At 47.2% G+C, this 1,153,433-nt stretch overlaps 4 protein-coding genes across 16 annotated transcripts in view; 1 reads left to right on the top strand and 3 right to left on the bottom strand.

Annotated features, from left to right (window-relative positions):
* Nucleotides 1-244,379, bottom strand: part of YLPM1 (YLP motif containing 1) — a 1,323,976-nt gene extending 1,079,597 nt beyond the window's left edge. For 5 of the 7 annotated variants that reach the window (XR_013600905.1, XR_013600906.1, XR_013600907.1 and 2 more), the window contains exons 1-5: nucleotides 241,977-244,379; nucleotides 217,103-217,282; nucleotides 186,950-187,689; nucleotides 101,745-108,947; nucleotides 43,452-43,569 (exon numbers count right to left, since the gene is read on the bottom strand). Coding sequence is in view for 4 of the 7 variants with exons in the window: in XM_078659897.1 (XP_078516023.1) it covers nucleotides 43,452-43,569; nucleotides 101,745-108,947; nucleotides 186,950-187,689; nucleotides 217,103-217,282; nucleotides 241,977-244,199 (10,464 nt within the window). In the remaining 3 variants the exon portion in view is untranslated. Of the gene's footprint in view, nucleotides 1-43,451; nucleotides 43,570-97,962; nucleotides 99,109-101,744; nucleotides 108,948-186,949; nucleotides 187,690-217,102; nucleotides 217,283-241,976 lie in introns of those variants that run through there. The other 2 variants (XM_078659899.1, XM_078659900.1) reach the window with 2 other exon arrangements.
* Nucleotides 244,380-340,959: 96,580 nt separating this feature from the next.
* On the bottom strand, nucleotides 340,960-461,075 carry FCF1 (FCF1 rRNA-processing protein). Of its 2 annotated transcripts, none has more exons than XM_078659895.1 (8): nucleotides 460,987-461,075; nucleotides 430,944-431,011; nucleotides 428,013-428,084; nucleotides 426,037-426,185; nucleotides 425,839-425,911; nucleotides 413,257-413,344; nucleotides 363,238-363,332; nucleotides 340,960-343,743 (listed from the first exon to the last, which is right to left on the bottom strand). In XM_078659895.1, exons 1-8 carry the CDS (start codon nucleotides 460,987-460,989, stop codon nucleotides 343,695-343,697), a joined length of 597 nt encoding a protein of 198 aa, XP_078516021.1. In that variant the 5' UTR covers nucleotides 460,990-461,075; the 3' UTR covers nucleotides 340,960-343,694. The 2 variants fall into 2 exon arrangements, with proteins under 2 accessions (XP_078516021.1, XP_078516022.1); XM_078659896.1 differs by lacking the exon at nucleotides 460,987-461,075 and adding an exon at nucleotides 460,145-460,304.
* On the top strand, nucleotides 460,997-909,151 carry AREL1 (apoptosis resistant E3 ubiquitin protein ligase 1). 6 transcript variants are annotated; one of them, XM_078659891.1, is made up of 21 exons: nucleotides 461,078-461,147; nucleotides 546,746-546,873; nucleotides 547,280-547,547; nucleotides 548,192-548,291; nucleotides 562,777-563,003; nucleotides 573,974-574,217; nucleotides 577,462-577,631; nucleotides 587,568-587,748; nucleotides 604,130-604,362; nucleotides 605,416-605,493; nucleotides 626,790-626,931; nucleotides 682,577-682,698; nucleotides 682,835-682,910; nucleotides 707,867-707,976; nucleotides 785,576-785,755; nucleotides 792,629-792,754; nucleotides 812,476-812,605; nucleotides 812,694-812,752; nucleotides 829,139-829,228; nucleotides 869,145-869,320; nucleotides 904,940-909,151. In XM_078659891.1, exons 4-21 carry the CDS (start codon nucleotides 548,276-548,278, stop codon nucleotides 905,040-905,042), a joined length of 2,463 nt encoding a protein of 820 aa, XP_078516017.1. In that variant the 5' UTR covers nucleotides 461,078-461,147; nucleotides 546,746-546,873; nucleotides 547,280-547,547; nucleotides 548,192-548,275; the 3' UTR covers nucleotides 905,043-909,151. The 6 variants fall into 6 exon arrangements, with proteins under 6 accessions (XP_078516018.1, XP_078516015.1, XP_078516016.1 ...); XM_078659892.1 differs by lacking the exon at nucleotides 546,746-546,873 and having other exon boundaries at nucleotides 460,997-461,135; nucleotides 547,280-547,347; XM_078659889.1 differs by lacking the exon at nucleotides 546,746-546,873 and having other exon boundaries at nucleotides 460,997-461,135.
* A 123,797-nt stretch (nucleotides 909,152-1,032,948) lies between these two features.
* On the bottom strand, nucleotides 1,032,949-1,069,701 carry ISCA2 (iron-sulfur cluster assembly 2). The gene is made up of 4 exons (XM_078659888.1): nucleotides 1,069,580-1,069,701; nucleotides 1,056,220-1,056,391; nucleotides 1,038,340-1,038,455; nucleotides 1,032,949-1,035,509 (listed from the first exon to the last, which is right to left on the bottom strand). Exons 1-4 carry the CDS (start codon nucleotides 1,069,666-1,069,668, stop codon nucleotides 1,035,335-1,035,337), a joined length of 552 nt encoding a protein of 183 aa, XP_078516014.1. The 5' UTR covers nucleotides 1,069,669-1,069,701; the 3' UTR covers nucleotides 1,032,949-1,035,334.
* Nucleotides 1,069,702-1,153,433: the final 83,732 nt, after the last annotated feature.

Below are 1,153,433 nucleotides of genomic sequence, written 5' to 3'. Positions count from 1 at the left end.
GGTGCACTATGCCAGTGGTGTGGGCTCAGGTGCATGAGCCCTGTGCCCCTCCAATACCCAGGGCTATTCCTGGGCACTGTAAGTGCAATGATGACATTAAGAGTATATGGTGCTGGGAGGTTGTCATTACAAACTCCACAGCACCATAATGGCTACACTGAAGACTGACAAGTTTGATTCTCAACCTGCTCTGGGGGCTTGATTACTCCGACCCGAGGCTTGTGCTCGATTTCCTCCTTCACGCCCCAGTCCGACACGGTGATTAGCACCGTTGCGCGGAGGGTGAGGAAGGGTAGAGACATGCACTTCCGGTTGGCTGGGGGGCCGGTTAGCAGTCCAGTCGTCATTCCCTGCTGAGTCCTTCAAGGATAAAAAGCTCATGCTTAAGCGACCACGCAGCGAAGGTGCGCCAAAGGCAAGCCTATCTGCACCCGTCCGCGGCCGTACGGGGACCGGGGCCAAAACCCCTGGCCGGACAACGGTAAGAATACAATACAACACGGCAGAGCTGCAGGCACTGTGCCCCCTTATAGCTAGCAGGCACAGCATGATGGTCACTCAAGATGGTGCCTGCAGCCACTGCTCGTTCAGGTGGAACATTGATCACATAAGGCAGTTAGGGAATGATGAACTCTGCTGTGGGCTACTTAATTGTAGATCCCCAAGTAAACATAAAATTGAAATCTCTGACTTGCTCTCGGACAGAAAGCTTGATCTCCTGTTTCTTACGAAGACCTGCCTAGAGGCCGATTCCGAGCCAGATATCCTAGTGGCACTCCCCCCAGGCTATACAATAGCCAGAATCTATAGGGCGACAGGCAGAGGAGGAGGGATAGCGGTTATCTTTAAACCTCCCATTGAATGCTTTCTCGAACCATTCACGATATGTGACAGCGAGGCGGGCTCCTTTACACCCAAAATTAGCCCCAACCTTACGGTGAAAGGGCTTTTGGTCTTTAGACCTCCTGGCCCCCCCAACACGTTTTTTGCCCAGTTTGGTCGAGGGTATCGCCCACCTGGCTTTAAGACATGATAAGCTTTTAGTACTGGGCGATCTGAATCTTCATTTGGAGGTTCCTTTGAATAAGGGGGCATGTGACCTACGCCAAGATCTTCTGTCACTCCATTTGATCATGAAATCCTGTGCCCCTACACATCAGCACGGACACTTACTTGATCCTGTGTTCGCCAGCTGGGAGAATGTAGGAGTAACCACCCCCCTTCCTGTTCCCTGGTCGGATCATTTTCTGGTCCCCTTTGTGGTGAGGGAGCCAGAGATCGGAGGCCAGGAAAGAGCTACTTGTAATCACCCACGCAGGAAATGGAAACATTTTGTGCGGGATGATTTTAATAGAGCGCTTACTTTGGGTGGGCCCCCTGGAGGCACAGATAGTGAAACTGCCTGCTTGAATTTGGAGAGGCGCATAGATAACGCTCCTAATACGGTGGCCCGTTCCTCTCTAATAAACTGATGGGCAGGGCACAAATCTGCACCTTGGTTCACCACAGCTCTGCGTCTCGCTAAGGCTGAATGTGAACGGCTGGAGAGGCAGTGGAGAAAGGGATTTTTGTGCCAGAATAGATTGAAATACAGTGAGGAACAAAACAAATACTATGGTGTTATTAGGCGGGCTAAAGCCACCTACTATCAGGCTAGAATTGGGACGGCGGAAAACTCTACAAAAGAACTCTTTAAAATATACAAGGAGATTTCCTCCCTCGCAGCTACTGCCGCGCCAATAGTTGGCTCGGCCGAGTCATGCAACCGGGTGGCAAATTATTTCTCGGAGAAGGTGGAGAAAATCTACTCCTCCTTTTCAGGGACTGTAAGGCGGGGCATGAAATTTGAGGAAAAGGCTGGAGAAGCTGAGGCAGGTCGGGGACTGAACAATTTCACTGTTCCGTCCCTGGAGTCTCTCAGTAAAATCTGTCTCAGCATTAAGTCTGACTCACCCAGAGACCCCGCCTCACCTAAATTGCTGGGTGAGAGTATGGAGATTCTTGAGCCGTACATTAGGCATGTTTTGAAGGTCTCGTTTAGTTCGCACAGATTGCCAGGGAGATGGAAAAGAGCTATCGTTCTACCACTCCAGAAAAAGTCCAACATTAGTCAAGACATACTGGAAAATTTGCGACCTATCTCGCTCTTGCCATATTTGGTAAAGGTAGCAGAGAAGGTGGTAAATCTGCAGCTTATGACTCATATTGAGGAATCTAGACTCCTACACCAGTCTCAATCGGGCTTTTGGGCTTTTCATTCCACGGAGTCCGCACTACTGCTTGCCACGGAATCCATCAGACAGGGGGCTGATGCTGGGCATACTATGGCCCTGATTATGCTGGACCTGAGTGCCGCCTTCGACACTGTAGCCCACTACACCTTGCTGCAGTGTCTGAACAAGGGCGGTGTCACAGGCCCGGCCCTGAAATGGTTGAAGTCCTTCCTGGTAGATCGTAGTTTTCAGGTGAGACAGTGAGCACACTACTCCAAGGACATCAAATTGGAGCAGGGCTTGCCTCAGGGCTCTGCCCTGAGCCCTACCCTGTTCAACCTGTACGTAACTCCTTTGGCGGAGATAGCAAAGCGTTTTGGAATTGGGGTAGTCTCCTATGCCGACTATACCCAGCTGGTGATCTCCCTATCTCAGGCACCGCACGTGGCAGCCTCTAATTTCAGGGCATGCATGCAGGAGCTTGCCTCCTGGATGGCTAAGAACTGCCTGAAACTCAATGGCAACAAGACAGAGGTGCTTGTGTTATGGGGTGATTCGTCAGTTGGACGTCATCTTGGTGGCCTCAGAGTCTGGGCCCTACTCCTATACCATGCACCCAGGCGAAAAATCTTGGGGTTTGGCTGGACTCCACTCTTTCTTACGAAGTGCACATCAGACGTGTAGTGGGGAAATATTTGGTATCCTCAAAAATGTATGTAAAACGATGGATCTCCTTCCGATAGAGGCTAGGAAGACGCTGGTGCACGCCCTTATCACATCTCACCTAGACTATGGCAACATACTCTCCTTGGCGCCAATGCTAAATGTCTTGGGAGATTGCAGGTTGTGCAGAATGCCGCCGCACGGCTGGTACTCATGCAGCCTAGGAGGGCTGCCTCCAAAAGAGCCCTGGATACGCTGCACTGGCTTCCAGTAAGGAAAAGAGTGATGTTTAAGGCATTATGTACATGCCATCGCATCACCCAGAACACTGGTCTTTCATATTTATGGGATCTTGTCACCAGCTATGCGCCTGGAAGGTCCTTGAGCTCTAGTGGAACTGGCCTGCTGAAAGTGCCGAAGGTGAAGAAGGCCAGAATGGGAGGCAGATCCTTCCGGTTCTTGGCAGCCCAGAACTGGAACAAACTCCCTTTAAAACTCCGGATAGAGATTTCTGAAGCTAAGTTTAGGAAGGCGCTTAAAACATATTTGTTCTCAGGTTAGCCTGCCAGGCGCCTTGGACCGTGGTCTGGGCCGCTGCCACTTCTCTCACGCCAGCGCGGGGACACGCCGGGATGGCGTAACCAGGCGCTTTATAAATCCCTTTATTATTTTCAGCACATTGAACCCACGCGGATGCCAGTGTGGGATTTAATGTAGAATGCACTACAGAGGGCATCTTAGAGATGCCCCCCTGAAATCTAACCGACAATCCATGTCTTGTCTGAGAGGCTGCCACACAGCAGACATGTTGCTGGACCCCTGGGAGGAGAGCCCCCCCCCCCCCCCCGCTCTCCTGGGCCTGCAACAATGCACATCCTGGGCGTGGTGCTAGGTCTCCTCCGAATGGATGGGCAGGATGAAGCTTCAAAGGCATGCCGCCTTTGTGAGCTTCTCCAGGCCGCTTGCTGTACTCATCAACTGGCTCCCACCAGTTCTGACCCCCACTCTGGCGGTAAACCCGTCAGGAAGGGGAGTGTGTCAGCCTGTGCCAACTGCACCCCTCAAATGGGAGAGGCAAGGTGAAGCACAACTCCGGGCTCCGACCATCTTGAAGATGGGGAGCCCTGCCCAATCAGGGATAGGCTCCTGTCCCACTCCCACAGGAGAGGAGCAGGATAGGGGGTGTACTCACCCCAGGACATGGACCTATTGGTCCCTGCCCTTCCCCTACCTGTAACGCCCCTAAAGTTAGTATTTAGGGGCACCCTGAACCCTCCTTCAGATCCCGATTTCGAAACAAGAAAGAAGACCAAGAAGACCACCTACCATGCAGCTGCTAACAAGACAACGACAACAACTGACTTGGCCCCAGCCCAACAGACCTGTTGATCCTTGAACCTGCTCCTGCTAAATCCCAGTGTCTCCGGCGGACAGAATCCATGAGAACCCCGGAGGACCTTCCTGCCTTGATCTTCTTAGAGACTGGGATTCCCATGAGCAGTGGCTCTCCTCAAACAGCAATACCCCTGGTGCCAGCCAGGAACCGCAAATCCTGCACACTCTGCACCCGCCGAGCCCGGCCTGTGCCTGAGTGAACAAAGACTGAGGACGTCCCCCCAGCGATTAGGACCTGGAATCCAGTGCCCAAGGACCCTCCTCGACAAACCAGACGTCTACAGCCTCAGAACCAGGGACCCCTCCAACCCCGACCAGCAGAGGGTAAGATTTCCCGATGTCAAAAGACACCCCTGCACCCGGCGCCCTTCGGCCCCCATGTGCCCACCTATCCTTCAAGATCCCAAATTAGCCCTCTAAGTGTTGGTCACTCCAGAAGATCCTCCATCCAAGCCTGCAGCCTTTGTTCCCTTTTGAAGATCTCCATTGAATAACATTGAGCGCCTGACGGCTCAAAAGCACCCTGCACCCAGCCGCCCGAGTGCCCCTGGCAGTGCAACCTTTGTCCTATCCTACTTCCACCTTTGCCCTGAGCCAGTGACCAGGAGCCCAGCTCTCACAGCCGCTTGACCAGCTTGCCAGCAGCCACCAATCGAAGGCCCCCTGCCTCTCTTTGGATAATATTGGGCCTAACTACCTCTGCACTCGGCTGCCCCTGTGCCGCTGAGGGTGTACCAATTTTATCTACTTGACCCTGGGAGCCCCCGACTATGCCCAGAACCTTAACTTTGTCAGTCGAGTACCTACCTAAAAGTCGACAACTGACTTTTCTTCCATAAGCTAGCAATGACTGGTTTCACTTGGAAATTCTTCTAAGTGTGGAGTTTTGGAATTTTAAAATATTTATCTAAAATCAGCCTAACTACGAATTCCGATTCACTCACCTGGTATCAGGAGAGACCTCAGTACTGACCCTGAAGAAAACAAGTTACTTACCAGCAATTTTGGTTCCCCAGTATTGGTACTTTCATAGATTCCCATGCTTTGTATCATTCCCCCGTCGTCGGAATGGGAGCCTCGGTAAAATAAAAAATACCATAGCAGTAGGTACAAAAGTGAAAGACAGGCCTAGGCCTCATCTCATTTTGTAGCCTATCCGCCTCTTTTTGTAAAAGAGACCAAAAAATTGCAACAATCAATCAGAGTAGCCTCACCCCTTAGAACCCTCCTGAGAGAGCCCCAGAGCCTCAGATTTTCGAAGCCGTTGTGTAAAAGTAATCATGTTTGCTGAAGGCTGAGCTTTCCCAGGGGGAGGCGGGTGGGCGCATGGGAATCTATGAAAGTACCAATACTGGGGAACCAAAGTTACAGGTAAGTTACTTGTTTTCTTGCCCCAGTATTGGACTTTCATAGATTCCCATGCTTTGTATTAGAGTAGCTAGCGGTAAGCAACAAATGCACATTTTGTTACATGCATATCAGCACATCACAGAATAAGTATATCATAGTTAGTCAAACAGTTTGAAACCATAGATAGACAATATTATCAGATACAAAATGTGCAATAAAGGAAGGAGGGATAGAAGGGAAAGCTCACCGCTCACTGGAATAGATTCTTCAGGACTGCTTGTCCGACTGCTGTATCACTCCTTGTGGAAGAGTCCAAACAGTAGTGCTTTGTGAATGAATGGGCACTGCTCCATGTAGCTGCCCTACAAATGTCCTTGATAGGGACGCCAGAGAACAGAGTCGTAGATGATGACACAGATCTCATAGAATGCGCTTTGATCCGTCCCCTCAGCGGCTTCCCTGCCGCCTGATGACAAATGAATTGTGCTGGCAATCCAACGCGATATCCCCAGCTTTGATAGGGGCAAACCTTTCCTTGGAGCGCTAAAAGCAACAAAAAGTTGCAGTCTTCCTGAAATCTTTCGTACGTAGGAGATAAAATTTCAGGCATCTTTGGACATCCAAAGTGTGGAGAGATCTTTCCGCCAGAGATGAAGGACGAGGAAAGAAAGACTTTAGTACTATAGGCTCATTTAGGTGAAAATCCGAAGGAACTTTTGGGATAAATTTTGGATTTGTCCTTAGGATCAAGGAGTCCTTCTTGAACTGTAAGAAAGGTTCAACAATTGTGAGCTTGAAGTTCCCCAACCCTCCTAGCTGACGTTATCGCTAGAAGAAAAGCAATCTTCCATGACAAAAACTTCATGTCTGCTTTATGTATAGGTTCAACGGGGGCCCTCATGAGATGGGCAAGGACCAGGTTAAGTTGCCATACTGGAGGAGGAGGTCTAACCGGAGGGAAAGCCCTGAATAGACCCTTCAGGAACTGTTTGATGACCCTCGCGGACCAAAGAGAAGGGCCAGAGGTTGTTCGTCTGAACCTAGAGATCGCTGCCAGATGTACCTTAATGGAAGAATATTGACCTGGCCAAAGACAATATGTAAGGTAAGATCTTATGAGGAGCCGAAGTAAATGAATTCAGATTTTCCTTTTGGTACAATGGCAAAAATGCTTCCATTTTGCGCGATAGGTCCTGTTTGTACTAGGGGCCCGAGTTTGAGCTAAAATGTCCTTGCAATCTTGAGGGATATCTAAAGCTCTGAACTCCCAGTGCTCAGGAGCCAAGCTGTCAATTGCAGAGAACTGTGGTCTGGATGCATTACTTGGCCCTAGGACATCGTCAGCAGGGTAGGAATGGGACGTAGGAGAATTTGTTGATCCTGAGACAGAAGGAGGAGCTCTGTGAACCAAAATTGGCGGGGCCAAGCTGGGGCTATTAAACTCATGGTGCAGGGTTCCGTCTTGAGTTTCCTCAGTATCCTTGGTATCAGGGGAATTGGTGGAAAGGCGTAAAGAAATGTGCCTGACCAGGCTATCGCAAAGGGCATTCCCCAACGACTCCCGATGGGGATCCCTGCTTGCGTAGAATTGGCATTTCTTGTTTTCTGGGGTCGCGAACAGGTCTATAAAAGGAGTGCCTCAACGAGACAATATTCCTTCGAGAGTTCTCTGATCCAATTCCCATTCATGGGAAACCGATCTTAGGCGGCTCAATGAGGCCTTTCTCAATATTGCTTTTCGTAGTCCACCACCTTACTGCCTTCATGACCGGAGTGATCTTTATCTTGTCTTCGAAAGATCCCTCTGCTTGACGCCATTGCAAGTCTAGTTGCTCTTGGGGGAAGCAAGATGGCGGCTGAGTGAGAGGAGCCACGGAGCAGCAGCGGGATGCGGTGCAACGTATCCCCCAAAATCCCCCCCCCCCCCGCGGGAGTAACCACTAGTCACTCACGGCCTCTTGTTGGTTTCCTATCGGTGAAGCCTGAAGCCCTGCCTCACTCATGTTGGTTTGTTGCTGCTGCAGTAAGGTAGCGCGTTTCGATGAAACCCGCAGGTGGAAGCAATCTCCTGGAACAGTCGGAGCTGCCGGGATTCTGAGGCTGGTAACTGCCGCGTTAACGCTCTGGGCTCGGAATCGCCAGCGTGTTGGGCGAAGTACTGTGGCGGATCAGCCCAGAGGGAAGGAAGTGCTTTGCCGTAACGGAGACGGCTGGCGAGGACGGCACACTGAGCAGACCGCAGAAGACATGGCCCCAAAAACAACCTCCGGAGCGTCGGCAAAAGCAGCAGCTGCTGCAAAGAAGAAAGCGCAGGCAGCACAGGCTGCTCAAGCTGCTCAGGGCGTCCAGGGAGCGCCTACCACTGGGCACACACATGAAGGCATACCTGAGGTGGATCCCCCGATGGAACAAACATACGCCCGAACCAACCAAAAAGGGTAAACAATTTCGGAGTTGCTTGTCCGTAGTGGTAAAAGCCATAAGAACGCGATGGTGCCTCACTCATCAACTAAGGAGGTAATTAAAGATTCAGGTACTGGCGCTTCATGTACGCCTCTGCAGGGGGTTGTTGAATGTCCATCAATAGAACAGGATGCTGTACTTTCTGTCGACTTTCCTGATGCAGGGGGAGAAGCTGTAATTCAGGGGACCCCCGAGCTCACTAGGACAGGGACAGATGGTCAAAACCAAGACAGCGGACTATAATCAGCAAAGATGTTACTGGCAAGGCTTTATCTCAAACACCATGTATAACTGAACCGTTGAACAACGAGGTATCAGAGGTTGTTACGGGTCAGGAGCTGGTGAAAGGGGATGATGGCAGGGAGAAAGATATTACATTGCTATGTCCTCCTCTTGCTTTGATGACTCTAATGGACGGCATGGAGAGTGAACAGGAAAAGGAGAAGGACAGCAGTGAATGCTTTTATTCCCGGACTGAAGAGGCAGAGTGGTCTGACGATGAGAGGAGCTCTTCTTTAGAGGGCAGTAACATAGAATCGGATAGCGATCTGGAACAGACCCCCCCAGTACGGCTAAAAGATCTGCTGCTCAGGATAATGTTCATGCTCATCCACATAAGGATCTGGTCTGGGATCATTCCTCAGCCCTGCCACTTCAGGGCAGTCTTAATGTCGAGGTACCAGTCTCTCACCCTCCCCTGTTGGACGTTATTTACCAGACTATTCTTACGCACAGGGAAGAAGCCAGACAGGACACTAAGAAATCACAGGCAGCAATGCGAAAACTCCAAGGTGTTGTCAGAAAACTGTCAAAGGCTCATGCCAATGTTGGGGATAGGGTTACAAACTTAGAAGAACGGATCGTGGCGACTGAATCAGAAGCTGCTGCGGCTTCACTTAAGGTTGACTCCCAGGCCACTCAGGTTGCTGATATCCAGTGGAAGCTGGAGGACATGGAGAACAGGCTAAGGCGCAATAACCTACGGGTACTGGGGGTTCCGGAGGGGGTCGAGGGGTCAGATATCAGGGCCTTTATGATCAATCTATTCAAGAATGCATTCCCGGAGCTCTCAGATTGGAACTGGTCATCTGAAATCCAGAGAGCCCATCGTACCCAGTTTAAAGTGCGCCCAGGGGCAGCTAGTGATAAGCCAAGGGCAGTTTTAATTTTTCTAGGTAACTTCATCCTCAGGCAAATTATATCTGACAAGGCTAGACCCGACGCAAGAAGAACCAGTGAGGGCCTGTCTTTTTTGGTCAGACCTGATTTCTGCCATGCAACGGTTGAGAGGCGATGGAGACTCCGGCAGATGATCAAGCCTTTTCAGGACAAGCACATGCAGGTTTACTTAGTAAATCCAGCACAACTCAAGGTTGTGAGGGATGGCAAGACTCAATATTTTTCGTCTGAGGTGAAGGCAAGGGAGTTCCTGGACTCTTTGTGATTTATAAACCTGAGGGGGGGGGGGGGGGTGGTGGGGGAATTGATGAGTGATTAGAAGGTCGCTAGGAACTTTTTACATCAGTAAGCAGGGATGTAAGGCCTGGACATGTCATTGGTTTCTATTTTTTTTGTGTATTTGGTATAGGTGATTGTTTCTCTTGCATGTTGGTTATTTGTTTTCTTCTATTTTCTCTTACATTGAGCTTGGTGGGGGGTCAGCCGCTATCCCACGCATCCGTATATCCACCATGGGGGGCAGATCCTTCTACCTAGCGGCCAAGACCTGGAATTCTCTCCCCACCCACCTCCGCCTTACCCAGAACCACCTCTCCTTCAGAAAACAACTAAAAACTTGGATATTCGATAAGTAAATGCACCCCCCTCCCCCAAGCGCCTTGAGACCCTCTGGGTGAGTAGTGCGCTATATACATTTCTGAACTTGAACTTGTTTTTGAAAACAGTAGTTGCACCCACGCACCATGCTGCTGCACCTATCCATCAACGCACAGACCTCGGTCTGAGCGCTTCCAGAGGGAGGGGTGAAGGGGAGGGAGATCGGGGTGGGTTCCAAGGGGGGGAGTTGGGGTTACAGGTGGTGGGGTGGGGGGGCGGGGAAAAGCATAAACAAAAAAAATTGAAAATATGCGGTATAAAGGTCGGATTTGTGGGGCATAATGTATGCAGTATGGAAAATGTTCTTATCCAATCCTGGGTAATAAGAACTAAGACGGTCGAAAAATAAAGATGTCAAGTCTTAGTATATATTCGGTCAACATAGGGGGGCTGAACGACTGGAGAAAAAGAGCCAGACTGGCGGAGTTCGTCAAGTCTGAACCCATCGATATCTTGTGCATGCAGGAAACGCATCTGCCTTGGGCGAAAAGAAAGTTGTTAAGGGTTGGTGGCTTTGAGATATTGTCATGCTCCTCTCAGACTTCAACAATAATGGGGGTGGTAATTCTAGGTAAAACAATGCTGGGGGGGGCTAAACGAGTAAAGTCGGATCCCTTGGGTAGATGGGCTTTGGCAGAGTTGGTGTGTGGTTTAACAATCTGTGGGATCTATGGATCAAATCAAGATGACCCAGCAGTATTTGAAATACTGGAGGGGGAACCGTCAACCTGGCCTGTACCCATTCGGGTATGCGGCGATTTTAATATTTCTATAGATTTGACCAAGGGAGTACCGTATACTGGCAGGAAGCCAAGAGTCTCCAGGGCACTTCTTTCCATGATGCAGTCACATGGCCTAACTGACATCTGGGGGACAAAACACCCTGATGATCCAGGGTTCACATATTTTTCATGTCCCCACCAGAAGTATAGTAAACTGGACTATTTTTTAATCTCCTCTGTAGAAATCGGTACGGTTAATATTATGAAGCTCCCTAAGGTGCTCTCGGACCACAGTCCACTGGTAATCAGATATAGTGGTCTAGGACTGGTCAGAAAAAGTAGGCCCTGGACCTTCAACCGGAAACTTCTGGCTGACGCTCCGTTTGTGGAACATATACGGAAATGGGCCCAGGAGTTCTTCGATTCAAATCAATACAGTGCCTCAAGGAATTCTGTTTGGGATTCTTTTAGGGCAGCATTAAGAGGGGAGGTCACTAGCTATACTGCCCAGGCAAGGAAAAAACAACAGGATGGGAAGAATAAGCTCCTAGCTGACCTAGTCAAGGCAGAAGAGCAGCACTGTCTCGATTTGACACAAGGGAAGGAAGGTAGCGAGAGCCGCACCAGAATCTGTTTGATTAAAGCAGAACTCCAGAAACAGTTGGCAGAAAAGGCTGCGACAGAATACTGGACGTATAAGAGGAAAATGTATGAGACAGGGGAGCAGGCTGGGAGGGCACTAGCTTTAAGAATTAGGCAAGATAGCGTCAAAAATGCAATAGCTAGTATCCATGATGGGCAAGATTTTGTCGAGTCTCAGGATATTTTATCGGTGTTTGCAAAATTCTACCAAACCATGTATAAGGAAGAAGCAGGGGTTGTAGGCCAGGTTGGCCGCTACCCGGATCTAGGTCCTAAATTGGAACCGCTCGAGGTGGCAAATTTAGAGAGCAATATAACGACCGAAGAGGTACGGGAAGCATTATTCAATCTGGCTGCCGGCAAAGCTGCTGGCCCTGACAGCATTCCACTGGAGCTTTATAAATGTTTGTCGGCTGAAGTTGCTCCGATGTTATTGAACCTGTTTAATGGGATTATCTGCACGGGTAAAATCCCCGAAACATGGAAGGATACTAATATAATTGTCTTCCATAAAAAGGGAAAGCCAAGAGAAAGTCCCGGGTCATATAGGCCGATCTCTCTCATAAACTCCGACAATAAGCTATACGCAAAGATCTTGGCCACGAAGTTGGGGAGGATCATTGGTGGGCTCGTCTCCCCCTGGCAGTATGGGTTCATTCCAGGTCGCGGTACAACGGACCACATTAGAAGAGCAATTTCGTTGTTTGAGGCCCATGCTGAGGGGGGGAGGGGGGTCGGCATGATCCTCCTCGAAGCAGAAAAAGCGTTTGATCGCGTCAGGTGGCATTATCTCTGGGATGTTCTTGCGGAGAGAGGTTTCGGCCCTAAAATTTTGACGGCTATTAAGGCCATGTACTGTGACCCGGTGGCTCGTATTCAGATGATGGGTCAGAGCTCAGATAGGATCATGATAAGCAGAGGCACCCGTCAGGGGTGTCCCTGCTCGCCTATTTTATTTGCATTATACATCGATCCGCAGGTCAGGCTGATACTGGGGAATCACACTATCAAGCCAGTAATAACTAACGGGTTTGAGAGCAAAATACTAGCGTATGCCGACGATTTGGCAGTCATTACATCAGACCCTGTAGAGACCATGCGAGTTTTGGTTGAAGTTACCAAGCAATTTGGATATTATTCTGGGTATCACCTAAACGAGGCAAAAACACAGGTGATATGTTCTAAGGACATAGTCAAAATAGATCAACGATATGTTAGCTCTTCAACCTATCTTGGGGTAATTATTAATGCTGCAACAGGCTCAATTGTACAAGATAATTTTAATCCACTCCTTAAAAAAATCGAGTTAGACTTGAAGCGTATGGATGCACTACATTTGTCCCTTATAGGTAGGACAAATGTATTAAAAATGACCATGTTGCTCAAACTCCTCTACTTATTTAGATCTATTCCTTATTTAATAGAGGAGGGAGTGATACAAAAATTGAGTCTATTTTTAACAGCTTTCTGTGGCAATATGGCAAGACAAGGAGGGCAGCTAAATACATGACTCTCTCCCAGGAACATGGAGGTTTAGGACTTCCAAATGTGAGATTCTATCATTGGGCCTGTTTACTGACTCAGATGTCTATCTTATTTGTATCTACATCTAGGGAAAAATACACCTTGGACCCGACCTCTGACTTGTATGCCCCCCCAATACATGACTCTCTCCCAGGAACATGGAGGTTTAGGACTTCCAAATGTGAGATTCTATCATTGGGCCTGTTTACTGACTCAGATGTCTATCTTATTTGTATCTACATCTAGGGAAAAATACACCTTGGACCCGACCTCTGACTTGTATGCCCCCCCATCAATATATGAACTTTTAATGGGGAAGGAGGCAGTAGGCGCACTACTGAGAAAAACTGGTTGTAGACTCTTAAAAAAAAAAAAAACAGGTTCAAGGTCCCCCTTGGTGCTTGGGATCTGTGGAAAACACTGCAAAAAACATTACAGATCCCTAGGATTAACATACATACGCCATTGTGGAAATCAGGGTTCTTCCCGAACTTGAGTGCAGACGGGGCTTGGAAAATATGGGAACATCAGGGTATCCAGACAGTGGGGGATGTTATACTGAATGGCAATATTATGACATTCGATGCCATGCACCAGAAATACGGTTTGCCCACGGGTCAGAGCTTCAAGTATCTCCAAATTTCACGAACGCTTAAGGCTGCTGGATCTGTCGCTGCTTTTGGCGCTCGTAATTCCATACTCTAATATCTATTGCGGGGAGGGGATAGGATACGGGTTATATATCAGGAATTAATTAAAAAGTTGCCAAAAGATCTCGAGAAGCATGAGGCAGCCTGGGCAGTTAAATTGCAAGATCCAGATGCAGACCTTGATAAAGCTCTATACCTGGATAGGCAGGTGCTTCGGTCCTCCAATCTAAAGGCTCAGCATTTTAAAACTCTTTTCAATCTACACTACACCCCCTCCAAGCTATATGATTGGGGTATGAGGACGGATAGTAATTGTCCTAGAGGCCAGAAAGGTTCGGCTGATCTGCTACATATGTTGTTCTTTTGCGAAAAGCTTACTGTAATTAAAACAGATCTAGAAATTCCTAGAGGGGCTGCTAGGCTCTAAGATCAGTCTATCCCGACAGTGATGATTCTCGGGATCGACAGTAAGCTGGGCTGTAGTAGTAGAGAAACAGAGGCATTTATTTTCCTGGCTGTTGCCGTTTTACGGATCCTATTGTCAGTCGCCTGGAAGGATCCAAATGCCCCGACCTTTTCAATGTGGTTGGCCAGGTTCCTTGCTATCCATAATATTGAATCTATGCTTTATTTGAATAAAGGCAGGAAACTGCGGGATTTTGGCTGTAAAATCTCGGCTCCTCTGAAGGTGTGGAGGGAGGGTAGAGTTTTTTAATTAGACTGGGCTGTGGGTGATGTGATATTTCTAGTTCTGCTCTGACATAATATATTGACTGTTGGTAAAAATTTCATGGGGGTTATGTGTTTATATATATTGATGGTTATATTTTTATGATGCATATTTATATATTTATGTCCCGTACGGTCCTCCTTTTTCGCTCTATGTAATAAGATCGAATTGTATTTATGACAAGACTCGTTTTTTTCTTTTTTTCATGAATTGATATATATTTTTGTAAACCACATGCATTTTTTGTCTGATATCGCTTTTTCAAATACTCAATAAAAATTTTTTTTTTTAAATCAAGTCTAGTTGCTCTTGCAGGGGACGCATGTGAAGCCTGCAGTGCGGAATTAAGGCAATGCAAGATGACATCGATCCCAGAAGGGATTTGTATTGACGGACAGAAACAGTTTGTTTCCTTTGAAATCGGTGGCAGAAAGAATCAGTCTGTTCTGTCTCTCCTCTGAAGGGAAGGACTTGCAATGAGTTGTATCTAGAATGGCCAATCAAAGTCAAAAGGCATCGCGAGACCGTACTCGAGGCTTGGATGACGACAAGGAAGAAAGAGAACATATCCAGTTCTACAATCTGAAAGACAGACAATCCACACTGTTTATGAATCCTCGGGGAACGAAATTTTCTCGAACACAAAAGAACGTGTTAAGAAAACCGTTAACATTCTTGATCAGAGTGAAAGTCTTGAATAAATATACGGAAGAAATGGGCCGAGAAACACAAAAAAAGGACTCGACCCAAAAGTTTCCATTTGAATATAAAGTGCGGACCATTGAGCACGATCAATGCTGGGTAAAGAAGGTCTGCCCATAGGAGTATGAAGTATCTTGGACATCCTATGTTAACTATAAAGGATACCAATTATAAGAACATGAGGATCCCATATTGAAGTAAAATTGTCCTGATGAAGGTGTGACCATATCCACGGCCTCAAACACCGAAACGCGTCGACGCACCTTATATAATAGAATCCAAGCAAAGTCCAAGGGGCAACAGCTATATTCCAATTTTTTGGACACTGGAAGCCAAATGTGATTGATGTTAAGACTATTGGATCTGATCAATTTGTCACAGTATTGACTGTTACATTGAAGAAAGGGGTTTTCTTTTATATCATTTTTTTGTTTTTTTAATTTAACTTGTATGTTATGACTACATATAACAATTAGGTTAAAGTATTTGTGTTTCTTTCCTTATATAGATACCTGTTGTATTAACTTGATGCACTATTGAATGTTTTATTATATTTCATTGTATTTGTATGAGATATTTTAATGTGAATTGTCCGCAGAGAAAAACTTTCTCTGATAATTTTAAAAACAATCTTGGTGTATTATACTTAAAAAATGTTGGGGTAAATTTGAATTTTTAATAAAAGACTGTGAAAATTACATTTTAGTTGACATATTAATGAGATATCCTGAGTGAATGGTATATGACTAGAATAGAGTCTAGTGAGTGTTATCGTCCTACAATCAGTCCAGGGATAGCCTTTTGACTTTGATTGTCTAGAGTACCCTGTTCCCTGGAACACGTGGGGTCTTCTCTCTTTATCGTATCTAGAATGGCACCCAGAAACCTTGCTGACCTGCATGGAAGAAAGACAGAGTTGCATGGAAGAGGGACAGAGTTGCTTCTGTTTAGATTTAGACCTAGACCCAAGTGACTGAAAAGTCGAATGCAATCCTCGACTGCTTTTGAGGCTGCTTGAGAGGATGGAGCCTTTATCAGCCAGTCGACCACGTAGGGAAACACCTGTAGAGACTGCCTCCTGAGAAAAGCTGCAACTGGCGCCATTACCTTTGTAAATATCCGGGGTGCGGATCTAAGTCCGAAAGGCAGGACCCTGAACTGAAAGTGGCTCTTGGCTACTGTAAAACGAAGATACCTCCTGTGGGCCGGGTGAATGAGAACATGAAAATATGCGTCCTCTAGATCTAGAGTTGCCATATAATCGCCAGGATTTAGGAGACGCAATATATCCTGGAGTGGAGAGAAACCATCCAAAACTAGAGTTTTATGAGATAGGTGTTGAGCTCCCTCAGGTCTAGAATTGGACGCCACTTTTCCTCCGTCTTGTGAACCAGGAAAAGCCTGGAATAGAACCCTTTCCCTCGTTGGGACTTAGGAACCGATTCTATTGCTCCCTTGATGAGAAGCTGTTGAACTTTGAGACGCAGAAGATTCAGATGTTTTCATTCTGTGGCGTGAGGAGCTCTGGATGGTGGAAAATCTTGAGACTAGTATGTGGCCAAATTGTATGATGTTGAGGACCCATTGATCCGATGTAATAATTTTCCAGTTGTGGAGGTATTCTGATATCCTGCCCCCCACTGATGTTACTGGAGGGGGAGGAACAGTAGACAGAGCCCTTATAGCCGCTATTGTCGTTTAGGAGCATCTCTTCCCTGACGTCCCTGTCGTCCTCTTGATGGTTGATGAGAGAAAGACGCCGAGTGACCTTGGCGCTGCGAGTATTGGGGCTTGTACGACAGAGGACTGAGAATAAGATGAGATGCGTTGTTGGTTGCCACATCTATATGATAAAAAACCTCTCCCTTTCGCACCCCTGAAAGGAACCTTGCGGTAATGCAATGTCCCCAAGGACCTTGCCGTGTCCGTGTCCCTCGATGTCTTGAAGGGCATCATCTATATGCTTTCCAAAAAGCAGGTCTCCGTCATAAGGTAAGTCCAAGATCTTATTCTGAACCTCCTGGTGAAACCAGGTTGTCTGAAGCCAGCCCTAACGTCTTAAAACTGCTGATCCCGCTAGAGCTCGAAAAGCGGTGGTTGCTATGTCCATAGGACAATCTATCACTTCTGAAGAAGCACGTTCTCCTTCCTCCAGTATCTTCCTGGCTTCTACCTTTGCACCATCCGGAAGTTGGTCAACAAACGGGGATAAAATCGCACCACATTTGGCGATCATATCTACCCAGGATCGCGAGAGCATTAGCCGCTCGAACTAAAAGACTAGACATTGAGGAGAACCGTTTACCCACATTGTCCAGGCGTCTTACCTCTATCTGGTGATGTCGTAAGGGGCGCAGACCGATTTTTGGACTTCCTTTGCGCTGCCTGGGAAATAACTGAGTCCGGCTTCGGTTGACCCGTAAGGCAAGCGGGACTGTTTTCTGGAGCTTTATACTTTTTGTCCAGGCGTGGAAGAACAGGGATGACTGTAGCTGGATTCTGCATCACCTTAGTACCTTCAGACCACACATGCTCTATGATCGGTATTGAACGGATGGACTTTCTAAATGGTTCCTTGAAATCATAAAGGAAGCAGTGACTGTACTGTCATAATAGGAAGTCCAAATCTCATTGATGCTCTCTCTATAAGGTTATGGAAACCTCCAATATCTGCTGGAGGAGAGTCAACGGGATCCGGCAATGGTGAGGCCGGATCTGGAATAACATACTCGTCCCATTCTCTATCGGGGTCTGGGACTTGATGAATACTTGATGGTCATCATCAGTTGAGTTATCATCGTCATAAACAGCAATAACTTCCTGATGGCTTTCTCTTGGCTCCGGCTCTGTAGCTCGAGAAATGTGAGGTGTCACTGTAATTGGAGGAATAACAGGAATGGATGAAGGAGGTGGCGGCGTTTGCTGTTCCGAAGTTTGGGACGGAAACCTTCTCTTGTACTCCTGTAGCATCATTCGCAAATCCGTTATAAGAGAAGAAGGCATTGCCACCATGTCCTGTTGATGTTGAGGCCTCTTTTGTTGAACAAAATGGCGTTCTTTAGAGTAGTAGTTGTCTGAGTCTTGACATTTCACTCGCATTTGGGATGGGCTATAAGCATCCCCATAAGGGCCAGCCTTATCATCTGATTCCTCCTCAAAAAGCAAAGGTGGAGGCATGGGTGTCTCTGCGAGGGGATGTCATCTCTGGAGTGATCTGCTGTCTTTTTATAGAAATACGGACTTTTCTTAATCGTCGACGAGCTAGTCGTCGACGGAGCAGTCGACGGAGAGATGGATGTAGTCAACGGTGGACTGATAGTCTACTGTATCGTCGATGTGTTCGTCGTCAGTATGATCAAGGCTGTCCTAGTCGACGTCGTCCTCGTCGACACCATAGTCGGTGTCATCATAGTCGACGAAGATGTCAGCACCATCGTCAACGAGACGGGAACAGGTACCTGAAATGACGACGAAGATATCATTGCAGCCGCCGTCGACGGTCCTGTCGACAGAGCTGTAACTGAGCCCAAGTATATTTTGGACGTCGTCGTTGATGTACCAGATGTCGTCGTCGACGGACAACTTTTCTTATCCGATTTTCCTTCCTGAGGGACAGTAGTTGGTTTTTTGAAAACCACCTCCTTTTCAGATGGTGGAGAAGTAAGAGGAGTTTTCTGCACCTTCTTTGATGGCTGTAACTCAGTAGTCTGTGCCAGCCTCTCCTATCCGAGGCCTTAACAGGGGGCTCAGATGATATTGAAGGAGATGACCTACCCCTTTTCCTGGATCTTCTGGAGGACGTAGCTGAGGAAGAATCCTCACTGTCAGATGAAAGGACCTCCTTACAAGACTTCATCTTCTGTAATCAGGTTAACAAGCAGCCTTCCCTGTCTCTTACGGTCTTGGTAGAGCAGGTTTTGCAGATCTTACTATCTGTGGCCTTGTGTTCTGGATACAAGCAGTATATACAGTCCTTATGCTTGTCCTCAATGTACAGCCTCTTCTTTGAACAGGTGGCACAAGCTTTAAATAAAGCTTTCTTCTCCTTATCAGACATTGTAGAGTAGAAAAAGAAGAGAAATCCAAAGCGGAGGAGAAATCTGAGCAGAGCTCAGTGGAGACTCCCTTAGCACAACGTGCGGTAGAAAATCTGAGGCTCTCAGGAGGGTTCTAAGGGGTGAGGCTACTCATTTTTTGGTCTCTTACAAAAAGAGGCGGATAGGCTACAAAATGAGATGAGGCCTAGGCCTGTCTTTCCCTTTTGTACCTACTGCTATGGTATTTTTATTTTACCGAGGCTCCCATTCAGACGACGACGGGAGAATGATACAAAGCATGGGAATCTATGAAAGTCCAATACTGGGGCAAAAGTAATTCTAACCGTACTTACCAGTAACTTGAATTTCCTTCCATAGGATAACATTGCCTGCTTTTTGCTGAAAAAGTTTCCAAGTGTCGATTTTTGAAACTCTCAAATATTCTCTAAAAATCGTACCAACGATAAAAACGTAATTACTTGCATGTTTTAGATAGAGGTCCCAGTGCTGAACCTAGGAGTCCAGCACTGGATTACAAAAGTAACGTGAACATACTTTACCTGCAAATTGAATTTCCTTCCATAGGAGAACATTGGTAATTTCAACTGAAAAAGTGTCAACTTTTAAAATACAATAATATTCCTTAAAATTCACTACCGTAACCAAAACGCTCTTACTTAACTGTTTACAGCTCATGTCTTGGGACTGAATCTAGGATCCAGTCCTGTGGTTAGAAAAGTAATCTACAAAGTAACATTGCATTTAACAAAAAATTCCCATTGAGCTCAATGTTGCATTGTGTTTGAAATTGTGTTGCCTATTGCAACAAACTAACTATTGTATTCAAAGAGTCTATTGCCTATTTGAAAAGTATTTAACTAAAGTAATCCATTCTGAGAAAGTATACTTGGATACCTTGTTGGTTCTAAAATAAAACTATCTTTTGATACAAAACAATTGGCCTGGAGTTCAGTTCTTGTGTGTGAGACCATTTGCCGACTGAGTGTGTACAACAAATGCTTTACACTGTCCTCTGATACTGCCTTATTGCTCAACCAAGCTACCACTTTAGAACGTAAGGTTATATCTAACTTTAGCCTCTGCCATACCTCTGGGGATTGTGGACTGTGCACGCTGTAGCTTACTTTGGTCCAGTATATACAGAGCCACGTTCTTACACTAACAAAATGAATTGATGACTCATTGTGTTGCTGCGTCTAGATGTGAGTTTATTCTTAGTAATCAAGAAGTGATGTACAAGATACAAGCAAGGATGTAATTCAGTAAAGGCCCCAATTAAAGCCCCACCGGGATCAGCTGCCCTGCTGCTCAGCCTAAAATATAACTGACAATAGAATCAAACATACACAGAAGGAACTCTAGGTGACATTACAGATACAGGCTGAGCAGCTTAGAACAAACACTAAAGAAGGACAGAGAGGGAGGAAAAGCAGGATGTAACAGTTATATCTTATTTTAGCCTCTGCTAAACCTCTGTGGTCTGTGCACACTGTACCTTACTTTGGCGCAGTATATACAGAGCCACTTTCTTACAAGAGCATATTTGTATATCACAGTGCCACACATTCTGCAATTTCCATGCGAGGGCAACTTGTTTTTTTTCTTATCTGATGACGGAGCAAACATCGATAAAGCACTATACACAGAGAATCATCTCTAGGCGCTATCACGGATGCACCATAGGAGTGTACGTCACTCTTAATCCAACCTGAAACCGATTGTGCTCTTTATATGACTTGAGTGTGAATCGGGGCTAGGAACGGTCACCAGTAATGAGAGTTGCAAGCATGATGTATCTTTATATATTGCACATAGCACACATTCAGTAGATCGCGCCAATCGATGATGTATAGGACGAGGCGCAAACACATACCAGCACATTTGAGGTGACAAGAATTGTCCGAGATCATCGAACACAGTCAAGAGACAAAGCTGGGATTAGAGAAGAGACTGAGGTGGAGTAGTTGAACTGAGGGGATGGCCATGCATATTAGCTTGTGCGTGCTATTGGTGCAGATTTACCGACATTGGGAGGCCGATAAAGTGAGGGCAAGGACAGCCGTGCAAGACAAGCAGTAGAGAAGAGAAGCGCGCAGGCCTGGGGCTGCAAGTTTAAAAAACAAAACCACAGGAATTAAAGGAAAGCGGGAGAGTGGACAAAAAGATCATAAGCACGCGAGTGGTGCGCGCCACAGCGAGACATGTGGTTTGAATTATCGCGCACGTGTCTGGGCACGAAAATTCAAACCAGATGGTGCCTGTGCGGGTAACCGCAGACAATAGGCCGGGGGCAGAGCAAAGGCAGGACATGCACCCGCCTTTGCCCAATAGCGTGCTGTCTTTGTTAAAAAGACGCACGCAAAGGTCAAGAGCCTGGGACAAAACCAAAAGCACACGCACAAGCGTGTGGTGAGATTTCTAAAGCCCTAACAAAGTCGAGCAGTGCATGCGCCCTGCGCTAGGCTCAACCTAAAAAGGGGTAACAGCGGAGAGGAGGGAACGTTCTTCCACACTATTTGCGACTGTAGACACATGGCAACATATTGGACAGCAGTAATGCACACTATTTCCCAGACCATAGATATCTCCCTGTTACCGGAGCCTCATCGCTGTTTACTAAATGTATGGGAACCCAATGATTTAAAACCGGCAACAAGACTGGGTAATGTTGGGCATGATGATGGCAAAGCGTAACATCGCCATGTTATGGGGTTCAGCAACGCTACCAACACTCAGAAAGTGGTGCAGGGACATGGATGAGGCGATGGTGGCGGAGAAAGCAGTCTTTGTCCACCGAGGCTGCCCAGGGAAATGGGGGAAAATATGGGGGGCTTGGAACAAGGTACGAGGTTATATTTGTGAGCCTCCAAGCATTGCAGAGGGGGAGGCTGACTCAGACTAGGAGACTCCTGCTGTAATGGAATGATGAAATGTTGATGTGTCAAAATACCAGTTTCTATTTGTGATGTGCCCGCAAGAACCGCACTATTACATGTATAGACTGTATAGACTGTATGTATCGCTGCCCTGATTGCTATGTTAATTATAAAATAAAAAATCTTTTTTTTTTTAAATAGCTAAAGCGATGACAATCTCCCTATTAGCATTATTGGTAGATGTGATATTAAAGATGTAAATTCTACTTAGAAAAACCAATTTAAAAAAAAGGGGGAGAGCGGAGCTGAAATGTTTAAATATGTTTAGACATATTTAAACATTGGCAATTTAGCAGCAGAGGTTTGTAAAAAGTGTGGGGGGGGGCAGAGGATTTCTTTTTTTTTCAGGGAGTTTTCAAGAGGTTTGAAGACCATATTCTAAGGATGGCATTACTGGACACTCATAAAATCTAAGAATGGCCTTAAATATTACAGAGACCGGTCTGCTCATGCAGATAGTGTAGGAAGCTGGCTCTGTATATACTATACTAAAGTGAAGTATAGTGTGCACAGAGTCCAGTGGAACCCAAAAGGTAGAAGGGGGCTAAGTAGAAAGCACATCACTATTTCTGGTAGTGTAGTCAAGCAGTAAGGCTTTTTCAGAGGACAGTGTTGAGCAGGTGTTGTACACAGTCAGCAAATAAATTCACACACTCAAAGAACTTCAGACAAATTGTTTTTGTATAAAAATATTCTTTTAGTTATGTTATTTCCTACAACCAAGCAAGTCTGGCACAGGTAAGTGATTAGTGATTTGTGGTAAAAATACAGTTTGTAACAGTATGGATTGCAATTGTAAATGTTCATTCATTCATTTCAATCTTTATTTCGATCTATTTGGATCATAAGAAATACAAACAGTATAAAATCAATTTAAATTGATGCCAAATGAGACAAAGATTAAGGAGCATTACAATAAGCCTGTTAAAATCAATTACAGTATGTTTCATTTATCGCGAATCTATCTCTGACTTCATGTAGCGGGTACGGGTGTGCCACATCGCTGTTTAAAAATTGTGCCACCGCAAACACAATCGGGGGTGATAAAACAGTCTTTAAAATTCTGTAAGCTGGGAGGTAGTGCCTGAAACCTAGATTTTTAAGAAGAGGGACGAGCCAATATTTCCTCGATCTTTGATAAGCATTACAGAAGAATATAATATGCAAATCATTTTCCTGATGGCATGGGCATGACGGGCACTGTTCTCTCAACGATGACTGGGCCCAATGGTTAGTGAATGCCCTGATGGGGAGTGTACCGTATCGCCACTGCATAATGAATATGCTACTTACCAGTATGCATCTGTTCTTGGCATGTAGGGCTGCTAACATTCATATCTTAGCATTAGATCGCCGCCTAGTGTTGGGCTCGGATGATCGCACATTGTTGTCCTGGAAGAGTCTTCGAAGTATCCTGAGATAGGTGGCTCCTCCCCTGGACTACAGTGCGCATGGGCATCGGCTCCATCCCCAGATTGTGTTTCGCCATTGTGGCAGAAGATGGAGTGAAAAGTGTAAAGGATGTCCATGCTAATGAATAAATACAATAGTATATCTGCAGCTGCGACAGGCACCGGGGAGGAGGGCGGGCGATATGAATGTTAGCAGCCCTACATGCCAAGAACAGATGCATACTGGTAAGTAGCATATTCAGTTCGAGGCATGTGGGCTGCTAAATTCATATCTTAGCATAGAATACATAGCAGTCCCTCCATCAGCGGCGGTTGCCCGTGCCAGCTGCAGAAACCTGAAAAAGTGTCTTCAGAACAGCCTGTCCTACAGCAGCTTGCTGCTTGGAATGCACATCAACACAGTAGTGTTTTGTAAAGATATGTGGTGTAACCCACGTGGCTGCTCTGCAAATATCCTCTAAAGGAATGTTCCCTAGGAAAGCCATGGATGCCCCCAGTTTGCGTGTGGAGTGCGCTCTGGGGGGTATTGTTAAAGTGCGCTTGGCTTTTTGATAACATATCTGGATGCACTTAACAATCCATCTGGCTATCCCAGCCTTGGAAATCGGGTTGCCTTTGTGTTGTGGTGCGAAGGCAACAAAGAGTTGTTTTGTTTTTCTAAAGGGTTGTGTTCTGTCTATGTAGTACATCAACGCCCTCCGTACATCTAAGGTATGGAGCATTCTTTCCGCCACCGTTTGCGGGTTTTGAAAGAATGCTGGTAAGTCAATAGTTTGGTTTAGATGAAACTGACACCACCTTCGGAAGGAATTTGGGGTTAGTGCGTAGCACTACCCTATTTGGATGAATTTGAATGAATGGCTCTTGGATTGTGAGCGCCTGCAGCTCACTGACACGCCTCAGAGACGTAATAGCTACAAGGAAAGCTACTTTCCACGTAAGGAACTGGAGTTCACACGAGTGCAGTGGCTCAAATGGTGGTCCCATCAGTCTGGTGAGAACGACATTGAGGTTCCACACCGGAGCTGGCGGTGTTCTTGGGGGAATGACTCGTTTCAGACCTTCAAGGAAGGCCTTAATGGCGGGCACTCTGAAGACAGAGAGGTGCTGCCTGTTCTGGAGATAAGCCGCTATGGCGGATAGATGTATTCGAATGGAAGTGTACGCTAGATTGCACTTATAAAGATGCAACAGATAGCAGATGATGTTGGGGATAGATGCATCTAGCGGGTTGATGTCATTGGCTGTACAGTAAATGACAAAACGCTTCCACTTTGCAGCATAGCATGCTCTAGTAGTTTGTTTCCTCGCCTCCTTGATGATGTTCATGCATTCCGGAGGTAGGTTAAGGTATCCAAACTCTAGGACTTCAGGAGCCAGATCGCCAGGTTGAGCTGTTGCGGATCTGGATGCTGAATTTCTCCATGGTTCTGCGTCAAAAGACTGGGCGTGAGGCGCAGTCTTTGATGCGGCACCACTGAGAGTTCGAGGAACGTGGTGTACCAAGCCTGGCGCGCCCACGTTGGAGCAACTAGGATGAGAGTCATCTCGTGCTGCCTTAGCTTTCTTGCGACCAGCGGTATTAGAGGGGCTGGCGGAAAAGCGTACGCAAATTTGCCTGACCAGTTCATCCATATTGCATTCCCCTGCGACTGTGGGTGAGGGAACCTGGCGGCAAAGTGTTGGCATTTTGCGTTCTCTTTTGTGGCAAACAGGTCTATATCCGGATGACCCCACTGCTGGAAGTACGGGTGGAGGACAGATGGGTGTAACTCCCACTCGTGCATTTGATGGCTGTACCTGCTGAGCAGATCCGCCATCTGATTGTCCTTTCCTGGGAGGTGTTCTGCCATGAGGAAAATGTTCCTCTGAATGGCCCACTTCCACATGCTCTGAGCCAGATGAGACAGCTGTGGCGAGTGGGTGCCTCCCTGCTTTTGAATGTAGTACATCGCGGTCATGTTGTCCGTCCGGACTAGCACGACTTTGTTGCACAGATGTACAATGAAGGACTTGAGCGCCATGAAGATTGCCATCAGTTCCAGATAGTTGATGTGCATCTTCTGTTGCTGCGTCGTCCATAGTCCCTGCACTGTGTAAGTGAGCACATGAGCTCCCCATCCCTGGAGAGATGCGTCCGTTGTCAGGACAATCTGCGGCACAGGCTCTTGGAACAGTCGGCCCTTGCAAAGGTTGTGTGGAGTCCATCAATGCAGAGAGTCGTATGCCCGACTGGTAACCAACACTAGGTCTGTCAATTGCCCACGAGCCTGTGTCCACTGATTCGCTAAGCACTCCTGGAGGGGGCGCATATGTAGCCGTGCGTGAGGGACTATGAAGATGCAGGAGGCCATCATGCCTATCAACTGCATGAACACTCTCGCTGGAAGCGAGTGTTGTGGCCTGAACCTTTGGATCAGAGCCTGCATGCTGTCTATCCTGACTTGGTTTGGCTGAGCCATGGCCGTCAGGGTGTTGATCGTCGCACCTAGGAACTGCCGGACATGTGCCGGCTGAAGATGCGATTTTGGGTAGTTCAGGGAGAACCCCAGATCGTGAAGAAGGTGAATTGTAGTCGACATGTCTGCGGCGCACTGTTGCTCTGACTTGGCTTGCACGAGCCAGTCGTCTAGGTAGGGGTAGACATGGATGTTCTGCCTCCTGAGGTGCGCCGCAACTGTCGCCAGACACTTGGTGAACACCCTCGGGGCTGTGGTGACTCCGAAGGGTAGGACCTTGAACTGGTAGTGCCTGCCTTGAATAGTGAACCTGAGGTATTTCCTGCGTGACGGGTGTAGTGGAATGTGGAAATAAGCATCCTTGAGATCTAAGGTTGCTAAGAAATCTCCCTGGTTTAGCAATGGAAGAATCTGTTGCAGTGTAAGCATGTGGAAATGTTCTGACAGTATGTACAGGTTGAGGCGACGTAGATCTAGAATGGGTCTGAGAGATCCGTCCTTCTTTGGAATAAGGAAGTACAGGGAATAAACCCCTGTGCCTTCCTCTCCCACCGACACGAGCTCGATTGCTCCCTTTTGCAGCATCACCACTACTTCCTGCTGCAATAAGAGCAAGTGCTCTGCGGACATAGGCCTTTGCGGGATGTTGGGTGGAGTGGACCTCAACTCTAGGCAATAACCATACTGGACTAGTTGTCGCACCCACCTGTCTGTGGTGATGTTTCTCCAGACGGGCAGGAACTGCTGTAGTCTCCCCCCGACAGGTGTTAGGTGGTCGGGGGGCAGTGACAGAGAGTCACTGTTTGCTCGGAGCAGAGGAGCGGGAGCTGTTTCCTCTGCCGCGACCTCTGTTGCTGTTATTTCTGTAACCTCCCTTGTTCTGTTTTGTGAACGAGGATTGTGCCCCACCTTTAGAGAACTGGGATTGTTGACCCATTTGTCCTCTGGTGACTCCACGTGCACCTGAGCGACGAAAATTGCTGCCACGAAACTGTTGTGACTGCAGGGCCCCCATGGACTTAGCAGTTTCTGTGTCCTTCTTTATTTTCTCTAGGGTGGTGTCAACATCTGGACCAAACAGACTTTCAGGATTGACTGGCTGATTAAGGATTGTTGTCTGAATATCCGGTTTAAACCCTGAGATGCGGAGCCACGCTTGTCGTCTCAGCATAACGCTAGTGTTGATAGCTCTAGCAGCTGTGTCCGCAGCATCAAGTGCACACTTGATGGCTGCGTTTGAGATTAGCTTTCCTTCCTCAATGAGCAGTTGGGTGGCTTCTTGGAACTGTGGAGGCAGGTGTTGTACAATCTGTTCTAGGGTGTCGTAGTGCGCCCTATCGTAACGCGCCAAGAGTGCCTGTGTATTGGCGATGCGCCAAAAGTTTGATGCCTGTGCAGCTACTCTTTTGCCCCCTGCCTCTAGCACTTTGGACTCCTTATCCGGGGGAGGAGCTTCACCCGTTGTCTGGGAGTTGGCACGTTTCCTGGCATTGGCGACCACAAGAGAGTCCAGTGGCAATTGTCCCCGGATGTATGCGGGGTCCGCAGGTGCAGGTCTGTACTTTTTTTCAATGCGAGGGTTGACCACTCTCGCTCTTGTAGGCTCCTTAAATATGTCCCCAGCATGCTTGAGGACTCCTTTAAGCATAGGCAGTGTCTTTACTGTCCTTTCAGAGACTGAAAAAATGTCGAAAAGGAAGTCTTCCTCAACCGGGTCGGCATGCATGTCCACATCATGATTGGCTGCCGCCCTTTCGAGTAGTGCATGAAAACCTGCTGAATCCTCAGTCGGGGATGCACGTGCATTAAAAAGCTGCGGGTCCTGCCCCACACCCTGGGTGTTCTGGTCACCAGTGTCATCATATGAATCCGGTTGTGCATCAGGTTCATTGATAGGGAAATTGTACTGCTCGTCTTCATCATACCCCTCACCCGCAGAGTGTTCTGGGGAGGGAGTAGGGCTCCGTCTCGGAGGAGGCTGGATTGGTTCCGTGAGGCCTGAGGCGTCAAGGGGCACCCTCTTCTTCTTTAGTGGGATGACATAGGAGTCCACTGGCTCCGAAGTGATTTTCCTCTTATAGAGGGTCAGTTTGCCTGTGTCAGCGTCGATGAAATGCTCTGAATCGTCCTCTGATTCGAGTACCCGACGTGGAAGCGGGCCAGTCGGTGAAGAAAACACCTGTTTCGGTGCCGATTTGGTTGAAAATGCTTTCGGCGCCTCCTTCGGCGGCAAAATAAAGAGAAGTTTCCCAGAAGGCTTCGCTGGAGTGTCCTTTTGCGGCTGCGGCGATGGTATCGGAGCCGACGGGGCAAAGGCCTTCTCCCTGATTCTTTGCAGTGATTCGGCTATGAGGGACGGCTCACTCACAGTTTGTTTCGGCGCTGACGAGGATGGTCTGATCTTTCCCTCGGATCCGACGTCCTTGTGGGCCTTGTGCGCTTTGGGCGCGGATCCTGTCTTAACCGCCTCCGATTCCTGTGTTCGGGGCGCAGACTTCTTTCCGTGTGCCTGCGTAGCCTCCTTGGAGCCGACTTTGGCGGGCTTGGACAGCGTCGTAGCCGATGACCCGTGCCGACCATCTTTTTTGGAGGACCCCTCCTCTGGCGTCGGTTTCGATTTTGCAGCATCGGAATCGACGGACTTCTTCGACTTCTGCGGACCGGAGGTCGACGGAGTCGTTTTCACCGGCACGGCAGCCATCTTAGGGACACTCGAGTCCTTAAGTTTCGGTTTCGTTTTCGGGTCGGCCATTTTAGGTGTTGTCGATCCCGATGGTTTCGGTTTCGGTTTCGAAACAGTCTGCTCAGCAAGTAAGTCCGTGGCCGGGCCCGAAGGCGGGGCTGTGGCTTGCGGCAACGGGTCTTGGGTAAGGCCGACAGGCGATCCCGTGTCCCGGTCGGTATCCTCGTAACCTTCGGGGCAGAGCTCGTTCCCCGAGCTGTCTGCCGCGGCCCCATAAATCTCATCGTCGTCTCCTACCTCGTCGACGTATTCAAGGCCTTGACCCGCGACTCCGTCGTCGTCTCCCGGATCCGCCTCGACCTCCGTCTCGGGTGGGGAGATTTGGAGATGATGACCCTGGTCCTCTTCGTCCTGGTCGCCGAAGATGTTCTCCGGATCCGGGGCCGCTTGTTTAGCTTCCATGCGCACCGCGCGCCGAAGCTTGAGAGTCTTCTTCGAGCGGAACTGTGCACACAACTTGCACTTGCCGTCGTCGTGGTCAGGCGAAAGGCATTTGTTACACACGGGGTGTAGATCGATGTGTGGGTACTTGGACCCACAGAGCGGGCAGTACTTAAACGGGCTCCGCTCCATGTCTGAAAAGTTTTGCAGTCGTGTAGCGATGAGAAGGCCTCAAAGTTCCGAGAGCGAAGAAAACTCCGCTTATTCCGGCTCCAAGAGACGGAAGACTCGAGACCGTACGCAGACAATACCGACGCAAAAAAATCGAGGCCTTTTGGCCGCTAAAAGTTAGTTTTTCTTGGTTCCGACAGTAAGACGTCGAGACCACATCCGAACCCAATGGCGGAAAAAAACAATCTGGGGATGGAGCCGATGCCCATGCGCACTGTAGTCCAGGGGAGGAGCCACCTATCTCAGGATACTTCGAAGACTCTTCCAGGACAACAATGTGCGATCATCCGAGCCCAACACTAGGCGGCGATCTAATGCTAAGATATGAATTTAGCAGCCCACATGCCTCGAACATAATTTTCTGGTCAAAACGGGAGTAATACCATCGAGGACTTGCTCTAGATCAGTGTTTCCCAAACTGTGGTCCGCGGACCCCCAGGGGTCCGTGACACATTCCCAGGGGGTCCGCAGGCAACAGTTTTAAAAGCACAGAAAAGTTTCTTGTATAATTAGCAGATTGCCAGCAGCAATAAAAGTGTCAAGATAAAGCCAGTGATTAATCTACCTGCTGGAGCGTGAGGAGAGTTTTGTTTAGTGGCAGCTTTGACTTAACTAATGTAGCACAGAGGGTTAAATGTGCCTACTGCAAAGAACGTGTAACATGCATTTTAAAAAGCAGCATTTTATGTGCATAGGTTCGTGGTTACTGCTTTTGTCACAGAGATTCTTTTGTTACTGTGTACTTCATAAGTGACAATCGTAATGTAGCAGAGGGACCTATAAAATGTCATCAAAAAGCTGCTTGCAAACTGCATGGTACCAGTTAGTAACTTTTGTTTTTTCCCCAGTTATTCATTATCCTGATGCTGCTAAAAAGATTTATTTGGGTGGAAATACATTTTTAATGTTAAAGTCAGTGCTAGCCACTGTGTTATGTTCTGAATCCTGAGTTAGTGCTTTTCCAGACCAAGCACTCTTTAAACATTTTATATACACACTGATTTACATGTACGATTCAATGTCTCTATATGTGTGTGATGTAAAGTGCTCTGACATCCTACAATGGTATGAGAGATGCTATAAAACAAATGAAATACATGTGACAGAGGGGCTATTACTTCAATATAAAATACTAAGGGCCAGATGTACGATCCATTTTTATATGCGTGAACGGGTTTGTGAACCCGCTTTCACATGCAAAAACGTATTGGGCCATGTACATTGCCTATTTCGCGAGTCGCAATTTGTTTGCGACTCGCTAAATAGGTTTTGCAACTTGCTATTTGGAAGGGGCATTCCCTTCCAAATAGCGAGTCTTAAAACCATGTACAAATGTTTTGCGGTCGCAAAATACTCGCAATTACCATTTACTTCAAGTAGATGGTAATGCATTTGGCAAAGGGGAAGGGGTCCCAAAGGGACCCCTTCCCCTTTGCAAATGCATGCAAAATTATTTTTTAAGGGCAGGCAGTGGTCCCAGGGACCTCTGCCTGCCCTTAGAAATTGAAACGAAAACGTTTCATTCTCTTTTTTTTTTTAAATGCATGGTAAATGGGCTGCATTTTTTTTTAAACTGCTTTATTTACAAGCAGAGCCCAGCAGGCACCTTACCTAGGAGGGCTGGCATTCCCAATAGGCTCGCAAATTGCGAGAGGCTCATTAATATTAATGAACCTCGCAATTTGCGACCCCATTGGGAATCCGAAACAGTGTTAAACACACTGTTGTACATTTCATTTAGCGACTCGCAATTTGCCACTCGCAATGTGTCGCCAATTGCGAGGCGCTAAATGAAATGGTCGTACATCTGGACCCAAAATCCTTATGGGCAGATTTACAAGCCCCTTGCTCCTCTTTTACGCCACCGTTGCGTCACTTTCGTGATGCAGCGGCGACGCAAAAGATGCGCCATGGTGCAGGGTATTTACAACGTGACGCATCTGAGAGATGCGCCACGTTGTAAAACCCTGCGCCAAAAGGAGGCGTTCCAGCGCAGGAACGCCTCCTAAAAGTGGCTGAGTGAAATCTACAAGATTTCACTCAGTCACTTTGGGGCCCATGCTGCGTCAAAACCCTGCGCCTGCTTGAAGCAGGCATAAGGATTGACGAAGCATTAACAAGATTCGGCCCCCCAGAGCATTGCTGGAGGGGTCGCGCTTGCGACGCAACTCCAGCAATGCGCCACCTTTACGGCACAGATGCGTCATGCATCTGTGCTTTTTTGCCCCATGAGGCGCAGCATTGTAAATGCGGCGCATCAATGGTGGCGCAGGCATGGCGCACAATAAGCGGCGCATCCCTGCTGATATGCATGAATGCGTCACTTATTGTAAATCTGCCCCTAAGTACTTTCAGTTTTTGTTTTGTGTGCACACGTGTGTATTTTTTTCGAATTACTGTTTTAATATTTGAAACTTAACTCATACAAATTGCTTGGGGGTCCCCGGCTTCCAGTGGTGACTCAATGGGGGTCCTCAGGAGTCAAAAGTTTGGGAACCACTGCTCTAGATAGTATGAGTCTTTAGATTTGATAGACAGATTCGTGAGGGACCCCTCCCGTGTACTCCCTCTTAAGGCCAGTAACTTTAGCTCATAAAAATCGTTCGAGAGGAGTTTGCGTGGGATCCTACTGCATGCATTACCTGGGTCTAGCCATAGCTCAGGTCTTCCTATGCTCTCGCATGTTTGTTTTATGTATCTCAGCCATGGGATTTGTGTTGCATTGGGTAAGCATAGGATCTCTTGGAGCTCAGTCCTATAGTTCGTAAGTTCTGGCGTGCTCCAGATACGGCGCCAAAAGGTTATTGGTTTTAATCCCAGCTCTTCTGTAATTGGTCTAAGACCCAAGTCCAGTCTCATCGGAAGAAGCTGGGTGCTTAGGGTAAGGCCGCCAACTGCCTGATGAAGTTATTTTCAGTAACCAATAGGTTTTGGGCAGGTGTGTGACCCCACAGTTCCCCCCCATATGTGACAGCCCCTCTTGCCTGCATTTTGTAAATTTGAAGCACGGGACCGAAAGGTTTATAGGTCGACCCACTTGCCATCCTGCAGATGCCACTCGTTAACTGGACCAATTTCATATTGGCCTTGGTCCGGTGCGTGTCCCAGGTCATATCCTGATTGATAGTTACCCCCAGGTATTCGAAAGCGAGAACCCTCTCTTGTCTCAATGCACCTATGGTGGGGTTGGGGCGTGTTGAGGAGGGGGGGTTGAGAATCATGTATTTGGTTTTCAAGGCATTGATCTCAAGCCCCCGCTCCACACAAAAAGCTAAAAACCCGTCCAGGACCCGTTGTATTCCCATAGGAGACTTGGACAGCAGCAGGGTGTCGTCCGCAAACATAATAGCGGGCCCCCTGCTGCCATTGAGCTTGGGAGCGTCAATGTCGCCTATCCTAGTCAAGTGGTTGATTACCCCGTTGACAAAGAGGCAGAACAGGGTCGGTGCAAGCACACAACCCTGTCTCACCCCCTTGTCAACGGGGAACCTTCCAGAAAGAGCCCCGTTTCTACCGCACCTGACACGTGCAAAGTTCCCCTGGTGTAATCTTATCAGAATGGTCAAGATGTCAGCCGGAATACCCAACTCCGCCAGTACGGTCCATAGTCTGTCTCTTGGCACTAAATCGAAGGCGGCTCGCAAGTCCACAAATACCGTGTACAAACTGCCGCCCTCGATTACCACAGTCTTCCAGAACAGAAGATTCAGTTTGTAATATCTTGGGAACTAGACCAGCATCCTTCACTATGGGTGCTGGTATAACCTTGTTCTTGAGCTCTACCCCGCCTCTAGCTACGTTGTTGTTTGTTTTAAAAGTGTCAGCAAATTGCACAGTTGCTTTTTCTATGGTCACTAGCCTGGCTTCAATCTTTAGTAGGCGTGCTTCAAGAGGGCTTAGTAGTGTCTTGAGAAGTGCGTCGATGTTGGAAAGAGTAACATCATTGACTCCAGTAGTTGCACTGGGAGAAGGAGTTATCGTGTCTGTTGTCTGTTGTGGTGAATTCACAGTTAGTGATACCGTGGTTTTATCCGGTAATGTGCATCCTTTATTACTTAGTCCTTGTCTGTTACCCTCCACTGTGCCGTTGTGCTTTGCAACTTTAGCCTTTCGCCCCCAGGATTTTGTGCCCCTCTTTTCCTTTTTGGTATAGCTCCTTCCCTTTCCCCCTGCGTTGGGCGGCTAACTCGGTCGTTGATATCAACCGTGCGGGCCATAATGGTAATGGGTAGAGGAAGAATGGGCTGCGCTTGAGTCTGGGGTAGGGGTAAAAGACAGAACTCTTCGGGGGCACTAGTGTCGTTGTCAATGTTATAAAAGGTAGAATTGGTTAAATCAGACAGGGCTGGTGTCCCACTGACCACATTTTCCCTGTTATCTGAGACAATGCGATCCAATCTATTTTCCAGAGACCTTGCGTGCGCTATGGGACCCATGGAAGATCTTTTCACCCAATCTATTTCTTGGGATATACGCCTTTCTAGTATGGTAATTTCATCAATCAAGAGAGACCCTGCCTTAGCAAAGTAAGTGTCCAAAGTACCTTTTGCTGGACCAGCGGCCAGCGTACTCTTGCTCCTTGTCTCTGTGCGCCATAGTTCCTGAATGTAGGCAGAGGAAAGAGAACTAAAAAATGACAGCAAGGAGCAAGGGGGGTGGTCCGGTCCCGGTCTCGACCGTTCTCGAACGGCCTCAAACGGCCCGCCCTTTGCCCGGGTTTCACCCTGTGCTCCGTCCCGCACGCTTCCCGCGTTCCGCGGGAAGAAGGCGTGCTTAAGTAGGGGGAGCAGGGGGCGGGAAGAGACACCAGCTGCGCTCAGTTGTTCAATGCGCGATGCTCGCTGGGTCTTGCAGTCCCGGCCCCTGCAGGCGGTGAAGTTCTGCCTCTGAATCGTCGTTTTTCGCACTCCCCAGAATCCAGTGTCAGAAGGAATGTGGCTCCGTGTTAACGGCGTTCAGGATCCCAAGTAAATAAAATGCGGCTGAAACGGCTTGCGAGCGGCTCCCGCGAAGCGGGGGCCGCGAGCCGTAAATAGGAGAAAGGAGCAGGGGGCGGTAAGAGACACCAGCTGCGCTCAGTTCAATGCGCGATGCTCGCTGGGTTTCGCAGTCCCGGCCCCTGCAGGCGGTGAAGTTCTGCCTCTGAATCGTCGTTTTTCGCACTCCCCAGAAACCAGTGTCAGAAGGAATGTGGCTCCGTGTTAACGGCATTCAGGATCCCAAGTAAATAAAATGCGGCAGAAACGGCTTGCGAGCGGCCCCCGTGAAGCGGGGGCCGCGAGTCGTAAATATGAGCAAGGAGCAGGGGGCGGGAAGAGACACCAGCTGCGCTCAGTTGTTCAATGCGCGATGCTCGCTTGGTCTCGCAGTCCCGGCCCCTGCAGGCGGTGAAGTTCTGCCTCTGAATCGTCGTTTTTCGCAATCCCCAGAATCCAGTGTCAGAAGGAATGTGGCTCTGTCTTAACGGCATTCAGGATCCCAAGTAAATAAAATGCGGCAAACGGCTTGATTTAATTACAGTAGTGTTACTGATAATGTAGGGGTTTTCAAAATACAGTACATATACTTTGTGTATGATTTTTAGTGAAATTACAGGTAAATTACATTTAAGATTACGTTTCTTCCACACTGCAGTATCCCTGGATAATGCACTGAGATTTTCTGGAAACAGGTAAGTAAAAGCGTTCGTCATTACAATTGTAATGAAATTTAGGTTTTGAAACTCCACACTTGAAAACTTTTTCAAGAAAAACAGTCCATGTTATCCTATGGAGGAAAATAGTGTTATCGGTTTTAGGGTAAGTATTCGGTAGTGGGAGTTGAGGTTCTGGGGGTAGACTCAGGGGTCCACCAGGGTCAAGGATGCGCTCGTTACACCCTCAGCGACACTAGGGCGGCCGGAAGCAGAGTGCTCAGGCCCAATGTTATCCAATGGGGTATAGGGGGCCTCGGTTGGTGGCTGCTGACGAGCAGGCCACTTGGTTGTGGGAGCAAAGCTCCTGGACTTCAACTCAGGTGCAAATGGGGAAACAAAGTGCACCCTCAGCGGCACTAGAGCGGCCAGGTGCAGGGTGCGGTTTCGATGCCGGGGCCCCCTGTTTGCAATGGGGAACTTCCGGTTTGCAAAGGAACTGCAGGCTCGGGGACGAAGGTCTTCTGGGTGCGAACACCACTTCGAAGTAAGTTGGGATGTTGGGGGTTGGTTAGGCACCGTCACTTGGCCCACCCAAGGCAGTGGGGTGTCAGGTGCAGGAGTGCCTTTTTATGATCTTCCTACCAGCTCCAGGTCACGGTTGGGGGGGACCTTCTAGTTTGAGGCTGCCTGCTTTGGATGGAGGCTCCGAGGTAGGTCAAGGGTCGCCGGATCTCGGGTCAGGATCGCTGGGGGGACCTCCTCTTGGTGTTGGGCCACTCCAACTCTTGCCTTGAACCGTGTCCACCACTCACCTTAATTCTTGGAGATTGGTCTTCTAAGTCGCTGTACTATCTGTTTGTAGAACTTGTTCTTCCTTCCACAGGAAGGCACTACAGAATCAGAAATTGTACCGTGTCCACTTTTTAAAGAGAAAATAATTTATATTTAAAATTTACTTACCGTAACGATTTTTCTGTGATGCCTAAACATATGTAACGATACTTGCTATCGTTATAAAATGGTGTGGATCTCCTTGTGTTGTGTGTCATTTATTGATCATTGTGTGCATTTCCAAACATCTTGCACTCCTCTGTGTTAAGCCTAAGACTGCTTGACCACACTACCCCCTAATAGAGCACTTTGGTATTGTATAGCAAGCCCCTGTACACTCTTAAGAGAACCCCTGGACTCGTTACACAGTATATCAAATTATTGATGCATCACATAAAGAGCCAGTTTCCTACAGGGAACATGTGGATCCCTGACCCGCCAAAATAGATAGCCATCCAGATATGACGTTTGTACTGGCCCAACATCAGGTCAAAAAGTAGAATGGTGAATTGGAAGCAGTCTGACCCAACTACAAAGTTGAATGGGTCACGATTAATCTCTATGATAGTAAACCAATGCTTTAATAGTTGGACCTAAAAATGCTGCCAAAATCAAGAGTGTGTCTAGTTGAAGGCATTCCCTTTCATGTGTTGCATGGTTCAGGACAATGAAGTATAAGGAGTAGTTTCTGTCCTGTAACTCCAGTTCTGTAGTAGGGGTATCTCTGTTATAGTCATAAACTAGTGAATAGTCCCGCCCATGTGCGTGGACCCCGCAGCAATCAAAAATAATCTCTTAAATTGTCAGAAAATGCAGAACTGCACAGACACTTGAGAGAATTTAAAGACAGATAATGCAGCCTATATCCACAGGCTACACTGTTCAGTACTTCAACTAGAAATTTCACCAAAAATCCACAAACGGCAAAGCCTGTCCAGGTTTTTCTAGCCAGAAAAACATGCTTTTACCAGAAAAGCCCTCAGGAATCATAGAGAGGAAGGAGTGGACAGACAAGCCTCATAGGCTGCCATTATGTGGCTCAGAACAGGATACTGTGCCTTTAAGAGAACCTTCCAGAACTCTCCCAGTATCCCAGAATGCACAGCAGGTCCCTTTTACTTTCAGTTCTTTTTGAAGGCGTAACACGCCAGACCTGTAGCATTCCTTTTACATGAATATCTCTCTCCATCGGGGAGGAGGGCGGGCGCTTATGACTAACAGATACCCCTACTACAGAACTGGAGTTGCAGGACAGAAAGTACTCCTTCTGTAGTAGGGGATCTCTGTGTACAGTCATAATCTAGTGAATAGAATGGCAAGCCCACCCCCACACCAAAGCGGTGGTGGAGAGAAGAAAAGTAACACAACTACTGTGTGAACAGATTTCGCAGCAAAGCCTGCCCAACCTGAGCGTCTGCCCGGGCATCAGTGTCCAGACAGTAATGCTTAGCAAAGGTATGGACCGACTTCCAAGTGGCCGCTTTGCAGATCTCTGCAATCGGAACATTACGAAGCAAAGCAGTCGTGGCAGCTTTGCCCCTGGTGGAATGAGCCTTAGGTTTACCTCCTAATGTCTTATTAGCCTTTTGGTAACAATTGTATACAGGACACAATCCACCTAGAGATGGACTGTTTAGAGGTAGCAAGACCAGTCCCGACTGATCCATAATTGATAAACAAATGGTCTGACCTACGAATATCTTTGGTTTTATCCAGATAAAATTTCAACACCCTCCTAACATCCAGGGAATGCAAAAACCTTTCCGCTGGAGATGAAGGATTCTGAAAGAACGTAGGTAACGTTATGGTCTGGTTCAAATGGAAATCCGAGATAACCTTTGGAAGAAATTTAGGGTGAGTACGCATAACAACCTTAGCAGCATGAAATACAGTATAAGGTTCTTGGCAACACAGCGCCTGAATTTCACTCACCCTGCCGGCCGATGTGATGGCCACGAGGAACGCCACCTTCCAGGATAAGTGCTCAAACGAAGCCTTATGAATGGGTTCAAAAGGCTCCTTCATCAATCTGGACAGCACCACATTCAATTCCCATGAAGGCGAGGGAAGCCGAACAGGAGGGAACACTTTCTTCAAGCCTTCCAAAAAATCCTTAATCACAGGGACTTGGAAAAAAGAAGCTTGTGAAGGACATTTCCTGTAGGCAGTCAATGCAGCGAGATGAACCTTAATGGAATGGACATTAAGGCCAGACTGCGCCAAATGTAGAAGGTAAGGAAGGATGACATCTTCCTTACAGGTCGTCGGGTCATAGCTCTTGGACTTGCACCAGATACAAAAACGCTTCCACTTGTAAGCATAAGAAGTCCGAGTGGAAGGACGTTTAGCCTCCTTCAGTATGTCCATACAATCATCTGGCAAATTCAAATGGCCATATTGCACTATTTCAGGAGCCATGCCGCCAAACTCAAAGACGAGAGATTGGGGTGCACCATCTGCCCCCCGAACTTCGTGAGACGGTCCGGCCTGCACGGCAGCCGTATGCGAGGAAGGAGAGACCGGTGAAGCAGGTCCGTGAACCACCATTGTCTGGGCCACTCCGGGGAAATCAGGATCATCCGCTCCCTGGACTGGGACAGCTTGATGAGCACCGCCGGAATCAGGGGAATGGGTGGAAAAGCGTACAGAAAGCTGTTCGACCAGTTGATCCATAACTCATTCCCCAGCGTCCCCTGCTGGTAGTACCTGGAGGCGAAGTCTCGGCATTTGCTGTTTTCGGCGGTTGCGAAGACTTCTCCTAGTACTTCGTCATCTATGACCCATTCGTGATTTTCCTGAATCAGTCTGCTCAGTGCGTCGGCCTGAACATTCTGCACACCTGGTTATCGTCATTCCTCTGGCCTGAAGCCAGCACCAGATCGCCTGCGCCTCCTGTGACAGAGTGCGTGATCTCGAGCCCCCCTGCTGGTTGAGGTAATACAGCGTGGTCGTATTGTCCGTCTGTACAAGCTGAGAGTTGGCCTGGAAGGACGGATGAAAGGCCTTCAGTGCCAAGTGAACAGCTCTGAGTTCCAGGAAATTGATGTGGTACGTTGACTCCGTCTGGGAACACAGTCCTTGGATCTGTAATTGTCCAGAATGCGCTCCCCATTCATGGAGAGAAGCATCCGTCATGATAGTCTGAGAGGGAATGTCCTTGTGGAATGGAACCCCCTTGAGGAGGTTCTCCGCCGACCACCACCATCTCAGGGACTGCTGAGCATGTAGAGACAACCGTATCCTGTCGTCCCAGGTCCCTCGTCTCTGGTCCCACTGATCCTCCAGACATTCCTGCAGCGGCCTCATGTGCAGGCGTGCATTCGGAGAGAGGAAGATACAAGAGGCCATTGACCCCAATCCTCACTGTTGTAGATGGAGTGGTCATAAGAGCCTGAGCCTTCCGAAGGATCGATAAGCGTCTCTCCTCCGCAGGAGACACGCTTGCTGACAACGTATCGATCGATGCCCCCAGGTATTGTATGGTCCGGAAGGACGGATGAAAGGCCTTCAGCGCCAAGTGAACAGCTCTGAGTTCCAGGAAATTGATGTGGTACGTGGATTACGTCAGGGACCGCGTCCCTTGAATCTGTAAGTCTCCGGAGTGCGCCCCCCAGCCGTGGAGAGACGCATCCGTCACGATAGTCTGTGTGGGAATGTCCTTGTGGAAGGGAACCCCTGTGAGGAGATTCTCCGCCGAACACCACCACTTAAGAGACTGAAGAGCATGCAGAGACAGTCGTATCTTGTCGTCCCAAGACCCCTTCCTCTGATCCCACTTATCCTCCAAGCACGCCTGCAATGGTCTCATGTGCAGCCGTGCGTGAGGAAGATACAAGAGGCCATCGACCCCAGTAGAGAAGACACTGTCCTCACTGTTGTAGATGGAGTGGTCCTAAGAGCCTGAGCCTTCCGAAGGAGTGATAACCGTCGCTGCTCTGAAGGAGACACGCTTGCTGACAGCGTATTGATGGAGGCTCCCAAGTACTGTATGCACTGGACCGGAGTTGGGACAGACTTGGACATGTTGACGTGTAACCCCAGCTTGATCAGGAGAAGGCACGTGTTCTGAAAGTGTGCTTGAGCTTCCGAAAAGGAGGAGGCCTTGATCAACCAATCGTCCAGGTACGGGTAGACAAACACCTTGTTCTTCCTTAGGTGTGCAGCTACCACTGCCATGCACTTCGAGAATGTTCTGGGCGCAGACTTCAGCCCGAATGGCAGTACTGTGTACTGATAATGATTGGCGCCGACTTGGAATCGCAGGAACTTCCTGTGTTTGTGTGCAATGGGCACATGGAAGTACGCATCCTGTAGGTCTATAGCACATAACCAGTCTCCATGTTGCAGCGGAGGATAAATCTGATGCGACAGCATGCAAAACTTCTCTCTGCGAATTCACTTGTTTGCTTGTCGCAAATCCAGAATGGGCCTGAACTCGTTCTTGTCCTTCTTGCGAACCAGAAAGAACCGGGAGTACAGACCTCTTCCTCTTTGAGACAGAGGTACGTCTTCTATCGCCCTTTTCCTTAACAGGATATCGGCCTCCGCCTGGAGCTCGCGCAGTTGAAACTGCGAGCTGACCAGTGGAATTGCTGGAGGCGGGCTGGTGAACCGAAGACTGTATCCATTGCAAACAATATTCAGCACCAACTTCTCCTGAATACTTTTTCCTCACTCTGCCAGAAAAAATGGAACGCTTCCCCCCACCGGAGTGGGTAACGGATGTAGGAAAAGTAACCGCTCAGAGTCGAGACCCAGCTGGGCCTTTGTTCGCTGCAGCGGACTGCTGGCCGCCTCTACCCTTCTGGGCTTCTGGAAGGGCCTCCGGAACTGCTGCTGCTGTTGCTGCTGCCCCGAAGCCTGCCCTCGCTCTCTGCCCTGTGCCCGAACCATCTCTGGAACAGGCGGTAGGACTTCTTTTCTTTGGGCTTCTCCAACCCAACAGCCGTCAGGGTCTCGGCCTCCGCTTTCATGCGGGCCATCTCATCGTCCGCATGCTTGCTAAACAGGGTTTCCCCCGAGAATGGCAGACTGGCCACCCGCTGCTGAGCCTCCGGCTTGAGTGATGTGGGCCTAAGCCAAGCATGGCGCCGTTGGTTGACCCCATGACAGTACCCATGGGCCGCCAAAAGAGACGCATCAGCAGCCGCGCTGATGACCTGGTTCGACACCAGCATCGCCTCCTTCAGGATCTCCTGAAAATCCTCCTTCTCTCTCGGGGCAGGAATTCCGTGAACTGCTGGAGGGACTCCCACAGGGCACGATCATACCGCCCTAGCAGAGCCGCATCGCTAGACGCATTCATAGCCGTAGATGCCGTCCCACAGGCCTTCCTGCCAGCTGAGTCGATCCATCGGCTGTCCTTATCGGGAGGAACTGTAGAAGACGGGGAGGTAGCATGTTGTTTCCTGGCCGCCGTCACTATAACAGAGTCTGGAATCTGATCCATCCGCAGAAAAGCCGGGTCAGAATCCGGTGCCCTGTATTTCTTAAGGAGCCGGGAGGGAGCAGCCCTCGTCACTGCTTGTGTGAGGAACAGCTCCTCCGCCAGCTCTACCAATCCTGGCACTAGAGGTATTAAAGGGCGAGACAAATGCTTCTTATGAAGTGTCTCAAAAATCACGGACGTCGTGGGTGTTGGCGCCGTCAATGTGATACCCAACTTTGCTGCACCCCTCATGAGAACATCCTGGAATGTGCTGATGTCGTCCACCGGAGGTACTCTCGTCCCCGGGGATTCCGACAAAGTCGGTGAATAGGTTCTGGTCCTGGAAGAGTCCGTGCGGGACCGTGATCCGCGCCTCCTGTGGCGTTGTCTTGACCTTGTTGAGGAACTGCGACGACTCCGCGATCTCCCCCTCCGTCCGGAGCGCAATCGCGACCTCCTTGGCTTCGGGCGCTCTGCCGGTTCCTCAGGGGTGGGCGACTTTGGCTTGGCTGGGGCCCTCGGCCGAGGGGTCCCCTTAGGAGTCGAATATCGTGGCAGTGAAGCCGTTCTCAGAGGAATCGGAGGAGGCTTGTCAGCCGGCAGCTGAGGTTGAGTTTGAGGTTGAGGTTGCAGTGGAAGTGGTGGAAGTGGAGGCGGGTGGGAGCCCGCGGAGTAAGCCCCCTCGGCAAAGGAGGAGGGGGCGGAACAGACTTCTGCCTAGAAGGGGTATACACTACTGAGTACACCGAGCCTGGTGATCCGCCTTCCTTTCTAGGCTGGGACGTTGGAGAGTCTCCCATAGGCACCTGGCGCCTGCTAGACTGACTCCTGGCGCCAGAACTCCTTCTGCGCCTTCTCGCCTTCAAAGAACGGCGACCCGACGGCGAGCGTCGCCCCCTCGACGGCGAACGCCTCTCCCTCGACGGCGAATGCCTTTGCCTCGACGGTGACCTCCTTTTCCTCAACGGCGACCTCCTGCGCCTCGACGGTGACCTTCGCCCGGACGGCGATCTTCTCCTCGACGTCAAGGATCCCCTTGACAACGACCTTCTCCTCTTCGCCGACGGCGAACGGCGGTGTCGCCTCGACGGCAAGCGCTGACGCCGGGCCACCTCTCGCCGTCGAATACTAGACGACGCCGCCGACGAGGACGACGACGACGAAATCTTCACCGGAGATCTCGACGGCGGTCTGTTCAGTTACCTCGATGCCGAACGTCGACGTCGCTTCGACCCAGAGCCCTGGGGAGACGGGGAACAGACTGTAATCATCCTTCTCGACGCCATAGTCGGTGCAATCGACGCCGACGGAGAAAGGGGACGTTTGCTGGTCTTTCTGCCCCTGGGGAGCCCCCCAGAGGCCTCAGCATGGGCAGAGGAAGCCCTTCCAGACCCACCTTGTGCCTTCAGTCTTCTGTTCCCCAGGCCCTGAAGCCTGATCTTCATCCTATCTCTCAGGGTCCTGCTAGAGAAGCCTTGGCAAATGTCACACTCCTCTGGGACATGAGATGAGGGAAGGCAGATGATACAGACCTCGTGTGGGTCCGACTTGGCCTTCTTCCTCGAGCACTCTGGGCACACGCAAGGAAGAAACACCAAAGTACTTCAAGAAAAGCACTCAATTTGAAAAAAGTGAAAAAATCACCAATAAACCCTTGAAAAGGGAGAGCTCAATGCTCCAGGGTCCTGCTTGCAGGAGCCGGAAAAAAACTGAAAGTAAACGGGACCTGCTGTGCATTCTGGGATACTGGGAGAGTTCTGGAAGGTTCTCTTAAAGGCACAGTATCCTGTTCTGAGCCACATAATGGCAGCCTATGGGGCTTGTCTGTCCACTCCTTCCTCTCGATCATTCCTGAGGGCTTTTCTGGTAAAAACATGTTTTTTTGGCTAGAAAAACCTGGACAGGCTTTGCGGTTTGTGGATTTTTGGTGGAATTTCTAGTTGAAGTACTGGACAGTGTAGCCTGTGGATATAGGCTGCATTATCTGTCTTTAAATTCTCTCTCAAGTGTCTGTGCAGCTCTGCATTTTTTGACAATTTAAGAGATTTTTGATTGCTCCGGGGTCCACACACATGGGCGGGACTATTCACTAGATTATGACTATACACAGAGATCCCCTACTACAGAACATGCATCTCCTTAGAAGGTAAAGATTAAGAACAGTAAACTGCCAGTTATATATTTAACAAGCAGCATTAAAGATGGACCTCGCACAAAGTTAATTTGAACAACTGTCCCACAAAGAACCTGGTCTCTTAAACCGTTAGCTGCTGCTGTCGGCCAACGGTCGTCGTGAGCACTACCTCGGTAGTGCTGCGCACGTCTGTTGGCCGACGCGGACCCGCCTGTTTCTTAGCACGTTTCACACTGGCGCGGAACATTGTGCAGGCAACGGGTTAAAGGAAGCAAATACAACAAATGACTTTCTACCTTAGTATACTATTTACCTGGAAAACGTCTTGTCGGGAAGGTACGACTTGCGACGTTTGTAGTCTATGATGCTGTTCAGGCAGTGGTGGCTCTTCTGACAGTGGTTTGAAATCCTGTAGATGTTCCTTATGCTCCCTGTACAGAGAAACATGGAGTCAACATTTCAAAAACTAGCACCAACAGACCCATCCGCAACACTGCAAATTCTGGAGGAACTGAAGGTGCCTTTATCAGACAGATGCTTCTGAACATCAGGAAAAAGGGGCCTTGAAAACACTGAACGACCATCCTTTATAGCCATTTGGTTGTTGATTGCCATCTGTTTCTGGTTTTCAGCTGGATAAGCATAAGCTAAGATATAGATATTAGGTGTCTTGTCAGTAAATTACAGCCCTAGTAAAACAACAGTACAGTGCTCCCTAAGGAGGCAGCGTCAGTAAATTAAAGTTGCAGGAAAACCATAAGATCCTGCAAAGTTGTCTTAGACCACGGGTACTCCTAGTACGGCCCGCGGGCCAACAGCGGCTGGGCAAGCCTTCCCTGGCGGCCGGCGGACCGTCCTAACATCGTACCCGTGTTTTAATATATAAATATTTTTTTTTAAATGTGTCAGCAAACACCCCTGCGACAGCGCGACTCAAGAGACTCTGCTGCTCTGTCAGAGTGGAGCTGCAGGGGCTAAAAGGTGAACAAAGCCTCATTAACATGTGAATGGTCTTTTAAAGACCTGTGAAGTGCTCGGGTGCAGCTGTGTGTGTGTGTGTGCCTGGAAGCTGTCTCAGGCAGGGTGAGATGAAGAGGGTGACAGAGGGAGGGAGGGCGAGCGAGGGGGCGAGGGAGGGAGGGGGAGGGGGAGGGTGGGGGAGGGCGAGGGAGGGAGGGGGAGGGCGAGGGAGGGCGAGGGAGGGGGAGCGAGGGATGGAGGACGAGCGAGGGATGGAGGGCGAGCGAGGGATGGAGGGAGGGAGAGCGAGCGAGGGAGGCAGGCAGAGGGAGGCAGGCAGGCAGAGGGAGGCAGGCAGGCAGAGGCAGGCAGGCAGAGGGAGGCAGGCAGGCAGAGGGAGGGAGGCAGGCAGAGGGAGGGAGGCAGGCAGAGGGAGGGAGGCAGGCAGAGGGAGGGAGGGAGGCAGGCAGAGGGAGGGAGGCAGGCAGAGGGAGGGAGGGAGGCAGGCAGAGGGAGGGAGGCAGGCAGGCAGAGGGAGGGAGGCAGGCAGGCAGAGGGAGGGAGGCAGGCAGGCAGAGGGAGGGAGGCAGGCAGGCAGAGGGAGGCAGGCAGAGGCAGGCAGGCAGAGGGAGGCAGGCAGAGGGAGGCAGGCAGAGGGAGGCAGGCAGAGGGAGGCAGGCAGAGGGAGGCAGGCAGAGGGAGGCAGGCAGAGGGAGGCAGGCAGAGGGAGAGGGAGAAACAGAGCCAGGGAGGGGGGGGAGAAACAGAGCCAGGGAAGGGGGGGGGGGAAACAGAGCCAGGGAGGGGGGGGGGAAAACAGAGCCAGGGAGGGGGGGGGGGAAAACAGAGCCAGGGAGGGGGGGGGGGAAAACAGAGCCAGGGAGGGGGGGGGGAAAACAGAGCCAGGGAGGGGGGGGGGAAACAGAGCCAGGGAGGGGGGGGGGAAACAGAGCCAGGGAGGGGGGGGGGGAAACAGAGCCAGGGAGGGGGGGGGGGAAACAGAGCCAGGGAGGGGGGGGGGAAACAGAGCCAGGGAGGGGGGGGGGAAACAGAGCCAGGGAGGGGGGGGGGAAACAGAGCCAGGGAGGGGGGGGGGAAACAGAGCCAGGGAGGGGGGGGGGAAACAGAGCCAGGGAGGGGGGGGGGGAAACAGAGCCAGGGAGGGGGGGGGGGGAAACAGAGCCAGGGAGGGGGGGGGGGAAACAGAGCCAGGGAGGGGGGGGGAAACAGAGCCAGGGAGGGGGGGGAAACAGAGCCAGGGAGGGGGGGTAAACAGAGCCAGGGAGGGGGGGGAAACAGAGCCAGGGAGGGGGGGGAAACAGAGCCAGGGAGGGGGGGGAAACAGAGCCAGGGAGGGGGGGGAAACAGAGCCAGGGAGGGGGGGGAAACAGAGCCAGGGAGGGGGGAAACAGAGCCAGGGAGGGGGGGGGAAACAGAGCCAGGGAGGGGGGGGAAACAGAGCCAGGGAGGGGGGGGAAACAGAGCCAGGGAGGGGGGGGAAACAGAGCCAGGGAGGGGGGGGGAACAGAGCCAGGGAGGGGGGGGGAAACAGAGCCAGGGAGGGGGGGGGAAACAGAGCCAGGGAGGGGGGGGGAAACAGAGCCAGGGAGGGGGGGAAACAGAGCCAGGGAGGGGGGGAAACAGAGCCAGGGAGGGGGGAAACAGAGCCAGGGAGGGGGGGAAACAGAGCCAGGGAGGGGGGGAAACAGAGCCAGGGAGGGGGGGAAACAGAGCCAGGGAGGGGGGGGAACAGAGCCAGGGAGGGGGGGGAACAGAGCCAGGGAGGGGGGGAAACAGAGCCAGGGAGGGGGGGAAACAGAGCCAGGGAGGGGGGGAAACAGAGCCAGGGAGGGGGGGAAACAGAGCCAGGGAGGGGGGGAAACAGAAACAGAGCCAGGGAGAGGGGGAAACAGAGCCAGAGAGAGTGTGACAGGGAGAGAGTGAGACAGGGAGAGAGTGAGACAGGGAGAGAGTGAGACAGGGAGAGAGTGAGACAGGGAGAGAGTGAGACAGGGAGAGAGTGAGACAGGGAGAGAGTGAGACAGGGAGAGAGTGAGACAGGGAGAGAGGGAGACAGGGAGAGAGGGAGACAGGGAGAGAGGGAGACAGGGAGAGAGGGAGACAGGGAGAGAGGGAGACAGGGGGAGAGGGAGACAGGGCGACAGGGAGACAGGGAGACAGGGAGAGAGGGAGAGAGGGAGAGAGGGAGAGAGGGAGAGAGGGAGACAGGGAGAGAGGGAGACAGGGAGAGAGGGAGACAGGGAGAGAGGGAGAGAGGGAGAGAGGGAGAGAGGGAGAGAGGGAGAGAGGGAGACAGGGAGAGAGGGAGACAGGGAGAGAGGGAGACAGGGAGAGAGGGAGACAGGGAGAGAGGGAGACAGGGAGACAGGGAGAGAGGGAGACAGGGAGAGAGGGAGACAGGGAGAGAGGGAGACAGGGAGAGAGGGAGACAGGGAGTGAGACAGTCAGAGTGAGTGAGACAGAGGGAGAGAGCAGTAGAGAGAAGGAGGGAGACAGAGAGAGACTGAAATAGAACGAGAGAGATGTGTGTATGCTGGGTCTGGTGGCTCAGTGGACGAAGGCGTTGGCTGCAGGGACCAGTGACCAACCTCATGGTACCAGTTTTTTTATTACTCTAGCCCCGCCCCCTCCCCCACTGACCCCGCCCCCACCGCTGCAGCCCTCGGACACAAACCACACTGTAAATTTGGCCCCAGAGAAAGTTTGTGAGTATCCATGTCTTAGACGGATAACAGTTTACAAAGGTTTCAGAGAACAGTCAAAAGACCCAAATGATTGATGCATAATACAGAAAGTAGTGTGCAATAAGAGGAAAACAGACCACAGAGGCAAGGTTGCAATTATAAAAGCACAAAAACTTGTGGTTTCATTCAAATTCTACATCAATTTGTGGGTTTAAGTAATTAGAAGCAATCAGCCCTTTCATATGCAGATAATGGGACATTAATTGCCCATTCACCACATAGTCTTTAATTCCAAATAGATTGATCTAAAAACATAGAGACAGACTGACTTCCAACCTAAGCTGTGTATCAGAAACAGAGGTCAATAACCACATTATTGAAAATGCTTTCTTTGAATGAATATTTGCACTAGTATTTAACCTGTAAACTGACATCCAACAAAAATATGGCACAATTCATATGTTCTGCAACACTGACAAAGACTAAGAAATAGAACATTTCTCACAGACAAATATTGGCTTACTGACTTCAAAATTGACGGGCAACACTGTCAAAGTTTAAACCTTGGTTCTAAAACAAGAGCAGGACAAGGCTGGTCACAGGTCAAGACCATTAAGAGCAAAATAGGAAGAAAAAATGCATTTACCAGAATATTGCCCAATTCAAGCTTTAGCCAATTAAAGAATATCACAATTTGAATTCTCTGAAAGTAAGTTTTACTACTAGCTTTAGATCTTGTGCTGTGTAGTAGTCTTTCATTCACGTCTGGGGAATCTAGTTTAATCAACTAATTTTTAAAACCGAATCCTTGTCAATTATTCACAATACATTTGAAAAAAAATAAAATCCATTTTAACTGAATATCAATTACAAAGTGATTGAGCACATAAACTGTGCTAAATGGTGCACTACTTCAATAGACAATTTTAACAGCTACTAGACCACTTCGGAGCACAATATATCACGAAGAAATTAGTCAGATTTTGGAAGTCATGGTTAAGGACATTTGTTATACTGACTATAGAGCTACCCCTATGCTTGAATCCCGAAATTTCAAAGGCTTTATTGTGGGTACCCTGGTCCTCAGTTTAGTAGTAGCCAAATTCTTTACTTAAAGAACAAGTTACTTACCTTCGGTAACGATATATCTGTAAGAAACAGTAGTTAGTATTAGATTCCTTACCTTAGAATATCCCCAGGCGTCAGTCTGGATCCGGAAACTTTTGCGTAGCAGTACCCCTGCGCGTCGGTAGGCGTCGTCTGCAGGCGTCCCCTGCGGCTCCGCGTCGTCGGCGTCGTGCGCCGTGATGACGTCGCTGGAGTATATAGACGCCGCCTCCGCGCGCTGACGTCAGTTCTTTGCACACAGCTTTTCCGCGCCAGAACACGCAGAGCCATGTGAGAACCAACACTGGTGCCATTTGAAACTAGGGCCCTGAAAGGGATGTCCTTAACCCTAGGTATCAGTTCGCAGAACGGGGAGGATGGGCGGGGCGGTAAGGAATCTAATACTAACTACTGTTTCTTACAGATATATCGTTACCGAAGGTAAGTAACTTGTTCATCTGAAAGAAACAGGTTAGTATTAGATTCCTTACCTTAGAATAGATACCCCAGCAATACCAACCCCGGTGGTGGGTCTGCGAACCAATACAACCTACACCAGAAAGTCCTGGAGGACCGAACGGCCAAAGAAGCCATCCCTCCGGACTTGACTGTCCAGGCAGTAGTGCCTCGCAAAGGTGTGCAGCGAGGCCCACGTGGCCGCCTGGCAAATGTCCTGCAAAGGGACTCCCCGGCCCAGGGCAGTAGTAGCCGCCGTGGCCCGAGTGGAATGGGCCCTCAGCCCAACAGGAGGCTCCTTCCGAGCCAAAGAGTAGCATGCTTTGATGCACAGGACGACCCACCGAGAGATGGTCCGTTTCTGTACCGCCCTTCCCTTCTTCTCACCCACGTAGCCAACAAACAGTTGGTCATCCACCCGGAACTGGCGTGTGCGATCCATATAGAATGAAAGCGCACGTTTTGGGTCCAGACGATGGAGCCGCTCTTCATCCTTTGAAGGATGCGGAGGCGGGAAGAAGGAGGGCAAGGTGATGGACTGCCCAATGTGAAAAGCAGAGACTACCTTGGGCAGGAAAGAAGGTCTGGTCCGAAGAACCACCTTATCAGGATGAACAGACAAGAAAGGAGGTTGAACAGAAAGAGCCTGGAGCTCACTCACTCTCCTGGCAGAGGTGATGGCCACCAGGAAGGCCGTCTTTAAGGTGAGAAGACGGAGAGGACAGGAATGAAGGGGCTCAAAGGGAGCGCACATCAGGAAAGTCAAAACCAGGTTCAAGTCCCACTGAGGCATCACGAACGGAGCTGGAGGATACATGTGCGTGATGCCCTTTAAGAATCTTAACACAATAGGGGACTTGAACAAAGATGGCTGATCAGGTAGCCTCAAGAAGGCGGAAAGGGCAGAAAGATAGCCCTTGATAGTGCCCAGAGCAGAGCCCTGCTGGGCAAGGGAAAGGAGGAAGAGGAGAACCTCAGATAGAGGGGCAGAAAGGGGATCCACAGCCTTTGCTGTGCACCATGCCACAAATCTGTTCCACCGGCAGGCGTATACCGACTTTGTGGAGGGACGCCTGGCTGCCAGAATGACATCACAGACTTCAGGAGGCAAGTCAAATGGCCTCAACTGTCGCCGCTCAATCTCCACGCATGGAGGTGGAGACTGGACAGGTTCGGGTGGAGGACCGTCCCCTGCTGCTGCGACAGAAGGTCCTCCTGAAGGGGCAGGCGGATCGAGGGACCGACTGTCATGCTGAGTAGCTCGGGATACCAGTACCTTCGAGCCCAGTCCGGAGCCACAAGGATAACTTGGGCCCGGTCGCGCCTGATCTTCTTCAGCACTCTGGGCAGAAGTGGTATAGGCGGAAAGGCGTACAACAGACCGCAACTCCACTCGCGCCGAAAGGCGTCGCCGAGCGAGTGCCGTCTTGGAAACTCCAACGCGCAGAACTGATGACATTGCGCGTTCTCTTCTGTGGCGAATAGATCTAACCAAGGCTCTCCCCATTGCTGAAAGAGGCCTCTCGCCACATCCGAGTTCAGACGCCATTCGTGATCCACCGAGCACCGACGGCTGAGTTCGTCCGCCCTGGCGTTCAGAGAACCTGCCAGGTGTTGAACCGTCAGAGTCACGCCCTGACGTTCCAGCCATTGCCAGAGGCGCAGAGCCTCTTGGCAAAGGGTCCACGACCCCACACCGCCCTGTTTGTTGCAGTACCACATGGCGGTGGTGTTGTCCGTGAACACCTGCACTACACTCCCGTTGACAAAGGGGAGGAATGCCTTCAGTGCCAGGCGAATCGCCCGCAGCTCCAACATGTTGATATGGAGCCGGGACTCCGCCGGAGACCAGAGGCCTCTGATCTCCGCCTCTCCCAAGTGGCCACCCCAGCCTTGGAGGGACGCGTCCGTCACAACCACGTGCTCCGGCTGGGGAAGGGAGAGGGATCTGCCCCTGACCCAATCGCGGTCTGTAAGCCACCACTGCAACTGTCTCGCAGTGCCCTCCGAGATCAGGACATGGTCGGATAGGTTGCCCTGATGCTGGGCCCACTGAAACTTCAGGTCCCACTGCAGAGCCCGCATCCGCCATCTGGCGTGATGCACCAGAAGGATGCAGGAGGCCATCAGCCCCAGAAGCCGCAGCGTCAACCTGACCGAAACCCGGGATAACGGCTGAAAGATGGGAATCAGAGCCTGAATATCCCGGACCCGCCGTTCCGGGGGATAAACCCGAAACTGCGCCGAGTCGAGAACCGCTCCGATGAAAAGGAGCTTTTGAGAGGGACACAGGTGTGATTTCGGCACATTGATGGAAAACCCCAACTCGTGCAGGAGGTCTGCCGTCATCTGAAGGTGGTGGACGACTGTCTGGGGCGAGCCCGCCTTCAACAGCCAGTCGTCGAGGTAGGGGAAGACTGAAACCCCTAACCGGCGCAGATGAGCTGCGACCACCGCCATCACTTTCGTGAACACCCGTGGGGCGCTGGTAAGGCCGAATGGGAGCACGATAAACTGAAAATGCTCGTGGCCTACCGTGAACCGCAGGTAACGCCGGTGGGCCGGCAGGACGGGGATGTGAAAGTACGCATCCTGCAAGTCCAACGCTACCATCCAGTCTTGTGGGTCTAGAGCAGCCAAGACCTGAGCCAAAGTCAACATCTTGAACTTCTCCTTCCGGAGGAAGCCGTTGACGTTCCGTAGATCCAAGATAGGACGCAGGCCTCCCTTGTCCTTCTTGGGTACCAGAAAGTAGTGGGAGTAGCAACCACACCCTACTTCTGGCCCAGGAACGCGCTCGATGGCCCCCTTGGCCAAGAGGGCCGTAACTTCCTCCTGCAGAAGTGTCAAGTGGTCCCCCGACACACGGTGGTTCTGCGGTGGCATGGCTGGAGGAGTGGACTCGAAGGGGAGGGCATAGCCCCTTCGGACAAGCTGCAGCACCCACCTGTCCGATGTTATCGCGCGCCAGCGGGAGTGGTGATGGCGAACCCTGCCACCCACTGGCGTCACGTGAGCCCGAAAGCTCGGACTAGGAAGGCTTGGATGCCGCAGCGGAGGGAGGCGTGGACTGACCACGACGCTGGCCTCTACCGCCACCACGGCGGAAACCACGGGCGCCACCGCGCTGGGGAGCGCTCTGCGCCGCGTGGCTGGCAGCACGTGTGGGACCTCCTCTCCCTTGGCCACGAAAGGGCCGAAACGAACCCGTCTGCTGGCGCTGGGTCTGGGTCGAGAGACCCAAGGACTTGGCCGTGACCCTGGAGTCCTTGAAGCGCTCCAGCGCGTGGTCCGCTTTGTCACCAAATAGGCGACTGCCATCAAATGGCATGTCCATAAGCGTATTTTGGACGTCTGGTGAGAAGTTGGCAGATCTCAGCCAGGCATGGCGACGAATCGCCACCGTAGTGGACATGGCCCGTCCCAGTGAGTCCGTGGTGTCCAGACCACAACGGATCGAGTACCGCGCCGCATCCCGGCCTTCAACAAAGGCCCGGGTGAGCTTGTCCCGCACTTCCTGGGGGCATTGCGGCAAACACTCCTCGACCGTATCCCACAGGGAGTGGGTGTAGCGGCCCAAGAGGCACGCGGTGTTACAAGACCGCAGCCCAGCACTCAAAGAGGAAAACACTTTCTTTCCGAATTGGTCGTACCTCTTTGATTCCCGGTCGGGCGGAGCCGACGGAAATGCGGACTGCGAAGTGGAGGCCTGGATCACCAGACTCTCCGGGGAGGGATGGGTGGACAGGAAGGCAGGGTCGTCCGCGCAGGGACGGTGACGCCTGGCAACGTTCCGGTCAACCGGCGCACCAGAGGCGGGCCTGGACCAGGTGCCCAGAAGGACATCCGTCAGGGCCTCATTAAACGGCAGCAGAGGCTCCTGGGGGCATGACTGCGGTTTAAAAACTTCCGTCAGGATATTCGGTTTGACCTGTGCGACGGGGAGCTCAAGGTGTAAGGCCTTGGCAGCCCTCATCAGGACCACCGAATAGGCAGCACCCGCCTCGGACGCCACAGGGGACGGAGAGACAAACCCAGGGTTGGGCGACTCGTCCAGGCCACTGGCATCACCCAGATCACCTACCCAGTCCACATCGTACTGGCAGGCACGGGATAGAGGGTCCTCAGACCCCTCCCAACCCTCTCCATACTCCTCCTCGTCATACCCATATTCTGGGTCGACGATATAGACATCGGGGTCAACAGGCCCCATCGGCGTCGGGTCCGGCGTCGGCCGACGCCGGTCCGGCTCCGAGACCGGAGTCGGGGAGGAAAGGGGGGTGGCGCCGCGCGGCGTCGGTGCCGGGGACCCGACGCCGGCCGGAGCCGACGGCGGAGTCGCTGCACCACGCGGGGGCGGTACCATGGGCTGGCCCACAGGAACCGACGCCGGAGAGGCCGGGAGACCAGCCGGCGACGAACCAGAGGGAACCAGCGGCGCCGGGGCCGGAGCCACCGGCGGCGCCGGGGCCGGAGCACCCGAACCGCTCGGGCCCCCAGACGGGACCGACGGGCCCGCAGGCGCCGAAGGCCCCGCCGGAGAAGACCTCGCCCTCATAGCAATGAGGAAGGCCTCGATCTCCTCACGCGACGCGCCTTCCCCAGGGACCGACAGGTGTGGGGCAGACGGCGTCGGCGACCCATGCGGGACCGCGGGGGTGGGGTCACCCGAGCCCCCGGCCGCAGCACGCGGGCGTCGGGGGGAGTCGGGGGTGCGATGGCGACGCCCCGACTTCTTGTGCTTACCTGACGAGCCGGAGGAATGGTGGCGACTCCCGGAGCGCCCATGGCGGCTCCGCGACCGCTCCCTCGACCGCTCCCTCGACCTCCGACCGGACCGGGACCGCTCTCGACGCGGGGCCGACAACCGGAGTTCGAGAAGCTTGCGGGACCGCTCCCGCCTAGCTTTTCCAGTCAAGGCCCGACAGTCGACGCAGGACTCCACGTCGTGGTCCGCGCCCAGACACCGGAGGCAGAGTCGATGGTGGTCGGTGACCGACATCATGCGGTCGCACTCGTCACAACTCTTGAAACCGGGCATCCTACCGGCACCGTAAAGATCAATCAACAAAAAACTTGGTCAAAAGACCGGAGTACTGCTCTTCGGATCTGCGCTAACTGGCGCGGAAAAAAGAAGAACTGACGTCAGCGCGCGGAGGCGGCGTCTATATACTCCAGCGACGTCATCACGGCGCACGACGCCGACGACGCGGAGCCGCAGGGGACGCCTGCAGACGACGCCTACCGACGCGCAGGGGTACTGCTACGCAAAAGTTTCCGGATCCAGACTGACGCCTGGGGATATTCTAAGGTAAGGAATCTAATACTAACCTGTTTCTTTCAGATGCACAAGTTACTACTTGTGTAAAGATATATCTGTAAGAGACATTAGTTAGTGATACATTCCTTACCTTAGAATATCCCCAGGCATCAGACTGGATCCGGAAGGTTTTGCTTAGCAGTACCCCTGCGAGTCAGTAGGTGGCGTCCTGCGGCTGCGCGTCAGTCACTGGCATCATCAGCGCCAAGATGGCATCACGGAGGGTACTTAGGGCCCACCCATGCACGCGGACGTCAGTTCTGTACACGACTTTCAGCGCCAGAAACGCAGAGCCAAGCAAGATACTGACCATTGGTGCATAAAACTAGGGCCCTAAAAGGCGATGGCCTTAACCCTAGTAATCAGTTCGCAGAAGGGGGGGGGGGGGGGGGGGGGGGGGGGAGGATGGGGGGGTGGTAAGGAATCTATTACGGTCTCTTACAAATATATTGTTACACAAGTAGTAACTTGTGTATCTGAAAGAGACGTTAGTGATAGATTCCTTACCTCAGAATAGATACCCCAGCAATACCAACCCCGGTTGGTCTGCGAACAAGATTACATCAGAAAGTCACGGAGCACAGAACGGCCAAAGAAGCCATCTCTCCAGACCCGACTGTCAAGGCAGTAGTGCTTGGTAAACGTGTGCAGCGAGGCCCACGTAGCTGCCTGACAAATGTCCTGCAATAGAACGCCACGTCCCAAGGCAGTAGTGGCTGCAGTAGCCCTGGTCGAAAGGGCACACAGTCCCGCAGGAGGCTCCATCCTGGCCATGGAGTAACATGCTTTGATGCACAGAACGACCCCCCGGGAAATGGTCCGGAATTGCTGTGTACGCTGCAGATAGAATGAGAGCGCACGTTTTGGGTCCAGACGGTGGAGTCTCTCCTGTTCCCTTGAAGGATGTGGAGGCAGAAAGAATGTGGGCAAAGTGATGGTCTGCCCGATGTGCAAGGGCATAACAACATTCGGCAGTAAAGAAGGACGGGTCCTAAAAACCACCATGTCCGGATCAACAGAAAGGAGGTTTGGAAGAAAGGGCCTGAAGCTCACTCACTTCTGGCAGAGGTGATAGCAACCAGGAAAGCGGTCTTTAGAGTGAGAATATGTAAGGGACAGTTATGAAGGGGCTCAAAGGGAGCGCACATCAGAAAAGTCAAAACAAGATTCAAGTCCCACTGAGGCCTTATGAAGGGCATGGGTGAAAACGTATGCGTAATGCCTTTAAGGAAACGGTTAACAACCGCCTGCTGGGCCAAAGATAGAAGGAACAAAAGCACCTCTGAAAGAGGGGCAGAAAGGGGATCCACAGCCTTTGCTGTGCACCATGCCACAAATTTGTTCCACCTGCAGGCGTATACCGTTTTGGTGGACGGACGCCTGGCTGCTAGAATGACATCACAGACCTCGGGAGGAAGATCGAAAGGTGTCAACTGTCGCCGCTCAATCTCCATGCATGGAGGTAGAGACTGGACAGGTTCGGGTGGAGGACGGTCCCCTGCTGCTGCAACAGAAGATCCTCCCAAAGAGGCAGATGGATCGGGAGATTGATGCTCATACTGAGTAGCTCTGGATACCATACTCTCCGAGCCCAGTCCGACACCACAAGGATGACCCGGGTCCGGTCGCCCCTGATCTTCAGCACTCTGGGCAGAAGTGGTATAGGCGGAAAGCGTACAACAGACCGCAACTCCACTCATGATGAAAAGCGTCTCCGAGCGAGTGCCGCCTTGGAAATTCCAACGCGCAAAACTGATGACATTGCGCGTTCTCTTCGGTAACGAATAGATCTAACCAAGGCTCTCCCCACTGCTGAGAGATCTTGCGCCACGTCAGAGTTCAGACGCCATTCGTGATTCATCATGCACCGGCTGCTGAGTTTGTCCGCCCTGGCGTTCAGGGAACCTGCCAGGTGTTGAACCACCAAGGTAATGCCTTGACGTTCCAGCCATGTCCAGAGGCGCAGAGCCTCTTGACACAGGGTCCAGGACCCACCCCGCCCTGCTTGTTGCAATACCACATGGCGGTGTTGTCCGTAAACATCTGCACTACACTTCCCTGGACAGAGGGAAGAAATGCCTTTAGTGCAAGTCTGATTGCCCGCAGCTCCAGAAGGTTGATATGGAGCCGGGACTCTGCTGGAGACCAGAGGCCTCTGATCTACGCATCTCCCAAGTGGCTTCCCCACCCCAGGAGGGAGGCATCCATCACCACCGTGTGCTCCGGTTGGGGAAAGGAGAGGGATCTGCCACGGACCCAATCAAGATTAGTGAGCCACCACTGCAACTGCCGTGCAGCGCCCTCCAAGATCTGAATTTGGTCGGACAGGTTGCCCTAATGCTGCGCCCACGGGAACTTCGGGTCCCACTGCAGAGCCCGCATATGTCATCTAGCATGTGTCACCAGCAGGATGGCATCAGGCCCAGAAGCCGGAGGGTTATCCTGACCGAAACCCAGGATAGATCAGAATCAAAGCCTGAATATCCCGGACTCGCTGCTCGGGAGGAAAAACACGAAATAGCATCAAATCCAGAACAGTTCCGATGAAGGGGAATTTCTGAGAGGGACTCAGGTGTGACTTCGGCACATTGACGGGGAACACCAACAAATGCAGGAGGTCGGCCGTAGCCTGGGGGTGGTGGACGACTGCCTGGGGTGAGCCCGCCTTCAAAAGCCAGTCGTCGAGGTAGGGGAAGACTGACACCCCTGACCTGCGCAGATGAGCCGCGACCACCGAATTCACCTTCGTGAACACCCGAGGGCCACTGGTAAGGCCGAATGGGAGCACGGCAAACTCAAAATTCTCCTGGCCTACCGTGAACCGGCAGGACAGGGATGTAAAAATAAGCATCCTGCAAGACCAACGCTACCATCCAGTCTGCAGAGTCCAGGGCAGACAGGACCTGAGCCAGAGTCAGCATCTGGAACTTCTCCTTCCGGAGGAAGCAATGGACGTCCCGGAGGTCCAAGATGGGGTGCAGACCCCCTTGTCCTTCTTGGGGACCAGGAAGTAGTGGGAATAACACCCAGTCCAAACCTCCTGACCGGGAACGCACTTGATGGCCCCCTTGGCCAGGAGGGCCGTGACTTCTTGACGGAGAAGAGCCAAATGATCCCCCGACATGCGGTGGTACCAAGGTGGCATGGATGGAGGTGGGGAGGGGAGACAGAAAGGGGAGTGAGTAACCTTAGCAGATTATCTGCAGCACCCACTTGTCTGATGTAATGTCGCGCCAGTGGTGGATGTGGTGGCGGACCCTGCCACCCACCGGCGTGGGGTGCTTCTTGAAGCTCGTATTAAGAAGGCTTGGAGGCGGAAGCAGCGGGGGTGAAGGTGGACTGACCCGAAAGCTGGTTCCCAGACCCACCCCTGCAGAATCCACAGCCGCGCTAAGGCTGGTTCTGCGCAGGCTTGTTGGAGGAGCATGCCTGGGTGCCCCTGCCCTGGCCATGAAAAGAACGAAACCCAGGAGCAGCAGGGCTCTTCGTAGAAAGACCCAAGGACTTGGCCGTGGCTCGAGAGTCTTTAAAGCACTCCAGGGTATTGTCGGCCTTGACGCCAAAGAGGCGAGAGCCATCAAATGGCATGTCCATGAGCAAGCCCTGGACATCGGGCGAGAATCCAGTCGAACGCAACGAGGCGTGGCACCGCAACGCCACAGTCATGGAAATTGCCCTGCCCAGCGAATCAGCGGTGTCCAAACCGCACCTGATGGCAAATGTAGGCGCATCTTTACCTTCTGCAATCACTTGGGAAAGGACAGCCTGGACCTCCTCAGAACACGGAGGCAAGACGTGAGCTACGAAATCCCACACTACGTGGGAGTAACTTCCCAACAAGCAGGCGGTGTTAACCGATCGCAGCCCTAAGCTGGCAGAGGAGAACAACCTCTTGCCAAATTGTTCCAGCCTTTTAGAGTCCTTATCTGGCGGGGCCGTGGGGAAGGCACTCTGCGCGTCGAGGTCTGAATGACCAGGCTCTCAGGCGTAGGGTGAGTGGTCAGGAAGGCGGGATCACCAGGAACCGGGCGATGCCTGGCGACGTTTTTATCCACCGGCGCCCCCATGGCCGGCCGCAACCAAGGGCTCAAAAGAACTTCGGTAAGGGCCACATTGAAAGAGAGCAGTGACTCCAATGAGGTAGACGCCGTCTGGAGAACCTCTGTAAGGAGGCCACTGTAGGGAGGTCGAGATTGAGAGCCTCGGCAGCCCGACTGAGCACCACGGTGTAGGAAGCACCCTCCTCCATAGTAGGCGGAGGAGAGGCAAACCCCTGGTCAGAAGAAACAGAGTTCACTCGCGTCCTCCAGGTCATCCACCCAATCTTGCTCTGAGTCACATTGCTGGACAAGGGGGTCCTCGGACCCGTCCCAATCATCGTCCGCCTCTGGAGTAGAGGGGGCCGGTCACGGTGGCAGAGCCGGAGAAGGGAAGAACTGCGTCGGAAACTGCGACGGCCGGGCCCGCATCCCAATTTGGATCCCAGGCTGGAACAAAATGGTCTGGGAACAGAGGCAGCGGTGGGATAAACAGCACCCAGTGTTGAGGCGAGGGCGGAGCCGGCAGCGCTGCACCTCGTGGCGCCGGGGCCAGAGGCGCAGGATCCGCTGGCGCCGGAAGCGGAGCCGCCGGGACAACAGGACAACAGGATCTGGACACGGGACCGCGGGGCCCGAAGGCGAGCCGGCGGGAGCCTGGGGCCTAAAAAGGCAGTCCATAGCATCAAAAAACTCTTGCATCTGTTCGGGAGTCGCCGACGGACCCCAGTATAGCAGGTAGGCTGCGGGACTCCCCGGCTCCAGAGGAATCGCAGGGGCAGAGCCCCTGCCCCCTCGTCCGCCACCGGGGGGGATGTCTGAGAGCAAATACGCTTCTTTGACTTTTTATGGCGTCGCTTACCGGAATGTGGAAGGCGAAGACCCAGAGGAGACCCGGAGCGGCAGTGAGAGGAATGCCGGACCTCCAGCAACTTCCGGCGCCCCTTCTGCAAGGCCTTCAGTGCCATGGCTCGGCAGTCCCAGGAATCATGATCAGTCTCCAGGCAGTAGAGGCACACATCGTAGGGGTCCACCACCGACATTTCACGGCAGGACGACCCACAAGACTTAAATCCGGGCATCCCTACGTGCACCAGGAGAAAAAAGGGGGAGACAAAAGTCCCAAAAAAGAGTAGTCAAAAAGTGACTGAGGTACGTGCTCAATCCGGATCTGCGCTTTCTGGCGCGGAAAAAGAAAGAACAGACGTCAGCGCGCATGGGTGGCACCTAAGTACCCTCCGAACGTCATCTTGGCTCTGACGGCAGTGACGGACGCGGACCCGCCGGACTCCACCAACTGACGCCCAGGGGTACTGCTAAGCAAAACTTTCCAGATCCAGTCTGACGCCGGGGGATATTCTAAGGTAAGGAATCTATCACTAACGTGACTCTTTTAGATCCAATAATTCAACTACAGGGAAGAAAGATGACGGAATTAATTTTCTGGGGGGCCTACAGCAATGATGTATACTTTATTTGAAAGAATTTAAATGTCATGAATTGTTGGCCGTTCTAACCTTTCTGGCTACTTTATTAAAACGTTTGGAAAGGTAAGCGTCCTTTAGGTCTATAGTTGCCACTTAATCCCCTTCCTGTATCTGGGGTATTACTTCTTGCAGAGATGCCACCATGAACCTCTGAGTCTTTACGAATTTGTTTAAGAACCACAGGTCCAGGATAGGTCTTAACGTTTCGTCTACCTTTGGTACGAGGAAGTAGTTCAAGTAGACTACCTTGTTTCTTTCGTTGTATTGCACCGTCTCTATTGCCTCCTTAAGGAGCTCCTGTGCCTCTAGCAGCAAGAGTGATAGTTCTGCTGTAGTGTGCCTTGTAGTTTGGCTTCCTTTTTGGAGGTGGCTTTTCTAGTTCTATGCAGAAGCTGTGTTGTATGATGTTTAGTATCCATTTGTCGGTCGTGACCTTCCACTCCTGGAAGAAGTGTCTGATTCTGCCTCCTACAGGTGTTATGTGCTCGTGGAATTGTTTGTCTTGTGGTACTAATAGTTTGTCTTTTTCCTTGTAGTGTCACCCCCCTCGAGGTGTAGTGTGTGTGGGCGTCCTTAGAGCGGAGTCACTTTGAGGAGAATTGCTACCCTCTCCTTGTCTGATCCCGTCCGTTCGAGCGCCCTCGAAAGGATTGACCATGTGGCTGGTACCCGCCAGTTTTGCTTTTGCTGTCCCAGTTGCAGTGTCTGGTTGCCTCCTTGGTAACCCTGTTTGAAGGCTTGATGTGATGTTCCCGGCTGGCTGTATCCTCTGCTCACTGGTCTCCTTGAGGGGGTGCCCATTCTCATCCCCCTGAACTGCAGCGCTGCCCATGGACCTTGCTGTTAGTTTCCTTGTCCTTTAACAGCGTACGTTTTTCATCAACCGGAGTGCCGAACACTTGTTCTCCGTTGAAGGGTGTGTTCAGGATCTTATTTTGGACTTCTGGCTTGAACTCAGAGATCCTCAGCCAGGCATGCCTTCTCTCTGTAACCCCGATCAACTGCCTACTGGATGTCTCTTCTGCGTCCAGGGTCGATTTCAGGCATGTGTTGGCAATGTTCCTGCCTTCTTCCATGAGGTGGTGTGCCCTCTGTTGATACTGCTCCGGGAGATGTTTGAGCAGTTGGCAGACTTCCTAACAATGCTGGTAGGAATTTATTAATCAAGGCATTTGAGTTGGCGATGCTCCATTGAATAGCCGCACTCCTCCAACTTCCTTCCTGTGAGATCCATCCTACTACTCTCCTTGTCTGGAGGTGGTCCGTAGTTAGTGGACACACTGGCCCTCTTCCTAGCTGTTGATGCTATTATCGAGTCAGCAGGTACTGATCCCTGAATATATGCTGGGTCTTGTGAGGAATGCTTATATTTCTTCTCTGTCCTTGGAGTCACTGACTTGCATATAGGTGGCTGAAGGCCTCCCTGCCCCGGTCCAGGACACTTGGGAGCATGGGTAGAAATTGGCTCCTGGTCTGTGGAGGAAGCAGTTTTTCCAGGAGAAAACAAGCTTTGGGCTTTTCCTCCTCTAGTTTCACTCCTTAAGTGGCTACAGCGTTCTTTATGACCATATTGTATATGCCAATGTAGTCCAGCGGCGAAGGACTCGACGGGTATGATTCTACACCCTCTTCCGGGTTTTCGCCATCGAGATCCTGCCACTCCAGGTCTTGCGCCTCCGAGGATGCCGAGTCCTGGTTGGCCTGTTGATCCTCTTGGCCTTCTGCCTCAAAGTAATCTAAGCCCTCTTCCTCCTGTTCTTCAGCAGGTTCCGGCGATTTTCGGCAGATATGGGTCCTCGACCCCCTCTTCGAACTCTGCTTCGGGCCTCAAAAGTTTGGTGTACTGGCTCATCCGGTCGTCGAAATCCTTTCGCTGGAAGAGATTTGCCATTTCGGCCTCGAGTCTTCTCCTCTTTTCTCTATCTCGGCCACCTAATCTGAGCCAAGCTCTCCGGCGCTTCGTGGTAGTCGGCCTCGAAGTCTCCTTCAACTTTTTCCATCGGCATCAAGCGGTCCTTTTCAAGACTGGGCTTCGACAACCTAGGTTTCTCCAGAGTTTTCGCCTGCTGGGAGTCCTTTTCGAAGGATCCACTGGGCGGTTTGTCCTTGGGAGCAGCTGCGGGAGTCGAGAGTTGAGGGCAGCGCATCTTTTGAGGATTTTGCATCACTCTTTCGAGCGCCGGTCGGGGATCTTAGGGTCGACGACTTACCTCCTTTGCCAACTTATCGGTCTCTATGACCGTGCAGTCTTTGGGTCCCTCCGTGATGTTGTCCTCTTATCCACGGAAGAGGCCCAAGTCTCGGAGCGATGGGGGTGGTCCTTGCCCCCGCTTGTTGTAGTGTGCCCTTCGCTGCCTGTCCCGCACTCTGAGGGCCTTCGGGATGAACGCTGAGCAGGTGTTGCAGTCTTTGCTTCGATGGTCGAGCGGCAGGCAGAGGGTGCAAACTGGGTGCTGGTCCTTCTGTGCGTACTTGTGGTGGCAATTGTTGAAGAATTTGAATGGAGTTTTGTCACTGCACTCATGGAACCGCCTGTGTGCGCATTCTCCATTGGATATCGAAGTTCTTGGTTTTCCTCTCCGTCGTCCCGGTTGTCCGGCCTGCAGTCGGTGCTGAATTCTCGAATTTTCGCTGTTTTTTTGCAGATTTTCATTGATTCCTTCATCAAAAGTTTCTGGAACTCTTCCGTGACGATCCAAAACCAACGGCGGAAAAAAGAATCTGAAGATGGCGACCAAAGGAAGCTCGTCGACGTCACGAAGGACACCAAATGGTGGGATGTAGACGCCCACCTGGGCCACGAAAGAAAAATATAAATACTACGATTCCGGACCCAACCACTAGATGGCAGGATAATGCACAGCATAGTGACTCCAGAAATATTCATGCGGCAAAACAATCAGTTTGAGGCATGTGTGCTGTAGATACACATGCTGTGCATAGACTGTATAGCAGTACTTCTCCTAAAGCGGTGGTTAACTAGTGGGTGTTGCAGTTTGGAAAAGTGTTTTAGCACTGCGTGTCCTACATTAGCTTTTTGACGTGCTAACATCCACCCAATGTTTGGTAAATGTGTGGACCATGTAGCTTCCTTACGTAGGTCAGCCATGGTAATGTTGCCTTAAAAGGCCATAGATGCTTCCATTTTGCATGTAGAATGTGCTCTAGGAGGTACAGTTAAAGATTGTAGCCTTAACATAACAAGTTTGAAAACATTTCACAATCAATTTTGAAAAACCGGATTTAGAGATAGGTTTTCCCTTTATGAGGTGGAGCAAAGGCAAGAAAAAGTTGTTTGCGGAAATAGATTGTCCTATCAATCTAGTATAATAATGCTGTTTTGAAAAGTGTGTGTATAGCTCTTTCTGCTACTGAATCACGTTGAGGGAAGCACGGAGGTAACTCAACTGATTGGTTCATATAAAAAGCAGAGACTACTTTTGGAAGGAATGCTGGATTTGTACAAAGAACTATCCTATCTTTATGAAGTTGTAAAAAGGGTTCTTCTAAGGTGAAGTGATAGCGATTGAAAAGGCAATCTTCCATGAAAAATTGTAATAAACAATTGTGTAACAGTTCAAAGGGAGGGCCCATAAGTCTTGTAAGAACTATGGTAAGGTTCTAGCTAGGTGCAGGTGGTACCCTGGGTGGTAGTATCCTTTTAAGGCCTTCAATAAAAGTTTTGATTAAAAGGTAAATGTTGCCTGTTCTGAATATATGCAGCTATTGCTGAAAGGTGTAGTCAAATAGCTGTGTAGGCTAAACCTGCACATTGTAGATGCAAAATATATTTTTTAGAGATGCACCTAACAGATCAATTGAGTTATTGCAATATATGAAAAATCCTTTCCACTTTGCAGCATAACATGCTCTAGTGGTAGGTCGTCATGCTTCTTTAAGAATGGTCATACAATCTGGTGGTAGGTTTAGATAACCAAACTCTGACTTTAGGAGCCAAATCGCTAGGTTAAGGTCCTTGGGATTAGCATGTCAGATTTCTCCACGGTTCTGTGTGAGAAAGTTTGACGTTATGTGAAGCTTCTGATTCGGGACCACTGATAATTCCAATAGTGTGGTGAACCATGGCTGACGAGCCCATGTGGGAGCTATGAAAAATCAGTGCGAGAGATGTCTGCCTGAGTTTCCAAACCAGAAATGGAGGGAGAGGGTGAGGCGGAAAAGCTAAGCATATATCCCGGACCAGTTCATCCATAGGAGATTGCATTCGGATAGCGGGAATGGGAACCTGGAGGCAAAGTCTGGGCATTTCGAGTACTGTTTTGTGGCAAAGAAGTCTATTTGTGGAAATCCGCATGTTTGAAAGTATGGAAGGAGAACTTGTGGGTGACACTCGCATTTGTGGTTTCATTCTGCTGAGATCGTCAAAGATGTGGTCTGTGCCTGGAAGGTGTTCTGCCAGTAGGTGGACTTTGTGATGAATTGCCAAATGGTCTGATAGAGCAACAGTTTTGGTGCGAGTCCCCACCCGTTTCTGTACATAGTACATTGTTGTCATATTGTCCGTCAGGATTAAGACAACTTTCTTAGGTGAGGTTGAAATGCTTTTAAAGCTATTTGAGCTGCATGCAGCTCTAGGTGGTTGATGTGATACGGTCTGTTTGGAGTTCCAAAGACCCTTAACGGATTGCTTTAAGCGTGCACCCCACCCTCTGAGATGCGTCTGTCGTGAGCACGACTTGTGGAATAGGGTCGATAAAGGGCCGCCCCTTTGATAAATTGTTCCACCTCTGAAGAGTGATGAGTGCGGCTGTCTACCAACACTAGATCTGTTAGCTGACCCTGTGATTGATTCCAATGATGTGCTAAGCATTCTTGCAGAGTACACGTTTAGTCTTTCATGAGGCCATCATCCCTAGTAGCTTATGAATATTATGGCTGAGAGACAGTGGTTCTTTTGAAACTGTAGTAATGTTTTGAAAATGTTTAATCCTGGCTGCATTGGGATATGATAGAGCCATTTGCGTGTTTGGAATGGCTCTCAGATATGGTTGTGTTTGAATGGGATTAAGATGGGATTTTTTTAATTGAATAAATCCCAACTGATGTAGAAGATTTATGGTGATTTGAGTGTGATGAACACACTTGCGATGTGCGTTGGCTTTTATGAGCCAATAGTCTAAGTATGGAAAGACATGTTTTTGTTGTCGTCTTAGCAGTCGTTAATCACAACTGAAAGTACTTTGAACAGATTATTTTTTTCCCCCCATCACAAATCTGAGGTATGTGCGATGAGCTGGGTGAATGGGTATATGAAAGCATACGTCCTTTAGGTCTGGTGTTGACAAACTCATCTTGCTGCAAAAGTGGAAGTACTTGTAGAGTGACCATACGGAAGTTTTCAGATATGTATAGGTTTAAAGTTATGAGATCCAATATTGGTCTCCACAAACAGTCTTTTTGGGGAATTAGGAAGTATAGTTAATTTACTCCTGTTCTTGTTGTAATGGGAAGAGTTCAATAGCTCCTTTTGTTAGAAGAGATTGTACTTTTTGTTAGAGTAGATGTTTGTGTTCCAAAGTCAGTTCGTGAATACAAGACGGAATGTTGGGAGGGTTGTTCTGAGCTCCAGGCAATAACCTTGTTGGATACTGTCCAATACCCATTTGTCTGTTATGGATTGCCAAATGGTTAGAAACTGGGGTGGTCTTCCCCCAATAGGTGATGAATATTCAGAGGGAAGTGATATTAATTCACTGTTTTAGTGGATGGTGGGGTACGTGATATTGTACATTTACCTCTTCCTTTAAAGTTCTCTATATGCCCCTCTACAGAATCCTCTAGGAGGAGGAAGACTGCCTGTGCTTTATACAAAGATATGGTGGCATCTGTGGTATAATTCTTGGATCTCCCACTGTAGAAGCCCCAAAAGGAAACTATTAGACGGAAACTGAAGTGCGCCCATTGAATTTGCCACGTGTCTTTAATTTTCTCTCGCGATTGGTCTATCTGAAGACCAAAATGGTGTTTTGTCAAATGGTGCATTAAGTATAGTTTGTTCAACTTTTGCTTTGAATCCAGAAATTTGAGCCATGCAGGTCTCCTTAGTACGATGCAGTATCTGCAGCACCCAAAACACATCTAATAGATGAATTAGAAATAAGCTTGCCTTCTTGCACTATTTCCTGCCCTTTTTTCCCTGCGTTCCTCTGGGAAATCTTGTAATCCTTCTTACATCTCACCCCAGTGTGCCCTATCATACTTCGCCAACAGTCCTTGAGTGTTGGCTACGTTCCAATGATTGGCTGATTGAGCAGCTACTCTTTTTCCAGAAGCATCTATTAATTGTGATTCCTTATCAGGAAGAGGTGCCTCTAGACGTTTGTGAATTTGCCCTTTTTTCGTGTGTTTGAAACTACTAAGGAATCTAAAGGCAATTTACCCTTCATCAAGACTGGGTCAGACAGAGGAGGCTTATATTTATCCACTCTTGGTGTTGATATTATATGTAACTTAACCGGGTCCTTAAAATATCGTCAGCATGCATGTATGTATGTATGTATGTATGTATAGACGTTCTTATAAAGCGCTGAACTGTCACCCACCGGGCATCCTGGCGCTTAGACTGTTCTGAAACAGAGCGAGATTTTTACCATCATACCCTTTAACATAGGCATGGATGTTCGGTGTGCGTTTCTTATAATTTCAAAAAGGAAATACTCTTCTAGGTCTTTATTTTAAATGACCCCATGATAAGTGGCTGCTCTGGCAATAAGCTCTTGATGTTCATTATCAGCAGGAGGCGAAGGTATGGCTTATATAGATCGGGATCGGTGTATCCCAGTGGATCTATGTTCTAATCGTCCCACGGGTCAGGTAGTCTGATTATCATAGACCCATTATCTGTTATATCTGGATTTATATTTGGAGATACTGGAGGTGCAATATGTAAAGGGTCTAAAGCTGGTATGAGAGGTACTGGTGAAGTAGTTTGGGGAATATTAATAGGAGTAGTAGCTATGCCCTTATTCTTTTTTGAGAGGTATTCTATATTCAGTATCCACTTTCCTTTTGGGAGGTGGTATCACTGGCATAGTGGTAATGTGTCCAGTTTGAGGGTTAATATGTATTGTCTGTTTCAGATCCAGCTTGTGCTGCATTTTCTCCAGAATAGGCTCCGGTGTCTTTAGAGGGGCATCTTGTTTATTTATTCAAAGTTTTATATAGCGCAAACGAGATCTTTGCAGATATCAGAGCGCTTCACAGGGGTAGGGGCAACAGGAGGGTGACTAAAACAGTCTAATGGGAACAATATAATAATCAGCAGCATATTAGGATAGCAGTCATGTACACGTAGGATACCAATCAACAGTCTGGTAGCCAGTAATATAGGACAGCGCAAAGTCATTGATCCAGCTACAATAGGGTTCAGGTAAACTTTGGCTGTAGGGATGGCATATACCATTTTCTTAGAATTAAAGAGAACAAGGGGTGGGGGCATCAAGAGGGGAATAAACAAACTAGTGTGTACCATATAGTGGTCGGTAATAGGAGAGTGGCATAAAGGGTCGCAATCAAGTAAGGATATAATGTCAATATACAGTCAGGTAAACAATGATAAAAAGCGATGCAGAGTCTCTGATCCAACAACCTTAAAGTTCAGGTGAACTTGGCCATAAGGATGGTTTTCACCTCTTTCTTGAAGAGTGCAGTGGAGGAGATAAGCCTGGTTTCAGGAGGGAGCGCATTCCAGATCCTGGGTGCCATTCCTGAGAAGAAGCGTTTGTATGTTTTTTCCTTCCGGAATCTACGAGGTTTCAGGAGTAGACTTTTTGCACTTCTGTTGGATCTCGAGCCTCCTGAAATATACAACGTTCGGGCGAGGTAGTTGGGTGCCTTGTGGTGTATGGCCAAGTGTGTCATAACTGCAATTTTGAGCTGTATCCTGGCTTCAAAAGGCAGCCATTTCAGGGATTTTAAGTCTGGGGAAATATGCGAGTGTTTTCTTGAGCCAGTGATGAGTCTCGCGGCAGCGTTCAGGGAGGCTCTAAGGGGTGCGGTCGATGATAGCGGGAGTCCGCTGAGGGCCACAATTCCATAGTCTATGCGGGGGATGACTTGTGCTTGTACAGCAGTTTGGAAGTCCTTGGCCGGGAGGAAGGGTTTAATTTTCCTCAATGTGTTGATTTAGAAGTTAGCTCCTTTCGTTGCTTTGCTAACGTGCTGCTGCATGTTGAGCCTGGCGTCAAGAGTGATGCCTAAGGATTTCGCAGAATACACGATGGTGGGTTGGACATTGAGTGCTGTAAGGTGATTAAGCCAGATTTGCGTGGTAGTAATTTTCGCAGGAGGTGAAATCAGTAGGAACTCAGTTTTCAGAGCATTTAGTTTGAGGTGATTAACGGCCAGCCAAGATTGAGTGTTTCTAAGTGTGGAGTTCAGAAGTTTGATATCTTCCGGGGATTGTAGCTTTAGGTAAAGTTGTGTGTCATCAGCATACATATGGAATTGTACATTGGAAGCTTGGAGCAAGGTGGCGAGAGGTTCCATGACGAGGTTGAACAGTGTGGGGGAAAGGGAAGATCCTTGTGGGACGCCTAGATCAACTGGCACAGGTGAAGACAGCACATTGTTGATCTTGAACCTCTGAGACCGGTTATGTAGGAAGGACGTAAACCATTTGAGGACAGTTCCAGATAGACCCATTCTAGTGTTTAGCAACTCCAGTAGATTCTCGTGTTTGACCGTGTCAAATGCTGAGGAGAGATCAAGAAGGATGAGGAGGCAGGAATCATTGCGATCAAGGATTTGGAGGGCGTCATCAATTATGTGCGTTATAGCCGTTTCCGTGCTATGTTTCGCTCGGAAGCCTGATTGATGAGGGTTGAGGAGATCGAACTGGTCAATGTGTTTTGTTAGCTGGAGTTGTACACATTTTTCCAGCAGTTTGGCCAGGGTGGGGATATTGGTGATAGGGCGGTAATTGTTCGGGTCAGACGGGTCAGCTGTAGGTTTCTTGAGTATAGGCGTGACTTGCCCCACCTTGAGGGAGTCTGGGATGAGACCTTGTTGGAGGGAGCTGTTGATGATTTTGGTCCAAAGTGGGAGGAGCAAGGGGATGAAATCTTTTACAGCATTGGCAGGTAGGGGGTCTATGAGGTGATTAGAGGGCTTCAAGGTGCCGAGCACTTTGTGTAATGCTTCTTCAGAATAGGTGTCGAAGGACAACCATGATGCATTATTCTTAGGTTGAGTGTTAGACATTCTGGAGTGGCAGGGGTATAGGCTTAAGTCATTGATGGTGCTGAAATTTGGCACCAAGCTGGATTTGTCTTATCTTTCGATGCCAAATGCTTCGGAATAGAGGGGGTATCATCTCAGTTTCAGCCAGACCCAGAAGACTCCTGCCGAGCCAGGAGGAGGGGCATTGCAATAAGTCTTGGTGCCTACCATGGCCTGATGACCATGGTGGCCTAATTACCCACCAAACTCACTCGTACCCAGACAAAGGCTGAGTGGCATTGTTACTCATGGCACCCTGTACAGATGGGACGGCGTCATGGGACTTCAGCTTCATTTCCAACTCTGAACAGGATTCCTGCACAGAAAAGGCATCTTCCTCTTCAGATGCCTACTTCTCTTCTTGCTAGACGTCTTCCCCCGAAGATATCGGGAGTCTCAGATAGTCTGTCGCTGCATGTCTCTGCGTCGAGCTTGACAGTCGCAAAGAGTCTTTTTGGAACAGAACGACTGACGGACGTCGCAGTCTTCTTTATGCTACGGAGAGAGCCAAAGGTTCCAGACCTTATGAAGGTCTGTGCACGGGTATCTGCAATGGCAAGGAGGTCAGAAATGGAATGGCGTCCGTTCCTTTAACAGAATACTCGATGCAGGATATTCGAGTGGAAACAGGAGATGAGCTAGGGCAGATGCAGGCAATTAGTTTTTTCTTGGATAATGACATTTTTTAATTTTTTTTTTTTTTTTTTTAAGTTCTTCGACACGCAGAAGGTAAAAAAAAAAAATCGAAAACAGAGGAGGGCAAGTGAATTGCAAACAGAAAGGATAATAATTGACTGTTTCGAATCAGAGAGCTGCAATACACGTCAGATTCAGATGAAGGGGAAAAAACAATGGAGTCTATGCCCATGCGCAATATCACTAAAATGAGGAGTCACTTTGGCTGGTGACTGTTAAAGACTTCTTCGAAGAACTTGCAAACATCCGGATACAACGCTAGATGGCAGCAGTATGCAAAGCATGTATACCTACAGCAAACATTCCTTGAACTATATATATATATATATATTTATTTTTTTGGGGTGTTAGACTGGGCACTGAAATAAAATTTGTGAATTGAAGTTGCTGAGTGCGGCGTCCTTTGTACAAATTCTATATATATATATATATATATATATATATATATATATATATATGTATACACACACACCTATTGCTACACACTCATTTGGGGTTACTATTTTGCCACATTATTCCAATTCACTAGCCAACTTTCTGGAGCAGACAGTTTGAACATCAGCAAAATTTAAATCTAAATTGGACTAGGCAGTATCATCTGGTACCAGAATATTGTAAAAATGAACTTTTTAAACTCATGCTGGGGCCTACATTAAAACAAGATGGTAACATTGTAAAAAGAGTATAGAATTCCAACACTCAATTAAGACATCAGTACCTACAAATAATGACTGGAATGTCATTTGTTAATGAATAATAAACAAGATAAAGCTGAAAAGCAGGCTCCATTACTTATATCTAAAGTAACATCAGTAAGGCAAGAACATGTTGACTATTCAAGTCAGTGTACATTATCAGATTGCATACTGAATCCCTAACCAAATCTTTGAAACACCTCCAGCACTTAATGGCTTGGTAACTGCAAACATCACACAGACAGAATACTTTGGATAGTGAATGCTACTAGCAAGGGAATATAAGGAGTTATCACAAATGGGGCCAAAATCAATGAGCGAAGTGGAAGAATGTCAGCAGGGAAGACATTTGGAGAGAATAGGAATTTGATTAATTTTTCTCAGATAAAGGCATCTGGGGATGGCTAGGTTGCAGGTGCTTATGGTGGGGCACAATAATTGGGTTGCACAATTACCTGAAATTTGTAGCATTCACACAAATGCTTTAGCAAATAATCAAATGCTTGCCAGGTCTGAAATGACAACCTTTTCATTTCATAGATTCAGCCTACTAATATCACATATGGGGTCTCCTAGATGAATCAACTTTTATAACATTGGTTTTAAAGAGACCACAACAATATGGTGACAAACTTGTTGCACACAATTTAACTTTATGGCAAATGAAGACTTGGTACGAGAATTCCGTTGACTTCAAACAACTAAAAACGTTTATGTAAATAGTCAGCAAACAAATGAAATCTAAGGATTTTATTCAATGTGTAGCCTAGAACAGTGCATGATATAGATGAGGCAAATAAAGGGAAAATAGCTATTAAGAAAACTTTATGTCATAATACCCATCTGATACAGACATCTAGCTGCAGATTCCTTACCTTTTGATTTATCTCCAGGCAACACACTGGATCCAAAAATAACTCAAGTAGTATGCCTGCACATCGGTAGGTGCAGTCATTCGGTTCTGCTTGGCGTCGTCCGCACCGGAATGGACATGTATAGGCACCACCACAGCACGCATAAGTCAGTTTTTGTTCCACGCCAGTTAGCCCTGATCCGGAGAGAACCACCCTTTAGACATTTTTGGGCAAAACAGACTGTCGCAGTGTTTGAGATTTTCTCCTGGTGTGGCAGGGATGTCATTTCAGAAGGACGGCTTCAAGCCCTGCAGCACGTCATCACTCGTGGCAGTGACCAACCCACATCTTGTACACCTTTGTTGCCTTAAGCTGGACCTTGATCTGAAGGCCTGCTCAGACTGCCACACCATGAAGCTGATGCCTTAAGAGGACCGACCATCAAACTCCTGGCTACTCGACAAAGCCTTGCAACGATCTCTGTCAAGGGGAAGGTCCCAGAAGCAATCACAAACTCAGATCACAGTTGCTTTGAAGTTGTTGGGTCATTCGGGTAAATCACATCACAAGAAGTCAAAGGCATCTTCGACTTCACCACGACCATCACCGGCGAGATGGCGAGGCGCCGGGATCCGAAGCCTGGCTCTGCAGTTAAACCAGCGCTGGTTTCGGTTCCACACTTCTGAGTTTCCAGGAGCCAGAGCGACACCCGCTCAACTTCAAGAATTTTATAAGACTATACGCCTCATTTGCGCAGCCTGCTCCAGTTAAGGTTGCCTTGGGGTCCTGCGGGTTCGGGTGCAGCCCCTACTTGATCCACACCGTTAACTCTGGCACCAGCCAGGCGCTTTGGATCCACAGAATAATTGGTACAAGCCCAGCACAGGGGCTCCTGTTATCAGGACAATTGCCCGCCACCAACGTCATGCCCCATGGGGGCCCAACTTCCTCACACAGTACTCTATTCCGGAAAGCTTGGTGGTACAAACCACTTCCACTTCCCATGTAAATCCTGCCACGTTCCCTACCACAACACCGACTTGGGAATCCAAGAGCCTGGACACCTTAGGGGGATGATTTTTTTTCTTCCACTACCATCGCATTGCGGTCCGTGAACACCACATGCCTTTTGGGTCGCTATTCCTATGCTTTCTGGGATACGACTGCGCAGGTGCTGCCAAGGATCCTAGATGCCTAGTTTAAGACCATCTGCTTTTTAGAGGATGTCCAAGCATTGCTTATGGACATGCCCTTTGATGGCTTTTGTCTCTTTGGAGACTAGGCAGATTCAGCGCTAGAGTGCTTGCGGAACAGCTTGGATATGGTCAGGTCCTTGGGCCTTTTTATAGCCCCAATACACATATTGCTCCTTCCGTTACCACAGAAGAGGCTTCCAACCATGTCTATACTCACCCAGCCACTACGGCATGCAAGCTTCACAACTTCTGCACGGACAAGGTACCCAGACCAGTCTGGCAACCAGAGGTTGGGCCAGTCCATCACTCCCCCGGCAGCAACAACCTCCAAATCCATATAGTCTGCCCTCTTACCATTTTGGGCACTCCGTTGGGGCAGGGGAGATCCTCCATCACCTGCCCCACTGGCGGTCTATAACAAACAGGTGGGTTTTGTACATCGTTCGAAGGGGCTCTCTTTGGAGACTACGCCTCCTCCTCCCTCCATGCCACTGCTTACAGCAGGCTGACAGAGGAACACCAATCCCTTCTCCGCAAGGAAGTGACAGGTCTCTTGGCCAAGGGAGCTATAGAGAGGGTGCAGATGCCTGAAGAGCGTTGTGGCTGTTAGTCCAGCTACTTCCTGGTGCCCAAAAATGAACCAAGACTGCCATCCTACCCTAGCCTTGCATCCTCTTAGTTTCTTCCTCAAGTTGAAATTCAAAATTCCACACTCACTCAGGTTCTGTCTGCCCTGGACACAGGATGGTAGAGTTAAACTTGGATTGAACCTACTTTCTCCGAGAATGATGACATTGAAACAGGACAGACTAAATTTAATAAAGCGCTCCTGGAGGGAGTGGATTCACTAGCACCTTTGAAACTGTCTAAATAACATCCTAAATCGAAGCAGGAAGCATGGTATACGGAAGATTTGAGAGTAGAAAAGCAGCAATGTAGGAAACTGGAGAAAGTATGGAGGAAAGCACATACACCTTGCAGTAAAAAGCTTTATCTGGAGGCCCTATCCAAGTATCATAAAAATATAAAACTGGCCAGGAAAAAAATAGTCTGGCGCTACAAATAACAGAAGCAGGTAATTCCACTAGAGAACTTTACAAAATTCTCAAACTATTTGTCAAACCTCCTGCCTGTGAAAGCCCTGATGATTTTACTCAAACCGTATGCGATGATATTTCCGCATTTTTTGAGAGCAGGATTGAATTAATCTATGAGAAAATCACCAAAGCATTATACATCAAGAGTAGGATGGCTGACTCTCCCCTTCTTCGGATATCAAAGAGTGAAAGCTGCTGTCTCACCACGATTCGGGAAATTAGTTTGTCCGAAGTTACCGTTCTGTACAATCAAATTAAAACAGGATCACCTACAGACCCTCCTGCCTGCAAAAATGATAGCCCCTCTTGGTAGCCTGCTGGCCCCGAGTTTTCGAACTTTGATTAACCTTTCCCTTAAGGAAGGGCTGGTGCCTAGTGTCTGGAAGAGGGCAGTTGTGAACCCTATTCGCAAAAACACGGCGTTACCATGGTCAGACCTTAACAACCTCCGTCAGATTTCCCTTTTGCCCCATTTGAGTAAGATGGCTGAGAAACATGTCAACACCCACGTGTCTAAATTCATCGAGGCAGCGGACGGTCTGGACCCTTCTCAATCTGTGTTCAGACCTAATCACAGCACCTAATCAGCTCTCCTCTCCGTGACCGATACCATCCGGATGGCACAGGATAGAGGAGGCTCTATGATTCTGGTGCTGTTAGATTTATCCGCTGCCTTCGACACGGTGTCACAAGACATTCTAGTCAGTCATCTGAAGAGGGTAGGGATAGGCGGAATGGCTCTTTCATGGTTAAAGAGTTTTATCACTGGCCGCTCACAGAGTGTTCGATTGGGCTCCCATTTGTCCATCTCTAGGGAGCTCACCAAGGGGGTTCCACAGGGCTCATGCCCAAGCCCCACATTGTTTAATGTGTATGTGGCCCCCTTAGCTGAAATTGTGAGGGAATATGGGTTCACACCTATATCCTATGCTGATGACACCCAGCTTTTGTTCCCTTTCCAGACCATGACGCCAGCAGTTAAAAGCTCCTTTGCCGCAGGAATGAGAGCCATATCCAACTGGATGACCTCCAATTGCCTACAGTGCAATGTGGGCAAGACGGAGGTCATGCTTTTCGGAGACGCCCCGCTCCTTTGGTCACCTGAGTGGTGGCCTCCCGATTTAGGCTCTGCTCCCTATCCAAAGGAGACAGTGAAAAACTTGGGGTCAAGCTTGATCGATTCTTGATACTCAAGGACCATGCTACCCAGGTAACAGGATCCTGTATGAGAGTAAATGTAAATGTACAGGAATTTATATAGCGCAAATCACCAAGCGGTTTCTATGCGCTTGCTATGGGAACCCGTCCTGGTATTCCCCTGTGAGATAATCCCGGCAGGGTATCCGCAAGGTGAAAGCCAGGCATCCCGCCGCGAGGGGCCGTTGTGGAGATTAAGCAAGCTATTGCCCAGAGTCGCAGAGTGTGAACCCGTGAATCGAGTAGGCACCGGAGCGAGAATTGTCGAGTCCATGGACATTTTAGGACTCAAGACCCCGCCGAGCCGGGAATTGAACCCTGGTCCCGGGCTGACCTCTGCTTCCAGGTCTGCCTCCTCTAACCAGTGAGCCACACTTCTCCACTGAGAGTCATTGGACTATTGAGGAGAGTGTTCCCATATTTAGCAGATAGTCAAAGGAAAACTCTAGTGCAGGCATTGGTAATCAGCAGGTTAGATTACTGTAATGGGCTGCTTATTTCCGCAAATGAAGAACAGTTAGGCAGGCTACAAGTAGCCCAGAACACAGCCGCCAGATTAATCTTAAATGTACCAGCCAGGTACTCATCTCGCCCCCTATTAAACAAGTTACACTGGCTGCCTGTTCATCAGAGGGTGAAATTTAAGATCTGTTGCATTATTCATAAATGCCTGTTTGATGTTGGTCCTAAATACCTATCTGAAATATTTAGACCTTATGAGCCAGGCCGCTCCTTACGCTCTAAGAATCAAGCTCTACTCCAGATACCTAGGATCAAAAAAGAGAGACTGGGAGGCCGGGCTTTATCTGATAAAGCCCCACCCTCTGGAAATCCCTGCCCCTCACCCTCAGGCTAAATCCTAATCTGACTGCATTTAGGAAATGCCTAAAGACCCATCTGTTTCTGACCTGGTAATTTCCCACCATTCCAGCCTGATTGTCTTTATGTTAACCAGCTTGTGGTAAGAACGCAAGTGCGGAGATACCCCTTCGGGGGTCGAATTCCTGCGCTATACAAGAAACAAAAAAATAAAACTAAAACTTGAAGGACGCATACTTTCACATCACCATCCTGCCTGCCCACAGGAGTTACCGGCATGTCAAGGTAGGTCATGAGCCTTTGAACTTGTTGTGCTCACTTTTGGCTGCACCAGCGTCCCTAGTGTTCACCACAGTGATGGTTGTAGCTGATCTGCACAGATGGTCAGTCTTCCCCTATCTAGGCAACTGGCTTTTGAGGCAGGCTTGCAAAAGACTTTCGTCTCCCACCTCCAGACTACAGCAGATCGCTTTTATTTACTGGGGTTCACTATAAAAGTGCATAAGTCACACCTAAATCCCTCTCAGACGCTCCATTTCATTGGAGCGGTTCTGGATATGGTGCAGTTTCGAGCCTACCCGCCTGAAAGGAGAGTCCAGGATATTCAGGCTATGATAACGGTGTATCAGCCAACATCCTGGATTTCGGTGAGACCGATTGAGGCTGCTGGGCCTCATGGTCTCCTGCATCCTCTGGCGACACATTTCTGCAGGCCAATGCAGGCTCTGCAATGAAACCTGAAGTGGCAGTGGGCGCAGCATCAAGGAAATCTCTCCGACATGATCCAGATCTCGGAAGGAACTGTAAAAGATCTGCAATAGTGGTTAACAAACCGCAATTGAAATCGCGGCAGACGCCTCTCCCGCTCAGCCAGATCTGACAGTCACTCCTGGAATGGGAGGGGTCATCTGGGAGAGGTGGAGATCAGAGGCCTCCAGATTCCACATCAGCCTTCTGGAACACCAAGCATTCAGGCTGGCATTAAAAGCCTTTCTACACCCAACAAAAGGCTAGTGCAGGTGTTCATGGACAACACCACTGCCTGGGGCACTGCAACAAACAGCGGACCCTTATCAAGAGGCCCTGTGTCTCTGGACATGGCTAGAATGTCAGGACATTGAAAACTCAGCTGAAGATACCTAGCAAATTATGAATCGAGTTTTGGAGGTGGTGCAAGGTCTTTCAGCAGTGGGGAGAGCCTTGGTTAGATCAGTTCACCACCGCCAATAAAGTGCAAGGTCAGTAGTTCCGTTTGCTGGTTTTTCCAACGCAGTTATCACTCCGAGACACTAGTTATATGAGCTCAGGGCTCTTGTACCCCCTCCTGCCCAGAGTTCAAGAAGATCAAAACTACCAGGCCGGGCTAAGTCAACCTTGTGATCCCGGACTGAGCTTAGTTTGGTATCCCGATCTGTTGAGCATGGCCATCGGTGCTCCGATCAGGCTGCCCCCTGCGGGAGGCTGCTCTTTTGCAGTAGCGAGGAAGGTTCTTCACCCGAACCAGTCAACACTATTTGTGGCATGGTATACAGGAAGATCGATCCCCTTTCTGCCCCTTTTCACAAGTCCTTCTCTACATTTTTCACCCCCGACAGGGTTCTGCACAGGGCACTCTCAAAGGCTATCTTTCTGCTATTTCAGCTTTACTGTGGTTTCTTGACAGCCATCCCTCTTCAAACCTTTTTGAAAGGTTGGCAACATTTGTTTCCAGTTACCCCTTTTATTATGCCTCAGTGAGACCTAAATCTTGTCCCGACTTTACTTATATGTGCTCCTTTTGAGCCTTTGCACAATTGTCCTCTCAGGTTCTTTACAATCAAGACAGCCTTTTCCCGTGGCTATCACATCTGCCCGGAGGGTCAGCTAGCTTCAGGCTTTATCATTCAAGCCACCATACTTAAACATGTATCTAGGCTAACTGGTGCTTCACACGAGAGCTTTCTTTCTACTGAAAGTGGTCACTTCCTTTCATGTAGGCCAATTGATCACTCTGCCTACGTTTTACACTTCATCACATACCTCTAAGAAAGAGGCGAGAGTTCACCGCCTGGACCCAAAAAGAGCATTTTCCTTCTACCTTAACCACAAGAGAGATCCGGGTGGACAACCAACTCTTCATGGGACATGCCGGAGCAGAGAAATGACTGGCCATGCAGAAGCAGATCAACTCCAGATGGATTGCGCTCTATTAAGATCTGCTACACAATGGCCAGAAGCAACCTAGAGGGCTTGTGTGCTCATTCCACCAGAGATAAAGCTGCAACCACTGGATAAAGCTGCAACCACTGCGGTAGCATGCAGTTCAGGTCCTTGATATCCGCCGGGAGCAACGTGGGCTTGCTTGCACACTTTCACACAACACTACTGCCTGGACAGTCATGTCCCTCAGGACAGGCATTTTGTCCACTCGGTCCTGCAGGGCTTCCACATATGAAATTGGTCCGTAGACCCACCACCAGAAAACTATTGGTTCATAAAGTGAGGAATCTGAAACTAGAAATCTATCAGATGAACAAGTTACTTCCCTTTGTACTATCTAGCAACAGATTCCTTACCGACCCACCCATCCTCCCTGCTATGCGAACAGATTTCTAGTGACCGGGCTGTTCCCCTTTCAGGGCCCTAGTTTTCCACATCAGTGGTCACTTTTCATCATGTGCTCCAGGCATGGAAAGTAGTGAAAATAATCGGGCGTCCGCACGCTGGGTTGGAGCCTTTATGAGCACCGCGCACACAGACCATGTCACGTCCAAACGATGCCACCTACTGGTCCACAGGGTGCTGCTCGAGAAACCTTTCAAGATCCAGTCTGACACTTGGAGATAATTCAAAAGGTAAGGAATCTGCAGCTAGATACAGTCTGTACCACATAAGGTGTTTCCAAAGGTAACTTCATTACATACTTTACTTTCCATCAATTCCTAAGCAGATGTTGCTAAAGGCTACAGCAGGGATTATCTTTGTAATGACAAGGACACTGCAGTCCTTCATTTTAAATAATCAAATCACAAACTCTAGCATGCAGGTGAGAAAACTACCACAACGGCATAAGGCTATTGCGACATTTGTCGGAGGACTGACTGCATCACCTGGGCAGAGGTTTTTAGCGAGCAGACAGGTCGGCAAACAGAGGACCAAAATCGAGCAACGCCAGGGAAGCAGTTCGGAGACCACGGCAGAGTTACGAGCTGCTTAAGGTACAAAGGAGGGGTGGGGGCACAATTGCGAGCTCAGCTACATACTCGCCGCTACCAAGAGTGAGCCAGGAGTTACCGCAGAAGCGGCCTGGCTAGGCAGGGTGCAGCTTGCAGCTCTCCTAAATGCTCCTATTCGGCCCTGCCCTCAGCACGCCCTCAGGCCTAAAGCCCTCACAGCTGCCACGCTTGTAGAAGGAGACAAAAATTTGGTCCTCGTAGCCGGAGTCAACTGTACAGTCAATGGGAGGGGCCAGGATCCTTCACATAAAAAAAAACGTGGCCTGCTGACATGGTTTCTCTCCACTAGGAGGCGCTAAAACTAGAAAATACTGCCAGTGCAGGAGATAGTTCAGCATTGCTCCGAGTAGGATGGGGCAGGGTAAAAAAGCCCCAGCAAACACCACAGTTGTCCCTCCGCCGGAGACACTAGCATTTTCCCAGGAGGCACACAACACCCGCTGCGGTTGGGGGGCAACGGATCTAGCCCCACGGTGTCCATCTTGGTTCCCCCCCCGGCCACTGAGGCCTATGTTCAAACCCAGTAACCTAAAAAGTGCTAAAAAGCGTTGGAACCAACAGGCTACACCACCAGCCGCTATAAGCCCCTGAATCAACCGACAAAGCAAACAAAAGCGATAAGGGCTGCGGGCAGAGGGCGTAAAGACCAAAGCCCATCATTAGCTCACCTTCAACCGTGCTAGTGCCAGGAATCGATCCGGGCGTGGGAGAGCCCAGCAGCATATGCAAAACGTGACGTGACTCGCAACAATGGTAGTGTACACCTTTAAAATTCACCACACTATGAATACAGGAATAAGTTATCACATAAGTCATAAAACCAAAGGAAAAAACAAACCACACAGGCAAGATGAGATCAGGAAAGATCTGCCAGGCGGCAACAAGGAAAACTAGGAAAAACACCCTCCCAACGGTTTTAACTCCATCGAGCAAAAAAAAAAAACAACAAGCATTTGCAATGCAATAGGTATCACATTTATGAGAGCTTGAGCTATTGGCATTGTAAATGACAATGCCTTTTATTTATGTGTTGTTTTTACAACAGATAAATGAAAGGCATTGTCATTTACAATGCCAATAGCTTAAACCCTTGCAAATGCATGACTTAGTGCATTGCAAATGCATGCAATGAAAATGTTAAAAAGCATTAGGAGAGCATCCTGCCTGCAACAGTTATTTGATAAAATAGTGCGCAGAGACTAATTAAAGCCTAATCATGGTAAATATTTATATATGTGTTTTTTGTGTAGGCACGGCCTGCAGGTGGCACTTTGTCTAGTCTAAGAAATGCGGTCACGGCGGAGTTGGGAGCAGGGAGTATGAACAAAACAAAAGGTCCTGGGGCACAGAGACCTTGCATCATGGCCTAGATTTGCTCCGGAGGCGGAAATAGAAACCCAAGGTCTACTCAGCACAAAGTGGAGCCGGTGAGACAGAACTCACGGGCAGGAGAAATCAAAGGGCATTTATCTTGGAGGAACAGCACAGAGGGGTTGGGGCCTGGGAGTCGTGTTTGCCTCCATGTGCATCACGGGGGCAAGAAGGAGTATTGTATGCAGAAATCACTACTGCAGTTTCGTCTTGCAGCATGCTACTTATTAATGAACTTCAGAAAGATGAAAGGCTGAGTTGGCCCCACAGAGCACCAAACTTTTAGCAAGCCGAGGTGTTTCCATGAATCTCTCTAATTTAGACGTCAGCCGACTACTAGGCAGAGAAGTTGAAAGGCTGGCGAACATTCAGAGCAAACACGCATGACTGTCTCTGGCCCAGCCCTTCCAACCACAACAAGATAGGAAGACATCCAGCAGAAAAGTGGGTGCCTTGAAGTTACATGGGTCTGTAAATCACACATCGTGACTGTATAAGTGTATACGGTATATCTGACCTTGAAGGTGATCAAAAGTGATGGGTGCCGAGAGCCAAGAAAACAAGCACTGGCGTTGCCAATAGGTCTCGCAGTAGGAAAGTTGGAGCTATTACAATTGCAAATAACAATGCCTTTTATTTTTGTTTTCATTTTAAAAACATAAAGGGCTTTGTCATTTACAAAACCAATAGCTCCAACTTTCCTACTGCGAGACCAATTGGCAACGCCAGTGCTTGTTTACAAAGGGATTATCACTGCAGTGAGCTTGTTACTCAGTCTGACCCTCCTTATGAAGTGGTCCTGTTGCTAAAATGACATGTTCTTCTGTGAGGCAGCCTTACATTGTAGTACCACCCAAGCCCCGCAGAGGCCATGTCTTGTATTCTTTCACTGAACATAAAGTTCTCTTTTGCACCAGTTCATGCAGTGACCCTTCGATGGCCATTTTTGTGCAGTGGCGATTTCTTGCAGTGGTATCTTTCAGTGAATGTAAACTTTCCTTTTAGTGTGGCCCATTCCAGCAGGGCTCCTCACGTGTGCCTTTCAAACTGTGGTCCTCTAAATGCTGTGAAATCTATTGCTTGTCCGAAACACGTCAGACTCAAGAGCACTATATAAGGCAGAGGGAGGCGACACCAAGATATGCAGGAAAGTTCAGCGCAGAACAAATGCGCTGTCAGCTAAGAGAGCAGCATGTTGATCTGTGACTGGTGGAGCTGCCGTTTTGTTCATTTTATTTCGCAGTAGCAGGAGGAATGTAAACAAAGCAGCCATGTCCCTTCCCCCCCAGCGTCCCTGAAGCGGGTGTCGTGCTGATAACATAAAAGCCGCGTGGTGTCCAAAAGTATATAAATAAACACATTTTGTGCAGTTTAAACAGCTACACACACTTCCTTTTATTTAAAAAAAAGTAATTTAGAAAATAGCTTACAACTGCAAGAGCTGCAATTAATTAACAACTGTACGCACAAGAGCAGCTGTTAAAAAAAAAGATATTAAGAGGGGAAGCGCATGAACATGCGTTAACACAAGCCCGAGGCAGACCCAAAAAGGAAATAGTGTGGACGAAGGAACATAAATTAAAACAAGACGGAGGGAAGGCAGAGAAGGGGAGGGGGGAGGAGAAATGCGTAAGCAATGCGGAAATGTTAAAGCACATTCACTAATGCTGATATTTGTTGCCCGGAAGTGTTGCGTACAGGAGAAATGCGACACGGCGGGCAGGGGAGGGGGCAGAGTGGGGAGAGCGGCGATGAAAATCCAGCAAAATGAGGGTGTGAATAAGCCGCACAAACATACGAAGAACTCCCATGCCACATCAATTAGGCACTGGTGTCCACGCTAGTCCACTTTCAAGAAGCCAAGCATTTTGCAGTCTCAAGCCTAATAAAATTAAAATAGACGACCCATGTTGCACAGTAGCCGACGACTATTATAAGGGCAGAAACAATGAAAGGACGGACGAAGGGGGTGTGTGCAATGAGGGAGGGTGAGGGAATGGGGAGCAGCAACTCAGAGAGGTGGTCGGTGGGATGGGAAAGTGCAATATAAGGCTAATATTTGTAAGCAATGCGGAAATGTTAAAGCACATTCACTAATGCTGATATTTCTTGCCCGGAAGTGTTGCATACGTGAATGGCTAATGAAAACAAGAGAGAGAAGGCAGAGAAGGGGAGGGGGGAGGAGAAATGCGACACGGCGGGCAGGGGAGGGGGCCGAGTGGGGAGAGCGGCGAAAAAAATGTGAACAAATGCGTGCGCCGGGAAACTGAGCCATGAATAATTAGGGGAGAAGCAGAGAAGCCGCAGAGCGCACACTGGGCGAAGCCCTTTGATGTGCTGTGCGGCGGCCGTTAAAAAAAATGCAATTAGGAGGGAGGGAGGCTGATGCGCGTGCTCGTTTGATCACGTGATTCACGTAAACTTAAACAAAACCGCACAAACGAAACCCTTGGTTTCACGAGCGTTTCAAGGACATGAATTCTCACTCCGCTCAATGCGCTTGCGCGCATTGATAGGTCGCGAGACCTAAAAACAAGAAAACCGTGCTTAAAGAAAAAAGTGACGTAGTGGTGCCATAAAGGGGAATCATGCAAATGGAAATCAAGAGCCTTAAAAGAGATGACTAATTGAAAACAAACGCGGATAGAATGAAACGATGGATGCCATCAGTCATAAAATATTCCCTCGGAGAGAAAGTGGCTTCATGCCGTAAAAAATAAATTAGCTGACTTGCGTGCATATCAAGATAGTGAATATCAAGTGAGCGTGATCTAGTGATTGAGCATACGTTGGAGGGTGAAAAAAAGTGCCCATAATTGCAGTGTACTCACTTGCAGAAAACACGTAGCTTATTACAGAGTTCACCAGATTTCCGAACGAGACGGAAAATGCCTTCATTTAGATGAAGTGTCATTGTCAATGAAAGACGGCAGGGTCAAACAGACGGCGAGCGGCATTTTGAGTTGATATGTGTAAACGGGGCAATCATTTGAGAACAGTGCGATATATCCAGGCATACCTCAGCATACAGACCCGTTTAGATGCGATTGTGTAAAGTAAGGAATATGCTACTTACCAATATGCATCTGTTCTTGGCATGTAGGGCTGCTAAATTCATATCTTATGCATAGATCGCCGCCTAGTGTTGGGTCCGGATGATTGCACATTGTTGTCCTGGAAGAGTCTTCGAAGTATCACACGATAGGTGGCTACTCCCTTGGACTACAGTGTGCATGGGCATCCTCAGATTGTTTTTCACCATTGTGGCAGAGATGGAGTATAGTACAGTAAGAGATGCCCATGCAAAGAGTGAATGCTGCAGCTGCGACAGGCACCAGGTGGGTGGACGATATGAATGTCAGCAGCCCTACATGCCAAGAACAGATGCATACTGGTAAGTAGCATATTCCGTTCGAGGCATGTGGGATGCTGAATTCATATCTGTGCATAGAATGTATAGCAGTATCTCCCCTAGCGGTGGCTACCTGTGTCAGCTGTAGCAGTCTGGAAAAGAGTTTTGAGAACAGCCTGACCTACAGCAGCTTGCTGTTTGGAATGTACATCTGCACAATGGTGTTTTGTAAATGTATGTGTGGTTGACCATGTGGCTGCTCTACAAATTTCGTGTAAAGGAATATTTCCCAGGAAAGCCATGGATGCTCCTAGCTTGCGTGTGGAATGCGCCCTAGCGGGAATTGTTAAGGTGTGTTTTGCCTTTAAATAACATATTTGTATGCACTTAACGATCCATTTGGCTATACCTGATTTTGAAATAGGGCTGCCTTTGTGTTGTGGCGAGAAAGCCATAAACAACTGTTTAGTTTTCGAAATGTCTTAGTTCTGTCTATGTAATATAGCAGAGCTCTCTTGACATCTAGAGTATGTAAGGCCCTTTCGGCTATTGTTTGTGGGTTCTGTCTGAATGAACACTGGCAGTTCTATGGTTTGATTTATATGGAAATGGGATACCACTTTTGGCATGAATTTAGGGTTTGTTCTGAGAACTACTCTATTTGCATGTACTTGAATGAATGGCTCTTGAATAGTTAGGGCTTGCAGCTCGCTAACTCTTCGAAGCGAAGTAATAGCAATAAGGAAAGCCACCTTCCAAGTAAGAAATTGTAGTTTGCATGAGTGTAGTGGTTCAAAAGATGGTCCCATAAGTCTGGTTAAAACAACGTTTAGATTCCAGACTGGTGAAGGGGAGTATCTTGGAGGAATTACGAGTTTAGGTCCTTCCATAAACGCTTTAATTGCTGGCACCTTAAATAGTGAAAGGTGTTGCCTGTTTTGCAGATATGCTGCTAACGCAGCTAGATGTATCCTGATGGAGGAATAGACCAGATTGCAACGTTGTAGGTGCAAAAGATAGCAAATGATGTTTTGAGTAGAAGCATCAAGTGGGTTAATGTCATTGTTGCTACAGTAAATGACGAAACGTTTCCACTTTGCTGCATAACATGCTCTGGTAGTGGGTTTTCTTGCCTCTTTGATAATATTCATGCAGTCTGGGGGCATGTTTAGGTATCCAAATTCTAGGACTTCAGGAGCCAGATCGCCAGGTTCAGCTGTTGCGGGTCTGGGTGTTGGATTTCTCCATGGCTCTGAGTCAGAAGATTGGGTGTGAGTCGCAGTCTTTGATGAGGTACTACTGACAGTTCTAGGAACGTCGTGTACCATGGTTGCCTTGCCCATGTGGGAGCAACTAGGATCAGTGTGAGCGAATGTTGGCGCATTTTGCGTGCCACCAGCGGTATTAATGGAGCTGGGGGGAAGCGTACGCAAATTTGCCTGACCAGTTCATCCATATCGCATTGCCCTGCGACTGCGGATGTGGGAATCTGGCGGCAAAGAACTGGCATTTTGCGTTTTCGCTTGTGGCAAACATCTATCTCCGGTTGTCCCCACCTCCGGAAGAATGGTTGGAGCACTTTGGGGTGAATTTCCCATTCGTGCATCTGTTGGCTGTGCCTGCTGAGCAGGTCGGCTACTTGATTGTCCCTCCCTGGGAGGTGTTCTGCTATGAAAAACATGGTCCTCTGAATAGCCCATTTCCACATTGCTTGAGCTAGGTGTGATAGCTGTGGAGAGTATGTTCCTCCCTGTTTTTGAATGTAATACATAGCTGTCATGTTGTCCCTCCGTATCAACACAGCTTTGTTGCATAAGTGTGTCTTGAAAGCTTTTAGGGCTAGGAAGACCAGAAGGTTGATATGCATTTTCTTTTGCTGTACAGTCCAGAGTCCCTGTACTGTGTAGTGTAGGACATGGGCTCCCCATCCTATCAGGGATGCGTCCGCAGTTAACACTATTTGTGGGACAGGCTCTTAGAACAGTCGTCCCTTGCAAAGGTTTTGTGGATTCCACCAATGCAGAGAGTTGTATGCCCGACTGGTCACCAACACTAAGTCCTTTTATTGCCCGTGGGCCTGGTTCCACTGGGCCTGGTTCCACTGCCTTGCAAGGTATTCTTGTAGCGGACGCATATGTAGCCTGGCATGAGGGACTATGAAGATGCACGAGGCCATCATGCCTATTAGTTGCATAAACACTCGAGCTGGTAGTGAGTGTTGGGGTCTGAATTTTGGGATCAACATTGGCATTCCCTTGATCCGTGCTGCGTTGGGATATGCTTTTGCTGCTAGTGTATCTATTGTTGCTCGCAGGTACTTTTGGACGTGGGAGGGTTGCAGATGTGATTTTGGGTAGTTTAGTGAGAATCCTAAACTGTGCAGGAGATGTATTGTTTTTGACATGTGGTTGGCACATTGCTGGGCTGATGGCGCGTGTATTAGCCAATCGCCTAGATAAGGGTACACATGGATGTGTTGCCTTCTGAGATGTGCTGCCACTGTAGCTAGACATTTGGTGAACACTCTTGGAGCTGTTGTGACACCAAATGGTAGGACTTTGAACTGCTAGTGCTGTCCCTGAATGGTGAACCGTAGATACTTTCTGTGAGCAGGATGTATTGGTATATGAAAGTATGCGTCTTTGAGGTCTAGAGTTGCTAGGAAGTCTCCCTGGCGAAGCAATGGTAAGATTTGCTGGAGAGTGAGCATATGGAAATGCTCCGACAAAATGTACAGGTTGAGGGGCCTGAGGTCCAATATTGGTCTGAGGGACCCGTCCTTCTTTGGAATAAGGAAGTATAGGCAGTATACTCCTGTTCCCTGATGTTGTAGTGGGACTGGTTCTATGGCCCCCTTTTGCAGCATACTGATGACCTCTTGCTGAAGTAGCGTTATATGTTCTTGTGACATTGGACGGTGTACTGATGGTATGTTGGGTGGTGGTGAGGTAGTTCGAGGCAATAGCCATGTTGGATAATTTGCCTGACCCACTTGCCTGTAGTGATATTTAACCAGACTGGCAGGAACTGTTGTATTCTTCCCCCGACCGGTGTTATATGGTCTGGGAGTAGTGCCAAAAAGTCACTGTTTGGTGTTAGTGGAGGATCTATTTGCATTGCCTCCACGACCTCTTCCTTTTGTATTATTTCCTCTGTATCCACCTCTGTTGGTGTTTTTATTGTATGTGGATTGTGTGTTACTCTTGTAAGTTGAGGGTTGCTGTGATGTAGGACTTCACGCTCCTCCTCTATAATTGGAGCGACGAAAGGAGCCCCGGTGTTGTTGGGACTGGGGAGCTCCCATAGACTTCGCTGTTCCCGCATCCTTTTTCATTTTGTCCAGAATTGAATCAACTGCTGGACCAAATAAAAAGTCTGGGTTGATGGGCTGACTAAGAATTGTGGATTGAACTTCATTCTTAAAGCCAGATATGCGAAGCCATGCGTGGCGCCGTAGCAGCATGCTTGTATTGATGGATCTGGCAGCTGTGTCTGCCGCGTCTAGGGCACATTTAATTGACGCATTAGTGATGAGCTTTCCCTCTTGAATAAGTTCATCTGCTTGCTGTTTGTAAGGATCAGGTAAGTGTTGGAGAATTTCTTCTAGACTGTCGTAGTGCGCCCTGTCATACCTGGCTAGTAAGGCCTGTGTATTGGCTATTCTCCACGAGTTTGCTGCTTGAGCTGCCACTCTTGCCTGATCCTTTAAAGATTTTTGACTCCTTGTCTGGAGGAGCAGCCTCCCCAGTAGTCTGGGAATGTGCACGCTTACGTGCGTTCGATACTACTAGGGAGTCTAGGGGTAGTTGCCCCCTGATGTATGTAGGATCACTAGGTGCAGCCCTATATTTCTTTTCAATTCTTGGGTTTATGACCAGTGCCCTAGCAGTGTCCTTAAAAATGTCACCTGCGTGCTTTAAGACGCCCTTCAACATGGAGTGTTTTAACATGTCTTTCAGATGTCAGTCAGTGTATCAAAGAGGAAGTCTTCTTCAATGGCATCAGAGTGCATATATACATTATGGTAGGTTGCTGCTCTATCTAGTAGTGAGTTAAAGGCTACTGTATCCTCTGTGGGTGATGGCCTAGTTGGGTATACTGCAGGGTCTGTAATGGGCAGAATCCCTTCATTGTCTGGTTCTCCTCCCCCACCCCATAGCTGTGAGTTGGGGTACTCATTTGGGTTTTGTGGATAACCAAACCCCACATCTACGTCCTGATCTCCCTCTGGGTTGTAGTCAGAGCGTGTAGGTGATGTTGGGGCATATGGAGTAGCAGGCATAGCTGGAGCGATAGGTTCAAAGAGAATAGGAGAGGTAGCACAGTCCCTTTTCTTTTTTAGTGGAAGTCCTGAAAAGTCTTCAGTTGGCAGAGGTCTTTTCTTTTTTGTATAAACAGTCACTTTACCAGTGTCTGGGTCGATATACAGTTTTGACTGGTCTTCTGTGGAGGGATCTGGATGAATAATCTCTTCCTCTACAGTTTTTGGCCTTGGTGCTGTAGCCTTTGGTTTAACCTTTTTCGGGTCGGTGCCCGTTTTGGGTTCGACCGCTTTTGGTGGTTGGATCGGTTTTTGTTGTTTTTCAACAAGTTTTGTCGGCTCGACGTCTTTGGCTGGCTTCACCACCTTTTTCGGAGCCTGCGGTTTTGTCGGTTCGATAGTGTTTTTAGGTGTTTTCGGAGCCTGCGGTTTAGGCTCGATGCCCTTTTTCAGTTTGATGGGCCACGGCTCGACCGATTTTCTTTGGTCCACCTTTGGTTTCGGTTTGACGGTACTTTTGGGCGTAGGCCTTGTTGTTTCGTCGACCGCTTTTTTCCCTTTGTCGATACTTGAGGCTGCTTTGCTCGATTCGACGTGTTTTGTCTTGTGTGTCGTTTCGACGTGCTTTTGTTTTGATGTCGATTCGACGTGTTTCGGCCTCGAGGTTGACTCGCCGGCTTTTGACTTCGAGGTCGACTCGACAGCTTTGGTCTTCGATGTCGACTAAACGTATTTTGGCTTCGAAGGTTGTAAAGGGACTGTGGCCTTCGGGTCGACGCCCTTCGGCTTAATGACCTTCGGTTCGACGACGTTTGGTCCGAAGATGGTATGGTCAACGAGTTTCGGTTTCGATGGAACCGGTGTTGTATGTCGTGTCTCAGAGGGCTCTTTTTGAATGTTCTTAGCCGGGCGGTATGGCGGGGCTGTAGAACGAGATTGTTGATCTTGGCCAAGGCCTGATGGCGATGCCTCGACCTGAGTCTGATAGAGGTGTAGTGTCTATATGGGGCGGGGTACTCGCGGTTCGCCCCTGGTCGTCATCGGAGTCGTCCTTAACCGCTAAGATGTCCTGATCGTATTCCTCGAGATCGACGATTAGTTCCTCCTCTTCGAGGTAATATTCGGAGTCGTCCTCAGAGTATTGTTCGTAGTCGTGATCAGAGTCTTCGGCGCTGGCTAGATCTTCCTCATCGTCGAAGATGTTATCGGGCTCTGGCGCCGACCTCTGCATTTCTTGCCTCGCCACCCGTCGATTCCGTATCGTCTTTTTCGACCGGAACTGGGCACAGGCTAGGCAACTATCTTCATTGTGATCTGGAGATGGGCATTTCTTGCACACTGGATGTTTTTCTGTGTGCGGGAACTTGGAGTTGCACTGCGGGCAGAACTTGAATGGACTTCGTTCCATCGACGGTCAGTCCACGTGGTGTCGAGAAGGCCTCACGGCCCGATTCGACGACCGGAGTGCAACGGATGTTGAAAAAGTATATTGGTACCGAGCGCTGAACAATACCGACGGATCTGAAGGCCTTTTGGCCTTTAGAAAAAGTTTTTTTGATTCCGAACTTGGAGTGTAGGAAAGTACATCCGAACCAAATGGCGGAAAAAAACAATCTGAGGATGCCCATGCGCACTGAAGTCCAAGGGAGGAGCCACCTATCTCGTGATACTTCGAAGACTCTTCCAGGACAACAATGTGCAATCACCCGGACCCAACACTAGGCAGCGATCTATGGGCAATCGCTGGGAGGGGAGCTGGGCAAGCATGCCAGCATTCACCAGCAGATGGTCCTGTTTATGACCTGCGGAGCGCGTGTAGTGGCTAGTGGCAAATGGACTCAAAGCGGCCGGTCGCTTTGATGTTCTTGGCTTGTCTTGCTTGGTGGGGGGAACGGATTTCTGTGCACGCGCATTTCTCATGAACTGCATGCAATCCGGGCTTGGTCAAGAGTGTTTCCCCTGTAATAGGTTCAGAGCTATAAAAATAGCTCGACCTAGAAAGGAAGACTACTGGGCTAAGAGGCTAGTTTCGGCACCAACACTTTTTAATTTTGCCAGCAAAAATGGAAAACATAACTTCTTCCTAAAAGACCCAACGGCTGCTATTTATGCCCCAACGGAAGAGATACTTGGCTTACCAAATCCAATAGTCGCAAATGAAATGGACAAAAGATGCCATCACAAATCAGGATCACCTAAATTACAGGACAAGACTATCTACGCGAACACAAGTCTCCTTATACCCAGACAGATACCAGTAGAGCATGTACAGAGAATTCAGCCCCACAAGGAACAATCTCAACAAGCAGACCGATGAGAACTGCACAGGTGCATCAGAATGTACCAACACTGGGTCAGAAAAATGAAATAGTAAGAAGTTCACACTTGGACAACAAAGATGCTCCCACGGAAGATCTTTTACATAATATTTGCATTCAGGCAATTCCTTCGGACTAAGCTTGGACCCGCTCTTTTTCCTTATTTAACAAAGCCAACCTCCTGCAAATTTTGGAAATAAATACGATAAAACAAGAATGCAATTGATGTAGTTACCTCTGGGAAACTCCTTCCTATCACTACACCGATGGTAAGGAAAGCGGGGGTGAGAGGGGTTGCCTCCAAACACCTAAATTTGACCCCCAGATAAGACATACAAGAGGAAAATTCAAAAGATGGAAGCTTTTTAATAACTAATCAGATACGCCTGTCATCACCGATAATATCAGCAAGCAGAATAGAGTCACAGACAGGGTGACCAGGAATGTCCCCACAAGAGATACCAATTGCCCCATGGTGTGAAACCCTGTTAGGCACTCTGGAGCAAGCTCTTAAGGTATTGAATTTCCAATCAGACAAAATGGAGCAGATCGACCTAATCAATCTGATTGCAGGAATAAACACAAAATTGGAATTAACCACAACTCTACTTGATCTACACGACCAGAAACACATTTGAAGCCTGAGGAATCACTCTAAGGCTCCACAACCTGCCAAAAGATCCATATCCACTTTTACAAAACACCGAAGAACTAAAAAAGGGACAAATAACAGGGAAAGGCCAAATATCTGGTCTACGGGGCGCTAGAAATACACTGCCCACACAAAAACCAACCCAGAAAGTAGTAACATTAAGTCCATCAAACTTCGAATGTCAGCACGGTAACAATCAGGACTGGTCATGGGTGCCAATGGCCCTGTGCAAAAATTTTAGATGACTAATATCCACAGACCGAACCTGATGACATTGTGGGGGAGCACTCTGGCGCGAACAGGGACAAAATTAAGACCTGTTCAAGGAACATTCATGGCTTTAGAAAAACGGGCCAGGACCCAATCAAGATGTGTTCATGGAACGTCCACGGTTTCAGAAAAATGGGCCAAGACCATGAAAAGCTTATCTTTCCGGCAAAACCAAGATCTAATACTATTCCAAGAAACTTGGAACATGAAACCAACTTTAATTCCAGGTTATGCAGAACATCACATTTTGGCAGAAACATTTTCTAACTTCGGACACCCTGTGGGGACTATCAATTTATGCTACAGTAACACACGTCTGGTTAACAGAGAATTAGATGCCGGGGGAAATTGGTTGCAAGTATTAAAACTCACTGGTAAACTTCCCTCCAAAGAGTCAAGTTGGTAATTAATACTTAACTTATATATTCATCCGGAGAAAAATACTAAGAAAGAAAAATGTCCTACCTTGGTGAACCTGATAAATGTGCAGCAAAGGACCTACGAACATAGTAACATGATCAGCTCGGGAGATTTCAATAGTAATCTCATCATGAGAAAACAGAACAGAAGGAAGAGGAAAAACGAATCGGGAACCCAAATAATAAATCGAGAGTTGGAAGCACTAGGCTTAATAATCCTGACCGGAAACAGACAGACCAGCTGCCATTACGCACCTGAGCGGAAATAGGAAATCAATAATTGACTTTACCTTTGCTAGCAAAAACCTCATCCACAACATTTATTCCTTTCAAGTCTGTCCACGCCCAGAGAGAAATCAATTACTGCCAATTGTGAAGATCAAACTGGTTCCCTACCCAGAATCGTATAATTTGAGGAAACTAAAGTGGCGAGGATCAGACACAAAGTCAATCATGGATACAATTCAAGATCACGTGAACCAAACGGACATTGAAAGAAGAAGAAATAGTTAACAATTGGGTCAAGCTCTTATACAAAAATTCCCAGTAATTCCCAGACAGGAACGAACCACAGTTTAATATTCAGTTGCGTGACCAGAAAAGGAGGATCGCAAGAGAAATGATACTTCAGGCAGTCGCCGCGAGAAAGGGGATAAAAATAGGCAAGAGCAAGTTAAAGGAAATGCGGAAAAATTACAAGGAAAAATGTAGTGAAGCAAAAAGAGTACAAGGCCATCTGCAATCAATTACTTTGGGCAAGTAAATTGCCAAATAGCAGAGATTTCTGGGCAATAATAAATAACTTGACTAAGGGACAAAGACTCCAACAAGAAGCAGGAATAAGCAAAGAAACATGGAAACAACATGTACTAAAACTCTACAATAACAGAATACAATATGCACGCTAAGGAGATCATGGCACCTGAAGCAACAGAAGAGGCACAGTAGTAAATATCAAATATCAGTCCCCACCCCCAAGAAGATCGACACCAGACAGAATCAGACAAATCGTAATGGACAAAATATCCTAACCGATGCTAAACTACTAAAAGGAATAATAAAAAAAAACTAAAAAAGGAGGAGGCAGCAGGGTCGAGTTGGCTCCCAAATACTCTATGTAAGCAATCACCTGACTTCTGCGCAGACTACCCAACGCCCCTTTTCAACGACATATATAGACCGAATAAGTTACAAAATTCCTGGAAAGGGACTATAATCCACCCAATCTTTGAAGATGGAATCGCAGCCAGCCTGAAAACTATAGACCGATATCGATGTAGAGGCCAAACTATACGCATCATGCATCTTAGTCCACCGCCAAGAGTTGATAGAGGAGAATAGTGTAATTCTAATGTTCGAAACGGTTTTTAGGTCAGGAATGGAAACTACAAACCTGGCAACTCTGGCACTTAACAGATAAGGCAGTAAGAAAAAAAAACACGATTACTTGCATGCTTCATCGATCTGAAATCAGAATTAGATAGAGTGACAATAGACTATGGGAAAAACTAAAAACCTAGGGGCTACCAACTGAATTACTAGATGCAATGATCGCCCTCCACAGCGAAACCTGGCTGAGAGTAAAATTAGGCGATGGGGGATGATTATCATCCAGGATAAACACCCAGCACGGCCTAAAACAAGGCTGCGTTCTGGCCTGGAGTCTATTCAATTTGTACCTAGCAGATATTACAAAACATATGCTCTCCCACCCATCCTGGCCAAAGAGCCAATCCCTTATTTACAATACGCAGATATAGTGGTGATGAGCCAGTGTGATATGCCTGCAAAGAACAATAAACCTGGTAATCTACCTCAACCAGGAAAGTTTGGAGTTTAATAAAAAAAAAAAGAAAAACTGTCATACGCCAGGTGGATCCTAAGAAAAACAAGTCCAAATGGTACATCAACTGTGACCAAGTCAAAGATCAAGCCTCGTACAAATACCTGGGCATAAAACTGGGGCGGGGAACGACATAAGGACCAAAAAATTAAATTAAGAGCCAAAGCACAATCACTAATCTTCGCCTTCAAACTGGTGAATAAAAGTGGTGGCAGCACAAACTTTACCAACCCTGTCATACGGCCTAGAAACATTGTGTGGCAAGGAATCTGAGTTATTGAATGAGCTCCAGACTAAGGTGTATAAGGCCATCTTTAGTCTCCCCAAGTCTGCATCCCCCGCACAGGTTCGCCTAGAATGTGGTCTCCAGAACCAGAAGTTTCGAAGCATTAATTCCCTTGTGAAGCTATGCCACAAATTCAGATTATCGGAACCCAGCTCATTGAACAGCTTATGCTGGGCAGAGATCAAGGTTCAAATGGACCAAGAAACATCCAATACATGGGGTGCTTACTCAAGAAAATCTCAAGAAGAATTGGGCATTCAATCAGCATAGAGGGGCAAAGAGTAAGGTTTGCAATAATTCTGCAAAGAAGAAATCCTTTCTGGAAGATGAGAAAAAAAACCTGACCAAACAACGACACGCATGGACAGTCAAAGTCCTACACACATGTAAAGCCTCAAGATTATTTTGCAGCCCACTTTCGCACGAAGTTAAAAAAGCTTCATCCAATATATTTTAGGAATGCATGACTCAAAGGATCTTCTGCCATCATGGAAAAGCAAACAACAAGCAGCGAACTGGCGATTATGAGGCTATTTCAATGAAACAATAACTCATTTGCTGTGTATGCGCCCTGCAGTTAAGGATTTAAGGAAATTACTTTTTAAATCTACTTTTAATGATTTAAATATTCGCACATGCAGACAAGCAGTGATCTGCTGGATAGAGGGCATATCTAATATCTTGACTTGTCGAGGCGTTACATTTTTCACACAAATAAGTAGACTTCTCTGGCAAGCTGACTTAGAAAACTAGAATGCTACCCCTGGAACAGTTTTATCTTTAAAAAACTTTGTAACTATATGTATAATAATTGCAGAATGGAAGAACAAAACAAGGAATGTGCACCAACGTGGATATATTAGAATAAGTACCTTAACCAATTGCACATCGCACGGCTACAATAAGGAAATAGCTAAAGTGGAATAAACCTTTAAAGGGCTTATTATCACTGCTTTTGCATTTTATATTGTTATATAATCATGGAATTTTAGGCGCTATTTTTTATTGGATAAATCCACACTAGGTTTTGAAGCAGGAATAAGGTTATTTATTCGTCTAATAGGAACCATACTTAATGTACCTCTTGCTTTTAAGGTTTTAAAATGTTTGATTGGTTTTTATTACCCAAACAGATAAAGACGGATTGATGTTCCAAAATAAAGATTACCACCTAGTGAGTAGAGAAAGACTTATGTATTGATCCAAAATAAAGGCAACTTTAGCTCTGCTTTCATGAACTTTTGGGATTTTGTTTTTGTAAAAACGAATATGCAGTAACCAACTGCTCATTCCAGTAAGGCTGCGGGGGCACAGTGGCACTGCTGATGCAGTGGGAATTTGAGAAAAATTAAATCACAAACTACAACCTTATCTTAAAAAATCAGGCATGTAGTGTAATAGAGAAAACACTATGGGTATATAAATATTTCCTAGACACTTTCTTTCTGAAGACGTGGAAAATGTGCAAGCAAACAATTTACAAGCTCATGGAGTCAAGTTAACTGGCAATGTTGCTAACAGAACACTGAAACCCCTGCATCTGCCTGCAGGGGGACCAAAAGTGAGGTCCAATGATCAGGCAAGTTTGAGGGACAACTGACAAGGGAACATTTTCCAGTGAAGGAATCATTGCAGGATGGGTATCATGCCACCTGTGGAGTCTAGTATAAAAAGTTAGATGGGCGAGGGACAAAAAGCACAGGTGCAAGATAGCTCAGCAACTTCAACATATTAAAGCGCAGTAATAATTCTAGGGATATTAGTGAACAAAGCAACACTCCATGTGAAAAGTTGCAACTATGAAAATTCTCAGTCCAAATGAGAAAAAAAAAAAAAAAACGAACAGCTTAACGATTAGGATAGGGAATAATGAAAATCGAGGCCAATTTTCGTATTATGAACATGTCAGACGCATAAGAAATCCATTGAAAACTGACGAGCCAACTGAATCTCCTCATAAGGATCTATTGAAATGTATGAAGCTATATCCGCAGTTATAAGGCTACTTTAGGGAATAGTCATTTGGTAGAATTAATCTGAGAGATGTGCTACTGACAGGTCATTGCACAAGACAACAGGACTATATATAATGACATAAATTACTACAATTACATAGCACTCAACAATTTCAGTCGGCATAGTTTGAGGCATAGAAATGACAAGCTTTAGAGTAACCGTACACTTAAGAATTGGAAGGGGGGGGGGGGGGGGGGTTCAAAACTACTTTATGAATTTGAAGTCTTAATTCAGAGAACATGAAGGCTCTAGCTCAGAGAAACACATTAAAGCCTTTCATGACAATCATTCTACGCATAAAGCTCACTACGAGCTGCTTTGAGTGCTAAATCTCGGGTAGGACAAAAAGTAACTTTCAATTCAAAGCATTAAACCACAAATAACTACTAGAAACTGAGAATCAAAATGCAGGTTTCCTGAAGCTACAAAGTTTTATTAGGAAGAGTTAAAGTAGCAGAAAGAACCTCGCGTCAAAGGGATGTACGGGCTTGTATGTAGATCCTGGTCTGTTTAAAGGAGAGAGAGTCCTGTGTAATAAGCAGCCACTGCCACCAGAAACCCAGAGCCCCAAGCTATGAAGTCTGTCTGTAATCAAAATTAAGAGCAAATGTTATTACTTAAGCTATATGCATTCTTTTCACAATAGATAGTATGAGCTATTGTGACAATACTGCAAGGTAATTTCCAATTTTGGAAATACAGATAAAAGTGTGTACCTCTTCATATACTAAACAGCAACAATGAAAATGAATCAGTCGTGTCAAAAGACAGCACCGCCTAGGGTACCAGTTTCACTGGTTAGGAAACCGTCAAATACAATTGCCATTTTTGTGACCAGATTCCCATAAATTTGTATTTTTCAGGGAAACCATTGTAGCTTAAGAAAGCCATCACTTTTAATTGTTAAAGGTTCAGAGACTCCCAAGTGAAGCTAACAAGTTTCCTCAGTGGGTTCACATGCAGATTACAAGCAAACCCTAGAAATTGGAACTAGGCTAGTCATTCTTCTAAAGCCAAGGCTACCATTAAATGGGCTGCATATAGTACTTGTGACAATCATACAAAAAAGCAAAACTACAGTAACAATGCTGGTCTTAAAATGTTCTATAGTATTATGGATAGTTGCGCTAGTCAGTGCCAAAGTCTTCGATTAACTTCCTGAAGGCAAGACGGAAGGGAGAATAGATCCTTAGTCCAAAGTAGCAGAGCTTATTACTAATGCAGTCAGCAGTTGGCCAGATCACTTGACAGAATTAAATCCCAAACTAGCTCTATAGCCATCAACAGTGTGTCAAGACAATTACATCAGGGAGATCTAAACCATCAACAAAAACACCTAAGAAAAGGGAGGACAGCTTGAATCTGCAGCAGAAGCCATGCAAAGGTTTAAGCTGAAATGACAACCCAGGTTATCACGGTAACAATAGATGGTCGACATTGGAATACTATCGGGCAGACTTCACTACAAAGCACCAGCCAAGAAAAATAGGGACTGGTAAGACCAGACTTGGAGATGACTGACCAGTTACTGCAGCTGGAAAGGAACTCCCCAAAATCAACCAAAACTAAACAAAAGGAAAAAGGGAAAGGAAAGAGGTAAAGCTGCTGAATCAAGTGGAATGGAGAACAAGAGACATGAACCACTGACCAGTCTTCCCAGACCGAAGAGTTTACAACAAGCATCAGCAATGTCAATAGGTCCAACGTTAAAGGAATGTTGTATAGTAATGTGAAGCTTTACAAGTAAATATGGGACTATATATGTAGGACTATATATGTATTTGTGTATAAGCAAAGAACTGTAGAATAATACTGGTGTTCCTAAAAGATCAGGTGACAGTTGCACTGTCAAGACGGATTATTCGATCTGTCTTGACAGTGCAACTGTCACCATGTAGGTTAATGACTGCAATCTTCACATTTGTGCTGCTGCTAGAGAAAAACACAAATCTAGTTATCTAATATACATCAATGGCATTACAGTATTGTGTGCCTCTTAAAGTTCAAGCGTAGGCGTCTGTATAAAAAAAATGATCACAGATGCGCGAAGAGGTATCTTTTTTGTGGAAGAGCATAACTTCTGTCCCATCAAAACATGTACGCCTGGCTTGAACATGTGGGCATAACTAAAGCCATTCTCTAGTGATGCTTACAACTGTCTACTGACAGCTCAGCTGTCAAACAGACCATAATGAGCAGTGGAGCACTGTCCACCTTAGTAGACACTGTTGAAGGGGGGGGGGGGGGGGGGGGGGGAGTATACTCCTGAACCAGCCACACATTTCTTTCTACAATTCTGGGAAAATAATTCCTCGATGGAGGGCTACAGAGCTTCATTATCTTAGTGTACATACAAGAAACTGCAGAATATAGGGTATGGTTTTGATGGAAACTTTTGAGAACTTTGTGGAGTTTTTTTGTAACCGGGAAAGGGGGGGGGGGGCGCTACGAATTCAGACTTCCTCCAGCAAACCAGAAGTTAACAGGAGCATCAGGAATAAGCAAGTGTGTTGCTGCCTTGAGCTGTTAGACAATTAGGTGGGTTACCTTGCCTGATACAGATATAAGCAGCAGGAAGTACTGGAAAATATCTGCACAGGCTGCCAAACTGTTCTAGGGCACGACCCCACGAAATATTGCCTTCTTAAAGAGAAGTGCTTGATTGGTACCTTTTCAAGTAAAGCCCTGTTTCAACATACACAGAACCAGTTTCAAAAAGGTAAACTGTGCACTAAAGAGCATTATTTGGTTGGAAGTAATGTTGCCCCAATGTAATTTGCCTACATAGCTAAGACTGCAGATTTTTTTTATCCATACCACGAAGTATCAGTTTAAAAATGTTTAACAAGAGGGGGGGCAGTAACAGCCACAAAATCAATGTACTGTCGTTAAAGCATCAGTCGCATCGAGGGTGGGCAATATGATAAGTAAAGGAGGATCCAATAAACAAGACGGTTTAAGGTTTGAACCAAGACTGTTTATTTTCATAAAATAAAAAACAAGTACTACAGTCAGACAGATTTACCAAAAACAGTCTAAAAATGAAAAATTACATTCTGCAAGTTCTAATCATCTGTACCAATCTGAGATGTGATGGTTTACTTCCCTCTCTTGGCAGGAGGAAAGAGAACTCAAAGGAATTTCAACAGAAAATCCTTACTGCATACTTCAGTAATTATACCGATTAATGGTGTTGCCTGTGAACAATCAATCTTCCCATATCACATTTTAAAACATATTTACAACTATTTCTCCTGGATTTCAGATGGAGAATGACAAAACGTTTTGATACTTCAGATTTTGAGGAAACCGTTTAAACATTTCGAACTAACTGTAAAATATCGATATAACAGAAGTTTTTTTTTTATATATATATATATGTATCAGTGGCAGTCTTCAATTTCCGTTTACTGTGCCCTGATGGCCTTCGTGTATATTTATCCAGGCTTCCTGGTCAGACTGGAATTTCTGCAATATTCTTGACAAAAGGTAGCCTTGTCTTGCAACACAAACGCATTAGATTTTGTAACCAGTTAGAAGGCATGTCAGTATTGGTTTATAAGTTCTGCCTATTTAGTCCGTTTTCCTGACATTTCCCTCCAAAAGAACATTTTCCTGCAGCTTCAGAGGTGAAATCCCGTGATGGAGTATTTGTAGCATTCTGCAACAGATTAATAAATCGTTTAGTGTTGGTTGAACCATCACATAAAATCAGTTACTATGGAACACCGATCAAAGTTTTATTTTCAGCTTTTGTATTTTGATTTAGAATGTTCAAGGCAGGCAAAAGACTTGCTCATGCAAGACTATACCTGCAGCTTTCATGTTGCAAAAGACAATACTATAATAATCTTCGGAAAAACAGTTGACAAATCGGCATCATTTGGAAACAGGCTGAGGGAGGACTTAACGATCTGAGTACTTCAAACACCGTTCCACTGGATAAATGCAACAATGGCAAAACTGCTTAATCTGTTCAGCTGTTTTAGCACCAAACTCGTCTCCTAGAATCTCTGATCACTGAATGGACTCCATCGAAAATGTCTTGCATCTGATGTGAAGCCATGTTGTGGAGATCATTTTCACAGCTTTGGTGGTCATCTTTAAGTAAAAAAAAAAAAAAAAAACTTTATTCTTTTGATAAACAATAGATTCCAAAAAGACTGCACTGTCTTGAAAAATGTAAAGGGCTCGGAAGACTCACACCCTTGAATGGCAAGTTAATGATTTACAAATGATCCGCAAAGAAACACTATTGTGCAGTTGTTGCTCAAATTATATCCATGCATGCGATGGTGGAATAAACTGCACTATTTTACAAGAAAATTAGGATTGCCCGACCCAGGTCTAGAAAACAATCTGTACAAGCTAACTTCAGCAGACATCCAATATTTGGAACGCCAAATATGTTGTGAATCCCAAGAAACTGACATCTGGCTTGCTCAGTGCAGTCCAGCTAGTCATTAAGTTTTCATTTCAGGACGTCATGGTGCTCTTCTTTTCACCTCTCGTATGAGAACTGAAAATTACTTTTGACAGGTTTATCCACTCTATTCCATTAAATTCTGTTGGGACAGGGGACATCAGTGGGAATAGAGTGCAGAAGGAGCTAAAATAAGTGACGCTGCACAGCAAACACTAAATGCCCAACTCTTTGTAAAAAATTATTAGAGGAAGTGTTCAGCAATAGCAAATGGGACATCTTTGTAGCAGCATTACTTGTGGAAATGAACCTAAACACATTTTACGGGGAAGCACAAACAGTGGGTATTATGCTTGTTCTATAATTTGAGTACGGTCTCCTGCATTCCAACTGGCAAAGAGGAAGTGTGTTGATCTCAGAATGGTACAGAGAATTATGCAGTTTTTTTTCTCCAGAGAAATAAACAAATGATCTAAGTGTGGTAAACAATTAAAGAGAATTTTACACAAACATCTTCCAGACTAGAGCCATTGAATCAAGACCCATCACACGTTACAGACCCTCATTGACAACGCAGGAAAACAGTCAATGCAGTTAGTGTCCTAAGATAGTCACAATGCTATTGAAATGCATTAAAGGAAAAAGTGATGCTCTAATCAATCGCCACATGGTGGCCAGGGATTCTGGTTAAGTAACTTAATATGCATGATCAATCACCTTACTCTATTATTGCAAGTTAAAAAAAAAAGTCAAGACCAGCAGGACACACAAGCATCTATTGGCCTAATACATAAAGAAATGAACAAAAACATCAATTTTAACATGCAATAATGGAGGACAACAAAATTGAGTGAAGACTTGTTCAGCCACCATATCGAAAAATCAAAGCATTTTTAGACAGTAAGAACTACCAGGCTCCCCTGTCGCATTTTGGTGTAGCACTGCTAATGTCTTGATTGAATGTCTTCAGCTGTACCAGGCATTGATCAATAAGGGACTACAGAATAAGGATGTGTACGCGTTTTGTTCTGGTGGTGTATCCTAGAACCTTTATTTCAAATACTTTTACAAATTTGTTGGCTTTATTTTCAATGTTGCATGCCTGTCAATGCAGTGCAATTGAAGATTTGTTAGGGAGATCTGGGATCACTAAAATAAGTGACATCACACTGGAAGCAAGCTACCAAAATGATGATCACACTAACTCACTTGCATGAAAAATGTGCATTTACATAGATTTCCTTATCTTGACTAACAGGCACACTTAAGACTATTCACCCCCCAGAACCTCAACAAACTTTATTGTTCTTGCTGAGCTTTTTTTCACTCCATCAGACCAGTGAAATTACTTACAGGAAGAAATATGGTTTCATATGTGACTGATGGAGCACCCACCTCTCCAAGACTAATACTTTGAGAACAAATAAAAAACTAGGTCATTATAAATAAAACCACGACAGTCAGAGCAGCAAACAAAATACCAGTATCTACACAACCTAACTACACAGACTTTAACAGTTTCCACATATAATCAATTGCCTTCAAAAAGGTCTGCTGTCGGACTGCTTCATTCCTCACGCCTGTCAATACGCAAAGCACAGCGTCGTCAAATTACCACGTAAAAGAACAGCACTTCAGATTTTCCTGAGTGCATTTAATAAAGTTCTGTTTCTGGAGCGGAGTCTGACATCGCATGTGGAAAGTACTGCTCAACAAGTGCAGAGACATACCCCCCTTAAAATCTAGCGATTATGCACCTAGAGGCACGGTTCATAAACTAAGAGTAGGGCTAGGTAACTTTAACTGACATTCTATCAGGACTGATTTAGAAACTTTCATTACGCTTTATAAAAAGTTTAACTTTCACAGACTCGAGATAAATAAAATATAAGCAATTCCCCCAATTACTCAGCCTTTAGAACACATTAGTCTATGGCTTACAAAGTTTTGTTAGACCTTAAGGGAGGAAAAATCACCTCACATGGAGTTAAACTATGGGTGAAAATGTAATTACTGGTCCCATCCAACCAAAGGGTACTATGAAGAGAATAATATGGATTTGAGGCAAAGGGACATAAACAACTGAGCAAGCCCCTCCACATCATGTAAAGCCCGCACACAATTCATACTGTAAGCGAATCCTAAAGCAAGCAAACTCTGAAAATCTTTACAAGACGTTCACTACTCAATTACTTTGGAAAAAAACAATCATGGATCCCCAATCTAAAATAGTGAGCAAACTGTTAAGAATCCATTCAAAATGTAAAATACAAGCAGGTCAATCTGCCTTGACAGAAAGCAGAGCACATCTCACCGTAGCATTTTCAACTCCTGGGCAGCCTTCAAGATTATCTCATGCTGCCTCTGACTTAGGACCATTGACCCCGCCATGGCTGGTGGTTGCTCAGTGTCCATGTTCATTTCTGCTTCAGGTAATGCTGAAGAGTGCACAGCAGGACCTGGGGGAGGCAGAGGTGGTAACGGAAGAAGAGGATCCAGGCGGCCCTCAAATCGATCTCTGGTTTCTGGTGGATACCATCTCTCCCCCAACCGGTCTTTGTCCCAGGGCCTTTCTGGTGGATAATCTTGACTTTTTTCCTCATGCCATGGTCTATCTGGGAACTCTCGAATCCTTAAGTCTCTTTCATGGCGGTCTCTCTCATACACAAAGTCTCTGTCTCTCTCCTCCCGCCACCGATCCTCCCGGAATCTGTCCAAAGGTGGGAGAGGAGGGAGAGGGGACAAAGCTCTGATTGGCGAGCGTGAACGGAGGGGTGAAAGAGAGCGTAGAGGTGGAAGAGGTGGAAGGGGAGGAAGAGGTGAAAGAGGTCGCAGAGGAGACAGGGGCCTGCGAGAGAGGGGTGCCCCTGGATAGTTTCTATCATGATGGAAGCCTCTATCTCGAGACCCAGAGAAGTCTCGATTAGGGTTCTGATTGAACCTTTCATATGGTCTTTCATATCTGTCCAAGTCTCTGCCCAAATCTCGCTCTCTCTCTCTATCATCCCACCATGTATCACGGTCAAGTTCATGAGGTGCAGAGGGACCAGGAGGACGAAGTGGCACTCTTTCTTCCCTGCTGTAGGGATCACGGGGCCCTTGCTGGAAATTTGGATCTTGCTCTCTCCAATGTGGCTCTTTCTTCCAGTCTTGCATTCCTTCTTGCCCCAATGGAAAGTCTCCTCTTCCTCGAACATCAAAAGGAACATCAGCTGGTACTCTTTCTTCTTCAAGCCATGGTGCTCTGGGAATACGACTTGACTCCTCTCCATGCCTTTCATCCATTTCATTTGGTCTAGCCAATGGAAGTCTCTCTCTGGTCATTTCTTGTCTCTTGTCATGAGCACCGTGTCTTAAAGGACTCACATCATGACTCCCAGATTTCAAGGGGCTCCTTTCACGATTTCCTGTTCTCACTGGGCTCCGCCCACGATTACCCATCTTTAAGGGACTCCTACCACGAATCCCTGGTCTCAAGGGGCTCCGGTCTCGAATTTCAGCTCTGATGAGGCCCCTGCCATGACTATTTTCAGGTTTTCTGTCCCGACTATCTGATCTCGCCGGATCTATGCTCCCTCCTGTCACCAGGCCTCGGTCCATGTTGCCGCCCATCAGTGGGGGCCTGTCCATGTTGCCGCCCATCAGTGGGGGCCTGTCCATGTTGCCGCCCATCAGTGGGGGCCTCTCCATGTTGCCGCCCATCAGTGGGGGCCTCTCCATGTTGCCGCCCATCAGTGGGGGCCTCTCCATGTTGCCGCCCATCAGTGGGGGCCTCTCCATGTTGCCGCCCATCAGAGGGGTTGGGCCCTTGTTGAAACCACCAGTGAATTGTCCTTTGTTCATTTGACTACTAGACATTAGCCCCATGTTCATTCCTGCAGCAGCTGGGACCTTGTTCAAATTGCCAGCAGCTGATGTTTTGTTCAGATTGCTATCCATCATTGGGCGTTTGTTTAAATTGCCGCTTGCTGTAGATGAGCCTTTATTTGAGTGGCTGTCTGTTGTGCCTGAGCCCCTGTTCAAGTCCCTCTCTGTAGCACTTGGTGCCTTATCCAAACTTGTGACTGTTGACAATGTCTTATCCTTGCTACTGGCCAATGGGGCAAAATCTTTACCCGTACTAATTCCAGATACTGTGCAACTGTCTGAGCTGCTGGCTCCTCTAGCCTGCCCTTTGGTGGAACTGCTTCCTCCTGTCGATGGACCTGTGTTACCAGTGCTGCCTGCTACAGGGCTCTTGCTTGAACTGCCGCCTTCCGCAGGGCTTTTGTCAGATATATTAGTTGAAAGGCTTTTGTCAACACCCCCCCCAGCTGGAGAGTCCTTATCGGAAATGCCACCTGCTGCAGGGCCCTTGGTTAAATTGCCACCTTGTGATGCAGAGTTCTTGTTCAGAGTACTGACAGCATCTTCTGACTCACTGTTCAGACCACCACTTGTTGCTGGGCCCTTTTTGGGACCACTGATTGCTGCTGCGGCAGTTGTTTGGCTCTTGCTGGGACCGCTGCTGCCTGCTTCCGTTGTTGGGCCTTTGCTTGGATCGCTGTTGCCTGGTGATGCTGTTGCTCGACCCTTGCTCGGACTGCTACCGGCCGATTCAGTTGTTGCTGGGACCTTACTTGGACCGCTGGCGCCTGCTACTGTTGGCCCTTTGCTCGGAACGCTGCTGCTTGCTGTTGTCGGACCCTTGTTGGGACCGCTGCTCCCTGCTGCTGTTGGGCCCTTGGTCGGACCACTGCCATCTGCTGTTGCTGGGCTCTTGCTTGTACCGCCGGTTGATGCTGGGCTTTTGGTTAGGCCAGCAGTTGCTGTTGGGCCTTTGCCTGAACCCCCAGCTGTTGATTTTGGTCCCAAGCTCAGAGCACCACCCACTACTGGGACCTGACTCTTCTCGTTACCAGATTTTGCTGAGCTCTGGTCTGGTTTTTTTTCAGTCTGTTTATCTGAAGTGCTGTCTACTGGGCTCTTCTCTAAACCACCACTTGCTTTCTCTGGAAGCTTTTCTGAACTTTTCTCTAGTCTCTGAGTAGCACCGTTTGAATTACTGCCTGGTCTTGCAGAATCCTTGTCAGAATTGGTGTCTTTTTTGGTGGAGCCCTTGTCTATGTTGCTACCTGTTCTGACAGGACCCTTTTCGAAGTTGCTTTCTGGTTTTTTGGAACCCTTCTCAGAAATACTATCTGGCTTATCAGGGCCCTTTTGAAAAGTGTTACTTTGTCCCTTATCATGACTGCCTTGTCTTGTGGGGTTTTTGTCAAATGTATTGCCAGGTCTACCAGGAGCCTGATCAAATAGGCTTCTAGGTTTGTCTGAGGCCTTATCAAAAATACTTCCAGGGCGGTCAGGGGCAGGAGGCTTGTCAAAAATGCTTCCAGGACGGCTGGGGCCAGGGGGCTTGTCGAATATACTACCAGGTCGGTCAGGGGCAGGAGGCTTGTCAAATATGCTGCCAGGCCGGTCAGGGGCAGGCGGCTTGTCAAATATGCTACCAGGCCGGTCCGGGGCAGGAGGCTTGTCAAATATGCTGCCAGGCCGGTCAGGGGCAGGAGGCTTGTCAAATATGCTGCCAGGCCGGTCAGGGGCAGGAGGCTTGTCAAATATGCTGCCCGGGCGGTCAGGGCCAGGAGGCTTGTCAAATATGCTGCCAGGGCGGTCAGGGCCAGGAGGCTTGTCAAATATGCTGCCAGGGCGGTCAGGGCCAGGAGGCTTGTCAAATATGCTGCCAGGGCCAGGAGGCTTGTCAAACATGCTGCCAGGGCGGTCAGGACCGGGAGGCTTGTCAAACATGCTGCCAGGGCGGTCAGGACCGGGAGGCTTGTCAAACATGCTGCCAGGGCGGTCAGGACCGGGAGGCTTGTCAAACATGCTGCCAGGGCCAGGAGGCTTGTCAAACATGCTGCCAGGGCCAGGAGGCTTGTCAAACATGTTGCCAGGGCCAGGAGGCTTGTCAAACATGCTGCCAGGGCCAGGAGGCTTGTCAAACATGCTGCCAGGGCGGTCAGGGCCAGGCCTGTCAAGGTGGCCACCAGGCCTACCCAGAGGATTGTCAAAAAGACTGCCTGGCCGGCCTTGGGGCTTGTCAAAGAGGCTGCCCGGTCGGTTTTGGGGTTTTTCAAAGAGGCTGCCCGGCCGGTCCATGGGCCTGTCCAGCAAGCCGCCAGGACGGTCCATGGGCCTGTCCAGCAAGCCGCCAGGACGGTCCATGGGCCTGTCCAGCAAGCCGCCAGGACGGTCCATGGGCCTGTCCAGCAAGCCGCCAGGACGGTCCATGGGCCTGTCCAGCAAGCCGCCAGGACGGTCCATGGGCCTGTCCAGCAAGCCGCCAGGACGGTCCATGGGCCTGTCCAGCAAGCCGCCAGGACGGTCCATGGGCCTGTCCAGCAAGCCGCCAGGACGGTCCATGGGCCTGTCCAGCAAGCCGCCAGGACGGTCCATGGGCCTGTCCAGCAAGCCGCCAGGACGGTCCATGGGCCTGTCCATCAAGCTACCAGGCCTGTCCATGGGCCTGTCCAGCAAGCTGCCAGGCCTGTCCATGGGCCTATCCAGCAAGCTGCCAGGCCTCTCCATGGGCCTATCCAGCAAGCTGCCAGGCCTCTCCATGGGCCTATCCAGCAAGCTGCCAGGCCTCTCCATGGGCCTATCCAGCAAGCTGCCAGGCCTCTCCATGGGCCTATCCAGCAAGCTGCCAGGCCTCTCCATGGGCCTATCCAGCAAGCTGCCAGGCCTCTCCATGGGCTTGTCAAAGAGGCTACCTGGCCGTGTTGGACCTTTATCAAAGAGGCTCCCTGGTCGCATAGGACCCTTGTCGAAATCTGTGCCTGGTCTGTCTGGGCCCTTGTCAAAAAGGCTACCTGGTCTTGAAGCAGAGTCCAAATTAACACCTGGTCTTCCAGATCCCCGTTCTATATTCATGAGTGGCCTCACTGCACCTCTATCTAAGCTGCCTGGCCTCTCTAAACTTCTGTCCCAACTAGGTCCTTGTGCATCTCTATCAAAGCTTTCTGGTCGCATGGGGCCACGCTCAAAGCCCCCATCTGGGCCAAGGGGGCCCCGCTCAAAGCCCCCATCCGGGCGCAGGGGGCCTCTATCTGAACTGCCATCAGGCCGCATTGGGCCCCGGTCAAAGGAATCATCAGGTCGGAAGGGGCCCTTATCAAAGCCATCAGGTCGCATTGGGCCTCTATCTAAATTACCAAGTCTCATGGGGCCCCTATCCAGATTACTGCCTGGAGCCACCAGACCTTTGCCCCAATTGTTTCCAGGTCTATCTGGACCTTTGCCCCAATTGGAACCCATTCTATCTGGATCATTCTCCAAGTTGCCAACTGGTCTTGGTGGGCCTCTATCCAAAACACTTCCTGACATGACTGCACCTTTATCCCAATTTGTACTTTGCCGTAAAGGACCTTCCTCCCAACTACTGTCCGGGCCCTGATCCCAATCGTCTTCTGCTTGATCTGGATCCTGTTCCCAATTATCTGGTGGATTCTGGTCCTCAACCCAATCATCATCTGTTTGCATTGGGTCATTTTCCCAGGGGCCAACTGGCCGCCTGGGGCCTTGATCCCAAGGACCACCAAGGTGCCTCGGGCCTTGATCCCAGGGGCCACTCGGGCGTCCACGGCCAGCTTGGCTTCCTGGACCCTGGTCCCAAGCCCCGTCCGGCCGCTTCGGTCCCTGGTCCCAAGCCCCGTCCGGCCGCTTCGGTCCCTGGTCCCAAGCCCCGTCCGGCCGCTTCGGTCCCTGGTCCCAAGCCCCGTCCGGCCGCTTCGGTCCCTGGTCCCAAGCCCCGTCCGGCCGCTTCGGTCCCTGGTCCCAAGCCCCTTCCGGGCGCTTCGGCCCCTGGTCCCAAGCCCCGTCCGGCCGCTTCGGCCCCTGGTCCCAAGCCCCGTCCGGCCGCTTCGGCCCCTGGTCCCAAGCCCCGTCCGGCCGCTTCGGCCCCTGGTCCCAAGCCCCGTCCGGCCGCTTCGGTCCCTGGTCCCAAGCCCCGTCCGGCCGCTTCGGTCCCTGGTCCCAAGCCCCGTCCGGCCGCTTCGGTCCCTGGTCCCAAGCCCCGTCCGGCCGCTTCGGTCCCTGGTCCCAAGCCCCGTCCGGCCGCTTCGGTCCCTGGTCCCAAGCCCCGTCCGGCCGCTTCGGTCCCTGGTCCCAAGCCCCGTCCGGCCGCTTCGGTCCCTGGTCCCAAGCCCCGTCCGGCCGCTTCGGTCCCTGGTCCCAAGCCCCGTCCGGCCGCTTCGGTCCCTGGTCCCAAGCCCCTTCCGGCCGCTTCGGTCCCTGGTCCCAAGCCCCTTCCGGCCGCTTCGGTCCCTGGTCCCAAGCCCCTTCCGGCCGCTTCGGTCCCTGGTCCCAAGCCCCTTCCGGCCGCTTCGGTCCCTGGTCCCAAGCCCCATCCGGCCGCTTCGGTCCCTGATCCCAAGCCCCATCCGGCCGCTTCGGTCCCTGATCCCAAGCCCCATCCGGCCGCTTCGGTCCCTGATCCCAAGCCCCATCCGGCCGCTTCGGTCCCTGATCCCAAGCCCCATCCGGCCGCTTCGGTCCCTGATCCCAAGCCCCATCCGGCCGCTTCGGTCCCTGATCCCAAGCCCCATCCGGTCGCTTCGGTCCCTGATCCCAAGCCCCATCCGGTCGCTTCGGTCCCTGATCCCAAGCCCCATCCGGTCGCTTCGGTCCCTGATCCCAAGCCCCATCTGGTCGCTTCGGTCCCTGATCCCAAGCCCCATCTGGTCGCTTCGGTCCCTGATCCCAAGCCCCATCCGGCCGCTTCGGTCCTTGGTTCCAAGAGCCATCAGGCCCTTTGGGGCCAGTATCCCAAGTGCCATCTGGGTGCTTTGAGCCTTTGTCCCAGTCACCGGTAGGTGGTGCTGAGCTCTTATCCCAGTTGCTGAATGGTCTAGCTGAGCCCATGTCCCGAAAGTCTGCCTGAAGCTTGCCATCACCAGGCCCAGTGAGGTTTGCAGCTCCTAAAGGCCCCCCCATTCCAGCAGCTCCTACTGCAGAAAACCTAGGGGCATTAGATGTTGGAAATGGCTTTTGATTCGGCGCTGCAAATGGTGGAACAGATTTGGATAAATGTTCAGTGTTTTGGGGATTTTTGTTCCAACTTGAAATTCCAGGGATATCTACTTCCATTTTTGTTTCTGTCTGAGAACTCTTTCCATCATCCCTTGAATGGAAAAGGAGAGGTGGTTTGGATGCAGAGTCTGGGCCTAAAAAAGGGGGAACCGAACCAGATGTATGAACGTCCGAGTAATCAGCAGATTGCTCTTGTGTTTCCATGGGCTCAGTTTGTTGCTCTTCTTTTGCTGCAGACGTTTCAGGCCCTCTCCACCATAATCCTCCTGGGGTGAAACTAGATGAGCGCTGTGTGTTGCTCTGAGGATTGCCGAATCGTGATGTTGGCCACTGCTCTTGCATCGGGCCTCTCACACCAGGGCCAGGTACGCCCGGAGGGGGTACGTCAAACCGTGGTCCTTCAAATCGTACTGGGGGCTGTACACCTCCACCAGGTGGGCCATCAAGTCTGCAAAAGAAACACACTTTCAGTGCCAAGATATAGAACAATCCAATAAAGACAAAGTAAAAACTCAGTGGTCATATGCTAAAAAATAAAAAAAAACATCCCAGTAGCACAAAATACATAATCAGAGAAAGAATTCAATTCATTGTCAACTTAATCTGCGTGAATATGAGCCACTGAAGTAATCTAGTAAAAGCAAACCATGATCAAAAGGGGGTGGAACTGTTTGTATAAAGGCAGAATTAGCATGCACTCTTAAAAGGGACTACAATTTATTTGGAGAAAAAGTAGGTAGAAATGTATTTTTGTAAACTCTTTCCAAACCTTTTATTTCACTTCATTAAAATGAGCGATATGAAAGTTTCCTAACCACTGAATCTTCAACCTACACAATTTTATGTCAGCCTAGGAGCTCCACAGTGCCAGCATGCAATATGCGCTCTGCTTCTATCCTCCATGCACTATCTTGGAAAAAGTTTCACAATACAGCAGGTAACTCGTCATCAAGAGTCATGAACACAATAGCAGGACTCGAAAAATCCACTCGCGATGTCGAGTGACATGTTATCAGGTCGAGCTATTTTTAATTCAACCTGGAAGGTACAGGTGTTTTGTTCATTCAGAAAGTGAACGAGCAATAAACACATTTGGTTTTAGTCTTGATACATTTCCGGTCTGTTAAAGGACAGAGGTCAAATGCAAGTTGCTCTTTTTACTAATAGTTAATTATCTGTTCCTGGAAAATATTTTTTTACATTTCTTTCTCTTATTGTAGTTAGTGCTTTTTGTCAAGTGAGTTATCGGACAGTTATTGTCAAACAAAATGTAGTAAAATGTCAGTTTTTTTCTCCAACACAATATTTAAACACCATGTGAATGAATAGTAGTTACTTCAAAATACATCAGGAATTATAACTTTTTTGTAATTCAAAAGTGTAATGCAAAGAACGATTTACATAGGAGCAAAACAAATCACAACACTACTTGGTGATTTGCAAATGACATATTTGCAGAAACTAGATTTCCAGCCATTGTACACCATATATTTTTAAAACTACACCAGTGGGAAATTATGTGGGCATTTAAATGTAAACTCTGCTGATTGCAAATGACAGTGTGCTGCTACATCATGCTTTAGTTAAGTATTTAATAAAAATAACAGTTTTTACACATGAGTTCAGACACATTTTTGCCCCTGCACTGATGACAATGCTTTAATGAACTGAGGCAAGTCAGGGATCATGTGCACCTTGAATGTGGCTAGATTTGTATTATATATGGAGCAAACATTTAGTCTATTAAACCATACAAGAGATTTCTGTACAGCAGACATGCTGAACATGCGTATTTGAAGGTGCTCTCATATGATAAAGAAAATGGTGTCTCAGTGAATTAAAATACTTGCCAGGATCACAATTTAAACCCAGTTTAGGAGTCAAGAACATAATTCGAGTAGATTTTTTAAGGAACTAAACCTGCAGGTCTAGTAACTTTTTAATGATTTTTTGAGGCCGGAATATAACACTCCAGTGGCAAAATATTACTTGGTACAAAATATACAATTGGCAACCTAATACTTTCTAAAATCAGGCATTACAGCAATAGGATATGGTAAAAGACAGTGACAGAAATCACCTAAGCAATCATTTCTGAAAAGTAGATCTTCTGAAGATCGTTGCTTTTAGTGTTTAACAAGGATATTTTGCAAGAAGCTGGGTTTGTTGTAGTAACCCCTTCGCTTTTTGCCATATTTCTGACGGACTATGACATTATGTGCCGTGGGGTCCCTGCCAATCAGCCTCTGTCCTTACAAAACGAATAGTTTACCTGTTGGTGTAGTTTTGCAGCTTTAAGATCTTTCTGGATTCACTATGCTGTGCATATTCCGCAATCTGGTGGTTGAGTCCGGAATCGTAGTCTTTTTTTGTCGTAGCCCAGGTGGGCGTCGACGTCCCACCATTTGGTGTACCTTCGGTGACGTCGGCGTGCTTCCGGCGGAAGCTACAACCCTTGGGCGCCATCTTCGGATTCTTTTTTCTGTCTTTTTTTTTGTCTTTGTAGTGAATCCATGGCTATGTTTGTTAATCATTTTTTCAACATAGTTCTTTCAACGTATCTTGTAAGCTTCAACTTGCTTTCTTTCCTATGTGTTTCCACCCTCTTCTCCAGCCTCATCTTTCTGGCAGAGGCAGGTGGGTTCCGAACGCTAGTGAATCCAGAAAGATCTTCAAGCTGCAAAACTACACCGACAGGTAAGAAACTATTCGCAGCGTGAATCTTTCTGGATTCACTATGCTGTGCATAGATTTTGTGGCGGTTGGGTGGAAGATGAGCGTTGGTTGTTGAATATATGTTGAAGCACCTTTTGTCCTACTTGTGCTTCTTTGTTCATCTGTACATCCACGCAATAGTGCTTAGTGAAAGTGTGCACTGAAGCCCATGTTGCCGCCAGGCATATGTCCTGAATTGGTGTGTTGGCCAGAAAGGCAATTGTTGCTCCTTTCTTCCTGGTGGAGTGGGCCTGTGCCCCTCCTGTTAGCTCCAGGCCAGCTTGTTTGTGGCAGAATTGTATTGTCTGTGCGATCCATCGAGCTATGGTGTTTTTAGTCACTGGTTTGCCCATGTAACTGTTTGCGAAGGATACGTAGAACTGTTTTGTTTTCCTGTGTTCCTTCGTGCTTTCAATGTAGTGCATCACAGCCCTTCTTGCGTCTAGGGTGTGGAGCGACCTCTCAGCGCTTGTAATGGGGTTTTGGAAGAAGCTAGGGATCTGAATACTCTGATTCATGTGGAACCTTGACACCACCTTTGGCATGAAGTGTGGGTCTGTTCTCATCACGACCCTGTCTCGGTGTATCTGGATGTAGGGTTCCTGCAGTGTGAGTGCCTGCAGTTCGCTCACCCTTCGTAGCGAGGTGATTGCTACCAGAAAGGCCGTCTTCATTGTTAACATTTGCAGTGATGCTTTGTGGATGGATTCTAAAGGTACTTTCATGAGCTCCGTCAGTACCACATTTAGGTTCCAGGCGGGTGGCGGCATTCTCTTAGGCGGCGCTATTCTTTTAGCCCCTTCGAGGAATCTTTTTACGACTTGGGATGTAAAGAAGCTTCTCCCTGTTTCTTCTCTTGTGTATGCCACAATCGCTGCCAGGTGCACCCTCAGCGAGGATGAGCTTAGCTTAGCCTTAATTAGGTGCGTGAGGTACCTTAGCACCGTGGATTCCTTGGTCAGTTTCCTATGGAGTTGCTTTTTGTGACACCATAGAGTGAATCTTTTCCATTTTTCCCCATAGCACTTGCGTGTGCTGGGCCTTCTCGCCTCTCGCAGCACCCGCAGGGTGCTCTCTGGTAGTTTTAGGTGTACGAATTCTAAGTCCTCAGGAGCCAGGCTGAGAGGTTGAGGCTCTCCGGCTGTGGGTGTATAACTTCTCCGTTTTCCATGGAAAGTAGGTCTCTTTTTGAGAACTTGTGGGGTGGCCCCTGCGCCATCGCCATTATCTGAGAATACCACGTCTGTCTGGCCCATTGTGGTGCCACAAGGATGAGCATCATGTTGCTCTTCATGCATTTGTTGAGAACCCTGGGGATCAGTGGTATCGGGGGAAAAGCGTAGGCAAATGTTTTTGACCAGCTTATCCATAGGGCATTCCCCTGGGACAGTGCCTCTGGTTGCCTGGATGCAAAGTATTGGCATTTTGCATTCCGGTGTGTTGCAAATAGGTCTATTGTTGGTGTGCCCCATTTCCTGAATAGACTCGGTTTCCTGACTGTTGAGTTCCCACTCGTGGGACGCTGAAGTCTGCCTGCTGAGCCAATCTGCTTCTACATTGTCCTTCCCTGGCAGGTGTATGGCTAGCAGGTCTATTTTTAGTGGTATAGACCATTTCCTGTGCCAAGCTTGACAGAGGGAACGATTGAGTTCCCCCATGTTTATTTATGTAAAACATCGTTGTGATGTTGTCTGTTTGTATTAGCACCTTCTGGTTGTACAGGTGTTTCTGAAAAGCCTTGAGGGCTAGCAACACAGTTTTCAGTTCCAGGTAATTGATGTGTCTGACTGCATCTGTAGGCAGGGCTTTAAGTGGTAAAAAAAAAACTGAGGGTGCTCTAAAATGGCCAGGGCAAAGCTCTTAGAGGGGCGTGGCCTATCCAAGTAGGGGCGTGGTCTAAATCAAGATAACTAGCATTGTGTTAGGGCTGGGGCAGGATCACGCAGACTAGTTCCTCTCTCTGCGTTTCAGTTGTTCCTGGGTTACACTGCAGCCTTAACGCTCAGTGTGAAAGGTCAGAGCTTGGTCGTGCTGGAGCAGGCTGCCTATGGGCATCTCTCTCCTAATCATCCCAAGATGTGAAGGCTGGCACCACGACAACACCTGCCCTGCAAGAAGGGAAATCCTGAGAAAAAATGTCTCTCTTTAAAGCCCCGTTCCTCCTACAACACGGCTCACCTGGCATGCTCACTACCTCCCACTGCTCAGTAGTGAACAAAATGAGCATGCGCACATCGATGTCATTGATCTCACTGCAGTCGAGGAAAAAAAAAAAAAAGAAAACGGACTACCTTTGGAGGCCTGAAAATAGAGCCTGATAGAGACCCGTTTCGAAGCACCCTGAAAATAACTGCCGGTACTCAGACCTGGACAGCCCCGGCCCACTTAAAGCCCTGCACTAAACATACAACACAAACAGTGCTCTGCCAACCGTAGCTCAGAGTGAGCAGTTACATTAAGCACCTTATATAAGCAATAACGTGTTGCACGAAGTACATAAACAAATGCACTTTTAAAACTAACTGCAGGGCCGGACTGAGAACCACAACCAGCCCTGGCAAAGTGCTCGGCCGGCTCCCCCTCCCCACTCGGGGGGTTGATAGTGCAGCCGAGCTTCTTGCCGGGGCCGGTTTTCGGCTGATTTTCGGCTGATTTTGGTACAGGGCCGCTTTGACAGCCCTGTAACAAAAAAGGCCCCCGGGGCCCAAAACCGGCCCCCACCCGTGCGGCGCACCGGGGGATTGCCCGGTGCCCGCTGTGGCCAGTCCGGCCCTGATTAACTGGCTGGCTGCCCAAACTAAGCCTACAATACAAATGACATATGTCAAAATAATGTAGCACACATTGGCTTTGTTTGAGTGCTAGGATGCGGGTGCCTTTTTTGTGTGTCCTTGGCAGGGCGAGTTTCATTACCCAGTGCATCAAACGGGCATGTGCTCTCTGGTACAGAGTGCCCACACTTTTGTAACTTGAAGGGTAGAGAGAGAGTACCTGCACTTCTCAGCAGTGCTGCAATATTTTTAATGCTAGAGTACCGGTACTTCGCAGCAAACAGCCGTTCTGTAGGTAGTAGGTATGTGAACTTATCTATTTCCATGAAATCAAAGGGAGTCCCTTAGCACAACAAAACTTCAGTCACCACTCAACTCCTGTCCCAATGGGCAGGTGCACGTCTTTGCTGTTCCTCATTCGCTGTCAATCCTTTTCAGAATGGGGGTGAGGCTGTTCAGCATTGGATTACCCCATCTCTGCAAGTGCTGTTAATGAAAGAATCGCAGGTACAGGTGAAAGGGTGCTAAGTTACTAGATCCGAAATTGTGAAACTGTCCAAACCTAGGCAGAAATACACTTGGTGAAAGGAACCACCCCAATTTACTTTTCATTTTCGTTGTGGCCGGTACCTAAGTGCGAAGCAGTTGGGGGCAGAGGGAGGGGTAACTTTGGTGTTTCGGATGACGGTATGAATGTTTATTTACAGCCAGCACGTGTTTTTTCGAGTGCCTTCCCAAATTATGCTCATCACTTTATATCAAATAATACGGCGAAGGAAGCACACTCAAATGTATGAATAATATTTGACGGTATGTTGTTGTGCCTTTCTAATCCGAGACAAAAAACTCAGTCACGCTGTTCTATTTAGAAACACTGCCTTTGGGGTCGTTTTGTGATCAGTTATGGAAGTTGGAATGCAAGCTGAAGAAAAGCTTCTTCACATGCACAAACTTAATTCAAAGGGCTTTTAGATGATCCTATGGCAGGTACCACGCAGTTTCCGACAGCTCGTCTTCCTGCAAGATGGAGTTGTGACCCTGTGGCACTGCTGCTCCTGGCTTTGCTGCTGAGTAGTGGGGGCGGGGAGAGGGAGTGTTGCTAGTCCGGAGACAGCGAGACAGCTACTGAAAAAGTGAAAGCGCGGCAAGGGACACTGTAAAAAGGAAATAAATCAGTACTTCTGAAGTTGTTTGTGAGCATGGGCACATCGATGTTCATGCTCTCACTGCAGTCGAGGAAAAAAAAAAGAAAACGGACTACCTTTGAAGACCTGAATATAGAGCCCGAAAGAGACCCGTTTCGAGGCCCCCTGAAAATAACTGCCGGTGCTCAGACCCGGACAGACCCGGCCCACTTAAAGCCCTGTCTGTAGGGCTCCACAGACCCCTCACTCGGAGCCTGTTCATGTGTGCGCCCCACCCCTTCTGGGATGAGTCTGTGGTGATGGTCACTGTTGGGTCCGGTGGTGTTAGAGGTTTCCCTTCTGTTATTCTCTCCTTGGTCCACCACCTTCTCTTCCTGCACCCTGTGCGTTACAACCACTAGATCCTCCCAACTTCCTGTGGCTTGTGACCATTGCTGTTGCAGCCACTCTTGGAGTGGTCTCATTTGTAGGCGTACATTGGGGACCAGGTGTATGCATGATGCCATCATCCCCAAGATCTTGCTCACAGTCCTCACTGTCAGAGCTCGCCCCTTCTGGTAGTGACGTTTCTCCCTCCGTAGGCTGAGGGTTCTCTTTTCGCTCGGTAAGACCCTGCATTGGACTGTGTCGATCTGGGCTCCCATGAAGATCTTCACTTGCTCTGGTTCCATCAAGCATTTGCCCCAGTGTATGGAGAAACCCAGGCTTGCTAGCGTTTTTGTCACCTGTTCTGCATGATCTTTGCATGTCCTGTAAGAGCTTGCCTTCACCAGCCAGTCGTCGAGGTAGGGGTACACGTGTATCCCCTTTCTTCTTAGATGTGCGGCCACTGCCGCGAGGCATTTGGTGAACACCCTTGGTGCGGACTTTAGGCCGAATGCCAGGGTCGTGAATTGGTAGTGATCCTTGTTTACTGTGAACCTTAGCATGTGCTGCCTGTTCATGGGGATGTGCAGGTACGCATCTTTGAGGTCTGTCGTGGACAAGAAGTCCCCGGCCTTTATCTGTGGGATGACCTCTTGTAGGGACGTCATTTTGAATTTTTGAGTTTTGACGTATTTGTTTAGGAACCGTAGGTCCAGGATGGGTCTTAGACTTTCGTCCACTTTTGGCACCAGGAAGTAGTTTGAGTACACTCCCTTGTTCCGTTCTTTGAAAGGAACCCGTTCGATGGCCACTTTGAGGAGGAGTTCTTGAGCTTCCTCTTGCAGTAGTTGCAGCTCTCTTCCCGAGTGCTGTCTTTTCTTTGGTTTTCTGTTTGGTGGTGTCTTTTCCAACTCTATGCAGTATCCGAACTGCATAATATTGAGTATCCACTTGTCTGTTATTTTCCTCCACTCCTGGAGAAAAACCTCAATCTTCCTCCTACCGGCGTCACATGTTCCTTTGTGTCTTGTCTGTGTAGCCCTCTCCTCTTTGTTTTTCCGTGCTCCTCCCCCGGAGGGTTTGGGTGGGGGAGCACCTTCTTCCGTGTGAAGTCACTTAGAGGGGGTTGTTCACCGCCTCTCCTTCTCTGGCCTCGTCCATTTCCTCTTGACCGAAAGGACTGGACCCTGCTTTGGTAGTTCCAGCTTTGCCTCTGCTGGCCCTGGTGGCCTTGGTTGTCACTCTGTTGCCCCTGGTGGAAGCTCTGGTGAGAATCTCCTCGCTGACTTCCACCTCTGCCGTTCGGCCTCCGTGTAGGAGTGCCCCTTCTCATCCCCCTGAACTGCAGGGCCCCCATGGACCTTGCCGTCTCGTTGCCCTTCAGTTGGGTGAGCTTCTCATCAACTGGGGCTCCGAACAGTGTTTCACTGTTGAAGGGTGTGTTCAGGATGTTGTTCTGAACCTCAGCCTTGAAGCCCGAGATCCTGAGCCAGGCTTGTCTTCTCTGTGATGCCTATAGCCATCAGTCTGCTGGATGTTTCTGCCCCATCCAAGGCTGTCTTAAGGCAAGAGATGGCGATGTTTTTCCCCTCTTCCACAAGGTGTGATGCCCTCTCACGGTATTGGTCCGGGAGGTGCTTGAGCAACTGTCCCATCTCATCCCAGTGCTGGTATTGATGTCTATTTAGGAGGGCATTGGAGTTCGCCATCCGCCAGTGCGTTGCGTGGTTCCTCTCAATTTTCCTGCCAGTTAGATCCATCCTCCTGCTTTCCTTGTCAGGTGGGGGTCCAGACGTTGTTGGGACGTTTGCCCTTTTCCTGGCCGTTGCAGCGATTATTGAATCTGCTGTGACGGATCCCTTGATGTAAGCTGGGTCTTGGGAGGAGAATTTGTACTTCTTCTCCGTCCTCGGAGTTACTGATCTGCATGTGGCCGGGTCCTTGAAGGCTTCCTTCCCCTGGTCTGTGATACTCTTGAGCATGGGCAAGAACCGGCTTCTTGTCTGTATGGGGAGCAATGTCTCGAGCAGGAAGTCTGCTTTTGGCTTCTCCTCTTCCACCTTAACTCCATAAGCTGCTGCCGCCTTCCTGACCACCTCATTGTATGCCCCAATGTCATCCGGTGGCGAAGGCCTCGAGGGGTATGTTTCCACCGCCTCCTCCGGGTTTTCAGGCTCGATGTCCTGCCATTCATGGTCTTGGGCCGTCGAGGAACCCGAGACGTAGTTTGACTGCTGCTCCCCGTAATCCCCTTCTGTGTAGTAGAGGTCTTCCTCCTCTTCGTGCTCTGAGGGTTCCGGAGTTTTCAGCGTTTCTTCGACGTCGAACTCCTCGAGCTCCTGTACCTCAGCGACGGTTGGTGCCGGCTTAGAGGGGATCTTGTAACTTCTCATTTTTTCATCGAAGTCTTTTTCTCTGAAGGATGTTCTCCATTTCGGCCTCGTGCCGCCTTCTCTTTCTCTGCATCTCTGCGGCCTGCTCGTCGTAGAGCGTTTCAGCCGCTCTTTTCGGCGGGTCGAAACTTTCTTCGGCTCCTTTTCTTTCGAAGTCGAAGTCCCTTTTTCGGGGGCTTGCTTCGATGACCTTTGCTTTTCGCTGGTCTTCGGCCTCCGGGAGTCCTTCTCTGAGGACCTGCTGGGCTCTTTTTCGGAGGATGCAGCTACGGTCGTCGATTTGTTCGGCGCCGGTGCTCCTTTCGAGGCTCTGGACTCAGACTTTCGGGAGTCTGCCTCTGGCTTTCGAGGCACTGTGGGAGTTTTCGGGGTCGTAGACTTTCCTACCTTATCATGCGTTTTCTTATCGGTCTCAGCGACCGTGAAGTCATCTGGGCCTTCGGCGATGTGGTCCTAGTCGTCGGTGGAGAGGCCAAGTTCATAAAGAGTCGGGGCTTGGCCCTTGCCCTGCATCGTGTGGTGAGCTGTCCTCTGTCTCTCGAACTCGGAGAGTCTTCGGCTTGAAGACGGAGCAGGCGTTGCAGTCTCTGCTCTCGTGGTCGATTGGCAGGCAGAGGTTGCAGACTGGGTGCTGGTCCTTCTGTGCAAACTTGTGATGGCAGTTCTTGCAGAATTTAAATGGCGTCTTGTACATCCCTGCGCTCAGGGGGCCCCCTGTGTGCGCATTCCTCCAAGGACGTCGAAGATTTCGAAGTTCTCTCCTTTCTTCGTCGACGCTTCTGATGGTCCTCTTCTCCCGATCTTCTCAGGTCTTCACCGTTGAAGAGATGCTGTATTTCCTCCTTTTCTCCTCCAAAACTTCTGGAGCTTCACGCGACGATCCAGACTCAACGGCGGAAAAAAGAATCTGAAGATGGCGCCCAAGGGACGTCACCGAAGGTACACCAAATGGTGGGACGTAGACGCCCACCTGGGCTACGAAAAAAAAAAAGAAAGACTCAGATTCCGGACCCAACCACCAGATTGCGGAATATGCACAGCATAGTGAATCCAGAAAGATTCACGCTGCAAAACTATACCTTTCTACCCCCAATTGGCACCTCTCTGGCCAAACCAAAGTCTCTTCTAAATAGTACCAGGACTACCAAAGGCACGGTGACCAGGGTAGGCCTCTAAAGGCTGCAGCACATATTGTGCCACCCTTAGAGGTCGTGTACCTTAACACACACATTGCCATTGCAGGCTGTGTTTTGGTTAACAGAAAAGTGAAGTGTGCCATGCTTCTAACCCACTTCCTATGTTACAGATGAGACACCCCTCTAGCTGGGTGCACTATACCACTGGTGAGGGTACAGGATTCATGAGCACTGTACCCCTACAGTGTCCAAGTACATTCTTAGACGTTATAAGTGCAGTAAAACCAGAGTATATGCCTATATGGTTAAACTCCACAGCACCAATTGGTTTTACTGATTTCTGGGAAATTGGTAGCAACCTTTTCAGCATAATAAACCCACACTGATGCCAGTGTGGGATTGATTATACCATGCACTCATCTTAGAGATGCTCGCTTAAAAACAACCAGTAAACAACCAGTAAATGTTGGGTTCCCCGATTGGTAAACACCAGCATGCCACCACAAGATATGTTTTTGGACCCCTGGGGTTGGAGCCTTCGCTCCCAGAGCCCAGAAACAAAGCTTTACCTGGGCGGGGTGGTCACACCTCCCCCAGGTCAGGCGAGCCATTTGTGGCAGCGGAGCTCCAAAGACCTAGACGCCTTTGTAACAGGAGCTCCAGCCTCTGGTGCCATCAGGAGCAGGCCCCTTTCCTGTCTCACCCACTTTTTCGGAGGGAGGACAGGTGGGAAAATTAGAGCAGCCCGGAAGGTGTGTCCACCTCTGCGAACTCCGCCCCTCAGCTGTGGGAGGCGATGCGAAGCCCACTCTCCAATCAGTTTTGGGGATTATGCCCAATCCCACATGTGGGGTGAGCACACCAAGGGTGCAGTCACCTAAGGTCGGTAGCCCATTGGCTAAGGACCTTGAGGCCCCTAAAACACCCCATAAGGATTCTAATTACCCAGTAAGCATCTTTTCTTGGCATGTAGGGCTCTAGATTTACATGCTTTGCATACTCCTGCCATCTTGTGTTGGGTTCGGGTGTTTGCAAACTTTCTTCGAAGTAGTCATTCTAGTCACGAGGTAGGGTGACTCCTCCTGTCAGTGATAGTGTGCATGGGCACCGGCACCATTGTTAGATTGCTTTACGGCAAGAGGGTGAGAATGGAGTGAGTGTAGTAAAGAGATGTAGAACTTCTGGATCACCGCCGGGGTCAGAGGCAGGGGAGGAAAGGCGTAGAGTAATGTCTGCGACCAGCTGATCAAAAGACCGTTCCACAGTGATCCCTGTTGGGGAAACCTGGACGCGAAGACAGGGCATTTTGCATTTGCCCCGTCTGCGTACAGGTCTACGTCCGGTACGCCCCAGCACCGAAAAACCTCTTGTGCGACTTCCTCGTTGAGCACCCAATCGTGAGCTTCTACGAAGGCTCTGCTTAGGCAGTCTGCTTGGACGTTTTGAACTCCTGGTAGGTGGACTGCCACGATGGACAGGCCCCTTGCTAGGAGCCAGGGGAGGGCGCACACTCCACTACAATCCGACCTTTGTTCCGTGCAAATCTCCCAGGAGGGGGTTAATTCACAGAGGCGACAGCCTCAACTGCAGTGTGAGGCAAGGAGTCTCCTCTGCTAAAAACTAAAGCAAACAGACACGCTTTCGGTTTTAGCAGAGCAGACCCCTTGCCTCCCACTGTAGCTGAAGCATTTCAGCTGTGTGAATTAACCCCCTCCTGGGAGAGTTCGCTCTTCCCAGAAGGGAGACAAAGTTAACAGAGTTTGAGTCAGCATTGAAGCTGAACATCCTGTGATTCTGGGCAAAACACTTTATCTCCCCGTGCCCAACAAAGAAAATGAGTATGTCCTCATGTAATGCAACTTGTGCTATGTAAAGCACTGATACCTGATTCAGGTCAAGTTCGCGCTATATAAAACTCAGTAAAAAAAAGAAAAAAGTGGGCTCTGGCCCAGGGCCCCAGCCTTTCAAAGGGGGTGGGAGTGTGTGTGTGTGTGTGTGTGGGGGGGAGGGTGGTGGGGGAGGTGAAAGAGCCAGCACTATTCTACAGTCTTGCCCTCATGTCTTTGGATCATTTTAAAACACAATGTTGTGAATAGACTTTTTAAATTATTCATTTTCAATGTGTATAAATATATTACAGACATTTAGCAGACAAAATGTGTTTATGCGTCATGCGACATCCATATAAAAAGTGTATTTTAGATCAATACATGACCTCACATATGAGAAATAGAAGGGTGTGACAGATTATTTGCAGTAATATTAGTGAACTGCTGTTGTGTTACATACTGAAAACACACATCACTATCTCTGAATATCCGATGTCCACACATTTAGTATTTGACCAAAGAAGGCATGAAAGAGCTGAGACTAGATCATAAAATCAAAGCTGGTCTGAACAGGGACCCCGAAAATACATTTGGCCCACAGGCCACAAAATCCTTAAAACGTCCCTGAAAGTTTGTTTTAAAATTACACAGGCAGGTGCGCAAAATGCTAGCCAGCCATGTGTTTAAACAGTTTGCAAATTGCTAAATATAGTTATAAATAAGTATGTATTCATTTGTAATGTTAACGAGCTCCAGGTCCCCCCTTTTTGTCGATTCATTTGTAATGTGACTTTTATTTTATCTTTGCTCCCTTTTATTATCAGTCATTGATAATTCAGACAACCCTAGAAAACAATTAAAAGTTTTCTATTTATATTTGTTGTTCAAAGTATGCACGGACAAGTGCTGAAAATACAGCTTTAGGCGACTGCTTATTTTTATACCATCTGTGACATCAAAATAACGAGCTGGCAATCCTAATCATAAGACTGGAAGTTTGAGGGATCAGCACATTATTTTTTTTTCCTCCACCCTGATCCCTGGTTACTGCCATAATATCAATAGTTTAACACTTTTGAAACCCTACGCTGCCGTATATAACATGCTGAGTTCCTTCAAGTGCCTGGGAATGCACCTTGCATTCAATTCAGACCAATCACTCCTCATTCTAGCCCTTCACTTTCACTCTCACCCAGCACTCACACTGACCCAGATGCACTCACACCATTCACCCACTTACAGTGATCACTCTGCACTCACTGCGATCACAATGCGCTCACACTGATCACCATGCTCACACCATTCACCCACTTACCCCCTACTCACAGTGATCACGCTGCACTCACAATGCACTTGCGCTTTTCACCCTGTACCTCAACCTGCAGTCACACAAGCACACCAGTCAACCTGCACTTGTAACACTTCACTCACCTGTCCCCCTCACTGTTCAATCTGCAATCGCACTCCAATAAGCCCACCACTAACCATACATTCATTCGTCCCACTCTGCACTAACATGCGCACCCAAATTCATATGGTCGCCTCACTCACCCCTGTACACAAGTATGGGTATGTCGTGCCCCATTAAGGTTTTCGTCCTAAATTACAAAAGGAGACATCTAAATGCATTACAATCCAGCCTTCCAGGGGCCCCTTGATAGAGACACTTCTGTTTTTGCCCTGATGGACTGGAATAATTCCTAAACCGATTCTTGCAAATACTGTTTTGTTAAATTTCTTTTTAATGTAATTGATGTGAGGGAGTCTATTACTATTTGTAGAGAAATGTGTTTGTTTTATGCAACAACCATAAAAAAGTTAACCATAAAAAGTTAGATCCAAGCGGTACCTCACATGAGAAATTGGAGGATATCAGATATTTTTCACTGTAAAATTAGTGGGTGGCTGCTTTGTTACAACAGTGAAAACGCATCACTATCTCGGATTATTAGCTGTAAACTATTTTAGAATTTTGACTAGTGCCTGTGCACCGTTAGTAGCCTGGCTAAATAGGGTATGGCAGAGCTGAAAATAAATCATTTAAACTCAAACCTGTACTGGACAGGGGCCCCCAAAATAGTTTTGGCCCAGGGCACCCAAAATCCCTAACATGTCCCTGCCATCACAAAGTCTGTCAGACAACATTACTCTGCAGTAAACTAGACAACATCATTAATTTATTATTAGTTCTATTTTTTTAAACATAAGCCTGACGTGTCCAAACCCCCACTGCTTCAGGAAAGCAACTTATCGTACCACTAAGGAATTCTCAATGAGGGGTTTGTTCAGCGCCTTCTCTGTGGACTTTCAACTGTCTTCGGATCCATAACTGGTTGGTGGGCAATTATCCCATTATAATGCTGCTTAAAACGTTTATTAATGATATTTAGAGAAGATTTGTTTCTAGTGTACCAGCTCTGAGCTAGGGAGTTCTCGAAACATCTGACAACACTGTCTCCCCTTACAGTCCCTGTCTTGGCTGAAAATGTCTGCAGAATATTCAGCTTAGGGAGAAGCTGCTATCAAAACTCTTGACTTTCAGCTCGCCCTATGTATGTGAGATTGGGTTCTCAGCACTTGCGGTATTAAAGACTAAGTTCGTTCAAGCCTGGATGTGGAGCACAACCTGAGGATGGCAGTAGCAAAAATCCATCCACAGATTGACCGTCTCTGAAAAACAGGCAAACCTGTCACATTTATGTTGGTGGTGTTATTATCAATCCATATGTAAAACAAAGCATCCTCGTAAAAACTATTTGCACGCATTTTATCTTGGAAAGTGGTGTTTTGAGCTGTGTAATAGGCCTCTGTCATTTCACCACACCCACCCACAAACCTGCAGTTTACTAAACAATCTTATTCTATTGAATGTTATTTGCTGAATATGCCCGGGAAGGTGCGCGTGGCGGTCGAGTCCAGAAATTTCTGTCAGGTGGTGGGGTGCCCAACATCTAAAAAAAAAAAAAAATCAGCTGGGGGGGCTTAACCTACAAAAGTTTGAAGACCTCCGATCTAAGGGTATGTTCCCATAGAATGCCATGGAAGCCCCCAATTTGCGTGAAGTGTGCTGTAGGGGGAATTGTTAATGTGCGTTTAGCTTTAATGTAGCATATTTGTATGCATTTAACTATACACCGTGCAATACCGGCTTTTGATATTGGATTGCCTTTATGCCGTGGTGAAAAAGCAACAAAGAGTGGTTTGGGTCTCCTAAAAGATTTAGTTCTATCAATGTAATAAAGTAATGCTATCAACATCTCATGTGTGACAAGCACGTTCTGCCACAGTCTAGTTGAGGAAAAAACACAGGTAACTCAGACTGGTTGTGATGAAAGGCAGAAACTACTTTGGGTAAAAATTTGGGGTTAGTCCTAAGATCGACTATTTTGGTGAATTTGTAAAAATTGTTCTTCTATGGTTAGTGCCTGGAGATCACCAACTCTAAGAGATGCGATGGCTATGAGGAAGGCTACCTTTCCAAGTCAGACATTGTAGTTCACATTTGTGCAACTGCTCAAATGGTGGGCCCACGAGTCTTGTAAGGACTATATTAAGATTCCACACAGGAGAAGGAATGATTTTCTTGAGTCCTTCCATAAAGGCTTTGATAGCGGGTACACTAAACAAGGACAAGTGTTGTCTGTTTTGTAGGTAAGCCGCTATTGCAGCAAGATGCAGTTTTGATGTATATGCTAAGTTAGCCACTGTAGGTGTAACAAAGGAAATGATGTTTTGAATTGAAGCATCAAGAGGTTTGATAAATTACAAATAGTTTCCATTTTGCTGCATAGCATGCTCTTGTGGTAGGGCGCCTAGCCTCTTTAATGACATTCATGCAGTCTGGCGGGAGATTAAGGTAGCCAAACTCCAATTTCAGGTGCCAGATCCAAAGGTTGAGTTGAATGGGATCTGGATGCCTTATCTCTCCACGGATCTGAGTAAGAAGCTTTGGGAGAGGTAGTTTTTGATGAGGAACTACTGATAGTTCCAACAGGGTTGTGAACCAGGATTGTCGAGCCCATGTGGGAGCAACTAGGATCATTGTGAGGGAATGTTGCTTGAGCTTCCGAACCACTAATGGAATTAGCGGGAAAGGTGGAAGAGCGTAAGCAAATATCCCTGACCATTGATCCATAGTTCATTGCCTTTGGACAATGGATGTGGATACCTGGACGCGAAGTTTGGGCATTTTGCATCAAGGTGTGTGGATAACAGATCTATCTCTGGGAGCCCCACATTTGAAACAATGGGAGAAAAACTTGCGGGTGTAGTTCCCATTTGTGGATCTGTGGTCTTTGATGACAGAGCAGATTTGCAATTTGATTTTTTACTCCTGGGAGATGCTCTGCAAGGAGATATTTTTTTTGAGGTATGGCGTATCTCCATATGCTTGCTAGTTGTGAAAGTGGCTCTTAATCAAAGGGCTGATTAAGTGTGGATGATTGTACCTTCTGCTTGAATCCAGAGATTCGAAGCCAAGTGTGTCTCCGCAACAGTATGCTAGTGTTGATAGCACGAGAAGCAGTGTCCACTGCATCTAGGGCGCATTTTATGGAAGTGTTGGTGATGAGCTACAATTCCTGAATGAGGTAGTTGGCTTTAGTTTGATACATGAGTTTTCCCAACTCATCATAGTGGGCCCGGTCATAGCGTGTTTGGCAATACACCAATAATTAGCAGCCTGTGAATCTACTCTCTTGCCAGAGGCATCAATAAGTTTAGACTCCTTTTCAGGAGGAGGGGTGTCGCCTGTAGTTTGAGAGTTAGCTCTCTTGTGGGGGTTAGATACAAGAGTCTAAAGGCAACAGAGTGAAAAAGCTGGAATTGATGTACAGCTTTTGATGCTGAATTACTGAGAGTTCAAAAGTACCATGGGCCCATATGTGAGCTACCAAAATCAGTGTGAGCTATTTTTGCCTGAGCTATCAACTCAGAAACTGAAGGTGTAAGAGGCAGAAAAGCAAAGGCAATTATCTTTATTCAATTGATCCCTAGGGCATTGCCTTTGGAGCGAGGGTGTGGGAACCTGGAGACGAAGTTTGGGCATTTTGATTTGTCCACTGTGGCGTATCCCCATTGTTTAAAGTATGGAAAAAGAACTAGGGGATAAAGTTCCCACTTGTGTGTTTGCAGTCTCCTTCTGCTGAGGTCAGCAGTTTGATTGTCAACTCCTGGAAGGTGTTCTGCCCAGCTCCAGATGGTCAGAGGAGTGACAGCTAGAAAGAATCTATCCCCCCCCATATTTTTGTACCTAGCACATGGCTGCCGTTGTCCGTGCGGACTAGGACAACTTTGCTATGAGACTGAAACATTCAGTGCTAGAAATACTGCTAGAAGCTGTAAGTAGTTGATGTGGAGACGTACGCGTTTGTTGTCCTAAAGACCCTGAACTGTGTAATTGTGGACATGGGCACGGGACAGGGTCTGTAGGAAGCTGGCTCTGTATAGATGTTATTTACCCAGTAAGCATCCGTTCTTGGCATGTATAGCAGTAGATTCACATGTTTGGCATACCCCTGCCATCTAGTGTTGTGTCTGGATGTTTGAAAATTGTTTTTCCCTGGTCCCAGAGAAAGTCTATTATTGGGATAGACTTCGTTATCTTCTTTGTTTGCTCCTTAAAGTCATATAAGAAGCACTCGGTCTCAGTTGATTCCATCTCCATATGAAATCGCTTCGCTGCTCTTTCCGCTATTCTATGGAAACCGCCAATGTCCACTGGCGGTGAATCTGCCTGGCGCGGTTGGGGTGAAGCTGGGGAAGATGCCACATACTCTTCGTCCTCTTCGTGACCCGTCTGATCCTCTTGGACTTCCCCCTCTTCCATTTCTTCAGCCTCCTCATCTGATGATTCTATCACCTGAGGTGGCACTTTCTCATGGCGGACCTGAGTAGTTGGCCGTGTCTGTCTTGGGGCTCCCGCTGGTGTATTTGTAGCAGGCGTCGGGCCCCCTGTCTCAGTTGCCGGTGTTTCCGGGAAACGCTGTTTGTAGTCCTGGATAAGGTATTTAAGGTCATTCACAATTGAAGCAGGAAGGCATACCATCGGGGTGACCTCTGTACGAACATGAGCTTGGAAAGAGTGTTCCTGGTAGCTCATCTCATCCTGTTCTTCGTCCGTGCTCTGACATTTCACGTGAAGGTCTGAAATGGAAGTAGCCTGATCCAGGAGTTCTTCTTCAGATTCTTCACTCTGGAGAATCTCCGTGGGCAAATGACCTTGTACCTTACTTGGTGACGTTGTTTCTGGTGTAATCTGCTTCTTGGTCAGTTTGCCAGACACAGGACCTTTTGCAGGAGCCCCTGCCGTCGTCCCTAGTGTTGTCGACGGTGGTAGGGTCAAACACGACATTTCTATCAGCTTGGATTTCTTCCATGGCTCAGTAATGACTAATTCAGACGACGATTCCCCCGTCGACGGTACCCTCGTCGACGGCATGACCTTAGACGACGGTGCCTCCGTAGACGATACTTTCTTCGTCGACGATGCGCTCGTCGACTATGCGCTCGTCGACGATTCATTCCTCGTCGACGTCTTCGTCGTCAACCCTCCCGTCGACGGTGGACTCTTCATTGACGATGTCGTCGTCGACGGGGCAATCGTCGTCGAGGTCTTGGACGTCGACTTCAGCAGTATAATAGATGGAATAGGTTTACCAGCTGACGACGATGGAGTTGTCGTCGTCGATGAGAAAACAGACGACGCTGTCGTCGTCAACAGTCGTCGTCGCTGTGGAGACCGAAACTGGCGCCACAACTCTTTTGCGTCGAGGAGGATGTCGCAAGCTTACTGGACGACTGCGTAGGCTTCTTAAAAGCCAGAGAGCCCTTTTCAGACACTGAAGATTTTGTCGATCTTGCCTCTGAAGACTTCTTTTGTACCTTCATAGGAGGAGTGTCTGAGGGGCCAGGGGACTCCACCCGTGGCCTCTTCAGGGAGACTTCTGAGGTCACTTAAAAGCTTCCCTCTGAGGAATCCACATTTTCCCTCTTTTTAAGCCTGTCCAGCCAGATGAGCAGGCGACTTTCTCTGTCCCTCAAGGTCTTGTTAGGGAAAGACCTACATATCTTACAGTCTTTAGGTATGTGGTCAGGATAAAGGCAATATAAGCATAGGTCATGCTGGTCTTCCACATGTAGCCTTTTCTTCCCACATGAAGAGCAGGCCCTGAAAAGGGCTTTCTTCTGGGATCCAGACATGCCACAATTTTGAAGAAATAAATCACTTACTCCAACGATAAGTGTTTTGAAGTAATCCTGTTCGAGATTTTTGGAGAAAGAACTCACTTTTAAAAGTGAACAAGTTGGTTTTGAAGAGATCCTGAGGAGAACTCTGGTTGGAGACTCCCTAGCACAACGTGCGGTAGAAAATCTGAGAGACTGAGGCTCCTGTCAGGAAGGTTCTAGAGGGAGGTGATAGCTGATTGGCTCCAAGAACCGCTCTATGTACCGGAGGCTTCCGTCTCGACGACGGGGAATGATTCAGGCATGTGAATCTATGAAAGACACCCCTAATACTGGATAATAACACTATGCATAGATCGCCATCTGGTGTTGGGCCCGGATGTTTGCAGTTTGTTATTGTCCTGGAACAAGTCTTTGGAAGTCACGAGATTGAATATGCTACTTACCAGTATGCATCTGTTCTTGGCATGTAGGGCTGCTGACATTTATAGCTATGCATAGATCGCCGCCTAGTGTTGGGTCCGGATGATTGCACATTGTTGTCCTGGAAGAGTCTTCGAAGTATCACGAGATAGGTGGCTCCTCCCCTGGACTACAGTGCGCATGGGCATCCCCTCCATGCTCAGATTGTTTTTCGCCATTGTGGCAGAGATGGAGTATAATACAGTAAGTGATGACCATGCTACAGCTACGACAGGCACCGGGGAGGAGGGCGGGCGATATAAATGTCAGCAGCCCTACATGCCAAGAACAGATGCATACTGGTAAGTAGCATATTCCGTTCGAGGCATGTGGGCTGCTTATTTTATATCTATGCATAGAATAAGTAGTAGTACCCTCCTTAGCGGCGGTTGCCCGTGCCAGCTGCAGCAGTCTGAAAAAGAGTTCTGAGAACAGCCCGACCTAAAGCAGCTTGCTGTTTGGAGTGTACATCCACGCAGTAGTGTTTGGTGAATGTGTGTATGGTGGTCGATGTGGCTGCTCTGCATATATCCTCTAGAGGAATGTTATCTAGGAAAGTCATGGATGCCCCTAACTTGCGTGTGGAATGCGCTCGTGGGGGAACTGTTAATGTGCGTTTAGCCTTTTGATAACAGATTTGGATGCACTTAACAATCCATCTGGCTATACCTGATTTTGAAATTGGGTTGCCTTTGTGCTGTGGAAAGAACGCAACAAACAGTTGCTTAGTTTTCCTGAAATCTTTAGTTCTGTCTATGTAATACAGGAGAGCCCTCTTAACATCTAGTGTGTGTAGTGCTCTGTCTGCCACTGAATCAGGATTTGGGAAGAATACTGGCAGCTCAATAGTTTGGTTAATGTGGAACTGTGACACTACCTTAGGCTTAAATTTAGGGTTGGTACGCAGCACCACCCTATTAGCATGAATCTGAATGAAAGGCTCTTGAATAGTGAGGGCTTGCAGCTCACTAACCCATCTTAGCGATGTGATCGCTACCAGAAAAGCCACTTTCCATGTCAGAAATTGTATCTCACAAGAGTGAAGAGGTTCAAATGGTGGACCCATGAGTCTGGTGACAACTATGTTTAGATTCCAGACAGGCGAAGGCGGGTGTCTTGGAGGAATTACCCTTTTGAGTCCCTCCATAAAAGCTTTAATGGCAGGCACTTTCAAAAGGGAAAGGTGCTGTCTGTTTTGAAGATAAGCTGCCATCGCTGCTAAATGTATCCTGATGGAACTATATGCTAGATTGCATCTGTATGGGTGCAATAAGTAACATATGATGTTTTGCGTTGATGCATCTAGCGGATTTATGTTATTATTGGAACAATAGATGAAAAATCGCTTCCATTTTGCCGCATAGCACGCCCTGGTTGTAGGCCGCCTAGCCTCCTTGATGATGGCCATACAGTCAGGGGGCAGGTCTAGGTAGCCAAACTATGACCTCAGGAGCCATACTGCAAGGCTCAACTGTTGCGGATCTGGGTGCTGAATGTCTCCATGGTTCTGAGTGAGGAGACTGGGTGTGAGCCGTAGTCGCTGGTGGGGCACCACTGAAAGTTCTAGGAACGTGGTGTACCATTCTTGCCTTGCCCACGTTGGAGCAACCAGGATGAGGGTCATGGAGTGCTGCCTCAGTTTGCGCACTACCAGCAGTATGAGCGGTGCCGGAGGAAAAGCGCACGCAAATCTGTTCGACCAGTTCATCCATATCGCATTTCCCTGAGACTGCGGGTGTGAGAACCTGGCGGCGAAGGTGTGGCATTTTGCGTTTTTGTGTGTGGCGAATAGGTCTATTTCTGGATGACCCCACTGCTGGAAATACGGTTGTAGCACTGAGGGATGGATCTCCCACTCGTGCATTTGATGGCTGTGTCTGCTGAGCAGGGCCATCTGGTTGTCCTTGTCCTGTGCTAGGTGTGACAATTGTGGAGAGTGTGTCCCTCCCTGTTTCTGGATGTAATACATTGCAGTCATGTTGTCCATCCGGATCAGCACGACTTTGTTGCACAAATGCAACTTGAATGCCTTCATTGCCATGAAGATTGCCATCAGTTATAGTAGGTTGATGTGCATCTTTCGCTGCTGTGTTGTCCATAGGCCCTGCACAGTGTACTTGAGGACATGCGCTCCCCAGCCCTGGAGAGATGCGTCCGCAGTCAGCACTATCTGTGGTACAGGCTCTTGGAACGGTCGTCCCCTGCAAAGGTTTTGTGTGTTCCACCAATGCAGAGAGTTGTATGCACGATCGGTCACCAACACTAGGTCTTTTAACTGTCCATGAGCCTGGTTCCACTGTTGCGCCAAGCACTCCTGAAGCGGACGCATGTGCAGTCTCGCGTGTGGGACTATAAAGATACAGGAGGCCATCATGCCTATTCGTTGCATGAACACTTGCGCTGGGAGTGAGTGTTGGGGCTTGAATTTTGAATGAGCACCTGCATGCGGTTGACTCTTGCTGAGTTCGGCTGTGCTGTTGCTGTCAGTGTTTATTTCTGCGCCTAAGTACTGTTGGACAGGTGTGGGTTGTAGATGGGATTTTTGGTAATTTAGGGAAAATCCTAGACTGTGTAGGAGGTGAATTGTGCGGTGTAGGAGAGTGGGGACTGCAATCCTACGGTCACCCCAGATTTTTGCTTTTTGCTTCACTGGTTTACGACTTTCCCTGGCTGTGGGCCTGCTAATCAGACCCACAGCCTAGCTGTTCTCTCTCTAAATTGACAACCATGTACTTTAGGTGCATTTACCAATTGGTACTGGGCCACCTTATCAGTCCCTGTACAGTATACCTTAGGTATCCAGGGCATAGGTGTACCCAGGGCCTACCAGAGGCTGAAGCATGTATTATGCCACCCCTAGCTGGCCATCTAAAACTGACACAACTGGCTGCATGACAGCTGGGGCAAGATGGTGTAATCGCCCTTTGCTATAGATATAGTATACCTATGTCTAACCCTAAAAATGGACACATATATTCCTATCAGTCACTCCTATGGAAGGCCTTATCAATCCTGAAGGCAGAGTGCTTGGAATTATGTAAGATGGTGCTCTGGCATGAGCTGAGCCCGTTTGCAGCTTGCAGAACCAAGTCCTAATAGCTGTTCCATGATAACGCTATACCATATACTCAAGTGCATTATCAACCTCGCGGTTAAATGCTAACTCTGGTATAACATTATCAAAACATGTCGAGTAAGGTGTCATACGATTTGGAATACTACCCCCTCGCCAATTCTGGCGACGGGGGTAGCAATCCACCCTTCTAGAGGGACACGACATGTATGAAACTGTGAACCCCGGTTAAAGTTCACTCGAGCCTCAGCATCACAAAATGGATGCTGCCACCACAGACACAAGTCTGACCTCCTGCTGCTGGGAGTCCTTCCAGCGAGGATGGCTTGGACAAAGGGTTTCCTGCCTTGGGAGGTGCTAGCACCACCCCAGACAGGATTTTGTGTATTGAGGTAGGGAGGCCTGAAAGGAATGAGACATGCCTGGGGCACAAAAGGTGCCCTGTGCATACACCGGTTCAAACCAGTTGCTGGGGCATCCCTGCCCCAGCTCTGGCGGGAAACTGGACAAAGGATAGGGGGTGTAACCACCCCCGTTCCTGGTCCCACCCATGGGAGGGACCTAGTCAGTAGTGCAGCCCCCTTTAGGAGAATAAAGGTAGGAGCTGGTCCCATTCCAAATTAGATTATCCTGAACTATTCAACTCTGGCCTTCGACGTTCTGCTCCACAGAAGACTGAAGAATCTCCCTTCTGGACAAGGAGTGTCCACCCTGCAACTGCAGGCACCATCAGGCGTCCAGCGGCTTCACTTTGTCGTCTTCCCTCGAGGATCCAGACTTCAGAGCCCGACGAGACCCGGATTGATTCCCAGACCTCTCCGACCTCAACTCACATCTGCAGCAAAGCTGAGACCCGTGGGTGCGACGAGACACGTGGGACCGGCCATCTTGTACGAACCTGCACTTCGCTTCCAGCACGACTCCCGAGGTAAACTCGACCAAGTGCTTTGGGGATTGAGAAGCCCCAGCCCCGAGCAGCTCCTGCACCGAAGATTAGCCCTCCAGCCTCCACGAGATCTGCGTGGGGCCCTTCTGCTTGTTTGCTGCTCGACGCGTTGACCGGCTGGCTAGTGGCCTCCTAGACGACGAACCTTTGAATCTTTGCAGCTGGTCTGGTTGCTCCAGACTGGCCCTAACTCACTTCCAAAAGAGGGGCACCCCGGACTCTCCTAGTCCGCACCAGACGTCTTTTCCCTTCACCGCGTGGGTTGCCTTTGCCATGGCCTGTTGACTCCAATCCAGGATCCAACACCGCCGACAGCGAGAGCCTGCGTGGGACAGCTCGTGCCTCCATCCTGGTCGAAGACACCTCCTGGTCCACGTGGCTGCAGAGTCAAGCGTCCACTCTTCACCTGATCGCGACGACAGTACCTGGTTCCTTCCTGGTTCCACACCGGTCACTGGCTAGTGACTTTGAACACTGTCCCCTCTGCTTTCAGGTCCTCTTCTTCACCGATCCACCCTTGGATCGCACCGGACATCTTCCTCCTGGTCGCCTGCAGCATCTTTTCTTTCAGGCTCCATTGACTTGAACGCGAGAACCCGACACACATTGGCACCTATGCACCCGCAGCCCGTGGGTGAGGTAACGAGAGCATTTCGGTGCTCAAGGGTAGTCTAACTGTCCTAGTGCCCAATCCCACAGTCGTTGTCCTACCTATTCAGGATTGTCCGTACTTACCTTTAACTTGAACTGTACTGTCCATAGACGTTGTTACGCATCTCGCGTGTGAGTTCACACTCTGCACACGCGTTCCGTGGGCCTCCTATTACTTACCTGAAGTTAGTGTAGCGTGGTCCCATCGATCCTACAGCCTCTGGACAGCTTCATTCCTATTATCGACTTTCACATTCCACTTACTTAGTATATGGTTTGTCGTGCCCCTAAGGGCACCATTGTAATTTTGTGCAACTTGTAGTATTTTTCGTAAGAGATTGTCATGTGCTTAGCCCTCTGACCTCATAAAGAGTTCAGAGGTGTTATTAATATATATACTGTTTATTTTCATAACCTGTGGGGTGTCCTTTCATCTGGTATTCAAGGGGTTATATTGTGGTAAAACAGCTGGCTTCACATGCCAAAAGAGTTTAGCCTAAGACTGCTTTGTCCATGCTACCATTAGGATAGCTGGTCTATAAGGTTGACTTACAACCAATCACCATAAGGGTTGTTTGGACTTATACAAGGTGATCACTAGAACTAGTGAGCATCATATATCAGGCCAACTTCTCACATGCGGGACATGTAGCTGGCACATTGCAGGGCCGACTTTGCTTGGACAAGCCAGTCGTCCAGATATGGATAGACATGGATGTTTTGTCTCCGAAGGTGTGCAGCTACTGTCGCTAAGCACTTGGTAAACACTCTGGGGGCAGTAGTGACCCCGAAAGGCAGGACTTTGAACTGGTAATGCTGGTTGTTGATGGTGAACCTGAGATATTTCCTGTGACTGGGGTGAACGGGAATGTGGAAATATGCATCCTTCAGATCTAGTGTTGCTAGGAAATCTCCCTGACTGAGCAATGGTAGAACTTGCTGCAAAGTGAGCATGTGAAAGTGTTCTGACAGGATGTATTCGTTCAGGGGTCTGAGGTCTAGAATGGGCCTGAGAGACCCATCTTTTTTGGGATTAAGAAGTACAATGCAGTACACCCCTGTACCCTGTTGGTCTAAAGGCACGAGTTCTATGGCCCCTTTTTGCAGCATGGATATGACTTCTTGTTGCAATAAGTGCATGTGCTCTGCGGACATAGGACGGTGCCTTGGGGGTATGTTGGGTGGAGCAGAGGTTAGTTCTAGACAATAACCGTGTTGTACAAGTAGTCTCACCCACCTGTCCATGGTAATGCCTTCCCAGACTGGCAGGAACTGCTGAAGTCTTCCCCCGACCGGTGTAATATGGTCTGGGGGCAGTGACAAGACTTCACTGTTTATTAGTGGCGGAGGATCTGGTATTGTTATTTCCTTGTCCTCTGCCTTTGGTACTGTTCCCACGGTATCCACCTCTATTTTTGTTATAGGTGGTTTGTGTGTCTCCTTTGCTGTATTGGGTTTGTTGCGATGTTTGTCCTCTAGATGCTCCCCTGTTACCGGAGCGACGAAAGGAACCGCCCCTGAACTGCTGTGACTGTAGAGCTCCCATGGATTTGGCAGTTTGTGTCTTTTTTTAATTTTTTCTAGGGTGGTGTCTACCTCAGGACCAAATAGAAAGTCAGGGTTAACTGGCTGATTAAGCAGAGTTTTTTGGATCTCTGACATGAACCCAGAGATGCAGAGCCAGGCATGCCTCCTGAGCATTACACTAGTGTTGATGGCCCTAGCCGCTGTGTCAGCTGCATCTAACGCACATTTAATAGATGCGTTTAAGATTAACTTCCGCTCTTGTATGAGCATTTCCACCCCCTCCTTATAAGCATCAGGCAGGTGTTGCAGTAGCTGCTCTAGCGTGTTGTAGTGAGCCCTATCATATCTTGCTAATAGGGCTTGTGTATTTGAGATTCTCCACACGTTTGCCAGAAGCTTCCAAGATCTTGGATCCCTTGTCGGAAGGAGGAGCATCACCACTGGTTTGAGAGTTTGCTTTCTTCCGAGCATTAGCCACCACCAAGGAGTCCAAAGGGAGCTGTCCCTTGATATACGTAGGGTCCACAGGTGCAGGTCGGTAATTCCTCTCAATCCTGGGGTTTATTACCCTTGCCTTTGTTGGCTCTTTAAAAATGTCACCAGCATGTTTGAGCACACCTTTGAGCATAGGCAAAGTTTTTACTGATCTTTCTGAGGTAGAGAAGGTATCAAACAGAAAGTCTTCCTCCACGGGGGTCAGTGTGCATGTCCACATCATGGTGAAGGGCTGCCCTCTCAATTAATGCGTTAAACGCAGCAGTATCTTCAGTAGGCGATGTTTTGACCACATAGGACTGAGTGTCAGGGGCGTTGTGTGGTTCATCAGGGTCAACAGGGTCAGTCCATGGTTGGGACTCCTCCTGGCTTGTGTCAATGGGATAATTAAACTGGTCCTCATTGTACCCTTCCTCCACATCCTCAGTGGCAGGTGTGGGAGAATAGGTATAGTCTTGTCCATAGGATTGTATGGGTTCAAAAAGAGTAGGTGAGGTGGCAGAGTCTCTTTTGAGTGGTATCTTGTAGGACTCCATAGGAGTTTCAGGAATAATTTTCCATTTATAAATAGTGAGTCGCCCTGTATCGGAGTCGATGAATAGTTTGGACTGGTTATCATAGGACGGTGCCTGGAACAGAACGTCCTCCTGCATGGGCTGAGCATTTGCGGGTACCGATGACGACTTGGATGCGTCGGTGCCCTTTGGGAGCTGGACCATCTTAGGTCGTGCCGTTGGGGGCAGTCCGTATTTTATTGGCACCGTAAGCGTAGGCGATGGACTGACCTGCTTGGAGGTAGGCGTCGTTTTTGATCCGACTGACTTAGACTGTTCAGCCTGTTGCTTGTGGCCTTGCGTCGACTCGAGCTGTGGTTGCACAGCAGGTACGCCCTTTTGCTTCGACTTGCTCTGTTCTTGTGGGCAGAGTTTTGTCTTCGACTCGAAGGCCTTCACCAGAAGTGGCTTTCGAGGCTTCGGATCAAGGCTTTTTTGGGTCTCCCGTCCCTTGGAACTGTCGCCATCTTTGGACCCTGACGTCGACGTGAGCGTGACGTGCTTAACAGTAGACACGGGATTCGGCGCCCCGATCTTCGGGTCGACACCCCCTTGCGACCTCGAGGGGTCGAGCGCACGTTTAGACTTGGTATGTTCCGAAGATTTTTTTCACCAGTTTCGGTTTAGTGTCTTTAGCTTTTGGTTTCGATTGTTCCACAGATTGTGGCCGATCGACCGATGGCTCTTTGGAAATGTTCTTAGCCTGGCCTGGAAGCGGGGCTATAGAACGTGGACGAAGATCTTGGCTAAAGCCTTCCGGCGATGCCTCGACCTGAGCCGTGGCAGTGTTTGTACCTGGCCCCGCTACTGCGGTTGGGCCCTGCTCATCGCCTGAGTCGTCATCGACAGCTCCGATGGGTTGTGCGTCGTCTCCTACCTCGCCGATGTCTTCGTCAACTTCTTCGTCCTCATCGTAGTTGGATTCTCGCCCTGACGCGGGATCCGACTGTCGATCAGGATCCTCCTCTTCTACACACTGTTCGTCGTCAGCTCCGAAGATGTTTTGTGGATCGGGCGCTGACTCCCGCGCCGACTGTCGTGCAGAGCGTCGAAGGAGTTTTCTTTGATCGAAATCGAGAACAGGCCATACAGCTGGCCTCGTCGTGGTCTGGTGAGAGACATTTATGGCACACCGGGTGCACATCGATGTGAGGGTATTTTGAATTGCAAACGGGGCATAGTTTGAACGGGCTCCGTTCCATCGTCGATGGGGCCTTTGGTGTTGAAAGGCAAACGGCCGTCGACGTCCGTCTCTAAGAACTGGAACAAATACAAGGCACCGAACGAAAGACAATACAGACGCCCCGAAGGCCTTTTGGCCTTGAGAAAGTTCATATATATATATATATATATATATATATATATATATATATATATATATATATATATATATATATATATATATATATATATATATATATATATATATATATATATATATATATATATATATATATATATATATATATATATATATATATATATATATATATATATATATATATATATATATATATATATATATATATAATCCGAACGAGAGTTAAGAAAGTACATCCAAACCCAATGGCGGAAAAAAACAATCTGAGCATGGAGTGGATGCCCGTGCGCACTGTAATCCAGGGGAGGAGCCACCTATCTCGTGATACTTCGAAGACTCTTCCAGGACAACAATGTGCAATCATCCGGACCCAACACTAGGCGGCGATCTATGTATAGATATCAATTCAGCAGCCCACATGCCTTGAACGTAGCATTTCCGTTCGAGGCATATGAGCTTTAGACCATATGCTGTGCATAGACTATATAGCAGTTATCTCCCAAAGCGGTGGCTAACCTGCATCTGTTGCAGTGGTCTGAAATAGTATAGGTGAACTGCCTGGCCCACTCTAGCTTGCTGTCTTGCTAACATCTACACAATAGTGCTTTGTGAATGTGTGAGGAGTAGACCATGTTGCAGCTTTGTATATGTCACCTATGCATATATTTCCTAAGAATGCCATAGAAGCCCCTAGTTTGCGTGTAGTGTGTGCTCTAGGGGGAAATGTTAACGTTAGTTTTGCTTTTGCATAATTTATTTGAATGCACTCTACTATCCACCTTGCAATACCAAAAGTTCATATGTGTTACGGAACGGTTTTCTCCTTTCTATGTAAAAGCAATGCTCTCTTCACATTGTGTGTAGGGCACATTCTGCCACTGAATCTGGCTAAGGGAAGAAGGCAGGTAACTAAACAGACAGATGTGAAAAGCAGAAATGACTTTAGGATTAGTCCGAAGAACCACTTTATATTGGTGCATTTGTACAAGGGTTCTTCTATAGTTAACACCTGAAGCTCACCCACTCTTATCGGATGTGACAGCAACGAGGAAAGCGACTTTCCATGTTAGAAATTGCATTTCACATTTGTGCAACGGTTCAAAGGGTGGACCCTTTAGTCTTGTGAGAACAATGTTAAGATTCCACACTGGAGCAGGTGGACGTCTCATGGGGAAGGACTAGAATCTCTCCATAAAGGCTTTGATGACCAGCACTCTACAAAGAGATTGATGTTATCTATTCTGGAGGTATGCAGCCAGATGTAAGCATATGGACACTAAATTGGAGCGGTGTAGATGTAACAAATAATGTTTTGTACAGAAGCATCAAGCAGGTTGATGTGGTTGTTATTTCAGTACATCACAAACCGCTTCCACTTTGCTGCATACCAGGCTCTTGTGGTAGGACATCTAGTCCCTTTGATAATCATGCAGTCTGGCGGTAGATTAAGATAGCCAAACTCTAAAACTTCAGGAGCCAGATCACCAGATTGAGTTGACTGGGGTCTGGATGTTTTATGTCTCCATGGCTCTGTGTGAAGAGATTGTGTGTAAGACGTTGTTTTTGGTAAGGAACTACTGTGCATTGCCTTTGGACAATGGGTGTGGATACCGGGACGCGAAGTTTGGGCATTTTGCATTTAGATGTGTGGCAAACAGGTCTATGTGTGGTAATCCCCATATTTGGAAAAATGGGAGAACTTGAGGGTGTATTTCCCATTCGTGGATTTACGGTGTCTGACAATTGTGCAAATCTGCCATCCGATTGTTGACTCCTGGAAGGTGTTCTGCTAAAAGATATTTGGTGATTTATTGCCCATTTCCATGTGATCTGCGGTAGCTGTGACAGCTGAAGATTGTGTGTCCCTACCTGTTTTTGTATGTAGTACATGGCTGTCATTTTGTCTGTACGAATTTGGACAGTCTTGCGTACCAACTGAACTTGAAATGCTTTCAGCACCAGAAAAATAGCTAGTAGCTCTACATTTATATGAAGCTGTGTCTGCTGCAAGCTCCAAATACCATGAATTGTTGGGTTTGGAGATGCACTCCCCAGTCGGTGATGGGTCTGCTGTCAGTACTATCTGTGGAAGCAGGTCGCTGAAGGGCCACCCATTTAAAAGATTGTGTGTTCCATCACTGAAGAGAGTGATGGGTGCGACCGGTTGGAGATGGAATTTGGACAGATTTTCTGTGAATCTTAGCTCGTGGATCATTTGCACAGTTTTGTGTGTGTGGCGTAGACCGCTGTTGTGCGAGCTGGCCTTTTATGAGCCAGTCAACTAAGTACGGGAAGACATGAATAGGTTGCCTTCTGAGACTACTGCCAAACATTTTGTGAAAACCCTGGGTGTAGTTGTTACTCCGAATGGAAGTACTTTGAATTGATAGTGCTGACCTGCTACCACAAACCTGAGGTATTTGTGGTGCGCAGGGTGTATTGGTATATGAAAGTAAGCGTCCTTTAAATGCAGAGTGGAAAGAAAGTCGCTTTACTGAAGGGGCAGCACTTGTGGGAGTGTTACCATATGAAAATGGTTCAACTGAATGTATACATTTAGTTCTCTGAAGTCTAATATATGCCTGAGAGAGCCGTCCTTTTTGGGAATTAGAAAGTTGAAGGAACATAGCCCTGCTCCCTGGTATGGTAAAGGGACTGGTTTTATTGCACCTTTCTTCAACAAAGAACCTCTTTCTTTAGAATTTCTTGTGACATGAGGTGTGACCTTGGAGGAATGTCCGGTCGAGTGAATGTAAGTTCCAGGCAACAACCAGATTGGATAATTTGTAGAACCCATTTGTCCGATTAATCGTATTCCAAATGGGTAGACATTGAACAAGACGTCCCCTGACAGGAGTGGAATGGTCTGGGGTACGGAAAGGAAGTCACTGTTTGGTGTTTGCAGGGGAAGTGCGTATTGAGTTACCTCTGCCTCTTCCCTTGCCGTTGTTTCCACAAAAGCCACCTTTAAAATAACATCTTGGAGGTCGACTGATTGTTGCCCTTGTAAGGGGGATTGTCTGTAGACATTTTTGGAGCCGCTCCTGTAAAATGAGTGGCAAAGACACTGTTAGAAGGAGATTGTAAAGCCCCTATGGACTTAGCAACGTCAGTATCCTTTTTTTTATCTTTTCCCGTGATGCATCAGTAATTTATCGACAGCTGGACCAAAGAGGTGTTCTTTGTTAAAGGGTTGGTTAAGAATAGAGGCTTGTACCTCAGGCTTCAATCCTGAAATTCTCAACCAAGCATGTCAACGGAGCAATAGAGTAGTGTTTACTGCCCCAGCTGCTGTCTGCCTGATCTAAAGCACACCTGATAGAGGTATTAGTTATTAATCAGGGCACTAGCTCTAGACTTATGCTCATCAGGAAGAAATTCAATGAGCTTTTCGAGCTCATCATAATGAGCTCTGTCATACCATGCCAATCGTGCTTGAGCATTAACAATGCGCCAATGATTAGCTGCTTTTGACCCTTTTGCTTCAAAGCGTCAATGTGGAATATCAGGAGATGGGTTTCCCCGGTTTGCAAAGTAGCTCTTACGAGCGTTGCAAACTACTAGAGTCCAAAGGTAACTGGCCTTTGATATATACAGGGTCATTAGGTGTATTCAGTATGTTTGAGCATACATTTTAACATAGGTAATGTTTGTGTAGCCCTTTGAGATGAACTTAGTGTGTCAAACAAAAAATGCTCTTCTAAAGTCTCTTTATGAAGCTCTACTCCATGATATTGTGCAGCTCTGTTAACGAGCTCAATATATCCAATATTTTTTTTATCTATATAGCCATTTATAGTATGGAGGAGAGGGTCTGGATGGATATAGGTCTGGATTATCTGGTTGAGGGTCAGCATTATAATTAGGGCTCCCGGTTTTCCGTTTAAACGAATACATATAAATACAGACGGAAAACATTGTTTTCTTTGTCTGTATTTATAAATAGACAGAAAAATACTGACAAACCAGCGATGTGTCTCTCCGTGTCGGAGGTTCACAGGGGCTGCAGAACAAAACTTGAAACTGTTGCCAGATTCTCCTGCACCCTATTCTCCCATCGAAATCACCCTAAGCACTCCCCTGCTGTGTGAGACCGATTTGTTTCCAGGGAGCCTTCACAGCCCTTATCGGCTTTTTTGAAGGCATTCTCTAGGCTGTTCAGACTGGAATGAGATGGCTCTTTCTCTGGACTCGGTGCCTATGTGGATCGCTAGATAGGAAAAGGAGGGGTAAGTGGGGAGAGGCCCCCAGGCACTAAAATCACAGCGTGGGCATTTCCCTTCACAGAGTCTGGCATAGTTCAAATAATGGAAAAAAGTCTCGTGATATCACACCCCAATTTATGGCAAGCAAAATAATACTTTGGAGCACAGCTTTGAGAACAGTCTCAAGGTATATTTCCTTAATAGAGCACCATAATACGAAAAGTCAAGAGAAGAGAAATTTTCACCCTTTTCTCGAGATGAGGAATATTTCTCTTCTCTTGACTTTTCGTATTATGGTGCACTATTAAGGAAATACACCTAGAGACTGTTTTCAAGGCTGTGATCCAAAGTATTATTTTGCTTGCCATAAATTGGGGTGTGATACCATGAGACTTTTTTCCATTATTTGAACTTTCATTGCCCCGAATGCACTATGTTACAGAATTGGAAATGTTTTTAACTGCGGAAGTGAAATTACATCATTATGACTTACCGGATTCTGTATGGCAGCTAAAAGATCAGGCTGTGCATTTTCGTAGTGCATAATGGGATGTGTATGCCGAGAAATGAGAAAGGTCACGTGATGGCAATCATTTAAGGGAAGCATGTAGCCGCCCTACAACAAACTGCCCCACCTGTGAACAAGGCTCATTGGAGCCGAAACGTTAGGGAAATGGGCAGCAAGTTGTGTTGCAGGAATAAATGCATTCTTTTGAGAACTGGGTCTGGCATCTGTTTCTTTGATGAAGTAAAATACAGGCTTCTCCGTGCCTGGCCAGGCCGCCCTGCAGGGTTGGAGGCTGTCATATTTGTAGACTTAGTTTTGGACTATATACACACACACATACATACATATATACATATACATATATATATATATATATATATATATATACACACATATATATATATATATACACACATATATATATATATATGTATTTCAAAGGCTCTGCAGCGAAGAAAGCACACGGCAGCAGAGAGGTCGAAAAAACCTTCATTTATTGCGTGAGAATGTCCCAGTTCCCGTCTTTCATTCTTGTAAGCCCGACGCGTTTCAGTGCTTCCTGCACTTTCCTCTGGGGCGATGACAGTGCGTTTGAATTATGAAAGGCTTTTGCAATTACCAGTACCACACATATATATATATATATATATACACACATATATATATATATACACACACATATATATATACACACATATATATATATATATACACACACACATATATACACACACACACATATATACACACACATATACACACACACACACACACACATATCGTGGGATTCGTAACCAAGGGTCTTAATTTACAAGAAAGACGATCAGACGCATTTCGGCGGACTTTGCCTTGCGCGTTTGATGTGGATGCGAGCATATCTATGGGGGCGGGTGCCCCGCAGCACGCTATCCTCGCCAAGCCATTGATAATAGACATTCGAAACACGTAAGGCAAAGCGCTGGAACTGCTTAATTTACCTGCATGTTTTACTCGCCTGTACCGAAGATTAAAGGTTATGAGGTGAACCTTCCTGCTGTTTGAGTGCTTTCCTGCTAGTGTGGTAACCTCAGGAGCGTGTATTTAAGAGCAGCAGCCCAGCCGCTGGGAGAGCACCACCCCGTGAGAACTGGGACTGCCGAGGATGTGGATACACCTTTCCTATGGCGGAACAGTAGGCTAAGGATTAAGACGAGCAGACAAGCGGGGGGCCTTACTTTTTTTTTATACAGCAGCAAAGAAAAGTGCATTTGATTCACGATGGAATAACGGACTTTGTCTCCCATAATGCACTGATGTGGATGCGAGCATATCTATGGGGGCGGGTCCACCGCAGCACGCTATCCTCGCCAAGCCTCTGATGAAGAGACATTCGAAACGCGTAAGGCAAAGCGCTGGAACTGCCTAATTTACCTGCATGTTTTACTCGCCTGTACCGAAGATTAAAGGTTATGAGGTGAACCTTCCTGCTGTTTGAGTGCTTTCCTGCTAGTGGGGTAACCTCAGGAATATATATATATATATATATATATATATATATATATATATTTGCAGCCTAATAACCAGAGCTGAATATGCAGTAAAGAATTTCAACCATACATGAAAGAAATGCATTAGAAACATGAGAAACAACAACAAAGCTTGTTTAGAAACTGTTTTAATGCCGAGAAAACAGTAGAAATTCTCAGAAAACACTGGAAGCATAGAAAGCTCCCAGGCTGCATTGCAAATACCCAGTCTAAAAAGACTGAACAGCTAACCTGTAGCTGCATAGCAGTAAACTGACACTGTGCCTTTAAGGCACTCCTGACCCCCAGCATCCCATCATGCCTCAGGGAAGACAGTTAGGTCAGTTCTTTGCGGAGACTGAATAAACCATGGAACATAGGCTAACAAGATCTCCAAACAAATAGCAATCCTTTGCCCGGGGAGGCGGGAGGTTTGCTTAGGACTTTGATGAGGATACCCCTGGAAGAGAATGAATATGCTACTTACCAGTATGCATCTGTTCTTGGCATGTAGGGCTGCTAACATTCATATCTTATGCATAGATCGCCGCCTAGTGTTGGGTCCGGATGATTGCACATTGTTGTCCTGGAAGAGTCTTCGAAGTATCACGAGATAGGTGGCTCCTCCCCTGGACTACAGTGCGCATGGGCATCGACTCCATCCCCCAGATTGTTTTTAGCCATTGTGGCAGAGATGGAGTGAAACAGTGTAAAGGATGTCCATGCTAATGATGAATATAGAGATAGTATCTGCAGCCGCTACGGGCACCGGGGAGGAGGGCGGGCGATATGAATGTTAGCAGCCCTACATGCTAAGAACAGATGCATACTGGCAAGTAGCATATTCAGTTCGAGGCATGTGGGCTGCTAAATTCATATCTTATGCATAGAATACATAGCAGTCCCTCTATTAGCGGCGGTTGCCCGTGCCAGCTGCAGAAGCTTGAAAGAGAGTCTTGAGAACAGCCTGTCCTACAGCTGCTTGCTGTTTGGAATGCACATCCACACAGTAATGTTTGGTAAAGGTGTGTGGTGTAGACCATGTGGCTGCTCTACAAATGTCTTCTAAGGGAATGTTCCCTAGGAAAGCCATGGAGGCCCCCAATTTGCGCGTGGAGTGCGCCCTTGGGGGTATTGTTAAAGTGCGTTTAGCCTTTTGATAACAGATTTGAATGCACTTAACAATCCACCTGGCTATTCCTGCTTTGGAAATAGGGTTGCCTTTGTGCTGTGCTGAGAAGGCAACAAAAAGTTTTGTTTTTCTAAAGTTTTGTGTTCTGTCAATGTAGTACATTAGCGCCCTCCTAACGTCTAATGTATGAAGCATTCTTTCTGCTACTGTTTGTGGGTTTTGGAAGAATGCAGGCAGGTCAATAGTTTGGTTGAGATGAAACGGACACCACTTTAGGAAGGAATTTGGGGTTAGTGCGGAGCACTACCCTGTTGGAATGTATTTGTATGAATGGCTCTTGGATTGTGAGCGCTTGCAGCTCACTTACACGTCTGAGCGACGTGATAGCAATGAGAAAAGCCACTTTCCATGTGAGAAACTGAATCTCGCAGGAGTGCAGTGGCTCAAAAGGTGGGCCCATCAGCCTAGTGAGGGACCACATTGAGGTTCCACACAGGAGCTGGTGGTGTTCTTGGAGGAATGACTCGCTTCAGTCCTTCTAGGAAGGCTTTGATGGCAGGCACCCTGAAAACAGAAAGGTGTTGCCTATTCTGGAGATAAGCTGCTATGGCGGATAACGAATAGTTTTCTTACCTGTCGGTGTAGTTTTGCAGCTTGAAGATCTTTCTGGATTCACTATGCTGTGCATTATTCCGCGGTCTTTATTCCGCGGTCTTGTGGTTGGGTCCGGATTCGTAGTCTTTTCTTTGTTTTTTTTTTTTTTTCTCTTTGCCCAGGTGGGCGTCGGCGTCACACCCCCTTTGGGTGTATTTCCGGTGACGTCGGCATGCTTCCTGCGGAAGCTCCCACTCTTGGGCGCCATCTTCGGGTTCTTTTTTTCCGTGTTTCTTTCGTTTCCGAAGTAATGGCAATGTTCTTCTTAGTTTGTATTTACCGCTTTGTATTTTCAAAGTCTATTCTTTAGTTAACCACCTCTTCTCTCTCCAGCCTCATCTTTCTGGCGGAGGTGGGTGGGTTCGCTAGTGAATCCAGAAAGATCTTCAAGCTGCAAAACTACACCGACAGGTAAGAAAACTATTCGTTTTGCAGCGTGAATCTTTCTGGATTCACTATGCTGTGCATAGATTTTGTAGCGGTTTCTCATCTCTGTGGCGGCTGGGTGGAAGATGAGCGTTGGGTGTTGAATATGTGCTGTAGCACCTTCTGTCCCACTTGAGCTTCCTTGTTCATTTGTATGTCCACACAGTAGTGCTTCGTGAACGTGTGCACCGAAGCCCATGTTGCCGCCAGGCATATGTCCTCTATGGGTGTGTTAGCCAGGAAGGCTATTGTAGCGCCCTTCTTCCTGGTGGAGTGGGCACGTGTCCCCTCAGCCAGTTCCTGTCCTGCCCGTTTGTGGCAGAGTTGGATTGTTTGTGCGATCCATCGTGCAATGGTCCTTTTGGTTACTGCTTTGCCCATGAAGCTGTTTGCGAAGGACACAAAAAACTGTTTCGTTTTCCTGTGCCCCTTTGTCCTTTCAATGTAGTGCATGACTGCCCTTCTGGCGTCCAGGGTGTGCAGAGCTCTCTCTGCGCTGGTTGTGGGTTTTTGGAAAAAACTCGGTATCTGTATAGACTGGTTCATGTGAAAATTGGATACCACCTTCGGCATGAAGTGTGGGTCAGTCCTCATCACAACTCTATCGTTGTGTATTTGTATGTATGGTTCTTGTAGCGTCAGCGCTTGAAGCTCGCTTACTCTGCGTAAGGACGTTATCGCAACCAGGAAGGCTGTTTTCATAGTTAGCATCTTTAGGGAGGCCTTGTGAAGTGGTTCAAAGGGCTCTTTCATGAGTTCCGTTAGGACTGTGTTCAAGTTCCATGCAGGTGGCGGCACCCGCTTGGGTGGTGCGATCCTTTTCGCTCCTTCTAGGAATCTCTTCACCACCTGTGATGTGAAGAAGCTCCTGCACGTTTCTCCCCTTGTGTAGGCTACTATCGCTGCCAAGTGAACTCTTAACGAGGATGAGCTAAGGTTCTTCTCCAGTAAGTGCGTCAGGTACCTTAGCACTGTGGAGTCCCTCTTCATCTTATTGTGGAGTCTTTCCTGTCTGCACCATATTGTGAATCTTTTCCATTTCGCAACGTAGCACTTTCGAGTGCTGGGCCTTCGTGCCTCCCGAAGTACCCTCAGGGTGCTTTCTGGTAGTCTCAAATGTGCGAACTCTATGTCCTCAGGAGCCACGCTACTAGGCTCATGCTCTCTGGCTCTGGATGCAGTACCTCTCCGTTCTGCATGGACAGTAGATCTTTCCTCCTGCTGAATCTGTGGGGTGCACACTGTGTCATCTCCATGATCTGCGAGTACCAGGTCTGCCTCGCCCACTGCGGTGCGACCAGTATCAGTGTCATGTTGCTCGCTCTGCACTTGCTCAGTACTCTGTGCATCAGTGGTATCGGGGGAAAGGCGTAGGCAAATGTCCTTGACCAATCTATCCATAGGGCATTCCCCAGTGTCCCCTCCTCGGGCTGCCTGGATGCGAAGTTTTGGCATTTTGCATTCTGGCGTGTGGCAAACAGGTCCACCGATGGTGTCCCCCACCTGTCGAACAGGTATCTTGTCTCCTGAGCATTGAGCTCCCACTCGTGGGATGCCGATGTCTGCCTGCTGAGCCAATCGGCTTGTATGTTGTCCTTCCCTGGTAGGTGTATGGCTAGCAGGTCTATCTTGAGAGGGATGGCCCATCTCCATATCTCCTGCGCCAGCGTTGAAAGCGGTGCGGACTGTGTGCCCCCCTGCTTGTTGATGTAGAACATCGCAGTGGTGTTGTCTGTTTGTATCAATACCTTGTGCTTGTACAGTCTTGTTTGAAAGGCCTTCAGTGCAAGGAAGATTGTCTTCAATTCTAAGTAATTGATGTGCTTTGTGGCATCCGTCGGTGTCCACAGTCCCCTCACCTTGAGCTCCTCCATGTGAGCGCCCCATCCCTTCAGGGATGCGTCTGTGGTGATGGTCACTGTTGGCGTTGGGGGCGTTAGAGGCTTTCCCCTTGCTATGTTCTCCATGGTCCACCATGTCATCTCCTTCTGCACTGCGTGCGTTACAACCACTAGATCCTCCCAACTGCCTGTAGCTTGTGACCATTGCTCCTGTAGCCATTCTTGAATGGGTCTCATGTGGAGTCGTACATTCGGTACCAGGTGGATGCATGATGCCATCATCCCCATGATCTTGCTCGCCGTCCTCACTGTCCGAGCTTGTCCCTTCCGGTAGAGGCGAGTTTCCTTCACCAGCGCCCTCGCCCTCTTCTCGCTGGGGAACACCTTGCCCTGTAAGGTGTTGATCTGTGCTCCCAGGAAGATCTTCACTTGTTCCGGCTCCATTGATGATTTCTTCCAATGGATGGAGAACCCCAGGTTTATGAGCGTGCTGGTCACTGTATGTGCGTGCAGCTTGCATTTCTGGTATGAGTTTGCTTTCACCAGCCAGTCGTCCAGGTAAGGGTATACATGTATTCCCTGCCTTCTTAGGTGCGCTGCGACTGCTGCGAGGCACTTTGTGAAAACTCTTGGTGCCGATTTTAGACCGAAGGCCAGTGTCGTGAACTGGTAGTGGCTTTCTCCGACGGTGAACCTGAGCATGTGCTTGTGCTTCCTGTTCATTGGGATGTGCAGGTATGCGTCTTTGAGGTCTATAGTGACCATGAAGTCCCCGGTCTGCAACTGTGGGAGCACCTCTTGCAGGGAGGTCATTTTGAATTTTTGCGTTCTTATGAATTTGTTCACGAACCGTAAATCGAGAATGGGCCTCATTGTCTCGTCTACTTTTGGTACCAGGAAGTATGTTGAGTATACTCCTGTGTTTCTTTCCTTGAAGGGTACCCTTTCTATGGCCTGCTTCTGCAGGAGTTCTTTTGCTTCTTCCTGAAGGCACTGCAGCTGCTTGCTTGCTAGCGGCTTTCTTCTTGGTTTTCTGCTTGTTGGCCTCGCCTCCAACTCTATGCAGTATCCGAATTGGATAATGTTGAGGATCCATTTGTCTGATGTGATTCCTCTCCACTCCTGGAGGTGGAATCTTAATCTTCCTCCCACTGGTGTCCTGTGGTCGTAGGTGTCTAGTTTGTCTTGACCCATCTGTACGTGCTGCCCCCTGGGATCTTTTTTGTGGGTGGGCACACGGATTTTTTTGAAGTCACTTGGAGGTGGGCTGCTGGCCCCCTCTTCTATTTTGTCCCCGTCCATTTCTCCCTCGAAAGGACTGGCCTCTTTGTTGGTACTGCCAGGGCTGTTTCTGATGGCCCTGCTGACCCTGCGAGTCTGCCTGGTGCGTTTGCTGGAAAGCCTGGTGTGATGTACCTGGCTGGTTTCCGCCTCTTCCGCCGGGCCTCCGTGACGGGGTGCCCCTCTTGTTCCCTCTGAACTGCAATGCTCCCATGGATCTTGCTGTTTCGTTATCCTTCTTAAGTTGGCTGAGTTGCTCATCAACTGTTTGTCCGAAAAGCGTACTGCCGTTGAATGGTGTGTTCAGGATGCTGTGTTGCACCTCCGGTTTGAAACCGGATATCCTGAGCCAGGCGTGTCTCCTTTCCGTGACGCCCATCATCATGAGCCTGCTGGCGGTGTCTGCCCCATCCAGGGCCGTCTTAAGGCAAGAATTTGCAGCATTCTTCCCCTCTTCAATTAGCTTTTCGGCTTTCTGCTTGGCATCCTGGGGCAAGTCCTTCACCAACTGCCCCAGTCCCTCCATGATTTGGTACATGTGTCTGTTTACCAGGGCGTTGGAATTAGCCATGCGCCAGTGGGTCGCGGCATTCCGTTCGATCCTTCTGCCCACCAGATCCATCCTTTTGCTCTCTTTATCCGGTGGCGGGCCCGAGGTAGTGGGTACGTTAGCCCTCCTCCTTGCTGTGGCCGTGATAATGGAGTCTGCGGAGACCGTGCCCTGAATGTAGGCCGGGTCCTTTGCGGCATGCTTGTACTTCTTCTCAGTTCTGGGAGTTACTGCCTTGCATGTTGCGGGCTCCCTGAAAGCTTCCTTCCCCTGAGCCAAGACGCTCTCGAGCATCGGGAGGAACTGGCTCCTCGTTTGTGTTGGGAGCAATGTTTCCAGAAGGAAGTCTGCTTTCTGCTTCTCTTCGTCGAGCTTGAGCTTGAAAGCTGCTGCGGCAGATTGTATCACCGCGTTGTAGGCCCCGATGTCGTCCGGCGGCGAGGGCCTCGAGGGGTAGGTGTCGACCACCTCCTCCGGGCTGTCGGTGTCGACATCGATGTAATCTACCTCCTGAAGGTCATAGGGCGCCGACTCTGTGTCTGTCCTGCCCTCATCTTCCTCCCCATAGCTGTAGCTCTCGTGGGGATTCTCGTACTCCTCCTGGTCGTCGAACACCTCGACGTCCTGGTCTTGCTCGGTGACTTCGGCGACCTCTTCTTCTTCCTCCTCGACCGCCTCCAGCACTGGTGGCTTGGTCTTGTGAGGGATCGTGAAGGCCTTCATCCTTGCGTCGAAATCTTTTTTCCGCTGCATGAAGTTCTCCATTTCTGCCTCGAGGCGCCTTCTTTTCTTTTCCATCTCGGCCGCGTGTTCCGCGTCGGATGGTTCCGCCGCTCTCTTCGACGGATGGCTCGTCGCCGTGCCTCTCGGAGTCGAAGTTTTCGACGTCGAACCGGATATCGGGTCTCTGGTCGTCGTCGACAGTTTCGGGTCTTTCTCCCTCGTCGATCGATCCTTTTCGGGGACGATTTTCGACGTCTTCTGCTGATCAGCAGCTCTCGGCGCCGGGGACTCCTTCTCTGAGGATCCGCTGGGCCTGGGAGTAGTCGCGGACGCCGCCTTTTTTGGCGTCGGCGCTTTCGGGGTCTTGCCCTCGATTTTTCGAGACTCAGAGTCTCTCGGGTTCTTGGGGGCCGAAGAGTCTCCTACCTTGTCAGAAGTCTTCGTGTAATCGGTCTCTACGACCGTGTAGCTGTCGTCTTCGGCGGCAGCGTTGTCTTCTTCCTCGGAGGACATCCCCAGCTCGTAGAGCGACGGGGTCGGGGCCTTCCCCTGCAGGGCGGCGTGTGCTACCCTCTGCCTCTCTCTCACACGAAGGGTCTTCGGGGTGAAGGCGGAACAGGCGTTGCAGTCTCCGCTTTCGTGGTCCACCGGTAGGCAAAGGTTGCATACCGGGTGCTGGTCCTTCTGCGCGTACTTGTGGTGGCAGTTACGGCAGAACTTGAACGGCGTGTTGTCCATCCTCGAGCGTCCAGGGCCTCTCTGGTCGCGTGTTCGTCGACGGTCGTCGAAGATCTGGATGGAAAACGCCTTATCTTTGCTTGTCTTTCGTCGGTGAAGTCCCCTGGAGTCTTCAGATGACTTCTCCTCGTCTTTTCTGTATTTTCTTTCTTCTTTCTCCAAAAATGTCTGGAGCCCAAACGGGAACGATCCAGACCCGACCGCGGAAAAAAAGAATCTGAAGATGGCGCCCAAGAGTGGGAGCTTCCGCAGGAAGCATGCCGACGTCACCGGAAATACACCCAAAGGGGGTGTGACGCCGACGCCCACCTGGGCAAAGAGAAAAAAAAAAAAAAACAAAGAAAAGACTACGAATCCGGACCCAACCACAAGACCGCGGAATAAAGACCGCGGAATAATGCACAGCATAGTGAATCCAGAAAGATTCACGCTGCAAAAATGTATCCGAATGGAAGCGTACGCTAGATTGCATTTGTAAAGATGTAACAAATAGCAGATGATGTTAGGAATGGATGCATCCAGCGGGTTGATCTTGTTGTCTGCACAGTACATGACAAACCGCTTCCATTTAGCTGCATAGCAAGCCCGGGTAGTGGGCTTACGTGCCTCCCGGATGATGTCCATGCATTCCGGGGGCAGGTTGAGGTAGCCAAATTCTAAGACTTCAGGAGCCAGATCGCCAGCTGTTGCGGATCTGGATGCTGAATGTCGCCATGGTTCTGCGTCAAGAGCCTGGATGTGAGATGCAGCCTTTGATGCGGTACCACGGAAAGTTCTAGAAACGTGGTGTACCATGGTTGGCGTGCCCATGTTGGAGCAACCAGGATGAGAGTCATCGAGTGTTGCTTTAGCTTTCTTGCCACCAGCGGAATGAGAGGCGCTGGGGGAAAAGCGTACGCAAATTTGCCTGACCAGTTCTCCATATCGCATTCCCCTGCGATTCTGGGTGAGGGAACCTGGCGGCAAAGCTTTGGCATTTTGCGTTTTCCCTTGTGGCAAAGAGGTCTATCTGTGGATGACCCCACTGCTGGAAGTACGGTTGGAGCACTGATGGATGTATCTCCCACTCGTGCATTTGATGGCTGTACCTGCTGAGCAGATCCGCCATCTGATTGTCCTTGCCGGGGAGGTGTTCCGCCATGAGGAAGATATTCCTCTGAATGGCCCACTTCCACATGCTCTGAGCCAGATGAGACAGCTGTGGCGAGTGAGTACCTCCCTGTTTCTGGATGTAGTACATGGCTGTCATGTTGTCCGTCCGGATCAACACGACCTTGTTGCACAGATGTACTTTGAAGGACTTGAGCGCCATGAAGATTGCCATCAATTCTAGGTAGTTGATGTGCAACCTCTGTTGCTGGGTTGACCATAGTCCCTGCACCGTGTAGTGGAGCACATGAGCTCCCCATCCTTGGAGAGATGCGTCCGCTGTTAGGATTATCTGTGGCACTGGTTCTTGGCACGGTCGGCCCTTGCAAAGGTTGTGTGGATTCCACCAATGCAGAGAGTTGTATGCCCGACCGGTCACCAACACTAGGTCTGTTAGCTGTCCCCGAGCCTGTGTCCACTGATTTGCCAAGCATTCTTGGAGCGGGCGCATGTGCAACCTCGCGTGCGGGACTATGAAGATGCAGGAGGCCATCATGCCTATCAACTGCATGAACACTCTTGCTGGTAGGGAGTGTTGCGGTCTTAACTTTTGGATCAGCGACTGAATGCTGTCGATTCTGACTGGGTTTGGCTGTGCCATAGCAGTCAGGGTGTTTATGGTCACGCCCAGATACTGCCGCACATGGGCTGGTTGAAGGTGCGACTTCGGGTAGTTTAGCGAGAACCCCAGACTGTGAAGCAGTTGAATAGTGTGGGACATGTCCGCGGCGCACTGTTGTCCCGACTTTGCTTGAACAAGCCAGTCGTCCAGGTACGGGTAGACATGTATGTTCTGTCTCCTGAGGTGCGCCGCTACTGTCGCCAGACACTTTGTAAACACTCTGGGGGCAGTAGTCACCCCGAAGGGTAGGACTTTGAACTGATAGTGCCTGTTTAGAATGGTAAACCGAGGTATTTTCTGTGGGATGGGTGGAGTGGTATGTGGAAATAAGCATCCTTGAGGTCCAAGGTTGCTAGGAAGTCCCCTTGATTGAGCAGGGGAAGGATTTGTTGTAGTGTCAGCATGTGAAAGTGTTCTGACAGTATGTACATGTTGAGGGGGCGTAGATCCAGAATAGGTCTGAGGGATCCGTCCTTCTTTGGGATGAGGAAGTACAGGGAATAGACCCCCGTGCCTTCCTCTTCCACTGGCACGAGCTCGATTGCGCCTTTTTGCAGCATCACCAGTACTTCCTGCTGCAATAAGTGCAAGTGCTCTGCCGACATAGGACGGTGTCTTGGGGGAATGTTGGGAGGAGTGGATGTCAACTCCAAACAGTAACCGTACTGGATAAGTTTTCTCACCCACCTGTCCGTGGTGATGGACGTCCAGACTGGCAGGAACTGCTGGAGTCTCCCCCCGACCGGTGTTGTATGGTCGGGGGGCAGTGACAGAGTGTCACTGTTTGTTGGCGGCAGAGGAACGGGAGTTGTTGTTTCCTCTGCCCTTGGCACTGTAACCCCCTCTACCCTGCCTGGGGTACGAGGATTGTGCACCACCCTTCGCGTATTGTGTTTGTTGACCCAATTGTCCTCTGGTAACACCACGTGCTCCTGAGCGACGAAAAGTGTGTCCCCTGAATTGTTGAGACTGAAGCGCCCCCATGGACTTAGCAGTCTCGTTGTCTTTTTTAATTTTCTCAAGGGTGGTGTCCACATCTGGGCCAAACAGGGTGTCAGGATTGACGGGCTGGTTGAGGATTGTAGATTGGAGGTCAGGCTTAAATCCAGATATGCGAAGCCAAGCTTGTCGCCTCAACATAACGCTAGTGTTAATCCCCCTAGCCGCTGTATCTGCCACATCAAGTGCACACTTTATGGCAGCGTTGGAGATAAGCTTTCCCTCTTGTATGAGCATTTCGCCTGCTTCTTTAAACTCATCAGGTAGGTGTTGAAGGAGCTGTTCTAGGGTGTCGTAATGCGCCCTATCGTATCGTGCAAATAGCGCCTGCGTGTTTGCGATACGCCATACATTGGCAGCCTGTGCTGCGACCCTTTTGCCCGATGCCTCAAGCACTTTCGACTCCTTGTCTGGGGGAGGAGCTTCACCCGTTTGGGAGTTCGCCCTCTTGCGGGCATTGGCGACCACCAACGAGTCCAGGGGCAACTGTCCTCGAATATATGCAGGATCTCCAGGTGCTGGCCTGTATTTTTTTTCGATACGTGGGTTCACCACCCTTGCCCTGGTAGGCTCCTTAAAGATCTCTGGGGCATGTTTAAGGACACCTTTAAGCATTGGAAGAATTTTAACTGTTCTCTCTGAGACTGAGAAAGTGTCAAATAAAAAGTCTTCCTCTACCGGGTCAGCATGCATGTCCACATTATGATTTGCTGCTGCCCGTTCGAGTAAAGCATTAAATGCAGCAGAATCCTCCGTCGGAGATGTACGTGTCCCAAAGCCTTGGGGATCTTGTACCACCTGATGTCCACTTTGGTCCCCAGTGTCGCCATATGAGTCCTGCTGAACATCAGGGTTATTGCCAACTGGGAAATTGTATTGGTCCTGTTGGTCATCATCATCCCCTCCCGATTGGTTGGGGCAAGGTGATGGACTCCGTCTCGGTGGTGGCAGAATAGGCTCAACAAGGGAAGGAATGTCTTGTGCTGGCCTCTTCTTTTTTAGTGGAATAACATATGATTCTAGTGGTTGGGAAGTGATTTTCCTTTTATAAAGTGTCAGTTTCCCTGTGTGGGCATCGATGCAATGCTCAGATTGCTCCTCAGAGGCAAGATACGGGTCCGATAGGCCCTGTAGCGTTGACGTAACCGACGGTTTTGGCACCGACGTGGTTGCGAAGGCCTTCGGGGCCACCTTTGGTGGCAGGGTGTAAAGGAGCTTGCTGGAGGACTTTTGAGGTACGTCCACCAATTTCGGAGCCGATGGCGTGGAAGCCGTGGACGACAAAGTCTTTTCCTTTATACGTTTAAGGGACGAATCTTCGGCCGCAATGCGTCAGGGCTCCGATGAAGGCTTAGTCGCCGATGCAGCAGATCCCTTATCCTTGTGCCGATGCGTTGAGCCAGCGGCCTTAGTGTCGTGGGCTTTAGTCGACTTTGGGTCAGCCGTGCGTTTACCGGACGGCGCCGTAACCGCGTCCGAAGGCGTCTCAAGAGGTGTAGGAGTCCGCGCCGGAGCAACCGCGGTCGGCGCTTGATGGACGGCCTTCTTGGAGGAGGGTTCTTTGAGCACCTTTTGCGGCGCTGTCGATTCAACAGCCTTCTTCGACTTTTGTGGGCCGGAGGTTGACGGAGTCGATGACGGAGCAGGCTGAGAATGTTGTTGGAGGACGTCGGCCATCTTAGGTTTGGTCGAGTCCGTTGGTTTTAGTTTCAGTCTCGACAGGACTTCGGCCATTTTAGGTTTGGTCGAGTCTGTAGGTTTCTGTTTCGTTTTCGACTGTACGTCGGCCATCTTGTGTCCCGTAGGTGCCGAAGGTTTCGCTTTCGGTTTTGATACGGGCAATGGCGGCTCCGCTTGAGTGTCCGTGGCCGGGCCCGAAGGCGGGGCCGGGGATAGCGGTGTTTGGTCATGGGTAAGGCCGAGTGGCGATCCCGTGACCTGAGCCTCAATAACGTAGACCTCGGGGCATAGCTCCTCCTCTGAGCTATCTTCCAAGGCCCCATAAACTTCTTCGTCGTCCCCTACCTCCTCGACGTATTCAAGGTCCTGGGCCTGTCCTTCGATGTAGTCCTCTGGATCGGCCTGGACCTCCGTCGACGGTGGCGAAATCTGGAGATGATCGCTATCGCCTTCCTCCTCGGGGTCGTCGAATATGTTGTCGGGTGCCGGGGTCGCTCGCTGGGCCTCAAGGCGCACCGCGCGCCGAAGCTTGAGCGTCTTCTTGGACCTGAACTTGGAGCAGGCCATGCAGTTTTCCTCGTTGTGGTCCGGCGAAAGGCATTTATTGCAGACCGGATGCACATCGATGTGTGGATATTTGGATCCACAGACGGGGCAGAACTTGAACGGGCTCCGCTCCATGAATAAGGTGGTCGGGTCTTGCTGCGACGAGAAGGCCTCGATAGCTGAGGAGTTACTTGACTCCGTAGATGTCCGGCTCAGAGAGTTGGACGACGCTCGAGACCGTACGCAAACAATACCGACGCAGGTAACGAAGGCCTTTTGGCCTTAAGATGAAAGTTTATCGGTTCCGACACGGAGACGTCGAAACCACATCCGAACCCAATGGCAGAAAAAAACAATCTGGGGATGGAGTCGATGCCCATGCGCACTGTAGTCCAGGGGAGGAGCCACCTATCTCGTGATACTTCGAAGACTCTTCCAGGACAACAATGTGCAATCATCCGGACCCAACACTAGGCGGCGATCTATGCATAAGACATGAATTTAGCAGCCCACATGCCTCGAACCTAGGATTACAGGTAAGTAACTAATCCTTCTCTTCCAGGGGATCCTCATCAATAGTCATAAGCCTTAGAATAGAATAGCGAGCCTCACCTCATCTCCCTGCGGGCAAAGGAAAATACATGAAAAAACATAACGCTCGGGCAAAAAAAAACAACGTAGGATAGAGCCCTATCCAAACAGATGCCTCAGAGGCCTGGCCTACTTGAGCATCAGCCCTGGAATCAGATTCTAGGCAGTAGTGCCTTTTAAAGGTATGAACTGATTTCCAGGTAGCAGCCTTGCAAATTTCAGACATCGGGACGTCATGCAAGAAAGCCACTGTGGCCGCTTTCCCCCTGGTGGAATGCGCTTTGGGAGGTAAAGGTAAGGGCCTTTTCGCCAGCTGGTAAGCCAAGGTGATACAGGATACAATCCATCTAGAAATGGATCTTTTCGCTGCAGGAAGGAATATGCTACTTACCAGTATGCATCTGTTCTTGGCATAGAGGGCTGCAGGGTGGTACATTTATGAATAGATCGCCATCTGGTGTTGGGCTCGGATGATTGCACTTGTTTTTCTTCTGGAGAAGTCTTTGTCGTCATCGATGACTCCTCCTCTTGGTGTTAGTGCGCATGGGCATCGGCTCCATCCTTAGATTGTTTTGCCATAGTAGGGTTAGATGGAGTAGTGTAGTAGAATACATAAAGATATGCCCATGTAAGTGTATCTAAATAAGATAATGTTGGGACAGACACAGGTTTCCGGGGAGGCAGGGAGGGCATGTACCACTCTGCAGCCCTCTATGCCAAGAACAGATGCATACTGGTAAGTAGCATATTCCGTTCGAGGCATATGGGCTGCAGATGGTACATTTATGAATAGATTATACAGCAGTTACCTCCCTAGCGGTGGTCACCAGTGTCTGTCGCAACTGTTTGAAATAGAGTTTTTAGTACAGCTTGGCCCACTCTGGCTTGTGTAGCCTGTACATCAACACAGTAGTGTTTTGTAAATGTTTGTGGTGTAGACCAAGTTGCTGCTGCTCTACATATGTCATCTAGGGGAATGTTCCCTAAGAATGCCATAGATGCTCCTAGCTTCCGTGTAGAATGAGCTCTAGGAGGAACAGTTAATGTTCTCTTTGCTTTAATGTAACATATTTGTATACATCTTACAATCCATCTAGCGATGCCCGCTTTAGAGATAGGATTGCCCTTATGTGTTGGGGAAAATGCTACAAATAGTAGTTTTCCTGAAGTTTTGTGTCCTTTCTATGTATTACAAAATGGCTCTTTTGACATCTAGTGTATGTAGGGCCCTTTCTGCCACCGTCTGTGGCTTTGGAAAAAAAACTGGTAGTTCCACCGGTTGGTTGATGTGGAATGCTGAAATTACTTTAGGCAAGAACTTTGGGTTTGTTCTAAGAACCACTTTATTCTGGTGTAACCGTAGGAATGGTTCTTGTATTGTCAATGCCTGTAATTCACTTACTCTCCTGAGTGAGGTAATGGCTATAAGGAAAGCCACCTTCCATGTAAGGAATTGTATCTCGCACCTATGCATAGGTTCGAAAGGTGGTCCCATTAGTCTGGTGAGTACTACGTTGAGGTTCCAGACCGGGGAAGGTGGTAATCTTGGTGGAATGACTCTTTTAAGGCCTTCCATGAAGGCTTTTATCGCTGGCACTCTGAACAGGGATATATGCTGCCTGTTTTGTAGGTACGCTGCTATAGCTGCTAGATGTACTCTGATAGATGTGTACGCGAGATTACATTGCTGTAAGTGTAGTAAGTAGCAAATAATCTCCCTTGTTGATACGTCCAGAGGGTTGATATTGTTAGTGGTACAGTGTATAGCAAACCTCTTCCACTTAGCTGCATAGCATGCTCTGGTGGTGGGACGTCGCGCTTGCTTAATTATCTCCATGCAATTTGGGGGTAGATCTAAGTACCCAAATTCTAGGATTTCAGGAGCCAGATCGCTAGGTTTAGTTGTGTGGGATCTGGGTGCATTATTTCTCCATGGTTCTGTGTAAGGTGCATGGGTAGAATTCTTAGCTTTTGGTGTGGCACTTGTGAGAGTTGCAGGAGCGTGGTGAACCACGGTTGTCGTGCCCACGTGGGTGCTACTAGTATCATGGTCATTGAGTGCTGTTGCAGCTTTCTGACCACTAATGGGATTAGTGGGAGAGGGGGGAAAAGCGTATGCAAATTTGTTGGACCAATTTATCCATAACGCATTGCCCTGTGACAGGTGGTGTGGGTACCTGGACGCGAAGCTTTGGCATTTTGCGTTCTGATGAGTGGCAAAGAGGTCTATCTCTGGTTGTCCCCATCTTTGGAAGAATGGCTGCAGTATTTGTTGGTGCAGTTCCCATTCGTGTATTTGTTCCGACTGTCTGCTTAAGATGTCTGCTATCTTGTTTTGGACTCCTGGTAGGTGTTCGGCTAACAGATAGATGTTTTGAGGAATGGCCCATCTCCAAATTTCCTGTGCTAGTCTGGATAGTTGGAGAGAGAGCGTCCCCCCCCTGTTTTTGAATATAATACATTGCTGTCATGTTGTCTGTTCTGATCAGGACTGCTTTGTCGGTAACATGTATTTGAAAGGCTTTCAATGCTAGAAACACTGCTAGTAGTTCTAGATGATTGATGTGCAGTCTTCTTTCCTGCACACTCCACCTTCCTTGCACTGTGTATTTCTCCATATGTGCTTCCCATCCCGTGAGCGATGCGTCCGCTGTTATTGTCACCTGTGGAATTGGTTCTAGGAACGACCGCCCCTTGGTAATGTTTGTTGTGTTCCACCACTTCAGAGAGCGGTGTGTGCGGTCGTCTACCAACACCAGATCTGTAATCTGTCCTTGAGCCTGATTCCACTGTGTCGCTAAACATTCTTGTAGCGGACGCATTTGTAGTTTGGCGTATGGTATTAGCAGTATGCAGGATGACATCATCCCTAATAGCTGCATGAACACTCTCGCTGCTAGTGAGTGTTGTGGCTGGAATCTTTGAATGATTGTAAGCATTGTTTGTATCCTGGCTGGATTGGGGTATACTTTGGCTTTTTCTGTGTCTATAGTAGCCCCCAGATATTGTTGAACCGTGCTTGGTTGCAGGTGTGACTTTTTGTAGTTCACTGTGAACCCTAGCTGGTGTAGCAGCTGAATCGTCCTTTGTGTGTTCTGAAGACATTCCTCTTGTGACTTGGCCTTTATTAGCCAGTCGTCCAAGTAGGGGAAGACATGTATTTGTTGTCTTCTTAGGTGAGCTGCCACCACTGCTAGGCATTTTGTCAACACCCTTGGTGCCGTTGTGACACCAAACGGAAGGACTTTGAACTGATAATGTTGTCCGTCTACCACAAACCTGAGGTATTTCCTGTGGGCTTTGTGAATCGGGATATGAAAGTATGCGTCTTTTAGATCCAGTGTAGAAAGAAAGTCCCCTTTCTTCAGTAAAGGAAGTACTTGTTGGAGCGTGACCATGTGGAAATGTTCCGAATTTATGTATGCGTTGAGAGGTCTTAGGTCCAATATTGGCCTTAAAGACCCGTCCTTTTTGGGAATTAGGAAGTATAGGGAGTATACTCCTGTTCCTTGTTGGTGCTGTGGAACCTTCTCTATGGCATGCTTTTCTAGCAGTGATATTACTTCCTGTTTTAATAGTGTCAGGTGATCTTGTTTCATTGGACGCTGTTTGGGGGGGATGTTTGGTGGGGTAGCTGTGAGTTCTAGGCAATAACCATGTTGGATAATTTGTCTTACCCACTTGTCTGATGTGATGTTTTCCCAGACAGGTAGGAACTGTGATAGGCGTCCCCCTACCTGTGTTATATGGTCTGGGGGAAGCTCTATGAAGTCACTGTTTTGGGGTTGGAGAGTTGCGGTTGTTGATGTTTCCGCGACCTCTACCCTTGTTGTTGTTACCCCTGTATCCACCTCTAGAATTACCTCTGGGTGATGTAGGTGTAAAAGAGGTTTGTTGTTGGTTTGTGCCTGTACTTTTGGATCCTCCTCTATAGGTGGATCTACGAAAGGAACCTCTGTGTCGGCTGTTGCAATGCTCCCATTGATTTAGCCGTTTCTGTATCCTTTTTCATCTTTTCTAGGGCCTCATCTGTCCCTGTGCCGAAAAGTGTTTTCCCATCAAAAGGTTGGTTCAGTAACGATGTTTGTACCTCTTGTTTGAACCCTGATACTCTGAGCCATGCATGTCTCCTTAACATGATGCTTGTGTTTGTCGACCTTGCCGCAGTTTCTGCCGCGTCTAGGGCGCACTTTATTGAAGTGTTAGTAATTAACTTCCCTTCTTGTATAAGTTGATCTGCTTTCTTTTGATGTTCTTTAGGGAGATGTTTGATGAGTGTTTCTAACTCATCATAATGCGCTCTGTCATACCTTGCAAGTAGTGCTTGCGTATTAGCTATGCGCCAACTGTTTGCCGCTTGAGATGCTACTCTCTTGCCAGAGGCATCTATTAGTTTGGACTCTTTGTCAGGAGGTGGAGCTTCTCCTGTAGATAAAGAGTTTGCTCTCTTGCGAGCGTTTGTGACCACTAGTGAGTCTAGAGGAATTTGTCCCTTAATGTATATTGGGTCTTTTGGAGCTGCCCTATATTTTTTATCAATTCTTGGGTTCAATACCCTAGCCCTCACTGGGTCTTTGAATATCTCTGATGTATGACTGAGAAGGCCCTTTAGCATTGGTAGTGTTCCTGATGTTCTTTGTGCAGTAGGTAGTGTTTCTAATAAGAAGTCCTGTACTAGAGGTTCTGTATGTAGGTCTACCTTATGAAATGTTGCTGCTCTAGTAATGAGTTGTGCAAACCCAGTATTGTCATCAGGAGGTGAAGGTTTTGAGGGATATGACTCAAGGTCGGTATCATTACCTGATCCCACATTATACTCCTCCCATGGGTCTGCCTCCTCTGGGATTGTGTCCTCATTATCCCCAGGGTGTCCCCCCTCCCCTGTGTCACTCTCTCCATCTGTTTTAGGTGTAGATGGACGTGTGGGAGGGATATCTGGCCTATTGTGAGGAAGAGGTGAATATGGTGTGTGAGGTTTGGGAGAAGGGGGAGGAGTTGTATTCGTCCCCATTGTTCTCTTCTTTGGATGAGCCTTGTCGTCCAAATGTTCATGTTTCCTCTTTTTAGGTAGTTCTGTGGCTACCTTGCCAGTCTTTGGGTCAATAAACAAAGTCTTTTGTTTAGGATCCGTTCCGTGTTCCTGTGTCGGTACCGCAGTTTTCGGTTCCGAAAGGTGTTTTTTCTTTGAACTGTCCATTTGTATTTTCGGTGCCGAAGTTTTGTTCGGATCCGACTTCTTCGGTATCGAAGATGTCCCCGGTGTCGGGGGTGTTTTCGGCGCCGAAGCGTGCTTCGGTGTCGACATGGACTGCTTCGACTTCGAGCTTTCCTTGACCTGGTGCTTCGGTGTCGATGTGGTCGGTTTATCGGAACCGGAACCACTATGATGTGGGACCGAGTGTTTCGGTTTCTGTTTCGTTGCCGGGCTCGAAGGCGGGGCGTTGGAAACTTTTTTCGGTTGTCTGACCGGGCTCGAGGGCGGGGTCGACACCGTGCGGGGTCTGTTTTTCGGTAAAGGGACGTCGTCACTCACGGTTTGTTGGACGTCGATTTCCTCGACGTCGGACTCGTCCGCTTCTGACCCCGCCTCGTCGGCCTCTTCTTCCTCTTCTGGGTGCTGGTCCTCGAACAGCTCCGGGATTGCTTGTGACTGCATTCTCGATACCTCGTGTCTTCGGGCTCGACGGTTTCTAATCGTCGATTTTGACGAGAACGCTGCACAGGCCTCACAGTCCCTGGATTCGTGTTCAGGGGACAAGCAGAGGTTGCACACCTCGTGTAGGTCCTTGTGTGGGAACTTAGCACCACACGTTGGACATTTTTTGAATGGAGTCCTTTCCATGGACCCCGGGCTGGACTACGTCGAGTTTCTCGTAGTCGTCGTCCTTCGAACCGCGTCGGTATGGAGTGAAGTCGCGTTCGATAACGATACCGTCGATTTGGAAAGGAATACGCGCCGGTTATAACCTTTTTTGTTGAAGTCGGTCCGGAGCGCTTCGATCCTCATCCGAACCCGATGGCGGAAAAAAACAATCTAAGGATGGAGCCGATGCCCATGCGCACTAACACCGAGAGGAGGAGTCACCTATGACGACAAAGACTTCTCCAGAAGAAAAACAAAGTGCAATCATCCGAGCCCAACACCAGATGGCGATCTATTCATAAATGTACCATCTGCAGCCCATATGCCTCGAACAGATCCATTTCTAGATGGATTGTATCCTGTATCACCTTGGCTTACCAGCTGGCGAAAAGGCCCTTACCTTTACCTCCCAAAGCGCATTCCACCAGGGGGAAAGCGGCCACAGTGGCTTTCTTGCATGACGTCCCGATGTCTGAAATTTGCAAGGCTGCTACCTGGAAATCAGTTCATACCTTTAAAAGGCACTACTGCCTAGAATCTGATTCCAGGGCTGATGCTCAAGTAGGCCAGGCCTCTGAGGCATATGTTTGGATAGGGCTCTATCCTACGTTGGGTTTTTTGCCCGAGCGTTATGTTTTTTCATGTATTTTCCTTTGCCCGCAGGGAGATGAGGTGAGCCTCGCTATTCTATTCTAAGGCTTATGACTATTGATGAGGATCCCCTGGAAGAGAAGGATTAGTCACTTACCTGTAATCCTAGGTTCGAGGCATGTGGGCTGCTAAATTCATATCTTATGCATAGATCGCCGCCTAGTGTTGGGTCCAGATGATTGCACATTGTTGTCCTGGAAGAGTCTTCGAAGTATCACGAGATAGGTGGCTCCTCCCCTGGACTACAGTGCGCATGGGCATCGACTCCATCCCCAGATTGTTTTTTTCTGCCATTGGGTTCGGATGTGGTTTCGACGTCTCCGTGTCGGAAAAACAAGTGCAATCATCCGAGCCCAACACCAGATGGCGATCTATTCATAAATGTACCATCTGCAGCCCATATGCCTCGAACACCCTGTTCTCATGGCGCCAGAGTGGATATACCTTTAGTACTACTGAGGTAAAACTTAAGTACCCTCTTGAGGTCTAGAGAGTGAAGAGCCTGCTCAGCTGGGGATGCAGGATTAGGAAAGAAAGACGGTAAGGAAATGGACTGATTGATGTGGAAATCAGACACCACCTTAGGGAGAAAAGAAGGATGGGCCCTCAGCACTACTCTGTTGTGATGGAACACAGTGTAAGGCTCATTGGTGCACAGTGCCTGGATCTCGTTGACTCTGCGAGCCGAAGTAATGGCAACCAGAAAGGCGGCCTTCCAGGATAAATGTTGCAGGGAGGCCCAATGTATTGGTTCAAACGGGGGACCCATCAGTTTGGACAATACCAAATTAAGCGCCCAAGGAGGAGAAGGGCTTCGAACAGAGGGGTAAGGAATATGCTACTTACCAGTATGCATTTGTTCTTGGCATGTAGGGCTGCTGACATTCATATCTGTGCATAGATCGCCGCCTAGTGTTGGGTCCGGATGATTACACATTGTTGTCCTGGAAGAGTCTTCGAAGTATCACGAGATAGGTGGCTCCTCCCTTGGACTACAGTGCACTTGGGCATCCTCTCCATCCTCTGATTGTTTTTCACCATTGTGGCAGAGATGGAGTATGGTACAGTAGGAGATGTCCATGCAAGAAAGTAAGAAAGTAATAAAGAATGCTACAGCTGCGACAGGCACCGGGGAGGAGGGTGGGCGAAAATAATGTCAGCAGCCCTACATGCCAAGAACAGATGCATACTGGTAAGTATATTCCGTCGAGGCATGTGGGCTGCTGAATTCATATCTGTGCATAGAATGTATAGCAGTCTCTCCCTTAGCGGTGGCTACCTGTGCCAGCTGCAGCAGTTTGAAAAAGAGTTTTTAGAACAGCCTGTCCTACAGCCGCTTGCTGTTTGGAATGTACATCTACACAATAGTGTTTTGTGAAAGTATGTATGGTAGACCATGTGGCTGCTCTACATATTTCCTCTAGAGGAATGTTTCCTAGGAAAGCCATGGATGCCCCTAGTTTGCGTGTAGAATGTGCTCTTGGGGGAACTGTAGGAAGGTAGATCCCTGACTATGGTTGCCCCCAACTTTTTGCCTGGTGTTTTGCTGGTTTTCTGACTTAGTTGACCTGGGACCCTGCTATTCAGGGCCCCAGGCCTACTGCTCTCTCTGTAAAATGGATTCCATGTACCTTAGGTACATATCTAAATTGGATACTGAGTCACCTTATCAGTCCCTGTACAGTGTACCTTAGGTACCCAGGGCATAGGTGTACCCAGGGCCTACCAGGGGCTGCAGCATGTATTATGCCACCCCTGGCTGGCCATCCAAATCTGACACAACTGGCTGCTTGACAGCTGGGGCAAGGTGGTGTACTCACCCTTTGCTGTAGATATAGTATACCTATATCTAACCCTAAAATGGACACACAGATCTCCTATCAGTCACTCCTATGGCAGGCCTTAACAATCCTGAAGGCAGAGTGCTTGGAATCGTGTGAGATGGTGCTCTGGCATGAGCTGAGCCTGTCCGCGGCTTTCGGGATCCATCCCTTGGCCGTTTCCATGATATCGCATACCATATACTCTTAAGTGCATTATAATCCTCGCGGTTATATGCCAACTCTGGTATCGCTTTATCAAAACATGTCGAGTAAGGTGTCATACGAATTGGAATACTAACCCCTCGCCAATTCTGGCGACGGGGTTAGCATTCCACCCTTCTAGAGGGACACGACATGTATGTAACCCCTAACCCCGGTTAAAGTCAAACAGAGCCTCAGCTCCACAAAATGGATGCTGCCACCGAGACACAAGTCTGCCCTCCTGCTGCTGGGAGTCCTCCCAGAGCAGGAGATAAGGACAAAGGGTTTCCTGCCAGGGGCGGTGCCAGCACCGTCCCAGACAAGGTTTTGTGTATTGTAGGTAGGCAGGGCTTTAGAGGAAGGTGACTGCACGTGGCACCCCGGTGCTCACTGTGCATAGGCTGGCTGGAACCAGTTCCAGGGTCACTCCAGACCCTGTGCTGGGGAAAAGCCCGCCAAGGAAGTGGGTGTAACCACCCCCCTCCTAGTCCCACCCCTAGGGCAGGACTTAGTCGCGTGCCAGCCCCTTTTTACAGGATAAAGGTAGGAACTGGCCCCCTTCCAAAACAGATCATCTTTGAATCCTGAAATTACTTTCCACGAAAGGAACTCAAGACTTCTTCCTAAGATTTCTCCCTTGTGACTAAGGAGTAGTCACCCTGCATCCGCAGGCACCATCTACAGAACACTGCGGTCTGCTGCAAGTCCTTCCTCCGAAATCCGACTGCCCAGCTCGACGAGAACCGGCTTCCCTGGCACCTCTGACCTCTACCTACATCATCAGTCACGCTGAGATTCGTGGGTGTGACGAGACCTCGAGGGACCGGCCATCTTCAAGACTGCACGACTTCTGAACAGCAAGCCCGCCGAGTGAATTCCTGGTGAGTGCTTTGGGGTCCGAGAAGCCCCCACCCTGAGCAGCTCCAGCACCGAAGAGCAGCCCCCCAGCATCTCCACGATCTGCGTGGGGCCCTTCTGCTTTTTACTGCTCACCGCGTTGTTTGGCTACTAGCCCGCTGGCTTGTGGCCTTCTGAACGACGCCCGACGACATTTCTGCTGCTGGTCTGGTTGCTCCAGACTGGCCCTTGCTTCCCTCCATCGGAGAAGTACCCTGGACCCTCCTGGTCCGCCCAAGACGCCATTTTAGGTCCACCGCGTGGGCCTTGCATTTACCAAGACTTGTTGCCCAATCCTGGGTCCAGCGACGTCGACAGCAAGAACCTTCGTGGGACAGCTCGCACCTCCATCCTGGTCGCCGACAACGCCTCCTGGTCCGAGAGACTGCAGAGCCCAGCAGCGCCCACTCACCTGACTGCGGTGACTTCGCCCGGTGCCATCCTGGTGCCCACTTAATCACTGGCTAGTGATTCAAGAACTTGGTCCCCTCTGCTTTCAGGTTTTCTTCTTCCTCGATCCAGGCTTGGATCCAACGAACTTTCCTTCACTGGTCGCCTGCCAGCAACTTCCTTCTTCCAGGCTCCTGGTCCGGCAACGAGATCCCCGACGTCTTTTCAGACCTATGCAGCTGCAGCCCCTGGGCTAGGTAACTTCGGCACTTCGGTGTCCCAGCATAGCCTCACTATCCTAGGGTCAGGATCCACTGTCGTTTTCTTCCCACCAGGTCGGGTTTGCCCGTGAACACTAACTTTGCCTTTACTAGCCTCCATAGACTTTGTCCCGCATCCCGCGTGAGAGTGCACACTCTGCACCCGAGTCCCCTAGGTCTCCTAGTAGTAATCTAACGATTCCCTAGTCAAGTCCTAGCGATTCCAAAGCCTATTAGTACTGTACTTACCTGCTAGTAATTTCGCATTCCACTTTTAAAGTATATGGTTTTTCGTGCCCCTAGCACCCTGTCCTCATAAATAGTACAGGGTTGTTGTGATTCTAATAAATACACTGTTTATTTTCATAACACTTGTGTGGTGTCCTTTCCCTGGGTGTTCAAGGGGTAATGTGATGGTAAAACAGCTGGCTTAACACGCCCTCTAGAGTCTTAGCCTTAGACTGCTCGTATCCATGCTACTAGGATAGCTGGTCTATAAGGTTGACTTACAACCAATCATCAATAAGGGTTGTTTGGACTGATATATAGTGATCACTAGAAAAGTGAACACTGCACATCAGGCCAACTTCTCACAGGAACTGTTTGCGTTTTGCTTTTAGATAACATATTTGGATGCACTTAACTATCCATCTGGCTAACCCATATTTTGAAATGGGGTTGCCTTTGTGTTGTGGTGAGAAGGCAACAAACAACTGTTTAGTCTTTCGAAAATCCTTAGTTCTATCAATGTAGTATAGAAGTGCTCTTTTGACATCTAGTGTGTGTAGAGCCCTTTCAGGTACTGACTGGACTTGGAAAGAACACTGGCAGTTCTATTGTCTGATTGATATGAAAATGGGTTACCACTTTGGGCATGAATTTAGGGTTGGTTCTAAGAACTACCCTATTTGCATGTATTTGGATGAATGGCTCTCGAATAGTTAGGGCTTGTAGCTCGCTAACTCTTCTAAGTGAAGTAAGTGCTACTAGAAATGCTACTTTCCATGTTAAAAATTGTAATTCACACGAGTGCAATGGTTCAAAAGGTGGTCCCATTAGTCTGGTTAAAACGATGTTTAGGTTCCAGACAGGTGAAGGTGGGTGTTTTGGGGGGATTATTCTTTTGAGTCCCTCCACGAATGCCATAATTGCAGGTACACTGAATAGCGAAAGATGCTGTCTGTTCTGAAGATAAGCTGCAATGGCAGCTAAGTGTATTCTTATAGATGAATAAGCTAGATTGCAACGATGTAGGTGCAAAAGATAGCAAATTATATTTTGCGTTGAGGCATCTAGTGGGTTGATGTCATTGTTATTGCAGTAAATGACAAAACGCTTCCACTTTGCAGCGTAACAAGCTCTGGTTGTAGGTTTTCTTGCCTCCTTGATAATGTTCATACAGTCAGGAGGTAAGTTTAGGTACCCAAACTCTAAGATTTCAGGAGCCAGATTGCAAGGTTCAGTTGTTGCGGATCTGGGTGCTGTATGTCTCCATGGCTCTGAGTGAGGAGAGTGGGTGTGAGCCGCAGTCTTTGATGAGGCACCATGAAAAGTTCTAGGAACGCTGTGTACCATGGTTGCCTCGCCCATGTTGGAGCAACCAGGATTAGTGTCAGTGAGTGCTGGCATAGATTGCGTGCCACTAACGGTGCTGGGGGGAAAGGGTACGCAAATCTGCCAGACCAGTTCATCCATATCGCATTGCCCTGCAACTGCAGATGTGGAAACCTGACGGCAAAGTACTGGCATTTTGCGTTTTCTCTTGTGGCGAACAGGTCTATCTCTGGTTGCCCCCACTGTTGGAAGTATGGTTGGAGCACTGTGGGATGAATCTCCCACTCGTGCAGATGTTGGCCGTGTCTGCTGAGCAGATCCGCTACTTGGTTGTCCTTGCTTGGGAGGTGTTCCGCCATGAGAAAAATGTTTCTTTGGATGGCCCACTTCCACATGCTTTGTGCTAGATGTGATAGCTGTGGAGAGTGTGTTCCTCCCTGTTTCTGTGTGTAGTACATTGCTGTCATGTTGTCCGTCCGGATCAACACAGTTTTGTTGAATAAATGTACTTTGAACGCTTTCATTGACAGAAAAATTGCCATAATTTCTAGCAAGTTGATGTGCATTTTCTTTTGTTGCGTTGTCCATAGGCCCTGCACTGTGTACTGAAGGACATGGGCTCCACATCCTATCAGGATGCGTCCGTCGTCAACACTATTTGTGGAACAGGCTCTTGGAACAGTCGTCCCCTGCAAAGGTTTTGTGGATTCCACCAATGCAGAGAGTTGTATGCACGACTGGTCACCAACACTAGGTCTTTCAATTGTCCTTGAGCCTGGTTCCACTGCCGTGCTAAGCCAGTCTACGCCCGTCCGCGCCTGGACCGCGCCCAGCGCCAGACCCCCTGGCCCTCGCATTACCCACTCCACTTGCTTTACGTATGACGCCACTACTCTCCTTGCCCTTAACCCCGGACGCACCCCTCAATGCTGCGTAGCTTCCCCAGGACACACCCATGGACCATTCGCTGCCACTCCTGCAAGTTCGCCTGCATCAGGACCCATGCCAAACCCTCCCCCTCCAAACACAACTCAGACTCTAACCACCTAAAATGTATCCTCCTGAACACCCGATCCATCCACAAACATGCCACTGAACTCTGGGACCTACTCGACACTACATCACCGGACGTCGCCTTCCTTACAGAAACCTGGATGAACGCCTCATCAGCACCCGACATCGCCATATCCATCCCGGACACCTACAAGATCATCCGAAAAGACCGCACCAACCAAACAGGAGGAGGCATCGCCATCGTCCATAAAAACACCATCCGGATCACGACCAGCTCCGAAGATAACCTCGCGACCGCCGAACACCTTCACTTCCAAATCCACACCGACCCCAGGACCACACTCCGAGGCACCCTCATCTACAGACCACCAGGAACCAGCACAAAATTCAATGAAGACATCACTGATTTCATCAGCCCACATGCCCTCATCTCCGAGAACTACATTCTACTGGGAGACCTCAACTTCCACATGGAAAAAAATAACGACAACACCACCACCAACCTTCTGGACAACCTGGCAAATCTCTGACTTAAACAACTTGTTGACACCCCCACCCACCTTGCCGGACACACGCTCGACCCAATCTTCACCTCCAACAAACACATCTCCTTCGATCACACCACAGCTCTCCATTGGACGGACCACAGCTGCGTTCACTTCAGCTACAAAAAGACCACAACTCACATCCCACCACAACCTATTCCACGAAGAAACTGGAACAAAATCACCACCAACCAACCAACTCTTCGCATCGCTTAACCAAAACCCCCCCACCATAGCATCGGACCCACACCAAGCTGCCACCAATCTCACACAATGGATCACCCATTGCGCTGACGAATTAGCACCCTTGGAAAAACCACCAGATCAAACCAGGTAGCAAAAAGGCCCCCTGGTTCAACGATGACCTTAAGAAATCCAAGAAGCTATGTCGTACCCTCGAGAAAACCTGGAGAAAATACCCAACCACCAACAACCTGACCACCTTCAAGGATGCCACCCGCAAACACCACCAACTGATCCGATCTACCAAGAAATCAGCAATCAAGGATCGACTCGACAACAACGCGCAAAACAGCAAAGAACTATTCAACATCGTCAAAGAATTTACCAACCCCACCGCCAGCACCAACGACATCACTCCCTCCCAAGACCTCTGCGACTCTCTATCATCTTTCTTCCACAACAAAATCGCCGACATTCACAACAGCTTCGATATCCTGTCCGATGAACAACCCACTCCATCCACCTCCGAACCAAAACCGCATCCTCACAACATTTGCGCCTGGAACCCAATCACTACTGAAGACACCACCCATCTGATGAACTCCACCCACTCAGGCTCACCAACTGACCCATGCCCCCACCACATCTTCAACAAAGCAGACTCCATCATCGCACCCCACCTCCGCGATGTCATCAACTGCTCCCTCAACTCCGCTACCTTCCCAGAAAGCTGGAAACATGGTGAACTCCGCGCCCTTCTGAAGAAACCCACAGCGGACCCCTCTGAACTTAACTACCGCCCCATCTCACACCTCCCCTTCCCGGCCAAAGTCATTGAGAAAGCCGTCAATAGCCAGCTCGCCGCCTTCCTTGAATCCAACAATTCACTCGACCCATCACAGTCCGGCTTTCGAGCCAAACAGCAACGAAACCGCCCTCATCGCCGCTACAGATGACATCCGAAAGCTACTAGACAACGGAGAATCAGTTGCCCTTATCCTACTAGACCTCTCCGCCGCCTTCGACACAGTCTGTCACAACACCCTCATACAACGCCTCAGCAACGTCGGAATACAAGGAAAAGCATTGGACTGGATAACCTCATTCCTCGCCGGAAGAACACAGAGTCTGCCTCCCCCCATTCAAATCAGAGGCCACCGAAGTCATCTGCGGCGTACCACAAGGATCATCACTCAGTCCCACCCTCTTCAACGTGTACATGAGTCCCCTCGCAACCATCGCGCGACAACACGACCTCAACATCATCTCCTACGCTGACGACACCCAGCTGATCCTCTCCCTCACCAAAGACCCAAACACAGCCAAAACCAATCTACACGAAGGAATGAAAGAAGTAGCAGAATGGATGAAGAACAGCCGTTTAAAACTTAACTCGGACAAAACGAAAGTTCTCATCTTAGGATCGTCCCCCTCCGCATGGGACGACTCATGGTGGCCACCGGCTCTGGGCACAGCACCCATACCTACAGGTCACGCACGGAACCTGGGCTTCATCCTAGACTCCTCCCTCTCAATGACCAGACAAGTCAACGCCGTTTCATCATCATGCTTCAACATCCTACGCATGCTCAAAATAAAATCTTCCGTTGGATCCCCACCGATACAAGAAAAACAGTCACCCACGCACTAGTCACTAGCTGACTAGATTATGCAAACACCCTTTACGCCGGAACCACAGCCAAACTACAGAAAAAACTCCAACGCATACAAAACGCCTCAGCCAGACTCATACTGGACATCCCCCGTCAAGCCCACATTTCCGATCACCTGAAAGATCTCCACTGGCTTCCCGTCAACAAGAGAGTAACGTTCCGTCTCCTCACCCACGCACACAAAGCCCTCTATGAGCTAGGACCCGAATGCCTCAACAAACTACTGTCCTTCTACATACCCACCCTCCAACTACGGTCATCCAATCAAGCCCTTGTCGCAATCCCGCGCATCAATAAATCCACCATGGGAGGAAGATCTTTCTCCTACTTAGCGGCCAAAACCTGGAACTCTCTCCCCACTCAACTCCGCCTTACACAGAACCACCTCTCTTTTAGAAAGCAACTAAAAACCTGGCTATTCGATAAGTAATGCACCCACCCTCCCCAAGCGCCTTGAGACCCTCTGGGTGAGTAGTGCGCTATATAAATTACTGAACTTGAACTCCTGTAGCGGACGCATGTGTAGTCTGGCGTGAGGGACTATGAAGATGCACAAAGCCATCATGCCTATGAGTTGCATAAACACTCTGGCAGAGAGCAAGTGTTGGGGCTTGAACTTTTGGATTAGTAGCTGCATACTGTTTATTCTTGCAGCGTTGGGGTATGCTTTTGCTGTCAGCGTATTTATTGTTGCTCCCAGGTACTGCTGTACATGGGATGGCTGAAGGTGAGATTTTTGGTAGTTCAACGTGAAGCCTAGGCTGTGCAGTAGGTGAATTGTTTTTGACATATGGCTGGCACACTGCTGGGCTGACTTTGCTTGTATTAGCCAGTCGTCCAGGTACGGATAGACATGAATATGTTGTCTTCTTAAATGTGCAGCCACTGTCGCTAGGCATTTTGTGAACACTCTTGGAGCTGTTACACCAAATGGAAGGACTTTGAATTGGTAATGTTGATTTAGTAGCGTGAACCTGAGATACTTCCTGTGAGCAGGATGTATCGGGATATGGAAATGAGTCTTTGAGGTCCAAGGTTGCAAGGAAGTCTTCTTGTTGCAACAGTGGTAACACCTGTTGTAGAGTGAGCATATGAAAATTCTCTGATAAGATGTAATGATTTAGGGGCCTGAGGTCCAATATTGGTCTGAGAGACCAGTCCTTTTTGGGGAGGAGGAAGTATAGTGAATATACCCCTGTACCTTGATGTTCTAATGGTACTAGTTCTATGGACCCTTTTTGCAGCATGCTGATGACTTCTTGCTGCAAAAAGTTGAGGTGTTCTACAGACATAGGACGGTTTTTTGGTGGTATGTTGGGTGGTGTGGAGGTTAGCTCTAGGCAATAGCCATCCCGGATAATTTTCCTTACCCACTTGTCTGTAGTGATGTTTTGCCAGACTGGTAGGAACTGCTGTAATCGTCCCCCGACCGGTGTTATATGGTCTGGGGGTAGCGCTAAGGAGTCACTGTTTAGTGTTGGTAGAGGATCTGGTGGGGTTATTCCCTCGTCCTCTGCCTTTGTTGTTATTGCCGCAGTATCCACCTCTATTGTTCTTCTTGTAGGTGGTTTGTGTGTTTCCCTTGTAGTTTGTGGTCTGCTGTGACGAGTTACCTCTTGCAGCACCCCTGTAATTTGAGCGACGAAAGGAGCCTCTATGTTGCGATTGTAGGGCTCCCATAGACTTAGCTGTCTCAGTGTCTTCATTTTGTCCAGGATTGTATCTACCCCTGGACCAAATAAGTAGTCAGGATTAACTGGCTGGTTCAACAAAGTGGACTGGACTTCATTTTTAAAACCAGAAATGCGTAGCCACGCATGTCTCCTGATCATAACATTGGTGTTAACAGACCTGGCCGCTGTGTCTGCCACATCTAAGGCACATTTAATGGAGGCGTTAGTGATTAGCTTTCCCTCCTGTACTAGTTGTTCAGCCTGTTCTTTGCAAGTGTCAGGTAAATGCGGGAGAAGTGTTTCTAAGGTGTCATAGTGTGCCCTGTCATACCTAGCTAACAGGACTTGCATGTTAGATATTCTCCATATGTTAGCTGCTTGTGCGGCTACCCTTTTCCCTGATGCCCCATATGTTAGCTGCTTGTGCGGCTACCCTTTTCCCTGATGCCTCAAAGATCTTTGATTCTTTGTCAGGAGGTGGAGCATCTCCAGTTTTGAGAGTTTGCACGTTTACGTGCATTTGCTACCACTAAAGAATCCAAAGGCAGTTGTCCCTTAATATATGTAGGGTCTAGTGGCGCTGGCCTGTATTTCCTCTCTATTCTTGGGTTAATAACCCAGGCCCTAGTGGTATCCTTAAAAATGTCTCCTGCATGTTTAAGTACCCCTTTTAACATAGGTAGTGTCTTAACAGTTCTTTCTGATGTGGCAAAAGTGTCAAAGAGGAAATCTTCCTCTACAGGGTCTCTGCATGCATGTCCACATTGTGATGGAGGGCTGCCCTTTCGATTAGTGAAATAAAAGCAGCTGTGTCTTCTGTAGGAGAAGGCCTAGCAGGGTATGCAGATGTATCAGGAATGGGGAGAGTCACCAGGATGTACTGGGTCAACCCATGGTTGAGTTTGACTGTCTTGGTCAGTGTCTACTGGGTAGTTGTATTCCTGATCATATTCCTTATCCACCTCTTCATCCGAGGGCATGGGTGTATATGAGTATGGGTTAGGCCTAGTTGGCTGAATAGGCTCAAATAGAATAGGTGAAGTAGAACAGTCCCTTTTCTTTTTGAGTGGTATAGTGTAAGTCTCCTTCTCAGTCTCTGGTCTGATCTTCCTTTTGTAGAGAGTGAGTTTCCCAGAGTTAGGGTCAATGTAAAGTTTTGACTGTTCCACTGATTCAGGGTCTGGATGTAAGACCTACTGTTCAGCAGTTCTGGGTGTTTTGCCAATGTCTTGTTTGGTTTGTTTTGATGCCGCTTCTTGGGTCGACCGCCTTTGTTTTCGAGGAAGGTGGTAGGCCAAACTTGATCAGTCCGATGTCCTTTTGTGGTACTACAGTTTGTTTCGGTAGGGCCTGTTTCTTCAGAGCCCAAGTCTTTCCCGTTTCGACAGTTTTCTTCGTTTCGATTATGGACTTGTGTAGATTTTGGAACCTGTGGTTTCGGATCGACGCCCTTTGGTTTCGGTTCCAAGGCCTTTTTCGCGTCGATTTTCTTCGGCTCGATTGCTTTCTTTTGCAGAGCCATTTGTTTGTCTACTTTTTGTTTGGGGTCGACAACCCTCTTTGGATCGAGTCCCTTTTTTGTGTTAGCGACTCAACGCTGATGTTTTCGGTTCGAAGACCTTTTGTCTTGGAGCAGATATAGGGGCGCTGGTTTTCGGCTCGACAACCCTTGTGTTTTGACTCCGATGGTTCGACATAGTGTGGCCCGAAGACCGTATTTTCGATGAGTTTCTTCGGTCTCGAATCCGATGGATCGACGTAGTGTGGTCCGAAGACCGTGTAGTCGATTAGTTTCGGTTCCACAACTTTTGGTTTCGATATTACCGATTACGGAGTACGTTGATCCGATGGCTCTTTTGCAATATTCTTAGCCGAGCTGTATAGCGGTGCTATAGAATGTGTTTCGAGATCTTGGCTAAGGCCTTGTGGCGATGCCTCAACCTGAGCCTGTGGAACCATGGAGGTATAGGTATGGGGCGCCGTACTCACGGTTGGTCCCGTTTCATCACTGGAGTAGTCTTCTACGGCTCCGATCCCTTGTTCGTCGTCCCCTACCTCGACAAGGTCTTCTTCGTCGTCGATGTAGTAGTCGGAGTTATGCTCCGAATCTTGTTCCGACTGTTCATATTCTTTGGCTTCGACAAGATCTTCGTCGAAGATATTTTCCGGCTCTGGCGCTGGTCTCTGCATGGTTAGCCTAGCGACCCGTCGAGTCCGAAGTGTCTTTTTGGAACGAAATTGGGCACAGGCTAGGCAGTCGGATTCATCATGTTGAGGAGATAAACACTTGTTACATACAGGGTGTTTATTGATATGTGGGTATTTGGAGTTACAAAGAGGGCATCTTTTAAATGGGCTCCGTTCCATCGACTGGTCGCGTGGCGCCGAGAATGCCCGCGGCCCGATTCGACGTCCCAAGTTGAATAAAGTTTGTAAGAAGCTGTCGGCACCGATGCGAGACAATACCGAAGGCCTTTTGGCCCTTAGAAAGTGTAGTTTCAATTCCGAACTTAGAGTAAAGGAAAGTACATCCGAACCCAATGGCAGAAAACAATCTGAGGATGGAGAGGATGCCCATGCGCACTGTAGTCCAAGGGAGGAGCCACCTATCTCGCGATACTTCGAAGACTCTTCCAGGACAACAATGTGCAATCATCCGGACCCAACACTAGGCGGCGATCTATGCACAGATATGAATTCAGCAGCCCACATGCCTCGAACACTTTCTTTAACCCCTGCAAGAAGTCCTTAACCACTTCCATCTGGAAAAAAGAAGGCTGCGTAGGAGACTTCCTATAGGCCGTAATGGCAGACAAATGCACTCTGATGGAAGCATACTTAAGACCAGATCTAGCTAAGTGTAGGAGGTAAGGGAGAATAACATCCTCCTGGCCCTTGGTCGGATCCAGGTGACGTTCCCTACACCAAAGGAAAAACCTCTTCCACTTAAACGCGTAAGACGTCCTTGTGGAGGGCCTTTTGGCTTCTTTCAAAATATGCATACAATCAGGAGGCAGATTCAAATGTCCGTATTGAGGACCTCAGGATGAAGAATCCCCCCCCCCCCCATCTTGGACAGAAGGTCCAGCCTGCAGGGCAACCTCCTGTGTGGAAGTACCAACAGATGAAGAAGATCCGGGTACCACCACTGCCGTGGCCAATCCGGAGCTACCAGGATCATGGTCATGTCTGATCCGAGGAGCTTGGACACCACCTTCGGAATCAGGAACAGAGGAGGAAAAGCGTAAGCAAAGGTGCCTGACCAGTCCATCAAAAGTGCATTCCCTCGTGTCCCTGGACGATGGAATCTGGAGGCGAAGGCGTGGCATTTTGTGTTTACGTCGTCTGCGAAAAGGTCTATTTCCGGACGACCCCACCGATGGAAGAGGTCTGCTACCACCTCGTCGTGCAGCACCCAGTCTGGCTGGTCTTCGAAGTGCCTGCTGAGTGCGTCTGCTTTGATGTTTAGCTCGCCTGGCAGGTGCACCGCTACTACTGTGAGGTTCCGGGCGAGAAGACAGTGCCAGATCGCCTGTGACTCCAGGGAGAGGGGGCGCGACCAGGTTCCGCCCTGCTTGTTCAGGTAGAACATGGTCGTGTTGTCGGTCTGGACCAGCACCGAATCAGTCTATGGCAGGCAGAAAAGCCTTCAGAGCTAGATGGACCGCTCGAAGCTCCAGCATGTTTATGTGGTAGGACTGCTCCTTGGTCGACCACCGTCCCTGGATCTGGAGGCACCCCATGTGCGCCCCCCAGCCTTGGAGAGACGCGTCCGTCACTATGGATTTACAGGGAGGGGCTGATGAAAAGTAACTCCCACCATCAGATTGCGCTGTTGAGTCCACCATGAGATGGAGGATTTCGCTGCCTGGGAGAGAGATATTTGATCCTCCCATCGACCTGTAGCCTGATCCCACTGGTCCTCTAGAGATTGTTGCAAGTGACGCATCCGCAGCCTGGCGTGGGGGATGAGGAAAATGCACGACGCCATGGATCCCTGCAGAGATGCCACCTGCCGGACCATCGGGCGCTGTACCTGGAGCAGAAGCTTGCATTTCTGTCCCATTGAGGACAGTCTCTCCTCCGAAGGATACGCTCTTCCCACGCTTGTGTCCAGAATGGAGCCAAGATAGTGGATGCTTGAGTGGGAGTCTGCACTGACTTGTCCTTGTTGACATGGAGGCCATGCTGGTGCAGATGCCGTAGGCAGGTCTGAAAGTCGTGACTCACTTGCTGCGGAGATGGACCTTTCAGCAGCCAGTCGTCCAGATATGGATAGACTAAGACCTTTTTTGTGTAGGAAAGCTGCCACCACCGCCATGCACTTGGTGAAGACTCTCGGCGCTGACTTTAGGCCGAAGGGCAGAACCTTGTATTGGTAGTGTTTGTGGCAGACTACAAACCTCAGGTACTTGCGGTGGTGTTTTGCAATGGCGATGTGGCAGTACGCATCTTGGAGGTCCACCGAACACATCCAATCGCCGACTTGAAGATGTGGACATATTTGATGAAGGGCCAACATACGAAACTTCTCCTTGACTATAAACTTGTTTAGAAGTCGAAGGTCCAGAATAGGTCGAAACTTGCCCTACTGATCTTTTTTGGGGACAAGAAAGTACCTGGAGTAAACTCCTCTTCCTCTTTGCGAGGGCGGAACCTCTATCGCCTGCTTTTGAAGAGCTCTCACCTCTTTTCGAAGTAAAGGCAACTGATGACCACCATCGTGGCTAATCATTCTTTTGCACCTTATGTACTAAGATCTGGTCTCCTCAGGCTATTTCTAATCGTATTTGACACTGTCCCTGTAACCCCCTTTCCTTCACCTGTGACACAACGAACGCTACCTCACACCCAGCTTGGAACTGGGCTTGCTTCAAACGGAACCTGGAACCTCTCCACTCTGCTCACAGGCAATAACAACAAATAAAGGACTAGCGTCTCCAGGCGGCCATTTAAGACTGACCTCTCTCTCTACTCAGCGGCCATCACGGACTAGTCATTGCCTTTTACCGCAGGCTCCAATTTTATTTCAAGTATTTTATCTTACTGTCCTATTACTGGATCATCCTTAGGCGTTAGGCATTGCTTTCACACTGCCATCGTATATTCTAGTGTTATATTGTTATTGCTGCTATATATATGCACTCTTATGGGACTTAGTAACTCATTAGTAGTTTAGCCCTATTATAGCCTGTATGTTATTGTATTTTTTATTGTAGTGCTATATTGTTATTACTGCAATAAGTATGCACATTTAGGGGACTTAGTAACTATTTAGTAGTCTAGCTCTATTCTAGCCTGTATTTTATATGCGACAAGCTGCACATATCTCACCTCTATCCCCATCATTCACTGTCCGCTTCCACATTTATTTATTTTCTTATTGGGTTTTCATTGTAAGCTACGTCATGATATTGCACTGATTATTACTACCTCATCCAACTCTCTCTGGTAGGCAAACCGCGCCCAGCCACTTTCTAAGCCTAGACTACATTGCTGCTACCATGTACACTCTGATATGTAACTAAGCCTCCACCTAATAGGCCTTACCTCGCATAGCTGGTCATACGGTGTAAGTTGACTGCTACCTTGTATATAGGATACATCTGATAAGATGCTCCCACGCACTGGCTGTTCGGGGATCACACTGACCTCCACCCCCTACATCTATGCTCACTCACAAGTGTCCTCCCTGGCCTTGTAACTAGCGGCTGACAGCGTGTACTATCGCCCTAGTTCAGACACCTAACACCACAGCCTCTCTAAAATGGAGCTCAACGGCAAGCACACTTTTAGAATTAACTACCCCTCCACCCCTCTCTCCAAAAATGCCACTAAACGTTTCAAACACAACTTCTTGAGGGCGCACCCGGAAACACCCTTTGCCGACACCTACTTCTCATCGGGCAATGGAGCCCTGAATACTGATTTCATCTTCCACACCTCACGCAGAGCCCAATGGAGAAAAACTTTCCTATCTCTACTCACAGTCTCCATCACCAAGAGAACAGCCCATGGCTCAACTCTCACCATCACACCTTCCCACCTCTTCCCTGGCAGGTCTACCATTACAATCTATAATACCGGGATTGTCCTGATCCAAGCCACGGACAAGAACCTGGAACTACTAGACAACCTGTTCCCCAAGTTCAAAGAGCACCTCTCCAAGCTGCGGACCCGAACCCAGAAGTCCGCCAGCGCTATCCCCCCCGACCTCGCAGCCACCACCTACTACACCTCTACCCCCAGCACCCCAGTAAATGGCCCACCTGCTGTTAACGCACGCCACTCCCCAAGGACAGTCACGGATATCCCCGCCGCACATACTAGTAGCCCCTCCAACACAACACTTCTTATCCCCACCCACACCCCCTCCATCCATCTCCCCTCGGACAGATCATCCCCCACCCACAACACTCCACCATTTGAACAAGCCATCGCCCAAAGTTTATCCACCCCCTCTCATCCCCCCCTCGACAGACACCTTTCCCTCCCCATCTCTCTCTCCACTCCCACCCACGTATCTCTCACACCCGACACAACAACTCCCACCCACAACACGCCTACATCTGCACACATCACGCGGAGTTTATCCACCCAACAACCCCATCCCCCCCACGGCAGACTCCTCTCCCTTCCCCGCTCCCTCCCCACTCCCACTCATAACGTCATCCCCCTCCCAACACAAGATACAGAACATACCTCCTCCCTTACCCTAGCACCCCCCTCTCTCCCACCTCCTATTCTTAGCCCTCACTACCCTCCTGTCTCCCCCACTGTCTTCAACCTTCACTCACTCTTCTACTCACCTGTATCGTCTCCCACTGAAGTCACTATCTATGCTTCCCACCCACCGCCTGCCTCACCTTCACCACTCACACCCCTCGCCCACAAACACGTCCACACCTTGAATACCATCCCACCCATTAGCACCGCGGAACACCTCAACAACCCTCCTGACTTGACCTTATCCACACTCCAACAAGTCAAGGAAGAAATTTTACAAATCAAAAAGGACATCCACGCAATCAAAGACCTTCTCTCCTCACAGCCCAGTCTACCTCCCACCATCCCATTACCCTACAAACGACGCACCCTTCCTACATACACTCGCCCCCGACGACTCCAGCAATGGTCCACTATCCCCGTTCGCAATAACTCCCACCGCCCCCGTCGTGTTCTCAGCCCCTTGTCGGACCTCGACCTTTGCTCTCTCCTACACTCTTATGGCCCAGGTCCGGTAAAAGGTCTTTCCAATTCCCACATCCCCATACCCACAATTCCCACAAACGCTCTGAGGCTCCCAACACTCAACAACAGAGGCTCCGTCCCTAACAACCTCAGGAAAGTTCCCATCACACTAGAAAGCTCGTCCACCCTTCTCTGTCCCAAACTCAAATGCATCCTACTAAACTGCAGATCGGCCCAGAGACATTCCTCCGACATCGCGGATCTTGTCTCAAATAGGGAGCTAGACCTAGCCTTTCTAACGGAAACATGGCTCACTGAAGCCTCCACCCCGATTATGGACATACTAGTCCCCCCCAATTATCACATCATTAGGTTGGACAGGTCTCCTGGCAAGACGGGCGGGGGAATCGCATGCATTGTTAAGAGCAACATCTCCGTTACTCAAGTCACCTCCCCCTCCCTTTCCTCCTGTGAACTCCTCTGCCTTGACATCATCAGTGAGGGCAAACAAGTATGTACTTTACATCTCATTTATCACCCGCCTGGTGACAATCTCGTATTCACCCAACAAGTCATGGACCTGATCACTTCCAACGCCGGTCGGCAGACCACTCAAGTCTACCTGGGTGACTTCAATCTCCACTGGAACGATCAGAAAGACACTGCAGTGAATAGTCTAAAAACTTTCCTCAACGCGCTTGACCTCACCCAATTATGCGATAAACCAACACACGACAAAGGCGCGATACTCGATCTCATCATTGCCAAAGAGAACGCTATTCTATTGGAAGCGATTCTACCCTGCGACTGGTCAGATCACCACATTATCACCTTCTTTATCAACGAAAAAGTTAAACCTAACTCTACTCAACCAATCAAATCCAAAACATTGAAAAGGGATCTGAAGAATCTTAACCCCTCCACCCTACCTCCCCACATCGGCAACCTCCTCCTTCCCCCTTCAGGTGCCTCAGATGTTCAATCACTGACTGACCACTACCTTGACTCGATGAATACAATAGTCAATGAAGTCGCCCCTCTGCAACTGAAGAGAGTCTCCACCAAAACCTCTAACCCATGGTATGATGACAGTCTCAATGACGAAAGGCGTAATATGCGAATGGCAGAGCGCACCTGGAGATCGGTCCCTTCAGCACTGCATCTCAAAAAGCTCAAGAACAAGAGAAATGCCTACTTTAGGAAAATAAAGCGCACAAAGTCGGACTTCTTCAGCCGCCAGTTGGACCAAGCGAAGAATAGGCCAAGAAAACTGTTCGAGTTAATCAAGACCCAAACAAAGGCACAACCCACACAAGCAAATAGCACAACAAACGACACTCCACACTGTGAAGCCTTCTCTGCTTTCTTTAAACATAAGACTGACAACATAAGAAATGGCCTCATAATGGATGTAAATAGATACTCCAACTACACCAGAATGGCTGACACTCAACCTAAAAACAAGGCATCTTGGCAGTACTTCGATACCTACTCGGAAGAAGCTATACACAAACTGCTCTGCACTTTGAAGCCCTCTAATCACCTCACAGACCCTCTACCTGCTAATGCGGTAAAAGACTTTATCCCCTTGCTCCTCCCTCTCTGGACCAAGATCATTAACAGCTCGTTGCGACAAGGACACATTCCAGACTCCCTTAAGGTGGGGCAAGTCACGCCTATACTCAAAAAACCTACAGCTGATCCGTCTGACCTAAACAATTATCGACCCATCACCAATATCCCCACCCTGGCCAAACTGTTGGAGAAATGTGTCCAACTCCAACTAACAAAACACATTGATAAATTTGACCTCCTCAACCCTCATCAATCAGGTTTCAGAGCGAAACATAGCACGGAAACAGCTATGACACACATAATTGATGACGCCCTCCAAATTCTGGATCGTAATGAGTCCTGCCTCCTCATCCTTCTTGATCTCTCGTCAGCATTTGACACGGTCAAACATGAGAACTTGTTGGAGCTGCTAAGTACTAGGATGGGGCTATCGGGAACTGTTCTCAAATGGTTTTCGTCTTTCCTTCACAACCGGTCTCAGAGGTTCAAGATCGACAATGTACTATCTACACCGGTGCCTGCAGATCTTGGGGTTCCACAAGGATCCACCCTCTCTCCTACACTGTTCAACCTCGTTATGGAACCCCTCGCCACCTTGCTTCAAGCATCCAATGTTCAATTCCATATGTACGCTGATGACACGCAACTCTACCTAAAGTTACAGTCCCCGGAAGATATCAAACAGCTGAATTCCACGCTTATTAACGCCCAATCCTGGCTGGCCGATAATCACCTCAAACTAAATGCTCTAAAAACTGAGTTCCTACTCATCTCACCTCCGGCGAAAATCTCCACCACCCAAACCTGGCTCAACAACCTAACAGCACTCAATGTCCAACCTACCATCGTGGACTCGGCGAAATCCCTAGGCATCACACTCGACGCCAAGCTCGACATGCAGCAGCACGTCAGCAAAGCCACAAAAGCAGCTAATTTCCAAATTAACACGCTGAGGAAAATTAAACCCTTCCTCCCTGCCAAAGACTTCCAAACTGCTGTACAAGCTCTAGTCATCCCTCGAATAGACTACGGAATTGCGACCCTCAGCGGTCTCCCGCTATCCACAACAGCACCCTTAAGAGCCTCCCTGAACGCTGCCGCGAGACTCATTACTGGCTCAAGAAAGCACTCGCACATATCCCCAGACCTAAAGTCTCTAAAATGGCTGCCTTTTGAAGCCAGAATACACCTAAAAATTGCAACTATGACACACGCGGCCGTGCACCACAAGGCACCCTACTACCTCGCTCAAAAGCTGTCTATATCAGGAGGGTCGAGATCCAATAGGAGTACTAAAAATCTACTCCTGAAACCTCGTAGATTTCGGAAAGCGAAAACTTACAAACGCTCCTTCTCAGGAATGGCACCCAGGATCTGGAATGCGCTCCCTCCTGAAACAAGGCTAATCACCTCCACTGCACTCTTCAAGAAAGAGGTGAAAACAATGCTTCTGGCCAATATTTCCTGATCGCTACAGATGTTGGGTCAGAGACTCTGCATTGCTTGTATCGCTGCTCTGCCTATCCTCGACTTGTTGGGGGCACTATTACGCTACTCTATTACTACCGACCAAGATATGATACACGTTGGTTTACTGATCCACCTGTACGCCATGGTAGTGGGATCAATGACCTGTGCTGCTATATAATACGCCCTTACCTGATCATATATGGAGTGGTTTTATGTTTGTTTTTTCATCCATGTTATTACCATGTTACTTACCATGTTATTACCATGTTATTACCATGTTATTACCATGTTATTACCATGTTACCATGTTACCTACCTGATCATATATGGATTGGTTTTATGTTTGTTTTTATCACCCATGTTATTACCTTGTCACTGATTATTATACTGTTCCCATTATCTCTGTTTACTCTGTTGCCCCTTCCCTGTCTTTGTGAAGCGCTCTGATATCTGTAAGGATCTTGTTCGCGCTATATAAAACTTTGAATAAATAAATAAATAAATAAATAAATAGATGAGGTCGTGACTTTTTCGGCGGAATGTCCTGTAGACGCACACGGAAACGAAGTGCGTATCCATTCCTCAATATATTCAGCACCCAACGATCTTTTGTAATGCTGAACCACTCTGCTAGATGTGGAGATATGCTTCCTCCCACTGGAGTGGGCAACTGTGGCAGAGGAAGACACTGTTCATGATTTGCCACCTCTCGTCGTGGCAGAGGACTGCTGTTGACCACCTCTACCTCGGTTAGACTTCCCTCCTCGAAACTGAGGTTTGTTCTGGGTCTTGCCTTGGCACCACTGAGGGGTTTGAACCCTCTGCTGAGGCCCCTTGCGTTGGTTAGATTTGTAGCGGCGCTTGAATTCTCTCTCCTTCTCTAGACCAACCACTTTGACAGTGTCTAACTCAGTTTTCATCCTGGTCATCTCTTCTTCTGCGTGAGCACCGAAGAGAGGAGCCAGAGAAAGGGAGGTTGAGAATCCTCTGCTGGGCATCAGGTTTCAGGCCGGTGAGTCGTAACCAGGCTGACCTCCTGTCGCATACTCCATGCGCGTAGGAATGCGCGGAGAGCACCGCACCATCCGCCGCACTAATCACCTGATTAGCCACCAGGGAACCCTCCGTGACAATCTAATCAAAATCCTTTTGATCCTCTTTGGGGAGCTTGGTTTTAAAACGTTCCAAAGAGTCCCAGAGCGCTCTGTCATAACGGCCAAGCAACGCAGCAGCGCTGGAAACCTTGAGGAAGCAGCAGATGTACAGGCTCTACGACCCCAGGAGTCTTGGGATCTGCTCTCTTTGTCAGGCGGCACAGAAGAGGAAGCCAACACCGCATGAGTCTTTTTGGCAGCCACCACAATCACAGTGTGTGTGTGTGTGTGTGTGTGTGTGTGTGTGTGTATATATAGTTATATATGTGGGGCACATATTTTAGTGTTTCCGGGGTCCCGCGCATTGGCGGGAATATTATAATGCTTATGACCATTGATGAGGATCCCCTGGAAGAGAATAATCACTATCTCCTAAACATTTGAGGTGGGGGGCAGGGGCCTCAGCATCAAAAAGTTTGAAAACCACTGCCTTAGGGTGACTACACTTGGTGTGCTCACACCACATGGGAGAGTGGCCCTAATCGCAGAGTAACTGCAATCTGCAAGTTGGAGGGCACTGAAGAGTGGGCTTCACCTTCCCTCCCCCCATCCGAGGGATCGGGTTGGCAGAGGTAGGAACACCTTCTGTGCTGTGCAATTGTTCCCACCTATCTTCCTGCCAAAAAAGAGAGGAGACGGGAAGGGGCCCTGCTCCTGATAGCGGTGGTGATAGATGGTGGTAACGTTACAAAGGCGGCAAGCCTTAGAAGTTCCCCTGCCACAGATGGCTTCCTGACCTGGGGGAGGTGCTACCACCTTCGCCCAGGAAAGGCTTTGTTTCTCGGCTCAGGGAGCGTAGGGTCCCACCACAGAGGTCCAGAAACATGTTACAGGCTGGTGTGTACCAGGCAGGTATCCAACCAGACGCTGGTAGTTTTTCAGGGGGCATATTTAAGATTGCACCTGCACACCCCCCGTGCACTTTTCATGAAGTACCACACTGCCATCAGTGTGGGGTTAATGTACTGAGAAGTTTGATAGCAAACTTTCCAATTTACAGTAAAGCCATTATGGTGCTGTGGAGTTCGTAATAAAACTCCCAGCACCATATACTCATGTACCTCTACCCTCACCACTGGTATAGTGCAACCAGCTAGAGGGGTGGCTGACCTATGCCAGGGCAGTGAGTTGTAGGCATGGCACACAAGGATGTGTGCAATGTCAACTTCCCTTTGTTCACCAATACACGCAGTCTACAATGGCCGTGTGTATGTGCGTACGGTATAGGGCAGCTACGGGTTGCACAAAAAGTGCTGCAGCCCTTAGAGTCCTTCCCTGGCCAGAGTGCCCTTGGTACCAATGGTACCTTTACAAGGGACTGACTTGTGGCCAGAGTTGCCAATTGGGGGTATAAGGTACAGTTTTGGTAAAGAACACAGGCCCTGGGAACCTGATCGACAGGGATCCCGGGAACATCAAATCATTTGCATGGTTGCCCCCACTTTTTGCTGAACTGTACTTTGAGTGAGTATTCCTTGTGCTCCTGCCAAACAGGTACCCAGGGCTTATGTTCTTTTCCTAAACTACACTGAAGACAAAATCCAATTGGCACTCTTTGGCCACAGAGCAGTCCCTTGTAAATGGTACAAGAGCACTGTGGCCAGGGAGAGCTCCTAAGGACTGCAGCACTTATTGTGCCACCCCTAGAGGTCCTGTACATTACCCTCACACACTGCCCTTGCAGGCTGCATTTTTGGTGCAGAACAAAGTGAAGAGTTGACATGGCACAAGTGTGTGCCACGCCTATAACCCACTGCCCTGGCATAGATGAGAAAACAACCCCAAAGACCGAGTACTAACCTGGTAACCGATAACTTCATTTCTCTCCATAGGAATACATTGACCGTTTTTCTCTGAAATTTTTTCTAGGTGTGGAGTTCATTTGTATGGAAACCTGCAAAACTGATTTTACTTGCCTTTTCTCTAGGAAATGTCCCAGTGTGATATCTAGGCATATCCCACTAAGTAGAAAAAGTAACTTAAAAAGTAATCTGAAATCGTACTAAAAAGTAATCTGAACAGTAATTGACATTTGGACTTAACTGTATTTCAATCTAACTGCATTCAATTGTAAACACCAAAGCATTTATTTCTCTTAACTATACCAGGCTTGACTTGGTTCAAGAAATTTAAAAATACTTATTTTTATACAACAAAATTGGTCTGAATTTAGTCTTTGAGTGTGTGACATCATTTGCTGCCCGAGTGTGTACAACAAATGCTTAACACTACCCTCTGATAAAGCCTTACTGCTCGCCCACACTACCACAAATCGAGAGCAAGATGCCATCTACTTTTACCTCTGCCTACCTTTGGGGTTCCACTGAACTGTGCACAATATGGCTCATTTTTGGTATAGTATATACAGAGCCAGCTTCCTACAGTCAATCTAAATGACTTGGGCATGCTTCCCAGCACATAAATCTCTAACTTTTGAAGTAGCCGAATAGGAGAATAAATGCCAGGAGGCAAAATTACGCTAACTTCAGAACATATACCACCCATTGAGACAGCACATAAATGCTGTAAAAAGGCAGATCAACTAACATAGTTTTCACATTCAAGCTGAAATACAGATAGCATTGCTAAAAGGAACAAAAATGTTCAAACCTACCTTGGGGGAGGATTGAAGAATCCAGGCGGTGGACCAGTTATCCTCAATGAATCTGCATCTCCATAAGGAGGTGGTGGCGGTGGCATTGAGGTGGAGGGTAGAGCTGATGGAACTGGAGAGGATGACAGCTCAGTTAGACCAACAGCTGACAAAGTCGGTGGTAGAGGTGGGGGAGGAAATGGAACAGAGCCTGGCGGGAGAGGCAATCCAGGAGTGGGAAGTAATGGTACTCTGCCAGCTTCCATCGACTGAGAACTCACAGGTGGAGTCACTGAAGCCAGACTGCTTGCTTGGGTAGAAGCTACAGCTGGTGGAGGTGGAGGTGCAGGTGTAGGCTCAGGCGGCGGTAAAGTGATCGCAACTGGAGGAACAGGGGGTGGAGGCGCAGGTGCTACTGGTGGCAGTGGTGGAGGCATTGGTGGAAAAGTTGGAGGCATTATAGGTGCAGGAGGCATGTAGGCAGGAAAAGGAGGCATAATAGCCATGTATGGATTACTCATGTATGGGTGCTGCATAGTCCGCAGTGAGGTTGCTTTCTCCTGTAGATGGGACTGAGTAACTTTCATCTGCTCATGCCAGGTTTTCCACTGCTTCTCATACTCTTGAAGTTGGTCCTTGTGTGGATAGGTCCGAAGGAGCTCCTGCCATTGAGCAAACTGGGTTTCCCACTCCCGAAAGAGAGTCAGGAACTGCCCCTGCTGCATTTCCAGATGTCGAAGTTGTATGTCGATAGACATAGTCTATAAAAAAAAAAGGCATAATTTTACATGAAAGTCAGAAACCACCCCACTGTAAAAAGAGAAAAGTCATTATTTGAAAATACTATGGACGGGGTCACCAGAAAAAGTGTATATATATAGGACGCATTTTTTAAAGGCTCATTTAACAATTTAATTAAATGTAACTACAAGAAAGCAATCAAACTTAATTTGATATACAGATTTAGACAATGGCATATTCCAAAAAATATCAAAATCAAAGAAGGACTAGCTAGGTTTAGAGGAGAAAAGTGACTCAATGAAGTACGTATGTCGGCAAACCAGTTGGTTTGTTCAAGAAGCCCTCACCCACCAACCTAGTTGGTGGCATGCTTCATCATCGGGCCCACCACAGTGACACCGAATGTGTCCCGGGTGTGCTTCAACGCCAGTTTACTGCGGAGCTGGTATATTCGCTGAGTGTGCAGTGTAGTGAGTGAGAAGGTGAAAGTTAAAAACCATACAGTGGGTCCCAGTACCCGAGGGTGATGAAATACTTTAATTTGCTGGGCCCCTGTTGGTTATTTAAAAGGCAGACGGACGTGTTGGAATATGGATTATGACCTCCAGCGTCCTGTGTGGTCTACATATTTCAGCCTGGCCTTTTTTTATTTGAAACAGGCTTTCCTCAGGACCAAGTGAGTATGTGAATAAAGTGCAATTTAAATAAATAAACTAAATTATAGTGGTTGTGTTGTTTTTGGCTATGTGTAGCACTCTCTAAGGTGCTATATGGGTGAGAGGGGGATTCCCTCTCGCTTTGACAGGCTATTTGCTGTACAAAGCTTCCTTGGGTCACCTGGCAAAGAAAGAGACCGGGATTGCCGGTCTGGTTCCTCCTTGGACCTATCGTCCTTCTGCGGTGCCCGAAATGCGAGGATCAAAACAATCACATGCTTTGAATATCCCACAAAATGTTAAATGTGAGAAAGTGCCATCTTCCTTGCCTTGGTTTGGCCCCGCTCTTTTTTTTTTTTTTAACTGCTGATGTGCTTGGACTGAGTGTGCCCTGGGTCCCTGCCAATCAGGTACCTAGGGCCTGTGTTCCTTCCCTAAAAAGAAAAGCTATGCTGAAACAAAATACCCAATTGGCATCTCTGGCCACCTGTCAGCCCCTAGTAAATGGTACCCTAGGTACCCAAGGCATGGTGACCAGAGAAGACCCCAGAGGGCTGCAGCATGTATTGTGCCACCCTCAGGGGTTTTCCTTATTCTGTTACCTCTCCCTTCGCTCCACAGCTTCTCGCTTAATCAGTGCCCTCAATTTATCTTTTAATCTTGCCACTGATGCAGAGAAAAGCCTTACGTCCGTGTCAATTTTTATTGGCTTAATCCTGTCAAGAAACGGGTTATTCTCCACATTTCTGTTAGCCTGTACCTTTATTTGGTTGCATTTCTCAACTCCTGTACCTACTGTAAACCGCCCCCACCATGCACAGTACGCTGGCAGTTTGTGCTAAATAAGCAGAGCCACTGTAATGAAGCGGCAGGGAAGGTCCAAATTACGCGGCAGGGAAGGTCCAAATTACGCGGCAGGGAAGGTCCAAATTACGCGGCAGGGAAGGTCCAAATTACGCGGCAGGGAAGGTCCAAATTACGCGGCAGGGAAGGTCCAAATTACGCGGCAGGGAAGACTATTGTGGCTACAAAAATGAGTATTATATAGCATAATGCAGCACACTTTCGTTGTTAGTATAACTTCATTTTAACATCTGTACACGTTAACACTGTATAAATGTTTTGCCTCATTACTTTCAGATTAAGATCCAAACGCACAAGTTACTACTTGTGTAACGATATATCTGTAAGAGACATTAGTTAGTAATAGATTCCTTACCTTAGAATATCCCCAGGCGCCAGACTGGATCAGGAATTTTTTGCGTAGCAGTACCCTTGCGTGTCGGTAGGCGTAGTCTGCGGCTCCGCGTCAGTCGTCGGCGGTACCGTGATGACGGAGTACTTAGACGCCGCCTCTGCCTGCTGACGTCAGTTCTTAGACAGCTTTTCCGCGCCAGAAGCGCTGAGCCATGTTAAAAACCAACACTGGTGCCATTGAAACTAGGGCCCTGAGAGGGGGTAACCCTAACCCTAGATATCGGTTCGCAGAACGGGGAGGATGGGTGAGTCGGTAAGGAATCTATCACTAACTAATGTCTCTTACAGATATATCGTTACACAAGTAGTAAATTGTGCATCTGAAAGACACGTTAGTGACAGATTCCTTACCTTAGAATAGATACCCCAGCAATACCAACCCCGGTGGTGGGTCTGCGAAACAATAATCACACCAGAAAGTCCTGAAGAACAGAACGGCCAAAGAAGCCATCCCTCCGGACTTGACTGTCCAGGCAATAGTGTCTTCCAAACGTGTGCAGCGAGGCCCACGTAGCTGTCTGGCAAATTTCCTGCAAGGGCATTCACCGGCCCAGGGCAGTTGTAGTCGCCCTGGCTCAGGTGGAATGAGCCCACAATCCAACAGGGGGGCTCCTTTTTAGCCAAGAAGTAACATGCCTGGATACACAAGATGATCCACCGCGAGATGGTCCTCTTGTGCACCGCTTTCCCCTTCTTAGCGCCCACGTAACCAACAAAGAGTTGGTCATCCACCCGGAACTGGCGTGTGCGATCCAGATAGAATGAAAGCGCACGTTTTGGGTCAGAAGGTGGAGCCGCTCTACCTCTTTAGAGGGATGCGGTGGCGGAAAGAAGGTGGGCAAGGTGATACTGCCCAATGTGGAAGGCTGTGACAACCTTGGGCAGGAAAGATGGCTTAGTACGCAACACAACCTTGTCCGGATGGACAGAAAGGAAAGGAGGAGTACATGAAAGAACCTGGAGCTCACTCACTCTACTGGCAGAGGTGATGGCAACCAGGAAAGCAGTCTTCAAAGTGAGAAGACTGAGAGGACAGTTGTGGAGAGGCTCAAAGGGAGCACACATTAGGGAGCACACATCAGAAATGTAAGAACAAGGTTCAAGTCCCACTGAGGCATCACAAACGGAACAGGAGGGAACGTGTGCGTGATGCCCTTCAGAAATCGATTTACAATAGGGGACTTGAACAAAGAAGGGTGATCAGGCAGCCTTAGAAAGGGTGAAAGGGCAGAAAGGTAGCCCTTGATAGTGCCCAGAGCAGAGCCCTGCTGGCAAGAGAAAGAAGGAAGAGAGGAACCTCAGAGAGAGGGGCAGCAAGAGGATCCACAGCCTTTGCTGTGCACCATGCCACAAATCTGTTCCACCTGCAGGCGTATACCGACTTTGTGGAGGGACGCCTGGCTGCCAGAATGATATTACAGACTTCAGGAGGAAAGTCAAATGGCCTCAACTGTCGCCGCTCAATCTCCAAGCATGGAGGTGGAGACTGGACAGGTTTGGGTGCAGGACCGTCCCCTGCTGCTGCGACAGAAGGTCCTCCCGAAGAGGCAGACGAACCAGGGGATCGACTGACATACTGAGTAGCTCTGGATACCAGTACCTTCGTGCCCAGTCGGGAGCCACAAGGATGACTTGGGCCCAGTCGCGCTTGATCTTCTTCAGCACTCTGGGCAGAAGTGGTATAGGCAGAAAGGCGTACAACAGACCGCAACTCCACTCGCGACAAAGAGCGTCTCCGAGCGAGTGCCGCCTTGGAAATTCCCACGCGCAGAACAGATGACATTGCGCGTTCTCTTCGGTGGCGAATAGACATAACCAAGGCTCTCCCCACTGCTGAAAGAGGCCTTGCACCACGTCAGAGTTCAGACGCCATTCGTGATCCATCATGCACCGACGGCTGAGCTCGTCCGCCCTGGCGTTCAAAGAACCTGCCAGGTGTTGAGCCACCAGGGGCACCCCCTGGTGTTCCAGCCACTGCCAGAGGCGCAGAGCCTCCTGGCAATGGGTCCACGACCCCACCCCGCCCTGTTTGTTGCAGTACCACATGGCGGTGGTGTCCGTGAACACCTGCACTACACTTCCCCGGACAGAGGGGAGAAATGCCTTCAGTGCTAGACGAATTTCCCGCAACTCCAAAAAGGTTGATATGGAGCCGGGCCTCCGCCGGAGACCAGAGGCCTCTGCTCTCCGCCTCTCCCATGTGGCCTCCCCAGCCCTGGAGGGACGCATCCGTCACAACTATGTGCTCCGGTTGAAGGGAGAGGGATCTGCCTCGGACCTAATCGCGGTCCATGAGCCACCACTGCAGCTGTCTCGTAGTGCCCTCCGAGATCAGGATGTGGTCAAAAAGGTTGCCCTGATGCTGGGCCCACTGAAACTTCAGGTCCCACCGCAGAGCCCGCATCCGCGACTTGGCGTGAAGCACCAGAAGGATGCAGGATGCCATCAGCCCCAGAAGCCGCAGCGTCAAGCTGACCGAGACCCGGGATAAAGGCTGAAAGAGTGGAATCAGAGCCTGAATATCCCAGACCCGCTGTTCGGGAGCATAAACCCGAAACCGCGCCGAGTCGAGAACTGCTCGGATTAAGATGAGCTTCCTAGAGGGGCACAGGTGTGACTTCGGCACATTGAGGGAGAACCCCAGCTGGTGCAGGAGGTCTGCCGGTGGTGGACGACTGTCTGGGGCGAGCCCGCCTTCAACAACCAGTCGTCGAAGTAAGGGAAGACTGACATCCCTAACCTGCGCAGATGAGCAGCGACCACCGCCGTCACCTTTGTGAACACCCGTGGGGCGCTGGTAAGGCCGAAGGGGAGCACGGTAAACTGAAAGTGCTCGTGGCCAACTGTGAACCGCAGGTAGCACCGGTGGGCCGGCAGGACGGGGATGTGGAAAGAGGCGTCCTGCAAGTCCAACGCTACCATCCAGTCTCCTGGGTCCAGGGCAGCTAAGACCTGAGCCAGTGTCAGCATTTTTAACTTCTCCTTCCGGAGGAAGCTGTTGACGTTCCTTAGGTCCAAGATAGGGCGTAGGCCCCCTTTGCCCTTCTTGGGTACCAGAAAGTAGTGGGAGTAGCAACCACACCCTACTTCTGGCCCGGGAACGCGCTCGATGGCCCTCTTGGCCAAGAGGGCCGTAACTTCCTCCTGCAGAAGCCGCAAATGATCCCGATACACAGTGGTTCTGAGGTGGCATGGCTGGAGGGGGTCGCCTCGAAGGGGAGGGAGTAGCCCCTTCGGACGATTTGCAGCACCCACCTGTCAGACGTGACAGTGCGCCAGTGGAGGAGGTGAGGGCGAACCCTGCCCCCCACTGGATTCACATGGGCCTGAAAGCACGGACTAGGAGGGTTTTGAGGCGGATGCTGCGGGGGAAGGTGTGGATTGACCTCGCCACGAAAGGAGTGAAAGGCAGCAGATTGCTGACGCGGGGCAGAGAGGCCCAAGAACTTGGCCATGGCCCTGCCACCATCGTTGCAATCGCTCTGCCCAGAGATTCGGTGGTATCCAGTCCACACCGGATAGAATAACGTGCCGCATCTCGGCCTTCCACAAGGGCTTGGCAGATTTTAGCCCGTACCTCCAACAGGCATTCTGGCAAGAGGCATGCGGTGTTGTAAGACCGCAGTCCCAGACTCAGGGAGGAGAATACCTTTTAGCCGTATTGCTCATACCTCTTGGATTCCCTGTCAGGCGGGGCAGACGGGAATGCGGTCTGGGAATTGGAGGCCTGGATCATCAGGCTCTCAGGGGTGGGGTGGGTGGACAGGAAACAAGGGTCGCCCCGGGCTGGGCGGTGGCGTCTGGCCACGTTCCTATCTACAGGAGAACCTGTAGCGGGCCTGGACCAAGTGCCCAAAAGAACGTCGGTTAAGGCCTCATTAAACGGCAGCAGAGGCTCGGCCGTGCTTGACTGCGGTTTAAGGACCTCAGTGAGGAGGTTAGTCCTAACGGCCGCGACTGGGGGCTCTAGGCCCAAGGCCTTGGCCGCCCTCGTCAACACCACACTGTAGGTTGCCCCCTCCTCCGTAGCCACTGGAGGACGCGAGACAAAGCCAGTGTCTGGCGAGGTGTCCAGACCACTGGCATCCCCAAGTCCACCTGTCCAGTCCTCCTGGGACTGACATTCACGTGTCACAGGGTCCTCAGACCACTCCCAATACTCCTCATCACCCATCTCCTGGTACTCAGGGTTATCAAATGATGGGGCCAGTTCATGGAAAGTGGACTCTCCAAACTGCGTCGAAAGCGCCGCCCAGCGGTGCCGCTCCGGCACCGGGTCGAGGGAGGCACCGGGGACGGCGCCGCCCGAAGACGGCGCCAAGGTGACACCTGAGGGACCGGCGCCGGGGAGGTTGTCAAGTCCACCGTCGACGACCCGGATCCGGATCCAGTGGGGGCCTGCGGCACCGGGGCCAAAGTACCCGGCGGTGTCGGGGCCAAAGCCCCCGACCCGCTAGGGCCCCCAGACGGGTCCGGTAGACCCGAACGCGTCGCGGAGCCCGTCGGGGGAGTGAGGGACCTCATGGCCATGAGGTACTGCTCGCTCTCCTCCGGCGGGGGGTGTGAGGTGACCCGGTGAGGGTCGGTGACCGACATTAGTCGGTCGCAATCCTCACAGGGCTTAAAACCTGGCATCGTTCGGAGTCGAGACTTCGAAAAAGAATGATCAAAGGAGATCAAAGGTTTAGTCAAAAAACTACTACGATACCACTTTTTCCGGATCTGCGCTGCTGGCGCGAAAAAAAAAAAAGAATTGACGTCAGGCGGAGGCGGCGTCTAAGTACGCCGACGACGGACGCGGACGACGCCTACCGACACGCAAGTGTACTGCTACGCAAAAAAATTACGGATCCAGTCTGACGCTTGGGGATATTCTAAGGTAAGGAATCTATCACTAACGTGTCTCTTTCAGATACAGCAATAGCAATGTAAAAGAGACCAGTCACTACTTGTGAAGGGCTATTCACTGTGTGGCAGGACATGTTACCCCCTTTTTAGTAACATTTGATCTGTTTGAGATAGTATCAACATTTTGTTAAAATATGCTGTTTAGGCAGCATGTGTTGGATTACATGGCAAATTATGTGGAAAACGCCTCAGCTGTAGACTCTCGCAATTAGAGTGGCTCTGTATATAAAATCACACAGGACCTGTCACCTGTGGGGGACCATCTTTTATTTGCAACTATATAAATTGGCAAAAATTGCAGAAGCAAGCTCAATATAAAGCAGAAATTACCCAAATATAAATTTTTAGGTTTCACAATCACGTTTTATTCACAACTGGGTGATAATATACAATGTTCACCTCAGAATTTTAAGCAACCGCTGTAGTGTTTCATGTTTGTTGCACAGTTACATCAGTAGTAAAAACAAGCCCATACAAGATCCAAGGAAAAGTGACTCTTCCGCTTGTATGAATATTCGTCCTATGAAGACATAAGGAATATGCTACTTACCAGTATGCATCTGTTCTTGGCATAGAGGGCTGCAGAGTGGTACATTTATGAATAGATCGCCATCTGGTGTTGGGCTCGGATGATTGCACTTTGTTTTTCTTCTGGAGAAGTCTTTGTCGTCATAGGTGACTCCTCCTCTCGGTGTTAGTGCGCATGGGCATCGGCTCCATCCTTAGATTGTTTTTTTCCGCCATCGGGTTCGGATGAGGATCGAAGCGCTCCGGACCGACTTCAACAAAAAAGGTTATAACCGGCGCGTATTCCTTTCCAAATCGACGGTATCGTTATCGAACGCGACTTCACTCCATACCGACGCGGTTCGAAGGACGACGACTACGAGAAACTCGACGTAGTCCAGCCCGGGGTCCATGGAAAGGACTCCATTCAAAAAATGTCCAACGTGTGGTGCTAAGTTCCCACACAAGGACCTACACGAGGTGTGCAACCTCTGCTTGTCCCCTGAACACGAATCCAGGGACTGTGAGGCCTGTGCAGCGTTCTCGTCAAAATCGACGATTAGAAACCGTCGAGCCCGAAGACACGAGGTATCGAGAATGCAGTCACAAGCAATCCCGGAGCTGTTCGAGGACCAGCACCCAGAAGAGGAAGAAGAAGAGGCCGACGAGGCGGGGTCAGAAGCGGACGAGTCCGACGTCGAGGAAATCGACGTCCAACAAACCGTGAGTGACGACGTCCCTTTACCGAAAAACAGACCCCGCACGGTGTCGACCCCGCCCTCGAGCCCGGTCAGACAACCGAAAAAAGTTTCCAACGCCCCGCCTTCGAGCCCGGCAACGAAACAGAAACCGAAACACTCGGTCCCACATCATAGTGGTTCCGGTTCCGATAAACCGACCACATCGACACCGAAGCACCAGGTCAAGGAAAGCTCGAAGTCGAAGCAGTCCATGTCGACACCGAAGCACGCTTCGGCGCCGAAAACACCCCCGACACCGGGGACATCTTCGATACCGAAGAAGTCGGATCCGAACAAAACTTCGGCACCGAAAATACAAATGGACAGTTCAAAGAAAAAACACCTTTCGGAACCGAAAACTGCGGTACCGACACAGGAACACGGAACGGATCCTAAACAAAAGACTTTGTTTATTGACCCAAAGACTGGCAAGGTAGCCACAGAACTACCTAAAAAGAGGAAGAGGTGAAGATGGTGTGTGAGGTTTGGGAGAAGGGGGAGTTGTATTCGTCCCCATTGTTCTCTTCTTTGGATGAGCCTTGTCGTCCAAATGTTCATGTTTCCTCTTTTTAGGTAGTTCTGTGGCTACCTTGCCAGTCTTTGGGTCAATAAATTTTTGAATTTTGAATTTTAATGAATTTATTGAGCGCACTGTTACCGGGACGGTTTCCTGGCGCTAGACAGCGGAGAACCAGAGGGGTAGGGAACAAAACTATACTGCTGGAGGGCTGGGGAACAGAAAGGTTTTGAGATGTCTGCGGAATTCAACGTATGAGGAGGAAGCTCTGAGAGCAAAAGGGAGGGAGTTCCAGAAGGAGGGGGCTAAAACCGCAAATCTCGTCCCCCCAGACCTCTTCTTCTTAAAGCGTGGAACTGTCAGAAGTCTTTTGTTTAGGATCCGTTCCGTGTTCCTGTGTCGGTACCGCAGTTTTCGGTTCCGAAAGGTGTTTTTTCCTTGAACTGTCCATTTGTATTTTCGGTGCCGAAGTTTTGTTCGGATCCGACTTCTTCGGTATCGAAGATGTCCCCGGTGTCGGGGGTGTTTTCGGCGCCGAAGCGTGCTTCGGTGTCGACATGGACTGCTTCGACTTCGAGCTTTCCTTGACCTGGTGCTTCGGTGTCGATGTGGTCGGTTTATCGGAACCGGAACCACTATGATGTGGGACCGAGTGTTTCGGTTTCTGTTTCGTTGCCGGGCTCGAAGGCGGGGCGTTGGAAACTTTTTTCGGTTGTCTGACCGGGCTCGAGGGCGGGGTCGACACCGTGCGGGGTCTGTTTTTTCGGTAAAGGGACGTCGTCACTCACGGTTTGTTGGACGTCGATTTCCTCGACGTCGGACTCGTCCGCTTCTGACCCCGCCTCGTCGGCCTCTTCTTCTTCCTCTTCTGGGTGCTGGTCCTCGAACAGCTCCGGGATTGCTTGTGACTGCATTCTCGATACCTCGTGTCTTCGGGCTCGACGGTTTCTAATCGTCGATTTTGACGAGAACGCTGCACAGGCCTCACAGTCCCTGGATTCGTGTTCAGGGGACAAGCAGAGGTTGCACACCTCGTGTAGGTCCTTGTGTGGGAACTTAGCACCACACGTTGGACATTTTTTGAATGGAGTCCTTTCCATGGACCCCGGGCTGGACTACGTCGAGTTTCTCGTAGTTGTCGTCCTTCGAACCGCGTCGGTATGGAGTGAAGTCGCGTTCGATAACGATACCGTCGATTTGGAAAGGAATACGCGCCGGTTATAACCTTCTTTGTTGAAGTCGGTCCGGAGCGCTTCGATCCTCATCCGAACCCGATGGCGGAAAAAAACAATCTAAGGATGGAGCCGATGCCCATGCGCACTAACACCGAGAGGAGGAGTCACCTATGACGACAAAGACTTCTCCAGAAGAAAAACAAAGTGCAATCATCCGAGCCCAACACCAGATGGCGATCTATTCATAAATGTACCATCTGCAGCCCATATGCCTCGAACAGGTATGTTTTTCTTTCCCTACATGATTTGCCAAAGGGTGTTTTTCCTGTGCTACGGTCTTTGTGCCTTCTTTATGCATGTGCCCATTTTTCAAATATCCAAGTATCATCTATGGACCCTCAGAATGCTCAGCTTCTGAAATAAAGAAACTGATTGCCCAAGTTGCTGCACTGTAAAACCGTATCTTTCACCAGGCTCCCCAATACTCATATCAGCATCCTGCAACAGAATTACAGGACTTCCCGGAAGACAGCACGCACATTTGGGTGGGCAGTGGGGGGGGGGCTGTGGACATTAGGAGGAGAGAGTCAAGTGGTAGAGAACTTGGATTTTAAAGAAAAAAGTGAGTACTTTACAAATCTCAGTTACACACTTGCACATCATGTTAGGTGAGCTTACTCTGCTGTTTCCATTACTTACCAGTACTGTGCACAAGAGAACCCTGTACTGCTACTGCCAGTGTCGCATATGCTCCTTGTGTGGTAGAAGAATGTGGGAATGTAGCAGTGAAGGCACAATAATATAATCACACCACACCTGCCCAGGAGTGTAAAAAGAGATTAACTGCCCATTACTTCCTCTTGTGTATTCATAATTGTGGATACTGCTTCAGTGAACTAAACACCTCTGCTATGTGATTTGCGCTGCCTCATGAACGTTCATAAGCTCTGCCGAGAAGTGGTTATTCCCCTCCACACGTTTATCAGAGCATGATCACATGTGAGTATTTTTGAAACTGGACAGCTATGAGTTGGCCCTAGGACGGAGAACACCCTTTTGCCCTACAGGTTCATATTCCGACACAGTCTATGCCAGATACGCTTCAAGAAATTTAGTCAATTACCAGCCTGTACTCTGCCTTTCGGCACGATTTCTTTAAATTTGTCACATTCATACAGAGTAATAATTGGGTGCAGTGCACATTGACACATCTGCACAAATGCGGTACATCCAGCCAGTGCAACAGTTGAATTTAAGGGTGTATGACCATGCATTGCATAATTTGACTTGCATTTGAAGTTTATATTGCATAGTATGTTGCACTGATTGCAGTGCAGGTTCTCTCCGTGCAGACCCACCTCAGTGATATATGGAATAGGTGGGGCAAGAAGATATCTTCCCAGGACAAGTAGATTTCAGTAACATTTTGTCCATTGGCCAAGTAGATTTTTATTTTTTAATTTCCACACCCCTGAGTACCCAGGGCCATTCCTGGGCCCTGTAAGTGCAGTGATGCCATTTAAGAGTATATGGTGCTGGGAGGTTGTCATTACGAACTTCAAAGCACCATAATGGCTACACTGAAGACCGACAAGTTTGGTACCAAACTTCAGCCAGTGTGGGATTTAATGTAAGATGCACGAGAGGGCATCTTAGAGATGCCCTCCAAACCCAGAACCTACAATCCACATCTGGGCTGAGTGGCTGCCACACAGCAGACATGTTGCTGAACCCCTGAGTGGAGAGCCCCAAACCCCCCCCTCCCCCGCCCACTCTCCTGGGCCTGCAACAATGCACATCCTGGGCGAGGTGCTAGGTCTCCTCCCCCAGGATGGACAGGGGGAAGCTTCAAAAGCATACCGCCTCTGAGAGCTTCTCCAGACCATTTGTTGTACCCAGCAACTGGCCCGCCAGACTGGCGGGAAAAACTACATCAGGAAGGAGGGTGTGCCAACCTTTGCCAACTCCACCCCTCAGGTGGAGGCGGCGAGGTGAAGCACGACCCCGGGCTCCGGTCATCTTGTAGATGGGGAGCCCTGCCCAATCCCAGCAAGGCTCCTGCCCCCTCTTAGAGGAGAGGAGCAAGCTAGGGGGTGTCCTCACCCCAGGACAGGGACCCATTGGCCCGCCCTACCTGTAACGCCCCTAAATTTAGTATTTAGGGGCTCCCTGAACCATCCTTCCTCAGATTCCGATAACAAGAAGTAGATAGAAGATCAAGAAGACGACGACCAGCCTTGCAGCTGCTAACAGGACAACAACTGACTTGGCCCCAGCCCTACCGGCCTGTTGATCCTGAAACCTGCTCCTGCCTAAACCCGGCGACCCCCGCGGACAGCTTCCTTGGGACACCCAAGAGGACCGACCTGCCTGCCTTGACCCTCTTGAAGATTGGGACTCCCATCAGCAGAGGCTCTGCTGCACCAACCCACCTGGTGCCAGCCAGGAAGCTCCGGACCAGCCCACTCTGCACCAGCCGAGCCCAGGCCGGGCCCAACCGAACAAAGACCACGAGGACGTCCCCCCGGCAACTGGGACCCGAAGTCCAGTGCCCAAAGGCCCACCTCAACAAACCAGGCGACGCCTGCCGACTCAGAACCAGGGGCCACCCCAACCGCGACCAGCCGAGGGTAAGCTTTTCCGACACCCATGCACCCGGCGCCCTACAGCCCCCTGTGGGGTATCTACCTGTGCTCCAACATCCCAACATACCTCTTGAAGTGCTGGTCGCCCCTGGAGAGTCTCCGTCCCCGAGCCTGCAGCCTTTGTTCCCTTTTGAAGATCCTCATTGGATAACATAGAGCGCCCGACGGCTCAAAAGCACCCTGCACCCAGCCACAAGAGTGCCGCTGGCTGTGACCTTTTTGTCCTATCCTACTTCCCCCCCCCCCCCTTGCCCTGAGCAAGTGACCAGGAGCCCAGCTCCCAGAGCAGCGTGGCCTACTAGCCAGCAGCCACCAAACGAAGGCCCCCTTTCCCTCATTGGGCCTACCTACCTCTGCACCCAGCCGCCCCTGTGCCGCTGGGACTGATCTAACTGTACTTACCTGACCCTGGGGGACCCCTGAGTCTATGCCCAGAACCTTACCTTCAACAACCAAGTACTCACCTGGAAATCGGTAATTCACTTCCCTGCCATTGGATAACATTGACTCATTTTGACTCGAAAATTCTCAGTGTGAAGTTTTGAAATCTGAAAATATTCCTATAAAATCAGCCAAAGACCGAATTCCGAAGTACTCACCTGGGTTTAGGGGAGAAGCCAGTACTGTACCTTTCAGCCCAGTACTGAACCGCAAAAGTAATCCCTAGCGGGTTTACTAGTAATCTGTATTTTCTCCATAGGAACCCATTGACTGCTTTTCTATGAATTTTTCTTCTAAGTGTCTACTTTTGAAAACATCAAATATTCTTCAAAAATCATACGAAATACTGAAACGCAATTACCTACCTGTTTTGAGTTAAGCCCCCAGAGCTGGCCCTAGGAGACCAGTGCTGGGTTACAAAAGTAACGTGATCGTACTTTACCTGCAACCTGAATTTCCTCCCATTGAATAACATTGTGAGATTTACATTGAAAAGTTTTTAAGTGTAAACTTTTAAAACCGCTTTATACTCATGAAAATTCACTACACTAACAAACGTTTTCGCTAATTTGGTTTCAGCTTAGACCCCAGGACTGAATCTAAAACCTAGCCCTGGAACTCCTAAAGTAATCAACTGTACTTGTATGTAGAAAACCCATTGAGCTCAATGCTAAAGTGTGTTCCAGGACTGTGTTGCTTACTATCAATACTGTAATCAGTGTGCACAACCTTTATTGCCCCATTGCAAAGTATTTACATGAGTATTCATAACCGGAAAAGTATATTTTTATAACTGCTGGTTCTAAAAATGAAACAACTATATCTGTGGATATAAAAACAATTGGCCTGGAATTCAGTCCTTGAGTGTGTGAAATCTTTTGCTGACTGAGTGTTCAACAAATGCTTTACACTGTCCTCTGGTACTGCCTTACTGCTCGATCAAGCTACCTCTTGGAGTGTAAGGTCAGTTCTGACTTTAACCTCGGTTATACCTCTAGGGTTGGTGGACTCTATACACACTGTACTTCCTTCTAGTCCAGTATATATATATATATTAGACCCACTTTCTCACATTAAACGTAACAGTTTACAGCCTATCCACATTCACAGTAATAGATGAGCTATGTGCCCAAAACTCAAGTGCAACGTGTTGTAAACAGACTGTTGATGAAAAAGCTACACAAGATGGTGGCCCTTTAGCCATCTCTGACACCAATTAAAATTTGACTTACCCTGTAAGCATCCATTTGTGGAATGTAGCACTGTAGATTAACATGCATGCATACTCCTGCCATTTAGTTTTCGGCTTAGACTTGTTTTTCTTCAAAGAAATCTTCGAGTCACGATGTAATGACTCCACTTATTAAAGACATCGGATTGCTTTTCCGACAGGAGTGTAGACATGAAATTGAGCGTAGAGACAAAGGCTTCTGCAACAACCTGGGGCTTTAGTGATGAGAATCTACAGCACTACATGATACAAATTGATACTCGCAGGGTAACATTTTACAAATGTTCGCATCTCAGATATCTCCAGAACCACCATCTATCCTTCTCCACAACCACCATCCCACATCTCTGCTGACTGGCTAGGACATCGAACCAATGGTCTAGGACACCATTCAGTTAATTATGAGGACATCCTGTTACCTACAGTCCCAGTACAATCCTTCAGTTCTCGAATCTCCTCCCATGGGGCCAATATTTTCTCAAATTATTTCAGGCAGCCGAATGCCTGGTACACAGTTCTCTCGACTGGCAATCACCAATTCATATTATGTGCTCATTGTAACGTTTTAAGGGTGACCCTCGCCTCCATCCAATATAGCCCTTGCAACATCTCTCCATATCCGAACCACCGGTTATCCCCATCCAGCATTTTCGACTGAATAGTGGCCTGAGGAACTCTTTTGGGCAGCACCCTTCTGTCCGTCATTAAGGCAGGGTCAATCTGCTCTGCGAAAGCCCAATCATTTATCACCGACAGATGGGCTGCTCAATAGTAAAATTTATGGTTGGGAAATTCTCAGTGGTCCACCTCCCACAGCAGTATGCTGGTGGTCTCTAGTACCGCTTGAAAGAACATCGCGGGGACTATGTATTTTGCGTTTTGTAGGCATACAGGAATTTAAGGTATACGAGGTATACGAGGTATACGAGGTATACGAGGGATAGTTGCAGCTTCCTGTATCGTGCTAAATCTGTCTTGTATTGGTGGAGGAGTTGTTTCAGAAATAGTCGCAAAGGATAATGTTACTTACCTAGTAAGCATCTGTTCTTGGCATGTATAGTTGTAGATTCACATGCTTTGCATACTCCTGTCATCCAGTGTTGGGTCCGGATGTTTGCAAGCAGTTTTTATGTCTCGACCTCTGCCAATGCGCTTGCGCATTGCAGATGTCGAGACATTTAGAGGTGGATCAGGAAAGCTGATCAAGAGGCTTTGGCAGGCGGATTACGCAGAGTGCATGTGCTCGTGCACGCGCTTGCCATTTGCTCCCCGAGCCGCCTCGCATCATCGCATCAGACCCGCCACAGCAATGCAGAGCTTCACACCTTAAAGGCATGCTCTCCCTCGCCCCCCTCTGCGCAACGCCTCGCTCCCATTTGCTCCCCGTCTCTCCGTGCTTACTGCAATGTGTCCCCCCATAGCGCTGTTTTTGACGCTTCCAACTTCAAAGTTTAACGCTCCCCCTCTCCCACGCCACAGTCAAGCAGAGGGCTTATTTGTTGCTTTCGTCCTCCCACATTTCGAGCACAAATGCATCGTTTCCCTTCCCCCACCCATTTCGAGTGCATCAAGTTAGGCAGCAAGATGCCCGGGCACCCACTCCGCCTCAGGTCACTTTCACGGTGCTCAGTCACCCGCTGGGATGCTTACTGGCGGATGTGGGCTCTAATCTCCTACAGCACAGACATCGCCATGGGGCATCAGGGAGCGTATGTAAAAAAAATTATAACGGTTGCAAGTACAAATTGTACCAACACAACGGAGCGTATGTAAAAAAAATTATAACGGTTGCAAGTACAAATTGTACCAACACAACATTTCCCTTCCGTCGGTTTCTTTTTAATTTTGTCTTTTCCGCTCCACGTTAGGAGCCCTCCTCCCACCCTCCAAGCACAAACGCAGCTTTGGTGTTCTCAGCACACATGTACATGCTGATGTGGCACTGCTACAGCTGTATTACACTACGTTCTCCTCACCCTCCACTCTTGGTAGAGCTGCGCCTCGTGTGTAACAAGTGGTGTGTGCGCATCACAGGCAGAGCGAACCCAAGGGACAGCGACTTTAATTAAAGACTTCCCGTAAGCAATCTCATCCGTAGCCAAGCTTCTCCAGTCTTGGTGTCTGTGCGTATCGCTGTTAGTCACTGTGTCTGTTTAAATGTGTCTGTCAGTGCGCACTGGCTTTTACTTGTATTGTCTGCTATGTGCTCAATGTATATCTCTGCGTCTCTGGGTCCGTTTGCAGCGGCACTTACACATAGCTGTTTGCCCATGTGTTGTGCGTGTCTCCATGTGCCTCTTTGTTTACTTTTCACGTCTAGAAAATTGTCTGTTTATTGTGCCTGCTTCTGAGAGTCGCACCATCACACTGATTACCCGTCTTCATCTGTGTGTGAGTTAATCTGAGGATCTAGCTTTTGCCGGCGGTGCGTCTTGTCAACCCACGGGCTCATCTGTTCATTCATGTGTGCATCTTGGCGCGATCAACAAATCCAGACTGCTCTGCCGCAGCCTCGGCTCTTAGAATGAGCAGTGTTTACAGAATGTTGATTCATTGTAACCACCAGCTGAATTACACACAGCAGGAATTAACACATCTCTGCAAGGACGCGCAACATCCTGTGATTCTTGGCAAATCACTTAATCTCCCTGTGCCTAATAAAAATGTATGTGCCTCATTTAACGTTGCTTGTGCTTGTGTTAAGAGCTCCGATACCCTTGGGTAAACTTAGCGCTATATAAAACTCTTAAAAAAAAAAAGAAATTCCATGAGACATGTCCCGGTGTGTGCATTATCATACAGTTAGAGTATAGAAGATACATGCACTTGTCAGTCTTGATTTCCGTACACCTTCATTGCGCTTCATACCCCTTGTATATCTATTCTTCAGTCTGTTCCTCTGACCTCTCTGTATGCCCTTCTGTTTGCACCCTTTCTATGTACCCACAAATATTATGCCTTTTCTCCCCTATCACCAGTCCAATCTGAAGGAATGAATATGCTACTTACCAGTATGCATCTGTTCTTGGCATGTAGCGCTGCTAACATTCATATCTTTTGCATAGATCGCCGCCTAGTGTGGGTCCGGATGATCGCACATTGTTGTCCTGGAAGAGTCTTCGAAGTATCCTGAGATAGGTGGCTCCTCCCCTGGACTACAGTGCGCATGGGCATCGGCTCCATCCCCAGATTGTTTTTAGCCATTGTGGCAGAGATGGAGTGAAAAGTGTAAAGGATGTCCATGCTAATAAGTGAATGCAAGAGTATATCTGCAGCTGCGACGGGCACCGGGGAGGAGGGTGGGCGATATGAATGTTAGCAGCCCTACATGCCAAGAACAGATGCATACTGGTAAGTAGCATATTCAGTTCGAGGCATGTGGGCTGCTAAATTCATATCTTTTGCATAGAATATATAGCAGTCCCTCCATTAGCGGCGGAGCCACTGCACTCGTGTGAACTCCAGTTCCTAACATGGAAAGTGGCTTTCCTTATTGCTATTACGTCACTAAGACGTGTCAGTGAGCTGCAAGCGCTCACAATCCAAGAGCCGTTCATACAGATTCATCCAAATAGGGTAGTACTACGCACTAACCCCAAATTCCTTCCAAAGGTGGTGTCACAGTTTCATCTCAACCAAACTATTGACCTACCCGCATTCTTCCAAAACCCACAAACGGTGGCGAAAGAATGCTCCATACTTTGGACTTAGGAGGGCGTTGATGTACTATATTGACAGGACACAACACTTTAGGAAAACAAAACAACTTTTTGTTGCCTTCTCGCCACAGCACAAAGGCAACCCTATTTCCAAAGCAGGTATAGCCAGGTGGGTTGTTAAGTGCATCCAAATCTGTTATCAAAAAGCTAAACGTACCATAACAATACCCCCAAGGGCGCACTCCACACGCAAATTGGGGGCATCCATGGCTTTCCTGGGGAACATTCCTTTGGAAGACATTTGCAGAGCAGCCACATGGGTTACACCGCATACCTTTACAAAACACTACTGTGTTGATGTGCATTCCAAGCAGCAAGCAGCTGTAGGACAGGCTGTTCTCAAGACACTTTTTCAGGTTTCTGCAGCTGGCACGGGCAACCGCCGCTAATGGAGGGACTGCTATATATTCTATGCAAAAGATATGAATTTAGCAGCCCACATGCCTCGAACTGAATATGCTACTTACCAGTATGCATCTGTTCTTGGCATGTAGGGCTGCTAACATTCATATCGCCCACCCTCCTCCCCGGTGCCCGTCGCAGCTGCAGATATACTCTTGCATTCACTTATTAGCATGGACATCCTTTACACTTTTCACTCCATCTCTGCCACAATGGCTAAAAACAATCTGGGGATGGAGCCGATGCCCATGCGCACTGTAGTCCAGGGGAGGAGCCACCTATCTCAGGATACTTCGAAGACTCTTCCAGGACAACAATGTGCGATCATCCGGACCCAACACTAGGCGGCGATCTATGCAAAAGATATGAATTTAGCAGCCCACATGCCTCGAACCTACAAATACTAGAATCCTTGTTTCCCGTCTCACTGCTCTTTCTCCCCTTTCTTTCCTCCGTTTTCCGTCCTGGGCACCACCGACAGCTGGTCACAGCTGCCAGAGATGTTTCCACTGAGGCACAGGTGAGGCAGTCGCAACTCAGCCCTCTCTCAACACCTCGGGCTGTTACCTGCCTGTGTGCAGGTGGACACGAGCCTCACCACCGAGCCCGGGTATGAGGGTGGTCATGCTTTCCTCCCAGCACCCGCCTTTCATCACCTTCTCTGAGGCTACAGTTCTGTTTCCGGTCTCGTGGGCTTTGAGGTTGTTACATCACTCAGGTGCACCAGGGCACCACTCCGGGGCACCACCACATCACTCGGGGGCACCACTGACACCACTCGGGGGCACCACCACACCACTCGGGGACACCACCACACCACTCGGGGACACCACAACAGCACTGTCCTTGCTTGCTACCAATAAGCATTGCCATAGCCAATAGGACTTGCATTAGGAAAGTGTAAGCTATTGGCTTTGTGAATAACAATGCTATTAATTTTTATATTTTCAAAGCATACATATATATACACACATATATATACATATACACACATACATATATATACACATATATACACACATATATACACACATATATATATATATACATACACATACATACATACATACATACATACATACATATATATATATACACACACATATATAAGAAATTGTCATTTACAATACCAATAGCTCACATTTTCCTAATGCGAGACCTATTGCATTGCAAATGCTTGTTCTTCATACAAGTCTTTCCTAGTCACGGGGTAAGGCGACGACTCCTTTTCGGTGATCGTGCGCATGGTCATCAACTACAATTGTTAGATTGTTTTCCCGCAAGAGGGTGAGAATGGAGTAAGTGTAGTATAGAGATGTCCTTGTGTAGGAGAGTGGGGTCTGCAATCCCATGGCCACCCCAGATTTTTGCTTTTTGCTTCACTGATTTACGACTTTCCCTGGCTGTGGGCCTGCTAATCAGACCCACAGCCTAGCTGTTCTCTCTCTAAATTACAACCATGTACCTTAGGTGCATTTTACCAATTGGTACTGGGCCACCTTATCAGTCCCTGTACAGCATACCTTAGGTATCCAGGGCATAGGTGTACCCAGGGCCTACCAGGGGCTGAAGCATGTATTATGCCACCCCTGGCTGGCCACCCAAACAGACACAACTGGCTGCACGACAGCTGGGGCAAGGTGGTGTAAACACCCTTTGCTTTAGATATAGTATTCCTATATCTAACCCTAAAATGGACACATATTCCTATCAGTCACTCCTATGGCAGGCCTTATCAATCCTGAAGGCAGAGTGCTTGGAATTATGTGAGATGGTGCTCTGGCATGAGCTGAGCCCGTTTGCAGCTTGCGGAAGCAAGTCCAAATAGCTGTTCCATGATAACGCTATACCATATACTCTTAAGTGCATTATAATCCTCGCGGTTAAATGCTAACTTTGGTATAGCTTTATCAAAACATGTCGAGTAAGGCGTCATACGAATTGGAATACTAACCCCTCGCCAATTCTGGCGACGGGGTTAGCATTCCACCCTTCTAGAGGGACACGACATGTATGTAACTGTGAACCCCGGTTAAAGTCAGACATAGCCTAAGCTCCACAAAATGGATGCTGCCACCGAGACACAAGTCTGCCCTCCTGCTGCTGGGAGTCCTTCCAGCAACGGAGGCATGGACAAAGGGTTTCCTGTCAGGGGCGGTGCCAGCACCATCCCAGACAAGATTTTGTGTATTCCAGGTAGGCAGGGCTGAAAGGAAGGTGACTGCAAGTGGCACCCCGGTGCTCACTGTGCATATGCCGGCTCAAACCAGTTCCTGGGGCACACCAGCCCCTGAGCTGGAGAGAGACCGGACAAAGGAGAGGGGTGTAACCACCCCCCTCCTAGTCCCACCCATAGGGCAGGACTTAGTCGCGTGCCAGCCCCTTTTATTAGTATAAAGGTAGGAGCAGGCCCCCTTCCCAAATTAGATAATCTTGGATCTTGAAACTACTTTCCACGAAAGGAACTCTTGACTCTTCTGAAGACTCTCCCTTGTGGCTAAGGAGTAGCCACCCTGCACCAGCAGGCACCATCGAAGCTCTTGCGGTTTGCTGAAGTCCATCCTCCGGATCAAGACTGCCCAGCTCGACGAGACCCGGTTTTCCCTCCATCTCCGACCTCTCCCTTCATCATCCAGCCCAGCTGAGATTCGTGGGTGCGACGAGACCCGTGGGACCGGCCATCTTCAAGACCTGCACGACGCTTCACCAGCACGACCCCCGAGAGACCCTCGAGCAAGTGCACTGGGGTTTGAGAAGCCCTAACCCTAAGCAGCTCCAGCACCGAAGTCCAGCCTCCCAGCATCCACGAGATCTGCGTGGGGCCCTTCTGCTTCCTCGCTGCTTGCCACGTTGTCCGGTCACTTGCCCGTTGGCTAGTGACCCTCTTGACGACGTACCACGACGATTTCACCGCTGGTCTGGTTGCTCCAGACTGGCCCTTGCTCCCCTCCAACAGAGGAGCACCCTGGACCCCCCTGGTCCACTCCAGACGCCATCTTGAGTCCACCGCGTGGGCTTGCCTTTGCCAAGGCTTGTTGCTCCAATCATGGTTTCAGCAGCACCGACAGCAGACACCCTCGTGGGACAGCTCGCCCCTCCATCCTGGTCGCCGACAGCGCCTCCTGGTCCGAGAGACTGCAGAGCCAAGCGTCGCCCACTCACCTGGTCGAGGTGCCCTCATCCGGTGCCATCCTGGTGCCCATCTGATCACTGGCTAGTGATCAAGAACTGAGTCCCCTCTGCTTTCAGGTCATCTTCAACTCCGATCCAGGCTTGGATCCCATCGAACTTCATCACTGGTCGCCTGCCAGCAACAACTTCTTTCAGGCTCCATAGACTGTAACGAGGATTCCCGACGTCTTTTGAACCCTATGCAGCCGCAGCCCCTGGGCTAGGTAACTCGAGCATTTCGGTGCTCCAACGTAGGTTCACTATCTAAGTGTCCAGATCCTTTTTCGTTTTCAGCCTAACTAGTCGGATTCGTCCGATAACACTAACTTTACGAAATCTAGCATCCATAGACTTTGTCCCGCATCCCGCGTGAGAGTGCACACTCTGCACCCGATCTCCCTAGGCCTCCTGCTCGTAATCTTAAGGTTCAGTAGTGTAGTTCTAGCGATCCTGAAGCCTCTGGATCTTGTTACTTACCTGCTAGTATTTCGCATTCCACTTTTGTAGTATATGGTTTTTCGTGCCCCTCGGGCATTTATGTAAATTGTGCAACTTGAAGTATTTTCTTAAGAGTTTTGTATTGTGCTTAGCTCCGACTCATAAAGAGTTCAGGGTAGAACTGTTATTAATAAATATCCTATATTTTTATAACAACTTGTGTGGTGTCCTTTCACTTGGTGTTCAAGGGGTATATGTGGTGGTAAAACAGCTGGCTTAACACACCATCTAGAGTTTAGCCTGAAGACTGCTCGTGTCCATGCTACTAGGATAGCTGGTCTGAAAAGTTGACTTACAACCAATCAATAAGGGTTGTTTGGTATGATACAAAGTGATCACTAGAATAGTGAGCACTATATATCAGGCCAACTTCTCACACCTTGCATATAACTTTATAATTAACTGCAACTACAGGTACCCAGGGAGACGGGTGGGCGCATGTGAATCTAACGCTCTAAATGCCAAGAACAGACACTTTCTCCAATTGGTTGAATTGTGGTGATACTAATCTCAAGTTTATCGGGGAGGCAAGTACCACTGGAGTATCATACTTTATATGCCAAAAATGGGAAGAATATCACAAGCATATGGCGAGGAACTCGCTGCTTAGCTATCACAGCTTTCATCCACGTGTTTTATCAACCTATCTTCCGATAGGTCCATTTTTAAGACTTTGCAAGAAACTACGCTATTCAAGGGGTACATGGAGCAGCAAAGAGCACGTAACAACCACAGAGTTACAGTTCTGGGGCAAGACTCCGGGGTCTCCCAGGGTCAGGTAGGTATAGTAGTTTCACCCTCAGCGACAGCCGGGTTCAGAGTGAGTAGGCCCAATGTTAGCATTTGGTTGGTGGCTGCTAGCAGGCAGGCCACGCGGCTGTGGGAGCTGGGCTCCTGGTCACTTACACAGGGCAAGTGGGGAAGTAAGATACGACAGATGATGCACTCTCAGTGGCTCTCGGGTGGCTAGGTGCACTGTGCTTTTTGGGCAGTCGGGCGGCCAATGTATTTCAATTGGGAAAGCTGCAAGACGAACAAATGCTGCAGGCTTGGGGACAGAGATTCTTCAGGTGCGACCACCACTTTGAGAGGTAAGTTGGGAAGCTGTAGTTTAGGTAGGCACCCAGGATTTGGGCACAGGCGGCCGTGGGGGCGCCGGGTGCAGGGGTGTCATTTGGTGTCGGGAAATCTCACCCTCAGCTGGTCGTGGTTGGAGGGGTCCCTGGTTGTGTGGCTGCAGGCGTCATCAGAAGAGTGGAGGGTCCTTTGGTGCTGGATTCGTGGTCACAATCGCCGGGGGGACGTCCTCACTCATGCACAGGCCGGGCTCTGTGGGTGCGGATTGTGCTGGATTCACGGTTCCTGGCTGGCACCAGGGGTTGTTGCTGTTTGAGCAGAACCACTGCTCGTGGGAGTCCCAGTCTTTGGATGAGCAAGGCAGTCTGGTCCTCCAGGGTTTAAGAGGTTGCTGACCACAGGAGATTTAGCAGGAGCAGGTTCGAGGGTCGATAGGCCTGTAGGGCTGGGGCCAAGTCAGTTGGTGTTGTCCTTGTTAGCAGCTATACAGCATGTCTTCTTTCTTCTCGTTCTTCTACTTGGTTCGGGATCGGACAGGTATGTGAAGGTCAGGGACCAATGGGTCCCTTCCCTGGGGTGAGTACACCCCCTATCCTGCCAATGTGGGAGGGGGCAGGAGCCGGTCTCCGAGTAGGGCTCCCCAACCTCAAGATGGCAAGAGGCCAGAGTGGTGCTTCACCTCGCCTCCCCCAACCGAAGGGTGGTTTTGGCAGAGTCTGGCACACCACCTTTCCTCACTAAGGTTTTCACGCCTGTCTTCCTGCCAGAGTGGGGGGACAGAACTGGTGGGGGCCAGTTGTTAAGTACAGCAAGTGGCCTGGAGAAGCTCACAAAGGCGGCATGCCTTTGAAGCTTCCCCCTGCCCATCCTGGGGGAGGAGACCTAGCACCTCGCCCAGGATGTGCATTGTTGCACGCCCAGGAGAGCAGGGGGGGTGGCTCTCCACCCAGCAACTGGCACCCACCAGTTCTGACCCCCACTCTGGCGGGAAGACTAGGGGAAACCCTAGGTCAGGAAGAGGGGTGTCCCAGCCTGTGCCAACCCCACCCCTCATGTGGGAGATGCGAGGTGAAGCACGACCCCGGGCTCCGGCCATCTTGAAGATGGGGAACCCTGCCCAATCACAGCTAGGCTCCTGCCCCCCTCCCACAGGAGAGGAGCAGGCTAAGGCGTGTACCCAACCCAGGACAGGGACCTAAAGGTCCCTGATCTACCTGTAACGCCCCTAAATTTAGTATTTAGGGGCACCCTGAACCTTCCTTCCTTAGATCCCGATAAGAGAACAAGAAGGAAGATCAAGAAGACCCGCCGTGCAGCTGCTAACAGGACAACACCAACTGACTTGGCCCCAGCCCTACCGGCCTGTCGATCCTGGAACCTGCTCCTGCTAAATCCCGGCGACGCCTGCAAAAGGCAACCTTGGAAAACCTGGAGGACCTGCCTGCATTGACCCTCAAAGACTGGGACTCCCATGAGCAGAGGCTCTGTTCCAACAGCAATACCCCTGGTGCCAGCCAGGAACCGCGAATTCACCCCACTCTGCACCGGCAGAGCACAGCCCGTGCCAGAGTGATCCTAGACCACGAGGACGTCCCCCTGGTGACTGGGACCCAAAGTCCAGTACCCAAAGACCCTCCTCGACAACCCACACAACGCCTGGAGCCTCAGAACCAGGGACCCCCTCCAACCGCGACCAGCTGAGTGTAAGATTTCCCAACACCCAAAGACACCCTTGCACGCAGCACCCTACAGCTCCATGTGCCTTCCTCTGGGGTACCTACCTCTTCTCCAAGATTCCAACTTACCTCTCGAAGTGGTGGTCGCACCTGAAGAATCTCCGTCCGGGTCTGCAGCCTTTGTTCCCTTTTTAACTTTCCCATTAGATAACATTGAGTGCCCAACGGCTCAAAAGCACCCTGCACCCAGCCACCCGAGTGCCGCTGGAAGTGCAACTACTACCCTACTCTACTTCCCCACTTGCCTTGAGTAGGTGACCAGGAGCTCAGCTCCCAAAGCAGCGTGGCCTGCTTGCTTGCAGCCACCACCTGAAGGCCCCCTGCCCTCCATTGGGCCTAATCTCTGCACCCGGCTGCCCCTGTGCCGCTGAGGGTGTAACTTCTGTACCTTTCCGACCCTGGGAGACCCCCGTGTCTATCCCCAGTCGAGTACAGTACTCACCTGAAAATCGATAACTCACTTTCCTTCCATAGGATAACATTGACTGGAAGCTTTGAAACTTTAAAATATTCATCTTAAATCAGCCGAGTAACGAATTTCGAATAACTCACCTGGTATCAGGAGAGAAGGCAGTACTGTACCTTTCAGCCCAGTATTGAACCACCAAAGTAATTATAACTGTACATACCAGTAACCTGAATTTTCTTCCATAGGAAACCATTGACTGTTTTTCTGTGAAATTTATAATATTTTTGCAAGCTACAAATATTCCTTAAAAATCGTACCAACTACTAAACCCTAATTACTTACCTGTCTTAGGTAGAGACCGCAGTGCTGAACCTAGGAGTCCAGTATTGGATTACAAAAGTAACGAGAACCTACTTTTACCTGTGACTTGAATTTCCTTACATAGGATAACATTGCAAGTTTTTCACTGAAAAGTTTCTACGTGTCAACTTTGAAAATACATTTATATTCTTTAAAAATCATGACTGCAACTAAAACGCTTTTACTTAACTGTTTACAGCGTAGGTCCCGGGACTGAATCCAGGATCTAGTCCTGTGGTTAGAAAAGTAATCCGTAAAGTAATAAACTGCATTTATGTAGAACAACCCATTGAGCTCAATGTTAAATTGTGTTTAGAATTGTGTTGCCTATTGCAACCACTGTAACTATTGTGCTTTCAACGTTTGTCTTTCTGCAAAGTAACTACCTGAAGTCACTTATTTTGAGAAAAGTTTGTTTTGATACCTGTTGGTTCTAAAAATAAAACTATATATTTTAATATATAAATACAATTGGCCTGGAGTTCAGTTCTTGAGTTTGTGAAACCTTTTGCTGACTGAGTGTGTACAACAAATGCTTTACACTGTCCTCTGGTTCTGCCTTACTGCTTGACCAAGCTACCACTTTGGATAGTAAGGTCAGACCTGAGACTTTAACCTCCGTTACACCTCTGAAAACTGGACTCTATACACACTGTACCGTACTTTGGTCCAGTGTATATAGAGCCACTTTCTTACAGGGCGTTCCTCTTTTGAACTGTGCACATATGTATTTCAAAGGGATATGAAGTATTATGGGTTTTTCGGAATACTGACTACCACTTCAGTGATACGGGAACGTAAGCTTCACTGTGCCCAATTTGATTCATAAGGATGTCAGAGGATACGGGCTCCGAGATTTGTTAAGAGATACAGACTATGTAAAGAAAAAAAAAAGACGTTTTGAGATTATATGACATGGTTGGGTTTTTAACTATTCGGGTCTTAATGTCTCAAACAAAAAATCCTCTACGGGTTCTTTGGGTAACACCACCCCATGGTATTCTGCAGCCCTGGTATTGAGTTCCAGATAAGAAACATTGTCATCAGGTGGAGACAGCTTGAGGTGGAGACAGCTTGGCAGGGTAAAGGTCTGATCATTGTCCAATGGAGGGTCAATTGCTTAATCTGTCCATGGATCTACTTGTAATGCATGCCCCCCCATATAAATATCATCCCCATCATGATGAGATTGTGGAGAATCCAGAGGTGTGATGTGTAAAGGAATTAAAGTCTGAGAAGAGGGTGGTGGAGGGGATGGTGGTGGGTGATAACGACTGGTACCAACAGAGTTCTTTTTGAAAGGGATATTGTAATGACTCAGGGAGCTTGTGTTTGAGGCAGCTTGTAATGAATATGTCCAGTTTCTGGGTTGATATAAAGTCTCTTCTGTTTGGGATCCATCTTCTGTGGAACAATGTCTATATTTGAATAAGCTGAGGCATTTTTCAGTTTCGGCGCTGGCAATTTCAGGGCAAAAGTGGACTGCCACATGCTGAAGTTCTTCAGCATCTAGATCGAACTGCGGATCAAACTCGGCCGCGGAGAAGGCCTCTTCTTCCTCCACCGCTGATACTCCAATATCTTCTTGACCGGACTGTTAACTGAGATTGTTAATGCTTTGACGCTGCATCTCTCGACGCCGAGCCAGACAACCGCAAAGTTTTTTCTTCGACCGCGTCGCAGTTTTTTTGTGCTTCGGAGAGCTGGACTGACGCAGTTAGGCCCGAAGGCCATCCGCAAAGCCTTTAGGTCCAAAAGTAAATTCCATTGGCCGAAACAATACGCAAAGAGGTGGGAAAAGCATGCAAAACAATACTGTTGAGGGTAGTGTGGATTGCGCACAGAGGGTAACCCGAAGAATGATTTTGAACCTAATCACCCAACTGTTTCTGCCCAGTCATATCCATGTATTTGACCCCACCCCCTCCCTCCACCCTTGTTCCTCCTAACTATAATCCGAACTGAAACGTGGTACTGAACTGTAAGGGCTCAGCTCCGGGACTCGACACGCAACCGTTAAGGGAGGGAGGGCCTAGAGTAGTCACTTCGAACAGGCTAGTTAATCAGTGATGGCCACATCATGCATAAGTACACTAAACAGGTAACTAGCATGTCAAGCAAAGAAAACAAAATGTGCAAGACAAAAGTCACAAGTTCAGGTTAATGTGGAGAAACACCAAGTGCAGTGGTCACAGCAGTTGAATGGAGAGACTCGCAGCTCACCAACGCTGGACCCCACTCATTGCCCGCATCACTTTTCTCAGGAGCAGTGGAATCTGGCAGGCCACTGAGGCAGACTCCCTTACCACAAGGGCCCAGCCAGGATCTGTTGTCCAGCAAGCAAAGTTCCCAACTGTGGATCTGTGCATCCTCAGCATGGAGCCGCCCATCAGCCATCATGCAGTCCTGATGGACATACTCGGCAGTCCGCTCCCCGACGGGTGTCCAATTCCTCAATCGTTCCCGCTTTTACAGTCATCACTAGGGTTCTGACCGTCTCCCTCTCAATGTTCTGTCGACATCTAGTGCACCATCTTGCCACACCACAATTCGATCCTCTGTGTGTGTCCTATCGATTACCCCTTGTACGCCACCTACAGGATCTGGACCGGCGTATCACCCACCATCGAACCTCGAAGGAGTTATAGACCGTAGCCCAGACTACATTTCCCAGGGTCTCCTCCATTCACCTAATGGTCACTGCCATTAATTCGCACTTGTAACTAGACTGAATCATTTATTCAAACTGATGGGAATCGGCAATACCACAAGCCATCAAAAATGGACACTACATAAGGGGGAATAAATATACCCTCCTGCTGCATCGCATCACATTGTGGCATACACCAGCGGTAGGTGTTGTACTTAAGACACAGGCTGACGGTTGCCGGCCATCCACTGCATCTCACTAACAAAACCACCCTTTAGCAAGGACTAACGAGACTGGCAGAAGGGCTAATATTTGAAACAATTCAGAAAAGGGGGTGGTGATGAACAGAGTGTCTGAATTAAGCAGACCACTCTTACCCAGTCTTGGTAGTTTGGTTTGCCCTGTTCCCATCATGCACTGGGACAGGAACAGACTAATTTGCATATAGCCAAGTTCTGAGCTGGGATGGTGCAGTGAGCTAAAAAACGGTGATGGATCAAGCACCGATCTTTGGACTGGGTAAGAGTGGTCTGCTTAATTCAGGCACTCTGTTCATCACCACCCCCTTTTCTGAATCATTTTGTCCACCATAAGCGTGGAAGGGTATACTCAGATGTGAGTCCCTTGCTCATTGCACCATCAGGATTCAAGCAAGCCGGGCCGACGACGCCTGAAATGGCAGAAACCGGTCCCGGGAAGCTTGTTTCCTTCCCAGTATAAGAATTGGCTTGGTAGTTTGGTTTGCCCTGTTCCCATCATGCACTGGGACAGGAACAGACTAAATTGCATATAGCCAAGTTTCTGAGCTGGGATGGTGCAGTGAGCTAAAAAACGGTGATGGATCAAGCCCTGATCATTGGACTGGGTAAGAGTGGTCTGCTTAATTCAGGCACTCTGTTCATCACCACCCCCTTTTCTGATATTTGAAACAGCTTCAGGAAGATGAATTCAAGTCCTTGCATCTTGGAAATAAAGAGCAGAATCTCAGGAGTTTTTTGGGATAGTCCATTTCCAAACCATGTGTGGGTTAACAGCAAAGAGACAAAGGAATGTTTAAAAAGAACAGGGATATGATGGACAGCAGGACAATAAATAAAGCCACAAAACAATACTTGTGGCATTGCAATATTCGCACAAACCAGTAACATAACTCCCTCAAAAGCAATGGTCATTACCAGCAGCAATTTGTGTTATCAATGGCAGAATTCTAAAGGTATAGAAGCTCATAATGCACATACGGCTCAACAGCACCATCAACTGGAAAAAAAGCACAAAATTATATTGGTACAGTCAAAGTTCAGGAAAGATTTACTAAGGGTATTGAAGGACCTTACCTGCATGTGCGGAGGCTGCTGAATAATTTGCTGGTATTGCTGCAGTAGCTGTTGCAGCTGACCATGTTTAAGCATTATTCCTTGGTACTGGTAGCCAATGCGATGCTCTTGGTGCTGCTGCCAATGAGCTGCGGCTGCTTGCAACTGTTGCAGCCTGTGCTGCTCCATGGGGTCATCAAGCTAGGAAATAATAAGTTATTAGTTCAGCTAAAGGTAAAGAAAGAAAAAACATCTATTATTCAATCAAGTTTTCAATTACTAAGTATGAACATACTTTTTTTGGATGGGTGAGGGAAGGTTTGAAAATCTTAATTAAGTACTGCAAGTTGAAGCGCTAGAGAATTCCAGACTCCATTCTCATTCAGTGCAGTCCTATTCTGTATGCTACGGTGATGGGACTTATGTCATCTTCTCTGAAACATCTTTACAGGGACACCATGGTCATTACAATACAAAAAAAGTTGAATCTTACCTTCACAGCTCTTAACTTTGCTTACCATAAAGCTAGAATGGCTATAGACTTATTTTGGTCTCGGCAATAAGTAGTCACCTTTATAGTTCAAGTACAATTTTTGGATCAAAATGGATTATTTTTCTGTTGCACCTCTAAACAACCCAAAAAAGTGTTTTCCTGTCCCAGAAGGTCATCATTCCAGGTGGCCCTTTAATATCACAGTGCATACGTGGATTACTACTCTTGGTCCCATGTTTCGATCTCAGTTCAGAGGAGCTCTTTCATTGTCACTCTGTACTACCTAGGCTACTTGCATTCACTACAAAATATTCTTCTCATACCACTAGGACTTCAAACTACATTCTACCAAACAGACATGTGGCTGCCACTGAAGCTGCATTGGAAGAGGTGTGGCGCCGCGGCCAGGGCGACTGACGCTGGAATCTGGGGACCACGGTTCGATCCCCGGCTCCGGCGGCAGGTTAGCCCAGCACCATGTGACTCTGGGCAATAGCTCGCTTAATCTTCCCGACGGCCCCCAGCGCCTAGAGACCCTAACGGGTGATTGTGCGCTTTACAAATGTGGACTTTACTATTGTTCACCAAAAGAATAATCTATTACCACTAACGGTGGTTGCGAGTTACAACCTAGCAAAAAAGACTTTGCTATGTGAACCCTATTAACACACACCTATGTTACCGCAATACACAAGTTCTTCAGCAGTTTGCAGAGCAGTTTGCAGAGATTATCTAAAGAATGGGAAGGACCTACGAAAAACAGCATTAAAAAACTGCTGGTGAGAGGCAGGTCATACCAGAGGGGCGGGGAAGGGTAGAATGGAACTAATGAGCTGGGTGCATCTATTAAAGCAATGGACCTACCTGCCCTAAAGCCCACTAAGTATTGATGCTGTCCAGACCGATAAAAGCTATCCATAGGAGACCTAAAAATGGCATAAGAGCGAGGTCACAAATCAAGCTCAAAGTGTAGCTCTGACAAACCAATGGGAACTTGTTACCATTTCCTACGATCAAAGTGGCCTTGCAGTCAAGTAAAATCGCAGCTCTTCTACTCAAACCATTGAGTTTTTTCCCCACCCATTATGTCCAAGGATTATCGAACACTGATCATTAGGACCCTGTGTCTCAGCTTTGTAGAAAAGCGCCAAAGAAAACCAGATTGCCCAAAAATAAAAATAAAAAATAAAAAATTGGACCACATCATACATCTGCCAAAGTGACACTATAGACCTTCAAACTTCCTTACTTAGGACCACGGGGGAAGAGTTTTTAATGCATGAAAAGAGTTTCTTCAAATGCACTAATTACAACGGAGGTGGTAAAACCGTTTCCCACTTGTTTCTCCATTGTCTGGACTACAGGTACATGCAACAACCATAAGGAGCTTTGCTTTTTTCCTTCTGTTCACAGCTCCAAAAGGAGATTTCTGAAAGTTGCGCACAGCATTCAAGCAACACAGATTAGGAGAAGTCTCAGTGTTACATGCCACATCTGATTCTTTTATTGTCTGCATTGCTGCATCTGATTCAACCAGGAAATAAGTTGCATCTCAAAATTTACCCCCGTTTGACAACATGAGCCCTTGCAGCAATAAGTTTACGCAAAAGCCCAGTAGCTCCATTACCAGGACCAATGGAAAGTACAGTCTTAAAACCAGCATTGACAAAGCCAATAGGTCATACTATGCAAGAGCTTGGCTTTGGAAATGTGCTTTAGCCATGTTGTACACCAGTGCAGCTACTGTTCTGCAAGGTTAAAGTGAGCGGTGCGGAAGGGCAGAGTGGAGCAGTTGGAGGAGGTGTAAAGTGGAGGGGTGTAGTGTGAAGTATGTACGGTGTGTTAGCACACTGCCATTCCAGACAACACATTCAGTTAAAATCACCATTGCATTACACAGACTGTTTTACAGCGCACAAAAGATGTGTGGAAATGTAATCACCTTGTTGTTGTGTGCTGATGGTATTCAAATATTTGTTGCCCCCACATTTCAAAATCAGAAAAAAATGATGTGTTGTGTGTACATTACTAAATAATTCTTCTGAAATTTCAGCACAGTTCATTTTTGTTGTGTGCTAGAAAAACATCCTACAGCCTCGCTACACACTGGTACCCAGCAGGATTGTCACAAATGTTCCCACTTTGAAGTCGGAGCGTATGTTTTCTGGGGACCATACTCCGGTAGGGACACAAGCAAAAAGGATAAAAGTAATGAGCATAGTGTAGTATTTTATGGAAAAGCTGACTGGAAGTGTCCACGGGGCAGTGAAAAAGAAGGAGCAAAACCTCCTAAAAATTATCAAAAAAAGAGTTTGGTTACCTAATTTGTAAAAATGCTCTTGTAATGTCAATGGCATCAATAATAAGACTACATTTCGGGCTATACTGGCCTCGCAAAGAAAGTCTAACAGTAGTGTTATCAATTAGGAAACATCTTAATTCCTCATTACCTAAATTCAATAGTCCAGATTTAATTTCTCATGCTTTTTAGCATCAGATAATGCTGCAGTCAGAGCAGTGGCAGTACTCATCTCAAGTTGAGGGGGGGGGAGGCGGACTGGGGTTCAGACCTCTATTCACAACAAACTGATATAAGCGATTGTGGTTTTATAGTAGACAATCTCAATACTATATCTAGAGGGTTGGATAGGTTGGTTGGGGAGCGGGGTTTTAAAGTCATTCAGAATGCAAAACTGGATTGTTCTTACATTGGTAGGCCCAAATCCGCCCGCTTTTCTTTACGAGAATGAGACATGACCTGGCCCTATTCGATCCTTGGCAGGCTGATCACCCGTCAACATAGTCTTATATTAGTTTCTCTAAATGCTTTAGGTCTGCTTCCTGTATTATTTCTTCACACTATGCAAAGGTGCAGCGGAGATCTTCGCCTCAGTCTTTTCTGATCATTAAGTGCCTACAGTGAAGTTATTAATAGAAGATGTTAGCCATGTAAATCCAAGGTAGTCTTTAGATAAAACCCTACTAACAAACCTTACTTGGGTTGCCTATACGCGCAATGCATTATGGGACTTTCAGTGTGGGGCTACTTTGAAGCCTTTATTTGTGGGGAAGCCATTTCGTAAAAATAGCAGCATATGAGGATAAATAAAGCCAAAGAGGTTGTTGCAGCATGCTTTATATGTTCCAGCTAACTGCAGCTGTTCTCAAATATGCCAGAAGCTAGAGATTAACTTAATAAAGTCTTATCAAATCTAAAAGATCACTTTATAGCGGCGGAGCTAGTGAACCAAAATATCGGTTTTCAAAAAAGCTACAAGAAAAGGAGCACGTCAGGCACAACTTAATTTGGTCAGAAAAGAAAAATCAATAGCATCAATCTTTACCGATCACTCAAATGAGCTGGTGCAGGAAAGTGCCCTGGATCCCTGCCAATCAGGCTCCCGCCGGGCCTGTGTTCTTTCCCAAAACTGTACTTTTGTCTCTACCAATTGGCAAACCTCTTGGTCACCTGCAAGACCCTTGTAAAAGTTATCCCTGGAACCAAGGGCCTTTTGTATCAGAGAGCCTCGGAGGGTGGCATAATACATGCTGCAGCCTTCAGGACCCCTCACCTGAACACCCACACTGCCATTACAGGCTGAATTTTGGTGCAGACTAAACTGAAGAGTCGACATGGCACCATGCCTGGGTGCCATACCTACCAACAGGCTTGTAACCTCCCCAAACCAGGGACTGTAAACTGCAAGCGGACTAACCCAAACTTGAGAGCTTGTGTCTCAAAGCTCTTCAGCAGCAGCATCAAGCTGTGGCCAAATGTTGAATCTGGGGGTTTGTATGCATCACTGAAAGTGTTCCCTGGACTGGTAGTTTTGGGGGAAGTTTACTTACCCATTTAAGCAATTCTGACAAGAGGGCCCTCAAGCACACAATCATGTACTTGGCTGCACCACCAGCTAATCTGCAAGATGCAAGAAAAGCTAAACCTAACAATACCTCAAACAACCTCAATAAAAAATACCAACATGAAGAAATGAGATTGCAGCAAAACAAGCTTACATGCAGGGTGCTTGAGACAGTCTTCCCAGAACTATGCATGACTGATCCACCTAGTAAAGGAGTAAGAAACTGCAAGACTGCCCCCTAACAACCAGACACTCTTTTTCTGTGCAAGTCATGCTGTTAAACATGATAAGCCACTACAAGTATGAGGTGGTTGGCGACAGTCAAGGTTCACCCTATTCCTGGCGACTTTGCAAATACACCATGTTAATTTTTTTTTCTGGTCAGATCGCAGGGATCTTGCAGCTCATGAGTGACCCTAGACCATCAAAACACCCTCCAGACTCATGCAGGCAAGTACATACTGTGACGCTTCTTGCAAGACTTCCCAGCTAGCAGGTTTGTTCTGAAAGAAAAGCAGGCCAGCAGCGATTTCACTACTCACGAGGAGCCTTGTCATGCGTTGTTCTGCAGGAGTCCTTGGTGTTCAGATACTCGGGCAATTGCTGGTAAAAGGGACAACACCCAAAAACCAAGGATCTGTTGAACGCAAACCTTCCAGCAATCCAGGAAGGGTGCATCCACCTGATGCCCAGTTTGCCAGGGAAATTCTGAACAAGCCTGGAGAAAAGAACAGCAGTGCTCTTATCCTTCCATTGTGTTTGATGCTGTAGGTCATACCATTGATATCCATGGATCTGAGCAAGCAGGGTTTACACATCTGTGGTACAGTTAACAAGATCCATTGACTGCTCTGCATTCAACTATGCCGATTCCACTTAACTACGCAAGTAATATTCAAGGAAATATTCTCTCCACCCATCCAAGTACATTTTTGTAAGATTCAATCAGGGGAGAATTTAGAAGGCTCTTATTAATCTTCAAATTATTCAGAGTTTTGCAGTCCGGAAAAATGACAGCTGAAACAAATGCTTGACAATTTAGGAATATACATAGGAAAAGACTTCAGGGCTTTCAATTGAGCCAACGACCTCTTTGGCACACATCCTCTGTAGATCTTTACGGATTATTTTTAATGGTTACAAATTATAGCAAAATGTCCTCTCAGGTGAGTGCCTTGCTCCGTAGGAAATAAAAATCAAATCAAGTGTTAAGAGGCCAAACAGATTTATACTGGTGCCCATGTGCAAATTGCAGCCAAGACAGCATCCTGCATCAGTTACCAATACCATAGGAGCCAGCAACAGTGGTAAAGGGACTCCGGCGACGATCGCAGCCAAAACCAGGAACGAGCTCCCTATGAACATCAGACGCTCCCCGACCCTGCACACGGTCAGGAAGGACCTCAAGACCTGGCTCTTTGACTGCTCCGGAGCGATTAACCACCACACACAAGGTTTCTACAGGTATGGTGATTTGGGAAGGAGTATGTGCAAGCTAATAGATCCAACACAGAAAAAGATTTCCATCAAGAAAAACATGTCCAGCACACACATTTAACAAGCACATGCAAAATGCCCACATCACATTTTGTGTACATGTACCATGCATGAAGGCAAGGGAGCCACTTCAGTGGAAATAGGCAAACCATTAGCCACTCTACAGAGTTACAGATACAACAGCATGGGTTTTCTGCACAACAAATCCACTACCACCACCCTTGGCAGTCACTCTTTGGGTCATCCTTCTGCCCTTTCAGATCACTACTACAACGAAGGAAAAAAAGTAAAGAAAGCACCTCAAGAGATTTGATTGTTTGTTCATTTAACTTAACAAATAAAACATGAGACAAGCATTTACAATGCAATAGGTCTCCCAGCTTTAAAGTTTGAGCTATTGGCATTGTATATTACAATGTGTTACATTAACTTGTTATCAAACTCTGAATTGTTGTATAAAGATGATTTGCAAACTGTCAAATGTTGCTGAATAGTAAGCAACGTTGTGAATAATATTGTTTGCTAGTCATCCTTGGGTACCAGAGTACTTCACTTGAGGCAGCTCACTACTCTGCACTCACTACTCTGCACTCACTACTCTGCACTCACTACTCTGCACTCACTACTCTGCACTCACTACTCTGCACTCACTACTCTGCACTCACTACTCTGCACTCACTACTCTGCACTCACTACTCTGCACTCACTACTCTGCACTCACTACTCTGCACTCACTACTCTGCACTCACTACTCTGCACTCACTACTCTGCACTCACTACTCTGCACTCACTACTCTGCACTCACTACTCACTACTCTGCACTCACTACTCACTACTCTGCACTCACTACTCACTACTCTGCACTCACTACTCACTACTCTGCACTCACTACTCACTACTCTGCACTCACTACTCACTACTCTGCACTCACTACTCTGCACTCACTACTCACTACTCTGCACTCACTACTCACTACTCTGCACTCACTACTCACTACTCTGCACTCAGCACTCACTACTCTGCACTCAGCACTCACTACTCACTACTCTGCACTCACTGCTCTGCACTCACTGCTCACTACTCTGCACTCACTACTCACTACTCACTACTCTGCACTCACTGCTCACGGCGGAGTCGATGCGTCTCGCGGCCCGGGGCTCCTGTGAGCGGTGTGGAGACCCGGGGCCGCGCTAGCAGGAGGTTGGGCGCCGCGTGCTGAGAGAAGAGTCCCCGACATTGCCCAGGTAAGTTTCAAAAGGCTGGGGGGGCTTGGTGCACTTGTTTCTCTCTGTATTAGGTCATCGTTGTCTGCCACATTATTTTGATGTCGGTGTTTTATGATGACATTGATTACAAAGGATCCAGTGTTGTTTTTCACTTGGGATGCAAGTCAACATGGTTCTCAGCAACTCAAATCGTATAGGGACAGTATAGTTTGTCCTAGTATTTTTAGTTCAGATCTAACAGCTAAAAAGTGATATTTTGTTAAGTCATAGAACACACTAAACGTTCTGTTGGTGGAGTAACAAACTTATTTTTATATCTGTTTATTTTTTAATTTGAAGTTTCATCATCTGCAGGCTGTGCCTCATAAGTGAACATCGTCAGATTTTATGCACGTCCTTTCGGAAAGTGACACTGTCATTTTGACCTATCACTCGGGCACATCACACTGGGAAAAATTACTTTTGCCTTGTGGAGAAACAAAAGATGAAATTGACCTGTAATTCTATGAAATATTTTCTCATAAAATTAACATGACCTGGCTATGACCAGAGGCATCTAAATGGCAGATATCTTGTCTCCTGAGCTTTGCTTTTACTCTGTTTCAACCTTCTCCATATAGAATATGTTGAACGCCCTGTACTTTAATGTAAACATAGATAACTAAGGTGTATTGTATGTGTAACTTGTAATTTAAGGTTACTGGCTGCTATACAGACTGACTTCTTCTATGCTTGATATACAATGGAAATATGTGCCAGTATGTCATTGTAACTTGCTCATAGAATGAGTGAATGAATGCCCGTGTGTTGAGCATTTTTCTAGCATTTTCCACACGAGGAGTGGAGGGGAAGTCAGGCACGGTCGCCTGTGACGGGGGCGGGGCCACGTCCAGACCGGAAGAGGAGGCAGGCGGAGTCGATGCGTCTCGCGGCCCGGGGCTCCTGTGAGCGGTGTGGAGACCCGGGGCCGCGCTAGCAGGAGGTTGGGCGCCGCGTGCTGAGAGAAGAGTCCCCGACATTGCCCAGGTAAGTTTCAAAAGGCTGGGGGGGCTTGGTGCACTTGTGTGTGTGTGTGTGCGTGTATGCTCGTGTGTGTATGCGACGGCGACGGTGACGGCGGGGGAGGGGGGAGGGGGGGCCTCGGGGATGCGCGCGCCCCAAACTGTCTGTGTGTGTGTATGCGACGGCGGGGGGGCCTCGGCGCACTCGTGTGTGTGTGTATGCATGGGAGAGTGTGTGTCTCTGTATGTATGTATGTATGTATGTGCGTGCGTGCGTGCATGGGTGCTCGTGTGTGTGTCTGTGTCTGTGTGAATGCGCATGCGTGTGGGAGCTTCCCAGGAGACAGCAGCTGGCCACAGCGCTCGTTCGCGTGCGCGTGGCCAGCTCTAATCGCCTCCTCGGAGACAAAATGCGCGCGGCCAGTACTGTCTCCTGGGGAGCACAGTCAGTGACAAAAGATCTCCTGGCGGACACAGCGCTGACGCGCTGTTAAACGCCAGGAGACCTAAAAAACTTCCTATCAGGGCTGCACAGCGTTTCAAAGCTGTGCAGATATCTCATCCCAACAGAGTTTGGGTTGTTTCTTACTCTGGAGCCCATACCTGGGCCAAAGACAATGTAATTGCAAGAACGTGGGAAAAGGTGTTCTTCCAAATTAGCTGAGTGTTGAAATAAAAGACTTGAACATTTTAGAAAGTGTTACCCCCATAAAAAGGAGATTGCTACAGGTTTAGTTGATGACAAGCTGTAAATAAGATCAGCCCAGGGAAGGGGTCCACATACACCCCCCCCTTCCTATATAATTTTTTTTAAGCTACCTAACTTTGCCAGGAGGTCCCCATCTACCACTCTGCAATCACGCCTCCTGCTACACTACTGGTTGGGGGTTAAGTCTCCATGGCTCCTGAGGGCCACAGGACTTTAGTGGTCTTCTTACCACAACTAGTAGTGGGACAGAAGGCAGGTTTGAAGAGCAGTGGAGACGGGGGAAGTTGCGAACCACAACCACTCAGTAATCCAGCTGTCTGGGGCTTACTGCAGGTAACAGGAGAGGTAGTTGGCCACCAAGGACCCTCAGTAGTGCATCGGCCTGGGTGGGTGGGGCGTTTATAGCAGTGGAGTATGGGGGCATGGCCATGTGGGTTAGACATGACAACTTGAAACATTTTGATTTTTATTGCATTGTAATGCAACATGGTGAAAAAATGTTAACCTAGTAAAATTGTGTAAAGCATTCTACATGTTGCAAACAGGAAATGATTGAGGGGCATGTGATGTATTTTTTTCCCCCTAAAATGAGGTTGCCCAGTTGAAGGCGGAAGCTGAAATGTGTATGTGTCCTGTGATGGGTGTTGTTGCATATGAAATAATTACATGCAAAAAAATGAACTCAAGAAAGCGGACTCACCAGTGTTTGGCTCTTTCGCGGGATGAGTGTGGCTGAAAAAACTCCTGACGAGCGGTCATTTTGGAGATATACACACACACAGCTTTCAGGTAGCAATAAAAATGAAGATAATGCTTGGGAATATGTTCCTGCTACAGAAAGATCGGACGTTTGTCTAGTGACAGTTTTGATGCCAAAATTGCACAGAGGGCCTTCTGCAAAGAACAGATCTGTATTTTTGTGTATAGCAAAGTGAATTAGTAACAATTGGCGTTACAAATGCTTTTAAAACAAACTCAATGTATGTGAGAGGGGCTACTCAGAGAAGAGAGGCACGTTTGCTGGGTGGTAGTGAGGGATTCCAAGGAGGTGGTCATAGCACGTATTTGTAAAGTGCACATTCGCACGTGGGAATCTTGGCACTGAACAACATGTTTATCGGAGGTCATGAAGTAGAAAAAAGAAAAACGCAAGGAACTTCATATTACCTTATGAACAGTACATTGTCCTATCTTTAATTCATATGGGCCTTTATTCAAAACATACCACAGACATTTTTGAAAAACTAATCATTTTTGTTTCTCTTTTAAAACATATATACACATACATAGACATACATATATAAATATGGTAATATTAAGTTCCCTATGGTTTAGTGGATAGATATTTCTTCCACCTTGCCATTTCCTTTTTTCTACTTTTTGTAGTTTTTTACCCAGGTATAGGAGGGTAACTTGGGTAAACCCAAACATTTTTTAATATATTGGAGGGCAGGGGCGCCAAGGGGCCACAGTGCCACCAGCCCTAAAGGCTGTGATGATGGCTATGTTGCAAAGTAAAACAATACTGCCCATTATCCCTTTTTATTGTCTTTGAAGAATCTGCAGATTTTGGAAAGGCAAAGTAATGCGACTTAGTCATTGACTGTTGCACACCTACTGTTTCAAATCAACACATCTGCCTTCTACCTAGGATAGTGTTTTTAAAGGATGTTTTAAGCACTAGCCGAGATGGCGTCTCGTTGGATGAATGCTGCCCAGGCCCAAAATTAGCTTTTTGTGTCCAGCTTTAAGGCAGGATCAAAGACAGAAGATACAGACCGCATCTGAGGGAAGAGGACAATAGAGCAGAATCTGGGAGTGATTTTTCAGTAGGCGCAATTCCATCCAACAACTCATCTTCCAGCAATTGAGGGAGATGACGATGACAGTCACGCTGTCCCTCCGCAAGCAGTCTGTGCAGCTGGATAACAGTAGCGTGTTAGACCAAACTAGAGAGCAGACATGTGCCGCAGCAAACACAAAGAGTGCATTCTTGGCAGCCTCCCAAATTTAGTTCAGTCCCAAATTCCACCTTTCACTGGTGGCGCTGGAGGTAAAGTCGATTCGGCTAATTCTTTGCCAACTGACTAAGTCCATCTCTTTTTGGATGTCTACATCCTTGAGGAAATTGTGCAGCAAACAAATCTGCATGCCGAACAATTTTTTTGAGGGAGCACAGAGGCACACTTGGGCCTCATTCTAGGGCATATAAGTGTACTTCCACTTCTTATGGGGAGTTGAAGATCATTTTTGGCCCTATACTCAAAATGAGGGTAGTGCTTAAACCAACCTTGCTGTCCTACTGGTCTACTCGCATAGTTTGGATAACCTTTCTTCGCACAGTACATGAGCGGAGATTACTGTGGCCTGCGGTAGTTAGTGGTCAGCGCAAAAAATTCCCTCAGGAGCTTGTTTGTAAGTAGCCTAAGAAATCCAACAGCACTGTGTTGCATTCCATAGAACTGCTCGCAGTCAAGTTCTCAGATAGGGATGCGCACTACAATTCATGAGCGCAATTACCCAGTCACAGTTTGGGGTCAGATGGCGAAGTCCACAAGCCCACCTGATTAAAACAAGTACATGTGTAGAGTGGACAAGAACGACCAGGTTCTTCGGCCATACAATGCGAGCCATAAAACTCGCATTTGGTATAAGAAACCGTTTACCCACCTTATCAAGATGGCAACATACATGTATGGTCTTTATCGTCGGACAACCACGGGAAGACCCATTTCTTTACTTTCAGTTGTCTGATTTCAAAGTCTCACTGCTACAGAAGCAGCAGCCTCCATTTCATAAGTTCTGGCAGACGTGGTACGGCCGCAGGAGTGACAATTTGCAGATGGCATTCCTGCAACAGCCAAAAAGGAGGGACCAGATCGTTGTAAAGTGTGCTTGATGCAGGAGAGTCGGGTTTACTGTCCTGAGTGCCCATTTCAGCCAGCCTTTTGTTTCCCTTCTTGCTTTATGTTGTATCATACTAAAGCAACGTACTGGAAAATTGACTGAGGTGGAGCGGTCGTTGGGTAAAGCTTTTAATGGTCGTGAATGGATACCTACTGTATTGACCACTACTTAGCTAGGAAAGCAGCTGCAGAATTTTAGTTTCTCTACTTCATAAAGTCATGGACTTCTTGACACCTTTATACACCCTCAGAACGTGGTAGGTGTTCTGTTCACCAATTGACAAGCGAATTATAGCCCCCACACTGCACATACTGGTGGACAGAACATAAGCTGCATTGTCACAGTATGCTGTTTTGCAAAATGTCAAAGGATTGACTGGATTTTGAAGTGCTAGTTAAGGAACTTATGTATACTACATAAGCAACCCCATGATTGCCATTGAGAACCAGAGTAAGTGCAATATGCCAAACAATGTCCAGTGGGACTTATTCACCAACATTTTGCCTTCCTTTGAAAGTGTGCAAACTCATTTAGTAACTTGTATCATAACCATGTTATTGAAAAGGGGTACAGAACACAATAACTTGTATGATTGTTTTTACATTTTATGCTAAGGATGTGAAAACGCATCATAAAGATAGTGTCCTGTATCCTTTTTTAGGTCGAGGACTCAGTCGCACTGCGTAAGCAGTGTGGGCGGAGCCCGAACATTTAATGTTTCTTAGAGTGGGCTTGGAACCCGCCCTTCTTCTCCATTGGCTGGCCTAGTAAATGCTGGCCAGCCATTGGAGGAGAGGGGCGTCACTCGGTTCAAGCCCCGTCATTTTCGGAGGCGTTTTTTTAAGCTTCTTTCTTGTTTTTGTTCTCTCCTCTTCCCATTGGCTGGAATTTTACCTTCCAGCCAATGGAAAGAGGAGAGAACGAAAACCACGCCCCCGATCGGAAAATGTTGGCGCTTTGCTGAAGCCATTTAAGCCCTACCGCCGCCGGAAGATGTCCTCAGGTGAGTGCTTGCTGTCCTGCCCCCCCCCCCCACTCGTCGTTCGAAAATCTTAAACATGAGTGGTGCTGAGCAAAGCAACAGGCATGGGCTTAGTATGTTTGTTTTGTGGTGGTGCAGACTTATTTATTTATATTTTATATAGTGCGAACATTACCGAAAGGTGTCAAAGCGCTTTACATAAGGTATTGGTGATGAAGTTTAGGCGAGAAAGGTGAGGCGGGGTTCCTGGGGTAGGAGGAGGGCGTGGATCGAGCTTTAATTGCACCAAGCAGTACTTTGAGAAGGTGGGGGACAATGTAGCATGCACTGGGGTCGTGCCGAAAAGTTTGGGAGGCGCAGCCTAAAGAAAAGGAGGTGTGGCTGAAAGTTGGGGGCATGTCTGACTGCGAAGCAGGAGTAGTTTGGAAGCGTTGCATGCAGTCTGCGCGCATGCGCCTCGAGGCGCTCAGATCGCAGCAGTTGCTGGAAGGCTGCACACCATGGCACCTTTGCTGAAGCTCTGCTCCCTGGTTCTCCTCAGTTTATGGTGTTTGCGCAGCAGGGTGTCCCAGGCGGCGGCGAGCCCCCGCAAGGGCGCAGTGGAGCAGCGCGGCCGAAGGTAAGCCGGATGTGCGAAGTGCTGGCACCTGATGGCATGTCTGTCCTGCAACAGCTGGGGTAGTCCACTGGCCCGGGCAAGCCTTCCTTGGATCACCTGGGGAAGTCCACAGGTCAAGGATGCGCTTTGTTAGAAGGGTGTTTAGGGAGTTCTGTCCCCCGGCTGTGCAGAGACCACCCGGACTGCAGCCTGTTAAAAGACTGTAGCAGGGGACCTGTCCTGTCACATCATTGGAGTGGTCGGCCATATTTGCTCAGATTTCCTCATTACGGCTCCTGTTTAGCAGAAATAAATGCGTTACAACCGGTAACGAGGACACAAATTCCCTCCATCAATCACCCCTCCCCCCCAAAGCAGAACCGTTTATTTCATTTGAGTGCCCCAGTCGTTGTGATTGTTGCAAGACAGCTGAGATGCAACCGCACCAGCCTGATCACCAAAATGCGCAGCGCTTTCAGTGGCGTTGATGTTCAGTTAACTGCTACTGCACCTCTGCGGTAGCCCACACCACCTCTTTACATCCAGTTCATTGGTGATCCCCTGTTCTCCACTTACTGGCAGCTGAGAGGGGGGGGGCCTGTCCAGGTTCGACCATTCCTGGAGGACGAGACTGACCTGCAGCTGTGGCACTGGAGCTAAGAGCGCCTCATCAACCTCCACTCTGGGCAGGCATTGGAGGCGTTGAGTAATGGCTCTGCTGAGCGTGCTCCCCTGCCCCCTCGCTGTGCTTGCTCCCCTACCCCCTGGCTGTGCTTGCTCTCCTACCCCCTGGCTGTGCTTGCTCTCCTACCCCCTTGTTGCTTGCTCTCCTGCCACTGCCCCCCGCTGTGCCTGCTCCCCTACCCCTTCGCTGTGCTTGCTACCCTGCCCCCTCGTTCGTTGTGCTTTCTCTCCTGCCCCCTGTGTGTGGGTGCTAATGCAATTAGGTCTTGCATATGCAAACGATTAAGCTATTGGCAATGTAAATGATGAACAACAATTGATGGGCAGAATGCAGAACAATGTCATACATTCACCCCAGTACAGAGATCTGGGCCTAAATCCATCTTTTTTGCACTCCACACCATCCCAGTTCAGACATGGCCATATGCAAATCAGTCTTGACCCTGTGTCTCATGGGAACAGTCCAGACCGACCTGCCAAGCCATGGCCATGTCTTTCCTGGACCAAAATCAAGCATCCTAGGGCCGGTGGGATGGGTATGCTCAAACGTGAGTCCCATGCTCTCCACACCACTGGAGTCAAGCTATCCTGGCTGAAGACGGCTGATAGCCAGATACCGGTCCTAGGATGCTTGATTCTGGTCCAGGAAAGACATGGCTTGGCAGTTCGGGCTGGACTGTTCCCATGAGACACAGGGTCATGGCTGATTTGCATATGGCCATGTCTGAACTGGGGTGGTGTGGAGTGCAAAAAAAGATGGGTTTAGGCCCAGATCTCTGTACTGGGGTGAATGTATGACATTGTTCTGCATTCTGTCCATCAACTGTTGGTTTTGCAATGTAAATGATAATGCCATTTATTAATGATTAAAAATTAATTTAAAAAAATGTCATGAGCAATGCCAATAGTTCTACCTTTTATAATGCAGAGACCATTGCATTGTAAATGCTTGTTAATAACATTGGGTCTGATACAAGTTAGTTATTGAGCGTTCACGAAATCAAGGCAAAAGTAAAAATGTCGGCGAATGAGTCCCAGAGGACAATTGTTGGGGTTATTACTTTAGGGAGCTTAGGCAATATTCCCCAGCACGTTTGCGTTAGTATCAACAGTAGATAAGCGTGCTCAGTTCGAGGAATACAACAGGCCTTGCAAGGCACCATCGGACACCCCAACTTGCATCCACAAACTGGAATGAGTTGTATTTAGCACAGTAACGGTTGATGGCACATGACAAACATTTTCTCAAGCTTCGTCAGAACTTAGTAGATGTTCAGTTTGCTGTATGAAAAGTGCATTACAGTCACAGGGCTGCACAGAAAGGTGGATGGGACATACGCTACGTTATCACAGACTTGCCTGTGTTTCAAAACTACAGTTCTTCAAAGTTTGTCTTATTTAGGAAACTTTGGGAAATTCCCCAGCATGTTTCAAAGGTAGATATGCACACTCAGTTCAAGGAATTGGCAATGGGGCACACTTTGACACCCCCAACTTGCGCCCACAAACTGGAAGGAGTTTGATTTATCAACAGTGAGTGCGCTAAAGGCACATGAAAGATGCGTCTTTCTGAGCCTTATGTGGCTGTCATATGAGCCATTAGTAAAGGTTCAAAAGGCATACATTCTGTCATGTTCAGCAAGGAGGTAGTTCCTTGTGAGGTGGTAAAATGTAGTCAAACACCTGCAAATCTCAAATGTATCTAAGAAAATCAAAGTGAGACCGAGACAGCCACAGACATGTCAGTTTTCAGAGGGCTGCCAATGCAGGTACAGAAGTCTAGGTCAGGTAGCATTCACTGCAGTAGTCCCTAGAGGTCCGTTTGGAGTAGTTCAGAAAATTAAACAACTGTTGAATAGTGTGCAATACGAAGCATTTTATAAGTGGTTTGACAAAGACCACAAACAAGTTCATGCTCTTTATCTGCAGACCGCTCCAAAAGCAACAAAAGCAAAATTTCTAGCAGCAAAACATTAGAGGTAGGTTATCATCAAATAACTGGAGCTAGAAGAGTCCCAGCTAATTTAGAACCACTAGCAAAGCCAAAAGGACACGCCTATACAAGAGCTATTGGCGGTGCCAATGTTCAGCATGGCTAAAAGTTGGTGTCATAAAGGAGAGTGGCGGCGCGGAGGGCTAGAGGGACAGCACAGTCGTAGGCTGGAGTGGTATATCTGCGTTGGTTGGAGTTCAGTGGGGAAGGAGCGCCATTGAGCAGCCTAGACTGAAGGGGGGGTAAAGTACAAAGTAGATAGGTATAGAGTGCATTGGTCTTGAGTGCAATGACGTAGGGTGCAGCAGTGTGGAGTGGAGCACGGCTGAAGTAGAGTACAGTGGTGTGAAGTAGACTGTTGTGGAGTGGCGCAGAGTAGTGTGTAGCGTAGATTAGAATGAGTGGAGTAATGCAGGGCAGAGTAGTGTGGAATAGAATGCATTGGTATAGAGTGCAGTAGAGTGGTGTAAAGTTGAGCAGTGCAGAGTAGAGTTAAGTACTGTAGAGTTCAGTGGCACAGTTCAGTCTTTTAGAGTAGTGTTCAGTGATGTGTTGGAGAGTGCATTGGCGTACAATGCAGTGATGCAGAGTGGTGTATAGAGCAATAGCAGAGTAGAATGGTGCAACGGCGAACAGAGCAGCACAGACTGCAGTGGCAGAGTGACATAGAAGATTATTTCAGACTAGAGTAAAGTGGATTGGAGTGGTGCAGGGTAGAGAGCACTGGTGTGGAGTGGACTGGCGTAGGGTGCATTGGTTTCGAGCAAACTGGCGTAGGGTGCATTGTTTCGAGTGAGCTGGCGTAGGGTGCATTGGTTTCGAGTGAGCTGGCGTAGGGTGCATTGGTTTCGAGTGAGCTGGCGTAGGGTGCATTGGTTTCGAGTGAGCTGGCGTAGGGTGCATTGGTTTCGAGTGAGCTGGCGTAGGGTGCATTGGTTTCGAGTGAGCTGGCGTAGGGTGCATTGGTTTCGAGTGAGCTGGCGTAGGGTGCATTGGTTTCGAGTGAGCTGGCGTAGGGTGCATTGGTTTCAAGTGGGCTGGCATAGGGTGCATTGGTTTCAAGTGGGCTGGCATAGGGTGCATTGGTTTCAAGTGGGCTGGCATAGGGTGCATTGGTTTCAAGTGGGCTGGCATAGGGTGCATTGGTTTCAAGCGGGCTGGCATAGGGTGCATTGGTTTCAAGTGGGCTGGCATAGGGTGCATTGGTTTCGAGTGGGCTGGCATAGGGTGCATTGGTTTCGAGTGGGGTGGCATAGGGTGCATTGGTTTCGAGTGGGCTGGCATAGAATGCATATAATTTTAACACTGAGGGTTTTTTAATGAGGGTTTTTTAAAAACCTAATCAAGCATGAAGCATCCACAGAAAGGCTTCCAAAGGATACATACAACAAAGCGACACACGTGCAGCATCCGACGCCACAAAAAAATCCTTGAAGATTAAACGGGAGAGAGATCTGCAGCATCCATCCTCATTACAACCACAAAACTGAACGCCCAGTAGCAGGGCGGACCCAGAAGCATGGGCATTCAACTAGAGTACCAGTCTATCCCAACACCCTGGACACAGCATCAGCAATTCCCACTCCCAGGGCACTACATTCATATGTCTCAAGCCCCAAGTCATAGTAACGCAACAAGGGCCACCGAATTTTGCAATGTACGTTGGTTTCAAGTCGCGTGGCGCAGAGTACATTCAAGCGGTGCAGGTTAGGTAGAGTGCAGTGTCGATTCGAGTGGCATAGACTGGATTGGCGCAGAGTAAAGTGGAATGGAGTGGCCTAGTCTAGCGTGGCGAGGAGTGGTGCATAGTAGAGTGGGATACAGTGCATTGGCTTAGAGTGGTGCAGTGTAAATGCATAGAGTAAAGCGGCTTAGTGGAGTGCAGTGACGTAGGGTAGAGCGGTGCAGAATAGAGTGCACGGAGGTAAAAGTGGAGTATGCATGGTGTGCTACCGCGCTGTCATTACAGACAACAAGCGGACAAACTGTGAAAATGTCATCACCTAATGTATCCATTTGTTTTGATTGCATTAAAATGTATTTCCACCACACTTCAGTTACAAAAATTGAGTTTCCTTTGTTCTTTCCTAATTCTGATATTTTAAAATATCCAGTTTAGACATTTACATTTTGTTATGTCCTCGAAAAAAACATGGTACAGATTTCCTTCCGTCAAAACAGCCCAGGTGGCCAGCACAATTGTCATAAATCCACACTTCGAAGTCAGAGAAAGCAAACACCAAGCTCTCTGGGAAGACAGAGCCTGACATTTCACCTCTATCTGAATGCACAGCAAATGTAACGAGATAAGAAAAAGATGCATGTTTACAGAAACGGAGCATGGGTTGAAGGATACCATAAGCTAGATATGGGACACGGAAGAGACGAATTCAAGCTGGACAGCCAAAGTCAAATAAAGCCAGCAAATAGAAACCAAGCAAATGATTGTTACAAAGTGCCACACACAGAGTCAATTGTAAGTAAAGGGTGGAATGCACTACCAAGAAAGGTTTCGAAATGTCTTAAAGATGTCGTTAGCAAACAGACAGATGTGCTGTAGTTTTCAGGTACGCTTCGACCTGAAAACTACTGGTCATCATACCCCCACCGTCTAGTACACTCAGGATAAACTAGCCAACCACCCCAGTAATGGCATTGTAAACAGAGAAGCTAAAAATGGCCCCGAGAAAGCATTACACAAGATTCCTGCAACAGAACAATGATGTATATTGCTACTTAGCAGTCGAGAAGAAAGGCTCAAAACTATAGTACGGTGCATCCTGGAACTAAAAGCAAACATGTTCAAAGAGTTCAGAATGTTTATCACATTAAATCGTTCTACCAATTCTAAGGAGATAAATGCGTGACCGATCTAAAAGACATGACCCAATCTGTGCTAAACACAACATCCCTAGTACCTATGATTGGTAGCAAAAACTACCAATGGAATGCGTAGGTTTAATCTTAATTCAGCCACCGGGACCTGCAATAATGTACGGCTGTGGTACTGGATTTTTTTTCCACCGCAATGTGAATAACTGACATTTATTGACAGTTGGCTTCTCAAAACACTCAGCGAAAGGTCATTCAGGACTTACAAATGCAATAACAGCTTTTACGTGATCTGGGACTGCAAGTCAAAGCAAATAACTGTCAATACAATCGAAACTTAAATCTGGTTAGGGACACTATGTAGTATCTCCTTCGCAGGATAGCACCAGAATAACCTCCTACAGGCAATATCATACAATCGTCAGACAAGACTCAAGTCTTCTAGGTTCCAACAGTGTGTATTTCTTGGTATCAGACACTAAAATTACTCATGGGAGGGGGGGGGGGTAAGGTTATCAGTGGGATTGGATTTTCATGAGCCAAGTACCTGTGCAGTCCCTCGAATAGCAGTGTTAAACGACAACATGATTAAATTTGTAATTTCAGCAACCATTAAAAAGAAGAAGCCACTGTAACTATGGTTTTGGGGTCCCAAATTAAAGGTCTTCCATAAGAGCAACAGTACCACATCAACAAGCTAGAATTGACAGCAGTCTCGCACACTAAAAAGGTTCCTCCATTCTCTGTGTACCAAAGAGCATTAAAGTAAGGCCATTCTATGGACTCTACCTACAGAGGTAATCTGAAATAGCTGATGTAGTGAGAAGGCTGGGACTTCATAAGAGCCTGGGGGTACTCAAATAGGAGGTTGTGTTCCTTATTCCATTTCAGTCCCTCAGATCACATCAAAGGTAGGTCCAGTCGCATTGATCTTCCCTAAAACTAACAGACTACTAGCCTCCAGGCCAGACCACACCACACAACACTGTTACACCCCTTCACTCAGCATTCCAGACTCCAGCTAAAACAAAGGAAATGGGGACACACTGAATATTATGCCAGTCTAATGTAATTAAAACAGCACTGCCAAAACCAATAGGCCTGTTGGCCACAATTTGTTCTACTTTTTCGCACACTTTGTTGAATAAGCTACAGTGTCCGCACCAATTTAAACAAGCATTAGAAATGCAATCGGGCTCAGATTTATTTGAGTTTGAGCTAATGGCATTGTAAATGCCAATGTATTGTTGCTATGTGTTATGGAGTGTGTTCATGTGGTGTGTACTGCCAGTGATCTCCTTGTGAGTGTGAGAATATTGCACCGTTACTGCCTGTGATGTCCTTCTTGTGAGTGTGAGGAGCTTGCACCTCTGCTGCCTGTGGTCTCCTTGTGAGTGCAAGAAGATTGCACTGCTGCTGCCTGTGATGTCGTTCTTGTGAGTGTGAGAAGCTTGCACCACTGCTGCTTGTGATTTCCTTGTGAGTGGGAGAAGCTTGCACCTCAGCTGCCTGTGGTCTCCTTGTGAGTGTAAGAAGCTTGCACAGCTGCTGCCTGTGATGTCCTTCGTGCGAGTGTGAGAAGCTTGCACCGCTGCTGCCTGTGAGTATGAGAAAGATTGCATTGAGCATCTCTGTGCTGTGCCTGTTCTTTGTAAGGGACTCTTGCTCTGTTGCTGCTGCTGCCTTGGCACAGTACCTGCTGTGAGTGTGTAAGGGAAGCTTGCACCACTGCTGCTTGTGATGTCGTTCTTGCGAGTGTGAGAAGCTTGCACCTCTGCTGCCTGTGGCCTCCTTGTGAGTGTAAGAAGCTTGCACTGCTGCTGCCTGTGATGTCGTTCTTGTGAGTATGAGAAGCTTGCACCGCTGCTGCTTGTGATGATGTCCTTGTGAGTATGAGAAGCTTGCACCTCAGCTGCCTGTGGTCTCCTTGTGAGTGTAAGAAGCTTGCACAGCTGCTGCCTGTGATGTCCTTCTTGTGAGTGTGAGAAGCTTGCACAGCTGCTGCCTGTGATGTCCTTCTTGTGAGTGTGAGAAACTTGCACCGCTGCTGCCTGTGATGTACTACACACTACTCTGCGCACACTACTCTGCGCACACTACTCTGCGCACACTACTCTGCGCACACTACTCTGCGCACACTACTCTGCGCACACTACTCTGCGCACACTACTCTGCGCACACTACTCTGCGCACACTACTCTGCGCACACTACTCTGCACACACTACTCTGCACACTACTCTGCACACTACTCTGCACACTACTCTGCACACTACTCTGCACACTACTCTGCACACTACTCTGCACACTACTCTGCACACTACTCTGCACACTACTCTGCACACTACTCTGCACACTACTCTGCACACTACTCTGCACACTACTCTGCACACTACTCTGCACACTACTCTGCACACTACTCTGCACACTACTCTGCACACTACTCTGCACACTACTCTGCACACTACTCTGCACACTACTCTGCACACTACTCTGCACACTACTCTGCACACTACTCTGCACACTACTCTGCACACTACTCTGCACACTACTCTGCACACTACTCTGCACACTACTCTGCACACTACTCTGCACACTACTCTGCACACTACTCTGCACACTACTCTGCACACTACTCTGCACACTACTCTGCACACTACTCTGCACACTACTCTGCACACTACTCTGCACACTACTCTGCACACTACTCTGCACACTACTCTGCACACTACTCTGCACACTACTCTGCACACTACTCTGCACACTACTCTGCACACACATCTCACATCTCACAACACTTACGACTTGAAAGCGCTGCAACAAAAGATGTTACTGTTAACCAATGAATTGGTACGCAGTTTACATACATAGGAAGGATGGACATTTACGTTGGCTTTGCTTGTTCTTCCTATCAAAACCGATGTTCGCAGCAAGAGTTTAACTCAGTGAGACATCTTGCTGTACATTATGCATGTTAGTGCTTACAAACTACTGTATTCAAACTACGTTTTGAAGTGTTCTGCTCTGCAGTGCCCTGTATGACCTCTGAGCCCTCCATTGCCATTTGACCCGCACTAAAGTGCACAGGTGCACATCCCCTCCCTGGCCCAGGGCCTGGGTTATTGCCCTGTGTCCTTTATGTGCTGCGTACAAGTGCCTAGATCTGCTTGCGTCCGTTCTGCCGTGCCATGAATAGGCGCTGGAAGGAAGCGTGTCACCTCTACATTCATTGTGTAACAGTTTGTTCTAGCCTAGGCAGCAGTGTAGCTCACTGTATGTCTTGTGCTGTGTCATGCTGCACTGCATTCTGCAGCATTGTCTCCCATCTCATTGTCTCGCCTAGCCGGCTTTTCAAATTTTGGTTATCCATTTGTTGTTGAAAGTGATTCTCCCCGCCAAACCTCACAGGTTATTTGTTCGTCGCTGCATATTTGTTCTAGTGCGGAGAAGGGATGTTCTTGTGCAAGATCCTTGTCGATAACACCTACATCCGGTCTTCGTCCGGCTTTCCAGTTCTGCATCTGCAGTCAATGCTATTGGTCTTTGTCTGTCTTTTAGTTTTCCCAACTCTACTTTAATGATAATCAGCATTTCATCTCGCCACCGTTAGAAACATAGTTGGTCTCGCTCATTATGCAAATATCCAGTTTTCTGTGTTTCATGCAGCCGCAGCCCGGTCAGCTTGGCCTACCCCAGGTGACAGGAGAGGGGGGAGGGGGAGGATGGAGGGGGGTTGAGGAGGGGGGGAACTGGAGCACTCTCAACCCAATGGGCTTTGCATTATTTCTTTGGTGTTTTTTTAGCTGATCTGAGCCATAGTTTTCATCCGTTTATAGTGCCTGGGGCGTTTCTCAGTGAAAAGATTTGTTGTAGTTATTAGTTTTCACAGGTGCTCGGTGTGAGCTGCTATAACGCATAATTACGTGCTCCGACTTAAAGCATTTTGTCCTTGTAATCCCCTCTAGAAATGTCCTGGCCTTTTTGACATAATCCGCGAACTCCTTTTGGCCCGTGTTTTGGCAAGATAAGAGTGTTCCTGCTCGAAATAGTGTGTTATAAGAATACATAATCCTTGTATCCCACCTTCTTAAAGATTGATGGAGTTTTGGCAGCGCAAATCACGAACAGCTTGGATCCGTGTGCTGTTTTGTGTTTACACAGGCGCTCCTCGCATTGTGATGCTTTACAATTTCAGCTTGGCAAACCGGTGCAGACTAGAGCGCCTCGCAGTTCGGTGCTTCTGCTGCCGCTGCCCTGCGCGTGCCCATTACCCAGTGCGGATGGGCTCGGGGGCCATACGGGAGCACAGCGGCGCTGCTGCTGCCACTTGCACGTCCCCATAAACTGCAGAGAGCACCGCAGCACATCTACTGCTCCTGGCACGTGCCCATAAACTACAGAATAAATCAGGCGGGGAGACGGGGGGTGAGCCAGAGAGCGGCAGAGCAGCTCCCCGGGCCGGCAGGAAGGAGCCGCACACGGCGTCTATGCCTGTGTGCACGTGAGGACGCGCGCCACACAAACACACAGCTAGATGGTGAACGCGCGCACACCATCTGGAATGCATTACACGGCCACCCTGACAGCTCCTAATTATAATTAATGTACTTCTTTGCGCGAGCACGAACGAAATATGCCCAAGATGGCGGAACAAAACTACATTTACCCTATCACTTCAAGCCTATTAAAACGACAACACAACGAAGACGAATCACTGGCCAGATGACAGAACACGCAAAGGAATGTGTGGAATTTGTCTCGGCCAAAGCCCTAGGAGATACTTCTTTTTTTTCTTCTTTAACATTAGTTCTCGAAGCTCCTCCCACTTTCAGTGGGGAGGAGTCCGAGCCCTAAAAAGCGCAGACAGCTCACCGAAATGTTGTGTTAAGTGGTCTGAGCTCTAACCCATGCTGTAGTAGGTAAAAGAAAAATGTGAACAGACCACTGGATGACGAGGGACTGAAGAAAGCCCCTACAATATTACATAATATATATATTTGTTATATATACACGCACACTGTACCTTCGGGCAGTATTGTGCCCATTAGTCGGTTTAACTGACATTTGGTTTCCTCCCTCCGCATCATACAGCATGGGGCAATAGGTCAACTCGCTAGCACAGTGAATGTCAGCATTTTTCCTGACCACCTGTACACATCGACAGGAAAACTTAAATGTGGCATTTTGTATCGGTATACAGTAATTAAATGTGGTATTACGTTTTTTTACGCGCAAAATAATTTTTCCGCGGTGTGCATTCAAAATAAAATTGGTTCCTAAAAGTCTTCGAAGTCCACCTGCTTTTTTGGAGGAGTAGTACTACTGTTCAATTAGAATATGCAATAGTTAATTCAATTATGTTGCCAACAAGCCCAGATTTAAATTAGTGGCACAACCAAAGAACCCTGCAAAGCCAAGCACATTCAATTAAAAGAGTCGTTCCCTACAATATAATGAATTACCAAAAAGCCAACAACCTTACCAGACAAACCCAGTGAGTAATATACACATCGCATGTAAGACCGGCCTATGTCACTCCTGTCTGGGGTCCACCAGTCCATATCTCAGCTATATTCACTAGACTCAAAGAGATATTCATGTGGGTCAGGTTTCTACGCCCAGCACGCATGCTTTGCGCTTCGAAACTAGGAATAAGCTCGTTACACTATTCCATCTTTACATATTGGAGAGAACTCCACGGCGGAGAAAGGGTAAATGTATTTGCATCCCTACTACACCAACAATGATCTTCTCAAATTTTAAAAGCACCGTTTTCTACTCGCATACAGACAGGTGTCTAAGATCGACTCTCCAACCCGAAACCTTTTAATGTAAGAAACAGATGAAACTATTACTTACTGATATTAAAAAAGAAAACAAAACAAGTTCGCAAAAAGCATGTCAGAGTAACAGAATGTAATCTGGATTTTCATGTAGAAAACTACTTAATAAAAGATACAATTCAACTACAGTTTACGGGCATGACCATATAAAGAGATTACATCTCCAAGTAACAGTATATTCGAAGAACATCGAGATTTAACTTTAAGAGCTAAATCCTCTGATCAGAAGCATTCCGATTTTAAAAAAAGTCAGGATGTACGAGCCTTACCTGCGGAGTTTCTGATGCATCAGTCTTCATGGGCGCTTCCTGCTCTGCACTGGTAGACAAGTCACTTTGCTGCGACTCTTTAGGATCTGAAGAACCTGGTGCGGCTGTGGACTGAACGGTTTCAGGCTGGGATGTTACCACTGCCGCCTGGGACGTCGCTGAGGTCACTTCAGGTGATGTATAAGTACCTTGGGATGACGTAGAGACTGGCTGTGATGAAGCCGAAGTCGTTTGGCTTGCAGTGTTGTCAGTCTGGGATAACGTCGAGGTTGGTTGGGACAATGTAGTCTCAGACTGAGACAATGCAGCTGTTGGCTGCGATGTATATGGAGACGGCGAAACTGTATATGTTGACTGAGAAGAGGTGTAGGCCGTCTGAGGTGAAGTATAGGTTTGAGCAGAAGTGTAAATAGGTTGGGACGAGGTAAAATCTGATTTCGAAGAGGTGTAATTTGATTGGGAAGATGTGCAGGTAGGTTGAGAAGCAGCATAAATTGACTGTGCTGATGTACTGTCAGATTGGGACGAAGTATAGGTAGGTTGGGTTTGAGAATAAGATGACGATACCTGCGATGTAGTATATTCTTGCACTGGTGGAGGCTGTGAAGATTGGGATTGACCAGTTGAGTATGTGGGCGCAGCAGCCTCAGGTGGTGTTTGACCGTAGACAGACGAGACTGGTGTGGTGACTTGTGTCGTACTAACCTCTGAAACTGCCTGGGTGCGATCCTTCAAGGAAGCAGCGCCATCAGTTTCAGGCTGGGTTGCGGAGGATGCAGCGTACCCGGACTGAGATTCTGCATGGGTCGTGACCGTAGGAGTCTCTGGTTGTGGTGGTGGGTATCCGGGCTGCGGAGGTGGGTAGGTAGGTTGAGGTGGTGCACTGGTGTCAGGTGGTGGGACCACAGTAGATGGTGGGGGATACTCAGATGGGTACACCGGCTGCGCTGGGGTGTACTCGGTTTTAGCCTGCGAATAATCAGCGACTGCATATTGAGAAGGGGGGTAAGCAGATGGTGGGTAATCTGTAGGGGGTGGATATTCGGTGGGTGGAGGGTATTCAGGCGGCGGGTATTCCGTGGGAGGAGGGGGGTATTCGGTGGGAGGAGGGGGGTACTCGGTGGGAGGAGGGGGGTAATCTGGAGGGGGATAAGAAGCCTGAGAGTAGTCGGGTTGAGTGTAGTCAGCCACCGGTGGAGGGTAAACTGCTTGCGAGTAATCTGCTACGGGTGGTGGGTACACGGGAGGGTAGACAGGAGGGTAGGAAGCTTGAGAATAGTCTGTCATGGGCGAGTGTGTATAATCGGGTGGTGGCTGGTCGTAGGACGGGTAGGCCCCATATTCTTTACGCACATACTGCTGCTGCTGCACCCCCGGATAAGACACTGTCGGTGGCGCTGTGGCCCAGTCTGTATAGGATGGAGCGGCGGGAGGGGGCGCTGTAGCAGCAACGGGAGGTTCGGGTGGTGGCGGCAGAGGCGGGGGTGGTGGTTGAGCTGGAGGCGGCGGGGGTGGTGGTCCACCGGGGGCTCCCACCGGCAGCACAGTCTGTAGTTGCTTCTGGTGCATTTGCTGGAGCTGCGCGAGCTGCGCCAAATGTTGCTCGCGGATACTGTCAAACGTGTTGGTTAACGAGGGGTTGGCCCCGGCAGTCGTTGAAGGAGTGGCAGCAGATGCCGTTGCAGCGGGTGCGGGATCGGTTGATTCTACTGAAGGCGGCGGTGGAAACGTAGAGGCCGCAGTGGCTATAGGATAGGTAGGAGCCGCAGTCGTGGCCTGATAGGTGGAAGTTGCTGGGTAGGTTGAGGCCGCCGCGGTCGTCGCTGGGTATGTGGTAGGACTGGGATAGGTAGTGGCCGTGGTGGACGCCGGATAGGCAGTAGCGGTCGGATAGGTAGAAGCGGTGGGGTAGGTGGTGGCCGCGGTGGTTACCGGGTAGTTGGAAACCGCCGTAGTGGCAGGGTAGGTGGAAACCGCCGGGTAAGTAGAGGCAGCTGTAACCACGGGATAAGTAGGAGCAGCCGGGTAGGCGGAGGCTACTGTAGTTGCCGTGTAGGCAGCGGCAGCTGGGTAAGTGGAAGTCGCCGGGTATGCGGCCGCCGGGTAAGTTGAGGTCGCAGAGGCTGGCGGGTAAGTAGCTGCTGGGTACGTGGAGACGGATGCAGGAGGATAGGTGGGAGCGCCAGCGGGAGGCGCCCCGTACCTACCCCAGGCTGGATACATGACGGAGGAAGAGTTTGTTGCCTGGCCCCCAGTGGGAGCACAAGGCCAAGGTAAGATGGGATCTGCGATTACTCTCAGGCCTCTGGAAGGTTCCAGGCACCACTTCTGCTGCTCCACACACGCGCGGCTCCGTCTGGCTTCCTTGCTCGTTGCGCGGCCACACTGCGACGGAACGCAGCGTGCGGGACGTTAGTGACGTCACTACGTCTAATGGCGAGGTGGGTAGAAAGAGGCATAGGCGAAAGTGTGCGCTCAATGACAAACTAGACGGGGAGTGGTTTATGGTATTTTAGAAGGTGGTATTAATAATAAAGCAAACATGCTGTTGCCTCCAATCTGTTAGCAACTTATATTTGAACAATACAAACGATTAGATGTAGAGATTTGCATATTTTGAGTGAGTACTGTTTCAGTGGAGCATGGAACATATTTCCAAAAATTAAATTAACCTCTCTATCGAAATGTGCTGTAATCCCTACTTGTGGCGCTGTTTGATCCACTTATATTATGCCAATTATTCCAACATATGTAATTATTCACTTCAATATGGCCGATGACTTGTTGCGGCTCACATAGTATTTCTGCCGTCGTCTGTCTTTTATATCGATGACGTTTGTTCCTTTTGTGACCGGAAAATGCTAGCCGCCATAGTAGGTGGCGCGTTCGTTTTTCGGTACAGACTGCGGAGAAAGGTTGCACGTGGGGCAGGAGTTTGCTCTAATAGACAGCAGCTGTTGGGTGGGTTTAGGGTGCGTATGAATGGCATTTTAAGACCTGGTTATCCCATAATTACTACCGCTAGATTTGAGCCGGTCTGGGAGAAATACTTGTTCGTTCGGCAGCCATTTTGAGCATTGCGCGCGCCCGCTATAGAAAACCCGCCATTTTACTCGAGCTGCGTAAGCGGATGCGTGCGTCTAACAGAGGTGGTGTGCGTCTTACCGGACATGCGCGCTGATTTTTGCGTGCAGAAATACTTCAGTTGAGAGTTTCTTAACCATGCACGCTTATGTTCCTGATTTTACTAGGGACCCTTTATGTTTTTTCAAAGCTATACGCGGTGATATTTTAACTACCACTCCCTTCTCATGTAAGTTTATTGGGAAAAATACATTCTTACGTTGAGTTTCGCTAAAGCGTCTGTTTAGTTTATAACTAATTGTTGGCGTGGGTGATAACCCACACACGCCTTACGCTTTTGATGTGGGTGGGAACCATCCTATTAGTCAAGCTAAAGTAGGATAATTTTATGTTTCGCCTACTTTGAACTTTTTCATTTTTGACTCCCACGTATTTAATTTTTTTATTAGTAGGTAATGAATTAAACAACTTAACAACGCATTCATCACAATAAATGGTACAAAGCAAACTTTATCTCCTTCCCCCTAATCACAGGTTAAGCTCGGATACAGAAAACAAGATAACCATCCTAAAAAGTACTATGCTTCGAAATTCTCAGCTCTTAAATAACGATATGCCTCTTATGTATTGTACCATTGTATAGCGTTTACTAGCCATTTTATTTTAGCTTCTACCACTTCATAGTAAATGAAACGAGTTTAACCACCCCCCCCCCCCCCCACTCCAACTATTTCTAAGATGTGTTATTTTCTTTGAAATGATTACAGGTGTACATCCTATTGACTGACTTCTTTCACAATCTTTTTTTTTTTTTCTGTCCTCTTGTTCACCAGACATTTAGGATTCGGTATTGACTACGTACCACCACGTTGCTAGCATTTTTGGAGGATGTTGGGCATTTTTTTAAACGGTCAGTATAAATCAGCAGGCTGGACTACGGCAATGACCTCCACGCAGGAACCACGGCCAAACTCCGGAAGAAACTCCAACGCATACATAACGCCTCCGCACGCCTCATCCTCGACATACCCACATCACTGCCCACCTGAAGAACCTGCACTGGCTCCCAGTCAAGGAGACGATCACCTTCAAGCTCCTCACTCACGCCCACAAAGCACTACACAACACCAGACCAGCATACCTCAACAAGCGTCTCAACTTCTACACACTGAATCGCCAGCTGTGCTCCGCTGATCTTGCCCGTGCCGCCGTCCCACGCATCCACAGGACCTCCACCGGCGCCAGATCCTTATACCTTGCGGCCAAGACGAGGAACACCCTTCCCACACAGCTGCAACGGACCCAGGACCTACTGACCTTCAGGAGACTTCTCAAGACCTGGTTGTTCTAGCAATAGCTGCATCTCCAACCCCGCTCGGCGCCTTGAGACCCTCACGGGTGATTAGTGCGCTCTACAAATAATCTGATTGATTGATTGTAAACTGGTGATTCAATTTATATATAACTCACCTGTTTAAGACTTTTTTTTACTGTGGATCAGTGTAGTTGCAAAGTTTTGGTAAATCGTGTTATTTATTCTCTGCTTTTATACAGGGTGATGCCTGGCTGCTTGGACTCCACTGTTCTTTTTGGAACAAGACAAAGAGTGATTTGCTTATGGTTGATTCCCTTCCTGAGTGGTATAATTGACAAAGTACTTGAATCTGCCCATTTGAGGGTGACAATTGTCCTTGCAAAGTAGTAGAAAAGTAAAGTTGTAGAACCTGCTGCCAGTGACTGAAACAACCTAAGACTGAACACAAACCCTGGATGCAAGACATCCCTTCAATGAAAATAGACCACGATTATATCTGACCAAACATCTTGATTAACTACATTGCACAAGAATGCAACCATGGTATGTTGCATTCAGTCTCAGAAGCTTGCCCGTGATTGATACACTCCATGACACAAAAGGGTGTTTTAAATACACACACATGTACAGTTACAGAGTAACCATGATGTATGCGGACAATGTGTTTCTTCTTAGCGAAACAAGAGTTGCATTGCATCGGCTGATTGATAAATTATATAAGTATTACCTGCTAAATAAACTGGAGGTGACTGTAAGGAAAACAAAAGCAATGGTAATTAGCAAAGAAATTATAAAGCAGTAGTCCTGGTTTTTAAACAACAATCACATTATAGTTACATTAGATTATAAATACTTAGGATTAATTATTGATCACAGAGGATCATTTCTAGCTCATAAGCAGTATACCCAAGTGAAGGCCCAAGGATGAATATCTGCATTCATAACACTATGTTAGCTTTTGAAGGAGGGCATTCTCTTTGAAGTATAACCTCCCTGCAAACCAAAGAACAGCGAAAGTGTTCTAGCAGCCTGTACCGCTGTAGGAAGCTGGCTATGTATATACTATACCACCATGAGGTATAGTGTGCACAGGGTCCAGTGGAACCCCAAAGATAGGCAGAGGTAAAAGTAGATAGCACCATACTCTCTATTTGTGGTAGTGTGAGCGAGCTCTAAGGCTTTATCAGAGGGTAGTGTTAAGCATTTGTTGTACACACCCAGGAGGCAAATGATGTCACACACTCAGACTGAACTCCGACCATTTTTTTAAAATACAAATATTATTTAGTTATATTTATTTTCTCGAATCAAGCAAGCTTGGTAAAGGTATGGGTAAATTATACTTTTGAAGGCTGGTTGAACAATACAAGCAAGCTTAATGAAAATGACTTTGTTACATGTCTGTAAATACTTTGAATACAGTTGATTGAATGACAGGTAAGTCAATGTTTCAAAATGACTTCTCAGTTACTTTACAGATTACTTTGTACGCTAGTTTTTAAAGTACTTTTTAAGTTACTTTTGTACTCTTTGTGAAATGCCTAGATATGACACTGGGACATTTCCTAGAGAAAAGGTACGTGACTCCGTTTTTGTACATTTGCAGTGTTTCATACAAACCGACCACACACTAAAAATAATTTTCAAGGAAAACAGTCAATGCAGTGCTGTGGGAGGAAATAAAGTTATCGGTTTGCAGGTAAGTACAAGTTTGTGGGAGTTGGGATTCTGGGGTTAGAACCAGGGTTCCCCCAGGGCCGAGGATACATTCTCAAAGCACCCTCAGCAGCACTAGGGCAACCGGGCGCAGAGGTCACATGTTATCCAATGAGGATAGGGGCCTCTGGTTGGTGGCTGCTCATGAGCAGTTCACAAAGTTGTGGAAGCAAAGCTTCTGGTGTTAGGCTCAGGGCAAAGGGGGATCCGAGTTAACACCCAAAGTACACCTGCAGGGGCTGCTGGGTGTAGGGTGCTGTTTTGGCGTTGGGTGCCCTGTTGATTTCAATGGGAGTTACCAGTTTTGGATTTTAGCTGCAGGCTCGGTCCAGGAAGATGTCAGGGAGGAGCCAACAGTTGGGCAGGTAAGTTGGAGGGCTCGGGGACGTAAGTGCACCTCAGGTTCTCTTCTCCAGGGCGCAGGGCGGCTGGATGTAGGGGTGTCTTTTGAGGTCGGATTTCACCATACCGGACAACTCGTGGATGGAGGGGCCTCCGTGCAGAGGCTGCATGCGCCGTCGTGGAGTCCTGGAGGGTTCAAACCACAGTGGACTTATACTCTCGAGCACTGGGGGACTTCTGTGGGACCTGTGGGCCAGCCGAATCGGGCCGTAGGTGACTGGTGCAGTGGTGGTTGCAGGTGACAGGTTTCTTTGTCCTCAGCTGGCTCAGAGTCTGTCTTTGGAGTTTATCCTGTGAACAGAGCTGCTGTTCACAGGAGAGCCGGTCTTTTTTGAAGGCAGTCAGTTCTCCCAGGGGTTCTGTAGGTCGCTGGCTGCAGAACAAGGCGACTTTTAGTGCGGAGGGCCAAGTCAGTTCTTCTCTGCAGTCTCCTCTGCTGAGAGTCTTCTTACTTCCTTTTTAGGTTGCAGGAATCTGCCTTCTCGGTTCAGGGCTGCCCCCTCAATACTGTATTTAGGGGGTGTTTTAGGTTTAGTAGCCAAATGGCTACTGACTTTAGGTTGACACGCCCTTTGTGTGCTCACCCCAGGTGTAGGAGTGGGCACAATCCCTAGTCCTGATTTGAGAGTGCCGGCCATCTGCAAGATGGCGGGCACTGAAGAGTGGGCTTCACCTCACCTTCCCCACATGAGGGGTGGGGTTGGCAGAGTCGGGCACACCTTCTGGGCTGTGCTAATTGTACCTGCCTAAAAGGAGGGGAGACAGGAAGTGGGCCTTCTCCTGATAGCATGTGAGGCTGGCGGGTCGCATTACAAAGGCGGCAAGGCCTTTGAAGCACCCATGCCACAGATGAGTCTTCCTGGCTTGGGGAGCCCAGTAAAAGCTTTGTTTCTGGGCTCAGGGAGCGAAGGCTCCCACCCCAGGGTCCAGAAACATGCCTCCTGGTGGCACGCTGGTGTGTACCTGTTCAAGAACCCGCCAGAGGATGGTCGTTTTTCAGGGGGCATCTCTAAGATGCCCTCTGAGTGCATTTTTAATTAAACCCCACACTCGCATCAGTGTGGGTTTATTGTCCTGAGAAGTTTGATACCGTTTGAACTTCCCAGTTTTAAATAAAGCCATTATGGTGCTGTGGAGTTCGTAATGACAAACTCCCAGCCCCATATACTCTTAATGGCATTACTGAACTTACGGTATCTAATAATTGGTCTTAACAGTGTACGGGTACAGGGCTCATGCATCTCTACCCTCACCACTGGTATACTGCACCCAGCTAGAGGGGTAGCTGACCTATGCCAGGGCAGTGGGTTGTAGGCATGGCGCACAAGGACGTATGCCATGTCAACTCTTTACTTTGTTCTGCACCAAAACACCAGCCTACAATGGCAGTGTGTGTGTGTGTGTGTGTAAAGGTACAGGGCCTCTAAGGGTGGCACAAAAAGTGCTGCAGCCCTTAGAAGCCTTCCCTGGCCACAGTGCCCTTGGTACCCATGGGACCGTTTACACGGGTCTGACATGTGGCCAGAGAGGTGCAAATTGAGAGTACAAGTGAAACAGGGGTAGTTAGGCCCGAGGGGCAAGGTTCAGACAGGGCCGTACTAATGTATTGCACAAGGGAAGAGGGCTGGACCTTATTTTATCAGTAAACGTATTTTCAATTCACATTTTGGACAAACACATTGCTTTTTGTTTGCACCAGTATTTTATTTATACCTTTTAATTAGGAAAATTGCGTTTTTTTGTATATAGTCAAACATGAAAAAGAAAAAGGTCTAATTGTATCCAAATACCTTACATACATTAGACAATCATTATACACATTATTAATACACATAAAAGCTATTTGCAAACTGAATACAAAAAAAAGAAACAAACTAACATCCAATCTTCTGACGTTCTTATGTCAACTTTACCAATGAACTTAAACCACTGATCCTAGACTATCTGAAAGTGTCTGAGTCAGGTATGAAAAAGGAACACTGGGAACACTTTGATGTCTAATACAGGGAAGTTTTCCTCAGTATATAAACTGGAATTTAATCTGTGTTGCTATCGTATGCCAACGCGTTTCGAATCCCGGGCATTAAGTACAGGGACTCTCGTCAGGGCTCTTGCATTTAGCAGTGGTGATATTTTTCTGATCAGAGGAGATCCATATAGAAAGAAACCAGCCGACACGTGTTTCGTCAGTAAGGGTGTTAACCCAATGACTCTTCAGGGCTGCACTAGTATGGAAGGTCGTGTTCTCGGGGTAACAGTGATAATTCCAAACCGCTCCTGTTAAGGTTTACAAAATCGAAGTGTGCACGGGTCTGCACAAGGAAACACAATTAATGGACCAAAAGTGTAGTTCGACATAGGCGAGTAATGCCTGTTGTCACTGTTTAGACGGCGTTTACGCCGTTTTGGTAAAGTGTAGGGTATTCGCCGGATATGGCGGTTTGGAATTATCACCGTTCCCCCGAGAACACGACTTTCCATACTAGTGCAGCCCTGAAGAGTCATTGGGTTAACACCCTTACTGACGAAACACGTGTCGGCTGGTTTTTTTCTATATGGATCTCCTCTGAACAGGAGAAACATCCATACACTAATTAAAACAAGAATGAAAATGAACACTAGTGTGTGATCTTATCCTTGGAGAACTTTTTATCTTGATTACCCATATCACTGAAATTGTTGTGTGCGCTTGATTTGACGTTTTGTTTTGCATAAGGGTTAGCCTTCTCACCCTTTGGTTTCAGAGTTATAGGGTTTTCTCTGAACAAGCAGCACCAAACAACTTTACCCCATCGTTACTACTTTACCACTACATGTTGTGCGCCATCCAAGTCTGAACATTGATAACCCTTCACAGAATTGTAACCAATGTGTTCATATTATTAACTTATTGATAGTTAAGGACAGACCTACATTGCTGCTGTTTTTATATGCCACGCATACGTTTTGAGCATACCTACATTTGGGATGTTTTCTGGGAGGGGTCGCTCGTGTTTCTATCTGAAGGGTCTGTTGGTAGTGTCCAAACTCTGTAAACCATTGGCTTTATTAGCTAGATATTAATTATATGTTTGAGCTACTGATGCTGCATTTGTTTCTGATTATATCATAGAACAGCGGTTCCTGTGGTATAATACTATATAATATATATTCAATGTATAGCTTAATAGCAAATTCTAAAGACACAAAAGGTTTGGCAGGGATGTCAAAAAGAATTGCACAAACAATTTTGGATAAATCTCAATAATGTTTATATACTTCAAAACATTAGTTGCATAATTATGCAACTGTATTCAGTGGTAAACATCACTTACAACGAAACTTTTACAACGCACTACCATTACAACGCGGTCATTACAACGCAAACTATTACAACGCATTGCGCTGGGGGGCGCTCTAGGATAGGGAATAGGTTAATTTACTATCCAATAACCTTCCCTAGTTTCCACGGGGACTGGAGTTGGAATAGTAAATTAAACTATTCACTATCCAACACCCAAAAGCGCTATGCGTTGTAATGGTATGCGATGTAAAAACCGCGTTGTAAAGGCAGGCGTTGTAACGTCATACATCCGTATTCAGTTTGTCACATAGTCGTGTGAAGACAAAAACAGGGGGGTGCACAGTGTCCCACGTGTACATGTGAAATCAATGCTGCTACTTGATATATAATAAGTGTTTCTAATATGTCCCCATGTGGTTCTAAATTACCTCACTTGGTAAAGTGTTCACGTAAAGCCGGCAACAGAATCAGTCCGCGCTCACTCACTCTGCATTCCACTGCTGGTCCTTACGAGGATTGAGTTTTCGTAACTCTCCCCGTCAGGTCTGTCAATAGTTTTAACCGGAAGGGCAGGCAGTCGCCTCTCAACAGATCTGCTGAGAGTAACTGCGGTACGCTATCAAGCGCCACATTTTCAGGTAAATTTCTATACCAAAGCATTCTGATGACATGGCTAATAACGTGCATGTGGCTAAATCACTAATGATGCGTTTTCTTTACTCTCTCTTTAACAGGCATTGTCCTATATATAATATTGATTTCATCCTCGTAAAGCCATGACTAATTAACTAAGACGTGGGTGCATCGTGTGCTATCAGGCGCCACTCCCATGTTTCCAGGTAAACTTTAACACTATACTAGCCTATCACCTTTGACAATAGACGCGCATGAAGATAATAACTAACGGCGTGTTCTCTTGACTTGTGTCTTTAACCACTTGGATGCTAAGCTTGAGCTTGGACATTCAATGTAATTTCCATTGAAGTCAATGGAAACTCCACGACGAGCTGAGCTCGTCATGAGCGTCGAAGGGGTTAACAGGCACCGTCCTGTATACATCGAAAACGCTATTACGTGTGTGCTCCATATCCTTGAGTCTCTGACCACTACAGTGGTGAGTACTTTGCCTGCCCATATCCTAATTCTGACTTACAATGTGCCAGTGTGAAAATGAGCAAACCTTTTGTTTCTCTAATTTACTTTCCAATTTCTTCTTACATATGACAACAGTACCCGGCTGGGCTACCTGTAAGTCAGTTTCAATTCTTTACCATGCATGGGTGAGAACAAGTTATCACTCAGGTACTTTGGTCCCTTGTCCATATACTTATTTGATTAAAACTGTCACATACCATACTTATTCCCACCTCGTCCTTTTTAATTGTAGATGTCCTTCAATGCCCTGTCCTGATGGGACCCATATCCCTGAGGGTCGAAACGCCGTCGACGCCACAAGGGATTGAACCTACAATTAGTGCCTAGGATTGTGTATAGACACTAAAACAATTATTTATTAATATTTTGGTCATTTTCCTTCTTTTCAGTCATCCTATGAGCCTGTATTTATTTTATGTCGTTTGTATTGTTATTTTTGGTTTCACGTGTACACTTGGGACACTGTGCCCCCCCTGTTTTTGTCTTCACGCGACTATGTGACAAACTGAATACAATTGCATAATTATGCAACTAATGTTTTGAAGTATATAAACAATATTGAGATTTATCCAAAATTGTTTGTGCAATTCCTTTTGACATCCCTGCCAACCCTTTTGTGTCTTTAGAATTTGCTATTAAGCTATACATTGAATATATATTATATAGTATTATACCACAGGAACCGCTGTTCTATGATATAATTTAATGCCCTGGTTCCTATGTGAGTAGGGTTCTCCTTGTTTCCTTTGAGCATTTGTTTCTGAGGCATACCTTTTAGGGACACTCTCGAGCCCACCTTCTCTTCTCTTTTAGAGGCGCCCTTCAGTCCGTTTGCTCGCGTTTCTGGAAAGGAATTTCAGAGCACGTTTCAGCAATTAACTTTGACCATGGTGCTGTTTATTTGATCGTTCTTTATAGTTTGCCGGAGAATTGGCTTACCTAATTTTTTTGCGTGTCTGCTCTTATCTTGTTTCATCAAGTTTGCAAGTGGCATTTCCTAATGGAGTCTCCTAAGTATGGCTCCTTAATTAGATGCCTGGGAAGTGTCGTTTTCAGCAACATGTGCATCGATGTTTGTGGGGATGCTTGAGAGAACCTTTGTGATGCATTATGGATGATATGGTTTTCATATTCATGATAGCTCTGTCATATTATTCAAGACTGTCATGGCGCCGTTGAATGTAAGAATTAAATATCCTTCTTTTTGTCACTCTTTGGCCACATATCAGTCCCTTGTAAATGGTACCATAGGTACCAAGGGCACTGTGGCCAGGGAAGGCCTCTAAGGGCTGCAGCACATATTGTGCCACCCTTAGCGGCCCTGTACCTTTACACACACTACCACTGACAACGTGAAGAGTTGACATGGCACACATCCCTTTGTGCCATGCCTACAACCTACTGCCCTGGCATAGGTCAGCCACCCCTCTAGCTGGGTGCACTATACCAGTGGTGAGGGTACAGGTGCATGAGCCCTGTACCCCTACAGTGTCTAAACCAATTCTTAGACTTTGTAAGTGCAGTAATGCCATTAAGAGTATATGGTGCTGGGAGTTTGTCATTACGAACTCCACAGCACCATAATGGCTTTACAGAAAACTGGGAAGTTTGGTATCAAACTTCTCAGCATAATAAACCCTCACTGATGCCAGTGTGGGATTTATTATAGAATGCTCTCAGAGGACATCTTAGAAATGCCCCCTGAAAACGACCAGCCTCTGGTGGGTTCCCTGGCTGGAAAAAAGCAGCCTGCCACCACGAGACATGTTTTTGGACCCCTGGGGTGGGAGCCCTCGCTCCCTGTGCCCAGAAACAGAGTTTCCTGGGCGTAGGTGTAGGAGAGATGCCCCCAGAAAAACAACATGGCTCGGGCGTGGTCTAGCGAGCCATCATGGCGGTCGCACTGTAGGCAAGCTCCGCTGAGGCCGTCACCAAAATCCTGGATTTATCCTGCTTCGGCAATTTGAGCCACTGTGGAAACTTCATAAAGGGGTGCCGAGTGCCGCGGGTATTCGTTGGTGGTGTCATCAACCAGTCCAGTGTGCATTCTAGCCCGTTCGGTCGAAGTGTGTGGCCAATGGGCCTGTGGGCGAGGCGGAGCGGCGTGGGCTGGGCCGGACGCGAAAGTGACTGGAGCCGAGCGCGGCCCTGCCTTGTGGTGCCTACATCAAGCCCCGGCTGTGGGCCCCTGTCTGCTGTGGAGTGGCGGAAAGTGCAGTGCTGGTGTGCCGTTACAGAGGGGGTGAGGCGGCCCGGTGAGTCTGCAGAGCACCCTCCCCCGCATCCTTACTGGGATCTGCCTCCCTCGGGCCTCGAGGGATCCGTCGCTTCTGTGGGACCCCGTCCTTGTCGCCCTGCCCCCGCTTCGGTAGTCAGATCGAATCACATGCTGGAGGTGAGAGAGTGGCGACGCTGTGTAGTGACGCATTCCAGGGGTGACTGTTAGCTTTTTGGCCGGCTTCTGTACTGGGGCTCCCAGCTTTGTGCTGTGTCCTGTACTTACCCCCCCACCTGTGCTGGTGTACTATCGGCGGTCATATCGAGCCGCATGCACATGGGGGTGTGAGTTGCTTTGGGTGCTGCATGGTGGCCCACTTAGTCCTGCGCTGGGGCCGTGGACGACTTCTCCCCTCGTGTGCAATCCTCCTTCCCGCACAGATTCGGCAGCCGGGTCGCGAGTGGAGTGAGTGCGTGGGGGCTCCTGCGACATCCTGTGTGGCCCATTTGGGGTGACACGGTTAGTTGACTTGGGGCCTACTCCAGTGTGGTGGCGATGTGCCCCTCCCAAGTCGGGGTGAACTTGTTGGGGCCTCATTCTCATCTGTGTTGTGCATACTGTGGCGTGTGGGTTCCATTTGAGGTTGGAGTCCTAGCACCAACATGACAAGGGATAAACACACTTGGGGCTCAGTGAAGCAAAGCACCATGGACCGCTTTACTGGACGCGGAGCCACGGCTGCGGAACAGGAGGGTGCCTCGGGAGGAGTCCCGGACAATGCAGCCCTTATGGCGTCGATTATGCAGTCCCGAATGGCTCTTGAAACCAAAATAGGGGAGGTAGGTTCTGAGGTCTTACTCCTTCGCCAGGACCTGCGCAATGCTACGGAGCGTATCACAGTGGCTGAAAACAGGGTCTCCGGCGTGGAGGACTTGGTCAGTACATTGCAAAAGAAAGTAGCATCGTTGGAGACCCTCACTAGGGGCCTGGCATCTCGTGTTGAGGATTCAGATGGGAGGGCACAGAGAAGTAATCTTTGCTTTGTAGGGTTCCCGGAGGGCTGTGAGGGGGGGATATGGAACAGTTCATGACCAAGTGGCCCGTCAGTTTGCTTCCCCCAGAATCTATGTCTAGCTGCTGTATCATTGAGAGGGCGCATCGGGCCCTCATGCAGAAACCGCCACCGGGAGCCCGACCACGACCAGTCATAGCGAAAATCCTCAATTACCACGATCGGGAAGCTATCCTGAAACAGGCCCGCCTTAAGGAACTATTGCATTTTGACAATGCTCGTATCCTTATATTTTTGGACTACACTCGCCTGGTTCAGCAGAAGCGCCAATCCTTTATGGCGGCGAAGGCCCGCCTGCGTGACTTGAAGCTGCCGTACGCTTCTGTATCCTGCCAAGCTGAGGGTGGTCTACCAGTCACGCACATTTTTTTTTGATTCCCCTGAGGACGTCTTCCAATGGACAGATCAGACAGAAAGGGTGCGTTCACATACACCGCCAAGACTGGAGTCCGACTCTTCAACGAGTGTATCCACCCGCAAGCCACCTAAACCTAAAGTCCAGGGGAACAGGCGTTCAAGATCCAGATGCCGCTCGCAGTCCCATAGGGATGCCAATAGATTGGCCTCGGTGCCCCGCTCTGGGCGGCCAGCCTCGTAACTTCTTCAGAACTTTCCCGGAGGACGAACATACATACATATCCGTTATGGCTGTCGAAGCTTATGTTCAGGCTACTGTCCCCCGTCGGCCCCTGCGGTTCGGGGGACAGCCCGAGTTTCATTGGGGGGTTTTGGTGATCCATTGGTGGAGGTGGGCCGGGGATCCCCCGTTGGGGTATCCATGCTGCCTTCACTGCGACAGATACTTCAGTGGTTTTGAGGAATTGGGGTCGGGGTGGGGGTTTTTGGGGATGTCTTTGTTCATTGTTCGCATTTCATCATGCTCCAGCAGGTCTTCAAACTGATCTTCAGATGTTTTTTCCTCTAATTGTTACGTTTTGGGGGATTGTTTTGATTTCACTGCACTGTCATATTGCTGCTATGTACCGCTGTTTCTTTATATGTCTCTGCAAGTCCTGCTCATTGCGTTTATTGTTTCTCTAGCGGGGGGCACTGGATAAAGTAAAGAGGGGGGCCATCCATCACCTGGCTAAGCGTTATCAGGCTGATGTTCTTATGCTACAGGAGATGCATTTTTTGTTGACCATGGCCCTTTGCTTGCTGAGATATGGGTATTCCCAAGTTTTCCACTCGAGTTCACGAGGGGCTCAAGAGGGATGGCCATTCTTATCCATCGCAGGGTCCCATATGTTCATTCCAAGGCGTGGGCGGACACGCATGGAAGGTATGTCTTTATTCAAGGGTCTATCTATGAGAATCGGGTGGTAATGGGTAGTGTCTACGCCCCTCTCCCCCTGTGTTGGACATTGGCTGAACGCATTATGACTTTGTGGGCGGATGTCCCGGATGGGTTGACAGCTGTTGGTGGTGACTGGAATGATGTGATGGATGGGGCTAGGTACAGATGGCGACGAGGGGGGACGGCAGTTGCTGGCCAATCAACTAAACTATCTTACTTGGTGTTGGGTCTGGGCTGGGTGGGCTCCTGGCTACGACAGCATACGGAGGAGCAGGGATATACATATTTCTCTGCTGTACATAAATCGTTCTCACGGTTGGACTATATCTTTGTACCGTCTGCAGTGGCTGGGAGAGGGACAGAGGTGGAGATCCTTCCCAGGGGTCTGTCTGACCACTCCCCAGTTGCGCTTATGCTAGGTTTCGGCCCAGCGAGGCCACCCTTTCATTGGCATCTCTCCCCCTGGCATCTGCAAGATGACCAGTATAGGCATCATTTGGGACAGGCCATTGATCGATATCTGGATCTTAATGTGGGCTTGTGAGACCTCTGAACCACTGTGGGAAGCAATGAAGTCTACTATTCGGGGAGTGGACATACCCTATTGCTCTGCGGCACGGCGGTCTAAGAAGGAGTCCGTGATGCACTCGGAGGCCCATATTCTGGAACTGGAATGCGCTGGTAGAGAGGAGGGGGGAGCCCTGACGTGTCAGCAATTGATAGTGGAGAGACAAATGCACGCGGATTTATTGTTGAATGAGGCTCGATTGGTATGGCTGGCGTCCCGTGGCAGGATCTATCAATGGGGCTATAAGTCCAGTAAATTACTCCATCGTCTGTGTCAGGGAGCCACGTGTCCCCTGGTTCTCCCTGGGCTTTTGGGGCCAGATGAGGGGACTTTGGGTGATCCCGCAGCCATAGCGGAGAGCTTCGTGCACCTCTATGATGATTTATATACCCCACGGGAGTCCCTGCTGGAGGACATGGTCTGCGGATTTATTTTGGATCTTCCACCCCGGTCTCTCTCTGATGAAGCTTGGGCGGAACTGGATCTCCCGCTCACAGTGGAGGAACTGGGTACTGCATATGGGGAACTTTACTCTGGGAAGGCCCCAGGCCCTAACGGATTCCCCTGTGAGTTCTTTAAGAGATAACGCCGGGTGGGTCGTGGTCCAAAAGCCTGGCCGTCCTCCAGACCAACACTCTTCATACCGCCCATTTTGCTGCTAAATATTGAGGCTAATGTTTTGGGCAAGGCCTTGGCCACTCGCCTTCGCTCCCATATCACCTCGCTGGTCCACCCAGACCAGGCAGGTTTTATGCCTTAACGGGTGACACGGCACAATATTCGGCGGGCACATATTGCTATAGACACGATTCAGAGACTGGATGTGCCAGCGGCTCTCCTGTTAGCAGATATGGCTAGGTCTTTTGATTCCCTTAGTTGGGCTTATCTCTTTGCACTTTTTGATAATTTGAATATGGGTCCACGTTTCTTGGCCTACTTAAAATTACTTTATACACATATAACGGTGTTGCTCCAGGTTGCGGGAGCTGCCTCCTTCAGTTTTCCTATTGGGCGGGGCACCCGTCAGGGATGCCCGCTGTCGCCATTTCTTTTCGCCCTCGCAATGGAGCCCATGGCGGCTTGGGTGCGGATTGATGCACAAGTGGCAGGCTTCGAATGGGCACAGGGACTATAGGACCGTATCGCTCTATACGCGGAAGATGGCCTCCTCTTCTTGACCGACGTCAATAGGATGGGCCCCCGATTGCTGCGTATTATGGAAATATTTGGGGAAACTACTGGTCTATTTATGAACGCAAGTAAGTCTGTGCTGTGGACACTGTGGCGTCAGGTGGAATTGGGTAACTGGGCCTCTGCGGTTCAGGTTATAGCCGTTGGCGTGAAGTATCTGGGGGGTTTTCTGTCTGATTCATCTGGGGTGTCCTGGGACAGTTACAAATGGGGGTGGGGTCGCACACTACTCACACACCGGCGGTGTCGCCCCTAAGGACTCTGGTCAATGTAGTAAAGTGTTCGCGATGCATCATCTTTCGATCTTCTGCTATCTTCGCCATCCCTGGACACGTGTTTCGGGGTATCACCCCTCGTCAGCAGGGATAGGCCGTGTACTGGGGTTGCCGATGGCTGCCAATATCTGCCAGGTATAATACCACTCAGGCGCGTAGGTGCGGGATCCCAGGCTCATCAGCCCACTGCTCACGGGAGCTTTAAAGTTACAAATGGAGGTGGGGTCGCACACTACTCACACACCGGCGGTGTCGCCCCTAAGGACTCTGGTCAATGTAGTAAAGTGTTCGCGATGCATCATCTTTCGATCTTCTGCTATCTTCGCTGTGTTCGCCATCCCTGGACACGTGTTTCGGGGTATCACCCCTCGTCAGCATGGATAGGCCGTGTACTGGGGTTGCCGATGGCTGCCAATATCTGCCAGGTATAGTACCAATCAGGCGCGTAGGTGCGGGATCCCAGGCTCGTCAGCCCACTGCTCACGGGAGCTTTAAAGTTACATATGGGGGTGGGGTCGCACACTACTCACACACCGGCGGTGTCGCCCCTAAGGACTCTGGTCAATGTAGTAAAGTGTTCGCGATGCATCATCTTTCGATCTTCTGCTATCTTCGCTGTGTTCGCCATCCCTGGACACGTGTTTCGGGGTATCACCCCTCGTCAGCAGGGATAGGCCGTGTACTGGGGTGGCCGATGGCTGCCAATATCTGCCAGGTATAGTACCCCGAAACACGTGTTCAGGGATGGCGAAGACAGCAGAAGATCGAAAGATGATGCATCGCGGAACACTTTACTACATTGACCAGAGTCCTTAGGGGCGACACCGCCGGTGTGTGAGTAGTGTGCGACCCCACCCCCATTTGTAACTTTAAAGCTCCCGTGAGCAGTGGGCTGACGAGCCTGGGACCCCGCACCTACGCGCCTGAGTGGTACTATACCTGGCAGATATTTGGCAGCCATCGGCAACCCCAGTACACGGCCTATCCCTGCTGACGAGGGGTGATACCCCGAAACATGTGTCCAGGGATGGCGAAGACAGCAGAAGATCGAAAGATGATGCATCGCGGAACACTTAACTACATTAACCAGAGTCCTCAGGGGCGATACCGCCGGTGTGTGAGTAGTGTGCGACCCCACCCCCCTTTTTGTAACATTAAGCTCCCTTGAGCCGCCGGCTGACGAGCCTGGGACCCCGCACCTACGCGCCTGAGTGGTACTATACCTGGCAGATATTTGGCAGCCATCGGCAACCCCAGTACACGGCCTATCCCTGCTGACGAGAGGTGATACCCTGAAACACGTGTCCAGGGATGGCGAAGACAGCAGAAGATCGAAAGATGATGCATCGCGGAACACTTAACTACATTAACCAGAGTCCTTAGGGGCGATACCGCCGGTATGTGAGTAGTGTGCGACCCCACCCCCCTTTTTGTGTCCTGGGACAGTAATGTTGCATCGGTTTGGGCGCGCGTGCGCGACGAGTTGAGAACCTGCTCTAATATGCCCCTTTCTCTTCCAGGTCATCCGGCCATCTTTAAAATGGTCTTGTTGCCGCGTTTGCTCTACCAGCTACAGAATTATCCCTTCCCCCGTTAGTCCCTCTTGGTTCCGCCAGGTTAATTCGGTTCTGGGACAGTTTCTTTGGGCAGGAAGGGCACCTAGAGTAGTGCTACCTGTGTGTTTTCAGTCCACGTAGTGTTGTGGGCTGGCCACCTCAGACATCCAGTCCTACTATGTGGCCTCGCAACTACTGATATCGAACGAATGGTGGTATGGGGATCGCTCTGACCTCACTTATGCAGTGGATCAGTGCCATATGGGATCCTTATCCTTACACACAGTCTTATATTCGGCTTCTATCCGCAGGACACCGCCATCCGCCACAAGGGTAGTTTTCCAGGTGTGGAGGCAGGCCGTGCATAGGATGGGGTGGTGGGGAAGGACGACAAGGGAGACTCCCCTTTGGTCCAATGGTAGACTGCCACAACTTGCGGGCTTGGAGGGTTTCCGAAACTGGGATAATATTGGGATTTCTACCTCAGGGAACGTAATGCGCGGCACGGTTTTAAAATCTTTCCAGGATCTCCAGCATGAATAGCAGATGCCGAAAACACAATTTTTCATATACTTGCAATTTAGGCATGCCATTCTTCCCAGCGTTGCAGATTTGGAGTCTCTTCCCGAGTTCAGTCCTGTTGAAGCTAAACTGTTTATGGGCGACCTGCAGGACCATAAAATCTCCCAAGATATACCAAACCCTTTTGACAAACTGCCCCACTACATTAGATAACCTCAGGGAGAGGTGGGAGGACGACCATGGTCCCCTAGATGGGGAAGACTGGACGGAAGCACTTGAGTCCCCTCGTGGAGGCGCGATAGCCATGCATCTTTGGCTGATCCAATTTAATTATCTACACCACCTATATTATACTCAGGCTATGGAAGGCGGGCTTGATAGCGACCCCGAATTGCCTGCGATGCGGCTCTGCGAATGGTACCCTGTTTCACACAATTTGGCAGCGTGCAGTGCTCGAACGGTTCGGGCATGGGGTTTTGGCCTTTCTTGCTGAGGTCTTGGGGTGGGAGCTCCCTTATTCCCCAAAATTGGTGCTGTTACATATAATGGAGGGGGTAAGGGGAAATATTTATAAGCGCCATCAATGCTACTGGGCTTTACGCTGGCTAAACAGGACATTGGTCGTAAGTGGAAGGCTGGGGCTCCACCATATCCTCTCAGCATGGAAAAATGGTTTGGAATTCAATATGGGTTTGGAGGTTTCTGCCCAGACTCTCCAGGGAAATGAACTACTTATGAAATGTACCATGTCATGTTTTTATTGTATGTCGGATGTGTTTTAAATGTTTTTAATGTTTTTAATGAATCTTTTATGGTCTCAAATGGCCGAAATAAAGAATTTTTGGATTGGATTGGTTCCTATTTTTGAAGCTCGAGGGTGCCTGTTGAAGCATTGTAAGATCTGAAAGAGGTGGGCGACCTATAGAGGCTTGGACCTAGAGCCCCCTGTCGTGGGGGATGTGGCAGTTGAGGGTTAAATTGGGCAGGAATTTTGGTTTGGGACCTATAGGGTCCGGCGGACAGTGTCATTTATGTGCGGGCAATTATATGTTATTAATTGTGTGGTGCAAAGACAGTGCAGGGGGGGGTTTGTTTTTTTATTATTTCAGTTTTTGCATACTGTATATACTAAAAGTCAGTGCAATACTTCTTTTGTATCATGTGGCAGTCGGTCTCTGGGTTAAAGAGCTCTGCATTGTATTTGAAGTTTGACATAAAAACTGTTGTTAAAAAAAAACATCACTCTAGTGTCCTGGCTGAGTGGCTGCTCGCCAGCTGCACCACCAGACATGTTTCTGGACTCCTATGTCTAGAGCCTGCTGCTCTCTGTTGCCTGAAACAATGCACATCCTTGAAAGAGGTGCCAAGCCTCCTCCCCCAGGATGGGCAAGGTCCACGAAGGGGAAGCATCAAAGGCTTACGGCCTTTGTAAGCTACCAAAGGCATTTGCTGCTTGTAGCAACTGGCCCCCACCGGTTCTGACCCCTACTTTGGGCAGGAGAATCAGTGGGTAAACCACGTGAGGAAGGGATGTGTGCCCACCTTTATCAACGCCACCCCTCAGGTGGGGAAGGTGAAGTGAAGCACAACTCTTAGTCCCGCCAACTTGCAGATACGGGGCCCAGCCCTGCCTTCCAAGACTTTGTCTCCTGTGAGCACCGGATTTGCTCACCCACAGACTCTGGCCAAATTTGCAAGTCTGCACCCAATGCCCCAGGTCCGAGTTTGAGTGGCCCAACACCACGAGGAGGTTTTCCCGGCTATCCTGACCTGAGACCTGGTGATCTCTGACCTGCCTCGAATCTCCAATCACCCCCTTCATCCCCTTTCTGGAGGATCCTTGTGACCAGAGCTGGTAAAAAATCCTGATGTCCCTTGGCCTTGGGTGGCCCAACCAACGGTGTCCCAGTATCCACAGGCATCCCAACTTAACTCTCCAACCGGTGGTCACCTCCAGAAGATCCTCATCCCCGAGCTTGTAGTGTTTTCTTCAACCAATAAACACCCATTGAAATCAACAAGGCACCCGGCAGCAAAACCGAACCCTGCACCCAGGCGCTCCTGTGCGACTGAGCGTGTACTTTGGGTGCTAACTCGGACCCCCCTATGCCCTGAGCCTAACACCAGGAGCTTTGCTCTCACAACCCTGTCGCCTGCTCGTGAGCAACCACCAACAGTAGGCCCCCTGGCCCCCATTTGATAACACTGGGCCTCAACACTCTGCACCCAGCTGCCCTAGTGCCGCTGATGGTGTTCTGTGAGTGCATCCTCAACCCAAGGGGAACCCTGGTTCTAACCCCAGAATACCAACTCCCACAAATAAGTGCTTACCTGCAAGCCTTTAACTTAATTTCCTTCCATAGGATTGTGTTGACAGCTTTTCTTTGAAAATTCTTTTTTAAGTGTGGAGTTGGTTTGTATGAAACATTGAAAAACTGCAAATTTACTAAAAGTGAATAAATTACCTTTTTGCCTAGGAAATGTGTCTGTGTGATACCTAGAGATATCACACTGATTAGCAAAAGTAATCTTAAAAGTAAAGTGCACAGTAATCTGTAAAGTAACTAAAAAGTAATTTTGAACTGTACACTTACCTGTAATTCAACCAACTGTATTTGAACCTGCATTCAACTGTAAATCACTGCATAAGATTTTGCAAGGTTCACTTCACTTACCTGCACCAGGCTTGGCTAGAAATAAAATAACGAAATTATATTTTTGATACAAACAAATTGGTCGGAGTTCAGTCTTTGAGTGTGTGACATTTCATTTAATTTAAAATCTTTATTCAAGCTATTAAAAAAGATCATAAAAAGCACAAATGCATCATATCAAACGCCCACAGAAAAGATGCTACTGAGAAACAAACATACAAATTAGGTAAAGACTTCAGAAAGTACAGGGCCACCCGGCATTGTTTAAAATCTTGAAGTCTTAAGATGGGTAAAATAAAAGTTTCTCTTTCTTTGTGGTAAAATTTACAAAACAATACCAAGTGTAGATTAGTTTGGGGTGAGACATTGTCACACGGACACGAGATGAGGTCAGCGTGCTTGAACTTCCTCTCTGGGAACCCAAGCATCAGGGGGATAAAGTTGAGACGAAAACACATCAAGATAAATCTGTGATGAGCCATAGTAATACGTGAGATGTAGAAATAGTGATGGTCTCCCGTAGGTCTAGGCGAAATGAGGACATAGATGTTAAGCGCCTGTTGTTGACAAATCCTCCTCCTGCGAATAAAATCAGCCCTCTGCATGTATAGATCGGTCAGTTTCTGTTTAGAAATGATCCTGCAAGAAGCTGGGTCTTTAAACAGAGCCTCCTGCCCGATTGCTCTTAGCTCAGCTTCTACATAATTGAGCCAACCGATTTATTTAATGCGATTTTATATAGCGCGAACATTATCCGAAGGTGTCAGAGTGCTTTACATAAGAACCAGTTCCGATACATAAAGACTTAGGATTACATGCGTTACATAAAAGATACAAACATAAAAAAAATTGCAAATGTACAAGTTATAAAGTCACACAAGGAAGAGATACAAACAGAAGAAAAAAAAATTTCAAATGTAAAGGTAGTAAAGTCATTCAAGGAGGGGATACGAATGGATATACTCTAAGAGTCACATAGGTATGGTAGAGTACAAAAACTACTGCATATACTAGTGATCAGAGTTATCTCTATAAGGAAGGGATACGAATGGATATACTCTAAGAGTCACAGAGGAATGGTAGATAGTATAAAGGTCTACTGCATACACTAGTGATTAGAGTTCTCTATATAAATAAGGAAGGGATACGAATGGATATACTCTAAGAGTCACATAGGAATGGTAGAGAGTACAAAGGTCTACTGCATATACTAGTGATTAGAGTTATCTCTATATACATATATATATATATATATATACAAATAATAGATTTTCTCAGGTCGTGACCCAACAAGCATTTACAATGCAATGGTCTCGTCTTTGTTAAAGTTAGAGCTATTGGCATTGCTCATGACATTATTTTGGTTTTTAAAACATAAATAAATGGCATTGTCATTTACAATGCCAATAGCTTAATCTCTCGCAAATGCGAGACCTATTGCATTTGCACACACACACAGAGCCACACACAGAGAGACAGAGAGACTCACTCTCTCACTCTCTCTCTCTCTCTCTCTCTCTCTCTCTCTCTCTCTCTCTCTCTCTCTCTCTCTCTCTCTCTCTCTCTCTCTCTCTCTCTCTCTCTCTCTCTCTCTCTCTCTCTCTCTCTCTCTCTCTCTCTCTCTCTCTCTCTCTCTCTCTCTCTCTCTCTCTCTCTCTCTCTCTCTCTCTCTCTCTCTCTCTCTCTCTCTCTCTCTCTCTCTCTCTCTCTCTCTCTCTCTCTCTCTCTCTCTCTCTCTCTCTCTCTCTCTTCCCCCCCCCCCCCCCTCTCTCTCTCTCTCCCCAGAGGGTTCAATCGATGGCAGCAAAACTGGCCCTAAATAGACAACGCAGGTCCTCCACGACGCTGGCCCTTAGAGACCTTCATTGGCTGCCATCAGGGAGAGAATTTGTTTCAAATCCCTCTGTTTGTATATAAGGCAGTACATGGTCAGGGCCCAGTTCCCCTACAAGAAACATTTACCTGGTACAATCCAAGTAGGCAGCTCCGTTCTTCAAACTCCAGTTTGATAACTACCACCAGATTTAAGAGGTCTCGGAAAGGTGGTAGAGCCTTTGGAGTGATAGCCTCCCGTATCTGGAATGAACTGCCTCTAATGCTTAGACAGGCTACCTCGTTGATTGGCTTTAGGAAGAGCCTGAAAACTTGGCTCTTCCCAAGCAATGGGTATTAAGTACATCTTTTAAACAGCTGATTCTGATTTCTCCTTCTCAGGGCTTCTCTCTGATCCAAGCGCCAGGATACCCGTAGGGTGACAGTTTTGCGCTATATAAGTTTCTAATACAATACACACACACAGAGCCACACACACACAGACAGAGCCACACACACACACACAGACAGAGCCACACACACAAACAGAGCCACACACACACAGAGCGAGCCACACACACACACACACACACGGCCACACACCACACACAGACAGAGCCACACACACACAGACAGAGCCAAACACACACATAGCCACACACACACATACAGAGCCACACACACACATACAGAGCCACACACACAGACAGAGACACACACAGACAGAGCCACACACACAGACAGAGCCACACACAGACAAAGACACACACACACACAGAGCCACACACACAGACAGAGCCACACACACACAGACAGAGCCACACACACACACACAGACAGAGCAAGCCTAATGGTACTAATAAAGGACACTCTTACTACTGCTCTGAACGCATGGGTAAATGAAATGTTAAAGGTGAGTCACTCAGCTACGCACCTGGGAGCGCCAGTACTGTGGGACACCATGGAGAGACAGTACCACGGACAGAGGTTACTGCACGCATGGTAACCAATGACTGCCTCAGAACCTCTCAAAAACTTCTTTCGTAGTCCGGCACTGCTTTAAATAGCAAACAGCAGAGTCTGCTGACGTGTTCAGACTTTTTACGTTAATTTTGGACATCATATTAGAAGTGCATCATGGAAACACTGGCCAGGAAGGTGTAGCCGGACCCAATAGGGTCCGGTGTCAAACGCCTCCCAAGGGGGGGAACCCCACAAGCCCGCAACAAGTGAAGGGTGGTGCTCCAGAGTGGGTGCCCCAAACAAGCATAATTTACTCAACTCTGATGCATTATCTGTCTTGTCTTGCCGCCTGATTCCAGTGGCACTGATTATTATTAAGTCTGGGATGAGAAGAACCCTGTAAAGCCACCGAATACCTTTCTGTTTACATTTCATGGTATAATTAATATCGCTTTATAAACAGAGCCCATTAAGACCGCAAATTGTACCTTGGTGTTGACTTTGTTTGCGAACATGATTGTAAACTATGATTATTTGCAAGTTACTATAAATAAAGATATTAAATATATATATATATAACTGGCTAATAATGAAAGCTTCTAACACTACCAAAATTGGCCTCCTTCCGGCCCGGTAATTAAATGTACTGACGCATGCAATGGCCATAACTGGAGGAACTGATTACTTGTAAATCACTTGACATTTATTGCTGGCTGTATATTCCCTATGCAAACGATTGTATTTTACTGTTTAAATAAGGAAAATCAATTACAAGTAAAAACACATTAAAACAATACAAACCAGGCAGTCGGTAATTTCAAAGCAAAGAAGTTTTGCTAAAAAATTCTGTTTACCTGTTCAGAAACTATTCAGCCTATAGTGTACAAGCTACAAATCAACTTTAATAAGGAATACTCCTAAAGCACCTCACAATATTGAAATAAAGGGTGGCCAAGCCATGTATATCTAGGATGGTGACTGCTTTCTTCATTAACAATCCTAAGGAGGGAGAAGTGGCGGCCATTTTCTTGTTTGTTGTGTTTAGCCCAACCAGGAAACTTTTGCTTCAGTGGAAAGGAAGGTGGATTGTAACCTTGAAATTAGACTTCAATCAACATGTAAATCCCAGATAAATATATGGGATGGTCCAAATTAGAGCAGCTAGATCGAAGCCAGGCTTTTGAAAGCAAAACAATAACAAGCAGGTTCTTACACACACAGAAAAATGGCAGACACAGACCCACAAAACAAACTTGACACTGAAACAAACACGTTTACAACGGCATCGGTCTCAGAGTAACAACTCAGGGAGTCCTTGTTTGACGCGGTGCGTTAGTTGCAACCACATGCCAAGACCCTAGAACGCAACAAATGTAACACTACAGTCGACAGAAGCCTTTCAGGTTTGTGAGCCAACAGCAAGGCTGCGGTAACAGGGCTCGGAGGGGGGGGGGGGGAGGGTGCATGTTCTGTCTGGGAATCTTGGTATGCATTCAAGGCATGCAGAAATAAACACTGGGTGCCTTTAATCGCGCCTGCCCCAGGTAAAACTGCTTTTCTGGCTTGGAATCTCTCTCCGGACTTGACCTTTTTTGGCTGAAAGATATTTGCATTTTCATCTAGATAAGACACTGAGGGAGGGGGTGAAGCTCTCGCTAATGCCCAAGTTAGTTTACAGTAACGTGGTCTTCCTTTTAAGCAAGGCCTAATGCCAGCAAACCTCGCCTCACATCTAAGGAAACAAAACCTAAGGCGAAATCAATGTTCAAAAGCCCACGTTTCCGGGAGCTAAGACGTTCTACAAAAATGCCATTCATAAATGGGTTAAAAACCAGCCGTGGAAGCATCTGTCAGCCTATGGACTGCAACATAAAATTGACTGTTTCTAAGGAAGCCGTTGTTACTTCTCAGGTTAGCGAGAGATTACTTTTTCCAATGCAAGCCTCTAGGCAAGCAGATAGAGCTGTTCGTGAGTAACCCACGCGGAAGCCAGAGTATGCTCCTGACATTAGCTGAAGAGCCATAAGTGAACGCTGCAGGTAGCTGAAACTTGTAAACGCATTGCACCTCATAAGGCTGCCAGAAGAAAGAAGACAACCTCGACTGCATTATAAACTTATTTCAAACACACACACTCTTTTTACGCAAAACTTGAAAGGCCGTTTGCATTTCATTCCCTCCTTCTTGCATACATGTCACGCAAATCACGTGTCAATACATGTCTTCCTCTTTTTTTTACTGAATGAAGAATGTCTGTCCCCATACACTGGTGCGTAAGGGTTGCGCAGCAAAAAGTTTCCAAAACCGGGGGTTACCTGCAGTCCTCCAGCCAGGTCGCGATCTTCTCGTTGGGTACGTGCTCTTTGGAGAGAAAGAGCTGGGCATTAGTGACAGGAAGCGCTTCAGGGGGGCCAAAAGGGTGGATGAAATCTGCTTCGGTGGCCAGGCCCGCCAGCTCCCGCGGGTGCAGCGAGGCAGCGGGTGGGTCTTCGGAGGCCTGCCAGGAGTCCGTGCTCTGCGCCCAGGCTTGCCTCTTGTCCGTGGCCCTAATCCGACAGCCGGGCCCTGGCACTGCCACCACTTCTGCGACCTCCTCCCGCAGTGGGACCTCTCTGGCTGAGGCGGACATGAAAGCTGCGGGATAAAATAGCAAAGGACTTCCACCAGAGCCAAAACGGCTATGTTGTCATACAGGCTCAAACGTCGGTGGAAATATTTACCAGCTCATATAAAGTTCATGGATAAGTTTAGCGCCGGTTACCTTGGAATCTGCGGGGCAGGCGAGGCTTTCAGGCGGTCTCAGTCCCGGTCGGCTTTTCTTTCGGGACGCTCCCCGGCCTCAGGCAGCAGCTCCGCTTCCTGGATGAGCGAGGGGGAGCCCTCAGAGGCTTGGACCAATCCCACACAATGATGTGGTGGGAGTCCCTGCAGGCGGGAGCCAATCCCAGCGCGACAGGCCGATGACTCTGCCGGAATCCCTGGGGGCAAGAACCAACCACAGCGATGCACACCGATGACGGTGTAGGAATCCGGGCCAACAGCTGTGATGTTTCTCGGCTCTTGTCTCCTTCGCGAACCTGGCCCGCTGCGGTGAAATCGGTCAATACTTCTTGCCAAATGGAGGCCCGGGTCAGGCGTTTGCTGTTCCTTGTAGAGGACGGCTTTAGCGAGACGGGCAGCAGGAGCCTGTAAGCCCCGTCCTTTTCAGACTGGGGGGCATGTTTTTTGTTGAGTGACTGAAGACGTCACGGAGAGAAAGGACAGCAAAAAACCCGCCCCTCAATCCGAAACGGACCGGGCTTAAAGTGACAGACACAGCTCTTCTCCAATGGCTGGCCGCCGTTTAGGAAGCCAGCCAATGGAGAAGAGCTAGCTCGTTTACCCTCCGTACTAGAAAACATAAAATATCGCCGACGAGACTGCGCAAGCGCAGCCTACGCAGGCCGAGACCTAAAAAACCAGGAGAGCAGAGTTCCATTGAGTGGGGTCGGAGGGGGGACGCAGTCACAACACCAAGGGAGGGTGGGAGGGATACAGGGGTATGGAGAAAAGGCAAATCAGAAAAAGGAAGAAACATTTAAGGATCGTCAAGGGGGAAACGAGGGAAAAGGGGAAAGGACGAGGGAATGGACAAGATGGCGGGTCAGGGTCCAGAGAAAAGCAGCCGAGAACAGCAGCAAAATGGCGGCCAGGGCAAAAGAAAAACGTAAAGAAGTCCATGAGAGTGACCCAGTGAGTATGAATTAGAGTGCCAGGAGAAGTCCGGGGTGTACACAGTTCAGAAATCAAAGTCAGGAAGGGACAGGAGGCGTGTAGGCTCGGGTCCACAATAATACGTTTAGTTAAATTAACAGTCGATCTCCGCCAGATGGAGAGCCACAGTAGGATCGGTGCCAGCCTGATGCAGTCGGACAGGTAAGGGAGTCCTAATTAAAGGAATAAGATGAAATTGGATGCTGTAGGTGGTAATGAGACCCTAGACTTAAAAATGGTGTCCTCCATTCTCTGCAATTTCTCAATATGAGCCATCCCCCAGACTCCGGCCCAGTAGGTTACTGCCGCCTTTGTTTTGGTTAGATAGATAGTTTTAACCGTGTCCACGGGGCTGGCCCCCAACTTCTTTATAAAGCCCCTTATCGCTAGTAGGCTTCTTTCCATGCCCAGGGCTCTGGCAGCCACCAATTTCGACCAAGTTTGTTTGCTGTCAAACAGAACGCCCAGGTACGCGAAGGAGTCAACTACTTCGATTATTTTGGAGGCTAAGTAAAAATGAGGTACTTTTGCACTTCGGGTAGCTCCAGCTATGAAGATAAAAGATTTAACTGCAATTACACAGAGGTCCAACGAGGCCATAAAGGCAGAATATGCAGTTAAGAGACTCTAAAGAGCTACGCCTGTCCTCGCTAATAACACTGCATCATCAGCGTAAGCCAATAGTGGTAAGGGGGAGCCGTCAAATCTAGGGACGTCGAGAGTTGAGGCATACAGGGCGGCCTCCACCCGTTGGTATAGATAGAGAAAAGAAACGGGGCGAGGACACGGCCCTGTCTAACCCCCTTCTTGATTTAAAAAACCCGGGTGCATTCTCCATTTTGGCCATACCTCACGCAGGCCGTGGCATTGGTGTATAGCTGAAAAATGAAGTCAATGATTGGAGGATCAATACCCATTTCTGCCATCATGGGCCACAACTTTCAATGGGACACACAATCAAACGCAGTTGACAAGCCCATGAAGGCCAGGTATAGCTTTCCGCCCTAGGCCTTTGTGTACTTGTCTATGCATAGCGTGTGTACTTGTCTATGCATAGCGAGACATTTAGGCATTGGTCCATCGTCCCCTTTCCCTTCTGGAAACCATATTGAGCCTGCATTAAGATGTTTCTTTCCAGTGCCCATACCTCCAGTCTGGCTAATAATAGCCTCCCCATTAATTTTGCTGTTGTATCCAGAAGGAAGATGGGCCTATAGTTCTTCGGGCAGGCTCTATCTCCCTTCTTGAAGATGGGAACTAGAACGCTGTGTTTCCAGGAGGGGGGGGTCCCTCTATAGCTATGCTGTTAAATATGTTCATTAGAAGTGGGACCCAAATGTCTCCATTTACCTGAAAGAGTTCGATGGGGACCCCGTCAGGGCCTGGTGCTTTTCCCAGGACACAGTCTGCCAACCTGTGTGTGACATTATTTAATTATTTCTTGCCTAAGTGTGTACAACAAATGCTTAACACTACGCTCTGATAAAGCCATACTGCTCAACCACACTATCACAAATAGCCAATCAGTCAATCTGGGGTTTGTAGAGCGCCCTACTCACCGTGAGAGTTTCAAGGCGCTGGAGGGAGGGTGTAAGCAGCTCCTTTCATTCGAAGAGCCATGTCGTGAGTGACTTCCTGAAGGTGTTCAGGGAGGGCACATGTCTGATGTCGATCGGGAGCTGGTTTCAGGTCTTGGCCGCAATATAGGAGAAGGCTCTTTCACCTGTTCTGGCTCCATTTGAAGGTCTTTTGGAGGATGCGTAGGGTGTTTGAGCAGTTTGAGCCAACAGCGTTGATCTGTCGGGCCGTGGAGAGGGAGGAGTCGAGTACGATGCCTAGGTTTCGGGCGCGATCCTTGGGGGTGGAAGAGCTCCCGATGGCGGTGGGCCACCAGGTGTTGTCCCAAGCAGAGGGGTGGGTCTGAGGACGAGGACTTCTGCCTTCTCTGAGTTGAGCTTCAGGTAGCTGCTGCAACTTCCTTCATTCCTTGCTGGAAATTGTGTCTGGTGGTGATGGGGTCTTTGGTGAGGGAGAGGATGAGCTGGGTGTCGTCAGCGTAGGATACTATGCTGAGTCTGTGTTGTCTGACGATGGCGGCGAGGGGGCCCATGTAGATGTTGAAGAGCGTGGGGCTGAGCGACGATCCTTGTGGTACCCCGCAGTTGATTTCCGTTGGTTCGGAGAGGAAGGGGGGCAGTCTGATCCTTTGGGTTCTGCCGGTGAGGAAGGAGTCTGAGAGGGTACAGATGTTATCTGTGGTATAGAGTGGAGCAATCTGGGTGCTGTGGTTCCTGCAGAATCCGGATTGGGAGGGTTGGAGGATGGCGTTTTCAATTAATTTTGTTAGTTGGGCAGGAACAGGGATGGAAGCACACCGCTTCACCTCCCAGCAAGGTTCGCCCCTGGCATTGTGGTAAATGCAGTTTCGGTTACTTGCTTGCTTCAAGAGTGTTCGAGTGTTTCGCCACAGTTGGCGCTGATAGTGCTGATCTCTAGACACGTGTTTCTGGTTCTTTAACCGTCATCAGTAGAGATTACAGTCTTTGAGATTTGGGGTTTGCTGAGTAGGCTGCTAACCACTTCCTCAGGTCAGGTACCTCACACAGGCATGCGGGTGCTTCATCCACGAGCTCGTCAGCTCAATGACTTACGGGAGTACTATTAAACAGGAACAGGGGTGGGAGCACACCGCTTCACCTCCCAGTAAGGTTCGCCCCTGGCATTGTGGTAAATGCAGTTTTGGTTACTTGTTGCTTCAAGAGTGTCCGAGTGTTTCGTCACAGTTGGTGCAGATAGTGCTGATCTCTAGACACGTGTTTCTGGTTCTTTAACCATCATCAGTAGTAGTAGTGTAGTAGTTGGGCGTTGACGGTCTTTTCAGTTACTTTGGCCCTGAAGGGGAGGAGGGAGATTGGTCGGTAGCTCTTGAGGTCCAAGGGATCTGCTGATGGTTTTTTGAGCAGGGGTATGACTTCTGCAAGTTTCCAGTCATCAGGAAAGATGCCGGTCTCGAAGGAGGCATTGATGGTGCGTCGTAGTTCCGGAGAGATGGTAGTGGCGGATCTGTGGAAGATGTGCGAGGGGCAGGGATCTGTGGAGGCTCCTTTGTGGATGCCTTTCATGGTCGAAGAGGGGTCTTCAGTGGTGACTGGGGTCCAGGAGGAGATGATGGGCTGGCTGGCGTTGCTGGAGGAGAAAGCGGTTCCGGAGTCAGGTGTCTTGTCGTTGAAGTTGTCATAGAGGCACTTGATTTTCAGATGGAAGTAGGAGCCAAACTTGTTGCAGAGGTCCTAGGATGGTGTGATGTCCGTGGTTTCGCGGGGGCTTGGTGAATTCCTGGATGATGCTGTAGAGTTCCTTGAAGTTGCTGGAGTTTGCAAGGATCTTCTTCTGGATGAAGGTTCTTTTGGTGGATCTGATGCGTAGGTGGTATTCTGTCACGGCGTTCTTGTAAGTGGTGCGATCTTCCAGCGTTTTGCTGTTTCGCCAGTTCTTCTTGAGATGTCTGCAGGTGCGTCTGGATTCTTGGAGGTTAGTGGTGAACCAGGTGGCCTTCCTGGGGTGCTGTCTGTCAGAGTTACGTAGGGGTGCAAGCTCATCTGCGCAGTTGGAGATCCATCTGCGGACTTCTTTGTGAGGTTTGGGTTGTAGCGATTACCAGCAGACAGAGAGGGAAACAGGGTGGAATAGGGATTTCACACATTACACCCTTCTCTGTCTCAAATGTGCACGAAAAATGCTGCAGAAATGCCCCTGGGACTACAGCTCCCAGAAAGCTTAGGGGCGATTCAACAGAAAACAGACGTCTGACACCTGCTGGCAGTGTCAATAAAGCACCGACTCAGAATCAAACCGGTGCTTGACAAACCTTCCTGTGGCTGAAAGCGGATGGTGCTTCCCCGCTGGAGGATTTCAGCTGATTCCTAGCAAGCCTGCCAACTTAGAAGCTATTCTGAATCCCATGTACCTTCGTGGCAAGATCAGGTAATCCTCGCTGTTCCAAGAGTGGCAGACTGCTCCAGGAAGAGCTCTCCTCTCGGGAACGGCACAACTTGCATTTCATTTGTGTTTTCAAAGCCGAGGAGCAGCCCACAGCTAGGGGCTTCCGGCAGTACTTTCATTTCAGACCCGAGACATTGTGAAACCGCATTCTTTCCACGTACCTTCTCGAGCCAGTAGCTGCTCGCAGATAGGAGCTGCCAGTATTTAATAGTGCCGGTATTTATTTGTACTTTGGGGAAAGCTTTGTGCATTCCTTTACGACACCTGGCAGCCAGCAGCAACGGAGCTTTTACGAGTAGTTAGTCCCATCTTGTAAACACTGTTGTTGGTTTTGTTAAAGGTCATATCGAAACTTACGAAGCAAGGCTCATCGAGAGGCAGCTAGAGCATTATTCTATTTTCATTTACTTTCCTTGGTGCTGCCTAATTCTTCACGTCCTAATTGTCTACACTTCTGTTGCTATTTATACTTTGATCATTTAAGAGAAACTGCACATTCTATTCAGTTCTTTTACTATGAGAAGGCTTCAACCTGATTACGTGGCATATGCTTAAATAGGACCACGCACCTTGCTTTCCATGTGGATTATTATGCCTATGTGACTACCTCGTGGCCTATGCCTAAATAGTACCACACACTTTGCTTTATGGGAGTGATTAGTATGCCTATGTAATTACATAGAATGGAATATGGTGTACTGCTGAAATTCCTCCAGTTACAGTGAGCCAAAGCTTGAATGTAAGTGCCATAGTCATTGATCACTGAAGTATTACTGTGTATGCCTGTGATTCATGGGCCTTACTGTTTATTCTGCCTTTTTCTTGTGCACGCAGACTCCCAGATAGAAGCAAGGGCTCTTGACCAGACCTGTGAGACTACAGGACCATTTATTATTTTATCCACTTCCCTTTTCCCCTTGGGACTCCCTGTTTCCGCAATGTCATAATTTCATTGTGGGAGAGGAAGTGTCTAGGGCAAGAGGGGGGCCTCTCTTCACGGCATCGTTCCCGCTGGCTGTTACTGACAAGTTAGTGGTGTACCTCTTACCTGGAGCTGCTGACAATCACAACAGTTTGTCAAGCCCAAGAAAGACGTCCGGCCTGAACGATGGACACTAACGTGGTATTGACTTCCTTATTGGAAAGCTTAGCCACTCTACAGCAGGAGGTCCATACTTCAAGATTAGAGAATCAAGAATTGAGGAAAGAAATGGGCACTCTAAGAAGAGAAGTAGCGGGTATATCAAGACAGGGCAAGGGATCTTATATTAGAGAAGCGACCCTGCCCCCTCCTACACCTGCCACGCACCCCTCTCCTTCCACACCGACAGGGGGGTTCTTTGCTGCCACTTCTAACCCTCCTGTGATGACCGACTCTGTTCCCACAGAACATGTCATTCAGAATACGGGGATTCCTCTCGCCCCTCCCGAACGATTCTATGGGGATCCGAAGAAATTTGAGACGTTCCTAAACCAATGTCGTTTACATTTCCTCTGTAAACCTGCGGTATTCCAGGACAACGATGCTAAAACCGCGTTCATGATGTCTTATATGGGGGGTAATGCTGCTAGCTGGACTATCCCCTTGATGGAACGCAACGAACCGGTGTTACACAACTTCACGGATTTCTGTCTGGAAATGAGGAAGCTGTTTGACCGTAAATCTCACATGCTGACTTTGGATCGGGAACTGATGACACTTCGACAGGGCACGCAAGACCTGCTCACGTACATTACTACCTTCAACCGTTTGGTTGTGGAAACCGACTGGCCACAAGAAAAGAGGACCTCACTATTTTATCAGCCTTTAAGGGGGGAAATGAAAGACATCCTTTCACAAGTTGTCCAGTTACCCCAGACATGTGAGGAACTCATAGACCTAACCGTCCAGCTTGATCACAGAATCCAGGAAAGGAAGGGAGACCGCTCCAAGGGAGAGACCCGGTACTTCCTCCCTAGACCTAAGCCTCCAACAGAGGACATCTCCCGTCAACCCGAACCTATGCAAATAGAAGGCACCAGAGGGCCTCTTACCTCGGAAGAAAAAGAAACAAGCATTTGCAATGCAATAGGTCTCGCATTAGGAAAGTTTGAGCTTTTGGTATTGTAAATGACACATTTTTTATTTATGTTTTGTTTTTGAAAATAGCGAAATTAATAGCTTTGTCATTTACAATGCCAATAGTTATAACTTTCGCAAATGTGACACCTATAGCATTTGTAATGCAATATGTGTTGTATTTACGTGACTTATATGTATTGATATTACAAATAACAATGGCTTTTAATTTTTTTTAATAACTAATACTTAAATAACAGTTATTGTAATTTATAATGACAATAGCTTAAACTTTTGTAAATAACTTTTGTGAAGATTATGTTCAGGGTATTTTATTGTGACGAAAATCCAAGAACAGAAGTGAAATATTAACATCTTTTTGTTACATTTGTAATAAAGCTTGAAACATTGAGAGAACATATTTGAACCAGTTGTTGTTGAATGGTTGCACAGATTGATATGTGGTGGCGCTGAGTGATGTTGTGATGGCGAACGAGTGATGCTGTGGCATTCAGTGATGCTGTGGTAGCACATAGTGATGTTGTGGTGCCCCTGAGAGATGCAGTGGTGGTGCTGAGTGATGCTGTATGCTATGCTATGTTTTGGTTTGCTATCCTATGCTTTAATTTGTTTTGCTATGCTGTGTTTTGTTATGCTATGCTATGCTTTGTTATGCTATGCTATGTTTTGCTATGCTATGCTATGCTTTGTTATGCTATGCTATGTTTTGTTATGCTATGTTTTGTTGTGTTTAATTATGCTATGCTTTGTTATGCTATGCTATGTTTTGTTATGCTATGCTATGCTATGTTTTGTTGTGTTTGGTATGCTATGTTTTGCTATGCTATTATATGTTTTGTTGTGTTTTGCTATGTTTTGTTATGCTATGCGTTGTGTTTTGTTATGCTATGTTTTGTTATGTTATGTTTTGTTATGTTATGCTATGTTTTGTTATGCTATGCTATGTTTTGTTTTGATATCCTATGATTTGTTTTGTTATGCTATGTTTAGTTTTGCTATCCTATGCTTTGTTTTGTTATGCTATGTTTTGTTGTGTTTTGTTATGCTGTGCTATGTTTTGTTGTTTTATTATGCTATGCTATGTTTTGCTATGCTATGTTTTGTTATGCTATGTTTTGTTATGCTATGTTTTGTTATGCTATGCTTTGTTATGCTATGCTTTGTTATACTATGCTATGCTTTGTTATGCTATGTTTTGTTATGCTATGCTAAGCTTTGTTTTATTATGCTATGCTATGTTGTGTTTTGTTATGCTATGCTTTGTTGTGTTTTGTTATGCTATGTTTTGTCATGCTTTGCTATGTTTTGTTATGTATGCTGTTTTGTTGTGTTTTATTATGCTATGTTGTGTTATGTTTTGCTGTTTTGTTATGCTATGCTTTGTTTTGTTATGTTATGCTATGTTTTGTTATGTTATGCTATGTTTTGTTCTGCTATGTTTTCTTTTGTTTTGTTATGCTATGCTATGTTTTGTTATACTATGCTATGTTTTGTTTTGCTATGCTTTGTTATGCTATGCTATGCTTTGTTTTGTTATGCTATGTTTTGTTATGCTATTTTTGTTGTGTTTTGTTATGCTATTCTTTGTTGTGGTTTGCTATGCTATGTTTTGTTATGCTATGTTTTGTTTTGCTATCCTATGTTTGTTTATTTCTTTATTTCGGTTAGCACAACCATAAAAGAATACAATACAATATTTGAACATTCATCTTAAAATTAAATAGGGTGTCAAAAAGCTGCAGGGATATACATATAATAGACTATTTGGTTTACAGTCAGCTGTCTGGGGCACATGATTTATCAAAATAGAGGGTCTTTCAGAGACAATATAATCCATTGGTCGGAGTAATTTAATTTTTTTTTGTTTTTTAAATAAATAGGTACAACAAGTAAGTTAAGAAGCCCTAAAAGATACCAGGAACTAGTGTATTAAAAATAGACGGTGAGCAAACATCCAGTTCATAACAGTCTTGAAACATTATACAAGGGAGAGTTAAGAAAAAAGTAACTTTAGTACACAACCTTTTTTGTTTGATTTGTTATAGATCAATATGTTAATTTTAAAACCAATCCATATCTTGTTAATACAATTCTATTACATTTTTAGTCCATGTCTTTTTCTGACTATTGCCACAGCGAAAAGGAAACGACTCAAGCTAAATACTATAGTCTGGGATGTGTCACCCTTGAAAACCCTTTCCCCGTCTTTAATTTTTCAAAAGCCTAAAAGAAGACAAATGGGTTTAATCCACTTTTTCCTAGCTTGCAAATAAGCAGGACAAAGAAATAAAACATGAGCCTCATCTTCCCTTGTGCCTATGTCACACAATTCGCACGTATCAGATTTGGTATTTTCTATAAACCCCTTATCGGAGACCCATTTTGATGTTCTAACTTTAATTTGTAGAATGCCATAGCGATATTTTAGGTACAATGATTTTGCCATTGCAGGCAATATTTCGTCCATAAAGCATTCGAATTGACTTTCAATTTTAACATCAAAAAATTTAAGGGTCAGTTTTCCAATATTAGGGTTTTGTAGTATACAACTGTGGATATATTCCCAGTATCTTGCTTTCAGTAATTTTTTAGAAAAATTAGTGAGGGAATCAGGATCTGTCCAAAAGTTGTATAGGCCTAATTTTAAGAACCAATTTTCAATGTACACTAGCCATGCCAGCCGGGTAACATTCTTTATTTGCATTATTTCCTTTAGTGCTTCTCTGTAGTCCACTAGTTCATCAGTAGACCACAGACGAACCCAGTACAGCAATGGGCGTAGAGAGGCATGGTCGTCAGATCGACGTATATTCAAGTCCCAGTATAGGAGAATTAAGGGGGTGCAACTTGAAACAGCTAAAAGTTGTCTGAAGAACCTAATTTCTTGTACAGAGAGGACATCTCTACCTACATGACCCCACAGTTCTGCCCCGTACAGAGCTGCTGATTGGGCTTTGTACTTGAATAGCTCAATTGCTGGTGAGACTGCTCTGACGAAGCTATTCTTGTGCTTCCTAATTATGGGGGCTTGGATTTGTGTTAGTAGTAGCCTCGATTTTTCAGTTTGTGGCTTCCAGTTCATTTTATTGTCAAGTGTGATACCCAGATATTTAAAATTTTGAACATGTTCAATCTTTTCATTATTTACACTAAATACTTTGTTGAACCCTTTGTAAGGACTAATCGCCATTACCTTAGTTTTGGAAGAATTAATTTCTAGGCTTTTGTCAGTACAGTAGGATTGAAATTTATTCAACAAATTTCGTAGGCCTTTCGGGGTCTGTGAAATAAAAATTGTGTCATCCGCAAATAACAATGCCGGAACGGCTTGACCACACAGCTTGGGAGAGCCATGCTCTCAGCCCAAGAGGGTGTCTGGGATGTCATTTACATATAAAGAGAAAAGGGCTGGCGCCATAACGCAACCTTGCCTTACGCCTCTCTTTATGTTTATTTTCTCTGTTAGCTCTCCATTAGGACCCCACCTCACTTGCATAATTTCCCGTGTGCAGCCTAATCAGTTGGTAAAGGATGTCACCGGGGACACCCATATCCCTTAGTGATTTCCATAATTTCCCCCTCGGGACCATGTCAAAAGCCACCCTGAGATCAACAAAAGCGACATATAGGTGGGAATTCTTTATATTAATGTATTTCCAAATTAAACAGAAAAATCTAAAAACCTGGTCCACCGTACTAATCCTAGCTCTAAAACCTGCCTGGTATTTTGTAAAAATAGAGTTTTCCTCGATCCATGTGTTCAACTTACTCAATAATTGTCGAGCAAAAATCTTTTGAAGCACATCCATCAGACTGATAGGTCTGTAGTGCGCTGGATTGAGTCTGTCTCCCTTCTTAAAAATGGTAACAATTTCTGCCCCCCGCCAAGTCTTGGGAATTGGAGCTCCTTTTAGAATCTCATTACTGAGCATGTTAATGTATGGAGCCCATAAGACATTCTCGTGTTTCCAGAGATCGCCAGGTATTCTATCTGGACCCGGGGCTTTCCCTGTTTGACTGCATTGATGGCAAATATAGTATCAGCCAAACTAAATTCTAAAACTGAGTCACAAGTATCTAATTCTATACTCTCATGTGTCCATTCTTCATCACCCTCAGCACACGAATACAGCGTTGAGAAGTGATTTACCCAGACACTTTCCTCAAGAAACCTGTCCCTTGATCGGGTTCCATTGTTTGTACCCCCGGTGACAAGCTTCCAGAATTAGGATTGGTCTTTCAGTTTACATGCTGAGAGCATTTCCGACCAAACTTTTTCGTCCCATCTCTTTTTTGCTAGTAAAATAGTTTTTTTATAATGCTTTCTTTTGTCCCTAATACTATTTATTTGGTTCCCTTTTACAGTTTTTATTAACTCTGATTTGGCCTGGCGACAGGCTCTATTATACCAGAGTCCTTGCTTCGGACGGTAATTCCGACCAGGTTTGACACTTTTAGTCCCTTCTAAAAGGATCCCACTGAGCTGCAGCATAAGATTCCCATGCACCCCTATTAAAGGTGAACCCTCAGTGTTAATATCAGCTAGAGGTGACATTAATGTAACATAGAGGTCATAAATGTTCTTAATCATACCCATATTGCCCATAATAGTGGGCCATTTTAGGGACCTGCGGTTATTGGACTCTAGGGGATCATCAGATGGATTATGATAACAGGAGGCCAGCTCCATTGGGAGCACAAGTACTGAACTATGAGTAGTCAAAATAAGTGGGGAATGGTCACTTTCGGTACGATTATCCACCTTTAAATCCAAAATCATTGGCCATAGACACATAGACACCAGTATATAGTCTAAGTGGCTTACATAGGAACCTCTCTTGAAAGTAGGTTTACTTGGGCAATCTGTCGGTAAGCGCCCGTTACAGGCACGGAGCCCATATTCCATAGTTAATTTTAAGAGTTGGAGGGCACCGTTTGTGCAAGGTATAGTATGGCTTACATCAAGACAGGGGATGTTGTTAGTATTGTCTTCTTCCCCATAAATATCTTCCAAGCCTATAACTGGTTCGAACTTCCTATTGAAGTCTCCTCCTATGATCAGCACACTTTTGTGGTCTAGGCTAGAAATAATGCTATTTAATTGGGCTATCATTTCTGATTCTTTATTTGAGGACAGTGGTCTGTTATAGATGTTAATAATACAACCACCCGTCCTTTGATATCTTGGGATTTTATAACCAAGATATCAGGGCTATTAAAGTCTATTTGTTTAAAAACGGCGCCCAATGTAATTCTTGCCCAGATTATCAACCCGCCAGATGGTCTACCTTTATTTATGTTTAGGGCAGGTATGTAAAATGATCTATATCCTACTTTAAAGTAGTTGTCTACACCCCAAGTTTCCTGAAATAGAATAAGGTCCCCAGTGTTAATATACTCATGCCAAGCTGGGCCAGACATATTTTTCCTTATTCCGGCAATGTTCCAGGAAATTATCTTAGCTTCGGCTAGGTCGTTACCGTAAAATTGTTTGTGAACCATATTTGTATCCCCTTCCATTAATGATATTGAAGGGTTGGGATTGCCCAACCTGTCCAATGACTCCGATCGGGAGCCCTGGTTGGCTACCTCCCTTGTATTACACCTAGCCTCAACCCCCTGGGTGTGATTAACTATTATACCTCTCTCATTAGTTGTTTCCAGTCAGTCAACCTCTTCTAGCCCATATAATTCTGTAAAGCGATTTTTTGTGGCTACTGGAGGGTAGGCGTTAAAACCTCCCAACAATATCTCATGAGCCCTAGTGTTCACGTATCCAAAAGATCGCATGGGATTCGAATAATAAAAATAGGTATGATTTTTTATTTGGATGGGGCCCCTATCCATGAAGGAATATTCATAACAAATTAATCTTACCACATTGGTGTCCATAAAATTAATAATAACTGTAATTGGCCTGTTTCCTATCCAATTGATCTTCTTGCAAACAGTATTTCTCCATTAAGATGTCTGGGAATTGGCCTGTTATTATTCAACCAGAATATCACCTTGTTTTTTAACTCTTGGTAGGATTCTGGTTTTCCATTCTTTAGTTCTGGGACGCAAGTAAGCGCTATTACTTAGAGCAATGATTCTGGTGGTAGATCAACCGTAATCAGTGGAGATGACTGCTTGCTATCGTAATTGTTTTTCGGTTTTTACACATCATCTGGACAAGCAGCCTTCTCCAATGTGGTTTTACCTGGATTAGTTACTGAGCGTTGTGCAGTCTTACTAGGGACCTTTTTAGTCTGATTGTTATTGATCGAATCCTTACGGGTTACTGCCTCTGTGGATTTCCTAGTAGCTGCATCAGGTGTAGTCCCTATAATAGTTACAGGGTCCGGGGGTGCGGGGGGGGGGGGGAGGGACCGTATTCGCCATTCTCCCTCTAACTTCCAGTTTTATCAGGTTTTTAAAAGAGGTAAAATGATCTAGGGTTAGCTGTTCGAATTTCTCTAACTTGTCATTTACCATCTTTATCCTTTCAAGGAGAGGGAGAATTAGGGATTTTACAATGTGCTCAATTTGTAACACCTGCTCTCCAACATCCCTTGTAGTTTGAATTAGGCCCCCTTGAGCACCCTCAGCCCCTTCTACACCTCTACCTATTGAAGGCCCTATTTCAGTATTTGCAAAGTCCACCATTTGTTGTGCTCTTGATTTCCGCCCTTTTTGTGCAGTTTCTGCCGTTTTCCCTTTTGCAGTTCCTCTTAAATCAGCTCGATAATGAGGGTGACTATTTGCCTTTTCTAAAGAAGGAGAATTGTTACTTGCAAGTATCTCCTGAGCTGGTTAAATCATTGTTGCTTAAATGGCGGACTTCCTCATTGGTAGTCCTACTAGGTGGCCTAGCTGATACATTTGGAGAGGTGCCCTGCCTTAGAGACCCCAGTGGGGAATTAGCTGATGCAAGAGAAGATTCCATGATTAGGCCTTCGGGCTGCAAAGACGGTGTTTGCGAAAGCCTACTAGTAGTCGAAAATGAGCCAGAAGTAAATCTTGAACTGGAGAAATAGAAATGTTGTTCTCCACCCTTGGTAGGTCTACATAAGAATCCAGTAGTATAGAGTCAATAGAATTTGTCTGTAATCCGGTGATGTTATTGTGTAATTGAGGGAGACACATATTTGGGAGGAACGAGAGACGTCTCTCGGTGTTTTCAATTGCGGTTACTAGCACCCCAATAGTTTTTTGTAGCATTCTGTCTATGGCAGTCAGGGTTGGTAGCGGAGTAGTGGTGCACTTTTTCTGTCTAGTGCTGGACCGTGTGGCTACAGGGGTGTGTATACCCATTTATTCACAGTGAGATAACCAATGAGTCAGATACAATAAATACCTTTGATCCACAGCAATATCCGAATAGGTGTAATCGAGTACAACCAAGGGGGGTGGCCCAGCCCAGCCTTGCCAACCCCTGATGGCCGCAGATGGCCCCGTCCTTGTCCCTGGCTTAGCCCGGCGCCGCCCGCGCTCGTCCCGAGACGCTGTGGGAGTTCCGGTGCTTTAAGCGCCTCCCGGCGCGGAAATGGCAGTGTGTGGGCGGGGCGATGCCCGCGGTGCGTTCTGGGGCTGTGGTCCCCCCCCCCTCGGCAGCCGCGCTGATGGAGGATGTGGCGGCGGGGGAGACCAGAAAACACAGCCCACAGCCCGGGACAACAGCGCAAAAGGCAGGCAGGAGATATCAGTGCCCACAACAGCAGGTAAGTTTCAGGCAGTAACTGGTGGCCAGCAAGAAATTATTTACGGAGCTCCCTATGCTTTGTTTTGCTATGCTATGCCATGTTTTGCTATCCTATGATGTTTAGGTCTCGTGGCGTTAACCGCGCGAAAGCGCGGTCTGGCCAGAGACCTTTTGTCAGCGACACAGCTTTCCAGGAGACAGGAGCTGGCCGCGCGCATTTGCTCTCCGAGAAGGCGATCGGAGCGGGCCACGCGCAAGCGAACGCGCTCGCTGTGGCCAGCTCCTGTCTCCTGGGAAGCTCCAACACCACACACGCATGCACACACACACACGAGCACCCACGCACGCACACATACATACATACAGAGAACACCCCCGACGTCGCCCACATATACACACGCGCACACACATACCGCACACACACACAGACACACACAAGTGCACCGAGACACCCCCCCGCCGTCGCACACATACATACACACACACACGCACACACACACACACACACGAGTGCACCGGGGCCCCCCCTTCTCCCCTCTACAACTAAGGCCCACTTACTGCCACTCCAGACTTCAGCCGCCACCGCGGGGCTCTCCCTCGGGCATGGGAGACCCGCGTCACCACTGCTCCTCTCCTGGCTAGCCACTCCGTGGGCGCGAGCTTCCAGCATGAAACGGAAGTCCCGCCCCACGGTAGTTTGTCACCGCGCACGTCTTCAGTAACACGCAGCTTGTCTTCGAAACCAGTGCCAAACCCACGGTGATCCCGGAAAGCAATGCATTTATGAAAAGTAGGCAAACTTCAGAAATAAGGATGGTGTCATTTGCGTAGATTACTGATGGTTTTCTTAAACGAATTATTGAGTTGAAACGAAGTAAGAAAAAAGTAGCAATTGGTAAGCGTTTTTAATTGCATTTATTTTACCCTGATTGCAGATTACCAAAAGTAATATACAGTTATGGCTGTCGCACTCTTCTGGTCTCAGGAAATCATTTGATAATAATAAATGTTCTACCGTTCTATAGTCCTACACGTTTTATAGTTCTAGTACGCCACATGGTACGGGTGGTCAGGGGGGCCGCTCCACCAGGCATGGTTGGGGGTGGTAAATACTGGGGTTGGTTGATGCGGGGTAAAAAGGAGGAGTTGGGCCAGGCCGGCGATGATCATACATAGTGTACAAGAAGCCCCCTATATAAAAGCACCCTCCGTGCCCGTTACCAACGCCCACAAAATTAAGAGCTTCTATTTTGCAACACACAGACCACATAATTAATACTTTTCATGCACGAACTACCTTACTGATGCTCTTTTTTGTTAATTGTTGGACTTAGTTTAGCGCTGTAGTTTGTTTTTGCTGTACGTGCATTCTGTCTAGTTGTTTGTTGCTATGCGTGTATTATTGTTTTGACGTGCGACACAGCCAATCACATTGCACTGTTGTATTACATAAGGTCGCAATTAATGCACGTTTAAATTAGAGTTTGTTAATGGCATTGCTTGTGCGAAGAGGCTTGCGTTGGTGTGGTGTTTTGGCGCGTTTGCAGGTCAGTTATTTTGAAGCATAAGGGATAGATGTAAAACAAAATGTTAAGAGAGTGAATTAAAAGTGAATGGATCCCACCACAAAACACACATTTCCTGTGATGTTGCAGTATTAGTACATGCCTGAGTAAAAGATGTTCCTTCAATTGACTGGACTGCGCACAGTTGTTTGCAATCACATTGCAGTGTTTGAGGAAAGTAGTGCGAAAAACTGGTCATAGACCCCTGTATGCCTTAGCACTTCTGCTTTAGCTGGGGGGCTGGAGACGGGAGAAAAGTGTCGGTCTGGTGGATGGCTACGTGGACAGAGGCTTGGCTACGTACCACTGGAGATTGTTACACGAACAGCGAGCTGCAAATCTAAGCAGATCTCCTAGTTTCAGACATATAGGTGTCTGTGACACATGGCGTTGGATATGAAACATATGGAGGAACGAAGATGTAGAACACACGTAGCATGACACTTTACAAACATTCCTCACATGGGAAGTAGCTGGAAACTGGTGTCCTGGCTCTATAAGACTAACCCCTTAATGTGAATAGCACTGATAGACTGGGTGAAAAAGCAATGGGAAAGAAACGGACAGCCACAGAGTGGGTAACGGTGCTACAGTATACGCAAGTATGTTGAAACACAAGATTTAAATATACCCAGCTTAACTCCCTCTATACACCTCACAGGCTAAACATAATGGGTACTATAGAACTGGCATGCCTCCTAAGCTCCTTTGGCGCGTGTAATAATGTTTTTTTTTGTTAATGGTTGGAGTTGTTATTTGTAATATCAATACATCTAAGTCACGTAAATACAACACATATTGCATTACAAATGCTATAGGTGTCACATTTGCAAAAGTTATAACTATTGGCATTATCATACACAATGCCAATAACTCTAACTTTAATGCTGCGAGACCTATTGCATTGCAAATGCTTGTTTTATTATGCTATGCTATGCTATGCTGTGTTTTGTTATGCTATGTTTTGTTATGCTATGCTGTTGAGGGTGTGTGGGGGTGTGAGGGTGTGTGAGGGTGAGGGGGTGTGAGGGTGAGAGGGTTGTGAGGGTGAGAAGCAGAGTGAGGGTGTGTAAGGATGTTTGTGAGGGTGAGTGTGTCTGAGGGTGATTTGGTGTGAGGGGGTGTGAGATTCAGGGTGTTTGAGGGTGTGTGTGATGGTGAGGGTGTTAGGGTGAAGGTGTGTGTGGGGTTGTGTGTGTGGGGGGTTGTGTGTGTGTGGGGTTGTGGGTGGGGTGTGTGTGGGTGTGTTTAGGGGTTGTGTGTGTGTGGTTGTGTGAGTTTGTAAAGTTGTGTGTGTTGTGTTGTGTGTGTGTGTAAGGGGTGTTGTGTTTTATGGGGTGTTTGTGAGTGTGTATGCTTGTGTGTGTGTCGGGTTGTGTTTGTGGGGTTGTGTGTGTTTGTGTGTTGTGTAGTGTGTGTGTGGGGGGGTTGTGTGTGTGTTTGAGTGTTTGGGGGTGTTGTGTGTGTGTTGGGGGGGTTGTATGTGTTTGGGGGGGTTGTATGTGTGTGGGGGTGTTGTGTGTGTGGGAGGGGTGTTGTGTGTTTTGGGTGTGTTGTGTGTTCGTCTGCCTCCCTGCGGAAACCACCCCTCCCAAATACCACTGCCCCGTGACAATCGAGGGACATCTGGTACTAGCCCTTGCTGATACGGGCTGCAGACAGAGTGTGCTCCGACCCCAGGAGCTTCCCAACCCGGTGGGACCAGTCACCGGTACAGTTGCCATCCAGTGCGTCCACGGTGATACGAAACTGTACCCTACCGCCCGGATCAGGGTCCAACACCCTATGGACCACGGAAGCACCCTAACCGTGGGTCTGGTACCCACTCTTCCAGAGCAAGTGATACTGGGCAGCGACTATCCCGGTCTTCCTCATCTTCTCCATGACACAACCAACTCCATGGAAAAGTGGTGGTCGGAAGCCCCGTTTCCCCACGAACAGCCGTCCACAGAAAGAACAGCCAGCCCGTACAAAACGAAAACCCAAAAGAAGAAGGAGAAAAGGAACTATTCCGCAGTATTCCCCATTCGTGTGGAGGAACACCCCTGGGAAACAGACAGGGAATTCCGCACCGCACAACAGGAGGATCCCGTCCTGCAGGACGCATGAGGACGTGCACTGGACAATGAAGACCCTCTACAAGTAGGTCCCTACTTCTATAAAAAGAACAGCCTTTTGTACAGGAAGGGGGGGGGCAACAAACTCCTCAGCTGATAATCCCGGGGCCCTTCCGCGATACGGTGTTATTCCTCGCCCACAGTCATCACTTGGGGGGCCACTTTAGCGATGAGAAGACCGGGCAGGCAATCCTGGAAAAGTTTTATTGGCCAGGCGTCTACCAACAAGTAAAACAGTACTGCCGGGCCTGCCCGGTCTGTCAGAAAAACAGCAGATATCGGTCCCCCGAGTGCCTCTTCAACCCCTGCCCCTTATCGACATTCCCTTCAGTAGGGTAGGGATGGATATAATAGGCCCCATGTTGCACTCCAGAAGCGGGTGTCGGTATGTGTTGGTCCTGGTCGACTACGCCACCCGTTTTCCTGAGGCTATACCCCTACGACAACCCACTACCCAGAACATAGCCAAGGCTCTAATCTCGATCTTTTCCAGGGTAGGCTTCCCTAGGGAAATCCTGACGGATCAGGGGACCCCATTCGTGTCAGCCCTCATGAGACAGGTATGTTCCCGATTAGGCATTAAGCAGATAAGAACGTCCGCTTACCATCCCCAAACGGATGGGCTTGTTGAGCGGTATAACGCCACCCTAAAGACTACCCTCAAAAAGTTGTTGGCCCTTGAGAGCAAGAGGTGGGAAGAGATGCTACTCCTAGCCCTGTTTGCGATCCGCTGCAAAGTCCAGAGCAGCACAGGCTTTTCGCCTTATGAGCTTTTATATGGGCGACCCCCGCGAACCCTGTTGGACATGGCCAGGGAGGCCGAACCCGACCAAACCAGACCCCTCCCTGAGTACGTGGAGAACCTCAGAACCCATCTGGGTCAAATCCGAGACATTGTGCGGCAGAACCTGGTGACCGCACAAGCAACCCAGAAACAGCAATACGATAAGGGCACGAAACCACGGTCCTTTAAACCCGGTGACCTAGTACTCCTCCTGATGCCCTCCTCCGACCACAAATTGCTGGGTCAATGGCAAGGCCCTTTTTCGGTCCTACGGCAGGTGACGCCGGTTACTTATGAGATAGAAATAGAACCAACCCGGCGAGTCACCCAGATATATCACGTGAACCTTTTGAAAGAATGGGTAGGCCCTCGTCCCGTTCTCTCCAACACGGTATCCGAAACCGTCCTCTCCTATGAGGTCCGTATAGATACCGATTTGGGGGATAAGCAGAAACAGGATCTCCGTACCTCCCTAGAACCGTTACAACAGGTGTTCTCCTCCTACCCAGGGCACACGTCTGTCATTGAGCATGCCATCCTAACAGAGCCCGGGAAAACGGTACGTCAACGACCCTACTGGGTCCCTGAAGCCCGTAGGCCCATTATCAAGGAGGAGATAACCCAGATGCTACGCATGGGGATCATAGAACCCTCTGTCAGTTGTTGGAACTCACCTATCGTGTTGGTGCCAAAACCTGACGGGTCGGTCAGGTTTTGCATTGATTTCCGCGCGGTCAATAAGATCTCTTCCTTCGATACCTACCCCTTGCCCCGTGTGGATGAGATGATTGAACGCATAGGGAAGGCCAAGTATATCAGCACGCTTGATCTCTGCAAAGGCTATTGGCAGATCCCTTTGAGAGATGAGGACAAAAAGAAAACAGCGTTTTCTACGCCCGAAGGCCTATATCAGTTCACCGTGTTGCCCTTCGGCCTTCACGGCGCCCCCGCCACATTTCAGAGGGCCATGAACCAGGTGTTACGGCCTCATTCCCAATACGCGGGGGCCTATTTGGATGACATAATCATCTACAGTGATGATTGGGACCACCACTTACGCCACCTACATGAGGTCATCTCCTCCCTGGGCTCCTATGGGTTCACCATTAACCCCTCAAAAACCACCTTAGCGGCACAGTCAGTCAAGTACCTGGGTTATCTATTAGGCGAGGGGGTTATCCGACCACAAAACAACAAGATCACCGCAATACAGTCCATCCCCTTTCCCCAAACAAGGAAAGAACTCCGTGCGTTTTTAGGCCTCCTGGGGTACTATAGGAGATTCGTCCCTAACTTCTCTCAGACCGCAGCCCCCCTAACCAACCTCCTAAAGAAGGCTACGAAGACAGAAGAGGCACTAAGGCGACTGATCCCTCTTTGCTGCACGCATTCAACATCCTTAAACAATCCCTGATGTCTGGTCCTGTGCTCATCAGCCCGGACTATTCCCAACCCTTCATCCTCCAGACGAATGCTTCGGACAAGGGTTTAGGGGCTGTCCTTTCGCAAAAAGACCACAACGGAGAGGAACGACCCATCCTCTTTTTGAGCAGAAAACTGTTTCCCCGAGAGATGAACTACGCCGTAGTAGAAAAAGAGGCTCTGGCCATCAAATGGGCGGTGGAAAGCCTCCGCTACTACCTGGACGGACGAGACTTTACCCTTTACACCGACCATGCCCCGCTGGAGTGGATGGCCCGCAACAAGGGTCACAATGACCGCGTCCTTCGCTGATTCTTATCCCTACAGCCCTTTAGATTCAGGACTTTACATCGGAAAGGCATTGATCAGGGAAACGCCGATTATCTTTCCCGGTACCCTCTCCCTCCACCCCGATCAAGAAGGACAGCTAGGGAAGGGGATGTGAAAGAGCCGCAACCCCTACCTCCTCAGAGCCGCGCCTTCCCTCAAGGTCCCGAACCTCGCCATCTGCTTCTCTGGCGTCCATAACAACCCAGACTCCAACCCTCCCTCCTTCCTTACAGGAACCAATCGCGACAGGCGAAATCCCGGAAGGACTATCCAGTGACCCCCGAAGTACCTCCCACAACCCGGAGGCGGAGCGCAGAAAAGCCGGAACCGAATAGGGCAGTGTGTGCAAGCAAGTAGACTCGTGGCAGGAGACAGCGTGCACAGAACCGAAGGAGAAGAGCGGTGACGATGAAGAAAATGAAGTCTGGACCGAGGACTGGTGGAGTCTGTTGGAGGAGGCTGGAGAGCGGCCGTAACTCACAGGAGAGTTACGGCGGAGCATGTGAGTACCGAACCCTTGCTCAAGAGCGTAGTAGTAGTAGTTGTAGTGTATAAAGTAGTCACGCCCCCCTCACCTTGCACCCGTCATTGTTAATATATTGTACATAGCACCCGTGTGGTCCGTCACGAGCACGCCTGTATAGAAGACCCCTGCACTCGCCCGTCACACTGTCACCCTTCCGCCCTCCTAATCTTCCTCTTTCCATTTCTTGACCCCCTCCCCTACCTTCCTCACGCTCCTTTCCTCTCCCACACCCCCTGGTGTCGGTAGAAGCAATACCTGTCCCTTGTTAGCCGGACTAACTGCCCCTCTCTCTCTCCTTCCCAAACCTCTGAGGAACCATCATCCCGAGCGGCCAGCCGACGAGAGCGCTTCGGAAAAAGACCACAACCCGTCATCTGGCCAAGCACCTCTTTGGACGTCTCCCTCCTGTGTGCCTCCGTTCCCGTCCCTTTTGTACTTTACCTACATTCTGTACCTTGACAATAAAACCGGCTCAGACATAGCCCACTATATCCGGCCTCCCCGCTTGTTATTCCGGCCCGCCTACATCCCACGATCCCAGTTGCGTAACAATTTATGCGCGTATTGTGGGAAATCCCCATATTCGTGAAGGCGCGCTTCCTGTAAGGAGTGTCGGGTTTGCTGTCAGTTTCCTGCATCGCTCGACAGGTCAGTTTTTTTTTCTGTTTGTGTTGTTTATGTTATTTGTCGACTTGTTGTTTTCAAATGTTTCTTTTGTATACTAGTGTATGTTTATTGCTAGCAAATATGTTTTTTTTGTAAGTAACTTTTATGTCCCTTTGCAAAGGTGTGTCAGTTGTTTATGTATTTTATGCCGTGTAAATTAATTGTCTGTTATATGCAAATTATAACTTTCTTTGTATAGTAGTTCTGTATTTTTTTTTTATAAAAGTGTTGTTATGCAGGGCTTTTGATGACTATATTACAAACTAAAGTGTGTTATACTGTTATTGATTTAATATTGTAAATTGGATTTTTTTAAAACTGTTGTGTGCATTGTTGCCTCTTGGTGTGTGTGCTTGTAGTAAGTGTGCATTGTTGGCTTCCGGTGTGTGTGTCAGTTTGAAGTGTGCAATTCCAACCTTTTAGCTTTTGCCTGTCCTACTGTCTTTGTTGAAATGACCTGCTGTGATGCAGCTGATTAAAGAGTTAATACACATTTCCCCCCCTAACCATTTGTGATGCCACAGTTTAATATTTAATTTGGTCCTGATGTTCCTTCTGTGCATTGATTTAGACAGTGCTTACGAACCCGAAAATATATGTTTTTAAAATCACCAACAAAAGCTGACTTCTGTGACACTGAGATTGGTATAAGCAAACGCCATGTTTTCTAAGTGTTAAACATTGTCTTTAATCCATTTCATCATCCGCACGATTATTGCGGACGCCTGTTTAAAAAAAAAATAGGATGTTTAACATTTTTGACTGCAAAGCTTCCTCCTCGGTTCCTGTAAGATTGTTTTCTTAGTTCTCTTTGTATTCGATTGAGCTATTCATTTTTGTCTCTGTCATGAAGCCTGATAAACATTAGGGCATGCTCAAGCTCACTTTCGGGAAGCACAGTTTGCTTGTAACGTATCTGAAGCAATGTTCCATATTCCGAATTGTGCTTTTGGAGCCCAATTTTGTTTCTGACTCTGAATGGAGCATAATTTATTTTATTTTGAGACATGTCCAATTACGAGATTCAAATTATTGTCTCACTTTTCCCATTATTCCTGCGAGCTGGTGCAGCTGTATGGCCATGGCGACAGTAATGTGCAAATTATGTATTCTTTGTTATTGTTATGGGATGACCTCACAAAAGTGGCACTATTGTTATTCCTAATGATTTGTGGCATTTGTAGATGGATTTCATTGTTGCCCCAGAGTGATGTTTGTTGTGAAAGTGATTTGTAAAAGGTGACTGTGAATGTGGGCATGTTTACATAAACAAGTAGAAACTATACTTGTTGCGTCAATAAAAAATTTTTTTAACGTATTGTAAGTAAACAAATGTAAAGCACATGAGAAATGCTTGCATATCAAAACATAAGAAAGACTATTTGTCCGTAAATTATGGGGCATGTAAGTAAATGTAAAATGCGGAATACGTAGTCAGAGAGGAGCCAGTGAGAACACACGGCGATGCTAAAAGTAAAGCCGAGCGACCATATGGACAGGGAGGGGGTGAGCTGCCTGCAACTCGAGCGAGCCTAGGGAGGAGGGGGTGGTCTGCCTATTAAGTGTCATGCGTGTGGCGCAAGAGAGAGAGCGTGGCGCGCGCCCTGCCGAAAGGATGCAGGATTAAAGGAGAAGTAACGTCTAGTTTGTGCTCTCCTGGCTCCGCTGGTCTGTTTACTTCTAACACTTATTAATTGGCCCATTGTAAGGGAACAGCATGGAAGTGGCGCTCTCAGCATGCCTGCACCCCAAAGCACATATTTACTTTGAAGACCCAAATTAAAAAAACAAGACAAGCTCGGGCCGCTGCCGCAAAAGTTTCGTTTCTGCAAAGTCACGAGTGAAGCTCCCAGCTAAGTAAACAAGCGGCACTGGAAAACAAGTTAAAAGTAGCCGGCAGAGGAAAGGCAGCGCTGGGAGGGGGGCTGGGCAACCATGCCAGCATCCCGATTCACGAGCAGATGGTTCTGTTTATGACCCGAGGTGGCAAATGGACTCAAAGCGGCCGGTCGCTTTGATGTTCTTGGCTTGCTTTGTCGGAGGGGTAGGGCAACTGGAAGTGTAAACCAGCATGAAAGCCAATGTGGGGGAAAAGCACGTGCATGTGTTCACGTGAACTGTTTGAAATCCGCCGATGGTTTGAGAACTTATTTTGCCTACTATAATTCTCCCCTATCCATTCCTTGCGGAATGGGATAGGCGAGACCTAAACAGGAGGAAAATGAAGTTGTGCCTTTTTTTTTTTTAATTATAAACTTTTATTAGGTGTCAGGTAACATACACAGCCTTCCGCCTACAACCCGGGGGCCGGCAGCAAACTAGGGCATCGTTAGAATACAGTGCATAACTAACAAACACAGCCAATGAGCCGACAACCCGAAGGTCCGGCGGCATATACCTTAGTGTGCGCTACCTATTCCAGTGTCATTATATGCCGGTGCCCCCTGCCCCGCTCCCTCACCCTTGGATGCGTGTAAGCAGGGTGGGCGCGATAGTGTAAGGGTCACCAAGTGTAGAGTGCGTGACTGCCAATGAAACCCAATTCCAACAGAACACCCGCAACGTTCCCACTCAACCCCACCCCTCCCCCCCAGACTGCCTATCCGCCCGACGCTATCCCCTCAATGTTAAAAAAGTTCTCCCTCCCACCTCAATGCCAATTTCGCGTCACCCTCCCCCGCACCCCCCACTCTACCGCCAGGAGCCCCCTGACCCATGTATGATCCCTTAATCCTGCGTGCAGCATGTTGAAGCGTTATCCTCAGCGTCCCACATCCCACCGGTGCTTCCCATGTCCCAAGTGTGCCGCAATGGTCCCACCAGGACTGCAGGTTAATGTGTATCTAATCATCGGAGCCCGCTACCTCTCCCTGCCACGTCATGGCGTCATCCGTCTCCTCCCGAACCGTGTCTGCGCTGTCCTTAGTGGATTGGTAAGTCAGAAATAGTCCCCAGAAATTCTTTGGTCTGCTACCGGGCGGAAGGAGTTCGCTGTAGGTCTGCGATTGGGTACAGCTGTACAGCATATCCCTGGCCCATCTGTGCTTAGTCGGCAGTGGTCCACGCATCTAGCATATCGCCACCACACGCCGGGCCATGAGGAGGCCCATGTCGGCCAGGCGACGTATCGCCAGCGGGAGTATCTTGGAGAGTCCCAGTAGCGCCAGCGCAGGATCCACCGGGAGCTCAGTGTTCAGTATCTGACCCAGTTCCAGAAAGACGCCTTCCCAGAATTTATTAACTCCCGGGCAGGACCACGCTAGGTGCATGAAGTCCGCTACCGGGGCATGGCAGCGCTCACATTCCGATGTGGGGCGGAGTCCGTATCTATGTAAGCGTTCTGGAGTATAATATACACGTTGTAAAAATTTTAAATGGATTAGTCTATGCCGGGCATTAAGCGACACCTTCTTAGTGTTTTGGCAGCAGTATCGCCACATTGCATCATCTATCTGCGTATGTAGTTCATGCTGCCAAGCCAATCTGGCTTTCGATGGTTGCTGTTCCCCATGCAACAGCCCTGCTCTAAATAATCGCAAGATCAATTTACTGGATGATGGCGTCTTAATCACATACGTCAGTTCTGGAAGTTCGGGAGGTTCCGCCATGTCAGGGCCCAACAGCTCTTGGAGTGCCGCTCGGACCCTATGAAGGTGGAAACGGTGCAGCAGCGTCACCGGGGCCTGGGCGGGAGAGACCTGATCCCAGGAAATTACCTTCCCGTCCCTGAACAGATCTCCCAGCTTGCATATGCAGAGTTGTTTGAGGGCGCGTGTGACCCCTTTCTCCCGCAACGGGCCAGCCATACGGCCCAGTCTACCGGTACGAGAGGTGAGTACAGCAGAGCACAGTCCTGTCTCCTAGCCAAAGCGTGCCATGCATGGTTCGTTGACGTAATAGAATCTAGGGAACCCACACGGTGAGTGGCAGGCTCAAACACTGTGGCCGGGGAGGGAGAGGATCCGTGAACAACCTCTCCAGAATCACGTGCGGGATATTGCGATCCCCGTGGATCCATGTGTGTAAATGTGTTGCTTGCGCAACCCGATAGTATCTCTCCATGTCCGGAGCCCCCAGACCACCCTGTTCATACGGAAGTGTGAGTACCTGCCACTGGACCCGGGGTTGTCCGCCGCCCCAGGCCAAACGCGTGAGAGTCTGGGTCAGCGTTTTGAAGAATGCCTTAGAAAGGATCACCGGGATGTTACTAAAAAGGAACAAAAACCTCGGTAATATAATCATTTTCATGAGTGCGATTCGGCCCGTCAGGGACAGCGGCAGATTACACCATCTGTCCACATCTTCGGTCAATTTGGTGTAGGCGACCCCATAGTTCTCCCTCACCAAGACGTCCGGATCAGGATGTAGCTGGATTCCCAAATATCTGACCGGGTCCTCAGACCATTGTAATGGGTAATCCATATCAAATTGACGCGTCACTGGGGTCAGTGGGAACGCCACCGACTTGGTCCAGTTCACCTTCAGACCAGACAGGGCACCAAACTGCACCACCTCCCTCAGCCCCGGAGAAAGGGTAATCTCCGGGTCTCGGACGTACAATAGGGTATCGTCTGCGTATGTGGAAATACAGATCTTATATGTAGGGAAGCTAATGCCTTCGTGACTATGGTATTCTCGGAGCGCACACGCTAGGGGTTCGGCCACCAGGGCATACAGTAATGGAGACAGGGGGCAGCCCTGTCTGGTGCCTCTGCCTATATCAAAAGCTTCCGTGACCCTGGCTTGGCACCTCGTCCCAGGATGTGCATTGTTGCAGGCCACCAAGAGTGGCTGGCTCTCGCCCAGGGGTCCAGAAACATGTCTGGTGGTGGCAGCCTCGGTAGCCATGCAGTCAGGACACTGGGAGTTGGTTAGGTTTCAGGGGGCGTCTCTAAGATGCCCTCTGTGGTGCGTTTGGCATTAAATCCCACACTGGCATGAGTGCGGGTTTAATGTGCTGAGAAGTTTGGTACCAAACTTCTCAGTCTTTAGTGTAGCCATCATGGTGCTGGAGAGTTCTCACTGACAACCTCTCAGCACCATATACTCCTAATGTCATCACTGTACTTACAGTGCGCAGGAATTGCCCTGGGTACTGTAGGGGCCCAGGGCTCATGCACCTGTGCCCACATTACTGGCATAGTGCACCCAGCTAGAGGGGTGACTGATGTATGCCAGGGCTGTGAGCTTGTGGGCATGGCACACAGGGATGTGTGCCATGTCGATTCTTTGTTTAGTTCTGCACCAAGACAGTCAGCCTGCAAAGGCAGTGTGTATGTGTGTGTGTCAGGGTACAGGGCCCATAAGGGTGGCACAATAAGTGCTGCAGCCCTTAGGGGTCTTCTTTGGTCACAGTGCCCTGGGTTCCATTTACCAGGGGCCGACATGTGGCCAGAGATGCCAATTGGGTTTAGGTTTTAACACAGTTTTAGGGAAGGAACACAGGCCCTGGCCATCCGATTGGCAGGAGCCCAGGGCACACTCAGCCAAAGTACATCAGCAATTCAGCAAAAGGTGGGGGCATACCATGCAAGAAAGATGGCACTTTCTCACACTCGTAATCTCATAATCCATGTGGCGTCTCTGCACAAGATGTATGCCACAAACGTTTTCTTTTTTTAATTTGATAAAGTTTTATATAGTGCGAACAAGATCCCGAGGGATATCAGAGTGCTTTACACAAGGATGAAAGGGAGAATAAAACTCCGGTAACGATATCAAGTAAAAATACGAAAAAGTTTAGTCACAATAATCACAGACAAGTGAAACACAGCGAGTGATAAAATATATTGATTACACAGCAGTCTCTCAGTTCACCCTTGAGTAGATACATGAATTATTATATAGTTATAAACAAAGAATTGGCAATGCATGCACCGCTGTTCGGGCCAATAAAGATATACAGGGTTGTATTGTAATGGTGGGGAAAGCAGTAAATAAAGACAAAGAATAGAAAATGTGGCGCAAAAGTGTGTTGTTCATAAGCAGGGGTCCTGCCGAGTACATAGCATTGTGATGGTGAGTTTTTTGCGTAATCCCCGAGACGTACATACATTTATGTGTATTGCTTTGGGGTATCCGATATCTCGATGTTTAATGGCTCTCACATGTTCACTGAACCGTTCCTTTAGCGGTTTGATTATACTTCCAATATATAACTTCCCCCATATTACATTTCAGCATGTATATAAGATATTTACTGTTACAAATAATCATCTGTCTGATTTCATAAAGCCTGCCATTGGTATCTTCAAAGTATTTTGTGTTGTCTAGTGCTAGTTCACATATCTTGCAATTACTACATTTGTGGAACCCTCTGCATCTTTAGGACAGCCAATTGTCTATGGGTTTGTGTTTTGGGTAATTTGGGCTTAGTATTGATCTGATGGTTTTGCCTCTCCTATATATAATACGTGGTTCATCAGTAATGTAATTACTAAGAGTTTTGTCCGCACATAGTATATGCCAATGTTTCCTCGTGCTGTTTCTTTTATCTATTAACATTTCATTATAGTCCGTGATCAGTCTTACTTTGGTGAGTGCCTTATCTTCAAGCTCTCTGCCTCTTAAAGTGTCTGCACTGTTGATATTTTACGTTCTGCTGTGCTGATCGTATGCATGTTGTAACCCCTTGCCTGGAAGCATTGTTTCATATTAGCCACACTAGATCTAAAGTCCTAATTATCACTACAATTTCTCCTGATCCCAACTAGTTCTCTGTAAGGGATTGCTACTATTTGGTGCCTTGGATGTGCCTTTCTAGCATGCAGTACCGCATTACAGGAAGTGGGCTTTCGATGTAGCTTACTGTGTATCTGATCGTTTTTAATGATTAGTACCACATCCAGGAATTCAATTTCTTCCCGACTAATGGTATGTGAATTTGATGAAATAATAACAACAGTACAATCTGGTGGTCTGAAAGAGCTACAGATAAAGAAAGAGAAAGCAGTTGTGATATCTTCTAAACAAGTCACATCCAATTTTGAAGAGACCATAAGAATGAGATATCTCTACAGAGGGAAGATAAAGGTAGGATTTCCATCAACTGCCCTCCATGGCCAATGTCATCATTTGGAATTCTAGCTTCCCTGTCACAGTACCCCATCCACACGAGGGGTGAAATGAAATGAAATGAAGAAGGTTCTTAATAAAGCGCACTGCGACCAAGCGGCTTCCTGGCGCTGAGGGTAGAGGGCTAAAGAGAATGGAATTGCCAAAGGAGATCAGCCGGAGTACGCTATGGAGAACAGGTGGGTCTTTAGAGCTTTACGGAATTGTGGGTAAGCTGAAATAGACCTGTTTGACAGAGGGAGGCTGTTCCAGAAACGGGGAGCTAATACCGCGAATCTGGTGCCTCCAGTTTTAGATCTGCGAAATCGCGGGACATTGAGGAGGGATTGGTTGGAAGAGCGAAGGGCACGAGTGGGGGTGTAGGGGGTGATGAGTGAATTGATGAAGGCTGGGGCGATACGAATGCGCGCCATAAAGGCCAGGCAGCCCAATTTAAAGAGAGATCTCTGACAGATGGGGAGCCAGTGAAGGGATTTCAGAACAGGCGTGATGTGAAAGGATTTGGGCAAGTGATGGATAATTCGAGCAGCCTGGTTCTGGATAGCCTGCAGTCGGCGAAGTTCGTAGGCCGGAATGCCAACGTAAAGGCTGTTCCCGTAATCAAGACGGGAGAGGATCATTGCCAACATAATCAGTTTGAGGGCGTCGGAGGAAAAGAAGCGAGAAACTTTCCGAATAATACGGAGTGAAAGAAAGCAAGAAGAGACAACAGAGCTAATCTGGGCATGCATGGAGAGGTCCCGACTGACTTTAATGCCCAAGGTCTTAGCCGAGGCCGCTGGTATGGGCGGGGGGCCGAAGGTAGAAGGCCAAAAAGCGGCCGACCAAGGGGAGATGGTATGGCCAGTCAGGACCAGCTCCGTCTTGTCCAGATTGAGCTTTAGTTGGTTACAATTCATCCACTCCGAGATGAAAACAAGAGTGGAATGGAATTTAGGTAGGGAGTGCAAGGGGGACGAAAGGTCAAAGACTAACTGGAGGTCATCCGCATAGTTGTATACGGATACACCCATGTCAAGGAGAGAAAGGATAAGGGGACGAATATAAAGATTAAAAAGAAGAGGGGAAAGGGAGGAGCCTTGGGGGACCCCACAGGGGACCAAGCGGGTTGGAGCAGCGTGGCCAGAGAGATGGACAGCCTGAGTCCGTCCTTTAAGAAAGGATGCGAGCCAAGAGAGGGCGGTACCCCGAACGCCACGGCCAAGAAGGATGGAATGGTCGACCGTGTCAAACGCAGCGGACAGATCGAGGAGCACCAAAGCTTGAGGCAAGTTGGAGTCAGCCTTACTCTTGAGCTCATCTAGGACGGACAGGACCAGTGACTCCGTAGAGTGAGCTGGGCGAAATCCCGCTTGGTGGGAGGCCAGGAGATGGTTGTCCTCAATAAAGGAGGAGAGACAAGAGGTAATATAGCTCTCCAATATCTTCCCAAGGTAGGGGAGCAGGGAAATAGGTCTGAAGTTGGAGGGAAGGGAGGGGTCAGCGCCAGTTTTTTTTAGGATGGGGCGAACTATTGCAGATTTGAAAAGTTGCGGAACTAAGCCTGAGGAATTAGAAGCATTGAGAAGGGAAAGAGGGGATTCAGGACAGTGAGTGAAAAGCTCTTTCAGTATGCGTGCTGGGGCACAGTCAGCCGGGGAACCAGACTTCACTTTCTGGAGTAAAGCCAGAAAGGAATTTAGAGAGATAGGTGGAAACTGGTCCAGAAACCCGGAGGACGGGGGGAGTGAAAGAGCGGGAGAGGGAAAAGGGAGTGAACTTGTTGGAGGAATATTAGATTTGATCCTCACGATCTTCTCTAAAAAGAAGTCATTAAGAGACAGACAAAGGGCTTGAGAGGGGACAAGATTGGGATTGGCTCTATCCGAAGCAACTAGGTTGCGAACTATGGAAAAAATTTCCTTAGGTTTGTTGGCTGATAAGGAAATTCTCTCCGAGAAATACCTAGTTTTGGCTAAGAGAATGGCCTTCTTGTAATTGGCCAAAAGAAGCTTATATTTGGCTCACAAGAAGGGACAGTAATTACGTCTCCAGTGGCGTTCGGAGCGCCTAAGGTCCAGTTTTAGGGTTTTCAGCTCATCTGTGAACCACTTTTGGGCGTCATGTGGGCGGCAGGTCTTAACTTTTCTAAGGGGGGCAACCCGATCACAAGTGGAGGACAGCCAATGGTTCACAGCGTCTGCTTGAAGATCAAGAGAGGGAATACCTAAGTCGGGAGGAGAGGCAGCAAGAGGGGTACAAAGCGAGTTACGAGCTATGACGTTTTTGGACACAGGAGGTTTCTCTTGGGCACCAAGCTCAATAAGGAATGAAATCAGAAAGTGGTCGGACCAAGTGCAGGGGAGGACTGGAGGGGAAAGAATAGTGCAGCTGGCTGACAATATCTGATCTAGGGTATGACCATGGACATGGGTGGGGGAGTGAAGGTGGGAAAGAAAATTAAGGCAGTGAAGAGTGGCTGAGAAGTCTTTGGAGGACAGATACTCCCTAGGATCACCTGGCCAATAATTAAAATCCCCAAGAATGAGCACTGAGGAATTATTGACCACAAGCGTGGCCAGCAATTCTTGTAGGGCAGGCATAAAGGTAGGCATGTTCTGAGGGGGACGGTACATAAGAACTATTGTAATGGGGGCTAGGAGATTGACTGAACGGGCAACTAAAAAATCAGTGTTGAGTATAGGAGAATGGGGAAGAAGCTGGAACTGGAGGTTAGAGCGAATGATCATCGCCACACCTCCACCTGCTTTACCAGCTGGACGATCCGCCCTAAGGGCGTAGTACGAGTCGGGGAGGGCGGACAGGAGATCAGGGAGGGAATCGGCGGCGAACCACGTCTCTGTAAGAAACAGCAAATCCGGAGCGTCAGTGTCCAGTAGATTAAAAAGGTCATACTGATGCTTACCTGCTGATCTTGTGTTAAGTAGGCAGGCAGTGGCTGTAGTGAGTGGAGAGGAAGGGAGAGGAGCGGGGGGAAAGGGAACCTGAAGTTGAGGGGAGGGCAACGTGGGTTCAGAGGGGGGCATGGAAGGGACAGAGATGCCCAATGTGGTAATGTCCCAAGACAGGGAAGGGGCAATAGACTGAGCTGTGTTTAGAAGGAGAAGTTGAGCTGAAGTATAGGTAGGGGCTAAGGCAGAGTGTGTGGCCCCTGGTCCCTGTCGGTCGCGGACGGGCGCAGACGGGCTTGCCTTTGGCGCGCTGACGGAGCGCCCGCTGCACCCGTCCGCTGCTCGTACGGGGAAAACACATTGTTTATAGGAAGGGAAACGGAAGGGGGCGTGGCCTGGTGGTGGTGGGCGTGGCCAGTGGCCTCTGGGGAATGGCGGCGAAAAAGTTTGTGGCCCGCTGCAGCTATGCAATCTGCTGCGCGGGGATGCCCAGAGCAAAGAAGAGCGAAAGTGCAAGTGCCCAGGAGGGGGAGGTGAGGAGATAAAATCACAGTAAATACACAAGTTTTTAAAATATAAACAATCCTAGCGTTCTCCCGGCTTCCGCCTCAGGAGTCGATTAGCCTCTGACTCGCGCTCGCATTCAGCGCATTTAAATGCCTTTGGCGGGGGGGGGCGTGGCCTGGCGGGGGGCGTGGCCAGTGGCCTCTGGGGAATGGTGGCGAAAAAGTTTGTGGCCCGCTGCAGCTATGCAATCTGCTGCGCCGGGATGCCCAGAGCAAAGAAGAGCGAAAGTGCAAGTGCCCAGGAGGGGGAGGTGAGGAGATCAAATCACAGTAAATACACAAGTTTTTAAAATATAAACAATCCTAGCGTTCTCCCGGCTTCCGCCTCAGGAGTCGATTAGCCTCTGACTCGCGCTCGCATTCAGCGCGTTTAAATGCCTTCGGCGGGGGGGCTTGTGACCTAGGAGCAAGAGACAGATAACCAGAACCCAAAGAAGACCAGTGTTCAATGACCAACAGTTTCTAGTCCAAAAAACACAGGACAAATAAAGTGCAGTGTAAAACTAGTGAGGGATTTAAAAAGGACATGGCAGCAAACCAAACAATTTTATTAATGTTTGCTTCCAAACCTATTGAAAGGAATGCAGGTTAGGCTCCCAACAAATGTGCCGTAAATCTTAGGTCGACTAGTTTCTACCAATATGGGCCACTTACCCTGGCTTTCTTCAGGACCTTCTATAATAGCTACTGCAATTGGTGAAATTAATAAACAAAAAAAGTGAATGACGAGTGAGTTGAACCACAGTCACAGTGAGCCCACTTGTGACCATATAAAATACCTCTCTACAGGATGGATTACATTCCCACCTATCCTGTGTACGGTATTGGCCTCACCTCACCTGGTCCAGACTCAGGTTTACAGGAGGCCCCGCCCTCTCTGTCGGTGCCTCAGTCTTCCTTCTGAGACTATCAATCAATCAATCAAAGCATTTGTATAGCGCACTACTCACCCGGAGGGTCTCAAGGCGCTGGGGGGAGGGGGTCCGCTACTGCTCGAACAGCCAGGTCTTGAGCTGCTTCCTGAAGGCGAGGTGGTCTTGGGTCAGGCGGAGGTGGGTCGGAAGGGAGTTCCAAGTCTTGGCGGCCAGGTAGGAGAAGGACCTTCCTCCTGTGGTGGCTCTTCGGATGCGGGGGACGGCGGCGATGGCGTGGCTGGTCGATCGAAGCTGGCGTTTGGGAGCGTAGAAGTTGAGGCGGCTGTTGAGGTATCCTGGGCCTTGGTTCAAGCATCAAGCATCAAACTGTGAATTTGATGCCCATATCGTTGGAGTTAAGGAATTCACAGAATAACCGCAAGTTGTCCATTCTTCCTGACCATATCATAATACAGTTGTCTATGTATTTACCCCAGTAAATGATGGATTTGCACCAGTTGGTTCATATTGAGGCCCATATACAATCTTACTCAAACCATCTCATAAACAGACAGGTGTACGAAGGGAAAAATCTGGAACTCATGGCAACACCTTATATCTGTTTATACCATTGTTTTTCAAATAGAAATACATTGTTGTTCAGAATTATTATGAAGATGTTAATTAACATTTCCACATGTTCCCATTGTTTGGCAGATCTTTAGCTAAGACATTATCTGGCTGCCCGAATTCCCAAGTCAGTTCTAATGCTAGTATAGAGTGCAGTAACATCCAGAGTAGCCAAGATCATCCCATCCTCCCATACTACGTCTGCAAGAATACTAAGAATGTGTTTCGTATCTCTCAAATAGGACAGAAGATTTTTTTACCATTGGTTGTAAGAAGAGGTCTACATATTGGGACAATTTCTCCGTAGGTCCACCAATGCTGGAGATAATTGGTCTGCCTAGTGGAAATTGCAATTTATTTGTACTTTGGGTACTGTGTAAATATGCATGGGAATCTGGGCCTCTCAAGATAAAAGTATTCATCTTGATCGATCAAACCCTTGTTGAGCCATTCTCTTAGATGTGAGTTAATCAGATCAGTCAAAGAACAAATGGGGTTATCATTGAGTTTCGCATAACAAGATCTCCCTATTGTAGTCTTGCGTTTTCATAATGAAAATGTTACCCCTGCCCTTGTCTGCCTATTTGATAGTGATGTCTCTAAACTCCTTAAGATCTTCCAGAGCCTTGCGTTCATTATGCATCAAATTATCCCTATGCCTCGGCTTGTGTTTATGGTTGATGTCAAGTTATCTGTTCAAGTCCTTCGTCACTAGTTTGTAAAACAGATCTATATTGTTGTCACTTGGTAATGTCGGTGTCCATCTAGATTTACTTTTAGGCCCACTTGAAACAGTCAAGTCAGTGTCTATGTCATGTTCCAGTAATAGCTCTTCTATACTCATATGATCACGGTCATCATCAGTGAGTGATCGAAGTAATTCCGTGTCCCTAACATCCTGTATGGTTAACATCTCGGAAAAAACCTCAGCAGGATATGTTTTACTGCTTTATTAGGTGTAGGGTTATTTGTGAAAAAATTATTTCGTTTGAGCTTTCTTACAAATTTAAATAGATCAATCATAGAGTTACAGATATCCCCATATTCTTTAGGACAGAACCCCATGCCTTTTTCCAATAAGGTTATCATGCCTTTTGTAAGTCCTTTATCGCTTAGGTTCATTACCTCCGCTCCTTTGACCTGGCTGATATCCAATTCCTCTCCGTCACTGAATGTACGGAGATGATAGAATAACTGCTGTACGCAGATCAGACAATTTTGGGTTAGGATATTTTGTGGAGGACACTCCACACCGTCATGCAATTTCTGCGCTTATATAGACTGTGAATAACAATAATGAGGGTACTTATTATTCAGATCCCATTGTGGACTGTAACATATACAACTTGGAGCAACATTACTATTTCCCTGACTCCTAACGGCCAGGACGGCATTAAAATCAGCACAGAGGTAGGATTAGCTCTAATTGATTACCTCTATGCAATGTAATTATGGATACCAAGAATGAATCTTGATACATACTTACTCAGCACTTATATCACCATTATAGGTTTACTGATTTTTTTGCGTAAATACAGATATGCTCCCTTCTACTATTTCTCATGAACAGTTATCTTAGTCACTCGCACCATGAAGATATCTGATATGAGCACTCCCCATTCCATCCAAATATAGTTGGTGTGAGACCACCATTTTGCACTAACAGTGATACTGAGAGGTGCCCCACATCCCACATATTACCTCATGCTTTATGTACATCAGGCAACAAGTCACAAAATTACTGTGGCATGTAAGGTCTTAAACACTGTATAACAATTCCGGACAAATTGCCGGTGTCTATGGATACGAATTGAAGTGTGGGTTTCCACCAAATCACCAATGTATAAGGTAATGATCCTGTACAAGATACTATTGTGTGTTCATATAATTGTCTTTCCATCCCTGAGGAAGTCGTGGGTTTACTCCCGGATGACGAAACACTTGTTGGCTGGATCAACCAAAGAAAGAAAAATTACAAGAATCTAATTCTGATCGATTTTGTGCAATGCATGTGTTGTAATTCGGAAAAGGACAACTGATTTTTTTGTGCTCGGGCATGTTAATAGATCTAATTTACTGTCTATCGGATACTCTATTGCCACAATGCGGAAACAGGAAGTAATCAAAGACCTTTTGATTTCAATTTGGTAAGTAATGTATTAGATAGATATAAAATTATAAGGGTCAAGTTCACCGAACTATGAGGGATTTCTAAAGTATGGCATTTTTCCATGGCAATATCCGAGTCCATGATTAAACGTCTCCAAAGAGAAAATCCAGTATACTTCTCTTTTTCTTCTTTGGGCATCAGTGTCCACTCCTCTGAGGCTTTTTATTTTTTCTAGGATAATCCAGGATAGGCCACCTTCTGTATGGTGTTTTTTGGTCCAATGCTCAACTAAGGGTGGCCCTATCCGGTTGTTCCTGGACTTTAGCCTACCCTCTGGGGCAGTCAAGACCAATATCAAGGTGCTTCAGCTGGAAGTGCACCCCTCAGAACTCTTACTCCCATTTAATGAGGCCCTTACAGACTTCTTGCTTGAGACCTGGTCCAAAACCAGCATAGGGGCTCCTGTAAACAGGACGATTGCCTGCCGCCAACGCCCCATCCCAGGGGACCCCAACTTCTTCACACATCACCCTACCCTAGAGAACTTGGTGGTCCAAGCCTAGTCTTCCCACGTAAATCCTGGTGCATTCCCTACCACACCAGCGGATCAGGAATCCAACAGGCTGGACACCTTAGGGAAGATGTTTTCTTTCACTAGCACACCACATTCCTTTTGGGTTGCCATCCCCTGCTCTGTGGGATACGTTTGTGCAGCTGCTGCTAACGTTCCTGGCGGAGGTCCGGACCGAATTCTCCCAGGCTGTTGCAGATGGGAGGGACGCAGCTACGTTCACAATAAGATGTGGACTGGACACAGCCGACTCACTGGGCAGAACGGTTGCGGCGCCACGCCTGGTTGAGGACAACTGTCTTTCTGGGGATGTCCAAGCATGGCTTACAAAACATGCCCTTTGATGACTCCAGTCTCTTCGGAGACCGGGCAGATTCAACGCTGGAGCACTTTAAGGACAGCAGGGTTATAGCCCTGGGAGTTCCATGGTCCTTCTCCACCCCGAATAAGCCTTTTGCTCCTTTCGTTGCTATGGAAGGGGCTTCCAGGGACATCTGTACCCACCCAGCCACCACAGCTGACAAGCTTCCCAACCTGTGCATGGCCGTGGATGCGGTATCCACACACCTTGTGAGTTGGGCAGCTAGAGGTTGGGCCAGTCCACCACCTCCCTGGCCACTGCAGCCTCCAAACTTCTTATAGTCTGCCCATTTACCATCATGGACAACCAGTGGGGGACAGCATCTGCTATCACCTGCCCCACTGGCTCTACATATCCTCAGACCGGTGGGTTTTGCAGATCGTCCGAAGGGGCTACTCCCTCTCCTTCGTGACTACCCCTCCTTCCATGCCACTTGCTTACATCAGGCTGACGGAGGACCACCTATCCCTTCTCTGTCAGGAAGAGACAGCTCTCTTGGCGGGCTAAGGGAGCTATAGAACAGGTGCCGATGCCAGAAGTGCATTGTGGTTGTTATTCCCACAACTTCCTAATGCCCAAAAGGGACGGAGGCCTTCGTCCTATCCTAGACCTGCGGCCACTCAATTACTTACTCAAGAAGGAGACATTAAAAATGCTCACACTCGCTCAGGTTCTGTCTGCCCTGTACCTTGGAGACTGGATGGTAGCATTGGGCATACAGGTAGCATACTTTCACATACCCATCCTGCCTGCCCATAGCCACTACCTGTGGTTCACGGTAAGTCATGAGCACTTTCAAATCAGCATGCTCCCATTTGGCCCTACCAGCGCCCCATGAGTGTTCACAAAGGTGATGACAGCAGTTACAGCTCATCTGTAGAAATTAGGGGTTCAAATCTTACTCTATACTGACAACTGGCTGTTAAAGGCTGGCTCCCCCCAGGCTGTCGTCTCCCACCTCTAGACAATGGCAGACCTACTGCACTAGTTCACAATCAATGTGCCGAAGTCACACATGACTCCCTCTCAGACACTCCCTTTAATCGGAGCGGTGCAGACAAGGTGCAGTTCTGGTCCTATCCTCCGGAACAGCGAGTCCAGGATATTTGGGTTATCATACCAATGTTTCAGGCTCTATCCTGGATTTTGGTGAGAATGACTCTGAGGCTGCTAAGCCTCATGGCCTCCTGGATACTGCTTGTGACACATGCCCACTCTCCAGTGGGACCTGAAGGTACAGAGGGCGCAGTATCAGGGAAATCTCTCCAACATGGTCCAGATCTCAGAGGGAAGTGCAAAATATCTTCAGTGGTGGTTAACGAGCTGCGATTGGGGCATCGGCCGAATCCTTTCCCTTCCCAGCCAGATCTGACAGTAGTGACAGATGTGTCGTTCCTGGGAGTAGAGCTCAGGCCTCCTATACGCCCTTCAGTCCAAACCACTCCTGCTCACAGTTCTAAAGAACATTAGGAACAACCTGACCCAAGTCATACTTGTGGCTCTGGACTGGACTCCGAGAGTTTGGTATCCCGAGCTGTTGAGCATGGCCACTTGTCCTCTGATCAGGTTACCCCATAGGGAGGATCTTCTGTCGCAACAGTCAGAGAGTTCTCCATATGAACCTGTCAGTGCTCTGCCTCCATGCGTGGAGATTGAGACCGTTGACAGCTTTTAACCCCGCTCCGCTCCCCCCCCCCCTTCAAGTCTGCAACATTATGTTTGCAGCCAGGTGTCCCTCCACCAAGACTGTATACACCTGCCATTGAGGAAAATTTGTGGCATGGCATTCCACACAACCACCATACAGTTTTCATGGTATACAGAAAGACAGATCGACCACCTTTCTGCCCTTCTTTCTCAGGTTCTTCTCTTCATTCTTTCTCTTGCTCGGCAGGGCTCTGCTCTGGGCACTCTCAAGGGCTATCTTTCTGCTATTTCAGAGGTTACCATACCAGCCATCCATCTTCAAATGCACTATTGTATATAGCTGTTTGAAAGATTTGCAACATTTGCTTCTACCTTCTTCTTTCAGTATTCCTCAATGGCACCTTAAACTTGCCCTCATTTTCCTTTTATTCACTCCCTTTGAGCCTTAAAACAATTGCCCTCTCAGGCTCCTTACAATGAAGATGACCTTTCTAATGGTCATAACATTTGCCCGAAGGGTAACGAACTTCAGGCTTCCTCAGACAAGTCACCATATTTGAACATCTACCCAGACAAACTGGTGCTTTGTACGAGAGCTTCCTTTCTAGCAAAAGGCCAATCTATCACTTCCTACTTTCTACTCTCAGCCACATTCCTCTGAAGAAGAGAAGCGACTTCATCACCATCTGGACAAAAATAAGAGCGTTGTCATTCTACCTTGACGGCACATAAGAGTTCCAGGTGGATTACTAACTCTTCGTGGGGTATGTCACAGCAAAGAAAGGATGGGTCGTTCAGAAATGGACCATATTCTGTATCAGATCTGCTACGGACTGGCCTAGAAGCAACCCCCATCCACCCCCCCCAGGGCTTATGTGCTCATTCCACTTGCGCTAAAGCTGCTACCACTAAGTTAGTATGCAGAGTCCTGGATATCTGCCAGGCATTAACGTGGGCTTCCTTGCCCACGTTTACAAAACAGTACTGCCTGGACATTCAGGTCTATTGGGATGGGCATTTTACCTGGGGAGGCACTGCTTGGGTATCGATTCAAAAGGAAAAGGAATCTGCAGCCAGAAGTCTATCAGATTAACAAGTTATCTACCTTCGGTAATGCCTTATCTGGTAGAGACTATCTAGCTGCAGATTCCTTACAGACCCACCCATCCACCCTGCTCTGTGAATGGATTTCTAGGGACCGCAAAAGGAAAGTGACATCAGGATGCTAGGATGGCATCTACAGGAGCACTGCCCACATCACTTTGTACGCCGCCACGTGGAGCCGAATGATGCCAACTACCGGTGCTTAGGGGTACTGTTCGAGAAAAATTTCCGGATCCAGTCTGACTCCTGGAATCTGCAGCTAGATAGTGTCTCTACCAGATTGGTTGTTACCAAAGGTAAGTAACTTGTTCTCTGGCACCAAATCAAACCTTTGGCACAACTCAGGCATGGCTTCTTCCCGTACATCGGCTGGTTTGTCTACTTCTACTACAAATATGCCCCTCCTTACCCTGCTGAGTTTGAAATATTGTGCATATATTGCCCCATGATACCTCCACACAGCCGACCAGGTAAATATAAAGGGTATACAAAGTATTACATCTGACTCGGCGACCTCAACTTGCACCTGGACAAACCCAATGACCAAAACACTGCATCCCTTCTGGAGAACCTCCCCAAAATCGTACTCCTACAGCTGGTCCCTCCCTGACCCACGCAGCTAGTCTCTCCCTGACCCAAGCAGTGGGACACACGCTCAACCCAGTCTTCTTTGACAGCGAAATCACCACTTACAGCCACACCTCCGACCTCCTTTGGACCGATCACCCCTACATTCATTTCGCCTTCACCAAACCGACCGTAAACCACTGCACCTTCTGACCCCACGCAGTAACTGGAACATGGTCACTAAAGAACACCTCAGAGCCACCCTCCGCCCAACCATACCGCCGACACCCAGACGCCAATACTGCAGCATGCAACCTCCACCGATGGATCTCCATCTGCTCCGACGGAGTGGCGCCCCTCAAGAAACCACCCGGCACACAATACTTCCAGAAAGCCAGTTGATTCAATGCCACTTGCTACGAGTCCATACGCACCTGTAGATGGCTCAAGAAGAGATGGAGGAACAACAAAACCCCAGAAGCCCTTGCAGCCTTCAGTCACTGCCTCCTCAAAACTACAAAGAAAATGGCCCTTCAAGACAGAATCAACGCCAACGCACACAACAGCAAAGAACCCCCCACCATTGTTAAGGGATTCGCCAAACCCAACAGCGAGACCACCAAAGTCCCAGCCTCCCAAGACCTCTGCAACATACTCGGCACCTACTTCCACCACAAGATGAAGCAGATCTACGACAGCTTCGACACCCAAGACCCGCCCATCACGTCCGCCACCACCACACGCGACAACGCTGCCCCCAACAGATTTTGCTCAACTGGACCCAGCTAGGCACGGACAACACTCAAGACCATGAAGAGCATTAACTCTGGAGCACCCTCGGACCCTTGCCTGCACCACATTTTCCACAGAGCCGCCCACACCATCAACTGTTCCATCGAGACTTCCATCGTCCCAGACTACTGGAAATATGCTGAGATCAACCCTCTGCTGAAGAAACTGTCTGCAGACTCGACAGACCCCAAGAATTTCAGAACCCTCTCCCTGCTTCCCTTTCGAGCCAAGGTCATAGAGAAGGCCATCAACGCCCAACTCTCCGATTTCATCGAAGCCAACCATATCCTGGACTCCTCTGAATCCGGCTTCGAAACAACCACAGCACCGAGACTTCCCTCCTCGCCGTCACTGATGACAATCCCTCCCTCTTCGACCAGGAAGAAACAGCTGCCCTCATCCTCCTGTGCCTATCGGCTGCCTTTGACACTGTCTCCCACAGCACCCTAAGCACGAGACTCCATGACACCGGCATCCGCAAAAAAGCACTGGACTGAATCCATTCCTTCCTCACCAGTAGAACCCAGCGAGTCAGACTACCACTGTTCCTCTCCGAACCCAGAAATCAGCTGCAGAGTCCCCAGGGCTCCTTCGTGAGCCCCACCCTCTTCAACGTCTACATGGCCCGGCTCGCAGCCATAGTCAGGAACCATGGACTCAACATTGTCTCCTATGCCGACACCCAGCTGATCCTCTACCTCACCAACGATCCCAAAATCTCCAAAAACAACTTCAAAGATGGGATGAAGGCTGTCACTACCTGGATTAGAGACAGCTGTCTCAAGCTCAACTTGGCAAGACCACAGTCCTCATCCTGGGGCCCAACATCTCTGCTTGGGAAGACTCCTGGTGGCACGCCGCGTTAGGGCCCCTCACCCCCGAACTAAGCCTCAGCATCGTACAGGACTCCTCACACACGATAGGCCACAAGATCAATGCAGTCTCCCCATCATGCTTCCACACTATTCACCTGCTTCGAAAGACCGTCAGATGGATCCCCACTGAGGCCAGAAAGACAGTCAACCAAGCACTCATCAGCAGTACACTCGACTACGGCAACACACTCTCTACAGGTGTCACCCAGAAATTCTTCAGAACTACAGAACGCTGCAGCCATACTGGATCTCAACAGCCCACGCAGCAGCCACATCCCCGAACACCTGTATTAACTCCACTGGCTCCCAGTTGACAAGAGTCCTGTGAAAGCTCCTCACACACGCCTACTAAGCTCTCCACGATGCCAGACCAGCATACCTGACCCACTGCTTTCTCATTCTACGTACCCACTAGACACCTCCGCTCCGCCGAACTGGCCCTTGCCACCGTCCCTTGTATCTGCAAGACCAGGACTGGAGGATGGTCCTTCTCCTACCTCGCTGCCAAAACCTGGAACACCCTGCCTCTCCACCTCAGGCTATCCCCGTCATTGACCCAATCCAGAAAGGATCTCAAGACCTGTCTCTTTGACTAAACCTCAGCACCTATCAGGACCACGTGAGACATTTGTAGTCTAGGTCGGGTCCCATTGTAGAGCCCAACCCGCTTCATCCATTCTCACAGCAACCCCCCTGGCACGCCCGAGTTCCCCCCCTTTCCCCCCCCCCACCAACGACACTCAGAAAGATTGGGTTAACCTATATATGGGCCACTATATATAAAAAGCGATTACATATAAAAAGAGATTATGAATAATATAGTCAGAAAGACCGGACTAATCCTCTAAATATGTCGCTATTAAAAAACAGAGGTGACAAAGATATGAGAACTAACAAGATCGTTTCTTAAAACACCGCGATCTTTTGTGTGACTTTTAACTGTGAGTCTTGTGTGTCTTGTTTTGTTGTTCCACCAGAGTGGTGCTCCACACACCTGAGCTGCAGCCAGGTGGGGTGAGGTCTTTCTCTCCTACCAAATAGGTAAGCGAGTTAAAAAGAAGGGGCTAATGGTATTAATTACCACACTCTTTAGACATGGTGCATCAATGATATGCATTAGCTGAACATAATGATTTATGTCTGTATTACAAATTTTTCTGTGGCTTTCTGTGTTTCCTGTCTGTGCGCATTTCCTTTTCAGTACATTGGAGGAGGATGAGCAAAAACCTGAAATTATACAGGTGATACTTTCTAATTTTTTTGCAGTAGCTGTTAAAAACTAGGTCCTGATGAAAGCAGTGGCGTATTTATAGCCACATATGCTGAAACATGTTGACCCTACTAGCTTGCAGATATTTTGTTAAATCTGTTAGTTTATCGGTGTGTTTTTAATATTGGAAGAGCTGAGAGAAATTATTAAAATTGTTTATCTCTACTCAATCTCTACCTAATTTTACTCACTTAACACTCACTACACTATTGCACACCAATTCAGTTACCTATAAGCACTAAACATCTTCGGTCCCACCCTGTACACAATTTCTTATTCACATTGGGTTGATCGCCCGTCACAATAACAACTAGTGACAGACAACACCTTCTCCTGGGTTAAGGAGAGCCCAGATGATGAACAGGGCGGTACCGAATAGGAACTGATGGGCACTTTTTCCATACTCAGGAATTGTGTGCTTCTGGTTGCACTTTTTTGCATTATTTGTTCACCCTACCTTGGTTGCGTTACATTCTAGCAAAAACAGTTGAATCCCCATTGACCGACAGATACTTTTTGTTGTTATTACACTAGTATTTGGGTACGTATCTGTATGGGTCGTTAATCCTGCCCTAGGACCCTCCCTGTATCGTTTGTTTATTGTCTATATGTGCAGTGTATACTGCGGGTCCGAAGTCTTTTGTCAAGACAATTGCTTGACATTTAAAACTACGTCTGGTATCATCATTACAGACACTTTTTTGTCTCACAGTTTGTCACGTCACATATTCGTGTTACTTGCAAATCATAATTATGGCTACCATTGGGGGCCTGGCTTTTGAGGAAGCTGAGGTGCAATCCATTCTAGATGAGAATCCAAGTCTGTTAGAACATCTACAGTTGAAAGTCAGTACCAACATAGAAGGCTGGGCTAAAATCTTAATGCTTAAAAAAAAGCCATTCAAGAACTATAATCCATGGTATTACCATGGCGGAATACCTTCGCGGGAATTGTGCACCGAAGGGCCTTATTGTCACGAATGCCCCGTGGTTATTCCTGGATGGTAAGGATTTCCTTAAGGATTTCCTTAAGGATTGGTCAATGATAGCCTGGCGGTGCACTCGGGACTGGCTAGTCCTGATTATAAAAACCACCCAAAAAGTGGCAGTCAAAATATTGGTGGAAATTCAGATTCTTGAATGCCAAATTAAGGCAACCATTAAAGGCCCTTTGTTTAAAACCAATCAAGATGATAGTAACAAACAAAACAAAGAGTTTAAAGAATCCATACTCTTTGCTAAATTGGAAAAGTGTAAGAAGGATCTTGCAAGATTCTCAGTGGAAAAAATGTATCCTTACACTAGTGAATCCTATGTTCCTACTCCTTTTAACCGAAATGGACGAAAGGGAGGTTCAACTTATGCTACCTCAAGCTCTGAGGACTTGACCAGTGACTCTGACAGTTCGGTGACTGGTGGCCAAGCCAATAGAAACCAGGGTAGAGGAAATAGAAGAAATCGGAGATACAACTATCAAAATTACAATCAGATGCCAACTTGGTATCAACCGAACCCCTGGATGCTTGGGGGTCCTCCGTTCCCTCCACAGATGGGACAGTTTGGCCCACCATAATTTCAATATGACCCCAATATGCAGCCTTTTTTAGGGCAGGGCCGAGGCACAGGAAGAGGTCGGAGAAGACAAGGAGCAAATCCACGAGTACACTGGGGAGCACAACCACAGCCGCCAACAATGGACCTCAGGAGCGGGAAGAGGATACCTCAAGAGGGGGCAGGAGTGAGCAACGACACAGTCTCGTAATTAACCTTAGCTCCCACACTCTAACTGACACTGAGGAAGCCTACTAAATAAGGGCCTCTTTGTGACAACCCAACAAGGTGACCCTTTTATTGCTCATTCAGAAATGGCTAAGTTTTTTTAGAAAAATACGGTTACACTTTTTCTTTGCCAACAAAAATGTGGATTCAATAGAACATATTGACACAAACACTGGATTAAGGAAACCTTCCACCTTTATCCCTCCTATTGCTAGCACACCGGCCAAAGTCATTACTTTTGAGAAGGCTGTTGAAAATGATATGAGCCTTCTTTTCCAGTCGAAAAAGAATTCCTTTGTGAACCTACCCAAGAAAGAACTGGAAGCCCTACGCTGTTTGACATCTAATGATAAAATCGTTATCAAACCGGCTGACAAGGGCAGAGCAATCGTCCTACAGGACAACAATGCATATCGCAGTGAATGTATGCGACAACTACAAGACACAAGATCTTATGTTCCTTTACCAGTTGATCCAACAGAACGACTTAAAAAGATCATTGACCACTGTAACAGAGTAGACTTGCAGTATACTCCTGTTCATGATCACGGGACATTACAGGAGGTTTCACCACCTTCAACACCCCTCTTCTACCCTTCACAGCCCGTCGATACCGGACCCAGCACACAGGAGACCGAAGAGATACACTGGCCCTTTAATTCTGAGACAGCTGAGGAATGGGCGGGTCTCTGCGATGAGGCGGAGACATCTTATACGGAAGAACACCAGAGCCAGGTGTGCTTGTTCACCCGGAGCGAAGAGTCGTCGTGGAGGAAGAGTGTCGAGGAGCAGAGTAGAGGAGGAGACGGAAAGAGCGGAGGACGTAGAGAGTGAAGGAGCAGTGGCGCCTGCGACGGAGGAGAAGCCAGGAGGCCAACGTCCTCACGAGTCGCCCTGCCACACACCGAGGGGAGGTGTATGGCTAACCCAGATACGCAATACAATCCGGAGCTTGGTGGGACGTAAGGGCGGTTCCACTGTATAAACTTGGTATCTCCCTGTCCCGGTTTACCCTTCCCCGAGCACTACCCCTCATATCTAGTGCCTTGTACAAAAGAGTGTTGCACGGGTTATTGCGTCCTCACACCTTTTCCCCATCACTTGTATATTTGAGAACACCACTCTCACGAGACGTTATTTTTAGGTCTCGCCTGTCGATGCGCATGCGCATCGAGCAAGCGAGACTATAGGGGCTCATCGACTCTTTATCTAACTTGCAAGGAATCGTGGCGATTCCTTGCAGTGCCCGTGACTTTTAAGCTCAATGCGCATGTGCATTGAGCTTAAAAGCGCGTGCACAGCCGCCCGCATTCCTCCGACACCTTTGAAGTGAAGCTTAGCTTCACTTCAAAGGCCCGGCTTCTTCACACCCACATGCCGCTCTGCCCCGCTCCGCCCCCTCCCCTGAGTCATCCTGCCTGCCCCTTCCCGCCGTGTCGCATTTCTCCTCCCCCCTCCCCTCTCTTCCCTCCGTCTTGTTTCTTTTGGCGATGTTCTTGTTTGTTTAAGCACGTGAGGTTTTGTTAGCTGTCCCGATGTTTTATAGCCTTACACGTCTTACTCGCCTTTAAATCTGTAAGCAGACACTCGTTGTGTCACGTATTCAGCGCGGCTGCTGCTTGGGATCATGTGTTTTTTTTAAAAACAAGCAATTTAGTTATAGAAAGAGGAGGGCTCTATATGCTTTGTAACCTGTGTCGGACGTATTTCGCATGTTTGCTGCTTGGGATCAGGAGTTTTTTTGAGGACAATATGCTTTTAAACGTGTTGTACCCCCTGAATATAACTATTGTAGCTGATGCTAATTGAAAAGGATCGAGGAGGCTGCGCTGTTACAATCTAAATAGCAAAGTGCTCGAAATTATTATTAATGTGCAGCGCTACTCCGTGTGATATTTTGTTAGCAATCCCGATGTTTTATAGACTTTTTGGTAAAAAAAAGAAAGACGAGTGCCTTACTCGCTTTTAAATGTGTAAGCAGACACTCGTTGTGTCACGTATTCAGCGCAGCTGCTGCTTGGGATCGCATGTTTTTTTTAAGAACAAGCATATTTTAGTGGGCAGGCACAGGAGTTATTTTTACAATTCAAGCAGCGCTAAACATTTATGTGTGAGGTAATATACGGAGCTAACTAACAAACAGCACTTACGTTTATTACATTCCTAGCTATGGTATATTACAGATTTGCACTTTAAAATGTAAGGTTTTTAACTGTTAAACGGTGTGCGTCTTTATGCAGGTTTACTTATTGCCAATTTCACCCGTAGTTGTAACCGTGCTTTTTATCAGCACTATTTACATTACCTAAAACATATTTGTTTTGTTAGCACGGAATGATGTCTTTTTTGTACTGTGTATGATGTGCACAGATACAAAGCTACGCGCACAGAGGTAGCTAAAACTGGATTTGGTATCGTTGCCGCCACATCCCTTCTGATTTAGCATAAATGTAGTTTAAACCGCTGCCATGCAACTGAGGAACCGGTTCGGCTCTCTGGGAAACGCGGGCTCTATTGGTGCTGCACACCGGTTGGTTATTTAAACTATAGTATTTTCACCTCCTGCAATTGTGTTTAAAAATGTTTGGCATCCCGACAACATATGTCTACACCCTGTGGTATAACATACATTTTAAGTAGAGCTATGGCTGTGCATTGCGAACACGCCACGGTGATCTGTTTATTTTTACAGCAGAGACTGATGTTTTACGCATAAGAGCTTTTTATATTTACAAGTAAAATCCGTAGTACTGCTAGCGAAGAGCTCTGCAATAGGACTATTTAGTTTAAAATAAGCAGTCCGTGTGCGTGATAATTAATAAAAAAGAAAACATATAAATGTAGAAAACAAGTATATGCTATATAATAGTGTACTCCTTTGCCCTGTGCGTTTTGCACATGTGATACGTAATGCAAAGTAGCTTGCATGGCATGCTTTCTTGAGCACAGACGCACATCTTTATTGCGCTTCCTGGAGATAAGCATAAGTTTTATATTATGCTTTTGGTCCACCATAAAATTAATTGTGTTCTCTTTAGAAGTGGAGCTGGGGTGTGGGTTTTATCACTTTTCTCGCCGTTTGTTTACAAACCTGTTGCAGAGGTTAGCTGCATCTGGTACTTTGTTATAAATGTTGCGTTAAAGATGTATTGTGCGATAAATGTAGGCCTTATTTTCCTATGTCTTTTAATAATTGTGTATGCTTGGTATATAGTATTATACAGCTATTTGTGGTTTAACTGTATAGTTAAAAAAAATACTGTTACAGCTTAAACAAAATATTGCAGAGGTTATGAGGGATTTTTAAACGTATGGAATTTATCTAAAAAAATCTAGAGCCCCACACTCCTTTAAACCTGTAAGCAGACACTCGTTGTTCAGTGCATACAGCGCGACTGCCACTTGGGATCCGATGCTGTCTTTAAAGCATCAAATGTAGCTTTTAAAAACGGGGCCCCACACACCTGTCAACCCATATGCAAACACTCGTTCTGCAGCGCATACAGCGTGCCTGCCACTTGGGATCTAATGTTGCCTTTAAAGTGTGTCATTTAACCTTTAAAAAACGGGGCCCCACATGCCTTTCAAACCATAAGCAAACACTCGTTGTGCAGCGCATGTAGCATGTCTGTTGCTTACAATAAAGCAGCTCCCAGCTATGCATAAGTGGTTTTATTAATTACCCACCACATTATCACTCAGCACCACCACAGCACCACTCAGCAGCACCACAGCATCACTCAGCACCACCACAGCACCACTCAGCACCACCACAGCACCACTCAGCACCACCATATTATCATTCTGCACCACCACATTATCACTCAGCACCACCACAGCATCACTCAGCACCACCACAGCATCACTCGGCACCACCACAGCACCACTCAGCACCACCACAGCACCACTCAGCACCACCACAGCATCACTCAGCACCACCACAGCATCACTCAGCATCACTCAGCGCCACCCCAGCATCACTCAGCACCACCAGAGCACCACTCTGCACCACAACAGCACCACTCAGCACCACCACAGCATAACTCAGCGTCACCCCAGCATCACTCAGCACCACAACACCACCACTCAGCATCACCACATCATCACTCAGCGCTACCCCAGCATCACTCCGCACCACCACATTATCACTCAGCATCACCACAGTATCACTCAGCACCACCACATCACCACACAGCACTACCACAGCATCACTCAGCACCACCACAGCACCACTCAGTACCACCACAGCACCACTCAGCACCACCACAGCACCACCACATTATCACTCAGCACCACCACAGCACCACTCAGCAGCACCACAGCATCACTCAGCACCACCACAGCACCACTCAGCACCACCACAGCACCACTCAGCACCACCATATTATCATTCTGCACCACCACATTATCACTCAGCACCACCACAGCATCACTCAGCACCACCACAGCATCACTCGGCACCACCACAGCACGACTCGGCACAACCACAGCACCACTCAGCACCACCACAGCATCACTCAGCACCACCACAGCATCACTCAGCATCACTCAGCGCCACCCCAGCATCACTCAGCACCACCAGAGCACCACTCTGCACCACAACAGCACCACTCTGCACCACAACAGCACCACTCAGCACCACCACAGCATCACTCAGCGTCACCCCAGCATCACTCAGCACCACAACACCACCACTCAGCATCACCACATCATCACTCAGCGCTACCCCAGCATCACTCCGCACCACCACATTATCACTCAGCATCACCACAGTATCACTCAGCACCACCACATCACCACACAGCACCACCACAGCATCACTCAGCACCACCACAGCATCACTCAGCACCACCCCAGCATCACTCAGCACCACCAGAGCACCACTCTGCACCACAACAGCACCACTCTGCACCACAACAGCACCACTCAGCACCACCACAGCATCACTCAGCGTCACCCCAGCATCACTCAGCACCACAACACCACCACTCAGCATCACCACATCATCACTCAGCGCTACCCCAGCATCACTCCGCACCACCACATTATCACTCAGCATCACCACAGTATCACTCAGCACCACCACATCACCACACAGCACCACCACAGCATCACTCAGCACCACCACAGCACCACTCAGTACCACCACAGCACCACTCAGCACCACCACATTATCACTCAGCACCACCATATTATCATTCAGCACCACCACAGCACCACTCAGCATCACCACAGCATCACTTAGCACCACTCAGCACCACCACAGCATCACTCAGCACCACCACAGCATCACTCAGCACCACCACAGCATCACTCAGCACCACCACAGCACCACCCCAGCATCACTCAGCGCCACCACAGCACCACTCAGCATCACCACATCATCATTCACCGCTACACCAGCATCACTCAGCATCACTCAGCACCACCACATTATCACTAAGCACCACCACATTATCACTCAGCACCAACACAGCACCACTCAGCATCACCAAAGTATCACTCAGCACTACCACAGCATCACTCAGCACCACCACAGCACCACTCAGCACCACCACATTATCACTCAGCACCACCACATTATCACTCAGCACCACCACAGCATCACTCAGGGCCACCACAGCATCACTCAGGGCCACCACAGCATCACTCAGGGCCACCACAGCATCACTCAGGGGCACCACAACATCACTATGCGCTACCACAGCATCACTGAACGCCACAGCATCACTCGTCGCCACCACAACGTCACTCCTTGCCCCCACAGCATCAATCTGTGCAACCATTCAACAACAACTGGTTCAAATATTTTCTCTCAATGTTTCAAGCTTTATTACAAATGTCACAAAAAGATGTTAATTTTTCACTTCTGTTCTTGGATTTTTGTCACAATAAAATACACTGAACATAATCTTCACAAAGGTTATTTACAAAAGTTTAAGCTATTGCCATTATAAATTACAATAACTTTTATTTAAGTATTAATTATAAAAAAAATAAAAGCCATTGTTATTTGTAATATCAATACATCTAATTCACGTAAATACAACACTTATTGCATTACAAATGCTATAGGTGTCACATTTGCGAAAGTTATAACTATTGGCATTGTAAATGACAAAGCTATTAATTTAGCTATTTTCAAAACCAACACATAAACAAAAAATGTGTCATTTACAATCCCCATAGCTCAAACTTCCCTAATGCGAGACCTATTGCATTGCAAATGCTTGTTTACTATTTAATCCGAGAGTCAAGACGGACACGGACGAAGTAACGCCCCGACGGAGTCCTGAAGGCTATCGCCGACTCGACCCAACCAAACCTCGCCATAGGAGGTCCAGTAGAAGTCAATCTCCACGTCGAACTGTGCCTCTAAGGAAAACGTGTACTGATCATCTATAGAACATAATAAAACTCGTTAAAACTAAGACCCGCTTATGGCCCATTTCTCTCGAGCCTGTCACAACCACTTGGTTGAGGAAGCAGCTGCTGAGGGTTGGATCACTCCCCACGAAGCTTCATTTCTGAGAAATACCCATCCATCTGTACCTTACTTCTACACCTTACCTAAGGTACATAAACCACAAAGACCTCCACCGGGACGCCCAATAATATCGGGCATTGGTTCTCTTCGTGGACCACTTTCTCAACCCAATGGTGAGAAAAATGCCCACATTTTTGCAGGATACAAAAGATGTCCTTAGACTTTTACCCGAGGTAGAATTTGATCAGTCTGTGGATATCCTTGTATCTTTCGACGTGGAATCTTTGTACACGTCCATTCCCCAGAACGAAACTTTGGAAGTAATAAGGAAACTTTTGGAAGAAAATAAATTAGCATCCATCACTCCTGTCTCTTTCATTATGAACCTGGCTGAAATCGCCATGAAAGAAAATTACTTCAAATTTGAGGATACTGTGTACCTCCAAACTGCTGGGACCAGCATGGGCAGCGTTTTCGCGCCAAGCTTGGCGAATTTATATGTACACAACTTTGAGCAAGAGATCGTCTTAACACACAGAAATCCGTTCCAACATTCGCTTCGCACTTGGAAGCGATACATTGATGATATCCTCGTAATTTGGCGCGGTACGACAGAGAATTTACATCTTTTTCATCAATGGCTTAATACACAAAATGCTTACTTGCGTTTTACAATCGAATACAGTAAAATCCAACTACCTTTCCTGGACCTTCTGATTGTTACAACATCTAATGGCCTAGATTCTGAATTATATAAAAAACCAATGGCCCGGAACTCACTTCTGTTATGAGAGCGGTCACCCACGGTCATTGAGGAATAATCTACCCTATGGCCAATTTTTGAGGGTTTAATGCAATTGTTCTAGCAAAATGGCCTTTGAAAAACATGCACAGAACTTGGAGGAACAGTTACATGCGAGAGGATATCCCAGGAAGCTTATTCGCAATTCAAAAAAACGTGCCTCAAACAACAACCGGGAAGCACTGTTGGAACCACGGATTGAAAAAGAAGAAATGAACCGTCTGACCTTTGTTAATACCTTTAATACGAAATCAAACCAGGTTCAGAAGATTGTACTAAAACACTGGTCTATCCTCAATACTGGAGGCGATCAAATAGCACGACCCCTATTTGCTTTCAAACGAGGTTCTAACCTCAGGGACAAACTGGTGCACACGCGACCGATGAATAAATCTCCCCGGTCGATTGGAACTCTTTGGGACCTACCAGCAGTGGAAGGTCACCATCCCTGTGGGACATGTGCGGCTTGCCCACAGACCTCCAAATCTCTGTCCATAGACATTGGTACCAACAGAGCGTGGCAACAACGAAGATTCACCAATTGTAATAGTCAGAATCTTATATATTTGATCACGTGTCCGTGCAAACTGCGCTACGTCGGCATGACGACCAGACGCATAAAGCTTAGGATTTCAGAGCATAAGAGCACTATTCGTTGTCAAACAAGTGACACGACTGACAGCGCACTTTCTAGAGGTAGGCCACGGCCCAAATGATTTCCAGTGGACAGTTTTAGAACAACCAAATATACCACAACACGTCGCAGACATCTCAAAATATTTATTCAAAATAGAACAGAAATGGGTCTACTAACTGAATAGTGACAAGACAGACCTAAATGAAGACATACCATGGATCTCTCTTTAGATAATTATCTCCTGGACTGTCCAAATGAACAGAGTGTGCAGGACTTCTGATAGCATATATAGACTCACACAATTTACAGATTACATGACACTCTCACAACAACATTGCTGTAATAGTTCATTCAGTATTTTTGCTTGAGATGAGTCAAACTTTCTTGATCTAATTGGAGCCCTTTAACCACTTTCACATTAAACATGACTTATTTGTAAAGACATGACTTGATGCTGAGATTTTGCGATGTGTACATACTGTCTATTTTTGGCATATTATACATTCTGCAGTCATTAAGACAGTGCTTGGCCACCAGCCTCTGAAATTTCGTTCATATAATCAAAAAAAGTGTTCATTCGTATGACATACTTATAATTGCTAAGAGCCTCTATAGTAATGATCCTTGTAAGATGTTTTGAACTACAAATCCCTAAAAACCTGTGGTTTTTTGTAGTTTTTTATCACGTGATCTGGCTAGACACGTGTTATTCAGGTACGATAAAATCAAGATTGAAATTAATGTATACAGAGGAGCGCTTTCTTGATCAGTGTTTGTAATTACACAAAACAGACAATTCTACACAAAACGCGTGACATGTCTGAATACGCGCGTCTTTGAAATAGCGCTCTGCTATAATGTTTAAGATCTCTACGGCGTTGTTTTGAATAAAGCAAGGAATGTTTTTGCTTGAACATGTGTAGTAAGAACACTATCGCCGCATTATACATAAGAATTCCTGTTACAATATTCCTTCGAGCATTGATAAAAACTACAGTTCCCGAGATCCTTAGGGCTTTTAGTAGTTTTGTGACACGTGGTCACGTGAATCACATTACTCTTTAGGTGCTCCGTGACTGCCAACAAAAATGGAGCAGGAATGTACACCGGCGCCCTCCCCAGATTGCTCAGAGGGACGCCGGGTGTACCGACGGAAAGGACAGTGATCGGTAGACTTTAGAGACACCGGTTGTGCACTATAAAAGGCGCGCGTTTCTAGAAATAGGTTCCTTTGATCAAGTCGTCAAATTTTAGATCTGAATAGACTATTTCCCTTTTTGGCATTCAGGCGCCAACTAACTGGTCCAATTTTCCCTATAACACTCAGAAAGATTGGGTTAACCTATATATGGGCCACTATATATAAAAAGCGATTTCATATAAAAAGCAATTATGTATAACAGTCAGAAAGACCGGACTAATCCTCTAAATATGTCGCTATTAAAAAACAGAGGTGACAAAGATATGAGAACTAACAAGATCGTTTCTTAAAACACCGCGATCTTTTGTGTGACTTTTAACTGTAAGTCTTGTGTGTCTTGTTTTGTTGTTCCACCAGAGCGGTGCTCCACACACCTGAGCTGCAGCCAGGTGGGGTGAGGTCTTGCTCTCCCACCAAATAGGTAAACGAGTTAAAAAGAAGGGGCTAATGGTATTAATTAACACACTCTTTAGACATGGTGCATCAATGATATGCATTAGCTGAACATAATTATTTATGTCTGTATTACTAATTTTTCTGTGGCTGTGTTTCCTGTCTGTGCGCATTTCCTTTTCAGTACATTGGAGGAGGATGAGCAAAAACCTGAAATTATACAGGTGATATTTTCTAATTTTTTTTGCAGTAGCTGTTAAAAACTAGGTCCTGATGAAAGCAGTGGCGTATTTATAGCCACAAATGCTGAAACATGTTGACCCTACTAGCTTGCAGATATTTTGTTAAATCTGCTAGTTTATCATTGTGTTTTTAATATTGGGAGAGCTGAGAGAAATTATTAAAATTGTTTATCTCTACTCAATCTCTACCTAATTTTACTTACTTAACACTCACTACACTATTGCACTGCAATTCAGTTACCTATAAGCACTAAACATCTTCGGTCCCACCCTCTACACAATTTCTTATTCACATTGGGTTGATCGCCCGTCACAATAACAACTAGTGACAGACGACACCTTCTCCTGGGTTAGGCGGAGCCCAGATGATGAACAGGGTGGTACCGAATAGGAACTGATGGGCACTTTTTCAATACTCAGGAATTGCGTGCTTCTGGTTGCACTTTTTTGCATTATTTGTTCACCCTACCTTGGTTGCGTTACATTCTAGCAAACACAGTTGAATCCCCATTGACCGACAGATACTTTTTGTTGTTATTACACTAGTATTTGGGTATGTATCTGTATGGGTCGTTAATCCTGCCCTAGAACCCTCCCTGTATCGTTTGTTTATTGTGAATTCAGGTAATCTTAGGTGGCAGAGTGCACTCCTGTTTTATCACGTTTGTGTTGTCTTCAGTTTCGTTTGGTTTTAGCGTACGTCCCGGGTCTGTGGTTTGCCCTCCTACCACGTGGAACAGTTAATCAACATGTAATTGTGGGAGCATCAAGTTGCTCCCTTCCCGGAAGCACTGCTTGTGTTGCTCATTGCAATGAATGCATGTACCACAATTAAATTCGTAGTATTTTCCTTTATTTAAATTCTTCCAATGTTTACAAAGGAAAAAGAAATTGGATGGTCACATGTGAAATCATTTCCCCTCTCAGGAGGGAGTTAAATTTAACTGCTCCCATGTTAACGGACATGGTGGATGAAATGTCGTCATATTGAACTATTTGAACAGCAGACGTTTTCACCACATGTTTTTAGTTTTTGCAATTTATAACAAATGTACATCTTTTGAGAAATGCTTAATTATATATCTAAAGAAATGGCGTAGTTATTACCATCGTAAGGGTGGCGGAGTAATCTAGTTGGTGGAAGCTCCAATGTAATGTTCATCTATCAAGGTGAATTATGGGTCTTGTAGTAAAACGGTTATGAGCAGTGAGTGAACAGGGGAGAAGTCATGTTTAACGTGGTTAAAAGGATAGCAGGTGTTAGAGAGTAGACAGACAGTTGAACAAACTAGGAATGAGGCCACTATACGCACTACAGGTATGAGGGGAGTTCTACAAGGTTGGTTTTGAGGGGCACCATAGAACCTATGTATTCAATTAGTGGGGGTAATAATCTAATAATTCTTTACAAATCGGTTTTCTGAAAAAGAAAAAGAGAAAAAGGAGGGAGTCTTATTTCATTTGAGTTTCATGTTGATTAGCTAGAGGGAAGATGCTGATTCAAGCATTTTTTTCAAACAAATAAATAAAGGGGATTTTTGAGTGAGTTTAAGTCATGCCTGTTTAAACATATAGTTTAATGTTGCTATTTACATTTGTAGTGAATCCCGGACGAAGGGCAAGAACATGGCCCGAAATGCATTGGAAACAATTTACTATCGAGGATGAATTTTGTATAGTTCCTGCTTTAGAAGGTAAAAAGGTCCGGATGGACACGTCTACAGCATTAGAATCAAAAATACATAAAACGGCTTTTCATGTGACAGAATGAAATGGAACGAAATATTGAAAACATTGGAATAATTTGAATAAAGGAAAAAACTACGAATTTAAATGTGGTACATTCATTGCAATGAGAAATACAAGCAGTGCTTCCGGGAAGGGAGCAACTTGACCCTCCCACAATTACATGTCAATTCAGAGAATGCCCAACACCTGATTAGGTATTGGCTTCGTTGAATTAAAGAATAAAAAGAACATGAAACTAGGTGGACTAGTTGACGAGAAAGTGGCAACCACCGTTTGGATTGGATAAGCGGTGGAGAATTAATTCGATCGGGACCACAAAACCAAGTGAAATAGAAGTTTTAGTAGGTCAGGCCCATTGGGAAAGGATTATATACATATAGTGCATAGAATTAAGCAGCGTTGAAGGGATTGATAGATCACTGACTTGGGGAATTTGAAGTATTGTACTTTTTTTTTTGGACCTTGCCATGAAGAAGTCCCTTGAAAAGGGGACGAAACGCATATGCTGTGGCTGTATTTGGTCATACACGTTTGTGTTCTCATTAAGAATTATGAAGACAAAAATAAGAATACAGACCTTTCAAGAAGGAAGAAATTTGTTGTGTTATCCTTTTAGAAAACATTTTACCCGTGATGAATGTCTATACTCAGTATTGAAACTGTGCTCCTCTACTCCCTTTCTCTTGCAATGTTTTCTGGCTATTGAATGTGAAAATAGGTACCTAAAAGTCTATTGAGCACAGCCAGTCCCCTTGATGAAGTTGAGGGTAGATTTGATGAAGACCCTACATCCTGAATTTTTCTTTGCAAACCCATTTGTTTGCTTCTTTCAGGGCCAAAATGGGTCTGCATTTGGGTACCTTTTTCCTCCAGAAAATAACAGGAATAAATTCCCATTCCTTTCAGCTGAGAGAGGACCTTTTCCACTGCATGTTTCTGCAAAAGGATAAAAACTTTTTGATGCAGTTGATCCCACTGGAAGACGGATGGTTTCTTCAGTAGCACAGCTGGTCGTGGACACTTGAATCAGAGACAGTATTCATAATCTAAAATATTCAGAGCTCATTTGTCGGTTGTCATCTTTTGACACTTCCAGGATAGATGTTATGCTCCCCCCTACCAGAGTAGAAAGGTATGACTCATTGTTTGCCACCCATCGTTTAGTAACTGCACTGTTCGTGATTTCTATTTATTTATTTATTTATTTTTTAAGCTTATATGGCGCAAACAGCTACCCAAAAAGGGTTTCCCGGCGCCTAAGAACACAGCATCATGAATGGAGTAATATAGCAGAGGTCGTTCAAGGTTTACTGATCGAACAACCAGGTCTTTATCTCTTTACGGAACCTGGAAAGACTTCCCTCCTTTCGTATGTGAAGTGGTAGCAAGTTCCAGAGAGTGGGACCCAGGTGGGCAAAGGATCTTCCTCCCATCCTGGAGAGCTTGAATCTAGGTACACAGAACTTTTCGGCTGATTGGGACCGCAGGTTTCTTGTTGGAATATAGGGATGTGCTATTGTCTGTAGATATTTGGGAGCAGTACCTGATTTGATTTTAAACACATAGTTTAAGGCCTTAAATCTGATACGATTTTCCACCTTCAACCAGTGCAGTTCACGTAGGTAGTGGGACACACTGGCGCTTTTAGGTATATATGGCAAAGAAGTTGGGCAGCCGTGTTTTGTACCAGCTGTAATCTTTTTATAACTGCCTTGTTTGCTCCCAAATACAGGATGTTCCCGTAGTCAAGCCGAGATGTAATTAAGGCATCGACTACTGTTTTTTGCATGGGGATAGGCAGCATCCACAGAATCTTCTTGAGCCATTTTATGATAGTATAGCAGAGACCCACAACTTTGCTTGCCTGTTGCTTCATGGACAGTGTATTGTCCAGAATTACTCCCAAATTTCTTACATAAGGCGCTGGTGTTGGAAGATCACCCATTTGTGTAGGCCAGTGTGATATATTCCAGAGCTCTGGTTTTTTGCCCAGGAGAATCAGCGTCTTGTCTCCGTTTAATTTTAACTGGTTAGTTGTCATCCAGTTGAAGATGTGTAGGAGACCATCTTTAAGAACGGACGGAGATGAAGATTGGGGTTCAGACAGTGAGAAGACAATTTGTGAGTCGTCTGCATACGTCATCAAGGTGAGTCCTGCTTTTTCCACTAGATCTGCTAAGGGCCTAAGATATAGATTAAAAAAGAGCGGGCTGAGGATGGAGCCCTGTGGTACTCCGTGAGGGTAGTTGAAATGGCCAGAGCTTGCAGCGGCAGATGCTATTTGGTATGTTCGCTGGCTCAGGAAGGATCTAATCCATTGCAGGGCCATTCCACAGATTCCATTTTTTTTCAAGCGTGGTGAGTAGCCTTTTATGCGACACAGTGTCAAAGGCTGCGCTTAGGTCGAGTAAAATAAGCGCAACCGTATGACCGTCATCGAGGAGTTTCTTGATGGTTTCAGAGACTCCCAGCAGGGCAGTCTCTGTAGAGAAACCCGCTCGGAATCCTGACTGGGTAGGATGGAGAAGGGCGTTTTCGTCTGCAAAAAGGGTGAGAGCTGAGTGTACATGTCTTTCAAGACATTTGGAAAAAGCTGGTAAAAGTGATATGGGCCTATAGTTGGCTAGTTGTTCCGGGTCTGCTGCGGGTTTTTTTAACAGTGGGGTCACTATGGCATGTTTCCATAGGGTAGGAACTGTGGCCAACTCAAGGGATGAATTTAAAATATCTGCAATAATTTCGAGGGCGGGCGTATCCAATCGTTTTATTATATTGATAGGAATGGGATCCTGTGGAGAGCCAGATCTAATCGACTTCATGAGGGAGACAAGAGTATCGATTGTAATGGGTGGCCATTTTTGTAGGGTTTGATTTATAGTCGGAGTGTACTCCCATTTTTCCATCAAAGTAATGTTATGATTGTTGTTATCAATCTCAGTGATTAATTTATCAATTTTATCAGAGAAAAATTGGGCTAGGTCCTGACATTGCTTTTCATTGAGCGGGCGTGAAGGAGCTGTGGTCTGCTCACCCGCAAGATCTTTGACCGTGTTAAACAAAGTTTTAGCTTTGTTTACAGCTCCCATGATGGTATTAGCTACATACGTGGCACGTACTTTTTTACACGCGGTATGGTAGAGATTTCTAGCTGAATTATACCTAGATTTTTTGTCGGGGTCAAAGTCTTTACGCCATGCTCTTTCAAGAGCTTTACATTTGGTTTTTTCCACTTTAAGTGATTCGTTAAACCATGGGGCAGGAGGGCGATGTACATTGCCCTTGGATTTAGGAGTAGGTAGACAGGACTCCACTGCACTGGTAAGCCATAATTGGGTGGCATTAGCAATACTTTCCATATTTTTTTTTTTTTTTGGGCGGGTTCATGCTGAGTGCAATGTTAAGTTTAGGAATATCTAAGGATTTCCAATTTTTCCTAGGCAAGGCCGGTAACATATTATGGTCCATGGAAGTAATGGGTGGTTTAAGAGTAAATTTAATTAAAAAATGATCGGACCAACACACTGGAGTGGTGTCCTCCCAGATAAGTTGTGAGAGGTTCGATAGTAGTGGGTCTAATAAGTGTCCTGCCTTGTGGGTAGGTCCCGAGTTGAGGAGATGGATGTTTAGTGCAATAAGATCTTCTAACAGATTGGCACTAGTCATATTTGATTTATCTTCTAAATGGAGATTAAGGTCTCCAATAATGGAAAAGTTTTTTGCCGCCACGAGAAAAGGGGTGATGTAATTGGCCAAATCGGTAGCCCATTTAGCGCAGCTTCCGGGAGGCCGGTACATGAGGATGCCAGAAAATGTGAAGTTGGGATTCAGACAGATTTTAAAGAATGCAGCTTCACACTCCCTGATTGCAAGTGGCTCAAGCGTGCATGTATATTTTTTGTTATATGCAATAGCAATTCCACCCCCCGTTTTGCGAGTTCTATCTACCCTGACAATCGCATAATTGGGGGGGAAGAGCCGTAGCTAAGTCAGGGCCTGAGCCTGCATGCAGCCAGGTTTCTGTGAGAAAAAGTGCGCTGGGTTGATCATCCACTAAGAGGTCGAAGATGTCTAACCTGTGCATGGGCAAGGAACGACAGTTTATACTGTAGAACAATAAGTTATCGTCAGTAGGAGAGAGCTGTTTAAGTAGCTTACTACGCCTAGTTCTACGAGGGGGATAGGGTTGAAAAGATGAGATGGAGTAATTGCAATGCGGGCAGGTGGCTGTTCCCGTGTGCGGGATAGCAAGTAAAGTACAGTTATCATTTAGTATAGGGCGCAATGCCTTAATCTGGGCAGGAGACAATACCTGTAAAGGCCTGACTGTGGGAGCAGAGCCTTCAGCCCCGTGCCCCGTCCTGACACGGACAGGCACAGACGGGCTAGTCTTAGGCGTGTCTTCGGCGCAGATTAGGCGCGGGCGCTGCGCGTATTTGGCATTGTCAGAGTTATGTAGGCTTCCTGCTAGCGATCAGCACCGCCTCCCACACACTAGACCAATCAGTGGCCGGCACCGGGAAACACCCGGAACAAGGTAGCGCCCTGCACCCTCCACAACAAACAAGCCTAAGCGCTTGCGGTGGACCGGGGTAGCAGGGGCGACATGAATCAGCACAGAGAGGTTTGTAGAATGCAAACAATTTAAAAAGGGCAACAAAGATTTTTAAAATGCAGAATGCAGATTTCACATACAGGTTTAAAAGGTTTGCTTAGTCGCGCTCGTGCAGTTATTAAATCAATCTCCGCATCGCGCTTTCAGCGTCCAAGTCGTGCTATAATCATTAAAAAATGCGCGTGTCTTCAGACAGAACGCTTGAATCAATGGGGCTTTGTAGGCTTCGTGCTAGCAATCAGCACCACCTCCCACACACTAGACCAATCAGTGGCCGGCACCGGGAAACACCCGGAACAAGGTAGCGCCCTGCACCCTCCACAACAAACAAGCCTAAACGCTTGCGGTGGACCGGGGTAGCAGGGGCGACATGAATCAGCACAGAGAGGTTTGTAGAATGCAAACAATTTAAAAAGGGCAACAAAGATTTTTAATATGCAGAATGCAGATTTCACATACAGGTTTAAAAGGTTTGCTTAGTCGCGCTCGTGCAGTTATTAAATCAATCTCCGCATCGCGCTTTCAGCGTCCAAGTTGTGCTATAATCATTAAAAAATGCGCGTATCTTCAGCATTTCTATATGGTTGAGATGGTTGTTGTTGCTGCTGTGCTAAGACCAATGAGGGGTTTGAACCCTCTGGTGGAAATAGCAGTGGCCATAGGGACTATAGGAATGTCTCCTAAATTCTCTATTTTTTTCCCAAACTGTCAGCTTTGAGTGTGTCAAGCTCGGACTTCAACCTAGACATCGAATCAGCAGCATGTGAACCCAACAAGGTGTTACCAGAAAAAGGCAGGTTGAGAATTCGATGTTGGGCTGCGTGTTTCAGGCCTGTGAGTCTCAGCCAAGAAATGCGCCGTAGAGGCAGGCCATGACAATAGCCATGTGCGGTTAGAGTGGAGGAGTCTGTTGCAGCCCTGATAACTTGGTTTGACACCATCATGCACTCATTAACAATCTCTTGAAAATCCGGACGCTCATCTCTGGGAAGATCGTCCATGAATTGTTGAATGGAGTCTCATAGAGACTGGCCATAATGTCCTAGGAGAGCAGTTGCACTATCAGTTTTCATGGAAACTGCACAGGTTCTGCAGACCTTTTTGCCCAATGAATCCATTTTCTTGCTCTCCTTTATCAGGAGGTACTGTAGAAGATGGCGCCATGGCATGAAGTTTTCGAGCTGCTGAAACAAGTCTAAGATCAGATCTGTGTGAAGAAAGGAAGGAGTAGTTTCTTACCTGTAACTCCAGTTCTGTAGTAGGGGTATCTCTGTTATAGTCATAATCTAGTGAATAGTCCCGCCCATGTGCGTGGACCCCGGAGCATTCAAAATTAATCACTTAAGTCGTCTTCTTTGCAGTCCTGCATAGACACTTAAGAGAAAATGAAAGACAATAATGCAGCCTGTACCTTCAAGGCTACATTGTCCAGTACTTCAACTAGAAATGCCAAGGATATTTTACCAACATCACATTTACCATAAAGTGACAAGTTCCATCCATAGAGAAACTTCCCCTTCACAAAAACCTTGGAATGATAGAGAGGAAGGGATGGACAGACAAGCCCCCATAGGCTGCCATTATATGTCTGGAAAAGGGATACCATGCCTTTAAGGAACTCTCCAGAGACCCTCGGTATCCCATGATGCACAGCAAACTCCTTTTACTTTGTTCTTTTTGAAGGTGTATAAAGAAAGGCCTGTAGCATACATTACAGTACCATTTTCTCCACCGGGGAGGAGGGTGGGCGCTTATGACTATAACAGAGATACCCCTACTACAGAACTGGAGTTACAGGTAAGAAACTACTCCTGTAGTAGGAGATCTCTGTGTATAGTCATAATCTAGTGAATAGAATGGCAAGCCCATCCCAGCAATCTAACCGGCGGTGGAGAAAAAGACAACACCACTACTGTGCAAACAGATTTCTTAACGAAGCCTGCCCAACCTGAGCATCTGCTCTGGCATCAGCGTCCAGACAGTAATACTTAGCAAAGGTATGGACCGACTTCCACGTGGCAGCCCTGCGGATCTCTGCAATGGGAACATTACGTAGCAAAGCGGTTGTAGCAGCTTTGCCCCTGGTAAAATGAGCCTTAGGCTTACCCCCTAAGGTCTTGTTCGCTTTCTGATAACAGAGCTGGATACATGAAACAATCCACCTGGAAATGGACTGTTTAGAGGTAGCCAGACCAGTCCTGACTGACCCATAATTGACAAACAATTGGTCGGACCTTCGAATATCCTTGGCCTTATCCAGATATAATTTCAATACCCTCCTCACATCCAGGGAATGGAGGGAACGTTCCGCTGGAGTGGAAGGGTTCTGAAAAAACATTGGTAAAGTTATGGTCTGATTAACATGAAAATGAGAGATCACTTTAGGAAGGAACTTACGGTGAGTACGCATAACAACCTTAGCAGCATGAAACACAGTATAAGGTTCCTGGCAACACAATGCTTGAATTTCACTCACCCTGCGGGCCGATGTAATGGCCACGAGGAACACTGCCTTCCACGACAGGTGCTGCAGTGAAGCCTTGTAAATAGGCTTGAAAGGTTCCTTCATCAACCTGGACAGCACCTCATTCAGCTCCCACGAAGGCGAAGGAAGCCGAACAGGAGGGAACACCTTCTTCAATCCTTCCAAAAAATCCTGTATCACAGGAATCTGGAAGAAGGACGTCTGCGAAGCACATTTCCGGTACGCAGTCAAAGCTGCGAGGTGAACCTTAATGGAAGAGAAATTAAGTCCAGACTGAGCTAAATGCAGAAGGTATGGAAGGATGACATCTTCCTTGCAGGTCGTCGGATCATAGTTCTTAGACGTGCACCAGATGCAGAATCTCTGCCACTTGTAAGCGTAAGTAGTCCTAGTGGAAGGCCTCTTAGCCTCCTTCCATATGTCCATGCAATCCTCAGGAAGATTCAAGTGGCCATATTGCACTATCTCAGGGGCCATGCCGCCAAACTCAATGAAGAGAGGTTGGGGTGCACCATCTGCCCCCCGAACTTCGTGAGAAGGTCCGGCTGACACGGCAGCCGCCGTTGAGGTAGGAGCGACCGGTGAAGCAGGTCCGTGAACCACCACTGTCTGGGCCATTCCGGAGCGATAAGGATCAAGCGCGCCCTCGACTGGGACAGCTTGATGAGCACCGCCGGAATCAGGGGAATTGGTGGAAAAGCGTACAGAAAGCTGTTCGACCAGCTGATCCATAACGCATTCCCCAGAGTCCCCGGCTGGTAATACCTCGAGGCGAAGTCGCGGCATTTTCGGCGGTGTCGAACAGATCTACGTCTGGAGTGCCCCACGTGGCGAAGATGTCGTCGAGCACCTCGTCGTTTATGACCCACTCGTCGTTTTCTTGGATCAACCTGCTGAGGGCGTCCGCTTGAACATTCTGAACACCTGGCAGATGAGTCGCCGTTATCGTCAGTCCTCTGGCTAGCAGCCAGTGCCAGATCGCCTGCGCTTCCTGTGACAGTGTGCGCGATCTTGAGCCCCCCTGCTTGTTGAGATAATACATTGTGGTCTTATTGTCTGTCTGCACAAGCAAGGAGTTGGTCTGGAAGGACAGATGAAAGGCCTTCAGTGCCAAGTGAACAGCTCTGAGTTCCAGGAAATTGATATGATATGTGGACTCCGCCGGAGACCACGTTGCCTGGATCTGTAGATGGTCTGAATGCGCTCCCCAGCCCTGGAGAGACGCATCCGTCACGATAGTTTGAGTGGGTATGTCCTTGTGGAAAGGAACCCCTCTGAGGAGATTCTCTGCTGAGCACCACCATCTCAGGGACTGTTGGGCGTGAAGAGACAACTGGATCCTGTCGTCCCAGCACCCTTTCCTCTGGTCCCACTGATCCTCCAAGCATTCCTGTAGCGGTCTCATGTGGAGGCGCGCATGTGGAGTGAGGAAGAAGCAAGAGGCCATCGATCCCAGTAGAGAAGACACCGTCCTCACTGTTGTAGATGGAGCAGCTATAAGAGCCTGAGCCTTCCGAAGGATCGATAAGCGTTTCTCCTCCGAAGGAGACACGCTTGCTGACAGCGTATTGATGGAGGCTCCCAAGTACTGCAGGCACTGGACAGGTATCGGGACAGACTTGGACATGTTTATGTGCAACCCCAGCTGGCTCAACAGAACAGCCGTCTTGTTGAAGTGCAGTTGCGCTTCCTAGAAGGTGGAGGCTTTGATCAACCAGTCGTCCAGGTACGGGTAGACAAACACCTTGTTCTTTCTCAGGTGCGCTGCCACCACTGCCATGCATTTGGAAAACATCCTGGGTGCAGACTTCAGTCCAAACGGTAGTACGGTGTACGGATAGTGATTGGTGCAGACTAGAAATCGCAGGAACTTCTGGTGTTTCCGTGCAATGGGTACATGGAAGTACGCATCTTGCAGATCTATTGCGCAAAGCCAGTCTCCCCTTTGCAGCTGAGGGTAGATCTGGTGCAACGACAGCATGCAAAACTTTCCCCAGCGAATCCATTTGTTTGCTTGTCGCAAATCCACAATGGGCCTGAACTCGTTCTTGTCCTTCTTGCGCACCAGGAAGAACCGTGAGTAAAGACCCTTTCCCCTTTGAGACAAAGGGATGTCTTCTATCGCCCTTTTTCTTAACAGAGTATCGGCCTCCGCTTGGAGCTCGCGCAGTTGAAACTGCGAGCAAACCGGTGGAATTGCTGGAGAGGGGCTGGTGAAACTAAGACTGTATCCATTGCAAACAATATTCAGCACCCACTTGTCCTGAGTAATTTTTCTCCACTGTGCCAAGTAATGTATGCTTCCCCCCACCGGAGCGGGTAACGGACGAGGGGGAAGTAGCACCTCAGGGCCTAGACCCAGCCGGGCCTTTGGGCGTCGAGGAGGACTGCTGGCCGCCACTGCCCCTCTGTCGCTTTTGGAAAGGTCGCCTCTGGAATTGCTGCTGCTGATGTTGCTGCTGGCCAGTCTGACGACCTTGCCCTCTGCACCAAAACGCCTCTGGAAGGGGCGGAACGACTTCTTCTGTTCCTTTGGCTTTTCCAACCCGACGGCCGTCAGGGTTTCAGCCTCCGCTTTCATGCGGGCCATCTCCTCATCAGCGTGTTTTCCAAACAATGTCACCCCAGAGAACGGGAGGTTGGCGACCCTCTGCTGGGCCTCTGGTTTCAGCGACGTCAGACGTAACCAGGCATGACGTCTCAAATGTATCCAGTGGTAATAGCCATGGGCAGCCAAGAGTGAGGAATCCGCCGCCGCGCTGATCACCTGATTAGACACCATCATGCCCTCGTTGATCTCTTGAAAATCCTCCCTTTTGTCCCTAGGGAGATGCTCCATAAACTGCTGGAGGGAATCCCACAGGGATCCGTGGTATCGCCCCAGGAGAGCCATGGCACTAGCGGCTTTCATAGAAGGCGTACCGCACACTTTACGCCCGCTTAATCCATCTGCTTACTCTCTTTATCAGGGGGTACTGTGGATGAAGGAGCAGTAGCGTGTTTCCTGGCGGCCGTAACGATCACAGAGTCTGGGACCGGGTCCGACCTGATAAACGCCGGATCCGAGTCTGGAGGCCTGTATTTCTTCTGCGGCCTGGAGGGGGCGGATCTCGCTGATGCTGGCGTCAGGAAAAGGTCCATCGCCGGCTCCTCCAGCCCCAGCACTAAGGGCAACAGTGGTTGCGATAATTGCAGCTTCATCACTGACGTAGAAGGCTTGGGCACCGTCAGGGTAATACCCAGCTTCGCCGCCCATCGCAATGAAACCTCTTGAAACAACACAATGTCGTCCACTGGCGACACTCTCGTGCGGGGTGAATCTGACAGAGTGGGCGAATACCCCCGAGCACTGGACGAATCCGTATGACGGGATCTCGATCAATCACGTCCGTGACACCGCCGTGACCTTGTAGAGGAATGACGGTCACTCCTAGAACGGCGTCTTGGCCTGGATCGCGACCTGGACCGTGATCTGGACCTCCGAGGCCGTGGGCGATCCACAGGTCTGGTCGGCTGCAGAGGTAGAGCCGGAGTCTTCGGCTGTGGCGTCCCCTTAGGTGGTGACGGGAAGCGCGGCAGCGAGACTGATCGTGGAGGAAGCCTCGGTGGAAGAGGTGGGGGGAGGATGTGGAGGCGGAGGAATAGTCTTCAGAAGAGGAGTCGTCGTCGTCCTCGGAAGCGATGGAGGAGTGGCACTCTTCTGTGGCAACGTAGGAGGTGTAGGCGACCTCGGCTGAGAAGGGGAGTAGGCTTGAGAGTACTCAGAGTCGGAAGATCTAACCACTCTCTTCTTCTTTGTAGGTCTTCGTGACGAAGTCCTAGAAGCGGACCTTCTACTGGGCGAGCGCCGGCACCGCCGCGACCGGGGGCTCGTGGAAGCAGAGGACAGGCTGACAACCAAGCCCGGGGACGCCGTCCTTGCCCTGGATCGCCTGCTGGAGGTTGACTTCTCCTTTCTAGACATCTACCTCTTCCTCGACGTCGAATGCCTCAACGTCAAAACATCCCTCGACGGCCATCTCCATCTCCTCGACGCGAGTGCCTGCTCCTTGACGTCGAACGCCGAGTAGACCTCGACGTCAAGCGCCGGTGCCTGGAACCATCACGACGTCGATGACTCCTCGATGTTGATGTAGTTCTCGACGTCGACCTCGTCCGAGGTCTCGACATCAGCTCCCTCGACGTCGAACGGCGACGCCGCTTCGACCCAGAGCCCTGGGTCGACGGGGAGCACACGGTGGTCAATCCTCTCGACGCCGACGTCGAGGCCATCGACGTCGACGGAGAAATGTGCCGTTTTCTGGCCTTCTCTTGACTGGGGAGCCCCCCAGAGGCCTCAGCACGGGCAGAGGACTCAGATCCAGTCCTCCCATGCCGAGACCCACCTTGATCTTGAAGTTTCCTCTGCTCCAGGCCTTGGAGCCGGATCTTCTCCCTCTCTCTCCTGGTCCTTTTGGAAAAGGACTGGCAGATTTTGCAATCCCCAGGAACATGGGATGAAGGGAGACAGAGGATGCACACTCTGTGGCCATCCGATTTGGCCTTCTTCCAGGCAAACTCGAGGCATCTGTCGAACATTGTAGGCATTTTCGACAGAAAAGGTGGCAAAAACTGGCAAAAAACTCCAGCAAATGGAAGAAGGAACATGTGGACGTCGAGTGAAACACTCTAAACACTTGATAAGTGTCAAAAAATTAGAATTAAACCCAAAAAGGGAGAGCTCAATGCTCCAGGGTCCTGCTAGCAGGAGCCGGAAAAAAGAACTGAAAGTAAAAGGAGTTTGCTGTGCATCATGGGATACCGAGGGTCTCTGGAGAGTTCCTTAAAGGCACGGTATCCCTTTTCCAGACATATAATGGCAGCCTACGGGGGCTTGTCTGACCATCCCTTTCTCTCTATCATTCCAAGGTTTTTGTGAAGGGGAAGTTTCTCTATAGATGAAACTTGTCACTTTATGGTTAATGTGATGTTGGTAAAATATCCTTGGCATTTCTAGTTGAAGTACTGGACAGTGTAACCTTGTAGGTACAGGCTGCATTATTGTATTTCATTTTCTCTTAAGTGTCTATGCAGGACTGCAAAGAAGACGACTTAAGTGATTATTTTTGATTGCTCCGGGGTCCACGCACATGGGCGGGACTATTCACTAGATTATGACTATAACAGAGATACCCCTACTACAGAACTGGAGTTACAGGTAAGAAACTACTCCTTCCTTTCTTCGCACAGATCCGATCTTAGACTTGTTTCAGCAGCTCGAAAACTTCATGCCATGGCGCCATCTTCTACAGTACCTCCTGATAAAGGAGAGCAAGAAAATGGATTCATTGGGCAAAAAGGTCTGCAGAACCGGGGTCCACGCACATGGGCGGGACTATTCACTAGATTATGAGTATACACAGAGATCCCCTACTACAGAAAGATCGTTATCTGGTGGTCTGTCTTTTTTTTAGAAAACGTTCCATCACTGGTTCTAAAAGGCCTGGAACTAAAGGGAGAAGTGGTCTAGCTGCAGACCTTTGATGAAGTGTTTCAAAGATTACCGAAGTTATGGTAGTAGTCGGTAAATTTATATAAATTTGTTAGCTACCCTGATGAGTATCTCTTGGAAGGTGTTAATATCTATTGGTGATATTCTTGGAGGAGGATAATTTTTTAAGTTCTGTGAATAAAATCCTGAAGATGATTTATGACAAGATGGGGAGGATATTCTAGATGTAGAGTATCTACATTGTCTTGAATGACAGCATCTGTGAGACCTCGAACCAGTGTGGGCGAGACATATAGTGCCTTGGTGTATGTGTTACTGGTTCAGTAGGCTGTGGTAGCGGAGAGACTGGCAAAATTGTCAATGGAGGTACCGCTGGAATCACTGGTTGAGAAGAAGGATGAGGAGAGCGTTGCGGAGGTGGAGGGGATGCCGCTGGAACCTGAGGCGTTGTTGGCAGATCCAGAATGGTAACTGGAGAGGTGGGCCTTGATGGCGAGTAGGCCCTAGAGTACTTCGAATCAGACTCTGAAAGAAGTCGGATTGCTTTAATCTGCGAAAGCCACTCCACTGTCTTGGTCAGGGCAGTTGTGCGATGTCTCGACATTGCAGGATGTCTTGATGTCAAAGCCCCACCCAACGTCGACTGTGTTCTCCTCAATGTCAAACCAGCCATTAATGGTGAGCAAGTAGATACAGTGCCTATTCTCGATGTTAAAGTCCTCGACATAGAAGGGGAGGGATGTCTTCCTCCAAATGTTCTCTTTTTGGATCTCCCTCTGAGGGAGTCCTCCGAATGTGACTTAGGGGCACTGGTAGAGCTTGCAGTCTTTCCTTGCCCTTCAGAAATCTCACCAGTCATGGAGTCTTGTCGTCTCCCGTGCTCCACTTGATCATGGATGCAAATCTCTCTCATAGTGCACCTGGAGAGGGTCTTGCAGTTGTGACATGTCTTGGGGGCATGATTCTGGTAAACATAAGATACAGATCTTGTGTGGTTTTGTTTTTGCTATTTTCCTGCCGCAGTCTGGGCGTTTAGCAAAAAAGGGATGGCATTTTACAAAAATATAGATACATTCCCTGTCAGGAAATTATCTAGAATTGCTCTAAGCCCTGAAGGACGTAGAGTGAATCAACATTAGAAAACCGAAGATTGAATTTTTGTGGAAAACCTTTACAAAGGCAAAGCTCTGCTCCAGGATCCTGTCAGCAGGAGTGGGGAAAAAAGAACCGAGCATACGGTCATCTACATGGCATGATGAGGCACTGGAGGTCAAAAGGCCCTTACAGGTGTAGTGTCTTGTTAACATTGTATCAACGCTGCAGCCTATTCGGAATACATTTCTATACATTAGTCCTTAGCTTACTTTAAAAGGAAGTATAGAGCGTTGGTGAAGGTTGTTTTTAAACGATAACTTTTCATTTTTGTTGAAGTGATTTCCGAGCGTATGACTTTTTTCCTTCTAAATTTTAAAGAAATTCAATAAGCATTGGCAATATAGCATGTTTTCAAGGCTGCAAACATGTAATATGCTTGTCACATGTTTTTCTGGCCTTTCCAAAGTGAATCGAAGTAGTTGTGACTTTGAAAGAACTGCCCTGGGATCCTTGCACGTGACTATTTACAGTTTATGATTATCAATGGAGATCTCCTGAGAATGGTGGTTAAACAAATGTACTGAAACATCAACAGGCTTGAGGAGTTTTATGAGAGGAACAGGGCCATAATTCCTCCGATGTGGCAAACCATAACAGGAAATCTTTACTTACACAAGGCTACTGAATGTTGGTGGAGTATTCTTTAATCAATTATGACACAAAGAAATGTAAGTGTGTTATTTGTTACGAATTTAGACTTGTCTAATGTTAGGACCTGGTGAGAAACAGATGAAAGTCAGATATATCCTAAAATGAAAAAACAAAGAATCGAAGGATGGTGTACTTGCTTTTTCGCAGCACTGCATCAACTAGCTGCATGTTGAGGCGTTACCTTTTTTTGCACGAAGCACAACTAAGCATGCTGAAACGTGTAGTTTCACTTTCCCCATTACATATTATGCACTTGAATATCAAAGCAACAAAAAGTGCCTTTACTTCCAAAACAGACTTGCAGAAGATCATGGTTATAACATGAGGCAAGATAACAACTATGTTTCAAAGTATGTGCTTATTCATTGTATTTGTTCTGCACAATGATTTTAATTCTCCTGCGGGCTGAACTTGAACATTTTTATGAAAACAAAAGTGAACAAAACTTTCATCTAGGTGACTCCACTAGCTTTTCATTCCCATATCAAGGTGACTTCATCATCCTTTTCATTCCCTTTCCAGAAAACTCCCATCTCTTGAAGGAAAAGGTATCCATTTTCCCTTGCACCCATAGCATGAGGACAGATCTTATGAAACTCTTGTAGTGGAGTATTTGTTTTAACCAACAAGGTATTGTCATCTTTTACAGTGAAATTTCTGAGATAAAAATGTTGAGTGCCAGGTACGGTTGATCCCAGGCTGATCTAGAACCATTTTCAATTCAGAAGAGCAATGATACAATCTATTTCCTTGTTACATGCTACTGGAGCTAAATTATGGTAGCACTGGCTGTATACTATTTTGAATTGTGTTAGGTCTACTCTGTATTTTTACGAGAACCTTTTTGTATTATGCTATGTTTAGCCTTTATCAAAAATGTCAGGAGTGAAGATTTTGAGGAGGATCACTTTGACTTCTTAAGTAGACAATTAATAGAGCGGAGAACCACTTGCTAAGTTATCACAATCGCTCCAACCCTATTGTTTGATAAGGGCACCCACTAGTGTTTTATTAGGACTCTCCCCACTAGGCTTACCATAGATGTTTTTGTCTCTTGAGGTTGGTGTGGGAAGGCAGACCCTATTGTCAAACATACTTCAAGGATCTGTGCCCAAAACTCGTGCTTTTTATTTATCTTGTAGCTGGAGAGATTATTCTACGTTTAGTCTTGATTTTTCCTTGAACCTTTGACCAGAAACGTGATGCTCTTTAAGGCTTGGTTCATGCTTTGAAAAACCTAGCCCTTGGGAATTACAAGCTGCAATGGAGAATGGATTCAACACTTATCAGTGTTGTGCGATGTACTTTGTATTCAGGATTTCCAAATCTTTATTGAACAGCCATAGTTGAAGACCAACTACATTTTTGCTATACTACTGGGTGCAGATGTATAGTTGGTGTGTATTTACAGTTCAGTTTGGTTATTCTGGCTCACTTTATGTGTGTGCACACAACATATTGTATTCATGCTCAGTCATATCATACACTAGACTCACAGAGAGATAGACTGAGTTTTAAATGTGCCTCAGGAAACCTCTATGACAAAAAACCCCCAACAACTATGAATCCAACGGCTTCCTCAGACACGACTGCTCTTGCCAGCTGCACCACTTTTAGACAAGGAATATTTGACAAGATGTTGGAAAAAGGCTAAATCTATTTCAATAATTTCACTTCTATGTCAAGAAAAAAAGGAGGGAAATCTAGCCTTTGTTGAGTTATGTACAATCCCACAATCAATAGCTTTCATTCCATAATCAAGGAACAAAAGCAGCTGAGGCTAAGCAAACAGTCACAGGAATCAAAGTGGTGATATTTTCAGTTCTGTTGTAGTTGTGAGAAAGAGAAATGGATTCATTCTTCTGAGCACTGCTCATGCTGGAGCACTTTGTGTGCACTTCCTTTCATCCGTGCATTCGCAGAACAGCAGGTTCGTCAAGCCCTGGACTGTTTAGTAAGTCACATTAATTCCAATGTGCCCGGTTATATTTTTATAGTACGGCAGCAATTTAACTCACTTGAAGCAAGAGTCTTACAGGTTGAAGAATAAACGGAAACAAATAATGAAGTGACTCTCTTTCTCTACCACAGTACTCTTGCCCAATAAGTCTTCTCCTGCCGTGATGGACCATCTTTTATTCCATGTAATGGCTATAAACCCACTTGTACTCATTACCTCCTCTTCATTTCGTCTTGCCGCTGATTTTGCTGCATTTCAAACAGAACTTCATTTTCCCCTCTTCTTTTTCAGCTGTGTTCGATTAAGTCTTCTCTCCATCCTTATCTCTTCATCTTCACACAGTGTATGCCCTTCCATAGGAGTGACACAGTCCCTGGGAGATGTAAACATGTAAAAGTCTCCATGTTTGGCTCTAGTGAAGCTGTCCAGAAACGTGGACTAATTTGCTTCAAAATGGAAAATGTTCATAAAGGCAGCTCTTCCCAAGCACAGACTACCGTCCATAACCCCAACCACTGAACACTTAGCATCTTCACTAAATCACATCATGGGATGGTTAACTTTAATTGCCAGCAGCTGTGTAATGGACAATCTTGACAAAGGGCATTGGTGGGTGGGATAGACACCTAGGAATCTTGATAAATGGCATTGGCGGGTGTGTTGCAACACAGTCTTCACAAAAACTGTGTATTGTGTGGTGTACTGCATCTTGCCACTGTCAAGCATACTGGAAAAGGAGTTGACTGAAAGTTAAAATCTTGGAGCACCGTAATCATCCGGCATCCTCTCGATGTTATACCTACAAGTAAAAAAAATAGGGAATTATGTTCTTTGGTAACTTCAGGGACCGTTACATCAAACATAGGTGGGTAGAGTATAGGGAGAAAGGGGACTAAAAATGGGGAGAAAGAGCAAAGGTAAACGTGATATTCAGTAATATCCTAATGAACTACAGACAGGGTATGAACACTGCATATCGGACTATAAAAAAAAGGATGAGATGACAAAAGATGGGAGAGAAGACTGGAATGCCAGAAAGAAAGGGTGGGCAAGCAAGGCAGCGAGCAAGAGTGACAGAGGAACCATGAGTGGGAAGTAAGAGAGAGAGAAGCAACAGGAAGTGCACAAAAGAGGTCAAATGAAAAAGAGGGCAAGAAAAGGCAATCAAGAGAGGGTGAAAGGGCGAGGGAGATGGCAAGGTAGAGAGGCAAAGGTATATGTAAGGTGTAAGGAGAAAGCGTGTGGGGAAAAGGCCAAGCAAGAGAGTAGGAGGGGGAGGCAGAGTCAAAGAGTGGGAGGAGAGGACAAGCCAAAGGGGTGGGAGAGCCAAACAATGGAATTGTGGCCGAGTCAAGAATAGGAGGGTGACAAGTCAAAGAGTATTGGGGCCATGGGAGTTGGGGGGAGGACGACACGTCAAAGATTATAGGAAAGGGCACAAGTCAGAGTGATGGGGATAAGACAAAGTGGGAGGGGACATGCTAAATGGAGGGAGCAGGCAATTCAAATAAGGAGAGAGAGGGGCAAGCTAGAAACAAGAGAGCAAGCAAAACAGGGAGGAGACCAGAAAAAAGAAACCCAGCCAAAGCCAACTAAAAAGAGGGCAAGAAAAACAGTAAGTAAAAAAAAAGTTACAAAAAAAATGGGCAAGCACAAAAGAAAGACAGGTGAAAAAATACATAGCGTGGAGGGTGACTACTTCTTAAAATATAGGGCGGGGAGAACAGGCAAAAGATACAAACAAAAGGGAGCATAATAGAGAGGTGAGGGGAAACCGAGGCAGTGTTCAAAGAAAAAAGTGGGGGCAAGGGAAAGAAGTGCTGGAGAAAATAGGGGTTAGAAGGAAAGAAGAGCACGGGCTAAAGAAAAAGCAAAAGAGGTGGGCCCAAAAGGAAGCGTAGGGTGAGGGGCAAAGGGTAGGCAACGATGGGTGGGGGAAAATGAAAGACAAGAGTGGCTCAAGGAAAAGACAAGAGGGACAGACCTTTGGGAAAGACAATAGGGGGTTTGGGATTAGAATGTAACTGTACCCCTTACTGTGTGTGTATAGTCGGGGATGCAAGTGTGCAAGACAGGATGCCAGTTTAAGAGGAAGGATGAGTGCATTGGGGAAGATGGGGGGAGGGGTGGATGAGGGCCCGGATAGGTGGATGAGGGCTGATAGGGGGATGAGGCAGATGGAGGACGAGGGCAAAGGGAGTGGAGGACAGAAATGGAGGATAATGGCAGAAAGAGAGGATAAGGGCATATGGGATGAAGGGATAGGAGTGTGTGGGGGAGACCGACTGGCTTAACCAGTGGCAAACTGTTGGGTACAACAAGGACAACTGCAAAGGTACACGTCTTCAAGAGGATCAACTATAGCATCCTGCCAGTACTTCCTAATATTGAATAAATACTGTTCTCCCCAGAGTTAGTAACTGGTGTTTCATCTGGACATTTAGGAGATCTGGCACACCTATACTTGGAACAACGTGTACCCAAGTCAGAACATTTACTGGTGGCAGTCCTCCTTAAGGACTGGAGGATGTTGGAAGAATCATTACTGTGTTCAGTGACCTGAAAATAACACACTTCACTGTTTAGAGAGAGTGAGAGCGAAAGGCCAAGAAAATGGAAACAGCAAGTGAAAAAGAGATATGAGGTGGCAAAAAAATATGGGTAAGCTATGGAGTGGGCAATAGATATCATGTGAAAAGGAAACTGAAAAAGCCCAATTGACAGAGGGCATCCCAAAGATATCTGAAGACAAAAATACAATGCTTTAAAGAATACATTTTACCATACTGCTCAGTGCTATTTTAAAATACATTGATGAGCACAGACATGCTATGAAGTGTTTGGGGACTTATTGCAGACAGTCTGTTTTTTTCTTGTGCACGTGACATTTTAACTGCCCTGTTTTATTTATGCACTTATACATTTCTACTTTTCCTCGCAGACAGAACCTTCTGGCCATTCAGTTTAATCTGTGGCTATGTACTGAGCATTTTGTATTTGAACTTGCAATAGGGATACAAATGAGAGAGAAAAGTTTGAAGGTAAGTTGGGCAAGAGAATATAGAGAATGAGCGAACCAGGTTTGGGAGCGGAGACTATGGCAACAGTGGAAAGCAAGACACTCAGAAAAGGGACCGAAAGAGTAAGGAATGTTAATTAAAAAAAAGGAGGAAATGGAGAGAAGGTTAGGAGTCACAGAAAAGAGCAAAAAGGTAAGTCAAAGAACAGAGCAACACAGGAAAGGACATAAAAAGAGAGGAATCACTGCTAGAAAGAAAGAGGAATCTTTCAAGACAAGCATTGGAAATGCAATAGGTCTCGCATTAGGAAAGTTTGAGCAATTGGTATTGTAAATGACACTTTTTTTATTTATGTGTTGGTTTTGAAAATAGCAAAAGTAATAGCTTTGTCAGTTACAATGTCAATAGTTTTAACTTTCGCAAATGTGATACATATAGCATTTGTAATGCAATGTGTGTTGTATTTACGTGACTTAGATGTATTGATATTGCAAATACCAATGGCTTTTAATTTTGTAAATAATTAATACTTAAATAAAATTTATTGTAATTTATAATGGCAATAGCTTAAATGTTTGTAAATAACTTTTGTGAAGATTATGTTCAGTGTATTTTATTGTGACGAAAATCCAAGAACATTGCATTTGCACCTACACACACACAGCCACACACACACATAGATGTGGTGGTGGTGGATCTGGGGGATTTGGTGGTGGTGGATGTGGTGGTGGTGGATGTGGTGGTGATGGTGGTGGATGTGGTGGTGGATGTGGTGGTGGATGTGGTGGTGGATGTGGTGGATGTGGATGTGGATGTGGTGGATGTGGTGGATGTGGATGTGGTGGATGTGGGTGTGGTGGATGTGGGTGTGGTGGATGTGGTGGTGGATGTAGTGGTGGATGTAGTGGTGGATGTAGTGGTGGTGGGTGTGGTGGATGTGGCGGTGGATGTCATGGTGGATGTGGAGGTGATGGTGGATGTGGAGGTGATGGTGGATGTGGTGGTGGATGCGGTGGATGTGGATGCGGTGGATGTGGATGCGGTGGATGTGGATGCGGTGGATGTCATGGTGGATGTGGAGGTGATGGTGGATGTGGTGGTGGATGTGGTGGTGATGGTGGATGTGGTGGTGGATGCGGTGGTGGATGCGGTGGATGATGTGGTGGTGATGGTGGATGTGGCATGACATTTTTGGGGTACTTATTTTGTACCAATCACTGACCGATGTTAATGTAAGGGTTGTAGATGGTGGGTTGCGCATGCCTTGTTTTCATTTCCATTATAATGACAATAATCCTTTCTTTGACCCTGTGCTCAATCAACGTGGACTGTATTATAGTGAATAGTGCAATGCAATAGGTCTCGCATTAGGAAATTTTGAGCTATTGGTATTGTAAATTGCATTTTTGTTTATTTCTGTGTTGGTTTTGAAAATAGCTAAATTAATAGCTTTGTCATTTACAATGCCAATAGTTATAACTTTCGCAAATGTGACACCTATAGCATTTGTACTGAATATGTGTTGTATTTACGTGACTTAGATGTATCGCTATTACAAATAACAATGGCTTTTAATTTTTTTTAAATAATTAATACTTCAATAAAAGTAATTGTGATTTATAATAGCAATAGCTTAAACTTTTGTAAATAACTTTTGTGAAGATGGTGTTAAGTGTATTTTATTGTGACAAAAATCCAAGAACAGAAGTGAAATATTAACATTTTTGTGACAATTGTAATAAAGTTTGAGACATTGAGAGAACATATTTGAACCAGTTGTTGTTGAATGGTTGCACAGATTAATGCTGTGGTGCCCCTGAGTGGTGGTGCTGAGTGAGTGCGATAGATTGAGTGAGTGCGATAGATAGAGTGAGTGCGATAGATAGAGTGAGTGCGATAGATAGAGTGAGTGCGATAGATAGATAGATAGATAGAGTGAGGGCGATAGATGGAGTGAGGGCGATAGATGGAGTGAGGGCGATAGATGGAGTGAGGGCGATAGATGGAGTGAGGGCGATAGATGGAGTGAGGGCGATAGATGGAGTGAGGGCGATAGATGGAGTGAGGGCGATAGATGGAGTGAGGGCGATAGATGGAGTGAGGGCGATAGATAGATAGATAGAAAGTGTCTATAAATAAACCCATTACAAACAAACACCTAATAAACAAAAATGCCTGATTATTGAAAAGGAATAGACCAAGATATTAGATTTGTGCAAATACAATAAACAGAAGCAAGACAGTGAAGGGGCAGGAGAGAGTGAGACAGAAATAGAGGAAGAGTGGAGAGGCCAAGTCAGTGAAGGGGCAGGAGAGAGTGAGACAGAAATATAGGAAGAGTGGAGGAGCCAAGACAGTGAAGGGGCAGGAGAGAGTGAGACAGAAATAGAGGAAGAGTGGAGACGCCAAGACAGTGAAGGGGCAGGAGAGAGTGAGACAGAAAAAGAGGAAGAGTGGTGAGGCCAAGACAGTGAAGGGGCAGGAGAGAGCGAGACAGAAATAGAGGAAGAGTGGAGAGGCCAAGACAGTGAAGGGGCAGGAGAGACTGAAATGGAAATAGAGGAAGAGTGGAGAGGTCAAGACAGTGAAGAGGCAGTAGAGAGTGAGGTGGAAACTGAGGAAGACTGGAGAGGCCAAGACAGTGAAGGGGCAGGAGAGAGTGAGACAGAAATAGAGGAAGAGTGGAGAGGCCAAGACAGTGAAGGGGCAAGAGAGAGTGAGACAGAAATAGAGGAAGAGTGGAGAGAGAGGAGAGATTGGGGAGAGTGAGGAGAGGGGAGATTGAAGGGAGAGGGAGGTGAGAGAGGTGAGAGACGGGTGAGTGGTGAGAGGGGAGAGTGAGGAGAGGGGCGAAAGGAGAGAGGAGGGGAGAGAGGAGAGTGGAGAGACTGAGGGGAGGGGAGAGTGAGGAGAGGGGATAGAGTGGTGAGAGGAGAGAGTGGGGGAGTGAAGATAGTGAGGAGAGGGGGATAGTGAGGAGAGGGGGATAGTGAGGAGAGGGGGGAGCTGGAGAGGAGAAGAGAGGGGAGAGGGAGGGGAGTGAGGAGGAGAAAGGGGAGAGTGGTGAGAGGGGATAGTGGTGAGAGGGGAGAGTGGTGGGAGGGGGCAGAGTGGAGAGTGGTAAGAGTGGGGATGGAAGGGCATGTTCTTCACTTTGCCTAGAAAATACGTTGATAATCCGTTCCTAAAGTTGTCACAGTATCTGGTTTTTCTCTGCTGAAATGATTTAGCGGTCTCGTTTTTTCCTCTCTTACAAACGGAAAATATCAATGACAGCATCTGTAAAAAGCTAAAAAAGAAACTTGTTGTAGGCCAAAGATGATAGGCGCATACCCTGTGTATGTTGCAGCACAGAAATAACAGAATGGAAAGTCCAGGCAGGCTCTTCAATTCCATCTGAATTTAAGGACCGGCCAAAGTATGCCTGGGGATGCGGCGGGACCTTTAGAAGTGCAATTACTAAGTACGGTTAGAGCATAAATAAAGCTATTACTCCATGCCAGGCATAAAGAAGCCAGTAAAAGCTGAAGACCTGGCTGTTCGAGCAGTAGCGGCACCCCCCCCCCCCCCCCCCAGCGCCTTGAGACCCTACGGGTATGTAGCGCGCTCTATAAATGTCACTGATTGATTGAGTAAAATGGCTAGATAGCATTTGAAAAGCACAATCAAGTTACAACCGTTTGAACCAGCTTGTTGGCTTTGTAACCAGGCAGGGAGCATCGGAGGAGTACAATTTAATAATTTCCACATCTGTTTACAGATACATTACATCTCCAGACCTTCGAACTCACACCATGTAACAGTGTGCCACACGATATCGACTGCCCTCACACGGTGGGAGGGAAACTGCTGGAGACCACTGCGCAATAGTTTCTTTTCAGCTGTTTTGGGAGGCTCTGATTAGCTGATGCCAACTAAGAAGTGTGAAAAGACCCCAGGACATCGTCTGCAGCTCAGCAAGCTTTTGTTACTTGTTTGTTGTTGTTTTTTTCCTCGAGGGGAGGCAATCAAGGGGGGCAGAGTGCCTCTTCCAGAAGCAGTTCTCGGCATGAAGCCCGCCCCTTTCAGGGCCACGTCTCCGCCACAAACTGTGAAATCTATTAAGTTGGCAGGTCTGCAACTCACATTTTTATTAGTATAATTGAATAGAAATAATCTCAGTATAGCTAGAGAAATACACGAAGACTAAAAAATATAGCCACATTAAGTGGAAACTTTGGAACAAAAGTGGAGATTTTTTAAAGCCCGTACTATCTTTTTTACATATTAAGTGCTTGGTCATTGTACAGAAGCGTGGTGAGGCCCTACAAAGTGTGCTAGGGTAGTAATTAACGTTATTGATGCAGGAGAAGTGTATGTGTTTTTAAAATTCCATATTAAGGTGCACGCACAATTGTCCACCATTTTATGAGCCTTATTGTAAGTTTGATGTGCTTTTTTCTTTATTACTGGATGGATTGCTGAATAAATTTTTTTAATTAAACTGGGCTACAAAATCATTCAATGTACCCATTCCCTCTGTTTTACTTTTCTGGATTTCCTTTACAAAATGCAGTTCTTGGTACACACCCGCTCGATAAGGTATCAACAAAAAAAGAGAACGAGAGAGAAAAGTTAGATTCAGATTTAGTGGGGGTGAAACGAGGACAAAGGCAGAGAGGAAAGGAGAAATACAGAGGGAGTGAAAGAGTGTATAAGGAAACGAGACCGGCGCAGACATCAGTAAATAATAAAAGACACAGAGGAAGAGAAAGAAAGGAAACGCTAAATTAGAAAGTTAAACAAGAAAAGGAAGGGGCTGCAGCCTCGGCTCCTGGGCTCCGGCCTGGAGCGCTGGAGTGCCCTGTCTGCTGTTTTGCCCGTGGACTGAAGGATAGGACGGGGAGGGGGCAGGCGCTGGGGGAAGGTCCTGTAAACGAGCGGTGGAATAAGAATCCTATTGCTAAACTCAAACGTCAAAGGGACATCACTAGGAGAGGTTGCTGTATCCTACGGTGATTTCCAAACCCATATTAGTGAAAGATGTGGTATTCCTGCACTGTGCTGTTTTATGCTGAACGTCGGGATTCGCAACCCTCTGAGAATGAAGCTTTGCAGGTTAGAAGCTTAAACAAGACAAGGAGAAACACGAGAGACGGCCTGTGGCCGTCAAAGTGAAAGTACGGCCGGCGGAGGGCATTGCTGTGGGGAGGGGGGAGGAGAAATGCGACACAGCGGGCAGGGGAGGGGGCGGAGCGGGGAGAGCGGCATGAGGGTGTGAAGCAGCAGTGGGGCGTGGCTAGCAGCCAGCAAAGATGGTGGCAGCCTAACGAGGCTCCCGTACCCACCGCCGATAATCCGCGATTTTATCCTGTTTTTGAAGCCCGAGGACCCCGTGGACACTCGGGGGCCCTCGGTGGTACACTGCTGCCTGCTCCGGTGCTGCGGAGGAGCCGCTTCTGGCACCGAGTGAGGCGTACTGCCCGGCGAAGGACTGGCGGCCCTGCGACGCAAGATGGCAGCGGCCCCGTAGTCCCAAGAGGCCGAGACCTGCGGTGCGTCCCCGAAGCCTGGCTGAGCGCACCGACGTGCGGCCTCGGGGAGTGTGGAGAAGTCCGCCCGGCGACGGACCCCGGTGCCTTCGGCGGCCGAGGAGAGGAGCCGCTGCGGAGCGGAGTTGGGCGCCCCTGCGGTCCTGGGGAATCTCCTCGCACCCCGGGAAGCCAAAATTGAGACCCCGGCGCCGCTGAGGCCTGCGGCCCCCGAGGTCAACGAACGCTCCTGACCGGGGCGGAGGCCCGCGGCTGCTGCTCCGGAGCGGGTGGCGTCCCCCCCTGGGTGAGTGCATCCCCACCCCGAGTTCCTGAGGCCCCTGACCTGGCGCCCGTGATGCCTGCCCGAGGTGCGGTTCCGGGGGGCCCGGGAGAGTGGCGGCCCTGCCCTCGTCCTCGGGGCCGAACTGACCTGCAGTGCCCGGCCTGCGTTGGTGGGTGCAAAAAGTGATCAGGGGGGCCGGAGAGGACCGGCGAAACGCTGCTGCTGCCTGGCCGGTGGAGTGACGAGACCGCACCTCGGCTATCCGGGAGAGCTGCCACTACCGAGGGTGCGACCGCCGGCCCATCTGTGGGGGTCCTGCGGCGGGGGCCCGGGCTGCCCGGGCTTTGGTGGGCCCTGCCCCTGATGAGGACCTTGTGAGGCAGTGACGCTTGACCGGAGCGGGGGGGGGCCCCGATGTCTGGGCCGGGCGGGCCCCGCTGAAGACGTGACCCTCGGTGTGCTGGGGCCATTGGAGGCGACCACGAGATCCGAGAGCCTACAGTCCGGATAGGGGTGAAACCCTGTGGTGAGAGGTGGGTCGCCCTCCTTGGCGGCCAGCGACGTGGCCGTGCAGCGCCACGAAGCGAGCCCACCTCCCGCGACGCACGCTCCAGACCAGCGGCGCCTGTGACGGCGACGACCGTGACGGGCCCCCCCGGATACTCCTGCGGCGGACTCCCACAGCTGCGCCGCATAACGACCGCCGGACATTCCCCTCACTCGCCGCGGCCCGGCTCTCCTACTAACACGCCACTATGGGGAAACCGAAAGGACCAAAGGGGGATGCCAGCCCCGCCGCGGACCATCCGGAAGACGCTCCTCCGCGGCCCACAGACCTACAGCACCTGCAAGACACAATCCTCCAGGCAATCACGGACACGAGAGATGCCCTACACCGTGACATTGCACAAGTATCAACGGGCCTGGGCCTCCTGCGTGCGGACCATGCGAAATTGGCGGATAGGGTCAAGGGGACGGAGGAGGCCATCGCAACCCTGACACCGGCGCAGACCTTAATGGAGGGGCGACTCACCGAGGCGCTGGACCGCATTCAGGCGCTAGAGAGGCGGGCTGAGGATGCCGAAAACCGCAGCCGCAGGAACAACGTGCGCCTGGTGGGCCTTCCGGAGAAAAAAGAAGGTACGGACATGGTGGGCTACCTTGATGGCTGGCTCAGAACTGTAGTGGCCCCCGAGGGTCTCTCCCCGTTCTTCACGTTGGAAAGGGCGCACCGTGTCCCGTCCAGACCTCCGAAGCCGGGCCTGCCTCCTCGCCCCGTGGTCATCAAACTACTGCACTACAAGGACAGGGACTGGCTGTTGCAGCGGGCCAGGGAAGCGGGTCCCTTCCAAGTAGACAACAGCAAGGTAACCCTGTTTCCGGACTACACATTTGAAACGCAAAAACAGCGCGCCTCTTTCCTCTCCATCAAAAAGGAACTCCGCACGGAAGGTATCCAATACTCTCTGCTGTTTCCCGCCAGGCTCAGAGTAGAACTCGATGGAAAAGCTCAGTTCTTTGCGACTGCGGAGGAGGCCTGGGCCTGGTGGGACACCTACAAAGCAGGCACGGATGGGGCGCTTTTCAGGGCTGAGGAGGAGCGCCAAAAACAACCCATAAGGAAATCACGGAGGCTCCGACGGCGCACCGGGAAGCCGACACAATCCCAAACGGAAAGCGAACGGCAGGCGGCGCTCCAGGCGGTGAAGGACGTTTCGGGATCGACTCTGCATCTGTTGGAGAGGGAATCGGGATCAGAGAACCGGGGCTCCGGCTCCGAGACTGAATTGTCAGAAATGAGCAAGTCTGGTGGCCCGAGACTAACGCCACAAACTTCGGAGGTTATCGTTGGCAGCTAACCTCCCAACTGTGCCCACTGGAAGCTTGGCGATGACGAGCTGATTGGCCAAGACGCGCACCTGAGCAGGACAATGTTAGTCTGCAGTTTCGTAAGTTGCACAATGAATGGCGGGAGGGTTCTGTGGAGACGGTATTGGAATCTACCAGGAACTAGCTCACGCTCCCTAGAGCCCATAAGGCTTCCGTGATACTAATCACGACTACCTGGAGGTTTTGAGCACGGTTGCTCGCCTGTTTGGACGGGAACTACTCTGTTGCAGTTAGGTCCTGTTCTGGGGGGGGAGGGAGCCTGGAGCAGTTGGGGACACTCGGGGCGCAGTTTGAGGGGGGGGATTGTGGGGATTGTTGGGAGGGTGGGAAATGTTGTCGAACCTATTGTCTGGTTGCTCACCAAGCTTGAATTGACTTGTACCCAATGGGACTATGGCTAATATGGGTTCACTGAACTGTGTGTCCTGGAATGTGCGGGGGTTGAATACGATGACGAGGAGACACAAGATCCACTCTTATCTAGTCCGCAGGGGGGTGCACATAGCTTTCCTGCAAGAAACCCATCTGACACGGGAGGAGGGGGTGGCACTACAGCGTAGGTGGAGGGGCCACCTTTACAACACCACATACTCGGCCTTCGCTAGAGGGGTATTGATCTGGATCAGAGCGGGTGTCCTTTCCAAGTCACTAGACACACAGTAGACCCGGATGGGCGGTTCGTAGCAGTTGAGGGCCTGCTTAGAGGCCGACACATAGCGCTTGCTAGCGTGTATGCCCCGAATGTAGACCAAGCGGCATACCTCACGAAACTCTCTCGAGCTCTGGCTGGCTACTTCACTAGCCCGCTGCTAATTGGAGGCGACTTCAACTCGATAGTGGATGTCTCCCTGGATAGATCACACCCGCCATTACAGACATCCCCAGTACATAGACTAGCTAAGCACCGTGCAGACTGGCAGGGGAAGTGGGACCTATCGGACGCTTGGCGGGTACAACACCCGGGGGACAGAGACTATTCATTCTACTCCAGCATCCCTTGACCCAGTCTTGAGGCGGAAAGCCGGGGCTGGAGGTACTCTGTTGTCTTTTTTAAAAACTGTACATTTCACTGCACTCTGTCTCTTGTGTGGTGTCACTATTTACTTGTATTTTAAAAACGAAGCACTATTCAGCGCTCGCTCTTACCTTAGCGCTCAGCTGATTTTAATAGCTGTTCGCGCCTTCTCAGTTCCTTGCCTGCAGCCGCCATCACCAGCGGCGTGCGCGCTGACTCCGCCCCCTTGGAGGCCACGCCCCCTACTCGCCCTACTTAAACCCGCTGATTCCTAGCGGCCACCAGCAAACCTTGACCCAGTCTTGAGGCGGAAAGCCGGGGCTGGAGGTATTCTGTTGTCTTTTTAAAAAACTGTACATTTCACTGCACTCTGTCTCTTGTGTGGTGTCACTATTTACTTGTATTTTAAAAACGAAGCACTATTCAGCGCTCGCTCCAACCTTAGCGCTCAGCTGATTTTAATAGCTGTTCGCGCCTTCTCAGTTCCTTGCCTGCAGCCGCCATCACCAGCGGCGTGCGCGCTGACTCCGCCCCCTTGGAGGCCACGCCCCCTACTCGCCCTACTTAAACCCGCTGATTCCTAGCGGCCACCAGCAAACCTTGACCCAGTCTTGAGGCGGAAAGCCGGGGCTGGAGGTACTCTGTTGTCTTTTTAAAAAACTGTACATTTCACTGCACTCTGTCTCTTGTGTGGTGTCACTATTTACTTGTATTTTAAAAACGAAGCACTATTCAGCGCTCGCTCTTACCTTAGCGCTCAGCTGATTTTAATAGCTGTTCGCGCCTTCTCAGTTCCTTGCCTGCAGCCGCCATCACCAGCGGCGTGCGCGCTGACTCCGCCCCCTTGGAGGCCACACCCCCTTCCTCCCCCTACTAATGTGTGTGCATAAGACGCGCAGCGGACGAGCGCAGCGGGAGCGCCGTTTGCGCGCCGAAGGCGCGCCTAAGGCAAGCCCGTCTGCGCCCGTCCGCGCCAAGACCGCGACAGGCGCAGGTAACTCTGCCCAACTCACCTCCCGTATCTCCTACCAACCCAGCGATCTTCTTCAACTACAGCCCTCTAAGCATTGTCCATGTATACTCGACCCAACCGCTTTTTCAGGCCTAGTTAGTTGCAAACTCTGCCACTGGTCCACTGAGCTCCACTCAGCTGTCCCATCGGCCAATATCCTTCAGGCCCCTCTACCCTCCTTCAAAGGTGGCCTAATCAACGCTCGCTCCATGTGCAAGCACAACCAAGATATACACGACCTCATCTTGGAGTCCGACCTCGACTGCCTCATGATAACTGAGACATGGCTTACAGCAGATAGTAACCCTGATATTGCTGTTGCTCTTCCCCTGGGCTACTCCCTTTTCAGGGAAGATAGAGCCAAGGGCCGAGGCGGAGGTGTTGCAATCATCCTTAAAGATTCCTTCCCTTGCCACACCTTTAGTCTAGAGCCTCTGAAAAAGACCGAAGGACTAGGTTTCTCTATTAAACTGAACGAACATACTTCGTTCTCTGGCGGACTTATCTACCGCCCACCCGGCAATGCATCTGAGTTCCTCGACTCTCTGTACGATTCTTTAGGACAACTCTCCCTTAGATACCCTTTTTTCACCCTCCTTGGTGATTTTAACCTCCATCTAGAATCGAAAACAGATACTCATACCATCAATTTCTTACAAACCCTCGAGATGTTCAATTTTAGGCAACTCGTCACCTCACCCACCCACTCTCTAGGTCATACCCTTGATGGAGTCTGCACCAATTCCCCTTCCTTGATCACTCTTTCCCCTTTGCCCCAGATTTGGTCTGATCACTCCCTGATCCCATTTCACATCTTGAGCAAAAACCTACCCAATCGCGACAAAGTTGCCTTTCACCCCGATAATTATATCAATTGGAAAAAGGTCCAGGATAACATCACTCTTAATCCTTTAATGCAAACTCAAGCTCCTATTCTCTCCGGCAATGTCGACACTGACGCCGATCTTTTCCAAAACTGGATCACTCAAGAAATCAAATCCAGAATCCCGCCCTCACGCCCCTGCATCTCCCGGCGCAAAACCAAAACTAAAATCAATGCCCCCTGGTTCACACCAGACCTTGCAAAAGCGCATCTGCTATGTAAAAAGGCAGAAAGAAAATGGCGGAAGACATACGAGGCTACTAACCGCTCCTCCTATATCGCAACAAGGAAAAACTACCTTTCGGAAATTAAACTGGCTAAAAAAAACCACTATGTCAATGCCATAAAAAACGCAGGCCAAAAACAAAAGGTTCTGTTCACGATTGTTAAATCATTCACGCATCCAAAGGTACTTCAGCCTGAAATCCCCCCTTCCCAGAAATTTTGCGATCAAATTTCTGATTATTTCGAGGAAAAGATTGCCACGCTCCAAATCAATTCCCCCCCCCCCATTGCTCCCCCAGTGTCCCCTCCACTGGTCCCCCCAGGCCTTGCACTAAGTCGTTTCTCCCCTGTCACTCTTGAGCAGTCGAAAAAAGCCATCTTGGCCTGCAAATCTGGCGCCCCGACCGACCCTTGTCCCCCCATGATACTTCACCAGCTAATTGATGAGGTCAACCCGACCATCAACATCCTAATCAACTCCTCGCTTAGCTCAGGCTCAGTACCCAGCTGTTGGAAAAAAGGTATAGTCAAACCCCTTATGAAGAAAGCAAATAAACCCCTGACGGATCTCACCAACCTCCGCCCAATTTCGCTACTCCCGGCCTTGGGAAAAATTACGGAACACCTAGTCCATAGCGAGCTGAAACGCTACCTGGATGATAACAACCTTCTTCATCCCCAACAATCCGGGTTCCGCCCCAAGCACTCGACAGAAACCGCTCTCATTGAACTGTCTGACACCATAAAAACTCTACAAGATCAGAGAAAAAATTCCATCCTAATCCTTCTCGATCTAACGGCGGCGTTTGACACCGTCTCCCACACCATCCTCATCAGTAGACTCAGGGACATTGGTATCTCCGATGCCGCCCTATCCTGGATTACGTCTTTTCTCTCGGACCGCTCCCAAACCGTCACTCTGGGCCCATTCCACTCCAAAGACAAACTTGTCTCCTCAGGTGTCCCGCAAGGATCTATCCTAAGCCCTCTCCTTTTTAACGTATATCTCATTCCCCTCCTTAATCTGATAGAATCATTCGGCATACCTGTCACTTCGTATGCCGATGATACACAACTCATTGTGCCACTTGACAAACTATCTACCAAAGCTGAACTCAACCTGAAACACTGCCTGACCGAAGTATTTCGATGGATGGACAACAACCACCTGAAATGCAATTCGAGCAAAACAGAGATCCTCCCGATTGGCACAAACATCTCTTTCTGTCCAGCACTATGGTGGCCGGATAACTCTGTTGCCCCCCCCCCAGACGGTGTCGTCAGCCAGGAACCTCGGCGTAATCTTTGACTCTGAACTCTCCTTTGACCAGCATGCCAGAACCATCGCAGGTAAATGCTTTGGAACGATCAGATCCCTGAGAAAGTTCTTCGACTTTCTACCCATCGATGCCAGAAAGACGGTGACAGTCGCACTCATAATCTCGCGACTGGATTACTGCAACGGCTTGCTTGCAGGAGTTAAAAAGAGCACCCTCCTTAAACTGCAGAGCGTACTTCACACAGCCGCCCGTCTCGTCCTGGGCTTACCCCGCAGATCCTCCATCTCTGCAGCGCTTCATTCACTTCACTGGCTCCCACTTCACAAAAGGATTCTCTTTAAAATCCTGATTATAGCCTTCCGTGCCTACAACAAGACAGGCCCTAAATACCTCATCAGGCGTTTTCCCCACTACGTGCCCAGCCGTCACCTTCGTTCAACCAATGACAACCTCATTCTTCTCCCGAAACACAATCTGAAAACGAAGGGTGAGAAGACCCTTAGCTTCCTTGCATCTAAAGCTTGGAACAAACTGCCCAAAACCCTCATACAACAAACCCAGGAAAAACCCTTCAGAAAGCTGCTAAAGACATGGATTTTTAATCTTCCGGACGATTACTCCAAAGCTTCCATCTAACCCCCTAGACTGGTTCATTTAGGTTCCCAAGCGCCAAGATGCTCCCTCCGGAGCGAACGTCGCGCTCTAGAAATACCCCACAAATATCACAAATAAAATAGCATCCATGATCTCCATGTCCGTCTCGATGCCTTCCTGTGCTCGCAAACGGTGCTCCCATCGGTGGCCCGAACTGAATACTTAGCGCGAACGATATCCGACCATAACCCCCTACTCCTTACACTGAACTGGATGAACGAACATACACGTATCCCGACGTGGCGGCTACGGCCGGACACGCTCGATGACCCACCCTTCCGCGAGGCGTTAGGAGAAAGGATAGACCAGTATTTTACGGAGAACGAGGACACTGCCTCCTCTAGGGCTGTGGAATGGGATGCATTCAAAATAGTGGTGAGGGGTCACTGCATAGGGAAATTTGCGGGGGCGCGGAGAACGCTGATAGAGGACCTGGATAAGGCGGAATCAACACTGAGAAAGGCGGAGCGGGAGCGCCCCACCCATCCTGAACTTCAGGATAGGGTCGTTGGTGCGCGGGAGGCAGTAGCTGTGGAAGTGGAACGCCTGCGCAGCTTTGATTATAAACTGTACCTGACGAGGACCCTCGCGGAAGGAGATAAACCCGGCGCGCTCCTGGCCTGGCTAGCGAACCCCAGCCGAAACAGTAAGCCAATTCTGTCTCTCAAGGGGAGCGGAGACAATATGCTCCATACGCAACCAGAGATACTGGCCTGCTTCCGCTCCTATTACAAACGGTTGTATCGGAGCAGGCTGGCGGACCGAGGCGCGGCAACGGACACCTTTCTGGCGGACTTGCATCTACCTCAATTAACTCCGGAAGACGCCGAGTCCCTTGGCAGCCCGATAGACTTAACGGAAATAAGAGGTGCGGTCAAACATATGGCGCACAACAAAACGCCGGGACTGGACGGCCTGCCCGTTGAATTCTACGTCAAGTATCTTGACCAGCTGGCCCCGCGTCTCCGAATAATCTATAATGAAGCTAAGGAGACAGGCCGCCTCCCTTGCTCCCTGCGCGAGGCCATAATGATTCCCCTCTTAAAACCTCGGAGACACGGCACGGACCCGGCGTCCTACCGACCGCTCTCTATGCTGACGACGGATTACAAAATCCTCAGTACCATTCTGGCCACCAGGTTATTGTCCCACATGCAACATTTAATCCACAGAGATCAGTCGGGATTCATACCCACGAGAAACACGACACACAACATACAAAGGCTCCTTAGATTGATAGATAACCCTCCTCCCGGAGCACAGTCCCCCCTGGTGCTCGCTGTAGACATAGAGAAAGCATTCGATAGCCTATAGTGGGATTACCTTTATAGAGTAATGAGAATCTTTGGACTGGGCGAGGGGTACATTGCGTGGACGAAAGTACTGTACGCGTCGGCGAAAGCCAGAGTGAAAGTCGGAGCCTTGGTATCGGAGAGTTATGAGGTGAACCGGGGAACCAGACAGGGGTGTGCACTCTCCCCCCTATTATTCGCACTAGCAATAGAACTCCTGGCGGCAACTGCCAGACAGGGTGTCCACTATTGTGGCCTGGCCTCCGGAGACGCCCGCCATTTTATCTCCCTATATGCAGATGACCTGCTCCTCTTCTTAGAGAATGCGGAGGAGGCAGTGGAAGGCGCCGAGAGGCTGCTAGAATGCTTTGGCGACGTCTCTGGCTTACGGGTAAACTGGTCAAAGACCTGTCTCTTTCCACTGCGGAGGGAGGGGGCGCGTCCCTCGTCCCACTCGTTGGTGAGATGGGAGCCCAACTGCCTGTCTTACCTGGGTGTGCACATATATCATGACCCGGCGGACTTATTGGATGGCAATATCGGGCGCTGCATCAGAACCCTGCAGGGCAATATCTCCTTCTGGGCGACCTTGCCCCTATCTATGTCAGGTCGAGTGTCACTGCTGAAAATGATAGCCCTTCCGAGACTGCTATACTTTTTCCGGACCCTCCCGATATGGATTCCGGGAACTACGTTTAAACGACTGAAGTCATTAGTAATCTCCTTTTTATGGGGATCGGGCAGGCGTAGAATCGCCTTAACGACGCTGACCCGCTCGAAGGACGAGGGTGGCCTGGCGGTCCCGGATTTTGAATTATATTACCTGGCAGCCCAATTACAGCACTTTACGCAAGAGGTTGCAAGAGCCTACCGAGGCCCGGAGCAGGAAAGAGACGCCGGCACACCCCGCCATGTTTTAGCGTACATTACCATGCAACAAAAACTGGTCCTTAGAGGACTATCCCTGGAGGAACGGACGCTGAGGCTATGCTGGAACAAATCGCAGAAGCGAACGGGGCGGAAGCACCCCTACGCGCCCGAAATTCCTCTGGGCATGGTGACAGCGCTGCCACATGGGGGGGGGATTGGTCGAGACTGCAGGATTGGGAGGAAGCAGGCTTACAAATGATAGGGGACCTTTATGACGACGGTACCATTTCAGACTCTTCAGGAGCGCTACGATCTTCGAAGGGGCGACTATCTAACACACGCAGCGGTAGTGAGGGCCATACAAACACACTGGGGAGAGGGACTGACCGAGCCACAGACAACACTGGTGTGCCAATACGCAATGATGGCAGCAGGGACATTCAAAGCAGTCACGTGCCTTTATTCCCGACTATCATCAGACAACATTCAACCCCTCACCTCACTCAAACTGAAATGGGAAGCTGACTTGCAGAAAGACATACCCGACACAACATGGTCCCAACTGATACGCAGGGCTAGGAAAAGTACGAGGAATGCGCGCTTTCAACTTATACATCTGTACATCCTTCACAGAGCCTACTTAACCCCGAACAAAGTGGCAACATATTTCGGAGTTACAGATGCAGCGTGCCCCAGATGCGGCCTGGTGAAGGCAGATCTACTCCACATGCTCAGGGGTTGCCCTCAAGTACAGGAATATTGGAGTGAGATAGGTGACACATTGAACACAGTGACGGACAGGGACCTACAATTCGACACCGGGGTCGCTATACTCCACTGGTTCCCACACACACGCAAAAACAAGCTAACCAGCAAATTCATAGACATGGGGTTGCTTTTAGCCAAACGGGAGCTGACCAAGGGCTGGAAGGCACGGAAGGGCCCGACACACAGGAAATGGCTCTCCGAATTCCTGAAATGGGCGACGGCCGAGAGCACGATTAGGTACCAATTGGCACGCCGCAGCTCAGACGAGAAAGCACAGGACGCAGCGAGGGCATGGGAATCGTTGACCCAAGCTCTGAGGGACACTACACTGGAGGGACTAGAGGACGAAGAAGTAGCGGGCCCCCCAACTCCTCTGGCACCCATCGCCCGCCCTGCACCGACGCCAGGCACACACACACAAGAAACCACATGAAACTCCTTCAGCTTATACCATGGACATTGACACCAGCACCGGACATAGGCACAGACTCACAATGGGGTGGGGGGGGGGGGGGGGAGCGCAGCCCACAATAATCATCGCCAGAATCCCACGAGCAAGGCAGGTAGCGGAGTGGGGGGAAGGGACAGTAAATATAAAGCAGAAACTGATTGGCTTATCCTCCTATGTCATAACTCAAGACTCCCATGAACGTACCTGCTCCTCAGGAATTGCCGCCCGGCCTCCGGGATGAGGGCTAAATGGCTGTGTATCAAACTGTGGTAGGAACTGGGATTACGCCTATGATATGCAAACTGTTTATGCATCTAATGTGTGGTTCTGCAATAAAAATTGTTTTACAAGAAAAAAATGAGGGTGTGAAGCAGCAGGGCCTTTGAAGTGAAGCTAAGCTTCACTTCAAAGGTGTGGGAGGAGTGCTGCTGGTGATTGACTGGCGATTTGATGATGTGCACGCGCATTTTAGGTCAATGCGCTTGCGCATTGACCTAAAAGCGCACGGGCACAGCATCAAATCGCCAGTGGAATCGCCAGTTAGGTAAACTCTCGATAAGCCCCTATATATCTAGCTCCCGCTCAATGCGCATGCGAATTGAGATAGGTCGCTTGACCTAATAAAAAGGAGAATGTGAGAGGCAAAAGGGATAAAGGAAGAAAAGTCGAAGTATACCCAATATCATCCACACTGTGGTGGTTGTGAAGAAAGATGTAAAATAGAGAAGAGGATAAAAAGTGAGCGGAGGGGGGGGGGGGGGGGGGAGAAGAGTCAGAGAAAAAATTTAAAGGATAATAGAGAAAGAAAAGGGGATAAAGAAAATAGGCGAGAGGAAAGGAGAGGTGCGGCAAGAGTAAAAAAGAAGGCAGAGCAAAGGTACATTTGAGATAAACAGGAAGGAAGGGAAAGGAGAAGACTAGAAAATATGATCTAAAGGAAGAATGAAGCATGGAAAAAAGTTCCAAAAGGCATTGAATTTTTCAGGATGTATACACTGACAAATATCTGGCCAAAAGAAAGCAGCGATGGTAGGAGGTACTGAGTGAGAGAGAGAAGAAAGTTATTTGGGGTCTGGTTGGCAGCAAATAATATAAAAAAAGAATAGAGTATGAGTGAGTTAGGAGGGAGCATCAGACCTGTGGCTAGAGATGTACATAATGGGAACTCCTGGAATTTTTCGGATCCTCCTCTTCAAGTCTCTATCTACGGTTGCTACGATGTAGCACTTATGCTGAAGGAAGAAAAAAACATATAAGTATAGGAATGGGCTGTGCATCCAAAGACTCTCCCTGAGCAGCTGAGGACCACCAAACGCACAAGATCAAGGCAACTGAGACACAGGCATTGGCCAACTAAGCAAGAGGCCTGGTGGCTAAAGTAATTGATGTAGGCAAACAATTCCACCAACTGCTTAATTTTACTAGCCTTGTAGAACCAGAGCTAAAAATTTATCATACGTAAGTAGTGCACACAATTGAGAGAGATGCTTCCAGGATGGAAAAAAAGCAGAAAGTGCAAACTTTGAATCCATTCCAGCAGCAGCATGTAAAAGCAGGTTGCAGTTTCCTGTTGCGGATTTGTAAAAGAAAACACAAACTTATTTGACACTTCTGATGTTGCTGTAATTGAGCTGCAGTTGGCATCTGTAGTTTCCAATGCTCAAGATAATTCACAAACAAGGCAGTAGCCCAAGACAGAAAAAAATGGCACACAAAAAAAATCAGGCTTCAAATTAAAACATTAAAAGAAAGGAACAGCAATTTGCTGGAAAGCTGTTAACCCATTTCAATACATTTAAATCACCCTGTAGGGCAGAGATCTTCAAACTGTGTGGAGGGCCCCACTGGGAGGCCGTGGCTGCATTCCTAGGGGGGTGCAGATAGCTCAACAAGTTTCCAGGCTGGCTTCATTTACATGCAGTCCTTTTTTTTGCAAACATATTTTATTGGTATTTGTAAACAAAATGAGCATCACATTTCAAACTATGCCAGGTCGTGTTAGCGACAGTCTACACAACATCCATTGATGCTCATGCCCCTGAGTACGAAAAGAAAAACCCAGGATCCCCCCCCCCCTCCTCCGTGCCCCCCACCCGTCAGTGCGCCTACAAGCAGTATATAAAAACACAGTATCTATGGATATCCTCCACACATCGTGAGCTCTCTTTGTGCCAGGTAATGTAAAGGGGACAGCTTCCTGAAACATGCTCATCACATTAATCACTATCCTTTCTTCTTTCGTCAGTATCATTCCTACCAGGGTGCTAACGCCTAAGCTAGTTCCTCCTCCCCTTCACTCGAACTAGACGCTGGAGCGCTGTCACCAATGCTTCTAAGGATTTATCATTATGTAAGCGCCTGGCCTGCTGCAGTCGGAGTGTGCCCTCACCTCGTGCCCAGCGCAAGAGATTCGCCTTCGATCTTGAATGCAGTCCTTTAATGGGTAAAAACACATACACTCTGGTAATGTTAAAGAATGTATTTCCATCCCAGTAGCTCAACTTGCAATTATTATTCGTTTAAGCTTCCTGTATTATTTTATATGCAGGAAACAAAGTGGAAAAACAAAACTTCCTTTTAGCCACATGGTGGAAAAAAAGAGCAAATTATTATTTAAGTGTTTTGTTTTTCACTTTCAGGTAACTGCATGTAAAATAATGGAGATAAACGAAAAATTAATGCAGATTCAGTTAATAAAACAGAAATACATTGTTTACGTTCTGACATTTCATTTGGGTAATGTGACCACTGCAGATGTGAGTTATAGCGTGTATTTATAGCGCTACAAGGTCCGAGCCTGCAGTAGAAAACACTGTTAATAAGGAAGTCATTATTTAAAAAAAATACTATACAAAGTATAAGCTAGACTGCTGCAAAATGATTTGATGTTTTAAGATAAAGTAAGTGCTTTAACCATATTTGAGTAATAGGTATATAATACCTAGTGCACACATTTGTCTATTAAAAGTACACTTTCTAGAACTCATTTTATAACACCCTGACATTAAGTATCAACAAGCATTGGAAATGCAATAGGTCTCGCAATAACGCGAGTCTGAACTATTAGCATTGTAAATGATAATGCCCTTTATTTTTGCGTTCTGGTTTTTGGAACATAAATAAAAGGCTTTGTCATTTACAAGGCCTATAGCTTAAATTTGCGTTAAAACGAGACCTATTGCATTGCAATGGTGGTGGTGCTGCTGAGTTTTCTCTGAATCTGCACTCTGAATCTGCACCCACAATCTGCACCCACAATGTGTGAGTGGCGTGGCGTGGCTGAGTGGCGTTGCGTGGCGTGGCTGAGTGGCGTGGCGTGGCTGAGTGGCGTTGCGTGGCTGAGTGGCGTTGCGTGGCTGAGTGGCGTGGCTGAGTGGCGTTGCGTGGCTGAGTGGCGTGGCTGAGTGGCGTTGCGTGGCTGAGTGGCGTTGCGTGGCGTGGCTGAGTGGTGTTGCGTGGCGTTGCGTGGCGTGGCTGAGTGGCGTTGCGTGGCGTGGCTGAGTGGTGTTGCGTGGCGTGGCTGAGTGGCGTGGCTGAGTGGCTGAGTGGCGTGGCTGAGTGGCTGAGTGGCGTGGCGTGGCTGAGTGGCGTGGCGTGGCTGAGTGGCGTGGCTGAGTGGCGTGGCGTGGCTGAGTGGCGTTGCGTGGCTGAGTGGCGATGCGTGGCTGAGTGGCGATGCGTGGCTGAGTGGCGTTGCGTGGCTGAGTGGCGATGCGTGTCTGAGTGGCGTTGCGTGGCTGAGTGGCGTTGCGTGGCTGAGTGGCGTTGCATGGCTGAGTGGCGTTGCGTGTGTGAGTGGCGTTGCGTGTGTGAGTGGCGTTGCGTGTGTGAGTGGCGTTGCGTGTGTGAGTGGCGTTGCGTGTGTGAGTGGCGTTGCGTGTGTGAGTGGCGTTGCGTGTGTGAGTGGCGTTGCGTGTGTGAGTGGCGTTGCGTGTGTGAGTGGCGTTGCGTGTGTGAGTGGCGTTGCGTGTGTGAGTGGCGTTGCGTGTGTGAGTGGCGTTGCGTGTGTGAGTGGCGTTGCGTGTGTGAGTGGCGTTGCGTGTGCGAGTGGCGTTGCGTGGATGATAGTGGGCTTGCGTGGGTGTGAGTGGCGTTGCGTGTCTGTAAGTGTTGCTGTGTGGGTGAAAGTGGCACAGAGCCTTTGATGTGGCCTGGCGCAGGAGAAATGCTGCTGCTGCTAATTAAATACAAGAGTGGCCGGGAAACACAAGTGCGGCCGGCCACATAATTAGGGGAGGAGAAGCCGCACAGCACACGCTGGGAGAAGCCCTTTGATGTGCTGTGCGGCCGCGATGCGCGCTCTGTGCTGGGGGAGGGCCAATAGCCTGACGAAGGGTGGGAGGGACATTGAGGAACAGATGGCCATGAAAGTGTACGGGCCAAAAGCGCGTGCCTGTACGTGCACTCGAAGAGAACGCCACGAAAAAAAGCGGTGGTTTGGCAATCAGGTCGAGCACTTGAATTCTCGGCCATTTCCCATTCCTTCGGAATAGTAAAGGACGAGACCTAAAAAGAACACCTTGTCCCCATGTAGCCTCAAGTGATTCCATCAATTATAGACTAAACTGGCTTCCAAGCAGCCTTTACATTTTGTTATTAACCTATAGCACACATTTACATTATTTTAGATAGCAGACACCCCGGTGAGAATGCCTCATTCACACTTTGCTCAGTGTCCCTCCCTTGGCTTCACATCACAGGAAAACTCCTCCACACCCCAAACCCTCCCTCCCTTCACTGTTACGCAGAGGCACTTCAAGGGCCACAATAACTGTTCAGAGATTGTTGTTTTTTAACAAAAAGTATGGGAACTGTTTTTTTTAAATGAAAAAAAGCATGGGGCATGGGAGTCCCCATAGATCCTGTCCACTTCGACCTCTGTTTACATGCACATGTCCTTCAAGGGGAGTCAGTGGGTGACAGGGAGGAGCCAGCAGGGTCATGTTCAAACTGAACGCTCTGATTGCATAGACCCCTTGGATCTCAGAGTAATGGTCAGGAGAAAAAGGAAAGTAGTGAGATCTTTGGATAGCATCAAAGAGATAGCCCAGAGGAAGTGCTGCTATATGAGGGTCTTTGGATTTTTTTTTAGATTACAAATGATAGAGACAGCTTCCTCAGAGAAATGCACTGAGGAAGATGGGGAGTTTTTTTTGTAAGGCTTTTTAGTGCAGCAGGTGCAGTTCCATTGGGACCCAGGCTCACAACATCCCAATATTGGTCAATTTCGGTTTGGTTAGATATATGGTCAGAGACCTGCTCTCTCCCCCAGAAGTTCCGATGTTTTGCCGCCTGCTGCTTCCCCTACACCTCTTCTGGTAGGTGTTCGAATTGCCTGTCCTCATTGTGCCTGTATTTGTATTTTTCTTCATTGTGTCTGTATCTGGATTTCTGGTAATTTTTGTACTGTATTTGGGATTTCTGTACCTGTGCCCTTTTGCCTCGGTCCTCCTTTTTCGCCGCCCTGTCTGCCCCCGCTGCCCGTGGCGTTTCCCGCTCACACCTCACCTTCCCTATTTAATGGTGGCTGCTGCTTGGGTGTCTGAGCAAGACCTCTGACCTCCTGGTCAGAGACCTGCTCTTTCTCCCAGCAGCTCTGCTGTTACGCCACCTGCCGCTCCCCTACACCTCTCCTGATAAGTGTTCGAGTTGCTTGTCCTTATTGTGGCCATACTTGTATTTTTCTTTATTGTGCCTGTATCTGTATTTCTGGTAATTTTTGATTTGTATTTTGTATTGTATTTGGTATTTCTGTACCTGTGCCCTTTTGGCTCTGTTCTCGGTTTTTGACGCCCTTTCCGCTGCTGCTGCCCCGCGTCCCCGCCCCCCTGCCGTTTCCCAATTCCGCCTCCCAGCTGTGCTTCCCTCCCCATCTCTATTTAATGGCGGCCGCTGGCGCGCCAAAGGGAAGCCTGTCTGCGCCCGTCCTCAACCTGACTGCGACCAGCGCCAGGGACCCTGGGTCTCCGACCTCCCACCGTTACGACTCAGCTGCCCTCCACGCACTCCACCCCGGAAGGAACAACTGCCAGCTTTCTACGCCCAACACCACCCACCGCCAGTTCTCCATCTGACAATCCTTCACCATTCTCTGCAGTGCCAGGACCGCCACACGAAGCCCTGAAGTGTATGCTCCTCAACGTGCGCTCACTGCACAGACATGCCGCAGAGATTTGGGACCTCCTCGACACCCTCTTGCCAGGCGTCGCCTTCTTCACGGGAACCTGGACAAACGCCTCCCCTGCCATCGCCACCGCTATTCCTGCCGGTGACAAGATTTAGAGGAAGGACCGCCCAGGAGGAGGACTCTGCATTGCACATAAGAGCTCCCTCTGAAGCTCCACCTCCAGAATGAGCAACTACCTCTTCACCACCGAACACCAGCACTCCCAGGCAACTCCCCGTCCACCACCGAACACCTGCACTCCCAGATCTAAACCAGCCCTAGGACAAAGCTTTGCGGCACTCTCACCTACAGACCCGCCCAGACCCCGCATTTCGTTCACCACTACCATCACTGACCTAATCACACCACACAACATCGCCTCCATGGACTACATACTCATCGAAGACCTGAACTTCCACCTCGACAACCTGAGCAACCCCAACTCCACCGCCCTCCTGGACAACCTCACCAATATAGAACTGAAACACCTCATCACTACCCCTACTCACAAGGCAGGATACACCCTCGACTTCATCTTCGTAGGGAACAACATCTGCTTTAGCCACACCACTTAACCCCTCTGGACAGACCACCACGCCCCACAAAGGAAATGGAGCAAGATCACAGAGGAGCACCTCAACTTTACCCTCATCCACGACTCCCGCCTCAACCGACGCCAACTCTGCAGCCAAGGAACTACACTGTTATATCACCAACTGCGCAGACAAGCTTGCACCCCTCCACACCACTGTCAGTCAATGCCCCCTGAAGGCCACCTGGTCCACCACTGACCTCCAAGAAGCCAGACGCTCCTGCAGACGACTTGAAAAACGGGGGAGGAACAGCAGTAACCACAGCACCGAGACCGCCCTCCTCGCCGCCACAGAGGGCATCCGCACGCTCCTCAACCAAGGCCACATCACTGCCCTCAACCTACTGGACCTCTCCACAGCTTTCAGCACTTTCGCAGCCAGATTCCACGACGCCAGCAAACAGGGAACCACCGTCGACTGGCTCTGCTCCTTTCTCACCGGCAGAACCCAAAGGATCGGACTCCCGCCTTTCCTCTCCGAACCCACAGATATCAACTACGGAGTATCCCAAGTATCTTCGCTCAGTCCCACGCTTTTCAACATCTACATTGCCCCCCCTCACCACAATTGTCCGAAAGCATGGACTCAGCATAGTATCCTACGCTGACGACATCCAGCTCATCCTCTCCCTCACGAAGGACCCCAAAACCACCAGACTTCGCTTCCGAGAAGAAATGAAAGACGTCACAGCTTGGATGAGCAGTAGGTGCCTGAAACTAAACTCGGAGAAGATAGAAGTCCTTGTCCTTGGACCCACCCCCTCAGCTTGGGACAACTTCTGGTGGCCGACTACCCTCAGCAACCACCTCTGCATTATACTCAACTCCTCCCTCCCCATGACCCGACAGATCCCACATAAATGACTGAACACACACTCCAGGGAGCCACCCCGCTTATAGGCTGGAAAGGAAACACTTGCACAAAAATCCTTCACACACTATTTATTTGGTGGTAAAGGACCCACAAACTACTCCCTGCAACTACAGCCACTATAGTAGTATGGAACAGAACAAATAATACACTGGGCTGGACACACAAAATATCTAGGTCCACCCCTCTGTGGAAGGGAAATTGGTTTAAAGAACTGAATAAGCTCCGGGGATTCGAGGCCTGGGATCTGCTTGGGATCTCCACGGTGTGGGATATCACGCCAAGGGCAACCGTAAACCCTTCCCAGCACTCCAGGCGGAATTCCAACTTCATGCCTCCCAAATTTTTAAATACACCCATCTGTGCAATGCTTGGCGTGCAGAGGGAATAGAGGCTTCTGAGCTCCCCAAGGTCGCACCACTGGAGGGAAGATTACTCCAGGAAGAATTAAAAATGAAGGCAGTCTCTGCCACCTACAAAATTATAAATAACAATATGCCAGACACCCTGGTTAAATTAAGGGAGGTGTGGGAGGGAGAGACCTGGGGAAATGGAGGACCTAGACTGGTATGCGGACCTGATGCACCCTAGGCAGATTGCAATTAAAACCAGGCTTTGCATCATTCAATTCAAAATTCTCCACTGGGCCTATTACGACAGATATAAACTACACAAAATGGGTAGCACGGAATCGCCTCAGTGTCTGCATTGTTGGACTGTCACCTGCACTTTTCTCCACATTCTTTGGGAGTGTAAACAAATAATGATTTATTGGCAGAAGATAATCGCCAAACTTAATGCAATATTTATTTATTTCTTTCGATTTATATAGCGCTATATAACCCAGGGGTCTCTAAGCGCTTGTCCAGTAAACACCCCAGGAACCAAAAGGAACACTACAGGCGATTTATAGCCCTCCCCAAGCTTTCTGGAACAGAACCGTCTTCAGCTTCTTCCGAAAGGTCAGCAAATTGGGTTCTTTGCGCAGGTTCACCGGTAGACTGTTCCAGACCCCTGGAAGGGTGTTGGAAATGGCACGACCGCCCACCGTCGCCAATCTGAACCGGGGTTGCGTGAGCATAGTTGCTTCGGCAGATCTTAACACCCTGGACGGTGTATATGGGGTCAGGCGAGTCTTGATGTAACTAGGTGCCTTACCATAAAGGGATTTATGTGCAATACATAACCCTTTAAAAAGCACCCTCTGCCTTACTGGGAGCCAATGTAACTCACGCATGAGTGGGGACACATGCGTGCTCCTGGGTTTCTTGTGAATGAGCCTGGCAATACAGGGAATCTCCCTACCACTGGACCCTAGATTCATTCTGCTAGGGATCCCAGGTGACGTAGATGTCCCCCGACCCAACTTCTTTTCAGCGCACTTGGCCTGGTGATGGCCAAGCAGGATATTGCTGGTCGATGGGGTGCACAAGAGCCCCCTACATTATAAGAATGGAAAGGGGGTATAGATCTATACATGGCAGCTGAGAGGGTTAGATACGAAAGTAGAGGCTGCCCCAAAACGTTTAAGAAAATATGCGGGTGCTGGATGAGATAATATGGTCTGAGCTCGAGCAATGGAGATACCCAATCTACTGCAAATGGGGTGTCGGCCCAATTATACCTTGCTGGACCCGGGAGGCGGTTGCGGGGACTGGGTTGTGGGAGACAGTCATGCCGTGATGTGTACCAGTGTCTGATATGCAATTTTGTCTACATCATGATTTGTGTCCCTCCAACACCCACCGGATGTGGGAAATACCAGGGGGTTGATTGTGGTTTAAGTGCAATGTTGTTGTTGCAGTTATGTCCATGTTTACAATTGCTGCAAATTAAAATAAAAATATATTAAAACATTTTTTTTTTACTGAAAAAGCCCTGAAATGATCTCCTAATCGCTGTCCTGGAGCTCACCCCTTTCCGTCCCACTCCCCCTATTCTTGTTATACATTTTTGGAGGAGGGACCCGGTGTCAAAACATTTTGCTTGGGTGGCCCAGAGCAAAAAAGTTTGAATACCTCTGCTGTAGGGACTGTCTTAAACAAATGTCTGTGACAGACTCCCATCAGGTGTATCTGTGGTCGAGTCATGACTCTAAGGCCAGCAAAGACTGTCCCAGATGGCCTTCAGGTAATGGGTGCACAGACCGTGAGGTGAAGCTTTACATCGCCAAGCACATGACCTGAAAGCCCTCTATAATGATCTTTTCCCCGTAATCAGCTCTCTCCTCACCTCTGCAAATGTTCCCAGAGCTTCCACTGGTGATAGTGATCGCAAGGGTCAGCCTTTAGCCCTTTCTATCCCGAAATCCATTCCCCTACCTAAAGCTCTCTCCCGCCCGAGAAGATGCGAGACCCACCTGGCATCCACAGATCTCTATGACCTTCACAACTCTTATTCTACCTGGTCCAACCCCAACATGATCCAGCCGAGACCGATACAATCCATTCACTCAATCCCGTACAGGGAACCTCCTCGCAATCGTAGAGGTAGCAATCATGACAACCTCACTCGTGTGACGGTCACCCAGACTCCTTCCTCCCTACTCCATTACGACTCCAATGTGTATAACTTAATTACCGATCAGCCAATAAACATGCCTCCGACATCTTCGACCTCATCCAACACAATGACTTAGACATTATCATCCTCACTGAAACTTGGTTAAATCCCTCTTCCACTCCGATCCTAGATCTACTAGTACCTCCCACTCACTGCATAATTAGGCTAGACAGAGTTCTGAAGTTGGGTGGAGGCCTAGCCTGTATTCATAGAAACACACTCTTGATCTCTTACTTGGAGTCCTCTAAGCCTTCCTCCTGTGAATACCTCTGTCTCAGCATCTCAAGTATGAACTTACTGGTTTGTAAACTTCACACCTTCTTCCACCCCCGGGAGACAATCTCCTCTTCATCGAGCAACTAATGGAAATCATCTCTGTCAATGTTGATTCAACAGTGTCCCAAATCTTCCTTGGCGATTTCAACCTTCACTGGTCTAACCCAAACGACCTCGCTGTTTCTTGCCTTAAATCATTCTTAAATAATCAAGAACTAACTCAACACTGTGACCAGCCAACTCATATTAAAGGAGAAACTCTAGATCTCCATCTCGAAAGGGCAGACCATCTCCTTGATCTCCATTACCCCACGTGACTGGTTCGACCACCACTGCATCTTCTTTTATATTAACAGGGAGGTGTCAATGAGGAAGGCTCAACCAATGAAATCAAAGATATGGGAAAGGGATCTCAGATCAATAAATTCTGATGAACTTGCTGCCCAATGTAAATCGGCCCTCACCACCCAAGGTGACTTGGTTGAGGTGCAGTCACTCACCGACTTCTACAATTGGACCATCTTCAACATCATGGATGCCATTGCTCCAATCCAACAAAAAAATGCCTCCACAAAAACATCCAAACCCTGGTATAATGACAACTTAAACACGGAACGCCGCAACCTTAGAGGAGTTGAACGTTCCTTGCGATCCAATCCCTCCTCGGAACAACTAAAACTCCTAAGAGAGGCTAGGAGCCTCTACAACAAACAAATTAAGATCGCTAAGGCTGACTACTTCAGACTCCAACTGGATCAAGCGGCAAACCGCCCCAAGAAACTATTCGAATTGGTCAAACAGCAATCAGTTGCAGGTCCAAACCACTCCAACCCAGGTGGTAGCCCACCCTCTTGTGACAAGCTTGCTGCTTTCTTCACTGAGAATGCTGGGGTCGTATCACCTCCTGACCTCTTAGATAAGCGCAGATCTACCAGCCTGATCACCAAAAACAATACGTCATGAGGCACCTTCACCCCTTTCAGTGAAAAAGACATCAACAAGATCCTTCAGAATATCAACCTATCCAGCCACTTCAGTGACCCGTTGCCCCCGCCATCTTGAAAAAAAAAAATCAAGAATGTACTCATCCCCTCCTGGACAAGGATTGTAAACGCTTCTCTTTCACAAGGCACGATCCCAGATTGCATAAAAGCAGCCCAGGTCTCCCCTATTCTAAAAATACTGAATGCAGACAAAGCTGGCCTCAATAACTTCCACCCTATCTCCAACATTCCCACCCTAGTGAAACTCATAGAAAAATGCGTACAATTTCAACTTTGTGCTCACATAGAGAATTACCCACTCCTTGACCAGCATTAATACGGATTTCGAAAAGAGCACAGCATCGAATCAGTGCTCACTAACGTCATGGACAACATCTTAAAAATGCTTGACCAAAACCAATCCGGTCTCCTGATCCTCCTCGACCATTCCTCCGCATTCGACACGGTTAATCATGACAACCTCCTTGTCATTTTGAAAATAGGATGGGCTTCTCTGGTCAGGTGCTACAATGGTTCTCGTCCTTCCTTCACAACAGATCTCAAAGAGTTAAGGCAAATCACTCTCTCTCCCAGTCCTCCCCAGTTCTCATGGGGGTTCCCCAAGGGTCCGCTCTATCTCCTATCCTCTTCAACCTGTTCTTGGAACCTTTAGCCAACTCATTAAACTCCACTAACTTTCTCTTCCACATGTATGCGGACGATACGCAATTCGATTTAAAAATCTATTCCCCGGAAAACAATCTCCCTCAACAGTACCCTAACGTCTACTCAAAACTGGTTAACTGAGAACCATCTCCTGCTCAACACCTCCAAAACGGAATTGCTGCTCATCTCTCCTCCAAACCATATCCCCAAGATAGACATGTGGTTGAGTCACCTCACTGCCATCAACTTTACCCCTCTCATCATAGATTCAGCCAAATCGCTCGGCGTCACCATGGACAAGCACCTAAATATGAAAAATCATATCAGCAAGGTGTGCAAGGGAGCAAACCACTTGATGAGGACACTCGGAAATATCAAACCTTTCCTTTCACAAAATGATTTCAAGCTGGTGGTCCAGGCGATTGTCTTGCGGAGGCTTGACTATGGCAGCGCTACCCTCGGTGGCCTTCCCAAATACACCCTGGCTCCTTTAAGGTAATCACTGAACACAGCGGCTAGACTGGTTACAGGCACTAATCGAAATGAGCACATATCCCCAGTCCTACGAAGCACTAATTCAGTTAAAGATTGCAGTTCTGGCGCACAAAGTCCTTCACTTCAATACTCCCAGGTATCTTGCACAAAAACTTGAGCTATTTTGTGGTGCAAGAGCCTCAAGAAGCGCCAATACTTTCCTCTTTAAACCACTTATCCTCTGCAAAAAGAGAACTTGTCACAGAGCCTTCTCTGGCGCTGCCCCAAAGATATGGAACTCTTCCCCTGGAAATACGCAGAATCTCCTCAACGACAGCGATCAAATTGGAAGCCAAAAGATTCCTTATGAATAAATTCTCACCCTAATTGGGCTAGGATCATCTGCTCTAAGACCTTCTTTCCTACGTCCGTTGTACCATCATTTGTTACTGCTCCTCTTTACCGCGGACTGTGACCCCCTTTATTGCCTGTTTATACCTGTTTTTTTGTATTACCCTCCACAGTGCAATTGTCCTGGAATCTGTGATTAATGCTGTTTTGTTACCCCTACTGGTTGACAACTGTGTATTTATGTCCTTCCTTCCGTCCTATTGTAAAGCGCTCAGATATCCCTCGGGATCTTGTTCGCCATATATAAAACTTTTTAAATAAATAAAATAAGCACAAGCGCACTCCGGGTCTAGACCAGGTTGTTGGCAGGGTTGTTGCAAGAGTTGGTACTGAAATGAAATATTAAAGTAAATCCCATGTCATATGTAATCATCAATCAGTCCTGGCTTTTCAGTCAACATAACATTGCACACTGAGGCTCGTAGTTTCACTTATGTAGGACTTTTTACATGGACTACTGTGTTTAGACTTGCACAAAATGAATGGGGCCACTCCAATGGAATAGCATTCCAGTTTCTGTCTTCAAGAGCTAAATATACTATTACTAACCACCTTGAAGGAATAAACTTAGATATGCAGTGCTATCTTGCGATCTGCCACTTGCGTTTTCTCAGTGGATTTCGAAATCTGCTAGTCTAACAGAGGAGCTCCATTTTTTGAGGTCTGACAACCACCTCTAGGGTGTACTGGTATAGTTGAATATGGCTAATGTCCTGTAATTCTATAGAAACTTCTATCCACAGATTACCCACCTTTTGAATATTCCCCAGGCCCCAGACTAGATCTGGAAGCTTTTCAGCAGTACCTTGGCCCACCGGTAGGTGAGGCTCTGTATTTTATTGTAATTGCATTTATATAGTGCTTATTACCCCTGACGAGGCATTGAAGCCATTTTTTGGCGATTAGAACACTACTCCGGAACCCTTAAAGGATTAGTGGTGGATATGTTAGTCAGTTATCTGGATTTAGAAGGATAGTGGAGGGATAGCGAAGGGAAAAAGGTTTGCATTTATATAGCGCTTGCTACCTCTGATGAGGTGTTGAAGAGCATCTTCGACAAGAAGCACGCTACTCCAGAACACATAAAGGATTAGTGTTGAATTAGTAAAGTGAAATATGAAATCAATTTGAGTGGTGGACATGTTAGTCTTATTTTGATTGAAAAGGATAGTGGAGGGATAAACGGTAAGGCTTTAGATTGTTTTTTGTTTGTTTTGGAGCTCATAGCAGTAGGAGGAGGCTTGGGATGAGTAACAGGGAGGTGGAGGGGGAAGAGTCAGATGGAGAGTTTAGTAAGGCTTGTTTTGGTGGATCAGAAGAGGTATAAAATGATGCAAGGATGGGTGGAGTAAGGAAGAGTCTCGAAAGGAATATGCTACTTACCAGTATGCATCTGTTCTTGGCATGTAGGGCTGCTGACATTCATATCTGTGCATAGATCGCCGCCTAGTGTTGGGTCCGGATGATTGCACTTTGTTGTCTTGGAAGAGTCTTCGAAGTATCACGAGATAGGTGACTCCTCCCCTGGACTACAGTGCGCATGGGCATCCTCTCCATCCTCAGATTGGTTTTCGCCATTGTGGCAGAGATGGAGATATGAAAGTAAGAGATGGCCATGCCAGAGATAATGCTGCAGCTGCTACAGGCACCGGGGAGGAGGGCGGGCGATATGAATGTCAGCAGCCCCACATGCCAAGAACAGATGCATACTGGTAAGTAGCATATTCCGTTCGAGGCATGTGGGCTGCTGAATTCATATCTGTGCATAGACTGAATAGCAGTATCTCCTCTAGCGGTGGCCACCTGTGCCAGCTGCAGCAGTTTGGAAAAGAGTTTTGAGGACAGCCTGGCCTACAGCAGCTTCCTGTTTTGCTTGCACGTCTACACAGTAGTGTTTAGTGAAAGTGTGTATGGTGGACCATGTGGCTGCCTTACAGATGTCTTCGAGAGGAATATTCCCTAGGAAAGCCATGGATGCCCCGATTTTCCGTGTTGAGTGCGCTCTAGGGGGGACGGTTAAAGTGCGTTTAGCTTTTAGATAACATATTTGAATGCATTTAACTATCCATCTGGCTATTCCTGACTTTGAAATAGGATTTCCTTTGTGGTGTGGTGCAAAAGCAACAAAGAGTAGTTTGGTCTTTCTAAATGATTTAGTTCTATCCACATAATAGAGTAGAGCTCTTCTTACATCTAGTGTGTGCAGGGCTCTCTCCGCTACTGACTGTGGATTCTGAAAGAATACTGGCAGTTCAATTGCTTGATTGATATGGAAATTGGATACGACTTTGGGCATGAATTTTGGGTTTGTCCTAAGGACTACCCTGTTAGCATGTACCTGCATGAAAGGTTCTTGAATTGTTAGTGCTTGGAGTTCGCTCACTCTTCTGAGTGAGGTAATGGCAACTAAGAATGCAACTTTCCAGGTCAAGAATTGTAAATAAAGTAGTGAAAGGTGCTGCCTGTTTTGAAGGTATGCTGCTATATCAGCAAGGTGTAGTCGTATAGAAGAGTATGCTAAGTTACATCTTTGTAAATGCAGCAGGTAACATATAATGTTTTGTATGGAAGCGTCTAATGGGTTGATTTTGTTATTGTTGCAGTAAATAACAAATCTCTTCCATTTAGCTGCATAGCACGCTCGTGTGGTTGGTTTTCTTGCCTCCCTAATGATGTTCATGCAGTCTGGGGGCAAGTTAAGGTATCCGAACCCCTAAGACCTCAGGCGCCAGATCGCTAGGTTCATCTGATTGGGATCTGGGTGTCTTATTTCTCCATGGTTCTGAGTTAGAAGATGGGGAGCAAGGCACAGTCTTTGATGAGGAACTACTGAAAGTTCTAGGAATGTTGTGTACCATGGTTGTCTGGCCCATGTGGGAGCAACTAGGATTAGGGTGAGTGAGTGTTGCCGCAGTTTGCGTGCCAACAGCAGGATCAGTGGTGCTGGGGGAAAAGCGTACGCAAATCTGCCTGACCAGTTAATCCATATCGCATTGCCCAGTGACAACGGATGTGGGAACCTGGCGGCAAAGTACTGGCATTTGGAGTTTTCTTTTGTGGCAAAACAGGTCTACCTCTGGGTGACCCCATTCCTCGAAGAATGGCTGGAGAACCTGGGGGTGAATCTCCCATTCGTGTATTTGTTGGCTGTGCCTGCTGAGCAGGGCGTCAATCTGATTGTCCTTCCCTGGAAGGTGTTCTGCTAGGAGAAAGATGTTCTTTGGAATCGCCCACTTCCATATGCTCTGCGCCAGATGGGACAGCTGTGGAGAGTGCGTTCCCCCCCCTGTTTCTGGATATAGTACATTGCGGTCATGTTGTCCGTCCGGATCAACACAGTCTTGTTGTACACGTATTTTTGAAAGGCTTTTAGGGCTAGGAATATCGCTAGCAACTCTAGTTGGTTGATATGCAGCGTTTTCTGTTTGGTCGTCCAGAGCCCTTGTACCGTGTATTGGAGGAGATGGGCTCCCCAGCCTGTCAGTGATGCGTCCGCTGTTAGTACTAGTTGTGGAACCGGCTCTTGGAACAGTCGGCCTCTGGAAAGGTTTTGTGGGTTCCACCACTGCAGAGAGTTGTGAGCGCGACTGTCCACCAACACTAGGTCTTTTAATTGTCCACGAGCCTGGTTCCATTGCCTTGCTAGGCATTACTGTAATGGGCGCATCTGAAGTCTGGCATGGGGACAATGAATATACAGGAGGCCATCATGCCTATGCATGAAGACTTGAGCTGGCAGGGAGTGTTGTGGCTGGAATTCGCGAATGAGTATCTGCATGCTGGCTATCCTTGCTGTGTTTGGATATGCCTTTGCCACCGAGGTGTTTATAGTGGCTCCCAGGTATTGCTGTATGTGGGAAGGTTGCAGATGCGATTTTATGTAGTTTCATTGAAAAACCTAGGCTGTGTAGCAACTGGATTGTTTGGGATGTGTGTGCTGCACATTCTTGGTACGATTTTGCTTGTATTACCCAATCATCCAGGTAAGGGTACACATGGATGTGTTGCCTCCTGAGATGTGCTGTCACGGTCGCTAAGCATTTTGTAAACACTCTTGGAGCCGTGGTAACCCCAAAGGGCAAAACCTTGAATTTGTAGTGTTGACCTTCTATTGTGAACCTGAGGTATTTTCTGTGGGCTGGATGGATGGGTATGTGAAAGTACGCATCTTTGAGGTCCAGAGTTGCTAGGAAGTCTCCTTGCTGTAGCAACGGGAGCACTTGATGTAGTGTGATCATATGGAAGTGCTCCGATAGTATATATTGATTCAGGGGCCTGAGGTCCAATATTGGTCTGAGACAACCGTCCTTCTTTGGAATAAGGAAGTATAGGGAGTATACTCCTTTCCCTTGTTGGTAGAAAGGGACTTGCTCTATGGCCCCCTTTTCCAGCATGTATTTTACCTCTTGTTGTAGAAGGGTGATGTGTTCTGTGGACATCGGACGATGTCTGGGTGGTATGTTTGGTGGCGCGTAGAAGTCAGTTCTAGGCAATAACCAGACTGAATAATTTCTCTCACCCACCTGTCCGTGGTAATTGCGTGCCAGACAGGTAGGAACTGTTGTAGTCTGCCTCCGACTGGTGTTAAGTGGTCTGGAGGCAGCGTAATGAAGTCACTGTTTTGTGGCAGTGGAGGCCCTGGTGTTATTGCCTCCACGCCCTCTTCCCTTATTACGGTCACCTCTGTAACCACCTCTGGCTGTGTTCTTTGTGAAGGAGCCTTGTGTGTTACTTTTGTATAAGGCAGATGTTTGTGAAGCATTCCCTCGTGTATTTGCTCTGTATGAGGAGCGTCGAAAGGAGCCCCTATGTTGCAGAAATTGCAATGCACCCATAGATTTTGCGGTTTCTGTGTCCTTTTTCATTTTGTCCAAGATGGTGTCTACCGCAGGGCCAAATAGAAAGTCTTGATTGACAGGTTGGTTAAGAATGGTGGACTGCACCTCATTCTTAAAACCGGAAATACGCAGCCATGCATGTCTGCGTAGCAGGACACTAGTATTAATAGACCTAGCTGCGGTGTCTGCAGCGTCAAGCGCACATTTGATGGAGGCGTTTGATATGAATTTACCCTCCTGAATGAGATCATTGGCTTGTGCTTTGAAAGTCTCGGGCAGGTGTTGCATAAGGCTCTCGAGCTGATCATAGTGCGCCCTGTCGTAACGAGCCAGTAGGGCTTGTGTGTTAGCAATTCTCCAGGAGTTGGATGCTTTTGCAGCTACCCTTTTGCCTGATGCCTCTAGAATTTTTGACTCCTTGTCAGGGGGAGGTGCTTCCCCTGTTGTCTGAGAGTTGGCTCATTTTCGTGCGTTAGCAACCACCAGTGAGTCTAGTGGTAACTGGCCCTTGATGTAAGTAGGGTATGTAGGAGCTGGTCTATATTTTTTTTCTATTCTGGGATTGATTACCCGTGCCCTGGCTGTGTCCTTAAATATGTCAGGTGCGTGTTTTAGAACTCCTTTTAACATGGGAAGAGTTTTGACACTTTTTTCTGCAGTAGTAAATGTGTCAAACAGGAAGTCTTCTTCTACAGGGTCGCTGTGCATGTCCACGTTGTGGAATTGTGCTGCCCTGTCTATGAGTTGGTTGAAAACTACTGTGTCATCAGTGGGTGATGGCTTAGTAGGATAAGTGGGCACATCAGGGATGGGATGGTTGTCATAAGGGTCTGTTGGTTCTTCCCAAGGTTCCTCCTGATTAGGATCTTGTGGGAAATCATATAGAGGCTGTGGTTCATATCCTGCGTCCCCATCACCGTCCCCGTGGTAAGAAGGTGAGGTAGGTGCAAAAGGTGTGGCAGGCATAATAGGTTGAAAAGGGCTGAGGGCTCTTGAGGGAGAAGTCCCAAAGTCCTTTTTAGGTTTTGCCTAGCGAAAGCTGCGCTCTGCGCAGCTTTTCGCGCAGGCGAAATCCTGTTGAGAACTGTAGGGTGCTTTGGGTCGGCCCTCGTCATTGATTGGCTGGCTCCGTAAACGGAGCCTTGCCATTGGACGAGGGGCCTGTCCGTCAATGCCGGACCAGACACGGGGGCGTTCCTGACATTCTTTGCCTTTTGCCGACGTCACGCGACGCCGGGAACGCCCCCGAGTCTGGTCCGGCATTGCCGGCACCTCCCTTGCTCTACTGTCATCACCACAACACTGCGCCCATTTTATCCCAAGCTAAACACTCGGAGAGGCGCAGTGACCGGGTCTTTGAAGGCCGCTCTCCCAATGAAAACAAGTTTTCTCTCCGAGTCAGCACGAGCAGGAAGACGAGCAGCGCGCCCTCCCAGCTGGCCTCTCGCATCAGCATCCAGAGCTGCCCTGCGCGGTGTGTAGCTTCAGTGGAGCTTCAGAGTGCAGAGTGGAGCTTCAGAGTGGAGCTTCAGAGTGGAGCTTCAGAGTGGAGCTTCAGAGTGGAGCTTCAGAGTGGAGCTTCAGAGTGGAGCTTCAGAGTGGAGCTTCAGAGTGGAGCTTCAGAGTGCAGAGTGGAGCTTCAGAGTGCAGATTCAGAGTGGAGCTTCAGAGTGCAGAGTGGAGCTTCAGAGTGGAGCTTCAGAGTGGAGCTTCAGAGTGGAGCTTCAGAGTGGAGCTTCAGAGTGGAGCTTCAGAGTGGAGCTTCAGAGTGGAGCTTCAGAGTGGAGCTTCAGAGTGGAGCTGCAGAGTGCAGATTCAGAGTGGAGCTTCAGAGTGGAGCTTCAGAGTGCAGAGTGGAGCTTCAGAGTGGAGCTTCAGAGTGGAGCTTCAGAGTGGAGCTTCAGAGTGGAGCTTCAGAGTGGAGCTTCAGAGTGGAGCTTCAGAGTGCAGAGTGGAGCTTCAGAGTGGAGCTTCAGAGTGCAGAGTGGAGCTTCAGAGTGGAGCTTCAGAGTGCAGAGTGGAGCTTCAGAGTGGAGCTTCAGAGTGCAGAGTGGAGCTTCAGAGTGGAGCTTCAGAGTGGAGCTTCAGAGTGGAGCTTCAGAGTGGAGCTTCAGAGTGGAGCTTCAGAGTGGAGCTTCAGAGTGGAGCTTCAGAGTGGAGCTTCAGAGTGCAGCTTCAGAGTGCAGAGTGGAGCTTCAGAGTGCAGAGTGGAGCTTCAGAGTTCAGAGTGGAGCTTCAGAGTGCAGAGTGGAGCTTCAGAGTTCAGAGTGGAGCTTCAGAGTGCAGAGTGGAGCTTCAGAGTTCAGAGTGGAGCTTCAGAGTGGAGCTTCAGAGTGGAGCTTCAGAGTGGAGCTTCAGAGTGGAGCTTCAGAGTGGAGCTTCAGAGTGCAGAGTGGAGCTTCAGAGTGGAGCTTCAGAGTGCAGAGTGGAGCTTCAGAGTGGAGCTTCAGAGTGCAGAGTGGAGCTTCAGAGTGGAGCTTCAGAGTGCAGAGTGGAGCTTCAGAGTGGAGCTTCAGAGTGGAGCTTCAGAGTGGAGCTTCAGAGTGGAGCTTCAGAGTGGAGCTTCAGAGTGGAGCTTCAGAGTGGAGCTTCAGAGTGGAGCTTCAGAGTGGAGCTTCAGAGTGCAGAGTGGAGCATCAGAGTGGAGCATCAGAGTGGAGCATCAGAGTGGAGCTTCAGAGTGGAGCTTCAGAGTGGAGCTTCAGAGTGGAGCTTCAGAGTGGAGCTTCAGAGTGGAGCTTCAGAGTGGAGCTTCAGAGTGGAGCTTCAGAGTGCAGAGTGGAGCTTCAGAGTGGAGCTTCAGAGTGGAGCTTCAGAGTGGAGCTTCAGAGTGGAGCTTCAGAGTGGAGCTTCAGAGTGGAGCTTCAGAGTGGAGCTTCAGAGTGGAGCTTCAGAGTGGAGCTTCAGAGTGCAGAGTGGAGCTTCAGAGTGCAGAGTGGAGCTTCAGAGTGGAGCTTCAGAGTGGAGCTTCAGAGTGGAGCTTCAGAGTGGAGCTTCAGAGTGGAGCTTCAGAGTGGAGCTTCAGAGTGGAGCTTCAGAGTGCAGAGTGGAGCTTCAGAGTGCAGAGTGGAGCTTCAGAGTGCAGAGTGGAGCTTCAGAGTGGAGCTTCAGAGTGGAGCTTCAGAGTGGAGCTTCAGAGTGGAGCTTCAGAGTGGAGCTTCAGAGTGGAGCTTCAGAGTGCAGAGTGGAGCTTCAGAGTGGAGCTTCAGAGTGGAGCTTCAGAGTGGAACTTCAGAGTGGAGCTTCAGAGTGGAGCTTCAGAGTGGAGCTTCAGAGTGGAGCTTCAGAGTGGAGCTTCAGAGTGGAGCTTCAGAGTGGAGCTTCAGAGTGGAGCTTCAGAGTGGAGCTTCAGAGTGGAGCTTCAGAGTGGAGCTTCAGAGTGCAGAGTGGAGCTTCAGAGTGGAGCTTCAGAGTGCAGAGTGGAGCTTCAGAGTGGAGCTTCAGAGTGCAGAGTGGAGCTTCAGAGTGGAGCTTCAGAGTGCAGAGTGGAGCTTCAGAGTGGAGCTTCAGAGTGCAGAGTGGAGCTTCAGAGTGGAGCTTCAGAGTGGAGCTTCAGAGTGGAGCTTCAGAGTGGAGCTTCAGAGTGCAGAGTGGAGCTTCAGAGTGGAGCTTCAGAGTGCAGAGTGGAGCTTCAGAGTGGAGCTTCAGAGTGCAGAGTGGAGCTTCAGAGTGGAGCTTCAGAGTGCAGAGTGGAGCTTCAGAGTGGAGCTTCAGAGTGGAGCTTCAGAGTGGAGCTTCAGAGTGGAGCTTCAGAGTGGAGCTTCAGAGTGGAGCTTCACGAGCAGGAAGACGAGCAGCGCGCCTCCCAGCTGGCCTCTCGCATCAGCATCCAGAGCTGCCCTGCGCGGTGTGTAGCTTCAGTGGAGCTTCAGAGTGCAGAGTGGAGCTTCAGAGTGGAGCTTCAGAGTGGAGCTTCAGAGTGGAGCTTCAGAGTGGAGCTTCAGAGTGGAGCTTCAGAGTGGAGCTTCAGAGTGCAGAGTGGAGCTTCAGAGTGCAGATTCAGAGTGGAGCTTCAGAGTGCAGAGTGGAGCTTCAGAGTGCAGATTCAGAGTGGAGCTTCAGAGTGCAGAGTGGAGCTTCAGAGTGGAGCTTCAGAGTGCAGAGTGGAGCTTCAGAGTGGAGCTTCAGAGTGGAGCTTCAGAGTGGAGCTTCAGAGTGGAGCTTCAGAGTGGAGCTTCAGAGTGGAGCTTCAGAGTGGAGCTTCAGAGTGCAGAGTGGAGCTTCAGAGTGCAGAGTGGAGCTTCAGAGTGCAGAGTGGAGCTTCAGAGTGCAGAGTGGAGCTTCAGAGTGCAGAGTGGAGCTTCAGAGTGGAGCTTCAGAGTGGAGCTTCAGAGTGGAGCTTCAGAGTGGAGCTTCAGAGTGGAGCTTCAGAGTGGAGCTTCAGAGTGGAGCTTCAGAGTGGAGCTTCAGAGTGGAGCTTCAGAGTGCAGAGTGGAGCTTCAGAGTGGAGCTTCAGAGTGCAGAGTGGAGCTTCAGAGTGGAGCTTCAGAGTGCAGAGTGGAGCTTCAGAGTGGAGCTTCAGAGTGCAGAGTGGAGCTTCAGAGTGGAGCTTCAGAGTGGAGCTTCAGAGTGGAGCTTCAGAGTGGAGCTTCAGAGTGGAGCTTCAGAGTGGAGCTTCAGAGTGCAGCTTCAGAGTGCAGAGTGGAGCTTCAGAGTGCAGAGTGGAGCTTCAGAGTGCAGAGTGGAGCTTCAGAGTGCAGAGTGGAGCTTCAGAGTGGAGCTTCAGAGTGGAGCTTCAGAGTGGAGCTTCAGAGTGCAGAGTGGAGCTTCAGAGTGGAGCTTCAGAGTGCAGAGTGGAGCTTCAGAGTGGAGCTTCAGAGTGCAGAGTGGAGCTTCAGAGTGGAGCTTCAGAGTGCAGAGTGGAGCTTCAGAGTGGAGCTTCAGAGTGCAGAGTGGAGCTTCAGAGTGGAGCTTCAGAGTGCAGAGTGGAGCTTCAGAGTGGAGCTTCAGAGTGGAGCTTCAGAGTGGAGCTTCAGAGTGGAGCTTCAGAGTGGAGCTTCAGAGTGGAGCTTCAGAGTGGAGCTTCAGAGTGGAGCTTCAGAGTGGAGCTTCAGAGTGGAGCTTCAGAGTGGAGCTTCAGAGTGGAGCTTCAGAGTGGAGCTTCAGAGTGGAGCTTCAGAGTGCAGAGTGGAGCATCAGAGTGGAGCATCAGAGTGGAGCATCAGAGTGGAGCATCAGAGTGGAGCATCAGAGTGGAGCATCAGAGTGGAGCTTCAGAGTGGAGCTTCAGAGTGGAGCTTCAGAGTGGAGCTTCAGAGTGGAGCTTCAGAGTGGAGCTTCAGAGTGGAGCTTCAGAGTGGAGCTTCAGAGTGGAGCTTCAGAGTGGAGCTTCAGAGTGGAGCTTCAGAGTGGAGCTTCAGAGTGGAGCTTCAGAGTGCAGAGTGGAGCTTCAGAGTGCAGAGTGGAGCTTCAGAGTGGAGCTTCAGAGTGGAGCTTCAGAGTGGAGCTTCAGAGTGGAGCTTCAGAGTGGAGCTTCAGAGTGGAGCTTCAGAGTGGAGCTTCAGAGTGGAGCTTCAGAGTGGAGCTTCAGAGTGGAGCTTCAGAGTGCAGAGTGGAGCTTCAGAGTGGAGCTTCAGAGTGCAGAGTGGAGCTTCAGAGTGGAGCTTCAGAGTGCAGAGTGGAGCTTCAGAGTGGAGCTTCAGAGTGCAGAGTGGAGCTTCAGAGTGGAGCTTCAGAGTGCAGAGTGGAGCTTCAGAGTGGAGCTTCAGAGTGCAGAGTGGAGCTTCAGAGTGGAGCTTCAGAGTGGAGCTTCAGAGTGGAGCTTCAGAGTGGAGCTTCAGAGTGGAGCTTCAGAGTGGAGCTTCAGAGTGGAGCTTCAGAGTGCAGCTTCAGAGTGCAGAGTGGAGCTTCAGAGTGCAGAGTGGAGCTTCAGAGTGCAGAGTGGAGCTTCAGAGTTCAGAGTGGAGCTTCAGAGTGCAGAGTGGAGCTTCAGAGTTCAGAGTGGAGCTTCAGAGTGGAGCTTCAGAGTGGAGCTTCAGAGTGGAGCTTCAGAGTGCAGAGTGGAGCTTCAGAGTGCAGAGTGGAGCTTCAGAGTGGAGCTTCAGAGTGCAGAGTGGAGCTTCAGAGTGGAGCTTCAGAGTGCAGAGTGGAGCTTCAGAGTGGAGCTTCAGAGTGCAGAGTGGAGCTTCAGAGTGGAGCTTCAGAGTGCAGAGTGGAGCTTCAGAGTGGAGCTTCAGAGTGCAGAGTGGAGCTTCAGAGTGGAGCTTCAGAGTGGAGCTTCAGAGTGGAGCTTCAGAGTGGAGCTTCAGAGTGGAGCTTCAGAGTGGAGCTTCAGAGTGGAGCTTCAGAGTGGAGCTTCAGAGTGCAGAGTGGAGCTTCAGAGTGGAGCTTCAGAGTGGAGCTTCAGAGTGGAGCTTCAGAGTGCAGAGTGGAGCTTCAGAGTGGAGCTTCAGAGTGCAGAGTGGAGCTTCAGAGTGCAGAGTGGAGCTTCAGAGTGGAGCTTCAGAGTGGAGCTTCAGAGTGGAGCTTCAGAGTGGAGCTTCAGAGTGGAGCTTCAGAGTGGAGCTTCAGAGTGGAGCTTCAGAGTGCAGATTCAGAGTGCAGAGTGGAGCTTCAGAGTGGAGCTTCAGAGTGGAGCTTCAGAGTGGAGCTTCAGAGTGGAGCTTCAGAGTGGAGCTTCAGAGTGGAGCTTCAGAGTGGAGCTTCAGAGTGCAGAGTGGAGCATCAGAGTGGAGCATCAGAGTGGAGCATCAGAGTGGAGCATCAGAGTGGAGCTTCAGAGTGGAGCTTCAGAGTGGAGCTTCAGAGTGGAGCTTCAGAGTGGAGCTTCAGAGTGGAGCTTCAGAGTGGAGCTTCAGAGTGGAGCTTCAGAGTGGAGCTTCAGAGTGGAGCTTCAGAGTGGAGCTTCAGAGTGGAGCTTCAGAGTGGAGCTTCAGAGTGGAGCTTCAGAGTGCAGAGTGGAGCTTCAGAGTGCAGAGTGGAGCTTCAGAGTGGAGCTTCAGAGTGGAGCTTCAGAGTGGAGCTTCAGAGTGGAGCTTCAGAGTGGAGCTTCAGAGTGGAGCTTCAGAGTGGAGCTTCAGAGTGGAGCTTCAGAGTGGAGCTTCAGAGTGCAGAGTGGAGCTTCAGAGTGGAGCTTCAGAGTGCAGAGTGGAGCTTCAGAGTGGAGCTTCAGAGTGCAGAGTGGAGCTTCAGAGTGGAGCTTCAGAGTGCAGAGTGGAGCTTCAGAGTGGAGCTTCAGAGTGCAGAGTGGAGCTTCAGAGTGGAGCTTCAGAGTGCAGAGTGGAGCTTCAGAGTGGAGCTTCAGAGTGGAGCTTCAGAGTGGAGCTTCAGAGTGGAGCTTCAGAGTGGAGCTTCAGAGTGGAGCTTCAGAGTGCAGCTTCAGAGTGCAGAGTGGAGCTTCAGAGTGCAGAGTGGAGCTTCAGAGTGCAGAGTGGAGCTTCAGAGTTCAGAGTGGAGCTTCAGAGTGCAGAGTGGAGCTTCAGAGTTCAGAGTGGAGCTTCAGAGTGGAGCTTCAGAGTGGAGCTTCAGAGTGGAGCTTCAGAGTGCAGAGTGGAGCTTCAGAGTGGAGCTTCAGAGTGCAGAGTGGAGCTTCAGAGTGGAGCTTCAGAGTGCAGAGTGGAGCTTCAGAGTGGAGCTTCAGAGTGCAGAGTGGAGCTTCAGAGTGGAGCTTCAGAGTGCAGAGTGGAGCTTCAGAGTGGAGCTTCAGAGTGCAGAGTGGAGCTTCAGAGTGGAGCTTCAGAGTGCAGAGTGGAGCTTCAGAGTGGAGCTTCAGAGTGGAGCTTCAGAGTGGAGCTTCAGAGTGGAGCTTCAGAGTGGAGCTTCAGAGTGGAGCTTCAGAGTGGAGCTTCAGAGTGGAGCTTCAGAGTGGAGCTTCAGAGTGGAGCTTCAGAGTGGAGCTTCAGAGTGCAGAGTGGAGCTTCAGAGTGGAGCTTCAGAGTGCAGAGTGGAGCTTCAGAGTGGAGCTTCAGAGTGCAGAGTGGAGCTTCAGAGTGGAGCTTCAGAGTGGAGCTTCAGAGTGGAGCTTCAGAGTGGAGCTTCAGAGTGGAGCTTCAGAGTGGAGCTTCAGAGTGGAGCTTCAGAGTGCAGATTCAGAGTGCAGAGTGGAGCTTCAGAGTGGAGCTTCAGAGTGGAGCTTCAGAGTGGAGCTTCAGAGTGGAGCTTCAGAGTGGAGCTTCAGAGTGGAGCTTCAGAGTGGAGCTTCAGAGTGGAGCTTCAGAGTGGAGCTTCAGAGTGGAGCTTCAGAGTGGAGCTTCAGAGTGGAGCTTCAGAGTGCAGAGTGGAGCTTCAGAGTGCAGAGTGGAGCTTCAGAGTGGAGCTTCAGAGTGGAGCTTCAGAGTGGAGCTTCAGAGTGGAGCTTCAGAGTGGAGCTTCAGAGTGGAGCTTCAGAGTGGAGCTTCAGAGTGGAGCTTCAGAGTGGAGCTTCAGAGTGGAGCTTCAGAGTGGAGCTTCAGAGTGGAGCTTCAGAGTGCAGAGTGGAGCTTCAGAGTGGAGCTTCAGAGTGGAGCTTCAGAGTGGAGCTTCAGAGTGGAGCTTCAGAGTGGAGCTTCAGAGTGGAGCTTCAGAGTGGAGCTTCAGAGTGGAGCTTCAGAGTGGAGCTTCAGAGTGGAGCTTCAGAGTGCAGAGTGGAGCTTCAGAGTGGAGCTTCAGAGTGCAGAGTGGAGCTTCAGAGTGGAGCTTCAGAGTGGAGCTTCAGAGTGCAGAGTGGAGCTTCAGAGTGCAGATTCAGAGTGGAGCTTCAGAGTGCAGAGTGGAGCTTCAGAGTGCAGATTCAGAGTGGAGCTTCAGAGTGCAGAGTGGAGCTTCAGAGTGGAGCTTTAGAGTGCAGAGTGGAGCTTCAGAGTGGAGCTTTAGAGTTCAGAGTGGAGCTTCAGAGTGCAGAGTGGAGCTTCAGAGTGGAGCTTCAGATTCAGAGTGGAGCTTCAGAGTGCAGAGTGGAGCTTCAGAGTGCAGATTCAGAGTGGAGCTTCAGAGTGCAGAGTGGAGCTTCAGAGTGGAGCTTCAGAGTGCAGAGTGGAGCTTCAGAGTGGAGCTTCAGAGTGGAGCTTCAGAGTGGAGCTTCAGAGTGGAGCTTCAGAGTGGAGCTTCAGAGTGGAGCTTCAGAGTGGAGCTTCAGAGTGGAGCTTCAGAGTGGAGCTTCAGAGTGGAGCTTCAGAGTGCAGAGTGGAGCTTCAGAGTGGAGCTTCAGAGTGGAGCTTCAGAGTGCAGAGTGGAGCTTCAGAGTGGAGCTTCAGAGTGGAGCTTCAGAGTGCAGAGTGGAGCTTCAGAGTGGAGCTTCAGAGTGCAGAGTGGAGCTTCAGAGTGGAGCTTCAGAGTGGAGCTTCAGAGTGCAGAGTGGAGCTTCAGAGTGCAGATTCAGAGTGGAGCTTCAGAGTGCAGAGTGGAGCTTCAGAGTGGAGCTTTAGAGTGCAGAGTGGAGCTTCAGAGTGGAGCTTTAGAGTTCAGAGTGGAGCTTCAGAGTGCAGAGTGGAGCTTCAGAGTGGAGCTTCAGATTCAGAGTGGAGCTTCAGAGTGCAGAGTGGAGCTTCAGAGTGCAGATTCAGAGTGGAGCTTCAGAGTGCAGAGTGGAGCTTCAGAGTGGAGCTTCAGAGTGCAGAGTGGAGCTTCAGAGTGGAGCTTTGGAGCTTCAGAGTGGAGCTTCAGAGTGCAGAGTGGAGCTTCAGAGTGGAGCTTCAGAGTGGAGCTTCAGAGTGCAGAGTGGAGCTTCAGAGTGGAGCTTCAGAGTGCAGAGTGGAGCTTCAGAGTGGAGCTTCAGAGTGGAGCTTCAGAGTGCAGAGTGGAGCTTCAGAGTGCAGATTCAGAGTGGAGCTTCAGAGTGCAGAGTGGAGCTTCAGAGTGGAGCTTTAGAGTGCAGAGTGGAGCTTCAGAGTGCAGAGTGGAGCTTCAGAGTGGAGCTTCAGATTCAGAGTGGAGCTTCAGAGTGCAGAGTGGAGCTTCAGAGTGGAGCTTCAGATTCAGAGTGGAGCTTCAGAGTGCAGAGTGGAGCTTCAGAGTGCAGATTCAGAGTGGAGCTTCAGAGTGCAGAGTGGAGCTTCAGAGTGCAGATTCAGAGTGGAGCTTCAGAGTGCAGAGTGGAGCTTCAGAGTGGAGCTTCAGAGTGCAGAGTGGAGCTTCAGAGTGGAGCTTCAGAGTGGAGCTTCAGAGTGGAGCTTCAGAGTGGAGCTTCAGAGTGGAGCTTCAGAGTGGAGCTTCAGAGTGGAGCTTCAGAGTGGAGCTTCAAAGTGGAGCTTCAGAGTGGAGCTTCAGAGTGGAGCTTCAGAGTGGAGCTTCAGAGTGGAGCTTCAAAGTGGAGCTTCAGAGTGCAGAGTGGAGCTTCAGAGTGCAGCTTCAGAGTGCAGAGTGGAGCTTCAGAGTGCAGAGTGGAGCTTCAGAGTGCAGAGTGGAGCTTCAGAGTGCAGAGTGGAGCTTCAGAGTGCAGAGTGGAGCTTCAGAGTGCAGAGTGGAGCTTCAGAGTGCAGAGTGGAGCTTCAGAGTGGAGCTTCAGAGTGTCAAGAGCAATGCCAATAGCTCTAACTTTAACAAAGGCAAAACCATTGCATTGTAAATGCTTGTTCTTTAGTGGCATAGGTGAATCAGGTTCAAAGTCCTAGGGCCTCTTTTTCCTATGCAGGATGGTAACTTTACCAGTCTCTGGGTTAATGTATATTTTAGCTTGGTTGTCTGATGGATCTGGGTGGAATAGTTCTTCCTCTACAGTCCTGGGTTTAGTGTTTGACTTTTTGTGGTCGGCAACACTAGGTTTTTCAACGACTTTTGGAGTTTTGTTGGACTTTTTAGGCTCGGGCCTGATTTTGGGTCGACACGGTTTTTGTGCTCCGTAGGCTTCTTTGGAGGAGTGTCTTTCACCGAGTCGATGTTCTTTTTTGGATCGACTGGTGTCTTTGGAGCCGTTAACTTCGGGTCGACAGGTTTGTCCGGCTTCAATATTGGTTTCGGTATGGCACCGGATGCCGGGTCGACGGATTTCGGAACAGCAGGCTTGTTCAGGTCGGCGACCTTCTTCGGTTCGGCACCCTTCGGCTGCGTGCTCTTGTTCGGGTCGACCGATTTTTTGGGGTCGACGGCTTTTGGCTGAACGGCCTTTGTGGGGTCGACAGTCTTTTTTGGCTCGACGCTCTTTGGCTGTGCGTCCTTTTTTGGATCGACGCCCTTCGGGTCGGCGACCTTTTTTGGCTCTGGAACCTTCTTCGGGGCGATGGTACTGGGCCCTGGGGTTTCTGAAGGTTTCGGTTTCGGAGCCGAGCCGGAAGGCGGGGCTGTCGAAAGTCTTTTAAGATCTTGGTTAAGGCCTTTTGGCGATGCCTCGACCGGAGCCTTTGGTAACGGGACAGTTGGTGTCGGGGGCGTTGTACTCACAATTTGCCCCAACGGGATTTCGTCGTCAGAGTAGTCCTCGACGGAGACAATTTCTAGGTCCGAGTCTTGAGCGTCCGGTAGTTCCTGGTCATCATCGAAGATGTTGTCCGGTTCCGGTGCCTGTCGCTGCATTTCTTGCCTAGCGGCCAGTCGGATCCGTATGGTTTCCTTCGACCGAAACTGGGCGCAGGCCGGGCAGGTTTCTTCCCTATGGTCTGGGGAAAGGCACTTGTTGCATACTGAGTGTTTATCAGTATGTGGAAACTTGGAGTGGCATTGTGGGCACCTTTTGAAAGGGCTTCTTTCCATTGACGGTCGGCTCACGTGGCGTCGAAAAGGCCAACGACCGATTCGAGATGGTAGTGTGGATCGAGTAGAGAGGTACCGAACGAGAACAATACCGTCGAAGCCTAAGGCCTTTTGGCCCTTAGAAAAGTTTTGTTTTCGATTCCGAGTTGGAGTATAGGAGTTTACATCCGAACCCAATGGCGAAAAAAAACAATCTGAGGATGGAGAGGATGCCCAAGCGCACTGTAGTCCAGGGGAGGAGTCACCTATCTCGTGATACTTCGAAGACTCTTCCAAGACAACAAAGTGCAATCATCCGGACCCAACACTAGGCGGCGATCTATGCACAGATATGAATTCAGCAACCCACATGCCTCGAACGGGTTATTTTGGGGATCATAGTAGTGATATGGGGTTTGGGATGAATGAGAGAGTGAAGGTAATGGATACATCGATAGAGGTATAGGGTGAGAAATAGGCTAGTGCATTGGAAAGAGAAGTAGAAAGATTTGAGATGAGTCAGAGTTCAACTAGAGGATATTTTGAGAGCGGTATAGGGTGAAACATAGGGTTGTGCATTGGATATGCTGAACTAGAAGAAAGTAATAAATAAGTAAAAGTAATAAATATATAGATCCAAAAGTAATAAAGATATAGATCCACAAGTACATGGAAGGTATATAGATGCATAATGGAAGGTAGTACATGTAAATTAATTATGCATTAAATAAACTCTGGCTTTCAAGTGTTGTTCTACTTTAAATTAGTTTGATCTATTTTTATATTTTTTTTCGTAAAATCAATAGTGAAGCAATTGTAGATAGTTATGATAAAAAGATTTACTTATTTATGCAGTCACTTATATACATGTCAAAACATAGAAATATTTAACTATCAGTAATATGTACATTTGTTAAGCAGAACTAATGAATATATATATATATATATATATATATATATATATATATATATATATATATATATATATATATATATATATATATATACGATAAGATGTTTAGATGGATTGTGTGTTAATCAATATAGACATGGTTTTAGGTACCCGTGATATTTAAGGCGATTTATCAAAGTATTTGTACTGGTATAATGTATATTTTCACAATATTATGTGAATATACAATGGTCTAAATCATGTGGTTTCTCTATGAGAATTGGCAATTGGCATATACAAAATAGTATTTGAACTGATAGAATTAACTGCCATTATTTTTAACCATATTGGTTAAAACACCATGTTTTAAAACAGTCTGTCTACTATGTTCATCATGTCATGCAATGTAGTCACGTGGTACAAAACAAAGTGCTATGATTGGTGAATTGCCATTTTTTTTTTTGAAATGTGTTTTTATTGTTGCCAACACAGAATAATCACGTGTACACATTCAAGATATATCGCAGCGTCAACATTCAGCTGCATGCAGTCAATATAGCAACTTTTCACATTTTCTCATTTTCTCCCCAACAGAAAACATACTACTTAAAAGGTCAAGATCAACAGACCGTTCCACGAATCAGTGACATCATTAGCGTTAATAGAGGCATAACAAGCAATATCCACATTGTCTGTCAGAAACAGTTTTGTCTACAAGTTCAGTGCCGGACGCCCGATCATTCCCCCCCCTCTAGACCGAACTCTGAAGTCCCAACATCACTCCATACCCTCACCCTCCTCAGAGCTATCTACATCCTCATCCTCAGGCAAGGGTTCACAGATGTCCCCCCTATATGAATTCCAAGGTGACCATGTCTTGTTCCATTTGCGTGGATTAAGCCTCCGTTTGTAAATCGCCCTCTCTGTCCCCATAAGCATATCCATGTTCCTGCACCATTGCGACAATGTCGGAGTAGTCGGTGCCCCCCAGTTCTGTGCTATATCCCTCTTTGCCAGCATCACACCAATGATCGCCCAGCGTTTCCCATGCGATGACAGATCAGTTGGGCCCCACACATTCAGTAGGCATATCCGAGGGTTAGGTGCGAATGATGACCCTAGCGTTTGACTGATTGTTCGTGCTACACGCCTCCAATAAATTTGTATAGTAGGACATTCCCACAGAGTATGGAACAGCGTACCCTCCACCCCACAATTCCTCAGACAGTATGGATGTTCCGTCCTATTTATTCTGTGCAGTGTTGTGCGGGTATAATACACCCTATGCAGTACCTTAAATTGGACCAGTCTGAAACGTGTGGATATACCTGCCTCTTTAGGTGACCCCAATGCTGCGTTCCATTCCGTTTCATCCAAGTCCCCAATCTCCTCTACCCATTTCTCTTTCAAACGCACCAGCGGATCCGGCAGGTTGTTTAACAATTTACGGTATGTGAGGGATGTTGCACTAGTCTCAATATAGTCTGTAAGGAGCCGGTCCTCTAACGGAGCCGACTCCGGGATTGTCACTCCCATTTCCAACACTGACATAAGTGCGTGTCTAACCTGTATGTATCTGTACGTTTCTGTCACCCCAAGGTCGTATTGCTCTCTCAGAGTTTCGAAGGTTATCACCGCACCTCTGGACCACAGATCTCCAACCGTGGAGATCCCGATGGTATCCCATCGATCAAACCCCTTGCTAGTACGCAAATTACCGAGGGCCTTGGAGTCCCACAGCGGCGTGAGTTTAGTAATCACTCCCTCCCATCCCAGCCGCCTCTGAGCCTTATGCCATATAGATATCGTGTGTCTGGTAGGGCCCACTAGCCTCCCCACCATGCCTTTGTTGTAGAGCGGGGCCAGAAGAGTGTTCGTGCCCAATTGCCTTCTATCCGCCCTATATGCCGGGTCATCCTGTGCACCATGTATCCACTGGTTGATTACCTTAAGGTGCGCCGCCCAGTAGTACAATTCAAGGTGTGGGAGCGCTATCCCCCCACTGTACCAGTCTCTAACCATTTTCAATTGCGCCACTCTAGCTGGTTTGCCACTCCACAGCAAGGCCGACAGCTGCGCCGACACTCGGCGGAAGAACAACGGTGGGACCATCTCCGGTGCATTCTCCAGTGCATAGAGGAAGCGAGGCAACGCCAGCATTTTAAATAGTGCCGCTCTACCCAATAACGTCAGCGGAAGGGCCTTCCAGTGGCGTACGTCCGCCTTCAACCTAGTCAACAGGGGCACAAGGTTCAGCTCCAAAAAGGTCGCCGAGTCTCTCGTGATTTGGATCCCCAGGTACTTGAAGGTACGGGTCTCCACTACTAACTGACAGTCCGGAGGCAGAACCGGTGGGTCGCCCCGTATCATATATAGTATGGACTTGGACCAATTAAGTTTATAGCCTGACGCTGCACCATGTTTCTCGCACAGGGCTAGCAGTACCGAAATACCGCTCTCGAGGTCCATCAGGTAGATGAGCATATCATCCGCATATAGGGAGACCCTATCCTCCCATCCATCTCCCCATTGTATGCCCCTCAACAGCTGGGTGGATCTGAGAATTACGGCCAGGGGTTCCAGCACTAAAGCAAAAAGCAATGGCGAGAGGGGGCATCCCTGTCTCGTGCCCCTTGCCAACGGGAATTCTCTCGAGACACAACCATTGGCCGTCACCCTCGCCACCGGTTCGGTATATAACAACCTGACCCAGGAGATGAAACCGGGTCCTATACCCATGTGTTCCAGGACCGCAAAGAGATACCGCCACTCCACCATGTCAAACGCCATTTTGGCATCCAATGAAAGCACCGCTGCCGGTTCCGCCAACGTCGGGGCGCGAGCCAGCACGCCGTGGAGCCGTCGCAAATTCAGCGCCGTGCTCCGGTGCGGCATAAAGCCCGACTGGTCTGGGTGGATTAGGTGTGGTAGATGGGGTAGCAGTCTGGTGGCCAGTAGTTTCGCTAAAATTTTATTCTCCGCATTAAGGAGTGAAATAGGGCGGTAAGACCCGCAGTCTTCAGGGGGTTTGCCTGGCTTCGGTATCGCCACAATGGTAGCCATACGCTGGTCAGGGGGCAGCAACCCACGCTCCCGGCTCTCCACGTACATTGCGAGCATGGGCGCGGAAAGCGTGTCGCACATGATCTTGTACCATTCTATCGGCACCCCATTAGGGCCCATCGCTTTCCCAGGGTGGAGCGCCGCTATGGCCAGCTGTATCTCTTCAGACGTCAGGTCCGATTCAAGTTCGTCCCGAGCGTCCTGGGGGAAGAGTACGGGTCTGCACCCCTAGGAGCGACCCCTCCACCATCTCACGTGTGACTTCAGTGTCAGGGGAATAGACAGAATGAAAGTGGTCCGCCAGGAGCTCTACTATCCGGGCCGGATTGGTCTGCAACACCCCTTCCGAATCCCTCAGCTGCAGTATCGCTCTTTGCCCTCCACGCTTCCTTTCCAACCAAGCCAGCAATCTACCTGCCTTATCGCCCACATCATAGATCCTATTCGTAATTGCCAGCATATTGCCCACCACTTTGTACCGCATATGGTCCGTGTGTCTTTGCTGACACATCCGGAGCGTGTGAAGGGTATCCTCACTTGGGGTGTGCTCATGATCCTGTGTCGCTTTGCCAAGCTGCTCCTCCAGATCCAGTAGTTCCTGGCCCTGTGAGCGTTTATGCTGTGCGATAGCCGAGATTGCCTGCCCTCGGAGGACCGTTTTATAGGCCTCCCATAACGTTACATGGGAAGACACCGATCCCTCATTGTCAGTGAAGTAGGATCTCGTGCCCGTCTTTAAAGCCTTAGTTATGACCGGCTCTTTGAGGAATCCCGGGTATATAGGATAGAGGCGCCTGTAAGTGCAAATTTGGCTGGACAGAGTGAGCATCAGCGGGGAGTGCTCCGAAACCCCTTGTGGTTTGATGTGGGTGTCAGTAATATTGAGACGGCCCCCCCCAGTGTGAGGAAGTAGTCAATCCTCGACAGGCTGTCGTGAACTGCTGAGTAGTATGTGTACTGACGGTCCTCTGAGTGAAACTGCCTCCATACGTCCACTAATCCCTGCGCTTCCATAAAATCATTTAACTTGGAGGGCCCTGGCGAGCGCGTGTGCACAGGATATCGGTCCAGGGAGTTGTGTACCACCGCATTGAAATCACCCCCCCAGTATAAGATCCCCCTCCGGGAGGCTTAACAAAAAGGTTCCCAGTTCCGGGAGGGCTATGGCGTGCAATGCCGGCGGGATATATACTGAGACCACATTAAGCGGTCTCCCCTCCCATTGGCCATGAACCGCCGCAAAGCGACCCTGTGTGTCAGTGCTAACTGATTGTGAAATAAACCTGGACGAGCGGTGCATCAGTATCCCAGTACCCCTGGACCCTCTAGTAAAGTCAGAGTGAACAAGCATCCTGTACCCTTTCCTATCCAGGGCCCTGGTGGCCGTGCCCATCAGATGAGTTTCCTGCAACAAAACCAGGGCTGGGTTCGTCCTTTTTATGCTGTGCAAGACCAAACCCCGTTTTACCTTATCTCCCAGGCCCCTCACATTCCAGGACATTAGGGTCAATGGCGATGCCCGCCCCATATTAGCATCCTCCCCCCCCATGGCATAAGAAGTGGTCGGTCGGCCGACCTCCGCCTAGTAATAAACGGCTGATAAAGTGAACATGTAATCCCCCTTGCATTACCCCTACTCTACACGCTCTCAACATACTGAACAGATCCTGACCCTGTGTAGTATTAAAAAACCAAGAACACATCCTACCCCCAACTCCCCCCCTCCCTGCCCCCCTGCTCAACGGACTCAAAACTGCCCGCCCCCCCAACTCAGCAGAGTGCCCGATCCCAACCCAAAACAAAGTACTTGCTTGCTGGGGTGAAGGACCCTCCGGTATCAGCGGCCTCCACCTACGGCCGCGGAGGCCCTCCGCCCAGTGTCCAAGGCGGCACTGCCGGTCAACATAGCACTCAGTTCAGCCGCTCAAGAATCGTGAATCATTGTTCCTCCTCCGCATCATCTTCCTGAAGATCGTTCAAGGGGGAAAGCGCCACTGCACCCTCCTCAGCGGATTGTGAGCTCTGTCGGGAGCCTGCAGTACGGTTCTTATTGTGTCTGTTAGAGCGACGCGGGGGTCCACTTGTCTCCAACCCTCCAGCCACTCCTGTGCCATTTCCGGGGAGTCAAAAAACCATGTCTTATTGTCTGCCACAATCCGAAGTTTGGCCGGAAAAAGCATTGAGTACGAAATTTCCCTCGCCCTCAGTTCCTTCTTTACTTCGAAAAAGGTCCTCCTCCTCCGTGCGACCTCGGCCGTGTAATCTGGAAAAAAGGCCACAGTAGAGTTCTGTATCTTAAGAGGCGGCGAATTCCTCGCCGTCTGCAGGATGGCATCACGATCCCTGAAGTTAAAAAGTCGTGCTATAATCGGCCTAGGGTTTCGCCTGTCTGCCGGCGTCCTCCAGGGACCCTGTGTGCCCTTTCCACTGTGAAGAATGCGGAGAGGCCTTTAGGCTGAAGTTTCTGCTTGATTAGGTCCTCCACATATAGGTCCATTGCCCTTGTGTCTTCCGACTCCGGCACACCTACGATACGAACGTTGTTCCGCCTCGAGCGTCCCTCCTGGTCATCGAGTTTTTCACGTAGTTCCTTATTTTCCTTCAGCACTCGTTCCATACCAATCTGCAGCTCCGACACATCTTCCACTAAGGACTTGGTCACCACCTCCATACTGTTCACTTTCTCCGACATCTTATGGAAATCCGCCCTTATGAGCGTGATTTCGGCTGAGATTGAACCAACCGTGGCTTGTACTTGCGTGAGGGCCCTCATAACATCGTCCAGGGTTGCCTTCTTGGTACCCGCCGTCTCCGCCGACTTGCCCTGCTGCGACTTGGCGTCGGGGGGGGATGATGCTGAAGCGGGCTTGTCATACGCGAATCGATCAAGGCGGGACTGTGACCCTCCCGCCTTCGGTCCTTTGCCAGCCATCTCAGCCGTGGCGGACGGCCAACCCTTGTGTAGTCGGTGTCCCACGCCACCGAGTCAGTATGTCTGCGGCAATGCACCCACACCCGTCGTCGTCCGGGCCAGGCCTCTCCCAGGGCGTGTACAAGGCGCAATTCCAGATCGTCGGGCAGCACCGGGCCCTCCCACGGTATCCCGCAGGAGCGTGGAAGCAATGCCGCCCCACTCGTGTGCGGGGTGGGTGTGTAAGCTGTCACCCCGGGTAGTGCGGATGCTCCCCCACCACCGCGTCCCACTCGCCACCACTGCGTCGTTGTCCTCGGGGCACTCAGCAGGCTATCCCGGTGAATCCGGCAGGGCAGCGGTTACTGGCGCACAGGGCGGACCAAGGCCGAGGAGTCAAGTCCATGCGCACGGCCCCCCGCTATCCGGATAGTGTCCGTGAGGGAGAGTACGGGGTCCCCGTTCCAGCTGGGAGTGATGGCTACAGTAACACGTCCCTAGGCAGCTGAGGATCCCCGGTGGGCCAGTGCACACCGCCCAGCAGCGAGCAGCTCTTCTCGACCCAGCACTGCCGGTCTAAATCAAAGCGAGGTCTACTGCGGGTGAGTCTGGGCCTTCAGTGCGTTTCCAAGATGGCGGCCCCTCTGTACCGGAGTCTACGCTCCTCACTCCTCCTCCCGACTCCGGAGGCCGACAGGAGCAGAGCGGCCCCCTCCTCACCTCTTCTCCTCGGCGGGGCGCCCGGGTATTCACTCCGCACCGGCAGATGCCGGCGGTGCGCAAGGGCGATGCGGGTCCCTCCTCTCCGTCGCCAGGTTCCGGCGAGCGCTTCCGGCGCTCCTCTGCCCGGAGCAGTGAACTTCCTGTCCGCTCGGCAGGGCAGGACACTCCCCGGTCTGGATGATGAGCGCAGGCCCCCCCTAGCGTCGGCTAGAACTTATGATTCCGACCACCGAACGTGATCCCGATATGGCAGGATGCTGCCGCCCGGTCCTGGGCTTCGGTGCCTTCCCGCCAGGGAAGTATTGCAGGCGGATGAATGGACGGATATGCTAGGAGGCCGCTTCAATCACGGAGCTCTCCTCTTAAGCTGCCGCCATCTCCGGCTGCTGGCCACGCCCCCGAATTGCCATTTTTTCAACTTGTTTGGTGTGTAATGGCAAATACTCTTTAATTCCGGTGAACAAGGCGACAGGGTCGCCGAAACGCGTCAGGTCTATGGCACTTCCGCTGCACTTATCAAAGAAAATAAAATAAAATAAGAGACACTGCAAACGCTACCTAAAGTTGTTGTCCGTTTTTCTCCGTGAGGGTGGTGCAGCTTGCAGTATCCTTTGGAGCGGTTGTTTATATATATATATATATATATATATGAGATAAAAAATGTAACCTAAGTATTCTACACGTTTATACAAAGCAATAAACATACATAGGTACACATCTATAGTACAATAAATGCTTATATACAAAGAGCTATGCTGTATATTTCTATCTGTTTGCGTATTGTGTTATATGGGGAACAGCCAATTTGTGAATAGTTTTTTGAAGATAAGGTGGTCATCCGTGGATCTTATGTTGGGAGGGTAAAGAGTTCCATAGTTTGGCTGCTTGAACAGAGAATGAGCAGTCCCGTTTCATGTATTACTTTGTGGGTGATACAAAGCAGCTTGAACGTGGATCTTCTGGCAACCAGTAACCAATGCAGGGGAGATGTGGTCTCACGGTTTTATATGTAAGAGTAGTCTGGCAGCCGAATTCTGAATCCGTTGTAGTCTTTTCATGGTGGTTAAAGGTGATCCATGGTAGAGGTTATTGGCGTAATCGAGTTTGGACAAAACAAGGGAAATGGTAGCCTGGACTTTGTGTGGAAATTCCAAATGGGGGAAGATTTGTCGCAGAGTTTTTATAGTAACAAAGCTTGATTTTGCTCATTTATCCACTTGGGCATTCATCGATAGCTTGGAGTCCATGGTCATTCCGAGGTTTATTGCGTCTTTCGATATTTTAGGAGGTGTACCCAGATCATCAGGCCACATGGCGAGTGGGTCATAATGTTTCCAAAGGCCACATGTTATTATTTCTGTTTTGAAAGCATTCAATTTGAGATAGCTCCACGTCATCTATTGATCCACATCTCTGAGACAACTGAATATTGGTGAGTTTCCAATGTCTTTGGGGCATTGCAGTTGAAGGAGTATTTGTGTGTCATCTGCATAGTTATAGCACGGGAGGTGAAATTGATTGATCAGTGCCGGTAATGCCTTCATGTAGATGTTGAAAAGCATGGGAGAAATAATAGAGCCTTGAAGGACCCCAGCTTTTGTGAAGTACTGTTTGGACGAGAAAGGTGGGATATGGATGGCATTAGTTCTGTAGCAAACGTGGGAGGTGATCTAGTCTAGCGCAGTCCCCTCTATGCCGGCTTTGTGGAGTCTTTGTATCAGAGTGGCATGGTCAACCATGCCAAAGACAGCTGAGAGGTCCAAAAGAAGTAGCGCTGCAACCCCATTGCAGTCAACTGTGTTCTTCAGGTCATCCAAGATGGCAAGGAGGGCAAATTCTGTGCCTCTTCCTGAACAGAATCCCATTTGGAAGTCTGAGAGTATGGCATTCTCTTTAATGAATTGTGACATCTGGGCGAAAGCTGCTCTTTCTATCAGTTTGCCCAGGAAAGGTCCATTTGAAATCTGTCTGTAGTTGTCAGGGTTCAGCGGGTCAAAGTCTATTTTCTTCAGTAATGGCCGTATGTATGACTTGGAGTTCTCTGGAAATATTACGGTAGTTAAAGAGTTGCTGATGACTCTCCTTACTGGAGTAGCAGCAGAGGCTGTTAGAAGAACTGTCTTGAAGGTTTGTGGTGGACAAGGGACAGAAGGACTGCCGACTGGCCTGCTTGCTTTGGCTAGGTCAATAAACTCATTGTGTGAAATGCGTTGGAAGGAGCGGAGTGGCTGGGTTAGAGTATTCTTGGATTGTAGCTTTGTAACAGGGTTAGTGCTGATGCTTTGTCTCTGTTTTAAGTACGAGTCCAAAGAGTCTGCTTTGTCCGTGTAATGATTTACCAGTTTGTCTGTGAACTCTAGAGTAATGGGATGAGCGGATTCTAGGCAATTTGGTTTACGAAATTCATTGAGAATTTATAGAATTCTTTATTTGCACATTTAGCATTTTGAATTCTGCCTGAATAGTATTTTTTCTTTGCTTTTTTGATAGCCGACTTGTACAAACTGTTAATTTACTGTAGGCGAAGTTTGTCTTGGTTAGCGTTTGTTTTGCACCAGGCACGTTGTTGCTATCTAGTTTGAATTGACCCTGTTCCAATCCATGGAAATGACGGTTAGAGCCTATATAGGCACCCCTCTCGCATGCTGAAGTCAGTTCTTCTCTTTCCACACCACTAATTGCAGACCCGGAGCTCTTCCTTGTCTTTCAGAGATACTTATCTAAGCATGTTTTGGCAAACATGTTCAGTGTGCAAGGGGTGTCACCTCCAAAGACGTCAGGTTTAAAGTCCTGTAGAAATGGTCACAAAAAACATATCCTTGACAGTACCCCAATTAGGCGTGCCTGCGGTCTAGTCATGACTAAGTGTTACAGGAACTGCACGCCCATCACAAGGGAACTCTGGGTCGAGACGGTCTAAGTAGCTGTTTAAGTCCAGGTCCAGTCCTGTTCCAAAGGCTGGTTCATCAAGATCTAAATCTTCGGGTAAGTTGAAGAAGCAAAAAAAAATCAACACGGAACTGGGCACCCTCTCACCACTTGCATTTGCCAGAGCAGGGCCAGCACCATGGCTCTCATCCCGTAACTGGAGTTTCCCGACTTCCGAGCCGATCCCACCAGCCAGAATCTCCCAGGAATAGTTACAAAATTTGTAACTGAGGAACTAGCAAGATCATTCCAGGATTAGTATTGTAATGGGTTTCAGACTCTCTGACTTGCCAGGAATCCCAGGGGGAGGGTCCCGGATCTACCAAAATCCAGCCCTATTAAGACACAACCTTTTTTTCTCTTTACCTCAGAGTTCTTTGGGTTCAGTTGAAGAAAGGCAGACATCCAGATTTATGAACTAAAGAGAATGGCCTTCCTAACTCAAACAATTCCTGAATTATTGAAGTTTAGAGCCACAGCTGCAGCAGATTATAAATCTCAATTCTGAGCGTAGTGGTCTAGCTCATGAACCTAGTGGGTGCAAGCAAAAACCAAAAAATCTAGTTCAAGAGTTGTCAGTTCCAACATCCATACCTTCAAATTTGCTTTGATTACACGCGCGAGCCAAACCCCCCCCCCCCCCCCTCCCCCTCTCCCCCCCCAGACTCTTTTGTGTTTAATGGTTTTGGACTATTTGTGAGGGAAAAACTGCTACAGAGTTCAGACTACTAAGCTGCCTGACCATAAGCCCTGGGCCACCAAGAAGCTATTGGAGAGTGCAAACATACAAGATTCAACAACATACATTGCTTATGTATGTTTAGCACCTCTTCGCCACTGACTTAACTGGTAGAAAATAAAATGGTGACTCAGAAGAATTCTGCCACTGATGCACAAAACCCTGCCAGAGGATAGCTGTGGACATAAGGGCCCATGCTATAAAACTCTGGAGCTGAAATACTATAAAAGTGTTGGGTTGGAACACATGCAATGGTCCAATGGGTCAAATACATCCATAGATCTACTAACCCAAATCAATCGATCACATAGAAGTTGAATAGTAGTATAACAGTCAATAAATCACAGGGCCCAGCTCAATTAGAAATTTAGTGTATTGTTCAAATATCATAATGCAGCAGATGTTACAGCTCATTGCTGACAGCGCAAGTTTCATAAAACACTCAGTGTGCCAGAAATAAATATATATCTATATATACACACACACACACACGCACGCACAGAGTTGGGAATCAGTAAAAGCTCCAATAAGTAGCAATATTTCTCAAGTCAACCCGAACACAGCCTTGTAATAGAAAATCTATAGGTTAGCCCTTGATGGTGCCAGAAACGTATGGGTTTTCTCTGTATAAACTGTTTTAGCTGCTTTTATCCCTGTTTTTGCTTAACTATAAAGAAAAGCCTTTTGTTTGAAAATACATTAGAAGCCAAACTGATTTTATTGAGTGTGATTTACTGTGCCGTGGTCTATTGAGTTTGCAACCGTTACCATCCTCTAAATTCATTGATTGACCGCTGAACTTTCGTTGGAATCTGGGGATGCCAAAATAAAAAAATAAATGGTATGCAGGAGTATCTAATTGTCAGTACCCCCACGTTATTGCCTAAGGAAAAGCATGCATGGGGAAACGCACACACAACAGCAGTAGACCCACTTCACTTTTATGAAGGTGAGCAGGTTTCTTGTGACTTAGAGATGGGTCAGTTGACCTTGGCTTTATCTTTAATGCTGTTCCTGGCACTACAATCTTGCTGCTCATTGTTGAACATAGTGCTCAACCTCACACTTAATGTGAATATTTCTCCCTGCTCCAGAGAACTACAAATTAAGCTGGTTCCCTGGAAAGTACTGGACAAAACATCTATTTGGCCAGTAGAAGTACATGTGCTCAGTACATTATCAGCGTCAGTTCATGTCATTCATGTTAGATCCTCTCACTCACACTGCTTCTGCAAAGCATGAAGGAAGTTCTTTTTCCCTTTTTGTAATAAACTTGAGAAAAATCCAGTTTTAAGTCCAAAGGTTTAATGAAGAACAGCAGCACAGTACTCCAACATTCAGAAAGATTTCTCCAACTCCCAACATTTCATAACATTACAATTCCAAATAGAATCACTGAATGGTGTGCATGTGCCATAACAAAAGATACATTCTATTAAAAGGGAAATACATACAGCAACTGAAAATCATAATAAAAGGGAAATGTACATGGAGGATGTAACACATTTCCCCCCTAAGGAAAATAAGAAACAAGAAACTTATAAGAGCAAAAATAACAACACTAAGATGTACACTTAGACACTCTTCTAACATTCCACACCTTACCATCTTGGGTCACAACACTGTTACGATTAATCTTTACAATTTTCACTGGTTTACCAAACTTAGCTTCACCCTTGGAAATATATCCTGCTTTGCGAATTCTTACAAAATCACCTACCACAAATGTAGGTTGTTTGACCTTCATTCTAGTATCGTAATTGCATTTACATTTGTCTTGCTTAATCTGCACATTGCGAGCAACATCATTGATGTTCATCTCAGATTTGTGACACTCAATGCTCTTCTTGAACCACCAAGGACACAATTTCGATACAGGATCTCTACCTTTCAACAACCTGAAAGGTGATACCTCTGTAGTGGCATGAGGTGTTATACGATACAACCATAACTTTTCTCTCAACTTTTCCTTCCATTGTCCCCCAAAACCACGTGCCCATAGTATGTCTTGTTTGAGAACCCTGTTGTATCTCTCAACTTGTCCGTTTCCTTGTGGTTCATACAATGCAGTGGTACAATGTTTTATACCATAAGATTTCAAAAACTCCAACATCTCTAACGATTTAAACTGCACACCATTATCTGTTATGACACACTCAGGAAAGCCTTCCCGAGAAAAAACTTCTTTCAGAAACAGAATTACATTATCAGTGTTAGGATGATGTACCAACTTTCCTTCGGGCCATTTGGAGTGGTAATCAACAGCAACAATGGCATATCTACACTCTTGAGGCAAAAAATTTAAAGGACCAGCGATATCAATACCTAACTTCTGCCATGGCTGGTCAGGCCATTTCACTGGTATTAAAGGTGCAGGATCACACCTACACATCTTATCACGTTCAATACACTCAGGGCATTCTCTCACAAACTTATCAACAAACCTGTTTACCCCCGGCCACCAAAAATTGGATCTAATTAATCTTTTCATGGACGACATTCCCATGTGACATTCATGACTCATAGACAAAATAATGTTCTTGATAGATGTAGGAGGAATACACTTTCCACCTCTAAACAACAAATCTCCTTCTAAGACTAACTCCTCAGCAACGTTGAAAAAAGGCATTATCTCAACCTGAATTTGGCTTTTGACGGCCGACCCAAATTGATGTAATCCCTAACTTGACACAGAACAGCATCTTCGCTCATGCCTTTCATCCACATTTCCTCAGAAATGGTAACAAATTTCTCAGATAAAGTCTCAGTTATGCTAACCACAACTTCTTCATCATCAGTTTCCTCCTCGCTGGCACATGGCAGTCTGGACAAACAATCTGCTGTCACATTAAGCTTACCTGGGACATACTCCATGTCAAAACAATATTCCTGCAAACGTGACATTAATCTAGCGATACGAGCAGTTGCTCTAAGACCTCCACCAGGTGAAAGAATAACCACCAACGGTTTATGATCTGTTCTTATCAAACATCTTGCACCCCAAATGTAGTTACGGAAATGTTCCACTGCCCACACGCACCCAACAACTCCTTTTCAATGACTGCATATCTTCTTTCGGTGAGATTTAAAGATCTCGAAGCAAACGCAACGTTCCACTCCTCTTTACCTAAACGTTGTGATAAAACACACCCTAAACCATAAAAACTGGCATCTACAGTCAATACACATAATCTATTCAAACAAAACAGTTTAAGCGTAGGTGCAGAAACCATATCAATCTTTATACCTTCAGAAACATCTGGTTGTCTACTACTCCAAAGACACTCTACATCCTTTCTCGTTAACTCTCTTAATGGCTCCACTTTAGCAGCAAAGTCTTTGATAAATTTACTGTAGTACTCAGAGTCCTAACAACGATAACTTATCCTTGCAATCTCCTGGTGACATGGTAGACATCTCCTGGTGCGCAGCGGGCCGTAGGGCCAAACAGCGCGGCGTGAGGCGTACATAGAGGCGCTGGAGCGTAGGAGCCGGGAGGCTGGGGGCGGCCCCGTACGGCGACAATTGGCCCTGGCGCAGCAGCAACATGCTGCGGCCCTCATGGACGAGGCGCGGCAGGCTTGGTTGGCTACCCGTAGTCGCGTCTATCAATGGGGCGACAAGTCCTGCAAGATGCTACACCGCTTGTGTCAGGGCATTTTACACGCCCAGCTGCTGCCTCGGATTGTCTCCCCGGAGGGGGTGCCCGTGCTCGAGCCTGTGGACTTGGCGGAGAGTTTTGCAGGGTATTACGAGGAGCTGTATGCGCCCCGCGAGTACCTGGAGGCGGACACTGTTCAGCGCTTCATTGATGATCTCCCCCCGAGAACGGTCTCGGATGAAGTGTGGGATCTCTTGGACCAGCCGCTTACACACGAAGAGCTGGGAGCTGCGCTTGGCGAACTTAACTCGGGTAAGGCACCAGGCCCCAATGGGTTTCCGTGCGAATTCTTTCGTCGCTTTCTGGTTCAGCTGGGTCCCCATCTACTGCCGGTTATCGAGGAGGCACGCGAGACGGGTACGCTTCCGCAGGATTGGCGGCACGCCGAGGTGGTGGTCTTCCTGAAGCCTGGACGACCCCCGGAGGACCATGCGTCGTACCGGCCGATCTCGCTGCTGAACACAGAGGCAAAGGTCTTGGCGAAGGCCCTGGCCACAAGGCTCAAACCGCACATTACCGCTCTGGTGCACCCTGATCAGGCGGGCTTTATGCCTCGGAGAGCTACTCGGCATAATATCAGACGGGCCCAGGTCGCGGTATCCACTTGGGAGCGCCTTGGGAACCGGCGGCGTTATTTTTGGCGGACATGGACAGGGCCTTCAACTCCCTAAGCTGGACTTATTTGTTCGCCCTGCTGGGGCGCCCGAATTTTGGGCCGCGATTCCTGGGTTACATCCGGTTGCTGTACACAATCTTAACGGCATCGGTGCGATGGGGGGGGGGGGCGGCCTCTCGTTCGTTCCCGGTGTTGCGGGGGACGCGACAGGGCTGTCCTCTCTCCCAGTATCTCTTCGCGCTCGCCATGGAGCCTCTGGCGGCGTGGGTCCGGATCGACGCCCAACTCAGGGGATTCCGGTGGTCTGTTGACCATGCGGATAGGATCGCGTTGTATGCCGACGACATCTTGTTCTTTCTTACGGATCTGGCTCGCTCTGGGCCACGACTCCTGCGCATCCTACAAATCTTCGGTGAAACTTCGGGCCTGTACGTGAAAACCGGGCAAATCCACGTTGTGGCCGCTGGGCGGCTATCGAGTGGTGGGCGACTGGGCGTCGGGACTGCAGCTGGCCTCGGGCGGGATGAAGTACTTAGGAGTATACTTGACGGAGGACGCAGCGGTTTCCCGGGACCGCAACCTCACCCCGGTGTGGGACCGTACACGGGAGGATATTAAGGTGTGGGCGAAGATGCCGCTGTCCATCCAGGGCAGATCTGCCATTTTCAAGAAGGTGGCGCTGCCTCGACTGGTGTACCAATTGCAGAATCACCCGCACGTTATACCGCCTGGTTCCGTCGGCTCAATTCGGCCCTGAGTAGCTTCCTGTGGGAAGGGGGCGTCGCGATGGTGGCCCTTAAGACCTGCTTTTTATCCTCCTATACGGGGGGGATTAGCCACCTCTGATGTGCTCTCTTACTATCAAGCGGCACACCTTTTAGTATTGAATGACTGGTAGTATGGAGATAGGGGGGATCCGGCCTATGCGGTTGAACGGATACTGATGGGCTCGGCCTCGCTGCACACCTTGCTCTATTCGGCGCCGAGGCGGCGGTCCCTTCCCGTGGCCACGCAGGTGGTCTTCCACGTGTGGAGGCAGACGCAGCGGAGAATGGGATGGTGGAACGTTCTTACTCGGGAGACCCCCTGTGGCACAATGGACGGCTGCCCCAACTGATGTCCCTGCAGGGCTTCCGAGACTGGGATGCGATTGGCATCTCCACTCTGGGTGACATGTTGTCGGGTTGCACCCTTAAATCCTTTGCGGAACTTCGGGAGGAATTCGGGATGCCCAACGCCCAGTTTTACAGGTACCTCCAGCTCAGTCATGCTATATCGCCCTACCTAACAAACCTAGAACAGCTCCCGGAGTTCAGCCCCCTTGAGGCCAAGATATTCATGGGGGAGTTGCCCGATATGAAAATGTCGCGCATCTATCAGACGCTAGTGCGCCACTGCTCGTCGGACCTGGCCAGCTTGAGGGCTGCCTGAGAGCGGGACGTTGGTGAGTTGGACGAGGAGGACTGGGTCGAGGCCCTGGAGAGCCCTAGAGGTGCGGCGATTTCCACCCGCCTTCGCTTGATACAGTTCCGATATCTGCATCGCACTTACTATACTCGGCAGCGCTTGTGGAGGGTGGGCTTGATTGCCTCGCCCGAATGCCTTAGGTGTGGCACAGGGGAGGGTACGCTGTTGCATACGGTATGGGATTGCCCTGCGCTGCGAAGGTTCTGGGAGGGGGTGCACCGCTGTTTGGCGGAGGTCCTTGCATGGGAGGTACAGATGGACCCTAAGCTAGCACTATTACATGTCATGGCTGGGGTGGGGGGCAACCGGTATAAGAGACACTTGCTGCTCCTGGGCCTCACATTGGCTAAGCGCGACATTGCCAGAGCGTGGAAGGCCCCCCGGGCCCCGTCACTTGCCGCCTGGAAGAATAGCATTGACTTTAGTATGGGTCTGGAGCAGCCTATTTTTGTTTGCAAGGGGGTGCCCCCGTAAACACTACAAGATATGGAAGATGTGGGCGGATTATCGGGGCCTTGACCTGGACCCGCCGGCGGAGGAGGCCGTTCCTCTGATCCCCTGATTGTCGGACTAAGCAAAGACACTATCTGTGTACTGTGTATATTGTTCAGGCCTGATTTTGCTCCAGTGAACTGGTGGGGTGGCAACTGCGCAAGAGGGTGGGGGAGGGGGGAGATTTGCTTCTTTTTTCGATACTCCTTGTTGGGGGATTTTTTTTGGGGGGGGGGGGGGGTTATGCGGTCGCCATAACATTGTTGATAATGATCAAGATACGTTGATTGTGGCAGTGAACTCTCGATGTCAGGGCACTGCATGAGTCATGTCTGATACAATAAAATTAGTTTGAAAAAAAAAAAAAGACAAAATTCAAAGAGGATCTTGAGAGCCAAATTGAAAAACATGAGGAGGTTGTCCGTCAAAGAAAGCACACCAAATTTGTACGAGACACGATTGACTACTCTGAAGGTAAAATATTTACATTCTCTCGCAAATTTGATCCCTTCAGGAAGTGATGTAATTTATTTTGAAAATAGTTTAAAAATGAGTAATATATGTGAAACCTTACCGTGAGCAAGGCATTTGTAATGCCGAAACGCTTCGGAGTTTCCATTGCCTATTTTCAGCTTGGTTAAAGACGAAATGCAAGAAAAATAAAATAATCATCGAAGTAACCGAAGACGAGTGCGGCCCGTTTTTCCCGGGAGACCGGGGAATTTTTCTGGATAATATAGCGGTTTGGGTTTCTACCGCAGGAGCAACGCACCGCAGAGGAGCGCCACATACACTGGCACTGTGAAACCGATCTGGGAGATATATCTATATCTATATATATTTTACACCAAAATGAGGTATAGTGTGTATAGAGTCCAGGTGATACCCAGAGGTAGGCAGAGGTTAAAGTTAGATAGAACCTTACTCTCTATTTGTGGTAGAGTGTTCGAGCAGTAAGGCAGTATCAGAGGACAGTGTTATGCATTTGATGTACACGCTCAGTCAGCAAATTAATTCACACACTCAAGAACCGAACTCTAGGCCAATTGCTTTTGTATAAAAAATATACAGTTATATTTTTAGAACCAAGCAAGGCTGGCACAGGTAAGCATTAAATACTTTATTGTAATAAGTTGCTGAATGTAGAGCAGTTTGAAAATGCAATAGGGATTGTACTTTGTTTGATTTACAGTGGATGCAATAGGTTGCAATACTTAGCAAATACAGTACATTGGAATGAATATGCTTTTTCAGTAAATTACCGTTATTTTTTACGTTCCTTTTCTAACTCAGAGCTGGATACCTAGATTCAGCACTGGGACATTTACTGCAAACAGATAAGTAAATACATTTTGGTTATTCGTGTGATATTTAAAGAATATTTTTAGATTTCAACACTCCACACTTAGAAATTTTTGGAAGAAAATTGTCAATGTTATCCTGTGGAGGAAAAACAGGTTATCGGTTCAAAGGTAAGTTATCGACTGTGGGAGTTAAGGTTTTGGGGTAAGACTCAGGGGTCCCCCAGGGTTAGCGATGCACTCTTGTTACACCCTCAGCGGCACTAGGGCGGCCGGGTGCAGAGTGTTGTGGCCCAATGTTATCCAATGGGGATAGGGGACCTCCGGTTGGTGGCTGCTGGCAAGCAGGCCACTGGGTTGTGGGAGCAAAGCTCCTGGACTTTAGCTCAGGGCAAATGGGGAAACAAAGTAGTACCAAAGTGCACCCTCTGCAGCACTAGGGGGGCCGGGTGCAGGGTGCTGTTTAGAGGTTGGGTGCCCTGTTTTCAATGGAGAGACTCCGGTCGAAAGAAACACTGCAGGCTCAGAGACGAAGACCTTCTGGGTGCGACCACCACTTTGAGGGGTAAGTTGGGATGTCTTGGGTTGGCTAGGCACCATTGGTTGTGGCACACAGGGCATGTGGGGCGTCGGGTGCAGGTTGCCTTTTGAGGTCGGAGAGTCTTACCCGCTATTTGTCGCGGTAGAGGGGGTCCTCTGTATTGAGGCTGCAGGCGTCGGCTGGGTTCTTGAGGCTGGTCTGGGATCTCATGATCTTGGGTTACAATCGCCTGGGAGACCTCCTCCTGGTGTTTTACACTCTAGCTCGGGCCGGGTTCGTCGGGTGCAGAGTGGGCTGGATTTGCGGTCTACGGCTGCTGCCAGAGGCTGCAGTTGAACAAATCCGGTGTTCACGGAGAAGCAGTCTTTGGAAGTGAAGGCAGGCAGGTCCTCCGGGGATTTTGAGGTTGCTTGCTGCAGGACACACAGTGGTTTCGCAGGAGCAGGTTTGAGGGGAGGCAGGCCTATAGGGCTGGGTTCCAGTCAGTGGGCGTTGTTCTCTTGTTAGCTCTGCATGGTTCTTCGGTCCTTCTTGTTATCTTCTTTCTTGTCGTTTCTGGAACTGAGGAAGCAAGGTTCAGGGTGCCCCCTAAATACAAGATGTAGGGGTGTTACAAGTAGGTACTGGGCAGGGACCAATGGGTCCCTTCCCTGGGGTGGGTACACCCCTTATCATGCCACCCTCCAGAGGGAGGGGGGCAGGAGCCTGTCTCTGGTTGGTTGGGTCCCCCCATTCTCAAGATGGTGGGGACTCAGAATTGTGCTTCACCTCGCCTACCCACCAAAGGGGTGGAGTTGGCAGAGCTGGGCACACCTCTTTCCCTCACTCATTTTCCCCGCTGGTTCTCCCGCCCTAAGTAGGGGGTAGAACCAGTGGGGACCAGTTGCTGAAAGCAGGAAATGGTCTGGGGAGGCTCACAAAGGCGGAATGCCTTTGAAGATTCCCCTTCGTGAACCTTGCCTATTCTGGGGGAGGAGGCTTGGCACCTCGCCCCAGGATGTGCATTGTTTCAGGCCCCCGAGAGCAGCAGGCTCTAGAACCAGGTGTCCAGAAACAGGTCTGTTGGTGGCAGTCACTCAGTCGGGATACTAGAAGTTGGTCGAGTTTCAGGGGGCATCTCTAAGATGCCCTCCATCGTGCATTTTACATTGATCCCACACTGACATCATTGTGGGTTTAATGTGCTGAGACGTTTGATACCAAACTTCCCAGTTTTCAGTGTAGCTACAATGGCGCGGTGGAGTTCGTAATGACAAACTCCCAGCACCATATACTCTTAATGGTAGCACTGCACTTACAATGCCCAAGACTGGACTTGGGCACTGTAGGGGTACAGGGCTCATGCGCCTGTACCCTCACCACTGGCATAGTGCACCCAGCTGGAGGGGTGGCCAGGGCAGTGGGTTGTGGGCATGGCACACAGGGATGTGTGCATGTCGACTCTTCACTTTGTTCTGCACCATTCATGCAGCCTGCAAAGGCAGTGTGTGTGTGTGTGTGTGTGTGGAAAGGCGTAGGGCCTCTAAGGGTGGCACAATAAGTGCTGCAGCCCTTAGGAGCCTTCCCTGGTCACAGTGCCCTGGGTACCTGTGGTATCATTTACTAGGGGCCCACCTGTGGCCAGGGATGCCAATTGGGTTTAGGATTCAATGCAGTTTTAGGGAAGGAACATAGGCACTGGGTACCCGATTAGCAGGAGCCCAGGGCACACTCAGTCAAAGAACATCAGCAATTCAGCAAAAATTGGGGGCATACCATGCAGAAAGAGGGCACTTTCTCACAGTTTCTCCTGAATTCCAAAATGTAATTTAGAGATTACGTTGCCTGAGTGGTAGGTTAATCCTTCCCATCCCAAGTGCCCCTCTGTGACAATTTTATAGCAAACAAAAATAACAGACAAATACCAATATATAAATTTTCTTTTAAGCCTAAGCCTAAAGGGATACCAATCCATGGCATCCACAGGCGTACATGACTACCTTTGCACTCTTGGGTTAGAAGAAATTCCGATGTATAAATGGGCAAGTCACATGATACCTGAAATGCACCATGTGAACTACAAATAGCATGTTTACCCATTAATAGGAGGCTTATTCTGATCTAAATGCAATCACCTTGTTTCCAAATGCTGACATCTCAAAGAATACAGATTCACAATAAGACAAATTATCTAGCTAAAGCTCATTATCCTAAAGATGTACTGGGAATGGGACTATATTACATGCCATGAGGAAAACAGCATTAATAACTAGACAAGACGACTGTAGCATCTGTACAGTGCTGCTCACGTGCAGCCAAGTAAGGAAGCATTCACATAATGATTTGAGAGGTTAGGGCATCAGCTCAGGATGGTGCAGCTGGGATTAGCAAGTATATGTTTTGGAATGTCGACACCGGGCTTACTTGAGTGACTCTCTGCACCAGGCAGTCATCTGCGTAGGTACCCTTATGTGTGCATGGCAGGCGCTCAAACCGAGGGTCTTTAGCTATTCTATGGAATGAGAAAGAAAAAGCTTCTGTCAAACTGTAAAACAGTGAGAGGACACAAGAGGCAAGAGAAAAAGGACAACAAATCAGCGAATACAAACAGAAACTAAAGGCATTATAGCCTACCAAATTTGTGTACTACACAATACAAGAAAACATGCACACTACAGAGCAGGCAATATATGGACTGCTAGAGAAAATCTCGTTTTCAACAGGAACTCTGACAGTGAGAGTGCTGCAGTGTTGCACATACTGACTGTGTGAGTGTTCAATATAATGACTAGTCAAGAGAAAGAGTTCCAATATTACATATTCTAACAGCGAGAACGGCCCAGTGTAGTAATCTTCTAACTTTGTACGAGTAAGTGCTTGCGTTGTGACTGTAGTAGTGTATGGCGTCCAGTGCTTGATTTACTTTCAGAGTGCCCTAAAGATAAGCTATCAGCTTGCCTCATTTTTGATTCTACAGGAATGTTCCCTCCTTAGTGTACATTTGCGTGCCTTACCCTGCATGCCAAACTGAGTGTGTCTGGTATACAGTTTTGGGGGATTTTGGCCCAGCCTCATGCTAATCTAGCATGTGCGCAAAGGCCAGGACCTGCTCTTTGACAAAAGTCTAATCCGGGACATGCCAGAGAGCACCTTTCATAGTGGCAGAGGACTAATGTCCCTTTTACAGTGCAGTGGAACCACCATACTGCGCTTTAAAAACTCTGCAGTGCTAGACCTTTTTATCTGTGTCATGCGTGGGGTTTACTGGCCCACTCATGTAAAGTTCTGCAACAAAAGGTGAACTAGAGTACAGCGACAAGATACTGAGCTCAGGGATACATGTATTTTGTGTGTGATGAACCTGTTACATACTGAATCATTGTCTAAGCGAACCAGAGTAGCACAGGCCGGTGTGTACCATTTTGGAAGCCCCTTGCCAGTTCATGAACAGTAGATGTAGGGGAGGCTACTTTCCCAGACAGTGGAAGCATATTGCTGACATTCCTTAGTGTAGGGGGAGGAAAACCAGACAGTGAAGCAGGGAGAAAGGTGACGGGTTTCCTTTTAGAAATTCAATTAGGTTCTTTTGCTTAAGAGGGCTGTTGATTAGTCTTCCTGGCACTGTCATTTGGTGGATGGTAGAGGTGAAGGGTGGGACAGCAGTGCCTACCATCAGATTCAGAAGGTTTCTTTAGAAGGGGGCAGCCTGCAAGTGGAACTGCTGATAGTCAGGTGCCGTTGCTCACACTGGGTTGTGCCTTTCTCGTGGGTGCACAAGCCAGGACACATTGATGCTGTGAGAAGCATCGTTTCAGACAAAGGATGCGCCTGTGAGACAGCCTGAGAAGGACACATGAAAGGAGAACTGACCCCAAACCGGCTCTGAAAGGTGCAGACAGAGAATACACATCCCCTGACTGCCATCCCTGTATGAAAGCAGGAGTTGTTAACCCACTTGCTTCAGTTCCAAGTTCTCTTTGACAAATGAGGGTGTGCTCCACACAGTGCAAGGAGTACTACTGCGCAACCAGAGTTGGGGCCTGCTTTCCAGGTGAGGGGATATCACCTGGAGTCTGATGTGGAAGAAATTTTTTTTCCCTGTCCTGGAACAGCTGGAAAGTACTGCCTGAAAGAAGGGGGAAGATGTGAACTGTCCCTGCAGGAGGTGCAAGGAATATGCTACTTACCAGTATGCATCTGTTCTTGGCATGTAGGGCTGCTAACATTCATATCTGTGCATAGATCGCCGCCTAGTGTTGGGTCCGGATGATTGCACATTGTTGTCCTGGAAGAGTCTTCGAAGTATCACGAGATAGGGGGCTCCTCCGTCGGACTACAGTGCGCATGGGCATCCTCTCCATCTCCATCCTCAGATTGTTTTTCGCCATTGTGGCAGAGATGGAGTATAGTACAGTAAGAGATGTCCATGCAAAGAATGAATGCTACAGCTGCGACAGGCACCGGGGAGGCGGGTGGGCGATATGAATGTCAGCAGCCCTACATGCCAAGAACAGATGCATACTGGTAAGTAGCATATTCCGTTCGAGGCCTGTGGGCTGCTGAATTCATATCTGTGCATAGAATGTATAGCAGTATCGCCCCTAGCGGTGGCTGCCTGTGTCAGCTGCAGCAGTCTGAAAAAGAGTTTTGAGAACAGCCTGTCCTACAGCAGCTTGCTGTTTGGAATGTACATCTACACAATAGTGTTTGGTAAATGTATGTATGATTGACCATGTGGCTGCTCTACAAATTTTGTGTAAAGGAATATTCCCTAGGAAAGCCATGGATGCCCCTAGTTTGCGTGTAGAGTGCGCCCTAGGGGGAACTGTTAAGGTGCGTTTTGCTTTTAAATAACATATCTGAATGCACTTAACGATCCATCTGGCTATACCTGATTTTGAAATAGGGTTGCCTTTGTGTTGCGGTGAGAAAGCAACAAACAACTGTTTTGTCTTTCGAAATGCCTTAGTTCTATCTCTATAGTAGAGCAGAGCTCTCTAGACATCTAGAGTATGCAAGGCCCTTTCCGCTACTGTCTGTGGATTTTGAAAGAACACCGGCAGTTATATGGTTTGATTTATATGAAAATGGGATACCACCTTTGGCATGAATTTAGGGTTGGTTCGGAGAACTACTCTATTTGCATGTACTTGAATGAAGGGCTCTTCAATAGTTAGGGCTTGCAAGCTCACTAACTCTTCTAAGTAAAGTAATGGCAATAAGGAAAGCCACCTTCCAAGTAAGAAATTGTAGTTCGCATGAGTGTAGTGGTTCAAAAGGTGGTCCCATAAGTCTGGTTAAAACGATGTTTAGATTCCAGACTGGTGAAGGTGGGTGTTTTGGTGGAATTACTCGTTTGAGTCCCTCCATAAATGCTTTAATTGCTGGCACTCTAAACAGTGAAAGGTGTTGCCTGTTTTGGAGATATGCTGCTAACGCAGCTAAATGTATCCTGATGGATGAGTAGGCTAAATTGCAACGTTGTAGGTGCAAGAGATAGCAAATGATGTTCTGCGTAGAAGAATCTAATGGGTTGATATCGTTGTTACTGCAGTAAATGACGAAACGTTTCAACTTAGCTGCATAAAATGCCCTGGTAGTGGGTCTTCTTGCCTCTTTGATAATATTCATGCAGTCTGGAGGCAAGTTCAGGTATCCAAACTCTAGGATTTCAGGAGCCAGATCGCCAGGTTTAGCTGTTGCGGGTCTGGGTGTTGGATTTCTCCATGGTTCTGAGTTAGAAGACTGGGTGTGAGTCGCAGTCTTTGATGAGGCACCACCGACAGTTCTAGGATTGTTGTGTACCATGGTTGCCTCGCCCATGAGGGAGCAACTAGGATTAGCGTCAGCGAATGTTGGCGCATTTTGCGTGCCACTAGCGGTATTAATGGAGCTGGGGGAAAGGCGTACGCAAATTTGCCTGACCAGTTCATCCATATCGCATTGCCCTGCGACTGCGGATGTGGGAACCTGGCGGTAAAGTACTGGGATTTTGCGTTTTCGCTTGTGGCAAACAGATCTATCTCTGGTTGTCCTTACCGCTGGAAGAATGGTTGGAGCACATTGGGGTGAATCTCCCATTCGTGCATCTGTTGACTGTGCCTGCTGAGCAGGTCGGCTATTTGATTGTCCTTGCCTGGGAGGTGTTCTGCCATTAGGAACATGTTCCTCTGAATGGCCCATTTCCACACACTCTGAGCTAGGTGCGACAGCTGTGGGGAGTGTGTTCCTCCCTGTTTTTGAATATAATACATAGCTGTCATGTTGTCCGTCCGGATCAACACAGTCTTGTTGCATAAGTGTTTCTTGAACGCTTTTAGGGCTAGAAAGACCGCCATCAACTCTGGTAGGTTGATGTGCATTTTTTTCTGTTGTACAGTCCATAGTCCCTGGACTGTGTAATGCAGGACATGGGCTCCCCAGCCTAGCAGGGATGCGTCCGCCGTCATCACTATTTGTGGGACAGGCTCCTGGAACAGTCGTCCTTTGCAAAGGTTTTGTGGATTCCACCAATGCAGAGAGTTGTATGCGCGACTGGTCACCAACACTAGGTCTTTTAATTGTCCCTGAGCCTGGTTCCACTGCCGTGCTAGGCACTCCTGTAGCGGACGCATGTGTAGTCTGGCATGAGGGACTATGAATATACACGAGGCCATCATGCCTATTAGTTGCATAAACACTCGAGCCAGCAATGAGTGTTGTGGTTTGAACCTTTGGATTAACATTAGCATTCCGTTGATCCGTGCTGCGTTTGGATATGCTTTTGCTGCCAGTGTATCTGTTGTCGCTCCCAGGTACTGTTGGACGTGGGAGGGTTGGAGGTGTGACTTTGGGTAGTTTAGCGAGAAGCCTAGACTGTGCAGGAGATGAATAGTGTTTGACATGTGGCTGGCACATTGCTGGACCGATGGCGCGTGTATTAGCCAATCGTCCAGATATGGGTACACATGAATGTGTCGTCTTCTGAGATGTGCTGCCACTGTTGCTAGGCATTTGGTGAACACCCGTGGAGCTGTTGTCACACCGAATGGGAGGACTTTGAACTGGTAGTGCTGTCCTTGAATAGTACACCTCAGATACTTTCTGTGAGCAGGGTGTATTGGTATATGAAAATATGCGTCTTTGAGGGGTAGAGTTGCTAGGAAGTCTCCCTGGCGCAGCAGTGGTAAGACTTGTTGGAGAGTGAGCATATGAAAATGCTCTGATAAAATGTACAGGTTGAGGGGCCTGAGGTCCAATATTGGTCTGAGAGAACCGTCCTTCTTTGGAATGAGGAAGTATAGTGAGTATACTCATGTTCCTTGATGTTGGTATGGGACTGGTTCTATGGCCCCCTTTTGCAGCATACTGATGACCTCTTGTTGCAGTAATGTTATATGTTCCTGTGACATTGGACGGTGTACGGGCGGTATGTTGGGTGGTGTTGATGCGAGTTCTAGGCAATAGCCATGTTGGATAATTTGCCTGACCCACTTGTCTGTAGTGATGTTTGACCAGACTGGCAGGAATTGTTGTAGTCTTCCCCCGACCGGTGTTATATGGTCTGGGGGTAGTGCCAAGAAGTCACGGTTTGGTGTTAGTGGAGGATCTATTGGCATTGCCTCCACGACCTCTGCCCTTGTTATTATTTCCTCTGTATCCACCCCTGTTTGTGTTTTTATTGTATGTGGATTGCGTGTTACTTTTGTATGTGGAGGATTGCTGCGATGTGCTACCTCGTGCTCCTCCTCTATAATTGGAGCAACGAAAGGAGCCTCTGTGTTGTTGGGACTGAAGAGCTCCCATGGACTTTGCAGTCTCAGTGTCCTTTTTCATTTTGTCCAGAATGGAGTCAACTGCTGGACCAAACAAAAAATCTGGATTTATAGGCTGGTTAAGAATTGTGGCCTGTACTTCACTCTTAAATCCAGATATGCGAAGCCATGCGTGCCTCCTAAGCAGTACGCTTGTGTTAATAGATCTAGCAGCTGTATCTGCCGCGTCTAGAGCACACTTAATGGAGGCATTGGTGATGAGCTTTCACTCCTGTATAAGTTCATCGGCCTGCTCTTTGAAAGGCTCAGGTAAGTGTTGGAGAAGTCCTTCTAAACTGTCATAGTGCGCCCTGTCATATCTGGCTAGCAAGGCCTGAGTATTGGCTATTCTCCATGAGTTTGCTGCTTGAGCTGCCACTCTCTTGCCTGATGCTTCTAAGATCTTTGACTCCTTGTCAGGAGGAGGAGCCTCTCCAGTAGTTTGTGAATTAGCACGCTTTCGTGCGTTGGATACCACCAATGAGTCTAAAGGCAGTTGTCCCCTGATGTAAGTAGGGTCTACTGGTGCAGCCCTATACTATTCTAGGGTTGATGACACGTGCCCTAGCAGTATCCTTGAATATGTAATTTGCGTGCTTTAGGTCGCCCTTTAACATGGGGAGTGTTTTGACACTTCTCTCTGATGTTTAATAGTGTATCAAATAGAAAATCTTCTTCTATAGCATCTGAATGCATGTCTACATTATGGTGGCTTTGCTGGGTATACAGTAGGGTCTGTAATGGGTAGAGCCCCCTCAGTGTCTAGCTCACCCCCCCCATGGTTGTGAATTGGGGTCTACATATGGGTTTTGTGGATAACCAATACCCACATCTGCGTCCTGATCTTCATCTGGGTTGTAGTCAGAGCGTGCAGGTGAGTATGTGGCATGTGGAGTAGTAGGCATAGCTGAAGAGATAGGTTGGAAAAGAATAGGAGAGGTTGCACAGTCTCTCTTCTTTTTGAGTGGAATTTTAGAAAAGTCTTCAGCAGGCACTGGTCTTTTCTTTTTTGTACAAACAGTCACTTTTCCCAGTATTTAGGTCAATATATAGCTTGGACTGTTCTTCTGTGGAGGGGTCTGGATGGATGAGCTCCTCTTACACAGCCTTTTGCCTTAGCGTGGTAGTTTTAGGTTAGACCTTCTTTGGTTCGATGCCTTTAATTGGTTCGACCACTCTTGGTGCCTGGATCGTTTTTTGAGGCTTTCCGACCGGTTTTGTCGGTCTGACGTCCTTTACAGGCTTTACCACTGTTTTCGGACCGTTCGGTCCGAAGACTGTCGTGTCAATGAGTTTCGGTTTCGTTTAAACCGGCCTTGGATTACGTGTCTCAGAAGGCTCTGTTTGTATGTTCTTAGCCGGGTGGTATGGCGGGGCTATAGAACCAGTAGTTTGATCTTGGCTAAGGCCTGTTGGCGATGCCTCGACCTGAGTCTCTGATAGTGGTGTAGTGTCGCCCCTCGTTGTCATCGGAGTCGTCTTCGACAGCTACGATGTCTTGACCGTATTCCTCGATATTGACGATTTGTTCTTCCTCGTCGATATAATATTCGGAGTCGTGCTCGGAGTTTTGATCGTCCTCTTGATCCGAGTCTTCGGCGTCAACTAGTTCTTCCTCATCGTCGAAGATATTCTCGGGCTCCGGTGCCGACCTCTGCATTTCTTGCCTTGCTGCCCGCCGATTCCGGATCGTCTTTTTTGACCGGAATTGGGCACAAGCTATGCAATTATCTTCATTGTGGTCTGGAGATAAACATTTGTTGCACACGGGATGCTTATCTGTGTGCGGAAACTTTGAGTTGCACTGCAGGCAGTATTTGAATGGACTGCGTTCCTTCGACTGTTGGTCCACGTGGCGTCGAGAAGGCCTAACGGCCCGATTAGACGACCGGAGTGCAAGCAAGTGGTGAAGAAAACTTATCGGTACCGATCGAATACAATACCGACGCATCCGAAGGCCTTTTGGCCTTTTTGAAAAGTTTCTTTCGATTCCGAACTTGGAGTGCTCGAAAGTACATTCGAACCCAATGGCGGAAAAAAACAATCTGAGGATAGAGAGGATGCCCATGCGCACTGTAGTCCGCGGGAAGAGCCACCTATCTTGTGATACTTCGAAGACTCTTCCAGGACAACAATGTGCAATCATCCGGACCCAACACTAGGTGGCGATCTATGCACAGATATGAATTCAGCAGCCCACATGCCTCGAACACAAGAGTACCTGACCCAGGTGGTGTAAGCCTTTTCACAGTCCCTGCACTTGTCTGAGTGCCCAACTACTCTGCACTGCCAAAGAAAGGGCCAACACTGGCCTGAGGTACAGCTTGAGTAATTGAAGTAATCCTGTGGAGATTGCTGAGGCACTTGGTCGTATGTGCCTGAGTAATCTGCACCACTGAAGAAGAGACCTGTGAAGCTGTGGTACTCACCAAGCGTGCACAATTGAGAGATTGTGGATATCCACAGGCTTCTGAAGAAGGCAATATTGTGTATGTTCAGCCCAGTGCTCCTCTTTGATAAAACGAAAAGTACTTATTACACAGTAAAACTCAATACTACATTACACTAAAGTATCAAATACCTGGGGTCTGGTCTTAAGGCTAATACTTCCAGGTAAGGCTGTCCCCATCTACCAACCTTCCATACGCTAGGGTAATTATGTCTAGAACACTAACCAATCTCTTCCAATCATGTTAATGAACTCCTGAAAAGCCTGTAACCACTGCTACCACTGAGAGTCAAGTGCTGAAAGGATCGAGCTTGCCCAGTTTGTAGAGCCACATTAGGATGTACCCCATCAAAGACAAATGACCCCAGCCCCAACGCTGTGGCCCTGTAGCCTCTGCTTGACCCATAGTCAGTCTAACACAATTGGACGTCAACCTAGATTCATAATGGACAGCTTGTGGTGCCAGCTGAACAAAATGATGTTCTTGTACGAACTGAATGGAGAGCCAGGCCATTCGAGGAGAAAAAGCTCAACAGTTAGTCTCATTTGAACTTGAGGTTGCTGGGGTTGTCTTTTCTGAGTGATCTGGTGCTTAAAATTGCACCATGTGTGCTACACTGCCTGATAGAAGCAGTTTTGTTAGTTTACTATTCCTTTTTTGCTCTGCTAATTTTTGATGTGTGTACGTGTAGTGATACTTCCACCCCCTCCTCTGTGTCCATTTACCAAACTACAGGAAGTTCCTTCTACTATGTGGTTGTCACATTTGGCATAAACACAGTCCGTCATTGAACTATGTCCAGTTTTGATTTTATGGAGAAGTTGATCTCTATGGAGATGTAATAGGTTGGTCCCAGGGTTTGTAATTTTCTGGAAAAATATACAGAAACGTTGCCAGGGTCTATGAAAAGAAGATATCAGCAATGTGTGTTAAATATGGCTTCTACATTACAAAACGTGATAGACACTAGAATCTTCATCTCTCTCCCATTCTCTAACCTCTACTTAACACCTCCTCTCAGGCCATCAAGGTAGGGCAGCTTCCCTGTTTAGGCTTTCCCAGTTTCACACCCCAGTCTTTTCCATCACACCTCTATTTTTCTCTCTGTTTCATAACCTAAATCCTTTCCATCCTCAGATGTACTGGTGGCATTCTTGCAATACTCCCATAATACACATGCAAAGATAAACTGGGCTAGCAATACTCCTTGGTGGACTTCATGGCCCAAATTACAAGGCTTAACTAATATTGGGCATTCCCAATAGTTTGGTCCCACTGCTCCTGGTTTCCTCAATGCTTATTATTGCCTGGTGGTGCAGTGTTTGATCCTCTGCATTAACAGGATGTACCCATTATTGTATCTTTTTGGATACTTAAGTGTCATGCGATTGCTGTTGCTTCTTGTTGGACTTCATATAACTATGGCTGATTAATGCACCTCCAGAGGATGGGCCTCTATCGCTCTTGGGCTGAACTCCGTATAGAGCCCCCGTTTTTTTTTACCACACCTATTGAGCCTGGCTTCTACATCTCCTGGTGAGGTATCTTACTTTATTTTTAAATCTCGGAGTAGACAGGGGGCAACAGTTACTAAAGCATGCAATTGTTACTTGAAACCCCGACACCGAGCTTTTATTTTTTTTTATTTACCACAAAAGATTATAACTATCAATGCCTTTTAAAATTTGGTAACTCTGTCTGCCTCAAGATGTCAGACTATAATTTTGCCTGTTTTAAACACTCACAAAATACAGCTATTTCTTGGAATATATAATTCTTACCCCACTTATATTACACAGCTGGTTAGACAGAGCGTGCAATTTAAAGCTGTCCGCATGGAGCGTCAGGCATGAAGTGGCCCCAGGTTTTTAAGCAGTACATTTTACAAAACATGCTCTGTAGAGATTCTGCTAATGCAATGATACTTCTGACTTTTAACGATTAAGTGACAGTGCAATCAGGACTGCAATGCGTAAATTTTGATGAATAAACTGTGCAAGAAATTAAAAACATCACTGTTTACAAAGTTGTGCTAGTGTGGTCCAGATGGCTGTGGTCGAGTTTGCTTTAACGTGACTGCGACAAGAGATTCCTCATGAAATAATGATGTACTTAGCAAATAGTCTAACAACAATAATTATTTTGTACAGCACTCCGCTGCCTTTATAGCTAGATTTGTACCGTTACAAACATTGTCTGTCAATATGTATTGGCAAAGTTAGTAGGTCTGGCTTGTAAATTAATGTGGCTCTTCGTTGATGGTGTGTGAGTGCATGTAGAGTATTGTAGAGTGATGAGTGAATTATAGAATGAGTCAAAAAGTGGATGAATGAATGCACAGGTCTATATATGTATGATGAGTGACACAGTAATAAATTCCACAATCAATGAAGAGGCACTCTTGTAACCCAGACATACTGGTTTTGCCAATGATATTTTTACCAGGTGACCATACTTGTAGTATTACCAAACGTCTATCTCCCTTCAAAAATGGTCACTGACTTGCTCTTGTGTAACATTGTGATTTAATATTAAAGCCTGTGCTTCCTTTACACATCCTCCAGGAGCATTTTAAACATAAGGTGATGTGGGTGTGGAACAATGTGAAGCACTTTGGACGAAATTTGCTTTCTAAGCGCAGTGCTTTTCAAGAATGTCTTAAGTCCATGTTTGTGCCCTTCCTCCGAGCCCCATGCCTGACCGGTCAGCTTGCTCGTCTGTCTGTTCTCAATATCATTGAGCATTCAGCTACTCTGGCACTAGTAATCAATGCCAGAGCCAAGTCTTCTTCCCGGTTGTGTTTCAGGTCCGCAGAGTTAAAATCTTCCAGGTCAGATCTCAAAGTCAAATAACCAGTTTACAATTTAAGTTATGTTGCCATGTTATTTTTTGTGCAGCAAATTTCGAGCAGGTTTCCTCATATATTGAAGATTTCTGATGATCAACAAATTACATTATACAGCAACAATTATCTAAGCAGCCATACTGGCAGGAATGAGCACCCTCCACCGAGCCCCACTGCAAGGGGGATTTCTAGAAACTGCACCCTGGTCTCCTCTTTTGAACCCGACTCCAAAGAGTCACAAGGACAGAAGATATGGAGTTTGATGGAAGGCGGGAGGAGGGGCATTAAATGGAACACAGATCGAGATAGCCAATCATTTTAACCTTGCCCCATTGCGTATGTCCCCACGAAGAAGCAAGTCATGAGGAAGAGTAGCTAAGCATCAGGGCCACTAGAGATAGTATATACAGCTTACATTAAAAAGAAGGTTATGGCACTTGCATGGAGTTAAAAGCTCTGAAATTATTTGTTCTCATTTTCTCAGTAGATCATGGTGCGTTAGCCTTTTTGCTGCTTGTTTGTTTATTTACTGGACCCCCTCCCTGCCGAGGCCTGTACTCTTCTCTTGCCTGCTCATTCTTCCCAATCGCCATGTGTCAGGGCAAGCTTCATTCAATTTCAATAAACTCTATAGTTTAAGTAATTAGGCATTTTACTGCAATAATTTTTATTATGCAGATGTAGATTAAACAGAAGTAGTCCTGAGCATGGGTTGGGAAAGCCACTTGTTCAGTGGATTTCACATGCTGCATATCCATTCAAGGTGTTCCATGATTTATAAGTGTCATTCAAAGTGTGTTAATATCTACACTCCATGTAGCTACTGCCTCCTCTTACCAGGCTATGAAGCTGCATGTGATTGAACTGTAAAGCCAAGCTGACCAAGCTCATGCACTGCTTTCATTGAGCAAGGAAGCACTGCCAGACTTAATGCAAGTCTGTTCCTCCCATCCTAGGATATGGTGGGTAGCTGGGTGCCCCACTGGCATCAAGTCATACTGTACAGTGCTAAGCCTCTATAATAGTTAGAAGAAGACAGTTCAAACCTCTAGTTCACTGTTTCCTGAGCGCTGATGAAACCTTAGCGCCAGCATCCAGGCAAAACAAATGACAAGCATGGTTGCATGGGCAGGGAGAGAGAGAGAGTGGTGAGGGCAAGCACATCCAGCAATGGCAACTGGGCGTTCACTGTCCCACCAAGGTCCCCATCTCTTACTGACAGAGCTGTTGCAGCTCAGTCACTGAAGGAGGAATCAGGGAACCGGGGGCCGGCTGATAGGCGGTCAGAGCTCAGAGAGAATATCTGGCTCGCACAGCTTTAGCAGGAGGTTCCTGAACTCATATAGGACACACAACTCACTGTGTGGGTTACTTTGCTCTGCTGGACACTTAACCATGATGCTAGAAGTACCAGTGAAGACCAGCTACCTCCAATGCTTATAAGGCACTGCCCCACACATCCTGATGAAATATGTGTCCCATGATAGGACTCAACGAATTCTAATGTCCAAACCCCCCTTAGCTATGCCAGGATTCCATGAAAAGACCTCATAGGTGCATGTGCTTTTCATTTATGGGATTCTCTCAATTATCTTTATTAATAAATAAACCATTGCTAAGTTGTAATAGTATGCAGCCCTTGTTTAAACGAGTAACATTTTGCATATATGACCATTAATTCCAAGGAGTATGAACAAAAAGTCAATGGACGTTACTGAATTTGAGGTTCACAGAGGGCTGGTCTTGCAAAGTTACACATTTCAGTGTCAGATATACAGACCAATAGCTAAAAGTGAATCCATAAACATCCTTCTTGTGAGTTTTCATTTCATGTTCCCAGCTCTATAAAGACACCCTCCCGTTTGACTTTGATTCCGCCAGCTATTCTCTTTTTGACCCCTCTGGTTTTTTTACGTACCTGAGAGCTACACGGTATTTTTGACCCAATTTCTCAATTTCTGCCATTACACAGTCCGTGATACAAGGGACACCTGCAAAAACAGAGTCATGTACTTAAACATATATACATTTTATGAACACATTAAAATGGCAAGAATCATTTACCCACTATTAAACTATGGTAAGAGAATAATCTTTTGTACTAAATCATACTCACACTTGGCATAAAGACAGTCCATCATTGATTGAACTATGTCCAGTTTTGCTTTTATGGAGAAGTTGATGAAGTTGGTGTCTACCAGGATGTAATAGGGTGGTCCCAGGTTTGTGTTGTACTGGAAAAACAGACAGGAGGGGTGCTGGGGGCTGTGAAAAGAAGAGATCAGCAATATGTGTTACATATGGCTTAAACATTACAAAACGCTAGAGACACTAGAATTTTTCTGCACAATAAGCCTCTCACAGAAATAAAATGCTCAAGTGCAAAATCCCATCCTCAAAGAAAAATCGAAGAGCAAGAATATGCAGATAATTCACACCAGTCCACCATTGTGGTGATGAGTCAGTCTTTTGAAACTTACGTTTCCAGTGCTGCAGGTCACTTTTTAAATGTATTATAGATATGTTATGCGGCATCAGCTTATTGATAAGAAAACGGTACAGCACATTTTTCTTCTCGTGGGACCTTTGCCATATGAATATTTCCTAGCTAAATTTTGAAAACCATAACTGTGCCCATTTTATATCCTTGTACTTCTAGAGGTTGGCAGAGATGCATCCAGTTCTTTCACGATTCCTACATCTCAAGGTCCACAGTAAGGTGCAAGTATCCAAGCTGTGGCAAAGCAACTCATATGTATTACCCTCCTGATTGAATAGAGGGACCCGAAGCAGCAATTTAAAAATCAAGTTTCAGGGTCACTGAAAATTAGCTAATGGTACGGATGTGTGAACAGGCTCATCCATCGATTCTGCAATGACTGTGTTTAAAAAAGGGAAGAATTAAGTAATACCTTGATAAAGAGTTTTGTTTTGCCCCCACATCTCCCAATTTCAAGTGCATTTACATTTCTTGTGGAAAAAACAAATAAACAAGCTACCTGAGCCTTGGTGCGCCTTTCAAAATTATCTTAGTGGCAGATGGTAAGCCAATTTCAAACATATGGCTAGTTGCATGGCTAAGCAACATTTTTAAGGAAGCCTCTGCTGGAATGAGTAGGAGCTTAACAGTCGAATAACAACAAAAATGCTCAAAGTGTTTTCGAAAAACACCAACAAAAGCTTATCCTAAAGCAGAGAGATATTAGGCAACAGACCTCACCCAAACCGAACAATCATGGGCCACCATGGGCTGAAGCATCGCAAAGAGAAATTTTGCCCAGAAGTGGGAGGTGGATACTTTACCAAGGTTGCGGGATTGGACTAACGACATGGACCATGCTATGGTAGCGGAGAAAACTGTATATAAAAAGGTAGAAGCTGCCCTCGAAAATGGGATCAAAAGTGGGGGCGTTGGAATAAATATAGGGGGGGGGAATCTGTATCTCTCCTACGGTGGAACTTAGACGGGAGAGAAATACAATACTGTGGCGGACACGGATCTGACAACATGATTCCCCGTGCTGACAAAATGTGTAGAATGTGGTGACTCCCAGACCTGTGGACATAAGTGTACCCTCTATACTGACCACTATACTGCTTGATGCTTCTGTTGATGCTCCAGTATGATACTGCACACTTTACTTGTACCTGAATGTATGTATGTACAGCTGAACTGCCTATGTACTGACTTTGCAGCTGCCGTTTAGTTTTCTAATAAAAATTGTTTAAAAAAAAAAAAAAAGATATTATAATTGCTAATTAACCTCACATCAGCGGCATCCCTCATTAACCTTCATTTATAGTACGAACTCCAAGGCTCTGTGCTCATCACCATCAGGAATGGGTGCTTGGCAAAAGAGATGTGGGAAGCATATGAACAGTGAAGACTGAAGAACCTGTCTGTGGCAGTGTATGAAGATATGCAGAGTAAGAAGGGTTGTAGGTGTGTTTAATGGGCAGCAAAGCGATCATGAGTCAAGAGGAATGTAAAATCCGAACTTGCACATTTTATTACTAGACAGTGCGAATGAACGAATGATTTTTTTCACTTTGTACAATTTTCAGAGTGTACACTTCCTAAGGGACACTCACATCTCTCTTTCTTTGATGGCGCTGGGATCGTCCTTCTTTTTTGTAACAGTTTTTGCTCGATCCTTTTCTTTGCTAAGACAGAAAAATCCACATGTTATTATACTCTTACATAATAGTAATGTCTCACCACAACCACACAAGTCTTGCAAGATTTCTGATCATTGTACAAACTTCCATACACCATAAAATACGGAGGTCATTATTGTGATTTCAGATATTAACTGCTAGTTTATAGCATACATGACAAATCAGTTACTAGAGCTGTACAATGGTTATTGCCTTTTTTATTAGGTCGAGCCTAGGCAGCACACATGCGCTGTCTCTCGACATGGAGTATCTCCTCTGTGGGTTTCTGGCATACCCTCCATTTCCCATTTGTTATATTGGGTGCCATTCTGAAATGCAGGCTCTTCATTGGTACAGTGGTTGTATTTGTACTGCCTTTGTCGTGGTTCCCTCACATGGCGTCCGCCTCTTGTACATGTACCTCTCACCCCCCCTTGCCGTACTATTTGTTTCTTCTGGTTTTCTTTTGTTTATGCAGTGGGGTAGGAAGGATCTCCTCACACACAGCTGCTCGAGTGTTAACATGCCTGTAAATCTGATCAGGCGCCTGCCCAGCAATCATGTACAGTAATGTTTTCACTTTTACATGCTGCATTCTACAACACATTTTTACTTTAGCAGCAGTTATTTCATCACATTAAGCAGGAAGCGATCATTTAAAGGTTAGGCACCTTTGTCCTCACTCCGTGGGGCGTTTTGATGTTAATCTCGCCGGTTTATATATGTGGTAACCTAGATGCGATTGAAGCACCTCGGACAGTGTGACATGCTCAATGAATCAATGGCGCAGTTGTGTGATGTGAAGGGAAATCCCTTTATATACTACCGTTTACTCAGGATTTTCCTTCTCTTACCACAACTGCGACTTAATTGATTGAGAAGAAGTGATGCACCAACAATCCTGCAGGTAGACAGGAGCCCTCCCCCATCACGCCAGACCAAAGAGCAGAAAAGTCATCCATCACGGAGAACAACTAACTTTCCCTCTCAGCCTGGTCTATCCTGCTGCAGCGTGTGCCTGCTCCTGCCCCCACCTCTACTGGACACAGGAGAAACAGGGCCTCCAATTATCAGAGAAAATACCTTTATTTGTCCAACTCCTCATTGCTGCCATCGTGACCTGCCCAACCCTCCTAATGCCAGTACTTTTAAAGATCAATTGTAAGTGGCAGGGTTGGAATGTGATTTCTTGTTAAAAAGTTCTGTGAAAGGCAGGAATTATATTGACATAGAGTATCTTTTAAAATCGTCTTAGATCATTTTTAACATGGCTTTTCTATCTTTGTTTACCTTATCAGTAGGGAACAGTGCGGTGCCGGCACTCACGTCTACTAAGTACTGGCACTTATACATTTTCTCCTCTTAAGAACTGAAACTTTTCTGTGCAAAGGAGAGACAAATGTGTTGAGTCAGAATAAAGTGCATATCTGCAACACCTTTAAAGTCAAAGCATTAACTCCGCTGCTGATGAGCTGGTCAGTCATTTAGGAGAGCTCATTTACATTCACTAAGGGGGCTGGAAGGGGCCAGAGTCGCCTCAGAACAGTTTCAGGGCCAAATTGTCCCAGCATAGTGATTAGTTAATTAGCTGTATTTATGTTTGAACATAAAGTCATTTGATTTACAGCTATTCTAGTTGTCAGAGGCGGAGGTGATAGCATGGATGTCACAGAACCTTGAAAGCACCATGTGAAATATTCAATGCACCTCAGGTGACAAATTGAATCCTCGCGAGGCAGATTTGACTTTTCATCCTTCCCTTGGTGGGAGAGTGAAATCTGAGTAGTAGTACCCATTATCAAAGGCATTCAAGTGCAATGTGAAAACCTATATACAGACAAAAATGCAGTTTTGTTTCTCAACAGTAATGGTAAACCCCTTTATATAAACCATAGCTGTAATGCAATGCTTGTTTACAACTCACATATTCAGTTACATTATACATCCTCTAAATGTATTTGCTTTTTCCAGATTTTTCTGTAATTTTATTGTTTATGCAGCAATCAGAGAGTGTGAATTTCTCACAGAGCATGTCAGTGGGTAATAAAAGTATTATTACTAAATGTAGATCTAATCATTGGCTTCACAACAGAGAGCAATGGTCACTTATGTGCAGAGCCACTGTATTTATGCTGCACCACCCAAGCATCAGTGCAGCACCCCCACCATACCATAACTCGGCACCACCTCAGCATCACTGAACACCACCTCAGCATCACTGAACACCACCTCACCATCACTTAGCAACACCTAAACATCACTCAGCAGCACCACAGCATTACTAACCACCACCTCAATCTATCCTTGGAATATGGCATCTATTCACTCTCCCCTACTGTCTGCTCGCATTATAATTTAATAACTAGATCACTAACCCGATCCTTCTATTATTTGTCCCCCCCCCTAACAAAAAAAGCATTATAATATGCAGAAAAAAGTTGCCACTAATGCAAGGGCAAAAAATATGCAAAACATTAATTAGGATATATTTTTTTAATAAGGTCTTCAGTTGTACACGTCTTCTAGGTGATATATAAAGTAACTAAAATGCTTACAATACATTTTTATTATCACTTATAAGCATGCTGTGCAGCAGCCACAATACTCTACAACATAGCTTACAGAAATTGGCAAAATTACTAGGTCTAGCTAAACACTTAGAAGGTCCCAAAGGCAAGATCTATTGGTTATGCCAATGCTTATTTTTATGATGTGATCCAAGTTATTTGCAGCAAGGACCTACGTTAATACAACATTACTTTAATATTTTATATACTTTCCTGTGGAGCACTCAGCCATGGGTTGAATATAAGAAGAGAATGTCACTTGTATGAACTGAATATAAGTAGATACTACAATACTCACATTCTCTGGTCTTTCAGGCTTATCATGCGTTTCATGGTTGCATATTTTTTTGTCTTCTTCTGTTTCCCCTGGGAAAAGAAAAGACATCCGTCAACTCCAACCACCACCACCTATCACATGGGAGGCCTGAGTTCTAGTCAATGAGGTGCTGAATGACAGTACTTTAAGGGACATACATGTAGGGCTACAACATATGTGAGGTTAGTTAGCAACAACCATGCCTTTTCTTAGGGATACTCTTGGGAAATTATGATTTCTAAGTACTCTCCTAAATAGATACATTTCGTAAGCACTGGTACACCAGGACCTTCAATACTACTGCTCTAAAATGCTTTGTGTCAGAACCCCTTTCATAGGCCAACTGTGAGGGTTGAGATATTTTACTCCTGATGTCCCCGGGTCCAACTTACTATGGATTCCGAGTAATTGGGCCAAATGCCACTTCTGCACTCGACACTCAGGGTTGCCTGGTCGCAGTGGTCCAAGGCTATCTTGGGGGTGGGGGCTGGGGGAGAAAGGTAGGAGGTGTGGAAACAAGATAGTGAACACAGGCGCACAACTCAAAATATGCCCACAGAAATAGCAATAAATCATTGTCCAGCCAAATACTCACTTTTGTGAACAAGCACTGGCAAAGTCAACAGGTCTCGCCTATGCAAGAGCTAAATATGTTTTAGCAATGTTGTACACCAGAGTGGCTGCTGTTCAGCATGGCTAAAAGTTAACAGGGTAAAGAAGAGTGGCGTGGAGTAGAGTGTAGTGTTATGAAGTGGCATACAGCAGAGTTGAGTGGCGTGGAGTGGAGAGGAGTGAAGAGGAGTGTCATTGAGTAGCATACAGTGTTGTGGGGTGTCTTGGAGGGAGTAAAGTGTCGTAGAATGGAGTAGAGTGGAGCACAGTGTCAGTTGAGTGAAGTGTCGTAGAGCGGAGGGACTGTCGTGGAGTGGTGCAGAGTGGAGAGGGGTAGAGGGTGTTGCGTAGATTGCACTAGTGTTGGAGAGTGAAGTACAGCAGAGTAGATTGTCAGAGTGGAGTGGCATTGAGTGGAGTAGTAGGTCATAGACTAGAGTGGAGTAAAGTGGCATGGAGAGGAATAGAGGGAGTTCCTTAGAGTAGTGTTGTAGAATAGTATACAGGGGAGCAGAGTGCAGTGGCATAGAGTGGAGTTGAGTGTCAATGGAGCAGAGTTTAATGGCGTAGAGTCCCATAGAATGGAGTATTGTGGAGTGTCAAAGTATAATGTAAAAGAGTGGCCTGGAATGTGGCATAAAGTACAGTGGTGCAGAGTAGATTGGAATAGAATGCATTGGTTTTGAGTAAAGTGGTGTAGAGTACATAGGCATAGATACAATAACGTAGAGAAGAGTAGAAGAGTAGATTGCAGTGGCAGAGAGTGCAATGGTGTAGAGTGGAGTGGTACAGAGTGGAGTATAGTCACAAAGAGTGAGGTGGCATAGAGTGGAGTTGTGCATGTGGAGCGTAGAGAGCAGTGGCAGAGTGCAGTCATGCAGAGTAGAGTGTCAGAGGGCAGGGTCGTAGAGTGGTGCAGAGTAGAGCGGTGCAGAGCACAGTGACGGAGAGTAGTACAGAGTAAAACAGAGTGGAGTAGAGTGCAGTGGTGCAGACTGACAGTGTGCAGTGACATTGAGTAGAATGTTGTAGAGTACAGTAGTATAAAGTGCAGTGGTGCAAATTGGTTGGCATAGGTGCAGTCCGTAGGGTGCAATGATTTTGAGTAAAGAGGTTTTGAGTTAGTTGCGTAGAAGGCAGTGGCATAGAGTAGATTGTTTCCGAGTAGAGTGAAGTGGTGTGGAGTGGGGCAGGGTAAAGTGGAGTGGTATAAGTAATGGTGCAGAGTGCAGTGCTGTGGAGTGGCAGACTCGAGTGGCGTAGGGTGCCAGAGACAGAGTTCAATGGTGCACAGTAGATTAGAGTGGCAGAGTGCAGTCTTGCATAGTAGATTAGAGTGGCAGAGTGAAGTGTTGCACAGTAGATTAGAGTGGCAGAGTGCAGTGGCGCACAGTAGGTTGGAGTGGCAGAGTGCAGTGGTGCAGAGTAGAGTGGCAGATTGCCAGAGTCAGAGTGCAGTGGTACACAGTAGAGTAGAGTGGTGTGGAGTAGAGTGGTGTGGAGTAGAGTGCAGTGGTGGAGAGTGAAGTGAGAGTGCAATGGCGTAGAGTGGCACTGATTGCAGTGTTGTAGAGTATAGAGGCGTACAAGTGCAGTGTTGTAGAGTAGACTGGTATAGAGTGCAGTGGTTTTGAGTAAAAAGGTGCACTTGAGCATTGGTATAGAGTGCAGTGGCATATAGTGCAGCGGTTTAAAATTGAGTGGAGTGAATTGGCGCAGGGGTGGAATAGAGTGGCGTAGACTGCAGTGGCACAGAATAGTGCTGCAGAGAGTAGTGACAGTACATTGGTGCAGAGTAGAATAGAGTGGTGTAGAGTGCAATGGTGTAGAGTGATGTCACATGCAGTGGCACAGAGTAGAATGTTATAGAGTATAGTGGTGTAAAGTGCAGTGGTGCAAAGTAGCTGACATAGGTACAGAGGTGTAGGGTGCATTGGTTTCGAGTAAAGTCGAGTCAATAGGCGTAGAGTGCAATGGTTAAGAGTAGAGTAGTGTAGCATATAGTGCAGTGGTGTAGAGTAGTCTGGAGTGCAGTGATGTAGAGTAGTGTGGAGTGGCTGAGTGGAGTGGCATAGAGTGTTCCCGGGTAGAGTGAGGTGTAGTAGAGTGGTGCAGGGTAGAGTACCGCGGTGTGAAGTAGTGTGCAGTGCAGTGGCGTGGCATAGAGTGTTTCAGAGTAGAGTGGTGCAGGGTAAAGTGCAGTGCTGCAGAATGGCGTGGTACCGAGGCATCGCGTGGAGTGGCGCAGAGTTGATTGTTGTAGAGTGGAGTGGCATAGAGTGTAGTGGTGCAGGGTAGAGTGGAGTGGTAGACAGTAGTGGCGCCGAGTTGCAGAGTGGAGTGATGTAGAGTGCAGAGGCAAAGAATACAGTGGTGCATAGTAGAGTGCACTGGCATAGAGTGGTGCAGAGAAGAGTGGTGTAGAGTGAAGTAGCATAAAGTGCAGTGTCATAGTGCAGTGGTTCACAGTAGATTAGAGTTGCCTAGAGTGCAGAAGAGTGGTGTAAAGTGGCATAGAGTTGAGTGGCAGAGAATGCAGTGGAGTAGAGAGGTGCAGAGTGCAGTGGTGTCGAGTATAGAGACAGTGCAGTGGTGTAGAGCGTACTGATTTGAATAAAGTGGCGCAGAGTGCATTGGGGCAGAGTGAGTGGATTGCTTCAGAATAGAGTGCAGTGGTATAGAGTAGAGTGTTGTAGAGTACAGTGGTGCAGAGTAGATTGGAGTGGCGTAGAGTTCAGTGGCATGGAGTGGCATAAAGTAGAGTGGCAGAGTGTATAGTGTTGCAGACTATGTTGTAGAGTACAGTGGTGTACAAGTAGAATGGCATGGAGTACATTGGCATAGAGTGCAGCAGCATAGAGTAGTGGCGTAGAGTGCAGTGGCGCAGAGTGGCATAGACTGCATTGGTGCAGAGTAGAGTGGCGTAAACTGCAGTGGTGCAGAGTAGAGTGGCATAAAGAGCAGGGCGTAAAGTAGAAGAGTGTGGCGTACAGTGACGCAGAGTAGATCAGAGTGCCGTAGAGTATAGTGGCGTGGAGTGATTTGGCGCAGAGTAGATTGGCATAGAGTGCCTTGGTTTAGAGTAAAGTGGTGCAGAGTGCATTGGCATAGAATGCAGTGGCATAGAGTGCAGTGTTGCAGAGTAGAGATGCATAGAGTTAAGTAGCGCGGTGTGGTGTAGAGCGCAGTGATAAATAGAGTAGTGTTAGGTAGAGTGCATTGGCAAAGAGTAGAGTGGAGTGGTGTAGAGTAGAAAGACACAGAATGGAGTGGTGCAGAGAAAAGTGCAGTGACGCAGTGTGGAGTTGAGTGGTGTAGTGTAGAGTGGTGCAGAGAAGAGTGGAGTAACGTGGAGTATGCATGGTATGATAGCGTACTGCCATTACAGACACCACATCTTCAATTGAAATGACCATTACAAATGCATTCACATACAATTTTACTTGAAAAAGTATACAGTGCACAAACGATAGTGTGGAAATGTCATCACCCAATGTATTGATTTGATCGTCAACACAGTTAATTTACAGTTAAACACATAGAAATGCACCACCAAAATAACAAAGAAAACAGAGTTATGATTCTGGTCTTTATTTTCTTGCTTCTTTAACCGCTTGCATGGCATTGGAGTGCAGCGGTCCTACAGCAGGGACAAACGCACCAATCGGAGTGGCTCACTGGCCTATTGGCCCTCTGATTTCCTTGGTGCGAGATTTTACTTGGGTACTTATTATTGCAGCATACAATCGCCCACATTGTGGATGACAGTGTTTAGGTTTTGTGATTCACTGTCTATAATACTGATGATGCACATCACTGTGGGGGTCCAATTTGAAACCGCACCGCAACATCCTGTCTAGGCTGAGATCCTTCTGGGTTTATATTTACCCAAAAGAAGTCCATCCTATGGACGAAACGCGTTGGCTGTCTTCACTGCATGCATGTTAAACTTTACAAAAAAGAAAGTGAAATAAAAAAATAAAGACAAGAATCACACATGTTTTTTGGGTTATTTTGGTGGTGCATCTCTATGTGTTTATTTATTTTACTTTTTCGTGGAGTTTTATATAGTGCGAACTAGACTGGAGGGTATCAGAGCGCTTTACATGAGCACCAGTTACGTTACAGACGGACACATTAATTTTTGTTAGGCACAAGGAGATTAAGCGATCTGCCCAGAATCACAGAATGTGGAGCGTCCTTGCAGAGACTCGAACCTCGTTCCCCAGCTTCATGGTAGACCACCCTAGCGGTTAGGCAACATTCTCTCCTCTAGAGTTTGATTCCAATTTGTAACCATTTTTGGTTTATGTGCCATGGCAGCGGGTGCTTGTAGAGTGTGCACACAACTGTGTATATGGTGCTGTATGTCACCATTTGAAACAACGGGTCAGGTGCTGTCTTCATGGACTGCTGCTGTTGCTTTTACTAACAATTCATTTACAGACATTTAAAATGTGTTTTGTGCTACAAAAACAATCTGTATAGCCTTCTGCAGACCCCACTAGCTATAATGATTATCACATAAAGCCTCTCTCAATGCCTCAGTCAAAAATTATTTGATATGGAAAGCAAAAAGCATGTAAATTAAAGTACATTCAATATAAAATGTGCCATATAGTAAAAATACATAATTTAGGTAAAATACTGAAGATCATTAAAAGGTTACTGAATTCTATAATGGAGAATATAAACAAAGATAAGAAGCAAAATAGCAACTCAACAGGATTAATCAAATAAACATTTTTTGACAAATCTGTCACAGCCTCAACAGAATTCCATTTCCCTCCTGCAACAAAGAGGGTAAATAAATCCTCTCACTTTGAAGTAAGAGAAAGAACAATTAACACCAAGTTCCCGGGAAGACACTGCATGGAATTTGACCTCCGTCTTTGAATGCACAACAAATGTGAAATGTTAAGCTCGAGGTTTAAAGTCCTGTTTACAGAAATTCCTGGAAGAATACAGTAAACAAAGTTTGGACAGTGAGAGGGACTAACTCGAGCTGGACAGCCTAAAGTAAATAAAGCCAGCAAATAGGAAATGTGAGTTACAACCCACAAAGCCAATGATAAGCAATGGGGGAATGCATTCTTAAGTTAACTTTCTGAATGTCCCCAGATGTCTTTAGCAAACCAGACAGTTATGCTGTTTGGTGGGTTGAGACCTAAAAAGAAGAAGTATTTTATTTCCTGCTGCTAACCACACGAAGGAAAAATATGACAAATGTAGGAAGCTGGCTTTTTATGTAGTGGACCAATGTACGGGCAAACCATGCTAAAAGACCAGGCAACCCTTATTGGTTTAAAGGGCTTACTTTAATAATGCCATATGCTCTATTTGTGGTAGTTTGGTCGGGCAGTTTAGGCTTATGTTAAGCATTTGTTGTACACAGAGTCGATAAATGGTAGAGGAAATCTGTGACCAATTTATTAAAAAAAATACCACAGATTGGTATCTATTTTTAGACACCAAGGTCAGTAAAATACTTTAATGGATTTTGAGGTATGACTCTCGAATGTGGTAATGATATCCTATGGAAGGAAAGACATATTCTGCAAAGAGATACTTGTAGTCTAAGTTCGGGGGTGTCCTTTGGAACTTAAGGTGATAGGGGGCCAAGGGGTCCAAAGAACCACGGCAGTTTTAGTTAACCTACCCTGGTGTGTCTGTGCGCAAAGCTGCTAGACGAATTGATAGCCTCAAGCGATACACTGTTAAAGTCAATGGGCACCTAGAAACAAAGGCTGCAAGGGGGTACTTGGGGACAAGTCCGCCAGAACCCATAGGGGCTTGTTCGGCTCCTAAGGGTCTCTGGAGCAAGGGGGCACAGTCTGTTACCGTGAACCTGGGCTCTGGGGCTCAGGTGCATAGTTGGTTGGCCGGCTGGCCACTTGCGTTGGAGGCTCTCACGGTTTTCGTTAGACCCGTAGAGGGGAGGGAAACAAGACAGCAGGGCCACCCTCGGTGTCGGCCTTATCTGTCATGAAGTCACTCATCGTGCAGGTCGCTTTGACGGTGGTGGTGGTGTCCGGGATGGATACTCATCAAGCCTTGGTTAATGCAAGTGCTCTGGTACACAGGGTAGTGGTGCAGGTTGGCTCCTGGAGGGTCTAGCATCTTAAAACTCGGTGGAGAGATGGGGCTGACCTCTTGGAACCACAAAAACCTCTTCCTGTCACGATGCTCCCCTCGGTGGGCCCAATGGTCAGCAACCCAGCATACCGGACAAGTGAGGTTGGTGCCAGCAGATGCAGGGGAGTGGCTACTCCACCCCAAGGCATATGCTAAGTGGTTGTTGAAGCAATGGACAGTAATCCAAGGGTTTAGAAGGATGCACAGCTTTTGGAGGAGTCAGATCAGTGCAACTGTTGAGGTACCAGAAGTCAGGCAGGGGTTGGTATCAAGTTCAGTGTTGGTCCTCAGTTCTCACAGTGACAGCTCTTCTTTGTCCTTTTCCTGTTCCCAGGTAGACAAATCTGAATCCCCCCCCCCCTGGTGTTTGGGGGACCCCTAAATACTAATACTGTGCTTAAAGGTGCTGAGGGGAGTGTAGGGCAGTAACCATTGGTCTACCTACACCTGGGGTGTCTAAACCCCCTATATGACCACTTCCTGTGAGGAGTGGGCATGATCCTGACCTGGAGTTTCTAGTTTCACCAAAACCAAGACAGTGAACCCCCTTCTACATTATCTACTTCAGGTGGCCCACCTTGGGGGTGTCTCTAGCCTGTAAGTGTGACACGCCTTCTATCTAATTTCCCGCCTGCTCTGATGCCAAATGGGCCTCAGGGCAGGGTGCGGCGTTCCAAAGGTCTGGCAGAAGCGGGGCTGCATTTCTAAGGCTGTAGAGGCTCTGAAGCCTCTAGCTTTGATATGCTAATCTGCTAGCCATTCAGCTGGAGGAGATGTGAACACCTTCTGCCAGAGCAGGCATTGTTTCCGACCTCCGATACCATGGGTTCTCCCTTGAAGGGGGTCAAAAACCTGACTGTGGTGGCAGGCTTGAAGAATCTAGTCTGCCAGCACACTATTCGTCTTCTAGTGTTTGGGAGCATCTCTAAGATGCCCTCTGGGTGCACGTTACAATAAATACGGTACTGGCATCAGTAAAGATTTATTAAGACACGGTGTTGATCCCAAACATCAGTATTTTTAGTAAAGCCGGTAACTCATAATGACCAATGACCCGTACATATCTTTAAGATGGCATCTTGATCAATTGCAGTGCCTTGCAATGGAACTAGGCATTACAGGGAGACATCTGCTCCGACAGATATGCCCTTGCATGTAATATAAGGCACCCTGTCTTAGGGCTCCAAGGCCTACTGTAGCGGTGACTTACATATAGTAGATGCAGTGTATTGGGACGTTGCACACAGTGAGTGTGCCATGTCATGTTTTCAGAATGGTTTGCACTGTTTCACGCATCCTGCAATGGAAGTCTGCATGCAATTTGTATGTGGGTCCCATAGGGTGGCACAATGCATGCTGCAGCCCTTTGGGACCCTCTTTAGTACCCACGTCCTAGGTACAAGGGGTACTATTTACTAGGGACTTATGGCATGCTAAAGTCCTTGCCAATCAACATCGGTATCAGTGAGCAAAAAATGGGGGTGACCACATCAAAAAGGGGTACTTTACTGTAATAAAGAATCACACAATTCCTCCTAGGGTCTTGGCTCTAGTGTTTCTTTAGCGATTCCTTGTCCTATTCTCTCATAGCTTTACCAGTTATTCCCCATTCGCTATTGGCAACATCCAGGGTATGCCCCACTGGTAGTCAGAGTCTCAAGAGTCCACGTTGACTTTAACTTAACGTCAAGAGAGTTCAAGTGCCACAGCACTACTAGCGGCAAGTTCTGGTTCAAACGGCCTGAAACCAGCACTACCTGCACCACAGGTGAGAAGCGTCTGAAGTTCCTCGGAGTATCTGGTCCGTGGGCGCTCACTCCAAGTTCATGAGTTGGCTGCAAGCGGCTACACTCAGTGGGTGCAGTGCGCTCACTTGCGTTCCTGAAGCGGCCAGAGGCTCTCTGTTGCTCTTCCTGTGGGGTAGGTATCCAGTTTCTCTCCGGGTGAGGGGTTGGTTGCAACATTCCTGTTTTGGGACCTATGTGATAGTGCTCCCATGGCATCCTTACTTCTCGGCGGGAGATGGCAGATTGGGTCGCAGTACTTGATGCTCCCGATCTTCACTAGCATACAAGGTGACCCTACCTCACAGCACATGGGCTCCTGCCACTTGGCATACGGGGTCCTCGACTTGGCCCTACACAGGGCTCCAGGCCGATCAGCAGCTCAATTCACTGCGGTCCTCTCCTGGTAAAGGTTGCAACTTTGTCCTACACACGAGCAATGACCAGATTGGTGCAGCATCTATTTCCGCACAGGGAGTCTACTCAATAGGGACTCTCACTGGAACCAGCTCCCTCCAACGCTCTCCGCTTCCGTAAAGGGAACCCTGGATTTAGCGAGTAGGCAGACTCTGGTGCTCCAAGCTAGGTGGTGTCTTGGATTCCATGGGTGATATCCCTTTACCCAGCAGGGATACTAGTAGCCCTTGGCCCCCAGTTTCGGTCACAGGCAGAAGTCTGGGAGAGCTTCTCCTCCTAACACAGCCCATCTGGCTGCCTGACGGATGACAATTCTTGGAGTCTCAAATTCCCTTTCTTATAGTCCATTTCCAGACACCAAATGTGATTTAGGGTCTGAGTCTTAAGTTTTATGCTGGGGTTCTGCTTCTTTTGAAGTGTCCACTCCTCTGCCTCCTTTTGAAAAGTAGTCTGTCAGAGCTCCAAAGCTGATAGTCTCACAACACAGGCCATAAGAGTGACTAGAGTTCACACCTGGATGTCAGCCACAGTGACTTGTACATCAAAAGGCTAGCCCTGGGACCCAGCCCTATTCTTTATGATTCTCTTATCAGCCCTGTCTCCTTCACGGGATGTGGTCAGGCCCCTTTCTTGTGAGCTCTTACAGATTCAAATAGCACCATTGTAAGTGTACACAGAAAACTTGGCTCTCCCCTCCACAGTGTGTGTGCCACCCAGCTTACAGGAATGCAGCAATACACAAATCTGTCTGGGGAGGTGGGGTTTGTGGCGAGGTGTGGTGGGAAATCTCGCTACCTCCATGCAGGTCTGGATCATGAAAATTTGAACCTAAGGCCCATCATGTATTTTACCATCCACAGGCACACATACACCTAGTGCATGTATACAGCATACACACACTGCACAGTATAGTATCCTCCATGCACTGTACCACTCTTAGGTACATATACAACTTGCATAAGCATTTAACATCATACACTGCCCAGCATTGTATCCTTTATGTACTGTGCCATTCATAGGCACATATACATCCAGCACAGACATTCACCAGGTACACACTGCTCACTACAACATGATTCCCAAATTGTACCCATCCCAGGCGTGCGCACACCTCCCCACCTCCACAAGCAGACACACCACTTCTGCACTGTGCAGCACTTTCCACCAAAGCGATGTAAGCAAAGGGCGAGTTAAGCACACAGCAACAGAACTAATAAAAGGTGAGTAAGCCTGTAGGCCTCACTCCAGTGACATAGGTTAAAAGGGATCTGGTAACTCCTACTTAGCACTACAGTGTGTGCGGCCACCACCACGCTCGTCCTACTTAACTGAGCAGAATGCGGTAGTCTACCACCACTATGAGGGAAGCGCTCTGGGCACTCCTCCTGCTCCAATAAGACTGGAATCCATGACGCACCCATCATCCAGGTGCCTATGATAACAATAATCAGCATTAGGGATATAGACATCAGTACACTGGGGCACTCAGGGCAGGGGTGTATGTCCATTTCCATGTAGAGGACTTTCAGATCAGAACACCCCAAATAAACTCCTACCCTGGAGAGGTTAGGTGGTCAGATTGACAAAAACGGCAGGAAAGTACATCAGCATTCCCGTGGCTCAATCCGGCTCTATGCTCCAACACAAACTCTAACCCTTGCAAATAAACAGACCACTTCAACAACTTGACACACTCTCCCATAATAGCCAGCAACCATTTCATTGGCTTAAGATCTCTTTGCAACACTAACTTAGTGCCAAACAAATGAGAGAAACATACGCAAGGGTCAGACTACGGCAAAGCACTCCACCTCAATAGCAGCCCAGTTCTGTTCTCTAGGTAGTAATCTCCAACTAATAAAGGCTAACAGACGCTCTCAACTTTTGTCACCCAGTTGAGAGCTAACACTGTCCAACTCCTTTCTTTGAGGCATCTGTCTGTATAATGAAAGGTTGACTGTAGTCCGGTGCTTTCAGTACAGGTGCAGTGCATAGTGTTTTCTTCAGTTGCTCAAACGCAATCTGACACTTTGCAGTGCATATTATTTTCCTGGGCTGCTTCTTAGGTGTCAAAGCAGTCAACCATAATTCCACAGTTTGCCACAAAATTCCTGGAATAACCACCGAGTCCCAAAAAGGCCCGAACTTCTGTCTGGGTAGTAGCCAACTACCACTTCATCACAGAATGAATCTTGGGCACAAGGAGGGGAACGGGAAGATTTGGCTGTTGGATGCCAAGGTAGACTACAGAGGACTGCCCCACCTGACGCTTGGTCGCCTTGATGGTGCATTTTGCCTCCTGTATCCTGGCCAACACCTGCCATAGGTGCCTTAAGTGGTCCTGTCAAGAATTGATGAACATTGCAATATCATGCAGGTAAGCCACATAGACATCTTAAAGCCATGCGAAAACATGATTCACCAGGTGCTGAAAAGTGGCAGGAGCATTCTTCAACCCAAAGGGCATCACCTTGAATTGAAACAGCCCCTCTGGCGTACAGAATTCAGTCTTCTTGTTGGCAATTGGTGCCCCAGCAATCTCCCAATATACACTAGTCAAATCCAAGATGCTTAGTGCTTTGCAGCACCTACCTGATCTACAAGTAGATCCGCTCTTGGAATTGGATGGGCATTAGGTTTGTTTTACCTCATTGAGGGCTCGATAGTCCACACAAAACTCCAAGTCAGTGGAAACTTGCTTTGGTAGTAGATCCACAGGACTAGACCTAGGAAGACGAGATCTCTCAATAACCCTCAGGTGCAACATCTTGGCAACTTCCGCCTTAATACATCCCTGAACCTGGTCAGACATTCTGAACATCCTGCCATTCAATACCAGCCTGCCACCCGTGTCTATTTTATGCACACAGACCGGTGTCAACCCTGGAGTCAGCTGGAAGAGGCTGGCAAACCAGCTCAACACCTCTCTACATTGTCTCTGCTGCTCAGGGGTTAACTCAGATGCTAACTTAACCCCATTCACAATTCCGCCATTCATGTCACTTTGCAGCAAGTCAGGAAGAGGCTCACTGTCTTTCTCTACCATAGCCATGACATTCATTGTTTAATTTCTCGGGAAGTAAGGCTTCAGCCTGTTCATATGGAACACCCTTTTATGTTCCCTTGTGGCACCTGTGCCCACCAAATAGTTTACCTCAGAAACAATTTCAACTACCTTGTATGGCCCACACCGTTTGTCCCCCGAAGCACTGAGACAAATAGGCTTTTGAATCAAGACCGTCTGACCTTCCGGATACCCAAGTAGCGTAACCGTATGGTCGTACCCTTCCTCTATCAGCGCTTAGCAGCCCTGAAGGTTTTCCTTTGTCTGACTCATGTATGTTGCCGTCAACTTCCTGATTCCAATATCATAGTCCACCACATCCTTCTGTGGAGACTCTGAGGTTGCTTTCCACATTGTCTGACTAAGGTGAGTGGATCCAGCACTGGGTGTCCATACAGAAACAAAATGCAACTGAACACTACTCCCTTCTGTGAAATCTCACGGTAGGCAAACAAGAGACATGATAGGAGAAGATCCAACTTGCTTCTGAGGTTCTCCAACAGAGTTCCCATCATGCTCCTCAGAGGCTTGTTTAACCGGTCCACCAAATAATTGGTTTGTGCATGGTATGCCTTGGAGGAGTGATATATTACACCAGCTTGCTCACTCCTGTAGGAAGAGATTAAGTTGGTTCCCTGGTCAGAAATGATCGCCCTTGGAAATCCAACCTTAGAAAAGATCCCCTCGCTACCCCCCATGCAGTTAGTACAACTTCAGGGTACCTTGTGGCATGATCCACCACAGCCACAATATACTTGTAGCCTGACTGAGGCGGGAGGGATCCAATGGACCAACTCTGTTTAGTCCCAACAGCTCAAATCGACCACCCACAACTGGTAGAAGTACTAATGGTGCTTTAGTTCTCCATCCTGTCTTACCATTCATCTGGTAAGCGGGACAGCTTCTACCAAAACTCTCTGAGCATTTTTGACCAGTAGAACAGAGGGTCCAATCTATCCAGAATTTTTCTACTGCACAATTGTTCTGCTAAGGGCACTTCAGGGGCCACTGACAACAGGATGTTTCTGTGCATCAATGGTACCACTAGCCTCTTGTGAGTTCCTAGCTCATGATTTACCAGCTCACTATAAAGTAGGCCTTTCTCCCAGTCAGCATAGCGTTTCCCAACCACTCTTTTGCTGACCAGTTCCTCTGCTTCCTTCTGAAGTCCCACAAGCATAGGGCATTCCTCCTGTGCCTTATGGAAATCTTCCTGGGAAGACTCTCCCTCAGCCCCCAGAGTCTGCCATTTCCTGAAACTACCTTGTCCTGGTCCTTGCAAATTAGGGATGATCCCATTCCCACTCTGAGACTGATGTGCAGCATGTGCTGTGGTCAATACAGCTTGTGAGAAGTTGGCATGGTATATGTTCTAGTGATCACGTTGTACCATGCCAAGCAACCCTTATGATGATTGGTTGTAAGTCAACCTTAATAGACCAGCTATCCTAGTAGCGTGGACAAAGCAGTCTTAGGCTAAACTCTGTAAAGGCATGTGAAGCAAGCTGTTTTACCATACACAATCCCCTTGAATACCAAATGAAAGGACACCACACAGATATATATTGAAAATATATATAGATTTATTTCTACAAATATCCCCTATACTCTTTATGAGCACAGAAGCAAATGCGTTAAAACAAAACACAGTTTAAATATACAAAAGTTGCACAATATGGATGAGCCCTAGGGGCCACCAAAACCAAAAACTAAAATAGTGGTATAAGAACCACTATGGGAAAAGGAAAGAGGCTTAGGGCCTGGGGAATCGCTGGAGCTGTTCGGGACTAACAGTGATGAAGTCGGGAAAGGCCGCGGGACTCGGGTGCAGTGCTCAAAGTGCACGCGCATACACCAATGCAAGTCAATGGTGCGTAAAAGTTACAAAGTTAGTGTTTTAGGAACCTTCCGATGGACCTACAAGGATAAAACTTTAGACACAGGCACTAGAGGTGTATACCAGTGTGGGAACACCGGCGTTGCGGAGTTACCTCACCCACAGGAAGCGGGTGCACAGGTGCGAAGTAGTGTCGGGTTTCGTCACGCAGGTCGATGGTGCTTGGAGCTGAAGATGCTGCAGGCGGGTCGTCGAGGAGAGTTCCGGTGGATCCAAGGGTGGATCTGTAGAGGTGAAGACCTGAAAGCTGGACAATGTTCAAAGTCACTAGCCAGTGACTACCGTGGAACCAGAATGGAACCAGGCAATGTCGGGTGCAAATAGGTGAAGAGGTGCAGCTTGTCTCCGCAGCCACGTGGACACGAAGAGGTCAAGGACGTCCAGGAGTCTATCACGAGCTGTCCCACGAAGGCTCTAGCTGATGGCGGTGTCGGCAACTTGATTGGAGCAAACAGGCCTTGGCTAATGCAAGCCACGCAGGAAGTGGAAAAAGCTTAACACTTGGACCAGCAAGGTCAGAGCGGGTGCTCCTTTTCAGGGGAGCAAGGGCCAGTCTGGAGCAACCAGACCAGCGGTGCAAATCGTAGTTTTCGTCGCCAAGATGGCCACTAGCCGTGTGGCAAGTGACGGGGATGGCGCGTCGAGTGGCAAAGTGCAAAAGGGCCCCACGCAGATCATGGAGATGCTGGGGGGCTGATCTTCGGTGTAAATGCTGCTCGGTGTTGGGGCTTCTCAAACCCCAAAGCACAGCGTCGGGGGTGCCTCAGGTGCTGCGCAGTCAGCTTTTCGAGGGTCTTCCGAGATGTCCGGTCCCACGTCTCTCGGTGCCTCCACGGGTCCCTTCTTTGCAGGGACTGTGGATCGGGCTCTGAGATGTCTGGGAGTCTGGGTCTTGTCGGTGTCTGGGCTCGGGCTCGGGCTCCGGCAGGAGGCGGCGGCAAAGCAGACGTCGAGTTGCTGGTTGGTGCCTGTATTCACAGGGTGGTCACTCCTTGGCCACAAGGGAGATTCTCTTCAGTCTTCTGTGCAGCAGAATGTCGAAGTCCAGTCTTCTTCTTAGTTTCAAGTCGAGTTCAGGATGATCTGAAGTCTTGGGACACAGCTCCTACTCTTATTCCAAATCTAGGGGCCGGATTACCTGCTAGGTCCCTCCTCTGGGTGGGACCAGGAAGGGGGGGCGGTTACACCCCCTTTCCTTTGTCCAGCTTCGCGCCAGAACTGGGGCTGGAGAGCCCCAGTACCGGTTTGAACTGGCATATGCACAGGGCCCCATGTCTGATTCTATTCAGCCCTGTCCTATCCAATACACAAAACCCTGTCTGGGGTGGTGCTAGCACCTCCCAAGGCAGGAAACCCTTTGTCCAAGCCGCCCTCGCTGGAAGGACTCCCAGCAGCAGGAGGTCAGACTTGTGTCTGTGGTGGCAGCATCCATTTTGTGATGCTGAGGCTCATGTTTAACTTTACCCGGGTTTCAGGTTATGTACATGTCGTGTCCCTCTAGAAGGGTGGAATGCTACCCCCGTTGCCAGAACTGGCGAGGGGGTAGTATTCCAATTCGTATGACACCTTACTCGACATGTTTTGATAAAGCCAAACCAAAGATTGCATTTAACCGCGAGGTTCACAATGCACTTAAGAGTATATGGTATGGCAGTATCATGGAACAGCTAAAGGAATTGATTCCGAAAGCTGCAGACAGGCTCAGCTCATGCCAGAGCACCATCTCACATATTTCCAAGCACTCTGCCTCCAGGATTGATGAGGCCTTCCATAGGAGTGGCTGATAGGAACATATGTGTCCATTTTGGGTTAGGTATAGGCATACTATACCTAAGTAAGGGGTGATTACTCCGACTTACCCCAGCTGAGTGATCAGCCAGTTGTGTAAAATATGGAGGCCAGGCCAGGGGTGGCATAATACGTGCTGCAGCCCCTGGTAGGCCTTGGAAGCACCTATGCCCTGGGTACCTGGGGTACACTGTTACAGGGGCCAATAAGGTGAACCAGTTCCAATTTCGTAATGCACCTAATGTGCATTGGCATCAATTTAGAGAGAGAACAGCAGGCTGTGGGTCTGATTAGCAGGCCCACAGCCACATTAAGTCATAAACCAGTGAAGCAAAAAAGCAAAAATTTGGGGTGACCATAGGATAGCAGACCCTACTCTCCTACACAGCTGACTTTGTCGAAGCGATAAAAACTTCTGGTCCTGGCACCAAGCCAGGAGCAATCAAATTATTGCACTAGAAATGTCCAGCATTTTGCTTTTCCCTTACACAGACATCAATCATGGCCGCCTTGCCACCGAGCTCTAGCTCAAATGTGGCTAGCTGATACTCCAGCACTTCCCAATGGCTACCAAAACTATATCCTTGATCCCAATCAGACAGTTATTGCCTAAGAGTGGTAGAGCCCTCCTCCTTGACACTCTGTCACCATCAACTGGATATAGACTAAAATTCCTAGGCCTCCCTCCCTATTAGCCACTCATTACTATCACACAATACACCATGAATACAAGTTTCACACTGAACACCATCTACGCTCTTCCAATCCAAGAATCTCTGTAGGTAATATGCTAGGTTTAGCCAAAAAAGAGCTTCCTTAATTTACCCATAGACCATCTGGTCTGCCACAGGAATGATCCCAATGATGGCCGTCCCTTCCAGTGCATGCATGCTATTGAGGAAGCTGCCTTAGATGCCTCTTTTAAGGCATGTGCCTTACCAGTATCCTCAAAGCTCACAAACCATTCCAAAATGGTTCCACATGAACAAGTTATTTTGAAACCATGGCCACAACCCACCCTGAACTGGATGTAGAGTCAATTATCCCAGATGGCGTGGTCACTGCTGCCTTCCTAGGTTTCTCTCTGTCAAGGGCTAGCTTTTCACTTTCCAACTCTCTTCTCTTTCTTCTCCTTCTCTAGCAATTTCTCTTCCCAAGCCCATTTCCCCTGTCCCACCTGCTTCTTCCTCGCTTGTTCCCAGTTAACTACTCCACACTATTCCCTCTTTAACTCTCTGGCTTTCTCCTTTTCCTCAGCCTCGGTTTTCTGAAGTACCAACTGTAGGAGATCTGCTTCTTATAGTTACCCCCACTTTTTGCTGATGGGTCACTGTTTTTCGACTTTAGTCTGGCTGAGGCAATGCTATCCAGGACCCCAGCCTAGCTGCTTTCGCTCTAAAATGATTGCATGTACTTTAGGCACACCACAGATTGGATTCTGGGGCACCCTTATAAGTCCCTAGTATATGGTATCCTATATACTCAGGGCATAGGTATGATAGAGGCCTCTCAGGGGCTGCAGCATGTATTATGCCACCCCTGTGAGACCACTCAAAATGACACCACAGGTCTGCTACAGCAGCCTGTGTAAGGAGGTGTGGGCGCTAGGTAACTGAAGAATCTCCTTTGGAATGAAGTAGTTACTCCCCTGCTTGGCAGGCACCTACGACGCATCTGACCGGTTTGCATCTCCGAAGCTCCCACTGGACTCCGAAGAATTTGCAACGCAGGAGGTGAGTTCCCAGACTTCCCAGAGGCCGACCCGAGCTCCTAGCAAAGCTGAGACCCGTACCCCTCGTAGGGACTGTGGAACCGGAACCCCTGGACACCGTGCACACTTGCAAGTGCATATGCTTCTTGGCGATCCTGGAGGCTGTGCTTTGGGCTACGTGTAGTCCAAGCCCCTGAGCAGCGTTTCCACCGAAGATTACTGTCCTACGCTCACCGAGTGTCCCGTGGGCTGGCATTTCGCGATTCCTCTCGATGTCCCTTCGCGATCCCTTGTCTGTCGACTGGTGGGACCCAGTGAAGGCAACTCTAATGTTCAATGGGCTTATCTGGTTGCTCTAGACGTGCCCCGACTCTCCACCACTTGGGGAGTCGCCAGGACCTTGCTGGTCCACACCGGAGCATCTTTTCTCCTTCTGCGTGGGTTGCTGTTGCCAAGGCTTGCTGTATTCAATCCGAGCACCGACGCCGCAGCACTCAACATCCTTAGTGGGACAGCTCGAATACAGCTCCTGGTCGTTGTTGACACCTCCTGGCTGCAGAGTCCAGCCTTACCTCTTTGCACCTGAAGTACCTGACGTCGGTGGGTATTCGTCTATCATGCCCCTAGTCACTGGCAAGTGACCCAGACTCTGTCCCCTCTGCTTTAGGTTCTTCACATCTTCGATCCAGGATTGGATCCCTCCGGACACTTTCCTCCTTCCCGGCAGCAGCACTTTGCAGCAGGTCACCACTGAAAACGACGACACGGCCCGACACCATTTGACACCTATGCACTCTGCTTCCCTGGGTGAGGTAACTCGAGTACTCCGGTGCTCCCGTGGGTGTTGGCCCTAGAACCCCCTAAGTCTAAAGGTGTTTGCTCAAAGTCCTCTCCTGAGTGTCCTTAAACTTTAAAGTTTCAACTGCGACTTTCCCCATAGAAGCGAAGGGAGCTCGTGGCTGTGTTCTCACACTGCACGCGTCCCCCGTAGGTCCCCTGTGTCACTACCTTGGGTGGTTCCTTGGAGTCCCAGTGATTCTACTTGCTCTAGACACGGTCTAGTCAAGTAATGGTTCTTATATCACTTTCTTAATATATGGTTTGGTTTCCCCCTGGGGCCCATTGTATATTGTGCTATTTACTGAAGTTCTAAAGTGTTGATATTGTGTATCTTGTTCTCTAATCTCATAAAAAGGTTAGTTAAGAGTGTTTACTAATAAATACATATAGGTTATATATACCTTGTGCGGTTCCCCTTTCATTTGGTCATTCAACGGGTTATAATCTGGTAAACCACGCTCCTTTACACTCCTTAAAGACTTAGCCTGAAGGCTGCTCTCCATAGCTACCACTAGGATAGCTTTCAATAAAGGTTGTCTTTAAACCTATCATCAATAAGGTCTGTTTGGACTGGTGCAAGGTGTCCACTATAACTAGTGGACTGCATATGCCAGGCCAACTTCTCACACCAACTGCAAACTAAGTGTCTCTGCTAGACTCAACCCTCACAAAGGATTTACTCTTGGAAATGGGACAGTAGTTCTCTAGAAATTTGAGGTGGTGTAGACACCCAAGGAATTCTAGTAACTAAAAGGTGATGAGTATCTTGGTGAAACTCTGGAAAATGCATTAGAAAATATACTTGGTGTGATCTGGGATAGAACTTTGCTAAGGACATCTTAGAGCTTAAGTCCACAGTGCTCTCTTCCTGGGTTCCTCGCTACAGTCAACTATAGGCTCAGCCCTTTCAACCAGTATCTCAAACTGGTCCTTGATGCAAGTAACTCTCTGTCCCTACTCCTGGGAATCCATCATCCCGTCCCTAAATAAATCCTTCATCTGATCTATTGACAAGGTGCAACGGTCACTTCCCAACCCGGTGTTGTTCATAGTCTAGGCTGGTCACCTTTGTGCGTAGAAGAAACTGGACTTATTGTACTGTTGGCGCAATTTGGAAAATGGCAATGCAACACCTGTATCCAGGCTCCTAAACGTTAGGCGCCCCACTGCTCGCCACCGATTGTAAGAATCTCTTTCAGAGGTCTATGGGGCACACAGGTGTTACTGGGCCCAACCGTTGGAGTCAAGGCCTCTTTTAGTACATCCTTTAGGTACTGTACCACTCACCGGCACAAGCACATCCAGCATATGCATTCACCAAGCATGCACTGCCCTGTACTCTATTAGCTCTGTTATTGTACCCTTCCTTGGTACACATACCTCCAGTGTTGATACACCACTTCTGCACTGCGCAGCACTTTTCCACCAAACCGATGTAGGTCAAGGACGAGTTAAGCACATAGCAGCAGTACTTGAAAAACAAATGAGCTTGTAGGCCTCAGTTCAGTGACCTATGTTGAAAGGGACCTATTCACTCCTACTATGCTGCCACAAACGTGCTTGTGCTGCCAAACTCCTAGTGAAGGTGGTAGCCTCCCACCACCATGAGGGAGGCGTTTTGGGAACCCCTTCCCGGTCCAACACTCGCAATCCATGAGACAGGCCTAAGTCATGACGAACACGTATGATCCGTGTTTGCCTATGACAACAACAACAAAAATCAGCATTAAGGATCAAGATATCTGTACACTTGGGCACTCATGGCAGGAGTGCACATCCATTACCATGCACAGGTTTTATTGTCTAAACCAGGTGTCTCCAACCAGTCAATTGCAAGCTACCAGTAGCTCGCAGAAACCTTCGGAGTAGCTCCCAGCCTTGAGTTCATTTTTAACTAAGAACTGCAATAAATAAGTGTTGCACTTTCCTTTTAAAGTAAAGGAAAGGCTATGTTTACTTTTCATTATGATCAGGCTGTAATCAGCGGAGCCTGATGATGAGCAGTTCTCCACTTAGATGTATGACCCATATGGGTCACAGAGGTTCAGAACTGATGCACTGAGGTATCTAACTCTTAAATAAAAGTCGTTCACAACTCAGTATTGGAGCATGATAATATTATATTTCTGAATGCTTTTAAAATGAGAGAAAATTAAAATGAAGAGTTAACTTAATGATTGAGTTAACTCATTTTAATTTTCTACTTTTTCAAAGTGCCACATTTATTAACAGCAGGCACTTTGCTCCCAGTGGCTGGTATACCCAGTGCCATATTTGTAACTGAAAAATACAGTAATTTTCTTTTAAATGGGAGAAATTTAAGGTGAAGAAAAATGTTTCTATGAAACACTGTCTTAATGTTTTTTCTTTACTTTAAATTAAGCCAACTAACTGCTAGGGTTTTATGAAGCATCTGTGTTAAATTTAAATTCCTCACACTTATACAAATGACTGTATTTTCCTATTATAAATATGGCACCATGTCTACAGGCCACTAGGATTAATATGCCTGTTGTATGTAAAGACACCTTGACGTGGGAGAAAATTAAAATGATGAGTTTTTATTGTAATACACGTAAACATAAAGTTAACTCTTTAAATTTTCTCCCATTTCAAAATATCACATTTATTCACAGCAGGCATCTTGGTACCAGTGGCTGGTAGACACTACCACATTCATAACTGAAAAATACAGCCATTTTTTTTAATGGCAGGAATTTAAAGTGCAGGGAAATGTTACATCAAGTGCAGAAAAATGTACTTTTATTATGAACATTTCTGTAGAATATATTTCTACACATTAAATTTTAGAATGGTTGTACTTGTAATAGTGCCACATATGGCAAAAGTTATGTCCTGTGCCACAATTACATACGACACAGGCTCATAGTCACCCATACACATATATCCCATTCTTTGACACACATGTTCATATATCCCCACAGACCATACACTCACTGACACACATAGCAAACCCTGTCATAGTGCCCCCCTAGTCACTTGTTCAAACCATAGTATCCGGCTCCATGGACATTTGGATCATAGTCAACTAAGGCGAGGAGGGTGTCTGGTAAAAATATACTAGTCACATAGCCTTCAGTAGCTCACAACGATTTTCATTAATCAGAAGTAGCTCTCATTGCAGAATAGGTTGGAGACCCCAGGTCTAAACACTATCTTTGACACTTAACTCTCCCCAGGGCTGCAAAGTCATCCAGATTTTCTTCCTCCACTGCAATATTGTTAACTGTCCCAATGTAGTAGGACATGAGGGAGGGGGGGGGGGGGGAGTCGGGGATGGTGGCATGGAGTGGGTCAAAACCTGGTAGGTTGCTACTAATAAAACTAGAGCTACAATTTCATGGGGAAGGCATTGAGCTGGTTCACATCGTAGACCGTGTCTGGCTCCAAGGTGAGCAGGATGAAGACTTATGTGCATTTGGCTGGGTTTAGACTGCTATGGCATGATGAGCAAAAAAAGACGGATTTAGGCCCGATCTCTGTACTCTGGTGAATGCTTGGCATTGTTCAGCATTCGATCCATCAATTGTTCTTTTTGCAACCAAAGTGACTCCAACATAAACTAAGAAGCTGAAAGTATGGATTTTCTTGAATCATGGTTTCAGACCCTATAATAGATGGTTCTACACAGCCGAGCCTCATTGCGTGATATGCTAATTTGCCCCACTGACTAGGCCACCCCACATGCCTATAGAAAAGCACCAAACAACAATTGGTAACCTATGTAGTAGCGTTATGGTACAAACGCGGAGGCCCACACAGTTCGCTGTACGAATTGGACTATAGCTAAAGTGGAGTGCGTGGTACCGCTATACTCGTCAGATCTTCCCATTCTGGACAACCGTGGTATACATCCTACCCTAGATACAGAGGTGAAAACTAGGCTTGTGAAAGCAGAGCTGTGGACACTAGGGCAAATGTTCATGGGCAACAAATTCTTGACCTATGAATAATTTGGGGGAAGGACAAACACTGACCGCCCTTTACAGATTGAACTACCTCAGGATCTTACATGTCATGATCCAGATGGCCGTCATTCCCTGATGAACCAGCTGAGCTTTCCCCACTCACACATATAATCAAAGATTCTCACGGATCCAGACAGAACTTCCTATTGTACAAGATGCCGAGCTGACCCTGCAGGTTTCCCCTATTTAGCTTGGGGATGCCCGCCAGTGGGGGCATACTGCCTGAAATAGAGCGAGTGATTGCAGATATTGTGGGCCTCACAGTTAACTGTATCCCTATCCCTGTTACTATGCTATGTCAAAGACTTCACTAGACCAGAACGCAGACTTCTAATCGTACTCCTATTGTTCAGCGAAACATCAACTCCTGAAACCCTGCCCTCAAGACCAAAGACTGGCTAAAAATGCTGTATATGGGGGTGAAATGGCCACAGAATATGCAGCGCTACAGATTCCACAGGACAGGCCTAAGCATATATGGACCCCGCTCAGACAAAACATTATAATACAGGGGCCGGCTACCATATAGGTCTATCTACTCTCACCACAGCTGAATGGGGTCATCACTGACCGGTGCATGGCCTCACACTCTCTAAGACCAAGGGTGGCCAGTGTGTTCTTGTGAGACTTCTTGATTCACTATCATATGTATGACTACCCAAGATGCACCACTACTGCCTTGTCCATATTTGTTGACATTTATCTGTCATATTTTACATCTGCGGCTGCTTCATTGTACTCCATTGTCTGGGGATTTACGGGAGATCTTATTCGCACAGCCTAGGATGGATACTGCAGTGACCAACCCTCTGTTTCTATATTCACTATTTTCTCTTTCAAAGTCTTGATCTGTTTCTTGTTGGTCACTTGGCTCCTCTAAAGAGCCCTCAATCAGCAATGCCATAGATCAATAATTTTTGTTATACCCCAGGTGTTCAACGGGTCATTGAACAAGAACGAGGAACGGTGAATTAGAGTAGCATAACTGGGGACTCGTGCATCTTTCTAAAGTTCTCCCAGGTACCACAGGGCAGAAGTAGGAAGCAGCGAGAGGTCCCTCTTTTATTGAGTGTTTGTTTATTCTATTTAAGAGGAATGATGAGATTGCAAAATACCACACAAAGTAATCCAGAACAGAGCAAAGTCCAAGACATTCAGCAACAGCCTACTACACTCACAGGAGATCTTAAGCGGCAGTGATATTTCTATAGCGGCCGGCAAAAATTGACCCTTTTGTTTGGACATCACATAAGCATTCATTCCATCATAAGCCAGAACTTCCAGCCCCTTCATCACTGTCAAACTAGGTGGGCAGCCAAGTGCAAACCCCATGCGACAATGGTTACAACATCAAGTACTCAGTCAACTCAAGCTACGTCCAAACCCTTAAATGCTCAGAAAAGTTAAACAACAAAAAAAAAATCACACCTTCTTACTCTATCAATGATGGGCCACTTGTGTGGCTAGTGGTGTTGTGATCACCATCTTGCTCCTTGAAATCACCATTGGCATCACTAAATTCTCAAGTCAGAGAGAAAAATGAAGGAACGCACTTCACAAGTTTTACCGATTCCAATGATGCATTCTTGGACACCCTCAACAAGTTCCTTGCAATCTCACCCAGTCCCCAGAAAGGGGGCTACAATGGAACTCTGATGAAATGTTTGCGGAAGGCAGATTGGCAAGCTCCACACTCATTCACAAAGGGGTTTTAAGGGTGAAAAACACAGAACAGGGGACTGTAGACCATACTTTGGTTCTTGAGTATCAATAAATTACCAGGGGACGGAATAAAGAGTGTCCATCCCACAAAATAGTTCTTGGCCAGATTAAAAGATGTCACACAGGCCTGAAATATATAAGGCCTGTATCTTTAAATCTTATGGCTTAAGTACTTGGCTGGCAAAAACATAGTAAACACTAATAGGAAGACTAATATCAGGGCTCAGAGATTTTCAATTCACATGGCTCATTACTTACACAAAGCACTCTGCACACACACTGGATTGAATTGATAACAATGGCAACATAACTACTTACAAAACACCAATTCCGAGCTCAATCAATAATCTTGCCATTACTACAGAACAATGACAGATCCAAAAGGGGCAGTGAGACAGATCTTGATCAATCTCTCTGCTGAATTTAATACTGTCCATCACCCAACACTACTGATCAGAATCCAAAATGGAGGATTATTAGATAAAGTCATGGTTTGGATTACCTCCTTCCAGTCAAATGGTTACCAAATCGCCTCCATACCACGATAAACCTACAATCATTACCTCCTTGACCCTGGGTGTCTTTGTTGTTTGTAGCAGGGCTGGCACCACCAGACGGTTGAGCCCTAGTCCGGTCGTGTCACACCACTAGCCCTAAACGTGCATGGGTAAGAGACCAAGTGCCAGGTAGGTTGCTGCCCCCACAGGACTTAATTTAATCAGCCTACCTCAGGTTACCCATCTGCCCTCATCCCCTTCATGTTAGCCAAGATACTTTTAGTATAGATTGCGTATTATCCTGTTTTGTTGTCCTGATTCACTGTGCTATTGGATGGCAGTAGTAATGTTAAGAGAATATAGATGTCTATATCGTGGGTCATGCTTATACAGACTGGGTCAGTGAGTATGGTGGGAAGAGCTTAGCAGTGTTTAGTGTGGAAGGTCAAGCAGTATCGGACAAAAGACGACATTGACTGAAATTAACTTGTTATGCATGTCATATGAATTGTGGTGATGGTGTGTTGGGTCATACCACGGACTACAAGTTCGAGACACTGTTTTTTATGGTAGCTTTTCATTTGTAATTATAGAGTTTTATCCTTCATATTAGGTACTGCATTTATCCTCTTTCTTAGATGAAAGCAGCTATACCATCTCAGTCACTGTTGTGTTAGATTTGATGTACTGCGACACAGCAAACTGTCATGGTCAGGAGTATGTGATCCCCATAGTTTCTTGTGTCAGCATCATTGACCTTCGTCTTCTTTATCTCCGCCTGCATGTGTTCCTATAAAGGCTCCCCCGGATGACAAAAGAGCAAGATGCCTTCAAAAGACCAATTTGGAGGTCTCAATGGAACTATACGATGATATCTCACTTTCTTGTTGATCAACTGCCTAGCAGAGGCTAGGAAGACCAGATGTTGTATTTATACTGCCACAATCCAAGGTGACCGCAGGGACTTTTAGAGTCTCATGAACCTCGGATTCAGGATTGGAAAACTTCCAACATGCTCAGCTACCTAACAAGTACCTAACCCAGGTCCCTCGTCCATTTGAATGACGAATGAGAGCTCAGGTGCCAGAGTCCTCATTTCTCCAAGCATTTATTTCTGGGAAAGAAATGCTATTACCTAATTAGTGCCATGTGGCACAGAATGCAAGTCAGACCAGACTGTGACCATGACATCTTGGTGTTATAGAAAACCCCACTTCCTGTTAACATGGAGTTACTTACTCTATGTATACCACGAGATTCATTTGCGGAATAGCCACGTTTTCAGAATCCTTTTTAAGTCCAGGTTATTTATGGGAGTTGGCATCTTTGCAAGGAGTAAAATCCATGCTCAAAGTTTGAATTGAGATGGTGTACCACTGACAGTTGTCTTCTTACATGGCAGAACTATTGATTGTGGGGCTAATCAGTGCTAAATGATGACTGATGTTACTTTAGAAAATCTTATGAAAACACCTTGAACAGGTATTATGTGTGAAGTTTGTATTTAACTTTCACACACATTGCCCAAGTGTCCTTAACAAAATGTGCTTACTTTTCAAGAAACTTACATACATTGTGTGACAACAAAAATGCAATTTCACTAGTCATGATACGGACCTCATGCACCCACCCAACTAACTCCACTAAAGGCACACTACAGGCAACATGTCTCCAACCAAATATTTACCACCTTTAGAAAGTTTGGGCGCTACGATGCGACACTAGTGGCAGTTACAAGCTATAAAACTGCACGTTGACAAAACAAGGAACCTAAAGGAAGACAAGCCACTCAGTTATTAGTTACAAGGGAGACAATAAGCGGTCTCCTCAACTGGTAGCAGGTAAAAAGATCTGCACCTCATACTGTTACAAGTAGTAATCACTGGTCATCGTCTCAGCCACTGGTATGAGGGAGAATTGCTAGCCAAACTTACAAGCTAGAACACATTGCGCAGACTTAGGCAAAATGACTGGAAAATCATGTTTAAAAACATAACCATGAAGCAGTCATATTTTGCTACAGAATGTCACAAAAACGTGACCTGATGCAAGATTAGACTCGGTGAATGACATACGTTTTTTAGCCAGGGGAGGGAGTAAAGTTTTATTCAAACAGTATTGATAGATTTCAAGTTAGGACTTCAGCAGGTAAAGGCCTCACTAAGTGTGGATTGAGCAGGTCTGTCTCCTAGGAGATTCTGAACAGAAGAAGCAGCTTCCAACTCCCTGGCCAGCAAACCTTGTCTGAGGTCGCTGGGACCTTATATGGTCTGCTAGTGGTTGGTACATGTGTACACTGATTGGTGGTTGTATCTGGTGTTTCTTTAGGATTAGGGCTGGTGTCCTCATTGGTTGGGTATTTGAGGGTTCTGATTGGTTTCTGGGTCTGTGATTCAATCAAAGTAGGGTTGTGACTAGGGCTAGGATTTCTACTGGAAGTAGGGACTAGGGCTTCCTATGTTGTTAGGAGTAGGGTGGGGCTAGGGTTAGACCTTTAATTGGAAGTAGTGATTAGGGTTTCTGGTTTGATTGGTAGCTGGACTAGTTGTGGGACTAAGAATAGGGTTGGGATTTCTATTGGAAGTAGGGACTAGGGCTTCCTGTGCCATTGATCGCTTGGACTTGGGTTGGGACTACTGGCAGGGCTAGGGCCTCTATTGGACGTAGAGATGAGGGTTTTTGAACTGATTGGGTGCTTGGACTATGGCTAAGATTGGCTGTAAGGTCCTGGTCTCCTATTGGTTCTAGATTTTAGGGCTAGTGTTGCGATTGGATAGTGTTAGGGCTAGGGTTCCCATTGGCTGAAGGGGTCACCTTACTACCAGGGCTATAAAAGGCCAGGGTTAGGGCATCGCAGCTAAGGGCAGAGAGGACAAGGGCAGTTGCCTGTTTGAGACTGACCAGGGCCAGAAATGCTGCCCAATACACTTCCCTCCTTTATGTATCTACATACTTTCAATGTACTTATGGATCTATAGATTTATCACGTTCTTCTAACTTAGCATTTCCAATGCACTACCCTATTTCTCAGCCGATACTTCGCTCAATACATCTTCAAACCCAACCTTCTGATTCATCTCAAATTTCTTTCAACTACTCTTTCCAATGCACTACCCTATCTCTCACCCTATACATCTATCAATATGTTATGTTAGGTTATCCGGATTTATAGAGCGCACAGATGCCCCAGCAAAGGGGCATCCCGGCGCTAAAAGGACGTAAAACCGGACAGAAGCAGTACCAGGACACAAACACAACAACCCTAGGAATCCAATGGAAAAAGGAAAGTTTTTACAGCCCTCCTAAAAGCCAAGAGACAGTCAATCGCATGAATATGGACAGGGAGAGAGTTCCATAGCTTAGCAGCAAGTACTTTAAAGGAGCGGCCGCCGATTCTGGACCTCTTAAAACGTGGGACTGTAGCCAGATGTAGACTTGAGGACCTCAGAGACCGTGTAGGTGCATAAGGAGAAATGAGATGCTCCAGGATCTGAGGAGAAGAGTGTTTAAGAATTTTGAACGAAAGGCAGAGAGACTTAAACTTAATTCTCTGGGCAACAGGAAGCCAATGGAGCTTCTGAATAGTTTTTTTGGCCGAACAGAATCTTGGTAGGCCTACCAGAGCTCTGGCGGCAGCGTTCTGAACGCGTTGAAGTCTGGAAAGTTCAGCCTGATTAGCTCCAAGCAAAAGAGAGTTAGCATAATCCAACCTAGACAGAATATATCCTCTACATCCACTCTCTCATTTATCCCAAACCCCATACCACTACTATGATCCCCAAAATAACCATTTCTAGACTCTCTCCTACTCTACCCCTCCTTGCATCATCTGACACCTCTTTTACTATACCGATCCCCTAAAACAAACCTTTCTAAACTCTTCCCTCTTTTCTACCCCTCCCCCAATCCAAATAACTGACTAACATATCCACCACTAAAATTACTTTCAGGTTTCACCATACTAATTCAACACTAATCCTGATGGGTTCCAGAGTAGCGTGCTACTTGCGCTTGAAAACCCCATCAGGAGTGGCAAGCGCTATATAAATACAAACTATTTCCCTCTTCTATCCCGCCACCTGCCCTTCTCTATCCAAATAACTGAATAACATATCCACTACTCAAATTACTTCATATTTTACTATACTCATTTTCAATACTAATCCTTTATGAGTTCCGGAGTGGCGTGCTACTTGACAGAAAAGCACTTCAACACCCATCAGGGATAACAAGTGCTACATGAATGCAAATCTTTCTTCCCCTATTATCCCTCTGCTATCCTTCTCACTCCAAATAACTGACTAATATCCACCACTGAAATTACTTCATATTTCACCATATTGATTCACCACTAATCCTTTATGGGCTTCCTGAATAGTGTGCGTCAACACCCCATCAGGGGTAACAAGCGCTATATAAATACAAACCTTTTTCCACCTCTATCCTTCTGTTATCATTCCAAATCCAAATAACTGACTAACCTATCCACCACTTAAAATGTACTTGCATGTTTCACTATACTAATAAAACACTAATCCTCTATGGGTCCCGGAGTAGAGTGCTACTCGCCGAAAAAGCGCTCCGGCGCCTCGTCAGGGGTAGCAAGCGCTATATAAATGTAATTACAATACAATACCAGAAGCCTATATCAAACACTCGGAATTATGACGAGAAACTAGGCTGCAACACTCTATATACAGTTCAGCGTGCCCAAGCCAATGGCTTACCGGCGCTCGAGTTGGTAAAGAGCACAGACCACCAGTTCCATCTCCGCCGAGATTCCCGCAACAAATCCGTGCAAGGAACTGCCTGCTCCTCTCATCCACCTCATCGCCTGGAATTCATCAGCACAGACCGAGAGTTCTACGAGCTCCCATATCCACGTGTGTGTACCTCACACAATCGGCTGTTTTTAAATTGCATGTTGGGATGTGTAGTCTTGTTAACCCATTATTGCCTGGAATACATCAGGACAGACCGAGGGTTCTACGTGTTCCCATATCCACGTGTGTGTACCTAACCTCACACAATCGGCTGTGTTTTTGAATTGCATGTTGGGATGTGTAGTCTTGTTAACCCATTATTGCCTGGAATCCATCAGCACAGACCGAGGGTTCTACGTGTTCCCATATCCACGTTTGTGTACCTCACACAATCGGCTGTGTTTTTGAATTGCATGTTGGGATGTGTAGTCTTGTTAACCCATTATTGCCTGGAATCCATCAGCACAGACCGAGGGTTCTACGTGTTCCCATATCCACGTGTGTGTACCTCACACAATCGGCTGTGTTTTTGAATTGCACGTTGGGATGTGTAGTCTTGTTAACCCATTATAACGCCAAGATTATAAATCCTAGAACTTAAAAAACTCAGCCTATGGACTCGGCGAGATATACACGCATGGACATATGCCACTATGGAACAATGCTGACCAAACCCCTCGCCGAAAACATTGTTCTCGATTACCCCTTGCATTGCAACTCCCCATTGCCACTTGTAGGCTCTACTCGTCTCAAATTCCGCCCCCCCCAATCACCTTAAATACTCCCGATACGGCAAAAACCCTTACCATGCTGTGACCAAAACTTGCAGCCGTCGCAATAATGTTACGTCAGTGTAGACGCTGAAGCCGGAAGAAATAAGAGAACCGGAAGTGACGTAAGAGAAACAGCGGTTCTGAAGCTTCAAGGAAGCAAGATTCTGGGGGAGGAAATAGAGGTGAGGGAATAGGTACGAGACCTGGGGCAAGAGAGGGGAAACCTGGGAAAGGGAGGAGAGGGAAGTTGGGATAAGATGTTTGTGGAAAGGACATTAAGAGGACCGATGAAATAGGTTAGTAGAATGGATATTGGAAGGGTGGGGAAGAGAATGGAAGGCAGGAAAGGGCAATGTTGATGATTGTATCAGGGACAAGTAGAGAAGAGCGTCCGGTAAGGGAAGTATTCTTAAAAGTCATGGAAAGTGTGTGAATTAGATCATGAGTGAAAGTGTCTTAAAATGCTTTCTGAAGGATGCAACATTCGTATCGTTTGATCGAGTGTATTCCTGGGTATGGCAGTTTCTCCGAGAGTTCTGTTCATAGTGTGGGGAGATGCAACTCAACGTCTTGCACTGTTACCTGCTGCATGCTTTTTTATTGTCAACCGCCCGGCATTGCATGTAGAGCCATATCTGAACGACCATTCTATATGGCGTTGGTAGCTTCTCTGCTCCTCACCTACAACCTGCCATTCCAACTTCGTCCTGCCATGCTATCCACTTCCCAATAATGTACTTCCATTGTACGCTAAAAGTCGCATTCGCTCCTTCGTTTATCCGCACGTTCGTGGCAAGCACATTGTTGCTCTCTATAACCAGAACTTACTTTGAATCCGTAATTCATATAAATTGTCTCCCTAAATGAATGCTTTCTTTTTCCAGTCTGCTGAGATTCCACTAGGAGAGTTTGAAAACCAGTGAGAGGAGTAAAGACAGAATTCGATGTATTGTAGGTTACAGCCAATAATTTGTAACCAGAGCTCGAGTCAAGGGTAGACTTTATTTAATTTAATTATTTATTTATGCATTTTTATATAGCGCAGACTTTACCCAAAGGTGTCGGAGTACTTCACAATAGGACCAGTTATGTTACATGAGGATAATGTTACAAATGTACATGTTACAGAAGCAAATGAGTTACAAGAAGAGGTCAAATACAGCAATAGATGGCAGTCACTCAAAAACACACTGGGATGACACTTGCACAGGCATAGAATAAAACATTTACAATAGTGAAAGAACTTCCTTGAAGGACTTGAAAGAGTGTGTATTAGTTATTGAAGTGTCTTTGGAAGAGAAGAGATTTGAAGTCAGTTTTGAAGGTCTGGGTAGAGGTGGTGGTGCGGAGCTGCGGCGGAAGCGAGTTCCAGATTCTCCCAGCATTGCCTGAGCCATCGATCTTACCCTTTTTAAAGTGGGAGGCTCAAGCAGTAATTTTTCCGCATTACGAGACGGTCTAGAGCCTCCAGAGATTTGCAGTTTATTCGCCAGGTAGCGAGGGGAGGAAATGTGCAAGGCTTTGTGGGTGATACAAGCCGTCTTGTAGATTGATCTTGCCTCGATGGGATGCCAACGGAGGAAAGACAAAATGGGTGTGATGTGGTCACTTCTTTTGGCCCTAAATATAAAACGAGCCTCTGAATGGAGAATGGATTTAAGAGGGGAAAGGTGGGATTTGGGGAGGCCAGTAAGAAGAGAATTGCAGTAGTTCAATCTAGAGAGAACCAGCGATTGGACCACAGTTTTAAGGTCTTGCTCCGGGAAGAAGCGTTGAATCCCCTAAAGAAGGCACAGTTGCTATCGAGCATGCTTTGTAAAGGAGTTGATGTGGGAGAGTAGATTGAGCCTTTTCTCGAGTAAGACACCAGTGGATTTGTCGACAACAATAGGTTTATTGTTGAGTAGATTCAGCTGATCCATCCAAGATCGAACAGGAGGAAGAGAGAGAGGTTGAGAGGAGGAGGAATTCTGTTTTAAAGGGATTCAGAATGAGTTGATGAGTTAACATCCAGTTTTGAATAGAGTAGAGTTGAGGATTGAGAGATTGTGTGTGGAGGACACCTTAAGGTAGATTTGGATGTCACCTTCATAGAGATGGGAGAGGATCCCAGATTTACTTAGGAGACGCCGTCTACCCACTGTTTTCGGAGGGTAGACGCCTTCTACGCTGCTGCAAAGCTGACCACGTTTTCAGATGAGTAACTCGTTCCCTTCCAACTTCTCCCGTAATTCAGCCCTATGCTGAATTCGTCCTGGTGTGATTTTCTCACACTCGGACACTTTCAGCAGCACCTGCACGTTGTGCTTTTGCTCCGAGCACCAACGTGCAGGTGGGGAAGGGGCTGATCAGATTCCAACTTTGCATATAAAAAAAGACAGAGTTAAGGTGCAATTGGGCCTCTTTTTGTTGGAGTATCCTGACTGGGAGCTATTGGGATCCTCACACCTGGATGCGATGGAGGGAAACAAAGGCTCACATTTTATTCTTTCACAGTTACGTAAAGAGAGAAATGCTTTTGACTTTGTTCAGTCCCTGTATATAAGAGATACTCAAACAGTGTAAGAATGTCAGATGTGTTGGGTGCCCCGTATATACACAAATAACATTTTAAATACCACTATTTGTTTTATTTTTTATAGTGCTTTAGCACTATTCATCCCAATGCAGGGTGTCAAAGCGCTTTGCATCACCTGTACAGATTATACACTGACAATAAGTCATGTGTGTACATCAATATAAAGGCTGTGTTGCATAAGACAGCGAAGTTTCAAGGTGTAGGCGCCACATGCCCTTCATACATCACTGAGCTGTATTAGAAGGATTACAATTCATGAATTGCAAGTAACAAAATTATCTCAGTCTTAAAAGCAGTAACCCACTCACACATTTAAATAAAATAAAAATCTGTCTTCTGCGTTTTACATAATGTGCTTTGCAGGAGACATTAACCCTCTATGCAACTTTGATTCAAAACTAGAACTAGGCAAAACACAGATCTCTCCAGCAAATATGTTATCTTACCATTATTATTGTTCTCTGAGATTTAGCTGCCACACAAAGGTCTCTGCAGCAGGTACCTTAACCCCATAAGATAATGTAAAATACAGACATTGCAACAAATGAAGCAGAACAGATTTACTGCCAAGTTTCTCCTTGTTGTCAATTCCTTCTTGCCGTGTTTAAAAAAAAATGTATAAGTTGAGTCTCAAATTTTGCATCAGGCTTGCTTCAATATTTTGGCACAACTCGATCGCAACATCTAATTTTTTTAAATATTGTAATGCACTCAAATGTATTCATGATAGACCTGCTAAACATATGTGAGGTCTTACAATCTGATGTTACTTCTTGTGAGGTCATGGGTTGTGATGCCACTTCTTGTGATGCTACATGTGATGTTACGTGCTGTGATGTCACACTCATTCTGCCTTTCTAGTTGAGCCTCCTCCACATCTTTTTTCACCTCTTGAGCACTGATTAACTGCCTTTACTGGTGCATCACCCATTTTCACGCTTTACTTCGCCAGAATCCTTATTAATGAAAGCACCCAAAGTTGACAAGAACCTTTGAGTCGAGGTTGTGACATGCTCTGCCAAGAAGCTCTTACAGCAGGTTCTTTGTGGAGCAGCACTGGGCAGGCTCGAGAAGCTTGAGACGTGTACTCATTTAAAACATTTTTTTAAAGATAATATATTAACTTTTTTTTTAAAGCTAATGCGAGGTACATCATATAAAACACATTACATTATATGACATATAGATGATCACAAATGCATTTGTTTTCACCATCACAACGTTATGTAACCCCTCCCAAACTTGCCAAGGCAGCTGTTTTTGACAAATACTGCTGTAACTCCACAGTTCTGGATGACATGCCTCCCCCATGTCATCATCTCACTGAAATCTTCGCTTGCTCCCCCTGGTCGTCTCAGGAAAAACAAATGCCAAATCCCCTCCATCATGGGGGCAATGAATGAATGTGGGACCGTTCTAAAAGATGGCTTAGTAATTGTCTCCGGTGTCCTTCGAACTGGTGGTAGGTACCTTCTGAATTACAGTTGAGGTTTCCTATAGCTAAAATATTATACAGGAGCTGGTACCACTGTCCTATGGTGGGATATTTTTCTCTTTTCCAGTTAGGTGCAGTAGCCAGATTGGTCACTCCTAAATACTGTAATGCTACTTAACATCCTGCTTTAGTCATATGCATATCATTTTTTTGTGAACCCCAGCAATAATGTCTTTAGGTCGACTGGAAAGGGGAAACCCAGAATGCTCAGAAGGGTATTTGCTACTGCCTTCCCGAATGGTATACGTTTGGGACAATCCCTCCATTTGTGTAGCATATTTCCAATCGTCTCAGCTATTGTATCCCAGATTGAAAGGGTGGTCCCCCTTGGCATAGATAAGTCGGCATTTTGTGCCCTATCTTGCATCCTGAGCCAAATTAAGTCATACAAGGGTTGCCCCACTATGGCATGATGCATAAAGGCCCATATTTTGTCCCTCTCGGATTTAGATCAGTCTGTCATGACCATAATTTGTGCAGCCCAATAGTATACCTTAAGGTCTGGGAAAGCCATTACCTCTCTGGGTTGCTGCTAAAGTCGCAGCGTCACCGTTGGCTTAGACCCCATCAGGCAAACCAATCTACGTAATTGTTAAAAAAACAAATATTCTACTGTTATAGGCAGGGCCTGAAAAACAAACAGTATCCTCAGGAGGATATTCATTTTAATCAATCCAATCTTGCTCATCCAAGAGAGCATTAAGTTCTGCCATTTGTTAAGATCATTTTTCACCTCAAGGAGCAAGCGAGGATGGCTTGCTCCATACATCTGGTGCACATTAGATGTAACGTGTCTCCTTTGAAGCCCACACAAACAGAATCTCCTCCCTTGGAACTTGTACCCCCAAAGGTGGAAGGGAAAGATTTAACACTCCTGATTTCTCCATAATTATTTTTAGCCCTGCTATCCTTTCGAGCCATTACAGCCGTTTGATCACGACAGGCAGCAAGTCATCGGAATTGCCCATAATTAGGAGAATATAGCCCATATAATACGAAAGTTTGTATTTGGATACCAGTTATATTGTTGTCTCTCCGTATTCTGTCAGCCAAATGCTTAAAGCAACAAGCATTTGCAATGCAATAGGTCTCGCATTATGAAAGAGCTATTGGTCCTGTAAATGACAATTTTTTTATTTAAGTGTTGGTTTTGAAAATAGCTAAATTAATAGCTTTGTCATTTACAATGCCAATAGTTATAACTTTCGCAAATGTGACACCTATAGCATTTGTAATGCAACATGTTTGTATTTACGTGACTTAGATGTATTGATATTACAAATAACAATGGCTTTTAATTTTTTTAATTAATTAATACTTAAAAAAAAGTGATTGTAATTTATAATGGCAATAGCTTAAACTTTTCTAAATAACTTTTGTGAAGATTGTTCAGTGTATTTTATTGTGACGAAAATCCAAGAACAGAAGTGAAATATTAACATCTTTTTTGTGACATTTGTAATTAAGCTTGAAACATTGAGAGAACATATTTGAACCAGTTGTTGTTGAATGGTTGCACAGATTGATGCTGTGATGGCGCGGAGTGATGTTGTGGTGGCGACGAGTGATGCTGTGGTGTTCAGTGATGCTGTGGTAGCGCACAGTGATGTTGTGGTGCCCCTGAGTGATGCTGTGGTGGCCCTGAGTGATGCTGTGGTGGCCCTGAGTGATGCTGTGGTGGCCCTGAGTGATGCTGTGGTGGCCCTGAGTGATGCTGTGGTGGCCCTGAGTGATGCTGTGGTGGCCCTGAGTGATGCTGTGGTGGCCCTGAGTGATGCTGTGGTGGCCCTGAGTGATGCTGTGGTGGCCCTGAGTGATGCTGTGGTGGCCCTGAGTGATGCTGTGGTGGCCCTGAGTGATGCTGTGGTGGCCCTGAGTGATGCTGTGGAGGCCCTGAGTGATGCTGCGGAGGATCTGAGTGATGCTGTTGTGTTCCAGAGTGATGCTGTTGTGGTGCTGAGTGATGCTGTGGTGGTGCTGAGTGATGCTGTGGTGGTGCTGAGTGATGCTGTGGTGGTGCTGAGTGATGCTGTGGTGGTGCTGAGGGGTGCTGTGGTGGTGCTGAGGGGTGCTGTGGTGGTGCTGTGGTGGTGCAGAGGGATAATGTGGTGGTGCTGAGGGATAATGTGGTGGTGCTGAGTGATGCTGTTGTGGTGCTGAGTGATGATGTGGTGGCGCTGAGTGATGATGTGGTGGCGCTGAGTGATGATGTGGTGGCGCTGAGTGATGATGTGGTGGCGCTGAGTGATGATGTGGTGGCGCTGAGTGATGCTGTGGTGGCGCTGAGTGATGCTGTGGTGGCCCTGAGTGATGCTGTGGTGGCCCTGAGTGATGCCGTGGTGGCCCTGAGTGATGCCGTGGTGGCCCTGAGTGATGCCGTGGTGGCCCTGAGTGATGCCGTGGTGGCCCTGAGTGATGCCGTGGTGGCCCTGAGTGATGCCGTGGTGGCCCTGAGTGATGCCGTGGTGGCCCTGAGTGATGCCGTGGTGGCCCTGAGTGATGCCGTGGTGGCCCTGAGTGATGCCGTGGTGGCCCTGAGTGATGCCGTGGTGGCCCTGAGTGATGCCGTGGTGGCCCTGAGTGATGCCGTGGTGGCCCTGAGTGATGCCGTGGTGGCCCTGAGTGATGCCGTGGTGGCCCTGAGTGATGCCGTGGTGGCCCTGAGTGATGCCGTGGTGGCCCTGAGTGATGCCGTGGTGGCCCTGAGTGATGCCGTGGTGGCCCTGAGTGATGCCGTGGTGGCCCTGAGTGATGCCGTGGTGGCCCTGAGTGATGCCGTGGTGGCCCTGAGTGATGCCGTGGAGGCCCTGAGTGATGCTGTGGAGGCCCTGAGTGATGCTGTGGAGGCCCTGAGTGATGCTGTGGAGGCCCTGAGTGATGCTGTGGAGGCCCTGAGTGATGCTGTGGAGGCCCTGAGTGATGCTGTGGAGGCCCTGAGTGATGCTGTGGAGGCCCTGAGTGATGCTGTGGAGGCCCTGAGTGATGCTGTGGAGGCCCTGAGTGATGCTGTGGAGGCCCTGAGTGATGCTGTGGAGGCCCTGAGTGATGCTGTGGAGGCCCTGTGTGATGCTGTGGAGGCCCTGTGTGATGCTGTGGAGGCCCTGTGTGATGCTGTGGAGGCCCTGTGTGATGCCGTGGAGGCCCTGTGTGATGCCGTGGAGGCCCTGTGTGATGCCGTGGAGGCCCTGTGTGATGCCGTGGAGGCCCTGTGTGATGCCGTGGAGGCCCTGTGTGATGCCGTGGAGGCCCTGTGTGATGCCGTGGAGGCCCTGTGTGATGCCGTGGAGGCCCTGTGTGATGCCGTGGAGGCCCTGTGTGATGCCGTGGAGGCCCTGAGTGATGCCGTTGTGTTCCAGAGTGATGCCGTTGTGTTCCAGAGTGATGCCGTTGTGTTCCAGAGTGATGCCGTTGTGTTCCAGAGTGATGCCGTTGTGTTCCAGAGTGATGCCGTTGTGTTCCAGAGTGATGCCGTGGTGGTGCTGAGTGATGCCGTGGTGGTGCTGAGGGGTGCCGTGGTGGTGCTGAGGGGTGCCGTGGTGGTGCTGAGGGGTGCCGTGGTGGTGCTGAGGGCTAATGTGGTGGTGCTGAGGGCTAATGTGGTGGTGCTGAGGGCTAATGTGGTGGTGCTGAGGGCTAATGTGGTGGTGCTGAGGGCTAATGTGGTGGTGCTGAGGGATAATGTGGTGGTGCTGAGGGATAATGTGGTGGTGCTGAGTGATGCTGTGGTGGTGCTGAGTGATGATGTGGTGGCGCTGAGTGATGCTGGGGTTGCAAACAACACAGAGCCACCCAATTATCCCTCGAGGACTGGGTACAATATTAACAAATCTACATAAGTGTCCCCATAGGAATTATTTCTCAATTATTTCTTCTTTATAAATAGTCACAGCAAGTGAACCTATGTTAAACAATACATGGGATTCTTCTCAAATATCATTATTTATTCTGATCAAGATTCAGTATGGCAACAACAATACTACTGACATTTTAAATCTCATTGTAAGTAGTATACAACATCTTTTGCTACCATACATCACAAATTTTTCAAAAAGACTTATAAACGTTTTCAAATAACACAAAAGTTCATTTGTGAGCAAACGGATGTTAAAGCGTTGACGTTTCGGTCCACTACTGGTTTTAGAATTCCCCGGGACCATCTTCAGGACGTAAACGTTGCACATCCCTAATTATAATACAAAGTAAACATAATCAATGAAAAACCCACTTAGTATCCCTGTAAACTGTATCGTCTGCTCACCCGAAAAGACGTGAGATATAAATCCTGCAACCCAGTGTATATACATATTCAATGGTCTAATTAGAGAGTGCTCCCCAAAAGTGTGACATATCAAGACCAGAAACCAAATAATTGCTAAAAAGGTATTCGCACCAAACACATACCTAATACTTCCAGCCGGAAGTTTCAATTTCGCCAGGTGGACCTCAATGTCCAGGCATCTAAAAATACTGAAAAAGCCACCTACTGATTACAAACCAGCTTTCTCATATACTTAAAAGTAGGCTGACCTAAACAACTCAGTGTTATACTCACTCTCATACGGAGCTGGTATTCCCACTTGTCGACCCTATACAATGAAAAACCACAAGCAAACACTTAACGTTTACTCATGAACGACTTCCTATATGTGAAATAATCAACAGAACCCAAACGAGAAACTTACTAACTCAGTTCGAAATTTTCAATCTGTAAAATAAATGGAAGAGCACTCAATTAATATGGTGTGTCCCGCTCGTTGTAAAAGCCTATTACAATCCCCAACAGCGTGATAGTGTAAAACCAATCACTTACTATCGACGTCTGTGTATCCTAAGTTGTACACCTATAAATAATGAGAAGGTATTAGCACGGTATATACACGGGGTTGCAGGATTTATATCTTACGTCTTTTCGGGTGAGCAGACGATACAGTTTACAGGGATACTAAGTGGGTTTTTCATTGATTATTTTTACTTTCTATTATAATTAGGGATGTGCAACGTTTACGTCCTAAAGATGGTCCTGGGGAATTCTTAAACCAGTAGTGGACCGAAACGTCGACGCTTTAACATCTGTTTGCTCACAAATGAACTTCTGTGTTGTTTGAAAACGTTTATAAGTCTTTTTGAAAAATTTGTGATGTATGGTATTTTACTTATCCATGCAAATGAAGCAAAATATGTTGTATACTACTTACAATGAGATTTAAAATGTCAGTAGTATTGTTGTTGCCATACTGAATCTTGATCAGAATAAATAATGATATTTGAGAAGAATCCCATGTATTGTTTAACATAGGTTCACTTGCTGTGACTATTTATAAAGAAGAAATAATTGAGAAATAATTCCTTAGGGGACACTTATGTAGATTTGTTATGAGTGATGCTGGGGTGGCGCTGAGTGGTGCTGGAGTGGCGCTGAGTGGTGCTGGAGTGGCGCTGAGTGGTGCTGGAGTGGCGCTGAGTGGTGCTGGAGTGGCGCTGAGTGGTATTGGGGTGGCGCTGAGGGATGCTGGGGTGGCGCTGAGGGATGCTGGGGTGGCGCTGAGGGGTGCTGGGGTGGCGCTGAGGGGTGCTGGGGTGGCGCTGAGGGGTGCTGGGGTGGTGCTGAGTGATAATGTGGTGGTGCAAAATGTTTCTCCCCTGGCTGAACTACTGTCAGTGGGATTAGAAGCTCTTTTAGTATAAGGTGGGTGGGTGCTCAACCTTGCTTAATGCGGGTACGCCAACTGAGCTTTCTTTATCGTCCTCCATTGCAGAACAGATCTTCCTGCCATTAAACTATATTAAGGAAGGTACTGTAGTTTTCTGAAAAGCCTAAACTGGTTTGATGGCTTTTAAGTCAGACTACTGAATTATGGAAAAACAATTGCTTTAAAAGTATCAGCTTTCAAGGATGACATGACAGAAAAATATGATGACGTGTGCCACCTTTTTTTAAACTTTAGTGGCAAATGAGTAAATACAATGGGGTTTACTGCAACACTGGCCTACTGTTGTGGGCACAGCAGAGAAACAAACAAAGCCCGGACGTAAATTGTGCTCTCATTTAACAGAAAAAGTGCATCATCGTTCAGGTTCATTAGAGTACACATCTAGTCATCACACTTAGAACATGGAAAGAGAGTATAAACTAAACCACAGAAATGAAGCGATGAGTGATACAGTGCAGCACTAAGAAGGATGAAAACACTTGTACAGCCTTTCCGGGAGAACTAGCAAATGAGACACTTGCATCTGAAGTGTCTGAACGGTTGGGCAGGGAAGTGTTGCGACGTTCGCAGCATTATTTTGGAGCCTCCTAGAGACCAGCAGACCGCTCTAAAAGCGATGTGGGCATCAAACCACGAAAACTCTCAGATAGCAAGCCCAGTACTGATGCTGCGCCAAGCCTGATTCACTATTGTGAGCGGTGGAACAGTAATTTTATTTCCTGCTCAAACCCCAATGGATCTTTTGGTGAAGTGTGTGTTCTATGTTAAGTGCAAGCCAATCACAATGTTAATTCAAGGGTGCATAACTCTACACAGAAATATTTGCCATATTACGAATTTAGAAATATGAAAGGATTCAGCACATACAAGAAAGATTCTTCAACTTTCTGTCCGAGGGGCAGCAGTAGTGTTCTGGTCTCAATGTATGTATTACCCATAGATTGCGCAAAGGTATTCTAAACAGCACAAGGAGACCTTACAGAGCAGATGTCTTCACAGGTAACACTTAACAAGCAAAAATACTCTACACATGGAATAATGCTGTAGAATATGGGGGAATAAAAGACGGGTTCCTATACTAAAAACACAATTCACTTGAAGATTACAAATAATGTTGTATTGGCTGGTAACTCTGTCCACCTGTGTTACCGTGCTAGCTATGAATGGAATGCAGAAGTGCAGCGTAAAATGTGGTGTGCTGTACTACGATGAATGCTGGAAAGAAACTGCTGAGAAGCAAAATGAAACAAGCGCAAAAGACACGCAGGATACTTAAAACGGCCGCGAAATGAAATTAAAAGCGGCCGGGATATGTTCTTGGGGGCGCATTCCTTTGAAGTGTGAAGCAGGGGGCGGGGGAGTGTATCTCATTGAAGTGAAGCTCTCGGCATTGCTGTGGCGGGTCTGATGCAATGATGCGAGGCAGGCGGCTCGGGGAGCAAATGGCAAGCGCGTGCACGGGCACATGCACTCGGCGCAATCTGCCTGGTTTAGCTTTCGTGGATCCAACGCTATAAGTCTCGACATCTGCAATGCGCAAGCGCATTGGCAGAGGCCGAGACCTAAAAGAGCGATATGATGCAAACGCCATGGTTAAAAACTGTCGTCTGAATCCCATCCTCTCTCTGGCCACCCTCAGGAAGGACCAGCCACATGCCTTCTCAGCATCAAGAGACACCAACAGTCATGGTATACATTTTTCTGAACCTTCTCGACCAGTGGACTGTTTTCTGTTTAGTGTCGTTAGATTGCCTAGTGGGCACAAACCCAGACTGGGCTGCATGGATCAGACGGGAGAACCTGCTCCATCTTACTTGCTAAGATTTATATGTAGGAGTACAGGTTAAGATTACTGTTTCCAGTGCTGTTTGCCTGTAAGAGGTGCATAGCGGTGGGTTCTTCCCTTGTTTAAATTATCGCCTCCCCAGATCTCTCAGGATTCCTCCATTCTGTATTATATAATTAAATAATTTAGGTAATTTGGAAACCAGGAGACCCGCAAAGGTTTTAGAAAAAGGTATGTATACCCTTCTAGGCAGGGGGCCTTATTTTGATTCAGACTCAACAACAGGTGTTGCTTGCAAAGGGGCGTGTTGCTGTAGCCCCGTGGACGCTGTTTCCCCTGGGTTTGTCTCCTTGGAATGTGTGACTCCACGCCTCGCGGCCCCCGCTTCGCGGGAGCCGCTCGTGCTGTTTGAACACCGACGGAGTGCTGCCCCATCTTTCTACTGGCTTCAGGATTTCATCTCTCTACCGGAACATTACACAGAGGCTGCGGGACTGCGAGGACCAGCGTGCTGTGCGGCCTGACCTGCCGCAGCTGGTCCTCTTCCCGCCTCCATCGCTAACCTTTAAAAGTGGGCTGGTCAATCATCACCTGTGTTGCTTGAAAAGGGGCGTGTTCGCTCCTACTATATAGGTCGACTCTTATTCCCGGCCCGCGGGACGCGCCCGGGCGAAGCCCGGGCCAAGGGCGGGCCCATTTGTGCCCGTTAGTGACCGATAGAGACTGGACTGGGCCCTTTCTTTAACCTCTGAATCCTTCTAACTTGTAAGTTACTGTTTGAGTGTACTAACTTGTTCTTCACCGTCTTGTACTATAGACGTACATCTTTACTTACACACGGGTCCATCTATTACGATGTCTACCCGAGGCACACGGAGCAAAACTGCAGCGGGTGGGAAAAACTCACAGGCCCAATAGGCCATTTTATAATAAGGGCAAATTCCTTTATCGATCAAGAGATAACCCAGTTGGAACGAAGAGTTTCACAGGATCTTGCCCTCGCAAGAAGATCGTCCCTGGGTCTTATCTCAGCCGTAAAGACTCCTGATAAGGCTAAGGACAGATCCCCCGTGCACGCTGAAATTCATAGCGTACCGACCGAGGTAGACTTATCGGTATCACAGTTTCTAACTGACTCACAGCTAAGCCTTGCCCTGGGAAAAACCCCGGACCTCAGCCTGAAACTATCTACTGAAAGTAAAGTCACTAGACAGTCCAGGGGAAGGCGGGAGGGCGCTATACCAAAGAAATAAACTAAAAAAAAGAAGAATATAGAAAAAGCTGGTGCTACACATAAAATGTCAGATAACACTAGAGAAGAACTTGACCATTTAGCACCTTCAGGTCAGTCACACCCTGAAATTAATCTGACAAACGGGGATGTAAGTCCAATGAGCCCCGAGGCCTCTGCTATCCTTGTGGCCGACAGCGATACTGACGAAGTTGAGGGGCGACTTTGAACTAAAATAGATAATTTATTTAAATTCCATCTTTCCCCTTTGGAGGTTAGACTGTCCCGTCTAGAGAATTTTCTATTTGAATTATCTGCTCTTATTAAAAATGGAACATCTAAAACTGTACCTAAAAGAATGGCCGCTAAAGTAAATCAACCTCCCAAGCCACTGAGTAAAAATACGGGGGGGACCCTGCTAATACTAAAACTATACCTACCAGTGAGTTGCAGCCAAAACCTAAGACCTCTGCAACTATAGATAACAATAAGGGAACTAGCTCCAAGAATACTACTAATCACCCCATCCAGGAAGTGAAAACAAACGGGGCTTTGCCTCCACTTCCTAATAGAGCTCGGTTTGGGGGCGGAGGATTTGGTAGATCCATTGTAAACTTACCACCCGAGTCAGCCCCTTATGTGGTAGTGATGACAGGGGTCCCTGAGTTGAATGACCATAAGGAAGAACTGAATTGGTCATTGAAAAATAAGGTCATACACTGGTTAAACATCAACAGACCACCCCCCCCCAAATCACCCTAGTAGGATCTTAACGGTCCGCAGGGTACATTGGATAGGGAAGGAAATGAAAACAACCCAGGGTGATTGTATCGTGATAAATGTTGAGGATCCCTATATGGTCGATCACATATGTTCTTGGAATTTGCATGGAGGAAATGACGGGATTGAGACTAAACGTCTCTCTTTCTTCTACCCCCCTAGGTGGCGTCCTGGTTTTGACTATGATGATTATGAGGGAAACTGGCGCAGAGTAGGCAGACGTGACTGCGGGAGCGTTTGGGGGATTTGAATGGCAACTTTGGTTATAACAGAGAGCGAGCCTTTAGAGAACCTTGGAGAGGCATACAGACCACCAATAGATATGAGTGTTTGGAGATGGTGGACTGACTGGTCCCGGTCCCCGTGGGTAAGGTTAAGGAACAAGTAGTACCCTCCAAGCCTCTTTGCCCCATAGTAAACGAAAACCCAAGTTAAAACCCAACCGAGCAGCCCAGGATAGATAGCCCAGCACGTAGTATGTCTCCTGTTGAGATCATAAGGGATGATGAGATGACTTTGGCTTCTTTATTTAGCCCAGGTTGTACTCCGAATCCCACCACACTAGACATAGGATCATCACGACGTGCCCAAAAGGCTAGGATGGGGTTATTATCATGGAACATAGCGGGCCTTTCAAACAAAATTAGGGACCCAATCTTTGTGGAACTCACAGATAAGTTTGAAGTAATTTGCCTGCAGGAATGTTGGGTGAAGGCTGAGATACATATGGTGGGGTTTCGCACACATTTTCTCGCAGCACAAACTAATTATAGAGGGAGGTGTTCTGGGGGGCTATGTACCTACACATCAAATAAAAGTAATATAACCAGTAAATGCTTACCCAACGGGGGATCTCAATACTATCTAAGGTCAGGCGAAAACCACCCTATCCTCCTGATTAATTTTTACAATAATATCCCAAAGGCCGCTTTACAAAGGGCCTTAGAGGAATTAAATGATGCTATTCGTAAGGGATTGGGATCTGACCAAAAAGAACACTTTATCATCTTAACGGGGGATTTTAATTGTCATTTATGCATGCATAGGGATACGGAGAAATGTGGCATGGTGAATCTTAGGGGTGATCCCTGTACTCATTTTGAGCATTCTGTACTCTGAAATTTACTAAACCATATACTATTTGAGTGGGATCTGGGCTATGTGAATGAACTTTGTGTTCCATCGATCCATTTTGAACCCACCTTTTGTGGGCGGGTGTCCCGGACTATCATAGACTTTACATTGGTCTCTACCAATTATCACCGCAGTGTACTCTCGTTTAACTTAGAGTACATTGCACTTAGTGACCACTATCCAATTGGTTCTAGTTCTGAAATAGGGCAGAGAGGCAGCAAAGCCACCAATGTGGTGGAAAATATCTATTTACATGGTATTTCCTTGGCTAGAACCAATGGATATGTTATTAAATGGAGTAAGGTAAATCCGACTAACTTCTTAGAGAACCTGGTAGTGGAACAGAAAAATGATTTTATGACCTGCTTAGAGGAGAACCCTAACCCCACCAAGGTCATTGCAGCTTTTGACAAGATTTCAGTCCACATTAGCAATAAATTAACTGGTACAGCACGAAAAGGGGGTCAGAGTAGAATAGAGAGATGGTTTAATCAAGAGTGCACCAAAGCACATTCTCATTTGATCCAGACCCTAAAAAAAAACCAAGAAACCAGCTAGATATTAGAGTAGCCAGAGCTTCCTATAAGGATGCCTTAAAAAACGGAGGAAGGATTTGAAGCACTCTGCCTGGGAAGCCCTATTAAAAACGAGTGCATTAAAAGATACGACTGCATTCTGGAATGCAGTCAATGCCCCATTTTTTGTGGAGAGGAACTCTGACCAGGTAGAGATTGTCATTGAAGAAACGCTCTGGGTTAAACATTTCACCGAGTTATACAAACAAGAGACTCATACTGGACTGATGAGTTCATTGGTGGGAGTTACGAGCACCACAGAACCTGATGCATTAGACCTATTTCCCCTTAATGTAGTCTTCTCTTTAGACAAGGTGGAATCAGCATTGGCAGATAGTTCAAATAGTAAATCCCCGGGACCAGACGGTATTCCAATTGACATCTATAAGGATAACGTCGCCCTGTGGGCACCGCTCCTGACCAACGTTTTAAACAGTTGTAACATCAAGGGTTTTCCAACTAACTGGCAGGAAGCTATTGTAGTCCCCATCTTTAAGAAGGGGGACAGAAACGATCCTAAATGCTATAGGCCAATCTCCCTCCTTGACTCGCTAATGAAGGTAGCGGGCAGAATTCTTTTAAATCGTCTCCAATCATGGGCTGAGGAGAAAATCGTTCTTTCAAAATTCCAGTACGGCTTTAGGTCAGGTCTTGGCACTGTCGAACAAGGCCTAAACCTGGCCTTAGTAATAGGTAAATACCCGGCAGCAAAGAGGGGAAATTTATTTATGACCTTTGTAGATCTCAGCTCGGCCTTCGACTGCTTGAATCATGATATTTTGTGGGCTACCTTAGCAGATCTTGGTATTGATTTTAACATTCTTAACTTTTTGAAAGAGCTATATAGAGGAGCAGGGGCTAAAGTCCGCTATGGAAAACTGGGAGAATGCACGCCCAAATTCCAAATTGAGAAAGGTGTCCGCCAGGGATGTATCCTGGCTCCTTTTCTTTTTAATTTATATATAAATGGGGTGGCAGACCATTTATTAAAAACAGAGGTGGACTGCCTGCAAATAGAAGGCGAACGTGTCCCTATCTTTCTGTATGCCGATGACGCGGTCATTATGGCCCAAACACAAACCTGGCCTCCAGAAGGCCTTAACCAGCTTCTTGGCATACATGGGAGATAGGGGCCTTAGGATTAACATAGGAAAGACCTTCACTATGTGCTCCTCGAACAGAAGCAGATTGCCATGAAATTCAAATAAAGGAAAATGGTTTTCTCTGCTACCTGCTCGCTGTTCCACGCTCCACCTCTACCTATGTTTGTCACAAAGAGCTAGCTTTGTCCTTTATCTCGGATCTAATTAAAATCAGCCCTATTTTGTTGTGGCATAAGATCTGGACTACAGCAGAAACTGCTCTTAATAGGGCGATTATTGCTGATTGTATCAAACTTGAAGGCTCTAAAAAGATCCAGTGGCTCTCTTATGTTCAGGAATTTTTTAAGAATATCGGACGCCTTGAATTTTATGATTCCCCCGAGATAATGTCTTCGATCTCCAGACGGGCACTGAAAAAAGTTTGCCTTGCCCATCTGGAAGATCGACGCTGGTGCCTCGAGGGGAAAAAAGGCCTCTGTTGTTTATCATCAATTCCTGCTGCAAAATTCTGGGCTACCGCTTTATTTGTCACCCGATCAGACAAGTTATGCAGAATGCTCTTAGCCCGTTTGAGAACTGGAAGTTTTTTCAGGATGTTAACTTTTCCTACCCAAAACGATTGGTCATCGCAATTAACGACTTGTCCGTGTGATGATTCTTCCACTCAATCAATCATTCACTCCGTTTTGTTTTGTAGATTTTACGAGTGGGGGCGGAAAAGATATTTACTACCTCTCCTTAAATCTTGGAACCTGAGACAATGCAGACCAGCTTTATTTAAACTATTGACCTTATCTGATGAAATTACTATTACCGCTGTGTCTAGGTACCTGAAATATGTGATTAGATGCAGATCCACTATGGTTTGACCGAAATCCTCATGAGTTTTTATGACTGTTGTTTTATCTTTGCACCCTTGGAGTAAGGGGTGTTTGGTATTCATGAACTATGTATTGTATATAGCTTTTTAAATATAAATTGTTACTGTTTTATTGGATGTAATTACTCTATCTGCGTTTATGATTTTAATGTAAAATCAAATAAAGCTATCTTTGATTTGATTTGATTCCGACTCTTCAGCACTAATTTTATCTCCTACCAAGAAATCTGTGAGTCTAGGGCCTGTGGTTGGATGCCTGTCAAGGGGCAGCACTACTGCCTCTTCCAAAAATTGCAATTGGATACCCATCTCAAGTTGGTCTCTCTAATATAATATATTGTAATATTGGCGGAATGCCTCCAGTTCATCCTGCATTATTTGAGAGAACTCCCCCATTTGTGCCCATATTTCCTTAATAAACGTTTGCTCTCTTTTTTCTCTTAAGCGTCTGGCCAAATGGGATTCCCCTTTATTTTCTGCTCCTAGGATGCCTGCTTAAGATATAATATGCATAGTCCTGCCATATCACTACGTAATGCTCTACTTTGACCCGTAAGTTGGTTAGCTGCTGTAAGTGCGTTTTAGATGGTGTCTCTTTCTAACGCATTAATTTTTTTCCTTTATAACCGCCTCCAAATTTTCAGTCCCCGGATTTTACGTAGGTGAACCATCAAAGACATGTACTTCCCCCGCACAGCTGCCTTCATTGCTCCCCAATACTCCCACTGGGCTAACCACTCCTGTTTTATTCCTATAGAACTCTTTTTTTAATTTGCTTCTCCATAGCTGCCCACAGCAGGGATCCCTGAGTAGCCTCCAGGTCACAGTCAGTCTCTGCAGTTGGCCTGAGTCGAGGCCATCTATAACTTGTGAATGATCTGAGAGTCCTATTTGCACCTATTGTGACTCCTCTAGTGCATTCTATCAGAATTGTTCATAAGAATGAGTTCAGTGCAGGAGTACATGCGGTGGACATGAGAGGTGAAAGAGTACTTTATATCTAAGGGGTGTCAGTTCTCGAAAATGTATTTGCTTACTTTTTTCGTTGAGTCAGATTTTATCAAGGAAAGCTATTTTTAGGGCCTATTGGTCTTTTCTGGCAAGAGAACTCTAGTTGGCAAAGAACAGGTGTTTTGTTCATTCAAACATTGAATGAGCAATAACGATCCATTTAAATCTTTTGTTTTAATCTTGTCACATGTGCTGTGTTTCAAAGGCAGAGGGGAAATCTCAGTTTGTTTCTTTACAATTTGCTGCTTATTTCATCCAGGAGATTAGTGTGTACTTTTCGTTCTCTGACTGCAAAGTTACTGTATTTTGTGAAGTGAACTGTCTGAAAATCATGCTGGGGTACAGGGAGTGTGAAATGAAAGGCTGTAAGGTGTCAGTTTTTTTTTTAACACAAAGCATTTAAATAACTTGTAAATAAACAGTACAACTATTTAGTTAGAAAGGCAATTTTTGTTGTAATTCTGAAGTGTGGTGGAAACAAAGAATTTGAATGGGATCAAAACCAATAAGAACACTTTACTTGGTGATGTACAAGTGATTAATATTTGCTGAAACCTGATTTCCACACATTGTTTTCATGCTATATAGTTTTATCAGAAAAACTGCATGTCCGTGGGTAAGTTTATGCCATTTCAATGAATGTGCTGCCTGTAAATGACAGTGTGCTACGATATGCTTTAGTAATATATTTAAGAAATGTGAGAGTTTTTAAGTCAAGCCTAGCGGCAGTGCGCATGCAGTATGCTGTGGAAGTCTCGCCTTCTCTCCGCCCATATTTTTGATTGGCTGGTGTCATTGTCCTTGGTAAATGCTGGTTTCCGATTGAAAATGAGTCTTGTTAGTCCCTTCTTGTTACCGGCCTGTCCCCATTTCTTACCTCCCATGAGCACTGGATCTTTTACTTATGGCGTCACACGGTCTCCTTCACAAGTCGGTAAGCACTATTTTAATATTTTTATTTGCAGCGCGGTCTGCTTTTACTTTAGCTGTCACGCTTGTTTATTTTTTATTTAAATAATGTACTGCGCGTGCCGAAAATGAGCGTTTCTACCCCCTAATATAACAAGCATTTACAATGCAATAAGTCTCGCATTAACGCAAGTTTGAGCTATTGACATTGCAAATAACAATGCCTTTTATTTTTGTTTTCGTTAAAAAAATAAAAATAAAAGGCATTGTCATTTACAATGCCAACAGCTTAAACCTGTGTAGATGCCAGACCTATTGCATTGCAAATGCTTGTTTTTTTTAAGCAGCATGACCGCCCGTAACACAGACCCCTGCTATCTATCACTTTAACATGGCATTATCTCGTCTTTTTCACCCATTCCCCTCCCCCTCCTCCCACCCCACAAAAGTAAAATGGAATTCGAAAGGATTAATAAATTAAGGCATGTGAATTCCAGGTAGCACATAATCATGTTCTAATGGGCTGAAGATGACAACAGCACATCTGTGTTATGTCATCTGTGCTAAAGCCACCTGGCAGTTGTTTTCAAAAGCCTGTTTTATTAACAACACCACTACCACCACCACCACAAATACCTCCACCAGTACCACCTCTACTAGTACCATCACTACTACTAGTACCACCACTACTACTAGGACCACCACCACCACGTACCAGTACCACCACCAGTAGCACCACCACCACCAATAATACCAGTACCACTACCAATACCACAGTACCTGTACCACCATTAATATCATCAGTACCACCACTACCACCACCACCACTAGTACCAGTACCACCACCACCAGTATCACCAGTACTAGTACCACCACCACTACCACCATCACTAGTACCACCACTACCAGTTCCACCACCAGCACTACCCGTACCAGTACCAACACCACTACCAGTACCACCACCAGTTCCGGTACCACCACCAATAACACCACTACCACCACCAATAACACCACAACCACCACCACTACTACCAGGATCACTACCACCAATTACTACCAGTACCATTACCAATATCACCACCAGTACCACCACCACTACTAGTACCGCAATTACCAGCACCACCACCACCACTAGTACCACCACCACTAACACCAGTACCACCACTACTACTACTACCACCACCACCAGTACCACCACTATCAGTACTACCACCACAACCACTACCCCGTCTGTTGCTGCTTGTTTTTTCTTGCTGCCATTACCCAGTTTTGTCCCTCTTTCTGTTCCTCAAGTCTGTTTGGGGCCCTGAAGTCTATGCTGCTGCTCTCTCCTCCTCCTTGACATCCATTGTCATTATTTTTGCCGCCTCTCTCCAGTCTGTGACGAAGTGTGTGGCTCCAGAATAATCAAAGATCATCTCAAATGGATATGTCCATCTGTATTTAACTTTCCATCTCTCAAATTTTGTCACAGCTGTCTGTAGTTGCCCTACTAAGTCCTCCACTTTCTGCAGTGTCTTCACATTGATCATCTCCATCATCTCAGTATGGTGTTCGACCTCCAAATTCCTGGGACCCACTGCATCTGCATCTTAATGAAGTTCATCAATCACAGAGCCAAGATTTTAAAATTAGAGCCTCTACATTCAGTACCTCTTCCAAGTTCTCAGGTGTTTTCAGAGAGCCTGCAATGAACTCTGCAGATCTTATTTCATGAGTGACATGGTACCCCATAGTATTTTTGGCTCCTGTTTGAACTGGGCTTAATTTGGGATTCTTCAGGCCTACTCCGCAGTGAGCATAGGTATGTGTGGCTGCCCCGATTTCTTTCTGCCCCATTTTTTCGGTGTTTTTTGTAGGAGGCCAAAGGATCTGCGGAGGTCCTAGAGGGTTCGCCTCATCGTGTTTTGTGTCCACCACAAGTTTTATGCCTTCAATCACAAGTCTCAGCTGTTTGTCTCCATTCACTGCTCCCTCCTGTTGGCGATGTCTAGTGGCACTATGGGTGGGTGATGACCAGGGTGCCCAGCACCATCCTACAACTAAGAGCATATGAAGCTCAGCACCTCCATCTTAGTCTTTGCAAAATAGTAAAGGGGTCAGTTGTGCTTCTTGTATGCTCCCCTGAAATTTCCTTTGTGGCCCGCAGCTCTGGGGCCTGCATCTTGCTACCCCTTTCACGAGGCCACACACGCAGAAATGGGGACTTTGGAGCTCATTGTCAGTCTTACGACTGTCACCCCAGCTCAGTCACTGGCACTGAGTCCCCATGGTCCACTGCACGAACAGAGCCCACCTAGCAGCCTGGTTAGCCAGAAGGCCATGTGGCTCTGCAATCTTCCTCTCCCAGGCTTTATCTGTGCTCCTTTGCTGCAGCCCAACTTGGCCAAGACAACTGACCAAGCCCAAAGTTAATGAAAAACCAATTGGTTTCCTGGAATGTTTTTACATATGAAAAAAATATATACATCACCCTTCGTACATCTAGGAATTGAACAGTGACACCATCTTTCCCACCATTAGTACAGTATAATGCATACGGAGAGAATAGCAATATCCTGGTTGATACAGAAATCAGCAAAAACTTAAGGTGTAAAGAGGGAGACACTCTGAAAATGAGTCCTTCAGCAATCTGAAAACGAGTCCTTCAGGAACCACTGTAAGTGTTAGTCATCACAGAGTAATGCAACTTATTGACCTATTTTTGAAGTAGAGGCGATGATCACCATTAAATACTCTATCAGAAGGCAAAGCAAGGCGATGCTCCAAGTAAAGGCAAACCTGAATCAACACGGCCCATAGGGTTCGACCAGATGCACAGCATAGCCCTTGACCTCTGACATCGCACAGCATCATTCCCTAAACACCTATATCGCCAGTAGCTGACCACTGAGTGTTAACACCAGGAGACCCTTTAGTAAGCCACGACGAATCATAGAATTCAGGATAAATAATTGCCTCAATTGTATAGTGCCAAGACTGCCTCCATCGACATTCCTGTCCTCTGAAGGCTGTGCTGTACAGATATGAGGAGATCATCGCCAGCTTCCTTGTGGACAGCAGAAGGAAAGACTGCCACTGCAGAGGGGAAAGGTCCTTGGACAGAGCCAGCTTCTAAGTGCCTAACATCTAGAGTACCAGAAGTGTCCTCTATCAGGCCCTTCTGGATGCAATTGGAATAACACACCATACCTCCATTCTGATTTTTGGAACAGTGATCCAGAATGACATTTCCTTTGCTCGTAAACATATGCCCCCAGGATGAGCGAACCTCTTCTAGCTCGGAGGATAAAATTTAGGGAAGAGCAGAAACCCATTCTGATATAACACATCCTGAAATTCCAGTCAGTAATGCTTCTGTTTTGAAGAGAGGTAATTTTGTTCATCTCACACAAATGTTGATTGTTAAACTTCTTCCTGATTCCTTGATTTTGCGGCACCTTAAGCATTTACGTAAGTCATTGTTACATTGTTGTCCATCCTGGCTAGAAACCAGTGTCTTTGCGGGCGACTTGAATTGGACCCCGTGGCATCCATGGGCACCATTGAGTTCCCTATAGTTGGAGTGCTGGACAGATTCCAGCAATGATCACCAGCAATGTGTGCAAGGGATTTCCAGGGCGCTTTCTCGGCCTGTAAGCTGGGATTTGTCACAAAGTTCAGAGTTGGTAAGATTGCATGGTGATTTGTGTTTCTGAGGTGCAGTAGCATAAGGGAAACTTACACGCAGAAGGAGAGATGCCCCTGCACCTGAAACCATTGGTGATCAAGAGCCGAGCTCAGAAGATGCTGCTTCTTTTTAAGATCAGATTGATGTTGCTTGATCGACAAAAAGAAAATCCGATCAATGTATCAGACCATGCTTTCAAGAAGGTGTCATTGTCAGGGGATCATAACTGCATTTTAGGTCTCGCTTGAGCCTGCGGCTCTGAGAGACATTTAGTAGGAGCTTTAAAAAGTGCTACCACAAGCTGCTTTGGCTGGCCTAGTGCTTACGTTCACACGCGCAACCGCCAGCTTTCAGCGCCCGATCAGGCGCCATCTGACTTTCCTCTCACTTGATTGCTCCTCTGCCCCTCCCCTGCCGTGTCGTGCTGCTTTTACTTTCGTTCGAGCGTGCACCACTTTTGAAGCCGGGCTTGTCTTGTTTTTCTAACATATGGGAAAACAGCCAATGCTCCCTGGTAGCGTGTATCACTTCACTACAGAACAAGCTGAAATAGAAGAGCAGAAGCTGCTATCAAGTCTGAGCGGCTCGAGTCACGGCAAAATAGCTACATTTGTTTCTCAATGTGGAAACCGCACTCTGTTTTACAACCAACTCCCTGCATACCTTCAGAAACCGCAAGCGCCATTCGGGAACATTCTGCTTGACTGTTGGATGTGTCTGTGCGCAAATAAAACGGCGATTTTTAAGCCAATGCTGTCCGGTAATTACTTCCAGGTCAGATTTGATTAACTTTGATTAATTCCAGATCGGGGCCACTGCGAAGCTGTTATGTCGTAATGAAAGCGATTTAAAAAGATTCCACTTCACAGGAAACTCTGTGGGGCTCTCCTGGGCCAATTACCTCCTCCAGGAGGGACTCGGGGTTGTCAGGCGCAACGGTCCTTCTTAATTAAAGGCCACATAGCGTCTATAAACTCGGGCAAAAGCTAACCCTAGCAGTGTGTAAACAAGAAGCCAACAGCCCCATCTCTGTTGTCAATACACAACCACAGAGTAAAATGCTTTTTTGTGCAGCCTCTTGTGATATTTTCTTGAAGCAGATGAAAAATAACAACCCATTTATTCACTGTAAAGTTTTTCTAGAGCGCTATAGACCTTGGACGACTGACAAAAGATGGGTCATAAGATAAGAAATGACACAGCGTCTGGAAGCGATAGAGAAATGACACATACATAAGTGCAAGCTATATGTTTGTGGTTGGCATCAGTGCAGCACCCATGCATTTAAAATATGCATATGTTTGTAGTCTGCTTTGATAAAGCACATCTAGAGAACAGCAGTACAGAGGTTTGAATGGCAGTGTACTCATAGTCCTAGGGGGTCAGTAACCGAAGCAAGGTGTGCTGCTTTTGGGTGTGGGCAGGGGCAGAATATAGTCAGACACTGTGCTGTATAATTGAGTATTGCAAGCGCTTTGAGTCTTCATGAGTGGGGAAGCGCTAGAGAAATATACTACTACCAACATCTATTGCACAGCACTTTCTACAGCCCATTGCACTTGCAATCATCAGTGTGTGACGTTGTTCCACATGGCTTTTGCTGAGTAAACTATATTGGTACCCGCATTCACCAAAGCTAATTAGGCGAGCACATGCAGTGCTTTAAATGGAAAAGGGTACGGAGTAAACCCATTTTGGCATTTAAAGGGCGTTCCCCCACTTCTCAGCAAGGGCTCGACTCTATTCTTTGACTCGGAAAGTACCAGCACTTGTCAGTATTGAACTGGTACTTTGAGATAACGAGTCTTCTCTATTTACATATAAAATGTCTTTCTTATCAAATCAGCTCGCCTTTCAAACCGCTGCTCTGGTTGGGTAACTGCAGGCGGTGAAAAGCTGACGGATATTGTTATAAATAGTTACAGCCGGGTACCCTTGCTTCTGACTTTGTCCATCTTCTTTTTTACCCTGTCTTTCACCCCCTGTTCCAACATTGCAAGTGTAAATAGGTGTAACGTTTTTCCTATAAATATTAGATAGGGTTGATATGGGTATAATCCTATTTTGAGAGAACGTACAGGTTGTTTGTTAGTGCTACATACTGTAGATAGCTGCCTCGGAACGCTTTACTAAGGGGAGTAAGTACTTGGTGAAGTTATACGTGCCTACTCTATCTCCTCATGCGCTGCTATGAGTCAAAGCAGGAAAAAACTGTTTATTTGTATCATTCCTATGGATGAGTTAGCAGGTTTATATATTTATCATTTTTATTTCAGGATTTTTCTGTAGTGCGTACCAGATTCAGTTCGGGTAGGGAAGCTCTTAACATCCGTTGACAGGAAACAGTTTTTTTTAAAACTTTGTTTATTGAAAGCAGTAGATCGCAAGGATAATACCAGATACAGTGTCATTTTTATAAAACATGAAACTGCGAATAAACAGTCAAACCCCCTAAATCCCGGTCATCACATTCTGCAAGGTAAAACATGTTGGAAAAATAACATTTCGCCCTATTGTGTCCACCAAGGGCAGTATACATGAAAAGACTGGCAAATTTTTGGATAAATACTTCCAACCTTTTGTCCTGAAAACCAAATCACACGTACGTGACACCACAGATTTCCTTTTGAAACTGGCACCCACCATGGATGAATTGAAAGATACTGAAGTAATCATGTGCACAGTAGACGTCTGCGCACTCTATACCTCCATCCCTCATGACTGGGGCATTGAAGCGGTGGAACATGTTTTAATGACATCCGACTTGGATCAGGATTTGAAAGTATTTTTGATGGAACTGACTATATTCACCCTCTACCACAGCTACTTTTCAGTACACGACAAGTGGATACATCAATTAAATGGTACGGCCATGGGAAATTGCGCAGCTCCCTGCTACGCGAATATTTTCATGAAACAGTTTGAGGAAACACATATCACGAACCAAGCCAAATGGCATGAACATGGGAAGTTATACCTACGTTACATAGATGACATTTTCCTACTATGGGGCGGTCCAGCTGAGTCTCTAGTTGAATTTCTCATGACGTGGAACAACATCAACAACAGAATCCAATTTACATGGGATTATCAGGAAAATTGCGTACATTATCTTGATGTGGAAATACACAAAGAGCGGGACCAATGGTATACGAGCGTATACCGCAAACCTACTGATCGCAACTCAACGTTGCATTACACTAGCTTTCACCCTTGGAAACTGAAGAACAACTTACCGTTCGCCCAATTATTACGAGTAAAACGCATTGTTTCTAAAGAACAGGACAGTAAACATGAGATGAGAAACTTGTTGGAGAAACTTAAAGCACGTGGTTATCCACCACCGATCCTGGATATGGCCATGGAGAGAAGTGGAACAATCACCAGAAATACTCTCCTTCTTCCTAAACCTAAGGTCCAGTCTAACCGCATGGTTGTGGTTTCCAAATACTCGGTTCTTTCCAAAACCTTCCAACATATCATTCGCAAACACTGGCCGATTCTAACCATGGAACCAGATTTCCAAGGACTGTTTAATCAGCCCCCCATGTTCGCCTTCACCAGAGGCCGCAACTTGAAAGAGATACTCACCAAAGTCAAGGAACCAGCCACCCAGACCACTTACACTGGCCTGAGACCTTGTTACAATTGCAGTAATTGCAATAACTGCATCCTTGGCAATACCACCAATCACCCACTCAAAGGACACCCCATTAAACTACGTGTTAATGCCACCTGCAACAGCAGCAATGTCATTTACTTACTCAAATGCCCGTGTGGCAAATGTTACATCGGCCACAGTGAAAGGAAGATACGTGTTCGCATCCTTGAACATAAGAGCAACATCAGGACTAACAACTTGAAATCCAGTGTAGCCACACACTTTCACGAGAACAGACACAACGTTGCTCAACTTAAGTTCCTGGTATTGGAGCAAATAAAGGTGACCACGAACAATAAGAACACTTTGTTAAAACGTGAAAATTTCTGGATCCGCTTTATGTCCACCATGGTACCGCATGGTCTCAATGACCGGATGGAATTCCAATGTTACCTATGATTGTAAACTGTGCATGAGCATGTTGTTTTTGTTCTTTACTGTAGTATTTCATAATTATTATTTTTATTCTTTATCTTTGATCACTGAGGTTTTCTGTATTCTCCCATTATGTTTCCCCATCACCTCTCTTAAGCTTCCAACACACTCTAAGATGGCGCTTACATTTATTCACATTTGTTTATGACCCGTTGGCTACACGGCCCTCTTTTGTGTTTACTTTTCCTCACACGTGAATACTACGTTCACACTGGGCGTTCGATTCACTGTCACTGGTTTGGAACTCTATGGAGTCCACGCGTAGTTGTATCAACGTGAGTACCCTGCGAGGAATTTGAAGCTTTAAGCATCGTTAAACCGCTAGTAGCATGCGTCCGGTAGCATGAGAAATGGGCACTTCTTTTTTGTTTATCGTTTATGAGCACCGCGCTTCGGTTAAATGATTGCACTTTATTGTTTATTTTTTCAAACACTCTTGGAGACTTGTAGCATGTTTTTGTCATTGATGGCATGATTCTTTTTTACACACCAATTTTTCCCAAGCATGAATACTTTGGAGACCTTGTACTTTAATTCCGCATTTCACTATATTTTTTTCGCGCACTTATCAAGTAACATAATTGCAACTATGGTCATAGACCACATACTGAAACTGTGATTCTTTCTGTTTGTAGAGCTATCCCCTGAAGAAGGGCGGAGCCCGAAATGCATCGGGATTTGTTATAACTATGTAACCATTCTTTGTACAACTTATCAACTATCCAGTGACTGATGATTAAACCATGAACTCTAAATGCGTTTAATAAACTGTGAAAGTTTGAACAACATTATGGAGTTTGGATTAACTTCACTTATGGAATAAGACCTGTTTGGTCACCCCTCGTTGTGCTTGGAGACGCTTCCCCCTATTTAGGGGTGAGCATTGCATTAGTTCCGGAAAAATAACATTGCAAAGTACTTAGGATGTACAAGGTAGCGTTCATAGGTGGAAACTCCAGAGTCAATAACCATGGTGCCTAGAGCCTATTGGCCAGAGTCTCCGTTCCCGACTCCTCCTCCACATTGTCCTCTTCTCGATCACAGCTCGCCAGCCGATAGTCTCTGAGCGGACCCCATATATCTTTAGGGCTCGAGCGCCTGGGGAGTTCTTCTGAATACGTGCTTTGCTGCTCCTGGCAGTATACCAAGTCTTTAAGCCACTGGGACGCCCTGGGGTAACGCTTGCAATCCCATGTGAATAACACCCTCCTCTTCGCCAGCAGCAAAGCCACCCTCACAAAACGGCCCAGCAACCCTTTAGCCTCCGGTACGTGTCCCAGCAAACACAGAAGCGGTGTACAATCCAGAGTAAGGCCCGTCATGGTATCCAATGTCTGCAGGACATCCACCCAATAGGAATGAACAGCATGGCATTGCCATGATAAATGAATGAAATCGGCACCTGCCTGTCCACATCTCCTGCAACAGTCAGTATGCCTATAACCGATACGATGAAGCTTAGTGGGAGTATGATACGTCTGATGTATGAAGTTCAGGTGTATAATGCGTAAGTTGCTATTGGGTGATAGCCTACCCGTGAGCGAGCAAATTTGAACCCATGTGTCCTCCTCCAGTTGTGCGCCCAAAGCAGCGTTCCATCTAGCTAAGCTACAGTCCTCCGGAAGGACCAATTCCGAAACCACCACTTTGTATAATCTAGTGAGTAGGTGCTTCCTAGTGGCGGCCGTAATCACTAGCTGCAGCGACTTGGAGGTGAGAGGTTCGCATGGAAAGCTAGGATAGTGGTCCCGTACTGCCCGACGCAATCGATAACGTGTATGCAAACAGGGGTGAAGCATTGGAAATATATTGAAGCTCATCACCGGAGATATACGTTCCGTCACTGAATAAGTCACCTAGTGCGGAGATGCCAGCTTCAGAGAGCAGCCGCATTGAGCCACGCTCTTGTGCCACGGAAATTGCGCCGTGGCCCGCGATGCCCATGTTTGGCGCATATAAAGGTAATCGGTGAGTCAGTCTACCAATCGCTTGCCAGGCTGAGCACGTGGCGGCAATCGTATTGATCTCCGTCCTAGGCACGCGTCTTTGCGTGTGCGTTAGTACATTCTGCAAAGGAATATCACCCGCATCTCCTTCCTCCACCGCTACGTGTGGGACAAAGCCATGGGGTCTGTACCAAAAGAACGCGAAGTGAGCTAGTCCGCATAAATAATAAATGTAAAAATCTGGAGCGCAGAACCCCCCTTTGTCAAACGGCAATGCTAGGGTTGCCCAGCTGATACGCGGAGGTTTCGTCCCCCACACCAGGCGGAGTAGCTGAGTCTGCAATGTAGTGAAAAAATGTTTATTCAGACGAATAGGGATGTTACAAAATAAATATAAAAACTTGGGGAGTATCACCATTTTAATGACCGCAATGCGATCCGCCAATGACAGAGGAAGAGCCACCCATTTATCCACCTGCTGTACCAGGTTAGCATAGGCCCTGCCATAATTCTCACGAATGACAGTCTCTGGGTCCCTATGAACCCAGACCCCAAGATAGTTCACGGGATCCACAGTAGCGGGTACTCCAGCGTGGGAGCGGTAGTGGCCAGTGTGAGAGGGATTACAACCGACTTATCCCAGTTGATACACAATCAGGAGAGAAGGCCAAAGGCGAATATATTCTCGGATGAGTCGCGTTAGGTGGGTATGTGGTTCGCGAACATAAACAACCATATCATCTGCATAAGCTGAAATTCCCACCGGTCTGTTATTAAAGTTGAGCGCAGCTTCCCTGTGCTGCTGCCGGATTCTGCACATCAGTGGTTCTAGTACAATGGCAAAGAGGAATGGGGAAAGAGGATACCCCTGCCTAGTACCACGTTGTATCGTCAAAGGATCAGAGGTGAAACCACCGACCCTCACTGTTACATCCTGCATTATATTTCTTGCCTTTTATTCCTTCCCCTTTAATGGCATGAGACCTGGTTCATTGTGTTCTAGTTCTCAGAACTTTCCTGGTGATGCATTCTGCATCTTTGAGTCAGTTGTACCTGGACTCTGAAGCTGATTACATGATGCTGTGCTACTGAATAAAGCTTTTGGATCTTAACCTGTTTCCTGGATTTCTACAAAATTTGGCGACGAGGACTCCAGCCATCTATAGCACAGGAGCGGAGTGAACCCTATTTTATTTCAATTGAACCATTTTTCTGGCTTTTCTGGATAATTCGCCTTTTGGTCCTCTGAAGAAAATTTTCAATTCTTATTTGTGGCCTCTTGGATTTTTCCCCTTGCCTCTCTTACTATTTGGAAGATTTGCGGCTTAATTTTGTGTAAATTACAAGATATTTGGACCTGTGCATCTTTCAATTTTTCACAACGCACGGTTTGCTGAAGATTCCAACTCTCTGCTGAGCGGACACCGAGCTGTAGAACTCGCTATTGGAAGCGAAGATTCCAGCCTTCTGCCTGCATTCCTAAACGCGGTGCGAAGAACGGAGCATTCAGACGTCAACACTTCTTGTGTTCTTTTGGTGTCGCTTAGCAACGTCAGCTAATATCGTGACCATCGTCATCCTACACGCAGCGCATGCTACGTCCCATTGACGCTGCGTGCAACGTGCAACGTGCCACCATTTTGTTTGGCTTTATAAACTTTCAGTTACCTAGCAACGTACTATTTACACGGAGACACTGTGTTATTGCCGCTAACTTCACAGCGCCGTGTCATTGCCTCTAACGTGACAGCGCTTTCTTCTGACGTTTGAATTTCAGCGTTTTTGTTATTCTTATGAAACTACTTACATCATTTCTACTTCGTTTTGAACTGTGTGTCACTTTGATTCACGAAGGTATTCACATGGAGGAACTTCCTTTTCTGTTAATACAGTGACTCTTTTATTCTGTTTTACATAACATATTACAGTGTGTGTGCCATTAGATGTATAGTGTGTTTTCCATATAGTTTCATTCAAGTACATTCATTATAAAGTACATTTTAAGAAGTTTCATTTTACATTTGCAGAGTAACTTGTCAATTTAAAAAAAAAAATGCAATTCGACCCTCCTGCAAAATTTTTACAAATCAAGGGTGATCCTCCTTTACCTTGGGCAAGATGGAAGGAAGAATTTTTCAATTATATGAGGGCCATTGATGGAGAGCGAATGGGTGCGGAGAGAAAAAAAAGTATATTGTTGCATTGCTTAGGTTCAGAAGGGCAAGAGATTTTTAGAACTTTACCTCAAGTTACTCCTCCTTCTGGAAGTGGCGATAACCTTAATGTTTATTCTGAGGCTCTGACTAGACTCGAAAAAAGATTTAAACCCACTGCCAATATTGCCCTAAATCGTTTTAAATTTTACACTAGGGCACAGAAATACGATGAATCATTCGATGATTTTCTCACTTCTTTAAGGGCATTAACTTTACGTTGTAATTTTGGCACAATGGCTGATGAAATGATACGTGACCAAATCATTGTTCACGTTAAGAATAAGAAAATTCAAGACAAACTTTGGTGTTTAGGTGATCCAAGCTTGGAGGAAAGCATTGCTATTGCTAAGTCTACTGAAATGTCTGAAAAGTGGATGAATATTGTAGAAAAACAGAGTACCAATAGCAATAAAACTAATGTTGAGGAAGAAGTATGCCTTGTAAAACAGAAAAATGAAGGAAGGAATTTTACTAGTACACAGTTGAATACAAAAAATGTGTCAAGTAGTAATTTCAAGAAACCTGATTTTAACAACACCTCAATATCTTGTTTTAGGTGTGGCAACAAGTCACATATCGCCTCTTTCCAAGGTTGTCCTGCCCTAAATAGAACTTGTAATGTTTGTGGTAAAATGGGACACTTTGGTAATGTCTGCAGAGAAAAACGTTTTGGTACACAAGGACGAACGGGACAATCGCGTTCCATTTCTAATTATACTACTCCTGCTAAAGTGTCTTCTATTAATGATTCTGAAATTACATCCCAAGAAATTACTAGAGGTTATGTTGTCTCAATTGTTCAAAGTGGTACTATTGTTTTGACTAGTAGGAAATCACCTAAGTGCATGTTCAATGTTTTGGGGATTGAGATTGAATTAATGGTAGATTCTGGGTCTCCATGGACTATTATCACCAAACAATACTTCGATGAGAAATTACATGAGGTGTGTGATTTTTCGAAATTACAACCATCTGATATTTTGGCTGAGAGTTTTAATGGAAGCAATATTTCTATTGAGGGATGTCTTAATGTGCCTTTAACTTTCAGAGGTAGGTTTGCCTTTATCAAACTGTACATAGCTTTCAAGGGAGTAAATGTTCTTGGATGGCAAGATCAATGGGAACTTGGTATCAAATTGAATCCACGAGCTAAGGATCCCATTGAACTTTGTAGCGATCAGGAGATGATTAATAGCATTAGTGATGGGGAAGAAAATATTCCCTCTTTTGGAGTAAAAGGTTTGACAAAGTCTTTTGCGATCAACTAGGAAAATTGAAAGGCTTTGCACACAAAATAGTGTTAAAAGAGGGTGCTATTCCTGTGAAGCAGAAACTGAGAGGTGTACCTCTCAATGTTAGATCTGAATTGAAAGATATGCTGGATGATCTGTTAAAGGATAACATCATCGAACCCATAGAGTCATCTGAATGGGTTTCACCCATAGTTCTCGTACGAAAACCTGATCAAAAGTTGAGTCTGTATTGATTTGAGGGCTCTTAATTCAAACATTGTTATAGATTGTCATCCGCTTCCTAATATCAATGAATTGGTTTCACTTTTTGATGGTGCGCAGATCTTTTCCACCCTGGACCTTAGGTCAGCGTACCATCAAATAGAGTTAACAGAAGAATCTAAAAAATTTACTGCCTTTATTACACCCATGGGTATCTTCCAGTACAGAAGAATGCCGTTTGGGTTGGCTTCTGCCGCTTCTGTTTTCCAGCGTGTGATGTTTCAGATATTTAGAGACCTTGATTCTTATGTTAAGTGCTTTCAGAATGACATTCTGATTTTTTCTAAAAATAATGCTGAACATTCTGTCCATCTTAATGAAGTGTGTTCCAGATTGCAAAACTATGGTCTCACTCTTAAAGCACATAAATGCAATTTGTTTAGAAAATCAGTGGAGTATTTGGGGCATACTCTTTCAGGGGAAGGTTTGGTTCCAAAGAAATCGAATGTGGAAGCCATTCTTAATGCCCCAGCTCCTAGTACTAAGGAACAGCTTCTGTCCTTTTCGGGCATGTGTGAGTACTACAGCAAATTTGTTGCTAATTTTGCTACTAAAATGGAGCCTTTGAGGAAACTTTTGAGACAAAAGAATGAATTTGTTTGGGACACAGAGCAAGAAAAGGCTTTTTCTGAGATCAAAAAGGACATTGTCAATTCACCAACTTTAAGACCCTTTAGGATGGGAAAAAAATGTATAATTACCACGGATGCGAGTTTGTACGGTTTAGGATGCGTGCTTTCCCAAACAGATGGTGTGTCAGAGTGGAATGTGGCTTTCTCATCCAGGACACTGAGTGAGACAGAGCGCAGGTATGCTGTTATTGAGCGAGAGTTACTGTCATGTGTATGGGCTATAGAACACTATAGAATCTACATTTGGGGTAGTAAATTCATTTTGAGAACGGATCATAAGCCCCTTGTCCATATTCTATCAGTGGGAGGAGGATGGAATTCTACAGCGAGGATTGCACGTTCGTTTGACATCTAAGTTGCAGGAATATAGCTTTACGGTGGAATATATACCTGGAAAGAAAAATGTTACGGCTGATTGCCTATCACGTCTTCCTTGTCTTAGTTTGGTTGACAGTGTAAGTGGGTGTAAAGATGTAGACTTTGTGTCTAGTTTGCAAGATTTTGTTGATACTCAATATCAAGAGATTACTGAACAGTTTTGGTTCAAGTGTCAGGAAGAAGATGATAAGTTAATTACATTGAGGAAATACTTGTTGGAAGGTTGGCCCAGCAAAGCTAATATCAGAGAAGATATTGTGCCGTTTTTTAATGTTGCTGATGAATTATTCTGTGAAGGTAATTTGGTTTTTAAAGGTGACAAGTGTGTTCCACCGGTTGGTGTTCAGGAGTTGATACTCAAGTTGGCGCACAAAACCCATCCTGGGATCTCTGCCATGAAGCGTCTTATTAGGTTGAATTTTTGGTGGCCTGGTTTGGACAGGTTTGTAGATAGTGTGGTTAGGGAATGCAGTGAGTGTTGTGACAAAGACAAGATGTTAAAAGTTGTTGTTCCACCCCTTAAGTCAAGCTTATTGTGGACAGAGTTGCTTCTAAACAGAATAAATCTGCTGTGTGGTATAATAAGAGGTGGAAGGCAAGAGAGCATGGTTTGGCTGTGGGAGATTGGGTCAAGATTCTGAAACCTTCTTTTGTTAGCAAGGGTGTGAGCAAATATGGTAGACCTGTTCAGGTTAAGAATGTTTTCAAAAACTCTGTTATCACGCAAGATGGAAAGGTCTGGAATGTAAGCAAGGTTGCAAAGTGTCCTATCCAGTTTGGTGTGAATACTCATTCTTTTCCTCAAAATTGTTTCAATTCTGTACCAGATCAGTGTTCTAGGCCTTTTCCTGATACTATTGCCGCTAGAATCAAGGAAGATTCCCGAATTCGTAAGAAACCCATGTCTTTACGGGACTATGTATAATATGTGTATAATATGTTGATTTTCTTGTTACTATGATTTTGTACATATGTTAATTTCTTTGTTTTCCATTTTGTGGGGGAGATGTGTTACATCCTGCATTATATTTCTTGCCTTTTATTCCTTCCCCTTTAATGGCATGAGACCTGGTTCATTGTGTTCTAGTTCTCAGAACTTTCCTGGTGATGCATTCTGCATCTTTGAGTCAGTTGTACCTGGACTCTGAAGCTGATTACATGATGCTGTGCTACTGAATAAAGCTTTTGGATCTTAACCTGTTTCCTGGATTTCTACACTCACCCTTGCCGAGGCATCAGTATACAGAATCTGAATCCATCGGACAAAGACAGGGGGGAACCCCATCCGGCGTAGAATGAAAAAGATATACCGCCATTCGATCGAGTCAAAGGCTTTGGCCGCATCAAGTAACACGGCCACAGCCTGTAGATCTGGGTTGAGAACATGGAACATCGCAAAATTCGTGCGGAGGTTCCAAGATGTGGAACGATCAGGAATAAAGCCCGATTGGTCAGGTAGTACGAGCATGGGCATTAATGGGTGGAGTTTAGTAGCAAGAATTTTAGCAAGAATCTTGGCATCAATATTTATCAGGGACAGGGGCCGATAGGACTCGCACCTGGTGGGGGGCTTATCTTTTTTCAGTAAAGTGATAATGAGCGCTTGACGCAAAGACGAAGGAAGATAGCCCAGCTCATGTGCCTCGGCGTACATGGCCAGAATGTGGGGCGCCAGGAGATCAGCGTAACGCTTATAAAATTCAGCTGTCAGCCCATCCGGACCGGGAGCTTTCTTGTTCGGCAGAGAGAGTATCGCCTCTTTGATGTCAGTCTCATCAATAGGGATGCTAAGATATTTTCTATGGGCGTCCGACAGCCAAGCACAGGCAGTGTCCTGCAGGTAGTCGTCCATAACAGAGTCAGACACGTCGACGCGAGACGTGTAGAGCTGTCCGTAAAATTCTCGGAATTGACCCAGTATAGCGTCGGATGTGTAATGACTAGTGCCATGGTCATCTATTATGCATTCTATAGGATGGGCATTTACCCGCTCACGCAAACGACTAGCCAGTACTCTGCCCGGCCTGCCACCCTCCCCGTACGCTCTAGCCACAAACCGTTTCGAGATATACCTCATTTCTGCCTCCGCCAGAGCTTTGTGTTCCTCAGTGTATTCTCTAATGCGTGCTAGTGTGTCCAGGGAAGGAAGAGCATCATATGAGGTTTCCAGGTCGCGCAGCTGGGTTTCGACTCTACGTATTTGCCCCCTCAGGTCACGTAGTATGCCCGCTGTCGTGCCTATACATACACCCCGTATATTGGCCTTAAATGCTTCCCAGAGGGTGGCTGCACTATCCACCGTGCCCACGTTTAGGTCGAAATACTGTACTATAGCTTTATGGACTATATCAGCAAAGACGGGATCCTGCAGAGCATCTGCACGAAACCGCCATGTGAAGGGAGGCCGCACTGTGTGTGGAACCTGTAGTCTAAGCATGACAGGGTTGTGATCCGATAGAGTCCTGGGGAGTGTATGGATCTCAGTTACCCACCCATTGGTCGAGCCGTTTACCAGCCAGTAGTCCAGGCGGGACCACGTGTTGTGGGAAGGTGTAATGTGCGTGCCCACCCGAACCCCTATGTTTCGCAGGCGCCATGCATCAATTAACCCCATTTCCTCCATAAACTGCCGGACACATGCTGCGGTCTTCAACATACGGCTACTCGCCAAGTCAGACTTGTCAAGCCGAGGATCTAAATGTGTGTTCAGGTCACCCCCAATCATTAGAGCCGATTCTGGCCATGCACGCAGTACCTGAAACAAAGAAGACAGCGACGCTGGTTCGTCAACCACAGGACCATATATGTTGGCAATAGTCACCATTGTCTTACCCAGTGTGCCTCTCACTGCTGCCCAGCGACCCTCACTATCTGTGCAGGAGTTCAGTGGAGTAAAATGTATCCCTTTTTTAACAAGGATGAGGACCCCTCGGGCATAATTAGAATAAGAGGAGGCTAGTCGGTATCCAGCCCACCTGCGCGCTATGGATCCCTCAGTTTGTACAGTTAAATGTGTCTCCTGCAATAAGGCGATGCTTACCCCATGCCTATCTAGGTGAGAGAGCACCTGCCTAGTCTTTCTGGGTGTGTTGAGGCCGCGTACATTCCAGGTGACACAGGTATAGCTCTCACCCACCATCACAGAGGCTCCCGGTAAATCGCGAACCAGCGTCTTCTAACATCACAGCACATTTACAGAGTGACATAATCATTGCAGATGGGTGAATAGCAGCTATAGAGTATAGTCTGATACCGAAAATGAGACCAGGCCCCCCACCCACTTTGGCAACCCCAACCCGCCAAAGAACCGTAAGACCTCCCCCCCCACCCTCCCATCACAGATCAACAAACAAGCCATTAACCGGGTAACACCCATCGGGGGCAGTGGAGGCAATGCACACTACCGGCTCAGAGCCGAAGTGGGCCTCCGCATAGAACAGCTCGTGCCCCATGAGCGTGCCAACTATTGGAAACGTAATGAATACACCTGGTAAGGCACCTGACGTACAATCCACAGTGGATAGCTTGGCTCATGAGCTGGCAGTGTGCCCCATCTCCAGTCATTGAAGAGGGCAGCATACAGGGAGGATCATCAGGTAAGCTACGACCCAGCCAGGACACTGAGATATTGTCCCCCTTCCCCTCACATTCCCTCACTCCCAAGCTCATAATCACCGATCACCCCATCAGGAGAGGTCCCAGGATACATCTGAATTCAGTCATCCACGTCGGACGTGTCAGCAGGGGATTTGCGACGTTTTTGAAGTGTCTTAGCATATGCCATCGCTTGCTTGGGGGTGGTAAAGATTTTCCCTCCCTCGAAGTCGCCAATTCTGAGTCTCGCAGGATAAAGCATGGCATATGGAATTTCTTCCTGCTGGAGTAGTTTCTTTACTGAGTGAAATTCTTTTCTCGCCGCCTGTACTTGAGCAGTAAAATCAGGATAGAAGGACAGTTGGTTATTCTGATAAGTAATCTTGCCCTTCTGTCTGGTGATGCGAAGCACAGTGTCCCGATCTCTGTAGTTCAACAGCCTTATGATGATGGGTCGCGGTGGTGTGCCAGGCGGCGGTCGAGCTGCTAGTGAGCGATGGGCCCTCTCGACCGCGAACATGGGAGACAAGTCGTCAGTGCCACAGATCGCCCTCAACATGGTCTCTACGTAATCCTCTAGTCTCCCCACGTTGGTCGATTCCGGCAGGCCCAGGACGCGGATGTTATTGCGCCGGGCCCGCGCTTCAATGTCCTCATTCTTAGCCTGAATGACTTCCAGAAGCTTAACCATCTCTGTAGTCTTATCCGCTACCTGCTGTAGGCCGTCCTCAGTGTCCGTGATCCTCTGTTCCGCCTCCCCCAGTCTTGTGGCCTGTTTATCAAGTTTGGCAGAAAATTGATCCATGCGTGTGTTTAAGGCCTCAATTTTCCCGTCTATCGCCTGAAGGCTCGCCTGTATAGCCACCAGTGTGGTTTCCAGCATGGAGGGACCTTGCGATGAGGCGTCGTGATCACTACCAGCTGCTCCTACGTTCGGCTGCTTGCTGTTCCTGCGGAGCTCAAAGGACAGCTTTAGATAAATAACGGTGATGGATCAAGCCCTGATCTTTGGACTGGGTAAGAGTGGTCTGCTTAATTCAGACACTCTGTTCATCACCACCCCCTTTTCTGTATCGTTTTTGGCCACTATAGGTGTGGCAGGGTATACTCAGACATGAGTCCCTTTCTCACTGCTCCATCAGGATTCAAGCAAGCCGGGCCGAAGAGGCTGAAATGCCAGAAACCGGTCCCCGGTAGCTTGTCTCCTTTCTGGTGAAGAATTGGCTTGGTAGTTTGGTCTGCCCTGTTCCCATGATGCACTGGGCCAGGGACAGACTAATTTGCATATAGCCAGGTTCTGAGCTGGGATGGGGCAGTGAGATAAATAACGGTGATGGATCAAGCCCTGATCTTTGGACTGGGTAAGAGTGGTCTGCTTAATTCAGACACTCTGTTCATCACCACCCCCTTTTCTGTATCGTTTTTGGCCTCTATAGGTGTGGCAGGGTATACTCAGACATGAGTCCCTTTCTCACTGCTCCATCAGGATTCAAGCAAGCCGGGCCGAAGAGGCTGAAATGCCAGAAACCGGTCCCCGGTAGCTTGTCTCCTTTCTGGTGAAGAATTGGCTTGGTAGTTTGGTCTGCCCTGTTCCCATGATGCACTGGGCCAGGGACAGACTAATTTGCATATAGCCAGGTTCTGAGCTGGGATGGGGCAGTGAGATAAATAACGGTGATGGATCAAGCCCTGATCTTTGGACTGGGTAAGAGTGGTCTGCTTAATTCAGACACTCTGTTCATCACCACCCCCTTTTCTGTATCGTTTTTGGCCACTATAGGTGTGGCAGGGTATACTCAGACATGAGTCCCTTTCTCACTGCTTCATCAGGATTCAAGCAAGCCGGGCCGAAGAGGCTGAAATGCCAGAAACCGGTCCCCGGTAGCTTGTCTCCTTTCTGGTGAAGAATTGGCTTGGTAGTTTGGTCTGCCCTGTTCCCATGATGCACTGGGCCAGGGACAGACTAATTTGCATATAGCCAGGTTCTGAGCTGGGATGGGGCAGTGAGATAAATAACGGTGATGGATCAAGCCCTGATCTTTGGACTGGGTAAGAGTGGTCTGCTTAATTCAGACACTCTGTTCATCACCACCCCCTTTTCTGTATCGTTTTTGGCCACTATAGGTGTGGCAGGGTATACTCAGACATGAGTCCCTTTCTCACTGCTCCATCAGGATTCAAGCAAGCCGGGCCGAAGAGGCTGAAATGCCAGAAACCGGTCCCCGGTAGCTTGTCTCCTTTCTGGTGAAGAATTGGCTTGGTAGTTTGGTCTGCCCTGTTCCCATGATGCACTGGGCCAGGGACAGACTAATTTGCATATAGCCAGGTTCTGAGCTGGGATGGGGCAGTGAGATAAATAACGGTGATGGATCAAGCCCTGATCTTTGGACTGGGTAAGAGTGGTCTGCTTAATTCAGACACTCTGTTCATCACCACCCCCTTTTCTGTATCGCAAAGGACAGCTTGGGCTGCGACTTGTCGGGCTTGCCCATTATGAATCCCGTGCTCCTCACACCACACACCAACAGTGCGCGCCGCCCCAGCTCCCGGGCAGACGTTAAGCCCCTCCGTACCTCACACCCGGCCTCCCAGGATCCACCAGGTACCGGCTAGAAGTCGTTCCTCACTACGCAATGAAAACTGCGTGTCTTTATGTTGCCCTGGAGGGTGTAGTCCTGATTTACTCCAGCCAGTGGGATGAGAGTTCAGCACCTCCCTAGCGCCTCAAGCGTGCAAGGTTGGCGCAGTGGCCGGCAGACTGGCCAGAAGGAAGGCGCACACCGGTATGCAGGGTGGTCAAGGAGGTGCAGCACAGAGCGCAATTCACTATCCCACGCACCAGGTGAGTGACAGCCGTATCCCTGCGGAGGGGCACAACCAAGCACACAGCAGCCGTGGCACAAAGCGAGTGCTCCCAATTCCCACCAGGGCACCCCGGTGTCGGGAAGTGCGCAGTGTGGGCCTCAGGCGCGCAGCATCCCCCACAGCTACGGCCACTCCACAGCAATTAGCAGGATGGGGAGAACAGGGGTGCAATCCAGGGACACACTGAGCAGGCTCCCCAAATGTCTCACATACAGTGGGTTTCCCTCCACAGGTCAGAGCAGTTGCTCCCGCTGTATTACTCGCCCGCCAAGGCCAGGATAGAGGTCTCGTGGTCTCACGGCCCACCAGCCGCACCCCAGCCGGCCGCTCGATTTTCAGGCTGCCCAGCCGCCGCTCAGCCCCCCGGCGTCGCTAAACTCAAGGGCCGCCCGGAGCTCCGCTTCAGCCGGTGGCGGGCCGGCAATGGGGGGGTGGGACTCACCGGCGTTCGCAGGTCGTTCCTCACATCAAACACCACGGCTCCGGGCTACAAGAATGGTCCAGGCAGGCCAGCGCCACTCACGCCAGATGGGTCGCGTACAGGGGCCGCACCGCGGCCGAGACCGCAAAGGCTGACTCCTGCGGCGTCCGTCAAGCAAAACCTCCGAAACTTGCACGGGCTGCAGAGGGAGGCACCAGCAGCTCAGCGCCTACCACACATCGACTGAGATGGCACGTTAAGGGCAGGATCATGAAGGATTTCGATGCGGCGGCCGGCAGAGCAGCTCTACTATGCTGCCATCTTGCCGCGCGCCAAGCCACGCCCCCCCCCCCCGTTGACAGGAAACAGTTACAGCAGGAGTGAGAGGAAGGAATGCATTTTAATAGGAACACAAAAACTATCTAACACAAAAGAGTGGGAAAATGGAAATGTTTTGGAAGTGAGTACACACTAGAGCCTCTACAGCTTCCCCCCCGGTAGCCAGCAGCCTTGCTTGTCTCTGCCATTTTAAGTGAGTGCTGTAGACAAGGGCACGAGTCTTAAACAAGCATTTGCAATGCAATAGGACTCGCATTTTAGAACATTTGACCTATCTGTATTGAAATATGAATGCCTATTTTTATTGTAGGTTTTTTAAAAATAATAACTAAAATGCATTGTTATTTACAATGCTAATAGCTCAAATGTTCGCAATTGCGATACCTAGTGCATTGCAAATGCTTCCAGAGAGGAGAGTGTGTGTTCACTCAAAGCTTCTCACCCTGGTGTTTAACAGGGGCAATTACAGCATCATCTGGACAGGTTCAGAAGAGGTCACCCCTCCCCCCCAAAAAAAATTGGCATAGCCACTAGGTCTCGCCTTTGGGACCTTATAAGTGTTTAGCCGTGCAACTCTTGATGTTGGTGCACCATGGATATTGTGCTGCATAACTAAATACTTATAAAGTCCCAAAAGCGAGACCTATTGGCTATGCCAATGCTTGTTTCATGATATTCACCGTTCAACTGAACTGTTAAACATCAAGCACCCAGGTTTATTGTTTTAGAGAGACTGATGAATAGGTACTGTCCTCATCTGCCAATTTCCTTTATATAAGTGAATATGTGTGCTCCTTGCATGGAGAAGTTACACCACAGTTGCAAGGGCCTTGGTGGGGACCCTGAGGAAAATTCAGCCCAAACAGGAGAGTTTAAAAAACAGTGATGTTGCCAATCTCAGAAGGTAAAATTCATATACCTCTCGTTAGATTGCAGGATCAAAATGTGACTAAAGGTTTGAAGTGATCACACCGAGCCAGGTAAGCGTGAGAGTACTGTGTTTATTGACCGTACTTCTCCACAGCTTCCAGGTAATAGTCCAACAGACCATGGAGTTCAAACATCAACATTCTGTAACCATAGAACGGGCATAGTATGAAGGAAAGGGAGTTAGCTAATTACCACAACATCTCCTTTCTTTCCAAAAGGGAATAAAAGAAAGAAATAAACACCCAAAGGAAAGAAGGAAAGGAGGGAGCAGAGAAAAAGCAAAAAAGGAGAGCAGCATAGAAAATCGCAAGGGCGAATTTCAGGAGAATAAGAACACATTTACAATTCAATGCAAAACTACATAAGAATAAAAACAGACTTCACGTTTACAATTCAATGCAAAACTTCATAAGAATACAAACAAATTTCAAACAGATATACAAATTCACCCGTTTAGGTGGAACACTTTTCCTACCACTCCTACGTGTGTAGGAAAATTGAGGAAACCCCTGATGGATATCGGTGCTGGGTTCTCTCCGACAAAGTTCTGACGCTGAAGGCTCAACACTACCCTCAAGTCCCAATTGCCGAAACACTTGTTTGGGGATCTTGTAAATTCTGAAGAGATTCCACCAACTCCTCCCATTGATTCATTTTTTTTTTTTTATAAACAATTTTATTGTTTTACAGAGTGCAACACCATTAACACAACATGGCATAATAGCAATATCGGCGCAGTACAGTTGAAGGAACATTGGCCTAGCATTCAATCTCACCCTCCCACATTGAATACGGAACACTGTATAGATGGAACTAGTTATTCTATGGCGCCCAACCATTTGCCCCACTCCCTCGGGTGTTTCTTAGGGCACCCCCGTGCCTCGTACATGAATTTTTCCTGTGCTGTGCACCAGTCCAACCCCCTCCGCCACCTCTCCGAACTTGGCGGAGTAGGGAGTTTCCAGGAGGCAGCTATGTCCCGTTTTGACATGACCATGGCAGTATTATAGAAGAGTGCCTCGTTCCTGGACCCGTCTAGCCCATCTGTAATCCCCAAAAGAGAATGCCGTAGTTCATGGGGAACCTCCCATCTCAGCACCTCGGACAGCTCGCTCTCAATCTCTCCCCGGAATTGCGCCAGTCTGGGGCATGCCCATACCATGTGGAAAAAGTCGGCTGGTTCTTGACCGCATCTTGAACATGATGCGGACGGAGAGAGGCCGGCTCGGTGTAAGCGTTGTGGGGTTAGGTATGCGTGTGTAGATAGTATAAATGAATCAGACGGAGTTTAGCGGATGCGGTAACCGTCTTAGGCGACATGAGGCCATCTCGCCAGTCCTTCTCGTCCAACAGACCCACCCATTGGTCTCTGAGTTGGTCAAGCGAATTCGGGGTATTGTTGACCAACGTCTTATAAATGCGGGAAATACCCCCCTTTCCCAGGTCTCTTAACATGGTCTGCGCCTCAGTTGGACTGTATTCAGGGATTCTTGTGTCCTCAGGTATGTGTATGTGGAGGGCATGCCACAGTTGTAAGTATTTGTAGAACTGCGATGGGTGCAGGGAGTATCCGGATTGATTGTCCGTAAAGGATCGCATGTGGCCGCTCGCCCACATGTCACCAAGTTGTGAGATCCAGATTAGATCCCATTGTCGGAACCCCTGTAACCCGCTGACCTCCCAAAGCCATGTACCCTGCCATAGAGGTGTATGCTGTGTGAGCTTGCGTGTCCATTTGGTATGCCGTAAAGCGGCCCGCCAGGCTAGAAGCACGCGAGCGTGTGGAGTCAGGCATGGTGGATGGGTTCCCCGTACATTAGGGATTTGATATGGGGCAGGCCGAGTTCATTTAGTTCAAGCCTATAGGTTGGATCAGACCACCCCTCGTTGAACCAGTCATGGATACACAGTAGGCGAGTTGCCAATCAGTATAGGCATAGGTGCGTCATCCCCATGCCCCCGTCGAATGATGGGATCTGACAGGTACCGAACGCCATCCGGGCCCTCCCTCCCCCCAGAGGAATTTAGTAGCCATAGCGTCCACAAGGCAACTCTTCCCAATGGGTTCAAAGGCAGTGTCTGCCATCTGAGGAGGTCCGCCTTAGCCTTCTTCATCAGCGGGGTGATGTTAAGAGACCACCCCAGTTCCGGGAGAAGACTGATCCATATCCCAAGATATTTAAAGGACTGATGCCGAAGAGGTATCCTGGACTGCCAGTCGAAAAACTCTCTAGAGAGATTACGTGGGACTAGGATCGATTTCTTAGCGTTAATGTGAAGGCTGGAAGTTTGTCCAAATGCCTGAAGGATCTGAAGACTGCGAGGACCAGATTGAGCTGGATCAGTTAAGAAAAGCAAGCCATCGTCTGCATAAAGAGCAATTTTGTCTACTGCAGAGTTGGGCCATTCCCACCCCCGCATGAGATCAGGGCCGCTAAGGGCTCCATCGCCAAGGCAAAGAGAATGGGCGAGAGGGGGCATCCCTGTGTCGTGCCTCTTTGAATGGAAAAGGCGTCAGATAGGACCCCATTGACCAAGACTTGCGCCTGGGGTTGGGCATATAGCACTCCCACCAGCTGCCCGAAGCGGGGGCCGAAACCCATCACCCTCAGCACGTCGTCCAAGTATGGCCAATCCACAGAGTCGAAAGCCTTCTCAAAGTCGATGAGGAGGAGTGCCAAATATGGGGAAAGCACTTGACGGTGCGCTTGTGCTAGGTGCAGTCGACGGATGCAATGTTTCGTGCCTCGCAGGTGCATGAAACCGCAGGTGGGGTGAGGTGGGGCTTCAGCCGTGAGCGAGAATTGCAGCGTATAGTTTAACATCTGTGTTTATAAGGGAGATGGGACGGTAGTCGGCACAGTGGGGAGATGGCGGCTGTGACTTCGGAAGGACCATGATGGTGGCCATGTCTGTCTCGGGCGGGAAGAGACCCCTCTCCAAGGTCTCGGCGTACAGGTCGGTGAGTCGGGGCACCAAGGCCTCACGGTAAGCTGCATAGTATTACTGGGGGGGACCGTCTGGGCCAGGAGTCTTGCCCGACGAGGTGGATGTGATAGCATCATTAATCTCGCCATGCGAGATTGGGCGGTCCAGGTTGGCTTGGGCCATAGGGTCAAATTGGGAAAGGAGAGCACCTGTCTCGCCCATCAGTTCTCAGAGTGTCTGGGTCTGTTTGGCGTAGAGTTGGCAGTAGAAGGTGGCAAAAGCGCTAGCCATAGCCCCCGGGGAGCATTGCATCGACCCCTTCTGATCCAGTATCTCAGGAATGATGCGGCTCGCTCTAGGGTATGTGGCGAGCCTAAGTAAGTTCGTGCCATTTTTGTCGCCCCAACCATAAACTCTGGCCATGGAAGATCGCATTAGGAACTTGGCTGCCTCCAGCGAGAGTTGCTTAATTTCATTCCGTATATCCGTGAGGCGCCGCTCCTGATCCGCGTCACCAGCCTTTGGAGGGGAGGGCTCCAGACGTAGGGTCTGTGCCTCCAAAGAGATATTCTGTAACAGTTGGGCCTACCGCTGCCGTTGGACCTGACCTTTGGCGAATCCCCGCATAGTGGCCTTGCCTACCTCCCACAGGGTACCCGAGGAAGCAACCAAACCCGCGTTAGTGGCGAAATAATGCTTCAGCTCTAGCCCCACAGTCTTCTTGATTATTTGTTTGTCCTGAAGAAACCAGGCATTCAACCGCCACATTGGGTGGGGGGGGGGGGGAGTCCCTGTACTTAGGAGCAGCGGGGAGTGATCCGAGATACCTCTCGGAAGTATGCGGATATCTTGGATCGAGGTGCAATCCGTAGATGGAATAAAAATGGAGTCTATGCGGGCTTGCGTGTGAATTGCTGAGTATAGGGATGCCAAATTCTCCATGCATCGCAGAGGCCAAGGGATTCCGCCCAATTGGTTAGTTGTTTCGCTTGCGCCAGCCTGGAAGAAGACGGGGTGCCTGTTATGTCAAGAGGCGTAGATGAGAATGCGTTAAAGCCGCCCCCTATGACAGTGGACCCTGTGGGAAGGGGTGGGCAACAGGGCGGTGGATTGTTTCAAAGTTTCAGCGAGCATCGAAGGGAGTGAGTACAAGGAAACCAGGTTAAGGGGGGTGTCCCCAAGAGTACCTCAAACTGTCACGAGCATGCCATGCGGGTCATGGATGACTTGTGTCAGCACAAAGGGAAGGGTGCGCTTCAGAATAATGGCTACTCCACGAGAACCTCGGGTGAAGCCAGAGTACCAGACCCGATCATAGCCTTATCGCTTCAAAAAAGGGTCAGTGATTACCCATCAGGTCTTCCTCCCGGAGCAAGAGCGCATACATTGAGGCGTTGCGCATAGCGCAGTACTGCCGTTCGTTTGTGACGGTCCAAGAGGCCATTTACATTCAAGGATAAAATATGGAGGGCTGCTCCGTGAGGTGTTATGTCATTCATGGGGGATAAAGGTCTAGACATTGTCGTATTGCGGCTTGTAGATCCGTGGGCAGGCGCGTGGCCCGGAGTTGGTGCGAAGGCGCGCTGGTGGGCAGGACCATATGTGAAGGACCCGTGTAACCAAGGAACCAAGTGTCGGCTGGGTGATAGTGCAACAAAACAATGTAACACATTATTAAACATTGGGAGCACAAGTTCCCAAATCCCCACAACCACCCCCCTCCCCAACCAACCCTTCCCCCACCACCGTATACTTTTAAAACAGCAGCATCTGTCGACCCTTTTGGAACTGAACCAAACTAAAATGTTCGTGTTGGTTGCGTGGAGGAATCCTCCAGAAGAACGGATACTCAGTACATCGGACGTAATAGTGTAGATGTACATAAGGACCTATCAAGAGTCCAAAGGCTGCTGTCTCACCCGGTAGGCATTCGTTAGAATGTACCTGTGGTGCCATCAAAGGGTAGGAGTGCGGGAAAGGTCTGAGTCAGCCTGTGCCATTGGTGGAGACCTGCCTGCTAAAGTCTCAGAGGAGTGGTGCCTGCTGCGGGGTGGAGAGCCTGATGGGCTGGAGTTGTGCCCGGGGTCCCAAGCTGCCGCACTCAAGGACCTGAGCGTTGGCGCTTGTGAGTGACGTCCTCTGCGTCCGGCGCCGTCTCTGACCCTCTGGTTGCGTCGCTCCATGCTCCGGGGACGTGGCCCACCGCTGGTGTAGGGGGCGTTCCTCCGTCAGCCACGTCCACGCCGCCTGGGAAGAGTCAAAAAAGATGGTCTTACCCTGGAAGATGGCACAAAGGCGTGCTGGGAATTGGAGTTGGTACTGTAGGCCCAGGGTGCTCAGTTTTTTCTTAACTTCTGTGTAGAAGCGCCGGAGGTCCTGGACCTCCCTGGTATAGTCCGGGAATATCCTGATTACATGGTTTTGAAACTTGAGGGGCCCAGCTGTCCGAACCGCTCGCAAGATGGTGTCCCGGTCTCTGTAGTTGAGAACTTTGAGGATAATGGGACGCGGTGCGGCTCCGGGAGGAGGCCTAGGTGCCAGGGACCTGGGGGCCCAGTCTACTACAAACCACGTCGACAAGGCCCCACCCGGCATCCATGTCATGAACCAGTCCTCGACAAAGGTGGTGGCTTGGCCCGGCCCCACCCCCTAGGGAAACCCAACCAGACGGATGTTTTCGCGACGTGCTCTGTTTTCCGCGTCTTCAGCCCGCCTGTGGAGCTCTTTGGTATGAATATGAAGGTGGGACACTTGTTCCTTGAGTTGCGCAATGTCATTCTCTGCCGTGGATATGCGGGACTCCGCCTCCGACAGCCACATAGTAGCGTTGCGAAGATCCTGCTGGAGGAGAGATACGTCGATTTTGATTTCACCCATTTTCCCTTCGACAGATGCCTGTGAGGTCCTAATAGCCTGGAGGATGGTGTCAAAGTCCCACCGGAAAGCTCCTGCTCCAAGGTGGTAAACCAGTTCATTTTAGTTTGCCTAGGGGCCTGAGTAGGCTTGGGACCCCTCTCCCTCCCCATGTTCAGAGTAGTGTGTACTTCCACCGAGGCTGTGGGGGACCCGGGAGGGACGGAAGGCCGGTGCGGGGGCACGGACCCGCAAAGTCAAGGGCAGGGGGGAACACACTGTACGATCCACCGGGTGTTGCACGGATGGCCATGTCCCGAAAAAACACCCCCTCCGGGACCCGCATGCAGAGAGCCCCTCCACCACCCGAAGAGATGGCCGATCTCCCCCGTGAGGCCCAAACCACTCTGCCGCCAGCCAAATCGCAAGGAGCCAAGTCTTTCAAGGCCAAGAGATGAGGGGCCCCATACAAGACCACAGCACGCCGATGAGGGGGGGGGCCGACACCACAACTGGCCCTCGCCTCAGAATCCAGGGGCGGAGAGAACCACCTGAACGCGGTGCTCAGGCGACCGGGGGGGCCCGACCCACTGCCCCAGGCTCACCACACAAGGCACCGCCACCTGACCCCTCCATCTCCGCACAGGAGGAGACGAGTGGGGGGGGGGGGTGATACCACAACAACCCCCATTACCATACACACTGCTGCCCGACCGACAGCCGATCCCCACTCACCGCCCGGGCCCCCTGCGCTGCACCAGTTGTAGGCCAGAGGCCTCCAGTGGCCCCCACAACACTACCTCTGCTCCACCAATATCACGCCGCAGGGCTCCGCAGCTGCACTAGGCCGCGTTCGTCCCGAAGGGAGCAGGCCCGCCCAGGCCAGGAGTACCAGGTGCGGTGTGTGCTCCCCAGAGGCATCCGCCGGCAAGATCCGTATCACCACCGCAGTCCCTACGCCTCAACCTCACGGACCAGGGCCGGGTGTGAGGGCGGTATGCTGCGAATGCGGGAGGCTGCAAGATCTCACACGCAGCGTGGGGGGTTGGTGATTCGCGCCCGCGTCTGCACCGCTGTCCGGAGTAACGGCCGACAGCCTTCCTCCTCTGCTGTCAGCCCACGAGTCTGTTCCCACCGTTATGCCCCCATGGCCCCCGGCACGTCCTCGCTGTTCCACTTCAGGCACCCCGGCGCCAGCCGCTCTGCCGGTCGATGCCAGGTCAGGACCCGCCAAGCGCGGGAGCTGCTCCAGCCGCACGGCCTCCGAGGACGCCAGCAGCCGCCTGGCCACCCGCAGCACCACCGGTCACTCAGCACCCAGGGTCGCGCCCACAGGGACAGCAGGACCGCGACAGGCCACACGCCAGGGAAGGAGCTGCGTTGCCAGGCCAAAACGCCAGATGGGGGGCACCACCAGTCGGGGGGTCACAGCAGACGGGTAGGAAGCCTGCCAAAACACCAGATGGGGGGCTCCACCAGTCGGTGGGGGGGAGGGGGGGTCACAGCAGACAGGTAGGAAGCCTGGATGGATGTCAATGGACACTGGATTTGAGGCGGATGACGGAGGGGTCCGTAGCACTCTTAGAGTGGGACCGCCATCTTGACGCCTCAAGCCACGCCTCACAAGTTCCTCCCATTGATTCTCACCACAAAACGTGACGTGGCATCCACCTGAACAAGGGGACCGAACTTCGAAAACCCCTTGGGAACCTTGTAAGGAAGCTTAATTCTCACCCAATCGCCCGCAAGGACCGTGGCGCTGAGACTAGAAACATCCTTGGCACATTTTGGAGACAACTGAACAATAGTATTGTGTGACGTTTAAGACGCACACACATCAGAATACGCCGAGGTACTCGCCGCATAGTCTCCAGAACCAACATTCATATGCAAACCGCATTTCCTCATCCAAGCTGGACACATGTCAAAGGTAGCAATTCTCCCACGCAGCAGCTCAAACAGACTTTTACCCACAGCTTGACTGGGAGTAGTATGATGCGCCCACAACATGCTCTGCACCACTTCCTTGACCTCACCCTATTGGAAATAGCTCACTGCACACACACACAACAAGTATGCGATTAATGCTCTCAATAAATCCGTTGGCTTGTGGGTGATATAGAGCCACACAGCGATTCAAGATGCCAGATTGAGAGAAATAATCTGACATTTTCCTTGAAGGGAATTGCACCCCATTGTCTAACACTAATTCTTTAGGAAAAAACCTTCCCTAGCGAATAGACTTTCAAAAAATCTAATGACTTTCTGGGTGTTGGAGTCAACCATGAAATGGACCTTCCACCACTTGCTGTAGTAGTCGGCTACCACCCAAAGCAAACTTATACCTATTAGGTCAAGCGTTGAAAGGTCCTAGAAAATCGACAGCTAATTTCATTCACGAACCACAAGGAAGATTCACCACTTGTACACGAGGTGTGACCGTTTTGAAGAACTTGTTACTAGACCAACAAATGACATATGTTTATGTTTATGGTTATGTTTTTGGCAATTTTTATAGCGCACAAATACCCAGGGGTGTCTCGGCGCTCAATGAAACAGTGCGATAGCTATGGCAGAATTTCATGTGGGAAAAGCCAGGTTTTTAGTTTCTTCCTGAAACTAATAAGCGTTGAGGCTGTTTTAATGGAAAGGGGGAGTGCATTCCAAAGTCTGGCAGTGGCTATCACGAAGCATCTATCGCCCCACTTGACTTATTTTATTAGTTGAATTTTGAGCAGGTGAGCTGAGGAGGAACGAAGTGTTCTTAGATTTTCTAGCGGACAAAGGGCGTCCTTGAGGAATTGTGGGCCTAAGTTGTTAACAGCTTTATAGGCGATACACAATGATTTGAATTTTGTGCGACTCCTGACGGGGAGCCAGTGAAGCTGTTGGATGTAAGGAGAACTAGAAGTGAACTTAGGAATGCCCAGTAGGATTCTGGCTGAGGCATTCTGTACTAGTTGGAGCCTGTTAAGAACTTTCTCCTGGGCATTAAGAAGAAGGGCATTGCAGTAGTCTGTTTTGGAAAAAATCAAAGTACTGATAAGGGTTTTGCCAGCTGAAATGGGAAGGTATGGAAGAAGTTTTTTGATTTTCTTCAGGGTGAAGAAGGAAGTGGAGACTACGGAGTTGACATGATGGTGAAAAGTCAATCTGTCATCGAAGATAACTCCAAGGTTGCGAACCTTGGTGACAGGTTGTGGAGGGTCCCATCTCGGAAGGCCACCATCGAGGGGACCAGGTAGGTTCCAACTTCCCGAATGTCATCACCTCTGTCTTATCAGAGTTTAATTTGAGACAGTTTGATGACATCCTGATTGCGAGCATTCCTTTTTGGAAGTTTGCGGCAATTGTCGCTCCGTCGTTGTGTACGGATAGGACCAATTGGGTGTCGTCAGCATAAGTCATGAGGGCAATGCCGTAAGATTTAATCACCCTTGCCAAGTCCGAAACATATATGTTGAATAGGGTCGGACTTAGCGAGGAGCCCTGTGGTACTCCGCAAGGAAGAGAGAAAGTGGGGGAGGTGAAAGGACCCATTTTGACTGCCTGTGATCGGTTGGCCAAGAAGGAGGCAAGAAGTTGTTTGGCCTTATGCTGAACACCTATTGTTGAGACACGGTCGATCAGGATGGCATGATCGACCGTGTCAAAGGCTGCGGAAAGATCTAGCAGTATTAGTACTGCCGCTCCTCCCTTGTCCAGAGTCGGTCTTATTTTATCTGCCGCTTTTATTAAAGCAGTTTTAGTTCCATGTCCCTGCCTAAACCCAAATTGGGTTTCATCCAGTAGATTGTTATCGTCTATGAATTTCGAGAGTTGCATATTCATAACGTTTTGAGAACAGGATCAGCCTGCATGCCATCAAACCACTCCTGTTTGGCAAAGCCACCAACACTGGAAACATCAACAGCAGCAATCAAACACTCCTCATCTTCTTCACATCCAATTAACTCCCCATCTTCCAGAGGTTAAGGCTGATCTCTAGAGAAAATCTGCCCTCATGTTTCTCCCACCCGAAATGCACGCCACCACAAAGTTGTACTGCAACAATTTAGAACTCAATCTCGCAAGCCTTGGGGTGTGTTCTTTGACGACAAGCCCATTCAGGATAGGAAGGAGAGGCTTGTGGTCGGTCAACAACTTGAAATTCTTCCCCCACAAAAAAGGCTTGAATCTTTCAACAGCCCAGCAACAGGCCAACAACTCTTTCGATTACAGAGTTGTTGTTTTGTTTACTCTGTCGTAATGCCCGAGAGGCAAACCCAACAGTATGCTCCTCGCTGTGTTTGATTTGTGTGATTGTACCACCTAAACCATCCACACATCAACCGAGACGATGCACTGGTTGAAAGGATCAAAGGGAGTGAGAATTGTGCACATTCCAAGCTCTTGCTTAATGTGATCAAATTGACCCTGGCACACCTGATCCCAAACAGAAGTATCCTTTCTTTTAAGGAGTTCTCATAAATGAACAGTTTTGGCGGCAAAATTGGAAATGAACTTGGTATAAAATTCACTGGCACCCAAAAATGAAGAAACCTGTTCTTTGGACTTGGGACACGGATCATTCACGATGGGGTCCATCAAACCCAGCAAAAAAACTCGCACCGTACGGTTGATGATAAAGTATGCTGTGTTGAAAAAGAGCACTGTATTTGACCCCAAGTTTACTAAAACAAATTCAGTCAGCATCCACTCACATCCTTTGCCGGTGAGAACAGCCTTGTGCTTTCCTGTGGTGTGCCTGAATGCCGATGCCACCGCAAAATGACTTCTCAGCTGTCCGTAGATGGTTGCAAAAAACACAGTTGATGGACAGAATGTAGAACAATGTCATACATTCACCCCAGTACAGAGATCTGGGCCTAAATCCATCGTTTGTTTGCACTCCACACCACCCTGGGTTAGACACTGGCTATATGCAAATCAGCTCTGACCCTGTGCCTCATGGGAACCGTCCAGTCCGAACTACCAAGCCATGTCTTTCCCAGACCGGAATCAAGCATCCAAGGACCGGTTTCTGGCTATCAGCCTTCATCAGCCTGGATAGCTTGACTCCAGTGGTGTGGAGAGCCTGGGACTCACGTCTGAGCATACCCAGCCCACTCGGGGTGAAAATTGCAAAAAACACAGTTGATGGACAGAATGTAGAACAATGTCATACATTCACCCCAGTACAGAGATCTGGGCCTAAATCCATCGTTTTTTTGCACTCCACACCACCCTGGGTTAGACACTGGCTATATGCAAATCAGCTCTGACCCTGTACCTCATGGGAACAGTCCAGTCCGAACTACCAAGCCATGTCTTTCCCAGACCGGAATCAAGCATCCAAGGACCGGTTTCTGGCTATCAGCCTTCATCAGCCTGGATAGCTTGACTCCAGTGGTGTGGAGAGCCTGGGACTCGCGTCTGAGCATACCCAGCCCACTCGGGGTGAAAATTGCAAAAAACACAGTTGATGGACAGAATGTAGAACAATGTCATACATTCACCCCAGTACAGAGATCTGGGCCTAAATCCATCGTTTTTTTGCACTCCACACCACCCTGGGTTAGACACTGGCTATATGCAAATAAGCTCTGACCCTGTGCCTCATGGGAACAGTCCAGTCCGAACTACCAAGCCATGTCTTTCCCAGACCGGAATCAAGCATCCAAGGACCGGTTTCTGGCTATCAGCCTTCATCAGCCTGGATAGCTTGACTCCAGTGGTGTGGAGAGCGTGGGACTCACGTCTGAGCATACCCAGCCCACTCGGGGTGAAAATTGCAAAAAACACAGTTGATGGACAGAATGTAGAACAATGTCATACATTCACCCCAGTACAGAGATCTGGGCCTAAATCCATCGTTTTTTTGCACTCCACACCACCCTGGGTTAGACACTGGCTATATGCAAATCAGCTCTGACCCTGTGCCTCATGGGAACAGTCCAGTCCGAACTACCAAGCCATGTCTTTCCCAGACCGGAATCAAGCATCCAAGGACCGGTTTCTGGCTATCAGCCTTCATCAGCCTGGATAGCTTGACTCCAGTGGTGTGGAGAGCCTGGGACTCACGTCTGAGCATACCCAGCCCACTCGGGGTGAAAATTGCAAAAAACACAGTTGATGGGCAGAATGTAGAACAATGTCATACATTCACCCCAGTACAGAGATCTGGGCCTAAATCCATCGTTTTTTTTGCACTCCACACCACCCTGGGTTAGACACCGGCTATATGCAAATCAGCTCTGACCCTGTGCCTCATGGGAACAGTCCAGTCCGAACTACCAAGCCATGTCTTTCCCAGACCGGAATCAAGCATCCAAGGACCGGTTTCTGGCTATCAGCCTTCATCAGCCTGGATAGCTTGACTCCAGTGGTGTGGAGAGCCTGGGACTCACGTCTGAGCATACCCAGCCCACTCGGGGTGAAAATTGCAAAAAACACAGTTGATGGACAGAATGTAGAACAATGTCATACATTCACCCCAGTACAGAGATCTGGGCCTAAATCCATCGTTTTTTTGCACTCCACACCACCCTGGGTTAGACACTGGCTATATGCAAATCAGCTCTGACCCTGTGCCTCATGGGAACAGTCCAGTCCGAACTACCAAGCCATGTCTTTCCCAGACCGGAATCAAGCATCCAAGGACCGGTTTCTGGCTATCAGCCTTCATCAGCCTGGATAGCTTGACTCCAGTGGTGTGGAGAGCCTGGGACTCACGTCTGAGCATACCCAGCCCACTCGGGGTGAAAATTGCAAAAAACACAGTTGATGGACAGAATGTAGAACAATGTCATACATTCACCCCAGAACAGAGATCTGGGCCTAAATCCATTTTTTTTTGCACTCCACACCACCCTGGGTTAGACACTGGCTATATGCAAATCAGCTCTGACCCTGTGCCTCATGGGAACAGTCCAGTCCGAACTACCAAGCCATGTCTTTCCCAGACCGGAATCAAGCATCCAAGGACCGGTTTCTGGCTATCAGCCTTCATCAGCCTGGATAGCTTGACTCCAGTAGTGTGGAGAGCCTGGGACTCACGTCTGAGCATACCCAGCCCACTCGGGGTGAAAATTGCAAAAAACACAGTTGATGGACAGAATGTAGAACAATGTCATACATTCACCCCAGTACAGAGATCTGGGCCTAAATCCATCGTTTTTTTGCACTCCACACCACCCTGGGTTAGACACTGGCTATATGCAAATCAGCTCTGACCCTGTGCCTCATGGGAACAGTCCAGTCCGAACTACCAAGCCATGTCTTTCCCAGACCGGAATCAAGCATCCAAGGACCGGTTTCTGGCTATCAGCCTTCATCAGCCTGGATAGCTTGACTCCAGTGGTGTGGAGAGCCGTAGATGGTGCTAGAAGAATAGAACTGGTCCAACCCGACGGCTGCTGGAAGATTCTGGCAGCAATGGACTTCTGCGCGCAAGACCGCGGAAGGGCACTACGTAGAGCAACACACTTGCCAACCACGCATGGAATGCCAAAAACAATGTGTATCTAACAAACAGGCAGTCTGCACCCACCAGCGCCTGGCAACACCACTGTGTGCGATGCCGTTAACAAACGACTGTGTCTCACACACACGACATTCGACTGCGTTATCAGTAGGCCATCAGCCGCCGGGAGGCGAAGATCACTGTGCTCCCGCAGGACATGATGCACATGCACTCGGGAGCACACCCACAGGAATGGCCAAACTTCAGCCACGGGCACCCAGGCACCCAACAGTATGCCGCCCAACAGGGATCACGGAGTCTTACTGTCAAGATATTGACACCCCGCAGTTGTGTCCAGGCTTGCAATGAAGTTCGTCCCTTCATTTTTGACGGGTGTCCAGAAACAAATGCAGATCCACCTCTTAATACACCGAGAAACGATTTTCCATTGGTGAAATTACAAGATGTAAGGTGGAGTATAGATTTGCAGACTCCACAAACAGTCTGGATGTTTCACAGGACAGAGGGAGAGATCGCTCCACAGTGGGTCTTTGTCGCTGTGCCAAACTGTAACCAATACACAAGTCACAGCACACATGGGTGGAGAAGCAGAACGTTCAACCAACTCGTTCCCAAATTTGAAGTGATCTCACCAAGTCAGGTAAGCGTGAGAGCACTTTGTTTATTGACCATTCTTCTCCACAGCTTCCAGGGAATGGTCCAACAGACCCTTGAGTTCAAACAGAAACATTCTGTAACCATGTAACCGGCTTAGTATGAGGGAAAGGGTATTAGCTAATTACTACAAGGTTGCATATAATTTAATTAAAAAACGATTTAATGGAATACAGTTAATGAGAAACCATTACATCTAAATGGTTTAATGGAAAGTTTCAGGATGAATGGCATTTACCATTTCTTAGAAAGCAATTCTTAATTTGTCTTCTGCGTACATATTTTTTTAAAGTTTAAATTAAATGATTGCAGGTCATACTTTCAGAAACATTTTGTCAAAGGTATGGTATTTATTTCAATCCTTTGTCAGGAGACATTATTTCAGATTTATTTCTTTGACATTGTCAAACAATTACTTTGCATGATTATAATTCATTGAGCCCTCACCACCCCTAAACACCACCCATCTCTGCCCCCTAAAAATGACTCCTCACGCATAGCCTACACCCATCTCAGACCCCTAAGCTCCAAAGATCCTTGAACCTTAAAAGCCCTTTCTGACACTAAACCCATCCATCCCTGAAACCTAAAAACCCTCACCATAACTAAACTCCACCCATCGCTGACCCCTAAACCCCAACCATCCCTGAACCCTTCAAGCCCTTTCTACTTCCATCTCTTAACCTGAAACCCCCTCACTGTCCCGAAAACTCCACCCATTCCTGAACCCTACAAAACTCTTATTATGCCTAAATCCCACCCATCCCTAATCCCTTAAAACCCTGCACCACCTCTAAGCTTTACTCATCCCTGAACCCTAAAAAAAACCCTCATCACTCTTGAAAACCACCAATTCATGTCATATAAAACTCCTCTCCTCCCCAAAACCCCCCATCACTGAACCTTAAAAACCTTTCGACAAATCTGCTCTACCTATCACTAAACCTTTAAAACCTCACTGGGCCTTAACTCCATCCATTCCCAAACACTAAAAACACTTCAGCACCCAAGAACTCTACCCATCACTGAACCTTGAAAACACTCCCGAGACTGTAACTCCACCCATCCGTAAAACCTAAAACCCCCCCAACACCTCTACACGCTACCCATCCCTGAACTCTTAAAAAAAAAAAAAAGAAATCACCACTCCAAAACTGCACTTTTCTGTGAACCTGAAAACCCTTCGCTACCCTAAACTCCACCCATGCCTGATTCCTAAAAAAAACCTCACCTCCCTCAACTCCACCCAATCACCCATCCCTGAACCCAAAAATCCTTTACTGCCCCTAATCGTGACCCAGGTGTGTGATTTTGAATGTTTCCTAAAATTATCTTTCCTCTAAAATGTTTGCTTTAATTTTCGATTTATTTGTATTTCATTCAAATTGTCTTTCCTTAAAATTGGGTTTCCATCATTTTGGTTTCCTCCATGTGGTTTCTAAGTGTTTGTTTTTCTGTTAATCCACATACATCAGTGTCAATAAGCATCCTCCAAGTTGGTAGATCTGTGGGAAATCCACCCGGGACACTACTGGGATTATCACTAATAGAGAACCCATCTTGAATTGTATTGTCTTAACACACCTGTTGTCCTACTTGAGGTCAATTATTGACTGTATGTCTTCAGAATGATTGAAGACAAGAAGGAGAATGACAATTCTTATAGGGTTACTGAATAAAGAATCAATATTTTATTAAAGACATGGAGTCTATCATTATGCATAACCTTTTATTAAACTCCTTCTGAGCAGCAACACCACTCAAAAGCTCCCGGAATTGAACTTATTAACATCACATTTAAAAAGAATGTTCACACACACAAAGTCTCTGTGTCCTCCATTTTCTTCCTCTTTTGTTCCTCTTCTTAACAACTTCGAAACATAACAACTGGAACCAACGAAAAACATCTACTGATCTGTAAAGAAAACAATCACAAATGATACCATCCCAAACATAATCTCAAAGAAATCTAAAACTCACAGTTCAAACATTAATATCTAATAAACTCCTTAATGAAATTCAAGTTATTACCAACACAACCCAAAAGGGTAGGGTGGGTGGGATAATGCTAGCCTCCTTGTCTTTAATAAAATCTCGATTCTTTATTCAGTAAACCTATAAGAATTGTCATTTTATGGCAAGACAGGAGGCTAGCATTATGCATGTTTAAAGCTTCTTTAAAACCCATTTGAAAGATGATCAACATTTTATAAATAAGATTTCCTAAAAGTTTTTGCCGTAGACCAAGCTGCAGCCTTCATGATATCCTCTAACCTTCCCCCTGACGTACAAAACATACTTTACATTGTGCCTCTTGAGTCATGTGCAGTGAATTTAGACATATCCACACCTGCCTTCTTCATAGTCGCCTTAACCCATCTTGCAATAGTTGCGTTACTTACCGGATTAAACGGCTTTACATAAGAAATCAATAACTGTTCTGCACCATCTTTTCTTTTATCCATCATTCGTGACTCATACTCCTTAATACAACGGACCACACAAAGCTTCGAAGCATCATCAAACCTAAGATAAAAATTTTACCCAGACATAGTCTTATTTCTTTTACAGATCTCAAACAACACACCATCCGGTTGAAACACACGCGAGTCACCTCTAACGCCTTCACATCCGAAACCCTTCTGAAAGAAATCAAACAAAGAACTGTAGACAACTTCCAAGACAACTCCCTTAACTCTAAATACCTGTTCTTTGGCCAATTCTGAAAAAGTTTGAAAACTAAGTCAACGTACTATAATGTCTTATACTTAGACAAAGGAGGTCTCTTTAAATGAATACCCTTCATGATCCTACACATCATATGACTCTTTCCTACCGATACGCCCTGCACCACGGAATGTCCAGCCGCTACAGTTGATCTATAACAGTTCACTATCCTGTACGACATACCTTTCTCATATAAATTTGCCAAAAATTCTGTTACCTCCACATCAACCGCCTCCACCTTATCCAAATCCCTTTCCAAGCACCAATGAAGTCACACTCCCCAAGAACGTCTGTACCTTTTCTTTGTTCCTGGAGCCCAAGACTCATAGAGCAAAATTTAAGCTGTCTCCGAAAGTCCTGACATTCCTCCTGTGTACCTAATATCCTCCAAACTAGAAAGTTGAGAGAACACGCCTCTACCAGCGGATGCTCCAACCCATCTACTCCTAGCTAAAGACCCCTCGCCACCTCTAAGAAACTAGGTTCTCTATTGCTAATTCCATCACCGTTGGAAACCAGGGCTGACATTTCCAAAAAGGTGTCCCCAAAATCAGACAACAACCCTGTCTCCTCACCTCTACCAAAACCCTCTGGATCATTGAAAAAGGAGGGAATGCATAACCCTTCATCTCCTTCCAATCCTGCAAAAATGCATCTATTGCTATTGCTCCTGGATCTGGCCTCCAACTCACATACATTGGAAACTGAAAGGTCAGGCATGAAGCAAAAAGATCTACTTCCAAAGGGCCAAACAGTTTCACAATCTTCATGAAAGCTCCCTTATTCAGCATCCAATTGCTGTAATCCACAATATTTCTTGAATACCAATCTGCATCCACATTCAACTTCCCTGGCAAATACTCCACCTTCAAATTAATGTTGTGCTCTATGCAAAATTCCCAATATATCCTTTGCCACATTTGCCAATTTCCTTGACCTGCTTCCTCCCAGCTTGTTCACATAAGTTACCGCTGTAACATTGTCCATGCGCAAAACAACCAACCTCCCTACCAATTCTCTGCGAAAACTCTGTAATACTACCAAACTTGCTTGCATCTCCAAACAATTTGTAATCTGACCTCTCCATCAGTGACCAAACTCCCCCTGTCATCATTGTCAATCAAGATGCTCCCCATCCTGAATTGCTTGCATCGCTCTCCAATACAAACACTGGTTGTCTCCCAAAAATTGCCTTCCCATTCCATGCTTCTAAGTTCTCCTTCCACTGTATTAATTCCTCTTTTGCCCCTTTCTTCAAAAGAACCATGTCTCTATACCAAAACCCTTCCGCCAACCTCTGCCTCTTTAGAGGCTGAAGCGACCTGTAGTTAAGTGGACCTGGAAAAACTGCCTGAATCGAAGAAGACAATAGACCTATCCCTGAGCTAAATCCCTATGCTTTACAGAGTCCTTTTTTGACATTGAATAAACTTCTTGCTTGATGTTTCTTACCTTCTTCTTTAAAAGACACAAACAACATTCCTTTGTGTCCACCACAAAACCTAAAAACAACATTCTCTGTGATGGCATCACTGACACATTGATGTTTATCACAAAACCCACACTCTCAAATATATTCCTCATCACTTCCAACTTCTCCAAAAGTGAATCCACGTCCTTATTCAACAATAAAATGTCGTCCAGATATATTATCAATCTCATCCCCCTTTCTCTTAGAAAACCTACCACTGCTCGCTTTACCTTGGTGAAACACCAAGGCGCTGCTGACAGGTCGAACGATAAACATTGGAACTGAAACAACTAAGTTCTCCATCTGAACCGAAGTAAAACCTGACTCTCCTTTGCCATTGGAATGGTGAAATAAGCATCCTTTAAGTCTGTCTTCACCATCCAATCTAGATCTTGTAATAAATCTCAGACCATGAATCCCCACCATTTTGAAGTGTCTGTACTTCACAAACATATTCAAGATGCATAGTTTTTTTTTACCGGTCTCCAACCCTTCTCCAATACGAATAAAGTACTCCCAAAGCTTTCCTCTTCTACTCTTATAATCGCACCTTTCTGAATCATCTGATTTACTTCCTCTTGAATAACCTCTTGTAAATCTTCATGAAACACCAACTCTTTTGGTTCCTCCAATTGAACCAGTACTGACTCAAACTCTAGCGTATAACCTGCTATAGTTTGCAACACCTATGCGTCCGTGGCTATACTTTGCCACTTTTCTCTGAAATGTTTCAATCTTCCTCCCTCCTTTTAGAGGGATAAAACCAGAAGTACTCCTCATACTCTCCTTGACCACTGGCTTGTCCCCTTGAGAGCACTCTCCTTCTTCCTTGACTCCTCCTTGACTTTGAGAATAGAAAGGGGTACTATTGCCTGGCCTCTGAAACCACTGAATCATTGATAAGCGGTGTTATTATACTGGGCTCTAAAACCTACTCGGCAAGTAGTTTGCCCTCTCCTACTGGCCCTCCATAAAAACCACTACTCTGGAAGACTCTAAACATAGCATACTGGGTTTTATCCAGACTTGTAAAAGTCTTCACATATTTCGTAAGTGATCTTACCAACCCGTCTCCAAATAATAATCCTTTTACTTTCTCTGTTGACTCCCTCTTAGTTATGTCCATTATTTTGGGATTTATTCTCATTAACAAAGTTCTGTGCCTCTCTGTTAACAATCCTGCGTTAGCATTTCCCAAAAAGCACCTCTTGACTCCAGCCTCTCAATAGTAAATAAATCCACTTCTGAACTCTTTAGATATGCAACTTCCACATAATCAAAGATTCTTGCCAAAGCATCCAAAACATCCAGTAATTTATCCTGGCATAACTTCAGAGACTTCTCTAAACTATTCCTTGGAGCCTTATCCATTTGAAACATATAAGTAATTAGATCCGGGTCTAAATGATGTGTCAGAGTTACCTTTTTCATCAATTACGGGTCTTGAACAGCCCGCATTAGGTTTCGCTCTTCTCTTTCCAGAGGCTTTCTCAATCTCCTCTTAATATACTGAGACACATGCTCCATGGGCCACCAGTCCTTCCCCCTGGGGTGCCTAATTTCACTTGGCTCAAATAATTTCTCCCCAAAAGGATCCTTCACCGAAGATAGAACCCTACTACTAGACTTGACCTCCTGATAACCTTCCTCGTTCTCCTAGTTATCTTTGTACTCTAAATCGAGCACATGTTCATCCATATTCACACTAGAAAGCGTTTCAAGCTCCTCATAAGCATTACCAAGTGATTCAGCGTGTTGCTGACTCTTCCTTGTGCCACCAACGACCCCACCACTCTGCGAGGTGCTTGGGCCCCCTCTGTGCTTTTCATAATTTTTATCCAAATGCCTTTTCTTTTTAAGGCACTTTCCCCCTGGACCTCTGTTCTCAATTTCCACTTCAGAAATAGAAAAATACTCTTCCTCACCCATAATCCTCCTATCCATTTTTCCTAATACTTGTTTAATAGTCTCCTCTACTACTGACTTTACTTCCTCATACATAATCTTCCTCAACTCCACATCTTTATTTCCTTCCATTCCTTCAATATTCTCCATTATAATGAAAAACACCTTAATTTTTTCAACCCCTTTGCTTTTTTAAAACAAATTCCCTTCACTTTCCTTTTCCTGATGCGCGCTCTCTCTCCACAGACGATTGTTCACCAACAAGTGTCTAACCACAAGCACAGTTGCCTAGAAACCGTCCTTCACGGCTCCCCTTCTAAACAAACCTTAATGCTTCAATAATAGCCCAATATCCTTTTGAAAATATAGACACGCTTCTAACGATGTGGATGTAACATATAATTTACAACACCTGCATCCATTTTGTATCGCTACGACGTAGCAGCCCATGCTCGAGCTCCGTTTTAAACCTGCAACCACCAAGGTACGAAACGTTTATTTATCTACAAAGTTAACGCTTGGTCTTCAATATCACCCTTCCTAGCGATGTTAAAACTGTAATTTAGAAATGTTTAACCTTTCTCCCCATAATAGCTACAATGCGTTTAAATATATTAAACACAAACTTCCTAAATCAAAAAACATAACATCAAACCCACAACACATTATAGAGGACCCACAAAGTGGGCATCTATTTTTAAATATTTATAATCAAATAAACAAGCATTCAAATCAAATAAAAGAATCAATCCAAAAAACATATACTTAGCTTGCTCAGAAGCAGCAACAAAAGAGGAAGAAAATGGAGGACGAAGAGACTTTATGTGTGTGAACATTCTTTTTAATTGTGATATTAATACATTCCATTCTGGGAGCATTTAAGTGGTGTTGCTGTTCAGAAGGAGTTTAATAAAAGGGTATGCATCGTGCTAGCCTCCTATCTTGCCATAACATTTATAAAACTTCCTTCTTTTACTTTTCCTTTGAGATTGGGGTGATCATTCACTTTTCCATTGGAGAGTTTTTGCATACTCTCATTGTGTTAAAGAAAATTTGGTCATGAGGAAGGACGGCTTTGTGGGAATTCATTTTGTAGAATGCAAAATCTCAACTGAGCATGCTCCAAGATCTGAATGGCAAGACCGCTTGCATTCTACATTCTTTACCAGTTCACTTAGCTGTGGCTTAAGCATCTTTTTTTCATACCAAAATTAGTTTTTTGAAAATACAGCAAACCCATACATGGCACATAGTGATTTGTTATAATCCATGATCGCTGCAGGGCTTATCAACGCCCGGTCCCTGGTTAAGCATGCTGCTGATGTTTTTGAGCTTCTGGCAGACAACCAGTTGGACCTCTTTTTTATAACTGAGACATGGCTTAATGATTCCTGCGCCCCGGTGGTGGAGCTTGCCATCCCCAGGGGCTTAAAAATCACGAGAGCAGACCGCTTGTTAGGAAGAGGAGGCGGTGTTGCCGTGATATATAGGGATAAATGGAGTTTTTCCTATGAGCCCTCTGACGACATGGGCGAAGGGGAGGTGCTTCATTTTTCCCTTGTGTTAAATCCTCATTTTAAGTTGGGATGTACACTGGTGTATCGGCCTCCTGGATATGCAGGGCAGTTTATTACTGCTTTGGAGGATGTAATTGTGCCTCGTGCACTGAGATTTCCGAAGTTCCTCCTCCTGGGGGACTTTAATATCCGACGCATGTTGGGGGGCATCTACTTGATTTAGTCTGTTCCAATTTTAACATTTCCATGTCCCACCCTGAAAGTGTGACATGGTCGGATCATGAGTTAATTAGGTTCTCGTGGTCTCTGGATAAATCTGTAGGGACCTGTGATCCTCTTCCCAATACACACCCCCAGAAGATTAATTTATCCACTCTCTCAGACACCCTATCCTGGGACCGACCCCTGCTGGGCTCTGAGGTGGGTGAGGCTGTGATGATCTTTAACGCTTGGAATGAGAGGGGGTCCGCAGCCTCAGTGAATCAGGGATCTGTTCGCAGAATGCGTTTCTCCCCCCCCAAGCCATGGTTTTCTCATGCTTTGCGTGAAATGAAATTGGGTTGTAAAAAACTTGAACGTCACTGGAGACAGGGTTATCAGCCGGCTGCGAAAACAGGTCTGCGAGCTGCCCAGAGAGAATACTATGCTGCGATTAGGACAGCAAAGGGCAGCTACTACGCAGGAAGAATTGCGAAGACTAATAATAACCGCAAAGACATTTTTTCTATTGTAAAAAGTTTCCTTTCTCCGTGCGCTGAACAACCTCTGTTGCCTTCCTCAGAACAGTGGTGCGAGGAGTTGTCCTCCTTTTTTATAGACAAAATAGTGAAAATCCAGGATGGTCTGCTTACTGTTTGCCTTGACCAAATGACTTCGCCTGCTGTGCCCTCTCTGCCTGCGCCCAAACTTGCTACTTGCCAGTTTGAGGGATTGTTTCCCTCCGCAGAAGCGGATATTCTGGCAGCTTTGAGGTCCATGAAGTCTGGGTCCCCAACCGATCCATGTCCGGCTCGAGTGTTGGGTGGAGTAGCTGAGACAGTATGTGTGGAGGTCACTCAGATCGTTAACCTGTCTTTTCTAACCACGACTGTTCCGATCTGCTGGAAGCAGGCTCAATTACTGCAGCTTCTAAAAAAATCCGGGTTGGATCCATCTGCCCCGTCAAGCTACCGGGCTATTTCCTTGTTGCCGGCGCTAGCTAAGGTCTGTGAAAAGATGGCGTTTCGTCAACTGGACAACTTTGTGGAGACCTCCAATGCCTTGCACCCGGCCCAATATGGGTTTCGGGCAGCCTACAGCACTGAAACTGCTCTGGTTGAAATGTCAGAGGCTATTCGGGAGTGCTTGGACGGAGGCGGCAGAGCGGTCCTGATTCTTTTGGATCTCTCTGCCGCCTTCGATACGGTGCCCCATGAGCTTCTCCTTGCCAGGCTGTCTGCTATTGGCATTACTGGCTCCGCTCTAGAGTGGCTGACGTCATTTCTAAATAATCGGACCCAGCAGGTTTGGTTACCGCCTCATGTGTCCTCGTCTAGGATACTTTCCACTGGGGTGCCACAGGGGTCTACCCTCAGTCCCCTGTTATTCAATGTTTACCTGACCCCTCTGATCTACTTGGCAGAGCAATTAGGGGCAAAAATATTTGCCTATGCTGACGACGCCCAGCTTCTGTTTACCTGGCCAGGCGACAATCTGGATACGTCAGCTGTTCAGCTCTGTCTCTCTTCAGTATTTCGTTGGCTTGCGCTTGCCCAATTGAAGTGCAATGAGGAAAAATCTGAAGTCCTCTTATATGGTACTTTCCCTAGTAACTTTAGAGACCTCTTATGGCCACCAGACGCTCCCTGCCCTAAATCCATGGGTGGCCCGGCAAAAAACCTGGGCGTTTGGTTTAGTGAAAATCTCAAATTTGAAGACCATATAAAACAAGCATTTGCAATGCAATAGGTCTCGCATTACGAAAATGTGAGCTATTGGTATTGTAAATGACAATTTTTTTTAATATGTGTTGGCTTTGAAAATATATAAATTAATAGCATTGTTATTCACAAAGCCAATAACTTACATTTTCCTAATGTGAGTCCTATTGGCTATGGGAATGCTTGTTGGTAGCAACAAAGGCCAGTGCTGTTGTGGTGCTGAGTGATGCTGTTGTGGTGCTGAGTGATGATGTGGTTGGACTGAGTGATGTGGTGGTGTGTTAGAGTGATGTGTATTAGAGTGATGTGGTGGTGTATTAGAGTGATGTGGTGGTGTCCCAAAGTGATTTGGTGGTGTCCCAGAGTGACGTGGTGGTGTCCCAGAGTGATGTGGTGGTGTCCCAGAGTGACGTGGTGGTGTCCCAGAGTGACGTGGTGGTGTCCCAGAGTGACGTGGTGGTGTCCCAGAGTGACGTGGTGGTGTCCCAGAGTGACGTGGTGGTGTCCCAGAGTGACGTGGTGGTGTCCCAGAGTGACGTGGTGGTGTTCCCGAGTGACGTGGTGGTGTTCCCGAGTGATGTGGTGGTGTTCCCGAGTGATGTGGTGGTGTTCCCGAGTGATGTGGTGGTGTCCCAGAGTGATGTGGTGGTGTCCCAGAGTGATGTGGTGGTGTCCCAGAGTGATGTGGTGGTGTCCCAGAGTGATGTGGTGGTGTCCCAGAGTGATGTGGTGGTGTCCCAGAGTGATGTGGTGGTGTCCCAGAGTGATGTGGTGGTGTCCCAGAGTGATGTGGTGGTGTCCCTGAGTGATGTGGTGGTGTCCCTGAGTGATGTGGTGGTGTTCCTGAGTGATGTGGTGGTGTCCCTGAGTGATGTGGTGGTGTCCCTGAGTGATGTGGTGGTGTCCCTGAGTGATGTGGTGGTGTCCCTGAGTGATGTGGTGGTGTCCCTGAGTGATGTGGTGGTGTCCCTGAGTGATGTGGTGGTGTCCCTGAGTGATGTGGTGGTGTCCCTGAGTGATGTGGTGGTGTCCCTGAGTGATGTGGTGGTGTCCCTGAGTGATGTGGTGGTGTCCCTGAGTGATGTGGTGGTGTCCCTGAGTGATGTGGTGGTGTCCCTGAGTGATGTGGTGGTGTCCCTGAGTGATGTGGTGGTGTCCCTGAGTGATGTGGTGGTGTCCCTGAGTGATGTGGTGGTGTCCCTGAGTGATGTGGTGGTGTCCCTGAGTGATGTGGTGGTGTCCCTGAGTGATGTGGTGGTGTCCCTGAGTGATGTGGTGGTGTCCCTGAGTGATATAGTGGTGCCCCTTAGTGATGCCCCTGAGTGATGTGGTGGTGTCCCTGAGTGATGTGGTGGTGTCCGAGAGTAATGTGGTGGTGTTGTGTGGCGTTCAGCAGTGTAAGGCATGCTGCAGGGTGAGGCATGGAGCAGTGTGAGACGTGCAGCAGTGTGAGGCATACAGCAGTGTGAGGTGTACAGCAGTGTGAGGTGTGCAGCAGTGTGCAGCATGCAGCAGTGTTAGTAATGCAGTAGTGTGGGGCGTGCAGCAGTGTGAGGTGTACAGCAGTGTGAGGTGTACAGCAGTGTGAGGTGTACAGCAGTGTGAGGTGTGCAGCAGTGTGCAGCATGCAGCAGTGTGAGTAATGCAGCAGTGTGCAGCAGTGTGGGGCGTGCAGCAGTGTGAGGTGGGCAGCAGTGTGAGGTGTGTGGCAGTGTGCAGCATGCAGTAGTATGAGTAAGGCAGCAGTGTGCAGCGTGGAGCAATGTGAGGCGTGCAGCAGTATGTGGCATGCAGCAGTGTGGGGCGTGCAGCTGTGTGCAGTGTGCAGCAGTGTGAGGCGTGCAGCAGTGTGAGGTGTGCAGCAGTGTGAGGCGTGCAGCAGTGTGAGGCGTGCAGCAGTGTGAGGCGTGCAGCAGTGTGAGGCGTGCAGCAGTGTGAGGCGTGCAGCAGTGTGAGGCGTGCAGCAGTGTGAGGCGTGCAGCAGTGTGTGGCGTGCAGCAGTGTGAGGCGTGCAGCAGTGTGAGGCGTGCAGCAGTGTGTGGCGTGCAGCAGTGTGTGGCGTGCAGCAGTGTGTGGCGTGCAGCAGTGTGTGGCGTGCAGCAGTGTGTGGCGTGCAGCAGTGTGTGGCGTGCAGCAGTGTGTGGCGTGCAGCAGTGTGTGGCGTGCAGCAGTGTGTGGCGTGCAGCAGTGTGTGGCATGCAGCAGTGTGAGGCATGCAGGAGTGTGAGTAATGCAGCAATGGGTGGCGTGCAACAGTGTGTGGCGTGCAGCAGTGTGAGTAATGCAGCAGTGTGAGGCGTGCAGCAGTGTAAGGCGTGCAGCAGTGTGAGTTGTGCGGTAGTGTGCAGTATGCAGTAGTGTGAGTAATGCAGCAGTGTGCAGCATGCAGCAGTGTGCAGCAGTGTGAGGCGTGTAGCAGTGTGAGGCGTGTAGCAGTGTAAGGCGTGCAGCAGTGTAAGGCGTGCAGCAGTGTAAGGCGTGCAGCAGTGTGAGGCTTGCAGAAGTATGTGGCATGCAGCAGTGTGTGACGTGCAGCAGTGTGTGACGTGCAGCAGTGTGTGACGTGCAGCAGTGTGTGACGTGCAGCAGTGTGTGGCATGCAGCAGTGTGAGTAATGCAGCAGTGTGCAGCGTGCAGCAATGTGAGGCTTGCAGCAGTGTGAGGCATGGAGCAGTGTGAGTCGTGCGGTAGTGTGCAGCATGCAGCAGTGTGAGTAATGCAGCAGTGTGCAGCGTTGTGAGGCGTGCAGCGTTGTGAGGCGTGCAGCGTTGTGAGGCGTGCAGCGTTGTGAGGCGTGCAGCGTTGTGAGGCGTGCAGCGTTGTGAGGCGTGCAGCGTTGTGAGGCGTGCAGCGTTGTGAGGCCTGCAGCAGTGTGAGGCGTGCAGCAGTGCGTGGCGTGCAGCAGTGCGTGGCGTGCAACAGTGTGTGGCATGCAGCAGTGTGAGTAATGCAGCAGTGTGCAGCGTGCAGCAGTGTGAGGCTTGCAGCAGTGTGAGGCATGCAGCAGTGTGAGTAATGCGCAGTGCGTGGCGTGCAGCAGTGCGTGGCGTGCAGCAGTGCGTGGCGTGCAGCAGTGCGTGGCGTGCAGCAGTGTGAGTAATGCAGCAGTGTGCAGCGTGCAGCAGTGTGAGGCGTGCAGCAGTGTGAGGCGTGCGGTAGTGTGCAGCATGCAGCAGTGCACACGTTCCTTCAAAGGCGTCTGCAGAGCAGCGCGTGATAAAGAGGCGGCCGTTCATTTAACGCCCTCTTTGATAATGGACAATAGGGGACTGCAGTCTGCAGCTGATTCAGCGATTCGGTCTAAACTTTTACGATGAGCTTTGAGCAACTTTACTAAAGACACAATTTACTTAGTAATATGGTGCCCTTGAATTGCACAACAGTGCATGTTCCAAACAGGTTACAAATCACCAAACAATGGTTCATATTACTTAGATTTGGATAGTATGGACATTTTTTAGCTATAAGAAAACACACAATTTGGAAACCAAACGCATTCTCGCGCAAGCAGATGTGGCTTGGAAATGACAAAGTGAGCTTCAAAAATGTTCCCAAGTGCCCCTGGACCAAACGGCTACCCATGTGAGTTTTTTAAAAAATTCCATGTGCAGCTGGGATCGCACTACCGCCGAGCGCTGGAAGCGGCCCGTACCCGGGGTCTACTGCCACCGGACTGGCGCCATGCAGAAATAGTGGTCTTTCAGAAGCCTGGCAGGCCCCCAGATAGCCATGATTCCTACAGGCCCATCTCCTTAATTAATACTGAGGCTAAGATACTGGCCAAGGCCCTAGCGAACCGTTTGGCTCCACACATTACTGCCTTAGTCCATTCTGACCAGGCAGGCTTTATGCCCCGAAGGGCGACGCGACACAATATCAGGCGTGCGCAGGCGGCGATTGACGCTGTTGGAGCCCTGGGGGACCAGGCGGCGTTGTTGCTGGCCGATATCAACAAGGCCTTCGACTCGGTTGGCTGGTCATACCTATTTACCTTGCTATCTTGGCTCAACTTAGGCCCGGTCTTCCTCTCCTATATAAAGCTCCTCTACACTGATGTTACAGCCTCGGTGCGGGTCGCCGGGGCGGTGTCAGAGACATTCCGCATAGGCCGAGGGACCAGGCAGGGCTGCCCGCTCTCCCCCTATCTTTTTGCACTGGCCATGGAGCCCTTGGCGGCGAGAGTGCGCCAGGATGCGCAGATACGGGGCTTTGTATGGAATACTACCCTGTCGGACAAGATCGCGCTATACGCGGATGATGTCCTCTTTTTCCTCACTGATTTGCAACGCTCGGGCCCACGTGTCTTGGAGATCATGCACCAGTTTGGAGAGGCCTCGGGCTTGTATCTCAACCTCCACAAGTCCACCCTGTGGGTGCTATCAGGAGACCCGGTGACAGACCCTTGGGCCTCGGGATTGCGAATGGCCACGACTGGGCTGAAATACCTCGGAGTGTTTCTCTCGGACTCGGCTGACACGGCCTGGGACCGTAACCTGCAGCCCGTCTGGGAACGAGTTCAGTCGGACGTCAAAACTTGGTCTCGAATGCCCCTGACAATCTTTGGCCGATCTGCCATTTTCAAGATGGTTGCGCTCCCGCGCCTACTCTACCAGTTGCAAAACCATCCGTATCCTATTCCGCCTCGGTGGTTTAAACAGGTTAACTCAGTGCTGGGCCGCTTTCTCTGGGCGGGAGGCCCTGCCCGGGTGGCATTGCGCACATGCTTTCTGTCCACCTACTGTGGAGGCCTGGCCACCTCGGATCTGCAGTCGTACTACCAGGCCGCTCACCTCCTTATTCTGAACGAATGGTGGTACTGTGACGGTGGGGACCCGGCCTATGCCCTAGAGCGTGCTTTGATGGGCGATAACTCGCTCCATACCATCCTATACTCACCCCGACTGCGTACCTCGCTGCCAAGGGTTACCAGACTCGTGTTTGCTATATGGCGACAGGCCTTGCGTCGCGTGGGCTGGTGGGGCCGACTAACCGCTGAAACACCTTTATGGCGGAACGGCATGCTACCTGAACTCTCTAAATTGCCAGGCTTCGATGGCTGGGATGCGATAGGTATCTCGCAGTTAGGTCAAGTGATGTCTGGTACGTCGCTCAAATCCTTTCAGACCCTCAGTGCCGAATTTGATATGCCCCAATCTCAATTTTTCCGGTACCTACAGTTCCGACATGCACTGACGCCCAGCATTGCCAACCTTGACTCACTCCCTGACTTTAGCCCGATCGAGGCGAAGGTCTTCATGGGAGATCTTGGGGACAAAAAAGTATCGCGCATTTATCAAACCATGGTCACCCACTGCTCCCCTACTCTTCTCTCACTGAAGGCGACTTGGGAAGTTGACCTCGGCCCCTTGGACGAGGACGACTGGCGAGAGGCCTTGGAATCCCCGAGGGGGGCGGCTATCGCAATGCGATTCCGACTCATCCAATTCAAGATTCTCCATAGGGCATACTATACCCGAGAGCGTCTGTGGAAGGCGGGCCTGATTGGGTCCCCGGAATGTCTGCGGTGTGGGGCTGAGGTGGGTACGCTACTTCATACAATGTGGTCGTGCTCTAGGCTGGTTGGCTTCTGGAGGGGTGTTTGGGGCTGTCTGTCTGAGGTGTTGGGCTGGACCCTCCCCCGTACTCACCGTCTGGGTCTGTTGCACGTCCTGGAAGGGGTTGGTGGCAATATTTATAAGCGGCACCTGCTCCTACTGGGGCTGGTGGTGGCTAAAAGGGACCTGGCCCGAGCGTGGAAGAATGTGAGCCCCCCCCCCCCTGACTGCATGGAAGGCTGGTATGGACTTCTGTATGGGCCTGGAGAGACCTATATTTGAGGCGCGAGGATGCCCCCGCAAACACTTTAAGATTTGGAAGAGGTGGGCAGACTATAGAGATCTGACACTGGACCCTCCAGTGGAGCCAGAAGAGGACCTTTAGCCCCGTACTGGCTGGCAGGGCCCATGTCCACGCACATTACCCACGTCATAATCTTACATCGTTACGGTTAGTACACACATGCATGGGGTTCGGGTGGGTTCCAGGGTGGGATCGGGGAGTTGGGTAGGTAGGTAGCAGTATAAGGTGAAGGTGGGGTAACTGTTTTCTGATATCCTTAATTGCATCATCTTCTTGCTTGGACACTTGGTTAAGTGCTGTGATTGTATCATAATGTTTGGTGGTGTAGTCCTGATTGTGGGCTGCCACTATATTTCATATGCTCGTCTTCATCAATAAACTGGTTGTGAAAAAAAAAAATGTTCCCAAGTGGAAACCAAACGCATTCTCGCGCAAGCAGATGTGGCATGGAAATGACAAAGTGAGCTTCAAAAATGTTCCCAAGATGTTTATCGGCGCACTGTTGTCTTCCAACTCCAACTTGTACAAGTAAATAAATGGCCGATTCCCACAACGTGGAAAAATACCTTTCAGGGGAAATCGTAAATTGGATAGCTGGTGGAAGTGCCGGTGAACGAAGTCTACTCGCCAGATCATTTCCTAAATACCTTGTACCCAGACCTGGCTGTCACTTCACAATTCGACAGTCATTACGTCATTTAGTTTGGTTGCTTTGCTTAAAGTCAGCAGAGACTACAGCCCCCAGAATGCACTGATATGCAAAATGAAAATCGATGTCTGGACCTATTTAGTTTGCAGTACAGAATGAGCTGGCGCACCTAATATTATCTTGTCTGTTTGTCAGTCGGTGTAAAACGTGCCTTTCGGCCGGTAGACTGTTCGTATCTCATGGTCTCTTAAAGCGACCTCCAGCTGTCTAACTGCGGCCTGTCTACCGACAGTCACTCATGTATGTTCTATCTTTGATTGCATTACCTGCTTTCCTGGGTAGGGAGGAAGAACTGCAATATTTTAACAGCGGAGTCATGTGTATGAGGACTTGACAGCAAAAAGACCAACATTTATGAACAGTATTTCCGGAAAAAAAAAACTATGACTAATAAAACCAGTCTTCTACAAATCCGGCCGGCAAAATAAACGAGCGGCAAAGAACAAAAACAAAGTGGACACACAATGTCAACAGATATATTCCTTCGTAGCACGTCTCTGTGGGCTAAAACATTTCTTTAAAAAAATTCAGACTTTACTACGAATTGACGGAATGGAAGTTCATGTCCCCAAATCAATGACTTTGCTCAAAACACTTCCGTATGTCTGGATTTTGACAGAAAATCCCAAACTATTTAGACTTTCAGAGAGTTGTCTGCGAACACACAACGCCTAAGTTTAAACAAGCAAACTCACCGCCGCAGCCTGGCTTCAACAGGAAGCCAGGCAACCTTTGTTGGGACGAGGGCGGGCCGGACAAAAACAGGAAGCAGGCGCTCCTGTGCCCGCCGTTGGATTTCTGTGTTAGCTAGCGGGGCTCCCGTGCTCATGGACAGCCCCGCGGCCCCCGCCTGTTAACCGGAATGACCAGCTGGCTGCCGAGGGACACGCAAGAAGAACCTGGTGAGTGGGGTGTGAGGGGGATGTGTGCGCCCGTGTGGGCGCACGTGTGTGTATGCGTGTGTATGTATGCGTGTGTGTGTGTGTTAAAATAGCACGATGACTGGTTGGTGGTGGGGGTGGGTGGGGGGTGGTGGGAGGTGGTGTGTAGGCGAGTGTCTGTCTGCCCGTTTGTCTGTTTGTCTGTATGCACGCGAAAGCAAGCGAAACAGCGCGCAAGCAGCCAGCAGCAAAGGCGCGCTCACAAGGAGAAATCTGAGACAGCAGAGGCTCGTGGCCGAACGCTGTCTCAGATTCCCCCGAAAGTAACAGCTATAGGTCCTGAGCTAGACAGCGCATGCTACGCATGCGCAGCTCCGCTCGACCTAAAAATTAACAGGTGTCTGTTTTGGCATTTTGAAAGCCTTGCGCAGATTTTTTCCTTTACTTCAGAGGGAAGCTAAAGAGACGGTGTCACGTGCCCTTATTTTATCTCGGTTAGACTATGCTAATGCTCTGTTAAGTGGTATTCCAACCTACCTGATTAAACGCCTTCAGGTTATTCAGAACACGGTAGCTAGACTCCTTTTTAACATCCCTAGGAGGTCTAGCGTCCGCCATCATCTGCGTAGTCTACATTGGCTGCCGGTGGCACAGCGGATTTTATTTAAATCCCTGGTTCTCTCTTTCAAGTCAAGTCAGGATATTTGTATTGCGCACATATCACATCCAAAGAGTCTCATGGCGCATGCAGACAATTCTGACAAGGAGGTAAATATCTGAAGTTAACAAAAGAGCCAGGTCTTAAGCTTCTTTCGGAAACTAGTGTATTCAAAGGTTGTGCGCAGACTAAGAGGCATTTTATTCCAGAGAGATGGTGCCAGGAAAGAGAAAGCACGACCTCCATTCCGAGCAGTTTGAATTCTTAATGGGGTGAGTAATGACTCAGTGCTAGATCTCAGCTGTCTCCCTGGCATGTACCATGTGAGTTTCTGGGTCCAGTATTTTGGGCCCCTTCCATACATATGTTGGTGTACCATACATAGTGTTTTAAACATAATGCGTTTTTTTACAGGGAGCCAGTGTAAAGTTTTTAGACACGGCATAGAGGGGGATCTTCGGGATAGGTCGAGAACAAGGCGAGCTGCAGTTTTCTGCAAGACCTGCAGCTTCCTGAGATGGCATTCATTTGTGGCAAGTAATAACGAGTTGCCATAATCAAGCCTGTTTATGATGAGGCCCTGTACCAAGGGCTTCCGCCGGTATCTATTTAAAAACCCTGCGCAAACCGCGCATGATGCCAAAGCAGGTACCAACAATATGGTTTACTTGCGCTTTCATGGAAAGTTTATTGTCCATGTGTAAGCCTAAATTACGGACAGATTCCTTGGGGGACGGCCAATCGCCCAATTGAGTAGGCCATCAGTCCTGAGTCCAATGTTCAATGGCTTTGCCAAACAACATGACCTCTGACTTGTTGCCGTTCAGTTGCAGATGATTTTGATCCATCCAGTTTTTTACCTCCCTCAAACAGTTCTTAAAACGGCCTTTAGTCTCGTTAACGTCAGGGCTAAGGGTGGCCAAAATTTGAGTATCGTCGGCATAGGATAAAACATCGAAGCCGAACGCTCTGATTACTTTGGCCAGGGGTGCCATATAAATATTAAAGAGCGTGGGGCTCAAAATAGAGCCCTGCGGCACCCCCCTTTTGACGGGCCGAGTGCTAGCCAGGATTCGGCCTATTTGTACTGTGGTCGTTCGGTTGGATAGATAGCTCTTGAACCATTCCAGTACCTGCCCTCTGACACCAATCTCCCATAGTCTCTGAATCAGAATACGATGGGAGATGGTGTCAAAGGCCGCAGACAAATCCAAGAGGACCAAGATGGAAGATTGATGTTTGTCCAGAGCAATTCTTATATTGTCTGTGACCTCAACCTGTGCTGTTTCCGTACTGTGAGCAGCACGGAAACCCGACTGTGAAAGGTCAAGTAGGTCATTAGATTCAAGATATTTTACCAACTGTCCATTGACCGATGCTTCCAGTATTTTCCCAAAATACGGGAGCAGGGAGATGGGTCGGTAGTTTACATGAAGGTTGGCATCCGCTCCAGGTTTTTTCAATATCGGCCTTACTCTTGCCGCCTTCCAGATTTCTGGGACATCTGCCTCACACAGTGATTTATTTAGGAGGCAGGTAAGGCAATCCACCAACGCTGGAGCGAGTAAGGTAAATAGTTTTGGAGGTAGTTGGTCATTCGGGGAGCCTGATTTAATCGTTTGCCCTACTATAATGGTCTTATCTTCATTGAACATTTCGAAGGTTGTCCATCTAGAGGGAGACTTATCAGTGGTGGAATCATGATCTTGATTCTGTGTAATCTGAGAATCTGAGCTGAAAGGTTCACATATAGTTGTAATTTTATCCTCCCAAAATTTGGAGAGAGCTTCAATCCATTCTACAGTGTCAGGAGTAGATGATGAATTTTTGGAAGAAGTAAATTCTTTTAAAATATGATGGAGCTCGTTTGATGAATTTTCAGCTTTGATTATACGATCTGTTAAGTACACCCTCTTGGCTGATCTTATTTCCCTCATGTAGTTGGTATGTAAAGTTTGAATGGACCTTCGATCGATGACATCCTTACTTTTTCGCAATTTTTTTTCAGCGGTTCATGCAGTGGCCTTGGTTTCTTTTAGCTGTTCCGTGAACCAGGGCGATGGTTTCTCCCTACAATTGACCATACGTAGGGGGGCAACATTATCCAGTGCCTTACCAATCGCTGTCTCAAGGTGTGTTGCCGCTAAATTAACATTTCCCGTCAGGTCTATGGGTTTTTCCTGGAATTTTTTCAAAAAAGAGGCAAGAGTAATCTTTTTCAAGGTTCTACATATTTTTTAATTGGCCTTACTGGACGAGCCCGACACACATCCATTTATGGTAAATTTCACTAAGTAATGGTCCGTCCACAATAGTGGGATAGGGGAGTCTGCCCATACATTGGAGGAGTTGGTAAATAGGAGGTCCAATGTATGTCCGGCACAGTGTGTTGGACCCTTGATCCTTTGACTAAGATCAAGGGTGCTCATGGTGGAGATTAGCTTTTCTGTTTCAGCATCTGACGGATCATCTGCATGGTAAATAAAATCACCCAATAACAGAAACTTGTCTGCCGTCAGGGCGTGGGGGGCAATGGCTTCTAATAGAGTGTTAGGAAACTCTCCTTTAGTCCCAGGAGGTCGATAGAGCAGAGCCCCTTTCCAGACTTCCTTGAGGGGGCCACTCATTTTAAAGACAATAATTTCTGTCTGGTCAATGACTTCACTTTCTATCACGCAGATATTCACAGTCTCTTTAGCAGCAATCAGTATCCCCCCCCCCCTAGCGCCCCTCCTATCTGACCTGACTATTTTATATTGTTGAGGGAAAGCTACATGGAGGTCTGGGGCGGCATGCTCATGCAGCCAAGTCTCTGATACGAAACATAGGTCTGGAGTTTCAGCATCAAGGAGACTCCATATCTCGAGTGCGTGCCTGGGAATTGATCTAGCGTTGAAATAGACCGCTGTCAGTTTCCTCGGGGCTATAGTGATTAAGTTGGAGTCTGCCCTAATGGCTGGCCTATCCACGAGTAGGTTTGCACTAAGAGAACAAGAGGTCGCTTGTAAAGTTGCTAGTAGTGCCTCCGGCACCGGGGCACAAGGTATATTCAACTCCAAAAGCTCTTTCCTGGCGCACCTGAGAAGTGGTATGTTGGAAGAAGCCATTTCCCGTAAGCAAAGTACGCCTTCCTCCCAGTTATGTAGGTGTGGGGGGCCGGAAGCTAGAGCGCTACAATGTCTGCCGAGTGTCCCACCGGAAGTGGGTATTTGCCTGCAATGATCCTCCGTTCAAACGGCACAGGCCGTGACGGACCGGGATCTTAGGCCATCAAGAGGGAAAGCACAATCCTGACACAGTGAAGCGTACTTCAGAATTTAGTGACACATTTTAAAACGGTGAGCTTTGCGGCGCAAATTAGAAAAACGATATTTAAAACAAAAGTTTAATTACTTTTTCTTAAAAACGAGTGCACATTTACTCTGAGCACACAGTTGTGGTAACGAGTGCCAACAAACAGAATTACCCTCCAAGTCAGAGCGACACACGAGCAAGGGCAATTGTATCTGAGAAAACGGTTCTCAATGTATATCCCCAAACGCTGCCTTAGATCGGCTAACCAGTGTCGGATGGTCCTTCACCTATTCCAGCATGCTTGGCTGGGGGGTCAGTCTATTTCTGTAACAGTGGCCAGAGCTTGGAACGCACTTCCCCTTCACGCTATGCAGGATATTGCCCTTTTTAAAAAAGCCTTAAAAGCCCATCTTTTTAATATAATAATTTGATTCCCCCTTACATCCTCTGCCTACATTTCTGCTCTCTGCGCCTCCATACTTTACCGCGCCAGGATACTCCTGAGTAATCGAGCGCACTACAAAACTTTTTATAACATAACATAACATAACATAAAAGCATCTACATTAACATCAGCGATATATATATATATTGTAGTGTTAATACCCAATAAAGGTTATTCCAGTCCATAATAAGCCCAACCACCATCCCCAGATTATGGCATGCTTCTGAGTACATCCACTTGTGGGGTATGTGGGCTTTTCCTGAACCAGTCCTATCCAGATCGCCATTTGGCCAAGGAGGGAGGGCATGTGGAGTTCCAGTGCCTGTGGATGTCTCTTGGTAATCACAGTACCAATCCACACCAGGATGCAATCACCATGGGGACCCCCTAGGTAGTCAAGGATCCCAAGTAGGGAAAGCTACAGTTTAGGGTCTATTGAACTACCAAAGAGACTTGACAGATTGGTGAAAATTCCATGCCAGTATGTCTATATAATAGTGCACCTCCATACCATGTGGAAGAAATCTCCACTGACTTCTAGACAACAGAGGCATGTAGGTTCAGGTAGTCTGTGGGCCCTTTGCAATCTCTGGGGCGTGCTGTAAGTGAGGTGGAGGTATTTAAATTTAATAAGATGCAATCTGACTGAAGTGGCCATGGTATATGTGGGGCCATGCACACATTCCTCCTGTCATTTTCACCTAATGGGCCTAGCCACCATTCCCACAGTGCTTTTAGACTCTACATGAGATCAGGGAAATTAATAACCAACAATTTATACATCTGGGATATCCCTCCTTTTCCCCAAACGATCCATAAGCAATGTAGCCTCAAGTGGGCTATATTTGTGACTCTTGGTGGTCTAAGAGGGTACGATGCAAATGTAAGTATCGTTAGGCCTGAGATTTATGCAATCCAAATTCTACCTGGAGTACCGAGATTAAATTCATGTGTATCTCTTCAATTAGCTTTTAACTCAGAACGAGCAATTAGAGCAGTGGTGCTTCCAGTATCACATCACCTGGCTACGGGCCTAGCCAGAAAATACATGCCACAGTAGAAGTCCTCCTCAAGAGCCTAGACCAGGTCTTGGAAATTGGAGAAATGTGTTGTGGTCTTATCGGTGAATAATTGATGTCAGTGAATAGGTCTGAAGCCTTTTAGTATAACAAATATCACACAAAATTCGACTGAAACATGCATTGACTGTCATTTGAATCCCCTGGCTGAGAGAGAGCGACTGAAGACTAAACAATGGTCTCCACTTTGGGTCGTTAAGAAGGTTCTGAGGGGAGAAGTGATGGGTGTTTTTGGGAAGGCGTGATCTGTGCTTGGAATGGATGTGAGAAATATGTGGGGTTTGTTATGATTAAATAATGTGTTTTTACTGTAAAAATGTATTAAACATTTTTATGTATAGATTAATAGTGTTTTATAAATGAAAAGAAAGATGTACATGTTTCAAGAAAAAATTACAGCAAATGAAATAAAATTGATTGAAAATATTGGTGAGTTAGTGGTAATTGAGGATTAATTCCATGTAAGATTCACACAGGCTAGTGGGAATTTATTGTGATATTTGATGTGTATGTTCTCCGTTCTCAAGCCTACAAATTGTATTGGGGGTGCTGTAAGAAAGTGGCTCTATATATACTGGACCAAAGTAAGATACAGTGTGTATAGAGTCCCCAGTCTCCAGAGGTATGACCGAGGTTAAAGTTAGATATAACCTTACTCTCTAAAGTGGTAGCTTGGTCGAGCAGTAAGGCAGTATCAGAGGACAGTGTAAAGCATTTTTTGTATACACTCAGTCATCAAATGGTCTCACACACTCGAGAACTGAACTCTAGGCCAATTGTTTTTATATCAAAAGATATAGTTTTATTTTTAGAACCAACAGGTATCAAAATATACTTTTCTCAATATGAGTGACTTAAGGTAATTACTTGCAAAACGGCAATAGGCTACAGTGGTTGCAATAGGCAACACCATTTCAAACACAATTTAACATTGAGCTCAATGTGTTTTCCTACATGAATGCAGTTGATTACTTTAAGGATTACTTTTCTAACCACATGACTGGATCCTGGATTCAGTCCCGGGACATAAAGCTGTAAACAGTTAAGTAAAAGCGTTTTCGTTACAGTTGTGATTTATAAAGAATATAAATGTATTTTCAAAGTTGACACAGAAACTTTTCAGTGAAACCAAGCAATGTTATCCTATGGGAGGCAATTCAAGTCGCAGGTAAAGTACGTTCTTGTTACTTTTGTAATCCAGTACTGGACTCCTAAGTTCAGCACTGGGATCTCTACCTAAGACAGGTAATTAATTACGTTTTAGTAGTTGGTACAATTTTTAAGTAATATTTGTAGTTTGCAACAATCGATACTTAGAAGAAATTTCACAGAAAAACAGTCAATGCAGGTAACTGGTAGGTACAGTTATAATCACTTTTACGGTTCAGTACTGGGCTAAAAGGTACAGTACTGGCTTCTCTCCTGATCACAGGTGAGTAATTCGTAATTTGTTATTCGGCTGATTTTAGATTAATATTTTAAAGTTTAAAAACTCCACACTTAAAAGAAATTTCAAGTGAAACCAGTCAATGTTAACCTATGGAAGGAAAATGAGTTATGGGCTTTTAGGTAAGTACTCGACAGATGGAGTTAAGGTTCTGGGCATAGACTCTGGGGTCTCCCAGGGTCGGAAAGGTACAGTAGTTGCACCCTCAGCGGCACAGGGGCAGCGTGGTGAGGAGAGAGTAGGCCCAATGCAATCCAATGGAGGGTAGGGGTTCTTTGGTTGGTGGCTGCAAGGAAGCAGGCCATGCGGCTGTGGGAGCAGAGCTCCTGGTCACTTACTCAGGGCAAGTGGGGAAGTAGAGTGGGGTAGTAGTTGCACTTCCAGCGGCACTCGGGCGGCTGGTGCAGGGTCCTTTTGAGCCTTCGGGCGCTCAATGTTATCCAATGGGAAAGTTAAAAAGTGAACAAAGGCTGCAGACTCGGGGACGGAGATTCTTCTGGTGCGACCACCACTTCGAGATGTAAGTTGGTATCTTGGAGAAGAGGTAGGTACCACAAAGGAAGGTACAGTGGGCCGTGGGGCGCCGGGTGCAGGGGTGTCTTTTGGCGTCAGGAAATCTTACCCTCAGCTGGTCGTGGTTGGAGGGGTCCCTGGTTATGAGGCTGCAGGCATCGTCTGGGTTGTCGAGGAGGGTCTTTGGGCACTGGACTCCGGGTCACAGTCGTCGGGGGGACGTCCTCGTGGTCTTGGATCACTCAGGCACAGGCCGGGCTCGGCGGGTGCAGAGTGGGCTGGATTCCCGGGTCCTGGCTGGCACCAGGGGTATTGCTGTTTGAGCAGAGCCACTGCTCTTGGGAGTCCCAGTCTTTTGGAAGGTTCAAGGCAGGCAGGTCCTCCGGGGTTTTCGAGGTTGCTGTCCGCAGGAGACGCCGTAGTTTCGAAGGAGCAGGTTCAAGGATCAACAGGCCTGTAGGGTTCTGGGGCCAAATCAGTGGGCGTTATCCTTTTGTTAGCAGCTGCACGGCAGGTCTTCTTGTTTCTTGTTGCAATTGGATCTGAGGAAGGAAGGTTCAGGGTGCCCCTAAATACTAAATTTAGGGGCGTTACAGGTAGGGCAAGGGCAGGGACCAATAGGTCTCTCTCCTGGGGTGGGTACACCCCCTAGCCTGCTCCTCTCCTGGGGGAGGGGGGCAGGAGCCTAGCTGTGATTGGTCAGGGCTCCCCATCTTTAAGATGGCCGGAGCCCGGAGTCGTGCTTCACCTCGCCTCTCCCACCTGAAAGGTGGGGTTGGCATAGGCTGGCACACCCCCTTTCCTCACTTAGGGGTTCCCGCTGTTCTTCCCGCCAGAGTGGGGGTCAGAACTGGTGGGGGCTAGTTGCTGAGTACAGCAAGTGGCCTGGAGAAGCTCACAAAGGAGGTATGCCTTTGAAGCTTCCCCTGCCCATCCTGGGGTAGGAGGCTTGGCACCTCGTCCCAGGATGTGCATTGTTCCAGGCGCCCGAGAGCGGCAGGCTCTCGACCCAGGGGTCCAGAAACATGTCTGGTGGTGGCAGCCTCGGTAGCCACACAGTCAGGACACTGGGGTTTGTTAGGTTTCAGGGAGCATCTCTATGATGCCCTGTGTCGTGCATTTTACATTAAATCCTACACTGGCATCAGTGTGGGTTTAATGTGCTGAGAAGTTTGATATCAAACTTCTAAGTCTTCAGTGAAGCCATCATGGTGCTGTGGAGTTCGTAATGACAACCTCCCAGCACCATATACTCTTAATGGTGGCACTGCACTTACAGTGCCCGGGAATGGCCCTGGGTACTGTAGGGGCACAGGGCTCATGCACCTGTGCCCGCACCACTGGCATAGGGCACCCAGCTAGAGTGGTGACTGATGGATGCCAGGGCTGTGAGCTTGTGGGCATGGCACACAGGGTTATGTCCCATGTCAACTCTCTGTTTAGTTCTGTACTTAGACACTCAGCCTGCAAAGGCAGTGTGTGGGTGTCCGGGTACAGGGCCCCTAAGGGTGGCACAATAAGTGCTGCAGCCCTTAGGGGTCTTCTCTGGTCACTATACCCTGTGCACCTAGGGTACCATTTACTAGGGGCTGACATGTGGCCAGAGATGCCCATTGGGTTTTAGTTTCAACCCCGTTTTAGGGAAGGAACACAGGCCCTGGGCACCTGGTTGGCAGGGGCCCAGAGCACACTCAGTCAAAGCACATCAGCAATTCAGCAAAAAGTGGGGGCATACCAATGCAAGAAAGATGGCACTTTCTCACAGGTGCCCTTTGAGAGATGGCCTTTTTGTGTAACCTCATTTCTGCTTTTGTTATCATTGTTTGTTACGGTGGCACTTCGATTCTTCTGGCAAGATGCGTCAGTAAAGAGTCCACTTTCAAAATGCATAGGAATCGATCAAACCGTTTTCTTTGAACTGGATAGTTCTCTAAATACATTCTTGAAAGACCACTTCTCTGATGCTAGGTAGGTATGGGAAGTCCATAACTGGGGAGTTTCAGTGTCTGCTGAAAGTGTCCCCTTAATATATGAAGGGTCTGAGAAAGGGTTTTTAGTCAGGTTCGAGAAAAGGGCGCACAGCTAAGTATTAGCGCAATAATTTCTGGCGATTTTTAGTAAGCTGTGAGGTGCAAGAAGGTTGAGGGGATAAGCCCTATAACCCCTCCATGTAGTGTCAGCCTAGGCTAACACTGCGTACAGTAACTAACAAAAACCTATGCACACTCTAATAAATAAACAACGATGTCAGTGTAGACATATGAGACAAATGGAGACAAAGTGTTTCATTTACAAACAAATCAATTGCTTTCTTGGAATCGGTTGTTAGAAAGGGTGTCTTTAATGTTCAAGAGAACCAGCCGACACATGTTTCGTCGCGTGTGGACAGTCTTCCCGCGACTCCTCAGGGCTAAAGATACTTGAAGTGTCTTTGGGAGAGTCGCTCTGTCGGTGATACTTCCGACCCGACAGGGCCCTGGACTGTTGGCCTATTATGGCGGCGGTTGGAGAATTTTAACAATTTCGAATTTTATGCCTCCACGGAGTATCGACGATGTAGTCGATTCAGAGAGTGTTCAAAGCGAACTGCCTTTGGACGTCAGACGGGTGCATCTGTGTACCAGCGCTCCGTTCCGTGTGCCGAGTGAGGTCACGGGAAGACTGTCCCACACGCGATGATACACGTGTCGGCTGGTTCTCTTGAACATTAAAGACACCCTTTCTAACAACCGATTCCAAGAAAGCAATTGATTTGTTTGTAAATGAAACGCTTTGTCTCCATTTGTCTCATATGTCTACACTGACATCATTGTTTAATTATTAGAGTGTGCATAGGTTTTTTGTTTGTCCCCTTAATATACCCACTCTCAGAAGTAGGGTAGGTCTCCCATCCTGGGAGCCATGGTTCCCCCTAACGTGTGGACACTTTATTGAAGACTTCTTTCCTTTTGTACTATTCGTGGCCTTAACTTCAGATTCCTATTCATAGGCTTCCCCTTCACCATTCATGTCCAAATGAGTGATTATTCCGGACCTACAGCATAGTTATAACGTTAACCCCCAACACTGCATTTACACTTGATGGTGCTATGGTTTCATTTGTGCAGCTGTCAACAGATGCTTTTGTTGCTTCTTTTCAGGTCTGACCTAGAGAAAGCTTTAATGTCTCACCAGCCTCATGCAATCAAAAAAGATTCATAAGTAAAAAGAAAAAAGACAGGCATTTTTTGCTGGCTCTTTTGTTCAGCCTTTTCATGAATTAGTCTATTTGGCTGTTATTTGTTTTTTTCCGCAACCCGCTATGGCACACAGCATACAGCATATGGCAGTGGGTCAGCCAACTTTAGCTGTTGTCTCTCTTAAACTGTGACATCTGCCCAAAATGAATTGCATTTTAGTGCCATGATTGGTGGGCCAGTACTTTACTTTGGTAATGTTTTTTCTTTCCAGATGTTATCCTTTTAAATATTTTGTAGTGATCCTAATATGTTAAAACTATGTCTTCAGCATACAGCAAGTTCATGGCGTTTTTTTTTGGGACATTTATTTTCCATTTTTGTATAATAGAACTAAAAATATTTTCGATCTCTCTTCTATTAAAATTGTACAAAATGGACAGTCATTTTTAGATTTTAAACTTTTATTGCAAGTGTCTGACCGTACATTTTTGTGCAGCAGCAACCATGCATGCAATTTTTATTCAGCTACGTTTTGTAGCATGTGCTTTCAATAAAAGAATTAACAATTAGCATTTCACCAGCATTCGAAGGCCAGGCCTATTGGCTTTCCCAAGAAGTGTTCTGTAATTTAAGCCAAATGAAACTCCTAAAGTTCTGTAAATACAGATCCATCTTGAATTTGCCTTGATTTGTTAGGACACTAAATATTATAGTATCTAATCAATTATCCACTTCCATGAAGTCAGGCCATCTGCTCTCCTGGCAACGCTTTCACTATACCTGTGGCATGGAAACCCCTGCCAGTGACAAAGATCATACTTGATCCTGAGTACTGCTGGACCTCACAACATAATTTTACACAGTTGACCATACAGTCTTGCCTACTTGTCTGGCTTATTTTGTTGCTGTTGGTGCAACTGCTATCTTCAGTCAGTTTCTTCCTTGCTGTACCCATGGATAAAATTAGGTTGTACCTTTTCCATGATCTCCACTGTCATGGGTGGAATCCCTATAGAAGCAGCCCTCTTGCACTGCCTATAACATCTGTATAGTTTCCTTTCCTTAAATTGAGACAACCACAGTTGCAAATATGAGATCAGTGCTGCTGTCATGCAGAAGGCACATCACAGTAGATGAGTACTCCATAGTGCCTCTAGCAAACTTCCTCAAGCATTCCCAATATTTAAAGCAAAAACACTCTCTTTGAGCAACTAAAATACGCTAACATGGTAAACACTGTAATTGGTCCCTCTCCAACTCAGTTTTCAAGATTTGGTGTTCTTGTCTTGTTAGATAAGAATCTTTCCTTCTTCCAGCAAACCTGTACCTTCCCCTGCTAAACCTCTCCCCAAAACGTCTCTAGTACCTGCAATAGTATTCCCATACTTGGATCATTACTACAGTTGCATACCTTTGCCTCCAGTCTGTCGATGCTCTGTAGTGATTTTGTTCATTGGCACAGATGGAATTACCTTTGTTAAGTCAAAATTAAATTTCTCTGGTTTCAATAGGTCTGTGAGAATAGGTCATCAGACCATAGTTGTACATCTAATAAACACTGACCAAGCCAATAGGTCTGGTTTTCATTTGAAGTCTTGAGTAAAATATTTTACAAAGCCCCCTACATTAAAAAAAAAGCAAGAAATAAATTATTGCTTTTAGGGTTCAGTGCATTGTGTGAGATAAAGACTTTGAAATGTGATGATTCAGGAAGAAAGAGTTGTCAAAACGTGAGTCCTACCTTGATCACCCAGATAATCTTTGTCCCTTAAACCTGGGAAACTAGAGCTCCATGGTTTGGGAGGAGGAGGTATCCTTTGCAGTCACATATTTGGCAAGAGCAATATTGGCAAAGACCCTAACTGTGACATCCGAGGATACCTCCTCCTTCCGGACCATGGCGCTCCAGTTCCCCAGATTCAGGGGACAGCAATGACCTGGGTTGTCAAGGTAGGGCTCGCCATTTGACACCTCTTTCTTTCTTCATCACTAATTAGGTGTAAGGAATATAGATAGGGATCCTCTCACTTTTTAGCCCTGGTGAGTGCCCCTGACCTGTACTGGCATGTATGTGGGCAGAAACATTTTGGGTCATTGGGTTGTGTACCTGCATAACATTCCCTGGCGTTGGTTTTAGCTACACTTTAAGTACCTGCAAATAATTATCCTGGGTTTACCTAAAGGCATGTTTAGATTATCTAGATCCTGTCTTGTCAAGTCCGCTTTATTAAGAGCTCCTTCTCAAAGAGGTTGAGTCTGCCCTGGTAGTATCATCCACTAGGGTGGTATGAGGTCACCAATGATAAACCATGCCATAATTAGTGGGTGGGGCCTCCTCATCCAATATAATTGGCACTCTAGAATTGAGGTTGTTTTTTCCTGCGACCAGACAGGTTATTCCCTTAAGGTTCTTTGAGGAAATGTTTGAAAGGCATTTTGAGTAGTCTTCGATCTTTACCCATCACACCTTAATGTGTTTATTTTGATCTTTGTAGCGGGTTTGCGGTGGCCCACCTCATACTCTCTCTTGGTGTTCCGTAGTGTGTGGAGGGAGCCAAGAGGGTCTGAAAATGCATCTTGTTTGAAGAATATTTGTAGAGAGTTCCTCAGGAGTAATAAGGAGGTGGGATTTAGATTGTTTTTGTATAGTATGTTAACTACACTACTCAATAAGTTAACAAAGTAAATATTATTTTCTTCAATAGTTACTTGTAATTCTCAAATTAGAACATCCACTGCTCCACAAGCCTTAATCCAATAAACAGAAAATCTAACATCTCCACCTGTGTACATGACCCTTAATCATTCACCTATCCCCACCAATCCCAGAAATATTCCATTCTCATTTACTACTCTGTACAATGCTTGGCTGGTCCCTATCTATGGTTGCATAGTATAAATACTGTTAGATACACTGATAGAAGCAAGTTGTACTGTGACTGTTCCATTCTCTGATGCATAATGTTATTGGTAGAATGGCGAAAGACAAATGGAAAAATATGTCTGCATCTCTTTTTTTATCACACTAGGAGAGCAGGAGAGCCTGGACATCAGCAAAGGGAATGTTGCCATCTCGTGGGCCCGCTAGATTGCAAGGGTAACCTTGAATTTCCTCATATTGCTTAACCTGCTGTTTCAAGTCATATTATGATGTGTCTCATGGAAGTCCCATCATGGTTCTGTGGAGCAGCTCTTTTCACTGACCATTAATCTGTGTTCCTGTATGGTTAACTGTGACACAAGCAAAGTTTTTCAAAAATGGATCCTCGCCTGATAGTCTTCGATCTTGCACAGAAGGTGAGTGTCACTTTCAGTGTGGTTTTGTGGATGGAGCTGTGTTGGTTTATTATTGGAACTAGAGAACCTTTGTCTCAATAAATGACTAAAATGTGTTGTACACTACAGATAGTAGATTCTAGAGCTTCATAGCCTTGGGTGTCTGAAGAGATTCTCATAATAATTTGGGTTTGTCAAATAAGACAAATTGAATCGGTACTTCAAATATTTAAACCTCTAAGAAGAGGACATATACAGAGGAGAGAGAGAATGAAAAAAATAATTGGATTGAAGAAGAACAGGGACTTCTGGGAAATTATAGGAAGTCTAGGAGGCTGTAATCATGAGTAAGCATGGGTTGGCCAATGAACTATAGGGGCCAATGATTTGGAATCAGGATAAGAAGGTAGGAGTGAAGGCAGAATAAGGGGTAAGAAGGGGTTTGAAATGATATGTAAGATAGGGGCTGCAGAGAAAGAGAATGAGTGCATAGAAGCTGAGAGTTTTTCTTTCTCGGGTCAATGGGGATAGCACAGCACTGTGTCTGTAACAGAACTATTGAGGAGGATAAGTAAGATGTTGTGAGTATAATAGAGCCAATAGAAGGTCTGAGGAAAATAATCAGTAGTTGATGCTTTTCTGATGGCCTACGTTTATTCCAACAGTTGAATTTGTAATCACTGGCATTCCGTGTGACTCCAGGTCTAGTACGATGGTCTGACCTTACATTGCACTCTCTGAAGGGACTGATGTTTTACGTGATTGGTAAGTATTGATAAGGAAAGAGGTTAAATGGTCAATGTTTGTGCTGAATTGTTTATATTGCATTCCACTTACAGTGTATCTGAGTACTGTAATTAGAATATTTCTCATTGAAAAGTCACTAAGCAGTGTTTCACAATTCATTTGCTGCACACTCTTCTCCCCTCTATTGCTGTTATTGCGCAGGGTGGGAATCCTTCCCTGTGTTATGATTTATATTCCAATCCGTCTTGAAATCTAAATTAGGAAACCGTTATTTGCCCTACTGTTGCCATTTTTTATGAAAACAACCCAAGTGATGGATTAAAACCATGATCTCTTGACTTGGTAAGAGTATTCTGCATCATTCAGAAACTCTGTCCATCACCACCCCCCTTTTCCAAAATCGGTTTTATCCACACTATGTGTGGGAGGGTATACTCAGACGTGAGTCCCTTGCTCATTGCACCATCAGGATTCAAGCAAGCCGGGCCGAAGAAGGCTGTGATGCCAGAAACCGGTCCCCGGAAGCTTGTTTCCTTCCCAGTATAAGAACTGGCTTGGTAGTTTGGTTTGCCCTGTTCCCATCATGCACTGGGACAGGAACAGACTAATTTGCATATAGCCAGGTTCTGAGCTGGGATGGTGCAGTGAGCTAAAAAACGGTGATGGATTAAAACCATGATCTCTTGACTTGGTAAGAGTATTCTGCATCATTCAGAAACTCTGTCCATCACCACCCCCCTTTTCCAAAATCGGTTTTATCCACACTATGTGTGGGAGGGTATACTCAGACGTGAGTCCCTTGCTCATTGCACCATCAGGATTCAAGCAAGCCGGGCCGAAGAAGGCTGTGATGCCAGAAACCGGTCCCCGGAAGCTTGTTTCCTTCCCAGTATAAGAATTGGCTTGGTAGTTTGGTTTGCCCTGTTCCCATCATGCACTGGGACAGGAACAGACTAATTTGCATATAGCCAGGTTCTGAGCTGGGATGGTGCAGTGAGCTAAAAAACGGTGATGGATTAAAACCATGATCTCTTGACTTGGTAAGAGTATTCTGCATCATTCAGAAACTCTGTCCATCACCACCCCTCTTTTCCAAAATCGGTTTTATCCACACTATGTGTGGGAGGGTATACTCAGACGTGAGTCCCTTGCTCATTGCATCATCAGGATTCAAGCAAGCCGGGCCGAAGAAGGCTGTGATGCCAGAAACCGGTCCCCGGAAGCTTGTTTCCTTCCCAGTATAAGAATTGGCTTGGTAGTTTGGTTTGCCCTGTTCCCATCATGCACTGGGACAGGAACAGACTAATTTGCATATAGCCAGGTTCTGAGCTGGGATGGTGCAGTGAGCTAAAAAACGGTGATGGATTAAAACCATGATCTCTTGACTTGGTAAGAGTATTCTGCATCATTCAGAAACTCTGTCCATCACCACCCCCCTTTTCCAAAATCGGTTTTATCCACACTATGTGTGGGAGGGTATACTCAGACGTGAGTCCCTTGCTCATTGCACCATCAGGATTCAAGCAAGCCGGGCCGAAGAAGGCTGTGATGCCAGAAACCGGTCCCCGGAAGCTTGTTTCCTTCCCAGTATAAGAATTGGCTTGGTAGTTTGGTTTGCCCTGTTCCCATCATGCACTGGGACAGGAACAGACTAATTTGCATATAGCCAGGTTCTGAGCTGGGATGGTGCAGTGAGCTAAAAAACGGTGATGGATTAAAACCATGATCTCTTGACTTGGTAAGAGTATTCTGCATCATTCAGAAACTCTGTCCATCACCACCCCCCTTTTCCAAAATCGGTTTTATCCACACTATGTGTAAGAGGGTATACTCAGACGTGAGTCCCTTGCTCATTGCACCATCAGGATTCAAGCAAGCCGGGCCGAAGAAGGCTGTGATGCCAGAAACCGGTCCCCGGAAGCTTGTTTCCTTCCCAGTATAAGAATTGGCTTGGTAGTTTGGTTTGCCCTGTTCCCATCATGCACTGGGACAGGAACAGACTAATTTGCATATAGCCAGGTTCTGAGCTGGGATGGTGCAGTGAGCTAAAAAACGGTGATGGATTAAAACCATGATCTCTTGACTTGGTAAGAGTATTCTGCATCATTCAGAAACTCTGTCCATCACCACCCCCCTTTTCCAAAATCAACAACCCAAATTCAGCCTTTATTTGATTATTTCCTTTCATTCACAGAGTCTTCATAAGTCTTTGTGCATAGCTTTGTGTCAAGACTACTAAAGTACAATCATACTCAACTCAACAACATCGATAGTTGTGACGTTCCTGTGAGAGGGAGTGCCAACGACGTCATCATGATCAAAAAAATCTATTTTGGACACACGATTTGTCACGAATACCCCCATTTCTCAAACATGGGGTCAGAGTACCTCCACTCTGACCCCTCATGTTATCTTTCAAAGAAACTTTCAGCCCCGGGACCCGTTCCCGATCTATACAATGGAGGCCTCAACTTTCTGTTCAGTTTGTGGCCAGCCAAACAAAGCATTCCACCTGCCTTGTGTCTTCGCAATTAATCGCATTATTGAAGCTAAATATCCACGCCGATAGATATCACCAACTATTTCTTCTTAAAGTTCTCAAAAACGACGGAACTGCATTTCCATTTAGCAGTTTGGGCTCAAGATTCGACTATGCGCCCTATGGGAATTAACATGGGAAAATACACTTTTTTTGAGACCCCTTTTTCTTGGCCCCTGTTTGACGGATCACTGCAAAACTTGCCATGCACAACTAGACTTAATATGACCCTTTTCTGGGAAAATGTTGTGAAGATTCGTGTGACGGGGCAGGGGAGCAGGACCCTCAGACCACGGATGACTGGTGGATGGCCACACCCCTTTTACCTTGCTCCTTGTCCCCACAGCAGCCACCGGCAGTCTGGACAGAAGAGGATACCTCGGTTTCGTTTCCGGAATGCAAGGACGACGGCCCCTTTAAGATCCTCGAGTCAGGTGCCGAGGCCCCGCCCACTGAGGACGCCAGGGCGTCAAAAGCCGGCACACCTGGAATGGAGATGGAGGGCGTGGTGAGCAGAGCAGAGAACCGGGAGGAAGCCGCAGAACAGTATCGGAGAGCCGAGACCCCTGAGATCGACAAGCCAGGAGGCCAACGTTTCCACGAGCCGCCCTGCCACGTTCCCACGGGAGGAGCGTGGCTCCAAGAGGTACGGGGCCGGGTAGCGGGCTGGGTCGGGAGGAGGAAACACCAGTGACCGATCCCCTGTCTCGCCTAGCCACATAGACTTCCCTCCCGTACCATCCTTACACGAGCACTTCCCCACAGCCCTGGGTAGACTAAAGTGCACGTTCTGTTCATCCCTCACTCCCCGACCCCTTTACTAGTTTATGCAATATATGTATCCTGACAGTCGTTTCCTTTCCTTGCCGGTACCGGAGCGGAACCAGAAAGAAAACGCCCGGAGCAGGACCGCACCCCAGGACGACTGTTCTCCCCGAAGACCCAAAGAAGAAGACTCCTTTGTTTTGGTTAACTGTTTACTTTGGATTACATGAAGAAGACTTACATACCAATAAAGCCTTCTCTCAAACCTTTATTGAAGGCACCTGTCTTTCTCTTTGAGCCGCATACAAGTGTAGAGTCCCCAGTATTAAGGGAACACCCCCACGTCCCAGCCCAGGCGGGACAATTCGCCAACCAGCGCCAAAGGTATAGATAAGTAAAAAAAAATATTTTCCTATGGAAACTATGGGGGGAAGGTGTGTGTGTGTGTGTGTGTGTGTGTGTGTGTGTCTCAACACACATACCTCAGATAGAAGATGACCTCTTTGACCATTTACTAGGGAGATGGCTGTTGGATTATTGTGTGGTTGTGAAACCTGACCAGCTAATACCATCACCATCTTTATCAGGTCCAGTTATGTTTATTTAATAAAACTCTTAGCTCTGGGTAGCTGTGGCACAGAGCAGTGAGGCATAATCAAAGGAACACATGTAAAGCATTTTGAAGTACAAACACAGTTAATAAATAGGAAACATATACCAACATAGAACCCAGATGAGATTTTGCAACCATCATTCTTAATTTTGCGCTATTTTGGTTTTAAAAAAAGAGGCTGGGGTTGAACGCTATCTCCTTTACATAGGTTCTGGCTCACCCATTTTAGATTAGGCACGGTCCACTTTTTGGTAGCTCAGCCCCAACAGGGTTCATGGTTTCACAGTTTACCCCTTTGTCCCTGTGATGGCACCGCAAAACAATCTCTTGCTCATTTTATGTTTTTCTGCAGGTTTTATTGCCATCCCATATAGTCCTTTTTACTACCCATTTTGCGGTCTTTTGGGATTAGAAGTTATAATGCAAGCTACTCCCGTCTTTTACGATTAGAATCAAAACTTTGGTTTGCTATCGCTAGTTTTTTCTGTGGGGCTTTGAAAATCAGAATTTCTCAGAATTAAAATTGGCTAAACATAATTGAGGCATTTTTAATGCTGTGAATTTTGTATTGCACTTTAATTATGGACCCTTTTTAACTTTATCATGTATCTTTTATAACTGATTCCCTTTTATAAGTTTTGTGTGTGTAGCTCATTATAATACGTTTTGCTCAAGTGGTATATTTTTTGCTATTATGGTTTTACGTAGCTTCAAGTAAAACTGATTGATTGTTTTTTTTCATTGACATTTTTTATAATAGCAAACATACAAAACATTTTGGAGGTCTGTTGCTCCACATCCCCCCATGAAGTATTGTTGTGCAATTAACATGGTATAACTTTTCAAGCTTATTATCCAGCTTGTCTTGAAACATTCCTTATAAATCCAACAAAAGCACGTTATACATTGTGAATGCATTATACTGTTGGTATGTACAAAAATGTTTCCTGCTTACAGTGCTAGCGGCAAACACCTTAACCCCTTCGCTGCGGGGGTTATTCCCCCGCTGTGCTGGGGGGGAGGGGGGCGTGCACAGCGCCCGCATGCTGAGCTCGTCATGAGGCACGGCGCTCCTGTGCTCATGACGAGCTCAGCTCATCACAGGTGCATTGCCTCCTGTGGAACGCTCAGCACAGGAGGGGAATTCTCCCCGCACCTGAGCGTTCCACAGCTCATGACGAGCTGAGCTCGTCATGAGCACCGGAGCGCCGTGGCTCATGACGAGCTCAGCTCGTTATGAGCATCGAAGAGGTTAAAAAAAAATTACAGTCATGAGTTTTTTTACCTTCTAGCAGGTTGGGCAAGATGAAATCAGGTTAGGGATTTACCCCTGCTAGTACTTGTTATAGTGCGCTGAAGGGTTGTGCATCAGGTGTGTTTGGGTGGTCTGGTTCTGCCTGTTGGCGTGTGCAGGCCCACTCCAGAAAGGGGCCCCATATTACACGTGGCCGGGATGCTGAGGGCATCAGCTCCCAGAATGTTGATAACTGTTCCTGACTAAATGTTACATCGGCAATCCAGTCTTTCACAGTCGGGGACCCTCTCCTCCCCCAATGCAACTCTACGCTTGGCCAGTAATAACATAAGAGCGTGTAATTTCCGGAGTCCTTGTGGTGACTCCTTTACAAATCCCAATAGACCCAACAAGAGGTCTGGGTCATTGGCCGTGCCCAGTATGCCATGTATAATTTTAGAATCAAACATTTTAGTCTGTGGAAAGCATCATGATACACAGCCCAGCTGCCTACATCAACTTGCCGGCAGGGCGTAGCAACAAGAGTTAAAGACAGCGTCTGGGCCTACACCCCGGAGGGCGACCCCGCACTGCATCTCAAGCAAGAAACAAGCCCACCTGTGCAACTATCTCCACTCTTATTGGAAACAGACAAAATAATGCAAGAGGAAGAGAAGGAAAGAAACAAGAAAAACAAAACCAAAAAGAACAAAATGCCCCTCCCCCTGACGCCCCACCCCTATCCGCATCAGCTCTCTCCTTCGGCCCTTACCAACCAAATGCCCCAGGATCAACAGACAATCCTCAGTCCACTGTGGTGGCCCCCTTCGGCTCCAAAGGAATAAGTTGCAAGATCTGAAGATATTTCGGGCATGTCGCCTCTCGGAGATCTTTAGCAAGGATCTTCAAGAACGGACCCCAAAGCTTCGCATATTCAGATCCTTTCCCGTCCATGCCAAACGAAAGCCTTTCCATAGCTTAGATGTGCCAGAGCCTTTGGATCCAATCCCTGGTGTCAGGTAGCACTGGGGAGCCCCACTGCGCTAAGAGGACCTGCCTCGCCGCCAAGCAATCTGTCTGCCCCTCTGCGTGCGCAAGGTAAAGAACCTTGAGTGTGGGAGCCCCAGCAGAACATGTTCAGGCGCCCTCGGAAGTGTAATCTGAAACGCACAATCAAGCTCATCCAATACCAATTTCCAATTGCGCGCTCCAACTTCGGACAACGCCACAGCAGGAGTACCAGGGTCCCAGAGAGGCCACGTCCTCTCCAACAAAGGCCGGATTTCGCCCTATCCCGCTTCTTTATGCGCGCAGGGGTATAGTACCAGTAGGAAACAACCTTATATGCGGACTCAGTACCCTACGTGTTAGATGCTGTGTGGTGTACGCGATAATAAATGTGCTCCCACTCCTTAGTGGTCAGGGGACGCCCCAGCTCTGTTTCCCAGCGAACCTGCGCTTTCGTGCATGTCTTCTTAGGGTGGCGCATGATCGCTGCGTACAACTCTGAGACCAGCTTATGGTCCTCTTTCTTACAGACGAGCCATCGCTCGAATCTCGTCAAGGGCCGAGACATAGAGGACATATTGCTCGGTTGGGTCACCCAGTGTGCCACCTGCGCATGATAAAAAACATCCGATTCCAAAAGCGGAAAGAACTCGGTACGCAAGCGGGTAAAGGGAACCAAACCATCCAGATCGAAAAACGAGCGTACTCTTCAACAGCCCTCCTCCCTCCAGCGGTGGAAAACCGGGGACGCACACCCCGGCGGAAAGTCCGGGTTGTTTGACAATGAGAGTCATGGGGGAGGGGAAAGTAGTCCACCCCCTGCGCTGCGCCAACTGATCCCAGGCCTTCAAAGTCTGAGAAGTCACCGGAGAAGAGTAGAGCCCCCACGCCCTATGCTTGTGCGGCAGCCACAACTTACGCCAGATGTTGCACCCCGCCACAGTCTGATACATAAAGTTCCAATGCTTACTGGACAGGGGCCTATTCCATTCCGCAATATATCAGAGGCATGACGCCTGGTAATAAGCTGTCAAAAGGGGAAAACCTAACCCACCTGCCGCCTTGGGAGTAGTGACGAGGGACAACGCTTGCTGCGGGCGCCGATTATCCCATAAGAACCGATTAAGAAGTCCTTGCAGCTTCCGCAGGGTACCTGGCGGGGGGCTCAAGGGTAGCATTTGAAAAAGATAAAGGACTCTAGGGAGAATTGTCATCTTTACTGCCGCCAGCCGGCCGTACCAGGCCAGTTTAAGACGGGACCAATCCGAGAGGGCCTTGGCTATGTGCTCTACGAGCAGACCATAATTGAGAGACGTCGTTTTAGCGATAGTGGGGGCCAGTCTGATGCCTAGATAGGGAATGTCAGAATGCACCCACTGAAAGTCGAAGTCTTTCTGCAGGTCCTGCACCTCCGCGCAGGGGACCGAAACATTCAAGATTTGGGACTTGGAGAAGTTTACTCTAAAGCCCGCAGCTCTTTGAAAGGCGCGCAACTCCGCCGACAATCCCCGCAGGGAAGAATAAGGCTGGGTCAAGGAAAGGATAACATCATCCGCATATAAGCTAATCTGGTGGGTATCCGCGCCAAATTTGATTCCGGCTATATCGACATTAGAACGTATACGCTGGGCAAACGGCTCCATATAGAGCGCAAAAAGCAGCGGGGAGAGGGGGCATCCCTGCCTCGTTCCCCTTGTTATGTCCAACAGTGTCCTGGGGTGACCGCCGCTTCCTAGTGGCCGCACCCAAACTATGGAATACTCTTCCTCAAAACATCAGGACGAGTTCCTCACTCCACCAGTTCCAAAAACTTTTAAAGACATGGCTGTTTAACCAATGAGACTTTAGTTATGAGTAGGAAACAGATGAATTGTTAGCGCCGAGACGCCTGTGGGTATTCGCCGCACTCTACAAATGTAACCTGCCACTCCCTCTCCGTCCGTGCCCTCCCCTTTGTATAGAGCTTGGTAAAACTGCTGAAAGGCGTCCACAATAGCCGCATCATTCGTCTGTTCAACCGCTACAGAGTCCCTGATAGATGAGATAGCTGTCTGTCGGGCGCCGCCCGCAATCTATGCGCAAGCATCTTCCCACCCTTGTCCCCACTGAGGTAAAACTTGTGACGCAAGCGCAGCAAAGCATGGGAGGCCCTGTCGAGGTCTAAATGCTTGAGCATGCGTCGCTTCGTTTCCAACTCCCTCCAAACCCTCGCTGCCCCAGTCCTTTTGTGAATCGCCTCCAAGCCACAACCTCCTTTTCCAATTCGGCACGTTTCTCCTTCTGCAGCCGAGAATAGGCCGCCGCAAGCGCTATGAACTCACCCCGAGCCACTAATTTTATGGCCTCCCATACCGATGCGAGGGGTGTCCCTTCAATGTCATTCTCGGACAAATAATGAATAACAGTCTCCCGCACTTTGTGGATGACCGAGTCCGAATGGAGCATAGAATCTCGTAGACGGCAGCCCAACGGTGTCGGCCTGTCACCACAAGACGTGAGCATCACTAAGATAAGCGCATGATCCGACAAGGAGCGCGGAGTAATGTTGGCAGCCGACAAATGAGGCAGCAGTGAAGATGTGGCAAGAAAATGATATAGGCGGGCGTACGTTTTATGAGCTGCAGAATAATAGGTGTAATCTCGCACCTGGGGGTGATGCTCCAGCCAAACATCATGCAAACCCCCATCAATCAACCACTGCATTCCTCCCTGCGACATTTCCCCCTCCTGGTAGGACCTCTGCTCAGACCGATCCATTCCCTTGTCCATTACAAGATTTAAATCGCCACCCACCAGGATCAGGGCATCCGGGGCGCCAATGCCTGCGAGAAGGCCGCCTGCAAGAAGGGTTCCTGTCTCACGTTCGGCGCATAGATGGACCCTATCGTGAGCTGCTTCTCCCCCCAAAGGACGGGAACAGCCAGGAATCTACCTTTGATGTCTACCACCTGGGAAATAACTTTACAGTGCGCCCTAGCACTAAAGAGAATGGCTACCCCATGCTTCTTGGCCGGCCCTGAAGACCACAATTGCAACGGGAAGCGTCTGACCGCCATGTGCTTGACATCCTTGGACAGGAGGTGCGTCTCCTGCAGTAGGCATACCCCACCATCCGCGTTCTCTAACAAGGAGAGGGCAGCTGCATGCTTAACTGGACTATTCAAGCCCCGCACATTCAAGCTCTCAACTTTCAAACTCCTACCAGACATAGCTAGGGCAGATAGGAAGAGCCAGAGCCACAGCAATCCCCAGGTCCCCCGAGCAGGCGCCCCAATCTGAAGGATCCCCGGACCTCCCCCCCCCCCCGAAAGCTGATGCGAAGCCCCCCCGACCACTCCCCACCCCCAACAGTCCCCCCCCCAACCCATCCCAAAGAAAACTCCTAGAAAAAAGGCAAACAGATTAGACAAAATACAGTCTGTCAAATAGGCCCCAAAGGCTGGGGAACATGGCACCTCCAACATCCATCTCCAGCTCCTGATACAGGACACTCCCGCAGCCCGGAACATAGGAGCTGTACAACACAGTGGTGAAAAAACGGTCCCCCTCCGGCGCCCAAGTAGGCCCATCTAGTGCCTAGCTGCAAAGCGTCAAGAGACCTCACATGATTCAGTGACCGATGCCACGGAGAGCCCCTCTCTCCAGAAAACTCGCTGATAGGTCCGGTTTGGCAGAGGAAGGCGACCTCCTGATGCGCTGCCACTCCCCTGAGCGCCGCCGCCGCCGGACAGGCGATCCCCGGTCTCCGGTCGCAGGGGCTGGCCTCTCCAGGCCCAGAAGCTTGAACGCTGACTCCAGTGAGCGCACCTGGACCAACTTGCCGTTCAACTTAAAGATAAGTCAAAAGGGGTGGCCCCACGAATAAGGAATACCCTGGTCCCGCAGATGGCTGGTGATTGGTTTAAACTCCCTACGCTTAGCCAGGGTGGAGGCCGCTAAATCCTGGAAGAGGACAGGTTGGTGGCCCCTGAATTGTATGCGATTAAGGTCACGTGCCTTCCTGAGGATCCTTTCTTTGAGTTGAAAATCATGAACGCACACTAGGATGTCCAGGGGAGGGGCCTTAGCTCCACGCGGCAAGCCCACTCGATGCACCAGATCCATTTGAATGTCCATGTCCCCTTCTTCCTCACCCAGGACCTGAAGGAAAAGGGCGCGGACATACCCCCGTAGATCATCTTCCTCACCTTTCCAAGGGACCGCCCGGATTCTGACATTGTTCCGCCGGGACCTATTCTCCAGGTCCTCAACATGAGCTTGGAGGTCCAGATTCTGCTCCGTTAGGCGGAGTACGTCCTGCTGGAGACGCTGAATATCCTCTGCAGTGTCAAAGTCGTGCTCCTTCAGAGTCGCCACCCGTTCCCCAACTGCGCCGACATCCCGCCGTACCTCTCGCAAGTCCGAGGTAAGCTGCGAACGAAGCTCCTGAATGTCATCCTTGATGGCGGCGAACATGTCCAGCATGAAGGCTTTGGTTGCTGGTGCATCACCGTCCCCAGATCCCTGGGGTTTATCCTTGGGCGGAGAAGTGGATTGCCCCCCCACTCTCTGCGAAAGCTCCTTGAGGGGTTTATCCTTGCGGTTCCTGGCTGCCGCCATGACAGCTTCCACAGCGCTGCACCGCAGGGACGCAGCAGCTAGGCTGAACGGACGCCAATATCTGGAGGATAACGCCTAGGCCCATGATCAACCCCGCCAGCACCTCCACTCCCAGGGTACCCAGCACACAGACACCAGGAGAAGAGCAGCGAACCAAGGCGGCACCCCCCGCAGGTCCCCGAAGGAACGACAAGCGGGCCCCACGCACTCAATCAGCCCTCCAGGGCCCGTGGTTCTCGGGGCAGCCCGGGCCAGCTAGCGCACCCTCCCCAGGGCCCCTCTCCAGGGCCCGTCGCAGTCACAGTCGCAGTCCCCTCCGTGCAGGAGCAGTCAGCTTGAAGGCTCAGCCAGCGCTCCCACCTCCAAAGTGCCGGTCAATGAGAGTCACGGTAGCAGGGCAGCCACACCTCCGCAGGGCTTCTGCTGTAATGGGTCACCCCCCGCCGATACGCGGGCCGATGCGCAAGCCAGCTACCCCCCACTCCTCTGGTGGAGCAATGCCCAATATCCCAAGCAGCAATGAGGGCGACGAGGCCACCACCCCAGGCAGCAGCAGTGGCAGGCAGTCCTCTAAGCAATGGCCCGTGCTCCTCAATGGCCGAGGGCCGCGGCCATAGATCCGAGGCAGGGCAATAGCGCCGAGCTCCCCCTCTCGTAGTGCACACCAGCACCCTCCAGGAGCTCCGCGAGCCACCTCCGCTGCGGGAGCGCAACAGCAGTCCTGGCCCGACCCCTGCCCAGCGCTTCTCAGGTCCCTGCACCGTACTGCTCGGCCACCCTTGCGCACGCCGCCCCTGCTCACGCCGTCCGCCAATGCGCGGACCGAGACGCAGATCGTCAGCCGCCTCACCTGCCTTGCATAGCACCCCGGCAACACTGCGAGGCCCGAATCTGAGCCCAGGTGCCCTCCTCCGCCGGCCGCGCCGTCACTTGCTGGGGGCTCTCCGCCACTCATCCGCAGGCCCAGGCCGCCCGACGCACAAAATGGCGGCCCGGGGACAACTCTGCTGCTGCCTCCCGTCGTTCACCTCCGCCCGCCGGCACCACTCTTGGGTCCTTGCCTCTCCAGGGGGTGTCGGAGCCCCCAGCTCCAGTTAGCGCAGCCACTCTGGTCTCGGACTACCGAAGGTAGGCAGGGTCCCCCTCCGTCAGCACCACGCTTCCCGCCGGGCCGCAGCAAGGCCGGGACTGGATGGGACCAAGCAATGGCTATCAGCATCACACGCCTGAGAAAGAGGCTCCTCACCGGTGCCGAAGGTCTCCAGGCAGCATCCGCTATCTCGTACCCTCGTAGATGGGCACCCAGAGGGCTGATAATTAAGGCTCGAAACTACCTGCGCCGGAGGGACAGGAGAGGACGTCCTACTTCGCCGCCATCTTGGCCACGCCCCCTGTCATGTATAATTTTAAAAACGGAAGTCCAAAAGTCAGCTAGTTTGGGGCAGAGCCATACCATGTGCGAAAATGTTGCTGGAGCGAATCCACATCTCCAGCAGCCGGCAACATCCCTAAGTCCCAAAAACTGATTGATAATTCGTCGGACTCTTTGCCGGACTGACATCCCAAATAACTTGGCGGACACTTTGTGACTTTTCATGGACTATTTAGAGGTTTTAGTTTTCTTAGGTATGTCTTATTCACATGGTATCTTATTGAAACGAAATGCTGTAAAAATTATTTAATTTTATTTTACGCTTTTGCTATGTGACCTGTATTTTATTGTGTTTGTTAATATTTATCTTGTTTACTTTTAGGGTTCCTTTGAACCAAATAAAGATACATGAGTGATTGACTGAAGCAGGAAACATGACACAAAAAAACCAACATCAATTTATAACAAAAGAGTGTATTATTAACTTAATTTAGACACCAAATTGATAAAAGTCTATCAAGGGAAACTAGAGATATGATTTTTCAAAGGGAATTACATTTTTTTGGCAAAGTTGCCGTAAATCATTGTAATCTGTTCATCAGTTTCTAGCCAAGTGGCTAGTGCAGCTACATCTCATAACTTGGTTGGACCACAACCTGGTGAAGGTTGGTCACAGGGACCATTCGGGGCCACGGGGAGAGTTCTCTGTTGCTTCCAGCAGTCTTGGGGTCCTCACTGTCTTTTTCTCCTTCAACGTGGCCCAGCCAAGATGTGGTCCCGATGCTGGGGATGCAGGATGCTGAGATGCTGAAGACCTAGAAGACTTGGAAAAGATGCTGTAAGTCTTTCAGGTGACACCCTAGGGTCCATAAACCTAACCTCTTTCTGATGCCCTTCAAACCTAATGAATTGTCAAGTTGAAAGCCCTTCCACTTATTTTAGGCACTGTGGTCTTGTTTGGGGATCACAGGATTTTGCAGTTTTAGGGATTGTCCCTGTTGCTAAAGTATTGGAATGCTGTTTGGAGATCACCTCCAAACACACAGAATGGTCAAGATCAGATGTCAGTCAACCTCTTTAGCTATTGAGATTTTCTTGGGGAATCTCCCCATGCATAGAATGGTTTAGATTAGTGAGGAATTTCCAGGATATTAAGGTGCCCTTGTGGATCGCCTCCACTATGGTAGAATGTTCTATATCTATTTGCATCGTTTTCCTAGGTATCAAGGTCTTTTGTGAGGTCAGTACTATTGTCCCATTAAAAGGTATTTTGGCTTTTGAACTTGATCGCTCTCTCCAATAAAATGCTGCGTAGAAGGGATTGCCCCCTCTCTGTCCTCCATAAGGTATTGTGATTTTCATTGTGGATTCCCCACTCCGCCCAAGTCATGAATTTTGTTAGACTTGCTCAGTTACATCTGTTTTAGTGGCATTATTTTCCTGTGCTTTCCATATTCCTCCCTCCAAACCCAGGCCAAGAAAAAAAAACTCTTGTTAAGGATAGTGTCATACCTTTCCAATTCATGGTTTGTGGTAAGGTTGGGATTATTTCACAGCATTAAAAGCAGATAATGAATTAAAACAAGAGACTAGGATCATCCCGCTTAGCCACATGTTCTTATATTCTGGACTAATTTCTACTGGAGTTTCATATGAAGGTGAAAATAGTGTTACCCTTGCTTCATTGCTCTCTGTAAAAACACATTCTTCCTGTCTTCAAAAAATCACTAAGGCAGTAATTATTTCTCTTCATGTAGCCCCTTTCCATGTTATGACTGCTTATGACCATTAGAAATTATTTTCTTGTAGCAGTTGTTGAAACTAAATCCATTTAGCCATTCATTCTCTGTTCTGTGTGTGACTGAACAGGTTCATATTCTTGCATGATCAGTTTAATCACTTGTAAATACTTCTCCTGCGAACACCATATTCTCTGACTGCTTTTCTTTAAAGGAAACATGCCAACCTGAAAACTTTCGGGTTTTCCTCTACTTAGGGCTTGGTAAGCTCAGAATGGGTATTGCTGAGTTTCAGTGGCAGTGCCTGCTGTTGCTTTGAATTGTTATTATAGCACCCTGTTAGCCACGAGAACGTCTGGATCTGCACTTTGTTTTGGCACAATGAGGCTCTACTGGCTGCATTTAGAGAGTATTAGTATAACACTCATACTGACAGTTACTGTTCTCATTGTGGGACTGGGGATTTCAGACATTGCACTTGAAAACCAAAATGTTGCCTGCAACAGTGCTTGCCCCCCTTGGTCAGATGGTCAAGTGAGCCCACTGTTTCTTGTAGTTCACTGTAGCCGCATATATTAGTTCCCCAAGGAGTTCTCTATATCCCTGGTAATATACATATTTTTCTTTGTCTCAGGTGGGGTCACTGTATCTGTGGTAGCCTTCTTGTTCACCATTAAGTTCCTGCTAGAGCTTGCCGCACGTGTAGTCAGCTTTCTCCAACATGAGGACCGGGAGCGCCGAGGGGAACGCACCATCTATGACTACGTGCGGGGGAACTATCTCGACCCTCGGTCCTGCAAAGTCTCCTGGGATTGGAAGGAACCTTGTGAAGTGGGGCACACCATGGCATTCAGAGTACACGTAAGAAACCCTTTGAATATGTTCCTCTGCAACTCTCACACCGTGTATATACCCAACTGTACATCTTACTTCCCTTTCATCACTCACTTGTCATTAGTTTTTTTAAGTGTTTTAATTGTAAACGAGCATTAAACCGACAGTGGTGATGACAGCACAAGGGCTGCATGGTTAGTTGTAGCTGTTGAAATTTCAAAAAGGGGGGTTACTCTAAGGGCAGCTAAGTTCTGTCATGACCGGTTAATCTCCAGCAGTGGTGAATTGAACATACTCAGTATTTACTCTGAACCGTCTAGCTGTAAATGCTGCAAGGTGTTCATGTGGATGTCACCCAGAAAATCGTAATAATAATAGGTGTATATATCGTATTTTTAGAGGTAAGGTTATACTTAAAGTAGCTAAAAACAATAGGTTCTGAATGTGCACTCACTAAATAGACACTCATTACGTGATAACCAAGTCTGAACCTCCACCTTGGAAAATCTTTGAAAAATTGTAGCAAAATGACTATTTTTAGCTGATTTTGTCTTAAAACTGACAAAACATCCTTGGGTATTAGAAGTGATTCAATATGCCTGAGTATTTAAAAAATATGTATAAATAGCATTTTCCATCACTTCTATAATCTTTTTCCTCCCATGTTTCCATAAATTTTATCCAAGCCGATTGTCAGTGTTACTTTGTTATTAAAAATCATCTGGAAGGGGACATATTGCAAAAATTAAGTAATTCAGGTATCGAAGCCTGTCATCGGCCTGTGGGAGACCAACCACATGCAAATGTTCAGCTCAGTTCCTAGCAATGCATCTGTTCAGCGCAGATGGGAAGGGTCTACTGAACGTTCAAACGTTGTTCAAGCCACTGGGCATGTGTTGTCAACATTCATCCAACTTTAGAGTCAAAAGCAGTAAAAACCTTCTACCCTGCCTTTCATGTGTTTTTTAATAGCCCTGTTTTTTCCATCGATTGTGCTTGGCAATCATTTGATCCTACCGAAAGTGTTCATATCATTGTGGTTTATGTTGACATCAGAGCTGTGTTACCACCTTTTCAATCCCAGGTTATGAGATGAACACAGGCTTTTTTGCCTGTACCCCTTTTGTGAAACCGCATACTGGCTCTCTCCCTGTTATAGACTAGCCTTGCTTGTTGTCAGAGGTACGTTTTATGTAGGTGAATGTTCTATTGTGGCCTAATGAATGGTGGGACTATTTGGACACTGATGATGGCTGCACCTGGTTTTCTGTGGGGTCCATTTTGTGGGGTCATGGAGCAGTCTGGTTACTTGGCAGCATACGATGCGAGTACTGTCATTTACGACAGGTGTCAATGGACTACATTACCTATGAACACAAATTTGATAGTCAAGTCACTTCTGTCTTTCAGTATAGTGAGGAGGAGCAATCCATGCTTACTTCAGGAGGTGCAGAGGTTGTAAACTCAGATTCAGTATGACACAGTAGTGTCACTAACTAAAAAATCTGGTTTTGTCAGTGCTTTGTTTTCGAAATAAATAAATGTACTTTATTTAACCATTTAGTAAAGAGTTCAGTTAAAAGTAATAAGCTAAAAAATCAAAAAGTTTGAGCACCTTATGAGGCATGAAACAATTCCATAAGCCTTCATATCTCCTTGTCTCACTAGATTTTTGTTAATATGATCTCTTTTTGGACAGTTGTCTTCTGCATGGCTTTGTAACGCTATACTGCCCGGCCTTTCTACCTTTTCAGTCTGGTCCCAATGCAGCTCCCATGAGTGATGCGAGCCCAGTGAGTGTACCAGTGATTTGTTTCTCTACTAGATATGGCACTCTGATCTCGGGCGGCACCCAACATTTACCTCTTTTGTGATGATGGCTAGTGTCCAAGCTTTGTAGGCTGCATTTGGCCTGAAAAAGGTGGCAGTTTAATTCTTAGTCGGAGGCACATACCTTTTTACCTGTACCTCTGTGTGGGATCACCTACTAACCGCCACGTGTGTGCTTATTTGTTTTGCATTGGGCCACTGATGTCTATCTCACACATTGAAATCTGCCTTTAAATATTTTCTGTTGCCCTTAACAAAACCACTTGTCTATCTTTTCGAAAACCTGCATTCCTTTGGAGATGGACCCCATTTCTGGAGCCATTCCACATTTCAACTAGTCTGAACCGGTCTCAGACGAGGTATCAGGGCGTTTGATTTGGGCATTAAGAGATCATGCTAAGACCATCTCCTTCCTGGATTGGAGGGAACTACTAGAAATGTCAGTAATTCAGATCATATATTTAGTCAGAGGAGTGAAAGATAATTACTGGCTCAGTTTCACATTAAGTTGTTCAACATTTTATCTCATCACCAGGGGAGAACAATACAGAAGATCCCAGAGTGAGATTGTTGTTGTGCCATAACTCTCCCTCAAAATATGATCTGAGACTTTTAGATCTACTGAGTCACCTTTCTTCTAGACGTATGGAGTGATATAGGAACTTAGCTGCCTACATTCAAAGCTGGAATGACCTGATCCTTCGACGATATCCAATGCTCAGCTGGCTGGAGAGACCTGCATCAAGGACATCTGGATAGAATAAGACTACCCAGCATATACAAAGTCAACCCTGCAAGCTGCCCAGGGACCAGCAATACCCTTCATGCTGTTGAGCTGCTCCAATGCCTTATAAAAGCGAGAGACTACATCTTCACATACCCTCCCAACTTTACTTGGATCTTTAGTTGTTCCTTGGGAAGCTATGGAAATCTTGACCTCAGTTCCTAGCTTGAGCCATTAGCAGGAGGATGTTGCCCTTATTCTGGAATCATTTGAATTATTTTCCTAGCTTAATCAGATCAGTTAATATTGCTGTTCAAAGCCACAGTCAAGACAGTTTCTCAAGGCTAGTAGCTCACTGGTCACTGATCTTGCTGGTGCCTCCTGTGAGTGTTCCCTGACTGTTGATGGAGTCCCTCCTGCTCCAACGGAAAATCTGTACTGTGATCGATGAGTTTTGAGATACTGACCACTTAAGGGAAATCTCAGGAGAATGGCAAGTTAGCTCAGTGGCTACTGAAGTTTAGGACTGTGGCCATGCACTGTGCCATTGGTGACTAAGCAATTCAGTCACACTTGAACACCACCTTTAAAACTTCTAGGATGCATCTAACAGAGTGCATTTCTGAGCACATTCATTTTTACTTTGGCATCTGCAGTCAGTCCATTTTGAGGATTTTATACTTTGTTTTGAACACTCCAAAGTATCCTTGACTCAAAGGCTTCCAAGAGAAGCCAAGAACATCTAATTGATCCCCCATAGGATACCACTGAGCACGGGGCTCTGTAATATACTACTTTCTACCACTTAGAGCTAAGGAGACACAATAGTATTTGGGGTTGGTCCTCTGGCCCAGAAGGTGCATACAGATCTGGGTTTACAGTGTAGAATTGTGCTTACCTATCAATAGTCCCTTTCTTTTAAAAAAAAATTAAAAAACATCTAGACATTGAAAGTATTCTCTATTATTGTATTTCTAACTGCACACCCTCTACCTCCTTGACTGTTGGGCCCTGTTACCCTGAGAGAGTCAGAGTGAAGTGGTTAAAGCGAGCTAACAAATTCTACATTCTCCCACTGTCCTGGGGTGATATCCCAGTGATCCAGATCTGGTTAGGGATACTCACTCCACTGACTGAATCTGTTTTCTAATACTCCCCAAGAGTTGAGCCATACATTTGCATTGCGACTAACAGGTTTACTGGCTCACCAGTCCGATAACCTCTGGTAATAAACCATACCCACCACAGATCTCGTCCATGTACAGTCTAAGGCCACTATCTGATCTGGCAGTGTCAGGTCAAACTATCTATAGGTTTTGAGCTTACCCACATTTAAGACGTTATGAATAGTAACCCTACATCTCATATTGAAGGTGAACACAGATATGTTTCATTGCTGGAAATAGTTAATATCATAATTTTAAAACCATATCTTGATTTTGTTTTACCCTGAAGGGCATTGTCTATTCCTAAATCTACTGACACCCATGCCAGTTATTAATACTTTGCTCCTTTTATTGTTTAGCTAGTGGCCGGACTTCACATCAAATCAGCCCATAACAATAAGGCAACACAGAAATTGCAGGAAAATGCCATTTTAAGCATATCATTCATTTTCAAGGCTTAGCCATTTGGCATAAAACTACAGTAGAGAAAGAGGCCTACCAAAAGCAACAGGCAACATCACAGGGTAGATTGACTTTCGGACAAAACAAAAACAACATTTTATTATTTTTTCCCTCATAGTTTTCATTTCCTAGGCTGACTCCAAGAAGGGCTGATACTCTGGGCACAGGCCTCTTTTGTACATGCACACACCATGCATCCTAGAATCCCACCAATTGGAAAGCTAGTATCCAACGAAACAAATAAAAAGCTTCATGTGTAGCAGAGACATTCTAAGGGTCTTGAAGAAGCAATAAATGTACGAGACCAGGAGCACACTCTAGCTCAAACTAAAAATGGCCTGATATTTAACAGAGTCTACAAGCGGAATGTGTGTATTCACATGCCCAACTTCCCATCCTAAGTGTATCTGTTTGTGGTGCATGAGAGGGCGTTGAGTCATCTTTTTTACATATCCCACAACTCCCATGCATCTATAATGACTGCCATTTCTGACGGGAGTTTGACATAAACACTCATACACATAGGAACACACACCTTATATCAAGGAAGCCAGTGGTCGTCACAAGATGGAGGACGAACATGGCCTCACTTTTGGGGAAGATGAAATAGACCGGATACTGAATGACATCAGTCCTTTTGAAGGTTTGAGCAATCCAGAAACCGGTCCAAACATTAACGAGTGGAATGAACTAATTAATCTGAGACGGAACCAAATAAAAGCGGCCCTGCATGGCCTCTTCATGAAGGAATATCTCAGAAACAAGATGGCACCTCCAGGGCTGATTGTCAAAAACGAACCTTTGATTTTTCAAAATGACCTTATTTTTAAAAAGGAGTGGTCTTTGATCTCCTGGCATTGCTCTAGAGACTGGCTAGTCTTGATAATAAAAACAGCAGCCAGGATTACCCAAGAACTAAAGATTGAGATTACCAAAATTGAAGTCCAACTGAATACATACATTTCACCAGCTGACCTGAAAGCAAGACTGGATGAACTCAATCAGCAAATGACTGATTTTGAGTATACACTAAAACAAAGCAAAACCAACAAACTGAACAAGGACAAAGCTAAATTTACACCAGAAGGGGCATACCCATACACCAAAGCTGATTATGTTTCTAAAAACACGAACAGTGACATTGATAGCGATGGTTCGGACACTGGCTCCTCCGGGTCCAACTCTAGTGGGACCAAAGGGTACAAACAACGGCGTGGGGGTTGGAGACAAAGAAGACAGCAATTCCCCAGGCAAAGTGGGTGGAGAGGTTACCAGCATCAACCACAACCCCAGTATCCCCCATACCCACCACAATTCCCGCCTTTCTCTTTTTGTCCACCAGTTACAGGTCCCAACTACCAACAATGGAACCCAGAATACAACGAGGGTTTCTATGATCAGCAGCCTTTTTTAGGCACTCGCCCCGGAACACGGGGAAGAAACAGGAAAGGCAACAACGTAGCCTGGGAAGATCAACAGGATCCGAACAACTCCAGGACAACGATGAGTATGACAGGATCCCTTCCGAATCACCCATCCACCAGCAAGAGGGGAACTTAGTGGTGAATCTGACCCCCTGGCCTCTCACGGAGATCCAAGAAAGGGTACTGAATAAGGGACTTGGTTTTGTGCCCACGCACAAACCAGACATCTTCAGATTGAATATGGAGATGAAGGAATTTGTGAGGAAGCTGAAGTTACAGGCCTTTTTCCAAGATAAACCACCCAAACAGGGAGTAACAGATACAGGACTACGACCCAAGTCCACCTTCACCCCCCCTGACTCCCTTTTGCCCATTGAAATACTAACTTTTGAGAAGGCGATTATGACAGAGGTTAACCAAATCAACCTATTAACAACCAAGGTTTTTCACAATACCATCAAACAGGAGCAACAAGCCATAAGAGAATTAGCTGACAATGACAAAATAATCATAAAACCCGCTGATAAGGGCGGGGCCATTGTGGTTCAAACAACAGAGGCATATGACACCGAATGTCTGAGATTGCTATCCGATAGACGAAATTACACAGTCTTACAGGAAGACCCTACCGAGAGACTACGCACCAGAATAGGAGGCATGATCGAAGAAGGGCTTGCGCATGATTGGTTGAGCAGAGATGAGGCTAATTTCTTGAAACAACCTACGCCACGCATCCCCTACTTTTATTGCATCCCCAAGATTCATAAAAACATGACCAATCCACCGGGAAGACCTATTGTGTCGGGGATCGGTTCTATTCTAGAACCCCTCTCTAAGTTTGCGGACGCCTTTTTACGCCCCCTGGTCCAATCTACAACGACTTATCTGAAAGACACCAAATCCGTCCTACAACTATTAGATAGCAGAGATTTTGACCCTTCCACACAACTCCTTATGAGCTTAGACGTGGAGAGTCTGTACACGAGCTTGCGACATGATGAAACACTCCAAATCATTGAAGAGGTACTATTTACTACTCCTTGGAAATACCAAACACCGAGGGGTGTGGTTCTTGAGTGTATCTCTTTGGCATTACAACATAATTTTTTCCAGTTTAAACAGACTCTCTACTTACAAAGCCATGGTACCAGCATGGGCAGTACTTTTGCTCCTAGCCTGGCCGGGTTATACGTCTATCACTTGGAGGCTAATAAGATACTGCATCCAGACAACCCATACAGGGGCAAAATAGACACTTGGAAGAGGTATATAGATGACGTTTTTGTCATCTGGAACGGGGACCACAGGTCAGCAATGGATTTCCTAACATGGCTGAATAATCAAAATGCTTATCTCAAATTCACCAGCACTGTTTCTGCCCAATCGATGGTCTTTCTTGACCTAAATGTCTATACTGAAGGAGGTAAACTAAAAAGTACCACCCATTTTAAACCCACAGCAAGAAACTGTCTTTTAAGATATGACAGTTTCCATCCTAGACATTTAAGAGAGAACCTGCCATATGGCCAATTTTTACGACTGAGGCGTAATTGCACTGAATTGACCGAGTACAAGTCCCAGGCCAGTGACCTCAAGAAAAAACTGCTGCAAAGACAGTATCCAGAAAAGACGATCAACAAAGCGATGAAGAGGGCAAGAAACAATCATAGGGAAGCCCTTTTGGAAGACAGACAAAGGGAGACTAGTGATAACAAAAGACCCATTTGTGTCACCACCTACAGCACTGTGTCAAATGAGGTGTCTAAAATTATAAATAAACACTGGTCTATCTTAAATTGTGGCACCCTACACCTGGAAAAGCCTATGCACGCCCATCGCCGAGGACGGAACCTGAAAGACATCCTGGTACATACCAGACCAAAAATGAATACTGATACAAGGACGAACCCAGCTGGGATCCAGGGCCTTTTCCCTTGTGGAAATTGTAGTAGTTGTCACCTAACAGAAAGGAGCAAGACTCTCACGTTTAATAACGGCACGACCTGGGAGCAACGACATTTCACTAACTGTAACTCTAAAAACGTGGTCTATTTGATAACCTGCCCTTGCAGTTTGGAATACGTGGGAATGACCATCAGAGAAGTGAAGACGAGAATGAGTGAACATAAAAGCAATATCAGGTGCAAAAAGAGTACTACAAAGATGGCAACGCATTATTTGGCAGAACAGCATTGTGTCAATGACCTGAGGTGGACAATCATTGAATCACTACCATCTGATAAGGGTTTGTTCCAAAAGGAACAAAGATGGGTGTTCCGTCTGGGCACACATATTCATGGGCTTAATGATGATGTTCCATGGTCACAACTTTCTGACTAGAGGCAAAAACCTGTCTCAGTCATAGTGAGAGCCTGATACCCACATCTATTACTTATGAGATTATGTTCACTTTACCTCACAATGATCCCATTTGGATACTACTGTCACTGCAAATGAAGCAACTGTTATTTTAATTAGGGTTAACGGAGGCTTAATGTAGATAGTTTAATGTGGTAACCCTCCCTAATTAATTTAACAATGGCCTTTACCAAGACCCCATTGGAAGAATTGTCAATGCTATGACACATTTTTAATTATAAGTAACTATGGTAGTAGAATATAGTGACCCGCATTTTTTGTTTCATTATGGCCCTCTTTCCAACTCGAACAGATAGCGAGTATCAAATGGGACTTTGTAGCACTACGCGGTTGCAGTCGGCAAGCGGTAGCGAGCGCACGAGAAGGAGCGCGTGGGACATGCAGCCGCGCATGCGTGGTCTAGCAGTGTCTCCATAACCAAGCATGCGCACTCACGTCGCACAGACGGATCATGCACGAGTTCGTCATGCTAAACGGTGACGCCCATGGAATGAATAGAACTTCCCTCTCCGATTGATAATACCTAGATCAGGTGTGTGGGACCGCAATACCGGGATTAAAGTGAGCGGAATACCCATATTTGGTCACATTATGGCTCGAGCGTAATTGGTCATTTGGGAAAAATCAATTGGGGTAACATGGTATAAATACCACCCACAGCCAAACTCGTATCCATCATTCGAGCGGTGCTGCGTGTGGGGAAAAATGGCGAACACTCGTCCCCGGTCTGTGAGTATTTGGGAAAGGACACTTTGGTATTTCTCTTCTATTACAAGTGAGTAAGAACGGATTATCAATTCCTCAACCCACCTCTCATTCTCACTCTTTGTATCTCTCCACCTAGATTGCACAAAGTAGCAATCAACCCCCAGACGCCCGTGTGAGCTCATGAAGCAAGCAAACCATATTTATGAAGTATGACCTACATTTCCCTGATATATTATACAATCTTGTGTGTTCTATGTAGTGTATGTTGTGTTAGTCCTTTCTTTTACAGGGCCAATTGTGGTATATGGTTGGTTCCAGGTGATTGCACCTGTTGAACTACCCACCAGTTGGGTGACCATTTTTGTTTTTCTTTTTCAGGTCATGCAACTGCATGTATCCTGAGCCAAAAACCGCTGTAGGCACATTATAGCCTTTTTATCACTTAAAAATTATCACTTTTTGTTAAATAACACTTAATTTTTGAGTTGCTAAATAGAAAAACGTGAGTAAGGTGGGGAAGAGTTGCTCCCGTCCTGAAGAAGGAGCGTTTGCTCCGAAACATGTCGACGCACACAAGAGGTACTGTTCATTAACACAACAGAGATTACCTCACACTTCACTTCTTTTAACAGTGCCAGCCCGGGGTTTTGAATAAATTTTTCTTTTTCCTACGAGCCAGGTACTTTTTAACCAGTCACAACCACCACTCACATTATTTACTTTATCACGTGCACCACACACACCACACATAGCCATTTGTCAGTGCTCCCGCGTAGTCGTAGGTCGTAGCACGCCGCATCCCGTTAGAGGGGTGCGAAGACCCCGATGATGAAGCATGACACCAAGGGGCCTTTTGGTGTGTGAGGGGTATTTTAACAAACACTGATTGTTCCCTTATCCTTTGGGACACACGTCTCCTCTGGTAGGATTCCTTTTGTTTATACATGTTAGTTTGTGGAGTGAGAATCCTACTCATTTACTCTACCTCCCTTCTTTGTTAACTTTGTGCCATTTCTGATAGCCTAGCAGTCCAAAGCCACATACCTTCTTGTGGGTCTCAACCTCTTTATAATGCTTTCACAAGATTCCTACTCTTTCCTGTCCCACAGGCTTGCTTATCCTCTGTAAAGTAGAAATATATATTTCCAAGTCGTACTCGAGATTAGAAGTTCCGTCTGACTAACGTTTCTGCCCTTTCTTCCCTAAGCTGTAGATATGTTCCAGATCAACTTTTTCCTACATTTCTTTCCCATGTTTCTCACTTCATTGTCCAGGCCTCTCTGATAACTTTAAACTGTTTTTTTATTATTTTTCAATGTAAGAAATAAGACCATCATACTGAATTTAGGAGCATTGTAACACAATATATGGCCAAGCCTGCTTTCATTTTACTGTCATAGTGATTTCCCATGAGCATTCCCAGCTTTCCTTTTATTGCCGTGTTACTTCCCCATGTCTCTGAGATTGATAGTCGGGTCGAAGCTCTCAGTTGCATTCAGTACATTGCGTAGAACGATGAAAACAAACATAACTCAGAATGTCGAACATGAAATGCCCACATCCTTTGGTGCTTTTCCTTTGCTGCTCCATTGCTCCCAGTCTTTCCTTTAACTTATTTAACTTATGCTTTCCATTTTCCTATTGGTCTTTCAATGTCTTTCAAGCCTCTCACTCCACGGTTCTAGGCATGAGCACTCCTTAGTTATCAAACCTTTCATACTTTATATTAGTTCCCCAGAGCACTTGATTCTCTTACGCCATGTTCTTGCTCCGCATTCCCTTGTTTTAGATTCTCTCTTCTTTCTATGGTTATCGTCTTACTTATTGGTCCATTCATGGCTCTGGATCCATTACCATCCTGGCCCCTTGTGCTTTCTAAATTCTTCGATATTGGTTGGTTTTCTCCTGGGTCTGTATACAGTCACCCCTAGCCCCCTTTTCTTTTTCATTTACTGTTTATTATCTATCACCTCTTTCCTCTCCAGTGGGCCAGCCATGGTTGTGCGTCCTCCTGCATGCCATGTGTGCACATTTGTTCTTTGAGAGTTTGAATCTTATTACTCCTAAATACTACTTTGTGGCAGGCCTTCCTGTGACCCACCCTAACTTGTGCTGTTTTGATCTTCTCTCTTGTCCTGCCAGTACAAGACTGTCATGCCTCTCCTGCTTTGCTTGCCTGATTTTCCCCTGCGCCTATATTTTTTTCCTGTTCCCTGAATTCCTGAATCATTGTTACATGATATATTGTTTTTCTTAACATACAGTAACCTTTTTGCTTATTTCCTTTCCTTTTCTCCTATGCAGTTATATTATAAGAATGGGCAGCCCTTTCCTGCTCACACCCAGGTACCCCTGGGGCTGCGAGTTCACATTGCACACATTGAGTTAGCATTGGATGTTCCCGTCACACAGGAGGTCCTCCAAGAGCCGCCTTTCAACATGGTGAAAGTAGCATTTACAGTGCGCAAAGCTGGGCGCTACGAAGTTTCAGTAAAGCTTGGCGGTCTCAACGTAGCATACAGTCCTTACTACAAAAACTTTCTGGCAGGTAAGTGTAATTTAAGTATCAAGCTATTCCAAACTAGAATACATTTGAGGAAGTCTCCTTATCTGATCTTCAATCTCTCGTAGCAAACTTAAAACCTACATGTTGCTCTGATGGTCCCGCCATAGATCATTTTTGTGAAGATTTTCCTCAGTCTGTTATGCAGCTTTAAAAAAATATATATTTGCATTTTCCAAAAACATAGCAGATACAGGATTGCACGTTCATGCTTAGTATTCCTAACATTCAATTGCTTGTACAAAACTTAACAGTTACAAAACCTTAGGACAGTCCAGCATTATATCTGGTAGGGACAATGTTTACATTTTATAAGTAGCATCTACTAAGCCTTCGTATCAACAATACCCAAAATATAGCTAACCACAGATCTAATTCTGTTTATTGCAGCTTCATATCTCAGCAATGTATTTTTACAGTTGGGGGGGTTTACACAAATAACCTCAGTAGCAGGGGATACTTCCTCCATATTGTCGGATTGGTTTGTATGCAACTACTCTAAGATAGGGTTCCAGATGCCTTTAGGTCTAGACTCTGTAGGCATGAGTTTCCAGACTAAGAAAAGTTGAGTTTGACAATATGTTATGTCCCGCAGCCATGCCTTAGCAGATGGGGCACTTGATTTCTTCCAGTGTATGGCTTCTCTGCGTTTGGCTAATAGTAATAACATAGCATATAGTTTCCGAGAGTTTGCAGGTGTTTCCTTCACATACCCCAGTAAACCTATCAGTGGAGAAGTTATTGTTGGAACATCCAGGACTTTGCCCTATAATGTTAAATATGTCTGTCCAATATTTTTCTATGGGGGTTGCATTCCCAAGCCACATGTAAAAAGGTTGATGAAGTTGACCTACATCTCCAGCAGTCGGCAGTTGGAAAGGGGTTCTATGAAATCTTAGCAGATACTTAAAGTGTATCACCCTCAATTAGTAATTGGGGGATAGCATTCTTAGTTGAGCACATCAAAATTTCCATTGCTCCTCTAAGAGTGGTAGGTTTAATTTGGTGTTCCATGCCTTTTTAAAGCTCTAGGCTCTGTCACAGGACATGTGCTTTGCATGGAGCTATGTAGCCTAGTTTTAAGTTTACGTGGTGATGGATTAGTTAGTAGTTGCTTCAGGGCCTGCAGTGTGGGCGACGGGTTGGGGAAAGTAGCGTGAAGCTGGTGACAAGTTGCCTTTATACGATGGTGCAGAAACACCTCAGAGAATGTTGGTAGGTGCCACATCCTGCACTGCCCCAGGAGGTGGGCAGAAGTTGTTGACTGGGTATAGGTCTGAATATGTGTTCATACCTAACCTGTTGAGTTACATTCCTCTACAGCTGGCAACTGTGGGTTATCTTTTATGCAGCTTATAGGGTGTATTCTGAATGCATATTTTTCCAAGGTTAGTTTCCCTGATTGGTTAAAAGCTGGCTTCACCTCCATGTTAAAAAAAAAAAAAAAAGAGCCATGCTGGTCAGTTCGCTGCTGAGCAATAATCTGTCAGTTACAAACTTATCCTTACTAGGTAAAACTATTGAAATCCTGGTTCTCTTACAGTTTAAAATGTTTATTGATTGTCTATATTTGGGGTTTATCCGTCCACATTTTGTCTGTGTCACAGTACTGAGATAGTTGCTTTCCCTGTGATAGATGACATTCCTCATGCTTCCAATGATTGAGCTGCTTGTTCATTCTGCTGGATCTCTGTTCAGACGTCTGCACATGGCTCTACAGGGCACTGCTTTCTATTCTTTCAGTTCATATGGACTTTGGTATTGTCATGAAGAAGTGTAGACCTTTCCAAAGTCACAGTTAACAGTATGTCAACATGTGTTTCCCAGGTCCCATCCTCCTATCAGCAGGTGACCTATATTGTGGCTGAACATTCCCATTGTACCTCTGCTTGGAGCTATTGGGCGATATGACAGTGTATTGTTGGGTTTCATTTTATAGTTTTGCCAAATAATTTTAGCCTTGTCTGTCTGGGTCATCCGTGAATGATGACTGCTGCCTCTGTGGTTGAGGCACAAATGGCAGCTGTCAGTGATATGTTTCTTTATACTAAGATTGAGGTTTCACTCTTAAGGCTGTCTCATTTGGTCAGGTCTGGATGTCCATTGTTTCTGTGGGTGGGATCATTCCCATTATGACCTCTTAGCCCCGTTCATTCGGTTTTCTCTTGGATTACAAAATGATTTTTACAACCATGTAGCACAAATACATAAATTGTCACATTTGTGGGTATCACTACTTAGATATTTACACAATTCCTGTTTGCTGATCCTTTCAGGTCAGTGGTACAGATATCCGAGTTAAGCCACATTTAAGGCAATATTGGTTTGCTGGTTAGCATCCCAAAATTACCCCATTGATAACCAATTTGTATTCAGTTACTCGCCTAGTGGTTGGAGCTAGAAAATATGTCCTTTTTCCTCCAATATGGACTTTGTAACACTGGTAGTTGGTTTAAAGCTTGGCCCCTTGATCTGTAAGACCTTTAGTCAAGAAACTGTGCATTCTGTCTCAAAATTACATGTTGTTTGGAGAGTGTACACTCTGTTCCAGACCCTGATAAGGAAGTATTCACAAACCTTAAGTCAGGCTGTTCCTCAAGCAACCTCAGTTACTATGTTTTGAAGAGAACTCAGCATATTCCTCTTTTCAAAATTCAGATAATTGGATTGTAATTTCATTATTTCCTTGTTAGTGAAATTGTATCAGTGAGTTGGGCTCACTTTCTGAATGATCTTATTCAGCTATAATGCTGCAGAGAATACATTAATGAATGAATTACCAATTCATGAATTAACACCTTTATTGCACTTCATCAATCTCATTTTAGGAAGTTTATCATTTTAAAATTGTATGTACTTTGTGAAGTACAGTTACACTTTCTCAGAATTTAAAATTGGTTAAATCCATGTTAATTGGAATGTAAAGTAATGGGTGTTTGTTCCTTATTGCTCAGATTTTGTTTTGCAGGGCAGGGCTGTGCCTAATAGCATGTGTATATGTGCTTTACTGTTGGCTTGTGATAATGTTTGTGAGTGTGTGACTGTGTGGGTGTATGTGAATGTCTGTGTTTTTCCACGTTGTGTGTTTGTAAATTAGTGTTGTGGTGGGTATCTACATGTCTTTTTCTGTCCATTTGTGTGACTCTACATACCTGTCTCTTTGTTGCGTACGTTTCTTTTTAGCACTTGTTTAGCACTTATTTCTTGGCTGCTCATCTCTTCCTCCCAGGGACCGTGGTTCCTTCAAAGACGAAGATTGTTTGTCACTTCTCTACTTTGGTGTTGACTTGTGGGCAGCAGCACACCGTGCAGATCATTCCAAGGGACGAGTACAACAATCCCACAAGCAACTCGCCCTCCCTTACAGATCAGGATGCTTACACAGTGGACATCCATGAGGTACGTTAGCCACAATGTACAAACTCACCCATACTGCCCCACCAAGTGAAACCCTGTAATGTTAGTATCATCTTGGAGAGTACACTAGGGTAAACCTTCTTAGTAGAAGAGCTTTCTTCTGAGCCTCAGCTCGGTGAAGCTTCTATTACTGAATACTTCAGCAAGCGAACAAGATGAATCCACCAGGGTAACCCTAATCACACTTTCAAACTGGTATGACTTACCTAACACTTAAACATAGACCATTTATGAGGTGAGAAATGTATGGCCAAAATCTCATCTCCGCGTATGCTTAAAGTGAGACTTCTTTCTACAAGCTAGGATCTTCAACCTGGGGTGACTTAGGCAAAGGTAACATTTAAGCTTAGATTGTGCTTGAGAGGAGTGGTCAACCACTTGCATTTCACCTCAAACTATTCATAAGGTGAGACTTCTGCAAGTTGATTAATACCCCTAACAGCCTAGAAGAAGGAACCTCACATTGAAGCGTCCAACTGGAGGGGCCAAGCACCCTCTACCTAGGTGTCGACATGTTAGACCTACATATTGTAAAACTTTCTAGAATGTTCAAGAGGTGAGTCATTGACTTGAGTCATCCACTTAGTGAGAATGACGTCTTTCAACAGCCACAAGTTAAGACTCTCCTTCAGCAAGTTCAAGGCAAGAATTAAACTTAAGTCATAGACAAGGTGATAACCGTGTCTAGAACAACCACAAAACGAGACAACACCCCACACCAACAATCACTTTAGGTGAAGCCTTCTTGCCCCTGAAGAACTCAATAAGTCTAAGACTCTCCTTCCCCAGAGTAGGAGTGTGGGAGCCTATCCACAGTATGCACAAACTGACTTCTTGAAAGCACGGCATTCATATGGCAGGACTCCTTCTTAGCACAAGTGTCAGTGTTTGGCTTAGGGAAGGCATGTCATGAACAGAATATTATGAAGGAACATTTTTGCTTTGGAAGACACATGACTAATTGTGTATTCATGTTATGATGGAAATGGGGTGTGTGACCTTTGGTATAAGGCACCTTATTTGCTTCTCACTGAGGTGTGTGAGCATGTAATATCTGATCCTGAAAGGCCCAAGCAGTATCTAGGAGGTGGGGATATTGATATGCTAAGAAAGAAGAAAGCAAAGTTTTCACAAAACACAGGAGCACAGAAGTTAGTTGTGGAGGCTTTCTGAGCTTATTAAATTTTGCAATATATCTAACTGTTGACAGAAATATGACCTCAAATCTCATCTGCTGGTTAGGATGCTACCAAAATGAAGTGAGTGCACAATCATCTTCAAATAACCCCAAGACGAAAGGACTGATAGACAAACAAAAAAAGTGCCGCTTTTTTCCCTTCATTTACAATCGAAATATGTTTAGTGTGGTTATGCTCACAGCTGCCTCCCATGCAATTTAGCAAGTTAAATGTAAACATACTTGCTGACGGTGTGCTAGATATCTTTGCAATAGAAGCAATTGTAACAACACAAAATAGATATTTTTTTAAGTTTGGAAAAAAGGAAAATGGAGACATTTATGTGTTTAAAATTTGATTTTTGTGCAGCATCGAATTAGGAATACTTTAATTTAAAAACAGCCATCTCACTCGCACAGCATGCCAATGTCTTTTCAATGACTGAATACGTGTGCTGTGTATATGGCGGCAGCTCTTCTTTCCTTTTCCCTGGTTCATTGATATCCAGACAGCAAACAGAGTGGAGATACTTTTTCAGATTTCATTTGTGGTGTTGGAATCCCCCACAATGAACCTAAGGAGGCCCACCTGGCTACACATGCCCTCTGCAGTGCCTGTACACACTGGTGGTGCTGTACTACTTTGTCATCACCAGCGAAGAGGGTTATATGAGGCACACTATACCATGCACATGGAGGGGTCACGCAAGATGTACAGCACCAACCGCATTTAGCAAGAGAACCCACAAGAAATCAGTCTTGTGAAAACCATTAATAAGATGTGATTACACATTACAGAGTTGTAAGCCATAGCACCAAGTACAAGTCACCATAGAGCTGAGGACCTCTACTGTGTTGTCAGATAGCTACACACTTCAGGGCATATGGTCCCTCGTTCCCTTTTTATAAATCATTGTTGGTATGTTAAAATAATCCGTTCAGTTGTTAAACCATGTATTTCCTCAGGGTGTATCCCGGACTCAAAATGTGTGCTCGTCTTGAAAGCCAGTTTGTTTTATCAGGATAAGTCCACATTTTTCTATGGTGCAGTACATCTGAATATTATTGTTTTTTACCCCCTTATAATCTTCTGTTCGAGGCATATAAGCTGCAGATTACACACTGTGCATAGATCGCCACCTAGTGTTGGGCCCGGATGTTTGCAGTTTGTTTTTGCCCTGAAAAGTTCTTTGGAAGTCATGAGATAGGTGACTCCTCCTCTGGGCCATACTGCGCAAGGACATCGGCTCCATCCTCAGATTGTTTTTTTCCGCCATCGGGCTCGGATGTGTCTCCAGCTTTCCAGTTTGGAACCGATTTTCCTTCGGCGCGCAATCCTCACCCAGTTCGACGGTATTGTTCCGATCGCGGTCCCCATCGACGCAACTCTTCACAACTTCGAAGTCTTCGATTCCGGTCGTCAACGAAGGCCTTCGGGCCTACCTTGGCCTTACTTTCTGGCTCTTGGAAAGGACTCCATTCAAGTGGTGTCCTCGATGTAGATCCTTTGCCTCTCACCGGAGCACGAGGCCAAAGACTGTTCCACTTGTGCCTCCTTCCTCTCCAAGAAGACGATTCGGGACCGACGAGGTCGAAGAACAATGGCTCGCTCGTTAGCATCGATCCCGGACGAAATCTTTCAAGAGGGCGTCAATGTGCCAGAACAGGAGCGAGCTGAAATAAGCACCCGCTCCTCCGATGCCGAAGACTCCGATGTCGAGGACATCACTCCAGCTCAACGGGTCGTAAGTGAGAACGTCGACCCCGACCCTTCCTAGACACCCTCCAAAAAGACTTCGGTCACACCCTCATCTTCGGGCCCGGGTGCACACCGAGAGACTGCTGCCCACGCCCCGCCCTCTGGCTTGGCAAAGACGACTATTAAGCCTTCAGGCGGCTCGGGCTCGAGTCAGCCTCTTCCCGGCGTCGATCCTACACCGACACCGAAAAAGAAACCATCTTCCTCATCCACGCCGACCGCTGCTTCAAAATCCAAGCACTCTGAACCGAAGACTGGCACCGGCTCATCGACGTCAAAACCGCACTCGGAGCCAAGTAAAAATCTACCTAAAGGTCCCGACTCCCACGCTTCGGAACTGGAAAAAACCCACGGAACCGAAAAAAACTTTCCAGTTAAAGACGAGGGTCACAGTTCTAAGCCAAAAGACTCTAGACCAGCTACCGAATCGGTGTCGAAAAAAACCCCGGTACCGAGACCTTCCACACCGAAAGACTTACCATCCACAGAAGAGCCTTTCCTACCAGATCCTACTCAAAAGACTCTTGTAAAGTATCCTAAGACTGGACAACTGTCTCTTAGCTCTAAAAAAGACCACTAGAGGCGCTTGCACCTCCTCCTCCTCCTCCTCCTCCTCCTCCTCCAAAGAAGAGAGACATTGCAACCTCTCCATTAAGGGTCCTTTGTCCACTTACCCACACTCTTCCACCTCCTCCACCACATCATTCTCCTACACCATCCCCTCATCCAGATGATGATGTAGACACAGACTCCGAAGACACAGGTGTGGGTGATTATGAGCCTGTAGGGAACAATAGTCCCCCTCAGTCACCTAATCCATGGGATGATTATAATACCCCTGATGTGCCTTACGTCCCTCAAGACGATGTATATCCCTCCAGGCTTTCCCCCCCAGAGAACACTATAGGTTTTAACCTACTAGTCCAGAGGGCTGCTCAGTACCACAGGGTCGATTTACACACTGACACTGTGGAGGAAGATTTCTTATTGGACACATTTGATAATACACAAAGGTCCTCTTACATTCTGCCAATGCTTAAGGTGGTCATTAAGCATGCAACAGAGGTCTTTAAAGATCCTGTCAGAGCTCGAGTCCTCAACCCCTGCATTGAGAAAAAGTACAAAGCTGCCCCTACTGATCCAGCTTACATTAGAGGCCCAGCACCCCTAGATTCCTTGGTAGTTTCTAATGCACGTAAACGTGCCAATTCACAAACATCAGGTGAGGCCTCACTACCAGACAAGGAATCTAAGCTCCTTGACGCTTCCGGTAACCGAACAGCGTCACAGGTAGCTAACATTTGGCGCATTGCCAATACCCAAGCATTGTTGACAAGATATGACAGGGCACATTATGATGAACTGGAGTCCATAATGCAGCATCTACCAGACAAATATAAAAATAGGGCCAATTAACTCATACAAGAAGGTAAAAATATTACTAATACTTCTATTCGTTGTGCCCTAGATGCTGCAGATACTGCCTCAAGGGCAAACAATACCAGCACCCTTTTGCGTAGACATACCTGGCTACGTAATTCAGGTTTTAAACCTGAGGTACAAAATTCCATCCTCAATCAGCCATTTGATGAGACACATTTATTTGGCCCTAATGTCGATGTGTCTTTAGAGAAAATGAAAAAAGACAGACACAGCAAAATCTATGGGAGCCTTGCAGCTGCAAGCTCACAGACGTTCTTTTCGTCGCTCATCATATAGAGGCTTCACAAGAGGCTACTCCTCTGAAAGCCCCTCCACTTCCTACAAGACCCCTAGCTAATCCACATTCACTAAGGGCTACCAGAGAGGGGGTTACAGGGGTAACAACAACAAAGGCAGAGGCAAAACCAACAACTCCCACTCTGCCTCCACCCCTACCCAATGACTTTCCTCCCCTCCCCCTCCAACCTTCCACTCCTGTGGGGGAAGACTGCAACAATTCCTTCCTGCCTGGACCAACATCACATCAGACAGGTGGGTGCGACAAATTATTTAGTCAGGTTACTGTCTAGAACTAACATCTACCCGCCCAAACATACCACCCAAACAGCGCCCAATGTCACAAGAACATCTATCACTGTTAAAGCAAGAAGTAATATCTTTGCTAGAAAAAAGTGCAATAGAACCAGTTCCTCTGCACCAACAAAACAAGGGGGCTTACTCCCTATACTTTCTTATCCCAAAGAAGGACGGCTCTCTAAGGCCTATTCTAGACCTCAGACCGCTAAACATATACATACAGTCAGACCATTTTCACATGGTCACACTCCAACAAGTCCTTCCTCTCCTATTACAAAACGCCTTCCTTGCTACTCTAGATCTCAAGGACGCATACTTCCACATTCCCATTCACAAAGCTCTGAGGAAGTATCTCAGATTTGTAATAGACGGGCAGCACTATCAATTCAAAGTACTCCCATTCGGAGTCACTACTGTACCAGAGTATTCACCAAGTGCCTAGCAGTAGTGGCAAAAAACACAGTTGATGGACAGAATGTAGAACAAGGTCATACATTCATCCCAGTACAAGGATCTGGGCCTAAATCCATCGTTTTTTTGCACTCCACACCACCCTGGGTTAGACACTGGCTATATGCAAATCAGCTCTGACCCTGTGCCTCATGGGAACAGTCCAGTCGGAACTACCAAGCCATGTCTTTCCCAGACCGGAATCAAGCATCCAAGGACCGGTTTCTGGCTATCAGCCTTCATCAGCCTGGATAGCTTGACTCCAGTGGTGTGGAGAGCCTGGGACTCACGTCTGAGCATACCCAGCCCACTCGGGGTGAAAATTGCAAAAAACACAGTTGATGGACAGAATGTAGAACAATGTCATACATTCATCCCAGTACAAGGATCTGGGCCTAAATCCATCGTTTTTTTGCACTCCACACCACCCTGGGTTAGACACTGGCTATATGCAAATCAGCTCTGACCCTGTGCCTCATGGGAACAGTCCAGTCCGAACTACCAAGCCATGTCTTTCCCAGACCGGAATCAAGCATCCAAGGACCGGTTTCTGGCTATCAGCCTTCATCAGCCTGGATAGCTTGACTCCAGTGGTGTGGAGAGCCTGGGACTCGCGTCTGAGCATACCCAGCCCACTCGGGGTGAAAATTGCAAAAAACACAGTTGATGGACAGAATGTAGAACAATGTCATACATTCATCCCAGTACAAGGATCTGGGCCTAAATCCATTGTTTTTTTGCACTCCACACCACCCTGGGTTAGACACTGGCTATATGCAAATCAGCTCTGACCCTGTGCCTCATGGGAACAGTCCAGTCCGAACTACCAAGCCATGTCTTTCCCAGACCGGAATCAAGCATCCAAGGACCGGTTTCTGGCTATCAGCCTTCATCAGCCTGGATAGCTTGACTAGTAGTGGCAGCACATTTACGAAGACAGCAAATCCACGTCTTACCGTACCTTGACGACTGGCTCATAAACACACTCATGCCACGATCCAACTGCTCCACAACTTGGGGTTCACATTAAACCACACCAAGTCTCATCTGCAACCATCCAAAGTACAACAGTACCTCGGTGCCACAATGAACACATCAACAGCGCTAGCTTATCCCACTCCAGTAAGGATAGCCAGCATGCAAACTCTTCTCACAAAGTTTCAGCCACAACACTCCCTTCCAGCACGAGTGTTGATGCAGCTCATAGGGATGATGGCCTCTTGCATTTTCATAGTGCCCCATGCAAGACTTCAAATGCGTCCTCTACAAGAGTGCCTATCACGTCAATGGAACCAGGCTCAAGGTCAATTAACAGACCTAGTGTTGGTAGACGGTCGGACTCATCGCTCTCTGCAGTGGTGGAGCACCAAAAACCTTTCCAAGGGGCGACCGTTCCTAGAGCCAGTTCCTCAAATAATCTTGACAGCGGACGCATCGCTCTCCGGCTGGGAGGCCCACCTACTGCAACACACCATGCAAGGCAGGTGGACGCCGCAACAAAAGTTACACCACATCAATCATCTGGAGTTACTAACTATATTCCTAGCACTAAAAGCTTTACAATAGCAAGTATCAAACAAAGCTGTTAATCCGCACGGACAACATGACAGCCATGTATTACATATAGAAACAGGGCAGAACACACTCCCTGCAACTCTCTCAGCTAGCACAAAACATATGGCGTAACATATTCCTGTTAGCCCAGCATGTCCCAGGAGTACAAAATACCATAGCAGACCTGTTAAGTCGTCAGACACAACAGATCCACGAGTGGGAACTTCATCCGCAAGTTCTTCAACCATTCTTTCAGATGTGGGGACAACCTCAGATAGATCTCTTTGCCACCCACGAAAACGCCAAATGCCCAAGCTTCGCCGGCAGATATCCACACCCACTTTCCAAAGGCAATGCGATATGGATCAACTGGTCAAACAAATTTGCATACGCTTTTCCACCTCTACCACTCATGCCACTAGTAGTACGCAAACTACAGCAGCATTCTCTGACCCTCATCCTAGTTGTTCCAACGTGGGCCAGACAGCCGTGGTACACCACACTGCTACAACTGTCTGTAGTGCCGCACCAAAAACTATACCTGTCTCCACGCCTTCTAACACAGAACCGTGGAGAGATCAGGCACCCGGACCCAGCTCAGCTCAACCTTGCGATCTGGCTCCTGAAATCCTAGAATTTGGATAACTTAACCTTCCTCCAGACTGCATGAATGTTATAAAAGAAGCTAGACGTCCAACCACTAGAGCATGCTTTGCAGCTAAATGGAAACTCTTTGTCATATATATTCACAACAACAATATTAATCCCCTAGACGTGCCTATTCAACACATCATAGGATACTTACTGCACCTCCAAAGATGTAACTTAGCCTACACATCTATTAGACTACATCTTGCAGCCATAGCAGCATATCTTCAAAACAGACAGCATCTATCTCTGTTCAGAGTGCTTGCTATTAAAGCCTTTATGGAAGGCCTTAAGAGAATAATTCCTCCCAGAGTACCACCTTCACCAGTGTGGAATTTGAACATTGTTCTCACACGGCTAATGGGACCTCCCTATGAACCTTTACATAAATGTGAACTACAATTTTTAACATGGAAGGCTGCGTTCCTAGTAGCTATTACTTCTCTACGGAGAGTTAGTGAACTACAAGCACTAACCATTCAAGAACCTTTCTTGCAAATGCATCATAATAAGGTCGTTCTCCGTACTAATCCAAAATTCCTACCCAAGGTAATTTCCCCCTTCCACCTCAATCAATCTGTGAAACTGCCAGTTTTCTTCTCGCAGCCACAAACAGTCGCAAAAATAGCTCTTCATACCCTAGATGTCAAAAGAGCGCTGCTATACTACATTGAGAGAACACAACCTTTTCGTAAGACCAAACAACTTTCTGTGTCTTTCTCACCACCACACAAGGGTAATCCCATATCAAAATCTGGGATAGCTAGATGGATTGTCAAATGCATACAAATTTGCTACCACAAAGCTAAACGTACGTTATCTGTTCCTCCTAAAGACCATTCTACAAGAAAAATAGGGGCTTCAATGGCATTTTTAGGGAACATTCCCCTAGATGACATCTGCAGAGCAGCTACATGGTCTACACCACACACATTCACAAAACACTGTAGTGTAGATGTGCAAACCAAGCAACAAGCTAATGTGGGCCAGGCTGTTCTCAAAACATTATTTCAAACTACTGCAACAGATAGGGGTGGTCGCCTCTAACAGTGGGTACTGCTATACAATCTATGTACAGTGTGTAATCTGCACCTCATATGCCTCGAACGGAAAATGCTACTTACCAGTATGCATCTGTTCTTGGCATGTAGAGCTGCAGAGTTACACACGCCCACCCGCCTCCCCGGCTACCCTGGTCTGTTCCAGTATTATCTTAATTAGATACAGCTTACACGGACATCCTTCCTTTTCTTACAAAGCTCCATCATTTCCCTAATGGCGAAAAACAATCTGAGGATGGTGCCGATGTCCATGCGCAGTATGGTCCAGAGGAGGAGTCAACCATCTCGTGACTTCCAAAGAACTTTTCAGGACAAAAGCAAACTGCAAACATCCGGGCCCAAGACTAGGTGGCGATCTATGCACAGTGTGTAACTCAGCAGCTCTACATGCCAAGAACAGATGCATACCGGTAAGTAGCATTTTCCTTTCTCAGTTGGCATCATTTTACAGTGTTTTGCTCATCATAACTATGGTATATTTCAATGGTATGTATTTTTCCAGCAAATGTTCCTGGTGTGCTCCTTATTATTGGATGGGTGGGTGATCCTCACCCCCTGCTAGAGTCCTAAAGTAGCAAATCTACTTATGTTTAAATGCTCAGAAAAACAGAGAGCTGCTTAAGTGATGATTGCCTGTACTCATTTATAGGTATGGTTTTTGAAGCCCAGTACTAAAATCAAGATAAGGGAGGTTGTAGTATAGGCCTGCTTTTGTTTTTCCTTTATTGCAGCTTATCGGGCTTTCCTGTGCTAGCACATGCATACACATTTTTTTTTTACAAAGGCAGACTTGTGCATGTATTAGTGCATTAAATCAAGACCTGTTGACTTTGCCATTGCTTGTTTCTTTCTTTTCTAACTCATTTTCATCATTTTCATGAGTTTTTCCTTTGTTGACCTGTTACTGTCCCTCCTTATCTTCTTTTCCTTCCTTTATTTTTAATATTTTTTAACTCAATTACCTTTTTTCTCCCGCTTAATCCTCCCTCTCTCCTCTTGCCTCTCTATTGCCTTCTCCTTGTCCTCTCTCTTCCTGATGATCCAATCCCTACTGATGTACATTTTATTTATGCTGCTTTGTGTGCCCTCCCTCTTTCCATGTGCCCTTCCCTTGCCACCTTCAATTTTTCTTGTCCCTCTCTTCCGGACCACCTTCCCTTTCACTCATTCCATGTACTTTCCTCATCTTGCTATTCCCCATCTGTCTTCCTTTCCACCTGTTTTTTTCCATTCTACTCCATCGTATACAGCTTGGCCCTCTGGAGGAGGCAAGTGCAGGAGTCTCATGTGACAAATCGGTGCTATCGAACAGACAGACATGTCAGGTGTTCCTGCGACTAACTTTGCACCAGAGAGGCTGCTTCCACACCTGCATCTCCTACCAAAACCAGCCAATAAGCAACGGTGACTTCGACATCATTGTCTTAAATGGTAAGCCGAGGCTATGATAATTGGTGACGTTGATTGATTATTCAGAGCAAGTGTGATCATTGTATGCTGCTAGACGTAACCACATTCTGCATATCCCATGTCCAGAAGTGATACAGACCCTGATACACCTGCCTCAGTGACACACTATATGATCCTTGATTATTAATTTAGAGATAGGCTTCCATTAAATTATGAATTCTGGACCTTGTTGTGAAAACCAAAGCACAGTCTTTGTTGGGCTGAACCACAAAAGTCAATAAATTAACTTGTGCTTAACCCTCCGGTTCACGTTTAACTTGGAGGCAATGAGTAAAGTATTTATGCAGCACTCAAACAGTAATAAAGTGAAAATACAACACAAGCCTCAAATCTATTTTGAAAAATAAAGTACTATTTAATAAATAAAATTACACTAAAACAACAAAAATCCAATTAGTGGACCCGGAAGTTTGAGTTTTTAAAGTTTTAGGTGAAAATAGCATCAAGAACAACAAAGCGGTTATTTGGTCGTGGTGGGCCAGGGGAAAACTCACAAGTTCAGACCGACCATGATGGAGTTCAGGTTGGACATGGGGGCCAGGTTAGTCTGGCTGAAGAGTTACCTTCTCAAAGCCTGTGCAAAGCGTTCTGTTCGTGTTGTCCGCGAGGAGGAAGCTGTTTGCATGAGGACCAGGACGGGCGTTGCGGGTGGTTGCTATTGTAGCACAAGGAGCCAGTCTTCGCTGAATATTCAACTTCGTTCATGCGAATAGCAGGTCTCACTGGGGCTTTGAGTTGGCAGTCATCACGGACAGTTGCTGTTAGCACGAAGAGCAGATCCTGCTGGAGTTTCTCATTGGAGGTCATCTGAGGAGGTGGATTCTTGGTGCGAAGGGATCACTTTGCAGTCATGAGGAGCCCTAAACCTCTATATCTACACCTTTTTGTTAGGAGGAGTTTACACTGATACCAGCTAAGGGCCCAGGACCCGGGCACTTCTAGGGGATCAGGAGACACCTCAGCAGAGGCCAGGCAGGTCCGGTTGATGCTGGTCAGTTACTCAGTTGCAGGGAGGCCTTTGTAAGCTTTTTGTGTCCCTGTAGCTCAAACAGGTTGTCAGCCAACTGATCCTTGGAGCTCAGGCTCAGGCCATATGGATTTGTGTTAAGGACAAGAAGATTTAATTGCTATACCGTCTACAGGACACTTAAACATTCACTTTGCCCTTCTGCATCTAAAATCTGTATATCAGCACATTTTGTTTGTCATTATAATAATTACCACCAACAGTGTGAGAACTGTGCCACCCTTGTGTGGACAGAACTTAATGGATGGGAAATCCGATCCATTAAGTGGTGAGAAATGTTTGATGTATGATTTATTGAAAGTCTGGGCCTGGATGTCAGGCTGTGATTGGCTAGACTTGGACGGAACTGAAATGCTCCTTGTGTGCAATTGGAAGGCTGTCTTGTCAGTTTGCTTTGAGATCATGAGCCTGCAGGATAGTGTCTGTGTGCAGGGCAGCTGTTTATAGAGAGCGATCGCAGCAATACAACTGGTCTGTGCTTTTCCCTGGGACATTGGCTCCATGGCGGAAGCATATCAAGTGGTTTCACATGCATTACGCTTGCCACCTGTTGTTGCCAGATCAACGCAGCGCAACCCTAGGTTGGTAGGAGGCTAGGACAGTAGGTAGGGGGCAGGGAGCGAATGGCCTGTATCCTGTGACTAAGGCATTTGAGGGACATTTTTGCCATCTCCTAATCATAGGGAAGAGATTAGTTGCTCATTTCAAAAATACAATTGTTTAGTAGAAATTGCAATTGTAGGACCAGATATTCAGGAGAGATGTCTCTCTACATTCACAAATTTGTGTTTGTCTGTTCTGGAGAACACAGCTTCTGCACTAAGGTTGGCATTAATTGATTTCTTTCTTTTTAGTTTTTATTATTTATTTAAACTTAAAACAGGAGAACATTACAGCACTACAGTAGTACAATACCTTGACAAGCAAAATGCAGAAGGAAAGGCAGTACACCAATCCAGCGGTGTAGGGATTAAGACCCACTTAGCCAAGCGGATACACTTATTGGTAGTCGACATTAAGGGGAGTTTATTGGAAAAAGAAAACAACTCACAGGCGATATCCAATGACCAGAATCAAAACAAACAAAAAAAGTTATGTTTTTCTCTCTTTCTCTGTTTCGCGGTATCCACTGTTATTCTCTTTTTCCTCTTCTTGACGAAAGGGATGAGACGGTCCTCTGTCACATACCCTCCGGAGGTTGTATGGTGCCCCTTCAAAATAATCACACAAAATATGGCCTCAGTCACTGTGCTATCGCCTGAGGGGTATGAGTGCTTGGGAGGTTTGTGCCCTTCACCAGGTGCCACACACAAAACAAGAACAAAATTGCAAACAGGTTTTTCTAGGTGACTTCTTGCCCATGAATGTCATTTGTGACGCTTTTAAGCCCTCCCACCACCTCCTAAAATTGTTATGTTCCTCAGTTGGACCTGCCTGGGATCACAACCCTCCAGGGCTGGGGTTTATGGGGTTGCAGCATCTACGCCTCCTATGGGCCCACTGGAACCAAGCGCAGTGTTCACAGAGTGGTCTTTTTCCCTCCATGTATCTCTCGAAAAAGGGAGCAGTCCTTCTTTTATCTTGTCCGCAGAAGGCACTTGGTTGTGTGTGGCTGGTGCAGAGTTGATTATCCCCACATCATCATCGGCGACGGCCATGTTGGAAGTAGATGGCGTGTCCTGCGCTGTGTAACAAGCAGGGTGTTTGTGTACAATCAGTGACCGAAGAGCAACAAAGGCAGGTCCATGTTGCATGGGTCAAATGCAAGTTCGGATAAAATGCTGGTGGGAGGTTTGGGGGGGTGCGAACAACCCTCAATCGCCACAGCTCGTAAATGGAGACATCCATCGCCCACATCTCAGTTCAACAGCTCCTGTAGAAGTCTTCTCCTTTGCCCAGTTACCTATCCCTAACAAAATAACTCTGGGGAGTGTAGAAGCTGCACATCAAAAAGTACTCCTAACCCACAATCAACTTCCCCTCAGAAACCTCTGGCCCACTATCACCATCTGCCCCTTCAGATAGCACACCAGCGGCACAGGCCAGCTCACTCGCCATCTCCCCATGCGCGAGCAGAAATGTTCTGAAGGGTTCCCATATATCCTGGGGATGTGGAGCATAACAGTGCCTGGAAGCATTTTGGAGTACAATTCAAGCTGCTTTTACAGTTCATTATATTGCACAGCCAGTGCTTGAATTTGGGAGCCTGACCTCTGCACCATCTACACACCACCTGTTTTTTTGCCAACAGGAGCACCAGCAATAGAAGCCAGGCATGAGGTGTTTCAAGCTTCCTACATAACCCAGCAGTGCAACGACAGGACCCAACGGTAGCACGTAGTCTACCATGTCTAATAAGGCAGCCAAAACCTCAGACCAGTATCCGAAGACCATCCGCAGGACCAGTGGAGGAACCCAGTGTCCGTAGAGCCGCACCTGGCACAGTTAGCATATTTGCGTATAGGCCCAGCTTGTGCGACCGAACAGGTGTGTAGTACATTCATTGCACTATTTTATAGTGAATGATACGGGAGTGGCTACTAGAGGACACAACCCCGTTTGGCAGCAGATGGACGATCATACCACGTCACTGATCTCACAGCCAAGCTCCCTTTCCCATTCCGCCTGCGCCGCCCTAAGTGGGGCGTTCTCCCTCTTTGAGACGTTTTGTCCAAGAAGGTAATTAGGTGCTTAGTTGAGATTGCGGTCAACAGGCTCTCCAGAGGTGCCAGTGGTTCCTGTACTGATGGGAACCAAAAATAAATCCTACAATTGAGGTACATTGAGAGTCTCCCCTGAACTCCTCTAATGTAAGAAAGGCACCATTCGACTACAAGTTTCCCCTAAGTTGGCAACTCTCTGGCATGGAAGCACTTGTGGGCTCTGAGCTCAAGTGTGTTGGGCATCGGGGTAATGCCAACTGAAGTCTTGGTAAGTATATCTAACTGGGTCCAACCTTTTTACTTAGCCTGTCCTGTACCTAAATTGTGCATTCCACTGTTGTAACATTCCTCCCATTGCAAGACATCGGGCGCCCCAAAATGAGGGTGGTGGAATCAAGGACATTCTGTCAGCCTCAACTGGTAGTGAGGCAAAAGGGTTGAGGGGTTAGACCAAAAGTGGGAAAAATTCACCGACTCATACAGATAATAAAGCTCAAGGTCAGGTGCCCCAAAACCATCCCGGCCAAAGGGCAGTGTGAGGGTCTCCCACTCTGTCCTGGGCTTCTGACCAACCCACGCCAATCTGTTCATCTGTCAGCGGTCTGCCGCAACGGTATATTTACAAACAAAGAGAACATTTGGGTCAGAATCACCATCTTCATGGGTCCCACTCGCCCAGCCGTAGGAAGCGGGAGAGATATCCATTGTGTCACTCTTTCCGTTATTCGGGTGCCGGTGACCCCAAAATTTCTCCGATCACTACTTCTGGGTCTTTATGCACCCAGATCCACAGATATTTTAAGGATTCATCACACCAGGTCAGCGGGAAATCTGGCATGAATCGTGGCATGAAGGGCATGGGTGAGACTTTTCCCAGTTACTAGTAACCCCTGTTATCAGACCAAAACTGACCTATTCCAGCATGATGGCTCTAAGACTTGACTGCTGCTCTCTGAGGTATAGAATCATGTCATCCGCATATAGAGAATTCAAAATGGGTCTCCTCATGTAGCGTAGGGGAAACTGTGTGTAGTGCTGCAGAATCTTAGCAGCCAGCGGCTCCAGGGCTAGGACGAACAGAAGAAGGGGCAACAGGGGGTATCCTTGCCTCGTGTCCCTGTTGATCGCCATGGAGTAAGAATAAGCATTATTGATCCATATCCATGCCACAGGAGCGGTGTACAACAGCTGTATCCAACATAAAAACCCTTAGGTATGCCCTTCCTGCTCAACACCACTACCAGATAGTCCCACTCCAGAGACTCAAACAACTTAGAGGCATCTAAGAAAACAGCTGCAGCAGCCAGATCAGGGTCAATATCCTGAAGAACAGCTAGTAACATATGCAGATTTTGAGCCGTAAAGCGACCTGCAACAAAAGTAGCCTGATCAGGACACACCAGCGAAGGGAGGTGCAGAGTCAGACACTCTGCTATCAGTTTTGCCATGATTTCTGTATCGCATTTTGAGCGACAAGGGCTGGTAGGAGTTGCATCTGTGCACCGGTTTATCAGGCTTAAGAAGTGTAATGATCATTGCTTCTCGTGTAGAGGGCGGGAGAACCCCATTCACCCGCGCCTCCTCGAAGACCACCAACCATTTAGGAGCCATCAGATCCAGATATAGTTTATAAAATCTGACACCGGTGCATTACCCACGGGAGCGCACCCACTACCTCCTGCAGCTCCTTCACAGGAAATGGCTGCAGCACAAAGAGGCATCTGGCATCATTCTGTCAACCAATCGCCATACCCTCCAAGGAGTATTCCACCGACTTGGCAGACCTTCCCCTTGTATTGACTTGCAGCTCACTATAGCTTCCTAGGAACACACTCCAATAGGATCTCAGGAGACCGCCTCAAAGAGAATCCACTCTCGAGCTCCCCTGGAACCAACAGTGACTATGGACTGAGGCATGGTCCGACAAAGTGCGTGCCAACTGTTACCCCATGTACCCAAGGTGACATGTCCTCCTAGAGGAGCCAATAGTACAAACGCGACCACATGTATGTGCAAGTAGTAGGTGCCCTCTACAGTGTAGGAATCTATGCCTCCATATATCAAGTAGTTCATGGTCCTGTATTATGAACCTCAAGCGTTCTGTGGCTTTAGCACAGCGAGGCACACAAGTGTTATTGAGCCAGTGTTGTAGCACACATTTAAAATCCCCCCTCCACCTCGGCCCTTAGAAGAGCCTGTGAACCAGTAGACATTACTCTATCCCACAAGAGATCAAAGAATGCCGGATCATCTATCAATCCTCGTACTCAGTCCTCCAAGTCTGATGGCCCAGTCCCACCAAGAACTGCACCCCGCCTCCAAGACTCCCAGAGAAAGCATTAATATCGCCCTCAACAACCCAGAAACAAAAGAGTAACACACAAAGTGCCTATATCTGTAGAACGGGGACAAATCTTCCGGGCACCTCCATGAGAGGCAGTGTGTCCTCTTCAGTGGTTGCCAATGGTTTTCCAGGACATCTAGAGGTGCGCATGTCATAACAGCAGATATAACGGAGACAAATCACAAACCATTCTTAGCCCCTAGGTGTAGCACATCATCAGGAGCAGGCATCAGCCACCAAGCACCTATGCAGCAAGGCCATGATCAATTGAGCGTCTCTCTTGTGGGGTATCCTGCATGACACAAGAGGCCCCCAACACTTCCAAGTGTTTCTCCCGGGCAACAGGGATCCAACTAAAATTATCACTCAGTCAGACTGCAGGGTGCATGACCTCATCGACTAGTTCTGTTATGGTCTCAGACTGGACTCCTTCCATAGTCGACGTAGAAACTCAATGCCATGCTGCGGGGTCCGAAAGACATAATGCGTTCGCTTATGCCTAATTTTCAGGTGTGCTGGGTGTAACTTGGCATATTGTATTCCGACCTGTGCAAGCTTCTTTTCACTGGGACAAATTTGCGCCGCCTCTCCTGAACTGCCAGGGTGAAGTCCGAGGAGACCTCATGACCTTCAAAGTTAAGATGACCCTTCTAATGTGCCACCCAATGGCTGTGTCATGGAAGTTCAACAGGTGGGCTATATTAGGCCACACCACTGCTCCTGACGGCGGCCGAGCCCCCAAAGAAAGGTGGGCTCTCTCCACCATCAGCAAGCGCGAAAAGGCCCCTGCTCCAAACATCCCCACCAGTAATTTCTCCACGTAGTCTAGTCGGCCAGTGTTGGTAGATTCCAGCACCCCTAAAATGTAAATATTGTTATGGCGCGACTGTGCTTCTAAGTCCTCATTTTTGATGACAATTACCCTGAGGACCTTTTCCATGTTGAGCATTTTGTCCTCCTTGACCGCCAAGACATCTTCTCTGGAAAACCTCTGCTCTGCCTCCTTTAGCTGACCGTCATGTTTGTCAATCTTATAAGTAACAGCGTCATGTCGCTCTGTTAACACATCCATTTTGTTGTCAGTTGAGGCTACTGTTTCCTGCATTGCCTTGAGGAGAGTTTTAATGTCCGCTTTAGGTGCGGCCACATCTGAGATCTGCCCCGCTGCCTCATCCCCGGGAGGAAATGAGGAGTACCGGAGTGACACAGCCACCAGACCAGGCCAGAGGAGCCTGCATCCCATGCAGAGTACCGTCCCACCTGTAGAGGAGCAGCAACGCTGTGGCCAAACTATGTCCAGCGCAGCAAGGGCATACCCACTTAATCTAGCAATGCGTCACTCTTTCATCAGCAGTGCTCAGAAGTGACGAGTCAGTAATCCGGCCTCACCCCTAGTGGATAGGTGGGCACAACCAGACCCCCTATGCAAGGGCAGAGCTCCTGCAGCATAACTAGTAAGGAGGAGGGGCAGGGAGCCCATGCACCCACGTCATCACTCAGGCCTGTCCACACAGGCAAAGCAATGGGGATCAGTAAAGAATAGAGGGGGGTGTCACCTACCCTGCGGCTAGGCTGACATCCCCAGGTAGCCTCAGGGCTCACCAGCTTCGCTGGGTCACATCACCTGCACAGCGCGAGGCACCAATGCGCTCCCAAGATGCACCGAAGCCTGACAGTTGTGGCCAGCGTCAAGCCCGAGCCGACACCCCAGCTAGCTCAGCCCATGCTGCACCTCTACAGCGATCAAGGGCCCGTCGATGCTGCCATTTTGTGCGCTCACCCGCCGTGGCTTCCTTGGGGCTGCTGCCATTGGAATAAGACCTTTCACCACACACCACCAAGGAATCAAGGCCTGGGTGGCAAGAGCCTCACATGAGTGCGACCATCTTGCACACCAGCTTTTTGGCTCCCCAGTCTTTAATTTCCTTATTTTGCCAGATGTTGAGGCACACCATTTTTTAAACTACATTTTGGACAAATCATCAGTTTCTGGCTGCTTTTTGATCTCACCTACTGGAAAGAGACCGACACAATTGAGGGCAGGGAAATAGGACGCTTGTATCTGGATTCAGTGAATTGGTGGGTGGTGTAGTGATTAATAATATCAAACCTCAGTTACTACCTGCCCTGTCCTCTGCCCCTCAGAACCATGCCCATCTAAGTAGGCACAAAAACTCACTGCAACCCAAGCAGCATAGTTTGAAACCAAGGTCCGAATGACAGTTAAACGGTAGTGTTGAGTATGGATGACTCTGACTTTCCTCTGTAGCTCTGCAGCAGAGCATCCATCCCCCATACTGTGCTGGGATTCTTCAAGTACAATTTGAGTACTTTCTGTCCTGTGTTGATCAACACTAAGGTCATTAATATCTTACGGCTTAAAGAGTTGTATGATATCATGCAATACCCCTGTATATGTTCCCACAGGTCTTGAGTTACAATGTGTAGGTCTTTCAGTTTTAGTTTTTATCCACTTTGTATTTTGGCACTTATACTCTTGCAAGTTTCTAGGAAAATATTATACAAGTACCACAAAGTAAAAAATAAAAACAGGAATAGATAAAACATTCAAGTCTCATTTCAGAGCTTTGATGCTTCTTTTTAAATTACCAACAGAAGGCAAGAATGTATTTATTAAGTATTATTTGCAGCCATCCTCCAGTATAAATTACAAGTGCACAAAACTGCTCTTGGGTAAGATAGGGTTAAGGGGCACACATAATGTGAAGTCATCATTATTTATTGTCGTTAAGTGTCCAGTATGAATTACCTTATTGCAACAGTAGTAAAAACCGAGTCAGCGTTGTAAAAATACTACGGTTCATCTGCAGGTTTTCAATCTACAAATGTTGCAATACTTTTGCCCGAGCCTATAACATGAGCTATAAAATAAATGTGACATGACGTTGCTGTAGTTCTTTATGGTAGCAAGACATCTGCATGGGAACAGGTTGCAGGTGATGGAGGGCCTATCTGCTTATTGACGCATGACATCTTTAGACAGCTCTGGATCTTTTTTGCCCGGCATTACTTTGTGTGCTGCGATTTTCTTTAACTAATTCTTACACAATAGCAATATAATTGCATGGAAGGGAGAAGAGAAATTCTTATGAGGCATGCAGTTCAAAGTGTTGGGAGATAGGGAAGGAGGACTGATGGGGAAGAAAGAATATGGAGGTAAGAGAAAAAAACAACATTGGTATGAGCTAACAATGTAATAAATGTCAATGAGAGATCCAGAGAACTAGTATGCAGTTTCAGGGTGCAGTGAGCCAGAAGAAAGAGTGAGGAGTAATGGAAAATATTCAAGGTAAATAAGGGCCGAGAGTGACTGAGATAAAGAGAATTGGTTTTAAGGGTGCTGAAGTGATAGTGCATGAAAGTGGACCAATTGAGAGAACACCCTTGCAGGGGTTGAAGTGAGGGGAGCATCAGAGGAGAGTGAAAACAGTAAATGTCTGAGAGATGCAACAGATAAATAAAAGTTTCCTGGGGATTTGGAAAAGCAACGTAGATCTGGCACCTTAAATACCAAAGCATCTGGGAAGTGTTAAAGATCATAGGATAGGGTTCATTTCTGAAAGCAATAGATGTGACAAGTAGATTCCATTACAAGGCCTGTAGATTTCTGCAGTAGTTAGTCATTTGGACAAGCAGAGTTTTAAAAAAACCACACCCTTTGCACTCTGGTTAGGCTGGTGCGAGAAACTGGAGTATTTTGGGGTGTGGTTGTGAGACCTTACCATATAATAATGTCACAATCTCGATCATGTCCAGTTAGGTTTTATTAACAAAAGCCATTGCCCGTTCTTGGGTAGCTGTGGCACTGAGCAGTCGGGCATGATCAAAGGAACAGGTATAAAGCATTTAGAAGTTCCAAAACAGCAGGTAAGAAAAACACAGCACAATAACAATCAAACTCCAATTTATTAAAGTAGAGTGTATTTTTAGCTTTAAATAGACATAAAAATGACAAAAATCTATTGAGGGGAACGAGAGGTTGATTACTCAAAGGTTGGTAAATACTTACATTTTAGTCTTTTAAATGCAATAATCGTTGCAATCAGTTTGCAGCGAATGCACTATAACATCTTCTAGAATCCTCGTGGACTAGCTGTAAGGAGTTGAGGGCCAGTTTCAGGGACCATTCGGGTCCAGGGGCACAGTTTACTCATCTCAATCAACAGTCTTCGGGTCCTCCGTGCACTTTTCGCCTATAACGTGGTCCAGCTAAGAAGAGGTCCTGATGCTGGGTATGGAGGATACTGAATTGGTGCTGAGAGAGAGAGTGAGTTTTCCTGGGGCGACATTGGGGTCCATGAACTTTAGGGGTTATCTTTGGCATCAGGACTCGATGTCCCACGAGGCAGAGGGGGAGTCCAGTGCAGGCCCAGACACCACTGGTCAGCTGGTTTCCTGCTTACAGCAGATGCAGCAGTTGTTACAGGTAAGCAGTTCTTTTTTTTTATGTGAACTAGGGTCCACTTTCACTCAGACATATGGCTCCCTCAGGCTTGGGACACCTCAGGAAGGTCAGGACTTGGTCACCCAGTTGGCACTTTGTCATCCAGCAGCAGACAGGTGCTCCTAGGCTGCTGGACTCTCCTGAAGTGCAGGGTTTCTTACCTTTTGGTGATCCTTAAGCTTAACAGAAGGCTAGCCAACTAGCCCCTGTAGTCATTACTTCTGCCATGGCACATGTGGAGCTCTGTTCCACGAGTGGGCACAGAAGACACATCCCTCTTTGTCTGATTCCCTCAGGGTCAGCATGTGCAGTGTAGTCTTTGGGAAAGTCTTTCTTTGTTGGGTCTAGGGAGCAGCAGGGCAGTTCTTCTCCTGTCTTTTTTCCTGTCCAGTAGTTATCTGAGGTCTGTGAGTCTGGGGTGCCACTTTTATACCATGTTCTCGTTATGGAGTGGAGCACTTACCAGCCAATGAGGCAATAGTTGCCATTAGGCAGCTCTTCCGACTTTACGTCATTACATGGGGGTTTGGCTACCAAATAATCCCAGAACACACTGCTCTTCCCTAAACCAAGATGGTGCAAGCATTCTTCCCCTGTGAGGAGCCCAGGGCACACCCCTGTGGTGTACCCAACATAATGAGCCACTCCTCCTTAAAAACCAGTGCTGCAACAGGTTTTCCCTCTCTGGAGGAGATGCCAGGCTCTATTCCTACACACCGGAGCAAGCAGGCAAAGGTGTTCTCACCATTTGCTTCTCTGAGGTGGTAGCCTCTTTGAAGCTGGGCCTTCTGTGGCCGCCTGGTAGTCATTCTGCGGCCGCCTGGTAGTCATTCTGCTGGAGAAGGTCTCCTCTCCCCCAACAGTTCTCTTTGTTCCCTGTTCCTGGCAGTGTTTTACACTTCCTAGTAGAGTAGCAGCATGCTGTCTTGGGCGACAGCCGCTGCAGACAGGCAGGAAAGGCTACTGAAGGTTTGAGCAGCAAAGAGGGGGTTTTCTCAATTCACCTTTCTGTTAAAAGTTATGTAAATCTGACCTCAGCAATAAGTTGGGTTTAATGTAACAATTAATTTAATACCTTAGAGCAATGTCTTTGGTGGGCCCAAATGGAAGTTAGCACCTAGCGATGTGGTTAGTGATACTCCATGTTAGCCAATGTGACCCCAATGTGACCACCTACCTTGCTACAGTGAAAATGGTAATTTCATGTTTTACCTGGTTGACCACCAAGACCATTCTTACTGGTGGCTTACTATTATTAGTAAGGAAGGGTTTGATCTGGCAAAAAGTAAATTTTGCCATGTTGAGATGGCAGTTTTAGAGCTGTCTGACCAGGCTGGAGTGACATGCCTACTGTCACATTTTCATCTTGTCACAGCAGTGATGGCACAATTAAGTGTGGCAATTCTCTAATGCCTTGTATCTCTTTTACCATATACTAGGGCTCACTGCCAATTCCATAAGATGCATTTGGGCACCTAGTTCATGTCAACACTGTAAGTTGGTTACATTGAATAATTGGTATATATCAGTTGGTAACCATTATTAGGTCTCGCCTGATCCAGCGTATGTGCTGCACTGGCGAGACTTTTAGTAAGTGGGCTTCAGAAAATGCTACCATGGCCTAGAGCTTGCGGTTATGCGCGTGCGCTTACGAGCAGAGGCGCCATCTGGCTTTCCTCTCTCATCAGCAGTGCATGCTTTGTTGATGTTATCTGAGGGGGCGTGCCTGGTGTCTTCAACCTGTGACTGTATCCCATGTGGCATTTTAACGGCAGCTTGTTTTCCCTACATTATGCTTCTCCTTTATATTTGAATATTTATTCACGTCGGAAAAGGGCAAGCTAGCAAGTGTGCACATTTAAAAGCTTTTACCCCACCTTTTCCGTCCCGACAACACCTGCTCAATCCATAAATCATTCCCTCCCCATCACTGGTTTAAACCCCCTTTGACCTTTGATGCCTTGCGATTCGTTTTCATCATTGTTTCGAAATTACCAGCCCCCGGCATCTGTTCCGAGTCTATGTGCAGACACGAGTCGGAGCGGTTTGATGTGTTTACGCATAAAAAGATATTGTGCTTCTCCTTTATATTGAAATATTTATTTACGTGGGGAAAGGGCAAGATAGCATGTGTGCATGTTTAAAAGCTTATCCGCCACCTCCTCCCTCCTGTCTATACTTGCTCCGTCCACAAATTACCCCCTCCCCCATCACTGCTTTAAATCCTCACTGGCCTTCGATGTCCTGCGATTTGTTATCATTAGTGTTTAGAACTGCTCGCCCCAGGGAATGTGCTCCACTCCAATCTCTGCACAGACGCGTTCATCGAGTCAGAGCTGTTTGATGTTTTTAAGCCTCACTCGGCCTGCATCTCGAGCCCCAGCTATGGACACTTAAAAGGCTTCATGTTGAAGATCCTAACAGTCAAAAGAAAGGCCTGCTTGTTCCGCAGGCCAGCGGGTTGCACAGCCATATGCACCTATTGTATTCTCAAAAAAATGCAATTTAATCCAATGTAATCCATTTTCATCCGTATTTATTTTTGTTTTCTTTCTCTTTTCTTTTATTCCATTCTTTATAGTCACGTCAAAAGCAGTACAATTCGTTCCATGTTGTAAATCGTTCAGAGTATTGCCCATCCAGGCCTATGCTTAAACATTTTTTTGAATTCTCTTCCACTTTATAACAAGCTCATCAAACTCAATGCATTTCGGTTTTTTGAAAGCCTTCTTCAGGAGTGTCTGCAAGTTGTAGAAATATACAAATTACATTTCATTTACATACTACATGTGTCAACCCATAATCCCCCTGATTTATTATTTCCATTGTGCTCGACAGTATCTACCTCTTTTATCGTGCTGAACCCATGTATAAGCCTCCATCTATCCCTAATGTAAACACTCTTCCTAATCAAAACAAAATCCCAACATCCTCGTGCTCCAGTTTCAGAAACCCTTTCAAGTAAAATAAATTAAATGACACCAGTCCCCTTAAGAAGCGTGCCTCTTCTCTGTCCTTTCATCAGTTTTTCACCTTGTCCAACCCCATGCAAACCTGATGTTAGCGTCGCAGCATTTCAACCTCCTCTTACACCCTCATAATTGCTACTAGCGATCATGCAGTTCGTCCCACATTCAAATAGATGTAATCCTCCCCACCTCTACGGTCATAGGTGCAAAACATCCCAGGTGTCCTTACCACCTCCCCCTCTCAATCAATTATTCCATTACCTTCGCAAAACTCAATTACCCACAATCTTGCATAAAATATAAACTAACACCCGAATATGAATGCCCTATTGCATTTTTTTGAGAATACAATAGGTGCATATGGCTTTGCAACCCGCTGGCCTGCGGACCAAGCAGGCCTTTCTTTTGATTGTATTAAATCCAGGTGCGAAAAGGAACGGCACACTTCATACGGGTGCATGCTCGCCAAACTGAGCAAAAGGACTACAAAAAGACTTGAATTCAAAGAATACTGAGGGTGTGCTTCGGAAAATTCTCTAAAGTGAAGATCCTAACAGTACATATTTCCAAGGGAGTGGGTAGCGCTACAAAGGCGTCCTAGATGCGTGTTCACAGTGCTGGCACAACTGTTTTATAACAACGTGCACCTCCTTCGGCAGATGGTGCCCTCTCGTGGTGCAGTGAATCCCAGTGGCATAGACCACACACAGCTTGTTACTGTGTCAGATTCCCGGGGCATCCTCCATGCACATTAATTTTACAGGGTGAGCGATGCCAGGGCGTGGACAGACCCCGAATGCCTCTCCAGTGCTATTCCAGAGGTGCCCGGTTGTGCCCTGGCACTTGGTGCCAAGGCATGAACTTCCAGTTCTGGCGTACGCTGCTTACCTGACATCTCTTTATCCCTCCCGTCTTTCATATTCTGCCATATTTTTCGTTTTCTACCTTACCTTCCTGTGCTCCCATCATTCTCCCTTCATAAATTCTTTATTGTCTTGCACACTCTCCAACCCCCTCTCCCCTTACCAATCCCATCTCTCTTTGCACCTCGCCATGACACTTCTCTCCCACTTACTCCATCTTCAATGACGTCATTTCAAGAACCTTTGATCTTCCTAAACACACCTGGCCCTCAGCCCACCCCCTTACCCAACCCCCCTCGCCCTCTCTGTACACACTCTTACTTCACTTCCTGTCACTCTCTCCCTCCTGCACCTTCTTGCCTTCCTCTGACTCTCCATCTGTCTTGTTCTCTGCCTGCCCGCCCTTTTTAGCCTCTCTTCAACAGTCAAAACCTTCTCTTTCTCCTCCCTCTTTCGCTATTGAACCCCTACCCCCCCCCCCCCCCCCCCCCAGTCCTTCTCACTCACACAGATATCTAAGCCTCAGAAATCCATTTCTGGGAAACCTTGGTAAATTGTAATTGTAATTGCATTTATATAACACTTACTACATCTGACGAGGTGCTGAAGCACTTTACCCTGGGCAGCATGCTGTTACCGAACCCAAGGCTAGTGGCTAGTCATGTTATTGGTTATTGGTCTTAGTTTAGTGACTATTCCATGCATTCACTAGAATTTCCTAGGGGTAGATGAAATAAATAGCAGTTGGGTGGGTGTTAACATTAGTGGGGTGGGGGAGTGGTTGAGGTATGTGAGTTGATTCAGATGTGTATTGTGATTCTTCTTGCTGATGCTTGGTGGGATTAATAAAATACAGATTGCAGATATTCTGAACCCTTTCCATTTTACAAGCAATAGGCAGTTCTCGGGAATAGCCTCCTTGTCCTAGCCTCATCGCAGCCCTGGGCCCTTTGTGCAGCAAACCACTCACTGGTGTTGTTTGAAGACCTAACCCTTTCCATTAAATTGAAAACAAGCATTGGCATAGCCAAATAGGTCTCGCCTTTGGGACCTTATAAGTGTTTAGCCATGCAACAGTTGATGTTGTTGCACCAAGGATATTGTGCTCTCTAACTAAATACTTATAAGGTCCCAAAAGCGAGACCTATTGGCTATGCCAATGCTTGTTTAGGATTACATTCCATGTCACCTGTTTTTTTGATAAGTGTTAATTTTTCTGACAACTTCCTGCTGTGTTTTTAATTACTATAGTATATTACGTTTGTATCTTTTTACAGTGTGTGAATTGACACATGGAAAATGATAAGATTTTTCCATAGATGAAGAATGTGTAATCTGAAATGCATTGGGGTTCTTGGATCATACGCAAACATGCTTATATCAATAGTAGTATGATCACTAATAATGAAAATGAAGAATCTTTCAGTATCTTGTTTTATATAAAGACTGTGGACTATATTCTAGGCACATGTTTACATCTCTTGACGGAGCACACTGGGAACTATAGTGTCTGTTGATACAAAGTGCAAATATTGAGCTCACTCTGGGACCTTTGGACAGAGAGCTCACCAGTGCGGCCTGCACTAAAAATGTTAAAGAATTCTCATCCAACTAGTTGATTTACTGGTATTCATGGTGTACCTCAGGAATCACAATTTACTATATTCTTTTCTGTGACATACATTGTTAAGCCCCCTAATTCCAATGTGACAATTCTATTTGCAACACATTCCTCTCTTTGACAACCAAACTCAAATGTGACCTATTCCTCTGCTGAATCCCCTTCATCAATATGAAAAATTCCTTTTATGTCACCCTCTTACTTGATGTAGTATCAACTCCTCCATGCCTAGAAATAAAGCACCTCTTACTGTTGTTGGGGGTTCTTGACAAGATGAGTGTATCTCAGGTTACATGAGTACTTAGTCATTCATTTGTATGTCTATTGGTTGTTCCAAGTGATGACAGTAGAAAACACTAATCTAGGCATTTCCTCCTTGCCTCCTCACAGAGAACGAAAAGAGTGCAGTGGAGCGCAATGTGTCCACTTCAGGGGTTGGCATGTACTTTGATGCTTATCTTTATTCTACGGCCACCACAGCTAACTCTCAGTGGCAGCTCCCACCCATGCAGCGTCGTTTGTCTGTGGCTACAGAGGACGAGGATGAAGACTCTCCTTCTGACTGCTCAACCCCAGAAAAAGTTAAAAAACCTAAAAAAGTTTACTGCTACATCTCACCAAAGGTAAAGAAGCCACGTGTCTGGTGGTTTTTCTTTGACTGCTGTCTATCCTTTATAGCAACTGCCTGTCTCTTCACTAAGGAATGGCTGAAGTCCTCCACCCTAGGCACTTTTATTAATCTAAGCTTATTTCTTCCCTCCTAGCTGCCTTTGCTCTGGCACTCCCCCAGCCAGTTTTCTCTCAATAAGATAATTCCTTTACCACACGTGTCGTGAGCTCCCTCTCTTCCTGGCCTCTCACATTTATGCACTTGCAGGCTTCTCTAATATCCTGCCTGAGTTGCCTTTCTCTCTCTTTTGCCTTTCTGTGTCCTTTTTGACTGTGTCTTCTGTCCAGACTCTCTCTAAACTCTCCTTCCCTCTTCCATTCCCATGGCATGTCCCCCTGCTATATTGGGCTTTCCTTCCCCCTTGCCGATTCTTCTGTTACACCATGTGCTTCATTAAATTGCACTTGCATGTATTGAGCACTTTCCTCATAGTGCAGAACCGAATCATTAAAGCCTTACAAGTTAATTTAAAAGAATAGACACACTTCATCATCAGTGTATTAGAGTGTGGTAAGTGAAAGGAAAGATATGTTTCTTAGAAAAAGTACATAAAGAACGTTAAGATAGAAGTCAAACATATAAGGTGAGAGCCACTAAGAAAACTAGTGAAAACTGTATTGTACACATGGTTGATCAACAAGTTGAAATTAGGAGGTAGAGAGCAAGTTGTGAGTTGGTTGGGAAAATAAAACGAATTAAAAAATAAACCGGTTTAATAAATGAAGTTAAATGGTATTAAATGGTAGGAAGAAGGATGCCAGAACGTATGGAAGGATGTCCAGTGCTGCCTCTGCCAGAGTGGAAGGAGTGTGCAAAAATCAGGAGGTGATTAGAGCTTTAGAGTTCATAGCGGTGTTGCTCCCAATGCTATACTGGGTCATACATATTTGTCTTCTCCCAGTTATCTTTCTTACTTCCTTATCTGCCAGGCTCAACTCTGCTTCCCTTTTCGTCCTGAAATCACAATTATTATGTGTTATTAAATATATTTTCTGTCCTCCCACAGCAACTCTCTGTGAAGGAATTCTATTTGAAGATTATCCCCTGGAGACTTTTTACCTTCCGAGTATGTCCTGGGACTAAGGTAGGCTACATCTAAGCATTTGTGTGCCGCAAACTAGTGCCCAGTATTCCCGCTACATACCACTGCATGTCAATTTAGGCTACCTAAAATGTACATATGCCAGAGGAAACATTTACATTTGAATAATTCTTACTGAGATATATATATTAGATGAAACAAAAATGATAGTGAATTCCACGCTACAATGAAAAAATTGAATATTCAGTCATATGCCAAACTCATATTAGGCTGCTCATTGCAATCAACCTACAATATAATGCCAAGTTCATTATTAAATCATTTAAGACTTTGTTTTGAATAAAACTCCATTACATTAAAAAACTTACTTTGTATATACATTGAAAAAGGAAGCTAGGTAGGAATCTGGGAGAAAGGACGTAGGGCAGGCAATAGAGAAAATGGATGAAGGGGGGGAGGAAATGTAGGCAGTGTAAGGGGAAGACAATTGAGTAGGCAATTTAAGCACTTTTGTTCTGCCTTTAGAGGTTATTGAACTTGTACTTGCGCTCACCTTCCCTCGGCTAAATTCATTTAGTCCAGCCATTGATCATGTCTTGTTACCTGGTTTGTCAAGGAGAAAGTTGATCGGTTTAAGGCATCTTTTTCTTTTTCTATGAGTTTTGTGCTTTCGTTAGAAAGGTAAAGCTTTCCTCTTGGCACCGTAAAATATGTCCTTCAGCCATCTCAGTTTTTCATTGTTTGCCTGATCAGCAATCGTTATTTAAATCACCTGTTCTCATGTAATTTTGAAGGGGCTGGCTCCTGTGTTTCCTCCTTCTCACTTTCTAATTCTCCATGGTCTTGAGTTTAATCCTTGCTTTTTAATGAAGACACCCTCTGTGCCCATGCACAGCTCTTCTCTGAGACTCTATAATTTGAACATGCTCTTTTTCATTGCCATCTGTACTGCATGAAAGGTGAGTGAACTGCTGGCTCTTTCTGTTTGTCCTCCATTCACTTCTTTCTTCCTAGCCAATTTCGTGCTTCAGACACAGTCCTTTTCCTGCCTAAAGTGGTCTTGCCCTTTCAGATAGGTCAGTCTGACAACCTGCTGACTTTCCTCTCTCCTCCACATCCTACCAAGGAAGAGAAGCGACTCCATCCCTTGTACTGGTGAATGGATGACCAGCTATTCTTTTGCTTCGCAGGGCACAAGAAGGTAAAGGTAGTTCAGAAAAGGATGATTTAACGTTGGACTATCCTTTGCATTAAAGTGTGCCATGCCCTGGCCAATAAGGGTCTGAATTTGCAGCATTATCAAGGGGTGGTCCTGTTTTAGACATCTCTTGGTCTGCAGCATGGCCTACTTTCCCAAGGCCACAGGGAATGTCAGTTCGCCAGATCTGTGCTGCAAATCTTTCTGGTTTAGGTCTGTCCTCGGATCCACTATCTTTTGGATCTGTTTGAGTAATGATTCAAAATATGATTAACCTGTGGAGAGAGATATCCATCAGAAGAACAAGTTACTTATCTTTGGTAATGATCTTTCTGGTGAATACTGTCTCTATTCATAGATCACTCACTACCTCTTCATTTTGAGAACTGCAAACAGTCATGAAAAGGTTCCTTGTCAGTTCTGCTCCGGGGTACACTGTGGTAGGCCTGTCATAAAGTGGGTCTCTTCTCCACTTTTGTTCCAAATTATTTGTATTAAAGTTTTAGCTTAAAAATACATAGAAGAAGCAGCATTCTATTCTAGAACAGTATCTGTTGGACACCTCAAAGGGGGATGGTATCAACTTTGTGGGTTAATAACTTGAGAGGAATAGTACAAACAATACAAAGAACAAACAAAAACACTCTAATAATCTTCTTACTAAACTGAAGCAGGTCAATTCTGGCCCAAACCCAATCCAACCTCTTTTGGTGGAAGTAGGTGGCCTAGGTAGTTTGGGTTTGAGCAATCAACCCTTTAGGTGTCAGTGCATTCTCTGGTGAAAGTCAACATGGCGTGTTTCAGTCGTTAGTCGATGTAAGCTGCAAGGTATTGAAGGGTGCAGATCAAGGTAGTCTGGGAGGTCCTGTGCTACAGAGGGGGAGATTAGTCTGAGTTGCAGTGCCAGTAGTCTAGGTGGGGCGAAGCAAGTCAATTCCCTGCCGTCTATCAGTGTCTTCCATTTGCCTGTGAACTGTTTGTCAGAATGTGATAAGTTATCAGTAATAAGTTATCAGCAAGTTGCCCCATGGCAAGGGTTAGCCAGAGACTCTTTACATCAAAAGGCTTTTGGGTGGTGGGGGGATTGACTTTGACATTCTTTTTCTAGTGTGGTTGCTGTGCCACTCCTGTGTGCAGGAAAGTGTCCCTTTTGTCATGGTCACCCTCACTTTTTTCCACTAGTATGATGTTTTTCTACTGATGTGCACTGGGTCCCTGCTAACCAGGCCCCTGTGCCAGTGTTTTTCCCCTAGAAAAAGGTCAAATGTTCTAATTATAATACAGTTGGCACACACTTTGACACCCCTTTAAGTCCCTAGTTAGAGGTACCCCGGTACCTAGGGCATGGGCACCAAAGAGGGTACCCAAGGGCAGCACCATTTTTCATGCCACCCTAAGGGACCCCCATACAAAGTGCATGCAGCCTGCCATTGCAGACTGCGTGTTACTGTGCAAACCATGAGTGAAAACACAACATGACACACTCACTGTGTGTAACAAAATAGAACCCAAGTATGTCCCCAAATGAGATGCACATCCACATGTATAAATGAATCTTCAATCAGTTTATCATGTTTTAATTTTTATTCCAAAAGTTCTCCATATTTTTAATCCAAATCTTTTCAGGTTGCATCAGTTTTTAGCAACAATATTTTCAAGAGTGCCTAGCCAGGTTTTGCTCAGCAGCATAAGGGATTCAATATTCCTCATGACACAGCGTCTGTAAAATGTAGCAATGCATTTTGGGATAATTCCCTTCCTCAGGGGTAACTAAAAATGCACAATATTGAAAAAAAGAACCTATCAGCACAATCAATAAAAGATAAAGTACATGAACATCTAAATAAAAACATGAGTACTACATTCCCAAATTCACTTAATACAATGAACCTTTTTCAACCTTAAAAATGCAGCCCCGCCCGTAGCCCCTCATACGTGGCCACATCGACCTAATTTAAAACAATCCTAATGTGCACATCAAACTACCCTCACTTGAAAATGACATTGCAAGGTTAAATCCAGAGTAATAAATCTTTAACTACATGCTGAGTAAACCCATAACAAATACGTGAAAACTGTTATAGCTTGAAACAAAAGTGCATACTTTCAAATAAAACCACTTCACCAAAAATAAGCAAGCAGTGAAATGTTGCCATGTAACCTAATGTGCTTACCAAATCTTAAGTATTGAGTATAAAGGGGGCAACCCATATATACCACCTGACCTGGGTCAATAAATACAGTACATAAAATATGGTCGTGGTAGCAGACTTCTTTTCATGAAGGATAAATAATAGTAGCAAAATAAAGGACTAATTCATTGTGGCATAAATCCAATTTTTATTTTGTGAATAAAATGGATAAAGCCTCTAATGCGATTCTATTCAAAGCATTTAACAAAATAAAGGCAATACTGTTGCTCAATATCATTTGGTGCAGTATTTTACAGGGCTCTGGTTGCAGAAGGAAAATGGGAAAAGGGCAGGTGTTAAGTGATAAAGTGTAGGTAGGGGACAGGGAAAAGGTTTTTGTGACATAGGTACATCAACATTCCCTGGTATCAGCTTTTCCAGCCTTAGGTAGGTCAAATGTTCCAAACAATGCACATAACTCTAATGGACAATGAATTGTTTGTAAACAGTGTCGCTGGAGTTTGTGATGTATGGGTTTTGTCGACGTTTCGACCCCTATGGGCAGGATTAAATGTTATCCTTGCAGTGGGGTCTTCATCAGGACTGAGAAGAGCACTATGTACAGGACGACGAGCAACCTCCGCCGTTCCAGTCGAAGATCTGGGCCTGTTGATGCTCTTCAGTGAATAAGTTTCAATTGCAGCAGTGTAAGCTTGCAAAATGTCGGAAAAATCACAAATAATACTTGTATTCGTGGCGGTTCGCTCTCATATAGTGCTCTTCGTGAAAGAAGTCTGCTACCACGACAATATTTCACACGTGACTCAAGGAACCAGTGCATCGATTCCACTTTTTTAAGAACGCCACCATGTATCATCCCATCCATAAATCGACAGCTGACAAGCGGCCCACTCATTAAAGTGCCGTTCAAAATTCACTGCATGTAGGTGCCCCCTTAAAGCTTACCAGTCCACTAATGTGCTGGCTGATTGGTATTGACCAGCCTGCCCCGCAGATAAGTTTCTGACCCCCTGGAGGTGAGAGCACCTGCTCTCTGAGGCCAGAAACAGTGCCTGCTCTGGAGGAAGGTATTCACACCTCCTCCAGCAGGATGTCTAGTGACTCTGCATATCAAGGCAAGGGACTGCAAAGCCCCTGCTGCCTTTGATATGCGCCCCGGCTTCCCCCAGACCTGAAGATTACACCCCCTGCCTGAGGCCCATTTGGTGCTAGGACAGGCGGGAAAATTGCTATGCAAGTAGCCGTGTTGCGATACCAGGCTAGTCACACCCCTAAAGAGAGCTGCCTGATGTGCTCCACAAAACAAGGGTTCCACCATCTTATTTTTGGTGGAATTAGGAACTCTGGAACAGGGTTATGCCCACTCCCCACAGGAAGTGGTCAATATGGGGGGTAGTGACCCTAAGGATAAGTAGCCCATTGGTTACTACTCTTCACTCCCCTTAATGCCCCTAAATTCAGTATTTAGGAGACCCCCTGAGACCTGTAACTCTGGTTCAGCTGACTGATGAAGAACGACAAAGACGTGCCAAAGTACTAAGGAGCTATGGACTTGGCACCAAATCCTGCCTGCTTGCTCCCATCTTTATAATGGCAAATACCCGACTTATCCTGTAGATGTGCAACTTCCAAAAGCCTCGAAGGGCTGCCAGCTGTAGGAAGCTGGCTCTGTTTATACTAGACCAAAGTGAGGTATAGTGTGCACAGAGTCCAGTGGAACACCAAAGGTAGGCAGGGGTTAAGTTAGATAGCACCTTACTCTCTATTTGTGGTAGTGTGGTTGAGCAGTAAGACTTTATCAGAGGACAGTGTTAAGCATTTGTTGTACACACTTAATCAGCAAATGATTTCAAACACTCAAAGACTGAACTTCAGACCAAAATAGTCTTTTAGTTATTTTATTTTCTAGAACCAAGCAAGCCTGGCACAGGGAAACAATAAATACTTTGCAGAAGTAATGCAGTTTGTAAATAGTTTGAATTGCAATTGTAAATGTACTTTGATTTGATTACAGTAGAGCTACTGATAATGCAATGCTTTTCAGAATACCGTACATATACTTTATAGGGGATGTTTAGTAAAATGACAGGTAAGTTACTTTTGAGATTACTTTTTTTACACAGTGTAGTATACCTGGATACTACACTGGGCCATTTCCTGTAAACAGGTAAGTAAAATCATTTTTTTAGTTAGCACTATTTTAAAGAATTTCTTTAGGTTTTCAAACTCAACACTTAGAAACGCTTCCAAGAAAAACAGTCCATGTTATCTTATGGAGGAAAATAGTGTTATCGTTTTTAGGCTAAGTATTTGGTAGTGGGAGTTTGGGTTCTGGGGGTAGTCTCAGGAGTCCCCCAGGGTCAGGGATGCACTTGTGTTACACCCTCAGCGGCTCTTTGGTGGCCGGGTGCAGAGTGCTGAGGCCTAATGTTACCCAATGGGGGATAGGGGGCCTCCGTTTAATGGCTGCTGATGAGCAGGCCACTTGGTTGTGGGAGCAAAGCTCCTACACTTTAGCTCAGGGCAAATGGGGAAACAAAGGGGCACTCTCAGCGGCACTAGGGCGGTAGGGTGCAGGGTGCTATTTCGACGGGTGCCTTCTAGGGTCGGAACATCTTACCAGCTCCTGGTCACGGTTGGGGGGACCTTCCGGATTTAGGCTACAGGCGTCAACTGGAGGCTTGAGGTAGGTCAGGGGTTGCCGGATCTTGGGTCAGGAGCGCCGGGTAGACCTCCTCGTTGAGTTTGCCCACTCGAGCTCGGGCCGTGGGCGGCAGGTGAAGAGTGGTGCGGATTCTCAGTTTTCGGCCAGGGCCAGAGGTTGCAGACTAACAAATCCGGTGTTCACGGGAAACAGTCTTTGTGGTTGAAGGCAGGCCGGTTCTCTGGGGTTTTTGAGGTTGCTGACTGCAGGACACACTGGGTAGGGCTGGGGCCAAGTCAGTGGGCATCTTCCTCTTGTTAGCTTCGGCACAACTGGTCGGTCCTCATTCTTCTTTTCTTGTAGTTGGTTCTGGTCTCAGGAAGCAAGGTTCAGGTGTGCCCCTTAATACTAGATTTAGGGGTGTTACAGGTAGGTAAAAGGTTGGGACCAAAGGTAGGCAGGGGTACAGCCCCTATTATGCCACCCTCCATTGGAGGGTGGCATAAGCCTTTCCTTGGTTGGCTGAGTCCCCCCATCTGCAAGATGGCGGGGACTGCGAGTTGTGCTTCACCTCGCCTCCCCCACCTGAGGGGTGGAGTTGGCAGAGGTGGGCACACCTCTCTTCCTCACTTGTTTTCCCCGCTGGTTCTCCGACCCAAAGTGGGGGTCAGAACCAGTGACGACCAGTTGTTGAAATCAGCAAGTGGCCTGCGGAAGCACACATAGGCGGCAAGCTTTTGAAGCCTCCCCTTTGTGGACCCTGCACATCCTGGCGGAGGAGGCTTGGCACCTTGTCCCAGGATGTGCATTGTTTCAGGCCCCCGAGAGCAGCAGGCTCTCGACCCAGGGGTCCAGAAAGATGTCTGGTGGTGGCAGCAGCTGAAAGCAGCCACTCAGCCTGGACACTAGTGGTAGGTTAGTTTTCTTGGGGCATCACTAAGATGCCCTCTGTGTGCATTTTTCATTAAATCCCTCACTGGTATCCGTGTGGGTTTAATGTGCTGAGAATTTTGATACCAAACTTCTCAGTTTTCAGTGTAGCCATTATGGTGTGGTGGAGTTCCTAATGACAACATCCCAGCACCATATACTCTTAATGGCAGCACTGCAGTTCCAATGTCTAAGATTGAACTTAGACACTATAGGGGTACAGGGCTCATGCACCTGTACCCTCACCACTGGTATACTGCACCCAGCTGGAGGGGTGACTGATCTATGCCAGGGCAGTGAATTGTAGGCATGGCACTCAGGGATGTGTGCCGTGTCGACTCTTCACTTTGTTCTGCACCAAAACATGCAGCCTTCAAATGCAGTGGGTGAATGTGAAGGTACAGGACCTCTAAGGGTGGTACAAGTGCTTCCGCCCTTAGAGGCCTTCACTGGTCACAGTGCCCTTGGTACCTGTGGTACCATTTACGAGGGGCTGACCTGTGGCCAGAGATGCCAATTGGGTTTAGGCTTCAATGTAGTTTTAGGGAAAGAACATAGGCCCTGGGTACCTGATTAGCAGAAGCCCAGGGAACACTCAGTCAAAGTACCTCAGCAATTTAGCAAAAAGCGGGGGCAACCATGCAGAAAGAGGGCCCTTTTTCACACTAGCTATTCGCCAACCAGCCAGCATCTCCATTGAAGTGGAGGAGCCACTTCTCTGCAGCCTTCAGGCACTTACCGCAATGTCTTTTTCACTGATCTGCTGTCCACCTGTTCCACTGCCACAGCAGCCACTCAAGAGGAGGTCACCCGGCTCTAGGAGGTCAGATCTGTCTCCCCATCAAGTTTGGAGACACAAGGACCCTCAGAAGCCGCCCTAACCAATACCTGGGGTACTGGCCCCCTTGCAGCAGCCAAGGCTTGTTCCGTGTCCAGCCCGGACACCAAACACCACCATGACGATCCTACCAACGTGATAAGTCTGCACAAGAGAAGCAATTGTCTGAAAAGTGAGAGTCTCCAATGCAAAGGACACTCCGGACAAAACACCTCTGAGTCCGAGTCTCACAGCCCGAGTCCGAGCCTACCAACTGTGCTCTCTTGCTCCAGAGACTCTCAAGAATCGAATACCCCTTTGGGTTCTGACAGACTTGTCCCCAAGTCCCCTTCTTGCAGCATTTTTCTGCTTACAGGTTTCTTCATAGACTTCAGCGGTAGCGTCCAAGGCTACTCTTGCGACCAGTACCACTGCACCCGGACACACCAGGGCAGGTAACCCAAAAATGCTGATGGTTCTAAGTACATTGGCCCCTACTTACCTTAAGTCCAGAATATCCATCCTGTAAGTTGTTTGTAAATGACCCTATGCAGTACATGTTTCTCCCATAGGATAACATTACTAAATTTGACAGCTGTATTTTCTGTGTTTCTGAAAATCGCTAACTCAAAGTATTTATCCAATCTCGTAAATCCTATTGTCCAAATTAATATAAAAATCTGTTATTTTTTTAAATTGGTGTCGGATTTTCTTATTGAGTGTGTGTCTCATTTATTGACTCTGTGTGTGCAACAAATGCCTAAGACTCCCCTTTGATAAGCCAAAAGCTGCTTAACCACACTACCATCAGGCCTAAAAATGTTACTAGACCTGCAGGTCTAGTGACTTAAATAATCTAATCGACCTAATTATGCTCTTGACTCATAAACTGGTTTCAAATTATGTGATCCTGGGAAAGTATTTTAATTCACTGAGACGCCATTTTCTTCTTTATCACATATGAGAGGACCTTCAAATACACGAGTTCAGCACGCCTGCTCTACAGAAAACTATTTTGTTTGATTTAATAAACTAAACATTAGCTCCATATGGAAGACACATCTAGCCACATATGGGATGCACATGACTGCTGACTTGCCTCTTAGTTCATTAACTGCATTGTCATCAGGGCAGGGGCAGGAATGTTTCTCAAATTATGTTTCAAAGCTATCACTTTAAAAAAATACATATCTAAAGCTGAAAGTAGCAGCACAGTCATTTGCAATCTGCAGATTTTACATTGAAATGGTCACAGAATTTGTCACTGACATGAGGTTTTAAAACTATGTAGTGTACAATGTTCGAAAATAAAGTTTCTGCAAATATTTAAATTTGCATAGCATTAAGTAGTGTTATGATTTGTTTTACTCCTATTTAATTCTTTGTTTTCATCACACTTCTGAATTACAAAAATAATTATTTAATAATTCCTGATATATATTGAAATACCTGTACTATTCATTCACAAGCTTTTTAAATGTTTTGTTAGAGAAGAAAACCTGACATTTTACTTCGTTTTTTCTTGTCAGCTCTCTTGACAAAAAGCATTAATTGTAATAATAGAAAGAAAAGTAAAAAACATTTTCCAGGAACAGATAAGCAACAATTAGTAAAAAGACAAACTGACATTTGACCTCTTTCCTTGAGCAGTGGCAAATGTGTCAAGATAAAAACAAGATTGAAAAGCTTCTTACTTGCTCATTCACTTTCTGAATGAATAGAACACCTGTATCTTCCAGCTTAAGTTTACTCACCAGCATGGACGAATAAGTGCTAAAAATACCTCAACGTGATAAATTCTCAATCACAATTGCAGGTGGGCATATGTTTTTTTTTAGGCCTGCAAATAGGGCACTCTGGGAATTGCTAAAGTAAGCCTGTGTACACTATTAAGGGTTACCTAGACTCTCTGCACTGTGCACCTCATTTTGGTACACTATATAGAGAGCCGCTTCCTACGTTGGGAGGGCAGTATGGGATAGAATACTTTGCATTTGCATTAGCACGCTGTTAATAAGTGATTCCACTAAGGAATCCTTAATTGACTTTAGACAAAAATATTTTTTCAATTTTCAACATTTTCCAAATTTTTATCTGAGCTGTTAGGGCCTTGTGATAAGACCCCCCAGTCCAACCTGTATTAGAAATTAAAAATGTATAAAGGCAGTTAGGCCTTCAACAGCTGTTTTAGATTTTTTCTGTATATTTCCTTAAAAGGTCCTTCCTACATTAAAAATGTCAACATTAGAGGAGAGAGTTGAGGAACGCAACCCAAACCCTTACCTGCAACTTAATTTGAAGCAGTTAAAAGACCTCTGCAAAGCTTACAAAATTGCAACGTGTCTAAACCAACCAAAGCACAATTCCAGGAGTTGCTTTCTGAATTTGATAGATCCCAGGCTAGAGAAGGACACACTAACAGTATGGAAGATGACCCTGTCATCAAAGATGAGACTCGCAACAGTACTCATGGGGATAGCTCCCCTTCCTATACCCCAGAAGAATAGGAAAACAATAGGACACTCTTCCCCAAAACTGTACCTGGAGGTAGACTATACCCTTCCAGGCCAATAGAAGAACTAGAGGATAGAGAAAAGAGACTTGCCCTTAAGGCCAAAATCCTGCACATAGGGAGAGAAAGTCCTGAGATGGGGTTATCACCCATAAATGGAGACAGCAATAAGGTAAATAGGGAGAGAGAGGAAACTTTTGATCCCAAAATCCCCAAAGGGATTGTCGTCAAATATGTTGTGGGTGATGATGTCACAAAATAGTTTGCAGCCTTTGGTGGAGCTTGTAAAATGAGAAAGCTCAACCAAATCGTATCAGGGCTCTCTGTTCTGGGAGCTTTTCTCAGGCAAGTGCAGCAATACACTCCTGACACTTAATGAGGAAGATGCTGAGTCCTATGACCTCATGAAGGATACCCTGATTGAGGGCTTTTGACTCACCACTCAGGAGTGCAGGATTAAGTTCAGGGAGTCTCAAGAAACCTTGTTTCAGTCCTGAGTAGATTTTGTTGACTTCTCAGTCAAAACACTAGGTGGCTGGTTGAAAGGCAGTAAGGTGCAAGACTATGAAGGGCTCTTACAATCTGTTGATGAAAGAGCACTTGTTAAGTAATTGTACATCAGAAAAACTGCGTCAGCACTTGGTGGATCTAGGGTTGGTTTCTCACCAAGAGCTGGGGAAGAACGCCGACTATTGGGGCAAAAGTAGGGTATTTAGAAAGGCCCATGGTGGAGGTGACCAAAAGGAAGGGGTTGCGGACACCTCGCCCCCTCCCAAGGGAAATATGTGGGACAGTCTAAAGAAAAAGGTAAAGAGTCTTCTAAAGGCCACCGAAACCTTTTCAGTAGGGTGGGTCCAGAGACACTTTGCAATCAAAGGGTAGGTACCCAGGTAAGAACTGGGATCCCAATAGACTTGGTGTTTTAATTGTAAAGCGAATGGTCACTGAACTACTGGGGACTCATCCTGTCCCAAAAAAGGCCACGCTGGTTTACCCCCAGTACCACTGAGGTGTTGAGTCTCCAGATGGGATCCTTTGTGTGCCCTGAGCAGGTCAGAGAGCACCCTGAAGCTACTGTAGTCTCTAAAGGGTGGGGTGGATATAGATACCCTGGCTGTCTGGCCCAGTGATCTGAAGAAATACAGACAAAATGGGGTTGAAGTAGAAGCACTGAGGGATACAGGTGCAAGTTTCACCATGATGACTGAAAAACTGATATCCCTAGAACAGTACTTGACTGGACAAACGTATCCAGCCATCGGTGCTGATAACTATACCAAAGTCCATCCTATCGCAATGGTGACCTTACAATGGGGAGGGGTTACTGACTAAAAGAAGGTGGTTGTGTCCTCTGCCTTTCCCTGCACAATGTCTGTTATGAAATTATCTGGAGACCTCAGCATCGGCTTAGGTAGAGATAAGATCCCATTTAGCCATGCTGGGAATACCTGACTGGGTGTGTGTGAAAGCTCGAACACAGTGCAAAGCCCAGGGTGAAAAATAGAAGATGGAGCCTGGAATAATGCCCCAACCCTCCAAGAGAAAAGGCAAGAAGTCTGGAAAACTGACTTCAGAAGAGACAAAAGCTCATGTCACCTCTCCTCTGGGAGAAAACCTGTCAGCCCTTAAAGGAACTGAGCCCCCGGAACTTAAGCCTTACATGCCAGAGCTCCTAGGCCCATGGGACCCTTTAGGGAAGATTTTTGCCAAAGACAGAGCCTGAGACAGCAAGCTGAGATGTCAGTTGCTCTTGCAGACCCTTTTGGGAGGAGGGGCTCCTTTAGACTGAGGCCAGAGATTCCAAACCTGGTACCACGAGGTGAGTAGTAGTGCCTCAGCAGTACAGAGAGTTCTTACTCTAATTGGCACATGACATCCCCCTAGCCTGGCATCCTGGCCAGAGAAAGATTTGAAGTATGTTAGTCACCCACTTTTACTGGCCAGGTATGTCCCAGAAGGTAAAGAAGTTTTGCAATTCCTGTGTTACCTGTCAAGCTCATTAGAAACGTTGAAAAGTCCGGATTTCCGGCCTCATTACGAAGGTAAATAGACCCAGCCCCCTACAAAACCACAATAGCTCCTTCTGACCAATTTTGCTCACGATCTTGAGGCTAGGGATTCACTTCCAATTAGGGCGACTTATGCTTCAATTACTCCTTAGTCAGCCGGACCCGCAGAAAGACAACTCCTTCATCGATAGCCTTGCACTCCCACCCTGCTTTTTCCCCCCTAGTACCTTCACACCAATTCATAGGCTCCACATAGAAGGATCCTTCTCTGCACCGTCTGCAATTTGCGTCAAGGGACCTTTCTTTCATTAACAAACATACTCTTTCTTCTCTTCCTCCCTTGTTCCCTCTCTTTATGTAAATTACTGTTTAGTCCCTAATGTTGGTCAGGCACTGATCTTCTTTTGTCCTGATGATGATCCCAATATCCATGTAAATGGGATCGAAACGTCATCGACCTTTTTTAAACACCGTGCACACAAACTATCTGTATACTATGTGTCACGGCTGTGTTAACTATTACGCTTGTTTCACTTTTCACATCTATTAACAAGCCCCTTGTTTTGCCTGAATTTTTTGTTTTTTATGTTTATATGTAGGCTATATGGTTTTAGGTTTAAACCTATAAATAACTGATAAAACCCCACCGAAAGGAAAATAGCCATCACCGGTGTAAACATATAAACACTGAAAAAACACCTTTGCAACCACAAATTAAGTGCCATTCAATGAAAGGAAAAGATGAGTGAAAATTATTTGTATTTCTTCCTGAAGGGGCCAATACTATGTAACTTTGTTATGCAAGGTAGCATCAAGAAATACTGGGCTAACATTCTTTTGTTTGAGGTTTGTTGTTTAGGTATGTCACTAAAACATTGTCTCTTCTTCCTTCTGCTTTTTTCAGTTTTGTGGTCTTTGGTCTAAAGATGCAGTGTTTAGAAGCATGTTTTAGGTCTTATTTAATAAACTGTAGAGAATAAGAAAATATCATATTTGAAATTTTGGCTACGTTTGATTTCACTGATAGGTAAAATGATTGGTTTCATAAGAATCTTTCCTAATAATTAGCATCACATCTACTCACAGACAGAGAATGGGTGAAATCCTTTGATACATCAGCCCCCTTTTCTAGTGAGTCAGTATTGATTATAAGTGAATTGCCAAACACCCCTGTCTTTAAACATTCAATGCAAGATGAAGTGACCGGTATATGTGAAAAGAATGTTGTCACTAAGCATCTAAGATAGTGGTGAAAACATGACACCAAGTGTTTGGTAAACATAGAACACAGGGTCACTTGGAATGCTGCTGAAAAACGTTCCTACCAAGTTCAATAAAGATTGGAGTGATATTGTTTGTATTTGCAGTAAAGCAGCTACGTATATGAAAAAGTTGTATGATGGCCTGTCAAAATCGATACCTGAGCTGAAGAGCTTCCCTGTAAGAGAGCCTTGTCACTTGCTAGATGGTATGCTGAAAGCATCTTTACAATCTTCAGAGTTAATGAAGAATGCTATTGACTTTGTAGTCCATTCTGGTGCAGTAAAAACGTATTTGGTCTTCATAAACCCTGTGCACATGCTATCTATACACTTGCACTATCCGTGCAGAAAGCAAGCAGTAATTAAAATTAAATTAAAATTCCATAAACACCGGAAAAACACTTTTTCTGTTGTTTTTACTGGCGTGAAAATGTGTAACCACTGACAACCACTGTTTTTTAAGGTATTGAAAAAACCCCACCAGAATTTACCAAAAATAGAAATTGAAAACAGGAAAGCCTATTTATATGTCATTCTTTTTTCACAACTGCCTCACTTTCAAGTCTCTGGATCCAGGATTGTGTTCCAATGTATGATGCCGTGTGCTTTGATATCCGAGAATAAGTTTGATTAAATCCCAATATCCGGCTGGATAGTAATCAATAGAATTGATTCTGTTCTATATTTATTTTCTTTTTGTACCATTGACCTTCGACAAGGACCACTGTCCAGCTTAAGAAAACATATCTATATTGGTGATAGTGGATCATGCAACCAGGTATCCTGAAGCACTTCCACTTATGACTGTCACTGCTCATGCAATGTCTAAATCCCTCATAAGTATTTTCACTAGAGTGTTCTTTCCTAAGAGGGTGGTGTCAAGCAGGTAGTAACTTCATATCCAGCTGCCTAAAACCCATATGGGCTTCTTGGAAAAACTCAGACGGAGATGGGATGTCCTTTTGCCTTGCCTGCTTCTTATTTTACGGATAGGTACCACTGAAGGGAGTGGGCTTTAGTCCCTTTGAGCTTCTGTTTGGTCATTCTGTTAGAGGTCCACTAAGTCTGGTAAGGGAAGGCTGAGAGATGCCTCTCAAAGAACCGAAACTAAACATAGTAGACTATGTGCTGGGCCTTAGTTCAAAAAAGGCTAAGTACATGGAGAAAACAAATATAAACCTTGAAGCAAGCCAGGAGCTCTAGAAGCCATGGTTTGACCAAAAGGCTGCACTGGCAGAGTTTCAACCAGGGCAGAAGGTATGGGTTTTGGCGTCTGTTGCAAGGGCCCTTTAGGACAAATGGAGCGGTCTCTACCCTATCCTAGAAAGAAAAGGGGAGGTCACCTTTCTGGTAGACCTTGGCACTTCCATGAGCCCCAAGAGTGGTCTCCATGTGAACCGCCTTAAATTCTGTCATGACAGGGCTGATGTGACCATGTTGATGGTCACTTATGAAGATCAGGAAGAAGAGAGTGGACCTCTTGTGACTTCATCTCCAACAACCCTCAAGATGGGTCTGTGGAGGGAGTGGTCTTCTCAGACACCCTTACTACCCAACAGCAGACTGACTTCAGGTAAGTCCTAGGGCAGTATGCTGGGATCTTGTCTTTGACCCCTGGTCAGACAACCTGGTTTATTCATGATGTGGACACTGGGGACAGCCTACCTGACAGAAAGTATACAGGCAGTCTGACCAAGTCCAAGAACGCATCGGAGCTGAAGTCATCAAGATGCTGGAACTATGGGTGATTGGCCAGCTCAGTGATCTAGCAGCCTGATTCATCATTCTCCCGTTTTGCGAGCCCCTAATTGCGAATCATAAGGAATCGCTATTAAGGACTTGCATAACGGTATTCATGTAGGAATTGCAAAAAATATTGCGATTCCTACACATTCCTTATTTGCGATTAGCAAATTGCTAATCGCAAATAAGGAATAACTCCCCATTCATTCCTATGGGCCAAAAGGCCCATAGGAATGAATGGGGAGTATTCCTTATTTGCGATTAGCAATTAGCTAATCGCAAATAAGATAGCGATTTAAAGGGTGCCAGGGGTGTCCAAAGGACACCCTGTAGCACCCCTTCAATGCAAATTGAAACAGGTGTTGCGCACACACATGTCCAAAGGACATGTGTGGGTGCAACATGCAACTTAGAAAAATGTTTTTAAAAGCATTTTTCTACGTTTTCGCTATTTACCACGAGGTTTGACATCGCGGTAAATAGCGGGCCGAAATTGCGAATTCGCAATTTTTAAATGGATGATGAATTGCATTTAAGGAATCTCAAATAGAGATTCCTTAAATGTAATTCCTCTCAAAATAGCGAAATCGCTATTACCGATTTTTGCATTTGGGATGATGAATCCCAAATGCAAAAATAGCGCTCGCAAAGAGCCAGATTCTCAGAATCTGGCCCTTTGCGAGCCGATTTCGGCTTGATGAATCAGGCTGTAGGTCCCCAAAGGGAGGTTAACCAGAGCTGAGGTATTTTGTGGACTACAGAGGCCTCAGTGCTGTCACTAACACCAATGCACATCCCATTCCAAGCGCAGTTGAGCCCATTGATAGGTTTGGGGCAGGCAAGTTTCTCAGTACTTTTGATTTTACATCTGTGTAATGGCAGATTGGGCTGATCCCAGGAGCCGAAGTAAAGTCCGCATTCTCCACCCCATTACCAGTTTACTGTGATGCCCTTTGGTTTAAAGAATACCCCTGCCACCTTCCAAAGTCCTGGCTTGGCTGGAGTCTTTTAGTGCAGCATATCTTGATGATATTGCTGTCTATAGTTCCACCTGGCAACATCACCTGATGCACCTTGAAAAGGTCTTTGAGGCCTGCGGCATGCAGGATGCACTATCAAGGCAAGCAAATGCTAGATAGGGCAGGGCTCGGTTGTATAATTGGGCCACCTTGTATGTGGAGGCCAAGTTCAACCATTACAGCCCAAGATGAAGACTATACTGGACTGAGAAGCTCCAACAACCTAGAGTGAAGTCAGGGCATTCCTTGGCTTGACTGGGTACTACAGGAAGTTTGTGAAGGGATATGGCTCTATTGTGGCACCCCTCACTGAATTGACCACAAAGAAGAAGACAAAGAAAGTATACTGGGCATTGAGCTGTCAAAAGGCTTTTGACACTCTGACGGAAGCAATGTGCTCAGCACCCATTCTAAAAGCTCCAGATTACACAAAGCAGTTCATTGTGTGGACTGATGCCTCTGAGCATGGGATAGGGGCAGTTCTATCCTAGACCAACGATGATGGCCAGGACCAGCCTGTTCCTTTTATTAGCAGAAGGTTACTCCCTAAGGAGTAGCTTTGGAGTGCCATTGAGAAGGAAGCCTTTGCTGTGGGTTGGTCCCTGAAGAAGTTGAGACCCTTGTTCAAACTGACCACAGGTCTCTCAGATGGCAATACAAATAAAGGGGAAAAATCCAAAACTGTTGAGGTGGTCCTCCTCCCTACAGGGAATGGACTTTACAGTGGAATATAGACCTGGAGCTAACCATGCCAATGCCAATGGCCTTTTCCGTTTTTTCCACTTAGACAATGAAGACTCTCTTGGGAAAGGTTAATCTCATCCTCTTTAGTTTGGGGGGAGCTTTTGTGTAGAAACGTTCCCTTTTTGACATGATTACCCCCTTTATTGCGACTACTACTGATTCTTTTTAACTGATGTGGACTGGGTCTCTGGGTCAGGCGCTAGTGTTCTTTTCCTAAAAGAGGTAAAATGTTCTAATTATAACACAATTGGCACACGCTTTGGCACCCCTGTAATTCCCTAGTAGGTAGTACCCCTGGTACCTAGGGCATGGGTACCAAAGAGGGTCCCCAAGAGCTGCAGCATGTATTATGCCACCGTCAGGGACCCCATGCAAATTGCTCGCAGCCTGCCTGCCTGCCATTGCAGACTGCCTGTCATGATGCAAACCATAAGTGAAAACACAACATGCCACACTCATTGTGTGCCATGCCAAAATCACTGTATCTACAATATGTAAGTCACCCCTGCTGCAAGCCGTGTAGCCCTAGGGCAGGATGCATTACATTACATGCGAGGGCATATCTCCATGAGCAGATATGTTCCTGTGCTGTCTACTCCAATTGCTAGATGGTACAAGTGAACAGATAAACCTTCTTAGGTATATTTACTGGGCACTGGTCATTACGAGCCCCCTAGCTACATGATGGCTTTACTGAAACCTGTGGTGTTGTCATCAAACACCTTGTCTTAATAAATCTGTACAGATGCCAGTATAACATTTATTATGACATTCACCCAGAGTGCACCTTAGAGGTGCCCCCAGAAAGCCTACTAGTCCTCTATTATCGACCATCATACCACCACAGACTAGTTTCTGATCCACCAGGAGAGGAGAGCACCCGCTCTCTGAGGCCAGAAACAATGCCTGTTCCAGAGAAAGGTGTCCAGACCTCCTCTAGCAGGGTGACTAGTGATTCTGCATACCAAGGCTTCAAAGGCCCTGCTGCCATTGATATGCAAATCCGGCTTCCCCCAGACCTGGGAGATTCCACCTCCTGCCCTGAGGTGCATTTGGCACCTGACCAGGCAGGAAATTAGCTATGCACTTCCAGTCTAGTCACACCCCTAAGGTGGGCTGCCTTATGTGCTACACAGAAGAAGGGTTCCTCCATCTTGTTTGTTTGTGGTGGAATTTGGACTCTGGGACAGGGTTATACCCACTTCCCACAGGAATTGGTCATATAGGGTTGTTGTGACCCCAAAGGTCAGTAGCCCATAGGCTACTACCCTTCACTCCCCTTAATGCCCCTAAGTTCAGTATGTAGCTGGCCCCCTGACACCAGAAACTCTGATTCACCTGACTGAAGAAGAAGAGTCGGACAAAGAAGAGTTGAAGAAAGCATGAACTGTGGACTTGGTGCCAAACCCTGCCTTCCTGCTCCAGTCCTGACAGTTGCATGGACCCGACTCTTTCTCGTTTCACAGTTCTCTTAAGTCCGATGTCCCATTGCCATCTAAGTTGGAAGGGGAGTTTGTTGGATGGTGTGTAATTTTGAAGGGTTTCATACATTCTGGAGACAAATCCCATTGAGCTTAAAAAAGGACCGAATTAGCTTCTGAAATGGGGAGAAAGGATCTGCTAGCGGCCACCACGTTAGGTTGTAAGTGTACACTGTTCAAAAGATGTAATAGCTTTCCCCTTCAATAATAAGTTCCTCATAACATTCCATTCACCCAGCACTCATTCGCAGGAGGATCACGGGGTCACTGCTGGAGAGAAGTCTGGGTTTAGAAGCAGGGGACTGTTCGAGAATGGCAACCCTCTTCTTGGTGGATATTTGGTCCCAAATCTTGAAGACTGGTTACACTCATGTGGGTGTGCCTTTGGGATGTAGGTAGCGTGCCAGCAGGGGAATTCCCAAACGGTTGAAATGCCCCAGCCTAGTGACTTGAGCAGTTTAATCAATTCCTCTAGGCAGTTTGTAATATTTAGCCACTAGAATTTGATAGATTGGGTGAACCATCCGAAAGGAGCCAAAACCTGTAGTCTGGGGATTTCTGAAGATGTGACCATGAGGTTCAGTATGTATGATTTTTGTCTGTCGACCTTAAATCCTTTAACAAACTTGTAGTGCTCTGTCTGGTCCCCTGTCACAGATAAGGTCTCTGTCGGGTTGGACAAAGTTGGGTGCAGATCGTCCGTGAACAGGTAGGCCTTAACTGAAACACCCTGCAGTCGATGCCCTGCACACTGCCAGAAGCTTGGCTAGCTGGAGGTTCGACAACTAGAGCACAGAGAAGAAGGGAAAATGGCAACCCCTGTCAGAATCCGCAAGATGGGGGAAGGGTTGAGTGCACAAGCCTTTAATTCTTATCGCAACTGTAGGAACCTTATATCCTTTAATGACAGGGCCTGTGTGTATTTTATGGACCCATTTACATAGTGAATCTACAGGCACTGCCGGTGACAGTATTAACCATAATATTTCAAAGTTGTCGTTTCCGGGGTGCCTCCAAGGTGTTAGGGCGCCCTTAATGTGGCAGCTGTGGTTTTCAACATTTTATTGCTTCATTTGGAGCTCTGTGTTCTAGTCTTCTAGCGCTTGCAGTGGAACCATGTGCCATAGGAGTTCCTGATCTTCTGATAGGCTTCAGCTCTGCATACCAGTTCCAGGTCATCCACTCTGGTTCCCACTTCATTATTTTCCCTGCATAAGAAGGCAAGATTTGAGTTTGGTTTTGATGGATCCAATCTCATTGAGGATTTTCCCGAGGAATTGCTCCATGTAGTCACAAGAGATAGGCTGGGTCTGGACTTCACTTGGCATAGTCAATGTGCTTTCCTCTGAAGTGGGCCTATTTCCGCATGCGATTTGAGTCATATGTCAACGACCGAGCTGGTACGGTGAGGCTCAGCAAGTGCATGCGTCGAAAGGAGGAGCTTGAGCTCAAAATACCATTAGCCGGGCATCATCTATGCTGGGGTAATGGTGAGGGGGGCCATTTATGGCTGTTGTTCGCTGCTCCAGCAACAAGATCTCCGGGCAGACTTCAAGTTGGGCCCCAGGAGAATGGCCTTAGACCTCAGTCCCTCCGCCCCACCCACCTCTGGGAGGACTACTGTGCAGGCAAAGCAGGGCAGATGTAGTTAGGAGCACTGTCTGAGGTGCCAGCCGAAGGGCGCTGGGTCAAAGGGGCCTACACTGGATAGAGGGTTCCCACACAATAACAGAAGGGCCCTTGCCTAGGCTGTTGGGCAGGAACCGCAGGTGGTTGCTCTTCTGGTTGTTCCCAGCTTTCGCCTCTTCCATGGGAGAGGAACATGAGCCTGTCCCTAAAACTGCAGTCCCCTGAGGACTCTCCAGTACATAAGACATTTGTGGGGGCCCAATGTTCCCAGTTGCAGTTGGATCTGGTGCTCTCTAACTTCCGCAGTCAAAGGATAAAAAGGCAGGCGGAGCAGCTCTAAGTACAGATTTTGGGCTCCGTCTATTGCGAGAGGGCCTGAATGTGCCTCTGCACCCACACCTATGTGTACGAGGACTACCTGGGCACAGCACTCCATACTGGGCTTACGGTTCTAAAGAATGGGGGCCATCAACTCTGGACCACGGCCGATCCAGCCCGTGGCCGGGGGTCGGTTTCCGCAGGGTCATTTAATTTACTGGTGCCCTCTTTGCCTCAGGGACATTGAAATGTTTGCCCATCCTGGAGAGATAGCCACTGGAGAGGCGACTTGCTGAAAGGCCAGGCCAGAGAGAAGCTGCAGTGCCGCTTGTGTCACTCCATTCCCGGCTTTTCTTCTCCACTTTTAAACATGTGCGGAAAAAAGACGAGAACGGATGTGAGCTTGCAGTGTGTCATCTGTTATGGCTCTTTGTTGTCGCATCCAGATATTATACTGTTTTGCTCAAGCTGGATTACCAACTACTCCATTTGGGCACCTGACGGGTCTAGTGATGTTGAGCAGTTGGGCCTACTTAATGATGAGGGAGCAATAATCTGTGAATAATACTAAATGTCTAGCAGAGGACTCTGCCCTAAACAAAATGCAAGGATTGTTTATTTAGATGCAAATCTAAATAGCAGTTAAAATGATGACATATTTTGCACGTCGGTAAGAGTTTTTGTTCTCATTTAATCAAATTGTTTTGTAAACTCTGGCACTCTGTTTAGCCTGACTATGTATCAACATACTGTAAGCTCTTCTGCTGATAGAGGGTATGAATAGGACAGCCTTTGCTTGCATTTTATTTAACTTTTATTTTTAACTCTTTGCACAAAAATATGCTCTGAAAGATGTTTTATGTTTTTCTGGTTGTCTAGTTTTCCTACCATGGACCTGATCCAGTGCACAAACTGCAAACCTTGGTGGTGGATGATGGACTTCAACCCCCAGTGGAGCTTAGCTGCAAGGAGAGGAATGTAATGGCAGCCACTTTCATACGCTTTCTACATAAAAACATAGGTAAGAAGTTGGAAAGAGAAAGAACATGCTGTTGTTGTGGAGCAGAGAATGAATACTCTCGTCTGTTTAAGCTGGAGCAGGGTAGGTGGTGAGTGCACTGAGTAAATGTGAAGCTGTAGAGAAGAGAGAATATTGATTCATTTGAAGAGAAGTTTCAGTATTAAACGCTGGGTCGGTTGAACAGTAATTTTGATAGGGAGTTGTCCTAGTGTTGTTGTGGATGAAAATGAAAGTATGATTTTATAAGGAGAATATACGAACATTAATTTCCAGTGGATTTAAGATGAACTGTAATGTACATAGGAAACTGGATGGTAGACTGCTTGCCTCTTCCGGTGCATGTCTTTTGTCATTTTGTCTCAGAGAGCAGCACTTCTTTTTCAGAGGTCCAGAGGTGTGCTATTGCATTTCGGTAGATGGCCGAGGTTGTTACAGTGATTGCTATTCCTAGTCCTTGGCTGATCTAATTAACAGTGTTTGGTGATGTTTAATGTGGCAAAATGTTTTAAAGGGTTTGAGGAATGCCTCTGTATAATCAAATGCACCCTTTTGACACTAGAGCACTGGAAGAAATGTGTTTTGCATGTGCAGAATATTTACTCCTAGAACATGTTGCCACCACTCTAGGGAATGGCAGCATACTCATACGAAATAGCAGATAATTTCTCTTTATATCAGGCTCTGTAAATAGCCATTTAAAAAAAAATTTTTTTTTGAATATTTTTATTTTCATCTCAACAAAACAATAGGAACAGCTTCTTACAATTTCTTCTCTGTTTTTCACATATTACACAAACAAGTCAGCAGGTACAGAATAGTCATATTCGGTTCAAAGCTTTGCGGGAGAAAAACATAAGTAATAACATGATAGAGCATATCACAACCCATTCTAGCGTGGCTCCTGCAATTAATCAGTCTGAGTTCTCATCATCCCCAGCTGGACGCGGCGGCTCACAAATACAACCTCTGAATTTGTTCCAGGCCCCCCAGATTCCCTCCCACTTTTTCGGGCAACCTCGATGGATGAAGACAGCCCTCTCTGCTACCATCGCTTTTTCCATATCTTTGCACCATTTGTTGAGCGTCAGGGAGACCGCTGATCCCCACAGCATAGCAATATTGCGCTTTGCAATCATCATGCCTAACATTACCCAGTCCAGCTGGCGATGGTTCAAGTCGTTAGGCTCCCACACGCTCAACAAACAGCGGCGAGGCTCCGGCAACAAGGAGATATCAATTGCTTGGGAAATAGTGCGCATTACTGCTGTCCAGTACATTGTCATGTGTCTACAGTCCCAAATAGTATGAAAGAACGTTCCTTCCTCCCCACAGCCACGAAGACAGAACTTATGCGTAGCCTTACCTATCTTGTACAGGGTCGTTCTCGTGTAATATGTGCGGTGCAATATCTTTAGTTGGACCAGCTTTAACCTGGAGGGGATAGCAGTTACACGTGGTGAGGCGAGGGCCTCCTGCCATTCGGAGTCGTCAAAGGGGCCCACCTCTCCAGCCCAGTCCAGTTTCAATGCTGACATTACGTCCGGAAGATTATTAATGAGTTTCTTATAAGTAAAGGAGGTGGCCTTATCTGTCATGTGGTCTGTCAGAAGCCTGTCTTCAAGCGGGGACAACTCCTGCAGGACAGTGCCCACTGGGATAACCGAGTGTAACGCGTGCGCAATCTGCAGGTACCTGAACCTCGCAGTCAGTGACATCTCATACTGCGCTTGCAGGTGGCTGAAGTCAACTACGTCACCCTTTCTCCATAGGTCACCTACCACTGATATGCCAAATGAGTCCCAAGCCTGGAACCCCTTGCTGTTGCGAAGGAAGCCCAGTTGCCAGGAGTCCCACAGCGGTGTCATTTGGGTGAGAATGTCATTGCATTTAAGACGTCTATTGGCCTTGTACCATAACTGTACTGAGTGTTGAGTCGGGCCCACCAGATCCGATGGAGGGCGGCGGGAGTAAAGATTGCGTCGCAGACCCCTACCATCAAGAGAATGCCTGTCAGCAAAGTACGCCGGCTCGGTCTGTGGGGCATGTAACCAAAAATTAATCTGCGTAAGGTGTGCCGCCCAGTTATAGAGCTCAATGTTCGGGAGCGCTATCCCCCCATCGTACCAGCTTCTGGTCAGTTTATCCTGGGCGATTCGACATGGCTTTGCCCCCCAAAGGAGGTGGGATACCGTCGAAGCGATCGCCTTGAAGTAGGTCGGTGGGACCAAAAAAGGGCAATTCTCTAGCACATACAGAAAGCGCGGGAGCGCCATCATTTTGTACAGTGCCGCCTTTCCTAGGAGTGTGAGGGGAAGAGTCTGCCACACTCTGACGTCGCGTTTGAACCTGTCCAGTAGTGGTCGAAGGTTCAGATCATAAAATTCAGCGGGGTCCGACGTAATGAGAATACCCAGATATTTGAATGGTGCCGTCGCGACCCGCAGGGGACAGCTCATGGGCAGTGTCGGAGGTGGGCCAGACAGTACATGAAGGACGGACTTGGTCCAGTTGATCTTGTAACCAGACACCCTACCGAACTTCTCACAAACATTTAATAATTCAAGAATAGATTTTTTGAGGGAGGTGAGATATAAAAGTATATCCTCGGCGTATAGAGATATACGGTCCTCCCACCCATCGGACCATTGGAGTCCCCTGATCGAGGGCTCCCATCTGACCCAAATCGCGAGAGGCTCCAAAAGCAACGCAAAAAGCAGTGAGGACAGCGGGCGCCCCTGCATTGTGCCACGGCCCAGTGGGAAGTCTCGTGAAATGTGCCCATTGGCAGCAACATGCGCCAGTGGTCTAGTATATAGTAAACGAACCCAGGCGCAGAACTTGGGGCCGAACCCCATATGTTGGAGCACCGCAAATAGGTAAGGCCATTCGACTGTATCGAACGCCATAGTTGCGTCCAGGGAGAGGATGACTGCCGGCTCTCCTATAAGTGCCGAACGCACCATGACCGCATGAAGACGACGGAGGTTAAGGGCCGTGCTCCGATGCGGCATGAAACCAGATTGGTCCGGACTAATCAGTGACGCGAGATGGGGAGTCAACCTTAACGCAAGTAATTTGGCTAGTATTTTGGGCTCAGCATTGATGAGAGATATCGGACGATAGGAAGCGCAGTCCGTCACCGGCTTGCCCGGCTTATGAACTGCAACAATCGTTGCTAGCCGCTGATCTCTCGGCAGCTCCCCGCGCTCGAGGCTATCAGATAACATGTGCAGAAATAAGGGGGCCGTCGATTGTATCATTCTCTTATGTAGTTCAACTGGAAGCCCGTTCGGACCTAGCGCCTTGCCGGACGCCAGTGCGTAGGTAGCGGCCTGCACCTCCTCCGCCGTAATATCTGCCTCTAGAAGCAGCGCCGCCTCCGAGGAGAGCTTGGGTATCGTGAGATCTTTAATGTAGTCGTATGCCTCCGCGACCGTAGAGGACGTCTGGGGGGCGTAGATCCGCTCATAATGGTCAGCCAGTATATTGACTATACCATCAGGATCAGATACCAATGGGGCCAGCGGGGGACATCAATTGTGCAATGACTTTGGACGCCCTGTCCTTCCTGTCTAGCCAGGCCAGCATCTTCCCCGCCTTATCTCCCAGCTCGTATATCCTATGTCGAGTGGTTTGGATCCTAGCGTGTACCATTTCCCTCTGCAGGGACAGGACCTCGGCCTGTTTGAGCCGGACCTTGCGGGTAGCTCCCAGAGACGGGTGGGCCTCCTGATGCACAATAGCCAGAGATAATTCCGTCTCAAGGCCGTCTAACGACGCTCGTTGCTCCCTCTTATGCCCTGTGATCGAGGCCATCGCTTGCCCCCGGAGGACCGTCTTATAAGCCTCCCAGAGCGTACTAGGGGAGTCCACCAAACCTTGATTTTCTTGAAAGTACTGCTTAGTAGTGCGTGTGAGCGCCGTCATGACAGGGACCACCTGCAGGAATCCGACATGTATCGAAAACATTCGCCTTCTACCCGTTTGGCGAAGGGAGTATTTTAAAAGAATTGGGGAGTGGTCTGAGATACCCCTTGGACGTATAGGGACCTCCTCCACACCTGCTAAGGCGTCTGCAGACAATAGAAAATAGTCGATACGTGTGTGACAGGTGTGTACTGAAGAGTAGTAAGTGAAGCGGGTCTCAACCGGGTGCTTGAATCTCCAACTAAGACCAAGGGCGTCCAATAGACCAAGAAGACATCGCCCACCCTGCAGCTCCGTCCTAATAGGGAATCTGTCTAGGGTGCCATCAATGATATCATTAAAGTCGCCCCCCCATCAGAAGCGCCGCAGCAGGCAGCGCAAGGAGAAATGCTGTGAGAGCTGAGTGAGCGTGTGCTTGGAGTGCCGGGGGTACATACACAGAGGCCAGATTGAACATTCGTCCCTCCCATTGACAGGTTAACGCTGCGAAGTGGCCCTGGTTTTCTACTCGTGTTTGGTGCACCAACAGGGTAAAGTTTTTCTTTATAAGGATCCCAGTGCCCCTTGAACCTGAGGAGAAATCAGCATGGGCCACCATTTTGTAACCCCACCTATCCATTGCTCGGACTGCTGACCCTACCAGGTGTGTTTCCTGCAAGAATACCACTGCGGGGCCACATCGTTTCAGATACTGCAGCACTAGACCCCTCTTCACCTTATCCCCCAACCCACGCACATTCCAGGTAAGCAGAGTGAGGGCCGGGAGAGGAGCTAGCAACTCCTGCGAATTAGTCTCAGCCATTATCCGTGGGGAGGCGTGTCAAACATCTAGTACTGCAAGTGTCCCGCAAAGCCGACATAGTGTAATATAAAGCTGTCCCATAAAGAGGAAGGTCAACAAACCAAAGAAGAACCCCTAGCAATACAATAGGGATAACAGAATCAGTTGCAACCATACCCTTCCCACCCAGAAAACCATCCCCCCTCCCTGCCTCCCTGCTCAGCGAACCTAAAACTGCCCGCCACCCCAACAAAGCAGAGCGCTCCTTCCCACCCATAGTTGCAATACTTGCGATCAGGGGAAAGAGTCCTACGAGTCGTCAGCCTGTCCGGAGTCCCTCAGGCTCCCCCAGTCCAGAACAACAAGGCATCCAGAGCGCCAATGTGCACGTTGCCACCTTCAATGTAAAGGAGTAGCCACAGTATAGTCGTGTTGATTCCTCCTCCGGGGCAAATTCTTGTTGGGTCTCTTGGCCACCAGGGCCCGGATTATCTGGCGAGCCTTCTCACTCTCGGCGGCGATGCGGCCTAGGCCTCTGCTCCTTTCTGTTCACAGGGCGCCATCACTCTAGCCACTCCTGCGCTGCCACTGGTGTATCAAAAAACCAAGTCTGTCCATCAGCCACTACCCTCAGTTTGGCAGGGAAAAGCATGGAATAAGGGCACCTCCTGCGCCCGGAGCAGCTTCTTAACCTCGAAGAAGTCCCGACGCCTCCTCGAGACAGCCGCTGTATATTCCGGGAAGAAGGAGATGGAAGAGTTCTGAACCCGGACAGGCGGAGAGATTCTCGCCGCCTGAAGAATAGAATCTCGGTCCCTGAAGTTAAAGAGACGGGCCAGGACAGGTCTCGGGTGGGGCCCCGGGCTTCGGCTTTCCCCCAGGGACCCGGTGGGCACGCTCAACGGAGAAGAAGTGGGAAAGGCCCTTCGGCTGTAGCCTGGTTTTAATCAGCTCCTCAATATATAGATCCATAGCCTGAGTCCCCTCCGTCTCTGGAATACCTATGATCCGTACGTTGTTCTGTCTTGCGCGCCCCTCCTGGTCGTCCAGCTTCTCCATCAGCATTCTGTTGTCCTTTTCAAGACGGGCCACTGACATTTGCAAGTCCGAAGTGTCAAAATCTCTGGCCAGGACACTATCTCCACCTCTCACCCTATCCGCCATTTTGTGGAGGTCCGCTCTCAGCAAGGAGACGTCCGTCGAAATCGTGCCAACCGTTGCCTGGACGTTCGCCAGTGCCCCCATGACGTCCTCCAGCGTGATCTTCTTCCCTCCATCGTTCTCCTGCGGTTTACCCCGTGGCGGCGTAGTGTTAGGTCCTTTATCGTAGGCATACTTGTCTAGCTTACCCTGGACGGTGTGGTTCCTGGGCCCCCTGCCCGCCATCTCGGCGCAGGTCGAAGGATACATCGGAGTCACAAACAGGGAGTATCCACCAGGGGGACAACCAAGCCTCCGTCCAGGTTATGTTGTTTCCTGTGCCACAGACCCCTAGTCTTCAGAGGGGGGGAATGCCAGGGAGGGGCCCGCCTCCGCGAGCCGGAGAAAGTGGAGGGAAAGAGGTAGGCCCAACGCCCAGGGCAGTACCCCGCGGGTGCCGTGGAGGCGGCCACTGACCACCAGGAAGCCGACCCAGTCCAGATCCACGCAGGTGGGAAATCACACCCAGCGAGGGCCGCCACTCACGACTGGAGTGTCAGGTAGGGCAAGGAGTCTCAACCGCTCAGGCAGGGGCCCACCAAAGCACCAGGTCAGGATCTGAAGGCCTGCGGCACAGGGGATGCTGAAGTTCCGCACGGGAGGCCGCCAACAGCCCAGGGGCAGAGAGACAGCCCAACACCACGGAGCAGGATTGCGACCCCCAACGGGCCGGATCGAGAAAGTCACCAAGTACGGAGGTGGGGGGGATGCCAGGAGGACGCGGGCAGTCCAGGGCGCCTCCCACACTCACCCGACCCCGTCCCCCGCAGAGCGCTCCAGGCCTCAGCAGTGCCGAGCAGTACAAACAGCCAAGGACGAAGTGGCATTTAGGGGGGGTTGAAACAGCCCCAAGACCCCCTCTCACAGGGCCAGAGATGTCACCGCAGAAGGCACGGCGGGGGGGGGTGGGGGGGGCCGGAGCCGATGACCGTGTGGCCCAGGGCTTGGCTATGCTGATCTGCGTGCCCCCGTGCACCGCGCCCCCGTCCCCGGTTGCAGAGAGCAACAGAGTCCCCGGTCCTGTAGGCCCCGGAAGGCCGCTGGCAGCTAGGTGGCGGCCACAGCGGGCGTAGCAGTCCGCGGAGAACCGGAACCGCACCGATGGATGCCGCTCACGCTCCGATGCCAGGGGAGCCCCTCAGTGGACCTCGGTAATGCGGATTAATGTGCAGATTTCAATTTATGGGCTGAAACGACTCTGGAGCTCCGGGACTAAGCGGCCATTTTCCTTCGGCCTAAAGCCACTCCCCAAATAGCCATTTTTAAAATGCATTATTCCTATATTAACCAAGAAATCTGTTTTTTAGTCTTCTCTTTTTAAAAGTATAGCTGTGACAGCTCTCCATGCTTCCTAAAGAATTGCTATGGTTTTACTTTTCTTGAAGACAATCTTATATTCACATGTTATACCAACTGAAGAGGCCAAGCAACTCCACCTTCTGCATTGAAGGCTGTGCAACTCTTAATATGGCAAGAATATGCCCTTTGTAAATGTACATGTATTTATATAGCGCAAATCACCGACCCGGTATCTAAGCGCTTGCTTAGGGAACCCGTCCTGGTATTCCCCTGTGAGGTACCCCGGCAGGGTATCCACAAGGTGAAAGCCAGGCATCCCGCCGCGAGGGGCCGTAGTGGAGACTAAGCAAGCTATTGCCCAGAGTCGCAGAGTGTGACCCCGTGAGTTGAGTGGGCACCGGAGCGAGAATTGTCGAGTCCGTGGAATTTTTGAGCCCGAGACCCGCCGAGGCGGGAAATCGAACCCTGGTCCACGGCCGATCTCAGCTGCCGGGTCTGCCGCCTCTAACCACTGAGCCACGCTTCTCCTCTTTCGTTCATGTTAGAATTTTAAGCACTCATGCCAGGGAGACACCCCTTATAGAGCATGTTCATTTCACTGCGAATGACCTCCACAAGATTTGTGATTCAACCATTGTAACTGCTGCTATTCTGAAGCTTCCAGCGAATCAAAATATACTCTTTTTATTAGAAACCAAAATGGGGCCCTATTTAGTAATGTCGAGACCAGTTTGGCGTGGTACACTTTCTCAGCTCATCTATGTTAGGTTATGTTATTATGGTTTGCAGAGCTCTTGAATACCCGTAGGTGTCTTGGCGCTGTCCGGGTAAAAAGTAGCACAAGATGGTTGAAAATTAAGCACAACTATCTTATGTTTATTGATTAAAAAGCCAGGTTTTCAAAGATTTTCTGAAATGAAGAAGATTGGGGTATGTCTTAAGGTACAGAAGGAGGGAGTTCTATATCTTTGAGGTGCTACTCACAAAACCGGTTCCTCCCAAGCATGCTCTCTTAAAGGTTGGCACTACTATAAGTCTGTTGTCCACTGATCTCAATGTTCGTGCATGACTGTACCAGATGAACTTTTGTCTAAAAATTGTGGGCCAGAGTTGTGTAAGGCCCGATAGGTAATGCAAATAACATTAAAAGTGATTCTACTCTGTATTGGCAGCCAGTGGAGTACCTGTAATGCCTAGGAGGCAACTGATATGTGGAATGTTAAAAATATGGCGAGCTGCTGTGTGGAATCTGAAGTCTCAGTGTGCCCTACATCAAAGGGACCTTTCTGACCATGCCCAGATCTTGGAGAAGACTGTGAAAGATCGGCAGTGGTTTTTACTGAACCGCAAATGGGTCAGTGGCCGATCCCTCTACCTGCCCCACCCAGATCTGACAGTGGTGACTGATGCATCCCATTTGGATTGTGGTGTCCACCTGGGAGAGGTGAAGATCAGAGGCCTTGGTTTCCGACAGAGGCCCGGCTCCATAACAACCTCCTGGAGCCGAGGGCCATCTGTTTTGCATTAAAAGCCTTCGGCCCATCCATCAAAAGGAGGACTGATGCAGGTGCTTATAGACCACACCACTGCCATGTGGTATCGCAACAAGCAGTATGGTGTGGGGTCCTGCACACTGTGCCAGGAGGCACTACACCTCTGGAAATGGCTGGACTGTGAAGGAATCTTCCTGGTGGTGAGCCACCTTTCAGGATCTTTGAATGCCACGGCGAACAAGCTCATCCATCAACGCCTAGTGGATCACTAGTGGCATTTATACCCCGAGGTGGTGCACGGTCTCTTTCGCGAAAGGGGCGATCCTTGGCTTGCTCTATTCACCACCGTTGAGAACGCACAATATCTGAAATTCTACATGTTGGAGTTGTCAAGGCACCTCTCGCATGGGGATTCATTCTGCCCAGATTGGAACTCTGTACTCCTGTATGCCTTCCTGCCACTATCACTTCTGCCCAGAGTTCTGAAGAAGACCAGGAATGACTGGGCACAGCCATTCAAGTGTTCCCTGATTGGGGACAGAGAGTGTGGTATCCAGACTCCTGAGCTTGAGCGTCTGTCCTCCGATCAGGTTGCCCCTCAGGTAGGTCCTGCGGTCTCAACAAGAGGGCAACCTCCACCTTCATGCATGGAGATTGATCAGTGTCATCTGAACTCCTTTGAACTTCCTCCAGAGGTGTGTCATGTCATTTTGGTGGCCAAGCGGCCCTTGACAAAAACTATACTCCTGTAGTGGGGTCAAATGTATGGTTTTGTGTGACACACACCAGATTACCCCTCCAGTCCAAGCTATATGACGTTCTATTGTTTATTTAGAGATTTGGGCTTTGCTTTGGGCACAATTAAGGGACACCTTTCGATTCTGTCTTTTTATGGTTGCCACACCAGCTCTCATTATTTAAGTAACTGGTTGTGATCCGTTTTTTTTTTTAAAGGTCTCCATCACCTGTTTCCTTCCTCTCCTTTCGATACCAAAGGGGATGATGGACGGAGCATTTGAGCAAATCAAACACTCACCCCCAGTCAACTGATCTGGGTTTAATCCATCACCATTCTTTAGCTCACTCCACCACCCCAGTTCAGACATCCTTCCTCTCCTTTCGTCATGCCTCAGTGGGACCTTTAGTTGGTTCTTCCAAATTTGATGTGCAACTCTTTGAACTACTTCACAGCTGATGCTTACAGCTCTTCACCATCCACACCGTGTTCCTCATCACTTCAGTGTGGCAAGTTAGTGAGCTCCGAGTTCTCTGTGATGACCTGCCATGTATCACCTTCTTCCCAGGCAAGCTCTTTCTGAGGACACATGCATCCTTCTTACCAAAAGTTGTGACTCCATTTCACGTTGGTCAAACCATCACCCTGCTGGCATTCTATGCTCTTCCTTACCCCTGTAAGGAAGAAGAGAGGCTCCATAGCTTGGACCCCAATAGACAGCTGAGCGTATACAATGATTGTACCTAGGAACACCAGATGTACGATCAGCTCTGTGTGTAGTCTGCCAGGGTGAAAAAAGGCAAGGCCTTGCAGAATAGGACCTCTTCCCATTGGATCATACTCTGCCTCAAGCTGTTCTACGCTTTAGCCAAACAACAGCCTCAAGAAGGTCTGCGAGCCCATTCCACCAGGGCCAAAGCTGATACCACTGCATTGGCACTCTTGAATTCCTGTCTTTGACATCTGCCAGGTGGCTGTGTGGGCTTTGCGCCATACGTTTACGAAGCACTGCTATTCGGACTGCCAGATCTGCTGAGAAAGGCATTTCGTCTGCTTGGTCCTACAAAACTTCTTGGTTTGAGTCAATTCACAGACCCATTTCGTAAAGGTAGTGCTCTGATATCTGCTCAAAACGTGAGGAAACTGTGGTTAGAAGTGTTTGTCAGAAGAACTCTTTCTGGTGAAGATGTTTAGCCGCAGATTTCTCGCTGACCCTCCCGTCCTCCCCATTTTGTGAATTAAATAAAAAGATCCAAAGTCTACGAATTTTCACACTGATCAAAGCCAATTTGCTTTTGGGTCTCAGTGTCTGGAGTCATGGACAGCCTTAAAAGCAACTGACGTCAGCGCGCTGGAGTGGCGCCTACTTAGGCCCACACATAATTTCCAGAGTGGAATGGCATAGTGTGGAGCCACACAGAGCGATCTATCAGTATAAAGAGGTTAATTCTCAAAGATTCATACCTTGGGAATATTCAAATGGTGAGGACTCGACTGTTATATAGAGTCTCTACCAGAAAGGGCGTTACTGAATGTAAGCAACTTGTTTGTTGATAGTGTAGAAATCCGTGTTCTGGCTTCTGGTGTGGCAGTGTTCACCTGAGGTCATTAATTTTGTTGCAGTGTATGAAGGTGTGTTAGTCCTGGTGTCTTTGTCTGTGATGCAGCTTATGCTGTAGTTGATTTGGAAGGAGAAGCCATTGTAGTTGTGTGAGAAAGTGCCATCTTTCTTGCATAGGTATGCCCCCACTTTTTGCTGAATTGCTGATGTGCTTTGACTGTGTGTGTACTGTGTTCCTGCCAACCAGGTGCCCAGGGCCTGTGTTCCTTCCCTAAAACGGTGTTGAAACTAAAACCCAATTGCATCTCTGGCCACCTGTCGGCCCCTAGTAAATGGTACCCAGGGCATGGTGACCAGAGAGACCCCTAAGGACTGCAGCACTTATTGTGCCACCCTTATGGGGCCCTGTGCCATGACACCCACATACTGCCTTTGCAGGCTGGGTGTCTAGGTGCAGAACTAAACAAAGAGTCGACATGGCACACATCCCTGTGTGCCATGCCCACAAGCTCACTGCCCTGGCATCCATCAATCACCCCTCTCGCTGGGTGCCCTATGCCAGTGGTGTGGGCACAGGTGCATGAGCCCTGTGGCCCTACAGCACCCACGGCCATTCCTGGGCACTGTAAGTGCAGTGATGCCATTAAGAGTATATGATGCTGGGAGATAGTCATTACGAACTCCACAGCACCATGATGGCTTCACTGAAGACTGAGAAGTTTGATATCAAACTTCTCAGCACATTAAACCCACACTGATGCCAGTGTGGGATTTAATGTAAAATGCACGACAGAGGGCATCTTAGAGATTCCCCCTGAAACCTAACCAGCTCCCAGTGTCCTGACTGCATGGCTAACGAGGCTGCCACCACCAGACATGTTTCTGGACCCCTGGGTCGAAAGCCTGCTGCTCTTGGACGCCTGAAACAATGCACATCCTGGGACGAGGTGCCAAGCCTCCTCCCCCAGGATGAGCAGGGGAAGTTTCAAAGGCATGCCGCCTTTCTGAGCTTCTCCAGGCCACTTGCTGTACTCAGCAACTGCCCCCCACCGGTTCTGCCCCCTACTCTGGTGGGAAGAACGGCGGTAAACCCTAAGTGAGGAAAGGGGGTGTGCCAGCTTATGCCAACTCCACTCCTCAGGTGGGAGAGGCTAGGTGAAGCACAACTCCGGGCTCCGGCCATCTTGAGTATGGGGAGGATGCCTTGAACCTTCCAAAAGACTGGGACTCCCACGAGCAGTGGTTCTGCTCAAACAGCAATACACCTGGTGCCAGCCAGGAACCACAAATCCAGCCCACTCTGCACCCGCCAAGCCGGCCTGTGCCAGAGAGACCCAAGACCACGAGGACGTCCCCCCGGCGACTGTGAGCCGGAGTCCAGTGCCCAAAGACCCTCCTCGACGAACCAGACGACGCCTGCAGCCTCAGAACCAGGGACCCCTCCAACCACGACCAGCTGAGGTCCACCAAAAGACACCCCGGCACCCTGCATCTCCCTGTGCCTTCCTTTGGGGTACCTACCTCTTCTCCAAGATCCCAACTTACCTCTCGAAGTGATGGTCGCACCTGAAGAATCTCCGTCCCTGAGTCTGCAGCCTTTGTTCACTTTGTAACTTTCCTGTTGGATAACATTGAGTGTCCGGCTGCTCAAAAGCACCCTGCTCCCAGCTGCCCGAGTGCCGCTGGAAATGCAACTACTACACTACTTTACTTCCCCACTTGCCCTGAGTAAGTCACCAGGAGCTCAGCTCCCACAGCCGCATGGTCTGCTAGTTTGCAGCCACCAACCGAAGGCCCCCTACCCTCCATAGGATTGCATTGGGCCTACTCTCTCTGCACCCGGCTGCCCCTGTGCCGCTGAGGGTGTAACTACTGTACCTTTCCGACTCTGGGAGACCCCTGAGTCTATGCCCAGAACCTTAACTCTACCAGTCGAGTAATTACCTAAAAGCCGATAACTCATTTTCCTTCCATAGGTTAACATTGACTGGCTTCACTTGGAAATTCTTCTAAAGGTGGAGTTTTGAAACTTTGAAATATTCATCTAAAATCAGCCGAATAATGAATTCCGAATTACTCACCTGTGATCAGGAGAGAAGCCAGTACTGTACCTTTTAGCCCAGTACTGAACCGAAAAAGTAATTATAACTGTACTTACCAGTGACTTGAATATCCTCCTATAGGATAACATTGCTTGGTTTTCACTGAAAAGTTTGTCAACTTTGAAAATAAATTTATAATCTTTAAAAATCACTACTGTAACCAAAACGCTTTTACTTTACTGTTTACAGCACATGTCCCGGGACTGAATCTAGGATCCAGTCCTGAAGTTACAAAAGTAATCCATAAAGTAATTAATTGCATTTATGTAGCAAAACCCATTGAGCTCAATGTTATATTGTGTTTGAAATTGTGTTGCCTATTGCAACCACTGTAGCTATTGTACTTACAAAGTCTATTGCCTATTTGCAAAGTAATTACCTAAAGTCACTCATATTGAGAAAAGTATATTTTGATACCTTGTTGGTTCTAAAATAAAACAACTATATCTTTTGATACAAAACAATTGGCCTAGAGTTCAGTTCTTGAGTGTGTGAGACCATTTGCTGACTGAGTGTGCACAACAAATGCTTTACACTGTCCTCTGATACAGCCTTACTGCTCGACCAAGCCACCACTTTAGAGAGTCAGGTTATATCTAACTTTAACCTCTGCCATACCTCTGGAGACTGGGGACTCTATACACACTGTACCTTACTTTGGTCCAGTATATATAGAGCCACTTTCTTACAAGTTCTACCAGGGTTGAAGTAATATGCTTGAAATTCTTCAGGTCTTTAATGAACCAGGCTTCCACATTGACACTGCTTTTCTTTTGCGCCAGTTTGATTTTGGATAGACTGCAAGGCAGGACTTTGCCTTCATCAAAGTGCAGTGGGACTAAGGCTTTGGCTGTTGTACTGACATCGATTCCCAGAAGATGAGGTTTAACTTTCTTTTAAGAATGACAGTTGGCAAAATTCTGTCTTGGCATGTCTTGCATGAAGGTGAGATTGGTGCCTAGGGTGAAACCAAGAGATTTTGTGTTCAGTGTCAGCAGGGGGTGAACCTGTTTTATAGGTGCCTACTTTGAATCGTGAGCATCCTTGGTGCCACAGGCAGTTGCACTAAAGTAATCCCATGACCCAACATACCTCAAATTTCATTTTTTATAGATAAGACCTAGGTGCTTCTGAAATTAACTAATTTGACTGAAAGCATGCCCGAGGTTCTAGGATTATTGTTTTTTTTTTTGTTAATTGAATTGTAAATCCAGTATATTAACTGTTACTATTGTGCTACACAGCATTGTTTTTCTAAACCCTGCTACCTCGCTTAGCAAGTCTTGGCTACTCATCCTTGCTAAACTGAGAAAGCCAAGTTCTAAAAGAGGGAATAATTGGCCATTTTGGTTGGAGTGCAGTAGTAGTTTATCTCTGGAACACCGGTGGTAATTGACCTTATCCACAGAGTTTATGGCACAGTAACCTCTGGCCTTTCCAGTGTTGTTAACTAGAGTGCCCCCTAATCCCTCATGTCTAGATCTCTTTCCCATCAGAACTGTGCATGCGAAAAGACCAGAAGGCAAACCGGAATTCCTTGGAACCAGGGTATTTGAATATTATAAGAACACAACGTTCCCTCTAATTCATTAAAACACATACATTATTCAGGGGGCACTGAGAATGCAGAAAAAGGCTCTTATCACAGTAAACGGCCAATGTAAAATACATTTGAAAACAAGCATTTGCAATGCAATAGGTCTCGCATTTACGCCAGTTTAAGCTATTGGCATTTAAATGACAATGCCTTTTATTTATGTTTTTATAATGAAAACAAAAATAAAAGGCATTGTTATTTGCAATGCCAATAGCTCAAACTTGCGTAAATGCGAGACCTATTGCATTGCTAATGCTTTTTTTATGATCAGCTTTATAGTGCAAAATTGCGGAGACTACGACAAAGGGGTCTGAGGCAAAAGGGGAAAAGAAAAGAGGTACTGAGGAAAGAAGAGCTGATTGGGAGATGGGCAGGAAAGTAAGACGAGCTCATCTGGTCTGTCATTATTGAGGAGGGCGCGGCCTAGAGATGCAGGAGAATGGAAGGAGGGGTTGTGAAGGAACGGAGAGGTAATCTGGGTCAGGTTGGAAAGAGAATAGACAAGCTTGCCCATGTAACTGAAAACATCTTTTGCCCAATCCAGTTATGCAGCACAGATGGAGAGCAACAGCTAAAGCAAGGGCGTGAAGGGACGGAGCAGTGTCAAAGAAGGAACATGAGTGGGATCAGGGCGGAATGAAGAAAGACTGGCTCATCTGTCACCCTGCCCCCCATATGCACAGTGAGCTACTGGTCTTTTGACCTATTCTGCTTTCAAGTCTGACGCAGCCGGAGGGCGACGGCTAAAGACGCAGTGAAGAGGAGGTGGGAGGAAAGAAGGCTGGTAAACAGAGATCAGGGTCAGACTGGAATGACCGGCTCAAGCAGCCCGTCTATGTTACGCCACTGGTCAGTGTAGTCTGGCGGTGCCCGAAGGGCTGGTCTTACAAATGAGTGTAAGACCAGAGTGTAAGCTGTTTTTTTTAGTTTATGGGCAGGTGTTTACCATTGATTTCTCTGATATTACCACAGACAATGCCTGCAGCAAGCACGCATACATGCAGTCTCCCACACTGTGCCCAAACGCCTATGCAGCGTGTCTTTAAAAGTACAAAACTGTCCCAATTTGCCAATGTGGGACGCGTTTTAGCTATCTAATTCAAAAGTGGTTGTCACTCAATTTTATGCCCGAGCCTATTTTATACCGCGGTCCAACCCTGCCCAAGGTCTTATGTGACGCGACCAGATTTACAGCACAGCATACAGGTTGCTAAAAAGTCAGGAGGTAGAAATGTGCAGGAGAGTAGTCAGGGCGGGGGAAGGAGGAATGGGACCCACAGTTCTACTCTCAAGTTAAGAGAACATTTGAAACGGAACTTTCACCTCGGTGATGATGGACTTGTGCAACAAGCGGTACTCTATTTTTTTTTTAAACTGATTGCATGCTCAAAACGAGCCGCGCTGTTTACGCTGAAGAAGCATTGTTGCCGGCGGGGGCGAAACCAGGAAGTCAGGCATCCTTGCCCGTGACATGGGCGGGGCTTGTGACGCGGCCGGAAGAGGCCGGTGTTGCATGTTGATGCGGGGCTCCCATCATGGAGGGAGAGCCCCGCGGTAGCGTGAAAATCCAGAGAAGTTCCCCGCGAGTGGAGATGCGCCGGAGAAAAGGAGCGCAGCGAGGCGATGCGACAAAAGAGCACGGTGAGTGGAAGGGGGGATATGTGTGTCTGTGTGCATCTGTGTGTGCGCGCGTGTGTGTGCGCGTGAGCCCGTGAGTGGTGGTGGTGCTGGTGGAGAGGGAGGGGGGTGCGTGCGTGTGTGCGTGCCTGCCTGCCTGTGTGTATGCCTGCCTGCGTGTGTGTATGCCTGCCTGCGTGTGTGTGTGTCTGTGTGCGTGCTTGCGTGTGTGTGTGTTTGCGGGGAATCTGAGGCAGGGGACGGGCACGGCGCCGGCCTGGGCGTGCGCGCCCACGAGGTGAAGTCGACGCTCGTGCCCGATCCCTGTCTCAGATTCCCAGGAGACGGGTGACAATAGTTGTCGAGCTAGATGCATGCAAGCATGCGTATTCGAGCTCGACCTAAAAATATGAGGGGCAATATTCTGTAAGTATGAATACGAAAGGGCTGCTGGTCAAGGCACATTGCAAGTATTGAGTAAGACCATTAAAAGTACACAAGGACAGGTACACAATAATCACGTTTGGCAGTCCGTATAACATTGCTGACTGACTATCCGTTCAGGGACATGCCATTTATAGTTGAGATGAGATCATGGGTAAACCGACTGTTGTTGTTTCAGCCCTCACATCAATTGAGAAGGACCTTCATCAGGACAAGAAACTGGGAGTAACCTATATTGTCTTCAAAAAGCCAGTGAGTCTGGTGAAGCACAAACAATAGTGAAAAAAAGAAGTAACATTAGCACACGTACAGTCATTCTTACAACTGCAAAATTAATTGGATGTTTCAAAGAATCATGTTTATATTGTAATACTGGAAAAATGTACACCAGAGTGATTACTGTAACAATATTAAACAAATACCAAAAATGTTTATGTAAATGAATATATGTATGAGTCATGGAAAATAATCAATTCAATGGATTGATACGTGAAGTAGCTCAAAATCTCGTCCTATACATATGATTGCTAAAAAAAGAGCAGTAGTACTAATCAATCACATATTTAACTTTTATGCGTATCATAAATTGAGAAAAGTTTGATCACGCCAAAATAAGTGAAACAAAGGCCTACCTTTCGTACTCCATTCCCAAGTCAGAAGACCCCATAGTCATCAACAATGGGAAGGGATTGCATACTTTATTCAGCACTTACCTGATAAATATAAAAAACAAGAATACAATGGTTCCCTTGGAGGAAGTATAATATAAGTACAGACGTGTACTGAATCAACAGTTAATTAATCACTGTTATAGCAGTATTAGCAAAATTTACTTATATATAAGTAGGTGCTCCATTGAAATGGCCTAGTGGTGATGCTTAGTGATAAAGGTGACAGGTAGTGCACTTGCACTTTATTTCCTCTAACAGTGGTTCTGATGGACACTTCTAATCTCAGATTCCTCACCTCGTTAAATTCTCCAGGTGTCAGACCGTATCCGGAAGCTTTTAGAGCATTACTCCTGTGTACTGCTAGGTGGTGTTGAGCAGCTTCGAGCTGACTCTGTTCTGCTCCAGAATTGACAGTCTGAGCCACATATAAGCAACACCTATGCGCTCTGACAACAGTCCTTTCTATCTGCGTCTTCCGGCGTGGATCTGGACCTTCTCCATGGTCATTTGGACCTCAAATTCTTCAAGATTTCCCAGTGTGCAAGAGAAAATGTCACCCCCTGAGAGGATAGGGTTCAAACCGTGCTGGCACTGTTGCAAATCAATGTTTGTAACCGACCTTTCTAGAGTATGCTAATGGTGTCTTTGATCAAAGCACGCCACCAGGGCCTGCATTGACTTCGCCCAGATGAACCTGAAAGCCAGATGGCACGGCGAGGTCATACTTAACGTTGCCAAACACAAGAAGACTCCACAATGCACCTGGTCGAAGTAAAAATAAAAGAGTTTTTGATGTTGTTCCCATGACAGATCCTCGTTACAGTCGAAGTCTTTAGGTAAGGCATAAGAGTTCAAGTAGGAATTGGCCCCTTCCGGCCACACTTAGACTCCAGGGTGGGAATCAACGTGCCTCCAAGTCTCGCTCACCCCATCTCTGTCAGAGCTGATTTCGAGACTAGTCACGGTGTACCTCGAGTTTCCAGGTACATTGGCGACGTTGCTGCAGGTAGATGCCTTCTGGGAGACCTTACTGCTAATTGCCTGCACTTGACTTGCTACCTCTGGCACACCTTTGGGCCCCAAGGATCCACAGCTGCCTCAAGTCTGACTTCTGCCTGCGGGTCGGCTCCATCTATCCCTTTTGAATTAATATCAGATTCAACACTGATTCCAGTGCTGACTTCCCATCGCCATACCCTGTGTCGATTCTCTTTACATCAATGCCGTAGGTGGATTGTTGCACCCATTGTGCTGTTTGACACCAAATAGAATCCATCACAACTGAAATCAAGCCTTGCTTTGAGAGGTACACAGCCCCGGAGCAATCCTTCAGATTCCAACACTTTGCCCTTATCATGTGGCAGGGCCCAAACTTTACACAGACATTTTGGTACTAACCCAGACAATGATAATTATGATGAAGGGGGTGATTATGTTCCACAATATGAGAAAGTCATATGAGAACTCCAAGATAACAGTGTACTGGATACTTCTCTAGATAATGGCGTCATTTTCCCTCTTGCTTCAGCTATGGAAGAAAGTGCCTCCTTTGCTGCTGTTATGTGTAGGTGTAGGAAGCTGACTTTTTATGTGGTGTACCAAAATGAGGTACACTATGTAAAAAGTCCAGACGACCCCTATTTGCTCTCAGGGTTTAAATTAATAATCCCAAATGCTCGCTTTTGTGGTAGTGTGGGCAAGCAGTTAAGCCTTATCAGAAGGTAGTGTTAAGCATTTGTTGTACACACAGAGTCAATAAATGAGAGACACACTCAAGAAGAAACTTGAACAATTTAGAAAAAAAACCTGGTATTTACATATATATTTTAACACCAACAGCTTCGTAATTGGGTACATTCTTTTCGACTTATCACTTTTTTCAGGCAAATGCAACTGTCACACAAATGCGTTTTTACACTAATACTTTTCTATGGAGAAAGAATCATACTGCATACAGATACTTGCAATCATATTTCGGGGGTCCCCTTTAGGACTTAAGGTGCTAGGGGCCGAGGTCCCAATAACCACCAGCAGTTTGGGTTTACCTGCCCTAGAGAGTCCGGGTTCAGAGGTGCTGGACAGGTTGGTAGCCTTTGATGCTACACTGTAGTCAAAGAGGGGGTGGTCATCTAGAAACCGGCTGCATAGAGGGACTTAGGGACAAGTCCAGGAGCTCCCACCGGGGGCTCATTTCGTGAGGAGCAAGGGGGCACAGTCTGTGTTCCTGGACCCAGGACGGAGAGCTCCGATGCAGAGCGCTTTGGTCATTTGTTCCTGTGCATTGTAGGCACTCGCCATTCTCGGTGAGATCTGCAAGGGTGGCAAAACAGGCAGCTGGTACAAAAGGGGGTGGTGATGGACGGAGCATCTGAACCAATCAAACACTCACACCCAGTCAAAAGATCTGGGTCTAATCCATCACCGTTCTTTAGCCCACTCTGCCGCCCCAGTTCAGACATGGCTATATGCAAATCAGTCTGACCCTGTGCCTCATGGGAACAGTCCAGCCCGAACTGCCAAGCCATGCCTTTCCTGGACCGGAAACAAACAGGACAGCTGGGCCACTCCCAGTGCTGGCCTCTACGATGCTGACCTCCCTCATCAGCTGGTTAGTCTTTGCGGTGTTAGAGTCCTGATTGGACTTCAAATAAGCTTTGGTTGCTGCAAGGTTTCTAGTACCCTAGGTATTGGTGCACGGCGGATCCTGGGGGTTCTGATATCTCCAAACCTGATGAGGAGATGTATCTGACTCGCTGGAGCATGGTGACCTCCTCCTTCGGGGGCTGCTGCAGTGGCGGACCTGGTGGTCAGTAGAACAGTGAACTCGACGCTGCTGTTAGTGCCTGCAGGTTGCAGGGAAATGACTCCTCCAATTCAAGGGAGTTGCTGGCTGGTTAGCGAAGTGCTTGCAGCCCTCCGAGGCTTTTGGAGAATGCTCAGCGGCAGGACAAGTCAGGTTTATTGCGATTGTCGTGGCAGAAGCAGGCATCTACGGTTTGGTGCCAAAAGTCCACAGGCAGTTCACAGTTCTCGCTTCTTCAGCTCTTCTACTTCTCCTCCTCTTCTTTAGTCAGGTGAATCGGAGTTCCTGGTGTTGGGGGTAACCTACATACTGAATTTAGGGGCGTTAAGAGGAGTGAAAGGTAGTAGTCAATGGGCTACTAAGCCTTGGGGTCACTACACTCCTTTATGAACACTTTCTGTGGGGAGTGTGCATAACCCTGTCCCAGAGTTCCTCATTCCACCAAAATCAAGATGTTGGAATCCTTCTTTTGTGGAGCACATCAGGCAGGCCATCATAGAGGTGTGATTGGCATGTTAGTGCACCACACCTCCATGCATAGATAATTTCCCGCCTGTCCTGGTGCCAAATGGGCCTCAGGGGGTGGAATCTTCCAAGTCTGGGGAAGCTGGGGTTGCATATCAAAGGCAGCAGGTACTTTGAAGTCCCTGGCCTTGGTATGCAGATTCACTAGCCATCCTGCTGGAGGAGGTGTGAACACCTTCTTCTGGAGTGGGCGTTGTGTCTTGCCTCCGAGAACATTGTCTCTCACCTGCAGGGTGTCAGAAACATGTATGTTGTGGCAGGCTGGCCGATACCAGTCAGCCAGTACATAAAGAGGCTGGTTGGATTTCAGAGGGAATCTCCAAGGTGCGCTCTGAGTGCATGCTTTAATAAATACACTTCTTGTATCAGTATGGATCTATTAAGAGCAAGTGTTTGATATAAAATACTATAGGATTCACTAAAGCCATCATGTAGCTGGGGGAACTCGTTATGACCAGTACATAAACGTAAGATGGCTTCCCTGTTCACATGTACACTCTAGTAATTGAACTTGACAGCACAGTGGCATATCTGGGCATGCAGATATGTCCTCACATGTAATATAATGCACCCTACCTTAGGATAGAAGACCTGCTTTATGAGTGAATTACTTAATATTGCAAGCAGTGTCTGTGGGCATGACACACATGGTGTGTGCCATGCCGTGTTTTGAAATTTGTTTGCAACATTTCACGCAGCCTACAATTGCAGTCTGCATGAGTTTGGTGATGGTCCCCTTAGGTTGGCACAATACATGCAGGGCTTGGGGACCGTCTTCATTTACCATGCCCTAGGTACCAGGGGTACCATTTGCTACTGACTTACAGAGGTGCTAAAAATCTTGCCAGGTGGGAAACAATTACTTTGTTTCAGGGAAAGAGCACTGGCACCGGGGACTCGGTTAGAAAGAACCCAGTGCACTTCAGTTGAAATTGCATCATCTGCAAGGCAAAAAGTGATTGCGACGATGTAAAAAAGGGGCTCTTTCCTATAGTAGGGGAGCCAAAGTTGTAGACTTAAAACTGCCCACTGTAGAAGGTAAAATGAATGTGTTAACTGAAGTACTTCATCCAGGTCAGGCACCTAAAAGAGTCCCTGTTGCCATTAATGAGGCCCTCACGGATACCCTTTTGGGTACCTGGTTGAAAGTGTGTTTGGGTCCACTTTCTAACAGGTCCCTTATCCCTATCGAATTGCAGCATGGTTATGTTATAGAAGCACGTCCTGTGCATTATTCTACCAACTAGTGATTGGGTGGGGAAAGTCTCCTTGTAGGTTCTTTTTCTTTTTTTTTGTACTCCTCTGCTTTGTCAACGCCATTTAGGTTTCAACCCCTCCTCATGTGACATCAGATGTTAGCCCAGAAATCCCTCGAAGCAGTCCTCATCTTCAGATTCTTTTCTCGCCGTTTGGTGTGGAAGCTTAGGGGAGAGCTCCATAGTCGAGGAAAAGGAACAGCAGACAGAAAAAAAAAATTCCACCAAAAATCCCCATCCAGGGAAGAGGATTGAAGAAGACCGATAAGGTGAGAACCCAGAGAAAACAATGAATACCACCGTAACACAGAGGTGAAAATAGTGACGCAACAAACCCACATGGGTGAAGAATTAGAAAGGGACATGGAGCAATACCTGCTTTAGATTCTGCCCCAAAGGCCACCACAAGTATGCACATATGGGCACACACAAAGCAGTAACCTCTGCCTCCCTAAAGACCACAGTGCAGAGGACTAAGTGGCGTGCACAGAGTTCTTGTTTAAGAGCATTAGGGCAAGGTAGAAGCAGAGGTGGGTACCCTATTTGAAGACATTGTCGTAGAGAAAGCAGGAGTCCTTAAAAGACCTGGGTCTGTCTAGTGACAACAAATGCATTCTGGAGACAGGGGAGGCCAAAAGGGAAGAGGCGAAACTCCAGGAAATCATCGGAAGCCAAACCGGCAAGAGTCACAAAGTGTTGAGGGAGGAACACAGACAAATGGTAGTCCCTCAGAGCCAGGACACAGTCAATCTTTTTAGATGGAAAAATAGCCAAGTTCGTATAACGGGGAGGCGGGTACGTTGAGGAGAAATCTGTAGTTAGATAGAGTATCCATCAGAAAGATTGTTACCAAAGGAATGCAGCTTTTTCTTCTGATAGATACTTTTAACTACAGATTCTTCACCTTGTGACTAGATACCATAGCAGTATCTCCCTAGGTGGGTGGTCTATGAACTGGCTCAGAATACAAAGACCTGCATGACTGAGCAGGTAAAATGCCTCTTTTGATGGACCTCACTGTGAAGGCAGTAGAGCGTTGTGCATGTATGAACTGACTGATGATCCCGTAGCTGCCTGGCAAATGTATAGCACAGGCCACATACTAATGCAGTGGAAACAGCCCTGGCACTGGTGGAATGAGCTCGTAAGGATGATACTTCGCCAGTACCTTGCAGAGGTGAATAATCAATCGGGAGGTGGTCCACTTTTACACTTCCTTGCCTTTCTTTGCCCTTGAGACACACACAAAGAGCTGATTGTCAATCCAATATTCTTTGGTGTAATAAATTTAAAAGCTTAGAATGGAAAGTGTAAACATTCAGAGGCTGATGGATGCTATCTCAAGATGGAGAGCATGCTGTGGGGGCTCTTGAGGAATCCCCATGAGACGGAGCAAGAGAGAGTAGGGAGAAATGAATGCGCCATTGTTTTTGTTGCTCCATTTTGCTTTAGAGATGCTTCTTTTCTTTAAATTAATAAAATGTGTTAAAAAAAAAAACCTTCAAAGCTTAGTGCTTTTTTAGGATCCAAACGAAGAAGTCTCTCTTCCCCCTTAGAAGGGTCAGGTGGGGCAAAGCATGCCGAAAGGGTGATAGCCTGCTTTACATGGAAAAAGAGTGACCACATTCGTTAGAAAGGAAACTCAGATCTTCAACCCCAAATTATCAGGGAAGAATGCTGCATAAGGTGAATTGCCAGAAAGGGCTTACAGCTCGCTCACATGGGGCTAGTGCCCCGATCTGCCTCCCAGGCGGGACAGAAAGACTGTTGCTAATTTTATTTGGGGGTGGGGGCTTTGGCATTCCCATTTTGCACAGCCCCCTCCCCTACGTATGATTAAAAAAAATCCCTGGGGCCTGCTGGGCTGCTGTTGCCCAAACCTGCCTCCTGCCTCCTGCGGGAGGGGGGGGGGGGCATTGGCATGCCTATTCTGAGCAGCCCCCACCCTATGTAAAAAAAAAAAATTAAAACTAATCCCTGGTGCCTAGTGGGGGAGGGGGCAGAAATACTTTGCCATTTTTGGTGGGGGAAGGGTGGGGGCATTGGCATGCCCATTCTGGGCATCCCCTACCACAGAACTATAAAATAATAACCCCTGGTGTCTAGGGTGCAGGTGTGGCAGATTGGGGGTTACTACCCTGCCCCCCGGGGGGTGGGGGCAGAAAGAATATGCCCATTTTGAAATGAGGGAGCAAAGTCCCTTGCCCAAGGGGCTGTTCACCCTTCACCGGTGTCTAATGGGTGGATCCCTGCTTGTGGATTGCCCTTCTGTGGTGATCCACAAGCAGGAATCCACTAGGGATGTGTACCATTGAAAAGGGCAGATTCTCCCCTTTCCAATGATACATCTCCCGTGTGTTTTGGTGCTCGTGGACTGAGATAGCCCCACGAGCACTGAAACAGTGAAACTGACGCTAAGTTTCAGTTTCATGACGATTCAAGCATGGCGGTCTGATGTAATTACATTGAAAACAAAAAAATGCCTTGAAGGTTGGAGAAGCTCCTTCCCACCTCACAAAAGCAAAAAAAAGGAAATCCCTTTGCTGTTTACAGCAGAAGGATTTCGTGCTCATGGGCACATGACTGAATGGTTCCGTCATGAGCACACAATCACTGGTGTTCATGACGGAACCATTCCATCATGAGCACCGAAGGGGCTAATTCCAATTAAATCCTCCATCCCACTCAAATGGGATTCAGACTACAGCACAAACAGCTTTGCTGGCTGTAGTTGAGGAACTTAAATCTCTGTTGGAAAAAGGAGGCTCAGCAGCTATAATCCTATTAGATCTCAGCGTAGCCTTCGACACAGCGGACCATGCAATTCTCATCCATTATATATCTAGTGTAGGTATCGTCGGCCATGCCCGGAACTGGCTTTCCTCTTCTCTGGAGGACTGAACCTTCCAGAACTTTTCCCCCTTTCTTTGTTGAGAAAATGATATTACTTGTTTATGTCTTAAGAGGTGGTTGAGGAAGGGCAGTATCAATTTAAAACTTTAGGTGGCTCTTCTTAGTGCGCTTATTTGTATGTTGTACAACTACTGTTTATTGGAGAGGGACTTTTTGTTGAGAACTGAGGGAAGAGGTACGGCTTACCGCTTAGTGAGGGAAAGTGAAGTTCCAAACCTGCTTGCACTAAGTTCCTTTCAGTGAAGCAAAGACTGTCGGTCATCACGAAGTGTGAATCTGGACTCTGGCTGTATGAGCTTAGAACATGCTGCATGGCAGCCTGTTAAAAGTGAGCTATGATTCTTTGCAGGGACAAATTATTGAGTATTTTGAAAACTTGGCAACCATCTTGAATTATTTTGTATAACCTCCCCTTGGTTTATGGTGTTCTTTGCAAAGCATTTGTTCTACAGTGTTGTGGCAGCCAGGATCTTGCTACATGGATCTCCAATTTTTCTTGCAAAGAGATATTACTTTTTAACAGTTTGTTCTAAAGGACATTGTGAATACAAAAAAGTATTCTGAAAGCCTTGTTGATGAAAGCGAACATTGAAATTAGCCATTTTACTTCAAAGTACAGAAAATTGGTTACACAGAGATAAAGGTGTGGATCACAATTAAAGTTAAACACAGAACCGTTGACAGCAAGTTTATTCTAACAGAAGTGACGAGTCAGAGTAGTGGAGTTCTGTGTGTCTCTTTTCTGTTATCCTGCTCCCCTTTCCCCACAAATTCTTGTGTGCGAGGGCACGGGTTGTAAGGGTGGAGAGAAGGAAAAGAACATCAGTCTTTAGAACCTACTCACATGGTTAATGCATTCTGACAGATTGTCTAGTCCATGTTGTCACCCAACCTGAGTGAGGGATTCAACACTGCTGTGTCTCAGATCTTGGAAGTAAATTACAACTGAAAGTCAGTTAAGTTAAATTAGAAAATAAGACACTCCAATAGATTTTGCTGAAATGAAGCAAAGAGATAAATAATTTCTTAACAATAGAAAAAAGATGCGAGTCAAGTACCCTTACCCACATGATCTAATAGCCCAGGTCATTCAGTACTGTGACCTCCCTTGAGATTTACCAGGTTTTTTGCACATTCTTGTTCTGCAGTGACTGCGTTCGTATCCTGAGCACCTTCAGAAAGAAAATTCACATTTTTTGATCAGTGTCATTAACATTAACTGTATAAACCTTCAATCTTCCTAGATGATCAAACCAAGCCTTTGTTTTAACATATTTGAGAGTAAATGTGGCCAATTAGCCTATTCTGTCGGCAGAGCTAATTGATCCTTAGCTTTTTCATATATCTGCGTTTTGAGATTATATGTATACTTCAATCGGTTGAAAGTCAGATATGCTTACTTATGAGCTGCTAAATGTAAAACAAGGCCATCAAATCTCCTGCTGTTACATCGTTCTGTCATTTGTTAGTTGAGACAAGATGGCCAGTAGTGAAAAATATATATATATATCTATATCTATATATATAAAAACGAACGTATGTCTGTCTGTCTGTCCTTTATGCATTACTACACCATTCATCCGATCGCCATGAAACTTTGGGAAGTTGTTGAGTACACTCCCGTGAAGGTTTCTGGCATAATGTTTTTAAAATATCGGCCCCCCAGGGCCCTCATAATCTTTTGAATACTGATGTAAGCACCAGACGGAAAAACCAAAAACCGTGTATCCACAAGCACTTGAATAAATAAATAGAATTAAAACGACACTTTGAAATGTTTTCCATATTAAAATGAATAAGTTTCAATAAAAAAGACACAATGTAAATTAAATGTTATCATAACGAGTTTCCTTGAATTTCCTTTCTTCGGAGATCGCAGCAACGCGCGACGGGTAAGCTAGTATATATATATATATATATATATATATATATATATATATATCCACAGATTAGGCTCCAAACTCGTAGTCCAATGGCGCTCTTGTCACCGGTGCTGACTACAAAGCAGAGCCCCGCTTTCGTCTATTCTCCAAAGAGCTATCAATGATAGCATAAGTCAGCACTCAAACAAAGGATATATTTCCCAAATTCTCCTTTTATTGTTCAAAAAGGCAGCATTCCTCGCATAGTACCAACGCGTTTCGCAACGTACTGTTGCTTGATCACGGTAAGGATACAATGTTGCAGTTCTTTCTTATATTTTACAAAAAAAACGGCCTGAGACCCATCAGTATGATCTCACTTCCTGTCCAACAACAGGAAGTAGCTTGGGAGTTGTAGTTTTTACATTAAAAAAACGAGTGTTTGTAGTTCTGACATTGGGGTCAATACAGTCTCTTATCTCTCTATGGATGTGTCAACATAATCAATCAAGTAATACATTTCATAGAAAAATTTCAGGGATGACGCTTATTGTATCATAACATTTGTCAAGAAATTTTTTTCCCCATTAAGGTGGGTGTCGAGTGTTCGCCCTCTGGTGGGCACAATTATTTTACCATCTATTCTCCATTCAAAACTCTCTAGTGAGTATCTCTGTCATACTTGTACATCTATTGAGGCCCTCTAGTGGGCTGATGGTCCTCACCTTAACACCCCCTCAACTCTGCGTTTGGTTATTTAATTCCCGTTAAGGTTGTTTAAGCACCCCAACATACATCCATCTACATTCCTGTAAAGTAACCCTTCTCATATCATTATTATTCCATACTATTCATAGGGTACTGTGTTATCCCCCAATGTTTCTCATTATTCCCACTCCTTTATATACAGTTTCTCAACATCTCTATTGCATTCTGTCTCTCCTTCCAAAGAAAGACATATATAGAACATATAAAGAAATTCAGCTGTTAGTCCACATATCTCAGAACAGTAGTAAGTCCAATTGATTATAAATGTACGTAAAGTTCCTCACTCAAATTTAAACCCCAAGGGCTCATCGTTCGGAAGTTTAGAATTTGTCTTGATTCCCTGCATCGTAATTGTTTTTCTTGGTCTCCGCCCCTTTCATGTGGCAATACACATTCCAGTGCATAAGTTTTTAGGAGTTTCCAGTCGCTGTTGTGCATCAGTTCCATATGTTTTGCAACAGCATTGTTTTTGTCTTTGTTTGCTGTCGCTCTGATGTGCTCAAGGATTCGTAGTTTGAATTGTTTCTTCGTGCTTCCAATATATTTTAGTGCACACGGGCATTCGATTACATATACCACGTGTGTGGTTGTACAGTCTATCAATTGGTTGATCTTCCACAATTTTTTATTTGGTAACATTACTTCTTTTTTGTTAGTAGCAATTTGACAGACCTTACATCGTTGGCATTTGATGAATCCTTTCGTATTCATCCATTGGATTCCCTTCTTCTTTTTTGTTCTGTCCTGGAAATGACTTTGTATCAATTTGTCTCTCAGGTTTTTTGCTCGACGAAATGTAACCAAAGGGTGATTGCCCATTATTTTTATGGTATCCTCTGGTTTTGAATCTTTGAGCCAAGGATATGCTCAGAAAAGAATGAATGGGAATCAAAAAGTAAAAACATGGCTCAAAGATTCAAAACCAGAGGATACCACAAGGCTATTATCAACAAGGGATGGCAAAGAGCAAATCAGAAAGAAAGAAAAGATGCTCTGAGAACAAAAAAATCAACAACAAAAGCAACCGATAACCCACCAAGTGAAAGAAAAGTGAGACTAATATTGGACTACACAAGAGAATCAAAACAAATTTGGAATTTAAAAACATTTATAGAGCGCTCATATACTAAAGCAGTTTCTTGGCGCTGGGAGCTACAGTGGTAAAAACAAGCAAACGGGGGGCGCAGCTAACCAGTAAATGCTTGCTGGAACAAGAGGGTTTTTAAGGCCCTACGGTATTCCATATAGGATGGTAGGAGTCTTATTGAAGGGGGAAGGGCGTTCCAAAAAGTGGGGGCCAGAACTGAGAATTTCTGACCACCGACTCTTTTCTTCTTAAAGCGGGGTACTACTAGCAGGCCCAAAGAAGAGGAACGAAGGGCTCTCGGCGGGCAATAGTTTGTAACGGCGGAGTTGATAAATGCCGGAGCTGTGCCCGCTCGGGCTTGAAATGTAAGACATCCTAATTTAAACAGTGCCCGTTGCTTAATAGGGAGCCAGTGAAGGTTTTTTAAAAGGGGGGTGGAGTGGTGTGACTTAGCCAGGCCATAGACCAGGCGGGCTGCCTGGTTCTGGACCAGCTGAAGACGGTGAAGGGCATATGCGGGGACACCATTGAAGACGATGTTCCCGTAATCAATTTTTGACAGTACCATGGCCATAACGATCAGTTTGAGTGCTGAAACAGAAAAAAAACGGGAAATTTTCCTAATAGTCCGTAGGGAAAAAAAACAAGAAGAAACAACTGAACTAATATGTGAATGTAAGGTGAGTTGGTGATTAAGAGTAATGCCCAGCGTTTTAACTGAAGGGGAAGGAATGGGAGGGGTGCCTAAGGATGGGGGCCAAAAAAGAGGTGACCATGGATTTGCGACCCCGCCCGTCAGAACCAGCTCCGTTTTGTCCGGATTTAATTTGAGATGGTTTGTATTCATCCAATCACGGATGAATAGCATCACGGACTGGAAGCTGGTTTGACCTGGCGAGGTCGGGGATAAATCAAAAATGAGTTGGAGGTCGAAACAAATTGTGAACTCCCTCAGAAAGAATTGGAAACTTTTGCAATTAGAGCCAACAATGGGAAAAATAATGGGCAATCACCCTTTGGTTACATTTCGTCGAGCAAAAAACCTGAGACAAATTGATACAAAGTCATTTCCAGGACAGAACAAAAAAGAAGAAGGGAATCCAATGGATGAATACGAAAGGATTCATCAAATGCCAACGATGTAAGGTCTGTCAAATTGCTACTAACAAAAAAGAAGTAATGTTACCAAATAAAAAATTGTGGAAGATCAACCAATTGATAGACTGTACAACCACACACGTGGTATATGTAATCGAATGCCCGTGTGCACTAAAATATATTGGAAGCACGAAGAAACAATTCAAACTACGAATCCTTGAGCACATCAGAGCGACAGCAAACAAAGACAAAAACAATGCTGTTGCAAAACATATGGAACTGATGCACAACAGCGACTGGAAACTCCTAAAAACTTATGCACTGGAATGTGTATTGCCACATGAAAGGGGCGGAGACCAAGAAAAACAATTACGATGCAGGGAATCAAGACAAATTCTAAACTTCCGAACGATGAGCCCTTGGGGTTTAAATTTGAGTGAGGAACTTTACGTACATTTATAATCAATTGGACTTACTACTGTTCTGAGATATGTGGACTAACAGCTGAATTTCTTTATATGTTCTATATATGTCTTTTTTTGGAAGGAGAGACAGAATGCAATAGAGATGTTGAGAAACTGTATATAAAGGAGTGGGAATAATGAGAAACATTGGGGGATAACACAGTACCCTATGAATAGTATGGAATAATAATGATATGAGAAGGGTTACTTTACAGGAATGTAGATGGATGTATGTTGGGGTGCTTAAACAACCTTAACGGGAATTAAATAACCAAACGCAGAGTTGAGGGGGTGTTAAGGTGAGGACCATCAGCCCACTAGAGGGCCTCAATAGATGTACAAGTATGACAGAGATACTCACTAGAGAGTTTTGAATGGAGAATAGATGGTAAAATAATTGTGCCCACCAGAGGGCGAACACTCGACACCCACCTTAATGGGGAAAAAAAATTCTTGACAAATGTTATGATACAATAAGCGTCATCCCTGAAATTTTTCTATGAAATGTACAGAAATGTATTACTTGATTGATTATGTTGACACATCCATAGAGAGATAAGAGACTGTATTGACCCCAATGTCAGAACTACAAACACTCGTTTTTTTAATGTAAAAACTACAACTCCCAAGCTACTTCCTGTTGTTGGACAGGAAGTGAGATCATACTGATGGGTCTCAGGCCGTTTTTTTTGTAAAATATAAGAAAGAACTGCAACATTGTATCCTTACCGTGATCAAGCAACAGTACGTTGCGAAACGCGTTGGTACTATGCGAGGAATGCTGCCTTTTTGAACAATAAAAGGAGAATTTGGGAAATATATCCTTTGTTTGAGTGCTGACTTATGCTATCATTGATAGCTCTTTGGAGAATATATATATATATATATATATATATATTCACTGAAAAAAACATAGGTTTCAGGCCTTATATAGTTAGGAATCAACATTTAAAAAAACCTTTGAAATTCACTGAAAAAACCATAGGTTTCAGGAGTTATATAGTTAGGAATTTGTTTTTAAAAAACCTTTGAAATTCACTCAAAAAACCATAGGTTTCAGGAGTTATATAGTTAGGAATTAGTTTTTAAAAAAACTTTGAAATTCACTCAAAAAACTATAAGTTTTAGTGGTGTTCTAGTTAGCTGGACATTTTACTCATACAAAACCAATGAAATTGCTCCTATATAGTTAGTTGTACTAACTATATTTCGCGCACCCGCAATCCACTGCTGATGATGTCACATATTAGATCATCCATGACATGGTCAGTGACATCACTGATGACATCTCAAATGACATCACTGATGACATCACTGATGACATCATCCAGTGAATGTGGTTTGCTTCGTTATTTAAATATGCATTATATATATAGCAATTTACATTGAAGAATGAGTGGATATATATAAATAAATATTTGGATGGAGGATTTAGTAGCAGTGTAATTGACTGTTTACTTGACCAATTTATAATGTCTCACTAAATATAGTGGATAGTGACTAAACTGTGTGAATATCTGTATCACTTTGTCAGTTGTTGTGTAAACTGATTCTACAGTTGGTTACTAGCTATGTGAAAGTCTATATTAGTTATTGATTAGTTAACTGAGTATTTGTATGGGAGTGTGAAAGTGTGTGTGGTTCGGTGGGGGGTGTGTGACTGTCCAAAGATGTGTGAATAGTTGATTCAGTAGATATATGAAGTTAAAACTACATGTTCTAACAGTTTGGGTGAGGGAATCTCTTTATGGGTGTGGTGATGAGCAAAAATATTTCTCAACGGTACAGGTCCAACAAACTAGAAAAATAAAAGGCAGTGTATGTGTCAGTTGTTGTATATAAATAAGTATACATAAGACACAATGATTGTGTGAGTGACTGTATGGATAACTGTATACTTGTAATAATGATTTTATAATTCACTAAGTATGACTTACTATCTAAATGAATAGAAGAAGTGGTGTTTGTATAAGTGTTTTGCTAAGTAAATATGTAAGTATGATTCATTGTTTGCATAAGTGAGTAGGATGACTTCATATGTGAATAGGATGCGTGCTGTTTAATGTCGATATAGATGTATAAGTATTTTTGATAGTGTTCTATTGTTCATTGACAGCATGTATGAGTGAATCCATAGGTAAGTGATTAGATGTGTGTATACATCTATGAATCACTGAGTGGATTTTTAGATACTTGTATTGCTGTGACAATGGATTTAAATATGATACTCTGTATTTTACAAACCGTGATGAAAAATTGTAATAGTGTATGAAAAGGTGTATGTGATTGTCACGTGGATGATGTCATCAGTGATGTCATTTGAGATGTCATCAGTGATGACACAGACCATGTCATGAATGATCTAGTATGTGACATCATCAGCAGTGGATTGCGGGTGCGCGAAATATAGTTAGTACAACTAACTATATAGGAGCAATTTCATTGGTTTTGTATGAGTAAAATGTCCAGCTAACTATAACACCACTAAAACTTATAGTTTTTTGAGTGAATTTCAAAGTTTTTTTAAAAACTAATTCCTAACTATATAACCCCTGAAACCTATGGTTTTTTCAGTGAATTTCAAAGGTTTTTTAAAAACGAATTCCTAACTATATAACTCCTGAAACCTATGGTTTTTTCAGTGAATTTCAAAGGTTTTTTAAATGTCGATTCCTAACTATATAAGGCCTGAAACCTATGGTTTTTTCAGTGAATTTCAAAGGTTTTTTAAATGCTAATTCCTAACTATATAAGGCCTGAAACCTATGGTTTTTTCAGTGTTTTAAAAAAAAAATTTGATTGGTTAACTGGCTTATTAAGTGTATCTTAGTGAATACATATATTAGCGAGTAATGTTTAAATATTTAAATATATGCATGAGTGATGTAATATGTGACGTCATCAGCAGTGCATTGCAGACGTGCAAGTTATAGTGAGTCCAACTAACTATAACATGGGAATTTCAACGGTTTTATGCGAGTAAAATTTCCAGCTAACTATAACTGGTGTGAAACCTATGGTTTTTTTCAGTGAATTGCAAAGGTTTTTTAAATGCTAATTCCTAACTATAACTGGTGTGTAACCTATGTTTTTTTTCAGTGAATATATATATATATATATATATAAAATTTCTATGGCAAAATGAAACCCCTCATTTTGTTCCTTTTCAAATTAAATGTATTAAGTGTTACCACTTTATTCCAATCAAGATAACTTCAGGTGTGCCATACTTTTGTCATAAGTAAGACTGTTAGCGTTCTAGTTGTTCTTTAGAACACTCTGGGACATTCTGTCATTGGGCTATAGTTGGGCTACATCTGGCTGATATTTGGGCTGCATTTGGGCTCTTTTGTCTCTGGTGGCCATCTTGGGAGACTGCATATCAGAATTTTTTTTTATGAAATATAAGAGGATTTGAGAAGTCACTCAAAATGTGCCCTAATTTTTCTTTCTTCAGCACTAATCATAATTTCTATGGCAAAATGAACCCCCTCATTTTGTTCCTTTGCAAATTAAATGTTTTTAAGTGTTAACACTTTATTCCAATCAAGATGACTTCAGGTGTGCCATACTTTTGTCATAAGTAAGACTGTTAGCGCTCTAGTTGTTCTTTAGAACACTCTGGGACATTCTGTCATTGGGCTATAGTTGGGCTACATCTGGCTGATATTTGGGCTACATTTGTTTTTTTTTTGTCTCTGGTGGCCATCTTTGGGCTACATTGGGCTACATTTGGGCTCTAACATATATATAGCCCAATGTAGCCCAATATATATTTTTTCAAAGTTAATTTTCGTAAAAACCACTGGAGCACATATCTTGAGACATAGCAAAGGCACATCGGGCTACCAGTCCCTACAATTGTGCCAAGTTTGGTGGAAAACCATTCAGCCGTTCGGGCTAAAAGTGAGTCCAACCGCCCTATGGAAATTAACATGGGGGAAACATGTTTTGGGACCCCCCTTTTATCTCGGCCCCCGCTTGACGAATCCCCCCCAAAACTTTCAGGGAAGGAGCGGAGCGCCACGAGGCAAAGTTAAGGAAAATTTCAGGAAGATTCCTCAACCGGCGCCAAAGTTATTCCCAATGGAATGTTGCGATTTCCCTATGGAAAACAATCCTAACTATATATATATTTGGCTCATTGATTATCTATATGTTGATCAGAAAGACAAATGTCCAAATAATCTGGCCTAAAGCAGATTACATAACAGTAGTTAGGCAGCTTACGGGGTCCCCATATTGAACAAGAGAGAGAAAGAGGGAGTAGAAATTGTTTGTGTTTGCATTGTGGAAGGCCAGGATATTTGGTATAGGAATTTAGTCATAAATCCAGACTTTTAAAAAGTCAGTTGGCAGTGATGCTTCCTAGCTAAAGGCCAGAGCCAGTGGAAAACTACATTTCTGTACAATAAAAGAAGCTGCCATGTTCAGTGAAGATGATTTTGCCAGAGGGTCGGGAAAGCTAATTTTGGCTCTTTTGCATTCTGAAGCTTCAGCAAACGATATGGATATTAGGTTTGCTCAGTCCGTGTAAAATAATTTGTGAGGATGTTAAGGGGGTGGATGGTTCCAATTTAATTTCAGTTATAGAGAGGTTTCTTGTGCATATGATTTCTTTGGTTTGTTTTTGGAAGTCTTCCTGAGAAAATGTATTTTGATTTTATTGATGCTTCTTAGTATAAGGTAAATGTGGGAATGCCGTGCTTGACCTTAAGTAATCCATATATTGATTGGGTAACTGGATAGTTCAATTAAGTTCCAAGTATTGTCAGGATAGTTTGGGAAAAAATAGTTTATTTTTCACTACAATACGTATACAATAGTGAAATGCATGGTAAGCACAATTCAAAATAGCATAGTCATCAACTATATCACATGTTGCAGAGTTACTGGACTTATGTAATTGACATGCTGTACCATTTTTGTTAAAGATTTTTTATTATTAATTATTTTCCAAAGGTTAATCACAAGTTTCATCATACAAAATTTGTTCCCCTTGTTATTGGCATTCTTCTTGTGGTATATCCAGAACAATGTATTTTGCGTTCATTTGCTGAATATTTTAACAATGATTCTTGTGCAGCCTCATGATATTTCGAAAATAGCTGATTCTGAAGCGATTTTACAGTCTTCCGTTGATTTGAGAACCAGACCGCTGAGACTGGTGATCCGCTTTAGTGCATTTTGCCCGTGATACATTTTGTCAGATCTGAAGTACCCAAGAAGGGAGACTCACACGTGGAGCCATCACATACATGTACTCACCTGTTCATTTGTAACCCGCCCAGAGCCTCTTACCCTAGCTGCACAGCAGCAGTTTTATCTCAACAAGCATTTCCAATGCAATAGGTCTCGCAGTTACGCAAGTTTAAGCTATTGGCATTATAAATACCAATGCCCTTTACTTATGTTTTATAAACAAAAATATAATGCATTGTCATTTGCAATGTTAATAGTCAATAGCAAATGCCTTTATGTTTTACAGAAGAAAACCAAAATAAATAAATAATGTCGTTTACAAAGTCAATAGCTCAAAATAATGTAATTGCGAGACCTATTGCATTGTAAATGCTTGTTATTATTGGTAAGATCAATGGTCTAAATTATGGCCTGCCAAGCTACCAGAAAGAAAGACACCTTCCCAAGAACCAGCCACATATGCTCCTTTAAAGTGGAGCTAAAGCAGCATTCCAGGAGGTGCTGGGGAGGAGGAGGGCCGCTGACCTTCCCTACGCCACATAAGTTGATTTAGATACTGGAATTACTTGGAGGGCTAATGCAGGTGAAATGAATATCCATAGGAATGGAATTAGTGGTATTGCCTAAAATTTCAGAATAGAGTTGAAGGCCAAAAGTTCAGGGAATCACTCTCCAAGGCCAAAGATGCCTCTTCTTTGAACAAAAGTGTCCAGTTGAAGGGCATATCCATCAGTGTTGTGCCTTTACATCACTAGACAACACGATCAACATTAGCCATGCATGCCTCGGCAAGTTTACTGATGAACCCTTGGCATTGGCTAAAATTCCACTTTATCTAGGCCTGCTGCTATGATCAGCCTGGAAGCTTTGTGCCAGTCTTTTTCTTTCTCAGTTAAATGCTTGTTGTGGTGGTCTGGCAGATATGGCACCACCATGGCTTCCAAGTCCCACAAAGCTCAAAGGTACCTGGAAAGCAGACGGTGGCATTCATCGACCTAAAGCCTGAATAGTTTCCGAGATTACCTTTACACCTACTGCTTCAGATTTCTTGCACTCCCTATGCGGTGGGCTTTTTAGGGAAAGCCTGTGGGCTTTGTTAGGTACATAGAAAGGCCTGCACCACCAAACCTTCTGGAGACAGGTGGACAGAGAGAAAGGCTGTGCCTCCAGGAGACAGATTATTTTGTCTCGCAATCATATGGTTCACAGGTGAGACAAAGATAGGCTTGTGCCAGGCTACCATGATAGGATTAAACAGTGACTCGTTAAAAGGAAGCAATGGTTTTGACTCCACTGAAGTTGGCTATTTTCCACTACGGTAAACGTAGATCCAATACTTAAGCCACTTTTCTTTAAGACTACATGGAAGAAAGCCACCTCCAGCTGGGGCCGAGCCTTAAGGATACACTATCTCCATTGATGTGTCTAGCCCACTAGCATTTTTTAAAGCCAGGCAATTCTAAGAAAATGGGGCTCGCAGAAAGTTGGCTGCCTCACTGCTGTCACTGTCATCAAGAGGTACACCTTCCAGCATCTGGATATAGCCCAAATCAATATAAAAAAATGTCATCTATGGTCTGCAAGTAATGCTGATGTGATGAAGGCTCAGGCTGAGACTCTTCTGTATATCTGGCCTCTTCAGCTACCCTTTAGGCCTTCCTCCTAGACCTCCTAAGGATTACTTGGATCTTACAGGGCTATGTCTTTGGAGGCCTATGTCTTTGGGGCACCATAGTAAGGAAGCTACCAGATGTGAAGTGTGTGTTTTTAATACAGTTATAAAAAAAAATGTGCACCAAGTACAGTCTGGGCATTACTAAAATCTACATTTTTGAAGCATTTTAATCGTAAACCTTTTTGCGCGCTTTGAAGCAGCTTATTTGATACTTTTTGTAATCCAAGTTTAAAATACATGTTCACAATACTTTTTCTCACAGACTAGGACCTAGTAGCACTAAACATACACACGTCACTATTCTTCACTGCACTAAACAGTATTCAATTCTGTGGTGCTCTGGTGCAGTGCAATAACTAACAGAGGTTTCATAATGTACGAGTGTGTTTCCCATTGATTAACATAACTTGCAATTCATTTTCATGTGTGTTATTTTATATCTAGTTACCTGAAGGTGAAAGACCGAAAAAAAGTTACAAAATATGTATTTTTTAGCCACACCTTTGACCACGCCCCCTTACTCGCCCCACCCACATTGAGCATAGCATCAGAGTTCCCATATTTTCTTAACATACACTTCGACCACTGTGTACATGTGTAGTCTAATTCCAAAATAATTTCAAATAAAAGAATGTAAAAATGCACTTCACTTTGAGTTCTGAGTTGATATTGTTTTGCCATCCACTGGCAGACCGTGATGCTGGGGGTCCTATTTAACACCCTCTGTCCCAGGACAGAGCTAGAAACATAAGCAAACACCTGTTTCAATTTCGATTAAACAAAAGTAACCTGTATCCAAAACCAAATAAGCAAGATTTAGAAATAGTCCTTTATGTCTTGTAATACCGTATTCCCATGGATTGCCATCTACCACACCAGTATGCAGGGCTTATTTCCTTCTGACCCTAAAGGCTAGCAGATGGTTTTCCACCTGTGATTGTAAGAATATAAGCCGGCAGTATGCTGAAAAGTGACAGTGGACACACGTGTTGTAAAATAATTTGATTTGAAAGTTGATGTTCCACTCTGTGCCGCCACACACATCGGTGGCCCCATGGCTGGCCTATCTCCAAGCATAATCGCACATCTCCAGATAGGATCACCCATCCCTGGCCCACAGCCAGGCAGGGTGGCACACAGCAAAGTACATGCCTGAAAACAATCATCCCCTATTGATGTAGCTCATTATAAAGGGTATACACTTTATTATGGCACACTTCAATGGGGAGCCCATGCGTGTGTCCGCTTGGTTTATGATGCCTTGTTTACCTCCCGTCATTAGCATGAGAAAGGATGCTCGGGCTCAGACTGAGCTGTATGCACACGTGCCATGTGGTTTTACACCGTGGAATGGGGAATGCGTTACAGCAGATGGACACCGCCAGCTCCTTCTTGAACTGATGTATTTGAATGGGCAGCTCCAGGCTAAGAATCCAAATCAGACACCTTCCAACTTTAATAGAGCTGGCTTTCATGTACCTTCAATCTGTTATATTGTGTTAAATACTTTTAAAGAGTGAACAACAATGTAGGGTCTCAAGGCACTAGAAAAACAAAGAGGCATATTGCCTCAGCCGGGAGTGCTGTGTATTGCCGGGGGCTGGTGGTGCGTCGAGATGGGGGCTGCGGAGTCTTCCAGCCTTGATCTTGCCTTCCTGGGTTGTTTTTGATCCAGTTTCCTTTCTTTCCCCTCCTGGCCGCCAGGTTCCTCCCTCGCTCTCTGGTAGGTTTTAATCAGGCACCCTCGGGGGCGGGGCGGGGCGTGTCATGATAGCCCTGCCTCCCCAGCGCTGTGTGTGATAGCCACATGACGGGGGGGAGGGAAACTGAAAGCGCGCAATGCGAGCCTCCGGGGACAGGAGATGTGCACGCGTACGGAGTGCACATCTCCTGTCCGTACGCATGCACATCTCCTGTCCGTTCGCATGCACATCTCCTGTCCGTTCGCATGCACATCTCCTGTCCGCGCGTGCCACCTCCTGTCTTCCCTCGGAACAGAAAGCGGCAGCAATAGAGGCTCGCAAGCGTAGCAACGCATGCGCTGCGTTCGCACGCGAGAACTAAAAAGGGACAGTGGAGGTTAGCATTCTCAGTCCATTTACTGTGAACTTAGGTAGTCAGGCTCACTCATACTAAGAGTCTAAAACCTGCATAGTCAAAAGCAAAAATACAACAGGATTAAATGTGCGGATCCCACTTTGCAGCACACTGTATGCTGGCACCACCCCTTTGTGCAATGTGCCCAGAACAGGGACAGTAGTCCTCTGCTCACATTGAGAACTCTTGAAACACTCTTTCAGGATACGTCCAGGACCTTACATAGTCATGGACATGCCTAAGCCCCTGACTAGATGTCCTGATGCAAGAGGAAGACACAAAGAACAATAAACCTTATGTCACTAGAGGGAAAGTGTTGCTTTCCGATCTGTACTTAGGCGATGGCCATGGCAGTGGAAAACCGTCATACAGTGATGAATATTGCGATCTGAAATCTGGGCTATTCTACATAGGGTAACCTGGAGCACCTTTCTCCTAAACAGAATACTTTGCTGAGTGGCCAGCCTGGAAAAGTGGCCTGAGCATGCTGTGGAGGTGGAAACATTAGCAATTGAGGTCGTGAAAGTATGGGGATTTGAAAATGGTGTAGAAATGTGGGTTTCTGTTTCAGTAACCCCCCTACGTGTTGCCAGATTTCTGATGCACTTTGACTGAGTGTGCACTGGATCCCTGCCAATCAGGATCCCAGTGCATGTGTTCTTTCCCTAAACGTTACTATTGTTTCTACAATTAGGTCACCTCTGGCCCACATATAAGTTCCTTGTAAAAGGTACCAGTGGTACCAAGGGCCTTGTGACCAGAGAGGGTGCCGTAGGGCTGCAGAATGTTTTGTGCCACCCTAATGGACACACACCAAACACGTACACCCTGCCATTGCTGGCTATGTGTTGTGGTGTAGCTAAACTAAAACATGGCTCACCTTCGTGGGTGCCATGCCTACCCACCACTGCCTTTGGCACAGCTAAGTCACCACTGTGGCAGGCCTTACAGTGCTACGGTAGGGTGCACAATACCACAGGTGAGGGCATAGCTGCAAGAGCAATATGAACCTACAGTTTCTAAGTCCATTCTTGCACACTGTAGGTGCAGTGGAGCCATTTTATATAAATGGGCTGGGAGTTTGTCAACATGAACTCTACAGCTCCATGATGACTTTACTGAAGACTGAGAAGTTTAGTATCGGACTTCTCAGAATAATAAACCCCCACTGATGCCAGTGATGGATTTATTATAAACTGTACTCAGAGAGAATCTTATAGATGCCCCCTGAAAAATGACCAACTTTTAGTGTGTTGAATGACTGGTCCCTGCTAGCCAGCCATCACCAGACAGGTTTCTGACCTCATGGAGTGTGAACCTCTGTGCTCTTGGAGGTCAGAAACAAAGCCTGCTCTGGTTGGAGGTGCTACACACCTTCCTCTTGCAGGAACAGCAGCACTTTAAGGTGAGCCTCAAGGCTACTACCTTGCGTTATGCTGATTTGGTCAGCTCCAACTAGTGGAGATGCCCGTCCCCCACCCCCCCCAGCTCCACTTTTTGGCAGCAGTTCAGGCTGGAAAATTAGTAAGTAGGAGTGTCCTCCTTGGCCTGGCACACTCCTAGGGTGGCCAGGAGCTGAGGTGAACCCCCTCCTCAAAATTCTCCTTCTTGGTTTGGAGAATTAGGCCCATTAAAAATAGGATTGTGCCCTTCTCCCCAAAGGGAGGGAGCACCCAAAGGGTGTAGTCACCCTAGGGGACAGTAGCCTTTGGCTACTGCCCCTGACCTCAGTAACACCCTTAAATAATGTATTTAAGGGCTCCCCTGAACCTTGTTGCTCTGATTCGATGACCTAAGAAGTACTGAAGATCCGTTTGTAGGAAGGTAGATCCCTGACTATGGTTGCCCCCAACTTTTTGCCTGGTGTTTTGCTGGTTTTCTGACTTAGTTGACCTGGGGCCCTGCTATTCAGGACCCCAGGCCTACTGCTCTCTCTGTAAAATGGATTCCATGTACCTTAGGTACATATCTAATTGGATACTGAGTCACCTTATCAGTCCCTGTACAGTGTACCTTAGGTACCCAGGGCATAGGTGTACCCAGGGCCTACCAGGGGCTGCAGCATGTATTATGCCACCCCTGGCTGGCCATCCAAATCTGACACAACTGGCTGCACGACAGCTGGGGCAAGGTGGTGTAATCACCCTTTGCTTTAGATATAGTATACCTATATCTAAACCTAAATGGGCACACAGATCTCCTATCAGTCACTCCTATGGCAGGCCTTGACAATCCTGAAGGCAGAGTGCTTGGAATCGTGTGAGATGGTGCTCTGGCATGAGCTGAGCCTGTCTGCGGCTTTCGGGATCTATCCCTTAGCCGTTTCCATGATATCGCATACCATATACTCTTAAGTGCATTATAATCCTCGCGGTTATATGCCAACTCTGGTATCGCTTTATCAAAACATGTCGAGTAAGGTGTCATACGAATTGGAATACTAACCCCTCACCAATTCTGGCGACGGGGTTAGCATTCGACCCTTTTAGAGGGACACAACATGCATGTAACCTATAACCCCGGTTAAAGTCCGACAGAGCCTTAGCTCCACAAAATGGATGCTGCCACCGAGACACAAGTCTGCCCTCCTGCTGCTGGGAGTCCTCCCAGAGCAGGAGGCAAGGACAAAGGGTTTCCTGCCAGGGGCGGTGCCAGCACCGTCCCAGACAGGGTTTTGTGTATTCTAGGTAGGCAGGGCTTAGAGGAAGGTGACTGCAAGTGGCACCCCGGTGCTCACTGTGCATAGGCCGGCTTGAACCAGTTCTAGGGGCACACCAGACCCTGAGCTGGGGAAAGCCCGCCAAAGGAGAGGGGTGTAACCACCCCCCTCCTAGTCCCACCCATAGGGCAGGACTTAGTCGCGTGCCAGCCCCTTTTTGCAGGATAAAGGTAGGAACTGGCCCCCTTCCAAATCAGATCATCTTTGAATCCTGAAACTACTTTCCACGAAAGGAACTCAAGACTTCTTCCCAAGATTCTCCCTTGTGACTAAGGAGTAGTCACCCTGCAGCAGCAGGCACCAACCAAGCATCGCGGTTTGTTGCCAGTCTCTCCTCCGGATCAAGACTGCTCCAGCACGACGAGAACCGGCTCCCCTGGCACCTCTGACCTCAACCTACATCATCAGCCCAGCTGTGACCCGTGGGTGCGACGAGACCTCGAGGGACCGGCCATCTTCAGAACTGCACGACGCTTGTCCAGCACGACCACGAGTGACCCTCGACCGAGTGCTTTGGGGTAAGAGAAGCCCCGACCCTGAGCAGCTCCAGCACCGAAGTTCAGCCCCCCTGCATCCACGAGATCTGCGTGGGGCCCTTCTGCTTTTTGCTGCTCACCGCGTTGTCCAGGTCCCTTGCCCGTTGGCTAGTGACCCCCTCACGACGCTCCACGACGACAACCACTGCTGGTCTGGTTGCTCCAGAATAGTCCTTGCTCCCCTTCAAAAGAGGAGCACCCTGGACCCTCCTGGTCCACCCAAGACGCCATTTTAGGTCCACCACGTGGGCCTTGCATTTGCCAAGACTTGTTGCCCAATCCTGGGTCCAGCGACGTCGACAGCAAGTACCTTCGTGGGACAGCTCGCACCTCCATCCTGGTCTCCGACAACGCCTCCTGGTCCGAGAGACTGCAGAGCCCAGCAGCGCCCACTCACCTGGCTGAGGTGACTTCGTCCGGTGCCATCCTGGTGCCCACTCAAATCACTGGCTAGTGATTCAGAACTTGGTCCCCTCTGCTTACAGGTTTCTTCTTCCCTGATCCAGGCTTGGATCACCACGAACTCCTTCACTGGCCGCCTGCCAGCAATTTCTTTCTTCAGGCTCCTGGGTCTTCAACGAGGGTTTCCGACGCAACTTCAACCCTATGCAGCCGCAGCCCCTGGGCTAGGTAACCTGAGTACTCCGGTGCTCCAGCATAGTCCAACACCCTAAGTGTTCGGATCCACTCCCGTTTTCGACCCACCTAGTCGGGTTCGCCCAAGAACAGCAACTTTGCAACTGCTAGCCTCCATAGGCTTTTTCCCGCCTTACGCGTGAGAGTTCCCACTCTGCACACGACGTCCACAGGCCTCCTGCATCTAATCCCAGTGTTTAGAATTGTAGGCCTAGCGATTCCTGAGTCTAGAAAAGTATTACTTACCTGCTAGCAAGTTCGCATTCCACTTACTGAGTATATGGTTTTTCGTGCCCCTAGGGCATCTGTGTAAATTGTGCGACTTAAAGTATTTTCGTAAGAGTTTTGTTGTGTGCTTAGCTCCCTGCCTCATAAAGAGTTCAGGGTAGACTTGTTATAAATAAATATCTGTTTATTTTCATAACAACTTGTGTGGTGTCCTTTCACTTGGTGTTCAAGGGGTAATGTGATGGTAAAACAGCTGGCTTAACACGCCCTCTAGAGTCTTAGCCTTAGACTGCTCGTATCCATGCTACTAGGATAGCTGGTCTATAAGGTTGACTTACAACCAATCATCAATAAGGGTTGTTTGGACTGATACATAGTGATCACTAGAATAGTGAGCACTGCATATCAGGCCAACTTCTCACACCGTTCAGCAGTGAAGAAGAAGACAACTGACTTGGCCCCAGCCCCACAGTCCTGTCTCCTACTCCAGCGACCTTGCTTCAAGAAACAGGCATGGCCTGTAGCCAGCAACCTCCAAGAACCTCAGGGACCTGTGCTGTCATCCACAAAGACTCTTTTCTCCGATGGACACCGGATTTGTCCAGAGAGAATCTAACTCAGGAGCTCCGGATCCAGGCGGATCTGCGACACTTGCACCATTCTGCACCCAATGCCCACGGCCCAAGTCCAGGTGGCCCACTGACGTCTCCCTGGCAATCCTGACCCTGGATCCAGCGTTGGATGACCTCTCCTGATCTACCCCGTGACACCTGCAGCCTCCGCTTGAAGGGTCTCCCCGATTGTGACCGGATCCGGTGAGAGAAACCCGACGCCTAAAGACACCCCTTCACCTGCAGGCCACAGGCCTTGGTATGCCCAACCAATGGTGTTCCGGCAACGCGCACTATCCACCTCTCCTCTCCAGTTGTTGGATTCCTTCAGCTAGTCTTCTGGTACTCGCCTGCGGTAGTTTTCTCCAACCGAGGATCTCCACTGATTTCTGCAGAGCACCCAACGCCTCTTTTGCACTCTGCACCCGGCCGCCCCTGTGCTGCTGGTGCTGCAATCTCCGTGCTATTTGGTAGCCCCTCCAGTGCTTCCCTCAACCCCAAGGGCCTGTGTCCCTGAACCACATGTATTTTACCTGCAACCAGTGCCTCTTCGAGGTGCCCCCAGCCTCTGCAGGATAACATTGGACAGAGTGACCTCTGCACCCGGCCACCCCAGTACTGCTGGTGGGGCAGTACCTACCTTGGTCCCACCCTTGCCCAGTGTTGACCAAATACCCGTAGACTGAATCTGGAAACCGTTTATTTACTGTAAGTTACTCGCCTGTCTTTCCTCTCATAGGATTGCATTGGTCTCTCACTGTACTGTACCAAGTGTTGATTCTGAACACAAAGTGTCTTTTCTACATTGAAATGTATTTCATGCACCTGTAAAATACTGTTTGATGCTATACAAACATTTTGCCAGTAATAACTTGAAAGTATTGCATAATTGAAAACATGTCTGCAATGGAAGGACTCATGGTTGCGTCAGGAATTTGGTCCATCCTGTTCCCTGGTTGAGGGTGTTAAGAATGTAGGTGTTACATTTGACAGTACACTCTCTTTTAAGCTCAGATTTTCTCAGTTTCATCCACATGTTTCTGATTTAATGAAAATCTTTCTAAAGGTGTTAGGCTTTCCTCCTCTCCAGGCCAGAAATATTTGGTGATCCATTCATTAATAACATCTTGGCTGGATTATTCTAACGCCTTATAACTGGTCTTTACCAAGCAACTTGTTAACAAACTTCAGCAGATTCAAAACATTGTTGTGAGGATTCTCCTTCACCTTCCCAAATGGTGTTCAGTGTTCTACATTAAAAGATCTTCACTGGATTTCTATTCAAAGGAGGATCCAGTTTAAAATGTTGGTGCATATACATAGGGCTATTTTTCTATTTGGTCAACTCAGCTTATAGAAGTTGTTTAAAGTTTATGTTCCTCCCAGATCTCTTAGATCCTCTAGTGCCTTCCTGATCCTTCCCCCTAGATAACACTTTTCTTGGCTTGGTGGAGGCTCTGCAACAGTTGCGAGAGCCAAACTATGGAACCCACTCCCTATATCTTGGCCTAACAGAGCCTGGCTTTCTAAGAACCTGAAAACATGTCTCTTTTCGGAAAACTGCTCTCTGCCATTTCTCTGTCTTTTCTAGTCATTATCTCCTCCTCTTATGGTTTTCTTCTGATTTTAACACTTTGAGCCTCTGTTGCGGTCATATGTTGCAATCTATAAATCATGTTTTATTTTCAGCTTGCTTCAGTCCATGTTCCATTATCTAACTCACCCACATCGCCCTCCCGCAGTTTGGTGTAGATACTAGGTGTATTTAGTATTGGATATTTGTATATTGTGGAGATACCTTTGCCACTCAGCTGTTCTACTGTAATTTTAGCTTATATGAGACTGAACTTGGGAACCTGAGTCAGATTAGTTTTATTAGACTCTATTGCATAACATATTTGTAGGTATAGGAAAAACTGGGATTCACATAGTATAAATTCGGTAGAAAGGTGATTGGTCGATTTGATGTGGCTAGAGGCCCAGAAACTGCTCAGTTTTGAGATCTCAGTGCTTGGAAGCCATCTAGCCTCTTGACCTGCAAGAGCCATGAGCTGCACCACACCAGTATTTTGCCCGTCAGGGTTTCGTGCCCTTTTATACATCTTAGTGTGTAATGCAGTGCAGTATCTACTGCAATTTTGTTACGTTGAAAGCATATGCCAACCCTTTTGACAACAGCAAGCCTCTACACGTTAGCATTCAAACCAATGAAGCTAACCCTTGCAGAGAACTTACTCTCAACAACAGATCTATAAATAGCGAAAACCTCAAAAATATCAACATAGAGTGCATGCAGCCCTCTCCCACCCTTCTAGCAAACTGAAGTGCATACTCCTCAACTGCAGATTAGCTAGCAAACATTAGGCTGACTTCTACGATCTCATCCTCTCAAACGAGCTTGACATTGTCATCCTTACTGAAACATGGCTAAATAGCTCATCCTCTACTATCGTAGACCTACTGGTCCCTCCTAATCATGACATAATCCGTCTAGATAGACTCATTAAACCGGACTGTGGGTTAGCCTGCATCTTCCGAAACACAATCTCAGTTAACCAAACTGACACTGTCTCCTTATCCACCTGTGAATATCTTTGCATCAACATCATGAACAACAATTGCCTCATTAGCAAACTTCACATATTATACCAGCCCCCGGTGATAATCTGCCATTCATTGAACAGATAATGGAACTCATTACATGCAATGACAATTCACAAGTGTCACAGATGTTTCTAGGAGACTTCAATCTACATTGAAATAATACAAACGATCATGCTGTAAGCTGTTTCAAATCCTTCCTGTCAGATCAGGACTTGACCCAATTCTGTGACAGTCCAACCCACAACAAGGGAGAGACATTAGACCTCATCATAGCAAAAACATTATTGAGGTGACACCGAAAAGATGCCAACCATCAAAAAACAAAACAAATGAAAAGGAATATCCACAATATCAACGCTATCGACCTAGCAAACCGATGCAGCACCGACCTGATCCCCCAGACCGGCATGACAGACGTTCATGACCTCAGTTTTTTACAATTCCACTATTCTTTAAATACTTGACTCAACAACCCACCTCCAACAAAAAAACGATTCCACCACAATTTCCAAACCTTGGTTCAATGAGATTCTGAACTCTGAACGGCACAAGCTAAGATCAGCTGAACGAATTTGGAGATCGAGACCCTCCATAGAACACCTAAATCACCTTAGAGCACTGAGGAATACATACAACAGGAGAATCCTAAAGGCCAAGGCGGATTTCTTTAGAACCCAGCTGAATCCTGCCATCAACCGTCCCAAAAAACTATGTGAAATAGTCAAACCACAATCGCTCAACACACCAAACTCTACGGAACTTAGAGAGTCATCTACCCCTAACTGCGAGGAGCTTGCCCATTTCTTCATAGAAAAAACTAAAACCATTGAATATGACATACAATCTAAGAATGCCCCTCCTCCAATTACCGACTATGAGTCTACATCAGTGATCTTCAAACTTTGGTATGCCAAGCCCCCCCTGAGCAAAATGTTTGGGGGTCGGATGCCCCTCAAACATATGAAAGGGCAGATCGAGACAAGGGTAAGAAGGCTAACTAAACCATCAGTATATTGGGATTTTCACTGGGCAAAAGCCCCATCCAGGTCCTCTAACCAAAGCCCCATTCAGATCTTCTCTACAGAGCACCATCCTGTACTGTACTTAGAACGCCCTATCAAGACAGCCCTGGAAATTGGCACAACTATAGCTGCTAAGTTTTCTGAATGCTTATGTGTCACATTTCCAGGGTTTCAGTGTGCTTAGGAGTGACATTCACTGACCAAATGTGCGACACTTAAAGTAAGACTTTCCTATGAACAAAAATAAGCAAAGAAGTGCATGGAAAGAGCTAGATCTCAGAATCTGCACCCTTTTAAGCAATGAGAAGCATTAAAAAGTTCTAGAAACTGTTGAAAAACATCTGCAATGGAAGGTCACTAATCTACTACCCCTTAATGACCCGACCATAACAACAAATTTAATGACTAATGCATTTTAGTGCCATGATGTGTACACCAGCACTAAAATGCTTTAGTCTAACAACCCATGCGTGGTACTTGACAGGGCAACCAGACTCATTCTCCAGAGTTCTCAACAAGACATCCTCTAGAAAGCCCACTATGGACCCCCCCCCCCCCCCTCTGCAAAGCCATATCTCGATGTTATCTGAAAAGCACTACGCAGATCCCAACTGTAAAAGCAGTACTCGGGTCCCTTTCTAGAAAGCACAATTCAGACATCCTTTACCAAGCTCCACACAGAACTCACTTTGAAACACATGATTCAGTACTACTTTCCATAGCACCACCAGACCTGCTAAAAACCCTAATCTAAAACTACTCTTCAAATAACCATCCAAAACACTTGTGCAAACTACCACCGGGGTGTCTTTTTTTTAAAACCACAACCAGCCCCCCTCTTCTGACTCCCAACCAGACAGTACAAATTGTAAAGTGTGCAGTGCTCAGTCTCCCTGTCCATCCTTCGCTACTTACGCGTTTCTGAGGCTGCTCCTGCCTTTCTTTCCACAAATCCAAGCCTTTCTCAGTACAAGCCCATCTGCCTTTAAAAATAAGGCCAAAATACACAATAACGTAACCAGGGCACAAAATGTTCCCATCAAAACCACTAGTGTGTGCGTTCTGGGGCTACTGCTTGCCACTGGGGGGACGCCCTTGAGATAACTCCACGCCCCCCAGGGGGGCGCGCCCCATAGTTTGAAGACCACTGGTCTACATTTTACTACCAGATCAAGGATCAGTTTAGTACACCAACGGGAACTCCAAAAAAGAATGTCTCTTGGCACACCTCCATGCCCTACTCTGAAAACAACATCTATATCACCCTTCTTGTGATTAATCCCTCCATTCACTTCACTGATCCACTACCTCCTTCCCTATTCACAACAATAAAATCTTCTATTCTCCCCTTATGGACAAATATTGTAAACGCCTCCCTCAGGCAAGGCACCATACCTGAATGCCTTAAAGTAGTGCAGGTAACACCCATACTAAAGAAAGTCAACTCCTGCTCCTCTTATATCAACAACTACTGTCCTATATCCAAAATCCCCACTCTGGCGAAACTACTATAAAAATGTGTACAAACTCATTTATGCAACCCCAATGAGAATTTCAATCTCCTGGACCAACACCAATCCGGATTCCGTCAAGGACAGCACCGAATCAGCACCCAACCACATAACGGGCGATATATTAAAAATGGTGGACCAGAATGAATCAGGTCTCTTGATACTTAACTTATCCTACGCCTTCGACACGGTTAAGCATGACAACCTTCTGTCCCTTCTGGAATGAAGGATGGGCCTATCTGGTACCGTGCTACTGTGGTTTCCCTCCTTCCTTAACAATAGAACCCAAGGAATCAAGATGAAACAATCACTCTCTCAATCTTCCTTGGTCACTCTAGGGGTTCTACAGGGCTCAGCACTATCACCTATTCTTTTCAATCTATTCATGGACCCCCTGGCAAACGCACTGAACTCTGCCAATATTCTATATCGCCTGTATGCAGACGACACACAACCCTATATGAAAATCTCCTCCCCAGAAGACTTCATCTCCCTCAGCGCCATTCTGCATAAGACTCAAAGTTGGCTCACTGACAACCACCTCATGCTCAACACCAAAACAAGCATTTACAATGCAATAGGTCTCGCAGCATAAAAGTTTGAGTTACTGGCATTGTAAATGACAATGCTTTGCATACATTTATTTTTTTAATTTGCAATTGGTATATAAACATTGTTTGTGAATGGTTAGCTGTTGCTTATGCTAAGCAAAGTTGGCAGTAATATAGAGTGCTAGTCTTGCTTGTTATAAGCATGCTGATTTAAAGCGCTCTGATACCTGCGGGTAAAGTATGCGCTATATAAAAGTGAAAACTAATAAATACATTTAAAAAACCCTACCTGTACCACGTCCGTTCTTATTCTTTGATGCCACATATTTTTGGGTCCCTGTATTTATTAACTGCACCCGGCTGTGGGAAACCTCCATGGCAGGAACAACGTGTTGCGGGGCAGACACGGGCAATGTAGCCACTGTCCTGTGGCTGCAAGGCGGGGTAACAGTGTAGGGGCAGAAATGCAGGCAGTTGGTAGTGCTGTGCCATAGCAGTGTAGTTCTCTATGTATGCTGGGCATGGGGGTTGCTATTGGCTGACAAGAAGTGGTGAGGAGGTGCCGGTTCGGTAGGCCTGCTTCCTGATCTTGGGCAGGCGACAGTTAAAAAACAAGGAGGGATCTATCACTATAATAAATTGAATAAATACAACAGATTAACTAGCGCCTCCGGTTTCGAGGGACTGAGTTCCTCAAACATAGTTTACACACATATATAAACACTTGAGTTTCCTTCCAGTAATCTTACGTAGGTGGTAGCAAATCCAAGTATGTTAAACGCTTGCTGCTGAGGTGTGCGCGCAATTTTCAGGTCTCGGCTTGCAATCTCGGCTCGATTGGGCTAACTCCCCATCATCCTTTCAAGGCAGATACATTCAGCCAGGTGACAGGGACAACTGGTATTTAGAGTGTTATGCAAATGGTAAATTAGGCTATATAAAACATGTTATCATTTACCAATTGGATATCTGATTATCGCAGCTCTGGCTGCAGCTCACGGGTTCTCCTGGGGTCGAAAAACGAGCGCACAGAAGACATTACATTTATGGTGCACGCTTTACATGGGGTAGTTAGAATATAAAGAGCTACGAACATTCAACAGCATTATATTAATACAATTCAACAATGTTAGCGCCCCTCCCCCACAAAAAAATGCCCACGCTGTCACCGGTCATGATTTCTTATAGGATGTGGGGTAGGAGGGACAAAATCAGGAGGGTCCCAATTTTTGAGTACATTATAGAAAGGTTGCCTTTTCATATCGGCTGTCGTTTCATTTGCTTACACATCACCAAACGCGCCATAGTGTGTCCTGCAAACCCCTCCCCGCCTACCCATGGCCCACTCTTCCCCGTGCACCGCCTTTGCCGCCCCTGGGACAGATTAACTCTGCACAAACACCACTGTCAGTCACAGGGGAGTGGCGGCTCCCAGAGGATGCTCTGTGCGACTGCTGGTGCTACTTGCCTGCTCTGTGCAGATGTGAAAGCACATATTTCTGCCTGCATATATAGCCGCCTGTTCATTCCCTGACATGAAAACAGCAATTAGAGAACCCCCCTCTCGTTGCAGTATTAGGGGTCCACGTCTCATTACCATAGCAACCGCAGGCTTTCCTTTCTCCGCCAACAGTCCTCCTTGGCGACCCGGGATGCCTAGACCATGGCAGCCGGGCAGGGGCAGCATCCAGGGGTTGGGGGCATGGGTGAGAAGCGCACTGGGTCAGACAGCTGCCAGACCAGAGGGTTTGTGAGGCAGCGAGAGCGCAGACATTGTGCCTCCTCCTCTGGGTTTGAGGGAATGCAATGCTTCTGTGTGCCTGCTGCACCGGGGCTGTGCACAGTCACACACGGCTGTGGCAGTGGAGGGGGGGCAGTGCAGGATCCGGGGGGGGGGGGCACGATCTACGGGGTAATAACTTAAGTAGATGCCAGGACGGAGGCGGTGGCACACAGGTCCGGGGGTCGACAATATTCCTGGGTGTGGGGGTTTAGTAATGGTGAGGATGGGCATTCAAGAGACCCAGATGTGGCAACTGTCAGGAGTCCCGGAGGAGGAGGTGTGAAGGGTGGGACTTGGAGGAAACGAAGGTTCTGATGGGTAAAAGCTGCTGTAGGCTAGGCAAGTGCCGAAGGTGGGGGAGGGGAGCTGGGTGTAGAGAGGGTACTAGGGCAGGAGTCCAGGGGGAAGAGCACTAGACCAGGTGTGTAGTGGAAGGGGGCAAGAGGATGGTAAGGAAGGGGCAAGAACACCGGTTGTACAGAGCAAAGAAGAAGAGTGGGCCGGGTGGTAGGAATAGGATGAACACAGGGAACAGAGCCACTAAGGTAGATTAGGGCTGTGCAGATGGGAGATGTGTACATGAGTAGGTAAGCACCAAGCATCTCAGACTGACTACAAAGAGGAAATAGTTAGCGAAGCATTAGAGTTCACCTCAAAGAAGCAGGGTGAAGATGTAGCTGCAAAGAGATAGGCACTGTGTAACAGTATGGAAACAAGGGTAGTAGCATGTGTGCCCCACAGGTATGAGAAAGAGAAACTGGGACTACTTCTAAAATAACACACACCTCAGCTTAAAACCGTAAAGACATCTAGGAAGAATTTCCTTCCCACATGCTGCTCACCTTCTCCACCGCTGTTCCCGGCATGTTATCAACTTCCCCTGCAGTGACGGAGCCACAACAGTGGCGCAGGCCCAGACTCCGACCTTGAGTTCTTACGGCAGCCGGCAATCCAGGCGCGGCCTGCGCAGATGAAATCGGTGCTGCTATCGAGGAGGTTTGCTCACCTTCAATGCTTTCTGAGAGCAAGCGTGGGGGGTAGCCGATACCTACACCGGGTCTCCGAGGAGGGGATCTCCGCCGCTCCTTCTTCCTCTCCACCGGCCTCCTCCTCCCCCAGTGGCGCCTCACCGCACACGCACGAGTGAAAACGAAACCGAAACTTAGAAGGCGCGCGTTGTAAGCTGTCTACGGTAAAAGCTCACGCGCGCGACCAAATCCCAAGGCGCGCATCGTAATCTGACTCTGCCATGCTGTCTCAATGCTGCGTGTGATGCGCGTGGCCATCTCTTGTCTCCACTCGTTGTCGGCTGAGCCGACAGCTATTGTTCTCGCGGCGAGAACGCGCTTCGCGCGCTTTCGCCAGGGCGAGACCTAAAAACTAAATTCCTTCTCATCTCCCCTCCCAACCACACATCCAAGATAGACCTCTGGCTGGAGCATCTAACTACATTTGACTGCTCTTTCCACATCATTGACTCCACTAAATCCTTGGGAATCACCCTAGACAATAATAAGTTGAGTATCCTAAGGAAACTTAAACCCTTCCTTCAACAGGCCGACTTAAAAATGGAGGTACAAGCCCTAGTGCTGCAAAGATTGGTCTACGGAAGTGCCATTCTAGGCGGACTCCCCAAATACAAGTTGGCCCCGCTAAGGGCTTCTCTTAACGCTGTGGCCAGGCTCGTCTCTGGAACAAAAAGAAATAACCACATTTCCCCAACCCTAAAAGAACTGGTTTGGCTACAATATGAGGCAAGAATACAACTAAAGATCGCCTGTATGATACATAAGGCACTTCATCTCAAAAACCCCGGCTACTTAGCACAAAAGCTAGTGCCTTCTGGAGGGTGCAGAGACTCCTGAAGTGTGAGCTCACTACTACTACAATCCTTCCACTGAAAGAGAACATGCTGCAGAGTCTTCTCTGGTATTGCACAGAAGATTTGAAACTCCTTACCTCTAGATGTATGCCAAATACCATCCTCCTTCAAAAAAGAAGTAAAAATGCTTCTAATTAACAAATTCATTCCCTAAAACATTAAACCTTATGTAACTTGGGCCTAACGCTGGTGTGTCTAATGGAGAAGGATCTTCATTGCAACCACAGACTGTATTAATGAGTCTTACTTAGATTCATTGGATGTAAATTGATCCCATGTGGATGCCCCGAAGATCTGGCATGGGTCAGATTCTGCATCCTTCCATTTCTAATATATGTAAGTCACCGTTGAGGCAGCCCCAGCAATACCTTAGTCCAGCTGCTGTATGTTGGGCAGTGGAGCATATTCTTTTACATGTTCCAACAGCAATAACCTGTGATTGTCGTTATTACTGCGGAAAAGACTAATAGCCCTATTGGCGAGTGCAGAATTACCAGCTGACACCTCGTCCTTGCTAACTTCTGCCTGGCACTAGTAAAGTTGATACTATAAGGTATCAAACAACTTATTGAACTAAGCCCAACTTAATGCCCAAGTCGAAATTAATGTAACCTGTTGCAGTGTGCAACCTTTGCAAAGTTTCCACTTTGTTGCCCTAAATCCTCTGTGCCCGACCACAGTTACTCATGGGGTGTGTCCATGAGACACCTTTCTACCTCCTGTAGAGACATACAAAGGACTTCCAAGAAAAGACACAATAGAAGCCTGCGTGGGGTAGATGTGTTACCTCTCCCTGGCAGGAAGCAACACAGGTGTTGGCTCAGAAGGCGAGCTTCAAAGAAGAAGCAGCCTTTGAAGGGCAAATGGTGAACACTTGAGGATAGGCTGCTTTATCTTTTAGGTAGACAGGCTGGCATTCAGAAAGGAGAGGGGAAACCAGTTACCAAACCGTTTTTTCAGAAGCGTTTAGCCCCCTTGATAGCCACACCTCTGGGTTGGACTAGCAGCTCTACACGCCAACAGAGGGGTTCTGCCATGTTGAAAAGGGGCAGAATGGAGCATTCTGAGTTAGCTAGATGCCACACTTAGCAGGAAGTGGTCATCAGGAGGGAGGGAACCTTGTAGCCCATTGGCTAGTTTTCATGATCTCCCCTGATGACATTTTCCGAACATAAAACAAGCACTTCTAGCACCCAGAACTCAGACCTTGTTGGACTGGGAAAGAGGACCGAAGAAGGACTACCCTGCTGCACCAAGGACCCAGCGAAGAGAAGCTGCATCAATTTTGACTGCACCACTGTACCTGGTGGTTAGCCAAGGGAAAGAGAATGTGCCTGATGTGTCCTGCTCATGGTCAAGTCATTTCCCGAGCCCAGCCGAATTAAGAGACTCCAAGGGTCAGGTGGCTGATCTCCTGATCGCAGCACAGGGTCACAACAGCTGAAAAAGTTTGGGGCTAACTAGAAGTTTGCATCTCTGCTCCTCGTCACTGTTCGGCCACAGGGACCAGGACCCAATGCTCAAAAGTTGCCCAGAGTCTGCTGGGCCCGAGAGAGTCGTCAGAGTGCACCCCAAAGAAGGGTTTCACTGTGACCGCGGTACTGGGCGATTGGTAGCCCATTGGCGACTGGACATCTGCCATGTTCAAGAAGACTTCGAGGGACGACCGACCCCTGTGGCCAGTACTGCCTCACCAAGCCTGTGAACCAAGGAATAGCTGCAGACCCCCATCAACTACATTGCATCCACAAAATCTTCAGCATCCTGTCCAGGACCAATTTCATTTTAGTGTATGGCAATGAGATAAAAGTGACTGGAACTGAATAGACACTGCTTCCTTCGGGAAGGTAACTATTTCTCAGGGCCTTGCTGGCCCCCCCGACTAGCTCCATTCCAGAGTTGGTCAAAGTACCTGCATTGATACTTACTCAATTTTTCCCTGAAAAAGTTTCAGAGTGTCAAATTTGTTGAATTTGACATTGCTTATTCGTTTTAATTGCTGTAGATTTTTTTTAGTTTTGATGACTAAAAAATACATAAAAATATAAAATATATTTATAAATTGATGTCAGAGTGTCTAGTGTATTTCTTCTTCAGTTGTTTTGGCGCTGTTTGAAAGCTTCACAGTTGTTCCTTTCTGAAATCCTGACTGCTCAGAGCCAGAGCTAAAGGTTTAACAAACGAAACCTACTGGTCCCTGAGGGGTTGGTAGGTGTATTAAGCAGTGAGGTCGCACAACCCCACCATATAATGCCCACCATTTCCTCACAGTTAACCGCAGTGTTTTTGTGTTACTATAAAAGTACAGAATTGCGTTAGTCCTGGGGTCCAGTTTATTTATCCGCAGGTTTGGAAAAGTAAATAATACACCATTTTTTTTTCAGGGGGATCAGAAACTTTTCAGGATAAGGTGAACTTTTTCCAACGAGAACTTCGACAAGTGCACATGAAGAGACCTCATTCTAAGATCACACTGAAAGTCAGCCGCCATGCCTTGCTGGACTCTGTACGTACGCTCCAGCCTGTTTGTCAACCTTCTGATCATTTTGTTTCTCATTGTATTTCCTTATTACCAATATCCATCTTGCTTCCCTGTGAATAAAATTAGCACTTCATTGCTATACTTTCCTCTTTATTCACAGTCTCTCAAAGCAACACGAAACTTTTCCATCTCTGATTGGAGTAAGAACTTTGAAGTGATTTTTCAGGATGAAGAAGGTAAATTGCCTTTATTTCCTTACAGTATTTCGTGCTCTAATTGTTCCTTTGCATACATGTAGGCGAAATCTATACCTAAACCTACCATCATAAAAGTGCTGTGCAATGTTCTTTTTTTTTCTTCCTCTCCCACCCTATACAACTGGAGAGGTTCTCTGGGGAGTACCTCTTATGGTAATGTTCACTAAACTCCATTCTTTTTAGTGTCTGGGCAGGTTACTCATCACAAAACCACCACTTGGTGCATACATTGAACCATAACTAACCTCACTTACCTTGAAGCTAAACCTCTTGTTAGTAGTATGACTTTATTGCACTTTTTCTTCTTGCCATCTGCTTACCTTCAGTTCAATGAGTCAGTCCCTGCAGGAATATGAGAGGCCCAGCAGTGGCCCATGAGTCTTTAAGAGCTGGAGGTTAGTTATGGTTCAATGTATGCAAACTTGGAAATACCCTGAAATTCACCAGTTGTGGTATGCAATGCACCCAAAACCTATGCTGTTCTCCATGATTTGCTCTTTTGAGTCTGCTTTTTTTTCCTATACCAACGGCTGTCATGTGTTGAGTGTGATGGGAGGCAGGAGTTATGGTGTGCATTGCGTACCATAACTGCGAAATTTGAGGGTTTTTCTGGAGTTTGCATTTGCTGAGTTATAACTGACCTTTAACTTTGTTTTTTCCCCGGAGAATTGTTTGTTTTTTATGTTGCACTTCATTCATCTGCCATATATCTGTTGAGCTATTTGCGGATTGTTTTACAGGGCTGTCCGAGGCTCAGACTACTCACCGGCACTTAGCGCCATACAGCCATTCAGAGACTCATAAAGCCACTCACACACCCACTTATAGACCTAAGGAACCATTCATACACACACTCCAACAGGCGTGTGCACACACACTCACCCCTCCCTCACTCCCACGAGTGCCCCGTTGGGGGTTGGCCACAACGTCTGGCCACAGGCCAGGCTCTTCGCCAGGCCATGTGGCCAACCCTCCCGCTGCGCATGGCTAAAGGCTGTGCGCAGCAGCGTTTGGGTTAACGTATGGTAATTAAATATGACTTATTTTTAGAAAAACTATGTCACTGAAGAAACCAAAGGTTACAGGGACATCAGAGTTAGGAATTAGAATAAAATAAATCCTAATAAATTCACTAAAAAAACACAGGTTGCAGGGACATAATGTTAGGTTCAGATTGTATACACACAAAAACATAGAAATTCAGTAATTCAGAAACTGTAACTGTAACTTGTACCCTAAGGTGACCATAACTCGTTCCCTTGCCATGCACTGCTAATTACCTCACATAATACTTCAGTTATGACATCTTTTATGACCTCATTGATAAGATCACTGCAACACATGCAGTAAAATTATTGATGCGAAAACTGTGCATGGCGTGGGCATGAATCTTTGTGTATATAATTACGCAGTGGCGGTTGCTTTAGTTAGTATCATGTTTCCATAGTTAATGCATTTTTTGTGTTGCTAATGACTTTTGCCCCATTTGACGAGTCTCCACAAACTTTCCAAAAAGTGCTACTTTTTGATTCGTTTGTACATGGAAAGTTTCGGAGTGACCCGTCAAACGGGGTACGAGAATAGGGGGGTCCCAAAACACGTTTCACCAATTAATTCTTTTCGTAGGAACTTTAGACACTGCCACAGCCCAAACCGCTGAACGGATTTACACTAAATTAGGCAGAAAGGTTGATCTTTGCCCAGAAAGAGTGCTTTTTAGGTCGAGCGACCTATCTCAATGCGCATGCGCATTGAGCGGGAGCTCGATATAAAGGGGCTTAAACAGAGGTTTAACTAGCTGGCGATTTGGTGCTGTGCCCGTGCGCTTTCAGGTCAATGCGCAAGCGCATTGACCTAAAATGCGCGTGCACAGCATCAAATCGCCAGCCATCTGCCATCTGTTCCCCAGCAGCTCCGCCCCACAAGCTTCCCCCAGCGTGCGCTCTGGCTCAGCCGAGCCGCACTCCTCCCACACCTCTCACACCCAAGTGAAGCTTCACTTCAAAGGCCCCCGCATTTCTCCTCCCCCCTCCCCACAGCAATGCCGGCCGTACTTTCACTTTGACGGCCGCAGGCCGTCTCTCGTGTTTCTCCTCCCCCCCTCCCAGTGTTTTTTTTTTAAACTTGTTTCTTTTGCTTTCAGCACTCCGCTTCCTCGCAAACAGCATTTAACCCCCACCAAACTATTGTTACTGGTTTCCCTGGCCTCCTTAGTGCCGGTCCGCCAGCTCCCATGTCTGTCTCTGCTTCTACCTCATCCTGCGCTGCCCCTGAAGATTCTGCTTCACCTTCCGCGTCCGCGACCCGAGCCTGCTATGCCTCCGTGGTCGCTCTCCCTCCTTATGCTGCTGCCCTCTCAAGCACTGCCCCTTGTGCGCTTTATGCTGCTTCCTCCTTTCCCCATATGACCTCTTTCTTGTCTGCTGCTTCTGCCCTCCAATATTCTCTCAGACACACTCCATGCTGCTCCTTCTTTCCCCGCACCACTATTTCCGTGACCCGAGCCTGCTCCACCTCCGTGGTCGCTCTCTCCCTCCTTATGCTCCTGCCCTCTCAAGCACTGCCACTTGTGCGCTCTATGCTGCTTTCTCCTTTCCCCACATGATCTCTTTCTTGTCTGCTGCTTCTGCCCTCCAATATTCCCTCACACACACTCCATACTGCTCCTTCTTTCCCCGCACCACTATTTTTTTCTGCCCACACTGGCTTTTTTTTTTTAGATAATGGTTATTCCCCTGCCTTCAGCCTAAAGCTCACCTGTAACTCCGCCCGGCCCACTCCCTATTCCTCCCTGCCTCCAGTTCCCTCAACCTGCTCTTCCACACCCCTCGCAGCTCTTTAAAAAAAAATGTCTTCTTCAATATTTTGGAGAGTCTCGCCGATGCTATTTGCTACCGGGTTGGTTCGCTTTAGAAAAGACAGGAATTGGTTCAAATATAAATGTATTTTTCTTATTTACCGCTCCATATAAGGCCAATAAGTCCTGCAGCGATTGCTCTCAGCACTCCTATCCCCTGCAGCACATGTTCTTGTTATTTTTAAAAAAGTTTGTTTCTACCCTCAATGACAGCGCATTAGCTCAACTATGACAGGTTGATTGGGTTAGAAAACGAGGTTTGAACTGCAAGCGTTCTTTCATTGGCTAACACCTTTACAGCGACGGCATGACCGCTGGCTCCTTTTCTGAGACGAAAACAGTATCGCTGGGCTAAAAATGTGATGTTTTTGGCAAGCCCAACGTGCACTGGAGGGCGCTAGAGGGCGCACTGCAGCATGGCCGCACTGCCGTGAGGCTCCTGCAGCCCGGAGCTTTCATCCGGCCATTTATCCTTCTGATCATCACCATACCCTACTCCGATCCTAGATTATACCTTGGTAGGCTGTGGACGACACTCGGTCCAACTCCCGAGCCGATCGGAGGTTCCTGGCCGGAGTTAGGGGGTCCGGAAGATTCACCGCCGGGCGCTCTGGAGGTCAGACGCTCCGCGGCCCGGCGTCTCAGCCCACTTTAGTCCGCTGCCTCACACGTGGGGTGGAGGCCTGATCCCCTCCCCCCTCAGGGACTCTACGAGACTGCCTGCCTGGACGTGGCCGGCGGCTGTGCATGGGACTCGTGTCCGGTGGCAAAGGGTGTGCAGCGTCGGCACAGGTGTCACCCTGGACTACGGTGGCGGAGCTGCGACGGGGGCGCCGATCCGCCCCCGGATTTGAGCAACGGCCGTTACACAGGAGGGAGTGGCGGGGCATGCCTGCCTGCTCGTGCCCCCGTCTGTGGTGATTTCCTGGACGCCTGGACTCTGCAAGGTACGAACGGTGGTGGACTGTAGCTGGTGATACGGCTTGTAGAAGTACCTGCTGGTCGCGCTGCTGGGGGGCCGCCTCTTCTTCCATTTAGCGCCATTGTCGTCACAGCAGCTGCTGTGTGGCGGAGCCTGCCGTGCTATAGTTCTCGGCGGAGTGCTGTACTGGCTATACTAGTGCCAGTCCCATCTGACTGCGCTGTCTACTGGTGCCCCATACGGTGTTTTCCTGTGCCACACTGTCTTGGATTGGACTGCTCTGCTCCTTGGGGAACGGCATAGTTGCTGATGCCTGCGCATTGTCCCTGTCGCACTTAGTAAGTGGCGCTACCTTCACTGATCTGTGTTGTGCTGTGGTGGGCCGCCGCTGTGTCTTTTCAGTTTCCCTTCGCCTGCTGTCGTTGTACCTGCCCCCTGCCTCCCCGGAGGCAGCAGCGTGCTGTGACTGTTGGAGGGTGCTGGCGATACTGCGTGGATGTACGACTACTACGCCCCAACCTTGGATTTTGATATGCTGCATGTTCTATTGGGCGCATAACTTTGGTTGGTGTACGTGGGCTTGTACCCGGGGATCCCCTCGCCTCTACTTACTGTGGGAACTGCTACGGGCTGTGTGTGTATGATCATGGGGAAGCCGGACAATAAGCAGCCTAAGCTTTCATTTGACTCTGCGGCATCTAGGAGGGGCGCTCGCTTGGTGCAGGAGGCTGGGAGCTCGCGTTCCCCCCCCCCCGCTTGTCGCTGATGCCAGTCTGCAGTCCACTGCCCCGGATTTCCAGCAGATGATGCAAGAGATGCGGCAAGGTTTCGCTACCATTGTGGACAAAGTGGACAAACTGTCCTCGCGCATGGACGCAGTGGTGCAAAAACTTGATGTCCATGAGGAGCGCCTGACCACGGCGGAGCAGCGCATCTCGGATCACGACGACACTGCGGCCACTCATACCACTCAGTTGGCGAGGATGGACAATATCCTGAGGGTGATAGCCGCTAAGAATGAGGAGTTGGAGGCGAGAAGTCTGCGTAACAACATACGCGTTGTAGGTGTGCCGGAGACGACAAATGTGGGGAAAATGGAGACGTATGTGGAAAGACTACTGGTTGGTGCGGTTGGGGCGGAAGCGTTTTCCATGCAGTTTATTGTGGAGCGGGCACACAGATCCCTTGGGCCACGTCCGGCCACAGGCGCGGCACCGCGCCCTATCATTGCACGCCTCCTGAATTATCGGGATCGTGATGCGGCTCTTCGTGCGGCTCGCACTGCCCGCTCACTTTCCTTTGAAGGGGTCAATTTCACCATATATCCGGACTTCACCCCGATGGTGCAGGAGCAACGACGCAAATTCCTGGCGGTCAAGAAAAAGCTTAGGGACCTGCAGGTGGACTACGCCTTGCTATACCCTGCGAAGCTGAGGGTGACTCATCAGGCGAAGCAGACTTTTTTCACGAACCCGCAGCAGGCGGAAGACTTTGTAAAGCGTCTCAAGAGGGAGCGTGCTGCTGCTGGCCGGCAAAACGAGGCGGGACAGGATGGCCACCGCTCGGCGGGAGAGGAGGAGGACGCCTGACCAGGTTTCTAGCGGCATACAGGCTGGGCTACACACTTTGCACTGACGCTTCTATGGCTGCCCTTGGAGCCTAGGGCTTCACAGGCATAACTGTTAAGAGCGGAGGTGTGGGTCGCCGGTCTGATCCGGGATTCCGCTTGTTGAGTCTGTTGTCGTGGCGATGGTTGCTGATAATACTTTGCTCCGGGCACCCTCTCCCACACTGTGTCGGAGTCGTATCTTCGCCTTGCGGCTGAGGGATCGGCGTAGTGTGGGTGGGTGGTAATGTGCTTTTCTGGTGGGCACCCCAACGGGAATACCCCACTATTGGTAAGTTTTTTTGTGCAACTGACTTTCTGGATGGTTGGATGGATGAATGGAGTGTGGAGAGGGGGGGTGGCAGGGGGTCCTGACAGGTCGGGGTTGGTCAGGTGGGTGGGGGGAGGGGGGAATGCGCTGGTAGCTTCTCTTTCACTTGATGAATGCACTAGATGCGCGTTGTTCTTTGAATGTACCGCGTGCCTGTTGCACGGTTGTTCTTATTTGTATTGGGGAGGGGGGGTTTGTTGCGGTGGATGGAAGACGGCATGGATGGATGTGGTGTGTGGCGCGCGGGGTGTACGGTGTATGCAGCGGGGAAGGTCTGCCGCCTCGTGTCGGGGACTGTGCATGGTGCAGTGTTTCAGCATTTTCTGTCGCGCATTCCTTATGTGTGATGTCAGACGTGATGTTAGATAGGATATCGATTTTGTCTTGGAATGTGCGTGGACTTAATGATGCCAGGAAATGTCGTAATGTACTGCAATATCTTGATCGGCATGCTATACAGGTGGCATTACTGCAGGAAACGCATTTGCGCCAAGCGCCTGCACATGCGTTCGGTGGGAGGTGGGCCTCAGTGAGGAAATTTTCATCATACTCCTCTTACGCACGTGGGGTTGTTATACTGATCAGGAAATCACTTACATTCCAGGAGCTGGGATCACGAATAGACTCAGACGGGAGATATGTGCTGTTGTGGGGGAGGATTGGGCAGATCACTGTGCTTTTTGTGAATTGTTATGCACCGAATGTTGATACACCTGCTTTTTTCTTACACTATGGGGCCATATTCTTGCGGTAGACGCCTCACATATTGTATGGGGGGGGGATTTCAATTTGGCACTGCGGGCTCTTGAGGACAGGTCGGAGGGGAGCTCTCAGTACAATGTCCAAGCCAGGGATGTCTTGCGGGGCATTGTGGAGGAGGCAGGCTTGAACGATAGTTGGCGATATATGCACCCCGCGGGGAAGGAGGGCACACATTTCACAGCACAGGCCCGTACCTGGGCGAGATTGGACTATATCTTCCTCTCCAGGGGACTTGTAGCGGGTTTACATGGTGTGGCGCACCTCCCCAGGACGTACTCAGACCACTGTCCAGTTAGGGTTATGTTATTGGTGCCTGGACTGCACAGGTCGCGGCCACCTTGGAGACTTTTTCCTTCTGCCATGTTGGATCCCATCTTTAAGGCGGAGCTAGGCGAGGAAGTGGAAGCCTTTTTCCCGAGGAATAGGGGATCTGTAGACAGTGTGGAAGTGATATGGGAGGCATTTAAAGTTACGATCCGAGGGGTCACGATCTCCAAGAGCTGTGGGGTACTCAGGACTATTGTTCGTACACTTGCGAGCTTAGAGGCCGATTTACGACAGCTGGAGCGTGGGATGTTGGATGGCCCTGCTCCTGACCTCATGCATCAGTTTCGGGGCAAACTCTCAGAGTACGAGGAGGCGGCAGCGAGGGAGGCTAAACATAGGGGGAAATATTGGACGGCGAGAAGGTACTGTGAGGGTGAGAGGCCAGGGAAGGTGCTTGCCGCACTTACGAGACATCAGAGGCATAGTTCAGATGTGTTGGAATTGCTTTTACCTGATGGCACCCGCTGTAGAGACACGAAGGACATTCAAGACACGTTTATACATCATTACACACACTTGTACACTTCGCAGCAGTCAGGAGACGTGAGGTATGGGGGGTTTCTGGACGATTTGGCGCTCTGTTGGCTATCCGACGATCACAGGGCGTTTCTGGGTAGACCCCTTGAGGTGGATGAAATCAGGAGTGCCATTATGTCACTTAATAATGGCAAGGCTACAGGACTGGATGGTCTGCCCGCCGAATTTTATAAATGTTACGTGGATATTATGGCTCCGGTGCTCCGGGAGGTGTTCGAGGACTCACTTGAGGTGGGGAGACTGCCGGGATCTATGAGGGAAGTTGCTATCATCTCATTGCTCAAACCTGGGAAGGATCCCCTGGATGTGGGGTCCTATAGACCTCTATCATTGCTCAACTGCGATGTTAAAATACTGGCCAAAGTGTTGGCGACGCGGCTCTCTGAGCTTATGCCCGTTATAGTCTTACCTGACCAGTCGGGATTTGTGCCTGGCCGGGCAACGTCTCATAATCTCCGAACATTGTTCTCCTTGATTCCGACAATAGCGCCTGAGCTCCCGGTGGCTGCTGTTTTTTTAGACGCTACGAAGGCGTTTGACTCAGTTGAATGGGGTTACTTGGTAGATGTTCTGTGCAGAATGGGATTTCCTCGGATTTTTATCTCATGGGTCAAATTGCTGTACACTGATCCGGTGGCGAGGGTGGTTGTGAATGGTGTACTGTCCTCTCCTTTTCCTATCACGAGGGGGACCAGACAGGGGTGCCCCCTTTCTCCCCTCCTGTTTGCCATCGCAATAGAGCCTCTCGCATGTAGGATTCGCCAATTACACCAACAGAGTGCGTTTAATTGTTTCCAGCGTCAAATTGGAATATCTCTGTATGCGGATGATGTTACCCTTTATGTGAAAGATCCACAGTTGAACCTTAACGCGATACTACGTGAGTTTGTGGCCTTTGGCGGTATTTCCGGAGTGCATATCAACTGGCAGAAATCCCAATTCTTTCCGCTCACTGCAGCGGTTCATCGCTTCCCGCTTGACTACCCCCTGGAATGGTGTGATTCGGAGCTACGGTATCTTGGTATTGTTGTGGCTTTGCACAAAGAAGAGACGATCAGGCTTAATTATGGCGTCGCTATAACTAAACTAGCAGATAACATTACGAGATGGATGTCTTTGCCTCTTTCTATGGCGGGTAGGGCATCTCTGATAAAAATGGTGGTGTTACCCCGCTTCCTATACTTGTTTCAAAATATTCCATATCACCCTGGGGCGTTTTTTTTCACGCGCCTCCGTTCGGAGCTGATTCGGTTGTTTTGGGGGGGCAAACAGGCGCGAGTGGCATGGTCTACATTGACGCTGCCTTATGTCGATGGGGGATTTGACGTCCCTGATTTTGAACTTTATTATGTTAGCGCCCAGGCGCACTATGCGTATCACTGGATGCGCCCCACGCCGTTTATGCCTCAGGTAGCTGCTGAACAGTGGGTTGCTCATCCTCTCCCATTGGAGGGCATGGTGCTAGGGAATATTGGGGAGATAGACACTCACCAGACGACGGTGACGTGTACGATCGATGCCTGGAAGCGAGTTGCGAGGGCGCTGGATCTTGCATTCCTCTACTCACCTGCATTACCTCTGGTGTATCACCCTGCCTTGTCCTTGTTGCAGGAGACGGGATTCCAACGCCTGTGCAGACGTCTTGTGATACTTACTTGGGGGGACCTTTTTAGTGGGGGCACCTTCCGTACCCTTGAGCAATTTTTTGGGGGTGGAGAATACTCCCCGCTGGAACTGTTCTATTATGTCCGATTACGGCAAGGCCTGAGGTCGCTGCTGCCTGAGTTCCCCAGGGAGCCGGACGTGGCTTTACCACTTCACGTGATGTTACTCTCCGATGGGCGTCATCTGGTGTCCAAGTTGTATGGTGCCATCAGGAAACAACGGGTTGCGTCGTCTAGCCGGGTACGGGAACAGTGGAATGTTGAGCTCGGAATTTCTATTTCTGATGAACAATGGGCATACTGTTGTGGTGTGACTGCCAATATCTCCTCTAGTTGCCGTTTAAAAATAATACATTATAAATTCATACAACGATTCTATTACACTCCGGCTAGGAAACTCAGGTTCCGGTTAGCGGAAGACGATAGATGTGCTCGTTGTCAGGCGGCGGGTGCCGACTTCCTGCTCTTGGCATGGGAGTGTGGGACCATTTCAGAGTACTGGGTGCAAGTTCATGACGCCCTTCGGGTCATGACTGAGGATGGGGTGCTATTCGACCCTATGGTCCTATTGCTAGGTTATACCAAAGAGGTGCCGGCACTCTACCGTAGGTTTGTGGATGTGGCTTTACTGTTGGCGAAACGGCGAGTGGCCTGTTGTTGGGGGCGGGGTAGGGTACCGCGGTTCGGGGACTGGCTGAAGGATGTCCTCTATTGTCAAGACCAATTTAATGTATATGCAGAAATGATGCCGGTGCGCTGTAGGCCTAGGGACTTTTGGAGCCCACTGCAGGTGTACCTACTTACCAGGGCTGTGCAGGATTCTGATTCGGACAGTGAAGATCGGGTTGGGGTGGGTTGACGGGGTCTCGCTTGCTGGGACTACACTTCTGTCTACCACACGCCATATGACACAGTGACCGGGTAGGTCTCTCTATACTACTGCTTCTTTACTTGCATAGCTTACACTGTATAATCATTGTGAGGGGGGCGGGGCCTCCTTGCCTGCTCCTCTGTGGTGATGCTTGGAATGCCTCACCTCAGGGATTGATGAACTATGGGTATGCACCCACTGTACTGATGCTGTTATTCCTGTAGGGATGTATGTTTGATACCCACATTATTGGTGTACTTATATGTTCTGTACAGCTGTGTTGCACCTTGTGTATTGGCTGATATCATGACCCCACTCCTGCCTACCTTGCTCCCCATCTGGACTTGGCCCCTGGACTTCCCATGTATGCTACTGCACTGCACTGTTCTCTGATTCTTAATATGCTTTGTGTATGCGGCACTACTGTCTTTTGCTTGTCTTCCAATAAAAAGGTTTAAAAAAAAAAAAAAAAAAGCCCAACGTGCACTAAAAAAAAAGCGAAAACATTCAGAAGCTTTGTTAAAAAGAAACTCGAAACGGGCAAGGCATGCACAAAGATGACAGTGGGTTAAACAAGCATTGGCATAGCCAATAGGTCTCGCCTTTAGGACCTTATAAGTATTTAGTTTTGCAGCACAATATCCTTGGTGCAACAACATCAGCTGTTGCATGGCTAAACCTTGTACCTTATAAGTGTTTAGCCATGCAACAGGTGATTTTGTTGCACCAAGGATTTTGTGCTGCATAGCTAAATACATATAAGGTCCCAAAAGCGAGACCTATTGGCTATGCCAATGCTTGTTGTATTTTAGTGTAATTCAGTCTGTAGTTTTGGAGAAATTAAGATTGAAAAAAATTGTAACTATCACACCGTGAAGGATTCTTGGAGCCACCGATCTCAAACTGAGATCTGATTGGCTGCCACCACCACAACCAGGAAGTGGTGGCAGCCATCTTAGAAGTCGGGACTCTCCTCAAAAACGTTAATAAAAGACATAAGGGGCCTGGTAGGGATACCCTGACCCTGTAGACCTGATTTGGGGTTACAAATATATATATATTTTAAACTTTGCCACACATTCACAGAGGATCCTCGAATCTGCGTCAAAATAAACATTTTAAAGCGCTTCTTTCTTAAACACCTCCCAGAGTAGGCCAGGACCCGGGGGGACAACGTACCTTAAAATCTGTTTTGGGGTAGTGGGGCACACGTGGCTCCCCTCCCCAGGCCGTTTTCGGTACTGGGGACCCCATCTCCTGGATCACAAAGTATTTTTAAGGGGAAGGGCGTGCACCCGTCCTCTCCAGCCTGTAGGGGGTGTGGGACCCTCCTCTCCAAGCTGTTTTTGGTCCCAGAGACCCCACCACCCGGTGTCCAAAGCATTTTCAAGGAGAGGGTGGCGCGTGCTCCCCTCCCAAGAATGTTTTTGCCCCGGGGACCCCATCCCCTGGGGCCCTCTTTATTTTTAAGGTGAGGATGCCAAACTGCCTCCCTCCCTGAGCCTTTAAAAAGGCCCTGGGAGTAGACCATCCCTCAGGGTCACTACTATTAAAAAAGGGAGAGGGTGTAGCACGATTTCCCCCTCTGAGGCATTAATGGCCCCAGGTAACCCATGTCCCAGGCTGGCTCACATACTGTATCCGGGGAGCCCATTCACGGTACACAGTAGTTTCCCTACCGTGCCCATGACGTGAGACCATTTTGAAAACTCCAGCCAAATGGGAGAAAACACAAAGTCTACTCCCAGTGGACAGTAGCTTTGAAAATAGTCCTGATCCTATGAGCAGGTTTTTGATATGTTTCCCTCCCCGCACTGACGCGTCAGGGAAACAGACCAAGAGATTGCTCCTACTCGTAGGGAGCTGCATAAATAGCTTCTTACTGCGACTGGGAGCAATGCTGGCTCCTGCAGCAGGTGGGGAACCGGCTGGGGCATAGGGGCATAGGGGCCCTGGGCAGTGCTTAATTTGAGGAGGTGCTTTCCGGTGCTCAGCACCGGCACCTAATCCTCAGCACCGGTGCTTATAGCACGAGTTAAGGACACACTAATTTATAATGCACATGATTTTCCCCAGACTAACAGGATGTTGAGCAATGTCGAGACTCGAACCGAGTTCCTCAGCTCCGAAATCAGCAGCTCTACCCATTAGGACAAGTCCTCTCCAGGTTAATAAGTGCTGGGGCTCTAGTCAGGAGGCAGTTTTGACCTGCACATTTGTCCTGTTAGCGCTGCCTCCTGAGAAGAGCCCGGCACTTTTTAGTTTACAAATTAACCACTGGCCATGGGGCTCCCCCTACGGCCCCCAGCGAGTGTTTGATGGGTACCCTGGTTGGGCAACCGGCACCTACCTATATTAAACACAGGCCCTGGGGGATGGGATGCACAGGGCCAGAATAACTCGAAGAGGGGGCTTCTCTTTATAAGACATACAACCCTGGGTGATGAGGTCTTGATGAGGCTCTGCACAGGGAGCCTTGTAGCCCCCTCCCCTTTGAAATACAGAGGGCCCTGGGGAGTGGGGTCCCCAGGGTCTAGTGAGGCTCGGGGAGGGGGGCAACATGGTCCCACTCCCCTTAAAATTAAAAGGCCTTGGGGGAAGGTGGTCCCCAGGGCCTAATAGTGCTTGGGGAGAGGGGGGCACATAGCTCCCCTCCTCTTCAAAATAGATACGGCTCTGAGGGCTTGCTGAGGCTCTGGAAAGGACATTATGCCTCCCCTCATTTTTTTATTTTTTTGTAAGCCTTCTGGGGATGGAGTCCACAAGGTCTAATAAGGTTTGGAGAGGGGGGCAATGTGGCCCCCTCCCCTTTAAAATACATGGGATGGAGTCCCCATGGTACCCCTATGCTTTTTTATCTTATTTGACCCCAGGTAATGAGGTCCCTAGGGCACAAAGTCCAAGCCTATCCTGCGTGGCAAAGGTTCAACCCTCTGCCACAGAAGGTTGCAGGCTGTGCGTGGCATGGGTTTGGCTGCCTGCGGGGAGTTGGCCTCATGCCCGAAGGCCCTGCGCAACGTGGAGTTTGGCCAATCCCACCTCCGTGCTCGGTCGAAGTGTGTGCTCAGAGTGGGGTTGGCTGCATCCAACCCCCTGCAGCGCACTGCCAGTGGCGGGGGGTTGGATTTGTATATGGGAATAAATTATTACTTTACGTTAAAAATCTCTAGAAAGTCACCAAAAAAAAGCAAAGGTTAACGTAACGTTAAAGTTAGGTGAAATGTTCAGTAACAATGTAACATTTAAAACTCCAAAAACTACAGAAATTCACCAGCTATAGTTACAAGTAAATATAACTCGTGCAATAAGGTAACTGTGACTCGTGCCCTTGCCATGCCCTTGTCATGCAGTAGTAATTAACCCACATGCACGAGTTAAAGTTACCCTAGGGCACAAGTTATAGTTATTTGAGATAACTATAACAATTGCTTTTCTAGGTTTTATTTAGTTTCTAAATGTTACGTTGATACTGAACATTTCAGCAACTATAAAGTTGCTTTAACCTCTCTTTTCAGTGAATATATATATATATATATATATATATATATATATATATATATATATATACTTCCAACTCTCGTTCCACTTCAAAAAACAGACACCGACACTGCCAAGGATCGCTCTCAATTGTCCAACTTTATTGCAGCATGATATGGCTTGGATGGCATGACCCATTTCCGCAGTCTCAGCTGCCTTGTTCACAATGTTAGGACGGTCACATGGCTACTGTTTAAAGTACCCATCACTCAGTGTGTGTGTATATATATATATATATATGTATATATATATATATATATATATATATATATATATATATATATATATACTCACACACACACTCACACACTCTCTCTCTCTTTCTCTCTCTCTCTCTCTCTTTCTCTCTCTCTTTCTCTCTCTCTTTCTCTCTCTCTCTCTCTCTCTCTCTCTCTCTCTCTCTCCGCATTACCACCTCCAATCCCCCAGGACCGACCACAAACTTCGTTTCGGGCTATGCAGCCCTTGTTCACATGTAAGGAGTAGCTGAATTTAGTGATATTGAAAATGCATTTTGCCCCGCCTCCTGAAAGGTCATGTGACCTACAAACAACAGACTGAATTTGCCTGAGTCCAATGTGAGAAAGCGTAGTTGTTTTCATATGTCCATATTGCACAAAATTGAAAGCAATTATGTAATAAAAACAGCAATTTGAAATTCTAGCACAATAAATACTATGCTTGAATGCATTTTTGAACTGTAAACACCATTTTGTATTTTTCTCTCTAGTTGCTTGGTCAAAAAGAAGCTCACACTTTAGCTTAACAAAATAACTGGATAAATCAATTCTGTCACAAAACAGAGACCAACCATACTTATTTACAAAAGGTGACTGTGCTAGTAATTTCAGCTTAATCTCTGCACCATGGGACAGAGGAGTGGACAGCTGGGTGTGCAATTGAGCACAAAAAGTGCTATAGTGTTAACAACCAAAAGCTAGGATAACCTTGCCTAGTGTGCAAAGAGGCTTTCTATAAAGTGCATATATACACATCTCAAAGATAATAACATTCATGATATACATCTTACTGATTAAAAAGAATGCATATAAAAAACGTTACCCATATTAAAATAAGGACTGAGCCATATTATTTGATCAAAGGTAAGTAAAAAATGCTATTCTAAAAACAGTAATTCATCATGATTTTAAAAGTGAAAAATAAGTGTAGTGACCAAATATGTGGTGATAAAACTAGATAATGAATAGGGAGTGAGAATGCCACAGGTGTAAAGTGGCCGAAGGACAGAGTCTAAAAGGAAAAGGGAACAATAAAATCCAATAGATAACAGGGAACCTGACTATCTATTACACATCATAAATAGTACTAGTTCAACCCTTCCTTCATATCCAGAAAAGCAGTTGGGCAACAGGGAACCTGACTACCCATCTGAACCAAGCTCCATCTTAGTACACCTAGCTAGAACGACAATACTGACTAAATCTCTTGCTGATATCTTATTGGGCGCCAATGTAAATACAGGGCAAAATTTCATGGAACTGCTAGGATAGGGAAACACCTTCAGAGTTAAGTCCTGATTATAGAAAGTTGTGAATGTCTTCAGTGTTATTGAGGCCGTTAGGCCACTTGCTATCGAACTCCAAAATGAAGCGTGTTTCTAACTGCCTCAATAGCAGTTCCCTGTTTCCACCTCTACGCGAGGGCGGAACCGATCCCACCACAAAATACGTCAGGCACTCTAGATCTTTATTGTGCCTTAACGCAAAATGTCGCGCTACTGGATAGGCGGGATCATTATGTAGTATTGCCCTGGGGTATTGGAGAATTCTGACGTGCACCTGGGCTTTAGTACTGCCAATGTAGTTTAGTCCACAGGTGCACGTCAGAACATAAACTGCGAAGTCAGTTTTGCAATCATGGCTGCCCTTGATGGGAATATCTGTCGTGCAAAAGGGTGTGCGATAATGTGTTCTATTGGCACCGAATTTGCACGCCCTGCAATGTGTGCATTTGCGAAATCCAGACTTGGATTTTAGCCATGTGCCCTTTTGTTTCAGCTCGGGGCTGCTGACATCCAGAGAAGCCCCCATATTTCTGGCCCTACGAAAAGTGACTAGAGGTTTTCGGGGCAAAGTAGAGTTCAAGATATTGTCGGTGAGAACTATCGGACAGTTTTTTTGAATAATCTTTTGGATGGCGTTCTCTTCACTGCTATAAGCAGTGATGAATCTAGGGCACGTGTTACTTTCTGGATCTGGACCAGCAAGAGAATCAGTATTGTCAGAATCTGAGATCAGTCTTGGCAATAGACTATCTCTACTTCTTAACCTTGCTTTAGCCAAAGCTTGGTTGAAAGTACGGTCTGAGTAGCCTCGTTCTTTAAGACGGGCCCTAAGGTCAATGATACACCCTTCAAAATCTGCAGGAGAACTACAAATTCGTTTAAGCCTTAGGATTTCTCCATAAGGGATACTGCATATTGTATGCCTTGGGTGGAGACTTGAGGCATGTAGTGTGGTGTTGCCTGATGTGGGTTTGCGATACAAAGTAGATTCTAATCTATTGGCATTCACATAGATTTTGACGTCCAAAAATTCTATCTGTTTAGGGCTAATGTGAGATGTAAAGTGGAGATTGAGGGAGTTCACAATGATTTATTTATATATATATATATATATATATATATATATATATATCTACCGTGATCAAGAACATTTACTGTTCGAAACGCGTAGGTGAAGGAAGTTATTGCTGAGTTGGAATAAATCGCTTTAACCACATCCGAGAAGAGTGCGGTGTCTTTTTCATGTGTTTGAAGATATGTATATATATATATATATATATATATATATATTTATTTATTTATTTATTTTGGCTGGCCAACAGTTGGAGTCCAGTGGTGAGGTGTTCTTGTTGAAGATCACTACTTCTGTCTTGATGTTGAATTTGAGACAGTTGGCTTTCATCCAATTAGCGACTTCCGTCACGCAGGTGGTGAACTTGTTTCTTGTGTTGGGGGTCTTATATAAGAGTGAGAGTATGAGTTGTGTGTCGTCGGCGTAGGAGAGGATGTTGATTTTGTGTCCGTAGATGACTTTGGCCAGGGGAATCCTGTATGTATTGAGGGTGAAGCTGAGCAGTGTACCTTGAGGCACTCTGCATATAAGTTTGCTGGCTTCGGAGGATTGAGGTGCCAGGCTGACAGCTTGTGTTCTATCTTTGAAGAAGGAGCAGATCCATTGAAGAGCGGATTCTTTGATGCCAGTCTTGTGCAGACTACTAAAGAGGATGGGGTCTGGGACCATGTATTCGGTACTGTTCAAAAATACTGTATCAAAATCATAAATTTCAAAACAGTTAATTGCAAAAAAATATTTTATTCACATTAAAGAGGGTAATAACAAAATTATCATTGACATCAATAAGGTAGTCAAAACTGTTCTCCAGTAACCTGGATGATGTCATCACTGATTTCATGTGAGGTATCACCAATAATGTCATGTAACATGTCATTGGTGATGTCATTTGTAAGGTCTTGAAGTGCACAATGGGGGTGTGAGTTTTGGTTAGTGTACTGGACTATAATTGATTCATTTGAATGGTTGTAGGTATTGTTTTTTAACCATAATTTCATTTTGTTAAATGAATATAGTTATATGTTGTTACCATGAGTAGTAAAACACAATTATTTAGGAAGCATAACCATGGCCCTTCTACGTTCATTAGGACATAGTATATAATTGTAGATCATCATTGACCTGAAATGAAACAAGCATTTACAATGCAACGGTTTCGCCTTTGACAAAGTTAGAGCTATTGGCATTGTAAATGACAAATTGTTTATTTATGTGTTGGTTTTGAAAACAGATTTTGCACTACTCATCTGCAGTGCCGTTTGTCCTCCTGGGGGAACTCTGTCAGAAATAACACCCCCTTTGCAGTTTGAGACGATCAGATAACGAGCCAAGAAAGAGAAAACACGACGATTTAGAATGTGCTTCATTGCAGTGTTTATTTTAAACCGATTGCCAAGCTGTTAATAAGCTTAAACTAGTTCACTTTTACCGATAGGGGAGAGTTTGCATTTTCTTCCACTCAAACGTGGTTTTGTTATCGGACAGTTTGAATTGGCCTATTGCCGTTCGCTGCCTCATCTCTTCCTCCTCAGAAGGGTGCCGTGTATCTGGTAATCTTACCACTGGAAGTCTGTCCCTCCTTACCTGCATATAAAAACCGTTTGCTAAAGCTCTCCGGATGTTTGGTTAGACAAGCACATTCCTGATATAGGAGAGACTGCAGATAGACATCAGTATATTTGTCCTTTTGGCTTTCTGCTGATAGTGAGTGAAGTGCGTTATCAGAGACCAAAGAATAGTGACCGCACCAGAGCTCCCAAATGTTACATTTGTCTCCGCTTGCGGGTGGCGGCGTTGTACCGGGGGGGGGGTATTGGTTTATGAATGTGCTTTAGTACTGTCCGTCACACTGAGCTTTGAGAAAGGATGGCCGCTTAATATTTACCCCCTAGAAGACTGACGCATTAGATGCTCGAATAACTCATCTCGTTGCTGCGCGTGCACTCACTCTTTACTGAATAGCATTGAGGGGCAGCCGGCTTGAATTTAGCAAAATATTTAAGCAAAACCGTGAGCATTTTTTTCTGTCGTCGCAATAGAGGTACTTTTAGAGTACGTGGAGTGATTGTTTGTTTAATCTCAAAAGGCTGTTTGTGGGGTTTGTGGAGGCAGCTGAGTTACCATAGATGCTACAAATATAAATGTTGAGGACCGGAAAAGACAATACCGAAATTAACCAATCCGTAAATCGTTAGCCCGTGTTGCGCGATAAAAGCTCCTTGTTTTTCTTGAAAAGCATGAAAATCGGGTTAGTCACTCTTGAATTTTTGAGAGGTTGAATTAATTTTGTTCAACTGCTGAATGTGTTTTTTTTCCGGGGGGGCACGCGGCGTAGTGTGAAAAATATTTAATTACGAGGTCATCAGACTTGAAAGTGATAGGTAAAAGTCTCGCGTGTTTTGAAAACGTCGAGGGAACATGTTTATTTTCTCAGAGGCAGAGAGGCCAACAAGACCATGGCTGCGTTGGCAGAGAGGCCAAGGAGGCTGCTTATAACGAGGGGGCGTTTAGAGAGAAGCGGATCTCTGCGGAGGGAGCTGGGCTGAGACCCCCGGTCCATTCCCGACACAAGCCGACCCATCGTGATGACTAGAGGCCCACTTAGCAGGGGAGCTGACGGGAGTCACCCCGCGTACCTGCACCAATCGCCTCAGACGCCCACCAGGCACCAGCCTCCGGCTCGTGTGCGTCTGTCACAAGCACAATTCACGGGACAGAGTGATGCGGGATTATGGTCTAAGCAGAGAACGGATAGGGGTGCAGGAGGCATACTGTGACAGACAGCACAGCAAAACCATTACCATCAAATGGTCGGGAAAGAAGCACATCGTGCACATGGACCGACGGCACACGGACAGCGGGAGGGGGGGCGGGTTAACGGGCACACTGACAGCGGGAGGGAGGGCGGGAACGGGCACACGGACAGCGGGAGGGGGGACAGGATAAAAAAATAGTACAAAATGCCACTTACCCAGTAGCAAATGAAGGAAAATGAAACCGCGCAGTCCACCCCTGCAAAGCACACGTTGGAAATGAAAAAAAACACGCCGAGGCAAAAAAAAAAACAGCCGCCCACCGCCGCAATGACGTTCTAAAAGGGGTGGGATGAGTAAAAATCGCCGGAACGCCCAAGAATCTGCTCGGGCAATGACTGACAGATCGCTCTTCCAATGGCTAGCCTCCATTTATGGAGCTAGCCAATGGAAGAGAGAGGCGGGACAAAGCACCGTACTGTTCTAACATAAGATTTCGCCTGCGCGAACGCTGCTGCGCAGCGGACGCCAGGCGAAACCTAAAAAGGAAACCTGTCCGGTTACAGAAAAACAGCTACTCTGTTTACCCAAGACCAAAAGAAGAAGGGACTTGTTTAGTGAATATGGTGATCTGTCTGGGACAGTACTCCTGTTTACAGAGAACTTTCCTTCTCTTGGTCAATCTGGCCCATCACTGTGTCGCCATCTGCTATTCGACATAGGCTTGGTCTTGTTTGAACAGGCATGACCCCTTCCAATTGTGACCCTTCCCATCCTTCCCATGAAAGAAACCAGGAGGATTTATGTTGAAATGCAGTCTGACTCGCCGTCCTTGTAAACACTCTTTCTTTGTTCCTAAGATCGTTAGAGCTAGAGACTATATGGCCAAAGGTCTGGTGTCCAAATACCATGCATGTGCACACAACCTTTCCTGCCCTGGGAGTTGCAGAAGAGGTTCTGGTCAGGGGCTAAAATCAAGATGGCAATTCAGGTTCAGCAGCGGTAGTGTGCTTGGCTGAACTCTTCCTGTTCAGTGGTGGTGGTGGGGGGGGGGGGGGGGGGATACCAGCTCCCATTCCAAACTGTTGTTGTCCCAGCCATTAGAATTAGTAGGGAAATAGACATCAATCCCATCTTCTTTCCCTCCCACCCTCATAACAGCAGTGTTACGACTTTGTTGCCTGAGAAATAGCAAAACACAATTGTGGGAAGCTGGCTCTGTATATACTACACCAAAATGAGGTATAGTGTGCACAGAGTCCAGTGGAACCCCAGAGGTAGGATGAGGTAAAAGTAGATTGAACCTTACTCTCTATTTGTGGTAGTGTGGGTGAGCAGTAAGGCTTCATGAGAGGGTAGTGTTAAGCATTTGTTGTACACACTTGGGCAAGAAATGATGTCAAAAACTCAAATACTGAACTCAGACCAATTTTGTTTATATAAAAATATTATTTAGTTATTTTATTTCTAGAACCAAGCCAAGCCTGGTGCTGGTAAGTGAAATAATACTTAGCAAAATCTCATGCAGTGATTTACAGTTGAATGCAGGTTCAAATGCAATGGTTGAATTACAGGTAAGTCAACAGTTTGAAATTACTTTACAGATTACCGTGCACGTTACTTGTTAGATTACTTTTGGTAATCAGTGTGATATACCTAGATGTCACACTGGGACATTTTCTATACAAAAGGCAAGTAATTCGCTTTAAGTACCTTTTCAGTTTTTCAGTGTTTTATACAAACCAACTCCACACAGAAGAATTTTCAAGGAAAAGCAGTCCATGCAATCCTATGGAAGGAAATTAAGTTAACGGTTTGCAGGTAATGACTTATTTGTGGGAGTTGGTATTCTGGGGTTAGAGCCAGGGTTCCCCCAGGGTCGAGGAGTCACTCTCACTACCCACAGCAGCACTATTGCAGCCGGGTGCAGAGTGCTGAGGCCCAGTGTTATCCAATGGGGGATAGAGGGCCTCCGGTTGGTGGCTGCTTACGAGCAGGCCACAAGGTTGTGGAAGCAAAGCTCCTGGACTTAAGCTCATGGCAAAGGGGGATCCAGTTTAGCACACAAGGTGCACCCACAGGGGCGGCCGGGTACAGGGTGCTGTTTAGGCGTCTGGTGCCCTGTTGTTTTCAATGGGAGTTGCCGGTTTTGGATTTTGGCTGCATGCTCGTCCAGGAAGACTTTCGGAGGAACCAACAGCTAGGCAGGTAAGTTGTAGGGCTCGGGTTGTAGGTGCACCTCAGGTTCTTTTCTCAAGGGCGCAGGGCATCTGGATGCAGGGGTGTCTTTCGAGGCCGAATTTCACCTTACCGGGGCCACTCGCAGTTGGGGGGGGTCTCTGTGCAGATGCTGCCGGTGACATCGGGGAGTCCTAGAGGGGCCAACCCACGGTGGACTCGGAGCACTGGGGGACCTCTCTGGGACTGGTGAGCCACCCTGATTCGGTCCGTAAGCGTCGGGTGCAGTGGTGGTTCCAGGCGTCTGGTTTCTTTATCCTCAGAAGGCTCAGAGTCGGTCTTGGGGGTTTCTTTTGAACAGAGCTGCTGTTCACAGGAGATTCGGTCTTTGTTGAAGGCAGTCAGTCCGCCCAGGGTTCTGGAGGTTGCTGGCTGCAGGACAAGGCGACTTTTGATGCAGGATCTCTGGAAGCTGCAGACTGGCCGGTAGGGCTGGGGCCAAGTCAGTTCTTCTCTACAGTCTCCTCTGTCCTGGCATCTTCTTTCGTCGTCCTTCTTGATAGGTTGCCGGAATCTGTCTTATTGGTTCAGGGCTGCCCCTAAATACTGTATTTAGGGGGCTTTTTAGGGGTCTTCAGGTCAGTAGCCAATGGGCTACTGACCTTGGGGTGACTACACCCTTGGTGTGCTCACCCCACATGGGGGATTGGGCACTCATCCTGATTGGAGAGTGCCTGCCATCTGCAAGATGTTGGGCACTGAAGAGTGGGCTTCACCTAGCCTCCCCCCACCTAAGAAGTGGGGTTGGCAGAGGTTGGCACACCTTCTGGGCTGTGCTAATTTTTCCCGCCTGTCTTCCCGCCGAAAAGTAGGAGCGACAGGAAGGGGCCCGGCTCTTGATAGCAGGACAGGCTGGGGGTTGCGTTACAAAGGCGGCAAGGTCTTTGAAGCTCCCCTGCCACAGATGGCTCTTCCTGATCTGGGGGAAGTGTGACCACATCCGCCCAGGAAAGGCTTTATTGTGGTGGCAGGCCGGTGTGTACCAGTGAGAGAACCCACCAGAGGCTTATTGTTTTTCAGGGGGCATCTCTAAGATGCCCTCTGAGTGCATTTTTCATTTAATCCCACACTGGCATCAGTATGGGTTTAATGTGCAGAGAAGTTTGATACCAAACTTCCCAGTTTTCAGTAAAGCCGTTTTGGTGCTGTGGAGTTCGTAATGACAAACTCCCAGCACCATATACTCTTAATGGCATTACTGCACTTACAATGTCTAAGAATTGGTCTAAACACTGTAGGGTACAGGGTTCATGCAACTGTACCCGCACCACTGGTATAGAGCACCCAGCTAGAGGGGTGACTGACCTTTGCCAGGGCAGTGGGTTATAGGCATGGCACACAAATGTGTGCCTTGGCGACTCTCAACTTTGTTCTTCACCAAAACACGCAGCCTGCAATGTGTGTGTGTGTGTATAGTTACAGGGCCTCTAAGGGTGGCACAATAAGTGCTGCAGCCCTTAGAGGCCTTCCCTGGCCACAGTGCCCTTGGTACCCATGGTACCTTTTACAAAGGACTGCCATGTGGCCAGAGATGTGCCAATTGGGGGTACAAGGTACAGTTTTGGGAAAGAACACAGGCCCTGGGAACCTGATTAGCAGGGACCCGGGCACATAAAGTCAAAGTGCATCAATAGTCTGGCAAAAAGTGGGGCGGGGGTACTGCAACATAAACCCAGCTTCCTACAGCAATATATTCTGTTCCATGGCCTCACATGGAGTTTCACGGTGCTCAAGGGGATTTTGCTTGGTGAATAGAAAGCATTGTGCTTCTTTTCCCTTCCTCAGTCTGATAACTCTAGTATAAGGGATTTGAGCCCCAAACAAAGTGACAGGTAAGTGTCATATTCACTATGGGCCTACGACAGTCATTGGAGGAACAAGCATCTTGTGCAGCCAATTGCATGGTGTCCAAAATGACATCCATTATCGAGGTCTAACACAAGTAATGCACCCATATACATATATTCTACACTTGAGGAACAACAAAGACTCCAGTTATATGGGTCACATATAGGACATTTATTGCAGTCTTCCCACCAAGATTGTTGGTAAATATATCCTTTCCTTGAGAAACATGAAACCACAATGCCCCATAAGAGATGGAAGTAGCCACCTTCTCTATTGATTGGGGTAGTCTTTCTGCATGGTTATTCTCCATAGTTGAATGTTTCTTGTTGAAAATCAGAGCAAATCTAGTGGACTCTCTTTTTGACAGACAAGTGGCGAACAAAGTTTTCCAAACTGCCAAACCAAAGATGTGATGATGCACTTGAGTTTTTTCAAAGTAAAGTTGGTAATTGCACAGGTCAGAGCTTGGTAGGGATGCAAGAAAACAAGAAGGTGAGATTTTGTAACCAAGTTAGCTTCTCGTAGAGGAGAAAGAGTTTTGTCATTTGCTAAGAAAATGTGCCCCTCTTAGCCATCAATATGCAACTATATTCTGCCAAAATATTAACCCCTGAGTATTCCTCTTCTCTGGTAACTGGAATGTTTCTTTTATGACTATTAAACAGTAACATCTGGATTTTATTACAATTCTGCTAGTAGGAAGAGAAAATGCCTAAGTCAGCACTCAGTGAATTGATAACTAGAAGGGTTAAATGAGGGTCACTCTAGCAATAGCAATATTGTATTCATAGCAAAGTATTTTGACACATTCTGTAAATATCTACCTGAAAGGATCCCAGGGGATTATTTAATGGCAAAGGTAAAGGTTGCAGTATACAAAACAACAAGTGTAGAGGAGAGTGGGCACCCCTGGCTTGTAGTATGGGTATAGGTAATACGTAACAAGGTTATAATTACATTAACAGTAGATCTTCCTGTCTCTTTGGAAGATATTAATGCGAGTCGCCAGCAGTCTCACAAAGATTTTCCCACCTGAGTTTAATAACAGAATTGGTCACTTAGAAACTCATAATTACCCATAGTCATTATGGAGTGCTCTGTGGATAAACTGGTCACTGATATTTACTTACACATTTGTCCCATTTGCACTGTTGTCATGGATATTTGCTTTCACTTATGTCCCAATTCCTCTTTTGCCGTACATCATTCACTGGATGCATTAATCAGCAATAGCAGTTGTCCTCACTGCTCCAACATGGGCTCATACACAGCCCCATGGGAGATGTCAGTATGTCCATTTAGCAAGTTGTCACTTCAGTCCGATACACTTATTCAGCTGGGGTGGGGGTTATGACACAACCTAATGCAAGGGGACTGATTCTATCATTTTGGCACCTGAGACATAGCATGGTTGTGTCCAGCCCCTTGAGAAACTTCTAACCATCCATATGGAAGAAAGCTTACCTACAACTATAGCATATCATGCTGCAAAATGGAAATGCTTTACACACTATTGTATTATAATTCATCAATATTCTCTGAGAGCCTAAAAGCAAATATTAAATATATTCCTAAAAGTGCACATTGTTTGAAAAACTCCCAGCAGCCATGAAAGGAAGCCTGACTTCCTATATCTATATATATCTATATATATATATATATATATATATATATATATATATATATATATTATATTCTGAGATGCACGCAGTCTCTAGCACATTAACCTGAAGTTCCTTGCTGGTTCTGTAAGGAAAAGCCACATCATATTTGGGGTAGATCAGCCATCATGATGATATAGTATTAATTACCCTGTTTCTAGTGGTCAGTAGGCTACCTCTGCCAAAGACTTTTTCCACAGCAGGATGGAAACCCTAAGGGGCACTACTTTGGTCTAGCAATGGATATTCCAACTGGCTACACCCTTGTTACTTATTGAAGTTTGTTTGTAGGGTCTAGAAGATTTAAAGGCATCCAGTTCACTGACCCCTGGAATTCTAACAGGAGATATATTGTGTCCAGTATTATAAACTGGAGAGCAGCGCTTTCATATAGATTGTAATTGATGGTTATTTTACTTTCTAGCTTTGGACTGGGGAGGACCTCGCAGGGAGTGGTTTGAGCTGATCTGTAAAGCTTTATTCGATACATCCAATGAGCTCTTTGCCCGCTTTAGCGATACCAACCAAGCACTGGTGAGTAACTTCCTTCCTTCTGTGCCTACATGTTACTTCTTTTCCAGCCTACTTTGAAGATATATAAATATATCAAAATGTTAAAAACGTAAACACAGACCGCATTTTAAAGGATTCTTCTGTGGAGCCTCAGTAAAAAAAAATTCAAAACACACGCACTCTCTCTCTCACTGCTTGACTAAGACCCCTGGCTGGGTCCCTATACTACCTTGCTTCCGAAATTTTGGGAATAGTTTACCAGGTTCTTATAGTTCTGAAGAGTTAGCTGATTAAAGTGGCTGTCAGAAATCCCTTCCACTGGTCGAACGTTCTGTGACTATTGGGCTCACCAGTGCCCTCGGCACACAAAAATCTCTCCCATGACTTGTGTATTTTAAGATACCAATTACCCTCCCCCATATCGTTCATAGGGTTAAGAGACATACTGAATGTTCAGCCACAGAATACAGCAACTGAACCTTTAAGTAGTCCTTGCCTAATTTCTTTAGGTGGTGAGACCAATGAGGTTTTTGGACATCTCTTTGATTTCATAGCAGTCACACTCTTGTTTCAGGAGTTGTGCAGAAAAGCAAAGGTCTGGAAATGTGCATTATTTTGCTCTTCAGAGTCACAGCACTCTTTTCTTTGCCTCACCCGCTCTGCTTTTCCTTCTGTCTCAAAAACCCTAAGTCCACTTCGATGGTGCATGATTTCCTTCACTTTGTTTCTCTGGCATTTAGTGATGATTCCAACCATTTTATTATGTCCATTGGAATAGGGGAAGCTCCCACAAACATCTGAATTAAAGAATTCCCACAATGTAAATAGAATATTCTCACCTTCGGGTATGGAAGCAAGCCCATCATCTATACTTTGGAGGCTTATATGCCTTTCTTTGTTGTTAGCTTCTTTCTCCCAAATTAACTCTGGAAACACTGGCTCAGTCGCTACAAGATTTTTGGTGCTGGATTTTAGTATTCTTGTGGTTATTGGTCATTGTGTACATGGGCTTCATTTTGCCATTCGTAACCTGAACTTTGTCTTCCACACTAGTGAATTTGTGTCATTACTGCTTCTACCTCCTTAACCTCATCAGAGTATTTACTTGAATGTCTTCTTTTGCTTTCCATATGAGCTTAAACAGGATTGTGTTATCCCAAGTTAAATTAATGAGGTGCAGATCATTCATCCTTTTTCCTTGGCCATCATTCTCAATGGCGAAAGAAGGTCTGAGAGGTAAAACCTCCCTCTTGCTTGTGGTCATCTTATTCACAAACTCTTCTTGAGGCATTACAAGACGAAATTAGAGATGAGCTAGTTACACACGAAAATTATACTCAATGCAGTGCCCAGATTGGTTTATACAAGGGAAATAATCCTAATTTGAAAAATCTCACTAACGTGCATCCTTGGTCATATGTTCTATAAGTATTGCCTGTTTAGAACAAGCATTGGCATAACCAATAGGTCTCGCCTTTGGGACCTTATAAGTGCTTAGCCATGCAACACTTGATGTTGTTGCACCAAATATAATGTCAGGATAACTAAACACTTATAAGGTCCCAAAGGTGAGACCTATTGTCTATGCCAATGCTTATTATTATTCAAAGCGGATCACAATGGGTGGTACTGGCAACAAGTATTAAAAATATAATTAAAATTAAACAAAATCTTTGTATGCAAGGTATTTGTCTGCTTTTATAGATCAATTTGTTTCCTTATCTTTTGCAATAATGTTATGCAAATATTTAGTAAGGATATTCCAGGCAAATTTTAACAAATGGTGTATTTTCACGCTACTTTACCCAAAGAGCTTCTGATGAGCACTTTATCGTATCATGTAATGTAATGCAATTGCTAGCCTATCTGGGAAGCCATGCAGTGGTGAGCAAAGGGGAGGATCCTAGAGATTACAAATTGTTTACACGGATCGGGAGGCCGCTCCTTCTCCTTCCTCGCTGCCAAAGCATGAAACGCCCTTCCGCTCCACCTCAGACAGACAACATCGCTCCCTATCTTCGCAAGAAACCTCAAAACCTGGCTCTTCGACAGACCCCCTCCTTGATGGAATGGAACCTGCCCCCCTCCCCCACCCCTAGCGCCTTGAGACCCTTACGGGTGAGTAGTCGCGCTTTAACAAACCCCTGATTGATTGATTGTACCATGTAGATGGGTTCATCAGAACGGACTTCTAACTTCTTTGGCACACGACCCATAAATGAAAAAATGACACCCAACAATAATGCCAACTTACTACAAAAGGAGTGTCCATACCTATGCGCATGCATCACAAACTACAGAAGGCGTCATGGCTCGTTTGCGTCTAAGTCCACAAACTATTCTAAGACCTCAAGTGTAATGGAACATAAGAATGCAAACCTTCTTTAGTAAATAATATAAAGAGGTTTATTTTCCACACTTCCGGGATATTGCGTGGTTCTAACGTCTAGTGCAACTTAATGTGCTCGAAGCCTTCTTGTAAGGTCTCTGAGCTCATATATACAATGCATACATGTATATATTTAGAAAGAAGTAAACAAGCTCCGTTTGTCAGGAGACATGGGAACACTCACTCCTCCAGATCAGCAGATAGCTGCCTGGTCTCACATTACAAACCGCTCAGGCCTGGAGCCGCATTCGCTGGAGGAAGTGTTGCTATGGAAACCCACAGCAATCTGTAATGCGAGCCCGTACTCCAGGCATTTACATCTGCAACTCCTCAATGGCAAAATCTTCCAATTTCATGCCTTTCAAAAAAATATCAAAACACGCCGCTTGTAGGGATCAAAACACGCGCAACAAGCAAGGTACACACAGTTCCCCAGAAGGACTGGTTAGAAAGGGAGAGAGAGAGAGTGTGTGTGTGTGTGTGTGTGTGTGTGTGTGTATGGTGTGGTGTAGAAGCCAAAGCCAAGAGGGAAGGGGAAGGGGGCGGGGGGAGATTCAACAGCGTTTATGTATGAATGCGTATACAGCGTATCCTCAACACAGAAAAGGCATTTTTCTCTCGCAAGAACCAAAATCACAGCGTGTTTTCGGGATCCAGCAGCCTGGCAGTACTACCGGTGTTAATACATCTCAAGTGATGCTCGTAACAGGCAAAGTCGATAAAGGACAGCACACTCGCAGAGAGGACAGTCGAGGGCGAACCAGAAGTGGACCCCCTTACCAGAGGAGCTTAAGGACCTCTCGATTAACAAGACAAAGGATAAAGGGCGGAGTGGGGGACAGCATTGTCTTGCAGAAAAGGCAACGCATTGGGTGGAAAGAGTTAAGGCATGCACCGGCCAAGAAAAAAAGCGAGAGAGGGGGAGAGAGCGAGCGATAGAAAGAGAGAGCGGGAGAGACGGAGAGAAAGAGAGAGAGAACGCGAGAGGAGAAAGAGGGAGGGAGAGAGAGCCCGGGAGAGAGAGAGACCCCGGAAGTGAGACACGAATCCAAGTTCTGCATGTAGTTTGCTTCAGTACTGTCCTGGGATCGCACATGAGAGAGAGAGGGGGGAGCAGGAGGTGAGCCCAGGAGTGGTGCACGCGCAGCCTGCGCTTTTTGGAAGAGCACATACGCTTGCTTGTCGCGCGCCCTGCGCGCTCCCGCAAGGTGGATGCCGCCACAAGCACGAGTATGTGCTTCGAAAAAGATTCAGAACAACGGCTAAAGGTCCTCCTATGTAGCGTATAGGCGCTGCGTAGGCAAGACTTAATAATGGGGTACTGCTTGAATTAATCTCTCTACTGGTAGTTGCTTGGCCGCATGCCAGTCTCTGTTTTTATTTTGTATTTCTATGCCACTCAAGACCGAGATAAGCCGTATTCATGTCAGTTTTACTTCTGGTACTATAGGAACAGCCCAGCCTCAACTTTCTGGTCATGGCACATGCAGATGGGACTACAAGCATCTCAGGTGGATTTCAGCCTTTTGAACCTCATTAGTGAGGAGCTGCTTGAGTCAATTGTAGCAGCAAGCACGTAGTGCAGACCTGGGCATACCAGTCATACCTGCCTAACCCTCAGTGGCCCTGAAGTTGTCCCGCTTCCTCCAACGCCACTATCCAGTCTGCCATAGTCCGCTTTGTGGTATCCTGTTTGGTAGAAGCCCCCTATTGTACAGATTTGTGTATTCCTAGTGTGTGCAAAGGAACATCCTGAAGAACATGGCTCACTTCCCAATAAACGGGACACTTCTCCATCACCTTCCAATCTGTTGCAGCCCCCAAATGACCACACTCGGGCACCAGATGTTCCTCACTGCTTTGTGTACCTCAAATAATCCTGCAATGGATTGAACACTGTTTCAAATCACTGGGCGCAAAAGACCGTGCACCCTGTAGGAAATATTAAAAAATGCAAGAGAAAGAACCCTCCAGAGATCTGAGAGAGTCTTTGACGCCTGTAATGGTTGTTTGGGTGCATGGGATATCTGAAGAAAACAAACATATAGAATATCAAATTTGAGAATTCATTTCACCTAATCTGTGGCCTTCAATTTGCCAAGTAAATCTGTGTTCATTAAATGTTAGAATAAAGTTTAGTGAATATCTTATCTTAAAATTAAACTCTACAAGCTTATATTTCTTCAACAGCTGTATAAATCCTTCTTTTTTCACCCACTACACTGTAGTCCCCCATTACATTTTCTTCCCTTTCTTCCGGGCGAGACCCCCTTATACTCACCCTGCTATCTCTTCTTCCACCTCCACCTATTTTTATTTTCTTCCTGTGGTCTATGTTTGGGGATGGATCCTACATACACCTATGGTGGCCTGTACAGGAAATATAGAAATGTACAAAAAACTTCATGCACATTAGGAAAATGTCTTTACTTTTCTTTTTTTTGTACTGAAACAACCTCACTTTTTGGGAGTTTGTGACTGTAAAAAAATGCCACAGCATAGAAGTCCGCAGTGAAATCAATTTTTGGTTACATTGCTCCCACTTTAACACAGACTGCAATCTCCCGTAGACAGTGGACCTTTCCAGAAGAAAAACAACAAAGTTTGCGGATCTGGGCGAATCCGCAACTTGTGCCCACTCTGCACCCGACGCCCCCGGCTCGAGTCTGAGTGGCCCAACTGCCCAGTGAAGTCTCCCAAGCGACCAGGACTCTGATTCCAGCATTGGCCGACCTCTCCTGACCCCAACGATGGCCTGCAGAGTTAATCTGAAGGGTCCTTCTCAACCCCCCTTTCGCCCAACCACAACCGGCCCGGTAAGAAGATTTCCAGTGTGTAAAGGCACCCCTGTACCCGCAGCCCCCGGGATTTGATGAGCTCAACCAGCGGTGCCCCTTTGACCCCCAACACCTCAACTTACCTCTTCTGCCACTTGTTCTCTGTCTGAACACTCCAGTTCGACGCCTGCTGCCTGTTTCTAGAAAGAAAAAACTCCATAGGATTGCATTGGGCCCCGACGTTGTGTTTGCACCCAGCCGCCTGTGCCGCTGGTGGTGTATGTTTGGTGCTGCATGTTTGGTGCTGCTTTGTGTGTCTCCCTGTGCTGGTCCTAACACCCAAAGCTTGGCCCCTGCCACAGTTATACCTACCTACAAGCTGCATAGCTTGAGGCATCCCCTGTCTCTATTGGAAAGCATTGGGCTGAACTCCTATTTTGACCTCTGCACCTTGCCGCCCATGTGCTGCTGGTGGTGCAGTTTTGGTACTCACCTGACCCCTGGCCTTTGCTGACTTCTAGCTCCAAAAACTGGCATTGTAATCGCAGTGCTTACTTGTTTAACTGCAATATTGTTTTCCCGATAGGGGAACTTTGGACTGTCCTGAAAAGTTTCAATATATTGATTTTTCAAAGTGAAAAGTATTACGAAGATCTTGGTCTTAAAATAAAGTACAAACAAAGTATAATTTTTTTTAATTGCCCTGGATCTCCTTCTTGAGTCGTGTGTCAATTAATAATCACTGTTGTGCAATAAATGTCTTACACTCCTCTGTGTTAGGCATAAGGCTGTTCGCCCACACTACCACTAATAGGGCACTTTGGGTTTACATTGAGCCCTGTACACTTTTAGGTAACCCCTGGACCCTGCACAGGGTATTACCACCTAGTGGCAATATCATATACAGAGCCATCTTCCTACATTGGTGGGAGCGGCAGTGGGGTAAAGGCTTTGACATTTGTTGTACCATGTGATTGATAATTGGTTTTCTTTTCCAAATTTACTAAAAATTGTTTTAGGGTTGATTAAGACCTCCGCTGTTTAGAAACCTAAAAAACTGTAAAGTAGGTAGGCCTCAAAAATACTTTAAAAAAATCAAAATCTCTAATAAGACCCCTCTTACTTTAAACACCATAACTGATACTGTAGGGACCAGTCAGAAGCTCAACATAAACCCCTATGCACATCTTAAAGTTTCTCAACCTAAAGATTTATGCAAAGCATGGAAACTTGCAATCGGCCCTAAACCCAATAAAGCCCATCTCCAGCAGATGCTGCCAGAGAATGGCAAGGCAATTGCAAACAGAACTTCCTCCACTAGGAAAGAAGTAGAAGGGGAAGACACTAACTCTATCACTACCCCCTCAGATAGCAATGCCTCTTGTGGAAGTGACCCCAGTAGTGTCCCAGATGAGGTAGATACTAAAGGGCAGATATTCAAAAACTAGCCAAGAGGATAGCTCTAGAAGCTAAACTCCTAGCCATAGAAAAAGTGAAAGCTGAGAATGGCCTAAGACCCATCTCTGGTGGCAGCAAAATAATAAATAGGAAGGTAGACTTTGTTGACTCCAGAATTCCCAAAGGGTTTGTCCCTAAATATTTTGAGGGTGATGATATCATTAAGTGGTTCACTGCATTTGAGAGAGCCTGTCTTTTTACACAAATTCACAGGTAGCTGTGGAGTGCTATCCTTTAGGAAATGTTCTCAGGAAAGTGCAGGGATACACTCCTGACACTGAATGAGAAAGATGCTACATCCTATGAACTCATGAAGGGTACCCTGTTTGAGGCCTTTGGATTCAGCACTGAGGTATATAGGATCAGATTAAGGGAGGCCAAGAAAACCCAAGCCCAATCCTGGGAAGATTTTGTAGATTCTCAATGAAAACACTGGGAGGTTGCTTGAATGGTAACAATGTACATTATTTTGAATGGTGTATACTTTAATTATGAAGGAGCACCTTTTAAGTAAATGTCACCACGAGAAACTATATAAATTCCTGGTAGACCTAGTTCCACCTTCTCCTCAAGAATTAGGGTAGAAAGGCAGACCGCTGGGTCAAAACAAGGATCACCAAAACTAACGTAGGTGGGGGAGACCAAAAGAAAGAGGCCAAAAAGCCTCCCCAAGGGAAAGAGGATAACCCTAAAAAAAGAGTCTTCCACGGGCCCATAAAACCTACTCAGGAGGGTGGGCCCAGAGTCTCTAAGCAGTCTAAGGGTGGTTACCAGGGGAAGAACTGGGATCCCATCAAGGCTTGGTGTCATGATTGTAAAGCAGTAGAACACCAAACTAGAGCTCATAGCTGTAAAACAAAGAAAAATGCCTCTAGTCCACCTGCAGTACGTGCAGTTGCTAACATCCAGATGGGATCCCAGGTGTGGCCTGACCATTTCAGTAGCCCCACTGAGGCAACATTAGTCTTTCAGGGAGAGGTCTGTGCTGCCTGGCCAGATAATATGAAAAAATACAGGCAGTTTTTCAAGGTTAATGCGTCCAGGAGAGAGTCCTTGGGAGGTACTGGGGCCAGTGTCACCATGGTGACCGAGCAACTGGTAACTGAGAAAAAGAAACCTCTGAACTGACCTATTTATTTTTCAAAGCATAGAATAAATCTAATCTATTTCAAAAAGGATGCAACATAAAGGAAAATATTCACATAGACATGTTATACTTTAGTTCTCCATTTATTTTCATTTTTATAACTTAAAGTAAAGAGACATTTTGTAACATTTTTATATTTTTTAAACTAAACAGATAAATAATACAGTGTAAGAAATTCATTGTTGACAATAAGGAATTTGATTTGAACCCCACAAAAACCATAAAGTGCTGTCAATCCATCCATCAATCATTCCACATCATTCATTCAAAATCTAACATACTCAAACTTATGACAAAATACATTAGAAAGAAACAAAAGACAATACAACTGATCCCTGTGAATTCTTTACAGCTAAGTGTCCATTTCTTTTTTCTTTTTTGATTATATCCAGTTTATGTATCACTTAAACATAAGCTTCTTTCTCCTTTTGTCTTTTTGTGTAGGGGTCTCAGGGGTAAATGGCCTTTTGAAATGAAAATGAAAATAAATGGAGAACTAAAGTATAACATGTCTATGTGAATATTTTCCTTTATGTTGCATCCTTTTTGAAATAGATTAGATGTATTCTATGCTTTGAAAAATAAATAGGTCAGTTCAGAGGTTTCTTTTTCTCAGTTTTTTGTCTTTTACTCCCCCCTCTAGACCTAAAAAAAATTTGGGAGTACCCTTGTTTAAACTTTATGACCCAGCAACTGGTTCCCTCAGATCAGTACCTGATTGGAAGGACCTATCCACTCACCAATGCTAGCAATGTCACCATAGTCCATCCCATGTCTATGTTCACCTTTGACTGGGGGGGAGTAGTTGGAAAAAAAGTAGTGTCCGCAACTGTCCCTGTAGATTGTCTGCTTGGAAATGATTTGGAGACTTCCCCTTGGGCTGAAGCCGAACTGAGGACCCATGCCAGCATGGTAGGTCTCTCAGGATGGGGGATGTTTCAACCAGAACACTGAGTGAAAAAGAGGTGCGGGATCCTAGAGGAAGGAACCCACCCTCCAAGAGAAAGGCAAAGAAGACTGAGGGACTAGCTTCTAAACAGTTCCCAAGTCAGAACCCCTCTTCTCAGTAAGATGACTTAGTACTCTCAGAGGGAACAGAGCCTGAAGAGGTTGGACCTTTCCAGGCCCAGGGGTACACTCTAGGATGGATCTGTGCCAGGGACAAGAAACCTGTCCTACTCTTGAAAGCCTCAGGCAGCAAGCTGCTGCACAGGAAAAGAACGAGATCAGTGGCACCCAAAGGGTCTATTGGGAGGATGGGCTCCTATACACCGAGGCCAGAGACCCCAAACCTGGTGCAACCAGGAGAGTGGTAGTGCCTTAGAGCTTTAGAGAGTTTCTTCTTACTTTGGCCCATGGTATCTCCGTAGATGGATTTGGCCAGGATAAAACTTGGAGTAAATTAGTCCATCACTTCTGCTGGGTATGGATATTACAGAAGGTAAAGGACTTTTGTCAGTCCTGTATCACCTGCCAAGCCAGTGGCAAGGCAGGAACCACTCAAAGGCTCCCTTAATCCCACGTACAGTGGTTGGGGTGCCCTTTGAAAGAGTAGGGGGTCAACATTGTTGGCCCCCTGGACTGTCCAATAGCTTCAGGGAACAAATATATTCTGGTGGTAGTGGATCATGCCACCAGGTACCCTGACGCTGTTCCCCTAAGGGCCACCACTGCCCCAGTGGTGGCAAAATCCCTATTTGGTGTATTTACTAGGGTGGGTTTCCCAAAGGAGGTGGTAGCAGACAGAGGTGCAAACTTCCTGTCTGCATACTTAAAACACATGTTAGGATGAGTGTGGAGTGAACTACAGATTTATGACACCCTATCATCCACAAACCAATAGCCTGGTGGCGAGATTCAACCAGACATTGAAAGGCATGATGGGTGGGCTCCCTGAAAAACTCAGAAGGAGATGGGATGTCCTACTTCCATACCTGTTTTTTGCCTACAGTGAAGTACCACAGAAGGGAGTGGGGTTTGCACCCTTTGAACTTTTGTTTAGCCACCCTGTCAGAAGTCCTCTCAGCCTGGTAAGAGAAGGTTGGGAAAAACCTCTCAAAGAACCAAAACAAGACATAGTGGACTGTCTGTTTGGCCTTTTTTCAAGGATGGCTGAGTACATGAAGAAAGCAAGCCACAACTTTCAGGCCATCCAAGAGCTTCAAAATCAGTGCTAGGACCAAAAGACTACTTTGGTAGAATTGAAACCAGGGCAGAAGGTATGGGTATTTGAGCCTGTGGGTGGCCCCTAGGGCCCTCCGAGACAAGTGGAGTGGGCCCTAACCTGTCCTTGAAAGAAAAGGGGAGGTCACCTGTCTGGTGGACCTTGGCAGTTGTAAACACCCCAAAAGGGTGATACATCTCAACCGCCTGACAGAGCTGACATGACCATGCTCATGGTTACAGATGAGGGACAGGAAAATGAGTGAACCTCTCCCTGACCATTCCAGCAAACCGCAAGATGGGTCTGTTGATGGAGTGGTCTTTTTTTTCAAACACCCTCACTGCCCAACAGAAAGTTGACTGCAGGCTAGTCCTAAGTCAGTATGCTGAGCTTGTTTCTCTGAGCCCTGATCAGATTAGCTGGTGTATTCATGATGTGGACATTGGTGACAGCCTACTTGTAAAAAACAAAATGTACAGGCAGTCTGATAATATCAGAGAGGGCGTCCAAGCTCAAGGCATCCAGATGCTGTAATTGGGTGTCATTAAACCCTCAGACAGCCCCTGGGCTAGCCCAGTTGTCTTAGTCCCCAAACCTCACTCCAAGGGTGAAAAGAAAGAAATTAGGTTTTGTATGGACTATAGGGGCCTCAATGCTGTGACAAAAACAGATGAAGTAATTGACAGGCATGGGGCAGTCACATATCACAGAACCTTTGCTCTCCCGTTTGGGTACTGGCAGATAGGTCTGACCCCTGGAGCAAAAGAAAAGTCAACATTCTCCACCCTGAATGGGCACTTCCAGTTTACAGTGATGACCCTTGGTCTAAAGAATGCCCCTGCCACCTTCCAATGGTTGGTGAACAACGTCCTTACTGGACTGGAATCCTTTAGTGCAGCCTATCTTGATGATATTGCTGTTTACAGCTCCACCTGGAAGGATCACTTGATGCACCTTGGCAAGGCCCTTGAGGCTCTGAGAAGTGCAGGCCCCACTATCAAGGCAAATAAGTGCCAGATGGGGCAGGGAAACGTTGTATACGTTGTATACTTTGGTCAAATGGTAGTTGAAAGCCTGGACTGTGTAGCTCCAACTACCCAGACCCACATCAGGGCATTGCTTGGCTTGACTGGGCACTATAGGGGATTTGTGAAGGACTATGGGTCCATTGTGACTCCCCTGACAGAACTTACCTCCAAAAGGATGCCAGAGAAAGTAGACTGGGCAGTGAGCTGTCAAAAGGCTTTTGACACTCTGAAGGATGCAATGTGTTCTGCCCCAGTCCTAAAAGCTTCATTGTGCAGACAGTTGCCTCTGAGCATGGGATAGGTGCAGTCCCAGACCAGACAAACGATGAGGGACATGACCAACCTGTTGCTTTTATAAGCAGAAGACTACTCCCTAGAGAACAGCATTGGAGTGCCATAGAGAGGGAAGCCTTTGCTGTGGTCTGTGCCCTGAAGAAGTTGAGGACACACCTGTTTGGCACTCAAGGGCGGTAGAAGATGAGAAAGATGAACTACAGAAATAATTAAACAGAAAGATTTCTCACTGAGAACTACCTGGGTATCAGTTCTAGCATCTGAATCTGGGCATTGTCTCATAAAGGTGTGAATAGAGCTCCATGTTGTTGCCTTGCTGATGTTGCAGTAGGAATATTCCTCATCAAAGGAGCTGTTGCCTCTGGTAAAATGGGTTGTTAGTTTACCAGTTACAGTTTTATTAGCCTTTTGAAAGAATGCAAGAAAATATCCACCTGGACAGAGATTCATTAGACAGAGCTAAACAAGTACGCAATAACCCACAATTTACAATTGTTTGAACTGTTGAATATCTTTAGATTTGCCAAGGTAGATTTTATTAGAATTCTTCTCACATCTAACGTATGTAGAGATTTTTCTCTGGAGTAATAGGGTTCTGAAACAAAAATGGTAAGTTCATGATTTTATTTGCCTATAAATCCCTTACTAATTTAGTTAAAAACTTCCGATGAGTCCTCAGGACAACTCTGTAGCTGTGAAATACTGTATGCGATTCATGGAAGTATAGAGCTTGAATTTTGCTAACCCTGCGTGGGTAGATTTTAATAGAATTCTTCTCACATCTAACGTATGTAGAGATTTTTCTCTGGCGTAATAGGGTTCTGAAAGAAAAATAGTAAGTTCATGATTTTATTTGCCTATTGTAGTGTAGTTCCTATGTTCGAGGCATGTGGGCTGCTAAATTCATATCTTAGCATTAGATCGCCGCCTAGTGTTGGGTCCGGATGATCGAACATTGTTGTCCTGGAAGAGTCTTCGAAGTATCCTGAGATAGGTGGCTCCTCCCCTGGACTACAGTGCGCATGGGCATCGGCTCCATCCCCAGATTGTTTTTTTCCGCCATTGGGTTCGGATGTGGTCCCGTCTTCTCTTTGTCGGAACCGAGAAAAACTAACTTTTTCAGGCCAAAAGGCCTTGTATTTTCTAGCGTCGGTATTGTTCGCGCACGGTCTCGGGTTCTTCCAACTCTTGAAGTCGGATTCAACGGAGTCTACACTCTTCGAACATCGAGGCCTTCTCATCGCGACACGACTACAACTTTACAGCATGGAGCGGAGTCCGTTTAAGTACTGTCCGCTCTGTGGGTCCAAGTACCCACATATAGACCTCCACCCGGTCTGTAACAAATGCCTTTCACCGGACCATGACGACGGCAAGTGTAAGGCTTGCGCTCAATTCAGGTCGAAAAAGACTCTCAAGCTTCGGCGCGCGGTGCGCCTGGAGGCCAGACAAGCGGCCCCCGATCCAGAAAACATCTTCGGCGACCAGGAAGAAGATGAACCGGGTCATCTTCTCCAAATCTCCCCACCCGAAACGGAGGTCGAGGCGGATCCGGAGGACGACGACGGAGTCGCGGGTCAAGACCTTCAATACGTCGACGAGGTAGGGGACGTCGAAGAGATTTATGGGGCCGCGGCAGATAGCTCTGGAGACGAGCTATGCCCCGAAGGTTTCGAAGATCAAGATCGGGTCACGGGATCGCCAAGTGGCCTTACCCAAGACCCAGTGCCGCAAGCCACGGCCCCGCCATCAGGCCCGGCCACGGACGTACTTGCTGGGCAAGCCGGATCGAAACCGAAACCTGCGGTGTCGACGACGCCTAAAATGGCCGACCCGAAAACGAAACCGAAACTTATGGACTCGAGCGTCCCTAAAATGGCGGCCGGCCCACAAAAACATACTGCACCCGCTGCCGCATCGGCTCCGTCGGGCTCCGGTCCGCAGAAGCCGAAGAAGTCGATCGATTCCGCTGGAACGAAATCGGCGCAGGAGGAGGGATCCTCTAAAAAGGGTGGTCGGCACGGATCAACCGCTGCGACACCGTCCAAGCACGCCAAGGCCAGCGGCGTAGTGGATAAGGAACCGACTCAAGCGCACGGATCAACTGCTGGCACGTCTGCGCATCGGTCCAAGGACTCTGGGTCGGCGTCAACTGCCTCGGCGCCCAAACCTCAGAAGGGCCACCATCACGTCGGATCCGAGGGGAAGGTCAAGACGTCCTCTTCAGCGCCAAAAGCCACTGTGGATGAAGCGTCTCCCATCGCCGCTTCGCTGCAGAGAATCAGGGAAAAGGCCGCTGATACGTCGGCTCCGTTACCGTCGCCTCAGACGCCGAAGGATGCTCCGGCCAAGCCTAAAAGCAAGCTTCTCTTCCTTCTGCCGCCGAAAGAGGCTCCGAAGGCTTTTTCTACAAAATCGACGGCAGGGGTACCTTCAAGTCGAGAACTCGGATCCGAGGACGATTCTGAGCACTTCATCGACGCCAATACAGGCAAATTGACAATATACAAAAGAAGGATCACATCAGAGCCTCTAGACTCCTATGTTATCCCACTAAAGAAGAAAAAAGTTCCTCTGGACGCTTCTAACCTCATAGAGCCTATCCAGCCTCCTCCAAGAAGAAGCCCTACTCCCTCACCAGACCATTCTGATGGTGAGGGTTACAATGAGGAGGACCAATACACCTTCCCAGTAAATGAACCAGATGCACACACAGATGCATATGATGACATTGGTGACCAAGGCACCCAAGGTGTGGGGCAAGACCCACAGCCTTTCAGTGCACGTGCATCCCCCACAGAGGATTCTGCAGGTTTTCATGCACTAATTGAGAGGGCAGCTGCTAATCATGATGTGGACATGCATGCTGACCCGGTTGAAGAAGACTTTCTCTTTGACACGTTTTCAGTCTCTGAGAGGACTGTAAAGACACTGCCTATGCTCAAGGGAGTCCTCAAACATGCTGCGGACATCTTTAAGGAACCCACTAGGGCGAGAGTGGTCAATCCACGTATTGAAAAAAAGTACAGACCAGCACCTGCAGACCCTGCATACATTCGGGGACAGTTGCCGCTAGACTCCCTGGTGGTCGCCAATGCCCGCAAACGGGCCAACTCCCAAACAACGGGTGAAGCTCCTCCCCCGGATAAGGAGTCCAAAGTGCTAGAGGCAGGGGGCAAAAGAGTAGCTGCACAAGCTGCCAACTTTTGGCGTATTTCTAATACACAAGCACTCTTAGCACGTTACGATAGGGCGCATTATGACACCCTAGAACAGATTGTACAGCACCTGCCTCCAAAGTTTCAAGAGGGCACAAAACTGCTTATAGAGGAAGGAAAGTTGATCTCCAACGCAGCCATCAAGTGTGCACTTGACGCCGCAGACACAGCAGCTAGGGCGATCAACACTAGCGTCATGCTGAGACGTCAGGCTTGGCTCCGCATATCTGGGTTTAAACCTGATATTCAGACAACCATCCTTAATCAGCCAGTCAATCCTGATCGACTGTTTGGTCCAGATGTTGACACCACCCTCGAAAAGATAAAGAAGGACACAGAAACTGCTAAGTCCATGGGGGCCCTACAGTCACAACAGTTTCGTGGCAACAATTTTCGTCGCTCAGGTGCACGTGGAGTCACCAGAGGACAAATGGGTCAACAATCTCAATTCTCAAAAGGTGGAGCACAATCCTCGTTCACAAAACAGAACAAGGGAGGTTACAGAAATAACAGCAACAGAGGTCGCGGCAGAGGAAACAACACCTCCCGCTCCTCTACCCCAAGCAAACAGTGACTCTCTGTCACTGCCCCCGACCACTTAACACCTGTCGGGGGGAGACTGCAGCAGTTCCTGCCCGTCTGGAGAAACATCACCACAGACAGGTGGGTGCGTCAACTAGTCCAGTATGGTTATTGCCTAGAGTTGAAATCCACTCCACCCAACATCCCGCCAAGGCAAAGGCCTATGTCCGCAGAGCACTTGCACTTATTGCAGCAGGAGGTAGTGGTGATGCTGCAAAAAGGCGCAATCGAGCTCGTGCCAGTGGAGGAGGAAGGCACAGGGGTGTATTCCCTGTACTTCCTTATCCCAAAGAAGGACGGATCTCTCAGACCCATTCTGGATCTACGTCCCCTAAACCTGTATATACTGTCAGAACATTTCCATATGCTCACACTGCAACAGATTTTTCCCTTATTAAACCAGGGGGACTTCTTAGCAAACTTAGACCTCAAGGATGCTTATTTCCACATACCACTACACCCGTCCCACAGAAAATACCTCAGGTTCACTATCCAAGGCAAACATTATCAGTTCAAAGTCCTACCCTTCGGAGTCACCACAGCCCCAAGGGTGTTTACAAAGTGTCTGGCGACAGTAGCGGCGCACCTCAGGAGGCAGGGCATCCATGTCTACCCCTACCTGGACGACTGGCTCGTTCAAGCCAAGTCAGAACAACAGTGTGCCGCGGACATGTCGACTACCATTCACCTCCTTCACGATCTAGGTTTCTCGTTGAACTACCCAAAGTCGCACCTTCAACCGGCGCATGTCCGGCAGTTTCTAGGCGCGACGATCAATACCCTGACAGCCGTAGCTCAACCAAACCAAGTCAGGATAGACAGCATGCAGTCTCTGATCCTGAAGTTCAGATCACAACACTCACTTCCAGCGAGAGTGTTCATGCAGTTGATAGGCATGATGGCCTCCTGCATCTTCATAGTCCCTCACGCACGGCTACATATGCGCCCGCTCCAGGAGTGCTTAGCAAATCAGTGGACACAGGCTCAAGGACAATTAACAGACCTAGTGTTGGTTACCAGTCGGGCATACGACTCTCTGCATTGGTGGACTCCACACAACCTTTGCAAGGGCCGACTGTTCCAGGAGCCAGTGCCACAGATTACCCTGACAACGGACGCATCTCTCCAGGGATGGGGAGCTCATCTGCTCAATTACACTGTGCAGGGACTATGGACGACGCAGCAACAGAAGATGCACATCAACTATCTGGAACTGATGGCAATCTTCATGGCACTCAAGTCCTTCATTGTACATCTGTGCAACAAGGTAGTGTTGATCCGGACGGACAACATGACCGCGATGTACTACATTCAAAAGCAGGGGGGCACCCACTCGCCACAGCTGTCTCATCTGGCTCAGGGCATGTGGAAGTGGGCCATTCAAAGGAACATCTTCCTCATGGCAGAACACCTCCCGGGCAAGGACAATCTAATGGCGGATCTGCTCAGCAGACACAGCCATCAAATGCACGAGTGGGAGTTGCACCCATCTGTACTCCGCCCGTACTTCCAGCGGTGGGGTCATCCGGAGATAGACCTGTTTGCAACAAGAGAAAACGCAAAATGCCAACACTTTGCCGCCAGGTTCCCTCACCCACAGTCGCAGGGGAATGCGATATGGATGAACTGGTCAGGCAAATTTGCGTACGCTTTTCCGCCAGCCCCTCCGCTGGTGGCGAGAGAGCTAAGGCAGCACGCGATGACTCTCATCCTAGTTGCTCCAACGTGGGCGCGCCAAGCATGGTACACCACGTTCCTCGAACTCTCAGTAGTGCCGCATCAAAGACTGCGCCTCACGCCCAGACTTTTGACGCAGAACCATGGAGAAATTCAGCATCCAGATCCGCAACAGCTCAACCTGGCGATCTGGCTCCTGAAGTCCTAGAGTTCGGATACCTTAACTTACCTCCAGAATGCATGAACATCATCAAGGAGGCAAGGAAGCTAACTACCAGAGCATGCTATGCTGCAAAATGGAAGCGTTTTGTCATTTACTGTACGGCTAATAACATCACCCCGCTAGATGCATCTATCCCTAACATCATTTGTTATCTGCTACATCTGTACAAGTGCAATCTAGCGTACACTTCCATTCGGATACATCTATCCGCCATAGCGGCTTATCTTCAGAACAGGCAGCATCTCTCTGTCTTCAGAGTGCCTGCCATTAAAGCTTTCCTTGAAGGTGGTGTTCGAGTCATTCCCCCAAGAACACCACCAGCTCCGGTGTGGAACCTCAATGTGGTCCTCACCAGACTGATGGGACCACCTTTTGAGCCACTGCACTCGTGTGAACTCCAGTTCCTAACGTGGAAAGTAGCTTTCCTAATAGCTATTACGTCACTGAGGCGTGTTAGTGAGCTACAAGCGCTCACAATCCAAGAGCCTTTCATTCAGATTCATCCAAATAGGGTAGTGCTACGCACTAACCCCAAATTCCTTCCGAAGGTGGTGTCACAGTTTCATCTCAACCAAACTATTGACTTGCCGGCATTCTTTCAAAACCCACAAACGGTGGCGGAAAGAATGCTCCATACCTTAGATGTACGGAGGGCGTTGATGTACTACATAGACAGGACACAACCCTTTAGAAAGACAAAACAACTTTTTGTTGCCTTCGCACCACAACACAAAGGCAACCCTATTTCCAAAGCAGGAATAGCCAGGTGGATTGTTAAGTGCATCCAAATATGTTATCAAAAGGCCAAACGCACTCTAACAATACCCCCAAGGGCGCACTCCACACGCAAATTGGGGGCATCCATGGCTTTCCTAGGGAACATTCCTTTAGAGGACATTTGCAGAGCAGCCACGTGGGTTACACCACATACCTTTACAAAACACTACTGTGTTGATGTGCATTCCAAGCAACAAGCTGCTGTAGGACAGGCTGTTCTCAAAACTCTCTTTCAGGTTTCTGCAGCTGGCACGGGCAACCGCCGCTGATGGAGGGACTGCTATGTATTCTATGCTAAGATATGAATTTAGCAGCCCACATGCCCCGAACTGAATATGCTACTTACCAGTATGCATCTGTTCTTGGCATGTAGGGCTGCTAACATTCATATCGCCCACCCTCCTCCCCGGTGCCTGTCGCAGCTGCAGATATACTATTGTATTCAGTCATTAGCATGGACATCCTTTACACTTTTCACTCCATCTTCTGCCACAATGGCGAAAAACAATCTGGGGATGGAGCCGATGCCCATGCGCACTGTAGTCCAGGGGAGGAGCCACCTATCTCAGGATATTTCGAAGACTCTTCCAGGACAACAATGTGCGATCATCCGGACCCAACACTAGGCGGCGATCTAATGCTAAGATATGAATGTTAGCAGCCCTACATGCCAAGAACAGATGCATACTGGTAAGTAGCATATTCAATTCCCATTAGGCTCTGCGCATTGGAATAATATATTCAGCAGTGTAGACGTAGGACTGAGGTCGACTAGGTCTCTACTGACTATATTAGACTTAGGTTTTTGCCAGCTAGCTCAGAGGTCACTAGAAACTTTTTCGAATAAACGAGGAGGAGTTTAACCTCCCTGGATAGACAAGAAGGGATTAGCTTCTGACAACCATATAACATGACAACTTTGCTCCCTCAGAATAAGAGTGTATCTCTAGAGTCGTGTGAAAACAATAGACCGCTATTTTACTCAGTCAATCGTGCATACTTAGTTTCACCAGAGTGCAGAGAAAAGAGAGACGGGCGTTTTCAATAAAAAGGTGTTATTTATTGAGCAGTCTTTTTTCTCATACAAGAGAAATGAATTGCCACAATTGCAATACTCATAGTAAAGTAAAGTGCGTACAGTAAAAGGAGGATTATAAAATAATACTGTAAAAGCATTGATATGGTTTCTTAGCCATATGATACTTTAAAATAGATAAAATATATACATATATATACATTGACTAACGTACTCAACTGGTGCTTCTAAATACGCCTACCCCGGTGTACCTGACCTAAGCCTAATACGTGGGAAGGAGTAAGTAAGTAGCAGTTTAAGTTCATTTGGTTTTGCCAAGGAATCTGAATCAAGAATTCTCTCTAAGGTTTTAGTCAGCTTCGTACCTGGGTAATAGAAAGCAGGAGGTCTGGTATCTCTCTCTCAGGACTCGATATCCCAGTAACCCGCGAAGGTATCTGGAAACACCGGAGCTGGATTTCTCGGCAGGAGAAAAGACAGCGTCTCTCTCAGTGCGTCAAAAAGGAGGGGCAGCATCCATGGGCTCTCGCATCAGCTGGGCTCTCGGGCAAGTAGATAGCTGCTCTGCTCCAAAACCACCACCGTGTGTTTGCTTAGGGCAACGTTGGTATATTTATACCTGAAAGGTGCCGGGTTGGACGTAAGGTTGGACATAAGACGTCAATAAAGATGTCACTAAGAACTGGCCGTTCTTACAGTGCTTCACAGGAGTTCTAGGACGAAATCAAAACAAAAGCAATGGGGATTTCCCAGGTTGCTGGAGGTTTGGTTTGTTTAGATAACTCGTTGTGCTTTCTAGGAGTCCGGGGAAGTAGCCTTGCTTAATGTGACTGCATGGGCTACGACTAAATATGGATATGATTCTTATGCCTTTATAGGGATATTATTTATTATAACCGTACAAGGGCATAAAATAGAAATATCGATTTAGGTTCCTAGATAAAAACACAATACCCACTCCATGATCTAATGTCCATCATTACTAAAACTAAGCAATAGTAAACATATAAAGGTGCATGTGTATTCCAACCCACCCCAAAATACATTTATTGCATTTGAAACGGTGTATACGAAATACACAAAAATGATTATTGGTACTGTACGCTATTCAAGCAGTGTAATCATTCAGTTAAAAGGATGCATATATATATCAGCTGAATGATATGCGAAATTTACACATGAAATGGCTCTTAATACAGAAAAGAAGGTCGAGACCATTCCATCACATATAAATACAGTTGTTTTAAATGTGCTAGAGGCTGAGGTAATATATTGTCTCTAGAGTTCCTAAAAATAGAAGCTCTGTTCTTTAAGAATAGTTCTAATTCAAGCAGAGTACATGTGCCAGGAAGAAGGGTAAATATTTTGAAATTGGAAAAAATAATTTTGCTTTCTGGGGAAGAAAAAAAATAGTTCCAAATATTTTCAGGAGCTTTGTTTATCAAAGCTGAAGGCCGAATTCAGAGTTCAGGGAACGCTGTGTGCTCGTTGCTTAAAAAGTTATTCTTTCTGTTCATTGGAGAACATCATTTCAGACAGACTCTCAAAAAATTGGTCTACCGCTTCAGGTGAAAGTTCGACCAAGTTAGAATGCCGCAACAGTGCAGTCTTGAGCATGATTGCTATCGTCGATGTCCGGATCAGCAATGCTCACAGAAGGTCGTACCTGGGTGATGTTGCTCTTATCTATCTCGTACTTCACTACCACCTAATCGTAGTGGCGAAGTTTCAACGAATGCCGTCATCAGAATGGGTAGCCGCTGGGGACAACACGATGCATGAGCCGTTACAGGACTTAGCAAAGTATCTGTATCCAATGGTACTGCTGATGGTAGTGTAAGACAGACGTCCAACACGCATTCCTCTCCGCATAGCATACATCGAAGCACAGGTAAGATGCAATTCTGCCAGATGGGTCTGAATGAAAGAAACCAGGTCATATTCAGATCTCTTAGCCGGGCTAATCCAAGGACTTTAGTTATGCGGTCCCGATAGCGTATAGCCAGGATCGTTTCTTCCATTGTTGCCGGAGTCTTGTCTGCGACTTGGCTTGCCATATCGGAGCAGAAGGATCAAAAATAAAATTCCTGCTACGAGACCCAAAAGAAGTGGTAGGCCGCCAAAGACAGAATGGACAAAATTAGGAAAAATGCCCAGAACTGTTTTGAAGAGTGTTAACAGTCCCGAAAAAATTGTCTTAAATACATGTGGGATACCACTGGTATCTGACATATTTAGAATTTGGCTTAGCATTTCTACGAAATGCACGGGGCAATTTGTTGATAAAAGGCTATGTATCTCTGCCGTTGTCCTTGCAACTTGCAGATCATACGTTTCTTTTGATGACGTTAAGTGCACAGTTGTCTGTAAAAGAACAGACTTTATTCTGCTTAAAGTATCAATTCGAATAGAAGAGATATTCAAAGAAGGCCAAATTGTTGCCTCCGTATCTGGAGTGCTGTTTGGATACAATACTTGCATACAGCAAGTGACCATGGAACTCACGCTCACGAGATAGGCTTTCCCTGGCACCATATTGTACAGAACATGAGACCCTAGTAATTGAGGATCGCACAAATGATAGACATATACTAAATAGTATATATGACCTCTGTCCAGCCGGACAGGTGTTTATTTTTCAAGTATAGTAATGATTTTTTAATTATATAAAACAAATATACAAAAGTGGGCACAGCCTGTGACCCACAGACAACAAGACAAAACAAGTGACAAAAACAGTTGTGTAAAAACGCACAAAAGCGGTCTGTACTTATTATTTGGTTTTACAGACTACAATTCATTCATAGCAACCCATTGTTGATCAAAATTCATGAGATCAAACCAACATATGGAGGCTTTAAGTCGACGACGTTTCGATGCAGCTGAGTAATACATGCATCATCATCAGGACAGGGAATAATGTGTCATGTTTGTCTACAGAGCCTGTTTCAATCACAGTGCCTCTCATAAGGGACAAATTTGAGTGCTCTTTGTCATATTTTAAGGAATCCTGCGTGGCAACGTGTAGTAACTCCGTGGTGGAGGAGAAGAAATTATTGTTGGTTCTCGAGGCGTGTGCTCGTCGCGGTCCGAAAGTGCATCATAGTTATTTGTTAGTACAGCGTGATAGCCGGTCAAATGGGTTCTGGCGGTGATCGCACCATGCCACAACAGCTGTGGTCCACTATTAGAATGTAACTCCCGTTAGAAAGTCGTCTAAAGAATGGCTCTATTCGTGTTGCAGGTGTGCCGTGCTGGTGACATGAAAGGTTATTTGAAGTCCCCTCACAGGCCCCATGCAAGTTAATACCTTGACACAGAAGTATACCGCTTAGTGATCGTTTACAATTGTTACCACTAAGAAATACATTCTGTTTCTTTTCACTATAACATGTGTGTGTATAAGGCAATTTCCATGATGACTTAATGTACCCTTTACCCAACCTTTCATACTGGCCCGCTGGTATATACTCTTGGCAGTATTTAAATTGGAAAGTTGTTATCGGAATTGTAATTATTCAGTGTATTATCCATTCAATGACAGGTCTTTCTGACATTGTCAATGGTAATCTCTCAAGTTTTTCAATGCTCAGAATCGTATAGTCTGCTCCTTTTTGTGCCAAACTGATTTGTGTATCAGTGAGGTTAAAGATAGAGAATAATGACGTTGTGTTGATTAAACGCCAGGGCACGTAGCCTGAACGCAGATTTTGCAACGTCCAGCCAAGCTGTACAATAGAACGCAATTGGGACTGACCGTGTTGTAACATTAGTAAGTCCTGCTCTATTATATCAACAGCAGATGATACAATACTGTCCAGTGAATATATCCTGGAGGACAGAGTCATTAACCCATTGTCCACAACAGAAAATGATTTTTCCAAATTAATACGATCAATTTCTCGTATTTTTTCTGCCGTTTCAATTTGCATTACTTTCCAAGCTTTGTTGTAAGCAGCGTATATACCGGCCGCTATGAAACGTTTTTGACGCTGTTTGCGTGGTCCCATTATGAAATCATGCAAGTCAGCACCGTCTTTAAGTAAAGTCAAGTGTTGCTTAATTTCAGCCAGTGTGGATTTCTGTAGCCATTTGAGGCAGAGTTTCCCTACACTGTATGTTGTAACTATCCCTGTATGTTGTCTCTGGGAATATCTAGGGTCTGGCCTGGTCATTTTTAACCCCTGTAATTTGTTCAGGAATCTATCTTGACAGTTATTTGTGTCTGTGGACCAGATCAACCATTTTTTCCGATCAGGATGTGTTCTGTTTTGGTTTAAAATATGGGATACGTCTATCTCCATGTCTGTAGTGCTATTATCGTCAGGTATGGGCTTTGGAATAGACGGTTTGTTTAAGTCTTTTATCTTGGCTAGGCCAAGACAGGTTGTCTGTTGAATGGTATCATTCAAGAATATAATTTGTTCTGGGATCATGCAGGCTCTAAATAATGCTTCTAAACCTTGGACCTGCCAATCTTTGGTACCCCAGATGGTTTTTGTTTCAATGTTATTTTTCCAGGAATCAAAACCAAATGTAATCATTTTTTCGTAAAATGTTTCCGAATAGATCAATTTAGTATTTGTCAGCATTGTTTTCATTCCTGTCTTATTTAACAGTTTGTAATAAAATGTTTCTCCTTCACTTGTATTAAACCCTGAGAAGTACGGGAATTTCCCATAAAATGTTTTTGAACTACCTTTTGGTGGAGTTGCACAATGTTCCCATTGATTATAACTAAAAACATTTCTAGGTTGAGCAGTTTTATGCAAATAGGGATGTGCAAAGTGATTATAACAATACATTTCTTCATAATTTGATGAACCCTGTAAGTAATCATGTTCTGTAAATTTTGATGACATTACTAAATCTGACATCATATCATTAATACTTTCAAAGTCCCAATCATCAGAGAATGTACTCGGTTTTACAAAGTCACTTAATGAAACCTTGAACTGGTGTGGATATTTCAAGAGCTCAACCGGGCCATAGATTTCGTAATCCGTTTTGTCCCATGCTACCCCACCGGGTATTGGATTGGCTGTGACATTCACTGATGATAGTTCTCTTTTCTCGATGTGAGATGACTTGTGTGGCTTTAGGACCAAGTGATGTTCTGACTTGCTGTGTCCATTGTACTGTATTTTCCCTCAATGAATTTTCCCAAACAAAGAACCATGATGAGCCCAAAGCAGGAGGAAAAGTACACCTAACACAATCCAAAATTCAATCCATGGAGAAATCAGGTAGGTTTCTTTGAGTAGATGAAAGAGTTCAGTTACTTTGTCTTTAAAAGTTTTTATTGCTGACGTTTCTTCTAGTTCGCTTGGATCCTCAGAAAAGTTATCGAAATTGATGAAGTAGCCAGATGCAGATCTGTCAATTGTTGGAATTGCTTCCGAATTTTCATATGCTTTTGGATTTTTCTTTGTTTCATTAGCATAGTCTGATGCTACATCGTTGTAGACTGGTATTTCTTGACGAACTGTTGCAATTTGGGTTTCAAGAGGCACAAGTTCCATGGCATTGTTGCATAGTCCTTTTGTATTCACTGCAGGTTTATCAAATGTGATTAGTCTCTCAGTTTGAACCTCTTGTATTGTAGCAAGTTTTGGTACTCTGCTACTTCTTGGGAGTCCACTGGGCCTACTACCTATTATTGGCCACATGATTGTGGTTTTACCAGGTCGATGGATACAACTCGGTTCTCCTTTTTACCAGCAAGGGGCGGTAGTACAACTGATCTTGTTCCGCTGACAGCTAAGACAGGTACTGCTTTTCTGTAAGAAGGCCCAAATTCCTTCTTCACCGCGATCTTCTCTCTGACCAGATCCCCAATCTTTGGAATCCAGACAGGCCTTGCTGGGACAGGTGGTTTATCTTCAGTGGCTGTTGGCTGCTGTTTTAACTTTACGTTGCTCAGGTCTTTTCTTGTTTCATCTAAGTCATGTAAAATAGCCAAACGATCTTTGATATCAAAGCATTTTTCTTCTACCACTGAAGTCTGACTATCGAGGTCCTGAATGTGCATTCTAGTCCCGAACAATAGTTCGTACTGACTGAAACCTTTTAGAGAATTTCTTGGCAGATTATTAAGACTACGTTGGACACTTGTTAAATGTTGGACCCACCCATCACCCGAACCTAATACCCTCGCCGTTATAGATTGCTTTATGTCCCGGTTTTTTCTTTCCACAATCCCATTTCCCTCAGGATGGAAGGGACAAGAGTACCGCAGTGCAATGCCCATGCTGGTCATGGCCTCCTTATAAGCTCGAGAGCTAAAAGCAGGACCCTGGTCAGAATGTAGCATGCCAATTGCGTATGTGCCGATAAAGCCTCGCAAATCTTTTATAACAGTTCTGGCGTCAGCCGAGTGCTGGGGCCACATCCAAATGAATCTCGTGCAGGAATCCACTGCGACCATAATATATTTATAGTTGCCATCCCTTTGTAGGGGACCACAGTGGTCCAGGTAAACACAGGCTAATGGTTTATCTGAGATTAGAAGGGGCGTCTGTGCTGGTCGTTTCACTGTTGATACTTTCATTCTTTGGCATATTTCACATTCTAGAACATAGTTCCTAGTTTGTTTTCTCATGCGCGGCCACCAATATCTCTGTTTTAATAACGATATTGTAACGGAAACACCAGCGTGCGCAGAAGCCAGCCCTTCGTGTGCCGCTGTAATTAGTCCTAGCCTGTGTTCCATGTTTGGAATTGCCCTATCCCCCACTCCAGGGATTCGAGCAAATGGAACATTATTCGCATCAGTTATGTATGAGTACTTTACTGGAAAGCCTTTCGGGAGTGATTTTATATCATCTTTTACCGTAGCACTGACAGCTTGCATTATATCGCTGTCCATTTTTGTTTTTGACCGGGTGATAGCAGCTACGGAAGCCGTTTGCACAGCTGCCTTCGCGGCCCATCAGCCAATGAATTCCCCGCAACGTGAACGCCATCACGTTGATGACTCAGCGTATGGATCACGTGAGTCTTTCGTAGTTCTTTCTGTAAGAGAACTACTTGTTCCCAAAGCGTTTTATGCTTGATTGTGCCACCTTTTGCATCTTTGAAACCGTTTTGAACCCAGTTCTGCAAGTATTCATTATAAGACTGAACGCAGTAATATGAATCACACACTATTAATGTGGGGAATTCGCGATCAGTATTTTCAAGCACCATCTTAAATGCTAGTAGTTCAGCTCGCTGAGCTGTACAGTCTCCTAGAGATTGCGTTTTAGTGACCAGTGGTCTAAATTTTCCTTCGTGCCAACGACCTTTAACAATCGCGCACGCAGCACTGTAAGCTTGCTTACCCCCAACTGCGGGTTGTGCTGATCCGTCTGTATATATTATGCAGCCGTAATGTTTTAGAGGCAGAATCTCGGTCGGCAGCGGACATTCATATTTATATTGTAGAAATTCTGTTGTTTTCAAATTAGGATCAAATTCGTATACTACGTCTGTTGCAGCAAGAGAATTAACCCATTGTATCCATCTCCGATGTAGTGCTTTAGCATTTGGAATGCTTGCTTTTGTTACCGCTTCTAGGGCTGGTACTGGTGTAACGATTATTATTCGTTTACCTTGTGCTAGGGCTCTTTCTTTTGCTACAGCAGTCTGGACCGCAGTCAGAATTTTTTCAGTAGAACTGAATTTCATATCAGCTTGTGTGTACAAGTGTGATTTGTAAGCTATTGGTACCGTGTCTCCCTCATTAGAGGTCAGGTACGTGAATCTGCATCTTCCTAGGATGACTCGGATTACAAGGTTGCGTGTGTTTTCGCGAGTTTGTAATTTTGTTTTAGCTAACATGTCTGTCTGCAATGATCTCAAAATTTCTGTGTGTTTCTGAGTCCAATTGATTGGTTTGAAATCAGGTTTTATTAATTCTTAGAGAGGTTTAACCCTCTCTGCATAGTTTAGAACGAAATTCAGGAAACCTAATATTGATTGTAAGTTCTTCAGCGTTTTTGGTGCTTGGAGGACTGCGCATTTCTCTAAGAAATTGTCCGCTAGGCTTTTGCCTTCACTTGATAATTCATATCCTAAAAACAGTACTGTTAGATGGGCAATTCGTGACTTTTTAAAGTTGAATTTGTAACCCTCTGCAGCAAACCCAAGTATTATGGTGTTTACTCTTTTCAAGTGAGTATCCAAGTCATCTTCTGTGAGATAGATGTCATCGACATAAGATAATGCTTCATCATCATAAATTTGTAGTAACTCTGTTACCCTTGCTGAGAATAATCCTGGGCTATTCTTGAATCCCTGTGGGAGTCGACAGAAATTTCTGCGACCCCATTATTGAGAAACCGGTCAAATACCTACTTTCAGGTGCAATGTTTTAACAAAAGAATCCATTATAGATGTCTAATGTCGTTTTGTATTTTTTGCGCACGATGTTATTCATTAGTGCTGCACTGTGTGAGTTTTGTACTGCAAATGTGTTGCAAAATGAGTTAAGGTGTCTGTAGTCCAAAACTAGACGATATGAATCGTCTGGCTTGGAGACAGGAAACAAAGGATTGTTCATTTGCAAGGTGCATGTTTCAATCACCCCCTGGTATTGATCTAAGATCTCCCTGACTTGTTTTTTAGCTTCTTGCTTAATTGGGTACTGCCTTTGTGCAGTTGGTTGACATTTTAACTGGATTTTGTGAGGAGGAGAGACCTCATCCCATCCTACATGATTTTTGTATAATGCAGGAGCTTGGGCTACTGCCCATTTTCTTGCATATGTATATTTTCTATGCATTGGAATATGATTTGAGAAAGCAGGCATAATCATATCTTCGCCATGAGGGCACTCCCTGACAAACTCTGGTGGCCAGTTTTTTTCAGCTAAAAGGATGTCATAGCCTTTGGAAAGGTTATCCCAAAATAGACCCCTTACTTTCCTAGTCTTATCTCTCTCTATACGCAATGTTATCTCGTATATTTTATGAGGTTTGCTAACTCTGGTATCTGCAGTTTCCACCTGAATGTATTCATTCGTGTCCACTGTCTCCAGATGATTCATTAGGATCTTGCGAGCTGTGGTCACTTCTGCTGCGCTGTCTAGCATTGTCTGGGCCCACTCTCCGTTTTTCAGTTGTGTCCTCAGTATCCTCGGCATGTTTAATTATTTTAATACTGGCTATCTTCTTTCTTGGAAATTGTAATTTTTTATTTAGATGAGCAGGTTCCTTGTCTTTGGACTTGACGTGCTCTTCCCTGTGTTCTGACCGTCCTCTTCTTTCCTATTTCTGCGAGGAAGTCTGAAAAGATCGAGAGGGACGTGTATCAATATCTTGATATCTATCAGGTTTTTTCAAATTATCCCTATTTCTAAGGTTGTATCTTTTCTCAGAGGGCTCCCTCTGGGGAGACTTGTGTCCTTAGTCCGGAGATCTGTCTCTCCGGCGAGGAGACCTTCCTCTGGACTGGAATCTTTTTTCTTTGGGAGTGGATTGTTTATTTCCATCCCAGCTCTTTTTTGGAGTGTTTAGAATATTTTTAATAAATATCTTTTCAGTATTTTCAGTTAGTTGGGGTTTTACTTGTTTCCCACCCAAACTATCTCTTCCTAGTTCTTCATAGGATTTTTCTATGATTCTGGCAAGTTCAAATGGTTGTTATGCTATATCTGTTTCTTTCAATTTCTGGCGGATCGCCACAGATGCTGCTTCTCCTTTTATGTTGGCTAATAATATAGCCGAGACCTGCTTGAAGTCTTTCAGTAATTTCATACCCAGAGTTAAAGCAGGTTCTGGACCGTATCCATTTTGAATCTGTCTTAGCACATCTGGTATTACCGCCATGGACGGAACACCATGTGTTTTTGTGTAAATGGAAGCAAAGACTGTGCCCCAAGTGTCACAGTCCTCCACATGTGGTGCGATCCCCATTGGAAGACAGATAGTCAGAATTCTGTGTTTCTCAGTAGGGGTAGTATCCGGAAACACTGCCTCTATTTGAGTGATTTTTTGGTGCTAACCAGAATGGAATTTGTTCCCGTTTTGCGGGTGTTTTACCAAGACAGGATTGTTAATAGCCGGTTGGACTGTTGTAGTCCGCATTACATATTGGACTAATTGTCTATGTATTTTAATCAGTTGTTTTAGCTGTGCTAAAAGTTCCCGGTCTGACATTTTATCAATGTCTGGATGTGGTGTGTAGCTGGCTAGAACCGGCCACGTTGCTCCTGGTCTACCTAGTGGACCGAGCCTGGTGATGTGATTTTGATGTTTTAGGGCGCATTTAAACCAGAGCAGGTGCTCTTGGTAATTTAATGGGATTTCCACCTCCTCGAAAGGGGTGTACTCTTCCGGAGGTTCCTCAATTTTGTAATAGTGGAAGTCGTGTGTGACAGCGTTTGCTCCTGGAAAGTTTATCCATGAATAGAATACCTCTGTCTGCCGATATTCATGGGCCTCTATCACGAATATGACTATACCACCTCCTGATGTCAGTCCGGTTTCTATAAGTTTAATAGTTATAGTTCTTCTTATGTTGACCGGAATGAGTATAGCATTCGGGTCATTCTGTTAGAGAGTTGTGTCTTCCAACAACAGTTGAGACGCTGTAGCATCTCTTTATTCGTCTCCGTCAGGCATTTTACTGACAGAAAGTCTTTTTTAGTATGCAGATCAAGTTTCAAGGAAACAAAGATTAGGTGCACAATATTTTGGAACACTGTATCCTTCAACGTGGACTAAACTAAAAACTATACATAGGAATCTCTTCCTACTAAGTTCCGGCGGATTTTAACCTTTTACCCACTCCAGACGTCTTTTGGAGTATTTACGGGAAAAAGGGTCGGTGTGAAAAAGCACGACTGAGTTACTCTAGTGTCTTGCGTTAGATTATCGCCTTACCAAACGTTGGGCGCCATGTAGTGTAGTTCCTATATTCCCAATAGGCTCTGCGCATTGGAATAATATATTCAGCAGTGTAGACGTAGGACTGAGGTCGACTAGGTCTCTACTGACTATATTAGACTTAAGTTTTTGCCAGCTAGCTCAGAGGTCACTAGAAACTTTCTCGAATAAACGAGGAGAAGTTTAACCTCCCTGGATAGACAAGAAGGGATTCGCTTCTGACAACCATATAACATGACAACTTTGCTCCCTCAGAATAAGAGTGTATCTCTAGAGTCGTGTGAAAACAATAGACCGCTATTTTACTCAGTCAATCGTGCATACTTAGTTTCACCAGAGTGCAGAGAAAAGAGAGACGGGCGTTTTCAATAAAAAGGTGTTATTTATTGAGCAGTCTTTTTTCTCATACAAGAGAAATGAATTGCCACAATTGCAATACTCATAGTAAAGTAAAGTGCGTACAGTAAAAGGAGGATTATAAAATAATACTGTAAAAGCATTGATATGGTTTCTTAGCCATATGATACTTTAAAATAGATAAAATATATACATATATATACATTGACTAACGTACTCAACTCGTGCTTCTAAATACGCCTACCCCGGTGTACCTGACCTAAGCCTAATACGTGGGAAGGAGTAAGTAAGTAGCAGTTTAAGTTAAGTTGGTTTTACCAAGGAATCTGAATCAAGAATTTTCTCTAAGGTTTTAGTCAGCTTCGTACCTATGTAATAGAAAGCAGGAGGTCTGGTATCTCTCTCTCAGGACTCGATATCCCAGTAACCCGCGAAGGTATCTGGAAACACCGGAGCTGGATTTCTCGGCAGGAGAAAAGACAGCGTCTCTCTCAGTGCGTCAAAAAGGAGGGGCGGCGTCCGTGGGCTCTCGCATCAGCTGGGCTCTCGGGCAAGTAGATAGCTGCTCTGCTCCAAAACCACCACCGTGTGTTTGCTTAGGGCAACGTTGGTATATTTATACCTGAAAGGTGCCGGGTTTGACGTAAGGTTGGACATAAGACGTCAATAAAGATGTCACTAAGAACTGGCCGTTCTTACAGTGCTTCACAGGAGTTCTAGGACGAAATCATAACAAAAGCAATGGGGATTTCCCAGGTTACTGGAGATTTGGTTTGTTTAGAGAACTCGTTGTGCTTTCTAGGAGTCCGGGGAAGTAGCATTGCTTAATGTGACTGCATGGGCTACGACTAAATATGGATATGATTTTTATGCCTTTATAGGGATATTATTTATTATAACCGTACAAGGGCATAAAATAGAAATTTCGATTTAGGTTCCTAGATAAAAACACAAGAAAGAAATATTTCTCACTGAGAACTACCTGGGTATCAGTTCTAGCATCTGAATCTGGGCATTGTCTCATAAAGGTGTGAATAGAGCTCCATGTTGTTGCCTTGCTGATGTTGCAGTAGGAATATTCCTCATCAATATAGTGGGCAAGATGGCCGCTGAGGGTTGCAGCGAGTGAGTCGCACTCCTCTCTTCCCCACTGCCAAGCACTGTCTCAATGGGAAAAGGATAATTAACCTAGCTGGCCGGTCTACTTTATGCCGTTGTCCTATAGCACTGCGATATTCCCCCCTTGGGTGCAAAGGGGAAAAGTTGTAATACGCACCGTCCTGCGCTTGAAAAAGCGGATTTCAGAGGCTGCCAGTCTGATATTAAAACTCTGGCCCAGGATGCCTCCTCGCCCGCAGCGCGGACTCGAGGCCAAGGACGGCAAGAAACCGGCAGACATGGACACTAGTAAGGGCCAGACGGCAAAGGAAAAGGAGAAAATCAAAGCGGCACTGAAAGCTGCTGGATCTGGCTCCGGCATTTCTACTGTACCAAAAGCCGCTTTGAGCTTAAAAAAAGCGGTAACGAAGAGAAACAGAGCAGATAGCACCCCATCCGCCAGTGATGCAGGGCTCGGTGCCAAACCTAAAACTAAGGAAAACGCGCTTCGACAGCCCACAGTCTCTGAAAGCTTCGCAAACACCCCATCCGGCATTTCAGCAAGCAACAAACCCGCCGCGATCAAACCTGGCATCTCTGCGGATCTTAACGCATGCGGGGAGTCAGGAGCAGGAGCGGTGGCAGAGGCTGTACCTAGCACCGGAGGAGCCGGCGTCTTCAGGTCAGATCCATGTCTCGTGGCCGGCGCTGGGGTTGCTAGGCAACCAGTAAGACCTGCTGGGATAGCAGGAAAGCCGGTAGCTGCAGTCATGCTGGGAGAGACCAGAGGCGGAGGCGCGGAGTTGTCGGCTGCCGAGGGTGAGTCAAACGGACCTGTCGGGGCCGAGGCCAGGAATATGCGGGACATAGAGGCGCAGACACAGGCACAGGCAATGGCAGCGGGGCAAACGGCAAAATTGGTAAAAACGGCGAAAATGTGCACAAGCATAAATAAAGGAGTAGATAAGGAATTATTGGCTGTAATTGACAATCGAGCAATGAATACTCAGCTCCCAGATGACTTACTGGCTGGGATTCAAGGTCCCTCTGCACTGGTATCAAGGCACGTGGGGTTGGGGGCAGAGACACCGGGGCAGAAGTTGGAGGCAGAAATGGAGGCCGCTGCTACTGCCGCTGCGGGAGTCTCGCTGGTTAGCCCCCGTACTTGGGCAGAAACCATGGATTTAGATACAGATGGGGGGATCAAATCAGGAGGTGAATCAGGAGGCGAATCCTCTACCTCAGTGAAAATCGGCCTTACTAATGGCTCAGCTTCTGTGGAGAGATTTTACTCTGTCGACGAAGATGCACAGTCACAGTCGTCTATGGGCCTAAGCTCAGATGTATCCACAGGTATTGACTCGGTCAGTAGTTCCCCAGCTAGGAAAACTTCACAGAGGAAACGCCTATCTAAAAGGAAACCTTCCACTGCAAGCAATTCCACTGACCCTACTAAAAAGTTAGCTTGGGACTACTCCACCACCACCTTTTCGTTTCTGGAGCAGGACAGTCCAGCAACAGTAATTGGGGAATATGGCTCTGCTCAACCCTCTCAGCCTCCAGTCACGCTCGATCTTCTCTTTAACACCCTGAAACTAATGCAAACCGAGGCTAGAGGAGAGAGCAGGAGGGCGAGACAGGAGTCAAGGAAGATACAGAATAAGCTTAGAACTATAAGCAAAAGACAAGAGGAGACGGCAGAGAGAGTCGTACATGTCGAGGAAAGGACCAGTAAAGTCGAAGATGACTTGAGAGATTTGAGGCTATACAAGGAAGAGCATCAAAAGGTGGCTGAGGACTTCAACTGGAAGCTGGAGGACTTTGAGAACAGGCAGCGTCGTAACAATATCAGACTGCTTGGCGTGGAGGAAGGTCTCGAAGGGGAGGACCCCAGGCTGTTTGTGGTGAATTTGTTAAAGGGGGCTTTTCCGGAGCTATCTAGTTGGCAGTGGGAAACTGAAATTCAAAGAGCCCACCGTTTCCCCTTGTTTCTTAAAAGGGGTCAGTCTCAGGCTGGTGCACCGGGAGGGCGTCCTAGGGCTTTGTTGATCTTTGTAGGGAATTTCCTCCTTAGGCAGCTGATCCTGGACAAAGCGAAGCCAGAGTCAAGACGCACCTATAACAATGTCACGTTCTTTGCAAGACCAGATTTTTGTCATGCCACAGTTGAGCGTAGATGGAGGTTGAGACAACTGATACCACATATTCAGGCTCTGGGCTCGGAGGCATATCTGCTATACCCGGCAAAATTGAAAATCGTGACCAAGGGCCAGTTTAAATTTTTCTTCTCAGAGATTAAGGCAAAGGCGTACATGCTGGAAGTATTGGGTTATAAGGAGAAAAGATAATGGATTTACAGTTTGCTATGTTTGTTAAGTTGGCTGGCTGGCGGTGGGGAGGAGTAGCGGCTGCTGCTTCCCTGGCGTCCACATATAGGTCATTCCTGACCTATTTGCCTGTAGGGGGGGAGGGGGGAGGGGCAGTCTGGGGGGGCTCAGGGTAGTGGGAGGGAGGACGAGGGGGAAGAGGGGGGGAAATAAATGGCACACATTATACACAGCATATAATTTGAGGCAGTTACAGGTTTTGTACAAATGGGGAAAAAAGGAAGTGGTGGTTTTGGTTAAGAGATGGGATTGGAACCTGGTGCTACTTTTTGATGTTTTCTGATGACCTGTCGAATTCTGTCATTTAATGTCTGTGGCCTTAATGATCTTCAAAAAAGGCTGCGTGTTTCAGCATTTTGTAAATCAATGACTCCTGATTTGATATGTCTACAAGAAACTCATGTGGAGGGAGGAAAGGGATTTCTGCTAGTACAGGCTGGTTTTAAAGTTCTAGCATATACTAAGCAAGCCTCCAAAACCCGTGGAGTAGCGATCCTGGGGAGAGGAGCAGACTGTACAGTATTTAGGAGTAAAGAGGATACCTGGGGTAGGTGGGCAATTATAGAAATAGGTTTTAGAGGTGCTAGGTTCACACTAGTTTCAGTCTATGGCTCAACATGTGATGACCCAGATATATTTCAATTTCTGGATCAGGAGCTCTCAACCTGGGCAGAGCCAATAGTCTGCTGCGGAGATTTTAATATCAGTCGACCAGCAAATATTGAGCTACAACTGAATCATTCCTATGCGGGGAGGAAGAAAAGGGTGCATAGGGCGATAGTAGACATGGCACGGCATAATGCTCTTTCAGATGTATGGGCTAATTTACTCCCACAGACAGACGGCGACACATTCTTTTCAGCTCCTCACAATATAACAGTAAGGTTGGATTATTTTTTAATTTCCAATGTATTAATATCTAACACGCAGATTAAGAAGTTACCCCGTTTGGTTTCGGACCATAACCCGCTATTACTGTCATTAAGCTTAAACGGGCTAGGTAGGAAACCATATAGATGGACATTTGAGCGAGCTTTGCTACTTGATGAAGATTATTGTACTCATATGGAAAAATGGATTAGTGAATTCTGGCTCAATAATTTGGGGAGCACTAGTAGTGCCTATATTTGGGATGCTTTTAAAGCGGGTGTCAGGGGAGAGACAATTAGCTTTTCAACACATAGACGGAAAAAAGAAAGAGAGATGTTCGATCAGCAAGTTAACTCCCTTCTGGATGCCGAGGCTGAGCTAAGTAGGTTAATCACGACGGGGCTCCCACTGGATCAACAATTGCTGGTGATCATGGTTTTAAAGGCGGAGATAGCAGAAAGAATTACTAACAAGATTGTAGCTAGCTACTTAATAAAGAAGGAGCAGGCCTGTGAGCTTAGCGAGCGGGTTGGCCACATTCTTGCTGTCAGATCCAGACAAAGAGCTAACGCAGGGGACATTAAAAATATAGTTGATGATTCAGGCAATCTGATCTCTGACTCTGTCGGAATAAGGAATGTATTTTGTAAGTTTTACACTGGACTATATGACAGAGAGACTGAGGTTGATACTCATAAAATCAGGGAATATCTAGGAGATACTCAGCTCGGGAAATTAGGACCGGAGGAAAATAGCATACTCGAAGCCCCTATAACGCTAGAAGAAATGTCTCTAGCTTTATCAGATCTCCCATCCTCCAAGGCTGCAGGACCCGATCTGTTACCGATCGAATTTTATAAAACCTTTATAGCAGTTTTTAGAGTAGAGCTACTGGATACATTCATACAAGCCCAGAGAGATATCTCAATTCCAAAATCATGGGGTGAGACTGAAATTATAGTTATCTTGAAAAAAGGTAAACCCGCCACAAACCCGGGGTCATATAGACCGATAGCCTTAATGAATACTGATGTAAAGCTCTATTCAAAAATTCTGGCCACAAGGCTGTCAGCTGTTATTGAAAAATTAGTTACCCCAGTCCAACATGGATTTATCCCGGGGAAAGGGACTACAGAGCATGTCAGGACCGTGATTACCTGTTTCGATGCCACGGAGGTTTCTGGCGCCCCTCTCTCGGCTTTATTTTTAGATGCCGAGAAGGCTTTCGATAGGGTTGACTGGGAATATCTGTGGGTGCTAATGAGAACTATGGGGTTTGGCGACAATTTTGTTAAAGCAATTCAGGTGCTTTATAGGGATCCAATAGCTAGAATTAAAATCAATCAGGAATTAACAACGGCAGTGCAGATTAAGAGAGGAACAAGGCAAGGCTGCCCTAGCTCTCCTCTCTTGTTTGCACTGTATATGGATCCGTACCTACGCAACCTTGACTCTAATCCCCGTATCCCCCCCATGTGTGCAAACGAGATAGTAATTAAAGTATTGGCATACGCTGACGATGTCGCGATAATTACTCCCGATCCTGAATTGGCAATAGGTGAAATAGAACAAGAAGCCCTAAATTTTGGCAATATTTCTGGCTACAAGCTTAATAGTGCCAAAACACAGATTATTAAAAATACAGCAGCCCAGTGTGCTGATCCACGTGTGGTCCCTGCAGCAATCTACCTTGGGGTTGAAATTTCGTCTAACCTAGGAACAATAGTTGAACAGAACATCTCCCCCTTATTAAAGAAAGTTAGTTCAGACTTGTTAAGGATAAATAATCTTAGGCTTACGTTAGTGGGCCGCACTAATATTATTAAAATGCTCATACTTCCTAAATTTCTTTATTTTTTTCGTACAATTCCTCTTTTTTTCGAGTCTACTTGGTTTAACAAGTTAGAGTCGATTCTTAACAGATTTATTTGGTCGCACGGGAAGACAAGACGGGCATATAAGTTTATGACTCTGCCAAGGGACAGGGGAGGCTGGGGGGTTCCTGATTTTAGGTATTACTATTGGGCAACGGTATTACAATATATTCAAGGATTAATTGGAGCAAATGAAGGGGACTTGAAAGTTAAAGCTGCATCAACTATGATTTATGCAATTGTTCTGGGTACAGATTCCGCAAATGCTTTTTTAAATTGTACAGATTCATCGTACTACAAACGTACACGATTCAAGACTGTGGCCGCAGCCTATAATGTATGGTCTGCAGTTGCAAAAAATTTCGGATTGGGGAGATTTAATAGGTATACTAGTTTGTACATGAATAAGTCTTTACCACCTTTAATTTTTTCGGATACTATTATGGCAGATTGGAACAGCAAAGGCATTAAAAATATAGGAGATATGTTAAACTCAGATGGTAACATACTTCAATTCTCAGATCTGATGGCTAAATTTAATATAGCAAGATACAGCTTCTTCAAATATTTGCAGACTAGGAGTTTCCTCTCAAAGAAAAAAGGTGGGGCAGGCGGATTTAAACCAATCAACATTATGGAAGCAATAGCGCAAAGTGGGGCCTGCTCCATTAGGTATTTCTATGCCCAGTTGGTTGAGACAAAGAAGGACGATACTGATAGATTTGGCAATAAATGGGAGGGGAAATTAGGGACTTCGAGCGAGTCTTTCTTGAAGTCTCTGGAGTTAGGAGGGTCAGTATTTTATTCTGCCCCATTACAATCGCAACACTACAAAACGCTGTATCAACTCTATCATACTCCCGATCGCATAGCACAATGGGGTGCAACTACAGGGACTTGTTGTTGGCGATGTAATGCTATGGCCGCAGATAGTATACATATTTTTGCGACATGTCCCAAATTAAGGCCCTTACTAAAGGGTATTGAGACTTTTATGGCCCACACACTTGCCTTAAACGTGACTCTAACGCCCACAGTAATTATGTTGGGAGTTCGGGACTGCGAAGGTGAACATAGCGAATTTATATTTGTAGCAATGGCAGTTCTCAGGTTGTTGATTGCGAGAGTCTGGCTGGACCCTTTACCCCCGGGAAAACAACAGTGGATTGCCTTACTATTAGGGACTTTTAACCTCGAAAAAGGTATATTTGGGAAAAAAGGTAAAAGGATTAAGAGATGGGGAAGGAAAATTTGGGAACCAGTACATAGATGGAAGGAAAGGTTAAATGCAAATGTAGCTTGATGTATTACTAAGTTGTTCAATGGTCATTTTTCACCCTTTTTTCTTCTTTAGGTCCCGAAGATTATGCTTAGTATTATATTTATTTTTCTTGATAGTAATTCTGATTTATTATATGCATTAATTGTTTTCAGTATTTTGTATTCTGTGTTATGTGTGTGTCAGACAAAAACCCCAATAAAATTTAAAAAAAAAAAAAAAAAAAAAGGAATATTCCTCATCAAAGGAGCTGTTGCCTCTGGTAAAATGGGTTGTTAGTTTACCAGTTACAGTTTTGTTAGCCTTTTGAAAGAATGCAAGAAAATATCCACCTGGACAGAGATTCATTAGACAGAGCTAAACAAGTACGCAATAACCCACAATTTACAATTGTTTGAACTGTTGAATATCTTTAGATTTGTCAAGGTAGATTTTATTAGAATTCTTCTCACATCTAACGTATGTAGAGATTTTTCTCTGGAGTAATAGGGTTCTGAAAGAAAAATGGTAAGTTCATGATTTTATTTGTCTATAAATCCCTTACTAATTTAGTTAAAAACTTCCGATGAGTCCTCAGGACAACTCTGTAGCTGTGAAATACTGTATGCGATTCATGGAAGCATAGAGCTTGAATTTTGCTAACCCTGCGTGCTGATGAGATGGTCACAAGGAAAGTGGTTTTCTAGGAAAGGTGCCATAAGGAGATGGATGGGTTCAAATGGAGAACCCATGAGACGTGAAAGTACAGTATTCAATTCCCAGGAGTGGGATGGTCTACGTACTGGGGAAAAACTTTTGTAATGCCTTCTAAGAAGTCCTTAACTACTGGAACAAGAGATTTGTGAAGAACATTTTATGTAGGAAGTAATAACTGCCAAATGAATTTTATTAGAGGAAAATTGAGCAAATAATGTTGTAATGCTTCCTTTTGGCTGGTGGTCGCATCAAATTTCTTGTCAGAAAACCAAATGCAGATTCTCTTCCATCTGAAGTAGTAGGAGGCTCTTGCAGTTAGACGTTTAGCTTCTTTTGAAATGTGCATACAGTCTTGTGGAATGTTTGTGTCCATACTGGATGAGTTCAGGAGCCAGGCTACCAAACTTAAACATGGGAGGTTGGGATGTACGGTCTGGCCCGTCCGGTCTTCACAGCGGCCTCAGGTATGGTTGTGTCAATATGTATAGAGCATCTGTCTGTCAACCACCACTATCATTGGCACTCCAGAGATTTTATAATCATTCTGGTTTTTGAGCAAGACATCTTGATAATTACTGCTGTAATTAGGGGTATTGTGGGGGAAAAGGCTAGATACATTTGCCCGACCCGTGAATCCATAGGCCAGTTCCCTTTGACATTAGTTGGTAGAACCTCAAGGCGAGTCTGGTCATTTGTTGTTCTCTGTGTTGGCTAACAGTTCTATTTGAGAAAATGGAAGGTGCAGAAGACGTTGTGAACAAGAGAAGCCATGGAGGACCCACTCACGGTTGTCTTGAATAGATCTGCTGATGGAGTCCACTTTAATGTTCTTGACTCTCATGAAATGGGCTGGAGTGATCCTCAGGATTCTAGCTATCAACCAATTTGGGATGGATTTGGCTTCTAGCAATCAGACTCTGGACCGTGTTCCTCCCTGTTTGTTCTAATAATACATAGTAGTTGTGTTGTCTGTCTGAACAAGTAGTGAGTCCATCTTGCTGGAGGGTTAGAGGTCATTTTCTTCAAACAGAAGGCCCCTCCCCCTGCTAGCCCTGGTGGCCAGCCGAACTGAATCCACCCCCAGTTCATCTTATCGGCCAGAAACGTGGGGATCCTATTTGACTCCAATCTTTCTTTCGCCTCCCAGATTAGGCAACTCTCATCAATCTGCTGCCCGAAGCTCTGATCAGTCAGGAAGCTGATACCTCTACTCTAAAATGTGGCGGCTAGGCTGGTTTGACGGGTTCCTTTCCGCCATCCTATCTTGCTGCATCTGAGACTGCTTCACTGGCTTCCTGTAGCAAAAAGAATCAAGTTTAAGGCTCATACCTTAGCGTCCAGGGCCTTGGCAAACAAGGGCTCTTGCTGCCTGAGAAACAGACTCGGCCTGTAACAGCAAGAGAGATTGCAGAAGAGATTGCCAAGATCTAACCATCTCCGACTCATGCTGGTCCTCGGGTTCACCGAAGTCCGACAGGGAGGTAGATCCTTTGCAGTACTGACTGCAAAAAGCTGGAACTCCCTGCTTATCAAACACTGCATGGCTGAGTCTGAACACCACTTTAAGAAAGATTTTAAAACATGGCTCTTTGATCAAAACTAGATTTGAATGTCCGGCCCTGTACTCAGTTTCTGCTTTGAGCGCAGGGATGCTTCTTTGAAGAAGCTGAGCGCTTTACAAATCCCAGTGATTGATTGGAAAGATTTGAGAGCCAAGCGAACAGCTCTTACTTCCATTAGGTTGATGTGGAATATCCTTTTTTCTGAGGAACACGTTCCTTGAACTAGAAAGTGATCCATGTGGTTCACACTAACCTGTACGGGATGAATCGGTCATTATTGTCTGTGATGGGACCTCCAGATAAAATGCCATTCTGAGAAAGAGATCATAGGTTGACACTACCATTTGAGAGATTGCGTCGCATTGAGGGGAAGGGTGATCTTACCTTCCCAACTTTCCGGATGTTGATTCCACTGGTCTTCCACACCTTCCTGTAGCAGTCTCAAACAGAGGTGGGCTTTCAGGGTCAGAACGATGCAGGATGCTGTGTGGACCAGTAGAGATGACACTCGTCTCGCTTTTCTGTAGGATGTTAGAATTTTATTGGAGATTGACATTTTAGACGTACGGATAGCACTGTCTCCCCAAATGGATTTGTTTAAGCTTTTATGGTATGAAAAATCGGTCCTAGATAATGAAGAAACTGCACCGGGGATGATGATGAATTCTTGTAATCAACGTGTCTTGCTAAACGATTGAGAGCAGAGACCGGTATTTAGTAATGATGATAAGCTTGTTAGTGCATTGATGACTTCATGAGTTAGTCGCCTAGATATGATAGTTGGAACAGCATGTTTTTCCTGAGAGGTTTCTGGGGCTAATTTGAGGCCGAAAGGAAATACTTTGTGCTGGTTGTTTCCAACCATGCATCTTCTTGAGGGTCTCTGGAGCATGGCCAATCTCCTTGATGGATCAGAGGGTAAACGCTAGCGTCCAGATTTTTCTCTCTATCCATTGGTTTGCGACTTTCAGATCTAGGATGGGCCTGAATTCGTTTTTTGGACCTTTCTTTTATACCAAAATGTAACTTTAATACATTCCAATTCCCTTCTGGAAGGTAAGCAGAGCATCCACAACCTGCTTCTTTAGGAGTACATTTACTTCTTGTTGAAGCATTTCTAGATGTTCATTGAATGGCATTCATTTTTGGTGGTATAGCTGGTGAAGTTTGAGTTAATTTGAGAAAGTAGCAGTTCTGTACAACATTCAATGCCCATACACCTTTTGTAATGGTACTCCACTCTTCCAGGCAGTTGGAAATTCTTCCCATCCACTGGAGGGGGTAATGGAAGAGGAGAAAGTAGAGGCTCATTGTTATGTTCCTGCATGAGGATTTCCTGCGGGAGCCAATTCTTGACCACCTCTTGTTTTTGATTGTCACTTTTGCAGTTGCTGGAAAGGCCTTTGTTGGTGCTCTTGGTGACTTTGGAGCCACTAAGGGGTTTGAACCCTATGTGGATATTAACAGCACTCATAAGGACAGTAGGATTGTTCTTTTGCTCCCTTCGGCTCTTCATATCAGCCTTTTGCACTCACTGGAGTTCACTATCAACATGCCGTAGTTACACCTGACTCCCACTCATACGCTCCCTTTCATCTGAGCTATTCTGGACACTGTGCAGTTTATGGCTTATCCGCCAGGGTGGCGAGTCCAGGATATTCAGGCTATCATACAAATGTTTCAGCCTCTTTCCTGGATTTCAGTGAGAATGACCCTGAGGTTGTTGGGTCTCATGGCATCCTGCACACTGCTGGTACAACATGTCCAATGGTATATGCGGGCTCTACAGTGGGAGCTGAAGTCTCAGAGGGCACAACATCAGGGGAATCTCTCTGACCGGGTCTAGATCTCAGAGGGAACTGCAAAAGATCTGCCCCGTTTGCTAGTGAACCTCAATTGGGTGAGTGGCAGACTCCTCTCCCTTCCCCAACCAGAGCAGACTGTAGTGACAGATGCGTCACTCCTAGGTTGGGGTAGCCATCTGGGAGAGGTGGAGATCAGAGAACTCTGGTCTCCGGCGGAGTTCGAGCTCCACATCAACCTGTCGGAGCTCCTGACGATTCGCTTGGCACACTTAAAGACGTTTTTCCTTCGATCAAGGGAAGACTGGTGTAGGTGTTGACGGATTTCACCACTGCCATGTGGTGTTGCAACAAACAGGGCAAGGTCATGGACCCTTTTTCAAGAAGCCCTGCTACTCTAGATGTGACTGGAATATCTGGTTAGTTCCTTGGTGGCTCGGCACCTGGTGGGCTTTGAACGACAGAGCGGACAAACTCTGCTGGTGATGCCTAGGAGATTACAAATGGCCTCTCCATCCAGAGGTGGTTCAAGGTCTCTTTCAGCAGTTGGGAGAGCCTTGGATAGATCTGTTTGCCACCGCTGAGAACGCGCAATGTCAGGAGATTTGTGCGTGGGAGTTTCCAAGGTGACTTTCACTCAGAGACTCTTTGTTTCGAGTGGAGCCCCGACCTCCTGTACATCTTTCCCGCCAATACCACTCTTGCCCAGAGTTCTCATGAAGATCATGAACATCCGGGCACAAGTCATTCTTGTGGCTCCGGATTGGGCATTCAGTTTGATATCCTGAACTGCTGAGCATGACCATCAGTCCTCCAATCAGGCTGCCCCTTCGAGAGGATCTTCTGTAGCAGCAGCAGAACCTGCACACCCTTCACCTTCATGTGTGGAGATTGAGCGACAACAGTTGACAGCTTTTCACCTCCCGAAGTCTGTACTGTTATTCTGGCAGATGGGCATCCCTCCACCAAGACGGTATTCGCCTGCCGTTCGGACACGTTTCTGTCATGGTGTGCTTCACATAACATTGACCCCCTTTCTGCACCATTATCTAAGGTTCTATTGTTTGCATTGTCTCTGACCTAGCAGGGTTATGCTCTGTGCATAGTCAAGGGTTATCTCTCTTCCATCTTGACATTCTTGCAGTTGCCGCACCAACCTTCTCTCTTTAAGTCACCTGTTGAGGCTAGGCTTATTAAAGGCCTGCAACATATGTTTGCTCCTATCCCATTTGTCATGCCACAGTGGGACCTCAACCTGGTCCTCTTCTTTCTCATGTGTGCGTGCGAGAAAGTGCCATCTTTCTTGCATTGGTATGCCCCCACTTTTTTCTGATTGCTGACGTGCTTTGACTGAGTGTGCCCTGGGCTCCTGCCAACCAGGTACCCAGGGCCTGTGTTCCTTCCCTAAAAACGGTGTTGAAAAGAAACCCAATTGGCATCTCTGGCCACCTATCAGCCCCTAGTAAATAGTACCCTAGGTACCCAGGGCATGGTGACCAGAGAATACCCCTAAGGGCTGCAGCACTTATTGTGCCACCCTTAGGGGCCCTGTACCTGGGTACCCACACACTGCCTTTGGCAGGGTGAGTGCCTAGGTACAGAACTAAACAAAGAGTCGACATGGCACACATCCCTGTATGCCATGCCCACAAACCCACTGCCCTGACATGCATCAGTCACCCCTCTAGCTGGGTGACCTATGCCAGTGGTGTGGGCCCAGGTCCACGAGCCCTGTGCCCCTATAATACCCAGGGCCATTCCTGGGCACTGTAAGTGCAGGGATGCCATTAAGAGTATATGGTGCTGGGAGGTTGTAATTACAAACTCCACAGTACCATAATGGCTACACTGAAGACTGACAAGTTTGGTACCAAACTTCTCAGCACATTAAACCCGCACTGATGCCAGTGTGAGATTTAATGTAAAATGCACCAGAGGACATCTTAGAGATGCCCCCTGAAAACCTAACCTACAATCCACGTCTGGCTGAGTGGCTGCAGAGGCTGCCACACAGCAGACATGTTGCTGGGCCCCTGGGTAGGAGAGCCCGCAACAATACACATCCTGGGCGAAGTGCTAGGTCTCCTCCACCAGGATGGGCAGGGGGAAGTTTCAAAGGCATGCCGCCTCTGTGAGCTTCTCCAGACCCAGCAACCAGCCCCCACCAGTCCTGCCCCCCACTCTGGCGGGAAGACTGGCGGGAAAAACTACGCCAGGAAGGGGGGTGTGCCAGCCTGTGCCAACCCCACCCCTCAGGTGGGGGAGACGAGGTGAGGCACGACCCCGGGCTCCGGCCATCTTGAAGATAGGGGGCCCTGCCCAATCACAGCTAGGCTCCTGCCCCCCTCCCACAGGAGAGGAGCAGGCTCGGGGGTGTACTCACCCCAGGGCAGGGACCCATTGGTCCCTGTCCTTGCCCTACCTGTAGCACCCCTAAATTCAGTATTTAGGGGCACCCTGAACCTTCCTTCCTCAGATCCCGATACGAAACGAAGAAAGAAGATCAAGAAGAAGACCCGCCGTGCAGCTGCTAACAACAGGACGACAATAACTGACTTGGCCCCAGCCCTACCGGCCTGTCGATCGGGAAACCTGCTCCTGATTAATCCCGGCGACTCTTGTGGACAGCAACCTTGGTACACCCGGAGGACCTGCCTGCCTTGACCCTCTTGAAGACTGGGACTCCCATCAGCAGAGGCTCTGCTGCAACAACCCACCTGGTGCCAACCAGGAAGCTCTGGACCCACCCACTCTGCTCCCGCCGGGCCCACCCGAACAAAGACCACAAGGACATCCCCCCAGCGACTGGGACCCGAAGTCCAGTGCCCAAAGACCCTCCTCGATGAACCAGCCGACACCTGCAGACACAGAACCAGGGGCCACTCCAACCGCGACCAGCCGAGGGTAAGCTTTTCCGATACCCAAAGACACCCCTGCACCCGGCGCCCTACAGCCCCCTGTGCCTCCCCTTGGGGTACCTACCTGTGCTCCAAGATCCCAACTTACCTGTCAATGTGCTGGTCGCCCCTGGAGAGTCTCCGTCCCAGAGTCTGCAGCCTTTGTTTCTTTTTGACCTGTCCCATTAGATAATATTGAGCGCCCGACAGCTCAAAAGCACCCTGCACCCAGCCGCCCGAGTGCCGCTGGCTGTGACCCCTGTGTCCTATCCTACTTCCCCCCTTGCCCCGAGCAAGTGACCAGGAGCCCAGCTCCCACAGCTGCACGGCCTGCTTGCCAGCAGCCACCAACCGAAGGACCCCCATCCCTCATGGGATATCATTGGGCCTACCTACCTCTGCACCCGGCCGCCCCTGTGCCGCTGGGAGTGAACTAACTGTACTTACCTGACCCTGGGGGACCCCTGAGTCTATGCCCAGAACCTTAACTTCACCAACCAAGTACTCAGCTGGAAACCTGTAATTTACTTACCTGCCATTGGATAACATTGACTCATTTTTACTTGAAAATGTTCTCTAAGTGTGATGTTTTGAATTCTGAAAATATTCACATAAAATCAGCCAAAGTCCGAATTCCGAAGTACTCACCTGTGATCAGGGGAGAAGCCTGTACTGTACCTTTCAGCCCAGTACTGAACCGCAAAAGTAATCCCTAGCAGGGTTACTAGTAATCTGTATTTTCTCCATAGGGAACCCATTGTCTGCTTTTCTATGAAATTTCTTCTGTCTACTTTTGAAAACTTGAAATATTCTTTAAAAATCACATGAAATACTGAAACGCAATTACCTACCTGTTTTGAGTTAAGACCTCAGTGCTGGCCCTAGGAGACCAATGCTGGGTTACAAAAGTAATGCGATCGTACTTTACCTGCAACCTGAATTTTCTCCCATTGAATAACATTGTCAGATTTACATTGAAAAGTTTCTAAGTGTGAACTTTTAAAACCGCTTTATATTCATGAAAATTCACTACAGTAACTAAAACGTTTTTGCTAATCTGATTTCAACTTAGACCCCAGGGCTGAATCTAAGATCTAGTCCTGGGACTACTAAAGTAATCTATATAGTAATCAACTGTACGTACATGTGGAAAACCCATTGAGCTCAATGCTATAGTGTGTTTTAGGATTGTGTTGCTCACTGTCAATACTGTATTAATTGTGTGCCGGAACTTTATTGCTCCTTTGCAAAGTAATTACATGAGAGAACTCATAACAAGAAAAGTATGTTTTTATAACTGTTGGTTCTAAAAATAAAACACCTATATCTGTGGATATAAAAACAATTGGCCTGGAGTTCAGTCCTTGAGTGTGTGAAACCTTTTGCTGACTGAGTGTGTACAACAAAGACTTTACACTGTCCTCTAGTACTGCCTTACTGCTCGACCAAGCTACCACTTTGGAGAGTAAGGTCAGTTCTGACTTTAACCTCTGTTATACCTCTGGTGTTGGTGAACTGTATACACACTGTACTTCATTCTAGTCCAGTATATATAGAGCCACTTTCTCACATTGGTGGCAGCGGTTAGATACAAACTTGCATTTGTTGGACTACTTGGATACCATCTGATCACACGACAGAACTCATAAATTGCCTTTAGAATTCTGAAATTGGTCTTTTCCAAAAATACTAAGTCTGGTAGGGCCTTGCTTAAGTCCCATTAGAATTTTTGAAAAATAAAAGTCACTACAAGCTAGGGTAGATGGTTAGAACTGTCAGGTTAGAATGTCTCAAAATAACCCAGCTGTTAGTGAAGATAATGTGAACCTGGTGAAAGAACTCAAACTCACACCTTACTTGCACTTGGACTTCAAGGAATTGAGGGCCCTATGCAAAGTTTTAAAAATAGCTGTAGGTCTGCATCCAACTAAACAAGGGCTCCAGGAGCTCCTGGCTGAATATGCAAAAGACCACCCCTATGAGCAGGGTGACACCCAGCCAGAAGAAGGAGTGGATGAGGAGGATTAGAATGATCCCCCCCATCATTCCTAGGGAAGAAGGGGTCACTGTACCCTTGACTCCAGGAGTTAGCCTTTGGGAGCCTGAGAACCACACAGGTGGACTGGGCCCCAGAGAATATATTGGGAAGAACCCCAATGGAGAGGACAACTTCTTAGCAAAGTTGGCCAAGAGATTAGACCTAGAGACCAGACTCCTGGCTCTAGAAAAAGAAAGAAAAGAGATGGGCTTAGCCCCCATCTCTGGTGGCAGCAATACCAATAGCAAGGATAGAGAGCAATCTTATAATCCTAAAATCCCCAAAGGGATTGTCCCTAAATTTTATGACGGTGATGACATCACCAAGTGGTTCACAGCCTTTGAGAGGGCTTGTGATATCAGAAAACTAAAGAAACCTCTCTGGGGGCCACTTCTCTGGGAACTATTCTCTGGTAACTGCAGAGACAGGCTTCTGACCCTCTCTGGGCCAGATGCAGGGTCCTATGACCTCATGAAGAAAACTCTGAGGGATTTGGACTCACTACTGAGCAGTATAGAATTGGGCTCTGGGGGGCTCACAAAACCCAGACCCAATCCTGGATAGATTTTGTAAACTACTCAGTAAAGACACTGGATGGGTGGTTAACTGGACACAATGTGCATGATTTTACTGGACTTTATAATTTGTTTATGAAGGAACACAATTTGAGTAACTGCACAAATTAAACGTTGCATCAGCATTTGGTAGCCCTAGGTCTAATTTCTCCCCAAGAATTGGGAAAGAAGGCAGACCACTGGGTCAAGACTAGGGTGACAAGGACAGCCACTGGGGGTGACCAAAAGAAAGTGGTCACACAACCTCCCCAGGGGAAAGGTGGTGAGAATCCCCAAGATAAAAAGTCTGAGTCTTCCAAAGGGCCCCAAAAACCTGTGCAGGTGGGTGGGTCCCAAACTACTCCCTCTGTGCCTCAGCCCTATAGGGGAAATAACTTTGATCCTAACCTGGCCTATTGTAACAACTGTAAGAAGTTGGGACATTTAACTGTAGACAAGAACCGCCCCTACAACAAAGCCCCTAAGGCACCCATTCCAGCTACTCCAGGGACAGTAAATCCACAGATGGGATCAGAGGAGTGCCCAGAGCAAATCTGGGAATACACTCAAGCTAGTCTAGTCTCCTTGGGGGACATGGAGTTTGCCAGTGTAGCTGGGTGGCAACCCAACTGTAAAACGTATTTACAATATCCCTCCATTAATGGAACTAAAGTAGAAGCCCTGGGGGATACAGGTGCCAGCATCACTATGGTGAAGGAAATGCTGGTTTCCCCAGAGCAATACCTGATTGGGAAAACTTACCCAGTCACCAATGCTGACAGCATTACCACCCAACGCCCTATGGCGACATTGAATTGGGGGGAGGTTACTGGCCTGAAACTAGTAGTGGTCTCTCCACAACTGCCAGCTGGCTGTCTGCTTAGAAATGGTCTGGAAACCTCAGGCTGGGCTGAGGTTGAGCAAGTAACCCATGCAGCCATGCTGGGTATCCCTAGACTGGTGTGTGTGCAAACCAGAGCAATAAGCAGGGTGAACAAGTAGGTTTGGAGCCTGAAAACATGGCCCAACCAACCAAGAGAAAAAGCAAGAAGACTGGGGAACCAGCTTCTACACAGCAAACCTCTCATGACCCCTCTCCCCAGGGAGAGGACTTGGAAACCCTAGAGGGAACTGAGCCCATGGAGCTTGAGCCTTACCAGTTTGGACTCCTGGGCCGAGGGGGGGGGGGGGGGGCACTAGGGAAGAGCTGTGCCAGGGCCAGCGAGAATGCCCTACTCTTGAGAGCCTGAAGCAGCAAGCTGTTTCAGAAGCCAAGAGAGATGTCAGTGGTACTCACAGAGCTTATTGGGAAGAGGGATTACTGTATGCTGAGGCAAGAGACCCCAAACCTGGAGCTACCAGGAGGGTGGTAGTGCCACAGAAGTACAGGGAGGTCCTCCTAACTTTAGCTCATGACATCCCCCTAGCTGGACATCTGGGACAGACCAAGACTTGGGAAAGGCTAGTTAACCATTTCTACTGGCCCCAGATGAACCAAAAAGTGAAGGAGTTTGTGAGCTCCTGTGTTCCCTGTCAGGCCAGTGGCATAACAGGTGGCAAACCAAAGGCCCCCCTGATACCACTACCAGTGGTGGGGGTACCCTTTGAACGGGTAGGTGTGGACATTGTGGGCCCACTGGAACCTCCCACAGCCTCAGGGAACAAACTCATTCTAGTAGTAGTGGATCATACTACTAGGTACCCTGAGGCAATTCCCTTTAGGGTGACTACAGCTCCTGCAGTTGCTAAGGCCCTCCTAGGTGTCTTCACCAGGGTAGGGTTTCCTAAGGAGGTGGTTTCAGACAGGGGTTCCAACTTCATGTCTGTTTACCTGAAACCTATGTGGAAGGAGTGTGGGGTCCAGTACAAGTTCACTACCCCCTACCACCCACAAACCAATGGTCTTATTGAGAGGTTCAACGAGATGTTGAAAGGGATGAATATGGGACTCCCTGAAAAACTCCGAAGGAGATGGGATGTCCTGTTGCCATGCCTGCTTTTCGCTTATAGGGAAGTGCCTCAAAAGGGAGTGGGGTTTTTACCCTTTGAGCTTCTGTTTGGTCACCCTGTAAGGGGACCACTTTGTCTTGTGAAAGAGGGTCGGGAGAGGCCTCTCCCAAGAGCCCATACAAGACATTGTGGACTATGTGCTTGGCCTAAGGTCCAGAATGGCTGAGTACATGGATAAGGCATCCAAAAATCTTGAGGCCAGCAAGGAGCTGCAGAAGTACTGGTATGACCAAAAGGCTGCCATAGTTGAATTTCAACCTGGGCAACAGGTGTGGGTTTTGGAGCCAGTGGCACCAAGGGCTCTCCAAGACAGATGGAGTGGCCCTTACCCTATCCTGGAGAAAAAGAGTAAGGTCACGTACTTAGTGGACCTGGGCACCAGCAGGACACCCAAAAGGGTTATCCATGTGAACCGCCTCAAACTCTACAATGACAGGGCTGACCTCACCATGCTGATGGTGATTGATGAGGAACAGGAAGCAGAGTGAGCCTCTCCCTGATCTCCTCTCTTCCAGCCCAAAAGATGGTTCAGTGGATGGAGTAGTCTTTTCAGACACCCTCACTCCCCAACAGCAGGCTGACTACAAGCAAGTCTTGCAACAGTTTGCTAGCCTATTTTCCTTGACCCCTGGTCTGACCAGCTGGTGTACCCATGATGTGGACACTGGTGACAGTAATTCTGTCAAAAACAAAATCTATCGACAATCAGACCAAGTCAAGGAAAGCATCAAAGCTTAAGTCAGCAAGATGTTGGAGCTAAGGGTGATTAAACCTTCTGGGAGCCCCTGGGCTAGCCCAGTGGTTCTGGTCCCCAAACCTCATTAACAGGGTGGAAAGAGAGAGATGAGGTTCTGTGTGGACTTGTGTGTGGACTATAGAGGGCTCAACTCTGTCACCAAGACAGATGCTCACCCCATTCCAAGAGCAGATGTGTTGATAGACAAACTAGGGGCAGCCAAATTCCTGAGCACCTTTGACTTAACTGCAGGATACTGGCAAATTGGCATGACCCCAGGAGCCAAAGAGAAAACCGCATTCTCTACCCCTGATGGGCACTATCAGTTTACTGTTATGCCTTTTGGGTTAACGAATGCCCCTACCACCTTCCAGAGGTTGGTGAACCAAGTCCTGACTGGGTTGGAATCCTTCAGTGCATCCTATCTTGATGATATTGCTGTCTTTAGCTCCACCTGGCAGGATCACCTGATTCACCTTGGGAATGTTCTACAAGCCCTGCAATCTGCAGGACTGACTATCAAGGCATCCAAATGCAAGATGGGACAGGGCACTGTGGTGTACTTGGGCCACCTTGTTGGTGGAGGCCAGGTCCAACCCTTACAGCCCAAGATCCAGAGCATCCTGGACTGGGCAGCTCCAACCACCCAGACTCAAGTCAGGGCATTCCTTGGCTTGACTGGATACTACAGGAAGTTTGTGAAGGGATATGGGTCCATTGTGACTCCCCTCACAGAACTCACCTCCAAGAAAATGCCCAAGAAAGTGAACTGGACTGTTAGCTGCCAAAAGGCTTTTGACACCCTGAAAGAAGCAATGTGCTCATCACCCATTCTAAAAGCACCAGACTACTCCAAGCAGTTCATAGTGCAGACTGATGCCTCAGAGCTGGGGATAGGAGCGGTCCTCTCCCATATCAATAAGGAAGGCCAAGACCAACCTGTTGCTTTTATAAGCAGGAGGCTACTCCCCAGAGAGCAGCGTTGGAGTGCCATTGAGAGGGAGGCATTTGCTGTGGTTTGGTCCCTGAAGAAGTTGAGGCCATGCCTGTTTGGAACTCACTTCCTGGTACAAACTGACCACAGACCTCTCAGATGGCTAATGCAGATGAAGGGGGAAAATCCAAAACTACTGAGATGGTCCATCTCCCTACAGGGAATGGACTTTGAAGTGGAACACCGACCAGGGACTGCCCATGCCAACGCAGATGGACTTTCCAGGTTCTTCCACTTAGACAATGAAGACACTGTTAAAAGTTAGGCTGAAAACCGTCAACATTATCGGCGCCCTCTTGCTCTCCTTAAACCTTTTGTGCGCGTAAAACAGCCGCCATTTTGGACACCATGGCTTCCCTGCTCTCGCCGAGAGCCAGCGCGTCTCTCTCTCTCCTAACTTCGCTGGCAAACCCCCTGCTTGCACCTGCCTTGAGTCATAAACCCCTCTTCGGCGCTGCTCTGCCCCAGGCCCTCATCCTGTTCCCAGCGCGACACCTCCCTGCTTCCCCGTCAGGACCTCCGGCCCTTTGATGCAAACCCCCTTTTCCCCGTGTGCCCGTTTGTCTTCCCCGTTCCCAGGCGGACACCTAGCTCTGCCGATACCAATCTCTTGCCCCTCCCCATACAATAGGAAGCTTCCCTCCTCAAAGGACCCCCGAGATGATCAAAGCCCCCCCATCCCACGAGATCCGATCGAAACCCGCACACTCCGTGAATCGGCGGAATACCCAGCTGCGCGATGATCATCACCTGTTGTGAACGGGGCGGGGACTTCCACTGTAGCCTTGCATGGGAACGGGCTGGGAAGGGGGGATTCTGAGGATGTCTTGCCGTACATCAAAGCTTTAAACATGTATGTGTAATCTACAATAAAGTCATAAATGTGGGTATAAGAGGCCAGGCCTCAGAAATACAGTTAGAGCACCTCAGAACGATACCTTCTGTCCGTTTTCGTTGTGTTCTCCTCCGGAGCGAATAAAAACCTTGTTTCCTGCCTTCCAGTCTCCAGCGCCTGCCTCTTCAATAGTTTAACTTCTTTGTGGGTTCAAGAGGCGACATCGCCGGGCAATAATTAAGGATCTTATATTCTGGTTGGTAGTGCCCCCCAGTTTGAATATTTTTTCCACAATTGGCGCCCAACGTGGGGCCCATCAGCGACCCATGGATCCAGTGGGAGAGGTCCTGACGACAAAGTGAACGACTGCAACGATCGGGAACGCGTCTGTCCGATAGACCCTCGTCTGACAGCCGATCATCCGAACTTCACTGGTTCCGAACAGACCTCTCTCGAGTGATCTACGGTCCTGACTGGGAACCATCAGGAGTGCCGCGAGGATAACGAAGAAGAGAGGACGATCGGGCGCTGGATTCGGAAGTCAGGAAACTGTCCATGCGGTCCGGGTAAGGTCGTGTTACCACGACAAATTGCGAAAAAAATTGCTTGATTGTTAAATACTAGTATTGCTCTTTTTGTTTATTTGGAGATTCACTGTCTGCAAACGGAGAAACAACAGGCTCTCTCTTTGCAAGCAGTGGAGGATAGGTAGGGCAGACAACCGTGCTTATTTTTCTCCCCCACTTAATAATCACCTGAAACTGAGCTGTTGTTCACAAACTATTGTTTCCTGGAGATTCCCTGTCTGCAAACAGGGAAGAGACCACCCTTTTTGCAGATAGTGAAAAGGGTAGGTAACGCAGATCTTTGCGGACCTACTCATTCTCCCCATTGTTATTTATCGGTCTTTTGTTATCTTGATCTATGAGGGATTCACTGTCTGCAAACGGAGAAACAAAGGTCTCTCTCTTTGCAAGCAGTGGAGGATAGGTAGGGTAGCAGCCGTGCTTATTTTTTTCTCCCCCACCCTATAATTGCTTGAAACTGAACTGTTGTTCGCAAAATTATTGTTTCCTGGAGATTCCCTGTCTGCAAACAGGGAAGAGACCACCCTTTTTGCAGATAGTGAAAAAGGTAGGTAACGCAGATCTTTGCGGACCTACTCATTCTCCCCATTGTTATTTGTTGGTCTTTGGTTATTGTGATCCATGAGGTATTCACTGCCTGCAAACAACGTAGAATAGAAATATTCTGTCTAGTCTTTGCACCTAGTGATAAGATAGGCAGTGCTAACTTTTTAGTCCCTCGTTACGAGCCGTCATGTCTGTCTTCTCCCCACTGATTGGTAGCCTGTTTAGCCCGGACCGCTTATTAGAGATGGACCATCCAGCCCCACTGGAAGGCACCCCTAATAAGGACATGTTCATGAAGCATGGATTGACCGCTATTGCCTATAGTAAACTATGGCATAAATATACAAAACAGGGTCAAGAAAGTCAATGGCCCCTGATAGGATCCTTCGATGATGATAAAATAAAAACGCTAGAAACTGCCCTAGGTAAAAACAAGACAACACCTACTATGCTTGATAGCTTCGGCATGTGGCGAAAAGAAACTGAACAGCGTAAAAGGAAAACTGAGAGTAGGTTGGAAAAAGAGCTGCAAAAAGCAGCCCACCTAGCTGCTCAGAAACTAAAAAAGGAGATAGAGGAAAGAGAGAAAGCTAAACAGAAACTAGAAAGGGAAACGCCAAGCCAGTGTCCGGTTAGAACCCCCTCCATGCTCTACCCTGATTTACCCTCGAAACGACAAGCCAATGAGGACCTGCTGTTAGGTCCCCCTATCATCTACATGCCCCCTCCATATGCCCCTTCTCAACCCTTGGCGCAGCACGCGCCACCCCCAGGTACAAACGAAGGTACCGCCACAGCGTCGGCCCCAATGGCCTCTGTGCCAGCCGAACCCCTTGTATTAAAACCCGCATCAACGACAACGTTAGACGAGCATGAGACTCGAGGGGCTGGCCTTGCAAGAACAAACAGGCTAGACAAAGATGAGCGAGCGGGGATCGACAAAATAGCAAGGACACTGGTAGAAAGGAAGGATGATGAAGAGTACATCACAGATATGTTCAGCTCGTATACAGGGAGTCACAGGCGACATTTTACCGTACGACTGTGTTATCATGTCTTGAATGCATACGAGGACCGATATCGAGACAAAGGTCCCGAGAGCCTAAGGACTCTGTACCGGAAGGTCGATATCGGGGATGAGGGCGAGTGTGATGTGTCGGACCTCCTTACGCGTACGCTTGAGGTTTTCCGCCACCTCACTGAACGAAAGCCGGGAGCTAAATCCGCGGCCCCCGTAGCGACCGAACCACCAACCGAGCAATCTAACACCATGATGCCGATACGTGAGGCTGCCCCTTACTGGGTTCCCCCTCGAGGTACAGGGACTCACGATGATGCAAACAACCAAGATGCAAAGGGAAGGGTAGTATACAACTGGGTCTACCAGCCATGGGACCGGCAAGAGATACTGACATTCCGGAAATCTCTACCCGACCTACGTAAAAACCCCACTGCCTTCTATACTGAATTGGGTACAGCCCTGGGTTCAACTATCATGACCCTGGCTGACATCGACTTGTTCTTCGGGTTATGTCTACCAGCTGATGTGTGGAAGCAAATCCGGAAAGTCGACCACCTTGAGCTGTTCGGACATACCTGGCCACAACTCGATGACTTGGACAAACAACGGGGACCAGGACAAAAACCGTTGAAATCCATTCTAGACCTCCCAGATAAAATTGTAGAGAAATTAAAAACCCTAATCCCAGAAAAGAAAGTGGACTGGTCGATAGTACAGCCTGTCGCCAAAAACCCCAGGAGGATGTATCGGAATACTTCTCCCGGTTTGAAACGGTGTTCTCCGATTACAGCGGCCAGGACATGACCACTGCAACCGGACACCATCTGTTTGTCCAGAATTATGTTAAGGGCCTATCATTGGACATCTCCCAGAAACTACAGGCCAGCGAGAGTAGTTGGGCAGCCTCCAAACCTACAGCGATTCTCCAAATGGCCCAATATTATGAGCATCAGAAAAATGAAAACGATAGGGCGACAGAGAAAAAGAAGAAAGACTTAAAAGAGAGGGTGATGATTGCCAAACTGCAAGGGGTGACTATAGGACGAGACCAATACCGGGGAAACTACCAGACAAACGTCCCTAAGACTGCATTTCCCCAGGACCGCACTCTGACTCCCTACAGTGGACGCACAGACCTTAGAGATGACCAGTGCGCTTTCTGCAAAGGGACTGGCCATTGGAAATCCCAGTGCCCAGTTCTCCTGGAAATGATCAGGAACAGAGACCCCAGGGATGTAGCAAACGGACCGAGACCTAAGGGACCACAACGAGGGCCCCCAAATGACGCGACTAATGACAGATCAAGCAGACCGAATACGTTCGATCGACCCAGACAGAACCAATATCAACAATCTGACTATGACGACACTCACACCTTTGCATAGGACAGCCAAGGGCGAGGGAGGGATCCAGTCGAGCTCTATGTTGACCAGCAGGGCCCTTATGTCACTGCTAAGGTCCTGGGTACCAAGTCTCCATTTCTGGTAGACACTGGCGCAACACGTAGTGCGTTATCTAAACGACTGATTCCAAGGGCACCCTTGTCTGGCTCACTCATAACATCGACAGGTTTCGATGGAACGCCCTCCACCAACCCTTTGTCTGCCCCGATTCTCTTTGACGTAGAAAACAACACCACCGACACCACGTTCTTGCTTTCCTCCAATAGCCCTGACGCCATTATGGGACTTGACTTACTGAAACACTTCCGAGCGACGATTAGGTGTTCTCAAGACGGAGTTCGAGTGTTTCTTTACGACAACCCCGTTCTGCTTAAACATTGTTCCCCCCGACACATGTTTTCCATCACCGACGTCGACGCGTCCCTGCTTGACACCCTACCTCCGTATCTGTGGGCCAAAGCGGATTCGGACGTAGGGCGTATGTTAATTGACCCAGTGCACATTACTGTCCGACCAGACGCAACACTCCCAAAACTCCCACAATATCGGATATCGCCAGAGGGCGAGAAGGCATTGGTAATGATTATCCAGTCACTGATAGACGCAGGAGTGGTAGAGGAAGTGGTTAGCAACGTTTGCAACAGCCCTATCTTGCCCATTATCAAGAAGCAGGGAGAGGGAGATGAGAAAGCATACCGTTTCATCATCGACCTCCGAGAGATCAACAAAGTGGTGGTACCCCAGTACCCTGTGGTCTCAGACATCACCACCATCCTGACCTTGATTCCATCCACTGCCACCACCTTTTCCGTCATCGACCTCAAGAACGCATTCTTCTCCATCCCCATCCACCCAGACAGCCGATATCTCTTCGGCTTTACCCTAAAATCCCGCTCATATAGGTTTTGCCGAGCCCCTCAAGGCTACACGGAGAGCCCTAGCATCTACAGCCAGGCCCTCAAAAGGCAACTAGACCAAGTCCGGTTACCCGACGGGGTGGTGTTGGTACAATATGTCGATGACATCCTTTTGGCAGCCGACACCACCCCTCTAGAGGTTACCGCCACCATTCAACTCTTGCACTTCCTTGCGGAAAATGGCCACAAGGTCTCCAAGAAGAAGTTGCAATTCTGCCTACCCCAGGTCACTTACCTAGGCCACCTTCTGTCCAAAGATGGAAGGAAACTCACCCCTGATCGAATCCAGACCATTCTAGACACCCCTGTCCCTAAAACCCAGAAGCAGGTTCGCTCCCTATTAGGCCTCACCTCCTTCTGCCGACAATGGTTGCCAAACTTCAGCCTCGTTGTAAAACCACTGCTCTCTCTCCTAAACAAAGACGTCCCTTTCCCACTCCCTTGGACTCCCGAGTGTCAAACCTCCTTCACAGAACTACGAGATGCCCTTTGCTCAGCCCCTGTCCTGGATACCCCTGATTACAGAAAGCCCTTCTCCCTTTACACTCACGAAAGGGAGGGGTGCGCTTTATCTGTCCTGACCCAGGCCATCGGTCCTAAGCAACGACCGTGCGCTTACTTCTCTGCCACTCTTGACCCTGTCGCCAGAGCCTTGCCTGCCTGCCTTCGAGCTGTAGCTGCTGCTGCAGTCTCTATCCGACAGAGTGAGGGGATTGTACTCTCGAATTCCCTCACGGTACTGGTACCCCATGCAGTCGACACCCTCCTGAACCAAACCAAGACGCAACATCTGACGAGTGCACGACTGACTGGATACGAACTAACCTTGCTTGCCCCCCATATCACCCTGAAAAGATGCACCACACTGAACCCAGCAACTCTGTTACCCTTGCCAGAGAACGACCCCAATGTGCACCCCGTACATGACTGCGTGACTCTTACGGACGAACAGACCAGGAGTAGGGTCGATCTCAGAGACACAGCTTTCCCTGACCCCGACGGGGAGTTGTGGGTGGACGGTTCTTGCATCAAACTCTCCGATGGTACCACTTCCGCTGCCTATGCAGTCACCACGGCTCGAACTGTAGTAGAAACAGCCCGCATCACCCAGCGATCTGCCCAGGCAGCGGAACTGATTGCTTTGACGAGAGCCTGCATCCTGGCAACAGGAACCACGGCGAACATTTACACCGACAGCCAGTATGCCTTCGGGGTGGTTCACCATTTTGGGCTCCTCTGGAGGGAGAGAGGATACTTGACCTCACACGGCACACCCATTTTGCACGGGGATTTAGTCTCCGCCTTAATCGAGGCTGTCCTCCTCCCCAACAAACTTGCCGTTATCAAATGCCAGGCACACAAGAAGGTGACAGACATTATTGGACAGGGAAATGCACTAGCCGACATCACCGCCCGAACGACAGCTGAAAATAGAACGACAACACGTATGTACGTGACCAGGTCACAAGCAGAAAACTGGACTGACGCCAAGGACACAATTAGAGACATACAAACGGCTAGCACACAACACGAATTGACTGAATGGGCACGGGTGGGATTGAAAGACGATGAAGGCTGCTGGCGGACAAAAGACACGAACAGATGGTTGCTACCTGATTCATACTTGATTCCCATATTAACCATGGCACACTCCCCTGCCCACATAGGATCAGCCCCCATGATCGAACTTGTCTCCAGGGTTTGGCACAATGACAAGATCCCAGATTCCGCCAAACGCCTGGTCCAACAATGCTTAATATGCCTGCAACACAACCCCGGGAAGGGAACTGTAGTACCCCGGGGGGGATTTGGGGTCCCAAACCACCCATTTGAAGTCCTGCAGATGGACTACATCCAGCTAGACAGATGCCAAGGCCTGAAATATGTACTTGTCGTGGTGTGCGCATTTAGCAAATGGGTGGAAGCATATCCAACCCGTGACAACACCGCTATGGCCACTGCAAAGGTCCTGTTAAAGGAGTTTTTCCCCCGTTATGGCCTCTGTCGTGTTTTATGGAGTGATAATGGCCCCCACTTTGTAGCCAACGTTATCCAGCTCATCCTAAATGGGCTGGGTATCAAACAGAAATTCCACGCAGTCTTCCACCCTCAATCTGCTGGGCTTGTCGAACGACACAACGCCACACTAAAGCTTAAACTGGCCAAAATAGTGGCTACGACGGGCCTGAAATGGCCAGACGCCCTCCCATTGGCATTGCTATCGATGCGCTCTACCCCCACCCGACATCACTTAACCCCTTATGAAGTTGTCTTCGGTCGACCCATGAGCGTCTGGTCTGCCCCGAAACCAACGTCCATTCATGACGTTCCGGATGCCCTAATGTCTGATTATCTGTACAGATTGACTGAAACTTTGTCTGTCCTTCATCAGCAGGTGCAGCAGGCCATCCCCGATGCTTCCAGGGGTCCGGGTCACGCCATCCAGCCGGGGGACTTCGTGCTGATCCGAAACTTTCAGCGATCAAAGAGTTTGGAACCCCGGTGGACGGGCCCCTGGCAAGTGCTGATCACCACTCGGACCGCACTTCGAGTGGAGGGGAAGAAACACTGGCTGCACGCCCACCACTGCAAAAAGGTCTCTCCAACCCTGGCCACGACAGACACCGTCAACACCCAAGAAGAGCTCCTGAACCAGGACCGACCATCGTTGAACTGCTATCCTGACACAGAGACACTTGAACTCTCAAAACATCCTGACCCCACTGTGCCATCTCGAGAAGGGTATTTCCTGCGTCGAAAGGAGGGAGCTTCGGCTAAGTAGGCCACGGACTAGGTTAAAGAATCTCAGAACGGTGACCCAAACTACCAAGGGTTACCTGGAGAGAAGCTAAAACTAAGTCTGTGGTCCTGCCCACTACCGAGCACCTTGAAGACGAAGATGATGGAAGCGCCAGATAAGAAGATGATGGAAGCGCCAAACAAGAAGCCGACTGAGACAACAGGAAATACCCACTACAGAAATCCGAGAACAGACAGACTCCATAGCTCAAAGACAATTGCACTCTTCATCGTAATCCTCCTCTGTTTTCTCCTCATGACTACACTCTGGATTATGGAAGAACACGCACCTGCTCACGAAACATTCCTAACCACTGCTCAGCCTACCACCATGAAGGAACATTATCTAATTTCGCTCTCTCCTCAACTAAGAGAGAGACGAAAGGAGTTTTGGAACAACTCTTTCGTGCAGCTACTTCACCAGCACAATCTTGCCACCAACGCCACCAACTGCTGGATCTGTGGGTTGCTACCCCATGCCACTGGACATTCAATACCATTCATCCCTTCACCCTTCTCCGTCCACGGCTCCTGCCTTGCCTGGCTGATCCTCCTGCAAGAGAGCTATACGGGAAATGCCACCTCCAGCAGAGCTGCAGCACATTCTTCTCATGGGGCCGGGCGAAACAAGACAAAGACACACTTCTGCCCGCTGACCCCCAGCGACTCAATCCAAATGGACATTCCGGCCAAAGAACGAATCGAAATGCAGGTGTTCAACAATCCAACCAGACCCACCTTCTCCTATCTGCGGAAACGAACGGCTGCCACTCTGACTGTGGCCCTGACGGTCATCAACGTCACAGGCCACATGTGTGTAGAAGGACTTGGGACCCAGCTGGTGGGTCACAGCGCTTGCCGCTTTACCAGAACTTTGGACTCCACGGATCCACCTTCCTTTGTGTCATCCCCAAACATGTATTTCATCTGTGGCACGAAGGCCTACACCTGGCTCCCCAAAGGCTGGGGGGGCACTTGCTACATCTCCTTCGTCCTTCCTCCAACTTATGTGGCCCCAGCGAATCACCACAGACAAAAACGAGCCAAAGACGTTGAGCAAGCCGACTCAACAGGAGCACAGTTCCTCGATGCTATGAAAGGACTCGTCCCCCTCTGGGGCCCGATGGCAAACAGCCGTGCCATCCGACATTTGACTCAGGCAGTCGAGACAACCATGAACATCACAGCGGGCATCTTTGCCAACAACACTGCCGAGCTCCAAGCGGTCCGTTTGGTGGCTCTTCAGAACCGCCTCGTTCTAGATGTGGTTCTGGCGGACCGTGGAGGAGCATGCCGCATTATTGGGGCCAGCTGTTGTACATACATACCGGACAACTCACCCTCAGTGTACAAAGCCATCGAACATCTTCACAGACTCTCTTCGGAAGTTCACCAAGAGCAAGAAGAATGGTCGCTTGGTGGTTGGTTCTGGGACACCGTCAAAAGCTGGGGCTGGAGACTGCTCACCATTATCCTGATTCCCGTAGTTGTAATATGTGGCCTATGCTTAGGAATTCAATGTTTGCCACCTATGTGTTCTTTATGTGCGAGTGGTATTTTTCCCAAAACTGTGGACATTGGAAGCGAACATATGAGGGCATTGTATGATACGGAAGTTAGGAATTTGATGAAAATTGACATTGAGTAAGCAAGTTGGCTAGATATGTTGAAAAGGGAGGACTGTTAAAAGTTAGGCTGAAAACCGTCAACATTATCGGCGCCCTCTTGCTCTCCTTAAACCTTTTGTGCGCGTAAAACAGCCGCCATTTTGGACACCATGGCTTCCCTGCTCTCGCCGAGAGCCAGCGCGTCTCTCTCTCTCCTAACTTCGCTGGCAAACCCCCTGCTTGCACCTGCCTTGAGTCATAAACCCCTCTTCGGCGCTGCTCTGCCCCAGGCCCTCATCCTGTTCCCAGCGCGACACCTCCCTGCTTCCCCGTCAGGACCTCCGGCCCTTTGATGCAAACCCCCTTTTCCCCGTGTGCCCGTTTGTCTTCCCCGTTCCCAGGCCGACACCTAGCTCTGCCGATACCAATCTCTTGCCCCTCCCCATACAATAGGAAGCTTCCCTCCTCAAAGGACCCCCGAGATGATCAAAGCCCCCCCATCCCACGAGATCCGATCGAAACCCGCACACTCCGTGAATCGGCGGAATACCCAGCTGCGCGATGATCATCACCTGTTGTGAACGGGGCGGGGACTTCCACTGTAGCCTTGCATGGGAACGGGCTGGGAAGGGGGGATTCTGAGGATGTCTTGCCGTACATCAAAGCTTTAAACATGTATGTGTAATCTACAATAAAGTCATAAATGTGGGTATAAGAGGCCAGGCCTCAGAAATACAGTTAGAGCACCTCAGAACGATACCTTCTGTCCGTTTTCGTTGTGTTCTCCTCCGGAGCGAATAAAAACCTTGTTTCCTGCCTTCCAGTCTCCAGCGCCTGCCTCTTCAATAGTTTAACTTCTTTGTGGGTTCAAGAGGCGACATCGCCGGGCAATAATTAAGGATCTTATATTCTGGTTGGTAGTGCCCCCCAGTTTGAATATTTTTTCCACAACTCCGTAGGGCAAGGTTAGTCTCATCACCTTTAGTTTTGGGGTGTGGGGGGGGGGGGGGGGGTTGTGAGAAAGTGCCATCTTTCTTGCATTGGTATGCCCCCACTTTTTTCTGACTGCTGATGTGTTTTGACTGAGTGTGCCCTGGGCTCCTGCCAACCAGGTACCCAGGGCATGTGTTCCTTCCCTAAAAACGATATTGAAACCAAACCCAATTGGCATTTCTGGCCACCTATCGGCCCCTAGTAAATGGTACCCAGGGCATGGTGACCAGAGAAGACCCCTAAGGGCTGCAGCACTTATTGTGTCACCCTTAGGGGCCCTGTACCTGGGTACCCACACACTGCCTTTGGCGGGGTGAGTGCCTAGGTACAGAACTAAACAAAGAGTTGACATGGCACACATCCCTGTGCTTGTTTCCAGTCCAGAGAGGACCAGGCCTGGCAGATCGGGCTGGACTGTTCCCATTGGGCTCAGGGTCAAGACTGATTTGCATATGGCTGGGTCCAAACTGGAATGGCATGGTGAGCAAAAAAACAATGGATTTAAGCCTAGATCTCTGTACTGAGGGGAATGTATGACATTGTTCAGCATTCTGTCCATCGATTGTTATTTTTGCATTTGTCACCCCGAGTGGGACGGATATGCCCAGATGTGGGTCCAGTGATCTCCATGCCACTGGAGTCAAGCTATCCTGGCTGATGAGGGCTGAAAGCCCGAAACGGGTCCTAGAATTCTTGTTTCCAATCCAGGGAGGACCTGGCCTGGCAGTTCGGGCTGGACTGTTCCCATTGGGCGCAGGGTCAAGACTGATTTGCATATGGCTGGGTCCAAACTGGAAGGAATGGCATTGTGAGCAAAATAACAATGGATGTAGGCCAAGATCTCTGTACTGGGGTGAATGTCTGACATTGTTCTGCATTCTGTCCATCAATTGTTTTTTTTTGCATTTGTTAATTATATTAGTCCTTTCCATCATGAAAGAGGGAGGGCTGCTTATGATTTCAGTGGTGTTTCCCCTGCAAGAGCACTAAGATTACAAGTAAGAAAACGTTTCCTTTCCTTCAAGGGATCTCCATTGATAATCCACTGAATAGAGTGGCACTCTCACCTCTAAAATGGGCAGTGAAATATGACCAACAGAAGTAATTAAGCCAAAAGAATTCCCAAGAAGGCTCCCTCTACTTAGGCATCTGTTCTAGCATCTGAATGGAGACAATGTCCCATAAAGGTATGAACAGATCTCCGTGTGGCTGCCTTGCAGATGTCCCCAACTTGAATATTCCTCATTAAGCAGCTGTTGCAGATCTACCTCTGGTAGAATAGGCTGTTGGTTTACCAGTGAAAGGTTTGTTTGCTTTTTGATACCATAAAAGAATGCAAGAAATTATCCATCTGGACAGAGATTGTTTAGATAGAACTAAACAAGTATGTAGCGGGTCATAAGTTACAAAGAATTGTTTGAACTATTAAATATCTTTAGATTTGCTGATGGTGGAATGTTAGAACTCTCCTAAAATCTAACTTGTGTAGAGATTTTTCTGCTGGAGTAGTAGGGTAAATTAACAGTTTTATTTACTTGAAAATCCTTACCTACTTTAGTTAAAGATTTTTGATGAGTCCTCAGGACAATTCTGTTGCTGTGAAGAACAAGTTACTTACCTTCTGTAACAATATATCTGTAAGAGACATGTATTAGTTATAGATTCCCTACCTTAAAATTACCCTCAGGCGTCTGACTGGATCCGGAGAAATGTTTTCGCAGCAGTACCCCTACGCGTCGGTAGGTGGCGTCGGTTGATTCAGCGCTCGTCATCTGCATCATGATCGCCGGGGTGACGTTGCGGTTCTCTACTTAGACGCCACCCCTGCGAACTGACTTCAGTTCTTTACATGACATTCCACATCAGAAGCACAGAGCCATGCAAGACACTGTCCACTGGTGCACAAAACTAGGACCCTGAAAGGGAGTCCCTAACTCTTGAAGTCAGTACGTAGAACTGGGAGGATGGGTGGGGCGGTAAGGAATCTATAGCTAATATATGCCTCTTACAGATATATTGTTACCGAAGGTAATTAACTTGTACATCTGAAAGATACTATTAGTTATAGATTCCTTACCTTAGAATAGATACCCCAGCAATACCAACCCCAGAGATGGGTCTGCAAACTAAGTTCACACTAGAAAATCCTGGAACAGAACGGCCAAAGAAGCCGTCTCTCCAGACTTGAGTATCTAGGCAATAATGTTTAGTGAATGTGTGCAAATATGCCCACGTGGCTGCCTGGCAGATTTCACTAAGGGGGGCTCCGCTTCCCAAAGCAGTAGTGGCTACCATCACCCTGCTGTAATGGGCGTGCAGTCCTACTGGAGGCTCCATTTTCGCCAAGGAATAACAGATTTTAATGCAAAGGACGACTCACCTAGAGATGGTCTGTTTTTCCATGGCCAGACGATACTTGGCGCCCACATTCCCAACAAAGAGTTGATTGTCCACCTGGAATTGTTTTGGGCGAGCCAAACAAAATGATAACGCATGTTTTGGTTCCAGACGGTGGAGGTTCTCCTCCCGCTTAAAAAGATGCGGGGCGGGAAGAAGATGGACAAAGTGATCGTCTGTCCTATGTGGAAAGAGTTAACCACTTTGGGAAGAAAAGAAGGTCGAGTTCGAAGGACAACCTTGTCCGGTTGAACAGCTAGGAAAGGAGGATTAGAAGAAAGAGCCTGAAGCTCACACACTGCGAGCAGAGGTGATGGCAACCAGAAAAGCAGTCTTTAGAGTCAAGAGTCTGAGAGGACAATTATGAAGTGGCTCGAAAGGAGCACAAAAAAGGAAAGTTAAGACCAAATTCAAGACCCACTGGGGCATTATGAAGGAAATAGGAGGAAAGAGGTGACTAATGCCCTTAAGAAATCTATTTACAATAGGGGACTTGAAACGAGAAGGCTGATCAGGAAGGCGAAGGAAGGCCGAAATGTCTGAAAGATAGCCTTTAAGGGTGCCTAGAGCAGAGCCCTGCTGGGCCAAAGAAAGAATGAAGAGGAGAACCTCTGTAAGAGGGCCAAAAAGGGTATCCGCAGCCTTTGTAGTGCACCCTGCCACAAATTTGTTCCATCTACAGGAGGGATGCCTGGCTGCCAATATAACATTACAAACTTCAGGAGGAAGGTCAAAAGCTGTCAACTGTTGCCGCTCAATCTCCACGCAAGGAGGTGGAGGCTGGACAGGCTCTGGTGGAGGACCGTCCCCTGTTGCTGTGACAGAAGATCCTCCCGAAGAGGAGTCTGATCAGAGGGTCGATGGCCATGTTCAAGAGCTCGGGATACCTGACTCTTCGTGCCCAGTGCAGAGCCACTAGAATGACGTGGGCCTGGTCGCGCTTGATCTTCAGCATTCTGGGCAGAAGTAGTATAGGCGGAAAGGCGTATAGAAGGCTGTAATTCTACTTGCGATGAGCTGGCAAGGCCAAAGGGGAGCACGGTGAACTGAAAATGCTCTTGGCCTACCGTAAACCGTAGGCAACGCCTGTGGATTGGCAGGACAGGGATGTGGAATTAGGCGTCCTGCAAGTACGATGCTACCATCCAGTCTCCAGGGTTGAGAGCAGACAGAACCTGAGCTGATGTCAACATTTTGAACTACTCCTTCCGTAGGAAGCGGTTGACGTCCCTGAGGTCCAAGATAGGACGCAGGCCTTTGTCCTCCTTGGGTACCAGCAACTAGTGGGAGTAGCAACCACGACCTACTTCTGGCATAGGGATGCGTTCGATAGCCCCCTTGGCCAAAAGGGCTGTAACTTTCTGACGTAGAAGGGCCAAGTGAGCCTCTGACATGCAATGGAGTGCAGGTGGCATGGATGGAGGGGTAGTCTCGAAGGAGAAAGAGTAGCCCCTTCGGACTATCTGCAAAACCCACCTGTCCGATGTGATGTTTTGCCAGTGGGGGAGATGATGGCGGATCCTGCCTCCCACTGGCAACTGGTGACCCTGAAAGGTCAGACTAGGAAGGTTTGGAGACTTCTATTTTTATGATGCTGATATATATCAAATTCACAAATGCTGTTAAGCTTGTTTAAAACTACATGTGGTAACCGTCTGCCGCTCGCCCGTGCTGGAGACTACCTAAACAAGATTAACAGCATTTATTGCCCTGGCCCAAAAGTATGGAAGGAGGCACATAACCGGTATGACACCCCAATGAAGGATCCAGTACCAGTTCACTTATGGAAGGACCAGCCCTATGTGAATTACACTACATGAGGACTACGCGTCCTGCATAATAAGTCTGGTGTAGGACTGATGCACTACACTCCTCTAGGTTGCCCACCCAGTCCTGAAGAAGACCCGCAAGGCTGAGGCAACAAATTCCCCTTGAGCCCCAAGTCAGGTCGAAACGTCGACACCCCCCACTACCTACCTGGATCACTAACTATATTTAAAACGTGCCACTTTAATAATACATATTAGTGTTTACAAAATGTGTTTAAAAAGTGTTGATTACTTTTTGATGTGACCAGGTTTCCAGTAGACTGGGATGTATGACCAGTTCTGTATTCAATGTTTTTAAAGTTTTTTACTTCACCCCTCAGTGAGTCCTATTCACTTCTTGAGCACCCTTTTTCTACACTCTTTGCACGTTCCCCTTGGAGCAACCTACCCTTCCCTAATTTGCTTCCGAACAAGATACAGTGAATAATTAACTGTGCACCCTCGGATATATGTATAATAAAATACCGGGTGTGAGACCTAAAATAATGTGGTTGTTGCACTTCTTTTTTTCTTTAAACTTATAAGTATTAATTACTGAGAGCTTACGTATTGAAGCTCTTGAAAGTTATTCTTGCACTCATGAGTGTGAATTTGATATGTTATGTTATATAGAGATTTGTAGCGCACACTGCTACTCAGGAGTATCCTGGTGCGGAGTGAGGTCATAGACAGAAAGAGCAGAAAGTTTACACAGATTGTTTGAACAGGTGTGTTTTAAGGAGTTTTTTGAAGGTGGCTAGTACTTTGGTGTGACGAAGGAGATCGGGCAGAGCATTCCACATGGTGGTGGCCTTGACCACAAAAGATTGTCCCCCGAGTCGGGAACGTCGAAACCTGGGGATTACCAGCCGTCTTTGGGAGGCAGAGCGGAGAGAACGGTTGGGAAAGTAGAAGTCTAGGACAACTGTAGTCTGTATCACATTGAGCCCAGGTCCCCGACCATGATTGGGTAACCCAATTCTTTGTAATAGGAATGTTTGGAGGCTGCTGCAGAGGGGGCACTGATTGAATGGCCCGCCCGCTGGCCCCCAGACCTACGGCACTGGGTCCCACGTCCCCGGTCGCGCATAGGCTGGGCAGCTAGCGCAAGCCTGTGGCTCTGGGTGGAAGGTGGTGGGGCACCCCTTCCGTAGCCACAAAAGGGGCAAAAGGCAGACTGCGTGAGTGAGAGGTGGTAGTGAGGCCCAAGGCATATCCTTGAAGCTCTCAAGCGCGTTGTCCACTTGCCGCCAAACAAGCGACGCCCATCAAAGGGCATGTCCAAAAGGGTTGATTGGACATCACCCAAGAAGCCAGTGGACGTCAGCCAGGTGTGGCGTCTCAGGACTACTAATGTTGAAATCGTCCTGCCTAGCGAGTTGGCAGTATCCAGCCCACATCGAATGGCGAACTTTGCTGCATCTCTCCCCTCTGCGACCGTACGGGAGTGTACGGCCTGGGCCTTCTCCGGGCACTTTTGCAGCACCTGCGCAACCGTGTCCCAGACAGAGTGAGTGTAACGGCCCAAGAGACATGCGGTGTTCACCGACCGCAGCCCTAAGCTGGCAGAAGAAAACATCTTCTTCCCAAGATGGTCCAGCTTCTTGGATTCCCTATCTGGGGGAGCAGTAGGGAACGTGCCATTGAATGTTGAGGCTTTGACTACCAAGCTCTCAGGGGTAGGGTGTTGGGAGAGGAAAGTGGGGTAGTCCGGAGCAGGGCGGTGGCGTCAGGCAATCATCCTATCTACAGGAGCCCCTGTGCTGGGCTTGGACCGAGTGCCCAGAAGGATGTTAGTGAGGGCCTCATTGAACGGCAGCAGGGGCTCCGAAAAGGCTGCTACCGGTTGAAGCACCTCAGTCAGGAGGTTGGTCCTGAGTGCCACTGTAGGAAGCTCGAGGCCCAAGGCATCAGCTGCCCTACCCAACACCACAGCGTAGGAGTCTCCCTCCTCCATGGCCACGGTAGGGGGAGAAAGCATAACAAGGTCTGGGGATATATCCAGACCACTGGCCTCACCCAATTCCTCTCTCCAATCTGGCTCATCAAAATGGTCTGCCAGAGGGTCAACAGACCCCTCCCAGTCCTCACCCTCTTCTGGCTGCCACTCTGGGTGATAAGGAACGCCAGGATAGAACAGTGGTACAAAAGTACCAGTTGCGCCGGTCGATGCCAGTCACGCTTTGTGTCCAAGTCGAGAGGGAGGCCGGAGACGACACCGGCAGGGGACACAACCGGTGTCAGAGGGTGCAGCGGTGTCGTCAATGGAGTAGGCGCCGGAGGTGTCGTAAAGTTGACCGGGGCCGATCTGGATCCAGGCCTGGATCCCTGGGGGCCCTGCAGTGCCGGGGCCAAAGCCACCGGCATCGAAGGCGCGCTGGCCGAGTCGGGCTGCCCAAAGATGGAGTGGAGGGCTTCGTAAAAGGTACGAAGTTGGGCAGGGATTGCCCCGGCTCAAGGGGAAGCTCGGAGCCGACCCAACAGGCTCCACTTGCTATATTGTGGGGCATCTGCTTGAAGTTTCTCACCCACTTGGATATTGGTTGGGGCAGGGAGCAAAGATGGTAGGCTAGTCTGCAATTTCACCAGGGAGACACCTTTATTGGTTGTGAAAGGACTTTAATTGGTGTCGGCATTGAAAGGATTTAAGTGGGACGTGAATTGGATCTCTAAGCTGTGTGATATTGAAGACCATGGTAATGAAAATTCATTTTTTGACCACCACCAGCAAAATGACTTGTTTGATACTTCTAGATATGCCACCCTTTATAATAATACAATGATATACCACCATTGCCAGAATTCGTTTCTCTCTGGCAGCACCCACAATGTTTAAACTAAGCTCCAAAAAGTTCTCTCTTAAGACTTGAATACTACACTCGCAAGATAAGTTTAAAAAACTTAAGGATCAATGGGAGAGATACCTGGGTGAAGTGTGTTGAAAGGGAGTGGTGTGGTGCAAAACTGTTAATGTGAGCAGTGGCAGATTTCAACCAGGATCCCTCTCCTTCATTTTATGTATTCTTACTACATGTGTGATATGAGGGGAACATTGTTTAGGGTAAATAATAGCAGATCCCCTAATTCCTTAAATTGTGTAGTCAAAAAGGGCTTTTTTCTGTACTGACCATGGAGTGGTGTAGCAATCCAGATGTTTTGGAAAAAGTGATTAATGCTTTATCTGGAATGTTAGAGTGGCAACTAGAAGTAAGACTCAAGTAAGTGCATTTGGGACTATTGGGGGACCTCAAATTGACTTGGGGCACAAAACCATTTCTAAATCTGGGCTTGTTCCAGGTTGTGATAGTTTAAAATATTAGCAAGACAAAGAAGCATCTTCATAAGTATTGTGGTTGTGTGGCATACACAGATGCATATTGAAGGAGACACACGTATTAAAAGCAATGTATTGCCCACTTCAGCACTTACAAAATGGAGCATGTGGCCAGATCGCTTTTTTGTACATATGATGCTTAGTAGGCTTGGATAGGGCAGAGTGTGGCCCCTGCCATATTTAGCAAGATACTGTTTGTGCAACGAAATAGTACTGGCTTTGCAAAATGGATGTTGGGAAGATGAGTAACATAAGGGATCGGAAAACCATTCTTTCCATTTCTGTGAGGATTTAATGAGCTGTTGAAGAAGTTTTGTTGCTTGAAATTATTTCTGATGAATCTGTACATTATTTAAATGGCAAAAAAGTTGTTTAATTAAAATTAAAAATGGCTATGAATCCACATGTGAATACCCCATTTTTTGCACCGGCTCTGTCTAATTCTTCTCAGTGCCTGTATTAAGTGCCCGTAAAACTTTAACACTGGAGAAGACTTAACAAAAGGCAACAGTTAGTTTGCAACAGACTGCAGACCCACCGGTGGTTTTGATCATCCCCAAGAAACCTTTTAGTTAATTACCAAAATCTTGTTTGTAGAATTTCTTTTTGATAGTTCTCTCTGAGTCACATACTCCCAAAATGGAGAGACTATAGATCAGTGAAGAAAATTATAACCTACTTTCGTTTGTGCTTTCAGAAGCTTCTAGGTATCCTTGCCTTGTGCATCTGTTTTGTTCTGGCTGCTTACAAAAAAGGGCCTTGTAATACTATTTGACTCTTTCTAAGCATCCACTATGAGGCCAGAGTCAAATAAAATACCCATAGGTTTATATATTTTGCTCTGTGTTCAATTATGATGTTGGGTATCCATTCTGTCAGGTCAGTTCTTTCAACCACTGTTTCTCAAGTTCACCACCAGTGGATTGTTCATAGGTTCAGATGCTTGAATTATTCTTCAACATCCACCTGGGAACCCTCTGAAACCATTGTTAAAACAGCAGTATTTCAGAAACTGACATTCAAAACAAATGGACAAATAATGTTAGACCCCAATTAGCCCTTCCACCTCATTAGATGAGCCGAAGTCCAGCCAATCATGTGGGAGTGGCGGTAGGACTCATTGTTCCAACCCTCCTTAGATGATCCAACTGCTAGATATTCTACTGCTTGGTATCAGGCAGCAGGGCTTCCTGTGAACGCTGCACAACTATTCTTATTCTGAATTTTTTAACCAAATTCTTCAGAGAATCTTCATCTACAGTGAGCAGGCAGTACCTTCTCCTTCCTTTACAAATGAGTTGAGGTAATTTGTTTTTTTCTGACTGGGACCATTGCTGAATACTCATTTCAAGGACCGTCTTCAAGCCTTGTGAGGTGTTGTGTAGGACATTGTACCAAGTTTGGAGGTGAGGGGAAGAGGGGAAGATTGAAGCTTTCCTGGGCACTTTAGAGATCGCTTCTTGAGTGAGGAAGGTAGGGGTGCCCTCGAAGAGGCCCTCTCACTAGATGAGATACCAGAGGCACTAAAGTTCATGCAGGTAGGAAAAAAACCCAGATCCCAATGGTTTTCCATAGAACTATCGAGAGACTGTCCCTCCTGCTAGCGCTGCATCTTCTCAACCTATTCCAGGGGGCAGAGAAAACAGGAGGCAGTCTCCAGATGTCTGACTCGCAGTTATTTCAGTTTTAAAATGGAAAACCCAAAATGAATGTGCCTCATACAGACCCATCCAACTCTTAAACACAGCACTCAAACTTCTTACCAAAGTCCTAGCCTCAAGATTAGTGCGAGTCATTATGACTGTTATTCATAAAGGCCAAACAGGATTCCATCAGGGCGTTTGACGAGGCAGGGAGTCACAGCTCCTTGTGTGGCTAGATAAAATCAGACATGCACATGACCCTTTGGCTACCCTGTCTCTAGATGCTGAAAATACTTTTATTTCTATTGAGTGGACTTATCTCCTAACCACCTTGAAAAGGTTTTGATTTGGATGGAAATTTTGTAGCTGGGTGGTCTTGCTTTAAAAGTTGCCAAAAGCATCTGTGAGAGTCATTAGGGTCCCTTTGGACGGATCGTCTTTGGAGCATAACACATGGCAGTGGTGCCCACACTCACCCTTGATATTCACACTTTGTAAGCCATTGGCTTGTTGGGTCGGATATAGTTTGGAAGTGGGGGGTTTTCCAGAGGTCTCAAGAAAACCGAAGAAGATCTCAATATATGTTTCAGACATCCTGTTGTATTTAATAGACCTTCTGAGAACAGTCCCATTAGTGCTTTAATTTTTTACTGAATTCAAGAAACATGCGGGTATACATAAACTGGAGTAAGTCAATACTGTATAACATGAATGAATGGGAGTGGGGAATCTGGCATGGTACCCGGACACTTTGTAGTGAAAGTAGAGAGTTTTAAGAACCGTGGGAATATATGCCATATCTGAAAGTGACTATTAGTTATAGATTCCTTACCTTAGAATTACCCCCAGGTGCCAGACTGGATCTGTAGATTTTTTTTTGTCGCAGTACCCTTGCGCGTCAGTAGGTGGCATCGGTTGACTCCGTCGTCATGGTCACTGGGATGACATCACAGTGACTACTTAGCCGCCACCCCTGCGCGCTGATGTCAGTTCTTCCTTTTCCGCGACAGCCAGCGCAGATCCAGAGAGAGTGTGCCCTTAGTCACTTTTTGATTAACTCTTTTTCGACTTTTGTCGACCCCTTTTTGATTCTAAATGACTCCTGGTGCACAAGGAATGTCCAGCCGTCAGCCCGGTTTCAAGCCCTGTGACTCCTGTCACAAGTTGATGTTGGTAACCTATCTGCTCCTTGTGTGCCTTTGGTGCCTGGAGCGCAACCACGACCCAAAGTCGTACTCAGACTGTCTGGCCATGAACCCGAAGACTTTGAGGGAGCGGTCCCGAAAGCTTTTGGAGGCTCGACAATCTGCTTGCGGAGCCATCACTATTCATCGTCTAAGTCGAAGCACAAGAAGAAGGCGAAGAAGCATTGTCGCTCTTCACCTTCTCCCCATCTGTCGGCCGACGCAACGCAGGACCCGGACCGTCACCGCTCCCTGGCTCTGGTTTCAGAGCCTGCAGGGATGGCTCCATGCATCCCTCCCTTTCTGGGAGCTGGAGAGTCCCCTGCCCAGCTTCGTGCCCTTTACGAAGCCCTCCACTCCATCTTTGGGCACACCGACTCCGCTGGCGCGCCTTTGGGCCCCGTGGACTCGGCGGAGCTCTTGAGGAGGGCCATCTATCCTCCGATCAGACTGCCTCTTTGGGAGTATCTTCTGTCGCAGCAGCTGGGGACAGTCCTCCCATCGAACCTGTCCAGCCTCCATCTCCTTGCGTGGAGATTGAGCAGTGACAGTTGACAGCTTTCGACCTTCCTCCCGAAGTATGTAATGTAATGTTGGCAGCCAGGCGTCCCTCCACTGAAACGGTATACGCCTGTAGATGGAACAAATTTGTGGCATGGTGCTCAGCAAATGCTGTGGATCCCCTTTCTGCTCCTCTTTCAGAGGTTCTCCTCTTAGTTCTTTCTTTGGCCCAGAAGGGCTCTGCTCTGGGCACTCCTAAAGGCTATCTTATGGCCATTTTGGCCTTTCTTTGCCTTCCTGATCCACCTTCTCTTTTCAAGTCCCCAATAGTTAACAGATTTCTGAAGGGCATTACTCATCTCTTTCGCCTTCTCCTTTCGTAATGCCCCAGTGGGACTCGAACCGTGTCCTCACTTATCTTATGTGTGCTCCCTTCGAGCCACTACATAATTGTCCTCTTCATCTCCTTACTTTAAAGACTGCTTTCTTACTTGCCATCAACTCTTCTCGCAGAGTGAGCTCCAGGCCTTATCTTCCAAGCCTCCCTATCTTGCTGACAAAATAGTCCTCCGTACTTGGCCCTCTTTTCTGCCCAAAGTAGTTACCTCTTTCCACATAGGTCAGAGCATCACATTGCCTACCTTCTTCCTGCCTTTGCACCCTTCCAAAGGACCCCAAACGTGCGCTGTCTTTCTATCTTGACCGCACTAAAGACTTCCGGGTGGACAAACAACTCTTCGTGGGTTAGGGACTCCCTTACAGGGCCCTAGTTTTGTGCACCAATGGTCAATGTCTTCCATGGCTCTGCACTTCTGGCATGGAAAGTCGTGTCAGAACTGACGTCAGCGTGCAAGGGTGGCGTCTAATTTAGGGTGACCAGGCATCCCGGATTTGCCCAGATGGTTTTTCACCAGCTGTCCCGACAGATTTTAGGAAATGTAGCTCCTTTCCCGGTTCTAAGAGAGGGTCGAAAGAAAACGGCAGGCGGTGCTTTTTTAAGTTTTACAAAGCAGAGAATGTTACCAGTTGTTTAAAGAAAGCAATTTAATTAACAGGCAAGCTTCTGGGTTCAAAAATTGCATTTTATGTATGTTCCAACTGCCTGTTCTTTAATTCTCTGCTGCGGAGCACTGTCATTCTGGACGCTCGGGTGAAATAAAACGGTAGTCCTTCTATTTTCGTGAAATGTCCCGGTTTTTGGCTTTACAATTCTGGTCACCCTAGTCTAAGTAGACACCGCAACGTCTTCCCGGCGACCAGGACGCAGATGAAGGATGCAGAGTTGACCGACGCCACCTACCGACGCGCAAGGTTGCTGCTATGAAAAGATTTCTCCGGATCCAGTCAGACGCCTGGGGGTAATTCTAAGGTAAGGAATCTATAACTAATATATGTCTCTTCCAGATACATCGTTACCGAAAGTAAGTAACTTGGTCTTTTTTTTTTGTGACAATAGATTTTATTGAAATTTTACAACAAATGGGGATGACCCCGGGCATATAAAGATCATGCAAGACATGGATTTCAAACAACAGAAACTGCTGATTTAAGTAGCATTTAAGGAGCAATGTCGCATTGAACCAAGAAAACCCGCCTCCCACCGCCCCCCACCCGTGCACTGCATTACCCACTAAACACATTGTATTGGCATAAAAACATATGAGCATATCTCCGAATTGGTCTGTCCGAATCTCCAAGAGAAGATTCACTAAATAGTAATTCTGTCTATCGGGTCTGACTCTACTTGTGGTGATAGTATGGAGAGTTCTATGCCACGATAGGCAGCCCACGCCTTCCAGATCTTTCCATGCTCCCGCGGGCAACCCCGGGCTTGAAACACCGCCACTTCAGACGACATACATTTGTCCAAAGCGTATTTCCAGGCCCCCACCCCCGGGGGGGGAGAGGACTTCCACTGTTGCGCTATGTCTCGCTTGGCCAAAGTGAGTCCCAAAAATAGCAAATGTCGTTTGTATATGTTCCCACCAATGTCGTACGTGCTATGGAGAAGAGTCAGTCTAGGGTCAGCAGGAAGGTCCCATCCCCATACCCGCCCCAGGCAAGACAACACACGCGACCAAAAATGTTGTAGGGTCGTGCATCCCCAGACAGTGTGCAGAAAAGTGCTGTTGGCAGAGTGGCATCTAAGGCAGGCAGGGGACAGGATAGCTCCCATCTTCCAGAGTCTGAGGTGGGTGTAGTACACTTGGTGTAAGTACTTAAACTGGATTAAACGGTACCTAGAGGACACAGCGGAGCCTCTGGAGCTGGCGAGGGCCTCCGTCCAGTCGTCATCTGAAAGGGTCGGCCTATCTGCCTCCCACGCCGCTCTCGTCCGATGCAGGTTTGTCTTAGAATGGGTAGTCAATGTCTGGTAAAGTTGGCGAATTTTAAGTTCCCGAGGTCCCCCATCAACAGCCTACCCTCCAGTAACTTGGTCTTTAATCTATGAGTGCGTCTTGAATGATAACCTGGAGGTGGTCTTACAGAACTGATGCACATCGCTAGTGAACACTTCTACTCACCATACTTGGGATGGCAGCAGTCTTTAAAATTGCTGTATGTGTTGCAAAATACCTCCCCAGTAATTCTGGACTCCTTTACATGGCTAGATAAAATACTACATATACATTTGTGCGATGGAGTTACACCTAGGATTGCCCTGCAGACATTATACAGATCACTGTACTTTAGGGGTATCACATTCACAAATATACAGGTATGTTGCAGCACCTCTCAGCTTTAGATAATTAATGAATAAGGGTTTGCGAATAGGGAGAACTTAGCTCTGAGGGTAGGCGAACTTTCCATGGAATGTCACAACCACTATTTACAAAGACATGGTACTCATTACAGCCTGAGCCACACACTTCTTTTCTACTCCATTCCTGGCAATGTAAAGATCTGGATTTGCCATTTGATTGGCAATCTTTTTTGTCCTGTTTATGAACAAGGTTCTGAAAAATTGTAAGAACTGCGTTGTTACTGCCAAGTCTTTGAGAACTCTTTCTTTAAACCCCACAGAACACATCAGTGTTGTTATCACACACTTCAAGCCTTGATAAAGATTAAAGTATGAGGTGTTTTACTTGGGTCCTGCACATTCACAAGTTACAGGACAGTATCCTACGTGGTTACTGTTCTTTACTACTGTGTCCCGATACTGTACAACTGATAATTGACAGACTACATCTAAGGATCATGTAAAGTGAAATTTAATTTTATGTAATGGCTTTGTACCAAAACTCTGCTCAAAACTAAAATGAGTCCTTTTCTAGTCTAATTCTAAAAATGCATAGCTATCTCCATCTGTAACATCCCCCTCCCAACCAACAAGATTCATGTCTTAGAAAGGTTTCCAAGGTCTCTGGTTATATCCTGGTGACCAGTGTCCCGTCACCAGGGTCTACCTAAGGACACTGTCCCTTATGTATTGTCCATGGACCATGTAGTATAGGGATCCAGCTGCCACTTGATGTCCCAAAAACTGCCTTGTAAGTTCAGTTGCGTCTATAAAAGAAACTGCCAGTCACTTTCACAAATTTCAGGTGGCAAGGCACCCACAGGTACTTTGGACACAGCAGGTAAGGGTGATATCAGTAATCACTGGTTAGTTTTAGGGTGGTCTTGCCTCTGTCTGCGACCAGTGATGTCTTTGGATCTATTATGGCTAGAATGATGGTTCCAAGAAGGTAATTTTGAATCAGGGGAGTTTGCATGGACTTGTAAAGATACTCCCTCTTTGTTCGTATTGACTGAAGCAAGCTCAGTGGGGCAACCTGCAGGCATTCAGTGCATCAGAGAAACTGCAGGCTCACCTTTTCAGTCAATGAAGATGAGGGAACAACTCCTTGACAGAGATGTCCTTCTTGCACCACCTGCTGTGCAGGCTGGGCTACACAGTAACTCCCTGCCAGTCTCTTTCAAGCAATGCTCTCACAGGTCCTTCGTCATTTGAGCCTTGTGGTGATTTTACTGGGAATCAGATCACTTCTTGCAGATGAAGCTGCTCATCAGGCATGTTGGTCTTTATAGTCTTCAAATATCACAGCAGCATGATGACTGAAGGCTTTCCTAATTTGAGACTCTGACTAGAGAGAGACCGGTACCATTCCACCACAGATATATAACCAGGGTCCTGCAGTTTTCTCTCCTGAACAGGTGTAAAGGCCTCCTCAGTATTGGGTCAGTTATGGTGAAAAAAGTACTGACTGAGCAGTCCAGTGCATGCACCACTCTCAGACGTCAGTAGTCAGGCTGTCTCAGAATACCTGTAGTCTTTGGGCACAGCCTTGGTGTTGAAAAACAAATGTAAAACACTGAGAACCCTTCCATTGGGCTAGCATGATTGCCAGATTCACTGGAAAAAAAGCAAAGGGCTGTACAGAAGATATGCAAGGTAAGGTGACCATGCGTCACAAAGCCATGTAGAGGGCATTTGTTCCACAATCTGTCCATGTGGCAAGCAAAAGGAAATGAAACCATATTGTCTAAATGGTACAACTGAAGGTCAGTGCTAAAAGTCATCAATGATGATTATACTCTAAGACTTAAGTTAGACCACCATCTCTAGGGGAGACAGTAATGCCCATTCAATGGGTTCAGTAATATAAGCTTTATGTGCTCATAGCCAGTCCGTTTTTAGTCATCAGTAAGAAAAAGAGCTGTTGTGCAATTTTTCCTTTGCCTAGGATTTTCAAATTAGGTTGAATTATCCCTAAATCTTTTTGTTCCTTTGAACCAGTCTAACACCAGCTAAGAGGAAGACAATCACACGAATCTAAAGCATCCTAGAGACTACAATTACAGGAACAGTGCTTGCTCCTGAGTCATCCAACCTTGTTCCAAAGATACAGCTACCCAGATGTACATTTCTTCGTGGAGATGGCGAATCACCCTTTGGCTAACACGCAAATCCACGTACACCACTCTTCCCTCTTCTTTTTGTTTTGTCAGTCTTCTATGTTGGTCACACAGCCAGTCTATTTCCTGTCAAACTTGCATTTAAAGTAATGTCTGGTTCGTTTTGCATGACCTGAACCCTGCTCTTTTGGTCACAATGTTCTTCATGTTCCTGTTCCATACTGATACATATCATAATATGGTTGTGCATTACATTAATCTCACCAGCCTGGAGTAGTCAGCCAAGAGTTTCCATGATAGCGTACCTTTCCACCCCTTCAATGATCTTCTCTGTTGCTTGTTGACTGGCTGTGCTTCAGCATCTGTTTATCTGTGTTTTTCTCTCTATAGGTACACCCAAATCCGAGTCGCCCACCCGCCTTGCGTCTCAAAGTGTATGAGTTTGCGGGGCGGCTAGTTGGAAAATGCCTTTACGAGTCATGTTTAGGTGGAGCGTATAAACAGCTGGTACGAGCAAGATTCACCCGCTCCTTTCTGGCACAGATTATAGGTCTGCGGATGCACTACAAGGTAAGTGAGAAAGGACCTCTTTCTGATCTGGTGTGAGCAGAAGTGCAAAAAATCTAGCATGTAAAATGAGCTGCCATTTAGTTTAGATGTGCTAAGGTTTGAAGTAAAGGCCTCATTGGCCAAAGCCTTGGGGTCTGTTTTTCCTGAGGTAGTTTGCTGTCCAAGCAGCCTCTCAGCAGATCTTGGCAATGATGGTGGTGGTATATATACTGGCACGCCATGCATAGGCTGTTATTAATTATGCTCCTCATGATATCACCTTTTTAGATCTCTTCTAGATAGCAAATGAACTGTCTCTTAAAGACTGTTTGTTTTCTAACAGTGGGCTCAGAGGGAGCCCATTGCTTACCATTGGTTGTCCTCATTTTCACTCTTGTTTGATATCTTCTTATTGGTCAGCTGTTGTAGGCTTCCTTCCTTTTCCTGTCTGTGTCCCTTCCCTTAGGCGGTACGTTTTTTGTGTGTTTAGGCATTCTACTGGAGTACATCTTTTCAGCTGGTTCGTTCAAGTACTTCTCTCCATTCATGTGCCTGTATCCGCATTGCCTGCCCTCCTGTCTCAGTTATACACGCCTGCCCACCCTCCTACCTCCGTGTTGCCCGTCTGCCCACCCTCCTGCCTCCTTGTAACCTGTCCGACCACCCATCTGCCTCCGTGTTGCCTGCCCGCCCACCCTCCTGCCTCCATGTTACCTGCCCGCCCACCCTCCTGCCTCCGTGTTGCCTGCCCGCCCACCCTCCTGTCTCCGTGTTGCCCGCTCGCTCACCCTCCTGCCTCCTTGTGGCCCGCTCACCCTATGTTGTTGTCAATGTTATTGCTTGTTTGCAGCCTCTTCCACTCTCCATTGTCCGCCGCCAGCCTCCTGCCTCTAGCCCTCTTGCCTCCATGTTGCCCGCCATTCTCTTCCCTCCATGATGCCCACCATTCTCTTGCCTCCGTGATGCCCACCCACCCTCCTTCCTCTGTGATGCCCGCCCACCCTCCTACCTCTATCCTTCCCGCCCGCACAAACTCCTACCTATGTGTTGCCTTCCTGCTTCTGTGATGCCTGTGGCCTCTGTTGCCTGATGCCTCCTTGTTGAACGCCTGACTCCACATTGGTCATGCCTCCACGTTGCCCACCCTCCTGCCTCCACGTTGCCCGCCCTTCCACCCACCTGCCTCCACGTTGCCCGCCCTCCCACTCACCTGAATCCACTTTGCCCGGCCTCCCACCCACCTGCCTCCACGTTGAACCTGCTTCCACGTTGCCCACTCTCCCACCCACCTGCCACCACGTTGCCCACCCTCCCACCTGCCTCCACGTTGACCACCCTCCCACCCACCTGCCTCCACGTTGGACCTGCCTCCACGTTGCCCGATCACCACCACTTTGCCTGCCCTCCCTCCCACCCACCTGCCTCCGCGTTGCCGGCCCTCCCACCCACCTGCCTCCGCGTTGCCGGCCCTCCCACCCACCTGCCTCCGCATTGCCGGCCCTCACACCCACCTGCCTCCGCTTTGCCCGCCCTCCCACCCACCGGCCTTCGCGTTGCCCGCCCTCCCACACACCTGCCTCCACGTTGACCCTCTGTGTTTCTCTTTCTGACCACACCCACTTGCCCTCTGTGTTACTTGCCCCACTTGCCCTCTGTGTTGCTCGCCCCACTTGCCTGCCCTCTGTGTTCCTCCCCCACCCTTCGGCCTCCATGTTGCCCACCCACCCTTCGCCCCCTTCATGTTTCCCGCACCACCCACCCACCATGTTGCCTGCCCCACCAACCCACCCTTTGGCCTCCGATTTGCCCGCCCCACCAGTCCACCCTTCGGCCTCCATGTTCCCCATCCGTTTCGGCTTCCATTTTGCCTGCCCGCCCTTCAGCCTCCATATTGCCCACCCCGCCTGCCATTCGACCTCCATGTTGCCCGCCCACCCTTCGACCTCTATGTTGCCCGCCCACCCTTCGACCTCCATGTTGCCCGCCCGCCCACCCTTCGACCTCCATGTTGCCCGCCCGCCCACCCTTCGACCTCCATGTTGCCCGCCCGCCCACCCTTCGACCTCCATGTTGACCGCACGCCCCCCCTTCGACTTCCATGTTGCCAGCCCACCCTTCGACCTCCATGTTGCCCACCCGCCCACCCGCCCACCCTTCGACCTCCATGTTGCCCGCCCACCCTTCGACCTCCATGTTGCCCGCCCGCCCACCCTTCGACCTCCATGTTGCCCGCCCCCCCACCCTTCGACCTCCATGTTGCCCGCCCCCCCACCCTTCGACCTCCATGTTGCCCGCCCCCCCACCCTTCGACCTCCATGTTGCCCGCCCCCCCACCCTTCGACCTCCATGTTGCCCGCCCCCCCACCCTTCGACCTCCATGTTGCCCGCCCCCCCACCCTTCGACCTCCATGTTGCCCGCCCCCCCACCCTTCGACCTCCATGTTGCCCGCCCACCCTTCGACCTCCATGTTGCCCGCCCACCCTTCGACCTCCATGTTGCCCGCCTGTCCACCCTTCGACCTCCATGTTGCCCGCCCGCCCACCCTTCGACCTCCGTTGCCTGCCCGTCCACCCTTCGAACTCCATGTTGCCCGCCCACCCTTCGACCTCCATGTTGCCCGCCCACCCTTCGACCTCCATGTTGCCCGCCCACCCTTCGACCTCCATGTTGCCCGCCCACCCTTCGACATCCATGTTGCCCGCCCACCCTTCGACCTCCATGTTGCCCGCCCACCCTTCGACCTCCATGTTGCCCGCCCACCCTTCGACCTCCATGTTGCCCGCCCGCCCACCCTTCGACCTCCATGTTGCCCGCCCGCCCTTCGACCTCCATGTTGCCCGCCCGCCCACCCTTTGACTTCCATGTTGCCCGCCCGCCCACCCTTTGACTTCCATGTTGCCCGCCCACCCTTCGACCTCCATGTTGCCCGCCCACCCTTCGACCTCCATGTTGCCCACCCTTCGACCTCCATGCCGCCCGCCCACCCTTTGACCTCCATGCTGCCCGCCCACCCTTTGACCTCCATGCTGCCCGCCCACCCTTTGACCTCCATGCTGCCCGCCCACCCTTTGACCTCCATGCTGCCCGCCCACCCTTCGGCATCCATGTTGCCCACCCCCTTTTGCCTCCATTTTACCCGCCCACCCTTCAGCCTCTGTGTTGCCCTTCCCACCCGCCCTCTGGCCTCAATGTTGCCCACTCTCCTGCCCTCTGTTGTTGTCAATGTTGTTGCTTGTTTGCCCCTTCCACTCACCATTGTCCGCCATCCTGCCTCCTTGTTGCCCGCCTTCCTGCCTCCATGTTGCCTGCCCGCCCCCCCCCTCCTGCCTCCATGTTGCCTGCCCGCCCCCTCCTGCCTCCATGTTGCCTGCCCGCCCCCCCTCCTGCCTCCATGTTGCCTGCCCGCCCACCCTCCTGCCTCCATGTTGCCTGCCCGCCCACCCTCCTGCCTCCATGTTGCCTGCCCGCCCACCCTCCTGCCTCCATGTTGCCTGCCCGCCCACCCTCCTGCCTCCATGTTGCCTGCCCGCCCACCCTCCTGCCTCCATGTTGACCGCCTGCCCACCCTCCTGCCTCCATGTTGCCCGACCGCCGATCCACCTACCTCCATGTTACCCACCCGTTTCGGCCTCCATTTTGCCCGCCTACCCTTCAGCCTCCATATTGTCCGCCCTGCCTACCATTCGACCTCCATGTTGCCCACCCAACCTTTGGCCTGTATGTTGCCCGGCCACCCTTCGGCCTCCATGTTACCCATCACACCCGCCCACTGTTCAGCCTCTGTTGCCCGCCTACCCTTCGGCCGCCATGTTACCCGCCCTCACTTCGGCCTCCATGTTGCCCTCCCACACTTCGGCCTCGATGTTGCCCGCCTCCATTTTGCCCACCTCCTTCGGCCTCCATTTTGCCCGCCCACCCTTCAGCCTCCATGTACCCACCCCGCCCAACCTTCAACGTCCATGTTGCCCACCCACCCTTCGGCCACCATGTTGCCCGCCCCACCCGCCCACCCTTCGGCCTCCATGTTGCCCGCCCCACCCGCCCACCCTTCGGCCTCCATGTTGCCCGCCCCACCCGCCCACCCTTCGGCCTCCATGTTGCCCGCCTCACGCGCCCACCCTTCGGCCTCCATGTTGAACCCTTCGGCCTCCATGTTGCCCGCCCCACCCGCCCACCCTTCGGCCTCAATGTTGACCGCCCCACCTGCCGACCCTTTGGCCTCCTTGTTGCCCGCCCACCCTTCGACCTCCATGTTGCCCGCCCACCCTTCGACCTCCATGTTGCCCGCCTGCCCACCCTTCAACCTCCATGTTGCCCGCCCGCCCACCATTCGACCTCCATGTTGCCCACCCGCCCTTCGACCAGCGGTAGAAGAGTTTGCATAGGATCTCTGTCCAAGCAGTTGAATGCCTTCTGATAGTCGATGAATTTGACATAGAGGGGGCAGTTCCATTCCATCAACTGGTCAATGATGATGCGCAGTATTGCAATCTAGATCTATCTTTGTGGAAATGACGTTAATGGTCTCACAACTGAGTGTAGACTTGTGCCTTCATTCTGTTCAGGATGACTCTGTTGAACACTTTGCCTGGGGTTTATAGGAGTGTTATCCCTCTGTAGTTTGCATAGTTACTGAGTCACCTTTCTTGGGGATCTTTTTGAGATATCCCTCTTTCCAGTATGATGGCATTTTTTCTCTTCCCAGATGCTTCCAACCATGGGGTAGAGCATATCTACTGATATTTCCTTGTCTGCCTTCAGTGGCTCTGCAGGAATGTTGTCAGGTACTGCTGCCTTCCCATTTCTCAGACCTTTGACAGCTTGACGTAGTTGTTCATTGCTTGTCTGCTGCAGTCGATTGGCAAGTCCTTGTCAGCTGGCTGTTTGTCTGGTGGGGATTGCGGCACAGGCTGGGCCAGCAGTTCTTCAAAGTTCTTCACCCATTTTCGTTGTTGCCCTTCTTTACCCAGCTTTGTCTTAACAGGCCTTTCTGGCTTGCTGTATCTGCCAGAGTTTCCCTTTTAATATCGTAGAGTTCTTTCAAGTTTTTATGGCAAGCTGCTTCCTGGGCTTCTGTGACCATATCATTGCCAAATCTTTGCTTGTATGCTCTTAAGCTTCCCTTCTCTCTGCCATGGCCAAGTGTTATGCGTGGGGCTAGCTACCCCACCATGTAAAAATATTCTAGCTACAAAAACGTCAACCAAAAGATATCCCGGCCTTGGGGAGACAGGAATCTCCTTCACGGAGAGCTATGATGCCTTGTGGTGAAAGCCAGGGATCCCTGTAAGCCACAAAGCCAATCCACTTTCACTCGACCAAGGCCATCACCATCAGGAGATGGAACATTAGGACCATGTACGAGGCAGGCAAGACAGCCCAAGTGGCAGCCGAGATGAAAAAAATCTAATGATGCCCTGTTTGGCATCAGCGAGCCCAGATGGACTCAGTCCGGACAGAAAAGACTGGCTCTAGGAGGAGTGCTGCTGTATTCTGAAAAAGAGGAAGACTCCACCTGCTCAGGGAGTAGCACTGATGTTAACACCTGCAACCGACAGAGTTCTGATTGGATGGGATGGCCATGGTCCCAGAATCATCATAGTGACCTTCCACACACAGAAACAGAGGATCAACATGAATGTTATCCAGTGCAATTCACCTACAAAGGACAGCAAAGAAGAGAAAAAATAACACTTTTACAACAGACTCCTGTCCATCCTGGAGAAATGCCTTGAGAGAAACATCACCATACTGAAGGGGGACCTCAAAGCCAAAATTCTAAGCAACAACTCTGGATATGAAGAAGTCATGGGGCAACAATGGCCTTGGTGACATAAACCAGTGTTGTGAAAGGCTTGCATATCTCTGTAGGTGGCAGTGTATTTCCACACCAAATAATACTGAAGGCAATGTGGTTGTCACCAAACATTCAACAGAGAATTAGATTGACCATGTTGGCATTGCCAAGAGTTTCCGGAGGTCCCTGTAGGATGTGAGAGTGATGAGGAGCAGACGTGGCTTCAGACCATCACAATGTCGTGGCCAGGCTGAAGAAAGTATGGATGGAACATTCAAACTAACCCCAGCGATTAAACACCACCCTCTTCCAAGATGCACAGAAACGGAGTGAATACTCAGACACCCTCAGTAACAAGTTTCAAGAACTAGAGGATGACAGAGGCCCAGTAGAAAGTCAGTGGGAGAAGCTTAAAGAAATACTGATACAACCTGCGAGGAGTTACTGGGGCCCAAGAAACACCAACTTAAAGAATGGATCTGCACAGCGACTCTCCACAAAATCCAAGAGGGAAAGGAAAAGAAAACTGTAGTCGCCACAAGCCAAATAAGCAGAAAAAGTGAAAGCTCAAGGAGAATACACCAAAACCAATAAGGGAGCAAAGAGAAGCTTCCCTCGCCCAGGGTGACGCCAAAGGATCAACCACATTCCCTGCTGGGACAGAATGCGTATATTAGAGCTCGCTGGTAGTTAAGGATGGCCCTCTATCAGGGATTATGTAGGATTTTATGGGCTTGGAGACGAGCTCTAAAAACTTGTGTTCACCTTCTTGCCCTTTCATCCACACACCTCGTATTTGTATGTTTTCAACATTTTCTTAGGTCTTCAGTAATTGTAAAGGAATTGCCACTATATTTCATGGATTTGTGAAGAATGTCCTGTACAACAGTTATGATTTATTACACGTAATTGATTTACTTCCTTTTGTCAAATGATGAAGGTTGAAATAGCTTATGGATGAACGCTTATAATTAAAGATGTTTTCATGTGAGTTGGCTTTAAACGTTAGCAGAAAGCTGTTACTAGAATTGTTAAGACTGACTGTCTGTGCTTTTCTAATCATTAGTTCTTTCCTCTACTTCACTCTTTCTTCCAGTATTTTGAAACAGACGACCCTGAGTTTTATAAGGCAAAAGTGTGTTTTATTTTGAACAATGATGTGAGTGAAATGGAACTGGTCTTTGCTGAGGAGAAGTACAACAAGTCTGGGCAGTTGGAGAAGGTGAGTCTATGCTGAGGGTATGTCATTTTCTGATCAGTTTTTCTCATTTGCATAATGAATAACAAATAAGCGGCACCAATTATATCAAACTCATTAGGATGAAAGGAAGTCACAGGGAGCGCATGAAAAGAGGAAAGCAAAGGGTAAAGCAGGAAACAGTAGAGCCTATGTTTAAAAGGCATGTTGAGTTGAGCACTCCTTGAGTGGTGTAAACTACTCTTATTTTGAAAGTGAGCCATGATCAAGCAGAAAAATTGTGACTTTTAGTTTTTGGGACATCTGTTGGTATTGATCATTTTTAGGGACTTCATTCAGGTCAGCCTAGCTGAGACTACTATTGACGTGCTCTCTCTGAGCCATTAAAGGTTTGTGAAGACTGTAATAATAATAATATAATAATCCACATTTGTAAAGCGCACAATCACCCGTAAGGGTCTCTAGGCGCTGGGGGCCGTTGGGAAGATTAAGCAAGCTATTGCCCAGAGTCACATGGTGCTGGGCTAATCTGCCACCGGTGCCGGGGATCGAACCGTGATCCCCAGATTCCAGCGTCAGTCGCCCTGGCCGCGGCGCCACACCACTTCTTCCACTGTGGCTCACATCAAATGCCATATGTGGTGTTCTGGTTGGGAAGAATGCCCACCTATATATGTGGACATAGGTGTCTCATGGCCCATCCCAAAACATTATAGACCCTTCACCTGCGACAGCATTATAAGCACACAGTTTTTTTCTTTAACCATAATCATTCCACTCATAGTTTTTTCTGCCAACCAAAATGATTCACGTATTGCTTTTTCTTATCCAAAATTATTGTGCACCAACTATCTCGCTAGCAAAGACATTCTGCAAATTCCTCCCTTTATACAGATAATGTTCTACACATCCCTCCCCTAACCAAAAGCTTCCCACAAGTAACCATAGGTTCCCAACGAAGATTAGATTAGCAGGACATGCAACTAACACATTCCACATTTGCTGAGGGCATATGAAGGATGAAAGCTCCTTTCTGTTTGTTTGGCAGTGCCAGTGGAACATCTTTCCTACAGTCCATGCATTTGAGAATATTAGTGATCTGTTTATTGGTCTAGCATAGTCATTCTTCTTCTAAGGAGGTGAACCTCTGGAGATGTGGAGTGGAAATGTTGAAAAGGAAATATGAAATAACTAAGTTAAGATGATTTTATGTTTCCTTTGAGGGCGGGGCTGCTCTGCTCTCGGAGCAGGGCAGGGAAGGAGTGGTTTGCCACTCCTATGTGCGCAGTGACTGCTTGGTCGGCCCTCTCGGGCCGCCCAAACCAGTCATGCGCACTTCCCCGTTCTCCATGCAGGCTGCATTACAGCCTCAATGGAAAACAAGCCCACCCCTCCATTACCTGGTGGAGCGTCAAACCAGGTTGCTGAAAACCAATCACAAAGCTACATTGCAGCGTTATGCTTGGTCAGGGGAGCCTTAACTGTGCTTTCTGTGCCACGGTCTGATGAGGACAGCAGGAGCAGAGACGCAGGACCGGCGCACAAGGTGAGTTTTGCATTTATTTATTTATTTATTTATGCTAAAGAAAGTTTGCTAATGCAGTGTCAAATCTGAGATGCCAATGATATATGACTCAATAACATATTTTCAAGGTTGGCAGTCTTCCCCTTCAACACTTAATTCAATACTTGTAATACTTAATTTTCTCAGTGCTCTCATCAGTTGCATTTAAATTGCTTGTGGGAACGGGGAGAACAGTATTTAATTCTGCAAGAACTGTTCACGAAGGCCCTCATCAAATAATTTGATACATGTTAACTAGTTTTCAACATCATGGAATTGGATAGTGTTTAATGGTATATTAAGCATGGAGTACTATACTGAGCAGTAAATTTCTCGTGACAACACAAGTGAAACTGTACCTGAGACAGACTTCATCAGAATCCTTTTGACTTCCCCTTATCACCCTTATGTTCCTTACCCTTCTAAATGGACTCCTGCCCTCAAAGCACTTTAATGACACATTTTGAGCTCCCTTTGAATGAGGGGTATGTCGTCTGCCGATTCCTCTCAAGACTGGAACACTTTAGAAATTCAGTATTTGTCTAGATGTATAAGTAGGAATGCATTTTCATTTGGGCAGTAATTTTCGTTTTTAAGATCGTAAATTATGTTGCAGTTAGAGGAGAGAGTGACGGTCTTCCTCTGTGAGAAGTGTAATATTGGATTTGTGTTATAAACTGCATTGTAGCTTTAAGGTGAACATCAAACATTCTTATTAATGGGAGGCATTCCCAACTGTATGTCGCGAGCTCTTGACTCCTCTCCATCTTAACCACTCATTATCCCAAAGAGACCCAGTGGATCCAGTGCCAGACACGAAGCAAGGGAAGCTGTAGTCCCTGATTGTTGTGGCCCTGGGAGACAAAAGAATTGCGAGGCATCTGGGGCTAAAGGAGGGCACTGAAGGCCTTCACGGAGCCGGTTGTCAGGGCTGTGTGGTCCTCCCTGAGCCCCCGGCAGAAGCGACTCCAGAGACACAGCTGCTACCCACCTCTCTCCATAAAAAAAAGGGTGGCAGGGATGAGTGGACTGCTGCTCCCCACCCCTTCCCGAGGACTCCTGCACACTGTTGCGGAGGGCGACTCAGGTGCCACCTCACAGGTAAGGCCCTAGCTGACGGCCTACTACTGATCCATTCGGGGATGGCTGCATCATGAAAGCGACAGGGGGACAACACCTTCTCCCCCTCCCTGGTGGACACTGGAGACCTGAGTCAAGGGTGAGCCCGGCAGGAGGCCTTGGGGATGCTGGAGCCCTTTGATGGGCTACTAGGGTAAGCCGGGGGTGGGCCACCCCCTTGAACCTGGTACTCCCCAAGGTTGCGGCTGCCCCTTGCTCCCCACCTCCCCCATGCAATAACGGGCCACCAAAGTGGTGGAGACGATTGAACAATCCACCTTCTAAAATCATGATCTTCCCCGACTTCAGGTGACAATACACCGTTGGAGAGCTACCTTTCTGGGCGTCAAGAAAGAGCTGTGTGAACTCTGATTGACCTACACTCTGTGTTTCCCTCAAAATTGAAGGTCCTGACTGACCAACACTTCTATTTCTTTACCGATCAGGAAAATGCGTGGCAGTGGCTACACCAATATCGTGGGGCGCTAAATATCGAACAGAATCTGAGGTTGAAGGGTACGCCACTTAGGAGGTCCCTGTGCATGATTGTCAAAGTTTGCCCCCTCACAATACTAGATGCAGGACAAACAGGAAGCGACCATTGCCACGACTGCAGCCCTACAAAATGTGACATCCACTTCTGCCCTTATCGACATGTCCGAGGTAAGTGACTCTGAGATCAGCTATGACACATTGGTTGGCCCAACAGTAACTTCTCAGACAGTGGTTGAACTGGTAAGAAATGGGATGCTCTTCTACCCTGGGCAAATCCCCTCTAGTCACCCCCTCCAGCGTACCAGGCGGGCGTTGGGTACCATGCTTCGTCCCCCTGCACCAATAGACTGACGCCCGGTACCCAGCAGTACCCAAGACCAGTTGCGCGACCCTTCTCGTTTGTGACCAACGGGACCTCTCCGGTACTCAGATCACACAGGTGCGTCGACTTGTAGACTCGAGGTTTCCCTATCAGAACTGCCCCGCGCCAGAGCGTGGGTGACCAAGAGACGGGCTGCCTCGATGAACACTTTGGATTTAATTACGCTATCTCGAACATGCATGCTACCCCCCCAGCAGCAGCTCTTTTCTCAAGTATTTTGCAGTTACGGTTATTTGTTCTTTGAACTGTTTTTTTTGGTTAGTTGCAGTTTTTCAGTGGATCGGGAGTTCATTACAATGTGGAGGGTTACGTTTTTGGAGTGTCCACTCGCTGCAAGTGGATAGAGGTCCCCCAAGATATACAGGGAATAACAAAGGGATCACATGGCCATCCGCTTATGCACCTAACCATGGTGAGCAAAGGCAAAATATACCTTTCCACTTGGAATGTTGGGGGTTAGTGGATTGGGCACAGTTCCATTAATCTTCATAGTTTTGCCTCTTCTTTCCTCAGAGCGGTGCTTCCCCTTTCCCTGAGCTGTGGCCAGGTGGGGTGAGGTCCATACATCTCCCAGATCGGGTAAGGTGTTTTTCTCCCTTGACTACTTGCAATTGCTGGTTTTGTGTGGAGATATTAGTACTAAACCGTATGGGGGTACTACATCACAGTTTACCTAGTACTTAATACATAGATGCCTAAATTAGCACTTGATAGACTAATGCAATGATATGAACGCGACATTTTTATTGACAAGGGATTTGTTCTAAATCCTTCTTTTTTCACCACTCCTAGATACTCGTCTGAACTGGGCAGGTGAAAATAATACGAACACCTAGTGGATTCAGGTGACTTCTGTATTATGTATGGTTTTAAGCACAGTTTTTTCTTTTTTCACTAGTTTGCAGTAGCTTTAGATAGAGAGCGGTCCTGAAGAAAGCAATGGCAGACTGTGCCTTATTTGCTGAAACATGTTGACCCTAACACACATCTAGATAATCTGCAATGTCCTGATTGTCTCTAACTACTTTTTAATATTGGTATAGTGGGTAACAACAGAATAAAGTTTTCGGTGCCCACTAATCCAATTTTAACGCACTTCGTTTTTCTCTTTATTTACACACATTTTGCACTGCAACATCAGTCCTTGTTACTTTTACATCCTCACAAATGAGTAGGAAGACCACTCTAGATCAGTCTGAAACGATTAAGGCTTCTTTAAAATCTGGGCCCTTCTCGTGAAAGACTAGTGGCACCCTTGATGGTGGTCTTAAGAGAAACCCAAATGATGAAGGGCGGTTTCGTGTGGTGACTGATGGGCATCTTTTTCCTGACCACTATGGGGGTTGGGTTGAAGGGTGACTGGCTGTGGACCATATACGAGGGATGGTGATTTGATTTCTTGTTGGTTTGTTGTCTTGCGTTCGTTTTTCAGACCCTCTAGTATTTCTGTAGTTTACTGATTGGGCACAGTTACCAGAAGTTATCTGGTCTTAGTAGAGCTAAGACAAAGGGGTATATAGGTGGCATTCCTCCAAGAACCTCACACAACAGCTAGGGAGAGGAAAAACTGCACCGTAAATTAGGTATTTATTTATTTATGCGACTTGTATAGCACGAACAGTTGCCCGAGGGCGTCTCGGCGCTGTGGATGAAGCAGAATGAGGGGGGGGGGGGGGGGGGGGGGAAAGAGTTATTGGTTGAAAAGCCATGTCTTTATTTTTCTTCTGAAAATGGTCAGAGTGGGGGCCGACCTAACGTCGGGTTCAAGGGAGTTCCAAAGTTTGGCCGTTGATACATGGAAACTGAAATCACCCCAGGCGACGGTTCTAGTGCGTGGGACTGTCATGATAGACGTATTGATTGAGCGAAGTGGTCGTTTGGGGACATGGAATGCGAAAGGGTTTAGAAGAAATCGCGGGCCCTGTTTGTGAGAGGCTTTGTAGGCGATACAGAGAGCTTTAAACTTTATTCTGTTTTTCACTGCTAGCCAGTGATAGTTTTTGATGGTATGGGCGATTGGTTGGAATTTAGGGGTACCTGAGCGCAATCTGGCCGCAGTGTTTTGTATGGACTGCAACCTTTTAATGACCTTGCTTTGGGCATTAACCAGGAGTCCGTTGCAATAGTCCACTGAGGACATGACAAATGAGGTAACCAAAGTTTTGCCTGAGTTAGGGGGAAGAAAAGGGAGGATCTTTTTTATGGCTTTGAGTTTGAAGAAAGATGACGAGACAATGGAGTTGACATGGGCAGAGTAAGTAAGTTTATCATCTATGAGTATTCCTAGGTTTTTGACCTTGGTAACTGGGAGAGGGGGAGGGCCTAGGTTAGCGGGCCACCATGCATCTGGCCAGGTGGGGGTGAGCTTACCGAATGTCATGACCTCAGTTTTGTTGGAGTTCAATTTGAGACAGTTGACTGACATCCAATTGCTGATGGCCAGCATACCCTGCTGAAAATTGGCCGCTATTTTGTCTCCGTTCTCTTTGATAGTGAGGACCAGTTGGGTGTCGTCCGCGTATGATGTTAGGCTCATCCTCCAGTCCTTAATGACCCTAGCCAAGTTGGTGACATAGATATTAAATAGGGTTGGACTGAGGGATGAGCCTTGGGGGACACCACATGGTAAAGCCAATTGTTCAGATAGAAAGGTTCCTAGCTGGACCGTCTGGGTGCGGTGGGCTAGGAAAGATGTCAAGAGGTCTTTAGCGTTAGCCTGGATGCCTATGGCATTGACACGGTCGATCAGGATGTTATGATCGACCGTGTCAAAGGCCGCGGTGAGGTCAAGCAGGATGAGCACTGCCGCTCCTCCTTGATCAAGTGCCATTCTTATCTCATGCAGAAGCCAGCTCTATGACACCAATTACTGTGCATATGCAAGAGGCACTGCAATATGGGTGCGTCCAGGGGTGCCCTTCAGCAAGGAGGAGTGACAAGTAGATCCCCTAGGGAGATTTGTACTGCTTAAAAGTTACTTAGATGGTCGCCCAATAGTATTGGGGAGCATTTACTCACCCCATGTGGAAACAGCCCTCTTTCCTCAAGGGTATCTCAAGAAAACTAGCAGATTGGGTTTGTAAACCCTTGATATTGTGGGGAGACTTTAATAGCGTTCTGGATATAGACCTTAAAAAGCGCACCCCCGCCATTGAACTCGTCCCCCGCTGTCCGCAATGCTTAAACTCGGAGTGCTTGAGCACAGGAGTGGTCCTTAGTAGATGTATGGAGAGCCAGAAATGAAGGGATGAGTGAATACTCAGTCTATCTCCCGCATGGACTACATGCTCTTTCAAATCGGATAGTATGCTCTCCAACTCGAAGCCTACCAAACTGTATAGGTTGGCAAGACTCTTTCAGACCAGAAGCCACTGACGAACGGCTTGCATTGGGGCAGGGTGCGCACCTGATCCCTACCTGGAAAGTCCAACCATCGTAGTTGGAAGAGACGGTTATCTAGGAGGGATTATGAGTTGCCATCATTCAGTACTTTCAAGTAAACAAAAACTCCACCTCATCACAATGGTAGAATGGGAGGCCTTCAGGGTCATGTTGAGGGGCATGTATATTAGGGCCACATTGGATGCCCACCATACGCTTCTCTCTGAAATCAAACGAGCGGAAGATTCTCTCCTGGAACTAGAATGTTTAGCAGTATAAAAGCTAGAGCAGACGGACGCTCTAAACTAAGCTAAACAGACTCACGACCGCCTAATGGAGTTGCCTAGAATAAGCGATCTACCGAGCCAAATCTCACGCAGAGGGTGAAAAGGATCGATGACTCTTAGTGTGGATACTTAAACCACTCAATCCGCAGACAGCCATCACGGCAGTCGTGAACTGTGAGGGGGAAAAAGCGGAAACACAAAACAAGATTAACCAAGCCTTCTGGGCTTATTATTCAGCGTTATACTCAGCTACCCACAATGGCTGAAATGCCTCAGTTGTCAGAGGTAGCCGCAGCCTTGGCCATCGCCATCACGAAACAAGAAGTAAAAGGAGTAATCTGAGCTCTCACACGAGGCAAAGTGCCCGCCACAGATGCCCCCCTATAGAATTTATGACGGGCTCATGACCTTTTTGGTACCAGTGATGCTAAAATTATATAAAACAGCTATGGACACGGGTGTACTACTGACATCCATAACTGAAACAGTGGTAACTTCCCTACTCAAGCCTGGAAGGGATGCGTTATCTCTGTCATCTTACCCACTCTGTACCTTTTGTTTTTGGGGAGTTGTATTCAGTGCAAACTTGGCCCAAGGGTAGTGGAGCGCTCCTTTACATGGGCACCAGTTCCATTGCACTGGGTCAGATATTTTTTTATGGTTTTAGGCACATGGAGATTAAGTGATTTACCCACGGGACGTTGAGTCAACATTGGACCCGGTAAAGTCTTAAACTAATGGAGCCACTTGTAACTCCACAAAGGTTTTTTCGTATTGAGAGGTAATATAAGGGTTTCACCTGCTGAGTTACTGAGTACATCTTTTTAATGAACACTCATCAAAAATGTTCTAGCTGCAGTCTGATAACATATTACTAAAATATATAAATAAAAATTAAGTTACATATTTACAGTGTTTTCTGTCACATGTTTGGACTTTATCCCACGATATATACACATGCCACTATTCCCCACTGTGCCAACTAGGTTTCAGTTTTGTTATTTTCTGGCAGGGCCACTGAAATTATGAGATTATGTGGCATTGTCCTCATTATTATGGATTTTGCCACATAATCAGTCACCTGCTGCATAATCTGCGAATTGTAACCCCCAAAAAAGTCTCTAGCTCAAACGGATTAAAGGTATTAAAAATGTTGGGACGTGTTGCCATGCAGTGGACAGCTGCTCACAAAAGCTGATTCGTCACCTTTCATTTGCTCGTTGGCGTATTTCAATGGTAAATGGGTACTAATTAATTGAAATCTTTACCCAGACAGTATTCACATATGTACAAATGGAAAGCTGATGAAATACTATCATAAAATGTGCCACATTAAGTCATATTATTTGCATTTTCTTGCTACATGATTTATTTAACCCTACCACATAACTTTGGTCCTTTCCTGCTGCATAATTCTAGTGGTGCTGCTTTCTGGCCACAAACAGATATCTGCCTTGGTAGTATTAGGCAACTGAGGTTTCTTAGTAAAATTGATTAGTTTTACTTGCATTTATTTTCCATATAACTGTGCACATTTTTTGTGTGCAGTTACCTGTTGTTTCGGAAAATAACAAACCGGTTACAGAATATAATGCTCTTTTTAGCCACATCCTTGACCCTCCCACCCCACAGACTGCCCCACACATCAGGGCATCCACTATCACAGTTCATACTCGGCTAAAGCCCTTGTGCTGCTGTATTCAAATCAAGATTGCCTGGAAACTTTCCAAATGCATTAAGTCGCGCGCTTGCAGGCCTCTCATTTGCAGGTACTACAAGAGCACTTTCCTCCCCCCTGAGAATGCAGCCCCTCAGTTTGAAGAACTCTGCTCTAGAGGATCTACACAACAACTGATACATGCCCAGATGCCACAGTCCCCAGCAGACTTTCCCTAATTGCTGTGGCATTGCGCTCTGTTCCGTCCATTCTGGGTGAGAGTCCTGGACTTGCTGGCAGAGGTGATCGCCCTCCCATAGGTTAGACCAATTCGAGGCACGTCTGTTTGGTATTTACCCCCACCCGAAAAACACCAATCAACTACATTTTTAGACTTGTCGTTAAAAAACGAGCAATAACCACGCAGTGGAAAGTTCGTACACTAGCAAGTTTTAAACAGGCAGTGGTCACCTGGGCGAAGCCAGAGAGAACAGTTTAACACAGAGAAGAAAACATGGGACCACACAAAACACTCATTGCAATATACTGGACAACCATGGTCCAGGAGTTCAAAAACCATGGGAATGAAAGTAGACAGGCATACCAAGTGCATGGCCCACCCTCGTCAGTGACCACCCCTTGACACATCCATGACCTCTGACATGGAGTGATGGCCCCACCTTCCAGACTCCCACTAACAGACAACATGAAACCCACCGTGCCATCTAACACTTGCCTGCTATTCCCAAAGATCCTCATATCAGCCATGTTTCAAATAACTAAGATATCACTGCCACGGCCCAGCCAATGCGTTCTGTATGACCTCTGACATGGAGTGTTGGCACCTCCTTCCATACTCCCACTAACAGATAGGCCCCATGAAACCCACCATGCCACCCAACACTTGCCTGCCAATCCCAAAGATCTTCATAGCAGCCATATCTCAAATAACCAAGGTATCCCGGCTACTGCCCAGCCAATGCGTTCTGCATGATTTCTAACAAGTTGACCTAGACACATCTCACATACCAGAAAATGGACACTTCCCGGTTGGATGGACCAGGGAGGGGCAGATGGAAGCATCAAGTTGCTTGAACCTCCAGGTTGAATAAAAGTGCTTTTTGATTCATTCTCTTGACTTCCTCCCCACCAGAATAAACGGTGTAGGGAGGATGATACCCAATGTTTATGTAATTGTTATCTAACAATATACTAATTACAGCATAAAACCCAATAAAAGTTGTTTAAAAACCCCATTGTTAGTAATGAATGATTAAAAATGGCATGTGGTCTGTAGCCTAAAAACTTTACTAGTGATCTAGGACCTGGGTACGTTGAAAGGGATTTCCCTGTCACACAGTGCTTAATTTGTAAAAGAGTAAGTGCCAAGGTCAAACGTTTTGCTAACAAATCCACGGCTGACGCTAAAGAATTTTGAGGATGTCAAATATCAAAACTCCCTAATCTTGATTATGTCTCATGCCTCTTTTATCCACCCTAAACACTCGCTGCCCTGCCGGCTCCTTTATTTAACTCTTGCAGATACATTTTTATCTCTGCTTTCTCGCTTAGTCCATGTTCTTCCACCTCTTCCTTCCTTCTTTCCCTCTTTTATTATTTTCACTCTCTTGGTCTGGGTCTTAGTCGAATGAAAATAAATGCCTTCCCCCAAAAATAAGTGCCAGCGGGCTCCACCTGCAACCACCGGCTCAAATTAAGCACTGCTGTCAGAGGCCCCCAGTTCAACCCACTGAGTGACTAATAAAGAGTAGAAGTGAATGTTTCAAAGCATTGTTCAGCGGTATGATTTGCACAGGCTGTCTGCTTGGTCCTTTCTCATCACTTCTCTCTTACTTTCTCCCTCTGCACCTTTTTTCACCACTAAATCTTTCACTGCCTTCACTTTACAATCCTTACTAGGGCTTATCGTATCTATTCAGATATATTTTTCTCTCCAACATTTTATTGGCCACAAGCTTCTGACTGCACATACCCAAGAAACATCTCAAATTATTCAAGCTTCGTTAAAAAATGTCATAGTCATTTTAATTTACTTTGAAATAAACTCCAATCATCATTTCCATAGGAAAATGTCCATTAGAATTAAAATCACGCTGGACAACAAGACCTGTTTTCTCAGAAGAAACACTCTTTCTTCATCAGGGTTTCACCAGAGCAAATAAATGGCTGCAGACGAGGGATTTAATCCTTGTTTATAGATATTCATTCTAAAAAACATTATTTCAATTATTTACCAATTTAATTAGCTTCAGATAAAAGTTGCAAAGTTATTACTCAGTCCTTTATCGTGAAACATAATTGTCTTTAACACGATCCAGTCTTCACTCCAGCTCATACTTTTCAAATTTGATTAGCAGTTATTAAATTGAGGAGCAGCTGATGCAAACGTTAAGCAGAAAAGCACAGTACAAAATTATCAAAAATATTTGTTCAGTAGCACCATTTTGTTGGAAAATGTCGGTATGCACTAAATTAAAAAGCCTCTAATTAACCGATCTGAAAGAGACACGTTAGTGATAGATTCCTTACCTTAGAATTACCCCCAGGCGTCCGACTGGATCCGGAAAGTTTTCGTCAGCAGCATCCCTGCGTGTCGGAAGGTGGCGTCGTGTGGCTCCTCGTCCGTCGTAGGCGTCGTGATCGACAGGATGACGTTGCGGCAGCTACTTGGAAGCCCCTCTTGTGTGCTGACGTCAGTTCTTTCTTTTTCCACGTCAGCAAGCGCAGATCCGGAGAGAGTGGTACCCCCAGTCAATTTTTGACTGAGTTTTTGGGGACTTTTGTCTCGGTCTTTTGAGTCTTTGACTCCTGGTGTATTGGGATGCCCGGTTTAAAGTCTTGCGAGGTTTGACCCTGCATGATGTCAGTGCCGGACCTGCACCGCGAGTTTCTCTACTGTCTGGGGCGCAACCACGACCCCGTGTCGTGACCCGTCTGCCAGGCCATGGCTCCGAAACTTTGCGGGAGCGGTCCCGAAAGGTGCTTGAGGCCAGGGAGTCGGCTCTGTGCCGTTCAAGGTCCCGGTCCCATGGGAGGTCGAGAGACCGTTCACGGAGCCGCCACCATCGTTCAACGAAGTCTTCGTACTCAGGGTCAGTTAAGACAAAGCACAAGAAGTCGAAGAAGCAACGTCGCTCTTCGCCTTACCCTTGCCTGTCCTGCGACACGGTTCAGGATGCGGGTGGTACCTCCCCCGCGGCTATGGCGGAGCCTACGGAGTCGCCGTCGGCCTACCCGCCCCGGGTCCTTCGGCGACTCCAGCCCAGCTGCAGGAATTTCTGTCAGCCATGGCACGCCTCTTTGGCCCATCTGGCCCCGCCGACGCCCCTTCAGGCCCCGCAGGTCTGACTGGAGGTCCTCGCCCTTCTTCGTCGGCGACTCCGGCACCGTGAGACCCCCATGGATACATGCAAGGATTCCAACTGATGTCGGTTGACCTCGTACGACCTCAATTGACGTCTACGCCACCGGCATTGGCCGGCTACCCAGCCAATGTCGTCCCCGGCTTCCACCCCTATGCACCTCCGGAGAGGGAATCCAAGAAACTGGAGCAGTTTGGGAAGAAGATTTTATCTTCCGCCAGTTCAGGGCTGCAGTCTGTGAACACTGCATGCCTCTTGGGACGTTATTCCCAGTCTGTATGGGATACGGTGGCGCAGGTGCTGCCTCAGTGTATTGAGGAGGCCCGGCTGGTGCTCTCCCAAGCTGTTTCTGAGGGGAGAGATGCAGCTAAGTTCACGATTCGTTGTGGCCTTGACACCGCCGACTCGCTGGGCAGTGCAATTTACACAACAGTGGCGCTGAGTCGTCACGCCTGGCTGAGGACCGCTCGCTTTTCAGGGGATGTCCAGAAAACTATGATGGACATGCCTTTTGATGGCACTCGCCTTTTTGGCGACAAGGCAGATAGTGCGTTGGAACACTTTAAGGACTCGCAGGCTACGGCCAAGTCCTTGGGCCTTTTCGCCACGCGCACTCCTTCGGGGTCTGCTTTTTGCCCCTTTTGTGGCCAAGGAATGGGCGCCCAGACATGTTTGTTTCAAAGCCACAGGCCTGCCCAGCAACAGTCTCAGCGCAGCCGTGGACGTCGGACCCGCCGAGGTGGGTCACAGGGTCAGCGGGCTGGTCAATCCGCTACCTCCCCTGCCACCACTGCCTCCAAACCTTCCTAGTCCAGTGTTACAGGCTCACCAGACGCCAGTGAGCAACAGGATTTGCCATCACCTCCCCCACTGGCGCACTATCTCTACGGACAGGTGGGTTTTACAGATTGTCCGAAGGGGCTACTCCCTCCCCTTCGAGGCCACCCCTCCAGCCATGCCACCTCAGTACCACCGCATGTCAGGGGATCACTTGGCACTTCTCCAGCAGGAAGTTGTGCCTCTCTTGGCCAAGGGGACCATCAAGCGCGTTCTGATGCCAGAAGTAGATTGTGGTTGTTAGTCTCACTACTTCCTGGTTCCAAAGAAGGACAAGGGCCTGCGTCCTATCTTAGACCTTAGGAACGTCTATCGCTTCCTCCGGAAGGAGAAGTTCAAAATGCTAACACTTGCTCAGGTCTTGTCTGCCCTGGACCCACAAGACTGGATGGTAGCGTTGGACTTGCAGGATGCTTATTTTCATATCCCCGTCCTGCCGGCCCACCAACCTTACCTGCTGTTCACGGTAGGCCACGAGCACTTTCAGTTCACCGTGCTCTCTTTTGGCCTTACCAGCTCCCCTCGGTTGTTCACGAAAGTGATGACGGTGGTCGCAGCTCATCTGCGCAGATCAGGGGTTTCAGTCTTTCCCTACCTCGACAACTGGTTGTTAAAGGCGGTTTCGCCCCAGGCAGTCATCTCCCACCTCCGGCCGACCTCCTGCATTTGCTGGGGTTCTCCATCAACGTGCCGAAGTCGCACTTGATTCCCTCTCAGAAGCTCCTAATTATCGGAGCGGTTCTGGACATGGCGCAGTTTTCTGTTTATTCTCCCGAACAGCGAGCCCGGGACATTCGGGCTATGATTCGGAACTTTCGGCCCTTGTCCAGGGTTTCGGTCTGGATGACCCTGAGGCTACTGGGCCTCATGGCCTCCTGCATCCTGCTGACCAATCATGCCAGATAGCATATGCAGGCTCTGCAGTGGGACCTGAAGTTCCAGTGGGCGCAGCATCTAGGGGACCTGTCCGAGTACGTCCAGATCTCGGAGGGTACGGCACGACAGTTGCAGTGGTGGTTCACGAACCAGCATTGGGTCAGCGTCAGATCACTCTCCCTTCCCCAACCGGAGCACACAGTGGTGACGGATGCGTCTCTCCTGGGATGGGGCGGCCACATGGGAGAGGCGGAGATCAGAGGCCTCTGGTCTCTGGCGGAGTCCAGGCTCCATATCAACCATGTGGAGCTCCAGACAATCCTACGGTGTTGCGGTCTATTGTACGCCTTTCCGCCTATACCACTTCTACCAAGAGTGCTGAAGAAGATCAGGCGGAACTGGGTCCAAGTCATTCTTATGGCCCCGGACTGGGCTCGAAGAGTTTGGTATCCCAAACTACTCAGTATGAGCTTGGATCCCCCGATCCGCCTGCCTCTTCGGGAGGTACTTCTGTCGCAGCAGCAGGGGACAGTCCTCCACCTGAGCCTGTCCAGCCTCCACCTCCTTGCGTGGAGATTGAGTGGCGACAGTTGATTCCATTTTACTTGCCCCCTGAAGTCTGTGATATCATTCTGGCAGCCAGGCGTCCATCCACTAAATCGGTATACGCCTGCAGGTGGAACAAATTTGTCGCATGGTGCACAGCAAAGGCTGTAGATCCCCTTTATGCCCCTCTTTCAGAAGTCCTTTTGTTCCTTCTTTCTTTGGCCTGACAGGGCTCTGCTCTGGGCACTATTAAGGGCTACCTTTCGGCAATTTCGGCCTTTCTCGGACTCCCCGATCATCCTTCTCTTTTCAAGACCCCTGTTGTAAATTGATTTCTCAAAGGCATTGCTCACCTTTTCCCTCCTATTCCGTTTGTGATGCCACAGTGGAACTTGAATTGGGTTCTTACTTATTTGATGTGCGCTCCTTTTGAGCAGCTTCTCAACAGTCCTCTTCGTTTACTGACTTTAAAGACTGCTTTTCTGGTTGCAATCACCTCCGCTAGGCGCGTGAGTGAGCTCCAGGCTCTTTCCTGTAAACCTCTTTGTCTGTCTGTTCATCCGGACAAGGTTGTGCTCCGTGCTCGTCCTTCCTTCTTGCCAAAGGTTGTTACTGAATTGCACATCAGTCAAACTATAACCTTGCCCACTTTCTTTCTGCCTCCGCACCCTTCCAGAGAGGAAGAGAGGCTCCAGCATCTGGACCCAAAACGTGCGCTCTCATTTTACCTGAATCGCACACAACAGTTCCGGGTGGATGACCAGCTCTTTGTTGGCTACGTAGGCGCCAAGAAAGGCCGGGCTGTACACAAAAGGATTATCTCCTGCTGGGTTGTCTTGTGTATAAAAGCCTGTTATGCTCTGGCTCAAAAGGAACCTCCGGTGGGGCTACGCGCCCATCCTACCAGGGCGACAGCAGCTACTACTGCATTGGGACATGGTGTCCCCCTGCAAGACATCTGTCAGGCAGCCACGTGGGCCTCGCTGCACACTTTTACTAAGCGTTATTGCTTGACAGCGAAGTTCGGAGAGGCGGCTTCTATGGCCGTTCTGTTCTCCATGACTTTCTGGTGTGATTTTGGTACGCAGACCCACCACCTGGGTTGGTATTGCTGGGGTATCTATTCTGAATTAAGGAATCTATCACTAACGTGTCTCTTTCAGATGCACAAGTTAGTTACCTTCGGTAATGATATATCTGTAAGAGACAGTAGTTAGTATTAGATTCCATACCGCCCCACCCATCCTCCCCGTTCTACAAACTGATTTCTAGGGTTAAGGTCATCCCTTTCAGGGCCCTAGTTTCAATGCACCAGTGGTCAGTATCTTGCATGGCTCTGCGTTCCCAACGCGGAAAGTCGTGTACAGAACTGATGTCAGCGCGCGAGGGCGGGGTCTAAGTAGCTGCCAGAACGTCATCCCGGCGATCACGACGCCTATGACGGGCGCGAGACACCACCTTCCGATGCGCAGGGATACTGCTGATGAAAACTTTCCGGATCCAGTCTGACACCTGGGGGTAATTCTAAGGTAAGGAATCTATCACTAACTAATGTCTCTGACAGATAAATCGTTACCGAAGGTAAGCAACTTGTGCTACCAGTTTGTTGAGCAAATGCACGTCCAACAATATAAGAAAGTCCCAATCAGTTGTTCAGTCCCACAAATTGCATCCTTTGATATTTAATCATACATTTTGCTTTTTCCTCAGAAGTAACAATTCTCTAGCTCCTCAGCGAATATCTGTTGGAACAGTATCAACTGCCAGAAATATTATACCTGAATTATACAAAAAAGTGATGGATGCAATTCTTGAATTAACCTCAGCCACTGTTAATTACTTGGAGCCGCATCCCATCCCATTGTTATTTTGCATACCATGCCACCTCGGATTGGACCCAGCCATTTGCAAATCAGTCTCAGTGGGAACAGTCCAGCCTGAACTGCTGACCCAGGTACTCTCTGAACCGAAACACAAGCAACCCAGGACCAGTTTTGCCCTAGTTAGTGCTCATCAACCAGGTATAGCTTGGTTCCAGTGACAGTGTTCACAAGACCCACGTAGCGACACACTAAAGTATTCAAAAAAGTGATGAATGTTGGACCTGCTGCACCTGCATGATGTTACCCATGCATACGTTCTAGTAGAGCATATTTAAAGTCTTTATGTTCCATTGCTCTAATGCATTGATTCTTAATCTGGGATGTAGGATGCCCACTCAGGAGGAACACAACTGTTTAGAAAATTAAATAATAATACAATATTAATAAAGTATATACACATTAAAAGAAAACTTGAAAATAAAAAACTGTGTTGGTGCAAGGAGTGCCTATTCCAAGTACGTGCCAGGCTGCGACGTGGGCGTTATTACCTACATTCATGGAGCACCACTGTCTTGACAGATATATCCAGTTGGGAATGACACTTTGGTCACTTGGTTCTGCAAGGCTTTTTGTTCTGTGTCCACTCCACAGGCCCTCCTTCTTGTGGAAGTATTGCTTTGGTATCTGTTCTAAGTTGAGACATCTGCAGTTAGAAGCATCATTGAGAAGAACGAGTTACTTACCTTCGGTAGCAATGTTTCTGGTGAATATTCTATCTAACTCCAGATTCCTAACTGCCTTCCCATCTTCACTTTCTGTGGAGTGTCCTCTAATGTCTGATAAGATCCCAAGTTATTACTTGGCACACTGTAACCAACTATTGTCTAAGGTTGCGGAAAGGGAAAAGACAAGAAACGGACTGTACATGCAGTCAACACGGAGCTGCACAACACCGTCTAGGAGTGAGTGGGACAGTGCTACGAAAAACAAATCCCAGCACCCAGTCTGACACATAGGGAATAATCTAAGAAGAGGAATGTGCAGGTATCTAGAATAAACGTGAGAAAGAGCGTTACCAAAGGTAAGTAATTGTCCTTGTATGCCAATGGTGCGTGTTGTAATCTGTATATTATAGCTCTGAAGAGAAAGAAAGGCTGAAAGAGGTCAGGCTGATAACAAAATAATTAAATTGCAACTAGCTAATTGAAATAACAGTGTTGAATGTCTATAATCCCAGGTGAAATCCACGACGTCCTGACATTAACTTGCTCCAGTGAAACCCTGTTGAATTTAAAGTGTTGCTGCCAAATAAACACACTTCAGGTAATGAGCCTTAGGTCCCCAAGGAATGGCAGGGTCTCAAGTAGAGTTACCATCGAATGGTTCCTCCACTGTGCCTTCTGTTCCGTTGAGACCCTTTAACAGTTAGTACCAACTCTGGTGCAGAATTCCACTCTGGTCCCATCAGCCATCTTGGTTCCCAACGCCAGTACTAGAGGATGATCCAGTGTTGATTACCATGTTGGATCCAGTGCTGAAATCGGTCCGAGCTCGACTATTGTCAAGCTATGAAATAACAAAGGCGCAACTGGTAGTTATGCAGCTAGACTGTGAGCCTTTACTTCTGTTTAATTATTCCCTCACAGGTTCTCTGATGACTGTGGTTGAAGCAATATTCTTGCCCATCTGTGAATAAGCAGTTGGCCAGATGTCATATACCAGTGCTGTTGATCTTGATTGTCTCATCAAGCCTCCCTTCAGAGAGCCTTATTTTGTAGACCTTGACCAGTAAGGTGAATCCTAAATCATTTTCAGACGCTCCTCCAAATAGGGAATCCAAAAGGATTGACAGCTTTGACAAACGTATGTTTTATTTCTCCAGTCTGTCATTGCAGTCTGTAAGGGCAGTCACCTGTGCCCAGAAAGATGTTGCCGGCAGTCCTGGAAGATCTTGGGGCCTATTAGGCCTGTATGATCCATGACGGGCACGTTGGAGCCAAATATGTTATCAGCCCAGCTTTGGATAGCCCAGATTGCCTTGACAGGGCAGTTGGTACCAGTCTTAATCTTCGTATATGTGCCTGGGTGAGGCCCACTGTATTCTCAGGCGATGTGCAGGCTTCGCTGATGAGCATGCCCTTGATGGCTCCCGCCGCTTTAGCGAGAAAACGGACTGTGCTTTGGACTCTTTAAAGACAGTAGGGCTAGCTACGGTGCTTTCTTGGGGACGTTGACCCCTGCTAACTAATACCTGCACCAGTTTTAATATATTGGGTCTAATTCAGAGGGCTGGCATATAGGCCTAGACCACCTTCTTAACCAGTGATACAACTGACAGCGCAGTCCTTTTGGAGCTCCAGGTACTGATCTAGCAGGCAGTGTGCCGGCCAGCAGAGACACCAGTCTTCCAACTCCCAGTTCCCCCACCCCTCTGCTACAAGGCAAATAAACATCTCTAGTTTACCATCGGCTGTTAACTGATGAAGTTTACGTGTTTCTACTGAAGTACACCTTGTTTGTGTGGAGTGTGATGTTGATTTTAATGGAAATTCTTTAAATGGAAATGATGCTTGGAGTTTTAATTGAAGGACAATTAAGATGACTTAGAAACTTCTAAGTGTAGCTTGAAGACAGATGTTTCTCAAATATGTGCAGTGAGAGACTTGTGACCAATAGGAAACTTGGTGTTAGGACTTTGTTGGAAGCTGTTCCCCTTACTTCTGCCATTGCCAGGAAAGGTCAGACAGTGGAAATCTAGTGGTAAATCTATGCCCTCTATCCCTGTTGTCAAAAAGAATTACTAATGGCGAAGTAGGTCTTACTCGAGGATTATAATCCATGGATGGAGAAGTTGGAAATCACAGGACAAGATTCAGGACGAGTGAACTTATATCCTAAAAACAATATCTACCTCATATCTTGGACCATACCTTGTTAAACCGATGTATAGATCCACTATTGTCTTGGAACACTGCTTAGACTGATACTTTATCAATCCTGATATTAGATTATAAAGAGTATATAACACATCGGAAAGTTATTTATAACCTTTCTGCAAACAGGAAATCGCACTATAGAGATAGTTTTTATTCAATAAGTTAATCTCAGACTCTGTATATTTTGTATTTACTGTATATTTTGTTGATTTTTGCGTCTCGATATCTTGAGGCTATGCAAACGTAATGTATGTCACATCTCTTTGTTTAACCCTTCCTTCCAATATGTGTCTCCATACTACCTCATGCTCTGTAAAGCGCTCGGATACCCATGGGTCTTGTTCGCGCTATACAAAACTCTTTAAATAAATAAAATGTCATTCTTTGTTCCTCAATGGCCTCATTTCATATTAAACACATTTGTTCCTTCTGTTTACATTGCTGTCTTCCCTCACCAAGGTGATAGAGCTGATATCCAATGGTGCTCAGATCCAAGTGACCAATGGCAACAAGATCTTCTACCTAAATCTGCTGGCCCAGTACAGGCTAGCCACTCAGGTTAGAGAAGAAGTCGAGCATTTTCTGAAAGGTAAACTCAGTCTCTTTGTGATGTTCGCTTTTGTTTTCAGGAATTCTAGAGCACTATTTATAAATTATATTCTGTATGTTTTGGACAGGTCTAAATGAATTGGTTCCTGAGAATCTGCTTGCAATCTTTGATGAAAATGAGCTAGAGGTAGGTTTTGCGTGTTTTAAAAACCTTACCCTTTTTATATTGGTATGATGTATAAGACTAAGGCCTTAATTACAACTATGGCACTAAATCCACTTTGTGAGCAAACTTGTGGCTCTGGCAGCGGGATTTGTCATTTGTCTGCTATTTGCTCATGCACTCATTTCATATACGCTCTTTCCCAATGCACGAACTGTGTAGCCCAGGCTATTTGGCCACAATTCACAGCAGGTGAGAATCTTTTGGCAAAGAGGCTGAATTCCAATCTGTGATCATTTGAATACTTTCCAGAGTTCCAAGTTCTGACATAGAACATATTCTGTATCTCGTCTCTTTTCTGTAACTATGTATTAGTCACATGCCTCTGTACTATTGATATATGCCAAAGATGCCCAGCTTTAGGATTATGGTTACTTCAGGTGTTGGATTTCAATTCCTTGCCTTACAGAGTCAGCATTCATGGTACACTGCACCGCCGTCTTTTATCAATACATACAGTTTGCCTCTAGATCGGTAAAGATGCAAACATGACAAACAATAAATGAAAAGTATCAGCACGTATGTATGTATATAATATTTCTGTAGTGTGAAGCTAGCCAAGAGACAAAGGAGCATAGTATATAGTCTAAAAGAAGTTTAAAGTTACAGAGTAACAGGAGAGGAAGCTGGGTTGTGGGCAGTTAATGTACTGTGATGTAGTGTTCTTTTAAGAGCTGAGTCTTCAACTCATTCCTAAATTGGAATAGCGTTGAGGCAGTCCTGATGAATACGAGGATGTTGTTCCAGACCCTGGGTGCATAGTTAGAAAAGGCCTGCTGTCTTGTTTTTACTTTTTTACACTTCTTAGTCTGCAGTCTGATAATGTCCTGACTGCATGTTTGCCAAGAACCACTAGAGATGGTGAGCTTGATTGCAAGATAAGCGTACTGGTTGTAATGGCTTTGTAAATGATGTAGCTGCTTTTTAAGGTGATGCGAGCTGGCAAAGGGAGCCAGTAGTGTTGCATCAGATGGTTGTAGAGTGATCATATTTCTTCATGTCCTTAATAGTACATGCTATGGTGTGTAGCGTGTCATTAAGGATGCCATTGTGGAGTCTGGGATCCTGTGAAGTGGGGCATTGGTACCATCCAGATGCAAGAATACAAGGGTTTGAGCAGCAGTTTTGAAGTCTCTTTCTAGTTGAAACAGTTTTCTTTTTTATTTTAGAAGAAACTGCTGGTACCAGGCTGTTCTTTTTTGCCAATGTGTTCCTCGAGGGTGAAGTTGATGTCCTGTAGTAATCCAAGTGACTTGGCATTCAGTGAAAGTTGGGGTTCAAAACCATGAAAGTTCATGTTATTGAGCCAGGTTTTTACTGTTTCTCATTTATTGTTCTTGGCAAATAAAAATACTTTCATATTGGTTGGGTTGAGCTGGTCATTCAGGTATGGATGATGGGCAAGCAGTGTATGAGACATTGGATTTCTGAAGCCGAGGAGACTTTCAAGTACTGTTGTATATCATTGGGATATTGATAAATCATAGGGGACGGCTCAGGTGATACAGATCTTTGTGACCTGGAGATGCCCATGTGAACCAACAAACTGATGTCGGTTGGAAAGGTAAGATGAGAGCCAGGGAAGGCTATTGCCCATGAAACCCATTCCGACGCCAAAAGCAGCTGAGAGGTCAGCAGTATCACAGGGATTTGGAATTTGATAAACTATCTATTTGCTCATGGGATGCTTCAAAAATCTACTTGTCCTGTATAAAAATACAATTGACCCTTTGGTGCCATGCAGTGAGTGACAAATTATGGCAACGTTCTCATTCTATCAGAGCTCTGATTACAGTCTCTCTGATTATGCTAGGACTCATTATACCACGGTTTGTGTTCTAGCAGTGCCCTGATTTTGACACTTACCTGCAAATCTACATACTGGGGCTGGGAGCAGAGAGAAGTGGTAGAGCCGGGATTGGAATACCCTATGTGATGGAGACATCTAACCGCAGATTCCTTACCCTTGAATTTCCCAGGCGTGAGACTGTAACTGGAAGATTTTTCTTCGAGCAATACCCCTGCACGCCGGTAGGTGGCATCGGTCGGCTCCACGTAGGGTTGTCCGTTTCATCTGCGCCGTAATGACATCCATGTCACCTATATAGGCATCACCTCAGCGCTCTGACGTCACTTCTTTTCTTTCCTCACCATTCAAGCGCTGATCTCTGAAGAGAACTACCCTCTGCCACTTTTTGGCAGGCTTTTTTTTACATTTTGTCGACCCCTTTTTTGGGGGGAATGTAGACTTCTTTTCCATCATGTTTAGGAAGACTTCTGGATTTAAACAGTGCAGTGCCTATCGCCTCTCCATGTCTATGACGGATCCACCCCTGGTTTGCCTCTGGTGTCTGGAATGCAACCTCGACTCTGAGTTGTGCTCCGACTGCAGAAAGCTTTGAGGGAGCTGTCCCTAAAGCTATTTGTACATCGGCACTCAGCACTGTGTCGCGTTACTCCTAGGTGGTCTCGTTCACAGTCCTGGCTGAAAGAAAAGTCCGGGCATCGCTCCGGGAGTCCCAAGTCTTGTCGTTCCACGCAAACTCATGGGGTAGGACAGGTTAGAGGCATCAGAAACCCAAGTCCTCGAAGCGTGATTCCACTTCTCCCCGTCCGTAAGTTGACACAATGGAGGAGCCTCTGCATTCTAGGCCTCGTTCTTCTGGACCCATGCCCAACATAAAGAATTATATAATGCCATCTGCCTCATACTTGGGTGACCTGACCCTATTGGCGCTCCTTTGGGCCCGTAGGCTCCGTGGGGGCTCCATCGGGTTCCTCTCTGGTTGCACCAGTGCAAATGTCCTCCTTTGGACCTGGGAATGGATCCGGTCTGGCACCGCTTGTGCCATTGTGACCTTTTCTGGCGCCGGCTCTGACGCTCGTGGCGCCAGCCCCAGTTTGATTCCAGACGACCCGGTGCCGGTACCATGTCGACTTACATTGATACCGGCACTGAGAGAGCCTTGGAGTCCTTGGTCATTTCCTGAGTCTTAGTCCATCTGGGCTAGGATTGAAAGAAGATTGGGAGAGTTCACTGGACCCTTTAGAAGACCGGGCCTATGATGAAATGGACTGGTGTGAGGAGTTGGGTGAGGCCAGTGGACTGGACACATCTCCATATTCAGGCATGCGGAGGAGGGAGCATCATTTGCTATGTTGGTGTGAAGGGCGGCTGAGGTCTTGGACCTTCAGCTCCCTTCTGTGGTGGTCAAAACTAATATCTTGACAGAGGTCTTGCAGCCAGGTGTCTCAGCTTCAGAACCCTTGTTACCCTTTAATGAGGCCTTTACCAATGTCCTACTGGGTACCTGGTCCAAACCCAACACAGGAGCTCCTGTGAATAGGATAATCGCCATACGCCACCTCCCTGCTCCAGGCGACCTAACCTTTCTCACCACCCATCCTACCCCAGAGAGCTTGGTGGTACAAGCCTCTACCTCCCATGGTTCATTCCTTTCTGCTCCCCCAGACAGGGAATCCAAGAGGCCGGATAGTTAGGGTAAGAAATGTTTTTCTTCTGCCAGCCAGAACACTGCATGCTTATTGGCCCGTTATTCCCACTCCCTGTGGGAAACGGTTGCACAAGTTCTGACTCATGTCCCGGAGGAACCGGGGCCATCCTCTTCTAGTGGCCTCAGATGGGAGAGATGCTAAAAAGTGTGTAATCCATTGTGGTCTCGATATGGCTGCCTGAGATGCTCTGTAACTCCTAATGTAGCGGATTCAGTGCTTTTCTCAGCTCGGAATCTGGATTTGGAAGGGTGGAGGGCATTCCGGGCTTCCACAAATGGGGTGTTCTGGGTGTTTACATGCTTCTCCAGTATTTTACAGAGAATGGGAAGTAGATAAATGGGCTTGAAATTAGACCAGTTGATCGGCCCAAAGGTTTTTTTTACAACAGGGGTAGCACCATGACATGCTTACAGGCTTTGGGGACAAGCCCCTCCTGCAGCAAAGAGTTCAGCAGTTCAACCAGGGAAGACATAAGGTGGGGACTCAGGATGCTCAATTTGGCCGGGGGAAGAGGATTAAGTGGCGAACTTGACTTAATGGACTGCAGCAGGTCCATAAATTGCATTAAATCTAAGGGGGCAGAGAGTAAAATTGAGCCAGAGGTTGACTCATGACCGGGTGAATGTTTTCTTTCATACGAGATGGAGTAAGAGTAGGAGGTGAGCTGTTGATCCCGGACTGGGACTCAGCAATTGTCACCAGAGCGAGTTAAACGTTTGTCTCTTTCTTGACAAAATGGACTACCAACTCTTCGCATTGGGCTTGTGACAGTGGGGAGGATGACACTATTTTACTAGGGTCAGACCGATCTTGAACCACTTTAAAATTTGTTTTCGAACAGTTTTGGGCTTTTCACATTTTTGGGTAGAAAAAAGGAGGTGCAAGCATTTCTGCAACTTCTGTGGTAATGGCTCAAGGCTGATATATATTTTAATTTGGAGTTATGATCATAGAGCTTTCTCCACTCCCTTTCAAGTCTCTTTCAGGGTTTTTTTCTTCCATCAGATACAAATTAAACCAAGGGGTAGTTTGGTGCTGCCTGGACCCAGATTTTAATTTGGCTGGTAGAATGTCAAGGGAGTTTCTAAGCCACCTATCGACCATGGGCTGATCACTCACAACCTGGTGAGCCAGTTGGGGAGACGTACTAGATAAATGAGTACGGAAAGCTGGCATGTTGAGTTAGGCTCAATTTCTGACCATCACATCTGAAGAGACTACTAGCTGCAGATTACTTAACGTAGAATTATCCCCAGGCGTGATACTGGATCCAGAATTTTTTTTTGCCCAGCATCCCTGCACGCCGGGGGGGGATGTCATCACTTGACTCCGCCCAGATATCGTCCACGTACGTGACGTCAGCGAGGTCACATAAGTCCCACCCCGGCGCGCCTACGTCAGTTTTTTTTCCTTTTCCGCATGCAACGCGGACCCGGTTTTTGCTCTGAGCCTGTTTAGGCCCTTTTTCTTTCGATCTTTTGTGTATTGTGGGAACGGTGTGCGGATGCCTTTGGGCTTCAAAACGTGTTCATCTTGTGGACGCTTGATGTCAGTGGCTGACCCTCACCTCATTTGCATGTGGTGCTTGGGGGAGGATGACGGCTCCACGGACTGCGAGGCGTGTCAGCGGTTGAAGACGAAGTTGCAGCAGGAACGCCGCATGAAACTCCTCTCGGCTCGCATGTCCAGTTTGGCTTCGTCTCCTCGCTCAGCTTAAGTGGAGGGTTTCCGCAGCCGTCATCCACATCCATCTCCTGTGCCGCAAGAGTATCGCTCCCCTGTGGTTAAGTATTGCAGTTTGACCGCTAGGGCTGGTTTCCGGCCTGTTGGGGGCGTCAACACTCCACGGTGATGCGGCCACACAGGGGTCGGCGGACCCCTCTCGTCCCGTCATGGGTCGAGGCTGGAGGGGGACCCCTCGTCCCTCCCCGGGCCCTTCTCGTCCCTCCACGCAGGCCTTAGCAGCGCCAAAGGGGTCGGTGAGCCCCTCTCGTCACCTTATGGTGCGAGGCTGGCGGGGGGCTCCTTGTCAGTCCCCGGGTCCATCTCGTCGTTTCGTGCAGGCGGCTGCCTCGTCGGAGGTCGAGTCGGCCTTGGCGTCGCCGTGGGGACCAGCGGACCTCTCTCGTCCCCCCATGGGTTGAGGCTGGCGGGCGACTCCTTGTCCCTCTCCCGGTGTTTCTCGTTCCTCCACACAGATGGCTACCTCGGTGGAGGTCGAGTCTGAGCCATTCCGGTGCCACCCCTTGACCACCTCGGCTCCAGTTCAGCCCCGGTCCCCGGCGCAGTGTGACGGGATGGAGGCCTGTCCATCTCCTGTGGTGTTGGATGACGATGACGCCCTGCTCCAGGTTGCGGACTCTACCGCACCGGACAGGCGCCAGGTGGTGGATTCGTCCTCAGACATCCCCTCTTCCCCAGAGGTTGGGTGAATGCTGGTGTCGTACTCACCGGAGACAGGCCGCCGCGTCGTGGCTTTTTACCCCGGCGTCGTCGAAAGACGGATCCGTGCCATCGCCGCGGCCGCGGTTTTCGCCAGAGGAATCACAAGTCCCCCACTCTTCGGCGCCTCTTTCTCCTTTTCGGGCCTGGCCCTTGCCCACTCCGGTTGGCTTCGAAGACGGCCGCCTTAGCTTACAGCCGTCGCCCATGGAGGAGCTGCTTTTTCCACCGCGGGGCCCTGCGGAGGCGGTTGCGACCTTCTCTTGCGCTGTTTCCACGGCTGTGGGAATTTTGCGCATGGGAGATCCATCTGCCCATTTCCCCGCGGACCATCTTTAGGAGGTTCTTCACCAGGGCTCTGGTGGGAGGGAGCTGCTGCTCCCCTTTGAAGGTTCGCTCCATTCTTCGCTGACGGGGACTTGGGGGCGTCCCACCACTGTGGCTCCAGTGCCCCAACACCTTCTGCACCGGCACCTCCCAGCGCCGTGTGACCCGGCGTGTCTTTCCCTTCACCCCTCTGCCAGTGGCCCCCTCTTGCCGCCTTTCCTTCCCTGCCGTCGCTGTTGGCTCCACCTTCCCGGGAGGCCCGCTGGCTAGACTCCTGGGGCCGCCATATATTTCCCTCGACCAGTGCGGCTCTGCGGGCCCTTAACACCTCATGTGTGCTGGCTAGGGCCACGTCTTGCTTGTGGGACTCGGTGGAGTGCCTTGGATCTGCAACTTTGCAGGAGGTTGCTGGGGTTGACTTGTGACACCATGCGCTAGATGGCCGGGAGCTGGTGGTGTTTATTCGCCACTCCGCTCTGGATATCTCAGAGGGGCTGAGTCGTGCCATGGCCTCTTCACCTGCCCGTCGCCGCCATGCTTGGCTTCGGGACAGTGTGTTCCCGGAGAATGTGCTGGAGCGGCTGGTGAATCTTCTTTTTGAGGGCACCTTCCTAATACACGCCCCGGCGGAATCGGCCATTCGGAGGTTCTTGGCAGGGCTCCGTCCTTGTCCTCCTCCTCCTTCCCCCCCCCTCCTCCTCCTCCTCCCCCTCAGTAACTTGTTGGTTGGTCTGGATTTTGTGAGCTGTTCTTTGGTTGGGGCGAGTCGCCCTTGTTGTGTGATCTGTGTGCTTCCTGTGCCTGAGAGTCCTCCTTGCTTGGACTGTGGCTTTGTTGGCTACAGGCCGGCCCTTCTTCTGTGCGTGGTTTGTTGCAATCTGTTCATACCAGGTTAGCACTGAGACTAGGCCTCCTGTTCTTTTCTTGGCTGCTTGACAAGCCGTTAGTGTTTTGTTTTTTCCCGTTGCTCTTTCAGTTGTCCTCTGCTGCGGAAGTTTCTTCCTAAGAGGGTTCCCATGTTGGGACTAACATACCCTATGTGGGGTACTGATAGCTGTTATATAGCTTTCTTTGTGCTGGGGAGTTGTGGCCGCCTTCGGACCACTGCCCTCCGTGATGCTTCTGTACTTGCAGGTACAGTTTCCCTTATGCTGACTGAGACTGCCTGGGTAGCACCCCGAGGTGCCCTTCTCTGGGGTTGCTGTGCGATTCGTCAGGTTTGGCCTGCTGTCTGCGGCCTGGCGTCATGTCACTGATCTGCTCCCTTTGGTTCATGTGTGCGTACCCCTCTTTGTGGTGTGTTCGGGCCTTCTTCACCCTCATGTTCGCTGGCCTGGGGGTTGGGAAGGTTCTTGTGTTCCTCCTCCTTTTGGGACGCAGCCTACCGGTCTTGCCGAGTGACCCGGGCTGTTCTTCCTCTCTGTCTCCTTGGAGCCTCTGGGTTGCTCTTCTTCCTCTCCTTGCCTTGACCTTGGTTGGCGGTTCTGTGGCCCTGTATGGAAATGGGGTGCTTCGGCCTCCCCTTGCCTTGTTTCCTCTGTTGAGTGGCATGGAATGGACTACTCTTTCTTCCTTCTTCTTCCCTGCCCCCGTGGGATCTGTGGCGTTGTGCTATGGGGGTTCCCCTTACCTGCGGGGTCGAGGCTCCTCGTCTTGTCCGTTGGCCTGGTCCCCTGTGGGGCCTTTTTTATGTTATGTCCAGGCCGGTGGGGCCCTTTCGCAGATCCTCCTTCCCCGTGGGTATGTCTAGGGTATCTACGCGATACAAAAGGGGATGATGGACGGAGCGTTTGAGCAAATCAAACACTCAGCCCCAGTCAACTGATCTGGGCAACTGATCAGATTAAGGCACCGTAAATCGTAAATTTAGGCGTAAGATGAAGTGAGAAGAAGAGGGCTTTACTAGCTGGGGAAGGAAGTTCCTCAATTTTACATTGGAAGGTGTCACAGTAAATAATGGAAATGCCATCTCTTTACGATCTCTTCTAGTAATACAGTAATTGTGTGGCAATGCGGCGATGACGTCTGGTAGGAATGCCTCATCTAGACAAGTTTCCGTGAGGAACATCAGGGGCATTATCTACACGGAAGTCGTAGGCAAGGAGCGGCAGTTTACACTGAAAAAGTGGAAGCCGCTTTTGGTGGAACAGTTTCTATCCAATGTGCTCTTCTGCTCCACAGCCAGAGTGTTGATGCTGGGTGCATCACCTAAAATTGCAGGGGGAGTCTTAAGGTTGCAAGCAAAATGACAGTGCTTGCAATGGTCACTATCAGCTGGAGGGTCAATCGACGATCAGCATTCCTCCAAGCAGGCTGGATGGAGAAATCCTAGCTGGTTAGAGGAAATGACTTTCCTAAGGGCCTTGGGAAGGGTAGGGGCCCTGGCCACAGATGGGGCCAGACTGGTTTGCCATTTGGCGCGCCCGCGCCAGGCTTGCGTTTAATGGTGCAGACCAAGCATCAAAATGCCGGTCAGCTGCACCGCAAGCTGCCCAAGATGGCAGCCATCAGGGCACAGCTCGGATGTGCTGAAGGATGCATCCCAGCTCCCTGTGCACAATTGGGAAACCGACAGCAGACCGAGGATGTTTTAGTTTTCTCTCACCAGGGGCTTTCGAGGTGTGAGTGCCATGTTAGAATTGCCCTCTGTTCAACTGGCACACAGACAGTGTTTGGGAAGAGCTGTATAATTGATTTAACATCGATAAAGATTTGGAGGTTGCTGATCGTCCAGAGATCAGATATTTGGTGCTGAAACTGCAAAATAAATTTAGAAACTGAGGTCATGTATGTATGTATGTACGTATGCATGCATGCGTACCTGCCTGTCCTGCTGAACCCTTACTACAGATGCATACTTCCCTGTGTGTACACACTGCATAACCTGCTCATAGTGCCTTTTATTTCATGGACTAGCGTTAACAATTTTGAGCTCTGTTAGTATCTAAGAATTTCTCTCCTTAAGTTCCTTTGTCTCATACAGGCAAGTTTGCTTGTTTATTCACACATATATTAATTTTCTCATTTACCCTGTGAACTTCCATTCTTTACATATATATGGGCTTAAATTGGTATTCATGTAAGATCTTTAAATGCTAGGGAAGATGAGGTCAGCCTTTGACACCTGGCGGATCACAAATATCAGTTGCAACCTGATGTGGCGCAGGGCATCTTCCAACAGTAGGGAGAGCCCTGGCTGGATCTTTTCACCACCATAAAGAATGCGCTATGTCAAACCTGCACGTTTGAGTTGCCAAGAATGCTCGTTCTAGGAAATGCATTTATGCTAGAGTGGAGCACAGGACTCCTGTACACCTTCCCAACCCTGCCTCTCCTTCCCAGAGTCATGAAGAAGATCAGGAACTATTGGGCCCAAGTCATCATAGTGGCTCTTGATTGAGCAATTAGAGTGTGGTACCCAGTACTTCTGGGCATGAGCATCTATCCCTGATCAGGCTTTGGGAGGATCTTGTGTCTGAGCAACAAGGTAGGTGTCTGCATTTAAACCTTCACAATGCATGTGACATATTTGTGCCTGGCGTGGACTCTGCAGCACAGATTCCTTCCAAGCCAAACTTTTTGCTATTATCTTTGACCCAGCGCAATCTTACAGTGGAGACTAGTAAAGGTTATTGGTCCAAACAGGGATAGCTTACCCAAATACAGAAAGGATTCAATCCTTTCAAAAGCTTATCCAACAGTTTCAACCTCATCAACAGATACCAGTAAAAACAGTCATCATGTATAGGCGTAGTACCCTAAGTCAGAGTCAATATGCGCCCGCTACAAGAATGCTTATTACATGAATGGTCTCAAGCGAACTGTCAGATGGAAGATCTAATGTTGACTAGCCGCCAAGCTTGCTACTCTGTGCATTGGAGGAATTTCAACAAGGACAGCCTTTCTTAGACCCAGTTCGGCACAGGACCATAACGGATGCATCACTCACAGGTTGGGGAGTGCACTCACAGAGGTTGGCTGTTCAGGGGCACTGGACACCCAGTTAGACTCCTCTCCATATCAGTCACCTAGAGCTGCTAGGTGTACATCTAGTGCTTAAAGTTTTCCTTCCTTACCTCACAGGCAAGGTAATCCTCATCAAAAGAGACAACATGACTACCATGTATTATCTGCAAAAATAGGTGGGCACCCAGCCACCTCAGCTGTCTCACTTAGCACTGACCATCTAGAGGTATGCCCTACGACACAACATTCATCTATTAGCGGAGTAAATACCGGGAGTGGACAACAACTTTGCCGATCTCCTCAGCATAAGTCGACAACATGTTTACAAGTAGGAGCGCAACTCACTGGTCCTCCATCCAGTCTTCCAACAATGGGGTCTCCCAGACATATACCTATTCTCCACAACAGAAAACACCAAATGCCCAAACTTCGCCTCCAGGTTCAAACACCCACAGTCCAAGGGGAATGCAGTATGGATGAATTAGTCAGGGATATTTGCTTTTCCACTTCTCCCACTGCTTCCGTTTGTGATTCACAAACTGCAACAGACATCTCTGACCCTCATCCTAGTAGCTCCCACATAGGCCAGACAACCATGGTGCACACCATTACTAGAACTCTTAGTAATCCCACACTAGGTACTTCCCAACTGGCAGGACCTGCTAACCCAAAACTAGGGAGCGGTAAGAAATTTAAACCCCAGATCTCTCAATTTTGCAATCTGGCTCCTGAGGTCTTGGAATTTGGATACTTGAATCTACCTGATGTATGGATGTTCTTAAAGAGGCAAGAAACCCACTATTAGAGCATGCTGTGCGGCAAAGTAAAAATGATTTGTTCACTATTCCCATTTAAAGGATATTAACCCATTAACAGCAAAGCCTCAAGACCTTGTCTATTACTTCTACATTTACAAACCTCAGGGTTAGCCTTCACTTCCATAAGACTACACCTCGCAGCAGTCTCATATCTCTGTATTCAGAATTCCTGTAATTAAAGCTTTTCTAGAGGGTCTCTAAAGAGTTATCCCACCTAGAATTCCTCCAACACCAGCGTGGAACCTCAATGTTGCTTTAACAAGGTTAATGGGTCCACCAGATTGATATCTCTTTTTTGCGGTTTGAACTGCAAGCCCTAGCTAGGTCAATCTGGGAAAATCAAGCAGAGGCACAAAGTAACGTGAGAATTTGCTGGGAAACTCTGACCAAATAATTAGGGGATCAGTACACTAAAAGATAAGGCGGTCCCTTATCCTGTAGGGGAACGCCCAAAACCCAGCTTGCAAGCTCACGGTCCAGAAATCAGCTTAACCACCTCCCTAGTTCCAAAATAACTGAATCTGAGGGCCCTCAACAAAGATATAAATATACCTCTAAGAAGGCTCAGACAAGGGGGAAATAAAACTATACTACAGAAAGCCCTCATGCAGCTAAAAGCAACAAAGAAAAAAGTTATCCGGCAAGCAAAAAGGGAAGCAGAAGTCACCTTGTGGGCCAAGCTCTTGTATGACCCAAAGACAAATAAAAGTGCAAGATTTTGGCGAACAATAAACAACCTAGGTAATGCCAGCGTTCAAGGTATTAACTCTCACCTAATGGAGCAAATTTGGGGAGGCCACCTCTTGGAACATTTCAACTCATAGGAGGAAAGTCTCACTAAAGCAAAACCGGGGTCATGTCAGCCCGACAAACGGAGTCCCTATGGAAACACCAGCAGAACACCAATAAGCTTCCCTCGCTTTACGACTTTGCAGATTAAAAACTGAGTATCCAACAGCAAGCCGGAGGGCGCACTGGGCCCTGACAGGATCCCTCCGATTTTGTTCAAAACTGACCCAGACTATTGGGCGGCCGTTTTACTATCAGTGTTTAAACACATAGGAGGCGGGGGCATTATACCAGACTCCTGGAAAGGCTTCATAATAATCCGAATTTAGAAGAAGGGAAATAAGAATAAAGCAACCAGCTACCGACTCGTAACCTTATTTAACGTTGAGGCAGAATACTATGCCGGTCTCCTCCTGGATGAATTAACAGCATGGGCAAATGAAAAATCGCTCATCCCCATTAACCAAACAGGCTTCTGTAAAGGCACAGGGACCATCACAAATTTACTCGCTACTGATGGACGGCGTCAAAGCAGCAAAACTCACCGTTTTCTTCGTTTCATTGATTATTCCGCTACTTTTGACAGCATTGACAGGAACAAATTGTGGGCCAAACTAGAGAAGATGAAAATGTCAGCAGCGCTATTAATGCAGATAATTCTCCTACACACCAACATGTGGGTTCAATTAAAGCTAGGAACCGGCAAATTCCTGTCAAGGAAAATACCAACAATCAAGGGACTGAAACAGGGGTGTGTGCTGGCCCCTTCGCTTTTTAACCTGTTTATGGCAGACCTTTCTTCGAAATCAAACATCAGCTCCTCAAACGCGCCCAGGTTAGGGGGGCTGTCACTTTCTATCTTACTGTATGCCGACGACGTCGTGCTGATCAACCGTACTCTAATTGGGCTTCAGCACCCGCTAAACACAACTATCAGACATGCAGCATCTAACGGTCTAACTGTCAACATAGAGAAGTCGAAGGTCATGCGCTTCAACTCGAAAAATAACACATCTGGGTTTCAATGGTACCTGGCAGGGGCACCCATGGAAGTCATGGCCGAATACAAGTATCTAGGGGTGATAATTGACGACAAGGGTACTTTTAAACCACAAAAAGAAGTCATAAAACGGAGAGCAACTCAATAGCTGTATCTCTAAAATCTCTCAAACTTAAAACCGCCGGACCAAGCTTCAACCCTCTACTACAGGTTTTACAAGCAAATCTAATCCCAGCTATCACTTACAGGAGCAAGTGCCTCAGGGGAAGAGATGCTTACATTCTAGATTGTCGAGATCAGTAAGAATAATCTTCAGCTTTCCAAATTACGTCTCTCCCTCACAAATTAGGCGTGCATTTGGTCTACAATCTCAAAAAATATCTCCAAATGGCGCCTACGTGAAATGTTGGCATAGGATTAGAAGGTCCAAACAAAGCTCTTTGAATTCCCACCTATGGAAAGGGATAAACACAAGCAAGGCCTGCATAGCAAGAGACTACCTGACAGCATCTATAAACAAACCGCTTAGGCCTGAAGGAGCTCTGGGCAACTTCAGGGGCGCAAAACAGCTTTAAGTCTTTGGTATATAAGGCAGTGAAAAGGCTGCCCGTAGTAGAGGACAAAGAATCGCTCAGGGGAAGGTCCCATGGATGGTGCATGCTGCAGAACTACACAAGTCCCTTCCTGCAAATTATTTAGTTGCTGGCTTCAACAGGAGATCAAAACAGAAATATCTTTGGTCTCGAATGAGAATCCTTCCCGTCCTGCCGCACCTTTCACCATGGAAGCGATCTTCGGAAATAACTAAGTGCCGTTTTTGCGGGAAACCAGAAGAGAGCATCACGCATCTATTATGCACCTGCCGTGAACTGGATCCTGAACGACAACTGCTTTTGAAAACAATCTTCAACACCAGGCAGATAAGATCCTGCAGACAACCAATGAAGGCTTGCCTTGGAGGAGGAGATCTACCGCTGGCATGCCGGTTCGTACAATTAATGGGGACGGTAGAGGAAAACAACGAAGAGACCGGGTGCACAAATAAGTAGCTTTTGAACCTGGGCTCACCATTTCCCGGAATTGGCACTCTTTATTAGGAAACGCATGATGCAAAAAACCTTCCTTTTAATACATCAAAAATAATCTCTTGTTAAATATTGGGCACTTGACACTTTATGGATTTGCAGCACCCTTATTATAAAATCTAACGACGAGGCTGCTATATGATGTCAATATCCTTGTTTTAAAACATATGTAATCCAAAGGCACCTTTTACTCATGTATATACGTCACAGGGTCCTTACACGATTATCTTAAGGGGAGATTAAAGACCGCTCAAAGCATATCGGACGAACTGTTACTCCTCAGGAGCATGGAATAAGCCAGTTGAACGGAAAACACTGTGTAGTTAACATAAACTGTACCATAGCTCTTTTTTATTGTCGGATTCCATAAATGATATAACTGCAGTCTTATTTTGATAATCTTTCGCCATTTAGCGATTTTGTAAAGATTTTAATCAATTTATACAATAAATTACTTACTTACATTCCAATCACCTCACATCTATCAGTGAGCTTCAGGCATTAACTCTAGAAGAACTATTATTTCAACTTCATAGAGACAAAGTGGTACAGCGTACCAACCCTACATTTCTATCAAAAGTGGTCTCAGTTCCACTTAAATCAGTCTACTGAGTTGGCAGTATTCTTGCCAAAACCTGATTCCATTGAAGAAAGAGCTTTACACAATCTGGATGTAAAAAAAAGGTTCTCGTGGATTATATTGAGAGAACTCAATAATTCAGGAAGACACAACAACTCTTTATTGCATTCTCAAAATCACCAAAAGGAAGGGCCATTTCTAAAGCAAGCATTTCACATTGGGTTGTAAAATGCACCCATACCTGTTACGCCAAAGCTAAAGATCTCTACCTATCCCTCCAAAAGCTCACTCTTCTCAAAAGAAGAGAGCCTCCATTGCCTTTTTATGCAATATACCCAGGGTTGACATATGTAAGGCAGCTACATGGAATACACCGCACACATTTATAAAACATTACTGTGTAGATGTTATGGCCAGTCATCAAGTCAATTTGGGCGAAGCGGTTTTACGAACATTATTTCAAGCAAACGAAACCCACACAGTTTAGCCACTGCTCTGGGAGGAAAACTGCTTTAGTCTATGTTAAGCATGTGTATCTACAGCCACACATGCCATCAAACGGAAAATTGTATTTACCCAGTAAGCATCTGTTTGTGGCATGTAGTGCTGTAGATTTACATGTGGCCACCCTCCTTCCAGGACACCTGTGTTGGTTGCTGTTATCTACATTAAACATTATACTATTTTTGCATGGTCATCTCACAAGAATACATCATCCTTCACACTTCATTCTCACCCGCCAAGTGGAAAATAATCTGACAATGGAGTCGAGCACCATGCGCTTTGCAAGCAAGAGGAGGAGTCACTAAACCTCCTGACTCAAAAGACTTCTTCGAGGAAAAACTACTTGCACACTTCCGATCACAACACTAGATGAAGGGCTTATGAACCTACAGCACGACATGCCATAAACAGATGCTTACTGGGTAAGTACCTCTTTCCTTCTGGTGGATACTCATATCTAACCTCCGGTTCATCACTGCCCTCTCACCTTCCGGTTCTGTGAAGTGGTCGATTTTTGATATGTAAAAAGGTCCCAAATTAAAGATCTGCACACAGATACCTCCATTTTTTTTTTTACCTCCAGTTGTGTCGGCGCAGAAATGGTCAAGCAATAAAATTATAGCATTGTTCAGGAGTGGCCCTTATATGTCGCTACCCTACGTCACTTCCGGGGCAGAAAAAGCCCAACAAGCGCTGTAAAACGCGAACTAACGTCATTTGGATTCACTGCTTTTTAAACTTTCAGATCCAGTCTGGTGCCTGGGAAATAATCTAAAGGTGAGGAATCTGCAGTAAGATAGAGTATTTATCAGAAAGAGCACTGACGAAAGTAAGTAACTTGTTCTTCTCAACATTTATGTTGTGGTAAATATTTTAAGGTTGTATTTTGGTGGCTAAAGTACACTGAGAGGAAAAAGTGGAATTGGTTACCATATTGTACCTTGGACAGGTTAATTAAAAAATCTACACACCTGCAGAGTCACTGTGCTAGGTAAATGTCCACCTTTGCTTTTGTCGAATATTCTGTGAGGAGTATTTATAAATATACTGTTTGTCTGGCATATTTGTATTGAATTGTGCCCACCCAGATTTTATGCACCATCTACTTTTAGTCTGATACTGTTTTTGGGATGTTTGTGTTAAAATATTTTAGATGTGCAGTGAGTAGTTCTGTATTTTGGCTTTCCTTTTCTGTACTTGAAACAGCTTCTGTTTACTTAGTGAAGCAAAGTCTCCTCACCTCAGATCGCTGATTCTGAGTCGTTCAGTTACTTGTAAGTTTAAACTGCAAAGACATTTCTAATGATTTTTGGTCTCTTTCAGCTGCTTATGTGTGGCACTGGGGACATCAACGTCTCTGATTTCAAGGCAAATGTTATCGTTGTGGGTGGATCCTGGCATTTTAGAGAGAAGGTAAGCGGCACAACTCATCAGTAAGCTCGTACACAGCCATGGGTAAATGTTTTCTTGCCCAAAGAGTAAGGGGGGTTACTATTGGGTAAACTTTATTTATAAATTAAATAGTTACTTAATAGACACAGTTTGAGAAAAATAGGGCTTGTCCTTGAGGAGATGCTGTTATGAAGAGACTTGGCTTACATGAAGGTGTTTGCCTATCAAATAATTTGTATCAGTGAGGGAGACAAATTGGGGGGCGTAGGTGCAATTATATTTGCATGTAGCCCTATTGATACCTATTATGAACAGGATTTATAATGCTTGACAGGATTTTATTGGGAAAGTTTTACAGGAAGCAGTTGGGAAAACTTTTTTCTTATGTGCCATTTGTGTTCCGGTTTAAGGTTACTCTTTTTGAAAAGGATGCTCAATATCAAGTGGTGTTGGATAAAGTTGAAGCTGCAGTACTTGTATTGAGTAGTTGCTCATCACAGGCAGAAAATGCATCTTCTAAGGATATTCATAGTTTAGCAAACTATTTCTGGAATTATTGTTATGTTGTGTAAAGGGCTAGCTGTAGAAACCTTTCTTTTCCCATTTTCCTTGCTGCAGCGCAGCACGTCCTCCTCCATTGTTCCCTTTTTCCACTGCTTCTCATTTCCATTCCTGTTGACGTCTGTCCCATTCGATTGCTCACATAATTCTCTCTTTATTATGTTTTCCCTCTTGCGCTTGGCTCCAAATTTCCTCTGGCTCACCTGGGCAAGGCCATTAGCTTGACTATTCAGAGTCTATTAATGCTACCAGCTGTTCTTAACAAACTAGACTAAAATGTTTGCGTAAAAAACATTTCAGACTCCTGCCACCAAGCTCTACATACACTTTAGAAGATGCTCATTTGAGTATAACTGTCTTAGCTGTGTCTGCAAATTGCATGTTGCAATTTGTAAAGCATTACATGTACCTCACCTATACAACTGTCCTTGATGCTTTCAAGGAACGTGGCAGGAGGGAGTTGTCAGAAATAGGGCTGGAAGTATTGTTAGGCATAACTCATAATTTATCACCACAGCTTGTGAAGCACACGACAGTAGGACTCTGTAAGAGAGTGAACATAAAGAGTTGTTAGTGACTAATTGAATGGCTTTATTGAACACAGTATTGGAAGTTCCAAGTTGATTTGTTTTGGGTTGGACCCTATCCGCAATGGGACAATGTAAGGAAGTCCTCTTTATATCTGATCAGCCCCAAAGTTTTGGACTGATGCTGCAGATGTTTGGACTTTAAGAGTGCACTGAGGCCTGATAATCAGACCTTAGTGCCCGTGCCTTGAACTTAAAGTGTGCATGTTTGATTGGCTTATACCCAATTGGCATAAGCTAACTTACTTGTAAGTGCCTACTATATGGTACCCAGGGAACTCTAGGCCTATAAGTTAGAAGTTCACCACAGTGACTGCAGCACTGGTTGTGCCACACTGGGTGTGACAAAGGTAAAATATTATCTCACAGTCTGCCTCTGCGGACTGGAAGGGTAGTTTTAAACTGCTAACTCAACATTGCAATTTAAATAATGGCAAAGACAAGCCCTTCCTTTTTAACACCTTGAGTGCTCATGACGAGCTCAGCTCGTCATGAGGCACAGTGGCGCTGTGCTCATGAAGAGCTGAGCTCGTCATGACTACCGCGGCGCTCCCACGCGGGGATAATTCCCCTGCTGTGCGTTCCATGGAAATGGGTGTGGTCATGACAAGCTCAGCTCGTCAGGAGCACAGCACCACCGTGCAGCGTGACGAGCTGAGCACCGCCGCGCACGGCCCCCCGCACCGCGGGGGAATTAGCCCGCGGCGAAGGTGTTAATATCTGCAAGTCACCCCTAAGGTAGGGCTGTCTAGCCCTAAGACAGGGCGCTGCATATTAAGAGGTGGAAAATGTGTTTATACACGTTCCAACAGTAAACAGCAATTGACGTTTTTAATGTGCAGAACGCTAGTAGCCCCATTGGCGTGTGCAGAGCTGAAGGCTGCCACAGCAGCCCTGCTAAGTTCTGACTGGGGCTACTAAAGTTGATACTGTGGGTATCAAACAACTAGTTACAGTAAGCCCAAGTTGGAATTAATGTAACTTGTTGCAGTATGCAACTTTTTAAAAGTTGTCTCGGTTGTGAGTTGCTGTCACCGCCCCCAGGTACGGGTTGGCCTGGGTGGCCTGCGCTCTAGTCCCTTTGAGATCCAGCGTGGTACGAGGCAGGGGTGCCCCCTTTCACCTCTCCTGTTCACGCTATATGTCGAACCACTGGCACAAAAGGTCCGTGACGATCCGATCATACGAGGCATTATGTTTGGTGGGGAATCACATGCTATATAGGTCTATATGCCGATTACATCCTGGCTGCACTCGATCGACCGAGAGCTCAGTACCCACGTTTCTGGCAGAAGTTGAATCATTTGCAGAGGTGTCCGGCTTCCGGATGAACAAGGGGAAATCACTGATTCTACCGCTGGGCAGAAACGCTCGCTCACCTTCTGACACCCCCCCGTATGGCGGGTGATTACTGACGCAGCCGCAGCTCCCGTACTTGGGTATCACTCTTACCCCGTCCACAGAGAGAACAGTTGCCCTCAATTACATCGACCTCACATCCCAGATCTGCAAGGACTTGGCGCGCTGGTCCAAGCAACCACTCTCCTTGTTGGGACGGATACCAGCGGTAAAAATGTCGGCCCTTCCCAAGATTTTATACATTTTTCAAACTATCCCAGTGATCCAGCCGGTTGGGACTATCCCGAACCTACAGATCCCGCCATCCAGCAATTTATATGGGGGGGGAGAGACCGCGCCTACATAAACAACTAGCGTATCGAGGGATGGACGAGTGAGGCCTGGGGATCCCCAATCTCCAACAGTACTTTCGAGCAGCACAACTGCGCTACTTAGTTGAATGGCACAGACCGGAATCGGAGAAGAGGTGGCTCTTTCAGGACAGGGCCATGGCCCAGATGTCACTATGGAAGATACCGTTCCTCCGCCGCATCCATAGGCCACAATACATTCAGCACTCACCCGTTACTCTCACCATTCTGAGGGTATGGGACACGGTCGCTATTACTAGGGGCCTTACTACCTTCCCTTCCCCGCTCACTCCTCTCTGGGACAACCCTGACTTCCCGCCTGGAACTGACCCTCACGCATTTCCACAATGGCGCAGATCCAGCTGTAGATCGGCTGGGCACCTCTTCGACTAACAAGGCTTTCTCCCCCTCTCAGAACTGTCCTGGGGGTATGACATCACCTCGCCACAGCTTTTCCAATACTTTCAGCTCAGACACTGGCTTACACACCCGGATTGGGCCCCATTGGTTGGCAGATACATGACCGACTTTGAAAAGTGGCTGGTCACGAAAGAATCAGACAAGGGGCTTATCACAGAAATATATAAGATGCTCACACCCCCGAGACACATCACACAGCAGGGCAAAGATGCTGGGAGGCCGAAATGGGGAGAACATTGTCACTTGATGAGTGACGTTTGATCTATTACAGAGCCAATCACACAGCGTGCAATACAGCAGGCAGGGAGTCAGCAATGAAACTGGCCACATACTGGTACCTCACCCCAGTGAGGCTTAACAGAGGCAACCCGGCACGCAGTGCATTCTGCTGGAGGGGCTGTGGGGAAAAGGGTACCCTGACTCACTTACTCTGGGAGTGCAGGGAAGTTGAGGAGTATTGGACGACAGTACTCAATGACATAGACAGTGCGTTCAACACAGAGATCCCAAGATTCCCGGCCTATGCCCTTCTTGGTCTTCCAAATGAGATCACCTTTCCCTTGAAATCAATAAGAGGGCGCCAGATGGGTATTGCCATGCAGGCTGCATCCCAACACATCTTATCACTATGGGGGACGACCACTAGACCTACCCACACGGGGTGGCTACACAAGATATGGTTCACACTGGGGATGGAACGTATCCAAGCCACACTCACACAATCAACAGCAACATTCCATAAAGTCTGGCGGCCACTGCTTACCCTTCTCTCGAAGGAATTCAACGAAATCACATGCCCTAGATATCTCCGCTTGCTTCGCTTGACAGAGGTGAAAACTGACACTCCTGGGTCTGCAGAGGGAACACACTGAGAGCGCTGCGCATACAAAGTTCTGTACTCGGAGAGTCCGGCACACTGGTTGGGGAGGCGGGAGGTTGGGGGGGGGGGGTCGTTTGGTTCTTCTTTTTATGATTGTTTTTGTTCAACAGGCTGTACGAGGGTTTTCATCCCTCAATGACTTACGGGGGCTCATACACTCCGAAACTTATATTGGTAACCGGATGGACATGATTACCCGGATCGCACTTTCTTCCCTTTGGGAGCTTGCATATCGCATTGTAATGCCTGTGGTTTTTACTGTAACCAATAAAATACATTTAAACATAAAAAGTTGTCTCTTTGTTGCCCTATAACTCCTGTGCTCATCCAAGGATGCTCCCAGGGTCTGTCCCTGAGACAGCTTTCTGCCCTGCTGGGAAACGTGCAGACGACTCCCAGGAAAGGAGACAATGGATGCCTGCACTGGAGAGAGGTGCCATCTATCCCTGGCAGGTAGCCACACAGGTGTTAGCCCTAAAGGCAAACTGCAAAGGAGAAGCCGCCTTTTAAGGGCAAATAGTGAACACTTGGGAAAGAGGCTGCTCTATTGTTTTAAGTAGACAGGCTGGCACTCAGGAAGGAGAGAGCAAAACAGTTGCAAAACTGGTTTTACAGGGGTGTGTAGCCTTCTTGATAGCCACACCTCCGGGTTGGGCTAGGGAGCGCTGTACGGCAAGAGAGGGGTTCTGCCATGTTGGAAGTGGGCAGAATGGTGCATCCGGTGAAAGCCAGATGTCAGGAAGTGGTCATCAGGAAGGTGGGAACCTAGTAGCCCATTGGCTACCAACCGTAACCTACCCTGAGGGTATTTTCTGAACACAAAAAGGACACCCCTGGCCCCCAGATCTCATATTTTGTTGTACTGGAGAGGCGCACTGAAGAAGGAATGTCCTGTTTCACCAAGGATGCTGTCATGAGAGGCTCCACTGATGTGCACTTAACATGCTGCACCTGGTGGCTAGCGAAGGTGGTGCCTTCTGTGCCGTGCTCTTGAAGTCATCTTCGGGGCCCAGCTGAAGAAAGATGCTCCCAGGTTCGGGGTTGGCTGACACTTCTGTCTGCAGAACAAGATCACCACAGCTGTAGAAGCCTGCTGAGGCAAGTTGGTAGCCCAACTCATCTTATCATGGCCCCTTGCCACCATGCACAACCAGAGACCAGGACCCATCCCTCAGAGTTGCTCCAGAGTATGCTGGACCTGGGAGAGTCGTCGGAGTGCAGGTTGCTCACCAGGAAGGAGAGTTATATATGGAAAGATTCAGCTGTAGCCAAGATACCGTGCAACTGGTAGCGACTGGAATTCTGCCAAGATAAAAAAGACTGCGAAGGACCCAGAGGGACAGGACTGCCGAGGTGGAGTTGAAGAAAGACCCCTGTCAACCTTATTGCATCCACAGCATCCTAGAGCATCTTCAGCATCCTGTATTCCTAGCATCAGGACCATTTCCATAGAAACTATAGCAAGAAGATAAGTGTGTGGAACTGACTGAAGATTGCTTTACCCTCTGAAGCAACTGTTTGAGGACCTTTCTGATCCCCTTGAATAGCTCCCTGCCAGAGTTGGTGGCCTAAAGTAACTGGAAGTAATGTCAATGATACTCACCTAAGTTGTCCTTGAGGTACTGATGAAAGCCATACATCTCATTGTAGGGTCATTAGTAACGCCAGAAACATGTTGACCCTTTTTTCACATAAAGGGTGAAGTTGAATCTCCTGTCTCTGCTTTTTTAATTGTGCCCAGGGATGAAAGATTCGATATTGTCCACCAAGAGGCATTTTTAAATCACCTTTTACTGTTTCTCACTACGCTCTATATATCATCACCTACACCACACTTCTCATATTTGCATATCCCTATAGGTAGCATTCAAGAGCGCCTCTCCAATTTAAGAGTTGTAGCCCGCACCACTGTTTAGTGGTGTGAAGAGGACCCTGATGATGAAGTATGCCACCTTTGGATGGGGAGAGTTTTTAGTCCTTAAAACAGATTTTTTTTCTGACTCCTTCTTTTCCCACAGAAGCTTACAGAGGATATGGGTTTACCTGTAGTATATTACCTTGAGCAGACCCCCTACATCGTGTGTGTGTTTTGATGGTTACTGGGAGCTATACAGTTGGGATCTTTTAAATGCTCCCTTAGGTCCTTTTTGTGCGAGCCTAATGCTGACAATGCCACAAAGTCCCATCCAATGCCTGTGGTGGATTTTGAGTGGGGAGGGGTTACTGGCCCTAAGAAGACAGCTGCGCCCCCTGCCATCCCAGTGGAGTGTCTACTGGGCAATGATCTGGAAACCTCTTCTTTGGCAGAAGTGGAGAGAAGAACCCATGCAGCAATACTGGGTCTACCCGACTGGGGTTGTGTAACGACAAGAGCACAGAGGGGCACAGAGGGGCACAGAGAGAAAGTAAAGAGATCCTAGAGCTGAAATAATGTACCAGGTCTCTAGAGCCAAGAGAAGGGTCAGGAAGGCTGGCAACCCACCTTCCAAACGTCCACAGGTCCAGAAGGAGCCCACCCCTTCGGGGGAAGGTCTTGTACCTAAAGGAGGAACTGTTTCCCTAGGTGAATGTCCAGATTTGGCTATACTCCAGGGAACAGGGGGTCCCTCCAGGGAGGACCTGATAATGGACAGAGAACACTCCCTATTCTTGAGGACCTGAAACAGTTACCTGTCTAAAAGGAATAAGGGCACACAAGTGGTACCCATGAGGTATACTGGGAGGAGGGCCTCCCTACAGTGGGGTGTGGGACCCCTGACGAGGAGCAACCAGAAGGTTGGTGTTTCTTCAGCAGTACAGGAAGTTCCGCCTTAACCTGGCCTATGAATCTCCCCCTAGCAAAACACATGGGGCAGAACAAGACCTGGTAGAGGTTGATCAATAACCTTTACTGGCCCCATATGTCTGAGACGGTAAAGGAGTGTTGTCGCTCCTGTGTTAGTGTTGTAGTGTAGTTCCAATATTCCCAATAGGCTCTGCGCATTGGAATAATATATCCTATAGATTTGACGTAGGACTGAGGTCTACTCGGTCTCTATCAAATATACTAGACTTAATTGTGAGTGCCAGCTAGCTCAGAGGTCACTAGAAACTTCCTCGAATAAACAAGAAGGGATTTGTTTCTGACAACCGCATAAACATGACAACTTTGTTTCCCAAGAATAAGAAATGTATCTCTAGAGTTGCGGAAACAATAGATAGTTATATCTGAAAGAAACAGGTTAGTATTAGATTCCTTACCTTAGAATATCCCCAGGCGTCAGACTGGATCCGGAAAGTTTTGCGTAGCAGTACCCTTGCGCGTCTGTAGGCGTCGTCTGCGGCTCCGCGTCCGTCGTCGTTGGCGCCGGAATGACGTCACCGGAGTACTTAGACGCCGCCCTCGCAGGCTGACGTTAGTTCTTCTTTTTTCCGCGCCAGCAAGCGCCGATCCGAAAAAAGTTGTACCCTAGTCATTTTTTGACTAACTTTTTACAATCCTTTTTGATCATCTTTCGAAGTCTCTTGACTCTGACGGTGCCGGTAGGGACGCCCGGGTTCAAACCCTGCGTCGATTGCAACCGACTGATGTCGGTTACCGACCCTCATCGCCGGTGTCTTCACTGTCTGGGCCCAGACCACGTCGACAAGTCCTGCTCCGACTGCCCGGGCCCTGACGTCCAAAGCTAGACGGGAGCGGTCCCGCTAGCGACTCGAGCTCCGGCAATCCGCCCCGCGCCGCTCGAGGTCCCGGATCGGAAGGAGGTCGAGGGACCGGTCGAGGGGCCGGAGTCACCACAGTTCCGATAGTAGTCATCAGGCTTCGGGCTCGAAGTCCTCAGGTAAGAGGCACAAGAAGTCGAAGAGGCGCCATCGCTCTTCTGACTCCCCCCGACGCTCGCGCGATGTGGCCCGGGGTTTGGGCGACACCACCCAAGCGACTCCGCCGGAGCCGCAGGCATCGCGGCCTGCTCCATACCCGCCGGTCCCTGGGCAGCACGCGACGCCGGAGGAGATCGAGTCCTTCCTCATGGCCATGAGGTCGCTCGCTCCTCCGCCGGGTTCCGCGGCACCTTCGAACCAAGCGGACCCGACTGGGTCCCCACGCGGGCCGGGTTCTTCGGCCCCAGCGCCGTCAGGTGCTTCGGCCCCGGCGGCGTCAGCGACTTCGGTTCCGGCGCCACAGGGCCCCCCCCTCCGGATCTGGGTCGTCGTCGGGCGACCTCACCGGCGCCGGCCCCAAGGGTGTCGCCCCCGGCGCCGTCCCAGGACGACGCCGTCCCCGGTCCTACCCTCAATTCGGGTCCGGCGCCGCTCTCGACGCCGATGGGAGATTTTTACTTCTACGACCCGACCCCATCCTTTGAACCTGAGTACCAGGTGATGGGTGACGAGGAGGATTGGGAGGGGTCTGAGGACCCTCTGGCACATGAGTGTCAGTCTTCTCAGGACTGGACAGGGGAGCTTGGGGAGGCCAGTGGTCTGGACACTTCGCCAGACACTGGTTTTGTCTCCCCTCCTACTGTGGCTTCTGAGGAGGGGGCTGCCTATAGTGTGGTGCTGACGCGAGCTGCCAAGGCCTTGGGCCTGGTGCTCCCCGTCGCGGCCGTGAGGACTAACCTCCTCACTGAGGTCCTTAAACCGCAGGCAAGCTCGGCCGAGCCTCTGCTGCCGTTTAATGAGGCCTTGTCAGACGTTCTTCTGGGCACTTGGTCCAAGCCCTCTACAGGTCCGCCTGTGGATAGGAACGTGGCCAAGCGCCACCGCCCGGCTCCGGGCGACCCTTGCTTCCTGTCTACCCACCCCACCCCTGAGAGCCTGGTCATCCAGGCCTCCAACTCCCAGACCGCATTCCCGACGGCTCCTCCCGATCGGGAATCCAAGAGGTATGAGCAATACGGGGAAAAAGTATTCTCCTCCCTGAGTTTAGGGTTGCGGTCAGTCAACACCGCATGCCTCTTGGGTCGTTACACCCACTCTCTGTGGGATACGGTCGCGGACGTGCTGCCACAATGTCCGGAGGAGGTACGGGCTACACTCGGCCAAGCCCTTGCGGAGGGTCGAGATGCGGCACGGTATTCCATCCGGTGTGGGCTGAATACTACGGACTCACTGGGCAGACCGATGGCAACGACGGTGGCGATTCGTCACCACGCCTGGTTGAGGTCCGCCAACTTCTCGGCTGATGTCCAAAACACACTTATGGACATGCCGTTCGATGACCGTCGCCTTTTTGGGGACTAGGCAGACCATGCGCTTGAGCGCTTTAAGGACTCCAGGGCTACGGCCAAGTCCTTGGGCCTCTCGGCCCCGCGCCAGCAAACAGCTGCTTTTCGCCCCTTTCGTGGCCAAGGAAGGGGCGCCCCCACACGTCCTGCCAGCCACGGGCCGCAGACTACCATCCAGCGCAGTGGCGGACGTGGAAACCGCCGTGGCGGCGGTCGGGGACAACGGCGAGGCCAGTCCACACCTACCACTGCAGCATCCGCCTCAAAACCTGCCTAGTCCGAGTTTTCAGGCCCATGTGACGCCAGTGGGGGGCAGGGTTCGCCATCACCACCTCCACTGGCGCACTGTCACCTTGGACAGATGGGTGCTGCAAATCGTCCGAAGGGGCTACTCCCTCGCCTTCGAGGCGACCCCTCCAGCCATGCCACCACAGTACCACCGCGTGTCGGGGGATCACTTGTAACTTCTGCAAGAGGAAGTTACGGCCCTCTTGGCCAAGGGGGCCATCGAGCGCATTCCTGGGCCAGAAATAGGGTGTGGTTGTTATTCCCACTACTTTCTGGTTACAAAGGACAAGGGCCTGCGTCCTATCTTAGACCTTCGGAACGCCTATCGCTTCCTCCGTAAGGAGAAGTTCAGGATGCTAACACTTGCTCAGGTCTTGTCTGCCCTGGACCCACAAGACTGGAGGGTAACGTTGGACTTACAGGATGCTTATTTTCATATCCCCGTCCTGCCGGCCCACCAGCCTTACCTGCTGTTCACGGTAGGCCACGAGCACTTTCAGTTCACCGTGCTCCCTTTTGGCCTTACCAGCGCCCCTCGGTAGTTCACGAAAGTGATGACGGTGGTCGCAGCTCATCTGCGCAGATCAGGGGTTTCAGTCTTCCCCTACCTCGACAACTGGCTGTTAAAGGCGATTTCGCCCCAGGCAGCCATCTCCCACCTCCGGCCGACGCTTATTTTCCCATCCCCGTCCTGCCGGCCCACCGGCGTTACCTGCGGTTCACAGTAGGCCACGAGCATTTTCAGTTTACTGTGCTCCCCTTTGGCCTTACCAGCGCCCAAACGGGTGTTCATGAAAGTGATGGCGGTGGTCGCAGCTCATCTGCGCAGGTTAGGGGTTTCAGTCTTCCCCTACCTTGACAACTGGTTGTTGAAGGCAGGCTCGCCCCAGACAGTCGTCAGCCACCTCCAGACTACAGCCGACCTCCTGCACCTGCTGGGGTTCTCCATCAATGTGCCGAAGTCGCACCTGTGTCCCTCTCAGAAGCTCCTCTTCATCGTAGCAGTTCTAGACTCGGCGCAGTTTCGGGTTTATCCTCCCGAACAGCGGGTTCAGGATATTCAATCAATCAATCAATCAATCAATCATAGCATTTGTATAGCGCGCTACTCACCCGGAAGGGTCTCAAGGCGCTGGGGGAGAGGGGTCTGTTACTGCTCAAAGAGCCAGGTCTTGAGTTGCTTCCTCAAGAAGAGATGGCCCTGGGTCAGCCGAAGGTGGATGGGGAGGGAGTTCCAAGTCTTGGCTGCCGGGTAGGAGAAGGATCTTTCTCCGGCGGTGGCTCTGCGGATGCGTGGTACGGTGGCGAGGGCGAAGCTGGTCGATCGTAGCTGGCGGGTGGGCGTGTAGAAGGTCAGGCGGTTGTTGAGGTACTTGGGGCCCAGGTCGTGGAGAGCCTTGTGTGCGTGGGTGAGGAGCCTGAACGTGATCCTCTTGCAGACGGGGAGCCAGTGCAGGTCTCTCAGGTGGCCGGAGATGTGGCTGTGTCGGGGGATGTCTAGGACGAGTCGTGCGGAGGCGTTCTGATGGGTTGGAGTCTTTTCTGAAGTTTGGCTGTGGTTCCGGCATAGAGGGTGTTCCCGTAGTCCAGTCGGCTGGTGACGAGCGCCTGGGTGACCGTCTTCCTGGTTTTGGTGGGGATCCATCGGAAGATCTTACGAAGCATGCGCAGGGTGTTGATGCATGATGATGAGACGGCATTGACTTGTCTGGTCATCGAGAGGGAGGAGTCCAGGATGAAGCCCAGGTTGCGTGCGTGGTCCGTTGGCTTGGGAGTGGAGCCCAGGGCAGGGGGCCACCAGGAGGAGTCCCACGCGGAGGGCGATGATCCCAGGATGAGGACTTCCGTCTTGCCTGAGTTCAGTTTCAGGCGGCTGTTCTTCATCCATTCGGCGACGCCTTTCATCCCTTCCTGGAGGCTGGTTCTGGCGGTGGCGGGGTCGTTGGTGAGGGAGAGGATCAGCTGGGTGTCGTCGGCATAGGAGTTTGATGTTGAGGTTGTGTTGGCGTGCGATGGCTGCGAGGGGGCTCATGTAGACTTGAAGAGGGTTGGGCTGAGTGATGATCCTTGTGGTACGCCGCAGATGACTTCGGTGGCCTCGGATCTGAACGGAGGGAGGCGGACTCTCTGAGTTCTTCCGGCGAGGAACGAGATGATCCACTTCAGTGCCTTCTCTTGGATTCCGATGTTGCTAGGCGCTGTACTAGGGTGCGGTGGCAGACAGTGTCGAACGCTGCAGAGAGGTCCAGGAGGATGAGGGCCGCTGTTTCTCCGTTGTCGAGCAGAGATTGGTGGCTGCGATCAGTGCGGTCTCGGTGCTGTGGTTGGCTCGAAAACCGGACTGCGAGGGGTCGAGGGATCCGTTCGTCTCGAGGAAGGCGGCGAGCTGTCTGTTGACGGTCTTCTCGATGACTTTGTCAGGAAAAGGGAGTAGCGAGATGGGGCGGAAGTTCTTGAGGTCGGTGGGGTCCGCTGTTGGTTTCTTCAAGAGGGCGCTGAGCTCGGCGTGCTTCCAGCTCTCCGGGAAGGCGGCGGTGTGGAAGGAGGTGTTGATGATGTCCCGGAGTTGGGGTGCGATGATGGAGTCGGCCTTGTTGAAGACGTGGTGGGGGCAGGGGTCGGTTGGTGATCCGGAGTGGATGGTTTTCATCGTGCGGGTGGTGTCTTCGGTGCTGACCGGGGTCCAGGCGCAGAGGGTGGTGGTGGGGGGCGTTGGTTCGGCGGTTGGGTGCGTGGTTGGTGCGCCGAAGCTGTTGTGTATGTCGGCGATCTTGCGGTGGAAGAACGAGGCGAGTGAGTCGCAGAGGTCTTGTGAAGGAGTGATGTCGTTGTTTCCGGCGCTGGGGTTGGAGAGCTCTTTGACGATGCTGAAGAGTTCCTTGCTGTTGTGGGCGTTGTTGTCCAGTCTTTCTTTGAATGCTGTCTTCTTGGTGGTGCGGATCAGCTGGTGGTGCTTGCGGGTGGCGTGCTTGAGGGCGGTCATGTTGTCTGTGGTCTGGTCGTGGCGCCAGGCTTTCTCGAGGGTGCGGCAGTTCTTCTTGGAGTTCTTGAGTTCGTCGGTGAACCAGGGGGCTTTCTTGCTGCCGGGTCTGCTGGGAGGGTTCTTCAGTGGTGCAAGGTCGTCGGCGCATGCGGTCAGCCACTGTGTGAGGTTGCTGGCTGCTTCGTTGGGGTCCGTTGTGCTGGCGGGAAGGTTCTGGCTGAGGGAGGTGGTGAGCTGCTCGGCGGTGATCTTGCTCCAGCTCCGGCGAGGAACCTGTTGCGGGTGGTGGTGGGTCGTGGTTCTTCTGAAGCTGAAGTGGACGCAGCTGTGGTCAGTCCAATGAAGTCCGGGCGAGTGGCTGAAGGAGATGTGCTTGCTGGATGAGAAGACGGGGTCAAGCGTGTGGCCGGCGTAGTGGGTGGGGGTGTTCACCAGTTGCTTGAATCCGAGGTTAGCAAGGTTGTCCAGCACGGTGGTGGTGTTGCTGTCCTTGTTGTTCTCCAGGTGGAAGTTGAGGTCCCTTAGGAGGATGTAGTCAGCGGAGGGGAGGGCGTGCGGGCTGATGAAGACTGCGATGTCTTCGCTGAATTGTGTGCGTGGTCCCGGGGGTCTGTAGATGAGGGTGCCTCTGACGGTCGTCTTGGGATCGGTGTGTATCTGGAGGGGGAGGTGTTCGGCGGCGGTGAAGGTGTCGTCGGAGTTGGTCGTGATGCGGATGGTGTTCTTGTGGACGATGGCGATGCCTCCTCCAGTCTGGTTGACGCAGTCCCTCCGGGTGATCTGTATCCGTCCGGGATGAATGTGGCGATGTCAGGCGCTGAGGAGGCATTCATCCAGGTTTCCGTGAGGAAGGCGACGTCTGGCGATGTTGTGTCGAGGAGGTTCCAGAGTTCGACGGCGTGTCTGTCGACGGAAAGGGTGTTGAGAAGGATGCACTTGAGGTGGTTGTTGCTGTTGTTCGCCTTGGCGGGTGCGGTGCAGGTCCGGAGGCAGGTGAACTTGCAGGTTTGGCAGGTGAAGGGTCCATGGGTGCTTTTCGGGGTGGCTCCGTAGCAGGCGGGGTTCCGTCCGGCGTTGAGTGCGTTGAGGGTGGCGGCGTCGTACGTCCGTCGTGTGGGCTGGCATCTTCGGGGGCCAGGGGTCCAAGCGCTGGGCGCGGGCCAGGCGCGGATGGGCGCAGACTTGCTTGCCTTTGGCGCGCCTTTGGCGTGCCAGCGGCACGACCGCTGAGCGGCCTCCATATGAGGGCAGAGGGAGGGAGGAGCAGCTGGGAGGTGGGAGCGGGGTCTGATTCCGATCTTTCAGCCTATATCCCGGGTCTTGGTCAGGTTGGCGCTGCGGCTTCTGGGGCTGATGGCCTCCTGCATCCTTCCGGTACATCAAACCAGGTGGGGATGCGGGCTCTGCAGTGGGACCTGAAGTTTCAGTGGGCCCAGCATCAGGGCAACTTGTCCGACCATGTCTTGATCTCGGAGGGCACTGCAAGACAGTTGCAGTGGTGGCTCACGGACCTCGATTGGGTCAGCGGCAGATCCCTCTCCCTACCCCAGTCGGAGCACGTAGTTGTGACGGACGCGTCCCTACAGGGCTGGGGAGGCCACATGGGAGAGGTGAAGATCAGAGGTCTCTGGTCTCCGGCGGAGTCCCGGCTCCACATCAACCTTCTGGAGCTATGGGCGATCCGGCTTGCACTGAAGGCATTCGTCCCATCTGTCCGGGGGAGTGTAGTGCAGGTGTTCATGGACAACACCACCGCCATGTGGTACTGCAACAAACAGGGCGGGGTGGGGTCGTGGACCTTATGCCAGGAGGCAGCCTCTGGCAGTGGCTGGAACATCATGGCGTGACCCTGGTGGTTCAACACCTGGCAGGTTCCCTGAATGCCAGGGTGGGCGAACTCAGCCGTCGGTGCATGATGGCTCACGAATGGCGCCTCAACTCGGACGTGGCGCAAGGCCTCTTTCAGCTGTGGGGAGAGCCTTGGTTAGATCTATTCGCCACAGAAGAGAACGCACAATGTCATCATTTCTATGCGTTGGAATTTCCAAGGCGGCACTCGCTCGGTGACGCTTTTCGTCGCGAGTGAAGTTGCGGTCTGTTGTACGCCTTTCCGCCTATACCACTTCTGCCCAGAGTCCTGAAGAAGATCAAGCGCAACCGGGCCCAAGTCATCCTTGTGGCTCCGGACTGGCACGAAGATACTGGTATCCCGAGCTACTCAGCATGTCAGTCGATCGTCTGCCTCTTCGGGAGGACCTTCTGTCGCAGCAGCAGGGGACGGTCCTCCACCCAAACTTGTCCAGTCCCCACCTCGATGCTTGGAGATTGAGCGGCGACAGTTGAGGCCATTTGACTTGCCTCCCGAAGTTTGTTATGTGATTCTAGCAGCCAGGTGTCCCTCCACAAAGTCGGTATACACCTGTAGGTGGAACAGATTTGTGGCATGGTGCACAGCAAAGGCTGTGGATCCACTCTCTGCCCCCCTTTCTGAGGTTCTCCTCTTCCTTCTTTCTCTTGCCCAGCAGGGCTCTGCTCTGGGCACTATCGGGGGGCTACCTTTCTGCCCTTTCCGCCTTCTTGAGGCTACCTGATCAGCCTTCTTTGTTCAAGTCCCCGATTGTTAACAGATTCTTGAAGGGCATCATTCATACGTTTCCCCCTGTTCCTTTCGTGATGCCCCAGTGGGACTTGAATCTGGTTTTGACTTATCTGATGTGCGTTCCCTTTGAGCCACTTCATAACTGTCCTCTTCGCCTTCTTACTCTGAAGACTGCTTTCCTTTTTGCCATCACCTCTGCCAGGAGAGTGAGGGAGCTCCAGGCTCTTTCCTCTAAAGCTCCTTTCCTTTCTGTCCATCCAGACAAGGTTGTGTTGCGGACAAGACCCTCTTTCCTGCCCAAGGTAGTCACAGCCTTCCACATCGGGCAGTCCATCACTTTGCCCACCTTCTTTCCACCTCAGCATCCCTCTAAAGAGGAAGAGCGGCTCCACCGTCTGGACCCAAAATGTGCGCTGTCATTCTATCTCGATCGCACACGCCAGTTCCGGGTGGATGACCAACTCTTTGTTGGTTACGTGGGCGCTAAGAAGGGGCGGGCGGTGCACAAACGGACCATCTCTCGGTGGGTCGTGTTGTGCATCAAGGCATGCTACTCTTTGGTTAAAAAGGAGCCTCCTGTTGGGCTGAGGGCCCATTCCACTCGGGCCACGGCGGCTACTACTGCCCTGGGCCGGGGAGTACCCTTGCAGGACATTTGTCAGGCAGCTACGTGGGCCCAGCTGCACATGTTTGCGAGACACTACTGCCTGGACAGCCAAGTCCGGAGGGATGGCTTCTTTGGCCGTTCCGTCCTCCAGTACTTTCTGGTGTGATCATTGGTTCGCAGACCCACCACCGGGGTTGGTATTGCTGGGGTATCTACTCTAAGGTAAGGAATCTAATACTAACCTGTTTCTTTTAGATGCACAAGTCACTTACCTTCGGTAACGATATATCTGTAAGAAACAGTAGTTAGTATTAGATTCTTTACCGCCGCACCCATCCTCCCCGTTCTGCAAACCGATATCTAGGGTTAAGGTCATCTCCTTTCAGGGCCCTAGTTTTTATGGCACCAGTGTTGGTTTTTTATCATGGCTCTGCATTTCTGGCGCGGAAAAGCTGTGTATTAGAACTGACGTCAGGGCCCGAGGGCGGCGTCTAAGTACTCCGGCGACGTCATACGGACGCGGAGCCGCAGACGACGCCTACCGACGCGCAAGGGAACTGCTACGCAAAAGTTTCAGGATCCAGTCTGACGCCTGGGGATATTCCAAGGTAAGGAATCTAATATGAACTACTGTTTCTTACAGATATATCGTTACTGAAGGTAAGTAACTTGTGCTTTACTCAGTCAATCGTGCATGCTTCGTTTCACCAGAGGTGCAGAGAAATAGAGAGACGGGCGTTTTCAATAAAAAGGGTATTTATTGAACAGTCTTCTTTCTCGTGCAGAGGAAATGAACTGCTACAATCGTAATACTGGTTGCAAGGTACAATGCGTACAGTACGAAGAGTATTATAAAATAATATTGTAAAAGCATGATATAGTTTCGAAGCCATAAAATACATGTAATACATACATTAGTAAATAAAGACTAAAAGTACTCAACTGGTGCTTCTAAAATACGCCTACACAGGTGTACCTAACCTAGGTCTAGTACAAGGGAAGAAGTAAGTGAGGTGTAGCTTAGTTTCAGTATTCTTTGCCAAGAATCTAATCCAAGAATTCTCTAAGGGTCTAATCAGCTCCGTACCTTGGTTTAGAATGAAGGAGGTCTGGTATCTCTCTCTCAGGACTCGATTTCCCAACAACCCGCAAGGGTACGTTGGAAACACTGGAGCTGGATTTCTCGGCAAGAGAAAAGACAGCGTCTCTCTCAGTGCGTCTGCTGGAGGGTCGGCTTCCTTCGGCACTTGCTTCGGCGAGCTGTGTCATGTAGGTAGATAGTCGAACTGCTCCACACCACTGTGTGTTTGCTTGGGCAAATGTGGGCATATTTATACCTTGAAGGTGCCGAGTTTGACGTAAGGTTGGACATAATAACCTCATCAAAGACTTAGTTCTTTGAAAACACCATGAGTTCTTGGATAAATCAATATTCATGCAGGGGGAAGTCCCTTACTGCTGAAGGCGGGTTTTTCCAAGAAATCGTTGTAGATTTTCGGAACTAGTGGAAGTAGCCATGCCGTATTAGGACTAGGTGAGCTATGTCTTAATATGGTTAGGATTTCTATACCTATATAAGGATACAATACTTTATACCTATATAAGGGCATGAATCGGGAAAATTACACTAGGGTCTTAAAACGCTATACAACCGTGTCAGGCCAGTGACAAGGCAGGGGGTAAGCCAAAAGCTCCCCAATACCATTTCCAAGGGTGGGTATTGACATTGTTTGTCCCCTAGACATCCCCCTACCCCCAACAGCCTCAGAGATTAGATTTATCTTGGAGGTAGTAAACTATGCCACCAGGTATCCAGAGGCTATTCCCCTTAGGTTAGTCAGTCTTGCTGCAGCGGTTAGTCCTTCCTCAAATTTTCAGGGGATACCCTAAGGAGGTAATTTCGGATAGAGGTACACAATTTGTCTGCCTATCTGAAAGCCATGTGGGGAGTGTGGTGTAACTTACAAGTTCACTATCCCCTGCAATCTCCAAGGAAGTGGTCTAGTTGAAAGGTTCAATAAGACCGTAAAAGGCATGATTCTGGGCTTGCACAAAAAGTTCAGGATGAGATGGTATATTCTCCTTCAGTGCCTGCTGTTCCCCTACAGTGTGATTCCCCAAAAATGAGATGACATTAGTCTCTTTGAAAAACAAACTCTTTGGACACCCTGTAAGAGGTCCCCCTAAGCTTGGTCAGAGAGAGGAAGGAAGGACCCCTCAAAGAACCTCTGCAGGACATAGTGGACTATGTGCTTGGCCTTCGCCTCAGAATGGCTGAGTACATGGAGAAGGAAAATATGAATTTGGTGGCCATCTGGGAGCTTTTGAAGCACTGGTACGACCAAAAGTCCTCAATGGTCAAATACCAGCCTGGACAGTTGGTGTGGGCCTTGGAGTCTGTAGCAGCCAGGGCATTGCAAAACAAATGGAACTGGCCATACCCAATCTTTGAGAAGAAGGGGGAAGGCACCTACTTGGTAGACGCAGGTACCCCCAGGAACCCTCATAAGGTCATCCACGTAAACAGTCTCTAGATACACTATGATAGGGCAGATATCACCATGCTGATGGTGACAGATGGGGAGAGGAAGAGGAGAGTCATCCTCTCCTAGACCTCTTATCCTCCAATGCCCAACATGGTACTGTGTAATGAGTAGTTCTTTCCTCCGCTCTGACAGACCTGCAACACATGGACTGCTATTCGTTGTGGAGGTAGTTTGCTGGGCTGGGCTGGTCTTTCTGACCCGAGGTCTGACAATACGGTGTATCCATGATGTGGACAGCTGTGACAACTTGACTGCCAAACGCAAAATATACAGGACGTCTGACCAGGTCAAGGACAGCATTAATGTTGAGGTTGCAAAGATGTTGAAGTTTGGGGTATTCAAGCCCTCTACTGATCCATAGGCCCGCCCAGTGGTACTGGTACCCAATCCCAAAGAAGGGAAGCATGAGATGAGGTTCTGTGTGGACTACAGAGGCCTAAATGCAATCACCAACATGGATGCCCACCCCATACCAAGAGCTGATGAACTCATTGATAGGTTGGGGGCAGCAAAATATATGAACACCTTTGACCTAACTTTAGGTTATTGGCAGTTAGTCCTCATCCCAAGAGCTAAGGAGCGGTCTGATTTTTCTACACCCAAAGGCCACTTTCAGTTTAAATTGATGCCCTTTGGGTAGAAAAATGGTCCTCACACCGTCCAGAAGTTGGGGAATAGGTTACTGTCAGGTCTAAAAAGTTTCAGTACAGCTTATATTGATGATATAGCTGCATTCTTTCCACCTGGAAGGATCATCTTGTCCACCTCAGGAAGTGCTTCAGGCCCTGCAGAAAGCAGTCCTGACTATCAAAGCAAACAAGTGCCATATAGGGCAATGCTCTGTTGTGTACTTGGGCCTCCCTGTGGACGGAGGCCATGTACAACTTATTCAACCCAAGATCCAGGCAATTCTGACCTGCCTGGGAAGATCCAAAGTCAGAGCCTTTCTTGGTCTGAATGGGTATTACAGGAGATTTGTGAAGTGTTATGGTGCAATAGTGGCACCACTAACTAACTGAACTTCCTTCCGAGAAGCAACCCAAAAATGTTATCTGGACTAAGTAGTGTCAAAAGGCTTTTGACACTCGCCAGAAAGCTCTCTGCTCACCACCTGTCCTGAAGGCACCTGACTTCAGTAAGGAATACATTGTTCAGACCGATGCTTCTGAACATGAAATTGGAGCAGTGTTGTCGCAAGTGAAATATTTGGGCCAGAATCAGCCAGTAGCCTTAATTAGCAGGCAACTCCTTCATAGAGAGCACCGTTGAAGTGTCATATAGAGGTTTTGTCACTGAAGAAGCTGAGACCTTACTTGTTTGGGACTCCCTTAAGTGTTCAAACGGACCACAGGCCTCTCAAATGGCTGATGCAGCTGAAACGAGAGAACCCCAAGTTGCTGAGGTGGTCCAATTCCCTACAGGGTATGGATTTTACAGTTGAACACAGACCTGGGACAGACTATGCCAACGCATATGGCCTTTCCAGGTTCTTCTTGAATTATGAGAACTGCCAGACTAAGGGTTGGTTGCTTATCACATTTCATCTGGAGGGCGGCCATGTAAAGAAATGCCTCTTTTGTATGGTCACCCCCAAAGTTTTTGATTAATGCTACTGGCTTTTTGACTGAGAGTGCACTGAGGTCTGCTAATCAGACCTCAGTGTCTGTCCCCTGACCTTAAAGTGGTTATGTTGGATTGGCATATGTCCAAATGACATACCTTACTTGTAAGTCCCTAGTATATGGTACCCAGGGTTTGTACGTTAGAGTGTCATCCCAGGGACTGCAGCACTGGTTGTGCCATCCTGCGTGTGACTTGTAAAACATGGTTCCTAGTCAGCGACTGCAGACTGGTAGGGCAGTTATAAACTACTAGCTCGACTTTGCCATTTGCAGTAATGGCAAAGCCGGAAGGGGCTAGAGGGTGCGCGACGCGGTGGCCGCACGATAGTGCATCTCCGCTGGCTGAAACCATTATCGGTGGAAGAAATGCACAGGAGGCGGCTAAAAACCTAAAAGAAGTACAGCATATGGCGTTGGAATATTAGGGCTACAGAAATCCATGGGCGGAATTCGACTTTGTGACACCGGGCTGCAGTAAAACCGGGTTGAAAGCTATCTGCTTCAGGTCCGGAGCCTTAAACAAAATGGCGGCTCGGTGAGAATCGAAGGCGACTGAGAAGCGGACGACCCAACTCCGGCATCTGTTCATAGCAAGGAGCCCCCTGCCACAAGCAACGCACTGCGCACTCTGAGGGCCTAAACTGAACAATTGGAAGGACTGTTTGCCATCGCACAGCAAAGAGGGAGGTGTGCTGCGGCAGATATCTTCAAGGCAGAGGCAGCAAATGGCGCAGGTGTGAGCTCAGCCTCTACGAGAGCAGATTGCTACTTCAGGTCAGCATGTTCCCCCCCTAACAGTGTACGGACTTGTTAAAACAAAACCTACAATGCTGGCTTGTAACACAAATGCCAGTAGCTGTGTATTTGGCAGGGTACACATCCCGTGTCTGGAGCTTCTTTCAAAATGGCGGCATGGCGCTGGTATCAGGCAATACTAACTGGAACAGCTGCACCTGAAACCTTCATATAACGGTCCAGGACAAGCACCTAACGGCCCCAAAATCTCACTGCCAAGGTGCTAGAGAACGTTGATGTATGCAGAGCTTGCATAGCACCGCGAGGAGAGAGGTGAGACACGGCGCATAATATCTGGGCAGATGCATCAAATGGCGGGGCAATTAACGCCGCCCTTGCGACGGCAGATTGCACCCAGTAGACGGCACGTATCCCCCACAGTGAGCAGTCAAGATACTATAATTCCTAAAAAGCCCACATAACCGGCGATAGTCAGCAGCCTAATATTCGACAAGTGACGCGCTCCGTGATTGGAACCTCATTCAACGCAGCGGCAAGGCGTATATATGGGGCAGCGCCAGCGGACACTGCGACACCCGATGCCTCCTCATGCTACCCTCTATAAGGCACTAAACCCTGCGGAAGCATTATCAGAGTTCCAAGAGGCCAGGCAACACGGCTAAGTGTGCGGACCCGAAGCAGCATTTTGGCAGCGAGATGCGTTCTGTGCAGGCCCTGCGAACAGTGGCGCGGGGGACATTTGTGACAACTACATGAGTCGTGTAATGCTGTCAATGCGATATTTTGTATAGAAACTAATTGCAAAGCTGTGCGAATAAAATATATATATATATATATTATATATATATATACAAACACACACATATACATACACTCTGCTGGGAGGTACGTGTATGGTTCCCATAGTTGCAGCAGAGCCTGGACTTTGATCGTCAACTAACGCACAGTGTGTGCGGGAACTAAAATTGCACCAAAGTCCACCTACTGCTACTACATTGCACCAAAACGATAAAATAATGGGTAAAACAGATAGACCGCAACCAAAGATATCATTTGACGCCCGTCTCCCAATCAGAACGACGCAAGCGCACTCTGATACCGAATTGGACACAGTCCAAGCGAGTGGCTCGAATATGGAAGCTGCCTTACCCGCTATTTAACAAAGCCTGCAAGCCATTGATGGAAAGATTGACTCTGACAATGAGTGTTGACAACATGGCAGCAAAGCTTGATAAGCAACGAGAGAGACTAGATGCGGCAGAAGTGCATATATCTGCAGTTGAAGACAAGTCAAACACCACAGCGAAAAAATGTAGCTACATGGAACAACTGTTGGAGGCAATCAAAACCAAAAACGAAGACTTGGAAGCGAGATCTTGCCGAAGCAACATAAGAATTATGTGCCAATATTGGGTGCCTCGAAACTTATGTTGAGGACATGTTAGGCAAAGTCTTTGGAGTGGAAAGTTTCTCCCTTTTCCTAATAGTGGAACGCGCCCATAGATCACTGGCGCTAAAAACACAACCAGGAGCACCACCACAACCTATCATCTCCCGGATATGAAACTACAGAGACAGAGACACGGTTTTGCGCCTAGCCCGTGAACAACAACGAATAGTTTATCAAAACGATGATCCTTCCACGCTGACTTCACATTAGCTGTACAGACGTTTGTAAGGAGTTTGCATCGATAAAGAAAAAACTGAGAGATATGGGGGTGATGTATGCAATGCTATATCCTGCAAAAGATCTGATAAAGCATATTTCTACAAAAAGAAAAACTGCAGAACACACGCTCTCTTCCTCACAAGCGGAAGTTGGCAGTGGGTAACCTTGTACATGTGTCATATCCAGCGGTAAGGCTAAATTGGTACGGTTAGAGAGACTGCGCATATACATGTACAGACCTGGGCAGCAGTTTTTTTTTCAGGTATGCGGTTTATTCTGTTATAAGGAATGGGCCAGACAATGTCTGATGCACGGACACTGAGACTCTGAACACAGATTCGTGCACATATGAAACACTAATATGCCCTTCACCAGGCCCCAAAACACTAAGCGATTGCAGGGATCGAAATGAAATGAACTATTGCTGGATGGAATATGATTGAGCATGCATCTGTCTGTATGTAGTGGTGTTTGGGTGGAGCAGTAGCGGAAGTGCGAGGAATGCAACATACTCATTGCACGGGTTGTGGGTGTATGCTATGACTTAGATATGCAAAGATGCATTTGCTCAATGCAAAACATATGAGATAGTTGCTGGAAATGTAACTGATCAATATCCAAAGTGTTGTACTTGGAATTACTCAAAACAAGAAAAATGCCTTGAGAATGTGTATAATCTGCACTGTGGTATAAGTTAAATAGCTGGGACCAACAATGTATTAGCTATACAAAGGTCGAAATGTGCCTTACTGCTTTATTGTTTTCTTATAGGACAATTGATATAGTAATGCAGCAGTGAGTCAACTGTTAAGAGTAAGAATATTGATATACAAGTTATGTTATGTTATGTTAAAGAAATGTGTTACCGCGCACGGACACCAATTGGTTTCATGGCGCTCACAGACAAACAGGGATGCAAGGCAGAAGGGTATAGTCAGTGGGATTACTCATAAGCTAACTGAAAAAGATGGGTTTTGAGAAGTGTACGGAAGGTGATGTAATCGGGGCAGAGTCGGATAGGAGAGGGAAGGGAATTCCAGGTTGAGGGAGCAAGGAAAGAAAAACAGGAGCCACCATGTTTTTTACGTTTAAACCTGGGGATGATTGACCAACAGGACTCAGGCGGTCTTCACCCCCCGTTCACGTCCACCAGTCGTCCGCTCAGGTGGGGAGTCCCGCAGGGTTCCTCCCTGAGCCCTCTTCTTTTTAATGTTTACTTTTCCCCCCTTGCTGAGATGATCGCTCAGGCCGGAATTAAAGCCACCTCGTATTCGGACGATATTCAACTCTTGTTCGCATACGATAAACCTTCCCAATCGGCTTTTGACCCTTTAAAAGACTGCCTGCGTAAAATATCACGTATGGATGGACAATAACTGCCTCCGTCTTAACGCAGGAAAAACAGAGGTCCTTTTCCCTTGGACTCCCATCTTTGGTGGCCACTTGATTTGAGCTCCCCCCCTTTGCCTAAACAATCCGTAAAAAACTTGGGTATTAGATGGGACTCCAATCTCTCTCTACACAACCAAGTCCAGACGGTTGCAGCGGCCTGTTTCTCCAAAATTAGGATGGTAAAAAAATTCATCAATTTCCTTCCCAATAACACCAGGAGAACTATAGTCCAAGCACTGATCACCTCTCACTTGGATTATGCCAATGGTCTGTATACCGGGCTGTCTGCAGGTCTATGCCATCGACTACAGACAGTTCAAAACTCTGCGGTCCGTTTAGTAACTGGCACCTCTTTAAGAGAGTGTATCTCCTCTCACCGGCGCTCTCTTTATTGGCTACCAATCCAGAAGAGAGTTGAATTCAAAGCCCTCATCCTGACCCACAGGGCCCTGAAAGGACAAGGCTCCGCCTACCTGACTTCTTGTCTACAGCCATATAAAAATATCAGAGCCCTCCGCTCTGACACGATAAACTTTCTCATCTCTCCCAGATTCAAGAAAGCTCGCTCTGGAGGGAAAACCTTCCAGGTCTGTGCCGCCACTCTCTGGAACAAACTCCCCCTTGCCATCAGGATAATTCCTGAAGAGTCCTCCTTTCGCAAGGCACTTAAGACCTTCCTTTTTTGCTGATTCCTTAAAGGAGTAGGATTGATACACTCTCTGAAGCGCCGGGACACCCCGTTGGGGTAGCCGTGCGCTATATAAGATACACTAAATAAAAATAAAATAAATTAGAAGATTGAGAGCAGAAGAACGGAGGTTCCTCAGAGGAATGTGACGTTTGAGCCTGAGGGAGGTGAAGGCAGGAGCGAGAGCCAGAAGGGACTTAAAAACAGTACAGCCCATTTTGAAAATACAGCGGGAAGCGACAGGGAGCCAATGCAATCTCTTCAACAGGGGCGAGACATGTTGGTGCTTTGGCTGTTGGAAAACCAATCTGGCAGCCTGGTTTTGTACCAGCTGGAGCCGATGAAGATGGTATGCGGGGATCACCACATACAAGGAATTGGCATAGTCAATACGGGAGGTGACGAGGGCCATAATGACTAGTATGAGAGCCTCAGTGGAGAGGAACCTACGGATTTTACAAATTCTGCGTAGATGGTAAAAGCAGGCCGAGGTGACAGTATTAATTTGAGGTCTCATCGATAGGTCGCTGGAGATAACACCAAGGCTCCTCACGGAATTGACAGGGCAGGGTGGAGGGCCAAGAGCTTGAGGCCAAAAGCTGGAGCTCCAAGGATTAGAGGGCCCTCCTGTCAAAACCAACTCCGTCTTGCTGGGATTGAGCTTCAGCTGACTAAAATTCATCCAATCAGAGATGGTAAGCATGGTGGATTGAAAGTTAGAACGAGAGGAGTGAGAGGGATCAATGGGAAAGATTAGCTGTAGGTCGTCCGCATAATTAAAAATAGTGACAGGGGTGTGGCGGAGGGAGACTAAGAGAGGTTCCATATAAAGATTAAACAGAAGAGGCGATAGAGCAGAACCCTGGGGGACACCACAGGAGAGTGAAGATTGGGGGGCAAAGAAAGTGGACAGCTGAACCAATTGGGAACGCCGGTGGAGAAAAGAACCAATCCAGGTTAAAGCCAGGCCGTGGATGCCCGCATTTTCGACACGGTCAAGCAAAATGGCATGGTCGACCGTGTCGAAAGCAGCCGACAGATCTAATAGAACCAAGGCCTGGGCCAGGTTCCTATCAGCCCCCTGTCTCAGCGCATCCATCACAGCCACGATAACAGCTTCCGTAGAGTGGGCCGGTCTAAAACCGGCCTGCTGATCATCAAGGAAGTGAGATTTTTCAATGAAGGCGCTGAGGCAGCGGGTGACGTAGGTCTCCAGCACCTTCCCCAGATAGGGGAGGAGGGAGATCGGCCGATAGTTGCTTAGAACAGCTGGGTCCAGGCCCGGTTTTTTAAGAATGGGCACCACAACTGCTTTTTTGAAAGCATCAGGGACAGAGCCTGTGGCAAGTGAATAGTTAAGAAGATCTAATGGGGGACCTGGGCAGGCCAGAAAGGCGGCTTTCAGGATATGCGGGGGACAACAATCAGTAGGAGATCCAGTACTGACTACGTGTAATAGGGAGATGAATTCTGATTGAGAAATGGGGGGAAATTCATGCAACCGACAGGGATTCGTGGGGGGTAAGGCGCAAACATTAGGTGAGGAAGGGGAGGGAATATTGTTTTTAATGGTAGTGATTTTGTCCATAAAAAATGAATTGAGGGAATCGCAGAGAGCCTGTGAGGGTTGGGGCTGGACTGTGACACGGTCAGGAAGAGAAAGTTCAGCTACAATGGAGAAAATGTCCTTGGTTTTTGAAGCAGAACTGAGAATTTTCTGAGTAATAGGCAGATTTAGCCAATAAAATCGTTTTTTTGTACAATTTTAATAGATCCATATAGGCAGTTTTTAATGCGGGATCGTAATTCCGTCTCCACCGGCGCTCAGCTTGTCTAAGGGCTAATTTGTCCAGTTTAAGTTGGTCAGTAAACCAGCGCTGAGCGTCATGCGGGCGTTTAGTTCTGATGATTCTCACTGGAGCGACTACATCGCTTGCTTGTTTTAGCCATTGATCAAGAATGGCAGTTTGCGAGTTAATCTCAGTAGTCTCATTAGGAAGAGTAGTAGACAGAATGGAATGGAAGTGAGAGATATCAGCACGCTTCCAGTTGCGTGCCGAGAAATTAGACACAGATGGAGGGCGAGTAAATGGGGTGAATTTTAAGGAAAAAGAAATAAAAGAATGATCGGACCAAGTACACGGATCGACTGAAGGGGAGGAAATGTCCAAGTTTGTCGTCCACACTTGGTCAAGAATATGACCTTTATTGTGAGTAGCTACTGAGATGTGCTGCAAACAATTCAAGCCACATAATAGTTCTGTGAATTCCACAGACAAGCCGCTTTCCCTGGAGTCCAATGGCCAGTAGTTGAAATCGCCAACAATCAAAATTCTGGCCGAATTGATGACTAACCGGGAAATGAAATCACCAAATTGGGAAGGAAAAAGGGGCATATTGTCGGGAGGACGATAAGCAAGGACACAGATAAAAGAAAATTTGGGGGAAGTAAATTTCAACGTGAGAGTATCAGAATTTGGAATAGGAGTGGTTACCAGATTTGTAAAGTGGAAGTGGGAACGAATGATGGCAGCAACCCCCCCCACCCATTCTGCCCGTCACCCTATTGGACTGAAGGATATAAAATCCCGGGGGGATGGCAGTAAGGATGTCGGGGGTGGAGTCCTCATTTAACCAAGTTTCAGAGAGAAGCAAGACATCGATATTACCATTGTCTAACAGTTGGAACACTTCCAATTGATGCTTGGGGAGCGAACGAGTATTAAGGTAGACAATGGAAATAAGATGAGGTGGTAATGAGCTATTCAAAGAGGACGGGGTGTCAACATTAAAATGAGGAGCTAAAGTGGGCGCCTCAACCCGATTGGGATGAGAGTGATAGGGTGTCCAGATACCACAGGCTTGAGCAATACCAGCAGCATGGGAATCAAGGGGTCTAAAATATTGAAGGGAATATAAGTCCTGGGAGGAGTAAGTAAGGCGGCGCACAGTATGCGTGGCCCCGGGTCCCGGTAGGCCGCGGACGGGCGCAGACGGGCTTAACTTTGGCGCAACTTCGGTGCGTAGTCGGCGCTCCCGCTGCGCTCGTCCGCTGCGCTTCCGCCAGGTCGCCATTTATACTAGGTGGCGTGAACCACTAGACCGCTAACCTGCAAGGTGGAGAGGCAGGGAGGAAGTGGTGAAGAGCAGGAAGTGGCGCTCGTTTAGACGACCCTCCGCGCAAACGGCACAATGCCGGGGCGGAACGGGGTCCAGAGCGTGAAAAATCAGGTAAGCAAGTTGCCGTGCCCAGTACTTGAATAACACAAACACTTTGCGCAGATATTATCAAATAACAAATAAATAAAATTTACGCTGCTGCATGTAAGGTATTAGCAAAATGGCCAATTGACACTGTGCCACTCAAGGTTAGATGGATAACGCGTGTTATGTTGGTAGGGGCGCTCTATTATTATAACATTGTGTGTGATATGATAGCCGACTATCCTATGTATGTTTCAGCCACATTCACACTTTGCGGATGTTAGTTCATGGAACTGGCAGCCCCCCAGTGGATACTCCCCGACAAAGTTATGATGTTATTGTTGTTATTTAGAGGGATATGTCTTTGGCATGTTTGGGATGCTAAAGTGGGTGGGGGGATGATGGGGTTGATGGTTTACTCAGGTACAGAAAATAGAAGTACAATGAGCAGTGTAACCGTGAGAGATATCATGAGTTGGAACATTGGATGTAAATATATTCCATACGTAGTGTATGCAGATAAGGTTTACATGACATTTATTCATTCTTATCAAGAACTCCAGAATAGAACAAAATAAGGGAAACTCCCCAATTCGCATTCTAACCTGAAATGTCTGGCGTCCTAATAATCCTAGAAAAATAAGACAAATATTTACATATCTGGATAGGCACCAAATAGAAATCGCTTTGTTGCAAGAAACCCACCTCACAAAAGCTGGTAAATATCCCTTAGGAGGAAGATGGGCTGAGACAAAACTGGCATCCTCTTATTCCTCGTATTCCAGAGGTGTCCTTCTACTTATAAAAAAAAGCTACACAATTTATAGTAGATCAAACCATTACAGCCGACCAAGGTAGATTTGCTATAGTCACAGGGCGGCTACGCGGTAAGTGATTGGGAATTGTTAATGTTTTTGGTCCTAAACATAGATGACCCGGCCTTTTTCACTAGCATCTGAAAGTATCTACATGATTTACCAGACATGGAAATAATCTGGGGTGGGGATTTTAATACATCTCTTAATGAGACGCAAGACTGATCAGGTACAACAAAAGACCCGCACAAACAGGAGGTCAAAGTAATTACAGATGACGTGACTGAATTTGGAATGGTGGACATATGGCGAATGTGGCATCCACATCAATGAGAGGGAACACATACATCCACTGTCCACAACAGCTGGTCACGAATAGACTACTGGCCGATAACTGAAATAGCTAGCAGCTGGGTACGAGAAGTACACCACCTCAAGAAAACCCTTTCTGATCACAAAGCAATAATATTATCCCTAGATCTCCCAAACTACACACTTCCGCCTTTTCTATGGCGCTTTAATGCCAAAGCTCTATTATATGACTCCACAATTTGAGCTGCGATTGAAGAATATTTCCACTTGAACAAAAACTCAGTCGTTGACACCAGTGTACTCTGGGAGGCTTTTAAAGCCACCATACGAGGCACTTGTATCAGCACTAATACGGGAATTCTGCGTGATATACAAACGCAACTCACAAAATATGAACATAAACTTAAACAACTAGAAGCAGAATTTGGGCGCAGGCATAACACGGCTGTTTAAAGCGACATTAATGACGTACTATCTGAGTACCAGGAGTATGCCGATAATGAGATTAAATACATATCCCAACGCTAACGAGCTCGTACATATGAGGAGGGTGGGAGAGCTGGTTGCATACTGGCCCAAAAAATATGCAATACCTGCCAAACACATATTGTGACCAGTATTAAAGATTCGCAGGGAACACAGTGTTATGCAACCAAAGATATACTGGCGGCATTCATGGCAACATTTGGTGATTTGTATGCTGCACGTAATACAGCAACTAGGCACCAAGTTCTTGAATATCTTGAAGACATAGGTATAGCGTGGCTATCTAACTGCCAGAGAGAATACTTAACACCGTCCATTACAGTTGAAGAGGTCACGGACGCCATCAAAACACTACCTAATGGTAAAGCTCCAGGACCCGATAGGCTTACGGGGGAATTTTTATAAAGAATATGTAGAGTTACTCAGTCCATACCTGGTGGAAATGTACGGGGATGCCCATGATAAACTACTCCCACCTACTCTACGGGAAGCCTTACTCAGAGCTTTATTGAAACCAGATAAAGACCCTGGCAATTGCGAATCATTCCGTCCACTGTCCCTAATCAATACAGATGCTAAAATATTAGCAAAAATGATAGCTACAAGACTCCAACCACTAATGCAAAACATAATTTTACCGGATCAATCGGGATTCACCCCAAACAGATCAACTGCACACAATATCTGTACTCTCTTTGCGCTCTCTCATCAGCTAGACCAAGAGCTGGAAGAGGCAGCAGTGTTACTAGACGCTGCTAAAGCATTTGACTCGGTGGAGTGGGTTTATCTTTTTACAGTCATGCAAAAAATGGGATTCCCCCCACCCCCACTTTGTTGACATGGATTAAAATATTATATACCCAGCCCATAGCATGTGTCAAAGTAAATAAATATGTCTCGGATCCAATATCTATACAGTGTGGAACGAGGCAGGGATGTCCCTGTCACCATTGTTACTTGCCATAGCGATAGAGCCATTGGCATGTAAGATTAGACAACGCGCGCCCACAGCGTTAAAGTTCCTACAAAAACCGATAGGCATCTCATTATATGCAGATGATATGGTACTTTACGTTCGAGAGCCTAGTGCCAATCTGGCCCCACTGCTGTGTGAATATATTACATTTAGCAGCCAATCTGGCCTTCAAATCAAATGGGGCAAATCTGTAATAATACCACTCACTGATTTTACAAAAGCACGTCCGGTAGAAATCCCGCTAGAATGGCCAACAGCGCAAGTTAAATATTTAGGCATTTGGTACCACAAAGATCCTGCAACGGTGATAAGGGAAAACTATGGAACTGCGATAACAAAGATGGAAGAACAAATTGACCGATGGATTCAGCTCCAACTATCTCTAGCAGATAGAATGGCAATTGTTAAAATGGTTGTACTTCCTAAATTCCGATATTTATTTACTAATATTCCTATACACCCACCGGCGGAAGTATTCAAAAGCATAACCACAAACGTAATCAGACTCATATGGGCTGGAAAGTAGGCACGCATTGAATTGCGATCATTAACGCTTCTGTATATGAAAGGCGGGTTTGCAGTACCAGACTTTTTACTATATTATCTATGCGCTCAGTCGCAATATGTGCACTATTGGTACCATCCGATACCCTGTATGCTGCATGTAGCAGTAGAGGAGGGCGATGCACATCCAATACCATTACAATGTATATTACAAAATTAGGGAACACACGTAGCCTAGAACGAAATTAACACTATAAGAGCCACAAATATGGCATGGCAACGTATGGGGAAATTACCGTGCAGACTGCCACTGTATGCACCAGCACTGCCTTTGAGACAACACCCAGATTTATCTGTGGCACAAACTGGGGATGGCATGGAAATACTGCAGCAGGTCGGGATTGACTCTATGGGTGACCTGTTTACTGACTGAAAATGTATTGACCAAACTGATCTCAGTTACATAAGTAATCAAACGCTACTATTTAAGTTTACATATCATAGATTGAGAGGGGTGATAAGAATTGTATATCCCACATTTTCAAATGAGCTGCCGACATTAACAGCACTGCAATTGGTCATAACAAATTCTAATAATGCCCATATGATCACTCAGCTATATAAGCTTCTGCAGGATGACATAGCCAGTGATACTGGTAAGGCTTGAGAGCGCTGGAGTGCATATCAGGAGACACCATTAAGTGAGGACGACTGGCACAATTGCTGCGCTTTAACAGCACTGCTTACCCCCAATGGCAATCTACGCATAATTCACTATAAATACATACCCCCAGTATACCACACTCCACTTAAATTGCAAAAGTGCAGCCTTCGAGCTGAATCTAATTGTAGATGATGTGGGGCAGAAGATGCTGACTTCCTGCATTTAGCATGGCAATGTGCAAAAATTAAGGATTACTGGGTGGACATAACCACAACATTAAGTCAGGTATTAGAAACAAAGATAGAATGTACAGTACAAAACTGTTTATTGGGTCTGGTATGGCAACTACGCTCTGTAAAACGTAAATTATGTGCCATTTCCTGTTGGCGAAGAGAAGGGTATCAATATACTGGGATAATAAACCTGCCCCTAGCGAAAAACAGTGGATACTAGATATGATATATTGTAGAGACACTCTGAAAACATACTGGGAGGAACTTCCAACGGCCTCAAAACCTAAAGAATTCTTGACAATGGTAACGGATTACTTGAGATCTAACCCAGACATGTTAACTACTTCTGCTGCATAATTATGTAAGCTTCAAATGTAAAGATATAGTATTTGACACTGTATTGTACTTTATATCATACTGATGTTGATCTGCCATGCTGCTGTGCAGCAAGATATTGAACCCTGAGATGTTTTGTTTTGTATGGTTATGAGCACAAAATAAAAAATAAAAAATAAATAAAAAGTAATGGCAAAGCCAAATCCTCCCTTTTTAATATATGTAAGTCACTATCAAGGAAGGCCTAGTGAGCCCTAACGCAGTGTGCTCTATATTAAGAAATGTAATGTGTTTTTACATGTTCCAACAGTAGAAACCTGCAATTGCCGTTTTAATGGTGGAAAAGGCTAGTAACCCCATAGGCGTGTGCACAGTTGCAGGCTGCCACAGCAGTCCTGCTAACCTCTGACTGGTGTTACTAAAGTTGATAATGTAAGGTATCAAACAACTCTTTAAATTAAGTCTGAATAAATGTAACATGTTGCAGTGTGCAACTTTTACAAAGTTGCCCTAAATCCTGTGTGCCCATCCACAGTTGCACACAGGATAAATGGTTACCCATGGCACCCAGATCTTGTTGGACTGAAGAAGAGAACCAAAGGATTGCCCTGGTGCACCAAGTACCCTGCATAGAGAGCCTGCACTGACGTGGACTGCTCATGCTGAACCTGGTGGCTAGCAAAGGATAAGGTATTGTTCCTGCTGTGTCCAGCTTTTGGAGAAGCAAGAGACTCCAAGGGTCAGTTGGCTGACCTCCTGTTCACAGCACAAGGTCACAAAAGGTGAAGAAACCTGCTGGGACAGGTTGGTATCCCAGATCTTCATATTGCCCCCCCCCCCCTTGCCGCTGTGCAGCACTACAGACCAGGATCCGATACACGAAGTTGCACCCGAGTCTGCTGGGCCCAGGAGAGTTGTGCGAGTGCAGCTTGATCACCCAGAAAGCAAGTTATCATCCAAGGAAGGATTCTGCTGTAACCCCAATACTTGGCGGCTGATAGCCTAGTGGCGACTGGACTTCTGCCAGGACCAACAGGACTTCGAGGACGTCGACCACTGTGGCCAGGACAGCATCACCATTTCATGGGCATCAGAGTAGCTGCAGAAAGACTCCTTATTGACTGCATCACATCTACATCATCCTTGAGCATCTTCAGCACCCTGTATCTCTTGCATCAGGACCACTTCCATAGAAACCTATAGCAAAAGGATAAAGGTGCCTGGAACTGACTGAAGACTGCTTCTCCCGTCACTGTAACTGTTTTTGAGGACCTTGCTGGTCTTGACTGGCACACTGCCGGAGTTGGTCACCTAAATTAAATTGAAGTAAGCGCCATGATACTTACCTAAGTTGTCCTTGAAAAAGTTTAAAAAGTGAAAATGTTGTGAATTTTCCATTTGTTTGTGGTTAACGAGAAAGGTGCATATTTACTGTACCTTGTAAATTTTGTATCTCTGGAACCCTCCGGGGGATCTTTTTCATTTTGCTTTCTGAAAATACATACAATCTACTTTTATAAATTGGTGTCAGATTTATTGAGTGTCTTGTGTATTTCTTCAATTGTTTTGTTGCCGTTTAAATTCTTAACATTTGCTCCACTTTGTAAGCCTTACTGCTCAGAGCCACTGCTACCAGGGTGGAGGTAAGGGTTTCACAAAGGAAACCTACTGGTCCTTAGGGGGTTGGTTGGTAAGTTTATTATACGGTGAGGTTGCACAACTACACCATAGTTTACACCCCATTTTCACACAGACAATAATCAAAAAATGTTGGAAAGAAATACTACGGATTGATTACTCCTGGTTAGTATTAACTCAGGCACTTTCTTCCATCACTTTTTTAGGTCTCGCTGGCGTTGCAGCGCGAAGCGCTGCCGCCAACGAGACTTTTAGACGCTGTGTTTCCTCCCAAGGGAGACCGACCTGGGCACGAGCCGATTCAGGTCTGGGCACGAGCCGATTCAGGTCTGTGAACGCGCTTCACTGTGGAACAGCTTGTGCGCGTTAATTAATGAGCATCACGTCAGGCGCCGCAAGTAACAATTATCACAGCATGAGACCCCACTTATCACAGCATGTCAACAGACGCCCCAGGCTGCTGGAGCACTCAACTATAATTAATGCGTAGTTGAGTGCTCCAGCAGCGTGGGGCGCCTCTCGGCATGCTGTGATAATTATTAGGGCTCGTCTGCGTTGCAAGTGATACAGACCAGTGCATGAACAGACACCGGTCTGTGAACGCGCGAGCCACAGGGACCAACGTGCACGCTCACGGCGTCACGCTCCTGCCCTCCCGCGTCTCTTCCAGGGCGCTGCAGGCCGACTTGTTTTAAGGATGGCAAAGACCTGCGTTTGTAGCGGCAAGTAAGGAAAAATCTAATTAATAATAATAATTTGTCGAATAATTGAAGTTTGACTGGATTGTGGCTTTTTGTCAACAGGAAAGCCGTCCCTGTCCCTTCCCCCACCACCACCCCCGTCCGGTAGTCCTTGCATGGGTGCAACTATGGGCACTTTTTTCCCCTTGCTCTCACTGCACCCACAATCACTACAGTTGAAACAGCAGTTGATGCTGTTCTAAATAATAGTGGGTTCTGTCGTGGAGTGTTCTCAGTTGTGTTGCTGAGACATTAAAGCACAGTAAAATGTAAAACTCTTATTGAAAAAATGTGCCCCATAGAGTGCACGGCCAAATTATACCCTTCAACCAGACGCAACAATAATATAAGGCGACTCCATCATACCCACTCAGCCTTCTATGCTCCATTAGCTGCTTCAGCCCAGCGACTTACGTTTTAGGAGCATCCCTGCAGTCATCACGCCTGACACTCAAACACAACAACGGCCACATCTTTCAGACGATCACAACCTACTGTGCAGCATGCTGCCTGTCTGCTAACGAGCTTTGCTTCATCGTCTGGGATACAAAGCGATGCAGAAATGCAGCTACTCTATAGCGCCAGCTATCTTGAGTGGCATCGACAATAAATGTCTTGCATTCAGTTGTGGTGTTCTCGTGGCATGTGCCCTGCTGCCCACCTTACTACTTCCTTACACTGTAACACTCGGGATCAAAGGTTTGATAATCACTGCAGGCTGTTCGTTATTTTCTCATGGGGCAGACAGGAAGAGGGCCAGCTTCCTGCAGTGTTTTGTTCCTTCATAATATACACACACATGAATTCTGAAGCTTTCAACGGATAGTTGTGATTGGACAGAGTTCTGAACGGAGCCCAGTCGTGTTCACACATGTGACTGCTTAGGAACGGAAGGATGTTCTTATTGCAGATAGAAAAGTTAAAAATACCCCATAGATGTGTGCTGCACCAACTGAGTAGCGAGCCCGAATGGACATGCATTTGTAATTGGGAAGTCGAGCTGCCATGAAGTCCAGTTTAAAAAGAAAAGAAAGATTCTCCAACATTGTTTGGGCCTTCTGTTTATTTCAGTAAAGATTTGGCAAGTGTTGGGGAAATCCTTTTAGGTACGTCTGAAGGAATCTGTGGAAAGTTCCGGAGGAATTCCTCAAGACTTTGTAAAATGTGTATCGCAACAATGAAAAGATTGTCCCTTTTCTCATGAACTGAAAGCACACATGTTGACTCATTCAGCTTCCTCTCTCCCTATTGCGTCTTCTGTTAAGTGGTGTTGAGCTGAAGAAAGTGGTGTTTAAGCAGAAGAATGTGGCAGGTTCCCGTGGAAGTGGCTTGTAAGGAATTTGCCTGTCTGGTGCCATGGAAAACTGACAGCGTGTTCAGGAAGACAGCTGTGCGCGCAGGGAGTGGGGGGCTGTGCAGGCAGGGACTGGGGTACGTGCATGTAGGGAACGGGGTTATGCAGGCGGACGGTGCGTGTGCTGAACCAGCCTGGGGAGGGCGTCTGAGCAAGTTAAATATACATATTGGGCTCTTTAAATAACACGAAATATCCGGAATTTTGTTGTTAATATTTTCAGTTAATTCAGCCCCGTGTACGGGGAACTGAGGCAGATAGGGTAGAAACATGCGGATTAAAATCGAGAGTTTGAGCACTCCGTATGATACGATGGTGCATTGGTTAGCGCCGTATGCAGATAATAATAAATGTGTTTGCCACGTTGGGTACCTACTTTTTATTATATTTGAGAGGTTAGCGCCTGGATCCCCCATCCACCCCCCCTCACACACATTACCTTGAATGCGGACCGTTTACACCATGTTAATTGCGCGCGGGTGTGTATTGATAGGGTGACAGAGGCAGGACTATTACGTGTACTCCTGTGACAGCTTTTCAGTACTGCTGCGCTGCACTCCGCCCCCTTCATGTCTCTTCCTGACTCAGCACTGCTTGATTCTGGGCTCGACACTTTATGCGCCAAGCTGGGGTTCTTATAGCTCGTCCCCACTCACACGTGATGTGCAGATCTGCTCTACTTCATGCCCATGCAGACAGCTCCCACAGAAAGTAATCCCCTGAAGTGATCTTTTTTAAAGCTGCAGGTTTCAAAATCATTCCCAGGAATGACGTGAAATGATATTGTTTTATAAAGCGCACTAAAACCCAAGGTACCAAAGCGCTATTGCGAGACAGACTAATCTACAGAGTCAAACCAGCCAAGAAGTAAGGGAACTGTAGTGAGAAAACCAAGTTTCTAAATGCGTTTTAAGGGAGTCTGCTTCAGAATTGTGAGTGGACTCTGCCTTTCATCCTTCTGAACTAGATAAAGCAAGCAGCATGCATCAGAGCCACACCTCCCTCATTTACTGATCTGATTGGTCCCAAACCAGGTTTCTTTCGCTTTGCCAACACCCGCCACAACGTTTGGAGCAGGTCTTCGAACTGCATGTACAGAAGACCTCTCTCCCATCCGTCCAGTACATTACAGATGGTACACAATATTTCATGTACCTTCAGCACCCTCACACACCCTCTTATACCCTCACCCACTCTCTCACACACCCTCACTCACCCTCACACCCCCAAACCCTCACACCCCCTCACCCTTACTCACACCCCCTCACCCTTACTCTCCCACCCACTCACCCTTACCCTCACTCACCCTCACACACCCTCACTCACCCTCACTCACCCTCACACACCCTCACACACCCTCTCACCCTCATACACCCCTTCACACACCCCCTCACACACACCCTCACACGCCCCCTCACACACCCCCTCACCCTCATTCACCCTCATTCACCCTCACACACCCTCTCACCTTCACACACCCTCTCACACACCCTCTCACCCTCACATCTCCTCACCCTCACATCCCCTCACCCTCCCATCCCCCTCCCATCCCCTCACCCCCCTCACCCTCTCACACACCCTCACCCTCTCACACACCCTCACCCTCTCACACACCCTCACCCTCTGACACACCCTCACCCTCTCACACACCCTCACCCTCTCACACCCTTTCACCCTCACACACCCTTTCACCCTCACACACCCTTTCACCCTCACACACCCTTTCACCCTCACACACCCTTTCACCCTCACACACCCTTTCACCCTCTCACATCTCCTCACCCTCACATCCCCTCACCCTCCCATCCCCCTCCCATCCCCTCACCCCCCTCACCCTCTCACACACCCTCACCCTCTCACACACCCTCACCCTCTGACACCCTTTCACCCTCACACACCCTTTCACCCTCACACACCCTTTCACCCTCACACACCCTTTCACCCTCACACACCCTTTCACCCTCACACACCCTTTCACCCTCTCACACCTCATCACCCGCACACACACCCTCACCCTCACACACCCTCACACACCCTCACCCTCACACACCCTCTCACCCCCTCTCACCCTCACACATCCTCTCACCCTCACACATCCTCTCACCCTCACACATCCTCTCACCCTCACACATCCTCTCACCCTCACACCCCCTCACCCTCACACCCCCTCACCCCCCTCACCCTCACACCCCCTCACCCTCACACCCCCTCACCTTCACACCCTCACACCCCCTCACACCTCCTCACCCTCACACACCCTCACCCTCACTCACCCTCACCCTCACCCCCTCACTCTCACACCCCTCACTCTCACACACCCTTACCACTCTACCGCCCTCACTCTCACACACCCTCACCCTCGCTCACTCTACCGCCCTCGCTCACTCTACCGCCCTCGCTCACTCTACCGCCCTCGCTCACTCTACCGCCCTCGCTCACCCTACCGCCCTCGCTCACCCTACCGCCCTCGCTCACCCTACCGCCCTCGCTCACCCTACCGCCCTCGCTCACCCTACTGCCCTCGCTCACCCTACCGCCCTCGCTCACCCTACCGCCCTCGCTCACCCTACCGCCCTCGCTCACCCTACCGCCCTCACTCACCCTACCGCCCTCACTCACCCTACCGCCCTCACTCACCCTACCGCCCTCACTCACTCTACCGCCCTCACTTTATCTATCGCCCTCCCTCTCTTCCACCCACGTCCTTCTCTAAATCCCTGTTCTCTTCTCCTGTGCTGTTCTGCTGTTCTCTTCCACCCGCCTCCTTCTTTAACTCCCTGTTCTCTTCTGATGATCTGCTGCTCTCTTCCACCTCGCCTCCTTCTCTAATTCCCTGTTCTATTCTCTTCTCCTGTGCTGATCTGCTGCTCTCTTCCACCCGCTTCCTTCTTTAACTCCCTGTTCTCTTCTCCTGTGCTGATCTGCTCCTCTCCTTCACCCGCCTCCTTCTTTAACTCCCTGTTCTCTTCTCCTGTGCTGATCTGCTGCTCTCTTCCACATACATCCTTCTGTAACCGCACACACATACATACATACAACCACGCACACACACACACACATACAACCACACAACCACACAACCACACCACACACAACCACACACACACAACCCACACACACAACCCACACACACAACCCACACACACAACCCACACATCACCCCGCACATCACCCCGCACATCACCCCGCACATCACCCCGCACATCACCCCGCACATCACCCCGCACACTCAGCCACACACACACGCTTTCTATTTTTCGCCCTCACTCTATCTATCTATCGCCCTCACTATCTATCTCACCACCACAGCATCACTCAGGGGCACCACAACATTACTATGCGCTACCACAGCATCACTTAACGCCACAGCATCACTCGTCGCCACCACAACATCACTCGTCGCCACCACAACATCACTCAGCGCCACCACAGTGTTAATCTGTGCAACCATTCAACAACAACTGGTTCAAATATGTTCTCTCAATGTTTCAAGCTTTATTACAAATACGACAAAAAAGATGTTAATATTTCACTCCTGCTCTTGGATTTTCGTCACAATAAAATACACTGAACATAATCTTCACAAAAGTTATTTACAAAAGTTTAAGCTATTGCCATTATAAATTACAATAACTTTTATTTGAGCATTAATTACTAAAAAAATTAAAAGCCATTGTTATTTGTAATATCAATACATCTAAGTCACGTAAATACAAAACATGTTGCATTACAAATGCTATAGGTGTCACATTTGCAAAAGATAATAGTTTTGGCATTGTAAATGACAAAGCTATTAATTTCGCTATTTTCAAAACCAACACATAAATAAAAAACGTACATTTACAAGACCAATAGCTCAAACTTTCCTAATGCGAGACCTATTGCATTGCAAATGCTTGTTTTCTCTTGGTATGGATATAAAGAAGTTGTTTAAGTGGCTAGGGGACCTGCTGTGGTACTGAACGCTATGAGATTCTTGTTGTCTCTTTATCTGTATTGGTTTCTCAGGCTGTATTTCACCATTTCCCATTTGCTTTTCCCATTTGTCTTCACTTTGTAGTTCTTTCACTTGCTTGTTTTCTTTTTCCATGTTCATCTTCTCTTCTCTTCTGAATTTATTATGACTTTGTCCTAGTTCCACTCTTATTTATTTCTTTGTAGATAATGACTTGGTTCTGGGCTGTGGTCTCTAGTTTCACTCAAGAAGAACTTGCTCGGCTGCTGCAGTTCACAACGGGATCTTCCCAGCTGCCTCCTGGAGGGTTTGCTGCCCTTTGTCCATCCTTCCAGATTATCGCTTCCCCCACGCACAGCACCCTGCCAATGGCACACACGTGGTAAGTACCACACTTCCTGTGCAAATCCACAGCTCACATGTGATGTTATACATTTCAGTCACAAGTAAAACCTTAGAGTACTCCCAATACAGTACATAGTTTCCGTGTTCTAATGATTAATGTACCATGTCTCTGTATTGTTACAGACTCATCCTTTAACACATTCATTTGCACCAAGCAAAGTAGGACTTGGTTACACACTTGTTTAGTGCAGTGTATCAAAAGTCAGTGCAAAACATCACGGAGACACCCCATAGGCCATTGGACAAAACTGTTGAATTATTGTATTACTTAGTTGCGAATCATGTGCTTAATGCAAGACTGTATTTGCAGCATGTGTAGCTGTAGATTGCATGCGTTCCTCACTCCTTTCATATGTTTTGTGCAGACATTGTAAGTTGTTTTTCTTTGAAGTAAAATGTTTGAGTTTTAAGGTAATTTATGATCCCTCCCTTACAACTTCAATGCACCAGGACAAAGACTACATTTTAAGATTGGGGTTTTTCCGCAATTGGTTTCAGGCATTCTTTTAGGCGATCCCGGACTGTCGAAGAATAGAATAATTCAAAACACTGAAATTGCCTTGCTGTGACGACTGCTTCAGAATTGACTTGGACCAGTAAACGTTATGAAGTCAGGTCATATGAGAATGACTTATATAGAGCACTATTATGACATAATTATGACACAGCAAGTTCCCATGGTCAGACCAACATGCTGTCTGAAACCCCCGCCTACCCAGAGACCATGAGGAATTAAGCTGCCAAGCCTGCCAGGCCTTCAAAACGAGAAAACAATCCGTTGCAGGATGGCACGCCTGCATGCTTACTACAAAATGCTGCTGCAAACCTCTCCTGAGCCATTGACCAGCCCAGCATCAAGGACATCAGGGAACATACCCTGACTTACAGAGGAGAAGCCCATCCGGTATACCAGGAGGCCACAGTGATTGGAGTTCAGAATGAGAGTTTTCAGAGGAGTACAAATTTGCAGTCCAGTCATCTACAGGGCCCCCAGTGAGCACCACAGCCAGGATACAGACTGCCCCTAAGGCAGCTACATCATCCAAGTATCTTGCCTCTGGGGCTCAGCGTTGACCGGAATCTTGACTCCTGGCTAAGCATTGGCCTTGAGAAAACCAGGCTTGGAGCCCTAAGACTGCACTGAAAAGGCTTCTCTAGTTGGCTTCGACCACCGTACCGTCCGAGAACTTTCTGCCTCAAAAATGGTTTCAGTTTTGGAGAAGCCTGGCCATCAAATAGTAGAGCCCTGCCACTGAGACATTTCTTGGCATGAAAGTTGATGCCAAACCAGGTTTCAAAATAGTCCTGAACAGCAGCTTTAACACCTACATGAACCAACACCATTACAGGAACAGAAAAATATTAGGCCGTGAAGGACCTATAGCAATCCTGTAACAGGACATATACTTACCTGCCCCATACAGCAGATGACAGAGGTGTTCAGGGCATTGCCCATTCCAAATATGCGTAGGCCTAGGGATCCTAGTCCACTTCCACCACCTCAACCACCAGTGCGCACTCACTCACCATCACATATGGCATGTACTTATTTGGAAACTTCTCTGGCATGTATATAGCATGGACCCGCAGAAAGACCCATGTCTGGAGCACTATATAATAAAACCATCTCCACTGGATGAATCTCCAGCATACGATGTGGTCATCCGTAAGGCTGCTGACCACCACAAAGGTAAATTACACATTAAAGTGGGAGATCTTGGTGGAAATGTTTGTCAAAATGGAAAGCTCGGTCCAGTTCCTTCTCATGCTCAAAAGCATAACCAAGTGTCTGGCCGACAACTTCAAGGACCAAGTAAAAAGAAAAAAAAGCACACACAAAAAAACACTTCCACACCTCGACAGGGGTACTAAGCGCTATATAAATGCAATTATAATAACAACAACATATACCAGGAGGAAGTTTGGCTTTGTCATTGCTTCAAATGGCAAAGGCGAGCCAGCAGTTAAACTGCCTTCCAACCTGCAAATGGCAGGACGGGAGCTCGTTTTACCCGTGTCCCACCCAGGTTGCCCCAATCAGTGCTGCAATCCCTGGGAGAACCTTCTAACTTACATGGCCTGGGTGCTATTTACAAGGAACTTAGAGGTAAGGTAGTTCAGTCAATTGGGTAGAAGTCAATTTGACATATCTGTTTACAGTTAAGGGCACAGGCACTGAGATCTGCTTAGCAGGCATCAGTGCACTCTCAAGGTCGATAAACCAGCAGCATCAGTCCAAAAACCTGGGGGTGACCATACACAAGGGGGCATTTTCTTACAATTATGATCTAGGTCATCCTGTGGACACTGACCCCAACCTCTACCCTGCTTAGCCAACCCCTCGAGATGACACCACCTTGTAGAACCAGAGAGCAGACACTTATCACAAAGTGGAATTGCATAAAATTGAGGAGAATGAGGATTTCCTTGTGGACATGCTATCCTCTACCCAGTGCTCCGTGAAATTCCTATGTTTAAGGGAATCCTCCCGAAGTATTCTAGGAGCCGGTCAAGACCAAGGCAGTTACACTGAGGATGGACAAAAATGTAAAATCTTCTCCCTCAGACCCCGCATACATTAGGGGACAATTCCATTAGGACTCCCTAGAAGTACATAGAGCCCAGGAAGCGTGCCAATGCTCATGGCATAGCTGATGCTCCTGCACCGGACAAGGAGAGCAGGAAAATAGATCCAGGAGGTAAGCGAATCATTGCTCAGTCAGAGACATTGGCACATCGCCAACTCCGTTGGCCTCCAGGTACGACCGGGCATATTGGGATAAAATGGAGGTCCTCCTCCAACTTCTTCCTAAGGAGCACAGAAAGTGAGGCCAAGAGCTTGTTGCAGAAGGTAAAGTATCATCCAACACCAGTATTCAGTGTGCCCTTGATCCTGCTGACACCGCAGTGTGTGGGATTAACTCGTGTTCTCATTCGGCAACACATGAGTGTCCCATCAGCAAGGTCTTCACATCAACTACCTGGAGCTCCTGGCTATCTAGCTGGCACTCAAAGCATTCATCTCTGTCATTCATCAAAAGGTCCTCCTCATTCGCACAGACAACATGATTTCCATGTTCTACCTACAGAAGCAGGGTGGCACACACTCCCCACAGTTGTCAACGTTAGTTCAGGGCATTTGGAGGTGGGTTCTCCATCACAGAGTCCATCTACTAGTGGCGTACCTACTGGGAGTGGGCAATGACTTTGCAGACCTGCTAAGCATGATACAGCAACAAGTCCACGAGTGGGAACTCCACCCGCTAGTCCTGCTCCTCTACTTTTATCGTCGGGTTTTCCCAGAAGTAGACCACTTCTCCACCACCCAACACGCAAAATGCCCAAGCTTTGCCGCCAGGTACCCACACTCCTTGGGCAATGTGCTATGGATGAACTGATCAGGGATATTTGCCTATGATTTTACACTTCTCCTGCTTCGAAGGCTTCGGCTAACATCCCTTGCTCTCATCCTCACAACTACCGTTTTCACAGGCATATCGACCCACCTAGGGTGCCTCCTGCCATTGTGTGGAGCCTCAACATTGTTCTGACAAGACTTATGGGTCCTCCTTTCGAACCACTTCAATCTTGTCCTTTTCAGTTCCTTTCATGGAAGGTCGCCTTCCTAGTAGCCATCACCTCCCTCAGGCGTGTGAGTGAGCTCTAGGCTCTAACCCAGGAAGAACCTTTTTTCTAGGTTCCTAATCCTATGGTAGTCCTTAGGATAAACCCCAAATTTCTCCCCAAGGTGATCTCTTCATTTCGATACAAAAGGGGATGATGGACGGAGCGTTTGAGCAAATCAAACACTCACCCCCAGTCAACTGATCTGGGTTTAATCCATCACCATTCTTTAGCTCACTCGGCCACCCCAGTTCAGACATGGCTATATGCAAATCAGTCTGACCCTGTGCCTCATGGGAACAGTCCAGCCCGAACTGCCAAGCCATGTCTTCCCTGGACCGGAAACAAGCATCCTGGGACCAGTTTCGGATTCATAATCCTCATCAGCCAGGCTATCTTGAATCCAGTGGCCAAGTGAGCAAGGGACTCACGTCTGAGCATACCCTGCCACACTTAGGGCGAACAAAGCGATACAAAAGGGGATGATGGAGGGAGCGTTTGAGCAAATCAAACACTCACCCCCAGTCAACTGATCTGGGTTTAATCCATCACCATTCTTTAGCTCACTCGGCCACCCCAGTTCAGACATGGCTATATGCAAATCAGTCTGACCCTGTGCCTCATGGGAACAGTCCAGCCCGAACTGCCAAGCCATGTCTTCCCTGGACCGGAAACAAGCATCCTGGGACCAGTTTCGGATTCATAATCCTCATCAGCCAGGCTATCTTGAATCCAGTGGCCAAGTGAGCAAGGGACTCACGTCTGAGCATACCCTGCCACACTTGGGACAAACAAAGCGATACAAAAGGGGATGATGGACGGAGCGTTTGAGCAAATCAAACACTCACCCCCAGTCAACTGATCTGGGTTTCATCCATCACCATTCTTTAGCTCACTCGGCCACCCCAGTTCAGACATGGCTATATGCAAATCAGTCTGACCCCGTGCCTCATGGAAACAGTCCAGCCCGAACTGCCAAGCCATGTCTTCCCTGGACCGGAAACAAGAATCCTGGGACCGGTTTCGGATTCATAATCCTCATCAGCCAGGCTCTCTTGAATCCAGTGGCCAAGTGAGCAAGGGACTCACGTCTGAGCATACCCTGCCACACTTAGGGCGAACAAAGCGATACAAAAGGGGATGATGGACGGAGCGTTTGAGCAAATCAAACACTCACCCCAGTCAACTGATCTGGGTTTAATCCATCACCATTCTTTAGCTCACTCGGCCACCCCAGTTCAGACATGGCCTGAAGGTCCATCATCCCCTTTTGTATCGATCTCTTCATTTCACCTCCGTCAACCTATCGAACTCCCATTGAGTTTTCCACATCCAGATTTAATGACAGGATGGGCTCTTCACATGCTAAATGTCACAACAAAATTACATTGACAGGACAAAACCCTTCCATAAAACATAGCAGCTTTTTGTTTTTCTCCAAACCATACGAGGGCCGTGCTCTGTCTGAAGTGAATAGCACAGTAGTTGGTAAAATGTATACAGACCTGTTCTACCAAGGCTAACAGAGCTTTCCCTGTGCCTCCCCGACCCCACTCCACCCTCAAAAAAGAGGCCTCTATGGCTTTTTTTGGGTAACATTCCTATAGCTAACATCTGCAAAGCAGCTACCTAGTCCACTCCACACACTTTCAACACGCACTTCTGTGTGGCTGTCCTACTATGCCAACAAGCTCATTTTGGCCAGGCTGTACCTATGCAACATCTTCTGGCTAGCCACCGATTACGGGAGAACTGCTTAGAGTTTATGAACAGCAGGTGTATCTTCTGCTGTACTTGCCACGAACTGAGAATGTTAGTTACCCTGTAAGCATGTTTGTGGCATGTGGTGCTTTAGATTCACGTGCCCACCCTCCTCCCTAGATGTTGTTGCAGATGCCTTTTCTTTCTTTTTTCATTCTTTGCATTGTCATCTTCTTCTGTGTCTCTAAGCTCCATTTTCCACCCTCACCCGCCATGCTAGAAAAACAATATAACAATGGAGCTGATGCCCATACGCATTGGCAGTAATAGGTGCAGTCACTATTACTCGTGACTCAAAGGCCACTTCAAAGAAAAACGAGTTGCACATGTCCAACCTCAATATGAGAGTGCAGGAATATTGACAGCATGTGACTCTACAGCACTACATGCCACGCACAGATGCTTACAGGGAAAGTAGTATTTTCCCTACAGCGATTCGCTAGCAGGTGGAAGGCACTGCTTCTGACCAAGCCCATACTTGTGCAATCAAGAAGCTTCTAGGAAGAAGGAACTGATTGGAATGGCCTACCAACCAATTTTCTTTTTTCAGATATCAAAATGACCATTAACCAGAATAACTGGCAAAGGAAAGAAATTTTGAGCTCTCCTGACATAGATTCCTTTAGTCGTTTATGTGTTTAGCAGAGACATCATTGATTATTGGAGGCCAGTATAAAGAATAAAAGGGCAGATGCTTAAGTATTCTACAGCCTAACTGGCCTGATCTTTTTAACAACTTTAAGGGTATTGACTTTTAAGTAAAGTGGGCACTGTAAAAAGATGGTTCCTTTTAACTAGGATTAATTGAGCTCCTGGAGGAAGTGAAGACTCCCTTGCTCATACAAACAATGAGTTATGACTTCTAGAAGGAGATGCAGGCACAGTGGGCTAAGATGGTGTATCGATGTACTCCTCACTGAGAGTCCCATCCTACTGATTGATGAAAAAGAGGAAGCTTTGAACAATGGGCCCATAGAAGGCCAGGGGAGCAGCTAAAGAGTGCTTTCTCTCATTAAGTGAACCAATGATGGCCATGAGTTGCCAGTCCTCCGAGGTTATCCAGAATAGCTGACAATTACTCAAGCCCACAGAAATGTAAAGACCACAATTAAAATGTGGTTAATCAAGATTGAATATTCTATTTCTAGCAGAAATTCAAGCACAGATCCAGAACATGCCATTTGATGGCACTGCCCGATTTCGAAAAGGTAAACAAAAGTGAAAAACCAAACTCTATGGAGGCTCTGACTCTATCTAGTTAATATCGGAGGTGACTCATCGAACAGCCATCTGCAGAAGCAAAAGCATTATTTTCTTTGACAATGGCAAGGTTACCAACCACTACATGACCCGCAAAGGAAGCCAACACAACATAATAACGATAAGAGCCACCAAAACATCAAATGACTCAAAAACATGGCCCCTTACTGTACAGCACTTTAGCTTTGGAAAGAACAGGTTTCCTCCCAAAAGTTTGAAAATACAGTTACTTCTTACAATTTCACCAGACTGCAACTAACACCGCACAATCCTGCAATAACAAAGGAGAAACATATTCCTCTCTTACTAGAAGAGGTAGAAGCCATGCAATTGGAGATTGTGGGTTAAGAGGTTCTATTAACAGAAACATACTCAACTATTAGATGGCTAATAGGTTGAAGTCTGAACATAACACATATTTTAGGGTGACCACTGTGGAATACAAAATTGATTATGATAGACGACAGGTGTATGACCACACTCAACCACAGAAGCATACTTCCACACACTGATACATCAAAGACCCAAGAAATACCTTGTGTTGGGGTTGGTGCAAAACCTTCTAAGTTTATTGCTATACCTATCAGAATAATATGATCTTCCAACAATCTGTTTATCTGTGGTGACAGCTCACCTGAGAAGAGAATGCATCCTCATTATACCCTGGCAGGCGAATGGGAATCTTTAAACACATTGTCTTGTGAGTACCTTATGGGAAGTCAGACTTCTGAATTGCTTATACTTCTAATCGGTTTAAAGAAATCAAAAAGGAACTGTGATGTACAGGCACCCACTTGAACCCCCAAAACAGGAATAAAGATTTTAATTCCATTAAAAAATCCTGTTTCACAGTCTGAAAGTCAGGTATAACTACTTGGAATGATAAATTTAGCCTTTAGCCGGTTTATAGTATGGCAGGGTTTACATGAGATGTTTCCAAGAGTGCCTATACTGGCAGTGGCAACAAACCACAGGGATTGGATGATTTAGTGGTGCCAACAGAACATGTAAAGGTGCTTGTACTGGTGGAACAGGCATAGTGTAACAGGCAAGGAGGGCTTCCAGGATGCAATTATGATTGATACAGCTCATAGCATGCAGCCTTGAAACCAAGACAGTTTGACCATGCGGAAGCCTCACTCTACAATAAATGTATTGAAACTCAAGTCCGCAGCATTAACATTGAAGTTGTTCCAAACAAGCATCTACTACATGCCAGACTAATCAGCTACAAAGTATAGCCTTGTGAAAAAGACATTTTCCCTACACCCAAGCTGTTAATGGAAGCTTAGAGTAGATGGCACTGGGCACAGGAGAGAGAGATTCCACTAATGGTAAATTACATCTTTGGAGTTAAAATGACATGGCAGACAAATTAAATCCTCACTTAATTGACCCACACAAATGGCACCTGGGACACAGAATAATACAGAACGTTTTCTGAGATTGAGACAATCCAAATGTAGACTTGATTGTCGCAGGAGAAAACAAAAGACTGTGCATTCAGGTACCGACAGAGGAAGTCAAAAGAAATATACTTTTGATAATCCAAAATAAACAATTTATGTAAGCTTTTCCACCAGTATCTCTAAGACACCAAAGTCAATCGTCAAGAGGCACAAATTTTGGATAACCATTGCATCTTTTTAGGCAGAATGTATCCTTAAGTGATGGAGATGTCCATTGTCCTGCACTGAAACGTTAGGTACTTCACAGCATGTTAAGTATGAAGCACTGAGCAATCAGGCATGTCAGTCCAGCTACATGGCCTTACATGCAGTCAGAGTTTGAATCTTTAAACTTTTCACATGTTTGAATTCTATTACTAAAATAAGTGAGGAGAGAAACTACAACGCAATATGACTATTGAAAGTCAAAAGTTGACAAGCCTATTTACACTGCATCTCTCTTCTTTAATTGTGCACTTATTTACCATTCCCTGCTGCGCATAGCGTTTAGCCAAAGTCCCTATAGGCAGCCAATACTCACAGCGTACAAACCTCTGCCATGCTCAGTGGGTGTTGGCCGCAGGGTCTCTACTCCAGCCAGGTCCTCTATAGGCCTTGAGCTGTGGGGGTTGGGCAGATGCCATGGCCTGTGTCCTCACAATGGAAGCCCAGCCACCTAACACCCGATATGGACCACCACATTTTGGGCTTTTATGATCAGGGTATTATAGTGGAACCCCTTAATATTTTGTTTTTTTAAACATATATAAAACTTTTTTTCCTTTATTTACTTTTTTAAAACAATTTTGACTACTTTGTTTTGCTCATCACTCCTTTAAACTTGAGAAGAGGGTTTTGCGGTATTTTGGGGGGGCTTGTGCATTGCATGAGAGAGGACAGTTTTGTTCATCTTACCGGAACTAATACATATTGTATATTTACTATAGTATATTGAGAATATCTGCTTGTGTATTCTTCCTCTTCAAAAGCATATATTACGTCTAGTGGAACGGTTTCCTCCTCTCCTTCATCTTGTCTCTTCTTTTCCATTTCTCAGTCGGGTGCATGGCTTGTAGGTGCTTGATCTTCCCACTTTTTCCAAGGCATGGTACATCCCTGGATGTCCATGGTGCAGTATTGGGACACACAAATTATGTTGCCTTTAGTGCATTTACTTTCCTCTCTCCAATGGGGTGTTGGAAAGACCTCCACACTAGGGATTCTTGTCCACAATGATTGCTCTTTTACCCTCTGTCAGATATCAGGATTAGTGGGAAAGATTTTGCTAATGGAAGGCCAGTACTCAGACATGCAGGCTTCAAGCCATCATTCAAGTTTCAAAGAGGTTGGGATTGGCATATATGGAGAGCGGGTTCCTGGACATTAGCTTGACGGAGACATCCTGTTTGTGGGCAGGGCTTCTGTAAAATACTGACTATTTAACCTTAGTACAGACTCCGGGTCAGTGCCCACATCTCCCAGTTGTTTCGGCTCCTTCCCTATAGAGCAGTTAATCACTCTGCATTCCATACCCTCACTTTTGTTATTTTGTTTACTTCAGTTGCTTACACCTCGAGATTCTTTGCCCTTCTTCCCTGAGATACCTCCCACCTTCCTTCGGAATTCTTCCTGTGCTTGCTTCACTATTCTTGTATTTGCTGCATGGCTACAGATGCTTCCGCCCACCATCCTGGTAGGCTCTTCATTGGTGTGCTACATCTTTCGGCAACAACATTGTATTCCTGCATGCTCCTCCAGTGAACAACCTTCCTCCATCCCAGTAGTCCCGGGGCCTCTCCTGAGCTATTTGGCTCTAGGCCTGTTTCCAGGTAGGACTGGAGTTAGTAAGTCTTTCCTCGCCAAGAAGCAAGTCTTATGATGCCAGTGGACCTATGTATCATCCAGATTGTATGTTTTGTTTTGCATATGTCTTACATTTTATTGTTGTGTTTCTTGTATTCAGCATTGGTTTTGAGATAATCTTGGTTGCTGTGCGTGCTATTTGGAACCAGTGTCTCTGGTGTCATTTCCCTTTTCCCATTTTCCTTAACCTAATTATTATTGAGTAACTGGATTGTTACAGGGGAAAGATTAGTAGTGTTTGCTGTACTCCTCTTGGCAATTACATTTTTATCTTAAAACGGGACAGCTGAGTCATGTGCCTAACTTGCCATATGCAGCTGACCTCCATTGCACTCAGCCTTCAGCTATACACATCAAGGGTTGAGCACAGGGGTTGCAGCCCAGCACCCAACCTGTCACCGGCAATCAACTTTCAGTGCTCACGACTAGGTTCCATAGGGGCTGCCCGATGTGCCTGGCCTGTGCACAGCGCACGTCAGATGTTGGCAACTCCCAGAGCATATACGAATTGGCCACACAATTTGGCTTTTGACCGGTAGTTTTATATATTTATTATTTTTTTAATGTTTTAGGTTCTGCAGATCCTCATTTGGTATCACAGTCCATGACCAGCTTCATACATGGGTAACTGCGAACTCAGGGCAAGTTTCACTGTCCCATGTGTTGGTGAAGCTTATTTGGTATTTGTGGTACTAGGCCAGGAAGCTTGACCTGGACCCGCTGTACATTTGTAGGAGCTGCATTTCCTCGACAGCTCCATGGTTCCATTGTTGGTACAGCTGTCTACGGCTTCCATTTCAGAAGCTGTGGTTTTGTGATTCCTACAAAAGTACTACGGATACCATAACTCTTTAAAGGTTTTTTTGTTTTATTTATCATAGAGGGAACCCATTTATGGCCCTGTTACTTTTTTTGGTATTTGTTTATTGCCATTTAGAAAAAGTACATAGGATGCAATATACAAATATATGTTGCCGTATATCACGTTAAAAGGCATTGATCAAAATATAACAATATACAACATAACCAAAGGGAAGCAGCACAGCTTAATCACATGTTTGAATCATATATCGGAGCATATATAGGCAAAAAAGGCGATGTTGGTCAGACACATGTTACGCAACATTTCAAAATATGATAACCTGTTGTGAGATGAGCCACGGTGTAGTCACAATAAACCTATCATAGGGCACCAAATTAACTATTGGTCGGATCTTTGATCTCGTTCGTGGGTTAGTGTTGTAGTGTGTTCTTGAGCTGAATTAAAAACAGTCAGCCAAGCCAAGAAGGGGTCCCAAATATCTCTGGGTCTAGATGCCAGTGACAATAATACCCAGTAAGTACTTAATTGTTCTTGACAAAATGTAACCTCTAAGATCAATGTCGTAATGACTGGGGAAGAACGTTTGCCCCAGTGCATGGGGCCTCCTTGACATATCCTAAAAGTCCTACTTTAGGTGATGGAGTCACATTGATCTCCAGCATTTCACTTATTTTTTGAAACACCTTCCTCCAGAATTCCGTCATTACAGGACAGCTCCAGGCCATGTGCAGAAACGAAGCATTGGGGGCCCAGCATCTTCAACAGTTTGCATCAGAGCGGAGTCCCATGCGTTTAAGCTGCGTGTGGGTTCTATAGATGCGATGCAAGTATTTAAAGTGTGTAAGGCGCAATTTGTAGTTGGGTGAAAGCATCTCTAACTGACCACAATAGAACTGCCATTGGTCTTCTGCCATAGGGTCTTCCAAATGGTAATTCCAACCCTCTAGGGCCTTGGGCTGTGTTACCAGGGATGGGTGTTGCACGGAGTTGTTTAACCTTGTGATAAGTTTGCTAGGGGATGGATTGGAGAGCATTGATTCCAAGGCCAGAAGAGTGACTGGGGCGGAGGAGTGGGGGATTAGACGGGAATGTGTCATGTAGTTTGACATGTACCTCTGATACTGTAGTATAACAATAAATCAGAGAATCTGGAGTTCCCATCAAGATCCGCTATGGGAGGACTTATAAAGGTATCATTCAGGTATAGTTCAGCAAATGTGTCCCAGCCCAAGCTGTGCGCGCGCATAGAGTTTCCCCTGTCGCCCAGTATTGGCAGCTGTGGAATTTGGGCCAGTATAATGGATGGTGCATATTATATCGATTGCCCTGCTCGGTTACGGAGCCTGTCCCTGCGCAGTGTTTCAGCTGTGTCTAAGGTAGTGTTGTCATCTATAGGGTTGATACAGAGCTATCGTTAGTCGTACCGGGGCTGCGCTGTCGGCTTTGACTGCCACATGAGGTTTAAAAAGGTGTTGGAAACATCCGATGGTGTAAATACTGTGCCTGTGCGCAGAAAGCATATAGGGCTAGGTCCGGTGCGCCCAATCCACCCTGAGCTAATGGAAGCGTTAGTACTTCCCACAATATATTTGGCTCTTTCCCCGCCCATACCAGTGAAATCGTTAATGATCTAAGAGTTTTCAGAAAAGACTGGGTTAGTCGTAACAGCAGGTTGGCGAAGATATATAATAAATTAAGAAATACTATCATCTTGGCGATCACAATGCGTCCGACCAGTGAAATTGGGAGCTTAGACCAAATGACAATTTTCCCCTCTAACCATGAAATTGTGTGACCATAGTTCATGTCCCAGAGTTCCTGTATGCTAATGCTCTGCCATATCCACAAGTATCGGACCGGTCCCGACGTCCACTGGATGGGATAGTCTGGCTCAAAGGGGAGCGTCGAGTGTGTGAGTGGGAGTAAGGTAGATTTAGCCCAGTTGATTTGTACGCCTGAGAGTCCTCCAAACTTAGTGAGTTCGCGAAGGACCGGATTCAAGTTTTCTATCGGTCTCTTAGATATAATGTGATGTCATCTATATACAAATAAATAATTAAATCTCTGGTCGAGAAGTCTAACCCCCGTGTTTTATGATGGTGTCTGATTCTTGCTGCAAGGGGCTCCATAGCAATGGCAAACGGGAAGGGTGACCAAGGGCACCCCTGCCTGTTGCCTCGTGTAATGTCGAATGTGGCTGATATCAACCCATTCGCTCATAATCTAGCAGTCGATTTCGAGTACAATAGCCTGATCTGCTTAATGAATAGGGGGCTTAACACCAATCTGGCTAGAATAGTAAAAGGATACAGCCATTCCAGGGAATCGAAAGCCTTGGTGGAGTCAAGGAACTCCGCCAAGGCTGGGGTCAGTGGTTTGAGCTGGTGCAACACAGAAATAAAGGTTCTCAAATTATGCAACGTAGACCACCCCGGTATCAATCAATCAATCAATCAGTGACACTTGTAAAGCGCGCTACATACCCGTAGGGTCTCAAGGCGCTTGGGGGGGGGGGGGGTGCCGCTACTGCTCGAACAGCCAGGTCTTCAGCTTCTTCCTGAAGGAGAGGTGGTCTTGGGTCAGGCGCAGGTCGGACGGGAGGGAGTTCCAGGTCTTGGCGGCCAGGTAGGAGAAGGACCTTCCTCCTGTAGTCGCTCTTCGGATGCGGGGGACGGCGGCGAGGGCGTGGTTGGCTGATCGGAGGTGGCGTTTGGGAGCGTAGAAGTTGACTCGGCTGTTGAGGTAGCTCGGGCCTTGGTCGTGTAGGGCTTTGTGTGCGTGGGTGAGGAGGCGGAAGGTGATTCTCTTGTTGATGGGGAGCCAGTGAAGGTCTCTCAGGTGTCCGGAGATGTGGCTGGATCGTGGGATGTCGAGGATGAGTCTGGCTGAGGCGTTTTGGATCCGCTGGAGTCTCTTCTGGAGCTTGGCGGTGGTCCCGGCGTAGAGGGCGTTGCCGTAGTCCAGTCGGCTGGTGACGAGGGCCTGGGTGACGGTCTTCCTGGTCTCTGTGGGGATCCACCAGAAGATCTTCCGTAGCATGCGTAGGATGTTGAAGCACGCCGAGGAGACGCTGTTGACTTGCCTGGTCATGGAGAGGGAGGAGTCCAGGATGAAGCCCAGGTTTCGTGCATGGTCTGTCGGTTTGGGTGCGGTGCCCAGGGCGGGAGGCCACCAGGAGTCGTCCCAGGCGGAGGGTGAGGAGCCCAGGATGAGGACCTCCGTCTTGTCCGAGTTCAGTTTCAGGCGGCTGGTCGTCATCCACTCGGCTACCTCTTTCATCCCTTCGTGCAGATTGGCTCTGGCGGCGGCGGGGTCGTTGGTCAGGGAGAGGATCAGCTGGGTGTCGTCGGCGTAGGAGATGATGCTGAGGTGGTGTTTGCGTACGATGGCCGCGAGGGGGCTCATGTAGACGTTGAAGAGGGTGGGGCTCAGGGATGATCCTTGGGGGACGCCGCAGATGACTTTGGAGGCCTCTGACTTGTACGGTGGTAGGCGGACTCGCTGTGTTCTTCCGTCGAGGAAGGAGATGATCCATTCCAGCGCCTTGTCCTGGATTCCGATGTTGCTGAGGCGCTGTATTAGGGTGCGGTGGCAGACCGTGTCGAATGCCGCGGAGAGGTCTAGGAGGATGAGGGCCGCTGTTTCTCCATTGTCCATCAGGGCTCGGATGTCATCGGTGGCGGCGATGAGGGCGGTCTCGGTGCTGTGTTTGGCTCGGAAGCCGGACTGTGAGGGGTCGAGGGATCCGTTCGTCTCGAGGAAGGCGGCCATCTGCTTGTTGACGGTCTTCTCGATGACTTTGGCTGGAAACGGGAGAAGCGAGATGGGGCGGTAATTCTTGAGGTCGGTGGGGTCCGCTGTTGGTTTCTTGAGTAGAGCGCTGAGTTCGGCGTGTTTCCAGCTTTCAGGGAAGATGGCGGTGTCGAAGGATGTGTTGATGATGTCTCGCAGGTGGGGTGCGATGACAGCGTCGGCCTTGTTGAAGACGTGGTGAGGGCAGGGGTCGGTTGGTGATCCGGAGTGGATGGAGTTCATCGTGCGGATGGTGTCTTCGGTGCTGATCGGGGTCCAGGCGTGGAGGGTGGTGGTGGGGGGGGGTGGCTGGTCGGTCGTGGTGTGCGTTGGTTGGTTGTTGAAACTGCTGTGTATGTCCGTGATCTTGTTGTGGAAGTATGAGGCGAGGGAGTTGCAGAGGTCTTGCGATGGGGTGATGTCGTTGTTTCCTGCGCTGGGGTTGGAGAGCTCTTTCACGATGTTGAAGAGTTCCTTGCTGTTGTGTGCGTTGTTGTCCAACCGGTCCTTGAATGCTGTTCTCTTGGCGGCGCGGATTAGCTGGTGGTGTTTCCGGGTGGCAAGTTTGTAGGAGGTCCTGTTGTCCGGTGTCGGTTCCCTTTTCCAGACTTTCTCGAGGGCTCGGCAGGTCTTCTTGGAGCTCTTGAGTTCGTCGGTGAACCATGGGGCCTTCTTGCTGCCGGGTCTGCTAGGCGGGGTCCTCAGCGGGGCGAGTTCGTCCGCGCAGTTGCTGATCCACTTCGTGATGTTATCGGCGGCCTGGCTAGGGTTCGCCGAGCTGGCAGGAGGGTGTTGGCTCAAGGAGGTGGCGAGCTGGTCTGCTGTGATCTTGTTCCAGCTTCTGCGGGCGGTGTGTTGCTGGTGTTGGTGGGTCGTCGTTCTCTTGAAGGTGAAGTGGACGCAGCTGTGGTCCGTCCATTGAAGCTCTGTGGCGTGGCTGAAGTCGATGTCTGTGCTGGATGAGAAGACGGCGTCGAGTGTGTGTCCGGCGAGGTGGGTGGGGGTGGACACCAGTTGCTTGAGTCCCAGGTTGGCGAGGTTGTCGAGCAGGGTGCTGGTGTTGCGGTCGTTGTTGTTCTCCAGATGGAAGTTGAGGTCTCCCAGGAGGATGTAGTCAGCGGAGGGGAGGGCATGCGGGCTGATGAAGTCGGCGATGTCCTCGCTGAATTGCGTGCGTGGTCCAGGGGGTCGGTAGATCAGGGTGCCTCTGAGGGTGGTGTTCGGGTTGGTGTGGATCTGGAAATGCAGGTGTTCGGCGCTGGTCAGGGTGTTGTCGGTGCTGGTCGTGAGACGGATGGTGTTCCTGTGGATGATGGCGATGCCTCCTCCCATCTGGTTGGCGTTCCGGTCCCTCCGGACGATCTTGTAGCCCTCTGGGATAGCGATGGCGATGTCGGGAGCTGAAGAGGCGTTCATCCAGGTCTCCGTGAGGAAGGCAACGTCAGGGGCTGTGGCGTCTAGGAGGTTCCAGAGTTCGATGGCGTGTCTGTGGACGGAGCGGGTGTTGAGCAGGATGCACTTGAGGTGGGTGCTGCTGGTGTTCGGCTTGGCGGGTGCTGGTGCGAGGCTGGTCCGGGTGCAGGTGAACTTGCAGGCGTGGCAGCTGAAGGGTCCGTGGGTTCGTCGTGGAGAGGCTTGATGGCAATCTGGGAGTCGGCCGGTGTTGAGTGCGGTGAGGGTGGCGGCGGAGTACGTCAGGCGGGTCGGTCGGGGTCTTCGGGGGCCAGGGGTCCTGGCGCTGGTCGCGATCCGGTCGCGGACGGGCGCAGACGGGCTTACCTTTGGCGCGCCTTCGGCGCACAATCGGCGCGCCCGCTGCGCGTGACCGCTGCGCGTTCGCACGGTCGCCATTTAAGGCGAAGTGCGCGGGTGGGCGGGGCAGCTGGGAGGCGGGAGCGGGGAGGGATACAGAAGACAAAAGGGGCGGGGACAAGCGGCGGTGGCGGGAAGGGAGGGCGGGGGGCGGCGCGGTAGGCGGAGAACAAGGAAGGAGAGCTGACACGGAAATAAATGCTAAAACAGGCACAAATTACCGCAAAAACGGGGAAAAAGAGAGTTACACAGAGATTCCACAAAGCAAGCACAAAAAACAGGCAAAACAAGGGAAAAAACACTCGCAGCGGCGGCAGCCGGCAAACGAGGCAGCGCGAGGCAGAGGGCAGGCAGGGGCACACGCAGCAGCTGGTGGCCGTGCGGCGCGGGGGTGTCCCACAAGTGGGTCACGGTATAAACCTGGATTGATCGGGTCTGACGATAATCGGTAAGAGAGGTTGCAGTCTATTGGCAAGAAGTTTTGCACAGATTTTATTATCGATATTTATGAGAGAAAGAGGTCTATATGAGTCACTTCTATTTGGGGATTTGCCAGGCTTAAGTCGCTTTAAAATAACAGCTTCCCGAGTAGTTGGGGGAGTGAGCCATTCTGTAATGACTCTCGATACATTTCTATGAGATGAGGTGCAAGGAGTGTGGCATAACAATTATAGAAGGCGGTGGTCAGACCGTCTAGGCCTGGGGCTTTATCAGCAGGGAGACTGTTTATCACCTGCACTATGTCATCCACAGTGAAGGGCTCATCAGGGTATACCCGATGTGATGGTTCTGTTACTTTGGCCTCATTGTCAGGGTGTGGCCCACCTTGCCTCCTTATGCGGGCTTTTATTTTTTTTCTGCAGGGACTTTGGCCTGTATCCTGAAATGGCTGCTCCAAGCAACAATGTTCTCTTAGGAAGATGGGAGACAAGGCTTATTCACCCAGTCAGATTCCATTTTTTTAAGTTAATGGACTCATGGAAGATTTGCGAATTGCAAACAGCAGAGATATACAAAAGTGTTAACCCTTAAAGCTCGTTCAGCAACTTTTTTAAATGCAATTTTGTCCGAAACTAGTGCACACATTTACATCAAACAAAAACACTTTCGAGTAAAGTTCTACTTTAATATGAAGTTTGATATAAATCCATTTAGCAGTTTAGGCTGTACATGTGAAAAAAATTTGCTATTGGACTAATAAGGAAAAACATAAATGTATTCACCCCCATTTTCTAGCTGATCTATCCATGTGGTCAAAATGTATAGTCAACTCAAAAAATGCCTTTGCGATGGAATGTGCAGATGAATCCTAAGAATTCCGTGGCGACCACCACTGTCTTATGCTGTGAACGGCTTCAGTCAAATAGCCCAAATACAACATAAGCGCAGCTGAGACCGGAACATTCAGCAAATGTCTGTTTCAGACCGAAACGTGTTTCCAGTGTTGCTGGGCTTCACAGAATCGTCACTGCAATATGGCTGCATTGCCACATTTATTTTGTCTCTGGTCCACTGGTGTTGTATTTTGGCTGTTAACTCAGCCGTTCACAGTATACTAAACTGTGTGTGTGTGTGTTTGTGTGTGTGTTTGTGTGTGTGTATATTACATGATAAAAAAGTTTAGAATAAGTTATAGTTAGAAAAACTTTACTTCTTCTTTTTATACAGACCCAACTAAAACTACACAAACATTAGAAATCCTAAAGTCATAGTTATAACTTGAATTTATAATTTAGGTACCACCTTTAAAGTACTATGTTGTCACCTTCTTTTCAACTCATTCGCCACACTACACTACCAATAACTCACCCCTTCTCCATGCACTAGTTATACCCTTGCATATTACATAATGTATTGCATTTGAACTTATAGCATTCATAACAACACATATGACACCTGAAATGACATGATTTGGGAGAATGCAGTGCATGGTAGAGTCGCAAGCTATAATTAATGTAGTGTGGCGAGTGAGGTGACAAGACAGTGTACAGAGACGCACATCTCATAGTAATTTGATTATTCAAGTTGTTCTTTGGTTTCACTGCCTGTTACTGTGGTGCAGGACAGTGCTGTTAGGTAGGGGGAGACTTTGCAAACTATGTACCCTTGTTCCACTAATGTGTAAGGATTTTGTCTAACGTGCTGACTTAGGATGTGCATTTGAAAGTATATGTGAAACGATGATGCATAAAAGTCTTGTAGGCTGGATAGAGTTTTTGGGAGCCTGATGAGCACCTCATCATAGGACAATGGATATATGTTGCATGTTTGTGCTAAAGATTGTCTGAAATATACTTCAATTGTATCATGAATTATAATTTGGATACCACTAGAAAAAGCTCGTTTCAGAGAATGAGGAAAACTAGGGCTGCAATTATAGATCTTGCAGCAATCCATCTTCTTAAAGATGCTTGGAGATGTTTATACCCCAATATAGCTAGCTACACTTACTATTCTGCAGCACATAAATTATGCTCACGAATAGATATGGTTTGGGTATCAGATTCTATTCTTAGAACTAGCTCTATAGCAATTTGTCCAAGGGTAACCTCGGACCACAATCCGATCCTTCTAACATTTGAGGTTACAACAGTGAGACCTTCTCCTCGCCTTTTTTCATTTCCCAGATACTTATTTATGGATCTTAATTTTGTGAACCAACTTAAAGCGCATATAAAGGAATTTATTGATATAAATATGTACTCTGCCCGACCTTTGACAGTATGGGATGCCTGTAAGGCAAGCATACGTGGATTCACACAGCAGTTTATATGGCGGCAAAATAAAGAGCGCCGATGCCAAAATGAGAAAATGCTGGCGGAAATACTAAATATTGAACATCAAATATCTGAAGCCTTAGTAACTGGGGTAACTAATTTGGATACGTTAAACTTCAAATTAATCGAACTTAAAGCAGCTCTAAAAAATCTCCTTAGGGCAAAGAGTATTAGTAAATTAAAGAAATATCAACTTGATCAATATGAAAATGGCGATAAGATTGGTAAAATCTTAGCTTATAAAGTGGCTGAAGACAGAGCTCAGAATGTTATCAAGGAGATTAAAGGGGCTAATAACCAATTGTTTTTAGATCCCCAATTAATATTGCAACAGTTTGCATTGTTTTATCAAAACCTTTATACACCAGAAATCGCAGTCACGGAGGATAATAATAAAAATTATATTGCTGTAAATAGAGTAAAAACTATGGAGCCTGAACAATCTGATCAACTTGCGGCAGATATCACAACGGCAGAAATTAGAAATGCTATCAACTCCTTAGCAGTTGGCAAGGCTGTAGGTGATTCTATTCCATTGGAATTATTTAAACACTGTATGGAGGAATTAATACCGCTATTAATTAAAGTGATTCATGCTATTGGCAATGGGGAGCAGGCACCAAAGTCTTGGAACCTTACCCAAATTTTTTTTTTTTTTTAAAAGGGCAAACCGCCTCAGGAGAGAGGCTCCTATAGACCAATCTCGCTCATCAATAGTGATGCTAAAATCTTTGCAAAAACACTGGCAAATAGGCACCATTAATGTCTCAGCTTGTATCTTCCCAGCAACATGGGTTTATCCCAAAACGAGACACCACAGCACATATTAATATGGCTATCTCTGCTTTTGATGCTGCACGGACCCAACTGACCCCACTCGGTATGATTTTATTAGATGCCGAGAAGGCATTCGACCGAGTGGGGTGGGGCTTTTTATGGGCCGCATTGCAGGCGTTTGGTATCAAAGGCCGATTCTTGAGATGGATCCAATCGCTGTATGATGATCCTATGGGCAAGATATGTTACTTGGGAAATTGCTCTTCTACTTTTTCAATCAGGAGAGGGACAGGGCAGGGGTGTCCTTTGTCACCCCTGCTATTTGCTTTGGGTATGGAACCTTTTCTGATTGCACTTCAGAGTCAGGCTTTAATTTGCCCTTTTTTAAATGGTTCAAACTCTCTTGATATCACTGTGTATGCAGATGATGTAGCAGTTTTTTCTACCAATGTGTTTCAAGCTATGAAGGGTATTATAGCGGAAGCAGGGAACTATGGCTTAGTTTCAGGTTATCGACTTAATACTAGCAAAACTCAGGTTATTATGAATCATCAGACATCAGCCCCAGTTTCAGGGATATGTGATGTAGCAACTTATTTGGGGGTAAAAATCTCCTCGAATATTGATTTAATTGTGGCATTGAATTATGAACCATTACTAAAAGAGACTGCTATGCTATTTAAGAAATGGCATAAGCTACCACTTAGTTTTATTGGCCGAATAAATTTGGTCAAGATGAAAATATTACCAAAATACTTATATCTTTTTCGCTCGATTCCCCTACGGGTAAATAATTCTTATTTTCCTAGACTAGAGGGTATTATTAGTAGTTTTATATGGGGGTATAAGAAAGCCCGACGGGCTGTGTCGTCACTTAAACTTCCTTTTAACCCCTTCTATGCTCATGACAAGGTCAGCTCGTCATGAGGCACACTGGAGCTGTGCTAATGACGAGCTGACCTTGTCATGAACAATGGGTTTCAAAGCTTTGCAGCACCCAGCGGGAATTGCCTTAGCACCAATGTGGTTAATCAAGGAGGACTAGCTCTGCCGTATATTAAACTTTATTATTGGTCGGCTTTTTTGACCCGTTTTCGTAGCTTGCTGATCCCCGATAAATGGTTCTATTTCCATAGATTTTATTAGGACTTGATGCAAATTATTTTCTTTATAGGCTAAATGACCCCATTTACTTTAAACGGGTAAAGTTTAAGACGGTACGGGATACAGTTAATATTTTGCGCTCCATTCTGGTTAAGAGTAAGGTCTCTCTTTTTCATAATAAAACACTCTTGTGGTGTAATCCGGGTTTACCGGCAATTTTTCAGGATTCAGCTCGTCGTTTAATATCAGACTATGGCATTAAAACATTGGGTGAACTATATGACCACAAAGGATTCATGGTATTTGAGCAACTGAAGATATGTTATAAATTGCCAGAGGTGGCTCGGTTTAAATGCTATCAGATTAAGGATTATTTATTGAGAAAATTAGAGCTTACCACTGTATCAGATTCTGAAGTTTGGAACTGTATTTATAGAGAAGCAGATGAAGCCCTGATCAGCATAGGGTATAAGATTTTTTCTGGCTATAATACTAACGATATCACAAAATTAGCTGAGAAATGGAGTAGAAAGCTATCAAAGAATGTATCATCAGATTTGATTACTTCGTCTCTTAATAGCTTAAACTTATCTGTTCAATCTTCAAGTCTTAAACTTCAGTTGTTTACCAACTTATGCCAACTTTATTATACTCCGGAGAGGATTCTTAAATGGGCAACAAATAATAACTTCAGTGATCGTACGAAATGCCCAAAATGTGATTTAAGTGGAGCTGATATTATTCACATGTTCTTTTCCTGCCCGCACCTTTCTGAATTCTGGGAAGGAGTAACTAAAGTTGTTTCTGATAGACTTGCTAGCTCTATTGCATTTTCATCAATGGATGTGTTGGTGGGCTTATCGGGAGGCAACAATGCATTATGTGATTTGCTGAACATTCTAGTTACATGTGCAAGGTTGGTTATTGCTAGAGTTTGGGTTAAAAAAAAAAAACACCAACGGTTATGGAGTGGTGGAGCCTTGTTAAGGAAATATATAATATGGAGCAAGCTCTTGCTGTAACAAGGGGTCTGCAGATGAATCGAAAATTGGACAGAATATGGGGACTAATAATGTCTTAATCACAGTATATTTTTCCTATTTATTTATTTTATTTTTTTTGTAGCATTTTTGTGGTCGGCCTCTACTTTATTTTTGATTCATATATTTTCTTGCTTTGGATATGCTCATTTATTGATCTTGCCTAAATTGTATGTAGACATGTATTGTTTCTTTTGGGGTTTTTTCTGTTCCCCTTGATGCAAATAAAAATATTTTTTTAAAAAAGGATTGTCTGAAATATAGTGATTATAAGCAAGTGTGGTTTGTTTGGGCTACATTAAATTTTGCATCTTATAAAAGACTTCTGACGTCTTAACACTACCCAACCCCCTCACTCTATCTGGGCAGGGTGTCACAGTCAGATCGGTCACTCTCCAGCCTCTTTAGTTGTTGCCGCAGTGCATTTCACTTCCTTTGTCTTAAGTAGAATCATTCTTATTCGGAGCAAGTGTTGGCTGCAGATATTCTTCCTATGCACATTCCCGCCATCTAGTGTTGGTCTTGGACTCTACAACAGTTTTTTTCTTTTGCTGGTGAGGTGACATTGAGACTTCTCTTCTTTGAGTGAATGTGCATGTTCAACGGCTCAATCGTTAGATTGCTTTTTTTCCGCCTTCGGGTTTAGACAGATCACGCCAGAGCTCCGTGCAACCTAGGGGCCCCAACGACTTTTTGACGTGAATCGGACTCCGAGCAGTTTCTTCATGCCGAAACGTCTTAACTATTCTCCATTGCCTACATCGATTACCGAATCCACATCCGATGACCTTAGCCTTAATGTTCACTGAGGCGCCTGCCTCGAGTGTATCCCTTCCCCCAAGATGCCAATGCTCGGTTCTGGGTGATGGAAGTTAAGAGAAACAGACTTTTCCAAAAGTGCCCACAGTGCAGGGCGAAGTACACATCCTCAAATCAACATGATGCCTGCAACTTTGCTTGTCGCCAGAGCACAAGAAACAGGATTAGGCATCTTGTGACCTGTTCATGAATAAGAAAGTCCTCTGATCCCGGCATGACTGTTGTCTTTCTAACAACATGGAGAAGCAGAATTTTCCGCAGAGGAGGAACAAGTCAGCACTGTAGAAGCTGTCATCCTGCGCAGTGTGCACTACGTTGCATCCGATGTTTCTGACCGATGCGATAAGGAGGGCAAGGATGAACTGGGGCCTCCAACTGTGGAACTCCTTGAGGAACCCACGAACATGGGTTCATGGCCCAGGATGAAGACCACTCTGAGTGCTGTGAATACTCAGGGTCAACAGGCCCTCATATACACAAAACTCTGAACCCCACCACCACCCTGGTGCGCCACAGCTGATGGGTTCTGGTTGGTCCCAGGAGTGTGCCTCGAAGCTGAGACATTACGATACCACAGTCGATCCCAATGGAGCTCAAACTACAAGGGCAAACTTATGGGGAGATCCAGCCCTCGCAGCTGCAACAGCACTCGGTGCTGACAAAATCTTTGACGTCTGCGCAGCCATCAATGCCATTGGAGACATCTGTGCCATGCACCCCTTCAGGACCCCGACAAAGCGGTTGGAGCCAAGCAGACATACGGCATCAACTCCACACACTTCATCGGGCCAGTTTACCCACAGACAACAAAAAATAATTGGCTTTGAAGCCAACATCAGCGGTTGTACCTTCACAGGAGCATCATACGAAAAAGACCAACAAAGACTTATTTTTGTTTTTTTAAAGCAATTTTTATTGAAATTCTCCATTCATCATGCAGTCATTATAATAACACCTGTCAGACCAGTACGCAGATGGTCCATTATCCAGCTTTTAGTACAGGAGAAACCAACTCTCATCATTCTTCCCCCAACCTTCCCGCCCACCTCCCTCTCTGCCCCCTCCCACCCAGTCAGTGTGCCCTCGATTACCCCTCTTCGTCTAGTTGCGTGAACCCCTCGTGGTGAAGGATCTAACACAAACGATTGGAGAATAACACCATCTTCAATCCTTGAAAACAAAAGGTTCCGTACAGTTACTCATGTGTGCTCTGAGCCCTTGTCTCGACTCCCCAATACTCCATAACCTAGAGGGTGTGAGCGATCTCCTCTCCTTACATACCTAGTTGTCCCCATCTCCATTGTGCCCCCCAGTGCTCCCCGCCCTTGCCTCTGTTCTTTGATCAGGTCCAGCGTTACCTACATCCCCCTCATCTATTTCTATCGGTGATTGAAGTTCTGCCACTAACGGCCCCCATGCTCTTGCCGCTTCTAGCGCCTTATCATTGGATGTACGCCTGGCTAGTTGCAGACGAAGCGCCCCTTCACTGCCCGCCCACCTCAAGAAACTCGCCTTCCATCTCTGTAGGTTAGGTCCCGCTCTCGCTTTCCAATGCATGGTGAGCTCCCTCTTTGCCATTATCAACCCTAAATCATAAAACTTGCTAGTCATTTTAGTGTTGGGAGAATGTGGAAACCAAAGCAAAAGGCAAGTTCCCATCTCTACCTCCAGCTCACGCCCCGTTACCCGGTTCAAACACATCATTACTTCCGTCCAATAAGATCCCAGACCCACACAGGACCAAAACTTGTGGCCAAAATCGGCACCTTCTGCGTTGCACCTAGGGCACAATGGTTGAGTTTCCCCAAAATACTGTTGAATCTTAACCGGGGTTAAATAGGCCCTGTGGAGAGTAAAAAATGGAACCAGTTGAAACCTGGCATTGCGTGTGCCCTTCCAGGCCCTCCTCAACAGTAACGGCCATGTTGTCTCAGGAATGGGCCTGCCAAGGTCCTCCTCCCATTTGCTCTTTAACATATCTAGGGGTAAAAGCCTCTCCGTGGACAGCCGCCTATACAGACAAGTAATCGCTTTGAATGTTCCCGCCGCCATTGTAACGTATTGACAGCCCAACGAAGATGGGGGCTCCGACAGCCCCATCCTAAAGACCAACAAAGAATTAGTACCCAAGAAAGCATATACCACAACCAATCTGGATGTGGTAGGTAATGTCTTCGAACTCCTCCAATGGCTCATGGAGAAAAATGACATTTGGACGCACAACAACTACTTGAAAAGGCGACACTTGGAGGAAGAAGCTGGATATTGCTCATCTTCAGCCTTCTCCAAAGAAAGACTATGGAGCATAAACCTACCAGCCTTATGCCACTTGACACTACACCACCTCCACAATCCATGTCACTGTGTTCCACATACTTGGATGATGCAGATACAGGCAGTCTCCACACTACACTTATGAGGAAGACTTTCGGGTAGTGACCCCAGGTAGCCTGGATCCTTGGAGCTCATATGATGTAGTCCCACTAGACCCTGACATTGATGTGCCAGTTCCCTTCAAAGCATCACCACCAGATGACACTCCCTTCTACCACAGTGTCCTTTAGTGAGCAGCTGAATATCATAAAGTTCAGATGCATACCACAGAGGGGGAAAGCAATTTCTTAGTTGAGACGCTCTATAAAACCGAGCTCTCTGTTCAGTATTTGCCCATGATAATGTCAATGTTAAAGGCCTCTACTGAGATATTCAAAGAGCCTGTCAAAGTGAGAGTACTAGAATTGAACGCACCTACAAGCATTCCCCCACTGACCCACTATATATTAGAGAAAACACCCCACGGCTGGCTCCTTAATGGTTACAACAGCTAGATAACGGCCAGTTTCCCACGGTACAGGTGACGCTGCTCCTCCAGATAACGAAAATAAGCGTATAGATGCAGCAGGTAAACATGTGGCAGTTGGACATGCTAATCACTGTCACATAGCCAATTCAGTAGGCTTGCTTTCTGGTCATAAAAGGGCCATCTGAGATGACATACAGGGGGAGCTGTTACAACACCTCCCAGACCGATATAAAAAGAGAGGGAGGAACTAGTTACTAGGGGTAAACAAGTTTCAAATGTAACAGTTAGATGTGCCCTGGATAATGCAGGAGCTGCTGTATGCGGTATTAATTCTTCAATTAATCAGCTTAGACATGCCTGGCTGCGCATTTGTGGATTTAAACTGGAAGTACAGCAACACTTAATGTCCCACTTGATGGGGAACACCTCTTTGGCTCTAAGGTAGATATCCAATTAGAAAAAATAAAGAAGAATATAGAGACTGTGAACTCTATGGGCATTGCAGTCAACAACAGACAGGCAACAGTCCTTTTGCAGGTATCAGGGCAGGGGTGCGGCCAAGACCAACACTGGTACCCAGTCTAAAGAAAACTGCAAGCATACCTCCAGCTAAGATGTAAGGCCTACAGAGGAGGATATAAGGGTGGTAGCCAGAAAGGATGAGGTAGATGTACCCCTGGAAAGGGACCTCCAAACAGGAGGGTGATGCCAGTGGCTCGGTCACCTCCCACACTCTGGCATGCTTTCCCCTCCAGACCTGGCTTTGGAGGAAGGCACATCTTCAGCCACCGTGATTCATAGGGCGGTGGAAATCCTTGACCACCAGCGCCTGGTGTCAAGATTAAAGTTTTTCGGGGCAGGCTCCCCCAAGCCTTTGCTCCCCTTCAATGAAGGCGTCACTGACGTCCTCCTGGTGGCCTGGGCAAAACCTTGCACATCAGCTCCTGGACATCAGGTGATTGCCCTTCTGCATCATACTGCTCCAGGAGCTTCAGCCTTCCTCTTCCAACACCCCTCTCCGGAGAACCTGGTGATGCAGGCTTCACTTGCAAAGGTCAACCCTAGTGCATTCACTACCACTCCACCCCACCGGATAGGGAATCCTAGAAGCTGGGCACCTATGGGAAACTCATATTTTCTTCCACAATGCTTTTTCTTGCAGTTAGTGAACACTGCATGCCTTTTGGGCTGATACTCCCATGTGTTCTGGGACTTGTCACACAGATGCTTCCTTTGCTGCTGGAGGATGGCAGTGCCACCCTCAATTAAGCCTTGGTGGACAGCAGAGATGCAGCAACGTTTGTCATCTGGTCCGATCTGGAAACCGCAGACTCCATGGGCAGAGCAATGGCATCTACGTTGGCACTGAGTCTTTACACCTGGTTCACTGGGCTCTCGAGGGATGTCCAGCCATCACTGATTGAATGTATGAAAGGGGGCTGCACTCAAATATTCCAGCTTAGTACAAGTTTAAAGCAGTGTGTGTGCTGTGTTGGGATTAGTGCCTGCACACTATAAATATGAACTGTATATGGCCTTGGCACCAGGCCATATACAGTTCAGCCATCACTGATTGACATGCTCTTTGGTGGCTCCTGCTTATTTGGCGGTGAGGCCAATGTGGCGATCAAGTGCTTCCGGGAGAGTAGGGTCACTGACAGGTCCCTTGGTCTTTTCCATTTTGACCCGGCCGCAATTGCAGTCCTTTTGCCCCTATCACAGCTGCGAAAGGCGCAACTTTGGGCATTCACAGGATAAGCCATACCTATTGTAACAGCCTTCCCTGTCTTTTCATGGATGTGGTTGCAGATCCCAAAAAGGATGCAGGAGCCAGTTCAGCATGCTTCCCAGTTTCAACCACTCCAGCTGCAACAGCCTCAACATCTCTTTAGTGTGCCATCCATCCAGCACACCCATTCCTTTGGTGGCAGGATCATGCACTGTGTTTCCCAACGGATGCCGATTATATCAGACAAGTAGGTGCTTTAGCTCATGCAGAAGGTGTATGCCCTACTATTTGTGGGCAAACCCTACCGATTACCACTGTCTCACGGACTGATGACCATCTCGCCTTACCCGTCAGAAATTACTGGCTGTTGTGGCAAAGGAGTCATTGAGAAGGTGCCGGTGCCAGAAGTAAGGTGTGATTTGTATACCCTCTACTTTCTGGTGCTGAAAGAGTACAGAGGCCCACGCCCTCTCCTAGATCTACCACCTCTCAATGCCTGTCAGGAAATGCCTCTTTTTTTCACGATCAACACCAACATTTTGGACTGATGCTGCTGGTTTATTCGACTCTGAGATTGCACTCAGGCCAGCTAACCAGACTACAGTGCCAGTGCCCTGACCCTTAAATATGTATGTTTCACTGGGCTATAACCAATTGGCGTAAGCTAACTTAATTTTAAGTCCCTAGTATGTGGCACTAGGGTTACCCATGGCGTGTAAGTTAAAGTGTCCACCCAGGGACTGCAGCACTTGTTGTGCCATCGTGAATGGAATAAGCTAGGACATGCCTCCCAGCTGCCACTGCAGCCCAGTAGAACAGTTTAAAACTGCTAACTGGGCCTTGATATTTAAAACAACAGCAAAGCCCATGCCTCCCCTTTGATTGCGCACAATTCACCCCTAAAGCAGGCCTACCGAGTTCTAAGGCAGTGTGCAACATATTAAAAAGTAGAACATGTGTTTTACATGTTCTGACAGTAAATACTTGCAATTGCTGATTTTACTGTGAGAGAGTATAGTAGCCCAATTGGCAAGTACATGGTTACACGCTGACAACTCAGCTGTGCTAACTTCTGAATGGAACTACTAAAGTTGGTACGTCAAGGTATCAAACAAGTCATTACATTAAGCCCGACATGATACCCAATCGAAATTAATATAATTTGTTACTACATCCAACTTTTAGAAAGATGCAACTCTGTTACCCAAATTTTCCCGTGGGCATTTGTAGATGCTGGCTACGAGACAGCCTTCTGCCTTCTTGGAAAGATGTGTAAACCGCTCCGAGGACAGGTAACAATAGCGGCCTGCTGCTGGAGGAAGTGTAACCTCCTCCTGAAAGGAAGCCACATGGAGTTTTAGCCCAAAAGGTGAGCTTCAAAGGGGAAGCTGCCTTTGAAGAGCAAATTGTGAACACACAGAGCGGGCTGCTCTATTGTCTGAGTAGAAAGGTTGGCGTCGGGGGCAGAGAGGGGAAAGCACTGGCCAAACCAATTTTTGTTTTTCATGAACACGAGCCCCCATTTAGCCACACTTCTAGGATGGGCTACTGAGCTCCACACACCAATAGAAGGATCAGTCATCTCGGGAGTGGGCAGAATAAAGCACCCTGGAATAGTTAAATGCCACAATACACAGGAAGTTGTCATAAGGCTGGAGGGAACCAAGTAGCCTATTAACTAGTGACTGTGACGTCCCCTAGAGTTACTTTCAGGGCATTAAAGGGCACCACTGGCACCCAGAACACGTATCTTGCTTGGATTGGAGAAGAGGACCAAAGAGGTACTGCCCTTCTGACCATAGACCTGGCAGATAGAGGCTGCACTGAAGTAGGACTGCACCTGCTGCTGTGCCTGTGGTGTCTTGGTCACGGAGAAGTCATCTCCTGAGCCCAGTCAGAAGCGGAGACGCCAAGAGTCAGTTGGCTGACTTGCTGTTCACAGAACAGAGCCACAAAAGGCTGAGTAAGCCTGCCTAGGCAAGTTTATGTCCAGGATCACTGGATCTTTGCTCCTCATCACAGCACAGCCTGAGAGATCGAGACCTGATGCCCAAAATGTGCACTTGAGTCTGCTGGAACCGGGAGATTCATCAGAATGTCGTTTGGTTGCCCAGAATGTTTACCAAATGAAGGGCACTGCTAGTTTTATTCAGCCTGGCAACCAGTAGTCCAGTGGTGATTGTACTTTTGCTGGACCAAAAAGAACTTCGAGGGATGTCGGCCCCAGTTGGCTGAACTCGCCCCCACCTGGACTGAGGAGTAGCCTCAGAAAGACCCCCATCTACCACACAGCAATTTCAGCATTATTGAGTATGTTCATCATCCTGAATCCCTTTCATCAGGACCACTTAATAGAAGTCAATGGCAAATGGCCTTTAATGCTGGAACTGGACTGGAGACTGCTTTCCTTGGGAATGTAATTGTTTATTTGGACCTTGTTTGTCCCCCTGACTGGTTCCCTGCCTGAGTTGGTTGCTGCAAGTAGTCCAAAGAGACTGCATACAACCTAGATGTAACACTTTACTGAGAAAGTCTCGAAGTGTCAAATTCGTTGAATTTGCCAAGGCTTGTTTGTGGTTCTGTGAACATTCTTGATTTATTATTTCTTTAAAAATCTATACTTCTGGAACTTTTTCATTTTGGTGTCCATAAATGAATAAAAATAGAGCTTATTTTCATAAATTAGTGTCAGATTTCTTGATAGTCGCGTTTCTTTTTCTCCAATTGTTTTGGTGCGGTTTAATTGCTTTACACTTGTTCTTGAGTTGAAACCTTACTGTTTGAAGTCACAGCTACCATGGGTTTAGCTAGGAGTTGAAAAATTAGGCCTGCTTGGTCCTAGAAGGTTTTGTATTGTATTACGTGGGGAAGTTCCGCAAGCACACCATGTAATACACCCCATTTCCTCACAGTGCCTTTCTGTGGAAGGAGAGATTCAAGATACTCACGCTGGCTCAGGTCCTGTCTACTCTGAATCCTGGAGACTGGATGGTAGCCTTGAATCGGCAGGATGCATACTTTCACATCTTCACATCTCCATCCTGCCAGCCCACAGGCTCTACCTTCGGTTCACGGTGGGCCACAAGCATTTTCAGTTCACAGTGCTCCCTTATGGCCTTACCAGTGCTTCTGGGGTGTTCACGAAAGTGATGGCGGTGGTTTCAGCCCATTTGCGGAGGCTAGAGTTCCAGTCTTTCCCTATCTTGACAACTGGCTGCTGAACGCGGGCTTGCCACATTATCATCACCCATCTCCAGACTACCGCAAAGTTCTTGCATTCGCTGGGGTTACCTATCCATGTGCCGAAGTCACACCTGACTCCCTCTCAGACGTTCCCTTTCATTAAAGCTATTCTGGACGCAGTGCAGTTTCATGCCAATCCTCTAGAGAGGTGAGTCTTGGATATTCAGGCTATGATTCCGATGTTGCAGCCTCTATCCTGGATCTTGGTGAGACTGACTGTTGGGTCTCATGGCATCCTGCTGGTACAACATGTCAGATGTCATATTCGGGCTCTGCAGTGGTATCTGAAGTCCCAGAGGGTGCAACATCAGGGTAATCTATCCGACCTGGTCCAGATATCAGATGGTACTACAAAGGATTTGCAGTGGTGGCTGACAAACCCTGATTGGGTCAGCGGCAAACCCCTCTCCCTTCCATGCCCAGAGCTTACAGGGGTGACAGATGCCTCAATACTGGGTTGGAGTGTCCACCTGGAAGATTTGGTGATCAGAGAACTCTAGTCTTCCTCAGAGTCTCAGCTCCACATCAATCTGTTGAAGTTGAGGGCAATTCTCTTGGCATCGAAAGCCTTCCTTCCATCCATCAAGTATAGGCTGGTTACGGTACTCGTGGACAACAACACTTCCATGGGGTTTTGCAGCAAACAGGACGCAGTGGGCCTGTGAACCCTGTGCCAGGAGTGGCTGTGCCTCTGGAAGTGGCATCTTCCTGGTTGTGCAGCACCTGGTAGGCTCTTTGAACGCTCATGTGGACAAACACCACCATCGATGCCTAGTGGAACACGAGTGCCGTTTGCATCCGGGGTGGTGCAAGGTCTCATTCAATAGTGGGGAGAGCCTTGGGTCGATCTCTTTGCCACCACTGAGAAGGCTCAATGGCTGCACTTCTGTGTGCTGGAGTTTCCAAGCCAGCCTTCACACAGAGATCCATTCCGTCTTAAGTGGGGCTCGGGACTTCAGTACGCCTTCCCGCCAATACCACTACTGCCCAGAGTTCTCAAAAAAAATCAGGACCAACTTGGCTGAAGTCATCTTTGTGGCTCTGGGCTGGGATCAGAGTGTGGCTTCCCCTTCGGGAGGACCTCCTGTCGCAGCAACACAGCAGGGTTCTGCACCCAACCCTGCACACTCTCCACCTTCATGCATGCAGATTGATTGGTGACAGTTGAGTATTTGATCTCCCTCCTGAAGTCTATGATGTCATCCTGAAACCTAGGCGTCTTTCCACTAAGACTGTAGTGTAGTTCCTATATTCCCAATAGGCTCTGCGCATTGGAATAACATAAACAGCAGTTTAGACGTAGGACTGAGGTCATCTAGGTCTCTACTGACTATGTTAGACTTAATTAGTTTTGCCAGCTAGCTCAGAGGTCACTAGAAACTTTCTCGAGTGGACAGGAAGGGGTTAACTTTCCTGAATAGACAAGAAGGGATTAGTTTCTGACAACCGCATAAACATGACAACTTTGCTCCCTCAGAATAAAGAGTATATCTCTAGAGTCGTGTGAAAACAATAGACCGCTATTTCACTCAGTCAATCGTGCATGCTTAATTTCACCAGGAGTGCAGAGAAATAGAGAGACGGGCGTTATCAATAAAAGGTGTTATTTATTGAGCAGTCTTCTTTCTCATGCAAGAGAAATGAGTTGCCACAAATGCAATACTTATCATAAAGTAAAGTGCGTACAGTAAAAGGAGTATTATGAAATAATACTGTAAAAGCATTGATATGGTTTCTTAGCCATATGATACTTTAAAACAGATAAAATATATACATACATAAAAACATTGACTAATGTACTCAACTGGTGCTTCTAAGATACGCCTACCCCGGTGTACCTGACCTAAGCCTAATACGTGGGAAGGAGTAAGTAAGTTGCAGTTTAAGTTAAGTTGGTTTTTTGCCAAGAATCTGAATCAAGAATTCTCTTAAGGGTTTAGTCAGCTCCGTACCTTGGTAATAGAATGTAGGAGGTCTTGTATCTCTCAGGACTCGATCTCCCAGCAACCCGCAAGGGTGACTGGAAACACCGGAGCTGGATTTCTCAGCTTGAGAAAAGACAGCGTCTCTCTCAGTGCGTCAAATGGGAGGGTCGGCCTCCTTCGGCACTCGCATCAGCTGGGCGTCGGGCAAGTAGATAGCTCTGCTCCAAACCACCGTGTGTTTGCTTAAGGCAACTGTTGGTATATTTATACCTGAAAGGTGCCGGGTTTGACGTAAGGTTGGACATAAGACGTCACTAAGAACTAACAGTTCTTTCTGGACTCCAGGAGTTCTTGTGCAAATCAAAACAAAAGCAGGGGGATTTCCCGGGCTGCTGGAGGCTTGGTTTGTTTAAAGAACTCGTTGTACTTTCTAGGAGTCTATGGGAGTAGCCTTGCCGTATTTGGACTGCATGGGCTATGACTAGATATGGACATGATTCCTATGCCTTTATAAGGGTATGTTTTGTTAGAACCACATAAGGGCATGAATCGGGGATATCTTGATTAGGGTCCTAGATAGATTCACAACAAGACAGTCTACACGTGCCTTTGAGATAAGTTTGTGGCTTGGTATTTGTCCCACCAGGTGGATCTCCTTTCTGCACTTCTTTCTGAGGTATTGTTGTTTATTCTGTTTTTAGCATGGCATGCCTTGCCCTGGGCACTATTAAGGTTACTTATTAGCCATCTCAACTTTTCTGCGACTGCCAGGTCATCCCTCCCTTTTTAAATCACCAGTTGTTACTCGTTTTTGAAGGGCCTGCAACAACATTTTCCACTTGCCCCCTTTGTTATGCCAAAATAGGACATTCTTACCTACACAACGTGTTCCTCCTTTAAGCTCCTGCAAAGCTGCCCTCTGCGGCTCTTGACCATAAAACAGTTTTCCTGGTGGCTATCACCTCGGCCTAGAAGGTCATTGATTTCCAGGCTCTGTTAGTCTACCCTCCATACACAAATTTCTTCCCAGACAAACTGGTCCTTTAAACACATGTCTCTTTCCTTCTGAAAGTGTTCACACCTTTCCATGTTGGCTGAGTTTTCTACACTCACCCTCATCCTTCCAAGGTGAAAGAGCGACTTCATCGTTTAGACCCTAAGAGAGCTTTCTCCTTCTACAGTGTTTGCAAAAAGACCACTGCGTCATTCACTTGGGCAAACAAGGTCAAGGCTGTGTAGAAACGGACCATCTCCTGATGGATTATACTCTGCATAACGTTCTGCTACTCAACGGCAAAGAAGCAACTCCCTGAGAGCTTATGGGCTCACTCCACCAGGGCCAACGCTGCCCCTACTGTGTTAGTGTGCAGAACATCTGTCACATTGCCACATGAGTTTCTATCCACATGTTCACAAAGCACTACTGCTTGGACAGCCAGGTCCATAGTGATGGGCACTTTGCCCGTTCGATCGTCTCTAACTTTTTGCTCTAGCCAGTTAGCAGGCCCACCTCCAGGGAGGTATTGCTGAGGTATCTATTTTAAGGTGAGGAATCTGTGGTTAAATGTCTTTACAAGAAGAATAAGTTACTTACCTTCATTAATGCCTTTTCTAATAGAGACTATCTAACTGCAGATTCCTCACCGATCTTCCACGCTCTGCAAAATGGGCTCCTACCCAAAAGATCCGGCTAGACACTGCACATTGGTCAACAATATGCATTGATGTTTATATGGCTCTGTGTTTTTGACGCAGAAAGAGTTGCAAAAGAAACTGATGTCAGCACACCGGGGGGTTTCTATGCAGGCTCCCGGATGTCACTTCCGACGTGGATGACGTTAACAGAGAGCTGAACTGCGCCACCTACCAGTACTCAGAGTACTACTCTAGATTTTCCAGCCCCTGTCTGACATCTGGGGAATATTCTAAGGTGAGAAATCTGCAATTAGATAGAGTCTACCATAAAAGGCATTACCAAAGGTAAGTAACTTGTTTATTTCAGCCGCCCACAAAAATTAAGAAGATTGGAATAATATTTGATGCCAGTATGCCAATAAATATATATGTTAATCTAGTGGTTGAATCTGAGAACTCTCTAAAACTGCAATTTTTCGTCCTTATCTTTAGAGGCGCAGAGTGCTATTCTAAATAAGACCATAACTGGGTCTGAATGTGAATATTGCAACTCTTTGCTGTTTGATACTTCTAAAAAGAATATTTAAACATAGCAGCTGCAAAACAAACTCAGCAGCCGAAACAGTGACTTGTTAATCTATAAAGGAGCTTCATTGGCTGGTTGTCATGACAATGAAGTTGAAGTCACTCATAATCTACAGTTAATTGAGATATGACTCTGCCTCTCAATAGTTTGAGAGACTCAAAATTTGGATCTTCATTGACCGTGCAAGAGTTTGTTAAAACACTAGGAACAATAGTTCAAGTGGGAGAGGTTGGTTGCACTGCATGCATGCAAACTGTGGGATTTGGTGCCTTCGTCTGTATGCGACAAACACATGTATTGTAGTTCAGGAGATTGATTAAACTTGCATGCTTTACCCTATTAGAGTTACTGCATTGAAAGGATACCACAGGTGGGTCGGTTGAGTGCTCTCCACAAATACACAGGAATGTTATGTCAACCGTTTGTTTATCATCGGCGTACCGTCCTGTGCACAAACCTTTTGACGCTTTACACGGTATCGGTGCTTCATCCCAGATTCTCTTTCCTTCTTGTTGGTTCCTCAGATGATTACTCTTTAGCTTTGGGATTTTTTCCATTTTATTGAGAGTCCAGTTCCAGGAAAAATAAACATCTTGAAGTAATAGCTGCTGCAATTGCAAGACTGTTTGACCCAACTTTTAGGCAGATTGTACTAACCAGTTTTGAGGAACTTGTATTCTTGGATCTCTTCCTTAATATGGAGCTTGGAGTTGCAATGTTTTGTGAGCTGACTTATGTGTTGCCCTGATTTGTAATATTTTCCTCTCTTTTGTAGCTTTAACCAGTTGTGCCTCCCGACCTACGACTCCTACGAAGAGGTCCACAAGATGCTGAAGCTTGCAATCAGTGAGGGTTGCGAAGGTTTTGGCATGCTCTGATGCCAGCCTGGGCACACTTTATGGGACATGAGGTTGTATGCAGATGCATCTTCAGCGGACGCCGGGTGAACCGTGCATGGGTGTTAGTTTTCCACCATGTATCCAACCCAGTGCTCCCAAGTGTGAACTGAATCAATGCGCCTCAACAGATGAGCTGCAGGGCAGACACGGGAAGCGCTACATAAGCCACCAGGAGGGAGCCTTACAGGTGCCAGCGTGGGACCATGAAGCTCCAGCATGGCACAGGAAGTTCACATTCAAGCCCTGGCAATATGTAGCTTGAAACATGGTGATGCTCTTCGCCGCACTCAATGACCCTCCATGAAAGCAGTCTATCCCCGGACACTAAGAGACGAGGATATGGGTTCGTTCTGGATGCTGGTGCACTATCTCTTAAAATCCTATTCACGTGTTGCAGCTGTACTCAAAGGGATGCACCCCTCTGTAATAAAGTTGCGGTGATGTGGGCGTGTTTGGCTACACCCCGGACTGTCCTTGCAACAGTGTGTCATATGGGTGCGATCAGCCACATGCAAGCCCTCCCACTGCATTAACAATCGGAGATATGGGAGTGTTGAGCTGCACACATAGGCAGGCCTCAGTAACGGTGTGTGTGTAATGCCAAGTCCCCCATTAATGATTGTGTGATGTGGGCGTGTTCGGCTGTGCTGTGTGATGATGGTTTGAAGTGTTTGGAGGCGCGCCATGTTTTTCCTTTCAAGTTGATGGCCACGATGTCCTGTGGGGCTAGTGTTGTGGCTGCTTTTCTCACCACCCACACTCTGCTGCTTTATGTGCTACAACATAGGATGTCTGTTGACTGTCTGCATACTTATGATTTGTTGTATGGTTGTTCTTTGATGTGAGACTGAGAGACTCTGAAAACTCACAGCTGTCCCTCTTGGGGCACTCCTGTGAGGTGTGCTCATCAGTGGTTCCGAACATGGCTGCTTTATGTGGTTCTGAGTTGGGGTGTGGTTGTCCAGACTTGCGGGTTAAGGACTTAAGGTTCTTGGGAAGTGTGAATGCGCATTCAAGGCCCTCTTGGTGGGAGGTGTAAATGAAGCAACTCCAAGAGGGTTCCTGTTACTGTCTGCTGTGAAAGTCTTCACATGTACTTTCCTGGTGGGGTGTAAATGATTTTATACAAAGAGTTGCATTCGGCCACACTGATGTGTGGTCAAAATGTCTGCACGGGTGACACTGCTGAGGTGGGCAGTACTTACCCTCACACACAGGGCTATTCAGTGTGATGTTGTGGTGTTATTGCGCACACTCGTTGCTTATGTATTGCTGCTCACTGACTTTATGCTGCTGAAATTAAAGGGTTGCACAGTTGCGCACACTAATGCTGACACTTTACCGTTCATGCTATTGGTATGTTAAATTGGATAACTGCACTCAAAGGGCATCTTTACTCTGCCAGTCAACGGTATGATGCTAAGAGAGAGGTTTCATTAACACACAGCACATCTCTTCTGTGTACGCCGGTGACATTATGGTGAGGAGTGGCACCCCTCTGTGCGGTTTGGCACACTGATGGTATGTTTTGAGATCGCCCGTTGCACATGTGGCATCTCTACTGTGCATGCTGAGTGTACAGTGTTAAAGTGAATGGTTACCCTCAGAATGCATTACTGTTATGCACCTTATTAACAAGTCAAAGTAAATACTGGCACCCCGTACAGCTGCCTAACACAGTGATCTTAAAGTTGAAGTTAATGGTTGCACACATGGGGCATCTATTGCTCCCACTGGCACACAGAGGTTATTTTTACTGGGCACACTGGTGACATGTTGTTAAGGAAAACTGTTTGTTGCACACCCAGATGTTCAGATGGTGAACTAATAGCCATGCATGTCGATGACTCTTTGGAGTATGAAGCCCCCATGGTATGACATTGAAGGGTGTGGGTGTACACGTACAATTGGTTTTCACTCCTTCCATGTTGAGGAGTTGGCGTTCTATGACAAACATATATGTGCAAACTTCCCACCCTTTAAAATCAGTAACACCCTTGCTGTGCTGGTGTGTCCTATGTCTATGTCTGAACAATCAGGAAGGCCAGATGCCCAAGAGTCGTGTTCTTTGCTACAGAACGTGATCCCAAAAATAAGACAGGGGGATGAGACTCAAACATTCAAAAACATAACCTGACTTTCAGACAAACGTTTCCAAAGGCATGTCCAGTATGTCCTTGAACTCACTGCTGCTTTGAAAATGGCAAGTCTCATCTGATCCTGCACCAGATCTTCCCACGTTGAGACTTCTATGTCATTATCCCAGCACTTACCTGCACTGTCCACCCAAGAGACCTCCTTTAATATTCTGATCCATCCTACATTATAGTTAGCACCACCTTCTCTCCCTCTGGCATGTGAGGGCACGTGCTCTAGCACCCATTCTGCCCTTGTCGAAAAGGCGTATCTTGTGCACGCCACTTGCTGCCCCCTACTACGGAGGGCACCTTGTATCCTTATCCTGCCTTGTGGCACTACCGTCTGTCCCGCTCGCAGTTATCTTTAGCCGGTGTTTATTGCAACACCTTTTGTCACACTGAAGGTGCCCCAGTTAGTGTTGGACCGCCATCTTGTCTTAACACCATCCCCTGTCTCTCCCCGACTGAAGGCTCCCCGTTACGGTCATATCAACGTGCTATTGTTGACTTCACACTCTGCCTTCTCCTTTTGAAGGAACGTCCTGTATGTTTCATAACACCACTTTCCTTGTGGGCATCACCAGCTGTGTCTCTCACTGAGGGATCCCTTTAAAGTCCTACCCCATCTTGTCGCATGGGTGTCGTCGGTTGTCCATCTCCCATCAAGAGCACTGTGTCGCTGCGTATCGTCTCTAGTAGATTAGTTCTACACATCTGGCAACACGTGCATCTCTACAGCTGCATGCCTGTGTGACACCTGGTTAGCTTGCACTGAAAGTTTGTGTGACACTAGCTGTGTTAGTGCTGCAGATCTATAAAACATGGGGTGTTAGTGATCTACACCTCTTTAAATCCCAGGGTTTTGTAATGTGCAGCTGGTTTATTAGATACTCAGACTTGTATGATTCCTGGAACATCAGTGATGAACCATTGTGTGACTGATTATTTATTTTTCTTACACACGAGGCACATTTTTTTGGATCTTGGTATGATTGCGTGTATCATGTATGATGTGCTACTGCAGTGTGATATATACTTGATAAGCACACAGGGCACATAGATACTAGACACTGTTGTGCCACAACTTCCATTATAGATGCACTTTGGTGTGACTCACCTGCATGAAACATCCTGGACATTACTAATACATACACTTATGAAGCATGTGTCGCATACAAGTACATCTGGTACGTATGAGTGCTGCACACGTGCAGCACCCACATTAATGCATGCATCTGTGACATATGTGGTACTTTTGTTATTCATCTATGATGCTGCTTCACCCTTGGCTCCCCTGTCAGTGTACAAATGTGATCCACACAAACAGCCTTATCTCCCTAACGCTTTGTGCTGCTGTGCTCCCTTGCGTTTTCATTGCTCCCCTCTAGGACCCATGGAATGTACTGCAGCCTCCTGATTCTGGCTGCTGTAGTCTCAACTGCCAGATAGGTAATGCCGTTTGCCATGCCCATGACAGCCACCAGCACTGCAGTGATTAGAGTTGAATCTTTGAGGTGGGTCTAGGCTGCAGGAAACTTGCTTGTCACATTCCAGACATGGCATTTACCTCGGCTTCACAAACTGATGGCGACCTTTCTGAGAATTTCTGCAGAAATGTGTATGCTGTGCTGGTGTGTTTAGAAGATTACATGCCGTCAGCACCGCAGAGGTGCATCAACACAGAAGAGGAGAGCAGAGCACAGGCCATGTCTGATGGTGGAACTGGTCTGCATATGAACCATAACCCATGAATACAACGTCAGCTCCCTGTTTGACACATATCAGTAAGATCACTTGTGAACAAACTGTTCCCTGCTGGGCCTGGCAATTCGAGGGCCAAGGTTTGGAGATCAAAACATGCATATCCACACGGAACCTGTATTACCCGATCATGTAAATAATTTATAAAAACGAATAAATATGAATCATTTTATTGAAAAAAAACAAAAATGTATTTCATTTTCAAGACTAGAATTGTATGTGTAAACTGTAGCCGCTGCGATAATCTCAGAAAGCTGTGACTCTTGTGAGACAATAAAGATGCTGCTGTGCTAATTTAAGGGTTATATGCTTGTGCTATAGATATTCAAGCCTTCAGTAGCACCTGACACTTGTGGCTCTCACCTCTGTAGAATGCCATCCTTGCTAGTGAGAGGCGTTGGGGAAAGCGCTTAGAGGTTAGATCCTGCCAAAGACATTGAAGCAAATATTATGCTTGAACTATATCAACAAAGCGGAGTAATGAAACACTATATTTTTAAAACAGAACCAATCCAGGATAATTTAAATTCTAAGATACCTGGGGTGAGGAACCTCATGCCCTTCATTTGTCAAGTTAGGCTATCTCTTATAAAAGGTGCATATCAGTGACATTGCTACCTAATTGCGGCTTGCGGGAACAACTAGGATATGAAGAATCTTTAGTAAACAAACATCGAATGATCCAAAATTGTCAAAGTTACTCCAGATTGACTGAAATCCACCAGAATTCAACTGAGAAAACTGCATTTTTAGAGGGGTAGAAAAGGAAGAGCGAATACTTTTTAAAAAAACTTCTCTCTTTATTTAATTTTGTATTTTAAATTCTCCAGTATTGGGGTGTCTTTCATACATTCACATGCTTGAATATTCCCCGTCGTCGAAGTGGGAGTCCCACGGTACATAACATAGCAATGTAGTAATAACATAAGTACATATATAGGTATTAGAAAGAAAAAAACAAAGTTGTTATAGAGAGAAAGACTTGTCACTTCTATAACATATCACAGTCATTATGATTCGTCCAAACTCCAGCCAATCAGACGCTAGCACCCTTTTGGAATGTTCTCCGCAGAGGCTCAGGCCCTTAGATTTTCTACCATACGTCGTGTGAAGGGAGTCTCCCTGAGCTCTGCTCAGTTTTTTCTCTTTTATCTTCTCCAAAAGGAACTTCATCATGTCTACAACGAAGAAATCCCTCTACAGACCTTGTGGGACTAGTGGAAAAATGTCATTCTGAGGACTCTCATAAAAAGTGCATTAATTGTTTCTATCCTGAACACCAGGTAAAATATTGTAAAATATGTAAAACCTTCTATCAGAAGACTCTAAAAGACAGAGAAGGGTGTCTCCTTCTGTGGTAGCAGAAGTTGAAGACTTCAGAGAATCCTCTGTCACACAGCTTTCCAAACTTTTCATGTTGGTGACACACCTTTTTGTGAAATTTGCTTCAGGGACACGGTAACGCGAGCTAGCCCGAATCACACACAACCCCACACACACAACCCCACACACACACAACCCCCTCCACACACACACACACACACACAACCCACCCCACACACACACAACTCCACACACACACATCCCCACACACACATCCCCACACACGCATCCCCACACACACACCCCCACCCACACCCCCACCCACACACACCCCCACACACACCACCCCGCACACAATCCCACACACAACCCCACACACACCCCTCCACACACACACAACCCACCCCACACACACAACCCACCCCACACACACACACACACACACAACCCACCCCACCCCCACAACCCCACACACACACACACACACAACCCCACACACACACATCCCCACACACACATCCCCACACATCCCCACACACACACACAGCTACACACACACCCCACCCCACACACACCCCTCCACACACACCCCTCCACACACACACAACCCACCCCATACACACACAACCCACCCCACATCCCCCCACACACACAACCCCACACACACACAACCCCACACACACACATCCCCAAACACACACACACACAGCTACACACCCCCACACACCACCCCACACACAACCCCACTCACACCCCCACACACACCCCCACACACACCCCACCCCCAGATAATGTACGTATGTTTGTATGGATCTGAAGAAAACCCACATGGTTGGTAACAGAGCATGAACAGGAGATTTGCACATTTGTGATATTACATTTTATATATTTACAATCACGTTACATTCCACACATATTTACAATTTTATGCACAGTGAGGTCAACTAATTTGCCCAGAATCACACATTTTAAAGTCAAATGCCCTGGTTGAACACTTCCAGAACGCTGAACATAGCCCTGATGAACTTTGCTGGCTGATCTTGGAAAAGGCCTCTCTGGGCCCAAGGTGTGGAAATATGGGGCGCATACTAGATGTGAGGGAATGCAAATGCATGTCACTTCTTGACACCATCAATAATGGCCTTAATGAATCTGAAGTCAGCCATGCCCAACTAGCGTGTCTCTCGCATGAATGAGTAGCCACACACACGTGCATTGGTATTTTGGCAAATATTCACATAATACTGTGCATTAACATCATCGTGGTTTACCTACCTTTACTCTGATATGTAGACAAGATACAATGTTTTCCTCCCTGACTATATTCATGTATTTTGAAATGCTAATAGTGTGTAATATAGCAAGTATTTCTGCACTTGTATTCACTATGATTTTGCCTCCCTCCGTGGAGTGGATACAACTCAATGATTTAATTTATTTTGTAGCATTCTGGATGTAATCATGTTTGTTACAGAATGCACATTGATAACACATGCTATGCAAACAAGAAACAACAGTTTCCTCCTTGACTATATCCCGACTGTATCCGTGTATTTTGACCGGTAGAAATGCTATTAATGCGTAGTATGGCAATTATTTCTGCACCAGCATTCGCTGTGTTTATATAATGGAACAATTTTTATAATCATTCGGTATGTAAATACATTTTTAACACAATGCGCATTGTAAAACACGGCTTACACCCAAATAGCTAGATGTAATATCCCCCAGCCCCCCTCCGACGTGTGTGTCAGCCCAGGCGGCTCCCGGGCACACACACAGCCGCACCCGAGCACTTCACGGGTCTTTAAAAGACCACTTAATGTGCTAATAAGGCTTTGTTATTCATATTAGAGCCCCTGCAGCGCCACTCTGCCTGTTGCTGGAAGGCCCGCGGGGTGATCTAAACAGCATGCTGATCGCGCAACACACCTACCCATCGGGCGTGACACAGTAACGTGTCACGCCACACAGTTTGGAAAGCTGTGCTCTATCAGATGTGGAGAGTGTGTCCTCAGTCAAGGCTATTTCATCCTTGAAGAGGACCAGTGAGTCTCAGAAGGTTTCTCCTAAAGCTAAAGTGGTGAAGAGACATCATGTTGAAAAGTCCACTGACAGACCTTCTACTTCAAAATGGGTGATTACTGCCCCTCAGAGTCTTTCATCTCCTGTTACGCCCCGAGATCCGATTCTCAGGCGTCCAAGACTCTGGCTACGCAGTTTTTACCTCAAAAACTGACTACCTCGTCGACGAGCTTGTCGTCGCTTCCTCCGTCAACGAGGACTGCTGTTGTCGCTTCTACGTCGCCGATTCCAACTGTTGCATCTATGAAGTCGGCTATGATTCTGTCGTCGGCATCATCACCGTCGACGTTTGTGTCAGTAAAGGTGAGGCCTCTCATCTACAGTTCCTTTAACTTCGCCGACGGCGTCTGACAAGCAAAGGAAGAAACATTCGTCGACGCGTACATCGACGATAGCTTTATCGACAGTGGCTTCGTCTGCGGTGGCTTCGACGGCGGTGGCTTCGTCGACGGCGGCTTTGTCGGCGGCGGCTTTGTCGGCACTGGCTTTGTCGGCGGTGGCCTCATCGGCGGTGGCCTCATCGACGGTGACAGCGTGGACGATTGCATCCATGGCTCTAGTTCCTTTGAAGTCTTCAAGTTCACTTCTTCAACGTCGACATTCCTCCTTGGATACCTTGATGCCAATTCAAACTGCTTCTCAACCGCCAGCAGAATTATTTTCTTCTGATGCTGATGATTATGAATCGGAGGAGGATGACGGGTTTAGGGCTGCTCACAGTCCCTCTGAGCTTCTAATTAAATGTCAAGACTCTAATAATGACCAGGAAGATGAAGAATTTTCTGTTCATGACAGTCAACCTCCACCAGAAATTCCTATGGCGCAGATGCCTTTCTCTTATTTCCAACCTCCAAATCATGCTGGATGATTATTACCGTTGTTTTCGTAATTCAGTACAGGCCTCTGCAACACCTAAAACGCCTCTTCAACCTTCTCTTGCTACAGAATCACTTCCCATGCCTTCTACATCGGCGTTCAGAACACAACATCAGGATGCTCCTCAGGTCAGTGAGGAAGATGATTATGATGATGATGATGATGACAAGAGGGTGAGCTGGATGAGAGATCCCTTCTTTCGGAATGGGATTATTATCAGATTCAAACACCGTCTCCCGCTACTCCAGCTCCTCTGGATTCTCCACCGGTGGACATAGGTGGTTTTCATCTACTTCATCTACTCATGGAAAGGGCAGCAAAAAGCTGTCATCTTCCTATGGTCACCAAGAGGAGGATTGCTTCTTGTATGATTTTAAGGATCAACCACAGAAACAAGTTCGTGCTATTCCCATCATCGATTTCATTTGGCAAGAAGGTCTTAAGCTCATGCAAAATTCTAATTCAATTCCTGCTGTCCTACCACGACTAGATAAAAAGTACAAAGCCCCCGCAATCCACCTGCTTGTCTTATTGCGCAACCAAAACCTGATTCCATTATTACTCAGGCAGCACAACGTCAGGCCAGGAATCCATCGTCTCCATTATCAACACCTCCGGACGGAGAGGGTAGATACCTTGACGCGATTGGCAACAAGTTCTCCACTATGGCGAAAACTACAGTACGAGCCAATTCTCTAGCTATTCTCGGCCGTTGCGATCGCCAAAAGTGGTCAGACATTTCATCCCTTATAGATCTCATACCAGAGCCTTCTAAAGCAGAAGCACTAAAAATTCTCCAGGAAGGGAAAAGGATTTCCTAAGAAATTGATTGTGCTGTTGATGTGTCTTCTACTGGGTTCCGTTTATTAGCAGGTGCAGCAGTCCTCAGGCGGCCAGGTTGGTTAAAGGCCACCTCTTTCCGTCAAGAGGTACAGACAAAAATATTGGACATGCCTTATGATGGTGAATCACTATTTGGTCAACACATCGATGATGTCCTTCAAACGATCAAGAAGGACATTGACACTGCTCGTGCTCTCTGCACTCTTCAATTTAAAAAACAGCACTTCGGGGTGCGAGAGACCGTGGCTCCACATCTCCCTTTCGGGGAGGTTCCAATCAGTATGGACAAGGCCAACAACGTTACTCCTCCCAGAGTCAACAAACGTACAGACAACAGCCAACTACGTTTTACAGACAATATAGAGGTAAATCCTCTTACAGAGGAAAGGATTCCTCCAAGAAGCAATGACTTTTTCCATCCGTCATCCCGGACACCACCTGCCTTTTCAAGGGTTGGAGGATGAATCTCCCACTTCTACTCCAAATGGTCAGTGATAACTACCGATCAATGGGTTCTAGATATTGTGCGCAGAGGGCACGCATTGGAATTTGTAAAGATCCCTCCCAATACTCCACCAAAGGGCCCTCTTCCTGCCCATCTGAAGGAACTTTTGAAACAACTCACAATTTTACTAAGAAAAGGCACGATCGAAGTGGTTCCGAAACTACAAAGGGGCTACTTCCTCATGTCTACCACATAGTGGGGACACAGGTCTCCTGATCCGCCCTGGATGAGATAAGAGGGTTCTCATTTTAACTTTTATGTATTTTACTCACGTGCACTTCACTTTGTTTTTGGTCCTGACGAAGCGCCAATGACCTACGGGCGATAGAGGCGCGAAACATGTTGACCTTGACGAGTGACACCCAGGCATAGTGGGCCTTGTGGGGTCAGTCATTTTTAAGCAGTACTTTTAACTGCCAAGGGTTACCTAGACAATCTTGTCGCTGCTTCCATACCCTTGATTTTATCACACTATCATGTTTGCACGTAATTGATTTACCCTCCCTTACCCTTCCCCACACACCTGCATGCAACATCCGGCTAATCCTGTAAAAGATCTCTGATAAAGTGACCCCTCGGGGACCCGTAGGGAATTGCAGCGCCGGCCCTACGAGGAGCAAAATTGCATGATGATGAAGCATGACATCCTCCGGGGTGTGTGAGGGCAGCAGAGGATGTAGTATGTCTTTCCCTCTCCCATCAGGGTATTTTTTACCTAGGATTACTTTTCCCCATTCTTCCCTGTTTTTAATGTATGGGTGACTATTTGCACTCAGGTACGTGGGTGACTTTTGCACCCTGGTATAGGAACTTTGTCCTCTTTTTGTGAAACAAAAGCCTTTGTTTCACACGAAATACGTCAACTACTTTGTAACCTAGCGGCCTCCCTCCGGTTAATAAAGTCAGTTTCTGTCCGCCAGTTGAAATCTTTCCTAGGGATGTTGTCCTCTTGTATTCCCCTAGTTCCTCACTGCCGCCTAAAAATGAGGCCCATTCAGGAGGAATTGGACAAGCAATGGGCTCAAGTCTCAAGATCCTTCAGCAATGTGATCAAAATCACATCTCGGATTAAAACAGCACTGCTTAGGTGGACTCTCGAGGAAAACGTCTCTTCAGGTCAGCCTTTTTTGGTGAACACTCCAAAATACACTCTCACAATGGACGCATCTGTCGAAGGTTGGGGTGCACATCTTCAAGGTCTTACAGTAAAAGGAAGATGGGACATTCACCAAAGGACCTGGCACATCAACCTGCTAGAGTTGCTGGCCATTTTTCTGTCTCTGAAAGCTTTTCACACCATCATACAAGGAGCTGAGGTGTTGATCCGGACGGACAACACAACGTGGCTGCACTACATAAACAAACAAGGGGGCACACGGTCCATCGTGCTATCCCTTCAAGCTCAACAAATCTGGGATTGGGCTATCCAGCATCAAATCACCCTCACAGCAGTGCACGTTCCGGGAACATCAAACTTGCTTGTGGATTCCCTGAGCAGATCGACCTCGACCAATCATGAGTGGGAATTAAATCAACCCACACTGGATCACATTTTCGTTTATGGGGTTACCTGAATCTGGATCTATTCGCAACACAGCTGAACCGCAAATGCCCATTCTATGCAAGTTGACTTACCCAACCGGAGTCATATGTGAATGCCTTTTTGATGAACTGGTCACAAATATATGCCTACGCTTTTCCACAGATTCCTCTGGTCTCCAGAGTTCTTCGAAAAATGACGAAGTAGCCCTGTCACATTATTCTAATAGCTCCCAGGTGGCCTCAGGAAATCTGGTTTACGGAGCTCCTGCTCCTGTCACAGTGCGACCTGATCATTCTTCACACACTTCTGAATCTTCTGACCATGGATTAGGGCCAGGTTTGTCATCCCGACCCAGCATCTCTTCGCTTAGCAGCCTGGAACCTGAGCACTACGAATTTGCAAATTTGAACATCCCTTTAGATTGTAGGGAAGTCCTTGATGAGGCTAGAGCAGCCTCAACTGTGAAAATATACAAGCTCAAATGGAAAAGATTCTGTCTATGGTGTAATGCTGCTCAAGTACATCCTGTTCTTTACAAGCCGGAGCAACTCTTGCCTTACTTTTTACACCTGGCAAAATCAGGCCTCTCGCATTCTACTATGAAAGTTTTTCTGGCAGCAATCTCAAGGTTTCGTCAGAATGGTTCCTCTTCTCTTTACTCCTCTAAAGTAATTCAACAATTCTTCAGGGGCCTTTTTTGGATGTTTCCACCAATTCGTCGACCACCTCCTCCTTGGCGTTTCAACATTGTATTAGCACAACTTATGAAGCCTCCCTTTGAGCCAGTTCATAAAGTTGATCTCAAATTCAATACTTGGAAGACTTCGATGTTATTTGCTCTCACTTCCTCATGTCGAGTCAGTGACATTCAGGCGTTTACTACTAAACCGCCTTTTCTTCAATTTATCAAGGACTCAGTTATGCTCCGCGCCAATCCAGCCTTTATTCCCAAGGTGCCATAGGATTTCCACCTCAATGAATAAGTCATCTTGAAAAAAAAATCCTAATCCTCAAACATCAGCAGAGAAAGCACTACATTCTTTGGATATTAAAAGATGGCTAAAATTTTATCTTCAAAGAACGGAAAATATACGTGAAACTGACCAGCTTTTTGTGGCCTAAGGACGGATGCGAAGAGGGCATCCTGTCACCAAACAAACTATTGCACACTGGATATCTACAACAATTGCCTTTTGCCATCAACAAGCGGGAAAACCGCTTACTGTAGCTGTTCGAGCGCACTCTTCCAGAAATGTTTCTTCTTCTACTGCGCTATTTGCTGGTGTGCCTCTTCAACACATCTGCAGAGCTGCAACATGGTCCAACAGACACACCTTTACAAGACATTATTGTCTGGATGCTGCTGACAACGCTGACTCAGCCGTGGGGCAGGCAGTCCTACGTAATCTTTTTAAATAAAGTGAGCCTCTGTTGCTTCCCTCCTCCTATATACAAGGTACCATTACTTTTTTATATGCGTCAGTCTCTTCTTACTGTGTATTATTGTTATATAGTAGTAGAAACAAGCTTTATTTCGATATTTTGCACATATCTTAAAAAGCATTACAAACACACATGTATATATTTAAAAAAAAAAGAATAAGTACAATATAAAAGCATTTCATTTCATGATTTACATGACCGATATGGGCAGTAGAACAGGGTATGCAATTTACTAGTGGTATACTACTAATAGCTTAAGAGATCTGATCCGCCAGGCCCAAGCCAGGAATTTAGCTAGACAGAAAGCAAACAAGGGGCGGGGGTCAGATCTTAAGATGCGTAGAGCCTCAAGGTGAGATCTGGTTCCGAGACTATTGTTATATTGATTCATATGTACCTTGTATTATTCTGATGCCACTGCTCACTACTCTTATTCAAGCATGTGAATCTATGAAAGACACCCCAATACTGGAGAAAGATCAAACGTTACATACCTGTAAACTGTGGGTCTCCAGTATTGGTGTCTTTCATAGATTCACATGTGACCCACCCTCCTCCCCTCAGAGTCTCTCCGTTACTACTTGTCTCTTTGTCACTCTTGTGGTACGAAAATCTGAGGGCCTGAGCCTCTGAGGAGAACATTTTAAGAGGGTGCTAGTGTCTGATGGCTGGAGTTTGGACTAATCATAATGACTGTGATATGTTATATAAGTGAGAAGTCTTTCTCTCTATAACAACTCTATGGTTTTTTCTTTCTTATACATATATGTACTTATGTTATTACTACATTGCTATGTTATGTACTGTGAGACTCCCACTTCGACGACGGGGAATATTCAAGCATGTGAGTCTTTAAAAGACACCAATACTGGAGAACCACAGTTTAAAGGTAAGTAACTTTTGTTCTTCTGTGTCACATGCAGATCCCCAGCGCCACATGACACTCAACAGATGACTTCCTGAAAGGATGTGAAGCTCATTTATCTACATTAAAAGTCCAAGGCAAACCGATTCATAATGAGACATTCATATACATCAATGTACTAGAACTGAAGGCAGTATTTGTTGCCCTAAAAGCTTTCCAACCACATTAATTAGGCAATAATTTCCTGATTTTGAAAGACATAACAACGATGTACTACATATGAAAAGCGAGAGGCCACCACTCCCTACTGCTTATTCACACATTGCCAAACAAATGTGGCATTGGACTTTTAAATTTGACACTCTTCACCTGGCAGAGCACCTTTCAGGGACAGATAACGACTTAGCAGATCTACTGAGCAGACACAATTGGGAGACACACAAATAGAAACTAAATTCCGAGATTCTTAACTCAAAATTCTCATAATTCCTAAGGAGAGGCATACTACGCATCTGTCTTTTCACAACACATGCAAAAAAATATTTATAACATACTAGCCCATTACTTGACATGCTGTGCAGCTCAGTGGAAGTACCTATTTATGATGGCTACTTCTCACCACAGATGTGTCACCTTGGAATACTACCTAGGCTCTAGAATGGGTCTGGAAACTTTTCTTCAGCAGTGCTACTGCACACTGTGACATGGCACAGTGCAGCTTTGCATTGCCTCTGTACTTCCCTGGAAGTGACAGAGTGCATCCATATATAAAAGCGCCAAGCCTGCATACCAATGTCCGTTCCTTTTATCAAGTGCCTTCTGACTTAGATCCAGACCTCTGCTCCCAATTTTGTCGGTCTTTCAACAACTTATAAATTGAATTTCACTGTACTAGGGAACAATGTCCCCTCCTAAAACTACAGGTTTCAAACCATGCCACGACTGCGGAAATCAATGTCAGTAAAGCACTCTCCATAAGGTGTGTCTCCAGGATCTGGACTCTGACCACAACTCAGACTTGTGCAGTAAATGTGCACTCATGCCCCCTAAGGTAGTCTGGGACGGAAAGGCAAAGCTGTATGTGGCCAAACGCAAAAAGAAGTTGTGGCCTACATGCTAGTTACTTGCTCCCATGGGCGCAAACTCCGTCCCACTCTCAGGGCCTTTCTCGTGAGAAGGCTTGTTTGTTATCAAAGTCCTTCAGTGATTCCTCAGCTGATCCAGATGTGCCCAGAATTTCCTGGGCCATCCGCAACGCTGCAGCAAATTGAAGCTTTTATTTCAACATCTATTTTATTAAGTCCCATTCAGAGACACACATAATAAAAGGGTCACATTGACACAGCGATAAGCCTACAACCCTCATGGGGCCGGCCGCGTTGTATAACTCGTTGCGTAGACTCTGCGTGAGCTGGTACGGTCAATTATGTTCGTCGTCGTGCACATCAAAGTTAGTCCAGAACCCCTGTAAGTCGCTCAAAGGGGAGATCTGCAAGCGCAGTCCACCACGCCCCAGTGATACCCCGCCTTATACACCACTCCGATAGGTGGGCAGGTACAAACAATTCAAACAGAAACAAACAACGGGCCGTAGTGGCCCAACACTCAACCGGAAGCCTATCAGAAGGCAGCAAAAAGAGTAGAGACAGAAACTAGAAGGAGCAGAGAGGAAGAGCAGAGGGAGCTAGGGGGGAACAGCCAGGGCAGCCAGGACGGAAGAGCCCGGGGAGGGGGGGGTGGGCGCAGCCAGCGGAGCACCCTTCAGAAGGTCCACTCCAGTGTCACAGGTTGCGAGGAGTAAAGGGGAGCACCGCATCCTCCACTAGTTGCAACGCTCGCAGCGCCGGGGGCATATTCCTAGCACATTCGCTCCTGCAAAGATAAGTCACTAGGGGCCGCCAAACCTTATCAAAGCGGGTCGTGCGGGACTGTAGCCTAGCCGAGAGGAGCTCCATAGTGATGACCTGCCACAATCTGCCAAACCATATAGCATGGGGGGGAGCCTCCACCTTCTTCCAATACAGGGCAATAAGTTGTCTGGCGGCACCCAACATCTGCATCGCTATAGTCCAGTCACTGCGGGTCAGGGCCAGCAAGTCGGCAGGTTTAATTCCCAGCAACATTGTACTAGCAGCATCAGGCAGAGGAAATCCCAGCACCCCCCGAATGTGGCTCAACACCTCTTTCCAAAAGATAGCGATCACGGGGCAAGTCCACCAGATGTGTAGGAAGTCTCCAGGCACATGATGGCACCTCCAGCAACCGGGCGACACAGAGCGGAACATCCTGTGCAGACGCTGTGGCGTGTAGTACCATTGCGTCATTACCTTATACGCATTTTCTTGTTGTGGCACGCTGCGATATATCTTAGGGACATCCCTCCAGAGGCGGGCCCATTGCGCCTGATTGATATCAGTGCCCAGCATCTCCTGCCATTGTCGCTGATACGGGTGAGCAGGGGGGAGTATGTGGATGTTGTAGAATTCGATAGATCTTAGATATGAGGCCCGTCGTGCCCGCACCAGAACGGGCCAGCCGCTCAAACGGGGTGAAGGCCCGGGTGGCCCCCGGGTACACCGCATCCGATAAGGCCCAATGACGCAGTTGGGGAAACTGCAGTTCGGCCTCTGGGGAAAGATGGAACTCGTCCCGACAATGGGCAAAGGACTTAAAGGAGCCTCCATCAAAGAGATCCGTAAGGACTTTACAGTCCTCCCGCGTCCATCTGCGAAAGGCGGTAGTGCGGTTGGCCGGTGGAAACCATGGGTTATCCTCTATGGGGGTGTGTGGCGAGGGGAAAGTCGTCAGGCCTCTCCGTACCGCCACCTTGTCCCACACGTTCAGAACCGTCTTCGTGGGGGCCGCCAAATAAGCACTAGGGGACCGTCCCGCCCTATGGATCCAGGCCAAGTTCCAGATGGTGCGACCTGTGACCGCCCGATCCAGATGTAGCCACCCCTTCTCACTCCGCCTAATACCCCACTCAATCACAAACCGCAAATGAGCGGCCCAATAATAGTCCACCAGATTTGGGCATCCCAGTCCTCCGCGATCTCGCGGGACCATAAGGAGTGCCTGAGAGAAGCGGGGTCTCTTGCCCCCCCAAATGAATTTAGTACAGTCCCTTTGCAAGGCTCTAATCTTCGACAGAGGGATAGGCGTAGGAAGGCATTGAAATAGGTAGAGTAGTTTGGGTAGTATAGACATTTTGATTGCATTCAATCTACCCAGCCAAGAGGGGATAAGAGGCTTCCACCGCTGCAAATCATTGAGGACAGATTTGCGACATTCTGCCCAGTTGAGTGCCGACCAACCCTCCAAAGAGGGAGTCAGGGAGAGACCGAGGTACCGGATATGTTGGTCCGTCCATCGATAGGGGCACAATCGCTCAAGGAGAGCAATATCGGCCTGAGGGATTGTAAGGTTGAGTACCCACGACTTATCGTGATTAATTTTCAAGCCGGAGGCGCCTTCGAAGGAGCAGAGCACTGCGTGGAGCGCCGGTAAGGACTGTCGGGGCTCCGTGAGAGTGAGGATGAGGTCGTCCGCATATAATGCCACCTTATGGACTTGCCCACCCATCCGAACGCCGCGAATGTCCGGGTTTCGCCTGATCAAGTCCGCCAGAGGCTCAACCGCCAGGGCGAACAGCAGGGGCCAGAGGGGGCAGCCCTGCCTCGTCCCTCTGCCAATGGCGAACGGTTCCGTCAACCTCCCATTCACCCTGACCCGTGCCCGCGGCGCAACATAAGGTGCCATGATCCTGGCAATCATCTTGGGACCGAGCCCCATCTTACAGAGGACCGCCTGGAGGAACACCCAGTCCACGCGATCAAACGCTTTCTCAGCGTCCTATGACAGGAGGCACGCCGGAATGTGCCAGTGGTGCACTTTCCCCACCAAGTGTGCTAATCTCCGCACATTATCGGCCCCTTGGCGGCCCCGAATGAAGCCCACTTGATCAGGGTCAACAAGGTCCGGCATGTGGGGATCAAGTCTTCTAGCCAGCACTTTCGTGTAAATTTTAAAATCATTATTGAGCAGCGCAATCGGGCGATACGACGAGCAGAGCGCTGGATCCTTCCCAGGCTTAGGAACTAGAGCTATTTCCGCCATCCCCATGTCCGGGGAAGGACCCTGGCCATCATCGAAGGAGGCAAAGAGTCTGAGAAGATAAGGACTCAGTTGCCCCTGGAAAAGGCGGTAGAAGGAGAGCGGCAAGCCGTCAGGGCCCGGCGTCTTCCCCAAGTTCAGATCTTTGATGGCCTCAGTCACCTCATCAAGCGAGAGTGGCTCTTCTAACCGTTCCGCCGCTTCGGAATGTAGGCGCGTCCCGCCATAATGCTCCAGAACCTCCTCCGACTGGGCAGGGGCCGGTGGAGCCGCCGCGTACAAGGAGGCGTAATAGTCCCGAAACGCCTCCATTTTAGCCTCCGCCGCCGTCGCCCGAGACCCGTCTGGGAGCATCACGTTCGCAATGTGGGATCTGGCCGCCTTGACCCTCAGTCGTCTCGCCAAAAGTTTCCCCACTTTATCCCCTCCGTCAAAGTGCAAGCGCTTCAGTGCCAAGAGAGATGTCTCCGCCCGGTTCGCTCATAGCATGCGCAACTGACCCCGCAGATTAGCCAGGTGCCTCCGCGTCCTTAGCGTGGACTCCTCCTGATTCTGCGCCTCCGCCGCCCGCAGGTCCGTTACCAGGCCTTCCTCCACCGCCCTCTTCTCCCGTGCCCGCGCAATCGCAAGGGAGGTGATATGGCCCCGTATTGTAGCCTTAAAGGCGTCCCACACCACTGGGAACGCGTTTCCGGCAGATCGTTGAACTCAAAGTAGGAGGTAATGGCCATGCGGATGTCGTCAACCGACGCTGCATCTCTGAGGAGGTGCGGGGGCAGATGCCATTTCCGTTCCCTAGGAGGGCCGCTCCGCGGATCTCTAAGAAGCAGCTCCACATGCGCATGGTCCGAGATGGATATGTCCGACATCTCAGCATCCACCACATCACAAAGCAGATCGTGAGATATGAACACATGATCAATGCGGGAATAAGAGCGGTGAGCACTAGAATAAAAAGAGTATTCCCTTTTTTCGGGGGAGAAGTAGCGCCACGCGTCGAAGAGACCCAAGTCACCTATCTGTTTGCGAAGAGCCGAGGACATCGCCCCTGCTCCATGAAAGGAGCCCGCACTCCGGTTCATCGTAGGGCACCATACCAGGTTAAAGTCGCCCCCGAGAACAATCGAGGGCCCACCCCGGAGGACGTGGTCACGCAAAAGATCCCGAAGGAAGCGATCCTGTGCCAGGTTGGGCGCATACACATTGCACAGCGTAAGACGGCGAGAAGCCACCTCGACCGACACCTTGAGGAAACGGCCATCACCACCCCGGAAGAGCTTGTCAGTACCCCGCCTGATGCCAGCTTTGCACAAAATTGCCACCCCTGCCGTTTTCGTGTCCGCAGCCGCCCAGTATTGGAGGGGGTATCTAGGATGCGCCATGCGCCTTGTATCAGCCTGGAGAAGGTGGGTCTCCTGTATGAAAATGATGTCCGGGTCATGTCGCAGGAAATAGTGCCAGAGCTGTTGGCGCTTATTAGGTGAATTAAGGCCCTTAACATTGAGTGATAAAATCTTAAGGGGTTTGGTCACATCACTCGTCATCGTAGGGATCCCTGAAATAGGTACGCAAAGCTACGCGCAGCAGAGCACCCACTGGCCAAATGCCCCACCCAGAGGGCCCACCCACCTCCAACTCCGCCCACCCCACCCCCCCCACCCCCAGCCCCCCATAGTAGACAGAAAAAGGAAGGAAAGAGAGAAAGAAGAGGAGAAAGAAAGCCAAGTGAAGAAACCAAACTTTCAGCAGCCTGTAGGGCTGACGGCATAGATCGTTAAGGTGTGGCCAACAGGGCCAAATTACACTGTCCCCAGAGTAGGGTATCCTACACCCACGGGTTTGAATGTCCATCGGGATGTCACTCCCCAGGAGACAGTTCTGGTGGGACATGACTGGCCGGAAACACTAGGAGGTATGGAGCCCCCACCCTCCCAGGCCCAGCACAAGGGGATCCGGAGTCCAAGCAACCTCCCTCCCACCACACATCCATCCCCTGCCCGCAGGAGGTGTGTGAGGGAACAGTACCTCAAGTAGCGTGCCACATGTGCGATGTCCATCTCACGGTGTAGAGGGCCGCTCCGCAGGGGAGCGCTCCGCACGATCGATCTCCGCTTCCTCTAGCGCTCTAATGTGGGCGATGACGTCCTGCCTGGTTTGGCTGGTTGTTGGTGCGTCAACAGGTGACGCGCGCTGTCTCCTCGGCACCGTGGTCCAGTCCGGGGCAAGCGGTGTCCTCTTGCGTGGAGGGTGTCTAGAGGGGCTCCCCGGGGGAGAGCCCGCAATGTTGAGGAGCCGCGCCGCCTCGTTGTAGGACCGCAAGGATTTACGCTTACCCTCCCATTGAAAAATAAGCGCAAAGGGATGGCCCCATTGGTATGAGATGTTCATGGACCGCAACTTCTCCGTTACTGGGCGAAAAGCGCGTCGTCGCTTCAGGGTATTGGGTGCTAGGTCTTGGAAGAGTTGAATCTTGTGGCCCTTGTATTGTAGATCCGGCTTGTCTCGTGCGCGCTTCCAAATCTCCTCCTTCTCCACAAAGAAATGCACCCGCGTGAGGATGTCCGGGAGAAGCCCCGATCTCCCCGCAGGTGCCGCCACCCGGTGAGCCCGGTCTAGTGTGGGAGGTGATACATCCTCGTCGCCTCGCACCTCGTGGAGGAGTTGTGCCACAAAGTCCATTACGTCCTCCCCTTCTTCGCCGAGTGGCACGCCGTGGATGCGGAGGTTGTTTCGTCGACCCCGATTCTCCAAGTCCTCCTGCTTGATTTGGAGTTCAATATTTTGTTCCTCCAGGGCCGTTAAGCGCTGCCATAGGTGTTCCTGGTCCTCGGTGCGCGTGTCCGCGGTCCTCTCCAGACTGTCTACGCGGTCCCCCAGTTCCGTGACCTCCCTCCTGAGTTCTGTGACGCATGAGTGGACCTCTGTCCTCAGGGATCCGATCTCGGCCTTAAGGTCAGTCATGAAGGCGGCCATGAACGCCTGTGTGACCAGAGGTGAATCCACCAGTTCCGCAGGTGGGCCCGCACTGGCCGCTGGTACTCCCACTTTGCCCCACATGGCCGTCACCGGGTTTCCCTTGGGGGTCGGCGCCGGTTCCGCCTTGCTGCTCCTGTTTGTGCGTGTCATCTTCCGTGCGGTCTAAAGAGCGCCGCCCAGGCCGTGTCAGGGCCCCTGCCCGAGGTAGGTCGTGCGAGCAAAGCCAGAAGGGGGGGGGGGGGGGGAACACTGGCGCGAAATCCCAACGCACCCAAGGGTTCCGGGCTCCGCACCGTCACCCCCCGCAGTAGCGAGCTCCCAGCACACGCCCCGCAGCAGAGCAGGTAGACCAGGGACCACCAGGCAACAGCACCTCACATTCGAACGCACCGACGCGGATCAGTCCTTCCGCTGTAATCTGCCAGCTCAGGGGTATGCCTCAGGTACAAGAGGCCGGTCAGGCCAGGGAACAGACCCCTCACATCAGTGGGGACCCACGCAATACTCGCAGTCAGCTCCCACTGGCAATGGTCAAAGGAGGCCGCAATCTCCCCAGGGGGGGGGCCGGCACCGGATAGCGCCACCCGCAGCAGTCCCAACTCCTCACTCACCCACAGGGAGGAGCCGCTGTGTTGCCGCGCTGTCACGGCGTCTCCATGCGGGCCTGTATCGTGGCAGGCGCCGTCCGCTCTCCAAAGTGCCCCGGGGGCACCGTCCGCACCGGAGCTCCGCTCCGATCCTCACCGCCGCTCCCCGCCGCAGTTCCGCTTCTCCACCGCAGCACGCAGGGGAGGCGAGGTCAGGGGCACCTCCGACCACCGTTGGATCCGGGCAGCAGGTCCCGCTGCCTCTCAGCTCCGCCCTGGAACGCGGGGGCCTGAGCGCACCGGTCACAGAAGCCACTCAGGGGTCTCAGCCCGGTCCCCACTTCTCACCGCAACGGCCACAGGTAAGGGCTCGGCAGTCTCCCCGTGTGGGAAGGGCGGGGGTAGCATCCGCTGGCGTCCGCCGACGCTCACAGTGTCCGCTGGACTCCGCTGTAGGCCGCTCCTCCAGGGCCGCAAGATGGCGGACGGACAGGCAGTTCCCGCCTGGAGTGAGCCGTCCGCTCGTTTCTGCCTTCCACCAGGCGTAGCACGGAGGCACCACACACAAAGGTATTGCCCAGCTTGTCGGGGGCTCCGGGGAGGTGTGTAGCGGGTCTGGACACCCCGAAATCCGCCTTAATTGCCAGTGAAAGGCCCAACGGCGGCGGGAGCTCCGCAGCAGTGCGTCAGCTCACATCGCCGGCCAAGCCACGCCCCCAAATTGAAGCTTTTAAGGAGCCGTGCTGCAGATTTTTTTGGGCGCTTGGTCCTTATGGAAGGCTGTAAGGTCCTAAAAAAAGAAAGAGACACCCAGTCTTGTTACCACCGGTGGATTCTTCCTCTGTGCCGCTTGACCATTTGGGACTGTCTTTGGGCCTCTTACGGACTCTGGTAGAAGCTTCCACACCAGCTTCAAGACTTGCACCAGGCCCTTCCACTTCAGCATTGGTACCAAAAGAGGACCCGATGCTGATTCCCATGGCAGACCCAGAACGGACTTCGGGTCTCAGCGCATATTGTACTACGAGATTACAATTGTGCAACTGGTTGTCATACATCCTGACTCTGAAGTGATGCCTCTACCAGGGCAGCAGAAACTCCATCCTCTTTGTGGCTCTGACTCTGAACAAGGAATACTCCAGGGTAGGTATGATAATGATAGGGATGGTTCCCCTTCCTACCCCCTTATACACATATGATACCTTTCACATTAATGTACAAGGGACTAGTGAGCTTGACACCTCCCCTCATGCAGGGTTTGACTCGCCACTTGGGCTTCCAAAGGAAGAACGTGCCTCCTTTGCAGTGGTGGCCTGGAGGTCAACTATTTACAGCTGCCCTCAGTTGAGACAAAACTAACATCCTTAAAGAATTTTTTGCAATGTGGGCCTGCCATGTCTGAGCCTTTGCTCTCTTTTAATGAGGCCTTCATCAGCTTTCTTTATGACCACCAGGTCAGAACCCTGGTCCTGCTCACTGTTGAACAGGCATAACAGACTGGCTCCTGCGAGCCTGATTTTCTTACTAAACATCATACTCCATAGAGCTTTGTCGTTCAGGCTGGAACTAGTAAGGCGATTCCAAGTTCATTTCTGTAAGGAAATACTTCTTTTTGTTCCTCTAAGTAAGCTTTGCTGATCAGTGCCATAGCTATCCAGGGTTAAGCTGAGGGTTTTACAGATGAAACCTACTGGACCTAAGGGCTTGGTATGTGTATTACACAGTGAGGTTGCACAATCATAACATATAATAAGCCCCATTTCCTCACATTGGTGCCCTATGGTGGGATCCACAACTTGTGTTTAGCAGTATCCATAGAGTTGTTGAAGTTCAGATCTCTGCGACTCTGCATAGGTAGACTCCTAGAAAAGAAGTTCTTGCTCCCAAAAGGTATATTTCTGTGGACACTGTTGAACTCCAGAGTACTGTCTCCAAAGAGCTGCAAAAACTTTCCCAAGGAGTGGAGGAAAGTTTGGAAAATTTGGCAAAGTTTCCTACAAGTTCAAATGGAGGATGGAAAAGTTTCCACAAGTTTTTCATCAATGCTAAGGAGACACTTTTTGACAAAGGAGACATGGAGCTCGACCTGGCACATCTGTCCTACAAGAGGGGTGATCTGAGGGTATTTTGTGCCGAAAGGACAATCATCATGGGAGCTAAAGCCAAAAAACGTGCATTGTTTAAGGCCCTGAGACCCTTGTAGGAGGCTCACAGGGCACCTTCACGCTGGAGGAAGTAATTGCCCCAAGGTAGTAGGGATGGAGAAGAGTTGGAGGACAATCACACCTTGTTTAGTGGAGCAGGCAGAAACCTAACCTTGGAGTGCCCAGGAGGGTAAAGAGAGCCCTGCAGTCTTGCTTCCTATGAACACAGCCAGAGGTCCATACAGGAGAGCATGGCAGTCCTGGACTTGGAGGAGAGGGCCATAGCTCTGGCTGAAAAAAGGTTGGCCCTAGAGGAAAAGAGGGCCAGACTGAACTTGGAGCCCAGAGAAGATGGTGGCAGCAGATCTAGAGGTGCTGACAGGGGGCCCTTGGTGTAAGGTTGTCCCTAGTTGTGTTCCAGGGGATTACATTGACATATCAGAGAGCTGTCAAGATGAGGACGATGTGGACACAACACTGGGGAACACTTCTGTGGTAGTTAGTACTAGGGGTTGGCAGAGATGTGTTGCTCTCAGTAGAGGAGGAGGTAACTGAATCCTACGCCCACATGAAGGCAGCTCTTGTTGAGCTTTTTGGGTTACCTCCTGAAAAATATAGGCTCAAGCTTAGATCCCTTCAGAAAAGTAATACACAAACATGGATAGACTTTGTTGACACCAGAGTTAAGGAACTAGATGGGTAGATTAAAGGCAACAAGGTGGATACATTTGAAGGGCTCTACAATCTGTTGGTTACGAAACTCATTTTAATGCATTGTCATTCAGAGAAGTTGCACCGGCATCTGGTGGACTGTAAGCTGTCTAGCACCAGGGAACTGGCCAAGATAGCTGAAGAGTGGATGAGAACCAGGGTCCCTAAAAGACCCTGGTTGGTGACAAGAAGAAAAGTGGTCAGGCCCGTCTTAGGGGAAAGTGTGGGGGGATAAAAAGAAAGCGCCAAAGAGTCCCCAAAATGAGCCCACGGGGCGAATCCCAAGCCACATCCAAATAAAAGGGAATGGGTTATCAGGGAAATAAGTTTGACCCCTTGAAGGCAGGGTTGTGCATTGACTATAACCAGCCATGGCACAAAAGAGGGCATCCAATGTGCACCACAAATGCATCCACTGGTGACCAGACCAAAGGGTTGACAAGTTTAGGGATTGGTTGGGAAGTTGTCCCTAGAGTTCCCAAAGGGTACACAGAGGCCATCTTAGTATCCCTGAGGAAACATGGAGCCTTTGGCCCACTGGCCTCCTAGCATGGAGAAGTATAGGCCACAAATCAATGGGGTAGAGGTAAAGGATCTGAGGGATACAGGTGCTAGTATAACCATGGTTATGGCCAAACTGTTTCCCCCAGACTAGATCCTACCTGAAGAGGTGCGCAGGATTGTCAGGGCTGACAATATCACAAAGTCCGACCCTATGGCTGTGGTTGACTTTGAGTGGTGAAGAGTTACTGGCCCAAAGTGTCCCCCTACTATCCCAGTAGAGTGTATGCTGGGCAATGACGTAGAGATGTGTGCTTGGGCAGAAGTAGAGAAGAGGACCCATGCAGCTATGCTGGGTCTACCTGAAAGGTTGTGTGTCACAACCAGAGCACAGAAGGCCCTCAGAGAGTTCAGGGATCCTGGAGCCTGAAACTATAGACCAGGTCCCTAAAGCCAAGAGAAGGGGCAGGAAGGCTGGCAGCCCACCCTCAAAAGGTCCACACACCCAGAAGGAGCCCAACCCTCAGGGGAAAGGCCTGGTGCTTGAAGAAGGACTGATTCCTGGAAACTTGTCAGATCTGGCAGAACTTCAAGGAGCAGGGGGTACCTCCAGGGAGGTCCTGAGCAGGGGACAAATGATCTGTTCCAGTGTAGAAGACCTGTGACAGTTAGCTGTTAAACAAGCGGATGTGAATGGTACCTATAAGGTATGCTGGAAGGAGAGGTTCCTGTACAGTGAGACAAGGGACCCCAAACCAGGGCATCAAGGAGACTAGTGGTCTTGCAACAGTGCAGGGAGTTTCTCCTTAACCTGGCCCACGATATCCCCTTGGCTGGGCACCTGGGATAGACCAAGACCTGGTGGGAAAGGCTGGTCAAACACTTCTACTAGCCCCAGACGTCTGAGAAGGAGTTTTGTTGCCCGTGTGACCTGCCAAGTCAGTGGCAAGCGAGGAAGTAAGCTAAAGGCTCCCTTTATACCACTACCAGTGGTGGAGACACCCTTTGAGAGGGTGGCAATATTTATTGTTGGTTCCCTAGTCCCACCCACAGCTTCAGGGACCAGGTTTATCCTAGTGGTAGTGGACCATGCCACTAGATAGCCTTAGGCCATTCCCCTTAGGACAGTTGTTGCCCCTGCAGTGGCTAGAGCCCTCCTTGGAATCTTCTCCAGGGTTGGGTTCCCTAAGGAGGTTATTTCAGATAGGGGCACAAATTTCAAGTCCGCCTATCTGATGGCTATGTGGGAATAATGTGGTGTGACTTACAAGTGTACCACCCCATATCATTCCCAATGCAGTGGTTTAGTTGAGCGATTCAGTAAAACCATAAAAGGCATGATCATGGGTTTGCCTTGCAGAGAAGTGGGGGAGAACTTTTTCATATGCTTGGGTCATGCCCTGAGTTAAAGACCTACTGGGATGGAATCACCAACACCATTTGGGAGGTAATAGAGCGCCCAATTCCATGCGCCCCAGCGCACTGCCTCTTTGGACTATTCCCTCACAACTCCAAGACATGGGTCAGTAACAGATTCCAAGACACGGCCCTGATACTAGCTAAGAGAGAAAGAACACACCACTGGAAATCACCTGCGGGCCCTAGAATTGCAGTATGGAAAAGGGATTTCGGAAAAATGGGTGGGATGCGAGGAGGGGATCCTCCTGAGAAATACCCATTGAGAGATTGCCTCTTTAGAGAGAGCCAGAGCATGGGTGGCATTGGTGGATAGCGCAAGGGAACTGGAACCAACATCGGGTGAGTCCTCCCCAACAGAAATGTCTCCTCTGGGGAGCCGGGTGGAACGTACTTTTGTCGGGGAGGAGCCCCAAGCTAACCCGGTCTTTCCTGAGCACAATTAAAGATCTGAGTAGCAGGATAAAACTACGACTTGCCACAAGAATACCAACACACTCACCCTTAGATTATAGTAGGGCACTGCAACAAAAGGGAGGTTTAGAGGGAGTTGGGGAAAACTTTTAATGTTTTATAAACATGACACACTATTAAAGGATAACACAAGATAAAGGTAATACTCTAGGAACACAGACGGGGAGTGGTACAGAGTGTATCACTGAAATGTAATGTGTACCTTTATGATAACTGACAAATTCAATATAGTGTGTTAAAAAAAAAGTCATGGGTTTGCCTCCAAAATGCAGGAGGAGATGCCCACTGTTTGTATACAGTGAGGTTCCTCAAAAGGAGTAGGAGTTAGCTTTAGTCCCTTTAAACTGCTCCTTGGATACTCTGTGAGAGATCCAATCAGCTTGCTTAAGGAAGGATGGGAGAGACCCCTGAAAGAACCTAAGCAGGACATAGTGGACTAGGTGTTTGGCCTTCACTCCAGAATGGCTGAGTACATGAAGAAGGCAAAAAAGAATTTGGTGGTCAGCCAGGAGCTTGTCATGCACTGGTATGACCTAAAGTCCTCCATGGTGGAATACCAGCCAGGATAATTGGTGTGGATCTTAGAGTCTGTAGCATCCAGGTCCTTACAGGACAAGTGGACTGGGCCCTACCCCATCTTAGAGAATAAGGGGGAAGTCACCTACTTGGTAGACTTGGATACTGCCAGGAACACTCACAGGATTATCAATGTGAACAGGCTAAAGCTACACCATGAAAGAACAGACAGCACCAAATTGATGGTGACAGGTGGAGGCAAGAAAGAAGAGAGTGACTCTCTACCAGACCTCCTTTCTACTAATGCTCAAGATGGAACTGCGGAGATAGTAGTTCTCGCCCCCACACTGACAGACTAGCAACTAAGGAACTGCTGTCAGTTGTGGAGGCAGTTTGCTGGGCTGTTCTCTCTGACCCCAGGTCCCTTGATGTGGACACCGGTGACAGCATGCCTTGCAAATGCAAAATATACAGGTTGTCTTACCAGGTCAAGGCCAGCATCAATGTGGGTAAGGGGTCCCCGCAAAGAAAGGTGTGTTGTACTAGCTACACACACTAACACTATAACACTCACTTACACAATTCACAATTTCAAGAAATTTCACAAGTATTGCAATTTATTAACAACATTGAGCACCTGCAATGGTGAATTTACTTCATATTATTTGATATCGAATAGAAAGCCCCAGAGGGGGAGAAAGGAAAAGAAGGGGGGGTGCTTAAAGATGTGAAGTTCAAAGAAATAGACACATTTTAGTCAAAAACAAATGTTGATACCACAATCAATCAAGAATCAAACATTTCAAATACATAAAGCCGACATTTGTGGCCACTATTAATGAAATATTCAAGAAAGACATTCTACGGTCACAACCTATAAATGGAATTGTCAGGGGCTTGTGCCGAGTGTCCAAGAGAAAAAGAGCCGTCGACGTTTTGACCCCTATCTATAGGTTAGATTAGGTCCTTAGGCGGGGTCTTCATCAGGACAAACAAGGGAAGAGGTTGTGGGGCAATTATATCTGGAAGATTAAAAACAGAATGTCAAATATTGAGAATGACAAAACTTAATTAAAAACGACAGAGTAATTTCTTTTAATGGCAATTACCATGGTCCATAGGCCTCAGAGGGCTCTAATGTGGGAACTCGAATGGACCACTCAGACGTAGTGGACAATCACACCGATATGAATTCGCAACTACAGAGGAATTGAACAAGAGAAAAACAATCTATTACCAAAAATGTTTCTGTAGGGTGTGGCCAAGACGGCGAACATGGCGGACGCAGCCTAAACGAGCTCCGTCCCGCCGATTGCTAATCCTGCCTGCATCCTGCGTCGCCCCGTCCGTACTGCACCCCAAAACCGAGTGGCTGCAAGCGGCTCCGGAGACGACACCTCGGCGGTGATTTTGGTGTCCCGGTGGTCCGGGGCCAGAGAGATATAGCCGCCGGGAGCCCGACGGCGACGGGGCCTTCATTCCTAGCCGCGACCGGGACCTCGATTGCCGGGTAGCCCGCCCGGAAGTGAGAGGAAGCCGGGGTGCGCCGGCGGAAGGTGTCGCTCCGGTGGAAAGAAGCTGCGGAGCGGCGGTGGGGGCTGGGCTGACCCCGTCTGCGCCTAGACGCTCGGCGCGACAGTGCCAACGACGGCTGGAGGAGGACGAAGTAGGCGCCCGAACATCGGCTGAGGAAGGGTGAGGAGTGGCGGTGGGGCGTGTGACCCAGTGGGGGAGGGGACACTCCGGGACCGTGCCTGACCCCACTCGGCGGCGGTTTCGAGCCGCGGGGCAAAGACATACTAGAGCACCAGGGAGGCGGCTGCCATACCGACTCCCATAACGGTCCCCCCCCCCCCCCCCTCCACACTTGAACTGTGACTCTGCTAGACTCTCCCCGGGTGCCGGACAATAGGTGCACCCCAGCTCGGCGGTCGCATCGGACCGCGGTGAGGGGGGCGGGTTGGACAGACCCCCACGGCCCCTGCACAGTCACAAGCTGGCCGGCGGCCCCCGAGACACGTTGGCGTAGAAGCTGGGAGACGCGGCGCAGACTCTGGGCTGCCTCCAGCGGACCTGCGGCGGAGTGGGTGGCCCCCGTTGCCGCGTGGCTCGGCCGTGTGGACCCAGCACAATCTCCAGCCACGGAGCACATAGCGACTTGCAGGTGCTCCGCCGGGGTGTGCTCCGCATACCGAAACTCCCCGGGCCACGGCCTACCCCGGCGACCTCGGAGACACTCATCATCGGAGAACACACATACAGTGAGTGGTGCCTTGGGCTGCTGATTTCCCCGGGATTGAGATTACTAATCTGCCTGCGCTATGACGAGAGGGGGCAACAGCGGCAACACTTCCAAACAGGGCCCGATGGACAAGTTTGCAGGACCCAGTGGGGGTGCGGGGGCTTCAAGCGGTCCCCAGAGCACTGGGCCGGACAATGCAGCGTTGATGGCGGCCATCACGCAGTCGAGGGACATGCTGGACGCAAAAATCGGAGCGGTTGGAGCCGACGTGACCCTGCTCCGACAAGACCTACGCAATGCGGTCGCACGCATCACCGAAACAGAATCCAGGATCACGGAGGTCGAGGACGACGTGGTAATTCTCAAGAAGAAAGTTGCCGCCATGGAGGGGATCCAGAAGGGACTTGCACTGCGGGTGGAGGACGCGGAAGGGAGGGCCAGACGGAACAACCTGCACTTCGTGGGCTTCCCGGAGGACTGCGAAAAAGGGAACATGGAGGCCTTCCTGACCCGATGGCTGGAGGGATGGCTCCCCCCGGACTCCCTGTTGCTTTGTGGTGGAGCGGGCGCACCGGGCACTTCTTCCCAAACCGCCCACTGGAGCTCGCCCCCGCTCGGTGATTGCCAAACTGCTCAACTACCACGATAGGGACGTTATCCTACGGCAAGCCCGCGCCCAGGACCCTCTAATGTTTGAGAACCACAAAATCCTTGTGTTTCCGGATTACACGAAACTGGTCCAGCAGCAGAGACAGTCGTTCATCGCGGCAAAAGCACGTCTGCGAGAGCTCAAAATTCCATATGCTTTACTCTTCCCAGCACGTCTGCGTGTGGTCTTTCAATCCCGCACCCAGTTCTTCAATTCCCCGGAGGAAGTGTTTGAGTGGACAGACGAAATGGTGCGAGTCAAGGTGAATACCCCCCCTAGGAGGAACTCGGATTTGTCGACCGCCGGGAGACCCCCAAAAACCCATAGGAGATCACGCAGCAGGAGTAACTAGAGGTCACGCTCCCAGAAGCGCCCGCCTCCCCGCGACGAGACGGCCGAGGCGCCGGAGGGGACGGACTCTTTCCCCTCTAAATCTTGAGATCCTCACACTCACGCTGATTCCAGAACTGGGCCTATGGGGCTGATGAGGTGCTTTGACGGATGGAGCAGGCCTGGCACTGCTCTTGGACATGCCACTTCCAGATGAACTACATGATGCCTTACTCATGGGTGGGCGGTAGGTCGGGAGGCGCTCGCACGAGAGCGGGCCTACTCCCGGAGTTCATTCCCACGTGTTGGGTGGGGAGTTGTTGTATACTTTGTGGGTAGTTGGGTGGGATCCATTGGTGTAGTGGGTCTTGGACCTCCCGTTGGAGGGTTGAGATAGCCTGCACCGTGACAGGTACTTCAATGTTGCTGAGGTATGGGGTGGGGGGATGGAGGGGGGGTTGTTGGTGCGGTTTGGGGCGGTGGAGGGGGGTAGGGGGGAGGACGGGGGTTTGGGAGATCCGGGGATGGTGGGGGGGGAAGTTGGGTTTGACTCTAGCATGGTGTTTACGAGAACTTAGAGGCAGCTATATGTGCGTGTGTGGTCTTGGTGGCCCGACGATCTCAGATTTTGGATGACTGATGGCGGCTGAAGGACAGGGGGAGAACCTTTCGCGAGCCTCGATGCGTATATTGAGCTGGAATGTGAGAGGGATGCTTGATAAAATTAAACGGAGTGCGGTTCTACGATTGGGGAAGACTGAAAAAGCGGATGTTTTGCTACTTCAAGAAACGCACCTTATGGGCACCAAAACCCTTAGTTTACGGAGGTATGGATATGACCAAGTGTTCCATGCTGGGTTTACAAGAGGGTCCAGGGGAGTCGCAATCTTGATACATCGTAGGGTCCCTTACACACATGACACACAGTGGCTGGATGTGCATGGACGGTACGCGTTTATTAAGGGGAGGCTGGGGAGTGAGCCAGTGGTCTTTGGCAGTGTGTATGCTCCACCCCCCCTACAGGACGCTCTGATCGAACGACTGTTTGATATATGGACTGACGTCCCACTTGTGCTGACGATTGTGGGTGGCGATTGGAACGACGTGATGGATGGGAGACTTGATCGCTGTAGGCCCGGGGGAGGTCAGCTTTCTGATTCTACTACACGACTGAGCAGAATGGTGCGAGGGATGGGTTGGATTGACACCTGGCGACATCACCATGCATGCAATCGCGAATATACATTTGTCTCCGCGGTCCACAATTCCTTCTCTCGCCTAGACTACCTGTTCGTCCCGCAGCCCTGGATAGGAAGGGTCGACTCTACCTCCATACTTCCTAGGGGCCTATCAGATCACTCCCCGATCACCCTGACATTGAGCCTGGGTGTGCGGCGACAGCCATTTCGCTGGCGCCTCTCCACGTGGCACTTGCAGCGCGACGACTACCAATCACACATGAGGGAGGCAATAGCGCATTACTGGACGGAGAATGAGGACCCGAGTGTGGATGCCATGACCTTGTGGGAAGCCCTGAAACCGGTGCTTCGGGGCGTGGACATCGCGTGGTGCGCCGCGCACCGTAAGGCCCGCACATTGGCTCTAGCGGAAGCGGCTGCCCAGGTACGAAGCCAAGAGGCGAACTGCCTGACAGGGGAGAGTGGAGACGAAGTGACCAAGCTACTGCACCCCCAGCGGTCATACACCTCCCTATTGCTAGACGAGGCCCGACAGTCTTGGCTCGCTACGCAGAGCAGAATTTATCAATGGGGGGACAAATCTAGCACGATGTTATATAGGCTATGTCAGAATACCTATCAAGCCCAACCCCTGCCGGGTCTCCGAGACGCCGCGGGTAACCCTATCTCGGACCCCGAGGTTCTGGCCTAGATGTTTGCTCACTACTACGAGACACAGTATGCCCCTCGGGAATCCCTCCCAGCGGAGGAGATTGACAGATTCCTCGCTGATCTTCCACCCCGGGCACTCTCGGACGAGGCCCGGGATCGACTGGACCTCCCGCTGTCGGCGGAGGAGCTAGGAGAAGCTCTAGGCGGACTAAACGCGGGCAAGGCCCCTGGGCCCAATGGATTCCCGTGTGAATATATGAAGATGTTTCATCTCCAACTAGGGCTGCGCTATAAGAAGGCCCTAGAAGTAGCTAGGGACCGTGGAAGACTGCCAGCAGACTGGCGACATGCCGAAATTGTGGTTTTTTGCAAACCAGGGAGGCCCCAGGATAGCCCGGAATATTATCGTCCGATTTAGTTGGTGAACGTCGAGGCGAAAATACTGGCAAAGGCCTTGGTGAACCGCCTCCTCCCATATATCGCAGATCTTATCCATGCGGACCAAGCAGGCTTCATGCCCCACAGGGCAACGAGACATAATATACGGCGCGCGCATTTAGTGGTGGAGGCGGTGCGGGCGGCGGGCATCCCCGTGGCCCTCCTGCTGGCGGATATAGACCGCGCCTTTGATTCCCTAAGCTGGCCTTATCTTCGAGCACTTCTCCTCCGACTCAATCTGGGCCCACGTTTTCTGTCTTACATTCACTTGCTGTATACAGACCTGACGGCAGCGGTGAGGGTTGCGGGGGCGGTCTCCTGCTCGTTCCCCATTGGTCGAGGCACCCGGCAGGGATGCCCTCTCTCACCTTACCTGTTCGCATTGGCTATGGAACCGCTCGCAGCTTGGGTGAGAATAGATGCCCAATTGCGCGGAGTAGAATGGGTGGGAGGCCCGTCTGATAGGATTGCCCTTTATGCAGACGACGTGCTTTTCTTCCTCACAGACCTCAATAAATCAGGGCCGAGGGTCCTGGAAATAATGCGCATTTTCGGTGAGGTGTCCGGTCTTGGACTTAACGTACGGAAGTCGAAATTATGGGTCCTGGGTGACGGAGGGACCTTGGGTCCCTGGGCCTCAGTCCTGCAGGAAGCGACGGGAGGCCTTAAATACTTAGGCGTCTTTTTGACGGATATACCGGGAGTGTCGTGGTCCCGCAACATAGTGCCAGTCTGGGACAAAATCCGTTCGGATATGCAGACGTGGTCCAGGATGCCCCTGAATGTCTATGGCCGCTCAGCCATTTTTAAGATGGTGGCCCTGCCCCGTATCCTGTACCAATTGCAAAATCACCCGTACCCTGTTCCGTCGCAGTGGTTTCGGCAGGTGAACTCCGCCTTAGGTCGGTTCATATGGACAGGGGGAGCAGTGAGAGTGGCGCTCCGCACCTGCTTCCTGTCGACCTACTGTGGGGGGCTGGCCACGTCGGACGTCCAGTCCTACTATCAGGCGTCGCACCTGCTTGTCCTTAACGAATGGTGGTACGGGGATCGAGGCGACCCGACTTATGCCCTAGAGAGGTATATGATGGACCCGGACATGCTCCATACTATCCTATACTCGGCAGCTATCCGGAAAAGACTTCCGATGGTCACCCAGGTAGTCTTCAGAGTGTGGCGCGACGCTCTCCGCCGCATGGGGTGGTGGAATAGGTTAACGAGCGAGACTCCCCTGTGGCACAATGGGAGGCTGCCAGGTTTGGCTTCCCTGCGGGGCTTTGAAGGCTGGGACGCTATTGGCGTCTCGGCGCTGGGCCACGTTCTAAAGGGCACGACCCTCAAATCGTTTCAAGTATTACGGGAGGAATATGACATGCCCCAGTCCCAATTCTTCAGATACCTACAGCTCCGACACGCTCTGACCCCCGCAATAGCGGACATAACGTCTTTACCAGAATTTAGTCCCTTAGAAGCTAAGATATTTATGGGGGAATTGGAAACCAAGAAAATTTGACCATATACCAAACACTGGTGACCCATTGTTCCCCCTCTCTTGATAAACTGCGGGCGGTCTGGGAGGGTGAGCTGGGGGAGTTGGAGGAGGAAGACTGGAGGGAAGCCCTGGAGGCCCCTAGGGGAGCAGCGATAGCAGTGCGCCTGCGATTTATCCAATTCAAGTACCTACATAGGGCGTACTATACGAGGGAGCGACTGTGGAAGGCGGGGCTGATAGCCTCCCCGGAGTGCCTGAGTGTGGAAGTGCGATAGGCTCCTTCTTACATACAGTATGGGGATGTGTACGGCTGCAGAGATTTTGGACTGGCGTGTGGGACTGTCTCGAGGAAGTTTTGGCATGGGAACTCCCTCGCACACCGAAATTGGGCCTCCTTCATGTTATGGAACAAGTGGGGGGTAATAGATACAAACGCCACTTGCTCCTTCTTGGTCTCACGGTGGCCAAGAGGGACATAGCCCAAGCTTGGAAAGCCCCCAGGGCTCCGCTGGTAGGGGTGTGGAAGCGAGGCATGGACTTCAACATGGGGCTGGAACGCCCAATCTTTGAGGCCAGGGGCTGCCCTAAGAAGCACTATCGGATCTGGAAGAAATGGGCAGACTATAGGGGCCTGCTACTGGACCCCCCGGCGACACGTGCCACTGATATAGACCTTATTCGCACTACCCCTGAGTGAACTGAACCACATGCTGTTATTAAGATGCTTAAGCCCCTGTTCTGAACAATGTAAACACCGTGCAGGGTGGGGGGTGGGAACTGGGTTGGAATAAGGGGAGGGGGGTTTAGGGAAATATTTTGACCCTTATCGCACTTATAAGCACACTGTCTCTTTAATGTTTCAATGGAAGCAGTGTTTCTTTTATATTCTGTCAACTGCTAAAACCAAATAAAATTTGTTCTGAAAAAAAAAAAATGTTTCTGTTCCAGTTGTTCCTTACCAGTATACAACTTAATAAGTCGACTTACAAAGGGTTAACCTCATTCATCGGAATGGTGAAAATACGTCATACCACAGCGGTCAATGGCCATCTGCGGAATGTGTGCCACAGGACGCTAAGGGCGAATTCTTATTGGTAACGCTGTGGGTAGGAATTAAGATAGTCTCAAGATCTAAGAATTGACTACTGAGGAATAAGGCCAGTGTCGAGTGGATGTACTTACATCATTAATCATCATAATCCATCAAATTATTTGACTGAGAAAACAATGAAACAGCACCTGTAGGCAAAACATCAAACGGGTTATCAATAGGCTTAAAAACATGAAAACATGAGGCATCCGAACACAAAGACTTATTTAATGGGACTAAGGAGATGTTACTTACAGTCCTCAAAATTCCAAATTTGATTGAGGAATAACAGCTCGTTCCTAAAGCGTCAGATCAATGGCGCGCTGTGGGCAAAGGAGGGTGAAACTAATCAGAATAGTAGTATTACTGTATCTCAACTGGATACGTGTCTCTAGGAGATTCGTTTGTAAATCAAAACCTACTGCGTCTCAGGTACGACTGGACAATACCATGTGGTATCCCTACACAAAGAAAAGACGTGTGGTGAATGAAATGTCACTTACTCTTATCGACTTAGAGATTCGAATTTTGAATTGAAGGAGGGGCGGCTTGTTCCTAAAAAATCACAACCGTGAGGCACTGAAAACAAAGGAAATGTGCTTTAGTTCAGAACCTGCTGCATGTTATGGCCAGAGCTGGTAAATCGTCATTTTTATTTTTATTTTTAATTAAATATTTAATTTAATTTTTCTAATATTTTATTTGATTTTTTCAGGATTTTTGAACAGATGGCTCCCACATATTGATCTGGGCACTAACAAACCAATCGGATCCCGCTCATGCACTTTATTTGTAGTGTTGAAACACTCTGACACCGGTTAGAGGCCTCGACTGTGAAGTATGTTTTCACTTTCCAGTACGGTTTTGCCACATGATTGAATACTCAAAACACCGCGTAATGTCGGCGGCGGGTTGACTCGGCGTTCCATGATAGGATCCTCGTGTGATGGGTTAATGTAAGTTTGTGTTGAGCACGCCGTCGTTTATTAGTAGAATGTAGTGTCACGAGAGGGAACATGTGCTAATTAGCTAGTAACGGGTTGCTTTTCGTGTGTTTGCTTTCTCACGCAGTGGTAGCATCATAGTGTGTTGCTTTCGGATTAGGCGCTTGATGTAGAGAAATTACCGTGATATGCCTCCCCCACCTTCGGAATGATGTAAGTGATTTTATTTTTCCGGTTTATTTCGGGCGATTTACCAGCTCTGGCCATAACATGCAGCAGGTTCTGAACTAAAGCACATTTCCTTTGTTTTCAGTGCCTCACGGTTGTGATACTTTAGGAACAAGCCGCCCCTCCTTCAATTCAAAATTCGAATCTCTAAGTCGATAAGAGTAAGTGACATTTCATTCACCACACGTCTTTTCTTTGTGTAGGGATACCACATGGTATTGTCCAGTCGTACCTGAAGATGCAGTAGGTTTTGATTTACAAACGAATCTCCTAGAGACACGTATCCAGTTGAGATACAGTAATACTACTATTCTGATTAGTTTCACCCTCCTTTGCCCACAGCGCGCCATTGATCTGACGCTTTAGGAACGAGCTGTTAATCCTCAATCAAATTTGGAATTTTGAGGACTGTAAGTAACATCTCGTTAGTCCCATGAATAAGTCTTTGTGTTCGGATGCCTCATGTTTTCATGTTTTTAAGCCTATTGATAGCCCGTTTGATGTTTTGCCTACAGGTGCTGTTTCATTGTTTTCTCAGTCAAATAATTTGATGGATTATGATGATTAATGATGTAAGTACATCCACTCGACACTGGCCTTATTCCTCAGTAGTCAATTCTTAGATCTTGAGACTATCTTAATTCCTACCCACAGCGTTACCAATAAGAATTCGCCCTTAGCGTCCTGTGGCACACATTCCGCAGATGGCCATTGACCGCTGTGGTCTGACGTATTTTCACCATTCCGATGAATGAGGTTAACCCTTTGTAAGTCGACTTATTAAGTTGTATACTGGTAAGGAACAACTGGAACAGAAACATTTTTGATAATAGATTGTTTTTCTCTTGTTCAATTCCTCTGTAGTTGCGAATTCATATCGGTGTGATTGTCCACTACTTCTGAGTGGTCCATTCGAGTTCCCACATTAGAGCCCTCTGAGGCCTATGGACCATGGTAATTGCCATTAAAAGAAATTACTCTGTCGTTTTTAATTAAGTTTTGTCATTCTCAATATTTGACATTCTGTTTTTAATCTTCCAGATATAATTGCCCCACAACCTCTTCCCTTGTTTGTTCTGATGAAGACCCCGCCTAAGGACCTAATCTAACCTATATATAGGGGTCGAAACGTCGACGGCTCTATTTCTCTTGGACACCCGGCACAAGCCCCTGACAATTCCATTTATAGGTTGTGACCGTAGAATGTCTTTCTTGAATATTTCATTAATAGTAGCCACAAATGTCGGCTTTATGTATTTGAAATGTTTGATTCTTGATTGATTGTGGTATCAACATTTGTATTTGACTAAAATGTGTCTATTTCTTTGAACTTCACATCTTTAAGCACCCCCCCTTCTTTTCCTTTCTCCCCCTCTGGGGCTTTCTATTCGATATCAAATAATATGAAGTAAATTCACCATTGCAGGTGCTCAGTGTTGTTAATAAATTGCAATACTTGTGAAATTTCTTGAAATTGTGAATTGTGTAAGTGAGTGTTATAGTGTTAGTGTGTGTAGCTATTACAACACACCTTTCTTTGCGGGGACCCCTTACCCACATGTACCACATAGCGCCCAGGTCCCCGTGACTGCATGGGTTCAAACCCCCTTTAGTGTAATGAAGGCCAGCATCAAGGCTGAGGTTTCCAAGATGCAGGGGGTGATTTAGTCCTCCAGTAGCCCATGGACTAGCCCAGTGGTACTGGTGCCTAACCCCAAAGGGGGACACCCGAGATGAGGTTCTGTGAACTACAGGGACCTCAATGCAGTCACTAAGACTGATGCTAACCCCATTCCAGGAGCTGATGAGCTCATTGATAAGTTGGGACAGCTAAGTATCTGAACACCTTTGAACTGAAATCAGGTTATTGGCAGATTGCCCTCACTCCAGGAGCCAATGAGAGGTCTGCTTTCTCCACACCTGAAGGCCACTTTCAAGTCAAACGGATGCCTATTTGGCTGAAGAATGCCCCTGCTACTTTCCAGAGGTTTGAGAATCGAGCACTGTCAGGACTGGAGAAATTCAGTGCAGCTTATCTTGATTTGTAACTGTGTTTAGCCCCACCCAGGGGGATTACCTGGTCCACCTCAAGAAAGTGCTTCAGGTCTTGCAGCAGTCCGGCCTGATTATGAAGGCAAGTAAGTGCCAGATAGGGCAGGGCTCTTTTGTGTACTTGGGCCAACAAGTTGGTGGAGGCCATGTACAACCTCTGCAACCCAAGGTCCATACCATCCTGGCTTGCAAGCCTCCTAAGACCAAACCCAGATCACAGCCTTCTTAGGGCTGACTGGATACTATAGGAGATTCGTGAAGGGTTATTGTACCATAGTGGCACCATTAACTGACTTGACCTCCAAAAAGCCGTCCAGAAAAGTTATCTGGACTGAGCAGTGTCAAAAGGCTTTTGACACTCACTAGGAAGCACTGAGTTCAGCACCTGTCTTGAAGGCCCCTGACTTCTGTAAAGAGTTTATTGTCCAGACAGATGCCTCTGAACATGGGATAGGTGCAGTGTAGTCACAATTGAATGATTTAGGCCAGGTTCAGCCAGTTGTCTTATTCAGCAGACCGCTCCTTCCTAGGTAGCAGTGTTGGAGTGCCATTAACCCCTTTGCTGCTAGGCCTCCCCCTCCCCCTCCTGTGCTAAGCCTTTTTGGGTTATTTGGGGTAGTTTGCACTTAGGCCCCTGTAACTTTTTGACCACATAAGGTATCCACGCCAAATGTGCGTCCTTTTCTTCCAACATTCTGGGGATTCTAAAGGTACCCAGGGTTTGTGGATTCCCCTGGAGGGGACCCAGAAATTAGCCAAAATGCAGCTACATTTTGTTTTTATTGGGAAAAATGGGAAAAAAGTGCTGCAAATGAAAGCATCTGGGTTTTTGCCTGCAAATGGTATAAAAAAAGAGTTTCTGGGGCTGAAATCACAATTTTCCCAGCTTTTAGGGAATGATAGACTTTTGTCAGAAAAACAAATTTTTTTACACAGTTTTTGCATTTTTCTGGGAAATAGCCTATTTTTGCTATTTTTTGTGCTTTCAACCTCCTTCCAGTTAATGGTAGAAATGGGTATGAAAGCAATAATGGATCCTGGAAAGCTACACATTTTAGTAATTCTGAATTCAGCAGGGGGGTCATTTGTGTAGATCCTTCAAGGTTTCTCTATAGAAACTAGCAGTTAAATATAGGAAACAATTAGTTGAAAAAAACAGCCTTTTGTGTCAGCGTTTTCACCTGTAACTTCTTCCAATTATGACACCTCTTTGAAAGCAATATACCATTACATCCGCAGGACCTTACTGGTTGTGGGGATATATAGGACTTGTAGGTTCACCAAAAACCCGACGAACCCAGAGCCAAAAACTGAGCAGCGACTTGCAATGTTTTTTTTATTATGTACCGGGTATATAGCAATTATTCTGGGAAAATGTATACATGGGCACATTGGTTTGAAAGACACCTATGTATTTCTGAAATGGGAATTCAATATAGAGTTTAGAAACAGTAGATGTTTGTACATTTCCGAAATTGGGAAAACTCATACTAGCATGAGAATTATCAGTCATTTTTCAAAATGACTTCTTTTTTACACATTGTCTTTCATTTGGAAGGCAGAAATGCATTGAAATTCAATAGGTAATAACAGTTGCTTTACAAATCTGAATTACCCTAAGTCTTCCGATAAAAATGGTACCTCACTTGCGTGGGTAAGCCTAGTGCTCGCGACAGGAAACGGATCAAACGCACCGTGGACACACCGAAATTTCACACTGAAAATGACCCTTTTTTGGCAAAGTGCCTAGCTGTAGATTTTGAACGCTAGCTCTGCCGGCACTTAGGGAAACCTAGCAAACCTATACATTTGTGAAAACTAGACACCCAGGGAAATCCAGGATGAGGTTACTTGACTGGCTCCCACCAGGTTCTGTTACCCAGAATCCCTTGCAAACCTAATAAATTGTCAAAAAAACATATTTTCCTCACATTTCTTTGGTGGAAAGTTCTGGAATCTGCTTGGATCCACGAATTTCCACCCACCCCGCGTCTCCCAAAATCTTCGGAGAAAAATGGTACCTCACTTGCATGGGTAAGCCTAGTGCCCGTGACATGAAAAAGTGCGAAACGCAACATGGACACACCACAATTTCATCGTGAAAAGTTACCCTTTTTTGGCGAAGTGCCTAGCTGTAGTTTTTTAACCCTAGCTCTGCTGGCACCCAGGGAAACCTAGCAAACCTATACATTTTAAAAAAAAATTATTTTTGCAAAGTACATGAGTCAGTAGGGATGAGTCACCCTAACAATTAGGATATACAATTACTGGCATTCAAATCAGCATGCGATCAGAACAAAATTAATAACAATGAAACATACATGATTCAGAAAGAGAGCTGTAAAAAACAATATAAGCAGTCATAAATTCTAAGTTACAATGTGGAGCAATGAGAGTGAGGCATTTAAATTACTAACATTAGGTGACCCAGGCAGAGCCGGGGTTCAAGTTCCGGACTCAAGGTAATGCGACACTGTGCTCCATATTTGCTCGCCGGGCTTCTTTTTTCGATGGCCTTTAAGGGCATATAAACTATATTTCATATTGTATACTGCAAAGAAGCGTGCCCTCCAAACTTCAAAAGAAGGCGGTTCCTGTTGCAGCCAAAAAGAGGCTATGCTAAGTCTATATACTGCTGTAGCTAAAAATATTAAATTAGCATATTGCTTTGCTATTTCTGTCTCCGCCAGTCTCATTTCTACACCTAAGAGAATCTGCGGAGCAGATCATTGTGTTGGAGTACCAATAATCTGATAAACATTTCACCACCTGCGTCAGTAGACATGCTAACGGTGGACATCCAAAAAAAATATGAACATCATCTGCAGATGGGTATCCACAGCGAAAACATTTCCCAATTAAATCCCCAGGCCCTGTCCCCCCACCACCCTTTATGAGGCTTAAGGACCATGTCCTCTGCAATGTGGAAGTGCTTTGCCCAGTGCCCCCCTTTTTGATTCCCCTGCCCCCACCCTCTATCTCTCTCTCTGGTTGATCAGCCTACCGGCCTGACAACAGGCCCTAAGAAGAGCTCCCCTCTCTTATTCCAATTCCCTATATCATATATCATAGGCATTTCCTGGAAAATCGTGAACTATACAAGGCATACCATCCCGTGTGCCCCCATTACTCAACTCATTACTCAATAATCTAAATTTCAAAATTTTACTTAGGAAACATGCAAATATTCACTCCAATTTTGAGGGGGAGAACAAAAGACTACTGAAAATCAAAAAGAAACAGAAAAGAATCTATAAGAGAGAGATAACCCCTATAATCTAAGAGAATTTTTCTCAATCCACCCCCGTGATACCTCCACTATACGGTCTACTACCGCTACATACTCATTTGTTAACAAAAATGGGAGGCGGACCTGGCGACGGAGATCCCCGAGGAGGCGTGGAATGGCATAGTGGCACGGGTCCGCAACGGGACGCGCAACGCTAGGTTTCAGCTGCTGCACCTCTATGTCCTGCACAGGGCCTACCTGACCCCTGACAAACTGCATAAATATTTCCCGGCCCACCCGGCGGCCTGTCCGCGATGTCCGGCGGACTTGGCTGATTTCCAGCACATGTTCTGGTCCTACCCAGAGTTGGGGTCCTTCTGGCGGGAGGTAGTGGACAGCCTGAGGGAGGTTACGGAGAGAGACTTGCAATTCACCACGGCACACTGCATATTACACTGGTTCCCACACACATCGAAGAACAAGATTACTAGCAAGTTCCTGGACTTGGGTCTACTCCTAGCGAAGCGGGCCATAACCTCCCAATGGAAGGCGAATAGGAGCCCCACGGTGGAGAGGTGGAAGTCTGAGCTTCTCAAATGGGCCCGGTGTGAGGGGGAGCTCCGCATGCAATCTGCACTTAGGGCAGACAATGACGCGGCTCTGGAGGGGGCCAGGGCTTGGGAGGGGTTGGTCTTGGACTTCACACTTTTGGGCCTAGATGAGGAGGACACCCCGGTGCATAGCCCTGCTCCGGCGGACCAGCCACCTGATGAGAGGGGGACCTAGACTCCCCCACTTGCTCCCCTACTTCCTAGGTGATGACTGCAAGTTGTTTGTTGATTGCTCCTGATGGTCTGCTTCGGGCCTGGTTGGGTCGGGATGGATGTGGACTCGCACTGGTGATACGCTGGCACGTCTGGGGGGTGGGGGGCAGAGTTGGGGGCGGGAGGGGTAGTTCTGGAGGGGGGGAGGGGATTGGGTGGGGTTGGGAGGGATGAGCGGGCGGGGGGTTGTTGTTCAGCAATGAGGAAGAGGAACTACTGATCCTACTGGACATTGCGCATGGAGGAGGGAACGAGAGAACCGAAAAGCAGCACTGCCATCTCCAGGTGACTGGTTGCCGCTGAGTCATGCTGTGTTTCCTTGCACAAGACTTTATCCACTATTGCGCCGCTCGACCTCCGGGGTGTGAGCTAAACGGCTGTGTGGCGCGCATACTGGAGATTACTAGTTATAATGGGCAACAGAGGGCATGACACAAATGCGTGGATTGTATCACCCATCTTGCTGCAATAAAAAGATAGTTAAAAAAAAAAAATACTCATTTGTTAACAAAGAACTATATCAGGTCCCTTTAATTTTTCGAACTCTTCTCCATTTCCTTCAAGTAATCCTGTGCAAGCGTCCCGGATGTGAAGTATCTAGTTTGGTCTTTGAGAATTATCTTTAATTTAGATGGATTTAGCAAAAAGACTTGGGCCCCTTTTGCTTGGAAGGGTGCCATTAATTTCCGCAGTTGCCAACGTTCATGCACCGTTGCAGGACAAAAATCCAGGCGCACAAAGAACTCACACCTCAAGCCACTCCGTTTTTTCTCGGGGCGTGCCAGATCGTAAAGCGCCTCTCAAGTAGATAGTTATTAAGGCAGATTAAAATCGCTCTGGGGTATGAGTTTTGGTCAGGTTGTCGCTCTTTACCATGCTGCCGCACCACGAATGGAAACCTATGTGCCCGAATCACTTCAATTTCCCAATTCCAAGCATTAAGTTCCGGACAGGCTTCCTTAAAAAGCTGGATAATAAATTTCCGTGGATCTGCACCTTCTTTTGACTCAGCTATGCCTAGCACGCGCAAGTTGTTGCGTCGCGCGCGGTTCTCTAAGTCCGTGATTTTCCAGTCCACGTCTGTTTTGGATTTTTGCAGAGTCTCAATGGCTGTTTGCTGCTTAGCCAGGCAGTCCTCTGCTGAGGAAACTCTCTCCTCCACCTCCACCACACGGATGGTGACTTCTGCACAGGTCTTAACCATGCGCCGCACTGTGTTTTGGAGTTTCCTTACAGCGCCTTATGTGCGTAAGCCTTCTGCTTTGGTTTCGCTGCGATGTGCCATTATACCCTTATAAATTAAGCCAAGAGTAATCGAGTCCTCCTCAAGATCCTCATCCAAGTTAAACTGAGATAATGGAAGGCTCTGCTCATGCACTGATCCTTCACACACCTCCACCGCCTTTCTTACTGTTTCATGGGGCAGGGATTGTTCAAACTCCTCTCCTTCTTCGTCATCCGGCAAATCCCCCCAGTCGCCTGGATTACTAGAACTATCTTCATCATGCTCCTTGTCTGATGCAGTTGTTAAATCAGACATGGAGTAGAACTTGCCATCAGATCCCGCATATTCTGACTTACTGCCCTTCTCGGTCACTGAAGTAGTAGCGTCAGTGCTTGGACCTGGCAGTGAACTGCTGTCTTCTATAGCTGTTACTATTACTGCATTACCGCCATTCACTGCCAAGGGTTCCATTGAAATAGTGTTGGTTCCACTTTCTTGGTCTACCACAACCAAGGCCTCTCCGGCTGACTCCAAAACCAATTTTGCCATTGCCCCTTGTTTTTTGTTGAAAATTGCCGGGACAGTCCGTTGTTTCACAGGGGTATCCTGATTCTGATGCATTATCTGGGTCTGGCGATTACCCTGTGTCTTTGAGGCCGCTGCCGCCTGGCACTGCTGAGCGTTACTGCCTTCCAAGCTCAAAGCGGTGCTGTCAGAATTGCCGGTATTACTATCACTGGTGTGGGTGCCTGTACTCGCAACCACGCCACAGCTTGCTGATGTAGCATTAACATTAACGTTAGCAGTGCTTTGCCCCACTACCATTACAACAGGTTCCATCGTATCACCAGCGGGTGTATTCGCAGGTGCACCCCCGCGGGTCCTTACACAGCCATTACCCTTCGGCGCCATTTACCTGCAAGCAGTATCCGCTGCATCTAAGAGGCGATAATGGGTAACGTGCGGTCTCTCAACTATTCAAAGTGGCTCGGGTCTAAAGCACCACACTCTCCGCTCCTGCTCTTTGTTTTCTGAGTTGCTACCAAAAACCGGGCCGTAGAAAGTGTAGAAGCTGTAGAAGCAGCGTGGAAGCAACACCTCGCCGTGCTGAGGCCAGTACGGTCAGAGCGATTTGTGCCGGCGCCTCCCCAGTCGTAACGCGCCTCAGCTGCAGCCCATCAAGTCGGCGTTAGGCGTTAGCTGTGCCGGACCGGGCCGGGCTGAAATGAACACCACAGTCGGGCTGGAATGGACACCGCAGACTCTGAGCACCGTCAGAACAGTAAGCCCCAACTCGGCATAGCACTGCAATACTGTTTCACGGGTGTCGTTCTATCGGGGGAGAAATCACAACCAGTTACGGGGGTGAAGGGGAATCATACGGAGCTATGGACGAAGCCCCTCACTCGGCCACAGTTGCGGCCGCCATCTTGCCTCCTCCCGGGAGATCGGGGCAAACCTATACATTTGTGAAAACTAGACACCCTGGAGAATGCAGGATGGGGTGACTTGACTGCCTCTCAGCAGGTTCTGTTACCCAGAATCCCATGCAAACCTATAAAATTATCCAAAAAAACAAATTTTCCACACATTTCTGTGGTGGAAAGTTCTGGAATCTGCGTGTATATACAATTTTCCACCCAGCCAGCGCTCCACAAAGTCTTCCAAGAAAAATGGTACCTCACTTGCATGGGTAGACCTAGTGCCCGCGACAGGAAACGGCGCAAAACGCAATGTGGACACACCACAATTTCACAGTGAAAAATGATCCTTTTTTGGCAAAGTGCCTAGCTGTAGTTTTTTAACCCTAGCTCTGCCAGCACCTAGGGAAACCTAGCAAACCTAAAAACAAAAAACAACTAGACACCCAGGGGAATCCAGGATGGGGTGACTTGACTGCATCTCACCAGGTTCTGTTACCCAGAATCCCTTGCAAACCTAAAATATTGTCGGAAAAAACACACATTTCTGTAGTGGAAAGTTCTAGAATCTGCGTGGATCCACAAATTTCCACCCATGCCGCATTCCTCGAAGTCTTCAGAGAAAAATGGTATCTCACTTGTGTGGGTAGCCTAGTGCCGGCAACATGAAATGGCGCAAAACACAACGTGGACACACCAAAATTTCACAGTGAAAAAGTACACTTTTTTGGCAAAGTGCCTAGCTGTAGTTTTTTAACCCTAGCTCTGCCGGAACCTAGGGAAACCTAGCAAACCAAACATCTTTGAAAACTAGAAACCCAGGGGAATCCATGATGGGGTGACTTGACTGCCTCTCACCAGGTTCTGTTACCCAGAATCCCTTGCAAACCTAAAACATTGTCGAAAAAAACACAAATTTTCCTCACATTTCTGTGGTGGAAAGTCCTAGAATCTGCATGGATCCACAAATTTCCACCCACCCCGCGTTCGCCAAAGTCTTCGGAGAAAAATGGTATCTCACTTGTGTGGGCAGGCCTAGTGCCCGCGACAGGAAACGGAGCAAAACGCAACATGTACACAGCACAATTTCACTGTGAAAAATGACCCTTTTTTGGCAAAGTGCCTAGGTGTAGTTTTTGAACCCTAGCTCTGCCGGCACCTAGGGAAACCTAGTCAACCTATTTATTTTTTTAAACTAGACACCCAGGCGAATCCAGGATGGGGTGACTTGACTGCCTCTCGCCAGGTTCACTTGCAAACCTAAAAAATTGTCAAAAATACATTTTTGAAAACTAGACACCGGGGGATTCCATGGAGGTATGGCCTGCGTGGATTCCCCAACGTTTCCTTACCCAGAATCCCCTGCAAACCTGAAATTTAGCTGAAAAAATCACTTCTTTCACACATTTTTGTGCGGGAAAGTTGTGGCATCACTGGGCTAACACAAATTTCCTATCACCCAGCAATCTGCTGGGTTTCCCGAAAAAAATATTGCCTCATTCGTGTGGGAGGCCCAAGTACGCGCGGCAGACAAGGGCCCAAAACGTATTGAGGCACCATTAAAATTGCCTATCTCAAACGACCTTGTTTTGCAAGGGGGGTCACCTGGGTTTTTGGCCCCGTGATCGGCGGCCATCTAGGGAAACCACCACACCCACACATTTCTGAAAGATAGACACCCGGGGGATTCTAGAAAGGTATGGCTTGCATGGATCCCCTAATGTTTCCTTACCCAGAAACCCCTGCAAACCTCAAATTTAGCTGAAAAATCACTTTTTCCACACATTTTTATGTGGGAAAGTTGTGGCATCACCGGGCTAACAAATTTCCTACCACCCAGCATTCCCCCGGGTCTCCCGATAAAAATGGTGCCTCACTCGTGTGGGAGGCCCAAGTACACGCGGCCGAAAAGGGCCCAAAACTTATTGAGGCAACATCAAAATTGCCGATCTCAAAACGACCTGGTTTCGCAAGGGGGGAAACCTGGGTTTTTGGCCCTGTGCTCGGCAGCCATCTAGGGAAACCTTACCAAACCCACACATTTCTGAAAACTAGACACCTGGGGGATTCCAGGGAGGTATGGCTTGCATGAATCCCCCAACGTTTCCTTAACCAGAATCCCTGCAAACTTTAAATTTAGCTGAAAAAAAATCAGGTATTGTCAATGATTGAGACTTTGAATTTGCATGGTGGGTGATGTCAGGATTTCTGGCTGAATTCATTGCATTAGCTGTCTCTGATTGGATCGAACACCTCCCTGTCTGATGTTTTTTTATTCCTCCTGAAAGAGAAAAATCTCAGTGTTCCCTTGGCAGCAGAGAGACCTCTACTTTGAAATCCCCTTATTTGATGGTTAAAATGCCACAACTATGCATTCCTTGTATTAGTAAGGCAGCTGCCACTGCTGGTGTGCTTATTGTGTAAAATTATGGTAACCCAGCTACATTAATCTTTGATAGGAGGAGGACATCTTTCCTGAAGACTTGTAAAATAAGGGTGATGCTACTGTGGTGTGCCATTGATATATCTGTCCAAGTGTTGCCTTTTACCTTTTCTAAGACTTCATCTATCTCTAGTCCAAACAAGTGTTCACCATCAAAAGGCAGCTTTGTCAAGTACATTTGAACCTGTAAACAAAACCAAAGTACTATTAAGCCAACCATGGCAACATAAGCGGCAGTCTTTGGAGACTGCAGTGTCCAGTGTAGTCCACATTTCGGCATTTTTTTTAACAATTCTGTTTATTGTTATATGCATAAAAACAACAAAGCAGATTAAAATCAAAAGAAATAACTCACTGCTGTTCAATGACACGAGTGAGTAGGTACAGTAATCAATTGTCCCACCTTCATCTAAGGAACCTACCTCCCCTGCCCACCCGGCACCTACGGTTGAAATCAGTTGTTCAACAGGCATAAAATCAGCATGTGTCCCCACCACAGGCGTGCATATGTTTGCCCTCTATTTGTTGCACTTTCCCCATATTGTCTATTTGTGAGGGCATCCCCTTCCTTTATGCACCACTTTTTCTGCTATCATACACCAATTCTTATCTGTTTTCCAGTCTCTGCGATTTGGCAGCTGCTCCGCCCCTCGGCCTCATCCCCCCTCCCCCCCTCCCACAACACCCCCATAAACATGCAATGTTATGTTTGTGTCCAAGTGTAAACCAGGTGCGTTCCATACGGGTTAAGTCGGACATGTCCCAGATATTAAGGAGGCACCACTTGGCGAAAGCTCCAAGGCACAACAACAAACACGGTTCATACAGTCAATCACAGCTATCCAATAGGGTTGCAAAGTAGGGCAGTTCCATATGATATGAAAAAATGTGCCTACCTGTCCACATTGTCTACGACAGTGCGGATCTATAGCCCTGCCCATTGTGACTAGGAGAATGCAAGAATAGTAGGACCTGTGTATAATTTAAGTTGTATTAAGTGAAATCTGGATCTGATGGCGACCTCTCTGAGCAAGGCCAAGACCCCGGCCATTCATCATTTTCAAGAGTCTCTAGATCCTTTTACCATTGTGCCCTCAGATGCAGCAGAGGATCAGGCAGATTATTTATTATTTTCTGGTAAGTGTGTGAGATTGCCTTATGGGTCATGTAGGTATCACAAGCCTGTCCTCTAGCAGACTATCAGTGGGTATCTTGCCTGGTGGCAGAGCCTTTTGTATTTTGGTGTCGTATTTGTATATAGCGATACGTTTCAGTGGGCGTCAGCTAATATTTTTGCAGATCTGTAAATGGGACGACACCCCCACTGCTCCAAAAGTCGCCCACTTTCAATAAACATTTGATATCCCATTTATCAAAGCCAGGCTATGTTTCCCAGTGTACCCATAGTGGCTATATCCCACAGTGGGGTTGCCTGTGTTATTTTGTCTCTCCATCTGAGAGTTGAGAGAGTCGTATGCCAAATATTCAGCATTACTGCCTTGGGGCCTTTAAAAATCATTTGACGCCGTCCCCCATAGATGGCCCTACGATAGCTTCCTAGATGCATTACTGATCTGTCTATATGGAAGGATGGTTTGGTGAGTGGAAGATGCATCCAAGAATAGATTGCTGTCAACTGAGCAGCCCAATAATATTTTTGGATATCCCGAAGGGCGATGCCCTTGTCATGCCAACTTCTAGTCAGTTTTTGGAGGGCGATCCGTGGAGGGGTGCCATTCTGAAGCAATGTGTGAACTTCGCTTTCAATTTCCCTGAAGTAGGAGGACGGAACTGGATAGGGGGTATTGTACAATATATATAATATATATATAAAGGCAGTGGTGTAATGCCATCATTTTGAAAAGAGCTGCCTTGACAGTCAGTAACAGAGGCAGCACCCTCCAAATTTGGACACCATGCTTAAGGTGTGTAAGTGGAAGTAAAAGATTCTTTACGTAAAACAGATTAGGATCATCCTTCACATAAATGCCGAGGTAGCAAAATTCATCACAGACTATCCTGGCCTCTCATTCACAGGGTAGGTGAGATGTCTCACCATAAAGCGTGTATAATAATGACTTTCCACCACCTTACTGGACAACCTCGCCAACCTCGGTCTCAAGCAGCTGGTGACCACCCCCACCCACTACGCCGGACACACGCTCGACCCTGTCTTCTCCTCCAGCAAGGACATCGCCTTCAGCCACGCCACCGGACTCCACTGGACGGACCACAGCTGCGTCCACTTCAGCTTCAAAAAGAACACGATCCACCGCCACCAGCAACAGGTTGCACGCAGAAGCTGGAACAAGATCACAGCCGACCAGCTCGTCGCATCCCTGAGCCAGGACCCACCCGCCAGCTCAGCGAACCCCAGCCAGGCCGCCAACAACCTCGCGAGGTGGATCAGCAACTGCGCAGATGACCTCGCCCCACTGCGGACCCCGCCCAGCAGACCCGGCAGTCAGAAACCACCATGGTTCACCGACGAACTCAAGAGCTCCAAGAAGAACTGCCGAGCCCTTGAGAGAGCCTGGCGCAGAGTCCGAACACCAGACAACATGACCACCCTCAAGCTCGCCACCCGAAAACACCACCAACTGATCCACACCACCAAGAAAAGCGCATTCAAGGAGCGACTAGACAACAACGCACCCAACAGCAAAGAACTCTTCAAAATCGTCAAAGAGCTCTCCAACCCCAGCGCCGGAAACAACGACATCACCCAGTCGCAAGACCTCTGCAACTCCCTGGCCTCCTACTTCCACAACAAGATCGCAGATATACACAACAGCTTCAGCACACAGCCAACGCTCCCCACGACCGCACCTGCGCCCCCCACCACCACCCTCCGCGCCTGGACCCCGATCAACACCGAAGAAACCCTACGCACGATGAACTCCATCCAATCCGGATCTCCAACCGACCCCTGCCCTCACCACGTCTTCAACAAGGCCGACTCCATCATCGCACCCCACCTTCGTGACGTCATCAACACCTCCTTCGCCACCGCAACCTTCCCAGAGAGCTGGAAGCACGCCGAGCTCAGCGCCCTCCTGAAGAAACCCACAGCAGACCCCACCGAACTCAAGAACTACCGCCCCATCTCGCTCCTCCCGTTTCCGGCCAAAGTCATCGAGAAGACCGTCAACAAGCAGCTGGCTGCCTTCCTCGAGACGAATGGATCCCTCAACCCCTCGCAGTCTGGCTTCCGGGACAACCACAGCACCGAGACCGCCCTCATTGCCGCCACTGACGACATCCGAGCCCTGCTCGACAACGGGGAAACAGCGGCCCTCATCCTCCTGGACCTCTCCGCAGCGTTCGACACTGTCTGCCACCGCACCCTAGTACAGCGCCTCAGCGATGTCGGAATCCAAGAGAAGGCACTAGAATGGATCACCTCCTTCCTCGCCGGAAGGACACAGAGAGTCCGCCTCCCCCCGTTCAGATCCGAGGCCACGGAAGTCATCTGCGGAGTCCCCCAAGGTTCATCGCTCAGCCCCACCCTCTTCAATGTCTACATGAGCCCCCTTGCGGCCATCGCACGCCAGCATAACCTCAACATCATCTCTTACGCCGACGACACCCAGCTGATCCTCTCCCTCACCAACGACCCCGATACCGCCAGAGCCAACCTACACGAAGGGATGACAGACGTAGCCGAGTGGATGATGAACAGCCGCCTTAAACTGAACTCAGATAAGACGGAAGTCCTCATCCTGGGATCTTCGCCCTCCGCCTGGGACGACTCTTGGTGGCCCCCTGCCCTGGGCAGCGCACCCAAACCTACAGACCACGCACGAAACCTGGGCTTCATCCTGGACTCCTCCCTCTCCATGACCAGACAAGTCAACGCCGTCTCCTCGTCATGCTTCAACACCCTGCGCATGCTACGCAAGATCTTCCGGTGGATCCCCACCGAGACTAGGAAGACGGTCACCCAGGCCCTCGTCACCAGCCGACTGGACTACGGCAACTCCCTCTACGCCGGAACCACCGCCAAACTCCAGAAGAGACTCCAGCGGATCCAGAACGCCTCAGCAAGACTCATCCTGGACATCCCCCGACACAGCCACATCTCCGGACACCTGAGAGACCTGCACTGGCTCCCGACCAACAAGAGAATCACGTTCCGACTCCTCACCCACGCACACAAAGCCCTGCACAACCAAGGCCCAGGATACCTCAACAACCGACTCAACTTCTACACTCCGACCCGCCAGCTTCGATCGACCAACCACGCCCTCGCCGCCGTCCCCCGCATCCGAAGAGCCACCTCAGGAGGAAGGTCCTTCTCCTACCTGGCCGCCAAGACATGGAACTCCCTCCCCACCCACCTTCGCCTAACCCAGGACCACCTCTCCTTCAGGAAGCAGCTCAAGACCTGGCTGTTCGAGCAGTAGCGGAACCCCCCCTCGCCCCCCAAGCGCCTTGAGACCCTCCGGGTGAGTAGCGCGATATATAAATGCCTTGATTGATTGATTGATTGATTGATTGATTCTCCAGCTGATGGTTTATACCAAATAATTACGAATAGGGTTAGTATATGTATAATTCTATCAAGTTTATAGGTTGGGTTGGTAACGTAAAGAAGGACATCATTCGCATAGAGGGAGATCTTAGCCTTCCAGTTGCCCGACCCTGAACAAGAGGGTCTTGTTTAATCCTGGCCCACCAGGGACTTCAAAACAAGCACAAATATTAAAGGTGACAGTGGACAACCCTGTTGGGTGCCTCAATGAAGTTGAAAGGAAGTGGGCACACTTCCATTGACTGTACTAGGGCCAAACGATCCGTGTAGAGGATCCAGAGCCATACCAACGGCCAAAGCCCATGCTGTGGAGCACCTCCAACATGTAGGGCCACACACCCGTTTCGAAAGCCATCTTAGCATCAATTGAGAGCATTGTTGTGTTCTCCTGCATGTCTACACAGCGGCCTAGAACACCATGGATGCGGCGTAGGTTACAAACTGTGTTTCACCCTGGCATAAAACCTGACTGATTGGGATGGATATGGGTAGTAATGACTTGTATCAAATGAGAGACCAGGATTTTAGCTAAGATTCTAACATCAGCATTCAACGAAGAAATTGGCCTATAGAAGGCACAGTCCTCAGGCGGCCTACCTTCTTTATGGATTACGATGTTGCCCAGTCGCTGATCCTGCGGGAGGGAGCCCAAGTCACAACTTTCCAGGAAAATACAAAGCAGGTAATGGGCGAATTTGGTGGCTGTTAGTTTGTAGAGTTCAATGGGGATCCCATTGGACCCTAACGCTTTGCTAGAATTTTACTCTCGGATTGCCATCACTATTTCTTCTGCAGTTTTCTCCTCTTCCAAGAGTGCCCCACCTGCCCCCGACAGACTTGGGAGCCGCATGTCAGCTAATAGTTCCCTAGAGACCTCTGCTATATAGGTGGTGGCAGGTGAGCACAGGTGAGTGTAGTATGTAGAGAAAGCGTTAGCCACCTTCTGGTTCTCTCACACTAGCTCCCACAAGCATGTTTGTATTTCCAAGACTCAAGGATTTGCTCTCGCATGCTTGTCCAGCCATGCTAACAATTTCCCCACTCTGTCACCAACCTCATAGAGTAGGTGCTGAGTAACTTGGTGGCTAATCTTAGTGGCATTCGGATGTCATATCCCTATATTCCTTTTGTTTTAGACTAAGCAGGTGACTTGTATTACTGTGGTTGAGCAACTAGGCTGGATTCTAATACATTTCAGGGTCTAACCTCTCCATCTTCCCCCTTTTGTCCTACTTGTATCCAGTAATGAGCGAAAGGCCCTGTTCCTTTATCACTGTCTTGTAGGCTTTTCAAAGGGTTTGTACCGAGGCCACGTGTGCTCATTATCGACAAAGTACTGCTCTGTGGCCTCCCGTACATGGGCACTTTGAGGTACCAGGGATTGAATGTTCTTGTATGATGGGTGTGTGGAGGGGGCAGGCCATAGATCGCTCAGAGTGGTGAATGGTCTGAAATGCTTCTAACCGCGTGTCTGACATCATGAAAGGGGGGCATATTGTGTCAACGTAAAGAGATAATCAATACGGGAAAGACTACTGTGTGCCCCTGAGTGATGTGTGTATTGGTATGTCGGCGGGTTGTGGGAGCACCAAACATTAACAAAGCCGACAGCCTTCGAGAAGTCAGCCAAAGGGCAGTGAGAGGCTATCATCAGCCTAGGATGTAAGTGGTCTGTTTTATTTTTAAAGGCAATATTGAAGGACCGAGAATAGCCCTTCATGTAGGCGTGGAGGGGTGTACACTGAGAATATGTTAATTGGCTTATGTTGCCACAACCTGGAAAACGCCATGAATCTGCTCTGACTGTGGGCCACATGGGTTGAATAGTTAGTGGTAATGTTTTGCGCATCAGGATGCCCACCCCTCTTGACCCAGTTGTATAGCTCATGTGGGCAACCAGTTTATAGCCACAGCGGTCCAAGGCTTAATATATGTTCCCCTTGAGATGGGTCTCCAGAAGGAGGACGACATCTAGAGAATGTACCTTAATGTATTGTAGAACAACCCCAAACGTAACTATATCCGGCAGGCCGTTAATGTTTGCGCAGAGCAATTTAATGGCTAATGTCATTACCGGGTAATGCTTGTAAGTGTACGGGAACAGAGTAAAGAGCAGAATTGCCTATCAGGAGAGGGAGGTGAGCGCATGGGGGAGTTCCTCCAGGGGGAACAGATCGTGTCGCAGCGAGTCAATAATAAAAATAATTACGCAATTATAGCAAAAACACCACGAAAAATCCCAACGTAAACCCCCCTCCCTGCCACTCTGCAAAGCGTACCTAGAACTGTCCATCCCTCTCAACACTGCAGAGCACCTGTCACCCCATAACATTACACTAACTGTGAGAGATTGAGGTCAATGCCAAAGCAACATCCACCAGTTCCCCAATAAAAGGAAGTATGTTAGCCAAATGAATGTCTCATCAAACAGTAAGTTCTCTGCACTCTTAGAAGCTGCAGACGAAGGATGGGCCTGTGGGCAGCCATCAGCAGCAAGTTGGGACCCTAGGATATAAAGATCTGTCAGCTGATCAGGAGGCCTCCTCCAATTGCTACTGAGGGTGTGATCATACATCCTCGAAGAGCAAGAGTCTCGTTTGTGGAGGGCGTCGGGACTCTGCTGCGGTAGTCCTGGTTTGACATGTCATTCCGCAGTGTTGTCTCACCGCCTCTGGCCTTGCCGATGTCTCGATGCAGAGTCCTACACCCTTCTCTAGCCATCCAGCCAGTCTCATGCATCAGCAGGGTTAGTAAAGTGCCAAGTCTTCCCACCTGCTGCTATTCTACGTTTGGCTGGGAAGATCATTTCACCTCTCGTTGTCTCACGCCCTTCTTAACTACCAGGAAACTACGTCTCAATTTCTTGATTTTCTGGGTGAAGTCCTGGAAAAAGGTGATTGTGGCATTTTTGTAGGTAAGCAACGGAGCACTACGAGCAGTCTGCAGAATAATACCTCGATATCGGTAATTTAAAATGCGTGCTATAATGGGAAGAGGCAGCGTCCCCGGCTTGGGTGGAGTGTCCAGAATCTGATGGGCACGTTCAACTGAAAAATAATTTGAGATGCCTCTGGGTTGCACTTTTTAAGTACGAGATCCTCTACAAACCGGTATACAGCCGGCCCCTCCGATTGTTCCGGGACTCTAATAATGCGGACGTTGTTACCCCGGTAGTGTCCTTCAAAATCTTCAACCTGGTCTCGAAAGTCCGGGTCACAGAATGTAGGTCCTGGAGCTGGGTTTTCATGGTTTTACCCAGGACAGCAAGCGAGTCCTGCACCTCAGTCATTCTGGCCCCAGTGTTGTGGAGGTCCGCTATGTCTAGCGTGGCCCCGGTATTGACAGAGTTGATTTTGTATTCCAATGAGGTACTAATCTCTTGTATCACTGCCATTATGTCATGGAGCATTAGTGGTTCCCATTCAGGGAGCGATAAGTCAGCAGGGGTCCTAATCTCAGGGGGCCCAGCCGCAAAGGTTGAGACCTTAGGGACAGTGTATTTTTCCAGCTTAGACTGATGCGTGGTGCAGGCCCCTTGCCACCGGTCATGGTTGCCCAGAATTCAAGGTCTGTGACCAGCTTCGCAGCACTGTGTTGGTAAAGATCCTAGAGAAGACCTAGTTCGGTACTCTCTACCACCTGCCAGGGGGTAGTTAAGGGCTTCCGTGAGGCCTGTCAGGTTTCCTGCTTCTGGCCACCTCAAGTTGCACTAGGCGAACAGTCAAACAGACACAACAACGTTCCTTGATATATGGGGCCAGGGGGCAATTAGCAACTAGGGGTGATCGGCTCAACCTCCAGTCTATCAGAATAGGCAAAGGAGTCACAAGGGCCACAGTCCAGCGGTGCTCATGGAGGACTCAACAAAGAAACGAAAGCAGATAAGTGGTACTCTTTCCTGCTACCAATTTACCAAACAGATGGTAGTTGATTACGTCCTGTGTCTCTCCAACACCCCTCCAACCCCGGCAGGCCTCCTCAACAAGTATGACAAAGCGGTCCTATTTCAAGCAAGGTAGGTGTCACTTGGGGTCCACTATCAATGCTGTGAGGGGTGTCTCTCAGTATTTGATGCCCAAATAAATTAATTTTGTTGATGATAATTAGCTAACGAGGTGGCTGAATAGATTAAGCAATTAATCTGATTAAAATTAAATACTCTACAGAACCATTTGTTGCTTATACCACTTGATTTCCCAGGTTCTGCAGGATACTGGGTCACCCCATTCATTGTAACGCAAAACATCACTATGGGCACAGCACTGTAGAGAACCACACGGGCTCTTCTCAACTTTGTTGCAATTGTAGCACTCCTCAGAGCGAGCTCGTCCTAAGGAGATAAATAAATGGACCAACGACAGCTCAGGGTCTTTGCCCACACTGTGACACTGTGTGTGTGTATATTCATTCTTGGGACCCGGGCAGGCCGCATGTACCCGCGGGCTCACCCACTACACTGGCGACAAGGTTTGAATCGGAACCATGCCGCGCCGGCTCACCTGTCTCTGCCTGCTCCACTGGACTCTATGCTGGCCACGGCCGGACGCCTGTCAGCTGACACCCCCTGCTCATCCATGACAGCAGTGAGTCCTTGCCTTCCGCGAGGACCGCAATGCTTCCTGGCCCCCTCCGGAGACAGCTGGGGGCTCTCCCGACACCCAGCGGCCGGTTGCGGTGCTCGGTACTCCATCTGCCACTCTCCTGCGGGCAGCGACCCCACCCCAACCCATGTGCTCATCAGGGCGCGAGAGGCCTGCAACATGCAGTTGGAGACATTGACTGCTTATCTCGAGGTGAGCGCGCTGTGCCTCACGAAACCCCCAGGGCAGGAGCACCACCCGAAGTAACAGAAATAAAAATTCTAAGATAACAGGGACAATCAATTTAAAATTGTGCATCCATACATGCACAAAGGGTTTTGGACACTAGTGGGCTCCCCACATCTTGGCATACTCCACCCAAGACACTTTCCTTGTGGAAAGGAAAAAAGGCGATCCCACAGAAGGCTTGGTGGAAGCAGGCACACCTGGAAACAACATAAAAAGTGGAAAAAGGTGGAGAAAGAAAGACACACACAGTAGGACAGGTCAATCTCAGAAGGAGGAAAGCAAGAACCCACCTGACAAACATCCACGATGAGCACACCACCTCAAGCAGGCGCAGCCGGCCCACTGGCAGGTGCAGCCCCACCACCCCTACACCACAGCCACTCTGCTGTGACTCTGCTCCCACCGTTCAGCAAACTCGCTGAACCTGCAACGGCACCCCCGCTGGAAGTCCTGGATAGGGTTCCTCAACCACTACTTCAGGGGCACGAGAGAGACAGACGGATCTGTCAAGAGATCGTTGCTCATGCACTATGAGGGTGGCGAGCTGTATGACCTCTTCGAGACCCTCCCAAACACAGGAGATGATAATGATTTTGATGCCGCGGTGGCAGCCCTGGACTGGCATTTTGACCCCCAAATCAACCTGGACTTCAAACGCTTCAAACGGCAACAGGCCAAACAATCTGACACAGAATCGGTCAACGTGTTTTACGCCCAACTGAGACGGTTGGCACGCACATGCACGTTTCCAGATCAGAGGGAGGAAATACGTGCCCAAACATCCAACGGTGCCGGTCAGTGCTGCTGTGGCGGCGGATCCTCTGCCAATCTGGAATGTCACTGGACGGCATCCTCATGCTGGCTAGGTGCTATGAGCATGCGAACTCCCGAGCCAACGAGATAGAGGCAGCTCTCAAAAGGAAAGCCGCCACAGTCTACACCCCTGTCCAGTCCACGTCAAGGAGGAAAGAGTCGAAGTCATTCAAAAACGCCCAAACCCTGCTCCCATCGCCCCGAAGTTACCGATGGGTGGGCCCTGTGGGAACTGTGGTGCTGAACATCCACAGTCAGGTCTCTGCTATGCGAAAGGGAAGGTCTGCTCCCAGAACGGAAAACAGAATAATTTTGCCTTAGTATTCAGGAGCGAGAGATCCAGGACAGCTTTCACCAGGCCACGTGGTCCCCCACCCAATATCAGGCAGCTGTTGATTGACGACCACCTCACCCCAGGGGACGACACACCACCAGGGACAGGATTCGACGTGGAGGGAGAGGACGGCAAGGTGTTCATAATATCCTTCGCAGGCCGAGAGGGTCGTCGATGGCGGCCGCCTCCCATGTGCACCATTCAAATGGCATGCTCGACAGTGCAAGCACTTATTGATACTAGGGTGTCTGAACGCCTCACACCATGCCCCCCTCTCACCCACTAATGTGAAAATCTACACCGAAGGAGGAACCCACCCGGTCCTCTGAGAGGAGTGATAGAAGTGGAAGTGGCCAACGACAGGCCCACGACATGGGCAACATTCCATGTGATGGACAGGAAAAAGGCACTCTCCTCTGCTGCCACACTGTGCATGACCTAGGGTTGGTGTTCTTCGCCAGTCAAGTGCTAACTCCCACTCTGATGCCATCTTACAGGAGTTCCCGCAGTTATTCGAGGGCCTGGAAAGACTCCTCGATCAGCCCGACAGCAATGAGGCACAGAAGAGGACCTTTCCACCTACGTCCGCAGGTGGAGGAAACTCAAGGAGATGGGCGTCATCGAGCGAGTCATAGGCCCATGGGTGTTGCTTCTGGTCATCGCTCTAAAGCCCAAACAGCCCAGAGCCATCCTGCTGTGTGTCGACAAGCACCTTGCCAACCAAGCAGTGAAGAGGGAGCGACATCTGACACCCACCATGGATGACATTGTGACTGACCTCAACAGGGCGAACTGGTTTTCCAAGCTCGACCTAATGGCTGGATAGCATCAGCTGGAGCTTGCGCCTGAGAACAGATATATCACCACATTTTCCACTCACATGGGCCAAAGGAGCTACAAAAGACAGAGCTTTGGCTTGTCGTCGGCCACTGAGGTCTTCCAGGATGCCATCCGGGAGACCCTGTTGGATCTGCAGGGCATCATAAATCTCGGCGATGACATTCTGGTGTTCTCAAACACTCTGGAAGAAAATCACATGCACCTGAGACACACTCCAACAGTGGCCCAACCCTCAACAAGTCAAAATGTTCATTCTGTCAGGAGTCAGGCGATTTCTTTAGGTACATCTTCTCGTGTGAGGGGCTCCAGGTGGAACCGAAGAAAGCAGCCGCCATCCGGATGGCCCAAACACCCACCACCCCGACCGAGGTCCTCTGTTTCTTGAGACTGGCCACATACTGTGGCTGATTCATACCTAACCTGGCCTCCCTGTTGGAACTGCTACAAACCCTCATGCGCAACAGTGCATCCTGGGAGTGGACCCCGAAAACGAACGCAGCTTTCCATGCCATCAAAACAACGCTGATGGACAAAACAGTCATGGCATACTTTCACACAGGAAGACACACCGAGCTGGTCATTAATGCAAGTCCAGTCGGCTTAGGGGCTGTTCTCCTCCAGGAGAGCGGAGGAAAGGAGTGGGCACCCATGGCGTATGCCAGTCGGGCACTAACAGATACCGAGACGAGGTACGCCCAGATCAAGAGGGAAGCTCTCGCCATCATGTGGGCATGCCAGCACTTCCACCTGTATCTGTATGGGTAAAAATTTTGAGTGGTGACGGACCACAAGCCGCTGATTTTACTGTTTTTCGGGACATCAAGGCTGGTTCCCCCTAGGATAGAACGGTGGGCAGTCCAACTTCAAGCATACTGGTTCAAGGTCGTGGTTTGCCCTGGCACCAGCAGTCCCACGGATTATCTATCGCACCACCCTGCTACAGCTGACATGCTGCAGCCACAGGGGGACGAAGAGCACACTGACGCATTCATCAGGATGATAACCCAAGAAGAATGCCCCAAGGGGCCGACGCTGGAGGAGATTGGAGTGGCAACAACACTGGTTGAAAACCTGATGAAGGTCAAAGAAGCACTGCTTGCCAGGTGCTAGCAACACTTCTTAGATAGAGCACACTCCTTGAATACGGAGGACAACCATGCGAGGCAGCAGCTGCGGAAAATGGTTGTCCTCCGTATTCAAGGAGTGGTGAAATTAATAGGAATTCAGTTTTTTGAGCATTCAGTTTCAGGTGATTACTGGTTAACCAATACATTGTCTTTCTTAACGCTTCATTGATTAACTTGATGTCTTCTAGAGATGCTACTTTGATGTAGATCTGCGTGTCATCCGCGTACATGTGATAGGATATGTTTGCGTCTTGGAGGATTTCTGTCAGAGGTTCAACGTATAGGTTAAAGAGTGAGGGAGATAAGGTAGATCCTTGAGGGACCCCGATCGAGTTTGGACAAGAGGGGGATAAAGATTGGTTGACCAGGAATCTTTGTGATCTGTTCTGAAGGAAGGATTCAAACCATTTCAGTACCAGACCTGATATTCCCATCCTTTTGTGTAGCCTGTCTAGTAGTTTCTCATGATTTACCGTGTCAAACGCTGATGATAAGTCTAGAAGGACCAGTAGACATGTTCTATTAAGATCTAGGGCCTGTAAGGCGTCATCCGCGATATGTAGGATCGCTGTTTCCGTGCTGTGTCCTGTTCTGAATCCTGATTGGCAGTTGTCCAATAGTCTGAAGTTTGTGATGTGTTGGCTTAGTTGATTTTGTACGCATTTTTCGATTAACTTGGCCAGTAATGGAATATTGGTGACTGGGCGAAAGTTATTCGGATCTGCTGGGTCCGCTGTTGGTTTCTTGATGATCGGTGTCACTTGGCCTGCTTTCAGGCATTCAGGAAGGACCCCTTGCGATAGCGATGCATTTATTATTTTTGTCCATATTGGGATGATGACGTGATTGATATTTTGTAAACATTTGGTGGGGAGTGGATCATTGAAGTGGTTATTTGGTTTGATGTCCTCTAGTGTTTTGGCGATGGTATTCTGATCATACGTTTTGAAGGTGTCCCAGTGTGCTTTGTTTTTAGTTTCCTCAAGGTCGTTTGTCTGAATGTTATTGTGTAGACTGTGTGGTTGGATGAGTAGATTGTCCGCTTCAGCTTTGAGCTCTGTGTCCAATGTGATGGCCTTGTCGGTGAAAAAATTAGCGAATACTTCACAGCTCAGAAGGGTTTTAGTGGATTCTTGGGCTGATTTTGCCGATTTGTTGGATTGTTGCTTTAGGACCTCGAATAGTTTCCTTGGTCTGTTTTTGGCGTTATCCAATTCTGATCTAATATATTCCTTTTTAGACTTCAGGATCTTTTTGTTGTATTCCTTCCTTATTTTCCTTAATGATTTCAGCTCTGGAGTTGCCGGGTTTTGTCTCCATTTCCTTTCGGCCATTCTCAGTTTCCGTCTATCCTCGTTCAGATCTTCATTAAACCATGGGTTTTTGTCCTTTTCCGACACTCTTTTTAACTTTAGTGGCATAGTGGTGTTAACTAAGTTTGTGACTGTTGTGTTGAAGTGGTCTATTAGGTCATTCACGTTCTGCATGTCCTTTGGTAACTTGAGATCTTTCTCACATTCTTCTACTAATCGTTCGATATTCGACTCTTTAGTCTCCCGTGTCCACTTCTTGAGTTTAGTAGGCTGCTTAGTCTTTCCCCTTTTCAGCGTTGGCATTAGGAAGGTTATGACGTGGTGATCCGACCAGTCGCATGGCATAACTGATTGTAACTGTATGATATTGCTTCTTGAAAGTATCCAATCAAGAATTCCTCCTTTCGAGTGTGTTGGTTGTGTGCATGCTTGGGTAAGGTTTAACTCAGTCAGGAAGTCCTTCAGAGTGTTGATCAGTTTGTCCTTATTGTCGTTCCAGTGTAAGTTAAAATCACCTAGGAATATGTTGTTAGAGTGGATGTTAGAATTTTCCGTGATAATCTCCACTAACTGGTCTATAAAGGTAGCATTATTTCCTGGGGGATGATAGATGACATGCAGGATGCAACTTTGAATGCCTGTAGATCGAACATTAAGGCCTAGGTATTCAAAGCCTTCCATAGGGTCGGATTGAATTTGGTTGATTTCTATATCAGATCGGTGGATGCAGGCTATCCCTCCCCCAATCTTTATTGGTCTGTCCAGTCTTACTATGTTATACTGGGGGGGCACTAACAGGTCTATGCATGGTGATGATGATTCCGAGAGCCAGGTTTCAGTTAGGATAGCTATATCGATTTCCTGGTTAATGATAAGAGCAGCAACGTCTGATGCATGCTTTACAGCTGACCTGCAGTTGAGCAACATGCATTTCACTGGTTTTCTTGCATTATTAGATTCCTGTTCACTCAGGTTCGTGGATATATGGACTTGCTGCAGGTTGTTGAAGTCTAGTTTCCTTCCATTTTGTTTGGATATTCTGTTAGCATCAATCGGAACAGTTTTAATTATCTCCCCACTACTGTGTTCTTCGGGTTCGTAACTATTCAGTATTGACCTTGTTTCTTCTTCTGTTAAGTACCTGAGGGTTCTCTTTGGTCTATTTTGTCTGCTCGACATCTGCAGTAGTTCTTGCATGTGCTCAACTTTGGAGTGTGTATCAACCGTGAGTTCCAGGATGTTTTCCACTCTTTTCAGTGTGTTTTGTAAGTCTTTTGACATGTTTTCAATTTGTGTCTGTATTCTATTAATTTCTTTTTGAGACTGTGGTCCTGTATTCATAGTGTTCCTCCTCTCTGTTCGATGCTCATCTTTTGTTTCCTCATGTGTAGGTTCCGTTCCTTTTCTCAGGTTCCTTTCTTTGGTGCCTCCTGTTCCATTAGCCATGTCTCTATTGTGTGGGATGTGTAAGGAAGACGCTCTTTTACGTGAACTCCCTTTCGGTATTGGGTGGTGGCTACTTTGTGTGTTCCTACTTGACCTTCGACTTGTACATGGGGCGCTTGCAGGGGTGGTCGCGTTTTCCAGGTCACTTATGTTTAGGTTCTTACTGAGTGGCCTCTCTGACGGCGAAGTCATATCCTGTGAGCGCAGTCTTCGTTCTTCCCTCAGTGTTTGCTGCGGGGCCTTCTTATTAGTGCTTATGGGTAATTCTTCACCGTTTTCAGTCATTTCATCCTGCCTGATTTCTCTCTCCATTGAGTCTTCTGATGCTGTTAGGCATTGCGGCTCAGCGTCTTGGTGGGTCAGCGATGTATCTTCCCTCTGTGCTTGTGTCGGATCTAGAGCTGTAGTAGTCCGAGGTAACCGATTTTCTGAGCTCTCTATACCATCGTTATTCCGATTGACTTTTGTCTCAGATGTGTCATTTAGTGACATTGCTTGTTGGGGGTGTTGATATTCATTAGGTCGATTACCGCCTGTGTCATTTGGATGCGTTCTGTGTCGCGAGTCCTGTGTGTCTCTCAGTAGAATGATGTCTGTGTTGGTAGAATCAATGGAGTCTGGACTATCTACTTGCCCATTCAGAGGGCGTTGTTGTTTCCTTGTGTTCTCTACACAATCCTTTAAGGTAGGGAATATGTGGTCAAATTTTTCTAAGTCGGCATTGGCTGCCTGTATAAGCACTATTCCATTCTTATATAGCGTTATGCACAAGTCTGCCTTGATTCTAGGTGACGGTGTGATCACTAGTTTAGTGCCATGTGGTATATTGCTGACAGATTGTATGTTGAGCTTCTCTGTAATGACTGTGCGCCATTTCGCCGTTTTCCTGGTAAAGAATATCATGTCGTTTGCGATCACGTTTAGGTCTTGGTTACAGCACGGGTCCGAGATCAATGTGTCAGGGTTTTTCCTCAATAGATTGTGTTTAAATTTTTTGGCTGATGTTTTGGAAAGAAAGGGTGGATATTTTATGATGTGAGCATTTATGCCTGACACTTCTAAGTTATTTTCGGTCATTTTTGTAGTTTGGTGACCCGCTTTTTGGTGTTGCTGTCTTTTAAGTGGGGAGAGTTCTTTTTAAGATGGCTTCCACTGATCTTCTTAAATTAAATTAAATTAATTATTGTCTATCTTTTCTTCTTGTAGTCTATGTAGCAAGCGCTGTGTGAGATTTTCTCTTGCTTTTTGACTAAAATTTCTTCCTGGGGCCAACGTTGTGCATCGTTATGAGATCTCCTTCACTGTCGTATTTTCTATTGATTTCTTATTAGTATTAAACACATGATCCTCAATGTTTTTCTCAAACTTTTGCCAGTATTCTTTTCTCAGGTTCTCCTTGCTGCGTACCTATCTCCTCATAAGTATACTGCAGCCGTTTAGCCTTATTTGCGAGAAGCAGATTTTGCTCATGTGCTGCTGCTGTAGGGTTGTTTTCCCCACCGTCCTCCTTTTTATGTTTATTCGGGCCCAGGTCTTGTTTTTAACGGTTGGTTGTGCTTGTTTTTTGGTTGTTCTCTGCTCCTGATATCTTTTTAGTCGCCATTTTAGTGTCAGGCCGGGTTAGATCAGTTCCTCGCTTGCTAGCAGTGGTCCAACCGACTCCCCGTTATCTAGTAACGTTTTCTGCTCATTAGAGATGGCTTAGGTGATGGATTTGATCTGCAGCACGGCTGAAGCAGGGACCAACTTCAGCTCTTGGAGTCAGACGTATGGTCTCCAGCCAAACCCTGAGCCCAGCCAACGGCTCGGAGACTTTGAGTGCGTTCTACCTCGATCATGATATCAAATTTTTTTTTCTGTACATTCCTCACACTTGCGTGCTGTGTTGGATTTTGTGTTTGTGTACCCTTCATTTTAAGTCTCCTGTTTATCTTTGTAATGTTCTATTATGTAACACACTTCTCTTCTATTATGTAACACACTTCTCTTGTAACGTAGCTGGTTCTATTGTACAGCGCTCTGTGTAGTGTCCCGAGGCGCAGGGTAGCGCTCCAGCCTACCCGCGCCGTCAGGGGCACGTCTGGCTAACGCTTGACGTAGCGCGTACTGCTATAAATAAAGGTGGGCATGGCCGACAGAGTCAGTCGGGACCACACGGAGACTAAGTGCGGTGTCCCTCTTAATTATTCATGCGGCCGCGCCGCGCGTGCAATCACGAGCACATTTAGGCCCATCACACTGGCGACGAGGGTCTCAGAACCCATGCTGAGCCTTAGGACCTCTCCCTCACCTCACCTTGCGCCCTCGGCGTGCCGGCCCTGGGGAGGCCCGCAAATTTCGTGCTGAAAGGGGGCCTGCTAGGGGAATGTCCCCATTCATGGTGCCAGGCTGGAGTGATCCACAAAGCCCCTGCTGATGCCAAAAGGGGAAGGTGATTAACATATGAGCCCAACTCGCAGAAGGGAGAATCAGTGCCCCTGCACCAAGTGGCCCTGCATCCAATCACAGCTCAGAGTTGCCGGACAGCCATCCGGGGGAAGAAGGGTGATCTGACCCACGCCCAGGAACCACGTGAGCCTGCAGCAGAACACAGGGTGGTACAGCCATACGGGAGACCAGAGGGGAAGAGCAGGAAAGAAGGTCGGCCATAGGGGGTACCCCAACATCACCGGTGAGGCCCAGAACAGCCCAGAGCAGGGTTTCAAAGAGGTGGCGACGCACGTGCTGTGAAGAGGGGCTACGCATACGTCACGATAATAATAATAATAATCCACATTTGTAAAGCGCACAATCACCCGTAAGGGTCTCTAGGCGCTGGGGGCCGTCGGGAAGATTAAGCGAGCTATTGCCCAGAGTCACATGGTGCTGGGCTAACCTGCCGCCGGAGCCGGGGATCGAACACTAATCCCCAGATTCCAGCGTCAGTCGCCCTGGCCGCGGCGCCACACCTCTCCACCGACGATGGCGTCAATCCCTGCCATTGAACCGTTTATAGTAGACGGGGCCCCGTCATCCCTAGCTCCAAGATGGAAAGACTGGACAGATCGCCTCCAAATCTACTTCGAAGGAGCAGGCACCGCCAGAGAAAGACGCAGAGCTCTGCTCCTCCATCTCGGGGGCAAAGATATCCACAGAATATACAAAACGCTAGTGGAAGCCACCCCAAAGACATACCACACCCTCCTCAACGCTCTAAACGCGCACTTTGAACCTATGGCGAGTAAAGACTATGAAAGGTTCATCTTCCGTCAAGCTAAGCAGGAGGCTGAGGAATCGCTGGATGCATGCCACGAGAGATTGAAGGAGTTAGCCAGCACGTGTGGATTCCGCGACGAACAGGAAGAAATCCGAGGACAGGTAATCCATGGGTGTTACTCATCCAAACTTAGAGTCGCCATTCTCCAGGAAGACAGTAAGCCGCTGGCAGACATCCTCAAGCTGGTGCGCTCCAAAGAACTGTCGCTGGCCAGAGCCTCCCACATGGAAGCAGCCCTTCACCGGCCCATCAAAGTGGAACAGGTCAACATGGCGGAGCAGGCGAACGTCGTGAAGCAAAAACAGCGGCAATATGGAGGCAGAAAACAGCAGGACAAGCGCAAAGAGTGGGGCTACTGTGGAGGCCAACCCCACCGCATGCAGGACTGCCCGGCGAAGGGAAAGAAATGCAGCGCATGTGGGTGGATGAACCACTTTGCAGCGGTATGCAGATCGACGAAAACCATGAGAGAAGCAGCACATGCTGTGGTGGAAGAACGTGACAGCGAAGATATGGACGACGACACAAGCGACTACCCGGTCCATTATGTATTCGCTATAGACCAGCCACAGAAGAAGAAGCGACGCCTCCCGAAGTGCCGCATCAGAATCCATCAGCAAGAAGTAAGAGCCACCATCGACACGGGAGCATCCATCGAGCTGATGGCGGCCAATGTGTATAACCAGCTAAGCACCCGGCCCCCATTACGCTAAGCCAAAATCAGAGTGTTCGCGTACGGACAGAAGACGCCTATTCCACTAATAGGGTGTTTCAAGACGGAGCAGCAGCACCGAGATCTGAAAGTACCCACCACCGTATATGTCACCAAAGAGGGCAGTGACTTGCTGATCAGTGGGCAATCAGCGGAAGAACTAAAGCTCATATCGTTCGCCATGGCCGTACTGGAGGAGGAAATAGACACCATCATGGAAGAGTTTGACGAAGTCTTCAAAGGCATTGGGTGCCTAAAAGGGAAGGAAGTCTACCTCCACATTGACCCGAAGGTCCAACCCGTAGCACTGAGGCACAGGTGCATTGCATTCCACCTGAGGAAAAAAGTCGAAGAGGAGCTGGAGGCCCTGGAAAAGCAAGGCATCATTGAGAAGGTTAGCGGACTCACCCTGTGGGTGTCCCCGATCGTGATAGCTCGCAAGCCGAAGCAACCAGGGCAAGTCCGCATCTGTGTGGATATGCGCCTCCCAAATGCAGCTGTGAAGATGGAACGACACCTAACCCCCACCATAGACGACATCCTGGGAGAGTTGAACGGCGCAAGATGGTTCTCGAAGATGGACCTTCGCTCCGGTTATCATCAACTACCACTCCATCCGGACTCTCGCTACATAACCACCTTCTCCACGCACGTAGGCCTTAGACGATACCGGCGCCTAAATTTCGGAATTTCTAGTGCTGCGGAGGTATTTCAAAATACCATTCGAGAAGTCCTCAGTGGATTACCAGGAGTCCTAAACGTGAGCGACGACCAGTTAATCTATGCATCGTCCATAGAAGAGCACCATCAGAGATTGAGGGGAGTCCTTCAAAGAATCAAGGAATCTGGCCTGACCTTACACCGTGAGAAGTGCCAGTTCTTACAAAACAAGATCAGTTTTTTTGGCTACACCTTCTCAGACCAAGGCATAGCACCAGACCCAGAGAAAGTGAAGGACGTTCAAGAAGCCCCAGCCCCATCCAACATCTCGGAAATGAGAAGCTGTCTGGGCATGGTAAACTTCTGCGGGCGTTTTGTACCCGATCTGTCCAACCTCACAAAACCCCTCCGGGAACTGACGAAGTCCACTGCGACATGGCAATGGGGTCCAGAGCAGGACTATGCTTTCAAAGCCACCAAGGCCGCCCTGTCGGCAGACACGACGCAATCCTATTTTGACCCCCACCAAGCCCACTAATGTGGCCGTAGACGCCAGCCCCTACGGACTAGGGGCAGTACTAGCTCAGCTTCAGAGCAATGGAGAATGGGCACCCATCGCCTACGCCAGCCGCTCTCTAACTGACACGGAGCAGAGATACTCGCAAATAGAGCATGAGGCGATCGCAATTCACTGGGCCTGCCGGCATTTCCACGTCTATGTAAACGGCCATCCCTTCACGGTATCTACAGATCACAAGCCTCTCATACCCCTGTTTCATGGCTCAGTATCGAAGCCGCCACCAAGGATTGAGAAGTGGATACTTCAACTGCAAGGGTATGATTACAGGGTAGAGTACAAACCCGGATCGACGAACCCGGCGGATTACCTTTCAAGGCACTCCCGTGCAGCCACCAAGGCAGAGAGAGAAGAGGCGGAAGATACCGAAGAATATGTGCGGATGGTGACGGAAAGGTCACGGCCTCTACCCATGAGCCTAGAGACGATCGTGGAAGCCACCCGGAGCGATGAGTACCTACAACTAGCAGCGGATGCGGTCCGATCGAATGACTGGCGCCCCATTCAAGCCACCATGAGCAAGAGGACACCACAAGCCAGGGCAACGCTAGTCCCTCATGAGAGTGAAAGAAGAGCTGTCTCTCGACAACCAAGGATGCCTACTACGAGGGCCAAGACTAGTGATGCCAGCAAGCCTAACCAAGCAGGCGGTAGAGTTGGCACACAGAGGACACCAAGGCATGGTGAAGACCAAAAGCCGACTAAGGGCCAAGGTGTGGTTCCCTAGCATGGACATGATGGTTGAGCAGACCGTCAAAACGTGTACCTGGTGCCAAGCAGCGGGGCAAAAGGATCGCCCTCACCCAGTCATTACAGAAGACAACCCACGGAGGCCGTAGGAGTGCTTAAGCGCGGATTTCGGACACCTTCCTGACGGACGCTATGCACTAGTAATTATTGACGACTTCACCAAGTATCCGGAGGTAGAAATTGTCGAAATCCAGACAGCCACAGAGGTTATCACTAAATTTGAGAAGACCATAGCCACGCACGGAATATTCGAAGTGGTCAAGACGGACAACGGTCCCCCCTTTCAGGGGCAGGAATTTGCGGACTACCTAAAGAGCTGGGGGATCCACCACAGGAAAGTGACCCCACGCTGGCCCCAAGCCAACGGTCAAGTGGAAAGATTCATGCGCACGCTCAACCAGGCAATACGCATTGCATATGCAGATGGGTCACACATGGAGAGGGCCATCTACAGTTTCTTGCGGGAATACCGATTGACCCCACACCTCACGACTGAGGCGGGGCCGGTCTCAGCGTCCGTGGGCCGAGTGGTCAGAGACACCATCCCACTTCACCCAACCTGGATCCCAGCCCAGGTAGATGTGGAGAGGACCCTTCCCAATCTGACTGAGCCAGTCATCGGAGGGGAGCCAAAGGATCGGACATTCAGGCAAGAGATCAGGTCTATGTCAAAGATCGATATCCCGGAAGCATATTCCGACTCCCAATCGAACACCGGCCTTGGACTGTCCTCCGCCGAACCGGCACCATGGTGACAGCTCAGAGGGGAACGGAAACCGTCACTCACAACCAGGGCCGGACTGGGAACAAAAACCGGCCCTGGCAAAGTGCTCGGCCGCCCCCCCCCTCACTCGGGGGGGTTGGAGGTGCCGCTGAGCTCTTTGCCGGGGCCGGTTTTCGGCCGATTTTGTAACAAGGTCGTTTTTGCAGCAATGCTGCAAAAACGTCCCTGTAACAAAAACGGCCCCCAGAGGACCAAAACCGGCCCCTACCCTTGCGGCGCACCGGGGGATTGTCCGGTGCCCGCAACGGCCATGCTGGGCCTGCTCGCAACATCTCTTTTTTGAAAAAGGCACAGCCAGGCACGACTTCTCCTCAGGGGTCTGACCATTGGAGAGCGAGTCAGGGTCCACACGGGGACAGTGGTGAGCCAGATTTGATGGAGCAGCACATCCCGGAGGAAGAGGACCCGACGGATTCGGACAGTCAACCACCACCGGCAACCCGGGGGTTGAGCCTGCCAACCTCTCCAGATGCCAGCCAGAGTTGTGGCATACCCCCGAGGGCATCTCCACCGGTGCCACCACCCAGAGGAGGACGCTCCCGATATGGGCTGCGAAACAATCCAGCGCCCTCCTCCCAGCTGGCGGACTTCCTGGTGTGATGATTCGAGGACAGTGAACCAGAGACTGGTAACAGATCTGCATATTCTTTATTGTGTGTTTTGATATGACTTTGTTTTGTTTAAATAAAGGTTAGAAGGAATGTAGTGTCCCGAGAAGCAGGGTAGCGCTCCAGCCTACCAGCGCCGTCAGGGGCACGTCTACGCTAACGTGTGATGTAGCGCGTACTGCTATAAATAAAGGTGGGCGCGGCCGACAGAGTCAGTCGGGACCACGCGGAGACTAAGTGCGGTGTCTGTTAATTATTCATGCGGCCACGCCGCGCGTGCAATCACAAGCACATTTAGGCCCATCACACTCTGACACCTTCGGGTAATGTCCGTGCTTTATAAAAATGCACTAAATACATTTTTTGTTAATTTAACTGGTAGGCGCTAAAGAAAAGGAGGGATGTAGAGAGCCACCCGGGCTCCCCTTAACTTTGTTGCAATTGTATCACTCCTCAGGGAGGGCTCGCCCCGAGGAGAAAATTAAACGGGCGAAAAACCGCTTGTGTCTTTGCTCACACTGCAACTCTGTGTGTGTGTGTATATTCATTCACACAAAGCCGCACCCCAGTACTTCACAGGTCTTTAAAAGACCATTTACTCGCTAAAGAGGCATTGTTGTGTTTTTACCCCTTCTTATAGCCCCTGCATCTCCCCTCTGCATATTGCTGGAAGAATCAGCATGTACAATCTCCACGCATTTCGTCCTCAACTTCTGTGCAGTAAAGTTGACATTTAATTTGCTTTACCAAACACTAATATTACTCCTTATGCTTCTGCGTTTCCAGAGCCAGCACTAGATGGTAGAGATGTACACAATATGTAAATCTCTACTACTGCAGCATGCTGCAAAGAAACAATTAGTTGCTGATGTCTCTACCACACACACCGGGAAAGAGGCTGATTTTCCAGTTCACCTTACCCTTTCCTGTCAAGCATGGGCCAAACACAGCCTGCCTTTTCTCTCCTGAATTGGTATAGCATTTGTCGTGTTTACTCCAATATTATTGGTGTCGAAACTGATAGATCTCATTAGACCTAAAAGAAAATTCACCCTTTTCGAAGGAAAGGAGAACTGTCAGGTGTCTCCCTCATCCCCTCTCCAGCAAGTTATGCTCTTTTAGATTTGGAGTCAGACAAACCTGTCAGAGAATCTCTTAGCTGTAGGGGATGATATAAGAAGCCGCACCCTTGAACCCCAAATCAGTACGCACTAACCAATGTCGATATTTTACTAGCATTTGATTGTTTATTTTGCAGTATTTTATCTACAAACCATATGTATCAGCATTATTATGCTGGACAGGAGGAAGGGAGGTGGCTTAGTCATTATTTATAATAATGCCATTAGAGGGTCCTTTCATACGGGACCCACTGGGCTTGAGGAGTCATTGATATTTAACCTCAATCTGTCAGATCATCAATCTTTGAATGGCTGCCTGGTATACAGACCCCCAGGCTCAAAAATCCCCTTTTTGCCTGCCCTGAGTACAGTACTCGAAGCAGCAATCTCTGCCCAAACCTTCACGCTGCTGGGTGATTTTAATTATCATCTAGAATGTGACGCAGACACAGACACCCGGAACCTGATCAACCTATTACAGGGGGTAGATTTGACACAACTGGTATGTGGCCCAACACACAAGGCAGGACACACACTAGACGGGATCTTTTCCAACCATCCCAACCTGAACGTTTCAGCAATCCTACCGGTCCCCTGGTCGGATCATTCAGCAATCCATTTCAAGGTTTCTTTAACTACACCTTTGAAACCTCCCAGCTCCAGAAACGCCCCTAGAATTGTCAGAAAATGGAATTCCATTAATAGCGAAAAGCTGGAGGAAGCTCTTACAAACTCCTTGGAACCTCTAGCTGATAACGTGGAAAAATCTGCCACGGACTACACAAATTGGTTAGATCATGCTTGTCTTCTCCTGGCCCCCCCTAAAATTACCTGCTCCACACGAGCAACTCCTGCCGCCCCCTGGTTTTCGGAACAAATCAGGGACCACAAAACGCGATGTAAAAAACTCGAGAGAACCTGGCGAATAAGCTATAGCGAGGCAGACAAACAATCTCTCAATAAGGAACAAAGAGCTTACAAAGAAAGAATTCGCCAGGCAAAAAGAGCCTTTCTCACTAAACGGATCAAAGAGGCCCGGAACACTCCAAAGGAATTGTTCCGCACGGTGTCTTCCTTGGCAAATCCCAAAACTACGGATATTCCCCCTAGTCTTTCCCTCTGCGAGAACCTCGCCACCTTCTTTAGGGAAAAAGTAGAAAACATCTTCTCTCCCCTAGACAGCTTGATAAAAATCTCCCCTGCCAGGGATGGTCCTGAACCAGACGACACTCAGTTAAGACTCTCACACTTCCAGTCTATTACTGAAAAGGAAGTGATGTGCCGCCTACTGAAGATAAAATCTGGCTCCCCACACGACCCATGTCCAGCGGCAATAGCTAAACTTGCCCCCGCCATCATTGCATTCAATCTCACCCCCCTCCTCAATCAGATGCTGGATAAAGGCGAATACCCCGCGAGATGGAAACGTGCATCCATCCTCCCCCTATTAAAAAAAGCCAACCTTGACATCACAGAGATGAACAATTACCGTCCAATAGCGCGACTACCCCTTCCTGCCAAAATAATGGAAGGCCATCTAAACACCCAACTAAGCGCCTTCTTAAAGACGGGCGATCTGCTTGATCCTGCCCAACACGGTTTTCGTGCAGAACATAGCACGGAATCCGCCCTGATTAAATCAGTGGAAGACATCAGAAAGGTGATGGATGCAGGAGGCAGAGCCGCCCTGATATTGTTGGATCTTTCCGCGGCCTTCGACACGGTCCACCACAAGTTGCTGGTGGACCGGTTGAGGGCCAGTGGAATCCAGGGTAAGGCTTTAAAAATCTTACAATCCTTCCTCTCCAATAGGACTCAATCAGTGGCCCTAGGAGAGCTGGAATCACAGATCTTTGTGCTCCCCTGTGGAGTCCCCCAGGGGTCCGCGCTAAGTCCCACCCTGTTCAATGTTTATGTCGCAACACTAGCCCCAGTAATCAGGTCATTCGGCTTCCACCTCACAGCATACGCAGATGACACACAAATAGTGGTGTCACTGCTACCGGGTGAAAATGAGAGCACAGCGGACAGATTTAGAGGATGTATGCATGAGGTAGGTTGCTGGATGGCCCAAAACTGTCTTAAATTGAACTCCACAAAAACGGAGGTGGTGCTTTTCGGGGCCAGTGACAACTTCTGGTCACCCAGATGGTGGCCCGACGAGCTGGGACCCCTCCCTCCCCCGGTGGACAAAGTGAAAAATCTGGGTATACTGGTGGACAACTCCCTGTCCTTCCTACCACAGATTAATGCTCTTTCCTCCTCCACTCATTACATTCTTAAAACAATAAGGAAAGTCCTGCCTTATGTGGAGAGGGAGCATCGGAAAACGATTGTGACGGGCTTAGTCCTGTCACGCTTGGACTACTGTAACAGCCTTATGTTAAATGCACAGCAGGGAGTACTCAACAAACTCCAACTACTGCAAAATGCAGCCGGCCGTCTGATTACAGATACTCCGAAATTTGTCTCGGTAGCCCAGGACCTAGTAAACCTTCATTGGCTACCAATTCGCAAGAGAATTATTTTTAAAGCACTCTGCATGGTCTTCAAAGCCCTACATGATACAGGCCCTAGAAACATGAAACTGCTCTTCAAATGGCACAAACCAGCCAGAACCCTGAGGTCCGGGGAGCTGGCGCTGGTGACAGTCCCCAGAGTAAAAAAAGCACGCTGGGGCGGCAGGAGTTTCTCCCTCGGAGCAGCTGAGGCTTGGAACAAATTGCCACTCAACCTCAGACAATCCTCGGACCTGATGGCCTTTAGGAGAGAGCTTAAAACCTGGCTCTTTACCCACTAAGTTACCTGACACCCACACTCTCCTGTACAATCATGTTAGCGCCAGGACACCTCCGGGCAACAGAGCGCTCTACAAATGTGATAATAAATAAATAAAATAAATAAATTATAAACAACTCAGTGGTTAATATACAGATTAAGGTGAAAGGGAGCAAATCAGGAGGACCGGCAAGGTCCACAGAAACTGTTAGCTCTACAAAAAAATGAGGGCCAGATTTACAATTACTGGCGCATCCCTCAAATTAGCAGGGATGCCCCAGTAATTGTGCACCGCAGCTCCGTCACTCATGATGCGCCGCATTTACAATGCGGCGCACCATGGGGCCAAAACGGCACAGATGCATCACACATCTGTGCCGTAAAGGCGGCGCATTGCTGGAGCTGCGTCGCAATTGCGACGCAGCTCCAGCAATGCTCCGGGGGGCCCTATTCTTTCAATGCTGCCTCAAGCCTTACGCCTGCTTCAAGCAGGTGCAGGGTTTTGACACAGCATTGGCCTAAGAGTGACTGAGTGAAATCTTATAGATTTCACTCAGCCACTTTTAGGAGGCGTTCCTGCGCAGGAACGCCTCCTTATGGCGCAGGGCTTTACAACGTGACGCATCTCCCAGATGCGTCATGTTGTTAATACCCCGCACCATGGCGCATCTTTTGCGCCGCTGCTGCATCACAAAAGTGACGCGACGGCGCCGCAAAAGAGGCGCAAGGTCTTTAGTTTTGTTACAGTGGCGCCTTGCCATTGACTTTTATAGAGTGGTCCTGAAGCAAAGTATACAGGATGCTGGAGATGCAGTGTGGTCGACGGGGGTCGTTCTGGGGATACGCCTTGTTCCAAGGGCCCAGTGAGGTGATCCTGCCCACAGGGGTCAATGCCCTTTAAAGTCCTCTTCAGCTTGGCAGACCTCCAGTCGCCACTGGTTACCAGTTATTCAGTTTCAGCGTTTTTCTTTACCAGTAAGTTCCCTTCTGGGTAATCTAGTAGCAATTCGGTAGCTCTTTCGGGTTCAGCAGACTCGGGTGCAATGCTTGAAAGTTGGGTCTTGGTCCCTTCGGCTGCATGGTGGTTAGGAGGGGTGATTTGGAAATCTGGGCTACCAACTTGCCCCAGCAGGATTCTTCAGCTATTGTCGCCCGTGCTGCAACCAGTAAGTCAGCCACTTGATTCTTGGAGTCTCTTGCTTTGAATGGCCTCAGAAGTCAACGTTTCCATCAGCAGTACACAGCAGCCACGGCCCCTTCCTTTTGCTAGCCACCATGTTCAGCAGGTGTAGTCCACGTCAGTTCAGCCTCTCTTCATCTGGTCCTTGGTGCAGGAGGACAGTCCTTCTTTAGTCCTATTCTCCAGTCCAAAACAATCAGAGTACTGGGTACCAGGGGGGTCCTTTTTATGCCCAGAAAATGCTCTCAGAGGAGGTCCCGGTTACTAGCCAATGGGATACCAAGTTTCCTCCCTGCCGATGACTACTTCCTGTGAAGTGTGGCATCTAGCTATCCTAGTGTGCTCTACTCTGCCCACTATCAAGATAGCAGAACAGTTCTCTGGGTGCCCGTTCATGTTTCTTTCCCTGAACTGTGCCCTCAAGTTAGCAGTGGGCACGACAGACACTGGAAGGTCAAATTTACTATTCCAACTCCAGTCCTAGAATATGTGGAGAAACCACAACTTTCCCTTAAATATCAGGAAGCTTATTTACTATTCTCCAATCCTGGAATATTTGGGAAAAGTTATACATTCCTCAACTATTTTTTAGGAAGGGTTGAAAAGTAGTCATTTTAAATGGAAGAAAGTGCTCCCCTAGCTAAGGGTGCAGCTCAGGGCAAAAAACTAGGAATACCTCTCTCAGCATGTAGAGCTTCCTAACCCAACCCAGAGTTCTGGTTCCCAAGGGGGCTACACGCCCCCTGAAAACAGTTTTACAACTGGATTCCCCTCTCTGTCCGGAGTGCCAGCCTGTCACCCTAAAAAATAAAGCAGCCCTTCTCCCAAGTGTTCATCCTTGCCCTTCAAAAGCGGCTTCCCCTATGAAATATGCGTGTTGGGGCAAACCTCATGTGCCTTCCTGCCAGGGAGAGGTAACAATTCTCCCCCACGCAAAATTCCATGGTGTCCTTTCCTGGGAGTCGTTTACACGACTTTTCAGGAGGGTAGAAAGCACTTTTGGGGACAGACCGCATTCACAACCGTGAGTAGGCACCGGAGACTTATGGCAACAACGTAGCAACTCTGTAAAAGTTGCACACAGCAACAAGTTAAATTAATTTTGACTTATGCATCAAGGCAGGCTTAATGTCACAAGTTGTTTGATACTTTAGAGTAATGATGTTAGCAGTCCCAGTCAGACGTTATCAAGGCTAAGGTATCAACTGAGAATAAATGGCAGTGGTTATAAAAAGAACAATTAGCACCTTTGTAACGTTTGCATAGTATTAGAGAACCTCGTATATATGCGTGCTCAATACAAACCACTGTGCCACTTATCCAGTGTTGCGCCGTATGAGGAAAAATTAGATTCCCCTCTATACATAAACTCAAATTATACAATATAGAGCACATCAAAATTGGTTTTAAAACTGACTTTGTTGTCAGTCAATTTAATTTTTAAACAAGCTAATAGAAAAAAGCAACTAAGTGCACAGACTAATATGGTCCAAAACACGACAATGCACATGGAATAGTGTCGGTATATGAAGTGTCAATCAAGCTTATAGTATTGTTGAAATGTAGACAGACAGCTGTCTGCATCAACGTGATTAAAAAAATTAAATTGACTGACAACAGAATCAGTTTTAAAGACCATTTTGCTGTGCTCTATATTGTATAGTTTGAATCAAGGCTAATGTGTCAGCTTGTAACTCTGCATTCACCAATCAGGCTAATAGCCATTTTCACAGTAAACATATATTTCATGTTTCTATTGTTGGAACATGTAAAAGTACATGTTCCCCTCCCTAATATACAGCCCCCTATCTTAGGGCTAGCTGGTCCTGCACTAACGCCACCTAGCTAGTGCGCTATAAAAAGGATTGCCTATTTTCCATGCTAAAGATGCTAAAGGCATTCTGATGATTCAGAGATGTGCTTGGATTGGGCCAGACCCTGTAGATGCTCCGGGCGATTGCGTAATTGTGACTTTTAGATTTCTGTTCTTGGTATGCAATCTACTGTTTGGCCCTAGTAGCCAATCTTCAGTTATGAGCAACATTAACCTGGTTCCTTAAGGCTACGTTTATAATCCTCCTGTTCCTCACACTCAGAGATTCAACTATCTCACGGAACCTCAAGCCACCGATTTGTCAACATTGCTGAAAACTATCAACAGCCTCCATTGCTTCGATCTCAAGTCCCACTTAACAGAGTGCCCTCCCAGGGGTCCCTTGTTCCCTTCCTAGGGCCAGCCGCCCTTTTTTCTTCCACACTGTTAACAGATTCAGGGCCAAAGTGTCAAGGTACAGCGAAAACCTTATTGCCGCTTTAGCGGCAGGAAATTGCCGCTAAAGAGGCGATAAGGGGCTTGATAATATGCCCTTGTGAATTCCCTTGAAGCCCATGTTCTGGTGTGAACCTGGATTTCTATGGAAATTCACAAGGGCATATTATCAAGCCCATTATCGCCGCTTTAGCGGCAGTTTCCTGCCGCTAAAGCTGCGATAATTTTAATGCTGTTCTTGATAATATGCCCCTCAGTGCTCTCTCTAGCCCTGATTGACTCCTGGATAAGGCCAATAAAGCAACAGTCTAATATCCAATCCCGAGCACCTTTTCCCTAAAGGATGGCCTCTCAGCTTCTAATGCGGTCCGTTCAGTCTTCATACTGAGCTGGAACATCGCTAGATTTAAGGACAAAATAAATAACCCCGACTGGCTGGCTTTTATTACTAGGTTTGAAATAATAGCCCTACAGGAAACCTGAGCTGCTTCCCCAACCCCCTGTGATGGGTACACTCTCTCCTTAGTATAATGAAGCCCCCGTCACCTCGTGGCAGAGCTAAGGGAGGACTCCTGGTATGCAATAGTTTGTGGCTACAAGTGGAAGCTACAGTAATTGGCTCTGGGAGTTTGGGCTTTCTAATTTTTATTGTTACAGGGCAAACTACCCTTATATTTAATTAATTTTTATAATAACGATTTTGTTAATGATTGTATTCATTTTACCCACCTGTTTAATTTTCTTCTTAAACCACAATCTACTGGGGAAGGCATAAAATCTCAGCGTCACTACCTCCTATGTGGTGACTTCAATGCCAAGCTGACCAATCACACCCAGGTGCCGGGCGCATCAGTAGAGGGACCCTTCGGGGTTAGATAGTATGGGGGGTGGGAGAGTTGCTTAGACACATTACCACTCATGACCTAGTCAACCTTGTTAACGTTTTTAGGGGGAGCAGCGTAGCTCTGCCATCTTTAAAGGGCTGGGTCAATCATCATCCACTGTTCACATGTTTGTGACTAAGAACTTCGGGCCCAGGTTTTCCAAGGGAGAGGTTGTGCAAACCGTTTGGGGAGACCATAATGCCCTTGTTGCCTCAGGCCAGCCACCATTAAGTAGGTATAATTGCCCCACTAAAGCTATCTCTATTATACAGCACTCCTCCGACGGCCTCAGGCTTATTTGGCACCTCAAAGAACCAGGTGATACTTTGGCCTCCTTATTGAAGTTTCTGCAAGGTCACTTTCTTAACTGCTTAGCAGATGCAAGTGGAGGGGATTTGTTGGCCCACTATGGCAGCCTAAATCATGGCATTAGAGACTCACTACTCCAGCCCTCTTGACCTGATAAGGTGGGACCCTGTCGGTTTGACAAATAATGGTCAGCAGCCAATCGTAGACTGAGGAAGGCCCTGTCCGTCACCCTAGAGACTGGTCCAAGGTTTGGGCAGCTCACTTGTCATACAATTCCATCCTAAAATCCAGGAAGGAACTTCTGCACCAGAGAGACTGGGAGCTCCCTGAGTAAGCTGCAGCAGGTAATAATAGCAAGACTTTCTGGGACACAGTCAAGAGATTCAGGCTCAGAAATGCCCCTGAAAGGCCTCTCCTGCGCTGTAGCATCCTGGGGTCTTGCATTTTATTGCCATATAACACATTGAGGCGAATATAAACGTGGTCAATTCCCTGCAAAGCAGACTACAGCATTCGCAGCCCCACTGTGTTTTTATCTGAAGTAAAGGTGGCCTTACGCCAGAGCTTGGGGGGAGAGCTTCAGGGCCAGATGAGGTCCCTGTTGACATTATAAAAAGTAGAGTAGATCTGTGGGGCCCGCAGATCAACAACGTTTTTAATCGATCTCTGAATACAGATATTCCCTGCTCTTTGATGCTGTCTACCATTGTCCCAATATTCAACAAGCATTGGCATAGCCACTAGGTCTCGCCTTTGGGACTTTATAACAGAGTTCTTCAATCTGTGGGGCACGCCCCCTTGGAGGGCGCGACACCCTCTCAGGGGGGGGGGCGCACTCCACTCTAATCTTCCCTATGTTCCCTGAATCGCAAGTCTTCTTGGAGAACTCTGGTATGGTTGGAGGGGGAGGGAGGGGAAATCGATTGGGGCACTACGTACCCATGCTTTTGTCTTGCTAACTCTCCCAGGAGGGGGTTAATGGTTCAGCTGCAGTGGGAGGCATGATGTCTCCTCTGCTAAAACCGAAAGCAGACCAACAGACACTGTTCCTTCACTGTTCCATATCATAGCAGAGGAGACTTCTTGCCTCCCACTGCAGCTGAAGCATTTCAGCTCTATGAATTAACCCCCTCCTTGGAGAGTTTGCCCTTCCCAGAAAGGAGACAAAGTTTCCAGTGACATTTTAAGGCATGGGCAAGGTGGGCTCTGGCCCAGGGCCCCAGCCTTTCAAAGGGGGTGGGGGGGAGGGGGAGGGGCTGAAAGAGCCATCTCTGTTCTACAGAGTCTTGCCCTCATGACCTTGAAATTGTTTTAAACACAATTTTGTAAGTAGAGTTTCTCTATCATTCATTTTTAATGTGTAAGAGTGTATTACTGACATTTTGCAGACAAAATGTGTTTATGCGTCATGCAACATCCATATAAAAAGTTTATTTTACATCAATACAGGACCTCACATATGAGAAATGGGAGGGTGTGACAGAGATTATTTACAGTAATATTAGTGAACTGCTGTTGTGTTACATACTGAAAACACACATCACTATCCCTGAATATCAGATGTACACACATTTAGTATTTGACCAAAGAGGGCATGAAAGAGCTGAGACTGGAGCATAAAATCAAAACAGAACAGGGGCCTCCAAAACAAATTTACCCAGGGCCCCCAAAATCCTTAAAAAATCCCTGAAAGTTTCTTTTAAAATTACATAGGCAGGCGCGCAAAATGCTAGCCAGCCATGTGTTGTTTAAACAGCCTGCAAATTGCTTGTCTTGACACTAAATATGGTTATAAATAAAGAAGTATGTATTCAATTGTGATGTGACTTTTCTGTCTTTGTTCCCTTTTATTATCAGCCATGGATCATTCAGGCAGCTCTAGAAAACAATTAAAAATTCTTTCTATTTATAGTTGCTGCTCAAAGTATGCACAGACAACTGCTGAAAATACAGCTTTAGGTGACTGCTTATTTTTATACCATCTGTGACATCAAACTAATGAGCTGGCAACCCTAATCATAAGACTGGAAGTTTGTTGAGGGATCAGCACATTATTTCTTTCCTCCACCCCCGATCCCTGGTTACTGCCTTAATAGCAATAGTTTAACACATTTGAAACCCTATGCTGGCGTCAATAACATGCTGAATTATTTCAAGTATCTGGGATTACACCTTGCATTCAGACAACTCGCTCCTCATTCTCGCCCTTCACTTTCACCCTCACCCTGCACTCACACTGATCCTGATACACTCACTCCATTCACCCACTTACCATTCACTCACAGTGATCATTCTCCACTCACAGCGATCACAATGCGCTCACACTGATCACCATGCACTCACACCATTCACCCGCTCACCCTGCACTCACACTGACCACCATGTACTCACACCATTCACCCGCTCACCCTGCACTCACAGTGATCACCCTGCACTCATAAAGCACTTGCGCTATTCACCCTGTACCTCACCCTGTAGTCACACGAGCACACTACTCCACCTGCACTTGTGACACTTTACTCACCTTTCCCCCCTCACTGTTCAATCTGTAATCTCACTCAAAACAGCCCATCACTAACCATACATTCATTTGTCCCACTCTGAACTAACATGTGCACCCAGATTCATATGGTCTCACTCACCCCTGTACACAAGTATGGGCATGTCGTGCCCCATCAAGGTTTCTGTCCTAAATTACAAAAGGAGACATCTAAATGCACTCCAATCCAGCCTTCCAGGAACCCCTTGATAGAGACAGTTCTGTTTTTGCCCTGATGGCCTGGAATAATTCCTAAACAGATTCTTGCAAATACTGTTTTGCTTAATTTCTTTTTAATGTGATTGATGTGAGGGAGTCTATTACTATTTGCAGAGAAATGTGTTTGTTTCATGCAACACCCATAAAAAAGTTAACCATAAAAAAATTAGATCCAAGCGGGTCCTCACATATGAGAAATTGGAGGATATTACAGATACATTCACTGTAAAATTAGAGGGCTACTGCTTTGCTACAACAATGAAAACACATCACTATCTCTGAATATTATATGTAAGTGCTTTTAGAATTTCGACTACAGTGCCTGTGCACCATTAGTAGCCTGGCTAAATAGGGTATGGCAGAGCTGAAAGTATATCATTTAAACTCAAAGTTGTAGTGAACAGAGGCCCCCAAAATAGTTTTAGCCCAGGGCATCCAAAATCCCTAACACAAAGTCTGTCAGACAACATTACTCTGAAGTAAAATAGACATCATTAATGTACTATTAGTTCTATTTTTTTTAAACATAAGCTTGACGTGTTCTAAACCCCCACTGCTTCAGGCAAGCAACTTATCGTACCACTAAGGAATTCTCAATTAGGTGTTTGTTCAGATCCCTCTCTGTGGACTTTCAACTGTCTTCGGATCCATAACTGGTTGGTGGGCAATTATCCCATTATAATGCTGCCTACAACATTTGTTAATGATTTCTAGAGAAGATTTGTTTCTCATGTACCAGCTATGAGCTAGTGAGTGCTCGAAAAATCTGACAACACTGTCTCCCTTACAGTCCCTGTCTTGGCTGAAAATGTCTGCAGAATTTTCAGCTTTGAGAGAAACTGCGGTCAAAACTCTCTTGCCTTTCAGCTCGTCCTATTTATATGAGATTGGGTTCTTAGCACTTGCAGTATTAAAAACTAAGTACCGTTCAAGACTGGATGTGGAGCACAACCTGAGGGTGGCAGGAGCAAATATCCAACCACAAAATGTCCGTCTCTGAAAAAGAGGCACACCTGTCACATTTTATGTTGGTGGTATTATCAATCTATGTCATTTGTAAAACAAAGCATCCTAGTAAAAACAGTTTGCACACATTTTATCTTGGAAAGTGGTGTTTTGAGCTGTGTAATAAGCCTCTGTCATTTCACAACACCCACTCACAAACCTGCAGTTTACTAAACACTCTTATTGTATTGAACATTATTTGCTGGATATGCCCGGAATATACGCGTGGCAGTCGATTCCAGAAATTTCTATCAGGTGGTGGGGGGGCCTAACATCTAAAAAATTCAGCTGGGGGTGGCTCAACCTACAAAAGTTTGAAGACCTCTGGCTTAGACAGTCCTGATCCTAGCTGTCTCCTCTCCCCTACTGACAGGTTTGTACCTAGTCAGATCCTTGGAAAGAATGTATCTTTCTTGTTATTCATTTCTACAACAGAATTATGGTTTCTTTTAAGTTCACTTTTAGGTTTTGCACTCTCTACTTGGGATGGTTGCAGATAGTTTATTTGCTTGCTTAATAAAAACCATTGCAAAACATAATAATTGGGAATCACTCTGCAGTGGTCACAACTAACATCATTCAAAGCAATACAAATAATAAAAGGAATATAAACTGAACCGCAATACCTCTATTAGCATGGAAATGTCAATACAGAACCCAGGAAAAGCAAAGTGATTGTGTGCCTCACTTCTTCACGATGCAAACCTATCAGTACGTAACGGCTACAAAAAATTCAGTAGCAACACATTCTGAGACCTAACTTAAGTGCATACAAATAAAATGGGCATCAGCGTTTAGATATAAAATAACATTAAGCATGAAAGGTGTCGTGACCAGACAGCTGGGCACTAGGACCCACGGGTCAAGGACACTGGGGAAAAGACACCGGACACCACATCCGGTCAAGGGGGCAAGGGGCAGAGCACTGGGAGCGGGGACAGGGGAAGGACGCACCTACACGAGGCTGTAATCGAACAAGGAATAAAGATGCCTGGCTGAAGACACAGAGTGTCCTGTGATCATTGGGGGGACCCTCTAGGATACCACAACTGGCGACGAAGGTTTGAAGAGGCCACGCGTGTCGGATTGTCCACATCGCGATCAAACCAGGAGCCCACCCTAGATCGCGTCCATCGTGCCGAAAGTGAAGCTGATTTGGCGCCGTGAAGAAGAGCAGCGACGCGGGAGCCCACCCCGACCGCTGCGGAAACAAGATCGCCTGTGCCCGGTAAGCGCTGTATGAAGGAGCGTGAAATCAAAGAAATTGGTGCGAGCTTTCGCGCGAGTCTCGGTGGCCATTTTAAAGTCAGGCGGAATCGACGAATCAGCGCGCAGGAAAGACAGGCGGCCATTTTGAGGCCAGGCGAAGCCCGATTGGTCGCGAAGTCTCGCGAGAGTCTCGGCGGGCACCTTGAGGTCAGGCGAAGGAGCCAATAGGAAGACAGAAAACGCCGGCAGCCATTTTGAAGTCAGGCAAAAGCGAAAAAGTTTGCAAAAACGCCAGAAAGAGCCCAAAAGCAAAGAAAAAGGTGGCGAAGAAAGCCAACAACAAAATAAAGAGCAAGAAAAACCTCCAGACAACGAAAAAGAGGAAAAAGGGCCTGAAAGAGCCCCAAAAGAAACAAGTGCCATAAAGAGCACCACGAGGAAGTAACAAAGAGAAAGACATAAAATACAGACATGGCAGAACCAAGACAGAGCGCCCAATATCGCAGAGCACTGCAATTCAATATATCAGAACCCCAAGTAGGAATAAGATGGGAGCGATGGATCACAAGATTTGAAAGATACATGGAGGCTACTGACGTAGTAGAAGCCAAGAAACTGGGCCTGTTTCTAAACTTAGTGGGTGATGAAGTGGATGAACTACTAGTGACCTTACCAGCAAGTGAGACATCAAACTACAAAAAACTCATCAAGTGCCTGACAGACAAATTTGACCCTCAAAGAAACATCGATTTCGAAAGATACACCTTCACCATAGCTTTCCAACATACAGATGATTTTGCAACGCGACTAAGGAAGCTAGTGACGCACTGCTAGTTCGACAAGTATGACAACGAGCAAGCAATTCGGCTACGAATCATCGAAGGGTGTCGTGACACCGAGTTCCGCACACGAATATTGAAGGAACCAACATCGCTAGAAAACATCCTGTCGCTAGCAAGAGCAGAAGCAAGGGCAAAACTACAATCAAAGCAAATGGTAAGGCGAATTGAACAGGCTCACTGCATGACAGACAACAGTCGCGCCGGCACTGGAAGAAGGGACAAAACGAACATACAACAAAGAAACAACAAGAGTCACAGTGTTACCGATGCGGTTTGGAATTTCCACATAAAGGCGCATGCCCAGAGTTTGGTAAACCTTCAAGAAAATGTAACAGGAGCAACCATTTTGCCAGTGTGTGCCAAGGAATGCAGTTTAGGAATGAAAGAGGAAGACCAGGAAGACAGCGGATGGCGACAAGCAGGCATGTCAGGCACATCGAAACAGCAAACAGAAGCTCATCAGTAGAGTCAGGAGACGAGGAAGAAGAAGAAAAAGTGGAGCGACTTTACCTAATGTCCACAGATGAAGGCACAACTGAGGAAAGCATTTGCCTGGTGGATAAGAAAACAATCAAAAAGACGGAATCTGTGACAATAGACCTCGGACCACACAAGGCACGGTTCGTGCTTGACAGCGGCGCCACATGCAACATCATGTGTGCGTCAGAATATGAAAAGATGGAAATAAAACCGGCGCTACAACCATCAAGAGTTGAGGTGTTCACTTGGGGTTCAAGGAAACCAGTAACAAACCTAGGGAAGTTCACAGAAAACATAACATACAAGAACCAAACGCTAAGAGAAGAGATTCACGTGCTGAGAGGGGACATTCCAGCACCATGCCTACTGAATAATGTCACAGCACAAGTGATGGGCCTGCTCGAGATGACATACAACATGTCAGGAAAGGGAAGCATCCTGAAAGAATATCCAAAACTACTGAAAGGACTAGGGAAGCTAAAAGGGCGACAAATTACGCTACATATCGATGAAACTAAAAAACCAGTAGCTCAGCAGCACCGGCGAGTACCGATACACCTACAACCACAGGTAGAGGAAGAAATAGAAGCACTACTGAAACAGGACATCATAGAGCCGGCAGAAGGGCCAACGCCCTGGGTGTCGCCAATAGTGGCTGTACCAAAGAAAAACACATTAAAGATCAGGATCTGTGTCGACATGAGGATACCGAACATGGCAATTGAAAGAGAAAGACACCCTGGACCGCACCTTGATGACATGATCAGCTGCCTGACAGGAACGAGACGATTCTTGAAATTGGACGTATGCAAAGGATATCACCAGTTAGAGCTGGATCCGCAGTCAAGATACATAACAACATTCTCGACACACCTAGGTTTATTCCGCTATAAACTTCCGAGCTTTGGGATATCGTCAGCAGCAGAAATATTTCAAGAGACTATCAGACAAGTGATAAGGCCAGTAAAAAACAGTCTGAACTACAGCGATGACATCCTAGTATTCGGCAAGACAGATGAAGAGCACTAGAAGGCGTTCAGAGAAGTATGCTCCCAGATAGAACCGGCTGGCCTCACACTAAATGAAGACAAGTGTGAACTAGGGCGAGATGAACTTTGGACACATTTTTTCAAAAAAAGGGATTAGGCCAGATCGCAGCAAGGTAGACACGTTGGAAAAAGCGAAGCCACCAAGCGATGTAGCTGAAGTCCGGTCATTCCTTGGTCTTGCCAGTTACTGCGGGAACTGACAAAACAAGGACAGGTTTTTGCAAGGACAAAAGAGTGCAGCAAAGCTTTTGAGGAAATAAGGGAGGCCGTGACTGCTGTAGATCATCTAGCATATTTTGATCCACTGTTGTGTACCGAGCTAACAGTAGACGCAAGCCCAGTAGGATTGGGGGCAATACTGGCGGAACACAGACCAGGAAAGGACTCGCCAAGATGCGTAGTGGCCTATGGGAGCAAAAGCCTGTCAGACATTGAGAAAGCTTACTCTAAAACCGGAGAAAGAAAGCCTGGCAGTTGTGTGGGCCTGCGAACATTATCACATGTTCATATACGGGAGACCGTTCACGATAGTAACGGATCACCAAGCTCTAATCACAATCTATGGAAACCCAAACGCCAAGATACCACAAAGAATAGAGAGGTGGGGAATACGGCTAATGGACTAGAACTTCAAAATAATACACAAGCCTGGCAAAGAACACAACCCAGCTGACTATATGTCCAGACATCTATTGCCACACAAAGCTGAGGCCACGACAATGGCAGAGGAATACCTAAATGTCATCTTGAAGCACAACACGCCAGCCTCAATAACAATGTCAGAGTTGGAACAGGAGACAAAACGAGACCAAACCATGCAAGCCATCAAGAAAGTGACCAGACAACAAAGGTGGAGGCACATAAACAACAACAGCATTCTGGATGAAGGGGTGGAAAAGGATGAACTGCTAGCATTCAAGAAAATAAATGAAGAGCTCTCAGAGACTGAAAATGGCATCCTGATGAGAGGAACAAGGATAGCGATGCCCCGCACGCTGAGAAAGCAAACAATTGAACTGGCACACGAGTCACACAGAGGAATAGCGGCAACTAAGAAGATGCTGAGAGAAAAAGTGTGGTTCCCGTGGCTAGACAGCATGGTTGAAGCAATCGTCACGCACTGCCACATCTGCCAGGTGATGGGACCACCACCAAAACCGGAGCCACTTCAAATGTCTGAACTACCAAAGGCGGTGTGGACCGAATTAGCGGCAGACATCTATGGACCACTAGAGACAGGAAACTATCTACTAGTCATCATTGATGAGTTCTTCCGGTTCCCAATAGTCAGACAAGTAGCATCGTCAGCAAATGCAACACTACCAGTACTGGATGACGTGTTCACCGCATGGGGCTCACCGCAAACACTAAAGACTGACAATGGCCCACCATTTTCAGGAGAGGAATTCCGAAAATTCATGGAATACCTTGGAATCAGACACCGGAAGATAACGCCTCTGTGGCCACAAGCAAATGGAATGGCGGAACGATTCATGGGGACCATCAAGAAGGCAGTCCAAAGAGCAAAGTTGACACATATATCAATAGGACAGGCACTATGCCAGATACTGAGGGACTACAGGAACAGCCCTGACAGTTCTACAGGCTGATGCCTGGCTGAACTAGTTCTAGGACGCTCGAGCAAGACCAAAATGGAAGCGACATAGATATATATATATATATATATATATATATATATATATATATATATATATATATATATATATATATATCCAAATGAGTTCTCCAACACCTCTCAGATGCACTCCAGCCGGTAGCGCTCCAAAGGACGGGAAACAGACACCAGGTAACGTGGTTAAGCAGGTCTTTATTCGCTCACAGCTTGTGCCAGGTCAGACGCGTTTCGAATAACAAGTATTCTTTTTTAATTGACTAGACTAGTCCGCTTTCTATTTTTATACTCCGTTTTTTTCTGTTGTGATTCTTTCACCCCCCAACATGTGATTATTAAACATAAACGAAATACTATACACGCATAAATGCTAGGTTTTTTGCAGTTTTTTTTGCATATTGTTTTTCTCTTGCACACTGTTATTATTTGACATTACTTATTAGTTTGGCACATTGGTTGTTTTACATGTTCATATTTGCAAGGCAAAATAATATACTGCTTAAATGCTTTTGGTAACTGCCTTCGACGAGCCTCAACTTCAAAGAAGCACCATGTAAACTATTTAAGTTGTGATGTTATACATATTTGTATGTAGGTGTATATACCCAATCTCATAGATATAAATAAATAAATATGCTTAGATATATAAACATATTGGTGTATACATACAAAAATATAAATATATTTTAAATAGATAAATATATATATATAAAACCAATAAATACCTTAAAAGTCAATAAAATACTTAAAGTGCATGTGTGATAGTGCAAATTAATATCCCAGTCTGGCAGAATAGATTCCCAAACTAATTAAAGACTTAGTTGGATAAGTAACGGTATAGACAACAATACTGATAGTGTGTGCTAATGGTAGCAATGTGCAAAATTATTATGTCATGTGCAAATGTAACGCGTTAGCAGCTATCTGTTGTATTTCTTAAGAATTGTGTAATAAATAAGTGCAAGGAAGCGGGGGTTATCTGTGCAAGGTGAAATTCAGATAAGGATAAAGTGGATGTATTTAAAAGATACAAAGAAAAATTAATATTGTATGTATTGGGAAAGACTAAAAATATGTTAATTTCAGTTGTAAGGGAAATATATGCGTTTTCCAAATTTGTTGCAGTACAGATGGTAAAGGGGTACTAATAGAGAACTGATTTCTCTCTCTCTCTCTCTCTCTCTCTCTCTCTCTCTCTCTCTCTCTCTCTCTCTCGATAAAATTAGGGGAGAGAGTGAGTTTAAAGAGGGCAGCTTCGCATGCCGCAATAGGGAGCAGAACTAAGGTGCAGCAGAAGATTTTTAAAACAAATTATCGCAATTCCACCCCCTATCCTTTTTGTTCTGTCCACTCTTACTATGGCATAGTTGGAAGGTAGGGTTACTGCTATATCTGGTCCTGAGCTCTCATGGAGCCAGGTTTCCGTAAGAAAAAACGCATCTGGTTGGTCATTTAAAAGAAGGTCAAACATGTTTGTTTTATGTTTGGGGAGTGAGCGGCAGTTTATGCTTATCATCTTGTATGTTTTAGATGGGGGGGTTTTATGATTGTCAGTATTTCGTATAATTACACTTCCATTGGAATTAAAGAAAAAACCACAGTGAGTGCAGAAAAAAGGATCAGTGATGTTGTGGGCTCTAATACAGTTGGACATAGGAGAATTTTTGATGGTTCTTAGAAAGTCGGAGTCATATTTGTAAGTCACCGTCTTTCTTGCCTGTTTTAGCAGAGGTGGGATGGGTGATATTTCCCTTGTTTTTGTACCAGGAGTCCTGGCCCTGAGCCCGGGCCAGGCGCGGACGGGCGCAGACAGGCTTGCCTTTGGTGCGCCTTCGGCGCACGTCCGCTGCGCGGAAGCCCTAAAGTGTCCATTTTATCTCTACCTGTGCCTGACAACTAGCCCGCTGCCCGCTCCGATTCCCTCCAAGATGGCGGCGGTTATTGGGCGGCAGTTACCGGTGTTGTTTCAGCGTCCCCTGATCAGATCCTCATCGCCTGAACATGGTAAGCTGGAGGCAACAGTGCTATGTACTGAAAACTTGCGTGAAGGTTTTTAAAATTCTAGCGAGTGCAACATAAAAACAGCAAGTTACATTAGCAGTGAAAGGAAAATGAAATGCTCCCGGCTTCCGCCTCAGGAGTTGCTTACTGGGTGGATCGACACTGGACGTAGTTAGGGCAGCAAATGAGAATGGGAAGATGGCTTTAGTAAATGACATGTCCTAAAGACTACTGCTTTCAGCGAGAAACAAACTCCCAACAGAACGTAGATGCCTAGAAAAAGCAAACAGGTTTCTGAAATCTTTCTGGAAAACAAGCACGTGCGCCTCGTGCTGCAAGTTAAAAAAGCCGGTAATGTTTGTGTAAATAAAACGTGCGCGCGCGAAAGAGATCAGCAACAGAACATTGGAGAGGCGGAGCGAGGCGCGTGCGCGCTTGTGCGTGTAACAGCAAGCTGGTGGACGGCAAAAGCCTTTGGTAGCACTATAAAAACCCGCTTACTAAATGTCTTGCCAGATCAGTGTATGCACTGGCTCTAGCGAGACCTAATAAATGTCTCGCCAGACCAGCGCATGCGCTGGCTCTAGCGAGACCTAAAAAGGAATGCATTGAAAAGAGTGGGCACAAGCATGCAGCCCTGCTTTAAAGCCTGCATTTTAATTGATAGATGTTCCTGGCTATGAAGTGGAGAGGAGTTGGCCTAACAGCTAGGGCGGTCAACCTCAAATCTGAGTCTCGGCAAGGACGCGCATCATCCTGTGATTCTGGCTAAATCACTTAATCTCCCCGTACCTAACAAAAAAGAATGTGTCCTCATGTAACGCAACTGGTGCTCGTGTAAAGCACTCTGCTACCCGATACCTTTGAGTCAAGTTTGCACTATATATAACTGCATTAAAAAAAACAAAGATCGGATTCCATATAGTTTGGGTGGGTAACGCCCCCGTAAACATCTCAGCAGATAAGATACAGGTCAAGGACAGTGTTAAATAAGCCCCGATCACGTTTCATCACAATTCCTAACATGTAAGGCTCTTCCCTATCCAAAGTGACTAGATATTGTCAGACTTTTAAGTTATATTGCTATATTCATGAAACCTAAACTATGATAAAACATCTATAGTTTCCCACTTACCTTATGGTGTCATTAGCCTGAATTCAGCCTTTCAGCATTTCACTCAGCAACCGGTCTGTGTCTAACCGTGCACACGCACGAGAAACTTGAATAACTTTTTACTTAAGAAGTGAGGGGTTGACATTTGTGCTTGGCTCCTGCTTTGCTACAAAGATATGCAGGCAATGCACCTTTGCTGAAACTATGGGGGTTAATGCTCTTTATCTTTTATCCAAGACAGATCTCTGCAAAGTTCTCTTCCATAGTTAACACACGTGCACTAGAGAAATTAAAAGTTTTTGTTCTCTGCCTTGTTAGTTTGAAAAGTGTCAGAAAATATGGCAATTGAAAAAACACTTGTCGGCTATCCAGTTAGTCTGTATTTTCTAGACCCTCACCTATTATAAATATTCTCCAATATTAAATGGAGTCATATTTAGATACAATAAAACCTGTATTTAATGTAACATACATTATGATCGTACGAAAACCCTGCTGAACACCACAGTACAGCTATACACCTTTGGCACAAGACTTATTTCTGGATGGTGTCAAAGACTATACCCTTTCCTGTAAGTACTAGCAAAAATAGCTTGGGCATTTCTTCTTTTTTTTTTTTTTAAACTTTATTTATAGTTTTCACAGTATAACACAGAGGTTGGAAGCATGGAACGCAGTGGCAACACCAGTCACTGACAGCTCAGACATTTCAAGGCAATAAAGCGTTATCACATGTAGGAGGAATAGGTATTGAATCAAACATAAGACATGGTCGTCAGGGAAAGTATCCAGTGTCCACAGTAATAGTGTAAAGGCAACACAGACCAACTGAGTGCAATTATATACATGGGTTGAAGTACGGCCTTTCACGTAGATGAAAAATAAACAATAGCAGAATTTATAAGATACTTGGTCATGCGTCTACACATACAAAAATTTTCCATCAGGACTTTGTACCAATACATAGCGCTAAGAAGTCGGCCGAGCAAGGCCTACATGTCTATCACCATCAGTCCGAGATTCACTTTCAGAGGAGTCATTAGCCTCACCTCCCTGTGCGAGCAAATACGCAGTTAAGGGTCCCCAAATGTCCTTAGGCTTACTGGATGTTGGGAGTGTGTCAGCGAAAATGCTTGACTGTTCATGACAATGACTCAGATCTGTAAGCCAATCCTTAAACTTAGGCGCCCTGCCGCGGCCCCATCTACACGCAACTCTACACTTTGCAATGAGCAGTGCAACATCCAAGAATTTCCTGTGTGTCTTAGGGACGTGCGGCGTGTGTCCTAGAAGCATCAGTAATGGATCAAAGTTGATCGGTCCTCCAATCATGGATTCGAGGGCAACATGCACTTGTTGCCAGTATGTGTGAACTAAGGGGCATTCACAGGACAGATGTAGGAACCCAGTGTGTTCCGCACGACAACGGTCACATCTATCAGTACTGGACAGATGGAACTTGTGTTTCTTAACTGGAGTATAATACAGCCTATGAAGGAACTTATAGTGGATCATCCGAAGTCTACAGCTGGCGGAGATCCGGGCCGTAAGGTTACAGCAGTAGAGCCACTGGTCGTCAGTGACCTCTGATGCCATGTCAGCAGTCCAGTGCAGCCGGGCCGAGCTCTCCAGTCCCGCTCTGGATGATCGAACATGCCAATACATGCCCGACACCAAGTGTGAGCCATCCTTTGAGCACAGTAGGAAGTGTGAGGGAGTAAAGGTCTCAGGTTCTTTAGGAAAGTCAGGAAGAATCTCTCTCATCCCTTGGCGCAGTCACATGTAATAAAATGTGTCGAGTGGTGTAGGAGCATAAGATTTAAAAAACAGGGCAGCAGAATTGAACTGACTATTGGTGAAGAGGTCGCTCCAGCAGGTGGCCTGTAGTCGCCGACAAAGCAACTGGAAGTCACGCTCCTGTAGAAGTGCCAGTTTGGGAAGATATGTAAATGGCACCCGAGGGGAATATGGCATAGCGCAATCCAGCATCTTGGTTATGCGACGCCAGGCATCTATAGTGCATGTAACCGTAGTGAATGGCATTTCTGTGGCCGGTACTGGGCAGTGAAGAAGCCCACTCAGCGGGAGAGGATACGCGATCCAGTCCTCGACTGCCAGGTGAGGCATGTAAGGGGTGGGAACCATCCAGTGATAGGCGTAATGCGCCTGTGCACAGGCATAGTAAACCTCAAAATCCGGGATATCGAATCCGCCCTTATCATACGGTTGAGTCAGTATCGACCACCGAAGACGGGGGTGTTTTCCCCCCCAGAGTAGCCGGCAAAGCTCCGCCCGTAACGTTTTAAAGAAAAAGGCACCCGGATAATAAGGAATATTAAGAAAAAGATACAGAAAGCGGGGCAGCACCACCATTTTAATAAGCGACGCCCTCCCTACCATAGACAACGGGAGGGAAACCCAGCGGTCAACTGTAGCAATGAGTTTTGTAATTGCAGTACCATAGTTAAGTCTCAGCATTTCATCCTTATCACGTGTGATTTGGATACCCAAATATCGTAAGTCTGATCGACACCACTCTAAAGGATAATCTAGTGAGAAATCGGCAACTGCATCGGTGAGGGGATAGAATTGTGATTTAGTCTAATTGATATGCACCCCGGAAAGTCTGCCGAAGACGACGAACTCCCTCAGTAGAGGGTTCAAATTGTGCGACGGATCTTTGACATATAGCGTCATGTCGTCTGCATACAACGACACATCAATCTGGCGCTGGAGGCAGTGAAATGCACCCTCTCGGTGCAGCTGACGGATCCGACAAGCCAGGGGTTCTATGGCTATCGCAAAAAAGAAGGGGGACAGCTGGCACCCCTGTCTGGTGCCTCTTGTAATCACTAGTGAAGAAGAAAGGCGGCTGTGAGAAGTTGGCCTGGTATATGATGCTCACTAGTTCTAGTGATCACCTTGTACCATGCCAAGCAACCCTTATGATGATTGGTTGTAATTCAACCTTATAGACCAGCTATCCTAGTAGCGTGGACAAAGCAGTCTTAGGCTAAACTCTGTAAAGGCATGTGAAGCAAGCTGTTTTACCATACACAATCCCCTTGAATACCAAATGAAAGGACACCACACAGATATATATTGAAAATATATATATATTTATTTACTACAAATATCCCCTATACTCTTTATGAGCACAGAAGCATATGCGTTAAAACAAAACACAGTTTAAATACACAAAAGTTGCACAATATGGATGAGCCCTAGGGGCCACTTAAACCATATACTAAAATAGTGGTATAAGAACCACCAATTGGAAAGGAAATAGGCCTAGGGCCTGGGGAATCGCTGGAGCTGTTCGGGACTAACAGTGAAGAAGTCGGGAAAGGCCCGCGGGACTCGGGTGCAGTGCTTAACCAATGCAAAGTCAATGGTGCGTAAAAGTTACAAAGTTACTGCAAAAGGAGTCTTCCGACTGGACTAGGACTACCAAACTTTAGAGTTAGGCACTAGAGGTGTGTACCAGTGTAAGAACACCGGCGTTAGTAAGTTACCTCACCCACAGGAAGCGGGTGCATAGGTGCCAAAGTGTGTCGGATTTCGTCACGCAGTCTGATGGTGCCTGAGGATGAAGATGCTGCAGGCGTCCAGGCGAGAAGTGTCCGGTGTGATCCAAGGGTGGATCGAAGATGTGAAGACCTGAAAGCAGAGGGGACAATGTTCAGAAGTCACTAGCCAGTGACTGGCGAGGAACCAGGATGGAACCAGGCAATGTCGGGTGCAAACAGGCATTGAGGTGCAGCTTGTCTCAGCAGCCACATGGACACGAAGAGGTCTAGGAAGTCGAGGAGTCGATCACGAGCTGTCCCACGAAGGTTCTAGCTGATGGCGGTGTCGGCAACTTGATTGGAGCAAACAGGCCTTGGCTAATGCAAGCCACGCAGGAAGTGAAGAAAGCTAAATTCTCGGACCAGCAAGGTCAGAGGGGCTGCTCCTTTTTACAGGAGCGAGGGCCAGTCTGGACCAACTAGACCAGTGGTTTAGATTGTAGATTTCGTTGCCAAGATGGCCACTAGCCGCGTGGCAAGTGACCGGGATGACGCGTCGAGTGGCAAAGTGCAAAAGGGCACCACACAGATCGTGGAGATGCTGGGGGGCTGATCTTCGGTGCAGATGCTGCTCGGTGGTGGGGCTTCTCAAACCCCAAAGCACAGCATTGAGGGAGCCTCGGGTGCTGCGCATTCAGCTTCTCGGGGGTCTTTCAAGATGGCCGGTCCCACGTCTCTCAATGCCTCCACGGGTCTCTTCTTATCAGGAACTGTAGATCAGGCTGTGAGATGTCTGGGAATCCAGGTCTTGACAGGCTTTGGGCTCGGGCTCCGCGGGAGGCGGCAGCAAAGCAGACGTTGAGTTGCTGGTTGGTGCCTGTATTCACAGGGTGGTCACTCCTTGGCCACAAGGGAGATTCTCTTCAGTCTTCTGGGCAGCAGAATGTCGAAGTCCAGTTTTCTTCTTAGTTTCAAGTCGAGTTCAGGATGATCTGAAGTCTTGGGACACAGCTCCTACTCTTATTCCAAATCTAGGGGCCGGATTACCTGCTAGGTCCCTCCTCTGGGTGGGACCAGGAAGGGGGGTGGTTACACCCCCTTTCCTTTGTCCAGCTTCGCGCCAAGACTGGGGCTGGAGAGCCCCAGCACCGGTTTGAACTGGCATATGCACAGGGACACCTTGTGTGCCCCAGGCATGTCTCATTCTATTCAGCCCTGTCCTACCCAATACACAAAATCCTGTCTGGGGTGGTGCTAGCACCTCCCAAGGCAGGAAACCCTTTGTCCAAGCCTCCCTCGCTGGAAGGACTCCCAGCAGCAGGAGGTCAGACTTGTGTCTTTGGTGGCAGCATCCATTTTGTGATGTTGAGGCTCTAGTTTAACTGTAACCGGGGTTCAGGTTATGTACACGCTGTGTCCCTCTAGAAGGGTGGAATGCTACCCCCGTTGCCAGAACTGGCGAGGGAGTAGTATTCCAATTCGTATGACACCTTACTCGACATGTTTTGATAAAGCCAAACCAAAGTTAGCAAATAACTGCGAGGATTATAATGCACTTAAGAGTATATGGTATGGCAGTATCATGGAACAGCTACAGGAAGTGGTTCCGAAAGCTGCAGACAGGCTCAGCTCATGCTAGAGCACCATCTCACATATTTCCAAGCACTCTGCCTCCAGGATTGATGAGGCCTTCCATAGGAGTGGCTGATAGGAACATATGTGTCCATCATAGGTTAGGTACAGGCATACTATACCTAAGTAAGGGGTGATTACACCGACTTACCCCAGCTGAGTGATCAGCCACTTGTGTCAAATATGGAGGCCAGGCCAGGGGTGGCACAATACGTGCTGTAGCCCCTGGTAGGCCTTGGAAACACCTATGCCCTGGGTACCCTGGGTACACTGTTACAGGGGCCTATAAGGTGAACCAGTTCCAATTCGTAATGCACCTAGAGTGCATTGGCATTAATTTAGAGAGAGAACAGCAGGCTGTGGGTCTGATTAGCAGGCCCACAGCCACATTAAGTCATAAACCAGTGAAGCAAAAAGCAAAAATTTGTGGTGACCATAGGATAGCAGACCCTACTCTCCTACACAACCCCCCCCAAACGCAGGGACATTAGACTAACCTTGACCCGTTGTGTCTTCATGTTCTAAGTGGAAGTACCTGGAGAGACCATCTGCATTACCATGGTCAGTTCCTGGGCGGTGCTCCACTGTAAAGTCCATCCCCTGTAGGGAAATGGACCACCTGAGCAGTTTGGGGTTTTCACCCTTCATTTGATTAAGCCATAAGAGGGGCTTATGGTCGGTCTGAATCTTGAAGTGAGTGCCAAACAAGTATGGTCTCAACTTCTTCAGGGCCCACACCACAGCAAAGGCCTCCCTCTCAATGGCTGACCAACGTTTCTCTCTGGGGGTCAGCCTTCTGCTAATAAAAGCAATGGGCTGGTCTTGACCATCTGCATTAAGTTGTGAAAGCACAGCTCCCACTCCCAACTCAGAAGCATCTGTTTGGACAATGAACTCTCTTGAGTAGTCAGGACTCTTCAGGATAGGTGCAGAGCACATGGCCTTTTTCAGGTCATCAAATGCCTTTTGACAGTTTACTGTCCACTGAACCTTTTTGGGCATCTTCTTGGATGTCAGATCATTAATAGGAGTCACAATGGACCCATAGTTCTTAACAAACTTACTGTAGTACCCAGTCAGGCCCAAGAAAGCTCTGACCTGAGTCTGGGTGGTTGGAGGGGACCAGTCCTTTATGGTCTGGATCTTACTCTCCAGTGGTTGAACTTGGCCTCCACCTACAAGGTGGCCCAAGTATACAACTTTACTCTGCCCTATCTGGCACTTGGTGGCCTTGATAGTGAGGCCTGCCTTTTGCAGAGCCTCTAGCACTTCCTTCAGGTGGACCAGGTGATCCTCCCAGGTGGAGCTGAAGACAGCAATATCATCCAGATATGCTGCGCAAAAGTCATCCAACCCAGTAAGGACTTGATTCACCAACCTTCGGAAGGTGGCAGGTGCATTTTTCAAACCAAAGGGCATCACCACAAATTGGTAATGCCCACCCGGGATAGAAAATGCAGTTTTGGCTTTAGACTCCTCAGCTAACCTGATTTGCCAATAGCCAGCTGTAAAGTCAAATGTGCTCAAATACTTGGCAGAAGCCAATTTGTCTATGAGCTCATCTGCCCTTGGAATAGGGTGTGCATCTCTCCTGGTGACAGCATTGAGTCCTCTGTAATCCACACAGAACCTCATCTCTCTCTTGCCATCTTTGGTGTGAGGTTTGGGGACCAGGACCACTGGGCTAGCCCAGGGGCTCTCTGAAGGCTCAATGACACCTAATTCCAGCATCTTTTGCACCTCAGTCTTTATACAGTCCCTGGCATGGTCAGGTTGCCTGTAAATCTTGTTTTTATTTATTTATTTAAACACTTGTTAAGCGCAGCGAAGGCCCGTGGGCATCTTGGCGCTAAGTATTTGCTGAGATCTGCCTTAGAGAAGGATGTAATTATTGATCAAATAGCCACGTTTTAAGATGCTTTCGGAAAGACCACAGAGAGGGGCTTTTTCACAGGAAGACTGTCACCAGTGTCCACCACATGGGTACACCAGTTAGTCTGACTGGGTGTCAATGAGAACATATGTCTATATGACTGCAAAACTTGTCTACAGTCATTTTGCTGATGTTCAGTGAGGCTGCCATCTAAGGCCACACCATCAACTGAGCCATCTTCAGGGTTCTGAGTCATCAGGTCTGGGAGAGGGTCACTCTCTTCCTCCTGCCCCTCATCTGTAGCCATGAGCAAGCTCATGTCTGCCCTGTCAACATATGCCTTCAATCTGTTAACAGGGGGCTCCTGGGAGTTCCTAGGTCCACCAAGTAGGTAACCTCTCCCTTCTTTTCAATAATAGTATGGGGTCCAGACCATTTGTCTTGGAGTGCTGCTGGGGCCACTGGCTCCAACACCCATACTTTCTGTCCAGGCTGGTACTCAGTCAAGACAGCCTTTTGGTCATGCCAAGCTTTCTGTAATTCTTGGCTGGCCTCAAGGTTTTTGGATGCCTTCTCCATATACTCAGCCATCCTGGAGCGGAGACCAAGTACATAGTCCACTATGTCTTGCTTGGGTTTTCTGAGAGGTAACTCCCATCCTTCCCTCACTAAACACAGGGGTCCTCTTACAGGGTGCCAAAACAACAATTCAAAGGGGCTGAAGCCAACCCCCTTTTGTGGGACCTCTCTGTAAGCAAACAGAAGGCAGGGTAGAAGGATGTCCCATCTGCGCCTGAGCTTTTCTGGTAATCCTTTGATCATACCCTTTAGGGTCTTGTTGAACCTTTCAACAAGCCCATTGCATTGTGGATGATAGGGAGTGGTGAACTTGTAGTTGACACCACATTCCTTCCACATAGCTGTTAAGTATCCTGACATGAAGTGGGCACCTCTATCAGATACTACCTCCTTAGGAAACCCCACTCTGGAGAAAACTCCAAGTAAGGCCCTGGCCACAACAGGAGCTGTTGTGGTCCTAAGGGGAATTGCCTCTGGGTACCTGGTGGCATGGTCCACCACCACCAGTATGAATCTGTGCCCAGATGCTGTAGGGGGATCCATTGGACCTACAATATCAATCCCCACTCTTTCAAAGGGGACCCCCACCACAGGTAGTGGTATCAGGGGGGCCTTTGTTGTTCCACCTGCTTTGCCACTGGCTTGGCTGGTTACACAGGAGCGACAAAACTCCTTGGTATCTTCAGAGATGTGAGGCCAGTGAGGGACAAGCCTGTCCCAAGTGTTGTTCTGGCCTAGGTGTCCTGCTAAGGGAATATCATGGGCCAAGGTTAGAAGGAAGCCCCTAAATTGCAGAGGTATGACCAACCTCCTGGTTGTACCAGGCTTGGGGTCTCTACCCTCTGAATAAAGGAGCCCATCATCCCAATATACTTTATGGGCACCTTGAGCATTCCCAGCAGCCTCAGCAGCAGCCTGCTGTCTGAGGGGTTCAAGAGAAGGACAGGTTAACTGAGCCTGCCCCAAGTGTACCCTAGAAGGCCCCCCTGTCCCCAGAAACTCAACCTGATCAGGTTCAAGCTCTTCAGGGACAGTTCCTTCAGGGGTCTCCAGATCATCTTCCTGTGAAGGCTGATCCTCACTTGTAGGCAGTAGGGAAGGCACAGCCTTTACCCTCCTGTTCTTCTTCTTGGAAGGTGCTTGGTCCATTGTTCCAGGATCCAAGACCTGAGGTTCAGAGAGGCACTTTTTGGCCTGTGACCTGGTCACAGCAAGGACATGTGATGATATCCCTAACATCTCTGCATGAGTCCTGTACTCAACTTCTGACCATAGAGAGTTCTCCAGGTCATTGCCCAACAAACATTCTACTGGGAGATCAGCACTAACCACAACTCTTTTTAGGCCAGTTACCCCTCCCCAGGAAAAATTAACAAGTGCCACACTATGTGTAGTAGTGACATTGCTGGCATTGGTCACCAGGTAATTATCACCTGGTATGTATTGTCCATGGTCCACAAAGCTAGGTGTCACCATGGTGACACTGGCACATGTGTCCCTGTATGCTTGAGCCACTTTTTCATTAATCAAAGGCGTCTGCCTGTACTTGCCCAGATTACTGGGGCTGACAGTAGTGGACAAATCTATGTCCACATCACAAATCAGAACAGCCTGTGTAGGGGTTCTGACTAGGCCAGACTCTCCCTCAGTTCCCAAGGTGATACCTACTACCCCCTTAGTTTGTGGACCAACACTGCTGACTGTACTATTGGGTGCCACAAGATTGCTGCCCACTGCTCCTGAGGGATCTGCTCTACTCTGCAGGCCCTCTCAAGTGCAGTCATCCATTTGTGGATATCATCCCCAGCTTTGTAGGGGGGCACAATCTTACTCAGGTTTCTATTGTCATAGGACCTGTCTTTATCCTTTGGGATAATGCTGCCACCAGTGGATCCTAATCCACTCTCTCTAGGCTGTCTTGCCTTAGCAAGATTCTCTTGGGCCAGGGCAACTTCTAATTCTTGCTTCTGGATCCTAAGCTCAGCCTCTCCCATTCTGGCCTCATGTTCCCTTCTCTGAGGGCTAGTCATCCCCCTTTTGGAGTTACCATGAGAACCTCTAGAAGCATGGGAAGTGTTATATTCACCTGAGTGATTCCTTCTCCTCCTAGACTCCTGGTTAAGTCCACTTGGGGGTCTGAGTGGGTTGGACCCTGACTCAATCCCAAATTGGCTTAAGTTAGCCTGGCTAAGTCTCTTGACTGGCACCTGACTAAGTCTCTCATCATCAGAATCACTTTCTTCCTCCTCCTCTTCATCCTCCTCATCCTCAGGCTGAGTATCCCCAGTGTTCTGGTCTTCCTCATCTATCTGGACAACAGGGACAGGGGTGTCAGTATTATCATCTTCAGTGGGAGAGCCTCCTTCAACATTCTTCCCTGTGGGGTCTGCTTTAGAGGTCTTTAGAGCTTCAGACTGGTCTAAAAGCTCTCTGAGGTGCTGTGGTAGGGGCTGGACCCGTCTTGAGACCTCTTAAGGTACACAGCTGCCTCATTTCTTTAAAGTTTAACATAGCAAATTTGGATGGTGCCCTTGGAGGGTCACTCTCAACAGGGACAGGTCCAGTGGACCCCTCTGCTCCAGACATTGCTCTAGTGTGGGTGGATATGTTGCAATCTACCTACACTGGTGTTTACCTACTAAACCTATCTAGTAGTTGTAGTCAGGGTGTGCTACTCCCTATCCTCTACAACAACTAAGTTCAGTAGAACTTAAGTATACTAGTGTTGTTTTATATGTACCTAACAGGTACCTGTATGATCTTTCAAATGAGACTCTCAAAGATTGTAATGGTAAAACAACAGCAAGCTCAAATCCCAACCGCTGCTCACCAATGTGAGAAGTTGGCCTGGTATATGATGCTCACTAGTTCTAGTGATCACCTTGTACCATGCCAAGCAACCCTTATGATGATTGGTTGTAAGTCAACCTTATAGACCAGCTATCCTAGTAGCGTGGACAAAGCAGTCTTAGGCTAAACTCTGTAAAGGCATGTGAAGCAAGCTGTTTTACCATACACAATCCCCTTGAATACCAAATGAAAGGACACCACACAGATATATATTGAAAATATATATATATTTATTTACTACAAATATCCCCCTATACTCTTTATGAGCACAGAAGCATATGCGTTAAAACAAAACACAATTTAAATACACAAAAGTTGCACAATATGGATGAGCCCTAGGGGCCACTTAAACCATATACTAAAATAGTGGTATAAGAACCACCAATTGGAAAGGAAATAGGCCTAGGGCCTGGGGAATCGCTGGAGCTGTTCGGGACTAACAGTGAAGAAGTCGGGAAAGGCCCGCGGGACTCGGGTGCAGTGCTTAAAGTGCACGCATGCACCAATGCAAAGTCAATGGTGCGTAAAAGTTACAAAGTTACTGCAAAAGGAGTCTTCCGACTGGACTAGGACTACCAAACTTTAGAGTTAGGCACTAGAGGTGTGTACCAGTGTAAGAACACTGGCGTTAGTAAGTTACCTCACCCACAGGAAGCGGGTGCATAGGTGCCAAAGTGTGTCGGGTTTCGTCACGCAGTCTGATGGTGCCTGAGGATGAAGATGCTGCAGGCGTCCAGGCGAGAAGTGTCCGGTGTGATCCAAGGGTGGATCGAAGATGTGAAGACCTGAAAGCAGAGGGGACAATGTTCAGAAGTCACTAGCCAGTGACTGGCGAGGAACCAGGATGGAACCAGGCAATGTTGGGTGCAAACAGGCGATGAGGTGCAGCTTGTCTCCGCAGCCACGTGGACACGAAGAGGTCTAGGACGTCGAGGAGTCGATCACGAGCTGTCCCACAAAGGCTATAGCTGATGGCGGTGTCGGCAACTTGATTGGAGTAAACAGGCCTTGGCTAATGCAAGCCACGCAGGAAGTGAAGAAAGCTTAATTCTCAGGCCAGCAAGGTCAGAGGGGCTGCTCCTTTTTACAGGAGCGAAGGCCAGTCTGGACCAACCAGACCAGCAGTTTAGATTGTAGATTTCGTCGCCAAGATGGCCACTAGCCGCGTGGCAAGTGACCGGGATGACGCGTCGGGTGGCAAAGTGCAAAAGGGCCCCACGCAGATCGTGGAGATGCTGGGGGGCTGATCTTCGGTGCAGATGCTGCTCGGTGGTGGGGCTTCTCAAACCCTAAAGCACAGCGTTGAGGGATCCTTGGGTGCTGCGCAGTCAGCTTCTTGGGGGTCTTTCAAGATGGCCGGTCCCACGTCTCTCGATGCCTCCACGGGTCTCTTCTTTTCAGGGACTGTGGATCGGGCTGTGAGATGTCTGGGAATCCAGGTCTTGTCAGGCTCTGGGCACGGGCTTCGGCAGGAGGCGGCGGCAAAGCAGATGTCGAGTTGCTGGTTGGTGCCTGTATTCACAGGGTGGTCACTCCTTGGCCACAAGGGAGATTCTCTTCAGTCTTCTGTGCAGCAGAATGTCGAAGTCCAGTTTTCTTCTTAGTTTCAAGTCGAGTTCAGGATGATCTGAAGTCTTGGGACACAGCTCCTACTCTTATTCCAAATCTAGGGGCCGGATTACCTGCTAGGTCCCTCCTCTGGGTGGGACCAGGAAGGGGGGTGGTTACACCCCCTTTCCTTTGTACAGCTTCGCACCAAGACTGGGGCTGGAGAGCCCCAACACCGGTTTGAAATGGCATATGCACAGGGACACCTTGTGTGCCCCAGGCATGTCTCATTCTATTCAGCCCTGTCCTACCCAATACACAAAATCCTGTCTGGGGTGGTGCTAGCACCTCCCAAGGCAGGAAACCCTTTGTCCAAGCCTCCCTCGCTGGAAGGACTCCCAGCAGCAGGAGGTCAGACTTGTGTCTGTGGTGGCAGCATCCATTTTGTGATGCTGAGGCTCTAGTTTAACTTTAACCGGGGTTCAGGTTATGTACATGTCGTGTCCCTCTAGAAGGGTGGAATGCTACCCCCGTCACCAGAACTGGCGAGGGGGTAGTATTCCAATTCGTATGACACCTTACTCGACATGTTTTGATAAAGCCAAACCAAAGTTAGCAAATAACCGCGAGGATTATAATGCACTTAAGAGTACATGGTATGGCAGTATCATGGAACAGCTACAGGAAGTGGTTCCGAAAGCTGCAGACAGGCTCAGCTCATGCTAGAGCACCATCTCACATATTTCCAAGCACTCTGCCTCCAGGATTGATGAGGCCTTCCATAGGAGTGGCTGATAGGAACATATGTGTCCATCTTAGGTTAGGTACAGGCATACTATTCCTAAGTAAGGGGTGATTACACCGACTTACCCCAGCTGAGTGATCAGCCAGTTGTGTCAAATATGGAGGCCAGGCCAGGGGTGGCACAATACGTGCTGTAGCCCCTGGTAGGCCTTGGAAACATCTATGCCCTGGGTACCCTGGGTACACGGTTACAGGGGCCTATAAGGTGAACCAGTTCCAATTCGTAATGCACCTAGAGTGCATTGGCATTAATTTAGAGAGAGAACAGCAGGCTGTGGGTCTGATTAGCAGCCACATTAAGTCATAAACCAGTGAAGCAAAAAGCAAAAATGTGGGGTGACCATAGGATAGCAGACCCTACTCTACTACAGCGGCCATTGATAAGCACTTTCGCTGAGGGTTGTGTATAAAGTAGTTGGATCCAGAAGATAAATAATTTAGGGAATCCCATGCGGGCCAAGACGGTGAATAAATACGGCCATTCGACCGAATCGAAGGCCTTAGTTGCATCCAAGAAGACCGCTGCAATTGGGAGATCTGGATGCACCGTACGGATCAGGGAGAACAGCGTGCGTAGGTTGTGGGAAGTGGAACGACCAGGGACAAATCCTGACTGGTCAGGCAGTATAATTTTGGTCATCAGAAAGGATAATCTGGTGGCCAATACCTTGGCTAATATTTTTACATCGCAATTTAGGAGCGAACTTGGGCGTTTCTTCTTAATAAGAAAACAGAGTAATATTCTACCACTAAGCTCCACACACATGTGGAATGGGGTTTGGACAATTACAGGCAGAAGACCTTTCACTACTCAATAGTAAAGGTTTTATGAAGGAAAGTGGTCCGAATTTGGGAAAGACGGGTTTCCAAATTCTACCATCTGTGGAATACAAAACCAATTACGAATCAAAACTTGGGGAATGGCTGGCATGTTTATGGGTTTGTCGCAGATAGATGTGCAGAGGGAGCCATCCTGGCATCACCTTTTTAATCCAGAAGCAGTCAAACACATCACTAGAACTTTCAAAGATGTGGAAGAAATACCTTGCAGAACATATGTATTTTCTTCTGCATATTTTTAACCTATATGTTTTCAAGATTCTAAGGGGCACAATCTGAAAATGCATACTCTCCTGCAGCATCCCTGCTCACTAGATCCAAGTTTAACTGTTTTCTTTTCCTGCCTTTAAGAATTGTATTTAGTTCAAGAAGAAGTAAAATGTTTGTTTGGACAGCATGTCAAGATATTCATATTCCAAATGGACACAGAGAATCGATAACTATGAAAAGGGTTTCAAAGTACTACCAGTTAACTCATGAAAGGCCACACAGTTTTATGTCATTTCATGCCACAAAGTAAAGATACAGTGCTAATAATGAAAAACAATTTTGCTCAAATTATAGCTGGTGTGAATCAAATTGCCTGGATGAATTTAATTTGAAACTTTGATTTTATATTACAGTTGGAATTAGTCTGAAGCAATTAAATGTATTAGTTATATATATATATATATATATATATATATATATATATATATATATATATATATATATTCACAGAAAAAACTATAGGTTTCACACATGGTATAGTCGAGCTGGACATTTCACTCATTCAAAACCATTGAAATTCCCCCGTTATAGTTAGTTCAGCTAACTATAACTCGCGCGCCCGCAATGCACTGCTGATGACGTCACATATTACATCACTCATAACATGGTCAGTGACATCACTGATGACATCACTTATGACATCATCCAGTGAATGTGTGTCTTTCTGAAAAATACATATTTTTTATATATGTATATCTAAAGGTCGATGGAAGAATAAATGGGTAAATAAGTGTCTAAATGGATGGTTTTTTTTGTAAAATTGATTGTATAACTGACTTAAGTGTATCTTAGTGAATACATGTATTAGCGAGAAATGTTTAAATATGTAAATATCTGTATCAGTGTCTCACTTTGTGTATAAGTGGCTGCATGGGTTGGTGAGTAGCTAAATGGGTGTCTATATGGGTTATGAGTTGGTTTTTGGAGTATCAGTACGAGTGTCTGTATGGTTTGGTGGGGGGTATTACTTAGTGCACAGATGCATGAATGACTGACTCACTGTTTGTATGTGTTTTGAAGACAGCATGTGTGCAGGACTGTATGGGTGGATGAGTGTGTGTATGGGTGTGTTAGTGGCTGGTTGGGCTGGCTGGCTGGTTGGGCTCCTTTCTGAGCGGAAGGACCTTTCAGGTCTTCGACAGTGACTCCTGCTCCACTAGCAGACCTCTAAACTGTGGGGTACCCCAAGGTTCCTCCCTGAGCCCCACGCTGTTCAATGTGTACATGAGGCCGCTGGCTGGGTTCGTCCGACAATACGGTATCAAGATCATCTCGTATGCGGACGACACTCAGCTGGTGGTCTCGCTGGCACAGAAGAACAGCGGGCTCCCTCAATCCAACCTGTCAGCCTGCATGGAGGACGTTAGAAGATGGATGACAGCATCCTCATTAAAACTCAACGGCGATAAGACCGAGATCATGCTCCTAGGCCCCCCTACCCCCACCCCCATTGTCCAGCTATGGCCCTCCAGTCTAGGCCCACCTCCAACCCCGAAGGAGGACATTAAAAGTTTGGGTCTGGCTGGACAAAACCCTCACTTTTTTTTTTGTAAAATTTTTATAAAACCCTCACTTTTAATACTCAGGCAACCAAAACAGCAGCAACCTGCTTCGGGATTATCCGAATGCTGAGAAAGATCCTGCCGATTCTGCCCTCGGAAGCTAAGCAGGTTGTCATTCAGGGCCTTATTCAGTCCCGACTTGATTTTAACAACTCCCTCTACTTGGGAGCACCTGAATACGTGCTGCACAAACTTCAGCGCACGCAGAACTGTGCAGCTCGCGCGCTACTCCATATCCCTCGAAGGGAAACAGCTAAGTCAGGGATTAGGGCACTCCACTGGCTCCCTGTCAGGGAAAGAATAAAATTTAAAACCCTGTGCATATCGCATCAAGCCTTCCACAGAGCTAGTCCTGAGATTAAACACACACGTCTCACCCCCTACTGTCCTGGCAAATCACTCCAATATACGAATACGAACGCATTCCTTGCTGCAGTTCCTAGAGTTAAAAGGTCCAGAGCAGGAGGCAGGTCCTTCACGCTCAACGCTGCTAAATTATGGAACTCCCTTCCCTTCTCCCTAAGGTCCAACCCCATTCTCTCGTCCTTCCGTAAAGAGTTAAAAACATACCTCTTCAGAAACTAGCACCCCATCTGGCTCTCTTCCCCTGTTCCTCAGAGTTCTAATTCCTTACTTAGCGCTTGGACGCCCTCGGGCAGCAGTCGCGCTTTACAAAACCCCTTTCATTCATTCATTCATTCAGTGAGTGAATGACTGTCTCAATAGTATCTTTATGAGTAACTACATATGTTTTAAACTAGTATATGTGAGTATTGATGTATATAAGTGAGTATATGTGAGAGTGAGAGATTGGAAGATTTCCTGTATAAATAAGTTTGTGTTTCTATAAGTGATTGTTTAAGAGAGTAAGTATGTGTACGTTTCTGTAGAAGTAAGTGTAGTGGTGTGTGTATAGCTGTATATGCAAGTAAATGGATGTTTGATCGTTTATTTGCATGTGTGAGTATGTGTGTGAGTAACTCTATGGATGAGTATCGGTGTGTAACAGGATGTATAGGCTTATGAGTACATATGATGAGTAAGTACATGTATGAGTGACTATAGAACTATTGGTGAATGAGTGGATCTGTATGTAGATTTTGGAATTACTGAGTAGATTGTTGTAACTGGCATTGGTATCTCCATGTTTTTGAAAATTTTAGTTTCTATTTTTGAATGTGTGTATCAAAGGTTATATTACGGTGAGAAGAGGTCTGCCACTCTTTCACAAGGGTGATGTCATCAGTGATATCATTAGTGATGTCATTTGAGATGTCATCAGTGATGTCATGAGTGAGGTCACTGACCATGTCATGAGTGATGTAATATGTGACGTCATCAGCAGTGCATTGCGGGCGCGCGAGTTATAGTTAGCTGAACTAACTATAACGGGGGACTTTCAATGGTTTTGTATGAGTGAAATGTCCAGCTAACTAGAACATGTGTGAAACCTATGGTTTTTTCGGTGAATTTCTAAGGTTTTTTAAATGCTAATTCCTAACTATAAGGTGGCTGAAACCTATGGGTTTTTCAATGAATTTCAAAGGTTTTGTAAATGATCATTTTTAAATGTATTAATTTTTGTATTTTTTTATACTGATTTACTACATTGTTTTAAAAGTATTTATTTTTAGATATTTTATTTTTTAAATTACATTACATATTTTTAATATACATTGAAAAAAAATGTTTTTAAAAATATTGAAAATGCAAATATATATATATTTTAATTTATATAGCAGGCAATGATATCCAATGGATGGAAATTCAAGTTAATGTAAGTATGGTTAGAATTACTTTTCAGGATCAGTAGTGGGCTGAAAGATGCAGCACTGAGGTCTCTCCTGATAACAGGTGAGTAAATCGAAATTCATAGTTCGTCTGATTTTAGAGGAATATTTTGCTCAATAGTGAAGGAAGGGGGCGGGGCCTGAGGTGACATGTGTGCAAACACGCCCTGTGGCGCGTTTTAAGTTGGGGAATTAATTCCTCTTCAAGCCAGAGGTCCCCTAGGGGCCAACTAGCCCACCAGGTACCTCCAGTATGCGCCAGGGAGTTGCAGAGAGGTGTTCAGAGGCCATGCCCCTTTTTACAACACTCTGCAACGCAGCTCCGTGGCGCTTACTGGAGGTACCTGGTGGGCTAGTTGGCCCCTAGGGGACCTCTGGATTGAAGAGGAATTAATTACCCAACTTAAAACGCGCCACAGAGTGTGTTTGCACACACATCACCTCAAGCCCCGCCCCCTACTTTCACCACTGTGCAAACGCGCCCTGTGACGCGTTCCAAATTGGGGGATTAAGTCCCCTTGAATACTGGGGGTCCCTGGGGGCCAACTAGCCCACCAGGAACCTCCACTATGTGCCAGGGGGCTGCGTTGCAGAGGTGTAAAAAGGAGCGTGGCTTCTTTAGATGTCTCTGCAACGCAGACCCCTGGCGCATACTGGAGGTTCCTGGTGGGCTACTTGGACCCCAGGGACCCCCAGTATTCAAGGGGAATTACTTCCCCCTCTGGCGCGTTTGCAGAGTGGTGCAGGAAGGGGGCGAGGTCTCCTCCCCATCCCGTTTTTTGTAATTTTTTTTTTAAGAACGGGGGTTGTGTAGCCACCCTTCTTTTTCTTTTTTTTGGGCCCTGGAGACCCCATCCCCCAGGGCCTGACGACCAAATATAAAAAAAAAAAAAAATGTAACGGTAAGGGGCCGCGTGGCCCCCCTCCCGTGGCTAATTCCAGGCCCCGGGGACCCCATCCCCCGGGGCATGGCCACATTTTAAAAATATTTTTATGGAGGGGGGCTGCATAGCCCCCTCCTCAGGCCACTTAAGGCCCCCGGCCTGCCTCTTTTAAATTTTTTTAAATTTTTATTATTTGGTGAGAGGGGCCGCTTCTGGCCCTGGGGACCCCATCCCCCGGGGCCTGACCCTCTCTGTTGGAGACCGTAGGGGGGTCCCTAAGCACCCCACGGTACCTGCGGGAGCCGGCATTGCTTTTCTACATGGGGAGCAGCTAACATGCTGCTCCCCTTGTAGAAAAGCAATTGGCTTTGGTTTTTGGAAGAGAGAGCAGGTTTCCTGCTCTGTCTTCCAAAAACCAAAGCAGTTTGCTATGGTAGGGCGGGAGCCTCGTTCCCGCCCTACCATAGCAAACTACAGTGTCCCGGGGGTGGGCACCCCGGGACACTGCAGGAGCCGGCCCTGGGGGGTGGCGGTCCCCAGGGCTACCACAAGGCTCCAGGAGGGGGGCCGCGCGGCCCCCTCCCAACATTTAAAAGCCCTGGGAGGGTGGTGGTCCCCGGGTGTGTGGGGGGGCTTGAACCCCCCCAGTTAAAAATTTTTTTTTAAAAAGAAGCCCAGGGGAGTGGCAGTTCCCGGGGCTGCGGGGGGGCCATGAGCACCCCCGCATTCATCATGTTAAAGCCCCGGGGGTGGCGGTCCCGGGGCTCAGGGGCCTTAGAGGCCCCCCATCATTATACATTTAAGCCCGGGGTTGGCGGTCCCCGGGGCTGCGCGTGGCCGTGTGCTCCCCACTATAATACATACTTTGCCCCGAGGGGTGGCAGTCCCCGGGGGCAGTGTGGGGGGGATTGGGCCACCCCCACACTTTAATTTTATAAAGCCCCCGGGATTTGGCCCCCCCAGGGGCTAATTAACATTAAAGCGCTTCGTTTTTTTGGGGGATCGGCAGGATAAGCGTACCCTACGCGCATCTTGTGATTTAAAAAAAAAAAACTAATTTTTTTTGTTGGCCTTGGGGGTCCTTGTGGGACCCCCTAAGCAGGCTTCGGGGGTCAAGGTGTTTCTACCCTGCCCCCTTTTCTTGTTTTTCGCGTTTCTTTTTCTGTTTTCTTGTGCCTCGGTTCTACCGAGGCACAAGATGGCTGCCAACACTTCCTGGTTTGGAGTGTTGACAGCCAATTATCATAAAGCTCGTGCTCGGGAGGGTACGCGTACCGTACTTCGTCCATGTAAATATAAATGTAAATGTCATGGTATTTATAGAGCGCACTGTCACCAGACAGTCACCTTGCAGTGTCGCCTATTCGGCTTCCTGGCGCTGATACTCATACCGCTGTGGAACCCCGTCTGGATTTCCCTGTGAAGTGTCCACTCCTGGGCACCCCCAGGGTGAAGCCAGGCATCCTTAGCGCTGTTGGGGCCGGTGTGGAGGCTAAGCAAACTATTGCCCAGAGTTGCAGCGTGTGGCCCGTGATTAGAATAGGCAACGAGGCGAGAATTAACAGGTCTGAGGAAATTGAGCCCGAGACCCCGCCGAGGCGGGAATCGAACCCTGGTCCCCTGGCCAGAACTCTGCATCAGGGTCTACCGCTCTAACCATTGAAGTAACTTGAGTTGGGAGGGTGCACAGCTTTTATTTATTCTTTTTGTCTATTTTTTGTTTGTTTTTAGGTTCTCCACAGGTGGCGTCATATCCCCTAAGACGCCCTAGTAATCAGTCACCCAAGTGATTCCAGTGGTTCACTGGAACCATCCCTGAGGGAACACAATATTCTCCCCTCTCACCACAAGAGGATTCCAACACAGTTTTGTCGTTCTTGAATACATTTCAATTATTTATTTCTTAGGGTTTTTCAAAGATAGTCATTTAGTTCATTATAATTTCAACATATGGGGCATTATCAGTTTACTTAACATCCAATGCATTTCGGGCATTCATATTGCCCTTCATCAGGGAATGATACGGTCAAAGAAAAAACGTAAAACATAATTACTAATGAATAATATTGGTCAACATATCATATTCGTGTTCTGTCTGTTTCACACAATGGTTGTATTCAGATATCATTATGTTCACCAGCTCATGTCCCTTGTGCAAAGTGAAAATGAAATAATGTTTTGTTTTGGACTCACATGCCTGCTTCTTTTGTGTCCTGAATGTGGTTGTTGTGTGCTGTGAAAGAATAACATAGGAAAACGAAAAAGTTAGCACTCGTGTGCTCGCGTTTAAAACAGCTTATGGCACGGCTCCTTCTAATCATGTTGTCCCGTTATTTACTAACCTTTTGTGTTTTAGTCCAGCAGCTTCACAGCCGCCTTTTCACGTGTGTATCTTCTGTGGTAGGACGCCACTCAAAAGAGTGTTCGCCATTGTGTTTGCTAATTTGAAATCTGTCCCGGTCACGTGGTATACTACAACTGATGAGAGACTATCTCTGTGTTGCGAATGTCATACTTGGGGGAAAATGATAGTGATGTGTTGGGTAAAAGTGGATTTAATCAAAACTGGTTTCCTGGAATCGTGTTGTAATTCAGAAGACTTGGTAAGAAAAAATGAAAATGCAAAAAAACGCCTGAGTTCTAACCATTGAGCCACACTCCTCCACTCGTCCATAGATATATCTATGATTTTACTTTTGATTTTCTCAGGAACTACTGCACGAATTTACACCATTTAACAAAGAGCGTAATCTGCGAACCAAACTCTACCTTTTTGCCAAATTTGGTGTAATTCCGTTCAGCAGTTCGGGCTGTAGACGCGCTTAAAGGTCCCTATGGAAAATTGCATGGGGAAAACACGTTTTGGGACCCCCCTTTTTTCTCGGCCCCCGCTTCACGCATCACCCCATCTTCTTGGAGAATTTCGCGAAGATTCGTTGACCGGCGCGAACGTTATTCTAAATAGAATGTTGCGGATTTCCTATGGGAACTAGGTCCTAACTATAACTACCTACTGGCAACCGCCAGTAGGTAATATATATATATATATATATATATATACACACACACACACACACATACATACATACATATGCACACACATACTAATATGTCCCTCACTTTGAGAAAGGCTTGTTGAAGCCGAAACGCGCCATTGTGATTGGAACTAGGTGCACACATAAACTGGAGTGCCCGCTGTTCTTTGGCTTACAGATTTATCCAGGAATAAATATATATGTATCTTGTCGCTACTGCAAGCAAGCCACTTTCTGCCTAGGATTGGAGTGTAAGTTATCACTGGCACCTGCATCACAAACAATTCACCACAGTATATTCAGAATGATGAAATAGCTCACCAAATCTCTGCACAAGTTTATTGCCATTAAAAACATGCGTTTCAGCTAACCAGTAGCGTTGGGACTCTTTGTTGAAGTCATAGTTACAGAAGAGTCTCACTCATAATAGATTTATTAAGCAAATTAGACAAAAAAATGTTCATGTCTATATTTATACTACATTTGCTAGATTTCACATGAGTTTTCATTAAAAAAAACAATTATGAGCAAGATTAGCAATATTGTGGCTAGCATGTGTTGTGCTATTTCGAAGGAAAATATGAAAGAAAATGAGGGCTGGTAGCAGAGTTAAGCAGCAGTTTCACAAAGCTGAAAATTGACTCTGCTCTTTTGTGGGAGCCCACAGCACTGCTATTCCATCATGCCCTGCACTGGCATTTACTTCAGGTTGGTTTGATGCAGCCTTATGGTCTTGTTCTCATAGATGATATCATTCTACTGGGGAGGAAGGTGGATTGTTTATAACGACATTGAAGATCAGATGATGGAGTAGTAGGATTACACTTAAGTAACCTTTCTTTCTTCATCCTCTAAAAATAGTATACCTCTGAAAGAGCACTGGAGGGATGGTAAAATGATCAACCAGTGTTATAGGCCAGGCCCTATAAGGAGTCTTGAACCAATTGTTTATCTGGTATGGAGTCTAAATCCAGACAGTAATGTCTAGCGAACATATAAACAGATATCTCACTTGCCAGCTTCCAAATATCTGATAGTAGAACATTTCTCACTAGGATTGTAGAAGCAGCATTTAGTCTTGTAGAATGAACTTTGGGTCTAGCAAAGTAGCTAGATAAAATTGAGCTTCAACAGAATGTAATCCCCATAAAAATGGACTGATTAGATGTGGTTAAATCCACGAAAAACACCTTTAATAGGTAAATAGCAGCTTGATCTTTCAAAGATCTTGAACCAAAACATAGGTTCTCCTAGCACCGGGCACTAAGGCAGCATAAGTCTGTAAAAAAGCAGGCAAGGACACTGTTCCATTGATAGGAAAATCTGAGATCACTATTGGTATAAAAGCCTTGTGGGTTCTCATGTATGTTTCCTGATAGCATAATGCCTGTATGTTGCTTATTCATCTGGCTTAAGTAATTACGACTACCAAGGCTGACTTCCAAAATACGTGCTGCAAAAATAATTGTATTTGTTCAAAAGGGGGATCCATACATTTTGAGTTGACACCATGGTGTGCCTAAGGCAGTGAAGGCTTTCTGAGTGGAGGGTATACCTTTAAAAAAAAATAAAAGCCTTAATAACTGGCATTCTGGAAAAAAAGCGGTGTAAGCTGCTATGGAAGAAAGATATCCCTTAACATGTCACTTAACGTGGGCAATTCTACTTAGATAGAGTTTTATATCTATTGAAGACTGCCAGCCGTAAATTCATCATCTTTGTGAAGATCAATGGTAGGCTGATAAATTTACTATAGGACTTGTTGGCTTTATGCCACAGCATTAGCCCTAAAAGTACATCTTAGGTCTATCTAGATCTAGTTTCCATCCAATCAGCAATGTGGAAATCGCATAACTACTGCACAGGGCAACACCACAATGCCAAAGGTGGCACCTTCTTTCTTTTACAAGCATATGACCAGTCCGGGAACATAACCTGTAGAAGTGCTCGGGTTATGTACAGTGAACATAAATGCTAGAGCTTCTGCTGGGCATTCTGGGAAACTTGACGAAGATACTGGAGAGCGAGAGTTCATTCCTTGTCAAGTCATTCCCACAGGTCTTCATTCCATGTCGTTCTTAGGGTGACTATGTTCTTTTGCCGAGTACTTCTGATGGTTTGTATGATTCAGTAATAAAAAGGTACCCTCCTCCCGTTTGTGAAAAGTATCTGATCATTGCGTCTACCTCTGGCTTTGCCCCTTGTGTGCACACAACATAGCAATATCTTCTGGGTCTCTTTGATATGTGAAGAAGATCCTGAAATCATTTCCGACCTAGCCAGTCTATTGCCAATAGAATCATTCAGACTTTGAAGTGAGCCAACATATGTAGAACTAGTTGAATCAATAGAACCAGAGGGAAAACGCACAGACATTTCCATGGCCAGTCTTCAGATGTGGATTTTGAACTTTGGCATGTACTGTTGGCTGTGGTACTGAAAATGTCTATTTGAGAAAACCCTCAGTCTCCAAAGACGTCATGCAGGACTTAGTATTTTAAACCTCATCCATCCTGCCACTTTGGGTGCACTAGGGGATCTCAAGAAATGTCTATACTGTTTAAAAAAAAATCCTGTTCACTATTACTACAGTATGGCATGACCTCCACCCCTCCTCCCCAGGAAGCTATGCAGGGTTCCCTGGTACATGGGAGGGAATTATAGACAGCCTTCAGCTCTACATGCCTCCACTCCAGCATGGGTCCATTGTTACTGGAGTCACCTGCATCGGTTCACGTCCTGGGGAGGAGGGGGGGGGGAGGTTTCAATGATGCAAAGGATCCAGACTGGCAAATCAACTTAAGTTCATAATGTGTGTGTCCCATTGATGGCCCTTGCATGGTTTGCTCCTTTCCCAGGACTTGTAGATATTGGACATATATGCTCTGGAAGGGATAGGCAATACTTCTGTTTCTCAAAAGCACATAGTTCATTTTCCAGACTTGATTTCCTTTTCATACAGAGGTCTCCAGTTGCTCAAAGGGACGAGTTGGAGGACGAAGCACAAGATATATCCAAAACTCACCTCTCTCCACCATTTTAGGGGTTGAATGACGCAATAGAAATGCAGGATGAATATGTGAGAGCTGAGGGATAGAGTGTTGGTGGACTGGCTTCAGGAGACTACAACATTAGATTTCCAAGAAAACAACGGTTCAGTAGAGTCTATGAACTTTTTATAGAAAGCTCATAATGCAGCACTTTTAGGGACAGGCTAAGATGCACTATAACATGGGGATGGAAGGTGAGAAAGTGCAGACCCTGGAAACAGCAGTGCTGAGGCAGGAAAACCAGTTGGGTAATTCTCTACCACAACATAGCATCAGGCGATTAAATCCCCCCCTGAAGTGAATATCAGGATACGATCCAAGGGGCTGACATCACTTACTACCCTAGTAGACTCTGGTGGTGGGGAAAGGTAGGGAACAAAGCGGGATGTTCCTGGAATAGTGGAAACATACGAACGAGAGGACAAGGTGGATCTGCCTAGTGCTAGATCCTTCTCGTGCTGATTTTTTTAGAAAACATTTTATTGGGGTTTCTGGTGAAACGTAATAACAGTTACATTTCAGACAGATTAGTCAGGCTAAATGTCATGTTTTGTCATTCTACCAGGATAAATCTAAGTAGACGTTACAACTGGTTGGACAATAGAAGTGATTCAGGGACGTTTCTGGCAGTCCTTTCCTTAGACACGCGGACTGGACTACTTCTTCATGGTGGTCAAACGTTTTGGGATTCGACCGGAGTACAGAGAATTTGTCAAACTCCATCATATGAACCCCCACTACAGCTGTGTAGGTCAATGAGTTGGCATTGTGTACCTTTAGTTTGAAGAGGGGGACAGGCAGAGATGTCTCCTTTCCCTCTTCTTCTCACAATGTCTTTAAGGGCTTTAATGTTAAAGGGGTTTACGAGGGGAACTGATTGTGTAGACATAATATCGCTGCATGCAGAGGTTGTTCTTCATATGGCTATGTCCATGTCTAGAAGAACCCGAAATTGCATGAATCTCCTAATTATGTACGTTTGTGATGTTTTTCTTTTTCCCTTTCCTCACAAGTCATAGGTAAAGACTGCAACTATGATCACGTCAGCAACAAGCCACTGAGCACACTGTCGAAGAAGGGTAAGTGAATGCACCCACTCTCCTCATTCCAAAAGGTGCTCTGTAAATGACAAGACCACAGCCCACACCATGGTCCTGAAGAAGGCCACCTGACTCATAAGAGCAACCCTAAAGCCAAAACATGTCGACCCCAAAAAAGGTGCCGTGGACCACTCATTACTCCATCCTAGCACCACAGTTTCTTTTAACCATATCCCTTTCCTGACTAAATAAAGTTTCTTCAAATAGGATTAGGAGATATATGTATTCACTTCCCACGACTGCATACCACGAACAGTTTTACTCCTGGTGGAGGTTGGTTAATCACTTGGAGAACCGAACCCTTAAGTGATTACGACCAGATGATGACACTATCCACCTTACCACACAAGCGGGTCATACATACCATGTACTGTGAAAGTGCGGTTTAGGGTCTCAAATACACACATCTGAGACTCTGGTCCGTTGACACTGGTGATTCATTCCTCTAGGATTGTTGGCCAATTAATGTTGGAAGTTGAACGAATCTCTGCTTCTCTCTCTCGCATGGTGGCTAGCCAAGCTACAGTCAAATGAAAATTCTTTCTAAGGCACATTATTACAGGACCCTGCTGTTTTAAGGTGAGGCCAATTGTCAAGTTGCCCGACATGGGGTGGAGAAAATTACCTTGCTGTATAAAGGGTATAGGCTTACATCGAACTTCTGATTTTTTTTTGTAGCAAGGTATGGGAGGAACAATCTAGCATTCAAGGAATGTCTATTCCATTCTTACCCACAGTTCGCAAACAGAGAATACAAATGAGCATAGACCCATCCTTTGCTACTTACAGTTGATGGTGACGAAAAGGAATGTTGCAAGAGTGGGGCAGCTCGTGTAGGACAACTAAGTATAGGAGGCACACACGAATAGACTATTTTATAGAATCAGAGACGGTGGAGTTTAAAGGGCATTGTTGCCACTGGAACATGGTTGTTATATTATGGACTGTATCTGTTGGGCAACATATTAACAGGGAGGAACAGGGTATGGGCAATGGAACCTCACCTGGAGATGGGGAATGAAGGCTTGCCTAATGTGGACTTGCTTCACCATGCTCATGTAAAGAGCTCCAGGACCTTCAAGTGGAGTTTGCGCTGTATAAAACTGAAAAATAATAATAAAACTGGGACAGTCTATAGCTGATGCTTCTGTATTGCTCGCATTCTCATTTCAGATCGGGTTTGATAAATGTATTCTCTTGTGACACATGTAACTGTCTGGTACCAATTGTGTGGGGTAAACATGTCAAAGATTGTTTGTGAAAAAAGTCAAAACAAATAAAGTATTTTTACACAAAAAACCTCCACGTGTGAACTCGTTGAGGGGTATAGGGTTCCAGTGCAATATAACAATTGGGGCCATTTATCTCTGATGTCCTGGGCCCTCCTAACTATTGGAGCCACATTTACGATCAAGTACATCCCTCTAGTACTTTCATTCAAGCACATTTGAATTTTGCAAACAATTTAAAAGAGACCTATCTACCATTTCTGAATTAGACATCAGTGTAAAAAAATATTAACAGTGTTAACAGTTCAAAGCCCCTTTCTATGGGATTCGTCACAAGGTAAAACAATGCAAAGCCATGTCCTATTACATTTGTCATAGTTACACGATGCAAAGCTCCTTCCTATATGTGGCACTGCTTTCCTAAACTTAATTTACTTTTAATCATTTGTGAGCACAATGAGATTTACGGTTCCATTGTATTCACTATTTAATGTGCTCACTTCATTTTGGGCAGAAGTTGCCACATGGTCACAGGAAGGAGCTGTAATAAGACTTTGAGGGACCGCCTCCATGCGCCATTCTACTCTAGAGACTTGCCCTCACAAACCAAGCTTCTGGCATGACTTTGTGGTTGCACCCCGACCTGCCAGGAGCTATGATGTCCTAATCACATCCCACAACACGGCGCGGATGCACGATGCAAGAAAGGAGGTCTTAAGGGGATAAAGGCAATTGTGAAGTGGTCACTACAGTTGTTTCTCGGTGTCCACACTGCGAGATCCCTGAGCCCACATGCAGTTAAATGCAGGCAAGGTTTAACTTGGTAACTATTGAACAGGTTATGATTTTCTAGAATCAGCAAGATCAACTTGTTACCTACTCCCAATTGTCAACTTTTTCTCTGGGCAATCCGGGGGGTGATAGGGGGGCTGGCACAGGAGGGATGGGGGTGAGTATCAAGCCTCACATGCAGGAGCCAATAACTCTACAACCAATACATAGATTGATATGCTTTTTGCAGCAATCCACCACACCCAGCTACCCTTCTGATAGTCCTTCAGGCCAAAAGAGAGGATTGAGGTGACCTTTCGGTCTAGTTATAGGCAACGAGGAGCACACTGGAGGCCATGGACAAAAGGGATCGTCATGTCATTTATTGGCGCGTATTCTTCCCTTCAGCCCAATTCATTGCTGATGCTAGGCGCTGCCTCTAGTTCTGCAGTGCTCTAGGGTGACCTCTGCTCCTGGGACAACACAGACTTCCACAGCTAAACAGATGAACCCTTTTCTTGGCGGGGTTCTCTTCTCCAAAGGAACACTCAAGCACGTCCATTCCCCACAGCAGATATGCACTCTTTTACTCAAAGCATTCAGACAGCTCTCCCACAGAAATCAGATTCCATGCTTAGTCCCTAGCATAAGAGGAGGCCACCAAGTTTGAGATCCAGACCCTGCTTCACATCCTCATAGCCTCAACTGCACACTTTTGTGGCCCCTCCATGGTCCCAACTGACTCACCGAAAAACTCTTTCTAGTCACGAGGAAAGGGGACTCCTCCTTTTGGTGATAGTGCGCATGGGCATCGACTACATTGTTAGGTTGTTTTCCCGCAGAGGGTGAGAATGGAGTTACTTAGTAAGTGTAGAATAGAGCTGTCCATCCGTATGTGTGTAAAGTAAGAACTGCAACTACAGGTACCCAGGGAGGTGGGTAGGCACATATGAATCCACAGCTCTACATGTCAAGAACTGATGCTTACTGGGTAAGTAACATTATCCGTTCGAGGCATGTGAAAAACCTGTACTCAGTCGGTTGATGGCTGAAATTTATTCAAAGTAATATGTTGTATCAAAAAACCATTACATAAAAACAATTTTTAATCACAAAATCACAATGAAGCAATTGTAATACAGTCAATATTTAAAACCAATTAATCATATTAAAATACAAACATTATTGCACAAGAGTTTAAAAAACAGACAGTAACATTTGTCATTAGTTGCCACAATCGAAAAGAGAATTAAACCACCTAAGTCCTAGTTCTTTACAAATCATAGGCATCTCTGTCATGTTGTATACAAACAAATTTGTGGCTACAATGACAGTATCAATGCATTTCGAAGGAATAATCCTACAACACTTTCTTTACAAGATAGTAGTTTTGTTACTCTCATTCTTTTAAAAAAATTTCAGGCGATAAATCTGCCCTCAAGTCCTCAAATGACCTTCAAGCAAACGTATCCCGATTACTCCAGATTTTATCTCATGAATTATGTAAAACTCTGGCAGCTGTTGTATAGCGGCAAACTGGCCTTCGTTGGGGAGTCACAGCATCCGCCTCAGCCCTGTACTTATTATTAAAAACAATATTTGTTCGCCCAGTTGGGTAAGCTTCCTTAAATTGTTGTGGGGCGTATTACATCAAAACGGCTTCTTTCAACTATTCCTCTGAGGGACCTGCAATAGTTTCTTATTTTATAATATCAAGCTCCTTTTAATTACAAATCGAAGACCGACGCAACAGATTTAAGATTGAGAGTGGTGTATAATTCTGGAACTAAATGAATGTGATGTGGATTATGAATGTGAAATAAGGAAGGGATCTTGTATAGTTAATACCTGTAGTTCACCAACTCTCCTTAGTGAAGTGATTTGAGATGCGAAAATCAACCTTCCACGAGAGGAATTGTAATCGACATCTGTGCATTGGTTCAAAAGGTGGACTCATTAGCCTTGTAAGGACTATGTTTAAATTCCATACTGGTGCAGGTGGGACTCTTGTCGGCATCGCCGTTTTTAAACCTTCCATAAAGGCTTTAATCACTGGTACTTTGAACAGAGATAAGTGTTGTCTGTTTTGAAAGTATGCAGCTACTGCTGCTAGATGTAAGTGAATGGATGTATAAACTAGTCCAGATTGCTGTAAATGTAACAGATAACAGATGCTGTTTTACACAGAAGCATCAGGAGGATTGATATTGTTACATTAGATAACAAATCGTTTCCACTTTGCTGCATAACATGCCCTAGTAGTAGGTTTTCTAGCCTCTTTTAGGATATTTATACAGTTTGGTGGAAATTGTAAATAACCAAACTCTAGGACTTCAGGAGCCAGATGGTCAGGGAGAGTTCTTTGGGATTTGGATGCCTGATTTCTCCATGGCTCCGAGTGAGGAAACTGGAGGGGAAAGACAGCTTTTGCAGTGGAACTACTGACAGCTCCAGCAGGGTGGTAAACAAGTTTGACGTGCCCATGTGGGAGCTATGAGAATCAGTTTGAAGGATGTTTGCCTGAGCTTCCGAACGACCAGCAGAATGAGTGGGAGAGGCGGAAAAGTGTAGGCAAATATCCCTCACCAGTTCATCCATAGGGCATTGCCTTTGGAGAGCGGTGTGGGAACCTGGAGGGAAAGCTTGGGCATTTTGCGTTTTGTACTGTGAAGAACAGATCTGTGAGGAAATCCCCATTCCTGAAAATAGGGAAGGAGAATTTGAGAATCAAGTTTCCACTCGTGAATTTGCTGTCTCTGTCTGCTGAGAAGGTCTGCAATCTGATTGTTTACTCCTGGCTTGTGGTAGGCGTGACAGTTGGAGAAAGTGTGCCCCCCCCCCCCCCCATTTCTGTATATAATACATAGCTGTCATGTTGTCCGTGCCAACTAGGACAACTTTTCCTATGAGGTGAATTTGAAAAGCTCTGAGAGCCAGAAACACTGCTAGTAGTTCTAGGTGATTTATATTGACACTTTTGTACTTCAGACTCCACAACCCTTAGATTGTGTGATTGTGTAGGTGAGCACCCTAACCAGTGAGAGATGCGTCTGATGTTACCACGATCTGTGGATCAGGGTCAATGAAGGACCGCCCTTTTGATACATTTTTGGGGTTCCACCACTGCAGACAGCGATGGGTGCGGCCAATCTACCAACACTAGATCGGTAAACTGACCCTGTGACTGGTTCCACTGACTTACTAAGCATTCTTGAAGGGGATGCATGTGAAGTCTTGCGTGGGGAACAATTACGATGCAGGACGCCATCATTCCTAGCAGTTGTATGAATACTCTTACTGGTAATGATTGGCTGGGCTGAAACGGAGTTCGAATGGACAGAATAATCAGAATTCTGGCTGCATTGGGAGAGGCTAGAGCTCTTCGAGTGTCTATGGTGGCTCCCAGATCGGTTTGTGCATGTTAACAATTGTGTCAGTCTTCAAGCAAACATAATGATATCGATGTTTCTATTGTTTTAAGGCAGTGGCAGTCCCGGGTCAATCCTGCATTCAAACGTCGTGACGGTAAACTTTCAAAGGAAATAACCCAGATCTATGAATGCATTAAGAAGCCTTGAGAATGCCCTGGTCCGAATGACTACTTAGGGCGAAACACGTGTCGGCTGGTGCAGTTTTAATGATGTAACCTTGATGTAATCATGTTTAAAGTTCCTGCATTCCATTGCTTGCTGCCTTTTCTTCTTTGTTTCCTGGGTTTTGCTGTGTCCTGGCTATGAAGGACTTTGCTGAAATGAAATCTACAACAGATAAGAGGGCTTTTTGGAAGGCGTGTGGGGGCGGGTTTGGGAGGAATTGGCCAGGGGTTCGGCAGTAACAGAGGGCTGGAGGGAGGTTGAAATGCTTTAGCTGCAGTGGGAGACAAGGAGCCTCCTTTGCTAAAACCGAAAGCGAACGAACAGACAGTCCACTGTGGACTGTCTGTTCCTTCGTGTTTGGTTTCATAGCAGAGGAGACTACTTGCCTCCCACTGCAGCTGAATTATTTGCGCCCTAGGAATTTAACCCCTTCCTCTTCCCAGAAAGGAGTCCACGTCCTTTTAAAATTACACCGGCAGGCGCACGACGTCCACAGTGCTAAAATGGCTTCAAGTTGCCAAACGAAAATGCCATGTGTGGTTTAAAGAGCCTGCAAATTGCTTGTCTTGACACTAAATACAGGTTATAAATAAAGAAGTTTGTATTCATTTGTAATGTGACTTTTCTGTATTTGTTCCCTTTAATTATCAGTCAAGGATCATTCAGGCAGCCCTAGAACAAAATTATAAGTGCTTTCTAATAATATTTGCTGTACGCACAGATAAGTACTGAAAATACAGCTTTAGGTGACTGCTTATTTGTGTACCGCCTGGGACATCAAAATAATTAATGAGCTGGCAACCCTAATCATAAAACTGAAAGTTTGTGGCAAGATCAGCACATTATTTCCTCCACCCTCAATCTCTGGTTAATGCCATAATAGCAATCGTTTAACTTGTATCTGAAACCCTACGCCGCTATCAATAACATGCTGAGTTACCTCAAGTGTCTGGGAATGCACCCTGCATTCAGACAACTCACTCCTCCTTCTCGCACTTAACTTTCACGCTCACCCTGGACTCACAGCTACCACAATGCCCTCACATTGATCCCCATGCACTCACAGCATTCACCAGCTCAACCTGCACTCACAGTGATCACTCTGCACTCACAATGCACTTGCGCTGTTCACCCTGTACCTCACACTGCAGTCACACGAGCACACTACTCAACCTGCACTCATGTGACACTTCACTCACCTGTCCCCCTCACTGATCAATCCGCAATGTCACTCAAGGAAGCCCATCACTAACCATACATTCATTCGTCCCACTATGCACTTACATCCGCACCCAAATTCATATGGTCACCTCACTCACCCTGCAGTCACTCCTCTCACCTCACACTGATGCATCGCTCACTGTGCACTCACATGGGCACTCCTGCCACCCACACAGCGCAGAGGGATAATGAGCCTGCTACAAAGAACATGTACCATGCAGATCAAAGAACTGAGTGAGTAAACTGTGAGTAGTGCTATCAAAAAAATGAAATGTTTGTCAGAAAGGTGCTATAGAGAATGAGGTGCACTGTTGGTGAGTGGTAGTGAGTGGTAGTGAGGGAATTCATGGAGGAGGAAATGGGGGAGTGGGTGCCAAAAATACTATTGCACTGTGTGCGGCCAGTGCTATGGCCATCCCTGGCTGAGCGTGTTAGCCCCCCCCTCCCCCCCGGAAATTTGGGTCTAGTCGCGCCCCGGTACACAAGTATGGGCATGTCGTGCCCCATCAAGTTTTCTTCCTAAAGTACAAAAGTACACATTTACATGCACTGCAATCCAGCCTTTCAGGGGGCCCCTTGATAGAGACAGCTCTGTTGTTTTTGCCCTGATGGCCTGGAATAGTTCCCAAATAGATTCTCGTGAATACCATTTTTTTTATTTCTTTTAAATGCGATTGATGTGGGAGAGTCTATTATTATTTGCAGAGAAATGTGTTTGTTTCATGCAACAACCACAAAAAAGATCAAAATGGGCCCTCACATATGAGAAATTGGAGGATTTCACTGATATTATTCGCTGTAAAATGAGTGAATGTGGAGCACAGCCAGAGGATGGCAGTAGCAAAAATCCATCCACAGATTGACCATCTCTGTGGCGAAAAATAGGCACACCTGTCACATTAATGATGGTGGTGTTATTATCAATCTATGTCTTGTGTAAAATAAAGAATCCTAGTAAAAATAATTTGCGCACATTTTATTTTGGAAAATGGTTTTTGAGCTGTGTAAAAAGCCTCTGTCATTTAACCACACCCACTCACAAACCTGCAGTTTACTAAACACTCTTATTGTGTTGAACATTATTTGCCGGATATGGCCCAGGATATGCAGGTGGCGGTTGAATATGTAGTGTACCAGATTCCAGAAATTTCTGTCAGGTGGTGGGGGGACCCCGACATCTAAAAAAATTCAGCTTTGGTGGATCTGCCTACAAAATGTAGAAGACGTCTGCTCTGATTATATATATATATATATATATATATATATAGAGCAAGGAAACAGCCTTGAGTCCGAAACGCGTCTGAGGCATGCACCGTTCCATTAAGAAATGATAAAATAAAGAAAATCTGACACCGGCATATTCTGAGTTAGTGTTCCTGTTCTGTGCGACGAGGCACTTGGGAAGCGTGGAGTCGATGTATATATATATATATATATGGCTGAAATCTCCCAAAGGCTTCTTCAAATGCTCTAAATGCAAAGCCTCTAAACATGGTATCAATACCAAGGAGGTCCGATTACCCTTCAGACAGTCACCCTATATTATCAGAGGGCATTACACCTGTAAAAACAGACTACGCAGTATATGTACTGTCTTGTACCTGTGGGAAAAATTATGTGGGAAGTACAATTCACCAAGTGCATGTACGTATATTGCAACATTTAAGAGCAGTTGCGTTGCAAATAACGATCCCAGGTACCCTGTGGCCAGACACATCAATGCAGCACACAGCGGGAGGGCTCAGGACCTGACATTCTATGTGGTGGATACTGTCCCCAAAAACCCTAGAGGGGGCAACAGGTTACTCGCACTTAGAAGACTGGAGTCACGATATAGTATCACATACAATTCCAAAATCCCGAATGGGATGAATGCAGACGAAGCACTGAATGTACACCTGTAATGTTTTTTTAGCTGTCTGAACCCGCTTCTCTTTCCAGAGTCTGTAACGCCTTGACACACTTTGTTTTTATTATACACATTATCTTTTTTCTGCTCATGCACTTTCACCATCTAGTGACATCCTTCGTTTTTCCTTTAAATTTTATGATTTGATTCTCAGCGCGTGCACCTTCTACTTAGCATCCTCCTGACTGATTCCAGCGGAATGTAGTTTCATTATCTTTGAAACACCACTGTTTATGCTGCTACAATTCTCACTACCAGGCCCACATGGGCACGACCCCCTTGCCTACATTTCCTCTCCTTAGGGTATCCTTTTTGCGCTAATTCGGTACAGGTACTACTCACCGAGTTTACCATCCTTGGGTCCTCTTCAAGACACGCACTTCGCGCACTGGCGCAGTGACCCTGTGCTTTTACTATGATTTGCTGCGGTATTAACTGTCTTACTGCGAGTATTTTGAGATGCAGCAGCCGCCCACGCACACACTAGTGCTTATCGGTTTCTTCCTTAATTAAATCATACTAGTTCCACTCAGCCCCCAACACTCAAAATACAGCCATGACTGAAATAATTGCACATACTTTTGACGCACGTTTATTTTCTTCCCTTTTTACTTTATTTTAGAAGAGACTAGGATGTCACACTGAGCTATTTTCTTCCTTTTCTATACAGGACTGTGTTATATACCTTGTGATTTAACAAATTCTTATATTTCAGTATCAGTTCCAATACACGAAGTACATGTTTCAATTCACTGATTTAAAAGTGGTTTAATCTTTTTGTATGTAATATAGACTAATGCACAGTCATGTCCGTGTTGGTATTAGGAAACTGCTATGTCTATGGTGAAGTAACCATGACAACTTGTTCTCGAGCAGTGTGTACTTAACTGACTGTAACAGTGTGTTCAAGACGTAGTGGCCAAGGCGGTTCGCCGTCGAAACGCGTCTTGCCTTGCTTGGATTATTAAACACTTTTTGCCAGCACATCACGGAGTCTGTGCCTGATTTTTCGCCGCCGTCAGGATTGGGTATATATCCATATATTCCCTGGCATACAGGCCTCTATCCTACGGTACACATTCCTTGAGATAAACGGTTGGGGATGATATTCCCCAATGTGTGAGAGATTTATATAAGGATAGCACTTTGCTTGGGTATGTAGCCTTCTGCGATAGAATGGAGCCTTGCTAGTAGCTGTTTTCTTGCATACACTGGGTTGGAGGTGGCAATCCGGAAAGCCTGGCCAGGGTTTCTGCGGGAGCCCAACACACAACTACTAAATCTACAATGCCGGATATTTTTCGGGAGTAGTAAGCTAATTTCACAATTATATATGCTACTGATCCCACATACTGATCTCATGTAATGATAGATGTATGACTACCCTGAAATCCCACTGAGAAAAAGACAGAAGGAAAGACTTGGGGGAGCAAGAGTGGAGGAGTATCCTCAGCAATTGAAGGAAGGTCACCCGCAATGCTCGATTAAAATTAATTCACTATAAATGTGAACAAAGGGATTGTCACACCGCAGTTGCTGCACAGAATGGATCCATCCAAAATAGATAACTGCCCCAAATGTAGGATTGCAGTGGGCACATATTTACAAATGTGGTGGACTTGCCAGGGGGTGTGGAACTTTTGGCGAGATGTGATTGACTGGCATCCTGTTGCAGACGACGAAACAGTTATGGCTACTGTGCTGCATACACTGCTCTAAGCACACAACAGTAATGATCAAAGTGGTGAAATAAGGATTAGCGGTGTCCAAAAAATGTTTTGCATTACAGGGGATAGTTAGTCAAGTATCGACTAAAGGATGGTGTAGCAGGGACTTTACCCAATGGGTACGAACTGAATGGGGAGTGAGGCATAGGTGACATATACTGGAGTCGGAGAGGGGAATCATGGAATGGAATAAGATAGAAGTTGAATTGCAACAAGCAGAAGAAGCTGCAGCCAAAGGAGAGACCCATTGAGCAGTCCGAATAAGAGATGGGAGGGGTTTCCGATATATATTGAGCAGATGTGATATTATTTGGGATAATGTACAGAGGTGTCGCGCAAAACCAGTGGCCTTATCTTATGTGCATAAATGTTGATGTGAGTTCTTCCATGAACAAGTGGAAGGGGGGCATTTGGGGGATTGTTACTTCTGTTAAAATCAAAAAGGTAGAAAAAAAAGATTCTGGATAAAAAAAAAAATGGGTAAAACGACATCCATAGTGTTCCAAGATCACACTCTCAAGAGCTGAAACAGAATGGACTTTGAGCGGCAACTGCCAATTAAAGGCTTCATGAGATTGAAAGCCTGAGGGTTCTTTAAAGGGACAGGGTGCTTGTATATTTTCTTAACAAGAATCCTAGCCAGCTATTATTCTCATTTGTGAGCGGTATTAGGCAGCAGTTTATAGTTAAGTGTGCTGTAAAGAAGTTTTGAGAAAAAAATATATTTGGATTTAAAGTGTCTTGTATGCAATTCTAACATTCATGACTTAATTTAAGATCACTATGATGGAGAACTAGGACCACAAGAAAGCCAAATCAAATATTAAATAATTAAAAACATCATGTACTTTGCACCTTCGTAATTGAAGATTCGTGGCAAGTGTCCCTGTAGCATTCTTTTGACTACTCCGTTACTCTACATACTTTAGATGGTTTGACCCTAAGATCTATAACCAAAGACGAGGCCGTAGTAGGGCTTTTCTTACTACATGATGCACAATTAAAAATATTTCATAACGTACAAACCATATGCTTATCTTTCCCTGCAAAATGAGGGTCGATCCACTCAAAGCTAAACCTTGCCTGGATCCTCATAGTTGTGTCAGTCAGGCAATTTTTTAACATGTGTATTTGATTGTAACTCCCTTTGATTATAGTTCAAGATCTGACTACAAGTTAGTTGTTTTCTTGACAGGACCTGGGACTGTTCCTAACTGGAAAAATCAGTGAAATATGCAAAGGCTAGGCACAAACATGCTACAACCATAATGCCTACTATTGTAATGTCTACTCCTACTATAAAAAGATATTTCAGCAAATGCGGTCTTCGAGTTGTCTTGACCAAATCCCAATAAAGCTTTGTCCGGCCATCTTGCTACTGAACCGTATTTTGTAATGCCATGGTCTGTTTTCATTCTGCAGGATAAGTGAGATTAAGACGTGGATTTCTGAGGAAGGCTGATGTAGTAGGCCGTTCAGATTGCAAACAGATTCATCACTGCAAAGCCATTAGTGATAACTAATGTGAAAAAGCTCTTTTTATCAATTCACACGCCACAAAAAAGAAAGTTATGCAGTTGGAAAGCAGAAAATGGAGCCAAAAAGCTGCCAGAATAACGACAACATACAAAGATTTATTTTTAAAAAATAAACTGCTTTTAAATAATACAATATATACAATTTTCACATCAAGAAACATCGACAGACCACATATGAGTATTGAGGCAGCAGAACATGCTCAGTTTGTGTCCACTACTCCAATTTGAGGTCACACACACTGCTACACCACATCATAGTTCTGGTTATTAAGGGCACATCATACAGGCCTACATTTGTTGGCCCACTGCTATATCAGGGCATCAGTCTGAGTATTTAAGGGACCGGCTTCTGTTAGTACACAGTCATATCAGATCAGAGATGTGAGTTTTAGGCATGAGGTCTAAATACCTGCGCCTATTCCTAAGAGCAGTTTTTTTGCATCTTACTATATAAACCTGCTTTTGTAACGGAGGTGAGGGATGAAAGGATTGGGTGTATATGCATACTGAAAATTAAAAGGAGAACTTTGGAGAGAAGGGAGCAAATGGTGGAAAAACAATGCTAAAGGAAAGAAAAGAAAGCAGTGAGAGAGGGCTTACTTGGTTCTGATTCTGGTTCAGAGGATGTCATCAGGATGGCTACAGAAGCTTGCTGGCTTGAAAGTGTACTACAGATCCACACAGTCTAGCTGATATATGTAGATACACAGACTGCTTTGATGAATAAATAAATAGTGATGTAACTACACTATGGCCACCAAGATATACTGGGCTGTCAGTTTTTACACTTTTAAAGAATAGTGCTACAGAAGGAAGCAAGTGAGGACACAAGAATTTCACAACTGAGAGAGCAAGGAGTCAATGGGAGAAAGCCGCAAGCATAAAGAAGTTGGGATTCTTCATGCCAAAGGAAGAGAAAGAAGGTAGGGACAGTAGAGAAGACAATGCCAAGTCTAAATGGGAAGAAAAATGTTGAGAACAAGACCTCAGCAGCTGTGACAAGAAGGTATGAGTCACAGTGTAACTTCTGAAGTCATTGTAAGGAAAAGAATCAAGCTACCTCAAAAACATGGAAGAGGCTAATAGTCACTGTGAGGGGGAACCTTCAGCAGCACAACAGTCATAATAAAAAACAAACTGTGTGACACCTCAGTGATAAAGTGACGACAAGAGTCGTCACAGGGAGGAGATAAAACTGCAGCAACAGTAGAAGAAGGAGTTACTTGAGGAATAGAGGTGTAGGATAGGAGGTGAACTGCATGACTGGAGTAGGACGAGGATTTGGTGAGAATGAAGAGAAGAGGTTAGAAAGTTGAGAAGTGAAGGCTAACGAACATTCATTAAATTAAGGTAGCGGCCACAGTGACAGTAAAAGCAATGAAGAAAACTACGGCAATGCAGCAGGGGTGTGATGTACAGAAAGGCAAGTGTATATAACAATTGTTTGGGAGGAAAAAGTATAATGGTGCAGACACTTCTTATTGATGTGATAAGTGACAATTCAGTGTGTGGCGTGCACTGTATAATCATTACTATTATTAAACATAAGAAGTTTCAGGAGAGAATGGTGAGGACCAGGACAGAAGTCTGGAGAACAAGGATTCTGCAACATTGTGGGCTGCCTTGGGGAGAAGAAGTGAAGCATAGGGGAGGTGGGAAACAACAAATAAATTATAGAAGTAGGAATTATGGAGAGGGGAAAGGTATTTATTGGAGATGTCTGAGGTCTGATACACCACTCAACGGAAAGCCGACAGCAAATGGGGAAGGAGGAAGACCTCTACTCAAGCTGTGCAGCAGTGTAAGGGTTTTCTTTAGCATTTTAAACGTACAAACATGCAGCCACACAGTATATACATATACCATATGAAAGATAAAACTTGCACTTTAGCATTAACATTTTAACACAGAATAACTTAATTATTAACATGCATCCAGCGTGAGTTAATCACTGAAACAAAGATTGTCACAGTAGGCCTCTAGGCTGGGAGTTGCCAAGACGCGGAATACTATGGTCTTGACAAAGGCTCTGCTGGGATGAGTGATCCCCTTTTCCCTGGCAGTGTCTGATGTGGGTATAGCTAGCTGAGGGGCAGGGGGATGAGGGAGGATGTAGTTATGGAATACGTCACACTGGATATCAGTACTTTCCAGGGCTAATGGAAAAATATTGCTGAGTATGAAGCATTTCTTAGAAACGTGGATGTTTACAAATGATCGAGGATCGAAGAGCTTTCCCACTCACAGGAAGTGCGAGAAAGAGTATCTGAGGTTGGAAATGGGACGGCGAGGGAGGGTGAAATCATGGGAGGGAAGGAGTGTACTCCAGGAAGATGGGGAGGGTAAGCTCAAAGGGAAATTGAGATTTTTAAGAGAAATATAATTTCAGTGTGTTGAAGCACAGAGGAGAGCAATACGGAGTTTTAGGACAGACTTAGTATGGGAATAGTAGGATGGCTGCTTCAGAGTTTGATGGAGAATGAAGTCCCACAGGAGCAGCCCTGTTCAGCCTGAGGATTGTTCACCACTTGGAAGGAGCTTCGAATCAGCTCTTGGCTGAAATCTACCATGCAGCCTTTCACGAAGTCCAGACTGTCCGAGTCTACCACCAGTCGTGCGTCATCTGGACCGAAGACCCTGAAAATGGAAAAGCACGAAGGTGAAACCGAAATTTGTATACCAAACACAAGGCACTACTCTGATTAAAACAGAAGAAAGCAATCGGAACCACGTGGCAAGAGAAGGGAGATGGAGACATAGCCATGTGTTTAAGAACGGATCTTAGAAGCTAATCCTTCCTACGCAAGTAAGTACGGTGCTCTACTCATAATGAAAGGGCACCAGGCAGCACTGGTCACAATGCAGTGGATGTATTCCATAGTCAGGCGGAGGCGGAGACATGCTCTGCACAAAGGCATCGCTAAGCATCATGTGCAGGTCCCAGGAAGTAGTTGTATTAACTGGTTGCATGTCGTTTGATCCTCCTAGCTAAAACAAGGCCTTTTCACCCCCAGAAAACAACTTTCTGCCAAGGCCCATTGGTCAGATAGTAGAAGCATTCCACAGGTCAACATGAAGCAGTGTTTATGAGCAATGCTCAATCAGAAAGTGGATTGGTCTCATCTCACGCATAATTATCAGGTAGCAACGCTGAGTTATTCCATACTGTCAGACAATAGCTGCGCACTAGTCAATCCCTCAGGTATTAGATGTGCTCCAGGGCCAAAGCAATGATATGCCCCATTTCAGGCTGCAGCTGACACACATTCCTAATCCAACAAACACTAGCAAAGCCAATAGGTCTCGCAGATAAAACCTATAGGTTTGCCAATGCTTGTTTTGACCCCTAGATGTCAATCATAAAAAGAGTCCCCTTTGGTTAAATCAAAACACCCAAACTCATACACTAAACCAAATAAACATATCACCAGAACATAACACCCCCACCATCATAGGGTCAAGTGCTCAAAAATTATATATACAAATATTTTATTAAAAATCACCAAGCATGTGGTCACACATAGAAAATATTTTCCATACAATATTAAAAACCTCACATCAAAAATAAAAACACAATATGCATCTTATAACACAGAAGAAATGTAAAAAGCAAACAATTTAGTACAATATTGGGAGAACCTGCAAGAAAATTCTTTCTTGTCATAGGCAAAATCATCTGACAAAGATCATTTGTATAACAATTAATTCTTTGTATACACTTGACTTATTTGTCACACAAAATGTCCTCACAGTCTAAAATGTGTCTCTCTTAGTGAGCATCGACACGTTTCGGTGGATGCTAGTGTTTGACCGCCACCTTCTTCAGGACAAGAGACGATATCTCCCAAATCCGAATCTTTTCTATGTTCCTGGTATCTTTCAATGTAATAGGCAAGTATCGCCTCACAGAAACACTCTCGTGGTATAGACAGACCTCCCTCACAGTAGGACATCCAGCTTAATGGAAAGTGTACTCTAACTACTATGCTTTCTGCACCCAATGTTTAAGGGGAACTTAGACCGATCGAAGCCTTTAAACTTTATAAATGCGTATTCGACAATTAGTGTAGAGCCTCTTCTCTCTGTTGCTCCATATACTAGTTTCAAACAATCCTTTTCTATTATATCATCGATACCTCATGTTCCTTTTAAAAGTCCAATCTTCAATCTTGAATCTGTAATCGTACGGGGTAAAAACGCCTCAGTTCAAACAAGTTCATAGTCAGGCGGAGACATGCTCCGCACAAAGGCATTGCTAAGCATCATGTGCAGGTTCCAGGAAGTAGTTGTATTTTATGACCTGCGTCAGGGAATTGGTTGCATGTCGTTTGATCCTCCTAGCTAAAACAAGGCCTTTTTACCCCCAGAAAATAGCTTTCTGCCATGACCCATTGGTCAGATAGTAGATGCATTCCACGGCTCAACATCAAGCAGTGGTTATGAGCAATGTTCAGTCAGAAAGTGGATTGGTCTCATATCACGCATGATTATCAGGGAGCAATGCGGAGTTATTCCATACTGTCAGACAATAGCTCTGCATTAGTCTATCCCTCAGGTATTAGATGTGCTCCAGGGCCCCAGCAATAGTATGTCCCATTTCAGGCTGCAGCTGACACACATTCCTAATCCAACAAACACTGGCAAAGCCAATAGGTCTCGCAGATGAAACCTATAGGTTTGCCAATGCTTATTTTGCCCCCTAGATGGCCAACATGTGTACACGAGTGGAAGCCATATTTGTATGAATGTTCTTGTTGCTTTAAGAAAATGTATTCAAAGATAGCTGCTGTAGATGCACGCCTCTTTGATGGCCATCTCCGAATGGATTTTCATATGGTATAAGAAAAAATAATTCAAAGACGGTCACCCCACATGCCCACTCAAGGGTGGCAATCTGACAATAGTTTAAAAAAGCCACTCACTGATAAAAAGGTCAGAGTGCTAAGATGCCGAGGGGCCAAGTGGGTGCATTAGGGGTTGTATATTTTAATAACGAGAGGTGTGGGAGCTTCTGATGAAAACAGGTAGCAATAAAGAGTGAGAGAAAACAGTCTGCCATATGCACTGCAATGCAGTGGACGGAAACCTGCCATCCAATCAAAACACGGTAAAACCAACCTGCTCTGTGTGAGGCAAAAACATAGGAAAAGGGAGGAAAGCCATAAAATTAAGAACAAGGAAGAGAGATAGACAAGAACCAATCCTAAGCAACGGGCTTAACTAAAACCGACACTATGTATTCTAATATTCAGAGTGGAAGAGACTGCCCTACAAACCAGCTGCGTCTATAATAGTGGCAATGAGCCAGTCCCCTTTGCGGGTACTACTGTGAACTATTAGGTTGCCAAGCAACAACTAGTTGTTCCTTGTGCCAAGTAGTAAGATAGCACAGCCATTGTGATATCAATCCACTCCTAGCCGTAGCTGCAACCCATGCCCCACACCCAGGCAGTGGGTGAACTCTTACCGATCGTCAGGGTTGATCACTGCGTCCAAGGAAAATTTGTATTGGAATCCAGAGCAGCCACCACCTTCCACTTGCAGTCGCAGAAATTCCGTTCCATCGCCGATCTCACGGAGTCTCTGAATGAAAACAAAGGTGATCAGCATTATCGAAGCTACCATGATGATACCGACAAGCACAACTGTAAGGCCGTGTGGACACAGCTCGTATGGCCCCATGAACATCAGCCTCTTGCTCCATGTACTCTCTCTCTCGCATATTTGTCACTCTGTGCCAATTTCTCACAGATTTGTTGACAATGTTGCACTTATACTATTGTCTGTCACTTTTACTCGATGCTTCAGTTCACTGATTCTCGTCCTGTGCCAGGGACTTTTTGTTACAAGATTTTAACTCTCTCACTACATCATATTTTAGTAAGTGAACTAGGAGACTAGATATTATCTCCCTCGTTGGTAAAATCAATTGGTTGCTTAGTTACAATCCTGTTTTCTTATCACATACTTATTAGCAGTGGTTAGTTTGATTTACGTTTTTTCTATCTCTGCTACAAAAAGCATCAAAGAAACATGTGCAGAAAGTGATTTCGTTGCCATCATATTTTATTAAAGTGGTTAAGCAGGATTAAACATCAACTCTTAATAGTATCATAGCTAAAACTTTCTCACTGTCCCATATTTAACCCCTTCCATGCGCTCCCGCCGCCCCGCAGCACTCCCTCCCCAGTGCTGCGAACGGTCAACGGCCGTCGCAGCCCCGCCCACTCGATAGAACGCCAGCACCGTGGCGGAATTGCAGCCGCGGTTAAGGCGTTAATGGGGGAGGTTGAGTGTTGTGTCTGCCCATCTCAGTGAATTGCACACTTTGTTGGGGAAACTTTGTCAAGAACTTTTACGGCACTCGATAACTCAACAGAAACGGTTTCTAAGCACTTCCAATGTTTACGATAAGAGGCTAAAAGGCATAGGGAGATTGTAAGGCCTACGAACCAACTGCATTCCAATCCAATAATGGTTACTTCCAGTGCTTGAAATGGGCCGGTACTGTCCGGTATGGAGTACCAGCACTTTTTTTTTTTGAGGCAGAGTACCTGCTCTTCAATTTCAAACACTGGTTACTTCCTTTGTACACTCGACTTGCTAAAGGTAGTAACAGCAAGCAATCAAAGCTCAACCCAGGGTGCATGTTGGGATAGCGACTCAGAACATTACACAGTATTGTCAAATCTGTGAAACTTCTAGAGAGGACAGCTTAATTTAGAGGACAGTACAGAATGAAACCCTCAAAGTAACCCCAAAACTCACTGTTACCTCCGGGTACGTTTCGCTTCCCTAACACCTGACTTACAACCATTCTACCTCTTACCCCTACCTCTGATGGCACATGCGCAGCCTTTGGTCACATCACAAACCATACTTTTTGGCCCCAGGAAGATGTTTGCCCCATGACCTGTTATCATTACTGACTGTCACTTCCCGCCAGAGCCGGACTTTGTTAAGACAGCACCCTGGGCGGAGAAAAATTTGGCACCCATCTGTGTCTTGTTTTCGTCTGTCAGATACCTTCGGACAGTGGTGAGTTTTTGGATACCGAGGCTGTAGCCTCATTACTCCACATTAATTTTGAGTTTTTTAGTCGCTGTTTAGGTTGTCTTATTGATGTTTGATGCTTTGTCACAGTTGAGGTTGTATCACAAGGTCAGCGCTGTGATAGGCCATGGGTTGCGGGCAATTTGTTTTGCAGAAGTGTGAGCAAGTTTTATCACAGAGTCTTGTTTTCGTCTGTCAAATGTCTTCTGGCGGTGATTAGCTTTTGATGGCTGCTGGGGCGGTTGCCTTCTGACAGTGATGAGTTTCGGGTGCCTGCCAGGGCGGTTGCCGTCGGGCAGTGATGAGTTTTTGAATGCTGTGTTGCTGCTTCAGTTTCACAAGATTAGCGCTTCGATGGGCCGCGGGTAGCGGTCAAATGGGTTTGTAGAAATGTCTGCAAGTTTCTTGATCAGTGGGTATTCTTTTTGATCCAGTCCTTTGTAGAATGTCCTGTTGAGTTTGCAGAGATGGTCGTCCAACATCTCAACGCCTAGGTCTCTGTGGAAGTCTGCTGTTCTTGTGAACATAGGAGCACCTGCTGCAATCCAAAAGGCCTTGCTCTGTAGTTTCTGTAGGTCTTTCCGAAGCTGCGGGCGGCAGCCACTCCAAACTGGTGAAGCGTATGTCATAGTTGGTCGAATTATTGCGGTGATTGCTCGCGCCTTGCTCTGCATGGGCCTCGACGTGGTCTTCAGGAGTGTGTATAATGCAGCCAGTTTGGTTGCTGCTTTCTGGCAGGTCTTCTCTATGTGGTTTCTCCAGCTGAGTTTAGAGTCCAGAGTCACCCCCAGGTTGGAGCTGCTGTTTTCCCATTTGATCTCAGCCCCATTGAGGAGGATCTGTGGATGTTTCCTGTTCAGCCTCCTGGTGAATAATGTTGCTGTGGTTTTGCTTGTGTTCAGGGGGATCTGCCAGTCGCTGTACCATTCGGAGAGTCTGCAGAGCAATGTCTCCAGGTTCTTAGCCACTTCTTTGTCGCTAAAGGATTGGGAGAAGACTACAACATCATCGGCGTAAAGAGCAAGATCAGTCTTCTTTAGAACCGTGGGGATGTCGTTTGTGAATATGTTGAAGAGGAATGGTCCTAGGATTGATCCCTGAGGAACTCCAGCAAGAATTGGGCGTGGTGTTGAGCATTCTTCTCGTACCGCCACGTAAAAGGTCAGTTTTGACAAGTAGCTTGACAGCAGCTTAACCAGGTAGTTTGGAAACTTGAGCTTGATACGTTTGTAAAGCAGTCCCTCATGCCATCCTCGGTCGAATGCTTTGGCTACATCCAGAAAGACTACTCCAGTAGACTTGTTGATGTTGAATCCATGGCTAATGATGTCCACAACTCTGAGGAGTTGGTGGTTGGTTGAGTGGTCTTTCCGGAACCCAAACTGTTCTTTGGCGAGGAGGTTTTCGCTTGTCGCAAAGTCCACGAGACAGGCAAGGATAACTTTTTCGAAGAGCTTTGATAGGCCAGATTACAGACTTATGGGGCGGTAATTTGCAGGATCTCGTAGGGGTTTCCCAGCCTTGGGGAATACGACTCTTGCTTCTTTCCAGGCGTTAGGGGAATACTGGTGCTGCATACACACGTTGAATATCTCAGCGAGATGGTCCACTGCAGTATCTAGGAGCATCTTGATGGCTTGGTTGGCTATTCTGTCCTTTCCTGGTGCCTTGCCGTTTTTTAGTGTCTTTACCAGGGCCAGTAATTCACCCATTGAGCATTCCTCAATGATTGCAGCTTCTGTTTCTGGTGGGTGCTCCCGGTGGTGCTTAGTGACCTCTTGCTCGACTTCTTTTGCCAGTTTGCTTGCCTTGTTAGGCCTGAAGGAGGCCTCCAGTGTGTCAGCGAAAACATCAGCCTTGTCCCGGTTGCTGCATGCCAAGTGAGTCTTCCCTTGTATCGGTGGGTTTGGTTCCTTCTTCCCAGTCAAGCGTCGGGTCATTCTCCAGAGAGAGTTGTCTCAGTCCTTCAAGTTAGCTGTAGCTGCTTCCCATTTTTCACCTCTGTGCTGGCTTATTTGCAGCATCATATTTTGTGAAGTAACAAGGGCCCCCTGGTAAGGATAAGAATCCTGGGTCAGGGAAAACATACAATATGAAGGTAAACACCCAGGCTATCAGTTGAACAAAAACCAGCTATGTACTCAACTGCATAATTCCCAAAATTAGAAACCTAAACCATAACACAGACAAACATGATGATATCAAAAATAGTATTTTTTAATAAAAAACAAAGATAAATCTATACAATGTGAATATACAGTTATAATGGATTGTTGATAAAACGATGATGTATTTATTATATTGAGAAAACATAAATTTAAAACATGTTAGAGGGACAGTGATACATGTCCTTTCTACAGTTACTGTGGCTGTTGGATTTGGTTCACATTGTATAGATTTATCTTTGTTTTTATTAAAAAATACTATTTTTGATATCATCATGTTTGTCTGTGTTATGGTTTAGGTTTCTAATTTTGGGAATTATGCAGTTGAGTACATAGCTGGTTTTTGTTCAACTGATAGCCTGGGTGTTTACCTTCATATTATTTGCAGCATCAGCCGTCTTGTCAGCTCATTGTACTTCTTCAGCAGGTCAGGGGTGCGATTCCTTTGCCACTCTCTCCGGGCTCTGTTCTAGTCAGCTATCGACTGCTTGATGCCCTTCGGGAGGTCGTAGATAGAGCATAGTTGGAGTTTCTGCTCAGGAACGCTGCGCTCAATAGCAGTGTGGACTGCAGCTGTGCAGTAGTTAACCACCTGGTCAATGTCTTCAATGCCGCGCAGGGGGCCAGGGGCCAGTGTCTCCCCCAGGCTTCTCTTGTATAGGCTCCAGTCCGCCTTCTTGAAGTTGTGCCTGGTGCCCTGTTGCTGGTCTTCAAGTACGTCTCCAACTGTGATCAACACTGGGTTGTGGTCGGACGCCAGCGCTGTTAAGGTTTCCATAGACTGGGAGAGATTCTTCATGAACCCGATGCCCAGAACATCCGGTTTATGCAGTGCAGAGCCTGGATAGTGTGTTGGTTGAGTCGGGCCAGCCACTACAACGTCCTCCTTCTTTGAGTGGGCAAGTAGGGCTTGTCCTTTTCTGTTTACCGTGCGAGAGTTACAGCACTGGTGCTTGGCATTAAGGTCGCCTCCAATTAATGTTGGGATGCTGGGGTCCAGTAAAGCATCCAAGTCCTTTGGGCTTAGCTTGCCTGGGGTTGAGTAGGCGGAAATCAGCCGTAGGGGGCCTGCAGATGTCTAGATCTGTATGCCAGTTGCTTCAATACTCCCCACTGGTGGTAGTGAGATCTCATGGTGCTTCACTTTTGTGCTGACAATCACCTCTGTTCCTCCGCCCTTGGCTCCAGTGGTGTGATCTGTGCGGTACACCCTGTGGTTTGCTATGTTGAGCTTCTGGTTTCCTTGGAGGTGGATCTCGGAGATAAGCGCTATACTCACATCCATGGTTTCCATCAGGTGCAGGAGTTCTGCAGTTTTCTTCTGAATGCTGTTAACATTCCACATCAAGAAGAGGGAGTTTCCTTTAGATTTTGCTGCCATTGCGGGTGTTTTCTTCACCGTGGAAAAGTCCGGCGATAAGATTCGCCACCATTGTCACCACAGGGTGGGTATTCATGTCTGCAACTGTTTTCGCAATCTTCGAGATGATTTCCTGCCAGTTGATGGCTGAGCCTATTTCACAGGATGGTGCTGGGGCAGTTGTTGGTGGTGGGCTGTCCTGTTTGGGTCCGGCTGCTTCGGCGTATGTTCTTCCATCCACGCGCGTGTTGCTATGGCTGTTGGTTGGATTGCCAGTTGGCATCCGGTGTCTTCCTTTGTTTCTGGTCCGTTGTTGTTGAGTGTAGGGAAGTCTTTTGTGGTTGGGGGGGCTTTGCGCGGTCCATCCTTCTTTGCCTTGTGCAGGTAGGGACAGTCGCGTTAGCTTGCTGGATGTGGTCCTGTGCAGTTGGCACATATTGCTGGTTCAGTTTCCCGGTTCCTTGTGCATTGGTTAGAGGTGTGCTCGCCTACACACCGTACGCACTTTGGCTTCTGATGGCAGAAAGCAGAGGAGCGCTGGCCGTTGTAGGACATGACGGGTCCTCGTTTCCCTCTAGGCGCTTCTGTGGTGACTGTGCAGCTGCAGAGCCGTGTGACTGCTGAGAGGTCTGCTGGCTTCCCATCATGCCTTGCCAACAGGGTTACAACACAGAGGGGAAATTTCTTGTTCTTGTCCGCTGGAGAGGCAATCTGTGTTATGTTTTTCACTGGAAGTCAAAGTTCCGATAAGTCCTGAGTGATGTGCCCAAGGGATGCGTTTGCTGGGAGTCCCCGTATTACAAAGCGCTGGGCTTTTGCGGTGGTCTATGAAAAGGTGTGATACTCCATTTTCTGATCTGTGAGCATGCTGGTCACACTCCTGTAGTCCTATGGTGTGGTGAGCATGATCTTGGCGTGGTCCTGCCGGGGCTTGATGATGAAGGGGGAGGTGAAGTGTTCCTTTAGTAGCTCCACGAGGACCTTGTGGGTGGCTAAATTCTTCAGGATGATGGGAAGGATCCATAGTCGCTTAGTGGGACCTGAAGAGGTCTTGGTTTCAGATGACTCGTGGTCCTGAGGGTGGGCGTCACTGTCCTGGGTGCTTTGGAGAGCTAGATAGCGGTTTGAGGTTGGAATTGCGCTAGCAAATTAAATGAGGCAGCAGTGGGGGCCTTTCACGGATCAGGCCCTGGCAGAGCAGTGACTTACCCGGAACACAAACATCTTCGGACCTCCCCCAGTGCACCTAAATCACCGATAGCTTAGCTACCACACGCCGATGGTGGTTTTGTTGGTGTGTGTCGGCAGGGGTGAAACAGTGAAGGGACGGCAACGGGGTGAACCGGGTGCATGGGTGGGGGAGGGAAGAGGATGGGGTGTTAAAAACCGTGCCCACTGTGTGATAATAATGAAGGATTAAAACCAATTTAAACAGGGAAATCAGACCGAAATTAGAACGATGATGGGCTATCACTCGTGGGGCAGGGGAGTCACACAAAGCCTCATTTCTGCACAAGAGATGGGATACAACGCCATCAAGCTCTGAATGCAGGGACTCACATCAGTGACGGTCACCAACTGAAGGAACCATGTTATAGTCATATCAGCCTCACGCCTTCAAGGTTGCCGAATAAGAAACTTTCACACAATAGGTGCAGTGACTCAGCCCTGGCGGGCTAAGGTGTTGTGCTGCCGTCACACCTTTCCGCATCCCTTGATCTATGCAGAGGGAATTTTCTTCCCAGTGGGCAACGACTCCATGGCAACGTTATTCAGGTGAGACAGCGACTCACTCCTTGAAGAATCTCTCAGGTCCTTTCTGTTGCACTAGCAAATCATGGGGTGCGAGGACTGCGCAGGCAGTCCATGGCGACCTGTGAGGGTTGTGCACCTTGGCATTTCTAGATGCCACAGTCATGATACAATCGTTGCTCTGGCTAGACCGCATTCTGACCAGCTGTAACTCATATGGGTTTAGCCCTGTGCAACAAAAGATCCTTTATGCCCCCGATTATGATAATTCCACCCAGTAAATTTGGCAATTCCAGAGTGTGGAAGAGGAATCTAAGAGGTAATGCAGAAGGACACACAGAAAGAATGGAGACAGCGGACTGCGATTACCACTAACCCTATGAAGCACACTTGACTTTAGGGAATAAAAATGCATACAGGGACACCAACATAGGTAACCTACCTAATGCTAACAAAATACGCTCTTGTACACTTCGCATACTATCAGGGAGCGTGAAGACGCATAGTAATCTCATATTACATAGAGTTATCAGGTAGTCAGCCCACACTCTCTCAAGGGTTTAGGTAAAAAGGTCAGTTTCCCACACCATAAACATCTGCCAATAAAGATGTGTGTTTAGTCTCTTCTAAAAGAGTTTGTGAGCTGAAGTCTTTCTTGACCAAGGGGGCAAACCAAGCTTCAACAATACAATCGTCATGGTACTACTTTCAAATGATTTCCATTTGAAAGGACAAAAACATGAAATACTGGCCTGAACAGACATCACAGACCTGCTGGGGAACACAGACAGAAGGCTGGTTCAGTACTTAGGATCTCCGGGATAAAAAAATGTATGCATGTACACCAAACTTTTTTTTTTTTTTTTAAATTTCAAAGCATTTTATTGATTTTTTTTATTAACAGATACATTAGCATTTCTATCACGGGGTAAGCCAAACGAAAATGTATTACAGGGATTACAGGTACATGAGATATATGTTGAGCTAATCCCCTCTACATGTCTTGCAGAGAAATTAGGCACAGGATGATAGAAAGAAAGTGACAGGAAATAAAGGGGTGAAAGGAGGATATGAGAGAGGCTCTGTAGCAGTGAGTCTAATTGGGGTTATAGTCATCTGACACCCCACTAGTTAACCTGTGGCCGGAGTGGCATTCCATCAAGGCCCCCCCCGGTGCCTCTTCGGCCCCTGGTGGGAGCCGGAATGGATTCAAGGGGGTTCGTATGAGTCTAGATACGTGTCGAGGGACTTCCACATCCCCCGGGTTGCTTGCCTCCAGAGTCCTGCAGCGCAATGGTGTACGCGCCTCTGAGGTACGTCACCCAGTTGAGCCAGCCTTTGTACGAGGTCTTAGCTGTGTCCTTCCAGTTGGCCAGGACCATTTTCACTGCAGCGGTGAGAAGCAGGTCAAATAGGTCTTTGTCATGATCTGATCTTAGACCTGTGGTTATAAACGCGGTGGCGAGGGAGGAAAATTCAGCTGTAACAAGTGCAGGCCAGTACCTTATTTATGAACCCAAAGATTTTCTCCCAGAATGATTTGAGCGATGGGCAATAGTAGATAAGATGTGCTGGGTCCACTTTTTCCTTGCTACAGTTCCAGCATAGCTCATCTTCACTGAGGCCTAGTGTAAATAATCTGGCGGGGGTCCAAAAGGCCTTGTGGAGTAGCCAGAATTTTGTTTGTGCTAAGACCGGGGTGATTTTATTACGTGAGGGAGAGGACCATAGTGTAGCCAGTTCTTGCTCATCAACCGAGATTTTGCCTTGTTTTAACCAATAGTTAGTTGTCTTGTCATTAAGTTTGGTGGATTTTGGGCACAGGATGTTATAGCGTTGTGATACCTGATGACCTAGCCTGTTTATCTTTGACAAATATTGTGGAATTGACAGTTGGGTAGGTGATAGTTTGACTTTGGATAGGGCTGTTTTGATTTTCAGGAAATTTTAGAATTTGATGTCTGTTAGGTTATGTCTAGATTTCAGTAGGGCAAATGTGGTGGGGTACCCCCTTTCCTCTAGTTGGGCTGGGTGGGAGATACCTTTCTTTATCCAGGTGTCGAGGACTACGGATTTCCCCTTGTATCTGATCTTGTTATTACCCCACAGCGACTCCCATTTCGAGTCTTTTATGCTGTACCTCATTTTTTTGTCTATTTTTAGAAGGGCAATTTTTGTGTTTTTAAAAATGGAGCTGGAGGAATGAAGATGCTTATTAGCTGTTAATAGTGCCATTGGGTCTAAATTGTTCAGTATGGTTCTCTCGACTTGTAGCCATACCGGTGTGTAACCGCGGGGAGGTGAGATCCAGTAGGCCCCTTGTTTTGCTAGAAATGCAGTTTCAAAGGTTCTAAAGTCTGCTAAATTAACCCCTCCCAGTTTTTTCTCCAGTCTTAGCTTTGTGATGCTAATACGTGCCTTCTTCCCACGCCATAAGAATTTAGTAATCAGGTTATCTGCTTTACGGTGGAAGTCATCTGTGAGCAGACGTGGAAGCATACTGATCAGGTAGTTGGAGTGATCATCATTTTGATCGTTTCGACATTCCCCAACAAGTTATAAAATTCGGGGACCAGGCCTCCAAGAGTTTCTTTATTTCTCCTAGCAGGATTTTCTCTTTTTTTTTCTTTCAAGAAAGAAGGTACATATAAGGACAAATTTCATAAATTATTACATACATGATAAGAACATTGATATACATTTGATATATTTACATGTATTTTCTAAAAGAAGTTTATTAGGGGGAGCGAGGAGAATAAATATATATATATATATATATATATATATATATATATATATATATATAGGAATAGAAAACAGTTTCAATTAATTAAAGGCGAGCATCTTTTAACCATTTCTATCTATTCTCCAATTAGTTACAGGAGCCCACAGGCGTATACCCTTCTTACGCTCCCTCTTGCCTTTATATTCATAGAGGCAAGATTCTATGTTATGAATTCCTAAAAATCTTGAAAGCCACATATGAAAGGATGGAGGGTTCGTATCTTTCCACGCCGCAGAAATTAGAATTCTAAGTACAGCAACAGATAAAACATTAGATCTCTTTCAGCGTCCCCCAGACCCAACTTGGAATCTATACCAAGTAAAATTAAGGTAGGGGATAGGTCGATGGACTGACCTAGCAGCCCCTCCATAAATTTCGTTATCTCTTTTTTAACACTATCTAACTGTTTGCAGGAAGAAAACATATGTATAATGTCAGCCTGACTTTCATTACATCTATGACAATTATCATTTTCGCTTATACCCCAGGCAAATATCTTCGCGGGTGTATGATACAGATTAAAAATAGTCTTGTAGTGTTGTGCGCGAAGATTTGATGCCCGGAATATTTTTTTATTCAATAAGAGAGCAAGATCCAAATCGACATCAGAATCTCCCAATTTTGTCGTCCAATTGGACTCAACCTTCTCAATATCATCCGGGGTTTGATCCAATAAACAATTGTATAAAATCTTAATCTTCCTACAACCTCTATTTAATAGCTCAATCATTGGGAAATCTGCGGTACATGGAATCCGAGGCCTGGCTGCCTTAATTGCCCTGGTAACTTGACCATATACCAGCCATTGACTATCTGGAATACCAAATCTTTCCTGCAAGATTTCAAACACCAGGATTTCACTTCCTTCCATCACATCTCCCAGGGATCTAAGCCCCAACCTTTTCCACATCAGCAAATTACTATCATTTTTTAGTTGGGGAAAGAGACGAGTTGTACAGTTGCAAATAAGAATTAACTTTCGGGATATTGAAGATTTTCATAATTGCTTTCCAAGCCTGCCATGCTCCAAGCAGTGTCTTCAATCCTGTTTTTTTTATAAAAGCTTCGTTCCAATTCACACTGAAATAAGTTTGTAGCCTTTTCGCCCAATAACATTCTATATATCTGGGGAGGACACTGTTGATCTACAGATCCAAATGCTATATCAGATAAAGATGTAAATTGAAATAAAATAGTCATTTGGGTTAACAGGCAGGACCAGTGATATAACTTTAAATTCTGTAATCCCATCCCGCCCCTTTCTCTAGGTAGTGCCATTAAGTTTGTGGATCGCCTTACCCTTCCATATTGCCATACAAATCTGATAAACATAGATTCGAGTTGTTTCATAATCCTGTCCTCTATTAGTAAAGGGATGGCCCGGAATAAGTAAAGAACTCTGGGGAACATGGACATTTTTACTGCATTCACCCTTCCTATTAATGAGAGGTGTAGCACATCTATTCTTTTTAATTCTTTCTCAATATTCTTAATGAGCGGCAGATAGTTCTCGCTTACAATTTTCTCCACATTGGCATTGATTTTCACCCCCTAGGTAAAGAGCAGAGTCGACAAATCTATAATCAGTTTTGGCGATATTTTTGGAGCAAATGGCCTGCGTTTTAGTTTCATTTAAAAGATAGCCTGACTCTTCCCCAAACAGTTTAGCCATCTGAATCAAGAAAGGAAGAGTTTGTTGTGGGTTATTTGTTAACACTGCAAGGTCGTCAGCGTAGGCCAATATTTTACTTGAGTTACCGTTGCATATCACTGGAGCTATCTCTGGGCAGTCAAGGATACCCTGAATGAGGGGATCAATATACAACGCAAATAGGATAGGGGAGCAGGGACATCCTTGCCGAGTTCCTCTTTTTATATGTATAACCCCAGATTTTTCGCCCATTGCTGTCACCTTAGCTGTCGGTTCTACATACATGGCTTTAAGGGCACCTATAATATTGGGACCAAATCCCCTCGCTTCGAAGATGGCCCAGAGAAAGCTCTAGTCCACGCGATCAAAAGCCTTCTCTGCGTCGAGCAGGATCATGGCGATGCCCCCCCCCCCCACGGCAGCCTGGGCGTCAAATAAAGATATCGCCCTACAAGTATGCTCAGTTGTACCCCGACCGGGGACAAACCCATGCTGCCATGGGGATACGAGACCGCCAATGACCCTGCCCAACCTCTTTGCCAGAATTTTTTAGTGCAACTTGGTATCGGAATTTATTAGTGAAATGGGTCGGTAGGATCCTGCCTTCTCCGCTGTTTTCCCCTTTTTATGGAAAATTGCTATATTTGTCTCTTTCCAAGAGGCAGGTGTTAATCCTGTACACATGACCCCATTAAACAAATCTACCAGAAGCGGAGTGATTTCGGTTTCTATTATTTTATATACTTCTAAAGGAATCCCATCGGGACCTGAAGCTTTACCAGAGGCTAATTCCCGTAATGCCAATGTTACTTCGAATACTGTAATTTCCTCATCCAATTTTTTTTTTTACTGACTCCTCTAGATAGGGGCCCCGATCTCGTATTCCTTCCCCTGGTTTTTTAGTAGGTTCTTCCTGCTCATATAGCTGCTGATAAAATTTCTCAAATACTCTCAGAATGTCCTTGCTTTCTGTATACCTGATCTCGTCCTCTTCTATATATAAAATAGTATTTCTTGCTTTTTCCTGCCTTAACCTGAGGGCAAGCGCTCTCCCTGCCTGCTCACTAGTCTCGTATCTTTTAACCCTATTTGACTGATATTCTCCTGTGGCTTTTATAGTTACCTCTTTCTGGAGTGTGGCTTTGATTGTCAATAAAGCTTCCTGACTTACAGTGGTATTGACCCCTTTGACTATATCCTTCGTATGTTGCTCTACTACTTTTACTAACTCTTTCATTAAACCCTCGATCTTATTTCTATCTTCCTTTCTTAATCTTGCAGAGCAGCTAATAGTTTCACCCCTCAATGCCGCCTTAAAGGTTTCCCAAACCATGTTTCTAGACGCGCTATACCTATTTGCTGCGAAGAATTGTGGGACCCATTTTTTTCAAATGATCTAGAAATCTATTATCACTAAGGAGCTTTTTATCGAAGGACCAAGAGTTACTTTTTCTTTCCCTCTGACCTATATTATATGATAGAATTAGTGGGTTATGGTCAGAGACCACTTTAGGAAGTTTGAGTATGTCAACTTTAGTATGTCAACTTTAGGTAACTCAGAAGATGAGATCAGGAAATAGTCTAACTTCGTGTATTTTTTAGCAGGATTAGAAAAGTATATAAATCCGGAATCCAAAGGGTTTTTAGCCCCCCATACATCATGCATCCCATGAGAGCCCAGAAGTGATCGGATTTTCTCATTGTGGTCTAGAGTGCTCATGAGGTCGTTGCCAAAGTGTATCCCTAGATATTTGACAAACCCTGTTTGCCAGGCCAGGCCTGAGCCCCCTAGGGTGTCTCAAGTGCAGTGGATGTTCAGGGGTTTGCATTCTGATTTGTCCCTGTTGAGCTTATATCCGGAGTGGCCTGAGTATATCTCTATGGTGTCTATCAGGGCCTCAATTGAGGTCTATGGTTACTCCGCTTCAAATAGAATGTCATCCGCGTATGCGGTCAATTTTATTTCAACGTTCTTATTTTTTACCCCTTTATTTTCGTGTTTGCTTTGATGTCGCTGATCAGGGGTTCTAATGCCAGCAGGAAGAGTGAGGGAGACAGCGGACAGCCCGGTCTAGTGCCGCGTTGTAGCGTAAATGGATCGGAGAGTGCCCCATTAACGACAATGCGTGCTCCTGGGTCCCCGTACAACACCATCACCTTCCGGATATACCCTTACCCTAAATGATACTCTAGCAAAGGCCTTCTCTGCGTCAAGGGTGATAGCTACAGCTGTCTCTGTTTTCTTTTCAGTGTGCTCTAGTATGTGGCAGAGGAGTCTGGTATTGTCGTTGGACATACAGGTTCTCAGGAAACCTACTTGGGTGTTGCTTATTAAGTTGGGTAGGATGGGAGTTAGTCTGGTTGCTAGGATTTTTGCATAGATTTTGCAGTCCACATTGATTAGGGATATGGGTCTATAGTTCTTGGGTACCAACTTACCCTTACCTTCCTTTGGAATTACTATTATGTTGGCTTTGGACATGAATTGCGATACCAACCCATTCTCCGAACAGTGATTGAACACCTTCTTCATGGTAGGTTTTAGTTGCTCTAGAAAAGACTTGTAAAAGGTGGCTGTGTACCCATCTAGGCCTGGTGCTTCGTTATCCTTCATAGACTTTACCGCCATTTCAATCTCTGCAATGCTAATTTCTTGCCCTAATCTCTGCACTTCTGCGCTGGTTAACTGTGGGAGGCCAAGTATGTTCAAGTATTCTGTGCACGCCTCCAGATCCATGATCTGGTCATTTTTATAGAGTTCCTGGTAAAACTCTTGGTAGGTCTTGAGGATGTCCTTGTGTGGGTTTTGTTGTGTGGGTCTGTAATGAATGAGAAGGTGAATTGGTTACGTTTATGATTCAGGTAGGAGGCTAGTAGTTTCCCCACTTTATTTGCTTTGCTGAGGTTAATGGCTTTGTATTTGTTAAACCACAGTCCAGCTCTCTCACTCAGGATGTTTTTGTATTTGTACCTTTTTCTAGTTAGGTCGTTAGGAGTTTGTTATCGTGAGAGGCCCTTGTATGCGCTGTTTCTATGCTTTTGATGTCCTGCTCGAGCCGGATTAGTTGTAAGTTTGTGTTTTTGTTTATCTTGCCTTTAATTTCTATTATTATGCGTCCCATAGGGTGGTGGCGCTAACCCCCGGTGAATCATTGTGTCCAAGGTATTTCCTTATGGCCTCCTCAATTTTTTCCTTGTTCTAGGGGGCGGCTAGGACGTCGGTGTTAAACTGCCACCTTCAGGGGATGTCTTCATTGTGGCATCCACCCAGCTTTAGGCTCATACAAGAGTGGTCTGACACTAACCTAGGGGCTATGTCAGAATGTTCTATTAGGTGTGTGTGTGTGTGTGTGTGTGTGTGAGGGCCTGTGATTAATATGTAATCAATCCTGCTTTACGAGTTGTCTAGGTTAGAGTAGAATGTGAAATCCCTAGGGTCCGGGTGATGGAGCCGCCATGGATCTTTGAGGTTGAATTTGGAGCATATATTCTTTAGTGTAGTGTGTGCACTTGTGGGCTGATATTGGCAAGGTGACTGTCAATCCAATATATGATCCAGAGGCATATTAAAGCCTCCCGCCACCACCGCGAGGTCGTTCTGCGAGAGGCTATCGAGCTTGTGCGCCACATCTTTCCAGAAGGTGGGGTCGTCTGTGTTTGGGCAGTATATGTTAGCTACGAGTTTTAGCTCCTCCCCCCTTCTCAAGCGTGTTATCAAAAGTCTACCTGCTTCGTTGTGGTACTGCGATTCCAGAGTTAGGTTGGACCTTTTAGATACCAGTGTGATTACCCCCGCTTCTTCCCTCTGCCGATGAGCTCGCTACCTGTGAGATCCAGTTACCTTTCACTAGCCTGACATCTCCCAGGGATAGTTTGGTTTCTTGTATCAGGACCGAGTCTCCTTTGGTTTTAGCGAGGTAATCTAGTATCTTCTTGCGTTTAATAGGGTGTTTGAGCCCTTTGACACTGAGGGATACTATCTTTAGGTCAGCAGCCAAATTAAGATTGTTAGTGCGGCCATTATCTAAGGTGTGTCGTGTCTGGTAAGCCTAGTCTGCGTCCCCAGCTCTTGATCGCTGCTTTATCTCCTCCCCTCTCACGTCGCGGTCATGTATGGAAGGGCTGCTGTATGCCTTGCGTTAGCCACAGGGTTAGGACTCGTTCTGCTAGTGGTTATGGGTGTCTGGTTGAACCTTCTCGTTGAGAACCATGAGAGTAAAGAGGTGAGAAAAGAAAGGAAGACAGAGAAAAAAGAAGAAAGGAAAGGATTAAGTGACCCCCCCCCCCCCACATCCCAGAAACATCGTATGCTGAGCATGCGACAACAGGGTCGCCGACCAGTCTCACTGGGAGATGTTAGTTATTAGTTCTGTGTTTCTATGATCCCAAGACAGTCTGTATTTACGGCTTTTTTTACCGTGTACAGTCTGTGTTAGTGCCCCCTCCCCCCACCATTTTTCATCGCCCATGTGTCTTTATAGTAAAAAGGATATGGTGATTGTCTTGCTTTCAATGACTGACATCAAATATGTGGACTGTGGTGGCTGCCCTCCTGATTTTCCAGTGTCTGTTGTGGATTCCACGGTGTGGTAGATTGCCGAGGTCCCCCCTGAGGTAGAAAATGTTGATGTAGTAGTACTGCAGGTCTTCCCCTGAGATAGATGATGTCGCTGTAGCAGTATTGCTTTTTCAGTGCCTGTTGTGGAGCTGCATTGTGGAAGATTGCAGAGGTCTCCCTGAGGTGGATGGTGTTGATGTAGTAGGGTGTGGGTGTAAGACCTTGCTCAGGGTCGTGTCAGGATCAAGGCAGGGATGAGCCTTTGTTCCCCTAGCCTAGAGAGTGCTCTCCTCTTCGTTAACTCGAGGGCTGGGAGCTGTCGGTTGTTGGCTGTCAAGGCAGAGGTGATGAACCGGTTGCACCCCGTTATGCGGGGTCTTCGGTGAGGCTACATTAATGTTTTTGTGGTAACATGCTATATCTTTATGGGTCTATGAGGTAGTTAGAACATGCTTGTCGAAGCTGAGGCAACTAATGAGGTGGATTGCATTGTTACAGTATTTCTTTACGAGTCTACGCGAGTCTCATGCAGCTTTGCTCCAGTAGTGGGTGATTGCTGAAGCTGTAATAACTAATGAGACAGATCAAGTTGTTACAGTGGTTCCTTATGAGTCTATGTGCAGGTTACGCTTCATTCCCCCCCCCCCCCCCAACTCTGGTGACGCTCTGCTTTTGCTGGTGCCTGGTTGAGAAATCTCCATTTCTTGTGTTGACGGGCCGTCTAGGTATCTGGCAAGCTCTTTGGGTTGTCGAAGAGCTGGGAGCATACTCTGTCATTTATACTGAATTTTGCGGGGCCCGCAAACGAGAACTGAATGTTGTTCTTCCTCAGTTTGTCCCGTAAGGATAGGAAGCCCTTTCTAGTATCCACCGTTGGCTTGGAGTAGTCCTGCGTGAAGATAATCTTCTGCCCATTTCATGTGCTTTGCTGGTTATTCCGTGCAAAATTGAAGATGGCTTCCGTATGTAGCAAGCTTATGGTGAAGAAGTAGGCTAAATAGCAGATCCACCACCGTTTTGGCTGAATGATTCTAAATATGTTTGAGTCGGTTAATTGGCTTCTCTGGGTTTAAAAAAACAACAAAAATGACTGCAATACCCAGCAGGAGACCCTATGATGGCATAGCGACTCACCATTTCAACTCTGAGAAGGATCCAAGATTACTGAACAATCTGATAGACAAGCAGTAATGTTTTATCCCTATAAGAGACAGGCGAGTGGCTAAGGATTTTAATTTATTGGTGAATAAAATAAAAATAATGTGATCTCCGTAAGCTGCTCATACACAGAACAAAGTTTTGGAAGAGCAAACTACAAGCACCCCATCACCAGCTCTATTTTAGAGACGCAGAGAGATTATAGAGAGACTCAACCCACACTGTAACGGTAGTGCTTACTAATGTACGCCCCTACCATCAGAAGCAACGCTACTGATGGGAACAAACAACTGGATGTCCTCTTGCAGAGGTTGTATACAGATGGTAAATAGAATAGGGTAGTACGGGCAATATGGGTAAAGGTAGACTAGTATACACACTCAATTAATTTAAAAAGTCCTGAATGCTCAGCTCTGGTGTTTGTTAAACTAGAATCGGATTTATCGAACAATATGCACATTTTTGCCATTTTCCAAAATTCGTGCAGCCAAAAATCTCAGTGTCTATGAACTGTATACCTAACAAATATGTGAAAAACAATAGGGGTACTTCTTAACAGATCATTACCATATACATGTTCTGTGTCAGTGGCCGCAGAGTAGGGCGGCTGGGCAATGTGGTGCTGCCATGTCCTGTACCCACTTGGCATGGCTACAGGTCATATACCCTGGGGCTCATGCAGGCAGGGGCGCTATGCACAGGACAAGGTCAAGGGCTACCAGCAGGTCACTGTAACCACAGATCATGGATCGATCACACCAATTGTGTCCTTAGCTGGAGTTGTTTGTGAGAATATTCTCTCCCATTCTAAACCCAGTTGAGCTCTGGCTCTTTCTCCTATTCCTCATCTGTGATCACACCTCACCTTTACACAACTGTCACTGAGCTGGATGTGAGCTGGTCCAGTCACTTTTTCTTCCTCCGGATTAGCAGATGAATGCCACTGAACTCTGGAGCAGGGAATTGAAGCTCCCTTCAGTATTAAAGACGGATTGTCCAGCACCAGCAACTGACGGCACAGACCCGGGGAGGAAGTCCTGAAATCCAAGAATGGGGATTGGTCAATATTATACGATTGCACCGACACAAAAGAGTATTAAACTATCACTCACAGTGAAACGGCACTCCTCCAGGGGCAATGATACCAGTGGTAACTCCAGCATTTACTTTTTAACTCAAATGACATTCTAGACATCCAGCAATCAGGACTGCAGCAATTAAGTGGGTCTGGGTCGGGACTATTTGTTCATATTTGTACTGATTTGCGTTTCTTTTGGATTAGAAATACAGCACAAATGTGTTAAACAATGCACATAACATTTGGTATAGAATTATAACATTAAAAAAACAGTACTTGGTAGGGTGGTGTGAGACCAAAGTCCTTCATAGCATGCATACTTGAGGGGTAAGTAAGGGTTGCAGCCTATTCGTGTTAATGCAACTGTGAGAAGTTCATCAGCTTGGATCACATGGTTTTATTGCAAAGGTACATAGTGAGGTAGGGGTGTTGCATCCCTCACCAAGGTACTTCTTGCTACTCCCGCATGGTGGCACTTTAAAACAAGCATTTGCAATGCAATAGGTCTCGCATTTATGAGAGTTTGAGCTATTGGCAATACAATAGCTTAAACTCTTGCAAACGCGAGACCTATTGCATTACAAGTATTTTTTTTATTTACTAGCGCCCATGCAGTGCTTTTACTTTTATGGAGGCCGCGCCATTTTCATTAGACAAATCGTGTATAAAGAAAGGGGCGTGGCCGACATTAAAGTGAAACAGCAGCATGCGGCGCTTTGACAAAAAAAAGCATCTGTTTGTCAAGTTGCCGTGCTTTCACTTTAATAACGGCCATGCACCCTTCTTTAGACCCATCTTGTCTAAGGAAAGGGGTGTGGCCTCCATGAATGTGAAAGTGCCGCATGGGCGATAGTAAACAAAAAAATAAGTGCAACTGCTATACTTAAAGCGGACCGCCATCAGTAAAATAAATAAAGAATCGCGTCCGCTATAGTTAAAGCGGACCGCCATTAATAAGTTGGGCAGCGTTCTATGACCTAGTGGGTCGTATAGGGGCAAATCATTAAGCAAACTAGTGCTCACAGCCAAGATAAAGCAAACCATGTAACAAGACAAGTAAAAGGTCCAGTAGTTATGGGAGGTAACAAATGCAGAAAAGGGGGTACCAAGGAGGGACTGACAAGCCTAATAACGACTCGGAAGCCAGAGTTTACGAAGGACAATGACACAAGCCAATTTAAAATATGGGCAGAGCGTGGGCAGGGCTTCAAAGCCACTCTCCACTACTGCATGCCTCGCAGCAGCACATGTGCTGCCACGGCTCAACCTAAAGAAATATTTTTTTAAAGTAAGCACGGCCGCTATACGTAAAGCGGACCGCAATTAGTACGTTACATAAAGAACGGAAGAAAGAAATGCAGCCGCTATAGTTAAAGCGGACTGCCATTAATAAATCGGGCGGAGTGCTGCGACCTAGTGGGTGGTATGGAGCAAATCCTTAAACAAAATAGTGCTCACAGCCAAAATAAAGCAGACCGTGTAACAAGACAAGTAAAAGGTCCAGTTGTTATGGGAGGAAACAAATGCAGACAAGGCGGTACCAAGAAAGGACTAACAAGCCTAATAACCACTAGGAAGCCAGCATTTACCAATGACACAAGCCAATTAAAAATATGGGTGGAGATTGGGCGGGGCTTCATAGCCATACGCCACTACTGCATACCTCGCAGCAGCGCTTGCGTTGCCCAGGCACGACCTAAAAAAGAAAAGGTGAGTATTCATTTACCTCGTAGGGGTCCCTATCTGCTCAGTGCAGTCTTCGATATTAATTTGTATCTGTTAACTCTGTGAGATCCTAAGAGACTTTTGTGTGGGATATGGGGTTACCCTAAGACACCAAAGTAAAGATATTCACCAGGAGGACACTGAAAACAGTTCAGAAAGGCCTTCACGTAAGCTAGCTGCTGCGTCTAACCCTACCTAAGTATGGTTAATACCCAATAACCCTGGCTTGTGAATCTAGATAATTAGTGCCATAATAAATCAAACGAGAATTAAACAGAACAAATTACTGACAGTGAGATGAAGTAAGAAATTGGGAGGGAGGTACCTCTAAAACAATGCAACATAAGCCAGCAATAATTTATGTTTGATTTTAAAATCATCAGTTTTTCACATTGTGTTAAGAAAAGTTACTATGGCATTAACGAGTTATGCAATAACTGGCAGCCCATATGATGACATACGTTCAAGATATGAAAATATCAGTTTAATATCTTGAACAACATGAATTTAAAATGCAAAATTGTGGTTTCTCGATTAGGAAAAGGTCCTTTGATGCTTAAGCACAACGCTGAGATAAAATCCACTGTGCATGCAAGCGGATGTCAAAGCTCGGCTAGACAAGCAGTCCGTATATAGCTTCTAGCCATCTGGCTGTATGGACAGCCACATCAACAGGATGGTCGACAGAAGCTCTGCAATCATGAAGCTAGGATTTTTAGGTCGAGCCTAGAGCAGTGCAGCTGCTTGCTCGACTTTTAGTAAGGGGGTTTTCAAAGTGCTACCTGCTGGCCTCAAGCTTATGTGCATGTGCGCGTGCACGTGCGCACCCGCCATGTGGGTTTCTGTCAAGACTCATTAAGCCTTACAGCGTGTGAATCCCCACCCCTACCCCCTCCCTTCTCCCACTCCCTCCTCGTCAGCTTCTCTCATTGTTGGATCCATTTCACAGGGAAACTACTAAATATAAGAAGGAAAGAGAGGTGGGCTGCTCGCGCGCACCAATCAGACATGCACTCGCAGAAACCCACTTTCATCTGCAAGTATGTCTGCAACCTACATTTAAAATCATTTATTTTTACTTGCCTCAGCTATCAGGGTAGGTCGTATTAATGGGTTTCTTCATTGTGCGAACACCTATATCCGGTTCATGTTTATTTTAAAATGGCATGTACCAAAACATTATGCTCTTCCCAGCGCAACCTCCTTTCATTGTAAATAAGAACCAACCCATTGTAAGGTGGGGGACACTTTTTGACATTTACCAAAACAATTTGTATTCCCTGCCCAGCCTTCTTTCTTTGTAAATTAAATCACCCCATTGTAAGGTGGGGGCCACTTTTTTCAGTAACTCCTATGTTAACGTTGGTAACCATGCGATGCTCTGCCTATTAGCCAGGATCGTGAAAAGCATGCTCCTTACTAGCTGGCAGGTCATACTGGTCTGAAACACAGCTGACAAACGTGTTTTCGAGCAGTCACAGAAAGCAAACGAAACAGTGCATTGGCAAATGCCTACAAGACATTGGTTAACCTCTTCTAATTCAACAGGCTTCTTCCCCATTACTGATTTAATCTAACCCTGTACCCCTCTGTGCCCATTGGCCCTTGGATCACAACTTGCTGCTTCGGACTCAACCATCCATGAGCATTATTTCCAACTGCCTGGAATTTTGTCGTCTGATTTGAAGAGAACCTGAAGCTCTCCATCATATCTCCTCCAATGCTTCCTCGACCTACTTCCAAGTTCTGCATTACCCATCTTTATCGAGTGAGAAAACTCTTTAGCGCTATGGTAATAAAAAACGAAGTTGCTTGTGTGTTTAGTTGCCAATAGATTTTTGTTACCCGCAACTTCAGCTTTTCATGGTACAGACATTAGGTTGAGTGCCTCCTCAAAATCCAGTTAATATTCTTTCCTGCTTTTGAAATCTACTTGTCTGGCTCCTTAACAGCTACTTTTTATCTGCACAGGGGATCATATGTCACAACCAATGCGCCTGCGCACTCTGAGTCCTCACGCAGGCTTGGGTTTAGGCTCAGAATGGCTGCTCCAACAGCAGTTCCTCAACCCCCTGTGCCCCCTGTCTCTAACGTCTTGTGGGATATGGCTAAAGTCTAGCTGTCATGATGCATACATGGCAGTAGACAACACTGGTTACGCTCTTCTAACTACAAAATATAGACAACATTGAGGGTAAGGCGATCTCCCATGGTGATAATATTGTGTGTGGTCTTTGTAAATCTTAGGAGACAAAAGGGGATTTTTGACGTGAATGAGACCCCAGTTTTATCGCGTCTACTACAAATGTGTTTATATTCACACAATGGCAGGTGTCTGTTGCCAATGTAATCCTATTTGAGGTGGGACGGAGGTTATGATTGAAAACATAAAGCAGTAATCATTTATTAAAGCTTTGTTTCATGTGCTAGATGTAATTTCACAATAGAAATATGAAGCCGCTCGAATTAAAAGAAGTAAATGCATACCAGGAATCTAAAACTCTAGCTTTTCTGGCATGTTGGTATTTCTGAGGGGCAGTGGAGTGAATGGTTACAAGAACTCAGTGACTAACCCTTAAATTGGTCCGTGCTCCAGGAGGCATTGCTTAGTAGAACGATCAATGACAACCGCAGATGGCCCATTAGCTTCCATGGCCTCTTTAACACTTGCATATCACTTACTCTACATTCACAAAGCCAACAATATCTAGTGTGCTATATGAAGTGCTATATTCTAGACAAGAATGCCACATACTTACACATATTCTTCACTGCTACTTGCTTGGCATAGCCAAAAGGTCTCGCTTTTGGGACCTTATAAGTATTTAGTTATGCAGTACAATATCCTTGGTGCAACAACATCAACTGTTGCATGGCTAAACACTTATAAGGTCCCAAAGGCGAAATCTATTGGATATGCCAATGCTTGTTGTTCTATCTCTTAGCCTCTAAATATGTCAGTGTGCTTTACAAGTTTAATCAATAGAACATTCTTTATTTACTTTGATACAAGGATGCAACATAGCTGTTTCCTCTCTCGTAGCTTAGTATTGGTTTAATTTAGATTTCAGATAAAGTCACAATAATAACGGATCCTTGTGCTGAGAAAATGAACCACTGAGGTATACATGCTCTAATACTGCCTATATGTTTCTGATAGAGATTTCCAGCTGTAGATTCCTCGCCTTTTTAATCCTCCCCAGGTGTCAGACTGGATCCAGAAACCTTTCAGCAGTACCTCTGCATGCCGGAAGGTGGCACCATGCAGCTCCGCACAGAGGCAATTCGGGGGCGTGCTGACGTCAGTTCCTTTCTACCAGATGGGGATCCAGAGCTCCCTTAATGTCTCTCAGAGATATTTTTACATCAAAATTTCTCCAGTGGGCAAGAGGTCCCCCCAAAGACCCACAACTAAATTGCAAATTGATAAACTATCTAAAACAATACGAATTGACATTGAGAACAACAGTCAAGTAGGAATCTGCTTTATCTCCAAGAACAGAAAATGGCAAACTCACATGCTTTTGCTGAAGTGATAAAATAAAATGTGTTCCCCATAGTGATGGACAAAAACAAACTACTTCAGATCACATGAACACTTAGCAGTTATATGAGCAAAGTCAGAGACCACCAAGTTCCCTCTGCATAAGGAACTTAATGTACAATCTATTTTGTTTAATTTTTATAATGGGGCCGCAGGACAGTTTAATAGCACAAAACACTTTACACTTGCTTTGCACACAGAATCGACCTTAGGCGCAATATAAAACATTTTTTGAAAAAGGACAAGATAGAAGGTTCTTCAAATTGCGCACAAATGTCTAATATTTAAGTTAAATCAATTCTCAATATTGCTACAAGGGACAATAGTGACGTCTATCCAGCGTCAAAAACAATGTAGTAAACTACATATGAGACATTTATAAGCAATATATCCCGAGCAGTTGCAATCCGCGTTAGGAAAAGCAATAAAGAAGAAAAAGTCTTTCAGTATCAATCTTCTTCTTTTAATGTTCTTAAAATGATATTTCTTCAGATCTTTAGCCTTTAGCCAACACGTGTTTCGTCTACAGCAGTCTATGCTGATAGACTTCGTCAGGGCTAAAACATACAATAAAATGTAATTACTAATCCATGTATAATTCATATCACACACTTAAAACCAAGTAATTAACATTTACAAATCACCTCAACTTTTCTCTCACGTTGAGTGTTTACAAAAAATGGCAAGAGTCAATTTCAAGTATAATACCACTATCTACATTTGTGTATACCACCAAAACCGTGCAACCAGAAGTGAAAACAAAAGTTCACCTGAAGTGTAAAGAAAGAATAAAAAACCATAAAGAGAAGTGCAAAGTAAGATCCAAAAGACCCTCTTTCTACTTATAACGTGAAAGTGTACTATTGTAGAGTACTCATTATAAAAGAACACCCGTGAAACAACGTTCAAAGCAGATCGCAGTAGAACCAGACTAGTTAAAGGAATTTTAATGTCAAAATTCTAGGCCTCAATAGGCGTAGTTTGCGGTGAAACATGGGATGATTAATCTGACTGCTCACCTGTCTGATTGTTAGAACTAGATCTGTATTTCTGATTGGATTTATCCCATAGACAAATTCAATGTCACTCGCTGTAGCAGAAAAATAAAAATTACCAATAGCACTATGTTGTAATATAGGGTATCTACTAGTCTAAACGAAAAAAAAGCCAAAGTATAAAATACTCACTAAAATCTTAAAAGGACTATCCAGTCCAATGAAGTAGCAGAATGAAATTAATATTCTTGAATCGCAAACCCACGTCTGGGTTGGTCAAATCCCACAACTAAATAGAGGGAAACATAATAATGCAAGCCTTAATTTAGCCTATTCAGGAAATCTCATATTTTATTTATATCGAGATTTATACTGAGTTCAAATCATGTGAGTCCGTCATAGACTAACCACATCATTGGTAAAATCGTAATTCATAGCAGTTAATTAGAATTTAAAATATAAAAACCTCATGTTTGTAGGGTAACTAGAAATTAGGTAGCACGTGTAGTACTAAACTCTCGCATATTTACTTGTATAACGCCAAACATTCATCATAGCGCTAGGGATATTGCCCAAACTAATGGTGCAAAAACTGGACGTAAATACAGCACACTCCTCGTGGTCTTACCTGTGTGCAGTTGAATCTGTATCTCACGAGTATTCAGGGCGCGGCGTTTAGCACCAGCGCCATCTTTGAATATCCATTTATGCATGGTCTCAAAGATAGAAAAATAGAAAAAGGACCAAACGTTGATCAGTTGTATTCCTGATCCAAGATGGCGTTTATTTACCGCGCTATCTTGTATTTACGAATTTAACGGGAAACTTTTAATTTTTATATCACTAAATAGTGTTTGTAAACCAATTCACTTTATTTGTTAAAATTGTGGGTATACTAAAAGAATTTTTTTCTTTCATTATTGTAACGGAGTTTCGTGAAATGAACTGGACAATTACTGAAATTCGAAAAGGTAAAAAGAGAGAAAACAGAATAAGAATGAAATTACTAAAGGTTACCAATTTCCCAGATATTAGCTTCGTGTGTCACAAAATGATTAGTCAAGTTCATCGATACCTTTCCATGGGACCCGATAAAGATCCTAACCTAGTCTCATTAAAACATGCATAGGAAGCAAAAACACACTCAAATTGCCAGGCCTATATCGGCATTTGCAATTATAATACTATAACAATGCACATTCATTGTAACAAACAATTGTGTTATACATACAGTTGTCAACAATAGCGATGTATCATATATATGGGGCAATGTTTATAAAAACATCTATATGGGTATATAGTTACAAGATATGATTAGCCTGGGTGAGTCATGCCTTTCACTAGTTTTACAAAGAACAAAGAACCTATTTAGCCCAAGAAATATTGAAGCTCACTATCAAAGTTCAAACCTCTATCCACGGCACGAAGATTTAAAATCCAGTGTGCTTCCTTCTGTCGTAGCCTGAGTTCTCTGTTACCTCCTCTTACATCCAACTGGACATTCTCCAAGCCATGGAAAGTAAATGTGGGGTGTGTTCCTTGTGCCTCACATTCAGCGGCATGTGCCGCAATAGGGTATCTAGTGTCAAGAGTTTTCAGAGCCCTGAAATGCTCAGTTACCCTATCTCTGAGCCTCCTGATCGTGCTTCCCACATAGATTAATTTGCACTTGCATATAAGTGCATATACTACATAAGTAGTGTTGCAGTCAATGTGTGTGGTGATATTATAATTGGGTGAACCATTATAACTAAAACAGCGTAGGCCATGTGCCATTCTACAACACATACTACAATTCCCACATCTGAAAGAGCCAATGCTTTTTATGCTCAGCCAATTCGGGGCTCGCTGCTGTTGTTTAGGGTAGCTTGGACTAATGATATTTCTTATTGATCTTCCTTTGCGATATGTCACTGAAGGGTGCTTCATAATATGTGGACGAAGTCCAGGGTCAGATGTCAGGAGGAACCAATATTTATTGAGTATCTTGTTTATTTTAGGTGACAGGGTATTGTAATTGGTAATTAAGCGTACAGTGGACACATCCTTATTCTTATTGCTAGTTTTAGATTTTAGGGTCATATCCCGTGGCAATTTAGTAACCTTTTGTTTGGCCCGTGTGACAATCTTACTGTCATACCCTCGGGATAAAAAACGTTGTTCCATCTCTTCCAAACATTGATGAAAGTCTATATTTCTGGAGCAATTTCTACGTGCTCGATAAAGTTCCCCAAAAGGTATTGAATTCACCTGGGATCTAGGGTGGGCACTATTACTATGAAGTATTGAGTTGCAAGCTGTGGACTTTCTATGTAGTCTGCTGCACACCCTATTCTCCACAATAAAAAATTCCACATCAAGGAATATCATCCTCTCCTTATTGTAATTCATGGTGAATTTCATATTTGCTTCATTGTTGTTCATGTAATCAAAAAAACGTAGTAATTCTGTCTCTCCACCTGTCCAAATTAGAAAACAATCGTCTATGTATCGTCCATAGTAGCAGATAAAATCATGCCAAGGGCAGCCCCCAGGGCCCCAGATATGTACCGCCTCCAACCATCCCATAAAGTTTAATAGCACAAAACACTTTACACTTGCTTTGCACACAGAATCGACCTTAGGCGCAATATAAAACATGTTAAAACCCTAAGCCGATGTTCAAGGTACCAGGCGCTCTTGCACATAGTACATTACTTAACCATACTTGTGAAGATACATTTTAGAAGTGTCATTAAGCATCACTTGTTTTTATGTGGCTGTGTTTATTTTACTGTGTTTTCACAATGCTAATATTGTTAATGTTTTAATTAACTAAACAATAAACTTTACTTACTTTCAAAGTTTTAACTGGGGTGTTCAATAACACTCCAGCTTAAAAGTGACTAAGTCCAAAGGCAGTAAAGACTTGTACAACTTTGAAATTCCAATGCATGTTTCTTTATGCTTTTAATCTCTAAAGAGGATAAGGAAGAGTAAGACTGAGTCGTTGTCTGGAGATGAGCCCATTGAAATCAACTATATGAACAACTTTTTTGAGGGCAAACCTGCCTGGCAAATTTTCAGAACAGATCAAAGTGAATTAAAAAAAAATACAATAAATAAAAAATGGGAAATGTAATTTTCCGAATAATGTGCATTGAAACAGAAGACACGTTAAAACTGAGAGAACTGAAAATGTATTCTTTACCTTTAAAACTGGGAGTCTCTGGTCTAACTTTGGAGTACTAGCATGCATGGGTGAACTAGGGTTTCAGTAAAAGTCATAGTAGGGAAGTCTAGGCAGAAGTTGTGTTTGTTTGGAAGGTGAAGAGGAGTCCAAGGAGGGTGTCTGACAGAGACCTCAAGCCTCGCTCACTGCAGGTGAGAATCATACTTTGGAGGTCACATTGAGCTTTCCATCACACTAAACACACCGCCACAATTTCTAAGCATGGATGAGAACTGCATCTCCAAATGTTACTCTATTAATTTTTTTTCATTATTAATTTATATTTCTGTATTTATTTTTGACCAAGTAACAACGTTGCAGGCATTTACCTGCAAAAGGGCGACATTTTTGTGGGTTTATAGCAACATCAGCTCTCAATTAATGGCACTGAAAGCCCATCTATTAAAAACATTTGTGTACAGGAACCAATTTGGCAATTCAAGTCCACCCGACATACATAAGAAACGTGTCTTTCTGAGGTGCCCAGGGATGACCTAACTAGCAATAAACACAAAGGCGGCAATTGGGTTGTATAAACAGTGAGATGCTGTGGTCCCTAGCCCCCGGGAGGTCGAGCCCATTGCAGGTGCAGCCATCTCACTCTCTCCACAGGTTTGAACGATGGATAGCAGTCATGTAAATCGGAAGTTCTGGGTGCGGACATTCATGTCTGACTAAATATGGGGTTAGAATACCTCCAACCCATGTCACCTTATTCCGTAAATTGTGCTCTGGGATCATCCCTGTCCCCATGAACAGTGAGATCATTTATCTGTTGGATTAAGGTGGTCTAATGTCATTTTTAGCTTTATGTTTTGTGACCTACACATCAGATTATTTCAATTGGGCCCCTTCCACCACTCAACTGGACCTGCGTTATGACATCGGTTTCGGCTTTGGTCCACTTCTGCAGATCACGTAGCCAACATCAATGTCACGTGACATACAGGCTTTCCATTTTATAGCTATACATCGTTTAAACAGTGTAAGAGTTAAATCTATGAACCTGCACAGAAATTTGCCACCTTCAGGCCTAGCATTAAGCTCAGCAGGCATAATTCTGGTGTAAGGGGTGTACTAGGGTCTATCAGCTCTGAAACACCCTCCACCACTTCCCCCTAGCCCGATGGGTCACCGAGCATTCCCACACCATGTATAGAATCCTGCCTCAGATTGTCAGCATCTGGGGCATTCTAACGATTTAACCACGAACAAACTGTGTATGTGTTTCGAGTTAAGTCTGGTGTAGGTCGTTAAACTGCGTGTATTGAAAAATCGGGTTCCTGGAGACACTTTTTACTTGTTGTGTGATACTCTTCCATTGTTTATTGGAAATCTCTTTCCCAAGGTGGGTTGCCCATTGGTCCTGGATACCTAGGTCAGCTGTGCATTGGTGTGTGTTGAACTGTTACTCTACTCATAGCTCAAATATGTACACAGCCACCACTAACAGCTAGATGGCAGCAAGAGACCTTCCCTGCACAGAGTAAGGTAACCTATAAACCCCACTACAAGGGATGATATATTTTGCATATTTAATCATGATACTCAAATTTAACATCCTTTCAGTGTGAAATGGTCTTATTTTATTCATTGTATATTTTTAGGTCTCGCCTAGGCAGCGCTCGCGCTGTCTCTGTGAGACATGCTGTATTCAGGATATGGGCTTTAAATGCTCCGCCATTTTGAAGGACTTGCCCTGTTACATGTGTTGTCACTCAGAGCTTCTGAGCGCTATTTCTTTTTTTAAGCTTGAGCACTGGAGACCAGTGCTAGTGGTTTACAGAGCTCTGTTGTAAACAGGACTATAAATCTTGAGCTTATCTTGACACATTTGGTGTGCTTTCAAAGACGAGGTCTGTTCTGGCTGCAGCTGCCTCCTGCTTTTGAAAGGCACAGCCTGGCTTCACAGTCCCTGCCTTCTTATGGCTGCTGCCTCCATCTCAGAGCTCAGCAAAACCAAAGGGGATGATGGACAGAGTGTTGAACAATGCAAACACTCACCCCCAGTCAACTGATCTGGGTTTAATCCATCATCATTCTTTAGCTCACTCTGCCACTCCAGTTCAGATATGGCCATATGCAAATCAGTCGGCAATAGGCAGCAGAAATGCAGAAGCTCTAAGAAGGGGTGAGAAACAACAAAGCCTCATTAAAAATGCACTTGGTCTTTTAAAGACATATGAAGTACTGTGCGCACGCCCCTAAGCTGTCTCATCCCGGGCTGTAACACGACGGAGGAGGGGGGTGGGGTGTCTGAAGCCCTTTGATCCCAATGGGCTTGCTCCCCTGATGCGAATCGAACACTGCAGGCGCACTCCAGCGCAGAAATACACAGGCTGCCTGTTGCAGCACATCAACACACACCATCTGTTGCATGTACCCGTAATTCAGGGCCTGGGCCCTACTGCTTCATGGAGTACCGGTACGGTTCTTGAACAAAAATAAGTTCTGGTACTCAAGGGGGAAACATCTGAGAAGTGCTGGTACTCAGTAACGGTGAGTACCGGCCTATTTAAAGCACTGGCTATACCAGTGCAGTGCTCAGGAAGGTGAACTACTCACAAAAAAAGAAATCAAGAAAAAGAAAAGCTTGCTATACAATGACACAAACTACATGTACAATGGGAAACAGTTGACTCAATGTTTATGTCCATTCGTCACTGCTTTAAAATCAAGCATTAACATATGTAGGCTTTGACGTTTTGACCCTTTTAAGGATGATTTATGGTTGGATCTTCCTCAGGACAGGTAGATGGGATACACCCTAATTCACTTATTAAATTATACTATTATGTCATCAAAGAGAAGACGGAAAAATATCCTCTACAGTAGTTGACCGAGGACTGTAGTCCAACTTGTGGGTAGTATCTGGTTCGTCAAGATTCACAATACTCTTGTGCCCAACTGAAATTAAAGGCAGAAGCAACGACAGATGCAAACATCTGGTCTCTCTGAGAAATGAGACAACCTGCTGCACTGGAGCACCATGCAAACCAATCATCAGCAGGCTGTCCAGGTGCCTAACATGCAATCAGTACGGTCTACACCTCGGTGGTCCGCAGCCTGTCAGTCACTGGAGAAGCACTTCTGGTTGGCACAGGTAAGTCCAGCGCCGCACTGAACTCATCTTGAGCTCAACGGGGGCGGTGTCAGAGCGTCGATTGTTCGGGTCAAAAACATGGCTAAAGTCAACAAAATATTCTGTAATTATTTTGTTTGTCTTTCACCTTCCGGTAACTGTATATAAAATAACGTACACGCCTTAAATGAAAGATAAATCCAAGTTAAAATAACCGGTGACAAACCCATCTTCGACCTCGTTCCTCTCTCTATATGGTTACAGGGTGACGCACACTATCCTTAAAATGTAAGACAGTGGACTTTATCTCAAATATTACGTACAGTGTGTCTCATTAGTCAGTAAACGGCACTTATCAATGCACTGAAACCGTATAAAAGTAGCAGTTACGCAATCGGAAAACTTGGCAACTATGTGGAGCAGTCAGGATTGGAAGATTGTTATGCCCTTGCCAAGAACTGAAGTTGTGAACAGACAGAAGTAACGGAACAAGGCTACTAGACAGAACCGTGACAGAAGCCATTCTATTTTTTTTTTAATTCGAAGCCTCCCTTCCTACTTCAACCAGTCTCCTGCCTCTCCCCCGTTACCTTTGAGGCCAATGTAGACGTCGCATTAGGACGCTCCGTAGAATTAGAGCCACCGCCATCTTCTCCACAGCCCGCCCCTTGCACTCCATTGGTCACCCTGTGACTTTGCCCACGCCAACTGGCCAATATGGCTGTCAGTAGTTCCACTGAATAGCCCATACTAACCGTTCAACTTCTTGCTTTCCCTGCGGAGAAGCCGCCGTCTTCAAAGGAAGAATCCTAAGGTGGCCGCCTTTCGTAAGGTAACCACCTGTTCACTGCTTACACAAGTCGTCCGTGAATTAATCCTAATGTCTCTCTTTGAACTACTATGTAATATATAAGGACTTCCGGTTCGTATAACAACTATTCTTGCGCATGAACCTATTCTGTGAGTCGTCTAAAAGTGGGAGGTGTACTGCTAATGTGTAAAGTGACACAGGATTGGAGCACTGGGGGGGCACATCGGGCGCAACCCGCCCCCTGAATTGACAAGCGCTAATTGGATATCGAGTACTTCCTGCCGACTGCTTCTGAGCTATCCTCATCGTCCGAAAATTGGCGAGTGAGACGGGCTGTAGGACCCCATGTGTTTATTTATTTATTTTATTTTGTGCATTTTTATAATGCGCGGACATTGCCCGATGGTTTCAGAGTGCTGTACAATAGAGCCAGTTACGTTACAAGACAACAGTGGAAACACAATAAAACATTACAAAGAAAAACAGGAGACTAAAAATGAAGGTTACATAGACACAAAATCCAACAAAGCACGCAGGAGTGAGGAATGTACAGGAAAAAAATAAAAACAAATTGATAATGAGGAGTGAACTTCCAAGAGGGGCCTGAGCATGAAAGTATTAGTTCTGAAGGTGTCTTTGAAAGAGGAGTGATTTGAGATCAGTTCTGTGCATGGCTGGCAGCAGGCAATGGCCGATGCACACGTTCGTATGGTTTCTGTGGGAATGAAACACAAGGCTGCCATTTATTACAGAGTGCTGATACAGAACGCGAAGGCTTACATTTTATCAGTAAAAGTGTATCATCCATAAAAGCCATGCCAGTAAATGGCATTTACAGCGTGTCAAATTGATCAGGCTAAAATTTTCTAGCCATCGATACGTAACATTTCATTTTTATTAACTACATGCAGACAAGGAATCTGCATTAACCTTCTGCGCTCTTAGTGCCTCTATAGGCAACACTCCCTACCCTTAGCAAGGTTAGCATGCACAATGGAATAAATAAAACCACAACACAATTCTTTGTTGGGAAAAGATTGCTGCTGGTTTATTCCATACAAAAGTATGCAACATGGTGGGTTAATTTACGGGCGATCCACGGGCAGGCAGCGGTGACTGACCTACGCTGCCCTGCCCGCCTGAAGAGCAAATTGCTCCGTGGCCAATCCAATTGGTCTACCAGTTATGAGGGGATTCCCCCTCGAATACCGTGAACCAGTGGTCCGCCAATTTACTCGCACCCTTTTTAGCGTGGAGCGTTGCAAGGCAAGCCCCCGGTTGCTCAGGCTTCCAACTGCCCGAAGGACTAGCAGTGTGTCGATGATTCTTTCTCCAGGGTCCTGCCGTAAAGACTCCTGGGGTTTAGGACAGGCACCCCTATTGTGCTCCTGAAGAGGTACCCTTCCACCTCCGGATCGCCCTGTAACTCCGACATTAAATAGTCCTACCTAACCGTGCTCTCCAGCCAACACGCCGGGTATGCGGTAGGGCGGGAGAGGGCGTGTCTGGCAGCAAAGAGGGCGCCTAAAAGGCAGGGGTAGGTATAAATACCTTCCCCTAACCCTCTGCGCGCCGGAAATGATGCAGCCTGCGTGTCGGGCTGTGGGACTCCTCCCCAAGACTAGAGGGGGGTGTGCCTAAGTGGCCCTAAGGTGGGGCCGCTCTTTTAGGTGGCTCACTGCGTGAGGCGCGGGCAGTCGCAAATACTAAGCAACCAACAAACAGTAACCGCAATAACAATAAACTGCATTTCCCATAAGACAAACATGAATTGGGTAAAACAAACAGGACGCTAATTACAGCTTCTTTCGGTCCATTAACAGGTTGTCCAGTCCTTCCTCTTCTTTGCGCGAAGCACCATGGACCATAATGAGTTGTTTGTGTCTGCTCAGCACCTGCATTGCATAAAGTAAACATTCAGATTCTATCCTTCCAGCACTCCATAGCCAAGTCCTCAGAATAACAGTTATAACCTGCTGTTAGCTGTAAATTACAGTAATGCATGGTGAGGGCTTTTCTTCCAGTGTCCAGCAAGGCACGCAGTAGAGGGCGGCCGTTTAGTATGTTTCCAAATGGTGTGTGTAGTCGAGGGTGTGTGGATTTCTCTGGTCTTGCCACTTGTTAAACTAGTCATGCCAATATGCAAAAGTGTGCAGTAGAGGGTGTGTCAATTGTATGTCCCTGGCCCAGCATGTGTGCACTGCAGCAGGGCAAGTGGTGAAGGTTTTGTTATTTTGACCTGTCTGAATAATTTATGACTTATCAATTTGTATTATTTTCTAACTTTCCTGTTGTATTTTCATTATTTTTCTAAGGGGATGTGTTATAACCTGCTGTTAGTGCAGTGCACCCTCCCCATATATTCTCTCTTCCCTTCTGCTCAGCCAGTGTGTGATATCATGGAATGTTACATCAACTGGTTACCTGACTCCTTACCAAGAGAGTGTCTTAATTACTACACTAGCACCAAAAGTATCATACTGGTTAATATTATACATACTGATAATAATCCACATTTGTATAGCGCACAATCACCCGTTAGGGTCTCTAGGCGCTGGGGGGCCGCCGGGAAGATTAAGCAAGCTATTGCCCAGAGTCGCATGGTGCTGGGCTAACCTGCCGCCGGAGCCGGGGATTAAACCCTGATCCCCAAATTCCAGCGTCAGTCGCCCTGGCCGCGGCGCCACACTGATCACGTTTTAAGAATCGCCCTGAAAAAGTATTTATAATGTCAAACCTTCATAGGTGGGTACACCATCACTGGTTTAAAATAGAATTTCTTAAAGGTCAATTCAGACGACCAATCAGCAGCATTCATTTTTAAACCCTTGTATTCATGATGTATGCAGGTGTAAATGGAATGTTTAGGGTGATGTCGAGAAAGTGAGGAATCGGATTCAGGGAAGCCCAATGTATTTCTAGGAGAACTACGAGTGCTCACCACATTGGAGTCACTAGGACTACATCCACCAGCTGTCTTGTGATCTGTGAATAATGTCTTGGAATCAACAAGAAGGGACGGAAGGCACACTGCTAGATCCTGCTCCAGTCTTGCATAAATGTATCAGTTGCTTGGATCGTTGATGCTAACAGGCCTACTATTCGAGCCAGGAATGAGAAATTTCCTAGTTATCACAAAGGAAAGTTTCAATTCTATTAAGGAGGCGGAGGCGAGGATTTTGCTAGTCCTTTCTCCATTTTATTGGACAGCAAGTTAGAAGTAAGAAAAAACAATAAGCCATGGACTACCCAAACCAACATGGCCGCGGTAGTCCTGGTAACATATCAACCAATCAGAGTCCAACAGTTAGCATATAGGGAATCCCATCTGTTAGTCCTTCCTCTTTCTTGGGTGCTGCCGCAGGAAAGAAGTCATCCATCCACTAGTCCGTTTTTTGATCGGAGCCTAGGGAAAAGAAACAATAATAATAATATCTTGTCCAGAACAATGTAGAACAAGTCAAGAACATTGCAATGGAGCAATAGGATCGAATTGCAAAGAGGAAATAAACATCATTGCACATATTATAAGTGAGAACATTAATACACAATAAAAGAGGTACTTCCCTTAGACGTAGTAAAGTCATCATAGTCCATGTTCAGGAGGGAAGGCTCGATAAAGCCTGGGTGGGAAAATCCTCGCCTCCGCCTCCTTAATAGAATTGAAACTTTCCTTTGTGATAACTAGGAAATTTCTCATTCTATGTCAGGAAGCGGAGGCGAGGATTTTGCTTGTTCAAAGCTTACTCACCACCAACGATGCAGCTTCATGGATTGGTTTAAAGTAGAACTTTTTAAAAGTGGAATCCGAAGACCAATCCGCTGCATTCATGATATCTTCCAATCGTCCACCAACTTGTACAGCCTTAGAAGCCATTGCACCTCTAGTGGAATGAGCCCCAAAGTCAGTGATGTTAATTCCAGCTTCTGACATAATCCACCTGACCCATCTGGCAATGGTGGGAGAGGAAACTGCCTTGAAAGGTTTTTTAACCGCTATAAGCAGCTGTCTCTCGCCCGGAGGGCGGAACTCAAGAGTAACATCCTCATAGGTTTTGAGGCAGCGAACAACACAAAGCTTTGGCGAATCTGGGAAAGCTGGGTAAGTTACTGACCTGGTGTTACATTTAGTTCTTCTTGAAACCGTAAACGTAACCCCTTCTGGGGTAAAAACCCTGGCTGAGATATCCAGAGCACGAACATCCGAAGCACGCTTACATGAAATCAGGCAGAGAAGAATCGCCAATTTGGCCGAAAGTTCCTTGCGGGAAAGGTATTGATTATCCTGCCAGGATTTAAGAAAATTCAAGACCACATTAACATCCCATAATCCAGAATAACGAGGCTCTGGGGGGCGCGAAAGGCGAATACCCTTTAGGAGCTTACAAACCCAAGGATGCTCACCCACCGGAGAGCCATCAACAAGGGCATGACCAGCAGATATTGCCGACCTGAAAGAGTTGATGGTGCTGTATGCCAATTTCTTTTGGAAAAGATCAGCGAGGAAGTTAATCACATCAGTGACTGAGGAGCCCATGGGATCCAGGTGTTTTGCCACACACCAACGAACCCATCTGTTCCATGCTGATCTATAACGCTTAGTGGTGTTAGGGGCCCAGGCTCCTTGGATGAGGAGTTCAGCGTCTCTCGAAAGTGAGTCGCAAGACCAACGTCCCCTGAAATCCTCCAGGCCATGAGATGTAGATGGCCCTGGAGAACCAGGGGATGCGGGTGACCCAAAGGATCTGTCAGAATGTGATCGAACGACGGTAGTCGAAGAGGTTTTGTCATGCCTCGGTTCTCCCCTACGCTATCCCTTTAAGACATGGGATATTTAAAGAACCAGGAAACAGAGAACGACGCTTCACGTTCTCGCGTCAAGCTTCCCTAGTTTCCGGTTCCGTCTACTCCTTGTTGCCTGACCTAGCAGTTCCTGTTTCGCTTCCCTGTTCCGTTGCCGGTTAAGCGTATTGCGTCCCCTGCCTTCTCCTAACTCGGGAGACGCCTACGCAGCATTGGTTTGGCAGTGTTCAGCTGCCTTCGGCGTACCTCGAGACGCCTATCTCCCTCTTCCCCTTTCCGTGTGCCTCGCCCGGCGGCCGGGCTTAGCTCCGCCATCCGGCCGGGCACAGCATTCTCCGGTGTTGATAAAGAGCCTGTACTCAGCGCCGGAGTATACTTCCTTGCCATCTACTAGTTGTGTTCTCCACCCGGCGGCCGGGCCTTGCTCCGCCGTCCGGTGGAATCCATTTCAGAGGGTTCGTCCCAAATTGTCCTCAGGCTGCATTCTCCACCCGGCGGCCGGGCTTTGCTCCGCCATCCGGTGGGGATTGTTTTCCCTATTTTGTTTTCATCTACTTGTGTACTGCACCCGGCGGCCGGGCTTAGCTCCGCTGTCCGGTGTCAGTATATTCCCCAAATTATTATTTTCTTTTCTTAGCTAGTTAGTTAGTTGCTCCCTCTCTATTTACCTGTTCCTATCCTATTTCCACCTAGTCCCTATTATCCCCCATTTCCAGAACATCAGCCATATTCGCTGAGATATTACTGGAACCCTCCTTCCTTGATATTTGGTGGCACTCTTGCGTGGATCAGGGTGGGTGCATATTCCTCACTACCAAGAATCGCGGTAAGAGCGCACATGCGCTACCAATCTTTTACTAGTACTATATATACATATGTATGACTTATATGTCCTGCTTTGGTTCTTCTAGATGGTGATACACTGTGTAAGATATCTCCAGAAGTGTTGGGTGAAAGTGTCTTCGAAGACTGGTCTATTATAGTTGATGTAAGAAGGGAGTTATATGGGCCGTTATTGTACCTAACACCATCTCACATGCAGGTGCTCAACAGCCTATTGTGTCATCCCTGTTATAGCTCCAGACGCTGTGCCATTGTCTTCACCTTCACATGTTACCTCTGCTACATACTAAGAACCTGGGGTATGTGATATGGTTGTATTTGTACATTGGTATATTCTAGTTACTGGATTGGAGCTAGAATTGTTGACTTCCTCTTGTTATTACAGCCTACCTGTTTGTTCCGGTTCCTTACGTAGAGACACCATCGTATTCACTACTGGAGAGTACCATCAATCATCGTTGTCTTCCCCCATCTTTCCTTGTTTTGTCTCCCTGTTTTCCCCTGGCGTGTCTCTCGTACTCTAGTGCTTGATAGAGTCGGAAGACCGTAGGGGAAGGCTGCGGATTACTCTTCGGATTCCTGACGCTCCTGTGGAACCAGCCTGCAATCCTTACAGGTTTGTCCCAGGACAACTCTAGAAGAGAAGGGAACCAGCATTGAGCTTTCCAGATTGGTGTGATCAGAATCAGAGAAGCTCTCTGTCTGCGGACCTGAGCTGCCACCCTCTGAATGAAAAGGAAGGGAGGAAACGCATAAGCCGGAAACCGGGACCAGTCCTGTAGGAAGGCATCCACTGCTTCCGCACCCGGGTCCGGTTTCCAGCTGTAGAAGCGGGGAAGGTGGGCGTTCCACCTAGACGCAAATAAGTCCATCACCGGAAGACCCCAAAGGTCCGAAATTCTTTGGAATACCGAAAGATCCAGCCTCCAATCGCTGACATCTCGAAAATTCCTGGACTGCCAATCCGCAACCGTGTTCAGATCGCCTGGGAGATACTCCGCTGTGACAGAAATCTGACGAAGAAGGCAATGGTTCCAGAAGTCCTTCGCCAGATCCGCTAGGACCTTGGAATGAGTGCCGCCCAACCGATTGATGTACCTGACCGCAGTCGTGTTGTCCATCCGAAGAAGAACACAACACGAAACTCTGGTCGTGGTGAAAGAGCGGATTGCGAAGGAACCCGCGAGGAGCTCCAAGCAATTGATGTGGAGGTGAAGTTCCTCCTCCGTCCACCTGCCGCCCACCGAGAGGGAGCCACACCGGGCTCCCCAACACTGGCGGCTGGCATCCGACTCGATCACAAGATCCGGACGGGAACCGAAAATCGCCTTCCCGTTCCAAGCATCCATGTGATCCAACCACCAAAGGAGCTCCGACCTGGCTTCCAGGTTCAAGGAAATCAATTCCGAGTAAGTGAGACCCTTGCGAAGGTGAAACGCTTTCAGCCTCTGAAGGGCCCTGTAATGAAGGGGGCCTGGAAAAATGGCCTGGATCGATGAAGACAGTAATCCCACAATCCTGGCCAATTGGCGGAGGGATATCCGATCCCGTCGGAGAACCTTGCGAATCTCCTTCTTGATCTTGGAGATCTTTTCGGAAGGAAGATGAAGCGTCGCATCCGTAGTTATGATCAGAAAGCCAAGGAAAGTCATTTCCTGACGAGGAATGAGGTCCGACTTCTGGGTATTGATGATGAAACCCAGAGATTGAAGAAGGGTTATTGTGACCTGAAGATGGTGAAGTAGGAGATCCTTGGACTGACTCATTAGAAGAACGTCGTCCAGGTAAATTATAAGACGAATCCCCATGGTACGGAGATGCTCTACCACCGGGCGTAGGAGTTTGGTAAAGCACCAAGGTGCTGAGGAAAGACCAAATGGGAGCGTACGAAACTCGTAGACCTGATCCCTCCACAGAAACTGGAGGAACCGACAATGAGGAGGAAAGATTGGAACCGAAAGATAAGCATCCTTCAGATCCAAGCGAACCAACCAATCGTCTTGCATCAGAAGGTCTCTCAAAAGATGGATGCCTTCCATCTTGAAATGCCTGTAAATCAGCCATTCGTTGAAGGAGCGGAGGTTGATTACTGGTCTGAACCCTTTGTCCTTCTTTTCCACAAGGAAGATGTTGCTGAGGAATCCGTTTGGATGGAGCACCGAGGGGATGATGGCGCCTTTTTGTAACATCGCCCGCACCTCCAAATCTATAAGTTCTTGTTCTGTGACAGAAAAAACTAGAGGGCGAGGACGAGAGAGTTGAACGGGGGAACCGTAAAATTCGATGTGAAACCCCTGAACGGTCTGTAGAACCCAAGAGTCTGAAGTGATCGACGACCAGGCCTGGGGAAACAACGCCAATCTTCCCCCCATTTGAACCAGAGATATGATGCAAAATCTTACCAGTAAATCCTCTGGAGTTGGACTGGTATCCACCACGTCCCTTGCCTTGGCCTCTGCCTCCTCTGGAAGGGTAAAAGGTACCCTGACGCCCATCATTCCAGCCGTTGTTTCGTCTGAATTGGCCTCTGTTGGGGCCTTGCTGGACCTGACGGCCGGAAGAGCGACCCCTGCCTCTGCCGGCCCCGCCAAAAACCTTTTTGGGGAAAAACTTCTTCATAGAAGCCTGTGCTTTATCCAATGCAGAAAAAGTAGCGACAAACTTCCCCAACTCCTTCACAAAAGGATCTCCAAACAAAGCACCCTGTGCAACCGGGCCTGCTTCCGAAGACGACAACTCTCCTAGCTTAGGATCAATCTTAAGTAGCAAAGATCGTCGACGCTCCGCTGAAAGTGCACAATTGGCATTGCCCAGAAGGCAAACTGCCCGTTGCGACCAACCAGCCACTTCGTCAACCGACATTGGCAAGCCCGACTCTTTAGAACGTTGGGCCAATTCAATAATTTTTGTCAGGGGACCCACGAGATCCAAAAGCTTATCCTGACAGGCCTTCCAGGACCGATCTATACCCTTCTTAGGGTCCTTGATATACTTGGCGAAGAAGGTACACAACTTCGGATCAATCTCAGGGGTACATGCTACCCTAAAGGGAAGGGAAGGGCGAGGGCACTCAGAACGTAGGCGAAGGCGGACATCCTGAGGTAAAGGCTGTCGAAGCTTAGCTGCGACATAATCAGCTGTAGACTGCTCAGGAAACCACTCTGATGACCTAGGTCTTACAATAGTAGATGGGTCGAACATATTAGGAGGCGCAAGATCGACACCCGTAAGACTAGGAGCGCTAGGCTTTGGGCGCCAAGACCTGCTTACGTCAGAAAAATCCTCTGAGGAAGCGTCCTCATCCTCATCTACGTATTCGTCCTCCTCATCATCTCCTTCAACGGGGAACCCTTCTTCCGGGTCAAGGTCCTGGGTGGCAAAACCACCAGTCTCTCCGGGCGAGTCGTCCCCCCGGTAGGGTGCGCTTCTAAGCGTGCGCGCACTCTTACGAAAGACCTCAGATAATCTACTGAAGCCCTCCAGGTGCCCCGCGTCACGCTTCCTGGCCGTACGTGGTATAGCACAAGGAAAACCACTGGACCCTGCCCCACTGTCCCCAAAAACACCTGAATCATTCTTGAATACATGGGCTGACAGTTTATTAACACTGTCCTGCAGAGGTGCCAGAGCCTGTGCTATCGCCGAAGAGAGAAGCCTGTCCACCTCTGCAGGAGTGTGTGAAGGGGTCAGTTGTGGTTGATCAATAGGAGCCACCACCTCAACATTAGAAGGACCGGACTGCATTTTGGCAGAATAACTGGTACCCATAAACAACACCCCAACTATATAAAAAGGGGAAAACCCTTCACACAGGTACCAAGCAGGCTAATACCAGTCAAGAGCCTGAACCAGAAAAAATATTGACAGAAAATAATCTTATTTATAAAATTTCTGTCAGAAAAAACATTCCTGCCGTCGAAAACGGCGTCAGTGTGAGGGAAGAGGCCAAAGAACCAATGAAGCGCAAAGCCTCAGCGCGTTTCCCCTCGAGCGCGAAGAGCGCTGAGGAGAACAGCTGGTCGGCGTCAGAAGCCGACACCAAGACCGCGCACGCGCGAAGAAGAAACGCTCAGGCTGAAAGCCTACCGCGTTATCACCAGTACACCGCCTACAACAAAGGCGAAGTCAGGATACATAAACCACATAAGAATAAAGCTGTCAATAGAAAAACACAACTGCCACGACAAGAATCAAGGAGATAGTAATAGCGTGACTTATCTTGCCGAGGCAGCAATGGAGAAAGAGGAAGGACTAACAGATGGGATTCCCTATATGCTAACTGTTGGACTCTGATTGGTTGATATGTTACCAGGACTACCGCGGCCATGTTGGTTTGGGTAGTCCATGGCTTATTGTTTTTTCTTACTTCTAACTTGCTGTCCAATAAAATGGAGAAAGGACTAGCAAAATCCTCGCCTCCGCTTCCTAACATAGAATTAGAACTGCTGTTAGCTTCATCTTGATGGATTTGAGCTTTGCTGTCAGAAACTGGAGACCGATTGACACCAAGTTTTTTTTTTAATCTGAAAAAATCTATCTCTTGACTTGGAACAAGTGTCTTGATTTTGCCCTGTTGACATGGTAATTATGTTGTTCACGTAAATATGATGTGTACGTCTTTGGCTTGGAAGCATTCTTCTTCAGGTTTAATTATGTTGGTGAAGCACTAAGAGGCTGAAGACAGTCCAAATGATAGGCATGTAAACTTGTATATTTGACTCTAGTACTAGCACTGGAGGAATTTCGAATGTGGTGGGAATAGTGGAACCGCCAAGTAGGCTTTTTTGTGATCCAAACAGAACACCCAGTCACCATCCCTTAGTAAGTCTCTTAATAGATTGTTGCCTTTCATCTTGATATGGGAAGAAACAAACCAGTCATTGAATTCTGAAAGATTCAGGACCAGTCTGAAACTTCCACGTTTCTTGTTTACTATAAAGATATTGCTCTGCAGTGTGGCGATGCTTGTACACATCGCATCCTTGCAATATAAACATGCCGCCTCTTTTTTTTTTTTATAAAGAACTGCTCTTGTGGGGAAAACGGATCTGGTTGGAAATGGTTGCAATTGAGTCCCATAAAACTCCAGGTGTAACCCTTGTACTATCCCCGGAATCCAGGCTCTCTGCAGTAGAATGTGCTATTAGCCAGACGAGTGTCCCGGACCGCTACCAGCCATTCCTAAAAAGGATAGAATTAAACACTTTCCTTTGAAACAAGTGTGGCTTATCCAGCACTGTAAATTTATTTATAAGCTTTCCCTGGTCTTTGTCAAAGGGACATCCAAAGAGAAAACTTTCTGCCACCAGGCTCGCCTAAGAGGTTAATTGCTTGGCCAGCTTAGGATCTTCAGAAGTGGGAGGAAGACAGGAGTGTTGGGCATCCAACAGATTGGAGGCATCTGAATCACATTTACCCCAGGAGTGAGACCTGTATCGAGTATCCCCAACATGATTCCCCAGGACAATGTACTCATGGTCTGCAACATAAGTGGATTTCAATATGTCCAGGGTGTGTGTCAGCCCAATGTTCGGATTTCTGCCTAGCATTTTCCCTATTTGTTCAGTACTTGCTTGATTGGAGGTTAAAATGGGGATCATCACCCCTTTGGCAGGTACATAGATTTTTAACAGTGTAGTGAACATCTTCACCCCAGTTTGCCAAATCCCCCTAAATGGACTATTGGACAGACAGTACTGTTGGTGGCTTCTAAGAGGCGGTCATCTAAATAAGAGGAAGACCCTCTTCAAAATAGTTCTCATTGTCATTTTATTGGGGAGGACCCAATAAAGGCCCTGGTAGACTCCCCAAAGCAAGACACTGAACAACAGTTACAAACCAGAAATATATATGAGATTATCCGCACCCAACCGTGGGTTATAATGGCAGATGAGGGGGAGCTTACCACGGGCAAGCTTTGGTGCCAGGGTGAAAGAAAAAGTGAAAATAGAAAGGCATCAGAGAAAAAGGCAATAGTTTAATATATAATAGTTGGAAACAATGTGACAAGTAAAGATGAGGGGAATGAAAAGGTTGCATTTCTCATAAGCCTGTGTGCGATCGCATAAATGCCTTTAGCAAAGGGCATCAGCCGGGGAGGAATGTAGATGCCCTGCGTGTGAATTATTGCATCCTCCGCTCATGATATTTAAAAAATGTTGAGAGGCACCTTTTCATGTACTGCACATAGGCTTGTCTGGCACTGGGGTTATTATGGACGCTAGGTGGCGGGTGTCCTTGACCCATAGACAAATAAATAGGGCTGCACAGGCCTGCATTTTCCATGGTTCACAGTGCACTCTCCTTCATGTGAGGGATACGTAAACATACTAAAGGGTAGCAGTGTTTAGAAACATTTGTGTGTCAAGCCAATGACAAAATAAACTGGTTTGTGACCTATATTACATTTCAATGGCACACATTTTAATACCCATATGAGGACAAAGAGACATTTATTTTGACGGCGAAGATGCAAAGTAGGTGGTATCACAATGCTGTTTATTTGGATTTATGGGTAGTTAGGAATGGCTATATTTGTCTGTCGTTTTCTACCAGTGTATCATGGTAGTTGTAGTTTATTTATGTTGTTACTTTGCTGTTGTGGAGTTTGGGTAGAGAAAGAGAAGCGTAATCTGCTTCTGGTCCTGCCATAGAATCTCACAAGATAGATAAGGAGAGGAAAGTGGTCAGATGTCACAAAGCAGGAAGATGCTTGTTTACAGGATTGAAGGTTGGGTCACCTCTTCTCCAGTGTGCCATTGTTCCAAGAAAGAGACTAAGACGTCCTGTATTTCTCCCACCACTCCTGATTTTAAAAGGTCTATTCCATCGCTTTTGACAATTTTATATATATGTCCTGGGTTTTAAAAGCACGAGTGAGCCAGGAGAGTAGCACTGAACGGTTGAATGTGCTCACACTTCAACGGGCACTTCTCAAATCAGATCACCTAATTAGCTACTTTGTTTCAAGGAGCGAAAGAGGTGGTGAACACTCACCTCAATTCATTCTCCCATTAAAGCGAAGAACGTAATTGGCATGGCAGTGAGGAGGTAGTGCCTCTCTGCATTAGCTAAAAGCCACAGCTTGCTCATACTCAGACATATAATGTTTTGTAAATTAAGCAGTCTTGTAAATGATAAATGTAAAGAACAAGTGTTAAACTCCCAGAATGAACCTGTGCTGGGCACCATTATGCTGAATAAGCCGCTTCACAATTCTTTATTTTTCAATGTGGCTAGCGTACTCTCTACATGAAAAGAGCTTATGCCTGCTCATGTATGTCTGTAAAATTAACAAGACTTTAGAGGCTAATTTAGAGGTTGAGGGACAGTGTACTCCATCACAAATGTAAGAGAGTACGCTGTCTGCCAAACTCTTGGTCCATCTGCCCTATTGTAGCTCAAGCGGGCACTGCCCCCTTTGGCTTAGTCAGTGTAAAGCTTGCTCAATTGGCCCAGTGGTGTTCTAGCCATTTTTCTTACCTTCAAAGGACCTGCCTTGACAATGGTTCTTATAAAGGTACAAAAATTGCTGCTAGGCTGACTGATTTTTACCTATGACGGTGCTCTGTCCAGCAGGGTGGCAGATGTAATGTCCACCACTACAATTGTGGACAGGAAGACCTCCAAACAATAAATCAGGCCATGAGTCTGATGGAAAGTTTTATGCTGGTCTGTCAAGCGGGGCCTAACAAAAAAAGCGCCCAATTTAAAAGTGCTGTTTCCCATTTTAATTCCTGTAGGATCCTTTGCTTTTCAATAAAGAAAAAAATGCTAACTGGAATTAAACGAAATTTGGCATGAAGTAGGATTGTGTTTCTTCTTATTTGGTTTAAATCAGATCAGAAACAGTATTTAAAGAAGGATTTTGGTTGGGCATGAAGTGGTTAAAGCGTAGAAGATTTAAAAAAAATCTAGGTCCATGTTTCCCGCTGTCACAACAGTGAGAAAATGTTGGCGCGCCCAATACAGGACTTGTGTACTAAATCGATAAGTCCTGAAAAGTAATTGAAATGGCACGAAAAGGGACGGGGTGAGCACAACCTGACCCCAATGCCCAAATGGGTAGATCTTGTCCCATTTTTAAAGAAACATTTTTTTTTTCTTGCGTGGATTCACAGTTTCTCAAAGGATCCTCAGATCCCACTGAGGCCATCCCATATGGATTTGAGGATCCTTTTAGAACTGCAGAAGATCCTTGAATCCAGTTTAGGCAAGTGAAACATGCAGGGGTACACAGCTGAAGTGTGTCCTAGAGCCATAGATCCCATTTTGGATCTGTGGATTACAAAAAATAGTTTAAAAAAAGAGAGGAAGAAAGAAGGCCAACCCCCATTGTGAAGGCAATGCGCAGTGGGGTTGGCTCCCTACATAGGACTGAGTGAAGGGCCAGGCCAGAGGCCAGGTCCTGCAACCAAATCACGCTGCAGTCTGACGTAAGGCCATAAGAAGGAGGTGTTTGCCCTAGTTGAGAATTGAACGCATGGAACTCTTGGATGTGGTTTATGATCAAAAAGTCCCCACAATTCACTGAAACAAGCAAAGGTTAAAGTGAAGGTATGGAATGCATTGTTTGAACACCTTAACCTAAAAAATTCACCTTAATAACACTGTTAACGTCAAGTTATGATCACAGATTAAAACTGAAAAGCCACTAAAATTCGCAAGTTATGATTAGGACCACAATTTGCACAACAGCCATGCAAACCATACTTCGCAGTTCAAATGCAATACTTCTGGCCTCCAATATTTATACCAGTAAATAACACCTAAGCAAAATGCAATTAAAGTACATCACATAATCAAACCAATGTTAATGATACTATATTCATAGTTGTCCCTGACAAGGTGGTTAGAATAATCTGTAAAATGCTTTACAACATTTGTAATCTGTTTCATTAAGGGCGAGGTTACAAGCACTGCATTTGGTGTGCAAGTTATGCATTGTGGTTTTATCCATTACTTGTGAATTTCAGTGGTTTTTCAGTTTCAATTCGTAACCATAACTGCACCTTAACAGTTTTCAGTTTTGTATGTGAATTTCTCTTTCCTGGCATATACACAAACACATATTGTATGTCTTCTTAATTAAATGTTTGACAGTGGTTTCAAACCTCGTAATTCACAGAAAAGTGGTCATACTATAAATTATTTCCTATAATTCACAATTGGTAAATTAATTTACAGGATATTTAGCTTCTATAAAGAAATAAAAAAGTTAAAACAAAGCATTTCATTTTTCTTTCACTGCTGGTAAAAAAAACAACAGTTTCACAATGACAGTGCAGCTGTTAGACCGTCAGTCAGCACACCTGACAAACTTACCTTTGCAGGCCTTTCCTTGATGCAAGCAACTATGAATTAATCCTCCCTAATGTGTGAAGATAAACATTGTAAATGCAGAACCCTGTCAGCAAAAAGTTAAACTGTCCCACTGAGCACTTTATTTTCTTTCTTTATTTATGTCTTGTTGAACCTACTCTATAGTATCAATGTACTACAAAAGAAAAGCACATTTAAAAAAGTATTTTTCTTTATTTCCTTACTATGTGGTCTGCATTTAAAATGCGATATGTATTAATGATCATTACATAAGACACATTTCAAGTGTTACCACATGATCCCAAACAAAAACACAAGTTTCTCAGAAAATAGACATATCTGCATTCTGAGGCAAACAAGGAATACTCACCAGACGTTGTTTAAATGCTCTAAATCTTTCGAAAGAGTACTGAACTAAAAAAGAATCATGTAATATGAAAAGTACATAATGAGTTGACGTAAAGCCTCTAAGGTCCGACTCTATCTTATGTAGGCCTCATTTCCATCTTGGCTAATGGAGGTCGGCATCTTTTCACTCCTAAAAAATTGGAAGTTGCCACCTTTTTCGATTCACGCAGAATCATTGTCATGTCTGCTATTAGACGCAGATGTTGTCTGACTTTATCTTTCTAAGAGTTGTGAAAGTGTCAAGCCATCCAATTGACGATATAGACATAACACTTTATGCAACATAGGGATGGGTAAAATGTCTACTTTCCGAGATGTCAAGGTTAAATAAGAACACATACGGACATATAACCCAAAAAAAGTAGTCTGAATTGACGTCCTTTTACCCATATATGTTCATATGTAAAAATCTGGGATGCACTCCTTGATGCTCATAATCTATGCCAGACATTCCTAAACGTATGTCAGAAATTCCAATTTCTGATAAGATTTAGTATATAAAGGACTACCACTTGTCAGGAAAGGTCCTTTGCCCAGATTATCGCCTGAGATTCTGCCAGTGACAGTCTCACCTACTGCCAGCACACTTGGCAGATGCTACATCTCGTCTGAAGCTGCTAAAGCTGAGTCCAGGAGGAAGACAAGATTGCTCCTGCATCGTGTGTTTGCCCTCCACGGGAAACACTGTCTTCACTCCTCTGCTGATAAAGACGGCCTTTGCTGTTAACAAAGTATGCAGTGTGTCTCTTTTCCCTACGAAACTTTAGATTGCAAGTTGCTCTGCCTTCCATGTTCCCGTGGTGCATAGCAGTAGGCATTCAGGGGTTAGGTTTTAGATAACATTTAAAAAACTGCTAGAAATGTTCACTTTATTTTTATTATTCTTGCTGTTTTTATAATATTCTGTGTAGTTGTTTTAGATGTATTGAGAAACAGATTGTTCCCGTAGTACCATATACTTTCACTTAAAAGTGTTCATTCATCTTAGTACAGTGTGTGTGATACTGGGAATAACAAAATATAGTTTGTTGCTGTTTCCACTGGGCCCCTGATCCCTGGGATTGTTAATAACCTAAGAGCAATGCCTATATCTCAGTTACATATTGAATAGTATTTTGCGGGGCTACAATAACATGTCTTTCACATTCATTGCTGGTGCATTGAGCCACGTTCATCCGTGTCACCCGTGGGTGGGAAAGCTCACCTTTTAGAGCTACACCAAGTCGTCACTTATGCAACAGAGTAATGTGTAATTTAGCCCTGTATTGCTATCTTGGGGTTCAGATGACATTTATAAACTGCTCGGCCTTCGAACTTGTGGTTTGTAAATGTAATCAGAACTGCTCAATACCAATATAAGCCCGTATTGCACAGCTACTTTTAATATGAACTTTATTGAGATTTCATAGGATACAAAATGCAGCAGTAATGGTCATCAGATTAGAATTCCAACTCTGATGCAATCCTCAATACGATCAGTTAATCAAATCCCCAACAACTCCCACACTGCTCTCGTGACAGGCCATAAAACGCAGAATAAGGTTCATATTGCACCGTTACCAGTCATGTATTCTCTCTGTCTCTATAGATATGTGTGTGTGTGTATATATTTATATGTGTGTGTGTATGTCTATGTTGTGTGCGACTTTCACAATGTCACCTTTTTAAGGTATCAGACATAAATGAATAACTTAATATGTCATCGCTGTTATCAATTTGATGTGTTCCAAACACAAAGGATAACAGCGTAAGGGTATGTGGCTTCTTAAAGCCGTGTGAAATGTCACACTTTGCGAGCTGGGTTCCCAGTGCCACCATTGCAACAGTTAGGTCATACCGATAGCACCTACTACAAGTGGGAGATAGAGCGCCCACCACAAGTGCAGATTGGCCGTATCACCAGAAGCTGTTGGGATCAGAGTTCACCACTGCAGAGCTTGAACTGGGAACAATAAGGAAAGGGCAAGGGCTGGCAATCTAGGACCATGGTAGCCAGGCCAGATTGAACTAAGGGGACAGGGCAGAAGGACTTCTGGGCCCTTGACAGGCTGCAAAATGTTGTATACCATTATGCCGCAAACAGGTCTGACTTTGATGTCTCAGATTTGAACATTGTATCAAGTGAACTGACAAAAATAACCAACAAAGGTTGTCGAATGCTGTCTCATTCTGACCAATAATTTAAGCTGGAAGAACTTCTACTATAGCATTTCTCCTTTTTGCTAATTGTTTTAAGAGGCATAGTTTGTAAAATGCATGCAGTCATAGGCATCTTGGCCTCCTATCTACCCCAACCTTTTACTTGCTCCAACAAGTCCTTAACCACTTGGATGCTAATGACAAGGGTAACTCGTCATGGAGTGCCCATTCATTTCAATGGAAATTACATTGAAGAGCAGGCACAGGCTTAGCATCCAAGTGAATTTCACAGTAAATATTTCCTATTTCCAATACTTAAGGAAACTATAACATTTGAGTTAATCTGACTATTGCTTGTTTATAAGTGAGGGGACACTAGGTGATAGGAATTTTGTGGATCCCTGTGGTTTCTGGAAGTTTATGTCTTGGACAGAAAGGCTGTTGGGGGTAATTTTGAGGGTGGTAGCTCGGCCAGATGTCTGGGCATCCTGGGACCGGTTTCGGATTCATAATCCTCATCAGTCAGGCTATCTTGAATGCAGTGGCCAAGTGAGCAAGGGACTCACGTCTGAGCATACCCTGCCACCCCCTTTTGTACTGCTTTTGGCCACCATAAGTGTGGCAGGGTATGCTCAGACGTGAGTCCCTTGCTCACTTTGCCACTGGATTCAAGCAAGCCGTGCTGAAGACGGCTGAAATGCCAGAAACCGGTCCTCGGAAGCTTGTTTCCGGTCCTGGGAAGGCATGGCTTGGCAGTTCGGGCTGGACTGTTCCCATGAGGCACAGGGTCAGACTGATTTGCATATAGCCATGTCTGAACTGGGGTGGCAGAGTGGGCTAAAGAACGGTGATGGATTAAACCCAGATCTTTTGACTGGGTGTGAGTGTTTGATTGATTCAGATGCTCCGTCCATCACCACCCCCTTTTGTACTGCTTTTGGCCACCATATGTGTGGCAGGGTATGCTCAGACGTGAGTCCCTTGCTCACTTTGCCACTGGATTCAAGCAAGCCGTGCTGAAGACGGCTGAAATGCCAGAAACCGGTCCTCGGAAGCTTGTTTCCAGTCCTTGGAAGGCATGGCTTGGCAGTTCGGGCTGGACTGTTCCCATGAGGCACAGGGTCAGACTGATTTGCATATAGCCTTGTCTGAACTGGGGTGGCAGAGTGGGCTAAAGAACGGTGATGGATTAAACCCAGATCTTTTGACTGGGTGTGAGTGTTTGATTGATTCAGATGCTCCGTCCATCACCACCCCCTTTTCTACCGCTTTTGGCCACCATAAGTGTGGCAAGGTCTGCTCAGACGTGAGTCCCTTGCTCACTTTGCCACTGGATTCAAGCAAGCTGTGCTGAAGACGGCTGAAATGCCAGAAACCGGTCCTCAGAAGCTTGTTTCCGGTCCTGGGAAGGCATGGCTTGGCAGTTCGGGCTGGACTGTTCCCATGAGGCACAGGGTCAGACTGATTTGCATATAGCCATGTCTGAACTGGGGTGGCAGAGTGGGCTAAAGAACAGTGATGGATTAAACCCAGATCTTTTGACTGGGTGTGAGTGTTTGATTGATTCAGATGCTCCGTCCATCACCACCCCCTTTTGTACCGCTTTTGGCCACCATAAGTGCATGATGCACTGGGCCAGGGACAGACTAATTTGCATACAGCCAGGTTCGGAAACTGGGATGGTGCAATGAGCTAAAAAACGGTGTTGGATCTAGCCCTGATCTCTTGACTGGGTGAGAGTATTCTGCTTAATTCAGAGACTCTGTCCATCACCACCCCTTGTTGTAAATATTTGTGTCCACCCTAAGCGTGGAAGGGTATACTCAGATGTGAGTCCCTTGCTCATTGCACCATCAGGATTCAAGCAAGCCGGGCCGAAGACGGCCCGAATGCCAGAAACCGGTCCCCGGAAGCTTGTTTCCTTCCCAGTGTAAGAATTGGCTTTTGTAGTCTGGTCTGCCCTGTTCCCATGATGCACTGGGCCAGGGACAGACTAATTTGCATACAGCCAGGTTCTGAAACTGGGATGGTGCAATGAGCTAAAAAACGGTGTTGGATCTAGCCCTGATCTCTTGACTGGGTGAGAGTATTCTGCTTAATTCAGAGACTCTGTCCATCACCACCCCTTGTTGTAAATATTTTTGTCCACCCTAAGCGTGGAAGGGTATACTCAGATGTGAGTCCCTTGCTCATTGCACCATCAGGATTCAAGCAAGCCGGGCCGAAGACGGCTGAAATGCCAGAAACCGGTCCCCGGAAGCTTGTTTCCTTCCCAGTGTAAGAATTGGCTTTTGTAGTCTGGTCTGCCCTGTTCCCATGATGCACTGGGCCAGGGACAGACTAATTTGCATACAGCCAGGTTCTGAAACTGGGATGGTGCAATGAGCTAAAAAACGGTGTTGGATCTAGCCCTGATCTCTTGACTGGGTGAGAGTATTCTGCTTAATTCAGAGACTCTGTCCATCACCACCCCTTGTTGTAAATATTTTTGTCCACCCTAAGCGTGGAAGGGTATACTCAGATGTGAGTCCCTTGCTCATTGCACCATCAGGATTCAAGCAAGCCGGGCCGAAGACGGCTGAAATGCCAGAAACCGGTCCCCGGAAGCTTGTTTCCTTCCAAGTGTAAGAATTGGCTTTTGTAGTCTGGTCTGCCCTGTTCCCATGATGCACTGGGCCAGGGACAGACTAATTTGCATACAGCCAGGTTCTGAAACTGGGATGGTGCAATGAGCTAAAAAACGGTGTTGGATCTAGCCCTGATCTCTTGACTGGGTGAGAGTATTCTGCTTAATTCAGAGACTCTGTCCATCACCACCCCTTGTTGTAAATATTTTTGTCCACCCTAAGCGTGGAAGGGTATACTCAGATGTGAGTCCCTTGCTCATTGCACCATCAGGATTCAAGCAAGCCAGGCCGAAGACGGCTGAAATGCCAGAAACCGGTCCCCGGAAGCTTGTTTCCTTCCCAGTGTAAGAATTGGCTTTTGTAGTCTGGTCTGCCCTGTTCCCATGATGCACTGGGCCAGGGACAGACTAATTTGCATACAGCCAGGTTCTGAAACTGGGATGGTGCAATGAGCTAAAAAACGGTGTTGGATCTAGCCCTGATCTCTTGACTGGGTGAGAGTATTCTGCTTAATTCAGAGACTCTGTCCATCACCACCCCTTGTTGTAAATATTTTTGTCCACCCTAAGCGTGGAAGGGTATACTCAGATGTGAGTCCCTTGCTCATTGCACCATCAGGATTCAAGCAAGCCGGGCCGAAGACGGCTGAAATGCCAGAAACCGGTCCCCGGGAGCTTGTTTCCTTCCCAGTGTAAGAATTGGCTTTTGTAGTCTGGTCTGCCCTGTTCCCATGATGCACTGGGCCAGGGACAGACTAATTTGCATACAGCCAGGTTCTGAAACTGGGATGGTGCAATGAGCTAAAAAACGGTGTTGGATCTAGCCCTGATCTCTTGACTGGGTGAGAGTATTCTGCTTAATTCAGAGACCCTGTCCATCACCACCCCTTGTTGTAAATATTTTTGTCCACCCTAAGCGTGGAAGGGTATACTCAGATGTGAGTCCCTTGCTCATTGCACCATCAGGATTCAAGCAAGCCGGGCCGAAGACGGCTGAAATGCCAGAAACCGGTCCCCGGAAGCTTGTTTCCTTCCCAGTGTAAGAATTGGCTTTTGTAGTCTGGTCTGCCCTGTTCCCATGATGCACTGGGCCAGGGACAGACTAATTTGCATACAGCCAGGTTCTGAAACTGGGATGGTGCAATAAGCTAAGAAACGGTGTTGGATCTAGCCCTGATCTCTTGACTGGGTGAGAGTATTCTGCTTAATTCAGAGACTCTGTCCATCACCACCCCTTGTTGTAAATATGTCTGAACTGGGGTGGCAGAGTGGGCTAAAGAACGGTGATGGATTAAACCCAGATCTTTTGACTGGGTGTGAGTGTTTGATTGATTCAGATGCTCCGTCCATCACCACCCCCTTTTGTACCACTTTTGGCCACCATAAGTGTGGCAGGGTATGCTCAGACGTGAGTCCCTTGCTCACTTTGCCACTGGATTCAAGCAAGCCGTGCTGAAGATGGCTGAAATGACAAAAACCGGTCCTCGGAAGCTTGTTTCCGGTCCTGGGAAGGCATGGCTTGGCAATTCGGGCTGGACTGTTCCCATGAGGCACAGGGTCAGACTGATTTGCATATAGCCATGTCTGAACTGGGGTGGCAGAGTGGGCTAAAGAACGGTGATGGATTAAACCCAGATCTTTTGACTGGGTGTGAGTGTTTGATTGATTCAGATGCTCCGTTCATCACCACCCCCTTTTGGCCACCATAAGTGTGGCAGGGTATGCTCAGACGTGAGTCCCTTGCTCACTTTGCCACTGGATTCAAGCAAGCCATGCTGAAGACGGCTGAAATGCCAGAAACTGGTCCTCGGAAGCTTGTTTCCGGTCCTGGGAAGGCATGGCTTGGCAGTTCGGGCTGGACTGTTCCCATGAGGCACAGGGTCAGACTGATTTGCATATAGCGTGTCTGAACTGGGGTGGCAGAGTGGGCTAAAGAACGGTGATGGATTAAACCCAGATCTTTTGACTGGGTGTGAGTGTTTGATTGATTCAGATGCTACGTACATCACCACCACCTTTTGTACCGCTTTTGGCCACCATAAGTGTGGCAGGGTATGCTCAGACGTGAGTCCCTTGCTCACTTTGCCACTGGATTCAAGCAAGCCGTGCTGAAGACGGCTGAAATGCCAGAAACCGGTCCTCGGAAGCTTGTTTCCGGTCCTGGGAAGGCATGGCTTGGCAGTTCCGGCTGGACTGTTCCCATGATGCACAGGGTCAGACTGATTTGCATATAGCCATGTCTGAACTGGGGTGGCAGAGTGGGCTAAAGAACGGTGATGGATTAAACCCAGATCTTTTGACTGGGTGTGAGTGTTTGATTGATTCAGATGCTCCGTCCATCGCCACCCCCTTTTGTACCGCTTTTGGCCACCATAAGTGTGGCAGGGTATGCTCAGACGTGAGTCCCTTGCTCACTTTGCCACTGGATTCAAGCAAGCTGTGCTGAAGACGGCTGAAATGCCAGAAACCGGTCCTCGGAAGCTTGTTTCCGGTCCTGGGAAGGCATGGCTTGGCAGTTCGGGCTGGACTGTTCCCATGAGGCACAGGGTCAGACTGATTTGCATATAGCCATGTCTGAACTGGGGTGGCAGAGTGGGCTAAAGAACGGTGATGGATTAAACCCAGATCTTTTGACTGGGTGTGAGTGTTTGATTGATTCAGATGCTCGGTCCATCACCACCCCCTTTTGTACCGCTTTTGGCCACCATAAGTGTGGCAGGGTATGCTCAGACGTGAGTCCCTTGCTCACTTTGCCACTGGATTCAAGCAAGCCGTGCTGAAGATGGCTGAAATGCCAGAAACCGGTCCTCGGAAGCTTGTTTCCGGTCCTGGGAAGGCATGGCTTGGCAATTCGGGCTGGACTGTTCCCATGAGGCACAGGGTCAGACTGATTTGCATATAGCCATGTCTGAACTGGGGTGGCAGAGTGGGCTAAAGAACGGTGATGGATTAAACCCAGATCTTTTGACTGGGTGTGAGTGTTTGATTGATTCAGATGCTCCGTCCATCACCACCCCCTTTTGGCCACCATAAGTGTGGCAGGGTATGCTCAGACGTGAGTCCCTTGCTCACTTTGCCACTGGATTCAAGCAAGCCGTGCTGAAGACGGCTGAAATGCCAGAAACCGGTCCTCGGAAGCTTGTTTCCGGTCCTGGGCAGGCATGGCTTGGCAGTTCCGGCTGGACTGTTCCCATGAGGCACAGGGTCAGACTGATTTGCATATAGCCATGTCTGAACTGGGGTGGCAGAGTGGGCTAAAGAACGGTGATGGATTAAACCCAGATCTTTTGACTGGGTGTGAGTGTTTGATTGATTCAGATGCTCGGTCCATCACCACCCCCTTTTGTACCGCTTTTGGCCACCATAAGTGTGGCAGGGTATGCTCAGACGTGAGTCCCTTGCTCACTTTGCCACTGGATTCAAGCAAGCCGTGCTGAAGATGGCTGAAATGCCAGAAACCGGTCCTCGGAAGCTTGTTTCCGGTCCTGGGAAGGCATGGCTTGGCAATTCGGGCTGGACTGTTCCCATGAGGCACAGGGTCAGACTGATTTGCATATAGCCATGTCTGAACTGGGGTGGCAGAGTGGGCTAAAGAACGGTGATGGATTAAACCCAGAACATTTGACTGGGTGTGAGTGTTTGATTGATTCAGATGCTCCGTCCATCACCACCCCCTTTTGGCCACCATAAGTGTGGCAGGGTATGCTCAGACGTGAGTCCCTTGCTCACTTTGCCACTGGATTCAAGCAAGCCGTGCTGAAGACGGCTGAAATGCCAGAAACCGGTCCTCGGAAGCTTGTTTCCGGTCCTGGGCAGGCATGGCTTGGCAGTTCCGGCTGGACTGTTCCCATGAGGCACAGGGTCAGACTGATTTGCATATAGCCATGTCTGAACTGGGGTGGCAGAGTGGGCTAAAGAACGGTGATGGATTAAACCCAGATCTTTTGACTGGGTGTGAGTGTTTGATTGATTCAGATGCTCCGTCCATCACCACCCCCTTTTGTACTACAATAACCAATAGGCAGGTATGCCAGCATGGGGTCATCCTCAAACCTATACTAACTTCTACAGATATCACAGTTTTACATCAAACGATATATTGAAGACAGACCTTTCACTACATTAAAAAGGATGCACATTTGAGTACACACTGTCCATCCTCTATTTTGAAGACTCGACTTGGGTTCAAGTTCTGCGTCTACAATCACCATCCTTACATCTTAGTAATCACTGAGTTACCATTGCCGTCCCAGACCAGGAGCCGGTATCCCCTAAAATCTAGTGTAAGGGATAGCCGCTCATCTTTTAGGAAGCATTTGCATCTTCATATGAAATTACTGAAGTTGTGTTTTAATGCATGAGCGTCATATATGCATGAGCTATTTGACTTATCACATGTGTTGTTTTGCAGTGACATGCAGTGTAGTGTCACATGCATGTCCACAGAATGATTTGATAAGTAAATATATGTTCATATAGGGAAGTCCTAATTAATTTGTCTTTATTCTTTTGTTATTTACCTCAATAGGTTAGTTTACCTATATCTACACCCAGGTAGGACTCAGCTAGGTTTCTTTTGATTGTTAATATAAGCAACTCTGCGATTAGGCTGCCTGACAGAGTTAGGGATACTCAGCCCTGAAGAATGCCCCAGACCTGTTAAGGCTACAGATTAGGGCCGAACCATGTTGACTTAGAGAGACATATTGAGCCATTACCCTCATAAATACCTTCTCAACGTAGTTTTTAGATATATCTGAGGTCTCCAATGTTAAAGGTAATACATGGGGAAACCACAAATGTCTTTTTTATTAATCTCGATCCCGCCTTTGTCAAGTAGTTTTTATCTAGGAACTCTCTCCTGTCAGGCTCCGTCAGGAGGTCAAGTCCTTCCTGGTGGCACTGTCCTACCAGGATGGGGAGAGGTTGGTGATGATGAAGCATGACACAAATGTGTGTGTGGCTTCCTCTTCCATAAGAATGGTCTTCCCTTATGTTCTGACAGTAGTTCTGTGACGTCCCTACTCTGGACATGGACTCGTTTACCCAGATAGGAAAACAGTTGACTGTCTTTGCTCAGAAGCTACTGCACCCTTTTGTGATTAAGTGTTAGGTCGCATACGTCGAAACATCCATTCCATTCTACTTATTATCACATAAAGCTTCATCAAAAGAGTATGCTGCATCCATACAATCGAACTTCTTAAATACAATTAGCAAGGCATCTTGTGTCTCCAAACAAGCATTCAAAGTTGTTACTAAAAGAGTAGCCCAGGCCAAAGCATGCCCAGTAGTGCAACTAATCCCGTAACCCACCTTTCTCATTCCTGATTAAACTGTGCAGAGCAAAAAGTAAAAAAGCACCATTAGAGAATACAAACATTCTCTTAAATCCTCTAGATCCCCAGTAAAACCATGGGTACTTAAAGGGACTACTAGAATATCTGTAGAACCTAATACCAAGATCTGCTTCAGTGTTGAGAGGCATAGTTGTAACTCTTGTACTGGGTCCTGAGGATGATCCTTAGCAAGAGTAAAACCTAGAAGTTATTTGAATTGCAATCTACCATGGACTGGGTGCTAAGAAGTTCTGTGAAATGTCCTTCTTGATTGCTTGAGGAAAGAGTGACTCCTCCCAGTATTCACAATCAACCCTCCACTTAAATATACACGTGAAAGGCGCAAATGGTTCCATAAGAGGGTCCCATTAAAGAGGAAAAAAAACACAAAAGATACCAAAAAAGTATTTGACAGTCCTGGAGTTCTTGATAGAGGACAAAGAAGTCTGCAGAAGTAGATATATTAGGCGTTAAACTCTCCTTGACATAAGGATAGAGCCCATCATGAAATCCAAAAGAAAATTCAAAAGAAATCCAGCTTTAAGGAGAAAAAGATAGTGCCAACGATAGTACCAAATGAGCAATAAACACAACACAAAATAAGGGCACATACGCAGTGTGATGCATCCTTCACATTTAATTGAAGCAGGACTTATATCATAGGAAAATATTCAACATCATCTTGGATTGGAAACCTAAGACTCCTCTGATCAGACCACCTTATTGGAAAGGGCAATTTATAAGACTGGAACAAACCCATTTCCACAGACACATAGTTGAGGCTTATAGTATGTGAAGAAGAACCCCAAATTTGTCATATTTTGCCAAATGTAGAATCTCTGTTGTCTGACCTCTGCCATTCCCTGTCACTGACAGAGCAACTGGTGATCGCATCCGTGAAATGCCAATGTGATAAGACTCCCTTGATGCCAAGCCACAAAAAGAGCATAGTAACCTGCCACACACCATCTGAGGGTGCATTCAGTGTAATCTTTCTCTAACCCCTTGCAATATCTGGTAAGCTCATGCTGCAAATGGGATAAATTAAGGTCTGTGAGTTTCTGTAAGGACATAAACCAGAACTAAAACCTGTTCAGACTAACACTTTATTACCAGGGACAAAAAGAAAAAAACGGATTCCCTACGTAAAATCAGAACTGGTGGATGTGTCACTAACCAGGGCATAATATAGCTCCTCAGTTATTCTTTTTTTTTAAACCTACATTTAATTTTTCAGTAATACTTAATGTATGCTAAAAAAGAATTAAGTACAGTTGGGTGCAAAAACATTTACCATGACAAGGTTTGTGGTTTTTTTCTACTGACAGTTACAGTAAAACAAACATTGGAAATGCAATCGGGCTCGGATTTATTTGAGTTTGAGCTAATGGCATTGTAAATGGCAATGTCTTTTCGCCATGTGTTATGGAGTGTGTGCATGTGGTGTGTAGTGGAATTATGTGGGTTAGATTGGAATTGTAGCAATGGTGGCATGCTGTGCTTTACATGAATATGTTTAAAAGTGAAGTGTACCATACTGAGATTGCTACAATAGTTAATTGTGGATGCGTTAACAATTGATGCGTGCACTGATGGCTGGTGGTGTGTGTGACTGCCTGTAGAAATTGTGCACTGATGGCTGGTGGTGTGTGTGCTTGGTAACAGACTGCACTGCCGGCTGGAGGTGTGTGTGCCTGGTGGAAGGGTGCACTGACAGCTGGTGGGTGTGTGGTTGGTAAAAGCGTGCACAGATGGCTGATGGTGTGTATGTTTGGTGAAAGCATGCACTGACGGTTGCTGGTGAGTGCGCCTTGTAAAAGCATGCACTGACGGCTGGTGTTGTACGCCTGGTGGTGTTTGTGGTTCGTGAAAGCGTGCATTGATGGCTGGTGGTGTTTGGCCCTGGTGAAAGCGTGCACTGACGGCTGGTGGTGTGTTGTTGTGTGTGTGGTTGTGTGTGTAGTGGTGAGCGTGTGGTGGTGAGTCTGTGCGAGTGAGTGTGTGGTAGTGAGTGTGTTACACCAAAGTGGCGCACTGGTGCCACTGCACTTGCTGCAGCACTGGTAGCTATGCCACACTGGTGCCACTGTACCTGCTGCAACAATGATAGCTACACCACACTGGTGCCACTGCACCTGCTGCAGCAATGGTACCTACGCCACACTGGTGCCACTGCACCTACTGCAGCAATGGTACCTACACCACACTGGTGCCACTGCACCTGCTGAACAATGGTACCTACACCGCACTGTTGCCCCTGCACCTGCTACTCCACACTGGTGCCACTGCACCTGCTGCACTAATGATAGCTATACTACACTGGTGCCACTGCAACTGCTCCACTAATGATAACTATACCACACTAGTGCCACTGCACCTGCTGCACAATGGTAGCTACGCTACACTGGTGCCACTGCACCTGCTCCAGTAATGATAGCTATACCACACTGGTGCCAGTGCTGGTACCACTCCACCTGCTCCACTAAAGATACTTACACCACACTGGTGCCACTGCACCTGCTGCACAATGGTAGCTATGCCACAGTGGTGCCACTGCACCTCCTGCACAAGGGTAGCTATGCCACACTGGTGCAACAGCACCTGCTGCACTATTGTAGCTATGCCACACTGGTGCCACTGCACCTGCTGCACAATGCTAGCTACGCCACACTGGTGGTACTACACCTGCTGCGCAATCATAGCTAAGTAACACTGATAACACCTCACCTGCTCCACGAATGGTAACTACGCCACACACTGGTGCCACTGCACCTGCTGCACAGTTATAGCTAAGCAACACTACCACTGCACCAGCTCCACCAATGGTAGCTACCACTCACCGGTACCACTGCACATGTTGCACCAATGATAGCTACGCCACACTGGTGCCACTGCACCTGCTGCACAATCATAGCTAAGTAACACTGATAACACTACACCTGCTTCACAACGCCATCTACCACACACTGGTGCCACTGCACCTGCTGCACAATCATAGCTAAGCAACACTACCACTGCAACTGCTCCACCTATGGTAGCTACCACACACTGGTACCACTGCACCTGCTGCACTAAACTGGTACCACAGCACCTGCTCCACCAATGGTAGCTACGCCTACGCCACACTGGTACCACTGCACCTGCTCCACCAAATATACTTACACCACACCTGTACCACTGCACATGCTGCACCAATGATAGCTACGCCACACTGGTGCCACTGCACCTGCTGCACAATCATAGCTAAGTAACACTGATAACACTGCACCTGCTACACAACGCCATCTACCACACACTGGTGCCACTGCACCTGCTGCACAATCATAGCTAAGCAACACTACCACTGCAACTGCGCCACCTATGGTAGCTACCACACACTGGTACCACTGCACCTGCTGCACTAAACTGGTACCACAGCACCTGCTCCACCAATGGTAGCTACGCCTACGCCACACTGGTACCACTGCACCTGCTCCACCAAATATACTTACACCACACTGGTGCCACTGCACCTGCTGCACAATGGTAGCTACGCCACAGTGGTGCCACTGCACCTCCTGCACAAGGGTAGCTATGCCACACTGCTGCAACTGCACCTGCTGCACAAGTGTAGCTATGCCACACTGGTGCAACTGCACCTGCTGCACAATCATAGCTAAGTAACACTGATAACACTGCACCTGCTACACAACGGCAGCTACCACACACTGGTGCCACAGCACCTGCTGCACAATCATAGCTAAGCAACACTACCACTGCACCTGCTCCACCAATAGTAGCTACCACACACTGGTACCACTACACCTGCTGCACTAAACTGGTACCACAGCACCTGCTCCACCAATGGTAGCTACGCCTACGCCACACTGGTAACACTGCACCTGCTCCACCAAAGATACTTACACCACACTGGTGCCACTGCACCTGCTGCACAATGGTAGCTATGCCACAGTGGTGCCACTGCACCTCCTGCACAAAGGTAGCTATGCCACACTAGTGCAACTGCACCTGCTGCACAAGTTTAGCTATGCATGCACAATCATAGCTAAGCAACACTACCACTGCACCTGCTCCACCAATAGTAGCTACCACACACTGGTACCACTGCACCTGCTGCACTAAACTGGTAACACAGCACCTGCTCCACCAATGGTAGCTATGCCTACGCCACACTGGTAACACTGCACCTGCTCCACCAAAGATACTTACACCACACTGGTGCCACTGCACCTGCTGCACAATGGAAGCTATGCCACAGTGGTGCCACTGCACCTCCTGCACAAGGGTAGCTATGCCACATTGGTGCCACTACACCTCCTGCACAAGGGTAGCTATGCCACACTAGTGCAACTGCACCTGCTGCACAAGTTTAGCTATGCATGCGCAATCATAGCTAAGCAACACTACCACTGCACCTGCTCCACCAATAGTAGCTACCACACACTGGTACCACTGCACCTGCTGCACTAAACTGGTACCAAAGCACCTGCTCCACCAATGATAGCTACGCCTACGCCACACTGGTAACACTGCACCTGCTCCACCAAAGATACTTACACCACACCGGTGCCACTGCACCTGCTGCACAATGGAAGCTATGCCACAGTGGTGCCACTGCACCTCCTGCACAAGGGTAGCTATGCCACACTGGTGCAACTGCACCTGCTGCACAAGTGTAGCTATGCCACACTGGCGCCACTGCACCTGCTCACCAAAGATACTTACACCACACTGGTGCCACTGCACCTGCTGCACAATGGTAGCTATGCCACAGTGGTGCCACTGCACCTCCTGCACAAGGGTAGCTATGCCACACTGGTGCAACTGCACCTGCTGCACAAGTGTAACTATGCCACACTGGCGCCACTGCACCTCCTCACCAAAGATACTTACACCACACTGGTGCCACTGCACCTGCTGCACAATGGTAGCTATGCCACAGGGGTGCCACTGCACCTCCTGCACAAGGGTAGCTATGCCACACTGGTGCAACTGCACCTGCCGCACAAGTGTAGCTATGCCACACTGGTGCCACTGCACCTGCTGCACAAGTGTAGCTATGCCACACTGGTGCCACTGCACCTACTGCACAATGGTAGCTACGCCACACTGGTGGTACTACACCTGCTGCGCAATCATAGCTAAGTAACACTGATAACACTGCACCTGCTCCACGAATGGTAACTACGCCACACTGGTGCCACTGCACCTGCTGCACAACTGAAGCCACCGTCTATATAAACACAGCTGTAGTCAGTAAAGAAAACCAGATCTGCATGAAAAGAGGAAACGCGAGTAATGTCTTTGGTAGAAGGAGAACACAGAACAAGCACGAACGCGCGCCACTGACTGCAGACTGGTGAACGCGCCCAGAACATCTGGATTCCATTACCGCGGCCCCCTGACAGCTCCTAATTGAAATTTATAACACTCCCGTGCGCATAATCACACAAAATATGGCAGAATTGGCCAAAATGAATAACATATGGCCTATTGCGTGAAGGCTACTAGAAAGACAGCACCGCGAAGACCAATTACCATGCAGATTGGAAAAAAAACTACTGAAAAATCTTGCGCACTGAGGAATTTTTCCTGCACGATTCAGAACCCCTTAACAATAGGAGCTCGGAGCTCCGCCCCCCTGCTGACGCAGTGGTGACGTAGGCCGAGCCCTAAAAAGATCATGACTTATCACGTATCGTAGCTGGAAGACGAAGAATTTATCTAAGCGACTGGTCCCATCCTGATCCAGATTCATGATGGCCATCTCCAATTTTATCTCCGAAATTCGTGAGAGCTCAGGCTTATTCTGTTCCTCGTACATGATCTCATGTCCTTCATTGCAGTTTGGTAAGAATGGCAAATATTTCCAACCAGAATTTAGTCACAGTGGGGCAATGCCTCGCCGCGTGCAGAAAGCCCACCACTGCAGCATTTGTTATTATCTCTAAGCCCCATCTTGAACACAAGCACAAATGTATAATGAAACTTGTGAAAGGATTTGAAATGCACCAGCCTGTGCCTGCTGTTTAATGAGACACTTAGTTTGTGAGGTGCAAAATTACCATTGATCATCAATAACCTCAATATTTACATCTCTTTGCCAGAGTCTTCTGAGGTGCACCAGGGTAGTTCTTTAAAGGCAGCAAGCATCTTTATATAGTTTTGCGATCCATTATCCAACTTCTGTCATAATTATAGTGCTTCCATTGATAGTGGTTCCTCAGGTATCCACTTCTGTCTAAACTGTATGTAGCATCCTACAACACAAAACATATCCAGGCAGGTTATGTCCTCTATGGATTTGAACTCATTCAGTGATAGTGATTGAGTATTCTGGTATAAATGACCAGATTGTTTGAGTCAGACCTTTATCAAACTGAAATATGGCCTTATTTTTAAATGTGGTACGTATTTTGGGGTTACAAGTCTAATGCATGTCCAGTGAGTACCCTCATCCATGCCATAATATGATGCCTGCTTACACGAAGTCCACATCGTGCAGCTCTCAGGGTTCATCTGCCGTGGGTCTGGCATGCCTACCCAGATGCATGTCTCTAGGTCCTAAAGCGATGCAGGGTGAATTTTAATTTGGAGTTTTAGTATGAGTAAGAAAAGAGTCTGTGGTAAAAGAGCTTAGTGAGAACAACAGTGCTGTCCCACCCAGAGAATAGCCAGCGGACAGTTTCTGTAGTACATACAGAAGTCTGAGGGTCTTTGATTAAGGATAGGTGATTTCCACCAATGGGTGAATTCCATATCCCTCTTCTAAGCCAAGCTGTTGATTTGATTTTTTACCAAAACGTTATTAATTTTGTATTTCCCAGTTTGTTTATGAATAAGGTTCCCAGGTGCCCTTTTTTTTTTAACTGATTTTTGCAGCTAAATACAGACAGGAAACAAGGAGGCTTATTTACAAGCCCTTGCACCGATGGTGGGTCACTTTTTTTTGTTGAAAACAGACTTTATTGATAGACTGCACACATTCCGCAGTGCTCTGCACACCAGAGACATCTGCAGGACAAATATATGACATCAATTGAAATGCAATCAACTTTTTTCTTTTTTTTATAAACAAATATAAACAAAGCAATGCTAGACAAACCTCCTGCCCCTCCCCCCACCACCCCTGCCCCCCCAAATCTCCCCACCCCTGAACCAACCCCCGAGTCGCACTAAATCTGTCGCAAGCCTCCTACACATAGCACACCCATATGACTGAACATGTATACCCGCTATCATGGCCCTTCCATCACACCTCAGGAAGGTCTTCCCGTTCCACCGGCGGCTCAAGCCAGAGGCCCCTGAACTCAGCCCAGCGTTTCCAGATTCTATAATGCTTTTGTGGGCATCCTTGGTCTACAAAAATCGGCTGCTCCAGCCCATACAAAAATCTAACCCTCTTTTCCATGTCGCCACAGAGGGGGCCCGCGGGTCCTTCCACACTCTGGCCATGTCCCTTTTCGCCAATGTGAGGCCCAACAGCAGCAAATGCCTTTTGTAGACGTTGCCGCCCACCCCTTCCATCACATGCAGTAAGACTAACTGCGGCGTACGAGGGAGCTCCCACCCCAAAACCTCAGACAAATAGGCCAGCACCCCCCTCCAGAATCGTTCAAGGGAACCACAACTCCAGACCGTATGTATAAACGTCCCCTCCTCCCCGCCACATCGAAGACTGTCCGGAGATGCGATCATTCCCACCCGCCATAGCCGCACCCTAGTGAAGTACACTCTATGTAGGTACTTAAATTGGATGAGACGTAGGCGCATCGCTATGGCTGCACCCCTGGGGGCTGCCAGCGCCTCCCTCAAATCCTCCTCCTCCAACTCTCCCACGTCCTCCTCCCAAGTCTCCCGGAGCTTCTGCAGTGTGGGGGAACAATGTGTGACCAGTGACTGGTATATGCGTGATATCTTCTTCGTCTCCAAATCTCCCATAAACACCGTCGCTTCCAGAGGGCTGAACTCGGGGAGGGACTCCAGGCCCTCTAAGCTGGGGGCGAGTGCATGGCGGAACTGCAGGTATCTAAAAAACTGAGAGCGGCGCATACTAAATTCCTTGCTAAGATCCTGAAAGGACTTAAGCGTCGTACCTGATAATACATCCCCTAAGGCCGAGATGCCAATGCTGTCCCATCCCCGGAAGCCCTGTAGTGTTGTGAGCCCGGGCAGCCGTCCATTGTACCACAGGGGGGTTTTCCCAGTCAGGGTGTTCCACCATCCGATGCGAAGCAGAGCCTGCCTCCAAATCTGAAACACCACCTGCGTGGCCGGTGGTAGTGCCTTCCGTAACGGCGCCATATATAGAATAGTGTGCAACGTGTGAGACCCCATAAGGTAGCGCTCCAGAGGGTACACCGGGTCCCCCCTGTCTCCATACCACCACTCGTTCAAGACTAGGAGGTGGGAGGCTTGATAGTAGGAAAGAATGACGGAAGTCGCCAATCCACCACAATATGTAGATAAAAAACAAGTGCGCAGCGCCACATGTACAGCGCCCCCTTCTCAGAGAAACTGCCCTAGTACCGAATTTATCTGTCGGAACCATTTGGGCGGGATGGGGTATGGGTGGTTTTGTAGTTGGTATAACAGCCGGGGGAGAGCCACCATTTTGAAAATGGCCGACCTGCCATAGATCGTCAGCGGCATACGGGACCACGTCTTGAGATCCGCCCGGACCCGTTCCCACACTGGCACTAAATTTCACTCCCAGGAGACTGTGGGTACCACAGACAGAAACCCCCCCCAAATATTTGATGCCCCCCACTGCCACTTGAAGTGTAGATGCCCAATCCCCCACACCTGAAATCTCCCCCAACACCCATAAGGTGGACTTGCGAGGGTTCATATATAGCCCGATGTCTCTCCGAATATTTGCATAATTCGCAGGCGACGCGGCCCTGACCTATTGAGGTCTGTAAGGAAGAACAGGACATCGTCCGCGTACAGCGTGATCCTGTCGGATGGGCCCTGTGCCCACTCAAACCCTCGTAGTTGCGCATCAATGTGCACCCACGTAGCCAGCGGCTCCATAGCTAGGGCGAAGAAATACGGCGAGAGAGGACAGCCCTGCCGGGTACCACGCCCAATGGAAAATCTGGAAGAGATGGCCCCCGCCACTTGAACCGAGGCTGTCCGGTCCATGTACAGAAGCCGCAAATAAGATAGGAAGCGGGGCCCAAGGTTAAGACGAGGCAGGAGCGCAAACAAGTAGACCCAGCTCAGCGAATCGAATGCCTGTCCATATCCACTAGGAGAAGCGCAGCCTGTTCCCCCGTACTCCGAACCACCGCCACCGCCACATGCGCTCGCCGGATATTGTGCCTGGTCGCCCTCTGAGGCATAAAGCCGGCCTGATCTGGGCGGACAAGCGCTGAGATATGAGGGAGAAGCGGTTTGCTAATGCTTTGGCTAGAACTTTTGCTTCCACATTCAAAAGGGAGATTGGGCGGTAGGAAGCATGGTGCTCCGGGGGCTGGCCCGGTTTGTGGAACACCACCACTTCTGCTTGTCTCCAATCTGGAGGGAGGCTACCCTGCTTTTCACCCCAAGTGTGCTGGGTATGCTCAGACGTGAGTCCCAGGCTCTACACACCACTGGAGTCAAGCTATCCAGGCTGATGAAGGCTGATAGCCAGAAACCGGTCCTTGGATGCTTGATTCCGGTCTGGAAAAGACATGGCTTGGTAGTTCGGACTGGACTGTTCTCATGAGGCACAGGGTCAGAGCTGATTTGTTTATAGCCAGTGTCTAACCCAGGGTGGTGTGGAGTGCAAAAAAACGATGGATTTAGGCCCAGATCCTTGTACTGGGATGAATGTATGACATTGTTCTACATTCTGTCCATCAACTGTGTTTTTTGCTGTTTTCACCCCAAGTGTGCTGGGTATGCTCAGACGTGAGTCACAGGCTCTCCACACCACTGGAGTCAAGCTATCCAGGCTGATGAAGGCTGATAGCCAGAAACCGGTCCTTGGATGCTTGATTCCGGTCTGGGAAAGACATGGCTTGGTAGTTCGGACTGGACTGTTCCCATGAGGCACAGGGTCAGAGCTGATTTGCTTATAGCCAGTGTCTAACCCAGGGTGGTGTGGAGTGCAAAAAAACGATGGATTTAGGCCCAGATCCTTGTACTGGGATGAATGTATGACATTGCTCTACATTCTGTCCATCAACTGTGTTTTTTGCTGTTTTCACTCCAAGTGTGCTGGGTATGCTCAGACGTGAGTCCCAGGCTCTCCACACCACTGGAGTCAAGCTATCCAGGCTGATGAAGGCTGATAGCCAGAAACCGGTCCTTGGATGCTTGATTCCGGTCTGGGAAAGACATGGCTTGGTAGTTCGGACTGGACTGTTCCCATGAGGCACAGGGTCAGAGCTGATTTGCATATAGCCAGTGTCTAACCCAGGGTGGTGTGGAGTGCAAAAAACGATGGATTTAGGCCCAGATCCTTGTACTGGGATGAATGTATGACATTGTTCTACATTCTGTCCATCAACTGTGTTTTTTGCAATTTTACCCTGCTCCCGGGCCTCCTCCAACGCCGCTCTATAGTGCGAACCCAGCTATAGGTGATATTTCTTTAAAAATTCACTAGGGAACGCATTTGGTCCGGGAGCCTTCCCCGGGTTGAGCTCACCCAGGGCCGTACCAAGCTCCTCATCTGTCAGCGGGAGCTCGAGGCGTTCTCACACCTCATCCGACACCGCACGAGGCGGCAGATCGGCAATAAACTTGTCCACCACATCCTCATGCAAGCATTCTTTTGGGGCATACAGATCTGCATAATATGCAACAAAGCTCTCTGCCAGCTCCTTCGGGTCCGTTATCAAGGCACCCGCTCTGTCCAATATCCCTGGCAAGGTCTGCTCCTGGAAGGCGCCCTGACACAACCGGTGCAACATCGTGCCCGATTCGTCCCCCCACTGATATATCTTGCCGCGCGTCGCAAGCCATATCTGCCGCACCTCATCTATCAGCAGAGAGGCGTAGGACTGCTGCGCCAGGAGTAACTGCCCCACTGCTTGGCCCTCACTTTTGGCGCGGCCCGACGCTCCAACACCTCAATCTCAGCCTCGGCCCGTACCAATTCCGCCCTGCGCCTCTTCCGGGCAGCAGCACACCAAGCTATATCTACCCCCCGTAGCGTGGGCTTTAGGGCTTCCCAAAGCGTCCCGGCACTGGCGACGGACCCCACGTTCTCAACTAAGTACTCAGCAATTGCCTCAACCATACGTTTCTGGTAGTCCTTCTGCTGCATGTGCCACACTGAGAGGCGCCAACAAAACGGCTGCCGCCCCCTGCCCAAACGGAGATCGACCGAGATGGGGGAATGGTCCTAGAGCCCACGTGGCAGTATGTCCACCCAATCCAAGCCCCTAATCATGTCATTCAATTTGGTGGATTGACACACTAGCGGGCCGCCCCCGGGTCTAGGCCTATCTCTGAGCACATCCATAACATCGTTCCAATCCCCTCCCACTACCGCTAACGCGTCAGGGATGTCTGCCCATACAACAAACAACTTCTCAACTAGTGACCATTGCAGAGGTGGCTGGGCATACACACATCGCAACACAAAAGACTCCTCCCCAACCATGCCCTTAATAAATAAGTATCGTCCCTATGTATCAACCCATTGAGTAGAGTGGACATAGGGGATTCTGCCATGCACTAAAATAGCCACCCCCTAGAGCCCCTAGCAAAGCCTGCATGGAAAACGTGTTGGTAACCATACCGCTGCAGACACAGAGCCTTCGTACCCAGAAGGTGAGTTTCTTGTAGCATTAACACATCAGCCCCAGCCCTCTTCGCCTGCCGTAGCACTGCTCCCCTCTTGATCTTGTCTAGGACTCCCCGCACATTCCAACTACGGACACCAAGAGAGCCTCGGGACCCTATAGCCTTATCCACAGGATCCGCCATCAGGGATCGCCCTGAGCCAAAGCTCGGATACTGGGCCATGCAGGTTTACACACTACAAATGTGGAGACCCTCACGTGACTGTACGACTCATACCCAACCAAAACAACACCCCCCCGGGAACGAACAAGCCCCCCCCAACCTCCATCCCATACCTCAAATACGTTGAAGCACCTGTTGCGGCATAGGAGACTCTCGGCCCCCAACGTGGGACCTGAGGCCGCCCACACCAATTGATCCCCACCCAACAGCCCATGGAACCCAGACCCACCCCCAACAAGCACTAGGCTAAAGGGGGAGTCCGACCACAATGTAACCCCCTCCACCCCACCGCAGCGCACATTAAAACATAGCCATGCAAAAATAAAATGCACACCTGTTCCCTCCTGCCCGCCAAATAGAAAAGTCAAGGGTCTACTGTCTGCTGCTCAGGAGCCTCCTTCCCTCAGTCTGAGGCACCGCCAGATGCGGAGCGCCGCCTGGACCTGGATCTCCAGTTTCCCCTCCTCCGCGACCCTCGGGAAGTCTGTGACTGTGCCTCGCCCAGAGATAAATCCGACTCCAGCCCCGGCGGTGTGTGCACCCTCACCTTCACTGTTTCATCAGTCCATTTAAATACCTCCTCAGGAGTATCAAAGAAGTGAGTGCGGGACTGAAAGACCACCCGCAGGCGGGCCGGGAAGAGCAAGGCGTAGGGGAGTTTGAGATCCCGGAGACGGCGTGAATGATTGCCGCTGCTGTTGCACTAAGCGTGTATAATCCGGAAAGATCAGGATGCGTTGGTTCTCATAGAGTAGTGGTTCCTTGGCCCTGGCCTGCTGCAAGATAGTGTCACGGTCATGGTAGTTCAGCAATTTGGCAATCACAGTCCACGGGCGAGCCCCCACCGGCGGCTTCTGCACGAGAGCCCTGTGAGCCCTCCATATCACAAAGCATCTAGAGAGGGTATCGGGAGGAAGCCAACTTTCCAGCCACCGCGTCAAGAAGCCCTCCATGTTGCCCTTCTCACAGCGTTCCGGGAGGCCGACGAAGCGCAAGTTGTTCTGCCTGACCCGCCCTTCCGCATCCTCAGCTCGGAGCGCCAGGCCCTTCTGAATGCTCTCCATACTAGCCACCTTACGCTTCAGAGCCGCGACGTCGTCCTCCACCCCCGAGATTCAGGTCTCCGCCTCCGTGATGCGGGACACAGCATTTCGCAAGTCCTGACGCAATAGCATGACATCCGAACCTACAGCGCCTATTTTTGCATCCAACATATCCCGGGACTGGGTGATGGCTGCCATCAATGCTGCGTTGTCTGGTCCGGAGTCTTGTTGTCCTCCCACAGCCCCTGAACCCCCGCAAGGTCCTGTGAACTTGTCGATGGGCCCATGTTTTGTGGCCCCGCCACCGCACCTGTCCCGTGTCATGGCCGCCAGTTGTAGGAGTCTGCCCAAGGTAGGACAGGTTGACGTGGCCACAAGTAGTCCCACACGGACACCACCGAATCCACAGATGCTCCCCCGGGCCGCTTCCAACCGGATAGAGGGTACCTTCGGACCAGGGCCCGCAGTTCAGTCCGGTGCTCCCCGCTCCTCTCACCGGACTCTAGGCCTGAAGAACACCAGTGCCCATGCTAGGCTACCGGACACTGCTCCGGCCTCCGCTCCACACTCCACACCGCCGCGGCCCGATCCGACCGCCGTGGGACGTCCTATGGGTTAGCACCCCCTAGGTCCGGACCTCAGGGAGACCCCTCCGGCCCCGCACACTGGCGATGCCGCAGGTCCTCGCCCCTCCGTGGACGTCAATCTCTGCCCCTCATTCGCGGGGACACCTGGCTGGTCGGGGCACACTCCGAGGCCCGCAGCCCAAGCCAGGATAGAAGCCAGGCCTAGTGAAGAGGCCTCCCACTCCGGTTCAGCCGCGCCTCCGCTGCAAACTGGAGTCCCCTCCTAAGGGCCGATATGCCCCGCGAGCGCCCACTGCTGCCAAGCCCTACCGCCACGCAGACCGTGAACGCAACGTCCGGAGCCTGCTTCCGGGCCGCGTCAAACTCGACCCCCTGGCTCCACCGCGCGGCACTAGTCCTCACCGCACGGGAGCCCCAGGGGAAAAAAGGGGGGGAGAGAGACACCTCCTGCGGAGCTCACCTCCCAGCGGGACCCCAGGGGGGGGGCAGCCTGCCCCTCAGACACCTTCCACGAGTCCCGCTGCGTCGGGGTCCCGCTCGATCAGCAGCAGACCGCAGCGCCACCAACACTTTGTCCTCCGGGACACGCGAAAATCGACGTACCCGGCTACGCCAGGCCCCACACTGCCGGGTGCACAGCTCCTTGCGCCCAGATCGCCACCGGAATGTCGCGGCAGGCTGCTGGTGAAGAGGCAACCCCTCCGGGCTGCGGGTGAGTGGAGGAAGGCAGGATATTTAGAGGATCAATGTCGGGCTGGACAGAGCTCGGCTAAGCCACGTCCGCCATGCTAGCTCGCCTAGCCACGCCCCGTGGGTCACTTTTAATTTGGGAAAAGTGATGTACCTGCCGGTACATCACTTTTTCCCATATTAAAAGTGTTGCTTGTAAATAAGCCCCAATATGTTTTCTTTCTACATTTATTTTGAAAAGCGAGTAAATACAGAAAATTGTTTTTTTTTTAAAGTGACTCTCAGTGCTGCCTTTCGTGAATTCCAGGCCAATAGCCAAACAGATAGACTGCATATGGAGTTAAGAAATAAGATCAAATGTCCTTAAATAAAGGCATATGTCAACACACATTTGTAGTAGAATGCTAATATTTAGCTGGGGACGTACTTTTATGTCATACTAGCAGCCCGTCCCGACGTTGTCCGGGTATGAATTGCTGCCGGCCAGTAGTATATTGTTTTGTAGGATTTCGTTTTGATAGCATTTCTTATCTGTGACAGGCTGTGACACGCTCCGATTCACAGTGCACTGCTGATGCACTTAAGAGTGCGCGTTCAGTAGTGTGTGAACTCGAGTTTCCCTACTTTATTTTTCCTTGCAATATTATATAGTGCGAACTCGACAACATGGCATGAGCACAATTTACATTACAGAAGAACACATTCATTTGTGGTAGGCACAGGGAAACAAAGTGATTTTCCTGGAATCACTGGATGTTGAGCTGATGCCGAGATTCGAACGTAGCTCCCCAGCTCTAAAGTTCGCAATTCTAGAACTTGTGGCGGGAAGTGTGTCTAAAAGTGTATGTGGGTGCTGGCCATCAATGAGAGAGACCTGTGCATTTTTCAAATGGGTGGTGAAAAAATATGAGTATATTGCTGGAGATGTGGGCCGCCGTGCCACCAATGTACTTACCGGGGGAGGGTAAACACCCATTATTCCGCAACTTTCTTTCCGCATACCACCACTCCGCATACTTTCAGTACGAAAGTACCATGACTCCGCAATACCATTATAACGCATAGCATTACATTTTATATGCTTTTACCTCGCATACATTTACAACGAAATTAGTTGTAAATGCATGAATGGTAAAAGCATGTTTTTTTTTAATGTTTGGATATGGTAAGTATGGGTATAGGGGTATATGTTTTGGGGTACGGAGGTATATGTTTGGGGCGTTTGGGTATTTTAAGGGTTCAGATATAGTATTGGGTTATGGGGTACAGGGGTAGTTTCAGGGTTTAGGGATAGGTATGGGTTTTTGGAGTACAGGGGTATTTTTAGGGTTCAGGGCTAGCTTTGGGTTTTGGGGTATAGGGGTATTTTTAGGGTTCAGGGGTAGGTTTGGGTTTTGGGGTACAGGGTTATTTTAAGGGTTCAGGGCTAGGTTTGGGTTTTGGGGTACAGGGGTATTTTTAGGGTTCAGGGGTATTTTTAGGGTTCAGGGCTAGGTTTGGGTTTTGGGGTACAGGGGTATTTTAGGGTTCAGGGGTAGGTTTGGGTTTTGGGGTACAGGGTTATTTTTACGCTTCAGGGCTAGGTTTGAGTTTTGGGGTAGAGGGGTATTTTAAGGGTTCAGGGCTTGGTTTGGGTTTTAGGGTACAGGGGTATTTTAGGGTTCAGGGTGGTTTTGGGATACAGTGGTATTTTTAGGGTTCAGGGCTAGGTTTGAGTTTTGGGGTACAGGGGTATTTTTAGGGTTCAGGGCTAGGTTTGGGTTTCGGGGTACAGGGGTATTTTTAGGGTTTAGGGATAGGTTTGGGTTTTGGGGTACAGGGTATATAGTGTTAAGATGGGTTAGTGTTTAAGGGTGTTGGGGTATTTTAAGGAGTAGGGGTGGGTTATGATTATGGGGTGCAGGGTATTTAAAGGGAGCAGGGTGGGATTAGCACACGATATGAGACATGGCATGAAGGGCAGAACGTACCACATGCCCCCAGCGTTTGTCACGCCCCCAGCACACGCCCACAGCACAACGCTGACACGCCCACAAGGGACTACTTTGCTGGCACGGTTCTTTTACCTTTTCAATGTATATGGTGGGCGTCTGCATAGCCTATGTCCTTCTGCTGCAGCTGCCCTTTCCAACGCTGTATTGGGTGTTGTGATGGGTGCTGTGGTTCCTGAGATTACCCGCCTCAAAGGTTTGGGCTCTCTCTTTATTATGTTAGTATAGGTTTAGCTGCTTAATTTGCTAAAACACGACACAGAGAATGAGTATGCGCTTAGCAGTTAAATAAATGTGGAAATATGTACATTTACAACTTCATTTATTCACAATACCCAAAATAAGTGTGGATAAAAACAATAAAATGGTTAAAAAAATATGGATAGACAGAAATGTAAAAAAATATATACCATTAAAACATTGCTACAGAACCTTTCTTGTCTCCTCCTTTCACCCCTTTCTCGCCTGCTTCTATTTATCACATTTTTCCTAATTATTAGTAAGTCAAGTCAGATGGGGTTAGCTAAACATATATTTTGAGGTGCCTGTAAACACTGATCTACAAACTACGTATGGCTAACCTTGTAACAGAAATGCTAATGTCTTTGCTTATAAAATTAATAAAATCCTTTGAAATGATAATTTAAAAAAAAACGGGAACCCTACATAATTATTTGGTTTTTTTTTTCTTTCCTTTTATATAGAGCAAACTTCACCGGAAGGTATTGGAGCCCTTTACATGAGCACCAGTTACATTACACAAGGACACATTCATTTTTGTAGACACAGGGAGATTAAGTGATTTGCCAATAATTTCAGGGTGTTGAGCCCACGTCGAGACTCGAACCCGGTTCCAAAGTCGGCAGCTCTGGTTCCCCAGTTCCAAAGTCAGCAGCTCTGGACTTTATGCTACATCATATCCTCCCCCGTATGAAGCACTAGTCTGCACATTTCACATCTACACTTCAATAATTTGCTGCTCGTTAAAATCAACACACCAAGGACCTGGACACAAAATGTCAAATACCTGTGGAGAAGTATATTGATGCATCAGGGTCCAAGCGCCTAAAATATATAAATTGGGGAAAGAAGTTGCACCAAGATGTCGACCGACATATACTACTTTACAGTTCTACCGGTCTGGATACCTAGAACAACATTTCGGGAACTGGACTACCTGGTTGTCACATTCCTCTGGGGAGCGGACCGCAGGAGAGTAGCTCTCTCCACACTGCAGTGCCCAACGCTGAAGGGTGGTCTAGCAGTGCCTGAATTTCAGTCCTACTACCTTGCAGCACAATGACAGTGGGTCATGCAGTGGTTAGCAGCTGGGCAAACCACAGGCCGAGAGATGGGATTGTTTGTCCCAGCTCTTACCAGACTAACAGAAACGTTGCTGAAACTTGGCCAACCCTCTGATGACACCTTGAAGTTCTAGGTATTACGCAAAGTCTGAAATAGGTGTCTCGAGAAAACAAGAACGAAAATCCTTTAATCCCCATATGTTAAAGAAGCTGCCGCATGGGGGTGACTGGAGTGGGCTATGGGACTGGACAGGCGCAGGGGCGATAAGAGTAGAAGACTTATTTCGAGACGGGGGACTTCTCCAATTTGACAACTTCCAAATGGAGTTTGGATTACAACTGGGTAATTTTCTACTCCATAGGGCTGTAAAAACAGTGCTCTACAAGCACCAGTGCTTTAAATGGGGAAAAATAAGTGCAGATACTCATTAAAATAGAGTGTGACAAGTGGGCGGGGCAAGGGGCAGGGCTAAGGGCAAAATATCATCAATCATTGAAACTTCTATTTTACTTTTACTAAATTTGCTTTGTGATGGTTCTGACAGTGGTCCAGTTGGCCCTGTCATATGTAAGTTACTCCCTTGCAAACATTATCCAGTGCCAGGTGGCATCATGTATACCTAGATGAAGGGCACAACAAAATACCAGCGGAATCTCTGAGACTCCCAAGCCCCCATCTTCTTCTGCTCTGAAGTAACAACCTGTTCCTAATCACCTCACTTCCCGGACGGCACATTAGTTCAGATATCCTCACCCGACGTCTGGAATATGTGCCCCCTTTATGTCCTTATACTTCTCCTCACCACCGCTTTCCTAGTAACACCCTCCTCATATCCCCCCCACCCGCATCCCCCTCATTTTCCCAACATGGCCACCTCTCGAGTTAAGGCTTGAGTTAATTGCTACAAAATCGTTTATCCTTCCGACCAGACGAAAACTTCAATAAAACGACTGAAGCATAACACTATTGAATGTTTCCCTGATTCCCTTTTTGTTGACCAATTTTACAATGGTTGGTTTGGGAGGCTCAAAAACAATTTCATTTTCTTCACTCACGACACCCCCTCTTGGACCACCAGTTTATATAATTCCCGTAATGTCACCTCCTCCTCCTCTATCCCTCATGGGAAACAACTAAAAATTTCCCCCTCTGCGTGTTAGAACGGCTCCCTCACTATATCACTCTATAACAACGGTACCTTCATGATCCAAGGCAAAGACACCTGTCTCTCACTCTTTGACCACCTCTTCCCCTCCCTACGCCCCTCCTCTGTGGCCAGGTTATCCCCTGACTCTTCATCTAGCTCCACCCTTTACTCCCTTTTTCCTCCCCTGACCCCCTACACTCCCAATAGGCTGCACCCTCGAGAAGCACAGGTCTGCCCTCTTCCCTCCCCGTGCCCTCCTCCCCCATTCCTCCCCCTCACAGTATGCCCCCCTTCATCACTTCAGCCTTACCTCTAGCTAATACGCTCCTCGTCCAATCTGCACCGTCCTGGCACTCCAATCTCATCTCCTACCCCCTAGTACTACCTACCAACCCCCTTTTTAGACCACCTCTCCTCCAACCTTCTCCTCCAGTTAACTTTCCTTACGCTCCCCTTATTCTTCCATCTCCCCCTCTTTTCCACCCCCTCCTCCCCTCGCTATTTACCCCGATTTCTCCACAAACCCATTGCATCTCTCTCCTTCCCCCCACTCCTCCAGAAATGCTGTGCTACCCCTTTTCCCCCTTTGGTAACCATGTCCATTTCTCTCCCTCGGGCCCAGCAGAGCCATTTCCTTTCTTCAACTTCCCTATCTCCCTACCCCCCCCTCACGCTGCCGGATGCCCGTTCCCTCACAGCCACCTCAGAACCCTCCGTGACTCAGCCAAAAATAGACCCAAAAAACTATTCGATCTCATCAAGAATGCCAACTGCTCTCCCCAACCTCCAAGATGGAGGATTCTACAAAGCAAGCAGCGGATCTCGCTATATTCTTTGACGAAAAAGTGAAATCACTTGTGGATCAGGTCGTTCATCCTACCCCTCCACAGGAGCGCAAATCCGTAGCCATTTGGCAGAACTTTGACCCCATCTCTGAAGATGCCCTCCTTAATTGCATCGTCGAAACAAAGCCCTCCAACCATTCTCTTGACCCCCATCCCTAGTGCCATTGCCATTGACTTCTATACCCATTCTCTTTCCTAGTGGACCACTCTGGTCAACCTCTCCCTCTGTCTAAGCTCCCTTCCTGTCTCCTTCAAAACTGGGCAGGTCACCCCTCTGCTTAAAAAACCCACTGCTGATGCGAATGGCCTCAACAATTTCCGCCCCATTACTAACCTACCCTTTCTTGCTAAGATCACAGAAAGATGTGTAGCAAAACAAGTCTCTCGTCATATCAAGGACAATGATCTTCTTGACAATTTTCAGTCCGGCTTCATCCAAAACTGCAGCACTGAAACAGCCTTGCTGCAAGTGATTGATGACGGGCTGCGGATACTAGATTCGGGGGGTCTTGTCTTCTAATACTCCTTGACCTTTCTGCAGCCTTTGACACTGTCAATCACAACACTCTCCTCAACACTCTTCAACAGAGAATGGGCATGGAGGGCACTGTGCTTAAATGGTTTGCTTCCTTCCTCTCTGGTAGATCCCAAATGATCAAAATAGCGAACAGTCTTTCATCTCCTTTGTTGGTAGGTCAAGGTGCTCCTCAAGGTTCCATACTTGCACCCACATTGTTCAATCTCTACTTAGAACCACTGGGAAATCTCCTAAGTAAATCCGGGATCCACTATCATCTCTATGCAGATCCACCTCAAGGTTGCCTCCACTCACGATCTCTTCATCCTAAGCTCTACTCTTGACTCCATTCAAAACTGGATGTCTACTCATCAACTGATTCTGAATCCCTCTAAAACTGAATTCCTCCTCCTCTCCTCCTCACTTCCCTCTCCCCGGTTAAATCATGGATGGATCAGATGAATCTACTTAATAATAAACCCATTATTGGCGACAGCGCAAAATCCCTTGGTGTCATACTCGACAAAAAACTCAATCTAATCTCCCACATCAATTCCGTTGCAAAGTCTGCTCAATACCAGCTGCGCCTTCTTTGGGGAATTCATCGCTTCTTCCCGGAGCAAGACCTTAAAACCCCATTTCAATCGCTGGTCCCCTCTAGACTGGACTACTGTAATTCTCTTCTCACTGGCCTCCCCAAATTCCACCTGTCCCCATTTAAATCTGTTCTCTATTCAGCAGCTCGTTTCATTTATGGGGCCAAAAGAAGCGACCACATCACACCCATGTTATCCACCCTCCGCTGGCTTCCCATCGAGGCAAGATCCATTTACAAGACTGCCGGAATCACCCACAAAGCCTTGCACTCCTCCTCTCCCAGCTACCTGGCGAATAAACTGAAACTCTCTGGAGGCTCTAGACCATCATGTAATGCGGAAAAATTACTGCTGGAACCTCCCACTTTCAAGAAGGAACGATCGATGGCCCAATCCTTTTCAGGCAACGCGGTGAGAATCTGGAACTCACTTCCGCCTCAGCCCCTGACCACCTCATCCTCCCAGGCCTTCAAAACTGACCTCAAAGTTCTCCTCCTTCAAAGACACTTCCAAATATAATTCTCGCCCTCTCTATGATCTGAAGGAAGACCTTCCATTATAGGAAATTCTATGATCCATGACTATGAAACTGCCTTCTCAGTGTGTTCTTTTGGTTTGAGTGGTCTGCCATTTATTGAAGTTTTATCCTTCTACCTGTGTCTGGTACTCTTTTTTGTAACATGCACACGTCACTTTTCTCTTGTAACATACTGTTTGCTACCTCTTACATTTAGTTTGCTTTAGATACTTACACAAGTGCCACCATTGCCTACGTAACGTTTGTTCTTGTGTTTGAGTGTCTGCCATTTACTGCAGTATTATACCTCTACTTGTGCTTTGTACGCCTTTGTAACTTGCACACTTTTTCCTCCTGTAATGCACCGTTTGCTACTTCTTGTATTTTGTTTGCTCACAATTGTCACTTTTACCTCATGTAACTTATCGTTTGCTTTTGTACTTTGTTCACTTGTAATTTTCTCCTCATGTATCATCAACGTTCCTATTGTGAAGCGCTCTGACACCTTCGAGTAAAGTCCGTGCTATATAAAAACGCATTAAAATAAAATAAATAAAATAACACAAAATGAAAGTGGTGATGGCACTTTCACACAAATGGTTGCTGCGCACTTAATTGACAGTGCAGGGTCTGTCTAGAGACCCTGTCCTGTTAATCACAGCGTGAAACAAGCCCTCTCACCCCCGTGCAGTTTGGGGACATTCAAATGGGCGCTTCTGGAATCTTCCCCAGCAACTCAGGAAAAGGATACTTCAACCGAGTTAATTACAAGCTGCTCGGAAGCAGAACGGCCTCTGCCCTGCACTGGATCAGAAACCTAACCTGAGCCTCCCCTGCAGTGGAGCAGGGTACTGGTACTCTCCCTGGCTGCTGAGAAGTGCCGGTACTGACGGCAAAAAACTTTGGAAGTGCCGGTACTCAGTACCGGTGAGTACCGGCCCATTTAAAGCACTGACAAGCACTGGAGGTCTGGGCTAGAGAAACGCCTATTCACGCCTTTAGGTTAGTGAGATGCCTCTAAAGGGCACAATGACACGCCTTAACCCCTTGAGTCCCTCAAAACCCGTTGGGAGGAAGTTCTGATAATTCCCATACCAGACAAGAACTGGGAGATAATACTTGAGAGGACTCCTAAAATATCTAGGAATGCACAGTTTCAACCAATTATTCACTGTATCCTGCACAGAGCCTATATGAGCCTGAATATTTTCACATAACTGGAGCTTCCTGTCCAAGGTGAGTGAAGCTGAGATAATGCATATGTTGTGGACTTTCCCGACATTGGGAACTTATTGGGAAGAGGTAACAACGGTAGTTGTGGATGTCACATCAAAAGAGATTTCCTTCTCCCCTGGGCACTGCCTTTTGCATTAGTACCCACATACATCCAAAACTAAAATGACAAGCAGGTTCCAAGATCTTGCTAACCTGTTAGCGAAGAGAGAAATAACTAGGAACTGGAAAGCACCTGGATGTTCCTGGATCAACACATGGCGCAAAGAACTTGAGAGATGGGCAGGATATGAGGGGGAAGTACAGTTGCGAGAGGCTAGACGGGGTTTAGGGTCCCTGGACACAGCACAGGCATCGAAGGCTCTGGTAGACTGTTTACGGGACCCTTCTCAACAATCCATACCAGGTACACCACGGGGTTCGCCGCTGCTGACCCCCCTTACCTGCGTTAACAGAGCTTCTTGGATGCAATTAAAAGACTAAGGGGCCGATTAGGATGGCGGACGGATTGCTCCGCCAGGCCGGCGGTAGCCACCGCCGGCCCGGCAGAGGCAATCCGTCCGCCATCCTCACAGAAAAGACCCCCCGCCACATTAGGATGGCTGGGGGGTCCGCGGCGGACGGCAAGTGCATACATATGGTGGTGGTGTCTGTGAGACACCGCCAGCCATATTATTATGCAGGCGGTCCTATGCCTTTCCACGGCGGCATTGCTGCCGTGGAAAGGCATACGGTCTTTTCTTTGGGGGTGGGCCCCCAGGGTGAAGGGGGGTGTGGGGGTGCACATGGAGAGTACCTATGGTACCCCCCTGCAGTTGCATGCACAATGCGGCAGGCACCGCGCGGTGCCTGACGCTTTGTGCATGCAAATGCACAGCATGCATTTTTAACTGTGCAGCGGGTGCTGCTTAATGCAGGACCCGCCACAATGTTAAATATACGGGATGTGATCGCCAGGGTGGTGGTCACATCCTAATTCCTACGGAGGGAACGCCGCTGCCCCTGCGGACGGTCCCTCCACCTCGATATTTAGGGGTCAATTATGAAGGCGGACGGACCTGTGTCCGTCCGCCTTCATAATTGACCCCTAAATATCGAGCAACCTCCATTATAAAGAATACACATTACCTATACCTCCATGTTGATACTGGTATAGGACATATTACAGACTTGAATTGTTCCACAGATGATAGAAATAATATCTGGGCGACATGTGTCTGAAAATGAGGGAAGGGCAAGTAGATTGGGGAATTTGATAGTTTCTTTACTATCTCTAGACTCTTGATGTATCTTTCAAACTGCCACATAGTATGACAGATGATTGTTAATGTATATATCACAATACAATCTGTTTAAACTAACTAGGAGCTCCACCAAACTCCCGAATGAGCCCTGGTCCATGAGTGCAGGCTGCCCCAAATGTGGATGTCAGCGGCCCACAATAAACCAAAAATCACCCACGCTAAGAAGCGGACCACAACAATAACACGGCTGCAGTGGCTTAAAACAATACAGTTGGGTTGTCCTGTTCTGGAAGAGGCCCCGACTGGGTCCCTGGTGCCGACCAATTGTTGGGGCGAAAGGGGCTCATGGCTGGCAGGGCCCAGGAAAGCGGAGTGGGAGCCACGTGTGTGTTACTGTCTGGTGTAACGGGCTTCATGGGCTGGGCCTGGGCTACCTGTCTGATGAGAGTCATCAAGTGTTCAGTTCCACGGATCTAACCCCAACCCCGGAGCGGGTGTCCATTATCCCTGCCCTATTTCTGCCTGCAACTGAACCGGGGGTGAGGGAACGGGCAGTGGTTCAGGTCATCCTCTATGACTAATTTGATTCTGGGATGGGGAGACCGCACCGCACAGGCGATTCCCCCCTATAGAGGACTGTTTGAATGTCTTGATGGCAGGTGGGCCCTAAAAAAAAGCAAGCATCTCTTTCATTGTCCCCGTGCTTGGAGGGGGGCGGGGGGGGGGGGAGTATGGGCCGGAGCCCAGGACAGGAGACGGCTGCTGTCTGGTAGGACTGACCTAGTGGGAATAAGAAACCTCACATTGTGCAATAATCTTGGAGAACTGGGTGTGCAGTGGATCCTAGCATTGGCCCTTATGTGCGTCCAAAATGAGTTTGCATTAGGGATGACTCACAAGCATTTAGACACTTCCCCCTGCCCTCTTGTGCCACCAAACATCAAGCACGAGCAATATGAAGCAGTCACAAAAAAATCTCATGAAGCAATTCCTCCAGTAGATCAAAGCGGAATTAGGCATTGTCCAGACTGACCTGAAACAGGGCCTGAAAGAGGTCTGAAAAATAGATGACCAAAGCAACGGGGTTAGTGTAGTGGAGCATATTCAAGATGAATATACCCTTGACATGAAAGAATACTGATCACGCTTGATCACACTGAATGACTAGATGAATATCGTACAACAAAAACAGGAGAACTTGGAGAGCCATTCAAGACGCTGCAACCTACGCATCTGAGGAGTACTCAGGAACATAGAAGGGGCAACATAAAGGTCTACCTCAAGGGGCTATTTGATTCTATATTCGAAAGGCCAGAGTTGAGACCCTATCTGAATTGTTAAAGCACTCAGTGCCTCAGTGATAGGCCCTTGGACTATCTTGGGATGCCTACACTATTTAACAACAACGAGAAGACACTACATACCATAAAAAGTAGGAGTCTGATCAACTCCAATGGAACTGAACGTTATGTCTACTCAAGACCTCTTGATAATCACTCAGAACAAACGAGCTTTTCATGAAGTAACAGATTTTTTAAAGAATAAAGAATCAAATCCAAGTAGAGTCATCCATTTTGCATCTTCTTGGAATGGAGAGGACGGACATATGCCAGTAAATCCCTGATACAAGTCTGTCCCATCGTGGCCCTCACGCTGTCGGAAAAAGACATAAAGGACAATCTGCCAACAGAACCTCCACAACCCAAGAGTCTGGAATGACGATGTGTCACCCTGCGACGCTCCCTGCACACTGCCAAAAAACGTGATCATTGAGGAACACACAACAGCAATAGAACTACTTCAGATGTCCAGAGTGCAGCCTCTCCCCAGCTGTGATAATTCACAGCATGTGGACAACAGCAGTCAGGCCACTTGTCCATGCGATTTTGTGTGGGCTGTGGTGCTGGGTGCCAAGTGGGGGCTGCCACCTCAGTCCATCAATCATTACTAATTAATGTATGTTTGTGGGGGGCAGCTCCCTGGTTATTTCAAATGAAACATACCCCATGTCTTTCACTTTCAAGTTGGTTCATAAATTGAGGGCAGCTTTAACCCAAATTGACCACCTATAATCTGGTTTAGGGGATTCAGAGTTACACTTGCTAGTTATCGTAGACCAAGGAAGTTATAGTTTAGTAACTTTTGAGGGGAATTTCACAGGAGGGGATGGACATGCACACCCACACATAAAGCCTCATCATCAATAGACAACACTTGTTTATAGCAGTTTATAAGCAGATGCCCCACCACCAAACAATCTGTAGATGGTGTGCTTAACAATAACATCCTATAATTTAAAGAGTCTAAACAACCCAGCGAACCAAGACAGTATCATTCACAAAGTGACACTTTTATACCTCGATGTGGTGCTCCTCCAGGAAACTCATCTCGTCCAAGCTGATCAGGCTTGACTAGGGTCTAAACTTTTCCAGCATCATTTCTTCTTTCTTCTGGGTGGAAAACCGCAGGAGTGAGCATCCTCATACAAATACCTTAGCCTTCAAGCTTCAGGACTACTTAAGAGATAAGAAGCGGTGATGGATAGAAGTGAAGGGGACCTACAGAGGGAAGCCACTCACAATTGCCTAGCTATACTCCACAAACTTGGGATAGGAGCAGCTTCTCCTGCAAGCATTACACACATTGATGGAATTGGTGCTGGGAGGTGAACTGAATATGGTTGTAAATGGGGATGAGGACAGATCACAAAATATGTTTCCGGGTTGATAGGGATCTTTCCAGCTGGAAATCCCAACCCAAAAACGTGTCGTTGGTGGATGGTTGGCGATACAATCACCCTTTAGGACTAGAATATTTATACTAGTCGGCTGATCGCAAAGGTTATGCCAGGACAGACCATACCCTGCTAGATAAACGCCTACTTCAAATTGCCTACAACGTCACCCAGGAACTTATGACTCTGTCAGACCATGGCACCCTGTCTTGGGTACCTGAATGGCCAGTAGTGCCAAATACAGAGAGTAGCTCATGGCATCTTAATGAGGCCATGTTAAAAGATCCCATAGTTGTTTGCAACATCATCAAATCGATCAGACTATATCACCAACAATGACAAAGAAAGTGAGTGCAAGAACGCTCTGGGATGTTCTTAAAGATGTGTTTCAAGTAACCTTTATCACTGAAGCTGCTCTCTTGAAAAAAGCCAAAGAGGACCACCTGCTTCAGTTGAGGGTTGAGCTGAAGGAAGCTGTAGAGGCACATAAGAGCATTGAAGCGCAAAAAACTAGGTGCAAAGTACCTAAACCGATAGGGCAAGCTAAGGCATAGCCAAGTTGGACAACCAATTGTAGACTCTAGCCAACAAAACCACAGACTGCTTGCCACAATACTTAGAGCCAAGCAGACAAAAAGTCACATAGTAGAGGTCAGGGAGGAAGAGGGATTGGTGACTAAGACTGATGCTGATAAGAACAATTGCTTTCATAATTTTAAATAATTATAATAATAATAAGCTTATAAAGCTCATAGTAACTCCAGGAGGAGTGTCCCAGCGCTAAAAGGTCAAGCTCCTAACTGAAGTTACACATAGACCAAGGACAGCAGGCGCCTATTTAAAAAACAAGGGGCAGATTTATGTCGGACTTGCGCCACATTTACACCGCCGTTGCGTGATGCAACGGCGCGGAAACGTGGCGCATCCCTGCGACCTATTTACAACGTGACGCATCTAGGCAGATGCGTCACGTTGTAAAGCCCTGCGCCACATGAAACCTGCGTCAGGTTTCATGTGGGCATTTTGCCGCAGGGTGGGCGTTCCCTTGTAGGAAAGCCCCGTAAAACTGACGCAGTGAAATCTACAAGATTTCACTGTGTCAGTTTTACGGCGCTGCTGCGTCAAATCCTTACGCCTGCTTGAAGCAGGCGTAAAGAGTGACGCACCACATTATGTATGGGTGGCCTCTGTACATTGCAGGAGTTGCGTCGCACTTGCGACGCTACTCCAGCAATGCGCCGCCCGTACACCACAAGATGCGTCACGCATCTGCCCTTCCTTGCACCATGGTACGCCGCATTGTAAATGCGGCGCATCTGTGGTGCCGCAAGGAGGGAATTGCGTGACACATCAGTTCTGGCGCATCCCTGCTGATTTGCAGAGATGATTCAGAAAAGGGGGTGGCGATGAACAGAGTGTCTGAATTAAGCAGACCACTCTTACCCAGTCCAAAGATCAGGGCTTGATCCATCACCGTTTTTTAGCTCACTGCACCATCCCAGCTCAGAACCTGGCTACATGCAAATTAGTCTGTTCCTGTCCCAGTGCATGATGGGAACAGGGCAAACCAAACTACCAAGCCAATTCTTATACTGGGAAGGAAACAAGCTACCGGGGGCCGGTTTCTGGCATTTCAGCCTCGTCGGCCCGGCTTGCTTGAATCCTGATGGTGCAATGAGCAAGGGACTCACATCTGAGTATACCCTTCCACGCTGTAATGCCAGAAACCGGTCCCCGGAAGCTTGTTTCCTTTCCAGTGAAGAATTGGCTTGGTAGTTTGGTCTGCCCTGTTCCCATGATGCACTGGGCCAGGGACAGACTCATTTGCATATAGCCAGGTTCTGAACTGGGATGGTGCAGTGAGCTAAAAAACGGTGATGGATCAAGCCCTGATCTGTTGACTGGGTAGGAGTGTTCTGATTAACTCAGATACTCTGTCCATCACCACCCCCTATTTGTAATTATTTTGGCCACCATGAGTGTGGAAGGGTATGCTCAGACATGAGTCCCTTGCTCATTGCACCATCAGGATTCAAGCAAGCCGGGCCGAAGACGGCTGTAATGCCAGAAACCGGTCCCCGGAAGCTTGTTTCCTTTCCAGTGAAGAATTGGCTTGGTAGTTTGGTCTGCCCTGTTCCCATGATGCACTGGGCCAGGGACAGACTAATTTGCATATAGCCAGGTTCTGAACTGGGATGGTGCAGTGAGCTAAAAAACGGTGATGGATCAAGCCCTGATCTGTTGACTGGGTAGGAGTGTTCTGATGAACTCAGATACTCTGTCCATCACCACCCCCTTTTTGTAATTATTTTGGCCACCATGAGTGTGGAAGGGTATGCTCAGACATGAGTCCCTTGCTCATTGCACCATCAGGATTCAAGCAAGCCGGGCGGAAGACGGCTGTAATGCCAGAAACCGGTCCCCGGAAGCTTGTTTCCTTTCCAGTGAAGAATTGGCTTGGTAGTTTGGTCTGCCCTGTTCCCATGATGCACTGGGCCAGGGACAGACTAATTTGCATATAGCCAGGTTCTGAACTGGGATGGTGCAGTGAGCTAAAAAACGGTGATGGATCAAGCCCTGATCTGTTGACTGGGTAGGAGTGTTCTGATTAACTCAGATACTCTGTCCATCACCACCCCCTTTTTGTAATTATTTTGGCCACCATGAGTGTGGAAGGGTATGCTCAGACATGAGTCCCTTGCTCATTGCACCATCAGGATTCAAGCAAGCCGGGCCGAAGACGGCTGTAATGCCAGAAACCGGTCCCCGGAAGCTTGTTTCCTTTCCAGTGAAGAATTGGCTTGGTAGTTTGGTCTGCCCTGTTCCCATGATGCACTGGGCCAGGGACAGACTAATTTGCATATAGCCAGGTTCTGAACTGGGATGGTGCAGTGAGCTAAAAAACGGTGATGGATCAAGCCCTGATCTGTTGACTGGGTAGGAGTGTTCTGATTAACTCAGATACTCTGTCCATCACCACCCCCTTTTTGTAATTATTTTGGCCACCATGAGTGTGGAAGGGTATGCTCAGACATGAGTCCCTTGCTCATTGCACCATCAGGATTCAAGCAAGCCGGGCCGAAGACGGCTGTAATGCCAGAAACCGGTCCCCGGAAGCTTGTTTCCTTTCCAGTGAAGAATTGGCTTGGTAGTTTGGTCTGCCCTGTTTCCATGATGCACTGGGCCAGGGACAGACTAATTTGCATATAGCCAGGTTCTGAACTGGGATGGTGCAGTGAGCTAAAAAACGGTGATGGATCAAGCCCTGATCTGTTGACTGGGTAGGAGTGTTGTGATTAACTCAGATACTCTGTCCATCACCACCCCCTTTTTGTAATTAATTGATTTGCAGAGATGCGCCAGAACTCATAAATTTGCCCCCAAGTTTTTAAATTTTTCGAAACAGAATTCTTTCTTGGATTTCCTTAACTGCGGAGGAAGAATGTTCCATAACTTGGGTGCAAGGAAGCCAAAAGAGCTCCCACCCATACATACTCTCTTCACTCACTGGACCAGAGCTAACAAGGCCTCAAAGGAGAATAGGGGATGATGAGAGAATGCCGATAGGCCGCACCACTCTTCCTGAAAATTCTGAAGCAGTAACAAAGAGCTTTAAAAGCAACATGCTTCCTCATAGGGAGCCAGTGCTGAGCCCTTGGAGGCCCACTTGGGAAGATTTAGTAGCAAGCTGAATTGTGGACCTGTTGAGAGTCTCATCAGCCGCGACTGAGAGACACCCAGATATACTATGTTGCAGTAATCAAGCTGAGAGACGACTAAAGCTTGGATCACTGTCTTTTGTGTAGATACAGGTAAGAGGCGAATAATGTTTTTTTAGAGATTGAAGGATTCTAAAGCACTTGATTGCCAGAGCCGTAATTTGGTCATCAAAGGTGAGACTTTGGTCAAAACAAAACCCTACTTTTTTCACCTTAGGCTTTGGTGTTGGAAACCAGATGGTTGGTTGCCCAAGATAAGGACCCCAGTCTTACCTGCGTTTAACTTTAGGCTGTTGAGGTTCATCCACTGGGAAACCTCTGACAGAGAGGACATATAAGAGCCATCCCCACAGGCAGAATTCTGAGATAAGGTGACAATCAGCTGAGTGTCATCAGCATATGATATAATATCAAAGCTGTGACGCTCAATGATATCAACCAGGGGTTGCATTTAAGGTTGAATAAGGTAGGGCTCAGGGAAGAACCCTGAGGCACCCCTGTGCCAGTGAGACAACCTGTGATCGTAAAGGCTTCTGAAGAACCAGAAAGGTGCGACCGTGCAAGAAGAATGCCAGCACTTTTAGAGCCCTATGGCCAACCCCTTAGCTCTAAAGCCAATCCAATAAGAGACTGTGGGATAAGGTGTCAAAGGCCTCACTCAGATCCAGCAGCAATAATACCACTTATTTGAGAAAGACCCCCACCTTCATGCCGTTGCACCCTCTCTACCTGGAGAGCGCCACACTATCCAAGATCCATGCAGCTGATAAAGACAAATTGGATAGACCCTTTGCGAAAGAAGAAATACTGATGTAAATAGTCAGCCAAATCTCTCCAAAGCCACAGGCCCAGATTGCAACACAGCCTTATTCTATAAGGCATTTAGGCACTCCACTGCTACTGATACTGATGGAAGTCATTACAGAAAAAAGGTCATCCCCCTCCATGTTGGAATGTACAATTTACTTGATTTTGAAACCTGGAAAAACCTTGGACACTTGCGCTTGTTATAGGCTGATTTCTTTCCTCAAACTTAAACGCAAAACTCATGGCCAAAAAAGCAGCAACTGGGTTGCAAATGATACTTAGAGAATTGATACACCCAGACCAGACGGGCTTCATAGCAGGCAGACAAACTAACTACAAGCCTTACACCTTGTAGACGCAGGAAGCAGGACTGGTAGAAACACAGTCTCAGTTTCCCTGGATGCTGAAAAGGCATATAACAGGGTAGACTAGGACTTTGTGGATGATACCCTGATATCGGCTTGGGGGACTTTATGAGGGGACAGATAATGGGAGTACATCAGGACCCGAAAGCTAAGATCAGGGATAATGGCAGGCTTTTCAAGTGGCTCCACATTAAAAAAAGGCACCAGTGGGCTGTACTCTCTTGCCACGTGTCCTTGCCCTGACACTAAAACCCTTAGCACAATGAATCAGATCTAACTGTTCATTTATAGTGGTTTGACTGGCAGATGAGGAATTGAAGCTTACCATGTTTGCAGATGATATCCTAGTCTCATTGGCAGACCTGCTAGTTCATTTCATCTCTGATGTTGGAGTTGGCAAAGTGCCAACAGGTATCTGTGTTCAAAACAAATTGGAATAAATCTGAGGCCCTCATTATCTCTACGCTGAAGAGAATAATTTCACTTCTGCAGGAGATGCCCCCCCTTGTGTTGGGCCAAGTCTACAATTACTTACTTGGGCCAGGATCTGGAGAAGTCTCTCACCATAACTTAAGTAGCAAACCTATCAAAATTAGTGGCCGTGGCCTGGCAAGGCAGCATGGCGGACGCTAGCTGAGAGCGCTTCGAGCAGTCAAGCCGAATAATACGCCATCATCCTGCTCACGGGTACTCCAGATTAACATCCAGGTACAGGATGGAACCTAATACAGGCGTGGCCCATCTGTGAGGCTTGCTATGTGGCGGTGACCGACATTTGGCGATTAAGCAACCCCGAGCTGCATGGGTCCACAAGATTCTGATCATCTGTCTGCTGTCGGTTCTAGGCAGAGCAGATTGCCCCGGTCGGGGTCGCAGCCAGGGGCCTGACTGACGCGTTGTCTGGAGTTCTGGCCCGATGCTCCAGCTGTGTGGCCTGCCGCCGCAGGTGAAGAGATACCCACGGGACAGGGATAAAGGTATTCCGTGGCTGGTGAGCATCGGCCTGTGGCCCCTAGTGCGACCTGCCATAGCGTGAAGACGTGCCCACGGGGGCTGCTGAAGAAGGCCTCCCGGCGCGGTTGGTTGATGGCCCTGCATTCAGGCACCGAGGGACAGAGCCCCGGACTGAGCGCAAGTGGGGATGCGCTCGCCAGGGGCTGCGGAATTCGGCGTGGCACCTGTCCAGTGCAGAGGACTCCGCTGAGCCGCAAACAGCTGAAGAGAAACCCGGGTCACGATAAGGTAGGCCCAACCTGATGTGATCTGGGCGCCACCTGCAGGCTTCCTTACTCTGGTACAGAGAGGGCAGACCCACAAGAGACCAGGCAGATAGGGCCCAATGACCAGTGATTGAGACAACGGTCCGCTGAAGATCGTACTATGCGTGGCAGAGCCAGGACCTAGAGGAGGGCCTATTGGGCTGCAGGCTAGATCTATGGGGAGTAGAGTTATTGCAAAAGGGGGCCTCCCTCACACTATCTCGGCAGGCACACGGTGGGCTGGAGATCCGGCATGCTAGATCCCATTGGGGGGTCTGCATGGAGGCCAGTCCTAGTGTGGAAGAAGCCACCGAGCTAGGCACGGGTGTGGCCAGGTCTAGCCCGTGAGGCCAGCTCGCTGTGCATAGCCCTCAGGAATATGGCTGAGCAGGGGGACGGCCCGAGGGAGCAACCCCACAGAGTTTGTGGACTTGGTTGCACGAGGCACCATCACTGAACTTGTCCAGGGGTGCCCTACCTACATCACCATGACAAAAGATAAACCTACCGCCCTGCTGACAAAGCTGAGCACTATGGACCACTACACGACTGCCACTACTGGAACTACCAGTGGAGCCGACATGGCAGGGCCAGCCCCAGACAGTGGAACACTATTGGCAGCAATTACGAGACGCGCTTGAGGCTAAGATCTGGCTTTGTGAGCAGAAGTTTCCTTACTCCGACAAGACCTCCGCAGGGCTGTGGACTGTATCAAAGAGGCAGAGAACAGGGTGTCATTGGTGGAATACTCAGTAGCATCTCTGCAGCAGAAAGTCAACAAATTGTCGGTGGCCACGCAAGAGTTAGCAGTGCGTGTGGAAGATGCCAAAGGCCGCGCCTGTCGTGACAATCTACACTTTGTGTGGTTCCCACAGGGGTGTGTGGGTGCGTCGATGGAGGAATTCCTGTCACAATGGTTGCGCTCTATTATGTCTGAGGGGTCCCTGTGCTTTGTGGTCAAGTGGGCTCATCGAGCTCTTGTGCCAGACCTCGGCAGATGATCGCCAAGTTGTTGAATTACTTGGACAGGGACGCCATCCTGAAATTCGCCTGGACCAACAGAAGTTGACACATGACTCGATCATGATTTTTCCAGACTACACCAGACTGTTTCCAGCAACAACGCCAATCCTTTGTAGCGTCAAAGAAGATCTTGCATGAACTGAACATCCAATACATGCTGTTATACCCGGCACGAATGAGGGTCATATACAAATCGGAGTCTCCATTTTTTGATACCCACAAAGCGGTCTTTCAATGGACGGATAAACAGTGGTCTCCGGCCGCACACACCGCCTTCACTGGAATCGGACTCTACCCAGGGTGACCAATTGAGTCTCCAAAGAAGTCTATGTCAAAACCCCAGCATCGCTCCTGGTCCAACAGGCGGGCCCAACCATAAGGTGATGGTTCAAAATATGGATCAGATTATTGATGACTGCGCTGACTCCTAATGGCCTGTGGTCCTGGCATTGGGCCCTATGCCTGGGTCACGACTTTGTATTGCCTCAGGGGGAGTTTTTTTTTTTACTGGGCCTGACTGACCCCCCCCCCCCCCCAAGTGCATTCAGTTTGGGGTTACATTGGCATTGGGCTACCCTCTGGCCCCAGTTGGGGTTCCAGGGGGCCTCCCGCTGCAATAGATGCTTCCTGTTTGATGAGGTATTGGAGTGAGGGGTGGAGGAGGGGGGTTTGTTACCTATTGGAGTTAGTTGTTATGTTCTCCCCGATGCATCATGACCCACAAACACACTGGCTCTACATGGAGTCCTCCCTAACTATACGTGGCTGAACATACACAGAGTGACGGGGCCGGGACGGTCCGCGCCATGTCTTGGAACGTAAGGGGTCTCCAAGATAAAATCAAATGGGGCGCAGTACTACAACAGGCCAAAAGGCTCGAGACAGATATAATACAACTCCAGGAGACTCACATGATGGGCTTGAAGGTGCCATGCCTGGCACATTTCGGATTCGATCAGGCTTTCCACTCCGGATTTGTTCGAGGTTCCTCTGGCACAGCTATTCTCATTCATCGTAGGGTTCCCTATAGGCCCACTAAGGTATGGACGGCCCTGGGCGGGAGGTATACCATAGTGACGGGCTACTGCTCGGGTAGTCATTTACGATAGGCAGTGTGTACACACCCCCTCCTCTTAGTCTGACATTTGTCGATAAGATCATATGGCATTGGGGGAAATTCCCGGCTGGGCTATCAGTGGTGTGGTGGGGGGGTTGGAATGATGTGATGGCACCGGGGGAGGACAGATGGCATACGACCCGTCCTGCGCCTCATGGCGTTCTCTTTGGGGTGGACAGATGCATGGAGGGCCTATCATCCGGTGGAGCCCGGCTACACCTTCTCAGTGGTCCATGGGGCTTTCTCTAGATTAGACTGCCTGATCCTCCATGGCTCCTACATCCACCAGGTCTCAGGGGTTTCCATTCTACCACGCGGACTGTCGGATCACTCCCCTGTGGCCCTCACACTACACATCAGTCTCCATCAGCCCCCGTTCTGATGGCGCATGTCACCTTGGCACTTAAAGAACATGGAGTATAGATCGGCGCTACACCGGTCACTCACTGAGTACCTTTCCTTTAATAAGGATTCTGCTCCCTCCAGAGTGGTTCCATTGAAAGCTATGAAACCCACACTAAGTGGGGCAGACAAGTGGAGTGGTGTGGCTCACTGGTTAGAGGCGGCAGACCCGTAAGCAGATAACGGCCCGGGACCAGGGTTCAATTCCCGACTCGGCAGGGTCGTGGACCAGGGTCAAAACGGACTCGATAATTCTCGCCTCGGTGCCTACTCTAACCAGGGAACACACTCGGCAACTCTGGGCATTAAGCTTGCCTCATCTCTACAACGGCCCCCCACAGATGCCGGGGATGCCTGGTTTCACCTCGGAGATACCCAGAAAGGGACCATCTCACAGGGAAAACCAGTACGGGTTTCCCAGCGGTCTTCAGCGCCAGGATATTCCATGGATTCGCAGTGCGCTTTACAAGTACACCCACATTTACATTTACAGACATAGGTTTTTGCGTGGGAGATCTGTGCCGTAAACTGGAAAATGTGGTGGAATTGGAAACCCAGCTACAGGCCCTGGAGGGCAAGGTCTGGGGAGGTGGTGAGGCACTGGCCAGGCACAGGATATACTTTTACCAAATACAGCTACAACAGTTACTGCTAGATGAGGCTCGGATGGCTTGGCAGGTGTGGCAAAATTGGATATTCCACTGGGGCGACAAATCTAGTAAAATCAGATCGCACAGAGGCCAGCGCTGGTACCTGTGCTTCGCGATGTGATCAGTGAGCTATGCTCTGGTTCTCGGGAGGTGGCACAAACATTTGCGCAATACTATAGGACCCTTTATGCTCAACGAGAAGTTCTGACCCGTGACCTAATTGTTGATTTTGTACGCACCATGCCTCCCAGTCCTGTGTCAGGCTCGGTACGCAAGCAACTGGATGAACCAATCACAGTGGAGGAACTGACAGGGGTGCTGGCGAGTCTTCGCCCAGGCCGTGCCTCTGAGCCAAATGGGTTTCCATGTGAATTCTTGAAGGTTCACATGCCCCAGTTAGGGATGTACTTGCTGAAGGCACTACAAGATATCGTTGACCTGTAGCTGCCACCAATCCGGTGGGATTGGCGGCATACCGAAATAATGGTTTTCCAGAAGCTTTGTCACCCCCCGAGGACCCATCCTCATAATGCCCGATATCATTATTGAATGTTGAAGTGAAATTACTAGGCAGAGTCCTGGCACACTGCCTTCTAAGACATATAACGGACCTGGTTCACCCGGACCAAGCCGGCTTCATGCCTCAACAGTCTACCCATCATAATATTAGACAGGTCCATAATGCATTGGCAAGAGCGTCGGACCTGGGGAAACCGGTGGTCCTCCTGCTTGCCAATATGGACAAAGCCTTCGAATTGATCAGATGGGAATACATTTATACCCTTCTGCAGGCCCTCAACTTTGGCGCAAGCTTCCTCGCTTATATTCGTCGCTTATACACTGACTTGTCAGTGTCCATCCGTGTGGCGGGTGAAGTATCTGATCCATTTCCCGTAAGCAGACCCACCAGACAATGGGTGCCCGCTGTCCTTCCTATTATTTGCACTTGCAATCGAGCCACATGGGTGTGGCGGGACTCCTTGGTGCACGGGTTTGACTGGAGGGCTGAAATATCGGACAGAATCGCCGTATAGGGGGACGACGTTCTGTTTTTCCTTACAGACCCAACGTTCTCTGGTCCCTGAATTTTGCAGAGCTTGTGGGTCTTCTGGGAGGCCTCACGGTTCGGCATGGGCTTCACAGCTGACCATGGCTGTTGAGAGCTTTCAATATCTGGGGGTCTATGTCTCCCCAGACCCGACTATCTGATGGCAGCACAACATTGGCCACTTGCTGTCTCGTGTTCGAGACAAAGTGAAAACTTGGCCCCCTCTGCCCTTGTCGCTGCTGGGTCAGTCCGCCATCTTCAAAATGGTGTCCTTACCACGGCTACTATATAAGCTGCAAAATTACCCATACAGCATCCCAGACTCATGGTTTCGACAAGTTAACGCAGTCCTCAATCACTTCCTGTGTGTGGGGGGGAGGTGGCATGATCTGAATGGCTCTCCGCACATGTGTCCAGTCCAGCGTCTGTGGAGGCAGTGCAGCAGCTGACGTACATTCCTACTATTCTGCTTCTCACCGCCTTACTATCAATGATTTGTGGTGCAGCGATCAGGCTGATCCTGCATTCGCCGTTGAGGGGTTCCCGGTCGGTCCTGGGTGGTTATTCAGATTTGGCAGCAGACCATTTGTCGCTTGGGTTGGGGGGCAAATTGACAAGGGAAACCCCGTCGTGGTATGGAACCGTCCTGCGTCAGGACGTGAGGTTACAGGGGTTCCGAGAATGGGATCTCATAGGCGTGTCCACGTTGGGAGATGGCATGTAAGGCACGGTACTGAGGTCCTTCCATAGCCTGCAGGGGAATACTAGCTACACCGCAGTCAGTTCTATAACTACTTGCAGCTCCGACATTTCCTTGCTCCCTTTATTCAGTGTTTAGCGGATTTGCCAAAATTGAATCTATTGGAGGGTAGGTTGTTACTGGGGGACATGGGCCCACACAAGACCCGACAGCTATACCAGAACTTAGTAAGACACAGCCCTACCACTTTACCGACCCTGCAGGCGGCTTGGGAGGGAGATATCGAGGACCTAAGTGAAGATGACTGGGCTGAGACCCTGGCAGCCTCCTGAGGCGCTGCAATTTCGTTGCACTATCGCCTAATCCAATTCAAATATCTACATAGAACCTGCCACACAAGACACAACTTATAGTGGATGGGAGTGATATCCTTCCCTGCATAATTCCACTGTAATGCTGAAGAGGGTACCTTTTTACACACAATGTGGAGCTGCATGGCATTACAGCGGTTTTGGAGTGGGTTGACCTCTTGCTTGGCCCGGGTATTAGCATGGGAGCTCACGCTTGAACCTAAGCTGGTCCTTCTTCATAGCACTGAGGAGATCGGAGGGAACCAATATAAACAGCATCTTTTGTTTCTGGAGCTAACATTGGCCAAGCGCTACCTCGCCCAACACTGGAGGGTGGTGTCCCCACCCTCTGTGGGCGCTTGGAAGGCAGCCATGAACTGATGTATAGGGATAGAGGTTGCGGTCTTCCAAGTAATGGGTTACCCCCAGAAGCACGGGAATATCGGGAGGAGATGGGTGGATTACTGCGATATTCTTCTACACCCACTCCACCCACTGATGCCACTATCAAGGCCGAGATACAGTCATATGGCTCCGGGAGATAGTAGAGGACTCACATCGTGGGAAGACAAGAAACCATGGGTATCATTACTGACTGATGTTCAGGGGGGTGGTGTTTTGTGGGTATATGTTACACTGGGATCATTGAGGCCTGCTGTCTTGTTGATACTACACTTATGTGACAGCCTTCCAGGGCTGGATGTGCTCAAAACTTCAATATAAGTAGTTTAAAAAAAAAATCGACAAAAATTAAAGAGGACAGTGCGGAAAGTCCGGCACGGGTGGAGTGGTAAAAAGCTCTCTTGGATTGGCCGTATTGTGGCTGTAAAGATGACAAGACTACCTAAAATTCTGTACTTCTTTCAGACAAAGCCATTACATATCAATAAGGAATTCATAGAGCAGCTGCAGTGGCACTGTGTGGTTTTTATATGGCAAAATAAGAAGCAAGGATCAGTCGTCACCCATGCTCATTTCCAACTAATCAAAGTGGTTTTGCGTGTTTTAAATCTCTTTATGTATTAATATGCTGCACATCTCTGATACTTAGTTGATTGGACCAGTAGAGGATCATATAAACCATGATATATGATTCACTATATGTTGAGTGGAGATTATCTCTATGAAATTTCCTTAGTAAATCTCAAAAAAGTACCCTAATATTTACCCTGTCACTGGTGCAACCCTGAGATAGCATAGGCTTTTGTAAGGGACTGACCTCTTTACCCTCACCTTTTCCCCCACTATGGGGACACGCAGACTTTTCTACGGACCTAGATTGTCTGAATTTTCTGTATGGTGGGAGGAGGGTTATCGCACCCTGAGAGATATGCTTGAGGCAGAAGAGAGTAAACCCTTTGATCAACTCTGGTAAGAATATGGCATACAGGAAGGGGAACGCTTCTGGTACTACCAAGCCAGCCACATGTTGCTATAGCCACCCAGAAGAGATGACGTTTTTAGAGATATGACCCCCGATGAAAACACAAGGCCAGGGATTCGGTTACTATTTCAAAATGCACGAAAGAGGGAACTTAATATAACTTTGGACATTGATCACTGGGAAGATGTTTCCAATTAGAAATAGCATGGCGATGAATTATGAGGGTGGGAAGGAAACTCTCCTAAAATCCTGTACTGTTGGTACTACACTCCTGCTTAATTGGCAATAATGAACCATGTATGGGGTGCATTGTGCTGGAGAGACTGTGAAGGGACTGGCTCCCTGATGCATATCCTGTGGTTCTGCCCCTAACTGAAAACCTTTTGGCGAGATGTACTGCAGACTATTGGAGATCCCTGAAGTGGTATTGTTGGGTGTGTTCTCAGAATAAATTTTCCTTCTAGATATAGGAAAGAGAAACTCATTTCACTCATGCAGTTGGCATCCAAACAAACTATCCTGTCACACTGAGGAAACCCCCATCATACCCTCAGAGAACATATGTATGGCGAGGTTATGGAGGATCACGGGCATGGGAAAATTACCTAAAATTGTCCTCGGCAAGGAAAGAGAGTTCTGAAGAATATAAGGACTGATCATTAATTCTAGCAGACAAATGTAGAGAACTACAATGCCCCAGGAGACGGAGTGCCCTAAACATATTTGAGAAATCTGTTCTAGACTATTATTATAGTCATGGTCCACAGGTCCACCGACCCCTAATACACTGATAGATGATGCATACCGTTGAAACTCTTAAATAGCGAACACTTCCATGCAGGGCCTCTTGGCACTTGCGACCTTGTTTGCAAGTCTGGAATAGACACAGTTAATGTCTACTGAAGTCTACAACAGTTGTTTAAAACTTTGCGTTCATGTAAGAACGTTTGAAGTAAGGGCTGTGTTTTGCCTTTGAAGAAAAGATTTATGAGGCACTTTAAGCGGCTGTTATTAGTGCGTGTAGGAGTGCTTTGTGTGATAGGAGGAGTAACCAATTCTATGTCAGGACCGGAGTCTCAGATTATGCTTCTCTATCTTTACAGCAAAACTTACAGCAGCTAATAAAAACATGGTAAAACAAAAATTAAATTTCCCAGAAGTCCATCAGCCTATCAGGAGCTACCAACCTTTATATTACAGACAGCCCACGAGGACTCCTCCTCTTTCTTTGATGCTGCAGCCAAAGCTATGTATCTCTTATTGAAGCCATTATTCAATATTTTACTTGTTTGATGGCTTGCCAAATGTTTTGGTTGTAAATCTGATATATTCCTTTTATTTGTGATCTCCAACATTTGTAGAGTTTTTTGAGCACGCCCAGCTCGCCTTCCACTTTCTTCCCCCAGAGGGCCAGCATGCGGGCCGCAGTCCTCTCTCTAAGTTGCCCTTGGAGGCCTGGTCCCCACGCCTCCATGGCTTTCTTTCAGTTGAGAGTGCCACGCGCCATCATCGGACACCCTTGCCAGGGCGCTAGCAGCATTTTTCTGCCCTATGATCTGGGCCTTTGGCAGTGACGATTCAATCAGGGTCTGATAATAATACGGGCATTTCGCTGCTGCCCGCAGGAGGTATGTGACTCTGCAAGCCCGGCGGTGTATAGCCAGAGCTTGTCGAGAATTCCCTCCTCCACCCACATGACATCCCCCCCCCTCAATTCCCTTGACATTGTCCCTGGGTACATTGCTACACCTTCCTCTGGCCTGGTACTGCTGTAACCTTAATTAGCCATAACGTAATTATCATTTTTTTAACCAAAACATTATAACAACCTTTAGCCAATTCACAGTATTGGGGACCTTGCTACCCCACCCCCGATTGTACCTGGTAACCCCCTCTCCTTTCCTCATTATATTCCTGTAGTGCACATTTACTTCCACTCAGCTATGGATCAATCTGGCTTTTAGGCCCCAGGTGAGCCATGTAATGTGGAGGAGTTCAGACTGAGGGAGGGCCTAGCTGAGACTCTAGACTCATTGATCTAACACTCAGTGAACAAGGCACTTGCTATTGCCCTCCAACCCATCTCTCGCCAGCTTCGCATGATAGCGGAGTGAGTCCCAATTCCCCCCATACTGCTCCTCTACAGGCCCCTCCAGGGAGCCCAGACCCAAGTGGCTAATATTCCCATATACCTCACACAGGCTTTTTAGCCCACCTCTTCCAATCATTTTGATGGACCGAATTCAGAACCCCAACCTGCTCAGAACTCCCCCCACCCCCCCATTGAGTCCTCCCTCTAGTCCTCTTTCCCAGAACGGTGACGCCCAGGCTGACCCTTCCCCAGATGCCATTACTGTCCCGGCCAAAAGGAGTCATACAGTCCCCTCCTAGGATTTGTACCAACAAGGACCTCTTTGACTTGACCCAGAAGACATTATTCACCCCAGATCTAGCGACTGGATCTCAAGTCACATAGTCACAGCATACATGCATGCCCACCTACTCGAAGGATTCAACAGGGGAGTACGAGCTAGGCTTTGGACAGAATGCCCCCACGCGACTTTGGAGCACAAAGTCTCTGACACTCCTGAGGTTGATAGCAACATGAATATCTTTCTAAAAAAGTTCTCCAGAGACACTAAGAAAGGCATTTAGAGAGGCTGGTGGTCTTGTCAAGATTGCTTTCTGGATGTCGATGGACCGCTAGCAAAGATCCTAGAGATAGCGGATGAGGCTAAGGAAACTGGGAATCCCATTGAACCCGGGGTCCTGGTGGGGTGGGCTCAGCACACCATCTGCCTGCTGGGCAATGGTAACTGTGCCATGTCTATGGAGTGCCGGAAATCAATACTTATTCGATAAACCCAAACATTTCTGAATTAGGCTCTGTGGATCATGGGCTAGTCGCCAACTGCCTACTTTTTGAAGATCCTCATCAAGGACCTGGGCAAATTTGTCCTCCTTCCTCAAGAGAATCTTCCACTCAAACCTTTTTGCCAGGGCCGGACGTTTCTGCTTTCTCAGAGGCCTCAAACATGGGTTTGATGATGAGCAACTCTTGGCAAGATAACGGCAGGGGCAGCACTTTCAACTCCTACTGCTCTGGCAGACCAAGGCACGGGAGGGGCAGTTCCCAATCTGGTACGCACAGTGGAGCGCAGCTGTCAATTACAGTTGAGCCTGATTAATCCTTCTCAGGTATCATTGGGGGGGTCGGATTAGTCTCTTTTTGCACAGCTGGGCTCAGATAACTCAGGATACTTGGGTTCTCCAAATTGTGCGGGGCTATCAAATAGAGTTTTATGGGACCATGCCTCAACAGGTCCCTGCAAACCCTTTGTCTTCAGAGATTTGTAGTCGATTGGCCAAAGGTGCCACTTCCCTCTCATCTCAGCATCCAAGAGGTTTTTGCAGTACCAGCCTCTTGATCCTAAAGCAGGGTGGGGGTCACAGGCTGCTTCTCAACCTCTGGGATCTCAACAAATCGGTTTGCTACCAACATTTCAAAATGAGGACATTTGTCTTCTAGGGACTTTCTCTGAAAAAGGAACTGAATGATCCCACTCAACCTGAAGGATGCTTGTTTCACGTTACTGTTCTTTGCTCCTTACCGTCGGTATCTCCAGTTCCAAAGGGAGAATGTCTGGTTCAAGTATTCTACTCTGCCTTTCGATCTCTCTTATTACCCTTGTTGTTTAATCAAGTTAATGAAACCTGTGATGGAATTCTTCCGAGCCCAAGGGGTGTGTCTTATAATTTATCTGGAGGATAAATTATAGCCCAGGAGCAAGAACTCATCTTATCACACTTGAACATGACAATTTCTCTTCCAACAGTTGGGTTTCCTTCTAAATGCAGAGAAGTCCTGTTTAACCCCTTCACAATCTATAGAATTCCTGGGCTTCCAGATAGATTCAATGACGGAGTAATTATTATTGCCTCCTCAGAAGATCAAGGATGTCAAGAGGGATTTGAAGTCTCTTTTATCCAAGGTGTTAGTATATCTGAGACAGGTGGCTAGGATCGTGGGGTTGCTTGCATACTCTATTCAAGCCATTTTTCTGGGTCTCCTTCATTATCGGGGTCTCCCAAAGCCCAAAATTCATCGCTTCCGAAAGAGGCTGTCCTATTTGAACTTGGTTCTTCTTTCCCTGGAAAACAGGGAAGAGATGGAATGGTGGTTGAGTCACATGGAGGCCTGGAATGGCAGCGTGATTTTTAGTTCTCAGCCGGACATCGTCATAGAATATGATTTAAGCAGGTGGGGCTGGGAGCCCAAAGCATTTCGAACTCCACCGGGGTCGTTGGTCGGAGGAGGAACTTCAACTCCATATTAATTACCTGGCACTCATTGGTGGGTTCTTTTGCCATCAGGGTGCCGTCTCCTCAGAGATTCCTGAGTTGCATCCTTCTGAAAACGGACAATGTGTCAGTTGTCCAATATCTCAACAAATTGGGGGGTACCAGATTTGCAGATTAGCAGAGATTGCCAAAGAACTTTGACATTTTTGTGTGCAGTGCAAAATCTCAGTAATTGCAAAACATCTACTGGGTCGCTCCAATTCAATTGCAGACTGGAAATGCCAGATTTCTGAAAGATTCCAGCGATTGGAAGTTATTTCCCCTCATCTTTAGGCAGCTGCATCATCTATGGGGTGCTTTCCAGATAGATCTATTCATGTCCTGTCTGAACGCTCAACGTCCCCAATTCTTCAGTAGGAGGCCAGACCCTCTGGCCTTAGGGACCAATGCCTTCCTTCAAGACTGGAGTCCCGGGTTAATGTATGCCTTTCTCTCAATCCTAATGATTCCTCAAGAGGCATCAGAGACCCAACGTGGCCCTTGTGACTCATCAATGGGGATCCCAATCCTGGCTCCGGACTGTGATGGATCTGACATGCAATCTCGCACTGCAAATTCCACTATTGCGGGAGCTTCTGTAGAACCCTTCAGTGAACCCTCTCCCCCTTTATCTGCAAGGTACTGTTCGACTCATGGCATGGTGTCTTTCAGGAGACACTGGTGCTTGCTGGGGCATTCACAGCAAGCTGAACTGTTTGTTGCCCTGTCTTGGCCTTCCAGCACCCATAAACGATAGGTGTCGGCATAGCGTTGATGGGACAGTTGGTGTGATCCACATGGTCTTGATCCAGTGGGGGCAGAAGTAACCCAGGTTGCGGTCTTCCTGTTTACTCTTGTTGCGGATGGTATAGCTTATTGCTCTGTGAACAATTTTCGTTCAGCCATTACCCCCGGCCATAATCCCCTGGATGGTAAGCCGATTGGAGAGCATCCTTTGATTTGCAGAGTTATGTGGGGCATTCAAGTTTCTAAATCTCAGAGGCCCAGTTATAATTAACTTTGGGATGTAAATGTGGTCTTTAGGTTCATACAAGACTGGCTCGGACACTCCATTCTTTTGCCTAAGCAGTGTCGGCCAAACTGACTACCCTTCTTCATCTCATCTCCTGCCGCAGGATCTTGGACATCAAAGTTCACGACGTTGCAGGTAGAGTGTTTACTCCGGAGGGAGTATCTTTCCATCTTTTCAGACACGCACACAAAGACATTTCTAAATATATTACTTATCCTGCTTTCTTAACATTCCACATTTGTGTATCGTTCCATGCCTTAAGGCGTATGAGCTGACAACCTGATCAATCAGAGGTGATCCTTCAGGACAATTGCAAAAACCCTTTCTCCAGTGGCCTCTGCCATGTTGGCTTTGATGGTTGTTGTTGGGCGTGTCAGATTGGATGTGTCTGTGTTTGGTGCGCATTCAGGAAGAGGAGCTACAGCATAGAAGTTCTTTTTTATGGGTTCTTGTTTTGAAAAGATCATGAGAGCTGCTGATTGGTCATCAGATTATTTTTAAAAGCTTCTACTATAAACCTATTGTAAATGTTGCTTCAATGGTGATGGATCAGCTTTACACAAGCATAATCTGATACTCCGGTCCTGACAGAATAAAATATTTTCAAGTATTTGTGTCAAGAATTTTCAATTCTATTAAGGACATTGTGGCAAGGATGATCCCACCCGCGCAATTAATTAATTTTTGTTGTTGTAAAGCTTTTATTCGACATTTTGCCATAAAGCCAACACATATAAAATACATTTAAACATGATTCTTAAAAACAAAAACAAGATTACATTTTTTAGAAAAATACAGAATAAACGATAGTACAGTCCCCAATCCAAGTCAAGTTGTTTACAATTCATAATAGGTTATTTGCAATTCATAGTAAAATACATTACATTTTCGCTTCAAGGAGATTTACAGACCTACTATTAAAAACAGCTTTATACAATCTATAAATAATTAAAAAGCCAGTATTAAAAAGAAGCTTTGTATCTATGTTTTAAGACCATGCTTTTTTCTTATCAAGCAGATACTATGAAGGAATCGACTGACTCCAAAGATTATCAGGCGAATAGTCGAAGATCTAAGTAATCTTTCTGCCTCTTTATATGAACGTATGCCCAAGTTTTTACAAAGGGGTTTGATCCATTTTGTACGTTGTAATCTATACAATGGGCAAAAAAAAAAGGATATGTGCCTCATCTTCCTTTTGTTTCAGGTCACACAGTTTACAGTGTGAATCATACCTATTGGGATTAGAATTTCCCCACCGGCAAGTATTAGCGTTTATTTGTAGGACCCCGTACCTATATTGAAGATACATGGTTTTAGCCAGAGGTGGTTCCACTTCGTCCATAAATTGCTCGAATATGGGGATATCCTTAAATTGCAAAAACTTGATTGTTAGTAAACCAGTGGCACGTTCATGTATGTTAGTGTTCATATAATACCAGAAAGCAAGTTTTACCTGGTCTTTACAGTTTGGTTGCATAGATGTTGGGTTTTTCCAGAAGTGTGAGAGACCTATTTTAGTAAGCCATACAGATATATGTCTCAGCCACTTAATTGAGTTGTATGTGTCTAATTCCATGATTTCCATCAGTCCCGCTCTATAGTCTGCAAGTTCCGGGGTAGACCATAATCTTACCCAATAGATCAATGGCCTCAACCAACACAAGTAGTCTGTACGTTTTAGGTTAGTGTCTAGAAAGACAGGAACTAAAGGTGTTCTTGTTGGTAGCCTTAACAAACGCCTACAAAACACATTTTCCTCGAAATGGAATGTTTGATTTGAATAAGGCCCCCAAATCTCGGCGCCATATAAGGCCGCAGATTGTGCTTTAGCTTTAAACACTTCGATCGCAGGTGTTATAGCTTTTGAAGTACTCCCTCCATGGATTTTTAAAATAGGGAGGGAGTTGTGTTTTAGTGTCAGTCTGCTTTTTTCAAGCTGGTTTAACCAGGACAATTTACTATCAAACCTAATACCCAGGTAATCAAAGGATTCCACGTACTCCAGTTTTGTGTTGTTTAGTGCCAAATTTTTCCTAAAAGATTTTGGGGATTAATAGCCATATATTTAGTTTTAGTTGAATTGATTTCTAACCCCTTCTTTTTGCAATAACTATCGAATTGATTTATTAAATTTTGTAATCCTTTGGGTGTTTGGGATATTAAAATGGTGTCGTCTGCAAAAAGCAGCGCTGTAATTGCCTCATTGCATAATTTGGGGGAGTCATGGTTACATTGTGCCAGGTAGGGGGGGATATCATTTACGAATAAGGAAAAAAGGGTCGGGGCCAACACGCACCCTTGCCTTACCCCCCGTCTAACTGGGATTGCTTGGGTGAGTTCACCATTTCTTCCCCATCTTATTTTTGCAAAATTATCAGTATGGAGTTTTATAAGGTTAGACAGCAGTTCTTCCGGGACACCCATGTTCCTTAAGGTATTCCATAGCAGGGGACGAGGGACAAGATCAAACGCTGAGCGTAGATCCATGAATGCTACATATATGCTGCACTTCTTTATTTGGACATATTTCCAACAAATACACATAAACCTATGTACTTGATCTACAGTACTTGTCCTAATTCTAAAGCCTGCTTGATATTTTGAGAGGATTTTAGTTTCCTCTACCCAATCTAAAAGGCGATTTAAAATATGTCTGGCAAAATTTTTTTGTAATATGTCTATTAAACTTATCGGTCTGTAGTTACCGGGATTGTAACGGTCTCCTTTTTTATAAATGGCGACTATTTCCGCCCCCTTCCATGATTCCGGGAGCGGAGTACCAAGCAAAATGGAATTGCACAAAAAGTTTATGTAGGGGCACCATACATCGATGTTATGAATGAACAGATCGCCTGGTAATTTATCAGGGCCTGGCGCCTTACCCGCCTTAACTGCCTTTATTGCACACAGTGTCTCTTTAATGGTAAATTTTTCCGGATTAGGGTAAGAGGGAGGAGATCCGATGCAGGTGTCATCTGGGAGCACCTCGATTACATCATATAATTTGAAGAAGTGGTCATACCAGATTTTTTCATCTAGAAAGAAATCTCTATTGGAGCTCCCCGATTTATTATTTTTTGTTATCAGGCTCCAAAAGGTACATTGATCATGCTTCCTAGCAGCATTTAAAAGATCTTCCCAGATTGAGTCGTCCCACTCTTTTTTTGCTCTAGAGAGTAGATTTTTATATTCAATTCTACACTCTCTTACCCTCTTCTGATCTTTAGACTTTACGGCTTTAATTAGGTTACCTTTGGCTAGACGACACTGTTTATTGTACCACGGTGTCTCCAGTTCCAATTGCCGTTTTATATTGCCTTTACTATTGCTACAAGTTTTACTCAGAAGGGGGATTAATTCCTCTACTAAATGATAGTGCATTTTGAGGACTTCGTGGGATCCCATAGGCAGATTTTTGTGTGAGGAAACAGTGTTTGAAAAGATATTATAAATACCTATAAGTATATCCTCTTTTGCCAGGATATGTGGCCATTTTATGGCTTTCCTATTATTTGAAACCTCAACCTCCCCCACCACATTGTTTGATTCCGGTCCACTGTCTAATGATAGGAACGGTTTAGAAAGTAGCCCTACCTGTAGAGGGAAGTGATCACTTTCTGATCTGTTCACAACAGAAAAGGTCAACAGCAAATGCCACAAGTTAGTAGTGATCAATACAAAATCAATTAGTGATTTGGAGTTCCCTTTACTATAAGTATAGTTAGATGGCTTATCTGGTTCCAATCTACCGTTGCAAGCCCTTAAATTGTGAGATACCGTCAGCTCATAAATCTGCATAACTGCCACTGAGCTTTTAACTGCTTTTATACTGTCTAGGCGAGGTATGTCGTGGGCCCTATCCTCATTTTCTAATAAATTTTCTAGCCCCAGCACAGGCTCGAATTGACAGTTAAAATCCCCGCCTATAATTGTTTTGGAATTCTGCTCTAAGGTGCTCAGGTACAAACTTAGCTGTTCCACAACTATTGATTCCTTTTTCTGTGGATTTGGTCTATTATAGATATTTATCAAATAGATGTCCCCGATATCCTTCGTGGTGATCTTCACCCCGAGCAAGTCTTTTGAACCAATGTTACAAGGTGATACAACAACATTCAGACATATTTTTATCCAAATTAACAAGCCCCCTGAGGGTCTACCTCTTACAGACGCAATAGCCCCACAGTAAAATGCTTTATATCCAAGTCTGTGCACCATGTTAATTGCCCATGTTTCTTGTAGAAGAATAATATCATACTCTTCCATAAAGGTGCTCCAATTCCTATCGCACAAGTTTCTAGACAACCCTGCAATGTTCCATGACAAGATTTTTATATCACGATTTAAATTGCATGATGCTGAGGTACTGGGGCAAATACTACCCGCACTAGGTATGCCTAATATTACCCCTTCATTTGAGTCATCTAAAGACTCGTGGGGAGATGTAAAATCCTGCAACTCATTGGATACCGCTAATGACCTGTCTATAACATGTACATGGCTACTATTCACTATATCCCCTCCTTGATGGTCTTCGAGGGGGCTAATGGGCAAAGCTCTAGCCTGTATAGTTCCGGGGTTATCAGATATAGGAAGCATTACACAAATATTTACAGGTAATTTTACACAAGGGTTCCCTGTGTGACTATTAGACAAGGAGGGTAAAGGCCCAAGTCGGCCACTTTTTCCTTCTTGTCAATTGCCCCACCATGACCAATTTGTATCCCCATCCATGTTTCCTGGGAACATTCTTCCTACTGGGGTTGGAGGATCAAAGAATGAATACCTGTTGCTCATCAGGCCTGACCGGGATAGATCACTTGTATCTTGGGGCCGCTGCATAGGATAAAAATAGCTAAGATCACGGGTGCCAATTCCTAAATGACCTCCTCGTTGATTCTGGCCATAAACAAGGTGAGCAACAGAGGGGTCCTTGAAATTAACCAGAATACAATCCCCTGCTATGTCTTTCGGCCTAGTGCCTAACCAACTAATTCTTCGGACTTGGATAACCTGGCAATTAACAGAGTGTGGCAAGGGTCTGTTTTCTCTAAGCCAATATAAGGTCTTGTTTTTCAGCTCGTCATAAGACTCCCTTTTATTAGGTTTCAAGGGAGGGACCCCAGTAAGCACAACTACATATGGTTGACATCCCGGTGGAAGGTGTGCATTTGGGGTCTTTTTCAATACTGGTTTGTCTCTATTATGATCAGCTGCTTGAGCATTATTGACCAAGCCCCAATTGGTAGAACGAGTAGGAGGTTCAATCCCATCGTCCGGTTTAGATGGTACCAGGACTTGAGTGGTAGTAGTTGTGTTCACCAAATTTACTTTACGTGGTGCAGGTTTCGGGGGAACAGTCAGCTGGATTCCTCCATTAAATGGGTGTGCCTTGGCAGACTCAGATTGACTTCCCCTTAGAGCATTGTTTGATTTATTCTGATCTGTCACGTTGTCTTTCCTAGGTAGTCGGGGTTGGTGTGTTGGATTTGGTGCTGTGGGGCTAGGTTCCGCCCTTGTGATATCTCCTCCAATCTTGGAATGTAATTTTACCAAGGATTTCAGGGCGAAAAAATTGTCCAATGAGGTTTGTTCAAATTTGTCTAGTCGCTCTGTTAGCCCTTTTAGCTTTTCAATGAATGGTGAGAGCAAAGTTGACATGAGCATTTGGATCTGGTCAAGCAACGGGTTCACGACTGGTAAGTTTTTTGGGCAATTTGTAGGTTCCAAGTCCTGCACTTGACCGAGTGTAACATTATGGTCATCCCCCACTTGTAAGTTGCTTATTTCTAGCCTCATGTTGGCAGTTTCTGGCTCTATAGATTTGCAGTAGGAGCCTCCATTCATGTAGTTCCTACGAATTCTCTTGAGTGTTTTTAGTCTATAAGCTTTTCTCGGGGTAACCACTCTCTTCCTTTTGGCAGCAACTCGTCTTACTTTTGGCGACGGGGGTGTGAGGGCTAGCCCTGGGGGCATATCATGTACCAAAATTACAGGTAGTGCCGGCGGATCAACTGTTGTGTTGTCCGAACGGCTGTTTGTATTAGTACCACCTTGGATTCTGTTTGAAGGTGCAGAGTCTGGAACAATCTCAAAAGCGCCATTGTCTTGCCTTGTATCAACAGCGCAAGGTTGCAAATGACCAGTTGGTACAGGGATTAAGGGTTCAGCTGGAATTGTATTCACTGGGGATGTAGCATGTGCTAGTGATCCCAAAGAGGAACGTTTGTGTGCCAGGTATTCGCGTGATAGTCTGCGTTCTGCCAAAATAATTTCCTTTTCTACAACAGACACTGCGCGGGTGATAAAGTTATCCATCGTGCATATTGTTGGGTTCCCCCCTCGTCTAGAACTTCTACCTGAACGAGTAGTCATTGGGGAATATGACGACATGCGTGGTTACAGGGATAATATGGTGACACCCACATCAACAAATCAATAGTTTTACCTTGATTGTTAGGGGGTGGCCCGTCCCGGCCCCTGCTGGCCCCGGACGGCCACAGACGGCCCGCCCTTTGCCCGGGCTTCGCCCGGCGTCCCGCTTGCGTCCCGCAAGACGGTCTCTCCTCTGTTGTTATAGGATGGGCGTTGGGGTCGGGGCACGCAGGGGTGCGCTGACCGGATGTCTCGTGGTCAAGCAGGGACTCCTGGGATAGTGAGTCCCTGCCGCGCTACCCCTGCAGCCTCCACAGATGTTCCTTTCCTCTCGGCGGCACGTCAGCCAGGCGAGTGCAACAGCGTTGGTGGGTCACAGGTGTCCTCCCACAGCGAAGCGGCTCCTGCGCAGCGGGAGCGGCGAGCAGCAAATTTCAGCAGAGTTCAACAAACGGGACAAGTACTCTCCCACAGCGTCTCCGTTCCAAGATTAGGGTCACGCAGGAAAGCGCTGCTGCTCTCTATTTGGCTGGTTTGCCGGTGGGGGCGGGGCACGCAGGGGTGCGCTGACCGGATGTCTCGTGGTCAAGCAGGGACTCCTGGGATAGTGAGTCCCTGCCGCGCTACCCCTGCAGCCTCCACAGATGTTCCTTTCCTCTCGGCGGCACGTCAGCCAGGCGAGTGCAACAGCGTTGGTGGGTCACAGGTGTCCTCCCACAGCGAAGCGGCTCCCGCGCAGCGGGAGCGGCGAGCAGCAAATTTCAGCAGAGTTCAACAAACGGGACAAGTACTCTCCCACAGCGTCTCCGTTCCAAGATTAGGGTCACGCAGGAAAGCGCTGCTGCTCTCTATTTGGCTGGTTTGCCGGTGGGGGCGGGGCACGCAGGGGTGCGCTGACCGGATGTCTCGTGGTCAAGCAGGGACTCCTGGGATAGTGAGTCCCTGCCGCGCTACCCCTGCAGCCTCCACAGATGTTCCTTTCCTCTCGGAATTTATCATTGTATCAGTTTACATTGTTGATTATCTTGTTCATGCCCCATGTAGTTATCTTGTATTTGGCAGAGGTTACGCCTCTCTTTTTTCCTTGGCAGGTTCAGACCAAAAGCAGGGTTGAGTGTTTCCAGGGCTGAAAGTCTGGAGTTTCCAAGTTCTGTTGTTGACGACTGCCGGCATTTACAGAGTTCTTTAGTTGTCTTCAATTTCCAGAGTTGGATCACGCTCCAAGGGCTAGAGAATCAAGGGCCGCGTTGGACTAGCTGAAATGTTCAGGTTCATGGTAATGCTGTGTGAACTTTTGATTTGCAAAGAAAGAGGAGGAGTCCTTGTGGGTTGTCTGTAATATAGGTTTTGGTGGCACCTGATTGGTTGATGGACTTCTTGGAAATGTATACACAAATGAGAAAAACGGTGAGGGTACAAAATTGAGCACCGACAAAAACCAAATTCATACAATTAGTGCTCGTCACTATATTTTCCAGATGATGTCAGCTCAATACCTCAAAAGGATCCACCGAGACGATCCAGTAAAGTCCAAACTTGAAAAAAAGGGGATTGAGGGAGCGACCACGTTCAAGTAAAATTACAAGGTTCACAAATGTGAATTCCAACAAATGTTCTTTATTCAGTCTTTGTTCAACAGAGATGATAATGTTCAATCAATGGTACATCTTCATTCGATCATGAATCAATACATAGTCAGTACAGCCGACTCGTTTCGTCCAAAGGTGGACATCATCAGGGCTGTAATTATCAAGAAAATAACATGAAAAAGAATTAATAACTGGTACTATTTAGTAAATAGTCCTACATATATTACAACCATCAAATTATCCTCAATTTCACATTTTCAAGACACCTGCCTATTTGACAATCTACACAAAATCAAAGGATATCAATGTAAAAACATTTCTGTTATATTAACAAAACGTTATATACACGCTCCCATGAACTCGACAACTACAAGAATTTGACAAATAAAAAAGAAAGTGAGAGGCCTACCTCCTGTGAAAATGTACATAAGGTCCTGATTCTGAATTCAACAATTATGTTTCCAACTGTGGTTATTTCCTAATAACAAAATAAATAGCATTGGGATACAACTCTAATCTTTGAGTTTCAATACATTAATACCAGAATTCACATAAATTCCTAATGTAGCGGTCCATATTTGGACATCACTAAAAAGTGAAATACACTCCTGTAAACTTCAAAATAATTCATATATGAATATTACTTTATCTATAAAACTGTATATAAACCCCAACCAAGTGTTTCCTGATTGGTTTTACAAAAATACCAAGAAAACATAAAGCACCAGAACCCAAATTAACTAAGAAACCTAAATTTTTGAAGTGTTTATTCAGAAATGAATTCCTTACCTTAAGAAAATTAATCTACTGGCCCAATCTTAGCCTGAAACTTCCCTTCTTTTTCTTTCCCAGATAATAACGCTTAGTCTTTGTAATCACTGTGAAATTAAAGGGAGGCATTTTGAAAAGGACTGGTAAGTTAGCTGAAGGAAGCCTAACACTGAACTTATAAATACTCTAAGTTATTAAACTAAAAAATCAAAAAATGGGTATTGTTGGAAGAGAAGGCTAAGCAGTTATCAAGATTAATATACCAGACATCTATCCGTTTTGGTAAATACCAGCTCAATAACCCAACTATAACACATTAAGACTGCACCTCACCTTATATCAAAGTATTCCACAAGTGCCGTCCCTAAACAGAGATAAACAAAAAATATAAAAAATGTATTTAGAGGGCCATATCTTGACTCTAGACTCTTAAACACAAAACCTTCAGACCCCCCATCTAGTTCTACTCAGAGACCCTCGCCTCTGCACCCTCTATTTACCTTGTAATAGTATCAGTAGTTCCGTAACATGGGGAGTCTCGGCAGGCAACGTCTGACTTCTTCCATCGACAGCGTGCAAATGCTCCATTTCACCCGTAACCATTTAAACCAAATGTTAACCAATCAAAGCAGCTCTTATTTCTTCAACAAAATTCCCGCCCGCCAGAGTCTCCTGCCCGGTCCGCCCTGCATACTCTGTTACCAGCTCACAAAATAGCTCTCACTTGCGTCCGCTACTAATAATGAGGAAGTAGGATGCAATACAAATCTACATATCCGGTAACGTAGATCTCAACTGTTTTATTTCCGTTTCCGGAATAGTCCTACCCAGCCAGAATAATTCTCCATATCCTTTACCGTTTTGCCATTCTCCACCACTCAGAATTACTAATCTACGGAATAGATGCCAACAAGACATGTTAACTTAATTAATTCGAACCATCGTAAACGCAAATCTGGTTACGTGGATAAAAATGTTTATTTCAATGTACATAATGTTAACAGCCAATCAGAATACGTTAAATTAACCTTGAAGCATTTCCGTGTTTCCACTATTTATTTCCGTTTCCGGAATAGTCCTGCCCAATCACAATGCATCTCAGTATCCTTACGGACTAACCATTCTGAATCGCTACAAATCACTGGTCTAAGGAGTTGATGCCGACAAACCATAATAACAACAAATAATTCAATCCATCATAAATGTATATCCGGTTACGTGGATCTAGACTGTTAGTTACTGATTCCATAATGTTATCTGCCAATCAATTACGTTAAGTAGTCCTAAAAGATTTACGTGTTTACCTAATACCTTTGTCCCAAAATATATGAATTACCACAGTACAACCCCTACTCTGTCCAATTAAAACGCCAATTACGAAAAGAATATCAATGTATCATCCTGCATTGTATACCTGTTTCACTGCAGAGAACTATCACTGGACCAAACGTCCTAATCCTTTATAACGGGCATATTACCTTACCTAATTATTAATAATTCTTGAATAAATATCCATATTAAATAAACAATACAGCTCGACTCCTAATTCCAATCATTATTATTATAATATATATCACTCCATAGCACTTCAAAAAATATCCATGTATTAAATTTACCTTCCCTTCCAAGAATAACTCCAATATACAAACACGTCAGACAATAATACAAACTACAATTGCTAACCAGAAAGAGCGTTGTGTCACTGCGAACACTCATGCAGAGGGTCAAATACATATTTATAAGAAATAATGAAATTCATTTTCCGTATTAAGCCCCCATTTCACCAATCTACAACGCGCTATCCATCTTGCCTCAATTTGTCTCAACCTAAGGATCATGTCGCCTCCCCTTTTCCACGGTGAAACCTTTTCTATACCATGAAAGCTAATCCTAGTCTTAAGGGGATGGCAAACCCTGATATGCTGGTAAATAGGTGACTTCTCATCCTTATTATGAATTGATCTTAAGTGTTCCTGAATCCTAACTTTGAGTTTCCTCTTAGTGCTACCAATGTACACCATATTACAATCACACTTAATAGCATAGACAACACTCTCACTGTTGCAATTGATGAATTCCTTGATGGTATAAACCTGATCAGTATTATAACAAAATTTCTTCAATTTGTTACATCCATAGTCACATACATTACATGAGCCACAAACATAGAAACCAGATGGACGTTTCGATAACCAATCTGGTTCCTTGTCTCTCATTGGTTCCAAATAATTTCTGCCAATCAATTCCTTGATAGTAGGACATCTTTTAAAAATGACCTCAGGACGATCCCCAATCACATTAGATAATGCTGGTACTCCCTTCAAAATATCCCAATGTTTACTAAGTGCCTTGAATAAAGCACCCTTTTGTGCACAATACTTAGTAACAAAGGCTACCTGTCCTCTAGTGGTATCAATTCTTTTCTTAGGGATCAAGGTAGATTTCCTGTCTCGTTTATGGATTCTATCTTTAGCTTTAATGAGGTCAGATTGCGGATATCCTCTTTCAGTAAGTCTGTCTAGTAATGAATTAAGTTCTCTGTGGAAATCCCCCTCCCTGCTGCAATTTCGACGGATCCTGACCATCTCACCATAGGGGATACCTCTAGTAACAGATTTCGCATGATGACTATCAAATCTTAAAATGGAATTCGTGGCAGTGGGTTTTCTATACAAAGTACTCTTAATTTTGTCACCTTCAATGAATAATTCAACGTCAAGAAACATGATACGGGAGTAACTGTATTCTAATGTTAACGTTACATTGAACGTATTATCATTTAGGTGACACAAATATTGATGAAGTTCTTCAACCGATCCCCTCCAAATCATGAGGATGTCGTCAATAAAACGAGTCCAAAATAAAATGCTGTCATGCCACTTGCCTGCTTGTCTGCCCCAGGCATGCTCCCTCTCAAACCAACCCATGAATAGGTTGGCGTAAGAGGGAGCAAACCTGGAACCCATAGCTGTCCCAGTTGTCTGATGATACCAGACGTCCTCGAATAAAAAGTAATTGTTCTCCAATATCAATTTAGCCATTTCCAACAGCATGTCTGAATGTTCCCTTAGACTAACATTTCTGCTTCCCAAAAAGTGTTTCAATGCCACTAATCCCACATCAGTATGAATACAGGTATATAAACCTACTACATCCATAGTGACTAGGATGTACCCGTCTTCACAAACAACGTCCTCCAACTTATTGAGAACGTCCATGGTATCTCTGATATAAGCGGGCAGGTTCAGTACCAATGGCTTCAAAAACATGTCTACAAACTCAGACATGTGTTCAGTAATACTGCCCATGCCAGCCACTATTGGCTGACATGATCCTTAGGTTGAGACAAATTGAGGCAAGATGGATAGCGCGTTGTAGATTGGTGAAATGGGGGCTTAATACGGAAAATGAATTTCATTATTTCTTATAAATATGTATTTGACCCTCTGCATGAGTGTTCGCAGTGACACAACGCTCTTTCTGGTTAGCAATTGTAGTTTGTATTATTGTCTGACGTGTTTGTATATTGGAGTTATTCTTGGAAGGGAAGGTAGATTTAATACATGGATATTTTTTGAAGTGCTATGGAGTGATATATATTATAATAATAATGATTGGAATTAGGAGTCGAGCTGTATTGTTTATTTAATATGGATATTTATTCAAGAATTATTAATAATTAGGTAAGGTAATATGCCCGTTATAAAGGATTAGGACGTTTGGTCCAGTGATAGTTCTCTGCAGTGAAACAGGTATACAATGCAGGATGATACATTGATATTCTTTTCGTAATTGCCGTTTTAATTGGACAGAGTAGGGGTTGTACTGTGGTAATTCATATATTTTGGGACAAAGGTATTAGGTAAACACGTAAATCTTTTAGGACTACTTAACGTAATTGATTGGCAGATAACATTATGGAATCAGTAACTAACAGTCTAGATCCACGTAACCGGATATACATTTATGATGGATTGAATTATTTGTTGTTATTATGGTTTGTCGGCATCAACTCCTTAGACCAGTGATTTGTAGCGATTCAGAATGGTTAGTCCGTAAGGATACTGAGATGCATTGTGATTGGGCAGGACTATTCCGGAAACGGAAATAAATAGTGGAAACACGGAAATGCTTCAAGGTTAATTTAACGTATTCTGATTGGCTGTTAACATTATGTACATTGAAATAAACATTTTTATCCACGTAACCAGATTTGCGTTTACGATGGTTCGAATTAATTAAGTTAACATGTCTTGTTGGCATCTATTCCGTAGATTAGTAATTCTGAGTGGTGGAGAATGGCAAAACGGTAAAGGATATGGAGAATTATTCTGGCTGGGTAGGACTATTCCGGAAACGGAAATAAAACAGTTGAGATCTACGTTACCGGATATGTAGATTTGTATTGCATCCTACTTCCTCATTATTAGTAGCGGACGCAAGTGAGAGCTATTTTGTGAGCTGGTAACAGAGTATGCAGGGCGGACCGGGCAGGAGACTCTGGCGGGCGGGAATTTTGTTGAAGAAATAAGAGCTGCTTTGATTGGTTAACATTTGGTTTAAATGGTTACGGGTGAAATGGAGCATTTGCACGCTGTCGATGGAAGAAGTCAGACGTTGCCTGCCGAGACTCCCCATGTTACGGAACTACTGATACTATTACAAGGTAAATAGAGGGTGCAGAGGCGAGGGTCTCTGAGTAGAACTAGATGGGGGGTCTGAAGGTTTTGTGTTTAAGAGTCTAGAGTCAAGATATGGCCCTCTAAATACATTTTTTATATTTTTTGTTTATCTCTGTTTAG

Source organism: Lissotriton helveticus, chromosome 9 (assembly GCF_964261635.1).
Source record: "Lissotriton helveticus chromosome 9, aLisHel1.1, whole genome shotgun sequence".
Lineage (NCBI taxonomy): Eukaryota > Metazoa > Chordata > Amphibia > Caudata > Salamandridae > Lissotriton > Lissotriton helveticus.
Note: the sequence above shows the minus strand (reverse complement) of the source record. Positions and strands in the feature narration are given on the sequence as shown.

Bases quoted from the DNA above. Each gene is read 5' to 3' on its own strand.
- ISCA2 (XM_078659888.1), bottom strand. From the start codon at position 1,069,668: ATGGAGTGCAAGGGGCGGGCTGTGGAGAAGATGGCGGTGGCTCTAATT. The intron at 1,056,392-1,069,579 runs GTAACGGGGGAG...CTTGGATTTCAG, and splicing joins CGTCTACATTGGCCTCAAAG to GACTTCCTCCCCGGGTCTGT. The intron at 1,035,510-1,038,339 runs GTAAGAGTTCAC...TTCCATTTTCAG, and splicing joins GTGATCAACCCTGACGATCG to GGTCTTCGGTCCAGATGACG.
- AREL1 (XM_078659892.1), top strand. The intron at 626,932-682,576 runs GTAAGAAGTTGG...TTTTTTTTTCAG, and splicing joins CTTTCTACATAAAAACATAG to GGGGATCAGAAACTTTTCAG. The intron at 785,756-792,628 runs GTAAGTGAGAAA...TCTTTCTTCCAG, and splicing joins GTCTGCGGATGCACTACAAG to TATTTTGAAACAGACGACCC.
- FCF1 (XM_078659895.1), bottom strand. The intron at 426,186-428,012 runs GTGAGTGTCCCT...TTCTTTTCACAG, and splicing joins GCCATCAAAGAAAGAGAGAT to CCCCCAGCACCCCTCCTGTC. The intron at 363,333-413,256 runs GTAAGCCCGGTG...TTCTTCCTTCAG, and splicing joins TGGTGCAGAGAGTCACTCAA to CATAAGTGCTACATCGTAGC.